The sequence below is a fragment of the Ambystoma mexicanum genome, chromosome 8 (genome assembly GCF_040938575.1).
Source record: "Ambystoma mexicanum isolate Mex_15411 chromosome 8, UKY_AmexF1_1, whole genome shotgun sequence".
NCBI lineage: Eukaryota > Metazoa > Chordata > Amphibia > Caudata > Ambystomatidae > Ambystoma > Ambystoma mexicanum.
Window position 1 is genome coordinate 1,453,076,860 of NC_090929.1, and position 1,153,433 is coordinate 1,454,230,292.

General features: G+C 46.7%; 1 protein-coding gene across 2 annotated transcripts; it reads left to right on the forward strand.

The window, feature by feature from the left end:
- The first annotated feature begins 127,705 nt into the window (after window positions 1-127,705).
- On the forward strand, window positions 127,706-932,522 carry KCNIP2 (potassium voltage-gated channel interacting protein 2). Of its 2 annotated transcripts, none has more exons than XM_069611621.1 (8): window positions 127,706-127,911; window positions 887,110-887,234; window positions 907,943-908,012; window positions 911,005-911,075; window positions 917,809-917,916; window positions 920,125-920,229; window positions 927,047-927,109; window positions 931,571-931,757. In XM_069611621.1, the coding sequence occupies exons 1-8, from the start codon at window positions 127,815-127,817 to the stop codon at window positions 931,616-931,618; spliced, it is 687 nt and encodes a 228-aa protein (XP_069467722.1). In that variant the 5' UTR covers window positions 127,706-127,814; the 3' UTR covers window positions 931,619-931,757. The 2 variants fall into 2 exon arrangements, with proteins under 2 accessions (XP_069467722.1, XP_069467721.1); XM_069611620.1 differs by lacking the exon at window positions 127,706-127,911 and adding an exon at window positions 804,756-805,028 and having other exon boundaries at window positions 931,571-932,522.
- Window positions 932,523-1,153,433: the final 220,911 nt, after the last annotated feature.

Sequence of the window (1,153,433 nt, forward strand, 5' to 3'; positions counted from 1 at the left end):
AACATCTTTATAAATATAACCTGTGATAAAACAAAGGAAGTGGACAAAAAAAGAAACCCATTTTTAAAGAAAACGAGTGAATGCAAGTTTAAGCAGCATTTTTTTATTTTAAAATTACTTTTTTTCTATGAAAGTGTAAGATGCACATTTGGAAAACAATAGTGTACCCAGCAGGTAGGAAGCCCCCCACCCCAGTGATAGTCATGACCCATTAATTCATGTGGTGTTCTTTTCAGGCCAGAAGAAAGAAACAGGCCAGGCAAAGGGACTATTCTCTATTGATTGCTTACAGTGTCACATCTATGGAAAGCCTGAAGGTGTGCTGCTAGACATATGCCCATCAAGACTCACATTTCAGACTCAAGCCGGGCCTAGAATTTCACATTTTTGCAATACGGAAGCCAGGGGTCAAGTCCCCCCATCAATTGGCTTTGCATAGCCATCAAATTTGCACAGGACAAACAGCATTTGCCATTCATAAAATCAACACACATAAAAATCCAAGAGAGGATATTTTCTTCGAATAGTGTTTTGAAAACGATCAAATGTGTGCATGTTTTAAACTCAAATAATGAAGAACAATGTTTTCCCTGGAACTTGGGGTTCCAAAATGTGGCATTTCACCTTTAGTTGTTTGCTGCTTCTCATCAGCTTGTCTGGTGCAGTGGTGAAGTACATGGCCTGGGAACCTGGCGTCTGTGGTTCGAGTCCCAAGGATGGTGGTAAGGTCATAAGTTCCGTAAACACAGTGAATGTTTCTAATATACCCAGGGGGGAGGCGTCTGCCCTCCGTGGACGTCGTCCACCTGCGTGTAGCCTCGACTTGAGCCCTAATGGCAGCCCCGTGCTGAGGGAACTCTCTCAAATTGATTACAAGCTGGGCCTCTGGCCAGTCCTAGGCCCTCACATAATCGGCAAGGATCTCCTCATGATGGTATATGGACACATCGTTTTTGCTGTATGCAAAACACAAGAGTAAAGTGCTCACATCTTTCAAAACATAAACACCTCAGGCCAGACTGAGGCCTTCACATCTTGGACTCTATGGATGTCGTCCTGCCGAACCTAGCGACTTACAGCGGTTACTAGAAGGGGGGCCTAGTACTGAGCCTAGAATCTCAGATCTTAGACAACAGAGGCGTTGCTTGGTGGCTGAGGGGGCTACAGACCAGGGTCTTTTGGTTGTAGCCCTGTATAGAATATCAGGGGCTACAACTAAAAGGCTAGCTAGCCCCGAGTCCCGACATTCCCAACATTAGTGTAGCACCGGACCTTTTCCAGACTTAGCAACACCTCTGTTAGACAATATGAAAGGCCCCATGTTGGGTGAAAACATTCCCATTTTTAAGATGAAGGTCTTCCCACTACGCCTTGGATCTCACATCTTACACATTATGGGAGGCATTGTGATGGACTCAGGCTTTGCGAGATGGGCACTTAATTCTGGGCCTAACTTTTGGCATATTTTACAAGATGAGTGGCCGCTGCTAGGGTGATGTTTTCATATACTTTTCAGGAGCGGAGATATAATGCTGGCTCCCGCTTTCAGATGGTTTACAAGATGTACGGCCTTACACAGCCTTTACGTGTTCTAATTTTATAAAATGTATGCCCTAACCCTGGACCTAGAAAGCAATATATTTCACAATCCCAGTTATTGGACACAGTACTTAATGACAGTGTTTCAGTGGGATCTTGAAAGTTTTAGGTGCTGGCTGAGCTACCCCTTTGTTGTGTATCCCCATCTTCAGAACTATTCTAACCGTATTCTGGTGTCAGCGGTAATGGTAATATCAGCGGTATTTGCAAATATACTGCCGCTATTACCATCCACCTAGCTCCTGTTTTGGAGGAATACCTCTGGCACTATACTATTGGAATACCGCCAGAGTTAAAGGCATCCTAAAATCTATTTAATGTAAATAGAACGCACATTCACTAAACAAAATGTATTGTGCATTACTGTTCCCTCTTTCCTGGAGCAACCTGAGTAAGCCAATGTAAATACCTATATTTTCTTTTCTTTGCAACCCCATTATAAACTAATTCACAGACTGCATGTGATCGTGCAAGTAATTCCAACCCTGTACTTTAAAATGCTTTCTCCATTATACTTATTGCATTAACTTATGTTGCCAATGTCTAAACCTAAAGGGAACTGCACCGTTTCCCTGTGTTCTATGTTGCATGTCACTTTACATGGACAAATGGGGGTAAATACAGCTGGTTCTGGATACCGCTGAAAAGCACTTCCCAAGGCAAGGAGGACAAACACATGGGCGGGCATTCAGAGAATATGCATAGCTTAAATAAATGCAAGGACAAACATGAACATGCAGTCCAGAAGGTTCAGTTGTGTGGTGTAGGGACAGTTTTTATGAGCTTAGGCTGGTCTAGCACGAGTTTTATAGATGAGGCCCTGTTTTTTCAGGACATAATGCATCAAAGGTATTAAGCTCCAGCCCAGCCTCTACCTTTAAACGTATGGCTCAGTCATAAAATACTTTCTGTGCATGTCTAATTTGATGGCAGAGATCCGAGGGACCTAGACCAGCCTTTTAAAGTTAATATTTAGCTTGGGCCGCCCCCCCCCCGAATAAATGCCAAATGGACAGTAAGACCAAATGGCTATGAACTATCGTGTGCCGTCACCGCACCCTAATCCCAGTAGAGTCCCTGTGCTTCCCCACCTGCTCCCATCACAGTCTCTGGGATCCTTCATCCCACTCCTACCCAGTTCCTGGGCTCTTCTTACCCCACCACAGACCCTGGGCTCTCCCCACCCTGCTCCCACCACTATCCCATGGCTCCCGCCCATCCTGCTCCCATCACAGTGCCTAGGCTCCCCCACCCAGCTCCCAGCAGTTCCAGGGCCAGTGGCGGCTGGTGAATTCTTTAAATGGGGGGGGCATCAATATTTCCCCCAGATCAGCCATAGTGACCAAGTGTAGTGACGGACCCCAAACCAATCAAGGGGGAGTTGGGAGGTTTTCCCCTCCTGGGAATGTTTTTAAAATAACGGGTTCAAATGTTGCATTTTAGAGAATACATTTAAAAAAAATAGGTAAAAAGCCAAACATTTTGCAATTGGTGCTGGAGGATCCATGGGGCAGGCATGACATGCTGTATTGGGCATCTGTGATTGATGTCCAGTAAGAAGATACCATCCCTGTACCCTGAGCCCCACAGGGCCTAACACAATCAACATGATTATGTGTGTATGCAAGGCGCTGGGGGGCACAGGGGGAAAGCATGGTATTTTTGACTGGACATCTATATTAGATGTCGAGTAAAAAAATACCATCCCTGTCCACTGTCCCTGTCCACTGGGCTCTACAGCACCTCAGAAGGAGAGCTGATGTTGGCAGGTGGGTAGGGGGATTGTGCAACAAAGGCATTTTTAAAATGCATTTGTAGTACAACCCCCACCCCCACTCACCAAAATCATCTCCACGGACCAACACAAACACACACACATTCACACAACAAGCACTATATCAGTCAAACCAGCACCAATCATCATACACGCAATCATAACACAAGCATACATGCATCCATACACATATTTAAATAACAAATAAATGAACATAAACGTACCTTCTGCCATGGTCCTGAAGTTTCCTGCCCTGCTCTCTAGCTCCTGCCTCATGAACAGGAATCAGGAAGCAAGAGCTTCCTTGTTCCTGCACATGCATGTTGGGACCTCCGTGTGGGTGCTGGAATGCCCCGCTGCAGGCTGCTCTGTCTGTATGTGTGAGGAGGCGCAGGAGCTCCCCCTCGCACATACAGACATGCAGTTCCCCAGCAGCATTTCCAATGAGCTATGTAAGGTTTGCAAAGCAAAACTCCCCCAGCCTTGCATGGCTAAGTGAGCATGTGCGGCTGGGGAACTGACCTGTCAAAGGGAAACAATGTTTCCCTTTGACAGTTCAGCCAGCCCAGGAGCACAACCTCAGCTGGAAAAAGCAGATGAGGGAGTGCTCAGTGTTTCACTGGGCTGGCTCTCTGGCTCCTCTATAATGGGAGAGGGGGCCACTGGGCCGAAGCCCCCTCACCCATTATGAATGAGCCGCCAGGCTCAGACTGGCCCATAGGGCAATAGGTAAATGCCCGAACCAAAAATGCAAAATGCTAGTGTGTGACTGTTTGTTTGGCCTAAATGGGCCACATTTTTGGCCAATGTGGGCCTGTTTGATGAGTTACTTCACTATGCAGCGAGTAGTTTTGACCATTATTGCTGAATACATATTCCTTATATATCACAATAAGCTTACATTTTAACAAAGAAAAAACCCTTGGGCACTATTTAAACAGTCTGTCACTAAATGAATTAATTGCCATTTGCAACTGTGGGATACATTGTCATTGGTGCCCAAGACAGTTTCATGCTCCAGTCCAACCCTGTAAGCCGCCCCTGCCCATTTCCTACGTTTAAAAAGTTTTTTTTTAATTTCAGGCTGGGGACTCACGCCCCCCTGGGAATGCAGCTGCACCCCCTTGGGGGGGCACGCGCCACAGTTTGAAGACCTCTGCCTTATAGACTATAACTTCTCAATATTGTGTTTGATTTAAGAAGTGAAAACAGATTTGGATTCAGTGATGCGTTCCCCATAAGAGAAAACAAATTAAACTTTTAAATGGAGAGCAACGGTCTTAAGTACTAGTCACAAATAGACGTTTAAATGGCATGTTTGGGTTGTGTAGTGCATATTATGTGTGGGTAAGATAATGACATTTTAGATTTTAGAATGATGTATAATGTTTTTATATGTTGTTAATGATAATAATGAATTGCCATTTTTAGATGAAATCTTGATGTGAATTGTAATTGTGAAAGATTTGTATTTCAGATGATACACAAAAAATCAAAAATAAAAATAAAAAATAAAAATAAAAAATAAAAAAATACAAATGAAACATGATGCATTCACACCTACACATTATTTTAATAAATGTACATATTTCAATACCTTTTTTATATTACATTTTATTGGGACTGCTGCATGTCTATAGAGTCCGGAATCTTATTAGGTTTCAAAAATATATACCTCAATAATGGGATGAGTTCATAAAAGAAATTATGCGGGAAAAATACATTTCAATACAAATCTGATCAGAACTCCAGAACGGACGTTGCCGTACGATCCACTGTCACATGACAAAGTACATTGAGCCAATCCAAGTAAAGAGGAGGATAATTGAGGGTGTTAGTATCGGAAGAGAACCAACGACAAGACCAATGATAAGACCCAAAGGCCAATGAGAAATTGTTGTATTAAATTATGCTGCATGGGTGAAATTTAGCAGCTATCTAAGCCCAAACACCGAGAGAATAGAGAGTTCCTGTAAATTCTGCCGTGGGTGGTGCTAAACCAACTGGTGAGGTGCTGGGTGGGCTTCTACGTTGATTGTAGCTGATGGGGAGGCCCTTAAATATGCATTTTTCAAGAGGGTAACTGATGCAGAAACTTTGCCCCATACAGGACCAGATTGCCCGAGTGGGAATCTGAAAGCAGGGAATAGACTGAACCCAGAGCTCACTTCACATAGATTTCCTGGAGCTGTTGTTGCCTGCCATGTGTCTTTAAAAGACAAACGAAAAGGGAGTATAACATCTGTCCCTAGAACTAATCAAACCCCTGATGGAAATTGAAACTCCTTCAGGGGAGACCTCTTCCAGCTTAACCACAGAATCAGGACTGGGACAAAGGGCAACAATGAGGAAGTGTATTTAAAAATTGCATATACATTGTCTTCACAGTAGCACAATAAAAGAGTTTTCAAGAGCACATTTTAAGACTGGATTTTCAAAATGGGTTACAACATATTTTCAGGAGAGTAAAGGTATATTCTTAAAGTGAGGTGGGAAGAAGGTTATTTTGTCCACGTCCAATGCTGTTTTCTAAAGAATATTGTGTATAAAATAAAGGCCCTGTGTTAAGAGGACCTGGAATGTCCAGTGAAAATTAAGTACTGATCCCAGTGTTATCTCGAAGCTAGATTGTGTACATGTTTGCATGAAACTTTACAGCACCCTTGATTTTGTGCTCTCCAAAAATGAAAGCTTCTATTTAAACACAAGCATGTAGACAAAATAGTTGAACATCCCAACCTGTATTTAGCATATGTGCCCAAACTCGAAATCCACCATACACTACATTTAGAATGGGATTGTTCTAAGGGTTATGAACGTTTTTTATATATTTCAGTAAAAAAACATTGTTAAAAGGACGTTTTGGTTACAAGTAAAATTGAAAAACCCCTGAAATTCGCTAGTTATGGTAAGCTAAGCAACCATAACTCTCGCGCTACCACCGTGCACTTCTAAGACTAACACCCAGGACATCAAAGATGACATTACAAAAATCATTGATGACATCACTGATGACATCACATGTCTAGCCCCTTCTTTTTTGTTCACTGCCATATCTAGGCCAGGTGGTTTTATTTACTGACAGTCGGGAACGTAACTTTCAAAAGGTATTACATTTATAGATGTTGCTATTCTCACATGTTCTTACACTACTTTCCTTGGAATTTAATCGCATCTTATGATGTACATACATAGAGGAAGAAGCAGGCCTGAAACACAGCAATCCTTTTTGTGCGTGCATGCAATCATGTAGATTATACATAGTTGCTAATGATGCTGCCTCTTGTTTGCTTACTTTACTCTCCATATATAAGCCCCATATTTGTATGCATTATACTCTATTTATGTTTTGTGTGTATTAGTAGAAATATGTAGTAAGTGATGCATTATTAGCTAATTACTACATGTTTCACAGTACGGAAAAGTCTAATACAGAAGCATTCACTGTTTTTTATATAACTTTGGAAAATTACAAATATAGCACCTCTGTGGTGGATACTGCAGCCAATACCTACATTTCTGTATGAGTAGGTTCCTGTACTAGAAAGAACACTGCAATGGACTATTCTTTAGAACACTACATTGCATAATGAAGTATGTAGTTTATTACATATCTACCGATAATCCCTGATACTTTTTTGCCAACATTACATTCACAACCCCTTGTATGAAAAGTAAATGCACATGTGATGCCATCAGTGATGTCATCAATGATATTTGTGATGCCATCTTTGATGTCCTGCGTGTTAGTCTTAGCAGTTCACAGTGGTGGCACGAGTTATGGTTGCTTAGCTTACCATAACTGGCGAATTTCAGTTTTTTTTATTTTACTTGTAACCATAACATCCTTTTATCAATGTCTTTTTACTGAATTTCATAGGTTTTTATTAGTGCAACTTAACCATAACGTCCCTTTAACAAAATTTTTTCATTGAATTTCATAGATTTTTATTAGTCCAACTTAACCATAACGTCCCTTTAACAAAGTTTTTTCAGTGAATTTCATAGGTTTTTATTAGTGAAACTTAACCATAACAGCCCTTTAACAATGTTTTTCAGTGAATTTCATGGGTTTCTATCAGTGCTTGCTATTTTCCTACAACTTAGTAATATCATACCTACCAAATATAACAATATTTGTGTCCAATTTACAAAGTATCACCTTAAAACTCTGCCATTTCCCAGCTTCTAGAATCATTTTTAACACTTCTAAAACACTTTTTGCGACTATTTCAACTAGTTTTGCATCCGTAGACATCTACGACATCTGACTTCATTGCGGACCTTCCGGACAGTGCCACATGACCATACGCTGGTGCGCGGCATGATGACGTGTCTGAGAACCCGTCCGCACTGCTCGATAAGATCCATCTTTCGCGGACAGTTCGGAAGTGCATTTTCTACTGATCTAGGAACTTTCAACTTAAAAATTTCCCTCGCACACCCCCAACACCTTTTTGTACTCATTATCCATTACCAATCTAGTACACAGTACATACTTGGAAGAAATTTATTAAAACTGCTATTTATCTTAAAAATGGCATCAGTTATTGCCATCCCTCCTCCCCAAGAGACACCACGACCACAAGCTGGAGGACCTTCACAACAAAAAAAGCGCAGTACTTTCAAAGACAAAGAAGAGGACCAAGAAGATGAAGTAGAGGAAGTGCCTACTTCTAGCACCAAGATCGAATCATGGGTATGCCAGTTCTTTGCTACTGTTGGGAGTGTACCGAAGGCTAAAGCTACCAAAGTGAAATGCACTGAGTGCAATTTTGTACTCAGTCGCAGACTACCTGGACAGTACTCCTACGGGACCACCTCCATGCGCGGCCACACCAAATGACCGCAATGCTCTCAGAAAGGTTATTCCTTTCTCAGCAAGTAGTAAGCTCTCTTCCTCCACCTCATCCTCCTCAACAAATACTGTAACCATACAGCCTGATGTCTACGGGCATTGGTGCATTATAAATAATTAAATAAGGAGGGCTATGGATCATTATCGTCCATTGCACCCCTGAAATGGCAGATAAAGGCAATTAGCACCCCTGGTTCCCAAAGCGGATACCCAGGGTGCTAAAACATAGATTTTTCTTCCTGCAACGTCCCGCTGTAAGAAGAAGGAAAATCCTTTTCCAAGACAGCCAACATGGAAAGAGAAGGCGGGGCTCCGTACACAGCCCCTCTTCCCTTGCCATGGCAGCCTGCAAAACCCTATGACCCTATTACCACAAGCACTTTTTTCCCTTTTAAACCTATCCTACCTTCGAATAACTTTACCACATAGCTGGCCCCAGGTAGACATAGCCACTTTAACAACATTTTTCGTCCATAGTGGTAATGGCCAGTAGCCAGATTTTTCCGTGTCATAACCTTATTCCATGACCCAGACAATCTGGCTGCTGCCCGCGGCCGCAGGCTATACCTCATTCACCAAAGGTATATGACTATTTTTTGTACCATAACATTTGCAAAACCATGCTTTAATGTCGTTGCCAATGCTCCTCACGAGTTTGCTCGAAATCTGCCCATGTTTTATTTTTTTTAAAGTGTCAAAATGTATGTACATACATGACATTTGTGATGTCATCTTTGATGTCCTGGGTGTTAGGCTTGGCAGTGCACGGTGGTGGCGCGAGTTACGGTTGCTTAGCTTACCATAACTGGCGAATTTCAGGGGTTTTTCGGTTTTACTTGGAACCATAACGTCCCTTTAACAAAGTTTTTTCACTGAATTTCAAAGGTTTTTAGTTGCGCAACTTAACCATAACGTCCCGTTAACAAAGTTTTTTTACTAAATTTCATAGGTTTGTAGTAGCGCAACTTAACCATAACGTCCCGTTAACAAAGTTTTTTAACTGAATTTCATAGGTTTTTAGTAGCGCAAGTTAACCATAAACTCCCTTTAACAAACTTGTTTCATTAGCACGCAGAAAATATACAAAGATAGAGTGTAAAAAGCAATTTCTCAGGGATGGCTTTACACAGAATGTTGCAAAGTAAGAATTTATGCTCGTTCACAGTGAAGGACAGCTGCTTCCATTTTTTGCTTGCGGGCCGGAGCGGCCCACGACTCGCACTATAAGGTTCTATTGTTTTTTGACCTTGACAGACAGGGATCGTGCCAAAAGACTTCTTTTGAAGGAGGGGTGCAAAAACGTAAGAGACGATAAGGATGAAATTTCTGAAACTAAACCGCTTTTATATATTATATCACTATGAGAAAGATCGTTGGCACAGACGGAGTCGTATTTAGGGACTGCATTACGCGTAGACAATGGAAAATGCCAATATAATGTAAGGAACCCTTTAGATTATTTTATACCGAAACATAATAACAATAGCGTGGCGTTAAAGCCCGGTTAAGTTGTACTTGTTCGTTCAATGTGGCATATTGTTTTGTACCGCGCACTATCACCGCCGAAGTGGTCCCCTGGCGCTCAGATGTCTCTGAAAAAGGCAGAGGAAAGAGGGTGGGTTAGTGGGAATAAGTTAACATACTCCGTTGCACTATCCTCGCTAGCAAATAGTTTCACGCCCTAATAAATAAAATGAATATTTTTAATGAAGATCGGCTCGTGAGACTAATTTATGTTTTTAAAACAGGTACATCCTTCCCTACTGTCAATGCCACAATTTTCAGACCCTGGCCAACGGATTTTTTAACTGCCAGGTGCAGCTACTTGTAAACAACTTCATGACCCTCACCATTTTATGGGACAATCGCCAAGGACCAATATGCCCTTACGCGGTACTAGTGGCTAGAAGCAACATACCAACCATTATGGTGGTCTAATGCCTCGTTGTTGGAACAGCCTTCCGATTATCAGTGCGACCATAGAGCTTCTTTTATCATAAACCAACACCCTGTGTACCGCAAAGGAACAGCTCGTGACTCAAGATGAACTTTTGCGGATCGACAGCAAAGACAAATGCAAATCGCTGAATATTCTCTAAACATTTGATGTCAAATAAAAGTACTTTACGAAATGTACAATCTTGCTGTTTGCTTTTAAATCACAGTTTCATATTCCGAATTGTGGCGCGCTGTGTTGTGAGCTGATCTGTGTTGTTTTCCGGGTTCTGTGTAAAGTCGCGTAGGACTGGAGACGACTGGGCGCGTTTGGCTACGTCACGGAGAGAGACGGGGAATATGAATGCTTTGATAATGTTAGGCTTAGGGGCGGGAGATATGATTTAGTGTCACAAAAGCAGGTCAGCCAGGTCGATGGGGCAAGTGATAGGATTATCACATAATGTCGGCGCACAGCAGCCTGATTTATCATTTGTTCAGTGGACAAAAAGTCGGGTAAGGCCCATAGGAAATTGTAATGTCAACGGACATAAGGAGGATTCTTAGAACACTTTCAACCTGACAACAAACAATATGAACAGCGTTCTCAGAACACCCCCATTTTGTTCAATTGCAAACATTACCTCCACGTCCACTCTTCCTCATCCCAGTACTTACTTCATGAGGCCCCTGCCTCCGACACAGGACCTTCTTCTATTTCTTTAAATTCCTATAACTCCTCCCCCACAGCCACATCACTCAGTTTCATATTACCAAGACGGAGCATGGGACCTTCCCCGCAGGGAGGGTGAGGAGGGTCGTCAGTACTGCGACGAGGAAGAGTAGGACTAGGAGTAATGAATATTACCGGTAAGTAATCAGAGCATTTCAGGACACCGCAAGTGTTCTTAGAACACATTCAACTTGCCAGAGTACAATACGGACAGCGTCCTCAGGACACCCCCATTTTGTTTATGTACGAACATTTAAGGACACCGCAAGTGTTCTTAGCTCAATTTTAGCTTGCTTGCGAACAAAACGGACACATACTCCATCCTCAGAACACCCCACCATTTAGTTTATATAGAACATTTCAGAACAGCCGTGTTGTCCGCAGACAAATTGAACACAACAAAAGTGTCTAGCACATAAAAAAAACAGAACATTGAACCTATCTCATACGCTCCCACCCTCCCCAAACACTCTTACACACCAACACACTCCACTAAATACAATTTTTAATCCAAGTTTCACCACGCTGTGCGCGGTCGTCGGCGAATGCAAGGTGGCGGCCGCCACAGAAAATCTGACATGCTTCACGCACCACGCCGTCCAATCAGCGAACACGTCGCATGTCGCGGACATCACCCAAGCCGCTTGGCCAATCGGGGCGAAGCGAACAGAGATATCAATAATTTTTTTGCCTTACACTTTAGTAATTTCTAAAAAAACTACTGGACGAATGTACACCAAATTTGCAAAAGCACGCTTTCGGGATCAAGCCGCCGCTCCTGCCGCAAATTTGGTGTAAATCCGTCCAGCGGTTTGGGCTGTAGGCGTGTGCAAAGTTTTTTCCCATTATGTCTATGGGAAAAAACACAAGTTTTGGAACCCCCCTATAACTTTGCCCCCCCTGGACCAAACCTCACCAGACTTTGCAAAACAATTCAGAGTGGGCCATATACTTTTTTGCAAAGTTTGGTGAGGATTCGTCCAGAGGGAGCGAAGTTATAAGCCACCCAATAAATGCTCTTCCTATGGAAACAACAATTTAACCATGTAATATATATATATATATATATATATATATATATATATATATATATATACTAAAGGGGAAGTTATGGTTAAGTTGCCCTAAGAAAGACCTGTACACTTCACTACAAAAATACTTTCCACCTCCCCTTTATTCTTCCAATTAAAACCGAAAAACCCCTGAAATTCGACAGTTATGGTAAACTAAGCCCCCACCCCTCCCGCCGCCCCTGTGCACTGCTAACACTAACACCCACACCATGAAAGATGTAATCTGAAATGTCAATGCTGACATCAATGATGACATCACTTGTTTAGCCCCTTTCTTTTCCTTCTCTGCCATAAATATATATGTGCATTCAGTAAAAAACATTCACTAAAATAATGTTATACTTCACAGTGCAAAGAAACACCACTGCACATTCCCCCTTTATAATAAGCTAAGCAACCATAACTCGCACCATCTATGTGCATTGCTAAGACTAACACCCAGGACATCAAAGATGACATTGCAAATATCATTGATGACATCACTGATGACATCACATGTGTGCCTCACTTATTTTGAGCCATGATCGTGAGCATGACCATTTCCCCCCGTTCAGAGTAAGGGGAAAAAGGACGTTTTGAGAACCCCTCCCCCTTATAACTTTCGCACCCCTGCACCAAACATGACCAAACTTTCCAACCAAAGTCAGAGTAGGCAATATATTTTTTTTCCAAACTTTGGCGACGATGAGTCCAAGGGTACGACAGTTATAAGGCAGCCAAAAACAGTTCTTTCTATGGAAACAGCCACTCCACCAAAGCAACACAGTCAGTAACGTCCCTCTCGAATGTGCTGCAGTTGGTGCCGCCAGGATCTAGAGAGTAAGATATATGTCCACGTACTTTTGAATGTATATGTGTACAATGGCTTATGCCTCCACCGCTAACAAGGTCGTTACTGGGTGCATGGGCTTCGGCCATGCAGCCAACACTGTACACCCTCCCCAGAAACATCTGACATCCTAACGTATAGGACAAGTGTATGCACTGCAGTAATATGAAGTGGTGTTTCTGGGCAGGGCCTAGAGTTTTACGACAATGATGTATGGGCTACGTGCTGCAGCCATGGAAGCAAAACTCTACATTCTGCCAACAATCACCTCAGTGACGTACAGTAGTACGGGTGTATTGATAGGTGTGCTATGCTTCACTTATTCTCACCAGACACTGCACTCCTACCTGTTTGTACTTAGATATTATTGCAATGTGTTGATGTGCAGTGGCTTATAACTCCAGTGCTTGTAACTTTCTTGTTGGGTTCATGGCCTTTGGCCATGGGCCGAACATTGTACACTCTCCCCTCAACCATGTAACTGATAATGAATACTACGCATGTAGCCATAGTCGTGACATGCAGCGGTGGTTGTGGGCAGGGCTTACAGTCTACGGCCATGCATCCAAGACTCTAGGCCCTGTCCACAACCACCGCAGCATGTCACGACCATGGTGGTGTACTAAGGAACAACACACCCATAGGAAAATATAATGTAATTGGGAAATACACTCAAAATTAATGATCACTAATGGCACACGTGTCCTGCAAACATTTTCAAGGTGCCTGTACACAGCACGGACTCAAATAGTACCCTTATTAGATCCTTCATTTTTTGCACGTACAAACATCATGAAGAAGGCGCCAATGCAGGTTATATAGGCTCTGGCCACAACCACTACAGCATGTCATGACCATGGTGGCGTACTAAGCAATAACACACCCATAGCAAACTGTAATATAATAGGGAAATGGACTTAAAATTAATGGTCACTAACGCCATGCGTGTCCTGCGTACATTTTCAAGGTGCCTGTACACAGCACAGACTCAAATAGTACCCTTATTAGATCCCTCATTTTCTCCACGTACAAACATCCTGAAGAACGCGTCAATGCAGAATATATAATAGACAATGGCCGGCCAAACAAGTACAGTATTTCACCCATCTCTTACTCTGTGATCCTCCCCATGCACTATAGGAGAGTAAAACAGTTTAGAAAACAGCATTTCGCCTCTGGTAAGTAGCGCGCCGTCTTCAGATCCAAGATGACGGGCGCATCCACACTTTCTGACGTACATCACGGCTCGCTGTAGCCAATCGGCGCACATGTCGCGTGTCAGCAGTGATGACGCCACCCCCCCTGGCCAATCGGTATCATGTCCGTGGAGCGAACAGGGAAATGTGACCGCGGAGCGGACATAGATATCACTAATTTATTCAGACATATTTTTTGGTCATTTTAAAGGAAAGTACTGGACGGATTGTCACCAAATTTACTAAAGCACACTTTCGGGTCCAAGCCCCTGCCCCTGGCACAAATGTGGTGCAAATCCGTCCAGCGGTATCACCCATTCAGTCTATGGGAAAAAAGACGTTTTGGAATCCCCCCTATAACTTTGCCCCCCCTGGCCCAAACATCTCCAAACTTTGCAAAAAATTCTGAGTGACCCATATACTTTTTTTACAAAGTTTGGTGAGGATTCGTCCAGGGGGAGCGGAGTTATAAGCCACCCAAAAAGTGCTCTTCCTATGGAAACAGCAACTTAACCATAACTACTGTGGCCGTGTAATGACATGGCCACAGTAGTGGCCATGTAGTTATGGTTAAGTTGGTGTTTCCATAGGAAGAGCACTTTTTGGGCGGCTTATAACTTCGCTCTCCCTGGACGAATCCTCACCAAACTTTGCAAAAAAAGTATTTAGGTCACTCTGAAGTTTTTTGCAACGTTTGGTGAGTATTCGTCCAGGGGGGGCAAAGTTATAGGGGGGGTCCCAAAACTTTTTTTTTTCCCATAGACATTATGGGAAAAAATTTTGCTCGCGTCTACAGCCAAAATCGCTGGACAGATTTACACCAAATTTGTGGCAGGAGCGGCAGCTTGATCCCGAAAGCGTGCTTTGCTTTATTTGGTGTAAATCTGTCCTGTAGTTTTTTTAAAAATGACAAAAATGTAAGTGAAAAAAATGTGTGATATCTGTGTTCGCTTCACGGACACACTTCCCTGTTCGCTCCGCGGACAGGACGATGATTGGGCAAGCAGCTTGCGTGATGTCCGCGGACATCTGACGTGCTCTCTCATTGGATGCAGTGAAAGCGTGCAGTGCGTCTGGCTTCAGAGACGCCCGCCATCTTTGTTCCTCGCCGCCTGCACAGTAAGTCTTGTGTCTGTCTCCTGTTCCTCCCACCCCCGCTCATGCCCTGTGTGTCCTTCTTGTCCTCCTACCCCCACTCATGCTCCGTGTCTCCCCTGTTCCTCCAGCCCCCCGCTCACGCCATCGCACACGGTGGCCAGCGGAGGGCCGAGGAGCGGGATCTGCCACCTGCACACGAACGCTGTGTGTCTGTCAAAAAAAACCCTACCCCCCGCTCATGCCCCATGTGTCTCTCGCCCCTTCCTCCACCCCGCTCATGCCCTGTTTGTCTCTCTCCCTCCCCCCCACCCCCGCTCTCATGCCCCATGTGTCTCTCTCCCACCCCCCCATGCCTGCTCATGCCCCATGTGTCTCTCTCCCCTTCCCCCCACCCCCTCTCATGCCCCATGTGTCTCTCCCCCTCCCACCCACCCCCCGCTCATGCCCCGTGTCTCTCTCTCCTTCCCCCCACCCCCGCTCATGCCCCGTGTGTCTCTCTCCCTCCCCCCCACCCCCGCTCATGCCCCGTGTGTCTCTCTCCCTCCCCTCAACCCCCGCTCATGCCCCGTGTGTCTCTCTGCCTCCCCCCACCCCCACTCATGCCCGTGTGTCTCTCTATCCCCCCCACCCCCGCTCATGCCCCGTGTGTCTCTCTCCCTCCCCTCCACCCCCGCTCGTGCCCCGTGTGTCTCTCTCCCTCCCCACACCCCCGCTCATGCCCCGTGTGTCTCTCCCCTTCCCCCCACCCCCCGCTCATGCCCCGTGTCTTTCTCCCCTTCCCCACACCCCCGCTCATGCCCCGTGTGTCTCTCTCCCTCCCCCCACCCCCGCTCATGCCCCGTGTGTCTCTCCCCTTCCCCCCACCCCCCGCTCATGCCCCGTGTCTTTCTCCCCTTCCCCACACCCCCGCTCATGCCCCGTGTGTCTCTCTCCCTCCCCCCCACCCCCCGCTCATGCCCCGTGTGTCTCTCTCCCTCCCCCCACCCCCGCTCATGCCCCGTGTGTCTCTCTCCCTCCCCCCACCCCAACTCATGCCCCATGTGTCTGTCTCCCACTCCCACCCCCGCTCATGCCCCGCGTCTCTCCCCTTCCCCCCACCCCGCTCATGCCTCATGTGTCTCTCTCCCTCCGCCCACCCCCGCTCATGCCCCGTGTGTCTCTCTCCCTCCCCCCCACCCCTGCCCCGTGTGTCTCTCCCCTACCCGCCCACCCCCCGCTCATGCCCCGTGTGTCTCTCCCCCTCCCGCCCACCCCCCGCTCATGCCCCATGTGTCTCTCCCCCTCCCGCCCACTCCCTGCTCATGCCCCGTGTCTCTCCCTCTCCCGCCCATGCCCCGTGTCTCCCTCATGTTCCTCCCCACCCGCTGCTCATGCCCGTGTCTCTCTCGTGTTCCCCCCACCACTGCTCATGCCCCTTGTTTCCTTCTTTTTCCCCCCCACCCCCTGCTCATGCCCCGTTTGTACCCTGTTCCCTCTCACCCCCCGCTCATGCCCATGTGTCTTTCCTGTTCTCCCCCACCCCCCGCTCATGCCCTGTTGTGTTCTTTATACACCCCGCCTTCCCTTTCCATGGTGGCCATCTTGGTAAAAGATTTTCCTGCGGCGTCCCGGTGTAGGAAGGAAAATCTATTTTTTTTTTACCACCCAGCGTTCCCACTTTGAGGACATAAGATGTTAGTGGTCTTCATCTATTGAAAAGGATGCTATGGTGACGTTGCACTAATAAAAACCTTTAAAGTTTAGTTAAAAAAAAATGTTACAGGGACGTTATGGTTAAGTTGTACTAATAAAAACCTATGAAATTCAATGAAAAAACTTTGTTAAAGGGACGTTATGGTTAAGTTGTGCTACTAAAAACCTATGAAATTCAGTGAAAAAACTTTGTCAAAGGGACGTTATGGTTAAGTTGCCCTACTAAAAACCTATGAAATTCAGTGAAAAAACGTTGTCAAAGGGATGTTATCGTTCCAAGTAAAACCAAAAAACCCTTGAAATTCGCCAGTTATGGTAAACTAAGCAACCATAACTCGCGCCACCACTGTGCACTGCTAAGATTAACACCCAGGACATCAAAGATGACATCACAAATGTCATTGATGACATCACTGATGATATGCTGGCAGTTAAGGGGTTAATCGCTCTCTTCTTGGCCTCCTTGGCTGATTGAGGGAGTAGCCCCATCTTTTGAGCACGGCGCAGCATACGCTTGCTGGCGGGTAGCTTGGCACAGCTGGTGCGGCCGCACGGCCATTAAGTCTTAAATATTCTGATACTCCCAAGATAACTTCTTCCTCATTTGCGAAACTCATATTCAAATTGACATGGTGCCTCGAAGAAAGTCACCTGGCAGAGAGCACTAAATAAGAAGGGACGTACTCGGTCACGCAAATCCACTGCATTGGCTCAAGAAGCAAGGTATTCATGTACTAATTTATGTCTTTAAATGTGACTCTAGCAAAAGCACTGTGCTTCTGAGCTACAGCGTCATTGCAATCTGTGCATCAGGGCCGTACTTGGGAACAGTGGAGGGAAAACATTGTTGCTACGTCGACCACATGCTCCCCATATTTGGACTTGGCGTGGAAGAGTCCAACTGCAGTATTGGTTTCATTCTGGCATCGGAAAATGTCTGCTCGTTACCTGTGGGGTTCCTCAGGGATCATGTATTTCCCCACTCCTGTTTAATGTTTACACCATACCCTTTCTTACTGTGTTTCTGTATATTTAATCGAATGTGATTTCTACAAGTACGTCTTTTTCGAAAACGACTTACCCGAGTCATACTATTTATTCGAACATTTATGTTTTCGTCCCAATAAGAAAGGTGAGCATTTTACTGTAGAGTGGATCACCGCGTCCATGGAGACTGTTGCCATTCACTTCCCTATGGCAACGATGGAGACGCTTTGCCCCTATCAAAATGGCTGCACGTGGCACAAGATGTGGTGTGAACGTCATCACGTTAGCACGCAACCAGGAAGAATCAGACCAGCATTTATTCCCGACAAGAACAGGCAAGCACTGCATTGCAACTGCCCTATTTGTTGCGAAACGCTAGTTAGCTTCCTTCTGTTCTGTCATGTTGCTCTCTGTTTTCCCTCCTGTTACCTCTGCGACCGCTCCTGCAGGAGTCTGTGTTGCGTCAATGTGCCTGCTGAAACTCTTTGCTGCCTCCTTTCTGTCCTGCGCACACTGGCATCCCGCTGGCGCCGTGTTTCTGCTCTTCTCCTGGTGCGACATGAGTCTCTGTGTGGTTTTCTCATTTCTGTTCCATCTGACATTGACTACTCCCACGGGGTCTCTGCCCTCCTACTGCATTCATTGGCTCTGTGCGGTTTTGTACTCGTTCATCTACCAGTACACAAATTGCTTCCCTTGTTGGGGATATGACCCTGTCTATTCGTACCAGCAATTGAGACCTTCTCTTCATGGGATCATCAGATTTTCCACCTGGAGGTTTTTTTATCTAAGAGACCTAGCTCTCCGGGTGGCCCCTGTGCTGCCCAGATTCCACATTGGGTGGGTGCAGTGGTGACTTGGGGTGAAAGGCCTTACCTCTTCGCAACCTAAGAAGACTAAGCCAGAAAAGGACGTCAAACCACGGAAAGTGAGACACGATACTGACACAATCACATACAGGCGTTTTTTACCCTGACCACCAGTGCTGGTCATTGGTCCGGCTCTTGCCGGATCAGAGATCTGGCTCCAGATGTGAAGCCAGATCTCGGGATCCGGCCAGAGTCAGCCGCCCCAAACACCAAACCCATGCTCTTAAACTGGGTTTCTCGTAACTTTGGCTGAGAAAAAAAATAGAAAAATAAAAAAAGCTCCCACAATGGCATGGCGTAGGGGGGCAGAGCAGCTCATTGCCGCCATGAGCACTCTTCTGGCTCCACCCCCCTACGTGTACACAACAGCAGGGCACCAGGACAGCTGACCTGCACTCACCACACGCCATCTTGAGAAGCCGCCACGTCGTCACCTGGAGTCTGGAGTATGCTGCCTGCTGCCATCATCGTCCCGGAGTCTGCTACCATCACTGGATTCTGGAGCCCAACCTCGCTGACGCCATCACTGCATCCACGCAGACTACACTGCCAGGTCTGTGAAGGTGGGGGCTGGGCTGCTCAGAGCAGTCTGCTCCGAGCAGCCCAGCTCCCACATTTGTGGGCCCGGCAGATCTAATCTGCCCTGTGCATGCACACTGCACACAGAGTAGATTACTCTTTGTGCACAGTGCTCGCATAGGGCATTGCTTTTAATGCAAAATTCAGGGTTCCTAGGCTTTTATTTTAAAAAGAAACCGCTCCACAATGGTTTCATTTTAAAGCCTACACTTTAAATGAAACCATTCTGGAGCAGTTTCTTTGGAAGAAGTTGAAACTTGCACTTTCAGTGCACTGCACTGAACGTTTCCCTAAACGGCAGGCACATGTGTTTTGGTGTTTGTATTGTGCGTGGGAGGGGGCAGAGGTGGCGGTGAGGTTTGTGGGAAGTGGTGCAGGCCAGTAGGGAACAAGTTCCACTACTTATTTTCATACACTTGACCACATTGCTGGGTGTTTTTACGTTCTGCCAATACTAATGTTAGCCAAGCAGTAAAAAAAGAGAAGAAAAAAAATAAAGCTTTTATAATTGCAGGCAGTGTTGTAATAATAATAATTTAGCACTTATATAGTGCTACAAACCCTCAGGTATCTGAGCGCTGCTTATTATTACCCATGGTGTGTGGTGCTCATTTATCGACCTCGGAAGGATGAAAGGCTAAGTTTTGGTCCTGTCAGAATTCGAACCTGCGTCAGCAGGCTCTGCACAGGTCTCAAGGAACGCGCTCTACTTGCTGTGCTATTGGACCAGCTGTTGTATTTCAGCCTTATGATTGTCTCCTGTTCTCTCCTTACCACTGACTCCACTGGAATTAGTGGGAACAGGGCACTTTGCTTACTAGTGCAGGGAAGCAATTGCCAACAGCGGGGCTCCTTGTGCTAGTCCACAGTGATCCTTCTCTCAGCCCCTTAGGATTGTCCAGGTGCATGGCAGACTTTCCCCATGCAACAGTGTCTGTCTGGTCCCTACACCATCATGGGTTGTCAACTCCCTAACCGTGGCCTCTACTTTTTTGCCTTGCACCAATTTTTCCAAAAGCCCAGGACATGGCCTCAGTGGGTCAGGGTAGGTGGTGTCTATGGCTAGCCTTCACACAGGTATAGTGGCAGGGCCTTTCAATTCTTTTAGTTGAAAGGGTTTGCGAAGCTCATGGGCCCCTGAGCAGCTGTGCCATGTTGGCAGTCTTATGGCACAGCAACTTTAAGTCAAGAAATTCAATGTGCGCTTTGCAGTGTGCAGATTACAGGCTGCCTTTGCTGGCGCCCTCAGGCCATCACCTCCCTCTGACCTCTTGTTGTATCCAGCAACATTCTTATCACCTTGTTTCCTTTTCACGACGTTTGTGTACATTAACATCTTAATGTCAAAAAGCTTTTTAAGGAAGCATGAAAGAAATTGTGCTGTTTTAAACTATTATTTTGGACATTTCCTTTGATCTGAGGTCACCTGCCAGCTCTGCCCCCTCTAAACCCCGCCTCCTCAGACACCGCCCACCCCCAAAACTCCACCCCCACCCCCGGGCCTTGTGGAATCCCCCACCAGATTTTTTTCCATTTCCACCACTGCTGACCACTGTGCAGAGTCTGCAGCCAAACCGGAGAATATAAATCTCGGAGGTGGTTGTGGTTCCGTGGTGGTAGTGGCCAAAGCGAGCTGGCTTGGTAAAGTACCAAGCCAGGGTGGCCTTGCGGGCTGAACGAGGCATTCTCGTCATCACAAGCTAAAGATATGCAACTGCTGGACAGCCAGTGGAAAAGCTTGGCCATTTATTTTAGCGAACTCCCCTTTTTTGTGGGCGTATGGTGACTGGAACGCTGTAGGGGTCACCACAGAACATGCTCTGCACTTAAGGTTGTTTAGACTCACGTTTCAGGTCAGTGCAGTGCCTTGCATTTCCTCAGCCAGGGGGAGCTTTGGAAGGCCCCAAGCATAGTATCTCACCTTAACTGGATGTACAGTGTCTAGGTGGTCTTCCAAGTGGCTTGGTATCTTGACAGTGCTCTTTAGGAAACAGTTGAGGTGAGAGAACCGAAATGTACTTGTTTATTTTTACACCTTATTGTATGTATAATACTTTCGAACATATCGTTTTTCCGGTCATGTTTCCATGACCATTTTCTAACATTTCACCTTCTTCCTAGAAATATTTACGGTGAAATCACGTACATCCTTCTTACCCTCCTTGGCGACCTGGGTGTTCAGTACACCGACTACGCACATGACACCTGAGTTATTCTGGAACTATCAGGCTGCTACAGTAAAGATCTAGACACTATTCATTTAGTCTATGAATCCATCAAAGAATGGATGATCACCAACTCTTTGACACTGAATGCAGATAAAACAGAACTCCTGATTATAGCCTCTGGACAATAGATTAGCAAACTGGCCTCAGACTATGAAAGCTTCCTCATAGTAGGGAAGAAAATCAAGATGTCCAAGAAAGTGAAAACCTTGGGCATTATTGTCAATGCCAAACTTTCTATGAAACCCCATGTTGCACATGCTTGAGCATCCTGTGGTTATGTTACAAAACGATCGTATCATATTCGTCTATACATCTTGCAAAAAAACAGCCCCCTATTGGCTACAGCCCTAATTAATTTGCGCTTGGACTATTGCAATAACCTGTTATTAGGTACATCTAAGGCTAATCTTCCGGTGTTGCAGGTCATTCAAAATGGGGCAGTTAGAGCTGTTTGCAGCCTTTTCAGGAGAGAGCATGTCACGGAAGCCAGAAAAGATCTACACGGGCTCCTGATCAAACATCGAATCACACACAAGGCACTGTCCATTACGTACAAATGTTTTAATGGCGAGACGCTGCAATATCTGGCAAATCGCCTTTCTACCCTCCTGCCCAATCGCTGCTTACGCTCCTATGATCCCTCAAAATTGGCACAAGCCAGATTTAAACTGAAGATTTTTGGAGGTCCTATGTTTGATGTTCAGGCTCCTGCCCTCTGGAACAAACTCCCCCCTGAGATAAGGCAAGTAAACTCTTCCTCCAAATTCAAAAAAGGTGTCAAGACTTTTCTGTTGAACCAAAACCCAGATTAACCTGTTAGGTTCTTTCTGCTCTACTCGGGTTCCCGACATTGTTAGGTGTATGAGTCCTGTCTTGTTTTGTTTTCTGTTATGCGCTCTGAGGCCTTTGAGCGATTTAGCACTTTACAAGAATTAAATAATAATAATAATTCTGGTGTGATGCCCAATTGTAATTCAGTGTATTATCTTATGGTTCTATATGATTTCTCTGATTTGTTTTAATCGAAGTAGAAATCATACATTTGTTTTTTACTGGACGATTCTGCTGCAAATATATGCGGAGGGAAAAAACTGTGCACCCTCCTTGACCCCTTAAATTAATTATACACCTAAATGCACCCCCCGGATACATTTGCGGCAAAATCTGTTTTTAAAAATTAGATGATTTCTACCTCAATTAGATCTATTGCGGCAAAAACTCCCCATCCCGGATTTTAGAGCACTCTGACCATACGGACCTAGGGCCTAGGGGGCGATTACGAGCGCGGCAGTAATAGTAAAAAATGCAATATCTGGAAACACGACGTATTTCACCGCTCCGAATTCTGAGATTTATGCCTGAAACTCGTCAGTTCTGCCACCTCCACACAAATGCATTATTTGATGCAATATTTCTGCCTGCAGTAATATGGCCTTTCCCCCTTAAGTCCTAGGGGTCTTCAAAATGGGGAACACACGAAGGGTCTGCTTGACTCAGGATCAGGCCCACCCTTCAGGTTTCCAGTAATAAGCCTAAGGACCTAATTATGAGAATGGTGGTAACGCGTGTGGTATTTCAAATATGTCCTGTTGTTAAAATACTACCCTATTATGACTTAGGAGAACCTGGCCTATTGAAAGGGACTACATAGGAAGTAATGATTTATCATTCGCGCCACTTATAATGAGGGCCAAATGCAGGTTCTGACAGGGAATGGGGGAAGAAGCTTGCGTCTGGGTTCAGCGTGTAGGAAATCAGACTAGCACTTTACTCTAATCACATGCAGGAAGCAGTTGATGACGCTTCTCTTTACACAATGTATGACTCTTGGGCAGCCACGCATGAATGCAATTCAAGGGAAATCTCCTCGCAGAACCACCTGTGCCCACAACCGGGCCTCCAGAAACTGACTGCTGCCACTGCCAGGGCCGGCCTTAGCAGTGGCAGCAGCAGCAGCCTGGTCTACCTCCCTGCTCCGGCACCTGGCAGGGAGTTAATCGCTGGAATAGGACACTTATGCTCATTCCAATGAGAACTGCCTCGCTCCCGCGTCGGGTGCCTTTAATAACAAAAGGGCGCCTGCCATGCCTTCTCTCACCAAATCAGCTCGGGGGAGCCCTTGAAAGACTCCACCGAGCCCTTGAAAGACAAGACTCCCCCCAAGCTGGTGTGGCAGGGAGCTAATGGTGCCCTGGGGGGCATGGTGCTATGGGCAGACGCCCGCCCCGCCCTGCCCTGCCCCTACTGCTTGCCCCCATACACAATCGTCATATTGTCTCCCCTCCGATAGCATGTATATGTGTTTTGCTTGCCCCCGCTTCCTCTTGCTGTATGAAGCGCTAGGTTGCCTCTTGGAACTAGATTTGTGCTTCAAAAACACCATAAAATAACCATTAAAATGGTACCTACATGAAACATAAATAAAATAGCTTGCAAGCGACTTGGGACTCTAATCCCGGCAGCGCGCAAACGGGAATACCTGGGCACCCCTTCTGCCCGCGCACTTTGACCCCTGTGTAGGGTTGGCTTCAAAGAGCTCCCGCGTTCGATAAGAGAATAAAGATTTCATGCCTCCGATCTCGCCATACGAGCTCCCAGAATGAAAAAAAAGCGCCAGCGCCACTCGAAGCGCGGCGCTAAAAATAGAACACGAGCTGCTGCCGGCTAACAAGGGGCCTTTCAGGGCGCAGCGACATGCCGCTCTTTAAGCACGCGTTTCCATACAATCCGGGTATCTAGGGCGCGCGCGAGCGCTCGCGACTCTTGCGAAAAGGTGCACAGCATTCAGGGGGCAGGGGGGAGATGAGGCGATCGTCGCCTGTGGATGGATTTCGGAGCATCTGCGGAAACAGGTGTTCCGCCTGCGAGATTCGAACCTGCGGCCAGCCAGCGCTTACCTCCCTGGCACGTCGGCATTCCTCCTAGCCTTAGCCTGGCCTTGGCGAAAGGGCAGCTGCCAGGACACACTCCCTGGTCATCGCTTCGGGTCATAGTCTGCTTTCGCCCTCGGGTGCAGCCTATCGATTTCGTTCCACTGCCAAGCCCTGCGCTTAGCACCTTTCATTGGCCAGGGCAGCTTGTCTGTGATTGCAGAAATAATGTTATCTGTAGATCGTAACTATTCACACTATCCAATCGAGTGGCGTTTTCTAAAAATGATCCTTTCAAGGTTTTTTTTTTTTTGCTGAAATGGGTGCAGTCGGGGTTTGGACTTCGGGCGTCTGATTTGCTTTCTGAATTTCGGACCACCATGGAAAAATGAGTCTTTACGGAAGGAAATAAACAGTTGATTCTTACAAGTGCTTGGGGCAGCATTTTCTAGGCCAGAGAAGCGTTACACACCATTTTTGGTTTTGGCAATTGTTTGTGGTGCTTGCTCTGCAAAATTGCCGAAACCAATGTTGTGCAAGAGAGGGAGGGAAGTGGGGTGGGTCTGAACTGAGAATATCTGTTGGCATAGCAACCGGCTATCCCACAGCATGAAAATGCAAAATCAATCAAGTTTATTTTTCCAAACTCCCAATGAGGAGTTCCCTGGCAATATTTGATCCAATCACCATTGTTGTAAGAAGTCGGGTGTCAGGCTTTCCATTTCCCAATTGCACAGAGATGTGTATGCAGGCCTTGCCTTGGGTGGGGGAGGGGCGAGCGGGGCGACCGCCCCGGGCGTAATGCCCCCGCCAGGCCAGCTCGGGGGAGTCTTTCAAGAGCTCCCCCGAGCTGGCGTAGCGGGAGAACACGCAGCAGGCGGGCTGTTGCAATTAAATGTGCCTGTGGCGGCGGGTGCATTCAATGACAATAGGGTGCTCAGCACCCCATTCTCACCAAATGCAGCCCTTCCGCCGCGGGCGCCTTCAACGACAAAAGGTGCCATTAGCCCCCCACCACGCCAGCTCGGGGGAGTCCTTCAAGGGCTTCCCCGAGCTGGCATAGTGGCAGAAGGCGTCTGAGGCGCCTCATTATTATTAAATGAGCCCGCGGCGGCAAGCTCATCTAATAACAACAGGGTGCTGATGCACCCTATTCAAATCATTACCGCCTCGCAGGGGCGCGTAGGGTAAGAGGGGGGCACCAATTCGGCCAGGGCGCTGCGGCCCCTAAGGGGTATTGGGCTATTGTGCACTATTTTGCATATAATTGGGCTATATTTGGGGTACTTTTGACGGCCAATCTGTTTTTTTTAGTTCTCACAAGCCTGCCTCACTACCTCCACCCACCCCATGCATACTCTCTCTACCTCTACCCCCACACTACCTCTGCCAACACTACTCCCAATCTCTCTATCCCCCACTTATCTACCCCACCCTGGTTGGGTTGTGTTTGGGCTATTTTCGGCTACTTTGAAGGAATCCTCACAAAGTTGTTCTTTGTATTTTCAGTCCCCAACCAACTACCACCAATCCCCCACTCTCTCTTCCCCCTTGACTCCCATCCACCCTCTCTCTTGCCCTCCCCACCCACAGCCATTCTCTCTACCCCCACCCACCCCGCACTCTCTCTATCCCCACCTCCACTTTCTCTACCCACCTACCCTACCTGCACTATCTCTACCACCAGCACCCACCCAACTACTCCCACTATCTCTACCTTCACCCACCCGACCCCCACTCTCCTTACCATCCAACCACCTTACCCTTACCATCCACCCTTTCTACCACCACCAACCCACCCTACCGCTACTCTCGCTACCCCCACCCCGTCCTCCTGTTCCTACTCTCACTACTACACCCATCCACCCTACCCCTACTCTTGCTACACCCACCCACCCATCCTACCCCTAATCTCCCTACCCGCACCAACCCACCCTACTCCTCCTCTCTACCCCCATCCACCAGCCCCATCCCGATTCTCTCTACCCCCTCTTACCCTACCCTTATTCCCTCTACCCCACCACCTGCCCTACCCTTAGTCTCTCTACCGTTACCTCACCCACCTGTACTCTCTCTACCCCAGCCACCTGACTCCCACCTTCCCACCCCACCATACTCTCTCTGCAGCCACCAACCCAGCCCGCCCCTACGCTCTACCCCAACCCACCCCACCCCACACTCTATCCCATTCACCCACCCTACCCCCACTTTATAACTGCAACCACAGAACCCACTACCACAACATTTACCACCACCTATCCCACCCCCACTCCCTCTGCCCCACCCACACACCCCCACTCCTTCCAACAACCCCATCCCCACTTCCTCGCAACACACTCACTCCAACCCCAACTGACCCACCTCCACCCAGCTCAACCTCACTCCCTCTCCAAACCCACCCACCCCACCTCAACTCACATGACCCCACCCACCCTACCCCCACTTCCTATCGACCCCACCACACCTCCACTTCCTCTCCACCTAAACCAACCCCACCACACTCCCTCACCCACCCAACACTCACGCCCTCTATCCCACCTACCCCAATCTACTCCCTCTACCGACACCCACCCACTCCTGCCCTCTCTACACCCACCCCACTCGCACTCCCTCTACACCCACCCACAACACCCTCAATCCCTCTATGCCCACCTACCCACCCCACTCCCTCTACCTCCAAGCACCCACCCCATTCCTTCTACCTCCATTCCCTCCTAACCCACTCCATCCCCAATTCCTCTACCCCACACCCTCTACCGCACCTACCCCACCCACATTGCCTCTAGTCCCACCCACCCCACGCACTCTAGCACCACCCACTCCCATACCCTATAGCCCCACCCTCCCAATCCTATGCTCTCTAGCCCCACCTACCCCAACCCCAGTCTCTCTAGCACTGCACCACTCTCTCTATTCACAAACACCCACCCTATCCCCACTCTCTCTATCCCCACCCACCATTCCTCACTCTCTCTTTGTCGCAGTACTAGTTATTTTACTGCCTTTTGAACGAACAAGTTTAAGGACGCTTCCTGGTTTGACGGCCCCTGTCGTGGGGCAAAATTCGAGTTACGGGCACTGTCTAAGAATGACATGATGCTGGCAGGCAGTCTGCCTACTTTTAAACAAGAGTACAAAAAACTTCTAAAGGCGAAGACAACAGCATTCATAGAGAGGCAGTGGGATCACGTGGAAAAGACAAGTAAGGAAAACGACGCAAAGGGTTTCTGCAGTCTTGTAGCGCATGTGTCTTCAAGCCTCTCCCATGTGGACGGAAGCGCAATTGCATCGCCTGAATGGGTATCCTACTACAGGGCTCTCCTGTACGATGCTGAAGCTGCGATTCCCCCCTTGCTGCTTGGACATTGAGTTGCTTCAATAGCAGGATTACTTTCTCATTCAAAGAGGTTTTACATGCCATTGAAAACTGCAAGCCAGATAAGGCTCCTAGCCCGGACGGTAGGTATGAGGCCAGACAAATGGTTCCTGGAATGGTGGGTCCGATCTTGCAGAAACCTTTTAAAATCACAGGACGGTCCCAGGTTGTTTCTGCTTCTCGGAAAAAAGAGTATTATGACCCCTGTATTTAAGAAAGGTTCACACACTGACCCTACTGCTTTCGCCCTATTTCTTTTCTAGACTGTGCTTCCAAGATTTTCACCAGTTGCTTGGCAGTGAGGCTTTCCCTCTGGGCAGAGGAAACCGATATTCCATCTCATTTTCAAGCAGGATCCAGGAAAGGCTACCACAGTCGATCATGCTTGAAAAGGATGTTTCATTAAGAGGCAGCTGTGTTCATGCTGCCTTTATAGATTTTGCTAAGGCATTCGACTCCGTGGATCGTGCCTTACTGTGGGGTAAACTGCAGGAATGGGGTGTGCCGCCCCCTCTTTTACAGCTGATTGTTTATCTGTACTCGTGCTCATAGGCCTCCGTTGCCAGACAACCGGTCATGGGGCATCCACAGACTTTATGGTTAGTAAAGGGGTAGGACAGGGCTGCCCAATGGCTCCCCTGCTTGTTATCATCTTCGTATCTGACTTTAATCCAGCTTCCAGCAGGAAACAACATTCTCACCCTTTTTTAAATAGGGTTGGCTGCACCTTCCTTCTATATGCAGACAGTGCTATTTTACTTGACTCCAAAGAGACTTGGCTGTTGTTTGAGTTATGCAGGCAGCTACTTCAAGGAAAATGGTTTGAACCTAAATCTTGCTAAAACCAAAATAGTGATTTTTGGTAGCAAAAAAAAAAAAGAAAACACTTCGTTGATTATTGAAGTCATTTAGAAGTAGTGTGTACGTATCGCTACCTGGGGTGTTTTTTTCAGGTAACTGTTCTCGCTGTCCACACCTGGAGCAGGTGGAAAGTAGGTCTTCGCACAGGCTTGTGCAGCCTGGTGATATTTTATTATATTTTTAGCGGCCACTGGCTCGACAAATGTTTTCAGGTCCTGGGGGCCAAGGCACATTCAGCCACCGTCTATAGCAGCGAGATTTGGGGTTCCATGAATTGTTTTCCATGTATTGCATGGTTTGAACCTAAATCTTAATAACATGGAAATAGTGGCTTTTGGTAGCAAAAAAAACAAAATGTATGTGGTTGCTTATTGAAGTCAATTTAGAAGTAGTGTGTACTTATCGCTACCTGGGGGTGTTTTTTTCGGGTAACTGTTCTTGCTCGCCACACCTGAGCAGGTGGAAAGTCATCTTTGCACAGGCATCTGCAGCCTGGCGAGACTTTATTATAAGTTTGGCGGCCACTGGCTCAACAAATGTTTTCAGGTCCTGGGGGCCACGATATATTAAGCCACCCTCTATAGCAGTGTTATTTGGGGTAGCACAAATAGTTTTCCCGGGATTGCATACAAGTGTTTCTTAGGAAGAAACTGGGTTTGGGCCTGAGTGCCCCACGGGGTGGCTTTAAGTTTGGAAACTGGTAGCCTACATATTGGTGGGCTGATTGAATTATCCTTTTTGGATTTCAGCTGGAAATTATTTTCAGTTTCCCATGTCACCTTCCTTCCCGCGCTGCGCCGTACACCGGAAGTTGCCAGCTGCACCAAAGATCTGAATCCTGCTCTTCAGGCTGTACCCCGTAAAGGGAAATCTCCCAGGCCCCTCCTTTCTCTGCATCCTGACTGTGTGCCCCGGATGGAGAAGGATGAACCTTGGAGAAGATTTTGGATTGGTGCAGTGCTGTTGCTCGCGTCTCATGGCACACAGCCTGCAGTGTTCTCCACTGCCTTTCTATGTCGTTATGAAGAATGACTGAATGGTGGTCATGCAGCGGATATGACGTTGGATGGAGGTGTTTGGACAGGGGATATTCCAGCAGAATAAAGCTATGGTGACACCTGCTCTGTACCTACATCCTTTCATTTAAGGTTAGTGTCCCTGGACTGCCATGCCTGTTGATCACATATGAAATTGGCGGTGAGCGAGAATGCGCCGCATGCCCCCCTGTGAGGGAGGCTCGCGCCTCATGCTGCATCCTCCCTTTTTTTCCTTGAATGTGTCTGTGGTCTCCCGCTCCCGCCTAGTGGTCCCTGTTCCTACGCTCCACACAGTACGAAGGTTGCACTCTTCTTTACTCGCCTGGAATGGCATTGGAATGCCCCAAGATCTTGCTTTCAATTTCCCTTCAATGAGCACGCCTGGAGAATCAGAACCAACGAGTCCAAGCTGAAATCTGACATTTGTACCGACGGATGTCCCACCCCCCATCGGCGCACTTGCAGACTGCTGCTAACAACCATCATGGTGAAGTGGTGAGTTGAGCGCCAGACCTCTGCATGAACTAAAATCCCACTGCACCTCCCGGCCAATCCCTGCTGAAATGCCAAAGTCCTTCTTCTAAATGCATCCTTACTCCAGACGCGAAAATATCTGATGCTGAAGTGTTATCATGATAGTAAATTAAGCCGCTACGCACACCCTGTACAATGAACATGTACACATTCCCTGTGCATGCACCCCCTACTTGCGACATGACGGACTCAAAGTATGGGTCCTAGGTGGGTACGGTGGCGGCCTGACTTCAAAGTCTACAGAGACGCATTAGGATGACAACATGAGAGATGAAAAAAGGACTTTCTAATGCTGTTAACAGGCCCACCCGTCAGGGACACTTATCTTATCTAACAATATATTAAAAGGTGAGATATATTTGGTCCCTGTATGTTTGTCCGGTGCAGTAGCTTTGCCTGTTGTCACCACTAGAGGGAGCTGTTGCCTTTGGATATATAGAGACAAAGCCAATTCGCATAGCTTCACCTGTTGTCACCGCTAGAGGGAGCTGTTGCTTTTGGATATATAGAGACAAAGCCAATTCGCATAGCTTCACTTGCTGTCACCACTAGAGGGAGCTGTTGGGTCAGGATATATAGTGGCCCTATTGTGTCAATGAAAATCTGCACTTTGGCCGTGTACATGGGCCTGTACACAAGTAATATATGAAATGCAGCAAGATACCACATTTGATGACTTAAAAAAATCTTCTAAATGATCATTTTGCACTGCACAAGAACCTGCACTCAGAGAGATATGCATTTTACACAATGATGCAAGAAAAAGTGGAAACCATAGACTCATTTATCACATGACTACGCGTACCTGTTAAACATTGTCATTCCCCTCTTTGCGCAAATGAAGAGCCTTTAAAATCACAGGACATAGCCGGGTATGAGACTGCTATAAAAGTCCTACACATTAAAAGTTATACTAATAATGGCCCACACCCTAAAGGCAATAGAGTTGCAAGTCGAGACAATGGACAACCCTAAAATGACATCACCAGCACCCATGCCAATTCGCCATATTGTAACTACTCCATCCCAAAGCAAGGCCTCCGACAAGACATCTTACCAGTGTGGTTACACGTTCCCATATGGAGGCACACGCCCAGGTCTAGGAGAATCATTCGCTGCCGCAATAGATGAAAAACCCCTTTAAGTCAGTGTGTCGACCCCTGAAGTACACAACCTGCACTCAAAAGACACACACACTCCCCGAGGCACGAGACAGAATCATGAAAGACCCCAGATCACCACACTCGAACCGCCAAAAGAATGCCACCCTCCTCGCAAGTGAGTAGTTGAGGTTGATCAAGAGATACATTACCTCGGAAACAGAGCGTGGTCAGTCAAAGAGTCAGGCCCTTCATCAAGTAGAGAAACAAAGAAAGGCTACGTTTTTACACTGGAAAACACCACTCCAATAGAGCTCAGTTCCACATTGCTGCTACACATCTAGAAACAGGGGCTACAGTTATCGTCATAAGTGAAAAAGAATACTTAAGCGTGGCAAAGACACCTTACTCCTACTGGCAGAGGTAGACGTCTAGTGGCCTATGAATCAAGGGGACCTTTACAATGCAGCTGCATGTTGATTGCAACCAGCTTATACAAAAATCAATCTGCAAGAGTACAGATAAAGGTTATCAAAGTGAAAACCAGCATTGTCTGTATTCTCAGCTTCCGCATCGCCATAGAAATGGGACTAGTGCACATACATTATCAAGAGATGGCTAATCTCTACCTCAGTGCAACAATTAAGATCGGAAAACGATTACCCTCAATATTTCGAGGCATGGGCAAGTTGAGAGATTATCAAGTAAAAGGACATATTGGATCCCATTCCATATTTATCTAATGTCAAACTTTTTCTGAGCAGGATACTATCGAATGGTAAATGGGCCAAGTCTGAGAGTGTCCCCCTAGTCCCTGTGCCAAAGAAGGGGTCAGGCAAATGCATCCAAATCTTTTTTGGACATGAGAGTCCCCAATCAAGCCATACAAATGGGGAGTTATGAAGCCACATGACTCATGGACATGGTGCTCCTGTTAAATGGTGCTACAACCTTTTCAAGACTGGATTTGAACAAAGCTAAGCCCTGAATCCCGATGCAGTATCCAATGTCCAACGCATTTGAGTGTATTCCACTATAAATAGCTCCGTTGTGGAATGTCGTTGACCACTCAGATCTCGCAGGGGATGATACTCAAAGTAATTTGCCATATTCTGAATTGCATTAACTACAGTAACGATATTCTGGTTTTTGGCACATCCAAAGAAACACATGATGCCACACTCCACAAGGTGTGCAAAGCATTAGAAAATGCAAATTTAGAGATGAAACATGTTAAATGGGAATTCAATAAGCACACAATGACATTCTTGGGATATGTATTTTCAGACAAAGACATAGGGAGTCATTACGAGATTCGCGGTAGGGGGTTAACGGGGCCGGTAGAGCTGCCGGCCCCGTTAACCCCCTACTGCCTCATTACGAGTTCCACTCACGGGACCCGCTAAGGACGCCTGGTTTTACCAGGCGTCCTTAGCGGGTCTTGCGAGCGGTCCAGCATGCTAACAACGGGCCCGTTATTAACGGGCCCGTTGTTAGCATGCTCCCCATTCCCATTGAGCCTATGGGGGCGTGTATGGGAATGGGGATGGGTTCATGGAATGGGGAAATACCGGGCCCTCCAAGGTCGGAATGGCCCAGCATTTCCCCATTCCAGGAACCCGGACTCGGTACCCGGAAAGGGGATAGCCATGCCGCAAATAGCGTCATGGCTACCTCCAAGGTCGTAATAACATCCATAGAACCTGACCCCGTGTGACCATCCAATAGCTCACATTGTTGCTCATTTCTAGGGCAATACATCCAGGATTACATATCCATCAGTGAACCTCTATGACCACTCACTAAGCAATATTAGGAGTTCCAATGGTCACCAATGTGTCAGGCAAAATTTGAGGATGCACACCCCCACATAGCTGAATCGGTCTGTATGCCATACATTGCTGACCCATCTGCCAACTGAAGTAAACGTTTATGCCAGCACACTGGGCCTGGGTGCAATACTGGCACAACATAAGCGAGGACCATCGCTCCAAGGCGCATAGTGTCCTATGCTAGCAAAAGCCTCCCATGGGTGGAACAAGCGTACTTGCAAGTCGAGGAGAGCCTTGCCGTTGTGTGGGCCTCCGTGCATCACCACCTTTTCCTCTATGACAAGGCGTTCACAATCATGACAGATCCTCAAGCACTAAGCATGACCTCTGGAAAGCTCCCAGCAAGGATTACTCCACAAATATGCAGGTGGGGTTTATGACGGCAAGATTATCAGTTTGACATAAAGCGTGAAACAGGGAAGGATGCAAGCCCAACAGATTTACTAACGTGTCATCCTCTGCAATTACAACAGAACCCACCATCAAACAAGATCTGCTACTTCAATTACGTATTATGCCTGCAATACCCAGATTCCCACCTCTTGGTGTGATCCAAGGAGAATCAGAAGAAGACCCGACACGGACCATCGTCCGGGCCTTTTTGAAGTCAGGCAAATGGAAACAGGCAAAATGCGGAACTGCCTCCAGTGAGGGAGTGGAACTACCAGGTCTGGAAACTCTATGGCTGAAGAAAGATGAACTTTCCACAACTGAGTCCAACATAATGTTAAAAAACACCAACTCAGTTCATCCTTTGTCACTACAACAAAGGAAGGATCACTGATCTAGTCAATAAGGGTCACAGAGGCATTGCACCCACACAGTGGATGCCAAGACAGGAGATATGGACCTCAAGGTTGGATCAACAACTAGAAGTGGCTGCGAAAAAACACCTCATATGCAAAAGCCCCCAGCCACATACATTCTTGGAAGCCGTGGCTATGGCATTGCTACCACAAGCGACCTGGGAAGAAGTAGCCATCAAATACTTTGGGCTGCAGAAATCCGGATCATCACATACTCGTGGTAGTAGATGAGTGTTCAGGATATCCTGTTACATGATTGACAGCTGAGTCAAAGGTAAGACCCGCGTTGGACCAAATTTTCACTGCATAAGGTATCACGAAGGTTGTTAAGTCCGGCAGTGGCCCATGGTTCGTGAGCTATGATTGTCATATGTTTAAAGAATACTTGTGTTTCCAACAACAGTGAGGCACACATTTATGGTCACAAACGAATGGAGCTGTGGCACGCCACAAATGTGTTAGTTCAATAATAAACCCATTGAGCATGCCCTCTATCATTTGTTGCCAATCTTCAGCAATACCCCACAATGCATGAAAGACCAGTGCTGCCTCAGAGAGGTGATGTTTGGCAAAAAAATACATACTCGTGTACCTTAGAACACCAGTCGTCACTCTGAAAGTAGATCTGCACCACTATTCAGGGAGCAAGACTCCCAAGCGAAAGAAAAAGGGACGTGATATGTGGACACTAAGACAAGACCAAGAGAGTCACAACTAACACAAGGCGACTCGGAACCCCTCATAGTCACCAAGGTAAAGGGTGCCATGTGATTTGCACAAAAAGATCACCAGAAACACATGGGTTTTCAGGAAGATAGACACACCAAGTGGACAGCCTGGTATAGGTATCTGTGTAGGAGATGGCAAATGTTCAGAAGAAGAATACAGCCCAGACCATGACCAATTTAATGAAAGTGATAGACATCTGATACCAGACTCTACCAAGTGATCGAACACCGGTGCCTGATCTGATACCTGACTCCACCAAGTGATCGAACACTGGTGCCTGATCTGATACCTGACTCTACCAAGTGATCGAACACCGGTGCCTTATCTTATACCTGACTCTACCAAGTGATTGAACACCCGTGCCTGATCTGATACCGGACTCTACTAAGTGATCAAACACTGGTGCCTGATCTGATACCGGACTCTACCAAGTGATCGAACACCAGTGCCTGACCTGATACCTGACTCTAACAAGTGATCGAACACTGGTTCCTTATCTTATACCTGACTCTACCAAGTGATTGAACACCCATGCCTGATCTGATACCGGACTCTACCAAGTGATCGAACACTGATGCCTGATCTAATACCAGACTCTAACAAGTGATCGAACACTGATGCCTGATCTGATACCTGACTCTACCAAGTAATCGAACACCGGTGCCTGATCTGATACCGGACTCTACTAAGTGTTCAAACACTGGTGCCTGATCTGATACCGGACTCTAACAAGTGATCGAACACTGATGCCTGATCTGATACCTGACTCTACCAAGTGATCGAACACCAGTGCCTGATCTGATACCTGACTCTACCAAGTGATCGAACACCGGTGCCTGATCTGATACCGGACTTTACTAAGGGATCGAACACTGGTGCCTGATCTGATACCTGACTCTACCAAGTGATCGAACACTAATGCCTGATCTGATACCTGACTCTACCAAGTGATCGAACACTGGTGCCTGATCTGATACCTAACTCTACCAAGTGATCAAGCACTGGTGCCTGATCTGATACCTGACTCTACCAAGTGATCGAACACTGGTGCCTGATCTGATACCTGACTCTGCTAAGTGATCAAACACTGGTGCCTGATCTACGAAGCAAGATAATAGCCAAGCGTCCATGCGATGGATTGAAGAATTGGATAATGGCAACTTCTTAAATAAGTCAACGGGGGATTGTAGTGTTCTTCATTGCCTTTACAAAACATTAAGGAAAATGGCTGGATTGTGATTATGGGGGAATGCGTTGTTGGGGAGGAGGGTGTGCTTTGGTGAAGAACGGAGCAGAATAAAGGTATGTTAACACCTTTTCCCATGCCTCTGTCTTTTCCTACAAGGGTGGTGGCCCCTAACTGCATGCTTGGGGTTCGCCTATGAAAGAGAAGATGTTTATCTCAATTGTTAACAATAGGCCACAGACTCACTCAGTTACCATGTACATAGGCCACGGAAGTCTGGCAGACACACCCTACAGGCATTTTTCCATCAGGGGTAATGCAAATTATACATGGCTGTTTATAGAAGCAGTGAGTTCACATTGCCTATTTCAATGGGAAGTGCCTGGTTGATGGCTAATTTAATGGACCAGTGAAATGTGCAGCTGCACACAATACTGAGAGGCCCCAGCACTTCTGGTCTTTAGGGTTTCATTATGAGTTCGGCAGTGTGGACAAAAACGGTGGTAATGCCCCTGCATTACCACCACATTACTGCACCGCCAAACTATGTGTTTGAAGGTAAGGTAGAGGAAGAACCTCCAGCAGAATAGTTGAGCTAATTCCTTGCCTAACCACTTATAAACGGCTAAATCAGCAGCATTACCACTGGCGGTAATTCTGCCCAAATCCCCATGGTGTTCTATGGGCTCCAATAAATGGGCACTAACACTGCCTTCCAGCCGTTACTCTGCCAGACCCGGTGCCGGTAATGGTAAATCCGTTTGGTGGTATTTCAGCAGATTTACCACTGAAACCCCAGCAAGCTTGCAATGAGGCCCCGAGTCTCGTCTGCAGGTATCGTGATATACCAGCAGGCCAGTCCTCACCTCCATAGAAGTTGGGAGGCAGCGCTTAAAGTGGGCCGGGGACTGCCGGGGCTGGGCCCCGGCACTCTCCAAAAAGTGGGACTGAGCCGGGGCCCTGCCGGGGCCCCCGTCCTACCGCGACATTGGCGGGATGCATTATCCCATCGCGGCCGTAGCCGCGACGGGAGATGCGCCTGCCATGAAGTCAGGCGAGCTGACAGAAGTGGCAGCCAGCCACAGCGACGCTGTGACTGGCTGCCACTTCCGTCAGTCATAGTAACTGCCTTTGGTGACCTCTCGCGCGAGAGGCCACCAGAGGCAGTTACTGTCCCTTTGTTTCCCCAGGTCGCTGAGATGTCTTTAACCCTCAGCGAACCTGGGGATTCCTCGACATATTTCGAGGTTTATAAAAGATGGCTTGGAAAGTACACATTTCAAGCCATCTTTTATAAAGCTTTGCCGACGGACAATTGTGTCCGTAGTCAAAGCTTTATAAAAGATGGCTTGAATTGTGTACTTTCAAAGCCATCTTTTATAAACCCGAAATCTTTAAAAAAGATGGCCTGAAAACTAGGCGAACCGTAGGGTATGCGCACAAATATATATAAATGTTATATATTTGTGTGTGTACCTTACTATGGTTTGTGTACTTTGCAAGCCATCTTTTATAAACGTAGAAATATGTTACATATCTCTATGTTTAGAAAAGATAGCTTGCATAGTACACAAACCATAGTAAGGTACGCACACAAATATATAACATTTATATATATTTGTGTGTATACCCTACGATTTGCGTACTTTTTAGGCCACGCCCCTCCCACAAGCCACGCCCCCAAATGAGGCCCCCCCTCGATTTCTTACCCCACTTCAAGCCCTGCTGGGAGGCCATCGAGAGCGCGAGAGAGTAGATGTACAGCTTGGCCTGCAAACGGCTCTTCAATGTGCTGCTGAAACCTGCCACTAGGGGGCCGTTTATGTCTCTCTGCTGGGGACAGTGCAGTGCATCAGGCGAGCCGCGAGCGGCCTTCCAACGCTTGTTGGGCGAAAGAGTAATGAGCACGTAATCATATTGCAGATGTAATTGCACAGTTCAAATGGCTTTACAGGCTGCCAGCTTCTCTTCATAAAACCAACGGCGAAATGTCATTTGCGAGCCTGAAGGGAGCATTTCTGCCCAATAACCTGGTAATTCTACAAACCCCATGGACTTCTGAAATATTTTATTAGCAAATATGGACAGATGTGAATTCAAAGTGGGACGGCCAGAGTTTCCTTCCAGCTGCCTCGCTCACAGGAAAAGCCCAGTAGCGTTATCCGCTATTTCTGAACATAGGCTCCTTTCAGGAAGAAACAGTGCCTAATATCTTCTCTCTACCCCTGCCCAATCCCACCGCACGCTGCCCTTCCCCCACTGCCCATACCCTGCCCATGCCTGGACAAGGGCTGCACTAATCCCACGTGGATGGATGCATGTGTGGTGGGAGGGGGGGACGTTGAGGGAGGGAAGGCGGGAGGGATGGATGGGGGTGTGGGAGGTGGGATGGATGAGAGGGCCAGAAGGGGGGATGGAGGGGTGGGATGGGAGGGATGAATGAAATGGGATGTGCGGAGGAACAGACGGGAAGGTGGGTGGATGGATGGGAAGGGAGGTGCGGAGGAACAGACAGGTAGGTGGGTGGATGGATTAATGGATGGGAGCGAGGGGGGATTGCATGAGATGGGAGGGATGGATGGGATGGAAGGGAGGAATAGATGGTATGGGCGTTGGAAAGGACAGATCAGTGGGTGGATGGATTAATGGATGGATGGATGCATGCATGGGAGGGAGGGAGGACTGGATGGGATGGGCGTTGGAATGGACGGGTCGGTGGGTGGATGGATTAATGGATGGATGGATGCGACGTGAGGAGGAATGGACGGGTCGGTGGGTGGATGGATTCATGGATGGATGGATGCGATGTGAGGAGGAATGGACGCGTAGGTGGGTGGGTGGATGGATTAATAGATGGATGCATGGATGGGAGAGATGGATTGGATATGATATGATATGATATGATATGATATGACATTTGTAACGAGCCTATACACAAGTGTATATATAGGTGTATAGTGGGATGGGCAGAGGAATGGACGCGTAGGTGGGTGGATGGATTAATGGATGGATGGATGCGATGTGAGGAGGAATGGACGGGTAGGTGGATGGGTGGATGGATTAATGGATGGATGCATGGATGGGAGGGATGGATTGGATGGGATGGGCAGAGGAATGGACGCGTAGGTGGGTGGATGGATTAATGGATGGATGGATGGGAGGGATCGATTGGATTGAATGTGCCGGGAAACGGACGGGCAGGTGGGTGGATGGATTAATGGATGGATGGATGTATGGATGGGAGGGCGGAATGGATGGGATGGGATGGGCGTTGGAATGGATGGGTCCGTGTGTGGATGAATTAATAGATGGGTGAATGGATGAACGGATGGCCGGACGGACGGACAGATGGATGGATGCGTTGGTGTTCTGCTTTTATATTGTGTGCACTGAGAATTTAGCGACCTTTAGGTGATTTACCCCCTTGCGTATTGTAAAGGGGCATATTAAACCTCTGGGCTTCTAGAATATACAGGTTTCTTATATGTGTCCAAAATACAGCCGTATGTTTCTGATCCGTTTCTGTATAATCTCTTAACAAGCACTTATCCTGATCATTAATGCAAACATTCTAGACGTTTACACAACAAAGCATTCAGATGGAGTCAGTGGAGCAGAATTCCAGGATATTTTGTTATCCAGACATTTTGCTCTATTTAGAGGCACGGTCCAACCTGGAAAACTGAAATTCCCGTATCCGGACTACTCTGTAATGCGGCACGCTTGATTTGGAAAGGGTGGTTGGTAACACAGCTTTTGCTGTATGTCCGTCTTTTACATCTTGTAATTGGAGTGTTAAGGAATTCAGTAGTCAAGGATACCTGCCTCGCTTTGCTGGAATGGTCTGGCCTTGGCCAAAGAGACACAATTCTCTCTATCTGGTTTCATGTTTTCATTTAGAGATGTCCGATCATTTCATGGAAGTCTGTCACAGAGAGAGTATGTTTCTGCTGGTAGAAATGGCGGGTGCCCAAAGGTGCTTAGCTTGGTTATTGCGAAGTTTGGGATTCTTAGGCCCCGATTCATGAAAACGTGCGCAGAAATCACGCAAGGGCCGTGCGCCGAGACGGACACTGCGCAAGCCTGCGCGCAGAATGAAAAATGAGTGCCCGCTTATTCATGGAATTTACAGCCCAACCAAACATAATTGCAAGTCGTGGCCAGAACCCCCACGACACGTCCACACGCAAAGCATAAACATCCAGAACAGCTACCTTCGTGTGCTGCCCCAGGGACGGATACACGCACCCTTCAAACAGTGCATGGGGGCCCCCCGCATGCAGGCCTGCATCTCGGGGATCCTGCGCAGGGTCCCCCATAATGTTACCTGGCACCACGAAAACATGCACAGGAAAAATCTGTGTGCGAACCCCCATAAATCATCCTGCACCCCGCTACACTGCGCTTTGAAATCCAACATGCAAACCCACCTCCGTGCTGCGATTCCTATGCGCAACTGTACTTATGCCTGCCTTCGGGTGACAGATAGCATGAGGGATTTGCGTGGCCATTTCCCAGCCGAGAGGTTGGGAGATCGAATTCATGAATATGTCTCGAGCAGCGCAATTGGGGGCTTGCAAGGGACTGCAGGCCGTCCCTTGGAACGCCCACTTTTTTGCAAGTTCTTCCCCATTTTTGGTGTTCCACCCCCTTCCCAGCCCTTTGTGCAAGCCACGCCCACGCTCTGAGAGGTGTCTCACACAAGGCGCTCCACAGCTCGCAGAGACGTTCCGATCCTGTGTGAACTGCATGCAAGTCTAGAAGTCCCGCGCATTGGATTGCATGAACGGTCAAAAGGAGACTTGTGCGCAATTTGGCGCACTAGTCCCCGATTTTCCATGCAAATAATTCCATGAATCAGGGCCTAAAAGTGTCGGTTTGTGCCTACTTGATATTCATGAACAGGGCGTTACAGCGAAATGTAGTGCTGTTAGCGGCAGCACTTATTATTATTATTTGTCTCGGTTAAATGGTAGTATTTCTTTACTGTTCATGAGCTGTTTTTTCACAGTCCGCTTGTGTTCCTCGATTTCTTGCTGTTTTGTTTGTGGGGTCACATCGGCCAATGGACATGGTATACTTGAGAGTAGTGACGATGAGCAATGGGATATTGGACCAATTATCAAAGCTTAGTAGTTTAGCTATTCGGTTTTAAGAAGCTTGACATTGTCCAGTTCCCCATTGCCGAGAAATGTCATGTAGGCTCTTTCTTGGATTCCATTCACTGTCGCCTTTGTAACTTTGAAGTACACTTAACATATCGTCAACATAGGGACGAAGGGGAAAGTCATTTGTAGCCCCTGGTCCAATTAGGGCCCGGCTAGATGGGATACATGTCTTTTACTGGAGGTAAAATAATACATAAAGACACAGACACCAGGGCTGTATAGCATTTTATTTATTGTTTGTGTTGTGTGTTTACTAAACAGGGGAGGAAGGATAGCTCAGGGGCACCGCGTTGGGCTTGGAAGCAAGACAATGCAGCGCAACACAGGTTTGAAACCTGATCCCGCACTTAGAAACCACTCATTGGTATTAAGCGTGTTACAAAAGAATCAATTATAATTATAATTACTAGGTCCACTTACCTGGTGTAATATTATTGAGGACTAAACCATCCAACCCACCATGGAGTGTACTGGGCAGGGGAGAGAACTTTAAGAAACAAAATGTTAGAGCTAACTAATGGTTGAAAAAATGAATGAAAAGCAGCAGGAGGCTGCACACCAAATCGCCACACCAAATCCAACCACTGCAAGCTCTCCTAAAGGCTGTTCCTTTCTTAGTAAGTAGTAGGCTTTTTTCCTCTACCTCATCTTCCTCACCAATGCTGTAACCACACAGCCTACTTCTGTGGGACACAAAATCCCACCAGCTACCTTGCAAGCAGTAAAAGAGGCTGTTGATCCATATCTTTCAAAGACAACAGTCCTCTGTATATACTGCAACACACCACTCTGCAGGGGAGGGCAATTTCAAAGTGCTTTTGAAGATGTAATCAAGGAGCATGAGAAACAATGCCCTCTACCTTAGATTTAACACACGCGCAACATCTTCCCCTGTCCACCTACCCCTCCTTATGGGTGGTTGGTGCCCCTTCCCTCATTTCCCTCCACACCTTACTTTCTGGCCACTCCTGCATAATGTTTAAAAAAACAAAAAACATAAAAAGGTTCCTTTAGGAACCACCTTTCACAGTTACAAAATAGAACAAAAAAATAAGCTTATAAACTCCATCTGCTTTACATTTTTCAGTAAAGATGTTAGATCCAATAAGATTCTCCAACATTCCCATTAGCATTTTCTAATATGCTAATCAAAATAATGGACAATTTTATACTAGAGAAAAAGAAAAAGCACAGAAACACATTTCTGTCCGAAATTATTCTCTCTAGTATACAATAAACACCATAATCGATTGCCATGTATAACTATCCACAGTCTCCTCAATCACCTTTCGAGTCCGTGCCTTACTAGAAAACCTGATTGCACATAAACACCATCACACAAAACAGCCCTTCTACTCTTTATACTGTTATGTTTGTAACACTCCATCATTACCTGCTTGAAACCATTCACACATACATCCACCAATCACTTAAAAAATGATACATATAGCCTATCAACATATTAAACTTACACCCACCAACTGCCGCGTAACAATGTTCTATAAATCTTTTGCATCTACATTTCCCATACGTGTAACAAAAAACTGTACATAGTACTCCTATAAATGCACATATGCATGGTGCAGTGACAGAAGTGCATAAATGAAAGGTGCTGTACAGATCGACAAGTGCTCATGGGAGCCCAGGAGGGAAGTGCCAAAGGATCCCAAGGTGGGAGGCCACTAGCTAACTGCTGGGGCAGAGGAGTCCCAAGGGTGGGGTACATTTTAACCGTAACGTCCCTTTAACAAAGTATTTTCTGTCAATTGAATAGGTTTTTATAAGTGAAAATGTTTCATGATGTTACATTACTGTATATAAGTTATTAATAATTGCTCTTTTAGCATATATGAAAGCACTATAAACCTCCTTTAAGAAATATGTTGTTTGCAACGCATACTTATGTGAGTTATCAGCAGAGCATACCCCAATAGGCAAATCAGAGCAGACATTTGTCTTTGCCAAAGGCCAGGCCCTTATATCACTATTTTTTGTACTTAGGTTTCGACAATTTCAAAAAGGAAAACACAGGACAGATTTCAGAAAGCATCCTTTCAGGTCCTTGCTGATGTTCTTTGCACATCTTTGCTGCAATCCCGTCGAGCACTCCAGGCTACGGTCGCAAGCCGATTTTATTTCTCCCATTTAAACCTACAGCTTTGACCATGATGCAGTAAAATAGCACCAAACTTCGTAGAACCACTCAAGCTCACATCTAGAATAATATCACAACATTGCATACAGTTTCATTGAGTGGCGTCAAAGTTATATGCCATCCAAAAACTGCTTTTCACCAACACTGTGATACATAAATATGTATGGCTATCCCCGAACATTACAGGGCTGTCCCCCGACTGTTCGTGGACTTCGATGATGAAAAGCTGCCAGTCCTTCTGATTTGTATGGACATATCCCATCCTCATCACCCATAGTATGTTTCATTAGTTTGACAAGTGCAATGTTGTGTTTTTAAATTCGTTTTTACTGTGAGGTTTACAGACAGCAATGCTGTCCGCGAATGCAACATGGTGGGTGTTTCCAAAAAATATGACGCACCTCACGCTTTTCACCATCCATTCAGCGGGCTTGTCCAATGTCCGTGGACATCACCTCACTAATCGGAGGGGAACAACGAAGTGAGTCTGCGGACTGAACCCAGATATCACACATTTTTTTTAACCTACTTTTTGACCATTTAAAAAAACAAATACTGGACAGATTTGCACCAAATTTACAAAAGCACGCGTTCGGGACCAAGCCGCCACACCTGGTGCAAATTTCATCAAAATCCATCCAGTGGTTTGGGCTGTGGGCATGAGCAATCCGTATGACCAGGCCATATACTTTTTTTTGCAAAGTTTTGTGAGGATTCGTCCAGGGGAGGCAAAGTTATAAGCCGCCCAAAAAGTGCTCTGCCTATGAGTTGAGCAACTGAACCATAACTACACGGCCGCTACCACCACAGGCTGTGTGATTCATATAGGTTTTCATGTATAGTCATTATTTATATAGATGGGGTTTGGCCCGTTAGGGGAAGTGGTGGCCTACCAAAGGCTGCTTTTGGGTGTGTACCAGCCACTGGGGCAATATCTTGGCCTCTCCTCCACAGTGGGTGGTGCCAGATAAATTGAAGGGGTATGTCCTGTCTGATCACCTTAAGGGGATTTCCATGACCCTGTCCAGCAGGTATGGTGGGCTGTCGGAGCAGATCCCTATGAAGGAATCACACCAGTGTAGTCAGCAGAGGAATAGGAATGTTATGTTATTTAAAGTTGATACAGTTCAGGTAATTTTATTTCAAGTTTAAAATAAGGGGTCCCTGTTGGATCCCTAAAGAAATCCACCTGGGTATCCGTTGTCCATTGGAGGGGTGTCAACAGTAAGGTAAAAGCTCAGGCGGTTGCCCATCTCTTGTTGCAGGAAGCACTTAGCAGCTATGCCATGTCTACGTATCCCCTTTATCCGAGGTGATTTGTCAATTTTCAAAACTCTGGGTGCAGTAGGCTCCCTGTAGAACCATAAACCGATCAGGGTAATTGAACTCTTTGCTGGCTGTTTCATAATAGCAATTGAAACCACTGGAGGGTTTGCTCACGGATATTAGCAAGCAGCTGTTTTTAGCCAGTTCAGTGGGCTACAATGATCTAGGTTGACAAACGCGGCTGACAGGTCGAGGAGAAAGTTATTGAACTTAGACGTGTTAACAAAAGATGAAATGTCACCACAGGAGCGAAGAATGGGGGTTTCCAAATCTGATTCTGCAGCCTCGCTGCTGCTCAGGACCAACACCGTTCCATTGGTCCAAATGGTGTAGGGGTTGGCAAAAATCAACTAGAATGTTAGAAATAATTGGAAAATTGATAATCTTCCACATAGTGTGTTTTGAGGAGTTATATGATAATCCCAATGCTGTCCCTGCGGTAGATGAGCGCTACAGAATGTTGACAGAATAAGATTGAGTTTTTGAACTGCCATGTTATAAAAGGAAAAGATTAAATGGAGGCTCACCTATCTTTCATATCACGACTAGGGGTGGACAAAATTTCAACCTACAAAGCGAAAAGTGGGAAATTCACACTGCAATCCACTTCCGCCTGCTGTGCAAAATTAGCAGTATGGTTCCACCGCCACTGAAATTTTGCCCGGTTTTGAGTGGTTTTGAGTGGTGTTTCATTTGCATGCTGGTTTTGTACAACAAAACGAGAAGCTTTGCGCTGGTCTTTTTTTGATCTGTGCTAGTTTCGCACAGCGACACCAGAAACTTTGTGCGTTTCTTTCCAAACCATGTTAGTTTCACAGAGCACCACGCAAAACTTTGCATGTTTTTTTTTGATTCGTGCTAGGTTCACGCAGCAACACGAGGAAGTTCAGTTGTGTCTCGTTTGATCCCTACTAGTTTCATGCAGCAACTCAAGAAACTTTGTGCCTGCCTTTTTTCGATTCATGCTAGTTTCGTGTTGCAACAGGGGAAACTTTGCACAGGTTTTTGAATTCATGCTAGGATCGCGCAATGGCACGAGAAACGTTTTGCAGCTTTTTTGATTTGTGATAGGTTTGCGCAGGGGCACGAGAAACTTTACGCCACTCTTTTTTTCAATTTGTGCTAAATTTACGCAGCCGAAAGAGAAACTTTGCGCCACTCTTCCCGCTTCATGCTATGTTTACACAGCACCATGATACAAATTATGTGCTGCACTTTTCGATTCGCTGGTGTGGCGTTTCAGTGGATCGGGGCAAAGCAAATGAAAATCTGACAGGTTTCGTGACTGGCGCAAAGGACTCTAAAATTTCTCCAAGCCCTAATCACGACTGGCGAGCAGGACACGCACAGCTTCCAAAGAGCATCTACCACAAAACGATATGCTTTTGCCCTTAGGCATTCTTACAAAAAATGTTTAGTACATTTGAGTCCATTAGGGATGGTAGTCCATAATGAGATATCTTACCATATAGGGAAATTACTTAAGGAAGGAAGAGACCGATGTGTCCGCCACATTGCCACACCGCAAGGGTGAAGTGACATAGGATAGGCATGTATAGCCTTGATATATCTAACCCGCATGAACCTGTACATATGACTAAAAATATTGGTATATTTCAACATCATGCTTCCCTTTGATGACATTTCCCTTTTGATGAGCCACGCTTGACAAAATCCTGTGATTCCAATTTAGAGGAATTGCTGTGGAAGCTACACCCACCATAGGCAGCTTTGCGGAGGGACACGGACCGGACCATCTTTCTTTCCTGAATGCGCTTCTTTTATTCTGTGTATCCTGCACCCCTTGCCCATTGGCGGGTGGCCTTTTAATGTATTTTGCCTCTTTATTCTTCCCTTTTCATTTGACTTGTGTTCTTGTTTTACACAGAGCGATGCCCCACCCACTCCACACGCAAACCCAGAACGTACCCACTGTGCAAACCCCTTTACTGGGCACACAACACCCACCTCCTGCACTCCTGCTGTTGTTTCAATGTTTGCCACTTTTCTATTTAAATGTATGTGGCCATGCTCTGCCAGCGGAGCAACTGCTAAGGCAGCTGCGCTCTTCTCCTTTTTCCTACCTACATTTTCTTCCCCTCTCCAACATGGCGCGCTGCCTGCATCTTTTCCAGGGCACGCGTCAAAGCCTGATATCAGAAAAGAAAGGTTTTGTCAATGTTGGTGTGCTTTCACTTCAGGTTAGAGGAAATTTGTCTAAACAACGTCATCTTTATGACTGAAAGCGAACAATGCATTGATGGAATAATGTAAATTGTAATACAACATAGATCACGACTGACAGCTGAGCACGTGAAGATGAAAGTGAATGAGGTTTGACATATAGAGTATATGAATGCTGGTACATTGTGAACTGGAAAAGTCACCTAATGCACAGTAGTCTTCTTTTTTTTAAAGAAGTATTGACATCCAGAAATATTATTGACATGGATATGTAGTTTAATCTCTAGCTCTGTGCCGCAGTAGGACAGGTAGTTGACAGCAGGATGGTTTATAGAAGGGTAGGCGACCTGTTGCTTTTAATTGGTTTTGGCCTACAACTTCCATGATCCCTCAACACATGACAACAGATCTATGGAGAAGGCTTGGACACTCTCAAGTGATCCCTACATAATACTAATGCTCCTGAGGAAGGCAAAGTGAATAACTATACCGCCGAAACACTTGAAATTGCAGAGGCACTAACACAGAGACATATACCAGAGTGTAGCGTGCAAACTGAGCACAATAGGGACTATTTGATTGGATCCCACTTAAGGGGAGGTGAATATCTGAGCCCCACAACCCCCTTTGAGACTTTAGATCGTGTCACCCCTGCCTGAACCAAATGTGACCGATTCAGTGACGTAGACATAACGCGTAAGACAGGCTTCATAGAATATAACGGATATTCTTTTGGGTTTGGTTAATACATACATAAACATGTTAAGACCTGGTCTCTTTTCTTGTTGACTATGTTAATGGATTTCCACACATTACATTAGAATGTCATATATTCTATGTAAGATCTGTTGCAAATATGATACATTATCATGCTTCTCTGCGTAATTGGGGATTTTTGTTTTTCATCGACGTGAAACAATGTGGGAACCTCTCCCGTCCACCTTCCGACTGGGGAAAGCATCTTGCTTCCAGAAGGTTCCCAGTTCCCGAATCAGAACTGCGCCCAAGAGTTTGCAATGTTGGGTGGTGCCATTTGTGAATGTGTTGCTGGTCTGAGGGGTCCGAGGAAGAAAGCAGTCAGACTTTCTAGGCTTAGGAATGCTGTCTGGCGAGGGGAGAAAAATAACAGGGCACAAAACATCCCCAGCATGTGATAGGTTCTGGAATTCGAACCCTGATTCATATGAGAGAGGCTAAAGTAACGAGGAGCCCATCAGCACAAATGGAATGAACGAATTGTGACGCATCATCCTCCATCAGACTTACGTTCTGTCCAGAGGGTCATGTGATAGGAAGTCCATAGCAGCCATGCTGACTTTGGATGTTCCAAACACCAGTTAAGGTTTGTCCAACTCCAGGCCTCGAAGACCGGAAACCTGACGGGTTTTCATGATATCCCTCATTAATATTCATGTGGAAGAATGTGCATACGTTTAGAATCATTGTATGCAAATTTATCTCATGAATATTATTGAGGAGTATCATGAAAACCTGCCATGGATCTGGCCCTCGAGTCCTGGAGTTGGACAACCGTGCGACTAGTTCTTGCAAAACATGCAACGTCACAAACACTGTCAGTCATCTTCGAATGGGTGTCTGCAAACACTCATCTTACTACTGGCAGGGCCCAACTTCCAGTTAACATGCCAACATCCAACCATGCCACCAAGCTGTCCCCAATGCCATGGAGAGCAGCTCCAACCATGCTGACTGTGCGTTGGACACAAACTGCCCTCAGACCATCATTGGTACTGACGGGCCACTACAATAATCGCAGTCCATATCATATGTTTGTAATGGGAAATACAAAACTACAAATCCCAGAATGCAAATCTCTGTTGGCTGTAAACCTAGGAATGACTGAAGGTTTTGTGACACCGTGAGCAGGGACAACTGGGAAACACGGTAATTACTCTGTAAAGTGATGATCGCTTTAGATGCAAAGTGATCCTTTCATCAGGTACAATGGTTTTACTGAGGTCTGCTTCTGCCAAACCGTCACAGAGCTTTGACCACCTGTGACCTCTTAAAGTTGGCAGCTTGTACATCCCCAAACCTAAAAAAGTATAGCCTTGCTGCATCATCTCCAAAAAAAGGCAGTTTTTGTGTTGGAGTCAGGCACAAAGGTTATTGGAAGGACCGGGTTGGAAAAAAAAACCAACATATAAAAGTGTTTACAATGTGGTTGTTTTTCCAAATAACTTTGTTGGCACCATCACTGCATATGTTAATGACTAATGTTTCAATTTGTGACGAAAGTCACTGATAGTGAACACACATTCTCAGAACAGATATGCCCAAGATCACAAGGCATGAATGTCTATCAAAGAGTAAATCAAAAGTACAATGCAGTGCACCCTTCCACTGAGTGATGCGAATAAGGGGAAGTGCAAGGCTCCCAAACCAAGCACAAATCGCAGTCCATTAAGGAACTGTCACCTGAGGAAAATACACACATCTACACTGTAAAACCTATAATCACAGTAAATAAAGGCGAACTGAGCCTGTTTCTTCTTCTAATGCAATTGGCCTCAATGTGTGGGATGTAGATTTTACATACATGCATACCTCGAGCCCACTGTGAGAAGTTGGCATCTGTGTTTGAGGCATTAGAGCAAACCTAGATTCTGACTTCCTCTTAAGGAAATCGATGACTAGGAGCAGACACGATTAGCCTATCACAGCTGCGGAGAAAACATGGTTTGATGAAATGTTTAAACTGGTAGATATGGAGAGAGTGATCTATAAACGCCAGACAAAAAGGAAACTATTTGAAAATATTTGGAGCAGGCTTCTTGATCTGTGTTTGCGCTGTGATTCTATTTCAATAGGAGGTGGGGTTGTGGGAGGGTGGTTAATGCCGGCACTGATGTGAATATTATAAGTATGTGGGGGGGAAAAAACATCACAGCTGTCACTGTCTTCTAAGTGCCATTGACAGGGTGCACACAACTCGTATGCACACACCAGCTCGTATGCACACACATAACTAGGACTTTGTTTAATTTCTTTTGTACTGTGCCATCATTCTTTCTAAAGTTCTTAGGTTTTGCAAACAAGACAATTTACGCGGCTACAAGATGACTTTGCCCATACTGCCATCTAGAGGTTAGTTACATAAATGTGCTAACCACGCTAAATGTATCAGTGTTTTTTGCGCTGGGGATGTGGAAAGAGCCTTGGATTTCCAGCCATTTGCCTTGCGGCACTATCAAATAAATGAAAGTTCTGTTTGAAGCAAATTGACTTGCCAGTATTGTTTCTAGTTCATTGTTTATGGAAAATGTACATTTTAAAGAAATATCGACTGCCAAAGGTGTAATTTGGCAAGATGGGCGACGGCAGCTTGCAAGCTGCTCTTTAGCGATTTGGTAGTGATGGAGACCCGCGGGGCTGGCCCTTAGGGAGGGACTCTTGCTGGCCCGGAATGAAAGGCCGTAGTATTGGGTGGCGGGCGACGGGCCTGTTCATCTAATTTGTATAACGGGCGAAGGGAGTGTTCAGGGTGTTAAAACAGTGCTCTCATTTTTATAACTTTGAAAAGACGCGTTTGCTATGTCAAAGTTTTAAAAATAAAGAGCACTCGTTTTAACATGATCATGTAAATTCACGGAAATCGTACTGAACCTCAACACAAACAGGTCAGGGTGGTCTATGCTAAGAGAGCACAGGTTTCATTTGTTGGCGTGTGTGAAGTCGGACTACATGTTGAGTGGCGCAGATAGCACAACCACACATGTAGAACATGCATTGCTAAATGTATAGACCAGGCCCTGTCTCTTGACTCCACCGTCACGGATGACAAATGCATGCACAGCCGGTCAGGCCTGGCTCCACAGTGCATTGGTATCTCCCTTGATTTCCGGGGCTGGCAGGGCCGCTTGAGGCGGCCATGCATGTAGGAGCCGAGGCAGCAGCATGGACACGCGCGTTGCACTTCTTCCTACCTACTGGTGACCTGGTAGGTTGGATCTATAAAGTTTCCTCGAAATTAACTGGTCGAATCACAGTGAGTTCAATTCTTTTACCAATGTATTTATTTATTGTACTGGAAAATGCAGAGGGAGATCCACCGCAACTACTCACCTACCCCTTCGCCCCTCTTCCTACAAACCTGTCACAAACCCCCCCATGTATATTTTTGTGGTGAAAAGATTTTTGGAGAATGTGATTATGTGATTGGACTCTTTTATGTGATTTCCTCGAGATATTTTCATCGAGGGAGAATTCATTGATTATTTTTCTCTTTTGTAGATCATTTAATTGCAAATGTATGCAGGCGGAGACCCCCTGCAACGCCCTCCCCAGGCCCTCTAGGTTTTTTACTACTCTAGCCCCCCCCACATACATTTGCTGTTAAATTTGTTGAAAACAAATCGACTTCTCCCTCAATGGAACAACCTGCAATGGAATCTACCTATCCCTACTGGAACAGTTTGCAAGTGAAAGTGGGGAATGCGTTACTTTGCCCTGAGACGGGGGTAGGGGTAATGGGGGGAAGGGAGTGGCTGGCTGTGTGACTGAACTGTTGTCAGAAACCTATGTGAAGGCAGCGCGACACCTAGCGCTATAGAGGGTGGACAGTCACCAGTGCTTTACGTTGGATCAGAAGTTGAGGGGGGCCATTACGCCTCGTGAAATGATATTTGGAGGCAAGACCTACCACGTGTTTGGGACAGCCTCGGTGACCAAAGTAGCTAAGAAACCTTTAACACATGTGGGGGTCACCTGTAATTAAAGGAGTGGCCGGACAGACGTGGTCGAGTTTTCATTCCGGAAATGAGATGGAGGGAAATCTACTTTAAAAGGTGTGTTGAATATAATTAATGCGCAGTCAAAAAATCTACTACTATAAAGATGTTCAAAAATGAAATCGAAATAATTAAATGAATGTTCCTTTGCCTTGTTTCTTTTCCAAAGAAATCTGCTCCTTTTGAATGAACTGTGTAAAATCATTCTAATGAAATGACTTCAATATAATATGTTGTAAACATCATCAAACAATGTATTGTCTATAATATACTTTCCCCCAAGCTGAAAATGGAACATATGTTCATTGGGAGCGATCCCTCCCCCCACCCCTGTGTACAGGGTGCACAGGAATGGTCAGCGTGAAGTGGGCGGGGCTGAGAGCCAGAGCCCCAGCCCAGGTGGAGCTGTGCCTGATCTCCTCAAGGAACCGTATCAAAGTGCGGCTGGGGAGGCACCTGGAGGAGGGACTGAGTCTGGCTATTTGCATAAGAACAAAGGCATTCTGGGAACATAAGAATGACTGCAGCATTTTATATATGAAATATGTGTGCAACAGTGATTCAAGCATGAAACTGTTCTGAGCAAGACATGCAATCTTGGCTCTCTGCTCCTTTCATTCTTCATAACACTCACCCCAACAGTAAAATGTATGTAAACTACTAACCATATATATTCATTTGGTCAGTGCTTAGCTAAGGATGTGAGGCATGGGTGTTCTGCTTAAGGGGAAGATGTTTAATTTCCCATAATGGATGATTTTGAAAATGAATCAGTGTGTCCTCCTTGCCGAAGTTGCTTGGGCAGTTTGTAGGTGACATATGTTGGAGACTTAGCCCCATGGGGTATAGAGACAAGACATGTTTTGCCAACGCACAGCTCCCACTTCTATCCCAATTCCCCCCCCTGCTTTATCTCTCTCCACATCTATCTAACTGACGATGCGATTCTAAACGTGGCTGGTAGTGCCATCTACTGGGGAAGAGCAGTATTGTCACACATCTTTTCACAGGTTGGCTTTTCTACAGGTTACACGTGAGATGTCCAGCCGTGCTGCTGACATTTCAGGGTCGCGATTGCTGGTTTCTGTATTCCAAATGTGAGTTGTTCACGGATCCAGCAGCCCTTGAGTGGTGGGTCATTGAAAGTAGTGGAAGATTTGCTTTTTGTTGCAAGATTTAGTTGGAAGAATGGATGTTTTTAAACTGCTGATTTGTGCGCGAAGACTCATGTTGGCAAACCAGCTGAGGCAAAGTACCTTTCACTTGATGGATATATTCCCTCTAAAGAAGGTTTGTTGGGGCCCAAGGTGTACATTTTCTTAAGGCACTGTTTTGTGGCTAGGACGAGGGTTTCTGCTATTATGGCGTTAACCCCCAGTTCCAAGTGCTGGAACGGGTGGGTAACAGCCTAGCAGCCCAAGTTGTCAGCCTGCGGGAAGCGATGAAGGCCCTATAACGATGGCACTGGGCCGTTACCCCCACATTCCAGCCCTTGGAACAGGGGTTTAAAGCCATTAGCACCCCGGGTTACCAAAACGGTAACCCGGGGTGCTAAAAAAAAGTGTTTTCCTTCATTCAATGGGACGCCGCACGCATCCCGTTGAATGAAGGAAAATACTTTACCAAGATGTCTGCCATGGTTATAGAAAGTGGGGCTCTATACGGCTGGAAAAGCAAAGGTGCTGCTGCCGCTGGGGCCGCCCGAACAGTCAGGTAAGTGGGCAGGGGTTTGGGATTTTAAAAATAAATTGTTATGGGGGAGAGTGTGCTTGACAGATGGCGGCCCACTGCAGGGGAGGCAGCCATTGTATTCTGTGGAACGTGGCTGAAATTACAGGTTTCAGCCCGCAATCCGCGGAACCTGATTGGCTGCGGCCCCCCCCGCCCCAGCTGCTAATGGGCCATTTAGCTCGAAGCCACTGGTGCTCGTCCATCATTTGGTTGCATTCATGGCATCAGGGACTGCTGGCCTCAGGGTAGATGCCTATTTTATGCTTCTATTTGACAATGGAATCTGTGTTCTCTTAGCAGGTCCATTACGGTTTTCATGTCCATGTTAAAGCGCAGGGGTGACATCAGAGAACCCTGTGGGAGGCTGCACAGTGGCACTTTGAGATGTGGGGTGAGAGGGGAGGTCTCCAAGTGCATTTTTCTGTTCTTTGTACACAAGGAAGGATAAGAAGCATTTTAGAGACCCGTCTTTGTTCATGCGTCCATTTGGGAAAGCAGTAGCAAGATGTTGTGGTCCACTGTGTCAAAAGCCTGCTTAAGTCTAGTCTGATGGGCATGTCTGAACCACAGCAATACATTGATGGGTGGAAGGTTTTGAATGTACCATAAACTTTGCCATTGCTCTGGGCAACCTTCCAGAGCAACATTTTGCAGCCTGCCAAGCCATTACAAAAGGGGGAAAAACATATGCAAATCAGGCTTGGTCCCACCCCAAAAGTGGCAGTGCAGCCCAGAACTGCTGGGTCAGAGCAATGCCAGAGGTTATGATTAATGAAATATATTCCAGCCATCAACTTTCAGTTTTTCAAGTGAGCACTGCTAAACTGCAATTGAAAGTAAACCGTGCCTGCTCATCCCAGATCCTAACCAGGGTGGTTTCAGTTCTGTTGTGGAGGGAAATCTTGATTGACATTGGCCAAAAAGTGAGTGGGCTTCCATATGTGACAGGCGCTGAGTGATAGCCTGCTGTTCTATTGCTGTAGCCAGCAGTGGGGCCCTGGAGAATGGAAGATCTGCCCTGGGTCCTCGGGGTGTACTGAGGCCTCCTGCAGCAGAGGAGCGTTCAGGGAGTCTGTGCCAGATGGAAGGGAGATTCATGTAGAGGGTGAAGGGAGGGGGCGCCGGGAGCAGAGAGATGTGCCAGAGAGGAAAGTGTGCTCTCACTGGTGATGGTAATGTTGGGTAGTGCTATCATTTGTTAATGTTTCTTGTAAATTCTCTGCAAAAAAAGTGGAGAGGATGTGGCAACGTTTCTGGGTGTGGAGAATGGGTTAGTCTGGGGAAATTAATGATTGGACTATTTTAATAAATGAGCTGCATTGTTTACTTATGTCTTTAAAATAGGTCTGTGGTGAGTGAGTCAGGTCTTTTTTTAGTGTGGATTTGATGAAGACCGTAGGCACAGTGGCGTCACTAGGGTTGGTGGCCTACGGTGCGCTAACTCGTGGTGCACCCCCCTGGGGGAGGGTGGGCGGGGCGTGGTGAGACCATGAGTTACTGCATCGGGTTTCACCCTTCCCCTAGTGACGCCACTGCTTTGCAGCGCATACGTCACAGATTGCCTTTGCTGGCGCACTCGGCCATCAACTCCTCGGCCTTCTTGCAGTGACGAGCTTCATTCTGATAACCTTGTTGCCTTTTAATATTGTTTCGACTACATTAGCAACTTGCTGTCGAAGCTATTAATAGCTTTTCATTGGACATGCATTGTTTCAGCTCCTTGTCCATCATAATCTGCAGCTATTAACCCCCTCCATGAATTCCTATTTCTCCATTGTTATCTAAGCACCCCATGGGTGTCTGCTTTTCCATTCTCTAGACCAGGGGCCCACCAAACATCTTGCAATGGGCCCCCACGAGCCATGACATCTTCAGCCGGCACCGGGCAGAAACATAACTACGGTTATGAAACATTTTGAGTAAAAGCATTTTGAATACATTACTGAAATTAAATGAGCTTGTTGCAAAACAAACACCATCTGTCCAAACGAGCATGAATTATTATTTTGAGCTGATAAAACGGAGATATGTCACCCAAGAGATTTTGGACGCGTTATTATTTTGTCCGTGAGTTCATTCGACAGAGGGAAAATGTAGTGCTTCTGTGCCAGTCCATGCATCAGATCACACAGTGCAGCCCTGATAGTCTAGTGGATGGGCAGAGTGCGGTTAAGGTGCGCCGTGATTAGCTACCGCCAGTGGCTCTAGCAGCCTTTTGCTGTGATTTCTAAGCACCGCAGTTTCACTGGCTGGTTTAGCGCAATGCTGGCGCTCTGGAACCAAAAGCACCCCGAGAAGAGGGCCTGTTTTGAGTGCTGTTTGCAGCTCATGCGTGAAGGAGCCCCTTCTGCCCAGCACCTCAGCAGCGGTGTGCTACGTGAGAGGAGCTTCTGCTCCTGGGCCATGTTGCATTGGCTCCTTAGTCCCTTTCTAAGTCACTGCCCTTGTCACCAGAGGCGTTGCCACGCATGCCTTGTGCTGCAGCAGCTTGCCCCTCTGTTTACGAGTTTGCTAGCTGCCTCTGAATGCCACCTGACTCTTGTGCCATGGCGCCTAGAAACACTTGTGTGCATGCGCGTTATAAATATCACATCATATCATTCCCGTTTAGTCTGACATCCAGCATGGCAGTCTGTCACTCTTTCCACGTCACTGTCTCTCCCACCTGTGCTACGCTCTAACCCTCCCTTCTGTGACTGTCATTCCAGGCACCCATTCTGTTTCTTACTCTATTCCCTTTTCCCCTCTGTTTTAGTTCTTTCTTTTTTTCTCCTCCTGCCTTAGATTTGTCTTTACTCCGTAGGAGTGGTTGTTGCTTGTAATTATAGTAAAGTGTTATTTATATAGCTCTTACGCCTAAGCACTTAACAGAGAACATATATACATACAATATCTCCCAACCGAAGTTAGTACTTATTTATCGACCATGGATGGATGAAAGGCTGAGCTGATCTTTCCTGGATTTGAACCTGCGATCGATGTGAGTCCTTGTGTGCTGTTGGTGCAAGTTATGTGCTGTTTGTTGTTACGTTGTGGTGAAATGCATGCGGTTTGCCTTGCGAGAAAGTGGTTGTGTGGATTTTTGTGTGAGGTAAGTATGCAGAAATTTGAGCTTTTGGGTTAGTGGGTCACATGTCTCTTAGTCCTTATAATTCTTGTTCTCTGCGTCCGGTTGTCCTATGGAGTAGGCATGTTCTTTCTCTTTTTCTTTCCTGTCCATCTAATTGTTAGAAGTGATGGCGTGGCAAGTTCCCAGTTGTGTTATTTCCAACCTTTGTGTACCAGGTTGAGGCATGCCTTGTGCCCCACTCTGGTATTGGTGCTGTATTTTTACAATCACCCGCTCCCTTCCTATGAATTTCCTCTCGGTGATCCATTTCTGCCTGTGTTTACTTTGTAGGCCAAGGTGTTATTGACATGTCACCCTTACCCTTCATCCCGGTCTCTGCGGGATCGTTCTTTGGTATGATTCTAGCTTATCTATCCTTTAATTAGTAAGTTGATATGCCGCAGATTGTTCTCCCTTACTTCAGTTGATGGGCTGCAGCTTAGGAAGATAGGGACGATCGGTTTACGATCGGTTAAATCTTAGACAATCAGTTTCCGATCGGTTAACTCTTTCTAGTTATGGGGTGAAGAGCCAAGATTTGAGAGTTTCATTGCAGACATTTCCTTCGGCGGGCCTTCTGTCCGCCCCCAAGCTTGCACTTTGAAGGGTGGTGTGGCACTCCTTTTGTCCCGTAACAACTTTGGCCCTCAGGTTGCCTTTCCTGTTCTTCCCCTGCCCCGGCCCTATGCCCCTCCTGCTCACACCCTTGGTCCAAACAGGCAGAGGAACTTTCTAGGTCCACGGCCTGAAGGAGGTGACGCGTGAAATCACACTTGTTACACAGGGCCCTGCTCGAGCTCACCAGAAACCCCTCCTCCGAGGCACAGGAATGCCCGCCAGATTACAAAGTGAGAAGACGCTGCAGTGGCTTCACTAGCAGGGTAGGGAGGCACACACAGAGCCCCTGGTGTCCCCCCGTTAGGGTGCCCAACCCCCTAGAAGACACTGCCTAGCCATTTGGCAGGCGGTTTCCGGTTTATGGCCTGACTCCTTGCATGCGGTTAGGAAGTGGTCATACCATTTATCATGCAGTAGTCAGGCTTTCCCTTTCTGTGGCGATGTGCATGGTTCGACTACTCGGGTGATGGTGGGTGTGAAAGCGTTAGAAGATCAGCGCTAGGAAATCAGTTTTGGCTCATGGGTCTGAAAGCCTTCAGCGAGGTACCACTGTCCAAAACCTGTGCAGTGTGGTCTTTTAGCGGCGCGGATCCTGTTGGTGGCAGGAAGGAAGATGTTAGGCTGTCACATAGATTTAGCAAATCTTTGGAGAGGCGTGGGTTTCAGAAGCAGTGGTTGGAAGACAGGAGGAGCTGGGTAGGTGTGAGGCGACTTCCTGTAGTATGTCCTTGGAGGGGGACAGTGGTCGGTATCATGTGAGGATTTTGGTGGAAGTGGAGGTGTTAGTGCTGAAGGGAAGTGTCACTGCCGCGCAGCTGGTGCGCAGGAGTAGGTCCATTCAAGCCACACGGGGGGGGGAACGGGTGGCAGAGACACATACTTAATGGTCAAGCCACCTCCTCTACCCATTGGTGTCTTTGGGCACACAGTCGCAAATCCTAGGGCAGTGGTATTCAAACTGGTTTATACTCATCCCACTTATTCTTTCCAGGCCCCCCACAAGCTATAACTGCTTATATTTTCTATGCAATTCTTACATTTTCTATCAAAAGCAGTCACCATCATCCGCTTTTAAAGAGCCTTGAGCCCCCCTGCACAACTTTCAGGCCCCCGTGCGAGGGGCAGCACCACAGTTTGAAGGCCATTGCCCTAGGGGAAGCAGGTGGGCCAAGAAGTGGGGAGGGGATACAGTGAGCCTCAATTCGTCAATGCTTGAATATCTAGATGACGGGTTAGTATGGTTTGAAATGGTGTCTCTATTTTTTAGAAGTTTGTGTGACGCAGGGAGGCTTTGGACTTCTGGGTGGATGGTATGAGCCGCAAGACGCTCGGCAGAAAGTAAGTACCTTGTGGATGCCAATACGGTGGTGATGGATGAAGCCATGATGGACCAGTCTTTACATTGGGGTCTGTGATAAGTGGAAGGTGATGGGTTTTCTCTCGGGCATCTCGGGTGGGCCACCCTGACCATGCAGGAGAAAGCAACTGCCCCAGGATCAGCCTTACTATTGACAGGCACCGGCTGGTACTGATTTCAGATTGGCTCAGTTTGTGGCCAGCTGGATGGACCGTTTTATGGAGAGGATTACTCAGGGGCAACGTGCTCGCCTTGGCGACAAGGAGCAATACAGGTTCGATCCCCAGGTCCACGCTTAGAAACCTCAGCGTATTAAGCGTGTTATAAATAACCTACCATATGATATCATGAGGTGCAGAGACTCAGTGCTCAAAATGGACTGTGGCCTAGAAATTCAGTATTACCTTCTAATTGAAATTTCCTTTATCAGGCGTTAAACTTTCAAAGTTATTTAAAAAAAAAATCAAAAGGACCATTCGATTTCCATGTACAGATTGAGATCCTTTCCTGATTTAAATGCTGCATGCTCTGTGACGTACATTAGTACATTGAGGAAGACCGAAAATTGATCGGTTGAAGCAAAGTGACTGGAAATAGCAGAACATGTTGTATTCAGGTCTCATTTAATGTTCCTTATAACCTTTGGGCATACATTGTCCTCAGGCTATGCTGGGTGTTTGGCTGTTGATAAATCTTTCCCATAAACCATACAACATTCCAGGAATCAAATGTTTATCAGCTCTTTCTCAAAGTGGCATGTATGACCCGAAATCCACCCCCATCCACGCGTGCACCACCTCGTTTCCTATTCGTCAACGCACACTCGAAACTCTGGGAATCACATGTGACTCTGTCATGGCATTGGATACCAAAATCTAATCAGTGGTGGATTCTTACAGGGCATGTAATCAGCTCTATGTCAAAAATCCTGCGCATTGGAGGTAGCTCCTCCAAAGGTCCGCCCTTTTTTAGCCCTCCCTGAGCGGCCTCCTGAGGGCAGGTGTTTGGTTCCATGAGGGGGTTTCACCCCATGAATCCTCACTGCCCCTTCCACGCTACTTTCCTCACCGTGCCCTGGCCATCATGTCCCCACTGCCACCTGTGCCACCCAAAGCAAACACAGCCCAACTCCTGAACCGCCCTATGATCCCTCCGCCCCTCCGCCCCTCCACACACTAAGATGCATCCTGCTGGAAGCTGCGACATCCTTCTTGCAGGCAGCTGTGGACCCCGGCTCTCGTGGTGAAGTCTTTTAAGTGGTGTTTCTTAGGTGGTCTTATTAAGAGGAACTCTAGAAACATGGTATAAAGGCTGTATACATCCAATCTCTTTGTTGCAAGAACCCTTGAATAACCCCAACCCCCCCTCCACCCAGAAGACACACTAGTAGTAATTAGAGCAACAGTAAAACACAAACTACTATGGTAGCTCTTGTTGCCTTGTCTACAAAATACCAAAGAGTCCTCCCCAAACTATCTAGAGTGCTTCAGGTAGAGTGGTAGCTGGAACACTAACAACCCACCCTATAATGCTTCATTAATGTCCCCATGAATGTCTAAATTACTTTGAAATCCTTTTGCCTCACTCACAAAAGCCTCCACGGAAAAGCCCTCAAACGCCTCAGCAACACAATAAAGTACTGCTATACTTACCACCAACTAAGATCTCCCGCACGCAGATTAAACATGCTTCCAATCAAAGGTACTTCCTGACTCAAGATGGCGCCCAATGGCAACAACCGTACCATTCCACTTGGTGGTCAGAAAAAAAACAGCAGGTAGCTTTCTGCAATCAACGTGGCGTGACATAGCATTGCAACTTTGGGCTCCAATTGCTTCCCTCTTGATATGGGGGCAGCAAAATCAAATTTGTGGGTGACATATATAATTTGGAGGTTTTCGGCCCACTTGCAGCTGCAGCAACAGTTCCAGAATTCTGGCGGGAAGCTCAACACTGCAGTTAAGCCCATTTCTGTACATTTTAAAATCCAGAACAAGCAAAAAATGACTTGCAAAAAACAGGACTCAGGTGGTCTACGCAGACTGCAGCGTGCTTAAATCGGACTCCTCCAGTTGTGGGACCTCAGCCGTAATCTTAAACTTGCTAGTGGTGTTTTTCGCAGTGCTGAACGTCTCTCTTCCATTCACTCCATGTTGCCAGATTGGTGTTTTTACAAATTCAATTACAATCTAGTCCTCCTTTTCCGTTTCGAAAAACAGCCACGGTCTTCCTACCTAGCTATTTACTCACATTCATTTTTGTTATAGAAAATGTTCTGACCCATTACATTAAGTACAGGTACGCGTTGGGACATTTGGTGAATATACAAGGATGTCCACATAAAGACAAGGCGGCCTTTACTGCGGTTTTACCCACCTGCTCCCACAGACGACTTTGCTACGCACTAAAATTATTAGAGAAAGGTGAGCGAGAACGTTACTGGGACCCCAGGTTCCACCCCCCTTTGAGACCCTAACAAATACTGAGTATATTTCAAACCACAAAATGATGGGCTATTTTAATGAGATGAGGTATTATTTGCTTTTATTTTTTCGAATTAATTCAGGTATTCGAATGGCTTCCATATAAAGTTCAATAAAGAAGATACAAACTTTGATTTCTTTTTCATTTTTTACATTTAATTTAGAATCGAGTACATTACAGTTATTTGGTATTTCTTAGTTTCAGAAGTTAGGTAATCCATAAAAAAAACATTTTTTGTGGTGCGTTACCTTTAGGTAGTCCATAAAAAAAACATTTTTGTGGTGAGTTACCTTTATCTTTGCAGTTAAAGATGCCTGAATTCAGTTTGAGTGAGTAAGTAAGTGTGTAATTTTGAAGAGTTGTTCTTCCTATTCTTTGTTTAGAGTGAGTATTATAGTTTGTAGATTAATTGTTGAAACGTTGTTTGTACTTATTTAGAACAGTTATTAGTATTTGTATTTTTTTACTGGATATTTCCAGAAGTTAGATCCCTACTCTCCTGAAGACGGGTGCTTATTCACCCGAAACGTGTTGAGAAAAGCACTGTATCGTCTCTTTCCATGGGGATACCTAAGAGCAAGAACATTCCATTGATGATAGTGGTTTTGGATAATACAAACAATCAAATGACTTGTTACGCTGACTGTTTTTCTGTATTGCAAAATGCTTGAGAAATCCTTTGTAACAATTATGAATATGCTACTTTCGGAAGTGGCTTTGATTTCTTTGTTATACTTTTATTACATTGTATTTAGTTTCAAAGAAAGTTTTACAATGCAGACCAAAACAAACAACATTTTGTTAGTATTTCATACGATAAGACCTATCACATTTTAAACTTACAGCCTTCAATTCATTAAAACTTTCAATTCATTACATCAGTTCATCACATCATACTTTTCTAAAATTCTTCTTAAACAGTACATAGTAATAATATTTGAGTAGTTGTCCACTAAAAAAATTATCAAATCCGTGTTATCCTGAAAGGAATGCAGTACCAAAATATTGTTGACCGTTATCCTCTGAGTATTTCAGTATATTCAGCCACACCCTCTAAAGTGCTATGTGCATTGAATTGGAATCCGGGTTAATACAATAGGCCCATAAGTCCAGTGATTTTATAGACTCACAATTGTGCCTCATTTTCCCTAAAATGGTCATATATGTGGAACCTAAAATTCTGTTAGGAGTTGCTTTATAGTTTCATTACTAGTCCGTACCTGACAAATTCTGCTAAAACGTCATTCCGCTGGCAATTTCCATTATGTCCCACAGGTTGCCCGTACCGGCAGCTGATTAATATGTAATCGAAATGTACTCACACCTCGCTCTGGGCATTTCAAAAGCTATGATGGAGGTTTCATACCTGTGCACCACCTGCGCCTCCTGTGGGTAATTATGTAACTTCATCAGATGTTCGTAGTGAATTCTTTTGGTGTTATTGATGAATGAGGAAACTACTTTTGTATCTAACAAGTTATTCATAAATCTACTTTTTACACTACATTCTATTATCATTAAAGTAGTGACTACTTCAGGTATGCTTTCCCAAGAAAAGTGCAACATTGCTTACACTTCATTGAATTATTTTGACTGCCAAAAAAGAGAAGGACTTCCACATTTTCAGGAGTGGAAAAAGTCATCTGAGGCACTGATGAAAACTATGGTGGTGCTGTTATCTAAGAAAGGGGATTGTGGTATTTAATTGTGGCATTGCACACATTTCTCCTTCTTGGTCATTGGAAGATGTTTTACAAGGCTGCTATATGACCGGCTCTGGTAATGGGTTGAAGAGTATAGAATTCGAATAGATTTTCAGCAAGGTTTTTGAGCACGCCTCTTGACAATATATTGTTTGAATTTATTTTTGATGTGTTTTAACTATGCCCAGATAAAAGATGGTCATTTATTTTTAACCTTCATGATCTAAAAGCAGCATTTGACACAGCTGATAGGGCAATGTTCCCAATGGTTCCATGTGTTTTTACTGCTCATGTTTGCAGTACGCATTATTTCAAATGTCAAGTTTTGCTGCTTTGAAAATCAGTGCATCAGCAAAATGTGGAATGTGGGGACCCCCTCCATTAACCCCAATTACCACCCAAAATAATTCATTATGCACTTTTCCACACATGCTACCTGTATCTTTTTACAAAATATACACTGTCGGTGAACTTGAATGCAATTATCTGTTCTCACCGAAAAACTGGCATCCTTAATACTCTGCACTGAAAAGACTGGTAACCTCATTAATTAGCTTCAGAAACCTCAGTATAGAAGACTCCATACATGCCATTAACAGGGCACTTTATTTAAAGAATTGTGAAAAAGTATGATGACGACAGCAGGGTCAGCTGACAGACTCGGTGGGAGTATACCATGGGGTGGCAGCTGTGGGTCCTTGCCCATATGCTATTTAGCTTGAATAAAAATGTGCTGCCCACTTGGAAGCCGCTACTAGGGACATCCAGATGTCAGAGGGATTATTGCTTCCACTTCTGCCATTTGCATCGATGCAGTACTCGTGGCATGGGTTGGGAATGCGCTGTGGAAGCTGATTAATACTTCCCATTCTTTCTGTACCCAAGTACCACATCGAGTAACGATATTTACATTCGGACCTGCCACTATTGATAAAAAGTGCATAGTCAATGCTGCTTTGTTCCTCTTCCCCTGTAGCCCTACTTTGATTTACACACAAAGGGCCTCATTACGACTTTGGAGGCAGCCATGGCGCTATTATTGTGTCCGGGTCCGGGTTCCCTGAATGGGGAATTACCAGGCCATTCCGAGTTTGGAGGGCCCGGTAATTCCTCCTTCAGGGTACCCGGGCCCGGTCCTTCCCCATTCCCATTGGGCCCTACAGGCCTAGAGGGATCTAGTTGTAGATCTTGGAGTGTTTTTCTTTCTGTTTGCGACAGGTTGTCAAATCTGTATTTAAATTTTGATGTATTCTTCCTCTTGTTTTTTGCATCAAATTCCTCATTCAGGTCTTTGGTCACTGATGTGTAGAGGGCATCTATTAGATTTTATGGCATCAGTTGAGGTGTGAATTTAGATTTAATTTTCATCTCCTTTGATGTAAGACTAGTTAGTTGTATTTGTAGTTCATGTAAAGTTTCATGCATGTGTCGTTCTGTATTGTCTTCCAGGGATCTTAGTAGATGAATATAATTGAAGTCTTCAATAGTAAGTTCACTCCTGGTCACTGGGGATTCCCTCTGTCTGTTGGTGTTGGTTACTTGTGTAGCAAACCATTTCTTAAGCTTGAGTTTTTTGATAAACTTGAACAGGTCAATATGTATGTTTGTGGTGTTATATTCTGTTGTGGGGGCAAAAGTTAATCCTTTGTTCAGTAAGGAAACTTCCTCTGTTTTTAGAATTCCGATTGGATAAGTTCAAAACCAGATTGTTTATTTCGTCTTTTTGGCTGCCTCCCTCGCTGCTGCTCTTGTTAGCCTTCTGAAATTACAAAGTTACCCAGATTACAAAACAATGTCTATGAATCGTAAAGATTTAAGTCCCAATTAGTTTTACATCAGTGAATGATAAGCTCACATAAGCAAGGCAACCGTTACTACATTGTGGTTTTGTCCACAATATTCCAACAATAATTCGAAATGCACCGTTTGCATGTATTTCGAGGTATTTTAGTTTAGCTACAAGCTCGAATATTAGGAAGAGTGAATTACGAAAAAAACTTTCATAAAATTAAGGAAATATGTATTTCACTAAGATGTTGTTCTCACAATATGTACCATAATTCGTACTGAAATGTGTACATGAATGCAATTTATTTTAGCACAGTAATTAGATCGAATTACGGCAGGTACATCTTATCATATGGGGTTAAAACTATGTTGATAATAAGTATAAAGCGGGATATGCCCAAAAGATGGCGTCCATAATGAAAATCAAGAAAGGACCAACACGGTCGTCCAGGTAGCTGTAACCACAACAATATAGGCCTCCATTTTGGATCCACGCACGAATGCGGACAGATTCGTACGGTGCAGCTTCAAAGACTAACATAGGTAAGATACGGGAAACTGTGCGTCTCACTTGCAGCCCACAATGCACTCTTAGCGATCACACTGTAGGCGGTACGTCAATCAGTAGAATGCGATGTGACAGCACATCTGTGTTTATTGTAGAAACGAGCTTCCCTCGCATCAGCCTTGTGTCCTATCTGTAGACTTACTAACTAAGTAGTACTTACGTGCACACTGCAGCAATAATTACAAACGGAATTTCATGATTTGTCTTAGAATACGTAGCAAAGGAAGTTTAACCCACATTTTTTACATCTATTATGTGTGTGCGTTTGAAAAAACAAAAAGGATACACAAGTCACGGCATCCCATTAATAACAGCATTTTTAGGTATTGGCTGATAAAATTAAGCGCATAACAATAGAACATAACCAAGTTTAGATGTATTTAATTAGTAGGCAGCAGAGAACGATGTATGGAATCTAATTATTTAAAGTCTATTCAACAGGCTGGGATTGATCCCATTACATATTTAGACTTGCTGAAAGGCAGCGTTCCAAATTTACAAAATTCTACCATTCAGTAAGAACGTTTCGTTATACATATTTTTCATATACAGTATGACATAATATGAAATTATACTCATTGCACTTCATCTTTGTCTTTTTTCTTTATATTTCCCCCATTCCCTCATGGTTACTTCTCAACATGTGTTCTGATCTGTTTTTATCCGAACCAATCCTTCCCCATCCCCCTCCTTGCTCTCTGTGTTTACCTTTAATTTATTTTCTGGAATTGTGATACAATTTTCTTTGAATGTTATTATTTGCTATTTTTGATGAATTTCTATTTAGCCCTGATTTGAAAAAGGCGGCTCAGTCCGTTGAAACACGTGTCATCTTAAAAGGGCACCCGTTCACATAAAAATACTACTATAATCAAAATCCTACTGAGTGGAGGTATTATTATTTGATATTGTGGTGCATGATTGCAAGAGGTGTAACTACAACCATATTATTTAATTTAAAGAGCACTTACCAACTCCCGGATTGGCCACTACTATGCCTGCCATGGTGTCCACCGCCACATCACCTGCTGTACTTGCCATACCAGCTATAGCTCTACTTGTCACAGCACCTGAACCGCTGCCAATATCGGAACAGAGAATTCTGACTCAAAAGGAAAAATACCATTCCTTCCCACTACATTGGAATCAGATTCTGCTGAGATTAACCCCAGTAATTCTAGTATTCATGCAAATTTTCTCGGGGAGGCCCACATCCTGATCAGTAAAATTCACCAATTTATCGGTGTGTTTAATGCTCCTGTCAGCATGGACCAGTGGGGGGATACTAAGGCCCTCACCAAAGTTGAGAAGGTTGCACGTTTGTTTAGTGAAGGGCATAGCCCTGGCCCTAATTTTGCATGTGATTCAGGACTTCATCCGATCAGTCATCTGTCCAGGTCTACTGCTGACCTACCACCTACTGGAGCGTGTTTCAATAACTCGCACCTGACAGCCCTCAGTTCCCATTCTTGCACATTTACGGGGAGCATTAAACATTTGGCAATTCAAGAAAATGTTGCCCCACCCTCCAGTCAGTGCATGTTGGAGCCCCCAAATTCCAGTGATTCCAAACACAATCCTGACTGATGCATCAAGTCGGCAGGAGCTTTTTCATGGTATACCGATGGGTTGAAAAAAACGCCATATGCAAAATAGGGGAGAAGCGATAGAAAGGACACAGACAGTGCCAACAGGGGCAATTGGCGAGTCTCACCTGGTCATTAAAGCCCCCTGTCCACCAATCCACTCTATTCAAGATGCAACGAGCAATTCCAACCAGCCCGTTGAGGGGGACAAAGAGTCCAAAGAGTGCCAATGCAGTATTGTTTTGGAAGAACTTTTGAAAGTGAAGAAATTTGTCATATTCCTGTTAGAAATCATAGAGAAGAGAGGGCTCAAGGGGGTAAGAGGGGGGCATACTACATGGCCCAGAGGATTGATTAAGGGCCCCAAATTCTCCACTGATTGCTGGATTCATTCCGACTACACTTGGCCATACCATGTCTGGAGTTTCTCAGGGTGGGTGGGTGCTCTATAATAGACATAGAGTGATTCCGGACACCGTAAGTGTTCCAAATGGAAAAGGGAATCAGTCCTCATTAGATCTAAAGGCCCTGGACCCTAATAGAAGCACACAACATCTTGCTATTCCCCCACTGTCACTGACCCCCAATGTGAAGGCAAACAGAGCACCCAGGACAGATGTCTCAGTGGCCAAGGCAATAAGGTGATCTGGCACGACACTGCCTGCCCTTACCGGCCACATCACTAAATCGAGCAGAGCAAAAGCAGCCCACGCAGGGGCGTCTTTATACCTACTCAAGGTCCCAAAACTGGCCCCTAATAACTATGAATCTAAGGACGCACTTGTAAACAAGTGCATACACTGGATTAGGGTGGTAAGGAGTTGTCTTTTTGTGTCTCGGAGCACATTGCGAAGTGTACTAGGGTCTACCAACAGAGTCTTTGACTCTGTTCAAATTGTTCTCACGCACCCATGCGGGGTCAAGGGAATTTTGGGCTTTGCAAGGAGATGCCATTCTCCAGCGAGTTGCACAATAGAACTTAGTGCCCATCTCCAAGAAGTCATGTTACAGAGGTCTGTGCTCTCAGGAGCCAACATAGTCCGCTTGGGAAAAAGGATTCTGGGTGCTCCTCGTTGGCCCAAACCACCAAAGTAAATGGCGTAATGAGAAGCAAAATCACTCAGCCTGTGATTGAATAGAGTACTCATTGGGGTGAGAACTGGACTCTAGGGTTATAGAACTTGACTTACATTTATTTCATTTGATTATAGATCAAATGTTTTATGTTTAAATTATGTGTGATGCTTTGTACCTGTCGTGCAATACTTTTAGGGCTGAAACGCCGAAACAAAGTTTGTTGATGATGATGATACAATTATCAAGTTGAATGCTTACGCTGAACGGAACTAGTACACACTTCACCTAGACAACAATTCTGCTAGGTTTTGGAAGATCATGAATTCCAACAAATCTCCGGCAAGCAATATAAGTGGTGTCACGGAGCAGGTATCTGTCACACATGTGGAGAGGATTTTTGGGCAAGATGCAGGGGGGTCTTTATCAATATAGACCCGGCTGCGAGTTGGGCCTTCATGAATAGCCCATTTGCCATGCATAGCTTAACAAGTGCTAGCAGGTCTTCCAGGGCCCCTGGACCCGATGGGATTTCCAGCTCTTCAATTAAGCCAAATTCGGATCTATGGTCCCACACCTTCCATTGGCTCTTTTGCTGGATTGGACTGACTCGAGCTATCCCTCTTTCATGGAGGGACAGCATAATCGTCCCTCTGCTTAAAAAGGGGAGCCATGCTGACCCCTATAACTATCGTATATTGGCAATGTTAGATGCCCTGGCTAAGATCTTTGCTCATGTTTTATTGAATGAGCTTGGAGCATGGGTTGTGTCTAACAATGTCATCCCTATTAATCAAATAGGGTTTTGGAAAGGCTTAAACACAACTGTTAATGGTTTAGCCCTTGTGACTACTATCCAACAAACATGGTCTGTACGAAGGATCACGGTATACGCTGCCTTTATTGATCTTAGTGAGGCATTTGATACCATAGACGTGGATAGGAGTTATGGACTGGGCTGATGAACTGGAACATCCCCTCAAGTCTATTAAAGATGATTATGCAATTCCATGAGCACAGCAGGGTCAAGGTTCCTTTGGACCTACATGACAGGTTGGATTTCCACCTTCAAAGCCCTAAAACAAGGCTGTATCCTTGCTCTGATATCATTTCATCTTTACTTTTCAGACTTAGATGAGGCTCAGAGTGGTCTTGGAGTATAAATACCTAGGCATTCGTCTAGACTCTAAATTGGGGGGTATGCGTCACTTTGCGAAACAGAACATACACACTGCCCAGATTACTGGGGGCAGTAGCCCATTTGCAAATAAGGGTGGGGGTTACTCGGTGGGAGGGCTGATTCAACTTTATCAAGCTAAAATCCTCCCCATAATACTGTATGGTGCCGAGATCTGGGCCTTTGAAAACTTGCTAGAGATGACTAACCTCGAGCGAAATATACTAAAGAGACTTGCACGACTTCTTCCCCGCACAGCCTCCGAAATTGGTATATCATGAATATGCCATTGATCTGATATATGTCAACGGTTGCCTCTTGTGCCAAAACACGAATCGGAAGTTAAAAAATGGTTCTGCTATTAACGTGTTTGGGTTAATCTATGATGTGATATTGTTTCAAAATTGGTTCTATGCCTACAAGTTCCATCGTGAAAATTAACTCAATAGTTGACAGATGGCTTGCACTGGCCCCAGAGAACGCTTTCAGCCTGCCATTTAAAAACTATAACAAAAACATGAAGACTATACTATCTGTGAACAGTTGTAAACAACATATTGTTTACCTGGCCACTAAGAGCAACTCTGCAACATTGGTTGACCATATTCTGGACCGGGTGGGTGCCCCTAGCTATATTGAGCACTTTGTGGGAAACTCGCTGGTGTTAGAATACATCATAATAAAAGGTAATGTTGTAAAGTCCCTTGGGGTAACTGGAGCATGGTTGAATATACCCAGAGAAAATAGACTGTCATCTTTGTGGTGATGCCTCATTGGAAACCGTAAGGCATCTGGTGACCGAAGGTCTTTCCCTCGTAAACCTCTGGCGGGACTGCTTTAAGGTCTCTGAGAATTGAAGACACTGTATCGAGGGAGGAACTTTGGCATACATTTATGAATGGAAGTCACAAGGCTGACACTATACATTTTACCATTTTTTTAAAGAAAGGCTGTGATGATTCTGGTTTCTTGGCATGATATTTCTGTTTTTTTTTAACTTGTGTTTTATGTGGTTATTGTTTTTATACTACACTGTTTTATTGTGTTTTTTCTATATTTCTATTTTAGTGACTATTGACATTGGATGTATTAAAAGTTTACTTGTGTTAACTGTGTAATACGATAATTAAACACATAAATGCTTTCCGGTCATTACAGCAACCAATTGGAACACCCTCCCTCCGCATGTGCGAAATATTGACTCGCCCACAGCATTTAGGAAAGCTGTCAAAACGCTATTGTTTGTATAATTGTAACACAGCAGCTTTTAACCACGAACATGTTTATATACGCATTACTGTACTAAGCTAGGCCTTCGCTCCCTGTAACCATGAGCTAAGCCTAATTCCTGTAACTAAGACATCTTCTTGCAACAGCGCCTCGATGCCCATGGGCTGTAGAAATTCAAATGATTAAAATAAATAAATACATTATTAAAAGTTCCACTAGATGGCAGTCACAGACTATAGATACAGACCGCATATGGATATTATGTGTGATGCAAAAGGTAAAAGGTACGTCGTTAAGGTTTCGTTATATATGCATTTAGATGTAATGTCAATGTTAAAATCACCTATAAGCAGTCACAACCTGAAACTGTTGATGCTAAACTTATCAAAGCGTCTGATCAAATAGTTTTACCTGCAAATGCATTGCCCCACCACCTCACCCCACCTTTGTCATGGCCTCTCTGGGTGAAATTGCAAGAGAAGGTCGCTTGTCACTTCTTAGCCAAGGTAAACCCCTCTCAGCCACCCTTGAACCACCGATGCATGACTTATTCCACGGAATTCACTGGCTGGTTCACCAGACCACCGATGCTTCACTTGCACAATAGAAAGAGAGAAACAGATTCTTGTTTGCACGGATCTGACCAATTTCGAGAAACTCAATCTTGATACAAACAACTAGAGTGATTACAGACGCATCACTGGTCTACCTCGCATAGGTAAGGTCTTGAATGAATGGGTGTGTGATGTCATGTAGCACTGCTTGCGTGACTATCCTCTTCTACAAACACTGCAATCCAGTTTCGCTCCTATATACAGGACAGAGGACGCTGTAGAGGAAACTGTGAGATGGCATCGTCAAAGGGGCAAAAGGGGGCATCGCAAGATGGACTCGCTCAATCACAGACATAGAGACTCCTTTGTGGAAAGCGAATGCATGCTTGTATTAGTCTCTTCAATGAGGCAGCAGCTCTGATCCTACCCTCTCCCTCTTACCCTTCAACCAACTAGTGCTCCTCTCGCTCACATGCGCAGGACCTCATAGTCCCCACTCAACCTTACACTTCTTCATTTTACAAGATAACACTTTCTATATATATCTTCTGGGGGAGGGGGAGGTCCTACCTCATGGTACTGACAGCTGGAATACTCTGTTTATGTTTCGTCAGACGCAACAGGGAGCAGGTTGGCCTGGTGGCCCTCTTGGGTCTGCCTGTCATGCTTGATATGGTTAGCCATACACATCGCCTGTTAAGGCCATGTTCTGTTGTAAAAGTGGCAAACTAGTCCGGTAGTGGCTTCACTTTTACAGGAGAAAACCATGGGTAGGAGTAGGCGTCAGTCTAACCCAGGATTCTGCCACGTTTGGCTCTTCTGATGTTTTAGACTACAACTCCCATCAGCTCAAGCCAGCACCATCAATGGTGAAGGATCATGAAAGTCATAGTTCAAACACCCGACGAGCTGCATGTTGCAACCCCCTAGAATACACCCATGACTTTATCCTGTGGGGTTTTGCAGGGATCGTCTTCTCTCTCGTGTTCTCTGTAGCATCTCTCTGGCGCCATTACTCGAGCCTGTAAAGTAAGGTGGTTTAGAATGAGAGTGTTTTGTGGACTTTGCACAACAGCCTCGACCTTTTGATGGGGCCGGCTTTTAACAAAATGAACAACTTGCAGCATATATACAGCTGCCTGAACTCTGATCCAGTCTCACTGAAGGTAAGAGAAATTGCTTCAGTATTTCCAATTTTACTAAAGGTCAGTGGTATCCCTGTGTGTTCGATAGGTGTGGTTGGCATCAACAATAGGCACCACATTGTTCTCCACAAGGGACCTTCATCTATCATCTCACACAGTCAAAGGCTTTTTTTAAAATATATAATTCCCTATTTATTGATATTGAATAACAGAAGCAGGTTAAAGTAAAATTACCACAACCATAAATAAGGAAATACACAATTTACAAAAATCACTGATCACTGGGAATTTAAAGAAAGGGTTTGAAGAAAGTATCTGAAAAAGAAAGCTACAGACTTCTAAAAAAGATGATCAAATAATTTAACATTCTGGTAGAATGTCTCTTACTTTATAAGATCATATTTTCAAAGCTTCCTGATTTCTAGGATCGACCTGGCGAACATCAATGCACACTTTTCCTATTTACCCCCCACCTTTGAAGATTGCCTTCCCAGCCATCACTTTGCCTCTGGAAAACCAACTGAGTAACTTGATGTTGCTGTTGTGTTTCATGGCTAATGAGTTCCTGGAAGAATAACTCAGGTCCATGTAATATACCACGTCTATATACTGACAAATCATCTGTTTAAAATCTAGAATGGATATACGCTTTGAATTAAACATAACCATTGGCATTGCTCTGATCACACTTTCATACCATCCTCTTTTCATGACTGAGGTGCAACTTATCACCTGATCATAAAAAATAAATTTGTATTTTCAAGATCTTAATGGGTTTTCCTCTGCATTTGGGATCAGTGTTATGCTCTGCGCCACAGAACTAAATGTCTTGAAAAACTGGACCAAACTGCAGGAATAATAAACCCCAGCCATAAACCTACAAAAAAGTCCCATGCATATAGAAATGGACAACCACAAGCAACCCTGTGGTAGGCCCCTTAGGATTCCAGCTTTCTAGCTATGCAAGAAGAGTAAGCCCGCCGATCAAAGGACAACTCTGGGAGCCAAACCACTATTCACCGAAAGCCTTATCTCAAATAACCCACCTCTGTCTGAGAAATGTTCCCACTAAATACACTCCAACAGCAAACAGATATAAAACACCATGGGTCAGATTATCAAAACTTTGCCCTACTGTCAAAAGTGCAGCAAATGGATTTAGCACCAATGTTGCTGCTTCGATAATACGGAATAGCGCACAGAGGCTTATGCTCAATTACTGATATCTGAAAAGAAATGTCACTAGGGCAAGCAATGAATCGGGCTGTTTTATTGACTGTTTTCAGCATAACATGAAAAGACATGTACTAAGCACATTTTGTTTATGTTATGCAGCACACATAGTAAACATAACAGTGCGTAAGGGCCTGATTTGTAAATCATTTTTCAATTGGATTTCACCATAGTAAACCGCTTTTACAAATCATGCCCTTTCTTTTTGACATAGCGCAAACATCTTAGATAATATGCATTGCGAGAAAGCCTGTTTGCCCCATGTTTGCACTGGTGCAACTGTGGTCCCTGATTGCAGTGTGCATTTATTTCATTCCAGAAGTAGCCCAAATTGCATTATTTTCGATACAGAGACAGTGTTTGATAGGCAGTCAGTAGAGGCGTCCCCGCTTCTTATCTCCTTTTCATTCTGCACTCCTGATCACACGCCATCTCCTGCAGCAAGATGTCCTGAGTTTGCTGCCGCTGAGACAAAGCTGCATCTCTTAATGTGGGGTTTAAAGCACCCCAGACAAAACACATGGCAAGATAAACCATGCACACGACTGCCCCCTCTTGTGTTTATCATTTACATAGGCCTAGGGAGGGCAACTTTATAAAATGTTTATTGCAGGACACTTTAGACGTGGTAGCGCATCAGAAGCAGGCTGCCGTGCTCACGGCTCTATAGGGTGTGACTCGCTCCCATCTTTCCCCGTCCATTAACCTTTTTGGTAACATTAGTGGCAGATGGCATTTTAACACAGACACAGCACAAAGAAATAGCAACATCATAGGACCATTATGCATGCAGGACACTGACCTGTTAGTGTTCTGTTCAGGCCCTGTGGGGGGAGCAGTCTGCAAGCCTACTAATTTTCATGAGTACTCACACCAACAAAAGTGACTTCACAGAAAAGGGCACTGCAAAAAGGGTCATCATTCTTTGACACTCAAGGGAATCATGGGAAGCGACATTACAGGAAGTCACCATGTGTAAGCAGAGATACAAATAACATTGTGGAGTGAAATGCATAAATGGTCTCTGTTATTACACGTGTGCTGTTATCTTATGTTTGTATAGTGCCTCCTGCCATGTATGGCATTGAATATAGAGTAAATATATACTCAAGTAAACCATGAGGGAGGCTTCTTTTAAACAATAGCATGTAACAACATACTATAATAATCTATGCACTGAATCACGTACAGGGACTCTGGATAAGACAAAGTCAGATTAAATGATTTTCCCTGTATACTACACTTTGGTTAAGTGGTAAAACGGGATGTGGGCAATTTAAGCACTTGATCACATATCTTCCCAGGGTTAGTTGATACCAGGAGAAATACCCGTTCTCCGAACTGGTTCTGTAGACAGACATGATAACACTCTCATCAATTGTTGAAAATGAATGACCCTGTAGGTCGCTGTTCTGCCTCGCCCTGGCATGGTGCAGTTTGTTGCGGTGCAAATTTCTCAGAAACTATTAATCCTAGGGCCTTGAAACGTGGTACTCAAGGTCCCTATGGCATCTTGAGTTTTGTTTCTCATGTCGGGTCTGGTTGAGAAACAATATTTGTTGTTTCCCTTCCTGGTAAACATGGTTTACGGCTTCGTCGGCAGGCACCATCTCACAGAACTCCTCTGGAAAAGTAAGTTCACCTGATGCAGCAAAAATTTGGAAACTTCTGTAATGCTACCAGCATTCACCTTCGCCTCTGAGGTCCATTCGCCTCTCATACATATTTTGTTTCCCTTCCCGGTAAACATGGTTTACGGCTTTGTCGGCAAACCACAAACCCACAAACACATTTTAACTTTTGCTGAAATCCAGGGAAAGGGGTGGGGTGTCCAAATGTAATTTAGCCAGTAATGTCCGAAGGGTCCAACAGTTAACTATGCAAAATCTGGTGCACATTGGTGAAACGGTGTGGGGTTGTATGAGGAACAATGCTTCGCTAAGCCACAAGCCCACACATTTTAAGTTTTGCTGAAATCCGGGGGAAGGAGTCGGGTGTCCAAATGTCATGTAGTCAGTAATGTCTGGAGGGTTCTAACAGGTAAGTATGCAGAATTTGGTACGGTTTGGTGAAACGGTGTGGGATTGTATAAGGAAGAACGCTTTGCTAAGCCACAAATTCATAAAACCCACAAATCCTGCCATAAACCCACAGACACATTTTGACTTTTATATACATAGATACATATTTATTACGGATTTGGTTTGGGTTTCATGTCCTTAAATTATACTTGGTTTACAGCAATTCCTTGAAATCAACACACATTACATAAGAAACTAGCATTTCACCATAAACTAACCTTACACTGTATAAATCGCCATAGAAACACACTGATCATAAAAAGCATGACTTTTAACTTTCTTTTCCCATCCAGCATGGAAGTTCACTATAGCACCATGCAAAGTAATGTGAGTCTAAATAAATCTCCTTTGGGTTTTAAAATCATAGTCTTTAATTCACACAGCATGCTGCATTATGCACCCTTCCCATTTCTCATCACCCACCATTCTTATTTCTTAAGGGACAAAAGTCCATCCTAATAATCCCTGTACCTCCCATCAATGTCTAATTGATCCCATTATAATGCTCTGTTAACACAGAGCAACGTGTTAAGATGCCTGGGAGAGCTGCTCATCTCCAACTTTCCCATGAAAATCAAAGCAAAGTCAGGACTTTCCTTAGCCTGGAAAGAGTGTGTGCGAGTACACCTGTGAATTCGGGACAGTCCCGCAAAATACGGGACGGTTAGCCACCCTAGAGAGCAACGGATACTGTGAGCCAATGCAAACACGAATGTCTTTTTTATTTTGATCGGTCACAAACTACGGAAACTCAAGTCAGTAAAAAAAGTGCACATCAAACCCAGCTTCTTTAAACTATGGGCGACCGCAACACCACTGTATACATAAGCTTGTCAACCACCTACAGCTGCTTCAAAATGCAATAGGCAGCATGGTACTCATGATAAATATTTCCAAGCATCACAGCATTGGCCAATAAGCACAACTGACTGCCACTTGATATGAGAATTCCAATCAATTATGCAGAAAACTATGTCAAATACAGGGCGGTGCCTCACAATAATGATCTTGTGAGTTGCAAGGTAGATTAGATGGAAAGTGGGTTCCCCCGTTTCCTGGCAGTGGGCATGGAAATGTATCATTGGTGACGGGCAGCTCCTGCCGTCTGAAAGCATTGAATGGTAAATGTGCGTCCGGGGCAAGAGGAAACCAATTGCAAAGTGGGTTTGGCCCATGTAGGACCCCTTCTCCTGGGCATGGAGCAGCATATGGCATCAGATGAAGAGACAGCCATTTACTCAAAGACTGCTGCCTGAACCCCAAAGTCCTCTTCACAGTGCAGCACTTTTCCTTCCTTGAATCGGCAAAAGCAGCCTCTCCTTTTCCTGTGGCTGTGACGAATCAACTCCAGGGGCACCAGTGGTGCAGCGATGAATATCGGTTTCTAAACCATCAATCAGCCCCACACCTTCAGTACACCAGAAGAGATCCGAACAGATTAGAAACACAAGCAAATTATAAGCCTCCTTGTCCAATTTTGGTAACGTGGATGGAAGAGCAGGCTTATCTCAGCAAGGTCGTGGATCATTGGTTAGTTGCAACAAAGCAAAACTACAATTATTACCCAATGATGGAAGGGACTGTCCAGTCAAGGTTAAATACAAATATCTACTTTATTATAATCACAACAAAAAGTTCTAGCACACTACAAAATACAACCCACCCTGTAGGGGAATGCAGAGGACAGACGGTTTTAAAGAATAAAAGGGGATGCACTCTGGATACTGACAGGAGGGTAGTCGGTATAATAATGAATCGAACTAGTTCAAGGATACTTGCTTTCAACACAGAAGCGAACAATGGGTCGTAAAATGTCACTATGGTCCTTCAGAGAAGAACTAGGGGGAAGGAACCATAATGTACCTTGCGCTTGTGGAAGTTCTTGGTGCTCAACAAGGTCGCGTCGGTTTCAGGGTGCTTTGAAACTTCTGCGACAGGGTCCAAGAGGGGATACAGCTGTGGGTATCAGGGGGCAGGCAGTTTGATAAGCGAGGCTGGATTGATGGCTGCAGGCTGGCCTACATGGTGGCTTGGAGTCAGGAATCGTTGTCTCAGTGATGGTTGGCGGGTCTGAAGCACTGGCGGAAGCTGTAAGGCAGACTGCACCTTGAGCCAGGGTCCAAATGAGTTCTTCTTGTTACTCCTTGACAAATCTTTAGATGATCCAGGCAAAAGAGGGGCTCAGCCCTCTTTTAGAGCCAAATGGGCCACAGTGATTGGTGTAAGCGAAGCCTACCTTAATGAACCAATCCTGGGTCCCCACCAACAATCTCCTGTATGTATGACCTCATAACCAGAGTGCTTTTCAACAGAAAAGCTGAAGGGGTGAATGCATGTAATACTAAGTCCCACCCTTCTTCCTGTCTGTTGTCGATCAAAGGGTCGCTCTAGTTAATGGAGCTCTCTGTGGTTCCTGATTAAAGTGGCAGGTCTGCCTTGAAGCTGCAGCAAGAACAGACTGTCTGTCTCCTGCAAACCACATTGTTGGCTTAGGTATGCCAAAAGTCTGGGGGTTACTACGAGCATACTCGTTCTGCTCCCAAGGCTCAACAACCCTTGCCCAGTAACAAATGGAAGACTCAGCCATGGGCAAGTTAGAACTATCATTTATTACACAAACCGACAAGGATCATAAAGGACATTGGAAAATTCCCAGAATAACCACTCCCAAGCCTGTGTCGGGCCATTTTGTTGCCCCCTTGCGTTACAACATAGGCCCTTCCCTGAAAAGTCTTTCTGGTTGGGTGGTTGGAGTGGTATCCCTTATGGATAGCACCTATAGATCATGGTTTATTGGCCCTTACATGTCGGGCAGCTGGCGTGCCCCTTCTCCAAGAAACTATCTGTTACATTGTTGCAGGGTTGCCGGATGGATGTACATTGAAATAACAGGACAAAAAGATCAAATTGCAAAATGCTGAGGCCCACTGTGCCTCATTTTGCAATTCGCCCTTGCCGTTTATTTTTAAAATGTTCCCGCATTCACTTTCATGTATGCAGGCGACACCCCTGCAGCCCCCGAAATCCAAAATACCGAAGTAGGAGTGCAGGGGACACCCTTGTAATCCCCACACACATACCTCAGTATTTTCAGATTCGTGATTTTATATATATGCCTAATGCGGGAAAACCATGTGTACGGTCTTCTGGATATGACCTTTTGGGTCAATACCTTACAGGATTACTATTGGCCCTTGCCCTCTGTCATCCACCCCTGGATTTCTGTTCCCCGATTGGCTGAACCTGTTCTCCCCAGGCCGGGGATCCAGCACTGTTCTCAGCACTCAGTGCACCTTCTCAAGGTGATGAGAATGACTATGTGTTCCCAATGTAACTGTTAGCAGTACCACTTTTGCCTGTGAGAGTGCCCTCGCCATTGCAATGTTGTTAATGATTCCATGTTTCACTTCATGTCTGTGTTGCTGAGATCTGTTCGTCTTCCCACCGCAGGTGAATAACCATTGTCTTTCTCAGCTGCATCACGTGGTTGAGGATCACAAAACCGAGGTCTTCGGGTCTGCATTTTATGAGGATTTATTCAGTTTTTCTGCAGATTGCCCCCTGTCATTTCAGGTTTGAAATGTGTTGTTTGTCTCTGAATTTGGCTGCAAGCTGTGGCCTGCTGTTCTGTGCAGCCTGATTCTGCTCCCCCTCGTCTCTCGTCCTGCGGCTCGTGGCCTCATATGATCCTCATTATATTTATACAATGATTTCTACATATCTATACCTTGCTATGTTTCCGCTAGATTAGTCGTATTTTGTCCTTCCGGGCTCCTTACGTGACCCTGTAGTTCCATTGGGTTAGTTGCCATAAGTATCTGCAAGCTTGCTCTGCATCTCTTTGTTCGCCTTGCGGTCAGCATTTCTGCACGTGGCTAATGAGAAAAATAATTAAAGCTTTTGACTGACAGTATGTATATGTATCTGTACTCTATCCACAGAACTGTGTAAGGATGTTCTTTGTGTGTTCAGGTGTATGTTTGTGTAAATTTGTGCATGGCTGCGAGTGTACTTCGTGACTAAAGTTGTTATGTCGTGGTGTCACTAATGATGTCAGCACATTGGTTTATCTGCATTAGTCAAAGTCATCCATCGAGGCATTTGGGTCCATGACTAGTGATGAAGCGCCTGTATCCATTAAGATATTGGCCCTCATTACGAGTTCGGCAGTAACCATGCCGCTATTGGATGGGTGGATCCATGGACCCTTTGATAGTTAATTAGGCTGACCATGGCAGGAGGAAGGTTTTGGCCCTTCCCCATCTAACATGCATCATGTACTCCACCTGTCAGGTCCCAACTAAATATGACAGGGAGGACTGTGCTTGAAGGCTGTGTCCACCCAGAGTAAACAGGTCTATGTGTATATCCTGCAGTGAGCACAGGAAAATGTGTGCGGATTATCCCCACACATTATCCTGAGGATTATCTACCATCATTCAATTTCATATAAAATTTCAAAAAAGTCCAGGTGAGCGCACACCCAACGTGCGGATGGTCGAATTCCTCACAGTGGCGCTCCTCATTGCACAAGGCCTCTTTGCCCGACACATGCGTGCCAAGAAACCACGCAGGTGGCAACAGTGCAGGTATAAGAACCTTTACCATAACATAACATGATGAATACTTCTTGAACAGGACAAATGACTGGCCTGTTCACCAAACTGCCATCACGTGCATCCATACATCTGACCCCATATGTTGGGCTCTCTGACAGCACAGACAGAGCACTTTCAACTCTAATTTCTTACCACACTGTCCGTTTGGGTGAGAAATACATCTGAAGAGAATGTTTCATCAGATAGTCTGATAAGGGTGCAGTGGGGTTAATTACACTTTTCAAAGGTTGACATGTAACTCAATCTACACAAAGCCTATGAACTCTGAGAAAACACTTGCAGTGTTCAATTACACCACATCCGTCTACATCCGGTTACCACTCCTTGCCTCACACAATAGGATGCAACGCCCTATTGGTTTCTTTATGCCTCCCATCCTTCAACCCACCGCCCAACGCTAGCAGATAGCGGGCTCTCGATCACTCTCTGTCCACAGACAAGCGTGCTCTCAACTTCACACCTTTCCCATTGAAGCGACTAATCTAGAACACAATCGAGAGATTTCCCAATGTGTAGGTTCTCCTACAAGGGGAATATGGGTGGGAAAATGTTGGGCGCATCTTTCCCTATGTGACATGTAACTGATTCTTCCCCAGCCCAATCGACCTTGACGATGAGCCTGCCTGCTGCTTTCACCATCAGACTATGGCTTCCATGTAGATTCGCCACACGCTCTCCGGCAGACTGGCCCGCCAGGAAACAGAGGAGGCTTCCAACATGGCGCTCCTCTGAGAGGTTCCGTGAGGTCATGTGACTCTGCCTGACATGTACTGACTTTATCCAAGAACGACTGGTCTCCTCTCCGTGTTATGAATTCTTTAAGAATCTCCATAGAAAGAAATCCTGCTCGCATTTCACTCATCACAACTCCTTCTCTATAGCACACAAAAAAAGTACTTTAGGCTGTGTTTAATCAAGAAAGCTGTCAATGTTTATCTCCTTTCACTTTTGCAATCTGCATTCTTTCTTTCCCTCTCTGAATTGTTGCCATGTCTCCAAATGAGAAAACAATGTATTCAGTCGGAAACGAATTGCTCGTTGTCCCCCAGAATTCTGTTAAATACCAGCTCAAAGCTAAAGGTCAATACACGGGTGTAGTTTATACAGGGTGTGGTGTGGTACCAGGCACGAGTCCTAAAAAAATGAGCGGCACTCATTAGCATATGTAATGGCAAGTGACTTCACAGGAAGTGCACAGGTGTTAAAGTGACACATGCACATTTCATTCAACTGGTCTTTCCCAAAAAAATAAAGTGCACAGGAAAAATATACATTTGCCTCTCAAAAGACTAATCAAGGACACCGAAAAAGAGGAGTGTTTCCTGTAATGTTGCTGGCAAAGTATAAAATGTGAATAGCAGCAAAGAAGTGGGCACCACTTTGTAATCTTTACTCGGATACTGATTTTTTAGAAAATTAGTTTCTTATGTGATTTCTTGTCCAAAAATTGTAAGAGGGAGCCAGCTGAGATAAATGAGGAGACACCCAAATCTAAACTCAACTAAAAAAGCAAAAGACCAAGTACACAACTAGGTCACTCAACTGCTCTCCAGAAAACCCAACCGGGTCCATTGATAATGCAAATTCATCAAAAGTTTAATGTATTTCCGAAATTATATGTTCACATATAATAACCACGTTAGTCCATTGATTTTTCAAAAAAGGAGAGTTTTTATCAACAAATAGTTGCGTGAAGGCATAGTAATCTGCCTCGTGGTGTGAGGCGTTACCAATATTTCCTTAGCGAGGAAGGAAAAGCCACTTAACATCTCATGTCAGACAAAAACATTTGCCAATGCATTTCGGATTCATATATCCTTCTTCAGGGCAAGTCTGACTGAGTAGTAAAGTGCTTGCATGCGTGGTGGCTTGGTGTGCGAAAACATGTGGACGGCAGTGAACTGCCCGGGAAAATGTCAGCGCCGTAGCGCAGCCTTCGGAATAGGCGTGTGACCAGCGAGCGATAGAACTGTTCCTCTCGCTAGCTCACTTGAAACTGCGATGAAGTATAAAATGTGTGCACCTTTTAGACCCAGAAAGATGCACTGAAATATTTGCTGCAGAGTAAATTCTAATGAGATATTTTACAGGAATTATGAGAAGACATTGCTGTGGTCTTGTGGGTGCTTCACCCCTACTTCTGAAGATCTTGGCTGAAGCCCCAATCACAGTCTGTGTTTTTTTATTATTCCTCAAGCACTCAGGGGGAGCCGCGGCTCTCGACTTGAGCCTGGTTTGGTACTCACGTACAGTGATGACTTCATGTGAGTGTAGTCAGAGCTCAGTGCACTCTAGACCAGAACTCTCAACAAGAGCCATGTCAGGCAGCCGTAGCTCATCCAGTTCTGCTTTTGTAGTTTGCGCCCTGAGACACCTTGTGCTGTATAGGTGCATTATAAATACCCAATAAATAAATAAAAATTCAGGGGCGTGTAGTTTTCCGATATAAAAAGAGACCCACAAGTCCCAAAATGCAAAAACAATATAGGACTGAACGGGGTACACCAACATTGTTGAGAGCTCTGAGGTAAGGATTGGGACATCTGTGGATTTAAAAAATATGTCACCAGGAATACTTTTTTCTATCAGTAGAAGTACTTTTACTTTTTACTTTGTCCTCCCAGCGCAGACATTTCTTGCAAAGTGATACGGTTAGGTGCAACGCCTTACACGTTTTTGCAGCACGTACGCCTAAACCAATCTGGTGTAATGTAGATCTGGAAATGTGTGCTTGTAACCTACTTGTAACTGCATATTTCGATGTAGCACACGTACCACGTGGTGAGGGCATAGTTTGATGTAGCACCCCACACCATAAGGTGAGGATTTCCAAAGTGTGCTCCTAAAATATGTCGTTTCTTACCCACCTGTAACTGCATATCTGATATAGCATGCTATGACTGCAACCTGTTATCATTGTAAGAAGCAAATGTAACCAATCTCTTAAGCTAAAAGCGCCTAGATGACTTTGAGCTTTGTGCGTTATTCAAATGAATAAATAAATAAATAAATAAATAAATAAATAAATAAATAAATGCGAAATTCATTGGAAAGGGGTTGTGAATTCACAAGACGTGAGAATTGAGTGTTTACCTGGTTTGACTTGCTTCTTTGCTCGTTTCTCCAGGACGCTTAACTTGGAAAGGCCAGTTACAAAACAGGTGCATGCTCGGAGTACCGAACAAGTGCACTTGTGATTTTCACATAATCGACACATACACAAATGATGTCCTTTCCCTTGAAACAATCTTTGCGAATCAGGCGCCCAGGGACTAAGTGCTCCTATAAAGACGTTGCTTTGCGGAGGGAAGGTAAAGGTTGCTTGAAACTGTGGGGGCTGTGCCCCCACCGGGAATGAGGCCTTCATCTTAATACAGATGTATTTATTCCGCTCACTTTGTGTAGTACAATTGCGCAGTCACCAAACATGGAAATATACAATAGGAGTTCTTCTGAGACGAAAACAAGTTATTCCTATCGCATCCGCCAGGTGTCCCCATTTAACTGGCCTGTGCTTTCCCGCCAGCGCAGCTGCTACAGCACAGCAGCCGTGTCACACGTGTTCTGTTCGCTGTGCGTCTGGTAGGTCACGTGCCTTCTCAGAGCGTGCCCTATATTCTGCGTTTCCTACCAACTGTGCCACGTGCGCTGTGCGTCGCAGCTCCGGTGGTCGTAGATATGTGCTGAATTGGGGACCTCTTTTACTGGTGACTTTCAGCAACAGGGCCCACCTAAGGGGGAAATACTCAATGCGGAAATAGATTTGTGACTTCCACCTCTTATCCTTGCTCTCCTTCCTTTCCCTTACACCTTTTTAAAACCTATTTGTTTAATTTACCTTACTTTATTACCTTTTCAAATCAAGGGTCGTAAACTTCGGGTTCATCTGAATTGTATAGTTTACTAAATGAACACAGGGGTGTCAGTCTCAAACCTCACAATTAATTTTATTTTATTTGAATTTTTCAGCACTGGCTAAAGTAACCTTCCATCTGATCTGTGGGTTTTTGTTTCTGCACACTGACCTTGCAAAGGTTAGTTTAACTTTCTGAGTTTTAGTAATAATGCTTCCTTTGATTATTTTTCAATTATTTTGTATAATTATATGATATGATATGATAGGTTATTTATAACGCGCTTAATACCCAGAGGTTTCTAAGTGCTGACCCGGGGATCGAACTGGCACAGAAACAAAATTGCTGCACAATATTCAGATTAGGTCTCCTCTTCCAAAATATACATATCAAACTTTTTTTTACAGGCATTTTGTCATTAATCGCTCTGAGGTGTTGGCGGCAGTGAGTGCAAACTGTGGACCACCTATTTGCAAGGGATTTAAAAGGCAGAGGGTAAAGGATTGAACAGGCTCATATAATGGTTGTTCAGTGTCTCAGTGTCTGTACTGCGATAGCACGACTAGCAAATTCTTGGACATTGAGTTGTGATGATCTTCGTAGACCTGTGTTCAAAACATACATTTAAGCAGTTCCCATTGACACACAGAGTTGGCATCTTCAGAACTGCTTTCTCGTGATGGCTAGAGTTTGAAAATTAAGGGTCACGTTGTGAGCTGGATGTTTTTTTCTTATTCTTACAAATATGTTTGGAGGAAATGATCACTACCGCCAGTGGTATTGCTCAAAATACCCCCAGTTCAGAGTTTACCACTGATATAACGGTAACTGTACAGGTATTGCTGAAAAACTGGTGGAAGGAATTCAAGCAAGACCACATTGCATATGTTTTTATAAACATTCCTAGCAATAGGTTTAGTGTGGAAATGGTTACTGTACTTTAGTGGTACATAACACTGCTGTACATTTTTCTGACTCTGGCTAGCCTTTCCCCCTTCCACTCCCCACCCTCACACACACCCAATTCTCGACCCCATTTACCTGTTCTCCAACATCTTCCTCTGGAGCACCACATCCCAGCCGTACACCGTAGAAATAGAAAAGGGACAATAAACCTTTTCTATTTTCCCAGCTTCCATGTATGTATTTGTTTGAGGGAAATGGACACATATGCAACACATTTTCTATCTTCCCCATACAAAGTGCACCAAAACAATTACCAACCCAGAGGGAGCCCAGGGGTGATCTTAGCTATATCCCCCTTATTGGCGGGCAGACATGGCCTGCAATGGCTGAGGGCTCTGGCTTAAGTAGGCTCAACACTACTTTGTTGCAGCAGTGGTGTCCTTGAAATAGCTCGACTGACCTGATAGGTGATTTGCAAGGTCAAATAGGGATTCATTAATCAGATGGCAGTCCATTGCAATGTGCTGTCTCTGGCAGGTCAGAGTTGGCTCAATGGCTTAATTGCTGACTCAAATATTTTTAGAGTCTGCTGGTCAACAGTGGCATTCAGAAGTGGCACTTCGTGCCTCTATGTGTGCTGGACCACTTCTGACCCTGATCCTCTATCCTGCTTCTTTATTTTGTGTGTGTGTGTGCATTTCTTTTCTGGTGCTTCCCATGCCCTTTATCTCTTTCTCCCTACCTGGATTGTGTTCCACCTTCCCCACCGCCTCCCTAACCGCCCGTCCTGTGATTGGGCCTTGCAGCCGTCCAGGAAACAGAGAGGGTCTTGGCCTATCTGCACTCACCCCTACCCACTTACATCAGTCAGTCTCAGGGGTGAGTGCATCAGCAAATGGGCCTGCAACCCTGAGCCTTTATCCTGCTTCTTTATGTGTTTATATTTTCGTGTGTGCATTTATTTTATTTTCTGATGCTTCCCGTGCCTGTTATCCCTTTCTTCCTGCCTCCCTTCCCACCCTGTCTCGTCATTGGGGCTTACAGCCTTTCTAACACAACCACTGAGGACAGCGATGCCCATGTAGCCCTCGGCTAAGGGCCCCAAGGCAAAGGGCAGCTCCCAAAGAAGAAGCTCCAGTCCGTGTTGTCCCATGTTCATCTGTGAAGCGGGCCATCAACCAGCAGCGACTGATAAGGTAAGTGTGGTCTGGGTGGGGAATACAGCAATTACTGTATTCCTGAAAAGCCTGACCACTATTACCTTAGATAGCACAGCACACCCATGTAAGCCGGCTCGCAAGTAGTTTTCCAATCAGTGCTATGTCCCATTGTTAGGTAGTTTTCGATTTATTGCTGTGTCCCACATTTAAGAGTTTTCTATGTATTACTGTGTCTCAAATTTAGGTGTTTTCTACTATTTCTGTGTCTCAGATTTGGATGTTTTCTATTCATTGCTGTGTCTCAGATTTGGGAGTTTTCTATTTATTGCTATGTCTCAAATGCATGCGTTTTCTATCCATTGTTGTGTCTCAAATGTGGGCGCTTTTCTCCTACTGTTTGGGTATCTCACACTTAGGTGTTTCAACCTGGGTGTAGGTCATTCGTATTAGTGAGCCATATCTTTCACTTAGTCCAGCTGTGTTAATGAGCAGTATCTCACATTTGGCTCATTTGTGTAGGCGAGCTTATCTGTGTTAGGCAGCAATATCTCGCACAGACAAAGTATGGGGCACAAGGAACACATCACCCCTGGAAGAACTCATTGTGGTGGTAATTGCTGCACACCAGAATGTACGACAGGGGAATGGAAATGGGCCACAGTTAGTCAGATAATTGGGGGTAGGAAAGGGTGCCACCACTAACTAACCCTACTAAAAACTCACCTTTCTGCATACACCTCTCAAACTCTGAACTAAACACAACCATACCTCCACAGCACAACAGACCGCATGCACTTCACAACACCACAACAACGAAACAAACCACACATAGCCTCGCCCAACAGCACATGGTGGCTACCAACTGAAAATAAAACACACCTACGCTCAGTGAAGGGTGTCTCCCATATGTGGAAAGGAGTTTCTTTGTCAAAACACACATTCCTACAAAATCCAATATTGACTTTGCTCCTCAAATAAAAAAAAGAACATATCATGCATGGCACTATGTTGCGAGTGGAATCTGTAAAGCACAAAACTAACCTTTACATTTCCCTAGCTTTTTGATACTGATGGCTGTTTTGATGGGTGAGAAGATGCTTTGAGTAAGTTGCGTTACCAACGCACTAGACCAAATATGGAGTATCGCTTGCCAACCATTGGTAAATCTCTAACAGGAAATAGTTAACCTCATGGTGAGTAGTCATGAGGACTGAGATACCATGCTACTCACTATTCTTCTGCTCATGCTGACAAGCACTGCTTCCCCTCCTCCGACAACCTTATCTTCCCAGAAACTTCTATTGACAGTTACAAGTTATTTGAACTCTCTGCTTCCCCTTAACCCCTCTCCGTGTCTCTCTTCCTCTCTCTCAAACAGATATAGGTCCATCCAATTTGGCTTTTTTGTTTTTAAAGCAATTATATAGCAATTTCAGAAAGAATTGCACTTGCAATAAGTGGCCCGGAAATATCCTGTATACTCCATGATAACAGAGGGAAGTATTCCTCTGTCAAAGTTATGCTATTTTACAGTGAGTCCTTTAGAGGATCTATGATGTCTGGGTGAAGTGACATTTTTCCACCTGTCATGAGAAGGAAGGAAGAGAACTCATGCATGTATAGAATAAAGTTTAACAGCTTATATTCAGGAGCACATAAAACTGGATTAAGGTGCGGGGAAAGTCACGAGGACAGAATGGGACTACTTGGAAGGCTCTGAACCAACAGAAAGGTAACCCTTAGCCACAAGTTGGCAATATCTGCAGGACTCTTGTTTCCACCAATGTGCAGGGCATCATGAAGTTGTGCAGGATCAACACGCTTCCACAGACACTGCTTGGCATCGGTGTGGGTATTTCATTTGGAATGGTCAACAGAGGTGTAATAATTGCTCTAAGTCTCATGGCCAACTTCCTGTCCCTTCTCGATCCCCTTCTCATGAGAAAAGTCCAACGGAATGAGGCATGGGCTATAAGTGTTAGTTCAGTGCACCGTCTCTGCACTCTGAGGAAATGTATTAGTATGCAACACAACCACCCTCAGTATGAGTTGGCCAGTCTGGTATTAGAGTGTTGGTAACAAAGTATACCAGCGCTCTACCGCAGCGGCCAGCTCCAAGTCTGACGGTACGGGCTCACTTCTACCAGGAGACGTGACCTGCCGGTAGATCAATGCCTAAGTCACTGGCACCGGTACTAACAATGCTGGTGATTCAGGCAACACCATCCCATGTAGTCCTATAGGACTCCATGGAATGGGGAGTTACCAGTGTCTCGGATGTCCATAATATCCTGGTAATACCAGGATATCAGGTGGGAAAGGGTACCGTAGTTTCCCGGTATCCCGCCGCAATTACCGGCGGGATAGAGGCAAAGTCATAATGAGCCATCTTCGAAAGGGCCAAAAAGCTTTTGCTGGGAAACCCGCAGGATGCAGGTTTATTGGAAAAGAGTTAATAGGATTGTCTTTCCCCGATCATTGCTCCAGCAACCAAATAGTGTGCTGTAGGATGTACGGCAATGAGGTTGCAAACTATTGCTTCATTAGCTTTTCCTCAACTCTTGAAGTGCGAGCTTCTCGAGCAACCTCTCTCGTATACAGCAGATCCTATAGCCCATTTGTCTGAGGGTTTCTTGTGGAAATAGATGAACTTCCCAGAGCTGCTAGTGATGGTAGGCCTCTTCAAACCCTAGGTGATCGAGGATCTCATAGCGAAGAGCGTCATTGGGCACCTGTACGTCAGTGTAGCTCTTTTTCTTCCTCTTGCTCGTTTCCAATATTGAATGAAAGTTGCAGAAGAATGCCTGTGGATCCTCTCCTGGCATGCACTTCTGCAGCAGGGTTCCCTGGGCACCGGTGCCTCGATGGGCTCGGTTTAGCTGTCTTCAGTTGTTTCAAAGCCATTAACTGAAATGCACCAAACTATTCAGGATGTTTTCTAATGAGGGCTATCCCCTTGGTTGCCCTTACTTGACTTCCCGATGTGTAGGCTCCATGGGGCCTTGTTGGGTAGGGACCAGCTCTTCCTTGGGATGAAAAATGTCTTCAGCTCTCCATCATTGGAAGTGCTCTGTGAACCTTCTCCCCCTTTTGAGCTCCCACTCAACCTCTCTGAGAGTTAGTCAGATGCTTTAGGTGTCACATGCCATGGCAGAAACAGTGAGCACCCTTTTGGCTTCACAAGCTGAAGGACAATATGGGCCCAGAGGATTCTGAAGGGGCCATTTGTGGTTGGAACTTTGCCCTAGCTTCTACTGCATTGAAGAACTCTATGACTAATCTCCTCTGCATCCAACGTCTCATGGATCTGCATTGTTTTTCCCTCTTGTGTTTAGTCCAAACGTACTTGGTTGCAGCCTTCTTGTTGGCTCTTGGCAAGTTGTCTTGTGGCCTTCATGTGTCGCGTTCATGGGTGGTATAGATCTTCCTTTTGGGTTGTCTTACCAAAGATTAAGCTTGTTGTTCTTCAGAATTTAAAGTGCTTTCTGTGGAGCGTGGCTCCTCCTTTATCGTGTCAACGTCACTGTTGACTACTTGATATGGGGAACTTGGGAGACAAAGGTGACCACTGTATTTTGTGATTTTACTTTTTAGAGAACTGACCCTTTCCTTCTCTACACTGCACCTCAGTATTCTAGTTCACTTTTTGATTTTTTGACAAATTTTACGTAGGGTGACCCAAGCATCTGGGCCAGTTTATCCCACTTTTCAAACCAATTGTCAGGAAGCCGAGTGGGGTCAACACACAGACATTACTTAGAATCTGTATGTGTTTTTACCTCAGGATGGTCAGAAGATACTTCACAATTTCTGCATCATAACAAATGCTCTGTCTTGACCACACTTCCCATGCCTTTTCACTCCCCTCTCTCACATGAAAAGGCCTAGAGACCTATTCTGGGGATGTTCACTTTGACCAACGATAACAGTTGAATGGGTCATCTCTGAACCCTACGTAAAAGTACCTGTGTGCAATACAGTCTCTAAAAAGGGTCAAATGGGTTTTGCTGTGACCCTTCCTGATGCAGGTTATTGGAAAAAAGGCTTTCCACCAACCTTGCTACAGCAACTAAATAGGTTTTCAGAATTAAACAGTCTTGTAACCTGGCCTCCCTCTCGGCAAACCATGGGTGTTTGAGTCACTCACTTTCTGGGGTATTTAAGGATCCCCAGCACTTATTTCATTTTCATTAGTGCCCTTTTTGGTTTGCCTTCATTACTTCATTAGTGTGATCCTTTTCCAGGGATCATACATTGTCATTGTCATGAACTTATTGGAAAGAGACTGGGAGCCACGACGCTCTGGCCCAAAGCTCGCCAGAAGGTCTTGGCTGGCAGACTGCCTAGAAGGAGGTGCTTCTAACTGGTCTGTTGGGCCTGTCTCTGGTTCCCATCTCCAACTGCTCTTTAGCCTCCTAGAGAGTCCACAATTATATAATCCTTGGAAAACCTACCGTTATCCCCTGTTCCTCCCCCCGATGAGGTGCAGATCCTCACTCTTAGCTCCTATGTTATGTTATGTTATCGGTTTCGCACCAAGGTAACGAACGTACCAAGGTACAGCGCAACTGACACCAAAAGGCAACCTGGAGCTAATGATTGAGACAAACCCTAGGTAGATGAGAATTAAACAAGCAGGATTTTTAAAGCCTTTCTACAGAGATGGACAGCCATGGAACGAAGAGCAATAAGAAGGGAATTCCATAATTTGGCCGCCCTTACAGAAAAGGAGCAGTCACCCTTCCTAGCACAACAGAATCTGGGCACAGTAAGTAGAAAACGATCCTCAGACTGCAGCAAACGGGTGGGAACATAAGGACAACATTTCCACTGCAGATACTCAGGGTCCACTGAATGGAATGCTCTGTGCACAAGACATACAGATTTAAAATGCACACATGTGATCACTGGGAGCCAATGAAGAGCGTGCAGAACTGAAGGAACATGATCCCTGAAAGAAGCACTGGCAGCAGGACGGCAGTTAGGTTGCGCAAGATAGAATTACAATAATGGATCCGGCTAAGAACCAAAGCAGCAACCACCAGAGCTTGAAGATGGAAAGGAATAAACTTCAGTACCTTCCTGATAATCATCAGCTGGAAATGGCCAGCCTGACACACTGAGCTGATCTGAGATGATATAGACAGGGAAGCAGACAGTTTAACTCCTAGATTCTTGACCACATGGATAGCAGCAGGGAAAGAACCAAACAAGGACGGCCAGAACAACGGTATCCGGGGGGACACAGCAGGAGCAGAGCCCAAAACCAAGACCTCCATTTTATCCCCATTCAATTTTATTCAATTGTCGCTCATCCAACTTCCCACAGCCTGCAGACAATCGCTCATCTGAGTGGCATGGACAAGATGGAGATGGTCCAACCGAACCAGAATCTGCATATCGTCCGCATAAGAGTAACAGCTGAAGCCGTGGGAGTGGATAAGAGTGACAAGAGGCTGAATGGAAATATTGAATAGGGTGGGGGATAGGGCAGACCCCGCAGGAACTCCACATACCAAAGCAGAAACAGCATAGAGGAAAGGTTGTAAAGAGAGCAGCTGTGAACAATCAGAAAGAAAGGAGTGAAACCACGAAAGAACAGAACCAGAGATCCCGGCAGCAGAGAGGCAGCTGATCAGAATGGAGTGATCGACCGTATCAAAAGCAGCAGAGAGATCCAGAAGGATCAAGGCCGCCACTCCACCCTGATCAGATATCGTTAGGTCATCAAGCACCAAGACCAAAACCGTCTCTGTACCTCGACCTTATTAATAAAATTCTCAATTTGAGAAGTACAAAATACTTGTTTTGCCTGTTTACTAGCGAGATAATAGCTAGAAGTGATGGCACAGAATACAACCCTATCACTAGGGGAGTAAGAGGAACGTCATTTACGTTCTGCTTCTCTATGCTTAAGATGAAGATGCCTCAGATCGCCAATAAACCAAGGCTTAGAGGATCGACCATGCACCCTTATATCAGCCATATGACCCAGTGAGTCATCGACAGCAGTGAATATCTCAGAAAGAGAGCTGAGGTCCAAACCGGAGGAAACCCAACAATGCTCATTAATCTGGACAGCCAGAAGAGAATGATCAACTGGATGCCAATTTTTCGCTTCCTCGCTTTCTGAGTACAAGAAATAGGGGGGAAAACCAGAAACTCATAAACAAAAGGAACAACAAAATGGTCAGACCAGATGATCCTATGGGCAGGGGAGACAGCAACTGGGTCACCCTTACAAAAAACAGATCCAGACGATTGCCCAGGATATGAGTGGGCTCAGTAGCAAGTTGCACCAAAGATTATCTTCCATAGAAAAAAGAAACCTTGCAGCAGTACTATCAGAAGGGTCATTGCACCTGTCATTGAAATCACCAGCGACAATCAGATTTGTGTATTGAAGTTGGAGCGAGGCTACCAAGTCAGCAAAGGAATCAATAAAGGTAGGGCTATAGCCTGGAAGTCGATAGCGGACCAGGAAATGAAGGCTCCTAGAAGCAGAGAGGACCAAACGCAACAAAAGTACCTCATTCTTGCATTTAACAGAGAGAGGATCACAGTAGAAGCAAATCTAGTAATAAAAATAAATGCAACGCCACCACCAGCGTGACTAGTTGTCCAATCAGCTTTCAGTATGTTATAGCCATCGGGAAGCATAGCTACCACTACCAGCCCTGATGCATCAGAGAGCCAGGTCTCAGTGACCAGTGAACAGTTGGACTTAATATTGGATAACAAATCAAAACAACCTGCAGCATGGGCAACCAAGGACCTGGCATTACACAATAGGCAGTTCAATTAGTATGGGTTCAATACAGCCCTAGGAGCGGGATCTACCCGCTGCAATATAAAGCCTGGGGGCCAAAGAGTGTCAGAAGGGTCCCAAGAAATGGGCTGTGACTGCCTACCAAGGCTGGTGGGGGAAGATCCACCCATCCCAGAAGAAGCGGAAGGGCCCATGCCCAGCCACCCTGACGGGACCCGGATGGGCACAGATGAGCTTGGCTAAACCACGCCTTTGGCATGCAACAGGCATGCCCGCTGCGCCCATCCGCTGCGCTGCCTGTGAGAGAGACAAATAAGTGTCGGCTCGGCAGGCCACATAACCGCGAGAATCGCAGGGAGCAAAGAAAGACTCACAGGGGAGCCCACATAGAGGAAACACTACGCTTACAAGACATGCACCAATAATAAAATCAAATATGCAGCAAGGAAATTTGGGGAGCAGGAAGCACAGGTAAGTAAAAAATAAAGTGCTGAAAACACACACGCACAATTAAAATAAATGTTTGGGAGAATTTTAGTGAGCATCTAACTAGCATCAGGCTCCATCAACCTATCGCCTTCTCTATGTTCCATCATGTGCCCATTCCTCCTCCCATTCTCCGTCCTGGTTTGCCTGTAAGTTACCTGGGACTCCTATTCCTGTCTGATCCTTGCCAGGCTGTTGCTTCTCTCTACCTGTCCTTCTGCTGATGTCTCACCGCACCCCTCCTCCACTGCCTTCGCTTCCTTCACCTGATGTACGTTTTTCCACTCGCTGTTAGCATACTGGTGTGGAATGCATACTGGGGTTTAGGTTTCTCATCAGGCTTTGTTCTGCCATCCAAGCCAAAGCTTGCACGCCCACGGTGCACTGGTTACAGAGCCCCACTCTGGATGTAGAATGGGGAATGAGGGCAGAGCTCCCTGCAAAACCCCCTTTTGTAGTTTGCGCCCTGAGACACCTTGTGCTGTATAGGTGCATTATAAATACCCAATAAATAAATAAAAATTCAGGGGCGTGTAGTTTTCCGATATAAAAAGAGAACCACAAGTCCCAAAATGCAAAAACAATATAGGACTGAACGGGGTACACCAACTTTGTTGAGTGCTCTGAGGTAAGGATTGGGACATCTGTGGATTTTAAAAATATGTCACCAGGAATACTTTTTTCTATCAGTAGAAGTACTTTTACTTTTTACTTTGTCCTCCCAGCGCAGACATTTCTTGCAAAGTGATACGGTTAGGTGCAACGCCTTACACGTTTTTGCAGCACCTACGCCTAAAATAATCTGGTGTAATGTAGATCTGGAAATGTGTGCTTGTAACCTTCTTGTAACTGCATATTTCGATGTAGCACCCGTACCACGTGGTGAGGGCATTGTTTGATGTAGCACCCCACACCATAAGGTGAGGATTTCCAAAGTGTGCTCCTAAAATATGTCGTTTCTTACCCACCTGTAACTGCATATCTGATATAGCATGCTATGACTGCAACCTGTTATCATTGTAAGAAGCAAATGTAACCAATCTCTTAAGCTAAAAGCGCCTAGATGACTTTGAGCTTTGTGGGTTATTCAAATGTATAAATAAATAAATAAATAAATAAATAAATAAATGCGAAATTCATTGGAAAGGGGTTGTGAATTCACAAGACGTGAGAATTGAGTGTTTACCTGGTTTGACTTGCTTCTTTGCTCGTTTCTCCAGGACGCTTAACTTGGAAAGGCCAGTTACAAAACAGGCGCATGCTCGGAGTACCGAACAAGTGCACTTGTGATTTTCACATAATCGACACATACACAAATGATGTCCTTTCCCTTGAAACAATATATGCGAATCAGGCGCCCAGGGACTAAGTGCTGCTATAAAGACGTTGCTTTGTGGAGGGAAGGTAAAGGTTGCTTGAAACTGTGGGGAGTGTGCCCCCAGCGGGAATGAGGCCTTCATCTTAATACAGATGTATTTATTCCGCTCACTTTGTGTAGTACAATTGCCCAGTTACCAAACATGGAAATATACAATAGGAGTTCTTCTGAGACGAAAACAAGTTATTCCTATTGCATCCGCCAGGTGTCCCCAATTAACTGGCCTGCGCTTTCTCGACAGCGCAGCTGCTACAGCACAGCAGCCGTGTCACACGTGTTCTGTTCGCTGTGCGTCTGGTAGGTCACGTGCCTTCTCAGAGCGTGCCCTATATTCTGCGTTTCCTACCAACTGTGCCACGTGCGCTGTGCGTCGCAGCTCCGGTGGTCGTAGATATGTGCTGAATTGGGGACCTCCTTTACTGGTGACTTTTCCAATGTGGAAATAGATTTGTGACTTCCACCTCTTATCCTTGCTCTCCTTCCTTTCCCTTACACCTTTTTAAAACCTATTTGTTTAATTTACCTTACTTTATTACCTTTTCAAATCAAGGGTCGTAAACTTCGGGTTCATCTGAATTTTTTAGTTTACTAACTGAACACAGAGGTGTCAGTCTCAAACCTCACAATTAATTTTATTTTATTTGAATTTTTCAGCACTGGCTAAAGTAACCTTCCATCTGATCTGTGGGTTTTTGTTTCTGCACACTGACCTTGCAAAGGTTAGTTTAACTTTCTGAGTTTTAGTAATAATGCTTCCTTTGATTATTTTTCAATTATTTTGTATAATTATATGATATGATATGATAGGTTATTTATAACGCGCTTAATACCCAGAGGTTTCTAAGCTCTGACCTGGGGATCGAACTGGCACATAAACACAATAGCTGCACAATGTTCAGATTAGGCCTCCTCTTCCAAAATATACATTTCAAACTTTTTTTTATAGGCATTTTGTCATTGGCGGCAGTGAGGTCCACAGAGATGTTCCAAACACTGCAAACAGTGGACCACCTATTTGCAAGGGATTTAAAAGGCAAAAGGTAAAGGATTGAACAGGCTCATATAATGGTTGTTCAGTGTCTCAGTGTCTGTACTGCGATAGCACGACTAGCAAATTCTTGGGCATTGAGCTGTGAAGATCTTCGTAGACCTGTGTTCAAAACTTAGATTTAAGCAGTTCCCATTGGCAAGAGTTGGTACTGCTTTTTCGTGATGGGTAGAGTTTGAAAATTAAGGGTCACATTGTGATCTGGACAGGGTCTGACTGGGACAAGAAATAGGCCCAGTCATGCAAAAAAAAGTGCCCCACCCCTCGCCTCAAAAAAGTGTCCCACCCCTCGCCTCATGACCCTTGACCTCTGATGACATCACCGGAAGTGATGTCATTTGACCCCACCCCAAAGTAACATCCTGGGAAGCGATGAAACAAGACCTTCCCCCCCTTGACAAAACAGGAAGTGTCATCAAATAGCATTGTTCCTAAGTACACTAAATTACTGTGAATCCAAGCAGACGTCCAAGGCCAAATGATAATATGTTATTGTATAGCACTTATTGTATAGCACTTAAGCTAAGTTTTATGGAACAAATATGCATACAATATCACCCAACCTGTGTTGGTACTCATTTATCGACCTGAGAAGGATGAAAGGCTTTTTGAAAAACAAAATGAAAAAAATAGAATGTGTTTTTTTTTCAATTTTTTTTTTCAAAACCAGCCCAGGCTTGGCCAGAAACTGGCCCCCACACCTCAGGGACGATTTTGGCCCAGCCACGGGCCGAATGGCCGAGGGGCCAATCCGAGCCTGGAGCTGGATATTTTTTTCTTATTCTTGCAAATATGTTTGGAGGAAATTATCACTACCGGCAGTGGTATTGCTCAAAATCCTCCCAGTTCAGAGTTTACCACTGATAAAGAGGTAAATGTACGGATATTGCTGAAATACTGATGGAACGAATTCCAGCAAGACCGCATTACATATATATTTATAAACATTCCTAGCAATAGGTTTAGTGTGGAAATGGTTACTGTACTTTAGTGGTACATAACACTGCTTCTACATTTTTCTGACTCTGGCCGGCCTTTCCTCCTCCCACTCCCCTCCCTCACACCCATCCAATTCCCGACCCCATTTACCTGTTCTCCAATATCTTCATCTGGAGTACCACATCCCAGCCGTATACTGTAGAAATAGAAAAGGACAGTAAACCTTTTCTATTTTTCCAGCTTCCATGTATGTATTTGTTTGTGGGAAATGGACACATATGCAACACATGTTCTCTCTTCCCCATACAAAGTGCACCAAAACAATTAACAACCCAGAGGGAGCCCAGGGGTGATAATAGCTATATCCCCCTTATTGGCGGGCAGACATGGCCTGCAATGGCTGTGGGCTCCGGCTTAAGTAGGCTCAACACTTCTTTGTTGCAGCAGTGGTGTCCTTGAAGTAGCTCGACTGACCTGATAGGTGATTCGCAAGGTCAAATAGGGATCCATTAATCAGATGGCAGTCCATTGCAAGGTGCTGTGTCTGGCAGGTCAGAGTTGGCTCAATAGTTCAATTGCTGGCTCAAATATTTTTAGAGTTTGCTGGTCAGCAGTGGCATCCAGAAGTTGCACCTCATGCCTATATGGGTGCAGGACCACTTCTGACCCTGATCCTCTATCCTGCTTCTTTATTTTTTGTGTGCGTGTGTGCATTTCTTTTCTGGTGCTTCCCATGCCCTTTATCCCTTGCTCCCTACCTGGATTGTGTTCCACCTTCCCCACCGCCTCCCTTCCCGGCTGTCTTGTGATTGGGCCTTGCAATCCTCCTCGAAACAGAGATGGTCTTGGCCTGTCTGCACTCATCCCCTACCCACTTCCATCAGTCAGCCTCAGGGGTGAGTGCATCAGCACATGGGCCTGCGACCCTGATCCTTTATCCTGCTTCTTTATGTGTTTATCTTTTCATGTGTGCATTTATTTTATTTTCTGATCCTTCCCGTGCCTGTTATCCCTTTCTCTCTGCCTCCCTTCCCGCCCTGTCCCGTCATTGGGTCTTACAGCCTTTCTAACACAACCACTGAGGGCAGCCCTGCCCATGTAGCCCTTAGCTAAGGGCCCCAAGGCAAAGGGCAGCTCCCAAAGAAGAAGCTCCAGTCCGTGTTTGCCCATGTTCATCTGTGAAGTGGGCCATCAACCAGCAGCGACTGATAAGGTAAGTGTGGTCTGGGTGGGGAATACAGCAATTACTGTATTCCAGAAAAGCCCTACCACTATTACCTTACATAGCACAGCACACCCATGTAAGCCGGCTTGCAAGTAGTTTTCCAATCACTGCTATGTCCCATTGTTAGGTAGTTTTCGATTTATTGCTGTGTCCCACATTTAAGAGTTTTCTATGTATTGCTGTGTATCAAATTTAGGTGTTTTCTGCTATTTCTGTGTCTCAGATTTGGATGTTTTCTATTCATTGCTGTGTCTCAGATTTGGGCTTTTCTATTTATTGCTATGTCTCAAATGCATGTGTTTTCTATCCATTGTCGTGTCTCAAATATGGGTGCTTTTCTCCCACAGTTTGGGTATCTCACACTTAGGTGTTTCAACCTGGGTTTAGGCCATCCGTATTAGTGAGCCATATCTTACACTTAGCCCAGCTGTTTTAGGGAGCAGTAGCTCTCATTTGGCCCATTTGTGTAGGCAAGCTTATCTGTGTTAGACAGCAATATCTCACACGGACGAAGTGCGGGGCACAGGGAACACATCACCCCTGGAAGAACCCATGGGGTTGGTAATTGCTGCACACCAGAATGTACAACAGAGGAAGGGATATGGGCCACAGTTAGTCAGAAAATTTGGGGTAGGAAAGGGTGCCTCCACTAACCAACCCTACTAAAAACTCACCCTTCTGCATACACTTCTCAACCTCTGAACTAAACACAATCATACCTCCACAGCACAACATACCGCATGCACTTTACAAAACCACAACAACAAAACAAACCACACATATCCTCGCCCAGCAGCAGATGGTGGCTACCAAATGAAAAATAACACACCTACGCTCAGTGAACGGTGTTTCCCATATGTGGAAAGGAGTTTCTTTGGCAGAGCATGCATTCCTGCAAAATCCACCTGGCCTCTGTCCTCAAATTAAAAAAAAAGAGCATACCATGTATGGCACTATGTTGCGAGTGAATCTGTAAAGCACAAAACTAACATTTACATTTCCCTAGCTTTTTGACACTGATAGCTGTTTTGGTGGGTGAGAAGATGCTTTAAGTAAGTTGTGCTACCAACATACTAGACCAAATATTGAGTATGGCTTGCCAACCATTGGTAAATCTCTAACAGGAAATAGTTAACTTCATGGTGAGTAGTCATGAGAACTGGGATACCCTGCTACTCACTATTCTTCTGCTCATGCTGACAAGTACTGCTTCCCCTCCTCCGACAACCTTATCTTCCCAGCAACTTCTATTGACAGTTACAAGCAATTTGAACTCTCTGTTTGCTTCCCCTTCGCCCCTCTCTGTGTCTCTCCTTCTCTCTCTCAAACAGATATAGGTCCATCCAATTTGTTTTTTTTTGTTTTTAAAGCAATTATTTAGCAATTTCAGAAAGAATTGCACTTGCAATAAGTGCCCGGAAATATCATGTATACTCCATGATAACAGAGGGAAGTATTTCTCTGTCAAAGTTATGCTATTTTACAGTGAGTCCTTTAGAGGATCTATGATGTCTGGGGGAAGTGACATTTTGCCACCTGTCATGAGAAGGAAGGAAGAGAACTCATGCATGTATAGAATAAAGTTTAACAGCTTATATTCAGGAGCAAATAAAACTGGATTAAGGTGCAGGGAAAGTCACGAGGACAGAATGTGACTACTTGGAAGGCTCTGAACCAACAGAAAGGTAACCCTTAGCCACAAGTTGGCAACATCTGCAGGACTCTTGTTTCCAGAGATGTGCATGGCATCATGAAGTTGTGCAGGATCAACACCCTTAAACAGACACCACTTGGCATCGGTGTGGGTATTTCATTTGGAATGGTCAACAGATTTGTAATAATTGCTCTAAGTCTCATGGACAACTTCCTGTCCCTTCTCGATCCCCTTCTCATGAGAAAAGGCCAACAGAATGAGGCTTGTGCTACAAGTGCTAGTTCAGTGCACTGTCTCTGCTCTCTGAGGCAAAGTATTAGTATGCAACACAACCACCTTCAGTATGAGTTGGGCAGTCTGGTATTAAAGTGTTGGTAACAACGTATACCAGCACTCTTCCGCAGCGGCCAGCTCCAATTCTGGCAGTAGGGGCTCAATTCTACCAGGAGACGTGACCTGCCGGTAGATCAATGCCTAAATCACTGCCACCAGTACTAACAGTGCTGGTGATTCAGGCAACCACATCACATGTAGTCCTATATGACTCCATGGAATGGGGGGTTACCAGTGTCTCGGATGTCCATAATATACTGGTAATACCAGGCTATTGGGTGGGAGAGGGTACCGTAGTTTCCCGGTATCCTGCCGCAATTACCGGCGGGATGCAGGCAAAGTCATAATGAGCCATCTCCGAAAGGGTCAAAAAGCTTTTGCTGGGATGCCTGCAGGATGCAGGTTTATTGGAAAAGAGTTAATAGGATTGTCTTTCCCCGATCATTGCTCCAGCAACCAAATAGTGTGCTGTAGGATGTACGGCAATGAGGTTGCAAACTGTTGCTTCATTAGCTTTTCCTCAACTCTTCAAGTGTGAGCTTCTCGAGCCACCTCTCTCCTATACAGCAGATCCTATAGCCCATTTGTCTGAGGGTTTCTTGTGGAAATAGATGAACTTCCCACAGCTGCTAGTGATGGTAGGCCTCTTCAAACCATAGGTGATCGAGGATCCCATAGCGAAGAGCGTCATTGGGCACCTGTCCGTCAGAAAGTAGCTCTTTTCTTCCACTTGCTCGTTTCCACTATTTCCACTATTGAATGAAAGTTGCAGAAGAATGCCTGTGGATCCTCTCCTGGCATGCACTTCTGCAGCAGGGTTCCCAGGGCACCGGTGCCTGGATGGGCTGGGTTTAGCTGTCATCAGTTGTTTCAAAGCCATTGACTGAACTGCACCAACCTATTCAGGGTGTTTCTAATGAGGGCTATCCCCTTGGTTGCCCTTACTCGACTTCCCGATGTGTAGGCTCCATGGGGCCTTGTTGGGTAGGGACCAGCTCTTCTTTGGGATGAAGAATGTCTTCAGCTCTCCGTCGTTGGAAGTGCTATGTGAACCTTCTCCCCCTTTTGAGCTTCCACTCGACCTCTCCCAGATTTAGTCAGATGATTTAGTTGTCACATGCCATGGCAGAAACAGTCAGCACCCTTTTGGCTTCACAAGCTGAAGGACAATATGGGCCTAGCGGATTCTGAAGGGGCCATTTGTGGTTAGAACTTTGCCCTAGGGTCTACTGCATTGAAGAACTCTATGACTAATCTCCTCTGCATCTAACGTCTCATGGATCTGCATTGTTTTTCCCTCTTGTGTTTAGTCCAAACGTACTTGGTTGCAGCCTTCTTGTTGGCTCTTGGTAAGTTGTCTTGTGGCCTTCATGTGTCGCGTTCATGGGTGGTATAGATCTTCCTTTTGGGTTGTCTTACCAAAGATTAAGCTTGTTGTTCTTCAGAATTTAAAGTGCTTTCTGTGGAGCGTGGCTCCTCCTTTATCGTGTCAACGTCACTGTTGACTACTTGATATGGGGAACTTGGGAGACAAAGGTGACCACTGTATTTTGTGATTTTACTTTTTAGAGAAGTGACCCTTTCCTTCTCTACACTGCACTTCAGTATTCTAGTTCACTTGGCCATTTTTGACAAATTTAGTGAAGGGTGACCCAAGCATCTGGGCTAGTTTATCCCACTTTTCAAACCAATTGTCAGGAAGTCGAGTGGGGTCAACACACAGACATTACTTCTGTATGTGTTTTTACCTCAGGATGGTCAGAAGATACTTCACAATTTCTGAATCATAACAAATTCTCTGTCTTGACCACACTTCCCATGCCTTTTCACTCCTCTCTCTCACGTGAAAAGGCCTAGAGACCTATTCTGGGGATGTTCACTTTGACCAACGATAACAGTTCAATGGGTCATCTCTGAACCCTACGTAAAAGTACCTGTATACAATACAGTCTCTAAAAAGGGTCAAATGGGTTTTGCTGTGACCCTTCCTGATGCAGGGTAGTGGAAAAAAGGCTTTCCACCAACCTTGCTACAGCAACTAAATACATTTTCAGAATTAAACAGTTTTGTAACCTGGCCTCCCTCTCGGCAAACCATGGGTGTTTGAGTCACTCACTTTCTGGGGTATTTAAGGATCCCCAGCACTTATTTCATTTTCATTAGTGTCCTTTTTGGTTTGCCTTCATTACTTCATTAGTGTGATCCTTTTCCAGGGATCATACATTGTCATTGTCCTGAACTTATTGGGAAGAGACTGGGAGCCATGACGCTCTGGCCCAAAGCTCTCCAGAAGGTCTTGGCTGGCAGACTGCCTAGAAGGAGGTGCTTCTAACTGGTCTGTTGGGCCTGTCTCTGGTTCCCATCTCCAACTGCTCTTTAGCCTCCTAGAGAGTCCACAATTATATAATCCTTGGAAAACCTACCGTTATCCCCTGTTCCTCCCCCCGACGAGTTGTGGATCCTCACTCTTATCTCCTATGTTATGTTATGTTATCAGTTTCGCACCAAGGTAACGAACGTACCAAGGTACAGCGCAACTGGCACCAAAAGGCAACCTGGAGCTAATGATTGAGACAAACCCTAGGTAGATGAGGATTAAAAAAGCAGGATTTTTGAAGGTTGAAGATGGAAAGGAATAAACTTCAGTACCTTACTGAGATCATCAGCTGGAAATGGCCAGCCTGACACACTGAGCTGATCTGGGATGACAGAGACAGGGAAGCAGACCATTTAACACCTAGATTCTTGACCACATGGATAGCAGCAGGGAAAGAATCAAACAAGGACGGCCAGAATGACGGGATCCAGGGGGACACAGCAGGAGCAGAGCCCAAAACCAAGACCTCCGTTTTATCCCCATTCAATTTTAGCCAATTGTCGCTCTTCCAACTTCCCACAGCCTGCAGACAATCGCTCATCTGAGTGTCATGGACAAGATGGAGATGGTCCAACCGAACCAGAATCTGCATATCGTCCGCATTAGAGTAACAGCTGAAGCCGTGGGAGCGAATAAGAGGGACAAGAGGCTGAATGTAAATATTGAATAGGGGAGGGGATAGGGCAGACCCCGGAGGAACTCCACATACCAAAGCAGAAACAGCATAGAGGAAAGGTTGCAAAGAGAGCAGCTGTGAACGATCAGAAAGAAAGGAGTGAAACCACGAAAGAACAGAACCAAAGATCCCGGCAGCAGAGAGGCAGCTGATCAGAATGGAGTGATCGACCATATCAAAAGCAGCAGAGATATCCAGAAGGATCAAAGCCGCCACTCCACCCTGATCAGATATCGTTAGGTCATCAAGCACCAAGACCAAAACCGTCTCTGTACCTCGACCTTATTAATAAAATTCTCAATTTGAGAAGTACAAAATACTTGTTTTGCCTGTTTACTAGCGAGATAATAGCTAGAAGTGATGCACAGAATACAACCCTATCACTATGGGTGTAAGAGGAACGCCATTTACGTTCCGCTTCTCTATGCTTAAGATGAAGAAGCCTCAGATCGCCAATAAACCAAGGCTTAGAGGATCGACCATGCACCCTTATATCAGCCATATGACCCAGTGAGTCAGCGACAGCAGTGAACATCTCAGAAAGAGAGCTGAGGTCCAATCTGGAGGAAACCCGACAATGCTCATTAATCTGGACAGCCAGAAGAGAATGATCATCTGGACGCCAATTTTTTGCTTCCTCACTTTCCGAGTACAAGAAATGGATGGGCAATCCCAAAAATCATAAACAAAAGGAACAACAAAATGGTCAGACCAGATGATCCTATGGGCAGGAGACAGCAACCGTGTCACACTTAGCAAAAACCAGATCCAGACGATTGCCCAGGATATGAGTGGGCTCAGTAACAAGTTGACTCAAAGATAATCTTCCATAGCAACAAAAAACTTTACAGCAGTACTATCAGAAGGGTCATTGCACCTGTAATTAAAATCACCAGTGACAATTAAATGTGTGTATTGAAGCTGGAGCGAGGATACCAAGTCAGCAAAGGAATCAATAAAGGTAGGGCTATAGCCGGGTCTCAGTGACCAGTGGACAGTTGGACTTAATACTGGATAACAAATCAAAACAACCAGCAGCATGGGCAACCAAGGACCTGGCATTACACAATAGGCAATTCAATTAGTATGGGTTCAATACAGGCCTAGGAGCAGGATCTACCCTCTGCAATATAAAGCATGGGCGCCAAAGAGTGTCAGAAGGGTCCCAAGAAATGGGCTGTGACTGCCTACCAAGGCTGGTGGGGGAAGATCCCCCCATCCCAGAAGACGCGGAAGGGCCCATGCCCAGCCACCCTGCCGGGACCCGGATGGGCACAGATGAGCTTAGCTAAAGCACGACTTTGGCACGCAACAGGCATGCCCGCTGCGCCCGTCCGCTGCGCTGCCTGTGAGAGAGACACATAAGTGTCGGCTCGGCAGGCCACATAACCGCGAGAATTGCAGGGAGTAAAGAAAGACTCACGGGGGAGCCCGCATGGAGGAAACACTACGCTTACAAGACATGCACCAATAATAAAATCAAATATGCAGCAAGGAAATCTGGGGAGCAGGAAGCACAGGTAAGTAAAAAATAAAGTGCTGAAAACACACACGCACAGTTAAAATAATGTTCAGCACGATTTTAGTAAGCAGCTAACTAGCATCAGGCTCCATCAACCTATCGCCTTCTCTATGTTCCATCACGTGCCCATTCCTCCTCCCATTCTCCGTCCTGGTTTGCCTGTAAGTTACCTGGGACTCCTATTCCTGTCTGATCCTTGCCAGGCTGTTGCTTCTCTCTACCTGACCTTCTGCTCATGTCTCACCGCACCCCTCCTCCACTGCCTTCGCTTCCTTCACCTGATGTCATTTTTTCCACTCGCTGTTAGCATACTGCTGTGGTATACATACAGGGGTTTATGTCCTTTCCCTTGTTGCTGCAGGTTTCTCACCAGGCTTTGTTCTGCCATCCAAGCCAAAGCTTGCACGCCCACGGTGCACTGGTTACAGAGCCCCACTCTGGATGTAGAATGGGGAATGAGGGCGGGGGCTGCCTGCAAATCCCCATACCTCTAATAATGTAGCAATGACCCCTGCATCGGGGGGGGAGGGGTGGTGGGGGAGGAGTGCATAGCCAGTAACGGCCCACCAACCTGGGCATCGGCAAAGGATGTGTGCTGTCACCAATCATGTGCGCACCCCAGCAAGGGGATGATAGCTATTTGCAACCTGGTGTTTGCTCAGGGTGCAACTAGTTTATGTTTGTTTTGTTACTTGGAGATGGGCTCTGTGTGTATTGCACAAGTCCAATCTTGGGGTCGGGTTCTGGGAAGGCAACAGTGAGTGGTTACCCGTTGACTCACTACAACCAAGATCACGCAACATGGGGACGGGCCCCATGTGGATTGAAAAAGAGGGTGGTACACAATGTGTTCTCGCCCGCTTTTCCAGCCACCCGATTGGCTGAGCGCCCTTCCCCGGGTGTGAATAGCAAACCTTTTCTGGGACTGAATTTCTTGGGGGTATCTCCCCCCTCCTATTGCTTCCAATATATGAAAGTCGACTAGGCACTCTTCGTCACTCCTCATGAGACTTATGTGTAGTAGGGTGTTCTCTTGATTAGGGTGACCAGACGTCTGGGTTTCCCCGGGACAGTCCGGGTAAATCACCCTCGTTCCCGGGGTCCCAGGAGTTTTTTCATTTTTGAAACCCCGTCCGGGGTTTGCATGTTTAGGGGGCTACGGTAATTAAAACCGTAATTATTTTTCACAACACTTTCAGAATTTTGAACTTGGAGGTTTGGCTCGAACCCCCAACCTCTCAGAACACTTACTGACTGTGCCACAGAGACTGGCTTCGAAATTATTGTACAGCAATCAATTAGAGCTAACGCTCGTTTTGAATCGAAATACCACGATTCACAGACAAAACTGCACAAACGAGATTATATACAGTTTATAGAAAGGAGAAGTGCTGGAAATATGGTTGGGGGGTGGTTGTGGGAGCGTGTTGAGGGAGGGGCGGTAATGGTGGGCTGCGATGGCGTAGTCCCTCTTTTATGTTGTTGGCCGTCCCGGTTCTTTGTTTTCAAAATCTGGTCACCCTATTTATCAGTGAGGAGTAGCTGTCACATTATGGGTCAAAAGGTCTCTTTGTCACATGGCACACAAATCTGGGAGTGGGTTAATGTTTGCTGTGTTTAGAGGCAATTGTGCACCCGTTTGATGGCGTTTTAGGAGGCGAAGTAGCATTTCTTTATCATTGAGCAGACCTGATCCTTCCAAATCCCATGTGACTTCTGTGGACACATGAATAAGGACATGGATGTAGATAACTACTTTTACATGACAAGTCCTATTTCATGCAAGATGCATGAAGAGATCCTTCATAATATAACCTCTAGTGTGTGGAGTGAACATAGCATATATATGTTTATATATACACATATGGAGACGTGGCAGCTGGAGGACTGCACCAAGCTTGGGCCGCACAATGATGCTACGCACGCGGCCTCTAGGTCTGATAACGCTTGAAGGAAATGAAGATGTTGGTGGTTGAGATTTCCTATGCACTTATACATCTGCAATAAACACATTGAATGTGGTCTACTCTGGGCTCGAGAGGGCAAAACACACACATGGATGAACTTGACAGTTATACAAAAAACCGAAGCCTGCAGTGCATTATAAAACTCCAGTAAGCAAATAAGTACCACCTACAAAGACATTACAGGGAGACATGATCTCCAGAAGCCATTGCACTGCAAACATTTCTTAAATGTCTATGTCAAAATGTTAAGATCCAAGAAATCTCCCAAATTTGTCATTCACAAAACTTCATGTGATTTCTCAAACGCTATTTGCATTAGTGGCCTGTCGTTATCCAATGATAAAAGAACAGTCAACATTCAGGAAGATGGATAGGACCGATAGGAGCACCGGCTACTATTAAAAAGAATGTTGGTGCCCTGAAACAACGTCAAGGGGAGAGGTCCCTGCCTACTAGGCGCCCACACTACAAAGGGAAGGTAGCAATCTAAGCCAAAATATCAAGACGTGCTATGAGTCATGAAGCATATTGTGCACACACCTATGAAATCCATTTTGAAGCCAGAACTTGTTTGGTGCTCTGGGGAAAACAACAGGGATGCAACTGGTCATCACGATCTTTGTTCTGCAATCGCTCAGTGATCACTGAAGCTGTGTGATACCACATCAAAAGAGAAACCATGTCTTTGCTCATGATCGACATTCAAGATGTATTGTTTGAGTGATCATATAGTGGCTGCTTATTCCTAATCTGGTACTTCCGGTGATACATTGGGCATCACAGTCAACTCAAGAATGCTGTGTTTATAAAGAAGGGTCACCTCCTTCCCTCTACCTAGTAGAGTTGCCAACACGAGTGCGAGAGAGAGAGAAAGAGAGAGAGAGTGTGTGTCTGTGTGTGTACGCGCACGCGCACGCATATTACTTTTTCAGTTTCCAGTTTTAATGGCAGACACCATTGAGGCAATTGTTTTCCCTGACATAGGATGTACATCTGAGATGTATTGGTGTATTCCTGCGTCAATGATTAAAAGATTTGCACACACGATTATATTCTAAGATTTAATGTAGAGTTCGTTCATGCTCATTGGTTACTGTGAGTGCTGTGTGGTGTTCTCACGAGGGTTCACCCAGTTTCTCCTAAGGCTTGCCAAATGTGTACTTGAAGGGCCTCATTATAAGTGTGCCGTTCTGGCATTATTTCCAGCCAGGCACACTTCAAGTTTGCCGTTGAGGATCACGGATCTCCCTGCAGGCCAGAGCTGGTCATGTCCTGACTTAAGTGATGTTGCCCGAGATGCAGAAGATGAAAGGAACAGACTCCCACCTTTACGCTATTGGCTGAGGCTTGTCCCTCTCGCTAATAGTGAATACCCCCTAAGGTAAGCCAAATGGGCTAAGCAATGCTTGTGCCACCAGAATCTCTCTAGTTTTTAACTGATGACCCCAGAGACCGTGTCAGCCTTATAGCTGCCTAATGTGGCCTATTCCTGAGTCAAAGTGACCCTGCAGAGATGCACATTGATAAAGGATGGAATATTTGAGGTCATTAGTTAGTTTGGGTCTTGTGCAGCCCAATGGGTTGGTTCGGGGAAAGCGGAGTTCATGAAGTGATTTTCATTCTCTTTAGTCACTGAAGTGGTGATTGATGATGCTTGATGGCCTCTTCACAGCTGCTCCTTGGACATCTGCTGATTTCTTCCATATTGATTAGTGTGCGTCTAAGATCTGCTCACTCTCCCTTGCTCCAGATCATCCCGCGACTGTAGCAGGAGCTGCTGCTTGCTACAGATCATCCAGCGAGTGTAGCAGGAGCTACTGCTTGCTCCCGATCGTCCAGCGAGTGTAGCAGGAGCTACTGCTTGCTGTAGATCGTCCAGCGAGTGTAGCAGGAGCTACTGCTTGCTGCAGATCATCCAGTGAGTGTATGCTTGCTACAGATCATCCAGCGAGTGCAGCAGGAGCTACTGCTTGCTGTAGATCATCCATCGAGTGTAACAGGAGCTACTGCTTGCTGCATGCCATCCACCGTGTGTAGCAGGAGCTACTGCTTGCTGCAGATCATTCAGCGAGTGTAACAGGAGCTACTGCTTGCTGCAGGCCATCCAGTGAGTGGAGCAGGAGCTACTGCTTGCTCCAGATCATCCAGTGAGTGTAGCAGGGGCTACTGCTTGCTCCAGATCATCCATCGAGTGTAGCAGGAGCTACTGCTTGCTGCAGATCATCCAGGGTGTGTAACGGGAGGTACGTTTTGCTCCAGATCATCCAGCGAGTGTAACAGGAGCTACTGCTTGCTCCAGATCATCCAGCGAGTGTAGCAGGAGCTACTGCTTGCTGCACGTCAGTGGTTCCTAGGAAACATCTACAGCTTCCTTGAAAATTTTCAATCTAGGACAGCAGACTACAGGGATCAATTTGTGAGATTTTACCGGTGGGCATTTTCCAGCCTATTAATCTTCAGTTTCTTCTTGTTAGGTGTATTGTAGTTCATATTTCACTCTAGGGCGAAGCACTTAAAATGCAACTATAGCTCTGTGTTATTGCACTATCGTCAAACAATGGAGAGGCTCATATGGCTCAGATCGGTGAAACCATGTGTGAGCTCTCTCGGCTTAAACTCAGCTGCATTGAGACTGCTCCTATTTGCCCCGATCATATTCTGCAGACAACACTACCTGGCTTTAGCTTTGCCAGTGCCCACCCTAACCGCTGTTAAAATGTCCCTGCTGCTGCGATTCCGTGTATCGTCAACTTCCAATCGCTCCAACGGAAGACCAAGTGGCTGCTCTTCCGATGCATTTTTGATTTAATTACGTTTAGGTTTTCATTGTCTTGTTTCAGAATTCTGAACAAAGTGAAGTCTGTTCCAAAACCTTATGAACCTTCTCTTGGCATTGATGCTATGAGGCTGGGGAGTGTTGTGTCGTTCTAACATGATCAGGGGCTGAAGGGGGAATGACTTTCTGGGGAGAGGGGTGCCAGAGTGGAAGTGAGAGAAGGCGTTGTGGTGCTTACAAGTGTACATCCTTCTTGGTTCTTGTTGAGAACAGGGGCAATGCGCTGGTCTTGGAAGCAAGACCACGCAGAGCATCAGAGGTTCGAAACCCCGGATCCGCGCTTATAAACCAAACTACGGTATGGTATTAGGCGCGTTATAAAAAAAACAAATAAATAAATGTATCATAACTTCAGTGAGATCATCTGCAGTGGTGCTCTTGATGGACTTATGAGACGACATTGTATTAACTTTATAATAGCTAACATTTCATATAAAATGATGATTTTCATTTAATATATGATAAGCCATTTGTAACGCGCCTGCACACAAATATTTCCAGGTGCGAAGCACATTTAGAAAGGGCAGTGAGTGAAAAACTTTTGGTTGGAAATGGATCAATTTCCCACATATGGTTTTTGAACATTGACTACATGTGTGGTATTGGGCTTCAATATAGAACACTTGCCATGGGTCAACTGGAATTTCCCCAATGGTCTGCTATACATATTGGTGTTGTTTAAAACACATATTACCAAGTGGGGTACTTGGACAAAGTTCTGATTAAAGCAATTCTTGATAAAGCACAACCCAGGTGAGCTGCTTCTTTTGGGAGACATTGCTACTCAGCATGTTGACAGTCGTCTCCCCAGTGTCAGCTGCGGCATAGGGGGCCGCTCATATGGGCGCTCTTCAGGCAGCTGATACCTGATCTGATACACGATGGGTGGCATCAATTTCAGTTTTTAGTGGTATGGAAAGTGTAACAGATAGGAGAGTGAAAACACAACAGGAGTCCACGAATCAATGGTCGCATATTGCGTGACTAAAATAGGGACAGCAGCAGAGACCGTCCATGCTAAGTGCATGGTCGCATACTGCGCGACTAAAATAGGGACAGAAGCAGAGACAGTCCATGCAAGGTCCATGCAAGGTCCATGGTCGCATATTGCATGACTAAAATAGGGACAGCAGCAGAGACAGTCCATGCAAGGTCCACGGTCGCATGTTGCGTGACTAAAATAGGGACAGCAGCAAAGACATTCCATGCAAGGTCCATGCAAGGTCCATGGTCGCATATTGCATGACTAAAATAGGGACAGCAGCAGAGACAGTCCATGCAAGGTCCATGGTCGAATATTGCGTGACTAAAATAGGGACAGCAGCAGAGACAGTCCATGCAAGGTCCATGGTCGCATATTGCGTGACTAAAATAGGGACAGCAGCAGAGACAGTCCATGCAAGGTCCATGGTCGCATATTGAGTGACTAAAATAGGGACAGCCGCAGAGACCGTCCATGCAAGGTCCATGGTCGCTTATTGCGTGGCTAAAATAGGGACAGTAGCAGAGACCGTCCATGCAAGGTCCATGGTCGCATATTGCGTGGCTAAAATGGGGACAGCAGCACAGACCGTACATGCAAGGTCCATGGTCGCTTATTGCGTGACTAAAATAGGGACAGCCGCAGAGACCGTCCATGCAAGGTCCATGGTCGCTTATTGCGTGGCTAAAATAGGGACAGTAGCAGAGACCGTCCATGCAAGGTCCATGGTCGCATTGCAAGTTCCATGGTCGCATATTGTGTGGCTAAAATAGGGACAGCAGCACAGACCGTACATGCAAGGTCCATGGGCGCTTATTGCGTGACTAAAATAGGGACAGCAGCAGAGACAGTCAATGCAAGATCCATGGTCGCATATTGCGTGACTAAAATAGGGACAGCCGCAGAGACCGTCCATGCACGGTCCATGGTCACATATTGCGTGGCTAAAATAGGGACGGCAGCAGAGACCGTCCATGCAAGGTCCAGGGTCGCATATTGCGTGGATAAAATAGGGACAGCAGCAGAGACCGTCCATGCAAGGTCCATGGTCGCATATTACGTGGCTAAAATAGGGACAGCAGCAGAGACCGTCCATGCAAGGTCCATGGTCGCAAATTGGGTGACTAAAATAGGGACAGCCGCAGAAACCATCCATGCAAGGTCCATGGTCGCATATTGCGTGGCTAAAATAGGGACAGCAGCAGAGACCGTCCATGCAAGGTCCATAATCGCATATTGGGTAACTAAAATAGGGACAGCAGCAGAGACCGTTCATGCAAGGTCCATGGTCGCATTGCAAGGTCCATGGTCACATATTGCGTGGCTAAAATAGGGACAGCAGCAGAGACCGTTCATGCAAGGTCCATGGTCGCATTGCAAGGTCCATGGTCCCATATTGCGTGGCTAAAATAGGGAGAACAGCAGAGACCTTCCATGCAAGGTCCATGGTCGCATATTGCATGACTAAAATAGGGACAGCAGCAGAGACCGTTCATGCAAGGTCCATGGTCGCATTGCAAGGTCCATGGTCACATATTGCATGGCTAAAATAGGGACAGCAGCAGAGACCGTTCATGCAAGGTCCATGGTCGCATTGCAAGGTCCATGGTCGCATATTGCGTGGCTAAAATAGGGACAGCAGCAGAGACCGTCCATGCAAGGTCCATGGTCGCATATTGCATGACTAAAATAGGGACAGCAGCAGAGACCGTCCATGCAAGGTCCATGGTCGCATATTGTGTGACTAAAATAGGGACAGCAGCAGAGACTGCCCATGCAAGGTCCATGGTCGCATATTGCGTGGCTAAAATAGGGACAGCAGCAGAGACAGTCCATGCACGGTCCATGGTCGCATATTGCGTGGTTAAAATAGGAACAGCAGCAGAGACTGTCCATGCAAGGTCCATAGTCGCATATTGGTTGACTAAAATAGGGACAGTCGCAGAGACCGTCCATGCAAGGTCCATGGTCGCATATTGCGTGGCTAAAATAGGGACAGCAGCAGAGACCGTCCATGCAAAGTCCATGGTTGCATTGCAAGGTCCATGGTCACATATTGCATGGCTAAAATAGGGACAGCAGCAGAGACCGTTCATGCAAGGTCCATGGTCGCATTGCAAGGTCCATGGTCGCATATTGCGTGGCTAAAATAGGGACAGCAGCAGAGACCATCCATGCAAGGTCCATTGTCGCATATTGCATGACTAAAATAGGGACAGCAGCATAGACAGTCCATGCAAGGTCCATGGTTGCATATTGCGTCACTAAAATAGGGACAGCAGCAGAGTCAGTCCGTCCAAGGTCCATGGTCGCATATTGCGTGACTAAAATAGGGACAGCCGCAGAGACAGTCCATGCACGGTCCATGGTCACATATTGCGTTGCTAAAATAGGGACGGCAGCAGAGACCGTCCATGCATGGTCCAGGGTCGCATATTGCGTGGATACAATAGGGACAGCAGCAGAGACCGTCCATGCAAGGTCCATGGTCGCATATTACGTGGCTAAAATAGGGACAGCAGCAGAGACCGTCCATGCAAGGTCCATGGTCGCATATTGGGTGACTAAAATAGGGACAGCCGCAGAGACCATCCATGCAAGGTCCATGGTCGCATATTGCGTGGCTAAAATAGGGACAGCAGCAGAGACCGTCCATGCAAGGTCCATAATCGCATATTGGGTAACTAAAATAGGGACAGCAGCAGAGACCGTTCATGCAAGGTCCATGGTCGCATTGCAAGGTCCATGGTCACATATTGCGTGGCTAAAATAGGGACAGCAGCAGAGACCGTTCATGCAAGGTCCATGGTCGCATTGCAAGGTCCATGGTCGCATATTGCGTGGCTAAAATAGGGACAGCAGCAGAGACCGTCCATGCAAGGTCCATGGTCGCATATTGCATGACTAAAATAGGGACAGCAGCAGAGACCGTTCATGCAAGGTCCATGGTCGCATTGCAAGGTCCATGGTCACATATTGCGTGGCTAAAATAGGGACAGCAGCAGAGACTGTCCATGCAAGGTCCATAGTCGCATATTGGGTGACTAAAATAGGGACAGTCGCAGAGACCATCCATGCAAGGTCCATGGTCACATATTGCGTGGCTAAAATAGGGACAGCAGCAGAGACCGTCCATGCAAGGTCCATGGTCGCATATTGCATGACTAAAATAGGGACAGCAGCAGAGACCGTCCATGCAAGGTCCATGGTCGCATATTGTGTGACTAAAATAGGGACAGCAGCAGAGACTGCCCATGCAAGGTCCATGGTCGCATATTGCGTGGCTAAAATAGGGACAGCAGCAAAGACAGTCCATGCACGGTCCATGGTCGCATATTGCATGGTTAAAATAGGGACAGCAGCAGAGACTCTCCATGCAAGGTCCATAGTCGCATTTTGGTTGACGAAAATAGGGACAGTCGCAGAGACCGTCCATGCAAGGTCCATGGTCGCATATTGCTTGGCTAAAATAGGGACAGCAGCAGAGACCATCCATGCAAGGTCCATTGTCGCATATTGCATGACTAAAATAGGGACAGCAGCAGAGACAGTCCATGCAAGGTCCATGGTTGCATATTACGTCACTAAAATAGGGACAGCAGCAGAGACAGTCCGTGCAAGGTCCATTGTCGCATATTGCGTGATTAAAATAGGGACAGCAGCAGAGACAGTCTGTGCAAGGTCCATGGTCGCATATTGCGTGACTAAAATAGGGACGGCAGCAGAGACCGTCCATGCAAGGTCCAGGGTCGCATTGCAAGGTCCATGGTCACATATTGCGTGGCTAAAATAGGGACAGCAGCAGAGACCATTCATGCAAGGTCCATGGTCGCATTGCAAGGTCCATGGTCGCATATTGCGTGGCTAAAATAGGGACAGCAGCAGAGACCGTCCATACAAGGTCCATGGTCGCATATTGCATGACTAAAATAGGGACAGCAGCAGAGACCGTTCATGCAAGGTCCATGGTCGCATTGCAAGGTCCATGGTCACATATTGCGTGGCTAAAATAGGGACAGCAGCAGAGACTGTCCATGCAAGGTCCATAGTCGCATATTGGGTGACTAAAATAGGGACAGCCGCAGAGACCGTCCATGCACGGTCCATGGTCACATATTGCGTGGCTAAAATAGGGACGGCAGCAGAGACCGTCCATGCAAGGTCCAGGGTCGCATATTGCGTGGCTAAAATAGGAACAGCAGCAGAGACCGTCCATGCAAGGTCCATGGTCGCATATTGGTGGCTAAAATAGGGACAGCAGCAGAGACCGTCCATGCAAGGTCCAGGGTCGCATATTGCGTGGCTAAAATAGGGACGGCAGCAGAGACCGTCCATGCAAGGTCCATGGTCGCACTGCAAGGTCCATGGTCGCATATTGCGCGGCTAAAATAGGGACAGCAGCAGAGACCGTCCATGCAAGGTCCATGGTCGCATATTGCGTGACTAAAATAGGGACAGCAGCAGAGACAGTCCGTGCAAGGTCCATGGTCGTATATTGCGTGACTAAAATAGGGACAGCAGCAGAGACAGTCCGTGCAAGGTCCATGGTCACATATTGCGTGACTAAAATAGGGACAGCCGCAGAGACCATCCATGCAAGGTCCATGGTCGCATATTGCGTGGCTAAAATAGAGACGGCAGCAGAGAACGTCCATGCAAGGTCCAGGGTCGCATATTGCGTGGCTAAAATAGGGACAGCAGCAGAGACCGTCCATGCAAGGTCCATGGTCGCATATTGCGTGGCTAAAATAGGGACAGCAGCAGAGACCGTCCATGCAAGGTCCAGGGTCGCATATTGCGTGGCTAAAATAGGGACGGCAGCAGAGACCGTCCATGCAAGGTCCATGGTCGCACTGCAAGGACCATGGTCGCATATTGCGTGGCTAAAATAGGGACAGCAGCAGAGACCGTCCATGCAAGGTCCATGGTCGCATATTGCATGACTAAAATAGGGACAGCAGCAGAGACAGTCCATGCAAGGTCCATGGTCGTATATTGCGTGACTAAAATAGGGACAGCAGCAGAGACAGTCCGTGCAAGGTACATGGTCACATATTGCGTGACTAAAATAGGGACAGCCGCAGAGACCATCCATGCAAGGTCCATGGTCGCACTGCAAGGACCATGGTCGCATATTGCGTGGCTAAAATAGGGACAGCAGCAGAGACCGTCCATGCAAGGTCCAAGCAAGGTCCATGGTCGCATATTGCGTAGCTAAAAGAGGGACAGCCTCAGAGTCATGTTTTCAGAGAAGAAACCATTGTAGTGTTGTGGACACGCATCAGAGAGGCTATAGCGGGGTCCACACGTCTGGGTGGATCTGAAGCAGGGTGGGCTACAGGGCACGTGTTGGTGCAGTCATCTTTTATACGGGGTTAATCAAATATAATAGGAGAATACACGCCTACAGTGCTAAGTGGAGTGGCAGAAGGGCTGAATGCGCAGGGCTTGGCTTTTAAAGAGGGAAATGAATGTGACAAGTTGCCGTGAAAGATGCATTAGGAAAGCAAAGAGAATGCACAGGAAAGACATTGCCATATTGAGGGGTTTACGGGAGCGCCCTTAAAGGAGAACTAGGCACGTGTTGAACATGTGTTTAGTGTTCACAGGGAAAGCGAGTGTGTGTTTAGAGCTTTTCCCTCCAGGGAGGGGCCGGGACTGCGCCGGGCCTTCCCGGGTCTGCTCATGCTCTTGGGGACGTATGAGCAGGACAGAAGTTCTAAAAGAGTGTGGGTGGGGGGTGCGCTCATTGATTCTAGAAAGAATTGCACTTGGAGAAGCCAAGCAAAGTTGCATTAGACAATGTGGTTTAATGGGAAACATCCTATGATAATGAGGAAGTTCAGGTAATTACTGATGGCTTCCTTGATTACCTCGCCCGACAAGTTGCTGGAAGCTTCTCTGGAGCCAGAGGGACGAGAAGCGGAGCCAATCGTGCCATCATTATTTATGCGTAGACGATCAGGGTGCTTAGTTCAACTCTGCAGATTCATAACCACAATGTAAAAGGTTCCATAAGCTAAAGTGCAAGCAAAGTCCATAGAAGTATAGAATGCATAGAAGGGCCCATTTATTTAAGCTACTTCTTTACATAGTGCTGCACTTTACCACACACACAATCTGTATTCCACACATAGCACCAGTCACAGCTGGCTTCAGAAACTGTTGCTAATTATACATCTCCACAAAATTGGAACCTGAATTGGGAATCAGTACCTCAAATCTTCCCTTTCGTTTTATCACACTCGAATCCGAGCCACGTTTATTCAATTATAACTTTACCTTTAGAATTAATCTATGCTAGTGAGTTCCTGAGTTTTGCCTTCAGGGTTCCACAAGTGTAATTCATTTTCTGTGTTGCTTTCCAAATAAACATTCATTTTTATTTGCGTTTTTTGGATTTTACAACTTATTAAAAAATATATAGAGTATCGGACCTCAATCGATAATGGACTCCGCTCCTCAATAGGTAGATGAAAGAAATGGAAAAGGTGATCCCTTCTGGTTACTGGGATCAAAAAGCGATCTGATGTAGGGATCTCCCTGATCCATGTTGATCTACTCAGGTCACAGGAGAAGCCAACCGGTTTCAGTGGTATAAAGATGGATGTCACCACTTTCTTCGGGGCTGGGGACACGCACCAGTTTTGTTGTGCGGTCGCATTATTTATTGTTGAAAGAGCTCAGTCTCTAGTATCCAGGAATAGGAGATCGCACCAATGGAGCTGTAGAAACTCCCATCTATCAGGGTCCTGGATTCGAGTAGGGTTCTTTCACTATATCCCGAATCCAAAAGGGTTTATTTATTTACCCATCTCCCACTTGCTAAGAGAAACCCAACAGTCGTTTCGCAGCCGGTATACAAACAACCTGTTCAGGGAGATCCCTACATCAGATCGCTTTTTGATCCCAGTAACCAGAAGGGATCACCTTTTCCATTTCTTTCATCTACCTATTGAGGAGCGGAGTCCATTATCGATTGAGGTCCGATACTCTATATATTTTTTAATCAGTTGTAAAATCCAAAAAACGCAAATAAAAATGAATGTTTATTTGGAAAGCAACACAGAAAATGAATTACACTTGTGGAACCCTGAAGGCAAAACTCAGGAACTCACTAGCATGGATTAATTCTAAAGGTAAAGTTATAATTGAATAAACGTGACTCAGATTCGAGTGTGATAAAGCTAATTATACATCAACACAGCTATTGCCATCATCATTCCAAAGCTATTCTCTTGTCCCCCATTTCCCATCAGGCTTTCCCTCATTGCAGAGAATAGGCAGGCGCCTCTACAGTGTGCAATACGAAATCTAAAGACACACTTCTCCAATTGTACCTTAAAAGGGAAAACAAAAAATCGATGAAAGAAAATGTATGAATTAATTGTAACCACTGGCATTGCTCTGGGCAGCTGTCATGCGCTGCCGAGCCGATTGGCGGTTACTTCCGCGATGGAGGCTCCGGCGCCGACCGTAGTTCCAGCACGTTGTGTTTCCTTGCGTGCAGTCACGGTCTAGTTTTCCTTCAACATGGCGGTCACTGGGAAGTACATAGGTCTCCCTCTCCCAGCTATCAATGCGTTGCAACCCCCGTAGCTTCCACTTCAGCCTTTTGGGTGAGACGCTAGTTTTCTGTCTTGCGGCTTGCCGCTCTGTCTCTTCGCCTTATCGCTCCTTGTGATACCTCTTTTCTTCCGCTTATCCCCCCTCTCTTTCTCTTTCCCTTCCTGGTTCTTGGTTGGTTTTCTCTTTCAGTTCCAGTGGCTCGCCCCTGCTCCTCGGCTTGAGCCTCTCTCCCTTTCTCCTGGGTCCTGCGGCCGCTCGAGTTTTCTTGCTTGAGCTCCCCTCACGCTTCTCCCTTTTAGTGAGAGCGCTTCCTGGTCTCCGTCGCTTCCTGGTCTCCGTCGCCTTCGGCTCTGCTCCGTCTCCACAGCCCGCAGCGGCCGTCCACCTTCACTTCTTCGACTGCTGGACTCTCGTACTTTCCCTGGGAAGACTTCTGCTCGACCTCCTGCCTCACAAGGGTTTTTTGTGCCAAGAAGGCTTTTTCCCTTGTCGCTTACTACGGGAGAGGAGTCCCAGGACTGCTTCTTTCAAGCATTCACTGTGGCTTCCTCTCGTGGTAGGCAAGTTGCTTCATCCACAAGGAGAGATTTCTGCGCACGTCGGCGTCTCAATACAGATGAATTGGAGGATTACCACTCAGGTGAGGAGGAGAAAGGGAAGGAATTGGACAGAAAAAGGTAGAAGGGGTGGACGGTTCTCCCCTCTCTTCGGGCCTGAGAACACATACCACGGAGGAACTAGGAGTCACCATTTTCCAACATACAGAGGTGCTCAAGTTCGATATCATCTGAGCAGCCCATTTTCCGATCATTCTAGGAATAACTTGGCTTCGCAAGCACAATCCTCAGGTAGACTGGACCAGCAACCAGTTGAGTTTTTTGTCTCTATTTTGTAGACAGCATTGCTTCTCAAGGTCATTTCAGAACAAACACCAGACTGCGACGATATTAACAAGTGGTCATGTGGGAATCCACGCTTTGCCACGTTTTTGTATACGCTACCAGGAGGTCTTCAAGGAAACAATACCGGCGAAACTACCTCCACATAGGCCGGAAGATTGCTCTTTGGAACTAGAACCAAATGCTTTGGTCCCTTTCAGCCGGATGTTCTCCTTAACCCAATCTGAGAGACAAGTATTAAAGGGATATTTGGATACTAATCTGCAAAACGATCTTATTCAACCCTCCAAGTCTCCGGCAGGAGCTTCTTTGTTTTTCATAAAAAAGAAGGACTCCCCCGATTTGCGTCCTTGTATCGATTACAGAGGACTTAATAAGGTTACCATAAGAGACCGTTATCCCATGCCCCTCATTTCTGAGATCATAGAGGCTGTTCAAGGGGCTCGCATTTTCACCAAACTGGACCTACGTAATGCATACCATTTGCTTCGCATTGCCAAGGGTGATGAATGGAAGACGGCATTTCGCACCCCGTTCGGTCTATACGAATACAAGGTGATGCCATTCGGATTGGTGAATGCCCCAGCTATATTTCAGCGGTTCATGGACTGATTATTCTCCGATCTACTTCTGGTCATGGTCGTCGTCTACCTGGATGACATTTTGGTTTACTCATCGGATCTGGATTCCCATATCCTTCATGTGACTCAAGTACTAGAGCGTCTTCAACAATACAAACTTCTGGTCAAACCAGAGAAGTGCGTGTTTGCAGCCTCCTCAGTGCACTATCTCGGATACGTTCTCTCTGGGGACGGTATTTCCATGGATGCAGGCAAGGTCGAGGCCATACTGGGTTGGTCCTCCCCTGGTAATGTGAAGGAGGTACAAAGGTTTCTTGGTCTCTCGAACTTTTACAGAAGGGTCATACCAAACTTCTCTGAGGTAGTTCTTCCCATCACAAGTCTCTTGAGGAAAGAGTCAGGGCCTTTCTTGTGGTCACCAGAAGCTGAACAGGCTTTTAGGGATCTGAAGAAATTGTTCTGTTCCGCTCCGGTTCTTCGTCATCCAGATCAAAACCGACAGTTCATCGTTGAAACAGATGCATCTGCCATGGCTATAGGGGCAGTACTTTTGCAAACCTACAATGCTGTGGAACATCCAGTCGCCTATCTCTCTAAAACATTGTCCCCCAGCCAACTCAATTATTCGGTTCTCGAAAAGGAACTACTCGCAATGAAACTGGCTTGTGAGGAGTGGCGACATCTACTGATGGGAGCACGTCATCCCTTTATCCTCAGGACTGACCATAAGAATCTCAAAGCATTACAAAACATGGAGTGCGTGAATTCTAGGCAGGCCAGATGGGCTTATTTCTTTGCCCAATACGACTTCCATATCACTTATGTACCTGGCACCTCTAATAAGGTGGCGGACGCCTTGTCTAGGAAGGAGATTCCGGGGGAGGGTGCCCCTAAGTCTCGGGAGACCATGTTCAAAAGGAATAAGATCCTGGGATTTATCAATGTTTTCTTTCAGGAAATTAAGACCGCTTTAGCTTCGGAAAGGTCAACGTCTCTGGGACCACAAGGAAAGGCATACACCGAGAGGGAAGGTTTAGTGTTTTTTAGTAACCGACTGTACATTCCAGAAGGTCCTTGGCGCAAGAAGATCATTCGGTGGTGCCATGATTCACTGACTGCGGGTCATAGAGGAGTGCTTAACACAACTGAACTCATCGCAAGAAGGTTTTTTTGGCCGAATTTAAAAGGAGAGATTAAGAACTACGTCAAGGCTTGTCCGACATGTGCCAGAGCCAAATATCCCTCTGGAAGGCCCTTAGGTTTGCTTACCCAACCAGAGATGCCAACACGCCCATGGGGTCTCATATCGACCGATTTCATTGTGGACCTACCAGAGTCTGATTCCTGTACTTGCATCATGGTGACGATAGACACCTTCACTAAATTGGCGCATTTTTCCCCGCTGCCTGGATTACCTACCGCCACTCAAATGGCAGAGACCTTTACACGAGATGTCTTTTGACTGCATGGCCTACCAGATAAGATCATTTCCGACAGAGGTAGTCAGTACGTCTCAAACTTCTGGAAGGCATTGTGTTCTCGGCATTGAAAGGGCACTTTCTTCTGGTTTTCACCCTCAGTCGAACGGCCAGACGGAACGACTGAATGCCACCCTAGAGCAATATCTGAGATGCTATATCAACCAACAGCAGGATAACTGGGTATCTTTATTACCCACAGCGTAATTTATGTACAACAATTCCACCCATTCCGCACTAGGTCTCACTCCTTTTTTTTGCACGTACGGAGTGCATCCTCGATCCATTTTTCCCCTGATTCTGTTCCCACCAATTCTCCCACTGCAGAATCGGTGCTCCAATCCATTGGGGAGGCGCATAAGACAGCTAAACTCAGTCTACAAAGGAGCAGAATCCGAAACAAGGAACGGGCTGACAAACACCGGCAGGGTTGTCCCGATTGGAAACCGGGGGATAGCGTGTGGCTCTCTACCAAGTTCCTACCCCGATGGGTTCACCCTTCCAAACTATCTCCTCGCTTTCTAGGACCTTTTTCCATTCTATCTAAAATCAATCCTGTCTCTTTCAAATTGAAATTGCCTCCTCCTCTCAATCGCATTCACCCTGTTTTTCACTCCTCTCTTCTCAAGCCCTTCACTCAAGATCCTCACCAAAGATTCCTTCCTCGTCTTCATATTCAAGGTTCTGGGGGTGCCAAGGAGTACGAAGTTGCGGCTATCCGTGACTCCAGGTTCTACAGAGGTCGATTAGAATACTTAGTCTCGTGGAAGGGTTACTCGGAGTCGGAGGACTCCTGGGAGCCGGTCTCCCACATACATGCCCCCCGATTGCTGAGAGGTTTCCATCGGTGTTTTCCAGGAAAACCTGGGGGATTTCGTTTTGGAGGGGGGCATACTGTCATGCGCTGCCGAGCCGATTGGCGGTTACTTCCGCGATGGAGGCTCCGGCGCCGACCGTAGTTCCAGCACGTTGTGTTTCCTTGCGTGCAGTCACGGTCTAGTTTTCCTTCAACATGGCGGTCACTGGGAAGTACATAGGTCTCCCTCTCCCAGCTATCAATGCGTTGCAACCCCCGTAGCTTCCGCTTCAGCCTTTTGGGTGAGACGCTAGTTTTCTGTCTTGCGGCTTGCCGCTCTGTCTCTTCGCCTTATCGCTCCTTGCGATACCTCTTTTCTTCCGCTTATCCCCCCTCTCTTTCTCTTTCCCTTCCTGGTTCTTGGTTGGTTTTCTCTTTCAGTTCCGGTGGCTCGCCCCTGCTCCTCGGCTTGAGCCTCTCTCCCTTTCTCCTGGGTCCTGCGGCCGCTCGAGTTTTCTTGCTTGAGCTCCCCTCACGCTTCTCCCTTTTAGTGAGAGCGCTTCCTGGTCTCCGTCGCTTCCTGGTCTCCATCGCCTTCGGCTCTGCTCCGCCTCCACAGCCCGCAGCGGCCGTCCACCTTCACTTCTTCGACTGCTGGACTCTCGTACTTTCCCTGGGAAGACTTCTGCTCGACCTCCTGCCTCACAAGGGTTTTTTGTGCCAAGAAGGCTTTTTCCCTTGTCGCTTACTACGGGAGAGGAGTCCCAGGACTGCTTGTTTCAAGCATTCACTGTGGCTTCCTCTCGTGGTAGGCAAGTTGCTTCATCCACAAGGAGAGATTTCTGCGCACGTCGGCGTCTCAATACAGACGAATTGGAGGATTACCACTCAGGTGAGGAGGAGAATGGGAAGGAATTGGACAGCAGCTTCCATTTAATCGTTGTTTAGCCCATCTACAGCATTAAAGAAGAGAATGAGCCATATGCAAATCAGTTTGTGGGCCTGCCACCAATGGGATCAGTGCAGGGCAAGCTGTTAGGCCAGGTCACTTCTGCACGACAATGCAAGGAACCGCAGACATGTTTCGGGCGCAGGCCTGAACATCTTCTTTCTTCAGTAGAGCTACTTTGCACAGATCAGTAGGTAACACGTGACAGGCTACTAGGTTTCTGCCTGGGGCATGAACCTAACGCAAATCCCAATGCATTAAGTGCAATTAACCACTAAACAGGAAATGATCCTACCCACCCGTGCCTCTACATGTAGTGTCCTCACTTCTAAGGGCGGAATAAGGAACAAAAACACAGAAGGACGCAGATACTTTTAGGTGTTGGGAACCAACTTCAGCCCATGAGCAGATATGTTTATCCAATTCACGCACCAAAGCAAAGGCTTTATTTTTCATCACTCAGTTTCAGGTAGCCTTTAATCTTGCCAGCAGGTTCCAGCTTCAAGAATGTCCACAATGGAGTCCTTGACCGCCTCATAAGCGCACATATTTCAAAGTTACGTAACCAAGCCAAAGGCTGGGCTTCCTCAGGACAAAGGTTTTATTTGAAACATAATCTAATCTTTTGCTGCCCAAAAGCAAAGAGGGACCAATCCTAGCTTGCGGAGCGGGAGCTAGACAGGTGTTCCCATTCGTACCATAAGCAAATTTTTTCAATGATAAGCTTCCACTCTATGAAGGTTTGTCCTTGTGATACTCCCCCCACCCCTGCCACTGGAGAAATAGGCATTGTTAAAGCATTCAACAGCCCCTACACCATATAAGACATATGCCTTTTCAGTTGTTCTTTTCAATTAGTGACTGAAACTCACAAATAGTCGCAAACCTTCCTCATATTCATTATTTTACTGTTAATCCACCAGTTTTCATTAACTTTCTTCCTCACGGGGTTTGGGTATTTTTATTTTTAAATGACGGATTTAGTACCGTGTTGAGAGACGGGTGAATACGTTATTCATGGCGACTGCCCCTTCCCTGCCGCAATCCCGTTCTGACGCTATGCACTACGGCAACCATATCATTCTTATCCCGGATCAATACAAGAAGAAATGGCGCTGATGTAACCGAAGATGACAAGAGCAAGTGACCTCACTGCCAAACTGACACAAGAGATTGCAATAGACATGAAGCAGATATGCATCATCATGAAGAGACACGAACACTAGGTCAACTATGCATTTTGACGCGAAGAATATTGCTTGCCCCATATAGACATGAAGAACATCACATAGCCAATGTATACGCTGAAACGCAACACGAACGATATACATATCTAGCTTGCTAAATGTAGAAATTCAACAGTAATAAATGGCCATCTTGTATAAAATGGATGGCAGAACTGCATTAGAGTGAATGAGAAGCCTTGAGGCTGCAAAGAGACTTGACTTGCAGAATTAGCTGAAATACTGATCTGTGCAGGCTAGACAGTGGGCCTCATTACGAGGTGGGCGGTAAGGGGTTAACGGTGCTGGCAAAGGTGCCGGAGCCGTTAACCTTGTACCGCCCTATTACAAGGTCCCCTTGCGGGACCCGCTCTGGACGTCTGGTCAGACCAGACGTCCTTTGCGGGTCCCACGAGGGGACCAGCATGCTAACAACGGGCCCGTTGTTAGCATGCTCCCCATTCCCATTGAGCCCTATGGGAGCTCGAATGGGAATGGAGATGGCCCGGGTCCGGGTTCACTGAATGGGGAAATACCGGGCCCTCCAAAATCGTAATGGCCCGGTATTTCCCCATTCAGGGACCACGGACGCAGACCAGAGTTTGGAGGCAGCCATGCCCTTATTAAGGGCATGGCTGCCTCCAAACTCCTAATGAGGCCCAGTGACTGTGCGGCCCCCTTCCAAGGTAACTGTGACATACGGGAGGACTGGATAGCTCTTAAGAAAAACAGAAGGTAATAATTCCCAAGCGTAAGACATATTTCTCTTAGATTAAGTAGAGGACAGACAGCCTTTGAATGCCAGGTGCCAACTAATTAAAGGCTTAATATTGTATAAGGAACATATCAACTATGTCTCCAGTGGCCAGAGAGGGTAATGACACCCAGATTAATATAAGATAAAATCAATGTAAAAACAAAGTAAAGTAATTCAAAACATGGTCTCCTTACATGTGACCTATAAATGGAACACACCGTCCATTCATTAACTCCAGACACAGATATGCACCTGCCTCAACTCCCCCCAAAATCCCAGAATCAGAGATGCTGGTCAAGGCCAAAAACAAAACTAGATGCCCTGGCTCGTGGCGTAGGAAAATAGGGATGGTGTCTTATTTAATTGGAAGACACAGTTCCTGGGTGTCCCTCACCCACCACTATTGCTGTTCATATGCTGATGACCCGCCAAGTGCTCAAGGTTGGTAAGATTGATGCCAACCAACCCAAACTCTCAAAAGGATGCCGCCCTGTAACTGTTGCAATAGCCAAATACCTATTCCTAAAATGATGTCTTTCTTACTTTAATCAATTTATGGGTGGTCCTGGGTGGGGCCATCAGATAGTTATGTGCAATGAAGAGACTAACCCTCATACAATGCATATGTAGACCATTCCCTTAACCAATCCTTTGATCCAGTAGGTTTTTGCAACTAAGATTGTGATACTATGTCAGCTATGATGCATTTTCCATTTATAATCCATCATTCTTGATTGTAACTTTTGAGAAATCTTGAGACTTGTGTCCGTATTGCTGCCCCTGCTTTATATGGATTGTTAATAAAGCAGTCTTCGCCATTTACTTTGACTGTTTCCGTTATTGGGTCAGGATTTCCCGGCCTGGTGTTCTGCTTGCGCTGGAGTTTTCTGGTGCACTTTAGCACCCATCTCCCAAAAGTGAAAGAAGAGAGGATGCCGACAGGCAAAGGCTTATAGGCCTGACCTCAGCAAAGGGGGGGACATGGGAGAAAAGTGCAAACAGTATGAATCAAGGACTGGTACAATAGCTTGAAGATGCAGAATTACAAGAGCCACTGGAGTATGGACTTCTAAGCCACTTTAAGGACTCTTGTAAGCTTCTTTTAGAATAGCCCATACTCCAAAGTGATTACGTTCGTATCCAATTAAGTTGGCAAATGTATAGAAGTGGTGTTGACCATGTGACCCTAGTAGGAATCCCACTGCCACATACTAAACATGTGTAATCTTTTGAGTTCCAGTCTACCTCTGTGCAAAGAGGGCTGAAAAATAAGGTTTGCCTGGGGAAGACAGGACCTATATACAGTTTACACCTCATGGCAACATTAGACCACTTTTTAGGGCTTATATATGTGTCCTCTGGGCAGTCACCAGGTTAAGACATGGGAGGACACAAGAGAGTTTCCTTTAACGGTGTCTCTAGCCACACCAGGAGATTCCCTAGGCTGCCTTCTTCCTGCTTTCGGCTCTGGGGAAAGGCAGGCTGTGAGTTGTGCAGTTGTGTTATTCCATCAATGTTGCTCTCTCCAGTTGTAGACCAAACACCTGCATCAGGAAGTAATGCCTGCGTCAGGATCCTCTGCCGTTTCTGAGTACCAGGACCAAAGATACTCATGGCCTGGCCCCTAGAGATACAAATTCAATATTGAGTGCATTTAACTTTGTGGAAAGAGTAAACATTAAAGGCAACGGATGCCAGCTCTACTTCAAGAACAACAAAAGGGTGCGTACCAAACAGGCTTGTTAGGGAACGGCGGGTTTGTCTTGGAGTGGGGGGGCATGAAAGGGGAAGAGTAACACACCCACACAAGTGTAACTTTACGTCTATTCTCAAAACTTGAAAGTTGTCTTCCAAACTTTTGCAAACACTCTTTAGTTACACCTGAACATTCTAGATGTCAGTGTTGGGTGCGATGTGTGAAAGCAAATGAGAGGGTACGAACATGCGTGGGCTGTGTAGAGCAACAAGGGACAGGTGCTTGAGAAATAACTTGGAGAGAGAGAAAAAAAAGGTGTTGGAAAATGTGCATTTCTGTTCTCTCTGACATGCAGCAACTTACTCCAGTGCAGGGTCCTTAACCCACAGCACAGATTGTGTGACTAAGGGAGCCTTTTTGGGGAATCAGGTGTGACTTACACACTCTTCCCAATAATAGCAATTACAGCTGATTTCTTTGTGAATACTGTTTTTGGGGTGTATGTTACACCCTCAGGCCTAAATGACTGTACACTAAAGCACATGATTGTCAGTCAGCACATGATTGTTTATCAGACAGCACATGACTGCTTGTCAGTCAGCACATGATTGCTTGTCAGTCAGCATCAGCGATCTGAAATGTCTCAATCCTACACGATCGCCAGAACATTTCATGGTCCTGTATCTTTCAGTTAAAAGAAATAGTAACAACTAATTTTGACTGCCATTGGACAACCTGATGAGCAGAAAAGAATCTAGTCTTATTGTTAATATTTATATTTTTGTTTTATTATTAGCATAATCCTTTGTTTTATCCCTATCCTCACATCACCCATCTTTCATGGCCGTGTGAAATCTGCCCCTGTCTTCACCCCTCCTCTCCTGTTCTCTTTTCACACATCTGCAGACCAAGCTCTGGAGACCACCCTGCGGGCGCAACAAATGGCAAACTTTGGACAAGCCTGAGGCTGTAAGACCACCAGAGTGTTGACTGCTGCTGTATAAAAGCCGAGTAACATAACATAACAGTGCTGCACTACAATGAGCATATACGAAGGTCTAGCTATGTACAAGCCACGCTACACTTAACCATGAATATGTATGAGGTTATTCCGGTTGCTGAAACACAGCCGAGCCGAGGCCGTCCTTAGAATCGGCAGCTGGTGGCACCCTGAACTTTCTTCCTGGGACCTACTCTCGCCGGTCTGTTCTTGCTCCCGTGGCATCCGCTGCCCTGGTTGTTTAAACTTTGCCTCTCTTCCGGGAAAACGTATATGCATGACAGAAGCGCGCATCCTCGCCTCCCTTTCCAGACACTCGCAGTTGGTTGGCCAGACCTGTGGAGTCTGTAGTTACCGTGGCAACCATCATCACCTCTTGTTCGCAGGACCCAGGAGCTGTGACTTGAAGTGCTCGGCAGGTTCGCAGCTTAGATGCGCGAGAGAGAGAGAGAGAGAGAGAGGGAGACGGGCACGGGGAGACTGAGCACATTATAGCCGATATTTTTTGCAGTTTTCTTTTTTGTATTCTGGTAAGGAATAGAACTGCTCGAGTAGCCATATATCGTTCCGAGGCGTGACGTTCATGTCCACAAGTGTAGAGCATCAGAAGGTTCAGTGGCGAGTTTTTACGCACCTGCCTATGCGTTTTGTCGGCGTTCCCTGAAGAACTTTGCAAGAAGAACTCGACAGAAGTTCGCATCAAAGCAGGAGCGGCTGGCGCCAGAAACACCTGCAAGCCAGGTCCCCTGCGGTTTTAGAATGTGTGCAACATGAACTCGGCTGCTTGCGGGCTGGACCAAGGAAAGAACATAGCCTTTCTGGGAGGCGTTGTGTACACGAGATGTGAACTTCCACAGAGTAACAAGCGGTAGGTCTTCCAGCCCGCTCTGGACTCTGGAGCAGAAACCCAAGGAGTCTGGCTTCCGGAAACAGGGCACTGTTCCTGCCTAGGTCCTTCTGTGCTTTGAGACCTAACGGGCAATTCATGGCTGCTCGGCAGATCTCTGCCTCAGGGCTCCTTCCAGTCTTCAGTCCAGAAACTCAAAGCACTTGAAGTCTGATCGGAATTTCTACTCCAGATCATCTGCACGGAGATAAACCGTCTTCACTTGTCAAGACGTCAACGAAAATTTGAATTCTGCGGTGGAGCGCTCGTGTGATATACCCACGATTTACCTTCAGTCTTGGTAGACCAGGTTGGGTCACCTCTTATTTTGAGTGGTTAAGGCACGTGCCAGTTGGGTGAAGACTTGGGCCAGTGCCCATCTCTTGGACGCTTCGTTGAATTTTCACCTGCGCGTTGAACTAATTCCCTGGCATCAGCCGACATCAATGACCAACATGAGCCGCTGCCAGAGGAGGTGCAAAAGGCAGCTGGGCAAAGTTGCCCGATATGTCTACCAGTTGGTTACTGGGACCCTCCCCGAAGGTAGGCGGCGTTAGCCACGTATTTAATTATCAAATTTTTCATTTCATTGGTAGCGTCTCGTGGTGGGGTGGCCACTTAAGACAACTCAGACATCCATTGTTCTTAGGGCACATTGGTGCTCGTTGCATGGTGGAGGAATATACGTAGGCATTAAAATGGGTAAGAGGCTGCATTAACCCGCAGACCCAACAATAAAGCACGTAGACACTATTGAATGCTTGAACCTAATATAATGCTTCTTCGTCATAATACAAAGCACTGGTGCAGAGCTGGCTCTAACCTGCACTAACGCCAAGAAGCAGCAGGTTGCAACGCAGCGACAGCTCTCTGCAGATTTCCTGATGAGATTAATTAGCAGTTTTGAATAATACGTGGCACATTTTAATTATAAGGGCCTCTGTTCTGTACTTGAACAGATGGGTCTTTTTTTAGACGGCGGAAGTTCGAGATTTGCCTGAGTGAGTGGAAGGGAAATAAGTGTGTGGTTTGCGCTGATGAAGGCACTTGAAGGACACATTTGTGTAGGTCAAGTCTGGGATAACCTTGGCGAAGATGGACTGACATTAGCAGGGCTTTTTTGAAAGGCTGCTGCCCCAACTCTGTTCAACACAGACACAATCTGCAGACAAGTAGTTGAGTCAGAAAACCTATGGGTGCTGTGAATGTGTGAGACATAGCTGCCATTTGCCACCATGTCTGATAATCGCCCTCTGCCACTGGGCTGGGAGCGAGCACACCTAGGATCAGATTAAGTTCCGATTCTTCTTTTTGTTTGGATCTCATAACCTTGTGCGAAGGCCTCAAGGTGTGCCCCAAAATACATGAAGAAAGATTGAACCGACATTTAAATACATAAGCAGTGCCCACACCCCATATATAATTCACACCCTCTGCTACTCCCACACTCTCTAGTCTCGCCCCTGTTATTTCACTTTTCCTTTTGTAAATATTAACCTTTGTGACCAAAGCATGCAGGGTGCTGTTAGAAATAACAGCACTGGCTCAGAGCGGCCATTTTGGAACGCTGTCCATGACCACTATGGTGTGAGTCAATCCAAGGCCGCGTATATAAAAACTTGATGTCTGTTTCAACATCTCATTGCCCGGACTCATTTTCCAGTCCAAAGTTATTTTGTGTTCTTTGGGGTTCGCACTTTATTCTATGACACCTGGACTGCTGCCTGAGTGTGATATTGAGTGTGATTTGTTTGCTATCTTTCAAAGCCTATTTCAAGGCGTGTTACATGAAAACACAAGTACTGGGTTTTCAATGAACAAGTCTTCCTAGTGCGTCTATTTCGATGCGGTGGGAGTACCACATCAGTGTCCAGGTTGTGTTCCACTGGATTATTTGCAGTGTTTGCGTGCAGCGAATGCTTTCACAGGAATCTGTGCTGGCCCTAAATTTCCATGCAAACATCTGTTTCATGCAGATGTTCCTTTCGGCTCGCTGTCAAGCGCACATGCATGCACTGCCATGTTTGATAATGGAGGCCACCATGTAAAAACATGGCAGCCGTCATGTAAAAAACATGGCATAACCTGCTGTGTTTTGTGTTTTTGTCTGCTCAAAGAAAAATGTTGACAACTGTATCCTGTAACTAAGAGACCTTTTGGTCAGATGTAACCTCCCCAATGAAAATTCTTTGCAATCTCTTGTAACAAGCGCCACGATGCCCCCGGGCTGTACGTGCGCTTTACAAATGCAAATAAATAAATAAATGGCGGCCACCAATATCGTGCATCACTATAGATGGTGCATGCCCTTATCACATGCAAAACAGAGGGCAGAATCCGTAGGGATCCAGGCTTGTCCTACATGAATAGTGTGGTGCAGGTAGACATGCATGCAGATATTCCATACATGGAGCAGCGAAATGCTCAGCGCTAATTTCCTGCCCGATGCACTACCCCGTGCAGTGAATCCTGAACCAAATGGCAAGGAGGCCCTCAAAGACTTGCACAGCTCCGCTCGCCCTGTTTTACCCCCTATGTGGCATTATACAGAGGCATCAAGATGAGGGGGGAGAGGAGAGTCAGGTGCATGGCAATTCTCTTGGTGCCCTCTAAGGGACGTCATTTGTATTTGTTTTATTTGTATTGGGCAACCCGGCCCGTGGGCATCTGGGCGCATATCTTGAAGGAACATAGGTTACATAAGTTACAGATAGATGAGGCATTTCTAAGCGGTACAGCAGTTACAACTAAGAAGTCATGAAGCAGGTTGCCCACAGTGGACACAGTGGAAATGACCAATAAATAAATAAATAATAAGTAACACTTGGAGTCGCTGTAATATTTGCTTCAATGTAGTTTTGAGTAACTGGGAAGACTGCGTCCTTATGTATCCATTGTTAACGCCCTCCCCCCACCCCACCGTATCTCCTGAGCTGCTACGGGTCCACCTTAATCTTTCATTTCTTTACTTCTTCCTCTTTTCTTGATGGTTTTTTTTTTCTTTACAGGGGTGTCCATGAAATTCTTGCTTAAATGTGTGGAAGGCAGTGTTATGTTTGTGGCATGTCATGGGGTGTAGAAATAAGTGAGCACACACGGTGTACTGCGGTGTGTGATAAGCAAGTACGATCCCCATGATCTTTAAAGCTCCTCCATTCATCTGCTTGCACCCCAGAATCAAGGCACACGCATTATGCGTGGGTGTGCACATCGTTCCCAGGGCCACCCAGATGTGGGCTGGGACAGTGCAAAGGAAGGCCACCATCGCCCGAAGCAGCACCTCTGTGACTTTGAGAGAGAGGCCTCCACAAAGTTTGTGTTACATGTGTGTTTCGGTGATCTGCAGCGGGCACAATTAAAAGTTATGGACTGGAGAGTTGCTAATAACGAAGAGTATGGGTACCCCCATTGCAAAACGAGTATATTGTTTCCCTCAGAGGGGCACAGGGAGCGTCGTAGCCAGTCGGGGGGCGCGCCTGCAGTTGTCTCTGAAACACCAGAGTGGAGAAGAGCAAGTTGTGGCTGAAGAAGGCATTCAAACATTCAGGTTGTGTGTTCCTCCCCTCCTTCCGCTCACTCACCGCACCTCGTAAGTACCCATGGAACAGTGGCGCACACGCTTAGAAGGTGAGCCATTGCACCCATATAGAAAATGGGGTCAGGTTTTACCTGCCCTACTCTTATAGTCATCATCCCTTTAACATCCCATGCGGTCGCAACTCACAGCAAGATGGTATTTTATAAAGCGGTGGTATGTCAAAGGTCATATGTTTTTACTGTTACCACCATACTCATCAAGAGGACTCTGGGGTCTTAATTCTCCCTCTCACCTCTGTCCCCTTTCCCATTCCTCCACCCGTCCCTCAAACATCTCTCCTTAGCGTTCTTACCAACCCCCTTCCCACAGACGCACACAGATGGGCTCATTTTCATCAGAGCCGTAGCGTCAATGGAAGAAGTAAAAGTCTTGCGTAAGGCTTTTACTCCTTCCATTGACGCCACAGCTCATTTTCGTCCATTTGTGTGGCGGAGGGGCGGGGCGGAATACAACTTGCATTTCCACCGGCTCCCTTCCTCCCCGCCATACGAATGCTCCAGCATTTGCACAGGCTTGCATGTTCATGCCGGCGCAAATGCTGGGGATCCCTACGGAGCCTGCCTGCTGTATACACAGGCATAACGCAGGCTGACGCCATAGGGATCCATTATAAACACTGCTTGCCATGCCTCTGTATGGAGCCCCGCTTCCCTTTCCATTGCGGCCGTTCTGCACAGAGAGGAAGGTGCGGCTAAGACGGCTAGTGCCGTTATAGCCGCAATACGGTCAATACGGTATGTTGGGGGGGATTAAAAATAAAAAAGGGGACAGGGGTGGTGGGAAGATGGCAGCGAGGGAGCCGGCCTTCATATGGCTTGGAACCTGGGCTTACCCCGGCGGTTCAAGGCCACGTTCCTAGCCACCTGATTGGCTGGCTCCCCCACCCGGGTTCCAACAACATTTAAACTATCATGTAAGCATTCATATACTCAACAGTTTTTCTGCAATGTAATACTTTTTTCTAGACAGTTCTCTAACCATACATTGGAACCCTCTTTCCGAATTGCACTCCATTTTCTTCCAATACAACCTTCAAGTCATTTTTGTTACCTTGAAGATCCTTGATCATCCGGGTAAAGAAAGAGTAAGTCAACTTTTCCATTTCCTATACAACCAATCTTTATTGAAGCTTCACTGTTATTAGTAGCTAAACTATTCTATACATTATCAAGGCAGGGTTCAGCTTTAGCTTTGGTCCCTGATGAAGGTACTAGCCAAAACGTAGGAGGATAAAAGATGATAGAAGCTACTCTCTCTCCACAAATGTCTATTTGAAAGTGTAACTTTGCATATTTTACTTCCGAATATCCATGTTGTCACAAGAGTAAACTGAACATTAATTTTAAAAAGAAATGTTAAAAGAAACTACACATGTCTTAAGATGTTTTACCAATATATCCAATATATTTGAAATAAACCTTTCCTTCTTAATTACTTTCTGTAGTATCTGTTGTTTGTTACTGTAGGGGTAGTTGCTCTGATTTACCTAAGCATTTCTTTCTTTGATACCAGTCAACCAGTTAGGAATATTGCTATGCACAAATATATGTCCTGAACCTTTGGGTAATTTTAATTATTTAAAAACTGTATATTTTGGTCTTTGAAATTGTTATGAGTTGATCTTCTTAAATGTGTTGGTTGGTACTTAGCATCTTTGGCTTCTTTAAAAAAAGATTCCACCTTAAGGCCATCTGGCAAAACACTTTAAAAAACCAATGATCAATGTTTTCAAAAGTATTCTGACGGGAGCGCCTGTAATCATCTAACTTTGGAATCCCTGTGACTGGGCATCACATCATATGTAGAGGCTTCTAAACTGGCCATTAAATCCAGTGTGGAGGCTCCCTTGCGGGGCACAGCGTTCTGTGTGGAGGTTTTCCCACATTCTATTCGGAGGCTCCCGGACTGGGTGTAATGGTGTGTGCCGAGGTTCCCAAACTAGCCATCACATCCAGTGTGGAGGCTCCATTGCGGGGCACAGCGTTCTGTGTGAAGGTTCACCCACATTCTGTTCAAAGGCTCTTGGACTGGGTGTAATGGGGTGTGCGGAGGTTCCAAATCTAGCCATCACATCCAGTGTGGAGGCTCCATTGCGGGGCAATGCGTACTGTGTGGAGGTTCTCCCACATTCTATTTGGAGGCTCTCGGACTGGGTGTAATGGTGTATGCGGAGGTACCCAAATTAGCCATCACATCCAGTGTGGAGGCTCCATTGCAGGGCACAGTGTTCTGTGTGGAGGTTCTCCCACATTCTATTCGGAGGCTCTCGGACTGGGTGTAATGGTGGGTGCAGATTCCCAAACTAGCCATCACATCCAGTGTGGAGGCTCCATTGCGGGGCACTGCGTTCTGTGTGGAGGTTCTCCCACATTCTATTCGGAGGCTCTCGGACTGGGTGTAATGGTGTATGCGAAGGTACCCAAATTAGCCATCACATCCAGTATGGAGGCTCCATTGCGGGGCACAGTGTTCTGTGTGGAGGTTCTCCCACATTCTATTTGGAGGCTCTTGGACTAGGTGTAATGGTGTGTGCGCAGATTCCCAAACTAGCCATCACATCCAGTGTGGAGGCTCCATTGCGGGGTACAGCGTTCTGTGTGGAGGTTCTCCCACATTCTATTCGGAGGCTCTCGGACTGGGTGTAATGGTGTGTGCGGCGGTTCCAAAACTAGCCATCACATCCAGTGTAATGGTGTATGCGGAGGTACCCAAATCAGCCATCACGTCCAGTCTGGAGGCTCCATTGCGGGGCACTGCGTTCTGTGTGGAGGTTCTCCTACATTCTATTCGGGGGCTAGTGGTCAAAGTGAGTGGGAGCGGTCGGGAGCGGTGCTCCTCTACTTTTTGAAATTATGTTTTACTATTCCTATACTTTTTTTTTTAAAAGAAACCGTTCCGGAATGGTTTCGTTTTAAAATAAAAGTGTAGGAAGAAGTTGAAACTTGCACTTTAAGTGCACTGCACTGAACGTTCCCTTAAACAGCAGGTGCAAGTGTTTGGGGGTTTGTATTGTGTGTGGTAGGCTCTCGGACTGGGTGTGATGTTGTGTGCCGAGGTTCCCAGACTAGCCATCACGTCCAGTGTGGAGGCTCCATAGCGGTGTATCGCGTTCTGTGTGGAGGTTCTCCCACATTCTGTTCGGAGGCCGAGGCTCTCGGACTGGGTGTGATGTTGTGTGCCGAGGTTCCCATACTATCCATCACGTCCATTGTGGAGGCTGACGGACTGTGCGTAATGTTCTGCACGTGTTTAGTTAAAGAGAACATGATAGCTTCAGCTTACTAGTTGAATAGTAACATTCCATTCAAAGATAGGTTCTTGTAAACTAATCTTGGCCATGTAGACACCACAGATTAAATAATTCATGTCAAGAGTCGTGCGCTTCTTTCCCCTTATCTTTTGCTTGCCCACAGCCGATCTTAACACACTGCACGCCACCAAGGAACAAGTCATGCACCAGACCATAAATCCCACCAGCATAGCCCGAGGCGCTGCTCCATTTGAGTAACATTAATAATTACTTCTAATATACTCTTAAGAACACCTAAAGAGGAACATGACACACCGGAAGTTGAGAGGTGAAAATGAAACCGATGGCGGCAGAAGGCAAATGAGACACCAAGGCAGGGGAGGGCGGAATACTGGTGGCGGGGGACTGAAAAAGAACTGGGCTTCTTGGCGGCTTCTCTGTTTAAAGCACCTTGCTCTATAAATGAGGGTGCAGGACTTTAGCCTTTTGCCTAAAGACGCTTTGCTGTCTCCCACACAGTATATTCGGTTTGGTAGGTTTGATGGTGGTGTTTGTCGTGAGCGACATCAGTGAAGTGATTCTGCAAAAAATGGCTGATTTCAATGAAGCACCTTTAAATGCAATAAAAACCCGTGGCCAGGAATGGTGTGAAAGTTGCAATTAATAGTGGCCAATCTTCCATCATCGGGAATGCTTATGGGATTCCTTGCTGCTACGTAACCTGACCAATCACCAACTGAGCAGCCATCTACAGCTTCTTGCTGCTCCGTCTTGTCGGCCAACAACATTTTGCTGTACGCCCCCTATTGTCCGCCTTATAGTCTGCACCGGAGATCTGCTCCTCTTATTGGCTACTTGCGTCATGGACAATGCTACAGTCTCCCATGGGGCCCTGGACCAGGTTTCCTTTGCCGTGATTGGCTAGTCTAGCATGGGGGGTGGCTCTGCGCCCCCCAACAGTTCCTACTCCTTGCAGCCTTCTGGCTGCTTTGGCATTGACCTCACTCAGCTCAAGGATTGCCCCCCAGTAGGCATTAACCCTTCGCATTCACGTGTTCCCGTTCTATTCCCCTTTCCCAAACAAAGATCCTGTTATGAAGCAAAAAAGGGAGGCAATGAAAAAAGACCAGTTCCCATAAATTTGACTTTTGCTGCTCTCCTCTGGCTGCTTCTTCTGGGTTCCTAGTTTGGGGGTGTGGCCTCCTGGCCTGAAAGACTCTGAGAGGCTATATGCACTTCACAGCCCTGGTTACTCTCCTCTCACTAGCAAGACCGGCTGGTTCCCCCCAAAAGACTTGCTATGCCATCGGCAACCAGCTGGCATGTGATCAGCACTGGTAGGTAAGGAGTTTATTGCAATAAGTGAATGACAGTTTTGGGGTTATGACAGGCAACGATGAGGGGTGAAGGGATCCTATGGGCGTGGCAGGGCTGAAGAGAATAAGCCAGAACCAAAACATTTTTTGGCCAAATGGAATGAGCGGGCGGTCCAGCCAATCTGCTTTCACTAGTTGCATCTTGTTTACACACACCCTCCTCTATCACACAAAACTCAGTTTGCCCAGCCTCAGTCTGTCTATCTAGCCCTTCCTCTGCCCCATCCTCCTCCAGCTCTCACACGCACCATCTCCCACTCCTTTCCTGGTCCTTCTGTTTTCCCATGTACTGGAGGCCACCTCTGTCCCACCAGAAGGATACACCTTGGCTTCACCTATACCCTTACCCTGACTACATGTAACCAGAAAGTCTGCTCCTACTTCACTAGTAGGATGTCTGCCTCGCGAACAGAGAATGAGCCAACCCGGCCACCACCTCTCTTTGCAATGCCACATCCTCAATGACAGCGAATGCTATCCAAACACCGCTCACTCGAAAAATGCAAAAACACACACACATACAAACACACACACACACATAAAGGCGCGCGCGCACACACACACACAAAAACATACACAAAAAAACAAGTTTCATGAAAGTAAATGTAAACAGTGTCACAGTTAATTAACATAGTACATGCCACCATTAAAGTCTCTGGGAAGTGGAGGAACCAGATCACTGAGCGTGGTGCAGAGGACAACCAGAAGGCTATTGGTTCGAAGGGGTGGGAGGCTCACCTACACTCCAGTAGAGGGGGCACGCCATTTGGAGCCAACAGGAACCATTCTGGTCATGAGAAGGGTTAACGTGACATGAAAGCAGTGGGGGTTGGAGACCACATCTGGTGAGTGCAGGCAGGAGGCACCAACAAACCGTGCACTCCACAGTGGTGGGCTCATTCTCCCCATCGCCACAGCCCATCTAGTTCAAGAAATAGGAGGCAGATGGCATGCATGAATGTGGCAACTCACTTAGAGGAAGTATTATGAATGGGTGAATGGCCAGGGGTGGTATTACTGCAAGGCCACCACACCACCCAAAATCAAGCTGAGGTGTTGGGCAAATTGAAGACTGCATTGTATCGAGCTGGTGCCGGACCACGAACAACAGCAAATGTTCTAGTCTAGGCGGGGGTAGGCAGGGAGAAAATGTGTCTTTCTCCTCCCAACACATCAGAAATGTGCATACAGCCACGTGGGAAGGGGCTACTCATTCAAAGAAAATGAAGGCTGGGGATGGTTGTCTTTACCATCAACAAGTTTAACAATGGGGTTTGGATTGTCCTGCAAAGGGTAGTGCAGTAGATCAGACAGAGGAGGCAGACCCAGAGGCATAGTTCAACACGAGGCTATTCAAAGTTGAGGAAGAAAACCTACCTTAATCCCTGCTTCCCTCTGCTGCAAAATAATAAAAAGGTGCTTGTCATGATGTCTTGGAAACTAAAGGACAGTCCTGCATCCCAAACCTAAGCTAACCTAACAAAACCAGAAAGAAGGGAGGATTCTAAGCAACAGCTTAGTTGAGGAATGCTCTCTGACCCCCACCCCAGAGTTTGGAGAGTCTCTTGTGTCTCCAAAGCAAAAAAGGATTTAAAATAAATGTTTCTCAAAGTTCCGGTTGCAGTCAGACCAATGTTATTGTTCCACTCTCTGGTTTTATCGCTTCTCCATGGATAGGTGGATTTGCAGTCGGTGTATCGGTACTTCTAAGTCCCAAAATCTTTGTTCTTGGACCTTCATGGCCTTTGTTGGGTGCCAGGTTTCCTGGGTACCGGTTCTCTGTTTCTTTTCTCGTTCCTCGTTGGAATTTCTCTTAGCCCAGTAAATGCACAAAATGGAGGGAGATGTGGTGGTCATAGTCACATGGAAAACTATCTCAGCCGACACACTACCTACCAGAGAAAAAATGTAGTGCCGGGTGGGTGTTAGCAGGAAAAATCATGGGTCACCTGTTTCTGGGGATACCAAGGGGCGAAGGTGATGGACAGGAGCATGGCCCAGGGTTCAACGATCCCCTAGGAACACAGGAAGTAGTCTGTGGTGTTGAGAAGGTGACGTGTACAAAAAGCAAAAGCCTTAATGAAGGCAACGATGGCAGTTCAGTTATGGACTGGTTTATAATCTCTCCAAAAAACTGTGACTGTGCTTAAAGTGGTTAGGCACAGCTAATAACTGGCTACTGTTTCACCATCAACAATGCTCCTATGCTATTGTATAAAAAATGGGGATCCACTGTCTTCTCTCCGGCCAAGACGCAAGGCACTCCTCTATGTCCCATGGAGGACAAGGGATGTTCATATCATTTGACACTTCCATTAGTATGTACACCACCAAACCAAAATAAAGACAGCCAGAAATGAGATATTCATGTACGGGGCAGCTGATAGGTCTAAAACCACAACCACACCTCGAAGGCCTTACATCCACTTCATAAATCAGAAACGGATCAACTTCAAGAGCCGTCTCGCTCTTCTAGCCGTCTCGAATCCTAGTTACCCTGAAAACGAGTTAGAATGCTGTAATCCACCTTGTGCCGTGCAACCCTCCATGGCGAATAAACCGATCCAACCCAAAACGCATGTAATAAAGATCAGAGGGAAAAAAAGCACAATTTAGAACTCTGGATTCTGGAATAAATTACACCAAGAGTTGAGACTGGGATCATACCACCGGAAGTCTGACAAAACCAAACATGGCTCTAATCTTCTAAGAGACTTTCTCAACATAGCCTGCCACTCCATCTTTAAACCACTACCATTAACCTCACATCTTCAACTTTCTCTGATTTGTGTTTCCATGCTCTTTTGACTCCAAGATCTTCTTTGCTTGGGAATTGGGGTTGCATCCCCAAAATTTGATGTTTTTAAATATGCTATGTTGTTCCACTCCCTCTTCCTCGTGATCCGTCTCACTCCCAAGCCTTCCAATTGCGCCAAAGCATCAGGGTATGCATAAGTGTGAAATAAAGCCCAGAATAAATAAAATAAAACAACAACTATGTAGGTGACATCTACATATGTCTTCACCCTCCCACACAAGCCTGCTCTCATTCCTCTGATAAATGGCCAGTTAAAAAGAGCTTAACACAGTGGGATCAACTATTTCTGAACAAAGACAATTTTTGAAACGGATGGAAATGGGGCGCAAAGAGAGAAGTCATGCGTTATGGCCAAATTGGGCAATGCTTGGACATATCAAGGATCACCTGCTTCTAGACCACCATTTTAACAATTAGACCATGAATCCGTCTTCATCTTCTGGGTGTGTAAGATCCTCTGTAAATCATATTCGATTGTCATGATGTATTGATTTAGTTTGTTCAGCATGCATTTCAGCTTCTGACATTGTGACCCTGCTCTCATTGGCATCATGACCCATATTACTACAAGACTCGATAGCATAATACCTAACACCCAAGAAAGCTAAAGGTAGCCCTCAAAATAGATAGTTCACTCCTCAAGTCCATAAAATGAAATGCCAGAAAGAAATCTGGAAAGAAAATGGTGCGCCCTGTATTGACTCCAATGGAGTCATCACGGATTCCCCAGCGGTGACTTCCTCCCATGTGGCCAGGGGATTGCAACTGCTACCGTTTCCTGACCCTGGGGGTGGCTTTATGAGGGTGGAACACATGGGAGGAGACAACTACCGGGGAAATGTCATGACTTCATTGGACCAGACGCGTTATCTCCCCTTCCCCATGGGGAAGATGCCCTAATGGCCAGGACTTTAACGGCCTATTGTCAGTTGCTTGTTCCCCCTTGTAGAGGAAGTAGAGAAACCTCTTCTTCATATTTATCTGGTCAAACACCCACCTAAACACAAAAAGCTCCAACACAAGACTTTTTGCTTCTAAAGTACCTTTATGTAAACTCACTGAGCTTCCCTTTTATTGCAGCCAGACATTGGAACTCCATGCCAACTTCTCTCAGAGCAGAACCGTGTCACTATATGTTCAGAAAAGCTCTCAAAACTTGGATGTTCACCTAACACCATGCATGCACCTTCCCCTTTAACACCACTCTCCCCTTCCCTGTTCCCATATAACTACGTATAACCTGTACCCAAAATTCTGCTTGCATTCTACTGTACACTGTAACAGCACCTCGATGCCCATGGACTGTAGTGCGCTTTATAAATGAATAAAATAAATAAATAAATAAGAAGAGCTATTTAAACACCATGTGTCCAATGACCAGTGGACTTCAACTCCTAGAATCCCCCAAGTACTGAGTCGAGGAGAATGAAGTAGTGTGCAAAAGGCAACAAGAGCTCAAAGCACAACATGCAGTCTAGTTGTTTTTGCAAATCACCTGTGCATGGGTCATTTAAAAATGGCAACTGCACTACTGAGTACGGCAGTGCAGGAGAAGATGTTGGTTCCTATACATAGGCTCAGGAATGCGAGAAACAGATACCGGAGTGGTGGAGCAGAGAAGGCCATCGAGACAGAAGGGGAAATGCTGTGTGAGAGAAAGAAGTGCTGTGAAGATGCTGGGAGCTGCGAGGGAGGTCCTGGATGCTCAGCAGCTTGAAAGGGCAGCGTTCTTCATTCCAGGACCTGAAGGGAAGCAGGCGTGTGACCGGGAAGCACAGAAGGAAGCCGGAAGAACATCTGCACACTCCAGTGTGGAAAGCGGGTGAACGAGTCACGCTGCAGAAGCGTGAACCGGACCAGAGATGCTGGAGAGAACCGGTGAGTCTTCCCTAAGAAGGTGGAGAACTGGGGGCGTTCCGGTGGCTGCGCCAACAACAATTTGAATGTGATACTATTGTTAAAACTACAAGAACACTGTTTGAATGCAGAAAAGGCAAAGTATTGTAGATGAGAAGATTCTCTCTCTTTCCCTCTAGTGACAGACAGGTAAATATGGCATTATTGGCCCATACCCCTCCATCCTGTCCAACATTGTAAAAGTCAACAGTATTTCTATTGAGGCAGCAAGGATACCTGTGTTATAGGCAGGTACATTTGAAATAGGTGATACTGGACACACTTATTTAGGGCGACATAAAACTTAAAGGAATGCTGACATTACACACGCACAACATAATTAACACAGAATATAGATTTCTGATATAAAATATAGGTCAGTAAAAGGTAACCATTGTATTACAGATGGCTACAGGCCTCAAATCCCATGAATATTTAGAAGTGCTGGAAGCACAGAAAAGGTGCTGTGTGCAGAAAAGGGAGTGCATTGGACAGAAACTAGTATGTGGTGATTCAGCAGTTTAAATGGTAGGAATAAACAGTTTCTAATGGTGGTGTTGAAAGGGTTTTTATAAATAAAATTTGGCATTGGGTTGAAGCAGATAAGAAAGGTGAGATGGCCTTGAACAAAGTGTGCTAAGAATTCTGAAGACGTGCATCATTTGGTAAACCTGTTCTGTCCAGAGTACAAAGGTTGCAACATATGTCGGATGATTCAGAAAATATGTAAAAAAGCAAGTCTTGCTGATTACCATTGGAAGTCATGTGTTTCAGGAAGTGTTTATGTCCAATAGAAATCAAGTGATATTTGACATTTAAGTAAAATGGCCAATCAAAGCCTATTGAAATATAAGGTTCATATTAGCGTAACATGATTGCGTAATCTGTTGCCATTGTATAACACCATGATGTATGCAGTACAAAATTGAGACATTTCCCTTTTCAGCTGTATGAAGCAGTGATTAAACAAATATATTCCCAGCAGGCTGCACATAAGTATCTTCCTTGCACAAAAGTATATTTATGACTGCAGAGAATTGTGGCTGAGAATTATTTTCTTTTCAGTTTAATCCCCAGTGAGCTATGGGTGCATGAGATACATGTGTGGAGCAAAGTTGGAACAAATCTTAATGCAAAAATATATGCCAAGCCAAGAGCAAAATCACCAAGTGCTGGTGATACGAAGGAACTGTGGATCACATAAGTCCTGGTAAGGAAAAGACACCAGGCAATTGAATCACATAAGAAGTTCTGGCAGGGGAGTATACCAGGCAAGTGAAAACCACAAGTAAAGATTCCAATCAGGAGAGCACTCCATGTAATTGGAATTGCATAAATATTTCTGGCAGGGGAGTATTCCAGGCAGTTTGCAAAGCTTCTGGAAATACTCAAGAAAGACAGTGTTTTCTAAAAACAAAGGAGAACATTGTATTAAAGAAAGACTGTTACCAAAATTGTTACCTAAACAGGAACCATGTGAATCAGGGAGGTATAAAAAGGAACTGTTAGTAAAAGAGACAATTGCATCATACTTAAGAATCTAGGGGAAGCGGTCTACCCTCGGGATCCAAGGGCTTCCTCCGTGAAGAATATTTTTGTTAGAGCTAGTCTTATTTAAGTTGTGAGCACTTTTTTGCCAATATCAAGTTAAAGACATTTCCTTACGCATTTTATTGTTTTGTTTGTAGTGTGAGGGTCAGGATTGGACGTTTTGGACACAAGGATGGCTTTTCAGTTATTGACATTCTGACACAGACATAGCCTTAGTTTTTGGTTTTAGTTAGGGAAGTTACTCTTTAGCATAGGGTCAGAGAGGCATTATCCAAACCCATTATTATTTAATAAATGTCTTTGAAAGAAAATTAAACAAGCGTGTGTCCGGTCTGAACCCTCACAACCCACTATGATGACCTGAAAATTAATTGTATCTCAATTTTCATAAAAATATAAAATGTCATTCGATAAAAAAAAACTAGAAGCCTTACTAGAACTCTTGCTCCCACCGGAGCTGCTTTGCAAGTAGACTATAGAACTTTGTAATTGTTCTTCAATGAACAATGAGAGTGTACCTTCCCAAGCAACTTGTAATTAGCATTACATTTTTAAAGATATTTTTGGAAGAATCCACCTCCCCTTTAACCTACTATCCCATATAAAATAGGCAACTCGAGGGTGATGCCAAGTTGTGCAGCCCAAAATCTTGATTCCTTTGCCTCCTTCCCACAATGAACATTTGAAAGTAATCGCTTCAAGTAGGCCATTTGGTTTAGCTAAGGATGTGTGCCCTCCTAAAATGCTTAAAGATGTTTAAGGAAATTGTGTCCTGCCACTTGATAGCTCGAACAATTAGACATATTGTAAATCTTTCCTTCGATATGGGAACTTTACCTGAGAATGTAATAATTGATAATAGAAAATACAGGCTGGCTCCAAAGATATGACCAACCATAAACCAATATCAAACATTCCATACCTGGCCAAACTGCTTGAAAGCATAGTTATAAGCCAATTATAGGCCTTCATTGAGTAGTGCAGATATTAAAACAAGAACAGTGTGGCCATAGACTGCTCCATGGAAATTAATTGGTGGTGACAACCATCTTAGATGAGACTAGAGGGAAAGTAGATGCTGGCAGTGATGGGGCTCTGGTATTGTTAGACTAGTTGGAAGCCTTTAACACCATTAGGAATTGGATCATCATTGCCAGATTACAAGAATGACGTATTCTGGACACTGCCTGCAAATGGCCCAAATCCTTCCTTAATAACAGACTCTAAATTACTTCTATCCCACCAACTGAGTCTCTTGCTTTATCCCCCCTTTTGGTTAATGTACATATCTCTCCATCATTCGGTCTGATCCAGTAATTTCAGATAACTGTATTAAACTACATAGGTGGCATGCAACTAATTTTTAAATTGGAACGGTTTGAGACAGCTACAAACTCTTATGTTGTGGCTTGCATCCTAGCTATAGATCGTTGGATGTCGAAAATGACTTAGAAATGAATCGAACAAAGAATGTATTTTATTTATTTATTGGTCATTTATAATGTGCCTGTACAGCCAAATGGTGTTTCAAGGCGCACCAAGACAAAAGGGGGGCAGGGGGGCAAGGGTGATGAAAAAACAAAACAGAAACATTAGTGCTAGTCCTTGAGACATTCAAACGTGCAAGTGCTGAACAAGGAGGCAGGGAATAGGGGAGCGGGGAAGTGCAAGTACAAGTAGGTAATGCAGAATTGGAATACCTCACCTCATGGTGCCAGGGGGCTACACAATATTCAGGTGCAAGTAGGCAAAATGCACTTTGGAAGCCAGACAAGCAGATCTGACAACTAAATATGAGTGAGTGCAGACTGGAAACGCCTCGCTTCATGGCATGAGGAGCTACATCAGGCATGCAGATGAGCTATAAGACAAAGTAGGAGTGAGTGAATGCAGACTGGAAAAGCCTCACCTCAGGGCATGAGGGGCTACATCAGGCATGCAGACAAGCGTTAAGACAAAGTAGGAATGAGCGAATGCAGACTGGAAAATCCTCAGCTCATGGCATGAGGGGCTACATCAGGCATGCAGGCAAGCAGTAAGACAAAGTAGGTGTGAATGAAAGGAGAATGGAAAGGCCTCACCTCATGGCATGAGGGGCTACATCAGGCATTCAGACAAGCGGTAAAACAAAGTAGGAGTGAGTGAATGCAGACTGGAAATGCCTCACTTCATGGCATGAGGGGCTACATCAGGCATGCAGGCAAGCAATAAGACAAGTAGGTGTGAGTGAATGCAGGCTGGAAAAGTCTCACCTCATGGCACGAGAGGCTACATCAGGCATACAGACAAGCAGTAAGACAAAGCAGGAGTGAGTGAATGCAGACTGGAAAAGCCTCACTTCATGGCATGAGGGGATACATCAGGCAAGCAATAAGACAAAGCAGGTGTGAGTGAATGCAGACGGGAAAAGCCTCACCTCATGGCATGAAGGGATACATCAGGCAAGCAATAAGACAAAGCAGTTGTGAGTGAATGCAGACTGGAAAAGCCTCACCTCAAGGCACGAGAGGCTAGGCAAGCAGGCAACAAGTGAGACAGGTAGGAGAGGGTTACAATGCGATAAAATTTAGATGCAGCATAGGGCTGAGGGAAGAGTCAAGGTTAGCAGTTACAAGCAGGTAAAAAAGTGAGGCAGCACAAGGTTGAGTACAGGTCAGAGTCAATGATTGCAGGCAGGTAGGTCATTGTACAAACAGATCATGTGAATAGAGGCAGTCAATAGTTATTGCGGCCGAAAGTCAATGTACGTGGTGTTCATGTGAACAATGCTCTGTCCACGGTCTCAGAAATAGCACCTGGATTCTGCAAGACTAAGTTGCGGGGGAAACAATGGCGGTGCGGAACATTGCGCCTTTGGTCATTGATCGCTCTAGCACTTGACCTCCTACTATCTAGCCTACATTACAACTTGATGCCACATCCATCCCAGTTAAGGCAGTACAAAATCTAGCACACTCACTAAGGAAACACATGTGGCCAACACAATGAAGAAAATATTCTAAAACTCCTCAAAATTATTTTGTTATTTTATCACTTTCCTTGGAAGAGTCCCATTGGCAACGTTCCATCTTGTCTAGGACAATAGTATCTTCATGGGTCTATATCCACAATCACATGCCCATTTCCTTTATCGAGAGTCCAGTTTGGGCCACATGTGGCAGCCTGAATTCTTCTTTGTCCTAAGAAATGTGAATATGTCTCCTTGGGTCATGGCAAACCTACCAAGAAGATATGGTTTTTCACAGGCAGAGTGCATTCATCATCAGGCTATTCCTCTTGTCAATAGTATCCCTTCTTTGGGACCTCCATTCTCTACTCCAATTGTTTCATGTCTTGTTCATTTCATCGGCTGCCCCTTTCCACGAGTGGACTTCAAGGCTCTCTACTAATAGCGTTACCGCCGCATTTAAGGGTTACCGCCCAACTCGTGATGACCCTGTTTTTGATTTGTCAGCTCAGCCTACCTCAAACGACAATGGTCACTGACCATGTGGATTTTCTGGGAGCTCTGCAGCGGCACGCCTGCACAACCCAGGAATACTCAGGGACGAAGGTTAGACTCAGAACCAGAAGTTCTTTAGTACTCTTCTTCCTGCCGGCCATGGGAGAACTTAGTAAACACCCACTACCCTGATCCAGAGTACTTTCACAAGGCTTCCAATGATTTTCGAGTAGACACCAGCAGCAGGACCTTATTCTGGACTGGACTCTTTATTTTACAGACATGAAAACAGCATTGGAGCACAACACCCTAAGGGGGCAGGAAACTATGGGCAGGAACCAGAAGGGAGGGTCACAAAAGAGAACCCAAAACACCACCCGCCCGAGGGTGCAAGGGTGGTATGAGAAGATGCACCCAATAATGCGGGGTGGGACGGCTTGCAAGACAGGGATGCAGGATGGGAGAGTATGTGGACCAAACCCATTCCAGCAACTGACAAAAGATACTGAGTTTTGATGTTTTCAGTCATTTCCAAGAGCTAAAAGGAGCTTCCGGAGGCATCCAATGGTGAGACATTGAGGAAAAGAGTCAGGGACCCAGAGAGCACCAGGTGTAGCCTCCTCCGAGCAGAAGGATGGTTAGCTGGGAGAGATGATGCAGGAGACCTGGTACCTTTAGGAGTTTTCACACCCCAAAGGTCTCAGGAGTGACCCCCTGATATCCTTACCCACATCTATGAAGACACAACTGTGGTTGTTTCTGAAAAATGCTGACCGCATTTGCCTTCAAACCACATTCCTAACACAAGTGTTTTCTACCTCCAACTGCCTTGCGAGTGACAAGGAAAGGAAGTGGCGAGAGAGGGACAGACGTTGATTTCAAGTCTATTTTCGTTTTGTACCATTCAGCTTGCATACATAGTTCTTTCAGAATAGCCATGGCGCATGGATAAGGGGTGTAAAGGATGGTCAATGCGGAATGGTGAGCAATGAGGAATGAGACAGAGAAGGTGCTTATCATTTGGAGGACTAGGTTTAAGTGCCTTCCAGATATCTAAGTAGGTAGCTCTAGCATCTAGAAAGGGTTCTTCACAGAGGAGATCAGGCTTCGTACAGAGTACTTTGTGGTGATCAGGCTCAGTGCAGTGTTCTTTGTGGTAGAGAGCATGCTCAGAACAGGGTTCTTTGCGGTGGAGATAAGACCCGATGCAGGGTTCTTTGGAGTGGAGATCAAGCTCAGTTCCTTTGTCGCAGGCAAAAATGTCCTGTCTTGTTTATAATGTTGTTAATCTTCTGTATTAATGCAAAAACTTGATATGATGTGATATATGTCATTTATAACATTCCTGTACACAAGTGTTTCTAGGCGCGACTTCAGAGTGTGAGTATACATTTTAAAATGTATGAGGACAGCGCATCCATTGATAAGAAATTTCTATCTGCCTCTTGCATCAACTTGGTCAGTTCCGATACAGGCTCAAGCGTTAACTTGTTTGGGATTTGGTTTAAAGACTATATGCCCTAGAATCATGTTTTACGACCACTATCTCAGGGTTCTGTCAATCAGGATGGTGGGAAGCTGGAACTCTCAACAATACCTAACTCCTACTGTCACTCTGCTTTGTGTGAGTGACTGTTATACCGACAGCGGACTTTCCTGGTTCAAACCACCTTCCATCTACAGGGACCCTTTTCACAGTTTGATTTCCGTGGCCTGTCCCTTTGGTGGCGGTGCATGAATTTAGGTACCTCATGGGAAGGGCCATTTTTGTGTCACCCTACTTTTCCATGTTGCCTGGTTTGTGGTTTGCAAAGCCCCATGTTGGCATCACCCTATGCTCTCACCTGTTTTAATGCATTTTTAAGGTCAAATACCACGTCACATGCCACCTTTATGGTTTGTTTATGTTTGGTTATTTATATAGTGCTCCTCCACCCGCAGGTATCTGGGCGCATTACAAGAATATGCAGTTACTTATTTAATAATACAGGGATTGCAAGTTATAATACAGTACAGTATAATACATAGTAGGGGTGTGTATAGATACAGTTATTTACAAAATAAGGCATACAATAAATGTACACAGGTAATATACTGGGATACAGAAATGGCACTAGAGTTGTTAATGAGGTCTTCGATGAGGAGGACATCTAGCTTGGTGGGATGTCTTTGGCTGTGAGCCAAATTTTGGTGTTTTTCCTAAATGTATAGAAAGATTGGTCAACTCTTAAGGTGGTAGGTAGGGAGTTCCAAAGTTGGGCAGCCATGACAGGAAAACTGCTGCCGCCTGTTTTTGTTTAGTTTGAACCTGGGGACTCTTAGGCATTCAGAATTGGTTGACCTTATGGGTCACTAGGAATTATTATTTGTGAATTTTTCAGTGAGGTAGTGAGGGGCTGAGTTATTAAGACATTTGGAGGTCAGGGAGGCTGTTTTGAGTTGGCTAGCACTATAGACAGATCTAAAAGGTGTGTCTTTGGCAATCTGCTAAGCTTTAACCAGCCTGGTTCTAGCCCGACGATAGGCCATAGAAGGATGACAGAGTAGGTATTGGACACAGCTTCCACCAAAATCTTTGTACCTGCACTGGCTGCTAGGTAGCAGGTTTTAGAGAGGACGCCTTTGGGCTTCTGTGCGGCTGGTAGGGCGGGAACCGTTTGGTGATGTAGTAGCCTGGTGCAAGACCCTACAAGGCTTTGTGAGCCAGGCAGAGAATTTTGAACACTACATTGTGTCATTGGCAGTCTAGAACAGCCTTGCTGTCGCGGCGCCTCTGCGCCTTTCAGACACTTTACAACAGTCTCACCTATTGCCAACTCCTTTGAAAAGTCACTCAATTCTTCCACGCGCTATTTTTAGCGCGATAGGACAAAGTGTTCCCTCGGCAATGCCGCATCCTCGCTTAACATTATTTAAATTGAACCGTTTACATAATCCTCTTCTCCCACTTAGGCCTGCGAGTGTCTGAAGGCGTTACTCCATGCCTGGTCCTCTGGCCTCTCCCTTGTCTCTGATCCTTGATCGTTATGTGTTGCCATGGAGCAGACGTGTTATAAATAAAAGCAGCGCTCTGCAAGTTATCTGATCGTTTCTCTAACACTTGGATAAAAAACAGCTGGAAGTCCAGACAGCTACCGAAAAAGGAAGAAATTGACTTGATTGGTTGAAATGTGCTGTATTTGTCAAGATGCCGCTGTAGAACCAGGAAACCAGAGCTATAATCCCAACTTTCTCTCCTTGTGACCGTAGGCAAATCACTTTATGCAGCTGTGGCTTGTTCAACAGACAAATCAAGTTCATTGTGCGCACTGCACCCAAAGGACTTTTGCACTAAGAAAAGGGCATGAACCACACGTATTACCACACATTTCAGTCAGTGTTATACAAATAAGTGGCCTATAAAGAGTATTAGTAATTAGCGGGGGCGGTCATTGGCCTCCCAGCCAATCAGTACACTTGCAATGCAGGCTATACCTCATGGTATAGTCTGTGTTCTGAGCCTCCACAGAAACCTCTTTGTTGGTCCTGTAACACTTGCTGTTCTAGACCTTCCTCTCTGCAGCAATTTTCGTCATGGAAAGGGACAAGGGACTCATTGTAGTTCCCTTCTCCCTACGTCCATGGTGGCCATTTTGATGTGTAGTTTTTTATTAAGTGGAAACCTTGCAACCACGCCATCTCCTTGCATTAACAAAGCCAGGACAGGCAATACAGGAGCACCCGAGGACAGCACAGACTCAGGGTGCAGAAGAGTGGTCATCCACATACCCCCTGTTACCAGCTAGAGAGGGATAGTGTAGGGTTGGCAGCAGCAGCCACCATGGCAGTCAGTCCAACCTCCCGCATAAGCTCTATGTTCCTGGTGTTCTCCTGGCATTTTCTCAACATGGCACTCTGTTCCAAGCTGGCGAGGGACAGTGTGCCATATTGAGTGAGATCTGATGGTCTCTCAGTGTCAATAGGAAGCTATGGGAGTAGTCTGCCACCCACCCCCATCTCCATCAGGGCAATAGGGGCAGCATGGGGACGTGTGAACAGGAAATGGAGGGGAGGAGCCCAGGCTGCACGGCTGGCCTTGGCATTCGCCTCTGCTCTCTACACTGCTGGCTCTGCCAGTGTTTAACAGAGCAGCTCTCAATGGCCTATCACGTGGTAAAATCCAGCATGACCATGAAATATTCAAACAATCTCCATTTCTATTGTTTACATATCATGTATTCTCTCGCATGTTGCAGATAGCCCTGTAACCTGGGTTTTAGCTAGTCAACGAGCACAGTCCTATTAGCCAAGGAACAGGAACAGATTTTTTTTAGATCAAGGAGGATTCGTGCAGTGGATCCAGTGATCAAATATTATTAAGATCAGTGAATTATTCTGGCACTAATATCATTGATAAACAAGGCAAGGAGAGTTTACACAAATAGGGTTACTTTCGCCCTTGTGCTCATGCCATGCAAATGTGCACTTGCACAGGTGCAACGTGTCTTTAATAGCCCTAAAGTTCTGAATGGCAAAGCTGATCAGATAAAGCTGCCGTGGGGCTCCATTTCAGGGCAGCTTTCCCGCTATAACGAAACTGCAGGTAGGAGATTGCACAAGTAGTATTCCCAGCATCTGCGCTGCATGCAGGCATATGTGAAGGACACATCAGCTACTTCCACCGCGTGGGCAGATGAACAGTGCCAAAGGCCCCGGTAATACTTGATTTCCCTTAACGCTCTCTGAGGAGAGTGTGAAGAGAGAATCCAGAGAGGTCTGTTCATTTGGCTCTTAGCACTTACCCCCAGTGTCAGTCCATACTTTTCAACTCGCCCACATTTGGCAGATGTCACCCACCATGGAGTCAGTTCAATCACCTGCCAATCTCCTTGCCAATCCATAGGAATCAACAGGCTCTCCCCAGCCAAAACCCACATCTTCTCTGTTCACCCACATTGGCAACTCAAGAGGTTGACAGGTAGGAAAGTCCCTTTTCTATTATTCCTTTTTGAGTGTGGCTTGGATTGAGGTTTCATCTCTACAACCAAGTGGACACAGCCTCCGATGGGGGCATGACCGGAGGCAACTGGGGACATAAATACACTATTGGTAAACAAGACTGACATTTTCTCTTTAATTCAATTACTCACTGCAGACAATTTCATGTTTCTTGTCTGTTTCCTCCCTTGTACATCACCAATGCGTCTAATTTAAAGCTGGCGAATGTAAACCGACCGTTCCTCTGATGTGTCTCACATGGCGAGCTCTGCTGTCAATAAAAGAGTGTCAATGCGTGTTAGTGGTACATGCTCAGTTAAGCCTGGACAAAAAATTCGCTAAGTCTGGATTAACACTGAGCGTACCATCCGCCATCCATCATCTAGCAGTAAATGAGCGCTGCATTATTTATGACCAGTCTGGGCATTCTTTTTTGCAGCCAGTCAGCGATTGACTGAAAGCCAATCACTGTCTGTGGCCTGCTTCCAAATCTATCCTGCGCAGACCAGGAAGACATAGATATATAGGGCATGAGATGCAGTACAACAGGGATACTGGCCTGGTCCAGGGGCGACATCTTCTAGATGGTTTTGACTACAGCTCCTATCAACCCTAAGGAGCAGTCTACAGTGAGGGATCATTTGAGTCATAGTCCAAAACATCTAAAGAGTTGCAGGTTGCAGACCCCTACCATGGGTTATTTACTCGCTCCCCTATACCCCTCTCAAGGAGCTGCGCCCCAGAATCGAGACGTGGACTTCAAGCGGGAATATACACGTGTTCATTAACAGGACACACCGGACCTGATTCACAGAACATTTTCCTATGGGATTGTACCATTATAAAATGCTTCTGTGAATCGGGCCGACTAGCTTTGCTCCAATTGCTCGAAATAGGGTGTTTCTCCTTTGTAGTCTGGTATAAAACATCTCTGTGTCCTGCCAGCGCCACCTCGACACACCCCATTGCTTGCGGTCTGTCTGCTGCTACTTGTTCCATCTTTCATTCCCCCTCAAACCCCAGCTGGCAAGCACGTGCATTGTCTGCATGGAAAGCAGGGCTGTGGGAGGGGGAGAGTGTTAAAAAGGATATCCTGACCCAAATTAAAAATTCATCAAGAATTAATAAAAGGTGGCATCTGACGCCTTAGTAGAGCATTAAGAAGTTGTAGTTTAAAGCGATTGAACCTAACAGGTATCAAAAGGGCACAATGGATATAATAGGCCTCGCTATGAGAGTGAGGGTGCAGTAAAGTGGCAGTAATTCTGTTACTCTCACCATACCCCCTCATTACTGAACTTCCATACAATGAATTTCCCTGGCAAAGTGGAGGATGTACCTCCAGCAAAAAACTGAAGGTAAATCATCCATTTTAGGGCTGAAAATCATCAGAATTCCCACTGTGGATAATTACAATAAATTCCCCACAGAGTCCAATGGAGGGACTAACACCACTGACCCTCCACTAGTAATCCTGTGGTACTACCACGGGTCAAGTGGCAATAGCAGTATTCGATGTTGGTGGGAATTCCTCAGATTTACCATAGAATTATTGTCAAAATTGTAATGATAGTATGAGGAATTCAACCATCCGCACGGTGTGTGTGCACCCACCTGGGATTTTTAGAGATATTAAATGAAATTAAATGATGGTAGATCAACCTCTGGAAAATGTGTGGGGCTAATCTGCACACATTTTCCGATGCTCACCGGAAGACATACACATAGACCTGTGTACTCTGGGTGGACACAGCCTACAGATGCAGTCCCCCCTGTCACGTGGGGATATGACAGCCAGGAGTACACCATGTCATCACAGAAGGGGGAGGGTGAAACCGTCTAATTAACTAACAAAGTCTCCATGGATCTGCCCTGTCCTTTTGCTGAGTCTTGTAGCTGGTGGCATCATTTGCATACTAATCAGAGTTTAATTCAAACAGACCCGCATGGGGCCTGGCTGCAGAGGATAGGAAAGGAGAGAGGAAATCCCAAAACCCTTTTCTATGAACTGTGTCAACCTGAAGCCAGCTCCCACCCTCAGTAGCATTGACAGTGAGCTGTCATGTCTGGGAATGGGTGTTTACAGTAGTCCATTCCTGCAGGGGAACCCCATTCAGAAAGTAGGAGTATGTGGGTTGATGGAGCCAGAAAGTCTGGTCTCGCTGCAGCTTCAAGGGAGACCTGCCGCTATAATAATGAACCACAGAAAGCTCCATAAACCAGAGAGACCATTTGTTCCAAAACAAACAGGAAGATGGGTTGGACTTAATAGCACATGTTTTCACCCTTATACCTTTTCTGTTGCAAAGCACTCTGGTTATGAATTCACATATGCAGGAGATTGTTGTTGGGGGCCAAGGATTGGTTCATTGTGGTAGGTTTGGCCTACACGAGTCAATGTGTCCTATTTGGCTTTAAAAGAGGGCTGAGCCCCTCTTTTGGCAGATCATCTGAAGACTTTGCTAGGAGTAACAAGAAGAACTCAGCATTGGACCTTGGCTGAAGGTACAGTCTGCCTTACATCTTCTGCCAGTGAAGGAAAGCCAGGACATCCAACAGGGAAGCAAGATCTCTCCTCTAAACATATCCCAGGGAACAAAGGGAGATACTGAATCCAGCAGCTCCGGAACTGGTTTCCAGCCAGCACAGCATGCCTTGCTAGGCTCTGCAGCAAGCTTCCTAGGTGGAAAGTGCTAGAGAGTCACTGAACCAAACCAAGGACAAGGCAGTTTCCGGCAACACACTCCTCAGCTTTGTGCGTCCACCTTAAAGGACGACACAAGCCCAGTGAAGAAGCTAGGAGGAGTGCATCAACAAGCATCTACCGACATCCACCTTAAAGGACATTTTCGAGGCAGTCAAGCCCCTCGAGCTGCAACCGACTGCACTGCAGACTGTTGTTATGCTGCAGTCGCTAGAGCCGTCTGAGACGCCTACACCAGTGCTTCAGAACCACGGACAAGCACTGAGAAAACAATTCCTGACCCTGTACTATTGTGTAGGCCCACCTGCAGCCATCCATCCTGTTTGATTGCTGAACTGCCTGCCGCCTGATAGCCACAGCTGTTGCCCATCCTGAACTCTGTTGCAGAGGCTGCAAAGTGCCCTGAAATGGACTTGACCCTATCAAGCACCAAGAACATCTACAGCGCAAGATACATTGTGTTTCTAACCCCCTGGTCCTTCTCCGAAGGCCCCTATTGACATTTTATAACCCATTGCTCCCTTTGTGTTAAAACCAAGAATCCTTGAACTATTGTGCTTATTTACTGTACCGACTACCATCTTGTCAGAATCCAGAATGCATCCCTTTTCCTTCTTTGAAACTGTCTGTCCTCTGCATTCCTTTAGAGGGTGGGTTGTATTTTGTAGTGTGCTAGAAATGTCTGTTGTTATAATAATCAAGTAGATATGTTTATACAACTTTGACTGGACAGTCCCTTTTATCATTGGGTAATAATTGTATTTTTTCTGTGATGCAACTAACCAACGATTCACAACCTTTCGGAGATAAGCCTGCCGTTCCGTCCACGTTACCAAAATTGGACAAGAAGATTTATAACTTGCTTGTGCTTCCAATCTGTTCAGATCCCTTCTGGTGTACTAGAGGTGTGAGGCTGATTGATGGTTTAGAAACCGATAATCATCCCTGGACCACTTATGCCCCGGAAGTTGATTCGTCACAGATAGCCAATATGTTTTCTCTATCTTTAAATGTGTTAACGTATATACAGACTGGTCCTGTTCAATGCAGTTAGTACATATTATTGAAAGGCGAGTTTGGCCAGTTCCACAGCCAAGGAAATGTGTTTTTGTAAAGTAAACTTTTCTTCCTTGTTTTTATGGTAAAGACACTTTCACTGCATTGTGTCATTTATGCAACTCTTTTAAAGGACAATGATTGTAGCTAGTTACGCCTGTCACTTAAGTGTAATTGAGCAATGGTTTGTTTTGTGCATGCGCAAGTGACAATGTTGTTGTTTTTGATCATTTGGTAATTCAGTCTGTGCAGACACATTCCCAGCCACTTTGTTCTATGGTGGCTCCAATCTATGCATGTGCAGTCTAAGTCTTTTTTTATTTGAAGTAGAGGCATGTCAGGAGTTTTAAGGGTCAGGACTATTCCAGGTCTGAGGCCACAATACATTTTTTCCTGAGATCATAGACATTCAGACCTAAACATGCAGGGATTTAATTGTGTGATTGGCTCATTAAAAGTTATAGGCAAATCTCTGCTGTGCCTTCCTTGCAACTGCAGAGGCATAACAAATACATGCACATGCAGTGTTCTCAAGTTTCCCCAGCTCATGCAGTCCTGGTTTTCTTCTTTGCATTCTGGCATTTGTACTTTTCCCTTTCTCCTTTAAATGTAGCACTACAAGTCCCATAATGCAAGCTGGAGGGCTCTCCATAAAGATGAGTGAATCTGTTGCTTTACGGTCAATTGACATTGAAATCCCCTATTGGAGCAACTGCACAATTAAATGGACTTTCCTTCCACTGCATTGCTTTTTTCTGATGTAAGTAGTAAATCCATTCCAGTGGCAAGATACATCATTCTCACTTATCTGGGGCATTTGCAGGCCTGTCTACAACCATGTCAGCCAGGTGTGGCCCAGCCAGCCCCTTTCTTCTCTATTGCTTTCTCAACTAAAACCCCATGTCAGGCAAGTGTGGCCCAGCCAGTCCCTTTCTTCTGTATTGCTTTCTCAACTAAAACCCCATGTCAGGCAGGTATGGCCCAGCCAGTCCCTTTCTTCTCTATTGCTTTCTCAACTAAAACCCCATGTCAGGCAACTGTGGCCCAGCCAGTCCCTTTCTTCTCTATTGCTTTCTCAACTAAAACCTCATGTCAGGCAAGTGTGGCCCAGCCAGTCAATTTCTTCTGTATTGCTTTCTCAACTAAAACCCCATGTCAGGCAGGTGTGGCCCAGCCAGTCCCTTTCTTCTCTATTGTTTTCTCAACTAGAACCATGTCAGGCAGGTGTGGCTCAGCCATTCCCTTTCTTCTCTATTGTTTTCTCAACTAAAACCATGTCAGGCAGGTGTGGCCCAGCCAGTCCCTTTCGTCTCTTTTGTTTTCTCAACTAAAACCATGTCAGGCAGGTGTGGCCCAACCAATGCTTTTTCTCTGTTGTCTTCTGGGCATTGTATTCCTGCATTTATAACAAAATGCAAACTATAAGTCCCACAATATAAAGAAGAAACACTGGATGGGCAACACTGTCCTGACATGGATGAGCTTGATGTGGTGATAAGTTGAAGACGACTTCAAGCCGGACCACACACAGAGAATGTTTGGCACTCGCCATCCATGCCATCAGCTTATCTTGAACTCCACACCGCAGAAGTGATAGACCACGTCCCAAATACAGAATGGGCAGGACCTATCCCAGTAGCAGTCTGGACCACTCACTCCCTCCTGTTCCATAAAGAGCTGAAAACCTGCCTATTTCACTCAGACCTTGACATCACCACTCACCAGCCCCGGGGTGACTGGCTGGAACTCCACTCAGTGCTCCTGTGATGCTTTGTATACACGCACAGTACTGTGTTGCTGTCTGCCGCTCAGCACTCTTGCCTTTTTGTTACTAAAATTAACCTGTACATAGTTCCGCTGGTTCTGAGCTAGGTTGCTGTTATATAAATATCATTATAATAGGACAATTTGTGTGAGACCCTGTCATGATGCCTGCCTCCAAGGAGCCAAACCAGGCCCGGCACCCTCAGAGACAGACACCATGCATTCAAGGGAAGTCCCAGCCCTTTGGGCTCAGTCCTGGCGCCGTTGGCGTCAGGCTCATAGGGGACATCAGTCCTGGCGCCATCGGCGCCAGGCTCATACAGAAGTAGGTTGGGAGTAGTGTTTGGTGTAAACTTACCTGTGCAGACCATGCTGCAACTTCCAAGACTGGAAGGAACTATTTTTCTAGGGACTACTTGATCTCTAGGGTGTGACCGGTGGAGGAATACATATTTCTGGGGGAAGAATACATACCTGGAACTACCTGAAAGGCAATTTAAGCCACACCCAAGCAGCAGACCACGCTTCGCGTTGTTCTGCACTCAGCAGCTGGACGCTCACCGTGCCTGCTCCGGCCTTGGTCCTCCATCACACCTGCCAGCATCCTGGAAACACCTAAAGAAGAAAAGGGAAGAGAACAGGTGAAAACAAGAACCTTACCTGATACATCTGCACTCCGGATTCTGTACACTGATGATCCTGCAAAGAAGGCAAACATTTTAAACGCGCATCGCGTCGCGCGCAGCACGCTGCATTTCACTCACCTGCACGTGGCGTTTTCGAGTCCTGCGATGTCCATCCGGAGCTTCCACCGCCATCCAGCACCTAATGGAAGGAAGGAGAAAGAGAGGTGAGAAGGGAAACACGAATCTAAGTAGAACTTACCTGTGGTTCAATTCCCTCTCCGCCTTCGGGTTTGTGCCATACCTTCGGCATCTCAGCACCCCGGCCCCTAAGGGGAAAAGAAACAGACATTGTATTAGTGAGTGCATGTGAGAACATTAGCAATACGCTCACTCAAGACTTACCCATTTGCAAGAGAGACACAGCAGCTCTTTTCGGGTCGGCGCCTTACCTCCGGCATTGCCGTAACCCGGCCCCTATGGGGAAAAAGACATTGGACATTAAAGGAGATACTTAAAACTGCAAAGGAATCTCTCATCGGAATTCTTACCAGAATTTGGCTTCTACCAAATCACCTGCAGCCCGGAATCTTCTCCAGCACCTGCGAAAGAAAAGAACAGATGAGTGAATATAAACCCAAACTTGCCATAAACATTTGCGGTACGACGGGAATGGACAAACTAGTTTAAACTCATCAATCCAGTGAAGTAACTGGAATCACAACGCGCCCCTGCATCAGAAGCAGGATGGAGAGCTCGTCATTTTGGTCCCTAAGGTGAGTCTTCGCAGGGAATCCCATAAGGGTTTCACGGAGGGAGAGAAGGGAAGTGGGAGGTCGGAACATCACCCGCAGACTATTAACCCTTCCTTTTCACACACAGTGGGATATTCCTCCGAGCCAGAAAAGCCAGGTTGGGGAATCCAGTCCAGTCCATCTTCCGGGTCTTACGCATCTCTGCAGAAGAGGTCACAGCAGTCCCAGCCACGCCCGCGCCTCTGTGGGTGCCAGGTGAGCGTTACAGACCCTCAGCTACCCTCAACTGGCCGTCTTTGTATTACCCCGATGCCTGGCACCCCTAAAGTGCTCCGTTCTTTGTCTTGATTTATTTACAAAGTGCTCCGAAATGAAACCAAGGCAACTCTATGGTCCTAAATACTCAGATGAATGGACAAATGCTAGTAAGTACAATCTTTGCTACCCGTATGTACAGAGTGTTCCTGCCTTACAAGTCTGTTGTGTTGCCCAGAACAGTGTAAATGACGCTGTGCTATTGTTTGTTTACTTAAGGCCGTGACACATAACTTGATTAGGATGTATTTGCCCAGAATTCCTTCATAGCAATGCTTCAGTATTTTGGGAGATAAAATTGAAGTCAAATACAAATATTTAGATTCTTTTTGCACTTATAACCCACATTTCCAGTTGGGATGCATTTACCTTCAGATCCAGAATATTGGAAATGAAATGATACTCTTCGGAAAATCAGTGCAATAAAATTGATTTATATCTGACAGACTAATATATGGAGTAAAGTACCCGCTACCATACGTTGTAAGGATATTGCAAGTCAATGAGGAGTTCTGTGACCAAACATAGGAACGATGTCAAAGGCCGAGTTCCTTGTAAAGTGATGGAACTATGAGGTGACTTTCAAATATCATTTTAGGAAAATTCTGGGTATTTTATTCTGTATAATACATGGGCACACACTGGGCCTCATAAGGGGTTGGGCGGAAACGGTTACAATGTGGCAGTTATGTTAATACCGCCACATTAACACTCTGCTCTATCCCGAGTTCGGGTGGAAAGTTGAGAGCTTCACCTCCAGCTTTGAGATGGAGGTAAATCTGCAGACTTTCCACCCATTCTTGGTGCATTTACCATGACGTAATTTGCACCGGGTAAAAGCGCCGATAATTTCCCATAGAGTCCTATGGACTCTGAACAAAATGGGGATTCACAGCCCTGCCGCAACTCAGGATCCGGCGCATATTAGTGCCGGACCGAGTTGCGCTAACGCTATTTGCATTGGGCGGTAACCCAGTTCAGTTACCGCCGCGATACCGATGAACTTATGATGAGACCTACCGTCATCTCTCGTACTACCTGGCCTCTTGCTTACACTGATGTAAGAGATCTTCCATTTGCTGTTCCTTATAATTAATGTAGAAGGCGTTGGATTTTTAAAAAACTAACATGTATCTTGAAATGTGTTGCAGAAAAATTGTTTGGGTAATTTAATAAAAATGAATAGAAAAAAAGTTTCATGTTGTGCTTTAAAGTAAGTGCTGATTCTTGGTCACATGTGTCACATTAAGCAATCTACCATGAACAGTTTGCCAATTACTGTCTGTAAAGTGTCACAGAAAACTATTTTACAAGCACAGAATTTGACAAGCTTGTCACAGCTTTATGTGCAGCAGTGACAGCTGGAGTTCTGCTCTGTGCTGGCTCAAGCGGCAGGCATTGTGGCGTCACAGCTGAAGCGTAATATCTGATTACAGAGTGTTGTGATGTCATTTTCATATTACACGTCAGTTCTGATACCACAGCTGGCTTGGAATAACAATCTTGTTTCCAGGCTTCTGTATGGATTTTGCAGGCTGTAATGTATTTTTAAATAAATGCAACAAACTAAATATATTTCAAAGAGACGTTAAGGGTGGTGCTATGGTGGTGGTGTTGGTGACACTGCGTAATGTTTCCTTTAAGGCATTATAGGATGATTACTATATACTGCAACGGAACTTTTAAGCACCCATTAATGACTTGCAGATACTCTTATGAAGCATGGAGATGGTTTTCTGAAATCCAACTTGGGAAGCACTCTCTCAAGCATACAGGCCTCATTACGAGTTTGGAGGGAACCTTGCCAGTAAGCGCGCAAGGCTACCTCCATACCGGCATGAAAGTCCGGCACCCACAAATGGGCAAATACCAGGGTATTCTGCCCTTTCGCGGATGCCAGTGCCTGTAGATCCCCATTCCCATTTCAGTCCCATAGGGCTCAATGGAAATGGAGATGCCAGTAGCACCAGCACCATTCAGAACGGTGCCGGTGCTACAGGCATGCTGTGCTCGTGGGTGCCTTTCATTCCGCCAGGGCAGACCTGGCGGAACGAAAGGCACCCGCGGCACAACTCGGAGTTTGCCGGTCCGGTAACAACAGTACCGGCAAGCATACCGGTAGCGTTGTTACCTGACCAGCAACCTCGGAATGTGTGGATGTAGGGAGGTGGCGCGGTGGCAAGGAATAATCACTGCCAGAAGCTGAATGTGGAGTCGTTTGCAATAGTTCTGCTCCTCTCCCGCACATCTTCTCATTTAGGAGCCTGGACATTCCTGTTATGCAGTGAGGTTTCAAAACTGCCATGCTATACGATGCTCAGTAGCTGCATAAGTTTAGAAGAATGCAGATCAAGGGGTGCATGTGAGAAGTAAGACAAGGGGCCTAAGCATCAACATCGATGGCGGACTCTAAGGAGTTCCTGTCCTTGGAATTTGCCATACCCTGAGTATCTAACGGAGACATGCCCTGGTGAACCTATTTATGTACATCCTACGTACCTTACAGTTACATGACCTCAGCGCCCGACTGCTGAATCCCCTAAGTACCTACCTGATACACCTCACTGCTTCATGCCTTCTGTACTATGACAGAGTCTCCTGCCTGTGCCAGGGGTAGTGAATATGGTGGTCAGGGGAACCGGGCGCCACTGCCTGTGGTGCGATTCTGGGCCGGCAGGAGGGACATGGGCGAACCCCAGGACCACTGCACATTGCTGCAGGTCTGTGGTAGAGCAAATTCCCCTGTTCCTTTAGTCTATTCCCTCTGTCCCTATTCCCTCTGTCCCTATTCCCTCTGTCCGGTATCATGTAATAATATCGCCATATATATATGGTTGCCGTAAATAATATTGCCGGGAAAATGTCGTGGCGATATTATTTGGGTGACCATATATATGGGGACAGGGCAAAAAAAAAAATGGAAAAAAAAAAAAACAATGTGGGGGTTGCGGGGGTGTCCCCCGCATGTTCCGTGCAATAATGTCGCCACAAAAAACGGCCATTTTTTCGGCGATATTTTTGCATGGCGAGATTTTTGTGGCGACATTATTACATGGAACCCTCTGTCCCTTTAAGTAATGATCATGTCCTTAGAAGCCTCCGACACCTTAATGGGCCCTCACTTTTTGATCCCCTCTGGAAGTAGCCCCCAGTTAGGAGAACATGGGAAAGTCTTCTGAGCGCGGACGATCATGACTGTGGTCTGCCAGCAGGCTCAGATCTCAACTGCGAACGGTCACTTTCAGCGCAGGAGAGAGCATGAGAGAGAGGGCCGTTCTGTGGCGAAGACGGTGCATGAAAGGCATTCAAACTGGTGGCTGGGCCTATACTCATCCTGGTCTGAAAGCTGCACACTTCAATGGGAACTCATTAGCTTCAGGTGAACTCAATCAGCAAGACCCACTGCTCCAATCCAATCTGACTTCAACATCCTTCGTTAGCGTGTGTGCGTGGATTTCCACGTCTATTCATAGCATTTTAGGTCGTGCCATCCATTGGGATGAAATTGCCATGGAATAGGGCATTCCCTAAATGCCTAACTGCCCCATGCCCACAGCATCAAACTGCTACGTGCCCTTCATTTCTAGATTTTGCATTCCATAATTTTCTAGCTACTCTACACCATCAATACCTAATTGTGCCATGCCCTTCAGTACCTAATTGCTACATGTCATGTCTACCCAACCGATACTTCCCTGAGTGGCTAACGTATGTGGGCTATGATTACCCAACTATTACATTCGCTGAGTAACTAACAGATGCATTATCTGGGTACATTATATGTATATGTCCCAATATTCTAACTGCTACATGCCTAAAAAACCTAACCGCCACATGTGCATAGTATCGGAGACAAGGGAGGGGCACAAGGGCGGACAAAACAACGATCTTACTAGGCTCAGTTACATTGAGAACACGCAAGTGCAGGGGCAGAGGGAAGGGGAAAATGCAAGGGGGAGAGGGGAGTATAAAGTGGAAAGGAGGAGAGCAAAGTGCTGAACAAGTGATCAAAAACAACAACCGATAGTGCGGCCAGCAGGTGGCGAGTGCAAGAATTAAGCGCAGACAACGGGTGTCTGATAAGTGCAGTTAAGGGGACTGTAGAGTTGCAAATACAGACCCAAATACAAGGGTTGCCAGGAGGCAGTGCTGGTATGCAGCTGGATGGGCAGGGGACTCTGCCCGGAATTCACAGGATATCAGATCATATCAGATCATATCATATCATATCATAGTACTTCACAGTGTCATGATCCTGTAAATCTGGTTCTTTGAGCTGTGGCATGCACTGTGTACTAAACTCTGACGTGCATTGAGTATCAAAAGCTTACGTGCCTTAAGTACCTCCACTCTATTCCCACTTTGTACCCAACTTCTGCATGCAATGAGAAACTGGGCGTACACGCCCTTTGCAATTCACGGCTATGTGCCTAGAGTACATATCATCAGCTTTCCAGGAGTACCCTACTGCTACTTGCCTACTTTGAACATGTTCTGAGTAACTCAATAGATCCTCACTTTTATGCCTGGGTTAGACGACTATTACATGTGGTGATTACCTAATTGTAACTAACCCTCAGTACTGAGTTGCTATGTACACACTGCGCATTATTAGAAAATGCACCGTGCTACTATCTGTGTGTGCAAAACTATTGCGTGCCGCGAGGACCTAGCTACCACACGCTTTCAGTACCGAACGTCCTGTTCTTCGGGCATCCAGTGGCGGCAACATGCATGAGTATCAAAACACCACATTTGCTCGTAGACAAAATGGATTATTAATTCAAAGTTACCAAAATTGTCAATGCTTGCAAATTCTTTTTTGGGAAGAAATGTAATGGAAAAGGAAAGGAATACTACAGAATCAAGGGCTGAGAGGCCGAGTAAGAAAACAGAAGAATTGCACCCGAATATGACCGTGCTAATTTCACTGACAGAACTGGAGATATCCTTGTGAAGAACGCAGAACATTCAAAATCCACGTAGAAAATAAAAAGTCTTGGTCTTAACTGTGCAGCTCCCACCACACTCGCTCGAGTTTTCATGCCCCAGAATCGGAATCATCACGGAAACTGCGCCTTCACTTCCGGGTCATTATGCAGTATTTAGCAGCTCAATCATGAGAAAGATGATCCGTCAAACTAAATGTGTCACTGCTGGCAAGGCATCGCCCCTGAGTCAGCGGGCTCGTGAGTCGTCTCAAATGAGCGCTGGCAAGTGTTCCTGGCACTGGCTCTGCAGAGGGTCAGGCAGGTGGACAGAACTGCCCGCTGAAGGTAGAGCTGGCCAGGATGACTTCAGCTCTCTCCTCTGCCCACTCGCATTTGTGTGAGTTACAAAGTTATACCTGGCACGTGAGGGGATGCTCTACCACATCCCATCAGTGCATGAATATTTTTTTTACTATTCTGCTTCATGATATTTTGGCGCAATTGTTAGAGTTGGCCGCATCTTCAAAACATTGTCCAGCTCTGCTCATTGTTAATTGGGCCTGATATCAGTATCTTCTACTTTAGCTGAGCCTGTGTTCCAGAAGGCAATGTGCTTCCTTCACGCGATCCTTACTTAACAGGCGGCTAAGAGGAAATGAATGAGCAGGCCAGGCCACACATGCCTGTGCAGGCTTCCCTTGGCTTTGTAATATGAGTCAGGGATTGTCCTGTATCCTATTCTCCTCCGTCAGCCCCAGTTGGCCCCGCGTCTCGTGTGACGTGTCCGGTTTGGCTTCGTAAATAGTGCATCACTGGAAGAGTGTTTATGTTTTCGGTTACACACACTGGAAAATGCAGGCGTCAGTGTCAACAAAGACACAAGTTTGCATGTCCACCAGAGGGGCAACCAAGGCCCAATTGTTGAGGATGGCTAAACCTCGAAATCGGGGCGTGCTTTGTTCTGACAGCACACCGGGCAAAGAAAAACTTGCCGCCTCCACCGGTGAAAGTGGGGGAGGGAAGGGGTGCCACATTTTGGGTTGCTCTGCCATACCAGCATGGGGTAGCCTTTGAAAGGCTGCCTCATCTGGTGTGGCAGCGGCACCCTATTGAAATTGAAAGTGCACCTGTCCCGTGCTGCAGCTGGAAGCTTATCACTTCAATAGAGCGGCACTGCTACACCAGTATGGGGTAGCCTGTCCCATGCTGGTGTGGCATCGGGGCTGTATTGAAATGAAAAGCGCCCCGGTCCCGTGCTGCAGCTGGAAGCTTATCACTTGAATAGAGCGGCACTGTTACACCAGCATGGGGTAGCCTGTCCCATGCTGGTGTGGCAGTGGCACTCTATTGAAATGGTGATCACCCTGCTCTCGTGCTAGAGCACCCAGCTGCAGCACGAGAGCAGGGCACATTCACTACCTTCACTAAGCCAGCTTGGAGGAGCCCTTGAAAGACTTCCACAAGCTGGCATAGCAGGAGGGCAAATGTAGCACCCACCCGGGCGACCGCCCACGCCTAAATCCGACCCTGCTTCAAATCGTGGGCGAGGGACTACCTTCAAAGACTTTGCGGGGACAGGTAAATGTACATGTATGTGGGCCCCATCGCGTTATCCCCCAAAGAATGTTTGTGGCAACTAGTGCCAAAGTGGCGCACATTGGGCCAGTGGCATTACTTAAAATATTATAGGATTTAACGATAACATACACGTTTTCTTTGGTACTTGTCAGCATAGCAATGTTGCGGTCGCAATGTGCCGTGCAGCTGGCTTAGTATATTGCTAGTTCATGGTGCGTTTCCTGCCGCTTTGTCACATAATCCCAGCTGAGCTTGAATGGTGCTACGGTTGCTATTACCAGAGGCATTGCTAGGGGGGAGCTGAGGGGGATATAGCCCTGGGTCTTTTGGTTATAGCCCCGGATAGAAGCTCAGGGGCTACAACCAAAAGGCTAGCTAGCCCCCAGTCCCGACAGTCCCAACATTTGCTTAGCCCTGGATCTTTTCATGACCTAGCAACACCCCTGGCTGTTTCTAAGAGGTGTCAGTGGGTGCCTGAAGCGATTTTTGTGGGAATTGATTACAAATTGTGGGCCTTGAATCTGCATCCTGGTATAGCGTAGCCTGGCATAGCTGGATTGATCCTATCATCTTTTAATAACGCAGAACAGGGCAGAGGAAAGTGTGCCCCCCTCTCGTTGAGCCGGGTTCTGCCCGGGCCAAGCAACTCTGATGACTGGTGGCCCCCGGGGAGGAAATTCATCTTCTTTTCTGATGCAGTCAGTTTGAATGCTAGACTCATTGGTACCCAGAATGACTCGGAATAATGCATAGCTATCTATCCAATGAGGGATCTGGGACTGAGGCCGGGCTGGTGCCACAACAGTGCAATTCTGCCTGACTGTCTCCCAGAAGATCATCAGGGCACAACATGTTGTCCCTATAATCATTCAATCTGCCCAAATGTAAGAGTAGTGTTGCCAGAATATTGGCACTTTGCATGGCACACTATTAAACCTTTCACAAGCTTTGACCAATTCGGTTGCAAGGATCTGAATAACCAAAAAGACTACATTTCAACCATCCTCACCAAGAGAGACTTCAAACCTTTCAAGGCACAAGTCACTTCTCTGACTGAAGACCTTCATATGGAATTACAGGTGAAATACACCAGCAAGGTTCCTAAGTGCATGTGATTGTTAAAGGGAATAAGGGGTGTTAGGGCGACTCAACAGGTGATAGGAATGGAGTTGTGTAGAAACAAGTCCAGTTTGACTGGATGTTCTCAATTGCTCATGAATTAGAATATAGAGTTCAGCCTATCAATGTGGGTGCTGTGATAAATTGTACACAAATAACCTCAATTTCGGTCATATCTCACCTTTTTCATTTCATTTTAAAAAGGAACTGTTTGTAAAAGGGCTTCAGTTGAACGCCGGGTACACTCCTACTTTTTTTGTATGTTGTATATATCACCACGGCACCTCCGATATAAATACTGTGGAGCGACCATCTCATCATCCCATTCATGATCACTCTGCCTACCCAAGCCTACATCCAACATCCGAAAATCACAACCACCATCAAAAGAAACTGGAAACACGTCAAAGAAAGCAACCTATTCGAACAACTGGAATTAACGAAACCCTCAACTACAGAACTGGAACTAGCTGACCTTGACGGGAAAGCAGAGATACTACACAAATGGATTGCAGATACAATAGACAAGATCGCCCCAGAAAAAACGTTCACCTCATCAAAAAAAAGAACAATGGCAAATGGTTCACCCCACTATTAAACGACATGAAAAAGGAAAACAAAAAGATGGAATTGGAAGGGAGGAAAGAATACAACCCAGGGAAATAAATACTGTACCAGAAACAAATCCGCGCATACACGAAGGAAATTCAAAAGGCAAAGAGAAGACATTACGATGACAGAATCAATAATGCCACCAACACACAAAAAGAAATGTTTAGCATCATTGAAGAAATGAGAAACCCACCAGGCTGTGATAACACCCCAAACCCCTCAGAAAAACTATGCAACGACCTGGCAGACCACTTCAAAAAAAATCAATGACATCTGACAAACCATACAAAAGCGACCAACCAACCACAACATAGAACCCAACGAACCTAACACGGAACCACAGCACAAACTCCAATGCTTTCCTGAAATATCAACAGAGGCATTCGCAATGCTGGTAAAATGAAGCAAGAAAGCGGGATCACCCATGGACCCCTGCCCCCCAGACATCGACAAATCAATCCTCGCACAAGGATCACCAGCAGAACACTACAGAAACCTTCTAAATCTATCACTTTCAACAGGGACTGTACCGAAGATCTTCAAATCAGCATACATCAAGCCACTCTTGAAAAACCCAAGTGGTGACGTAGATGACCTTTCCAACTACAGGCCGATCTCTAAGATCCCCTACCCAGCAAAAATTCTAGAAACCTACGTATATAAACTAACCCAAGAACACGTAGAAAACACCACCTGCTGGACCAAGCTCAAGTCGGTTTCAGACCAGCGAGAGGAACGGAAACAGCACTACTATCCATCTGGGATGATCTCAAAACTAACGCAGACTCAAACACCACCTCAGCCCTTATTCTGCTCGACCTCTCCACAGCCTTTGACACAGTTAGCCATGACACCCTGACCAAAAGACTAGAAGACATAGGCATAACAGACACAGCACTACGCTGGACCAAATCATTCCTAGCAGAAAGAACAGAAACCTAATGGATAAAACCTTTCAAATCCACTCCACGAGTTAACGACTGTGGAGTGCCACAAGGATCCTCACTATCTCCACAATATTTCATCATCTATCAGACTCCGGTCATCAGAATCTTCAAAAAATACAACATTACATGTTACAACTACGCAGATGACACTCAGGTCATCTACAAAATCAAAGACACCGATGCCGACCATTCAACCCTAACCGACTGTTTAAAAGAAGTCTTCAACTGGATGGATGCCAACAACCTGAAAATCAACCCAGGAAAGACAGAAATCATGATCGTATCCAAAGACCAAGAGAATGAAACCACCATCCCATGGCCTATGGAAATGGGAAACGCACCAACACCATCGAAGGTAGTAAAAAATCTGGGAGTCCTAGTGGACAACTCCCTAACCCTGGAACCACAAATAAATGCAACAGTGAAGAAATGCTTTTTCCTCCTTCACACGGCAATAAGAATTCTACCTTTCCTCTCCTTCACGCTCAAAACACTCACTTTCTTCGCCCTCATCATGTCAAAAATCGACTATGCAAACACCCTCTACCTCAGAATACCAGAATACCTCCTGAAGAAACTGCAACAGATCCAAAATGCAGCAGCAAGACTACTCCTCAAACTATCCAAAAGAGACCACATCACTCCAGCCCTAAAAACACTACACTGGCTCCCAGTAAAACATTGCATCACCTTCAAAACAATGTGCATAACGCACAGGGCAATCAGCGGACAAGGAGCAGAATTCCTACAAAAGAAAATTACAGTCTACAAACCAACAAGACCCCTCCGATCAAGCAACGAAATCCACCTGGAACCCAAACCATACCGTAAGAAAAAATTTGGAGGCGCCTCCTTCTACCACTTAGCCGCAAAAACCTGGAATATCATCCCAAAAGAAATAAGAAACACTGAAGATCACCTAAAATTCAGGAAATCGCTAAAAACCTGGCTCTTCAACACCACAGACTAAATCTGGAAACCAAACTAGAAAAAGGAGGACTAAACCGGAAAGGACACGGACATCCCCGACCCAAGAGGGTAACTCCCACGGCACCTGGACGGGTGACACCAGATAGACTGGAACACAGGCGGCACGCACAGAGACTGAGTCAACTACCCCAGACAATCCCACCAACACTTTCCCCCACCACTTACTTACCGCCAGGTATCACAGTGGTGTGGAATTGTCGAGATATTGGCAATCACCACACTACCTGAGAGGTTGACATTGGCAGGTGCACTGGCCACAGGAGTATGAAGGGATGATAAGTGGAGCTATAAGAGAACATGTTAGAGGTGGGGGCCAGAGGAGTAAGGAACCTGTATGCCAGTCGGACCCAGATCAGGACAGAGCCGCATCAGGGGAGACTACGCAAGCCGAGCTCCTCAATTCAGGATAGAGACGCAAACTAACCAACCCTACTAACAATTTTCCTTTCTGCATACACCTCTCAAACTCCAAACCAAACACAACCAAAACCTACAGCACAACAAACCGCACAAACTTCACTACATTGCAACAACAAAACAAAAACACACATAGTCTTGCACAACAGTACACGACGACTACCGGCCGCAAACACCCCAGGCCCAGCCAACTGACCCACCGGGCTGAGGCCGCCAACAGCACATCACTGCTCTCTTGCACTTTTCCTGCTTCCTCCCACTAACTCAACCTCCCCTCCTCTTTCAGAGCCGCCAGAGCGCCAGGGGACCACTCGGGTGGTGATAGTGCGCGGTACAAATGTACTTTAACATTTAACATTTAACATATTGTGTTGAAGCCCATGAACACAAAAAGAGGAAAGAACTTGCAGAGAGAGTTGGTTTATTGTAATCGTAATTTGTTATTTGCTTAATACCCAGAGATTTTTTAGCGCAGACCCAGGGATCGAACCTGTGTTTCTCTGCCTCATCTTGCTTCCAAGGCGAACAGGTTGCCCCTGAGCTATCCTCCCGGCCCGCTTTGGGCCACTCTGGAGATGTTTACTGTGTCAACATCCCCAGAGGGGTGTAGAAAGAGGGGCAGCAGGCACTCCATACGGCTTTGCAGTAAGTAGGTGGCCAGGCACTCCCGAAGGAGACATTTCTCCGGTGGTGATCAAACCCACATTGAAATGTATAAAGGAGAGGGTAAATGCCGAGGATCATGAGAATGTGATCATAGAGGACCTGTGAAGCAGAAGGTAGATGAACATTGGGCGTTAATAGCAAGGGGTAGATGTAAGTGATTGTTTTTAAGCAGCATCGATCAAAATGTAGAAGTGATTACGTTTGTGCAGGACTCGATATAAAAGTGATCACTCACTCACATACTCGTTACAAAGAATAAACTCTGGACTGGATGAACTAAGCATGTCTGGCACGGAGCACTGTGACAGAATGACATCTGCGGAGGGAGGTGCAGTCCTAAGCTTGTTTGATTTTTGCTATGCAAAGTGATGGTGGTTTTCTCCCCCAAGAAAGTGTGCTCTACTAAATAGACCACACTTTCCAGTGCTCCATGATGAAACGTTTACTGGAGATCTGTACTCTGATGGGCCTAATCTATTGACACATGGCAGATGACATGTGATTTGGCCAAATGGATGCTACATAGTAACATGTACCTTCAAATGTGCAAAGGCAGCAGTTAGGTGGTGACCACCCTGCCGCTTTACCTTGTTGTACAGGGCCTAGTGGCTTTATGCGAAACATGACCAAATCATGCAGAGGTCTGTTGGCTCATGCTTTCATTGTACAGTTTGGTGGATAATGTAAAGGTGGCGTCTGATGTGGTGCCTAAAACAGTCTGCAGAAATCAAAAGGATTCCAATAGCAACGGGCTGGCTTTAAAAGTACTGTCGCTCATCTTCACACTACCCTTAACTGCATACCCTCATTTGTCTGGTGGCAGGACATTGGTTAAATATAAATATAAAGCTATATGTATTTAGATATAGTAAAATATGAGGAAACATAAATAAACTGCCAAACCCCAATTTGATGTCATGTATTTAATCTACTTGATTTCCACTGAGACCAGTAGCACCAGAGCCTTTTTTGTGTTTGCTTCTGGACCTGGGAGTTTAGCCCACAATAGAGGGTGGCATGGCCAGGGTGTCTTTTGTCCTCTGCTGGGAAGCCCTGGCACATTTCCCAGGATAACAGGACATATCCCCTATGGGGTAGAAGAGAGGAACTGGGAATTGCAAAGGGGTCGCTAAAACATTTTTGGGGGTAACTAGGACAAGAAATCCAGTTTCAGAGTGCTTGGTAATTGACGTCACATATTACCATCATGACTACCCACAATATGGTGCTGAATGTATCACATGGAGGCATAGGTGAGTGAAGGCGAGCATGTTACACGTTATCTGTCCTCCCAGGGATACAATGGGGGATATAATGAACATAATGGGGACGTCACGCCAGGGAGGTGAGTATTGGAATCCCTCTAAACTGAGGCATGCAGGGAAACGGGGGAAGGACTGTACAGCTGGGAGTGGCTCTACACAGTGGAGAATGGTGCAATCCTCTTGAATAGGCCATGGCCCCACTTCCTTCCAGAGACTTCCCCAACTTCCTGCAGGCAAAGCACTCTGGGAGATGGCATCACAAGGAATAACTTTTGTTACAGCAGCCAGGATTGGTCCCCATACAGAAAAATTGGAATGGACTAATCCGCTGCAGCAAAGTGACTTTAGAAGCAGGGTTGGACTTGCCCACTTTAATGAAATCATCTTTGAGAATCATCTTTGGGAATCATCTTTGAGACCAACTTGAAAAATCATTGCAGAACCAACCACTTGTAGAAGATTTCACTGAAATTGTGTTGGGGCAAAGTGTCAAAGCCCCATCGGTTGAGTAATACAGGAACCTCCAAGGAGAGGCCAGATTCTCCCACTAACCACATCTGGGGAACATTTGTTGGAGGAAAACCTGATTCCTGATGGACACTGAGACGCAGTACTTCCTGCTGTAGTGGCAACCATGCAAGCCTCCCTGGCAACCTTCCTGGCTTGAAATGCCAGAAGACGGACTCACCTTTTTTCAGGGACCCAGTGGAGGGTCCTGCTGCACTGCAAGGACCAAACAAAGCTGACTTTGGCTCTCTTTACAACTTTGAGCCACTGCATGTGCTTCAAGGCACTGCCAAAACTGCCATCAAGACATTGCGTGGAGGACACAGACCGATCACCGCTTCAAGCCAACTGAATGCCGTGAAGCGCTGAAGCTGAATCTCCATTTTCCGTTAAATGAGTCCCCACTGAGCCTTCGAGCTATCCTAGCTAGAACATCGCCGTATGTCCCTAGGTTCTTCGAGCCAGTAGCGATTGCTTCTTGGAGCTCTTTGTGGATTCCTGCCCAGCCAGCTCACCACCCCGAACTTGACTAGAATAACCAAAAAACAGCCAGAAGCCTGGCTCGATGCTATCGAGCACCTGGAAGAAGATAAAAGGTGGTGGTTCTGTCCCTCCGACTTTGTTACATGGGCCCAAGTAAAATTTAAGACCCCATTGTATGCCTTAAAGACATATCCTTGAACTTTGTTTGACTTTTTACAGGACTATTTACCTACATACCCCTGTTCTTTATATCCGGAGTGCCCCATTCTCGGTGCATCTCACTACAGGAATGGGCTGTTAGTGTTTTAAATAGTATGTCCTTTTACTTTAATGAAAGTCTTATTTGTGTAGTGCCCTGTTTGGACACTTCCCTTCATTTTGTACTCAATGTACTATTTTCATCCTCGATGCCTCCATGCTGGCTCACCTCCTCCTAAAGAGTATAGTCTGCCCTCCTCCCATGCTACTTTCAGAGGCGAAGGAGGTAGACCATTCATGCTGGGCCTCTTTCACCTTTATGATTGAGATCACTGATGTTCTAGTAGTACTGTGGGGTCGAGTAGGATCTCAGAAGCCCTACTCATCCCTTTACCTATGCGGGGCAGCAGTCACTTTGTCACCGACACCTGGCAAGCTCTGCGGACACTGCCATTAGGTCCAGGGTTCATGATTCTGAGATGCCGCCAAGCCCGACCACAAAAGAGAAGGACAAGCATTATTTTGCTTGTTTATAAAATTGTAGCCAAAACAGCTTCTTCTTATACCCTGCGTACCAATGTAACTCTGCAACGTATTCATTACCCGTTGTCTGCTACTCCCCAATTCATTCACGTGGACGTACTGCCGTCAGGAAGTGCGCGTTACACACCAGATGGAGCACGTGGGAGGAAATCTCTCATTCCAGGTGGTTGCAATGACATAAATTGCTGATTATCTTAAACAAACAACAACATAGAATTTCTTAATTAAATGGAGACGCGTGTTTTGGCATTGATCCCTAAATGAGGCATTTGTATTTCAATGTATATTTCTTAAAGAACCTGAAAGCAGAACCTCGGACTGTTGTCGATACAAAGGTAATGGCCAGGTTCAAACACCTATCGTTATTTGTAATAGTGCCAGATGTAGTATTTCTGCTGTTATTAGTAGTCGTAGCAATAGTCATTTTGAGAGGTCCACAAACACTGTATTTAATAAACGATCAATTGCTCTATTTTGAACAGTAACATTTTGCATCCATATCATTTTGATGGCATTTTACAATAGAATTAATAACCTACGTACGAGTTCAGAGCTGCCTATATTTGAAAATCAAAAACCCTGAGATTTCTGCTGTTTGCGGTGCTCTCCTAAAACCACCCGGAAGTGTTCCAGAAGGTAAAGAAGTGTATGTGTGTGTATATTTTACATTACACATTAATGTATACACTTGCAGCAAGTTAATCCAGCAGAGTTAACTTATTTCAATCTAGGCAAACGTACATTTGGCAAATATGTTTATAATTTAAACACACGCAGACACACGCACACACACACGCGCGTGCGTGATCAGTTTAATTATTACATCTGCTATTTGATGCAAAAGCAGAGGCTGTGTAGTTCACATTAGAACATCTGTGGATTAAACGTAGGAGCATTTGCCTAGGATCCCACACTGGAGTTCAGGGGCAAAGCCAGGATTTGGGACCAGTCCGCAACTAAAGGACTTGACAGCATATTTTCTGACGTCCAGTTGGTAAACATATGTTCAATGAGTGAATTTCAAGAATACTCTGTTTTAAGGGGTTATTTGAAAAGTACCCAAAGCATAATAAACCAATTTGACAAATCAATAAACCATGTAGAACTATGTTCAGCAAAACATCTATAATTATAAGTTTCTCCCCACCCGCATTTCAATTGGAAGACTACAACAACCAGAATGCAAAGTAATGGGTGTCAGGGAACCAGCATTTTACAGCGACAGGCATCCTCTCAACACTAATCTTTTGGGCAAGGGAAGGCTGAGATGTCCAGGTGATCACTCAGTCACCCATCACTCATACTATGCTCAGACGTTATCTACCCTACTTGAACCTCTATGCCGGTTAGAGGGGGTGGTGGTCATGTCAATCTACAAAACTCCAAAGACCTGTAAAGCAGGATAGCTCAACTAGTTAAGTGCTCCATAACACAGCGCTGTACCGCAGGACACAGGTTCGATACCTGTTAGGGGATACAAGCATGACTGTGTAATGCCTCTAATGAAAGGTTTTTTCAGAAAACCAGAGTCGCCAGGTTAATCCCACCTGAACTGGTAGAGGCTGCCTGACACTCACCTCCCTGCCACCCGGTACAGATGTACCCCTTCCTCTGTGCCCCTTTGTATCCAAAACCCCACTGTATATCTGTTCTGTTGTTACCTCTGAAAAGTACTCCTTTATGCATCTTTAATGTTGTATACCTCTGTAAACCGCTGCATCGGTATTGTTGTTTACTCCTGTAAAGCGCTCCATTATGCATCTGTATTGTTGTATACTCCTGTAAAGCGCTCCGTTATGCATCTGTATTGTTGTATACTCCTGTAAAGTGCTCCGTTATGCATCTGTATTGTTGTATACCTCTGTAAAGCGCTGCATCGGTATTGTTGTATACTCCTGTAAAGCATTCCGTTATGCATCTGTATTGTTGTATACTCCTGTAAAGCGCTCCGTTATGCATCTGTATTGTTGTATTCTCCTGTAAAGTGCTCTGTTATGCATCTGTATTGTTGTATACCTCTGTAAAGCGCTGCATCTGTATTGGTGTATACTCCTGTAAAGCGCTCCACTATGCATCTGTATTGTTGTATACCTCTGTAAAGCGCTCCGTTATGCATCTGTATTGTTGTATACTCCTGTAAAGTGCTCCGTTATGCATCTGTATTGTTGTATACCTCTGTAAAGCGCTGCATCTGTATTGTTGTATACTCCTGTAAAGCGCTCCACTATGCATCTGTATTGTTGTATACTCCTGTAAAGCGTTCCGTTATGCATCTGTATTGTTGTATACCTCTGTAAAGTGCTCGGTTATGCATCTGTATTGTTGTATACCTCTGTAAAGCGCTGCATCTGTATTGTTGTATACTCCTGTAAAGCGCTCCACTATGCATCTGTATTGTTGTATACTCCTGTAAAGCGCTCCGTTATGCATCTGTATTGTTGTATACTCCTGTAAAGTGCTCCGTTATGCATCTGTATTGTTGTATACCTCTGTAAAGCGCTGCATCTGTATTGTTGTATACTCCTGTAAAGCGCTCCACTATGCATCTGTATTGTTGTATACTCCTGTAAAGCACTCCGTTATGCATCTGTATTGTTGTATACTCCTGTAAAGCGCTCCACTATGCATCTGTATTGTTGTATACTCCTGTAAAGCGCTCCACTATGCATCTGTATTGTTGTATACTCCTGTAAAGCGCTCCGTTATGCAGCTGTATTGTTGTATACTCCTGTAAAGCGCTCCACTATGCATCTGTATTGTTGTACACTCCTGTAAAGCGCTCCGTTATGCATCTGTATTGTTGTATACTCCTGTAAAGCGCTCCACTATGCATCTGTATTGTTGTATACTCCTGTAAAGCGCTCCGTTATGCATCTGTATTGTTGTATACTCCTGTAAAGCGCTCCGTTATGCATCTGTATTGTTGTATACTCCTGTAAAGCGCTCCACTATGCATCTGTATTGTTGTATACTCCTGTAAAGCGCTCCGTTATGCATCTGTATTGTTGTATACTCCTGTAAAGCGCTCCACTATGCATCTGTATTGTTGTATACTCCTGTAAAGCGCTCCGTTATGCATCTGTATTGTTGTATACTCCTGTAAAGCGCTCCACTATGCATCTGTATTGTTGTATACTCCTGTAAAGCGCTCCGTTATGCATCTGTATTGTTGTATACTCCTGTAAAGCGCTCCACTATGCATCTGTATTGTTGTATACTCCTGTAAAGCGCTCCATTATGCATCTGTATTGTTGTATACTCCTGTAAAGCGCTCCACTATGCATCTGTATTGTTGTATACTCCTGTAAAGCGCTCCACTATGCATCTGTATTGTTGTATACCTCTGTAAAGCGCTCCACTATGCATCTGTATTGTTGTTTACTCCTGTAAAGCGCTCTGTTATGCATCTGTATTGTTGTATACCTCTGTAAAGCGCTCCGTTGCTACTCGAAGCTAGGCCTGTACTCAATAAATACAATAATAATAATAATAATAATAATAAGGTTAGGCAGCTCTGGTTCGGTGTTCTGTACATTGCTCCTGGCTGTCCGCCTACACATGGGTCTGCAAGCTACCGCTCTCCAGATGTTTTCGACTCTGACTCCCATGAGCCCTTCCCATTGAATATGCTGATTAGCGATGACAGGAGACGTCCTTCAAAAGGTCTGATGAGTCAAAGGTCGCAGAACCCCTCTAAGATGCGCGCTAGCATGTTACCATTAATGCACATGGATTTGTTAGCCACTTTTGCACACGGTGTGGTTTTGCCCAAATGGTGTAGGACTGGGGTTAGAATAGCAATGTACACAGTACCTGACTTCTGTGCGACAGGCTCTTGCAAGCCGCCTGATAGTTATGTCACCATCATCTTTGATGATTTCCGCCTTGTTTGCACCATTTTAAACTTGTTCTCTATCCAGACACGATGCCGAATTTTGAAGAGCAGAACTCGGGTGTAAGTAATGTGTTACTTTTTCAGAGGGTGGTTTCATTTTTCGAAAGCTGGATGTCATGCAGTCAAGAATTATTTCCAGAAGCTGAACATGACAGTAGAGGAACAAGAAGAGAGGATTAATTTCAGCTTTTTAGGCCCGCGGGCATCTTGATCCAGATGGGAGACTGGCAGTGCTCAGCTGGTGCCCTGCAGGAGCGTCCCTATCCCCTCGGTGGCAGTCACTGTTCCCGGCCATGTCCTAATCCCTAGTGTGTTGCATGTACGCAGGTACTGCGTACCCGGGATGCCAGGTTCCTGATGCGCGCCATGGCTCCCATGCAGGTAAGCTCACCCGATGCCAGTACCCCACCCAGCTCTATTGCACTTCTATCATGCTCAGGGAGAACAGAACAGGTCCTATATGCTGGCTTTTTTTCTAGATGGAGAGTGATAAATTGCATGCACGCGCCCAGGCAGCACAGCATTAACGTTGAATGGGGTGAACACCAGTGATTGGTTGGCTGGCAAAGGTTTAAATAGATTTACCCTGCTATTCCGGTTTGGGACCCTCACCCTAATTCCTAATAAATAGAGAGGGTTTGTTCTAATGCTTGTCAGGGTTCAGTAGGAGCCTGATTTGAAAATGGAGTATTGAAGCCCTGCTGCAGAACCTTTAAAATGACCCAATGCAAGCTGACAGCAAAGCTCTGCCCAGTACCTGGGATCACTGCCCTTGCAACCTTCCAGGGTGGCACCAGGGGTGGTGCTCAGCTCCTTGGTCTCAGTGGGGCAGTGAGTATGGATTCTCAAAGAGTCTCTTGTGTACCAACCCCGGTCGGTCAAGGATGTGGCCTGCCTGATGGGAGAGAGTCTCTGCAAGAACAGAGCCAGGACACCAGTGTGTGTCACCCCCACTACCGCATGAACCTAAAGAACCATGTGTTTTACAGTGCATTCTCCTTGTGGTTCCCTGCTGTCCAGACCTCTGCTGGCACCAGCGCCACAGGAGCCATGTCTCCTCCAGAACAGAGTATCTGCACCGTACTCCTACAACAGCAAGTGGTCCTCTGTGGCCCCCTGCTCTCTCGAACGATCGCCATGACCTTCTTGCCGACAACACCAGTCTCGACCTAAAAGGACCCTGCAAGTGGCATACCCTTTTCTCACTAGAGTGCCATGAACCAGTACAAAAATATTGCAACATCCCATGACTCTAAAGAGGTGAGCTGTTCACATCTAAGGGCAGAAAGCAAGAAAAGACAACAAACTGCTCGGTAGCCTTTGGTAGCTGTGGTTGGCCAATAGGAAAAGGGTCAAGACAACAAGGCTTCTGCAAGGTAATTGGGCCATCTTCTCAAGAGGACTGTGAAGACTGAACCACTAGAGGTTGGGCATCCAAGATTGGCGCACTAGTGAAAAAGCACCACCATGTGCGCTGCCATTGCTACCCATATTAAGCAAGCTCAGCATTGACGCTACCTCCGCTCAAACATTGAGCCCGCAGCTTGCTTACAGGATATACCCATAGCTAGCACAACATCACGGTGGGACCGAGAACTATTTTAGAGACTTTGGAAAGGATTTTGGGATCATTTACGTAAAAGATGCAGAACTCATTTCATCCACATTTGAGTCAAAACAAATTTGTTTGACAAAAATGGGCTTGTGTCTTAATTGTGAAAAGACAGAACTCCTGGTATTCGGCTCAGCCCAAGCACGAGACAAATTAGGGACCTCCTACTGAAATTTGTGTATAGGGCAACATTGCATAAAAACATTAGCACAAGTCAAAACGCTTGGTGTCCCTCTTGAGGCCTCACTCAGTGCCGAAGCTCAGGTGACAAGTGTACGTAAAAGCATCCAATATGACCTGAGGCTCCTGCGTCTGGTGAAACCCTTTATCTCCAACGTGGACTGTGTCACAGTGGTCAGAGTCTTGGTTATGCCAAGGCTCGATTATCGCAATGCTCTGTCAGGCGGGGCAAGCATAGCCTGTACTAAGAACCGACAAACACCACAAAATGATGCCATAAGGGTTATAAAAAAACGACTCTAGCCGTGATCACGTCCCCATGCACAGGAGAGAGCTGCGCTGGCTCCCAATAGAGGCCAGAATACACTTAAGATTAACATCCTGGCCCATAAGTGTTTATTTGGACATCTACCTAGGTACCGGAAAGAACGCATCAATGTGCAGAATGTGGCAAGAGTCACTAGATCTATGGACACTGTGCGGCTGATATGTCCGCGAAGCAAACGGGTAAATGGCACAGACGGCTCCTAACCAGTGAAGGCAACCATGGCCTGGAATAAATTGCCTATAAATTTGCAGACAGATGAGAACATACTTACCTTCAGAACAAAATTAAAAACCTCTCTTATTAACTAAAGTTTCTCCTTTTGCTCTTGCCATAATGTGTGACTTTCAGCCTGTCTCTCCACGGCGCCCTGATGACTGCGGGCTATGGCGCGTAATAAACAAATAACATAACATAGCTTCAATAGTATAATATTTTATAAACATTTTGAGTTACCATGACCTGTGGTGGCCTCACGGTTGAACATAACCGTAAGTTACTCCTGAACCCATTGTCCTATAGACTTGGCGTTTTCACTAAAGAGTATGGCCTTTTTCTGTCCTGGACAGAAATATTATTGATAGTGATAAAGTTCTACCTAAGCCTTGGATGACTCACTCCAGTCCTGCTGGCCAAACAGAACAAGGTAGCATGGAGTGGCCTCAGGAGAGTGACGGAGAGCAACATGAGGTGGTATGGGGACAAGGGAGTCTCCTTTAAGTCAGCACCGAGTGAAGAAGCCCGTGCCTTTTCAAGGGCCTTGCAGGCCTGGGAATACGTGTTCCTGCATCTGAGTCTTGGTGGTCAAGAAGAACTCCCTGTATGACCATACAACCCACCGGCAGGGGAGCAGAGGAGTCACCAGAGATACAGAGAGAGCTCTTGACTTGTGGGGTGGGGTTTACAGAGACCCTGCCTTAATAGGAGGGAAAGACAGAGTCAGAGCTGTAAAAAGGAGCGACCCCATAGACCACATTAGCGTACTCTTGGGGAAAGGTTAAGAAAAGAAGAAAGTTGGTGTTCTCCTGGGGACTGTGTGGGATACCCTGACCTGATGCTAGAGTAAGAAATACAGTGGTCCTATAGAAAAGGGCCAGAGAGACCCTGCAACGATGCTAGAGCCGGGACCTGCAAAGTGTGACTATCCTCATGCTTTGGACTACGACTACCATGATATCTTTCCATTGACTTTACTGACTGGGGTTGATGGGATGTGCAGTCCATTTAGAGAGACAACTGTTGCTGACCCCTGAGTAAGAAGAACTACTGCGGACTGTGGGAAATGGAGAGAGAAGCCCTGCACTGATTTGAGAGGCAAAAAAAGAACCTTAATGCGCTCTTCTGAAAAGGTATGAGAAGGGGGGTGACCAATGACCATGGTACACAAGACCACCCCACACTAATGAGAGTGTAAGTAAGCGAAAGGCTGTAGCCCTATTAGAGAGATGGTTCTGGGTCCTTACATCACCAGGATTAGGAGTTTTTTGCTGAATATTTTCAGCCGGAAAAAAATCATCATATCTTTTTCTTTGGGGGCAGGCGTGTCCCCAGGCCTTCACTTCCCCATTATCTTCTAGTCCCTATTCCCCACATGCCCTATCCCTTGTTTACCCTTACCTCATCCCATTTTTTCTATGAGTTTTTGCAGCAAAAACTCCGTGAAAGAAGAGCCTGGCGATTTAACAACATTGTACCAGGAAAGACACGCTGGATAATAGGAGGTGATCACAAGTAGCCTTGGGGGGGTATGGGAACGTGTGGGAGGTACCCTCCCTTAATGGTAGTTGAGGAGAAAGATATTTCAGACCTACGGGGGGGGGAGAGGGCCCATGTGAATGGGGCATGAGGTGAAGCAGGCTTTAAGGCAAAGGTAAGTTGGAGCGAGGCGGTGCACTAATGAAAGAGGATAAGTGCTCTGGCAGTGTGGTAGAAGTGGCGTGCAGTTTCCCGCCACGGGTAGTGAGAGACACACCCAGGGAGATTAAGAACCGATGCCAACAGGCTGAAAACTCTGTGCAGCAAGGGAGGAAAAAAACAGGAAATAGGGTGCTCTTAACAATAAACTGGAAGCAGAGTTCCCTTTTGTAATTGTACTACTCTTTTCTGAGTTTTTAGGGCTCTGGTGCACATTTTGCATGCATTATCCTGTCCCAAGATGCCGCATTTGAGTCTGTTTTCTGCACAGTGGCTAGGACCCTCCGTGTCCTACTTGGATTATCTTGCTGCAAAGGGATTAAAAGCTTAAAGGCCCCTTCCCATAATTCTCACCATTAAGGCACCACGCGAAATGTGTTATTGTTATTGTATGATGTCCGTCAAAGGAGGCATGCATGACCCCTTTGTGTAAATCCCCGTATTGGCAATGCTTGGCCCAGGCAAAAGCGTGGCCCCCGGAGTTGAGGTTAAAAGCTAGGTGCGCTAATCCTGAAGAAAAGATGTCACTCCCACTTTGGGTCCAGCCAGCTAAATACCAGCTGATCACAGTCAGGGTTGAAGCAGGAACTAGTAGAATTATTTGTGGATTGCCAAAGTTAATTTGGATGGTTCCTCTTTGGCAGATAGTCTCATCGCTGCGGTCCTGGTAGAGGTGTGATAGGCCTTTGGGTGGGTTGATAAGTCCTTGAAGTATTGTAAGCAACCATTGATTGGGATGTCCGTTACCAATTTTCCCTCATTCTCTGGTTGAGAAGTAGTACAGCTATCTTCCATTGACATGGAGTGTGATACGTACCCGAGTGTCCTGGAAGGTTTCCTGTTTCATGCGTTCCTGTCCTGCAGACTGCCGGAGTCCTTTCTCTGCCTTGCTCAGTACATTATTTGAGGGTCACATTGCTGCGGCAGCCTTTCTGAAAGGGGGGTTAAATTAGTACGAAGGCAGAAAGGTCTGTGCACTGGGGGGAAGAGTCAGGTCTTGAGGGCCTTCCGGGAGTCAAGGTGATCCTCTAAGTGGAATCGCGTTCCATATAGTGGGAGCCTGGACATAAATGAGGATTTGATGGGGGGATGACAAGGAGTGCAGTGCCTGATCTCAGGTTTCTGTTGGGTTTGTAAGGGGTGAGCTTGTGGTGTAGGTGTTCAGGTCATGGTGGGTGATGCACATGGCTTTAAAAGTGGGCTGACGCCCGACAGGGAGCCAGTGGATGAAACAGAGGGCGGCGTGATGTGCTCTCTGGGGGAGAGGGCTATGAGGAAGCAATATGCAGTGTTTTGGACCCTTGGACTTTTTCTCATTTGAGAAGCAGGGGTGCCCAGGCATAGGGAGTGAGCGTAGTCTAGGCAAGCAACGATGATAGTCGGGATTGCAGTGACTTGAGGCCACTGGAGGGTCCTCTGCGACACGCAATGCAATAGTATTGGTAATAGTTATCATTGATAACCCTGTACTTTAGGGAGACACCAGATGCAAACTGATGTAAACACACGTTGCGCATGAACATTGCAAGGGGATCTGTACAAGTGTAAGCAAGACACAATCCGCGGAACGTGACGTGTGCTGCTCAAAATGTAGGTGACATCTTTCTCCCAAGCTATTTCAGAGAATCTACTATAAAGTAAGTGCAACCCGACAGGTTTTATTCTATTTCATACAATTTGCACTTGGAAAAGCTACGCCCAGGTCCCTCACTGCAGAGAATAGAACTGTGGCCGCAAGCATCATGCTGCTCAATTGGTTGACTATCATTAGAAGCAGCTGCACTCCCCCGCTATCTCAGGATTGTGTCACTCCCCCAACTCCTCGGTAGGTCTCAACTGATGCTCACTCTTCCTAATGGATCCCAGGTGATTTCTCCCGCCAGAAACCCGACTTGTCAAGTACCTCCTGTACTATACGCCTTATTTATAGAGCGGCTGAGCGCTGTGCATTGACCCCAATTGATAAGACGTACAATGCAACTATCATAGACTGCAAACGTGTAGGAAGGCAGTAGGCGCTGTAGGTGGAAGAGAACCAAGAAGGAAGAGACATGTCAGTGGTTATTTCACACTTTCAAATATCCCATATTCTGCCGCCTCAGGCCCCACAGGTCTTCCTCCATTGGAACTGAGCTGGATTGTGACTAAGTAGCCAATTGTAGCAGCTCTAGTTACATGATGGTAATGAACAGCCAATCAGATACTTTGGCCCACTAGCCTACAACTCTTTGCGCAGGATCCATTTGTTTTTCCTTCTGTACCTGTTGGTTGATCTGCGGTCATAGCTTACCCATGAGAGCACACTTGGCATAGTCCTGTGGCTTTAAACTTGGAGCTTGTTACCGGTGGGATCTGAACTTGTTGTGAAGTGGAAAGTGTGTTGTTGCAGAACCATTGCAGTGTACTTCCAGCTCTCTCTGTGTTTGTGACTTTGCAAAGGAAGGATTGTGCAAACTCCTCTAAGGAGACTTGCTCAACCATCCTCTTAATCAAAGGTTGAAACGGCTAACCTCTGCTGTCTCTCACGCCTAGATTCCTTCCTTCCTTTCTCTATAGGAGCTGGGGTAACCTCTGCTGTCTCTCACGCCTAGATTCCTTCCTTCCTTTCTCTATAGGAGCTGGGGTAACCTCTGCTGTCTCTTGCGCCTGGATTCCTTCCTTCCTTCCTCTATAGGAGCTGGGGTAACCTCTGCTGTCTCTCACGCCTAGATTCCTTTGTTCCTTTCTCTATAGGAGCTGGGGTAACCTCTGCTGTCTGTCATGCCCAGATTTCTTCCTTCCTTTCTCTATAGGAGCTGGGGTAACCTCTGCTGTCTCTCGTGCCCAGATGTCTTCCTTCCTTTCTCTATAGGAGCTGGGGTAACCTCTGCTGTCTCTCACACCTAGATTCCTTCCTTCTTTCCTTCCTTTCTCTATAGGAGCTGGGTAACCTCTGCTGTCTCTCACACCTAGATTCCTTCCTTTTTTCCTTCCTTTCTCTATAGGAGCTGGGGTAACCTCTGCTGTCTCTCACACATAGATTTCTTCCTTCTTTCCTTCCTTTCTCTATAGGAGCTGGGGTAACCTCTGCTGTCTCTCACGCCTAGATTTCTTCCTTCCTTTCTCTATAGGAGCTGGGGTAACCTCTGCTGTCTCTCACACCTAGATTCCTTCCTTCCTCTATAGGCGGTGGGGTAACCTCTGCTGTCTCTCACACCTAGATTCCTTCCTTCCTCTATAGGAGGTGGGGTAACCTCTGCTGTCTCTCACACCTAGATTCCTTCCTTCCTTTCTCTATAGGAGCTGGGGTAACCTCTGCTGTCTCTCACGCCTAGATTCCTTCCTTTCTCTATAGGAGCTGGGGTAACCTCTGCTGCCTCTCACGACTAGATTCCTTCCTTCCTTCCTTTCTCTATAGGAGCGGGGGTAACATCTGCTGTCTCTCAAACCTAGATTCCTTCCTTCCTTTCTCTATAGGAGCTGCGGTAACCTCTGCTGTCTCTCACACCTAGATTCCTTCCTTCCTCTATAGGAGGTGGGGTAACCTCTGCTGTCTCTCACACCTAGATTCCTTCCTTCCTTTCTCTATAGGAGCTGGGGTAACCTCTGCTGTCTCTCACGCCTAGATTCCTTCGTTCCTTTGTTCCTTTCTCTATAGGAGCTGGGGTAACCTCTGCTGTCTCTCACGCCTAGATTCCTTCCTTCCTTTCTCTATAGGAGCTGGGGTAACCTCTGCTGTCTCTCACGCCTAGATTCCTTCCTTCCTTTCTCTATAGGAGGTGGGGTAACCTCTGCTGTCTCTCACGCCTAGATTCCTTCCTTCCTTCCTTTCTCTATAGGAGCTGGGGTAACCTCTGCTGTCTCTCACGCCTAGATTCCTTCCTTCCTTCCTTTCTCTATAGGAGCTGGGGTAACCTCTGCTGTCTCTCACACCTAGATTCCTTCCTTCCTTCCTTTCTCTATAGGAGCTGGGGTAACCTCTGCTGTCTCTCACACCTAGATTCCTTCCTTCTTTCCTTCCTTTCTCTATAGGAGCGGGGGTAACCTCTGCTGTCTCTCACACCTAGATTCCTTCCTTCTTTCCTTCCTTTCTCTATAGGAGCTGGGGTAACCTCTGCTGTCTTTCACGCCTAGATTCCTTCCTTCTTTCCTTCCTTTCTCTATAGGAGCGGGGGTAACCTCTGCTGTCTCTCACGCCTAGATTCCTTCCTTCCTTTCTCTATAGGAGCTGTGGTAACCTCTGCTGCCTCTCACGCCTAGATTCCTTCCTTCCTTTCTCTATAGGAGCTGGGGTAACCTCTGCTGTCTCTCAGGCCTAGATTCCTTCCTTCCTTTCTCTATAGGAGCTGGGGTAACCTCTGCTGTCTCTCACGCCTAGATTCCTTCCTTCCTTTCTCTATAGGAGCTGGGGTAACCTCTGCTGTCTCTCACGCCTAGATTCCTTCCTTCCTTTCTCTATAGGAGCTGGGGTAACCTCTGCTGTCTCTCATGCCCAGAATTCTTCCTTCCTTTCTCTATAGGAGCTGGGATAACTTCTGCTGTCTCTCACGCCTAGATTCCTTCCTTCCTTCCTTTCTCTATAGGAGCTGGGGTAACCTCTGCTGTCTCTCACACCTAGATTCCTTCCTTCCTTCCTTTCTCTATAGGAGGTGGGGTAACCTCTGCTGTCTCTCACGCCTAGATTCCTTCCTTCCTTTCTCTATAGGAGCTGGGGTAAACTCTGCTGTCTCTCACGCCTAGATTCCTTCCTCCCTTTCTCTATAGGAGCTGTGGTAACCTCTGCTGCCTCTCACCCCTTGATTCCTTCCGTCCTTCCTTTCTCTATAGGAGCTTGGGTAACCTCTGCTGTCTCTCACGCCTAGATTCCTTCCTTCCTTTCTCTATAGGAGCTGGGGTAACCTCTGCTGTCTCTCACACCTAGATTCCTTCCTTCCTCTATAGGAGGTGGGGTAACCTCTGCTGTCTCTCACGCCTAGATTCCTTCCTTTCTCTATAGGAGCTGGGGTAACCTCTGCTGCCTCTCACGCCTAGATTCCTCCCTTCCTTCCTTTCTCTGTAGGAGCTGGGGTAACCTCTGCTGTCTCTCACGACTAGATTCCTTCTTTCCTTCCTTTCTCTATAGGAGCGGGGGTAACCTCTGCTGTCTCTCACGCCTAGATTCCTTCCTTCCTTTCTCTATAGGATCTGGGGTAACCTCTGCTGTCTCTCACGCCTAGATTCCTTCCTTCCTTTCTCTATAGGAGCTGGGGTAACCTCTGCTGTCTCTCACGCCTAGATTCCTTCCTTCCTTCCTTTCTCTATAGGAGCTGGGGTAACCTCTGCTGTCTCTCACGCCTAGATTCCTTCCTTCCTTTCTCTATAGGAGCTGTGGTAACCTCTGCTGCCTCTCACGCCTAGATTCCTTCCTTCCTTCCTTTCTCTATAGGAGCTGGGGTAACCTCTGCTGTCTCTCACGCCTAGATTCCTTCCTTCCTTTCTCTATAGGAGGTGGGGTAACCACTGCTGTCTCTCACGCCTAGATTCCTTCCTTTCTCTATAGGAGCTGGGGTAACCTCTGCTGCCTCTCACGCCTAGATTCCTCCCTTCCTTCCTTTCTCTATAGGAGCTTGGGTAACCTCTGCTGTCTCTCACGCCTAGATTCCTTCCTTTCTCTATAGGAGCTGGGGTAACCTCTGCTGTCTCTCACGCCTAGATTCCTCCCTTCCTTCCTTTCTCTATAGGAGCTGGGGTAACCTCTGCTGTCTCTCACGCCTAGATTCCTTCCTTCCTTTCTCTATAGGAGCTGGGGTAACCTCTGCTGTCTCTCATGCCCAGATTTCATCCTTCCTTTCTCTATAGGAGCTGGGGTAACCTCTGCTGCCTCTCACGCCTAGATTCCTCCCTTCCTTCCTTTCTCTATAGGAGCTGGGGTAACCTCTGCTGTCTCTCACGCCTAGATTCCTTCCTTCCTTTTTCTATAGGAGGTGGGATAACCTCTGCTGTCTCACGCCTAGATTCCTTCCTTTCTCTATAGGAGCTGGGGTAACCTCTGCTGCCTCTCACGCCTAGATTCCTCCCTTCCTTCCTTTCTCTATAGGAGCTGGGGTAACCTCTGCTGTCTCTCACGCCTAGATTCCTTCGTTCCTTTCTCTATAGGAGCTGGGGTAACCTCTGCTGTCTCTCACGCCTAGATTCCTTCCTTCCTTTCTCTATAGGAGCTGGGGTAACCTCTGCTGTCTCTCATGCCCAGATTTCATCCTTCCTTTCTCTATAGGAGCTGGGGTAACCTCTGCTGCCTCTCACGCCTAGATTCCTCCCTTCCTTCCTTTCTCTATAGGAGCTGGGGTAACCTCTGCTGTCTCTCACGCCTAGATTCCTTCCTTCCTTTTTCTATAGGAGGTGGGATAACCTCTGCTGTCTCTCACGCCTAGATTCCTTCCTTTCTCTATAGGAGCTGGGGTAACCTCTGCTGCCTCTCACGCCTAGATTCCTCCCTTCCTTCCTTTCTCTATAGGAGGTGGGGTAACCTCTGCTGTCTCTCACGCCTAGATTACTTCCTTTCTCTATAGGAGCTGGGGTAACCTCTGCTGCCTCTCACGCCTAGATTCCTCCCTTCCTTCCTTTCTCTATAGGAGCTGGGGTAACCTCTGCTGTCTCTCACGCCTAGATTCCTCCCTTCCTTCCTTTCTCTATAGGAGCTGGGGTAACCTCTGCTGTCTCGCACGCCTAGATTCCTTTGTTCCTTTCTCTATAGGAGCTGGGGTAACCTCTGCTGTCTCTCACGCCTAGATTCCTTCCTTCCTTTCTCTATAGGAGCTGGGGTAACCTCTGCTGTCTCTCATGCCCAGATTTCTTCCTTCCTTTCTCTATAGGAGCTGGGGTAACCTCTGCTGCCTCTCACGCCTAGATTCCTCCCTTCCTTCCTTTCTCTATAGGAGCTGGGGTAACCTCTGCTGTCTCTCACGCCTAGATTACTTCCTTTCTCTATAGGAGCTGGGGTAACCTCTGCTGCCTCTCACGCCTAGATTCCTTTGTTCCTTTCTCTATAGGAGCTGGGGTAACCTCTGCTGCCTCTCACGCCTAGATTTCTTCCTTCCTTTCTCTATAGGAGCTGGGGTAACCTCTGCTGCCTCTCACGCCTAGATTACTTCCTTTCTCTACAGGAGCTGGGGTAACCTCTGCTGCCTCTCACGCCTAGATTACTTCCTTTCTCTATAGGAGCTGGGGTAACCTCTGCTGTCTCTCACGCCTAGATTACTTCCTTTCTCTATAGGAGCTGGGGTAACCTCTGCTGCCTCTCACACCTAGATTCCTTCCTTCCTTTCTCTATAGGAGCTGGGGTAACCTCTGCTGTCTCTCATGCCCAGATTGCTTCCTTCGTTTCTCTATAGGAGCTGGGGTAACCTCTGCTGCCTCTCACGCCTAGATTACCTCCTTTCTCTATAGGAGCTGGGGTAACCTCTGCTGTCTCTCACGCCTAGATTCCTCCCTTCCTTCCTTTCTCTATAGGAGCTGGGGTAACCTCTGCTGTCTCTCACGCCTAGATTACTTCCTTTCTCTATAGGAGCTGGGGTAACCTCTGCTGCCTCTCATGCCTAGATTCCTTTGTTCCTTTCTCTATAGGAGCTGGGGTAACCTCTGCTGCCTCTCACGCCTAGATTTCTTCCTTCCTTTCTCTATAGGAGCTGGGGTAACCTCTGCTGCCTCTCACGCCTAGATTACTTCCTTTCTCTATAGGAGCTGGGGTAACCTCTGCTGCCTCTCACGCCTAGATTACTTCCTTTCCCTATAGGAGCTGGGGTATCCTCTGCTGTCTCTCACGCCTAGATTACTTCCTTTCTCTATAGGAGCTGGGGTAACCTCTGCTGCCTCTCACGCCGAGATTCCTTCCTTCCTTTCTCTATAGGAGCTGGGGTAACCTCTGCTGTCTCTCATGCCCAGATTTCTTCCTTCCTTTCTCTATAGGAGCTGGGGTAACCTCTGCTGCCTCTCACGCCTAGATTACTTCCTTTCTCTATAGGAGCTGGGGTAACCTCTGCTGTCCCTCACGCCTAGATTCCTCCCTTCCTTCCTTTCTCTATAGGAGCTGGGGTATCCTCTGCTGTCTCTCACGCCTAGATTACTTCCTTTCTCTATAGGAGCTGGGGTAACCTCTGCTGCCTCTCACGCCTAGATTCCTTCGTTCCTTTCTCTATAGGAGCTGGGGTAACCTCTGCTGTCTCTCACGCCTAGATTCCTTCCTTCCTTCCTCTATAGGAGCTGGGGTAACCTCTGCTGCCTCTCACGCCTAGATTCCTTCCTTCCTTTCTCTATAGGAGCTGGGGTAACCTCTGCTGTCTCTCAGGCCCAGATTCCTTCCTTCCTTTCTCTATAGGAGCTGTACTGTCTCTCACGCCTAGATTCCTTCCTTTCTCTATAGGAGGTGTGGTTGGACAGTCAGTAGCTCTTTTCGGCAGAAAGATCCTTGCCAGACTATAAGGATTCTATGGGAACATCTCTGACTTGGCACATTTGGGGTAAAGCCAGTTACCCACCATTTATTTCTGGATCATGCCTGCGAAATGGCACAGCTTGGCCATGTCCCCACGACTTCCTTCCAGACTTGATGGTCATAAGTTGGGTTGAGTGAGCCTTAAAACGTGTTTGGGCAAGCCTTAAGGCGCTTTACTTTAATCATGTTTCCCAACATTGAAATAATGGGTAAGTCAGTTTAACTCACGTGACACATGATCGTAGTAGACAGGATCATTACACTACTCCATTTGCATGTTCGTGGTTCAAACTGATTTATAAACAATGCGACAAATATTGGGTTTAAATCAGTCCAAATCTGAATAAAGGGAAAGGGCTGATATAAGAATAAAATGAAATCAAATTAAAAAAGCAAAATAAAAACAAAATGAAATCAAAGCAAACGGAGGGAAAACAAGAAGTTGGAAAACGTTCAATCCGGGTCGAGTCAAAGCGTAATCATATCAATTTCAGCCACTTGGTTGTGGGTTCAAGTCTTTCAAATCAGTTTGAGTTTCTGCTCCAAATGGTTTACATCGCTGTTGATGATTTGAATCCCCATTGTTTACATAGGGTTGGATATGAAGTCCGTTTGGCAATGAACCTATGTCTGGAATTCCTGATCACCTGCAGCCTTCCTCCGCTCCATGCCGCCCTGTGTGTGCATTTCATAACAGGCACATTCCATTTTTCATCTGAGTTTTTGTAGAGGAAAAAGCTGCCCATTGGCCACCGCAGATAACTTCAGGAGAGGATGAAGGAGGGGATCCCATAGTTATTTGTATCTGAATTTTGCAGGAATATTCAGCAGGTGCTCTCAGAGGCAGTGTGCCCTGCCCTTCCTGCGTAGATGTTCTAGGATGGGAAGACCCTACTGGTTTGTGGCACTCCCCTTGCAGGCCATGTGGTCTCAATAATCTGACTATTAGGAAAGAGCAGTGGCTGAGGGAGGGAGCAGTTGATCGTCTTGGAGACAGGGTTTGGGATGTGGGCTGCCACTGCTGGTCAGTATGTTTGAGGACCATGAAGAGAGATAAAGATGTGAGTATTGAAACCTCTGTGGGATTTGAGCAAGTCGTCCTCTATTCACAGGTGAGGTATGTGAAAGGGGAGAGATCGTTTGATTCTGATTGTGTGAATTTAATGTAGGGGTGTGTAAATGTATTTTCTGAGGGTGTGATGAAGCAAAGTTAATTTATTACTCACTTTAGGAAATTGTGGAATTAGGATTTTGTTATCCAATTACATCTTTGACAAAATTATGTGAAAATAACTCAGCAAAAAACCCATCTGCAGGCTTTTTGTATTTTGTATTTGTATTTTTATTGCTCTTTATATAGCGCCTTTATCCAAAGCTCTTTACATAAGAGATCAACAGTACATCAGAACAGTGGAGTAAAACATGGATCAGGTAAAGGTAACATGAATTGCATAGGAGATCAACAGTACATAAGAACAGTGGAGCAAGATCAGGTACAGGTGGCCTGGATTGCATAGGAGATCAACAGTACATAAGAACGGGGGAGCAAAACATGGATCAGGTACAGGTAACATGGATTACACAGGAGATCAACAGTGCATAAGAACAGTGGAGCAAAACATGGGTCAGGTACAAGTAACATGGATTGCACAGGAGATCAACAGTACATAAGAACGGTGGAGCAAAACATGGATCAGTTACAGGTAACATGGATTGCACAGGAGATCAACAGTACACAAGAACGGTGGAGCAAAACATTGATCAGGTACAGGTAACATGGATTGCACAGGAGATCAACAGTACATAAGAACAGTGGAGCAAAACATGGATCAGGTACAGGTAACATGCATTGCACAGGAGATCAACAGTACATAAGAACAGTGGAGCAAAACATGGATCAGGTACAGGTAACATGCATTGCACAGGAGATCAACAGTACGTAAGAACAGCGGAGCAAAACATGAATCAGGTACAGGCGGTAACGGTTAATCAGGGTACTGAAGCAGGTGGGTTTTTAAGGAGGAACAGAATAGAGAGTAAGAAGTAATAGAGCGAAGGGACAGAGGAAGCAAGTTCCAGTGAAGAGGGGCGAGGAGCTGAAAGGAGAGAAAGGAGTTTTTCTATCAGCAAACTAGGTGGAAAACTTTGTCAAATACCTTCCCGTCAGTTCACAACATTTGGCGTGTTTTAAAATCATTAAAGCCCATTTTGGTGAACTTAATTTACTACAAATGTACGGATATCATTTGTTTCAAATTTTGTTGGATACTGCGTAGTGTGCAAAATTGCTGAGGATTAGTGCACAATTTCATGAAAATGGTGAAACTGACCAATTTTTTCAAATCCTTGATTCAAAGGATGTTGTGTTACAATTGGCTGATCTCAGTCTAGTAGAAAGGGAAGAATTAAGGGGCTTAATCTCATGCTGCACTGGGATACTGATCATCGAGCCATGAAGGAGCCTCATTTGTTATGGTTGTGTGACATGATTGTGAAACTAAATCAAATTGACGTTCTCCCTTCGTGCATCCCCTCCTAGTGGGCTCTGAGCCGGTCAGTAGCAATTTGCACCCCTGAAGTACCGCCATTTTCTTTTGGCCCACAATTTCAGTGAGGCATCTTGCAGCGCGTCAGACGATTGTCAGTATTTGCAGAAGAAATTTGCATAAAGATGTGTGAGGAATTTAATTTTAGCTGAGTGCATTTTGTGAACAACATCACGCATAGCTGTGAGATTGCAAAGTCTTTTTTAAGACAAGTTGATAAAACTAAAAGTGGGGCAGCGGGCTTAATTAGCATCTGGTTGTATCTAAATCTGGAGAGTCACCCGGGCGCGCTGTTAGTCTCCCAGGAAACTGCAGCAGACCGCGTCGGCACTGGGCATGGCGCCGGAGCGGAGAACAGTCTTCCCAATTACTTTGAACAGGCCTCCTTTGATTTCACATATTTTTTATGTGAATACAAAGTGTGATGTTTGTGAAAGAATCTTGGCAGCATTTGCCCTTCATCCATTCTCGCCATAATGTGTTGATCTTGTATCTTCCTGCTTTGCGGGCGGAACTGGCAGAGGTGATCGCTGCAAGATGCCAGATTTCACAACTGATCGTTGATATCAGCCAGCAATATTAGCAACAAGTCAAGTTAACAATGTTGCGCTGATGGGCATACAGTTGTTTTGGAACCTCAAAGCGATGTAAGTAGGAAGTAATTCATGTGTCATTTTCAGGCGGGTAGCTCAGGGGCAACCTGTTTGTCTTGAAAGCAAAAGAAAGCAGGGCATTAATGGTCTGAATCCCAGTCCCGCGCTTACAGACTGGTCTCAGGGATTAAGTGCGTTCGAAAAGATTAATTAACTAATTAATTTTCAGAAGAATCAAATCGTAAATCCTCTTGTGAGGAAAATGTGTGTCTCAATGGACAAGAGTAAGAACTCCTTAAGTTGAATATGTGCTCTTAACAGCTGATGGCACAAGCAGACAAACTGGAGTGAAAAAAAGAATGGACTAAGCAAGAAGGACACTGGTTCCCGGAATCTGCGTGATTCTGAAGGAAAGTCTGTGGTTCCCAGAATCTGCGTGATTCTGAAGGAAGGTCTGTGGTTCCCGGAATCTGTGTGATTCTGAAGGAAGGTCAATGGTTCCTGGAATCTGCGTGATTCTGAAGGAAGGTCTGTGGTTCCCGGAATCTGGGTGATTCTGAAGGAAGGTCTGTGGTTCCCGGAATCTGCGTGATTCTGAAGGAAGTTCTAAGTGTCTACAGACCTGTGTGTACAGAACTGTCTACTGGCTCACTAGCAGATCCTGCAATGGTTTTGTGGAGATGTTGGAAATTCTCGATGGCTATGGAAGCTTGGGAGCTAGACGGGTTGATGGCATCTGGGAAGTTGAATTCATCCAGAGATGAAAGTATAGGATGGTTAGTAGGGAGAATAATCACCTGCGGTTGTAAACATGTATTTAATCTTTCACACAAACATGTTGTAGTCTATGGCAGGGGTTGGCATCTCCAGATGTTTTGGAATACAACTCGCACCAGCCCAAGACAGCACATTCAACGGTTTGAAAGCATGTGATTTCTAAACCAAAGCATCTGGCGGGCCACAGGTTGCAGCCCCTGGTCTACGGTGTTGAATGTGGCAGCTCGATCCAGTAGTTACAGTATTGGCGTACCTTCCTGGTGGGCACTGGATGCGAACTCACCACAGATCTTGCAAGACTGATTATTTAGGTCTGCTAAGCCTGAAGCCAGAGTGCCATTTACATATGATCTTTTGTGTGCTAAGGTGTTTTGATGGTGGCCAGAATGGGCCTTGAATGGAATGTTTGAGATTGGCGTTACCAAGTTACTCGCATCCAGCATAGACTTTTTCAGGAGTGTTGAATACCTATATCATGTTTTGTGGTAATGAGGTGCCGGCTTTACCAGTTAATGGTGGTGTGAGTAAGTCTGTCTTGAGGGTCATGTGTTTACTGGTGTGCACCATCACCCGTTTTTGTTGCTGGTTGTGACAGTGAATGGGGCCGGAGGGTATTGGGAGGATATTTGGGTAAGTTGTGTTTTCTTTGGACTCAGAGTGGCCTGAGGACACCCAAAGTAAATGCCATTGACAAATCACAACAATCGGAGGCAACACGCTGGTCTTGGAAGCAAGACCATGCAGAGCAACAGAGGTTTGAATCCCGCAACCTTAGAAACCAAACTCAGGTACGGTATTAGGTGCATTATAAAAAGACAATTAAAATAAATACATTTTTTTAAAAAATCTGTTGCCTCGCATGGAGATACCCCTGTTGATTGTGGTAGGTGATTGATCTCAATTGTGTCTGGCATGTTTGTGCTAATGGCCTCTGTTTTATGAAGGAGGAGGCTCTGAATGTTGGAGTTCCCGCCATCGATACATCAGCACACAGACTCACAGTGGCCTCCCATCACACACACCGGCGCATCGCAATGGAAATGTGATCACCCACCTTCGGCCCATAGTTACAATGTAAATAGCGGGCTATTGAAGCGCAGCTGTGGCAGTCATTAGTAGTGTATCTGCGATCAAAGTCTGCACCTGCCCCGGCAGCGTTGCACCCACAGATTCTGATGATGTGTCCCAATTGTGTGCACAGGTACTGATTTAAGCAATAATCCCTAAGATGCTCGTGCCATCTTGGCATTTCCAAAGCTACCTGCTGTGCTTTCATCATATCCCGAACCTCGAATGCATGAGTTTGCATGCCAGGTCTTATAATCAAGGAAGGAGCTCTGTGAACCGCCTCCTAACCGCATGGAAGCGTGATGAGCACCACTCATCAGTGACTGATTGTAGTCCCAGGCTGTTAGGGACTGGCTGCCTGGCTCTCTCCTGCCATGATGGGCACTGCCATCAGGAAATCCCAACCTGCCTATGGAATAAGTTACCAATGCAGAGCAGACTGCCCCCCTCCCTCCTTCATTTTTGGGTGCACCTGAAGACCCTGTTCTTCAAAGAACTTCTGGGAAGTTGGCCGCTGACTCCGAAGAGCCAACGCCCCACACGATAGGGCCCAGTGGGCATTGTGCAACATCCCCCCTGTGTGCCTCTTCTGGGTCTTTGGGGTCCTCGTTGGAGGAGGTCAGAAGGGTGGCACTGTATTCATGGAGGACAGTGATACATTTGCAGTGAATGCAACTCTTCCATCATTGCATGTGATTCATAACTTTAGGACAAAGTGAAGTTGCAAGTACCAAACTTAAACCCAAAGCAACAATCTGCCCCTCTCCATAACCACAGGGCACTAATATACCCTATCATGATGGTTGAACCTGCCACCTCACTGTCCCCAGCTTCCCCTCATAGCCTGCCTCGATGGCTGATTTTACCCCCCCCCCTTACTCGAGTAACACAGGAAAAGGTCCGTGTGTAAGTGCACATGAAGAAGTGTCCTCATTTCCTCCATAGGCCATTGACCTTAGATTCTACTTTAACATGCCCACTGCCCTAGAACACAGACAGCGCACCCTAGTGCTGGATTCCTGGGTTTTCTGTGTAGTAGGTGCATGCTGCCCTCACCGCATTAATGAGGATAAGGAGGTTCACTTATTAGTCTTTCTTCCATTTCTCTATAATCAGCTAATGTCGGCTCTGGCCAAAAACACCCACCAACGAAACTCGAGAGCCAGGAGGACTGCAGGAAGAAAACCTGCTGAGAGGTTGATCCTAATGCACACGACGGCTGGTGAATGCTGAGGGGCCGCGCAGACGGCAGGAAGTCCGTCCACGACAGCGAGGAATGGCTGACAGGAAACGCAGCAGAGCGAGTTGGCTGAGCAAGAATGAACGCCGGACAGTGATCAGACAAGACTGGACCAAGACACCCCTGAGAGTCTCCAAGTGCGAGAGGTGGATGTGGAACGGCAGATGCAGGGACGATGTGAGCCGCTAGCAGGTGCCTTCAGGATAGGTGTGTTCAAGCAGCCAGAAGGTGAGATTGAGGGAGAGCAGAGAGTGGATGGAAGCACAGAGAAAGGTCTACAGACACCAGATGTGGGAGACTAGGTGAAACAAGGAGAGAGCCAGTGGGCTGAGATGAGGAGTCAGAGGACCAACCCGTGACAAGACACCCTTAGGGAGAGACTGCAGTGAGGAATCCAGTGCATAGACTTAAAAGAGAAAGAATGCATAGTGCAGCATTCTAGCACATTTCCTAGAGTCATCAAGAAAAGTGATTGAACAGGTAACGGCTGTATGCTGGAATTAAGAGTGAATAGAGAAAGTGCATGAGAAACAATGAATACTGAAACAAGTCGGAAAAGGTCCTAGAGGTGTTGCTAGAAAGTAATTAGACTGAGTAGCATTGAATTCTGTTACGTGGAGGCAAAGTTGTAAATACCTTTCATAGTGAGTTTGAACTGAGTAGCTTTGAATTGTGCAACTTTGAGGCACTGTTTGTAAAGTAATTCAAGTCTGAGAACAAACTGAGGGGCTTTGAATTCTGGAGTTTGAAGATACAATTCCCAAATACCCTTAAGAGTGAGATTAAACTGAGTCGCTTTTAATCCTGGAGTTTACAAGTAAAGTTCCTAAATACCCTTTAGAGTGAGATTAAACTGAGTAGCTTTTTACTCTGGAATTTGAAGGTAAACTTCCTAAATAACCCTAAGAATGCTCTTAAACTGAGTAGCTTTGAATTCTGGGGTTTGAAAGTAAAGATCCTAATGACTATTGAAAGTGAGATTGAGCTGACCAGCTTTGAATTCTGGGGTTTGAAGGTAAAGATCCTAATGACTATGGAGAGTGAGATTGAATTCTGGAATTTTGAGGCAACGGTCCTATCGACCCTAGAGAGTCCGATTGAACAGATTTGCATTGAATCTTGGAATCTGAAGGTAACATTCCTAATGCCATTTAAAACTGAGATCAAACTGAGCATCACTGAACCCTGGCACTTGCAGGCGAAGTTCTCAGTGCCGTTTGAGAAAGTGCCTGACTAAAGAAGCACGGGAATGCCTCAGAATCTGAAAATCAGGTCCTAGCCTGCCCAAAGTAAGAAAGCTGCCATTGTGGCCAAAGATCAGACAGTCATTCGAGATGCATACCAGCTGATATCGTATGTAAAGATCAGAAACCTTGAAGCCTGTATCAGATGCTTCAAGCATGAATTATGCCGCAAAAGCACAGTGCCATGTGTCTAGAACTCTTTTCTTATAGCTCCAAGGTCTGATTGAGGTTCTACAAGGAGGGACTGTTTTTATCACTGGAACATGATGGCTGGCTACTGAAAGCAATATGTGATACTGCCGGCCTGTTCATCACCATCTGACCAAACTCGACCTTTCGAACTCCATCGCCACTGTGGCTTCTCCTGGTGGTCTGCATTTAAGTCAATGCAAACCAGGTCCCCCATGTCAGACTGTGGCATACGCCTGGTTCTGCATTATGTCCTCAAATTTCAGCAGTTGCCTTTCTGTAGAAAGCAAGCATGATGCCACCTGGGCACAGGCTGCAGCAATAGCCTTGTCTTAGGTAGATCTCGGCGTTCTCCTCTCCACCTGTTTACTGCTGCCTTTTACCTGCTTTTCCGTTTTTCATGTGGCCAACATGACCTAGAGTTCCTCCCTCAACATGGAAGTCGTGGGTGGTTTGCTATTTTTCTAGCTCTGGTGGCAGGTGAAGTGGCAAGAGGTAGGTGTCAGGGCAGCTATAGCTCTCTCCTTGGCACTGTCAAGGTGGTGGACATGTGCTGTGGTTGGTGCTAGAATGACAATGGTGCAGACAGGCTTACTGCTAACTTATCACAGCAAGCAAAGCAAAGAAGAGCGTGTCTGCGCTCTGCGCATTGCATATGAAACCCTTGCATTGCCACCCCCCCACTTACAGATCCTCGCCCTGTGTGTCAGCTTTTCTTCTCGTCTCCTGGTTAGCCACCTCCCCTCGTATCCTCCCACGCTCTCCCTTTACCTTGCGACCCCATGCCTCCATATGTTGTCACCATATGGATGATGCTGCGTTCCCATAGGGACGTTTAGCGCCGAGACTAATGCAGCGGCCACCCAGGCCTCATGCCGCTAGGTGCGTCCACTGGCAGATTACACGTTCCTCTACCCTTCCAAGAATCAGGGCCGGCCTTAGTGGCAGCAGCGCCCTGGGCGAATTGGTGCCCCCCCTTTGTCAACAATACCTCCTCGCTCCTGCGCCATGCAGGGAGCTAATCACTGGAATAGGACGTAATGAAAACCGCCTCTCTCCCGCGTCAGAGCGAGGAGATAATCTTGTGCATAGGTATTGTTATTAAATGCGTCCCGCCGCCGCGGGCGCAATTATTAAGAAAAGGGCCCCTGGCGTGCCCTGTGCCACTACGCCAGCTCGGGAGAGCCCTGAAAAAGCCTCCCCCGAGCTGGCGTGGCGAGGGGGCTAATGGCATCCTGGGGGGACATGTCACCCAGCCCACCCTGCCCTAAGGCCGGCCATGCCAAGAATGAAGTCATCAGCGAATCAAAGACTTGTCCTGCACGTAAGCCCCTAGCTGGCTGAGCAGGTTTGCCAACCCAGCTTTGTTTCCATGTATGTCAGTTCCCTCCCTGGGGACATGATGCCCATTCCCGAGTCATCATGCAACACTGCAGTGATCATTGATGCCCACGCTGTAGGCTGCTCGGAGGGGCTTTGCCCCCGTTTGTCTTTTGCATTTAAGCATGATTAACGTGCGATTGCTGCAGGCAATGATGTGCATGGATACATTGGGCGTGGCTATGGTCTTTGGCATGCCCTTTAAGGGTTGCTAATTGTAGGCGATTAAAAAGGGGCAGGGTGCATAAAGCTGCATGATGTGGGGAACAATGACTACAAGCAGTTGATCATATGATATATTGTTTTCACTGTGTTCTGTCAGTCTTGATAGTACAGTTGTGAAACACAGAGCTGTTTAATGTTCACGTTACTAAAGGAGGTTTTGTATTGTGGGGTGTAGTGGAGCAGAGGCAGGTCACCAGTTGGGGGGTTTGTGTTGGGGAGGGAGGCAGAGTGAAGGTGAGGCAGGATGGCAGGTAGAGGGCTTGTGTCAGGGCTGTGGGGATAGGAGGTTTGGGGGGGTGGGGGTGAAGGAGCGGCAGTACGCCGGATGGGGGTTGAGATTGTTTTGCTGGGTAGGGTGGGGTGTTGGCGGTGGAGTGGTGCTTTCTGTGATGGGCGGGCATGTGGGGACTGAGTCGCTATTTTTTATGCACAATTTGACCACTACTAAAGAGTATTTTTCTGGGTCACGCCTTTCAGGAATGAAGCTTGTTCTAGCATTACGTGCCACTCTCTAATAGTTCCGGAAGGGACTGAAACCCAAGCTCCTCCCACAGTAGCTACCCGAACCCCGCTAACATCAACCCTACCTTTCATACCGAATTTCTGCTCATCTCAAACTACAATACACAGTGCCCCCGCTGCCCCACCCTACGTGTGTATGCCTGTGTACTGACACGAGGTTCTAATGTATCGCCACATGTATGTCCCCCTTTCGTTTTTACAGTGCTTAGTTGCCTCACTGGACTAGGTGGGCGCTATAAACATATTCTAAATCATGTTCTGTGCATATAGCACATTGTAAGCTATTCCTTTGACGCCGCGCTTGTGTTGTACAACCGAGAGAGAAAGAAAAAGACACTGACAAATGCTCCTTTCGAACAAGCCCCGGAGGCTACAACAGTCCCCAAATTAATGCACGCTAAATCCTCCTTTGCGGCGTTAAACTAATAATAAAGTGCTCTTCCAGCAGCCGAGCCGGCGGGGCTTTCACTAACGGCGCACTGCATCTTTCATGCCCCGCCGTCAGTCATTTGTGCATGTTTAATGTATGTACTCCTCATCAATATGTATGCTTGATATGTTGACTGGAGGTTGTCATTGCTGTTCTGTGTGTAGTTGGGCCTCTGTATTGGAAGCAGGGGCTCGCCTTGCTTCCACTGAGTCAAGGCTTTCACAGTCACAGAAGGGGTTGTTGGCGGTCTCCGGATGCCGCCGTCCGTGAGCCCCCCACCCCCCGTGACACAGAGACACGGAGACAGCGTTGTTATCAGTGTGGGCTCCCCGGTGAATGTGTCGTCACCGGGAACACCCTGTTTATTTAACAGCGCACGCGACGGAGTGAACGTCACCCCGTCGCGTGCGTGCCCTTAAAGGGCCAACGCCACACTCCTCCTTTTCCATAACAACAAATTGGAAACAGGAGGGACTAACTATCACATGTTTATAAAGCACACAACTCTGTCAATTCCAAAACCCCCATTTATTCACAGCCACCCTGGATCCCCCGCGGGTACCTGTCACGGCCTGACCATTAGCCCCCGGTCAGCCTCCCCAGCTCAGTCCGTCACATAGTCTGTAAGACGGGCAGGTTTCCCACGCCCTGTTCTCAGGGGGTACCTCCTGCCAACGTCCCTGGCCGGTGTCTCTTGGACGGGTCTGCCTTGAGCCGGAGAGTCCGCGATGGGGCTGTCACCCCCACCTTCATCCAAGGCATCCTAACCCTCTCGGTTGTCCGGGCTGTCCACTCTCTGGTCGCCGATTCTCCTGAAGAATGAAGCATTCCTTGTTACAGACGACGTCCCATCAGAAGTACCATAGAACCCTTGACCGCCACGACATCTAGAGGAGCGGGTTCATACGTGAGGGACAACTTTCCATGTGGGTGACGATTCCTCACCAGCACCTCGTCTCCCAGCGTGATGTGTGGGGGCCTTAGGCCCCTCCGGATGTTTTCCATCTGCGTCCTGACTCGTCTGTCCTCTTCGACCTGTTCATTGTCAATGACGGCAGGGTCCCTGTCCCCCACCTCCGGTATCACGTCTCTCGGACATCTCTGGAAGAGAGCCTCCACCGGGGCCACACCCGTTGATGAGTGAGGTGTGGTCTGATAGCCCCGCAGGAAGACGTACAGGGCCCTCTGCAAACACTCGCCCTTTCCATGGGCGATCCGAAACACTTTGTTGAGGGTGCGCATCATGCGCTCTGCCTCCCCGTTGGCCCGTGGCCACAGTGGGGTTACCCGCCGCTGTTGAATGCCATACTCCTTCATGAGCTCGGCAAAACTCTTGCCTTGGAACGGTGCCCCGTTGTCGGAGCATAGTACAGAGGGCAGGCCATGGGTGGCGAAAATCGTCTCCAGCGCCACCACCACGTTCTCAAATGCGACGGACTCTATGAACTCGACCTCCGGGTATCGAGACCACTCGTCCACCACAACTAGGAAGTGAGTGCCTCTCGGCGTGGACCCGGAGTCTGCGTGCACCACTTCCCATGGCCGGGTCCCTCTGGGCATCGCTTCAATGGACGGTTCCCGCTGGGCCGGTGCAGCATCTGGCACCACACGCACGACGCCACAAATGTTTCCACCTTCCGCTCGAGTTCCGGGAACCACACCTTCTGGCGGAGGCAAGCTTTGGTTTTGGGAGCCCCTTGGTGACCCTGGTGCGCCAACGCGATGACCTGTGCCACTTTGGCCTGGGGCACCACGATCCTCTCACCCCTCAGTAGCAGCCCCGACTCTGAGAATGTCAGTTCTTCTCTCACTCTCCATAACTGCTCAAGGGCCACTCTGGCTTCACATGTCCTGCGTTCCACGGCCTCCAGTACCGTCTTCCAGGTACCCTTCTGCATGGCTTCCCTCAGGATGGCGAAACATTAGTCGCCTTTGGACGCAACCTCGAGTTCTTCCACCTGCATGGAGTTTGGGGTGGCCGTCTCCACTACCAGACGGACATGTTCATCGGCCTCTTCCGCTGATGCAGACTCCTGCGAGTCCCTTCTTGGGTAACGAGATAGGTAGTCTGCCGTGTTGTTAGCCCCTGGACGATATGTTAACGACACTCCATACTCGAGCAGGGCGAGCATCCAGCGCTCTATTCTCACTGGTGGACGGGATGATGAGCCCGCCATGATCGGCAACAACGGCTTGTGGTCCGTGACCACAGTCACGGGGCGCCCCAGAATGTAGAGGCGAAAATGTCTGCAACCCCACAGCACCGCCAGGGCTTCCCTCTCGATCTGGGAGTACCTTTGCTCGGTGTCGGAGAGCGCCTTACTGGCCTATGCTATGGGTCGGACCTCTTGGACGTTCCCCACTTGTGTAAGCACTGCCCCCAGTCCATATGGGCTGGCGTCCACCACGATCTCTGTCTGCAGGCTCGGATCGAAGAACGCCATGGTGTCGTCCGCCGCCAAGGCGCCTCTGATGTCGTCGAATGCCGCCTGCTCAAGGGGGCCCCAGTGCCAGGTGGTGTCCTTCTTTGTGAGCGATCTCAACGGCTCTGAGCGGGACGCCAGGTTCCTGATGAAACGGCCACAGTAAGTGACCATGCCCAAGAAGCTCCTCACCTCCGCAACATTCTCAGGCGGACGCGCCTCCTTTATGTCCCTCACTTTGCGGGGGTCCGGCGACACCCCATCCGCCTTAAACACAAACCCAAAGAATTCGATCGTTGTTTTCAGAAATTCACACTTGTCCTTGTGCAGGGTGAGTCCCAGCGAACACAGGCGCTCAAAGGTCTTGGCCAGGCATGCCAGATGCTCCGTCTCAGACCTGGCATACACCAAGATGTCGTCGCTAATATTGAGGACTCCATCCAGGTCCGCTAGTGCCCCTCTTATGATGTTTTGGAAAACCTCCGCTGCGGAAGACACCCCAAAACTCAACCTCTTGTATCGGTAAAGACCTCGATGAGTGGTAAAGGTTGTGATATAGCGGGACTCGGGGTGCAGGACCACCTGATGATAGCCTGCTCTCAGGTCCAGTTTGGAAAAGAACCTCGCCCCTTGCAGTTCGGCTATGATGTCATCGATGGTAGGGGTCAAGTGTCGCTCCCTCTTTATGGCCTTGTTGGGCAGTCGCATGTCTACGCAGATCCTCACCGCGTCCGGCTGTTTCGGCTTGCGCGCAATGACAATGGGAGACACCCACGGGGTGGGGCCCTCAACTTTTTCAATGATGTCCAGCCCCACCAGATTGTCCAGTTCTCGATCTACCAGATCCCTGAGATGAAAAGGAACTCGCCGGTGCTTCAGCGCCACTGGTTGGATCGACTCATCGATGTGGAGCCGGACTGGCTCACCCACCAACTGTCCAATGCCTTCAAACAGGGAGCTGTGTTTGGCCAAGAGCACCTGAATGTCGTCTAAGTACACTGAGTATGCGAATGTGACGATGCCCAGCGCCTCAGCCGCAGCACAGCAAAGCAGGGTGTTGTCGCTCACCGGTGTGACATAGAATCTGGCCCGGATGTGTGAGTCACCATATTGGACATCCGCCACGAACACGACATCCAGAGGAAGGGGCTGATCGCCGCCGAAAGCGAATATGCGTGCTCTCGGTGCGGTCAGCGTGGGCCGGGCCTGCATAGTATTATAGTGCTGTCTGGCCATCACATTCACGGACGCACCGGTGTCCACTAGCATCGGTACAGAGTCTCCATTGATAAGCACGTTGCACCTGGGCTGTCTCTTGGAGCGGGATTTCAGCATGCTCACACTGGACACGAAGAAGACGTTTTCCTCATCCTCTTCTTCCTCCTCCCCTTCCTGAGGGGCCCCTTCGTCACCCTGGTCCACCTGAGCAACCTTGGACGCCCTTTGGGGTCGGAAGAAACCGGCTCGGACAGGTCCCCTTGGCACTACCTTGGGAGCTGCAGATCTGCACATCCTGGCGAAGTGGTCCGCGCCTCCGCACCTACCGCACTTAACCCCAGTCGCGGGGCATTCAGCTGGGTGTGGGAGATCGTACCCACACTTTGGGCACGAAGAAGTCGTCCCAGGCGGGCGCGGGCTCTGAATGTTCATGGGGCGCCTCGCTCCACGGCCTCTTCCGACCGCGCAGACTTCCTCCACCTTGCCTGGGCGGGCACCAGCTTCCATTCTGGTCGCCCGCAATTCCGACACTTCGTGGCACCTTCCCAGTTCTAGGATGCGAGGAAGGGTGATGCCAGGCTCGCGCAATATCTGGCGCCTCAGTTTCCCAGAGACACACCCCTGAATGAGTTGGTTGCGAATCATGACTTCAGGGTCATTCCACGCACATGGCGCCGCCAGTCTCCGCAGCCGCCCATAGAACACATCCAGAGTCTCGTCATCCTTCTGTCGGGCCGTTCCCATGAGAAAACGTTCATAATCTGCATTGGCCATTGGCAGAAAATGATTATGGAGTGCATCCTTTGCCGCCGCAAACGACCCATCTGCCGGCTGCAGGGACAGAAATATCTGGGCCAGCAGAGTACAGAAGAGTGGCCAGCTTGCTGTTGTCGCTTGTCTCCATAGTGGCCCTGAAGTACATCTCAAGCCTATCCATCCACATCTTCCACCTCTGTCCCAGGCTTGATGGAGCACCCGAGGTATCAAACTCAGGCATTGGCTGTAGGGACCCAGGTGGTTTCAACGGGGGAGCAGGCGGAGGTGCAGCAGCAGCAGCAGCAGCAGCTTGACTCATGGTGGAAAGCGCACAGGCACCCCAGAAGATATAAGTGATGGGGCCGCAACTCACCACCAGCAGTCAGCCTATAGAGATGGTTTGACTTCTGCCTCTCACCAGGCGCACTCCTCGCAGATGTATTGCTCCAGCCAGCATGCAGACAATGAGGTGCCCAAAAATTGAGCAGGGGGAAAGGCTCCTTCAGCAGGCTTCCCATAGAGTCTTGCCCATCTACTCGGTGAAAAACAGTGAAAATGTCAATGAATCATTCTGAAATTGACACGTGTTGTCTCCAGCGACTATCCGCCGCTGAAATATCCAAAAATTATGTCCGGATGGCTCACCGACGCTTCGTTATGAAGCCGTGAGTCTCCGAGGCCTATTCATCAAAATGGCCGCCGGCCGCGTGTATCTCTCCCTTCTCCGCAGTCAGAATTCGCTGGGGCGCTCACGTCGGATCATCTACTCTCCCAGCTAATGTCTCCGCCTGTTCCAGGGAGTGATCCCATCCTCGTCGCCACTGTTGGCGGTCTCCGGATGCCGCCGTCCGTGAGCCCCCCACCCCCCGTGACACAGAGACACGGAGACAGCGTTGTTATCAGTGTGGGCTCCCCGGTGAATGTGTCGTCACCGGGAACGCCCTGTTTATTTAACAGCGCACGCGACGGAGTGAACGTCACCCCGTCGCGTGCGTACCCTTAAAGGGCCAACGCCACAGGGGTCACGCCTCACAGAAAATGGGCCCGAACACAAGAGAGCGGGCAGTTCCAGCAAGACATGTCTTGCCAGTGCTACCCGGAACTCACACCTGTGCTTCAACAAGCAGCTTTCAGAAGACTTTGTAAATTGGTCTGTTCGTGTGTTACAACACAATCTCAGAACAGGACACTTCCTCCCAGCAGATCTGTTCTGAAGAATAGTCATCACATGCACAACCAACCCACATTTCATCAAACAGACACTCTCAGTAGACTGGACACAGACAACCGAACAAATTAGCAGCCAAAGTGGCACATATTTGTTGTAGCTGTTCAGACTGGTATAAATGTCCTGCAATGTAGATACTTTTTCCTTGGGGTGAGTAGCGTGACCAATTAAAACTGCAGAGCCCACCTTCCATTATTCGCTCAAAAGGGTATCTTACAGACTCACAATAAAACATGTTTCAAATATAAAATTCTGGACATACTAATGTTCCCATGATGCTCTTTGCTTTTATGCTAATGGCCAGGCTTGGGTTCTATTAAGAGATCCTGTATTGTGTGACCTGGCCTGGGACCACACTGCATCGGTTATTAAGCACTATCACAAAAGGTAAATCGAAGTCAACTGTGCTTATTCTTAATTCTATTGCAAAAAGCCCTCAACGTGGTGGGTTCATAGCGTATTCTATTTTTTTTTTAAAGATGGTGGGTGTGGTTATGCAAATATGCATATTTTTGTGGGGTGGGACATAGGAGTGAGGGCAAAACACAAGTGAGCCTCGAGCCCACTCTAAAAAGTTGGCATCTATGCTTTATATAGGGTAAGCAGTGCAGGGAGAGGTCTGGACACGATTGGTAAACTTGTTTTGCCATATTGCCATTCTGAGGTTGCCATAACCTATGCCATTTTTGTGCTTCTTTGCAGTGGGTGCACGCCACTTATGCAGGTTGTGCACTCCTCTGCCTGACTCCAGCGGGTCCCCGTCAGCCTCATCCTGCAAGGAGAAAAAGGTGTACATATATGCCTGAGAAGTGAACAAAAGAGAGCTGGGAGGCCTCCCCTTGGATCTAGAAAGCTGATCACTTCCTCTGAGAGCCAGAAGCCCACAATTCAAGGTCCACCGGGTACTATGTATACTCCCCTCTGTGTGCCTCTTTTGGGCCTTTATGGTCCACATTGGAGGTGGCAGAATGGTGGACACAATAGTCAAGAAGAATGGTGATGTCACCAGCACACAGACACAACAAGGGCTGTTGGCTTGCAATACTCCAACCCTGATAGCTACATGACAAGTTGGAGTGAATCATTGCTCAACCTTCCTTACCATCTACTGAAATTAGGTGGTAAGTTAACTTTTTCTCTACTGTTTTGTAATTAGACTTAGATTTTCTTACTCTTGACTTATCCTACACTATCTCCACCTTTCACTTGTTAATAACCTAGAGACTGAGGTTACACTACCAGCAAAGGAAACTGATAGCTTTCCCCGTATGAAGGACAGCAAACAAGGGAACCTTTCTCCTTAGGTAATTTGCTTACACAACATGTCCATATATCTATCATTGAGGAAAATGTAATTATTATCGATTATTAACGAGAGATCTGTATTATGTTCAGACCTTAAAACATTGAAATGAAATGATATATGTAATATCTGAAGAAGCTTCTTTCTTTTCCTATTGGATATCTCATAAACATTTGTAACAATTGGAACTAAAATGCATGTACTTTGATATTATGTCTTTCAGAAAAATTATGCTAAATTGCCCCTGAAGAAGTGATTTCATCACGAAACGCATTGGGCTTGTAATAAACCAATGGATTTTTTCTAAAAAAACCTAACTTTGTCACTGTGTTTTTGATATATGTACTCATATATGTCATTAAGTAAATTACCTACAGTCCAGTACAAATTAAACTATCACATAAAGGATTTAATTAAAAATCTAACATACAAGGACTCCTCACAGAGCCACCCATAGAGTGCAGAGGACGGGAGTTCCCACATTAGGGAACTTTTTCTCTTTTGTACATTGTTGCAACCCATATGCCAGGGTTGCTATTTATCTCCTCCGCACCTTAAAAACAATAATTCTTAAAAACAACATCTCTAAACAGATTCTTGTATAAAAATTAGGAGTGCATATTGATCAGTTCTCGCTTAGTTGAAGAAAGTGTGCCCAGCCAAATGAATGGGGGCAGAATGGTATACCAAGAAAGTTGGGGGGGACAAACACCCCTCTCCCCCCATAAAATTACGCCCATGAGAACGGATGAGACCCAGAAGAATATAGATGTTAAAAAGTATCGGGGACAAGGCGGCACCCTGCGGAACACCACAGGAACGTGAAGAGGGGGAAGAGAGGAATGGAGGCAAAGAGATTGTCTGGGCTCTGTCAGCCAGGAAGGACATAACACCCTGCCTTGCCCCCATTGCTGGTGGCATTGCGCTCCACCCCAAGCTCTCTGCAACACGAACGTGTGTGTATGCGCTGTAGCTGTCAATAGCTGGTCATCACCTGTGGGTACTATCCCAGCATGATGTCTTTTCTGCCCCATTTCTTGCCAGTTTGGTGGGTAGGGAGGGAAAATGGTAAATTAAATCGTCAGTAAGCAAAAATCTCTGGGCTAACACTACACTGTAAAAACACATAGAACCAATAATAGACTTTTATATACTTCTTTTGAAACAATCTTTATTAAAACTCTGAGGGTACAGCATAGTGATAACAGTTATTGATAACTGGGGTAAGCAGCCAGCTGCTGAGGGTGGCACACTTGCTATGGACAGACCAGCAGCGAGAGTGGTGAAAAGCAGCCCACAGTGGGTGCAATTAGACACGTGTTGTGCTTTGCGCCTTTGCACACTCATCTGGTCCCCACCCGCGCTCCCATCCACTCACTTTTTCCTCCATTCTGTTTTTCCCTCAGATTGCCTTGGCATTTTTCCACATTCCTGTTTGTTTCATATGCTAATTTTCTGCGTGCGTCTTTGCTCTGATGAATATGTGAGCTTTTGACAATGTCTAAACATAAAAAAAACGGGGTAATTAACCCAGTGCTTCATTCTGATGCAATCCAGATCCCACACACCGAGTATCTGCTGAGGACCCCACACTGGCTGCTTGAAGCCAGAAAGCAAAGCACTGCCTGTCGCTGCGGAGGAACCTGACGCTGGTGCCAGATGACAGAAACCTGGCACTGGTGCAAGTGCAATGTGGCATGGTACTAGAACGAGGGGGCACTCTGCCCCGGGGACATAAGCTATGCATTCAGTGCACATTTGCACCAAAGCAAACTACTGCCTGCCACTGCGGAGAAACCTGGCCCTGGTGCCAGATTACAGAAACCTGGCACCGGTGCAAGTGCAATGTGGCATGATACTAGAACGAGGGTAGACTCTGCCCCGGGGACATAAGCTATGCATTCAGTGCACATTTGCACCAAAGCAAACTATTGCCTGCCACTGCGGAGAAACCTGGCACTGGTGCCAGATTACAGACACCTGGCACCGGTGCAAGTGCAATGTGGCATGGTACTAGAACGAGGGCAGACTCTGCCCCTGGGTCATAAGCTATGCATTCAGTGCGCGTTTGCACCAAAGCAAACTACTGCCTGCCACTGCGGAGAAACCTGGCACTGGTGCCAGATTACAAAAACATGGCACTGGTGCAAGTGCAATGTGCGTGGTACTAGAACCAGGGCAGACTCTGCCCCGGGGCAGTAACCGATACATTCAGTGTGCTTTTTCACCAAAGCAAAGTTGCACTAATGCTGTTATACAGAATGGTATCACCATTAGTGCAAACGTTCCCCTACTTCTACTACCATGCAACATTGCACTTGCGCACAGTGTGTGTAATTTGGCCCCAGGTGTGACTAGGCAGCATGTCCTAGCTGAACACCTAGAAGTGGGAACCCAATGCCCTGCAGGTTCCCTGATCTAAAATAGTTCCTGCCAGAGCCTGGGGGTTCTGAGTATCAACTCCATAACAATGAATATCTCAGAAGAACCGCTGTGCGCGTGCCAAAAAAAAGTGCAATTCTTAGGTCTGGATTGCGATTATGTGCAAACTAGCCACCTTCATGGTCCACCTTAGCGGCTGTTCTAGGGCAAGGCAATACTAAATGAAGGTCGCATGTGTTTTTATAGTGTGATGTCACTTCCTGTGAAAGCACCCGGCATCAAAGGTCACGCTGAGTCTTCCCCTGGCCTTACGGCTGTGCTGAAATGACACCCCTACAGGAGAGGAAACGATTGACAGGTTTGTATGCAGTGAAGAAATGTACATGTAATGCTTGTGCAAATGGGTCATTGGCTAACCACGTAGCAAAGTGGACTGATGTTGAAATGCAACTTCACATTGAGCTTTCAGAAGCAACCCCAAGCATCCCAACGGGAGCTACACTTGCCAATGTTTCTGCTAAACCCGCGATCTGAATGATATGGCGTCCATTCTCTTGCGAGCCATGAGTAGACACGCAGCATTGCCTGCACAGGAGACTTGCGACTGTGGCATTCCGTGCCAGAGGCTTGTGAGTTCGGAAAGATGGAAACAACATATTGAAAGCCTGAGGGTCTAGAGGTCGCACCTACATCGTGCAAACCACTAAACATAAGGGCCCCGAGTAAGCCCCCCAAAGGTTCAGAGAAGCCGGGGTCCCAGGGCTACGTGGATTGAGGGATTTGTGGACTGTTCTGGCAGTGCTGCAATCCAGGCCTACCTCATCGGATAAAATGCCCAGGTCGCAAGCGAGCCTTTCTGCCTCTAAACCTTAAGATGCCCCAGCAAACCATTATGAATGGGGGAGCCCTATGTGTCTTTACTACGCCCTTGATACACTTCGTGGAGTCCAGTGAAACATTGGTGTCTTGATAGGTGATTTTCTGAAAGATGGAATATTAATGTTTCCTATCATGTCAGAAGTGATTTTCTTTTGTCTATATCATGCTATTCATTTTTTCATGTGCTGAATGGATGGAAACAGATAGTGTGCCGTATTACTCTTGTTTTGTCTCACTCCATGAATGCAGCTATGCAGGCATGCCTGGCTTCAATCCTGCATGAATAAGCGCAAGGCCATGACATCTGGACCTGGACCCCATCTGAAAACCTGGAAATCACTCAGGGCATTCTGATGGGATCCAAATAGAGCAGCCTTAAAAGGCCATGTCATTCCATGACTGAAGGACACATGGGGATCTGTTGCGCGCACTGTGGAGGCAGCCATCCCGTAAAGTTTCCCGCCATTTGTGCATGACCATTCTTAGAGAAATGTAATATTCGGACACGGGAAAGGTGGCTGAGCCAATTAGGTGACTGGAAAAGTGGGTGAGAATACACTGTGTACCACCTGCTTTTTCCAACCTCCCGACCCCCTTCTCCCTGTGGCACCATTTTGATTGTGGGGAGGAATCATGGATCCTCTGCCTGTTGCCTCCTCACGTCCCACCCCCCTCCAAAAGACATCTGAACCCTTAATTATAGACCTTTTGGCGCATTGGTGCTTGCTTTGATGTGCTGCCTCCTCAACTACTCCCTCTGCACTCTTGAGCTCTGTCCGATGGCTATGGTGTCAGAGGCGGATCTAACGGTCGCCAGACAGACCAATGGCGACCGGGTCCCTGTGCCAGGCCCCGCCCCTTTCACGCAGCACAGGGCCCTTTGCAGAACAGGTCCCTTTCTGTTGGAAGTCTTGGACGTCACTCCAGAGTCCAGTCTCCTTTCTTTCTCCCTTCCAATCCTGGGCCAGTGTAGGTAGTGGTACCTGAGAGACGACCGTGACGTAGACACATCTCATGACGTCCCTACACTGGCCCAGGATTGGAAGGGAGAAAGAAAGGAGACCGTTAGATCCACCTCTGCTAGGTGACTCAGTGTTATGTGCCGGTGTGGTGGTGCCACGAGGAAGGAGTCGCCAATCGCCATTGCCCGGGCCTAGCTGTAGAAGAGAAGGTGCTGCTGCTTGAGTCGAGGGAGGCTGTCGTCCAGCAGTCTTTGCGGTCTGCTGCTGCTGCTTACTAAAACAGGTAAGCTTGGCCATTGTGGGGTTGGGGCTGGATGGTGTTTTTTTATTTCCATTGTTTTTTTGTTTCCAGTTTTTCTAAGTATTTGTCTGCAGGCCTTTGCATGGAAATGGATGTATTTATTTAAAGGGGGTGTGTAATCCGTGCTATGCTACTGTAAGCCGCTTCATGGCGCTGGAGGGAGGGGTGAGGAGTGGAAGGGGATACAGGTTGAGAGGGAGGAGAGATATGGCAGATTTACTATTTTTTATGTCACCAGTTCTTCCGAAACTAAGGGGTGTGTAACTGTGTGTTTTCGTTTCGTTTTAAATTCATTGTAGAATTTAGGCTGATGTGTCCTGAACTGCCCGCCTCCTTGACTGTTTGTCTTTGCTGGGCCTCAACATAGCTACTGCTGTGGGGATCAAATGGGACTCATAGGTGGTTGGCCTCTTTATTGACGGAAGTGTGCAGCTGCAACCACCGCGCACATTCCGTACTTGGCCTCTTTGTGTGGGGGAATTTCGGAATTAGCGGATTTCGGTGGGTGATGCTTAGCTATGGGGCTTGCCCAGGTGTTAAAAGCAGTGCAGTCAGTGCCCATCCAGTGATTGTTCTTTCTTCTCTGGGGGCGCTGGGAGAAGTCTAGCCTCTCTGCTCACTCAGTGCTCGGCCATAGGGCCTCCCACCCATTTGCTGCTTGGCCTCTCAGTGACTCTCCCCTGGTGTGGTGAACTCTGGAAGGCCTCGGCAGTCAGTTTTGTGATTCGTTGTCTAATTTGTAATGCGTGCCCTGGGCTGGATGTAGTGACGGCTGCCTGTTTGATATGCTGCGTGGCCAGGCCTTGGCTGGGGAAGAGTACTCTATAGAGTTGTCTTATGGTTATTGCGGCCCTGATTCAGTGAGTCAGAGGCTCTGGGCCCAGCTCAGAGGGGGAGTTCATGGACCGCAGTAGTGCGATGCCACCAGGGGCCCACCTCGTTGCCTCTGTGTCTCTGTATCTGTGTTTGTCTTTCTTTCTCGTCCTGTCCGCCTTCTTCTCCCTTCCCCTCCATCTCGTTCATCTGTTTTTCTGCAATCCTCTCACCTGCATTCTTATCTCACCCCATCGCCCTTCCCCTTTACCCACGACCTCCTCTTCCATCCTATGTTCTGTCTTTCTTTCTCTTAACTCACTTTATATAATCTTTCTCACTCCCTCTCCTAGACTCCCTGTTTTTCCTTATTCCTTTCTCCTTCGTTCTCATCCCTCCATCCCACTTCTCACTTGCCCCTCTTGTTCCTCTTTCTCATCGCCCTTCTCTAGCACCCATCATTACCTCTCTCACCTTTCATCATATTCCCCTCGTCCCCCCTCCCATCCGCCTCAAAAGCACTCTTTGTCCCCCTTTGTTTTTCTTTTTCTTTCCACCTAGCTTGCTCTCTTTCACTCCTCACTCCACAGCCCCCTCCCCTTTCTTCCCCCATGGATCTTGCACCAATCTGGTTTGAAATGATTGGCACAAGACAAGCAATGCCACGCCTGATATAACTAGAACACATCTGACGTATATATCTGTTGCAAAGAGTTAGAAGCTCAGAGGCTACAACCAAAAGGCTAGCTAGCCTCGAGTCCAGAAAGTCCTGATATTAGCATAGCCCAGATCTTTTCCAAATCTAGCAACACCCCTGTCTGAAAGGGTGGACTTGTGGGGATAGATGGGCCTCTGTGAAACGTGACTATTTAGGGATCAAACACGTGACTCGCCACCCTGTTGCTGTTGAGATTCAATGGGTGTACAAGGGCATCACGCTCATGGTGCAGCAGTTGCTACTGTAGGTTGCTGCTTGTCAACCCCTCACCCCCCCAATGAAGCATAATCGGGACACTGATAAACTAAAGAGAAATCTGCTTTTGTCTTTTTTCAAATATTACTGTCTGTGGTCAAAGTTGAAAGTCATTAATTGAGCTTCAGGAGGGGTCCGAGAGAGATTCAAAGTTCTGAAAGGTAGAGCTCGACTGGAGCGTAACTGACCCCTAGGTAACTGTAATAAAGACAACTTCACAAAAAATAGCTTTTGTCCCTAAAGTTTGCCATTGTGCACTTGTTACCACAATTAACTCCGCCCACCCAAAGCTCTGCCTCCATGACCCGCCCACCTAGGGCCTTGTGTCAGGTGCTGCCCACGGGGCCCTTTGCCTTAAATCTGCCACTGTATGGTGTGCCCTAAAGCACTAAGACTTGTCGGGTGGCTTAGGAGAGCAGAAGGAAATGACAAAACTCACCCTGACTGCCCCTGGGTCATATTTCAACATCCTAATTTCCAGAGAAAGGCATTGAAATCCCTGTAGGGAAGGGGTTAATAAAAACCTGCAAAAAGTGCCCCGTTATTTTTAGGAAAGGAATGAGGCAGACTAAACAGGGCTGTCACTTCTTATCTGTCTTTAATACTTAGGTATGTATAACATGTTTCTGCCTATTGTGGAGCTGTCTTGTGTCCTGGCTTTTTAGTTTTGGTTTGCATAGTGTGGCAACAGCACTAGAGGACAGGACAGCTATTCCATTAGTAGCGACGAAGCACTCCTGAAAGCCTGTCTCACGTGCATGGCTGTGTCCTTCCACTCTCCCATTGCACAGCAGAAAGACGCGTCAAAGGGCCAAGAAGGGTGGAGCGGGCATGGAGCATCGGTGCCGCTCACCTGCCTTCAGCTGTGATGACTTTGATTGTGCGCTCCTTCCTCCAGGTGTTTCTTGGGTTTAGCTGGTGGGGAGGGGTCGGGGGCGAGGGCATCGAATGAGACAGCCCCTATGCCATACCGAGTAAAGGATGGGCACCTGGGGCAAGCTGTACCTTCCAGCACGCCTCTGTAGTGCATAAATGGTGCGAGGAGTCGGAAGCTGTAGCGTGTTCAGGGGGTATAGCACATGGGCTGCAACAGGGCACTCGGGTAACGCAGCCCACATGCTAATATGGTGCCCTCAGTGGATAGGCTTTCGCTGTGATCTGCCTTGTTTTCACTTTTCTGCCTGAGTGTGGAATGTTCCTATCTGGTGATGTCAGTGCAGTCTTTGTGGAATGCTGCATATATACCCGCGTGGGCAGTTTCTAGTATTCACAGCTGGTGCAGCTATGGCCAAATAAGGGATCTTGTGCCCTTTGCGGGTGTAGTGGCATCTGTGCCATAACAGTGCGCTCCTATGGTGTACCCGGGGGGTGTTTCAGGGAACTTAGAGGCTGGTGCTGGGAAGCTGCCGAAGGCCTCTGAACAGATGCTGGGATGTTCTTATGGCATGTGGCCCTTTGGCTGGCATCGGACACGTCAAGGGTTGCTGTGACCAGGCAGCTGCGGTCTCAAAGGGGAGACTGGGCACCTTCAGAAGAACCATCCACCCACCAGTGGTGGAAATGGAACAAATGTGGTGGGGGATCGCACAAGGGCCGCGGTGGGGGAGGAGTTTGGGGCGGGCAGTGCCAGAGGGGGCATGGTCTAGAGGGAGCGGGGTTGGTAGTGGCCATACGATCAAATGAATACTTAAAAATAAAAAAAGCCCGCAACTGCAGCATTGCCTTTTACTGCCGGCTTTGGTGTAATGCTCAATGCCCGCTACATGTACAACTGATTCCCTTCAGTTGTACATGTAGCGAGTATTGTGCATTACAGTGCGGTTCATGGGCTTGGGCGGCTGACTCTGGCCGGATCCCGAGATCCAGCTACACATCTGGTGCCGGATCTCAGATCCCCCGAGAGCCGGCCCAATGACCAGCACTGATCCTATCACTCTAACCTCACTAACAAACCCTGTCCTCTTACTTCGAGCCACGTGAGCACCCGGAGACTGCCCTTGGGTGGTAGTGGTAACAGTGGTGGAAATGGAAAAAATGTGGTGGGGGATTCCACAACACAATGGACGGGGTGGGGAGGAGCGGGGGTGGGGGTGGTGTCGGTGCCCGAGGGGGCGGGGCTCGTAGTGGACATCCAGCAATGCTGGAATACGTAAAAAATAAAAAACCGCCCGCGACGGCCGCATTGCCTTTTACTGCGGCTTTGGCACTGGTGTGTAATGCACAATGCTCACTACATGTACAACTGAAAGGAATCAATTTTACATGTAGCGAGCATTGTGCATTACACACCAGTGCCTAAGCCGCGGTAAAAGGCAATGCTGCCGTCCCCTGCGCTTTACCTTTTTTCATTTTTTTTTTTACTTTTCCAGCACGGTTCATGGGCTTGGGCGGCTGACTCCCCTGAGAGCCGGCCCAATGACCAGCACTGATCCTATCACTCTAACCTCACTAACCAACCCTGTCCTCTTACTTCGAGCCACGTGAGCACCCGGAGACTGCCCTTCGGTGGTAATGGTACTGCCCCACCCTATAGGGAAGCCCCCACTGACTGCACAGAGCTGACCGCCCATATCCTCGCTCAGTGCCCGCTTTATAGCTAGCTGCCAGTCAGCCCCTGTACCCATCCCTTGCAGTCTCAGGATACATTCCAACCTTTCAGCTTTCACTTCCTGGTTTCTTGTTTAACCTTTCACACTAGAGGATGGCTCTGAAGATTCCCCTGCACCTAGTGCTGCCCACTGCCTATGTCCTGCCCTGTGCTCCTCCTGTGACCTCTGCTCCCCGCTATCCTATCATCCGCTTCACTTATCGCCGTCTGCATGGCGCTAGCCCTTCACTATACAAAAGCGTGAACTGTTGGCTTTCTCAATGCTGGCTGCACGTCTTCCTCTGGGGGGACAGCACTGTGAAGCGCTAGAGGAGTCATATTCCCCAGAAGGGTAAGGGGAACATGATCATCTCATTTTGAATGTGAGGGCCTGTGTGGGTGCGGAAAGTGATCAGGAACCTTTCCGCAGCCAGTTATGGAATAAAGTGTGTGAAAACATGTGATTACAAGTCAACTTCCAGTAAGAACGTTTGCTGTTGCTTAAAAATAGCATATCACCAAAATTCCTGACCCACTCAATATCTTTGAGAGTGAATCTAAGACCTGGCTAAAGAGGGGTGGGATGGCTGAGTGAGTCCAGCACGGTGCTGCCACTGCATGGTCCTCATTGTCTCGGGAGGATTGCTCAGCGGCAACGTGATCGCCTTGGAAGCAAGATGACAAGGAGCAACAGAGGTTCAATCCCCGGGTCCGCGCTTAGAAACCTCTGGCTATTAAGATAGACCCGGCTCCAGGAATTTTCATCTGGGTGGGCCAGCTATGTGATCAGGGGGGCCCAAATTCCATTGGGTGTAGGAGTATTAGCACCCTAAACAATGTGCTCCCGTTAATCAAGATTTCCCAGATCCTTGTGTTGGGCTGTGCCCTGGCAAACACCCCCACAAATTAAGCACTGCATGTCTTCTTGGCCTGGCTGGGGGAAATCAAGGATGATGCTTCCTCCTCCTGCTCTGTGAGGGTTGAGTAGCAAGGCCCCCAGTCTTTGTTCCTTCTCAGATGGTGTGCACTCAGCAATGCCACCCGGAACACTGTGGCTACTCCCAGCAAGCCCCGGAGGTGCTTGTGGTCCCACCATCTTGTTGTAAAAGACAGGGCCCTTTCAGAATACTGAAGCAAGAAATAGGACATTTTGTTTCTTAAAAAAAGACATTTCGAATCACAGCATTTAATATTTGTGTTGCATTTTTGCAAAACATTTTAATTGAGTTGAGTGCACAAGGGAGTACTAGCGTGCAGGAGAGAAAGCCAGAGAGGGGGACAGAGGGAAGTGGGATCAGGAGGCAGACAGTGCAGGCTGAGGGCTTTCCAACTTCCTGGTATCGCTCCCGGTGGGGCTTGGCAGGGAGGAGGGACTCTTGCCAGGATCACACACTATGGTTAAGTGGTGAATCCAGAATTTGAGCTTAGCTTGAAATTTAGATACGTGACCATGGATCTTCCAAGCACAGGTTGGTACAAATATGTGTTAAAGTTTTGTTTTGAATACCTAAAATAAAACTCAATTGTACACAATTACTTTAAAAAGTCACATGATAAACCAACCTGATGATGTACACAACATTGTAGAAACAAGTTGATGAAAAAGAGTAAGGGAGTCATTTAGTTTAGAATCCTAAGTTGCATAGAGGGGACCACTCCTGTCTGTAGTATTTGCAAAAGGCCTCCTCCATGCAAGTTTAATTGTTTCCACCAAGTTCTGGTAAAGTAAAGCATAGAACACTGGTGAATATCGCCTCTGATCGTCACTTTTCTACTACCTGTCTGGAAAAGTTTTAACACCCCCCACAATTAATGATTGTGGGAGCCATCCATAATGGTTTCTTTTTTAATCTGCCTGCTTTTACCAGGGTGTAAAAGTCAGGCGGATTCTACAGGAATTCATTGGTTTTCTACCAACATAAAAATACATGCTGGTGGAACACCAATCTAATTCGGCAGGGGGGCCTGTAAGAGCAGGCAAACATGTTCAGTCTGAACTTCGCCTGCCAAATCATACAAAATCCTGCCGGCCATAAAAACTGGCGAGTACTGCTTTTAGCGCCACTTTTTCCACTCCGCCTGACTTGAAAAATGACCCCATTTGATTGTAGCTTTATTTTCCTCAACATTAATGGAAGCCTATAAGCTCCAGCATATAAAATAATGAGAACTTACAAAAAATGTCATAAGGGACAAAGTGAAATGAAATGCATAACAAGGTAATTTTTTCACACAGTTTGGTCTGCATCCCCTTAATTTCTAATCACCCAACAATCACATTTTAAATAATTATACGAATAAAGTGTCACCGGCCACTGCCAGTTATCTTTTCACATCTCTAATCCCTTCCTGTTGTAAATAATCTGCACCTGAAACACATTTAAAAGATAAGACCTCACTGGGAGGGCCTGTGCAGCCGCCCTGGCTGTTTGTGTTTGAGGGGAGAGAGGCAGATCGGGGGGAAGAGGCATGGGCATTTGCCCCTTTTCCAAATGTTAAATCCACCTCTGAGTGCACTCTTTAGGAAATATTTAAATACTGTTTTTTAGTTTTAAAAGATGTAGACCTTTTATACTTTGCTTGCAATATTAAAGAAAACTCGTCTCTCTTGTGTTATTTTCCAGGTGTTCATGATTCATCTTCTGATTAATGGGCACATTTTTATTGGAGGTGGGTACAATCTACCCAACCTGCTCCCCTCCGCATCACTTGTGGGGTCCCACAGCAAATAATGTTCATTTGTTCATTTCCAGCATTGCCTAATCACCCAGCGCCCAGGATTTACATCATACTTTCCAATCAAGATCCACAATACACATTATGTTTTGCATGAAAACTCTAAGTTACTCAAGTAGTCTGAGGTTATCAATTCAGCACTTATCAGTTTGAATTCTGACATTTTCTGGAAGTTCAGGCTAGGCTTCCACACAGACAAAGATACATTCTATTTAGGTCAGAACTCCACTGGCAAGTACTCATAAGAAGAGGATCTGAAACTGGTCCACACTTGCCACCCTAGCCTTGTCATTTTCAGGTAGGGCCTTGTTGGATCAACTCAGTGTGGTGCAGCTTAATTCCCTAGGCATAGCAAAGGAAACACCCACCTCTGGGCATATACACTTTCACTTCGGAAGACAATGTGAAACCAACATGCATTGGCAAAGCCAACCGCTTCGGCTTTTGATTAGGCATGGATAGGCTTTTGCCAGGCACTGCCACAAGGGTATCACCTGGTCATAAGATGAGAATCACAGAGGAGCTGTGCGAGTACCTGGGCTTATATCATTGCCTGGCAAATGTCTTTATAATACCTAAACACATGCCAAAACTCCTGGCTGTGAAATTGCTTGTCTTAGATATGACTCCCGTGCAAGGAACCAAGACATTGGGCCTCATTACAACCCTGGCAGCAGCCGTGCCTGTAAAAGTCTGGCTGCCGCCAGAGTTGCATTTTTTACGGCACCCAGAAATGGGCAATTACCGGGTCATTACAGCCTAGCCGGACCCAGTATTTGGCCATTCCTGGGGACCAGAAAAATGTCTTCCCCATTCCCATTTGAACCCCATAGGGCTCAATGGGGAAGCCGGATGCACGGGCACCGTTATGAACGTTGCCAGCGCATCCGACATGTTGTGCTATGCAGGTCTGACCTGGCAGAATGAAAGGCACCCGCGAGCACAACACAGAGTTTACCAGTCCGGATACAACGGTACGGGCAAGCTTACGGTACCGTTGTATCCGGACCGGCAAGCTCGTAATGAGGGCCATTGACACAGATATTGCTTATAAAATCAGCTGATTGAAGACACTACGAGATTCTTATCACACCAGGAGCTCATTTACAGCGGCAATAAAGTAATTAAACACCTAAGAAAATGCTTAAATATAACACTGCCATGTCCTATACAGCACAGAGATTGATGTTACTTTTTGTTAAAGCTTGCTCAAAGAGTTACCAAAGGGTACGTTTTGGCAGTGAGGGGCAGGTAGTTGGTAGTAATGCCATAGGCATTCACCTAGCCATGGCTAGTCATTGGGTGGGTAAATGACCAAACATACACGTAGGATGTGTGTTTCTCCCCAAATCCTGTCTCCAACCTATCTGTGTTCATCTGCAAGAGCTCTGGCTTACAATTAGTAGGCACAACTCAAAAAGATGGATTTAAGTCTCAGACTCAATCATAACCACCAGCATTTCTCTGGTCAGCCTTCAATACCATTGTCTGCAAATCAGCTTTGGCCCTGCCACTAATGCGAGCAGCCCTACCTAAACTGCAAGACTGCTAAACTACAAGGCCTAAAATGCCTGCGGCTGCTTGTGTTCCAGTGCAGAGGGTACATGTCCTAGCAATTGAGACTGAACTGCAACTTTTGGTGGCAGAACCAAGAGTCATTTGCTAATAGCTTGTCCCCTTCTGGTATGGCACAGACATACTAACTAAAGAATTATGGCATGGAATGCTGTGCAGAGCATTGATAGTGGTAGTGTTTAATTTAAATCCTTGCATCTATCACTTGTTGATTTTACTACTCTCTCCTCCACAATAAAATTGTTGTCACTATCAACCTTATTTTTTCACTTATACTTAAGTTGTTGATGCAGAAGAATATATATGTTCAATGTAGTTTGTAAGGGCCCTGTGATGAATCTTTGAATAACATCAATTCTCCATATGGGGGAGCCCTTCCCTGTAAGATTAGGGTGGTGCCGCCGCTAACCAATATTCCCGCTAGTAGTGGTAACACGTGGGAGGTACTTCCAGGGGGGGGGGCTCCCCTCTTGGGGATGAGGACGTATGTTCTGGGCCACAACCACTTTATTCCCTTAATAACCCCATCAACCAGCATACCAGTACACCACCAGATATGCCTTACTGTACTCAGATGCTGTATTGTAAATCAAGTCCAGTAGTGCTAGAACGAGGAAGCCCTGAAGAAGCAAAGAGATCACCTCGATAAAACAGACAAAAAACGTGTGTAATTCTCCAAGGAGGAAAATTCCAATAAAAATGGAAGAAGGACTTAACTGGTTGTCAAACCCAGCCGGGAGAGCCAACAGGTGCAGAAAGCAGATGGACTTTCAAAAGCTGGGGGCAGACCAGAGTCGGAGGAGAGCGGAGGACGCCCGCAAAGAGCAGAATAAGTTCTCTGTGGGTCCAACTGACAAAGGCCCGAACGCAAAGCAGGAGAGAAGAGCCGAGCAGCATTTCAGAGCGCTGAGCTGCTGCGGTGCTGTGGAAATCAGAGAGAGAAGCCTGGTGCATCGGAGAGAACAACCCCAGTCCCAGGAAGTCCCAGTCAAGGTAACAGGAGGCATGAGAGACCCAGAGGGGACACAAGGGTGGAAGATAGACTGGTCAGGAACCCTAACACTTGCATACCCAAGCATCAAAAGAAAGTTTCCTTGTCGCAGTGGTGACAATAAGCCCACTGACCACCAGAGATGCGTCAAAGTCCCCAACCAGCACAAAACCAAGCATCCGAGGAGAACTTCCTCATTTCAGTGGTGACAAGAAGCCCACTGACCACAAGAGATAGGTCGGAGACCCTAATCAGTACAAACCAAGCATCCAAGGAGAGTTTCCTCATCGCAGTAGTGATATCAAGCCCACTGACCGTCAGAAATGGGTCAGAGACCCCAACAATTGTAAAATAAGCACCCAAGGACAGCTTCCTCATCACAGTGGTGGAAATAAGCCCACTGCCCCCCAGAGAAAGGTCTGGGAACCCCAAAAAAAGGAAAATGAGTAAGCAAGGAGAATTTTCTCGATGCAGTGGTGGCACTAAGGCCAGTGATCAACAAATAAGTATTTGGGACTTTGCTAACACCAAAACAGAGTGGCAAAGTGTACATCAAGCTGAAGATTGTGAGAAAGAACTTTTTAGACACTAGGAGAAGGGAGTCATTCTCCTAGGGAAGGGTCTAAAGCTCTTGGGAAAAACTCTAAAGACACCAGGGAATAGAGGCATTCCCTTTGGCCTTGTGAACTGTGCCAAGAAATTCCATGAGAAGGGAGTCATTCTCCTGGTCCTGAACTGCGAGTTGTGCTAGAGATGCCAGGGGAAGGGAGTCATTCCCCCTGGCTTTATTGGAAGCTGTTTAGACCTATACCAGGAGAAGGAAGTCATTCTCCTGAACATGGAAATGATGTAAAGGCAGTGTGAAACCTGCAAGCCAGGGGACGGGAGTCATTCCCCATGGCATTCTTGTTGCAAGAGAATATTCTTTTAAAACACTATCTAAGCATCAGGAGAAGGGAGACTTTCTCCTGGCGTAGGAGCTTTCTGTTAGATTATGCTTTAGTTGTAGTGTGAGGGATGGAAGTAGGTTGTGACACAGGATGGTAGAGTTTGATTTGACGGACATTCCGAGGGACCCTTTAGTATTAGTGTTGAGACAGGCGAACCCCTCTTAGAAGATAGGGATAATGAAGACCTCTTTATGCACAAATAAAAGTCTATAAGCATCACCATGCCACCTTTGTGTCAGCTTCCTTCTTCGACACCCGTACAGACCCCAGTCAATGCACCTTCTGCAGAAATCTGAGTGCAACCAACATCATGCCATTTATTGTTTGATATAGTTAAGCATTTCATTAAGCATGATGTGAAAAACTGCTACATTACCACAACAAATTAACATACTTTAAATTACAGAAGCCAGCTTTGTGATTTTAAGTTTGAGAAAATAGTTGTAGGAAGCCTGCTTGAGTAAGTGTGCTACTTCACTTAGAGGTGCGAATGGCCCTTCATCTTCCAGGTCATTTGTGCTTTCGTGGCTGTGCGGCATAAATCGTTCACCAGGGCAGGTAACCACATCCTGGTCGGGCTTCCTGCAGTGCAGCCTCTCAGAATGCTAATCTCTCTGAGGTTCCTGCTGCACATTTAGAGTGAAATTCCCACCCACGTCCCAATGCCACCACTCCCTTGGGTCCCACATTCAAGGCCTCCTTTCCAGGGGGGTCCAGGGGTTGGCCTTGGGGGGGCTGCCCCCCGGTCTCCCTGCTGGAGCCGGGCCTGTATTAAGCGCATATCATATCAAAGAACTGTTGGCCTGTCTGACGAGTCGTCTGTCGGAGCCTGGGGGGGGGAGTCATAAGTGTGTGGTTGCACAATGTCTCACGTGGATCATTTTGAAACCATATGTGATTCAATGATGGCGTTGTGTTCTTTCTACGGCAGCTTGCACGAGCCTGTGGATGACCAAGCGTTACAAGGTCAGTGTTAGAAGTGCACCAAAAAAAGTGGTGTAACTGTGACCACTGTGGGGAACGGAGTAGGCAAGAAGAAAGCAGCGTACAACACATTTTTCCAGGGCTGCACCCATGCTGATTCACAGACAATTGAGTTGAAACAGAATTCAGTTTAGCTGTAACTCCTATTGGGTGGTAAAGTGGAGAAGTTCCGGAATGCTAAAAATCATTGCAAAAAGAAGTTGAACTAAGTAGTGGAATGCCCCTCTCGACCGTTCCCACTCACTTCGACCACTGCATAAGGTGGAGGGTCCGTAATTGTATGATTGTTGGATAGGATTTGGTACGCTCCAATGAGAGTGACAGACCCAAGAGTTATGCATTGTTGCTATGCATCAGCTGCAGTTTCCATAACTAATATTGTACTTGCAACACGCTTTACACTGTTCATAATACTTCACTGAGTGCATAGTACAGCTGAAATAATGACTTGTACATATGCCAGGCCCTATTGCCTCACTGAGCGCATAGTACAGCTGCAATAATGCCCACTTGTACATATGCCGGGCCCTATTGCCTCACTGAGCGCATAGTAGAGCTGCAATAATGCCCACTTGTACATCTGCCAGGCCCTATTGCCTCACTGAGCGCATAGTACAGCTGCAATAATGCCCACTTGTACATATGCAGGGCCCTATTGCCTCACTGAGCGCATAGTAGAGCTGCAATAATGCCCACTTGTACATATGCCAGGCCCTATTGCCTCACTGAGCGCATAGTAGAGCTGCAATAATGCCCACTTGTACATATGCCGGGCCCTATTGCCTCACTGAGCGCATAGTACAGCTGCAATAATGCCCACTTGTGCATATGCCAGGCCCTATTGCCTCAATGAGCGCATAGTAGAGCTGCAATAATGCCCACTTTTACATATGCCAGGTCCTATTGCCTCACTGAGCGCATAGTAGAGCTGCAATAATGCCCACTTGTACATATGCCAGGTCCTATTGCCTCACTGAGCGCATGGTAGAGCTGCAATAATGCCCACATGTACATATGCCAGGTCCTATTGCCTCACTGAGCGCATAGTACAGCTGCAATAATGCCCACTTGTGCATATGCCAGGCCCTATTGCCTCACTGAGCGCATAGTACAGCTGCAATAATGCCCACATGTACATATGCCAGGCCCTATTGCTTCACTGAGTGCAGGGTATACAATTGCCCCTAATACCTCTCTTAATAAATAAAGCATGCACTGAAAGTTTCCAATTCCATACTCCTCCTGATGGACCTAAACTTTTGAAGTTTTTTAATGCTCTATACAGTACTCTCAGCACTGGTCCGTTTTATGTGCCCGAAGAGGGTGTTCTTGGTGTAATTGTAATTGGTTATTTATAACACGCTTAATACGCAAAGGTGTCTAAATGGGGACCAGGGATTGAACCTGTGTTTCTCTGCATCATCTTGCTTCCAAGACGAGCACGTTGCCCCTGAGCTGCAGCAGGGGAAATAGCCAGGGAATGGTTAATTCTCTACCTTGGCCTAAGTAAGAGCGAGTGATGGTTTCTCCCCAGCAGTGTTCCTTCATGGGCTGATAAATGACACTTGAAACGGTGCACTCTCTCTCCCTGCCCGAGCTGAAAGGGTTTGAAGCCCCTGTCACCTGTCCTGCAGAAGCAATGCTGCCGGCTGCCCGTGGGGGCAGCTTGGAGTCCGGGTGAAACGTCAGCATCATGAGTACCTTTTAACTTGGAATAGCAACTATCCAGAGGTTGGATGGCACTGGCACTGTTTGAAGTGGGTGGGGACTCTTGCGGATATTGCTTCTGGACAACATTATGACTGGCTACCAGGGGGGCAATCATCCACACGCCTACAATGGAATTCTTGTTAATGGGGAGTAACTGGAATATCTTTGAGGGACCGAAGTAAGGATTTGATGAGCAGGAGGTAAAAGCCGCTCCTGGGTATCCAGCATCGAAGATGGTGCAGGAGCCGGAGCTAAAAGCCGCTCCTGGGTATCCAGCATCGAAGATGGTGCAGGAGCCACCTCCGGGAACATGGAGCTAGTGCCTCGCGTGCCGCAAATTTGACTTCTACATGAGATGCAAAACAGAACTCTGTTCTAGGTGGCATATTGTGCTGTTAATGTCTTCTGCGTGTGCCCCAGTGTTCCATTATATACATTTGCAAGCACAGAGTTAATGTCAAATCAGTATGTGTGTATGGTATCAGATGACCCAAGAGTCAAAAGTAGCTCCTGGCAGCTGTTCGTATCAAGCCAACTAGGCTCTCTTAGGTCATAACCAGGGCTAAATAGCTCCCATCCCCCAGCAATTTAGAATCCTGCCCTTCTTTTCACAGTATCACCATTTCTCTTACAACCTGTCCTGCCTCTTCCCATTCTTCCCATCCTTTTCCTGTCATCTATTCCACCTCTCCCCTCCTCTTTCTCCATCTTCTCTCAAACACAGGTCCTGAAGGCACTATAGAAGAAAGCGACATGTATATACATTATTATACTGGTAGTTACTAGTGCCGTTATTGAAGTCATAAGCAATGTTTTAAGAGATTTAGTACATAATGTCATCACTGATGTCTTCTCAGGTCTCATACGTGTGTTCTAGTTACCAGTGATGTCATTGATGATGTCATATGTGATGCCATCAGGGATGCTTTTTGTGATGTCATCATGGGTATCAATTGTGATGTCATCAGTGTGGGCAGGGTCTGCCAGTGGGGGCTCATCGTTAAGGTAGTGTAGCTCCCAACACATGCTGAATTTTAGGGGTTTTGCTGCATTAGGTTGGCACCTTAACGTCTCTTCAACTAAAGTTGTGTCACTGAATTTCAAGGGTTTTGTTGCACTGAAACGATTCCCCTTAACTTTGCTTTAACTGATGATTTTTCACTAAATGTATAGTGTAAGCATGCATAAGTACGAGTCTGATAGAGTGGTTGCATGTTTGTTGGCAAAGACTTTTATTTGTAAAGTAAAATAAAAGGAAAAACCTATCTTGCCCTATTTCTAGAAGCCCTACCTCACCAAAAATACTAAGGACTCTGTCAGGATGTCCAGTAAAGTAAAATGTCCACCGTCCTGCGTCCAAACCTATTTCCGTCCCTTGCACTCTAGACCAGTGGTCTGCAAACGTTTTTGGCCTGGGCCCCCCTGAACAAAATTTGGGCAGGTCGGGCCCCCCCAAAAATGCCAAATGGACTGTGCTGTTACTGCACCCTGCTCCCAGTATAGTCCCTGGGCTCCCCTACCTTCTCCCATCACAGTGGCAGGGCTTCCTCATCCCACTCCGACCCAGCCCTGGGCTCTGCCCACCCCATCAGACACCCTGGGCTCTCCCCACCCCGATCCCACCACTATCTCATGGTTCCCGCCCATCCTGCTCCCACCACAGTCCGTGGGCTCCCCCCGTCCCGTTCCCAACACAGTCTGAGGGCCAGTGGGGGCGGGTGAATTTTTTAAGTGGAGGGGCATAACTATTTCCCCGTAAAATGCCATAGCGACTAACAGAGCGCAGTGAGGGAGCCCGAATCAAACAAGGGGGGTCCAGGTGGTTTCCCCCCCCCCGTGAATTGTTTTTTTAAATAATGGATTAAAATGTTGCATTGCATTGTAAATGGGTAAACAGCCAAACAGTTTGCAATTGGTGCTGCGGGGTTCAGGGGGCAGGCAAGACATTTTTTACTGGACATCTTGATAGATGTCCAGTAAAAAGATACCATCCCTGTCCCCTGGGCCCCACTGGGCCTAACACAATCAACATGATTATGTGTATGCAAGGCGCTGGGGTGCCAAGGGGAAAGCATGGTATTTTTGACTGGAAATCTATGATAGAAATCCAGTAAAAAAATACCACCCCTGTCCCATGGGCTCCACAGCGCCTCGGAAGGAGAGCTGATTTTGGATTGTGCAACAAAGACATTTAGGCATTTTTAATATGCCTTTTTTGTACAACTCTCCTTCCCCCCTCTATTCACCACTTGCCAAAATCAGCTCAACTGAGCAAAACAAACTAACACACACACACATTCATACAGCAATCACTCTATAATTCACACGAGCATCTATCACCATACACTCACTCATAACACAAGCATACACACATCCATACAAATGTTTAAATAAATAAAAAATGAACATGAACGTACCTCCTGCATTGCCCTGCGTGTGAATGCTGAAATGCCCTGCTCCAGGCTGCTCTGTCCGTATGTGCGAGGAGGCACAGGAGCGTCCCTTCGCACAAACAGACATGCAGTGCCCCAGCCAGCATTTCCAATGAGCTATGCAAAGCTGGTGAAGCAAAATGCCCAGCCTTGCATGCCTGAGTGAGCATGTGCGGCTGGGGAACTGAACTGAACTGTCAAAGGGAAATAGCGTTTCCCTTTGACAGTTCAGCCAGCCCAGGAGCACTCCCTCAGCTGGAAAAAGCAGCTCAGGGAGTGCTCATTGTTTCACTGGGCTGGCTCCTTAGCTCCTCCATAATGGGTGAGGGGGGCACTAGGTGGGTACCCACTCACCATTATGGATGAGCCGCTGGACTCAGACTGGCCTATAGGGCAATAGGGCAATACCTGTACCAAAAATGCCAGTGTGGGCCAGTAAAAATGGGCCACCTTTTTGGCCAAGGTGGGCCAGTTTGATGAGTTACTTCACTATGCAGTTAGTAATTTTGAACATTGTTGCTGAATAAATATTCTTTAAATCTGACAATTTACTTACATTTTAACACAAAGCACGTCCTTAGGTACTATTCAAACACAGTCTGTGACTAAAGGAATGAATATCCATTTCCAACTGCAGGCCACTTTCTCATTGGTGCCTGAGACAGTTTTTTGCTTCAGTCCGACTATGTGAGCCTCCCCTGCCCATTTCTTCCAATCTAAAAAAGAAAAACACTTTTTTTTTTACATTTCATGCTGGGCTCTCACAGGACCCTGCGGGGGCACGCCCCACAGTTTGAATACCGCTGCTCTAGACTATGGAAAACTATGTGTCTTCTTGATCCAGAAGGAAGTCCCTCTCACTCTGGATACCGCCTCAAATATTGTGAATGAATCTTTCACTTAAAAGTTCTATCTTACATGTTCCTTGAAACACATGAAAAACACAGTTCCCAGATATCAGAGGAGGGCCTCTTCCTCTCTCCTGTCTTCAGCTCGTAAACATAGTATCAGGTCTGGTTCACTATTCTGCCAGACCTGACTGTCGACTTCCTGTTCACAAAACACAACTTCAAAATATATCCAAGTCGTCAATGTGGTATCAAATCTGGTACATTATCCTGCCAGACATTATTGTGCCAGACTTGATTGTGTACTTCCTGTTCGCACGACACAATTTCCAAATATCTCCAGGTCACCAATGTGGTATCAATTCTGGTTCATTATCCTGCCAGACATCATTGTGCCAGACTTGATTGTGTACTTCCTGTTCGCAAAACACAATGGGCCTCATTACGAGTATGGAGGTAGCCATGCCGCTTTTAGCGGCATGGCTACCCCCATATCGGGTACCAGGTCAGGGTTCCTCGAATGGGGAAATACCGGGCCATTCCAACCTTGGAGGGCCCGGTAATTCCCTTTCCTGGAACACAGACCCGATACATACCTATTCCCATTTGGGCCCCCATAGGGCTCAATGGGAACGGGGAGGATGCTAACAACGGGCCCGTTAATGACAGGCCCGTTTTTAGCATCCTGTTCTGCTAGCAGGTCCCGCTAAGGACGCCTGGTTTTACAAGCTCTAGTAAGCTGTACCATGTATGTTGGTTCCGCTGTGGGCGTTTGCCTCCTTGCCTGATCTTCTTTGCATCAGTGATGATTTTTATTCTACCTGGGTATGCCTCACTCTTCCTCGTCCCAGTATGATGAATGAACACATAGAGGTGTGGGGGACTAGGGAGGACTGAGTGGGGTTATAGGACAGTCAGGATAATAATGAAGGGGTGAATACAGCATTCTATCAAAAAAATCATCAGTGGTCTCATGGAGGATTTCCCTCCCTATGAGATCCACCCACTGACTACCACCCCCAGGGGGATTATCGGGTAGCAGCCTCACCTCCCTATATATATATATATATGAGAAAGACTTGAGTACAACGCAGAAACAATCGCTGGGGACATGCATTCCAAAATGGCTCTCCATATACTGCAGCCACATACAAACTCTGAGGCTGCTTCTTTCAAGTGTTTTCAAAAACATCCAGTTTTATTTGGGCGTCATGATAGACAGAGGTAAGTGATAAAAAAAACATATGTTTGGCAACCCACTGGTTGCTTGTTCACATATGGCTTAGTGGGTGTACAGATCACCCTATATCCACAAACGAAAGTGGGATTGGGGGAACTCTATGGTTTCAGTGGATGTGGTCCTTTCTCTCTGTCGAGGAGTCCATTGCCAAAAATGTAAAGATAGAAAACGGCTGTACAATACATCGGCCATTTCTTAGCATTGTCTGTTAGCCACTGCGGCTTTGTGTATGAACCAACTTTAAAGTGACTCAATCGATGATTATTAGCAGAATGCTAAAATACACCAGTAATTTTCAAAATTACTGTAAAATGCTTTAAAAGCCTCTAATATATCGGTCTCATTTATTTGCTTAGCACAGTGCTCCAAATTTGCCAGTTAGCATGACTCTCAGTGTGACTCAACAGCGTGGGTCACGTCCACCTGGTCCATTATGGTGTTATACATCAAATTAACGTGTAGGAAAGTTTCCACTCTTCCCTCAATGGGTGGACAAATACATGAACACCAGTAAAGCCAAACTGTGTATATGTGCACAAAATAAATGATACAAAAAGCAAGCCCCATCTCTAAAAAACATATACAAACCAAGTCAATGCATACTACTCAGTTGACGAAAGAGAAAAAAAGAATAGTGGTTACTCTAGGACTAAAACAATGTAATTACAATACAGTTGGCTAAAATATCTAGAATAAAAAGCAAACAATTTAATCCAAAAGTATGATGAACTTGCTTGCTAAAGTGCCAGGTGCTTCAAGTCCCAGTGCATTATACAATCATAACAGCAATGATTTTGGGTTTGCAATAGCCGTCTGATACATTTACTGATAATATGAGATATGTATAGTTACCAATGTTGGAACTGGTTATTAAAGTGCAAATGTGCTTGGAGTTAAAGTGCTTGTTGCATTAATAGCAGCAACCGTTTAAAATTCATAAGGACGAAATAATTATTATTCTTATAAGATGTTATCTATGTAATTTATCCATGACCATCGAATACGGACTCTTTCTAAAGTGCATAGTGCCTGCAGTCTAGATGCATGATATATGCATAGCAATAACTATTAAATCATTGGAATAGCAATGACATACATTTGATCAGTCCATGGAAATAAAATGAAACTGATTACTAAAGTGCATAGTGATGTACATCTAAGCGCAAATTGCATTCATAGCAGCAACAGTGAGAATATAGGGGCGATGCGATAGATGTCCTAATGAAATCATGACCATACAAGACGCTAGCATTTAAAGATAATTGCTTATCCAGTCAAACCCCATGAATAGTTACAGTCGGCGGGTTACATTAAAGTGCATAGTGCTAAAGAATTATGTGTTAAGAGACTACATAAAAACAGGTGGGAAAAATCATCAAAGGGAATGTCAAAGAGTATTTTCAACCTGGAGAACAAAAACGTCAGCAAGCAAACAGGCAAACAAAGGCTTCTTCTGTTCCAAGAAAAGTGCAAAGTTCTTCATCTAGGTTGTGTCCTTTCGGTTTTTTCGTTTCCATGTCCAGTATATGTTTATGCATATATCACAATAATACTGTTTCCTTACATTCTAAATAAAAGGACAGACTCTGAAATCATGTGCGGTATTGTACAAGCGCAGTTCACGATGTCTAACGCGCAACAGCATCCAGTTGGCAGGCTGACAGGGGCCTTGTGCATTGTCTCTTTGTGAGGTTGGTGACTCAGATAAGAGATCCGATAATCCTTTCTAAAGGCCCCATCCTTTTCATCACTTGACATTTTCGTCTTTTGCCTTCTCTTCCTTGGCTCGTCTGTCAGCTCACTCGCTCGAAATAGACCGTGTAATTCTGTGGTTTAACGGACCTTGTTGATGCTCAGAAGTGGATGGACATCTATGCGCCTTTTATGGATGGCACTCCTAGCATGGTAATGGCATGCCTTCATCTCTAAATCTCCCTTGCCACCCTGTGTATCTGGCCACATGAGAAGCACACCAGTGCATACAGGGAAAAGGGTCCTCGGTGACAGGAGAACAGTAACACAGCTAATTGTACATCAATTTCAACAACAGAATGTGTTCCATGTGCACCCCACATCCGTGGTCTCATCAGGAAGTCCCTCCTTCCCCAACACAGCAGGTGCATGATCTCAGATCATAGCACAATCATTAACTATGAAGTCTTGACTTGCCCTACTACTCCCTTGTGCCATTGCTCCTCGATGAAGCTAGGTTTTCACTCTATAAATAACGGTTCTCTGTTCATTAATCAACGGTGTTTTTAATGTTTTTTTTGCTGGAATACCTTTTCCCAAAAAAACTCAACAAAAATGTGTATTTTTGTTTTCTGGGGGTTCCCCCTCAACCCTCCCCACCCCTATTAATTTTACACTACTACCAAACCCCCCTCTTATATACCCTTACCCACAACCCCCTATATTCTTCAATGCATTCTTTGAGGAAATAATTCAGCAAAAACAATCGGAGAAAACACTGTCGATGAATGAACCTTGTACCATAAATAACAAAGCGATACAGTACAACAGAATGGGCCCAATTCAGAACACGCTTTTGCTGCAAGGGAATGGTATATCCTAAGGCATAATTCGGTTGCCATGCTTCATCCCCTTGGGCAAGTGTGCAGAAAAGGGGGTATTCTTGGACATGTTTGAAGTGCATCCTGAATTGACTACAGGCTACCCACAAGGCCATTCCTTGGAGCTATGTGGTCATGCATACTCTGTAGACACCCTCTGAACTCTGCCCAGCCTAATCAGCCTTCTGGCTGGGTCTTCTCCTTGGGGCTATGTGATCATGTACACTCTGTAGGGCACCCTCTGAACTCTGCCTAGCCTAATCAGCCTTCTGGATGGGTCTTCTCCTTGGGGCTATGTGGTCATGTACACTCAGTTGGGCACCCTCTGAACTCTGCCCAGCCTAATCAGCCTTCTGGCTGGGTCTTCTCTTTGGGGCTATGTGGTCATGTACACTCTGTAGGGCACCCTCTGAACTCTGCCCAGCCTAATCAGCCGTTTGGATGGGTCTTCTCCTTGGGGTTATGTGGTCATGCACACTCTGTAGACACCCTCTGAACTCTGCCCAGCCTAATCAGCCTTCTGGCTGGGTCTTCTCCTTGGGGCTATGTGATCATGTACACTCTGTAGGGCACCCTCTGAACTCTGCCTAGCCTAATCAGCCTTCTGGATGGGTCTTCTCCTTGGGGCTATGTGGTCATGTACACTCAGTTGGGCACCCTCTGAACTCTGCCCAGCCTAATCAGCCTTCTGGCTGGGTCTTCTCTTTGGGGCTATGTGGTCATGTACACTCTGTAGGGCACCCTCTGAACTCTGCCCAGCCTAATCAGCCGTTTGGATGGGTCTTCTCCTTGGGGTTATGTGGTCATGTACACTCTGTAGGCACCCTCTGAACTCTGCCCAGCCTGATCAGCCTTCTGGATGGGTCTTCTCCTTGGGGCTATGTGGTCATGTACACTCTGTTGGGCACCCTCTGAACTCTGCCCAGCCTGATCAGCCTTCTGGCTGGGTCTTCTCCTTGGGGCTATGTGGTCATGTACACTCTGTTGGGCACCCTCTGAACTCTGCCCAGCCTGATCAGCCTTCTGGCTGGGTCTTCTCCTTGGGGCTATGTGGTCATGTACACTCTGTTGGGCACCCTCTGAACTCTGCCCAGCCTGATCAGCCTTCTGGCTGGGTCTTCTCTGTGGGGCTATGTGTTCATGTACACTCTGTAGGGCACCCTCTGAGCTCTGCCCAGCCTGATCAGTCTTCTGGCTGAGTCTTCTCCATGGGGCTATGTGGTCATGTACACTCTGTAGGACACCTGTGCCCAGCCGAATCAGCCTTCTAACTGGTTATTCTATATTTAAATAGCCTCCTTCACTACATGTTCTGCACAATGCTCTGTGTACTGTATATGTGCCCGCTGGGGACACCAGCCGTATTGCAAGGCATGAGGTATCTCAATCTTTATTCACTAGGACCTCATCAACTCTATCTTGGTACTTGGGAAGAGGCTGGCATGTCATGGCATGTTCTGGGTCCATATGTAGAGAAGTGCACTCCCGCAGGCCCTGTATTCTTTCAGGGGCTGCCTGGCTATCAGAGCACTTCAGGCATGCCAGGGAACCGAGCATGCACTTGCACACCCTGAGCACACTGCAGCCTACTGCCACCAGATCAGTGCACCCCAAGCCCCCCTGGCCTAACATGGAAGCAGAAGCAGGGTGACCAATGCATACCAGCTACCGGGGTCTGCCTTTTCTTGGGGAGTTGGGCGGTGTGGAACACTGCTGCACTCTGTTATTTTCACATGCCACGCAGGGAGACCCTCTGATGGGGCAACCTGTCTCAAACCATCACCCAGATCACCTTTGCCATCCCACAGTAGGGAACACAATCCAGCCCGCCCTTCTGACACCAGAGGAGGGGGAGCCCCATAAGGGACTGGGATGACTGGCGATGACTTCTGCAGGGTTGGAAGGTAGACTTGGGGATCACCTTGCCATGGTGGTAAATCTCAAATCATGATTAGGGACCCTAACTACTTGTCTCGGGAAGATAGCTCAGGGGCAACGTGCTCACCCTGGAAGCAAGATGACACGTAGCACCAGAGGTTCTATCCCGGGGTCCGTGCTTGGAAACCTAAGCACGTTATAAAAAAAAACCTATCATATCATATCATATCACATATGGCTGATGTTTTAAATGCCTTCATTCACATGAATTATGCTTTACTCCAACATTATTTTCTATAATTGCAAAAGCAATTACTTGGTACGTTACTTTACTTAATTGCTTCCTAAACTTGACTATACATTTTACTAATCAAAGTACACCATCAGTCCCCCATCTTCAGTGAGTGGTAAACAGGACAGAAACATTCCTCGCAATTTGCTGCCCTTGTCAGTGACTATTGACCAGAGCAACAACCCTCGCCCTGTAGTCAGCTCCACAGTTAAGAAGAATTGTAAACATATGTTTAGTTATTAGGCAATCAGCTCTTCATTAACCTCTGAACATTGCGTCTCACTAAGAACTCACATACTGACGATTACCAAATAGCGCACTATATTATTCAATTCTTTCAGTAAACATTTCTTCTTTTAAAATAAAATCTTTTTTTTGTCATGCCAAACCATATTGTATGCGAATTGGATTATGGGTAATGAGTATTATGGTCCAAAAATGTTATCCCACGATTCTAAAATGTATCACGGGATTCTGGTGAAATGCTACCAATAATGTGGCCTTGTGGGTTATCATCGTATCACCTGATCGTCGCAATGGCATGACATGGTCACACTTCACAGTTCTAGTCTATATGAGGGAAAGGCGACTCAAAGAAGTGAAGGGCATAGGAGATTTCCATCATGTAAACAACAAACACACATCTTTGTAGGAAAAGGATGAAATGACAACTATCTTAACGCATGGATGAGCGTGATCCTGTTGTTAAGAGTGTGCATGGTAGGAAAATATATAATTCCAGCAGTGGCCAGGATCGAATCCGGAGCCAATGATTCTCAGGAAAACGGGGTGCACAACTCTGGCCCTCAAGGGTCGCGGCCAGGTCAGGATTTCAAGTTACCCTATCAATTTGCATGCAGTGGATCCAGTGGGAAATCTTGTAACTATTCATTGGGTATCCTAAAATCCCCATCAGATGTTATGCCCAGAGCACCCCATTTACATAGTATGAAATGACCCACTTGATTCATTTGACATGCTGTCTATTTCCAGGGTTCCAGCCATCAGTATTGGTTGAGCCTTGACTAAGGGTCCCCCAAACAAAACCTTCTAATGCATGTCTTTTAAGGGGCCTGGAGTGCTTTAAAAAAGATGATAAAGGAAACTGAAACAATGCGAAGCGGCAGATTCTTAATGTCATCATATTTTACTATGGCCTTCCACTGGTACTGTTGTTATATTCTAGTCATTGCAACCAATTTATGTTGTAGAGCGCTCTCATAGTCAAGTCAGGATGTGTCTACACTTTAGGCGAACAAAGTTTTAAAAAAGCATGAACTATACATGAAAAGTTACAAGCCCTTTAAATGAGGTGGCAAACCTTCTACACTGAAGGATTGCAGAGGTCAGCTACTTTTGGCTCTTCAGATGTTTTGGACTAAAACTCCCATCAGCCCTAGCAAGCTTAGTCTATGGTGAGGGATCATGGATGTGATGGTTCAGAACAGCTCGCAGACCCCCGGGTAGGGCAATGACAAGACTAGAAAGGGCCAAGTTTAGACTGCCATTCTGGCACACTAAAGAGATGGGATTTATGCAATCGGATCAACCACGTTCCTTTTTCTTTTTTTTAAGGCCACCAACTATACTTAAAGAAAAGTCGCACATAATGATACTTACAAAATGCATAATTCATTTGTTATCCCAGCTGAGATGATATTAAAAAAATCGGAAAGTGGCCCCATCTATCACTCCATTTTTGTAGTGGCCAGATCTATCCAGAATTATTTGTATAAATGGTATCAATGCAATGATTCTTAAAACCAGTGACTTTGGGCTGGGTCGCTTGTATTCATGGCCGTACTATTATTAATAATAATTAAGAACAGCTCATGTGCCCCTGTTTCGCAAAAATCATGGCCTAACTGAATTCTTCATTAATTCACATGTTCTTCAAGGTGCCCGTAATTCGATAGAGTATAGCATTGGAGTGCAACGAGTACATCAGTTATGAACTAAGCCTTGGCACTTAACCAAAGCAGATGTGGCAATCAGTCTATGCTTGAAAGGTGCACTGAATGTAATGTCCAGTTAGTGGGCTGGGATAGTGGAGTTTGGACTACATGGTCCATGGCAGTCTTCAGGGTCCCTCTGCTTAGTAGCAGCCATGCCAGCAGAGTTGTCGGCCGGTCAGGAATTCTCCCAATTGACTTTCTTGTAGGTCTCCTATCCTCTTACCACACACATAACAACGTGTTGCATGCTTTGAAGCACAACTACTTACCGGTTGTGCCAGAATCTGGAGATATTTTTGTCGTAGTACCAGCACACACACACAACCATTGTAGGATTACACAACCTTCAATCATGCCCGTTTCACAATTATAGCTGCCCATGTCTAGGGTACATTGCTCCTTTTTCTGGTCTCAATCTGGCCACTTGGTATTTCAGTGAGTCATGTTAATGTAAAAGGTCACAGGAGTGGACGCAAACTTTCTTTGGCATAATACTTGCTCCCATTTTTTTTGTTGTAAATATAACTGTGAAGTAAAAGGCATATACCTTTTATTTACCAGTACTCAGGGGCATATTAAAACTAGTGTTTGGTCAGGGCGTGGGGGAGGTATCTATGCTTCGCTTACAACCAGTCTACCTCTTGACTCCACACCTATCCCTGCTCCCAGCTAGGCCTGCCCACATCACTCAGACCATGCCCCCACCACTGGCGGGCCCTGCCCTGGTTGGCTTTCTTGCAAATACATCATGCAGACATCGGTGGGGACTGACGATCCTTTTACTTACTTTCGGAGAGCGGGGTTAATGCCGCAAGGCTCAGGCATCTCCAAGTAACCGTGGCCAGTATAGGAACCAAAATAAACAAGCGATAGTGCTCTTTTCCCAGTCCTGTCTCCACGGCAGGGACTGGGACTTGCAAAGTTCGGGAACTGATTGAATGGTTCGGGGCAATGCTATAGCTCTTAGTATCCTGCCATTCCCTCTGGCTGTCCCCCCTTGGCTCTGACTTGTGGGTTGACTCTTAATCCCGCCATAGTGGTCCTTTTGCTTGTTGGCTTGTGACTTTTCTGTGGCAGGATCAGCTGTAGAACCTTGGCTGGTCAGGACAGGGGTCACACGTCCACCTTTCTCATGCACTGTTATCCTCTAGGGTCCTGTGGGCTTTCCTCTCCAGTCAGACTTCTATGGTGGTCCTCCCAGAGGCCTCTCCATGCATCGCCTCCTGGGTTTACCAATGCCAGGCCTAGGACGATGTTCTGCGTTCTCTGTGCCGAGATGCATTCTAAGTACCATGTGACCCCCATCTCCATATACGCTTTGTTTCCTTCCACTGTTTTTCTCTATTCTTCTAGTCTCTCTCGTAGGGGTCAGTTAAGCTCATCCCTTAACTGACACCCCTCAGTTTTGGTGGTACACTTTCCACTTTGTAATGGTTTTGTGCCACTTCTTATCTTAGGTTATCATTATTTGCCCCGTCCGGTCTTCCCTAACTTTCTTTCATTGGGTCCTCTTCTCGACTCTATTTCTTTTCCTCAGGTTTGGTTCTTTGTCCTTTTTCCGGTTTCTGCCTTTCCCCGCAGGAAGAACCTCTCCACCCGCTTTCCCTTTCAGCTTCCCCTAGGGTTCCATGACCAAAAATAACATCCACTTCACCTCCAGGGAGCTCTTGTGTCTTCTCTCCCTCCTCTTTATTAAGTCTGTCTTTGGGGCTCAAATCTTCCCACTTTCTCTCTTTTTACCCACCTATTATTGTTGCTGGATATCCCCTGGCACCCTTACCCCCCCCTTTTCCCTTTCGTAGCCTGCTTCTACATGGGTGTCTTTCATTTTCACTATCTTCTTCCCCTTATTTTTCCCCCTGTTCCCTTTCTTACCCTGCTTCTACACGGGTGTCTTTCCTTTTCAGTATCTCTTTCCCCTAATTTCCCCCCTTTTCCCTTTCTTACCCTGCTTCTACATGGGTGTCTTTCCTTTTCACTATCTCTTTCCCCTAATTTTCCCCCTTTTCCCTTTCTTACCCTGCTTCTACATGGGTGCCTTTCCTTTTCACTATCTCTTTCCCCCCATTGTCCTCCCTTTTCCCTTTCTTACCCTGCTTCTACATGGGTGTCTTTCCTTTTCACTCTTTCCCCTTATTCCCCCCCTTTTCCCTTTCTTACCCTGCTTCTACATGGATGTCTTTCCTTTTCACTATCTCTTTCCCCTTAGGTTTCCCCCTTTTCCCTTTCTTACCCTGCTTCTACATGGGTGTCTTTCCTTTTCACTTTCTCTTTTTCCTTATTTTTTCCACTTTTCCCTTTCTTACCCTGCTTCTACATGGGTGCCTTTCCTTTTCACTATCTCTTTCCCCCCATTTTCCTCCCTTTTCCCTTTCTTACCCTGCTTCTACATGGGTGTCTTTCTTTTTCACTCTTTCCCCTTATTCCCCCCCTTTTCCCTTTCTTACCCTGCTTCTACATGGATGTCTTTCCTTTCACTATCTCTTTCCCCTTATGTTTCCCCCTTTTCCCTTTCTTACCCTGCTTCTACATGGGTGTCTTTCCTTTTCACTTTCTCTTTCCCCTTATTTTTTCCACTTTTCCCTTTCTTACCCTGCTTCTACATGGGTGTCTTTTCTGTTCACTATCTCTTTCCTCATTTGTCACTTCCGTTAATTCCTTTTGTACCCCCCTCTTTCACTCTGGGTTTTCTCTATCCACTCCTTCCTGCTGTGCCCCGCTGATATTCCTCCCATTCTCTGTTTCATCTCCCTTGCCTCCTCTGTTTCTGTTGTCTCTTCTGTCCATCCCTTTTATTGTATCACCACATCCTTATGGATCTTCTTTCTTTCTCTTCTCTTTTTTCCTCACCTGATCCACCCCTCGTCACTTCGTCACAGCTTCTTTCTGCTTCTCTTCTTTTCCCTTCTTTCACATTCAACTTGCCCTCCAAAGTGCAGCAGGATTTACTATGTCTCTGGGTCTTTTTTCACTTTGCACTGTTACATTCTTTCCTTGCCTTTCCATGACCCATCGTCTGTCCTTCCTCCTTTTTGCTTTGTCTGGATCCTTGCCACCTGCCTTTTCTTTGCTTGGCTACTCTTGGATCTGTCGCCCGGCCTCACTGTATCTTCACCACCAATCTCCTTTGGCTCCTGCTCCTTTTTACCTTCACCTTCTTCCTTCTCCGTTTCCTCCCCTTGTTTCATAATCTCTCCTTCTCTTCCTCCTCCTCTGTGCTTCTTCTCTGCTGCTGTTCTTCCACTCCACACCATCCCCTACACCCTTCTTTTGCCTGTTTCTTTCTGCCACATCTGACATCCCATTATACTTGTCCTTGCCACTTCCTTGTACAATAAGAATGACTGGGCTCACCTGTGCTCATAAGACATTTCAGTCCATAGACTGGAGCAGGCTTTGCCATCCTCCATGCCTCCTACACCTCTGGAGGCCATCTTAGGTCATATGGTCTCTGTCAGGAAGGCCACATGGCTTGCTGTTGGATCTGTGACTCTCAGTGGGTCCTGGAAGGCCTGCTCTCCCATTGATTCTTGTGGGGTCCATTTCCTCTGTCAACCATGGAGTTCTCAGGGCGCCGAGCCCTCCGGAGATAAACCAACAGTTCCCAAGGCTCAAACCTGTCACCCACCCTGTTCCCAGTATGTCCGTGAAAGGTTTGGGGGTGAGACTTCTTCCTTCCGGTTCCCTTGAAGCCGATTTAGCGGCAGTTTGCAATACTGGTTTTGGGAAACTTCAAGTATTCAAGAAGATTCTTCCTCTTCTCCCCGGCAACTGCCGAATTAAGGTAGTTACTTCGACGATCATGGGATCTTTGGACTACTGTAACAGGGTCTACCGGGGACAGCCGAAACAACAGGTGCAGCGGTTGCAAGTATTGCAAAATTGTGCAGCTAGACAGCCAGGCTGACCCCATCTATGGCCTTTTACGACAACTTCACTGGTCGCCGGCGAAGGCTTGAGCGGAGTTCAAAACCCTCTCTGTGACGCCTCAGGCTCTTGATGGCACAGGCGCCACTATTTGAAAAATTATTTGTAGCACTGGTACCCCAAAAGGTCCCTCCGCTCATCTTCCCATGCGCTGCTAAAAGTTCCTCGTTATCAGTTTGCGTTCCTTTTTGGTTCTGAGTCCCATTCTGTGGAATGGTTCTTCCTCTCTTCCTTAGGGGAAATTGAGGAGTATTTACCTTTCCGCACGGCTCTTAACACCTATTTGTTTTAACACAATGTCTCTGCTCACTTGGCCCTTCTCCCTCTGAGAATGTCCTTTTTTTTGTTGGTCAGTGTCTAGATGCCTACAGGCCATAGTTGCACTTTACAAGTTCTGATACAATCCAATACACCCTGACCCTTGGGTTCCAGCCAATCAGGCCCCTCTGGTGTGCGCGATTCCTCCTGGTGCCTACGCGGGATTTCCTTTTAGCCCCAGGTTCTCAAGCTGGTGCGTGATTTGGTAGTGTCAGTAGGTGCCCAAGGCTCAGTCTGCCCCTGCCTCTCTATCTGCCCATAGTCCCTATGCTGTGTGTCTCTGCCGCCATAGCCTCCTTGCTGTCTACTCCCGCCGGTGAGGACGCGACTTTGCCACAGTTCACAGAGCCAATGTTTCTCATTCCCAGCACTGCACAGGATGCCCCACGACACATCAAACTAGAATGAGATTCCGAAGTCCTGCGGGCGATTGAGCCCTCTCATGTCGCTCTGTATAAGTGGCCACCTTTTGGGCCAGCCACATCCTGCCAGAAGACAGCCATTTAAGCGCCATCGCCTGGGTAAAATGAACCTTCCTTACGTCGGTGGCAGTCAGTTCTTAGACCACCTCCACCTCTGCATGCCATGCGCCTACGCAAGACACCGGTCTGGCTAAGCCTACCAGGGCAGCTCCTGCTCGTCCCCTCGGCTGCACACAATCCAGGCCTACGTTCTGAATGTTGTCCGAGTGCTGTGTTGCGCCAACATGTCATGTCGTCGCTTTCTAGGACTGTCACCAAAGTACTTTGAGCCCGCTGTGCCTTGTCGCCCTCTCTGAGCTGCAGTGACCGCACTCCTCTGGTGTAATGAACAGGTGTGAGCTGAATTCCCAGGCCAGCAAACACAGGTGCTCGCTGTCACGGCCACTGCATGGTAACGCCATCACAAGGCAGCGTCCTAATTTCATTTCCAGGCTCTGGAGGCCTGCAGAGGCAAGTCAACAGATGCGAAATCAGACTGCAGGAAGAGGTGCCCTTATGAAGTTGAACTTCTAGTTAACTGGGACAAAAAGCTTATTTTTTATAATAAAAGTACTATATAAAGTACCCAAGCGACACATTGATGTTTTCTTGTACAGAACATAGAGAGGTTTCCCCAAGAGGCGCGTGATTTCTGTTGGATGATACTCTTGTAAATCACAGCTATGCCAGTCCTTGTGGCAGCAGTCGAAGTTGGCAGGAGCGGTTGGGAGGGAGCGGTGCTCCTCTACTTTTTTTGTTTTAAGTTTTACTGTTCCTATACTTTTATTTAAAAAAAATAAACCATTCCGGAAGGGTTTAGTTTTAAAATAAAAGTGTAGAAAGAAGTTGAAACTTACTCTGCCCTCAACATTCCCTTAAACAGCAGGTGAGCTTTGTTTGGGGGTTTGGATTGCGCTGTTTGTGGGGGGCAGGCCAGCAGGGAACATAGTTCCACTAAATTGAGGACTTCTTTTTGTACACTTCAACCACTGCCTTGTGGGGGTGGACTGGGGCATTGGTTGTCACGATCAGGGGTGTTGCTATGTCTGCAAAAGATCTGGGGCTATGCTCATTTTGGGACTGTCTAGACTGGGGGCTAGCTAGCCTTTTTGGTTGTAACCTCTCAGCTTCTATCTGGGGCTAGAACCAAAATACCCGAGGCTACAGACCCCTCAGCCCCGCCCCCTAGCAACGCCTCTGCAATACATGCATGGCAGAGCTCTACTGTGGTTCTAGATGAGGAGGAAGGATCCACAATGCTTACCCCAATGGCTCGGAGGCCGGGGCTGTTGGGGCAGGAGGACTCGCCATAAGGACAGCTGGACTCCTCTCCCTCTGCAAAGTACCTCCAGCCACACTCAAGACAGCTTAGGGGAATGAACAGACAGTTCCCAGTAGTTACAACTATCAGGGGCGAGTACTGGATCCGGAAGGACTTTTACCTGGTAATGACATGGGGTCACCTGGGAGTAATTAACATGGTGGAAGTGGGAGACATTACCCGAATTTAAATGTAACACTTGGGTATCATGTGGGTCACCCAGAAGTAATTACGAGTAGCCCGCTTCACTTGGGAACCAGCCAATGCTGGGATCGCCTGAATGCTAACTTCAAGTAAAATAAACTGTGCCCTGGTTTACTCCACACGTGTGGTCTGATTTGGCATACTTGCCTCCATAGGTTGACCTCAGCGAGGGCTAGCGCTGCTGTGTGAACATAATACCCCCAAGGCATGAGCAAGTGAGTCCAGAGCCAGACAAGTAGGGGGGAGGTTGAAGGGGGTGGCTGCATTCCCTTCAGAAGGAGCGGTGGTTAGTTGTGGGTGAAAATGTCCTCGGAGATTACACTGCAGAGTTGCGTCTGATTGGATTTTCATGTCTCTGTCTCCTCTGTGAGAGGATGAGTTTGTCTTATTGGAAACCTCTAAGCTTTGCTGGCTCAGCATTGTACTTTGAGTTCCCTTGTAAGCTCAGACCTGTTATTGTAATGTCTTGTGTTAGGTTTGATGGCATTGACACAGTGACCTCTACAGTCCCTGGTTTCTATAATCCTCTGACTCATGGTGGCAGGTCCAAGACATACCAACAACAAATGGTATCCACATTTATTTTTAAATTAATGTGTTGACAACCCCTACTTACCTTGTGCCCCTGCAACGCCTGTTCCCTTTCACTTCCGTAATCAGGAACCGGTGCCGCAGGGTCCTTTTCTTTTTTTTTTCCTTGGGATCTTGAAATCTGCCTCCTAAATTATAATTTTGCAGAGTTTGTACTTTTACAATTTAATTCAACTTTATCCAAACTCATTACCTTTTCTGGGACTGAGTCATTTCTCTGATAATGTATTAATTCAATCTGCCCCCCAACACAGAACAGTTATCTATGTGTTAATTTATTAATAGGTCTATTGGTCGACCCCTAACTGGTCGATAAAAAAATAAAGTTTTTTACCACCAACATGTAGATGGTGGGTTGGGGTCAGGCAATATTGGTGGGGGGTGTGGCACGGTGATGAAGTGGGGAGGGGTGGTGAAGGTGCAGTGGTCATTCTGCGTTAAAAGAGTTGATTAGAAGCAAAAGAAATGTGAGTTGTTAAGTTTGATGAATAGACATAAATCCATGTTGATTGTACTAGAATGTCCTTGCCCAGACTGACGGCAGCACTCACAGCGCAGTATCTCCCCTTACCGTGATGCATTGAATGCGCTTTTGTCTTTGAGGTAAGGGATGATGGCTAAACAAAGAAGGGCAGGGGGTTTGCAATCAAAGAGCAACCTGTCATCTTGAAAATGGGAGGGAGCAGACAGTCGGATTTGGACTTCTGCGAGCAATGTGTTTCAGTATTTGCTGATTTCACACTGTGGTAAATGTGGGGGCGTAGTCAGTAAAGGGAACATTTACAGTTGATCATTTAAGTGATTCTTGAAGCTGGGAGCTGGAATGTTATATGCAAGTCTGACCTGGGAACTGCAAATGTTGTCGCTTCTTCAGGGCACCTGCATGTATGTATGGGATTTACAAAGCGCAAACCTAGCTGGGAGAAAACCGAGCCCTGTACAAGGGGGGGCACACCTAGGGGTAACAAATATGATTGAGGCGCTGGAGCTAGCTTGGATGTGCATGGGAAGCAAGGGAGGGGTAACTGCAGAGACGGAGGAAAGGTTGAGTGATCAGCGATTGGCGGTATGTTCTAAGAGTGGGGTCTTCAGGTCTTTACTGAAGTGTAGGGTGGAGGGGACCAGTTTTATCCGCATTGGTAACTTGTTTGGAGACAAGGTGCACATTTTTCTTGCTTTAAGATTTGAATGCTCTTTTGTAAAAGAGATGAATTTAGCAGTCCATTTCCAGGAAATTGAGAGCTCTCTGCTGTGTTTCCTGTTCGGGCCCTTGCCTGAAGAAGCCTGTCTGGAGCTTTAGAGGAGCCCTCACAGCTGAGGAGCAGCCTCTGATCCGATGAGCAGTGGCTCTGAGCTCTGTGACATATTGGTGAGGCCCTGGGAGTCCCTGGAAGACAGATAAGGACTGTGACTATGCCAAGTGGTCTGTAAACCAGGAGAGATGTGTCATCAGTGAGAGTTGTGAGGCCTGAGTCTGTACTTGTTTGTTTAGGAGAAGGAACAAAGCCTTAGCGGGAAAGCCCATTTTGGTCAAAGACTAATCGCTCTTCATCATTCAGCATCTTGCATTTGGAACTCCATTTGTGCTCACCCATCAGAAGACTGCAAGCCATGTCTTCACTAACCACGTGACCTGAGAAAAAGAGTGAATTTGTGGAACATTTTATCCTGCACCAAGTCCTACGCCGATCTTCCATCCCTTGTGGAGAAACAACCCACACTGAAGCCCAAGAGTGAACACTCAGGAGTGGTCAGACTTTTATTTTATTTCTGATGTTGCTTTCTCTGGAAATATTTTTAGAGCAACAGCTTTCAGCATGTTCCTTTGCCATGTGTACTATTTTAATGTCCTAAATGTTCTTAGCCTTTTCTTTATTTTTCTGCATGTTTCTTCATGTTTCATTTCATACTTCTTCATCTATGGTTTATTGGTACGTATGTATATATTGTCATTGATATTCATGAACATTGGGTCCCACATTCTTTATTGTTCTTTACTGTATTGTTTTTGAACCCTTGTTTTTTTCGTCTACAGAGTAGAAGTTTTGAGCTCAGCCTACCCTACCCAAGTGTGAGTCATCGAGGGGATGTTTAAGGAGCTGTAGGTGCACTTCACTGAGATACCAGTGAACAGCCACGTCTGGCAGCTTTCCCATTACATGCATGAAAGCCTTTAGCTACTCAATCCCCTCAGCTTGACCCATAGCTTCTTAACACCCTTCTATGGGGCTCTAGAGCAGAGTTTCTTTGAATTAGTAGGATAAGAATTCAGAACATACGTGTTTAATTTCGTTGCCAGTGCATTCATGCTTCTCCTGGTTATGCATTTGCCAGAACAGGCGTGAGGTTTTGAAGGTGATCAGGCATTGACAGGGATGCGTTGTAGACTTTCTGGGGTTGGAGAGAAGAAGTCCCAGTGCATCTTTCAAGTTGTTTGTCCAATTTAACTACTTGGTCTTGGGAGGTGTGATGTTTTCATAGGACAAATTGGAGGGAGGTAGCACAGTCAAGGTGGGAGAGGATGGTAGTGCTTTCTTCTACTGATGGGTCCCCTGGTGAAATGAAGTAGAGAGTGCATTCAAGAACCGAGGGGAACAGAAGGGATTTGCTGTCCATTGAACCAATGTGAGCATCAAGGGCTGTTTTTTAGTCAAGAGGCAAGAGGCAACTCAGTACTTTCTCAATTAAACTGCATGACTGTATTGACCACTTGTGCATGCTGAAAGACTGAGGATAGCTCCGGTAGGGTTTAGGCCCGCTAGAAGCTGTGCACAATAACCATTTTCAAGTCTTTGTGAAATAATGATGCAGTTTTGTTTTGTGTCTTAGTCTGGAAAATAAAGTTGCAGAACACAAAGGTTTGTTTAGGCTGACATTCCTTTGCATTCTGGTATGTGTAGAGTCCCATTCCGGATGGTGAAAATAAATCTATAATTACTCTTTTTGCTTAACGTAAGGTTTCCTATATTTGTCAGGTTGATTTATATAGTGATTTGTATACTTTTAAGTCATCTTTATGTAACAGCATTGTTTTTCTCCTTACAAACGTGCATAGCACACATTTATATTAGCTAGAGATTACAATAAGTGTGTTCAAGTGTTTAAAGTGCAGACTGGTATCAAATCCCACCTTACAATGCCGTGGTTTATTATGCGGTCACACTCAACTCAGGGAGTTCCTTTTCCCTGAAGCAAAGTGGCGCACAATAAAGCACTTTTATTTTAGGTTCAATTGGGTGAGACTTCCAACCCATCCCACACCCAACCCCAACAAATACCCTGTGTTACCAATGGACTAGGAAACATGCCGGTGTGTAGTAAAAATATATATGTATTTCTTTATTTATTTAATATTTGACACAATGCTAACTTAAGCCACCAATGCTGTGGCAACACCCAAGATCACACAATAACTTGGTTGTATAAAACAACACAGGTGACATTTTGAAACATGCAATAATAGCTAACACAGATTTAATTTCAATGTAACCAATAGAAAACATTCCCAATACCATACAAGATCCACAGAAATAAATTAATTTGAAACAATACTTTTCTCCCAGCAACCCCAACCCTCCAGGCCTCAATTAAATATGTCCCCTTTGATTGAAAGGCAAGTTGCAAGGAGTGTGAGCACAATGGAAAAATAATGTTTCTGCTGATTTAAAAAGGCACTGTTTTGGACAGTAATTCAATGAGAAAATCGTTTTGGGCTAGTTATTTAAAAGGCAAGTTGGGAAAAAGGAACTTAAATGAAAATCATTTTTCAATACACTTGAAAATAAAAGGCAGGACTTGATAACTTGGGGTCAGAGAAAAATGGGGACCAAAAGGGAAACATTTTTTTGTACCCACAGACAGATGAGATGCAATACTTGGTAATTCTGATTTTAAAGGAATAGCGAATTTCGTTTTTCAACACACATAGAGATGAGATGCAATACTTTGGAATGAAGAATTTAGTTTTTTGTAACCTCCACACTGAAAGGTGGTGTTTTGTGGATTACTTCCTTTTGGGATGATGGACACTCCCCCCTTTCTATGTGAAAGTCAAGGATTTCAGAGATAGTCAACCATGTCTTCATGGGCTATAGCAGCACTAACACACTACGCATGAGCTATTGTTAGTTTCGAATCCTAACAACCCTCATCCCATGATTTTCTATATGGGAATTAATTCATTTACTTTAAACAAATGTGTGAAGGGTCTACTCAGTTTCCCCCCTTCCCACACTTTAACAGAAAGGTTTAAGGATGGCTGCTCCCAACACAATGCAATTTCAACACAGGGGTGTTTTTCTAATGGGGAAATAAGTTTGAGTAAGATTTAATAAATTGGGTGAAGGGCCTACACAGTTTCACCCCGCTCTACTCACTAATGGAAAGGGATAAAGGCAGGTGGCTCCCCACACAATTGATGGCCTTGTGATATCTACTAACATGGGAGGCTTTGGTCAGGGAAAACAGCCGGGCTCCTCTGAGGACTGCACAGGTCTGCTCAAGGGCTTTCAGTCAGGGATTTTCTCCTGCACCCAGACTCCTCTTGCTCCTCTGATTTGGGTCCCCGCTAGCTTCTCTATGTCCCAACCACTGGCTCCAATGCAAGGATTGAGGCCTCTCTAGAATTCAGCAGCCGCTCTCTCCCGGAATAATTCACAAAAAGCCTAGTTCTGATGCAAACGTGTCCTTATGTAGGGCTAACAACGCTGCAATCCTGTCATAATTCCTGCAGTCAGGACTGACTACCTTGTTTCCTTCACCTCCCTCACCACACCCCTGCCTGCTGATATGACCAGGAGTTGAGAGATATGTATGATGTAGGCTGAGGGAGGAGAATAGAGACATTATTTCAAATCGACAAGGATTAGTGCATCTTTTTGTCTGAAAAATCTCATACGGTAATAACTCCCTAGGTCTTTCAAATAACCCCATGATGATATATATATATATATGAGTTCTATATTTTACGGAGAATCAGGCCAAACTAATTTTACTACGGCACACCCTTCCTGAGCAGAGTTACCTTTTTTCACAGTTTTCTGCTGTTTTCTGCTGCGCCGAAATAGCTAACATTGGGGCAGTTTCCAAATTAGACCTAATTATAGGACATACGCTGCTCCATTTATGAAGAAAAACTGTATTCAATGTTTAATCCATGGCAGTGCATAACCTGTCTCAGTAAGTTTCATTTCTTCTTAAGACATGTGACCAGCTATGTTTATTTTAAAATGTCTTCTGCTGGGCTTCAAAGGCCTTGCTCATTGCTTAATGTACAGTTTTATGGGAAGCTTGACCCCAAGGTTACTTCTGCAGGACATGTTATCAGCAACTAATTGACCATAAGACATTCTTCTTTGTAGGCCCAGCTCCAAAAAGCCTGGAGTTCAGATTTCAAAGTGTCTTTGTTCAGAACTAATTGCACATTTTATGGGGAACCCGACCTCAAAGGCCGTGTCTGTTGGCTGTGATATCAAACAATACCCCACAAATTAAATCTCTAGCTTTGTGTTTCTTCTGTTTTACTGAATTTACAGGCTGGTGGCCTTGGTGAACCCAGCCCCCAAAAGATCGGTCACAATTTGAGATACCCAGCCGCTCAGTGGAGGAAACATTTCCCCTTGTCACTGTATGTTTCACATGTTGCATTTCAGATTACATTTAGGCTTGTTGTTCATACATCAGGTCTTTTCTTTATGCAATATTAACAGAAATGAGTTAACTCTATCCCCACAGACAGGCCATATTTACATCAGGGATCAGTATTCAAATCTACACCAACGAAATAGGCTTTTCTTTGTCCATGCTGTCATTTTATATTATGAAACCAGGTCTCTTCCCTGCTGACAAATGTATTCTGTCCTTCACTTTATTTCCGGGTTTGCAAATGCATTGTTTCTCCTTTTTAGCTTCCACTTGTGCATTGCTGCAGTTTTTACATATCTTCATGTGTAATGTATTTCTTTGATATTACAGTTGAAATGACATGAGTATCCCTTTATTATTGTCCACGCATATGCCAAAGTTAACATAGGAAACCAGTGTTCACTTCTACCATAGGTAGGCCTCTCCTTCTAAACGCTGTCATTTTAATGTTGAGAATTAAGTGTTTTTATTTGTGACGAATACAAAGTGCTTGGCTTCATTTTATATTTCTGGATCACAGTATTGTGATGCGTTGAAGTAAATATAACATGCTGCTATCCGTCACTGTAATTAAAATTGTAGCTTTTCATATTTAATGAAAACAGCATTTACTGCCACACATGTCTTTTCCCATGCATTGGGCACATCTACCAATTTTAAGTGTTCAGGCACTTTTTCCTTCACTTGAGCGACTGTTCGTTTTGGCAAAGTTGAAAGAGGCCCATTTCTGTTCACGTCCTAGGCCTTAAGTCAGAAACAGAAGTGTTCTGGGACTGGCCTGCTTTTTCCAATGGGTAGCACCAGTCAGCTTCACTCTTAAATACTGGCATGGTCTTTTTAGTTCTGACATTCAGGGACTATATTCTACCCCACAACAGAAAGCATAATACTGACAAATCAGTTATTTTCACTGTGCCGTTTTTTCCAAAATTGGGCTGCCAGTTATAGGTCTCCTGTTATGAGGCATGGGGCAGGACATTATATATGGGTTTGTGTAGTGCGGGGCAGCGAGGAGGATGCCAATTATTGGGTTTGTGTTGTAGGGGTTTGAGGAGACAGGATGACAGAAGTGGGTTTTGTGTTTGTGTAGAGGGAGGCAGGAAGCAAAGTATACATCGTTTGATGGCTCAGCTCGTATCTGGCTTCTAGTGCCAAGCCAGGCCCGGCTCTGGCTCGACTCTACCCAGGAATTCTTTGTCTCTCCCACCTCTACAAAGGGGGTATGTGGGAAGAACTCAAAACCCTGTCCAGTCGAGGAAATATGGGTGGTTGCAAGACCAAAACCTCTAGATGGAGTCTAGCCCTGGGAAAACCCAGAACGAGCAGACAAATCTACATAAACCATACTGGGCCAGTGTCAAAGGACCATGCAAATGGCAGACTTTGCACTTCACGAATACTGCATTATGTGATATAACAATATACCGCCAACAGTTAGGTGCTGTCAGTTGCAGAGAAGTATGTTTACAATGGGAAAGAACTTTAGGGTTGTCATGAAGACAGACCTGTGCAGAAGGCTTTTCATGTTTAAACAATGCAGTTGTGAAGGTACATGTGCCACAAAGCCACCTAATTTCAAGGCTGTCCCACTGCTCCCTATTGAATGAGATCCAGTGGATTTTCTGACGGCAGAACAGGCAGAAACAAGGATAACATTTGAAAGGGTCAGGTCGATGCAGGAGGTGAGCACAATGGCTTGTGTGAGCTTGTGGGGGACGTGTCATTGGGAAACAAGCTTTAAAGTTGTGCACTTTCCTCAATTAATCCATTGTGTTCAATTGTCTCATATTTGCATTTTTCTACTTAGAACCCGCAACCAAGCATAGTTAACTGCATTTAGGAGCAGGTCTTTTGAATAAACCTGGCTCCAAAAGATGAAGGCAGAAAAGGACAAGAATATAAGTCACTGAAAAGATAAGTCTTAAGAGCTTTGCAGAATTCACATTAAATAATGTATTCGTTAAGCATGACCCGGGAGGAGGGCATCCTTAACGAATGCCAGTCAGTCAATCAATTCACTTTATTTTGACAATCGTCATAAAAGTACATAAAAACATACATCACAATAATCATAAATTACATTTAAAGATACAAAAAGGATTTAAAAACACAATATAATCACATTCAATCATAATATAAATGATGGCTATAAAAGACATGACTTCAACAATACATAAATAATGTATACCAAATGAAACCCTAGTAAGGGCATAGTATACAATACCACATACAATTGTTCAGCTAAATACTACAAATACTTCTCGCAGGAGCACATCATTAACAATTTTTTAATAACTTTGCTCTTGTAGCCCAGGCACAAACTAGGTATGTAGAAACTGCAAAGATGCTATCCATGGAAAGATGTACCTGGCAAATGTGCAAAGCCAATGAAACAGTGTTCATATTTTTGCTCCTTAACTATGGTTTCAGGTATCGTCTTCTTATATCGGTATGATATATGATATGATATGACATGGCATTTATAACGCGCAACAAGGCAAGGGAGGGGGACCAGAGGGAAGACAGAGACAACGATCTTACTAGGCCAGGTGACATTGAGATCGCACAAGTGCAGGGGAGGGGGGGGACCACCATACGTAGAACAATGGAATAAAAAGGGCCTTATTGATTCTGTGCCAATATTACATATTTAGCATTGGTTTATACACTCTGGGTTCCATTTATTCAAAACGTCTGCCACAGGGAGATATCCATTCTCAAATTTAACAACATAATTCTAAGAAAGTGACTCCTTGAGCGCTCGAATAATATCTTTTCCTGATCCCAATCAATAAGTTTCTCTTTAATGAGAGCGGTGGAACGTTTGGTTCCACCCTCAGGATTGGGCCACAGAATTACTTCATCGATTTCATACAGGGTCCCTTTTATGTGGCTGAACCCGCTAATTATTTTTATATGTTTTTTTAATGAATACATTGTTTTATTGGAAAACAAATGTAGAACTTGGAATGGATTTGAGGCCCATTGTGCCATAAGCAGAGAAGTGGCTGGACAAAGTTAAAAAGCATAGTAACATTAGAATGTGGGTTTCCAATACAGACAGCAGTACAAAAGAAGAATAGATGTACAAAGTGTTCTGGTGACTGCATGATACACCCGTTTTGCAGAAGTGCAACTTGCATTTCTTATTGTTGACTGTCCATAATCCATGTAGAGACAACTCTACATTTCAACAATGAAGACACTTCCCAAAGAACTCAAACTTCAGGTATAACCCAGATGGGAGCTCCTCAACTTGGTTGTTTGTCCAAGACGTCCATCTCATTTCAGATATGCAGTAGGGCTTTCGTGATATCCAGGGTAAGCCACATGCAACAATAGTCACTCGATCACCTCTTTTAAGTTCCTTTGATGATGGGGATAATAGGATAAAACAATTATAATGAATCCTAACTAGACATATTTTTGATATTAGGGAACATTTTACAGATAAGTTACAAACAAAGGCAAATAAACAATTTTGTACAAGAAAATTAACACATTCTGTACATCTTCACTTTGCTTTCATCATTTGTACAAACTCTTCATAACCCGCTAATTCTTTATATTCCATTTTGGCCTCGGAGATCCGTTAAGGCCCCTCAGAAGACAAGCAATTGGAGTCAATACAAAATGGGTCTCATGCCGACAAGTGGCTGCATCGGGAGCCAAGCTAGCTCGTAATACACCGCAATATTATGTGCAGACATGGGTAGGTCCAGTAGATGCTTCAAAAATGTGTTTTCCTTTACAACCAGTGCCTTGCTGTCTGAGCTACCCCATATTTCAGAAACATATGTGCAGGCTACCCGTGCTTTTGCTTGTTCGACCACTAATGCTGGTTTAATCAGTCTACCCCCGCCCCACCTTCTCATGAGCAAATCGCAGCAGAGTTAGTCTTGATTTTGTAGCATTGGTCATGCCAAGTCCCTTTTTTGTTTCAGCCTCAACCCCAGATAACGAATGCATGCATCTGGGGCACAGAGTCCTCAGGTCAGTTTTCTTCCTCTCTGGTGGGGAAGTAAGATGTGACATCACAATGCAAGCCCCTCTCCTCCCTCAAGCACATGGGCCAGGGGGATAGTTCAGGGGCAATGTGCTTGACTTGGAAGCAAGACGACTCAGAGCAACACCGGTCAGATCCCCGGGTCTGCACTTAAAAACCTCTGGGTATTAAGCGTGTTATAAATAACCAATTAATCACAAGGACAAACCAGTGGGGCATTGGGCTATCTATCATTGGTAACACTAACAGCTGATGCTTTGAGAAATGTCCAGAAAGGCTGTCCAAAAAGCAAAGGAAGGAACATTCATTTCCAATTTCTCAAGGTGGCCTCTTACCTCTCACTAACACGTGATGAAAGCCAGCCTCCTTATTGGCTGACCACCCCACACTGACTTAAAACAGTAACTCTGGGAAGTGACTCAGGACAAGGATCTAAGAGAATAATGCGGTAAGGCCATTACACTGAAGTCTCAGTGATGTCCCCAGTGACTCTCCGAAGCAGCGTGCAAAGAACACCGAATCCCTTTCGAATGAAAAGCAGCAAATTGAGAATGCAGAACAGGGGACATTCTTCTCATTACCTGGAGGCTGGTTTCCATGTCAACAGAATTTAATTTCGAAGGTGGCATTTAAATGTAATTTAGATGTCTCACAGATGTGCACGGAGCACGGCCAGGAGTTCACACTCACTTCTTGCTTATGCTATTAGATGAGTGCTACCGTTCGCCCACACCAGGCATGCAGAATGACTTCAGAAGTCACGCAACGAGGCCCTGTTTAAAGGGATGACATGTGTCCTATGAACTCCATGCATTCAGTGCTAGCCCCTTACTTCTGGGGAGCTTTCCTTGTGATGTGCCGAGAGGTCAAGGTCATTCTGAGAGTCCATCTGTTTCTCATCTTAGACAACCTGGCGATCCTGCAAAGGCTTCAATTGGTGGTGGGATTTTTTAACTTAAAAATAAAAGTATCACTTTTTCACAGAATCACCCAAATGTTTGGATGATTCTAACCAATCCAAATGACAGGCTCATGTGAAAGCCTGGGCAGGGCTAGTGAGCTGGGGTCATTTGTTATATGTTCATGTATCTGTCTGACTTTCAAGGTCTTCCAATGGAAATGTCCCAATTCGAAATGCCCATTGAAATGTAAAAGCTCCTTTTTTTCTGCAGGAAGACAGTGGGCCTCATTATGACCCTGGTGGTAGGGGTTTAACGGGGCCGGTAGAGCTGCCGGCCCCTTTAAACCCCTACCGCCTCATTACGAGGTCTGCTTGAGGGTACCCGGTAATGACGCCTAGTAAAACCAGGTGTCCTTAGCGGTTCTCGCGAGCGGCCCAGCATGCTAACAACTGGCCCGTCATTAACGGGCCCGTTGTTAGCATGCTCCCCATTCCCATTGAGCCCTATGGGGGCTTAAATGGGAATGGGGATGTACCGGGTCCGGGTTCCCTGAATGGGGAAATACCGGGCCCTCCAAGGTCAGAATGGCCCGGTATTTCCCCATTCAGGGAACCCGGACCTGGTACCCGGAATGGGGGTAGCCATGCCGCAAATAACTGCATGGCTACCTCCATTCTTGTAATGAGACCCAGTAAGAGTTACGTTTTGCTAGAATCTAGCAATGGGTCTCATTACAAGAATCTAGCAAAACGTAACTCTTACTGGGTCTCATTACAAGAATGGAGGTAGCCATGCAGTTATTTGCGGCATGGCTACCCCCATTCCGAGTACCTGGTCCGGGTTCCCTGAATGGGGAAATACCGGGCCATTCCGACCTTGGAGGGCCCGGTATTTCCCCATTCAGGGAACCCCGACCCGGTATATCCCCATTCCCATTTAAGCCCTCATAGGGCTCAATGGGAACGGGGAGCATGCTAACAACGGGCCCGTTAATGACGGGCCAGTTGTTAGCATGCTGGGCCGCTCGCGAGACCCGCTAAGGACACCTGGTTTTACTAGGCATCATTACCGGGTACCCGCAAGCGGACCTCGTAATGAGGCGGTAGGAGTTTAAAGGGGCCGGCAGCTCTACCGGCCCCGTTAAACCCCTACCACCAGGGTCATAATGAGGCCCACTGTCTTCCTGCAGAAAAAAAGGAGCTTTTACATTTCAATGGGCATTTCGAATTGGGACATTTCCATTGGAAGACCTTGAAAGTCAGACAGATACATGAACATATAACAAATGACCCCAGCTCACTAGCCCTGTCCAGGCTTTCACATGAGCCTGTCATTTGGATTGGTTAGAATCATCCAAACATTTGGGTGATTCTGTGAAAAAGTGATACTTTTATTTTTAAGTTAAAAAATCCCACCACCAATTGAAGCCTTTGCAGGACGGCCAGGTTGTCTAAGATGAGAAACGCTGCGCACAAACTCAACTGCGCCAGTGCTGCCCGGCGACTCTCGTGGACTAGCCACGGAATATCGGTCCACAATGTGCCACAGTGCGGTATCCACTGCACGTCGGGATAGGGAGGTTTTGATGCAGCAGAATTGGTTGAGAGAGAATTCGTCAAATATTTTTGACGAATTTCAATGCAAATGTATGTGGGGGGTGGGTTTGGGTAATAAAAAAGGTGGGTATCGGGAGGGTGTGTTGCAGGGCTATCCCCCTGCTTACACTTGCGTTGAAATGTCCCAAACAAAACAAAAAACATTCTGCGAAATTTCTTTCAAGGAAATTACATAGAGCCCTGCATGACACAGGTGGGTCCGTGACTGAAAGGAGTTGAAGGGTTCATGCCGGTGTACACATGACCCTTGGTGTAATGTCAATGTGAACTATCAGTGGGTCTTCAATGTGCGGGGTCTTCAAGCTCCTCGTTGATCCCCTCCAGTTATGGTTAATGAATTGTGACTTCTTTAGCCATGGTAGCACTGTACATTTAAGAACAGGGGCGCTGATGGCTGTCTCTATCCAGTGCAGGTAAAAAAGAAGTCCAGCTATGGTAAGGGATCATGGGAGTCGTAGTCAAACAACATCTGGACAGGCACCGGTTCAGACTAGTAGTGACCAATAGTTCTACACGTTGACAAGCAGTAATGCCAATGCTACTTTGGTTGCTATGGCCATTGACAATAAAAGGGAGTCCTATAGTTCGAAGATGTGTAGCTGCCTACGTGGGCGCAGGGCTGGACTGGCCTGATGGGAACTCTAGAGATTTCCCGGTAGGCCTCTGCGCCCTGCGCCTCTTCTGTGTGGTAACCTATTTTGTTTCAAAATGTTCTCCTAGGTAAAGGCTTGGGCTTGCTCAAAGTGTGTGATATGGGGCCACTTTGAACATCATTTCCAGGGCCTCTTGTGGTTCCCAGTCCACCCCTGCATGGGAGGGTTGTAATGTGCGGCGCCATCACACATTGTTCATGTTTATCGCCCACACAGTGCTAAGCAGATACATTCAAAACACTGCATGTGTTATGGAGCCCTGTGAAATGAGGACTGGGGTGAACAGAAACTATGTCCTCTGCTTTTAAATCACTAAGACACGGGTCTGCAACCTTTGGCTCTCCAGATGTTTTGGACTACAACGCCCATCATTCCTAAATAGCATATTCAATTGCCAGACACCATGGGAATTGTAGTCCGAAACAGCTGGAGATCCAAATGTTGCAGGCCACTGCACTAAGAGACAGGAGGCATATTGGTGACAAGGTGCCTTTGCTTTATCCTTTAGCAGAGTTGTGTACCTTACCTGCGATGGGTGGCCATGGTGCAATTATTGATCTAATCGCTCATCACACACATCAGCAAATCTTAAGTGAATGGTGAATGTGAGACAGATGAGAAGGACTTCCACAGTCTCCTTTTCCATCCCCTTTATGTCTGCCTTTATTTCTTAGTAACATCAGTGTTCCCAGCTGGCATCGGCAACAGGCATCTAGGAAAAAACATTTTGTAAAACGCAAAAAAAGATTTGAATACACCATCACCCTTCTTTGAGACTCTAGGGAGAAATTAAGCACGTTTGCTACCTGGGGCCTCTGGAGGCCCTTCGTGTTGCAGGCAGTTTATCCAGGGCTTAAAGTGGGCTGGGTCTAGTCATACAGTATTGAAAGTGCATACAATAAGAGGGCAAGTAAAAGTGTGCAAGAGAGATAGTACTGGTCAGTGTGAGATCTAGTGATGGAGCTTGCTTGAGTTACAGTGTGAAACAATGCACGAGTGTGTTATAATGAGACAGTCCTGGGACTCGTGCCACAGTGTGCACCAGTAATTGTGTGAAACAGTTCAAGGGTGTGTGACTGTACAACAGAGGGCACACCATTGATAGTGTGGGCCGGTGTGGGGACTAGTGAAAGGTCGTTCCGCAGTAATAGTGTGAAATAGTTCAAGGGTGTGGGACTGTACAACTGTGAGGAATTCTACCATCCGCACAGGGAGAGTATGCTTGCCTGGGCTTTTTGATTTTTGATAAGTGAAAATGAATGATGGGAGATCAACCTCTGAGAAATGTGTGAAGCCATTCCGCGTACATTTCATCTGATTCACACACAAAACGCATAGTCACGTGTACTCCGGGAAGACACAGCCTACAGGCTCTGACTTCCCCTGTCACATTCAGCTGGAATGTGACAGCCACAGTTACATCGAAATATCTCAAGACGGGGGAAGGCACACCTTCCTCCAGTCATGGGCAGCCTAATTTAAATATCCATGGATTTGCGTTCCTATTGTGGTAGTTTGGCTGGTGGCAGTGCATACTAACGAGGGATAATTGAAGCAAGCCGAGAGGAGAGGCTACGTTGCTGAACAGACAACATGAAGGCGGGGCTAACACCACTTTGGTTTGCAATGTGCCAGCTTGAAGCTAGTTGCCACCTCTCTGTATGAAAGGCAGTGAATGGCCTGTCTCAGTCCATCAGTTACCTCAGGTGTCCATGGGGAGCAGACCCCTTTCAGATGGATGAAGAATGTGATTTGGGCAGGTCTGCTCCCATCACAAACTTCAAGGGAGACCTGTGCTTTAATCAGAAGGCACAGAGGGCTCAGTTAACCAGAGAGACACTTTGATCTACAACAGACTGGAAGATGGGTGGGACTTAAGTGTGTGTTGTCACCACTTGTCTGTCCTGTTGCAGAGCACTCTGGTCCTGACCTCATGCATAACAGAAGATTGTTGGTGGGCACCCAGGATTGTTTCAGTAATGTGGGCTTAGCCTGCACAAATCACTGGGGCCCATGTGGCTTAAAGAGGGGGCTGATCCCCTCACTTGAGAGATCATCTGATGACTTGGAAAGAAGAAAGAGGTACAGTCTACCTTACATCTTCTGCCACTGAAGGAAGGTCAGGTGTTTCAAGAGGGAAGCAAGATCCATCCCCTCAATGTCTCCCAGGGAACAGAGGGAGATACCGGACTCAGAGGACCCACCCAGCAGCTACAGAACCGGTACCCAGCCAGCATACAGCGTGTCCTGCAAGGTTCTGCCAGCAAGCTTCCTAGGTGGGAAGTGCCAGAGAGTATTTGAACTAAGGACAAGGCTGTTGCCTGCAATCACTCTCTGAGCTTTGGGCCGTCCGCCTTGAAAGGACAACACGAGCCCTGCAAAGAAGCTAGGAGGAGTGCCACAGAAGCATCATCCAGTGTCCATCTTTTAAGCACATTTTCGAGACAGTCGAGTCCTCGAACTGCATCTGGCTGCACCGTTGACTGTTGTCCGCCGCAGTCATCAGAGAGTCCGAGGTGCCTCAACCAGCATTCCAGATCCACCAACCAGCACAGAGACAATGATTCTTGGCCCTGAGTCACCACGCCGGCCAGCCTGCAGACGTCTGTCCAGCCTTGCTTGCCGAACTGCCTGCTGCCTGATACCCACAGCTGTCTCCCACCTCGATCTCTGTCTCAACAGCTGCGAAGCACCCTGGAACAGCCCTGACCCTGTCGAGCACCAAGAATTTCTTCAGCACCAGGCACATTGTGGTTCTGCCCCCCCACCCGGTCCTTCTCCAAAGGCCCCAAGAAACAATTGCAACACTTTGCCCATTGGTGCTGCAACTGAATAAACTTGAACAGTAAGACTGATTACTTTACCAGTACCCTCCTGTCAGTATCCAGAGCACCTCCCTTTCCTTCGTGAAACTGTCTGTCCTTTGTATTCCTTTACAGGGTGGGTTGTATTTTGTAGTGTGCTAGAACTGTCTGTTGTAGTAATAATAAAGTATATATTTTTATACAACCTTGACTGGACAGTCCCTTTTATCATTGGGTAATAATAGTATTTCGCTGTGTTGCAACTAACCAACGATCCACGACCTTGCAGAGATAAGCCTGCCGTTCTGTCCACGTTATCAAAATGGGACAAGGAGGTTTTATAAATCACTTGTATTCCAATCTGTTCGGATCACTTCTGTTGAACTAGAGGTGTGGTGTTGATTGATGGTTTATAAACAGATATTCATCCCTGGACCACTGGTGCCCCGGAAGTTGATTTGTCACAACAACAGAGAGCACAGCATTGATAGTGTTGGTCAGTGTGGGGACAAGTGAAAGCTTGTTGGTAATAGTGTGAAATAGTTCCACAGTGTGTGACTGTACAACAGAGAGCACATCATTGATAGTGTTGGTTAGTATGGGGCCTAATGAAGGCTTGGGCAGCAGAAATAGTGTGAAATAGTTTAAGGGTGAGTGACTGTACAACAGAGAGCACACCATTGATAGTGTTGGTTAGTGTGGGGCCTAGTGGCAGAGCTAGCAGCATTAATAGTGTTGCAGAATGTATGAGTGTATGATAGTGTGACCAGAGAGCACAGCTGTGATAGTATGAACAAGTCTGGGGCCTAGTGAAGGAGTGTGCAGCAGTAATAATTTGAAACAGTTTAAGGGTGTGCAACAGAGAGCACAGTACTGACCGTGCTGGTTAGTGTGTGGCCTACTTAAGGGGGTGATTATAATCAGAAGTGAGCACACTTGTGTCCTCTCTCAGCAGAAGGAGAAAAGGAACAGACCTGCTCATCCAGACCAAGGGTCTCAAGAGTGCAGCATGGAAGGTCAGGTCATATGAGACTCATAGAAATATGACTTCAATGCGAGCACAGCTGATGAGTCACCCTTATAATGGATCAATCAAGAGTGGGTCCACCTTTCCCTCCCTAACCTGTATCCTCCATATCCTTCCAGCTGCACCCTTAATATTCTATATATGCATATATTATTATGCAATAGGGCACTGTAACCCCTTGTTGTACAGAGCTCCGTTGCTTCACAACTAGGTATACACTGTATACAACCCACCACATAAATATGTACTTTAGACAAAGATTCATCTTAATTTGCAATAGGATGTGTGCATGTGATCAGTGGTGGTGGGACAATTAGTATTGTCGAAACTAGGGCTGGTTCCAAGATTGCTATACCACTGAAGAGACCCTATGTTGCTGCAGGACTCTGAAGTGAATATCTTGACAAAACCCCTCGACAAGAAGCAACCAGATTGAGACCTGCACACATTACCCAGGTACTTCCAAGTTGCAGGCATCAACACAAAAGAAGAGCTGTCTTTCACTTTTTCTCTTTCCCCACTAGCCAAACCCAGACACCAGCTCTTTCAGATGCTCCTGGGTGCTTGGCGACTGTACAAATGGAAGAAGTGTGCAGTACAAAAACCCACTAATATAGCATAACGTAAAGCTAAACACAATGCGCCTGTCATGGCCCAGGCCTTGGTTTGCATACCCAAGGGGGTGCAGTGCAAAGGGGGGTCAGTTGACCCCCCTGAGAACTGTTGCAGTGCACGGTGCACCCATACTCATGACCTCAAGGCCGACAGGCTTTGATAGAATTTAAAAAAATGGAAGAAAGGGCATGCTATGCACTGGAGTGTCTGGTGTGCATGCCTCACTACTTCAGGTTGCTGAGAAATCATTATGTTAGGAGAGCATGTGGCATGCCCCGAGTGTTCAAGTCATTCAGGGATATGCCAGCACTGATTCATGGAATTGTTGCTGCCCGCTCCCTTCTCACTCAATGTGAATAGAAGACTTCAGGTACAACTTTTTTCATTAAAAGGTCTTTGTAGTTTTTTAGTGTATGTGTACATCAATTTGCTTTCAAGCATAATGCATGCATTGTATGTGCGCAGGAATTGTGTGTGTGTGAATTAGTGTCAGGGTGTGGGTGTGTGTGCACACGCATGTGTCTGAGTGTGTGAGTGTCTGGGAATGAATGCAGCGTATGTTTTTTATGGCATAGAGGCATATTCATTATAGGATCACCTACATGAAAATAATTTACAGTGGCCATTAGTGCCATAGAAGTGCCATAGGATGTGCAGCTCTGTCCACAGCTTCATGAAAGTGATTTAAAGTGACCATTACTGACCTAGGTAGATTGTGAATGCAGCTTCATAGAAGTGATTGAAGTAACAATTGCTTTCCTAGGTTGATTTTGGCCACAGCTTCATGAAAGTAATTTAAAGTGACCATTACTGGAATAGGAAAAATTCTGGTGCAGCTTCATGAAAGTCATTAACATGTTGTAAATCACTTTCCTGAAGCTGAGGCACAATCTATTTATGCCAGCATTGGTCACTGTAAATTACTTTCATGACTGACATAGTTACATTGTGGCCGCAGCCTAATGCAAGTGATTTTAAAGCAAGCAGTATTGGCATAGGTAGATTGATGGTTACCACACCGTCCTGCAAGTTATTTACAGTGACCAACTGGCATAGGTAGATTGCATCCTCATGCAAATGATTTACCATGAGGTTGACCATTATTATTTGCATAGATTGTGCCTGCAGCCTTGTGAATGTGAAAATATCCATCAAAATCAGATTGGCTGAACATCGGTCGTGCACCCGCACCAGAAAACTGACTGGCCCTATGGTCACCCATTTTGTAGAACACCAACATGGCGCCACAGACTTCAAATGGACAATCATCGAAAAAGATCAATATCCCAAAACGAGGTGGAAATATTCATGATCTACTCTTTAAAAGAAAACAATTGTGGATCTTCTGTTTGAAAACAGACAAGACAGGCTTGAATGAACCAACTAGCTGGCAGACCTTGGCCAATTTATGAATGGAACGACCATGAATGATGTCTCATCATCCTGCCCTCTTCCACATCATGACCACTACTGGCTGTGCACTGTTTTCCAACTTGTGTTGCCCTGTTGAGTGTCTTGTTCTTTATAATATTTCTTTATAATATTTTTTATAATACTTTCTGTAATGTGGTCTGTATTGCCTTTGCCAGATATTTAGCAACATGATGAATTATGATGTCCACTATTTACCAGGATTTCTACATTTATATAACCCTTGGAAATCTACCCATATGTAGAGACATCTTTACTTTCTTAAATATTGAATACGTAATTTTCCTTACTAAAAACATATAGGGCAATGCTATCTACTCACTGACCATCACCATTTGGGGCTTCCGCATAGATCCCTAGGAGAAGCACACCCACAATATAATCCACATTTTAGTGGTCCGCCCGTATTTCCATCAACTTTATTGTCCGTTGTGAAAAGTCCAGTATCTCAGATATGCTCCTGGTTTTACCACGTAACATTTCACTGAAGCCTGCGGATTAAATAATACCCCTACTAATAATTCTGTTCCGTTTCATTGCCGCATTGGCATGCACTCACTAAACATGGCGCAGACCATGGTTTAGTCCATTTTTTGTCTCTGTCGCACCTCTGCCGGACAGGAAGCAATATCCTCTTTTCCAGCCACACGCATTCACGCGTACATATACCGGCAACCAAGCATGCATCGGTATCCTTTAAGAGCCGGCTCTATGGGATCCTGACTTGAGCATAGAAGGTAAGCCCAGCCCTGATGCGCCCGATAGACTAATCGGCGGCATAGTGCCGGTTTCCCTACCCTGCCACCTCGCAACTCGGGAGCTTTGTCATAGGGACCTAGCCACTCCCAGACCTCACCACATCATTTCTAACGGTCTGCATGTGTAGTGCAGCGACTGATAATGATTTTATAAGTGTATAATTTAGTGTTACAAAAACCTACGGAGTACATTTGGTCAGTGGCATCCGATTCCCCCTTAGTACTCTTCAAATGATTTCATAACGTATGGTTCTGTTGTTGAAGTCCCTTAATCAAAACCTGCCGGGGGTCTCTTCATTGATCTGACCCCATTATTTGAGCACTTTCTGTTCTAACTTAGTTTGTAAAGCGATTACATAACCCTCGCCCCCTCTGACATGAGAGTAAAATACTACCTCTTTTTTCAGATTCCACAGCATGACAACTTTTCTCATGCTCTCTCAGGAAGTTACCAACTAACCCTTCCTGACACACGGATTGATACTTTTGGGGATCCCCACAACTGGGTAAGACCAAGTCACAGAACGTTGTACGATAGCACCTTTTCAGTCTTCCAGTGTGAAACTAATAATTACCTATAACGGTGCATGTTATATCTACTCTGTCCCCTTTCCCACTTCCCCCTCCATCTACAGGTGGGATCTCCCGTCTTAATCCACTCTAGGATCAGCGACCTCTTTGTTGACACACCATATCTTGAGTGTCTGCCCAGCCCTGATGAATGTGGCCTCTGTGCCACTGAAACCGGTAGGCTTTTTGCTGCTTTTTTTACCAACAAAACCCAGACGAGTAGAAAGCTTGAAACTCGGTGGGCTTTTTTTGGTCTATGATTCCCCAAAACAAGATGGGAACCATCCAAATCTCTAACTGGATTCTGGAGAAATAACGAAAAAGACCAGTACAGAAAAGACATAGGATAATTTGATTAAAAGATACTGAGATCACTCGATACTATGTCTCAAGACAAACATAGTATCCAACAGAAATACATATACATATGTATCTTATTCTTTTTTACCCTGTGGATAGAGAAATAAAATTAGAAAAAAGGTTTTTCATCTATGAAGCAGTTTTAAAGAAATCCCAAGTACCTCACAAGAGGGCGAACCCTAAACAAAAAAACCCAAAAAAAAACCTTACATAAATATCCCCTACAGAATAGACCAACCTGAGTCTTCTAATGTGTGAACATAAAGGGTACACTCAGGTATGAGATGCCCCCTTCCCCCGGTCCTTTCGGTGTTACATGATTTACAGGGCCCATTTCTATTGATATAGATGGATTGTGGTTGCTGCTCGTGCAAGTGATTTACAGTGACCATCATCATTGGAATAAATTGTGGCTGTAGCTTCATGCAAGAGATTTAAAATACTTCTTTGTGCTTTTTGTTAAACATACCCCCCAGTCCCTCTACATTATTTTGTGCTCCATCACTATAGTTTGTGGCTCTACTAATTTGGGGACATGTGTATGCTCGTCCACCAAAAACATTTGCCAGCTGTAACTGATAACAAATCATTTAGAAGAACCTGTTTCCACCACTGGTCAGGGCATATTGAATTAGATCCAGGTAAATCTTGATTCATGTGGGTTTATATCTAAACCTTCACCACCACACAGCCTTGTGTGATGAATCCCGAGATGTCGTCACTTCTTCCAGAGGGGGAGCCTCTTCCCATGATGCCAGGGTGGTGAGGCTGTTACATGATAGTACCCCTGGGAGGTACACAGCAGGGAATCTCATGGGGAGAGACTCCCCCTCTGTGGACAAGGATGACCATGTAGGGGGAACATGGTATGACATCGCTCACCCAACACCCTAGACACTCCATACCCCATACCCCATCCACCCTAAAATCATCCCTAATCAACCCATGTATATGTGTAGGACCATGGAGTTGAATAATGAGACAAAGAACAACTTAGATTAATTCAGGGAGATTTGTCTGATAAATACTGTGACGAAAAAGAACATAGACTACCTTAGGGAGGCTTGTGTGATTGACACTGAGGGAAGGAGGAGGTGCAGAGAAATGAACACCCTGTGGAACAAAGATGAACATTCCAGTCTTCCGCATGGGAGTGTGCAACCAAGTAACCAGGTGTTCAATAATAAAAGGAAAGAAATACTAAAGGAAGAGGAGCGCAGATCAGGAAGCTGCAAGGAAGGAGAACGGAGACTGAGATGCTGTGAAGGAGGCAGTCTTCAAGGAAGTGTCCTGTCCTGGCCAGCGCGAGAGAGGAAAGCGCAGAACAGTAGCCAGGGAGAAAGAGAGCATGGCGGGAAGACACCAATGACTTCTCCATTCGCCACGTGAAAGCGAACCAAATTGAATTACAGGCAGGGGAATAGTTTTCAATTTCACCAATTACATGCAAGAGGAACTGGGCCAAGGAAATCCCCTGAACCAAGAAATGGAAGATCCAGATTTGCCCCATACCCATCTTCCCCAATAGTTGCATGGGTCTGTGGAAATGATAACCATGTAGCCTGGTGGGAACAGAGGACACTTCTTCAGGTGTGATTGTAGTACATCGAACATCTGTGTCTCTCCATCTGTTTTTGTCTCTACTTCCAATAATATTTTCATCCCTATTGTCTTTTTGGTAGTCTTCTTGCATTGTGCTATAGCTACTCTAATAATGCAGAAGGTGAATAGTACTAGCACTAAGGCAGGTATCAGTACCTTCAGTCCACTAGCCATCCATGATGGTATCCAGGAAAAGATGTATTTCAGCCATTCTTCTTATTCTCCTATAGGGTTTGTCACTGCCTCCATTTTTGCATGCAGGTCTGACAATTACATGATTGCCTCTGTAAGTCTCTCATTCTCTCCATCACGGGAGGGTACGTATGTACAGCACGAAGGCCCATTCTTGTTGCACACACCTCCTTCCATTGCTGCGAGGAATTCCAAAACATATCATCAGTCTGACAGAACTCAACTTTTCTTTGATAACGTTGAACCCCTTGACGGTTAAGTTTATTGTCTTTAGTAATTCCCATCTGGTGAGCCCCTTGGCTTTCACCTTGGCCTGAACTCCTGGAACTATTGACGCAAAGAACATTTTGGTCCTGCTAAACAGTCGGAGCTCTTATAGTATTGCGTCCAATGCATCTTCCATTGACTCCCCCTCTGTGGACAAGGATGACCATGTAGGGGGAACATGGTATGACATCGCTCACCCAACACCCTACACACTCCATACCCCATACCCCATCCACCCTAAAATCATCCCTAATCAACCCATGTATATGTGTAGGACCATGGAGTTGAATAATGAGACAAAGAACAACTTAGATTAATTCAGGGAGATTTGTCTGATAAATACTGTGACGAAAAAGAACATAGACTACCTTAGGGAGGCTTGTGTGATTGACACTGAGGGAAGGAGGAGGGGCAGAGAAATGAACACCCTGTGGAACAAAGATGAACATTCCAGTCTTCCGCATGGGAGTGTGCAACCAAGTAACCAGGTGTTCAATAATAAAAGGAAAGAAATACTAAAGGAAGAGGAGCGCAGATCAGGAAGCTGCAAGGAAGGAGAACGGAGACTGAGATGCTGTGAAGGAGGCAGTCTTCAAGGAAGTGTCCTGTCCTGGCCAGCGCGAGAGAGGAAAGCGCAGAACAGTAGCCAGGGAGAAAGAGAGCATGGCGGGAAGACACCAATGACTTCTCCATTCGCCATGTGAAAGCGAACCAAATTGAATTACAGGCAGGGGAATAGTTTTCAATTTCACCAATTACATGCAAGAGGAACTGGGCCAAGGAAATCCCCTAAACCAAGAAATGGAAGATCCAGATTTGCCCCATACCCATCTTCCCCAATAGTTGCATGGGTCTGTGGAAATGATAACCATGTGCCTGGTGGGAACAGAGGACACTTCTTCAGGTGTGATTGTAGTACATCGAACATCTGTGTCTCTCCATCTGTTTTTGTCTCTACTTCCAATAATATTTTCATCCCTATTGTCTTTTTGGTAGTCTTCTTGCATTGTGCTATAGCTACTCTAATAATGCAGAAGGTGAATAGTACTAGCACTAAGGCAGGTATCAGTACCTTCAGTCCACTAGCCATCCATGATGGTATCCAGGAAAAGATGTATTTCAGCCATTCTTCTTATTCTCCTATAGGGTTTGTCACTGCCTCCATTTTTGCATGCAGGTCTGACAATTACATGATTGCCTCTGTAAGTCTCTCATTCTCTCCATCACGGGAGGGTACGTATGTACAGCACGAAGGCCCATTCTTGTTGCACACACCTCCTTCCATTGCTGCGAGGAATTCCAAAACATATCATCAGTCTGACAGAACTCAACTTTTCTTTGATAACGTTGAACCCCTTGACGGTTGAGTTTATTGTCTTTAGTAATTCCCATCTGGTGAGCCCCTTGGCTTTCACCTTGGCCTGAACTCCTGGAACTATTGACGCAAAGAACATTTTGGTCCTGCTAAACAGTCGGAGCTCTTATAGTATTGCGTCCAATGCATCTTCCATTTTGTTTGATACATAGTTTCTTCTCTTTACTCTTGTCAGCTCCACAGATCTCTTCTTCCTTTGGTGTGTATTCATTTTGTGGAACCCATCTACTTGTATGTCTTTTCGAGGCACTACTAATGCAGGTGTGTTCAGTTGCACTGGAGAGCATATTCCTCCCCAGTTTGGCAGTAGTTGCATGTATGCCTTGGACCTGCAGGCCCGGTAGTGATCCATAAGCACTATCTTTAAAATTCGTTTCATCCTTTGTGCTCTCCAGTCTTCACCGTCGTTCTGGAAACACAAGGAAGCATTCTGGAGTGGTATGATTGGCATAGGACCTGCTTCGTTCTCCACCCAGGTGAGCAGTTTCGAAATTGCTGCCCATTCCTTGAGGCAATCGTGATTTTCCTTCTGCACCACTTCTACTGGAACTGTCAAGAGTGCAAATGCTTTGCACCATACCATTCCTTCCTTCCATCCATCCTTCCCCCGTGAATATTTGTCCATGTATCAGCAGCTGAGGTCTCTGCCAGCTGCCTAGCATCCCTCCTATCTCCTTTTGTCCTGTATTCGGGCAATGTAACTCCTTTTGTGTTACTTCTCTGGCTTCTTCTATGTTTGGGCCATTGGGAAGGTATTCTATTGTCTTGTCTGTGCTCCAATAGTCATCTATCATTTATTAAGTCTTGATGTAGCTATCCTAATACGGGAACGTATTCTGTGACATCCATCTCAGTGTTGCACATCTTCCTTGAAATCGGACTCCTGTTGTGCAGAGTGACAGGTGCATGAGGCATTGTGCTATGGCTGTTGGGACATCTGTAGCTATGAATGTTCTGGAAGCACAGTGGCATAGGGGATGACAGCACACATAGCAGCTCTTCTTCATTGTCTCTCTCCCCACTTTACTCATGTGCTGATAACACACGTTGTTAGACAAATGGGACAAATCATCCAGACATGCATGTTTGGTGGCTGGGTTTTCTTCCCCGGGAGGGTTTCCCTGGCCTCACTTCCTTCACTGATTCATATCACATTCAGGACTGAAGTGGGCAAAGGGAAGCCTTTCCAACATTCGCCTTTAACCGGACTTTATTCTCAGGTGAGAGTACATTGTGGAGTTACACTTCTTATTCCAAAGTCACATATAAGTGTTGGTATTTATACCCCTGTCACCTTCTGTCGGTTTTGTGTGTTCTGGGTAACCACTCCCTCTCTGCTCATCAGCATCGCCGCTTCGATTGTATACTTTGATCGCTTTATCTGCACTAACTTTGTTTCCTGCTCTTTTCTCTCCACTTGTTTCTTTGTTGCGTGTTTCTGCATTAGTTGACAATAATGTAGTATAGTGAACTGAATTTCTGACCATGGCTTTGCTTCCATCTCCATTAATGTCTTTAATTGCTTCTGTACCTGCTCTGGTAACCTGTGGCTTAAAATGTGATAAAGTCAACCCACCGTTTTATCCCACAATTTCGTGCCTTGAGATGCCAATGCTCCCGTATCCCCTGAATATATTGAAGTCGGTCTTCATCCTCATGCATTTAGATATACCTGGGTATTGTACTCAGAGCCTGCCATATGGCTGCTCAGCAGTCGTTGAATGGTGCACCATCATGCGCCTTGTTCTGTGCAGTCACTCGGGGGTACCCTGCCTGCTTCCGCACATCGTCAGCTAATTTTGCAAGAATGGCTGATAGTGAGATTGTCACATTGCCAACGTCGTCCCTGCCATCAGTCTTTCTAACTCATATATCCATTTCCCAGCTCCTGTGGTCAACAAGGGTAACTTACACTTCAAATTGTCTTTGTACATCTGTTGGCATGGTATATATTGTGGTCGTCTGCCACCCTTTTCTAGCAATTGAAACCGTGTCAGCCCTGCTCCTCTGTAATACTTTCCACCGTCTTTTGCGGTAGTGAATGCTCTTGTCATACTAGCTCTTTTTTGTCCCGGGAAGGCCCTCAGCCTCTGTGCATCTCGAGTAAATGTGTCTGCGCTATGCGATCTGCCTTTGGAATGCTCAAGGTGTCCCTCAGGTTCTACCTTGCCCTTCTTATTGTCTTCCTCTCCACCCCACAGTGTCTCCCACTTGGGCTTACTTCCCTGGAGGGGCGGAGTGGAATCTTCCCTTTGTCATCATTACTTTCCCTTATGTCCTCATCTGACCCCATGGTTCCCATGCTGTCATCGCTGTCCTCATACTCTTCACCTTCAAAATTAAGCCTCCTTAAAATTAAGCCTCCTCAGCATGCGTGTCCCCTGTCATTTCCCTGTTACTCTGTCCAGTGAGTGGCTCTCGCCCCTCAATGGAGACCCCGCTATACTCCTGCTTGCCATACGGGCAGAGGCGTTATCCCTCCTGCTCCTATACAATATCCCTATTCTTCTCCATAGCCCCTCTTCCACATCGTCATTTAAACATTTTGGTCTCATCATGATGTCCTCTTGCTCCTTGAGATGTCTCTCTCTACTTCTCTCTCTTTCCCACTCCTGTCTTCTCTCTGTCTCTTTCTTCTTCCTCTCTATGCCGATGCACTTCAACAAGTCTTTGAATTTCCAGCTTCCTCTTTTCTCTCTACACTTGCAACTGCCTCTTTTTCTTCTTCTGCCTTTTTCATCGCCTTTGCCTCTACTTCTTGCTGCCTTTTTCTCTCTCTTTCCTCTTTACTTTTCTTCTGCTTTTTCTGCCTCCCTTCTCAGCCATTCCTGTTCCTCGTTCTCTTCCCTCTTCCCTCTCCCTTCTCCTCACTCCCTCCATTATCTCTGCCCATTCTCTGTCCACTTCCTCTTTCTCCTTCTATTTCTGAGCTTTCTTCTCAGCGCTTCTATGATCTTCTGCAGCCCATCTGTCCAATTTGAGCAGTATGTGCCCTCCTACCGAGTCGTTTGGCAGGATGTGACTTCCTCATCCCCACTAGGTCCCAATGTCACTTTGTCGCTCCCAGTCAATTTCGTTTGTAGGTCGCTGCACTCCTTGCGTTCACCAATCACAGTCCCTATTCTCTTTAGCGCTTGCTTCGCGCCACTAGTGTGTCCTCGCTGCTATACGTGGGTGGTGCATAAAAGGGATTGGTGTATCCTGCCGCTGCTTTTAAGTCCTTCAAGGGGTAGAATCCCTGGCATTCCATCATAGGGTCTGTGGTTTGAGGAGGGGGAGGAGGAGCGGTGGGCGCTTTTCCCCCTACATTATGCTGGCTCAGCATCCACTCTTTCTTGGGTGGGCCCTCATGCCCGTCTTCAAACATTTTCCATATCTCCAATATGTCTAATTGATTACTCAATGTTGTCCCTTTATATGCAAAATATAAATACGTTGTCATGTGTTGCAGCACAGATTTGGAAAGACTGCCCTCCCGGGGCCATGGCTTCACCATTTTTCCCTTTGTATTACAAGTCCATACCATGCTATACTTGCATATTTTATCCTGATATCATAGAAGGGACTTTCACAAGTGCTGAAGGGGAGTATCCTTCATGGTAGCATGTCACTTTCTGACTGCCGATACTTACTTGACCTCAAGTTGGGATTTTAACACGTTTCAACAATTTGTCGAATTACATATATCACAATTATCCTCAACTCTCAATCAAGTTCTCCAAAACCACAACAACTCTCGAAATATTCTGCCAGCCTCTTTGGCTCACCAGTGCCAACACAAGGGTGTTCCATTCACCGCCCACACTCTATTCACTGCCCTTAAAGGCCAAGCCACAATCCTTTCACATGCTTCTCGAGCCCAACCCAATTTCAACATCAGCTCGTCAAGTTGAAAACTACCATTTTCTCCCAGGTTTGTTCACCCTTTTCTCTCACCAAGTATGTGCCCCACTATGGGCCTTTACCCCCACATCAACATGTCATGTCCTATTAACAACCTTTTATGTGACATCACAAGCCTAAGGCAAAAATCCCAATACTTCTAGTGCATTCTAAAATCCTACGATACCCCAATACACAACAACACAAATGACTTACGACCGTCTTCCTGCTTTTCAAATCACAGGAGATACCAATAGCATGTGGTCCTTATCATGTAGCCAGGAAGGCACACCAACATCATGAGTACAGCGGAGACCAGCCTGCGCAGCCGCCGAGGAGCACCCTAGGCCCTGGAAGTCCCGCGATGCAGCTGGACCCCAGAAGAGGTAAAGAGAGATACAAAAGGGCCTTAGGGACAAAAGGGGCAACATACAGGCTAGGGTGGTTTTTCCCAGGACCTAGTAATGGCAGGAACATTACTGGGAACAACCAGAGCCAGGTCAGGGATCCGCACACACAAAAAAGGAGTAACATAAGTCATCTTCTTCATGGCAGTACCTAACAGGAGAATGAACCAAGCCTGCCAGAACCAAACCATAGAGAAACAGGGGTCTGGGACCTACACCTAAAAGAAAGGAGATATAGAAACCATCTTCCTCGTGGCAATACTTGGCAGGAGACTAAACCAAGTCTGCCAAAGTACGAAGAGGGGGAAGCGAGGGTCTGGGACCCTCAGTAAAGTCAGGAAAGGCCAGGGGAAGGGAGTCATTCCCCCTGGTATTGTAAAATAGGAAATAAATTAAGCATATGAAAAGCTAGGGGAAGAGAGTCATTCCCCCTGGTGTTGTTCACTGTGACACCAAGTGTATAAACTGTGAAACCAAATATAAGAGAAAGCCAGAAGAAGGGGGTAATTCCCCCTGGTAATGTGAAGTAGAAAACAAAGTGCATGAAAATCCAGGAGAGGGGCGTAATTCCCCCATGTATTGTGAAAAGGAAAGCCAAGTGCATGAAAAGCCCGGGGAAGGGAGTCATTCCCCCTTGTGTTGTGAACTGTGAAACAAAGTGTAAAAAAAGCCAGGGCAATGGAGTCATTCACCTTGGTGTTGTGAACTGTGAACCACGATATCAGGAGAAGGGAGGTATTTTCCTAGTAACCAAGAAAGATCATTGGAAGGGAATCTTTCCCCCTGGATGTGTGAAACGGAGAAGTCAAGAGACCGGGAGAAGGAAGCCACTCTCCTAGTAACCAAGGCCAGAGAAAGGGGGTCATTCCCCCTGGTGAAGAACTTGCAACCAGAACTGTGCTATCCAGTCCAGGAGGAGGGGGTCATTCTCATGGACCAAGAACATTGCCACAACCTTTAGTTTAGTTACAATGTAAGGGGCAGAGAGAGGGACGTTTTGATGCAGGACAGTGGACTTTTTAAATTACTAAGACATCCTGACAGACCCATTAGCACTTTAGTTGAGGCAGGGAAACCCCTCGTAGACAGAGAGAATTATAGGTTTTCTCTATTTGTCTACCAAATAAAAGTGTATAGCAATCACTGTGCCACGTGTGTGTCGGTTTCCTCCTTCTGCACTCTTACACTCGCTTTGAGAAACCCTCAGTCTATGCTGGTGCGACTGTCTGCCGCACATTCACGGAGTGCACGGAGAACATCTGCCCGACAGCTCGGTCGTATCACAAGATCTTACCAATGGAGCCTGAGCGCGGATGACATCAGTAGCTACATCCATTATTCCCATACCTTTGTACTTGCTGACATTTCCAATCCCCGCACGCTGCCTTCTGGGACTGGACGCCGATTTTTCAAGGCAGGTTGTCCACCCACTGAAAGCAGCCGCTCTCCATGGAAAGGCAAACACATGAACTGCCCTATTTCCAGGCGCCATTCGTCAGTTTCTAGGTCTAGCCCCTCAGGACCCAGCAGGTCCTGCAGGAAAGACATTATGAATCGCGAATGTGGAGGGGGCGACCTCCACATGTGATCCATAATTTCTTTCCTGCAGGACCTGCCGTCCCGAGGGGCCAGACCTAGAAACGGAGGAACAGCGCCGGGAAATAGGCAGTGGTCGAGGTGGGCGGCTCTACTTTTTTTTTAAAAAACGTTTTACTCTTCCTATACTTTTATTTAAAAAAAGAAATCGTTCAGTTTTAAAATAAAAGTGTGGGAAGAAATTAATTCTTACACTTCAGTGCACTGCACTGAACATTCCCTTAAATGAAAGGTGTGCTTATTTGGTGGCTTGGTTTGCGCAGGGGAGAGGGCGTGGCGAGGGGGTTTGTGGGTAGCATGGGCAGGCCAGCAGGGAACATTGTTCCACTACTTCTCTTCGTACACTTCGACCACTAGAAATAGGGCAGTTCATGTGTTTGCCTTTCCATGGAGAGCGGCTGCTTTCAGTGGGTGGACAACCTGCCTTGAAAAATCGGTATTCAGTCCCAGAAGGCAGCGTGCGGGGATTAGAAATGTCAGCAAGTACAAAGGTATGGCAATAATGGATGTAGCTACTGATGTCAGCCGCGCTCAGGCTACATTGGTAAGATCTTGTGATAGGAGCCAGCTGTCAGGCAGATGTGCAGCAGGTGGGCCTAGTTAAGCTGTACAAAGCAAACAAAGGCTTCTTAGCTCCCCTACACTTTTTAGAACCAGGGAAATTTTTGCGTGGTTCAAAGTGACTTTGAACCGTGCAGAAAAGTCCATGAATCGGACCCGTAGTGTTTAAATGGGAGCCGCCAGGACGTATTTTCTTTCTTTCCATTTCAGTGCATTCAAATAGGGGAATGTTGATAACAGCTACTATTACAGCGCTTAGAAGCACCAGGGAATTGGCAGGAAGCGCTATGTAGCAATCTGGCATTGTTATTATTTGTATATGCTAAACCACACTTGAGTAAAGTGTTGCTTAGCCCCCCATTCTCATTAAGGAATTTCCACACCACTTTTTTTTCTTTAAGTGCCTTATGCACCCGTTGGGCGGCACCACCAGTCGTATGCCCTCATTGTTTGAAGACCACTGGACTCTAAACACTGTGGCAAACCCCAAATTAATAATAAAAATAAAGCTTTAACTGGTCAAACAGGTAAACAAGTTCAATGGTGATTGTTGGCAGCCGCCGGGCACCTCACGTCGTTCGGGACATTCTGCACCGAACTTTACATGCATCAAGCGGAGCAAAAACTCATCTCTGAACAGACTGTTGAAATATAAACTTTGAGCCGGACGTTTGGCGCAAATGCCACTGCAAAATTACGGTTCCATGTCTTAAAATCACGGCAAAAATGGCCGTGTATACAAAATATCGCAGCAAAAATGCTGTGGTTTTGCCGTCAAAATCCTGTAAAGGATGCGGGGGACACCTCCGCAAACCCCGGACCCATTATACCATTTAAGGAGAGCGGGGGGCACCCCTGCAACACCCGCTCCCCTTAAATGGTTTAATGGGGTACACCTTTACCGGGTCAATCCACAGCATTTTTGCCACGATTTCTTTTACCGGTGACATTTTTGTTGTGATTTTATTACCTGATACCAAAATTACCGGAAAGCAAAACAGTTTATGTAATCTGGGTTACGTGGTACGAATTAAAAGCATGGGCAATAATTCAATATACACGATTTCCCCACTGGACGTCCAGCCTCATTCAACAAGCAAGATTATCTGTTGTGCACATTTGCATAGCACACACCAGAAGCGGAGGCGGTGCCAGTAGCAGATAACAGGTGTTGCATTAGCTAGCTCCTAATATCAACCTCAGCAGTACGCCTTTTATCCTCTTCCAATACAGGGCTGGCTGAACAAGTGTCTGGCTTGTGGGGACCCATTTGAAAATGGAGGCACCCCTTGCCTACAGCTTGGAAAACCAATCTGAGGCACATGTGGGGTGAATATATTATTGCTGAACAGTTGCAGCTTATCACGGGAAAGGTATATTGTCCTCCAAACAGAACAAAGAAAGGCATCGTGCAGGAAGCTGAAACACTAAGGGTCTGATTCCTACAATATTTAGCATGCTGAAAAGTGACTTTGCGCACTGTTCGGCGCGCAAAACTCCTTTCGCGATTCATGGAACAGACTTGGCGTGCCTTTCTGGGACTCTGCGCAGGTCCGTCACGGCTGTACGGAAAGTGGAGCGCTTTGCACAACGGGCCTATGCAGAGAAATTAATAGGGGGCAGGACATGCATATCCCCATTTTCCCAGCAAAATGAGGAAGAACATGGGCATTTTCAGGGACGGGCCACGCAGTGAAATCGCACACCCAATCATGTGCAAACCAAACCGTATTCATGGAACCTAACGCGGAAGCTCACATCGAGAAAAGTTACACGCAAACCTTGTTGTAAAAGTGTACCCAATAGCCTCTCTGTGAAAGCTACATCTAGAAGTGTGCCCAATAGCCTCTCTGTGAATTTAGAAGTGTGCCCAAAAGCCTCTCTGTGAAAGCTACATTTAGAAGTGTGCCCAATAGCCTCTCTGTGAAAGCTACATTTAGAAGTGTGCCCAATAGCCTCTCTGTGCATTTAGAAGTGTGACCAATAGCCTCTCTGCGAATTTAGAAGTGTGCCCAATAGCCGCTCTGTGAAAGCTACATTTAGAAGTGTGCCCAATAGCCTCTCTGTGAAAGCTACATTTAGAAGTGTGCCCAATAGCCTCTCTGTGAAAGCTACATTTAGAAGTTTGCCCAATAGCCTCTCTGTGAATTTAGAAGTGTGCCCAATGGCCTCTCTGTGAAAGCTGCATTTAGTAGTGTGCCCAATAGCCTCTCTGTGAATTTAGAAGTGTGTCCAATAGCCTCTCTGTGAAATCTACATTTAGAAGTGTGCCCAATAGCCTCTCTATGAAAGCTACATTTAGAAGTGTGCCCAATAGCCTATCTGTGAATTTAGAAGTGTGCCCAATAGCCTCTCTGTGAAAGCCGCATTTAGTAGTGTGCCCAATAGCCTCTGTGAATTTAGAAGTGTGCCCAATAGCCTCTCTGTGAATTCAGAAGTGTGCCCAATAGCCTCTCTGCGAATTTAGAAGTGTGCCCAATAGCATCTCTGCGTATTTAGAAGTGTGCCCAATAGCCTCTTTGTGAAAGGTACATTTAGAAGTGTGCCCAATAGACTCTCTGTGAATTTAGAAGTGTGCCCGATAGCCTCTCTGTGAAAGCTGCATTTAGTAGTGTTCCCAATAGCCTCTCTGTGAATTTAGAAGTGTGCGCAATAGCCTCTCGGTGAAAGCTGCATTTAGAAGTGTGCCCAATAGCCTCTCTGTGAAAGCTACATTTAGAAGTGTGCCCAATAGCCTCTCTGTGAAAGCTGCATTTAGTAGTGTTCCTAATAGCCTCTCTGTGAATTTAGAAGTGTGCCCGATAGCCTCTCTGTGAATTTAGAAGTGTGCCCAATAGCCTCTCTGTGAAAGCTACATTTAGAAGTGTGCCCAATAGCCTCTCTGTGAAAGCTACATTTAGAAGTGTGACCAATAGCCTCTCTGTGAAAGCTACATTTAGAAGTGTGCCCAATAGCCTCTCTGTGAATTTAGAAGTGTGCCCAATAGCCTCTCGGTAAAAGCTGCATTTAGAAGTGTGCCTGATAGCCTCTCTGCGAATTTAGAAGTGTGCCCGATAGCCTCTCTGTGAATTTAGAAGTGTGCCCAATAGCCTCTCGGTGAAAGCTGCATTTAGAAGTGTGCCCGATAGCCTCTCTGCGAATTTAGAAGTGTGCCCGATAGCCTCTCTGTGAATTTAGAAGTGTGCCCAATAGCCTCTCTGTGAAAGCTACATTTAGAAGTGTGCCCAATAGCCTCTCTGTGAAAGCTACATTTAGAAGTGTGCCCAATAGCCTCTCTGCGAATTTAGAAGTGTGCCCAATAGCCTCTCTGTGAATTTAGAAGTGTGCCCAATAGCCTCTCGGTGAAAGCTGCATTTAGAAGTGTGCCCGATAGCCTCTCTGCGAATTTAGAAGTGTGCCCGATAGCCTCTCTGTGAATTTAGAAGTGTGGCCAATAGCCTCTCTGTGAAAGCTACATTTAGAAGTGTGCCCAATAGCCTCTCTGTGAATTTAGAAGTGTGCCCGAAAGCCTCTCTGTGAAAGCTGCATTTAGTAGTGTTCCCAATAGCCTCTCTGTGAATTTAGAAGTGTGCGCAATAGCCTCTCGGTGAAAGCTGCATTTAGAAGTGTGCACGATAGCCTCTCTGCGAATTTAGAAGTGTGCCCGATAGCCTCTCTGCGAATTTAGAAGTGTGCCCTATAGCCTCTCTGCGAATTTGGAAGTGTGCCCAATAGCCTTTCTGTGAAAGCTGCATTTAGAAGTGTGCCCAATAGCCTCTGTGAAAGCTGCATTTAGTAGTGTTCCCAATAGCCTCTCTGTGAATTTAGAAGTGTGCCCAATAGCCTCTCAGTGAAAGCTGCATTTAGAAGTGTGCCCAATAGCCTCTGTGAATTTAGAAGTGTGCCCAATAGCCTCTATGTGAAAGCTGCATTTAGAAGTGTGCCCAATAGCCTCTCTGTGAATTTAGAAGTGTGCCCAATAGCCTCTCTGTGAAAGCTGCATTTAGAAGTGTGCCCAATAGCCTCTCTGTGAATTTAGAAGTGTGCCCAATAGCCTCTCTGTGAAAGCTGCATTTAGTAGTGTTCCCAATAGCCTCTCGGCAAATTTAGAAGTGTGCCCAATAGCCTCTCTGTGAAAGCTGCATTTAGTAGTGTTCCCAATAGCCTCTCTGTGAATTCAGAAGTGTGCCCAATAGCCTCTCTGTGAATTTAGAAGTGTGCCCAATAGCCTCTCTGCGAATTTAGAAGTGTGCCCAATAGCCTCTCTGCGAATTTAGAAGTGTGCCCTATAGCCTCTCTGCAAATTTGGAAGTGTGCCCAATAGCCTTTCTGTGAAAGCTGCATTTAGAAGTGTGCCCAATAGCCTCTGTGAAAGCTGCATTTAGTAGTGTTCCCAATAGCCTCTCTGTGAATTTAGAAGTGTGCCCAATAGCCTCTCCGTGAAAGCTGCATTTAGAAGTGTGCCCAATAGCCTCTGTGAATTTAGAAGTGTGCCCAATAGCCTCTATGTGAAAGCTGCATTTAGAAGTGTGCCCAATAGCCTCTCTGTGAATTTAGAAGTGTGCCCAATAGCCTCTCTGTGAAAGCTGCATTTAGAAGTGTGCCCAAAAACCTCTGTGAATTTAGAAGTGTGCCCAATAGCCTCTCTGTGAAAGCTGCATTTAGAAGTGTGCCCAATAGCCTCTCTGTGAAAGCTGCATTTAGTAGTGTTCCCAATAGCCTCTCGGCAAATTTAGAAGTGTGCCCAATAGCCTCTCTGTGAAAGCTGCATTTAGTAGTGTTCCCAATAGCCTCTCTGTGAATTTAGAAGTGTGCCCAATAGCCTCTCTGTGAATTTAGAAGTGTGCCCAATAGCCTCTCTGCGAATTTAGAAGTGTGCCCAATAGCCTCTCTGTGAAAGCTACATTTAGAAGTCTGCCCAATAGCCTCTCTGTGAAGGCTGCATTTAGAAGTGTGCCCAATAGCCTCTCTGTGAAAGCTGCATTTAGAAGTGTGCCCAATAGCCTCTCTGCGAATTTAGAAGTGTGCCCAATAGCCTCTCTGCGAATTTAGAAGTGTGCCCAATAGCTTCTCTGCGAATTTAGAAGTGTGCCCAATAGCCTCTCTGTGAATTTAGAAGTGTGCCCAATAGCCTCTCTGCGAATTTAGAAGTGTGCCCAATAGCTTCTCTGCGAATTTAGAAGTGTGCCTCTCTGTGAATTTAGAAGTGTGCACAATAGCCTCTCTGTGAATTTAAAAGTGTACCCAATAGCCTCTCTGTGAAAGTTGCACTTAGAAGTGTGCCCAATAGCCCTCCTGTGACAGTTGAATTTTGAAGTGTGACCAATAGCCTCCCTGTGAAAGTTGCGTTTAGAAGTGTGCACAATAGCCGCCTTTTAAAGTTGCATTTAGAAGTGTGCACAATTGCACCTCTGGAAATGTGCAATCAGAGGTGTTGCCCAATAGCCCTCCTGTGACAGTTGAATTTTGAAGTGTGACCAATAGCCTCCCTGTGAAAGTCCAATAAACTGTAAGTCACACTTGAAACTAACCCAAAACTAACACCTACTAAGCATGAGTGCACCCTCTCCACCAGAGTTTCATGGAAACGACCACCACAGACCGCCCCCACTCCCCGATCTGCCTTCCCTATCACCCCACCCTCCCCCTTCCTAAACCATCCCTCCCTCCTTCGCATTCCCTACCATTCCCCTCTCCAAACACCAAGCCAGAGGGGCACGATGGCGAGCCAACCACCCTAAAACCGCTCCTCCCCCAAACCCCACCACTGACCAGAAGGATAACCATGCCCGCTCCCATCACTATCATACCAGGGACATCCTGCCCTGCAACCATCCACCCCCGCCTTACCCACAAATCCCTGACTCCTTCCACCACCGACCACACCCCTTCCCCTCCCTAAAAACTGCACGCCTAGCCCTAGCAAGAACCGAAGCCGCATCCCTCTTCCCCTCTGACCCCCCTACCCTCTCTCACACTTCAATCACAACAAAGAAACTAAACAGGAAACGTACCTGGTCCCCCTCAATCTCTCAACTCTCTTCGCCTCCCCTATCTCGACCCACCTCCGCTTTTCCCAAATCACCTCCTTCTCCCATGACTTCACCTTTCCTCAAACCCCTCTCCCTCGACTTCTCATCAACTGCATCCGAAACTCCTAACCGCCAACAACCCAGCTTCAAATCCGTCGAGCCAAACCCGATCATCCTAACACATGCAACCACCCAATCCTGCCCGAAGCGCTCCAATTTTTCGGCGTGCCCACTATTCCCAACAACCATCCCTCAAACTACCACGCTCCCCCTCCAGCTTCCACTCTCACCACCACCCCCTTCCGCTCCAGCTCCGAGACCAACCACGCCTGCCGATGTGAACTGCATCCTATTTAATGCCCGATCCGTAGCAAAAAACAAACGCTGCATCTTTGACCTCCTCGCCTCTGACAAACCAGACCTGGTCTTCATCACTGAAACTTGGTTATCTGACGACTTCGCCCCAATCGCCAATGAAGCCTTTCCCCCTGAGTACTCCCTCATCCCACTGAACCATCAATCTAGAGGAGGGGCAGTAGCATTCGTCTTCAAGTCTCTCTTCCGCGCCTCAATCATCGACAACCAACCTTCCCTTCCTTCCTGCGAATCTCTCCTCGTTAAACTATCCCTCTCCCCGTCGCTCACACATAGCTTCCTACGATAGACAATTCGCAAACAACCTCTGCGACTCTATTGCCACCCTACAACTAAACCATCCCAACCTCACCCTTCTTGGAGACTTCAACATAAGGCTCGACATCCCCACCAATCCTATGACACTCTCTGGTTGACGGTTTAGATGCGATTAACCTCCAACCCCACATAAATGGCCCGACGCACTATAAAGGACACACTCTTGATGCCGTCTTTAGCTCCAACACCCGGATTCATTTAAACCCACCCACCCCTATCATCTGGTCAGATCACTTCATTCTCTCTTTCACCATTCGCTCACCCGACCTCCTTCCCGTACTCGAAACTCAACCTCCGAATCTACGCAAATGCTGGAAAAAACTAATAATCGTGCCGGACCTAGCCAACCCACTCCTCCAGTCTCCACCACCTGCCTGCCAACTCAATAAACAACTAACCCCTGACGCCTTTGACTCGTGGCTCAACGCATCTCTGATGCGGCTCACCCCCCCATGCAAACCATCAACCCGCCGTGGCCCCCTCCCCAGATGGTTCACTCCGAAGTTGAAGACCACTAAACAACTATATAAATACCTAGAACGCAAATGGCAGAAAGAAAAAACCGAGGAGAGCAGGGCCACCTTGGCCCGACACCTCTATCAGTACAAGGCCGAAATCCGGAATGCAAAAAGAGCCTACTACAATGCCCGAATTCTAAACTGCAAAAATGCAAGCAAAGAACTTCACAAAATCATTGCCGAATTCACCAAACCGGCTTGCACCACGACCATCCCGACCCCCACACAATCACTGTGCGACTCACTCTCCCTCCACTTTTACACCACGGCTCTCGAAAGAACAAATATTCCAGCCACCAAACTAGCTCTCTTACATCCACCAGACAATACTCCCCCTTTACCGTCCAGTCCATCAGCTACGACCAATACACAACCAACGTTCGAATCCTTTAGTCCAATATCTCCAGAGCAATTTCTCAAACTTCTATCTGCCTGCAAACCATCTGGCTCTCCGCTGGACCCTTGCCCAGCCACAACCCTCAAAGAAATGTTCACCTCCACTTGCGCAGGAGAACACGCAAGATCCATCATAAATGCCTCCCTTTCCTCTGGTATCTTTCCCGACGCATTCAAAACGGTTCATGTCAAACCTCTAATTAAAAAACCTTTGCTTGACCCTCTCGAGCCCAAAAACTACCGCCCCATCTCAAACACCAGATTCCTTGCCAAACTCATTGACCGAACCGCCTACTCCCAACAAAATGCCTTTGTCGAAGCCAACAACCTCCTTGATCCCGCACAATCAGGTTTCATAGCCCGTCACGGAACTGAAACCATCCTAACCTCAATCTTGGATGACCTTAATATGACAGCAGACACCGCGGGATGCGCCGCTCTAATCCTTCTTGACCTATCCGCCGCTTTTGACACAATCAATCACTCAATCCTCCTAGACCGCCTCCACTCCCTAGGAATTTGTGGAACCGCTCTTAAATGGATAGCCTCATTCCTCAAAGATAGGTACCAAATAACGATACTCTCCACCTATTCCTCCCAAACCCGACCAATCGACACGGGAGTCCCACAAGGAGCATGCCTATCCGCTCTCGCATTCAATCTCTACTTCATCACCCTCCCACCAATAATTTGTTCACACAACATCCTGGGCTACAACTACGCCGACGACACTCAACTAATTCTAAAACTCCTGAACTCAAAACCCAACTCCCGACCGGACCTGGCATCCTGCCTCCTTGACATTGAACTCTGGATGTCCCAAAGCCACCTCTTGTTAAACCCCTCCAAAACGGAAATCATGATATGTGGCAACTCAGAACTTCTTCTGCACCCGCTTCCCTGGCCATCCGCCATGGGCAACTCACCAACACCCTCCAACTCAGGGAAGAATCTTGGATGTACCCTTGACTCTGACCTAACACTCTCGCGTCAAGTCAATGTCTCAAAGTCCTGCCTTTACCACCTTAAAACCCTTAGGCGCATATTTCCATATCTCTCCTTTCCCAACAGACTCTCCGCGGTCCAATCAATCGTTATATCAAGACTGGACTACGCAAACCCCCTATACCTCAGAATCCATGCGTACCAACTGAATAAACTCCAAAGGGCATAAAACGCGAAAGCCAAATTACTACTTGCGCTCGGCCCAAGAGACCACATCTCCCCGGCCCTTAAAATGGTGCACTGGCTTCCAGTAGCCAGAAGGGTGACGTTCAAAACCTTATGCATCTCACATCGAGCACTGCATAAAACTGGACCTCAATATCTTCAAGACAAGCTAAAACCCTATCACCCCCCACGAACACTAAGATCAAGCTCAGCCGGCCTCCTAGTCATACCGAAGACAAACGCAGTCAGGTTAGGCGGATCATCATTCTCCGCCTTGGCCCCCACGCTATGGAACTCACTCCCACCCCACATCCGCCTAACTGAGGACTTAACGTCTTTCCGCAAACTGCTGAAAACCTGGCTCTTCCCCTAAAACCAACCCGTCCCAAACTAACCCAAACAGACTAACAGCAACTCAACGACACCAATCCAACAAACTACCTGATGCAAGAAATTGAAAGCTAATAACCCCTAAGGTGGACTAGAAGGACAAACTGAGTTAAGCGAACAAACTAGATCAAAGCAATAAAAATAGTTAATGAGAAGTAAATCATACTGAAACAGTAACAAGATCTAAACTCCTGAAATGGACAGAACGCATGAGGAATGAACGAAGTGAATGGCGTGGACGAAATAATTAGAATGAATGAAGCAGGTGAATCAGATCAATGCGCTGAGTTGAAGAATGAATGAGTGGAAGAACAGATTACTATATAGTTCGAATGAGTGTGGAAATCGAATGAATCTCTAGATCAGATGAGTGTGTAGAATGGATGAACATGTCGAGCGGATGAGTGTGTAGAGCGGCTGGGTGTATAGAGCAGACGAGCGTGTAGCGCGAACGAGTGCGTAAATACGGAGAAGTGAGTAGAACACAGAACTGCATAAACCAGATGAATGTGCAGAACGGATGAGAGTAAACCGGATGAGTGTAGAACAGACATAGTATGTAGAGCGGATGAGTATGTAGAGCGCATGAGTGTGGCTAGCGGATGAATACGGAAGTGCGGTGAATGTGTAGATCGCCAGGGAAAATGAATATACAGACCTGACGAATGTATAGAACGGAAGTGTATGGAGCGGACGAGTGTATGGAGCGGAGGAGTGTATGGAGCGGACAAGTGTATGGAGAGGACGAGCGTAGAGATGAATATATAGAACAGGATATTGCTGTTGATTACGTGAACACACGAGTGCTTAAAGCGGATGAGTGCGTGGAGTGGATGAGTGCGTGGAGCGGGATGAGTGCGTGGAGCGGGACGAGTGCGTAGAGGGGGACGAGTGCGTAGAGGGGGACGAGTGCGTAAAACGCGTGTGGGCATAAAGTAGATGAGTTCCTGGAGCGAACGAGTGTATGGAGCGGGTGAGTGTATGGAGAAGATGAATGCACGGAGAAGATGAAGGTATAGAACAGATGAGCGTAGAGATGAATATATAGAACAGGATATTGCTGTTGATTGCGTGAACGCACGAGTGCTTAAAGCGACGAGTGCATAGAGGGGGACGAGTGCGTAGAGGAGGACAAGTGCGTAGAGGGGGATGAGTGCGGAGAGGGGACGGTGCGTAAAACAGGTGAAGGCATAATACACGTGTGGGCATAAAGCAGATGAGTGCCTGGAGCGAACGAGTGCCTGGAGCAAACGAGTGCCTGGAGCAAACGAGTGTCCAGAGTGAACAGACGTGTTGCGTAGAGCCGACGAGTAGCCGATTGCATCCAGTACTGATGAGTGCATAGACAGGATGAGTACGTAGAGCTGCTGAATGCGTAGGGCGTGGGGCAGACAAGAGGGCATGCATGGGGCAGACAAGAGGGCATGCGTGGGGCAGACAAGAGGGCATGCGTGGGGCAGACTGGAACACGAGGGGCGGACTGGAATGCATGGGGCAGGCTGGAAGGCATGAGTGTGTGGAGCGGACCAGAGTGTATAGACCAGACTGGGATGCATGGAGTGAATAGGAGCGCACGGAATAGACTGGAGCGCATAGAATTGGATGGCGTATATAGTACGGTTTGGAATGCAGGGAACCTTTGAAAGAGCATATAACCCATCATATCACACCACCACGCTTACTCTCTCCTTTACATCACCACTCAACTAGAACACAGAGATACTATGACACCATTCGGTATAACTGTTCTCATACCAACATCCGCCGCTTACTCCACTCATTCTAAGTAAACACTGCTGGTCTCACACCCCCAGCCAGGTGTTCTCCCCAGGCCTAACGCAGCCACATCCGTTCTGGATAAACCGTGCCAGAACAAACACATTCTCCTGATCTCTCAACCACCACACCTACCGCTAAGAAGCAGCTATTGCTCGAATACCGCACGAGCTGCACACATACCCGGTGCTCACACGCACCTTTTTGACTCCTTCTACTCTCTCTACTGATCTGAACTTCTGTTCCCAAGGGCGTTCAACCTACCAGCGCCTTCAGACCATACCAATGGTATATAAGGCGCTATATAAGTGTAAAATAACATAACATAACATAACTCACCGCCATATGATAGGAGACGCAGAGCACTGTGTGCATAGGATCCAACGCGCAGAGGTAGAGTTCACATAGCAATTTAGGGGTGAGGGAACATACTTGAGGTGCTGGTTGAATTTAGGGGTTGCGCGTATGCAAATTAGCCAGGGTGCAGCCGTCATTTACGGGGGTTCATGCGCAGATTTACCAGGGGCCGACTTGAGTTATGTGACATGTAACACATTCTTTCAGGGTGCAGTTAGGAGTTATGAAGAGCCATAAGCAGTGTCACTGGGTTGCTGCCTTGATTGCGGTGGGACGGCCCGCAGTATTAACAGGGTGCATGATGGCGGGGATGCGCAAAGGTTTCTATATGTGGCTGAATCTGCTTTACATGGGGGCATGTCGTGTGTGTTCCAGCCACTACTTGTCCCCCAGGACGCCATTAGCCCCCTGCCACGCCAGCTCGGGGGAGTCTTTCAAAGGCTCTCCCGAGCTGGCATAGTGGGAGAAGGCGCTGCACCCTCCTCCACTCCAAAGCGGGAGCGAGGCAATTTGCATTGGAATAGGGCGCTCATGCAGCAGCATGAGCGCCCTATTCCAGGGATTAACTCCCTGCCAGTCGCCGGATGGGATGTTGGAAAAAACAAATGTCACGCATCATGCCGCCCCCCCCCCCCCCCACCTCGGCCAAGCCCGTCCACCCGTTGAACTGGAGCGTGCTGGGAGAGGGGGGCACTTTTCCCAGGGCACTGTTGCCGCTAAGGCCAGCCCTACATGTGAAGGTCCGCTGGGTGCATGAATTGGGCCGGCGTGTGTTGAACGGTCTAACATACAAAACAAAGGTGTGGTTGGTCGTACAATGTTTGATGCCAGAACATTACATCGAAATATTTCTATTTTCAGCCACAATGCCCACCAGCCGTTTGCCAATCTCAGAATCAGGCCCTCAGTTGGGCAACTTGGAGTCAAACCTCTGACCTGCGGATTGCACATAGGTCTCTGCAGCATGTACATTATCACACTGAGCTATCGTGACAACCGTGAATGTGGTCCTCACTGCTGCTGGCCGGTGTGTGATCAGGTGGGCATGCTCCTGGAGGAAATGTGTGGTGATTCGCTCATTTGTCATGAGGTTGATAAAAGAGCGTGTCAAAGACACAATTAGCATGATTGCTTTGGAGCGCCGGTAATCCCTTTACCTGCTCGTTAATAGCAGTACTTCGGTACGAGCAGTTCCTTTCTACGGCCGCAGGTCTTTGGTGGAACACCTCCGCCTCAGCAGGTGTCCTGGCTTTTAAGGAGGCACTTGGACTCTAGCATTATGGGGCTTTGTGATCGACCCCCGGAGCACAGGATCTGACGACCCTGGGGGTAATGGCTGAGGACCTGCACAGCAGGGAGAGCTTGCTCTTTGCGTGCCTGATCGCCGCCCTGCTGCTCGTCTCCTACTGGATCACCACAAAGTGCATCGTTGTCCTTCGCGGTAAGAAAGGTACGTCTTATAGAACTCACCATTTAGTTGCGTCGTTGGGTGATTTCTACAGTGACCAGAGTTCGAACTGTAAAAAAAAAAAAGTTAGTGGAACTACGTGGCTCCTGCCCCGCCTCCTAGGTTCTGCCTTTTTTTCCCGCCCACACACCAATGAAAACAACATACCTGGGTCCTTCCTTTCCTTCACTCCACCCCACACCGCTGTTTTTTTTAGTAATATTTAGATTCTAGACTGACTGAAACACAATGAACAAAATGTATTAAAATGGCCACCATTATTTTGACATTGTGCCAAAAAGCGTGCAACTTTAAGCGCTGCCCCCTGCCCCTCCTTCCAATCACCCTGTCAACCCCTTTAGTGCTAAGGGCGAGTATGTTCGTCCAGAATTCCCATAGGAAATCATTGTAGACTCCGCCCACTCCCACCGTTAAGTGTGTGCAGTCGCTGTGTCTACAGCAATCCACGCACAACTGCAGAAGACACAGATCACAGAATACAGCAGGGGTAAAGACCTAAAAAAGTGGGGGGCTCATTAACATACCAATTGGATGTGGGGTCACCAGAAATTAGCATATTAAGGTGCCCACTGAGTGCTGACAAAAGTGGGGCACTCCTGTGAAAAGTTGGGGACTAAGTCCACCCAGAGCCGGCCTTAGGGGGGGCGAGCCGGGCGACCGCCCGGGGCGCCACGCCCCCCTGGGCGCCTTTTGCCCCCGCCACGCCAGCTCGGGGGAGTCTTTCAACGGCTCCCCTGAGCTGGCGTTGTGGGAGAAGGCGTGGAAGGCGGCCTTTTACTGTCAAATGTGCCCGCGGCAGTGGGTACATTGAAATGCGCCCCTGCGCAGCGGGCACTTTTCACAAGAAAAGGCGCCATTAGCCCCACACCACGCCAGCTCGGGGGAATCTTTCAAGGGCTCCCCGAGCTGGCGTGGTAGCAGAAGGTGTGGCAGGCACGCCATTGTCATTGAATGAACCCGCGGTGGCGGGCTCATTCAATGACAATGGGGTGCTAATGGGACCTAATAAACCTCCTTGCCTGAGGGAGGAGGTCAAAAAAAAAAAAAGTTGCCCATCATGGCCTCGCCCCTTCCGCCCCGCCCCGCCCCCTGTTAACGAGGGTGCGCGGTGGGCGCCAATTCGCCCACGGCGCTGCTGCCCTTAAGGCCGGCCCTACGTCCACCTATGTGTACCCTCAACTCGAGCCCTGGTCTACAGACATAAACAAAAGCCTTGTTTTTATTTGAATGACAGAAGACAGGCATCTGCCAGATAGCAGCACAGTGTGATTTGACGCTGACGTTTTCCCTGCAGGGCCCAGGTTCGAGTCTCCTGTAGGAGAGCCTGTGTGCTGATACTGCTGTCTAGATGAGGGCAGTACTCCAGACACTCATGGCAATAGAATTGGTGATAATGAGCACGGTCAGGAGCCTTCCCTCGGCACACCCCAGGCTGCTGGGAATTTCACAAGTCCAAGATTTTAGGGTCCAGTTATTTTGGGTGTGATCAGCTCCCCAAAAAAACATGGGAGGCCTTGAGTGCTTCAAGTCATTGTTCCTTGGAAAAGAAAGCTACAATATCATGTCTAAAATGTGGGAAATACTCGCCTTTTCAATGTCGAAAGTCTTGCATGATTACGATGGGCGTGAAGAAATGGAAATCACCAGATAGGCAGAGCACCGGGCGGAACGCCCGCTCCCCCGTCCTTCCGCTTTCTAAGTCTGAGAAGGAACGGCAAGGAAGAGCCTCCAGAGTCCAGTCTGATTTATAAGAGCCCCAATATGGCCTGCAGAGCCTAGCAAGACAACCGGGGAGCCCTTTGTGTAGGCAGACTGCCCACTGACTCTTCTAAGAATATATTTCTGGCCCCAATGCTGGACGGGATATTTATAATGCACGGCACCCTATGGGAAGACTCTGGCATCTTATTTTGAAAGTTCCTTGACTTTTTCTGGCCCGCACATGTCAATGACAAGTCTCAGGACCAGAAAAGCGAAATGGCAATGGAATAAATTACACCTCAGCACTGGAGGTCGGCGGAACGGACAAAATATGAATAGGCAAATTAAGGGAAAAATTAGCCCACTTCGCCCATGCAGTGAAATTGGCTGTTTCTGAGGATGTCTGCCTGAAATGTGGATATTTTTTCCAAAATATTATTTTTACACGGTCATCAAACTGAGAAAAATACTACTTTGTTGGGAAAAATAATGTTTCAGACATTTTTCTACATAACAATTTCGTTTTTCCCCAAATTTAATTTTTTCACAAATTTTGTTTATAAGAGGTCTGCAAAAGTCTTCATAAAAAACGAATCGGGTAAACATCAAAATTTGTGGGAAAAACATAAGTCACATAAGTGAAAAAATTCACGCCACCCAGTGAACTGGAATTGCAGTTGAATTTGACCAATTTGATTTCACTGTCTGCAATTTTGGTGATAATGTCAGTCATCACATTCTCCTTGCAGGCCCATTACAGCAGATCCTGCGCAACCTTGCTCGGGACCTGAAGAAGGTCCGTCATCCTGCCTGAGAATTGTGGCCATTGGGATCTGAGAGCCTACTGGAGGGGCCTCATCCTTAGGTGGGCTTCTGGCACCAAGAGATTTCAGGATGCCATGAGGCACAGCAACCTCAGAAGTTGAATGCCGGCAAATATTGGGTGTTCTGAAATCTTGTTACCATCTGCAAGAAATGTTGCGCCCTCAACTCCGGAGGAAAAGCCTTCCCAGAGGAAGAACCCAGGACTGCTCCAATGAATTGCAGCTTTTGAAAATGTGTCTCCTGGGACTTCTTTAAATTGAGGGGGAAGCCCAGTTTGTGGAGAGAGTGGCATGTGTTGTTCAGATGTTCAAGAGCCTGTTCAGGGGAATGAGCTCTGATCAACCAATCATCGAGGTAGAAAAAGATGTGATTTCCTCCCCTCCTTAGATATGCTGCCACCACCACCATCAACTTGGTGAAAACCCTTGGGGCCGAGGTGAACTTTGAAGGCAGTCCTCAACATTGATAGTGAGAGATGCCTATGTCGAACCTCAGGCATTTTCTGTGCTTGGGCTGTATAGGCACATGAAAATTAGCATCCTCACGATTGAGTGACATCATCCAATCCTGGACCCGAAGGGCCTGGAGGTTCTGCGAAAGAGGGACCATCATGAATCTATCCTTTCTTAGGATCTTGTTCAAGCATGTCAGGTCCAAGATGGGTTGCAGTCCTACGTCTTTCTTGAGAACCAGAAAATCGGTGGAGTACCAATCTTGGTACTGTTGCGCTACAGGTTCCCTTTCCACAGCACCTTTCTCCAACAGGGAATCTCCTGTAGAAGGAGCGAATCCGGTTCCCGTAGAGATTGCTTGCTCAGGGGACAATCTGGGGGCCTTTGTAGAAATGGGAGACATTACCCTGGGGCCACTGCCTGTAGTGCCCATGCATCTGAAGTGATGCAATTCCATTCTTGTAGATGCTGGTTCAACCTGCCTCCCACTGGGGTCCTGAGCTCAGAGAAGTTGTGGGGCTTTGGCTTTGGAAGAGAGAAGTGAGGAGGTTGCTGTATGAGCAGTTCTTCCTCCATGGTCTCTAAGAGCACATGAGAACCACCTCTGTCCTTTTTGTTTAGCCTGACCTTTTCCCCTTTGTCTGAGAGAGGAGTAGTAACAAAAGGAACAACCTCTCCAAGCCTGCGTATGAGTGTCATTGTGGCTGATGAATGGCTGCCCCTAAAGATTCAGCAGCAGCCTTAGAGGCTTGAAGATTCTCCAAGCTACCATCTGCCTTTGGCCCAAAAAGATTGGACCCATCGAAGGTCATGTCCAGGAGCCTTGATTGGATGTTGGAGGAAAACCCAGACTTGCGTAATCATGCAAATCATCTTATTACCGCACTCGAGTTCATACAGTGGCCGACGCGTTCTGATGCATCAAGGCCGACTGAAGAGACTGGCAGGAAGTCTCCTTACCATCACTGAGGAGATTGTTAAAGCCATCTCTCATCTCCCCTTCAGGAATGTTTTCTGCTGCCTGGAAAATGACATTCGATAATGTGTACCTGTATTTCGAAAGAGCACAAGATGCATTGATGGCTTCCAATGCCATGCCTCCTGCAGAGAATACCCTCTCAGCTAGTGCATCATATTTCTTATCATCCCGATCTAGTGGGATGGTCAGATAAGCTGTGGCCTTTGTGATGGAAGTTGCCTCCTACACCACTTCACTTTCTGGTGAAGGGTGCCTGGACAGGAGGCCAGAGTCAAAAGGGGAAGGTCTGTACTTTTTCACCAACTCCTTGTTCACAGCAGGAGTGGTCTTGGGTTTTTGCCAATTTTCTAAAATAGAATTCCTTAGTGCTGTGTGGAAGGGCAGCATAGGCTCCTTAGGAGGACCTCTAACTCAAATATCAGTGAGGACATCCTGGGTAATGTCCTTAGCAGGATGTCCCCAACCCAAATATTCAATCACCCTATTCATGACCGTTCTATAAGCCGCATTAGGGTGATAGTGTATGTCTAGTGTGTCAAATTCCACCTCAGGAGAGGTATCCAGATCACTGGCTTCTTTTCAACACGTGTCTAGGTCTTCAAACCCAGGATTGGTCAGAGACCAACTCTTCTGGAACATTGGGAGTCCCAAAACATTCATACCCAATGGGTGCATCATCTTCCTCTTCATCTTCCTTGAAGATGCACTCAAAAGATCTGAAGAAATCATATTTTGATTCAGGTTTAAAACTCGAAGTTGTCTCCGAGGTCGACATCGAAGGGCCCTTCAACTTCGACTCCTTAGAGAAGGAAGTCACAGAAGCTTTTTGTTTCAATCAAGTCTCTGTGTTTTATGCTGTCTATGCTACTCCAGACAGCAACCTTGAGGTCTTCATACTCAGGCTCTTGGGTGCACGGGTCGAAGCCTTGCTGGATTCTCTGCCGTTCTTGGAAGATCCAGTGGATTCAGCTTTTTACGGCTCTTTTAAGGGACCAGGAGGGGCCGTCTTCGAAAAGACCTCCATCATCTTTTCTCTGACCTTTTCCCATTCAGCTACGGAGTGCTCTTATCAGGAAAACGTGCCTGATGCTTGTCAGCCGAATTGTCAGAGGATGAGGAACAATGGTGTCATTTCATCAACTACTTCTTTGATGATGAAGAGGAAGAGTGATGGCAATCGCTCCTGGATCTTGACCATTTGGAAAGGCGAGATTGTTTCTTGGCCCTTTCTGGAGACTTGCCTCTGTTGGAGCTTCAACCTTCAGAAGACTTCCTCTTCGAAGGTGTGGAAGACAGAGAATTGGAAACCGACTATGGTGAACTTCGATCTTCTCTCCTTCAAGGCCTTGCTGCTCATCGATAGGCAGGACTTCGTGTTCTTTGACGAGGCACAACAAATCATGTGGGGATCAGTGATCGACATCTTTGAATCACAGTCCACACATCTATTAAAGCCTGTCTTCGGCATAGACATTGTATAGATAGTTTATAAAAATAAGAGCGTTAGTCAAGAGATTCGCTGATGTGAGTTGAATCGTTCCGAAAGCGTGCTGTGCATGTTGAAAAATGGAAACTGAGGCAACGGGCACAGTGCATGCTATTTATACTATCTTCAATGTCATTCCTGGTCGCGGAATTTGTAAAAGTAGAGTGACATTGACTTGATGCCGCACAGTGCCCTCTGCTGTCGTTCAGAGGCTGCAACGCAGAATATGATGAGTAAACCCTGGGAGAACACAATCCATTAGAAATAAAAGATATCCATATGACTAGACTGGCCTACGCTGGATGTAGGCCAGTGACAACACTTGTCATGTTTGCTTTACCCCTGATGCACAGTTAAGATGCACAGTAACTGTGCATCGAGGGTAAAACAAAGTCAAGTGTTATTATGTGGATAGATTGGCCTACATTCAATGTAGTACAGTCTAGCCAAGCAACAACTAGAGCTGTCAACTGACCCACGAGTCATGGGTTTGATCCGCAAAAAAACAACTAACTCTCAAGGCCACAAACATGTCAGGAAACCCAGGAGCAGGGCAGGCGTAGAAAGATGGTCATCAATTACTAAAGTGCTGACTCTTGTACATGCAAAGCATGCTTTTCCTCTCCGTGCTATGGCTTTACTGAGGTCTGCTTATGCCAGTAACATTGCTTTCACCTCCTGTGATCTTCTAATGTTCGCAGATTCTGCAGCGCAGAAGTGTATAACCTTGATGTCAAATCTCCCCAAAAAAGGTTTAAGGGCCTTGGGGTCAGGCACAAAAGTTATTGGTGGGTCTGAGTAGAAGGAAATGTTACATTCTGAAAGTAAATCATTCACGGATATACAAGTGTTTACAATTGGGTTAGTTGTAAGTTCAGATATTTGTGTTTGACCCATCACTACTTATATTATTTACTGATGTTTCAATTTGTCAAGAAAGCCACTGCTAGTAAACACACATTCCCAGAACTGTTTTGTCCCAGAGCACAAGGCACTCCAATGCAATCCCATCACTTCCAATGACCTATTACAGGGTAACTCAAAAGTACAATGCAGTGCAAACTTTAGCTGAGTGCTGCAAAAAAGATGACATGCTTGTCTTTCAAACTAATATCACATCACATATAATTATCAGCTCTATTAGGGCAAATACATGTATCTTCACTATTAAACACTATTACAAAAATGTACCTAAAAAGGAATTGTGCTTGTTTCCAACTTTTATGGAATTGTCCTCAATGTCGTGGGTTCACAGTTCATGAGTGGAAACAAATATTGAAATTGGAAATGATGGACATAAGTAGGAGTATGTAAATGTTAAAAAGAAGGGGGTACAGAGAGGATCCCTTTGTGACACCACAAGTAACTGGTGCTGAGAGAAAGGATCCAAGTGTAAAGGTTTGTGAGTGTCTGGCTAGGAAGCTGCGGAAACATTTCAGGAGCGCTCCCGGAATCCCTAGTGTGTGAGTGAGTCGTGATGAAAGAATGGAGTGGTCCATCGTGTCAAATGGGGCAGAGAGATCTACCATAACTAAGAGGGAAAGGTGCAAAGGAAAAAAGGTCATCCTAGACAGCAACAAGCATAGTTTCAGTGCTGTGGTTAGAGCGAAAGCCCGATTGAAGATGATAGGGTAGATGATTATCCTCAATGAAAGATGTAAGTTGTTGTATGGCTGTCTTTTCTATGAGTTATTGAGGACAGTAGGGTCAATATTCGAGTTTTTAACGGTGGAGTGGGAAGGGTGCCTTTAAGGTCATGGGGAAAAACCCTTTCCTTGAATGAAAGGTTGATAAGGCTGGTGACACAGTTAACACGGACTGTGGCATTGCCCTGCACCACTAGTGCTGAGAGTGGATCATGTTTGAGAACAAGTGGGTTTGAGAATAGAAAGTAGTGGGAGAATATTGTCCACTGAAAACTTCATTGAAGGTAAAAGGGCAAGGGGGGGAGATGGTTCATGATGCTGTGCCCCAACAGTCCCCTGCCTCCTTGCACTTACCCAGAGCCGCACTGCCCTGGCTGCACTTACTCCGATCAATGCTGCCTGATTACACTTTCTCGTTTCCCTCCCCCTGGCACTTCCCCCTTCTCCCTCCGCCTGCTCTTTGTTTATTGAACTGGCACAATCTGAATGACACAAGGCCTAGTAAGATTGTTTGTTTTGTCCTCCCTCTGTATTCGCTCCCTTGTTTTGTCACGCCTAGAAACACTTGTGTACAGGCGCGTTACGAATGACATATCATATCTTCTCATATTTTATGTCAGTATTTTCACTGTAAGACATGTTCCTGCAGATTGTACACAATAAATGCCCATACTGAAACTGGAACAAAACACTTTAATGCTAGTTCTGCCCAATGTAGTCCAACAGACCACTGCAGAATATGTTGATGTCAGTGCGGTCTCCCAAACACACAAGCATGGAGGCATTCCACATAAAGGCACTCACAGTCACTCGCATGCACAGACAGATTCAATCGCACACACAACACATTTATTGCATGCACTATTATGCAAAAAAATACTTTTCCTTCACACATCCCTCTGCACACAGTGCGGGCGTCCTCTCCCCCCGATCTGGGGCTCCTGCATCGGCTATCAGGCACCATCCTAACTTCATCTCCTGCAATCCCACTCTCAGGGACTATTTTTGCTTCAGTTCCTGCCTTCCCGCTGGTGAACAGAGTTACTGTAGGATGTCTGTCCCAGGCAACTTATAGTGCAAGTCACGTGACAAGAGGAATGCATTGCTAGGGCAGTTGCAGGAGAAATGACATTGGAGGCAGCCACTCCACAGTGCAGCTATGTGTGCCATGAGAGGGAAGGGGTACCTCCGCAAGAAGTGAGGTGCAGAGTCAGGGGTCACCCCTTAATTCTCCTGCAGTGTAGTCACTGGGCTGGGTGAAGTGGGGCAGCTCTGGTCCTGCCCATGGGGAGTTGCTCTATCGATGCCAGAAGACATTAGCTTCCCCTGCAAACATTCCATGCATGCATCAGCAGTGAGATTTAAAAACCTAAATCTGTAAGCTCTTATATCACTTACCTGATTCAGTTTCTCCCACACCTGCTTTATTTCTGCCATTTCACAATATTTATATTTTCATTCCTGAACTTCAAATGTCCAAGGACACCAGTGTGCTACATAATATGCACAACGAGGTCAAAGCTAAGCTCCATCTGAGCTCATGGTACGTATAACAAAGCACTTAGGTGGACATCTGCCACCGGCACGGCTATCCATCCACACACATTAGAATGCAGCTACGACTATGACACATTCTGTCTAGCTGGACACTTACTGTCTTTGCCTCCTTACACCAGACTTGCTTCCACACCTCTGCCATTAGACAACCTATGTCAAATTCAGTCTGGCTGAACACATATCGAGTCTCTTGCACTAGTGCACTCTCATGACCTTCCTCTGCACCCATGCACGCGCCTTGGGTTGCTTACTGGAGCCTAGCCATCCCACCTAATTCCTAATCTTGGCCAACTGCACACATGCATTCTAAGCCTTTTCTGAGAATGTTCCCATACCTGGATTTCGGCCCCCAAGGGCGTTCTACAAGCACGTTGAAGCCATACAAATGGGAAAAGGTGCTATATAAATGACTACTACTACTACATAGATGGTCAGGTAGCTCAGTGAGTCAATTGGACTTTTCCAATGACCTAATTGAAATCAATGAGTACTATGTTGTAAAACCCTGTGTCACGGACTGCAACAGTGACCCTTTTGGGGTTGAACCAAATTACTAACCCCTAGTTGGAAGTAATAGCAACACCCACACTTCCAAAATTTGCCCTGGCTATCCCAGATTTAATCACTCGGCGGCACATCCTAGCGAATGCCTTGTTTTGTTGTACAGCACCTTGAAAGTGGTATCTGGTGTATGGTGTTCGTGCCCAGTGGCCGGCTTTTACTACTAACACTGCTACTTATAAACATACACCTGACTTTAATAAGTAATACATCAACCACACTGAAATGAGCGCAGATGTCTTAACAGACCCCTCTTATAATAGAAGTAATCACATCAAGCTGTTTCTACAGGTTTCCTCTGCAATATCACGCCTGTTTTCAAGAGTACCTTCTCTGTGCCGTACTTAACCCTTTCAGATGCCGTAGGGTAATTATATGCCATATTTTCCATGAAATCGTGGAAGTCTTGTCAGTGAATCAATGTGCTTCTTTTCAAGAATAGTTTTACTTAAAGACACAAGAACTCGATACAATAGATTCTAACGATGCTCAGCACATCTTTCACGCAAAGCGCTCTGTGAGAAGTCCCGCTAACCCCCGTGTCCCCCCGCGTTGCACGCAGGATGATGTTATGAAGCCTCGGTCTAGAGAGAAGACCGTCTGAGGTGCAGAGTAAGATGGCACGGGGCAGCCACAGGGGCGGGCATGCTGCCTCTTGCTTTTCTCCAATCGGGCTCACCTTCAAAAGGAAAGTCGACCATTCAGCATGGTGTCCTGGCCCAAAAGCTAGATCCGCCAGAGCGTAAGCACTGGTTAAAATAAGAAAGGTGGGTTTTTATATGACGTTACCTGCTGTATTTTCCCTGATTCTAAGTGATGTACTAATGGCTGTTGTTATTACCAAAGTGACTAGTACTCAATGTATCAGCATTGCAAGGATGGCGTAGCCATCCCTGGATTCTGGCCTGTGACGGCAGGTCTCACACATGTCTACGTGGAGTTTTCGACTCAAGGTCCATCGTCTTTGGAAATGCCAACAAATTAGAATCTAAGACACATTGCCACTACCACCTACCCAGATACTCAGCGAAATTGTCCCTCTCTTAAGCCAAAGGGCTGTAATAGGGGCTTACGTCTGATCGAGAAAAGATCACCGCAACATCACGTATGTGGGACTATCCAAAAGGCCAGTTCTCCAATTACGATACAACTCCTTCAGAACCAAGAAGCCAGGCTGGCACTGGGCCTCAGAACCCAGAGACCAATAACCCCAAGACTCCATTGGAACACAAAATCCCCCATTCACACAACCCATCAAGTTTATTGGGATCCCCCTCACCTTCATCTGATGCAACAGTTTGTGAGATATCCTCATCGAAGACCTTAAGTCCCACAGCTGCGGGAAAACTCTACTGCACGCTGTTCAGAAAAAACGTAATACAGAGGCAGGGCTTTAGTACTAGAAGGGCCGAGCCTCTGGAATACGCTCCTTAGTAACATTGACACTGAGGAGCATCATTCCAAATGCAGACAATCCATGGACACCTAACTGTTTCAGAAATCCCCCAACTGATAAGGATGCCCCAACTATTGTCCGCCATGGTGGCTACAGCTGAGTAGTTCTTTTTCCCTTCCTTTTCCTCTGCTTTTAAGTGACCTGTAAAGCACTGGATGCATATTGTGAAGGGCCATGGTCCATCTTTCTCATCCATCTTCCCTTTTCCACTTCCGCCTTGCCACACTCCCCACGCACGCCATGAAGCTGCTTGGACACAGCGGGCATCTTAAAGATCGCCAGCCAGTAAAAGGCCAAAGCCCCTAGATTATCGATATAAACCAACTTAGGACTGCTGGCAAAGGCCATGAATATGGTGGTTGCACATATCAGACACCCCCCACCACACTTAGCAAATGATACACATGTGCATCTATGCAGGTGCACCCGCCATCAGCTGCATTCTCTGTTGCATCCCTGCCCACTCCTTTTGATAGGCAGGCATACTTCTCATGCAATTCCCTAGGGTTATTCATCAATAAAGGCGGTGAGAGCTTCTCCCAACTAGGCCTCAAAATCAGGGGCGGAGCTGGAGGGGAGCAGAGTAGCGTCCACGCCCCGGCCCATGTTCCGGTGTGCCCAGGCTACCGCCCGCTTGACAGGGCTTTCGGGTGAGCAGAGTGGGAACGCACATCTCTCGTTCCCACGGTCCGTGCAGCGCAGCATCCTCATCTTTACCTTTCACCAAACCGAGGTCGAGGATGGTGCCCAAGCGAGCATGAAGGCTACAGCCAGGAGACATAGAGGGCGCCATCGCGGTGTCTGAAATCAGGTGCTTAAACAGCGACTAGATGGGCGCCTCCTGAGAGCTGATGGAGGAAAAGGCGGGGGGGGGGGAAGAGAGAGAGAGAGAGAGAGAGAGAGAGAGAGAGAGAGAGAGAGAGAGAGAGAGGTGTGTGTGTGTGTGTGTGTGTGTGTGTGTGTGTGTGTGTGTGTGTGTGTGTGTGTGTGTGTGTGTGTGTGTGTGTGTGTGTGTGTGTGTGTGTGTGTGTGTGTGTGTGTGTGTGTGTGTGTGTGTGTGTGTGTGTTAGTTATGTCATGTCATGTCATGTCTACCTGGTTATGGGGAGGATGGTTTATGCTGACACCATTAACCTGTTTTAAAGTGGCCTATATTGGATGCAGTGAACAGGCAGAATCTAAAAGCGTTTTACTGGATAATGTTAATACAGATTGAGTGCAGTCAATATTCAAATGTGCACACAGTGGCATGTTGGTCTATATTGGGCACAGCCAACTTGAAAGTGTGTTCTTAAAGTGGAAATACTAGCATTTACTGGATACAGATATAATAAAAATGCCTGTGGCAATATTAACATCGTTATCTGCAGTAAAGTCAGCAAGAAGGTGTGTTCTTGCAGTGAAATCTTAGCATACATTGTGGTCATGGAATTTTATAAACGTTTTTTTCAATGCAATCCTGGTCTATATTGTAGGCCCAGTGTCATGGAATTGGTTTATAATGCAATCATGTCATATAATGTGGGCACAGCATCATGAAAGTGTTTTCAAATGCAGTGCTGGCATATAATGTGGGCACATCATCATGAAAGAGTTTTACAGGGCAATGCTGCCCTATTTTGTGGACACAATATCATGAAAGAGTTTTACAGTGCAATGCTGGGATATATCGTGGGTGCAACAGCATGAAAGAGTTTTACAGTGCAATGCTGGGATATATCGTGGGTGCAACAGCATGAAAGAGTTTTACAGGGCAATGCTGGGATATATCATGGGTCCAACAGCATGAAAGCGTTTTACTGCTACCCTATTTTGTGGACAAAATATCATGAAAGTATTTTACAGTGCAATGCTGGGATATACCGTGGGTACAAGGATCATTGAAGTGTGCTTCCCAGTGGTAATGTTGGCATACTTTGCTGGCACAGTCAACATGAACATTTGCTGTTGACCTGGAATCTATGATATGTTTTCATGTGATATCCCAAAGAACTGTCTGTAAACGTTATGGCATGTTATCAATTTATTTCTCAAAAATTGTGCTGTAAGATGCACAACTTCAACACACTATTTTAAAATGTTTCTCGGGGAGGGGGGCACCACAGAGACCCTTCCATCACCACCTCCAAACACTTCATCACTCAAGCCCCATTTCCTTACCCACGTCCCAGGCTTGGACTGGCCTATAGGGCAATAGAGCAATGCCAGAACCAAAAATACAAAATGCTAGTGGGGGCCACTTTTGGGGGTCAAAATGGGCCACTTTCTGGGCCAATGTGGGCCAGTTTAATGAGTTCCTTCACTATGCAGCTGGTAGTTTTGACCATTGTTGCTAAATAAATATTCTTCAAATATCACACTTTGCCTACATTTGCACAAAAAACACCCCCTTGGGCACTATTCAAACAGTCTGTCACTAAAGGAAAGAATTGCCATTTGCAACTGTGGGCCACTTTTTCACTACTGCCCGAGAACGTTGTATGCTCCAGTCCAACCCTGCCACGTCCTCACTCACTCTTTACGCTCTTCCCCCTTTTATCACTCTCTCGCTCACTGAACGTCAGTCACCTCCCTCCCTTCATGTTCCCCTTCACATTCACTAACTCACTCCTATGCTTCGCCAACATCAATCACACTCTTTCTTTCGCAAGCCCTATTGCTCTTCCCAATCCTCACTCACTCTTTAACTTGATTCAGCTCCTCCCTTCTCCCAGTGTCACTCACTCTCATACTCCCTTCTCTCACCACCATCAGTCACCCCCCCCCCCTAGTTCCTACCTACCGGCCCCCTCATCACGCACTCATTCTTTCTTCGTGCCACTCGCTCGCTTACTCTCCCGCTTCCTTCCACCGTCAGTCGCTCACTGACATACTTCCTCCTTTCCTCCCCCTTTCACTCGCTCGTCCCGACATCTGTCTTTTGATTAAAGACCACCTTGGCACTGGAAGCGAAAAGAGCCTCCAAACGCCTCTCTGGAAACCTCCCATCAGCGCCCTCCCACGGCATTGTATTTAGAAAGGCGTGAATATTTAATAGAGCCCGCATTTGCCTTCCATTGTCTGGCGGAGGGGCCTACTTGAAAGGCTCACAATATAACGTTGGCATCAAAGTGGCACATGTACCTGTCGCTTTTCCCGTAGGCCATATCTGCGCTTCCAACATATACGCGCGTCTTATTAAACCAAAAGGGATGGCTGTGTTTACAGCTTTTCATCTCTCCAGATGCAAGACTTCTGCAGGATACCGCCGGAGGTACACGCAGCAATTCGCCAGCAGCATCACTTTCGGCTGGGCTTCCTGGGCTGCAGAAAGGAACATATTTCACAATGTAAACCTTCCCTGAGAAGGCATTCGGTTTTAGTAGAAGGCGGTAGCTCTTCCGTACATGGTGGCTGACGGAAGCAATGTGCAGCCCCCAGGAAGAGATAGTCACAAGGGTGTGCTTTTCTCTTAACCAGGCGCACTCGGGCCTTTGCCTGGGTGGGGCAAGGCTAGGAGAGGCAGAAAGAGTTTCCATAAAAGCCCCAACACCGAATACCGACCCCCACTGGAGTTTAGCACCTCTGCCTCCAGGAAAGTGTTTTCTACGGTGCCATTAACATTGAGCTTGCCAAACAACCAGCTGGGGGGGGGGGGGGGTGAGGGGGCACATGCAGAGGGAGAGGGGCGGTGGGGGGAGTAGAGAGAGAGAGAGAGAGAGAGAGAAAAAGGAGGGTGTGGCGGAAGTAGACAGGGAGGGTGTGGCCAGAAGAAGGCAGGAAGGGTTTGTAAGGCAGATGGCAGCGAGGGTGTGCCTGGAAGAGGGTAAGGAGGGTGTGGAAGGAATAAGGCAGGGAAAGTGTTGAAGGAAGAAGGTAAGGAGGGTGTGGCGGAAAGAAAGCAGGGAGGGTGTGGCAGGAAGAAGGCAGGAAGAGTGTAGCCCAAAAGTAGGCAGGGAGATTGTGGAACGGAGAAGGCAGGGTGGGTGTGGAAGCAAGAAGACAAGGGAGGGTGTGGCCGGAAGAAGGCAAGGAGGGTTTGGAAGGAAGAAGGCAGGGGATGTGTGAAAGGAAGATGGCAGGGTGGTGTGGAAGGAAGTAGGCATGGAGGGTGTGGAAGGATGAAGGCGGGGAGGATGTGGAGGGCAGAAGACGGGGAGGTTGTGCAAGGTAGAAAGTGGGGAGCGTGTAGAAATTAGAAGCAAGGAGGGTGTGGAAGGAAGAAGGCACGGAGGGTGTGGCTGGAAGCTGGCAGGGAAGGTGTTGAAGGTAGAAGACAGGGAGGATGTGGACGGAAGAAAGCAGGAAGAGTGCGGACAGAAAAAGGAAAGGAGGATGTGGGAGCAAGACTGCAGGGAGGGTGTGAAAGGATGAAGGCAAGGAGTGTTTGGCTGGAAGAATGCAAAGAGGGTGTGGAAGGAAAAAAGGCAGGGAGTGTGTGGAAGGAAGAAAGCAGGAAGAGTGCAGACAGAAAAAGGAAAGGAGGATGTGGGAGCAAGACTGCAGGGAGGGTGTGAAAGGATGAAGGCAAGATGGGTGTGCAAGGGAGAAGGCAAGGAGTGTTTGGCTGGAAGAATGCAAAGAGGGTGTGGAAGGAAAAAAGGCAGGAAGGGTGTGGAAGGAAGAAAGCAAGGAGGATGTGAAAGGAAGACTGCAGGGAGGGTGTGAAAGGAACGGAAAAAAGCAGAGTAGGTGTGGATGGGAGAAGGCAAGGAGGGTGTGGAAGAAGAAAACAGGCTGTGTGTAGAAGGAAGAAGGTATGGAGGGAGTGGGTATGAGCCGGGGCTCCAGGATTTGGAAAAAAAGGCCATGGGTTCTCACCACCTCACTTTTTCTTCCATAATGGTGGTGGCAGTCCCTGTGCATCTCTGGCGCACGGGTGAGAGCCTCAGGCTTTAGAAAAAAGGCCTTGGCCTCTAGCAGCCTCATTAGCTTGTGCTACTACTGGACTTTAGGGAACCCTAGCAGTGCCCCGTCTCCGAACATTTTTTTGGGATACTGGTGGGGCTCTGCCCCAGAAAACTCCAGTCCACTTAAAACCCTGGTAGTACAATTTATGTATATTTAACTGTGAGGTACTCCAATTGTGCTATGTCTTTATTCCAATATAAACGTGGCAATGTTGAACAAATCTATGTGATCACTGCGCCGCCTGTAATTCCACTAACGAAAATGTTGACTATCAGTACGACGCAGCGCAGTGATCAGATAGACCACTGTGTCCCGCATCCCCCTACCACACTCCTCCCCTGGCCACTTACCTTACCGGTGGCACACACGGAAGTGTGCCCCGGCTTCCCTCGATCCCTGCAACATTTCAGATTTTAGTTTATTTTATTGATGCCTTATATACAGATGCCAGATAACATGAGTCCTTCAGCGCGCTGAAGTCGTCTGGTCGCTGCCAGGATGTAAAAGCATGTACAAAACGTTGACATTTAATTAGGGTTATTAAGCAAATACTAAGAGAGGCTGCTCCTGAATTACTAAGTCGACATAGAGTGTGGAGGAAGGAGTGGGTGGACAGGGAGAGGAGTGATCATTGGAGTGTAGGGTTGGAATGAAAGGAAGTGCAGTTTACTGAAGAGCTACAAGTGCTGTGGGGTCTGAAAGTGCATATCAAGTAAGTCCTATTGTGGTAAAAGGGAGATGGAAGGAGGGAGAGAAGGGGTGGCGAGGAGAGTATTAACCAAGGTGGAAGGACTGGAAGTTGTGAGGGCTGTCTGGGCTGTCCAGATATTTATATAGTTGAAAAAGGGGCTGTCCAGATAAAGACGGTAGTGGAATCATATGGGTGAAGTGTTAGGTGTATGACGGTTGTAGCAGGCAGGGTGTTAGGTTAAACAGTTAACAATACAGAATGTTGTACCATAAAGAAGGGTCACATTAACACACATGTACACAATTAATTGGAAAACTAAAAATATTCAACATTACATGTTTAAGATAAAAAGGGAATACTTGGTTTTTCAAAAAGCAATGATACTGTAATAAGAGCATGGAAGTCCAGTTGTATTGCGATGACACTGATTTCACACCTGCCTTGGCACAACAAATACATGGGGCCTCATTACGACCCAGGCGGTAAGGGGTTTACGGCAGCGTAAACAGCGCCGACCCTTACCGCCTGATTACGAGGTCCCTTAGCGCCATGGAGCTTTTAACACCTGCTTTTAGCAGGTGTTAAAATCCATGGCGCTAAGGGACCATGGAGTTAATTACGCCACCGTAATTTACGGTGGCGTAATTAACGCCTTCCCCACTCCCCTTATGCCCTATGGGGCAAAAATGGGAATGGGGAAGGGTAAATGGGGATTGGGGACTTACTGCCCCGCCAAGGTCGGAATGGGGCGGTAAATCCGCCAACCACCATGGCGTAAACATAGTTTACGCCATGGTGGTAAAGTCACGGCCCAGGCGGTAACTTACCGCCTGGGTCGTAATGAGGCCCATGGTGTCACTGGTAGGAGACCCTTTACGCCTCCAGATCCCAACCTTGAAGCTCCTCATTATAATATGAAGATATGTGTTTGATGGGTGGAGGGGCCCGGCGTGTTAAGCCATCACAGACTGCTGCACATATCCTGCATGGCCAAGGGCCATCTTGTAACCTGCGGTACATCGTGATCGCACCATTGGGGTTTAGTCAAGCCTTCTTCTGTATTTCAAATCAAAGGATTGAAAGACAAATATGTACTAAAATCAAAACCACCTAGTCATTGAGGTTAACCTTGACTGAGACGGTCTTCCAGTTATGGACACCCACCAATGAGCAGTTTATGATTCTGTACTTGTCTCCCAACCCGTGAACGCTCAGTGGAAGGTGGAATTTATTTTTTATTTTTTTTAAATTTTATTTGTGTGAATCAAATAAATGATTTTTACAAAACTTTTCTGAGACTACAAAAGATTTCTTTTAAATTTCTTTGAATTAACTAGTTTTTTCAGCCGAAAATCGGCCCCTTCTCACTGCTCCTCTTTCAAGAAGGAATCCCTTCATAAGGCAAAATATGGAGATGTCGGAGGCTTAGGTCTTGTTATTATTCCTGGAAATTTCCAGAGGTTAGGACAAGATTTCCAGCGTGGTCATTATGTGTTGGAGTATATTTGACGTTGCTATAAGCCACGTTGATTTGTCACCACTGATCATCCTGGACCACCAGCAATTTTCAGTCTCCAGCGACGGGTCGGACGCAAAGTATTGCATGTATGTTGGCCTAATTTGTTCCGTTTCTGAGCATTTTAGGAGGTGACAGACTGTATCTTTTTCGTTTGTCTTTCGACATAGTCTGCAATGGCTTGTGTCCGATAGTCCTCTGATGGCTTTGATTTCATTTGTTGGTAAAAGATTGAGCCTTGCTCTTAAAAGGCAATTTCTGGCTTGCCTGCTGGGGAATTGTTTAATGCAGCCCTGAAGTTGGTTCAATTTCTTTATGTTTGAAGGCAAATGAAGAGTTAGTTTATTTTTAGAGGCTTTTGACAGAGTCTGAATCCAATCTAGTTCTTTAATTTTTCTCAGAATCTTTGTCGGATTTTGGACCAGTTCCTCCTCGTCGCTCTCGATTGATTTCAAAAGGGTTAAGATGTCTTTCCTCCAAGATTGTAGCGTCTTGTTTGTTTCCGCTGCCATCTCTGATTTTATTAGTCTGTAAGGCAATGGGCCCGTGGGTAACAGGCATTTTCTGAATAGTCTCAGGGAATTGCAGTTCAGTGTCCCTTGTAAAGACAGGAGGCTCAGCTCTCTTCGGATTGACGCTACTGGTGTAGAAGTAGGTAAACCAAGGACTGTCCTCCAATAGTATGCTTCCAGTTTAGGCCATATTTCACTCAGTAGCAATAGCATTGCTTCCACTCCGTAGGTTGTTGATGGTACTGCTTTCATTTTATAAAAGCCGATGGCTGGAATTGTTGAGAAGCGACCACATTTTTGGTCGATTGCTTTTCCTTGGGTTGCCAGTTTCCTGATTTTTGATCGAAGGGAATCTTGCATGGCTACTTCTTTCATGGAACTGTCCAATATTATGCCCAGGTATTTGAAGCTTTGTACTTTTTCGATCTCAGACGATTGGAAGTACCATTTGGTCTTATCTGGTTTCTTGGTTGTTCTTTCTAGGATTACTATTTTAGTTTTTTCCTTGTTTACTTCCAAGTTGTTAGGGGTTACGTATGACAAAAGGTTGTCAAGTAGGCGTTGTAATCCTTCTGGCGTCTGGTCAATTAAAATTAGAGCGTCACCGTAGAGTCGCCTGCTGATTTTTTGTTGGCCTAGCTTCGGAGGAAATGATCTGACTGAAGCTTCTGACAACTGGTAGTCTCCAAGATAGGCCAAGAAGATTGAGGGGGCCAGCAGGCATCTCTGTTTAACTCCTGTGTGGGTCGCAATTGTAGATGACAGAGATCCTTTGCAGTTTAGCCGGACTCTAACAGTAGTGTTGGTGTAGAGGGCTCTGATGGGATCCAAGATTTCTTTAGGACAGGACCAAGCTTTCAGTTTGTTCCATAGGAGGGTCCTGTCGACTCTGTCAAAAGCTTGCGTGAAGTCTATGAAGGCCATGTATTGCCTAGGGCCTCCTTCAACCATTTTGCCTTTCAGAGCACTTATTATCAGGATGTTGGCAGTAGTTCCCATGCATTTCTTGAACCCAGATTGAAATTGATCATTACACGGTGCTTCACTGGCCCTTCTCAACAGTAATGAGCCATATACCTTTCCAATTGGATCGAGCAACGCAATTGGACGGTAATTAGAAGGGTTATTGGTGTTGCCTTTCTTATATATTGGGATTATGATGGCTGAAGTCCATGAAGCTGGTATCGATTTAGACTCTGAACATCTTGTGAAGACTTGGCTGATAAATGTTGACCAGGCTTCGGGATGTGCTTTTAAGTCAATGTTTGTAATGCCCTCAGGTCCCGGGGCGCATGAGTTTTTCAATTTGCTTATTAGTTCAAAAATTTGTTCTTGATCATCAAGTTTCTCCGATGGGGTCTGGTTTTTCATAGGTATTGGAGTAAGCCGGTCTAGAGGAAGTTTGAAAGTTTCCTTGATGTAGTTTGTCCAAGTAGTTTCTCCAATGACGTTCTGGATATTGTCACTCTTGTTCGATGTAGTGGAACTTAATAATGACCAAAATTCTCTCGGGTTCTTTGTGCAGATGGACCTAATTATTGCTTCTGAGTCTTGTTGATGTAATTTTAGTCGGTGTGCTCTTAACCAGGTGCGATATATAGTTTTTGCTTCTTGCCTGGCTGTTCCAGCTTGCACTATGTCCAGCTTTGCTGCATTTCTCAGTGCTTTTCTGTATTCTCGTCGTTTGTCGACTAGCAGCATATCGTATGAATGTTTTTTATGGTTGGTGGACAAACACGTCTTTGAGCAGGGCTTTTTATATGCTATTAACAAAGGGCCATAGTCGGTCATGTTGTTCTGTTCTTCGGTTTTGATCTTTTTGTATTTTCTGGTCAAGTCGTTAATATCTTTAGCTGAAAGCCGAAGTCTGTTGCCTCGCGTGTTTGGTTCGAGCTGGTAGGCCAGTATTTCCACAGGCTCGTTTATACTCTTCCAGGTGGTAGTTAGGAGGTTGTGGTCGCTAGACTTGGTTTGGGTCACCTCGAAAGACGTGATCAGGTCCAAGAATGAACTCGAGATAAAGATGTGATCGATTGTAGATTTGGTCATCCCATTAGTCCATGTCGGTAAACGGGCCGGATTGGGGAAAACTGTATCTAGGCTTTGCAGTTTTCTGGAATTCTGGAATTCATTGGGCATGCTGATTCAGACTTTACCATATTTTGATGTGAAATTGGCTAGCATAAATTTCATGTTTTAGTGTTCTTAAATTTGGCTTAACTGTGCTAACTGACCATACTGGAATCTGCCCTTTTTACCCTAATTTACAGCTCAGGACTCTATCGTTACTGGACTAACCTAGCATAATGGAAACTTTGCTTGCTGTGCTAACTATACATAATGGAATCTGCATTTTCCGTGCTAACTTTCCATACTGGAAACCTTTCTTGCTGTGCTAACTTTCTATCCTGGAACCTGTCCTTTCTGTGCTAAATACCATACTGCAAACCTTGCTTGCTGTGCTAACTCTGCATACTGGAATCCGTCCTTTGCTTGTTGTGCTGACTCTGCATACTGGAATCTGCCCTTCTGTGCTAACTTGCCATACGGGAATCTTTGCTTGCTCTGCTAACTCTGCATACTGGAATCCATCCTTTATGTGCTAACTTAGCATACTGGAAGCTTTGCTTGCTGTGCTAACTCTGCATACTGTAATCCATCCTTTCTGTGCTAACTTACCAGACTGGAATATTTGCTTGCTGTGCTAACTCTGGATACTGGAATCCGGCCTTTCTGTGCTAACTTACCATATGGGAATCTTTGCTTGCTCTGCTAACTCTGCATACTGGAATTGGTCCTTTCTTTGCTAACTGCCATACTGCAATCTGAGCTTGCTGTGCTAACTCTGCATACTGGAATCCGTCCTTTCTGTACTAACTACCATACTGGAATCGTTGCTTGCTGTGCTGACTCTGCATACTGGAATCTGCCCTTCTGTGCTAACTTGCCATACGGGAATCTTTGCTTGCTCTGCTAACTCTGCATACTGGAATCCGTCCTTTATGTGCTAACTTAGCATACTGGAAGCTTTGCTTGCTGTGCTAACTCTGCATACTGTAATCAATACTTTCTGTGCTAACTTACCATACTGGAATATTTGCTTGCTGTGCTAACTCTGGATACTGGAATCCGTCCTTTCTGTGATAACTTACCATATGGGAATCTTTGCTTGCTCTGCTAACTCTGCATACTGAAATCCGTCCTTTCTGTGCTAATATACCATACTGGAAACCTTTCTTGCTTTGCTAACTCTGCATACTGGAATTGGCCCTTTCTGTGCTAACTGCCATACTGGAATCTGTGCTTACCGTGCTAACCATGCATACTGGAATCTGTCTTTTCTGAGCTAACTTACCATCCTGGAATCGGTTCTTGCTGTGCTAACTCTGCATACTGGAATCTGTCCTTTCAGAGATAACTTACCATGTCGGAATCAGTGCTTGCCGTGCTAGCCCTGCATACTGGAATCTGGCCTTTCTGAGCTAACTTACCATCCTGGAATCGGTGTTTGCTCTGCTAACTCTGCATACTGGAATCTGCCCTTTCTGGGATAATTTACCACCCTGGAATCAGTGCTTTGCTGTGCTAACTATACATAGTGGAATCGGCTCTTGCTTTGCTGAATGGACATGTTAGGGTCTAGCTTTACTCTAGAAGCCATCTTTCATTACTAAATGTGCTTGTGAAATCTTACACGACCGTGAACACTGGACATAATGGAACCTGGCCTCACTGTTGTAACTGGTCATCCTGGCACCTGGCATCACTGTGCTGAATGAGCGTTATGGGATCTGTCACTGATATGCTAGCTTGGCATAATGGAGCATGTCAGTGGTGTGACTACATCAGCAGTGCTTGGCCAAGGTCTGACTATGTCATATTTTTATGGCAAATCCCGGAAATTGTGGGAGTACCTGGAACTTTGATGACAATTTCTGCTATATGTTAAAAATGCCTGCCGCGTTTTCTGAATATCAGAGCAAATTATTCTCTGTGGACATAAGCCGGCAATATCTTGCATAAGTTGACTTGGGCAATTCATATTTAGTATACCGAGCAATACGCCTCATAATGGCTGACAGAATGCGCGAGGCCCGGCCCCCAGGACCAGGAGAGCTGTGCAACAGTGAATTCAATCTCACAACTTGTCCTTTATTTAACATTCTTGCACCGCTTGTTGACGTGATTACAGGAAAAGATTCTCGCTTCTTACGCTGTCTTTTCAGCCGGCAGATCCTCCGTCCTTGAGCGCTATCTCCTTCTCTTCGTCGTTCACATGTCCACATTCGATTAGCGGCAGATGCTAAGGTTGACAAGCGCTCGAGGCAACTCACGGGGGTGGCCAGACAAAAGAAGAGCAATCTTTCCCTTGAGCTCCAACGGTTCTTCTTATCCAACCAAAAGCCAACTATGTTCTGCTTAGAAACAGCCACATAATCAGGCTCATTACAAGCTTGCTGGTATCCTGGCAGTAAATCGACCAGAATCGCGGCAAATGGAATTATCATTACCGGCACTCGGTTCTGCAGTATTCCCGCCGGATTACGAGTGATGGTTAGTCCCCATCCATGGAGGCCCATATGACTGGCACCTGTAATACCAGCGATTTTTAGAGCTGGTATTACTTCCAGCTTTTAGCTGGAGGTAACTCCTCCACCCCACTGGCAAACACTTAGTGGACAGTGCGGAAACATGCCAGCATACGTTAATAACGGCATGTTAATTCTGCACCGGCCAACTTGTAATGAGGCCCAATGACTTTGCTGACTCCACTGGGTGTGGGATACCTAGCAGACCGGTGGTAGTTCTTTCTTCCAATGCAGTCGCTGTGGCTCCGATGACCAGAAGTGAGCATTGATGAGACGCAACTCCAAACCAAGTCCGATCTCCAATTCAATGAGCTATTGTATGAGTCAGGGCAGTAGACCACCATCCTGCCACTGTGTTCCCAGAACTCAGACTCAGACAACAAGTACAGTTTAAGGGTGGTATTAAGAGTTATACAAACTAAATTGAATGTGTCAGAATGGTGGCAGAATGTAATGAACAAGGTGTCAAGATGATGGTGTCTACAGGTGTCAGGATGCAATGTGAGGTAAGGGCCAGTTTCTCTTAGCAATGAGTCAACAGAACAGGATTTCCACCTCTAGCTCTGAAGTGTGCCCAGCAGGGAAATGTTCAGTCTCGCTAAGTGCCAGAAATCAAAGCAGAACAATCCAAGCCTGGTGGTGGGTGCTAAGCAAAGGGTTCTGTAAGTTCCTCCAAGTCCAACAAAAGGGAAAGGGGATGTTGTCGCTTCTCCTCGTGTAGGATCGATGGAGGTCATCCGTTCCTCTGACCCTTGGCTAAGGACATAGATTTTTCCCAGACACTGACCCACAACTCTCAGCCAGCCAAATATTTTCAGGGCACTCCTGTTCTCTGCCCCCTAGTTGGTTTCTTTAGGGCAGTCTCCTGATTGGAAAATATAACCAATATCAATTTTTCAACAGCAGAGGGTATATTTTCCAGCAAATCGTAGCAGGCCTAAAGAGCTTTCAATCGGGGCCCTTCGTATATATGTAGCTTCATGTCTGGGGTGCATAACATACAGCCTGCAGGCCATAGGCAGCCGCGATATTGCGACCCCCCCTGTGTGTAGGACTTTCATAATGAAGTGCAGCGCACTTCAAGCAACGGAAAAAAATAGCAAGCTCCACTTCATTAAGAAAGTCTTTCTAGACGGATTGCTGCCATAGGCATCCATAGAGGGGGGCAGTTGCTCCCCCATTGGCTGCTTTGTCCCTCCTAATTGATGGCCTGCCCACCTCTCCAGCAAATAACTCTTTCCAGGAGACTTAAAGATGTCCTTTGCCCAGACATCATTCATGCGTTTGCGGGGTTTATTTGCCTAGCCAGTGTTCTTTCTTCTGACCTGAAAGGGACACCACAGGAATCAATTGGCATTGAGTATCACTGGGACGGGGGCCATCACTGTTAAAAGCATGCTTATACATGCTGGGCACACTATTGTTTTCCAAAGGTACCTCTTTTTTGTGGACTGCCACGCAAATACCCTGTGATTTGTGTGCCCCTTCCCTTGTGTTTTTTCACAGGATATATTTCCAAAGCTGTTATATGCTTGCCAAACTGCTTAATCACAAATAAATGCTTTTATTATGCTGACAGCCGTTATTAGGAAATTAAACCGTGGGTTCATGGCTACCAACTTTTTATTTTCACTATGGGGGCAGAAATTCCCCCACCCTCATCCCGAATATAAGCAAGCAACCAGCCCAACCCATCCCCTGGCCGAACACATTTTATAGTACTTGTTTGAATAAAGAATTGCAAAAAGTCATAAGATTACAGCCAGTTTTAAAAAAAAAAAAAAATATATATATATATATACATATATATATATATATATATACATATATATATATATATATATACATATATATATATATATATATATATATACATATATATATATATATATATACATATATATATATATATATATATTTTTTTTTTTTTTTTTTTTTTTTTAAAACTAGGTTGCCAAATAGTGCTCTGCCTCTTGGGTAGCTGGTGCTAAGGAAGGAAACTTTGGATAGATTCCTGAATATGTATAAAAACACATGAAGGTAGAGGGTTGTACCACTACAAAAAGAAACGCTATCAACATGTCACAGAGTATCCCTTGCACACACGACCATGCCAGCTTCTAGAAAAAATAGTCTTTTAGTCATTAAAAGACATGTATCCAAAGAAAATGCATTTATAGCATAATGAGGGTAGACTCTAAATAATAGGCCTCCCCTTGTGGCATACAGGTCTAAAAAAAAAAAACTCACCCCCTTAGGGTGGAAATTCGCCACGCGTTCCGCTTGTAACACCAAGCTTCCTCAGGCTGATTTGAATCCACGCTCGTAAAACACCATTTGAATCCATTTTAATCTAATTCACAGCACCATAATCATCTGTAACACCATGAAAGTGCCAGTGCATCAAAAACTGCCCTACTAACTGATAATGCACCGGGACAGTAGCGTCAAGGACTCCCCCTGCCCATTCACGGTGAGTGATCCGTGTCTGTGTGACAGTGGTCTACCGATTGTAATATTCCAATGAATATGTCCTTTGAGTACTTTTTGTATCAACTATGTCCTACCCTTCTCTGCCCCCTTTAGGGAGAAAGACTATCATACCACTTCATCCCTGCCCTGAGGAAGGCTCTGACTGCTGTTTGTTAGTTTGGCACGCCGAAACGTGATACTCTTGTGTTTTGTTCCCTCCCTGTTTGGAAATACTTTTGGGAACAAGTTTTTTGATCTCTCATACACGTTGGCAGACAACCGCATGGTAGACAATCATATAAACCATGTTGACTGAATGATTCCATTCTCACATACCAGGGTAATGTTTTATACACACTGGTAATACTTAGTCCACAGGAACAATCTTTTTCCTGGGAGGATCCTTTCATTAAATTAAGTTTGTGGAAAACTATCCAGACTGTTCTTTGATGTGTATACCCCCTTGTACTTATGTACATATGATGAATGTTATGTTCTATGTCTCTTTCTTGTTTTGATTATTATCATTAATATTTTTTCTTTAACCTGGGTAAGAATGTCATTTGAACAACAATATGTGTTTTGAATAATAAATTCATTGTTTTGTACTCTTAGGTCCTCTTTTTTTGGGATTTTGCTCCTGTGACTTTCTTTTTTGAAAGCATATACCTTGCACTAATATGGAGATTCAACTGAAATAATTGAAAGAAATTAGGACTGTCACTAGCGTGGGTACCTCTTTTGGTTTTCTGTGTAAAATCTACTAACTGAGCAGGCAAGCTAATAGTTGTTCCTCATGTATGATGAATTTTAACCATGTTACAAAATAGCGCATTAGCGCTGATAAACACTTGAATATATTTTTTACAAAAGTCCCTTTAAAAGGAAGGCAATACAGCATTGAGCAGAACGCTCTTCTCCAAACCTCGCAATCATCCCATTTATGGGTATTTGATTACATAATAGGATGCATGAACATACAAATTAATGATAATTTGGCCATCTAAACATGGAGGTCTAATTCACACTATTGTGAATATGACCTAATGCGGTTACATGACCGGTAACAATGAGAGGAGTGGGAGGAGCCTAATGCTCGAGCCGTTTCTCTTGCGGTTTTACTTAAAATGGTGTTTTACGAACGTGGATACAAATCAGCCTGAGGAAGCTTGGTGTTACAAGCGGAACGTGTGGAGAATTTCCATCCTAAGGGGGTGAGTGTTTTTTTAGACCTGTATGCCATAAGGGAAGGCCTATTATTTCTTGTCTACCCTCAGTATGCTATAAATGCATTTCCTTTGGTTACATGTCTTTTGATGACTAAATAAAGACTATTTTTTCTAGAAGCTGGTGTGGTCATGTGTGCAAGGGATACTCTGTGACATGTTGATAGGTTTTTTTGTAGTGTTACAACCCTCTACCTTCATGTGTTTTTACATCTCAGCAACAGTCGCTCAACCTGCTGATCTGCCCTGGTAGCCTACAATGGTAGGGCCAGTCTATGGGTCCCTTAATGTGTTCAGAATCACTGTATTTCCAACACTGCAGTTCGTGTACATGACTTCAAAACCAACAGTATTTAATCTCCAGCCACATTGACGATGTGCATACATTCCTTGACGGTGTACCAGTGGTGGTTTATCCATAAGGGGCAAGGTTGTGATGACCCACGGGCACCCTTGCCCATAGTGGAGGAGCCAACCCAGTGTAAACACTGAGTACTCACTCGACTGAGGGAGCATTGCTCAGCTGGCTTGAACTGCCAAAGGGAAATGTGTTTTTCATTCACAGTTCTGTTCCTCAGCTTCGCATAGCCAATAAGCCATGCAAAGGCTGGGTTGTTTTGCTTCCCCAACCTGGGATGGCCCATTGGAGATGCTGGCTGAGTGACTGCATGTTTGTATGTGGAGGACGCTCCTGTGCCTCTGTGTACATACCAATGGAGTGGGGCACTTCATCATCAGTGCCCCAGCTCTTGCGTGATTGTGCACAAACCAGGCAGCTCTATTTGCTTCCTGGTTCCTGTTTGTGCTTCGCGGCAGCTGGAGCACTGGCAGGAAACATCAGGACCAGGGCAGAAGGTAAGTTCATTTATATATGTGTATGTCTGTGTGTATGCTTGTGTTTTAAAAATGTTGCAGAGGGGAGGAGTTGGGAGATTTAAGTTCACTGTGCTGGTACATTTTGCATATTTGCAAATCATAAATAAATACTGTGATCTTCATTGTTGGTCACTAGCGGAATACCTAGGGGTGGGAACATTGTTTTTATGTTTAAATCTCATAGTTCTTTACACAAGTCTCAAGGATCATGGACCCAGTTAACTTTGCACACACAGGCCAAACTCCACACAATCCCAAAATCTCCAATCTCCAACTACACTCACTGTTTCACCCCAAAGATACCCTCTGGGGAGCTCTGTCTTTGGACAGCAAATGCATGTTTAAAGTGAAAGTTATTTGTTTGTGAACACTCAAGAGTCCTTAGCGAATATGTGCATGCCACCAGCCCCACCTTAGGACTCCATTCTGTGGCAAGAATCTGATCTACATAAAGCAATGGAGAGAGTGGTTTAATAGCTACAGAGTAACAGCAAACAGGTTTAGTCTCCCCTGTACGACACACTAAAGAAAAGTAGCCAGTGGTCAAAAACTAAATTACCATTTAAGAATGTACTTGGCCAAGCCATAGAGGGAACCCCAATGTCTGGAGCTCCATTTTAATTTCATGAGTTGGAAGACCCAAATACAGAGCCTCATCATCACCTCTTCCCTTTCAGGCTTGCGGTCTACACACCTTGTGTTGACATGTGACAACTGGCTTGATGTGTCATGTGCATGCTGCTGGGGTGCCAGGGAGTGTCACACTGTAGATGAAATACTCAAGCTCAGCAACAGCTCCGTTTTTCTTCTGGGTTTCGTACACAATTGTACCAACACCAGTGCTGTAAAGCATAGCAAGAAGCAGTATAGAAAACGAACATTATCAGTTAAATTTGTTATCCACCTTTGTATGCTGCTTCAGAGCAACGTATCTGAAAGAGAACATTATGTCATTGCCTGGTAACCAAGCAATGTTGACAGTGCGTATTGAAGTATTTTGTGGCAGTACTTCTGAATGCAGAGGTGTTTCATGGTGGTGTGTGGAGGATGCAAATTTAAAGGTTTTTCTTTTTGGTTTTTAAAAACGATTTGATGGTGTCCTGTGCTGCCGGTGGACTCCCAGTCTGTCCACACAGCAATTGTGTAGATTTCAAAGGGTTGGAGGCTGCATTCTCTTCTAAGATCCAGATGCAAAACTTCCTCATATAGTCATTAATGTGGGCAGATCACTCGTCAGCCACATCTGTACAGCTCTTTTCCACCGCAGGACAGCTGGCTCTCTGTTGGGTTGTTGCTGCTGAGGGAACATGGATGATTTTGTTCTCACACTATGCATAACATGTTCAAGCCCAGGGCCAAATCAATTTTTCGTCTGGCTTGGTTGTACTAACACCAGCGCTGTGAATTATATTAATAAGCACTAGAAAAACTGTTTTGGTTAATATGTGTGATGCAGAATTGAAAGCACAAATAGCAATAAAGACGAGAAGTACACCTAAAATGCCTGTTTGTTCCCCCCACATGCACACTAAAAAGTCTGTGGGGGGTTGTAAATTCACCACATGCCCCTCCTCAAACACTCAGGCCCTCTGTAGACAGCTTGTAAGGTACATTTCGGCCCTCCCCCAAAACTAGTTGTGCACCCCTGGTTTATGTGCTGAGTTTCATATTAAAACAAACATAGCTACGAAGCTAAGGAGTGCAGGAACACAAAGGAGGCTGTTTTTTCTTTTTTCTAAGCAAAGTTGACATGATAGTTCAGCTGTGGCTGTACCCTGCTTGCAAAAACGGTGTGCAGTGTCTGTTCCCTTTCGGACACACTGCAAGATTTATGAATTTGATTTCTATATTGTTTCAGGAATGAACCACTCAGAGCCTGTCCGATTACTCCACTCTTATTAGGCGTGCAGTATAATCATTCAGAAGTCTTCATTGTGCTTCATAAACCAGCAATACTTTGTACATTGGTTTACTAAGCCCTGTAAAATCCTTTCGGTTGGATGGGTCTGGCTGGGAGCACTTCCTGCAAATGCAAAGTGCTTTTTACAGTGGTTTCGAAGTGACTGTGAATGACTCTTCAATCATAAGCAGACACAAGACAGGATTTCACAAGGGGTTTCTGCTGGAGACAGTGTTTGTGGTTTGGATATTGCCTTGGAAACAAGACGACACGGAGCAACACAGGTCCGATCCCTGGTCTGCGCATACAAACCTCTGGGTATTGAGCGTGTTATAAATAACCTATCATATCATATAAAAGGAGGAACGCACAGGAGATGGTGGGCATTCTCTGACCTGCACCAATAGACCCCATGTAGCCACCTTCCAATCCCAGTTCCTGTGTTGTATGGTTTCCCAGAAGCATTCACTTCTTTTGATGGACAATCAACATGGCCACCTTTTGTTAAGGTATGAATGATCAAGGGGCGAGTGGAAAGCTACTGCCCAAGGCCAGAGTGATGCATCCCTGGGTCTGGCTATAACCCCCTGGTTCTGAGGTAGAACACTGGATGCCACCCAGAGTAAACCTAACATTGCTGCTCCATGGACTGCTATAAGGACATCTCGCTCTTGGGCTGTACCACTTGACAAGGTCCCACCTGGGGCACAAATAGCTCCGAGAACCTGCCACTGCCATCGGGCAGCCTGCCTGTAGCTGACCCTGCAGTGCTGCACCCCTTTCTGTGTCAGAGTGACTTTGAGAGGTTCTGTCTCACCCTTGCTCCTGGACATTCTTAGACATCTGCCAGGGGAAAAGTGCTCACTCCCAGACATGAGTAGATATGAGAGCCCTGGCCCTTGTCCTGTACCTCTTTCTGGCACCAGAAGAGCAAAGTCCACATTGATGCTGTTGAGAGTGTGTGCATTGTATCCCCATCTGTGTTGTTAATGTGGTGACACCGTGTACAGAAACAAACCCACAAGCCTAAGGGAGCACTTAAAAGTGCATAGTGCCACATCCTGGATGAATGTTGGACAGTAGCGGTTCCAGTGCTCAATGTGAGCCTTGCTGCATGATAGAAGCCTGGTCAATGTGAGTCTTGCCATCAATGAGCATAAAGAGATATGGGAGTCCCTCTACCGGCACGGACACAGTCCATTCACCTATTCTTGGGTGGATGGCCCCCGGGAGAGTCTCAACCATGCTTTAGCTCACTGTGCTTTTCACAGAGGAGACATTTCCATAGGCCTATCAGTCTTTGTCCCATCTGAAGGTAGGCCAGCACCGAAAGGCTAGGAAAATCTGCTCTGAACAAGAGTACCAACAGCAATCCCAGACACGTGTTTCGGCCTAGTGGGGCCTCATCTAACGCGTGGTGGAGACTCTCCCAGGGGCCATCCACCCAAGAACAGGTCAATGGGCCATGTTCGTGCCCGTAGAGGGACTCCCAGACCTCTTTATGCAAATTGCCGTCAATGAGGTTTGGGAGCAATCTTGATCCGCACGCTATGGTGGAACTCTGGCTGCTCTGGGTGCTCAAGGGTTAAGCTATATAGAAGGCCCTTACCTCTATGATGTCCCCTTATGCTGTGTGGTGGTGACCATGTGCGATGTGCGTCACCACCTTCCACCCATGATGCAGGACGGGGGATGATGTGTCGGGAGACCCTGGTCACCCACACAACACCCCGCTCATGAAAGAGGCTTCTCACATTTGTACCCCGTCACATCTGGCCTTTTAAGGACAGTACAAAATACGTCCGGATGTGTGAATGAGCTTGCACTATCCATGGACCCTTTAAATCAGGTCCCACAGTTGAGAAGAATTGACATCAGGCGAATGTATTCTGTGATGTGTACGGTATGGCGCACCATTCCGCCAGGCAAGGAAGAATGCACCACAGTGGAGCTGGCGCCCGGGCCACGTGGATGCGGCGAGCTCAGCGCCAAGCACTCGTCTGCGCATGCCCAAGACTCACAGGCAATTTGAATCAACATGACAGACTGGCCTTATAAAGTCTCGTCCAGAAGATGCAGAAGACCCACATTTCACAAACCACACCACCTGATGCTTTACTGGAAACCAGCCAATCCCTGATTAACAAGCAAAGTCACACACATACACACAGTGCTTTAAGTGGCATGCTAAATTGAGGTGGGGGGCTCTCATTGGGGGGTGTAGCCTAACTTAGGCGATGCCCCCTAACAAGAGCCCCCCATGCCAAACGGGAGGTGGGAGGGTGCTGGTGAAAGCATAGGAGCTGGGGCGCACTGGCATTATTACATTTGCTAGCCCACCACCTCGTGACTGGGCGCACCGAAGGTGTGCCACCAGTGCGCCCCAGCTCTCACAGGCAGCCCTTGCTTTTAAGTCGCTGCATGGTTAATAGCCACAGGCTCCTTGAATGAAAGGGCTGTCTGCTGCGTGATGACTCTGTACTCCAAAACAGGAGGAGGGCTGGAGGGCCCAATCGCTCCTTTTGTTTCTGTGTAAGGTGTCATCACGCAGCATGACGACTTTTAATCGAGGCTTCATGCAGCGTAATGACTCTTTACACAGAAACAAAAGCAGCGATTGGGCCCTCCAGCCCTCCTCCTGTTTTGGAGTACAGAGTCATGTGGCAGCCCGGAGCCACGGTTACACTAACTGTCTACAGATGTCATAATTTCCGAAATTCTGTCACCTGCAGTCAGTCCGTTTAAATGTGCGCGCTTCGGCTACACGGGCTCCTGAGGTGTCGGCATGGCCAGCATGGCCGGACTAGTCAGGGTGGGCCCCGGCAGGGACTGCATACACAGGCCCTCAAAGGAGCAAAGCCCCACAGCCCTGAGAGTGCATAGGTGTTGGTGTTTTAAGATATGGAGGCAGTACACGCTTGAAGACCGTAATAGAATGAAGCGGTTAGAAGCAGAGAGGAGATTAGATGTGACATCAGTTGCACAGGGGGAGAGGGAGGAGGGGAGGAGGTGGGGTGAGTAAAAGCTAAAGAGGAGGGGTGAGAAAATGAGAGAAGGGGGTGTTGGACAGAGTAAGTGATAAGGAAGAGGTGATGATAGCATAAGCGAAAGAGGTGCTGGATGGAGTAGGAGGTGTTGAGAGTAGACCCTGAGGTGGTGGAAAGAGAAAGATCCAGGAGGAGGTGGTAAAGATAAGAGCGCATGTGGATGTACTGGAAAGAGGAACAGAGGAGGTACTGGGGGTAACAAGAGTAAACCCTGAGGTGGTGCAAAGAGAAAGATCCAGGAGGAGGTGGTGAAGATAAGAGCGCATGGGGATGTACTGGAAAGAGGAACAGAGGAGATACTGGGGGTAATAAGAGTAAACCCTGAGGCGGTGGAAAGAGAAAGATCCAGGAGGTGGTGGTGAAGATAAGAGCGCATGGGGATGTACTGGAAAGAGGAACAGAGGAGGTACTGGGGGTAATAAGAGTAAACCCTGAGGCGGTGGAAAGAGAAAGATCCAGGAGGTGGTGGTGAAGATAAGAGCGCATGGGGATGTACTGGAAAGAGGAATACAGGAGGTACTGGGGGTAATGAGACTCCCAGAGGAGGTGCGGCGACGCATCGAAGAGGCATGCCAGGTGCTAGTCAAAAGAGAGGGTGGAGGACAGACTACATTGAGGTGACGAGGGGGAAAGTGGGACTGGGCCGCTGGGCTGCAGGGCCAGGACCCCTGCGCAGTGTGATGGTCAGGAGCTTAGACACCCTTCTGTGTCTTGCACCTTGGCCTCAGCTCTGTTGGCAATTGAGCACGCTCTAGACTTCTTGACCCAGCAGCAAGGAGAGCCGGAAACCTACCCTGTGCCGCAAATCAAGTGGGCCAAGTTGCAACGTACCTGGCAAGAGATGTGGGTACTCGGCTTGGCACGGGAGAATGCTGGTGACCTGGGGGAACCGAAGATAGTCTGAGAGACCTTTTCATCACCAAAACTTGGAGCAACCAGAGAGATTGCCTTGTGATCCCACCTTCTCTGAAATGTCTAAATAGACCACTGGTTTTGAATGTCATATTGTCTGGTGCTGTTTGTGGTGCCCACTTTAACACATGACAAACCAAGCCGAGCCTAAAGAGCTACGACACCTGAACGGCAGGCTCAGCTGCTTATTCTAAGAGATTTAAGCAAAGGTTACAGCAGGCAAACTCGGGTTTCTACCGACCTTCAACCTCACTATTTACTTGTGTGCTTTTGGTAATGAGTGTTATTTCAGTTATGAGTAAATTGTCTAAGATTATTGAATTTTATGGGTAGTGTATCCCCACACGTGCTGGGTTAAACCACACATCCCCTCTCTGGCCATTCCTAGAGGACAGCCTCAATGTTTGGCCTTTGCTACCCACTGACAAGCAGGGAAGTTTCAAGCGCCTGGTTTGGCTTTTATGTTAAGGGCAGAGCTGCTAGGATATTAGGTAATGGAGGCACATCTGCGCGCTTGAGTGCACTAACACCCCCAGCTCCTTACTCGAGCATCAAAGTCTTACAGTCACCAATTCCTTGCCAGTAACTCGATTACTTGGTATTTCCAGGGTCTATGTCAGACACTAAGTGCATGTTTCCCCTCTGTGTGTTGTGTCCCACGACCCGCACTCTCCTTGCCCTGCAGTGGAATGCGGGGTACACTTGTGATGCCAGTTACTACCTACGATATTGCTTCTCATGTGTAGAGAAACCGAATTCCTGTCCAATCATGGGCTCTTCGGGAGAACAGCCAGTCTTGAAGGATTCCCATGCCATCTGCTAATGATCATGACGAATAATTGGTATCCATTATTAGCCCATCTGAGGCAGCCAGGCCTTCTGTGAAATAAACAGCAAGCCAACTACTCCTTTTGCTTGACTGTAGAATTAAGTTAAACGAGTGGTATCAAACGGGCATCACATATTACTTAAAATATCGAAGTTATCATGAGTGGCTGCTGAAAGAGTAGCTTTAGGCCACATGTGAATATGCAAATGCCTCCAAAATAAACCCTCCCCTTTTGTACTGTGGGGAGGCTTTTTACAACGTATTTTACTCGCAAGCAACCGCAACAAAGCGGTAAGAGTAGCCTGGTGCCTGGAAGCCTGCCATTTTCAGCTGACGCTACATCCTGTCTGAATGTAAATACAAGGCCACATTTGATCACTGCTTTACATTGTACATGGCATAACTGAAGTAGAGTTCCTCTTTCACACAATTAGGTACTGACAAAGAGAGAGGGAGGGAGGGAGAGAGAGAGAGATTGACCTGTCAAGAAAGGTCATTCTCAATTACACTGTCGACAGTGTGGAGCAGTGGTACAATGTGGCCTTGTTTTTACTTTCAGGCATAATGTAGCCTCAGCTGAACAATGTCAGACTTCAATCAATCTTTGATACTTTGCAAAAGCTGCTACAGAGTTGCAACAGTTCATTCTAAAATAGATCCCCAAAGGAGCAACTATGACCGTATCTTTTGGAGAAAATTTACATATTTGCATGTGGCCTAAACGGTCCTTCAAGGCGCCACCCATGATCACTTCTTTGTTTGTTTTGTGCATGTTTTGTTTTCATCAGAACCAATTCTAAATGGAACCTGTTAGTACAATGTCTCTAAATACAATTATCGCTTAGGAATACATGCCCCTCTGGCTCCCCCAAATGCTTTCCGCCTGCCCTGCCACAAGAGCATCCAATCCGATATTGACAATCAGGGATAACATACTATCTTTGACCATATTTCTTTCTTTTCCGGAGGTTAGTTCCAACCTCCCCAACTACCCTTCCCTCACAGCCTGGTAGTCTACAATACCTATTACTACCTGGCGAGAGTCAAGCAGAATGCAACACGCATTCTGATTGGCTCTCACCGGGTCGTTACCTGGCCGAGAATCCTTCGATTCCAGCATAGAAGCCCCTTAGCCAATGACGAGGCTCGAAGCGGGGTCATCCCCGCTCCAAGCCTCCCCACGGCTGAGAGGCTGCCTTCGCCCCCTACCGGGGACTCGGGTAAGGCTTTTTGTTATTGTTTTATTTTTCCTTTCCTCCCTCCTCCCTTCTCCCTGCCCTCCCCACCCCACTTACCTTCCTGCTCCTTTGGTGGGCGACAATGGCAGCCTCCAGCCGTGTGGAGACTCAGAGGCTTCCATCGTCCCCCGTCGGGAGCGGACGCGATGGGAACAATTCTATACCTAGCATGTCCACTCCTGATGTCCGCCATGGAAACGGGAAAACAGACTCTGGTTTCCCTTTCCCAGCGGCCATTTTCTTGGTTGTTTCTTTTTTTTCTGTCCCGAAACGTCGCAGCTTTTCGGGACAGGAAAAAATGCTTTTATTGCCGCGGTCACGTAGATATTGCCGACTGGGTTACTAATAGCAATATGCCCCTCGCAGCGGGGGCATTACCGACTCAGGTAATGCCCCTGGACCTTCGTTAAGGCCTTCGCTTCACCCAAAACTATAACTATGGGCCCCGGGGCATTACCTGAGTCGGTAATGCCCCGCCACTTGGGGCATATTGCTTAATTATAGCCGTCATCTATCCCCAGCCTCAACTGCATCCAGGGCAGCCTCCTCATCCAATTCAGTCTGAAAGTCCCTGCTAATCATGCAACTCCTAAAACCCTATCATATGTCCATCAGCGTCTGCCTGGGGTGAGCTACGGTGCTACACCGTGCTTCGCCATCATCACACAGCAAGCGATCTCACACCTGTGCTACTTAAGAGAGGGGTTTTACTCATCCACCTTTTTGCTAGAGCCAAACTCTAAAACATTATTTGAGTCGCTGTCGGCTACTGGGGTGTGCCAAGTATCATCTTCAAAGGTTGTCACTTGGATCCTTACCACCAGGGTACAATTAATGTGTTCCAGAGCCAACTTCCAATAAGCCCCCATTCCAGGTTTCTCTTAGACTAAGTTAAGGAAAGTAGCATCCAGGCCTCACACGCACTGCACTTTGGATCAAAGATACTGTTTTTTTTGTATTCACATGTGTATTAACTTATTTACAATAAAACAATGAAACAATACAAACAAACAGGCCAGGAGAACAACGCAAAAGTCCAAAAATAACACCAGCTCCAAAAACCTCCCCCAGATTCCCTTATATAAATTCAAATTGTTCTGCTTACATCACCCTCTCCAACAGAGACATTTTGCGCAGGTCCACAACCCAAGCAGACTTGGAGGAAAAAATGCTTTTCCAATAGCTCAGTATGACGTTCTTAGCAGATAGGGCAGCTCTAAAACACCAACACCTTTGTGGATAACTCATATCTTCCAAAAGAACATCCTCCCCCGAAATCACAGTTTGAAAGTCAAAATCAAGGTCAGTCAGTAAGACCGAGTTCATAGTCGCAGCGACCTCCTGCTTCGCTACTATCCCCCTCCCTCGGGCACGCTGTAGTCTGCCACGCACGGCCCTACCATCTCCTCCTAACCATTCATCCATTGCCCCAACTTCCCAATATCGCAGATGGCCTCCATTATTTCCTTCCCTCCAGTCCGATGTTTCCTGCATCCTCTGCCCAACTTAACTGCCAAGCAGCGATTCCCATAGTGGTACACTGCCACCCTAATAGTACAGTTGCCACTTGACATGCTTTTCTGGTGGCGTCTCTAGGGGACACTGGTTACCCGCTTCCATTTTACCTCTGACCATCTTGCTCTTCATGAGAGTGGCCGTATCTCCTCTGCTCTCTATCAGCATTTGGAGATCAATATTAGGCGAATTACCCTATTGTACTGCAAACTGGAATTGGGCCGCTACTGAATGCCTGTATGTACCAGGGACATGAAGCCCACCCTACCCATAAGGCAGAGTGCCTGGGCTATCCGGGGGGCTTTCCCTCCGCAGATGAACCTCCTGATCATGGACTTGCAGTGCAGGAAGAAAGCCTTCAGACAGGATACACTATATTAACGAACAAATATAACAGCGTACCAGGAATAACCATTCTTCACTAGCATACTCCTCCCTCCCATGGCCATCTACATCCCTATCCACTTTTCAATTCTTTTCCCAATTTGGTTGAGTATTTTCCACATGCTAAACTTAAACATGTCACTCTGAGTCTGGTAAATCCACAACCGCAGGTTCTTAAATGTGTTTTAGCGTCTTGGGCTCAGCCTCAAAGAGCCTCAAGGGGAACCACCTTCAGTGATGTTCAATTAATTTTGAGACCCCACTCTTCACCAATGTGATCAATCAAATCTAAGGCCTCTTGTATATCCTCACGTGGTCTCTGGAGATATTACAGTATATCGTGTCCAGGAATTACCCAAAAAGATCAAGGGCAAAAAGACTGAGTCCCAAAATACTGAATATGGGATGCTCATTTTGACAGCATATGTATAGGTGAGGGGGTATTGTTAATATAACATGTGGAGGAGTAAGGGAGGAAGCTGTGTGGGCTCCCCCCCCTGCATATATTCCCCCCTGCATATATATATGTGGTCAAATGGGGAGAAAGAAAATGTGGTCTTTTGGGATTCGGTTTTTTATTTTCGGACAAATCACCCAAATTCTCGTGTCCATATGGAGCAATGAATGATTCTGAACACAGTCGCCTTCCCCACTCATAGTCTCCCACATCTCAACCGTCAACAGGACAATGGCCAGAGTGAAGATTAGTGGTGAGAGCAGGCAACCCTTTTAGGTTTCTCCTTCCAGGTGAAATGGCTTTGATAACACTCCAGTGTCCTGGCTCTGGCCTTCAGCTTAGTGGAAAGTAACCTGACCCATCATGTAGTGCTGTCCCTGAACCCAAGATGCTGTAGACTATGCACAAGGTAAACCAATGGCACTGAATTGCAGGCCTTTTCAGCATCCAGGGCACCTATGCTGCCCCCCATGGGTTTCTGACAATCTCCCGATGTTCATACAGGCGTGCCCTCCTTCGGATGAATCTTAGCTGGTAACAGTGGCTTATCCCCCTCCCCCGTCAGTGCGTGTATCCTATGTGCTAGCAGCTTGGTTTAGGAACTCGGTATCTACATTGATCAGGGAGCAGAGGATCCGTTTCCAGTTTAAGGTGGTTCACTGTGCAAGCCTCTTTTATACTCTGTGGGGGGTGCAATTTTGCCAACGACTCCATGTAGACAGCACACACCTTTTGGGTCAGTTGATCCTGCGTGTTCGATACAACTCCATTCCTATGACATCCAATTCAGGGGCCTTACCAAGGTGTACCCCCCCCTTTATTTCTGCTACAATTTCCTCTGGTTTTATGTTGTGTTCCAGTCCTTCCATCTCCTCAATTCACAACTGGACTAGATCCACCCTGCTGACAATGTATCTACTGCGCCATCTTCTGTCGGCAGGCTCTGTGTGTAGCGATGCTGATAGAACTCTATGAACACCCCGTTCATGCGCAAATGATCCCTCCCCACCTCTCCCTGGCTTTTTCCAATCCCCTACAGCTGTGTATTCTCCACACCACTGCCTTTCTGTCCTGCCGTCCCTCCCACCCCCTGCATGTTGTTGCCATGGTATTCCTAGACATATCTCTCTTGTTGATGGCTGATCAAAACGTGACTGAAGGTTCCTAATTTGAGCGAGCTGTGATGCTTGCCCTGTCTCAGCATATGTCCTATCTCCACACCTCTAATATCTTCCTGTATTCCCTTTAATTCCTTAGGTATCATGTTGAGGATCCCTTGACATAACACTTGCAAGCATCACATGTTAGCGCCTTTCTCGCCTCTCCAATCCACTTGTGTCTGAAATAGTTCTCAACCGTGCCACTCTGAGTGGCTTTGAACGGTACAACATCATTTCATCGCCGGATGTTTTTTCGCTGGGTTTTTTACCGCAGATTTTTTTTCTCCAAAACAATCATCACATTTTTTGGGGGGGTTAAAAAAATTATATAAATTGGGTGTGGGTTTATGGGGATATAAAAAAAAATTAAAGGGGATAGAGGTTTAGGGGGTAACCCACCAAAAATAAAAAAATAAAAAATTCGATGAGTTTTTTCAAAAAAAAATCTGTGGTAAAAACCCCGGCGAAAAAACATCCCGCAATGAAATGACATGGAACCCTTTGAACACCACATCCACCATGACATCTAGCTTAGACCTCCAGATAGGGTTGCTTCTGCTCGCTCAAGCGATCTCTATGACCATCCATAGGGGTTTGTGATCAGGATTCATAGGAGGAAGGAACCCACAACTCTTTACCTCTGCAATTAACTCCATGCGGACCAAAATGAAATCTATGCATGTGACGGTGTCATGCACATTAGACCAAGAGGAGCATTGTCTGGCCCTTGGGTGTAAATCCCTCTGCTCATCCAACAACTCATCCATAATCCACGTATTCCCTGAGGTTCAAAGCCACTTTTAAAGATAGTTTAATTTTTTCAAGGACCCACCCCGTCCTGCACCCAGAATAACATTAAAGTCCCTTGCCGTGAGTGAGGAGCATCGCTGAGAGCCCTGGAGTTCCCTGATTCCCCCCTCAAAACACAGCGGGGAATCTATATTGAGGCTGTCCCACCAGTGCCCCTTCACCCTCGCCCGCTATATGCAAAGGTTACGCCAATGTTTTAAATAAGATATGATGCATGATACCACTCCTTTAAGTTATACCCACTGTGGAGTACTCATCATTTGGCAAAGTTCTGTCTCCTACCCTTTACAACTCCCTCCACGAGGCATGCGTGTGAAGCTACTACAGGTGAAGCGCACGGCCCAGTTGCGAATTTGAAGCGATCTCTGCACCTACTCAACACCAAAAGGTAGATGGGCAGAATCACTAGCATGTCTCCAGCAGTGATCGAAGTGAGCGGGAACGATCGGGAGCCGTGTTCCACTACTTTATTTTTTTCTGTTTGCCATTCCTCTTCTTTTTATGACCATATTCACCATTCTATACAGAGTATGTGTCTATCGATGTCCTTGTGCAAGTGTAAAGTTGTAATAGGAGCCTTAGTTACTAGTTACTAGTCACTTGGACCAATGCCCCGGAAGCAAAACCTTGTCACGTGTTGCACTGTGCTATGCCCTCTCCCCTGCCGAGACCACAGTTCCACTACTTTTTTCGGTACAATTCTACCACTTCTCTCCAGACATTTGACATGGACCACTGTGCTCAGGTTGTTGGATCAACACATGATTTAATAAAGAATTCAGTGCTCTGCGTCCATGCATAACACTTGCGACAAATCACTGCCCTGACTAGCGTGACAAGTGGACCCCATTTCTGCAGCCCCACAGTACACATGACATGAACAAGTGACATTAAAATGATCACTGTACTAACTGTATACCTAGCAGCCCCCAAACTACTGCGCCTCCTTTCTCATTTGCCCCTTAGTGCTTGAAACATCCTGAGGGCTGTATTACGCACTATACAAGAAACATACATACATACATAAGTACAAGGAATTATTACGCATGCATGACACCAGGAAACAAGCATGCCAGTAAGATAGAGCAGCAAGTTAACTGTTTACTGCTGAGCTCTGTGTGTAACCTAGACCCAGTCACAAGTTCTAACAAGGAGAGTGCAACATTCGAGTTCCCCCAGCAATATGAGTGAAATTGTGTGTACATATTTTAATTAATCATCTAGTGATGTTCAAAAATCTGTTCAAATTAGAAAAGTACTCATTTGGTGTGGAAAAATGAAACATAGATGTATATCATTTTTCAAAATGTTATGTATTTTTAAACTATTTTGGCAAAATGTAAATCCAAAATGTATTTCATTACAAATTCGAAACATAATTCATGCACAAGCTCATTAAAATTGCAAAAAGAAATCAAAAATACAATTATAAACCATTTTTCAAAACTTGACACAAAATTCAAGTAGTCGTGTGTTAACATAGTACAAAATATACTATTATAATTAATTGTGAGCAAAGTATTGAAATGTGTATACTATTTTACAGCAATAGTTTAAAAGTGCATAATAATGTTTAATAAATATCACATAATATGTTACATTTTTCTACAGATTTTGATTGTTTTGCAGTTTTACTAAGCATGTACTTAAATGTCATGCCACTTTATTATCAATGGTTTAACATGTGTATTCCTGTACATGGTTTAAAACTATCAATCTATAAAAATTTATATTACGATATACTTAATTGGTTTTTTAGGGGGCTATTGCTTCCGGTTTATGTCACTTTTTTAATTAAATGGTTTATATTTTTATTTTTCATTTTTTTAAAGTTTTAAAACCTATTTGAATAATTTGTATTTCTAAGAAAAATATTAGGATTTTCTGGTGATTTTAAAGGTTTCATCTATATTCTTTGTCACTCAGACCTCTTCATGTTTAAATTTCCTCAAAAAGTGCCATATTACAAAAATTGGCAACATTCAGTGCATAATTTCACCAAATTGGCTCAATCAAAGTAGCCTAATTTGCACAACCCCAGTCCTAATCATACCTCGATCATCTGTCCGATACATATAAACTGAGTATGATAAAGCATGTTAAGAGCACAAGTTATTAACTGCGCTGTGCAATAGCCAACACTGAGTGCTGCATAGCAGTGGAGGTACTTTCACTGCACTGTTTCATGTGAATGGGGCCCTTTTAAGCCTCAACATGACATGTTAAATAAATCCCTTTGATAACGTGACATGGGTAATACGTATGGTAAGGAGTAACATTGGTGGCCAAACACACGCAACCAGGATTCCTGGTAGAAGTGTCACTATATGAAACACTTCAATTATTTGTATTATGTGCAGAAAATGAGGAGGGAATTAGATTACTGCCTTTAAATAACTGACTTGCAGGTGGACTCACTGCAAGCTTCTCAGACGTGAGACATGTTATAAATCACTGCCTGACACTTATTATCCATGATTAGATTTTTCTGACGTGGGTGAAGAAACGTCTGTGCTGCGTCACACAGAAGCAGAGGGGTAGGTTCGCTGCACAGACTCCATGTGACATGTTGCACAAACCACTACACCGTAATTGCCTTTGCAAGCTGAGTGTTAGAGGGTTTGAAGGTATTACAATGAGGCGTCCCCCAGGGGTCATTTCAAGTGCCTCACTTTAGTTTCCTTCAGTTGTACGAGGAAGATGATGACGAGGGTAATAGGAGGATTGATTTAAGGTTGGCCTAGACATCTAGGGTTCTACATTTGGGGAATGTGTTTGACTGCAGCTGCTTGTAGCATCAGTGTGAGGTCTTGGGGTTGCAATAGAAGGCAGGAGCTGGCCAATGAGGAGAGGGTCTGACCAGGTGAGCTTCATAGGATATGGATTAGAGCACTGGTTGAAGGCAGCGGCGTGGGTGGTTGTTGAATGGTGGAAGACGCCCAGTAGAGATGGGGTTGGGGGGGGGGGCAAGAGCATTGGCTACACAGTCAGTGGGTTAGAGGAACCCATGGGTATTCACCAAACTGAAAGTTGAGCAGGAAACTAAAATAACAAAATAAGGCATTGTCATAACACAGATGCAATTAGTTCAGTGGCTCGCTGCAGGGTACATGTGGATGGACGGCACCCGCCCACTTTGTTCAGAGGGAGGACGGACGTCTTCCCCCAGGGTACTTTAAAGGCTCTGTGTAAACGAAGACACTTTGATTGTCTTTTTTTAATTTATTATTTTAAGTGTACCATTGGGGATTCCAACTGTGGTCACCAGGTTCACTGGCCGGGCGCTTCACCACTGCTCCATAAAGCCGAGAGAAAAATAACGAGCACTTAAAGGTGAAATGTCACATTTTGGGACTGCAGTCTCCAGGGGAAAGAAATTGACATTGATTTATGGGGTTTAAAACGTGCACAGATGTTTACATTTTCAAACACCATTAGAAGAAAATCTCCTCTCTTGGTTTTTTGTTTGTGTTCATTTTATGAAAGCCAAATGCCCATTCACCCTGTGCAATTTGTATGGTAATGCAAATCCAATTGAATTACACTTGCATATTTCACCTTAATGTGCTAATTTCTGATGACGTCACTTCCCGTTGCATATGTGAATGAGTCCCCCCACTTTTCTTTTTAGGACTTGACCCCGCCCATGGCAGCTTAATTACAGTAATTAGAGAACACCAGATATACAAGCCTGGGCGAGGGTGTAGGGCCCACTGGGCAAAGTTCCTTTGGGCACCGCTGCCCTATTACATGGGCGGAAGAGGGAAGCCCAGGAGTCTGGCGTGAGTGGCCTTTGTGTTAGCTGATGTGTTGAGCAAACGTAGGATAGTCAACCGCGCTTGACTCCTTTGCGCAAAACTCCATGGCTGGAACTTTGAGCCAGTGGTAAAATGGTGGAGCGAATGGGGGCTTCATTCCATTTTTGCTGTAACCTCAATTTCCCAAGCCATGTAATATTCAGTGCTATTATATAATGTAAGGAGGTCTAATGTGGCACAACATCTGCAGATCATTTATTTATTTATTTATTTATTTATTTGTATTTGTAGAGCGCACTACAGCCCAGAGGCATCGAGGCGCTATTACAAGTGAATCTAAGAGGGCTTGATTAAGGGTTACAAAGAGAGCAGTCCAAGAGTTTGTTAGTTACAGCAATCAAAAGTTAGCTACAGACTTCGATAAACATGACAAAATCAGGCAAATGCTGTGCCCGGTGTTGCATCATGCTTGAGAGTCAGGCTAAACAGTCGGGCACCAGGTACAGGCTACCAGGTCATGGGCAAAGAATCACAGAAACGGTAGAGAGAGGAAAGTAACGAGAGGTGCAATGCGACTTAAGGGGGGGGTGTAAAAAATGTGCTGATCAATTTCACCTCAAAATAGAGCACAAATTAGTGCCAATAGCCAACGACGCTAATTGGTTTTAACATTCTGCGTCTCTTTGCTTGTTTTAAATGATCCGAGTTCAGTGTGAAGGAGCTTTTTTTAACAACAGGAAGCAAATTAATCATGCCCTCCGCTCTCCCTCCCACCTTTGCCTGCACAGCTACCCATCGAGGATAGGTGAGGGGGTTCACCCCATAGAGATTGTTTGGACCCAGCTTGTCTAGCATGAGAGGTGCAGCCCTGCCTGGTGATTTAGCTCGAATCTCTGTGCATTCTGGAACTTGTTGTTTATGTTTCCCATTATAAATGCAGACCTAAGAGTACTACAGCAGCAAGTGGTGTTGGCTGTTGATCCAGACACCCGTGCACCTCTGGCATGGGATGATGTGGCATGTATTGGAAGCACCTTGTTTGCATAGGTCTTCGATGCTGGCAGGCTCGCCCGTTGGCTGGCCTTTGTCAGAGTCTGTAGTATCTGCGCCAGAAACTCTCGCTTTGGGAGGAGGGACATTTTAGCTCAGAAATGGGGGTGGGGAAGCCACAGTAAGGGTGCTCGAACCATGCAAAATGTGCCCCGCAGTGCGTTTCTTGGCAGGTTCGATCGGCATCACGGTATTCCTGTGGGATTTACTACAGCTCGAACTTAGCCTTGGGTTTTGAGGTGGGGTGTGAACGTCTTCTTCTTGCTGATAGATTTTATCAATCAGCAGTGATTTTTGGATACCGATGCTTGAGCCTCATTACTCCATCCTCTCGGGTTGAGTGTGTAGTCGTGGGTTAGGATTCTTCATGGTGTGGATTTATCACAGTAGGGCTGATTTCACAGGGTCTTCGCAGTGATGGGACGCAGGGTCTGCGTCCCACTGTCCAATCGAGAGAATCAACCCTTAGTAAAGAAGTTGCAGCCAATCAGAACACACTTGACATCTAGACAAGGTTTGAGGGCCTATAAAAGGCCCAGTTCTGTTCAGGGCTGGTACTATCACTAGGCACGGTTAGGTGCTTGCCTATATGTTGGAAATGGTAGAGCGGCAAAATGCTGTTTTAACACCTCCACACTAATTACTGCCTTGCCTGTAGTGATAGCACCGGTCCTGTCCTGTTACACTGTCTGCAGGCTGGCTGCAGCAGCAGCAGATCAGGTGGCGCCATGAAGGTTGGTAGTTGGGTCAGGGTCATGAGTGGCATGGGCTTGGCAGCGCTGGCACCTGCACATTGGCATGCCACAAAGCACTGCACTTGCCCCCTTGACAGATTATCGGCTTGATGATATGAGTAAGTGAATGCTGCAGTGCACTATGCAGCCTGGCTGAGCCCCCAGAGCCTGTTAACTTGAATTGGTCTGGACCGTCAGATGTGGTGGCCACCTGCGCAGCCTTTTGCTGAGCGGTGTGCCAGGCCAGTGCCCATACTAGGCCACATGCCCCATCCTGGTGGTGGTGGCCCCTGCTGTGCCTATGAGAGCGGCCTGGGGCCAGGCCCTGTCAGCGTTGTGCTGAGAGAGTGAGCGAGTAAAAGTCTGACGCAAGTGAGGACTGAGGTGCCGTGCTGACTACTGCCAACGAACACCATGGTGCATCATGCATACGGTACCCCCCAACCCTCTCTCTGTCTTAATTAAATGTTATGCCTATGCCTGGCTGGCTGGCTGGCAATGGCTCAGGCTGCAGGCTCTAACAGTAACATCCCCTCAGGAGCGTCCTTGAGTCTGCCTCTGCGGCTTACAGAAATATTATGGAAAATAAGGGAATCAGTTTTTGTACTGATAATTTGTTATTGTGATAGCGCTTTCGCTGTATGAGTTGCTCACATCATTAGCACAGACTGCATAATCTTTTTGCCCTGATGCAAGTGTTCAACTGGATACGACTCTACACCTTGTCCTGCCAGGACACTCGACCCCTGCTCTCCTCTCTCAGTTGCACACTGCACGGTCCTCACTGCTGGCCGACCCTATTCTTGCATGTAGCATGCTGACTTTCCTGTCACTGCCTGGCTGCCCCCTCTGTGCCCTGCTCCTGTGTTTTCATCCCAGTCGCCTCTGCTCTTCTGTCACTGTCCCACTCCTCTCCCGTTCTCTGCCACCTGTGCATTTCCTTCTTTACTCTCACCCTTCCTTGCCCTTAGTACTCGCTGCTTTCCCCTATTTAGTCTTTCTGTCCACGTGCCTTTGCTCTGTCTCTGCCTAACACCCTCCATTCTTCTGCCATGCTCCCTGACCCCATCTTCCTGTCCACAACACTGTGGGTTGGGGTGCCATGTCCCTTTCTGTATTCTATATGCCCTTCTGTCTCCACTCTTCATCTCTATGTCCTTTAGTCCTGCCCTCTGTCTGGTCCCTTTCTTCTGCCACCACTCATCTGCTCCTATGCCCTATCCACATATTACCATTGCTCTATCCTGTATGTGTGTGTCCCAGGCGGATCCCCTCATGTTTCCAATGCCCTCTTTCTCTTTCTCTTGTTTCCTGTTATTGTCCTCCTGACCCGTTCCCACTGTTTTCTTCCCACATCTGACAGCAATGCCCCCCTCCATGAATCTTTGCCCTCTCAGCTATTAATCCGAAAATCCACTGCGCGGTCAAATTAGTCTCCTCTGTAATGGTCATGCTGGGCGGGCCGAGTTGCCCCATCTGCCTGCGTGGGGCACGTGTGCCCATATGGGCTTCCAGTGTCCCCTCCGACTGCTGCTCGGCTACAAGGAAGGAGAGAGGTGGTTTAGCAATAATCCAATATTAGGATTACCACAGTCCACAGCAACCCACATGATCCCATGCAGGGGACATGCTGAGAAGATACCCACATCTACAACTCCCCGTGCCCCACCATGCAAAGAGCCTGTCTATGTCTGTTTGCCCTTCTTTTCGAGCTCTGGACTTTCAGTCAACTGATACGTTTTTTAACCAAACCAACTATATTTGGTTAAGAAAATGTAAAGAAAAAAATGCAGTCGGGCCCAGGCCTGCCACAATGTTGATGAAGGTGGCAGGGAGAAGGGCCATTTGTCCAGCAGTCCTTGACTTCATGGTGGCCATGTGATGAGAGCATTTATTTTTTGTTTTGGAAAGCACCACCTATAGTACGAACTATTGCATCTGAGTGGGGAGCAATGGCGCATGAGGAGGTACACAAAGGTTGACGGTGTTGTTTGCTTATTGACCCACACATTGACTACCCAAGGCCATGCTAATCCCTATCGCCATTCCAACCCACTTCCTGCCCAAAACGCATCCACTCCTGGGATGTCTTTGAGCTCACTTTACTCAAGCCTTACCATACAACTTTGCACACGTAGTGCCTGCCAATGTTTTTTCAAAGCAGTCTTCTGAAAGTTATTAACTTCATTTGAGCTGTACATGTGCTACTGATATAATAAAAATGTCTTACCAGGCCGGCCTACAGCCACTCAATTTATATGCAGTATGCTGTCCTTAACTGAATTCCTGTTAAAAACAAGCATTGGCAAAGTCAACAGATTTGACTTGTGTATATGTATTAGGCATTTGCCAGGCACTGCAGTTATATGCCCAGGTACTCTCACCATTTGCACTTGCTACCATCAATGGCCAGTAAATGCCACTATGAGAGTGCCTGGCAAATGCCCTTCCCATGTCTACAAAAAGGCCCAAACCGTTGGCATTGCCAATACTTGTTTCTTTTGTTTTGGTGGTGTGGCGCCAAATCTGGCAGGGTACCTGGGGCTGCTATTTTGAGCTGCCCCACATTCGTTTGTTGATTTCTTTGTATGCATGCTGGATTCCTGTGGGGCAATTCATACCTCATGAACACAAGGCTGTGGAGGGTGTGGTTGGTGGGAGGACAGTTGGTTGAGAACTGTTAGGATCTGGAGTGGGGGGGTGCCAATCTGACAGTTTGCTTAGGGTGGCAAAATTCCTTGCACCGGCCTTGGTTCTGTTCCAGATAATTTTGTGGTTGTTTGGAGTGCCTTTGGCGAGTTCAGCAGAGATTGGGGGCTAGGGGGTTCTTAAATGGTGTGTTAGTTGTTTTTTGTTTTATGTTTATTGATCTTTGTTTTATCCCTCATCGATTCGTGTATGGTGCCTCCTCAATGAGCAAGCACTGCTGCACAAGGATGTGTACAAGAAGAGCACATCATGTGCCACAGATCCCACTAAGGCAGCACTCTCATTGTGCAGTGATGGCAGTGACAAGGCAGTATTGGATGATACTCCACCTCATTGCCAGTTACTAAAGTATTGACCCCAATGTCCCCAAAGCACAAATACCTTCCTGTCAGAACTCGGAGTCCATGTCCTTATGGAGACGATGGAAAGCAAAGCACCAGCTCAGGACAATTTCAAGATGGCGTACCATTGCGCACCTGCGCACTGTTCCAAAATGGCGTTCCGTTACATGAGGATGTCCTGATGTGGTGTTCGGTCCTGATGGTCACAACAGAAGAAATGGTGAGAGGAGCATGTAAGTGGCACGTCGCAACTTGCTCAGTTGCACGGATGCTTATTCCCCTTTCTACTGCCTGCCACTCGCTGCCTTACCTTCCCTGCTCAGTCTGCTTTTTTCTCTGCCCTTCTGACACCCAACCTTCCTTCACACTTCCCTGTATTCTCCGCTTTGTGGACTTATACAAAGCAGAATCTTTGACTGTTCCTCCTCAAGCTTACCACCTCCGACCTTGGACTTTTCTCAGAGCTTTTTTCCTCCTTGGAGGTTTTTCCTTTTGGGTTCCTACCCTTCAGGGACCCCCCACTCTCTGTTTACCATAAGCAGCTGTGGCTGCACAGGGAGGGGTGAAGTGGCCCCGTTTCTTCACTACAAGATGGCAGAAGGTTCCAAAGGTAAGATGCGTTGCTGAATCTCTCCCACCCTCTGCATCTGGCCCAGCGTATGCCACCATCGACGTGTAGGGCTGCGGCTTTAACTACGAGCAGTGTGTACTCCTGTTGGGGGAGTTAAGGCCGTAGTGCTGCTTAAGCCAGGAAGGAGGGACAGAACAACGTGTGATGTGGCATGCCATGGCATATCTGTGAGCCCGAGGGAACTGGACAACATAGCAAGGGAGGAGGCCATGTTGAGGCACAGGCTCCAGCACCGCTCTCTCTTGTGTAGGTGACTGAGCAAGAGGGTAGAAAAGGGGCTGACATGGTGCACAGGGAGAAACCAGAAAATAGTGAAGGAGTCCAGAAAAAAGCCGCAATGGCTCTGCTGGTAGTTACGAAAATTGTGGGTGAACCACAAGTTTGAGAGTGCAGCACAAGGTCATAGCTCTACTGGTAGATAGAGGGGGCAAAAACGTTGAGGCAAGCCAACCAGGGAGCACAATGCCACCTTTAACCGGGCTAAATAACAAAGAAGCAAGGAATTAGCCACCACGTCTAAGTAGCGCCAAATAGACTAAGGTGGAACCATCAGTGACATAGAATATTTGGGTTAAGATGATGGGGGGAATTTGACCCTTGGAGCCTTGGTGGGGGGCTGGCCCTTGACTGAGGAAGAACCTCCACTGTTCACAATGTCAATATTAACCTGCCTGAAAACAGATGGAGCCAGAAATTGGGCAGAAAAGGTCACCTTTAACTAAACTTTAAAGGAAGTAGAAACTGTATTTAACTAACATTTAACTTGAAAATAAACTAAGTTTTATGGGAAGACAAAAGTAAACCTTAAATTAAAGAACACAAATTTACTTCAAGTGATGCTCTGATGTTTGGTCTCCCACCATAGTCATCAGAGATAAGATGTTTGTTCATTTTTAAGAAAGTAAGCCCTCTCATGGGTGTCTTTGAGATGTCTCCTGTGGTCTGAGACAACAGCGCACCCACGCCAAATGCCTGTTGACAATGCATGCTAGCCGGGGCTAGGTTAGGGTTTCTACAGTCAATTGAACAAGCACAGACGGTGACACTGAACACATGCCAAGCCAAGATTGCAGTGGAACATCATCACTACCCAGAGGACGTTTTGAGAACATAGACATCAACCATCTGGTCGGCAGTGGGCCCCAACGCATACAGCAAGCTCAACTTCAGAAGGAGTGTATCCAGTTCCTTACACTTTTCCGCTGTTTGAAGGCGCATCGTTTTGAACCCCTGAAATAGTTTTAGAAGCTGAGGATGATGAGGGTGCACAGCCCGACAGCCTACTCTGCAGCAGAGCGGTACTGCACTAGGCCGGGTTATTGTCTTCTGACCTTTGCCTCTCTCTTCTTGTTCCATCCAGGCTTTTAGACATTTCTTAAGGGCATCCTTGCACATGACTAACACGTCCTCATATGAATAACAACCCCTTTTGCTGTCCTCATTCTCTGTCACAAATATTTTGTATAAAGGTTGCCACCTTCACTTTAAATCATGGGTCAAGGAAAGGTGCAAGGAGGTACCCCAAATTCCCCTTCTGGTTTACAATGTGTGGATCCTCTCCGAAGGCTGAGAGCAGTTTCATGGCCGTTTGTCCTGCTTCTGCATCATCCTAACACATTCTTCATCGTGTTGGATAGTTCTAATTCAAACAGATACACCAGTGAGTATCTTGCTGACAGGGGTACAGTGCAGGCTAACCTGCTGGGGAGCCACTTCAAAAGGCTACAGAAAAGAACAAACTTTAGCCAGCATTTGTGACTGTGTAGGTGTTAGGTAGGCACCCTCCGGAGGCCAGCTACATCTATTACAATAGTCGGTCATTGCATTGCACTGTCCGCACAGATGCTCCAGCTATATCCTTTGCAATAGTCAGTCATTGTATTGCACTGTCCGCACAGATGCTCCAGCATATGGAGAGATGAATTCCAACAAATCAGCATTGCAGTTTTCAACCCGCTGTACGGGAGGTGGTGGTGCGACTGCAGCTTTCCTTGCAAATCTTTTCGGCACTGCAGAAATAGTTACAGCGTGGGCAACAGTAAACATCAAGTGGCAGGTAATGGCTTATGAAGTGGCTTACCACAAGTTGAAGAACGTGGGTAAAGCAAAGCATGTGCATGGTTTCACCTATCCCCAGAGCAGCTACAACATCAGACCCTCTGTCGGTTATGTTATGTTATGTTATGTTGATTTATACCATGCACCAATACCACCCAAGAGTAATATCCAGGTGCTCACGTGGCTCGGCAACAAAGAGGATGGGGTTGGCTAGTGAGGGAAGAATGATATGGTAGTACCAGAACAAGGAGAAACTGGCGCCTGTGTGTGTTGACTTGCAGATAGTGGGTTGTGTGTACTGGCTTGTTATATCCGTACTGGTAAGGTCCAATACCTGAGATGTTTTCTGTGTGGCTGTTTGTTGTATTGGGGTATGTCTGTGTGTTGTATGTGTAGATTGCTGGTATTTAGGGTTGTGCACACTGGCTTGTTTTATCCGTACGTGTAAGGTCCAATGCCTGGGATGTTTCTATGTGACTGTATGTAATGTTGGGTTGTGTATGTGTGTTTTACTTGTTGATTGGCAGGTGTTAAGGTTGTGTGCACTGGTTTGTTGTGTTCGTACGGGTAAGGTCCAGTGTCCGGGTTTGTTTATTGTAAGTGTGTGTTGCTTGTCTTAGGTGTGTGTTAGGGTATAAGTTTGGTTAGCCCAGTCGGCATGTATAGCGTTTGCGTGATGTGTTTGAGAAAGTAGAAGTGGGGTAGTTAGTGCTCTGGCTACTCTTTAAGTTCTTCTATGTGTCTAATCTACACAGTCCTATCTGTTGTGACAAATTACTAATTTCCATAATTCTATCTAAGTGTGAAACGCGGTTAATCTTCTCAATTCTAGGTTTGATGCATGGTTAATCTTCTCAATTCAATCTGAATAGGATGGGTGGCTAATCGTCACAATTCTAAGTGTGACACATGACTAAACTTTACAATTCTATTTGAATGGGACGCGTGGCTAAAATGCACAATTCTATCTGGATGGGACATGTGGCTAAAATTCACAATTCACTCTAAATGTGAGGCGTGGTTAAACTTCACCTGGACAGAGGGTGAACTCCTAAATTGGAGGCACAACAGTAAATGCAAAACACCTAGATTTGAGATATCTGGATAGAGGGAGAATGCCTAAGTATGGGACAAAACAGTAAAAGAAAACCACATAAAGGTTGGTACACAGCAATGATAGGAATACTATTTACTAGCTGGCTAATTTTGGTATGCTATGTTATGCAGGTAATAAGAGTGGCATGGCTTTTTGGAATACAGTGATTGCTGTACTCCCCACCCAGACACTTTTACCTTGTCAGTCGTGCCTGGCTACTGGCGTCACAGGTGAACACGGACTGGAGCTGCTTCTTCAGGAGCTGCCCTTTGCCTTAGGTCCCTTTGCTGAAGGGGCTGTGCTGGCAGGGGGTGCCCTGAGGGTTGTTCTTAAAAGGGTTACTTGGGCCAATCAGAGATCAGGGTGGGCAGCTACGGGAACAGGAAGCAGGTTACAGGTTGGGGTGACACCTGGTGCACAAAGGGACACCTGACTACCTCAGCCAATTGCTAAAGGACTGGGTGGGTAAAGTAAAAATGCTAGAAACAAATAAAGGACTACAGCACCAAGCCAGGCCACTCCACGGACAAAACAGCACAGAAAAGGGTTTGGGAGTCAAAGGGAAACAACTAATAAATTGCTGTAACAATCAGCAATTAGCCTAAAAAAAGACTGTAGTATACTCACAAACGGAGGATAGCACAGAGGCAATGCCCTGGTCTTGGAAGCAAGACCACGCAGAGCAACAAAGGTTCGACTCACAGATCCGAGCTTAGAACTGGAACTTAGGTACGGTATTAGGCACGTTATAAGAAAACCAATTAAATAAATAAATAAATCCCTCCAAATGGCACCCATATTCTAGCCAAAATTGAACTGGAATCAAAGGAAAGCCCTCAAAAGGCACCTATCGGGCCCTAGGACTGATTACCAAGTGCTTTCTGTAAGGAAGACTGCACATTACATTCAGGAAGAGTCAGGGATGCAGGGAAAGATGGCCGCCAGGACAGAGGCAAAGGGACACTAAAGGGCTTGGTGGGGAAAGTAAAAAGGCTAGAAACAAACAAAGGACTACAGCACCAAGCCAGGCCACTCCACAACAGCATAGAAAATGGGTTGGGACTCAAAGGGAAACCACAAATAAATCCCTCTAAATATCAGCAAATAACCCAAAATAAACATTACAATATACTCAGAAATGTCTCCAAATGAAGCCCATTATGTAGCCGAAATCGGACTGGGATCAAAAGAAAGCCCTCACAAGGCACCTATCAGGCCCCAGGACTAATGACCAAGTGGTCTCTGTAAGTGGTCTCCATAAAAGAAGGCTGCACTTACATTCAGGAAGAGAGAGTTGCCACAAACCTTACATCTAAATCATGGGGAGTGAGCCAGTGCGCTGGAACCTCGTTTCCTTTCTCCCGTAGATCAACTCCTCTGTGGCACTTGCTGTCAAACCCCACCATACACATAAGATGGTCTGCAGACAAATGACTTTCACTGGCTGATCCGTAGACTTTGCTGCCAAAAGGTATGGGCCAAAGGTGAGCCAATGTCCAGTGACGGGCATGAAATCTGGGCTTCAGCACTGGGTCACAAGTCCATTGTCAGGTGGACTTTCCTACCCACAGAGTTGTCCAGTCTGATTCCCGCTGCTTCTAGAACACGCTTATGGAGGCTTGGAGCTGCAGTGCGTTTAGTGGTGACTCTGAATTTTTCTCTGGCAATCAATAAGGCCACAGAGCTCTCTAGAAACCCAGTTTTCCACAAAGGAGTAGTGCAGCAAATCTATTGCCAACGACGCAGGAAAGCTATCACTGAAGAGATTACTTTTTCCAGAGGGGGTGGTCGGAAAGGAGTTTGGAACCCTGGAGGGTTCTTTTCCGTATGGACAACCCATTGTTCGTTGAAGTACTGATCAGGTAGGTGCTCAGCCTGATTGCTGTTTGGAAATAGCCTGTGGGGGTAGAGGCAGGGCCGGATGAAGACATGTCAGGGCTGATGGCAACATGATGCTTGGAGGTCTCGTGCATACAGGAAAATAGTGGCTTCCTTACAATAATAATAGAGTCAAAAGAATGCAGCGAGGGGGTTAATAGCTGCACATTATCATGAGCCAGCGCGGAGATGAAACACTAATTGTCCACTGAAAATCCATTCATCTCTTTTTGACGGGAGTGTGCTAACCCTGCTCTGTTTATTCTTGATCTTCCCCTCTTTGCCTTATGGTAATTCTATGCAGAGGCTCGAATGTCAACGTTCTTTCTTCTTAAAGGGAATGTTTATGTGGGGTTGTTTTGTTTTTTTTGCTTTTTGTTCTTCCTTAGTAAAGAAAAAACAGGTAGTGGGAAAAAGGCTCAAATAATTCGTCTACCGTGCAGGAATCTGAATCAGTGAGTTGTAGATCGCACACACGCTTCGATCTCTATGGCAGGTGCATTAACTCTCTGGGCTAGCTTGAGGATGGCATCGCGTCGCGTGGGTGAAGTAAAACGGCGAGTTCTTCATTCCGCAGGGTTTGATAAACCACTTATCTTGTCTGATGCCTGAATCCCTCTTTTCTCCTGTGACAGGAAAGCTCAAAGCAGAGGTGTTGGAAGGCCGGCGACTGCAGACCCTGGGCGCTGAAACAGCATGTTCCCGAAGCAGCGCCCAGGGGGCGCTCTCCCCGCAGGAATACCTCCTGATGTCCTGCGTGATGCGCGAGCATGCGTCTACGTTCTGACTCAAAACACTGCGGCAGGACTGATCAGTCGCAACTAAAAATAAATACAGAAATGCAGATTGTTGATCGTCCTCACACGACATGCGAGAGAAATGTAAGTGGGCTGATGAACAGACAGACACGTAATGTGTTTATCAGGGACTACAGAGACAGGGGAGAAATGTAGATTCTGTAAAGCAGGAGGAAGGAATGGGAGGAACGCGAGGAATAAGGGAGCAGGAAAAGGGTAGTGGTGCACCAACCGCAAAGGACTACAGTCCAAAAAAACGCGACATGTCAGAGTGGTCCAGGATTTTCATTATTTTTTTATTTAGTATAATAGAGCCTTAAAAATACGTTTTATATAAGAAAGTTAAAAGGTCACTTCATTATAACAATAACCACTCAAACATAGCTAAATCAATCCTAAACTGTCAATGAAAAGTATAAATATAAACAGAATAATAGCAGCGAACGGCATCCTCTGCTGATAAGGTAGCTCAGCGGGTTGAGCACTTGCTGCTGTAATAAGGAGGTTGCAGGTTTGAATCCTGGCAAAGGCGGCACAGCCTTTCATCCTTTTGAGGTTGATGCCTGAGTACACACTAAAGTTGGGATGATTCATGTGTGTAAACATGTCCTTTGGGCAACGCTAATGTCGCTATATAAATAACCAATCATCATCCGCATAAGTAGATTGGAAAATAGTTAATTATGATAATAATCATTCAACCATGATCAATAGTGAGGTAATAATGAAAGCACTACAACGCGTGGCTTCCCTCACCAACATAAGACCGTAGTAATCGTTCACTGAATATCCTTGCAAGCCTCCTTTCAAAGCAGTGTCCTGATGTTATGCCATCGTTTGCTAAAATGGTACATAGCGGGCATATGGGCGCCCCTCAGAAATACTGCCCATAATACCCCATCATCCGAGTGTTCCCCGTCCCAAGCTCCAGAAGCCAGTAGTGCGCACGTTTTTAGTGAGCTCGTGACCTTGCAAGAGCACAGCAAATGTTTTGCTCGTTCAATCATCTCAGACATACACACTCTATAAGTGCGGCAAGGGACGTCATTTAGGGGTCGCCAGGAGTCGCAGCTGCGACCATGAGGTCTCCCTTGCTTCCCCTAAAAAATATATATATTGAGGCTCCTGCGCTGTGGCCAGCAGCATGTGGCTTTGTTTCTGGAGTGGCTGGTTTTCTGATACCTATAGTCGTTAAGATAGCTCAGTGGGTTTAGCGCTTGCTGTTGCAATGTATGTGTGTGATCTGCAGGTGGCAGGTTCGACTCCCTGCAAGATCAACTCAGCCTTTCATCTTGCTGACGTTGATAAATGAGTATCAACACAGGTTGGGTGATATTGTATGTATATTTGTTCTATATGAAGCGCTTATGGGTAAGTGCTATATAATAACACATCATTATAGTTTGTCTTGGACGTCTGCTTGCATTCACAGTAATTTGGTAATATGGGCCTATACATGCTGATACTAATGATTCATATGGTGACCACTTCACTTAACCATATTTTTCGTAGTATACTTAGAAACAATGCTATGTGATGCCACTTCCTGTTTTGTCAATAGGTGAAAGGCCATGTTGCATCGCTTCCTGGGATGTAGCTTTGGGGTGGGGTCAAATTACATCACTTAGTTGGATGTCATCAGAGGTCAAGCGTTGTGTGATATCACTTCCACTACCCCTGGCATTTTGGTGAAATGACTTCCCTAAGTGCGGCCACTTCTCGCTCGAAGACATTGCCCTCCCACTACATTGAGCGTATTAGCTACATTGAATTTCACTTTAAGATATTCTCTACAGAGGATTGGACTGGGGAATCATCTTAAGTAGTAGCAATGGATTGGAATTAAGTGTATAGTCACGACTGATTGCTTTAGTAGATAGTTTCATCCATTTCTGTTCCTCATCAATACAGGGGACCACCGTCCTGGTGTGTCTCCTGTAGCAGTCCCCAGGATCAGCCTCGGGATTTAGGCCAGGAATCTTGCACCTCCTCTCTCCTTCCTTCAGTCTATCGAACAAGTGTATTTTGTGACATGTTTTTCACCTTATCAGCTTCACCCCTTAAGGAGGCAGACAGGCGACTACAGTTAGTCTGGACCAACTTTCCATTTTAAGAGAGACAACATTTCATGTGTGTAGTTTTAATGAAGAAATGCCGGTCTCGCCAAGAATACATTCCACAGGGAGACTGGAAGGAAGGTTCAAGACAGCCCTTAGACAATAGCTTTTCAGCTTTCTTATATCATTTCTCTCTCTTACCGCCCCATGCCTCTATTCCATGCATTTTGTTAGGTATGACTACCATTTTATGTACATCTAGGATGGATGACAGAGAGTAGCCTGCATGTTGCTTAGCACATAATTAATACAGGAGTGCTGCCACAACTATGTTATCCATTTGTAATGTCCAGTTAAGATGTTGGCCGATGATTACTCCTAACCAAGTTATAATATATATATATATATATATATATATATATATATATATATATATATATATATATATATATATATATATTCTTTCTTTATTTGTTTATATATTGCCGACAGCTTGCGAGCGTCAGGGTGCTGACATGGAGGTGATATGACATAGCACACAAAATCACAGGACAAGGCGCTCAGTGAAGTCATTTAGGGATATCATTCTCCTAGGTCCAGCTTATCATGTAAAGAGGTGTGTCTTGAGTTTCCTCCGAAAACTAGAATATTTCTGTTCTAGCCTTAATGAGATGGGCAGGTTATTCCAGAGCATGGCTGCTTTGATGTAGAAGGCTTTTGCTCGTCTGTTGGCTTTCTTAACTCTGGCTATTTCGATTTGACCTTTTGAGTCAGACCTGAGAGCCCATCTTGGTACATACGTGACCAGTTTGCTTTTAAGGTAGGATGGGGCATTCCCATGGATGAATCTCTGTGTCAGCATCAGAGCCTTAAATGTAATTCTTTCCTCAACAGCTAACCAGTGTAGATTCCTTCTATCCTCAAAAGGGTGACTTTCTCAATCTGCTGGTCCCCCATCTCCCGGGTAAAGCTATGTTTCTCTTTTCTCCTGTTCTTCAAGAAGGACATTGCCTTGGTTTACAAATAGTAATGACTGGATCCATACCCTCAACAAGTGATTTAACAAGGCTTGAAGGTCCCTCAGGGTGGGATGTAATAGGATCAAATCATCTGCGTAGATGAGCCAGGAAAGTTGAGTGCTGCCAATTTCTCGGGGGTGATAATCTCCAATTTTGGAGGGTGAGAATCCCGGATGTTTCCCCCATCTGCTGCCTCTTCAGGGAAGACCAGTGGCTGGATAAAGTGTCTGGGCAGCTCATCCTCTAATTCTTAGGCAGTAAAGTTTGCACACTTGTTTTTGTTTATAGTAATGCCCTGCTAATGGGCAGTAGTTTAATGACTGCAGCCACCCCTTCCCATTTTGGCCTGCTGAGGGGATCTGCTCACCTTCACAGCTGTCATGAGCAGGAACAAAAAGCAGATCACAATGGGCACCTTAACAATGGCCTCCCAATTACCGTTGTCAAACATTGATTTGGTTAGCAGTGACGTTATTCGGCATGAGTGTTTAGTCAATTGTTGCTGTGATGGGACATTTACAAATAAAAGACCCCACATCATTTTAGATTAAATTGAGTAATACAATAAAGCTCCACTTAAGGGTTCTTTTTATCCATAATTTTACTCCCTTGATTTGCAAAAAACAGGTTTTAATTTATGTGGATAATCCAATGTTCTTAACATCATACATAATGGAAATCTGGAAGTTTGTGTCAAACTATCTCTATACACAGGTGACCTTACTACACAATTTCTTGCAGTGTGTGTCTTAAAGTGCCTAAAATACAATGGTGTAAAACAGGATGTTTTTAGATTTGGATTATTTTGCATTCTGGAGTCCGTAGTTTTGTATTCAGGATGTGCAAATAAACGAAAAATTACATTTTTTCTGGCTTTACATGTTTCTGTACGGATTTACATACTGTGAAGTTGGTTTACTATGTGATTTGCATATTATTTAAGTAATCACTAGAAGGCTATATTACTCTAGTCCTTGAAAACCAAAATGTAAATATTTACACCAACTAAAATTTGGAAAATTGGTGGTCAAGTGCCTACATTTCAGATTGAGTTAAAATCCTGACTTTACTGCTTAATAAATGTGTGTGATCTGGGGTAAGTAAATTAAGATCACTTTCACCTTACTGCAAATATTGGAGTTCATCAAAGTGATTAAGTGCACACTACTCAGTAAAAAACTCCCTTACAATGGGCAGAGCTAATGATTTTAGTGACAAAATGTGTGTACACCTTTGTGTTAGTAGCCCCTGAGATCATCACCTAAGATTGTGCTATTATTGCACTGGCTCTCCCTCCATCCGGGAACACTTGCTTTGACCAGCAGGTACATAGTCTCACCAGAGAATCAGTGTACCAGAGATTCTAGTACAGCAGGCTGACTGCGGCAGAAACATCGTCAATTTGCCTAAAATACTGACCCACAAGTGAATGAGTGATACTCTTTGATATGCCTTGTTATGTTATGTTATGTTATGTTATTGAGTCTTGTACAGAGCACCTTCTGCCATTATCATGGTTGCTTGGTGCTTCATGATCTGCAAGAAATGGGGCGACAGCCTAATGTAGGGGGAGCAGGGCAAGTGTGCTTTAGTGCAATGTTGATGTGCACAGACCTCAAAGACAGAGCTTTCTGTGGTGTGTACATTTTAGATATGATGTGAGTTGTTCAGATCTGTGGTTAATGCAGGCTCCAGGTTGCTAATATGCATGGTTTGTGCGGTCGTCTGTGGTGTCTTTGAAAATGGTGGTTAGGAAGTGTGGATAAATGGGTTGGTCAATCTGTGATGAGTTCGTGTGGTGTACAGGGAATTTTAGTGTCGACGTGTCTGCATGTTGTGTAGGTTGTACTGTGTAACTTACCTTGTTTTGATGTCTGTTAGGTTGAAGGTAGACTGATTGTGAGGTGGTTATTATTAACTCTTGCCCAACAACCCACCCAAAATCTGGGGACAACCGTTTTCACTTTGGAAACATCGCAGTTGGTCACATGGATTTTGTTTATATCCATGCAAAGCATTTGTTCCCCAGCTGTGATGCCTTATCAAGCCATATCATAGGATCTTAGGCTGTGTGATGCCACATCAGGTGACACTATCCCATGGCACAAATACAGGGCCCACGGTTTCTATTCAGTTGCCTGAGACTTCCCTTCTGACCCACACCTCAAAGACACTCCAACGGCAGTGCCACTCTTCTTGCATGGGATTGTGGTAAAACGCATGTGCCCTGGACCCGGAAATATCAATTACCAAAGCCACCATCTGCAGCGTTAGTCTACCCCGAGCCCTAAATTACAGTCTAGTTGCCTATTTTCTTGAGACATGACTTTTGTATTTTTTTGGCACAGGCACCATGAAAATGTGCTTTACGGGGGCACTGCTGGAATATATTGTGGAGACAAGCCTTTGGACACATAAATCATGAAAGGAGAACAGACCTCATAATTTGGTTTGAAATTTCTACAATTAAATGAACAATTTCAACCCATTATTTTAAAACATGTAAAAGTGGAAGTCCAGTCCTGAACCTTAGTGTGTTAGTTGAGGTGTCCAAGCCTGGTTCAAAATTGGCAAACATTTACACTCCTTCATTTACAAAAAGCCCAGCTGTAAATGCTCTAGACTTCAGTGGTCTCGTCGGCGTGGGGGGTGGAGGTCCACGAATGTGGCCTGCAGGTCTTGCTATTTTCTATGACCACACATTGGAAGAACCCTATTGCCCCCATCAAATCAATAAAACAGGACGTTTTGCAGAGATTGTCACTCCACTCCTGCCACGCTGGATACTCTCCTGATGAACGATGAGAGATAAACTACTTTAAAAGATCAAAAAATTAAAAGGGATTGAGAAAAGAAGAGAGACATGTATGTTGGGATTATGTGTGACCAAGCCCATGGCTGGGCGTTGCAGTTTCTTGGATGAAGGTCATACACCAAGGGTATACAGTAGGTAGAGTCAATGTGCCTGCGGCTTGGCTGCCCATAACCTGCAGTGTTGTGTACCTTCATGAGCACTGCATGCTGTGTGGTGGGGGTTATGAGTCTGTTGGTACCAAAAACTGGGGGGTTTCAGTGGTTTGTAGGTTTTGCATTGTAACCATAACACTGCTTCAACTGAGGATGTTTTCTGGGAATTTAAAATGCTTTTCTAACAGAGTTATTAGCAGAACCATCAAAAGGCCTCTTTAATGTACAGATGGGTGAACAGCTAGCAGTTAATTATAGGGAATTTGTGTGATCACGTTTTAGGACCCTTGGTGCAAAGGTGTCTTTAGTGTTTGAAGGGCGAGATAGGGTAAACGAGCGAGCAGGGATGGAATGAGGGGCGCAGAGAGCCTGAGGGGTTTAAAGATGGAGAGAATAAGGGAGGGACACCGCGTCGCTTGAGTAGAAAGTGATACAGAGCAGACACATGGAGAGAGAGATTAAAGACAGAGAGAAGGGCTATAATGATATGCAGAAAGAAATAGACTGGGGCAGATAAATGCAAGGAGTGATATAGAAGGTAAGTGACAAAAACATTTAGACATAAAGCATGACATGTATTTAGAGCTAAAAGGAGGGTAGACTGACATGGAGCTACTTAGAAATCTATAGTGAAAAGGGGCAGATGCTTTTACCTAAGCATGTCAGATCTGCCATTGAAGGACACGTAGTTTACCAACTACCATGCCTCCAGGGCACACCATCTCACCGAGTAATCATCCAGCCCCTTTAGCTGCCAAATATTTGTAGCATTGATTTTCCCACTTCCCCATCCTCTTACCTCACCCTTGCTCCTATCCTTTACTCCATCAGACTACGGTCTGGCTACCCCAGGTGGAGGGAGCGGGGGCACAGTAAGTCTGGGATATGTGGTCTTCCATTTCCCCAGGCTGAAAATGTCACCAGTCTCCTCTCCATCACTATACACCACCCATCTGCCACTAGCAGCCAAGGTCATTGAGAAGGCAGTCCAGCAGCACTGGCCGTATCTAATTGGCTACTACTGCCTACGACCAATTGGCTCAGACATGCCACCTTCCTCGCACCATCTGCTGTGGTCTGTCAAGAAAGGACACTGTCATTTGTTGATCTTTCAATAGCATTTAAAATTAAATAGCATCCGGTCCTGTGTGAATCGATATCTTCATTGGCCCATTTTGAATGAACAGCCATTAGCTGCGGTCGATCCCCTTGGTCTAATAGACAATACTGAATACACTAGTCATCTTCATATGTGGAGTCCCCCAGGGCCCACAAGTCATTCCAGTATTTTTCACTATTTGCATGGCCGCATTGTTCTCCCTGATCCAGTATGATCCTCTCGAGTGTCACTGGGACTCGAACAAATTGTAGCCAGCAACTACTCACGCATTCCTTTAAAGAACATACTGATTATGTTGTTGCTGTTGTCCTTCGGATGAAGTCCATCTGGCTTCCACTGAATGGAGCCGAGACAGAGATCAAAAAGGCAAGATACCTGTTACAAACCTGACTCCAATACACTTTTCGGCCACTCTATCTCTGCAGACTCCAAGTAAAAGCTCTGCATTTCATCCGTCATGTTGAAAAGTGTGATCCCAGGTTCAGCGAAGAGCTCAGTCTTCAATGGATGCCTCTTCCACTAACACACACTTCAGGGAGTGCTCTATCCCGTACACATACACAATACGACCAATGATTGGGTGTATGCATCAATGCTAATATTCAAGTCACTCAAAACAGTGTCAAGAAGTAGGTATTTACCAAGCAGGTACACGTGTGCTGGATTCTCAGAGCTCATTTTTAGTTTTGGCTATTAGCTGGCACTAAAAGCGCTACCTATAAAGCCAAAACGGTTGTCATTAAAATAAGAGCTTTAACATGGGAGCTTTAAACAGGGGCTTTGGGTGCAGGTTTGTTGTAATGCTTTTCAATGCATGTTGGCATATGAGGATGGATGCACAGTAGTTTGACTATATGTCCCATCCATTTAACACCCATTGCTAAGTGAAAAGTGTAGGAATTTCCTCCCATTCCCACCCATTTTCCTTAAAGCCACACCTCCTTTTGCTCTCTTTTGCTCATTTTCTACTGTGTGGTGGATTTGTCAGCCATTTTAACTTCCAAAATTGCAGTCGACATCTGTTAATGTTATTTTAAAGTTGTTTGACTTGATTGCTGCTTTAAAAAATATTCACTGCTTCTTTTAGGTTATGTTGCACATGTTAATGTGTTTGGTTTTCCAAATAAAGAAGCTTTGTTTAAGATACGTGTTTTATAAAATTACTGTCAAATTGTCCATATACTGATTTGTGGGTGTTGTTCTAGCGTCTACTAAAGTAAACACGGCCTGATTGGCTGTGCAGATTATTATGTCAGGAGGATGCCATTGGTTCTGTGGTCTGTGTTTCTCTAGGGAGGGAAGCCATTTTCTTTCAGCATTCGATCACTCTTGCCGTGCTGTGATCGAGGATGGTAATCTGAAGGGGTTGCAGAAAGCCCATTGGTGGGGAAAAAAAGCCTATTGTTTGTATAGCTTTTGCGCTGAGCACAGCCTCACACGAGCATGGCATGTACAGAGCCCCACACTTCCCTGTAATGCTCGAGCACAGTTTTCCTTACAGGGGATACTGCCCCGGCATGGGGGTGGGTGTTGAACCTGCACACAACACCGCTATCTTCATTGGCCCATTTTGAATGAACAGCCATTAGCTGCGGCTAGATCGCGCCCTCTGACTTTCACGGAACGCGCATGGCTCACATGGTTTTAGCCATCAACCAATATTGAATATTAGAGACGCACCCAGTGAGAAAGAACGTGGCAAGGTCTGGAATGGGGGAGGGGCGGCCGAGGACTACTTTATTTAAACCATCAGGTTTATCCATGTCCAATTATTAGGGAGCTCATAGGGCATTCCATGCCTCCCGTAGAGTATAACACTCCCCGGCCGGCCATCAACCCCACTCCGCATCCTTAGATCACGTGCCAATTCAGAATCCTTCCTCTGCTTTGGAACCTCAGGCACGTCTCTATGCCACTGCTGGTTTTTCGTGATGGCAGTGGTGGGAAGATAAGATCTGGAGAGGCTTGTGGTGGGCAGCAGCTGGCCGAGATGCCTGCTATCATGTCACTTGGCAGAGGTTGGACAGCGTGGACTTTTCTGGAGTCGGTGTTCTGGAATGTGGGGATGCGCCAAACTCTTTGAACGCCCTGCACCTGCATTGTCCTCCCCGCCTTCTATTTAGGCGACTTTGGGCACGCGACTGTATAATTCCACAGGCCCTAGCCATCCAAGGTTAGCGCCATCTATAGTGGTCAAATGCTCACTCTGGCTTTGCTTAACATGATTGCGTGCCAAACCCCAAATTACTATAACTTTACCTGATTCCATGCATGCCACCTGTTGTGTGTCTCACCCTCCACCACTCAGCCCTTTCTATTCAACCATGCTTTGCATTTCTGGGGCATATGATTTAACCAGCTTTGCCCGTTTTTAGTAAAAGTTTCAGCATGCAATGCGCCATTGTCTTTTTTATTTGAAAGCAAGACCCTCTGAATGTGGCTTTCAAGTTCTGGGCCCACTTGTCAGCTTTAATAGTCCACTTCATAGAAAGCCTCGGTGTGGAGCTTTCGGTACTTAGATTCTGGATCAACGCCAATCTGAAACGAACATTGGCAATGCTAACAGTTTTGGCCTTTGTGTAGGCATGGTAAAGGCACTTGCCACGCACAGCCATGGTGGTATTAACGGGCCATGGATGGTAGCAGGTGCAAAATGGTACGAGAACACGGGCACCTAATGGTAGTGCTTGGAAAAAGCCTAATACTTTTACACAAGCTAAAACTGTTGGCTTTGCCAATGCTTGTTCAAGAATGCATTTGACAGGGACGAAACAGAACCCTATTGGTCTCCTGAGGTCATTACACCATACCATGAACCCCAACAGACGCGCCCTTTTTTAAGTGTTAATTATAATGATGTGTTATTTATAGAGAGCTTTCACCAAAGAGCTGTACCTCTGACATGATACAATATGATATGTTATTTATATCACGCCCATACACAGGTGTTTCAGAGCGCAACCAGGCAAAGGGAGGAGGAGCGGGGGAGAAAACAAAACCAAACGATCTTACTAGTCCCAGTGACATTGAGAACGCGCAAGTGCATGTGAAAGAGAAAGGGGAAAAGTGCAAGGGAAAGAGGGAGAGGGGAAGAGAAGTGCAAGGCAAAGAGGGAGGGGGGAAGAGAAGTGCAAGGGAAAGAGGGAGGGGGGGAGAGAAGTGCAAGGGAAAGAGGGAGGGGGGAAGAGAAGTGCAAGGGAAAGAGGGAGGGGGGAAGAGAAGTGCAAGGGAAAGAGGGAGGGGGGGAGAGAAGTGCAAGGGAAAGAGGGAGGGGGGAGAGAAGTGCAAGGGAAAGAGGGAGGGGGAGAGAGAAGTGCAAGGGAAAGAGGGAGGGGGGAAGAGAAGTGCAAGGGAAAGAGGGAGGGGGGGAGAGAAGTGCAAGGGAAAGAGGGAGGGGGGAGAGAAGTGCAAGGGAAAGAGGGAGGGGGGAGAGAAGTGCAAGGGAAAGAGGGAGGGGGGGAGAGAAGTGCAAGGGAAAGAGGGAGGGGGGAGAGAAGTACAAGGGAAAGAGGGAGGGGGGGAGAGAAGTGCAAGGGAAAGAGGGAGGGGGGGAGAGAAGTGCAAGGGAAAGAGGGAGGGGGAAGAGAAGTGCAAGGGAAAGAGGGAGGGGGAAGAGAAGTGCAAGGGAAAGAGGGAGGGGGGAGAGAAGTGCAAGGGAAAGAGGGAGGGGGAAGAGAAGTGCAAGGGAAAGAGGGAGGGGGAAGAGAAGTGCAAGGCATAGGAGAAACAAGATAAATAATAAGTTAGTGGATAAATAAGGTGATAAGAGCAGTGGTAGTGCAGCCAGTGAAGGGTAAGTGCGGGGCTAGTCAGATAGGACAGACATCTGATAAGGGCAGAAGAGCAGTAGGGGGGACCTGCAAGGGTACTTTTTACATACCATTATCACCCAACCGAAGTTGGTAGTGTTGGTAAATTTGATTGTGACTTTCAAAGGGTGTGGCGGTCAGACGCAGATGTGGGACTGTTGCATGCATACCTCATGACCCCTTGTTTGATGTCGACACCACCACCTAAACATGCCTATCACTTTGCCTAGTGTATTTAAAGAACTGAGATATTTAAACGCTTTTATCAGGCCTCAACTCCCCTCGAAATAATACCTTTGTAAGTCATTCCACCTCCACTCTCTTGGCATCGTGGTGCCGCCCTTCCGCACTGCTTCAGAATTTCCCATTGCTCTCTGGGCAAATGCAATAACTAGGTGAGGCCTCACCACTGATTTTCACTGTGGTAAAGTCACTTCTTTTTTTCGGTTGATCAGACCTCTGCCTCCAAGGTCAGTAACCAGGGCCTCAATACATGCTTGGCAGTGCAGACAAAAACAGCAGTAAAGGGGTGGTAATTCCTTTAAGGTCCCTCTCCCACCACATTAAGGCACAGCTGAATGCCAAGAACGGTGGCAAAGTGGAGGATTACCACCTAGAACCTGGATACAGACCCCACTAACCCAACTTTCAAATTTCTGCATACTCAACCCACCCAAAACTCAGACAATCATCTCTCACCCAGCAACCTGCACGCACTTTACCACACTGCATCAACAACACACAAAAAACACATAAACAACACCTACAGCACACAATGTCTGGCCTGGCTCAGCGCACGGTGTATACCGACCTGAAGCCAGCAACAGCACACCACTTCTCTCACTCTCCTACACCCCCTCGACCTCGACTGACCCTCCCCGCCCTCCTTCTTGTTTACAGATCCGCCACAGCGCCTGGGGACCAACTCCATTGGTGACGGCGCTATATAAGTACCTTTAACATAACATAACAGTACTTTACATCCGAAAATAAGCAGATTTACTGCCGTGAAATCCCCATAGCGACTAATACTGTGTTACCACCACATGTAATCCTGTGGTAAATGAGTTTGGCAGTCTGTAATGTGTCTGATATATGTTCCCATATCTTAGAGAAAACCTCATCTCAGAGGTATCTATCTATCTATTACCAGAATATTCAGTGGAAGGACACGTTTTATACATAATTTAAAAAGTAGTCCCAGTGAGAAAACGTATTATAGAGTCATTTCATTGCTTCCTGACGTCAGAATGGGTTATTCGATGTTGATCATATTCCATTAACACAATTCCCGGTCTTTCTATTCGCAGCCCAAGGAGCTGACCAAAGTACCAGAACAGGATGAGTGCTACTCTGAGCAGAAACTGTCTTGCCCTGAGGGCTTTAAGTGTGCAGGGGCTAGCTGGAGCAGAGCCCAGGCAGTCTCCAAAAAGTGCTCAGAAGTGGGCGCACGCTCTGTCGGCCCTCTAATAAGCAGCCAATATGATTTCTGATGCGCGCGCGCGACCGCAAGCGCACTTCAGGAGGTTCGCCCTCAATATGAAAGGAACACATTTAGGGAAATTAGACGTCCTCCTTTGCTCAAGCAGAACTGTGGAAGCTCACTACCCAAACTGAGGCTAACCAACTGAGTAGATGGGTTTGTGTTTGGCAGACATGTTACTGCTAGGATGAGTGTTATGACAAATGAAGTCTGCATCAAAATCCAGCATTCATTTCTTGCACAGAAGGTTTCATGTTTGAATCGCTGTCACCAGAATATTTCTCAAATATGAAGATGTGTTGTCATTCTTATGTTCCCAAAATGATCTTTATTTCATGCAAAGCAACCATGATCCATTTTAGTGTAAGTTGTCCCCCTGCCCTTTCTCATAGGTGATTTAATTAAGGGGCGATTTACTCATTGATGGAATTGTTTACACAATGAGTAAGAGAGTGATTTATTTGTAAACAGTGATTGAGTCAGAGAGCTATATTTACAATATGCAGACGGAATGCAAACAAAACCCCCTAGGACCATGCCGAGGGACCCGCGATACATGTGTGCAGGGTATCATGACTGTTTGTTTGGGTCGGGCCTCATCTTCTTTAGGCCACATTCAGCATTTAGGCCAGGGCCCCTTGTTAGGGACACCCCACCCCCTTTCAAATTTGCATCCCACTTATACATCTGTTGTCCCCTTTAGGGGGTGTCTGCATTCTCCTTCCTCAGTTTGTGCACTGTTTTTTAATCACTTCACGAAACAATTGTGCATGTTAATTTGGCTGCAAGGTGCCATAACGTTCACCTGTCTTTCACCCAATTAACTGAAAACAGAGCCCCAAAAATGGGGGGGGCTGTACACTATGCCTGCCGCCACTGTACTCGGTGGGAGCATCAGGGCTGAGATTCTGTTGGCAACATTTGGGTATTACATTGATGCCCCAGCCATGTGTAAAGCTTATCACGTGGAGTGAAGGCTCCAAGCCGAATGCAAGGCCTTTACTAAAGGGGGCACATCCGCAGAGGCTGCCTACATTATTCTATGTAGGCAGAATGGCAGTGATGCAAAGCTTGATCGCAGAGCTCAGGGCAACAGAGAGATTGGTGACAGACTAATGGATTAACATTGATCAGAGAGAAGAATAGACTGGAAAATAATTACAGCCACTTACTTGGATTCAGCTGTGCAGCTTTCCCAGTGCTCCAGCCAGCAGGTGTATATCTGAGATGCTCCTGTTCAGCACCCGATTTGCTCCTGTGCATATCCAAAAAGAAGAGAAAAACATCAAGAATGTTAGGCATGTTATGTTAGGTTAGTCAATTTATAGCGCACTGCCATGAACCCTGAGGGCGCAAACAAGACAAACAAATAAGAAACATCAAATAATCAAATAGTCAGGGGAACCGATGGCCAGACAGAGAGAGGAGGAAGAAAGAGATCAGCAGAAGAGCCAGGTTTTAAGAGCCTTCTTGAATGAGATAATAGAGGGGAGCTGTCTCAGAGTCTGTGGAAGAGAGTTCCAGAGCTTAGGTGCCGCAATGTAGAAGGCCCCATTCTCAACCTTCTTGAGTTTACAGCGTAGGAGGGCTAACAAATTCTGGTTACTTGACCTAAGAGGCCTATGGTTGGTTTTACCAAAGATGTGAACTTGCAAGTATTTGGGCATTCTGCCAAGTCTACATTTAAAGACTATCGTAAGTAGTCTGAATTTAAAGCGTGCCACAATAGGCAACCAGTGTAGGGTGCGACGGGCCACTGAAACATGGTCACGCCGGGCTAAACCCAAGATTACATGGACTGCACCATTCTGGACTACTTAAAGTCTGTTAGAGTCAACTTTTCCCAGGCCGACAAGGAGGCTACCGCAGTAGTCAATCTTTGCACCGACTATGGCTCTGGCAATGGTTTCAGCGTTTACTTGCGAGATGAAAGGTCTCAAGTGAGCTAGCAGTTTCACATAATAGAAAGATGCAGCAGCAACACTGTTCACGTGAGCTCTCAAATTAAGGGACTGATCCAATATGACACTTAGTATTTTTAAGTTTTGTTGAGGGAAATCCCTTCCTCCTCGAGCATCTTGTAGAAGGGCGCTGTGTAAATGTTGTAAAGACAGGGAGAGGTACTAGCTCCCTGAGGTACCCCAAGGAGCACCGGAATTGGAACCGCTTCAGAATCAACTAGGCAAACTCGACTCCACCTGTCTATTTGCCAGGAAGGACTTGAGCCATGAAGCTGCCGAGGAAGAGAAATTGGCGACCTCTACCATTCTGGTTACCATGACAGAATGATCAACCAAATCAAATGCCGCGGGCAATCCAATGGGACAAGAAGAGAAGCCAGACTTTTGTCCATGCTATGGCCCGATTGATGGATGGATTCTTGGATTTGCTGCTTGAAGCCTAAATCGGCAAGAATAACCTCTAATTCAGCAGCCAGCGGGTCGTCACTATGGCCTGGCCAGTAGTTAAAATCTCCAAGGTGAACAAACCGGGTTTTGGGTTTTAAAAGAGATGACAAGTAATTAGAAAGGGCAGAAAGGAGATTAAGTGAAGGTGAGGGCGGACGATAAATAAGAAAAAAGTTCACAGTGGATTCGGCGTTTATTCCAATTTATATGTGCAAAGACTCAACACCTTCGAGGTCAGGGCTTTGAACTACCCAGATGGAGAGTGAGTTTCCCAGAAATGCGGTTGTGGTGGGATAAAGTGTAGCCAACTGGTAGAGATAGGTTGAGAGAAGGGCCGGAAGAACTGGAGGCCCAGGTTTCTGTCAACTCGCCGAGATCGAGATCATTATCAACTATATAATGGTTAACTTCTGAAGCATGTTTGATTAGGGACCAAGTGTTTAGCAATAGAAACTTAATTTGCAGGTTGGGGGAGAATGATTATCTGCTAAACAGTTGAGTGAATGATCCGTGGACGGCTGGGGCGGAGACAGTAGGGTAAGTGGGTGAGAAATGGGTGGGGGTTTTACCGTGTCATCATGCCGCAAGGAGGGAGACTTCACAGGCGAGGAAGAGGACGAGGTTGAAACAGCCTCTGCGAGCATGGGACTAAGGCGACTTTCCCTCGTTGCCAACAATTCCTCGGGTAGGACGTTTCTTTTTTTTTTTCGGCATGGTTTGTTGATTACTGAAACCAGAAGGAGTTTCCTCCTTATTTTCCCACGAGCGCCAGGGGACTACTTTGGTGGTGATAGTGCGCGTTACAAATATCCATTAACATTAACAAGCACTTGAAACACTTGTGTATAGGCGCGTTACAAATGCCGTATCACATCATATCATATATCAAGCAAGCAAGATGTCCAAAAAATGCTGACTAGTTTTGGCATACACACACACTTTCTGGAGCAAACGGGGTTAGCAGTTCTTGAGAATTCCTTGAAACAAAAGGATACACAATTGTATGTAGGTATTTACCTCTGTCCAGGAGTGGCTAGTGCATAATGGGAATTGGGGTACAGCCCCACCAATATGCATAGGCTGACACCAATTTTGCAATGCACGTTGCTCCAATTCAGGGGTAGTGGGTTTGACAGAATACTTTTCAACTGGCTGTGGGCACAAAGGCCCTGCAGGCCCTCATTCGGGGCGCAAGGCCTCTGCACCTACAGCCAGTATAGGGAGCAAGAGTGCAGCGACCATATGAAGACATGAAGGCATTGTCTGCCACTGCGAATGTGCCCGTTGCCTAGCAACATACAACGCTGCCCTGATTGGCCGCCTGAATCCTTGTTTTGGCATTCGAAGAACCGGGAGGCGGAAGCCTGGAGGTGGAAGCCAAAGGCCTGGCACCTAAGGCTCTCCGGCTGTCTGTGGGCTGCATCCTTAACCCGCTCATCGTCGACTGAGAAGGTGGGCTGGAGCCCCCTTCCTCACTGCCCAACACTGTCTGCTGCCGCCCCGCCATATGCACTCATGCCATGGGGTAAGAATCTGGATCGAATCACCAGCATTGACTCACCGTGTCGCCTGAAAGAAGTAGTGGCAGATAGCAACTTCCAGCAATAAGTGCCAAGTTGCTGAGTTATTCATTTTTTTTACTCAACTAAGGATCGCGCAACCACGACGATCCCCTAAAATGGCCGCCACTGCTGATGTGCCCGTTGCCTAGCAACACACAATGCTGCCCCGAATGGCCGCCTGAATCCTTGTTTTGGCATTCGGAGAACCGGAAGGCGGAAGCCGGTAGGCCCGCCTACCAAAGGCCCCACACCTAAGGCTCTCCGGCTGTCTGCGGACTGTCCGCAGATGGAGGCAGACTAGTAAATACTTATAATGATTCTTTACCCTTCGCTGCATTAATAACTATATTACCATGTCGCTTTAACCTTGAGACCCCAGCTATCACTATTGGCACGTGGACCTGGCAAACTCTCTGTGCTGCCTACCGCTACCTTAGTCCTTCTCAGCGCTGCCTAATTATCCAGCTTAATCTGGATACCATAACGGTGAGCGACCAGACTATTGCAGTACCTCTCCTGAAAACACGTGATCAAGACCACGTATGCTGGCTGCACACTTAGAACTATTAGTCGTGCAACTAGATATATTGATAGTCATAGAAATACACATCCTGCATTTCCAGTATTAGCACTACACTGTGGGAGTAACCTATCACTGTAGATATCGCTATCATGGTGCCTAGCCCACCTTATCAGTTAGACATACTGTTACTTGATGCTGTAAATTAGCGAGCTGGTGCTAGCCAGTTCTTTTGTCACCTAATGTTCTAGTCTGCCATGCGATTTAGTCTTCCTAGTTCTCTATAGACAGAGACTATTATGTCAGCCAACCTAACTGCTACCTTGTGTCTATTCTGGTATAAGAATGATTGTTGCTGAACTAGACTATCACATTACCAAGATATACCCTAGTCATACAGCACACTTCGATTTATTTGATTAGTCTACTGTGTCTCTAAGGTTTATTAGTCATAATCCATATTTTTGAATTATAGGACTACCTTGCTATTTCAACGAACTTTTTAATATCAAACTGAATGATTGCTTCCTGAAACGAACCTAGAGTAACTGGTACAAAACTACATCTAAACTACCCACTTTTATGCTGTACCTCACCCATCTTATCTACACATTTAAAGTGACTAGGCCAAGGACTTGACCGTCATGACACTATTGCTACGTTGCCCATAGTCTTATTGTATTACTATGCTTGTGTATCAGCTTCTTAAGGGGTACTAGGTTAGACTGAAACGAAGTTAATCCTCATTGGGGGGACGTATCTGCCCTTTCTACACCATTAGTTATTTAACGTTACCTAATTATAGATCATAAGATTGATGTTACCAACAAATTACAATGTCATCATACTCTATACTATTCCTAGGCATCTTGCGCTTCACTAACATCCTGATTATATTCATTCTAACCCCTTTGATAACTTATCTCCATCTAAACATGTACCCCCCCATTCAGGCCAAAATACACCCATCCTCAATCTAGCAATGTCAACAAATTTGCCATCCTCAATGGACATCTTGCCAACGAAATGCCCAAAACCGTGCAGCAATATGTTACCTAATTATCCACCTATTCGTCCATCAGTATGTACCAACCAATACTATGGCGCCTCTTCCATGACAACAAGCCATCAAATTACTAAAATAAAGACTTACCCTTTGCACGTTCCTGCCACGACCTTTTATCCTAAACTCAATTGGCCACAAATAAATACTACTACAAGACCATGCCCTACCCCACTGAGAAACTGGAGACTGGGCCTCAGAACCCAACACTACCTGAAACCTAAACACTTTGCCAATAAGACAAGCTCAGCAAGAAATACCCTCATAGAGAAAATGCCTTAAAAACACAAATAAGTGCAAAATGGCAGTTCCCCCGGCTAATAACTCACCTAACGCCATTAAAGTGGGGTTGATCAACGCAAGGTCTATCCAAGCACGTGCCCCTGACATATTAGATATTCTTAAAACCCAATGTATCAACTGAAAAGGATACGGTAACCAAAAAAGGATACAATTTGGTAGGGCTCTTCCGGATCCTATCTTCACACGACTTGATTGTAGGCAGGTCAAATTAGACCTTACAAATGATACAACTCTCTGACTGGATGAAACAGGCAGAGAGATGGATCACTGGAAAGGGCGTGGGAATTGTATAGGAAGTATGCCTAGGATAGATAAAGTATCATAAGAAACTGTCCCAATCGAATACTAAGATAACACAGAATTAGTATTAATTCAGACACTGACCTTAAGGCAAAACTGAAGTATTCCACAAAAGTTTCTTGAAGAAAACCAGGAGTTGAACAAACGACAAAGGAAGGGAAGACTAGTAAGGGAGACTTATCCCAAAAGGCACGAGGCTCTCGCTAGATACTGGGTTGGTGCACCACAGGATAGCGTCCAATGTACTGTGCACACTCACCTTCCAATAGTTCATGAAATACTTCCTTTCCTACGAAGAACAAAATAAGAATTTCACCTGTTGGCTGTCACAGGCACCAAAGGTTCAAAGTAGTTCAGAAAACCACGTGCAGGATTGCACGCGATAGCATACACGCAGCCAGGCCAGCCGCACTTGCAGACAGCGTCCGCGTGTAGAGATTAGCACGCTAACAGGATACACGCAGCTCAGGACAGCCGCGCTTGCAGACATCGTTCGCGTGGAGATTTGACACGCGAACAGGATTCACGCAGCTCAGGACAACCGCGCTTGCAGACAGCTTACATGTGGAGATTTGACACACGAACAGGATTCACGCAGCTCAGGACAGCCGCGCTTGCAGACAGCGTCCGCGTGGAGATTTGGCACGCGAAAAGGATTCACGCAGCTCAGGACGGCCGCACTTGCAGGCAGCATCCGCGTGGAGATTTGGCACGCAAACAGGATTCACGCAGCTCAGGAAATAGCGTATGGAGGAAAACACGCTCAAATTAGGCCAAAGAAGTTGCTGAAAAGAATGCGAGAACGCAGGTCCGGAGTTCAGCTACAAAACGCCAAAATTGACTTAATCAGAAGCAGCGATCTGAGTTTCCACGCTGCTTATGTACGCACTGCCGTGATACCACGTGACGGAACTAAGTCACGTGAAATTTAGCGACATGAAAAATGCAGACGTCGTTTTCCGGGCAATGCATCGAACAACCTCCATTTTGAGTAGAATGGTCTAGTGGTTCTATGGGCGTAACTCATTTTGAATGGAGAGATCGTTCCTGGTCCAGAGATATGTCCAGCAGGCATGACATTGCCCTAACCCTGCCTGACAACTACTCCATCATTCGTGCAGACAGAGACTCTAACCCGACCAAAGGAGGTGGTGTTGCATTTATCTATAGTACAGTCCTAGAACTAAGATTGATTAACAAATACCATCTACCCTCGGCTGAACTACTTACCATTAAACTATCTACCTCTGCTACAACCACTATTACCATGCATCTAATTTACCGCCCTCCTGGTGGCACTACTACTTTTGAAAATGATATATCACAACTATTGTCCAACAATACGAAATACAAGTCACAAGTTATAATCCTAGGCGATTTTAATTTAGGTTTAGATGATCCAAAAGATCAGGCCTCATCTCTTAAGGACACCATGTCTGAGCTTGGGTTTACTCACCATTTAACCAACCCAACGCATAATAAAGGCCGTATTTTAAACTGGCTAGTGGACCTCAATTGCTCCATCAAGGTACTGGGCAATACATCATGTGCCTGGATGGACCATAATCTCATTACCTTCACTATTGACAAGATTAACAGGCCGATTCATGGAATAATTAGCGCGGCGCAAGTGGGCAAAAATGTGCAAATCGCAGTGGAATAGCGAAAATCGCAGTGCAAGTGCGAAAATCGCACGAAAAGCAGCGCACGTCGATTCATGGAAGGCCGTGCGCGAGAAAACCAGCGGATGTGCGATAAAGTGCGCGGCGCACGTTGGCGCACAGGCCATCTAACAGCGTGCGCCAGGTCACAGCGAAAATCGCACAGGCCACAGCGAAATTCGCACATAGCGCGGCGCACGCAACAAAAGTAGGCGGAACACGGGCGTAACACTCGGAATGGAGAACAACTTGCCAAAACGTGGGCGTCACGGGGGAAGTACAGGGCACAAGTGCGCGGAACGCCCACACGCTCGCCTACAACACGTATTCATGGAATAGAATAGGGGAAAAAAGCGCACGCTCAAACCAGCGCACAGGCACAAACACGACCGCCACAAGAAAGCAGGTGGTAGCGTCTCTGCGGCTGTAAGAAATGTGCGCCAAAAGGTGCGCCAACAAATAGCACCTATATACTGCCATGATGAATGTCCCATACTGTGGCCCTCCAGGAAAAATGACGTGCAAAGGGGTACCCACAAACACGGACACCCGCTGAAAATAAATACGTGTCCGTGTATACCGGGGTGCGCGGGAAGTCTCACACGCGATTTCAGCAGGGTACGTGCATCACAGGGGTTCGCGTGAAGTTATTCACGCGATCGGGCCTGGGGGAGCGGGCTACGTGCATTTCAGGGGTTCGCGTGAAGTTTCTCACGGGATCGGGCCTGGGGGAGCGTGCTACGTGTATTTCAGGGGTTCGCGTGAAGTTTCACACGCGATCGGGCCTGGGGGAGCGGGCTACGTGTATTACAGGGGTTCGCGTGAAGTTCCTCACGCGATCGGGCCTGAGGGAGCGTGCTACGTGTATTTCAGGGGTTCGCGTGAAGTTTCACACGCGATCGGGCCAGGGGGAGCGGGCTACGTGTATTACAGGGGTTCGCGTGAAGTTCCTCACGCGATCGGGCCTGGGGGAGTGTGCTACGTGTATTTAAGGGGTTCGCGTGAAGTTTCACACGTGATCGGGCCTGGGGGAGCGGGCTACGTGTATTACAGGGGTTCGCGTGAAGTTCCTCACGCGATCGGGCCTGGGGGAGTGTGCTACGTGTATTTAAGGGGTTCGCGTGAAGTTTCACACGTGATCGGGCCTGGGGGAGCGGGCTACGTGTATTACAGGGGGTCGCGTGAAGTTCCTCACGCGATCGGGCCTGGGGGAGCGGGCTACGTGTATTCCAGGGGTGCGTGAGAAGTTCCACACGCGAATAGCCTGGGCGCGTGTATTTCAGTGGTGCGCGGGAAGTTCCACACGCGAATAGCCTGTGCGCGTGTATTTCAGGGGTGCGCGGGAAGTTCCACACGCGAATAGCCTGGGCGCGTGTATTTCAGGGGTGCGCGGGAAGTTCCACACGCGAATAGCCTGGGCGCGTGTATTTCAGGGGTGCGCGGGAAGTTCCACACGCGAATAGCCTGGGCGCGTGTATTTCAGGGGTGCGCGGGAAGTTCCACACGCGAATAGCCTGTGCGCGTGTATTTCAGGGGTGCGCGGGAAGTTCCACACGCGAATAGCCTGGGCGCGTGTATTTCAGGGGTGCGCGGGAAGTTCCACACGCGAATAGCCTGGGCGCGTGTATTTCAGGGGTGCGCGGGAAGTTCCACACGCGAATAGCCTGGGCGCGTGTATTTCAGGGGTGCGCGGGAAGTTCCACACGCGAATAGCCTGGGCGCGTGTATTTCAGGGGTGCGCGGGAAGTTCCACACGCGAATAGCCTGGGCGCGTGTATTTCAGGGGTGCGCGGGAAGTTTTACACTCGAATAGCCTGGGCGCGTGTATTTCAGGGGTGCGCGGGAAGTTTTACACGCAATTTCTGCACGGTACGTGTATTTCAGGGGTGCCGGGGAGTCCCACATGTGATTTGACAGTGTGGGTCCTCCCAGGTGTACCCTGTACACCCTCCACGGCCCCTGCAGGCAGCCCACACCACAGGGGACTACCCTGCATCCCTGGTCATGTCCCGCAGGCAGCCCACCCAACATGGGCATGCCCCCCAGCAAAGGCACATGTCTCCTTGAACTAATGAACACCAATTCATGTCCCCTTGCACCCCCACCCCCCAGCACTGTGGGGCACCTGCCAGCAGGCCCCCACCCATGTCCAACTCATGTCCCCCACCACCCCCACCCCCCAGCACTGTGGGGCACCTGCCAGCAGGCCCCCACCCATGTCTCCCACCACCCCCACCCCCCAGCCACCAGGGTCACCCTCCACCAGGCCCCCACTCATGTCTCCCACCACCCCCACACCCCAGCAGTGCAGGGGCACCCTCCACCAGGCCCCCACTCATGTCTCCCACCACCCCCACACCCCAGCAGTGCAGGGGCACCCTCCACCAGGCACCCACACATGTCCCCCTGCCCCCAGGTCCTGACGATACTCAATCATGGCAGTAATGGGCAGCATACCCAGCACAAACACCCAGGCAAGGATTGCATCCACCCACATAGTGAATGCAATTACATGATACAACCCCAATGGCAAGTCTGTAAATGAACACATGTCCGTCACACACACATACACAATGGGTGCAAGTGAATGTCAAAACCCATATCATGACATGTATGAAACCAATGAGAAAATACCACAAGTGAAAGTTAAAAAAACATGTATTAAAGATGAAAAATAAGTAAAAAAATCAAACATACAACAATGGGGATAACAAAATAAATGGTCCATGTCCGAGAACAAATGTAAAAATAAAAAAAACAAAGTAATCCAAAAACAAATGTTGTCCAAAGCAAAATCATGTGGAAGTAAAATAATGAAAAACCATTTCCTCATGGTGAACACAATCATTAATAAAAAAAATGTTTCTTCAAAAAGCAAACTATACACACGAACAGTCCAGGGTCCATGAGCCCAACACCATAAATGAAACCTACTACTACCTAATGAAAAAATATATACAAAAAAGTGGCCATTGTCCGAGCGGTCCAAAAAAACAAAAATGAATAAAGGAAACCTAACACTAACTAACTAAATAACTATATACAAAGGCAGCGGGCAAGTCCTGCGGCTCACTCGGTGATGTTGCTGGCCAGGGCATCATCGAACTCCATGTCGATGTCCTGGAGGCGGGACTCTGTCCTGGCCCCGAGGTCTCGCAGGGATAACCCCATGTCCAGCTCAAACTCCCTGCGAGCTTCCTCGAGGCACTCAGCCCGCCTCAACGCCCGACGCATGGAGAACTCCGCCCTGACCATGGTGAGCCGCTCCTCTTCCGCCCGCTGCCGCTCCGCACCTATCCGCTGGACCAACTGCTCCCACACGGAAGACACCACCATCCCAGGGTTGCCCTGCCCTCCGGCCGATGCCTGCCCCTCTGATCTTGAAGGCCCGGAGCCATGATGCCTCCCACGTCGAGCCTGCTGCTGCCTCCGACGCCACTGCCTCTGCCAGCACGACGGCATCCAGGCTGATGGAAACCACCGACGTCGTCGTGCATGTGCCCTGCCTGATGATGCTGTCACATCTTCCATCTGCTGGGGTCCAGTTGCTGTGTTGTCCACCCCTGCTGGACCTCCGACTCCCAACTGTGGCAGGGATGGGATCCCCACCGAGCTGGCAAGGAGAACGACTGGTGTATAGCCTGCACAGAGGAGGAGAGGGCCGCCAGATTGGACAACACATGCAGAAAACCCCCGAACATGGCCGATCCCAATTGGGCCACGTCGGCACGGTGCACTTCGTGATGACGTGCGTCCTCCTCCCGGGAAGCACACACGGCATCACGAATCACAGCCGTGCACATCGCGACCCCAATCAGGACCTTCTCCACACGGCCAGGGGTTCCCACGTCCGCAGGTGGAGGGGAGTCAGGTGACATGGACATCCCCTCTACCTGCGGACGGGCCTGGGACGGGGCATCCCTGCTGGTGCATGGTGGTGCACTCACAGGGTCAGGGACAGCGACATGCACAGGCCCCTCCACGGTGACCTGTGCTGCCTCCTGCCCCTGGCCCTGGACTGCACCACTTGCACCAGCAGGGATGCCCCCACCAGGCCCCATGTGTGCCCCAGTGGCGGCCTCCTCCTCCTCTGTGCAACCACCAACCTGGATGGCTCCTCACCGTCTCCCACCGTAGCAGGCCCCTGTGGGGGCTCACCCACCCCTTCCGCTGCAGCCGTGGGGGCATCCCCGCCGCCTTGCTCCACAGCGCCGTCTCCGCCCTCTTCTTCACTAGCCGCTGCGTAGAGGGAGACAAAGAACACAAGCATCAGGGCACTGTACAATGCTCCCCTAAACAGGAAGCAATAGCAGATGAGCACCACTGTCAAAGTACACTTCCATCATGTCCCTCCACAACACATGGGTCAGTCCAGGCAAAACACACACAGTAACAGGCATGGTGCATGCCATGGACATTTCCATGCATGTCCAATGGACTCTTGAAACATTCAATGACATGTAACTCACATGCATCATGGCTCATGCCTATCACATGCACACACTTCACCTCAGCCACATCCATCTGGCCCCAAACACACCAAACACAGCGGATACAAGGGTAATTTGGCTGCTTCACTGAATCTGTGCATTGTCACACACATGTGTCATGCATCCATGGCATGCACAAGTCACAGACACGCAGGTCAGGCACACAGACATGGCTACCATATATGTACCTGGCATCAGCACCCATCCCTCACCCCCACCCATGTCCAGGTACAGAGACTGGCATGCTCTCATGTTCAAAATCTGCATAGGGCTCCCCATGCGGCATTTGAACACATGCAACAACCATGTGGGTCACACATCACTGGTCGCACATGCATTACCATGATGTCCCTGCACACATACATGCATACATGGCCTATGGCACACATACAGGCAAGTATCATAGAACCAGCACACCGCAACATGCCCTGTCTCACACAGTAATGCTTGGACACTTACCGCTCAACTCCAGACGGGCCTCCCTCTCAAGGATCTGGGCGTGGAGCGCTGGGCGTACACGTTCCAGGACCCTCATCTGGATGGAACTCATGCGGCCCCGGCCCCCCTCCACGAGGCACCGGGCCTTCACAAGGGTCCTGGACCTCAAGTCCTCCCAGCGCTTCTTGATCTTCAGGACGTTGCGGGTTGCCACCCCCTCCGCGTTGATGGCAACCACACAGTCGGCCCAGATCCTCTCCCGTCCTTCCTTGCTGGCGCGGGACGATCCAAAGAGGGCATCATACTGCCCAAGGACATGCTCCACCAGGACACCAACTTCGGTGTCAGTGAAGCTGGTGCCCCTCTGCCCCTCTGGCCTGGGGTTGCCACTGGTGCCAGATGTGGAAGTGCCCGACATGGCAACCCCAGAGGCAGGTGTGGGTGGGCAACTGGGTCCTGGGGCTGGGCTGTGGAGCGATGTAATCCCAGTCGGGAGTCTTCAGTTCCAGCAGGGGTGGACACAACAACTGGACCCCTGCAGATGGCTGATGTGCAGGCACCAAATGGCAGGGCACAGTGGCAGCAGGCAGGCAGGCAGGCAGGCAGCAGCAGATGGCACGTGGGAGGCTGCTCGGGGCACTGGGGGGCAGTAACTCGGCCTTCTGGGCAGGAGCGTGGTCTTCCGTGTGTTTTCGCGTGGCCAGCTTGATACGGAGTGATTTGGCACGTGAAAATCCTGCACGTCAGCGTGAAATCCGAGGAAAGGCCCTTAGCGCGTAAGCGCGTCAGCACGCATACGCGATTCTATTGGACCAGAGTCCCTCAGCCCGTAAGCGCGTCTGTGACGTGACCCGCAAGGGTGTTCCCCACTCAGCACGTGATGACGGGGCACACGTGGAAATACTGCACGTCAGAGTGTCATCGCGTGTAATTGGACAAAAGTGCGCGTACACGCGATTGGCCTATGTACGTGTATTTCATGGGTGCGCGGGCACTTACACACGCAAGTACGTCAGCGAACCTGTATCCCGTGGTGCGTGTGAATTTCCACACGCTATTGGACTGGGAACTGGATTCCAGGGGTGCGCGGGTCACACGCTCGCCTAGAACACGCGCAAAGCATAAATTTGCGCACTTTAACAATAACAAGCTCAGACGCCAGGATGAACATACCGTTCCTAGCAGCAGTGGCAGTGGGCTACCAAAGCAGGAGGAGGAGGATAGTCAGGGCCAGAATATTCACACCCAGAACCAGCCTTTTCGGGATGCCTGATAACCAGGTGTATGGGAGGTACAGGTTTCCACCACACATTATACTGGACCTGGTGAGTGAGTGGGAGGATGACCTCACATCACCCACCCTGTGCTCCCAAGCACTCAGCCCCCTGGAGAAGGTCCTCAATGTACTGCACTTCTTAGCCACTGGATCATTTCAGCGGACAAGTGCCATAGTGGGTGGGGTGTCACAGGCCACCCAGTCACGCTGCCTACACCAGGTCTTGAACATCATCACTGCACGCCCATCAGTCCGCAGGCACATATACCTGCCCAGAACACCTGCAGAAAGGCATGCTGCCGCCCTGGATTTTTACGGTGTGGCACGATTCCCCAAAGTGCTAGGTGCCATCGACTGCACCCATGTGGCTCTACGTCCCCCCAGGGCATCTGAGCACATCTATAGGAACCGCAAGCACTGGCATTCCATCAACGTGCAGGTAGCATGTAATGCCAAGGGAATCATCACCTCAGTATATGCCAACTATCCCGGCTCCACCCACGACAGCTTCATTTACCGAATGTCCACCCTAAGCCGGGACCTAGAAGCTGTGCGGCATGGCGATACATGGCTGCTTGGTGAGTATGTATGCCACTGCACATGCATGCATGTTGGATACTGAGCAAGGTCACAACCCCACCAATGATACCAATCACCACCTCCACAGGGGACAGTGCCTACCCTCTCAGCCCCCACATGATGACGCCAATTCGGAACCCCACCACGCCACCCGAGGTAAGATATAACACAGCCCACATTACGACCCGGGGCATAGTGGAGCGCACATTCGGAGTGCTAAAGTCACGCTTCCGCTCCCTTGACCGTTCTGGCGGCCAGCTGTTATAGGCTCCCCCAGTAGTGTGCAGGATCATAGTGGCAGCATGTGTCCTGCACAACGTTGCAACACGCCGGGGCCTGGCCGTGGACATGGTGGTGGCCCCACATCCCCAACCACATGCACAGCCGCTGCGCATGGGAGGGGAAAGGGCACGGGGGGAGGCAGCCCGTACACAGCTAGTGGCTAATTACTTCACATAGAAATCACACCCCTGTGGAGTGCACACTGCCCTGGCACATTCCATCTGACAATCAATGATGACTCAACCTGACACTGATCCTGAATGTCTGGAGAATGAACCGTGAATACCATATCAGCCTGAGATTGTTCACCTGGAAGTGTCACAATGTGTGCATCCCTACCCACACAGACACCACCAATGCAGTTTTGTGAAGTTACACATTCAAGCAGCTAAAATGAATACCCACTGCAAAATGCAACAAGAGGACAGTGCCATGTCAGCCAACCCAACCCCAGCACCGCCACACGACACACCGTGCCATGTCATGGTAATTTCAGGTAAACAAAGTAATCCCCACAACATGACACTAGTCTCACTATGTACAGTGTCCCTATTAGAAACCTGCAACACCTGAAATGCACACAGCAATGCCGGACCAACAACATACTTGAGCACGTACTACCATTAACATGACATCACAAATGTTACATATTAGTAGTCTCACCACCTGGAAATGCCTGCACTCCCACCACTACCAACTGTGCATTGTTGGCGCCATGTAGAGTTGTAGGTGCACTGCTGCCAACATGGACCCCATCTCCAGACTAGAGGTCCTTGTGTAGACATGAGGAAGGGACCTGCAAATTGGGAGGTAGACACAGAAGAAGAGTTACACATCAATGCAACATGCAGTGTACAACACAACAGCAATATGCACTAGGAATGTATACACAGTATTGACTACAGACTGCCCACACAGCTCATGGGAGTCCAACGTCACTGTGTAATTCACTGTCACTTGGGCACACCCTTTGCAAGCCCATGGAAACGGGAAGCAGGAGGGGTGTGTGTGACTCAAACCCAAGCATCTGAACCAAATACATTACAAGCCTGCATGTGCCCAGCCACAATGCAGCGTATGCCCACAGGAACCACGGAAGCCAACAAATCGTCCCAAAAAAATTGGGAATAAAAGAAATCAAAATAAAAATAAAAATAAGAAACAATCAAAAATGGCCTTTGATGGGCCCGGGGGGGTTGGGGAGGCCACCCAGGAGGTCCGAGGACAGGATGCACACCAGAACCCACCTGCGTGGATCCTGGGAAGATAAAACACCTCCATGGGCTCATGGCCCACACGGCTACCCTATTGTGGGAGTATCACTGCTGTCGCTATTATCACCCTGTGCAGCTGCATCCGGAGGTGGTTTCACTATGGGAGGCAGCCCACGCAAGGCCCTAGTCTGCTCCTCCATGGCTGCAAGCATGCGGGTGTGGTAGGTCTGGTTCTGGAGGATGAGTGTGCGGAGGTCCCCATGCAACAACTCACGGGATGCCCGGACCTCCGCCCTCGTTGCCTGCATCTCAGCTGAGAGCGTACGGGTGAGACGCTCCAGCTGCTGTTCTGTCCTTTGGTGTGTTGAAGCCTCAAGCTCAACAAGAGTCGTCCTGAGGTGAAGGAGCTCCTGCCTCAGGGCTTCCCTGTGGCCCTGGGACTCAATGGAGATGGCCTCCTGCAGAGTCGCCAGTGCCGCCCGCCTGTCCCTGTTGGACCCCAACATGTCCTCCCTGTGTGACTGGCAGATGGAGTCGGTTGCCTGCTCTAGTCGCTCCATCAGCCTTTCTGGGGGGACAATGGAAGTGGCCACCCTATCCATGGCCTGAGCCATCATCTCGGATGATGCAGCCTGTTGGGTTGCCATACCGTAAATGGATTGCTCCCATGCGGTATTGCCGGGTGGCGTACGGCCACCACGTCGGCGGGCACCACACCTGTCTGGGGCAAGGCGAACTGCGCCTTGCTGTGCCGGCACTGCCTGAGGCTGCAGGACTGCATTCCCCCTCTGATCTGCTGGCCCAGGAACAGGATCAGATGTCGCGGAGTGTGACCCTGCATCCGTAACCACCGAAGGCGTAGCTGCCAACACTGACATCCCCATGGAGGGTTCTGACCCTGGTGCAGGTGGGTGAGACAGAACAGAATCCCTCCCTGGAACACTCACCTGCGACGGCACGTAGGTCTCATCCGAATCAACACCTGAGTACAGCTCGGGGGAGGTGCAGCCAGAGACACCCCTTGAGAGCACGACCTGCAGCACTTGTGGGTTCTCCCCCACCACCACACTACGTCCCTCACTGGTGGTTGGTCGGCCCTCGGACCCCTCCTGGGTCAGCACCATCTCCACAACCCCAGCAGTATCAGGTGCGTCTTCCCCTGCAAAGACATGAAAACAAAGAAATGAAAACAGGCATTAGCACCATGGCACACAAAGAGGGCTGAGAAGCAAGAGAACCAGTACTTGATTGACACATGTCCCACATGACTAAAACCCTCCCATGCATGCACCCTCACTGCGTATGAAGTGCAGGCAAATGGCACACACTGATGACACCAAGATGGAAGATGAACACATTTTCTGCATGCTGCCTGGCAGTGGCATCACACATTGGCCTGTGATTGCCAGGTGATACACACATGCCATCACACAGATGGCATGTACCATTGCTATTGGGTGAAGATGGAGAGGAGGGCAGCACCTATTCATTCAGTCCAGTTCCCGCATGTAATCGCTTTTCTAATTCTAACAGGTCAGATTTTTCACCTGGAGCTGTCAGTCTGAAATGGTCCAATTGCACAGGGACATGTGTGTACAAATGATATCCAGGTAACAAAGTCACTCCACTTTACCATAGACATGTCAGACATGTGACTAGTGGACAGCGACATGCCTAGTGAAAGTGGTGGAATGCAAACAAACTGACTGAATGAACAGTGAAAAATAAGCAACTATGTTGTGGCAAGGTGACACTTCAAGGGCAACTGGCGTGCAGTTGGGCTAGATGTCTACTGTTGGCAGAAGGGATACTGCTATGGCCAAATGCAGCTGCGCAGGAAGTATTGCATGAAGCACATGGCTGACCCATACGACTCAGGCGCACACACTCTCACCTGGCACACAAACAGAAGCCCTCACACACACACCATGCACATGGATGACACACACATGCATGTGCACTCACCGGACAATGCCTCGTAATCAGCCAGATCTCCCACGCCTTGGATCTGTTCCTCCGTGACGTAGGTCCCAGCGACTGACTCATGTGGAGTGAGTTCCATGTCTACTACTGGAGACCCACCTCCAGTCACTAGAGTTGCGGCATGACTTGAGGCCAGCTTACTCTTTGCCCTGCGCTTTAGGTCATTCCAGCGCTTATAGCAATCATTGGCTGTGCGCCTCACGATTCCAAGGGCACTTACGATGTCCGCAACGGTCTGCCAGTGTGCCTGGTGTTGTGCAGGTGTGGTCTTGGATCCTGCAACAATGACCATCTCGTTGTCATGTCCGGACACATACTCGACAAGTGTATTCAGTTCGTCATCCGTGAAGCTGGGCTTCCTAAATGGGCCGGACTGTATAGCCGTGTCTGGGGCATCAGCCTGTGCCGGACGAGCACTCTTCCTCTTCCGCTTGGAAGGTGGTGGTGATCCTGAGTGTCCTGCGCCTCTCTGGACACTAGGGGCAGGAGCCCTGGTGGACTCTGTATCATGAGTGTGGGATTGCACACTCAGCATGGGAGTTGGTGCAGGCATTGGCTCTAGTGTGATGGTGTCAGGGGGAATGTCAGCAGCATGGACTAGGACCGACACTGTCCTGGCTGGGTGTGTGAGGGCTGGGGTGGATGGAGCCGCAGCTGCCCCTGCAGCCTCTCCGCCCTGCCTCCTTGGTGCAGCAGATGACCTTGCTGGCCCAGATGCACGTGGCATGGTGACATCAACGTGCACCAGCGCACGTGTCATAGGCCTGCTGACCTGGAAGTCAGCCATGGAGTCAGCCAGATCTGGTGCCACAATGGGCTGGTCCAACAAGGGCTGAGCATGGATGGTGTCAGCCACATCAGCCTCAACGGGAGGGGGGGGGGGGATTATGGGTGCCCTTGACTGGTCCTCCACACATGGGGGGACAGGCTCACCCTGCAAGTAACGACCACGTCCCCTACCGGATCCACCACGGCCACCACTTGTGGCTCTTCCACCTTTGCCACCCTTACGAAATCCTCGCCTCCCAGCCATGGCACTGATGTAAATGTGTGTATGGGAGTGGCTGGAAACTATTGTCCTGGGCAATTGGGGGTCAAAGGGGTTGGGTACCAGATGGTAATTGTACCCTAGTGCTCTTGCAAGGCTGATTGTAACCCCTGGGGAAAGATGACGGGTCACGCTACGCACAGGAGCCCCAAAAAAGGGAGATGACGTGCACGCAACCCCTCCTAGACCACGTGTGCAGAAAGAAAAACCTGCACTACGCTGTGGCACCCAGTAACACAAGAATGAACGTATGCGTGTCACACGCAGCCTAGAATGACCTCTGAAGGGGTAGGCTACACACGGGGCAAGCACAGATGTTAGATACGTGCGTGACTCACCGTCTGCCTGGTAAACGAGCGTGTAAAAGGAGCACGTTTGGTTGGCAACACCCCCGCCAAAAGAAGATTTGTACACTGTCTGAGGAGACAGGACAACAGTAGAAGGGAACACTGTTTGAGGGAACAGCCCCAGGTAAACCAGTAAAAGCGAAAAAAGAGAAAAAGCTGTCAGAGGTAACAGGGAATACGAACTTGAAACGCCGTGAAGTAAATCGCGTGTGAAACGACAAGAAGTACAGAATTCACCCACTCGCTCTCCACGAAAAGCACGTACAAGGAAAACGTGTTCTACACATACCTTTTATACAGGGCCACATGTCCAGCGTCACTTACGCGGCGTGTACGCGCTAGGGCCATTTCCACCAATTACACGCTTTGACACTTCTGCGTGTAGGGACATTTCCACCAATTACACGCTTTGTCACTTCTGCGTGTAGGGCCATTTCCACCAATTACACGCTTTGTCACTTCTGCATGCAGGGCCATTTCCACCAATTACACGCTTTGTCACTTCTGCGTGTAGGGCCATTTCCACCAATTACACGCTTTGTCACTTCTGCGTGTAGGGCCATTTCCACCAATCACACGCAATTACACTCTGACGTGCAGTCTTTCCACGTGTGCTCTGTCATCACGTGCTGTGTGGGAAACACCCGTGCGGGTCACGTCACAGACGCGCTTACGCGCTGAGGGCCTTTCCTCGGTTTTCACGCTGACGTGCAGGATTTTCACGTGCAAAATCACTCCGTACCAAGCTGGCCACGCCTACGCACACAGAATACCACGCTCCTGCCCGGAAGGCCGAACTACTGCCCCCCAGAGCCCCGAGCACGCTCCCACCTGCTGCTGCCTGACTGCCTGCTGCCCCTGCACTGCTGGGGGGTGGGGGTGGTGGGAGACATGGGTGGGGGCCTGGTGGAGGGTGCCCCTGGTGGCAGGGGGGTGGGTGTGATAGGGGACATGGGTGGGGGCCTGGTGGAGGGTGCCCCTGGTGGCGGGGGGGTGGGGGTGATAGGGGACATGAGTGGGGGCCTGGTGGAGGGTGCCCCTGGTGGCGGGGGGGTGGGGGTGATAGGGGACATGAGTGGGGGCCTGGTGGAGGGTGCCCCTGGTGGCTGGGGGGTGGGGGTGGTGGGAGACATGAGTGGGGGCCTGGTGGAGGGTGCCCCTGCACTGCTGGGGTGTGGGTGTGATAGGGGACAAAGGTGGGGGCCTGGTGGAGGGTGCCCCTGGTGGCGGGGGGGTGGGGGTGATAGGGGACATGAGTGGGGGCCTGGTGGAGGGTGCCCCTGGTGGCTGGGGGGTGGGGGTGATAGGGGACATGGGTGGGGGCCTGGTGGAGGGTTCCCCTGGATGCTGGGGGGTGGGGGTGTTGGGAGACATGAGTGGGGGCCTGGTGGAGGGTGCCCCTGCACTGCTGGGGGGTGGGGGTGCAGGGGGACATGAGCAGGTGTGCAGGGTAGTCCCCTGTTTTGTGGGCTGCCTGCAGGGGCCGTGGAGGGTGTACAGGGAACACCTGTGAGGACCCACCCAGCCTAATTGCGTGTGATAATTCCCGCACACCCCTGTAATACACGTACCTGGCCAAATCGCGTGTGATAATTCCCGCGCACCCCTGTAATACACATACCTGGCCAAATCGCATGTGAGAATTCCTGCGCACCCCTGTAATTCACGTACCCAGCCGAATCGCGTGTAGAACTTCCCGCACACCCCTGTAATACACGTACCCTGGCCAATCGCGTGTAGAACTTCCCACGCACCCCTGTAATACACGTACCAGGCCAAATCGCGTGTGATTATTCCTGCGCACCCCTGTAATACACGTACCCTGGCCAATCGTGTGTAGAACTTCCCACGCACCCCTGTTATACACGTACCAGGCCAAATCGCGTGTGATAATTCCCGCGCACCCCTGTAATACACGTACCTGGCCAAATCGCATGTGAGAATTACCGCGCACCCCTGTAATACACGTACCCAGCCGAATCGCGTGTATGACTTCACGCGTACCCCTGATATGCACGTTACCCGCTTTGCGTTCCTTGTTTGGCAGCCCTGTAGACTGGTCCAGGGTTAGCGCAGCCCTTTGCGATGATTTAGAGATTTTGATGGCTTTTCCTTGCGCGAGGGCGTTCTTGGGGGCGTTACTGGCGCTGCTGCAGGGTCGCTGCGATACTCTGCGCCACGGCTGGTTTGGGTGCCTAAAATCCATGAATACGCTGTGCGCGGAAATCGGTTTTAGTGCACGTGCCTGGTGCAGACAATCGCACGCGGACACTCTGCGCCAGCCGCTTGCGACACTTTTCTGCAAAATTCTATGAATTACCCTGTTAAGCTGCCACTACTCCTATCAAAGCCCCAACTCTAATGACCAGAAGTAAATGTAGCCTTACCTTAGAAAATCTGTTACCATTACTACACCCCATAACTCATCTTAATATTTCCCAATCGGACCCATCTGATCTAGTGAATCTATATAACGAAACAATCTTCAAAGCCATCAATGCTATAGCCCCTCTTAAACTACAGAAATCTAAACAAGAAGCCCATATTAATAAATGGTATACACCCAGTGGTCGAAGTGTATGAAAAGAAGTAGTGGAACTATGTTCCGTGCTGGCCTGCACCCAGTCCCCACAAACCCCATTGCCACGCCCCCTCCCACACACAATACACCCCCCAAACATTTGCACCTGCTGTTTAAGGGTGCGTTCAGTGCATTGCACTGAAAGTGAAGGTTTCAACTTCTTCCTACACTTTTATTTTAAAATGAAACCATTCTGGAACGGTTTCTTTTTAAAATAAAAGTATAGGAGCTGTAAAAGGTAATTTAAAAAAGTAGAGGAGCACCGCTCCCGACCGCTCCCGCACCCTTCAACCACTGTATACACCACACCTAAAGTCTCTTAGAAAAGTGAAACGATTAACAGAAACTATCTGGAAAAAATCCCCATCTGCACAAAATAAGGATATCCTTATTGCGGCTTCATTCAACTACAAGACAGCTATTGTCCAAGCTAAAAAAAGATAACTTCAATGACTGTAGAGTCAAAGCTAATTCAAGTACCAAAGAATTGTTCAACATACTAAAGGAACTTGAATCACCGGCCCCTATACCTGACCCTTGTATTAAGGATACCCAATGGTGTACCAATATACAAAACGCACTCCAAGATAAAATTACAATGCTAATCAATAAAATAAGCATGAAAAAAGACCTCATTAACAATACCTTAGAACAGAATCCACCAGCCTCACCTACTATCTTAAAACCACAATTTAACTTCAAACCTTTATCCATCAAAGAAGTTGAGCTGATTATACGCAAGCTCAAACCATCCAATTGTAAAGGCGATATCAGCCCTGCAACCCTAACAAAAGAAGCTGCAAGTCCACTGGCTCCTTTCGTCACTGCATTCATTAATGCATCATTTGCCTCTAGTACTGTGCCCACCAGCCTGAAAGATGCTTGGGTACTCCCCCTCCTAAAAAACCCACACTGGACCCAAACAATGCATCTAACTACTGTCCAATCACGACTGTCCCATTCCTGCTGAAAACACTGGATCGGACAGCCTATCTTCAAATTCAGAAATACTTGGAAGCAAATAAACTACTAGGTCTAAGAAGTCAGGTTTCAGACCTATACATGAGACAGAGACAGCACTTATTAACTTAAAGAATCAGATCCAGGCTTTAAAAGACAAAGGTAAATCCGTCCTGCTTTTACCACTTGATTTATCTGCGGCATTTGACCTGCTGAATCATGATATTCTATGCAAGCACTTATCATCTGCTGCATATTTCTCCGATCAAGCCAACTCATGGATTAAATCGTTCCTTAGTAATAGATCCATGAGGATCTTCGCTCCTTCCGCTTCAGCCTTACCATCGCCAGTCTCTTCTGGTGTCCCTCAAGGATCATGCTTGTCACCCACGCTCTACAATGTTTTCACCAAACCTTTATTTGATATACTTGACTATCTGGGTGTCAACTAACGAATTAGGGAGATGACACCCAGATACTCATTCTTATCACGGGTGATTACACTGCAGATAGTAAAACATTGAATGACATTTACAGCATCATTCACATCTGGATGGCCAAACACGGTTTATGTCTTAACGACCACAAAACCGAACTACTCTTACATGGCTCCCCAACTAAAACGAGTACACTAGACACCTCCTTTAAAACTTTCATTATTGATGGAAACACAATTAAGGTAGTTAATGACGTGAAAACACTAGGCATTTACATTGACTCGTCACTATCATTCACAAGACAAACAAATGCTCTAACACCAGCTACAGCATACACTTGCAAGCTCATTACAGCTTGCCGCCCTTACCTAACCACAGCCAATTGCATATCGGTGGCCAGAGACTTAGTGTTATCTAAGTTAGACTACTGTAATGCTCTCTATTTAGGAACATCCCAACAGAACATAAACAAAATGCAAGTCATGCAGAATAACGCAGTTAGATCTGCCCGCAACATCCCAAGGAAACAACATATATCAACAATCAGACAAAACTTAAATTGCCTTAATGTTAAGCAAAGCATTGAACTCAAGACACTCTCATTAACACACAAGTGTTTATACAATCAGGCACCTTTATACCTATGTGACAAATGTACACGCCATACTTCACTACGACCTAGCAGAACAGCTCAAACCCAATGTATCATGACACTGCGCTTCAACCAACAGCGAGCGGGTGGAGTTAGCTTCCCAGTCCTTGCCGCAAAAAAATGGAATGCACTCCCCCAAACACCAGAGCGGAACCACTGTTCATGATATTCAGGAATAAGGTTAAAGATTGGCTCCGTGACCAAGACCACAATTAATTATATATTCACCATCTGTTAGTTCATGTATGTACATATTTGCATTTGCATATCCTGTATAGTGTTTGCTTTCTATTTTGTATATATTTTTATGTACAATATTGTAAAGAAATTATGCATATGGCACATATCTGTCTGTAACCTGTGTACCTTATAACATGTAAGAAAAGTGCTCAGCTGCCTCAGGGTTTTGATGCGCTATATAAATAAAATAAATAAAAATACAAATACAATGTCTGGCAGGCCGTGCTGCAAGTGGGATTTAGGGAGGGTGGTGTCAATCAACCTCCCTTTCTGCTTCCAGTTGCTGTGTGGGGATTCCACTGAGGTAGTGTTCCAGCAAGAGCAGAGTGAGAGACCAGGACCAGGCAACAAAGAAGCCTTAACAGAATGCATGGATGTTGTGCGAAGGTGTGTGAGCTGTGTGCTAGTCAATGTGTGCATGTAAGCAATTGTATGTGTGTGTATATGTGTGCACGCCTGCATGCCTACAGAACTACAATTTTTGTGCAGCTGTGTGTGGAGGGAGGAGTAGAAGTTTTGCCTACTCGGGAGGCGGTAAGAAAGGAAAGCGAGTGTGGGAAATTGCCAATACAGGAAAGTGCTGGCAATTTGTGTCTTAATAGCTGTCCCAGTGTGTTTTTGCCACTGGCTGCAGGACAGTGTGATACTGGGCAATGCTGGAATATGATGGTATAGCTAACGTGACAACAATTTCTTGCTGTGACAGTTTGGCCTTATTAGGTGCAAGCAATATGCATGTGTTCCCATAGTGGCACAGCCAGCATGACAATGGGCCTCATAACTTTGCCGGTCCAGAAACAACGGTAAGCTTACCAGCACTGTTGTTTCCGAATCTGCCTGCCGGAACCGCAATGCCCAACCGGTCTGACCCTGCCGGGCCCAGCGGCCATGGTAGGCAGACTGTCATGGAAGCAACTCACTATAAGCAACTGTGCTGGTGCTTCCGAGGTCCCCATTCCCATAGACTTCCATAGGAATCTATGGGAATGGGGATTTACGATTTGCCAGTGCCTGACTTTCCGGACTGCCGGGTTTGTAATGCCCCAGTGTTACTGGGAAGTCAGGCGCCTGTTAATTATTCTGGCAGTAATACCGGCAGGGTTACCGCCAGAATCAGAATGAGGCCCAATGTTTTCTTACTGTCACAATACTGGCATCATTAGGCATAGCCAACATGAGTGTGCCTTTACATTGGCAACACTAGCATGTAACACTGCTGGCTCAATTTTCTTCTCCACCTCTCTCCTAGCGCCATGATGCCTATGGGTAGGCGTGCGCTCTACAAATTCCAATAACATAACTTGTATTGGCACACCCAGCACGAACATTTATTTTTAGGGTGGCAACATGTGTATTACCAGGCACAGCAATGCCAACATTAGGGTGTTCCTAAAGTGGCAATATTGGCAAATATTGACACAGCAAGCTTGACAACAGCCTTGTACAGTAGCCATTTAGCATAGTTGGGCACAGCCAACTCAAGTGTGTTACTATAGTGGCAGTATTGGCATATTTTGGAGCCAGCATGGCACCGTCTTCTTATAGTGGCAGCACAGGCAAAGTAGATCATAGCTAACATTACAGTGTTCCTACAGTTGCAATACTAGCACATATTGGCACATCAAGCACTGCAGTGTCTTCTGAGAGTGGCAATACTAGCATTATTGGTCACAGCCAACATGAATGTGTTCCTATAGTTGCAATATCAGCATATATTGTCGGCACAGGCATCATAAACATGTGTTTGGCAGTGCTGATATATATCGTGGAACCGGCATCATAACATATGTTAATCAGTGGAAATGTTGTGGGCCAAAGGCACCATGAAAATGTGTTTTACTATGCTGCTTTCTGCTGGAAACCTGACATCTATTTCATTTCTTTCATGCGCTATCCTGCAGAACCAACTGCAAAGTGTATGGCTTTTTATCCAAGTTTTAACAAAATGTGCACTAGAAAATGCCTCTAGTCTCACTTAAATGGTGTGGGATTTCTCTCACACTCAAACATTTATACCCTTCCACTTAAACTATTCAACAGTTGCCACTGCTACTATCCATGGATCTGCCATATTCAAAGACCAAGAAGGCAAATCCCTAAGAGAACATTTAATTAACTGGCATTGGCTGAAAGGTTTGCAGACTCTGCCATTTTGGACTCATGTATCTGAACCTGGATCTGCAAATTCTATGAGAGAAAATGAGCCAAAATGCTTTGTCAGGCTCCAGCATTGTGGTGTAGTAGAGCATGGCAGCCACATAGAAGCACTAGTGTTCGGGATAGATATTAAGAGCTTTATTTAGATTTTAAAATGTTCTAATTAACCTAGGATCTTCTCAGAGGTCCCATGAAAACAAGACAATATTAAAGACACATATAATGAGAAACATGTCCATATAAAGAGGGGTACATACAGCAGGTGTGGCTGCTGGCTATTCAGTATGTCACACCAACAGCAAAGACAATCTGTTGCCAAAGGCTGTGGATTGTGTTTTGCGTGTGGGAGTTGTGCATGCAGTTTGCACCATAGATTTTAGTGTCTGTGAGTGCGTGTTTGTGTGTGTGTGTGAGGGTGCTTGAAGGTAAGGAGTTTCGCTATGTATTTAAAGTATAACTTTACAGATAAGTACAAAGCAAAAGTTGCTGAAATGAGCCGAGTGGTAAGCTTATCGGCACTGTGGTTTCCGGACTGGCACAGTACAAGTCTGCGCGCGGGTTGCCTTTCTGCCCACCAGGTCTGTCCTAGTGGGCGTAACGGCACCCACCCACAGTCTTTCTTGGAAGCGCCAGCACCGTTATCCTATGGGACTCATGGGAATGGGGTCTAACAATTTCTGCTGCCTAACTTACCGGAAGCTGGGGCAGTCATGCCCCAGTGTTTCCAGGAAGTCAGGCGGTGGTAAATCATCACGAGTCTTGTGGCAGCCTGCCGGTTTTACTGGCACAGCTACCGCCAGACTCGTAATGAGGCCCTATATCTCCTCATGCTGCTAAATCCACAAGAAACCAATAAAACAGGTTAATATAACTGAACAGAATTGTCTCCTTAAGAAAAAATACCATTTACATTAGTTTATATATTATGTTATCCAATATTTATACTGTGCCCATCACCGCTGTAGTGGTTCTACAGTGCCTGGCTTTGTCCAAAAGGTGGCATAGTGTGTCCCTGCCAAGGTGCTGCCAGATCATAGTCTGTGAAAAGCAAGGAGAGGATCAGGCAGGAGGTGATATGAAAATGGAATGACAAAGCTCAGAGCGGAAAAACAACTGGGACGAGTGTGAGGGGTTATGGTTATCAAAGCAGTGATGTGTGCTTCTTAAATGGGGTTAGTTATTTGTTAGGATGGGTGAATGACTCAGGAGAGTGCAGCTCGGTTTAGAGAAGAGTTTTATTGTGATGGCAATATCTAGAACTGACAAAGCCTGGTACCAGACGTACTTAGTTGGTGAGTGGTTGAGTGATGGGCTCGAGAGGTGACCAAGTGGGCCCTTGTAATGATGTAAAGGTAATTATGTGCACCTCTTCAAGTGTACCACTTCCTTCATTATCACTCAGAGATATATATTCCTGCTGTGTCCTTAAATCGATAAGTATAACTGAATTCAAAACCTAAAAGCCTAAAAAGAGCAAACATATCCAAAAAAGGAATGAGCTCAGAGTTAATCCCCTGTTCTGCTTATGACTTTACACCTTTATCATGTTCGGGTTTGGGTAATCCCAATCCTAGCTTTTCCTTCAATGCGCTCAGAGCTTGAAAGTCTGACCTAGCAGTATTAACTGGTGCACAGCCATGGTAGTCCTGCTCCCCCCCAGACACCTGTCAGACCATAGTAGGATTCACTTTGTTAGGTTGCTTTTGGAATCCTAACCTTTTCTTATATTGACCTTATATATTTCAAAAACTGGCATTTAGCACCTCGTGCAGGCTGGAGGAAAACCTCCATCTCTGTACGGGGGACCAGTGGTCGAAGTGTACGAAAAGAAGTAGTGTAACTATGTTCCCTACTGGCCTGCCCCAATTCCCCACAAACCACATCTCCACGCCCCTCCTATGCGCCATCCAACCCCCTGCCGAAACACACCTGCTGTCTAAGGGAACAAGTGTAAGTTTCAACTTCTTGCTACACTTTTATTTTAAAACTAAACCGTTCAAATAAAAGTATAGGGATAGTCAAACTTTCTTTATTAAAAGAAGAGGAGCACCGCTGCCACGCACTTCTACCACTGCGGGGCACACACGTACAGAGCATTCTGCATTCAACTCACAAAGACAAAAGGATCCATAATGCATGGGGACGGTCCAGAGGCGCATTTTGTGCATGAATGGAGGACTAGCCCACGTGCTTCCACACCCCTTCCCTCATGCTCAAATGATCATGGTCACTAATTCGGGAAGCTATCAGACTTCCTCAATCCCCAAATATAAAACAAGGAGAAAGTTCAGGGAGGAATTTTTCAGGGTATAACTGTGTTATGAGCCCAGGTTATTCTCAGCTACTCCGTGTATGGAACATTCTAGATGAGGTGCAAAATAATATGACTTAAAATGAAAGACCCTGAGAATAACCTCTGTCTACAGCCAATCCGTAGGCACTCATGGGCCAGGGTAACCTACTCACTACATTGCAAAGCTGTGCTAGAGCCTCATGGGTAGACACAATGGCATAACCTGAAATGAGTAAATATGCCTTTCAAATATGATAGAAGATAATACCATGCTCGTGGGGGTGCACCATCAGGTAACTGCCCGCTGTTCCTAGATAAGGGACCGAGCAAAGCAAGGGCGTCACCTACAGGAAGTGGGCCGACCGAGAGCGGCATTAGCGCCATTAGCACCCATCTCATTTCTGAGTTAGTATTGGTGCTACTGAGTGGTGTGTAATTAGGCAAAAAGAACAGCACGGTTGAGTTGATGCTCATGACACCACGTAAAGCACTGCACATAAAGAGGAAGTAAGAAGAACTAGTGCGGAGAGTTAGAGTGCCGGGCACTGGCCACGACAGGAAGAAGGCAGAAAAGCAGGACCACAACAGAAGCCAGGAGACATGAGAGGGACACATCAGAGAGTCGGGGGAGTAAAGGGGGAGGCGGTCCAGGGCAAAGAGTAAACAATGGCATCAAGGAAGATGGCGGTCATTGACACCATGACAAGGTTACATAAGGAGCATGGGCCTATCTTGGTGGATAATGACTGCCTTCCTTGTGTCCTAACTGGCTGCCGTGACACCAACGTTCTAATCAGGCAATAATGGCATATTCACCACAATCACAGGCTCAAAACATTGGGCCTGATTCTCAAAGATTTACAATGGGGCAAATGAGGATTTGCCTGACAGCAGCTCAGAACTGCAGCTGCTCCTTTAGACCTGATTCCCAAAGCACTCAACTGGAGCGAACCTGGGGATTTTCTTTGTTTAGTAGTTCTGGAGTTTCTAAGGTGCATTTTACACCCCAAGCAGCAGCATGGCGCCGAAACAGCTATAGCTACTAAGAGAACAAGTATGTGTCTAGCACAGCACAGTGAGAACAGATGAGTCTTCTAGATCTTTTGAAAATGCAAGAATTTGTCGAATTCACCCAATCGTTGTGGTAGAGCTAGCCGCAGTGTCGAGGCTTGATCAGAGAAGGATCTCTGCCCACCCACCCCCACATGGACTGTCTTGGCACAGAGATGGGGGCTAAACATATGTCCGCGGCGCGCAAGGTGTAGAACATCTTCAGATCTGCTCTAGTAAGGTAGCAAATGCACATCTGAGATGCTCACAGGCATCTCCCGATTTGCTCCTGTGCAAATCTTTGTGAAAGAGCCGATTCGTGATGGCCTGCTTGCAAGTCTGCTATACACACGTTACACAACTCGACCTACATTGATTTTTTTAGTAGGGGGATGCAGCCCAGAAATCTCAATTAACAGATGGGCCCTGCGTGTTATGGAAGCGTTTGGGTGGCCAACACACATACCGGGCATCCTGGACATTCCTACCTTTCTAGGTATGGGCATTGCGATTCAGAAGCATGGCTCAGTCTCTGACCGGTTGCACCAGGATGTCACGTGAGTCACTTCTGAGACTTTCAAATAGTGTTCTACACTGGCTTCTACACCTAGTGACCGTTTTGATAAAATGCAGTGTCCTATTATTTAAAATGATCTTGTGTATGAGTTTTAACTCATCATGGGGGCCATTACCATAGGAGGTGATTCCGTGCCCCTGATGAAGTAAAAGTGTACAGAATTTTATTTGAACATTTCCTGCTGTAGACAGAATAACCCATACGTAATCTGAACTGTCTGCATGTATTCCACCTTTGCACTATTCATCCCGATTTAACGTTTTCCCCCTTTGAACTGTGTAAACACTACTTTCATATCATCTCGTCCATGTCAGAGTAAGCTGCTATTTTTCTGCCCTGCTATACCTTGCATTGCATTTTACCAATTCATTTATACTAAGCCTAGGTTCCAGCCATCATCCCTGGTGTCAGTCATCCTTGCCTTGGGTCTACAGTCCTTCCAGTGTATGCATTAAGTCTCCCATTAACTTGCTTCATTAAGAATGTGTTTCATTTGCTACAGTTATGTTCCAGTGGCTCTTCAGTGCCCATTGTATAACTGCTTGTACATCCAGGACCCCAGTGCTCTACTCCCCTCCTCCAGGCTTCCCCATTGGCGAGGTTAGCACAGTAGCTATCTCCTCTGCACTGCTGATTCAAACTCAGGAACATTTAGCAGGTTACCCCTTTTTTCTTGAGCACTAATTTCATGAAGGCATTTGCTAGAAAGAACCCTGGTTGGTCCAGGGCCTCACAGAAGGAGGGTCCTTCAAGTAATGTGCATCCTTTACTTAAACGTCAGTCACATCAGCATTCAGGGCCTGGCGTTCTCCCCCCTCTGCACAAGGATCCTCTTCAGTGATGCCTCCAAAATAAATGCCCAATTAGTAAAGTAATCAGTCAGCAGATTGCATTGTTTATCAAAGCAAAGCTGGAGCTTTCCTGCCTTAAAGTGCACCCCTGTTTCCAGCGGCAGGCTGGGCTAATGGGATTGTGCTTCTGACTGAATTTTAAGTAGGCAAGTGGTAATTTGATGTAATTTGATGTATCATCAGCGTTGTTGGTGATGTGAGGAGCCAGGAATGAGACTCAGACATAAGGAGTTCATGGTTTTCATCAAAGACTTTTATTAAAATAAAAGAGGGTTGGAAAATACCTGTCTGTCCCTACTCTAAGAGGTGTTTCCCTACCTAAAACCAAAACGAAGGGTCTGTCAATGTCAGAATATCCAAAGCAAAACCGTCCAAAGTACTATTCTGGCCCCCCCACACTCTAAAAATCAACTCTAAGCTGAAAAGGGAAAATATCTTTGGCCTTTAGTAATGTACAAATGTTCAAAAAGAAAATGTGTAACTCCAACGCAAAAGTTCCAAAATGACATAGTTCCTTGTTCCAGAGGGTGATTCCCTTCCCCTGGATTTCTCTTCACTCTGTTTTATATTCAGGAATATCAGTTCCTTAAGTTTCTCTTGATCAACAACACAACTGGCACATAAAACAACTTGTCTGTTATACTTTATCTTGTTAGAATACCTGGTGCACTCTTCTGCCAGGTGTTCTCTCCTCTATAATATGCTCCCATAGCCTTTGTCTAGCCCTGATGTATCCTTATCAGGATTTTGTTGGATAATGTATGTTCAACTTGATCCTGCCTGGTATGATTTCCGACCAGGTCTTTCTCACATGAACATGTTCATAACTTTGGTCTGCCTGGAATACTCTCCAGCCAGTGCTTTTCTTATATGAACACTCTTGCACATGCCTGGTATACTCTCCTGCCAGGGCTTTCCTTAAAACACACTTTCAACTTGTATCCGGCTGGTATATATCTTATATGTATTTTTGCACCTCTTAATCTACCTGATATACTCTCCTGCCAGGGATTTTGTCATGTGTGTTCTGTGCACACTCAAAAACTCAACAGTTTCTGATACTTGTTTTGTCTTCCCTTTATTCTGCCTGAAATACTATCCAGCCAGGGCTTCTCTTACAGGTGTACTGCATACACTCACAAACATGACAGTCTCTTATGCTTATTCCGTTTTCCCTTTTTACAAGATAGTCATTTACTCATTCTTCCTCATGTATTTAATTTAGGATTATTCTGTTTTGGCAGCATTGCCTATACACCCCAGTGTCCCCACTTCCCTTGGGTGCACTCACCGGTTCTTGTTCACGTATGTTGGTTCTTCTGCTGAAAACCTGTGACATCCCTACGGTGTTCCGCTCCCTCATGCTGTTTCTGCTTTTCAGTTTCCCAGCGTCTCACAGCCCCCGTTCACCTGTTCTGTGTCTTCTCAGGCTTATGTGAAGTGGAGGTTGCTCCTTAGTACCGGCAAATGCCCAGAAGCAGATGCTTCTGGCATCCTCGCTGCATACTCCCATCAGCAATCTGATCCCCACTTCTGTGTCATTTGGCTCCACGGACTCTGTACTAGCCCAACAGCATTTTGGATAGCATTGAGAAAAGCAGCGTTCTCCAGCCAGTGTCTGCTTGCTAGCTGCTTTGCCATTTTAAATTTCCCAGCCTCAGGTTTGTTCCTTCAGCCACTAGAGCGCAGTGTGTGTTCTTGACTTCCAGTGATCCTCATTACTTGGTTAATCTTTTTCGTCCTAATAGTTTCGGACTTACGTAATTGGATTCTGTTTCTGATAACTTATATTCAAAGTTCCGAAAAGTGTTATCAATAATATTAAAAGGCAAGTCAGTCCTTGATGAATTTGCAGAGTTTGAAAAAGTGTTCTCAGTGATTTAAAAAGGAAAGTCAGTTCTTGATGACTTATATGTAGAGTTTATATGTGGTGTTTTCAGGATCTTTCCTAGGTGGGTGAGGGGAAGTATGGCAATATGCCATCAAAGTGGTGGGCTGTGGACAAGGTGATGGGTATTGATACCAAGTCTACGAAAGTGAGATTGAGCAACCAAGAACAATTCTGGATGTGTAACACAGGCATATTTGTGGATGGCCTGAATGCACAGGAGGAGTGAAATGAACAAGGGATTTAGTCACCCTTCTATTGGTTTTTCCACCGCACTGCCGAACTTGATGGCAGCCGCATGTTGATCAGCAATTTGGCAGTTTTCCAACATATTAACCTTTTGTTATTGTGGGCAGTAGGGACGGAGTGGGGATGTTGGAACACCCCCCCCTTTTCTTCTGTCATTCTCTGTTGGTGTATTATTCCATCTCCAGAACTAGAGAACTGATGTGGGTGTCTACCATCGGCCTGCAATTTATATATGTTATGTTATGTATGTTAATATTTGGTTGATGCAAGGGGCCATTGTGAAGATTTCTTACCTTCCAGTACAGTTGGGGGCTATTAGTTGTGTGCATAATCCATGCACACCAACATGTGTCATTGAATCGAGGGTCTATTGTGATAATTATTTTCATCACCATATTACTCAATGTGCAGCACGAACATTAGCTTGCAGCATGCACATTGTGGTAAGCGCGCTTGCACTCGGTTCACCATTAGCAGTGTGTCAGCTTAGATTGATTTCCCTGCGGCAGCACTCGTTCACGGTTGTGAGCATGGGATAGTTTGCCCCTCTTGTTTACTGTTAGTCCTGATTACCATGACTGATCACACTTCTAGGTTGGCACGCTCGTGCCAGTCTGGAACATTCGGTTCACTTAGCAGCATGTAAGCTTATACCCAGATGCTAGGAGGTGGACATAACTTTGCCTCCCCACCTAATTAGCCCAACGTCTCTTATCACCCATGCCTTCTGCATGAAGATTGCCTTTGAACTTGGCCTTACAGTGTATTCTCATCTCTGTGAATATAAGGGAGTGTGAGCACATGCTATCATAGTTCATGAACTGCATGCCCAACTCTGGCTCCCGGGACAGGAGACCACAACCATTTTTCTGCTTTTAATTGTCTTAAATGAACAAAACTTGGCACGCATGGTGTTCTTTCTTTGCACCTTAACAAGAAAGGATTCAGCTTCTCGTGTTCACTGCCTTGAGAATAGATAACCAGCCTTGACTTGCTCCAACTTTGATACCAGGCCAGACAGCTTCACCATTCAAGTCCATGATCTCAGCCAATTCTACTGCAACACAGTTCTCGATCCTTCTTTCTCAGTGTGTCTGAGTTTACTAATTCATGATACCGATGTCTAGTTTCTATACAATGGCGGCTTTGCCTGCAGTCTATTCAGTACGTCTAGCCAGCTTCTAAGATTATTTAATCTACTTGCGTTGCTGCATCTGTACAATTATTAAAATGGCTTGTATTTTCTGCAGTGTTTTTCACACACATGCAATCTTCTTCTTGTATATGAAAGTTTACTTGATTCCTAACTTGTCATCAGTTTCAACAAAGTCCATGTTTCCTTCTTCACCCAGTCTTCTCTGTACGCCACACTCGCTTCTTGTGACGTCACCAATTCCTCTTTTTCTCATCTTCATATTCCTTCGGGATGCTCCTCCATTTGATTGTCATCTCTTTGAGAGTACATATGATAGGGTTTTATTAATGGATACCTTTTCTCAAAGATTCGCTGCAGAATGGTCACAACTGCTGGTGTCAAGCACGGCACAATCTCAGGCTCCCAACATACCAGAAAAAGGGTTGCAGGACTTCCTGTAGAGGCATTCATCTGCTCCTGTACAATTGTATGAGTGAGAGAGTGTTTATGGGACAAGGTTATATACTCAGGCAGTTAGAGAGATCCAGCCTGGGTGATGGGAGCCAATATGCTCCTATGAGACATCTTAATGTAACTTGAAGTAACTACAATAAAGGAGTGCATCTGTAACTGACCTGAAGTGCCTGCGGACCTGCTTTATTTCAGCTAGCAGTACCAGCAACAGCATTTTATTTCCAGAACATTTCACAGGAGTTTAGAAATTTACCTTTGAGAATACCTAATCCTATAAAACAATTTATAATTGTTTTTACTGCAAAGTTTCCTGCTTAAATTTGTCTTTTTACATTTCAAAATGGAGAGGGGCTATTAATGTGGCTATCGAGGCAGTGCTGTCAATATTCAGTTTCCATATGGCATAAAATGGATGGCTTTTGTGTTCGTTGCTTTTGCTCTGGAACGTAAAGTTCAGGTCAACAAAGATACCAAGGACTGATAACTGTGACATTGACAGAGGTCAAATTTGAATGGATGGGTATTGCTGCTGGGCTATTGTTGCTGCCATGCCTAAAAAACTGTGGATGATAGAGGTATAGAGGTCTCACTGTTGTTTGAATGGCCTACATCTCAACACAAGAGTATGCCACAGAGGCATACCGCCAAATCCCATTTTTATTTTCTTGTTGTAAAAGCTACAAAATATTGGACTTTCAGAACTGATGAGGAACGCGCCCGTACAGTAAGTTCTATTCATCCACCGGTGATGTTAGTATAGTAAGGCCTGAGGCGCCAATCAGAAATCCTAGTAGCAAAATAGAGATGAGTGCTCCTGCAGTTTTGTTTGGGGGAACATTGATTTCTTTTTATGGCAGGGTGCTTGGGCCAAAGGCCCAAGTGGGGGAGAAATTGTGGAGTGTGTGGTTTTGGGCTGCAGACGGTTGAACGTGTGCTGACTAATTTTTGCAATATAAGGACCGAACTTAGGACATTGTATTGAGAGTTTCTGTCTAAAAGAAGAATTAGTGTCATGGAGGAATGCACTCATGCTTTTTTCATGAGTGTTTCAAACCGAATATGCATAATAGCTAAAAGAACCATGAAAGTATACGGAATGATATGGTTTTTGGTGAATTCTGTTTTTAAGTTGTTTTTAAAATTACATTAAAATGGCCCTTGCCATGATGAAGTTGTTAAGTAAAGCACTACATTTCCTGTAGAGCAGAGGTCTGCAAAATGGGATTTCCAGATATTTTAGACTATAGTTCCCATTATCTCTCGTCATCGGTCATGCTGGCTTGGGTTGATGGGAGTTGTAATTCGAAGGATCTGGAGAGCCAAACTTTTACAGACCATGCAGTCCTCGTTTTTCACCAATACGAATTATGTAAGAGGTTTCATGGTTTTAGGAAATTGTCCTTTTATTGTCACTCTCAGCATTTTTATGAAATGGTGTGCTTTGCAACCCTATCAAGTCAGTTGGTTCATCCGCTGTGTATGGGGAATCTTTCCAGGGTTATTTGCTTCTGATGGAGAAATTGATAGGCTAAACATGAAAAGGACAAAGAAAATTAATGATAATGCTGATCCCTCTATGTTTTTGAAGAGGTTGATACATATAATAAGATTGATTATATTTTTCAATTATTTTACAGAAAAACGATTTAAATCACATTTTTGTTTTAATGTTCTTTGTCATTTTTATGACATCAGAGAATGTGGGATAGGAGTATCTATGTGGATAGAGCTACATTGTTAGGTATATTTATGCAGCAACCATCGGTGCAGGGAGTTCTTTCCCTCCCCAATCAAAAGCGCCACACCAATATTCCTATTTTGGGTTAATCTAGCCCTGTCTGTGATTCATATAGAACCACGTAGGTCCCTCACACCTGCACAACAGATAAGCAAAGAGCCAGGCTTGTGTATAGAAAGAATACATGTGTATTACAGAATAGGAAAATTAATATTGATCATGCCACCTCGCTCCATGGCCCAAATGCTTTTCTTTCTCAAGAATTATTTTTTTCACACAAATTGAAAACACTAGTCGGTTCAGGATAATACAGATCACCGACTCTTTTTAACTCCACAACATGTACAGTCAAAATGCTCAGGTTCGCTTTTAGTAGCATGTAGCACCTTGAAACATAAAAAGATCATAAGATAGACACTCTACCTTGTATACAGTTTAAATTCAATAGTATGCCACGTTTTTACTGAAGGAAAAAACTATTTCACAAATGAAGCGCTCTGTCTTTTAATCTCCTTGCGCACTTGGAAATGGTAGCAGTTTTGTTTAACTTAATCACATGTAAAATATAATTTGGATTGGTGCTGTGCTCTTAGCAATGCTGGCAGTTTTATAGACCAACAAACTTTTCAGAACACACACTTTTTATTTATAGGCAAAGGCAAAATCTCACGTCTTACTTTTGGTAGAAGGTATGATTTTTAAATCAGTGACTGTACTTTGTTTAACTTTGGAAAGAGACTGTTCTGTCCCAGCACACAAAAACAAACCCAGTTATTTAGTAGTTATTGCAAGGTTCAGGGGAATGTTAAGCAGTAGGGAAATTCATTTTTTAAAGGTATCCCTTTCCATTAGGGACTTTTGGGGTTGATAAAAATAAGTATGAGTACCCAATTACTTTACACTCTATATTTGTATGCACACTCAGAGTGATATTGTTAATTTCAGATTTCAACAGAATCACCCTGTGTAATGTGGCTATGTGGAAATCAATTCAATTGTTTAATAAAATGCTATGGATTTATTGTAACCGGCCCACCCAATCAATAAAGGGAAACTTACATCACACACATCCCCATAAGACTTGGGGTTGGGCAAGTTAACTAACATATTTATCTCTGGGTTCATGTTCTAGAACAAGGACATCAAGTCTCAGATCATCTCTCAGATACAGGACAGGACCAACATCAGTTATGGATATTCTTCAGGTTCAACCTCTTTATTTTGCCTCTGTCCCCTCTCCTGGTTTCCTCCAACAATCTCATCAGCAGTTCCAACCCGGGTAGTTTCAGGCAGTTCCCTGATTTCCATTGTGTGTCCCCTTATGAATCTTAAACCGCACCCACAAACATTTCTAAAATCATTTCTAAATGATGACACACCATCTCATTGGTCATAGGTTTTGATTGGCCAACTCTCTTCCATCCCCTTATTCAAGCCTAGACCTTTCTTTTTTGAGTGGTGCCTTCAGTTACAAAGCACAAATTCTGGGAGGGATAAGGCCACCAACTTGCATTTACATTTTTACAGATTTCAATGTTTCCCTTAAAATTCATTATGGCAAATATTGTTACTTTACAGTTAAACATAACAATATAGATATATTTGGGTTCCTCTCATCATGCCAGATTTATTGAAACATCTCTCACCTCAGCAAGATGTTGCAGGTTCAAAGGAGGGATTTCCTGCTTTATTCAAAAATGATATCAGTTCTCAACATGACATTTTCAATCTGGATATCAAATTTATTAATCTATCACATCCCAGAATCTCTGCTGCCTTTTTATCCACTTTGCCGAAATATCTGTCTCATTATCGTGTGATCGATTGAGAAAATTAACAAAACATGATTGTCTATATAAACTAATGGCAATCTCTAACATATATGTATATTTTGACTTTAATGGCACATTAGGTTTCATGTCTCCACTGCACGTGAGCTCTGGACATCTGCTTTCTGTGATGACCGAAGCCTGCAATAAAGACCATCAACATTCTTGCACAGCGAAAGGCTAGTGAATTACCTTTTTGCTTATCTTGAAAAGCAGAGCCTATGGCCCCATCTTCCATGCTCATGCTAAATACTTTGGGAAAAGGCCTGTGATCAGTATCTCTGAGCTGGCCACAAACTTGGATTTTATTTTCAAGAATTGCTCAAAGTTTGACCCATTAAATGAATCCTATGTTTTTCCCAGGGGATCAGCTTTTGACCACATAAAAGCCTTAGTCCATCACAAGTTGGCTCTTCAGAAATTTCAAAGAGATTTTCAGATAACAGGGGAAGGCAGGGTTTGCCTGGGCCTTCAAATCTCATGATAAATGTCATTTTGGGCTAAACACATCTTTCTTAATACACAAAACTCGCACTTTGAATGTTACAATTACATCACACATGAGGCCTTCTTTTTATCTTTAATATAATTGTATCTTGCCATCAATGTTCTGTTTTCCATCAGGATATATTCACATTACTCTGGCAAGTGAAATTTGGTCTCCGTGTGTTCATTGTTTTAGGCTGCAAACTGCACACACCTCCATGATAGTGTCTAGTTTTGCAAAGTTACGCATTCAATGGAAAGTAGTTCTTAGCCTTATACAGGGGCCATTTAATTGTGTTCCTCTGGAAACAGCATTTTGATGTGGTAGTTGAAAATGAAATGCTGCATTTTCACTACGGCAGCCATCTTTCTGTCTTTTCTATGCTCTGCATTTTTAGATTCAACATACCCAGGTACAGTTTCTTTGTTGTCTGGGGCTGGGTTTAAACCCCACAACATGCATGCACACGGCAGGGGCAGAGAAATATACATATTGCTCGGGAAGTCCAAAAGAGTACAGAGAACTAAATGTTGTGAGGAGGTTCTGACAGCATCTTCAAGTGTGGATGTGTGCCCGGTAGTGATGGGAATGAGGGAGTGTTTACATATATGAGAAGATAGCATGGTGGGTTTGAGTATGCTATTGGTATGATTCAGAAGATATGACATGAGTCGATGGAAACCAAAGTAGCATGGTACCCATTCATTCAGGAACAGGGTCATGAAAGAGAATGAAGTTGGAGTGGAGAAGTGTGTTCATGAGTGGGTGAAGAATGGGGTATGCTTCTTACTGAAATATCAAGGTTTTATCTGTCGTGTAAAGGATTGCCATTTTCCATGTACAAAGAAATGACAATTTTAATTACATTTAGATATTTCTTCAAAAAAGCGCAGGATTTGTAGGCATTCAATTATGAAATTGACATTATCAGCTGGGCAGCATGTTTGAGAAGATTTACGTAGATTGGTTGAGACAGGATGTATGAGCTGAGCTCATATGATACCAACTTGATGACTCTGACATGATGCAGAGTATAAGAGGGGGTGTGGACCCATCCGGGTGTCATCCATCTGGGTGGAGGGGCCATGCGTTCAGTTGATAAAGGCAATGAAAATCATTTCAAGTAACTCAGAACAGAGATTCCAGAATATGAAATTGGTATGACCACTACTCATGTGATAGAAGGCACAGAGAAGGGTATAGATGCCTGTAGCCAATATTAAATAGGTGATCTTAGATATGATGGGTTATTGCCACCCCTGGGGATAGGGTACCCAAGGGCTGGGGTTCAGCAGGTTGTATTTGTCGTTCTTGAGATAAGAGGTGTACCTGGACAGGATTAGTGATACATTGGGAAGGGCAGTAACGAAGGGCATGTGGGAAGGGCAAGTAAGAAAGGGTTTGAACCTGCCTCAATAAATCACCTTAAGATGGTGCATAAGGGTTTATCATGCCACCTGCACCCAAGGGAGCACTGTATGAACTGAAGACAGCCTCTATCTCCTCCCCAGTGACCACTAGAATAGAGGGGCATGGCCTGGGCTCGCCTAGGCTTTCCCTGCCTCTGTATTCGACATTATGTGATCTGGAAGTGTGTTGCTGGGACAAGCGGAGAGAAGTGGATCTTCAAGCATTGGCACTTCTGCGTAAATACGCTTGGTGCCTGGGGAGTGCTTGGCTGCCTCCGCCATTAAAGCAGGGTATTCGCAATTGCGGCAGGATGGAAGGCTAGCGTTTAGTTCTATGCATGTTCAGGTATGTTGACATGCCTGAACATTTATCTAAGAATGGAGGCTGTTGTTTTGGGGGCAGGAGACTCCTAAACTCACCAGGAAAGGAACCATGTGAGAGGAATATTTCGTTTGTTGGTGGAAGGGGAAGGTTACTACTTTGGTATTCCCGACCCTGAATGTTTACGTTGGCCATAATAAGTATTATCGGGCCAGAAAAATGGAAGCACATGAGGCTGATACTTTGGGTGAAGGATGCATAGCAGTGCCGGAGAGCTGAAGGTCTGGGTTAATAAGTGTAGGGTATGTGATGTCGGTCGAAGGGTACAGTGAGTTTGAAGGAATGAACCAGGAGTCCATCAATAGTGGTTGACGTTGTTTAAAGGGTGGGATGTTGTGGCTACGGGCTAGATAATAATTAACAAGTGTGGCTGATAAAAGAGTTGAGAATGATCATTTTGGGACAGTGAATCGCTCTCAATAAATGCTATCTTTTATCAATGAAAGTATTGCCTGTGCGACTGTTATAGCATTAGTGCTATCGTACTTCTTATATGGCTCAACCTTTCTCAATTGTTTTATTTCACAGGGCTAAAGGTCAGAGATGGGTATTATTACCCCCAATCAAGCAGTATTCATTCTATCGACTGCTGAAAAATATGAAGCTGAGCAGACCTGTGAGGATATGAAAAAGTGGCCCCATATTGCACATTTTATGTAGTCCTACCCTTTTCCTAGGAGGAAATGTGTAAATAAAATTGATTACCACACAAAAGTTACCCAGGGTGCAGAGGCCTACTGGGAAATCTCCAGAATTACCTAAAGGCCAGTCCACTGCTGAATGCAGGTGATTATAAAGCGCTATATAAGTCTAATAAATACAAATAGAAAATTAACCAACAGAGCTACCAGACTGTTAGTGATAATACCATGTTTACAATCATGTATCCATTCGGACAGGTATAAAAACAACGACATTCCTGACTTCCTGGGTGAAAAAACCAAAAGTACTGCCAAGAGCATGAATGGGAAAAACAAGGCCTGGGCAGTGTAAAAGAACCTAGAGTAAATAGATGAAAAAGTCCCTCGCGGGCACATTTATAGCACAAAGACATTCATCTGCCTGGAAGAAAATTGAAACACGTCTGTGCGATCATCCCCCTGAGCGCTCAATATTTAATCAGAAGCTATTACAGCCGAGCCTGCAGCCCTTTAGGTATGCAAAGGAGTGCCACCCAGGAGTTACTGCCACCAGCGCGCACCATCAACGCTTCATTTCATATTGATTGATGAACAACAACTGTACTGCTTCCTCCCTGCCCCGTCCTTGTCTCGCCAGCCTGGGCAAACGGGAACTGCGAGGCTGCCTCCACACCCATAACCCTGGCATCCGTCCATTCGTATCCAAACATATCCATAGCTCATTCCCTTTTCCCCCCAGAAAAGTGTAGAATGAGACCTGTTTGTTTTTTTTTATATAAAGAGCTCCAGATTTATTCCACAATAACAGCAAACCAAAACCACACTGCACACATTTGTGGAAACAATTACTCATAAGATGCAGCGGCTGCTCTGTGTCCAAAATAACCTGCTTCCCCCTTTCCTTCCCCAAGCGTCCAGAATAGGCCCAACTCTCCCAACCTTGGCGTCCGAGCCTCTCCTGCCCCTGCAGGCGCTCCTGGGCGGGGAGAGTGACGTTTCCTTGGGGAAAGCTGAGCCCTAGTTGTTCCTCCCAGACACCCCTGCCGCTTAGGCTCCCAAGGGGTGCTGGGTCTGAGAAGAGCGAAGACCCTTCTTGCTTTCCCCTGGCTCATCCGGAGTCTGTCTCATGCGTTTGTCCGGCCAAACAGCACCACACCGCCTTGCCATCCTGCAACGTCGACGGCCAGGCACTTCTGCTTTTCTTGTCTGTAGGGTTGGTGGGTGGGAAAACGAAAAGCTCCTTCCACAATTACCGGGCGGGTGTCCTTTGTGGAGGCTGGAAGCTGCTTTCCTTGCAGATCCAGCCTGTTATAAAGAGGGAGACCCCTCCCCTTTCTTTTGTCTGCCCTTCGTGGTCTTTCCCTGTGTTTTGCCGCACTTCCTTGTTTTCGCGGGCTTTGCTTGCATTTGCCGCGCTGAGCCCGGCGCCTCCCCCTTCTCCATTGCGGGGGAGGTAAGAAGGGGGACACTGCCCGGATTATCTGGGGTGCCTCCTCCATTTTGTGGTACCTTCGTCGACACCTTCAGAGCTCGTGAGTTTTCCTGTCTCGCGAGAAAGGATGCTGAACGGAACAGATGAGTATGCAATGCGTTACAGGTTGGCAGAATGGTAGGACTATGCGGGCTAAAGCCCTCAATTTACTGTCTTAACACAGTCGGACCGAGCTGCCTCTCAGCTGTTCGGAAGGCTTATTTTTTCTTGTTTTCAGTGTGAAAGCTGACAAGGCTGGTCGTGTTGTTTTCGTAGTTCGGAGCTCAGTCATCTGAAAAATGTGGCCTAAATCAACATAATGTAGCAGATTCACAACAATTTGCATTATTTTCACAAGCCCCCGTTGCAAAAATGTGCTGGTCACCAGCACTATTCAAGGGGTTTGGACAGCAGTGCAACAGATGTGCTGGCCAGCCCTCTTGCGCACATTAGTTTTGGAGCTGTCTGGCTGCCTGCAAACATGTGGCAGCGCATTTCACGGAGAAAGGCCTTTAAGAAAAAAAGAGAAAACAAATTCTATCTCTGTTTGAAGGATAGAAATGCAACTGGGACAGCAGAAGTTCATACCACTGCTACACTTCAATTTTTTGTCAGAATCAGATTTGACCCATTGTGCAATGTGCAGGTCTCGGGGGTAGCCCAGGGGCAAAGTGCTCGCCTTGGAAGCACAGCGACACTGAGCAACACAGGTTCGATCCCCGAGTCCACGCTTAGAAACCTCTGGGTATTAAGCGTGGTATAAATAACCTATCATATCATCTCCATGCGTGTGTTCCAAACAGGCGCAGGGGGATATCTTACATTTCTGTGTATTTTAAAGCGCATCCAATTTGTGAATTCACTTTGAAATGCACAAAAATGCCCCCTGATTTGAGTAAATACGTAAAGGAGTGAAAAAATGGGCATTTGAAGAAGTGTTGAGACTTTGACCATGCTCCTCTTGCCTGTGTTCTTCCAATCTCCCAGCTGGCTGGAGTAGGCTACACCGCCCTTTCAAAGCACCAGGCCACCTGTTTAACCTAGTGTCTGGACCTTTGAACAACTGGTCTCGCCCACTCCTATGGGCTTAGGCTACATTAACGCCCAGAACGTGCAACTGAGCCAATCATATGGCTCAGAAAGGTGGTTATTAATCACCTGAATTATTGCTTTACACTTTCCTGGCTTCCGTCTCCCTTCTCCTGCTCCCCCTGCTCTCCCATGGCTGTGTCCACCCCATTAATCCGTAACAACATGAAAATGTCAAATGGGCTCTCCCTTTTCAGATGAAGCTGCCATTTCCCTTCCCGTGTCAGCCATCTTGACCTGCATTTTTTTCCATGTGGAATCTGACAGCGATTTGATCAGACCGCTGTCATCTCAAATATTTGGACTGAAACTTCACCCAGGCCTTTTGCCTGGATCCTACTTTCCTAATATTCTGCTGCAAAGGGGTCTACTGGCCATTAATGGAGCCCTGGGGTCCACTAATGGCCAATGTAGCCTACTCCAGCAGAGTGTAACGCTATAATATGTATGTTACTAGTTTTATAGTTATTATTATTATTGAAAGTTCTTATTGTAACTTGTGCATTGTTATTCTAAGTCTTACTTATTGCTATTATTTTTGTAATGAGTCATAGCAGTAGTCGCTAATTAGGAAATTCTCATAATAAAGGCCCTGTCCGTGGGGAGACAGCATGGGTCTATGCTTTTCGCCCTACGTTCAGGTTCTGCTTCAAGCAGTGTTCGGTTCTACGTGATTTCGCCGAAGTATTTTTCAACGTGGGACTTTTCATCGCCACGTTTTCATCGACCAAAACTTTGTTTTTTTTTTTTTTATTTCTCTGGGGGTTCCCCCCACATACCCTCCCTTAATTAAATAATCATACCCCAACCCCAACAAAACACCCACCAAAAATTTTTTTTTAAAAAATGAATTTTGGTCGATGAAATTTCCCACGTTGAAAAATACTTCGACGAAATGCGTGTATACCCAGTGTCCATGGAGTTCAGTAGATGACTAGCCGAGGCCTCCAACACCAAGCCTTTGGCCAGCGAACGTGGTTAATAGTCTCGGCATGATTCTATGCACCGATTTCTCACAGCCCCCATCCCCCGCATAGGGTTGCACCTCTGGCCATTATTGGAGATGTGCCTCGTATCAGTGGCTAAGGAAGATTTGGGCTAGAAGACGCCATTGATTGTATAGATGTCAGAGAAGGTAGGCAACAGTGCAGGCAGACACGTGTGAATGCTTCCTAGAAATGTGGATGGTCATTGGGTGGCATTCCCCACTCTCAACCAAAAGAGTGGCTCTCTTCTTAGTCCTATGTACCACCAATTTACATGGAAGGGGCTACTAGCCCTCACTGCATTCTGGATGATTCGTTCCTGGCAACATTGCTTCCCTGATAGGGTCAAACGTTCAGCGTACACAATGTGGTCAAAATCTGCACCTTACTCCTTCCCCCGTGCAAGGACAAGATGCCACTGTGTCCTGCCTCTTCTAGACATACAGGGGTCAATTTTGCGCTCCCACAGGCGCCATAGTACTACACTAAGCGCCTCTCCTATCAACCCACCATTCTGGAATTGTCTGGTGTGGTTCAAGAGGCAAAAAATGAAGGAAGGCGAAGCGCACTCCAGGTCCTGGTCAATTAGACCTGTTGCAAAACATATATATATATCTGGGTTAAATCCCAAAATGAATAAGTTGCTCATTGTTACCAGGGTTAGATCCCTTCAGCTGCAGTTCTGTTGTCTGCAGTTGTACTCCTTCAAGCGCTTTCTTATCTCAAATAATCATCAGGAAGGCTGAGTTTCATTAGCAGGTGTTACTGATTAGTGTCATAGAATTCTGTTAGTTGTAGTGAGAAAGTTTTTCCAGTACAGGTGACCAGCAACCGACACCCCTCCAATAGCACAAGTCCTTCCCAAGTTTGGGGGATGGGAGAGAACCATCTTTAGGATTCTCCAAAGTGGGGCACAGTCACCCCGGTGCCGCTGTCTCTGGAGCCCGGAACTCCCATAATAGTAGGTTCAAGAGGCCACGCGGTTGGCATGTTATCTGAAATAGACATGATTTTGCATGTATGCTGAGGCCGATAACATACAGCCCAGCCCTAGCAACGCTCTCAATACTAGACTTGGGGTGGTCTAAGGGGTATCCGGTCATTGCTTCGAATACAAAGCATTGACGCCTGGATGCCTACGGGCTTTGGCGCAGTATAAGCTCAATAACATAACATAACAATAACATCGACAAAACATACCATTGAAAAAATGTATTAAAAAAACCCATCAAATGTATTTTTTTATATGGTAAAGGGTTTAGCTTAGTAAAAATGTGTTTTAATGTTTTTTTAAAAAAGGGGTTGGAGGGAACCCCCCATTAAAAAAAATACATTCAATGTTTTTTTTTAGATGCTTTTTTTGTCAGTGGTATGGTTGTCGATGGTTTGGCTGTCGATGGAATCACTAGGAACCGGTCTAAGGTGCATTACTGCGCTCTTTGAACAATCCCCCAATAGCGGCGCTTTCATATGCACCTCTTCCTGCGTAACCTGACGCAGCTAGTGCTAGTTTAAAATTGTTATAAAAGAGTTGACATCACTTATTTCCTATTTACAAACAGGGGACATGCACAATTGTTTTCAAATTCCATAAAGAAGCATCACTATGTGCAATCAACTATGATATATACAAGGTCTTTTAAGATATAGGGGCTCATTACAGGTTTGCCAGTATCCCTTAAAAGTGCTGGTAATACCGTGTACCAGCACTTTTACAGGACCGGCATAGTATGGGTTACACGGAACCCACTTGCCAGAATTACTGGCATTTTTCTGGAATACTCATAATGAGGACCATAGTCCAATCTGGTCACCCATAGTCAAATGTTTAGATGAACTTTAATGTGTCCTTTGCAAGTTTTCTTCTCAGTGCATTTGTGCTGCCAGCTAGGCCAGACCTATTGATTCTTAATCCATCATTCATGTCCGGCGCCCATTAATATTGCACCTGAACATGTCTATATCTATTTCCAGAGCATCTGAGTGGGATTGATAACAGTGCCTGGCACAGTTTAGACCTACCACAGCGGGACCATTGGCATATCCATGGTGGCCCCGGAAGGGTGCCAGTGACAGTGGCATGCTCACATTTGCTTGCTCACAAGATCTGAAGCAGTAGCACTACCTAGAAAGCTGAAAGAATGGCAGTGACAATGTAGTCCTTTAATCTATCAATACAAGGGACTTCCCTTGGGTGGTAGCGATGCGTGGTATAAATCAACGTAACATAACACGTCAAAACCTAGTACATTCACAGTGCATCATGGGGCAGAAACACACTCAAGAGGGTTCCACGTGTTAATATCCCCGCAAAAATATTGCCACACAAGAATGGCGCCGTATTTTTGTTAACCCATTGAACCTGCGGGGGACACCCGTGCAGCCCCCATCTATTTTGAAGGGAGCGGGGGTCACACCCGCAACCCCCACTCCCATTTCTTCCAAAAATGATCCCCACTAATAATATCGCCTATGGCTGTTCTCGACAACCACATATATGGCGATATTATTGGTGGGGATAATATTACCTGATGCCCTCAAGAGTTGGCAGAGGAAATGTCTAACCTCACGTCCTACCCCTTTTGTTCATTTCCCGATCACATGGCTCCCGATTGGACAATTCTAGCTCCAAAAAACATTCTTCATTTTGGTGGAATGATGGTGTGCACCTTTTACTTGTTTTAAAGCGTCTGTCTTTACAAATCTACTCCCGTGAGGTTGTCTTCAGGTGTCCCTGGTGTATTCCTACTTTGGAGCTTATGGGTGGTGCACAGTGGCAAATTTTCCAAATGGAATGGGCCGACGACACTGTACAATGCCTGCATCGTGAAAGTTCAGGGTAGCATTGGTTATCTAGCAACCAACACAGTTCCCTATACTTTAACATACAGTCAAAGAATAGAATCAGCATGACCTTGAGGCTGCACGAAAAGGAAAAGACTTCTATCAAAATAGAGCATGTGACGAAATCCAAATTTGGCCAGATGCACCAGGGAGATTAAAGACTTCTATGCACTATGCCCAAACCTTTACCGCAACTCGGCTCAGGGGTGTTTCAGTCATTAAGGCAGAACAGATCAAAGTGTGTACTGTAACTGCTTTCTCTCTGTTTTGGAATCATGGGGCGAGGGCAGTTTATGCTGTCAAGGGATGTGAGTCAGCAGCGGAAGCTTCCAAACAACAAAAGTGTGGTACGTTGTAAAATAAGGGTAATATCCAAGGAACGTTCCCATTCTTTTTCAGAAAATCCCAGTCGCCTTAGTTCCCAGTGCGGCTGGTGCAGGGCACAGCTGAGTATGGAACAAGAAATCAAAATGGTGGACCCAGTCTAACCTGAGCCAGAGCTCCCATGCAGCCTTAGCTCCACCCACGCCCTGCCTCTTTGAGAACAAAGGGCCTATTGGTGCCATCAACCTCTCTTGCATGGGTCACCATCTGCAAAGCATTGTTAGAGCTTCAGTCCAACCTGTAGAAGCCTTCTTCTGCTCACATGCTGGTGAGATCTGAAACTCTCACTAGATAGTGGCATGGATATACTGGAAAGGTTTCATGGAAACAACATGCCCCGACGGGCAGTATCATGTACCAGAAAATAATCGACTGGTATAGGTTTTCTGAATTGTAAATCGATCACGTGATCTAAGTGTTCTGTTATGTAAAGTGGTCCAGTGTAGTGTGCATCTGCTTTTTTGGTGGACACTTTGGTTGCATGGTTCTGGAATAAAAGGGGGAGGATTAGGGGTTTATTGGGGGCAGAGGGAGTGGCGAGAGTGAAACCTGAGGTGTTGATGGGTGGAAGAACCCAAATCCTGTGCGCTGGTAAACGTCTCGGCGGTTTGTGGCCATGGGTAAAGGACTCACTGGAATACAGTGCAATATTGTACCCCTAACAAATGTCCCCTTTATTCTAAAAATTCTGGACAAAATAGCTTACGTACCAGTCGTTCGTGGAAAATCATGAGATCTTAGCTGCCAAGCAATCCGGCTTTCGTCGGAATCATGGGACCGAGTCAGCTTTGCTCGACCTGAAATTGCACATTGCTGGCCTCATTGATGGGGGTAACACAGCATTACTTCTTCTATTAGATCTATCCGCCGCCTTTGATCTTGTTGATCAACAACTCTTGGCAGATAGACTATCTACGGTGGGAAGATGTTCCACCTCGGCAACAGTTTGGTTGAGATCATTCTTAGGCCCAAGAAGTATGAATGTCACCAAGGATAATGCTTACTCTAACAGCTCTGTTCTCAGGCGTGGTGTGCGCCAGGGGTCATGCCTCTCGCTGTTGCTATTTAATGTATACTCAAGACCTCTGTGGGACCTTTTCTCTACAATGGGTGTCTACTTCGCAAATTATGCCTATGACACACAGATTGTCTTTGGACTATCTGGTATGTACATGGATTACTCTGACCACATTAACCACATTTTTAGATAGATGCTATCAGAAATTGCAAATTAGATTACTGCAACAGGCACTTCGCAGACTAATTTTAAAAAACTGCAAGTAATCCAGAATGGAGCAGTACGTGCTGTGTGTGGTCTTAAACGTAAAGCACACACAAGGGAAGCCAGAAGGAGCTTACACTGGCTGCCCATTCAAAACAGACTACAGCACAAGGGCCTAGTCATAGTGTTCGAGGGTCTTCATGATGAAGCGCCATCTTACGTGATTACCAGGATTACGAAGAAATCTATCGGACATACTTTGCGCTTCGATGACACTATTCTTCTGATACAACCACGCTTTAACCTTAAGAAAGTTGGTGGTGCTGGTTTTAACTCCTGGGCTCCTCCCTTATGGAATGCCGCCCCCCAAACACTTAGTAGAGGGTGACGCAATGGCCCTCTTTAAGAAGCACCTGAAAACCTTGTTGTTTCATTCTGGACATGGCTGATTGATTCTATTTCCTTCATCTTCTCCCTAAACAACCCTCCTTCATAACCTTTTCTCTTCCAGTAATTGGCTTGTCCCTAGGGTTTTCTTTTTTTCTTTCTTCGGCCTATTTTCAACTGTCGTTTGCAGCATATTCAGGCTGGCACTTGCATCTGCAAGGAAACAGCTTTTGCATACTGCATGCTGGCTTGAAAATCACATTCTCAACATTAATTAATGACCCAGTGTCCATTAAGTGGGTTAATGGGCTCATGCTGCGGGGCAGGTGCAAGGATGTTTCTTGATCGCAATCCAATCGTAAAAGAATGGCTGCTGCAGACTTGGGAGCCTCAGAGAGAATTTCTAATGACCCATGCTTCTCCGCTCCATATGTGTCCTGAGGAAGGTTAGCTATCGATACAGGAGACTGTCGATCACGGATGCCAGGCTTTGTCTATGCTCATCTATGTGCAGTGGTATGAAAAGTCCACAGCACCTCCTCTAAATATAAGCCTCACAAACAAAGCCTGCCCATTCCATCAGTGAACACCCACGTGATGGGAAGCATTTATCTCTTTGGAGTCGAAACATGGCCTCTGGGAAGAAAATCAAGGAAGCAAGAGAGGCTGTACAAGAAGGCACCATCTTTGGTAGAACATCCACGCTGGCATCGTGCCGTCCAGTTAAAGTTTTGGTGCACCTGGTGCTGGAGCTAAGCCCTGATCTCCCAAACCCTTGCTCCCCTACACCCACTCCACAAACCGAGCCTGCAAAACCAATTCCCCGTTTGCTGGATCCGCCAAGGTCGATATTACTAGAGACCTCCAGAGACCTCAAAGGGGTTAAAAGGAGCTACAGGGAGAGGTGTCCATGAGGAATTCATGGGTCACTGGAAGAAGAAGCTACAACGCACGAGGGGATGATCCTAGGAATGATCACCACATTTAAATGACATGTCTCCATAAAACAGAAGCATGCTTGCCTGACGTCCTGTCCATCCCGGCCACCTGACTTCCTGTTGTCCCATCCCAGCCAATCAATGAGTGGCTGTGGTGGGACAGGAAGCCATGGGGTTGCAGGCAACTGGTGGGGCTCGAAGCCGGCCCCTGCTTTGGGCAGGCAGAGACCCGAGTGGTCCACCCAGAGCCCAGGTTTTGACGCGGGCTGGCCAGAACCCCTCCAGTCTCGCCCAGCTCTAGTGCTAGTTGCTGTTTAGGGAAGAAAACTCTAGACCGAACCATTGGCCACAGTTCTAGGCTTCGGTACTGCAGTGCATTAATCTACTGGTTAAAAGCTGGGGTATAGCGAAGCCACTGCGAAGATAAGATGCATTTTCAGATCAATCTTAAGTTACCGCAGGCCAATCAGCAGGCGCCGCGCCCGGGGGCAGATGCATTTCTAATGAGTCCGCGGTCTCCAGGCCGGCAAAGCCAAGCGGTGTTGACTGTCTCAGACACATAATACTCTTCTGCTCAACTCTGGATAATAGCAGCTCCAAACAGAGCACAGTGAGCATTGGGTAGCAAGATAATGGCTTTTAAGTGGGGTGGTATATCATAAAGTGGTGCCCGCATAAGTGTGGTAGTCCGCAATTTACTCTCAAGCATAAACAAGCTCTGCGCAATGGGCCGTGTAAGTTTCTAATGCGCACTAATTGCATAGATGTGATGTGTTGCGCAGCTCCCTGACCTCTCCACGCAGTATCACGATCCGATAACTGCTAAGTGGGAATCACAGCAGATAACACCGCATGTTTTATTGAAGGCCTTTATCAGAATAAAATGAGACAGCAACTTCTAATGCTTCTTTGGCAGGAAGCGTCAGTAACATTGCAATCAGATTGCATGAGTCATGTGGCTTCCTCGGGTGATGGATAGTGTCCCTCTGTATCCAAGCCGCCAAGGGACACATTAAGCCAGTTCAGGGCCGTGCTGTTTCCTACCTTGCTAGATTTCTTTCTAGTCTTTCTTTTGTTTTCTGAAGTAGGTTTTGAAGCCCCATTCCTGAAAAAGTGCGTGTGGTGTTTGCGTGCGTGCGTGCGCGCGCACGCACAGGCACTTGTGCATGTTTGAGCTATCTAGATCATTCCGTGCCAGTGTTATCAGAGCAGCCAGGCAGAGCTCTCTCCGTGTAGCCAACCACATATTCTGCTTCTCAACACGAATTCCCCTCTATTTCCTCTCTGCAGCATTGTTTTGGTAGCATGATGGTGCCAAAGTGCCACTCTGTATGCCAAAAGCCAAACCTCTTGTTTATGGTAGTGGGCTGGCTAGGGCAAGCTTGGACTTCCACTAGCCTCTATTTCAAAACTTCAGCCAGTGCAGAATGCAGTGCAGTCTTGAACATTCCGGCAAACTTGAATCTGCCTTGGGGCCTTGAATGTTCGGTATACAGTCTGTATATCGAATATTGTATATCGAATCCCATATATATCTAAACTTATAGCTTGAAAACCTTTATATCGAATATATTTAGGGTGGGGTAAAGGGTTTCATTTTTTGGAAAAATGTCCAGGATTGGTTTTTAGGAGATGGAAACAGGGTTTTTGGGGGGACCCCCCCCCCCAACAAAGAAATGCATTCAATGTTATGTTAAGGTTTTCGAAATATAAGTTTAGATGTATGGGCATTCGGTATAAAATATCTCGGTATAAAGACATGTAACAGAAATGATTTCTTACAATATAAGCATAGCCACTGAGCAACAAGTGACAATGGATTTTACAATGGGGTGTCGAACTTAAATGGGAGATATGACACTAGTACAAAATGAAAACATATCACATCTAACCACAATAATACAAGGCTAATTCTGAGCTATTTCCAATAATACCTGTATATTTGGCATATGTACAGTGGATGTATGAGAGCAGCATTAAAAGGGTGCACTTGGTTGGCAGGGATTATGGATTTGCATTACTTCCATTCAGAGTGATGCTAGTGAGTCTGGCCCAGCCAATTCAGGAAGAAAGTTCATTTTACATTCAGAAGAGTCAGTATATGGTCCTAAACCCCTAAAGTGTTCAGCTCCTGATCCATTTACCAAACAGACTGCAAAAGGGGAAGAGTCTCACATTTCTAGTTTCGACGCACAGTCTACGTTTGTGGATGTCAGGGCCTCAGGCCCGATCCAGAAATGAATTGGGGTGAAGAATGCGAGGGGTGTACTGCTCCTCCCTTCCCTGCACTAACAGTTCACACGGGGTAAGTCACTGATTCACAACAGGGACGTGTGAGTTGTAGGAGCAGCTGGCTGTGGTCAGGAGGAGCCTACAGGTCTGTGCCTTCCTGAAACCATGGTAATGCATTGACTCACTGACCCCACTTAGGAGGAGTGCTAGAGTGCTTGGGAGGAGTGCTAGAGTCAGTGACCACATACACAGTAAATAGAAATGCTCATGCTAGGTATAATGGGGTGGCCCGCCACAAATAACCACACTGACTCTGGTAGTAAGTCCAAGGTGCTCACTCACACTGCAGAACCTCTGACTCCTATGTCAATACCTCACCTTCTCCACAAGCCGTTGTTCCTCCTTTCTCCTGCAGGTCTCTTGATCGTTCTCCACCTCATACCTCACTCGAAAAATGCACACTTCCTACTTCCTGTCCTCTGTTTAAGTATTCCACCTCCTGTGAGTAGTGACCACCTTTCCCTATCCAATCTGGCCCTTTCTTCCCCTCCCAGGCCATGTGCGTACAGGAAAAAGTCTTAAAATGGGGCTAAGCTCTGCTCACTTTCTCCGCACGAGCATGCAGCATAATGTATATGGCGGCAGAGAAAGTTCAAAGCCCAGTTTGTGGTTCTGGCCTCGTTTCCATGGGCGTCCCGGTAAGTTTGGGGCGATGTATTCCTTTCCCCCCACCCTCTTCTTTCCTGGTGGTCAAGGGGACCTTTGATTGCACGACACAGTTTTCCGTGTAGTGGTGTGTGGCTGCAGCGGGTGGTCCCTCGCTCTCATAGGTCTGCGGTGCTGTGCCTGTTCCTGTCAGCTCTCCTTTCCCGTTCGAAGCTTGATACGCTGATGTCAGTTCTCTCCGTTGGCCTTCTCTGTTGTCTCTCCCGGCCTCGCTCTGGGACTTTCCCAAAAATGAGAACGAACATGGGCCAGTAACCGAACCAGGAGGCAAGGCTGGCGGTAATGGTGTGCAAAGACACATAGCAGCACAAGGCAGCAAACTGGAATTGGGTCACTCTCGGCTGCCAGGGTGCACCTCAAGGGTTGGACTGGTTTGTGATCCCTCCCTGGGAGGCCCCACACCCCAGCTGTGAGAAGTTGCCGACCACCAGGACACGGCCGGGTCACCATAAATGAAAATATAGTTCTGGTGTGTATAATGGCCCTACTAGTGCTCGGACAATGTCTTCTCCACAAATCCCTGTCCTTCTTTGTCTATATACCGTTTACAACCCCTAATCAAATGCAGGTGGAGACCCGGTTCCCAATTCCAGAGTCGGAGGACATAAAACAAATTTAGAAGAGAAGCAATATTTGTTTATTTAAATCGGTTTTATTGAAATCAAAATTAAGCAAAGGACACAGCCATAACTTTTTGCATGTCCAGAAAACCTCTCCTTTGAACGCAATCATGAATCAAATGATGTATTTCAGAAATCCCATGAACATCTGAACAAGGGTCCAGTTCTGTTAAATGTCCTGTGTGCAATGTCAATGTAATTCGCTCATGTATGATGGCATCCTGGCTTGTGCCAGATCACACACCAAGAAATGTGATGCAAGAATGCATTTTTACAGAACTCGGGTGTAAAGCGTGTTGCACACAGATAATCATTTTGGATATATGAACAGTAATAGTACGTGTTGCGCCTTATGTTCGGGGCATGAGGCCCAGTCTCCTCACTCTCTCTCACTCTGGTAGCCACACTTCCAACAGACACACAGAGCCACGGATATGTGTGACCTTCTTTATTCCCCTCTACAACTGTTCTGCCCTGCCTCTACTACCCCCTACTCTTCCTCCTTCGGTCCCTGTGCCCGTGTCCTTCCTCTCCTCCTTATGGTCGTCCCTGTGCTTAAGGAGGACTGTTAGTTAATTCGCAACATCTCCCCTCTGCTTATCATCATTGTGGGGTCAACGTCTTTTGTTTCTTTCCGGTGGGCTTCTTGGTATGTGTCTTGATCTTGTTGGCTGTTCTCCACCTGTTCCTCTGCCCTGACTTTGGGGTACCTCCTCATGTCCTCGATCCGGGGTGGGCTCTCCCTTTGAAGTCGCTGTCACCCAGAGCTTCTTCTTTAGTGCCATCCTCTCTTGTCTCCAGTTTGCCCCCCTGGTTCATAGGGGTATCCTCGGAAGTCTCTGTCTGGCTGAACTTCCCTCCTTCTGTGTTCCCACCTGTGAAAGTGTCCCTTGCTCTGCCTCTGCCACTACGAGGGTCTTGTTTCTCCTTTGTTGAGAAGGGAATCCCTTCTCTGCACACCAGCTCCAAGTGGTGGTTTAACCCGCATTTGTTTCACCGATGCCCTATTGCTGGGCATGGCTCACTGTGGGGGAATCACGTACCACACCTGTAGCACATACTTTCATCTCCACCTGGCTGCAAGGTGGGGTATTGCAGTGTTCTCTCGAAAACCCAGTTGTCCTTGTGGCTCCCTTGTCTGATATGTGTACAGTTCAGCTACCTGGCCTCGCTTCTTCGACTTCTCCATCTCTATTGCTTGAGTGTCCACTCTTTAATGGACATGTGCCAGCTCCAGGACCTCAGCAAGAAGAGGGACTCCTTCAGCAGATAGTTATGAAATATGGGTGAGTTGCACCCTTCTATTATCCGGAGACGTATTGCCTCCTTGTCTGTGACGTTTGCAAAGTCACAGTGCACAGTCATCTTTTGCAATCTGATAGCAAACTCTCATATTGTTTCCTGAGGTAACTGTCGGCATTTGTTGAACAGGTACCTCTCAAAATCCTTGTTTGGTGGTTCCGGTTGAGTGCAGTGATGGCCATCTCGTACATCGCTCTCTCTTGTGGCGGGATCGTCTTAAGAATCCCCTCAACCTCTCTCCCAGCGATGTTTGTGAATACCCCAGGAACATTGTGGGGTCATCCTCCCCCAGTGCTTTTATGTAATCAGTGAATTCCTCCAGCCACTCTTCCCATCTTTGTCGCTGGTCCTGTTGTGGCTGCAGTTGGAATGGCTGCAGTAGACTCAGAAACACTGCTCTTGTTGTAGTTGCTGCGCTACACATTCTTGGGGTTCCCTGTTCTTCCCACATTCTGTGCTGTTGGCCGCAACCTGGTCTCTGCAGAGTCCTGCCTGCTGCTTCTCTTTTTAGCTCTTGGTCACCCCCCAGGGGCCTCCACTGTGGGCTTCTTCTCCTGGTGTATCTCTCAATGTCCTTTGTCTGGCGGGCGGATGGCCCACCTTCCCCCGGCTGATCGCCCCCCTCCTTTCCTAGTGGGCGCATTGCCCTCCTCTGCTATCGCAGATGGATGGCCCTTTCCTCTCCTGTGGGCGAACTGCCCACTATACCAGATCGGACAGAGTGCCCTCTCATCACGGGCAGATTGCCATTTTTCTCCCTCAGTGGGCGGAATGCCCCTTAACGGTTGGGTGGCATGCCCTCCCACCATGGGCGGATTGCCCTTTCCCTTCATTGTGGGCATATTGTCCTTTAATGTTGGAGCAGGGTGCCCTCTCACCATAAGCAAATTGCCTTTCTCCTTCCTCATGGCGGATTGCTCTTGAATGCTGGGAGCAAAGTGCCCTCTCACCACGGGCGGATTGCCGTTTAATGGTGGGGCGGGCGGATTGCCGTTCACTTTTTTTTTCTGAGTGCAGATTGCCCTTTAGTGTTGGGCCGAGTGCCCTCCTCCTTGAGCTGCGGCAGACTGCCGTCTTCATCGGCCGGACTCCAGCTTCTGTCAGGCATGGCGCACAGGCGTACTGCTTGGGTGCAGCAGATCACCCTCTGTAACCAGAGCGGTGTCCATGGATGCCTGTGCACAGTGGAACGTACTGCTCGTTCCGCCCTCAGGAGGGTGCTGGGATCGGCAATACTGTTGGGTGGATGGCCCTAACTCCCAACCTTGTGGTGCACTGCCGGTTTCTTCCACAGTCTACTACCATCTTCTCCCACGGCTGCAACCATCCTTGTGTGCACGGCGCACTGCCATCTTTCCAGTGGCTGGGATCGGTCGTCTTGTCTGGGCGGACTGCCCTCTGTCCCCTTGGCAGATTACCTTTTCCACTTTCTTCTGGCCGGGATCGGCTGTCTCAAACTGGGCAGACTGCCCTTTATTTCCTTTACTACGGGCTGATTGCCATAGCTGGCTTCCGGGAGCCGGGATTGGCTTGCGGATAGCCTTGCAGTGTTTGATGGCCAGAGGGAACGTTCCCCCTCGTCGCCAGATGTTGTGCCTTATGTTCGGGGCATGAGGCCCAGTCTCCTCACTCTCTCACTCTGGTAGCCACACTTCCAACAGACAGAGCCACGGATATGTGTGACCTTCTTTATTCCCCTCTACAACTGTTATGCCCCCCCCCCCGCTCTACTAGCCCCTCCTCTTCCTCCCTCAGTCCCCGTGCCATTGTCCTTCCTCTCCTCCTTTAGGTCATCCCCGTGTTTAAGGAGGACTGACCTTAGTTACTTCGCAACAGTATGTTTAATGAGAGGTCTTTCGGAGTTCAAATTTGTCCCTAAATGTAGAAAGGCTATGGGTCGAATTTACAAAGTGTTTTTCAATGGGAATGCACCATTTTAAAACGCTTTTGCCAATTGTTCTGATTACTTACTGGTAATCTTCATTACTCCTAGTCCTACTCTTCCTCGTCACAGTACTTACCTCATGAGGCACCCGCCTCCGACACAGGACCTTCTTCTATTTCATCTTATTTATATAACTCCTCCCCCATACCCACGTCACTTAGTTTCATATTATCAAGCCGTAGCATGGGACCTTCCCCGCAGGGAGGGTGAGGAGGGTCGTCAGTACTGTGACGAGGAAGAGTAGGGCTAGGAGTAATGAAGATTACCGGTAAGTAATCAGAACATTACCTCCACTCTTCCTCGTCCCAGTACTTACCTCATGAGGTATACCAAAGCAACAAACGGGGAAAAAGGTCCCAATGAGACACAGAGTCAAACAGTGCAGAAACACACACCTTTAATAACTCCAATTTTACATCCCCACAGACAAAACTCCAACCCGAAGGAACCAACCCCCGAGTGGGAGACATTCAACCTATAGTGGTTGATGAAGGTGCTCTGATCAGCCCAAGTGGCAGCTCTACATATCTCCTGTAGGGAAACCCCCCTAGCATCGGCCCATGAGTGCGCAGGCACAGGCAGGCCCGAAGCCACATAGGCCATGGAGACCACAAGACGGATCCACCGGCTAATGGACACTACAGATGCCTTACGCCCAGCCCCAGCCGGGCCAAAAGTAATCAGAAGACTGTCAGAGCGGCGGAAAGGGGCAGTTCTAGCCAAGTACTCCAACACCGCCCGCCGCACATCAATGTTATGCCAAGCCACTTACTCTGGCATTTGCGGATTTTGAAAAAAGGCAGGGAGAACCAGATCCTGAGAGGTGTGAAAACGAGAAACAACTTTAGGGAGAAACTTCGGATCACACCTCAGCACCACCGAGTCCGGCAGAACCCTCAGGAAAGGGGGGTGACATAACAGAGCCCCAATCTCCCCAAGCCTACGGGCAGAAGTTATGGCAATCAGAAAAGCAGTCTTCAGCGTCTGATGTTTCATATCAATTTCGGAAATGGGCTCAAAGGGAGGCCCTTGAAGAAACTTTAAGACAAGAGGGAGATCCCAAGTAGGAAGCCCCTTATAAGTACAAGGACGGGAAGAAGAAAAACCCCTGAGCAACTTCCCTACCAACACCTCCCCATCCAAGTGCCCATCAGAGTCCCCCAAAAGGAATTTTATGGAGGCCCACTGAGAGCGAAGCGTGGAAACCGCCAGGCCCTTGTCAAACCCATCCCGGAGGAATTGAAGGATAGCGGGGAGGCCAGAACGCAGGGGGGGAATCCCAGACCGCCCACACCAGTCCCAGAAATGGCTCCAATGTCTGCCGTAAGCCTTCAGAGTGGAGGGTCTAAGAGCATTCATTATGGAATCCACCACAGGACCAGAAAACCCCTGAGATATCAGCCTAGCCCGTGCTATATCCACACTGCCCATTGTATCTGTCGGACCCCCAACCGTAGCTCCCCCAGAAGGGGACAAGGCCACTTCGGAACCAGCCAAGGCTCCTGGCACCGAAGCTCCAACAGAGAGGGGAACCAACTCCGGCGGGGCCAGTACGGAGCGAACAACAATACAGTCACCCTGGATATTCTGATGCGCTGAACCACCCGAGGCAGAAGAGGAATAGGTGGAAAAGCATAAAGGAGACCCTGAGGCCACTGCACAGAGAGGGCGTCCACCCCCCACGCACCCTCTGTCTGAAAACGAGAGCAGAAGAGGGGAACTTTTGCTGAGGCCGGAGACGCAAACAGGTCCAGAATAGGGGTCCCGAACCTGACACAGATCTCTGCAAAAACCTGGGTCGAGAGGACCAGTTCCACCGAGGAGGGAAACCGGCGGCTGAGTAGATCCGCCCGAACATTGTCCACCCCCCTGATATGTGAAGCCACCAGGGACACCAGATGTGATTCCCCCCAAGCACCTATCTGCCAGGGCATTCAAGGAGCGGCCGGAACCCCCTTGGCGGTTGACGTAAGCCAAAGCTGTCGTATTGTCCGTCCGGACCAAAACTGCCCGGCCCATCAGCAACCTCCTGAAGTACACCAGAGCCCGGAGAATGGCACACAACTCTCACCAATTGGATGTCCGATGGCTCTCTTCTGGATCCCACAAACCCTGAGCAGAGAGGACTCCCAACGTAGCTCCCCAGCCCCTTCCACTGGCGTCGGTAGTAAGTGTGGTCACAGGAGGAATGATCAGGGACACCCCAGCCCGTAGTTTCGGAACCCTCAACCACCACTGCAGGGAGACCCGCAGCGCCAGAGACACCGGAATCAAAGCCTCGAAAGCTTGAGATAAAGGGAGCCAGTGGGAGAGAAGGTAGGACACCAGGGGGCGTAGATGAAGACGGGCCCAGGGAACTAGAAACATGCAAGAAGCCATGTGCCCCTGCAATTTCAGCAATAGGCGGGCCGGGACATACGGCCTCCCGAGATCCCTGCCCGGAACAGTCAGCAAGCGATGGACCCTCTCCAGGGACAGGAACACCTTCCCCATCCTGGTGCAAACCTGTGCACCAATGAAAACTAGATCCTGAGAAGCCTCCAGTTGGGACTTCTGCCAGTTCACCAGGAAACCCCAGTCCTGCAATGCCTGGCAGACCAATCGGAGATGAGAAATGACAGTCTGCCGGCAGGACGCTTTGATCAACCAATCGTCCAGCTAGGGAAATATCTGAATGCCCCGCAGATGTAAGTGCACCACCAGGGGAGCCACCAGCTTGGTGAAAACTCTGGGGGCAGATCGCAGTCCGAACGGGAGCACCCTGAACTGAAAATGTCGGGATCCCACTGCAAAGCGGAAGAACTGCATGTGCCAGGGACGGAGAGCCACATGGTAATAAGCGTCCTGGAGATCCAGAGATGTCATCCAATCCCCCTTTAATAACATCGGAAGAATGTTCTGTAAAGTCTCCATCTTGAAGTGTTCCTTTTGGACGAAGCAGTTCAGGGCTTTGAGGTCCAGAATTAGACGGTACTTCCCCGAAGGTTTGGGGACCAGGAACACCCGTGAGTAGAACCCCTGACCCTGCACAGGGAGAGGAACGGGCATGATGGCCGCCTTCAACACTAATCCGGAGAGCGCGGCGTCCATGGCCAACCTCTTGAGCCGAGACCTGGGAACCACAGTCCGAACCATGCAATGCTGGACAGGAGGAGACAGGAAATGCACTCGATACCCCCATTGTACTGTGTCCAGAACCCATGAGTCGGAACACCACCTTTCCCATACTGGAAAAAACTGCCGGAGCCGCCCGCCCACCGGCAATTCCAAACCATCAGGACTTAGGTGCCGGCCCAGGACGTGAAGAGCGTGGAGGACCCCGACCCCCCCTAGCTCTCCGAAAAGAATGTGATGAGGAGCCAGGAAAAGACCTGCTGGTCACTGGACCAGCCCCAGAGGAAGATTTCTTGGCCATTGAAGGAGGCTTGCGAAGTATGTCAGCATGTTTGTCCGCCCTAAAAACTTTGTGCACCTTATCCTCAAGGCAATCACCAAAAAGCCTGGATCCAGTGAAAGGAAGTTTCAGGGCAGCCGCCTTCTGAGACCCATCAGTCTTCCAGTCCCTTAGGTGCAAATGCCTCCGGGCAGATATACCAGCCCCCATGGCCATGGCTGAACCACGCACCCCATCAAAAGCCAGATCGGCCAAAAACTCAACCTGTCTCTGCATATCTGTAAGCAAAGGGGCACAATCAGAGCCTTCATTGACAGCCTTTTTCAACTCCCTGAAACCATTCAACACTGTCTCAGCTGTGTAGGAACCATAGATATTTGCTCGAAGGGCCAGATGCGCCCCTGCATGAACCTTCTTAAGGCCAGAATTAACTCGGCGGTCCACTGGATCCCGGACGGCCGCCTCCTCGGCCGACATAGAGGAGCGACCCACCAGGCTGGCGAGGGTATCGTCGACCTCAACTGGATCAGACAGCAAAGTCTCGCCCTTCAAAGGGTAAAGTTTGGACATGAAGCGGGGCATTGCAATCTTCTCCGGGTCATGCCATTCCCGGAGGATTTTTTCCCGGATATCGGAAACCAATGGCAACCCCTTCCTAGGTGTATGCCTATACTGGCGAATAGAAGGGTCGGCCCCCTCCACCGGCACCAGGGGCTCTGAAAATCCCATGCAATCCCCAACTTAAGCCAGCACCTCCTCCACTCCCTCTCTGTCCAGATACTTCCCTTCAGCATCAGCCGAAGAGGAACAAGAAGAGGCCGATGACTCAGCGCCAGAAGAAGAGGAGGATGAGGAAGACAGACGCCTGCGCTTGTGTCCATAAGCACGTGTGCGACTCCCTCTACGATGCTTAAGCAGCTTCTTCAACTCCTTTCTGGTCAGGGAAAAACGCTTAGCCTTCTTCTTTCTCTTTCTGTGTAAATCAGGAGAAGAGGAAGACGAAGAAGAAGAAGACAGGACCAGATGCCTGCTCTTTGCAGAATGTTTTCCCATGTTGAGTAAGCTCAAAAACAGTGACCAAGGAAGCCTGCTTCACCAAAGACCCCTGTACACCAAATCAAGGCTCCACATACAAACAATTGCTAACGTGCCTCTCCCACATTCAAATAGAGGCCAGAAAGAACAACAACCAATAGGAACAACATCAATTAATTCCTATGGCAACATGCCTGCAGCACCAGAGGAGGAGCCCACCCTCCTCTGGAGCACGTGGCTCAAACAAGAAAAAGGAGCCGCCAATCCGTGCACAGCCGCCCATGCAGCATAGCCATGCAACAGGAAAAACATGCCCCCCTTCTCCTTACCTTAACCCGGGTCCGTTCTCCCAGAACCCAGGCCACGATGCCCTGCGCTGGCCAAAGCCCAGCAGAAACCAGGCAAGGCAGCCTGACTCAACCGGGTCCCAAGCCCCGCAGGGAACCCAGGAGTCTTGCCACACCTGAAGGAGCCGAAGGCCCCGCCACACAGCCCCACCAGGGGGCCAGCATTCGGAGCTCCCCAGCGCCCCGCGCCGGGAAGAAAAAACAAGCCCAACCTGCCAGAGGCAGGAAAAATTAAACTAAGTGACGTGGGTGTGGGGGAGGAGTTATAGAAATAAGAAGAAATAGAAGAAGGTCCTGTGTCGGAGGCGGGTGCCTCATGAGGTAAGTACTGGGACGAGGAAGAGTGGACGTGGAGGTAATGGATTTCTGCTGCATGGGTTAGGAGGAACTCCCTGTAAGTGTCATACCCTTGAAGTAATTCTCGAGTTACTGTGTCCTTTTAGCGTCAAGTAATCCGAGTGGGATGTTGTTGATTGACATGTCTGTGGCAGGTTAGATGGTACTAGTGTCTCAAAGTTTGTTTCTGGGATGTGTCTTTCCGAATGGAATTTGTTTTGTGCCACTAATTTGCCTGACCTTTTTTCGGGTCATTCGTATTCTTTAGAGAGGATACCTCCCACTCCTACTGTACTGTGTACTCACCCACTTCTATTTTTGTCACATGAGCTGTAAAGGACTGCACTACATTCACATGTTGCACTTACTCGCCCTCTTCCCCCTCCGCCAATCTCCTTATTTATGTCCCCTCCTCATCGCTGTTACTCTCAACCCACTCAACCCCTCCTGTGCACCCTGGGCTTCGCTTCCTACGCTCCCTGGTTCTTGGTTTGCGCCACCTAGCGGTCGCGCTTCTCCAGCTTCACAGGCTCCTCTTCCTCAATGGACAGTGTGGAAAGACTCAGCTGCACAGTTTTTGCTGATCCGTGCAGCTCTGCGTATCCTCACGGTCCTTGGCAGGCTCAACTGGAGGCGCAGTTTCTTGCACTCATTTTCTTACAAATGTGTCTTGCTAGCTCATATTAATGATGCCTGTGGGAGTTAGGTACAAGTCTTTTACTGCACGCCTCAGGTGGACCTTGCGTTAGAAATTTGAACCTTGCCGCCAGTGTTAGAACAGTGCATGGGAAGTTTGATTCCCACGCATTATTTCAGACTTTAGGGTGCCTAGCAGGTAGATCCTTGTGGATAACTCACGGATTAAGCGCTCACCTCCAACATGAGTAAAGCCTGCACTTCACTAGTTCGAATACCACAGCACGGCCGACTAAGCCCTTCACCCATCTGAGTAACATTAAACTGGGTAATTATAACGCATGTTCGTACAGCACTTAGAAGCAAGAGGAAAACGGAATGAAGCACTATGTCAGAACACATTAATAGGGTAATGACCCAAAATATCGTAAATAAAAAACCGAATGGTAGAAATGTTCGGATTTCGTCTGTACCAAAATTACATACAGCCGAAAATGCCGAACATTTCAACCATTCGGTGTGTCTCGGGAGGAGAGCCCAGGCGCAACGTGCTCCTCTTGGAAGCAAGACGACACGGAGCAACACAGGTTCGATCCCCGGGTCCACGCTTAGAAACCTCTGGGTATTAAGCGCGTTACAAATAACCTATCATATCATCATATCATTATAGCGAACGAGGTAAGCGGGGGTAGCAGGGGCGTTAACCGTACAGTCTTTGGCTATAATGGATTCGGGGGGGGGCAGGGGTGTCCCCCGCATCCAAAACAAAAAGGTTTTTGAAGAAAAAATAAAAATAAAAAGGACCCTGCAGCACCAGTTCCCATCCACGGAAGTGAAGGGCACTGGTGTTGCAGGGACTCAGCGGCACACAGCGAGGTGGGCCGCCAAAAGGTAAGTAAGGGGGTGGGGAGGGTGGGGTGTTGACAGCTCATTTAGTAGTGGGGTCATTATTTTGACTACAAACATTTAGAATGCAAGATTTTCGTCTTCGAAATGTTGATATTCGAAATAATCACGCAAATCCATTAATAGAATTATTATTATTATTATTAGGTATGCATGCATATGAGACCATATTGGCTAGTGTACAATGTGGATCCTATTTTTTGATGGTTTCATATGATTGCACTCAGTTTTAGCACTTTCAAGGGCACGCAGTCCCTAAATACCCTGACTTCTAAGTAATCCTGGTAGTATGCGCTTTCTCCTTTGGTATCTTTAGTGCAAGGTATGTCGATCTCCCTAGGTTAACGTATCACAAACACATTTTCCTATTAATGTTAACAGCCCTGTGTGATGTATCCCCTGGAGCACTCCTTTCTGGTACAAACAAAAACAAATCTTTCATCCCAAAAAATCCAAACAAATTGGGGTCTGATTGGAGGGCTATACCCAAGATCTCACATATTTTACAGTGTGGAAAGCAGAAAAGTGGTGAAAGCAACACAAGAACAAGTACAACTTGGGCTTTGCATTCAGTAGAACAAAAAGTATAACCAGGTGAATGTTCAGGCAGAGGTCAGGTACTGCCTTACTAGACTGCAGTCTTCCCTGCACACTTTCAGAGCTTGTTTTCCGTTATGCAGTCCTTTTACGGATCACTCGTGTTCTGAGAAAGAGTTTCTAAACTTCTTCTTCTCGCTAAAAGCAGGCTAACCTCATAACCAGTGGCAGCCCCCAGCAACTAACTTGTGTATACCTTGCTGTGAGGATTTCGACCATCCGCACGGTGGGTGTCCGCTCACCTGTTTTAAAATCTTTTTTTTAAATTAAATTGAGCGATGGTAAGTTAACCGCCGGAAAATGTTTGGGGTTAATACACACACATTTTCCCATGCTCACTGCACGACATACACATAGACCTGTGTACTCTGGGTGGACACAGCCTACAGGCGCAGTGCCCGCTGTCATGTTTCGTTGGGATATGGCAGCTAGGATTCCATCATGTCATCTCAAAAGGGGGAGGGCAAAACCTTCCCCCTGTCATGGCCAGCCTAATTAACTATCAAAGTATCCATGGATCTGCCCTGTCCTTTTGTGCAGCCATGTTGCTTGTGGCAGCTTTGAATACCAATCAGAGTTTAATTCAAGCAGGCTCACATGGGGCCTGGCTGCAGAGGCTAACATAGGAGGCAGGAAACACTCAACACCCTCTCATATGCTCTGTGTCAACCTGTTGCCAGCTCCCGCCTACAGTATCGATTGACAGGGAAATGTCACGTCTGGGACTGCGTGTATACATATAGTAGGTCATACCCAATATTTTTTGTTCATGGGGGGACTGTGTTGTAATAGGGTAGAATCAATATAGGATAAGGAGCAGATCTATTACAAGGAACTATTACAGTAGTCATCCCTGCAAGGAGACACCATTCAGAAGGTACAAGTATGTGGATTGATGGTGACCGCAAGTCTGGTCTCGCCGCAGCTTCAAGGGAGACCTTCCCCTTTAATCAGGAACCACAGAGAGCTCCATTGACCAGAGAGACCCTTTGAAGATGGGTGGGATTTAGTATTGCCTGGCTCCCCGTGGAAGCCCGGATTCTTTTTCGCCCACTGGTCATTACCTTCAAAAGTAGACAGGGCCTCATGCCCGCCTAGCTGAAAGACCTCATCATTGAAATAGTTCACAGGAGGTCCCTTAGATCTAACAACCGGGATTATCTGATGCTTCCCACGTGTAGGACCACGAAGGCTGAAAAGGGAGCTTTTTACATTGCAGCTCCAAAGGCATGGAACAATCTACCATTAGATCTTAGAAGTTTGAAAACCATAGTTCCTTTCAAGAAAAAGTTGAAAACATGGTTGGTCGTTTGACCCCGTCCTGACTCGTCTGCCTGTATATGACTAGCCCCGGTGTTCTCCCCATTTCATATCTGTCCATGCTCTGATGCCTTCAGGTACATGGATTGCGCATTATAAAATCATTATAGTTAAAGTTTCACCCCTTTCCCTTTTCTGTTGCACAGCACTCTGGTTATGACCTCATGCATACAGGAGATTGTTGGTGGGGACCCAAGATTGGTTCATTAAGGTACACTTTGCCTATACCAATCACTGTGGCCCATTTGGCATTAAAAGAGGGTTAAGCCCCTCTTTTGGTTATCATCTGAAGACTTTGCAAGGAGTAGGAAGAAGAACTCAGCATTGGACCCTGGCTGGAGGTACAGTCTGCCTTACATCTTCCGCCAAAGAAGGAAGCCCAGGACCTCCAAGAGGGAAGACAGATCCCTCCTCTAAACATCTCCCAGGGAACAGAGGGAGATACCTAATCCAGAGGACCGTCCAGCCGCTCCAGAACTGTTACCCAGCCACCCCCAATAGAATGCCCTGCTAGGTTCTACAGCAAGCTTCCTAGGTGGGAAGTGCCAGAGAACCAAGGACAAGGCAGCTGCCTGCAACACTCTTCTCAGCTTTGGGGGGGTCCGCCTTAAAGGGCGACACAAGCCCAGTGAAGAAGCTAGGAGAAGTGCATCAACAAACATCTACTGATGCCCGCCTTAAAGGACATTTTCAAGCCAGTCCAGCCCCTCAAGTAGCAACCGACTGCACCGATGACTGTTGTTATGCCGAAGTCCCTAAAGCCATCTGAGATGCCTTTACCAGTGCCTCGGAACCACCGACCAGCACTGAGACGATTCCTGACCTTGAGCCACTGTTTAGGCCAGCCTGCAGCCGCTTGTCCAGCTTTGCTTGCCAAACTGCCTGCCACCTGATACCCGCAGCTGTCTCCCGTCCTGAACTCTGTTGCAGAAGTTGCAAAGCACCCTGAACTCGACTCGACCCCATCGAGCACCAAGAACTCCTACAGCACAAGGTACATTGTGGTTCTGTCACCCTCTTCCTTCTCCGAAGGCCCCTAGTGATATTTTATGTCCCATTGCTACTTTTGAAACCAAGTATCCTGGAACTATTGTGATTCATTACTATCCCGACTACCCTCCTGTCAGTATCCAGAGTGCATCCCATTTCCTTCTTTGAAACTGCCTGTCCTCTCCATTCCTCTGCAGGGTGGGTTGTATTTCATAGTGTGCTAGAACTATTTGTTGTGATAATAATGGAGTAGATACGTGTATACAACCTTGACTGGTCAGTCCCTTTTGTCATTGGGTAATAATTGTATTTTCGCTGTGTTGCAACTAACCAATGATCCACAACCTTTGGGAGATAAGCCTACCATTCCGTCCACGTTACCAAAATTGGACAAGGAGGTTTATAATTTGCTTGTGTTTACAATCTGTTCGGATGCCTTCTGATGAACTAGAGGTGTGAGGCTAATTGATGGCTTAGAAACCGATATTCATCCCTGGAACAATGGTGCCCCGGAAGTTGATTTGTCACACTTGCACCTCTATCAATGGTGGAACTGTACCTGAAATCTCTACAATCAATAATGCTTAGGCCTCTGTGGCGGCCTCTGTGGCGGCCATCTAATCCACCAATGGTGCCTTGGACCCATATCTTTGTCCATGCATCACAGCTTCCATCACTGTCCTCAGCCGCCAACATATCATCAAGCGCAACACTCGCTACCACCTTAATGCATGCCTTAATGATCCATTTAAAAGAAAGTCTAGCACCAGTCTTCAGGCATAAGTCTATATAAATTCTGCACAAATCAACCTTTACTTGTCAAAATCATTTTTGTAAAGACATCTGCCTCAGTGGGGGCTTGTAAGCGTGTAACTCGATCTACTCTACATATGTAATGTAAGCAGAGTTCCATTTCCCAACCACAGCTCATGCTGCATGCCTCATTGGACTTAGAAGTGAGGTGAGGACTCTGTGTTCCAACCGACACACAGCTCCAAGACAATCCTTCTTTGCTGTATTTAGCACCTTTTATCATGAGACACTAAAAGGTGCTTAGAGAGGCTGAACGGTCTAGGATTCTCTAAAATAGATACGCTGCTTGGCTGAGTCTTTTCTTTACTAAAAAGCAACCAAGAGAGAGCCGGGTTCAGAACAGTTCCCAAGAGCTTGCTCTTACCCGTGTGATACCCAAGGCTGTGTCCTACACCCTCCACCCTTTCAGATCGACACAGGGAGAGCCAGTATCCTCCTGTTTATAGAGTACACCATTGTCCCTCAACTCTACAGATGAATGCATCGGGCACATTGGACTGACCAAGCAACACCCAAAGGACAAGGTCCAAGACATGGTTTTGTCTGGATACCCTTAAGTGTGAAAGCTGCTTGGGCATGGGCTCAGTACTCCCGAAAGAAAAACGAAGACCCGTGTCTTGTTTGAAAACCCCTCCAACGCCAAATCTCCAGGTGGGGCATCTTTCACTTTGAACTCAGCATCTCTTCTGATAAAGACCGACATCATTGGTCCAGGTTCTGTGCGATTTAGGCTACTGACAAATCGAATATCTTTGCTCTCCTAAAAGCACTTTTCCACACTCTACCTGAAGGTCCTCGAGACTGACCGCAGGGCCCACAAGTTGCGTAGAACTTGCCTAAAAATAGCCGAAGCAGCAACCAGAGGTTGAGAACATGTCTCCACAACGCTGCAAAGGCTGCATGAGCTCCAAACTGCATAGTGCACTGCATGTCAATGCATGTGGAATACTTCTCTGGTCACATCAATACAGATGCTACAAAGGGTCTGCATGGCAGACCACATGGTTACTTGAGTTTCCCACTTATAGTCAATCTTGCTATAGGCGTGACTTCTAATGGACATCACAATGTACTATATTTCAAATATCAAGATAGGAAAAGCTTAAAAGAGCAGAAATGGAGGCCAAACATGCAGTACCTCATGTGTCCTTCAATGGCCAAGCAGAACATGTTCTTGACCCACAAGTGGGAGGTGGCAGGGAGCATGATTTGCATGTTATGTATTGCCTGGTCTGGAAAAGCAGCTGCACTTTCACCGTGGACAGCTTTCCTGAAAGATTAGCTATATGGAATTACATGTATACATTCAAGTTTCCTAGTTAGTTCAATCTCTCCAACATGGAAATGCACGCGTGCACTTTACCCCCGCGTCTAATTGGCTGAATGAGATAATCAATGGCATGTCATACTCAGGATACATGTGATGTGCACACAATGCATTCGTGTTCACAAAGGGCAAATGGGTGGTAGACATTCATTTGTTTTCACGTTGAATAATAAGATGTCACTCTAATGAACTAATGGTTAATTGCTTTTCACTGGATCCTACTTTAATTAATTGATGGACGAGCAGAGGAATGTTTATAGGCACAGTCCAGAGCAGGCCTCTGTGCTGCTGGTCAGATTGCGCTGTGGGTGGATGATAAAGAGTTGTCTAACTCCAGGCCTTGAGCGTGGGATCCATGTCGGGTTTTCAGGCTACCCCTCATTAATAGTTATGAGATATATTTGCATACAATGACTCTAAATGTATGCACATTTTTCCTCATGAATATTAATGAGGGATAGCCTGAAAACCCGTCAGGATCCCGGTCCCCGAGGCCTGGAGTTGGACAGCCATAATGGCATGCTTCCTGAGTATTTGCCCATCTCCCTTGTCTTATTAAAAAGTGCCGTTTTCCAACTTAATTCCATCTTCTCCACTACTGTTGAGTTGTTTGCTCTAGTATGTAGTATGTTAACTGCATTGCAGGTATTTCTGCCCCACGCTTGTTGGCTCAAGCCACAGGCAAGTGCGCATTATCCCATTATTGACTGCCCTTATGGTCAATAATGATGTTATCACATGATGTTCCTGCACTGTCCCCTCAACCCTCTCCTGCCAACCTGCATGTCCCTCCCTTAGGCAGCGACTCCTCGGTCATTATTGTTTAATGAGTGGTATTCCGCCTGAATTCAGAGGAGGCCACTATCAGTTGTCATGGACTATGTTCTTACGAATCCGATTTTCTATTTTGAGCCATGAAGGTGTTTTAATGCACATCAGCACAGTTTCACTAAAATGTTGACCTTTGGTTATATTTGTTCTTAAGTAAATTCTTGACTTTACAATAAACAAAAAAACTGCGAATTTCTATTAGAACATTGTGTAGACCCAAAAGAAACATATATAAAAACGTAGCATGTTGGAAAATTATAATTAGGCAACAAAGCATGGCTACTCTGGGATTGGAATCGTCTATAATTTGAACGGACGCATAGACATGTGTAGCCCTGACCTGGTAAAGGATTAGTCTCCAGTCGTTTTCAGTTTTGAAGAAAAGGCTACACAGAGTATTTGGGTAGAGTTGAATTGTGTGTTTCTTTTGACGAAAAGGTGTTTTTTCTCATTGCGAATGTTCATGGGAAGCATGTTTTGGGGTACAACATGTTTAAGATACTGGTAGGTTAGCTAAATTAGCCGAGCGCTCTCCCAAATGATTCAAATACTATAGAAAAATAAATTTTTGGCAAAATTACTTTGAATAAAAATGACTTGGGTAATAATATTGGGCTTCTATCATTAACATTGTCATTCTAAAAAGAAGTTATACAATATTTTTCTTTAAATAATTTTTAGTTTTTATTTATAGCAAATAGTAATTCCCCCCTCGCTCTGGGGACCTCCAGTTGCGTGACCAAGGGGGCCAGGTCTCACACTAAGGTAGCAGATGATGGCCCAGGGTTGGTTTGGAAAAGATCCCCTGGTCCCCCCTACTTAGTCTCCAACTCAGGACAGGGCACAGTCACATGATGCCAGCTATGAATGGGGTCCCTTTAAGGGGCCCAGCCCCCACACTTGGGATGTGGAGATCATATGCAATAATGGAAATCAGGCCCTCCCTCCACTCGAAAGCAAAGCGCTTTAGCTTCTGTTGAAGCTGTAGGCTGTGTAGCCACTGGCACGCTAAGAAGACAGAGCCCAGCCCTCCACGGGGAAAGACTATCACATAGTCCTCCCAATATTCAGCAGCCACTTTAACTGTTAGAGTCCTGCGCAAAAAAAAAAACCTTCAAAGACCCAGAAAAGTTTCCTTAAGATTTGCATTCCCACAAGTGATACAATGTTGCTGATAGATTGTTTACAGGCAGCATGTCCATTTGCCTATGAAACAATGTTGGAATCTAATGGCACACATGTTCTTTCCAGGGATGTCATTTCACCAAAATGCTCGGGGTAGCGGAAGTGACATCACAAGACCCTTGACCCCGGATGACATCACAGGAAGTGATGTCATTTGACCCCACCCCAAGTGATATCGCGGGAAGCGATGGAACAAGACCTTTTACCCGTTGACAAAACAGGAAGTGGCATCACGTAGCATTGTACACTACGAAACATATGGTTACGATATCAATATAATGTGATGTACATTTCACACAATAATGGATCCCCATATGTATCGTTAAGATCAGTGTGTATAGGACCATATTACCAAATTACTGTGAATGGAAGCAGACGTCCATGACCAAACTATAATGGTGTGTTATTATATAGCACTTACGCTTAAGCGCTTTATATAGAAAAAATATACACCCAATATCACCCAACGTGTGTTAGTACTCATTTATCGACCTAAGAAGGATGAAAGTCTGAGTTGAGGCGTTAAAGAACAGACTAAATCAGTGACTCACCCCCTGAAGTGTGCCTGAAATGAACCTTTAATGAGTCTAGCAATTATTGTATAGAATTCCAGAAAGACACATTATTTGGCATTGCTGTTCTTTCTTATTTAGGGTCAGTGCTGAAAGTGTTAGACTTGTGGCACTCCTTTTCTTATTTTTCTTCTTTTTTTAAGGGGCCTGAACAAGAAAGCCAGCCACTCCAGAAGTAAAGAGCCACATGGTGCTGGCCACTGCCCAGGAGCTTGCATTACAAAAAAATAAAAATACCTTTTTTTTTTAGAGGTTGCAAGTGAGACCACAGAGGTCGCAAGAGAGACCTCTGACGTCCCCGGTTCCTTCCACAAACAGACATATCAGACATACCTTCAAATGATTTAGCAACGTCTATCCCACACACTGTGCATTCAAGGCACATGTACAGTTGTCTGTCTTTTCCCGCCAAAGGAAGAGGGAGGAATTTCAAGATGACAGGCAGGCCACATAAGGGCTTGGCCCAACCTGTAACCTACAAAATGGACTGAGTTGCACCAATTAAGAGAAACCTATCAGTCCCATACAGATGGGTTCAGACCCCCACAGGGTGCTCAGCCCAGGGGGAGGGAACATAGTCCTGTACAAGCCGAAGGTATCAGTCTGACAGTCTGGATGGAGTCGGAGCTGAAGATTGGACAGTGGAGACCAAAGTTAAAGTGGAGCTGGTTGAAGAAGAGAGCAAAAGATTGAGCAAGACCCAGGTGAATGGAGGTGATGTCCAGGAAGTTGGCTAACACCATAACCTGGAGGAGAGAACCAGGAGCCAGGACATGGCGTTAAGAGAGCTGGAGCAATAGGCAGGAATCGTGAGACGGCAAAGGTGCTGAATGGGGTGGAGAAGGTGGGTCAGTTCTGGAGACCATTGAGCTCGAACGTAGAGTAAAAGAGACTGGCAATTAAAGTGGCAAAGAAGGTGGTGCCTAGAGGGGTGATGTAGCTCGGAGAGACGTAGAAATCCTTGAATCTGAAGAGTCTAGTGCTCAAAGGGGTTAACAAGAGGAGATTCGAAGTTGCCAGGAGAAGAGTGATGCCCAAAGGGGAGAGGTTGTAGACAGTAAAAGTAGTAAGAATTGGGGTGGCGCGGAGAGGAGCAAAGAAGGGGATAAAGGGGTAAAGAACATGAACAAAGCAAATATGTGAGTAAGGCTGAGAATAGAAAAGGAAAGAGTTTTGCTTAGAGGAGTGAAGAAAGTAGCCAAAGGGGCAGAAGATGGTGGGAGATAGACTTAGCGAGTAGTAACCAGAGTATGCAATGGCGTGAAGATGGTGGGAGAGGAAGAGAGACTTGGCGAGTAGTAACCAGAGTATACAATGGCATGAAGAGGGTGGGAGAGGAAGAGAGACTTGGTGAGTAGTAACCAGAGTATGCAATGGCGTGAAGATGGTGGGAGAGGAAGAGAGACTTGGAGAGTAGTAACCAGAGTATGCAACGGCGTGAAGAGTGTGGGAGAGAGAAGAGATATCTGGAGAACAGTGACCGTAGCGCCCAAAGAGGTGAAGAAGGAGGTAGGCAGAGGAGCGATCTGGAGACTCTTGAAAATAGTAGCCAAAGTGGTGAAGAAGTTTGAAGAGAATCTGGAGGCTTTGAAACTGAAGATTGAGGGAGGATGGTGGCCTAAATGGGCGAGGAAGGCAACGAAGAGAGTGGGCAGTGGAAAGAAAAGTATACCAATCGGAGATGGTTATGAAAAGAGAGAGAACTAGAAGAGAGAGGTTAATTTGGGAAATGGACAACTTGGAAAGAGAAGTGGAGCTGAGATGGTAGTCAGTGAAAGAGGAGAGATAAGAATGAAGGAGTAACATACTTAACCCAAGGGCTGAGCTCTTCCGGAGCAGAGCTCTAGGCAGAGTAGTGTGCCACCCTCTCAATCAGCCAAGCTCCTCTGGTTCACATTCAAAGCTACAGCAAGTGTCTCATGTGCTAACTGGAGCCCATGTTCCTTTTCTACAGGAGACCAATGATTTCACTAAATGACAGTGGGCCTCATTATAAGTATGGTGGTAAGGCAACAACGGTGCCGGTAGCACTACCGGCACCGTTGCTACCGTACCGCCATACTAAGAGCTATGCTCGCGGGTGCCTGTCAGCCCGCCAGGTCTGACCTGGCGGGCAGTGCGGCACCCGCGAGCACAGCATGTCGGGTGCACCGGCACGATTGTAAACGGTGCCGGTGCATCCGACGTCCCCATTCCCATTGAGCCCAATGGGGTTCAGATGGGAATGGGGATGTACCGGGCGCGGCACCCGCGAAAGGGCAATTACTGGGTCCGGCTAGGGATAGGCATTTGCTAGCCACTGATATAATGGTGCTACCTGGAAATAAGATTGCAACAGGTGGAAAATTGAGCAATCACCTGGGCACATGATGTCAGTACCTGGCAAATGCTCATCTAATACCACAAGCCAAAACTGCTGGCTTTGTCCTTTCTTGCTTTTAACAGGATTTCAGAGCATGGCAGACATGTAAATCAAATGGCTTGAGACACACTTGGTTAAGACATTTTTATTACATCGGTAGCCATTCATAGATGCAATTAAACGATAAACTCTCAGCAGACTACTTAAAAAAACGGTGGCAGTCTAAAATGTGATATTATAGCTTGATAGAGGGATCTCAAAGGCATCGGGAGGGGCAGGAAGTGGGTGGGAATGGCCATCCGGACACCATGGCCACGGGCCATCAATGAGTGGGTGAATAATCAGACAACATTTAGAAGCTGCGAGTCCCTCCTCGCATGTGCTCTCCCCCTACCTGTGCTGAAATGCAATAGCATCAGGCTATGTAGGTGGCGCTTAAGTGCCACCAAATAGCCCAAACTAAGTATTTTTGCCCGCTGATTTAGAATGCTCCCTAACACACTATTAACTTCCCTTTCCTTCCCCAAAGAAATTGCACACTCTGTCGTCAAACTTCTGGGATTTCGTCGAAGGCCCGTGACAATCTCCTTCCAGTGGACTTCTATCCTCTACTCTTTCTCCTCCTGGACTTTCTCACTGTAGGGTCCGGGCTGCTGAGCTCTGACACAGGACTGGTGGCTTGCGTCCACACCCCCAAAGTGTCCCTAGACTTGAACCCCGGCAGGTGACGGTTGGTTTTTGCTTTCACCTCACGTTGTTCCTTGGCTCCAAAATGTACGAGTTTTATGGTTCTGTATGTTATTTTTTGTAATTTGTTTAAATGATTTATTTTCATATATTCAGAAATAAATACATCCATAAAAAGCAAATCCGTACAAACAAATCAACACTAAAACAACAGCATATTAAAACTTAATAAACGGAACTATGTACATTAGAGAGTAAATGCGTTCTAAACAAAACAATCTGCTCCACCAATAACTAATGCATGCTCTCTCCTTTTAATTGTCTGAATTTCTTGCATAACGTTTTAACGCCAAATGGCCTTCTCAGAGGCGACAGTGAGCTCCCTACGAAAATAAATTCCCGCACAGCCTACAGGAGAGATGGATGCCTGCTATTCTCCCTCATGACACCTTGCATATCCCTTCACCAGGCCATCAGGGACAGCAGCCATTGTGCAATGCGCGGTAAAGCCTCCTGACTCTTGAATAGAGTGCTGATGTGGTCAACCACGACTCTTTCCTTCATTTATTTGGGGGCTGGGTAAAGCATGTCTCCGCTCTCTTTGTCCACTTCCGTATGCTTTGGGCTGGGGACAAGGTGGCAGAGGCTTTCTAGAGATTTTTAGGCCTACCTATCATGTACTGCTGTTAGTTCACATGTCCTGCCTGAGGGCCGGGTTACATGTAGGTCCTTCAGGAAAGATGGCATTGAAGAACTCGTTCCATGAAAAGTCTTCCTAGGACGTATCATTCATTGATTTGGGGGTGAAGTCGATACTAAACTAATCACACATTAGGTCAGGGCTCGCCATCTAGGACTGGTGTGGCAGGAGGAAGGGAGGGGAGAGGAATTGACCGCTTGGGACTATTCTACTCTGTTCTGACCCATTTGTGGCAAGCCACTTCATCTTGTGACCATTCTTGTCTGCCAGTGGGACAGGGGTTGGAGAGTGTGGTGTAAGGAAGGCATGGTACCAAACAGTAAGACAGTAAGACAGACACAAGTGACCACAAGTGACCACAGTTCAAGGGTGTTTATTGAACTTCAACTGGGTTTGAAGTATTCAGTGCATGTCAGGATAACTGATACAGTGAAGTTATTCTATATTGAATTGTTTGTGATTGAAAACCAAACACAACAACAAACGATAATGTTCAGTATTGCTATTCTCCCAAACTATTATTGGCAAATGACTTATTTATCTAATTATTTATTTAAGCTTTTATGCAGCACTCTGTCTACGCAGCAGGTCTCGGATCACTTTGCAAAGTTCAATTAGAGGAGGTGAAAAAGAAGTTACAATTTGTCAGGACAGGAAGGTCGGTATAGTTACAGGATAGAGTGGGGTCTGGCTGGATTAGGTGGGGGAAAAGAGGTACATTTTGAGGATTTTGTGGAAGAAGATGATGGAAGGGGCAGTGCAGATCTGGGTGGGTGGACATCTCAGGCTCTGGGTGCCCATTGGGTAGGGGGCCTATTTTGGTGTGAAGTTTAGATTGCAGTGTGAAATGTATATGAGATTTTGGTTAGTGTGTCTAGTATTTATGTGGGTGATGGGTTTAAATTTGGTGTGGCGGTAGAATGGGGTTTTGAGTTGGATGACTGTGTACGTGATGCATAGTCCTTTGAAAACAATTCTCTGGGGCATTTGGAGCGAGTGGGTCTCGGAGAGAGCTGGGTTTATGTGTGAATGTTTGGGTAGGTGTGGAAGGAGTCTTGGTGCTGTACATTAGCACCTTTGAGCGTTCTTATGTGCAGAATGGGATTACCATAATTAATGATCTCGGACCCAAATAACCAGACAGGCTCAAAGAATATAGCAAAATACTACTTTATTATCAGTTCAACAAATTAGGGAAACTTGGCGAACAACCAATCGTAGTCCACACACTCTCTCAATCATATTTCAGTTACACAAAGACTTTATACCTTGATATGCATCAGCTATGACATCATCCTACGTGGCAAATAATAAAACCTATCAGGTGAAGAGATTGATTAAGGGAACATATATACCTAGATATTATTTAGGTGCTAATAACATAATTGGCTGCCCCGTATCTAACAGGCACAATTTGAACCGCCCTTTAACTGCGTATAATACAGATTGTAGCAGCATAACAACAGTGGATTGGCTCCTGCAACAATGTATGCTCACCATGACATAAGCCCTCATAGTTCGTTGGCATTCTCTCCCAGCCTTGGTACAGAGAACAACGTTAGACTACAGCCCACTTGCTAAATTAGTCTACTATCTCTCATCAGCCAAGCATTCAGCCAAAGCTTATACTTTGTACCTGACCTTGCTGAATGTTCTCTTCCCTGGAACTTTAAAGGGAGTCAAGGCATATCGTTATCTTCGTCTGGGGCTTATGAATAGGCCTTGTGTTTTGGTCTTGCACCGCGTGTGTAGAGACCATGATTTTGTCCATTTCGCCTTTCCTTTTTGTGCTGTTTGATTCAATTATCCTGGGTGTCATGACTCTCTTCAGCCTCTGGAGACTTGGTTGCTCCGTCTCACACATGCTTTCTGCACCTATAATTGCTCAATACCTGTCATTCACAAATGTTCCCTCATTTACTTAATCTAAGAGAAATATGTCCTGCGTACATTGCTTATCCACATTGACTCCCTTTGAACTCTGCAGTTGCTTCTTGCTGTGGCTTCCTTGATCTTTGACCAACAGCTATTCTTTGTTCATGCACACATTCACTTCCAGTGTCTATCAGCTCTGCAGTCCTAGTCTATCTCCTTCAAGCTTTTTCGCTTACTATTATTCAGAGTCGACGTCCATCTTTTCAACATGGCCGCTTTACCCGTGTTATATTTTCTACTGCAGAAACCTTCTGTGTGACTCATCTACCTTGCATTTCTGCGTATTTACATTTACTATTCATCTGGGTACTTATCTTCTTTGTATATATGGTTTCCTCTCACTTGTATGTAGGCTTACTCTTGTTTCTTTAGTTACATCTACATTCCTTAAGTTTCCTCATATCGTTTCAGTTCGTCATTGTGGCTTCTCCTTATGACTTCACTTTGCAGCTGTCAGATTTTCTTTACAGCTCTTCGATATTCAGTGGTGTCTGTAAATCTCCTGCTACCCCTTCAGTTCGAGGGTCTGAGTGCATAACGTCTCTCATACACCTGATGCGGTATTGGAATTATACCTGATGTAATGCACAGTGTCTTCTTGTTCTTCATCCAATATGTCGGAGGTAAGGGGGCGGGTTCTATCAATGACGTACACATCTGCTCCACTACACTTCTGTGTCCCGAATGGCTTATAGAGGGCATAGATTATTGTTAGAGATTCCGATGAGGATTGCATTTTCAAAGTCCAGCATGGAGAGGACGAGTGCCTGGACTACGACATGGAAGTCATCAAGGGAAGCTTGTGTCATATCTTACGTAGGAGACATAGGTGTACGTTTCATGCTTAGGTGAGCTATGTGACCTGTGAAGGATAGGCGAGGGTCGATAGTGAAATCTAGGGACTTAACTGGTGTGGGAGAGTGATATGTGTGGGTTGTCTGTGATCAGTTCTTCGATCCAGGGCGTGAGGTCATGTTTGTGTCTGGGGACACATGAGGAGGTATTCCATTTTGGATGGGTTCAGTTTTAGATAGGTGGCCATCCAGGTTGTGATGGTGGAGAGACCCTTTGTGAGGATGTGGAGTTCTGGGTAGGAGGCGATCATGAAGTATACTCTGCATACTTTTTAAACTGGGTTTTATGGCTGCTTAGAGTTTATATGGAAATGTAAAGGTTGAACAGGAGGGGATATAGGGAGGATCCTTGTGGAATCCCATATTTGGCTGGGGTGGGATTTGCTTGATAGGGGGACATGGTGATTAATTCTAGCCTGTCAATGAAGAATGGGGTAAACCCGTTCAGAACAGTGTGAACGTCTCCAGGGAGCATGTGATAGAGGAATGGTCTCTTCTGGTGGGGTGGGGTGTTAATTTGTCCTTTTTCAAGTGTGGGAGAATGGTGCTGTGTGAGAGACACAAGTTGACCTAGTGTGGGCCAGGGTGGTCAAGCAGTTTATTGCGGCCTGAGCTGGACATGTGTAGTCCAGGAATTAGGCAGTTGTTATTTTAGACGTGAGAGTGATGACCATTTCCCGATCGTTGGGGTGGAATGTACCTCATATGTTTGAAGGATTATCAGTGGGAGGTGGAAGGGGCTATGTGGGGGAGATAGTTTATCTGATGTGAAATATGGAAGTCGAATAATCCATGTAGGTGTAGCATAATGGGTTGGATGGGGCATGCTAGGGATTGATGGTGGGTTAGAGAGGGAGCTGGTGATGTTGATATGGTTCTTTGTGTGACTGGTGGCAGATTGAAGCTCTTGGAGGTTCTGTGCAGCTTTGGCATCACATATGACCATCTTGAATTACGATTGGCAATCATGGAGGGCTTTCCTGTCTCCCGGTGGAGGAGCATGGGTTCTTTTGCCAGGCTTTTTCAAGGCATCTAGCTTCCTGTCGTACAGTGCAGAGGGTGTCACAGAACCGTGGCTTCTGGTGGTGGTTTCAGGGATTTAGTTTTTTGAGGGGGGTTATTTGGTCAAGGTCTTGTTTGATGGTGGTATAGTAATTGTTAAGGGATAAGGTGGGGTCAGTGTGAAGGGAGGAGGCTAGCATGAGCAGTGTGAGAGCTGTGTTTGCAATATGTTTGATTTGTCTGGCAGGAGGCAGGGGAATGTGGGGTGTGTTGGGCATGCTGCTTAGGCGGGTGAGTGCGGGTGCGGACGGGATAGCAGGGCTACTAAGCGTGAATGAGCCATTGTAAATTATGATGGAACCACTGTTTTTTATGTGTTGCTGGTCTCTGTGGTGGATGAGGTAGTGTTGGGGTAGCATGTTGGAGATGATAAAGGTGTGGTGGGGTATTAGCCATGGCTATGTGAGATCATGTTCAGGTATGTGGTGATGAGGCCATGGATATCATGGGCGTGTGCTGGTGCTGAGTGGCGATAGAGGAGAATGCTTGTGTATAGAGACAGTTGTCTCAGTGGCGGTGTGCGCTGGAATCAGATTTAGTGTCATATCAGTGACACCGAGAGACAAAGAGGGGCCAAGAGGGGGCATAGAAAAATATACAGAAAGATATGAACCCCTGCCCTTAGCTGTGTCGCCCTTTGGTTCAGGTACCCAATCGATTTGGCGCCCTAAGGAAGGAGCTTATATTCCCAAATTGACCTGGAAGAAGTTCCCAAGTTCCTCAGTACAATCACTCTCTGTGAGATAATTGCCTCTTAGAGTGTGCTATGTTTTCCTTCTGGAGATGTGCGCCTGTGTGTTGATGCAATGTGCAAGGAGGGCTGTGTGTTGATCCAGAGAAGTAAATAATTCCTGTTATGTGTAAACAATCTGTTGCGTCTTTAGGGGGTTGCAAGACACTAGGTTAATTTCCTTGAGTGAATGAGGAAGGGAACGATGTCATGTTACTGCAGTCTTAGACTTTCCCTGAACGGATGGCCACGGGCTCACTTGTAATGTAAGTGCCTGATATTAATATGAAGCGATTGAATTACAGCAGGCAGAGGTAGACTGGTCTTGAGGGAACTCAAGAGAGCCTCAGCAGTCTTCCCTTGTATAGATGGGGTGTTCCTTCAAAGACAACCCTGCCAGGAGAGCGTCTAGAAGCAGGCACCGACAGCCAGATTCACCCATATCTGGGCACATGAAGGCGAGAATCCTTGATAGTAAGCCAGCCTCATATCTCCTCACCGAAGGCTGCAGAGTTGCGAGGTGGTGCCAAACGGGCAACGGGTGCACAGTGTTACCATCAGCGTTCATTCATAGAACTCACACAACCTTTGAAGTGTTATGTCACCTTTATTATTTTTTTATTCCTAAAATAAATAGAGACTTCTTCTATACATTACTGTATTGAGTCATTTTGCATGTGGGATGAAGCGCTCTATCCAATGACATACCATGAATAATAACAAAGACTGAAAATTAAGAGGTTAAAAACAAAGAGATCCATATTAATACTTTAAATTGAAGGTAATATAAACTGTAAGAATGAAACACAGATAAGAGAAAGAAACAAAAATCATTATTAAATTATAGTTTCTGCTTTTTTCTTAAAAAAAAGAAATTCTGTTTAATTATGTGAATTTTGTTTCAGAAATGTGTTTTTCACTTCTTTTTTATTTAGTAGTAAGGGGTGAAGTCACCCACCCTCATTCTCCCACATATCCCCACGCTCACCTTAACCCTCAGCACTCCTTCTTTTGTGCCTATCTGTTTGCATCTGTGGAAGTAGACTTTAAAAATGGAGAAAGCTTGTGTGCCCCCCCAAGATGCCTCCCAACCCACGTCCATCCTCCTCGCCCGCTTGAATCCCTACTGCTACTGAACAAAAGGGGTTCCCTTTTCAGCTATAATTCAATATTGCTATCTTCTTTTACTTTCAGAATTCTTCAGGGTTGTGGAGTTATTTTTACGGTGTCCCCGGTCTCAAGATCATCTCAGAGAAAGAGAAAGTGTGTGTGCGGATGTGCGGTTGTGTGTGTGTGGTTGTGTGTCTGCTTGTGTGTTTGTGCATCTGCATATGTGTGTTTGTGTGTCGACGTGTGTTTGTGTGGTGAATTTGTAGAGGAGCAGGTGGACATGTCATCCCTAGCTTTCGTCCCCTCACCTCTGTCATACTGGAATAGTGCGAGAGAGCCCTTTATGGGACACCAGGTATCATCCCAATACCGCATTGAGTGTATGAGAGATGATATGCACTCAGACAACTGTATCCAATATACCCTTGCACTGAGAGGGTGGAAGGATGTCTACACACACCATGGAGCATCATAGAGCTGTAAGTGACATCTGACAATAGCAAAGTTATGTCATAGAGGAAAGATACTGAGACTCACCGAACTCAAAGAATAAAGATGTAACTGAAGTAACAAGAGAAACATGTAATCGAATATATGAAGAAATAGCATAAGCAAAGTTGATAAAGTAACCTGCTGACTAATAAGTGTATATACGCAGAAACGCAAGGTAAATGAGACATATAGAAGCTTGCTGCAGAGGAAAACATGACATGGCTAGAGCGACCATGATGGAAAGATAGACGTTGGACTCGTATTAAAACCAATCAAGCTACCTCAGAGACAGACCAGGGCGGAAGAGTCAGAAGACGCTGGAAAATCAGCTTTGTGTGAGAAATAAAGAGGAGTCTATTGGATTAAGATCAAGGATGCTACTGCAAGGAATAACGGCAAGGCACAAAGGGAGTCAGAAGGATAAGCCATGTACATAAGACATATTTCTCTTAGATTAAGCAAAGGAGAAAACATTGACAAGAGCCAAGTATTAGACAATTAAAGATGCAGAAAACCTATGCAAGATGGAGTGAGCAAGTCTCCAGGGGCCAAGAAGGGTAATAACACCCAGCTCAATTGAATCAAATAGCAGTAAATAGATGGTCCAGATGGACAGATTTGTGGTCCCCTCACACGTGATACAGAAGCTGAAACCAAGGGCTATTCGTTAAGCCCAAACGAAGATAATGGTGTGCCTACAATCCCTTGAATGTCCTAGAACAGAAAACAGGCTTTGCGGTCAACTACAAAGGAGAAGCCTTGGCTTGAGGCCTGACAGATGTAAGACGATAGACTAATTGGGAAAGTGGGGAGTAGTCTGATGTTGCTTGTGGCATCTGAGTTTCGTTTTGCTTATGTGCTGCTAATGAGCCGAAAGTCCAAGGTTGGGAAATCATGCAAACCAATCAGAGGGTCTATGTAGCAACATGTGATACAATGTTGCAAAACCCAACCCGCTGCCATTTTTCTGCTATTATCAGTATAATACGTATTGAGAGGTAGTTCAAGGTTTGCTCACCAGATAAGGGGCAGCCAATGAAGTTATTGATACCTATACATACTATAGGTACATATGTTTCCCTAACCAATCCCTCCCTTCAATAAGATTGAGTTTGCCACATAGAATGACATCATAGATGACGCATATCGAGGTATAAAACATTTCTAGAATTACACTTGGTTGTGTGTGCGTGAATTACTGCCAGTTTTTTGACAGATTGCCCTTCTTCATTTTTATGATAATAATAAAGTAGTACTTTGCCATATTCTTTGAGTCTGTCCGGTTATTTGGGTCCGATATTGTGTGTATGGTGATAACCAGAGCAGAAGGCCAACAGAGAAAAGGGGAGAGGGAGGTGGTGCAGGAGGCGAATGTCTTCAGCACTGCAGCACAGTGGTCGAGTGTACGAAAAGAAGTAGTTGAACTATGTTTCCTTGCTGACCTGTTCTCGTTCCCCACAAATCCCTTCACCAGACCCTCTCCCACGCACCATGCAAACCCCTAAACAAATGCGGCTGCTGTTTAAGGGAACATTCAGTGCAGTGCACTGAAGTGTACGTTTCATCTTCTTCCTACACTTTTATTTTAAAATGAAACCATTCCAGAAGGGTTTCTATTAAAGATAATATTGTAGGAACAGTAAAACTTAATTTTAAAAAGTAGAGGAGCACTGCTCCCAACCGCTCCCGCCCACTTTGACCACTGCTACAGCGTAGGGCTCAGAGATGCAGTTGGTGATGGAGGGTGGAAGAGTTTTTGTTTTATTTTTTTGTTTTATTCGTATTTATATAGTGCACATCAGCCCGAGGACATCGTGGCACTTGTTACAGTACAAAGCTTAGTTACATAGCCATGAGCAATATATATACAAGGTTACAATATAGTTATATTACATTTCTGTTTATATTACAATATACATGACAGGAGTAGAGGAGGAAGTCGCAGTGCTAGTTGAGGAAAGTGGTCTTGAGGTTGTTGACAGAGATGGAAGTTTCAGATCTAAGGGTGGCAGGGAGTGAGTTTCAAAGTTTCGGTGCAATATAGGAGAAGCCTAGACCTCCAGCTGTGGCTCACTTGATGCGTGGTATGTGTAGCTGGTTGGTGTACTGAGCTCTGGTGGGGCGAATGGAAGTTGTCCTCGATATTGCTTCAGATAGGTATGTGGGAGCAGTGTTGTTGTTGCATCTGTGTGTGATGGTGAGGGTTTTCAGAGTAATCCGGTCTTTGACTTGGAGCCACCGTGCTGCACGTCTGGCATGGGATATATGGTCCCTTCTAGGGATGCTCATAGCGGCTCTCAGGGCATTGTTTTGTGTGGTTTGCAGTCTGTGAATGTTCTGCGCGGAGGTGCCAGCTAGGAGAGTGTTACAATAATCAAGTTTAGCGCCTATAGTTGCTCTAGCTTTGGCCAAGAGTTCTGGGCATAGGTAAGCAGGGCCTCTCTAGATAAGGTTGACAGGAAGGTTGGTGAAATTCTCTGCTGGAGTAGAGGCAGTTACATGTCAGACATTCCCCCTTCAGGGAGTTGTGACATGAGAATAATTCAGATGGGTAATTTATGGCAACATTTTCTAATACAAGCTGCCCCCTTTGATAGAACGGGGGCAGAATGAATCACATTGGGGTATGCAGGACTAAACTTGTTACCCTTCTAAGGGTGATCAAATAAGTACCATTGAGTTGGACAACATTACATGGCACGACTTAACAAAATACAGGTATCTCCGGAAAGCCAGCATAGCGTGGGAAGAGTTGATAAAATGTTGCGTGTGCCTGACCCATATTTTTATCCATCTGATGGAAATAATTAAGTACAATCAAAATGCATTACATGAAAATGTGGCGACTCGATATATGGTTGCTACATGTAAAAGGCTAACAAGACTGAGACGAAATCTGTTGAATGTAAGGTGTACCTGACTCAGACTGTCATAATTCTCAGTGTAATTAAAAAAAGTAACACAGATCTGGGTAATAGAAATAGGGAGATACCAGGAGAGTTCCTCTGAAAGGCCAGTAGGACTGAGGTGAGTCAGTTACATGGCAGGCATTTGTGACTGAGATTGGGGGCCTCCTCATTAGAGGGTATTAGAGTGTCTGTCAGACACGCCTCGCTCAGCCTTTCATCATGTTTAGAGAAGTAAAAAGAGTAATACTAAGGTGAATAGCGTGAACTGCACCAATATCATTAGAGACAAGCTCCTCCGTAGGCCGGCGGGGAAAGGGCTGTCTGGGATATATCAGGTGTGCCTGACTCAGGCAAGGGGATTGCAACTGAGGCCGCCAAGGGGAGTGCAGTTGTACGGTGCACTTACATGTCACTGGCACCTAACTCAGCCATTGACATGTAACTGCACCAGAGTGCAATCAAAGAAGTGTTGGAACCGATTGAAAGTGGTGTAGAAGAGTTGGATAATACTAAATGGGAATGAAATCCACCCTTTCTCAGACTGATAAAACGAGTATTATTGGTAAATTGGTAATATTAAAATGTATAGACTTCATAAAAGGAAGTACTTCTGAAAGGCAACTGGCTTGAGTTGACAATGTGCCAGGTGTGTCGGACAGAGCCTTTCATCATTATGATTTGTAATAAAAATAACCTGCAATTGAAGCATGGAAACTGACCCAGGGTACAACCCGGACGTGGAGAGAGGGATGGGGAGGACTGGATGTAGTGGTATTAGCACGAGACACAGCTGTGGTCAAAAGAGTAACACGTACGGGGCCGAAATGTGGCATTGAGAGTGACATAGGGTATAACTGGGCCATGAAAGACATGAGGTACAACTAGGACAATGTGAGCAACATTAGGGAACAATTGAGGACAGTTAGACTGACATGGGCAGAGATGGGGTAGTTAGAGTAACATTGGGGTAAATCAAGCGGTACTGTGGCCAGGGACGTCATGTCAACAAAATGCCAGGGGTAGCGGAAGTGACATCAAAAGACCCTTGACCTCTGATGACATCACAGGAAGGGATGTCATTTGACCCCACCCCAAAGTGACATCACGGGAAGTGATGGAACAGGACCTTTCACCCCTTGACAAAACAGGGAGTAGCATCACATAGCATTGTTCCTAAGTACACTCCCGAAACAAAGAACAACACGGCGCTGGCAACAGCTAAGGAGCTTACTTTTCTTTTTTTTAGGGTTAGCAAGGGAGACCTCAGGGGTCGCAATTGCGACCCTTGGCAACACCCAAATGACGTCCCTGACTGCGACCTGTTTTCTCAAGTATTGAAGAGTTCATGTTTTCTCTTATAGAACTGTAAATCCCATCTGTTTTTAAAAATCTAATGGCACAGATAATTTGAGCTTTTAAATGAAAAGTTGTACCCATTTTCTAACAAAAAAAATGTATTGGGTAGAGAAGACCCTGTCCTTTCTTCCTACTGAAAACATTTAGAACGCACAGAATATTGATTAATTTACATAACCTAGGAACATGGTTTTGTAATTGTCTGAAAGCGTAACAAGTACCCCTCCCACTTCACTTTGCAGATTGGGATTATCTAGCTAAGGCTCCTTACCTTTCTGTGATATGTCGTGAGGAGGTTTGAATGTACATTTCAACTTGCAGAATTTTCAATGGAAATTAAAATGGCCCACCTAAAAACTTGAATTGCAAAATGTCTTTTTAAATAGCTGTGGCTTTCAGAGGTCACAATGTATCAATCCATTCTAGAACGGTGGATATATTGTACATCAGTGCACAAATCCAGTGTCAGACTACACCTGTGAAAACACGCTGGGTTTAATTTACTTGGCTACGATCTACAAAATGCTTCACTCACTGCACAAGAAAATGCTATCTATTCTGCACTGCCCCACAGCACAAAAATACTATTTGTTCTCATTTAAATTAAATTTCATTTGGATTTGAATCCAGTGAGAAGGCAAGGGGCATTTCCCACTATAATACTAAAGCATTCTATTTGGAATAAATCTCACCTAGTGGCATCCTCTCCCAGTTCCTCCCATTCCAGAGACTTGGCAGGGAAATGACTCTAGATGGCCTATATCTAATTACATTTGAGGAATTGTATACCCACTTGTAGATCCCTATTTAAGACATAGGGCAAGCATGGACTCTCAGGGCATTCAGCTAATCTCCTAGTCAGCTAACCTCTCTGGTGTCTGTTCGATCTGCCTATAGGAAATCATGTCTGCCTCTGGTAAACTAGTCTTCAGACTTCCTCTTGGATAAAGCCCATGGTCTTTCTTATTTCCAGCTATTATCTCAGCTCATTATTTCCCTTTTTGCAGACTCCAAAATCCCAGAGCTCTTATCGCATCATGTGGGTGTCTACTAAAATATCCTCTAGTTTCCCCACACTATGTCATATTGGCATCACGATTTCTGATTTACACACTTGTGTACGAGTGCAATAGAAATAAAATATCAATCAATCAACAATGTTCCCATTGGCTTGCTTAGCAGGTTGACACTCCCAGAGAATACATCCTAAATGTTATAGGTTTATCATATTTGTGCACATCTGACAGGATGCAGCTGTATAGTTTGGACTAAGAATCATATTGTCCTCCCTATCTTCTGGTAGGCATTTATTGTATCTATGAGATCTGGATTTCCATATTCGCATGATCGATCGGATGAAGGGACATACAACTTGGATTTCTGCAGTGATTATTGACAGAAGTATTACTATTTATAAAATGTATCAACTATTAATAAATATGAATATATCATCTTTGGTCTCATTTCATTGGGTACACGCTCATGGCTTCAGAGCACTTGTTCTTTTCATTCTAAACCTCTGCCTTTTAAAGTTGTAGCAAGCATAATTTTTAAATGAACCAAATATTGCTGTTTTTAAATGGTCAGCTTTATTAATATTCAACTCTTCACATGGAAACAAAAACCTTGGGCATGGGATTCCTTTGTTTTGGTGAACCAAATGTATTTATGTAATGATTGGATAAAAGGACATGGCCCAACAGATAGAGGATTTAGGTGTCGGAACTTCCCCCGTCAGCAATGTTTTCTCATGTAGGTTGAATTGAAGTTTAGCTTATATTAGTACCCCGGCGAGAGACAATCAGAATGCAACAAGCATTCTGATTGGCTCTCGCCTCCCCGCGACTGAGAGGCTGCCTTCGCCCCCCGCCGGGGACTCAGGTAAGTCTTCTTTTTTCCCCTTTCCCCAGCGTTGAAACGCTGCAGCGTTTTGGGACAGAAAAAAATTGCTTTTAGTACCCCGGTCACGCAAATTTTGTGGGCCGGGATACTAATAGCAATAGAAACCTCGCATCAGGGGCATTACCGACTCTGGTAATGCCCCGGGGCCTTCGGTAAGGCCTTCGACACTCTGGCTCTATTGCTTAATTAGAGTCACTGAAGAACCAGCAAAATGAGCATTGGCAAAAGTCAAAATTAGAAATGCTATCTGTCCCTGCAGATCAAAAAGTAATGTATTCCCTGTATAATTTCTAATAGTCTGATATGTAATTACGGGCATCTGATACATTTACAATATGCGTCCTGCCTTTATAGTTGCATCCAATTATTTCTTTAACATATATTCTTTAAATGATAGTACACGGGTAATCTGACTGCTGTTGGAAGGAGTACACTATGTGGATGCAGCATTATTTCACATGCTTTGAATGAAATACACCACAACATTAGAAAGAACATTTTCAACACAAAGCTACACTCCATTTTAAAACACATGCCATGTCACTTTATGAAATTAAATGGTAATGTGCTTGGCTTGTATAGTTTCTGAATAGGTATGTCCGTGATACAAGCTATGTTTTCATCTTTGCTTGGTAGCCCTTATGACATCATATGCAGAAACAGGCACTAGTCCTTGGCTTTCTTGGGTTTTACTCCACCCTATTTGTACGGAATGGTGCTATATATATTATCTGAAGAAAATGTTGGTAGGCATTTTACAGGCTTCATCATTCTTGTTTTGTAGAGTTCGGTAAAGTGCATTCTCTAGTAGAGTGTCACACTTTCTGTTCATAGTTGCAGAAAAAGTACACCGTAGATGAACATAACCAGGCACCTGTTCAGCATTTCACGCTATGATTCCCCCAGTCGCTATTTTCCTTTACTTTTCCCTACAAGTTCTATAGCCTTTTCCCTCTGTGACACTTTCTTTCTGTTGCTCTTTGAAACGCAGTGTACAGTGCTTTTGATGAACGTGTGTGATACCAAAAAGCATTGAAAAATGCAGATGCATTGAAAAGTGCATGAGTAAATTGCCTAGCACTGGTCCATGTTCTCTACTGTTTCCAGCCCTGCTGCTGGTCCAGCATCCTAATATGAGAGTAAACCATGCTCTTAAAGGCATGGTCTAGTAAAAAATGTTATTTAAAAAATAGATAGGCAACATAAAAAAAAATACTAGCATTCTCTTTTTTAATACTTCCTATGTAAAATTTTGAGCTATTCGAGCTCAAAATTCGCAAAAGCAAGCACATGGGCGCATCCATTTTGTGAAATGGATGCCCTCCTGTGCTGGCTTTTGCTTTTGCGGCACTAATGAAGGAAAAGCCAGCCAGCTGTAGTAAACAAAAGCTACCGCTGGGTGGCTTTCCCTTCATTAGTGCAGTACGCAGAGGACGGGGACCGGATACCAGAGCAGGAAAGCTGCAGCTGAATCTCGGTAAGTGCTATTTATTTTTTAAAAAAAATAAGCACTAGCTGCGTTTTTTTTTCTAACTTTTCCGGGCTGGAGGAGCCCGGAAAACTTAGAAATAAAACGGCAGCTTTAAAAACGTATTTATGTTTGCGGTCACTTTTGAAGCGACCGCAAACATAAATACAACGTTATTGTGTTGGAAAACGCTGCAGTTTTTCTTTCCAAGTTTTTCAGGCTCCTCCGGCTCGGAGGAGCCTGAGAAACTCGGAAAGAAAAACCGCAGCGTTTTCCAACACAACCGCGTTGTGTTTCTGCCTGCTGTGGCTATCACTTTGGGTCTCCAGTGCTCCCGGGGGAGCACCGGAGACCCAAAGTGAAAGCCACAGCAGGCAGAAACACAACGCGGTTGTGTTTACATGCCGCGTAGTGTTTCTGCCTACAGCTGATTTCCCATTTGGGGCTCTCGGGCTCCCTGTGGGGAGCCCGAGAGCCCCAAATGGGAAAGCAGATTCAGGAAGAAACAACACGGTTGTTTTCCGCAATGCTGCGTTGTTTCTGCCTGAATCTGCTTTCCCATTTGGGGCTCTCGGACTCCCCGTGGGGAGCCCGAGAGCCCCAACTGGGAAAGCAGATTCAGGCAGAAACACAACGCGGTTGTGTTGGAAAACGCTGCGGTTTTTCTTTCCGAGTTGCCTGAGAAACTTGAAAAGAAAAACCGCAGCGTTTTCCAACACAATAACGTTGTATTTATGTTTGCGGTTGCTTCAAACGCGACCGCAAACATATATATACAACGTTTTTAAATCTGCGGTTTTATTTCTAAGTTTTCTGGGCTCCTCCAGCCCGGAAAACTTAGAAAAAAAAACGCAGCTAGTGCTTATTTTTTTTTTAAATAAATAGCACTTACCGAGATTCAGCTGCAGCTTTCCTGCTCTGGTCTCCAGTCCCCGTCCTCCGCGTAAGGCACTAATGAAGGGAAAGCCACCCAGCGGTAGCTTTTGTTTACTACAGCTGGCTGGCTTTTCCTTCATTAGTGCCGCAAAAGCCAGCACAGGAGGGCATCAATTTCACAAAATGGATGCGCCCAAGTGCTTGCTTTTGCGAATTTTGAGCTTGAATAGCTCAAAATTTTACATAGGAAGTTTTAAAAAAGAGAATGCTAGTATTTCTTTTTTATGTTGCCTATCTATTTTTTAAATAAAATTTTTTACTAGACCATGCCTTTAAGGACTTTACAAGGGCCTGCAGTCTCATAGCCACGTGATATCCAAATGTACAGAAAAAAGCAGATTTTATGGCAATGTATATGGTATTGATTATCTCAGGGGCTGATCATGTGCTAACAGCTAGTGAATGGAGAGGCTTCCCCAGTCATCAGTAACCTCCTGCCCCTTTAGGGTACCGACTTCTGTGGAGGGTTTGGATTCTCCTCTTCTCTTCATATACAGCAGCCGTTTAATCTTCCTCCAACTTCCAGCCAATCAAATTTAGCTGCCAAAGTAATTAACATTAAAAGCATATATGTATCACTACCTTCGAAAGTTGTGAACGTAGCTGATGTCATTTCTTCAATACTGCAGAGCAATTTGAGTACATAATTTGCATAATGCACACTCTGCTCTCAATCTACTCTAATGGGGATGTAGCGTCCCTCACATCAAGTGACAAACTGGACAACAGGGCAGTTGTGAGAATGATCAACAGGCTGGTGTTTCTGAGAGGATGGCAAGGTGCAAGAATAGTCAAGTCACATGTCTGCCATGCGTGACTGATCCTACCCCAGCCCTTCAAGTCTTCCATGGGACTATAGTGAAATAGCCTGCCTCGGTTCACATGACAATACTTGAGAATACTAAGCTTCAAGAATAAAAGGGCATCACCTATCAGGCAATCATGGACTTCACAGAATAATAATCCGGGTTGGGGCCACACTAAGTACTTCTCTAACCCGCTGCTCGAGTTTGGGTTAGCGGCAGCTTTGTGTGTCCTGTGTTTCTGTTTATGTAAATTCCTCGAGAAGATGCTGCTGAAGAGGAAAGGTGTGCGTCCTCTCTCTTCCTGGTACGAGCGATGACATCATAACATTGCTCAGCTGCTGCATGCTGTGGAGACACATTCTTCACCCCAGGGAACAGCGTTGGGCTGGGGAGTTTATGTAACCTGGAAGGAATCCCAGTTGAGTGGCAGGACAAGGAGCCTATGAGAGCAGTTTCTGTCAGGATTTGAAGACTAGGGGACAGTGAATGAGGTACCTCAGATCCTGGGTGACTGGAGCCTCGGGTGATCTGTTGGATCTGGTAAGGGAAGCAGAGCTTTGCCCTGTGTCCCGGAACTGGGAATTGTACTTAATAAAACTTCCTGGTCCCCGTCGGCAATACTTGTACTTGACTGAGTAAACCTAATGTAAGAGCTCTCAGGTCTACTGATACCAATCAGCTGAAGGGGCCCAGGTGTACTCACACAGGGGTAATACATGTGCCTTCTTTGCTGAGGCTCCTGAAGCCTGGAATGCAGTTCCGCCAGAGTTGAGAGAGTTGAAATCCACAGAACTAATTAAGAGGAAGTTGAAGTCACTGTTATTTACATAGGACTTCTCCCGCATCGTTATGAATGTATCTGCGCCTGGTTGTTATCTGGACATCTCTTTGGATTACCCTTGATATTTATGTGTGTTTGTTTTGCGCCCTGCAGCCTCAGGCCACTTGTTGCGCGTTATAAATATATTAAAGTAATGTAAAGTAAAGTAAACTAATGCAAAGATCCTCACCCTGTTACAATATGACTTTCTGGTCACAGATGAGCACCTCAAGATTGAGTCTATTTGGGGGCCTTGATGAGGGTAACCCAGGTATTGCCCCAAGGAATTTAAGGCATCTATCATCAGGGAATGGGTCTGGCAGACGGACTGAAAGATGACGTTTGAGATAAATAACCGTGTAAGAAAAAGAGCAATGGTTTAGCACCCTCCCCAACTGATGAAGTAATGCGAGATTATAGGGATTGATGTTTGAGGGTCTGGATTTTAGCGAAGTCCAAATTATAACTCTGCCCCCACACAATGAAGTAATGAGAGATTATAGGGATTGATGTTTGAGGGTCTGGATTTTAACAAAGTTCTTATTATAACTCTGCCCCCACACAGTGAGGTAATTTGCAATTATAGGGATTGATGTTTGAGGGTCTGGATTTTAACAAAGTTCCTATTATAACTCTGCCCCCACACAGTGAGGTAATGCAAGATTATAGGGATTGATGTTTGAGGGTGTGGATTTTAGTGGAGTCCCTGTTATAACACTCCTGACATGGTGAAGTAATGAGGGATTATAGGGACTAATGTTTAAGGGTCTGGATTCTAACAAAATTCCTATTATAACTCTGCACCCATACAATGAAGTAATGAGAGATTATAGGGATTGATGTTTGAGGGTGTGGGTTTTAGCAAAATTCCTATCAGACCCTTCCCCACACGATGAAGGAATTAGACATTATAGGAATTGATATCTGAGGGTGTGGGTTTTAGCAGAGACCCTATGGATCCCCTCATGATCATGTCTCTGAAACCGAGATTCTGGTTTCATCTGACCCCGAAAGCATTACTTTGGTGGCTGTGTTTATTTAAATGAAGGTGTAAATCCATTGGCTGCACGAAATTCCCTGCATTCTGCTCTTTTGCACCGTCCACTGGGTAGGCTGTTTAAGATACCCCAAAGATGTCATGTATTATGCTCCTGGGTCATTCCTGTGTGGTATTGAGACACTACACAAGTGTCATCATATCCCCCGTGCCAGGCGGGCACCATTTGGCATCCCCTTACTCTGGCAACCTGAAATCATGCAATTTGGTGACGCTAAGGCGAGTTGAAAGGGCAGTGAGTGCCCCCACTCTGCTTGTGTCTCTGGGGAATGGCGTTTGTGGGCCACGAGTATGCCCTTAGGGAACATGGTGTCCTGTTAGTGTGCAGACTGGTTATCACACTATTGTGAGGACACGCATAGCGCACCTACCGACCCATCTCATATATCCTCACGGAAGGCAGAGGCCCCTTCTTTAGCATTTGGTATTTCCAAACTCCCTCTTACAAGCCTCGCTGGCAGTATTATGGTCATGTACACACTGATTACGTCTCGTGTGTTGTATGTATGCCCCGCTCCTGCGCCAACAGGTTACTGCCTACGAGAAAATCCAATCAACGGGGAGTACCATACACACTGACATATATAGTGGAACAAAATAGTGCATTATTGGAAGACGGGGACATGCCAGGATTTACACACACATGCCATCTTTTGAAAAAGACATTGGGCCTCATTAGGAGTGTCGCGGTAATGCACCAACGGCGCCGTAGTGCTACCGGCGCCATTGTTACCTCGCCGCAACATTCTGAGTTTGCTCGTGGGTGCCTCTCTGGACCCCTGGTCAGACCAGGCGTGCCGAGCGGCATCCGTGAGCAGACTAGGATGGGAGCAGCTGTACCGTTACTAACGGTACCGCTGCTACCATCTTCCCCATTCCCATTGAGTCTGGGTCCCGCGAATGGGAATTACCGGGCCCTCCAAGTTCGGAATGGCCCGGTAAGTCCCCTTTTGCGGGACCCGGACCTGGACCCGATTTTGGAGGTAGCCATGCTACCTACAAACTCGTAATGAAGCCCAATGAATGTGCTTTATAATTGGGTACCTTCTCACCACCATGCATTTTTTCCTCACTGTCTGCGCATTGGAATTGGCTGCTGATACCTGCACCCTCTACAGGGGAGCTGGGTATGCGGGTGCCCATGGTCCAGATAGCCACCAACTGGGAAAAACATGACCTAACAACAATACACTTTCAAAGCCGGTCAAGTGGCACAGCGAGTAGAGCGCCCGCTTTGACACCCGTGCAGAGCCTGTTAACGCAGGTTCGAATCCCGGCGGGGCCAAACTCAGCCTTTCATCCTTCCGAGGTCGATAAATGAGCACCACACACCGTGGGTAATAATAAGCAGCGCTCAGATACCTGAGGGTTTGTAGCGCTATATAAATGCCTAATTATTATTATTATTATTATTAAAGCCACTGACCTCAAATCTGGGCGGTGCCCACCTCCTCACACGGGAAATTCATAAATTGGCTGACCTGACTGTTTATATACAACTGCCAATGGATTGTCTAGCCCAGTGTGGGAATCTCAGCTCGTCCTATCTTAACCCGTTCTCACATTGCAGTCCCTTGGGGGTGGGGGAGACAGGATATGACCTATCACCCCAAGACTGGGGAGGGCTGGACTCAAAACCGTATAGAAAGTGATCTTTTGCGTGTTTACGCTCCCCACGCGTGCCAAAGCGCACTCTTAGAGCACACCCTGGACGGGAGTGCTTCTTTCCGCACTTTGGCTGTGATATTGATTACAGCAAAGTATTGCAATGAGGTTTCTGCTATCACCTGACCGTGTTGATGTAAATCAACCGCTCTCAAGGGTGTGTGCTTTCAGAGAATGCGCCCTGTGGCTTCCCAGCCAGGCTCATGCTACAGAAAGCCTCATATAGAGATTGATTTCATTTACGTGGCGTTTATATCATGCTTCAGACAACATGCGACGCGTTGGAGCGCCAAGAGCGAAAAGGAAGGGGGCAGGACAGACACATATCAAGCGTTTCCCAATGGGATGAGTCATTGTAAAACGCGTTTGTAAATCATGCCCAATGCGCGCAAAGCTGTGGCCAGATTACAGAAACTTTGCACCAGCGAAAGTGCAAAGTTTGCACGGTATTAGCACTAGGGCAAAGTTTGCCCTATTTTTAAAAACACTGGGCCATATTAGAAAACTATTGCAACATGACAAGTGCAGTTTGGCATATTAAAAGCACCAGGGCAGAAATTGCCCTTGGGCAAAAAAAGAAAAATGTTCTTTGCATTATTACAACAGGGCAAAGTTTGCCCTAGTGCTAATACGAAATGGTATTAGCACTAAGGCAAACTTTGCCCTGGTAAAAAAACGCACTGAAAATGTCTCTTTTTTGCACTGGGGAAATTTTTGCCCTGGTGCTTTTAATATGCCAAACTGCACTTGTCATGGTGCAATCGTTTTCTAATATGTCAGTGTAGTGTTTTTTAAAATAGGGCAAACTTTGCCCTAGTGCTAATAGCGGGCAAACTTTGCACTTGCACCGGTGCAAAGTTTCTGTAATCTGGCCCAGGGGGTTCTGAAAGGTTTAAAGTGTCTCATTAGGCAGAAAGGTTCACTCTTTGGTAGGCACGCCTGCTGCAGCTGCACAGACACTCCACAGGCACTGGACTTGACTGCGCCAGACGGATGGTTGCATACTCTAACCTGGGCCACGTCCAAAGCAGCGTGCTGAGAGTACGGCAAGGTATTTGTCTGGGCCTGGGTGTACTGCTAAGACATTTAACCCGGCTTTGTGTGTCGCCAAATGAGAGGCAAGCACTCGTATTATCCATCGTCGGTCTCCGTGGAAACTGCATTAAGCAAATCAATGCTGTGAGTGTCATTGGACTAAGAGGGCATGCCTCTCTCCCTCCTTCCCCATCTGCACTCTCTCTCTCTCTCTCTCTCTCTCTCTCTCTCTCTCTCTCTCTCCCTCTCTCCCATGCACGCTGTAGAAAGCCCAACTCAAGAAGGTACAGCCGGGAGCTGCATTCACTTGGCCGGCTCCAGCCTCCGGCCTCAGAAGCCTCATCTTTCATTCCTAAGTGCTTAGGGTCTGGCAAACTGCAGCTGGAGCTTGTTGCCAGACCCTAACCTTCTCTCCATTCCTTTCCTCTGGAGGGGTTTTCCATGAGACCAAGTCAGGAAGTTTACAGGCTCTTTCGTCGCTTCGCTTGCGCGCCGTCGTCCCGGACAGACTTCCCTACTTCGACCTCTCCTTCGGGGTGTGGATGGTGTTCCGCGTCCCCCTGCAGACATGCCTCCCTCCTGGGCCGGGTTCTTCGGGTAACGAGGCCCCCGAAGTCTGGAAGAGGTGCGGGGGAGAAGAGGCGGGCACCTCTCTGCGCCACGGGCTCGCTCGTGCCATGACCCCCGACCACCATGAACCTGGAAGGACTTGAGATTATAGCTGTAATGGTGGTGTTGGTCCTGTTTGTGAAAGTTCTGGAACAGTTTGGGCTCTTCGAACCTGTTGCAGTCGAAGGTAAAGTGCGAGGTTTCCTAAAACTGTGCTACTATTTTGGCAATTTTATGCAGGCACTTATGCGAACCTGTAGAAATGTCTTATAGTGCAGGTTATTTGCATAGCCCTATTCAGCACCAGGACTGTGTCAAAGCACCACACCGTGTGTTGTAACAGTAAGGCTACAAAAGGAGAACAGATTCATTGTTCTGTTGTGTTGTGTTGTTGGTTTCTATTGACAAACGTAGGGATCTGTACAATGTATGCCTATGCATTTAGGTATATGGTGTGTGTGTGTGGTGTGCCTGTAGGTGTGCATGCATGTGTGTGTGTATATAAACATAAAATTAAAACCTGCAGGACTGATGATTTGTTCATTAATGAAGTAACGCCCCTTAAGCATTGCACTATAGGAAGTTGGCATCTTGATGTGCTTTTTGACCTTCGTCGTTCTCGGAGGTGCATGCCGTTGGTGGGTGGTGAGTTGTGTTGCTGCGGTGAGGATGCTGCTACATGCATCGTTGTACTGGTGCTGTTTGGGGGTCAGAAAAGAGGGTTGTTTGGGACGAGAATCGGCGATTTGCCCGAGAGGATTTCCGTTTTTCGCCTCTTGCTTCTTTAAGTAACTTGCCCAGGCGTTCCCAGGTACAGAAAGGCTGAACGAGATCAGCTCTGCGCCCTGCTTCCGGCGTGTGTCTCGTGCAGGCACGGAGCACCACACGGCCGTAACCAGGAAACACACGTGATGAAGGAAGAGAGCTGCTTCCAAGTGCTGCGCATTGGGGCGCCTTGAGGCGGGGGCCTGATTCAGAGTCGCCAGGCATTCTGAACATGTGCACACTCTCAGTGTATGTGCTTTAGGCGTGCCACCGTGGACAGCGGACGGTGCCATGTAAAGTGCTGACCAGACTTTTTGAAGAGGTCATCTTTTTGTTATTTTACTACGTTTCTCAATGTCGGTTATGCTCTTTTTTTGAGTAATGATCCTGGTCTATGTGAACTGTGGGTTTATGGGGGGTCCCTGCTCTTCTGGGCAATGATACACAGCTTGGTACTAAGGGACACTACAGAAGTTGTTTAATCAGATGGTTTGAGCATAAGCAATGTCTTAGTCGCTGTGCTCTCCGATGACGTGTTTTGCCATTCAGTTTCTGGTCTTTGTTTACAAAATGCCTCTGCACAGACTTTGCACTGCAAAAATGCACTTTGCACAGTTGCATGAATCAGGGCTTGTGTCGGCAGTGCAGGGTCACTTTTCATCAATGCAAAGTCACCTTGAACCGTGCAAAAAATGTCATGAATCGGGCCTTTAGTGTGTGACGTATCTGTGCACAACCTGTGAACTGTAGCAATTCATTTTTATACAACAAATGTTCCTGCTTTCCTTAAACCATACAGAACATCAAAGGAATTGTGTGTGTGTGTATATATATATATATGTATATATATATATATATATCTATATATATATATATATATATATATATATATATATATATATATATATATATATATATATATATATATATATATATATATCAAATCAAGTGTTACTACTTATTGGGACGAAAAAACTATTTATAAAAAACATAACAGGAAACCAAACTGTTTTTCCAATCATAATACAGTACACATAAGTGGGTAAACATAGTGCAAAAAGGGCTGTCACACAAGATCAAGTGTCAGTGCTTTTGTGAAACAATAGGTACTAAGATAAAGGACTTCATCAACCCATCTTTATGGTCAGAGATAATAGTTTCACAAGAGGATTTTCCCATATTTACTCATAGTCCCTTATTAGCTTCTCAATTTCCTAACTTCCAGGTGGCATAATTGGTTGAACTTTCATTTGACAAACTCCTGCTTTCTGGGAGTTGTAGTGCCTGTTATACTCTTGAGGGGTAAAGTCTTTGGAAAGTTTAGATGTCCATGTGAGTGACTTCCCATCTCTCCAGTGTTGACTTGTGCAAGGAGGTAATAGCAAGGATTTGGAAAATAACCACTTTTCTCTTCTTTTTGAGCTCTTGCTAAAACCTACAGACCTCCGATGAGAAGTGGAGGAAGGGTGGATTTCAGGCTTCACACATCGGTACAGGGCGCGCATCCAAAAAGTGTCCTATATTCCCTGGGGAACCTCAGACACACTGTACAGTAACAGGGGGCACTTATGAGGTACGCATGGTGGTGTGGAGCTATAACTGCTGTAAATATTCATTGCAAGGGGAGTGAGTCAGCGAGCGGGTGAGTAGGCAGTAGGAAGAAGCTGTGAGAGTGAGACAGCAGAGAAAGGATTCAAGGGAACGCAAAGGGAGTGGGTGGGATTGAGGGAAGTACAGGGGCAGGGGGTCGCAGTGGCACGATGAGAGGGTCCAGCAGAAAGAGGTAGGAGGTTAGAAAGGTAAAGGTATTGGGAGAGTATGGAAGAAGGGCGGAGAGTCAGGGTGGAGAAGAATAGCGCGGGACAGGAGAGAGCGAGAAGCAGAAAGGGATTAGGAGAGGCAGAAAGGCGTTAAACGTGATCGGGATGGGCAGATGGAGTGAGCAAGAGATGTGTACTATGTGCGTTATCAAAGACACAAGTGGCGCTGTGCACATGTGTAATGCATATGTATCAAGGCAATATTGTAATTTAATTTTTTGTTTAAAATCTCAACATCTCTGACCCCTCCAAACAAGTATCTTTCCTTCAAAAGGCTGGCGCGTCTGTCTCTGAAGTGCGAATGCGCCCGCACCACTCTCTCCTTTGGCGCAATTTGCTCCGCAGCATTTACTGTAATACAAGATGGCCGCCTATGAAGGCGGTGTTGTGATGGATCCTCCTGAAAGGCACACGTCTCGCTGATCGATGCTGGCTGAGGCTGTCAATCGCCCCTCCCTGGCTTCATTCTGCCCATTCTGCCATTGATTCGCACTTCCCTGGGGCCATTATTACCTTTAAGTGCTGCAGCGTTTCTTAGAGAACTTTCCTGTGGCGCACAGGCTCATGGGACAGTGGAGAATGCACTCTATAGACTGGCTTTCACATATAGAGGGGTCAGTGTTTACTCAAGAGTGGATGAAGACAGTAACAATACTAACAGCAATAATACGGACCAGGATCCTATTGGACCATTGGCTTTTCCATTGATAACAACTGGTTAGAAAACAGGCCTTGCCCGCCAATAGAAAGACTGCTCCTGCCTCACAGCCAATCTAGTGATCTCCCTGTGCGGCCTGGATCTGGCAGTTCCGGTGGCGGCCATCTTATGCCTAGCCTCCTCTTCCTGTGCCCGGTATCCCTTTTGACTCTGACTACTTGGTATTGCATGTACCGTATGGCCACCTATCGCGGAATCTCTCGTGTCCCTCCTGCCAGGGCTGTCACAGGGTGTGGTGAGGCCTGGGACAAACAAAGGGGTGAGGGCCCTTTACTGTTGTTTTGCACTGCATAGGACTATAAGAACAAGAGGCACTTTGGTCCGAATTTGAGTGCATTGTTAGCGCTATGCTTGGCAGTCAAGCACAAGTTTGGCAGGATGTGCTGCTGAGCATCAGAACTGAGGTGCATTGGAAGAGTTGTCTGTGGATCAGGAAAGGTGACACAGGTCAAGAATGAGGTTCATTGCCAGAGCTGTCATCTCAGCCCTGGAACATCAGTGGGTGGGTGCAGAGTGTATTGGTAGTGCTGTGTATGGATCTCGACTGTGGAACAAAGTACTGCAGGGAGTAGCTGGGATGCATTAAAGGTCAGGAAATGAGTGTTCTTTAGAGCTGTTCACACATTTCAGAGCTGGTGCAATAGAGGGTGCTGGAAGGATGGAAATGGGTGCATTGGCAGGCCAGTATATGGATCTCCGAAGATGGTGCTGGTTGAAGGTGTGCACTTTCAGAGCTGTGTATGAAGCTCAGTGCTGTGACAACAAACTGAGCTGGAAGGCATAGAAAGGGTGCACTGGTGTGTGCATTGCAGAATTGAAATAGCAGAAGCTGCTTCATGTTAAGCTGGGCGCGGTCCTAGGGCTGAAATGTCAGAAAGCACATCACATCACTATGGGGTGCAGTGGGAAAGCTTTGTGAGCTCCATTACAGGAGTGCTGCATGATACGATAGAGGTGCACCAACCGAGTCTCCCCAGAAGATTACTGTTTCTGGTACGCCAGGTGTGTCTTCCAGCCAGAATAGATCTGTGTGGGTTACAGGGCTTGGATATTAGGGGAGCTCGTGGTCATGAGAGAGATGCGCCGACCGAGTCTCCCCAGGAGATTACTGTTCTGGTACGCCAGGTGTGTCTTCCAGCCAGCATAGATCTGTGTTGGTTACAGGGCTTGGATATCAGGGGAGCTCGTGGTCAGGAGTGAGGTGCACCGCTTAAGCGATGCGTGGATTAAAGTGCTCAGATATCACAGGAGCCTTTCAGGCAGTGTGGGGGTGGACCGGTTGAGCTGTGTGGTGATTACTGTTTTGAGCTCTAAGGGGGTGCCTTCTGGTCAGGAATGAGGTGTGTTGGTTGAAGTGTGTGTTGATAAACGTTCTGGGCTTTCAGGGCATCTTCTGGTTCACATTGACGTGCACTGTCCGAGCTATGTGTGGGATGTGAAGCAAGATCTCGCAGGGATGGGTGGGGCCTTGCCCGTGGGGAGCCATTGTTTGTTTGTTTGTTTTATTATTTATAATGCGCAGATATACCCTGGGGTATAAGGGTGCAGCATTTACAAGAATATGCAAAGCTTGGTTGCAAGATATAAAATGTACATATTGAAGAGGAGAACAGGTAATATATACAGTATAAACAAGAGTAAACAGTGGGCACACGTGGTTACACAATGTGCGGATAGTATGAAGTGATAGCCTTGGCACTTAGCTATCTTGGTGGTCCTTCGTTTTCAGCCATGACACTACCTTGGATCGGAAATTCAGGTAGGGCATGTCTACTCTAAGGTTGGGAGGCAAAGAGTTCCAGAGTTTGGCTGCTTTTACCGGGAAGCTGTTACCTCCAATAGTGGCAAGTTTGAAATTTGGGACAGAGAGGCAGTCTTTATATGCAGTTCTGAGGGGTCTCGAGGAGGCTTGTCTATGGAATCTGTTGATCAAGTAGATCGGGCGGCATTGTTAAGAGATTTGTAGGTAGGTGATGCCGTTTTTAGGAGAATATTGTCTCTAGTGGAGAGCCAGTGGTTCTGTTGGCTGAGTCCTGAAATGTGCTCTCTTCTGGGGATGCCTAGGGCTGCTCTCAGGGCGTTATTCCGGAGGGTTTGTATCTTTCTGGTGGTAGCCTTGGAGGATCCCAGGTAAAGGGTGTTACAATAGTCAAGGCAGGATAGTATAAGGGCTCTAGCGAGTGTGAGGCAGCTAGTGTCTGACAGAAATGGTTTGGCTGAGCAGATTAATTGGCACGTGTATGCAGATGAGGAAGCCAGGGAACTCAGTTGTCTTTTGAAGGAAAGGTTAGAATCCAAGTAGAATTCCAATGTTTTGACCTCCTGTCCAACTTTGATATTGTGTCATAATCACTGCTTCCAAGGAGCCAGGACCAGCCCAACGTCCTTGGAAGCAGGCCCCTAACCCTAATCCTAGGCACCAGCCGGTCCCCACGGGGACCTTTTGGACCTTGTCCTGGCGCCGGTGGCACCAGGCTCATCAGAATCATCGGTCCCGGCACTGGAAGCGCCGGGCTCATAATATGTGTGCAGATGCTTGGGTGGACTTACCTGCAGCAGACCATGCTGCTTACTTACCAGCCTCTTAGAAGTCCTCTGTGAACAGGAACTACTTTCTTACCTGGGTGGGGCAAGCTCCACTCCCTGGATTCAGCACTGGAAAGCTTCTGGAACTGGAACTCTTTTCTTACCTAGGCGGGGCCGTGGATGAAGATGCCTCATCACTCCAAGGCTATTTAAACCACACCCGATAGACGAAACGTGCTTCGCGTTATTCTGCATCTGCAGCAGAACGCTCACCGAGTCTGTTCCAGCCTTTCTTCTTACGATCCCGAATCTGCAAGAATCATACTCACCATTCCTGCATCCTGAATCTGCAAGAAGCATACTCACCATTCCTGCATCCAGTCGACAGCAGCACCTGCAGAGACAAGAAACAGCAGGTTAGCAAGGCAGCCTTAACTCGCAGTGCTACTCACCTGATCCATCGGCTGCGGTCATTTTCGGCACGCTGCACCTCCGCCTGCGAAGACAAAAGCATTGTCACTACTTACCGGCACTCCGTGAATTCTGGATTTCTTCACACTGCATCGCCGCCTGCGGAGATAAAAGCATTGTATCTACTTACGGACATTCCGCGGACTCCGGCGCTGCAAACCAACTTCTGAAAGACAAAAGAAGAGACATTAGACAGGTATTTACTTACGCCCATCGCGCTCTTCGCAATAGAACGCCTGCTCTTCAGCACGAACTACGCTGCAAGGAAAAGACAGTTAGAGCGCTTGCATTTACTCACGCATTTCCAGGCGCTTCACTCCATCTTCCTCAAGAGTCCTGCAAGACAAAAGGGAGAAAAGCATTATACGAAGTCCTGTTCAATGTGACTAAAAAGGTGTCTGGAAACTCACCGCTCGTGCAGTTAACAACGGTAACGGTCTTCTGAGTCCAAGAGGCCTATGTTTCACCAGTGAAGGAACTGGCAACAGCGCCCTGCACCAGACGCAGATGGAGAGCCCAGCATTCACCTATCTAAGGTGAGCACGTTGACCTGGGGGCTCTATGGAGAGGGAGAGAGAGGAAGAGGGACATTGAACAACCCAGATCATTAACCCCCATATTCTTTCACCTGCAGAAACCTCACCCTACGAGTTCGACACACAGTGCGAAGAGGTTCGACCCCAGAAGCCCATCGGGTTCTGCACATCACCTTTCGAGTCACAGACACCTTCCTGCCAAGATCAGCGCCTCCGTGGGAATCAGGTGAGCGTTACAGAACGCGAAGCACACCGCAAAACCCCTACCCAGGCGCAATGGAAACCTCAGACACTGATCACTTAGCCCAGTTGCTCGGGGAATTAAGAGCAGAAGTACATGCAGCTCGTCAGGAAACAAGCTCTCTAAGAAGAGAACTGATAATTTCCAAGGAGCGAACAGAGGACCTCGCTAGGCAATTGCTACAAACGCGGGCAGGACAGACACCCCTGCCCGCTCCAGGAGGAAGCTATCCTTCTGCATCATCTGTAAATCCAGTGCAAATCAATCTACCTGGTAATGTGCCCTTGGCTCCGCCCGAACGTTTTTCTGGTGACCCAAAGAAATTTGCAGTGTTCCTCAACCAGTGCCGCTTACATTTCTTATGTCGACCAGCTGCATTCCCAACAGACCAGACCAAAGTGGCTTTCGTGCTTTCTTATCTCAGATTGGTCGATCCCTTTAGTCACTCAGGATGATCCGGTTTTACATGATTTCCAGGCCTTCCAGTCCAGCATGGAGAAACTGTTTGCAAGACATGCACAAGGGCAGGCCTTGGACAATTAACTTCTTTCATTACGACAGGGTAATCAAGACCTCTTGACCTATATAGCCTCATTCAACAGACTCATTGTGGAAACTCAATGGCCCGAGGATAAGAGAATAACGCTTTTCTACAGAGGCCTGCGTGGAGAGCTCAAGGATGTGTTAGCTCAAGTTGTGAACCCTCCACAAGAATGTTCGGACTATATTGACTTAGTCGTCCAATTGGACCACAGATTACAGAACAGGAAGGCTGATCGTTCTGAATTTGATACCCGAGTGTTTTCTAAACCACAGACTTCTACTAAGGGAGCTGACACTGTGGAACCCATGCAAATAGGGGGGATGAAAGGTCCTTTAACCCAAAAGGAGCGGGAAAGAAGAAGACAGCTGCAATTATGCCTCTATTGAGGGAACTCGGGGCACTTTCTTCGAGACTGTCCAGTGAAACCAGCTAAGAAGGCTGTAGGAGCCGCAGATTCCAGTATCTCAAGTTCCGAGCAGGGAAACGAACTAGCCCGGCAAGTGTAGAGGTCCTCTTGCCGAGCGTTAAAATCTGTCCCGTGACCTTGCATTTCGTGGTGCCCATGGTCCTCATTAATCCTGCACGTCCAGATCGTTTGCATGCAATTGAAGCTTACAGACAGCGGAGCAATCGGCAATTATGTGGACTGTGAAATGGCATCAAGGATGAATCTACCCCTTGTCCCTAAGGCAGTAAAAGACGTCATTACTACAGTGGATGGCACGGAGATAGCCTCCGGACCAGTAACGCACGCCACCCAAGAAGTGACGCTAGTGAGCCAAGATGGACACCGGGATAAAATCGTGTTCGATGTGATCAAGGCCCCTCAGTTCCAGATCATTCTGGGAATCCCTTGGTTAGAGAAGCACAATCCTCAGATCAACTGGCAAGCAAAGACGGTTCAGTTTCCAGAATGTTTTACCACTTGTTATCCTCGGCCTGAAGTTTCAGTGGCGGCGATCTCTTCAGAGGTTCCCACATTACCTCCTGACTACCAAGAATTCCAAGATGTCTTTCGGAAGGATCAAGCTAACACCCTGCCTCCTCATAGGTCTTATGACTGTCAAATAGACCTGATACCCGGAACAACTCCTCCTTGCAGTAGGATTTATGCCCTCACCGAGCCAGAGAATCTTCACCTCAGGCAATATCTGGACCAATACCTAGCTAACGGGTTTATCCGTCCTTCTAAATCTCCAGCTTCCTCGGCTTTGTTCTTCGTTCTGAAAAAGGAAGGAGACCTTAGAACTTGTATAGATTACCGCGCCCTGAATCAAATCACCGTTAAAAACAGATACCCATTACCTTTGATCCCTGAACTCCTTGACCAAGTCAAAGAAGCATGCATATATACAAAGTTGGATCTCAGAGGAGCCTACCAGTTGGTACGAATAAAAGAAGGCGATGAGTGGAAGACGGCCTTTCGAACTAAGTATGGGCTATTCGAATATCAAGTGATGCCCTTTGGACTTTGTAACGCTCCTGCCGCTTTCCAGTATTTTATGAACGATGTCCTTAGAGAACTCATAGATGTGTGTGTTGTTGTCTACATTGATGACATCCTTGTCTATTCATCATCTGAAGAGGAACATCAGAGACACGTTAAAAAGGTTCTCGAGAGACTGCGTCAACATAACCTTTTTGCCAAGCTTGAAAAATGCGTTTTCAACGTAACTGAAGTTGAGTTCTTGGGATTCATATTGTCACCTAATGGGGTTCATATGGATTCAAAGAAGGTCGATGCAATCATCAAGTGGCCATCACCAACCTCGGTAAAAGGAGTTCAAAGCATGTTAGGCTTTGCTAACTTTTACCGCAGATTCATTCTTGAATTCTCTCGGATAGTCCAGCCCATCACCGCTCTGTTAAAGAAGAACAAACGTTTTGAATGGTCTATTGAAACAGAACAAGCTTTTCAGGATTTAAAAGCTAAATAATTTCTGCTCCTGTTCTAAAACATCCTCGCCCAGAACTCCCCTACATCGTGGAAACGGATGCTTCTAGTCTTGCTATGGGGGCAGTGTTATCACAAAGAGATCCGGTCACACACCAATTACATCCAGTAGCCTTTTGGTCCCGCAAATTCTCGGCTTCCGAAATCAACTATTCAATTACAGACAAGAAACTTTTAGCTATCAGATCGGCCTTTAAAGCCTGGCGGCATTATCTTTTGGGAGCCAGACACACAGTCACCGTATTGACTGATCACCGCAATCTACAATATCTGAAGACGGCCAAAGCTCAGTCTTCCAGACAGCTTCGTTGGGCTCTGTTTCTGGCTGAGTTTGACTTTATAATTACTTATCGACCCGGCAGTAAAAACGGAAAAGCCGATGCCCTCTCTCGGATGGGAGTAGATGAACATTTGACCAATCCAGAACCAATACCCATAATCCCAGAACAAAGGCTTTTGGGGTTGGTCAGCGCTCAATCCTTTGAAGACATCAAGACTACAGTCAAGTCACTCCTAACTCCGGCCGATTTGCAGGACTGGCAATTAAAGGGAAAAGAATTCTCAGTGGATCAAGATCTACCATATTTCCAAGGGCGATTGTACTTGCCCTGTGAGAAAATACAAAAACAAGTAATTTCCGGTTATCACGACTCTCTAATGGAGGGTCACCCTGGCATTACCAAAACCATGGAAAAGATCAAGAGACATTTCTGGTGGCCATCATGGAAGAAGGATATTAGAGACTTTGTAATCTCCTGCGGTGTGTGTGCCCAGAATAAAAGTCAGAAGGAGAAACCAGCCGGCCTTTTACACCCTCTGGATATTCCTCCCTGTCCATGGCATACCCTGTCCATGGATTTCATCACGGACTTACCTCCATGCTCAGGGTATAATACCATTTTAGTAGTCGTGGATCTATTCTCCAAGATGGCTCACTTCATTCCCCTGAAGGGCCTACCTTCGGCTTCGGTATTGGCCTGGGAATTCTTAGAAAACATCGTTCAGTTACACGGTTTTCCCTCGGTTTTAATCTCCGATAGGGGAAGTCAATTCATCTCCCACTTTTGGCGAAGTTGCTGTCGTCTAGCCCAAATTGATGTAAGACTTTCAACCAGTCACCATCCCCAAACTGACGGACAAACCGAGAGGACAAATCAGACTCTAGAGCAATATCTGCGTTGCATGCTCCAACAAACTGAAAACCCTTGGAAGGATATTCTTTGGATCGCTGAATACGCTTACAACAATTCGACTCATTCTGGAACAGGGAAGACTCCCTTCTTCCTATTATACAGACATCATCCTAGAACCTCTAATCTGGATCCTCCCCAAGAATTCGAAACACCTGCTGTGGATCATTTGCACTCTGAGATTACCCGTGCTTTTAAAGAAGCCACTGCCCATCTGCAAAGAGCTAAAGCTCAAGTCAAAAAGGGAGCAGATCGACACCGTAAAGAGGCCCCTCACTACGCAGTAGGAGATCAGGTCTGGTTATCCACTAAGCACCTGCCTCTGAAAGGACCCCGCACCTTCAACCCGAGATACCTTGGACCTTACCCCATCTCTACCATAGTTAATCTGGTGGCGGTCAAATTGGAATTACCTGCGCATATGAAAATACATCCAGTGTTCCATGTCTCCTTATTAAAACCAGTACAACCAGAAACCCGATTGACTGAACTCCCAGAACCTGTTTTGGTAGACGGAGAACTCGAATTCGAAGTAAAGAACATTCTAGACTCCAAGATCTCCAAATCTAAGTTATATTATGTGGTTGATTGGAAAGGATACGGCCCCCAGGAACGGTCTTGGGAACCCTCAGAATATGTCCACGCACCTCGTCTGGTCAAGAGATTCCATCTGAATCACCCCGACAAGCCAAAACCTCCGGAGAAGACACGCTTAGGAGGGGCCTTGAGGGGGGGGTACTGTCATGATCACTGCTTCCAAGGAGCCAGGACCAGCCCAACGTCCTTGGAAGCAGGCCCCTAACCCTAATCCTAGGCACCAGCCAGTCCCCACGGGGACCTTTTGGACCTTGTCCTGGCGCCGGTGGCACCAGGCTCATCAGAATCATCGGTCCCGGCACTGGAAGCGCCGGGCTCATAATATGTGTGCAGATGCTTGGGTGGACTTACCTGCAGCAGACCGTGCTGCTTACTTACCAGCCTCTAAGAAGTCCTCTGTGAACAGGAACTACTTTCTTACCTGGGTGGGGCAAGCTCCACTCCCTGGATTCAGCACTGGAAAGCTTCTGGAACTGGAACTCTTTTCTTACATAGGCGGGGCCGTGGAGGAAGACGCCTCATCACTCCAAAGCTATTTAAACCACACCCGATAGACGAAACGTGCTTCGCGTTATTCTGCATCTGCAGCAGAACGCTCACTGAGTCTGTTCCAGCCTTTCTTCTTACGATCCCGAATCTGCAAGAATCATGCTCACCATTCCTTCATCCTGAATCTGCAAGAAGCATACTCACCATTCCTGCATCCAGTCGACAGCAGCACCTGCAGAGACAAGAAACAGCAGGTTAGCAAGGCAGCCTTAACTCGCAGTGCTACTCACCTGATCCATCGGCTGCGGTCATTTTTGGCACGCTGCACCTCCGCCTGCGAAGACAAAAGCATTGTCACTACTTACCGGCACTCCGTGAATTCTGGATTTCTTCACACTGCATCGCCGCCTGCGGAGATAAAAGCATTGTATCTACTTACGGACATTCCGCGGACTCCGGCGCTGCAAACCAACTTCTGAAAGACAAAAGAAGAGCCATTAGACAGGTATTTACTTACGCCCATCGCGCTCTTCGCAATAGAACACCTGCTCTTCAGCACAAACTACGCTGCAAGGAAAAGACAGTTAGAGCGCTTGCATTTACTCACGCATTTCCAGGCGCTTCACTCCATCTTCCTCAAGAGTCCTGCAAGACAAAAGGGAGAAAAGCATTATACGAAGTCCTGTTCAATGTTAACGTGCCTTGCACCTAAAGACTATAAAGACTAAAAAGGTGTCTGGAAACTCACCGCTCGTGCAGTTAACGACGGTAACGGTCTTCTGAGTCCAAGAGGCCTATGTTTCACCAGTGAAGGAACTGGCAACAGCGCCCTGCACCAGACGCAGATGGAGAGCCCAGCATTCACCTATCTAAGGTGAGCACGTTGACCTGGGGGCTCTACGGAGAGGGAGAGAGAGGAAGAGGGACATTGAACAACCCAGATCATTAACCCCCATATTCTTTCACCTGCAGAAACCTCACCCTACGAGTTCGACACACAGTGCGAAGAGGTTCGACCCCAGAAGCCCATCGGGTTCTGCACATCACCTTTCGAGTCACAGACACCTTCCTGCCAAGATCAGCGCCTCCGTGGGAATCAGGTGAGCGTTACATATTGTTCCCATCTATCATGAAGGAGTTGTAGGCACGGCTGAGTTTCTTTAAACTGTACGTAGTACCCAGGATGATAAGCTCTGTTTTCTCTTCATTCAGGCATAGTCCATGTGTGGCCATCCAGGCCTGAATGATGATGTACACCCTATTTAGCAAGGCCAAATCCTTTCCAGAATCTCCAGAAAGCGGAACGAAATTGCATCAAAGAGCCTGGCCTTAGCATGAGGTGCTTAAAACGAGGTGCAGGAACATTGGGTGATGTACCACAAGGCAGGCTTCATACATAAATCACCTGTATATACCTTCAATGGCTTTACAAGATACAAAAATAGAACACAACCCAAAGCCACCAGTCATCAGGCAACCGAGAAACACCTCCCTCTTCAAAGGTCACAGAGTGCTGATAGCTAGAAGCCAGGGACATCATTTAGGGGTCGCCAGAGGTCGCAACTGTGACCTCTGAGGTCTCCCTTGCGACCTCTGGGGGTCTCCCTTGCGACCTCTGTCTTAAAAACAAAAAAAATAAAAAAAAAATATATATATATATATATATATTTTTTTTTTTGGTAATGCAAGCTCCTGGTCTGTAGCCAGCACCTTGTGGCTCTTTACTTCTGGGGTGGCTGGCTTTCTTGTAATATGAGCCTATACACAATGATCTTCACGATACATATGGCGATCCATTCTTGTATAAATATAATGATAATAATGTGTTATTTATAAAGCGCCTTTATCGTATGAAATGTAGATCACATTATAGTGATATCGTAAACATATTTTTCATAGTGTACAATGCTATGTGATGCCACTTCCTGTTCTGCAACGGGTGAAAGGTTGTGTTCCATCGCTTCCCGCAATATCAGTTTGGAGTGGGGTCAAATGAAATCACTTCCTGTGATGTCATCAGGGTGTCAAGGGTCGTGTGATGTTACTTCCGCTACCCCTGGCATTTTGGTGAAATGACGTCCCTGCCAGAAGCCTCTGACCATCTTACCCCAACTACACGGAATGAGTCCAATCAAAATCAGACTAAAAGTCAGGTGTTCTGCATTGCCTCCGAAAGGCTTTCAATTTCCATTCTTGCCTGTGCAAGAGACTGTGTTTAGACGGCTCTTTGTCATTTCATCGAGGAGATTTGGTCCAATCCAAATCCATTGATTTTGTTTTTCTTTTAAGCCACTTGGCTGCAAATATATTCGGGGAGACCTCCCACATCACCCCCATTTTCCCCCACATTAATTATTACCCAACCCCAGATATATTTGCAGCCAAATTCGGCCAAATAAATTAGATGGATTTGTCTTCAACCAAAATCACCTGTGATGAAACCTCCCTGTGCCGTTTAGGCCCTGCTTCATCACAGTGTTATATGTGTTCTGTCCTTGAGCATCGGAGGATTCTAAAGTGTGTGTCTGTCAACAAGACCTCTCATGGTTGAAAAAAGGAATGAAAAAGGAGTCTGTCCTTTCTCCTATTCAGTGTTGCTTTCAAGTCCTTTAACTGTTGTCCTGAGTTGTGAAAGTTGCTTTAAATACATGACAGAACGGCAACTACAATGATTGTTGCTTGCAGCCAATTTGATGCTGGTGCTCTCAAGTGTATAGGGTAATTCATGTATAGGGTAAAATAACAACTTACTAGCCTAGTATTTGGTGTTTGCTGCAAATCATTGCATGGTAACATTTGATTCTGTAATACAGCTTAACTGTTACAAATATCAGCTAATTCAGCTGGGATGAGGCCGTAACAACTCGGCTAAGTATAATTGATTAGCTCATTGCTCAGGTGTAAAGTCACATCCAGCAAGTGATACTATAATGTGACTCGCCAGGTATGCCACACTACGAGCTATTACCCTTCTCTCCCATTTGCTCCTGAAGTCTCTAAAGAAGCCTCATTCCTACGTGGAGCGTCGGATTTCTGTATACAGCATTATTTTGTTTTACCTAAAGGTCTGAGCCCCTCCTCACCATGTCCTTTATTCTTAACTAGTTTAAGAGCCTGTGCATATGGGCAAAAGTGCAGGATTTCATTCACACAGTGGGACCACTACATATCATGAGGCAACAGCGTCCTCTAGCGGTGAAAACAGGCAAAGCTATGCAAATTGGCATTGTCTCTATGTATCCTAAGGCAACAGCTCCCTCTAGCGGTGACAACAGGCAAAGCTACTGCTTTGAACAAACATACATCTGGCCTTTTATTATATTGTTAGATCAGATTAAATGGCTCTGTACCCTGCACAGATATGTAGGTTGCTAACTGTTATGTTTTGGACTGGTAGGGTGTATACTTAAGCAACATTTCAATATGTTTACAGTTTCCTGGAATCCTTACCCTGTTGAGCTCCTCCAAATTCACGTAACTTTTTTCTCGCAATTTCTTATGGAAATTATTATTTGGAGGTGAGGGGAGGGGCAGCAGGTGTCACACAGGGTACATTGTTTTGCTACCACCTTATCTACTGATTGATGCAGCCATCCGGGCCAGCATCACCAAACACGCCACAGTACACAAGTCACCACTCCCACACGGCATGAGCAGCCAGTATCTGCCAGGCAGCAGCCTGAAGCTGAGCGAGTTAGTGGGCCTAAATAGCATGGTAGGCCTCTCGTCCTCCAGCCAGCAATCCGTCATCGGCCCGCCTCTTGCTGCCAACCAAGAATGGACTGAGGCAGGAGAGTCTCGAGTGAGTCCTCCTCATCGTCTCCAAATCAAGTACAACAGCAGGAAGTGACTGTTAAGACACAACAAACGAACGGTCTGAGGAGATCTGAGCACCCAGAATTTGATGTTACCAATGCCACATGGTGCACTGGGTGCTGGAGCCACGTGTGTGGCGCTGCACAGGTAAAACTGTTGCAAATTTGTAACAGTATGGGCGCCCGCACCATTCCCCATGAAATCTGCGCCATAATCATGTATTACAGAGGCGCTCCATGGACGCTACTATCAGAAGAAAGAGGGTCAACATGAGCATAGCACAAAGACAGTGCAGCTGCACATGCACAGCACCGGGCCGGACTGTCAGTGACTGACAGTAGGTGATGTTAACGGCACTTGCATGGCAGCAATCGGGCACACTGCGCTGCGAGGCTCCTCCTGAGAGCGAGGTCTGCGGCAGTTTGCCCCCACACCCCCCCCCGACCCCCCACGCCCCTGTCACGGCCCTGCCTGCACCTCCTGTCTGTGTGCTTCTTGGCTAACGCTCTTCTCTTCTTGCCACCTGATCCTTTCTCTGCTCCTGTTCTCACCATCTGCCTCTCTTCCTAGTCCTTCCTTTGTTGCTGTGCCCCTCTGCCCCACCATGTCATCCTACCCGTCAGTGGTATCCACCTCCCGCTGCATTTCTGCTTGCACATCTGATTACTTCCTCCATTGCGCTGCTCCTCCCGCTCACATCACAATCTGCGCTGCTTGTTTTCACGTTAGCGTGAGGCGCGCTCCTCTTTTTATTTTCATTAAACTTTGGCGTATTCATTTTTAACTTGCATTGCAAACCTTATAATGGTATTACAGCCTGTAAGGACCAGGGTGTAATGGTTATTATCATCCTTTCTTCCTTCTGAAGCACCCTAGGCCCTGAACTCAGAGCAAGCCAATATTACCAACGAGGACAGGACCACCTCATAAGTCCTGTAAACCACAAACTGAAGCTCTCATGGCGAAAACATGTTGGTAATATTATTAAATACTTTCCCTTCACCTAATCCTCTGTGCTAATCTGCGCGACAGGGTTTAGGCGGCAACACAATGTTTTGTGCCTTAAGGGCCTGATTCACATAACGTTTTCCTATGGGATTGCACTATTATAAAACGCTTCTGTGAATTAGGAGAGTGCATCCTACAATTATCCTCAACAGTACACTTTAATCATTTTAGAATCCGTATTACACAAACTTTTGCAGCTGATGCAACTCAAAGTGTACCTTGTGAAGGCGGGCGTCCCCCAGATAGCACGATCCTCCCCACAATGAGAGACAATAATGGACTCTCCCCGGATGGGAATAAGGCAAGGACAAAGTGCGGGTGAGCTTAAATGGGAGTTTATCAATCAGAATAGGGCATGCAAAGAACTCTGCAAACTCTGAGAGCGCTCTGTCCGACAATAGCAAAGACAGGCGTATATATTTACAGAATGCGTCATAAGAACCTACATGCTATAGGGGGCACAAGTTCGTGGGGATTGGGTGGTGACGACTAACTATAGGTGTTGCTGCGATGTAGTTTGCCGTGGCTGGAGGACGTCACTGGTTACCCTCGTGGGTTGGGCTGGGCCTGGCAGGTCAGCTGGGCTCCTCCGGACGGTGTTGTTGTGCCAACCGTGACCAGTGTCAGTGATGAATGTCTTTCCTGGCTTTCTGCCCTAGGGCCACGCACACCGTAGTCATTCAACATTGCAATATTATCTTCCCTGGTAAATCTTCCAATAGGTTATTCTACAGGTTAATGCAACACAGGAGGAATGCACCTAGAGTGGGGCCTTTTGGCGATACATCAATACATGGTTACCATCGTCCTGTTGACCGGGTATCAGAGGTCGCGAGGTTGGGTCTCAGGGCATGGGACAGGCGGTCCGCGTTATCATGTCTTGTTAGAGGTCATTATGGATGTGTTCCTGCAGTGTTGCCATAATATTGGGTGTCCTAATTTTACAGGGGCCATTAATCTAGGGTGAGCTGGTGGGTCGTGGAACCTAAGAGAGGGTGCCTTTGGATTTGTGTTTTTAGGCCGGAGTTTACTGCTGAGTTGTAAATAATTCAGGTGGCAGGCCGTGGCCTTGGGCGCTGCGGGGGAATGTGAATGTTTGAAGCGGCTCCAGCCGAATTGGGGGAGGTGGAGCAGAGCAGCACAGGCCTCTGCTTTTTCATCTGGCATTCTTCACTGGGAGGAAGGGGGAATGGCCTTGCATGTGCTTCACAAAGGTATTTTCCTCGTGTTTTGCAGATTTAAGTGGAAGAAACATAAACATTCACATAATATACAATACTCATTGAGTCTTTTCAAAGCTCACGTTTTTTACATTGCTAGTGCCATCCATATGGCCAATTCGAACATATTACTTATACGCTAAGTATTTAACAACCACAACATTTTGTTACATGTCTATACATGTGCGGTAAGTGAGGTAGTAGTAAGGTTGGTGGAGCGCGCAGGAACAACCCGCCAATGAGACTGACGGTAGTGACACATGGTGAGCTTGGACATACATATGGTGCATTTTCATGCACCCCTTACGTGAGCTCCCAATTGGGTTGCATTTGTCTTCCCTTGCACTCTAGCAGCATTAGTTCAGTTATGGCATGGGACCTTGGGGTGCAGGCTTCTTGGTAGAACACAAAACATGAAAAACCCACGGGACACTTTTACTGTTTGTGCCTAGCTACAGGGATGTGGGTGCTTCAACCCTAATGTTATATAAGCACACATTCTGCCATTCTTATGGAGGTTACAGGTTTTTAGTCAGAGAGGTAGTGGAGAGAACAGTTTCATCACAGGTGGTTTGCTCATTAGTATTTGGGGACTCTGCTTTTGTCAGGGGACCATTTTACAGTTCTTTTCCACCCGGGCCCTGCTGGCCAGGTCATACTGGAAACAGCGATACACTGCGGAAGGTGAAATGTTACAGTGTTGGTATCTAACACTAGCTCATGTCCGTCTGTTCGTGGGAAAGGGCTTTCAGCAGATCTGCCAGAGAGCTGCGGCCACAGGGATAATTGAAACTCTCCAAGGGTGGGGGCCGCGCTGCGGTGCACAGGGCTCAAACCATCTTTATTTCACAAAATGGTTTCCAGGGCCTAGCTAAATTCAGCATGTTTGGTCAATGTCTTCAGCCAGTGGCCTGCCCACCTCCTGGGCCCTGGTGGCAGGGGGGACCCCTGACGAGCCATGGACTTCACCGGGGGGAGGATGAAGGGGAGGGGGGTCTCCTGGACCAATCCTCCCATACATTTCCCCCCTTTCGTTACTTAAGTAACGAATACTTTAAATCCTCCAATCTCCTGCACTCTTCCTCGTCAGCTATATCGTCATTCCATGCAGGGGTGCCTTTTATGGGCATCCATGCCCTGCATACCCCTCGCAGGCTTTCACCTCTCCTAGCATATTCATCTGGGGTGCAGGTCAGGTATATACAACCGCTTTCCCCTTCTAGGTCTACCCACACCTCCTCATACCATTGAAGTATACGGGGCTCTTTAATCATAGTGTGCCATAATTTATCTACTATATCCTTGTCGTGGTACCTGGGCACCATCTGGAATCTTGACGTGTCATCTGTTCCTGTTTGTACCTGTACTTCCTGCATAGTTTGCATTGTACCCCGGGCGTTGCCCATTGTCACCATCATCATTGCACCATTCGGTACTGCGTTAGCACAACATCGAAGACCCACCTGTCACAGGCAAAAAATAAAAAGGAGGAACACTACAGCCGGCATAAAAAATGTAACAGTCATTCCCAGCCACGATGGGACCCAGGAGAAGATGTTGTCGAACCATGTGCTTTCTTCTGCTCCACCTTCCATTTTCATTCTTTCTCCTAGGTTATGTACTGCTTCGATCACATGGGACAGGGAACCGTTATCTGCGTCTTCGGAAGGTACGAAAGTGCAGCAGGCACTTCCAATTTTTTGGCAAACACCTCCGTCCATTGCTGTCAACAGGTCCAAGACATACCTATTTTGCATGGTCATTAGTCGCAGTGCTCGCAGTTCCACTTTTATTACGTTAAACCCTTCTTCGGTGTCATTTGCCAGCTGGATCAGCTCCCAGCGTCTGATTTGGAGCCATTTTGCATTTGCTCGCGCCTGGATGCTTGGGATGAGTGAGGCAAAGAAAGTTTCTGCAGAGTTGAATAATCGGTATCTATCCGGGATCTGTGCCAGCAGTTCTGATGATGCTTTTGATATGTAGTTCAATGATCGTTTGTTTCGGGACAGCACCTCCGCCTTGTTCCCGGAAGACAAGACATATACTTGCGACTCTGCAGTTGGCTGGGCCTCATTCTGCTGAGGGTTTTTTTTTCGCGTTTTCTTGCTCCCATCAATGTGGCTTTCCGGGATTACCATTAGTGCGGGGTGTAGGGTGGCCAATGAGCAGCTGCCACCCCAGGATTGTGGGAGGTGTAGGTATGCCTGATTGTCACATACCCAATAAGTGTCCATGAGGGCTGCTGTCCCCTTTCTCATATCTGGGATGGTGAGGGTCTTGTTACAATTTTTGTTTACCCCCATGATGGTTCTCCCGTCTCCCTTGAAACACAGTTCATAGTTCATTTCTTTCTGCAGCTTAAAGGGTTTTTCAATGGCCGTTACCCAAGTCAATTTTGAGATGTGTTCCTTCCATACTGGTGTGCATGTCTCTTCTATCCATTGCAGTTTCTCTGGTGCCTCACCTCGCAGCGCTTCAGCCTTGCACATTATCTCTTCGTCTTTCCACTTATTTTCTGAAAAAAGTGTCCCTTGTATTATAAAAAATGGCTCCTCCAAACATACCACTCCTACCGCCTTCGGATAACAGGTCTTCTCATTCTGCAGCATTTTAAAAGTCACCTCATGTGCCTGGAAGGTGTTCTTAATTCTGCACAACGTGAGATGAAGGAGACACTGGGCATCGACAATAGGCAACTCTTTGGGTAACAATACTTTGGGAGTACCTGAAGCATGGGGAATGAGGGAGCAGACATAACAGCTCTCATTTGTTGTTTGCTTAGCCGTTGCACTCATGTCCGCATACCATTTTTTTGTCTGTTGGGGGTGTCGTGGGTCTTCCACTTTGTCCAATCCCAACCCCTTTTTCGTCCGTTATTTCTTTTTCTAAGGTATTTCCCAGCTTCATGGGCGATGGACAGTGTGGGCCCCCCTTTCTCCCTCTCGCCCCCCTTTGCCCAGTCATCATATAACGTTTCATATTCCACTGTCACTTTTTCATTCTCTTTCTTCCTACTATCTAGCAGTGTGTTTTCTGTTGCGGGGGTGGGCGTGCTGGTGGGGGTGTTGTATAACCATGATACAACAGAGGGGTTATGATCATTTAGACTATGGGCATTGTTATTAGATACTTTTGGCGGGGACGGTGTGCTGCTTTGCATTTTGTCCTGCAAGCTTTCATTTGGCGAGATAGCAACATTCGGTGGTGTCGTTAATATCCCCATACCAGCTTAGATCCGTCCCATACCAGAAAATCACCTTCTTTAGTATTTACAATTGCTCTTTCATTTGCCACATGAATCCCGTTAATCCCTCCCCCTCGTTCATCTCGATAGAGATGAACGCTATAAACCAATACGTAACCAGGCCAAACAATATTGTAAAAAATAATGTAATGCATACAGACAATCCACACTCATACGAATATCTACATCTCTCAACTAAAAATTCTCTATATCTAATAAATCTATCCGTTGCAGGCTGCCCGTTAGTTGCCATGGTAGTTCCTGTTTGAGATATAAAAGTGCATTAAGTGCATGTATGTAAACATTTTTGTTGTCACTGCCAGTGCCAAGAGGTCATGGAAGGGAGATGGGTTTGGGTAGGGGAGGGGGGTTGGGATGTACAGAGAAGGGAGCAGACAATATACATATTTTTCACGTTATTATTTACACTTAAATCGTTTTTTTTTATCTTTTATCTTTATCGATGAGCTGTAATATAATGTTTCTCGTTAACAATTTTATCTGTCAGTTACACTCCTCCATTCACATATTCATGTTCACTCATCATTTTCATTTGTATTGTTTGCTGTTGTCTGAGCCTCCTCATCCACCTCTTCCTGCACACTATTATATGCCTTTCGCACATCCGTCAAATGTATCCAGTATTTGAGCCCCTTAACTTTTACAGCTGTAGGGGTACAAAATACCACTTCATATGGTCCGTGGAACCGTGGGGCATTCCACCGGCGCACAAAGCTCCTGACATAAATGAACTCTCCTGGCATTAATTGTCCCTGTACTTCATGTTCTTCATGGGATCCTGTTGTGTTTCCTTCTTCCCTTGTGAATGGTGGAGAGACCTGCTTTGAGATTGCCCGCGCTGCCCTAGTTAGCTTTTTCAGATATTCTGTGAACTCATCTCCCAATATCATGGCGCTTCTGTGTGCATCTGATTGTTGGCGTAGTGGGGAATGTGCAGTGTGCATCCGTCTCCCTGTCACGATTTCGTGCGGGGACAAATGGTGGTCCTTGCTTGGCTGATTTCTCAGCTCAAACAGCGCAAGGGGCAAACAGTAGATCCAGTTTTTCTTAAAAGGGAGACTGTCCAAATTGTGTTTTTCATTAAACAGTCCGTTCATCTTTTCTACAACGCCATTACTATGAGGATGATAAATCGAGCATAATTTATGTTTTATCCCCAATAATTTTGTCACTTCTTTGAAGAGCTCGTTCACAAAGTGAGTGCAGTTGTCTGAGCGAACTACGTCGCAAATTCCCCAACGCAGGAACACTTCCCTTACTAGGAACTTTGCAGCGCTCTTAGCATCAGGTCGTGCACATGGACCTGCTTCCACCCACCTCGAAAATGGGCCTACAACCACTATCATGTAGCGTGCCCCATTACATCTTTCCCCCATATCCGCGTAGTCTATGTGCAGTTCTCTGAAGGGTCCTATCAGTTTTGGAATTGTTCCCCTGAGTGTTCGTAGCGTCATTCCAGAGTTATAGATCTGGCACGTTGTGCACTCCATTGTCAGTCTGGATATGTGCTCCTGGAGACAGGGCACGGACCAGTCTTCTTGTATCTCTGCTGCAATGTGTTGTTTTGTGTTGTGTGCTGGAAAGTGTAATTGCTGAAATGCTATTTCTAATAGTTTGACCGGCATCACTACTTTCCCTGAGTTATTTTGTCGCCATAGTAAGTCTGTTGCCGATTGGCTGCACCCTCGTTTTTCCCACACCATCTTTTCATCACCACTTGCCTCTTCCTGCAGCTCTAATATTTGTGATATGGGCATGGCATTGTATCCTTCTGGGAGCTCTTCACTTGTCTTGTGCTGTAACATGTACTCACCTGTGTCATGTTTTTCAAAGTACGAGGCTTCCTTGGCAGCAGCGTCCGCTGCCGCGTTCCCCAAAGACACAACGTCTGTGTTGGACATATGTGCTTGGCACTTTACTATTGCTACCACTGTTGGGTCTTTTAGGGCCTCTATCAACTCAGTAGTTCTGCATGTTGCACTGGCGTCCCATCTGCTCTGCGAAACCCCCTCCGCCCCCATCTTGCCAGACATCCATGTACTGTTGTCATCATGTAAGCTGAATCTGTATATATTGTTACTGCACAACCTTTAGCTGCATGTAATGCTTCTATTATCGCAATAAGTTCAGCTGCTTGTGCTGAGAAATGTGATGGAAGGCGATACTGTACTAGTATCTCATACTCACCTTCTTCTAACCTCACCACTGCCAACACCACATGTTTCTCTCCTGTGTTCATGTCAATCGATGCTGACCCATCCACAAAGTACACCTCCCCCTCGCTCAAGGCATTCTCGCACACCACCGTGTCCTCCCCTGTTTCCCCTGTATAAGTCGCACAATTATGTTCCTGCATGTCCTCCAGTGTGCATGCTTCTGTGATGAATGTTGCCGGATTCACTGTCCTGCATCGTACCACGTGGATATTGGCGCTGGACAGTATTATTTCATAGGCAGTTGCTCGCTGTGTGGTCAGTGTACTTTTTGATCTCTCAAGTATCGCGAATAATGAGTGTTCCACGAACAACATGACAGGGCACCCCATTACTATTGTGGCACTTTTCTCAATGGCGAACGCGGCGGCGGCGAGAGATTGCTCGCACGCGAAATGTCCTTGCTTCACTGCATCCAATGTGCCACTATAGTAAGCCAAGGGTTTGTGTCCTAGGGAAGTCTTTTGTGTCAGTACAGCTGTCATGATTGTTCCCTTACAGTGTGAGAACAGGTAAAATTCGCGTTCATAATCAGGATTGGCGAGTACTGGAGCACTCGAAATCAATTCTTTTAGTGACTTAAATGAGTCGCTCATCTCTTCTGACCATTCTATTTTCCTGTTCTGTTGTTGGGCCTCCTTGAGTGCTTGCAGTAATTGTCTGGTGTATGCTGCATAATCTAATATCCATGCTCTACAATAGTTACACATTCCCAAGAATTTCTGCATCTCCTTCACTGTTGTGGGTTCTCTCACTGACCTTATTGCTTCCACTCTGTCAGGGATTATTCTTTTTCTGTCTCTTGATATCAGCTGCCCCAGGTACAACACCTCTGTCTGGCAGTATTGTAGTTTTCCCTTGTCCACCTTGTACCCTTTATTCGCCAGCAGCGTTAGAAGTGTTACTGAGTCTTTTCTGCACATCTCTTCATTCTGCGCGCAGACGAGTAAATCTACTATGTACTGAATGATCGTGCTTTCCACTGATAAATTACCCAGGTCTTCGTGTAGTATGCGGTTGAATATGCTTGGGCTTTCACACTATCCCTGTGGTAATCTGCAATGTTCGTATCTCTTTCCTCCCAATGTGAATGCTGTCAGGTACCTGCTTTCTTCTGCCAAGGGGATGGAGAAGAATGTGTTTTTCAAATCGACCACTGTGAAATGTGATGCCGTTTTTGGAATGCTGCACAATATTGAAGCAGGGTTCGGGACCAGAGGGAACTCTTTCTGTATGACGTCATTTAGGGGGCGTAAATCCTGGATCATTCTCCACGCCCCTCCCTTTGCTTTTTTGATCGGATAGATACAGGTGTTACATGGGGAGTTTGAAGGCACTATTATCCCCTGTGCTAGCAATGCATTTATTGTCTCTTTGATCCCTTCCTCAGCTTCACGGGACAATGGATATTGTTTCACTCAGGGCAAAATTGCCCGTTGTTTGAGCTTTATTACCACTGGTGTCACTCCATGCAACAACACCACATCATGGGGGCCTGTTGTCCACAAATTGTTCGGCACCAGTTGCATGTCATCATCAAAAAACGAAGCTGGCGATCCCACCACTGCCATCAATTGGATGGGAATTTGTCTTGTCTGAATCAAAATGTCACAGGGCATTGCTATTTCCATTATTATTTCGCCATCATTTTCTGAATCAGAAAAGAGATCCTCATCAGACAAGTCCCGTAGGGCAAGGTTGGCGTTGATGCACAGTACAGTGCGCCATTCACACCCATCTATGTCCATCCCAATCACTGCAATTCTTTTTGCTGATACCTGTACAGCATGCAAGTCTAAGGATACCACTGACCCTGGTGCTATGTCTGGGTGCACTATTGGGCGGAAGATAAATTCTGCGGGTATTCTCCACTCTAGCTTTTTTAGCTCAGGAACTACTTGGGCCAGTGTTTTTAAACCTTCAATAAACATTCTTTCGTCCACTGGCAGGCCACGTATTTCCAGAGCAGTTGTTTGAGCCTGCACTACCAGCATTACAAGTAATGGGCACATTCCTGGTGTCAAACACACTATTCCTCTTTCTGTGAATGATATTGTCATGTTGAGCTTGCTAAGAAGGTCCAACCCGAGCAAGTTTATTGGCGATTGTTCATAATACAGTAAGGGTGTTTTTACCATTTTACCCCCCACTGTCACATCCAAAGCTTCTGTGTAAGGAACTTCAATTACAGCCCCAGAGAACCCCTGCGTCTCTAACTTCCGGTTAGATAACGGAAACCGGCCCTCCCTAATGCATGATTTCTCCGCTCCCGAATCCACCATGAATATGAACTGCTTGTCTCCTATCTGCGCCCCTACCAATGGTTCCTCTGCTGCATCGCAGGTTGTAGATAGAACAGGACACGCAAGTGTTCTCTGTGGGCTGTCCTATGCTGGGTGTCTCATTGCCCCTCCCTGGTTGAATACACTCCCTGAAACTACTGATACACCACTATAGGGGGCTGGTGCTGGGGCTCCATTTGCTGTCGTTGCGAAAGGGTTGCCTGGGGTGTAGTGCATAGTGTCATTGATCTGTGGGTGATTCTGTGTTCTGTAGTGATGTCCCTGCCTTAGCTCAGTGTACCCCTGCTCTGGTTCTCTTTGTTGTTGCCCCATTGGGAGACCATATGGGCTTCCCGGGTGGGGGTTGCCATAGTGTTCTGTCTCTGGGAATCTGTTTGTTCTGCTCCTACACTCTCTGGAGAAGTGCCCCCACCTCCCGCAGTTCCAACAGCTTCCCTGCGCACCTCTTGGACCTTGCCATCCATTTCCCCCCATTCCCCCGTACCCTTGTCCATCCCCTCTTCGACCCCTGTACCCACCTCGTCCCCCTCGAGGGGCCCACTCTTGCCACTGCGGACCTCCACTCTGCTCCTGCTCGTTCCACTGCCGTTGCCCTGCTCCTGCCCAACTCGTTGCCATCCTCCCTTGTATTGCTACCAGCCCCTCCTCCTCCTCATCTCCCTCCCTGCTGTGTGGGAGCGCGGCTACTGCTGCAGCGACCTTCACCAACTTTGTTTGTACTAGTTTTGCCTTGTCTGCCAATCTCCTCTGCGCTATCTCCTTTTCCCTCTCTTTTATTCGTTTACAGTGGTGAACTATTATGCTCTGTATTTCGGGCCATCCTTTTGCTTCAATACCTGCTATTTTGTCAAGTGCTTTTTGCACCTCTTTTGGGAGCCCCCTCTTTATTATGAAGTAGAATAATGATGTTGATTGATACCAGGGTGTGCCCGTTTCGGCTCTCCACATCTCTTGGACCTGAAAAATGTAATCCATAGCATCTTCTCCGTCATTCATTGTACATTGCATTACTGACTGCAAATCTGGGGTATCTGGAAACGTTTCCCGTAAGGCGTCCCACACCCTGGCACGTACTGTGTTGAAAGATGCGCCATCGTGGTGATCGCAGTCTAATGCTACTCCCGGGAAGCCAGCCTTTACCCATACTCTGTCAGCTTGATCCCCAACTGCTGATACTAGCAAACTCTTCACATCACCTATTGCTAGAGGTACCCCGGCTGTGTGTTTCTCGATTGCATATATCCACTTGCTTGCCCCTCCTGATAGCGGGGGCAATAACTTTACCAAATTGGCCTTATCCATCTGGGCCCAGGGTATGTAATTTGGCCTCCCTCCTCCCCTGTGTATTAGTGGGAGTTGTAACCTCCCCTTTGTCGGTGTATCTGCACTCGTGTTCATTCCGTTTTTTCCCAGTGGCGCCATTTTCCCCAACCTATTCCTTAGTTGACCTGTCCAGTCTTCGTCCATTGTTCTCCCTGAACATGCGCCATCCAACCCCTCGCTTCCCCCTCCCATTGCCATACTTAGCCTTTCACTTTCTTCTAAATCTTCTCCTATATCACACAGAAGCTCCTCTCTACCTCCTTACATTACACTCTTCTTTGTGATATTTCTTCTGGTCAAACTTACCATAACCATACCATAATTATGCATTTCTGACCACCTTTACACACTCATTATAACAAATATGTTCTAACACATACGATGCTTACACACTCATAGGCAACACTCTATTCATAGCCCAGTTTGTCCTCCCTTGCCAGCTGTCCTTTCCGTTTTGCTCTGATACGTATTCGTCTTCTAGTTTTGATATAAACTTGTCTTTCTACCTATATTATCTCTTTGTTTGTACTAACCCTGTTTTTTCCCCGTACCCAGAGAGAAGAATAGAAAAAATAGCAGTCGCTAATGTATTCTCCATGTCTTCCTTTACCAGACACCTTTATCTCATTTTCCACTTCTTCATATATTCCCAGTACTAGTCAAGATAGCACTATGCAGCGCCGCCTTCTACCCCTTCGCAGAGCTAGGTTCCCGTCTCTTTATCTCTGTTCACCTCTTAATCCTAATGGCCATATGCAAAGAAAAAGCAAAGAAAGTTTAGAGTGGTGCTTAGTAGACCCAAAGTGTCCCCTTTCAACCAGCCTCGTTCCCTGTCCTATTTTTCCTCCCCTACTCCCTTTATGGTCGCTTGCACTCAATAGTCACGTGCCCGTCTTGAACCGAGAGTCTCCGAAACTGGGTCCGTCCAAGCAGTGTTGCCATATGCTCAACGGTCAGCCCCGGCTCCTGCGAGCGGTACTCAAAGGGGATTTTTCAACCGGGATCTCGTACCCTCTCTCTGTTGAGTGCGCACTCTTGAGCGTACCGGTCGCCATTGGCAGGCAGCCTTCCGGAGCCGGCGCACCGTGCGTATCCCTTTTCGACCGGAGATTTTCGTGCCAAAGGGGACGGTAGGGATATATATATATATGTTAGGAGAAAAATAATCACGCTTTCGGGGTCACCACTGAAGGCGGGCATCCCCCAAATAGCACGATCCTCCCCACAATGAGAGACAATAATGGACTCTCCCCGGATGGGAATAAGGCCAGGACAAAGTGCGGGTGAGCTTAAATGGGAGTTTAGCAATCAGAATAGGGCATGCGAGGAACTCTGCAAACTCCGAGAGCGCTCTGTCCGACAATAGCAAAGACAGGCGTAGATATTTACAGAATGCGCCATAAGAACCTTCATGCTATAGGGGGCACAAATTCGTGGGGATTGGGTGGTGACGACTAACTATAGGTGTTGCTGCGATGTGGTTTGCCGTGGCTGGAGGACGTCACTGGTTACCCTCGTGGGTTGGGCTGGGCCTGGCAGGTCAGCTGGGCTCCTCCGGACGGTGTTGTTGTGCCAACCGTGACCAGTGTCAGTGATGAATGTCTTTCCTGGCTTTCTGCCCTAGGGCCACGCACACCCAGGTCATTCAACATTGCAATATTATCTTCCCTGGTAAATCTTCCAATAGGTTATTCTACAGGTTAATGCAACACAGGAGGAATGCACCTAGAGTGGGGTCTTTTGGCGATACATCAATACATGGTTACCATCGTCCTGTTGACCGGGTATCAGAGGTCGCGAGGTTGGGTCTCAGGGCATGGGACAGGCGGTCCGCGTTATCATGTCTTGTTAGAAGTCATTATGAATGTGTTCCTGCAGTGTTGCCATAATATTGGGTGTCCTAATTTTACAGGGGCCATTAACCTAGGGTGAGCTGGTGGGTCGTGGAACCTAAGAGAGGGTGCCTTTGGATTTATGTTTTTAGGCCGGGGTTTACTGCTGAGTTGTAAATAATTCAGGTGGCAGGCCGTGGCCTTGGGCGCTGCGGGTGAATGTGAATGTTTGAAGCGGCTCCAGCCGAATTGGGGGAGGTGGAGCAGAGCAGCACAGGCCTTTGCTTTTTCATCTGGTAGGCTTCACTGGGGGAAGGGGGAATGGCCTTGCATGTGCTTCACAAAGGTATTTTCCTCGTGTTTTGCAGATTTAAGTGGAAGAAACATAAACATTCACATAATATACAATACTCATTGAGTCTTTTCAAAGCTCACGTTTTTTACATTGCTAGTGCCATCCATATGGCCAATTCGAACATATTACTTATACGCTAAGTATTTAACAACCACAGCATTTTGTTACATGTCTATACATGTGCGGTAAGTGAGGTAGTAGTAAGGTTGGTGGAGCGCGCAGGAACAACCCACCAATGAGACTGACGGCAGTGACACATGGTGAGCTTGGACATACATATGGTGCATTTTCATGCACCCCTTACGTGAGCTCCCAATTGGGTTGCATTTGTCTTCCCTTGCACTCTAGCAGCATTAGTTCAGTTATGGCATGGGACCTTGGGGTGGAGGCTTCTTGGTAGAACACAAAACATGAAAAACCCCCGGAACACTTTTACTGTTTGTGCATAGCTACAGGGATGTGGGTGCTTCAACCCTAATGTTATATAAGCACACATTCTGCCATTCTTATGGAGGTTACAGGTTTTTAGTCAGAGAGGTCATGGAGAGAACAGTTTCATCACAGGTGGTTTGCTCATTAGTATTTGGGGACTCTGCTTTTGTCAGGGGACCATTTTACAGTTCTTTTCCACCCCGGCCCTGCTGGCCGGGTCATACTGGAAAGAGCGATACACTGCGGAAGATGAAATGTTACAGTGTTGGTATTTAACACTAGCTCACGTCCGTCTGCTCGTGGGAACAGGCTCTCAGCGGATCTGCCAGAGAGCTGCGCTGCGGTGCACAGGGCTCAAACTATCTTTATTTCACAAAATGGTTTCCAGGGCCTAGCTAAATTCAGCAGGTTTGGTCAATGTCTTCAGCCAGTGGCCCGCCCACCACCTGGGCCCTGGTGGCAGGGGGGACCCCTGACGAGCCATGGACTTCACCGGGGGGGGGGGGTATGAAGGGGAGGGAGGTCTCCTGGACCAATCCTCCCATACACTTGTCATGATCCGACAGCTGCAAAAGGACCCGTGGCACACCCTCCGCGAAAGGACAATCTGACCCTAGCCGTGACACGCAGCGTATGCTAAAGTTGCGGCACACGGTTTTTCTTGATTATCTGCATGGGCACCCCATGGATTAACAGTTTACCTCTGACATGTGGCAAGCCTGCACTTCACACACTGAAATCAAGACAGGGCCGACTCAGCCCTTCATCTTCTGAGGTTGATAAATTGGGTAATAATAGCAGCTATTACCACAGGCTTAGTGGAGGGTGGAGTCCAGCATGCAGTGCTCAACAAAACCTTGCATTATCTACAGTGCATTGAGCTGTCTGCACTCAGCACAATGAGTGTGGCCCCTGTGGCATGAGAACCAGCCATTTGTTTAGCATTGTGGTAGTTGCAAACGTTTCTGGAATGCCACTCCAGAAGGTTGAACTCTGAGTTGGCCCTGCCATGATACGAGCCTGTCTCCTGCAGGTTAGAGATGCCACCTCTACACTGGCATAACAGTTCTCTGCGCATTGCCACTAGCTGATGAGCTCTGCTTCTCCCCCACAGCCCCAGCATGCCCCCTCCACCCTTTACTATCTCCATCAAAAGACACCTGCGTCCTTATTATGCATAAAACCACCAGGAACAAAATGGCTGCCACGTGGATTTCCCCACCAGCACATTCCTAGCTGTATGCAACGCCTACTGTGCCCCACCGAAGTTTGCATTGAAGGTCTGGATTGTGTGTGGGTACGTCCCCCCATGCCCGGAGGCACCCACTGAATCCTTTTAGTTGGCAGGACCTGGGGATGGTCATGGCCTTGAATGCCCCCCCAGCAACCCACCACCTGCCCTCGACTGCACCATACACCCCTTGCTTGGGCCCAAGGCACTCTATTAACACAATGGTGGCTTCCAAGTAGGACAGCCAGAGTCTTTCGCTACCGGCACATACTATAGCGCCTAATTCACAGAGGCGTCTGGTAATGGCAAAACCCCATTGGAAAGCGCTCTGTGAATCAGGCCCATATGAGAGTTAGCAAGAGTCCGAGAAAACCAACAAACACTGAAAAGCCAATAGTGCGGGCTTTAGTTAGTTATTCATTTACACGCGCATTTCAATTTCGTGGTTGTGACAAAGGCAAACAATACAACATAACAATCAACAAGGCTACACATTGGCTCCCCTCCCGCCCCTCAGGCCAATCTGCTTCATGTACGGTACTCTCACCCCTACCCTTCCCAGCGTAGTCCTGACCACATGGATTCTTAATATTCAATCTTTCTCTTTGTTCCACAAGCCTGAAGGTCACATTAGCCTTTATAGTTACAACAAATGATGTAGCAAAGATGAGCTAATGTCGAGTGTGGGTTATCTTGCATCCTGGCTATATGTAATGCCACTTCTAGTTCAACATGCCCAGCTACAGCCATGGTGTGCCCATTGCCAGCCTTGCAGGCAAAGGTGCTGCCAATATATGATGCGGTACTGGCATTATATGGTCACTGAGTGATCAATGACTAGACACTTGCATCAACGAAAGATAAAGTGATTCTATTTTACGGGCATCAAGAAGTTGTGGGTAAAATATTAAAGGGGGGTGAAATAAGTTGTAGAGCCCCAGGATCCAAAGTAAATGTACAAAATGTACTACAGTGACCTCTCTTGGATTGTCCCGCTGTCAAGGTTTGGGTAACCAGAACTCTGCTTCTTGCCAGGGCCACCCGGCAGTTTTATGGGACCCATGCCCAGCTGCTGCTCTTCTGGCTGTCTCTTCGGCTAGCTAGGCAGGTCCAGGCGTGAGAGAGTGGCACGATGGATACAGAAGGGAGGACCTATCTAGCTGACCTGTTCTGATGTGGTCTCCCCAGACCTCCTTCACACCTTTGGGCCCCTTTTTCACCCCTCAAGTTCCCTCCTGATGTGATGTCCTCCCTCCTTCTATTCACCCCTGTGGACCCCTCCCTTCCTACTTTACTCCTTCCTTACTTATCCCTTTGGATCCGCCCCCCTATCAGGTCACCCCTCCTTCTGGCCACCTCCTCTCAGGTGTGGGTCACCTCCTGCTGTTTCATTCACTGCTTATTACTCACTGCCCACTTTCCACTACCACTTTCAGTTTTGTCCAGTGGTGCCCTGTTCACCCTCCCCTTCCAGGGATATGATGCCCACCTCACCCACCCCTCCCAGGGATATGGCACCCTGCTCACCCTCCCCTCCTAAGGATATGGTACCATACTCACCCTCCCCTCCCAGGGATATGGTGCCCTACTCACCCTGCCCTCCCAGGGATATGGCACCCTGTTCACCCTCCCCTCCGAGGCATATGGTGCCTTGCTCAACCTCGCCTTCCAGGGATATGGTGCCCACCTCACCCTCCCCTGCTAGGGATATGGCACCCTGCTCACCCTCCCCTCCTAAAGATATGGTGCCCTGCTCACCCTCCCCTCCTAAGGATATGGTGCCCTGCTCACCCTCCCCTCCCAGGGATATGGCACCCGCTCACCCTCCCCTCCCAGGGATATGGCACCCTGCTCACCCTCCCCTCCCAGGGATATGGTGTACTGCTCACCCTCACCTCCTAAGGATATGGTGCCCACCTCACCCTCCCCTGCTAGGGATATGGCACCCTGCTCACCCTCCCCTCCCAGGGATATGGCACCCTGCTCACCCTCCCCTCCCCTCCCAGGGATATGGTGTACTGCTCACCCTCACCTCCTAAGGATATGGTGCCCTGCTCACCCTCCCCTCCTAGCGATATGGCACCCTGCTCACCCTCCCCTCCTAAGGATATGGTGCCCTGCTCACCCTCCCCTCCCAGGGATATGGCACCCTGCTCACCCTCCCCTCCTAAGGATATGGTGCCCTGTTCACCCTCCCCTCCCAGGCATATGGTGCCTTGCTCAACCCTCTCCTCCCAGGGATATGGTGCCCTACTCACCCTCCCCTCCCAGGGATATGGTGCCTTGCTCACCCTCCCCTTCCAGGGATATGGTGCCTTGCTCACCCTCCCCTTCCAGGAATATGGTGCCCTACTCACCCTCCCCTCCCAGGGATATGGTGCCCTATTCGCCCTCCCCTTCCAGGCATATGGTCCCTTGCTCACCCTCCCCTTCCAGGGATATAGTGCCCACCTCACCCTCCCTCCCAGGGATATGGCACCCTGCTCACCCTCCCCTCCTAAGGATATGGTGCCAACCTCACCCTCCCCTCCCAGGAATATGGCACCCTGCTCACCCTCCCCTCCTAAGGATATGGTGCCCTGCTCAACCTCCCCTCCCAGGGATATGGTCCCCTGCTCACCTTCCCCTTCCAGGGATATGGTGCCCACCTCACCCTCCCCTCCCAGGGATATGGCACCCTGCTCACCCTCCCCTCCTAAGGATATGATGCCGACCTCGCCTTCCCCTCCCAGGGATATGGCACCCTGCTCACCCTCCCCTCCCAGGGATATGGCACCCGCTCACCCTCCCCTCCTAAGGATATGGTGCCCTGCTCAACCTCCCCTACCAGGGATATGGTACCCTGCTCACCCTCACCTTTCAAGGATATAGTACCCTGCTCACCCTCACCTTCCAGGGATATAGTGTCCTACACACCCTCCCCTCCCAGGGATATGGCACCCGCTCACCCTCCCCTCCTAAGGATATGGTACCCTGCTCACCCTCCCCTCCCATGGATATGTTGCACTGCTCAACCACCCCAGGATATGTTGCCCTGCTCGAGGGGGTAAAAGGAAAAGTCTGCCCTTTTGAGATTCACATTTTAGACCTGCAGGTCACGCACACACCCCCCCTCCTCAGTCTTTTGTGCTTGCTAATCTTTCTAGGTTTGTCACCTCATGGAATCCAATATTGCTGTCAGATGAAGGTTCAAAGGTCCAGAGTCCTATGCCAAGACTTCCATTAGAACAGCATAGCAGGATTTTAGTGATAAAAAGGAGTAAATCCTTTGATTCCAAGTCCAGCAGTAGACCAGAGCAGTGCATTGTGGGAGGTTTAGTGATTTTATCATGAGCATGTTAATGTTAAAGGTGTTTATACCACACACCAATGGCACTTGTGGGGTCTCCAGGTGTTCAGGCAGATCTGTAGCGCAAGGAGAGAGGTTGGATGGTTAGTGGGGTTGAGCGAGAAAAAAGCAAGGGAGCTATGATTTGCTGTTGGCAGTTTCAATACGAAAACATTGTTCACTGAGCATAAATGTGTTTTTCAGAGGTTGGCCGCCATGTCCTGTATGTGTGGTTTGTTTTGTTGTTGTGGTGTTGTAAAGAGTGTGCGGACTGTGGTGCTGTAGAGGCATGGTTGTGTTAAGTTCAGAGTTTGAGAGGTGTATGCAGAGGAGTGAGTTAGTGAAATTCCTGGAAATCCATCCAAGTAATCCACACCTCCCACCCATGAAATCCACCCAAGTGCACCCTATCTCCCACCCTAAGAATCCATTCTAGTGCACCACACCCTCAACCTAGAAAATCCAACCAAGTGCACGACTCCCCCACTCCAGGAATCGATCCTAGTGCGTCACACGCCCCCCCCCCCGAAAATCCATCCAAGTGCATCACATTTCCTACCCCTGAAATCCACCTAAGTGCGTCAGATCTCCTAACCCTGACATCCATCCAAGTGTATCACAATTCCCTCCCCTGAAATCTATCTAAGTGTGTCACATTTCCTAATTCATCTAGCTGTGTCACCGTCGTGATCTTTGTCTCCCCCCCAAGTTGCCCTTTCTGGGTTTTACCTTAATTGTCAGCTCAGCGGTCATGATTCCTAAGCTTCTCCGGAATTTGTTAAGCTGTCTGATTTCTTAGTACAAGCCCTATTTGTAGTTAGGTAGGTGCCAAAAAACACACTTTATTGATGAAGACATCATGGAAGAAATTACCTTTCAAGTCCAGTTTAATTTTCAGTACTAAACTACTAAACTATTTTACCGTCTGCTGGCCAAAGACACAGATCCTAACACACTCTCCTCCTTTTCTCAGAATTTGCTCTGCCTCACTCAGTACCCATTCCCCAATGACTACATTTCCCATGATGCTCCTGGCTGCGAGGAAAAAGATGGTGAACCACAGAGATAACAGTGACCTCTGCAGCACTCCCTGTCCAGCCCATAGGCCATCTGCACAGACTGATTTAATCAGTATGACTTACGGTTTCTGAGAAACAGGCTTAAATGATAATAGTCCTTTTAAATTAATTGTCAATGTCCATGTGGGACAAATGGCCATTCTCCTGCCTTCAGACCATATGGTCTCACTGGGTTAGCCTGTAACCAGAGTTTTTATTATTCTCTTTGTGTTTGCAGCTTGCCCTGACATTTTCACACCTTCTGGTCATGCTCCAGCCAAGGGGAACTTGTTCTGCAGTAATTGCCTTCAGAGCCAGCCAGTCTGGGGGAACACTGGTTTTCCACACCTTATTGCAGTTGGTAATTAGATGGGAGATGTAACATCCCGACTGGCAGTGGGGGATTTCTTTGTGAAGTTTGCCCACAGCCAGCAAAAAGGGCTTGCCTTGGGCTGACTCTTTTCCATGTACACAAAGTGGCTTTCAAATGTCACTGGTATTTTGTATGTGAAACATAATCTACATTACTTTTTGTCAACACGCACCATGTCTTTTTCCCTGACATTTTTCCTGTTAGTAGTGGTATATTTTCACATTTAAACTGCAGATACACACACCAAGATGTTTGACAGTGTTTAAAAATCCTGCTTTTCGTGTGAAAGGGACATTCAGTTTTCACTTGCAGCCACAGTCAAAGAGGTTTTTGTGTCAGTGTTGGAACATCCTGTTTTTCATGTGAAAGGAATTTCTGTTTGAGGCCTTTAAACTCACCCCACAATTGATGGTTTAGAAACTGATATTCATCCCTAGACCACTGGTACTTCGCAAGTTGATTCGTCACACATGCTCCATATGTCTGCATCTTTCTGCCTTGCATTACTCTGCCTGTTGTCCTCTGGGACTACTATCCTGCCTTCCTCTGGTTTCTCCTTCTCTCTGCCATCTTCTCTCTGCCATCCCGGCTTGCCTGCCTTTCCTACCTGCTGTGCTTTCTCCAGCCTTGGCCACCCTTTACCTGCTCTTGCCTTTCTGCCTCTGTCCCACTCTGTCTTCCTGCTATTCCTGTGCTTCTTCCATCCATTTGCCAGCCTCCGGTATTGCTCCCACAACGCCTGTCAGGTTCCTCACATCTGCCATTCACTTCTGGCAGTCCTTTTCCCCGGTTCCATGCTTGCCACTGCTATCCCATTGTGCAGGCAGCTGATCGCCACAGTTCTTTCTTGTGTCTTATCACAGGAGACTCTCAGAGGTTGGTTCTAGCTCCACGTCTGTCAAACCTAGACCTCCAAGGGAGATTAGAGTCTGCTCCAAGTCGCCAGGATCCCTAACCAAGAACTGGACCTCAGCAACGGCGAGATCAAGAACCCGACATCAACAGTGCATTCTCTGGTCCGAGTGAAAAGCTAAATAGCTCTCAGGTCCCCTCAATTCCGAGCCCTGCTCTATAGCCTTAATAGTTCTCTCTGATCTGGCTCATCCCCTAACTTAATTCGTCCTTGATTCAATAGAAACAATGCTGGGGCAGGAGCCTCTCAGTTCAGGGTACCTGAATTAGGAGAAAAAAACTCCCTGAATCTTTGAGATTCAAGCCCAACCATTTTTTTCAAAGAGCCCTTAAATCACTTTATTCTGCTTATGTTTTCGTCCTATAATGTGTAACACACTGAGGTAAACAGTAATGTGTGGATTGCTGAATAAGACGGAAGGAGAAAATCTGAGTGTCACAAATATCCCAGAGGGCTGTTCGTCGCTGTGTGTGTGTCCGACACTGTGTGTGACTCAAAGTGCTGAACCGGGCGGGAGACAGCTACTCTGTCATCCACAACACGATGTAAGTGCCGTACCTCACAGGGCGCATTGGGGAGTACTGCCAGGTTGCGCGTCACGCTGTTCCGGAACGTGTGGTTGAGGCCACGCTTCGGACTGAAAGAAGCAGTAAACCAGTGCGGTCACGTTCACCAGAATCTGTCTGGCACAAAACAATGGACAGACCGTCCCTTTAGAATTTTCATACATTTAAATGCAATATAAATGCATACTATACAGCTCAGTCAAATGTTTTTCAGAACAAATTTCAATACTGCAAGAGCTTGCATAAAATCTGTACTTTATTTACTGAGTGTAGTCACACCCACTTCATTGGTGGTCAAATGAAATTGTAATTCCACCCAGCTTTTAATTATGAAACACTTTACAAATCCAAAGAAAAATATACATCACTTCTCCCCAACATAAATCATTATAATTTTGCAATTATGTTTTTTTCAAAGAATCAACTCAACTTTGACACCAGTGCCGACACGTTTCGGATATGCAAAATCCATTTTCAGGGCTTTGAATTGTCTTTCTTACAAAAAGATATCTAGATGTATATTTTCATCGGTGTACCTATAGTAAGTAACAAATCATATTGTTACCTTCTAATGGTTTCAACTAGTAATTGTTCAGTTTATATGTTCACCAACTTTTACCATGAGGTCTCATCCAACACTAACCTCAAAAGTGTTTGGTAATCTTGAAATGAATTCAACCCGTGAGATAAAGTATATTCAAATTTTATTAACTACATATCCGTAAGAACAAGGAATCACAGCCTAACATTATACGTGTTCAGATCAAATGGTAAGCATTCATGTAACACCCACTAGTAACCGATGAAGGACCAACTGGGAGGTTCTTCGCAATCAGGTCTAACTCAATGGGGTCTGCTGCCTCTCTGTAACAGACTAGAGATGGAATGGGCCACATTAGGGGCCAAAGTAGTCTGAAAAACGAGACGTGTATAAAAACGAGACGTGTATGAAATCACGTGCACATTACCGAGTGGCCGTGTATTCGCATGCCACCTTCTAAGGACATATAACTATGTCTAATCCATAAAGCATGATGGCGTGTCATAAAGCACGCATCGGGTTCAAGTACCCTAATATCAGTAGTAGCATGTTAGAGGCAAATCCATTCAGGCGCAAAACACGGCCCTCGCCTCTTCCTTCCTTAAGGTCCGGAAGGCAATAGAATTTCAAAATAATGTTCTAACTTCGTGGTTTGTCCACACGTTATGTGAGGCAGTTGACTGGGTAACCGGTTTTTGTGCCTCACTCCTCTGTTTACACTTGTGGGCATGGCAACCCTGCTCATGCTCAGTGCACACGCGTCAAGGGTGGCGGCCATCTTACTGTGGGAATGTTTGCTCGAACTAGAGAGCTCCTTTGCAGTATATTGTTGCAGTGGAGATTACAGGAGTTACATAAATCAGATCCACATTCTTAGGGATTCTGTGGTGACACTACTTCTCAGTTTTAGAGGACCACACCTGTCTTGGCTCATAGAGGGCAAATCTATATAACACGTTCTCGTGAAGGTTATAGCTATACAAAGTCCTGGTGTAGGGTCTGTGTGTTATTCTATCTTGGGAGGACCTGCCTTGGCCCAGGCTTTCGGGAACGCCCCCCTGATTAAGCTTACACTATGTTAATGGAAAGACATCCTCTATGGCTCTACAGAGTTATTAACCCTTACACTCTCTCCTCCCAATCTGTGTATCTAGGCGACTACTCTGGTACCGGGTCTATGCGAGCCCATTAGGGCTAGCTTACATCTGTGAGTTTTAGTTATGATGCTGTTGAGTTCAGGGTTTGGCCACAAATGACTCTGACACTCCAGTGAACTGTTAACTTATTTACTTAAGTTTAGGTACACCAAATACAGTTCTTAGAGTCAGGTAAGTAAAAGGGGACATAGGACACCCACCGGCATCCTCTCTCAGGGCTTACATCCTTGCAACTAACAAACCTGGAACTCACTCATAGATAAACATTCTAAGCCCTGCATTCCATCTCAAGATTCTAGTCACTTGCACCAGATGAATGCAAAGTTAATCACAACACATCTTTCCCCTATAGGGACAATGTTGACATGTTGTCCCTATAGGGGAAAGATGTGTTGTGATTAACTTTGCATTCATCTGGTGCAAGTGACTAGAATCTTGAGATGGAATGCAGGGCTTAGAATGTTTATCTATGAGTGAGTTCCAGGTTTGTTAGTTGCAAGGATGTAAGCCCTGAGAGAGGATGCCGGTGGGTGTCCTATGTCCCCTTTTACTTACCTGACTCTAAGAACTGTATTTGGTGTACCTAAACTTAAGTAAATAAGTTAACAGTTCACTGGAGTGTCAGAGTCATTTGTGGCCAAACCTTGAACTCAACAGATGCTTTTAACTATTAACCCACCCTCTCAAAGAACATATGTTTCACTCCTCTCAGGCCACCAGCCCGCTCACACTCTTACAAAATGTGTATCACAGTTTGAACAAAAAATATTTGATACATTACACCAGGATTTTATATAGCTATAACCTTCACGAGAATGTGTTATATCCATTTGCCCCTTATGAGCCAAGGCAGGTCTGGTCTTCTAAAACTGAGAAGTAGTGTCACCACAGACTCCCTATGAATGTGGATCTGATTTATTTAACTCCTGTAACCTCAACTGCAATTAATAAACTATAAATGTGCAATCTCGCTCGAGCGAACATTCCCACAGTGAAATGGCCACCACCCTTGACACACGTGCACTGAGCATGCACAGTGTTGCCATGCCCACAACGAGTATAAACAGGGGAGTGAGGCACCAGACCGCTTAACCGGTCGACTGCCTCACATGCCGTGTGGACAAACCACAAAGTAAGTACATTATCTTGAAATTCTATTGCCTTCCAGACCTTATGGAAGGCGGTAGCGAGGGCTGTGTTTTGAGCCTGAATAGATCTGCCTCTAACACGCTACTACTGATGTTAGGGTACTTGAACCCGACGCGTGCTTTATGATACGCCATGATCCCTTGAGGATTATACAGATACAGCCGCAATCGCGACTGTAGTTATATGTCTTTAGAAGGTGGCATGCAAATACACGGCCACTCGAAAATGTGCACATGATTTTATACACGTCTTGTTTTTATACACATCTCATTTTTCAGACTACTTTGGCCCCTAGCGTGGCCCATCCCATCTCTAATCTGCTACAGAGATGCCGCAGACCCCATTGAGTTAGACCTGATTACGAAGATCCTCCCAGTTGGTCCGTCATCAGTTACTACTGTGTGAGTGTTACATGACTACTTAACATCTGATCTGAACATGCATAATGTTAGGCTGTGAATCCTTGTTCTTACAGATTTGTAGTTCATACAATGTGCTTATACTTTATCTCACAGGTGGAATTAATTTCAAGATTACCAAATACCTTTCGAGGTTAGTGTTTGATGAGACCTCATGGTAAAAGTTGGTGAACATATATTAAACTGAACAATTACCAGTTGAAACCATTAGAAGGTAACACTATGATTTGTTATTTACAGAAGGTACACAGTTGAAAATGTACATGTAGATATCTTTTTATGAAAAAAACAACTCAAAGACCTGAAGATTGATTTTTTCTATCAGAAACGCATCCGCAATGGTGTCAAATTTGAGTTGACTGTTTGAACAAAACATAATTGGAAAATTATAATGATTTATGTTGAGGAGAAGTGATGAATACTTTTCCTTGGATTTGTAAAGTGTTTCATATTCTGATATGTATTTTGATATGAAATGTGCTTAAAGTTTTAATGTATTAAACTAAATGCACAATAAAATGATTTAAAATAAAAGTGTTTCATAATTTAAACTTGGGTGGAATTACAATTTCATTTCAACACTAATGAAGTGGCTGTGACTACACTCAGAAAATCAATTACAGATTGATTTTATGCAAGCCCTTGCAGTATTGAAATTTGTTCTGAAAAACATATGACTGAGCTTTATAGTATGTATTTATATTGCATTTCAATGTATGAACATTCTAAAGGGACGGTCTGTCTATTGGGAGTACACTTGGGCTACCTATTGGCAACAACAGGCAGGTTTGATTAGACGTTTTGTCGAATCTCCATAGGCCCGGGGACTATTGTACACCTGAAGTGTTTATCAATAGTTATCAGAAACCTGCTATATTGTAAGTGAAAATATATATAATATCCCCAAAAAAATAGTGGAAGTATATATAGTAGTGCCCCTCTTTTACAACCGTTTGCTCAGCACAAAACAATGAACATCAAGGTAGGACAATATTAACATGGCCCGATCTGGCTTTCATGTGGGGATGTTTGATGGTGGAACCACAGCGGTTATCTTAAAACAGAGTCTACAGATAGAAACCTGATGGCCGGATGGTTTGATGCACAGGGATGACATCTGTGTGTTCGCAGTGCATGCATGGATGTATGATTATGCCTGAAATGGCAAGGGTGAGTGTAAAGTACCACACAGCCTGTATGGGGAGTGCAAGTACTGATGCCAACCGGCAAAGTAAGTGGGGCACAGGAGAGTATACAAGTAATTGCTGCAAAAACGGAAATCACTTTAGAGTAAAATGGACCAATTAATAGACTGATTGAGACCAGAGTTGTGTGTATCTAATCTAAGTATCTTGTTCTAATTCATGTAACCTGCGCATGGTGGAAAAGTTGTTCATGTCGAGGCGGATGGCTTCCAATATGAACCACCTGAGGTCATTGACCAAGTGTCCTTTTTCCAGAAAATGTTTGACCAAAGGTGCTTAAATCTGGGCTGTTCTAATCTTTGATAGATGTTCACTAATGCGGGTACAAGTGTTCTGTGTGGTCAAACCAATATACCACAGATCGCAGGGACAAACAATGACATATACAAAATGTTTGGTCTGACAGGTTGTGAACTGTTGCATGGTCCAAACAAAATTTTTGTAAGTAACTGAATGAGTTTTTTTAGTTAAGGGATATGTGTTGCAATGGCCACATGGATGATGTCCAATGGGTGATGAGGCGAGGGTACCAATTGACCTGGAAATGTTGGGTGACCTTGTAGGTATATCGAAGGCTGAGTGGACTAGTTTGTCATGCAGGTTGTAACCCCTTTTAAGAGAGAACAATAATTGAGAACCAGTCAATTTAGACATGTCTAATGCTGTCCAATATTTTCAAACCAGCTGTTTTAAACTGGGAGTAAATCTCGAAAAGGTGGGGACACAAGCAGAGATCTGGTTGGTCTTGGCCTGTTGTTCTGCAGAGTGAAGAAGTGTTTCTCAGTTGGCAAACCAGATTATTATTTTGAAAAGGTCTAACGGGTAACCCCTATCAAGTAATGTGTCAATCATATAGTTAGCCTGGATAGTGTAGTCTGCTTTCTTAGTACAGTTGTGCCGTAAGTGCAAAAGTTGACTGTATGGAAGAGTGTGCCGGAAGTGTTGGGGATGTTGACTAGAGTATTGTAATAGGGTGTTACGGTCCATGGGTTTGGTGTACAATGTGGTAAGTAGCCTGTTGGCAGTGTGTCTGATGGTTAGATCGAGAAACGCAATCTCCTCTTTACTCCATTGTATAGTGAACTGTAAATTGGGTGAGATGTTGTTGAGCCATGTTATAAATTGCTGCAGTTCTTCAATATTGCTTCGCCAGATACATACAGTGTCATCAATGTACCAGCGACATAGGCAGATGTTGTGGTTAAATTGATGTGAAGGAAAGATGTTCTTGTCTTCAAATACTGCCATGTAAGATTGGCGATGCTAAGGGCAAATGCTGCCCCCCATCACCGTGCCCTTGGTCTGCAAGTATCGTTTAGTGCCAAACAAAGAAATTGCGAATCAGAGTGATTTTCAAGAGCTATAACAAATACTCCATCGGTACTGTGTGTGGAATCTCACGTGTGTTGACCGCTGTTTCTGCCACTAATAATGCCTCAACGTGTGGAATATTAGTGTAGAGAGCTGCGACATCCAAAGTTACCAGGCAATCTGTTGTTGTGTCAAAATCAAGATCTTCAGTCTGATTAATGGCACACCTTGTGTCTTTCAAAAAGGTGTGTGTGGTGAAGGTAAGTAGTTTTAGAAAAAAGTCTGCAAACTGGCCCATCGATTGTAGTATGGATCTGCTTAAGGACACTATCGGCCTACCTGGTGGTTGCAAACTAACTTTGAGTAGAGCATAAAACAGGGGAGCTGCAACATCCCATTGGGTAAAAACCTAGCTTCTAATTCAGTCAAAAATCCGGCTCCAATCGCGTCTCACAGATGTCTTGTGAAGAGGACATAACGTCATCAGTCGGGTAACATTTGTAGCCTGTTAGCTGAAATGAGCAAGCCTACCCTTCCAAAAAATACAAATGCTTCAAAACGAGTTGGCATGGCATTTAACACTTCATCTCCCAAAAAACGTAGCTAAAGCTCTGGTCATGCTTCTATTTATGAAGACGATGACACTGGCAGTTGTCTCAAATGCTGCTTAGAATAATCTATGGCCCCAAAAGGAAAGGCAAGTTATAATGTGAAAATATTATGGGGGCGTTGGTTTGCCCTTTGTGTTGGTCCAGAATGGTTGCCTTGAATTTAGAACTAATAGTTGACTTATTTATTTGAACTATTGGATCATACTATGGAAGTGTAGGCCGTTTCCTGTGTAACATGTATCGCCCTCTCCTCCCGCTGGAGACGAAGTTTTACATTTGGGTTAAGTTGCATACCCACAATGCCTTGGTGTTGTGGCTCAGAAATGCAGGTGAACTTCCAGCAATGGCTACTAGGTGGCATTGTGGAATGTGTGTCTTGGCTCAAATGAACTTTCCTATAGATATATATTCCTATATAAATATATACATTACAGGGCCTGCGGTAGTGCCCCTGTAGTTATGGTTAAGTTGCTCAACCCATAGGAAGAGCACTTTTTGGGTGGCTTATAACTTTGCCCCCCTAGAAGAATCCTTACCAAACTTTGCATAAAAGGTATATGGCCCCGTGATATAGGACTGCAAAATTTGGTGAGGTTTCATCAAGGGGGGCGGGAGGGGGGCAAAGTTATAGTGGGGGTCCCAATATGTCAGTTTTTTCCTTAGACGAAATGGAAAGAATGTGCTCACGTGAAATGGGTGTTTTACGTCCCCGAAGTCTGCAAACAGTTCGGATGTTCAGGTACAGTCCAGTGATGTTCGCGAACACTTCATTCTAGAACTGATTCTGAATGGTTTTGGAAAGTGTGCAGCTGTTTTGTCAAGAGGGAATAAAATTAGAGGTGGGGTCCCAAAATATTCTAAAGGCTTGTAAATGTGGTGCATTTGACGAATCTGCACAAGAATTAGCAAAACGATTTTAAATCTAGATATAAATGTTTTAGCAAAGTTTGGTGGGGATCTGTCAAGAGGGGGCAAAATTAGAGGGGGGTCCCAAAATATTGTAAAGGTTTATACATGTGGTGCCATTTGATGAATCTGCACATAAATTTGCAAAACGATTTTAGACTGGGTATAAATGTTTTTGCAAAGTGTGGTGGGGTTTTGTCAAGAGGGGCCTAAATTATTGGGGTGTCTCAACATTTTCCGATGGCTTATAACTTTGTTGCCATTTGACAAAGGTTTTCAGAAAGATTATAGACCCAACCTTGAATGTTTCTGCAAAGTCTGAATGGATTTTGTCAAGTTATATGACTATTGTATGTACATACATTTTGACACTTTTGAAAAAATAAAACATGGTGGATTTCCAGCAAACTTTGGCAAGGACCTTAAAGCATGGTTTTGCAAATGTACCTGTGTTTTATTTTTTGACAAGTGTCATAATGTAGGTACAAAAAATTGTGCTATACCTTTGGTGAATGAGGTATAGCCTGTGGCCATGGGCAGTGGCCAGATTGTCTGGGTCATAGCATAAGGTCATGACCCAGACCATCTGGCTACTGGCCATGACCAAGAGGGACAACCAATGGGGTTAAAGTGGCTATGTCCACCTAGGCCTGGCTATGTGGTAAATTTATTCGAAAGTGGGATAGGTTTGAAAAGGGAGAAAAATGTGCTTGTGGTAATATGGTCATAGGTTTCTCTATTCCCCTTCTGCAGGCTGCCATGCTCTGTATAGAGCCCCTCTTCCCTTTCCATGGTGGCTATCTTGGAAAAGGATTTTTCTTCCTACAGTCTGACACTGCGCACGTCCCGGTGTAGGAAGAAAAATCCTGTTTTTTTTAGCACCGCGGGTTACCACTTTGGGAACCCGGGGTGCTAATGGCTTTCATCCCCCATTGCAGAGGCTGGAACGCGGGGTAACGGTCCAGAGCCCTCATTATCTGCCCTCGCTTTGCTTGGGCCGATAACTTGGGCTGTCGTGCCGTTTTGCCCCGCTTCAGTCCCTGGTACGGGGGATGAACGGCACATTTATCCCATTAGCATAACACAAAAGGCTAATGGAAATGTTGGAAAATTGTATTGAGTCTATGTACTTTACTGTGAAATGAAGATGTATAAGAGGTTTTTTTTTAGTTCTATTTTTTGACTGTGAAAGGTGGTTCCTAATGGACCCTTTCTTTGGTGTTTTTTTTTTTCTTTTTTTTTTGCAGGAGAGGTTAGAACGTAAGGTGGGTAGGGAAATGAGGGAAGAGGCGCAGAGCACTAATATGGAGGGGCAGGTGGAAAGGGGAAGATGTTGCGCGTGTGTTATTTCAAAGGTAGGGGGCAGTTTTTCTCATGCTCCTTGATTACAGCTTCAAAAGCACTTCAAAATTGCTCCCTCCTGCAGAGCGGTGTGCTGCAGTATGTACAGAGGACTGTTGTCTTTGAAGGATATGGATCAACAGCCTCTTTTATTGCTTCCAAGGTAGATGGTGGGATTATGAGTTCCACAGAAGTAGGCTTTGTGGTTACAGTATTGGTTGAGGAAGAATTGGTGGAGGAAGACAGCCTACTACTTGCTAAGAAAGGAACAACCTTTCTGAGAGCATTGCAATGGTTGGATTTGGTCTGGCAGCACATGGATGTGGTCCCGTAGGAGTGCTGCTCAGGTAGTCGGAGACTGAGTAGTGAATTTCACTTTGGTAGCTTTAGCCTTTGGTACATCCCCAACAGTGGTAAAGAATTGCCACATCCATGATTCACTCTGGGTGCTAGAGGTATGCAATTTCACTACATCATCTTCCTGGTCCTCTTCATTGTCTTTGGAAGTACTATGCTTTTTTTGTTGTGTAGGTCCTCGAGCAGGTGGTGGCTCTTGGGGAGGAGGGATGTCATCTTTGATGTCCTGGGTGTTTGTGTTAGCAGCGCACAGTGATGTGGCAGTTATGGTTGCTTAGCCTACCATAACTGGCGAATTTCAGGGGGTTTTCGGTTTTACTTTGAACCATAATGGCACATTTGAAAAGTTTTGTTAGTAAAGTGCACAGGTTTTTGGTAGGGCAACTTAACCATAACGTTCCCTTAAAGTTTTTTCGAGTGTATTTTACGGGTTTTTAGTATGTCAGTTTGTGTATAGCGACTTGTGAATAAACAAAATGTGTACTGAATATTACTGCTGTAATAAAGCAGCACAAGAAACAGTGCCGCTGCCTTGCAAGTAAGAAACGCACAAAATGTGTTGCCGAACATCTACCGACCCATATTACCGTTGGTTGGCTCTTTGTTCATTGCCGTTCGCAAATTGCCTTATTATCTGGCGTTTCAAAAATGAAAGCCACCTGTACACAAAGTAAACATTGCGTTAATAGAGCCCTTTCACAGTGCAAATAGATTTATTTTTTAAAAATTACATACACTCCAAGTACTGCATATTTGTCAATAAAATACATAGACGCAATAATCTTTGCCAGTAATAGTGTAAATTTGCAATGCAGTAACGAGTGCTACTAAAAAGGAGGATTACTTGTTAGAACCCAGGGCTGCTTTGTGGGGTCGGATTACAAAACAAAATCCTTTTTCAAGATGGCCACCATATAAATAGATGGCGGTTATTTCATACATAGTCCATCTTCCCTTTCCATGGTAGTCAGCAAAAAACACAAATACGCAACGTGACGCAGAATCTGTAAATAAACATACAGCGACGTACAACCTAATATCTTACATTTGCAAATAATAGTGTGGATTGTTAAAGAAAACGTAAACATTTTAGAGTTTGTAAAGTAGGTTTATTTAACAACAATCTGTCAAAGATTTTCGGAGTAATCCCATTGTGAATGCAATGATAACAATGGTTGAAAGAGGGGCATTGCAATAGGTAAAGATGAAGAGCATGTTGGGTTGTTTTGCATACAAAGATTGTGAGTTCTTTGATAAAGCAGGCGCTTTGTGTCCACAGTGATTTTCAAGAAGGCGTCGTAACCTTGCGCCTACAGCACCATAAATGATGTTATGTTGCTCCAAGTAGCGAGTTCAGCGGATGGACAAAGCGGGCTTAGGGTATTGTCCCACATAATTGTTATGCACAGGAAACCGCTCACAAGCAGTTGTATTTCACGGCCAAACAAGCCTTCACTCGGCATCTGAAAGCCATGTAAGCGTTCAAACATGACATTTTAGTGAAATGTTTCTAATGTTACTTTGGAGATAGTGTTGAAACGGCGAGAATCTGCATGCGCCGTAAGAGAAAAAAAAATAGCAACTACACAGAAAGAAGATAGTGTAGTTAGGAAAGCAAAATGAATGGACAGTGTAAGGAAAAGTACGACTCGTGATTTCAAAGAAGACCACAAGAATGTGCAAACTGATGCACAAACCTATGTGCACAAACATAACGTTGCAACTAATAAATAGCAATGCTAAAGAAGGAGCAGTGTACGCATACCCTACAAATGGGAAACCTATGCACTTGGCAATATTGGAGGAGAAATGTAACAGGGTAGAAACATAAAATATCACTAATATTGGCACATTTATAGTTTCGGTAATGTAAAAACAAAGGGTGGTCCACTGGAGAGTGGGCAAAAGTAAACTTACATAATATGTACTGCCCCCATTCTGGAACTGCAAGTCAGACAACAATGTACTCGCATCAGAGAATCTTCTTGGACTGATATTGCATGTCCCTAACAAACATTTTAAAACATAACCTTATCAAGTGCTATTTTTTTGGACCCTTTCATTTCTTGAATTTCTTGTAAGGTCGCTGTTTCCAGCAAACAGTGCAGATGGTGGCCTTAGTTTTCAAAACTTAGAACGACAGTCTGACGGCAATATTGTTCCAAAAACATTTCAACCCATGCGCACTAATTGGTAGCGGTACAGTGAACACAAAGTTGCAATGAAACGTATGAGTTTGGAGACAAGAAAACTTAACTTTTTCATTTTGTGCTCCCACATCCCATTCCAACCCCCTCAATGGTGACCTTCTGAAGTATTATTACATAAGTGTGATCAGTGTAATGTCTAGTTTTGTATGTGGGTCTGGCAATGTCCGTGTACACCAAAACATTATTTAAAGATTGCAGGGGGACCGTACAAAGTTGACATACTTGACGCTGTTGCACAACCAATCATAGAAAGTGGCACATGTTCATGGGCACGAATGTTTTCCCCCATTCAGTGGAAGGGGAAAAGAGACGTTTTGCGAAACTCCCCGCCCTTATAATTTCCCCTCCCCCTGAACTAAACATCACCAAACATTCCAAAGAAATGTAAAGGGTCTGAAATTTGTTGTTTGGAAAATTTGGTGAGGAATAGTCCAAAGGGAGCACAGTTGTAAAGCACCCAAAAAGTGCTCCTCCTATGGAAACAGCAACTTCACCATAACAACACAGCCACTAACGTGTCTGTGTGATATGCTGCAGTGGTTGTGGGTAGGACCTACAGATGTCTATATTTCTCCATGCATATTTCACCGTAAGGGTGTACATTGGCTTATAACAGCACTGCTTATAAGGTCGTTTCTTGGTGCATGGCCTTCGGGCATGCACCCAAGACTGTACACCCTCCCCAAAACCATCAGAATACTACACTATAGTATGGGACAATTTCCTGTAATGTGATGTGCTGAATCTGGGCAGGGCCTAGATTTTTACGAGTAAGGCGTACGGGCTACGGCCTGCAGCCATGCATCCAGAAGTCTGCATCCTGGCCACAACCACCTGAGTGATGTGTGTAAGTACGGGAGTATCCATAGGTGTGGTATGCCTCACTTGTTCTGGCCAGAGGCTAGACTCCTAGCTGTATGTTCATAGATATTACAGTATGTGGTTGTGCAGTGGCTGATACCTCCAGTGCTTATAACTTAGTGCTAGGGTGCATAGCCTTCGTCCATGCACCCAAGACTGCACCCACTCCCCACAATCATCTAATCGACAATCAATATAACAGGTGTATACGTGGGTGGCCTGTCCCATGCTGCGGTGGTTGTGGCCCGGGCCCACAGTCTTGGAAGTATGACCTTCGGCCTGCGGCCATGCATCCAATACTCTAGGCCCGGGCCACAACCTCCGCAGCATGGCACACCCATGGTGGCGTCCTATTCAGTGGCACACCCATAGGCAAATATAATATAATAATGACATTCACTCAATTGCAATGGGCGCTAACACCACGCGTGTCCTTACAACAGTCTCAAGGTGCCTGTACACACCACAGACAGAAATACTACCCTTATGAGTCCACTCATTTTCTGCACGTTAACAACATCACAAACAAGGCGTGCATAGACAATACATCATTGACACCTGCCGCCCAAACAAGTACATTTTTGCAGACATCTCATACTCGCTGAACCTTCCCAAGCACTGTAGGACATCAAAGTCGTTTCGAACCAGCATTTCAGGTGGCGAATACATCATTAACAACTGCCGCCCAAACAAGAACACTATTTAACCCATCTCTTACTCTGTGAACGTCGCCAAGCACTCTAGGTGAGCAAAACAATGTCTGAAATAGCATTTCGCCTCTGGTGGCGACTGCGCTGTCTTTGGATCCAAGATGTCGGGCGCAGCCACACATTCTGTCGCACATCACGGCTCTCTGCAGCCAATCGTCGAAGGTGTTGCATGTCCGCGGTCACAATGCCACCCTCCTGGCCAATCTGTATGTTGTCCGCGGAGCGAACAGGGAAGTGTGAGCACGGAGCAGATATAGATATCACAAATTTTACAGAAGCACGCTTTCAGGACCAAGCCCCTGCCGCAAATTTGGTCAAAATCCGTCCAACGGTTTGACCTGTAGGCATGCGCAAAGATTTTCCCCCATTCACTTTATGGGAAAAAAGACATTTTGGGACCCCCCTATAACTTTTCTCCCCCTGCACCAAACATCGCCAAACTATGCAGAAAAAATCAGAGTGGCCCGTATACTTTTTTTGCAAAGTTTGGTGAGGATTCGTCCAGGGAGAGTGGAGTTATAAGCCGCCCACAAAGTGCTCTTCCTATGGAAACAGCAACTTAAACATAACTACACGGCCACTAATGTGGCCGTGTAATGTTACTAGCAGATGTACACCCTTATATGTTGTAGTAAAATACCTATATAGACTTCTGGGGCCAAGGATCCAACTGCCAATAAGAGACCCAGAAATCTAGCCCCCGAGTGGTGAGGGGGGCCTCCTGAGAGGGTTGTGGTCGACCAAGATGCAAGCAACTACTTTTGGGTTGAAAGTGATTTAAGCAACCTGACAGTCTTAAAGTAGTGGTGAATGAAGCCATGCCTCTCTTTCCCTACCTGGTAAATTTCATTATTCTGCCCCCATTGGCTCCGTAACAAAGTCGTGAATTTTGGGAGTAACCCAATGTTTGAAAAACTGAGCGGAAAATCTAGTCTAGACATCATAAGTGTTTGGGAGTTTTGTTTTGTTCATTGGTTATCTTGATTGGAGATAAGAAGACCTTTGGGCAATAGGATGCTGATTAATGGAAAGGGGACACTTTCGAGCATTGATCGGAAACTGAAGATGGTACAAAAAAATCAATGCATAATTTAGTGACCACAAAATCAATGTAACTCCCGGAGCAGCCTGCCAATGAGACATCGCGGTGCAGTATCTCACTGTGTTTCACATTAAGAGCTCTCAGTGATGAGATTTTCAAAATTCCAATAGTTAACTGCCCCTTTTGTTGCCCCTCGTTTAAGCATCGTAAGGCTGTGGAGAGGTCATTTAGGTCTATGTCTTCACTGCCTTTAAAGCCTGCCATTGTTAAGATAAACATGCCCTCTGAGAAACAGGAACCTAAAATCCTCCAAATGTCTCATCAGACAAGACACGAAATCACAGAACCGCTCTTCATCTCAATATCGACAACCCTGGCTGTTAATGATTATTTATACCAATAATCATGGCACTCCCTGAATGAACGTAGCCTCCGCCTCGCCATCTCAACTCTCACCCTTGCTCCCCTCTTCACTATCTCAACTCTCACACTTGCTCCCCTCTTCATCATCTAAACTCTCACACTTGCTCCCCTCTTCACCATCTCAACTCTCACACTTGCTCCCCTCTTCACCATCTCAACTCTCACACTTGCTCCCCTCTTCACCATCTCAACTCTCACACTTGCTCCTCTCTTCACCATCTGAACTCTCACTCTTTCTCCCCTCTTCACTATCTCAACTCTCACCCTTGCTCTCCTCTTCACCATCTCAACTTTCACACTTGCTCCCCTCTTCATCATCTCAACTCTCATACTTGCTCCCCTCTTTACCGTCTCAACTCTCACACTTGCTCCCCTCTTCACCATCTCAACTCTCACACTTGCTCCCCTCTTCACCGTCTCAACTCTCACACTTGCTCCCCTCTTCACCATCTCAACTCTCACACGTGCTCCCCTCTTCACTATCTCAACTCTCACCTTTCCTCCCCTCTTCACCGTCTCAACTCTCACACTTGCTCCCCTCTTCACCATCTCAACTCTCACACTTGCTCCCCTCTTCACTATCTCTACTCTCACCTTTGATCCCCTCTTCACCGTCTCAACTCTCACACTTGCTCCTCTCTTCACCATCTGAACTCTCACTCTTGCTCCCCTCTTCACTATCTCAACTCTCACCCTTGCTCCCCTCTTCACCATCTCAACTCTCACACTTGCTCCCCTCTTCACCATCTGAACTCTCACACTTGCTCCCCTCTTCACTATCTCAACTCTCACCTTTGCTCCCCTCTTCACCGTCTCAACTCTCAAACTTGCTCCTCTCTTCACCATCTGAACGCTGACCCTTGCTCCCCTCTTCACCATCTCAACTCTCATGCTTGCTCCCCTCTTCACCATCTCAACTCTCACACTTGCTCCCCTCTTCACCGTCTCAACTCTCACACTTGCTCCTCTCTTCACCATCTCAACTCTCACTCTTGGTCCCCTCTTCACTATCTCAACTCTCACCCTTGCTCCCCTCTTCACCGTCTCAACTCTCACCCTTGCTCCCTTCTTCACCGTCTCAACTCTCACACTTGCTCCTCTCTTCACCATCTGAACTCTCACCCTTGCTCCCCTTTTCACCATCTCAACTCTCACCCTTGCTCCCCTCTTCACCACCTCAACTCTCACCCTTGCTCCCCTCTTCACCATCTAAACTCTCACCCTTGCTCCCCTCTTCACCATCTCAACTCTCACACTTGCTCCCCTCTTCACCACCTCAACTCTCACACTTGCTCCCCTCTTCACCGTCTCAACTCTCACACTTGCTCCTTTCTTCACCATCTGAACTCTCACTCTTGGTCCCCTCTTCACTATCTCAACTCTCACCCTTGCTCCCCTCTTCACCATCTCAACTTTCACACTTGCTCCCCTCTTCACCATCTCAACTCTCACACATGCTCCCCTCTTCACCATCTCAACTCTCACCTTTGCTCCCCTCTTCATCGTCTCAACTCTCAAACCTGCTCCTCTCTTCACCATCTGAACGCTCACCCTTGCTCCCCTCTTCACCATCTCAACTCTCACACTTGCTCCCCTCTTCACCATCTCAACTCTCACACTTGCTCCCCTCTTCACCGTCTCAACTCTCACACTTGCTCCCCTCTTCACCGTCTCAACTCTCACACTTGCTCCTCTCTTCACCATCTGAACTCTCACTCTTGGTCCCCTCTTCACTATCTCAACTCTCACCCTTGCTCCCCTATTCACCATCTCAAATTTCACACTTGCTCCCCTCTTCACCACCTCAACTCTTACCCTTGCTCCCCTCTCCACTATCTCAACTCTCACCCTTGCTCCCCTCTTCACCATCTCAACTCTCACACTTGCTCCCCTCTTCACCATCTCAACTCTCACCCTTGCTCCCTTCTTCACCGTCTCAACTCTCACACTTGCTCCTCTCTTCACCATCTGAACTCTCACCCTTGCTCCACTTTTCACCATCTCAACTCTCACCCTTGCTCCCCTCTTCACCACCTCAACTCTCACCCTTGCTCCCCTCTTCACCATCTAAACTCTCACCCTTGCTCCCCTCTTCACCATCTCAACTCTCACCCTTGCTCCCCTCTTCACCATCTCAACTCTCACACTTGCTCCCCTCTTTCTCGCTCGTGGCTTTTGTCTAATGTTTGCTTGTTGGAAGTTCAGCTGACTCGGCATTCATCGGAATCAGTTCCCCAAGCCCAGGTTTCCAATCAGTTGAGTCTCTCTCAAGATTTCCAGATACTTCGATCCTGTGCTGCACTAGAGAATAAGTAACAGGCTGGATTTTCCACCAGGCCACAATAGTCTCTCGACCTAGTCTTGTGGTCTGTCTCTGCTCTCGCGCTAGCATTACTGTCTCTAGCCCATGCAATTAGCCCACTTTTCTGCATAGAACAGTTTTTGTTATAACACGTAATGGAATGTTAGTTTTCATTTTATGTGCAATTGGAAAGAGCACGGTTGTCAATGGGAGGGCCACTGGTGCAGTGTAATAAAATGTACCACTGTAGATATGGAGTCAGACACTACAGCGAAACAAGCTTGGTCTTCTGATTCTTCCTAAACTGAAATTCATTTTAATAAATTACAATTCCGTACTCTTATCCCGCTTTCAGTACATATGTTCTTGGTGGGCCTTTTGGAACAGCAAAAGGAAGATGTGTCTACTGGTGAATAGATGCAGAAAAGGGGTCGTATTTATTTATTTCTTATGGAGTTATAAGGCTCCCACTGCAGAAGCATTTGCTTCAAGGCACCTTAAGGAGAAGAGGGAGCTTAGGAGAAAAACGGGAGGAAAACGGGACATGGTGAGACACAGACAAGGAGAAAAGCGGGTAATTCCCAGGGCAAGGGCGGAGAGCATAAGAGGGCCATAACTCTAGCGCAGGGGTCTGTCATCCACGGCTCTCCAGATGCTTTGGACCCTGACTCCAGTGATACCTCCGCATGGACTATGCTGTCTCGGGCTCATGGGTGTTGTGGTCCAAAGCATCAGGAGCGGCAAAGGTTGCAGGTCCGTGATGAAGCAGTTGCACAAGGATTGGAAGAGCCCGAGCAAAAGGCCATGGAGTGCGTAAGTTGCCAAGACATTGGTGCTGTTGCACCATCGGGTCTGAGGGCCACGACAGCCCGAAGCCCATGGAAGCCGCAACCACCTCCTGATTTAAGGATCACCGCTGACAATGTAGATTCCCTACAGTTAATGGTGTTTTGAATGGGTAGCCTTAAACATTGGAATGGATTTGTCTCTTGAGGAAGGGACTTGAAAACCCCTTTTTTATAAACCAAGCTCTGTGGAATATGCCATCCCTGTCTACTATATATGTGTATGCAGTGGTGGAAATGGAAAAAATTGGTGGGGGATCCCACAAGGGTTGTGGTTTGGGGAGGGGTGGTGCCCGAGGAGGCGCGGTTAAGGGGGCAGAGCTGGCAGTTGACTTACAATTTGCATTCCATTTTATTTATTTTTTTAAAACTCCCCTTGGGTACTATTAAAGCTCGGTGATTTGTGTTCGCCATAAGCAACGTTTTCCTTTACTTGAACCACACCCGACACAGCTCCTGCAGCTCCCCTCTGAAAGCAGTTGGCTGGCTGCATCGTGTGTGATGTTAATAGGGGTATTTATTTATGTAATGTGTGTCGGATACCTGTATATTTATTTATGTAATGTTTGTCGGATACAAGTATACGACAAACATTGCATACATAAATAAATAATCCTGGTCCATGTATCAGACAAACATTGCATAAATAAAAAAATAAACCGGGTCGTGGCTGAGGACTGTAACTTTGTCTTGTGACCTCTTTCATGGGGTCACCAGAGGAAGTTAGTTTGCTCGCGTATGCTTTTTATTTTTTTTTACTTCTCCCCAGCACAGAGCAGGGGTTTGGGCCGGCTGGATCTGGCCTGATCCCGAGATTCAGCTACACATCTGTTGCCGGATCTCGGATCCGGCGAGAGCCGGCCCAATGACCAGTCCTGTGTGTATGTATTTGAATGGAATTAAGGTCTTTGACAGGAAGCTCAGTACATGCACAAGTAGGGTTGGCAGGGAAATCGCAATGCAGGCCGTCATACAAAGTGACAGTGGTGGATACACCAACTAGACGCACTAAGGAGATAATGGTTGGGAAAAAGGAGACAACACAATGATAGCCTAGTCAAGCAGACTGACAGTGTGCAATATTTGCATATAGCACAGGATTAGCATACGCAGTAGATACATAGAGGAGCGCATGGGAGCGGGGGAGTGTGTGTCACTGTAACCTCCCCATAGAAAGTTCACGATACAACCTGCAGCAGCCGAAAAGGGGAAAATAAAACAAGCAAAAGTACCTTCTTTTGGTGCGACTTTAATTCATCAAGTGTTTTTTCCGATGGGTTTTTTGCCAAAATGTATTTTTTAAAAACCTCTTTGAAAACTACAAGGGGTTGTGAGTAAGGGTATAAAATGGGTGGGGGGTCGGGAATAGTGTACAATTAATAGGGGCGGTGTAGGAGCTTTGTGCAACCCCACCCCAATAAAAAATACTATTTTCGGTTATTTTTTTCGAGGAAAGAAATGTCGGCAAAAAAACCATCGAAAAAAACACTGTTGATGAATGAACATATAACCATCCTTTTCCAGTGAAGTTCCTCGCTATTCCCTACTGCCTCCCTTTCCCTCTCTTCTATTCCCTGTTCCTCCCTTCTCTTGCCTCTTCTGCCCCATAGTTTCATCCATCCTTCCTCGATGGTTACATGTGCTTCGCTGCCTTAGATGACAAATCAGGGCAAGTGCATATTTAAAACCACTGTGTGGCAACAGATGCACAGTTATGCTAGCACCACATGGCAGCAGTGTGCGTTGCCAGGAGCCTTGCCCTCGGCGCAAGGGCAAGGCTGCCCCTTTTCTACATACACTCGGTTGCAAACCTGCACGAAACAGGGGGTAACATGCCTGGTTGTAGGCAGCAGCATTCTGCTCTGTGCTGGGTTAGCCATGGTCCAGAACCCCACTGTGCTTCTTACACCCAGTGGCCGAAGTGAGCGGGAACAGTCGGGAGCGGAGTTCCAATACTTTTATGTTTTACTGTTAACAGTTCCACTTCTTTTTGCAACCATTTTCACCATTCCGGATCTGTTCTTTGTGAAGTTAAAGCACACATCTCCACTTTAACACCCAATAGTTACAGCTGAACTGAAATCTGTTTCATCTCAATTGTTGTCAAAATATGTTGCATGTTGCTCCCCACCCGGGTCACATTTCCACTACTTTTTTTGGTACACTTTTACCACTGCTTACACCATGACGACAGACTCAGGTTAGACCCAGAAGGACAGAGGCGTCGGATGGAGATAGCAGTGCTTAGGGTGGAGTGCTCAAGCCGAGAGACTTGGTCGAGCATCGCAGCAGCCTCGCTTTGCACGCGTCCCGGCCTCGTGAGGAACTACTCCAAACCGTCCGCAGAAGGGATGGAGCCTTCACGGGACTCAGCAATGCTCTGTTATTGGGACAGTCCAGGTTTTTTACCCATACATGAATCATTTGGGAATCACATGACACTCCTTTGATCTCCAAGATTAATATTTTGGAACCTATGTGCTCGAAGAGGCATCACGTCATCTTCCTGTCCCCATGTGATGAGTGTGGTGGATCCTTGTGTGGGTTTATGCAGAGCAAGTCTTCCCTAGTAGAATAGCATTGTAGTGTTGCAGAGGAGCCATAGAGACCTTCAGATCCGCAAGAGTGCTTGGAAACCATGAAAATGGCACCAGTGCCACCAGAGCGCCTGGAGACCATGCAGATGGTACTAGATCCACCACAGCACATGGAAACCATGCAAAAGGCATCCAATCTGCCAGTCCGCCTTGAGTCCTTGCAAATGGCATCAGATCCCCACAGTTCCTGACGACCAGGCAAATGGCATCAGATCTTCCACAGCGCCTACAGACCATGCAAATGGCATCAGATCTTCCACAGCGCCTAAAGACCATGCAAATGGCATCAAATCCCCCACAGTTCCTGAAGACCAGGCAAATGGCATCAGATCTTCCACAGCGCCTACAGACCATGCAAATGGCATCAGATCTTCCACAGCGCCTAAAGACCGCGTGAATGGCATCAGATCTTCCACAGTTCCTGAAGACCAGGCAAATGGTATCAGATCCACCACTTCACCTGGAGTTTCTTGGTTTCAGCTTAAAGTTTCATATGTGTATGTGCACGTGTGCGTGCGTGTGTGCATGTGTGCATGCAATATTTAGCACTCAAGGGGTTCCTGCTTTTCCATCAAAGATATTAATCTTTTCCAAATGTTCAATCTGTGCATATAGTGCTTAGTCTGCTTCCAAGCACTCCCAGTTGTTTGCAGACATGATAGCCGAGTTACATGCGATACATTGATTGGTCCAGAATCACCCATTTTGGTCAAGCCAGGACATCTGCATTATAACTTGGGTATTTTCGTCCCTCAGCCTAAATAATCGAAAGCCTGAGGGCGTGGCCTGGAGCCGCTTTGACTGGCATGGCTGCCTGAGAGCTCCTGCCTGGCCCAATACGCCTTTGGTCATATATGGCGCTTTTTTAATCCGTTCGACCCCGGAATTGGAGTCACCGGTGAGGGATCCCCTCCTGCACCTGCTGCTTGAGTGGGTTCCGATATCCTAACGGCTGTCAGCCGGGAGGCGTACCCAGCACACGCCGTCCCAGCTCGCCCTTGAGGCAGCTCCTAGCAAACACCTCCAGCAGTGGCCACCGAGGACCCTGGACATGCCTGCCTTTTGAGCCTGATGACCATTCCACCACTTCCCGCCAGATCCCAGGTTCCCCAGCACTGCAGCAGGGCTCGCCGCCCATTCTCCACCAGTCCCATCGGAAGGTTCTCCCACCAGACTCCCTTGCCTCGGTCCCCCTCCCCTCTGATCCTGCTGAGGGCACGGACCACTACCTCATCTACAGGGGAACTTCCCCGGACACGCGCCTCCCCCCTCAGCTACCTGCACCCTTCGGCGCCTTCTGGCCCTCTGTCTCCTGGGACCCACGAGCCACGGGCCTGCTGGGGCTACGGTCCCTTCCATCTACCCCTCTGCCGTGTGTCCCACCGCCCGACTGGCTCCCGCAGTCACAGAGGAGCTCTGCAAAGCAGCCGAAGCTCTCAGGAAGAGAAAGCTGCGCAATCCCGCACAACATCATAGAGACAATTCAGCTCCAGAGGCAAAAGGTGAGGAGTCAGGGGGAGGAGTTCAGCCTGTCCTTACCCGGATGGGCCCCTGGAGCGGGCCCCCGCAGACACAGCGGCCCGGTCTCCAGGATCAAGCAACAGGCCCCTCTGGAACTGAACCAAAACCCATTATACCCCCCCCCCCTCGGCCCCCAAGCTCCCTACCACCGCCTGACTACCACCGAGCTCCAGCCCCCATATCTCCATAGACGGCGGCTGCCGCGGTGGGGGCACGAAAGACTACTGTCAGAGTTCCATCCAGCCACACAAAGTGCTTGTTGGGACACCCACGCAGAAGTTACCCCATTCGAACCCCACCACCCACAAAATGTCTAAAAGCGGGAAGTCAGCAAAACAAACTGTCATTACCGCCCTCATGGTCACCTCAGCCGCTGAAAGGGCCAGGAAAGCCGACCCACCGGAGGATACCAGCAAGAATAATACCCCCACAACAGCTGGACCAGATCCCAATCCACCACAAGCTGCAACCAAAACGGATTTGCAAGACCTACTATCAGCCCTAACCAGGGAAATCCAAAAAAGCACTGAGGAAGTTACCAAGAAAATCAACTCCTTTGACAAAAGGGAGGTAAAGCACCGGACCACCGAAATAGAAGCCGAGGTCTGTGACCAAAGATTTGAAATGGAACACGACAAAAACAGAATAGCAGCCCTTGAGTCGAGATGCTACTCCCTTGAAGCAAAACACGAGGATTTGGAAAACCGATCACGGAGGAACAACATCAGGGTCCGAGGATTCCCAGCCTCTATCCCAGAGACAGAACTGAAAGCCTACATATCGGATCTCTTCAAATTCATAATCACCCTCCCAGACAATTCCCCCCTAGAATTAGACCGGGTACACAGAACAATTCCAAGGAAAGCATCCTCGTTCCCCCCCAGATGTTTTGGCTAGGGTACACTTCTTCCAAATAAAAGAGGACATAATGCGGGAAGCAAGGCAAATGCGACAAATCACTTTCCGAGGATCCACGATCTCACACTACCAAGACCTAGCGAACGCAACACTCCAGAAACGGAAAACCATGCGACCCCTGAGAATCTGGCTGCAAGATAATAAAATTCCATATCACTGGGGATTCCCCACTTCAGTAAAATTCAAATGGGAAGGAGCACAGAGACAAATACAGTCTATGAAAGAAGCAGAGAAACATATGGGCCAAAGAAACGCAGAGGGCGATTCGGAATCCGAAGAAATAATCCGCCCTCCCTGGGACAAATCTCCAGGGGGAGCGTGGTCCAAAACCAACAGACGGCGCAGACTCAGGGGCCCCCCGAAGAAAGACGGCGATATGGGATGAGCATCTGGCAATGGCCCCAGGTCCTATCAGCTCCTAATTCCTCATAAAAAGACCAGCCAAGGCCAGCCATGACTCTACCTGAGCCAAGTTAAATAGAGTATCCTCATCCGCACAGAAGCGCGCCCGATGGCAGAGCTTTATCATGGTTCAACTCGACGGCCCAGTTCGCCTACACTGAGCATATTAGTGCCACTAGTTCCCCAGTGGCGGTAGGATCTCGTTTTTCCTACCAGTTCAACGTTGGGAGGGGGGGGGGGAGAACGGGACTTAAACGGACAAACATAAAGCTACCAACATCATCCGTCTCTAGCTTGGTCCTATGGCACTTCATCGCAACATGCAACAACAGAAAGCAATTTACCACTTCAATGCAACCGCAAAAGTCACCCCATGACTCGCAGTTTGGGCTGCGGGAAAGTTCCATGAATTACACTCAACACAACAACACAGGGGATGGCTAATACGAACAAAATAAGAATTCTCTCCTGGAACATACAAGGGATAAATTCACCAAGAAAGCGCAAATCAGTTGAACACCGCCTGGGTCATCTATCCGGAGACATTGTCCTACTTCAAGAAACACATCTACTAAAGGAAAACAAACACCGCATAAAATTCAAGCGATTCAGCAAGCTTTCTTCGCCTCAGCAGGGTCGAAGAAAAGAGGAGTAGCAATACTACTCAGCGACAAAATCCCACTGTCCAATATCACAATAGGAAGAGATCCAGAGGGCCAGTACCTCCTGCTCAAAGGCTTCTTCGAGGAGCACCCCATCACGATCGTAACAATTTACAGCCCCAACACTTCCCAAGGTAGCATCACGGAAATCCTCCCGATCATCTCAGCCTTCTGCGAAGGCCACCTTATCATCGGCGGAGATTTCAATTCCATGCCGAACCCGCAACTGGACAAAACGCTGCCCCCCACAAGCACAGACTTCACACAGGCCCTGGCCCTAGCCAAACTATTTAGAGAAACAGAGACCTTAGATGTCTGGAGACTATACAAAGATACCGAATGAGACTACACGCACTACTCCAACGTTCACAAGGGCTACTCAAGAATACACTTCATTCTAATCTCCGTAATTCTATTCCCATGCGTCAACAACGCAGAAATCCACACCTGCATGGTCTCCGACCACGCTCCAGTCTCTGTGAACCTAGCCATTTCAGGCCAAAGAAACCCTATCCAGAGGTACTGTAAACTAAATGACTCCGTCTTACTAGACATTAGCATAAGGGCCGAAGTGGAGGACTCAATATCCGACTACTTCAAGGAAAACACAGCTGAGTCATCCCCCATCAACATAATCTGGGACGCAATGAAGGCGGTGGTCAGGTGCGTGCTGATTGGGGCAGGAGCGGAACAGCGAAGAATCTCAAACATAGCTATATCCAAGCTGTAAAAAGAGGTAATCCAGCATGAAACACAACTAAAAGCACGCTACTCTAGAAAATCCGAATAAGCCTTGAGGAAGGCGAAGATCGCCCTGGAAATGCATTGCGCCGACCGGACGGCCAAATCTCTAGCACATACAAAACAGTTCTACTACATTAAAGGGAACAAAGCAAATAGGATACTAGCGCAGAAGCTTAAGGCGATCCAAAGTCGAAACAATATTCTCAAAATACGAGGGGAAAACGGAAAGCTGCTCTACTCCGAGACGGACAAAATCAATGAACTTATGAGCTATCACAAATCCATAATGGCCAGAGATCCCACGGTCCTAGAGGAACTACCAGAATATCTGAGGGCACTGCCAACACACAATGAAGCTCAAGTAGAACCCTTGGAAGCCCCAATCGATGACAGAGAAGTCATTGAAGCCATCAAAGCCCTCAAATCTTCCACCCCCAGCCCGGATGGCCTTTCCGCAAACTTCTACAAAAAAATTGCCAGAGTTCTGGCACCCCAGCTAGCCGCTTTGTTTAACTCTTTCCTATCCACAAGAGCAGTCATAAAATCAATGGCCGAATCAATCACAGTGCTACTACACAAACCCGGGAAGGATCCCGAGCTACCTGATTCCTAACGTCCAATATCACTCCTGAACAGTGGTGGCAAGATTTGTGCCAAAGTATTAGCTAGAAGACTAGGGCCGGTCCTGCCAGGCTTAATCGATTGAGATCAGATGGGGTTTATCCCTGGAAGAGGGACCCATGACAACATCAGGCGAACAATAGATCTGATCGAATGCGCCCACAAAACAAAAATAGGGATGGCAGTGATTTCACTAGATGCCCACAAAGCCTTTGACCAGGTGGATTGGGGCTATATCCAAGCGGTCCTTCAACACTTTGGCTTCGGCTAAACTCACCACATGGGTTATGGCTAACTACCAAATTCCCACCACACAACTCCGAATTAATGGCACAAGGTCAGGTCAGGTCACATACACATCTCTAGGGGCACCAGACAGGGTTGCCCACTATCACCACTGGTTTTCGCCCTGTCCATGGAGCCTTTCGCTGCCAGAATTAGACAAAATGAGGGCATAAGGGGGATTCAGGTGGGTGACCAAGAATACAAAATCGCGCTTTATGCCGACGATGTGCTATTCACTGCCACAAATCTAGCAACCTCCCTGGGAGCAATATAGAAAGAGATCGAGGAGTTTGGGGCTTTATCAGGATTCAAGGTCAACCTGTCCAAATCCTCAGCATTACCCATTACCCTCTCCACCCAGAAAAGGGTCTCCCCCACCCCACACTCACCAATCAACTGGGCCAATGGTGCAATTGAATACCTTGGGTCCAGATCACCAAAGACCCAGGGCGTCTGTACTCGAACAACATCCCGCAATTAGTCAGCGGCCTGCAGAACGACCTCAAAAGGTGGAAGCAGCAGGAAATTTCCTGGTTCGGGCGAATTACCACCGTCAAAATGAACCTGATCCACAGGTGGCTATACCATTGTGCAGCACTACCAATACAGATCCCGGGCCCCGCCATAGCGGCTCTACAAAAGAAAATACTAGAATTTGTTTGCGGGTGGGGGGAAACCCCGAATTAACAAACAAATTATGCTGAAGGGGAAACCACAGGGGGGGTTGGGAGTCCCCGACCTGGCCAGATACTTCATGGCCGCTCAATTATCTCACACATTCTCCTGGGTACAAAAAGTAGACCCCCCGAAATGGCGACAAATCGAAGAGTTCTGGTGCCCGGTCCCACTACCCGATCTCCCACACCTACCACCTTTAAAACCATAGGCAAGCAGCGGGCCCCTATCATCCACATCAGTAACGACCCATTGCTGGAAAACTGTAGCGCAGAAATGGGGAGTACGATGCGCCCTAGGTCCCATGTCCCCCACTTGGAACAACCCTGAATTCTCTCCCGGAAATCCCCCGTGGGATTTCCAACCATGGACAGTGGGGGGCCTGTCAAAAACTAGCGACTTCCTAGAAGGTCTGCCCATTACATTCGAAAGGTGCAAAACAAAATTCGGAGTGGGAGAGCAGGAAAGATTCTGCTACACCCAAATCAGGCACTGGTTGTCCCACATGAAAACCAGAGAAAAATGCTCTAGAGAACCAACAGCTCTGCAACTCACGCTAACATCACCAACCAACAGAGGCAGAACGTCCACCATCTACCGGTTCCTAGACAGGTCAGACCCTACTAAAAAAGAAAGATATATGACACAATGGGAAAAAGACCTCGGGCGAGGTATCGCCATAGAGGGATGGGGGAAATATGGGCTAGACTGCACAAAAGCTCTCAATCCATCACGAACAGGGAAGGGGGTTATAAACTGTGCTGCAGATACTACAGCACCCCTACTCAAATCCACAAAGCCAACCCAGATATCCCTGACACATGCTGGCGCAGTTGCCCGGGTCCCGGATCTCTATTACACCTGCTGTGGTCCTGCCCAAAGGCGGAGGTATACTGGAAGGAATTCCTAAAACACATCAAAGACATTTCCGGACTCTCCATTCCCTGTGACCCAGGAATCGTCCTTATAGGTGAAACCGGAGATGGAGCATTCCCGATCTCATCACAAATACCTTGCCTATGCAACCACCTACTACTAGCCGCAAAAATCGCAATGGCCCGACTATGGAAAGACGAAAGTGGCCCATCGATAGCCCTATGGTGGGCCAAATGCTGGGACATAGCAGTAGCTGAAAGAATCACGGCTATACGATCAGACTCCCTAAATAGAACCTGGAATATATGGGACCCATTTTTGGATTCCGCTGCCACATTTCCAGCCCACACTAGGAGACCCCCACTCACCAGGTGGCTCCAAGGTAGCCCACTTTACTGATCCCCAGAGATCCCTTAAACATGCCAGAACCAAGTCAGACACCTATCCATGACCAAGTTGACCCGCCATTGATGACCAGGAGACCAGCATCATCACCACCCCCAGCCTAAAAACACTCCGAGAGACACTTATTTATGACTTAACCTATAATAATAGCATTGTTGCATTGAATATATTATTCTGTAAACATTCAATAAAATGTTGTTATGAAAAAAAAAATCGAAAGCCTATTAATGGTGTAGTCTTTCAGGAGAGCGTTAAACCCATCTCTTTCTTTATCCAGACCCTCAGCGCAGTTGACCACGACGCTCACTCAATCACTTGGAAATGTGTCTGGTGAGGCTTCCAGAAAGCAGGGAACTGAGCAGCAGGTGTCCTTCCCGTGAAAAGATTGCATAGCATTTGATGCCAGTGGTAAGCCCTCTCGCCTAAGCTTTCTCATCAAAGCCAATCCCCCATTGCAGGCTAGAGAGGTCTTCCAATGAATAATAGATGCCTGTGGCCAGGCAGCCATTATCAGTTGGCAGTGCAGTCTGGGAGGATGGCAGGGAGGGAAACGGAATCCGGGTTATCGGCCCACTGGTGAAATCATCTTATGACCGAGAGGGCAGAGCACGTGATACAGAGAAGAACGAATTAAACAAAAGCAAAGAGAATGGACTACATGTAATCCCACATGGGTTCGATCCTCTCTGCTCCAGGTAATATGCTGACTGTTTAATTTAATGTAATCTCTTAATAGTAACACAAAACTATTTCCAATTCGGGACATTGCCAATGCACCCTAGCATCAGGGGCACACAATTTCATTTCATTTAATTTATATAGCAATGAAAACCCACAGGCATCGGAGCGCTTAACAAAACACAACTTACAACATAGAGACATGAATAAAAGCACCGCCAGGAAGGGAAAAACGATACAGTAAAAGCGCCACATTCGCAATTCATCTTCAAACAAACATTCTTTCTCCATGAGTTTCAAACGTGATGAGCCCCTAGGGCAATATGTACAGTTACTCAGATAGAAAGGTAAGTTGGCAGCCCCACATCCGACGAGGACACAATAAGTGTTTACCTGATTACCCCACGCCTTAATCTTCAATCATCAAAAGGCTGCCATCTGCACACAAATGCTTCTATAACCACCACATAGACAACAAAGAAACAGGCTCTCACTCAGAGCTGTACACACCACACCCATCACCACACACAGCAGCAAAGCTATCTTGCATTTCCACCTCTGGCCCTACTACTCTAACCCACACCCCTCTTTCAGATTAACCAGAGCGCCTGGAGGACATGCAAATGACATCAGATCTGCCACAGTGCCTGGAGACCATGCAAATGGCATCAGATTCTTCACAGCACTTGGAGACCATGCAAATGACTTCAGATCTGCAAGAGCGCCTAGAGACCATGCACATGACTTCAGATCCGTTAGAGCACATGGAGACAATTCAAATGGTATCAGATCCATCACAGCGCCTGGAGACCATGCAATTGACATCCGGTCTGCCACAGCCCCTGGAGACCGTGCAAATGACATTAGATCTGCCACAGCCCCTGGAGACCATGCAAATGACATAAGATCCGTCATAGCGCTTGGAAACCATGCAAATGGCATGAGAGCCGCCACAGCACCTGCAGACCATGCGAATGGTATCAGATCCTCCACAGTGCGTGGAAAACATGCCGATTGCACCAGATCCACCACAGCACATGGAACCCATGCAAATGGCTTCCAATCTGCCAGTGCACCTTGAGACCATGCATGCAAATGGCATCAGATCCTCCACAGAACCGACAGATAATGCAAATGGCATCAAATCCACCACAGCACCTGGAGGCCATGCAAATAGCATCAGATACGCTGGAGGCCATGCAAATGACTTCAGATCCGTTAGAGCACATGGACACTATTCAAATGGTATCAGATCCATCACAGCGCCTGGAGACTATGCAAATGACATCAGATCCGCCACAGCCCCTGGAGACCATTTGCATGGTCTCCAGGGGCTGTGGCGGTCCTGATGTCATTTACATGGTCTCCAGGCACTGTGAGAGATGTGATGCCATTTACATGTTCTCCAGACGGTGGGGGACCTGATACCATTTGCATGGTCTCATGGCGCACTGGCAGATCTGATGCCATTTGCGTGTATCCAGGCGCTGTGGAGGATCTAATGCCATTGCAGGGTCTCAAGGCACTGTGGGGGATCTGATGCCATTTGCATGGTCTCAAGGCGCACTAGCAGATTGGATGCCATTTGCATGGCTTCCATGCGCTGTGGTGGATTTGATGCCATTTGTATGGTCTCCAGGCAGTGTAGCGGCTCTCATGCCATTTGCATGGTTTCCAAGTGCTGTGGAGGATCTGATGCCATTTGCATGGCTTTCAGCATATCTGATCCTATTTGCATCGTCTCAAGGTGCTGTGCAAGATCTGATGCCATTTGCATGGTCTCCAGGTGCTGTGGAGACCTGATGCTATTTGCATTTTCTCAAGGCACACTGGCAGATCTGATGCAATTTGCGTGGTCTCCGGTTGCTGTGGAGGATCTGATGCCATTTGCCTGATCTCCAGGCGCTGTGGTGGTTCTTATACCATTTGCATGTTTTCCAAGCACTGTGGGGCATCTGATGTCAATCGTTATGCTCTTTACGCGCTGTGACAGATCTGATGTCATCTGCATAGTCTCCAGGGATTGTGGTGGATCTCAAGCCATTTGCATGGTCTCCAAGTGTTGTGGAGGACCTGATGCCATTTGCATGGTCACCAAGTGCTCTAGCGGATATGATATCATGTGCATGGTCTCCAGGTACTGTGTCAGATCTGATATCCAGGCACACTGGTGCATCTGATTCCATTTGCATGGTCTCCTGGTGCTATGGTGGATCTGATGCCATTTGCAAGGTCTGTAGGCACACTGGCAGATCTAATGTCATTTCATGGTCTCCAGGCACTGTGGAGGATCTGATGTCATTTGCATGGCCTCCAGCGTATCTGATGCTATTTGCATGGTCTCCAGGTGCTGTGGTGGATCTGATGCCATGTGCATGGTCTGTAGGCGCTGAGGAAGATCTGATGCCATTTGCATGGTCTCCAGGCGCTGTGGGGAACTGATGCCATTTGCATGGTCTGTAGGCACACTGGCAGATCTGATGTCATTTGCATGGCCTCCAGCGTATCTGATGCTATTTGCATGATCTCCAGGTGCTGTGGTGGATTTGATGCCATTTGCATAGTCTGTAGGTGCTGTGGGGGATCTGGTGACATTTGCATGCATGGTCCCAAGGTGCACTGGCGGATTGGATGCCATTTGCATGGGTTCCATGTGCTGTGGTGGATCTGGTGCAATCGGCATGTTTTCCACACACTGTGGAGGATCCGATACCACTCGCATGGTCTGCAGGTGATGTGGCGGCTCTCATGCCATTTGCATGGTTTCCAAGTGCTATGACGGATCTTATGTCATTTGCATGGTCTCCAGGGGCTGTGGCAGATCTAATGTCATTTGCAGGGTCTCCAGGAGGCGTAATGGATCTGATACCATTTGAATTGTCTCCATGTGCTCTAATGGATCTGAAGTCATGTGCATGGTCTCTAGGCGCTCTAGCAGATCTGAAGTCATTTGCATGGTCTCCAAGTGCTGTGGAGAATCTGATGCCATTTGCATGGCCTCCAGCAGATCTGCCAATGCACCATGAGACCATGCAAATGGCATCAGGTCACCCAGCACCTGGATACAACGCAAATGACATCAGATCTGCCAGTGTGCCATGAGACCATGCAAATGGCATCAGGTCTCCACAGCACCTGGAGACCATGCAAATGGCATGAGAGCCGCCACAGTGTCTGGAGACCATGCCAATGGTATCAGATCCTCCAGAGCGCCTGGATACCACACAAATGACATCAGATCTGCCAGTGTGCCATGAGACCATGCAAATGGCATCAGGTCACCCAGCGCCTAGAGAACATGAAAATGGCATGAGAGCCGCCACAGCGCCTGGAAAACATGCAGATTGTACCAGAACCAGCACATGGCAGCAGTGCACTGACTAAATCCCAGTGACATAACATGACATCTCCATGCACCTTATAAAGGACATTTGTTTCAAGCTTCAGTCCTGATTATTATTCCATTTTAGGCAGCGCTTTATTTCTGGTTTACCCGATTTTTTATTTTTTTGCCTTTAGGTTTGATGTGTTGGCGGCAGAGGCCAACTAAAGAGCTGAAGTTCTAGGTGTGCATTTTCAGAGCGAGGAGGAGGTGGCCTAAAGGGCAGCAGCAGACAGATGGAGATGAACTGGTGTCCTTTGGATTCTCTTCCCACCCACTGAACGCCCATAGCCAAGGCAATGGCTATGGGCTGCCCCACCCACGAACCGCCCATCCCCTCCCCTCCCACAACAGACACCGCTGAGATCTCTTTGATACCTGTATATTGCGTTTTCTCTCTGCAATAAATGATTGATACTGGTACAGGTGATCCGTCCGGTTTATCGGCTAAAGGATATTCTTGTCCATAGTTGTAATGCTGTTTCCTTCTACTCCCAAACTTTGAAGCAGCGCTAGCCGCAGATCCGACAAGTGTTTCGGCCATTCCAAATGAACTTTTAGATTTGGACGATGCCTACTGTTCTCTTTTGATCGCAAGCATTGTGCTGCATTTTGGTACACAGTTTCCACTGGCGGGTCCATCTCCGCAGCTTTGTGAGATGTTAGACGCAGCGGATAGGGCGTCGCCATCTGACAGGGCGTCGCCATCTCCATGTTCAGTTTCTAAGATTGAACAAACTATTAATGGAAACCTTGTTTCTGTGTATTCAGCAGGCAAGGGAACAGAGGCACGTGTATTTGCCCAAGGACACACAATTTGGTGAAACTGGGAATGTGGAATTAGAATTTCGAAATATAAGACTGTATCCTAGTTTAGGGGAAAATGGAAAGGGAAATATCTCAGTGGGTTGAGCACGTGCTATGGAGATAATGGGCCTCATTACACAGAACGCGGTAGGGGATTATCGGCAAGGGCACCGGTGCCGGTAATCCCCTACCGCCTTACTACGAGGTCCCTTTGCGGGACCCGACCTCAACGGCTGGTTTTACCATCCGTTAAGGAACGGGCCCGCAAAGGGACATTGGGGGCAATTACGGTATCGTAATTTGCGGTACCGTAATTGCCGCCTTCCCCATTCCCATTGAGCCCTATGGGGGCTCAAATGGGAATGGGAAAGTGCCATGGTGAATGGGGAATTACCGCCCCCACTCACCTTGGAATGTGGCGGTAATTCCGCCATTCACCATGGCCGACTGGGTACGGTACCGGCGGCAACCATGGTGCTAATAGCACCATGGTTACCGCCTACCGTGTAATGAGGCCCAATGTGTTTAACGCACAGGTCAGTGGCTCACATATGCCCTGTCAACCTTTCTACAGCAATACATTGCTGTACCGTTGAAGTAGGCAGCAGCCAGTTTTTAAAGCGAGCAAGGCTTTTCCAGTTTATGTCTGCGCTGTGTGCAAGATAAAATGCAATTATTTTTAAGCCTATATGGGTCACACAGAACATTATTTTTAGAAGATCTCCCACGACATGTGCTCGTCAATCAGACCTGACTGGTCATTTCTGCAGGCTAAGAAACCTCAGTGGGTTGATCACCTACACATCTCTGTGTAAGCTCAATGCCACAGGGTCACCTTCTGGTTTACCGATTCATTCATTCATTCATTCATTCATTCATTCATCGTATTGAGGAAAGTAACCGACATAGGTATCACTGTATTTGACAAAATTAGCATCCAGTTTTTATGGTGTGATGAAACCAGAAAGTCCGGATCAGCAAGCACTACACAAACTACAAGTCATTAACTATGTTCTACATTGTTGCTGCTTTTGAAATTGAAAGAAACTGCAACACCCAGTTCAAAAGGCTGGTAATTTAAGTTGTTCCAATTATTATTCTTAATGTTTTTATTTTGTTATGTTTTGCTAAATTTTTCATGATCATTTTTTTGGTTGGCTTGGACTGCTAATTCAGCATTCTGTTATCATGTTGGGTTTTGATGCATCAGTAACATAAAAGTATAAGTATTTTTTTTGTGTGAGAAAGGGTGGTGTCCTTGAGAGGGGACCTGAAACGATGATGCAGACACGGGTACTCTGAATTTATTTCCACCGCCTGCACACAAATAGACAAAATATGCGAGGCTCCAGTGCCATTGCAAACGGCCCCTCGGCGGGGGCTGCCCTTAGCGGGGATGTCCATCTAGCCCGGCCCATGCTAAAGAGGAGGGGAGGGGGCCTCTGCACTTGCTGCCCATGGAATGGAGGGGGGAAGATGGGTCAACAGGGGGTGATGCTGGGGGAGCCACGGCCAATGAGCCCCTATATAAGACGGCCAGCGCTCTGGGGCACCCTCTTCGGTCCTGCTTCCAGGTTTAAGTTGCCCGCCCACCTTCCCCGTGTTTGGTTGGAACAATGTAATACTCTGTGTTCTCTTTTCCAGAATTTGCACAGGGGTTATTACATAGTGTATCCCGACAGAACGCATTGGGAGATACCACAAGGGGTCTGTGCAGCCATTAGCTTAGAAAGAACGGTGCCCAGGAGTATGAGACACAGGGGAGACCCTGTGGAAAGGGAAGGTTAAGGGGGCTTGGACGACCTTCCACCCCCAACAACACAGGTGGGGGGTTTGGGAGTTTATGATAAGGGGAGTGTAAGAAAATGGGGAATGTGAAACAATGAGGAGATGAACAAATGGGGATAGGTGAAAACGGGGCTCTGGGAAGTAGTGGAGAATCTAAGATTGGGGGTAGGGATGGAATGGGGAATGGAGCCTGGGAAAACAGGGATGGAAAGCGTCAGGGATAGGAAGGAGTTGGGGAACGGAAGGGATCAGCGTAGGGAAAGAATTGGGAACGGAAAGGATGGGGTGATGAAATTCAGTGGGAATTGGGCCAAAGCGATACAGAAGAATTGGGGACTGGTAGGAATGGGGACAGAGGAAGGAGATGAAGATGGTGAAAGGTGCTGGGTAACGGGAGCCTGGGGCATAGTAGCAATCGGGGGTTGGATCTGGGTAGGGGAAAGAATTGGGGGAAATGGAAGGAGCTGGGCAATGGGAAGGTTGGGGGAAGGAGCAGAGTCAAAGGCTGGAGGGTGGGCAGAAGGGGGGGTGGACCTGGTTATGGGGCAGTAGTTAGTGGCTCCATACAATCAGAGTGGGTAGAAAGGAGTAGGGGAAGGGACAGGACGAGGGTGGGGACAGAATTGGGGAAAGCAGATGATTGGGGAAGGCTAGACTTGGGGAAATGGACAGCACTGGGTTTTGATAAAGGGCGGAATGAAAGGGGGGAGATTCACGAAAGGGGAAAAGGAAAGGACATGATGGGAAAATGAAAATAATTGTGGGAAATGAACAAATGGGAAAAGAAAAAGTATAACAAAAGAAAGTGCCCATGGGTAGAGAGGGAAGGTCTAGGCAGGGAAGGGAACCCCGACAGGGTCCTCAAGGACCCAGAGGGGGAGGGTCCTCAAGGACCCAGGGGGGGGGATAAGGATGCCACATCCAGTGCAGAATCCTGAGATGTGGCGGAAAAAGGATCACCTGTACGATAACTCCTAGCTCTATGTATGTTCAATAAAGCTTGCTCCGGCAATTTCAACTTCCACTCAGCCAGCTGGTCCTGCCTCTTTATTTAGGGGCACGATGTGGCCGTAGGATAAGGAAAGGGCAGGATAAGCGGAGGCATGGTCTAGGTGGCATGGATGACTGTTGGAGTTATGCTGGGAAGGGCCACTGGTGTGGGCTGTCGACGCTGTGGGCTGTTCCACCCCTACCCACCCAATCCCGTCCAAAGGCCCACATGGTGGCTCTCTTTTCCCTGTGGTCATGTACTATCAGCCAATAGAGATCTCGCTTCAATGGCCTCACCCTGCTCCTAGCGTGTGTCAGCGAGTCCCATCCTTAAAGGAGACGCCCCCTGCCGGTGCGGGGACACGCACTCCCGATGCCTGGGTCACCTCATTCCATCAGCAGCCATGCTACAGTGAACCACGTCAGAGGCGATCACAAAGGGTGGTGTGTGCTGTGCATTCATCGGGCCTGCCTCTCCCTCTTTCTGGAACCAGACAATCCTCCCAGACCTGGGCCTGACACAGGCAGTGATTAAATGACTCTCCCCCCAAACCCCCACCATCTCATGAGATACGTGGGATTCCTCTCACATAGACATAGAATAAACATCAGCGCCTCGACGCCATAACATATGGCAGAAGGCGCTATATAAATACAATTTAACATAACATAGCTTCTGTACACCCCGTCAACAGAAGGCTTTTTAATAGGGCCATCATTAATGTTCTGGGTCTGCAAGCAGTAACTTGCAGACATGTTTGGTACTAAGTTGTAAGTACTTTAAAAAGTGGTTCGTGCTCAGCAATCACTTTTAAAATTTCAAATATGTTTGCAAGTTAATGTTAGCAGACAACATTCATAATAGACATAGTATAAAGATTTCTGCACACCGCAGACGTTTTTTTCTGTCGATTACTTATTTTATGCGTCTGCAAACACGCAAAAGCAGACCTTTTTAGAATGTTTAAATCATTGTGTATGTTGTGCCGAAATTATACACTCTTTAATGTCTCTAAATGTAAAATGCAATAGACAACTGCAAATGCCAAAAACATTTGCTTTGCCAATGCTTGTGTGATAAAGTGATGTGCCTCCAGACGCTCATGGGTTCCACTAACAGCATCAGGAGGTATTCTGCCGGAATATTGAAGTGTTGAAAAATGGTGACCAAGTGGGCAGGAGCGGTGCTCCTCTACTTCTTTTCATTAGGTTTTACTGTTCCTATACTTTTGTTTTTTTTAAAGAAATCGTTCCGGAATGGTTTCGTTTTAACATAAAAGTGTAAGAAGAAATTAAAACATGCATTTCAGTGCACTACACTGAACGTTCCCCTAAACAGCAGGTGCATGTGTTTGTGGGTTTGTATTGCTCGTGGGAGGGGGCGCGAGATGGGGTTTGTGGGGAGCGTGTGCACGTTCTTTTCGTACACTTCGAGCAGCGCAAAACTAACACATCCGTCTGACTGTGGCATTAAAATTGTGAACAACTACCACTTAGAAATGATTCATGGTGGCTGTGTCTGCCACAGTCACCAATAAGGGCGACCTTGAATGTGGCATCCTGTGGATGTACCGGACGTAGCAGTGACCACGGCTAACCACTGCCAGGGGTGAAAAATAGGTGTAGAGTGTAAGAAGTGAACGCAGACACAGGTGGGCCGGAAGCGGAAGGAGGTGGCAGAGGTAGGTGGCAGTGTCCCAGAAGTGAAAGGTAGCATCTGTGGTTCAGAGGATGGAGGGGCAGCAGCAGCCCAAGGGTTGGAAGTGCAGAGGCTAGGCATGTGAAAGGACATCATAATCCATGAGTGGGACTCGAACCAGTGGCATCTACAGTCCAAGAGTGGGAGGAAACCAGAGGCTGGAGGAGGCAGTAACAGCCTAAGGGTTGGCAGTGCAGAGGCGAGACGTGTGAAGGGACCTCATAATCCATGAGTGGGACTCGAACCAGTGGCATCTACAGTCCAAGAGTGGGAGGAAACCAGAGGCTGGAGGAGGCAGTAACAGCCTAAGGGTTGGCAGTGCAGAGGCGAGACGTGTGAAGGGACCTCATAATCCATGAGTGGGACTCGAACCAGTGGCATCTACAGTCCAAGAGTGGGAGGAAAACAGAGGCTGGAGGAGGCAGTAACAGCCCAAGGGTTGGAAGTGCATAGGCGAGACGTGTGAAGGGACATCATGATCCATGAGTGGGAATCGAACCAGTGCCATCAACAGTCCAAGAGTGGGAGGAAAACAGAGGCTGGAGGAGGCAGTGACATCCCATGGCTTGGAAGTGCATAGGCTAGACGTGTGAAGGGACCTCATGATCCAGGAGTGGGAATCGAACCAGTGGCATCTACAGTCCAAGAGTGGGAGGAAAACAGAAACTGGAGGTGGCAGTAACAGCCTAAGGGTTGGAAGTGCATAGGCGAGACGTGTGAAGGGACATCATGATCCATGAGTGGGAATCGAACCAGTGCCATCAACAGTCCAAGAGTGGGAGGAAACCAGAGGCTGGAGGAGGCAGTAACAGCCCAGGGGTTAGACGTGCATAGGCTAGACGTGTGAAGAGACACCATGATCCACGAGTGGCAATCGAACCAGTGGCCTCTACAGTCCAAGAGTGGGAGGAAAACAGAGGCTGGAGGAGGCAGTAACAGCCCAAGGGTTGGAAGTGCATAGGCGAGACGTGTGAAGGGACATCATGATCCATGAGTGGGAATCGAACCAGTGCCATCAACAGTCCAAGAGTGGGAGGAAAACAGAGGCTGGAGGAGGCAGTAACAGCCCAAGGGTTGGAAGTGCAGAGGCGAGACGTGTGAAGGGACATCATGATCCATGAGTGGGAATCGAACCAGTGCCATCAACAGTCCAAGAGTGGGAGGAAAACAGAGGCTGGAGGAGGCAGTAACAGCCCAAGGGTTGGAAGTGCAGAGGCTAGACGTGTGAAGGGACCTCATGATCCAGGAGTGGGAATCGAACCAGTGCCATCAACAGTCCAAGAGTGGGAGGAAAACAGAGGCTGGAGGAGGCAGTAACAGCCCATGGCTTGGAAGTGCATAGGCTAGACGTGTGAAAAGACCTCATGATCCAGGAGTGGGAATCGAACCAGTGGCATCTACAGTCCAAGAGTGGGAGGAAACACCAGAGTCGCAGAAGCTGTAGACGATGTCCACAAGTTTCTGTTAGAGGAGACAGAGGTGTAATTGAATGACTGCAGAATTGACTGTTTATAATAAGGATGCGAGTGCAGCCACAGACGAAGAGGTTCCAGAAGGCCGTGGCTTCCGGGAGTGCGAGTGTGGCATTTGAGTGGGAGGAGGCTCGGAAACAAAGGCAGCATCCAGGATACAGAAGTGCTTGAAGCTCAAAAGCAACTGGTCAACAATCGTGAGCAAGCACCCAGGCCCAGAAATGAGTAAAAGGAGCAAGGTGAGAGGAGGGAGTAGCAGCCCAGTTCTGCTGTGACAAAGAGAAGAGTAGGTGTCACTACCTGGGAGAAAGAGGCAGTGCACGGGACGCCTGGCCTTTAAAGGTAAGCCATGCTTGGGTGGGGCAACATCAACCACCTAGAATGAGATCCGCAACTGTCAAAAGGCATCAGAGGGCCAATGTGGCAGGAAGTGGCCGTCGTGCAGCCGGAGCAGGACACGTCACGGGCCCCGCATTGGAAGAATGCTGCAGTGGTCCAGAAGACAGTGAGGAGAAATGGTAGACGGACATTTCAGAATACATGTTATGATCAACATTGGAACTTTTATAATCGTGTCTCTGTCCGTCTTTGTGTGTACGCTGTTGATCGTAAAATGTGTATTAAATAGTTTTATAAAGTAGTTATTCTGCTACAAAAGTATGTTTTAAATACATTTATGACCCTATATGTGCACTGATTATGTTTTAAATAATATGATAGTTTAAACAACGAAGTGTTTGTAATGAGGTTTCCCTACTAAAACCGTATGCCGTAATTGTTATCTGGCATAATTTTGGATCCTATGGTGTAGGATACGCACATATGCCAAATAGTGAAATGTCAGTTTTCCAGGTGCCAGAGATGGGGAAAGTGCAGTAAAAATGTCAGATAACTCTTCCTGGCGTTTTGCTCTGTTTACAGAGACGCTACCTCTGGACATCCAGCAGTAAGGCTTGGAAACTGCACTAAACCCTTCTATCACCGGCAATAGGAGGTGTGCGTCAGTAGGACTTTCCTGTTACCAAGGTGCCAGTTAATACATAACTGTTGGGGCCAGTTAATACATGTTTGACTGAAGGTCTTTCTTGTAACTATTACATTTATATAAAATATTCACATCAGACTTTACCCGAGGGAGACACTACTATAGGGGTCTACAGTCTTTGGCTTTCCAGATGTTTTGGACTACGACTCCCATCAGCATTAGCCAGCAAAGACAATGCAGAGGGATCATGGAAGTCATAGTTCAAAACATTAGGAGCCGGACCCCTGTGTAGTCCGTTCTCTACTGGAGATCCATGCAGCATTATTTCACCCCTTTTCTTCCGAGTTAGGCATCTTCCTGGAGATCCAAAGTCATGACCTCAGTGATTGCCACTTTGGCTTTAGCCCCAACATTATTCCACTGTCAACATGAATCCTCAGGGAATAGCAGAAACTCAAACCCTATGCGAAAGTACTCTATGCATCAAGTGTAATTGTAATTGGTTATTAAGGTTTCTAAGCGCAGAACCTGGGATAGAACCTGTGTTGCTTTGTGTCGTCTTGCTTCCAAGCCAAGCACGTTGCCCCTGAGATATCCTCCCGTGTAGCTGCTATATATCCGCTAGTTAGTTTTACTAAGCTCCTGGAATTGAATACACATCACAGAGAACTTGAGGAGTCACCCAATTCATTAAAACAACACAGCGGACATCCAGCGACCTCTGGAATTAGTTTTCCCCCAACACGTGTCCCAGTATTATACCCAGTGTCCCAACTCCTCCCACTACCCGCTATATAGTCCGACCTGCTCCAATTCACTCTTCTGCGGGCCACAGCAACCCTTACTATGGCATCTTTAGTAAGGAGACCCACACCCGTTTCAGATGTATCAATAATGCTGGAGCTCTCTTCCCGCATGATTCCGGGAAGTGATATTTGGAACTAAGAAATCGTAGGAGAAGGAAGGAAAGCTTACATTGATATCTTCCCCAATGCCTCTACAAGAGACGGATATAGCTACCATTTGGCACCAGACTCTATGAATGGTGCACAAGGACCAAGTGCGGCATGTACGTAACTGTGGCATTGGGGCTTGTATAGCATTGAACATCATGTATTGGTTGGTGCATAGTGAGTTGCTGGGCTAGCGCGGGGAATCCCAATTCCACCCAGTCTTGTAGATCGCATCTGTAGGCTTTTGAGCTCCTCTTGGAAGCATAAGGTCTACACATTACCTTGTTGAAACCTTTATAGAATGCCTGCGCAATCAGTGGTCAAGAGGTCCTCTAAACAGTGAGCAGGAGCATTGAATATATAAAGATATGAAGGAAGGCTGTAATGGTGCGTTTACGTCACCACTCTAATGATGTCAACTTTGCTAGCTAATGCTATTCTATATTCACTTATAGAGCACGCTGTCACCACAGTTGGAGGCCTCCTGGTGCTAATTGATCAATGGTGTCATAGTGGTCTGAGGGCATTCCACTTAGAATGGTCTTAGGTGCTTTTAGCCCAGTTGATGGTTTATTCAAAGTTTTGCATCGTACGTAAAAAAGGCACTGCCTGCTCTTATCTATTTATTGGGCCTAAGCACCTGTAGGAACTTGGCGAGTGGTAAACGCTACTATTGTCCCAGAGAGAATCTAACACGACTGTCTTTTAGGAACTATGATCCTAGGTTACAGGAGGCTCTGTGCATCATACATATTGAACTCTGGCTTCCTTGAACCCCAGCAAACCAGCTTGATGAATTCTGTAGACATTTGGTTGCCAGTGCTATCCCAGCATTGATCTTACTGGCTCTCTCTGCTTAGTTCAACATGGCCGACCACCCATCACTTCTCTTGAGGCCAGAAGATGCCAGCGTGACTGGCATCGCCCTTTGCTGGTTACCGTCTTTTATTTCTGGCCCATCTTTAGCCATCTCCCTTTCTCCTCTGAGCATGTTCTGCTCATTTGTGGTGCCCCCCAGGTCTCCTCGCTGTCTCCTAAATCATTTAATATTTAAGTTTTCCCATTGGCCACCATTATGCACCCTTTTGGAATCCTAAACTGAAAATGTACAGATCCTCCTTTAGATGGATGGGAACATTATAGCAGCCATAGAAACCTTCCATGCTTGCTTAGCTACCATTAGTTCATGGATTAGCGCCAATTGGAAAAAAACAGATGTGCTGCTGGTGAGGATCAGCCAAGATCACTGGCTCCTCTCTTTGGGTGCCTTAAATGTGCCTCAACTGGCATCACACAGCAGGGACCCATAAGAAACTCTGGATTTCAAAATGAATTCAGTGCCGTCACAGGTGCCACAAGTAAGTGCATTGTTTTTTGCACTTACCAGTTCTTTTTAAGTTTGTCACTACCGTTCCTCCTGCCGTCATAGCTCAGTGATTAATGCTGCGTGGCATCTATATTAGACTGTATCAATTCCATCAAGCTGAGCAGGTCATCATGCGTCCTTGGGCACATTCAGGCTGTCTGATATAACTAGCCTCAAGATTCTGTTTTAGCCAATTTATATTAACACACTATGCTTGCTGACCTTCAAAACCTAAAAACCAAATGCACCCTTAAGAGGTTAAGAACGTATATGAAAATATGGCTCCAAGAACAGAAGATCTAACTAAGATATACCGGCACATATTAACCAAATCCCCTTTCCCCCCCCACCCATGACTCCTGTACTTCACTGCCACACGTATACCTTATGACTAGCTTCCAGTCCAGGCCACATTTAGCTACTTCCAGACAACCTTGACTCTGCAAAAGGTTATCACAAACGTGCACCAAAGTCCACTTGTTTTATGTGGGTTGTACTATGAATAACGTTCAAGCACCAACATTTTTGTTAGTCATGGTGTTTTAGCAAAAGCATCACCCACACTAAGTAACCCAACTGTCAGTTCATGTATCATATACTGACTGCATGTAAGCAGAACACTTTGAACAGGTACCTCATCCCATGCTTCCTCTTTGTTGTACATAAATCACACAGGCGGTTTGAAGCGTTACCCCTGTAAATCACACATTATAAAACTCAAATACTAATTTACCCACTAAGGATTTTGAGTAGGCATATGTCATGATCATCCTCTATTACTTTAGCATTGCTAACCTTAGCCTACAAGTGGAGAACAACAATGCAAAATCATTTACTTGTCCTGGAAGCAATTATGGGTATGGAACATCCATGGCACAACTCATGCACAGCATTAGGGCAACAGACATTCCGACAGCTACAATATTTGTTTCACAATCTGCATCCTTTACAAGTTTTCAGAGTTCCATTGGACATACACCTTAACAAATGAAAGGATAACTATGTGCTATACAAACATGTTTTTACTGACAGTTTGTAAAATCCTGCCCAACAATATTAGAGTGCTGCAAATAATTGTGTGCACTACAAAATTATTTTGTGTATGCAGCTTCATGACATTTTCTTAAACTGCTCATGATAATGTTTTCTGCTTGCAAAGTATTGTGCGTATAAATATCACAGTCATACAATCGCTCACTTTTTTACAGAGCCCATCAACTAGTACTGGGCGGGTTGGAGGTGTTGAAAGAGATTAGGATACGACTCTTTGAGGAGAAGAACAAATGAGCAACCTTCAAAATCCAATTCAGATGTTTTGGCAGTACAGTGTAGTGAATTAAGGGTGTTGTTTTTTTAATTAAAGGATAGAAAACTCTAGTAGCAGCCAAGGAAACTGCACCTTCTGTTTTCTGCAATGCCCTACTGCTGAGGGCTTTTCGCTATAACCACGTGTTCTCTATTTGGTGCCCCCAGCATTCCCATGCATATTGTTTGACTGATAACAGTGAATTGCAGAAGAGGGGCCCATAGTTACAGGAGAAGGTGATCCAACTGCTGTACCTCTGAGTATGGTTGTTATTAACATAAAAGGCAAATCTGTGTGATTTCCTTCAATGGGGCCCCAGGAGAAAGCTCTGGAAGGTTCTTCCTGAATTTCATCCTGGCTGTGGTGAGGAAGGGTGGGCAAAACTATAGGCTGTATTATGTGCCCTGTCATTTCACTTCCCATCTAAGCGATACAACAAGGACTCTGATAACATTGTCCTCCCTATTTGAAATCAAATGATCTTTTAAGGAGTAAAAAAGTAATTAGCTCTGCCAATAGGGATACTTTATGATTTCCCCTTAAAATTCCTCTTGAGATTGGGCAGTTATATTATTTGATTTCCTTCCTTTGCTGCTCACCGATTCGTAAATATCAATGGAATGTCATTTTTAGGGATATGCTCATGTGTGTTTGTTGTTTCCCATTTTCTGTGGGGCTTTTGTGTGCACATTTTTTGTTAGGCACATTTTCTTATTTTTGCAGAGTAAAAAAGGGTGATATGTATGCTTCTTAGCTGTAAGGCTGGTTTTTACTAAGTGTTGTTAGTGCTCTGTTCAAAGGGCAATATAAGGTTTATGGTAAGTCGATGCACAGGAATTCTGATTGGCACACTCGTGCTGCACTTATTGTGATGCAAAAATCACCCTGACGCAAACCATGAGAGCGATGTTCTCCTGGTCCCTGAATTACTTCATTAAAATGGCACATGAACTCTCATTGGCAAGTATCATGTCTGAATTTCTTGCTAGCCACACCAGTTATGATAACTGATATTTGTGTTTGCAATAAACATGAGTTTACTTCAATGAGCATAAAACAATTTCTGCTTTGTCTCTGAGCACTGTCGCCAAATGAATGAGCAACGGCTAAACCTATTGTTCGTATTCAGCACACAATGCTTTTTTGTGCATACACTTATTTTTGTCAGCTTAGGAGTGCTGTTGCAAGGTAATATGGCACATCTTGAAACCTGTGTGAAGAGAAGTCTTTATAATCATGTGTAAAATATTTGTTTTCTGAAGCCTATACATTTGGAAAAAGTGCTCCAAGGTGCACCCTTTACACTGATTTGTACAGAATTGCAGTGGTTGGGGAAATTCCCTTCCAAACTCTCCCAAAAGAGGATAGCTCACGAACGATGCATGCTTACAAAATGGCTTACCTCGTTAGTCAGTTGTACATGGAAAATAATGTGCGCACGAAAGCAACGATATCCACACTTAGAGAAAAATAATTAGAGGGAACATTGTGACGAATTGGCTTCTGCCCTGCATTGTATTGTGGGTGAGTAGAGGCTAAAATGCCCACTGAGGCATCACACTTCTAAAAACAAAGAGCCAACACAATCATGAAGGGGAAACAAGCAGCACAGTCAAGAGATATACCCCCTTTGACTTTTGTGGTAATGTGGGCTGAGGGAGGCTATACTCTTAAGAGGGGTGTGACTGTGGTTAGGTAGCAACCCAAACAATGAAGTATAACAATCCAAAATAAAGGAATGTCCAATCAAGGTTCTATAAACATAAATACACTTTAATTAAACACACCATGTACAGTATTAACTAACTAGGAAAACACTAAATAAAAGCCACCCCTGAGGAAAGAACACAAAATAAGCAAAGATAGTAGATGCAGCACTCTGGGTAATGAATCATGGCTGAATGTTCTTAAAAAGGTTATGTACTTGTAAGCAGAAAGCTTTCGAAATGACCTAACCAGTCTATAGGGCCCATAAATGGACCAAGGGAGCAGTTAGCCATCAATACTACCTTCTTTGCAGTTTTTGGTCGTTCAGCAGCGCCAAACCAGACTTCTTAAAGTCGATCAAAGCGTTGGCATGGGTTGAGGATGCAGCAGTGGCGATGGCCCAACGGAAAACTGGCATCAAGTCAGGGGGTCAAATGGAGGGTGGTTCAGTCGGCAGTCGCATTTCGACTGCAGTGATTAGGTACCAGGATGCACAGGTGAGCGCCTTCTATGCAGGGCTCAGAGATAGCTGTTTGGGGAACATCAGGGTTGGGTTGATTGACTTAAAGGCGCAGCAATGAAGAAGCTGGTGTTTCCGACAGTGGCTCAAACAAGGCAATGCAGTGGATACTTCGTGATTCGAGCAGAGACGATGACATGCTTTTGCTTGTGCGGTGCAGCAGCAAATGGAGTCAAAGACTGGACGGCGAATCAGAGAACAATGAACACCAGGGGGCAGCTCGGGTCCTGCTACATTGCTTGGCGTTGAGTGAGCTTGAGTTACGGCTCAGCAAATGGGATCTTAGCTGTTCTGGCTTCCAGGTGCTTTGAGTCCCACTACAGGGTACCAAGGGCCAATGTCAATCCTTTCCACAGGCTCCCAAACATGGAGGAGGCTGACACATACCTTCAGCGAACCTGCAACACAGTGCAGTCCTAGGGAGCAGGGTGGCTGGCAGAGTGACAAGGTTATTTTTCCAGCAGCAGAGGTCACCCCCAATAGTCCCTGGGAATGGTTAGAGGGCATAGCGTGTCTCTACCTTGGAACACCTGCCTCCACCTCACAACTGGAGGACTTTAGAGAGGACTGTTCTCTCAGCAGGGTCCAGCATACTCTTCTCAAGTGGTGATCCAAAGATGCTTCAAGATGATTACCAACAGGATTCAAAGAAGAGGTGGGAGCCCCGTTCTTTTTTGTAGCCAAAAGTCCCCAGGTGATTGGACTAAAGCTAGCCTCCTTTTGGGGTCCGTCCCTGGTCTTGAAATGAGTGGACTTTTCCCTTATGATGTCACACACTAAAAGCTTTGTTCCAGATGAAGTGGAGGGGACAGGAACAATAAAGAGAAGCAGAGATAATCAAGATTACAGAACTCGCCAAAATCTGTACAGATCCCTCTCTGGCTATCCTAGCTCTGCCTTCACCCTTTCTCAATATGATCAAAGATGTGCCTCTTATTTTCTTCTCCCAGACAAGCATCCTGTGGAGTGGCTGAGCAGGGGAAAGGGTGTTACGTGCCCTTACAAAGAAACAACGAGAGGTACCCCGCCAGGCTACCTCCCTGTCAGTAGGGCAGTGTCCATCCTGTCTGGGAGAACACACATAACCCTTTCACAGCTGAAATGAGCCCACAGAGCTGACACATATGCAATATCCATTTGATGTGGCTGGGAAAACTCTGAGATGCTGGCCACTATACCCGAACTCAGGTATGACGTATATTTACAGTTTAATGTGCCACAAGTACAACATATATTCAGAGTTATGTTGTTTTGGAACAGGGCTGCATATTGTAAATGCAATCCCTGCCCTCCAGAGTCTTGGGTGTCACTGCAGCTGTCAACGGGGCACCTGTTGCCTCTGAACCTGCTCTGTGCCACTGGTAGAGCAGGTGCTACGAATAAAGATACTGATGCAGCAGGGTTGAAGTACACACTCTGCTTTTGGCCTGGAGCTTATGAAAGGTGAATCTGTTTGGCAGGTTTCCCTTTCATATATGGAATTATGGCATCATTTTTTTACTTAATAAAAATCAAAAGAGACAGGGTTTTTTCACACCTTTGCCAGATGGCAACACATCACACTGCCACTCCACAATCAACTGTCACTGCTTGAGATTGTGTATTGAATTCTGATCCCATAGAGATAAGCAAGCCGTTTCTCGTGCCTCAGTGTCAAAGGCAGCAGAAAAATACAATATTTACCAATAGCAAAGCTTATTTTATCTATCAACTTCAAAACATTGAATTGTCTCAATCTAGATTCAACCTGCGGCCCACATTAACCAACATCACTGCAGCAGGTGAATTATACCATCCATGCCTCTTACTTCACAGTTTGATGTGCTTGTTTATCAGGACAATGTTCACAGATGCAGAAAATCAATTTCCTCTTGCTAGCCCTCTACTCAGCCTCACGGAAGACCGTGCTTTCCTACATCCTTCTCCCACTGCTTGAATTGGTTGAAGTGATTTTTCAATTGTGTTTCTAAAAATCAATTCAAACCAACTAGAAATGAATGGCTCTTAAAAAAGATTTGAGCATATCAGCTGAAAGATGAATCTGAGGGTATCCACGATCCTAACTGACCATCACTTGGCATTTCATAGAAGGATATTAAAAAGTTTCACTAGGCCTACTCAGACTCATTGAACACAACGAACTGCAGGAACTATCGGAAGCACTGGGGATAAATTGAAGTCTATCGAGAAGGCACTACACATTCTTTACCATTGGCAGTAGGTTTGGTGGTAAATTGTTTTTTTCAACTTTTTTCATTTGTACAAATAAATGACATGCACGAAGAATCCAAAATTCCAGCAGAATTACATATTTTTAAGAAGAATAACTTACTATTGTTTTCTGCTGGTCGCACACTAATTATGAGCGTTCATAGGAGACACAGTGAATCAATCACATGTCAGGCATGTTTGGGTCTGATTAATTTGAGGAATCTGGGGGCGTCCTCACTTCTTTCCCCAATATATCCTCCTCCCAAGTGGCCAGTGAATGGCTGTCACCATTGGATCTTAACCCTGGGGGTGGATATGTGAGTGAGGATCACGTGGGTGGGGGAGACTTGGGCAGTGGGGATGAGTCTTCCTTAAGTAAGACATGGTATCCCTCATTCCCCTTTCACATTGAGTCTATGTCCCCCAAGCCTTTATAGGCTATTGTCAATCCTTTCCCTATGATTCCCCTAAAACATTCCCCAATGGACACCAATTTGGTACTGGGGCAAGGAAGAGACCAACTAGAGAAACACATCCTTTCTTTATTGACACATACAAACACCATGTATGTACTGGGACGAGGAGGAGGCCAGCAAGAGTAATGCAGGACTAGCGATTCAGCAATGAGCGGTCCAGTCCTTTTTGGACCAATCAGCCTGGTGGGAGGTTTAAAAGCAGGAAGTACGGCGAAATTGGAGTCAGCTGTGGAAGCAGGTCTCTGGACTGCTGGACGAGAGCAAGCCTCTCTTGGAAGGCGGCGTGGCGGACGGAGTGCTCGAGAGCCCCTGGATGAGGCAGAGTGTATCCTATGTGACCAGGCGAAGCTGCATTGTGAAGCCCAAGCTGCTAGAGAAGCATCAGCAGAAGCATCATGTGAGCGAAGCCACAGAGAGCTGCTGCAGAGATGGAGTGAGGCACCGCATGAGAGAGAAGGAGCCCATGGTGACTAAAGGCCTTGCTGCAACACCGTAAGTGCTGACCGGTGAGTCAACCGAGGAAGGGGGAAATCAGGCGGCAGGCGAGCATGCAAAACCTTTAATGAGTGCTGAATTGAATGAAAACAAGTACTTTTTGACTACTGATCTGAATGAAAATGAACGAAAAAAACTTTTCGAATACTGATTTGATTGAAAGCAAGTTTGTGGAACTTCCTGATATGAGGAACCGTGTAATTTAAGCATTAGCAAACAAGCTTTGGCAAGAGCCATGAGAATATAAGGAACTGTGTAATTTGAAAAAGTAAGCATTTGCAAACAAGCATTGGCAATAGCCATAAGAGTATAAAGAACTGTGTAACCTGTGAAAACAAGCATTGGCAAGGGCAGGAGAATATGTGAAAGTGCAATAAGTGAATGGTGGTCAAACAAGCAATGATAAAGTATCATGAGGATGTGAAAGGAGAAAGAGCCAAGCACCTCTGTAAAGCTGAAGCCGTGGCAATGTGCCTGTAAAGAAGAAGCCAGTAAGGTGTGTCGGTTGCGTGACCTGTAATGGGTGGACCATGTGGTCCGACAACTGCACCTAGACTGAATGCACCTCTCTACGGAAAAGCCACTGAAAGCACCCACAAAGAGGCCTGTGTTGAAAAGCAAGGACATCTTGTGTGATCTGAAATTAAGGAACTGATCTATATGAAATTGGTGAAAGGTAACCAAATCAGAAGAGTTGGGACGTGTCCCAAGGAATTGTGTTGTTTTGGAAAGTTGAAAGACTTAAAATCTTGGGGAAGGGAACCCCATTGCTTTGTGAACTGTTTTGAACTTGGGGAAGGGAAACTCTTAACAAACCAAGAGCTGGAAGAAGCTCTGAACTTTTATTTGAACAATACTTCTTTTGATGCCGACATCCCTGCACATTGTATACAATTAGATGTGAGGGCAAGCATAGGCTTTGGACACAGACAGACGTGTGCTTTGGAATTCCGGACAAAGACTAGCCTTATTTTCCTTTAGGTAGGGAAATCCCACCCTAGCATAGGGCAAGTCAGGCCTTCTTCCAACCCTGCTTTTGATTTAATAAAAGTTTATAACCCAGACTTTATTCAGCTTTCTGTGTCTACTTCATAATGCCTTCACATTTTATCTAATTTTATCATTAGATTGTTGACAAAATGGCCACCGTTGAGGTTTATAATATCACAATATAGAATGTTCATGGCAGAACTCTACCCCCAAAAGTCCATAGACCTGGGGCTGAATCAGTCACACGGCACATGCATGTGATGCAGCATTGTATCCTTATGAAATTGCTTCCAGGAGTAAGTCTGATTATTTTAGTTTTACACCATGGAGAGTGCATGGCTGGCAGGTATGGTGCGTCCACGTATCCCTCTTCCGTTGCCTGCTGGACAGGTATTATTGCAATGTTTTCCCATCATTGCTGTCCGTACCTGGGAAAAAGAGAACAGACTTTGCTGTCAGTGTTCTGCTGGTTAAGGCTTATTTATTTCTCAGATAAAAAAAATGAGTTGATTTTGCTGTTTGAAACAACCCGCCACCTGCAAACTGTTAGCACATCAAATTGGCACTCCGTTTCTTTTGAATATCCACCCCCCAAAAAAAAGCCTCTCATCTTGTCAAATCCTTATGGAATCTTCATGCATGTAATCTATTTGTGCAAATGAAAAAAAGTTGAATAAAACAATTTACCACCAAAGCTACTGCCAATGGTCAAGAATGCGTGACACCTTCTCAACAAACTTCAATTTATCTCCAGTAGTTCAAATAATTGCTGCAGGTTCTTGTGCTCTTTTAATCCAGAAACATGAATAAACCTGAAACTCATTAAGTCATAGAGGGACAAAGGAAAGAAAAGGAAAGGAACACACTCGGGACTGCGAAAGCTGCATCTGCGCAAGTCACAGACGCCGCAGTCCATAAACGAGTATACAGGACTGGTTTATTGAAATGAAATGATATTTTATTTATATCGCGTATTCCAAGGGCATGTTCTGTGGAATGGTCTAATTGGTTGTCCAGTTTGTCTCTTTACAGTGTCAGGAGACTATAGATAAGCCCGGAGCAGAGCATGCTATGGACTACAAACATAACGCAACGGAAGTGGAAGTCGGTACTGGTTGTCCTGAGGTGGGAGGGTGGCAGGTGTAGTCCAGATCTGGAAGAACCAACCCATGTCCCTTGAATTGGCGGGAAGGAAGCATTCAAGACCTGTGAGGAGGCATCAGTGGCTCTAAGGCGACAGTAGGCTGCCGCGGGCCACCAGTGGGAATAGGTAGTAGCATGTAAATGAAGGAAAGTTTCAGTGAAATGACAGTGGAGGCATGGCACTTATTTAGATGTGAACACAGTGGCTTAGAAATGGAAGGATGCATCAATCATCCAGGATTGTGAGGGTGTGTCCGGGGTCTAGAAGCAAGAGTGTTCTGGGAGGGATTGGATCTGGCAGTCGCCTAGTAGTGGAAGGCTGCAGCTGGGCTTCTAAGCAGGAGGATTCATCAGCGGTGTAGGAACGGGCAGATGTAGCACTGGGAGGATCCATCAGATGCCTGTAGGTGTGCAGAGGGATTGGAAGTGGGACAGTGCAGTGTCAGCCCTGGAGAAGGAGGGAGCAGCTGGGGTCAGAGGTTGGCGTCATGTTGGAGTGGTCCAGCCATAGAGGAAGGCATCAGGGGTATATGAGAAGGAGGAAGGGTGTGGCAGTGGTCCAGCAGTGAGAGAATGCCTCAGGGCCCTGGAGCCCGGCGGATGCAGATGGCTCTGTTAGGCGGTAGTGGATGATTTGTCAATGGGAAGTCCCAGGAGGAGGAGGAACACTGGAGTTTGTCACGGATAATAAGAAATGTTTCTGCCAATAAAAATCCACCTTGAAATTTGAGTGGCCAGCCAGCGTGAGCGTCTCTTTTATTGTCTATCATTTAACGTACGTGCTACGGCGTAAAAGAATGACTGGGCAAACATGGCGGCTCAATACTGTAACCATAAGGGAGCAATAACATTATTGATTTGTTAAACAGCGTTCCTATTAAGATTCTGAAAACCGTACAATAAAGTAATTCAACGCGCTGTCATGAAATATGTATATTCAATTGAGAACTGTAACCATTCCAGATGTACTCAAGTGCCGCAGTGACTAATCAGAGCGTCCACTCCTGGATGTGAGCATCGTGCCTTTCTTATCAGAAACTTTGTAAGAATGGACAGTTTCTCTCTCATTCACTTCCCCTGACGGCACCAGGAAGTTACCTACCTGCCCATTTTAATCCCTAAAGTCAGGCCAATACTCCCAAAAAAGAGAAATAGGAGGGGTGAGGCTTGTATGTGCCGGAGGCGTTATGCCACCTGCACTGCTCAAGCGATGTGTTCAGCGCAGTGGCACGCGCAGCACCTTCCACACACAGGAATGCTGCTATAGTGGCCTGGACGATAAAAAATATGCTTTTTATTTACGGGAACTGGTAGCTACAAAGACAGTTTGTATTAAAAAATATATGCATATTTTATTCATATGAAGATATATTTTCCCTTGCCTAAAAATATTCATATTTAGAATTAGATCTGCATTTATACTCCCTGAAAATTGACCAGATGGGATGCTGCTAGCAAGCCACTCACCCCGCTTTAGGCACAGGAAAGCATATCAAGCACTCTCTATGGTTCCTCGCACACCAAATTTAGTATGCCTAGGCAGCCACTTTAGCCAGCATGGGAGCCCCTGCACCTTTGCATGTGAACTGCGTATGTGCAGTAGGGAAAGGAGCGCCCCCCCCCACCCCGCTAGATGTGCAATTCACAACCACGTCCATGACTGAGACAGGCTCATGCTGCTTCTCATGCAGTCAGGGCTGTGATGGGAGTGGCCAGCCAGGTCCATTTAAGCAGGAAGGGGGGAAGTGGCCCACCCGCACCCAGAGGGATCCGTCTCGCTTGGAAAGAAGGCATCTCTTTTATGCCAGATCTTATCCTGCGCGTGACGTGGAATCTAAATTAATTGAATTAAAATACAGAGAGCCAACAATCCTTGGAAGTACAAAATGTTTGCTCGGATGCTAGGTTACTGAAGATTTCATCAGGGGGATAGGTAGGTAAATGCTTCTGGCTAATAATTAGGAAGAGATTTGCCAGAATAAGTGGGATCAAGGACTTGTTTAGTGCAACACACCAGAATAGTGTGTGTTTTGTTGCACTGATGCAGTAGTGCCTATTATAGGCCTAGCCTAGTGTAAGTTCTCCCAATTTTAGTAGTTAGGAAGGGATTCTCAGGTACATTGCTTAGGATTGGCCACGTTTAGTTAAATGGGAAATAAAGGATGAGAAGCCAATTCTCCAGTGTCCAACGTTATCAACGTATCCACTTGACCACATGTCCTGCCGCAATACCTTTGTGAATAGCTATTTATTTGATAACATATGTTTAGTTTTTCTACCCTGTCACCTAAATATTACCAGAGATGTCAATTCACTAAATTGCCAGGAGTGCCAAAAGTGACATCGCATCACAGGAAGTGCATCATTTCAACTCTGTGACATCACACGCCAATGACATCACCGGAAGTGCCATCACATGACATTTCAACTCTGTGGCATCACAGGAAGTGCCACACATCACAGGAAGTGGAGTCACAGGGCCTATAATCCTGGCATCACTGGTATAAAGGTCTGAAATACGCATCCATGAATCTACTAACATGGAAGTAGCAGCTTCCAAACCCGAGCGCGGAACACTTGCTGTGCGATTCCTATTTCTTGTAACAGGACAGCCCTGCCCCCCCCCATCCACATTCATTCCCCTCCCCCCAGTGGGGGTTATAAGGCAAGGCAGGAGCAGGCATTTGTGCTGATGGCATTCCAGCACCGGCAAAGGCACCCTAGATGTTACTCTCTGGGGTACTTCCTTGATATGCTAGGAGCATTGTCCTTAAATGCCAGGGACATGACATGCCCTAAGAACCAGCATTTGCCAGGATCACTGTCTTCGTATGCCAGTACACCCTCATATGACCAGTTACTGTCATCTTATGACGGCCATAGCCTCACCTGTCAGATGTTGACATGTCATGTAAATTGCAAGCTCTCATGCCCAGCCAGGTGATGCCGTCATATGCCCACGCAGGCCATCCTTATGCCAGATTATACCACGTTTACTCCGTATAGCCTCACATGCAGGTGCTGCCACCTTATGAAAAGTCTTGACCATGTTGTCCGCCTCACATTTCTGACCCCTCACACCGTACACTGACAAATGAATGCAAAGGAGCACAACACTTCATGTTAATTTTGCTTGACTCTGCCCTAGGCATTCCCATCTCATCCCCCTAGCTATTCCCTTTCAACTCTTTGCCTTGTATTGTACAGGAAGACCTTATCAATCGCATACAGATTCAACAGCAGTCATACCTATAGGTCAAGGGTCTGCAATGTTTTTCTTTTTAGATGTTTGGAGCTACACTTGCTGGAGCCACTCCCCTGCACTTGCGCGATCTCAATGTCACTTGGCCTAGTAAGATCGTTGTCTCTGTCCTCCCTCCTTGCCTCGTCGCGCCTTGAAACACTTGTGTATAGGCGCGTTACAAATGCCATATCATATCATATCGTACAACACACAGTGGTGAGGGATCATGGGAGAGAGAGAGTAGCCATAGCTCCCAACGTTTTGTGGCACCTGGGTGGCTGAAAGCACCCAATTTGGTTTTTGCTGGGTGAAAGCCCATTGACATATATGGGCGTGCAAGGGGCTTGGCGGGGGAGCGAGCTGCTTACATGGCGCGCGACACCCGCCAAAAGCAAGTGAATTGAGAGGTATGGAGTAGCATGGAACGGACCCCTGCTACATATCATACTCGTCGTTAGCGGTTTCACTGAATGCTTCCTCTTAAAATTCCTCACTCCTCCCAATTGACTAGTTGTCCATAGTATGAAAAATAGAGCAACCAAATGGATCTCAGAATAAAATCTCTGAATAATAAAAGCAAAGTATTTTTTACTAATGATAACATGTTTTGCTACTTGTACATCTATTTAGTACAGGGATTTATGTGGGCATTGGTGGATCTACAGTTTGGACTCCTGGAGGTCAGGGCCCTTTGACTAGACCCTTCCCCTGTATATTCTAGCCCAGATGTAAACACCAGTCAGTCTAGGCAGTGCTACCAGTCCCCCTAAGACACAAGAGCACTGCTCCTTCACCTTGGAAGCTGTGCCACTGCTTCCTCCCCTCTGTCTGTGCATCGCCCCAGACCAGCAGCCAATGTATCGGTGATCCAGGAGGCTCGGCAGACAGAGGGGAGAGAGGAACTGTTTATTGATCACAGGGCGCTGGAAGTGCCTTATCAATTATTCAGAGAGGTGCAATCAGAATCCGAGACAAGAGGTGAAGGCTAATATAATGAAATAAATCCACACTTGAAGGGAACCAAGGAGAAATGGCGGAGATGGAGAAGGCTCAGATGAATATTACATGAAAAGAAATCAGAATCGACGGAGCAATCGGGCATCACTCATCAATGACCGATTGTCTGTACTTTCTATACCTGTAATTAGTGCAGGGAGGTGGGAGATGGCGTGCGTTAGTGATCCGATACCCTCCCTGTGCAGCTGTGGCTTAGCAGTGTACTAGGGAGGACCGCAACCGCATGATGTAAAAAGGGCCCATTCCTGAATTCTGATTGATCACGCGGGGCAAAATAAGATGTTCAAACTTTCATCTGCACCATGTGCCCCTCTCCTGTGGTTCCAAGTCAAAGCACCATAAGCAGGAATAAATGGAGGCCCCTCAAATCCCATCTCCTCTTTGGTAGCCACTATGCCTTTCCATGTTTACCCCCCTCAACCCTGCATTCTCTCAACATCATCTTTGGCTCTCCAAATGTTTTGCACTACAACACCAATCAGCCTTAGCTAGCCAATGGCTAGTCTGTTCCTCAAGATTAACTCCTACCAGTGTGTGATTGATTGTTTTTCTTTTCTGAACCGTATTTAATGGAAGATCTACACCTGGGACAGGTTTGAAGTGTATTGCGTGCTCCCATGCTTGTGGTTTTTTCACTTACATCATTTCCACTTGTGTAATTAACGTGTTTCTTCCACATCTGTGCCCACTCCCTCTTTGCACGCGTTGCAGCGCAGCTGTAGGTCTGCATGACCCTTCTGCTGGGTGACCAGTTTTAACGCTGATCCATGTTGAGTGGTTCATGATGGTCACTACTGTCTACATTACTTTCCATTCATAGTGAGCCATCTATTTTTTAGGTCATCTCGGACCTTCTTGATCAGTTGGGTCACATGACCCAAATCTATGTCCGACCTCACACTGCCCTACAACCTGCTGATGAACCTCAGGCAGAGGCTTTGCTGGGGGGGTGGGGGGGCTTAAGGGGCTATAGCCCAGGGTCTTTTGGTTGCACCCCTGGATAGAAGCTCAGGGGCTACAAACTCAATGCTAGCTAGCCCCGAGTCCCGACAGTCCCAACATTAGCGTAGCCCAAGATCTTTTCCAGACCTAGCAACACCCCTGACCTCGGGTCAACATGTTCACGGCAAGTCGGGATTTCCAAACCAAGGAACCACCAACCTGGGTCCTAAATGGTGGAAGGCTCTCCCCAATTAAAACATAAGACAGGGGAATACCTATTTATACTCACAAGAATATCTAAAAGGCTTCCTATTCCAGTAAGGCCCAACTATCGTGGGATCTTCCCGTGGCTCAGAATTCTGTCATGACTCACCGCCCACTTGCATATACCCACAAACCCCCCAAACCCCACTGGATCTTGTGTACTACTTTATGAAGGAAAGCTGGCACATGAGCTTATGCAACCATTCTGTACCCCACACAGGGGCTCGGGGGTTCAAAAGAGCATCATAGATGATGCACAGGCTCTGACTTGAACTGTTGCTAAGGCCATTCCATGAATCATCAGATCATTTCGATATTTCTCTTGCATGGCTCTGGCAACTGGAAGGTGGCCTCAGACTATTGCAAAAAGAACCTTCTCACTGCTCCTCAACCTTTTCCCAGGAATGTCATTTAGGAGTTGTCAGTGGAAGCAGACGCCACCACTGGTCATACCCATCTTGGCCTGATACGAATCAATGTGGCTTCGACGCTTCACAACTAAGAGCGCGAATGCCGCCAACACAAGCAAAGGATGCAGGCAGGGCAGGAGTGTGAGCTGCATCCGTGAGCATAAGCAATATGAACATTTTCCACAATCGAACTTGGCATGGCATCTTCAGAATTATTCTGTGTAGGGAGAAGTGCCAGCAGGTATACTTTGCGTGTTTGTATGAGAGCGAGAGAGCGAGAGCGAGAGAGCGAGAGAGCGAGAGAGAGAGAGGGAGAGCGAGAGAGAGAGAGAGGGAGAGCGAGAGAGAGAGAGAGGGAGAGAGGCGTTTTCAATTAGCAAAATTGCCTCTTTTCATATCTTATGTGTCACAGTTGCAAACTGCAAAGCCCTTATCATGGAGTACTTTTGTACATTTCAGAAGTGGCACTGTTTATACTGTCTATGGATAGGGAGGGAGATGGCTAGGCGCTGTAAGTGCTTGTTGCTGGTCACTTCTCGTTCTATAGCCTGTCCCAGGTTTGAATCCCACCAGGTCTGACTGGGGAATTCATCCTTCCCATTTTATATACATGGAGTGTCATTCAGTTGGAAAACAGCGAGAACTGTTATTTATAGTGTTATGAAAAAGATACATCATTTTAGCAAGTGTTCTATGGAAAACGACGGAGTGACGTATACTCCTTTGAACCAACACATTTTTATTATGAAGATTTATTTTATATTGCCAGGTTGATTTATAATGTGGTTTGGTGATTTACAAGGCAGCTTGATCCGATACAGATGACTGCTTCTGCTCTTGGCAAACTACAAATCTGAGCAAATCAATGTATTTTGCTATACAACTTAAGATCTGTGCTGCGTTGCCTTCTAGTCAGGTTTGCGCTATATAAATCGTCTACATATATATAAGATCAGGGAGGAGGAGATGTGATCTTAATGCTAAATTAGAGACTGAATCAAACATCTGGGCTACAATTCCAGGTTATCTAATTAGCCAAATTGGGTGATCATGGGAAAATTACTTTACCTCAAATTAGGTATCCAAAAATGGTTTCAGTTTATTTTGCGCAGTTAAAACAATTACAAGCTGAACCATTTACCCGCATCACTATCACCCCCTAGGACCACCCACAATCCACCTATCTCAAACCCCAGCCTGCCCACCTCTATCTCTGTCTTAAATTTACCAAGCCTGGTGGGGCAAAGCTGGCACTGTGGTGCAAGGCACTGCCTGGCAAAATAATGCTACAACTGGAACATGATGGGCATGCGATGCTGTGCCATACACGCAATGACAGGCTTTAACTGGCAGACGATGGCAATAATTGGGTCAATCAATCAAAAATCTGTCAAACCTTGTCAGAAACCGGGGGACCCCGAGTGGTAGCCCCACACACCGATTTCAGTATACAGTTTCTCAAACCAATTGAAATTGTTCCTCAAATAACATGAATTCTCCAAAGAAAAGGAATTTTGATATAAATCTTGATAAAATCAAAACTTCTTTAATTCACAAAGACAGAGGCAGAAGTAAATCCAGTGCCTTTTGGATGCCGCTGCGGGTTGCATGCTTGCAGCGTGGTTGCCTGGTAACCAGGAGGCAACAGTCCCAGAGAACTATAACCCAGAACAATAATGCAGTAAGTGGCTGTAAACATCTGATGGCTTGAAACAATTGGTGATGAGGCCCTTTTCAAGGTCAACTTTTTGAGTATGAAGAATTTCAGTCACTGTTTAAGTTTCTTTTAGAAAAGGACTCAACCTGTCCCTGATGAAGGAGGTATAGCGGAAATGCATTTGATTAACGTCTGTACCTGTGATGTAAAGAAGTTTTGATTGAATGGACATGTATGTTAAAGTCCCTTTCTTTGGAGCATTTCTGAACGTTTAATGGTTATTTAAGGTACCATTTCCAATTGTATTCTGAATCTGTATATTGACATTAATTTGTGGGGCTACCGCAGGGTTCACCCGGTGTCTGGCAAGGTTGGCCAGATTTGTGGTTTAATGTTATTGACTCTATAGGAGTTTCTGTTGTGAACCATGTGTCATGAATAATTTGTTTACATTTGGTTCGCGAGGATAGTTCGGGGACAATGTGCTCGCCTTGGAAGCAAGAAGACGCAGAGCAACACAGGTTTGAACCCCGGAGCAACACAGGTTCGATCCCCAGGTCAGCGCTCAGAATCCTCTGGGTATGCTATGAAATGATTTGATAAAAGGCTGCGTGATGCCACTTCTTGTGACGTCATTGGGTGTGTGATGTCATTTATGCAACCTCTGGCATGTTTAGTGATTGTTGCCTCCCTCCTTTAAACCCCCTCATTTCTTCTTTGTTCTTCCCCTCGCTGCCCTCGGAAGTGTTTTGCACCGCTGGGATACATGGTTTTAGATTTATACATACAAAGGGCCTCATCACGAGGTTGGCGGTATCCCGGCAGTTATTACACTGGGATACCGCCAACGCAAATAATGTTACCGCTACTCGGTCCAGCGCTATTAGCACCGGATCACGAGTAGCAATAAGGCGATAAATTCCCAATGGAGTTTTTGGCCGCTACTAGCGCTGCGCTAATAGCTATGAAAGCGGGCAGAGATTTTTACCAACAGCAAAAAACTGGGGTTAACACTCCAACTTTCTGCTCAACTCGTGATTGGACCAACCCTGAAATGCGGCGGTAATAGCGTTACAGCAACATTTAAGGGCTACCGCCCAAGTCGTGATGAGGCCCAAAGGCTGGCAAGTGCATGCAATCTTTCAACATGTACATCCATGAACACGCTCTTCTCAGCTGGGCTTTTTTTCAAAAGATACCCTGCCAAAGTGTGTAGACACATTGGCTACATTACTCTCGTAAAGTATAGTAAGCACATATGCTCATTGAACTTCACTTTCTTTATGCCCCCCCCTGCCGATATTTTGGGGCTGGAGATAGCTCAGGGGCAACCTGTTTGTCTTGGAAGCAAGACAACACAAAGCAACGCACCCGCTCTGCGCTTAGAGACTGGTCTCCGGTATTAAGAACACTATAAAAGAAAAATCAATAGATGTCATGCATAGTTTTGCTAAGAGGCATGGCTGCCAGGTCACCAGCTTGTCATGCATTAACACCTGCGTCATGCCTGGATTATCAGCCAACAGCACTATGATTTCTGGGACTTGGAGACCCAAAGGTGTTGCAGTTAAAGCAAAACTAAAAGGCGCTGCATGCATGTGGTTGTTGGCTAAGAAGAAGGGCTTTAAGCGGGGCGGGGCCTGCGCCCCGGGAGTCTCCTGAAAAGGCTCCCGAGCCGGGGCCCTGCCAGAGCCCACCCCTGACTAGCCCCAGCCAGTCGACACCGCAGGCAGTCCGTGTAGACGCTGCACGGTTACACTAGCTGCCTGTAGGTGTCAGCACTTCGGTTTAGAAAAAGCCCTACTCCTGTATCAAGTGCAGACCTTTCAGTCAAGGAGCCCGCGGTTAAAGCGGGCTCCTTGAATGAAAGGGCTGCCTGCTGTGTGCAAGCTGGGGCACACTGGTGTCACAACTTTTGGCGCGCAGAGCCTCTTTTGTTTAAAAGGAGGGGCTGGACGCATCAAAGGTATAAATGCCAGTGTGCCCCAGCTCCAACTTTTACCAGAACCGAGGGGGGCTCTCGTCACGGCGTGTGTGCTTAGGCCACACCCCCTAACTAGGGCCCCCCCTCGATCTCCAATCCCACTTAAAGCACTGCTAAGAAGCCATCACTGGCTGAAGGTGTGTCGCACGTGATCAATGACGCTTGGAGCTGCTGCTGAACACGTGATGTGTGCAGCTTGGGGTGCTGCGTAGCCGCACCTGGAGCTTGTTTAGCATATGAACAAACGGCGACAGCCCAGTGCAGCTTCATATGGCTCCATATGTTTTTAGCATAGATGTGTTATCAAATCTTAAACTCATTTCACCTGCAAAATGCAGCGAGTATCTCCGCGCAGCCTTCCATTCGACTCCAACCCCACCCCCACGTCTTTAAACTCTGTATCCCCTTTCCCAAAGCAGCCATCTATTTTTTTCCTCATTTTTAAATGGTGAGTGTATTTCCTTGCAACGAATATTCGAGGCTGAAAAATATGCTTGGTTAGTATGTTCTGCAATGAAATCACTGGTTACCCTTTGTATACCCTTATTAACAACTTTTGCGATCTTAGGCTGCGTAATGCTGGTCTACGTGTGTTAACCCATGTTATGTTATCCGGGATTCACATTGTGCTGCGTGTAGGATGCTTCAAAGCCTGTGACCAGCGCTGGCCAATGGGCTGGCTCTCGCCAGATCCGAGCTAAGCTGAGGTACATTTATCAGTGGGACACCTTTCCCGTTCGGCACCTCAATGAGGGTGCCCAGCGGGAGGGCTGTCCTGCTAGCAGGACAATGTGTGCCGAGCGATTCCTACTCAGCATGCACCTTTTCAGAATGGGAGCGGTGTCCCCCTGCTGGGTGAGGTGTCCCACCAAGGAGCTCCAAGCAGCAGAGGGGCTCTCACGTTGCTCTGCGTAAACAGAGCATTCGAATGTGAGCCATTGGGCACTGAGAGGGCATTGGGAGGGAGGGGGGCCATTAGCAGGGACTTTTGTGCCTTTAGAAATGTGAATGGGAGGGAGTGATAAGTGTGCATAATGTTGTATGCTTTATGAAAAAAGGCTTTAAAACCCAAGGGGGATTTGTTAGGTTAACTTTGAATGCAGGATGGGGGGGGAATAAAACTAAAGCCATACTCGTATTGCTCAACTTATTTCTATGACAATGTATGTAGTGTATAGGTAGTTTAATATGAAAGGCTAGTTTATTATGTAATGTGGTTTGCTTCCAAGGCAATGCTATAAATCAAGTATTATTTAAGCACATGAAATGCGAAGCCAAACCTTAATAAATATGTTTATCAGCTAAACCTGGGAAGATGTTCCCTGTTGCTTAAATTGTCCACATCCCGGTTTCACCGTTTAACCAAAGTGTGTGATCCTGGGCAAATCATTTATTCTCACTGTGTCTTATCTGCAGCTCTGTACGTGATTCTGATTCACGTCATAGCTTATGTTAATATATCATGCTATTATACCAAATTCCCCAGTGACTATAGAGTTGCTCCACATATAATAATAGTGCAATTCAGATATGTTGCACCACAGTTATTTGCCACTTTGTCTACTTATTCTATAGTAATTTCCATGGTGCCTCCAAGTATCAAAGAAGATGCTCCTTGCAATGTCCTTTTCTGTGAAGCCACTTCTGTTGGTGCAATCCATATGCAAATGAGGAGGTTTCCATGTATTTTGCCCAGAGCACCTGGACAGAGCCTTCTATAGATGAGTTTCCTGCATCTGTAATGATCATGCAGTTTTTTTGGTTTTTTTGTTGCTATGTGAAAATGTCATCTGCCACTAATGTTACCAAAAAAGTAGATTGGGCCGGGGGGTGGCCGGTTTGGGGGCGCGAATGAGACCATATGGAATTGCGTGCACTGCATTTGGGGGGAAAGTAGCAGGACTTTTTTTGTGGCTCACCCACCCCCCACTCTTGAAATGCTGGAGACCCTGTGACAGCGGAGAAAGCACACAGGGCAGAATCCATTTGGAAAACACAATGATCACCGAGCCCCCAGCTTCGCGGGCTCGGTAATGTTAAGTGCACTGTGGGAGCACACTGCGCACACAGAGCAGATTACATTATCAAGCCCGCAAAGCTGGGGGCTTGGTGATCGTTGCCTTTCCCAAATAGATTCTGGTATTTGTAGTCTTGAGATGATGTCTTGAAAAGCACCCCAATCATAGTAAGATACGCACACACATATATAAATCCTTATTTTTATACATATGTGCGTACCGTCCTATGGTTTGTGTACTTTTCAAGCCATGAAAGAAACTGCTCTATTTTTAAACTTTTTGGAACATCCATCGATCAGAGTTCAACTTCCAGCTCCAACCCTTCTGAACTCCACCTCCTCAGAACTCTGCCCCTCCTCGAAACTCTGTCCCCACCCCAGGCCTTGTGGGATCCCCTTCACATTGTTTCCATTTCCACCACACCACAGTCTCACCTAAGTCCATCTTTTGACGGTAGGCTGGTCATCAGTGCGCATGATACCACCCGGCAAGGTGTCCAACTGCTTCGGGGCCATTGTTGGAAATAGGTGCTCACTCATTCCCTCTTTCCTGCATCGCCTGGTGAGCACAAAGCAGTGCTGTTATTGTTGCTGGATGGCTGTTAGATGAACGTGGGCTCCTTTCTCTGAACGCAAAGCACCGGACCTAAATGTTAAACTGGCATTTATCTGAAAGCTGGAAAGGACAGCAGAAACGTGTTACCCCCGGTTTGGCTTTAGTGATGGGTAAGGCTGCCTTCTTATGTATGTTGTGCGCCCCCTCATGGTGGTTGCTGGAGCTGCAGTAGCCAGTTTCTAATAGGATCTGCAAGGAGAGTGATGGTGTTTGGTGGATGAGAAGACTTTTGACCAAGATAAACTAAAAATTCCATAACCTAATTATTTAGGGTGTTTCAGACTCCAACGCAAATGTATGATAAAAATACTTCTCAGATTACAGGGCTCGTTTGCAGGTGCAGCCATGAAACTCTACTCTGGAGGCCAGGGGTCAGAAGAGTATTCCCCCAAAAAAACAAAACCAAAACAACAAGGCCGAAAATAAGGAGTTTTAAAAGTCGATTTTTTGCTGGACTTAAATAAATAATAGGGGTGGGGCAAGGGTATACATTAAGGTAGGAGGATGTGGTCGCGGGGGCTGCGGCAGGTCTCCCTGCGCAATGTATAAAAACCGTGGTATTTTTGGGCTCATTATTTTAATTTCGTTATTTTAACGTGGAACTGTCAGAAGCTGCTGGTGGGTCTATAGGGGCCCACAGCCGGATTGCACATTTTGCAGTCATTAGGTGCAAATAGCCTGCCCTGCACCCAGATCTGCCCATCCTACTCAGATGTAGGCCATCCTCACCAGACAAGTGTGCTACTTTACAGCTTCCGGTCACTGAAATGAATAGGAAAACGTGCCTGCAGCAGTCATGGCTGAGAACGGTGCAGCTTGCAGCTTAAAATATCAAAATCTGCAGGAGTTTGCATTATATAAAAAAGAGTCATCATATTGCTATTAATATTATTTTTTCTGAAGTGCCACTTCCTATCAGAGACTACCATATAACTGTCACTCAATTCCAGCCTCATGGCTTCATCGAAAGTACATACATGTTTTGTTTTTAACCAATAGGCTGCTTGCTCGCTACCCGTAGTTTGTAAGATATTTGTAGTATTAAAGTTATAATAACTTTCAACCACTACCTACCAAGCAATGCCCTCCTAGTTTGTCTTTTTTCCTGCAAGGCAGTGGCGGTTCGTCCATTTAGGGCATACAGGGTGCTGACCCGACACCCATTATGGAGGAGCCAAGCGACAAGCCAGCACAGTGAAAACACTGCGCAGCCTCAGCTTTTGCAAGCAGATGAGGATGTCTGCCTGGGTGGGTATACGGAAATGTGCATTCCCTTTACAGTACAGTACCCCAGCCGTGCATACCCAATGGTCATGCTAGGCTGGTGGCTCTTGATTCCTCAGGGGGGGGGGGGGCTGTGCATGATGTGATGTATGGGTGAGCATGTAAAAGAAAGAGCAGTGTATATGTTGTGTGAGTGCACATGTGATAGGAAGAGCAGTGTGTGTGTTGTATAGGTGTGCATGTTATGTTGATTAATACCGTGCACTTCTGCCATTTACATGGGCTCCAGGTGCTCGCGTGGCTCTGTGATGTGAATGTTGTATGAATTTGTGTGCGTTTGTGAGCCGCAGACCGAGCCTCTGATTGTGGGTGGTGGCTATGTTGGGGGAGACAATATAGTGTTGGGCAGCCGGCACTCTGTGTTAGCAAAGTTCTTTGCTGGCATGTATTTTTCTTGGGTGTGATTAAACTTGCAAAAGGTGTCCTGCGTGTTTTTCCCTAGTGGGTTGTATTTTTTCTTAGTGTGTTGCAAGGAGAACAAGGTGTAATCACACCCAAGAAAAACGCATGCCAGCAAAGAACTTTGCTAACACGCAGTGCACTGCAAAATTCACAGCAGACATCAGAGTTTTTACCGTCCATGTTGTCACAGGTGACGTGCGTCACATAGGTTACAATTGGCAGTAGCTGGTTGGTGCGACCCTATGCATTTACCATCTGCTCCATAAGGGATGCCAGGCCATTGGTCCCAGATTCTCCTGTTCGTCTTCTTCCACGTGGGGCTCTTCATTGTACGTCATCGGGCCCAAAGGTCCTAATTGACAATTACCAACACAAATCATTGCATTCCCTATCTGTGGCCTAATGTGCACCTGGAACTGCAGACATCGGCGCAGAGGATACTTTTGAGGTCACGATAACTTGCAAACCCCAGCTCGTTCCTAGACATGTTGGCGCCTTCCCAAATCTTCCCACCCTGGTTTTCGGCTTGTTTCTTTTCCCCCCGGGCACCTCACAGAACAAATCACAGGGGTCTAAGATGTTGTGAACACACCTTTCTGCTGTGATCTTCCTGGTGAACTGGTGATCTAACAGTTTTAGGGTTGGTGGTCTGGGGCTGACTGATACACTGGATTGCTGGGGTCTTCGGATGGGGGCATCTGGGCACTATAACTTAGGGTTTGGACTGGTGAAGGGCAGAGGCTCGTGCCCTCCTCCTCGTGAGATAACCTTTTACAGGGAGCGCTCAGCCCCCTCATGGCATTGCAGGGCATATTCTGCTGGGATGCTTCTGCTAATAGTATGAAACCATGAGAGGTCTATGAATCTCTGCAGATTTGTTCTTTCTCACTGCTGCCTACGCTGCAACCCAAACCCGCATGCACACACTTATTTCTATGTGCTGGGGCTGGGCCTAGTGCCCTGGCTGCAATATGGCGCTAGGTCTCGATTTCTAGATGGCTGCTGTTTTCTAAAATGGTGTTTCACTCCCAGCGCAATCTATACCGTAACATATAATAAACTACCCATAAGGCAGCTTCTATCAACACCTCACTCCCTCTATTATGTCCCCAAGCACCTACAACACACTCTTATTCCTCCTCCTCACCCGAAAACTCTTGGGGGCCTGGTACAATCGCCCTCGCTCCCCAGCAAAAGACATTTATATTTCAGTTGCATTGCATTTTTACTGGCATTATAGGCAAAACCAACATGAATGTTCTTCAGTGGGTCTATTTGCCTACATTGGGGTAGCCATTATGTATATGTTTACATAGAGTGACATATCATTTTTACTGGCATTATGGGGAAAATCAACATGAGTGTCCTTAGGTGGGCATACTGACCTACATTGGTGCAGCCAGCAGGAAGATGTTTTCTTACCGTGGCATGTCATTTTTACTGGCATTATGGGCAAAGCAAACAGAGGTATATTCTGACTTGGGGATTCTGGAGTATCCATTGGCACAGCCAACATGGGCGTGTTTTCTTTAAGTATCATTATTGGGATTATGATCAATGCAAATATGAGCATGTTCTAGCATGCAGCCACTAACCTATATTGGCACGGCCAACATGAATATTTTCTTACAGTATCCAACTGATGTTATGAGCAAAACAAGCGCGAGTATGCTCTTACTTGGGGGAATAATGGCATTAACACATATTTTTAGACTTACAGAATATTCCATATATTGTGAGTAAAGACATCATGAAAATGAGTTGATAAATGCTCATGTGCTCTATAGGTGACCTGGCATTTATTAGACGTGTTCATGTGTTCCCCGACATAAACAATAGTGCAGCTTTTTATTCATTAAATTTTTACCCCTTCTTTACCCCATTATTTTGTATTGATCTGAGCACTCTTTGGTTGGGAATCCCTTGTATTCCCGCCACTTGCACATAGTCATTGAAATGTTTATGCCCTTGCATTTAAAAAAAATGCACCAGCCGCCATTGCTGAAATGTCTTGACAGGATACTAACTGGAGCAGTCAGTCTTGGTCTGAGGACTTACATTTTCAGTGGTGTTCATTTGTAAGAATGTTTGAAAATGACATAAGGTTTTGTAAGAATTTTGGTGTCAACACGAATGAATCACACAAAAAAGAGAAAGTTCTTCTTTGAAGTGTTGCAGATAAAGTTGTTTGACACTGAACATTTTCCCCTTGATCAGACTTGACTTGCCTTATTAGTGCTTTGCGGGCTCTGCCACTGTGTAAACCCCCAAGGGCCTCCCACGTTTGCCCCAGGAAAACCGATAGTCAAAGAAAATGCCTCTCCAGCAAACATCAGCTCCTGCATCCCCCCTCACCAGGCGTGGAGAAAGCAAAATCAATAATCAAGAAACATTCTCTTTGTATCAAACTGCAGGGGTTTTGTGCTGCTCTTCTTGAGCGCCTGACTACAAGACAAGCCAATGGAAAGGAAGACTGAACAAGAAAGACGGACTAACATGGTCGGAAAGACACAGAGAAGCCTCTCTGGGGGGGTGGAACAGAGGCAGAGAAGTAAGAGACGGAGGACGTCGTGCTGCTGCGGGGGTGAGGCAGACTGATATGCTAATAGAGATAGAGAATGACACATGGACGTGGGGAATAGAGAGAGAGAAGACAATCTGACTTGAAAGGAATGAAATGGGGAGAAACAGATTGACTTGAAAGGGCAGATACAGAGAAGACAGACTAACCAGGGGGAAGAGAGTAAGAGAGAAGCATCATAACATGAAATAAGAGGCCGAGAGGACAGACGTATATGGTTGAAGAGTGAGTGCAAGAGAGTTGAATGGAACAACTGTTTAGCGCGACAGAACAGTTACAAAGCGGACAAACACAGGGAAGAGAGCAAGTGGGAAACAGATTAACATAGGAGCATAGACAAAGAAGACAGACCGTCAGGGAGAAATGAGAGAGAAAGAAACAGATTCAAATGAAGGAATAGAAACAGAGAAGAAAGACTGGGGTAGAGAAGGCAGAAGAGAGTGAGAGGAAGGAAAGCAAATTATGAACAAAGAGGCAGAAACGACATCCTGAATGGGTAGGGAAAGAGAGATAGAGGATAGAGAAGTGCAGGCATTGACTGTTCACGCAGTACTCTCCTTTCTGATGGGGAGTGCTGCATACTGCAGGAGTAGCCAGCAGTGACTATTGGGCCCTCCCCGCTCTGGGGGACGCCGGTGATCCGGGTTACAGCAGTGTATTTGGCGCTCCCCTCCGTGACACATGGAGCGCCAGAGTTCAAGCCCAGGCCACTGCGGTGATCGCCGGCAGGATCAACCGCGTTATCAGTTTGCCTGCAGCACCGTGTGGAGCGATTGCCCCATCCTCCTATATGAGGGCTGGGCTCCGACTCTTAGTGTTCCACGAGCAACATTCATGTTTTCTATTGTATGAAGGGAGACAGCAAATGATCACGTGCTGGGAGAGCGTAATTATTATTTTTTCCCTTTGTTTTTGTTGTGTCTCTTTTCCCCCTCATGGGTTACACCCAGTTCTGATGCCCATGCTTGCTTATTGTTGATATTCATGCTTGTGCAGCCTTGGTTACCAGGCTTGCCCAGCCCTGATCCTTATACTTGTCGTCCCTGATCCTCATGCTTACCCAGTTCTGGCCTTCATGCTTGCCCTGCCAGTTCTGATGCGCATGCCTGCTTATCCCTTATTATTATTATTATTATTATCATTATTATTATTATTATTATTGTTATTACAGTTATTATTGTTATTATTATATTTATTAAGCGCTGACCTAGCTTCGAGAAGCAATGGAGTGCTTTACCGGGGTATGCAACAGTACAGTTGCATAACGTAGTGCTTTTCAGAGGTAACAACAGAACAGATATACAGCCGGGGGTAGGATACAGAGAAGGGGTACAGCTGTACCAGGTGGCAGGGAGGAGGGGGGCAGGCGGCGTGAGGGAGGATGTGATGACGTAGGTGTTGAGTAGGAGAGACTACTTGAAGAGGTGGGTCTTGAGTTCTTTTCAGAATTGTAGGAGCGTAGGGGCAAGTCTGATGCTGACGGGCAGGAGGTTCCATAGTCTTGGGGCGTAGGCAGAGAAGGCTTGTTTTCTGGTCCTTTCCTTTATGCAGTGGTGGATTTCAAGTCTGCACGTGTCCTGGATTCTGGTGGTGTGCTGTCCACCGGAGATGCTGAGTTTCTCCGCGAGGTAGCTGGGTGACTTAAGGGCGACTGGCTTGTAGATGATGCAGCAAGAATTGAAGGTGATTTGTGCCTGCAGTGATAGCCCCAGCTCTGATCTTCATGCTTGCCCAGCCCTGATCCTCATGTTTACCCAGTTCTGGCCTTCATGCTTGCCCTGCCTGAGTCTCATGAGTGCCCAGTTCTGATGTACATACCTGCTTATCCCTGATCCTCTTGCTTGCCCTCCCTGATTAATGTATTTACCCAACGCTGGCCATCATGCTTTCCCATCCCTGGCCCACATGCTCACTCATCACTTATCTTTGGGTTTTTCCATTTCCTCCTTTCATTTTGCCAATTTAGATCTAATTGTTCTATCTTTGCCCCCACTCTGATCCTCGTGCTAGCCATCGATTCCCTTTGCTTTTTTTCAATTCTGCTTTGTATGTGCACCTTTCTAAATGTTAGGTCCTCTATTTGTGATCTACATGCTTTCAAAGCTCATATGTGTGCTGCCCTGTTATGATTCACTTGCTCACCTGCTCTTCTACCGCCCCATCCCGGATCCCTGACTGTCCAAATATGATGGCCATTGTTACCTTTTATATTTGTAATACCCCAGCTCTCATCCTTCCCCATCTCTAATCCTTGGCTGCCCCAATATTATACCCATTCTTGCTCGTCTTTTATGTCTATAATTTCCCCAGCAGTTACTCTTCCTCATCTCTGATCCTTGGGCGCCCTGATATGATGCTCATTCTTTGCTCGTTCAGTATCCCTTCAATACTCTTACCTTCCTCATTTCTGATCCTTGCACTGCTCGATATGATGCTCATTATTAACTTTTAAATGTATAATACCCCGGCTCTTATGCTTCCCCATCCCTGATCCCTGGCTGCCCTGATATAGTGCTCATCCCTGCCCACCTTTTATATCTATAATACCCCAGCTCTCATACTTCCCATTCACTGATCCTTGGGCGCCCTGATATAGTGCTCATCCCTGCCCACCTTTTATATGTATAATACCCCAGCTCCCATCCTTCCCCATCCTTGATCCTTGGGACCCTGATATAGTGCTCATCCCTACTCACCTTTTATATCTATAATACCCCAGCTCTCATACTTCCCATTCACTGATCCTTGGGCGCCCTGATATAATGCTCATCCCTGCCCACCTTTTATATCTATAATACCCCAGTCTCATCCTTCCCATCCCTGATTCATGAGCGCCCTGATATAGTGCTCATCCCTGCCCACCTTTTATGCCTATGATTCCTCAGCTCTTACCCAGTTGCCCAGCTCTGAAATGTGTGCTGCCCTGATAAGAGTCTTTGGCCTTCTCACCTCCACCCTTCATTCGGGCAAGCTTTGTCCATCTGTCCGTCCACCTCTGATCCTTGTACATACATAGCTTTAATGCCCGCGATTTCCAGGTTTTGACCCTCATGCTTCTGCAGATGTCTTCCCAGGGCATGGCCCTGAGCATTGGCTTTCCAAGCTGCGATACCATTCTGAGTATCATTAAACTGTGTAATAGTACCAGGCATGATCACGGATATTAGAGAAGGGAGGAATCGGCCCTTACGCTTTATAAATATGTTATCATTAGTTCTACCATTCTCTTCCCACCCCTGACCTTGACTTGCTCACCTCGTTTTCCCATGCTTTCCCAGCATTGCATCATGATGACCCCCTGATCCTCGACTTGCTCACATCTTATTGCCATGCTTTCTCAGCATTGTATCATGAGGCCCCCTACCCCTTGACTGCCTCGCCTCCTTGTCCCATGCTTTCTCAGCATTGCATCATATGTCACCCTGATGCTTGACTTGCTCGCCTCTTATTGCCATGCTTTCCCAGCATTGCATCATGATGCCCCATGATCCTTGACTTGCTTGCCTCTTATTGCCATGCTTTCTCAGCATTGCATCATGATGCCCCCTGAACCTCGACTTGCTCACCTCTTATTGCCATGCTTTCTCAGCATTGTATCGTGAGGCCCCCTAACCCTTGACTGCCTCGCCTCCTTGTCCCATGCTTTCTCAGCATTGCATCATGAGGCCCCTGATCCTTGACTTGCCCGCCTCCTTTTCCCATTCTGTCTCAGCATTGCATCATGGGGTCCCCTGACCCTTGACTTGCTTGCCTCCTTTTCCCACGCTTTCTCAGCATTGCATCTTGATGCCCCCTGATCCTTGACTTGCTCTCCTCTTATTGCCATGCTTTCTCAGCATTGCATTATGAGGCCCCCTGACCCTTGACTTGCTCACCTCCTTTTCCCACGCTTTCTCAGCATTGCATTATGAGGCCCCCTGACCCTTGACTTGCTCACCTTTTTCCACGCTTTCTCAGCATTGCATCATGAGGCCCCCTGACCCTTGACTTGCTCACCTCCTTTTCACATGCTTTCCCAGCATTGCATCTTGATGCCCCATGATCCTTGACTTGCTCCCCTCTTATTGCCATGCTTTCTCAGCATTGCATTATGAGGCCCCCGACCCTTGACTTGCTCACCTCCTTTTCCCACGCTTTCTCAACATTGCATCATGAGGCCCCCTGACCCTTGACTTGCTCGCCTCCTTTTCCCATGGTTTCTCAGCATTGCATCATATGTCCCCCTGATCCTTGACTTGCTCGCCTCCTTTTCCCATGCTTTCCCAGCATTGCATCATGAGGCCCCCTGATCCTTGACTTGCCCGCCTCCTTTTCCCATGCTGTCTCAGCATTGCATCATGGGGTCCTCTGACCCTTGACTTGCTTGCCTCCTTTTCCCACGCTTTCTCAGCATTGCATTATGAGGCCCCCTGACCCTTGACTTGCTCACCTCCTTTTCCCACGCTTTCTCAGCATTGCATCATGAGGCCCCCTGACCCTTGACTTGCTCACCTCCTTTTCACATGCTTTCCCAGCATTGCATCTTGATGCCCCATGATCCTTGACTTGCTCCCCTCTTATTGCCATGCTTTCTCAGCATTGCATTATGAGGCCCCCGACCCTTGACTTGCTCACCTCCTTTTCCCACGCTTTCTCAACATTGCATCATGAGGCCCCCTGACCCTTGACTTGCTCGCCTCCTTTTCACATGCTTTCCCAGCACTGCATCATGATGCCCCATGATCCTTGACTTGCTTGCCTCCTTTTCACATGCTTTCCCAGCACTGCATCATGATGCCCCATGATCCTTGACTTGCTTGCCTCCTTTTCCCACGCTTTCTCAACATTGCATCATGAGGCCCCCTGACCCTTGACTTGCTCGCCTCCTTTTCACATGCTTTCCCAGCACTGCATCATGATGCCCCCTGATCCTTGACTTGCTTGCCTCCTTTTCCCACGCTTTCTCAACATTGCATTATGGGGTCCCCTGACCCTTGACTTGCTTGCCTCCTTTTCCAACGCTTTCTCAGCATTGCATCTTGATGCCCCCTGATCTTTGACTTGCTCTCCTCTTATTGCCATGCTTTCTCAGCATTGCATTATGAGGCCCCTTGACTTGCTCACCTCCTTTTTCCACGCTTTCTCAGCATTGCATTATGAGGCCCCCTGACCCTTGTCTTGCTCACCTCCTTTTTCCACGCTTTCTCAGCATTGCATTATGAGGCCCCCTGACCCTTGACTTGCTCACGTCCTTTTCCCACGCTTTCTCAGCATTGCATTATGAGGCCCCCTGACCCTTGACTTGCTCACCTCCTTTTCACATGCTTTCCCAGCAATACATCTTGATGCCCCATGATCCTTGACTTGCTCCCCTCTTATTGCCATGCTTTCTCAGCATTGCATTATGAGGCCCCCGACCCTTGACTTGCTCACCTCCTTTTCCCACGCTTTCTCAACATTGCATCATGAGGCCCCCTGACCCTTGACTTGCTCGCCTCCTTTTCACATGCTTTCCCAGCACTGCATCATGATGCCCCCTGATCCTTGACTTGCTTGCCTCCTTTTCCCACGCTTTCTCAGCATTGCATCATGAGGCCATGCTTGCCTTGGATTCCCATCCAGGCTTCTGTTTGGATATACTTGACAGAATATCTATTAGGTCTTTCATGCTTCGAGGGACTGAAAAACATACCTTACATTGAGGTCAGCTGCTAAAGAAATGTATCTAATGAAAAGTCAACTGTGAAGTGTGATATTTAGCAGGATGATTGGTCTTAATGAACTAGGCCTAATGTTTATCAATGTCTTCATCCAGCAGTCTGAAACCTGAGGCTCTCCAGAGGTTCTGGACCGCAACACCCATGATCCCTTACCTTTGACTATGCCTGCTGGGGCTAGTGGGAGTTGTGGGCCACAACATATGCAGAGCAAAATGTTACAAACACTGGTAGCCATACTGACATTTAGTTATATCTAAGGTGATGTATGCAGTTCTCCTGAATATTCTTTGTTTTATAGGTTCAGAATACAGTGACCCAGGTTTGAAATGGCACTAGAACATCACTGAAAAGCACTCTAGCAGCTGTCAAGGTTGATAGTGCACAGGCATAATGGATTATTGTATTACTATATTTCAGGCTAACGATCACATTGCAGGAAGCCTTCACCGCAGTCATCCCTGCTTGCACAGCTTATCAGCATTGTACACTCCAGAATCGTGCCAGAAATGCATGCGCAGGTGCAGGAAAATGTACAAATGAACCCCCGGTTTGCTCCCATGGCTTCTCACAGCAGTGTGCACTCTTACTCAATTATAGACACAGTACTAATGCAAGTTCAAGCCCCTTAGAGTGAATCGTGTTTAGCAATGCAGCCGATTTGGTTCCTTACCAGAGAGTTGTATAGTAGGGCAATACAATGCTCAATAACCAGTCAAATGTTCTTGTGAAATCCATGTTATATGTAATATACACAGTACACACGCACTTTGCCACCACCACATATTCGATTGCCACCTTCATAGGCAACTTCAATTGGCCAACAATATCCACTGCCAACAATACCATTGACAGTAGCCTGTCCTTCCAGAAACAAATCCTTCCCGTCTCCCATCATTGAGCCATTTTTGGATACGTTGTCGTCTAGCGGGGGACCAAGGAGGACGAATTCTGTCTTGGAAGGCTTAATTTTGAGGTATGCAGTTGACATCCGGGACTCGATGATCGCTAGGTAAATGCAGAGAGGACTTGACCAAGGCCTGCATTTTGATAGGCTATGTGCACTGCAAATTAATTGCTGCTTGCCATACTTTAAAGTTCCACTGGTGATTGAAAGACTATTCAAGTTACAAACAAAGGCCAGATTTACATGTTTTATTGTTTTGCAATACCCCATAGATTTGTTGCTATGATGGATCAGGGGGCCCATAGAAACCATCATCAGTCGATGTCCAATAGTGAAATAGAGCCGGTTTTGTATTTTGCTGCTGGAGAGCACATATGCCCCTACTTAGGGCCCTGAACAATGCTGTTGGGTTTTCACAAGCAGTTTTACTTTGCACGTAGCATTTATTTTAAATTGCATACATTTCAAAGTTTAATCAACTTACTGACCTCCAAAGGCTAGGCTGCATTGGCTTTGCCTAGGTCCAAAAGAGAGCCCAGATCCAGAAACGCTACTAGAAACTATGTGAGTTTTAAGAGGAAAAACATTGGAACTACCACAGGAAATCTGCACATTACAGGGTCACTTGAAATTCAGGAAAACTCTAAAAACCAGGATTTTCAATGCATAACCAATGCAAAGTAGCCGAACACGCATCAAACTGCGGGAACAGCACCTCTCAATTGACCAACCACACACACACAGATCCACCATACTGGAACGCAATTCCGGCTCCTGAATGCCACTTTCCAAACCAAACCATGGCACACAGAGAAAGATTTGACTCAGAATACACCAGCTCCGGACACAACTAAAAACCATCAAAACACAACACAAGGCATCATCCCACAGCTGCCACAAAGCATCTCAACACCTTTCATTGCTATGCAATAAGGGTGTCATGTGTTTGCACCTAATATGGAAAACCCGCAAACCAAAAACTGACTATAGCAGTTAACCTGCAATATCTCTACCTTACTACATGCAAACTCAAACTAGCCAACCACATACCACCTTTAGAAGAACCTCAACCCCATTTCCAAACAGTACAACTCTACAGTTCTAATACCAAATGACACACACAGACCCTGGCTAACATATAACCACACTGCAAGCATGGGTTTCCCCCTCTTGACACAAAGCCCTTGATGCTCCAAACACATCTACTTCAACACAACTAAGAAAAATCGAACGGCTACAAAACACAGCCACAAGGCTCATCCTAACCCTAGGCCCTAGAGAACACATCTTTCCAGCTCTCTGTGTCCTTCACTGGCTTCTGATCGCGCGACGATCCACCTTCAAGGCAATGTTCATCAGCGACTGAGCACTCCACAACACAGGACGTGAATAACTGCAGCATAAACGTACATGATACAGGCCTAACAGAAACCTCAGATCAGGGGCAGCACTTCTCCTCATCGTTCCAGTGACAAAATCAACAAGACTATGGGGCTCCGCTTTCTCTGTCCAAGTACCCACCATCATTAACTCGATCCTTAACCATCCGCCAAATAGAAGATCACCTCGTCCTCCGGCAGGCGCTCAAAACATTCCCTTCTACAGCCTGGCAATCTCAGCCCATCGCCTGGATGAATTATTACTCACCCTGACGGGAATGCTGGAGCACTACTCTAATGGCACAATGCCCAACACCTTTGCATAGGAATGCATTTATCTGCCACAATACAATTTGGTTGGGATGTGCACATAATGACTCCCCTGCTCTATCATTCTCTCCAGACTACCTCTCAGCACCAATCCACATGCCATATTGACGTGGCATCTAGCAGGGACTTGGCCACCCCCACCTAACTTCGTTTTGGCTAAAAATGAACACATGCTTTCTATACCTCTCTGATGAAATTCCCACACCTGGATTTCGGTCCTGCAAGGACGCGAAACCTACAGCGCATTGGAATCATACCAATGGTGAAAAGCGCTATACAAGTGCACATTACATTAAGATAGGAGTCGACAAGGGGGAACACATTTCAAACCCCATTGAATGCATCCCAGTAATGCCTTCTTGATTAGCTCTGCAAGATCATTTACAACCTGCTGACAGTCTCTCTTCAATGGTTCGTCAAGCACGCCATCTCAACGAAACATCCGTGTCCAACCAGGCACAGCCCACTCACCTGCATACCTCTCAATAAACACTACTCGGTTACACACACTCAAAACACGCATCACCTCATCCAATTGAATACAGTTGAGAGCCACGTAAACTTCGGACCAGCATTCATGTAATCCGACTATCCCACGCCCATGGCAGTTTGTCACGGTGCCCATTCTCTCACCTGACAGCTATGGATTTCTGCTAGGCACCTAGCCTCTCCCTACCCACCTTCGTGCTGGCTAAAAAGGCACACATGTATTTTAGAACACCTTTCTTCACCTCGTACATTTCTGGCTATGGTCTCCCAAAGGGCGTTTAACCCCATAGCGCTTCGAGGCCATACCAATGGTAGTAGGTGCTAAACACATAACCTAGCATAACATCACATCTGGAAAACATTTGGGCATGCATGCCCCAGGGTGCTTGCGATCATCGATATCAACATTAAGCACAGCAACCTCGCTCCCTCCCTTTTCTCCTAGCTAACCAGCTCTTCACACTTCCTTCCAAATCCGCCACAGCACCTGTAGACCATGCAAATGAAAGCAGTGTGCAACACAAATCGTAATTACATAGCATAGCCTAGTGGTCGGCACACCTAACACAGCTGCCCGACGAGCACTTAACCTGCTGTGCTATAATCCTCCAGTGACAGTTACATTGTTCTGCGGGGGTATACCCTTCACTGCCATCAATGGAAAATAAAGGCACATGCTCTCCTTTGGATGAATACTGGCACATATCGGAAACTGGGTACTGTGCTCACTTCAGGACTTCAAAAAAGACAGGAAAGCCTGCAAAGATGTGCAACTTTCTGAAAGGGTGCAAATGTTATCTGTGCTCTGCCTGCAGCGTGTATCTGCAGATATCAAATGCCTAACACTGCGCTCCCTGATTGGACGGACTGCTTTGCAGCACCAATTCCACTCCACCAAGCAGCACCCAATCAGCAGGGCCTGGATAGATCCCATGATTTGCCAAGTCACTCTTTCTTTAACATGCCGATGACAATTCCATCCACCGAGCAGCCAAATCGACCAATGGAAACTTCAGCGACAGGCCACTAGACACACTACACAGCGCCCTATCTGGCACGCCTATAAGACCCCAAAACCGTAGGCATGAACCATGGCCCCATAGATGGGCTTCTGGGACCCATTAGGAACTCTTTCACCTCCTGTCTCACAAGTAGTTGCCAGGGTGGATAGCTCAATAGGTAAAGCACTGGTCTCTGACATGAGAGCCGCCTGCACTTGCAGGTTTTAACCCTGAGGCAGGAGCTGAGCTTGATAAATCAAGTACCATTGAAAATTGAGTACCAATAACACGTGCTACTACAGGGCTTAGAAGCTTAAGGAGTCTGGCACGGAGCACCATGTAAGAGCACAGTGTTATTATTAATAGGAAAGAATTTACCCAGATGAGCTCCCAAGAATCTCTCTGAAATCCCATCCTCTGAGGGATCCCACAAGAATCTGTACTGTCACCCACCATTTTTAATTTCTGCGTGAAATGTTTATGGGTACTTCAATACAACATCAAAAGACACCTCTGAGCAGGTGCCCCCTAACTTCATCTTTTCATGCCTTCTGTCAGCATTCTCCACTCTTTCAAACACTTACTCTCCCCTTTTCAGGAATGGATGTCAAGCATCTCCTTCAACCTAAATCCAAAGGAGGCAGATTTCCTTCTCCTCGCTCACTCTGCTACGGGCAAACGCAGCTAGACTGATTCTCTGCACTCTCTCCGCTCAAGTAGAGTTTCTGGGCTTTCCCCTCAAAGGCAACATCTCTCTGAAGACCCACTTCACTAGGGAAACTGCAATTACATGGACCAGCCTTCAATCTTTGCAAGAATCGAGACTTTTCTGAACCACTGTTGAAGCCCGGAATCTCTCCCACACGGATGGTGGCAATGCCCTACTATTGCCACACAGCTCTCACTGGCACAAATACATTCAGACCTATGACCGCGGATCTGAGAGAACATCACTGGGTCCCACTGTAAGCCAATCAAATTTCAAAACAGCCAGCCTTGCCTAGAAACACTTGTGTACAGGCGTATTATAAATAACTTATCATATCATGCAAGACAGTCACCTCCAGCACCCCATCCTACTGGGCCAATACACACAACATTTCAGCAGGACTATGCATCACCTGTATTCATAACAGATGCAGACTCGGAACAAAGATCTGTTTGAAAGAAAAGACCAGGAAAAGGACCTTTTCCTGCTAAACACCCAGGATCTGGAACAATCGGCCAAACGGGGTCAGACAAGCCCCTTCCATGTTACGCTGCAGGAAAGAATTGGGAGCGCTACCCTTCGGAGAACACCTTTTCAATGCTTGAATGCCCTAAACACACTTCTCTAGTGTTAAGCTGGATGTGCATTTTACTTGCAGTGTGTGTTGCTTGTGAACTACTCTAAGATTGTTCTACTCTGGGAGTGAGCATTCATCTGCCAAACATCAGTTTTTCAGTCTTTGTGACATGCAGTTATTGTTTGGTTAGGTTATGTTTGCCATCAATCTTTTCATTAGTTGGAGTGCCATTTCAGTTGCCATATTTCAAGTTGTAGTTTATCCGCCATGTTGCAGTGTACTTTCACAATCACTACTTCCTTATATCGGGAACTCCTCCGGTATTACTGACTAATGAAGATAGTGCTGGGGGAGTGCTGATTCTTTGGGACTTTCCGTCAACTTGTGGCTTGGTGGACCTGGAAATGTCTCTCATACAAACCTCCCCCCCCCCCAAATGGACCCTGTATTGGTAGACTTGCTTCGATGGTTTGGTGTCTTTCAATGTAAACACCTTTCTGTGTTGCTAATTCGTGAGTCATTAAAATTATGTGTTGTTTGCATTATTCTAGGCAATAATAAGAGAATATTCCCAATCTGTTCTTAGAATATAGTATCATTATTTTTATTATGTTATATAGTCATACAATAACTATTAAAATAGTTAACATTAAGAAGAATGGATATCAAAAAGCATCATACATATTACATTTTGACAAATCTCTGTTTCAATCAATAAAATCCAATCACAAGATTTCTAAGATAAAAAAGAGATAATCTTAAATTACAATTATTAAAAGAGAAGATAAAAGTTAAACAATGTTCAAATTTCATCCACAAAATCAAAAATATACATAAAATCCTATCTGGCCATGATATCAAACACTTGTTTAAGCTCAGTCTCAAAGTTCTCTGTCTACAAAAGGCGGCATGTGAAAATGTCATCGTCAGTATCACTAGTACAATCACAACATTATTACCCATACGAGCCAACATATTTAATGTTGATCATTCATTCAAAACGCAATCCTGATTATCTGACAAGTAGCTTGTTTGTTACTTGATAGAACCTTTCTTGCTACCCCTCTTTTTTAATTTTTTTGGGCCCTGGTATTTTTTTTTTGGACTTTTCAGCGCTGCTACTTTTAAACATGACATCAACTAAGAAAAGTATACGCACGCGCTGTAATATTTCTGCACGATCAGTGAAACGGACACGCAGCTCTATTCCGTTATTTGAACATGTGGGTAACATCTACCATGTGCCACAAGCCAAGTCGGACACCATTATTTCAGCACAAAAAAAATTGCAGGCTTTCTCTTCCCTCCCACCCCCAGCAAGTACTCCCTACTCAGCCTCCACTGAACTTCCAAATGCTTGAACACAATGGACGCACCATTCATCATCTGAAATTGACACTAACAATTTGTTATAGAATTTATTTTTGAATTTGTGATGAGACTCTTTGGGGGGCAACAGTTTCAAACGAGAATATCATAGGAACAAATCTATCTGCAAGCCCAGATTTAGACCGTCTGGTCTCAATAACAGACCCATCAGGTGAAGAAAGGGGAACAGATTCTTCTACCATTTCTGACTCCACATTCGAGAATGAGGATCCCCCAACACCAACGCTAAATGAGATTCCTTGCTCCATAGATACCGTATATGGCCTATGTGCTGGTATGTGAAAGAAACAAGCAGACCTCAAATGTATACCGTTGATGTTAGTGGACACCCTTCTGAAAAATGATCATGGAATGACCTTGACCGGGAACCAAGTAGGCAGTGTGCCGAAGGCCATCACCTGCCCTACTGCGGCATTGGATAACATCAATGAAGAAGGACATTCCACTGTTTGTCTGCAGACACGTCGGCCCTAGGCACTGCAGAGAAGGGCAATTTTGCCCAAGTCAAAGAAGGAGATCCTAATAGCTCCAACATGTCTTTACTACTCATTGAGGAGATTGATTGTCCAGTTGACTCTCCCCCAAATATCAATAAAAGCTATATCAGACGACAGAGTCGTCAGATCTGCAACAACCGTAGAAACGGTGCAACTAATCAACAAAAGGTCTAATTTGCGAAAAATCATACGGCACAGGTAAATTCTCAAAATGTCCAACCTGCTGCCAGATTAACAGCTGACACAATCCAACCAGCTGTCACCTTTCAAAACATCTTATTGGGTGGCGAATTTCGCCAGGTACAATTGAAGGACCAGTTAGAGAGTTGGGTCACTACAGCTGGAAGCCCGGTTAAACCTACCTTTTGCCCATCGCATGAACTTAGCATGACATTGGGCCCGGTCATGTACGGCCAGGATGCCGGCGAGGAACCGATAGGCGACTGTAATGCACAGATAAATCATACAGCATCAATCCATACAGGACCTATAAGCAATCAGAGCCATCATCCCTCTTCTGTGTTTCCATTAACTCATAGGGACAGTTCATCGCTTTCTCAAATGTTACCTTCGAAGAGGCCAACCAACTTTGGAACTGAATTGCCTACTGTCAAGGAAATACTCTTGGCCACTACTTGGGACAATAAATCTGTGCTAGGAGTATTGGGTAAATGGATAAAGCTGGAAGAATACCAACTCACTGCCATGAACCAATTTCTTAATAGAACTGGCTTGTTGGATATTTTTTGCCAAATACCTCAACTTAAATCAATTTGCACAGAAGACATCCTCCATATTGAACTGCCAGGATATGACAGCCCAACCAATTGGGCCCTGGCAGAATTTATTTCTCCGGCGATCATGGAGTTACTGTAACTCCTATATGTAGTTTCAAAGGTTGGGTTTCATTCTAACATTATGTCGCAAACAAACTCTTAATGTTCCTTCAGCTGTTAATACAAACTAATTGGGGAGCACAGAATTTTTGGTGGGAAAAGATTATGCTGAAAGGTCCAGTCTATGTGCAATCTCACAAAAGCAACCTATGGGATGTTTATCTAAGCAGTAAAATGAATGCTGGATGCCGGAACAACTGCGAGGTACTAGCTGCTGATGCCCTTAACAGTAATTCCTACAAGATGCCTGTCCTGGAATACTCAAGGGTTATGTTTGTTCATGTGCCAAACAAATTGTTTTAGTCGTTTCACTGAAAAGGATGTGTTCCTTCTTCAAAAGGCTTGTATTCGCACATCCTTTAAGATAGAGGGATACACTATCCTTTGTAAGCCTGAAATTGCCAAAGAGCAGAGTTACCCTGCTGGAGGTTTGGCGATTGGGACATTTGCCTGTTTTAATTACAAAGAATATATAGCAGGTCCTTGTATTCCTCATCTTTTAGCAGCAGTTATAGAGCAACGTTCATGCTCGGGAAAATGGCTATTAATTATAAATGTGTATGATCCGACTGGTAGTGTACATACCACCATTATTAGGAAATCAATTGATGATGTCCTGATTAAATGGATCGATGATTCCCTGGGCGTTAACAGAGTAATCACTGGTGATTTTAATGCTCACTGTAATCCCTCTTGCTTATTAAATGATGGAGGTCCTGAAATGATACACTCCAACTGTTCAGAGAAAAGGGAGGACACTGAATGGGGACAATTTATGAATGTGTTTAATTCTGGTTGTTAAAATATTCAAAATCAGTTGGAAAAAAAGCTGCACTCTACATGGTCTAATGGGAACAACTCATCGCCACTGGACTATGTTTTTGTATATTTACCCTCATGGGACCATTTTAGTGGCCTCACTGTATCTCCCACTGACCATGTCATGTTAACTTGGACAAACATCTGTATAGAATAAAGGGTTGACAAACAAAAGGCTGTCAATCTAGAGCTCTCACATCATGGGCACAGGATTATATGGTCTGAAATGAACATTCAAAAGCTTGATTCCCTAATAGAAAGCATGTGTAGGAGTCCAGAGCAACTGCTATTGCAAAGTAATTGGTGCATGGGTCTTTAATATCCGAGTTCTTATCCATGTTAGCATTGAGTAGATTGTGTGCAATTATGATGCCTGTGGCACTGCCATATTTGATGCAGTGGTCTATAAGAAAAAAAGATTATAGGAGAGAGGTTTCTCACCTTAAGTGGTTGCCTGGTATAACACAGGCTGAACGCAGAAGCCGTTTGGCCTCGCTGGCCACAGGGAATACAAATTGCTTAAGAAACCACAAACATTCCATCCCGAATGCTAACTGGAGACTCCGATTTCAGTTACTTAAATCAAATGATAGCACAACATTTTGGCATCATTATCGCAAATATCTATCGGGTGGTAAGGCACTGGAATTGAATGTAATTGAGGAAAGTGCCTGGAAAAGGCATATTACTACTCTGTACTTTGATGTTAGTATAATAACAGCCAGAACTGAAATATGTCAAAGAACACCTATTCTGCATGAAAGCTTTGATGTATAAGATATCCTTAAAATGATAAGTAAATTAAAGCCCTCTTGAACCCTTGCCCCCGATTTGGTAACTAACAAACTTGTTAAAGCCCTTCCAAATGTTTGGGCCCATCCTGGTCCATAGGGAATCCATCCTGGTCCCGTACATAAAAGGGGAACCGGCTGGCACCCTCCAACTATCACTTGTTGGCGATTCTGGATACCAGCTCGAATATTTTTGCTTCAATCCTATTAAAGAAATTGAGTAAATGAGCCAATGAAAGGGCGTTGCTAAAAAAATACCAAATGGGTTTCCGACAAGGACATAACACATCTCACAATATTTGTGCATTGCAGCATATAATGGTCGATTTGGCGGGCTCTCATGGAAAAAAACTGTTCATGTGCTTTATTGATTATTCTAAAGCTGTTGACAATGTGTCTCGATCAAAATTTGGGAATAAATAGGAGCAATGGGGATTAGACCCCAGACTTTTATTCCTCATTTATTTTTTTATTTTTTATTCAACTTTAAACAGTTAAATAAATCCTAAAGGAAGTAAACATGTTTTGTTTCCAGATACATTTACTTTCTCAGATTAAGATGCAAAATCACGTGTTTCATGATAATGTGAATGTTCACGTCCTCTCGCAATCATAACAAGATGCAAGCATGATTGTTACCCATCATAAATTCCTGCCATAGAAAGTTCTCAGGAAGGATACCCATCAAGCCGATGGATTGTGTCGCACCCAATCTTAACTTGTGTAGGGAGGCACATGCGCACAGCAAGTGTCCCGGAGTTTCCAAGACCTCCTCCCCTCAAAGACAGCAATTCCGAGAGGTGCCAGATAGTTGGCACCAGATACTTTCCAAGTCTCTGGTTGCCACCACATTGAATTTGACTTTTAGGTAGTCCCAGATTAAGTGGTTGCCCAGGGATTGATCAATGTATGTGGGCCGACTCTGGTTAAGTAGAATGTGAGACACATATTCTGCAGCAATGTTTTTTGTGCTCAGGTTAACCACTGCTTGTTCGTGGTCATATGTAGCCAAGATCTCTTTCCTTGCCTTCTAATTTGTTAAGAAAGTTTTATTAATCAAGTTTGCTGCTGCCAAAAGTAGCCATTTGTTGGCCAAGGAACAAAGTTTACCCACATTGCTCAAAGCCATCAGTGTAGATCTAGACCAAAAAGCTTCAGATATTTGCCATGAAAGGGTAGCAGGCGGAGAATTTGTCAATTTCCAAAAGGTGGTTAAACACCCTAGGATAATACGACTTTGAATAGAGAAGACTTTAAACTCCATCAAAATCATCTCTATTGGTGTATATTGGGGCAGACACAATAAGGCTCTCAGCAAGCATCGCTCTAGTTTAGCCAACTCTTCCAGACTGGAGAGTGACCAGACTTCGGCTCCATACAATAACAAGGACAGCACTTTGATCTGATTGAGATTAATTATGAACCCCAGTGAAAATCCTCCTCCTCTATGCGAGAAGGAACGGATGCCTCCCATTGACACATTGGCCTTCAGGCTGATGTAATCGAGGTGTGCGTTGCAGGTCAGTTTTAAGTTCAGCTGCATTCCCAGGTGTTTATAGGAACTGAGCACCCCCAGCTCCTTTCTGGTGATTTCCCATGCTCGAGATTTTCTTTTCTTCCTCCCTGTATCGAAAACCATGACTTTTGATTTTGTAATGTTGATTACCAGAGAAATCTCAATAGCATAGGACGACAATTTAGACAATGTGTCTTGACGGACAATCGGTATTAAGTCTAAAATTTCCAGATTGTCTGTATATCCCAGCCATTGGACCGGTAAGTCATCCCGGCATTGGCGTTATGGTGATCGTGTTAGCCAAAGTCTCTCCCAAGCCAGCCAGGTAGAAGTTGAAGAGAATAGGGGCCACCATACATCCTTGTTTAAGGCCTCTATTGGTCTCGATCCAGGCTGAGGTACCTCCCTGTTGATCCAGCCTTATCTTGACCTTTGTGTCAGAGTAGAGCAACATAATCATTCTAAGTAGGCCCTGTGGGATGTTATACTTCACCAATTTGTGCCAGAGCCTTGTGCGGACAACCGTGTTGAATGCTGCACTAATATCAATAAATGCCACATAGACCAGGCGCTTTCTGCTTCTTGCTTGCTGGATAATTGTATAAATGGCTAATACATTGGTGGCTCTGTTGGAGTGCTTGTGAAAGCCAGTTTGATTGAGTTGAATGATTTGAAATTTTTCAGCCCATTCCTCAAGATCTTTCAGCAACACTTGGGCAAAGATCTTTGCAGGTTATTATTCCTCATTAAAGAACTGTATACGGACACAAGCGTGAGAAAACACATTAGCCAAAGCGGATTCCTTAGTGAGAGCATTCCAACAAATTGAGGGCTCAAACATGGGTGCATGTTAGCTCCCCTGTTATTTAATCTTTACGTCGCCGATATGGATGAAAGTATTAAAAATTGCTGTTACTTTCCACCAAAAATCGTCAAGGAGTTCCTCCTTTGGATGAGCTATGCTGACGATACAGTGTTGTTAGGTCTTACACAAGCTTAGGGTCAGAAGTGGCACAGATGTAGTGACCTTGCTCCAGTACTATAGGCTGCGGAGTATCCTCAAGGTTAAACGGCCTGACTTCCCACAAGCACCATTCCGCCAACCAGCCTGAGCTCGATAGTCCGCCCGCATCATCTGTAAAGGTAGTATCCACTATTTATAAGCTGGTAAGAGAGGGGAAGGTGATTCGAGAACTCTCATTTAAGACCAATTGGGAGGCCTCTCTTGGGAAAGCATTATGGGAGGAGCAATGGAAGCATGTTTGGATACAAACGCGACTTATCTCGCAGAACTCCCGTTACAGGGTAATTCACTACAAGTACATGCATCAGGCCTACCACACCCCGCTCACTCTTAGTAGATGCTTTCTGAATCGTTCATCGGCATGTAAACGGTGTGGGGTAGAACGGGCAGACGTTTAACACGTGTGCTGGACCTGCCCCAAAATTAGGACTTTTTGGGGGAAAATTCAAGAGGCCATGTCGTTAATGTTGCCATCAGTGCAAGAATATTTACCTGAAATGTGGCTTTTGGCATTGATTGAGGGTGTTAATCGCACTTAAAAAAAACTGCGGGTTATGGTATCTGTGACTGCTAGATATCTTGTGGCCAGAGCGTGGGGGAAAGCGACCCCCCTACTTTTGCTAAATGGCTGGACTGTATGGATTTATGTGATTGGCGGGAATCCATGTTTGCTTCAACGCTCCCAAGTACCAGTCGGCCGTTTGATTACTGGGGCCCGTATAGACAATATCAGATGGACATGGCTCAGGCAGTTTACTCCCCTGATCCCACACCGGACAGCTAAGTGGGAGGAGGAATACGTGAGCTGCCGGGGTGGAATATCCTGTGTATGTGATTGACAACTTGGGACAGTACAAAGGTGGCTCAAGGCTGTATTAGAATGGACTTTGAATGGGTTATGTACTGGGATGGTAAAGTTGTGAGTCTTCAGTTGGGGAGTCGGGGGTGGGGTGGGAGGTGAGTGATTTGTTTATTCGTTTTAGTGTTTGTTATCTTGAAATAATAAAGAAAGTTTATTTAAAAAATGACCAATTACAATTTCTGAAATAATTACATATAATAGGTTTGGTCAAAAAGCTCGACTGGACCGAAGAGTATCTTTCTGTCGGGTCACTTTTGCTAGAGTAGGAAATGTGGAGGCAGAATTGACCTTTTGTCAGGAAACAGAGGAAGGCCTACCTCTGCCCAGTCATGTCAAGTATAGGATGCATCATCAAGTTCCAGCACTGAGTTAGAAAACCGGATGCACGTGATTTGCTCATTCGAGTGAGCTGTGACCTCCGACATGATAGCTTTACCGATCATGCCCAATCGTTACACCATGGCCGTCGCTTCCAGAAATAAGAGATGCTATTCCTGGCTGTCGATAGCCTTCCAGAGAGGCCTGTAATAGGCCGTCGCCTTGATCCAGGCTGCGCTTAGCAACACATCACCGGTGATCGATGTTATCATCATTACCCAGAGATCTTTTCCCTAAGAAGTGCCCCTAGCGGTGGTCTGGCAGGCAGCATAGGGGGGTCCGTAGAAAAGCTGAGAACCCAGGGCTCCTCAGTAAAGACACGCCCATTTCAGGAAATGCGTGCAAAGGCTTCTCTGGGTTGTGGGGGCACTTAAAGTGACTAAGCAACACGAGAGGATAGCTCAGGGGCGACGCGTTTGTCCTAAAAGCAAGACAACACAGAGCAGCACAGGTTTGAATCCCAGTCCCGTGCTTACAGGCTGGACTCCGGTATTAAGCACTTTATAAAAGATGAATTCATTAATATGCTGGTAGATCTTACTCAGCCTGTTCTCCTTCTGAGATTGATTACATGAGTATTATTGAGGTGAAGAATAGTTAACACCCAATATTAAGCACCTGTGTTTAATTCAGCGTACAGTTTGAGCTTAACCGATGGTCAATATTATTATTCATGTTCAAATGCATGTATCATTCGCTTTGCTCCTCAACTATTTATTTATTTAATTTAATGGTTGTTTGTAGGTTGGCCTTGTGGGAAAATGGCTGCTTCAGAGCGTGAAAGAGGAGGTGGCAGGAAGGAGTGTAAGAAGGAGGCAAAAAGAATCGTAGAGCGTAGGCGAAGCAGGGAAGTGACTAAACAATATAAACCCCGGCGGAAACCCTGGAATGCGCCCCCATACCCAAATGCGGCACTGCAATCCAGTCCCAACACCACAAAATCACGGCAATGTAAACAAAAGCTGATTCTATTAACTGGTAAATGAAGCACTTGAAAGTCATTGATGACTACAGCAAAAGCATACACCACTATTGCAAGAAAGAATTCCCTTCCATTGTCTCAGGTTGTGTGGAGCCCACTCTCCTAGACTTTGCTGCTGTGATTGTGTGCATTGCTGCTCCTTAATCAATGTTTTCCGATGACTTTGCAGTCAGTGGACAGAATAACTAGAGGAAGTAGCTTCTCTTCCGCCATTAAAGACAGCAAATATATTTGCATCAGTTTAAATTTGCTAAAACTCGCCTCAACAATCAACCCCAGCAGCTGTAATCAAGATCCTCAGTCTGGCGCGCACCTTTGGAAACAACAAATATTTCTTTGTACGCTGAATATGTGAAGATAAAGAAAACCTTTGCACTATCCACAACCCATGATTGTTGGCTTTGTCAATGCTAAGCTATTGCTGAGTAAACCATTAGTGTAGCCATTTCTTTTTTAATGGTGTGTATTGTGAACAGAGTCAATTCCAGGGACTCCCAATTTTGGCCCATAATCCTCAGTGAGATTGGATGATTTGCGCATGTTCACCCATTTTGATTGAATGGGGAAGAGGGGCTCTGGGCCCTGTCTCCAATTTAGCCACATGTCTTCATATTTTCTGAGTATGCTTTATAAATATAACTTAAAAAGTACACAACTCACACAATAAACCAACCTGTCAAAATAGGTATCATTATAGAAACATGTTGAGCAAAATACATTATTGTCGTAGCATTGTTTTCCACACCTGTGCAATGGAATGGGAGTCTAAAAAATCCACCCTGGGTTTTACAACTATACCATGGACACTAATGACACACAGCAAAAGAAATGGTGTGATAATGTCACCTGCCCGTAGTCATCATTTAGATGGCACACTTTATTCAACCTCTCCTATTTGAAATCACTAACCATTGATACATGTTCAGGGATATCTCCCCAACAATAGTCACTCCCAATTACCCACTCACTGTTGTGTCTACATTACAGCCATCTAAACCTAATCCTCAGTCATTTAAAGGGCTCTGGTGGTGTGTTCCTTTCTTCACACTTGAGATGCAAAGGACAAACGGTAACAGAGCTCTTCCAATTTGACCTCAGACATTAGTCTCCGGGTGCTGCCTGAAAAAGCGAATCTTCTAATGCCAAAGCGCCCAATCCCCAGGCAACATGGCATAAGTGGAGGTCATTCATTTTTGGGCTTGGTGTAGAGGAACGGTGGTCCAAAGGGTGAGGCTTGAACTATAAATTGTCTCCACGCTTGCCTTCCAAGCGTTTCTTGAAACGTCATGCCTCATTTTTCTACACGGATGTGACAGGATTGCTTGCATGGGAATAGAATTTGACAGCGTGTTTGGCAATCAGGCTCATTTAGTGCTCCTGTTTCAATGACTACTCGTGACACTGATCTTCTAGTTTGAGCTCCAGTTTTAGCTGTGATTTCCTGGTGCAAGATTTTTGGTGTCCTTTGTATGTCCTATTGTATTCGTGTACTGGTGGTGTCCTCGCTGCTTGCAAGAGGGATTAGATCTGAGAGACATCCATTATTCTTTGCAGTAACGTCTTGTAATTAGTTCTGGGAGTGCAGCTCTCTTGATGAAAGGCGGAGCAGCTCTCGCTCTAACACCTTTGGCTGCTTGCAGAGGGTTCCCGGCCTATATAGTTGGCTTGGGCAGCTAGTGGCGTGCCCAAATAAGGCCTACACACAACTGGTGATGTGTGCCATGTATCCTTTTCTTTCGAATATGACTCCATAGCTATTCGGGGTGCAAGAGACTTGGGCCATCTATGGCCCTGTTTTTGCCACATATGACACTGATATATGGGTGACTAGACTCCTGAGTGGAAAGCAGTGTGTATGGCAATTATTTAATAGAACCCGAGGGTGAGGCACCAGCCAATCAGGTGAAGGGAACTCGGGCTTTACTTAATGGTAAAGCCCTTGTTCCATATAGGTACCGGCTACTTTCCACTAGGCCGTCATTTCTTCTACCTGCATAGGCCCCTAGCATTTGCCCCTGCCGCCCCCAGTTCACAGGCACGCTCTCACCTCCACTCCCAAGACTCCACATATCTAGCCATCCGTTCCCCCATAGGCCGTCAGTCACGGCTGCCACCATGAAAATAGAAAAGGGACAGTTTCCACATCCATGTTGGCCATCTTTGTAGGTTTTTTAAGGGAATTCATAATATGAGCTTGACGCAAAGTGGGTTTTCCTCATAAAAACTGCTTTTAACACCTCATCTCTCTTGCCTAGTGCACTAATAGCTATGTACTCCTCGGAAGGTGGCATGACTGGCTGGTGATGGCTTAAGGGCCATTACTTCTGTCTCCCGCTGGGTGTTGTGAGAGGGAGTCTGAAATGCCTTTCCAGTGGGTAGATGCGTCTGCAGGTAGCCGACGCTACCTCAGCTAACTCATGCCCTGAGAAGCAATAACATGGGTCTGGTGTTCTTGGAAAAATCTGAGTTTGAAAGGCACACCTGAGCATATATGTGTGTGTAAGAAAACAAAACATTTGCTCACGTTCTACGCTCACTCTTACTGTTTGGAATATTCATTATTTTATTGCAATGAAATGGAAAAAAAGACGATTATCATGTGTGATAAAAAAAAAACTTGCAACGCTTCTCTTCCAAACCACTAGACATCGCATGAACACTGACCGCTGGCTCTGTGCCTAAACCTATTGTGCAAAAATAAAAAGTGCAAATAGATGTCAATTTTTTACAAAATTCCATTGACGAGCCCGCCGCCACATCGGTCGGTAGACATTTTTGGCTGGCTCGCAATTGCTTAATTTGGGTCTTTCCGTCCTCACACTACTTTTTGTCATCGTCCCTTGAAGGGATTCGAACTCAATCCCGCTTGCAGGTATTCCAAGAGCTCACGCTTTATGTGGGAACATCCCTACCAAAAAAATCTGGATTGAAAGTGGATTGCTACTGGATTTTCCCAAACATTTAAATCCTCTTTAAATCATGTCAGCAGCCTGGCTTCTCTTAAGGAGGTGGGAGTCACGGTTTAACTGGAGGCGTTGCAAAATATACAACGTTTGTTAACCGCATGTATGTGCAGTCAGCGTGGGCATTCATAGCTGAAAGACACGCCATTGCAGAAAAAAAGATAGTTTGCAAAATTCCTCCTACTTTTCTTGCACATTGACCTCTCCTGTTGGTAATCACAGAATGTATGAAGTATGGCCCTCATTACAAGTTGAGCAGTAAATGGAAAAACAGGAGTAATAGAATTGCCACCTGTTTTGTCATTATGCCCAATTACGATTAGGCAACCCATAAGGAGGCAACACCTCCAGCGCATGGAATTACCGCTGGCAGAAGTACCACTGGCGGTAGATCCTATATTCCCCAATGAGGCCATATGGTACTTCTGAACGGAGAATCGCTAACTAATAACGCAGCGGATTATCAACCTTACCAAGTGCAACAGCGGTACACCTGTTCGGCGGTAGCACATATAATGAGGGGGGCCAGTGTGTTTTAATGGAACCGTCCTCAGGAATTCCCCATTTCCAGCCAACACCACCTTCCCGTCTGTACTGATAGTAATTTCTATGAAAATGGCATATAGCTCTCTTTGCATTCTGGGCCCCCAATTCAGAATGTGTCCCATTGACACTCTCTGCCTTCTAGACACTTTCATTTGATTAATGTATGACATGAGCTGTGCAGAAATGTGTGCAAGGTGTGGCTGGGGTTGTATGACATTGGGTCTCATCACGAGTCTGGCGGTATCCTGGAAGGTAATACCGCAAGGATACCAGCAGGGCAAATAGCACTACCACTATTTGGTGGCGGTTATTGCTCAATTCCCCATTGGGTCTATTGGACCCAATGGGGTTGGGGGGGGGGTGCTGTTACCGCTGTTGGTAATTCCGCAGACAATAATTGAATGGGAAATGGCTGAAGACAGGTGGTAAGGGGACATTTTTACCTCCAGCAAAAAGCTGAAGGTAAAACGCCCACTTAGCACTTGACTCATGACCGGGCTAACCCTTAAATGAAGCGGTAATAGCGTTACCGCCGCTTTTAAGGGCTAAGGCCCAATTTATGATGAGACCCATTGTGAGGAGGCCTCCTCTGTCCCATTAGGGACATTCCCACTACTCATATCAGCCACCCTAGTTCAGTCCCCACTACTCTGAAGCCTGTTCTCCTATTGGTCCACTTGACAGAGAAAACTCATCAGGGTGAATCTACGCCTCGTTTTCCCCTTGAATTTGACTGAATGTACTGACTGTGTGCATCTTTACCAGTAAATCTGTTTGGATCCTGATACCTCTGCCTGAACACCTTAGCAGACAGCTATATTAAATCATTATGCTAGCCACATATGTATGGCTAATTACACTGCAGCCAACATCTGGTGTAAAAATTGGTGTGACTCACTGTGTTATTACCTGTATACCTGACACATAGCCTTTTTAGTCTCATTTGTTTTGTGTATGCACACCACAATGGTTTACCTGTAATATATGCCCCTGAACACCTAGCACTGATTTGTATTGAATCATTGTCTTTCGCCTACAAAACAATTTTAATTGGTATAGCTAATTATACTGCTGATCCCATAACCCATTGCTGGACTGAGTCTGTTTGTGCCTGAAATTCTAGCTAAACATGTTGACTCGTGGTTAGACTGCACGGCTAGCAGTTGTCTAGACTACTACACCTGTACAGCTAACTATATTGCTGCATGCGTACATAACACATAAGATGCTAATCATTGAGTTATTCATCGCAACAAGTTTGCTTCTCACCATACCATCCTGCTCACTGCATCCCTTACAGTGTATGTATTTTGTTAAAGGTTTCATAATTTTAACCATAACCCAATAAAAAACTCACATAGCTACATTACACTCTTTGTAATTGCCCGCCTACCAAGCACATAGCCACATAGACTATGTTGGTGCACATATACACACAACACAGAGCTAGTATACCCCAAGGTATAACTGGTTGCACCCACCGTATCTGCCTAAACAACCAGCACCAATTTAAATCAACACACCTGCTATACCTATTCTATTGTAATCAGTCCTATCTCACTGAAACTATGGCCCTCACAGATAGTATCATACTCAAGCAAATCTTCATGAAATCTGGATTCATAACCATATAACCATATCTGCATACACTGATACACCCAAGGAACCCTTTCCATAACCTGACCTTTGGAAAATCATCCCATCTGTATAGGCAACAAGCCAATTTACCTATAACATGCTCATAACAGTTCCATAATTTCCCAACTAAACATCGCCACAGAGGGATAAGGAAATACTTAAACGAACCAATCATAAACACATGCCAGAAGAAAATCAAAAGGTAAATATCATTGCTCCCACCTGTCTCTACCTTATTTCCCCCTCTTCCTGATCCCCAACAACTACGGGTGGAAAGATGCCTAGAAACTGCAAAGATAGCAGAATCAGAAAGGAAGAAAGAGCAAGGAGAGAAATGGGAGCAGCCCTTACTACCCTTTCCGATCAGGCATCCCGTGACTCTACAAGTTTCCCAGTACCTCACATCAAGAGACTATTTACTGCTTTTATCTCCAGATACCTCCTGAGGCATCCAGCTGACCTAATATTGATCCGGGACCTGGACTCACCAATGACCTAACATCCTTGCCTACATTTACCCCGACAGCCATTCAACCAACCAGTACTTGTTACTTCATTAGTCACTAGACACCCTGCACCATTCGACACAATCACGTAGCAGGAACTATGCCAGACCCTAAGATAAGAAGAACCTGCTATGCCTCTTGGAATCTGAAACCCTTATCATTGAGCCCTGGGAAACTAATGAACGCAACCTTGAACAACCCAACAACACTGCTACAAGCAGCGGAACCCACCCAGATATGACAGGCAAAAGATGCCTCCTGATTCAATGCACGTTCTGTCTCCAAGCACTACTCTGGCATTGTGTACCTTCTCTCCGGGACTATATCGAAATAAACCAACTCCTCAATGGGGCACAGCCTAGTTGTAGGCCTTCTAGGGGTACAGAATTGGCTCTGTGCCCCATCTGGGATAAACTCAAAAACAATGCAGATTAAAACTCAGAGCGTGCACTCATCCTGCTAGACATCTCAGCCCCTAGTGGCACAGTCATGAGATCCTGCTGAAGATATTGGCATTAAAGAATCAACTCTACACTGGATCCCTTCCTTCCTCATGGGTAGAACGGAAACCACAATTCAACAATACAGAGAGCGATGACTGTAACTGGCTGAGTCTAGCGATTCCTCCCAAGGCCTCAGCAATCTCAGCACCAGTGTCAGTCGGACCCCTTTATACAGTTCAACCCATCGGGTCCCGGGGCTTTTTCAGATGCCAGCAACAGAATCGCTGCTGTTACTTCCTCTACCGTAACCGGTAGATGAAGGGCCAGGCGCGTCTCTTTGGGTAAGCCTGGGAGAACAATGTCCCCTATTTAATTATTCAACTCCTCCTCAGTAGATGTGTCAGAATTAACATATAGGATCACATAATAGTGCAGGAACTCCTCATTGATTCCCTTGTTTGTTGTGCACATGTCCACCGTCTGCCCCCTGATTCCGGTCACGTTCGGAATCCCCCTTTCACACATGAACCACTAAGAAATGTTCTGGCCTATCTGCCTCCCATATCTGCATGCCTTGCCCAGTCTTGCTATATACATGACCTCCTTATCCACCAGCTCCGTAAATTTCAGCAGGTTCCCCTTAATCAATCCAAAAGTGCCCTATCACTGGATGCTCCATTGTCATTCTCGGGCTGCCGCAACTGTGTTTCAACCTCCTGTAATTCTCTGTGAACCTCCCGTAGCATTCCCGTGGTCATGGAAATCATTTCCTCTCATAACCACACCTTAAAAGTCTCCCACACTGTGGCATAGCGAGGCACTGAACCCTTGTTGCGTTAAAAAAAAGAAAACATTTCCTGCAAGGAAGACAATAAACCTGTATCCCAAAATATTGTGGGCGATATCCTCCATAACGGTCAGGGTGCAGTGGGCAATACCACAACATGGACATCTCCACATGTGAATGGTCAGAAAGGGTCCTCTGGTGGATCAAGCAACCCACAACCGTGGCACGGAGTCAGCCGATACTAAACAATCTATCCTGGACTGTGCGTCATGAACCGACGAGTAATAGGTGCACTCAACCACCCGCGGATTCCGATTCTCCAAAAGTCCTCCAGTCCCATCAGGGACATAATCTGTCTTATCGTACGTGCCACACCAGACAGGCCATGGTGAGTTGTTCGCACTGTGTTAAAATCCCCACCCCATATTATCAGGGCGGTGGCAATAAGTATCTTGAATATATCATTGTTAAATCCAGGGTCATCAATATTTTGACCATACATATTGACCAAGCCCACTCTAGTTCCCGAGATCTTCCCCAAAACAATCACATATCCCCTAAGGGGGTCTGTGCAGCTTTCATCTACTTGAAAGCACAGTGATCTGTGTACCAGAGTAAGCACTCCCCCAGCTTGCAGTGAATACTCTGTATAATATCATTGCTGGCCCCACTGAGGTGTAAACCCCTGGTGCAATGGTCCCAATGCATGTGTTTCTTGGAGCATCACAATTTTAGGCCAGTGCAATCTAAGTATGCAAGCACCTTACTTTAGCGGTGTAATTGAGACCACGGACATTCCCTGTGATCAATGCTACTCTTTCATCCATTGGTTTCCCTTGGACCTATATCTTGCATATACCATATCCGTCTCATCTGTGAGGACCGACCCTCCATCACTCGTGACAAGTAACATGTCTGCAAACCTTTGAAACATATTCCCTTCCCTACTGCCCTCCATGTCCCTGCACTATCCCAACTAACAGGAACACCACCCATACCTCTGCCTCCCCTATTCTCATCATCCTCCCCAACTTGATGATGCATCCCTTAACAGTGGCTGCCAGTCCCAAAGTTTCCCCCACCACCCATCCACCCCCTCCCTCATCAACACCCCAAACTCGATGATGTATCCCAAAACAATTGTGGAGATCTCCTGGGTGTGATGCGAGCTGCAGCGCTGCTCGTAGGGCAACTATGTGCCCACTGCCAGTCTCCTCTTTCTTGCTGTGATTCCCTGTCCGGATGCACCACTGCCCCGGTATGCAGTACAATGGTAGTCAATTACTCTCCCCCATTTTGAGGCTCATCAGCTTCCACCAGGCCAGGCCTTCTGTTGTTATGGCGTTCCCTCAGCGGCATTGGGGATAGACGCATCTATTTAGGTGGTGGCAGCGGCTGAAGACTCAAAGAAGTGTGCTCATCCTCCATGTTGTATTTACAGTTTGGCAGGGACCATGAGAGCCTAACAGATCTGCCAGGCCCACAGCAGATGCTTCTATGCATTGTAGGATCTACGCCGCACCTGTACCCCAGTCGCAAAATCAGGATACATATGGATGTTGCTGGCTTCGTACTGGAGAATTTCCTGCTCACCGGATATTTTCAAGATAAGATCCCTGTGTCTATAACTGAGCAGTTTGTCAATGATGATGCGCCGGGTGGGCCTTGTCCTCGGCAGACAAGGGCAAGGGCATGATGCGCACGCTCCACCAAGAACTGCAGCGAGAACTGAGCTGCGCCAAATCATTGTTTCAGTAGCTCCTCTACAAATGGTTCCATGGGCCCTTTGACAGCCTGTTCTGGCACCCCACCTATCTGCAAATTATTACATCATGAGCGTGACCCAAGGTCGTCACACATGACCCAAACTGCAGCTAATTTTGCTTTCAGCCTGGATATGGCACGGTTGTCCCACTCTGTCTTCCACCACTCCTATTCTTGTCTTGGCTTTGGTGATTCGGCTGCTCTCTTTATCCAGCTTAACTTTCAGGGAGCTGAAATTTGCCACAATATCGTCCAATTTGACATTAACCAACATGAATCCACTTTGCATTACTGTCATCAGTTGGTCCTCGAGGGTGCCCCATTCCACCAGGCTCTGGGCACCACTATTTTCAAGCTCATCCATTCTGGAGGCTCTTGGCGGGGTATTTGTGTATGAATCCATAGGCCCCTTCTTCCCTACACCTTCGTCATTGTACAGTACCGGGTAGCAACCCCCTCCAAAAGGATGTTTGCTGGTCCCGCTCACTCACACCCATGCAACAGAAGTTGGCTCCGTCCCCGCCAACCAGAGCTTGTGCCCAGATCAACTCCAGCAACTGTGTGAATTAACTGGATTCAAGCTTCCTGGCAATAAACACAAGGCAACCAAATTATTTACTACCCCCAGCAATGCCAGGTCTCAGCACTGAAATCCAATGATATTAAAGCTCAAGGACTGCTCACATATTTACAATAGTGTTACACTTGGGATCCTAGAAGACAGGGTGACAGTTACCCCACAGGCCTCACTCCAGGGGCTGTGTCATTAGAAGCGTGGGGTTGGGTCCATCTGGACAATCGGCACAGGGTGCACACTGTCAACTGCTCTGTAAAACACAATAAAACATCTTCTGGATCTTGGCCTCCATGCAGCACCGTGTATATCCAGCCACCCCACTGCTGAATGCCTCTTGCCTCTGTTGGGGGGTGCATCCACGCTCACCTCCCATCCTGTGCAAGTACCACTGCTGTGAGTTCCCCAGCATTGCTGCCATGGGTGCTCCTCCTCTAGTGTAAGGTATAATGTAATGAAGCGGGCCCGCAACCACCAACTGACTATGCCAGTAGCACTCTGAGCTATGCAGTGCACACTCCTCCTTGGAGCTCTGCTTTTCCCCACGGCCCAGGCACAGAGCAACACCGATCTCGGAGGGCAGGCCCACCTGGCTCAGCACCCCCAGGATGCAGTGGAAAACAGACCCGACAGCCACAGGACACAGTCCCCCATCGGGTCAAGTTACTGTGCTCTGGTGCAGGCAGTCCCTGATTCTCTCTCACCAGTGGAGGACCTTGCAAGCATGCACAACCCCGCAGGGGTGGCTGTCCACAGCCCCAGAGCAGATCAACCATGGCCCACGGTGTCTGCACTGCCCAGTGCGCATCATGTGCGGCCGCTCACAGACACTGCAGCTTTCTGCAATGCTGCGCCCAGGTCAATCAGGCATCATATTCTCCAGAGGCTTGATCTTCAGTAGCAGCAGACGCTCTGCCACAACTCTGTGTCATCCGGCACTTGGAAAATGGCACACAGCAGGATTATTATTCAGGATTTTGCCAAATTGGATCGTTAGGCTCACGCTGCCATCTTGCTGATGCTCAGGAGCGCCCCTCATGGCCATCATTGTTCTAATACTATGCAAACAGCCTATGTCTCCGACTCCCAGATTGCCTAATGAGGAAACTTCAAACAGTTCAAAATGCAGCAGCAAGACTACTTCTCAGAATGAAGCGATGTGAACATGTGCCAGCATTACGTACTCTCCACTGACTCACCATCAAAAAAAGGGTTAATTTCAAAACCTCTGCATAACCCATCATTCATCCGATGGAGGGGGCCCTTCCTCTTTCAGAAGTAAGTTCCAACACTACACTCCTTCCAGAACACCTGGGCCCAGCAATGCTGCAATAGTGCTAGTCCCCTACTTCAACAAGAAACAAGGAGGATCCTCTGTTTCAGTTCTGCCCATGAAATGGTGGAACACCCTACCCAAAACTCTCCCCCTGGAGGAGAACCACGTGACTTTCAAGAAACAGCTCAAGAGTTGGCTTTTCAAGCAACCACTTTGAAAGAAAAGGAAATTAATAGCAACCGACAAATAACGGTGCACCAGAAACTTGGGCTAATTCACGACAAGCATTTTTTTTAAACTCTTGGCACCACCATCTGTTGGAACCAACGTTGACTCATGGAACCTCTCCTGCGCGGCACGGGTATACAACTTTAATCTCAGGGAAATGTACCACCAAGAGCCAAGAAGTGACAGCACCCTCACCCCTACTCTCCACCCCCTCACCCCTTAACTAACTCCTCACTGCTAAAATATTGCATCCTTACACCTATCCATCTTCTATCAACAGCCATGCTGTTTACTATTTGCACTCCACAATCTGGCGGCTGCCCATATGTCTAATCTGTCCGGTCAGTACGAACCACAAAACAGAGGTTTTCATGCCGACACACAGGTAACGAGTACTTCGGCCTTGCATCCAACAACACCAAAGGTTTCTGCACCCGCCTTCCTGCTATCCAACTAACCCACCCTGCCCTCCTGTTTTAGAGAGCCATGCGCATCGAGACCAACATTATTAGCAAAAGGGCGGTATATAAGACCACTTTACATTACATCACATTGCAGCTGATCAATAATAAGGCTAGCAACACTTCCCCTTTTTTGCATGCCAATTTCCACGGGTGTTATGTATAGTGCTCAGATGTCATTGTGATAACTTTGCAGTACTGTTTCCTTTTCAAAACATGTCATTTGGTGGTATCCAACGGACTGGAGTCTGGTTTCTGGATGAGTGGTACATTGGAGGCGTGTTGCTTATGTGTGGGGCCTAGAAAGTATGGTCTGATGGGTGCCCCAAACTGGTGCAGCAAGTTTGCAGCTGTAGCTAGAATGCAGAGAGTAGGTTATGAAGTGATTGCTGTTCTCTGTGATTGGTTTCTTACTGCGCTCAGCAGAGAACCCACAAACATGCTCCTTCCATTTTCTAAGTTAGGCAGATATTTGGTGCCCCCTTAAGTCATTGGCCAATAACTTGCTCCCGGGGCACATCCATAACTCTGCAGTGCCTTGAAGCCCCCCTCTTGATGCAACGTCTGCTTTACAAATACCAATGTGAGATAACATACACATATATATATTTATAATACCTCTATGTATAAGGTGGTTTAGAAGATAACTCAGTGTGTTAATTTATATATATATATATATATATATATATATATATATATATATATATATATATATATATATATATACATATAATTAACTATCGGCTGTAGGTCAAGTATAAATGTAATATCGTTAAGCCCGATGAAAGTCGGTAGTGTCTTTAGGGCTTAATGTCCTTGGGATATATTTTGCATAGCATGCAATTAGACTCCTCAATGACAATAATCAAGCTTTATAGACCAAGCCCAAGGGCCGTTCTGGGAGTTATGGGCCCTGAAGACTGAGTTAAAGGTCTGAGTGCACCAAGGGCATTTAACAAGGAGTACAGTCCTATGACTCCATGTATGGAGGGTGTGGCCTATAAAGCTACTAGTTCCCAGCAACCACATACAGTGTGATGAGAAGGGAGGGGCTGGACTAAGATTTCAGCTGTGCTGCGTCTGCTAGGTGCGGCCCGGTGAGGTGAGCGTGTGGCATTGGGGATAGAGAAACTAGGCTGTGTCTGCCAGGTGCGCCCCAGCCTGCATTCGGTAAAGAGGAGGGGTGGGGGAGCAGGGGATTCAGCGTGCCCGGGGTGTGTTTGTCTGACGAACCCGAAAATCAGTCAATATCGGAAAACAATGACTGGCTCTTGACCAATCCCTGGGTTCTGCTAAGTAACTATCTGGAATATGTGTGTTAATAGTTCCCATCTGTGATATCCCCTTGTTTGTGTTCTGGCGAAGCTGAAGCAAAGGACAGTTCGCTGATTAAAAATAACTTGGCATAATGTTGTCTGAAGTGCGATGGCACAGCGTGGAAATGAAATGCTGATTAATGCAGCTGTAGTGATCAGGGGAAAAGATTAAAGCAACACCATCAGCTCTCTTTGGGCCCTTTAACAAAAGCAGTTGGAATCAAAGGAGCGACTAATTTCTTCAAAAGCTGAATGGAGATTTCAACTCTGTCGCCAGGCTACCATTTTACCTCTTTTGTAAAATAGGAAAAACATATTAAACTATGCTGATAAGCTAATCAGAGTCTCCTGCATCTCAGTACGAGCAAAGAATGGATGATGCGCTTTTAGAGGCCACCAATCTGTAAAAAGACGTCAGCTAACTCAGTGAGCTATATGCGCACTGCTGAGATGGAGGGGATACCTGCAGGTCTGAATATTGGCCGTTCCGCCTTATCCGGTACTGGTACCATTGTATCCAGACCGGCAAACTCTGAGATGTGCTCGTGGGTGGCTTTCATTCCACCAGGTCCGACCTGGCAGAATGAAAGGCACCCGCGAGCACAGCATGTCGGATGCGCTGGCACCGTTCATAACGGTGCTTCTGCATCCGGCTTCCCCATTCCCATTGAGGCCTATGGGGCTCAAATGGGAAGGGGGAAGATTTTTTTCCCGCACCCAGGAATGGGCAAATACCGGGTCCGGCAAGGCCGTAATGACCTGGTAATTGCCCCTTTCCGGCCGCCGGGAAAAATGCAACTCCAGTGGAAGCCATGCCTGTTTTACCACCAGGTTTGTAATGAGGTCCATTGTGTAGTGCCTTGCGGGCTCTACGCCTACTGCCTGGCTGTCCACTGACTTAAGACTCCACTTTTCTTTGTCGGCTATATTGATCGCGTGAAAGTGCATATCCAAGTGTGAATACCTCTATGGATAAGGTGGTTTAGAAGATAACTCAGTGTGTTAAGCACATAGTGCAGAGATCTGTGTTCCCTTACAAAATCCCAGAAAGGTTGTCTAAGATTTGCCTCTCTCTTTGATAAACAGGAGTACATAACATTGGTGATAGAAACGCCTATTATGCTGCCATGCCTGACTGATTTGTATATGGCTGGACCACTTTTTCAATGGCGCAGACGGGCTAAAAAACAGTGCTGTGGATGGTTTCCCAGAGAAGTGCCAGTGGTTCAGATTTATTCTAAACCTTCCACCCATCATTTTTTGGTATAGTTTGTCTCCCTGAGTGAGAGAGGGTAAGCCCAGACGTGGGTCCCTTGCTCGCTGTGCTATAGGTAAACAAGCTACTCCTCACTGAGGAGGCCCAACAAGGCCGAAACATTTCTGGGGTTGCATGTGTTTCCATGCAGGGGGACCTGGACCAGCAGTTCCGCCTGGGCTGTTACCATTGGTGGCAGTACCTGACTGATTTTCATATGGCTGGGCCCCTTTTGCAATGGTGCACAGTGGCTAAAACGGTGGCGTGGAAGGTTGCCCAGAGCATGGCCAGTGGTTCAGATTTATTCAAAACCTTCCACCCATCACTTTTTTGGTATAGTTTGTCTCCCTGAGTGAGAGAGGGTATGCCCAGACGTGGGTCCCTTGCTCGCTGTGCCATAGGGAACCAAGCTACGCCTCACTGAGGGGGTCCAACAAGGCCGAAACATTTCTGGGGTTGCTTGTGTTTCCATGCAGGGGGACCTGGACCAGCAGTTCCGCCTGGGCTGTTACCATTGGTGGCAGTACCTGACTGATTTGCATATGGCTGGGCCCCTTTTGCAATGGTGCACAGTGGCTAAAACGGTAGCGTGGAAGGTTGCCCGGAGCATGGCCAGTGGTTCAGATTTATTCAAAACCTTCCACCCATCACTTTTTTGGTTGCTTCCAAATTTATTTATTTATTTTATTTTTTACATTTGTAAAGCGCACTGCAGCCCTAAGGCATAGAGGCGCTGATAAGTGGTACATAAGAAGGCTTGATTAAGGGTTACAAAAAAGCCACCCCAGAGGAGTTCTTAGAATATACATACAGAGTTACAGATACATAGGTCCAGGGTAGCGAAACAAAGAACAGGCACATTATTTGAAGAGACTAGTCTTGATGGCCTTGCGAAAGGCAGTGTGAGAGTCGAGTCGTCTGATGTGCGGTGGAAGGGAGTTCCAGAGGGTGGATGCCATGGTGGGAAAGCTTGTGCCACCCGCACGCACTCTGCGGGTTTTTGGCACAGTTAGTAAATTGGAATAGGCCTCTCTAGATGGCCTGGAAGCACAAGGTTTAGAAAATCTCTGGACGAGATATGTAGGGGCCTGATCGTGAAAACATTTGTGCGTGAGGGCAAGGGTTTTGAACAGGATTCTTTCCTTGACTGGGAGCCAATGGACCTGACGCCTGAGGTCAGAGATGTGGTCCCTGCGTGATAGTCCAGTGGCGGCCCTTAGGGCATTATTTTGGAATAGTTGGAGTTTAGCTAGGTTTTTTGCTGACGTCCCTATTAGAAGGGCGTTGCAATAGTCCACTCTTGAGCCAATGATTGCCCTGGCGATAGTCAGGCAATTCTGTTGGGAGAGGTACGGTCTGATTGCGTTGAGCAGTTTGGAGTAGTAGGCTGAGGAGGATGCAATGGCATTGACCTGCCTGTTCATGTTCAGGTTCGGGTCCAGGTAGACACCCAAGGTCTTGACTGTTTGGGAGACGGGGATAGGAATATTATCTATGGTGAAGGAGTTGTATTGCTTGTCCATCTTGCCCAGGGTGGACGGGGAGCCAATCAGCAGAAGCTCGGTTTTCTCGCTGTTGAGGCATAGCCAGTTTTCTGCCATCCAGGATTGGATCGTGGTGTAAGTGGAGTTGAGCGTGTTCAGGTCAGACAGGTAGTCCCCGGAGAGGGGGATAAGCACCTGAGTGTCATCAGCATAGTTCGTGTATGAGATGCCCAGGGCGTCAAGGATCTTGAACAGCGGCCTCGTGAAGAGGTTGTAGAGGGTGGGGGCGATGCATGATCCCTGTGGGACGCCACATTGGATGATGCTAGGGTCAGCGCAGGAAGAGTCAGAGAAGACCTTCATTGCTCTGTCCTGCAGGAAGGAGGTTATCCAGTTGCAGGCAGTCGGGGAGAAGTTGGCTGTGGTGGCAAGATGGTGGCATAGGGTCTTGTGATCCACCAGATCGAATGCAGCTGATAGGTCCAAAAGGAGGAGTAGAGCAGGTTTGCCTGCATCTCTGAGGTCGTCCATCTGGTTTTTGAGGTCAAGAAGTGCCGTTTCGGTGCCATGTCTTGGCCTGAAGCCTGACTGCCGAAGACCAAGAAGATGGTTATCTTCGAGGAATTTTTGAACTTGCAGGTAAGCTGCTTTGTCCAAGATTTTTAGTAAAAATGGGACAGTGGTAATGGGTCTATAATTACCTGGGACCGAAGGGTCTAAGGAGGGTTTTTTGATAAGCGGACGAACCCATGCTTCCTTGAGCTCAGCTGGAACATGGCCAGACTTGAATGAAGCATTAATGAAGGCAGTGATGAGGGGGACAAGGGCAGGGGCACCAGAAAGTGGCAGTTACAAAAACTAGCATAGCATCAGTATTGCGCTGCTCTAGAGCTCGGTCCCTTGCAAAGAGGGGAGCAGTGTCCAGCCCGGAAATATGTTTACCAACTCCAATGAAGAGCCTAATGTATTAGTTGGTGTAAAGGCGGAAATGCTGGCTGTGCCACCAAAAAATAATTATCATTTGTTATTTATATGGCACTTTTTCCAAAGTGCTCTACGTGGAACATTTTAACATACAATTAGTATTACCCAACTGGAGTTGATGCTCATTTAACAACCTCAAAAGTCTGGAAGGCAGAGTTGGTCTTGCCAAGATTCTAACCTGTGATCTGCAGATATCACTTAACCCACTGAGCTATCTCATGGGCTGTCCTTCTGGATAGACCATCTTATCCAGCTGTGTAGTACTTTTCTGTCTGTGGTGAAACGGTTTTACAACTCACATCTGGTGGCATTTTCTAGCATTCTGGTGACATTTTCTACCCAATTGCCTTTGGGCACCTTGCCACATGCCTAAAAGCATTTGAGTGGAAGGGGCCCTGCACAGAATAGAGCAAACCAAATTACACAGGCATGTGGCAAGCTTATCACCAGGTCTGCTTATTTGGCACAATAATGGTTGTTTTTTTCTAGATTTTTTTCTAAATGTTGTTATTCACATCGTAAAAACAATCTTAAAAAAATGAGTCAATGAATGGGCCTCATTACACGGATGGCGGTAAGGATTTACCGGTACCGGTAAAATACTGGTACCGGTAAATCCGTACCGCCTTACTACGAGGCCCCTTTGCGGGTTGGGGGATTTAACGCCTGCTTTTTGCAGGTGTTAAAAACCAACCCGCAAAGGGACCCAGGGAGCTAATTACGGTACCGCAATTTGCGGTACCGTAATTAGCGCCTTCCCCATTCCCATAGAGCCCTATGGGGCAAAAATGGGAATGGTGAAGGGCAATGGTGGAAGGGGGAATTACCGCCCCGCCAACCTTGGAATAGGGCGGTAATTCCCCTTTCCACCAAGGCGGTGCCGGTATTTTACCGGCATGGACCAAGGTGCTAATAGCACCTTGGTCCATGTGCTAATACCGCCATCCGTGTAATGAGACTATTAGAAAGTGACTTTATGATATATTTTGTGTTGAGTTTATTTAAATATTTAAATACAATATGAAAATCATGATGATATTCATTTGTTAGGCCCACATCAATTATTGCTGGATTCTGGCAATTGCAGACTTCCATGTATGATGGGGAGTCTAAAGTGGAAACCATGCTCCTTTCCCACATTACAAGTCAGGCGGTGGACCATGGTGCTATTAGCACCATGGTCCATGCCGGATTCCGCCATGGTGGATGGCGGAATTACCGCCCCATTCCAAGGTGAGTGGGGCGGTAATTCCCCATTCACCATTTGCCCTTCCCCATTCCCATTTTTGCCACATAGGGCATAATGGGGATGGGGAAGGCGCTAATTACGGTGCCGTAATTAGCACCAAGGTCGCTTAGCGCCTTGGACTTTAACGCCTGCAAAAAGCAGGCGTTAAAGTGTGAATCAAGCGTTAAGGGTTTAACGGCGCTGACGCTCTTTACGGCGCTGTTAACCCCTTAACGCCTGACTTGTAATGAGGGCCCATGTTTCTGTAAGAATTGTTTAAACAATATTGCATTGTTGGCTATCGTGTGATGCCTGTACTTTCCAAGTCAGGTCTACAAAACTGGGTGTTATTTTAGGCCTTGAAAGTCAGACATTCACAAGTAACTGCACCTGGCTGTGTGATAAGAACTGGGAAACAAAGTGGGAGAGTGTCGACATCGAAGACTGGCTCAAATCCCAGCTTCACCACTTAAAGTGTATGATCCTGAGCAACTCATTTCATCTCAGCTGCCAGCCCCTACATATTTCTAAATGGTCAGTCCCTAAGAACAATTTACTTCTGAAAAGCCTTACGCGTGGTTTAACTGGTTATAGTCTTTCTCCATATACAATAAGAGTCTTCTGGATCTTTGCTTATCATGGCAAAACCAGTTGCAAAATGTAATAACTTGGAAGCTGATGAACACCCGAGCCAGCAGATATGTTATTAAGTAGATTTATTATAGTTCAATGCCAGGAACAAAACATTGGCATGTCCTTTCCAAGTCAGCATACCTCCAACTGCCAAGCATAGAATCCCCCCACTCACACTGACATCACCACATTCCATTGAGCAGTGATGTCATCCACTCAGCTAGCAAGACACATTAGAACACTTCTCCCTCCTTTACTTTGTTGGAAACAGAGAAAAAGCACACCAAAACCACCACCAGACAAAAACCCCTACATGTACGTGTGGCCAGCACGCAATGCACCAACTAGTAACACCACTGGTGACAAGAAACTGCCCCCAGAGAACACTAAAACCCCAGACACTCCAAGGAAGATCAAGGAAACAGGAAAGTGATCCACCAAAGGAATAAGAACCCAATAAAACCTACATGGCACGCCCAGAATACTAACAACTGTGCCAACACGTTGGGCAACATGACACTCCGTGTCAACCAAACCCTTACACCAAGTCCTACGCCCAACTCTACACCACTTCCACTCCTCCCTTTATAACAAAACAGAGAGGAACCCAACGCAGTGTACAAAGGGCTCACTCCTTCCATGAACAGAACCGAACAACCTTCGAGACACAAAAATAAAAAACTACGCACCTCCACCTGTTCCAAGCTGCCCCTTGGAACCTAGGTCCTGCCACGACCCAGCGTCCTCACAGATAACTACCTAACACTCCTAAACCCTCAGTGCACAAACCTCCTTCCGTCCTAGTCTGCCCCCTAGGACACCAGGGCTGCCACCCCCGGGCACAAACCACACAGCTCATCCAGAGCAACAACAAGAACAACAACGTAGAACAGTTCGCCACAGCACCCCTAAGGTTACCACACCCCACAAAACCCTGAACACACCAGAACCCAACCCAAAGGATTGTAGAAACATAAGCACCCTGAAACAGCACACCTAAAACCCACGGACCCCGGTCCATCCTACTGCACCACCGCAGCACAAACACTATGGATCCCTGGTCCAGTCTACTGCACAACGCAGAACACCTACCACTTACTTTGGACCCCAGGCCCAGCCAACTGCTCACTCGCAGCACACCCAACACCACCATGGGCCCCTGGCCCAGCCTACTGCAAAACGCAGTACACTCCACACCACGGACCCCTAGTCCAGCCAAACTGCAGCACGCAGCACACACACACTCACCCAGGACCCCAGGTCCAGCCAACTGCGCGAACGCAGGACACCACACCATGACTGAGGACACCAGTCCCCACCACCTGCACCACGCAGGACGCCACACACCAATGCAAGGCCCAGATCCCATATACAGAAATGGTCACCTGACGCCCCATACGCACACTTACTAAACACACAGTAAGCGGGCATATACATAAACACATTTGCATTAAATGCATAAATGCGATCATGCACACAAACATTAGCATCAATGTAGGAACACACTGGCATAAATGTGTTAAAACGCACCATTAGGGTGAAATCGTTGCAAAAACGCTACAGGAATCTGTCTCTGACTCCACTAATTACTACAAATGCTTTAGCATAAATAAAACTTCAAAAACCCACAAGTGCCCCACCCACGAGTCCGTAAAACCCACAGGTGAGAAACAACAACACCTGTAAAACACAAAATGTTGTTAGACATTAACCATCTCATTAGCATACACTGTACAGACCCCAACTAAGGTCTTTGCAGGCGGGTACCCCCACCCACGAGTCCAACATCACAGAAATTCAGTTCCACCTGAAAGAAATAGTTTATAAAAGAAAAACACAATGCAATTCAACATAGACACAATGTAATTTCAGGCAAATTAATGCAGCAACACACAACAACATCTCACTAACACAAAAATGCAATTTAAGAAACCGACTCAAAACCACATCTCCAAAAACACTCATACACAACTTTCAGCGCGCGCATACACTCACTGACACGGGCCCATGTCACACTACCAACACACCAACACAATTGAGGGCGTAACCTAAAACACACCCCATGCACACCTGCCTCACACACGAGTTGCTCACTGACAATCCGGAAAAAGGCCAACGGTCCGCTTCACGAACAGCTGTCCTTTGGAACTCCATCTCGACTTCTCCATGACACTGATGAAGTCTTCGCGGCCAGCAAGTATGTCGAAATAACAAGCACCAGCCAAACCCAAAGAATCAGCGGTCCTCGAAGCGTTCCTCCCATTCCTACAGTTCGCATTGTCCCCGACGCTCAGTTCGCCGAGCACACCCATGCTCTGCGATCCCCATGGTCCTTCAATAACCGCAGCTCCACGAGTGCGCGGCTCTCCAACAAACTCTTCACTCAGAGACGCAGAACAGCAACGTGCTCTAACTCTCCTTCGCGTTCCAGCTGCTCACGCTGGAATGCATGATGAGGACGAACCGAAGTCATCATTCCGTCCTGGTCGCCACAGGAGTCACATCTCCGCCTCCATATGCATACGGAGCAGACTCCCGAAACTTTGACGCCACAAGCAAAACTCTCCGGCACCATCCGTTCCTGCACACGCTGCCGCACGACAGTAGCACCTCCTTGGCAGCTAGGACACTGCCGTAGCCTCCGCTCCTGCTCTTCCTTCTCATCGGCAAACTCTGCCTCCTCCAGCGCACAGGGAACACTCATCCCTGAAACTGTCCGCCCCCACTGCCACCTTTGTAGCAGACATGGGCTGACACTCCACGGAAGCAAAACCGCTACATCCAGCACCACCCGGCTTGCTGGTCTGCTTCGAGGCACCTCTCCATACCCTGCACACAGATATGTGTGCTCGCCAGCCACTCGACCCACACAGCCCACACGGCGACGGTGCTCCCGGACTCAAGCCGACGCTGTCTCCTTGCCAGCGTCGCACAGCAAAAATGCTCCACTGCACCTCCTGCACCGAACTGCGCACTGGCCCTGGCAAAACCATAAGCAGGCTGAAGCGCTGAGGACCCCCTCAGCTGGGCACTCGACCAGATGCCCCTCCAACTCCGCACACCGGCACGTGTGCCGACCAAATCCTCTTATCAGCATCACCCGGCCTGCTGAAAAGGCATAGACAGCCTAGTTAAAACAGCACTGGACCCAAGACTGTTGACAGCTTCTACATAGGACATGATTTCACAGGAGGGCAATGTTTCCTTGTTCTGGACTGTCCCCTCCACGACAGGATCCCATCCTTGTCGCCAGTCTAATAACTTGGAAGCTGATGAACACCCGAGCCAGCAGGTAAGTTATTAAGTAGATTTATTGTAGTTCAATGCCAGGAACAAAATATTGGCATGTCCTTTCCAAGTCAGCATACCTCCAACTGCCAAGCATAGAATTCCCCCACTCACACTGACATCACCACATTCCATTGAGCAGTGATGTCATCCACTCAGCTAGCAAGACACATTACAACACAAACCTTGGAGCGCTTCTATTCTCAGTTTAGCTCTGGATCCAAGGGCCTTTCTGGTCATGTGTAATCCGGCTCCTCTCTCTAGGCTATGGTATGTGTACCTTTCTCGCTGCTTCCAATCCGTCTCTGTGTCCTGTCTGTGACTGCACTCTTGTACATTTTCTGACACTTCTAATCTGTGCTCTGGATCTGTGGTATGTCCACGTGTACTTTCCTCATAGCTTCTAACCCATGCCCTTTATTTATTTAAGAGCATATGTACCTTTCTCGTAGCTCCCAATGTGTGTCCTGTGTCCATACGAGGAGGCCTGTAACTGCCCTATAGCTGCATAACTCCTAACTCAAAATCGATGGTCTGCAATATAGATGTTCCTCTGGATGTTTCATCTGAGTAGCCCATCCGTGCAGGGGTCTGTATACCTTTGTCATGCGGCTGCTGCTCTGCGTCCTGCATTTATACGGCATCCCATATGCCTTCCTTTTGGCAGCTATTGTTGAAAGGTGTCTAGTTGCCATGATAGTCTACAAGTGCCCTTATCTTCGACTGCGAATTTTCCCCATGAAATACCACTGGTGTATTAACCCCCAGCTTGGAGGCAGGGCCTGGGGACTTAAAAAGGGCTCTGTTGCTTATTTCGATGGCTGCCTGGGCAGCCCATTAAGCTAAATTATGACTGGGATGAAAGGTGCCACAAGCCAGAGAACCCATTTACAGGTTGTGGCTGCGGTGGAAAGGGTCACAAGGCAGCCCACCCATCTACAGGCTGTGGCTGGGATAGAGAGTGTCACAAGGCAGCCCACCCATCTACAGGCTGTGGCTGGGATGGAAGGGGTCACAAGGCAGCCCACCCATCTACAGTCTGCAGCTGGGATAGAGAGTGTCACAAGGCAGCCCACCCATCTACAGGCTGTGGCTGGGATGGAAGGGGTCACAAGGCAGCCCACCCATCTACAGGCTGTGGCTGGGATAGAGGGTGTCACAAGGCAGCCCACCCATCTACAGGCTCTGGCGTGGGTGGGAGGGGGTCACAAGGCAGCCCATCCATCTACAGGCTCTGGCTGGGATGGAAGGGGTCCCAAGGCAGCCCACCCATCTACAGGCTGCAACTGGGATGGAAGGGGTCACAAGGCAGCCCACCCATCTACAGGTTGTGGCTGGGATGGAAGGTGTCACAAGGCAGCCCACCAATTTACAGGTTGTGGCTGGGGTAGAAGGGGTCACTAGGCAGTCCACCCATCTACAGGCTGCAGCTGGGATGGAAGGGGTCACAAGGCAGCCCACCCAGCTATATGCTGTGGCCGGGATGGAAGGGGTCACAAGACAGCCCACCCATCTACAGGCTGCAGCTGGGATGGAAGGGGTCACAAGGCAGCCCACCCATCTACAGGTTGTGGCTGGGATAGAGGGTGTCACAAGGCAGCCCACCCATCTACAGGCTCTGGCTTGGATGGGAGGGGGTCACAAGGCAGCCCATCCATCTACAGGCTGTGGCTGGGATGGAAGAGGTCCCAAGGCAGCCCACCCATCTACAGGCTGCAGCTGGGATGGAAGGGGTCACAAGGCAGCCCACCCATCTACAGGCTGCAGCTGGGATAGAGCGTGTCACAAGGCAGCCCACCCATCTACAGGCTGTGGCTGGGATGGAAGGGGTCACAAGGCAGCCCACCCATCTACAGGTTGTGGCACTGAGATGGAAGGGGTCACAAGGCAGCCCACCCATCTACAGGTTGTGGCTGGGATAGAGGGTGTCACAAGGCAGCCCACCCATCTACAGGTTGTGGCTGGGATAGAGGGTGTCACAAGGCAGCCCACCCATCTACAGGTTGTGGCTGAGATGGAAGGTGTCACAAGGCAGTCCACCCATCTATAGGTTGCGGCTGAGATGGAAGGGGTCACGTTGGGTCTTAAGAAGAGATGTTTTCGTGTGAGTTAATGTTTCATTTGTAGTGAGGGAGTACATTTACAATTTGATTGACCTTGTTCTGTTATGTATTGTTTCCATGTTTTTCCTGTGTATTTTATTCGCTGATTGTTTTGTATTATGGCTGATTTACCTTTTCCCTTTACATTTTTCTCTAATTTCTTTAAAAATAGGTAAGAATTAATCATTTGTAATTTAAAATTATGACAAGTGTAACAAAAAGTCCTTTTTGTGACTATATACACAATAAAAAAAATACAAAAATATATATATTTACATTTTAGAAATGTTACATCAGGTCATGCGCCTACTGTTAACATTTTCCAAAGTTGTACACTTTCCTTTTTTCTTGCTCGGGATCTTGGTAGTAAACTTAAAGTTGGCATTCCCAAGGTTTGTAGATGTTGCCTTTTTAGGGTAGTAGCCATAAGGCTTTAGAAAAAAGGTTTGTGTGCACTACTGAGTCAGCAATAGATATACTGCTGTTGTGGTTGTGTTGTTTTTTCCCTAACAAATGTGATTTTGCGAAGCTTATACATTTAAAATGATCAACGTGCAGAAAATATTCCCAAAAATAGACAACTAATACTAAATTTCAATCATTGTTTGTGAAAATGTAGCTGTCAAGTTCTGTCAATGGGGGAAAAGTTATTGGCGGTCCTAAAAAAATGAAGCCCAATCCAGGCTATTATGTAAGTCTATGCAAAAAGGACGAGCAATCTTGTCCTTGGCACTTAAGAGGTTAAAGTCCCACGGGGAAGTTTTGCTCTCCCTTAGTGCAAAAAGTCTGGGATGGATCAGAGCCAAGCGCACCAGAGCATTGGTCGAAAATAGTTATGTAGATTCGTTCAGTTGTATCATATGGGTGGTTCCCAATGTTTTGTTTAAGAGGGATCGGACTCACACTGGGAAGATTCCTTCAGTTGGCAGTCCTGGGAACTCAATTAAAAGATGTCCACATACATGCCAGCATGCCCCATTCCATTCAGAGATACTAGCCCAGCCCTGGTTTTAACTTTGCATTCTAGGACTTTTAGTCACAGATTTCCCCATTGTAAACCCTTGACTACAAGTGCCAGGCTGCAAAGTTAAAACCAGGACTGGACTAGTATCTCGCAAGTGGAATAGGGCATGTTGTCGTGCATGTATCCAGGTTATGGGAACCTGGGGATTGAGGTAGTTCAAATGTTGCTTCCCTTTTCAAAGTTTGGCAGAATCCACAAACCTGGAATCTGGTGAGCAGATCCAGGGGCACTAATTGCCAACCAATGTCACCCTTTGGGGCTCACTTGATGACCAATGGTTCCGGTGGGGAAAGAAGCCTGAGGCACCATGACAGGTCTTGTGAGCTCAGCAGGGAAACCGCTGAGGCGCCTGCGGGTGCTTGTGACCACAGCACACGGAACTTAGCCCCCGTGATGCTCTGCGGTGGTCTGAGAAACCCGTCCAATGGTGGAGGCAGGTTTTAGTGCCAGAAGGGCTGAGGGCTCCCCATTGGGGCTTGTCAATACCATTTCACTACTTTGCAGGTGTCTGCCGAGGGGCGCGGCGGTGTCTGGATCTCAGAGGAGCCGTAGGGGATAACCCACATCATACCTCTCCCGAGCAGGGGAGCCACGAAGGATTAGCCAAGGGGGGCCACAGCCACCCTTATAAAAATGCTGGCCTCCCATCGGCCCGCCTGCCGGCTATGTGTTTGGTTTGGTGTGGCACCCCAGTGACCTCATCAGACCACCCCTATGAAAAATGCCGGAGGGCACTACTGCTCCCGAGCTCTGCTCTGAACCCTGATTTTGACAGTGCCTCTGGGCAAACGGAAGTCGCAGGAATGTGACATGTTGGCGGCATGCAAAGCTCTAAAACAAGCCTACACCTGTGTATTTATCGGTCACAGTCTCCTGATAGCAGGGCTGAAGCGCAATTCGCAAGCGAGCATCATGCATAGGTCCACACACAGTGCGTCGCGCTTCAACTCAGCGAGGCAAGGGTCGCAACTGGCGCTACGGCGGGGAAGGTAATGTTAAGGAGCAGGGAAACGCGGTGGAGAAGGCTGTAGCGAAGGCAGCTTGAGGTGCCGTGGGGCAGCTAATAGGGTGCCAGCAGGAGGCTGGGGGCGCACTGGGCACCAGGCCGGAGCCAAGGATTGGGGCTGCCCCGCTCCGCCACTGGGAGCAGAGGGGGGTGAAAAGAGTGCAGGGCCATGCAGAGAAATGCAGGTGGGACACCCTGAAAATGAGCTGGTGGGGAGGAGGAAAAAGAAAGAGTGAAGTTACGGGTGTGCGGCCTTTACCGGGCGGACTTCTGCAATGTCGCTCTTTAGAGAGCGAAATTCAGACAGAGTCAGATTTGTTTCGCTTGACTTATGTAGCACTGCCTGCCCCATTAGCCAGTTCGAAGTGCTCTAATTGATGTGCTGCCAAAAGGCACGCTAGGGGTGTCACTGTCAAACAGTTCTTTTAACGGGTTCTTTTAAGGCAGTCACTCTGACAGCTGCTGCATTTTTTTACCACATGGCTAAATCACTTTTCATGGCATGATGGCAAATCTAGCTGGATTCCGCAGATAAGGTCCAACAAGCTTCATTAAAGCCCCTTTTCAACACTCGGAAGGTTCCCATGCACTGCACACGCTGAGAGCGATACTTCCTAGTTATGCATTCAGGGCACTGCTCCTGTCCAATCACACCTCATTACACTCTGGACTTCAAAGGATGAAGAAGCATCATTTATTGACAACACAACTCTACTTTGAAGATGAAACCAAAATCAATGCTCATCAAGGGACAGTGGTGGCACAAGGCTACATTCTTTTAATTCAGACATTATCAGGTTGTGATAATGTTGGTGATGGTTTTGGAATGGAATTGCAAAATCCCTTTTTAGTCTGCTGTAAAGCCTGCTTTGGGTCAGGGCTGCATTGCCCAGCGGGTTGGCTCAGGATGATGGATCCTTCCCTCTCAGGGTTAAGCCTTCGTTCTCAGGGATGAGATTCAGACCTCAGTGTCTCTGGCATAAGGGCCATTTGCTCAGGATCCCCCGTCCAAGTACAACCGAAATGTATAGTTTATTGGCTCTTTGTAGCTCCTTGAAGCCGCTAGAGTTGACCTTCCTGGCTCCGGCAATGCGAGTTGCTAAGATCTCTATAGGGGAGTTGCGGAGGGCTGAGTGTGAAGGTGACGTAGAGGAGAAAGGAGACAGGGAGTAGAAGGCGCCATGGGTTTATGCTACACATATTGGTCTCCAGTTTAAACAGGGAGTTTTATAGGCCCATAGGGGAGAAGAGAAAGGGATGGTGAATAGGAGAGAGGGAATCCAGGGTAAGCGGAAGAGGTAGGTTGGAAGATAAATTAGGGAGTGACAGGGACAGTGTGTTACAATGTAGTCAGAGGACAGAGTGAAAGAGGCCTCAGAGAAGCACATCTTTATACTCTACAACTCTGCCTACAGACTCGCACTTCCTTGCGTTTCTCCCTCTTAGATACATTGACTTGGAGAGCCCAGAATTTAAGTCAGTTAGATGGAGGGAGTGTCGGGGCACTGCTGCCATGCTCACAGCCCGTCATTTCCTGGGTAGACTTGGCTTCTGGAAGGACTGGGCATCAGTGGTTGCCGGCCCCCGCCTGCCAGGACACAGGAGTTTGCATTTCCCTAGCCCAGAGTTGGCTATGCCTTGGATCCGGCGCCTGAGGTCCGGCCTTAGGCTGCTCTGGTGGCTCTGGCATAGAGCCCTGTTCTATTGGCCCACGTGAGCGGTGTCCTAGTAGGGAGGTGGTGCGTTTGGGAGCATTCTGTACATAGCACTGAACCTTTCTCTACAGGATTAGGCCCCAGCTGTGCAAGTGAAGGCAGTGAAGGCAATGGCACCTGCAAATCACAATGTCACACGCCTGTCAGGATAGTAGAAACCCAAGTCTTCCCTAAGTGTAGTGTCAAGGAGAGGATTAGTGACTAGTCCCGTGACTGAATGTCTCATCTATGTGAGAGATAGTTATGGGATCGATGGTAATATGGGGAGTACTCACCCCCAATCAACAGCGCTGCACAAATAGAGCTTGATATTCTATTTAGCCCTATCTGTGACTCATCTGGAACTAATGAATCCCTCGTCCTTTAACAATGTTAAGCCAAAAACCAGGCCAGTGCATAGAAAGAATATATATTGTATTCATTATTATGGAAAATGTAATGTTTACACTACTTCAGATTAGACACCACTTCTCTATGGCACCAAAACAAAGATGCAATACAAATCATTCACATTTTGGGGATAAACAGTAAAAAAAGATCTTGGATTACACCACAGATGCATTTTTGCTTTTACGACTCAAGTGAATAGAATAAAGGTCAGATGAACATTTCAATACTTTTATCACCTGCAAAATCCCAGAATGCCAAAATGATGCAGAACCATAACACATAAGATAATTTAACTACACCATAGACTTTGCATGAGGTTCACTTTTAATCGCATTTAGCACCTTGAAACCTGACCAGATCATGAGCTTAGCACTAATGCGTCTCTTTATATGAAGTTTCATTTAAATAAAACAGAGCACTTTACTTTGCAAAATCCACTTGACACATGCAGCGATCTAGATGGTTATCTCCATGCGCGCTTAGCAAGGCATTACAGTATGGTTTAACTGCATTACATGTAAACCGAAATTGTGACTGGTGCTGCGCCCTTAGCAAAGCTGACAATGTTATTGCGCAACAAACTTTTCAGAACAGGCATTTTTCCTTTATTTTGGAAACCCTTTTCATCACCACTCTGCAATGCAAAATCTCTCTTCCCTCAGGAAACACTTTCCCACTTTCTGCATTAAGTGTGTTTTTCAAATCAGGAACTTTATTCTGTTTAACTTTGGGAAGACACTTTTTCTGTCAGAGCACACAAACACAGTTATTCCTTTAATCATTTTGGACCCCTCTGCCTTAAAGCAGGGTTCATGGGAATCCTTAATTTGGGGAGTTTTGGGGTTGACAAAATAATAGGAATACCCAATAAATGTGTAGGCTATAGTTTTTATTCACAATAGAAGCAATGTTGTTGATATCGAACTTGAAAATAATTGCTACGGGTCTACTGCCAACCCCAAACCCACTAATTAAGGGAAAGGTCTGTACTCAAGCAGATCCCCACTAGACTAGGTTTAGTTAGACACGTTAACTTGCATACTCATCTATGGGTGTGCGCATAGGAAAGGGCAGTTAGGTCAGCTGTCAGGTCCAGGACAGGAATCTGAACACCAGTCAAGGATATTCTCCAGTCTCCCTTCTATTCTTCCTCCTTCGGTCAAAGATCCCCAGCCACTGTCCCTTTCTGTGGTTAGCAGCTCCTCCCAGATGATTTCAGTCAATCCTTCTCATCCATTTCCCAGGTGGTTTCGCTGAGTTCCATTGTGCGTCCCTTATGAATCTTACGCCACACCCACAAAAATGTCTAAATGATCATATGCCAGCTTATTGGTTATTCATCTTCATTGGTCAACTATTCTCCATCCCCTTATTCAAGGGCTAGCCCCATTCTCTGATTGGTCCCTTCAGTTTACCAAGGCCATATTGGGAGGGGCAAGCCCTCCCACTTAAAATTACTTTTTCTCCAGCTTTTAATTTTTGCACTTACAAAGTCACTACATGGTGTAACTTTGCAATGTATAGATAATCATAAATATATATATATATATATATATTCAGTGAAAAAACCTTGTTAAAGGGACGTTATGGTTAAGTTGCGCTACTAAAAACCTATGAAATTCAGTGAAAAAACTTTGTCAAAGGGACGTTATGGTTCCAAGTAAAACCGAAAAACCCTTGAAATTCGCCAGTTATGGTAAGCTAAGCAACCATAACTTGCGCCACCACCGTGCACTGCTAAGACTAACACCCAGGACATCAAAGATGACATCACAAATGTCATTGATGACATCACATGTGTATGTACTTTTCATGAAATATGTGTACAAGGGATTCTTATTATAATGTTGCGAAACAAGTGTCAAGGGTCATTGCAATAAATATCATACCCTAATTAGTGCATTGAACAATGCATTCATATAAATAGCATTCTATTATGGGGTTCTATCTGGTATACTAAGCTACTCATACAGAAACATAACATTGTGTGCAGCGTACAAGATGAAGGTATAATATTCGTAATGTTAATATGTTGAATAATGAAATGATAATTGTTTTCTTAATAGATTTTTGTGTACTGTGAAATATGTAATACGTAGCTAATAAAACACATGTATTACATAATTGCATTACTATAGACAAAACACAAAGACACAAGAACACATACCAATATGGGTATATACAAGGAAAGTGAAGTTAGCAAAAAAGCACAAGTAGTAGCAGAAACAATTCATAACTTACCTGATTATTTTCATGCAAATAAATGATTGCTCTGTTTCAAAGCTGCTATTTACCCTATGTATATGTATCACTTGATGTGATTGGACCCACAGGGAAAGTACAGCCATAAAAAAAAAACAGAACTATCAGGAAGTGCTCATAAGTCTATTGATTATCTTTATGCAGAAAAAGGATTGCTGTCTTTCAAGCTTGTGTCTTCCCGTATGTATATATTTCATTTGATGTGACTGGACTCTAAGGGAATTACTGTAAGAACCTACTTGAAGGATATGTCTACAAATAAAATAACATTTTTAGTTTCTGACTGTTACTGAAGAAAACCATGTGGCCTAGACATGTCAGCAAAAGAAAAAAGAGCGAGCCAGACATGTGATATCATCAGTGATGTCATCAATGACATTTGTGATGTCATCTTTGATGTCCTGGGTGTAAAGTCTTAGCAGTACACGGTGGTGGCGCGAGTTATTGTTGCTTAGCTTACCATAACTGGCAAATTTCAAGGGTTTTTCGGTTTTACTTGGAACCATAACGTCCCTTTGACAAAGTTTTTTCACTGAATTTCATAGGTTTTTAGTAGCGCAACTTAACCATAACGCCCCTTTAACAAAGTTTTTTCATTGAATTTCATAGGTTTTTATTAGTACAACTTAACCATAACGTCCCTTTAACAGAGTTTTTTCATTGAATTTCATAGGTTTTTATTAGTGCAACTTAACCATAACGTCCCTTTAACACAATTTTTTTTTACTGCATTTCATAGGTTTTTATTAGTGCAACGTCACCATAACATCCTTTTCAATAGATGAAGACCACTAGCATCTTAGGTCCTCAAAGTGGGAACCCCAGGTGGTAAAAAAAAGATTTTTCTTCCCAAACCGGGGGACCTGCGGCGCCCCGGTGCAGGAAGGAAAATCTTTTACCAAGATGGCCACCATGGAAAGGGAAGGCGGGGTGTATAAAGAGAGCACAACAGGGCATGAGCGGTGGGTGGGCAGGAGGGGATAGACAGACACAGGGCATGAGCGGGGGGTGGGCGGGAGGGGATAGACACACGGGGCATGAGCGGGGGGGTGGGCGGGAGGGATAGAGACACACGGGGCATGAGCGGGGGTGGGTGGGAGGGATAGAGACACACAGGGCATGAGCGGGTGGTGGGTGGGAGGGATAGAGACACACGGGGCATGAGCGAGGGGTGCGTGGGGGGGAGAGACACACAGGGCATGAGCAGGGGGTGGGTGGGAGGGGATAAAAACACGGGGCATGATCGGGGGGTGGGTGGGAGGGAAGAAACACACAGGGCATGAGCGGGGGGTGGGTGGGAGGGGAGAGACACACTGAGCGGGGGGTGGGTGGGAGGGGAGAGACACACGGGGCAGGGGGTGGGTGGGAGGGGAGAGACACACGGGGCAGGGGGTGGGTGGGAGGGGAGAGACACACGGGGCATGAGCGGGGGGTGGGGGGAGGGGAGAGACACACAGGGCATGAGCAGGGGGTGGGTGGGAGGGCTAGAGACACACGGGGCATGAGCAGGGGGTGGGGGGAGAGACACACGGGGCATGAGCAGGGGGTCGGGGGGAGGGCTAGTGACACGGGGCATGAGCGGGGGGTGGGTGCGAGGGCTAGAGACACACGGGGCATGAGCGGGGGGTGGGTGGGAGGGCTAGAGACACGGGGCATGAGCGGGGGGTGGGAGGGCTAGAGACACGGGGCATGAGCGGGGGGTGGGTGGGAGGGCTAGAGACACACGGGACATGAGCGGGGGGTGGGTGGGAGGGCTAGAGACACACACGGGCATGAGCGGGGGGTGGGTGGGAGGGCTAGAGACACACACGGGCATGAGCAGGGGGTGGATGGGAAGGAGAGGCACACACGGGGAATGAGCGGGGGGTGGGTGGGTGGTCGGGATAGAGACACACGGGGCATGAGCTGGGGGTGGGTGGGAGGGCTAGAGACACACGAAGCATGAGCGGGGGGTGGGTGGGAGGGCTAGAGACACGAGGCATGAGCGGGGGGTGGGTGGGAGGGCTAGTGACACACGGGGCATGAGCGGGGGGTGGGAGGAGGGAGAGAGACACGAGGCATGAGCGAGGGTGGGGGGAGGGAGAGAGATACACGAGACATGAGCGGGGGTGGGGGGAGGGAGAGAGACACACGAGGCATGAGTAGGGGTTGAGGGGAGAGACACAGACGGGGCAGGGGATGGGGGGGAGGGAGAGACACACGGGGCATGAGCGGGGGGTGGGTGGGAGGGCTAGAGACACACGGGGCATGAGCGGTGGGTGGGTGGGTGTTAGGGCTAGAGACACACGGGGCATGAGCAGGGGGGGAGGGCGGGGGGTGGGCGGGAGGGAGAGAGACACGGGGCATGAGCGGGGGTGGGGGGAGGGAGAGACACACGGGGCATGAGCGGGGGTGGAGGGGAGGGAGAGACACACACGGGGCATGAGCGGGGAGTGGAGCGGGAGGGAGAGAGACACACGGGGCATGAGCGGGGGGTTGGCGGGTGGGAGAGAGACACGGGGCATGAGCGGGGGGTGGGCGGGAGGGAGAGAGACACGGAGCATGAGCGGGGGGTGGGCGGGAGGGATAGAGAAACACGGGGCATGAGCGGGGGGTGGGTGGGAGGGATAGAGACACGGGGCATGAGCGGGTGGTGGGTGGGAGGGATAGAGACACACGGGGCATGAGCGGGGGGTGGGTGGGAGAGATAGAGACACGGGGCATGAGCGTGGGGTGGGTGGGAGGGATAGACACACACGGGGCATGAGCGGGGGGTGGGTGGGAGGGATAGAGACACGGGGCATGAGCGGGGGGTGGGTGGGAGGGATAGAGACACACGGGGCATGAGCGGGGGGTGGGTGGGATAGACACACGGGGCATGAGCGGGGGTGGGTGGGAGGGCTAGGGGCATGAGCGGGGGGTGGGTGGGAGGGCTAGAGACACACGGGGCATGAGTAGGGGGTGAGGGGAGAGACATGGGGCATGAGCGGGGGGAGGGTGGGAGGGATAGAGACACACGGGGCATGAGCGGGGGGTGGGTGGGAGGGTTAGAGACACACGGGCCATGAGCGGGGGGTGGGTGGGAGGGATAGAGACAAACGGGGCATGAGCGGGGGGTGGGTGGGAGGGCTAGGGGCATGAGCAGGGGGTGGGTTTGAGGGCTAGAGACACACGGGGCATGAGTAGGGGGTGAGGGGAGAGACACACGGGGCATGAGCAGGGGGTGAGGGGAGAGACACGGGGCATGAGCAGGGGGTGGGGGGGAGGGAGAGACACACACGGGGCATGAGCGGGGGGTGGGCGGGAGGGATAGAGACACGGGGCATGAGCGGAGGTGGGGGGAGAGGGAGAGAGACACACGGGGCATGAGCGGGGGGTGGGTAGGAGGGATAGAGACACACGGGGCATGAGCGGGGGTGGGTTTAAGGGATAGAGACACACGGGGCATGATCGGGGGATGGGAGGGAGGGATAGAGACACACGGGGCATGAGCGGGGGGTGGGTGGGAGGGCTAGAGACACACGGGGCATGAGTAGGGGGTGAGGGGAGAGACACACGGGGCATGAGCAGGGGGTGGGGGGGAGGGAGAGACACACACGGGCCATGAGCGGGGGGTGGGTGGGAGGGATAGAGACACACGGGGCATGAGCGGGGAGTAGGTGGGAGGGATAGAGACACACGGGGCATGAGCGGGGGTGGGTGGTAGGGATAGAGACACACGGGGCATGAGCGGGGGGTGGGTGGGAGGGGAGAGACAAACGGGGCATGAGCGAGGGTGGGTGGGAGGGACAGAGACACACGGGGCATGAGCGGGGGGTGGGTGGGAGGGATAGAGACACGGGGCATGAGCGGGGGGTGGGTGGGAGGGATAGACACACACGGGGCATGAGCGGGGGGTGGGTGGGAGGGCTAGGGGCATGAGGGGGGGTGCGTGGGAGGGCTAGAGACACACGGGGCATGAGTAGGGGGTGAGGGGAGAGACACACGGGGCATGAGCAGGGGGTGGGGGGAGGGATAGAGACACACGGGGCATGAGCGAGGGGTGGGTGGGAGATATAGAGACATGGGGAATGAGCGGGGGGTGGGTGGGAGGGGAGAGACAAACGGGGCATGAGCGGGGGTGGGAGGGCTAGAGACACTCGGGGCATGAGCGGGGGGTGAGCGGGAGGGAGAGAGACACACGGGGGATGAGCGGGGGGTGGGCGGGAGGGATAGAGACACACGGGGCAAGAGCGGGGGTGGGGGGGACAGAAAGGACACACGGGGCATGAGCGGGGGGGGGGGGCAGACACGGGTATGAGCCGGGGTGGGAGGAACAAGAGACAGACACGCTCCTGCTGACCTGACAAAGCCTCTCATGCGGGAAAAAAAGATGGCGGGCGTCTTCTCAGGCCAGACGCACTGCACGCTTTCACCGCATCCAATGAGAGAGCACGTCAGATGTCCGCGGACATCACGCAAGCTGCTGGCCCAATCACCGTCCTGTCCGCGGAGCGAACAGGGAAGTCCGTCAGCGGACCGAACACAGATATCACTAATTTTTTTTTACCTACTTTTTGGTCATTTTAAAAAAAACTACTGGACGGATTTTCACCAAATTTGCAAAAGCACGCTTTCGGGACCAAGCCGCTGCTCCTGGTCCAAATTTAGTGAAAATCCATCCAGCGGTTTGGGCTGTAGACGCGAGCACATATTTTTTTCCCATTCAGTCTATGGGAAAAAAAAAGTTTTGGGACCCCCCTATAACTTTGCCCCCCCTGGATAAATCCTCACCAAACTTTGCAAAACAATTCAGAGTGACCCAAATACGTTGTTTGCAAAGTTTGGTGAGGATTCGTCCAGGGAGAGCGAAGTTATAAGCCGCCCAAAAAGTGCTCTTCCTATGGAAACAGCAACTTAACCATAACTACACTGCCACTATCGTGGCAGTGTTATATATATATATATATATATATATATATATATATATATATATAGGTTCTTCTCATCTTGTTGCACTTACTGAAATATGTCCCGTGTTGGCACGATGTTGGGGGTTCGAACTTCAACAAAATGACTCTGTGTAGTTTGGCTATATGGGAATTAATTACACTAGTATTCAATAAAATTGCTAAGGGTCTATTGCCGGCTCCCCACCTACTAATTAAGGGAAAGGTCTATACTCAAGCAGATCCCCACTAGACTAAGGTAGAAGCAAGTACAGTAACACTGCGCCATATTCCCAAAGTTACATGCTTGATTGCATGCAATTTATTATGCAAATGATCAGCCTGACACGCGTTTCGAGCCAAATTCTCTTTATCAAAGGCTGAATTAAGTTGCAATATGATACACATAAAATACAATTGAATGTAATTGATTTTTGATTGATTGATTTATATAGCGCTTTATACCAAGGCGCTGGATTTGACATTACAATCCAGGCAATCACAACCAAAGTGCAGGACAAACGACGAGTAATTGCACATATGTCCATAATAGAATGACAAACATCAACATGCATAAAGATCATCATTTTGTTATCAATTGCAAGTTCATTTATGCATTATCCATTTGTGTGATAATAAATTGAAGTGACAGAAAATATACTTCACAATCACAAGCAACAATGGAGAAAGGAAAAAGAGATCAATTAGTGTACATCCTTTAAAACAAAAGGCACCGTGGCTGAACAACAATGTGCCACATCAGTCCTTAAGCAGGTCACTATTACATCATTTATTGTGTTTTCAATGTATCTTGTGTGTCTCTACAAAAATAAACGGGATGCACGATGGCCCTACAATTATTAGAATGAGGGTCAAATTCAAAAACTTCCATCCGACCGGGCTTACTTTAAAATCTGTTTAGCAAAACGTCACTTACCAGTCAGGTGTTTAACCTGCTGGAACCTGACTTTTGGTGCTTGTTTACTAAAAAAATTGACAAGGAGAAAGACATTTTCATGTCCAGGTTTGCAGTTTGCTTCGTTGGTTAATTAATGAGAACAATGGATATATATAAGAAAGCTGTACCTCTATAGCTTCGCAGTTGCGGATCTGTCAGAGTTTTTGGAAAAATCAAAATGTTGTGTCCCGTACCGATTCATTACAAAGGCATCCGGGGGGACGATGTATACACCTTCGCGTATCAGCACGTGTGAATAAGAACGGTGAGTCATCGTAAGCGAGCGCTCTCTGCTAAGAAAGCCAAGTGTTGTCATCCGCGGCTGTCCTTATAGACTAGGGACCGTGTATGAAGGGTCCTTACCTTGTTGGCCTCTCGGCCGCTGTGAGCGTTGTCAGGGAGCTGCAGACCGCGTCTAGCCGGACTACATATGCTCTCTGTTGTAAACGCTAGCATGTTACGTAACGGCAGCAGGCCATGCTTCAGGTCTCCACCATCTTGGGTGAGTCCCAATGTATAAGAGTGTATAGTATTCTCTATCTAAAGTTACCAATAACCAATGTAGATTGACTCTAGTGAGCAGGAAGTGTCCTCAAATAGTAGAAGCAAAACAATAGCCATACCCATTTGACTATAGTGACCTGATTTGGACCGGTGTGGACCATTCGACACACAGCCACGTGCCACGTGCTAATTTAAACAAACGATTAACCATAAGTGCACATTTATATGTTACACATTCGCATGAACGCATTGTCATTAGTCATCAGCAAGAAACTCCAGATTCCCACATATTGTATGTTGTTACATCCATTAATTAAACAGTTGCATGGGCTAATGACTAACCCTGTTAGATTGTTTGACGGTTGAACTAGAAATGCAAACACACCCCATGTAATTCGAGAGATGCTCATGCAATCATGTCTTTTTGGGGACACGTAGCCCTTCATTTTTAATGGGAAAGCAAAACTATAAGTCCAAAGTCAAAAAACGTGACGGGGTGTGCATGTTTGAGCAACATGGGGTATGTTGCCTATGTATGCTGAACAGATCAAGGGTAGCAATGGACTTCCAGGAAAAGCATATCCAGAAATGAAGGTTGTAAGTGCTTGACAGCCAGAGATTTCAATCATGGAATGAAACACACAGAAAAAACGGCGTGAAATTACGCCCAGCGAGTTCTTGAAGGTTTAAGTGCACACAACATCACTTTCTGTAACAGACTCTGTTTCAAAGGTCTTGAGATGTCATTTCCTGTGATGTCATCAGCTGTGTGGTGTCACTGCTAGCTCTGGCAATTTGCCAAATTGACATCCCTGGTTGAAGCTTTAGTCATCTAGTCACTTCTTGTGCAGATTTGGGATTTTCTGTGAGGGGGATCCCAAAATCCAGCATCTTTATAGGAACATGAAAATTGGGGATAGATGTATTCCCTAATCAACTTATGCGAATCATTCAGGCCCCCTGCTGCATTGATGTGTAAGGGAGAACACCTCCTGAGTGGTGCCGCCTGTTTGATTCCAGCTTACACTCCTTATCCTGATCTAGGACAAAAAGAGTAGATGGAAGATGAAGGTGGCGCGTCTGATTACATTGACCTGGATCAATTCTGCAGGTGACATCACTGCAGGGCAAGAACATCATTTAATGAGAGTGTTTGGGTGGAGTAACAAAGAAAGAATTGGAGCTGCGACTCAGTCCAGGGTCGGCCGGCTGTGGCGGGATCATAGGTCATTGCATGTCAAAATTAAAGGGGGTATCAGGTGTGTTGGGTAGAGGAGCAAGTGGGTGGGCAGCAATAAAGGAGTTCTTCAGCATGCTCTGTATTTGTGCCCTTGACTCAGTCACCACAGAGTTTGGCAGGGGTTTGAGGCTGGCTCCACCCCTGCCAGGATATCTGTAAAGACTTTTCATTAGGCTACAACACAGCAAGTTTTAGGTACATCAGCAGTCAAGTCATTATAGTGTCTGATTTCATAGAAATACAGAAATATCCTAAAGACACATACACAATCATAATTACAACTGAATAAAATACTCCCTGGAAGTCAGGTTCGTACTTGGTGAGATGTTAGCGACGCAGGCCATGATTTGCAAGTTCTGTACCCTCCTTGTTACTCTCCCTGACACTGAAGCAACTCTATGCTATCACCCATTAGGCCTCATAACAAATTTGGCTGTATCCTTGCCGGTAAAACCGACAGGCTGCCGCCGAACTTGAGAATTTTTCCAGCATCTGGCAATGAAGAAATACAGGGCCATTACAACCTGGCAGCCCCTGTATTTCCCCATTGCCAGGTGCCGAAATGCATTACCACCCATTCTCGTAGGGCTCAATGGGAATGGGGAGGTCGGATGCACCGGCACCATTCGTGAATGTTGCCGGTGCATCCGACATGGTCTGCTCGCAGGTGCCGTTCTGCCTGCGAGGTCAGACCTGGCGGGAGAAAAGGACCCCCACGAGCAGACCTCGTAGTTTGCCAGTCCGGTGACAAAGGTACCGGCAAGCTTACCGGTACTGTTGTTACCAGACCAGTAAACTCGTAATGAAGCTCATTGTCTTCACACAACATGCATCACACAAATCAGGCACTACCGCAACAATTGTCTTCCCCAAAGACTACCCCCGACTCCTGCCGCCTTTACTAGCCCGCGTGATGTTAGCAACAGGTCATGGCTGAACCCAATAACAATGTGGCACACAATCAGGCAAGGCACCCCGGAATGCCGAACACCAGCAACCAGTGAAATCTCAGACACACAGCACGTGCCCAAATGCAGGCGGTGGTGGTAACTCCCTGCCTGAGCCAATCAAATCACAATCTGTGTCCTGCTTCTTCTGCTCAGTAGCAGAGGAAGCGGGGGTATGGAGGGAGGTAATAGGGCACCAACAGGAGGCTGGGGGTGGCGGAGGCGCCTAGCACAGAAATGACAGTGCCCCCCGGGAACATGAAAACTGTGATTCGGGGAGCAGAGGGGGTTCGTGGTGATCAATTTTATTTACTAAAAAAGGACATGCCCGTATTTGCGAAGAATGTAATTTAACAGGAGACCGAGGTTGATAATAACTACATCACTATTTTGTTGTTTTATAGCGCAGATATGCACTGGTATAAATAACGGCGCGCCTTCTTTCAGCGCTGCCTGTTGGGCATTGACCATTTGAGCACGGTCGTTTTGTTGGGACCTAGCAGCGCCGTATGCTTATTTAAAAACACTAGATATATTAGTGCTTTGTAGGACGGGATTTTTAAAGAAAGAACCCGGCACTGCTAGCGCGGCCAAAAGGACCAGAGCGGTCAACACGCAGCGCCCAGACTGCCAGCACCTAAAGGCTTGCGCCGAATTGTCCTGCTCTGTATCAATAACCAAAATGACTCTGGGCTTGATTGTCTTCAGTGCTATATAAATAAATACATACAGGATTGTCCTGGTGCGCTTCCTGGTGGACATAAGTTGCACAGCAGTTCTTATTGATGACTGTCAGCATGCTTAAGCAGAACATTCTTCCCGAGGACGGACATATAGACTGGCGCTGTTCTTGGGCTGTAAAGATTTTCTTACAGTCGTTATGATTTATTGAACAGCCCCACTAAAGTTCCAGGGGATGTCGGGAACTTTCAACCAGAGCACCGACCCTCCAAGAATGAGACGGTTCCCAGAATCCATGGTTCTCATTTCCAGCACTGCATGTCATGGAAACAGGGTTAGAGGGAGACCTGCTGAGCCCAGGGGGACGTGAATCCTAACCTCCACTAAACCGAGTGAGGATTTCGAGAATACACAATAGCACATGATTCGTACGCTAACAAGCGACGAACTCCACCCATTTTTGCTGCACGGCCTTCAGTTTATTTGGGGGGACATTTGGAATATTCTAACGTCCACCCCGAAGCGTGAAACGCTGCTCTGCTTCTTTCTGGGGCCGCATCCCCCCCCACCCCGCCCCTCACCCCGCTCTTACCTCAAACGCGAGCGAAGTCAAATCTGAGGCACTCTTCAAACAGCTGGGGAAATCGTGGCGGTCATGGGTAGACAGGCCTGTGAGGAAGTCTGTGGATTTCCCGGTAGACCTCTGCACTCTGGGCCTCGTTTGTGTGGTGACCTACTTTATTTTTACATCTTCCCATAGGAAATGGTTGGGCCTGCTGAACATGTGTAATGTGGGGCCACTTTGAAAAGTATTTCCAGGTCCTCTTTTGGTTCCCAGTCCACCCCTGGTTAGGACTGGCCAGCATCAGCTACATGCCATGCGCGAAAGCGGTTCCCGACAGTCAGTTGCCTCTGAATAGCTGGCAGGGCTGGGTCAAAGTCAATCGCATAAACTGCTTAGAGTAGAGTCAGTGACACGGTAAGCTTGAGGGATTTCCTGACAGGCTTTCTTGCCTCTAGAGGCCATCAATGTCAGGACTGGAAGTGTTTCCCAGATGTCGAGTGTCTCTGAAAGGCTGAGAGGGTTGGGGCAGAGTCCTTCTCATGCAAGGAATGATACTAGCGTGAGACTCACGACCCCCCACCCCCTCCCACAGCAGTACCAGCCTTTCAGAAGCACTGCTTTGTTGAAGAAAATACTTGGTTCCCTATGGGCCCCTAACCCCCTAATTCATTGGTTTGGGGTGGAGGTGGGTCTCCCCGCTTCTGTTTGGGACAGCCCCATTATTCCTGCCCTAGACGAGGAACTGTGAAATCACCTTTGACATCAAGTGTCCTGCTACGTAGCGTATTTTCTATTATTCCCGAAGGATTCGCACCGTGTATTCATTACTCAGCATATTCCCCTTTCAGTAACGTAGTAACGTCCTTATTCCCGTGAGCATCCGCGGTAGAATGCATCACTCTCCCGCTCTTACTTCTAAGTCTGCCTTGATGGAGTTTTCCAGTGCTGAAAAGCGCGGGGCGCGTGGCTGTGTTATGTAGCCTGTAAGGCTTCACTGTCTAAGGTGCTGAAACTTCATGCATGCACCCACCCACTTTACGAGGTTGCCAGTAGCACTGGCGGCCTACTGGCAACCTCGACTTACCGTTTCTGACATCCTGGTAATAGCGGGATAGTATGGGCGACGGAGGAACGGTAAGTTCCCATTCCCGTGGAGTCCTTGGCAATGGGAACACTGAAGCACCAGCACCGTTGCTAACAGTAGGGACCTAAACTACCGTCAGGCATGCCGGTACTTCACTGTCCCCACCGGCCGACTCAGAGTATGCTGGTCCGGAAAAGGTGCCGGTAACCATTGTTATCAGCACTTTTTTCCGGACCGGCATGCCTGTAATGAGGCGCTTCAGAATTGTCGCTGGCATCCAACCCTCCCTTGAAAGGTCTTCACAAAAGCCTGGCTTCATTTTTTGCAATCCAGATAACATCTGAATAAAGAGGTTTTTTTCCAAAAAGAAAATCTAAAAATGTGAGAACCCCTCTCCTGAGAATGATTACAGCCAAATAGATTGTTCGATGGAATAGTGGGATTGCCTAAAATTGTGCTTTCGCTCATTGTGCCTTACCAGAGAAGAACTAGCCATTTGCATAGTACACACAACGACAGCCCAGCACCTTGCAGAAGATATACCAGAAGGCAGAAACATGTTCCTGAGGTGTTGGTACTCTTTTTCAGAGGCAAATGACCTGAGGTTCTTGTGGGTGGACCAGACTGCTGTGCAGAACTGATATTGCTCCTCGGGTAAAGCACAGAATGTTAAAATGGGATTCTAGACCCTCCTGAGTGGGCACGACCCGGGTTATCAGGCCATGTTCACTCCCAGTAGATGGGCTTTCCCATTTGTTGGCACATTTTTTTCAAAATGATTAGAATGCTACACTCAATTTGTGATCAACCATTTCAATAAAGGTCATTTTACTTCTCTTACATTTTCAAAGAAAGGACTTTAAACATCAGCCAGCTTGTAGGTTCTTAAAAACAAGATCATGTAATTGCAGGGAACTCTCTGCAATGATACATGCGACTCCTAACTTACGTTTTAGGAAATCTGTATTTTATTGTACAGACTGGTCAGGGTTAAGGTTAGATAAATGCCTGGTAGGCGCTAGTAAACTCTTTAACTAAAGACGGTCTCCAAATTAAACTCTGTAGGATGTATTGCGCTATGAGTTCCACTCAGGATCCAAGGGGAGGACTGGGAGTGCTACGGGATCTAAACCTAATCTAAAAAGCCCTCTCCCTTCCAGAGACCCCCTGGTATGGTAATGTTTATTTGTAAAGCGCCTATTCACAAGGCAAGTGTTTCAAAGCGCTCAAGGAGGGTCGGAACAAGGGTGGGTGGGAACAAGGGAAAAAAACAACTGTCATTCAGAGCCCTTGAATTTCTGAAAGATACAAGTCTGCAAAGACAGAGTAAGTGCATATAATAAAACCAACAGTGTAGATAACAGCAAATAGGTCTGGCGACGATTCTGCCGTTTTTCCAAGTGCATTGAGGCGCCACCCTGCAAGGACAGGAGACAGGGAAGATAGATAATCTTCAAGGCATGGTACATTCAGATTATGCAAGTGCACAGACAGTGCAGGAGAGGGGACGGGGCGAATAAGTGCAAGGGGGCAGTCCAAGTGCACCCAGTCAGTCAGAAGCTGGGGTAAGTGCTGAGAGATGCCACAGCCATGAGTCATTGACCAAGTGCAGTAGCGATGAGGCAAGTGCAGGCCCGGAGGCAAATGCGAGAGGACTGGCGAGGGTGCTAGGGACCAGTGAGACTCTGAAGTGCACCTGGCAGCTAGTCAGCAATCTGTGTGGAAAAGGAGGGAGAGAGGGATATAGCAGAGAGAGACATCCGCAGGGGAGAAGGAGAGAGAAGGAAGAGGAGAAAAGGAATGTCTGAAGGGGTTTTCCCGAAACTTAAGGAGATCCGGCTCAAGACAGAGGGTGGCAGGGAAGCTTTTCCAGAGGGAGGCCCCTGCTGAGGATAAAGATCTCCCTCCAAACCGGCTCCCTCGCAGAAGGTTGGAGGTAGATGAGCAGAGGGCTCCGGAAGGACAGTACAGGTAGGCAGCATTGCAGATAGGTAGGGTCCAGACCCCAGAAAGCCTTGTGGGCAATGCAGAGTGTCTTGAACCTGATGCTTGCAGCCACGTGGAGCCAGTGGAGGGATTTCAGCACTGGAGAGATGTGATCCCTGGGCTTGAGGCCAAGGATAAATGATATGGCCAACAGAAACATCCCAATCCTTGGCTTAATGGGTCCTTAGCCATCTATACTAATAACACAAAAGTTCCAAGGATTTGTCCAAAGCAAAGTTTCAAAACCTACTCCTCAAGGTCCAATGCTATTCCAATGCAAAAAACAAATAAACGTGTTTTTTTAGGTGTCTCAAGATTTATAACAGGTCCTTCCGGGAGCTTGGTTTTCAGGATCTGCGGCAGGCCCCTCTTGGACCTTCTGTTCCCTCTTTTTCTCTTTGTATCTATGTTCTTTCTTCCTCTGTCCTCTTGGTATACAGTGGACACCATTCACAGCAGGTCCCTCTCCTAGGCCCTGGGTTACAAGACTTGCACCGCCTCCTGTATCAGGGCTCATTCTCAGTCGTCTTTGTAATAAGGCCAAATGATTCACAATAGTCCACTCTAATAGGCGTCACCATTCACAGCAGGCCTCTCTGTGAGGCTTTGGGTTACAGGACTCAGAGTTGGCCCTGTCTCATAGGCCTCAAGTGCAGCATTCATAGCAGGCCTAGCCTTGGCCTTGGATCCAGCATTCACAGCAGGCCTTACTCCTATACCTTGGGTTACAGGACTTGCACAGGCTCCTGTATCAGGGCTCTTTCTTCCTCAGTCGTCTTTGTATCAAGGGCACAGGATTCACAATAGGCCTCACCATTCACAACAGGCCCCTCTCCTAGGCCTTGGGTTACAGGATTCAGAGATGGCCCTGTCTCATTGGCCTTGAGTGCAGCATTCACAGCAGGCCCTGAGCCGAGGCCTTGGCCCAAACTGCCAGTGCCTGGACCCTCTTATTATCTCTCTATAGGGGCCACAGGTGGAAAACCCCAATCTTTGACTTTCCAGGAACCCTAAGGACTTTGGAGGGGCTGCGGTGCCCTTCAGGTGAGCAATCCTCCTCCAGCACTTCCAGAGCGTTCCCTCTTGTTCAAGCAGTCATCACTGCAGTAGCCTCCCCTTCTATCAAAGGAAAACCAGAAGATACATCTGCTTCCTCAGCTCTAAGAGGCTAAATAGCTTAGCCCAACACTTTGTATACCCGAGAGGATTGGCTCTTATTGGTTACTTCCTAGGCATCTTTGTCTTCCTCCCTGTGATTGGTTAATCTTAATAGTGACCTCATTTCCTCTTGGTATCTCTTCAATGAACGCTTCTTATCGTTACCCAATGGCTGCACTGATGTCCGTCCCTCTGGCCTGCGGCTGGGAGGTTTCTAAATTGTCTGCAGCATGCAGCGCCAGGGAAATCCTTTGGGGTATGGCAGTGGTTCTGCAGCATTTAGGGTAAATACATGATTCCTCAGCTTCTAAGCAAGACAAATATTCTACTTGCTGGTGGGTGCCATAATACTATCTCTGTCTATTGGGCCGTGCACATGCTGTCTCAGCAGGATACTAGGGCGAGATCACCTGGACTGAGGCCCGAATCCTCACATCACAGGTGGCTGTGACTGGGGCATGCTGCTACTCGAGCTTTACGTTCCTGCCTTTGGAGGATGGCCCACTGGGCTGAACCAGAGAACTACTGCCCCTCTTGTTGAGTAACGGGCCTTTGGGATCCCGCCCCATTGGCCCGCGGGCAGGTATATCAGATAATGGCTGGTCCAGCCCCACAACCCCCATAGGTTATCATGGTGAACCCGCTCAATCACCAGAATATTTTGATGACCTGTCATTCAGATGTACACAAAACCTATGCACCTAGTGCTCTGCATTACAGTTTGTATTTTATTACAATGCAATAGTGCTCTTTTTGCAATTACATGGTCACCTGCTGGGGTTGGACCCTCGGTACTGCAATCTACACCGTCTGCGGAAGGGGCATTAATCGACTGAGATACCTTACCGGTGTAGTTAGCAGTTTGCATGTGCAGGGCAGGAAATGGGATCTGGTCCGTGACAAGTTTCTGGATTAGGTGTTTACATTTACATGTGATCATCCGCTGATTTCCATGTACAACCACGCCAAAAATGAATGACCCACCACCAGTACAATTCAAAGCACAGTAACTACTCAGAGAAGGTAGAACAGAGCTTTCAGGCAGGGGTGGACTGGAGACCAGAAGAGGCCCTGGAAGTGTTCTTCAAAGTGTCTTCCCATTACACTGTGCGAGTTAGCCAGGCAACTTTGCCACACAAAAATATGAAAGTATAATAGGTACCCACACAAAGAGGCCCAGCGTGCAGAGGCCCACTGGGAAATCTCCAGAGTTCTCTGTAGGCCAGTCCACCCCTAGCAGGGTGCAGAGGCCCACCGGGAAACCTCCAGAGTTCTCTGTAGGCCAGTCCACCCCTGCCAGCTTGCAGAGGCCCACCAGGAAATCTCCAGAGTTCCTTGTAGGCCAGTCCACCCCTGCTTTCAGGTAGACATGGTGCCCCTAAAAGTATCAGGCTAACTATACAATTGCTTCTGCACTGTTTCCTGAGAATATGAGAACGAGCGGACAGAGCTCAACATTGTAAGGAGAAAAAGTAATGCGACACCGCCCCCTCTCGCTTGCCAGAGGAATCTTCACTTTTCTGTTTCACTCTAAGGGCCCCATACTTACCAAGTCTCTTGCTCCACCTTCCAAACCCTGCATTTTTACTTAGTCCACAAATTAATAGTTTTTGCTTTATCAGCCTCAGAGTGATTAAGGGCTAAATTGGCCCTGCCAGGATTCGAACTGATGAAATTCGAGCATTTATCAGTGAGCTGTTTTTCAGCGCCCACTGGCAATATCGCCATGCACAGTAGTCTACCCTAGGCCACTGACATAGAAGTAGAACTAGAGCTTCAGCTGTGAAACTGTAGTCATACTTCTCTGTGGGTGTCCTGTCCCATGTCATGTTGCAGCGCGTAGGGTCCCAAGGCTATTTTAAGTTTAAAAACCCATCCGGGATTTGGGGATCGGTGGATAGCATCCCGGTTTTGGGCAAACTGATGGAAAGATCATGATATCTGGCCAAAAACCAGGATGGTATCCACCCGATCCCAAAATCCCGGGACAGGGTTTTTAAACTTAAAAAAGTCTCGGGACCCCAGGACAGAGGTGAAAATACCCAGACAGTCGCAGCAAAACTGGGACGTCTGGCCACCCTAATGCTAGTCTGGGCTGCATAATGCATAGTCTGCACAGCAGGGCAGTATAAGGAGACCAGCAGCATCAGCACTGCCGCTCTGAGTGCTTCATGAAGTATCACCTGATTTCAACATTTTTACCCGCTAACCGGGTCTTACACCAAAAGCGTAACACAGCAGTTCCTTTATGGACCACTGGGGTATTTCTTCATGCAGGAAAGAAGAGCGCTCTCGTGTGTGAAGGCAGAGCATTGCATCGTATCCTCGTGTCAATGCACATCTATCATTAGCGCCTAGATGCCCCTCCTGAGGTATAAGTGAGCTTTATGATTGCACCTTTTACGTTATAGGTTCTCCCTCAGCGTGTGCTGCTTAGAGTTTTAGTGGAGGAGGTAGTGAGGAGGAAGAAACTTTTTACAAACGCCTATTTTTTTTTTCCAGTTAAGCTGTTAACTCACATTTTTGGACCTGTTTCTTTTCAAAAAAGAAACAACACATGGAAATGAAACCAGACCCTGTGCAGCTAAGCGACGCCTGGATTTGATAATGGCAAATGTGCTGTAACCCTTCCAACCGGGAGCGTTTGGCAACTATGGATGCAATCATCTAAAAGACTAGATAAGTGCATATCAGAGTGAGGCACCCTGAGCCATTGGTGTGGAGGATCCAATTCACACATTTATCTAGGAAGGAACTAGGGATGGCAATCTCTCACCCTAAGAACCTCTCAGGGGGTGAGTATCAGGCATTCATCTAGCGCTTAGATTGCCTGTGAAACGAAACATTGCTCCTTCTACATAGATGGAGCCCAGGAAGTAGGCATTGTTGTTTGTACAGCTAACCCATTTCTCCTCTCGCACACTGCACCTTCGCAATTTAGCGGAAGGCATGGTCTCTCTCCACACACCCTGCACTCACATATAACACAAACACTCTTGCCCTTCACCTCTGGCATAAGAATGAAGCTACTTTTAACAACACACATTCAAACTGTAGCTTCCCACATAACTCTCTGTCTCCTTAAAAACAATCCTGCTTTAGTCCATAGTATACCTCCGCTGCACCCATACACACTCCATTCAAACATGGGTGCCTAGCAGGGTCTTGGCCACCCTTGCATCCCTTTAACGGCTGAAATGCACACATGCATAATAGCACAGCCCAAATTCTCCCACATTTTTGGACTCCGGTCCCTCCGAGGACATTCAATCAAAAGCGCGTTGGGGAAAGATTTATGGTGAACTGCGCTATACAAATAACAAAATGAATGAATGAATGAATGCAGTAAAAAAAAACTGCACTTGAGATGTAGCCAGTGACGAAATTGTTGAAAAACTCCTGTTCCAATAAAAAAGTTGCCATCAAAAAGCAATAGTTTTTCATGCAGGGTGGAGGGCTTGCAAAGCTGGAGACTGAGTAGAGTTACGAGATATGCTGCAGAGTTATTGACCCGGCTACCCCCTTATCAATAAACTACTTGTGCAGCCTGTCCCAATACTAGTCAAATATCTCAGTGGCTTATGCAGGTGCAGCAAAGATCATCTGCATATAACAGGCAGTGCCCAACTATCAATGCCTGCAAAATAGCCAAACCAGTGAAAGCACGTTCTTCAGAGGCCTGCGTGCAATGTGGAAATCACAGTGTACAATACTGACAGCGTCCTGCTTAGGCATACGAGTGCTATTTACACAGCAGAGCTAGTACTGTGGCCGTGCGGCTTTAGGGTTAGTTTTAGGGGTAGGGGAGTGCATATGTTCACATGGCACGTTTCAATACGCAGCGCCAGCTCAAGGTGCGCTCAGGGGGTGTGGCTGCAAAAGGGCACCCCCCGGCACAAAAAATAAAGGGTGCTGTGCCTCCAGTTTACATGACACTGAGCTGGAGGCTCCAGCTCAGTATCATGTAAACTTAAGTATTGGTCTGGCCCAGCACCTATTCAAGAATCATACCACATTGGGCACAGCCCTTAAACACACTTTACAAGAACAGCAGTGGGCTCATTTCTGTAGTTCGGCTGATATTGGTTCTTGATATCATCAAGAACCAGTATCAGCCAAACAACATTCTGCATTTGTGGTGGGTTGGCGCAATTAGTGTCGGGCCCAGGACTCCTCGCCGACGGGTTCATGATACGTCACTAATCACGCCAAAAAAGTAGTGCACAGTGTCCCCACCAGTGCTGTCAGAATGTTGGGGAGGGTGGGGCGGAGCAGGTGGGGTTAGGGGTGCCCACCAAAAATAATCTTGCACAGGGCGCTGGCAGACCTGGGGCTAGCACAGTCAATATATGTGTACTTTCATTGGTGAGCTTCTTTCATCCATGTGTAAGAATTTGAAGGCAACTTTTTCACTGGATACCATTTCCCAGTTCCCACTGTGAGTATTGAATGACTAGACTTTCAAAGCTACATTCTGCTGAGGACCTTTTCACTTGACTGCACTTTCGCCTGGAACCCACGCGATCTGCCCCACAGATGCTGTGCATGTGACGTTCTCAGCATTCTAGGAGTTACTACAGCAGCTCGAGATGGGAGCACTTGTTGGGGACCTTTTGAGTTGCCCGCTGATTTTATAGCAGTCCTGCTGAGAACCTCGGCTGAGAAGACCAGGTGATGTCCCAATAAAAGTACAACAGCCCTGCCTGCTGACGAGAGTATGTGCTGTTCCATCAAACGCACCACAGATCTGATGAGAAGAGCAGGGCCTGTTCCATTAAAAAAAAGTACAACAGCCCCACCTACTGACTTGAGATGATACTGTCCAATGAAAAGTACAACAGCCCTAAAGAAGAGCAAGTTCGGTACCTTTAAAAGATCACTGTCATTGACTGCTCAGAAGAGCTGATACCTCCCCAGCAAAATAGAAAAGCTCAGATAAGAAGAGCTGGCTCCGTTCCATTAAAAGTGCGACAGCAACAGTGGCTGCTCATCCAAAATGGGCGACAGAGCGCTGGCCCACCACTTATAATGGAGGAGAAACACCGGTCCAGTGAAAACTTGAGTGCTCCATCAGCTGCAGAAATCATGGGAAGAAGTCCACCATAGCTGGTTGTGTTGTGGGGAAAGTGAGGTTTCCTCCAGTGTGGAGCACCCTCTTTGCGCATGCAGGGTCCGACTGGCCTATAGGGCAATAAGCTCATGGCCGAACCAAAAACACAAAATGCAGGTGTGGGCCTGTTTTTTTGGTCAAAACGGGCCACTTTTTTGGCCAATGTGGACCAATTTGAGGAATTACTTCACAATGCAGCTAAGAGCTTTGACCAGTGTTTCTTAATAAATATTATTTAAAATGCACAATTTGCATCACATTTTACCAAAAAAACTCCCCCTTGGGTACTATTCAAACAGTGTCACAAAAGGAATTAATAGCCGTTTGCAACTGTGAGCCACTTTTTCAATGGTGCCCGACAGAATTCTGTGGCCCAGTCCGACACTGGGCCTTTTGCCTCTGTAGCATTACATGGCCCGTCTGCCATGCTAGCTGGGGCACTTCAAGCTGAGTACACACCTCTACATGCATGCATGTCAGGAGCCGGGACTCGGGGCGAGATGTTTGATCACCACCCCTCTCCTTCCCCCCTGATTCCTGGTTTCTGTCTGCAAGGTGCACATGTGGGACATCTGGAGTCGGAGCATGGGCTGGAAGTACGGAGGGCCTCAGGCAGCAACACACAGGATCAGGGGGACAGTGGTCCAAGTGTGCGAAAAGAAGTAGTGGAGCTATGTTCCCTGCTGGCCTGCACCCAGTCCCCAGAAACCCCATCACCACATCCCCTTCCACGCACAAAACACCCCCTCAAACACATGTGCCTGCTGTTTAAGAGAACATGAAGTGCAGTGCACTGAAAGTGCAAGTTTCAACTTCTTCCTACACTTTTATTTTAAAACGAAAACCATTCCGGAACGGTTTCTTTTTAAAATAAAAGTATAGGAACAGTAAAACTTCATTACAAAAAGTAGAAGAGCACCGCTCGCGTCCGCTCCTGCTTCGACCACTGCAGGTGGATAGCTCGGGGGCAACATGCTTGCCTTTGAAGCTAGACGATACGGAGCAACACACGTCTCGATCCCCTGGTCCGCGCGTAGAAACCTATGGGTATTAAGCACGCTATAAATAACCAATCATACCATGTCAGGTAAGTGGGAAGATGTGTGTGGGTCAGCGTGAATATATGTATTTTGTGGGATGTGAGGGGAGCATGAATGAGGCATTGAGAGTAAGCAGTGTAAGGAAATCCCATGTGTGCGGCCGCAGTACATTTTTGCGATGCAAGCCTTCCTGGATTACAAACAATGCAGGCCCTCTGGCTGCTGATGCTGTCACGGCTTTGACACGTTTTCTTTAAGGTTCCTCCATCTAGAAGCAGCTTTTTAGCACTTTTTAGCATCAGCACAACATTCGAGGCAGCATGACTTCTTTTGATACTAGAGTATCTTGTTTCTTGGTAGAATTTGGTTGGCCGCAGTCAGGGCCGGCCTTAGAGGCAGCAGCGCCCTGGGGGAATTGGCGCCCTCCTTTCCCCCGCGCGCCCCTGGTCAACAATGGGTGGGGCCAAGAAGTGCCACTTTTTTTTAAAAAAAACCTCGCTCGAGCGAGGAGGTAATGATATGTTTAGGGTGCATCAGCACCCTGGTGTTGTTGAATGCGCTCTGCCACCGCAGGCGCATATGGTAACAGTGAGGTGCCTGCCACACCTTCTGCCACTATGCCAGCTCGGGGAAGCCCTTGAAAGACACCCCTAAGCTGGGGTGGTGGGGGGCTAATGACGCCTTTTGTTGTTGAAGGTGCCCATGGCGGAGGGGTGCATTTGGTGGGTGACAATGGGGTGCTGAGGCATGTGCTAAGGGAAGGAGAGGGGGAGGGAAGATAAGTGCGGTGGACAGTGTGGACCAGGTTAGGGCTAGTCTGGGTAAGGGTGCCCGGTGGGAAGTGCTGGAATGGATACTCTGGGGACTGGTGGGGAGGTGCTCTGGCCCCTGTGTGACTCTGAAGGGACCATGCCCCAGTCTCAGTGGCAAGTCTCAGCAGCAGAGGGAATGTTAGCACGGGAGTAGGAGAGGGAAGGAAGAGGAGAAGAGGAAAGTCCTGAGGAGGTTCTGGAACTTAAGAAGATCAGGCTCTTGAGGGGGGCAGGAAGGCTGTTCCAAAGGGAGGAACCAGCTGAGGAAAGGGATCTACCTCCCACTCTCTGTTTGAAGAAACGTTTGACCTGCAGAGAGTTGGAGCAAGAGCCCTGAAGGACTCTAGCAGGGAGGTATTTAGGGATGGAAAGCTGGAATTAGAGAGGTCCCAGTCGCCAGACAGCCTTGTGCATAATGCAAAGGGTTTTGAATTTGATCCTTGCAGTCACCGGGAGCCAGTGGAGAGATGTTAGTGCTAGAGAGGTGCAGTCCCTGGGCTTGAGGCCAAGGATAAGTCTTGCAGTCCTATTCTGGATTAGTTGAAGGGGGCAAAGGGAGGGAAGAGGTAGATTGCGGAAGAGGCTGTTGTAATAGTCCAGCCTAGAGAGAACCAGGGCTCTGGAGATGTTGAGATTCTGGGGAAAGGTGAAGAAAGGTAGAATACACTCGAGGTGGTGGAGCCGAAAATTGGAGTTCTCTGCAAGGTCCGTGATGCGAGGAGAGAAAGAGAGAGAGCAATCAAAGATGATCCAAAGTTTCTTGCCTCACAGGTGGGTGAGGGGAAGGGTACTGGGAGGGTGGCCAGAGAGTGGGGGGGAAACAAGGAGCAGGCATCCCAATGAGAAGGATCTCTGTCTTACTGGCATTCATGCAGAGATCATTGGCAGAGCACCATACCTGAATAGCAGACAGGCAGTCAGGTATGAGAGAGGAGGGGGAGGAGGTCGAGGACGGCAGCTTAACTGAGAGCTACGTGTCATCTGCATAACACTGGAAATGTGAGCAGAGGGTTGAGATCAAGTGGGCCAGAAGAGCCAGATAGATGTTGACGAGCCATGGCAATAGGATAGAGCCCCGAGGGATGCCGCAGGTAGAGAGTGAGGTGATGGAGAAAAAATGACCCATTTGCACTTGGGAGGGTCTATTTGAAAGGAAGGAGGTCAGCAACGCCAGTGCCCGTTCCATGATGCCAAGGGTATCAAGGAGACTATTTATGAGGAGGGAGTGGTTGACTGTATCAAAGGCAGAAGAAAGATCAAGGAGGATCAGAACAGAGGGAGTGTTTGAGTCCAGGTTTGAAAGCAGGTCTTCACGGGTGTTCAGCAGAGCAGTTCCCATGCCTCTGGATGCCCTAAAACTGGACTGGTGGTCGTGGAGGCAGCCAGCCATTCTGGACTGGAGGGTCAGTTGGGGCATGACCAGCTTCTCCATGAGATTGCCCAAGAAAGGGATGACAGATATAGAACGATAGTTAGCCAGGAAAGAAGGGTCAGCAGATGGCTTTTTAGGGGAGGGTGCGCAAGAGAGTGCTTAAGGGGCTGTGGGAAGCAGCCGGTGGCAAAGGAATGGTTTCAGAGGTCAGCCAAGGCTGGGGCGAGAAAGGCAATGTTGTCCTTGATGGTTCTGGAGGAGCAGGGGAGCACCTGTTTAGAGGAGACTTTCATAGGGGGGACAATTCTAGAGATCTCATCTGGTGCAATGGGAGAGAAGGAGGAGAGTGTGCGGAGGGGCAAGAGGTGCCAAGGGAGGCAAGAGAGGGAGAAATTCCAGTCAATTGATCAGAATGGGGGTCCATAAAAGATAATGACTGCCCATAGGAATTAAGGATATTTAAAAGCTCCCTTTACATAAAGGGTTTCCTTTCAGCCCAAATAATGTTATCAGTGCAAATGCTCTAGGGTCCACCTACATCTGGGGAAGTCCTTATCCATCCATAGGTCACTTGATGCAAATAATGGACTGCCCAAGAATTCCCTTCTGCAGTGCCTGGGGGCCCACAGGCCACTGCCAAGGGGGCCAGGCAGTTTGTAGTACCGGCCTCTATTTGGGGGGCATTACATGTGGTGCGGGTGAGCGCATGAGTGTCCTATGTAACGAGTCCATATTTGCCAGTTAAAATCTTGCCTAGCTGAGGGTTCACTGGGTTTGTCCTACCCATATTACCTCAATAAAGCAGTGCTTGTGTGCCTGTCCTTCTGACTCTTACCACACCCAGAAGCTTCAACTGATCCCCTGCATGATCCCCTGCCTGGATTCTGACTGGAAATCCCTCAAGATTTTAATGTGATATGCATCTTTTTTCCTCCATTTTACAGTGGATGTTTTACTGACTATTTGATTAAAACATATCGGGCCGTATTCTGTGTTTGGCGAAAGGGTAATAAAGTGGCAGTAATTCCGTTACTGGCTACATTAGTAATTCTGTTACCGCCAAATTTTTGGGTAGTAACAGAATTACCACTACACTAAATCCCGAGTTTGGCGTTGAAGTGGAGGATTTGCCAGGCAAAATTACAGCTCACTGTAATTGTGCCAAAAAAAAAATGGGTTCGATTTCAGGCTTTGTGGTAATTATCTGCCGAATTACTGCCAAAGTCGGAATGAGGCCCATGGTATTTTCCCCATCTTCCTTCATTTTCATTCAAACACCACAACTACATTACACTGAAGAACCCCAAACACAGAAAATGTGTCTGTGGTTGCTGATCGTATTTGAGAGATATGTGCATTTAATGGAGAACGTCAAATAACAAATGGCAGCATATAGAGATGGTGACATTAGCTTTTGCTTGGAATTGCCAAAATTAAAAAGTATGCATTTTGCATTTAGATTCTCGCGTCCTGATAGCGCTTTCTATCCTAAATGTGCATGTTTCACTGCACCATTTCAGAATGTCTGTGTTGCGCATCAATTTTGATGTGGGAACACAAATTGGTATCTCAGAAGTCCCCTTTGGTACCGCCGCCACTACCCTGGCAACTCCTATCCCAGATGATATAGTGACAGCACTAGGAAGAGAAATTAAAAAAGGTCTACACCGGGCATGTTTACAATCTGATGTTCCAACTCACTGTTCCTGTCCTCCACTTCCAGCAACAAACAGAAGGCTGTGGAGAGGGAGGAGTTGCCTAGGGAATTGGAATGATGCTTTAGCTCGTCTGTGATGACTATGCAAGTTCTTTTAGGCATTAACTGATGTAAGAGCGCATTATTGGGTCATGGGATACTGCACTTGGCATATGACAGCATCAACTGGACAAGTGAGCTTGCCCCCTGGCATACAATCCTATTCCTGGGGCTTCTGAGGCTGCAATTCGGATATGGTAGTATTGTCTGGATTTATCAGCTTTACCTTGCATATGGTGACTTCCCTTTAGCAGGCATTTGCGGTATTAGCTGTTATACAATGGCATTACTGGCATATTTAAATGGAATCGACCGATTTTGCCGAAAAGACTTCCTTGACAGGCCGCTTTCATCCAACAGAGGCCTGTTGGGGACTGCGCATACATTTACTGCACACATCGCAGGAAGGAAGCGGTCGCGGTCTGGAAGGTAGGAAGAGGGTTTGCGGAAGGGGTAGGGGTCTGTGTATGTGTGTGGGCAGGGTGTATGTGCCTGCATGTATGTTATGTGTGGGTGGGGTGGGTCAAGGAAAAGGGGCTTTGGGGGTGGCGGGATTGGACCCACCCGATAGACATTAGGGAAGGTGGGGGGAAGGTTGGGGAGGGTACATGGGTTGTGGTGTTGTCCCCCGCATTAGGAAACTGAACGGGGGTGCCAAAATGAGAAAAAACTGTTCTCTGCAGCACTACTTTCATTGTAATTGGTCTTGATTGATTGTGATGCTTTGCAATGTTTTCAAACGCGCTGTAATCCCGTAGATCCATTAAAATCTGCACTTGGCATATAACGACAGGACCTGCTCAAGTGAAGCTGTATTTTACATATGTTCACTGTCAGCCCTCCAGATAAGGTGAATATGAGGACTTTTCAGGCACCGAAAGCTTGCAAACATGACAAGTTCCTTTTTCCATTCTATCAGTTAAGCAGGCTATTCTTGGCATTAATCTTGAAGCCCATTGCTGACCTCCAACTGGGACGAGTCATGCTCTGTTTAACACTCTGCTCTGCTAATCATTCTGCATAAAGCATAATGTTTGCCTAGTGCTCTTCTGCCTGGGACATGGAAGTGAATTAATGTCTGTTCACTTTGGGAGCATTTTGCTTCACACATGTGCTGTGCACATGCTTTAGTACACTTTGGCAAATATCATAATTGGTATTCCTATTGTGCCTGATTTAGAAGAAGACTGCAGCATAAAGGCAGCTCAATCCCAGCAGAATCATGTGTCCACGTGTTCAAAGGGCAAACTTAATGTAGGCTTGAGTTTAGCAATGAAATGGATGGGCATTTTAAGCTGTGTTTTCTCTTAGTTTCGTTTCACACTCGCCAGGCATTGAATGGCCATATAGTCACTTTCCAAACTATACATCTCCTGATTTATGTGTAGACTGTCATTTCAAACAGGCATGGAGCTAGGGGTGAGCCAGTCACATCAGGAGAGCTTTAAATGACACTGCTAGGCCCCACCTACACCCTATTGGCCTTTTAGAGTCAACAGCATGTCAGGAAATGTAGTTCAGTGGGTTCATAATCCTGCTGCTTAGTTCAATGTTTAACCTGCTGGTTGCAATCCTGTCGATAGTTCAGTGAGTTAATGTGTCTGCAGAAGAGATATATGTTTAAAATACAGAGCAAATAACAGGTTTGAATTGTAGCAGATCGGACCTTGCTTTCCACCTATCAATAGGACTGCTAAATGTTCAGTAGTTCAGAACACGCGCGTCTTATTGGGGCTGCCATATACTGTACACGGCACGTAAAGCATCTGCATGGAAGCAAGTGAAGGATCTGCTGAGACAAATGTCCAGCCTAACTCCCAAAAGTAGGTTGGCGTACACTTAGAACGACTGCTCAATGTTCAAGTTTAACTAGATTGGTAAATGGAAACAGCTTTTTCTGCTTTGTGAATATTGAATATTGCTTTGACAAATCCCAAATAACAGAACAAAAGAGGAAGAACAATTCTAAACCTAAGAGAAACAGGGCAACAAAGGGGGTGGGGATGGGACAGAATAGAGAACATAAAATATGTGCCCAAACAGAAAGAAGAGCAAGAACAGCAACAAAAGGACCAAGGGTTGTGGAAGGTATAAGAGCAAAGAAAGCAACAGTAAAGAAGCAAAGGTAAATAGCAGGTGAGAGGGACCCACAAAAACCAGCAGCGGGAGTCAGGGTGTTGAAGCAGAGCACAAGAAAAATCAAGTGGCAGGACAATAAGGAAACAGATCAAGAGCACGTTGGGAGACATAGAAATGGAAAAAGATCAGCAGAATAAAGGAAGGAAAATAATCTAAGGCAGTGCAGGATTCGGAATTGCTGGGAGATGGAGCTATTTAGCTCCTGTGTCTACACCAGGAGAGCCTGGGTCGTTTAAAACGAACAGTTACCAGGAGCTACTTTAGGCTCCCCAGGTAAACTGATGCCTTACAAACCTGCACATGTGACATTAGCCTTGAGTGTTTTAGAATGTAAATGAAGAATTGCAACATATCTAGGACACATTGACATGTAAAGGATCATGCATAATGGGCAAAAAGTTAAAGTGTGCATCTCATGTGGAAATTAGATTTGCAGCGTGTGGAGTACTCGCTCCTGGTTCCCTAGAGGTAGCCCCTGGCTCCTGGGTGATGCCTGACACAAAGGAGCTGGTTTTAACCCCTGGTCATCAAATCCGAATTTCCGAGTCCTGCAGTGGAAGGAAGGACATCAACAGTACAGACTGCAGCAGAGAAAATAGAAAAGGAGAGCAAGCTAGAGTAATGATGAGAGGCAGACGGTAAACAGGAGAGAGAGAGAGAGAGAGAGAGAGAGAGAGAGAGAGAGAGAGAGAGAGAGAGTTACAGCGATGAGACAGCAAGACAGAGCAAGGAAACAGCAATAATAGGATGCAGAGACAGGATGGGCAGAGTGGTAGAGCATCAGACCATAGCCAAAGGCGGCATAGCCAGACTTAGCAGTGGGGCACAGGGCAACAGAAAGTGAGAGACAGAGTAGCGATGACAAGTAGAGATAGAGTTAAAGCATGGCAGAGAAGGCAACAACAGTTGGCATGAGTGGCAGACAAGTAATGCTGCTAGAGGCAGGTACTTGATTGCTGAATACCCAGTGTAACTAGCTGGTAGCTGGGTCTGTGTCTGTGGCAGTTTTTGGCAGAGTGCCTGTGTCCACGGATCATAAAGGTGCAGATGGGGAGCCTGCACCTGAACATTATTCCGCGGGGGATTCTTTTCCACTGGTGCAATGAATGATCTCAATCCAGAAAACTGTGATAGACATATTGTTTTAGAAAACAGCTTTAACTTTACACATGCATTGGAAGAATGTCGGATACTCATTTTTACTCTCTTGAATTTGGATCAACTCTCTAAAATACTCGCAATTGGAAATCCTATCTGGAGCACTGGCTACTGTCCCAGACATAATAGAGATTAACTGGCATAAGATGTCAATGCTGGGACCACCCAGGGTTCAGGTATCAGAACCTGGCCATGTGAGGTTTGATCCTACATACTATGTCGGCATATTATGTATGTGCCAGGCATGTAAATCATGCACCGTTAGTACTGGGACCACCCAGGGTTCAGGTATCAGAACCTGGCCATGTGAGGTTTGATCCTACATACTATGTCGGCATATTATGTAAGTACCAGGCATGTAAGTCATGCACTGTTATAAGATGGCATTCTGAGGCATGTGTGCTGCATTTGACATACATGTGATGGGAACCCTCTGACACGTGGGCTGTGCCAGACATATGGTTCATGCACTGGGATAAGATGGCAATATGGAAGCATTTGGGAATGCACTTGACATATGATGCCAGCAGGTGAGCATGTTAAGCTGCACCTTATATTTGTGGCTATAAGACACATATGCAGTATTTACTTGCATAAGATGCAATCCTCGAGCATTCTCAGCTGTGCTTATGCTAGCAGCAGCTGGCCATGTGAGGCCTTACCTTACACATAGACATTCAGCACTATAAATGGGCACGCCAGCATCAAGAGCCTTCTGACACTTCAGCATCTGTTCGTCATTGTATTCATCTTGTGCAGACTGTGTTTTTATGCATTCATGTTTTCACTTCTTGTGATATCATCAAGGTCAAAGCTCATGCGTAACCACTTCCTGTGATGCTTTGGGGTCAAAGGTCATGTGGATGATCTGGCGTGTGATGTCACTTCTGGTACGCTGACATTGTGGTGAATCGACGTCACAAATGATTTCCCATCAGTGGTGAAAACATTTTGTTAATGTAATTTAGAGATGCAATTTGAATGCGTTGTAGTTTCCAATCGTACCAGCATTATTTTGTTATTTTACTCCAGGTTCAGTAGATAACAAAAATACAACGCCGTTCGAAATTGTCTGAAGAATGACAACAGTAATACGTTGCCAGGATAGTGTACAGCCACAGCAACAGAAGCCTTTCAAAAACAGCAACATACAAAACAGGAATTGCGCGCAATACACATTGTAAATGTAGTTTAGTCAGTAACCACCACCAGCCCAGTGCCTTACATTTGCATGTATTCAGCGAATGCATAGATAAGGCAGAACAAGAGTTGCCTAGTGTCCGAACAATTGCAGTACCAGCATCTGGGCAACTAAGCAGATTTGCAACCAGCAAGGCAAGGATCGTACACGCATCTTCCATGTGTGTGAAAATGGCTGCAATTAACATGTATTGCCGTTCCTGGTAAGAATTAGGATTAGGTGAAATGTTATTGAGACACGTTGCCGCACTCTCCCATGTTAATGCCCAGCACATCATTGGGCCCTCAGAGTGGCTTTCTGTTCCTTGACTCTCAGCTTCAGTGATGTGATTAAGGGCCACAGAGGGACTCCTGGTACACAGGGCACCCACAGGAAATGTTTATTTTACACTGTGTCAAAAAACAAGTGTGGTTCGAATGGCCAGCTACAACACATCTTTAAAAGTCCTTACTCATGCGTGGCAGGTGTGGCAGACCTTCACCGGCTAGGCGCCATCCCTTGGGTCCTCCATTAAAGCAATTTAGTGTGTCAATGAACTGGCCAAACTGATTTACAGGAAACGATCACCAAAGTAGGAGCCATCCCTGTGGCAAAGAGGGGAATCAGAGATGGAAGGAAAGAATTACAGTGTTGAGATCCAGTGACAGCCGTGCCAGGGCTCACTGATAAACATCAGCTGTTTATGCATGGCTGCATGTAATTGACCAGAATGGTGAACGTGAACAGCAATTAAGAAAGCAGAAGCTGAACGCAATACAGCGGATCAATTTCCAATTATGCTGCTAGTAGTTGAAATCAGTATTCAGTCCTGTTTACTTGGCAGCAAACCAGATGCAGAATCTCCCAAAGAGTTCTGCCAGAGCTTGGATGAGGGGCGGCTGCAGCACAAGTTGCTCTGTGCCCACTATGGAAGCTGTTTAAAGATTAAGATGTGCATGGAATGCCCTGGATAATGTGCATTAGACTGTTTCTCTAGCGCTCACCAGTAAAATGTAAACTGTTCAGGTTCATTGAAACTTTGCTCATTATTCATGGATGGTTACCGTGCACTTGCATCAGGTTGTGGTCGGAGCGGACGAGTGCATCAGGAGAGATTGGTCACCATGCAATGTGAAACTGGAGTACGGAGGCAGGAGGACGATGCAGTGTCTATGGTACTGACTTGCTGGTACAGGAGTGAAGAGTTTATGCCCTCTTTCTAAGTTATATGATCTAATGCAAATTGCTTTTTCTCCTGTGGACTCATGTGTTGAAGTGTAGCTTGGGGCAACAGGCGTGTACTTTAATTGCATGGCATGTGGGATGTTTTACCCATGCAACCGAGCCCTACCACAAAAACTGTGCATTACTGGCATTGAAAACATCATGATGGCCAGAGCTCCCCAGAAAATGCACAGGGAAAACATGAAGAATAGGCTGCCACCCATTTTGCCTATGTTGTGAGCACAGGAGAGCACTGCCTAAAACCACCATTGGACTACACACACAGTAGCCTGAAACCATTGGGAATGGCAAGGCCGATTGCCAAAAGCAACCCAGAGCTGTTGGGAATTCATTTTCTTGATGTCAAAAAGTTGCTAAAATCATGGGGGTGCAGTACCAGCTTTGTCCACAAACCGGCGCTAACGGTCTAAACTCTGACAGGAGAACTGCTACTTCAGAAGCTAATCAGCCTCCTGAGACAGCTGGAAACTTCAAAGCTTTTTTGGTTAATTAAAAAAATGTTAAACACCTGCTGTTCCCTGAAGACAGGTTGATTCAATTAACATTGCAAGCGGCTGGGAAACATTCTCACCTCAGAACTACGCACAAGAAGCCAGGAGATCACATGGACATGCTAACCAAATGCAGAGTGGCCCCCTGGCCTGCTGACCTCAGCTGACACAATAGACCCTTGCAATTGAATGGGGTATGTTGATTTTCAGTGTGGACTGTAAACAGAGCCCTGCCTGGAAGGAGAGACATGTGTTTCCTGACTTAGCCAGTTTCTGGGGGTGGGCTCAGACACTTTTGTGGAATCATATTGCAGCAAATATATGTTTAAGTTAAATGCTTCTAAAATATTGTATTAAGCTTACAAAAATGTGCAATTTGGAGATCCTTAATCTAAGAAATGTACCCACAATTCAAGACTTGATTCAACACTGTACCATGTTCTAGGACCAAACCCCGCTAATTATTAATACTGCAGACACTGTGCTTATGCTAGAGACCTGGTAAATTACTGGAATGTGTGTAGAAGGGGGGTGTACATTTGTGTAATTTTTTATACAGATTTAACATTGGTAAACCAACTAAAAACGAAAATAAGTTGTCATTTTTGAATGCAAGCTCTTAGGAAGATCAGAGTTGAACAAGCATGGACCATAAGTAATCTGTAATATGTACATGTAATGTCAATCAACTGTGTATCTGGGAAGTATGTGTAGTTATGAAAAATTATTTTCTAAGCAAAAGTAAAGGGGCGTTCTTCAATAGATCATAAATGGCTGACATCACTCTGACACTCCATTTCCTTCCCCCAATCAAGGAAGAGAGGAGGAACTGGCCAATGATAAATTGAGAGGGTTGGGCATGCATAATGAGCCGACCCACCCACTTGCAAAACACTTAAAAGGAGACAGTGCAGGACAGGTAGGACATCCAATTTCCATTTCCTTGAGGAGCACGCTGACAGGCGACTTCACATCCAGAACATAGAACTTAACTCCAGATAGACTACAGAACTCTGAACCAAGAAGGCCTACTGCAAGCTAAAGTATTCTCAGCTGGCCTTGCGAGTTTGCAAACTGATTACCCCAGATCTCCAAGGGGCACATCAGAATAGAACAGCCGGGCTGCGCTGATTCTGGCCTAGAACCCTGCGCCAGAAATCACCAGAACCAGAGAGCTGTATCCAGAATCCACTTGATCCAGACCAGCAGAACCAGAGATCCGTGCAGTGCCAAGAACCTTTGTCAGAATCAGAGACCAGACGCTGTGAGCAGAACTGCCAGAAGTCCAGTCCAACCTGTTGACCCGATCCGTGATGAAGTCGCATTCCTGTCCAAAATCTAGTGTGAGTACTCAGCTAGGATCGTGCCAGAACTAATCCCTTAGTTTAAAATAATCTAATTCAAACTATTTTGACCTATTTAGAACTGCCTCATAGGAATCGTGTGTGTCTTTCTGTCAATTCACAGCTTCAAGCTGTCATCTGTCATTTTGAGTTTTACTTAAAATTTTCAAATCCGAAAAACTACCTTTACTAAATCGTCCGTATCTCCGGAACCGTTTGTTAGGAGCGAGTTTTAACTGTCATTTTAAAGCTTAGAATCTAAGCTTTCCAACAAGCCTAAAACAGACTTGCTACTCCTTATAGTGCCTCCGTAATTGTGCCCGACGCACTCGAAAAATTTGCAGCGATTTGACATTTGCTTCATTTTAGCCACGTGTAAAAATATTTGTCTATTCTTGCATTCCTGAAATCCGTTTCCAACCTAATAATCCCTCATTAATCATTGTAGCGCGGACCTGAACTCATTCCAAGTATCTATCTCCCTACCCTGAACCTCCTATAGGGAATTAAAAGCAATTTTAGAACATTTCTCACTTCATTGTCATCACATTCAAAGCATTTTGGGCCTGTGTTTAAAACTTCTACCTGTTTTCCTCTAAGCTTGCTAGGGGGGAACTGAATTATATTTGATTGCATTCCTGAGAACTGTGTGCTTTCCTTCCATATCTTTACATTGCATAAAGGGGGGGGGGGTCAATTGCTACCAGGGGGAAAAGTGATTACATTGTTTTGGTTGAAATCATATCAAGTTTATTTTCTGTACTGCATTTCATTCATCATTGCATTGTCTTTGAAGCCATATGAGCATTCTCAGCTACTTTATCCTCTCTATATCAACTTCTAAGCCATTAAAAGAGTGTACCACTATAACATTATCCATTGTTGATCAACATCATATTCTCAAGTGTGATATCAAATATTAATTTATTATAAAAGTGTGATATATATATATATATTGTTTAATTTTCAAATAAACCTTTTAATTTGTAAAACAAACCTACTTCTTGGCTCAGTGAGGTCAGGGGGATTCTAAGAGAGGGGTGTTATATAAGGGTTGTCATCCAGAGTAAACGAACTGGACATGAAAATATATCAATAAGGGTTTCCCTCAGCATCCCAGACTAGGCATTGACTTAGCTGTAGTGTTGAATTGAATCCGCTTACAAAGTGGGGGCTCGTAGCCGGGGATTCTGGATTAGGTCTATCACTTGTGCAGATTAAGACAGTGTGCCAGCTGACAGGGTACATATCCGGTTAGATCACCACGCTGTGTTACGGTGTAAAGCACTCCTCAAAGGAACGCTCTAAGGAAACGGTCTGTTTTGCAAAATAAAATACAAACTTCTGTAAGTCAGGAAGGAACTCAAATTCCAGAATGACGACACTGGTAGACATCAAAATAGCCAGAGAGCACGTCTTACATTAGCTATTTGTGAGAGGTGAATGGACTGAGCAGGGCCAGGATGCGTGGTTGCAGGCAATCACACAACAGTTCACTGCAACTGGGTTAGATATCTGGAGAGATCAGGGTCCCTTACATGTGGCCCTGAGTGAACTATACATGGCTCCTAAAGCTAAAGATGAACACGACAAGATGGTAAGAATAGCGGCATATTTGTATCTATATATGGGAGCCATGCAGGACAAATGTGCTGAAGGCCAAGATCTGGCAAATAGGCAACAGATCGCGTTAGAGAAGGCCCAATCTGACCTGGTCTCTTCTGAGCAGAGGATGCACAGAAGCCAGGAGTCAGAAAATGAGAGCAGACAGTATCTCATTAAAATCAAAGAGGACATGTGTATCCTGCAACAGGAAAAGACTGGCCAGGATACCAGATTTCTGGCCTTGCAGAAGGAGTACCAAGAAGGTTTGGACTTCCTACTGCAGAGCCAGAAAAAGCTGGAGCAACAATTAGATTTCAACAGGGCATGCACAGAGCAGGTAGCCACCCTGCAAATCCAACTAGACAGAGAGAAAGAGGAAAGCAATAAAATGATTTTGAAAGACCTGGATACCCAGGCAGAGTTTGATGAAGAGCGCCAGAAAGCTGGTGCCCTTCAACGGCAGAGGGACGACCTGGCGGCACAGATGCAGGCTCTTACTCAGGAAAGGGATACCTTAGGCCAGGAAGTCTGCCACTTAAAAAGGAAAATGGAAGAAAATCACCTGGCCCTCCAGGGGCTGGGTGACCTCCAAAAAGAGCATCAGAACTTGTTAGAGCACACCAGGAGGGTGAAAGATGCTCTGGTAAGAAAGGAGCAGGCCAGTAGGGATGGGACTCAGGAGGTAACCCTCCTGCAGCAAAGACTGGCCCAGTACTCCAGAACCAATCAGGAGGCACAGAGAGAGAATAAGGCTCTCTGCCAGCACAATGATAGGCTCCAGCAACAAGTAGCCATGCAGGAGAGACTGATAGATAGAGTCTAGTAAGGCCTTAACTGAGGAACTGAAAGTGCAGGCTCTTGCATTGCAACAGGCAGCAGGGGCTGACAGAGATGAAGTTCGCTGGGAAAGGGAAACACCGGAGCATAACCTCAGGAGCCCTAGTACCAGAGGCCTTCATCTCTCTCAGTCCCTGGACTCTGCCACCCCCATTTCCCCTGGCGCACATGAGCACAGGGCCACAGGAATGGCAGATTACTATCCAGCCAAAAGTATGGGGTTCATAGGCCAGTACCTCCCAGGAATGGATGGGCGGGCATCCGGGCATGGGCACCTAAGCACAGTGAAATTTAGTGGGGAACCCCAGGAGAGTAGGCCCACTAAGGACATCCTGAAAACCTCTGCCCAGTTAGGTCAGTGGCGGGGGGGTACACAGCAAATCCTGGTAGCAAGGAGGGATCTGAAGACTCCTCTGAGCGTCACAGGACACACAAGACCAGGTCCACACATTCTGCCAGCCATTCCCAGGCTCGCAGAACCCATGATAGCCTGGAAGATCAGACGGGCACCTCTGGGAGCAGTGCTTCTGAGTCGGAGGATGAATGGACCAGGGTTACCCGAACCAAAAAGGCCAATAAGGTGAAAAGGGCCTTGCTTAAAGACCCCTTAAAACAGATTAAGGCAATCAGGAGTGTCATCACGCCTTATCATAAGAATGCCAAGTATTCTGTTTGGGAACACTCGGAGCTCTATGAGCAAATGATGGAGACTTTCCATTTGAAGGACAGCAGTAGCTGCATCCAGTACGTCAAATGGACATTCTCCCCTGAATACTCCAGTTTCTTTGCGGGGCTGGAGGACCAAAACCATTCAAGATGGTCCACATATAGGGCGGCCATCTTGAAACATTTTTCTGTACATAGAAATCCCCAAGAGGCTCGCAAGGCAGCCTACAATTTGCAATGTGGGGAGGATCAGGCCCCACAAAAATGTGTGCAAGAATTGAAGCGTGCCTTTGCGCAGACCACCAGAAGGGTCCGCACGGACAGCAGAAAATTCATCAACACATTTTTCCATGCTCTTCCCAAGTACATAATGACCCAGCTCGTGAGAGATTTTCACGAGAAAAGATCTTTAGACTGGGTCATTGAGCAAGCCACCCGGATCTATGAGGTGCAGAAGCCCATAGAAAATAAAAGTAATGCGCAGAAAAACCCCAAAACCAACAGCACCCCTGCTGCTGCCAAGGTGGCGGAGGTAAAGGTTGCCCCTGTTTTAGATTTGGAGATGGGGGGGCCTAAAAACCTGCCTGTGCAGAACAACTCTAACACCAGAAGGCCCTCGGGCCAGTCACAGACAGGGAGTCAAGGAGGTAGTCCCACAAATGGGATCCCTCGCTCCCCTGATTATGTAAGTCCCCACTACAAGGGAAACCGACCCATCCTGGGTTATGTGTGGACTCCTTCAGCCCAAGGGGGGGTCCAGTCAAGCACCTAACCCAGAGAACTTCCCTCCAAACCTCCCACAGGAGGGCAGAAATTCACCAAACCCTGGGCCGAACTTTTTCCCCAGGTATCCACAAGGTTTCCAGCCCCAAAACCATCCATCCTTCTTTCCCCAATTCCCTGAGCCCAGACAACCTAATCCGGGAGAGGGGAGGCCAAGAGTGGGGGGGGTACCCAAATCTTCCCAACCCAGGGTATTACCAGAGAAGGGATAGCTACCCTTCCCGGGATCAGCCCAGGGGAGAAAACCGGACCCCGTATCAGCCTGAGCGGGTTTCCCAGTTAGAGCGTCAGGTTCAGAACATGGCACAGGATTTGGGCCGCATGCTGAGGGCCCAACAGAACCCTCAGATGGGCATGCCGGCACAGAATGCCCCAAACTCTGGACCTAGTGCTCCAGAACAATGACGGGGGCAGCACCCCGATAACCCACCGGTTCCCAGGGAGGAGGCACAAGGGGAAGGGGGGTGTAAAGCCTTGGAGGAAGCTTCCTTCCCAACTTGTAAACAGCCCCTGGAAAACCAGGAACCGGAAACAAAATCTCCTACCCCTGAAAGTCTGCCACCCAAGGAACAGAGGGGAGGTAGGAGAAACAAAGTACCCAAACAGACCCATTTTGTGGAGGAGGTACAGGTCTTCCAATTTGAGGGAGAGGGATCCTCAGAGGATCCTGGGAAAAGTATTTTCTCCTTCAGAGATGGGGGAACTCCTCCCAAGGAAAAATGGGTCCCAAGGGATTCCAACCCAGACTGGGTAGATTGGATTGAGCTGTCGCCGCCCATCATTCTATCCCAGAACCAACAAGACCGAAAACCCCTGGTTCAAACCCATCCAGGTGACTGCCTCCTAAAAGGGGGGGGCGGCCCAGAACTGGAACCAGGGGAACCAAAAACCGCATCAATATCCAGTTGCAAACTTTTTCTTTCAGATTCCCATGACTCTCCACAGAATTCTGCCCAAATCTCCTCTCTCGCCATGTCCAAAACCAGAAAGTTAGCCCACCAGTTGTCCAAAAATGTGCATTATCTGTGCCCCCTTGAGGAGAAGGAGGGAAGATACTATGCCCCGGTACAAGTACAGGGGCAGGGTACAATTTTGGCACTGGTGGACACTGGATCCCAAGCTACCCTTCTATCCAAAAGGGCCTTTGATGAACTAAATGCAGGAAGGGGGGAGAATTACTGAATTCCTCTCACCTCTCTTCCTGGACAACTGCAGAACTTTGACGGGAAGGAAATTCCCGTCGAGGGGACTGCAGACTTGGACATTAAAATTGGGCGACACAAGGTGAAACACCCGGTCATAGTAGTGACTCCAGAGGGCACCCCTTGTTTACTGGGGAATGACCTCCTGAGAAGGTTGTCACCCCTAATAGATTGCGTAAACAAGGTCCTCTGGACCCAGACTAGCCGACCAATAAAATTAAAGCACAGTGTCAACCATTTTAGTTTAAACGGCACGTGCCACATGGTTGAACAAAAATCTGACCAAGTAGAATTTCACTTCCAGAACAACCAAATTCCAGACGTGACAGTAATAGCAGTAGGACAAGACTGGTGATGGGGGATCCTCTCTATTTCTAAAAATCAACCTTCCTTCCAGTTTAAGGTGGTATTCCACACTGGAAGGAAACACTCTGAAATTCTTTACCAATCCACAGTCAGACACTCCCACTCCCATAGTCCAGAAAGATGTGAAATCAGCTCCGAGCCTGGCTGATATTCAGCAAATTGGAGAGCAGTTGTTCATCCCTGTTCAGTTAAATGATGGGAAGGACTCTGTTCTCGCTCGAGTGTGTGTGAACAACGGTAAGAGCTTCATCAGCGAAGCCATGTTCCGCCAACTCCCAAAACATCCAGCCATTCCCATATTCAAACTGATAGACAAATGGGAAAAGGATCTGGAAACACCCAATTCGAAACATCTCCTGCCAAGCAGGTGTATGCTCAAAATCTCCATTGGCAACAAGTGCATAGTGCATAATTGTTGGGTCGTGCGAGACGTCACTGCCGCCTTATACTTAGGCAGTGACATTCTCAATCGCTTTGCCATTAGTTTGGACCTAATAAACTTCAAAGCTTGGTCCCGATTAGAGGATAATCCCATGGGCTTTGATAATCCAGAAAAAGCATTTAGGTCAGCTCTATTGCTACCTTATGTAGTTGAAATTCAGCTTAAAGAGGATGTCACCATCCCAGAAAGGACCCGACAATTCTCCCTGGAAGTGAAAGTTAAAAGAGGACAAAAATTGAAAAACCCTGATGTTTATATTCATCTAAATGCTTTCCTTCAACAGCAAGGGTTGGGGGTAAACCCAACACCATTAGTCAACATAGAACATGACACCATTCCAATACAGGTGGATAACAGCGACTTACAGAGTATTACTCTAGCCGCAGGCACCATTATTGGTATGGCGGTTGATGACCGACATTTCTCCATTGATTTAGGAAATGAACTGTTAGGGCCAATCCCCAAGGACTGTTTTGACAGTGACAGTGATGACAATACAACGCCAGACAGGATCTTTACCCGGCATGGGGGGAACTTCCTGGTGCACACTTCTTGCCCTTATGGTAAGGAAGATGTGACTTGTGACTTCAGGAGGGATGAGGTGATTTTCCAGGTCCATGAGGGCTGCCTTTCCCACCTGAAGCCTCCAGTCCCAATCAACACTCTGACCAGGGACTTCTCCACCCAGCTGGAGGAGGCCGCTGAGATAGCAAAACCAGAAGTCTTTCCAGGCTTCAGGTAGATGGTGGAAGAGAGAGTCAACCTGGCTGATGCCTGCGTGACTCTGGAACAGAAGCAAAAGTTGAAACAAGTTTTCTTGGATTTCCAAGATCTCTTTGCGGTAGACTCATATGACTGTGGTCGCACCGACATCCACACAACAACAATTCCCACGGACCCTGGAATGACTCCAGTGTTTGTGAAGCAATATCGTTTGCCTCTCGCATCCATGGAGTCCCTTACTGAAATAATTAAGAACCTTGAGTCCCGGGGAATAATCCGTCCAGTACACAGCACCTTCAATAATCCGGTGCTGGGAATACTGAAGCCAAACGGCCAGTGGAGACTCTGTGCCGACCTTAGGGAGCTCAACAAATGGGTTCATACTTCCCGATGGCCTCTGCCCTACATTGACCAAGGGCTGGCCCAGATTCAGGGATCACAGGTATTCACTGCAATAGACCTGACCAATGGATACTGGACCGTGCCTGTCAGTAGGGAGGACCAATACAAACTGGCTTTTACCTTTGGGGGCAGCAGTACACATGGACCCGGACTCCCTTCGGATACCTCAACTCCGGCAATGAATTCAACATTTTCCTACATAAGTCCATGCCCGACCTGGGTGCGAGGGGTAACCTGGCTTATGTAGATGATGTCCTCATCAAAAGTTCATCTGTGGAGGAACACATAGCGGAGATCCATTATGTTCTGACACAGTTGAGGGCCGCCGGAGCAAAACTTTCCTTTCAGAAAGCACAGTGGTGTAGAACCCGTGTTAATTTCTTGGGGCATAAGATTACTCCTCAGGGTCTCTGTCCCCAAGAAAAGAAAGTGGAAGCACTTCAGAAACTGAAGGATCCCACAACTCTGCGGGAACTAAGGAGCCTCCTTGGACTGACTAATTACAGCAGAAAGTTCATTGACGGCTACGCAGAGATCACCAGACCCCTGATTCATCTTTTGAAGGGGGAGGGGGTCAAGTGGGAATGGGGTCCAGAACAATCTGAGGCAGTAAGACAACTCAAAAGAAGCCTCTCACAAGCGCCTTGCCTAGCTTACCCTGTCAGAAACAAGGAGTTCTTCCTGGAGACAGGGTTCTCTAATACGTGCTTGACGGCAGTATTATACCAAAAGCATGACAAGGTCAATAAAGTAATCTCCTATGCGAGCAAAACTTTATCCTCTGTGGAGGAAGAAATTCAACGATTGTGAGAAGGCACTCCTGGCAACGGTGTGGGCATTGAAGAATTACCGCCCGTTTATCCAGGGGGAACACATCATAGTGGAGACTCCACACCAGCCTCTGCAATATCTCCAAAGTGACAGAATCCGGGCCGGAAATGTGAGTAATTCCCGAATTACTTCCTGGATTCTGCCAATGCAAGGCTTTCCTGTGGAGGTCAGATATGGCCAAAACAAGAAGAGTCCCCTCGCGCAAAGTCTGGCTGACTTGCATGATTGTGCCAGAGAAAACTGTCTCAAGGACGAAAGTCTAAAAATCAAGGACAACATGGAGGCACACCTTAATTCCCCACACAAAGTCTTTGAAGATGACAAGTGTGAGGGAATGCCCACTGTCTATCTGGATGGATGCTCTTACCATGTTGACAACAACGGGGAAAAAGAACTCGTGGCCGGTGTAGGGAACGGATGGGTGAAGGAGTTTCCAGAACCCTCCGCTGGGTACAAAATTGGTCCCCGAATTAGTCAGGTGGCAGAGTTGATGGCTGTGCATCAGGCCATCCTCACTGCTGTCCAACATCAACTCCACGAACTGGTCATAATCACAGATTTGGATTATGTACGGAACGGGTTCGTGGAGCACCTGGTTAATTGGAAAACCAGAGGCATGTTATGTGCTAACAACAAACCCTTGAAACATGGGAAGTTGATCCAAAATATTGATGATCTGGTCACATTGAATGGGATGACCATCTACTGGAAAAAGATCAATGGTCATTCCAAAGTAGAGGGACCGGACAAAACTGGAAATGACTTAGCTTATCAGCTGGCCAAAACCAGGCCATCCAAGGGGATCTAATAGAAATAGAGTCCCTGTTGGGGGAAATCCAGGTCAGTGCTATCACTAGGTCCCAGACAAATGTTCACAATGATCTTTCAACTGCACAATGGAGTAAGGAGACCCCTGATGCTGATTTAATTACGGCTCAAAAGGGGGATCCAATAATTGGTAAGTTTTACCAACACATTGAGGACCCTGAGAACTTTCCCCTGACGGATACCGATTACATTGGGAAAGAGGACCTTAGAGTGTTGATGAAATGTCCAAAGATGTTCCGAATCCAAGACGGTTTGTTGGTAAGGAAATCCCAAGCTGGCCATGATCAGTGGGTGGTCCCTACCTCATTCCGAAGCCTGATGTTAAGTCAAGCCCATGATGTGGCCACCGCCGGTCATAGGGGGTTTCACACAACACTGGAAATCTTAAGAGAGGTTGCATACTGGCCACACATGGGGCAGGACCTCGACCAATACTTGAAGGGGTGTCTTGTGTGTGCACAATTTCAGCCAACATCCCTCACACACCGGGCGCCTCTCCAAAAGAGGGGGATGACACTGCCATGGTCAGATTTGCAAATCGACTTCATATGCCCTGTGATTCGCTCGTCTAGAGGAAACAAGTACATGTTGACCGTCACATGCTTGTTTACCAAGTGGGTGAAATGTCTCCCGGCCCCAAACTGCAAGGCAGAAACAGCAGCTGGCCTGATGATTAACCACATCTTTTCCCGTTTTGGTCTACCTCAAAGGATTGAGTCAGACAGAGGTAGCCATTTCACCAGCGAGGTAATGACAAAGATGTGGGAGATACTGGGGGTCAAAAGGAAGTTACATATTGCTTACCGGCCAGCTTCTTCTGGGGCAGTAGAACGCTACAACCGGACCATTGTGAGCATCTTAAAAAAGTTTGTGGCAGATTCTGGGCCAAGTTGGGATATCCGATTACCTCTGGTCCTAATGGCCATCAGATCTACCCCGTCATCTGCAACTAAAATGTCACCATTTGAGCTGATGACTGGACGCAAGATGGTGCTTCCCCAGCATTTGCTCTACAGGACCCAAGAGCAGACGTTGATAAACGCCTCCACAACTCATGAGTATGTGGAGAATTTAAGGAAACACCTCCAACATGCTTTTGCCTATGCTCAGCGGAATCTAGAAAGATCAGCTGATAGCATGAAGACCCACTACGACCTGAAGACCACCAGGAAGGAATATAATGTGGCAGACCGGGTCTATCTATACAATTTCCAAAGAAACCAGGCCAAACAGCGAAAATGTTTCCCTACATGGAAGGGACCGTTTGAAATTATAGACAAAATCTCCCCTGTAGCCTACAAGATCCGCATCCCCAAAGGTAGTCTGGCGGAAGGGGAAGACAAGTGGGTCCATATAAATCAGCTAAAGTGTTGCCATCCCAGGCACACTCTGCAGCAACTGGAGGAGTCCTCTGCAATACCAGAGGGGACCGCTCCAGATTAATTCAGTTCCAACCCTAAAATATCCCACATATAGTCTCTAAAAATATTATGATTCTTGTATGCAACTGTCTTTGAATTATATCTTGTTTTTCAAAATAAGAATGCTATGTCTCTTGATTTATAAAATGTACATGCCGCCCCACTAGATCAATAGTGGGGGAGAAATGTCTACGAATAGGTATTGCCGCTTTTGCTTTATCATCCTAGGAGAGATGAAACCATGGAGACTGACCAAGGAGAACGACCCAGGGACCGGGAGCAAAGATCCGAGGGGCCCGGGGTACCGCCCAATATTCCCATCAGGACCGGCGAGGAGAACCGATCGATCCACCTGATGGAGGAAAAGATACAGAACTGTGCCATCTACCGGAAGAAGATGAGGCGAACATCCCAGATCTTGCGAGTCCCATCAGTGAAAGATCAGAATGGCCATCGCCAGAGGGGGGCTTGTGGGATGTTTTACCCATGCAACCGAGCCCTACCACAAAAACTGTGAATTACTGGCATTGAAAACATCATGATGGCCAGAGCTCCCCAGAAAATGCACAGGGAAAACATGAAGAATATGCTGCCACCCATTTTGCCTATGTTGTGAGCACAGGACGGCACTGCCTAAAACCACCATTGGGCTACACACACAGTAGCCTGAAACCATTGGGAATGGCAAGGCTGATTGCCAAAAGCAACCCAGAGCTGTTGGGAATTCATTTTCTTGATGTCAAAAAGTTGCTAAAATCATGGGGGTGCAGTACCAGCTTTGTCCACAAACCGGCGCTAGCGGTCTAAACTCTGACAGGAGAACTGCTACTTCAGAAGCTAATCAGCCTCCTGAGACAGCTGGAAACTTCAAAGCCTTTTTGGTTAATTAAAAAAATGTTAAACACCTGCTGTTCCCTGAAGACAGGCTGATTCAATTAACATTGCAAGAGGCTGGGAAACCTTCTCAACTCAGAACTACGCACAAGAAGCCAGGAGATCACATGGACATGCTAACCAAATGCAGAGTGCCCCCCTGGCCTGCTGACCTCAGCCGACACATTAGACCCTTGCAATTGAATGGGGTATGTTGATTTTCAGTGTGGACTGTAAACAGAGCCCTGCCTGGAAGGAGAGACATGTGTTTCCTGACTTACCCAGTTTCTGGGGGTGGGCTCAGACACTTTTGTGGAATCATATTGCAGCAAATATGTGTTTAAGTTAAATGATTCTAAAATATTGTATTAAGCTTACAAAAATGTGCAATTTGGAGATCCTTAATCTAAGAAATGTACCCACAATTCAAGACTTGATTCAACTCTGTACCATGTTCTAGGACCAAACCCCACTAATTATTAATACTGCAGACACTGTGCTTATGCTAGAGACCTGGTAAATTACTGGAATGTGTGTAGAAGGGGGGTGTACATTTGTGTAATTTTTTATACAGATTTAACATTGGTAAACCAACTAAAAACGAAAATAAGTTGTCATCTTTGAATGCAAGCTCTTAGGAAGATCAGAGTTGAACAAGCATGGACCATAAGTAATCTGTAATATGTACATGTAATGTCAAACAACTGTGTATCTGGGAAGGATGTGTAGTTATGAAAAATGATTTTCTAAGCAAAAGTAAAGGGGTGTTCTTCAATAGATCATAAATGGCTGACATCACTCTGACACTCCATTTCCTTCCCCCAATCAAGGAAGAGAGGATGAACTGGCCAATGATAAGCTGAGATGGTTGGGCATGCAAATGAGCCGACCGACCCACTTGCAAAACACATAAAAGGAGACAGTGCAGCACAGGTAGGACATCCAATTTCCATTTCCTTGCGGAGCACGCTGACAGACGACTGCACATCCAGAACATAGAACTTAACTCCAGATAGACTACAGAACTCTGAACCAAGAAGGCCTACTGCAAGCTAAAGTATTCTCAGCTGGCCTTGCGAGTTTGCAAACTGATTACCCCAGCTCTCCAAGGGGCACATCAGAATAGAACAGCCGGGCTGCGCTGTTTGATTCTGCCCTAGAACCCTGCGCCAGAAATCTCCAGAACCAGAGAGCTGTATCCAGAATCCACTTGATCCAGACCAGCAGAACCAGAGATCCGTGCAGTGCCAAGAACTTTTGTCAGAATCAGAGACCAGATGCTGTGAGCAGAACCGCCAGAAGTCCAGTCCAACCTGTTGACCCGATCCGTGACGAAGTCGCATTCCTGTCCAAAATCTAGTGTGAGTACTCAGCTAGGATCGTGCCAGAACTAATCCCTTAGTTTAAAATAATCTAATTCAAACTATTTTGACCTATTTAGAACTGCCTCATAGGAATTGTGTGTGTCTTTCTGTCAATTCACAGCTGCAAGCTGTCATCTGTCATTTTGAGTTTTACTTTAAAATTTCAAATCCGAAAAAGTACCTTTACTAAATCGTCCGTATCTCCGGAACCGTTTGTGCTAGGAGCGAGTTTTAACTGTCATTTTAAAGCTTAGGATGGAAGCTTTCCAACAAGCCTTATAGTGCCTCCGTAATCGCGCCCGACGCATTCGGAAAACTTGCCACGCTTTGACATTTGCTTCATTTTAGCCACGTGTAAAAATATTTGTCTTTTCTTGCATCCCTGAAATCCGTTTCCAACCTAATAATCCCTCATTAATCATTGTAGCGCGGACCTGAAATCATTCCAAGTATCTATCACCTACCCTGAACCTCCTATAGGGAATTAAAAGCAATTTTAGCACATTTCTCACTTATTTGTCATCACATTCAAAGCATTTTGGGCCTGTGTTTAAAACTTCTACCTGTTTTCCTCTAAGCCTGCTAGGGGGGAACTGAATTATATTTGATTGCCTTCCTGAGAACTGTGTGCTTTCCTTCCATCTCTTTACATTGCATAAAGGGGGGGGGTCAATTGCTACCAGGGGGAAAAGTGATTACATTGTTTTGGTTGAAATCATATCAAGTTTATTTTCTGTACTGCATTCCATTCATCATTGCATTGTCTTTGAAGCCATATGAGCATTCTCAGCTACTTTATCCTCTCTATATCAACTTCTAAGCCATTAAAAGAGTGTACCACTATAACATTATCCATTGTTGATCAACATCATATTCTCAAGTGTGATATCAAATATTAATTCATTATAAAAGTGTGATATATATATATTGTTTAATTTTCAAATAAACCTTTCAATTTGTAAAACAAACCTACTTCTTGGCTCAGTGGGGTCAGGGGGATTCTAAGAGAGGGGTGTGATATAAGGGTTGTCATCCAGAGTAAACGAACTGGACATAAAAATATATCAATAAGGGTTTCCCTCAGCATCCCAGACTAGGCATTGACTTAGCTGTAGTGTTGAATTGAATCCGCTTACAGGAACTAGCTGTATTTTAGATGCACCCACCATTACTGTCTTCCGAGCATTGTAATATGATTATAATCCCTGGAAGCGTGCAATATGTGTGTAAAAGCATCTACGTAATATATGGGATAAAGTACCCCCTGCTGTACGTTATAAGGATATTGAAAGTCACAGAGGAGTTCCTTGACCTTTATAGGGTCACAGTACTTCAAGGTGACTTGCAATACCTCTGGGTATTAAGCGCGTTATAAATAACCTATCATATCATATCAATATCCTTTTTACGTATTGGTAAGGGTTATTTTATTTCTTTTAATAGATGGCCACACACTGCCATCACCTTTTAATACCTGTCATTTTCATTATTGTAATGTAAGGGATCTTCCATTTGCTGATCCATATACTCAATATAGAGTCTGTTTGGAATACAAAAAGCTAATATACAGCTCCTAATGTGCTACAGAAAAAAAGTTAAAGCAGTTTTATAAAATGCATTGAAAACTATTTTCATTGTGTGCTTTAACATAAGCAATAAGAAACACATTCATGCTCACGTTTGTTAAACTCCAGCAATGCACAAATTAAGCATTCTACTATAAACAGTACCTTTTCCATTAATGGCTGTAATGTGTGCTCTAGCACCCCGAAGCGTCTCTTGTGCTAGATGGAATTACCCATAAAGATCTCAGACCAAATAACCGGACAGAATCAAAGAATATGGCAAAGTACTACTTTATTCTCAATTTGCTGCTCAATTTAAAGCAGGGTCAAATGCAGCAACGTCATTTCATCAGTATGCCTGGGGTAGCAGAAGTAACATCACATGACCCTGACCTCTGATGACATCACAGGAAGTGATATCATTTGACCCCACGCTAATGTGATATCACAGGAAGCGATGGAACACAACCTTTCTCCCCTTGACAAAACAGGAAGTGGTATCACATAGCATTGTTCCTAAGTACAGTACGAACAATATAGTTTCAATATCACTATAATGTAATATACATTTCATACAAAAATGGATCACCACATGTATCGTTAAGATCAGTGTGTATAGGCCCATATTACCAAATTACTGTGAATGCAAGAAGACTTCCATGGCCAAAAGATAATGATGTGTTATTATATAGCACTAACGCTTAAGGACTTTATATAGAACAAATATACATACAATATCATCCAACCTGTGTTGGTACTCATTTATCGACCTCAGAAGGATGAAAGGCTGAGTTGAGGTGTTTAAGAACAGACTAAATCAGTGACTCACCCCCTGAAGTGTGCCTGAAATAAACCTTTAATGAGTCTAGAAATTATTGTATAGAATTCCAGAAAGACAAATTATTTGGTATTCCTATTCTTTCTTATTTAGGGGCACTGCTGAAAGTGTTAGGGCCTCATTAGAAGTCAGGCGGTAAGGGGTTAACGGCGCCGGTAAAGGTGCCGGCGCCGTCAACCCTGGACCGCCTGATTACAAGGTCCCCTCGCGGGACCCGCTCTGCATGTCTGGTTTTACCAGGCATGCAGAGCGGGTCCCGCGAGGGGAAGAGGGAGCAAACAATGGGCCGCTCGTAATCGGCCCGTTGTTTGCTCCCTCTCCCATTCCCATTCAACCCTATGGGGGCTGAAATGGGAATGGGGAAGGTCCGGGCCCGGGTTCCTGAAGGGAGGAATTACCGGGCCCTCCGAACTCGGAATGGGCCGGAAATTCCCCATTCTGGGAACCCGGACCCGATTTTTTGGAGGCAGCCATGCCGCCAATAGCGGCATGTCTACCACCAAAGTCATAATGATGGCTTTAGACTTGAAGAACCCCTGTTCTTTTTTTGTCTTTTTTCTAAAGAGGCCTGAACAAGAAAGCCAGCCACTCCAGAAGCAAAGAGCCACATGGTGCTGGCCACTTGCGAGTAAAAATAAAACATGTTTTTTTAGGGGTAGCAAGGGAGATCACAGGGTTAGCAAGGGAGACCTCAGCAGTCACAGTTGTGACCCCTGGCAACTCCCAAATGACATCCCTGTTCTACTGGCAGACATCGGACTGATGATTGCACTCTGACACATGAACTTGATTACACAAATGTCTTATACCCCAATATGTGTCATAATGACATCATCCTACGTGGCAAACTGTAAAACATATTAACGGGAGGGATTGGTTAGGGGAACATATCTACTTATAGAATACATAGGGCTTAGTACACAATTGGCTGTCTCTTATCTGTGAGGCACACCTTGAACTACCTCTAAATAAATGTAATACTGAACATTGTATAGCAGGTTGCCTCATAGACCCACTGATTGGTTGGCATTCTCACCCAACCTTGGACTTTCGGCTCGGCTAGCAACACACAGGTGAAAGAAACCCAGGTGCTTGAATCACGTCAGATTACCAACCACTTTTCCCATTAGTCCATCATCTCTCATCAGTCTGGCCATGAGCCCAAGTTTCCTGTCAGTAGTTGACCTTTTAGTCTACTCTCTGTTCTGGGACATTGAAGGGAGTATAAGCACATCACTATCTTCATCTGAGGCTTAATGAATAGCCCTTGTTTTTGCCCATATTTACTGCTATTTGATTTCATTATACTGAGTGTTATTGCTCTTCTTGGCCTACAGAGACTTTCTCGCTCTACCTTGAATAGACTTTATACACTTTAAATTGTCCAATACTTGGCTCTTGCATGTTTTCTTCTTCTTTAATATGCCTCACGTCCATGGCTTAACCGTCTGCCTCCCTTTGTGCTTTGCAGCTATTCCTTAAAAATAGCATCTGTGATCCCAAGCCAACATAGACTTCTCTTTGTCTTGCACACGAAGCTGTTCTTCCACCGTCTCCTGACTCTTCAACCCTGATCTGCTTCTGAGGAAGCTGAATTGAATCTTGATACAAGCTGTTGTCCATTTTCTAATTATGGCCGTCCTAGCCATGTTATATATTCCTCTATAGTAAGCGTCTATATGTCTTTTCTACCTTGCGTTACTGTGTATTTACACATATTGGTCAGCAAGTTACTTTGTCTTTGTTTGTATTTATGATTACTTTATCATTTCGATAACAGGAAAACCCGCCAGGGGTTAGTAGGGAACGCCCTATCTAAGAAGGGTACTGGGCCGAAAGTGGAACATCTAAAAAAAAAGAGTGTATCCTTACTGATACTGTTTGGAACCACAAAGATTTTGGGTGGACAGATACCTGAGTCTCTAGAGCTGTGCACTCATATATTTGCAAAGAAGAGATTAGGCTTCCTTATTCTGGAAATCCTATGAGTGAATCAGCCACTGTATGCAGATTACCACCCACTAAATGAATGGGGTGCTTCTAAAACATATATTTATTATGTTGTTACTAAAGATAACAGGTAAGTGTCTGAACAGGAAAACAAAAGATCAACAGACAGTTGTGAAAAAGTGCAATCATATATTTTCAACAGTTGGCATAACAAAAAATCAACATAGTGCGCATGATTGAGTGCAGTTTACAATGATGTTCAAAAATACAAAAGAATTCTTTGAAAAATACACATAACAAAAACAAAAGAGCAATGCTTGTTAGTTAAATCACTATCAAAGCAGTATTCTTGGGGAGGGACTCAAATGCATTTTAAAAGTTCAATAAATCCATTGCATCATTGATCCCAAAATGGGTACTTTAGTTATCCCTAAAAGAACAAAATTATTTCCAAGAAGCAATAAATGCTGCAGGGTCATTAAATACAAGATATCTTATCCTTGCCTTATCATTCCGTGCATGTTTCTGCAGGTATTGTGATGTCACAATAGAAGCGTAATAACTGATTACAGAGCAGTTGTGATGTCATTTTCTTATTACATTTCTGTTCTGATGTTGCAACTAGCCTGTGATAAGAACAATATTTGCAAGCTTGTATACGGATATTGCAGGCTCTCATGCATTATATTAGTATTACTGGTCCAGGTCTGTAATAACAAAGACATCATTACTATGCTCCTCTTTACTATAATAATCCAGCATTTCACGCCACTCATTTCCTGCTACGCATTCACCTCATTGATGCCTGCCATAGATTAATCTTGTCCTACTCACCAACTTGTTTCCAAACCCCACAACACATTGGTGTGCAGTATCTCCAAGCCAGCCAAAAATGACTTTAGCGCCCATTTGGGTGTATCACACCTCGGCCAGATTACAGAAACGTTGCACTGGTGCAGGTGCAAAGTTACACATTATCAGCACTAGGGCAAACGTTGCCCTATTTTTAAAAAAACACTGGGACATATAAGAAAGTTATTTCAGCATGACAGTGCAGTTTGGCAGGGTATGGTATAAGCCCCAGGGCAAAAATTGACATAGTGAAAAAAAGATACATTTTCGATGTGATTTTTAACCAGGGCAAAGTTTGCCCTAGTGCTAATACCATTCCATATTAGCATTGAGGCAAACATTGCCCTGTTGCAATAATGCAGTGAAAATGCACTTGGCACGGTGTAATAGTTTTCCAATATGTCCTAGGGCCTCATTACGACCCTGGCGCTAATGGGTTAACGGCGCCGTAAAAGGCTGCGGTGCCGTTAACCCATTAGCGCCTGATTACGAGGTCCCTTTGCGGGACCCGACCTTAACGGCTGATCTACACCAGCTGTTAAAGTAGGGACCCGCAAAGGGACCTTGGTGCTAAGTACAGTAGCGCAATTTGCGGTACCGTACTTAGCGCCTTCCCCATTCACATAGAGCCCTATGGGGCAAAAATGGGAATGGGGAAGGGCCATGGTTCAATGGGGAATTACCGCCCCGCCAACCTTGGAATGGGGTGGTAATTCCCCATTGAACCATGGCGGACCCGTTACAACACCGGCACCAACCATGGTGCTAATAGCGCCATGGTTTAGCGCCGGTGTTGTAATGAGGGCTCTAGTGTTTTAAAAATAGGGCAACCGTTGCCTAGTTGCCCTAGTGCTAATACTGTGCAAAGTTTCTGTAATATGGCCCCCTGATAGTTTAGGCATCACCCATGCAGTGCATTCTCCAAAATAGTTTTAGAAGTCTCCACTAAAATATTTGATCAGGCACCCCACCACTACCCCACAGGCACAATGTGCCTGCTGCAGTTCAACTATCCTAAGTGCACCAAAGTGTGCCCCTCCTTCATTTGTTTCCCTACATTCGGTGTTGGGAAAAGATCATTGCTCTTGCCGGTTTTAAATAGAGATTGTAACCTGTGTTTTGCACTACGACTTACAGAATCCCTCACAGTTGACTATGCTGGCTAAGGCTGATGGGAGTTGCAGTCCAAAACATCTGGAGAGCCCAAGGTGGAAGACCACTTTACCAAAAATCGAGCAGTGGCAAGTGGACAGCGTTTCCTTAACTCTCTTCTCGGGGAGGGGGCTTCTCTTTGTACGAAACAGTATTAAGAACTTTAAACAGGCAGCTGAAGCATAGAAGCGATAAAAGAGACTATGTACCTCTCTGTCATCAGCGTGATGCATACTGTGAACCCCCATAAACAAACACCTTCAATTGCTGGGTTCATTACTTAGGCCAGGCTTTACTCTCCACCCATTCCCTCTTATTCGGACATTCAAATGCTCACTATGAGAGCCAACTCACTGAGAAATATTTAGAATAATGAGGGTCGTTTTCTAAGACTGGAGTGAAAAAGTAAGCCATACAGTTTGGCATGGAGTAGGCTGTTAATGCCTGACCTTTACACTCCAAGGGACTTTGATGGCTTTTGGAGGTGTACCAGGGGCGCGATACGACGTTAGCATTTCTGCTGCGCTTGTCTCCTCCACCTTCCAGTACCTTCTGGCTTTATGCCAGCATGAGATGTTCATTACAGCATGAGAAGACTGTCTGCCATGCATGAATGGCAGGCAACATTTACACTTTATTTTCCAAAACCGAGTATAAGAGCATAAAGGCGATTTCGCCTGTTTTTACACTTCGCTTTTGCACTGCGTTTTGAATGCGGAAACTTGCATGGAGGGGGCCTTACAGCACGTAAGCACTGGCGTTGGCGGTCCAATCCATGAAATTGCCACGGCTTACCAAACGACCCCGCCCCCCATTGTGTTTTCTGATGTCAACATTTTGGTGACTCTATGAACACCCCATGTGTCAGTGTATCAGGTGGTAATTACGCGCCTGCTTCCAGAAATCTCTTCCCTTAACAGGTTCCACACATAATAGAGCCTATGTATGATATCATAGGCGTGTAGTTGTGAAACAATGGGTAATATAGAGTAACGTATAGATTAAAAACAAAACATCAATATGAAAATACTCTGCCTGGGACACTTTTCAATATGCACAGGGGAAGTCTGGGCAGTGCCCCCGGGACACAGCAGAACTGTAATGTATACATGTATTTGGGATGTGTAAGGAGCACACCGTGGGCAAGTGGTTTTATGGCACCAGGGACTATGGGGAGGCAGCGGAAGGGAGCACGTGGTGGGAGACGCATTCCAGGTTATATAAGTGGTGTGGTTGCAGGAAGTTGGAGATGGTCTGAGTGAGCGGTAATTTGGGAATACCTGGATATTGCACAGAGTCTACCGCTTGTACATGTGTGAAAGTAGCCCTTTCCCATGCACCTTTGATTGTTTCAAGGTTGAGGTGTGGCTTGTGCACAGAAATCCACGGGGTCCTGGTTTACACGTGCAAAGTGCACCTGGTCCCTAACGTGAACACAATTATTTGAATCCTATTGGATTCTGCCTGGTCTGTGCAGTACGATAAGCCAGTTGGCTTTCCCTTTAGATGCTAGCCTGTCTGCATCTCCACTCGTGTGAACATGCATGTGGGTGTGGCTGCATGTGCATTTCTGCACAGAGCGGCTGGGGCAGGCGGAGGAAGACATTATACACCGGCCTCCACCTCCATGCGGAAACTATATAAAACTTGCAGGGTTCCTAATTCACTGTCGGAGATCTTGTCTCTGCTGGCAAATTAGAAAAGGTGCCCATTCAGATTTGCACCAAAATGACCCCCATGATAGCATTTTATGGCCAAGCTTTTTAATGGTTAAGGTCTATTTACGTTGTGACATGGCACTCAATTTATTAATTCTTGTAGGGAACGTCTCCCAAATTCTTTTAAGGATTATTTCTCAGAATTACATTCTGAGCTAGAAAACGAAAAGCGCCTGAATTGCTTAGAAAGTAGTCATGTTGCTCTGGGTTATTAAAAAGTAGCGTGTGTGTGATTGTGTGAGTGATATCATTTATAGAGTGTGCACTGTGAAATAAAATGGCCTCTTGGCCAGCATGTCCCAAATCCTGTTCGGTTTTTTTGCATTCTGGGATGTATAGTCCTGGGTTTCCCCCACTTTAAATCCAGGCCTACAAGTTCCACAAAGAAAGAAAACAGGACTGGTCTGTGGGTTCACTAATGGACTGGATCATGTTGGCATGAATGGTTTTTGAGTGGGAAGCAAGCTGGGCAGAAAGTGGGCTCCATTACACTTGCTTCACTGAATGCATACATTTCACATCAATGCATTTTTTTTTATTTTTTTTCAACTTTCAGAATGCAGCATCCTGTGTGATTTTGTTTAGGTCTGAATGGAGAGAGATGTTGTGATGAAATTATTAACAAAAGTCCTGCCTACAATGGGTATCGTTATTGTTCACTCCAAATAGCAATACCCTAACACTTCTGTCCGCTTTTTTAATATCTGCAGTACCTCTCCCTTTTAATTTGCTATTTTAAATCACATGAAAGAGGTTGGGAACAGATACAGAGACGGTCACCTTTTTTTCCTGAGTACTGTGTGTGCATCACATGTGATGTCAGTGCATCACATGTGCCACTTTCTCGAAATGGGCAGTCTCGCATATAATGTCCAAATTGTTGTTTCCCCTGTTCAGTTTTTAAATATTTGGAGTTACACATTTAATGTAGATTGTTCTAAAGCTCCCGAATTCAGCCTTTCGTCTGCATTTAGTGCTTTTAAAAAAAAGTATGAACTTTTGCACACCTCGCATCTCTGATGATGCAGGGATAATTTCCTGTTTGTGCTGCATGCTCTTTAAACAGTATCATTTTGCATACAGAGAACAGCCAGTGAGGACCACTTTTAATGACCACTGGCGATTTGTTGCACCTTTTGAAAAAAATCATCCCTTGATTTTGCCTCTCACTCAGCAGTCCCACGCAATTTGAAAAGAGCGTCACTGGAATAACACACTAACTAACTGCACCAATTTTAAGCAATGGCACACAAACCAGGAAATGTCCTCTTTGCTTTACAAACAACTTCAAATCCTTGAGAAAGCTCAGCTGAGCGAACACATGTCGACTTTGGTTAGATTGCACACTTTATTTGCCCAGGAAGGGACGCAGAGATATATTAGTGGTACCCCAAACTTGAATGATGTGTTTTTGTCACACCGCTACATAATAATATCTTGTGTAAAGCTCATTGAAATAATTAAATTTTGTGGTGCAATCAACAAATTATTCACAGTTCCAAAGATGTCTAGGAAACAAAGCAACACGCCTGATTCAAAGTGTTTTTTTCTAGACTGGAAAAATAATGACATCAAGGCCAATAAAAATGTATTGTAGAGTGTGCAACAACCAAATAATTATTGTACAGCAGTGGACTGGAAGGAAATGCAAATGCATGTAATTTGAGTGTGATATGCTTTTTACAAGCTGGCCTTTGGCATGCTTGTTTGCATGTTGTAATGGGGCGCTAAAAGACAAAGCAGACAGGCCAGAAAATCCAGCGTCCAATAACGGAAGTAGTCAAGATAAATGGCGAAGTTCTGCTTTAGTAACAATCCATATAAAGCAGGGACAGCAATAAGCACACAAGGGCTCAAAAGCTCTCTGATTTCCCAGTACAAAACAATCGGTTATAAGTTAAAAACATGTCATAACTGACTTCATATTACAATCTTGGTTACACAAACGTATGGGGGTGAGGGATTGGTTAGGGGAATTGTCTATGTATAGATTGTACAGAGGTTAGTCTTTTCATTGGATATAACTATCTGATGCATCCACCTTGGACTATCCCTAAATTGATAAAGATAAGGAAGACATCATCTCACCAACAGATAATTGGCTAATGCAACATTTAAAGGGCTGCATCATTTTGAGAATTCTGATTGGTTGGCATTGGTCTTACCAACCTTGAACACTTGGCAGGTTATCAGCACATGAGCGGAAAATGGTGGTAGGGGCAGCAAAATCAAGGAGCTGCTTCTTCCAATTAAATAAGGCACCATCCCTGATTTCCTAGGCCACAGGCCAGGGTATCTAGCATAGAATTGCCCTTGTCTGGCCTCTCTGTTCTGGGAATTTGTGGGGAGTGAAGGCAGGTGCCTATCGGTGTCTCGAGTTAATGAATGGACACTGTTGTCCAATTATAAGTCACGTGTGAGGAGTTTTGAATTATTCTACTCTGCTTTTATTATGATTTTAGCTCACATTCATACGGATGTCATTACTCTCTTTGACCACTGGAGACTTGGTCAATCCATTCCCTATGCAGTATTTAAGCTTTTAATGAATGGGAACCTGACTTTCAAAGGTTGTTTGCTCTCTACTTAATCTAAAAGAAATATGTCTTTCGCTTGGGAATTATTATCTTCTGTTATCTTCCGAGCCATACAAACCTCCCTTTTTCAGAGTAACCTTAGGCTAACTGTCTGGCCTGCACAGATCTGTATTTGAGCTAATTCAGCAAGTTGAATCTCCCTGTAGCTTCAAGGCTTCTACAATGCTTCCCATTCACTCTAACATGGCTTCGCCGTCCCTTTTATTCAAGATGGCCACTCGTTATCGTTACATTTCTACGTTTAGCAAGCTGTACATGTATATCATTCATGTTCCGTTTCAGAGCGTCTATTGATTCTGGTATATTCTTCATGTGTATATGATGCAGGTAATATTCTTCATGTCTAAATGCACATTTGACCTAGTGTTGTGTTTCTTCATGGTGAATGCATATCGGCTTAATGTCTATTGTGTCTTCGTGTGTCAATTCGGCAGTGAGGTCACTTGCTCTTGTAATCTTCAGTTACATTATGTTAATTTCTTCTTGCGTGTCTTTGTTTATTTCTTCTTCTGTTGTTTCAGGATAAGGTCGGTATGAATGTCTTGGTGCATAGCGTTTCTCATACTTGCAGTATAGAGGTAGGGGAGGGGCAGACACCATGAATGACGTATTTATCTGCCTCTCAATTTTTTTTTCAATTAGTTGTTATGTAGCCTGCAACCAGCTTTAGTTACAAGGACACAAGGCCGCTGCATTTCCTGTGTAATCAGACAGAAGCACACTGCAAAGCTGTTAATGGATAGCACACAATGGACAAGGAAGGGCCATGGAAATATCTTTGTACCTGATTTCTATAAGTGTACTACAGGAGGCGACTAAGCAGTTACCGGGGAAAGGCAGAAGGGGAGTTCATACTAACTCACGCATTTTCAAGGCCACTAGGCTCGGAGTGGGAGTTTGGGTGTCATTCTTGCTCACCGTCCTGGCATGATGATTCTGGCAGATGATTTTAGCCAGCTCATTGGTTCCCAGCAGTTCCTGCCATATCCCTGTGCAGGTCCTCACTGAGATTACAGTAGTAGTTAGAGCAAAGCACTGTAGTGTACAGAGTGATCTGTGCACAGGGCCCCCATCTGCATGATGTCCCCTTTGCCTCTGTCTGGAAGTATCAGCACAATGTAGATTCGTATGGTATGTCCCTAGGTCTTGCTATATGACGGCTTTTGGTAGTTGCAAGGCTTCTCTGCACTTTGGGTCCTGCAAGTAAAAAAGTGAGTTTATTTGTGGGTTAGTCGTAGCAGAGCAGAGGTAGCTATTACGGGACATGCTGTATTGTTGCCTACACGGCTGTGCTTTGTGTGCAGTATGTGTTAGCGTTTTGCTGGAACTTGGTGTTAAACATCCTCAGCATCTACCCTTTCCTGATCATGTCGCAAAATGTTTAGTTTACTTATGTCAAAGTGTCCTCGAGCCTTGACGATGTTAATACTCTACGGGGTTGGGTCTTCGCAATCACCTCACCCAACAACTGTAAGCTCTCCAGAAAAGAGCATTCAGACTCATCTTAGGCCTTAAACCTAAGGATTGCATCACACATGTTTTACTTTTCCCGCACTGGCTTCCAGCCAAAGCACGCATTGATTTCAGAGTTCTCTGCCTTATCAACAAAGCCTATGAGAACAATCAACTTCTTTATCTCAGGCAGAAGATCAATAAAGTGGGTCCTTCCAGGGACATAGGAGCTTTGGGGTGGAATGTTTTGGTTGTTGCTGCCTTTAGGAACATGAAACAAGGAGGCAGAGTGCTGGGAGAATGGGGATCTATCCTCTGGAATGGTCTACAAGCAGTCATCAGATCTATGATGAATCCTCTTGACTTCCTCAAAAGACTGAAGATCTCACCCGTCTGGCAATACATTGGTATTGAATCTTGATTCCTACATTTTGAGCATTTGCTGCCTTTGAATTTCAGAGCCTCTTAAACTCCTGAAAAAGACTAAAGACTGTTGGTCTGCAAACCTGAAGATCAGTAACTCTATGGACTGCCAAGCCTTGTGAACTTATGCAACAGTCTAAAATATTTTGATCTACAATCCTGAGCATCTATGTCTTTATGGACATCTGAGACGCATGAACTTCTGCAAAAGGCATTTTCTCTCCAATCGTGAGCATCTGTGGGTCTATGTGCTGAGCCTCATGAGCTCTGCATAAGACTACAATTCTGAGCCTCTGTGGCTTCATGGACGGCCAAGTCTCTTGAAAATCTGTTAAAGACTGAAGACCTTTTGTCTTTGGTCTACAATCCTGAATATCTGTAGCTTTATGGGCTGGCAGTAACTCTTGAACTTTTGCAAAAGACAAATGACTTTTGGTCTACAATGCTAAGCATCAGTCACTTTATGGAGTGCTGGGCCTTGTGAACCCATGGAAAAGACTAAAGGCTATTGGTCTACAATCCTTAGCATCAGTGGCTTTGTAGATCGCTTATTCTTTTGAACTCATGAAAAAAACTGAAGACCTTTGCGGCCAAGCTGTGGAATGCCCTGCCTAACATCCTCAGAGCAGAACCATCCTTCTGGTCCTTCAGAAACAGCGCAAAAGCCTGGCACTTCACCCAGCAGAACTAACCCACACTCCCTGCCACTCTGCATCAATTGTTCAATTACTTTGCCAGTAACTTTGTAGATCCACGCTTTGTATACAATCTCTCTCAGTATATGCGGCCACTGTTCTGAAAATGTCTCTGTAATGTATGACACCCTTCCTGTCGCCCTAATTCTGCCCCCTTATTCTCAGACTTGCTGTGTAGCTCAAGTCAACTGCTATTTGCATCTTCTCTTTAACTGTATGTAATTCACTTCAAGTGCTATCTGTCTTGTTTCTGTAACCATGTACTGAAGTTTAAGCACCTACCTCAGGGTTAAGTGTGCTCTAGAAATAAATAAACTCAACTAAACTAAACCTTTTGTCTACAATCCTTAACATCAGTGGCTTTATTGCCCGCAGAGCCCCGTGACCTTCTGAAAAAGACTAAAGACCTTTGGGCTACACTCCTGAGTATCTGTGGTTCTACGGACTGCTAAGCCTCATGGACTTCTGTCTAAGGCTAAATACTTTCAGCCTACAATCCTTAACATCAGTCGATGTATAGATTACCAAGCCCCATGAACCGCTGAAAAAGACTATTGGTCTGCAATCCTGGGCATCTCTGCCCCTGTGCACTATAGAGCCTCGACAACATCTTTATAAAACAAAAGTCTTTTTGTCTACAGTCCTGAGCATCTGTGGCTCTATGGACAGTCAAGCCTCGTGCATTTACTTATCAAATTAAAGTCTCTTGGTCTGCAATCCTAGGCATCTCTGGCTCTGTGCACTATAGCGCCTCGTGAACATCTTTATAAAACAAAAGTCTTTTTGTCTGCAGTCCTGAGCATCGTGGCTCTATAGATAATCAAGCCTCGTGAACTTGCTTATCAAATTAAAGTCTCTTGGTCTGCAATCCTGGGCTTCTCTGCCTCTGTGCACTATAGCGCCTCGTGAACGTCTTTATAAAACGAAAGTCTTTTTGTCTACAGTCCTGAGCATCTGTGGCTCTATGGACAGTCAAGCCTCGTGCATTTACTTATCAAATTAAAGTCTCTTGGTCTGCAATCCTAGGCATCTCTGCCTCTGTGCACTATAGCGCCTCGTGAACATCTTTATAAAACAAAAGTATTTTTGTCTGCAGTCCTGAGCATCGGTGGCTCTATAGATAATCAAGCCTCGTGAACTTGCTTATCAAATTAAAGTCTCTTGGTCTGCAATCCTGGGCTTCTCTGCCTCTGTGCACTATAGAGCATCGAGAACATCTTTATAAAACGGAAGTATTTTTGCTTACAGTCCTGAGCATCTGTGGCTCTATGGACAGTCAAGCCTCGTGCATTTACTTATCAAATTAAAGTCTCTTGGTCGGCAATCCTAGGCATCTCTGCCTCTGTGCACTATAGCGCCTCGTGAACATCTTTATAAAACAAAAGTCTTTTTGTCTGCAGTCCTGAGCATCGGTGGCTCTATAGATAATCAAGCCTCGTGACCTTGCTTATCAAATTAAAGTCTCTTGGTCTGCAATCCTGGGCTTCTCTGCCTCTGTGCACTATAGCGCCTCTTGAACGTCTTTATAAAACGAAAGTCTTTTTGTCTACAGTCCTGAGCATCTGTGGCTCTATGGACAGTCAAGCCTCGTGCATTTACCTATCAAATTAAAGTCTCTTGGTCTGCAATCCTAGGCATCTCTGCCTCTGTGCACTATAGCGCCTCGTGAACATCTTTATAAAACAAAAGTCTTTTTGTCTGCAGTCCTGAGCATTGGTGGCTCTATAGATAATCAAGCCTCGTGAACTTGCTTATCAAATTAAAGTCTCTTGGTCTGCAATCCTGGGCTTCTCTGCCTCTGTGCACTATAGAGCCTCGAGAACATCTTTATAAAACGAAAGTCTTTTTGTCTGCAGTCCGGAGCATCGGTGGCTCCATAGATAATCAAGCCTCGTGAACTTGCTTCATCAAATTAAAGTCTCTTGGTCTGCAATCCTGGGCTTCTCTGCCTCTGTGCACTATAGAGCCTCGAGAACATCTTTATAAAACGGAAGTATTTTTGTCTACAGTCCTGAGCATCTGTGGCTCTATGGACAGTCAAGCCTCGTGCATTTACTTATCAAATTAAAGTCTCTTGGTCTGCAATCCTAGGCATCTCTGCCTCTGTGCACTATAACGCCTCGTGAACATCTTTATAAAACGAAAGTCTTTTTGTCTGCAGTCCTGAGCATCGGTGGCTCTATAGATAATCAAGTCTCGTGAACTTGCTTCATCAAATTAACGTCTCTTGGTCTGCAATCCTGGGCTTCTCTGCCTCTGTGCACTATAGCGCCTCGTGAACGTCTTTATAAAACGGAAGTATTTTTGTCTACAGTCCTGAGCATCTGTGGCTCTATGGACAGTCAGGCCTCGTGAACTTTTTCTCCAAACAGATGCGTATTTCCGCATTGTATTATGCACTTGTTGGACTGACAATGCTCTGCTGCTTTTCTCCCCACCCCTCCCCCCCACCCCTCCATGCACTGAAGCGATCTTTATGCTTCCCAAGCTTGTGGAATATTGCATTTCACCTCCCCCCTGCTGTGGAGAAGAGCTGGGGGATGGTTGTGCGCGTGGTTGGTGCCTTTCAACAGCCCAATAAATCAGCAAGCCAGAGCCCATTGCTTGAGTGTGGCTTAGTCCAGAGTAGGTGAGATGGCAGTGGTGTCTGATAGAGTTGAGTAGTTCAGCAATTGCTTCATTTGTATAAAGCTTGTTGTCTGTAGACAGGGAGGCGCGTGGGTGGTGCTATTGTAGAGTTTGGTGGGTGCTGGTCACAGCAGCAGGGTGAGAGTAGGCTCTTAGCAATGCAATATAATTGCAAATCTTGCATAACACAGCCAAGGTTTACGGACACTGCATCGCTGTGTGGGCTGTGCTCAACAATTATTTTCTGCAATCAAGAGAACATGGGTCAGGCCAAAGTGTTAATGGCGACCCATTAAAAACTAAGCAGCACATGCAGGACATTTGCCACAGGCGAAACTGATCCCACTTTTAATCTTTGTTACTGCCTGACATGTCAGAATAAATCAGTTTCATTCAGAACCAAGGACACTGAGGAGTCCTTTGGGGATACTTATTGCATGCCGTTCAGCCAAATTAAGAACACTCCATTGCTAGGGTGAGTAGATTTGGGTGGTGCTGTCTTGTGTCAATTCTAGTTGCTTTTGGGGTGTGTAGCCTTCATTTAGAATGACCAAGGGCACAGGTTCATTGCAAGATATTATTTGTTACTACTTTTTTGATTGGCCTTCAGGCAAATCTCACAGCAGCTTGGCTATTTCCCACCCTTTTGAGTGGCAGAGTGGATTCGCCGATAGAGCTGTGTCATTACCACTTGAAATTAGCCTGCATGAAGCACCTGTAGTCGGCGAGAAGGGCTTTGACAGCTGTACTCCCCATGCATTCACAGTCCATGGACATCCTTAGACAGCAGGCATTGCTCAATCAACAGCTGCCGCCTTTCCCAGACTCTCCCAAACACAAGGTCCTAGAGGTAATGCAGAGCGGCTGGTGAGTTGACATCACCATCACCTTGCAGCAGAGATAATCAAACAGGAGAGGGGGTATCTCGTTGCCCGAAGATGAGATGCAACCTGGCATATCAGTGTCAGCTCCGCTGTGCCCGGTCCACCCCATGGAAGGAGAGTGGAGTCGGTGAGCATGGCACACATCGGACAGATGGGGGGCGGCTACCACCCCGAGAGAAGGCTCAATCATCGGCCCTGCATTGCATGGTGTGTCTGACCGAGAGAAGGGGGTAGAGAGCGAGAGAAGAAGCAGCGCGGAGAAGGGACATCAACTACTTGAATCATTGTTCAAGAAGTCATATCAGCTGCACCAATCATTATAAAGGAAACTCATCAAAGGAGTCCAAGGACAGAGCAGGTGGGGGAACAGTGTCAGTGCAGCTTCATAAGAAGGAATTGGAACACGAGGTGAGCCAGTCTACCAAGGAAATTCCCTACAATCTGAAGTAACCCAGCAACCCCCCAGGATGCTGAAAGGAAGCAATGGGAAACAACCATTGTTCAGAGTCAAGGATGTCGACCCATCCAGATCTTCACAGCCCAGAAGGGAATATACATTTACTGTGCAGTAATCAACATGGGACTTGGCCCTAATTGCACATGAGCTCTCAGAAGCGGGGCACGTCTGAAGAGCCTTGGTGGGAGCAAAATGTACCGTGTGAAGGCAGAGCAAAAAACATCCATGGACTAGAGGATATTTTGGTCCAGTGTATTACAGTGATGCCAGTGTAAGTTCATGTCTGCGAAGCAGGGAGCCATGTTTGTTGTCTAAAACTGCGAGGGGCATTTCAAAGGAGATTGTGAGCTGTACTGGAACTCGCAGCCCAACAGAGCTGCCAGGTCCTGTGCCTTCCACAGATCATCACAGCAGAAGAAGCTTAAGCCTTCATAAGGTTTCCCTTTCCAGGAAACCTCTGTACACACCTGCAGATCGCCCCTTATCCAGAGTCCACGGACCCCCCTTGGGTCCTTTTCCAGCAGACCACCAACCCACCTGGATATCTGCCGCTATCCAGGGAACTTGAACCTGCCTGGCCATCTGTGCTTATCCCATAAGAACACAATCCCCACCCAACAACCGATCCGCCATTATCTAACCAAGGAAACACCAAACCTATCTGGTCATCACACTGTGTTAAATAGAACTACACACTCACAGAAAGATGACCTACGACTCAAAACCCTTGTAACCTGCCCTTGCTCATGGGAAATCTGAAGATACTTGGAAATCGTAGTGGGCAAAATTTGCTCTCCAGATCTTATCTGAATGAGATGCCCGGCTCTAACATCATGCCGGGAAACCATCTCTCGTGATTGAGAGCACTGGAAGGACCACCACCGCCCTACAAAACCTCAACTCCTGGTGGTGCACACGATGTTCCTGAAGGACGCGTGGCACTGGGAGGGCCTGCAAACTGCGGCCATTGTCTTCCTCATCTGCGGCTCTCTGAAGATCCTGCATTGTTTGGGGCTCATTGACTTCTCTGGAGCAGGTACGTAAATGGTGCGTGACACCCTGGGAATGTTATCTATACAATGGAAGTCATGGAGGAAGCATCAATAGTAGAGGCAGTGGTGAGGAGGTGGTGGGGGCACACACAGTAGCAGCACCTGATTGAAGAGAAAGGGGATCCATTCAGTGGAGGCCACCTGGAGAAAAAAAGAGATTGCAGGTATGCTGGACACAGCCTGGAGAAAGAAGGGAGGGCCCATGCACTGGAGACAGCACAGTGAAAAAAGTGAGGGTACACGTGGTAGAGGTAGCCTGGCAAGAGAGGCACATGTGGTAGAGGTTGCCTGACGCAAGAAGAGTGCCCACGTGCAGCACGGCAGTTTCAGAACGAACAGTGTGTAAATACACTTCAAGCAGCCAGAAGTAGGAAGCAGGCTTAGGCATCCTTTAGAAAGAAGATGGAGGGATGTACACTGTAGAAGCAGGGTACACTACCAATGACGGGCACGTACACTGTAGGAGCAGGGTACACTACCAGTGAGGGGCAATTACACTGTAGGAGCAGGGTGCACTACCAGTGAGGAGAATGTACACTGTAGGAGCAGAGTCCACTACCAGTGAGGGGCATGTACACTGTAGGAGCATGTTACACTACCAGTGACGGGCACGTACACTGTAGGAGCAGGGTACACTATCAGTGAGGCACATGTACACTGTAGAAGCAGGGTACACTACCAGTGAAGGGCGTGTATACTGTAGGAGCAGGGTACACTAACGTTGAGGGGCGTGTACACTGCAGGAGCAGGGTACACTAACAGTGGGGGGCACGTACACTGTAGGAGCAGGGTACACTACCAGTGAGGGGCGTGTTCACTGTAGGAGCAGGGTACACTACCAGTGAAGGGCAATTACACTGTAGGAGCAGGGTACACTACCAATGAGGGGCATGTACACTGTAGGAGCAGGGTGCACTACCAGTGACGGGCACGTACACTTTAGGAGCAGGGTACACTATCAGTGAGGCACATGTACACTGTAGGAGCAGGGTATACTACCAGTGAGTGCCGCGTATACTGTAGGAGCAGGGTACACTAACGTTGAGGGGCGTGTACACTGTAGGAGCAGGGTACACTACCAGTGAGGGGCAATTACACTGTAGGAGCAGGGTACACTAACAGTGAGGGGCGTGATCACTGTAGGAGCAGGGTACACTACCAGTGAGGGGCAATTACACTGTAGGAGCAGGGTACACTATCAGTGAGGGGCGTGTACACTGTAGGAGCAGGGTGCACTACCAGTGACGGGCACGTACACTGTAGGAGCAGGGTACACTACCAGTGAGGGGCGTGTTCACTGTAGGAGCAGGGTACACTACCAGTGAGGGGCAATTACACTGTAGGAGCAGGATACACTACCAGTGAGGGGCAATTACACTGTAGGAGCAGGGTACACTATCAGTGAGGGGCATGTACACTGTAGGAGCAGATGTAACCTACAGAATAAGGGGGAGAGAGGCATGCCACTGAGGCGGCATGTGCACCGAGGAAGGCATGCACTGTTGAGTAAGCCTGGGGACCGAGCAGAAGCATGCCCCCTAGAGGCAGTTGGAGAACATGAGCATACAGTACAAGCATGAGGTGGGTGCAGCAACACTAGAGGCAGCTTAGCTAAAGCTCTCAAAACGTGGTTGTTCACCTAAAGCCACCTATATGCCCTCCCCCACCTCACCCCAAACTCCCCTTTCCTGTTCCCATGTAACTATGTATAACCTGTACCTGAAATCTTGCAAGCATTCTACTGTACTCTGTAACAGTGCCTCGATGCCCATGGGCTGTGTGCGCTTTATAAAAGTATAAAATAAATAAAAATAAAGTTTGCTGTAATGGCCCTAGATGTCGAAATAACCTGGAAAAGGATGGGGCGTCGCCTATAGCAGCAGCAGCAAAGAAAATGATGAAGGGGGCATGCAGCAAAGGAAGTCTAAACAATAAGAACCGGCAGGTACTGTCTTCAGAATGAGGGGGAGACCAAGCATAGTAAAGGCAGCCTGGCTCAGGGGGCACGTACAGTATGGTATGATATACTATGGTATGGTACTGTCGGTGTTAAGACGGATTTCTGAACTCTGACCTGGTGGGCAGAGGTTCAGAAAGCCAACCTAGTTTCTTGGAACAGGGTAACCTTCTGGACAAGCCAGGCCAATCAATGTAGCTTTGGCGGCAGTGAAGACTAGGTCTCAGGAGGGTTGACTTTGACTGAAAGACCTCAATAAGCACACAGAGTAAAGGCCACTTACTAATTACTCCCAGTCAGGTGTAGACATATTAAAAATACAAATATGTTTATTTCAAGGCCTTTGAGCTTCAACACACAAATAAAATCACAGTAATACTTCGAAGCCAACACAATTCTATCAATATACATATGTACAAGACCAATGGGGTCTAAAGGGTTAGTGCACGAAATGGGTCCACAACCTAAAAGGGGAATGAAACTGACGGTGCAAATAGTCTTTAGTCCCTTCTACATCAAAGACAGTCCTAACTGAGAGGCAGTCCAATCCTTAAAATGAGGGGAGCCTATTGCCCAAATGCACTTGCAATGCTGGCACACGCGGTAATGCAGATGGGCAAAACGGGGTTTCTTCAAGGCTCTGTAGCAGCTCAGGAAGGTGGGTGAGGTGATGAAGAATACGTTCCCACTATTCGTGGAGGGTCTCCCCAACAGGGCAGAGCAGGTTCCAGAGTTCGGGAATAGTTTTCTAGTTTGCCCTAGCAGTGGAACGGAGAGGGGCCCTTTAGGGGCCACTCATGTGTGAAAATGGATGGATGCGCAAGGGTTGCAATTACTCACAGACCACGGGCGCACTAAAGACCAAACTTCGGCAGTTGAGTCCACTTTGGTTGCAGGTTCAAATGCAGCAATCTCCCGGCTCTGTACCTTTCAGCAACAAAGATCCAGCGTTGATTCCCAAATGGGACAATGGCGATTTCTCTGCTCAGGCCAGTTCCACTGTAGTAGTCTTCAGGGCACAGAGGACCACAGCAGCAATGAATTTGTAAAGTTCGTCACCACGGCGGGGCGACACGCTAACCGCGTATACTCCGGTTCGGGTGCACTCACTTTACTCCAGACCTGGGAATGCCAAGCTTATGGAATTCGGTGTGAGAGTGCTGTGAACACTGAGCATGCGATGTACCAAGTTTCATGGGCCTCCTCAAAACGGCGGTGGTATCAGGGGAAAAGTTCTGTGCAAGCTCGTCAGCCCACTTGTGGCCAAGGGACACTTCCGAAGAGGCTTACTTGCAGGTTTTGATGAATGTGCTGAGAATAGTTGTTCCCACTATTCCAATGGGTTGAAGAATCTTCGCAGACCTTCTAGGACGACCAGATGCAGAGGAGTCCCATGGGATGACAGCGGGCCAGGCTGCCAAACCTTCCAGCATGTCACTAGCAGTTCCTCGACTCGGCTTCTTAGTTTCAGGATACTTGGATCCTATCCTTCGTTCAGTGAGAACTCGAGAGATCAACATGGTATAGGTGTTTGGAGCCTTCTCATATCCAAAATCTCCTTTGCGCCAAAACGAAGAGGACCCAATGGGAGATCTGCTCACACACAGGCATACCATACGTGGACCAATCATGGACCACGGTGGTCCCAGGCATTCACAGCACATCAGACTCTCTGGCATCCAGGATGTGTATTGGAACTAGACAATCCAGACCACATCCTGAGGGCGCACACTCAAGGCATGCAGAAGCCCGCGAAAGCTTGGCACTTCGTGGGAAAATGCATGCCCAAATAAGGACTGACCCAGGTCGGCTCGACCTGGTGAAGGTGAAGGGACAAGATGGCCAAAGGACAGGACAAAGGACCTCATGGCATGGCCTTTTCAGAGCTAAGCCACTTAACTGTGCCAAACGCGGTAAACATGGTTTACCTGGCAGAAAAGGGTTAAAAAGATACAAAAAGATAAGCTGCCACCAGCTTGGTCCAAGGCACATCTGCACTTCTCCTAAAAAATCCTTTGAGAGTAACTAGGGCCTTTAAAATGACAGAAAGACCCAAGTGCACTGCACTGTAAGGTACTTTGTGCACATGCAACATGTTGCAGAAAAGTTGCAACATTGACAAGGACTAAGGGAAACAAAGTCTCCCAGTACTGACTGTCTTTAAGGGCATGTCAGTTTCCCCATAACAAAGTGAGTGAAAAGCCCAGACGAGTGCAGCAGAAGGCTGTGCTCCTCTGGCAAAGTCAGACTATGGTGTTTAAACAAAGCAAAAAGTTGGGGGAGGAGGCACACAACTGGAGGGAAAATTACTCATGGAATGGAAAACTTTCCTAACAGTCGGTATGGCAGGCATGGCATGGTATGGAGCCGTACAGTACATTACGGTATGGTACGGTATGGTATGACATGGCATGGCAAGGCATGGCAAGGCATGGCAAAAAGTTTTGTTTTTTTTAAATTGGAAGCTCCTGGGCTGTGACCAGCCCCATGTGGCTCTTTGCTTCTGGGTTGACTGGCTTTCTTGTTCAGGTCTCTTAAAAAAAATTAAAATAAATAACAGGAGTTCTACAAGTCAGCAGTGACTCTAAATAAGAAAAAATAGGAATACCAAATAATGTGTCTTTCTGGAATTCTATACAATAATTGCTAGACTCATTAAAGGTTTATTTCAGGCACACTTCAGGGGGTGAGTCATTGATTTAGTCTGTTCTTAAACACCTCAACTCAGCCTTTCATCCTTCAGAGGTTGATAAATGAGTACCAACGCAGGTTGGGTGATGTTGTATGAATATTTTTTCGCTATAAAGCGCTTAAGGATAAGTGCTATATAATAACACATCATTATCATTTGGCCATGGACGTCTGCTTGCATTCATAGTAATTTCGTAATACAGGCCTAAACACACTGATCTTAATGATACATATGGCATATGGTGATCTATTCTTGTATGAAATGTATATCACATTATAGTGATAACGTAACCATATTTTTCATAGTGTACTCAGGAACAATGTTATGTGATGCCACTTCTTATTTTATCAAGGGGGGGAAAGGTCATGTTCCATCCGTGATATCACTTCGGAGTGGGGCCAAATGACATCACTTCCTGTGATGTCATCAGAGGTCAAGGGTCGTGTGATGTCACTTCCGCTACGCCTGGCATTTTGGTGAAATTACGTCCCTGCTTACCAGCACAGTTCACCTGGAACCAGGTGTCTGCCGCATATTAGCCTTGCTGCAATGGTCGAGAAAAGATACACATAAGGGAATGCTACCCAGAGCTGTGGGCGGGAAGTGTTAGTGCAGGCACGTTCATCCATCGCTTTGGTGTTTCCGTACTACTCTGGGCAACGCAGCCCCCAGGGTCACTCTGCTGCCCAGGACGGCGGCCTTTGGGTCTGGATCCTTTGATTAAAACTATTGCTTTGATTTGGGGAAAAGGCTTCAGGCTGCTCATCGATCGTCAGCTGAGTGCGGGAATGTTCTCCGCCATCTTTTCCAAAGCAAGCCTCCAAGATCTTTGCACGGGCTCTCTGCAGACCTATCCCTGGGACTTCAGGTGTGTACTTTGCCCAAGGTCGGACTTAAGTTGCTGTCTCCTGAATCTGTGCGGGACCCTGTTGTGAGCGCACTGGGCTCGTGCTTGCAGCATTCTTGGAAATAGCAGATCAATTAATAATGGAACCTGTCCATCCCAGACAGCTGCGGAATTCATGTGGGCAGCCCTGTGCTATAGGGTTGCAGGCATGGACTGGGCAGAGGTGTTTGCTTTCTATGAACGAGGCCACACTGTGAGGCCGAGGGAAAAGCGTGGACACATTTTTCTTAAACCACTTGGCGCTGCAGGGCCAGCAAGGACTGCCCCGGGCAGGAAATTGGGGGATTCGCTATAAACTGCCACTTCGGCAATGCCACTGGACTCGAGGTGGGTCAGACTTGTCCGTCCTTTCAACTTGTCTCACACAGGTCCTGGGCATGCCGTCCCGCAGAATGCCAAAATCCAGCAGTTTTTAGGCTTACACAGTTTTTTTGCAAGTCCCCTAAGTAGCAAAGCAGACTTTAAGACCATGCATATAAGGTTTAGGCAGCCTTTAACACCTGTCTCGCCAGTCGCTTATGAATGGTTTATTGCATGCTGTCCCGCTATGGGGGATTTTGCATTTTCCGGGTAGGCGGGCGGAGCAAGGCAACAAACCTCACCCCATTTATCCCCATACGCTCTACCTGTGAAGAAAAGCATTTTTTCCAGAAGCTGATTTTCATGCTGACGCAAATGCCATGGATTCCTGCGGAATTCACCCGTTTCTGACACCTGCTGAAAGCAGGTAGATTCCAAAGGCATCTTTCTAAATGCCTCAGACATGCTAACATGCCATGTATACTTCGTTTCAGATACGAATAGCAAATTATGCAGTTCAGCCACGATTTGTGTACATTTTGAGTTTGGCTATTAGGTGGCGCTCAAAGCGTTACCTTTAAGCCGAAACTAGTGTCATTAAAATACAAGCTTTATAACAAGGTCTTCAAATAGGGGCTGCGAATGAGGGTCTGTAATGCTTTTCAATGGAGATGACATATGAGGATGGACACCTAGGCATTTGGTGTTGTGTTTTGCACTTGGTAGTGCAAGTCCGGAACATTGCATGGAGAGGGCTGCAGTGCACTTGACTGCAGACATTGGCCATCCACTCCATGAAATTTGCACACAATTGAAAATGGGCCCCTCGGAACCCAATATGAAAGTAGACTATTCAAAATCATGTGTACATTATTAATTGTGGATGTCCTGTAAACATGGCTGAATTTTACATCCCATTCCTGGGTGAGCCATATGGAGGTCAATGAGCTTAGCACTTTGAGGCCATACCAATGACAGTAGGCGCTATACAAGTGACATATCACATAACATAACGTACTCCCTACTAAACCACCTCTACATAGAGATGGTTGGTTAAAGGGGACCACTAAAGACCACCGTTCACACTAGAACTTCTTCAAATTTGGTCACATGCTTTTGCGAGGCACAAGGCTTTAAGTCATGTTTGAGAAGTTACTGTAGACTTTCTTAGTAAATGTAGACTAGTGCAGGGATCAGTCACCTTTGGCTCACCAGATGTTTTGGACTGCTACTCCCGTCAGCCCTAATCAGCACATGAGAGTCGTAGTCCAAAAAGATCTGGACAACTGTGGGTTGCAGAGCCCTGGTGTAATGCATGGTGCAAAAGAGCCCAAAGAACAAACATTCTGTCAGACAGTCAGATTCAGGTTTCGTTAAAAAAAAGACACAGGTTTACACTTGTTTTCTACAGTTAAATACAAGACACTTCACTCGTGTATAAGTGCTATATAAATAAACAATAAATAAATAAATTCAAACTTATTTTCCTCCTTATTACAAAATAATCACATCTACATCTCCTAAAAGAAAACACAATGTTACAAGTTTGACAGCAAATGAATGGATTCAAGTTACATCAGCTTTAACATTTTAATAAGTTAACAATTATTTGTTTGTATCTATCTAGTTTGTGTATCAAACCGTGTCATTATTGTTTGCAACTTTATTTTCCATTCCTCTGGTGATTATACAGAGGAAGGAAATGCAAATCCTTGATTCAGTAATCGTGCGATTAACATTACCCAAAGTGCATTGGTACAAAATGGTGGTATTCTGTGACCCGAATCAGTTCCTCCTTTAGCAATTGTGCAAGAAATAGTGCATACAGTTAAATACAAGACACTTCACCCGTGTATAAGCGCTATAAAAATAAACAATAAATAAATAAATTCAAACTTATTTTCCTCCTTATTACAAAATAATCACATCTACATCTCCTAAAAGAAAACACAATGTTACAAGTTTGGCAGCAAATGAATGGATTCAAGTTACATCAGCTTTAACATTTTAATAAGTTAACAATCATTTGTTTGCATCAAGTTTGTATCTATCTAGTTTGTGTATCAAACCGTGTCACTATTGTTTGCAACTTTATTTTCCATTCCTCTGGTGATTATACAGAGGAAGGAAATGCAAATCCTTGATTCAGTAATCGTGCGATTAACATTACCCAAAGTACATTGGTACAAAATGGTGGTATTCTGTGACCCAAATCAGTTCCTCCTTTAGCAATTGTGCAAGAAATAGTGCATACAGCGCACATATAAAATATGCTTTCACTTAAATAAATCTCTTTGCTTCTAAATATGCTGCTATCCTGAACAAGAATATGGGATTGCGTTGCTTTTGTGAAATGCCAATCCAGCTTAGACCCCATTATCCCGTTCACTCGACACACAGGGGGTAAATATGTTTTCCTTAGAACAAGGGGTCTGGAAGTTTTGACTCTGCAGATGTTTTGAAATACCACTCCCATCAATCCTAACTATGAGTGTACCGAAATTCGGCTTCGAGTAAGTATTCGGCTGAATTCCGGCTGAAAATGTGGTTTTTGGGCTGTTTGGCTTTGGCCGAATACTTAATTAATTATCACTCGAAATCGAATACTTTCCTCCACAAAATACATTAAGTACTACTTTGTCTGCATGCCTGGAAACACTCAGGCATGTCATGTTTATCCTTTAAAAGGATCATGAAAAAAATGTTGCTGTCACTTTTTCGATTGAGTACAGGCAGAGCAGATGTGTGAAAGTGCAAACAAAGTCCCTGCCCTTCATGTGCCGGACAGACAGACTTTCATCTGGTGGTTTGCTTGGGAGGTGTAAGCTGAAGTAAAAATCTCAATATTGTGGATGAGCCTCTGGTCTCCCCTGTACTTTGAAGTTGAAAACCCTTGAGCGGGAACAATTGTTTATCAAATCGTTATTGGAAAATGGTATTGATTTGCTGATGACCTGTGTGAGAAATCTGAAAGTTTCAGGTTTCAGTACCCAATACAAATACTATAATGAAGTGAATTACTATAGCTGTTACAGGCATCCCAGTAAGTTCCAAACCCTGGGTAAAATCGCTCAAAAAGCAGTGTGCCTGCAGAAAAGAACTGTATGCAGCCTACAGAGGTTATAAAGCAAGTAAGATGGCTCAGTGAGAAGTGTGTCTGTGGCAGACATGTCCTTGTAATATCAAAACATGTGAAACAATTTCTGCCCTCTAACTTTATCATGTTGCCAACATGAGTCCCTTTGAATTGACAAAGATGTTACTGAACCACATCGCTATATTTCTTTTAACCAGAATGCCCCAGTCTGTGTCAGCAGAAACGTTCTTCCCAACATTAGAGAGTTAACAAAGAGAGATATTTGTGCAATAAAGACAAGGAGATACAAGTTTACAATTCAAAACTATTGAACCAAATGGATGTACAAGTGAAACAAGTAAGTCAAATAAACAAACACATGCCAATTAAAGATCTGGAAATCGGCACAGTCCCTTCCCTATAAGGCCAGCCGAGAACCATGGAGGACGCAGCATTCCTTATATATTTGTGCCTGGCTTCTTTTAATGTCCCCAAACACCACAAACATACCCCACTGGAATAAATGGCTATTTATTAATGAAAAGACATATTTCAAATGCCTCCTCCCCACTCAGTAACACAGGTAGAAAGCATGGCTTTAGCATCACTAAGGTTTGTATTCAGTAGCACGTCAGCAGTCAGCTGTGTGCCAATTGATGTAATCACTCCTTTCGTCTTTCAGTGCCTTGCTGGAGTCAGAAGGCTAAAAATGGGCAGGTCCAAAAGGAACATTTGAAAGTACAAGTATACACATCCCAGTCTACCCTCACAGTGATTGCATATGTGCATAGTATACTTTTGGGCTAGTCTTAGTTACTTGAGCCCTGCCCAACAAGCAACACCTATGAAGGCACAAAAATACAAACTATGCTGTTGTTGAACAGTTTATTTTCTGATAATGTATTCATTTCATAGTTTACGCAAACATCTTCAGTAGACAACAAAGAAATGAAATGCAATAAAGAAGGAATATACATATTTTAAAGTGTGCATTTAATTTACAAAGCGTTTTTCACTACATAACTTTATTTATTAAGAAGGCAACTATTTGGCTTTGTATTCGGCTCTGGACGAATACTGGTCCGACTATTCGGTATTCTGCCGAATACTTAAATCTACTATTTGGTACACCCTTAGTCCTAACTAGCATAGTCTATGGTGAAGGGGCATGGGAGTGGTAGTCCCAAACATCTGGAGAGCCACAGATTGTAGACTCCAGTCTAGACCCTTCTTCCATTCATAAAACAAAAGGAACTGTGCTGAATGGTCGTTAGCCCCCTCACTGCGAAAGATGGGCAGTTGCCATTCTTTCCAACTACTTTTTGTATAAACCTCTAGGGAAATCGGGAGGAGTTCAATATTGTGCATACTTTTAGATCACAATGCCTTTTCACGCTATTTATGTAGATTTCAGATGTACGGCTAGTTTGTAAAAACAATGTGAATCATAATTGCATATTGCTTGGTAATCTCATGTGCCACCCCCTCTTCATTCCGAATCAATCAAAAGTGGTGTTTAGGACCCTCGTGAGCCCGTTGGCATACCGTATTGATACCATTTGGTCGCATTCTGGGTCTTAAAGGGGGATGCATAATAATGGAACCACGCGGAAGGGTTTCTAGGCTAGTTCCTTAAACTCTCTTGATAACATTTCCAGATCATAGAAAGTCATTTTTAACCAGGTTTTAATCTAAGACTTTAGGGTAGATATTGACATGCCACCAGCAAAATAAGGTATCCCTAACTCATAATGAGGAGAATATTTATAATGTATTTTTGGGCACCAAATGTGTCTGCTTTCAGAATAAGTTCTCTGCTACTGCCAGTGATTGATCATGACCCATACCCAGATTTCTTCTGCATCATCTGCCTCTGTCAGAGATTGACCATGACACATGCCCAGATTTCTGCTGCATCAACCGCCTCTGCCACAGATTGACCATGCACACATACACAGATTTTTGCTGCAGCATCCACCTCTGACAGAGATTGACCATGACACTTACCCACATTTCTGCTGCATAATCTGCCTCTGCCAGAGATTGACCATGACACATGCCCAGATTTCTGCTGCATCAACCGCCTCTGCCACAGATTGACCATGCACACATACACAGATTGTTTTCTGCAGCATCCACCTCTACCAGAGATTGACCATGACACTTACCCACATTTCTGCTGCATAATCTGCCTCTGCCAGAGATTGACCATGACACATACCCAGATTTCTGCTGCATCAACCGCCTCTGCCACAGATTGACCATGCACACATACACAGATTTTTGCTGCAGCATCCACCTCTGACAGAGATTGACCATGACACTTACCCACATTTCTGCTGCATAATCTGCCTCTGCCAGAGATTGACCATGGCACATACCCAGATTTCTGCTGCATCAACCGCCTCTGCCACAGATTGACCATGCACACATACACAGATTTTTGCTGCAGCATCCACCTCTGACAGAGATTGACCATGACACTTACCCACATTTCTGCTGCATAATCTGCCTCTGCCAGAGATTGACCATGACACATACCCAGATTTCTGCTGCATCAACCGCCTCTGCCACAGATTGACCATGACACATACCCAGATTGCTGCTGCATCCACGGTCTCTGGCCACAGATTGACAATGCATACACACAGATTTCTGCTGCATCAACCGCCTCTGCCACAGATTGACCATGCACACATACACAGATTTTTGCTGCAGCATCCACCTCTGACAGAGATTGACCATGACACTTACCCACATTTCTGCTGCATAATCTGCCTCTGCCAGAGATTGACCATGACACATGCCCAGATTTCTGCTGCATCAACCGCCTCTGCCACAGATTGACCATGCACACATACACAGATTGTTTTCTGCAGCATCCACCTCTACCAGAGATTGACCATGACACTTACCCACATTTCTGCTGCATAATCTGCCTCTGCCAGAGATTGACCATGACACATACCCAGATTTCTGCTGCATCAACCGCCTCTGCCACAGATTGACCATGCACACATACACAGATTTTTGCTGCAGCATTCACCTCTGACAGAGATTGACCATGACACTTACCCACATTTCTGCTGCATAATCTGCCTCTGCCAGAGATTGACCATGACACATACCCAGATTTCTGCTGCATCAACCGCCTCTGCCACAGATTGACCATGCACACATACACAGATTTTTGCTGCAGCATCCACCTCTGACAGAGATTGACCATGACACTTACCCACATTTCTGCTGCATAATCTGCCTCTGCCAGAGATTGACCATGACACATACCCAGATTGCTGCTGCATCAACCGCCTCTGCCACAGATTGACCATGCACACATACACAGATTTTTGCTGCAGCATCCACCTCTGACAGAGATTGACCATGACACTTACCCACATTTCTGCTGCATAATCTGCCTCTGCCAGAGATTGACCATGACACATACCCAGATTTCTGCTGCATCAACCGCCTCTGCCACAGATTGACCATGACACATACCCAGATTGCTGCTGCATCCACGGTCTCTGGCCACAGATTGACAATGCATACACACAGATTTCTGCTGCATCAACCGCCTCTGCCACAGATTGACCATGCACACATACACAGATTTTTGCTGCAGCATCCACCTCTGACAGAGATTGACCATGACACTTACCCACATTTCTGCTGCATAATCTGCCTCTGCCAGAGATTGACCATGACACATGCCCAGATTTCTGCTGCATCAACCGCCTCTGCCACAGATTGACCATGCACACATACACAGATTGTTTTCTGCAGCATCCACCTCTACCAGAGATTGACCATGACACTTACCCACATTTCTGCTGCATAATCTGCCTCTGCCAGAGATTGACCATGACACATACCCAGATTTCTGCTGCATCAACCGCCTCTGCCACAGATTGACCATGCACACATACACAGATTTTTGCTGCAGCATCCACCTCTGACAGAGATTGACCATGACACTTACCCACATTTCTGCTGCATAATCTGCCTCTGCCAGAGATTGACCATGACACATACCCAGATTGCTGCTGCATCAACCGCCTCTGCCACAGATTGACCATGCACACATACACAGATTTTTGCTGCAGCATCCACCTCTGACAGAGATTGACCATGACACTTACCCACATTTCTGCTGCATAATCTGCCTCTGCCAGAGATTGACCATGACACATACCCAGATTGCTGCTGCATCAACCGCCTCTGCCACAGATTGACCATGCACACATACACAGATTTTTGCTGCAGCATCCACCTCTGACAGAGATTGACCATGACACTTACCCACATTTCTGCTGCATAATCTGCCTCTGCCAGAGATTGACCATGACACATACCCAGATTTCTGCTGCATCAACCGCCTCTGCCACAGATTGACCATGACACATACCCAGATTGCTGCTGCATCCACGGTCTCTGGCCACAGATTGACAATGCATACACACAGATTTCTGCTGCATCAACCGCCTCTGCCACAGATTGACCATGCACACATACACAGATTTTTGCTGCAGCATCCACCTCTGACAGAGATTGACCATGACACTTACCCACATTTCTGCTGCATAATCTGCCTCTGCCAGAGATTGACCATGACACATGCCCAGATTTCTGCTGCATCAACCGCCTCTGCCACAGATTGACCATGCACACATACACAGATTGTTTTCTGCAGCATCCACCTCTACCAGAGATTGACCATGACACTTACCCACATTTCTGCTGCATAATCTGCCTCTGCCAGAGATTGACCATGACACATACCCAGATTTCTGCTGCATCAACCGCCTCTGCCACAGATTGACCATGCACACATACACAGATTTTTGCTGCAGCATCCACCTCTGACAGAGATTGACCATGACACTTACCCACATTTCTGCTGCATAATCTGCCTCTGCCAGAGATTGACAATGACACATACCCAGATTGCTGCTGCATCAACCGCCTCTGCCACAGATTGACCATGCACACATACACAGATTTTTGCTGCAGCATCCACCTCTGACAGAGATTGACCATGACACTTACCCACATTTCTGCTGCATAATCTGCCTCTGCCAGAGATTGACCATGACACATACCCAGATTGCTGCTGCATCAACCGCCTCTGCCACAGATTGACCATGCACACATACACAGATTTTTGCTGCAGCATCCACCTCTGACAGAGATTGACCATGACACTTACCCACATTTCTGCTGCATAATATGCCTCTGCCAGAGATTGACCATGACACATACCCAGATTTCTGCTGCATCAACCGCCTCTGCCACAGATTGACCATGCACACATACACAGATTTTTGCTGCAGCATCCACCTCTGACAGAGATTGACCATGACACTTACCCACATTTCTGCTGCATAATCTGCCTCTGCCAGAGATTGACCATGACACATACCCAGATTTCTGCTGCATCAACCGCCTCTGCCACAGATTGACCATGCACACATACACAGATTTTTGCTGCAGCATCCACCTCTGACAGAGATTGACCATGACACTTACCCACATTTCTGCTGCATAATCTGCCTCTGCCAGAGATTGACCATGACACATACCCAGATTGCTGCTGCATCAACCGCCTCTGCCACAGATTGACCATGCACACATACACAGATTTTTGCTGCAGCATCCACCTCTGACAGAGATTGACCATGACACTTACCCACATTTCTGCTGCATAATCTGCCTCTGCCAGAGATTGACCATGACACATACCCAGATTGCTGCTGCATCAACCGCCTCTGCCACAGATTGACCATGCACACATACACAGATTTTTGCTGCAGCATCCACCTCTGACAGAGATTGACCATGACACTTACCCACATTTCTGCTGCATAATCTGCCTCTGCCAGAGATTGACCATGACACATACCCAGATTGCTGCTGCATCAACCGCCTCTGCCACAGATTGACCATGCACACATACACAGATTTTTGCTGCAGCATCCACCTCTGACAGAGATTGACCATGACACTTACCCACATTTCTGCTGCATAATCTGCCTCTGCCAGAGATTGACCATGACACATACCCAGATTTCTGCTGCATCAACCGCCTCTGCCACAGATTGACCATGACACATACCCAGATTGCTGCTGCATCCACGGTCTCTGGCCACAGATTGACAATGCATACACACAGATTTCTGCTGCATCAACCGCCTCTGCCACAGATTGACCATGCACACATACACAGATTTTTGCTGCAGCATCCACCTCTGACAGAGATTGACCATGACACTTACCCACATTTCTGATGCATAATCTGCCTCTGCCAGAGATTGACCATGACACATGCCCAGATTTCTGCTGCATCAACCGCCTCTGCCACAGATTGACCATGCACACATACACAGATTGTTTTCTGCAGCATCCACCTCTACCAGAGATTGACCATGACACTTACCCACATTTCTGCTGCATAATCTGCCTCTGCCAGAGATTGACCATGACACATACCCAGATTTCTGCTGCATCAACCGCCTCTGCCACAGATTGACCATGCACACATACACAGATTTTTGCTGCAGCATTCACCTCTGACAGAGATTGACCATGACACTTACCCACATTTCTGCTGCATAATCTGCCTCTGCCAGAGATTGACCATGACACATACCCAGATTTCTGCTGCATCAACCGCCTCTGCCACAGATTGACCATGCACACATACACAGATTTTTGCTGCAGCATCCACCTCTGACAGAGATTGACCATGACACTTACCCACATTTCTGCTGCATAATCTGCCTCTGCCAGAGATTGACCATGACACATACCCAGATTGCTGCTGCATCAACCGCCTCTGCCACAGATTGACCATGCACACATACACAGATTTTTGCTGCAGCATCCACCTCTGACAGAGATTGACCATGACACTTACCCACATTTCTGCTGCATAATCTGCCTCTGCCAGAGATTGACCATGACACATACCCAGATTTCTGCTGCATCAACCGCCTCTGCCACAGATTGACCATGACACATACCCAGATTGCTGCTGCATCCACGGTCTCTGGCCACAGATTGACAATGCATACACACAGATTTCTGCTGCATCAACCGCCTCTGCCACAGATTGACCATGCACACATACACAGATTTTTGCTGCAGCATCCACCTCTGACAGAGATTGACCATGACACTTACCCACATTTCTGCTGCATAATCTGCCTCTGCCAGAGATTGACCATGACACATGCCCAGATTTCTGCTGCATCAACCGCCTCTGCCACAGATTGACCATGCACACATACACAGATTGTTTTCTGCAGCATCCACCTCTACCAGAGATTGACCATGACACTTACCCACATTTCTGCTGCATAATCTGCCTCTGCCAGAGATTGACCATGACACATACCCAGATTTCTGCTGCATCAACCGCCTCTGCCACAGATTGACCATGCACACATACACAGATTTTTGCTGCAGCATCCACCTCTGACAGAGATTGACCATGACACTTACCCACATTTCTCCTGCATAATCTGCCTCTGCCAGAGATTGACCATGACACATACCCAGATTGCTGCTGCATCAACCGCCTCTGCCACAGATTGACCATGCACACATACACAGATTTTTGCTGCAGCATCCACCTCTGACAGAGATTGACCATGACACTTACCCACATTTCTGCTGCATAATCTGCCTCTGCCAGAGATTGACCATGACACATACCCAGATTGCTGCTGCATCAACCGCCTCTGCCACAGATTGACCATGCACACATACACAGATTTTTGCTGCATGCTGCAGCATCCACCTCTGACAGAGATTGACCATGACACTTACCCACATTTCTGCTGCATAATCTGCCTCTGCCAGAGATTGACCATGACACATACCCAGATTTCTGCTGCATCAACCGCCTCTGCCACAGATTGACCATGACACATACCCAGATTGCTGCTGCATCCACGGTCTCTGGCCACAGATTGACAATGCATACACACAGATTTCTGCTGCATCAACCGCCTCTGCCACAGATTGACCATGCACACATACACAGATTTTTGCTGCAGCATCCACCTCTGACAGAGATTGACCATGACACTTACCCACATTTCTGCTGCATAATCTGCCTCTGCCAGAGATTGACCATGACACATGCCCAGATTTCTGCTGCATCAACCGCCTCTGCCACAGATTGACCATGCACACATACACAGATTGTTTTCTGCAGCATCCACCTCTACCAGAGATTGACCATGACACTTACCCACATTTCTGCTGCATAATCTGCCTCTGCCAGAGATTGACCATGACACATACCCAGATTTCTGCTGCATCAACCGCCTCTGCCACAGATTGACCATGCACACATACACAGATTTTTGCTGCAGCATCCACCTCTGACAGAGATTGACCATGACACTTACCCACATTTCTGCTGCATAATCTGCCTCTGCCAGAGATTGACAATGACACATACCCAGATTGCTGCTGCATCAACCGCCTCTGCCACAGATTGACCATGCACACATACACAGATTTTTGCTGCAGCATCCACCTCTGACAGAGATTGACCATGACACTTACCCACATTTCTGCTGCATAATCTGCCTCTGCCAGAGATTGACCATGACACATACCCAGATTGCTGCTGCATCAACCGCCTCTGCCACAGATTGACCATGCACACATACACAGATTTTTGCTGCAGCATCCACCTCTGACAGAGATTGACCATGACACTTACCCACATTTCTGCTGCATAATATGCCTCTGCCAGAGATTGACCATGACACATACCCAGATTTCTGCTGCATCAACCGCCTCTGCCACAGATTGACCATGCACACATACACAGATTTTTGCTGCAGCATCCACCTCTGACAGAGATTGACCATGACACTTACCCACATTTCTGCTGCATAATCTGCCTCTGCCAGAGATTGACCATGACACATACCCAGATTTCTGCTGCATCAACCGCCTCTGCCACAGATTGACCATGCACACATACACAGATTTTTGCTGCAGCATCCACCTCTGACAGAGATTGACCATGACACTTACCCACATTTCTGCTGCATAATCTGCCTCTGCCAGAGATTGACCATGACACATACCCAGATTGCTGCTGCATCAACCGCCTCTGCCACAGATTGACCATGCACACATACACAGATTTTTGCTGCAGCATCCACCTCTGACAGAGATTGACCATGACACTTACCCACATTTCTGCTGCATAATCTGCCTCTGCCAGAGATTGACCATGACACATACCCAGATTGCTGCTGCATCAACCGCCTCTGCCACAGATTGACCATGCACACATACACAGATTTTTGCTGCAGCATCCACCTCTGACAGAGATTGACCATGACACTTACCCACATTTCTGCTGCATAATCTGCCTCTGCCAGAGATTGACCATGACACATACCCAGATTGCTGCTGCATCAACCGCCTCTGCCACAGATTGACCATGCACACATACACAGATTTTTGCTGCAGCATCCACCTCTGACAGAGATTGACCATGACACTTACCCACATTTCTGCTGCATAATCTGCCTCTGCCAGAGATTGACCATGACACATACCCAGATTGCTGCTGCATCAACCGCCTCTGCCACAGATTGACCATGCACACATACACAGATTTTTGCTGCAGCATCCACCTCTGACAGAGATTGACCATGACACTTACCCACATTTCTGCTGCATAATCTGCCTCTGCCAGAGATTGACCATGACACATACCCAGATTTCTGCTGCATCAACCGCCTCTGCCACAGATTGACCATGCACACATACACAGATTTTTGCTGCAGCATCCACCTCTGACAGAGATTGACCATGACACTTACCCACATTTCTGCTGCATAATCTGCCTCTGCCAGAGATTGACCATGACACATACCCAGATTGCTGCTGCATCAACCGCCTCTGCCACAGATTGACCATGCACACATACACAGATTTTTGCTGCAGCATCCACCTCTGACAGAGATTGACCATGACACTTACCCACATTTCTGCTGCATAATCTGCCTCTGCCAGAGATTGACCATGACACATACCCAGATTGCTGCTGCATCAACCGCCTCTGCCACAGATTGACAATGCATACACATAGATTTCTGCTGCATCAGCCGCCTCTGACAGAGATTGTATCCTACTACCACTGCCCTGAACACTACGTGTGTACCGAAGAGCATATTGTGTGGTATGTCGAATACAGAGTACATTTTTAGTATTCAGCTGAAGCTGAGTATCAATCTGACTAGTTGCTTTATTTAACAAACAAGTCCCACACTTGCAAAAGCCGGCATACATTAAATAAATGACGCACTGCTTTACGTGCCACGTCTTTATTTTGCGGGCTTTTGCCGCAAGAGACTTTCTCCCACACAACATTTACCGCAGAGCGTTCTCCCTCATTGCATGCTGCCTGTCCCTCCCTGGCCTGCTTCTTCAAAGGAGAATCCCCTTCCTTAACCCCCACCTCATACTCCTTGGAAGGAGGCCCACTCTACTAGCACCCCATGAGCATCCCCACACTTACCTTAATCTCCCGCAGGCATCGGTGCATTCATTCGCCTCTCAGTACCTCTCAAAGCTTCCATTGCTTCGCCTGTGGCCCCTCTCACACCAAACCCCCTTCCCGCCTACTGCCGCCCACCTCCCGACGCAGACCCCATCGCCCCAGCCCATCCGTGCCACCTTTTCATCATGGTAAAGACTTAAAATGCAAAGGAATTGCTCCAAAGAGCGTTGCTGCAAAGGTGGAAAGGGTAACAGGTGCCAGCCCCTTTCATTCATTTCCTCTAGCTTTCGCCGATACATTATACTTAATGAACGCGTGTAAGGCAAACATAATAGAAACATGTTTATAGCATCTGCAAAGCCCGTGCTAAGTGCTACTTAAAGTGACATTCTTCACGACTGCAAAGTGCCAGGTTCCAGTGAGCAAAACGGACATTGAATTTTGCAATTGCCATTTCTTATCACAGACATTGGAACCCATTGTGAGTTGCAAAGTAGATTAGGTGGAAAGTGAGCTTCCCTCCATACCTGCAGCTGACATGGAACTGTATCAGTGGTTTCTGGCCTCTCAAGTTCTCTACAAGCACGAATCTTGCTTTACCCATGAGCTTCTGTCCAGGGGTAAGAGATAACCAGTTGTACAGTGGAAGCAGTGCCGCCTCTACTGTGCCTAAAGCAGCATCTGGCATCAGGGGTGCAGGCAGTGGTCCCCCAAGACAACTGCCTGCCCTCCAAATTGCTCTTTACAATGCAATATTTCTTACGCACTGCCACAAATGTCCCTTCAAAGGATATGGTCAGCATTCAAGTTACGCTGTTAAAGCGTGTTATATGCAGGATTGTAGGCCGGCTACCCCCTGCAGAACTCGTACCTACCTTCACTGTGTGCAATGTGGCAGGCTTGTAAATGCTGCCTCGTCATTATTCCTACTGCTCCTCTATACTGAACAGGGTAGAATAATATCCTGATCGTAGTGCTGCCACCAGGCCAGTCTTTAAATGCAATCCTAATGGATGGGCACTCAGGGTAGAATAATAGCCTGATCGTAGTGGTGCCACCAGGCCAGTCTTTACATGCAATCCTAATGGATGGGCACTCAGGGTAGAATAATAGCCTGATCGTAGTGGTGCCACCAGGACAGTCTTTACATGCAATCCCAATGCATGGGCACTCAGGGTAGAATAATAGCCTGATCGTCGTGCTGCCACCAGGCCAGTCTTTACATGCAATCATAATGCATGGGCACACAGGCTAGAATAATAGCATGATCGTAGTACTGCCACCAGGCCAGTCTTTACATGCAATCCTAATGGCTGGGCACACAGGCTAGAATAATAGCATGATCGTAGTACTGCCACAAGGCCAGTCCTTAGATGCAATCCTAATGCATGGGCACTCAGGGTAGAATAACAGCCTGATCGTCGTGCTGCCACCAGGACAGTCTTTACATGCAATCCTAATTCTCTATGCCTTTCACTCTTCACACCTCTACCCCAACAGCAGCTGAAACAGGGTCTGCCATCCCTCTGACCTTGCAGAAGACTGCGCTCATATCACACCTCTCCTGCTCATGCAGACCTGCCCATAGAGTAATGAAGATATTTCCTAAAAGGCCAATATGAGAGGAAACATGTTGACCATATCTTGCACCCTCTAAGATGTAACAGACTAGTCCCCAGCACTCATTGTTTAGAAGAGGCACCTGCTTGTTGGAAAGTCTTTCAATTCCAATTTCCAAACATCCAAGTCCACCTCCGCTCACCTTGTCTAGTAATTCCACCAACAGAGCAAATAGCTTTCTGGCTTTTTATCCATTACACATAGAGCCCTGACTCCTATGCCCTCAGACTCTCTTAAACACACATGACCACAGAAGAACCAGAGAGGTTTACCATCATGGGGTTCACCTGAGAAGCATTTAGGGTCAGGCGTGCCTTTCTGCCGGACCTATAACTGTCTTTAACCCAGCCCCAGAGGTCTCCACTTCTTGCCGTGTATGGTTCAAATTTCACCATAAACCTTTCTCATAGGAACAACCCCTGCTCGCCGCTCATTTATTCTCACCACTCCTCTCCAACACACAAACTCATGTACGTAAGTGTTATATTTAATCAAGAATGCGGGCAGACAATGTTTAATCCCCTTCACTTTTGAAATCGTCTCTCCATCTCTACTTCTCAACCTTTTTGCATTGGCCTCAAATGAGAAGATCAAGGATTCGTCTGAAGCCGAAGATCTTTTTTTCAGACAGGATTCAGGCGAATATCTATTCAAAGCCAAACTTGAGTTTACCCCTACCGGAGAACAAGCCTCAAAATTGCACACCAAGCTCAGGTGACCCAGATTGCTGTGTGCCCTGGGTGGACCCTGTTCTGTCTCGGGAGGATAGCTCAGGGGCAACGTGCTCACCTTGGAAGCAAGACGGCACAGAGCACCACAGGTTCGATTCCCAGGTCTGCACTTAGAAACCTCAGGGTATTACGCGCATTATAAATATCATATCATCTAAGCTATTAGAAACATGGAGGGAATGTCACAGCTGATTGCACAAAGCTGAGACGGGCCTGCCACTATTATCAGCAGCAGGTCCGTCTCAGCCAAATGTTTCTCCTAAAAAGAGGGATCTCCAGGAATCCATTCACAGGGACTTAGACCTTATTGCTTTCCACTCAAAGCTGCGGCAGGGCCGGTAGAGTGGGGGGCGGAGGGGGATGTCTCCTTGCCTCCGAGCTTCATAAGTAGAAAAATGACCACATTCCTGGTCTTGCTGAAGGTGTCCCGGAAGACTTCTGTAAGAACCAAGTAATGGTCAGTCCCACAGTATGTCTAAAACCTGGTACAGGTTTTAATATTATAGGAAGGGGTCTTCACTAATGTGGTAACCTAGGGGGAGTCAATCCTGTGTCACCACTAAACACCAAGATCGCGGCCCGGCGTCCCTGGTGCAGGGGAGGAAACAGGTTCTATAAGACTTAGGTGTGCTGACCCAAGATGTGGCTTTTGGAAAACATATAGGTATCTTTGGTTTCTTGTCTTCAACGTAAACCAGTTATTACACCTCTAGGAAGACCTTGCTAATATGTGTGAGAGATAGCCCAAAAGCCTACAGAAGAGAAAGTGAGAAGGAATGGCACTGGGAGTTGGTCAGGTCTGAGCACAAGTTGCTTATTGGCAGCATATATTTAAAGGTATCCAGTGAAAATGTAGCCAACAAAAATGCAGTCAGTGAAAAAGTCGTGGTGAAAATACCTTTGCAGTGAAAGCGCTGGCAAGCAAAAAGTAGTCACAAAATGCATATGAAAAGTTGCCAACAATGTAGTGTTGCTAGGGTAATTGCCTGCTTTAGGGTAAGGATAGGGGTTGTGGTAAGGATATTGGTTGACTAAAGAAGTTGGGGTTTGGTTAGTCATTAAGGTAGATTAAGTGTCAAGGTTAGTGTTAGGGTAGGGGTTATTGTAAGGATATGGCTAACAGAGTAATCGTTTTTTTGTAAGTGTTAAAGAAAGGGATAGGGAAGTTGAAGATGGCTGCTGAATTAGGAGTAGGATAGCGGTTAGGACAAAACTAGAGGTTAGGATTGATTGATTGATTGATTGATTGTTTATTTGTATAGCACCTATACACAATGTGTTTCAAAGCGCTTCAAGGAGAGAGGGAACATGGGAGGAACACAATTACATTCTTACAAGTCCTTGAAACAATTCAGAATGTGAAAATAACTACCATACTAGGCCTGGCGACATTTCTGATAGTGCAAGTGCTGAAACATTTATGGAGGGGAGGGGGAGGGAAAGAACATGAGAACAAACAAGCAGTAACTTTAATGCATAATGACAATTGATGTAGTGCAAGTGAAAAACAGGAGGAACGGGAGGATGGACAGTCAGGCTGCTATCAAAGGTCAAGGGACACATGATAGGAGTAAGTGCCAATGGTATGAGGGACAGAAAGAGGGGGGAAGAGGGGAGAGGGGTGATAGGGGGGGGACAAGACATGCAGCCATCAAGCATGTCTAAGCAAGGATATGTGGTAGCAGAGTGGAGAGAGGGAGAAGACCACACCAAAGGAGAACAAGGGAGAGAGGGCGAGAGGGTCGTTAGACAAATAACAGGGGAGAGGCATGGGATATGGAGGGGTAGGAGAAGAAAAGGGAAAGAGGAGGAGAGGGGGCAAGGGGACAATTCAGGTGGGGAGGGGGGAAGAGGGGAGCAACACGGAGCATGGAGGGGAGGGTGGGGGGCCAGGGGAGCAACACGGAGCATGGAAGGGGGGTGGGGGGACGGGGGAGGATAAGTAAGCATGGTAGAGTTGCAGTTGGGATATGGCAAGGTTAGTATTAGAGCATGGGTTTTGTGGCAAGCTGGTGATGGGTCTGGGTCTGGTGATGGGTCTGGAGATAGGTTGACTATTCATTTTCTATTTATTTTGTATTGAGTCACAAGAGTTCAGGGTAGATTAAGGGTTGTAATTAGAGGTGAGATTGTGGAGGTTAGGTTTACAGCGTTGTATATTTGTGTATTTAAAAATAGCTCTTTTGGCGACCTTATTACTGCAACATTTTCACACTTTGGATTGCTTGTATTTTCCCATGACTACATTGTCCAGGGGACATTGTCACATAGAACCAAATTGGAGGGCTGAATAACAGAAATCAGCGGTAAAGTGAACATCATCAGTAAAGGGATTAACTTTATATTACATTTTTTTAAATGTTATTCATTGGAATGAAAGGCAAGGATGTCTATAAGATACACAATACAAAACCAATAGGCCGTGGGTGCCGCAGTACCTTGGAAGGGTGCTTTGCAATGATAGATAGTGAGTAATGAGCAATATGTGATCCAGGTGGTGGAGATGGAAGCTGTGCATAGGTGCATGGAATGGGGACATCAAAGGCTGACAAAAACAGGGTACATTATTTACAATTGTGCTCAGCAGAGTACAACGTTAGTGATCAGCGTGGAGGGATGAATGTGACTGTAGGTCTCATGTGCCTCTTCCCTTGATAGGTGTCCTTTAGGAGTGGTCCTGATTAGCTATGTTCTGGTATCAGGGATTAGAGAGTTCTGGCACGAAGCTTGAAAGAGCTGGACCAGGAGACCGCGTAGGCTGGGTGGAGACCAGAGAGATTGAGCAGTGGTGGAGAGCGCAGAGGGACATCAAGGGGAATAACAACAGACAGAGGTGGCCATGTAGGTGTGGCAGGCCAGGAACGGATTGAATATCAAGAAGAAGGAATTTGAAGAGGGAGCGGTTTTGCATAGAGAGTCATCCTGTGAAGAGTCAGTGAACAGTATTGCAGGAGGATTGAGGGAGGATAAAGAGAGAGACGGTGGCAAGGTCGGGAATTTGTTGAGTGGGACAAAGAAGTAAAGACGACGTCCCGGCATGAGAATGGAGAAATAATGCAATAACCTACCCTGCTGATGAGTAGTAACCAGGATTTTGTGGAGTCGTGGCTAAGGTGGCAACAGATTTTGCACATTTTCAAGAGGTTAATCCTTTTATTATTGTTATTATTATTATTTTTATTATTATTATTATTATTGTATTTATTGAATGTGGGCCTAGCTTCAAGAAGAAACAGAGCACTTTACAGGGCTATACAACAGCACGGATGCATAACAGAGCGCTTTACAGGGGTATACAACAATACAGATACATAATGGAGCGCTTTACAGAGGTATACAAACATACAGATACATAACAGAGCGCTTTACAGAGATATACAACAGTACGGATGCATAACGGAGCACTTTACAGGGGTATACAACAGTGCAGATGCATAACAGAGCCATTTACAGAGATATACAATAGTACAGATGCATAATGGAGCGCTCTATAGGGAATACAACAGTACAGATGCATAACAGAGCACTTTACAGGGGTGTACAACAGTACAGATGCATAACGGAGCGCTTTACAGGGGTGTACAACAGAACACATGCATAACGGAGTACTTTTCAGAGATAACAACAAGACAGATATTCGGCGGGTTTGGGATACACAGAGGCACAGAGGAGAGGTACAGCTGTACCTGGTGGTTGGGAGGAGAGGGGTGGTGTCATCTAGCAAGTCAGGTTGTGCGAGGGGCGAGATTTTGGCCTAGGTGTTGAGGAGATCATCACGTTGCCCTGGTGGTATTTTGAATTTAAGACACCAAATTTGTGAGACTTCAGGGGTATGTTGTGGAGCTCAGGGAGGGTAACGGTGCGGGGCAAAGGGGTGAGTATTTAGCAGCCAAGCAGAAGATAATTTCCATTTTAGAAGTGGAAGAGTTTGGCACCGGGCGGCAATGTGTCATCTACTTATGAATGGAAGCAAAAGCGTTAGAGATGTGTGAGGAAGTCACAGGACTGGTCCATGGCTTGGATGGTCACACACTATGGTCATCTCATTGTTTGGACCTTCAATCAGGTGATGTTCTGAGATGATTTATTATCCCATTAATTGACATCAAAAGGTAATAAGGTCTGAGACTGTGGTAGGGCTCCATGGTCTGTGCTTGAACAAAACAATGTTCTAAGATGGCGGTGCTGAGGCACTACATCAATGCTCTGGTGCTCAAGGGTAATGCACTTAGAGAACGAGTGAATTTCGGGAACCAGTTCTCTGAAACAGAGAGAAACTGACACCGCCATGCACACACTGCCACATTTACCGCTACTTCACACCGCAACACACATCACTCAACCTCATCCACTCAATACACCAGCCCTATTAAATAAAGCACAACAGCACTACCTACCACAGCCATTCACAAACTAACAATTCATTAATTGCCATCTGTGAATATTATTCTACATGTATCCCCTCATTTGCCTCCATCATGCGACCCCTTACCTCGTTATTAAAAGAATTGGCATACTTTATCTGAACAGAAACTCTCATATTTCCGACCATCAAGAAACAGAATGTATCCAATCCTGCTTTACTCCCCTTTGGCCCATGAAGCCCCTCTGTCCTGGCTGTTGGTGTCAGTGCCTAGCGTCTAGGGGCTATGCTAGCTAAAAACAAAAGGGGGAGGTAGCGAGGGAAAGGTAGTCCATGCCTTTCCTTCACCCTGCTGAGCTCAGTTATTCAGTCATAGAGAGAGAGAAGCCTCGGCTTGCGTCTGGGCAGCAGGGAATGTCTGGTATTACCTATGGGGGAGGAGGGGGCATTTCACTCTCAAAATGGATTGAAAACCTGCTGGTGGGATTACTACCCAAGCCAGCCTCAGACTAAACATCTCCCAGATTGATCAGACCGGTGTCCAAGCTCCAAGAGTTTGCTTTTACCGTTGTGCGAGTTCCAAGGAGGCACAATGCAAGTGCTGATTGCTTATCTGGGCTACCTCTCAAAGAGGGTGGAGGGGGGTCCTCGCCACCACAGGATATGTTTACCATTGGAGATGCACAGAAAGGGGGCGTGCCTGATTAGGGCTAGTTTTAAGAAAACCAGATAGGATTCGGAGGTGCGAGCAGATCATTGGTTTAATTAGATTGCTACGTATGTTGCCGGAGAGCGCCTTTTGTGAAATTGGTGGGACATGAGTTACATCCTTTCCAGAAAATTCAGGAGACCGTTCGCTGGAAGGAGGGTTGTTGTTTCTGGGGCAAAACGGGGCAAAAAGATTGATCAACCATTGGGAATGAGAATAAAGTTGATCAATCAAGATTGCACACACGGGACACATTGGTATATCAGCGACCAAGAGGTCCCTTCATTCAGGGTGGTGGTCGTCTGGCACTGATGCTGAAGCCGACGGGTGGGTGATAGTGTTCTGTGTGTGCTGATAGTGAGGAGGGGCTCATGGTTTGGGCCGTTCCTTTAATTCTGGTGAAGCTCCTGGAAGAGGTTTGGAACAGGTTTGGGCTGGATCTTGTGGGTCCCATTCTGGAGAAAAGGGTGTGGTGTGCGGTGTGCGGTTTATCATCTCTCCAGCAATGGGCAGGTAGAGAAATTCAATAGAGTTCTTAAGGAGGCATAAAGCCAACTTCTGGGCGGGGAACAGTCAGGGCTGGCAGTACAGTAGTTTTTGGGGAGTCACAGTACCATGCTGCATACTACGACAGGGTTAGGACCTTTCCAAACAATTGCTCGTGGAGGTGGCAGAGGAGAGGAGCAAGATCAGGGTGCCCCGTGTCCCTGCGACGAGTCAGTGGGGAGGAGAGTGAAGAGTAGCCAAAGGGTTGTGTCAATTCTGCACAGGTTCCAGTAATGGAGTCTCACGGGAAAGGGGGCACATGTTGCAGGTTATTTCATGATGATTTACATTACAAGTGAATGCGTCAAGCTTTGTTATGTGACATCATTATACTGAAGTTCGAGAGTGGAAGGCTTCCGTAGGGGAGCTCCTGGGAACGGAGTTGCTGGAGGCTGTCCTCAAGTACAGCAGTCTTCTCTCCATGCCATGAATTAAATACATCAAACTGTAGATTACTGACTTGCCTGTCTTACATGCACATACAACACATTTCTGGCAGAATAATTAATAACATGAATATATTTATCATTCTCTTCTGGAGACAAAGGGCAATGGGGGTAGGAGGGATCACCTGTTGCAGGTATGCCCTGTCTCAGGGTCAGTTGTAGCCAGGAGTAGAGGTAGCGGTTAAGGAAAAGCCACAAAAAGTCAGCCACTTGCAGTCAAGGAAAAAGGCAATTTCCCTGCCTGCAATACAGGGCGATCTGGGGGTGAGCCTGCAAAACCTGTCTGCATGTTCAGAAATGCATAGAAACGTTAGAGTCCTTGGGGGTTCATTAGCATATGTAATGGCACGTGGCGGTCCAGGAAGTGAACAGATGCGAAATTGAATGCAAAACTTTTTCACAACCACACTGCGCATACACATAAATTGATTTTCATTAGAGTATTTAATGCAGATGAAGATAGCCAACACATGTTTCGACCTCACGGTTTGAGGTTAAAGCACTGTCTGCAAAAATTCCTGTAACTCGCAATTGCACCAATCCACTCAGTCTGTCGTCCATGGTGGCTCGCCGTATCCAAACTAAACAGTCGAACCGCCAGGGACGACAGATCGGCCCAATTGCGACTTACAGGATTTTTTGCAGAAAGTGCTTTAACCTCAAACGAAGAGGTCGTATACAATTCATCTCAGCCTAGAAGAAGACTACGAGGTCGAAACACGTGTTGGCTATCTTCATCTGCATTAAATACTCTAATGAAAATCACCACCGCCCTCAGCATCTCTGTTGGAATTACTATTAATTGTCAACCTTTACCTATAGGTTTATAAGTTCCGCACTCAAAATATCATATTGACAAGCGCTTAGAGGTCCCAGTCTCATGCCACACAATCAGATGTGAAATTGATATATGCAAATGTCACACAATTGATCTTTCCCAATGAAAGCAAGTGTTAAGACAAATATACATTTTCCCCTCAAGATTCAACATGAAGACCAGAAATTCGACCTTGCACATCATTACTGTCCTCCTAATCATGTCCCCGTCCTATAGTCCTTTATTTTTTTCAGGTGTCTTCCTTGGTGATTTCTAGGTATTAATAAAAGAAACCAATAGTTTTCCATTAGGAATCAAAGTTTATTAGGATTTATAGAGCTGGGACCGTAGAGGCTACTAATCATACTCATTTATAAGGACAACTACAAGATTTCTACTGAACTATCCTATCATAATCTGTGGTGTCTGATTTCCCCTGTATCTGGCTGTGTGTGTTGTGAATGCCTGCGTGTGATGTCACAGTGTGTGATGTCATGTGGGTGCATGTGCAATGTCCTGACACCTGGGGCCAGATTACAGAAACTTTGCTGCCAAGGCAAAGGCAAAGTTGCATGGTATTAGCACTAGGGCAAAGTTTCCCCTATTTTTAAAAACAGTGGCACACACTAGAAAACTACTGTACCATGAAAAGGGCAGTTTGGCATATTAAAAGCACCAGGGCAAAAATTGCCCTAGTACAAAAAAGATGCATTTCTACTGCATCTTTGCACCAGGGAAAACTTTGCCCTAGTGCTAATACCGGGCAACTTTGCACTTTCACTGGTGCAACGTTTCTGCAATCTGGCCCCTGGTGTTCCAGCAGCAACGGTTGGAAACAGTTACCTGAGTGGTGGGCATGGGTGGATCCTACACGTACATTGCTGACCTGAAGAATGTAACCTAATAAAGGGACTTACCTGTGAACTTACCTGTGGCTCCAGTGATCCTTCATTACTACACATTGGCGATGTGGAGGTCAAGGAGTGGGGTAGACGGTGGACCCACTAGTGCTGTGGTGGTGAGCACAGCCAGCGTTTGACCCACCGCCCCCAGGGAAGTCCGACCAGTCGGGGAGGCCTTCAGATCAAGGTGGGCCGGATGTTGAGGCCGATTATTAGCTTTGCACTAGGAAACCCTAGATAGCCCCACTCAGATGGAAGGGAGGTTGCTGTGCACCATTTACGTCTAGTAGTTCAGCCACCTCGGGAGGCGGCATGAGCAGGTGGGCTGAATGCTGAAATAACCCAGCCAATCAGGCGCTCGATGAGTACAGTGGTGTCCCTTTGCACTCTGCTCACCTGGCAGGCTTTCACACTACTCTGGGACCCCTAGAAGAGAGAGTGAAACTGCGCAGCAGACCATGCAGTGAACATCACGCGGCCATAATAAGGCACAGGCAAGTTTCAACTAAAGGGGTGAATCAGAATCACTGAGGAAAGTGGACACTCCAGACATTTCTTCTTGCTGCATGTTGCATCAATGGCAGCATTCGGGCGCTGCAAAATCAGTGAATTACCATTGTCCAAATATTACTAAAGCTTTTTAATAGTTAGTATGCTTTGAGAGGACATTCCTGTGGGCATGTGTAGTCATGAACTGTAAACTCACATACTAATAGCCTTATAGTCATATTCAATTCAGCGCGTATCGACAGGTGCAGTTCGGTTGCAATATTTTCCCAGGATCTAAAGTTGCTTCTGCACCATTGCCAATTTCCTTTTCCACAGATGGACTGATGAACTAATGCAAGCCTGCTATATCTGATCTGCAATGACTATTTTATATATCACTGAAAACACTTTGTTAAAGAGACGTTATGGTTACAAGTAAAACCGAAACCCTCCTGAAATTCATAACTCCCACCACCACCAGGAACTGCTAAGACTAACACCCAGGACATCGAAGATGACTTCACATTTGACATCATCAATGCCACTTGTTTTTGTTCACTGGCATAACTAGGCCAGGAGTTTTTGTTCACTGACAGTCAGAATGTGAACATTCAAAAGGTGCTATATATCTAGACATGAACCTTGTCATATGTTCTTAAAGTACTTTCTTTAGGGTTTGGTCTCAGCTCATGGTGCACCTAGCAGTTCGGGCTGGACTGCTCCCTTTGGGGTGGGACCAAGCCTGATTTGCATATGGTCTTTCCCCCTCTGTAATGGCTTGGCAGGTAAAGAGCGATGGTCTGGAGGGTTGCCCAGAGCAATGCCAGTGGTTAAGATTAATTCTAAACCTTCCAGCCATCACCTCTTTGTTTTTGCTTCGTCACCCCGAGTGGGACGGGTATGCCCAGACGTGGGTCCTGTGCCTGCTGGTCCTAGAGACCCAAGCTACTCCTCACTGATGAGGCCCAACAAGGCCGAAACATGTTTGGGGATGCTTGTGGTCTCGTGCAGAGGGGATGTGACCTAGCAGTTCGGGCTGGACTGCCACCTTTGGGGTGGGACCAAGCCTGATTTGCATATGGTCTTTCCCCCTCTGTAATGGCTTGGCAGGTGAAGAACGATGGTCTGGAGGGTTGCCCAGAGCAATGCCAGTGTTTAAGATTCATTCTAAACCTTCCAGCCATCACCTCTTTGTTTTTGCTTTGTCACCCCGAGTGGGACGGGTATGCCCAGACGTGGGTCCCGTGCCTGCTGGGCCAAGAGACCCAAGCTGCTCCTCACTGATGAGGCCCAACAAGGCCGAAACATGTTTGGGGATGCTTGTGGTCTTGTGCAGAGGTGATGTGACCTAGCAGTTCGGGCTGGACTGCCCCCTTTGGGGTGGGACCAAGCCTGATTTGCATATGGTCTTTCCCCCTCTGTAATGGCTTGGCAGGTGAAGAACGATGGTCTGGAGCGTTGCCCAGAGCAATGCCAGTGCTTAAGATTCATTCTAAACCTTCCAGCCATCACCTCTTTGTTTTTGCTTTGTCACCCCGAGTGGGACGGGTATGCCCAGACGTGGGTCCCGTGCCTGCTGGTCCTAGAGACCCAAGCTACTCCTCACTGATGAGGCCCAACAAGGCCGAAACATGTTTGGGGATGCTTGTGGTCTCGTGCAGAGGGGATGTGACCTAGCAGTTCAGGCTGGACTGCCCCCTTTGGGGTGGGACCAAGCCTGATTTGCATATGGTCTTTCCCCCTCTGTAATGGCTTGGCAGGCAAAGAACGATGGTCTGGAGGGTTGCCCAGAGCAATGCCAGTGGCTAAGATTCATTCTAAAGCTTCCAGCCATCACCTCTTTGTTTTTGCATACATGGGGCAATAGGCAGGCCTCAAACACACAATTCATTTGTATACATGAAGATTGTCATTTTCTGCCAATGTATTTCTTTCTTCCTTACTTTACTTACCTGTATGTGCCTCGGCTTTGTATGCACTGTGGGTCTTCATATGTATTGTATTTATTAACACAAGTGTGTAGTATGTCTTGAATTGTTAGCTATTTATTCCATGTTTAACATTACTTAAAACTCTGATAAGGTAGCATTCATTATTTTACTATCCAAAATTACCAGATTAAACATATTGTACTTCTATGGCGCATGCTGCAGCCATTGTCCTTGTGTATGTATGATTAGGTTCCTGTATTAACAACAACACTCCAATACAATGTTTTGTTTAGATGAGTACATTCTTTAATACATAAAGTAGTTCATGATAGTTCTCCCGATCAACCCTGACATCTTGTTACCAACATTATAAACACAACCCCTTATTCTGGCTTTTCCTCAAAATAAATTTCATATGTGATGTCATCAGTGATGTTATCAATGACATTTGTGATGTCATCTTTGATGTCCTGGGTGTTAGTCTTAGCAGTGCAAGATGGTGGCACGAGTTATGGTTGCCTAGCTTACCATAACCGGCAGATTTCGGGGGGGGGGGTTTCAGTTTTACTTGTTACCATAACGTCTCTTTCCTAGGTTTTTATTAGTGCAACCTAACCATAACGTCCCTCTAACAAAGTTTTTCCTGTGAATTTCATAGGTTTATATGACGGAAAATGTTTCATGATGTCACATAACTGTAAATAAGTGATTAATAATTCTTTTTTTTAACATATATGAAAGAACTGTAAACCTCCTTTAACAAGCATATTTTTTGCAATGCATACTGATGTGTGCCCTTATCAGCAGCGCGTGCTAGGGATGCAAGTCATGGTTGAATTGCCTAGGACACGAGGCTCGACCATGACCCCAGCCCCACCAAACCACCCCTGTTACCCTCTGCACCTACCCTGAATCCTAGTTCAGTGTCCACTATACCCTCATAATGGGACCAATGGCCAGTGCTCATGGCTTGCAGCCATGGCCATTCGCCACAATCTATGAGGCATGGGCTTCGGCCATGCAGCATTCCCCACTAAGCAAATCAGAGTAGACATTTGTCCTTGCCAAGGGCCAGGCCCAGGCCAGACCCACTGCCCAGGCAGCAAAGTTATATCCCTATTTTTGTACTTAAGTAGAATATTTTTTCCCATTGAGCTTCGGCCGTGTTGCACATCCCAATAAGCAAATCAGAGAACACATATGTCCTTTCTCAGGGCCAGGCCCATTGCTCAGGCACCAAAGTTATATCAATTTTTTGTACTTACATTTTGACACTTTAGAAAAAATAAAACACATGACAAATTTGCAAAACCATGCTTCGAGGTCCTTGCTGAAGCTCCTCGCGAATGTTTGCTGAAATCCTATCCAGCACTTCGCGATGTATCCACAAGTAGAATTTGTTTTCCCATTCAAACCTATCCCGATTTCAAAAAACTTGACCACATAGCCAGTCCCTGGTGGCCATACCCACTTTAACCCCTATTGCTGGTCCCTCGTGGCCATGGGCAGTAGCCAGATTGTCCGGGTCATGACCTTATGCCGTGGCCACAGGCTATATCTCAGTTATCAAAGGTATATCATTATTTGTTGTACCTACATTATGACACTTTTCAAAAAATAAAACACAGACACATTTGCGAAACCATGCTTTTGGGTCCTTGCCAATGCTCCTTGCACGAGTTTGCTGCAAATCTGCCCATGTTTTATTTTTTGAAATGTGTCAAAATGTACATACAAAATAAGTCATATAGCTTTGCCCCCACTTGACACCATCCATTCAGACTTTGCACAAATATTCAAGATCAGGTCTACAATATTTATGAAAGCATTTGTGCATATTTGTCAAAGAGCAACAAAGTTATTAGCCATCTAAAAATGTTGAGACACCCCCAGCAACAAAGTTATTTGCCATCTAAAAATGTTGAAACACAACCTCTAATTGTGTCCCCTCTTGACAAAATCCCTCCAAACTTTGCAAAGACATTCAAATATGGGTCTAAAATCCTTTTGCACTTTTGTGTAGATTCATCAAACAGCACCAAATGTATAACCCTCTCAAATATTTTGGGGCCCCACCTTTTATTTTGCACCATCTTGGCGAAACAGCATCAAACTTTTCAGAATATGGTCGAGTCTAAAATGATATTGCAAGATTTCATGCAGTTTCATTGAGTAGTGCCAAAGTTATAAGCCATCCAAAAACAGCTTTTCACGACCCTGTAACGCCGAAATATGCAGGCGCATATGATGTCCGCGAACGTCATGTTGCTCTTTGATTGGTCCAGAGTTTCTGCGGACTCCGAATCAGGCAATGAGTCTGTGGACCAGTCCCAGACATCCTAGTTTTTGTACCTTCTTTTTGGCCACTTTAAAAAAAAACGAATGGACGGATTTACACCAAATTTGCAAAAGCATGGTTTTTGGGACCAAGCCGTCGCTCCTCAGGGAAGTTTGGTGAAAATCAGTCCAGCGTTTTGGGCTGTAGGCGCGAGCATATTTTTGTTTCCCTTGACGAAACCACACCAAACTTCACAAGGTCATTCCAAAAGGGCCATGTACTTGTTTTGCAAAGTTTGCTTATGATTCGTTGAACAGCACCAAAATTATAAGCTGCCAAAAAAGTGTTTTTTCTATGAGTTGAGCAACTTAATCATAACTGCAGGGCCACTATCGCAGGCCCTGTAATGTATATTTATATATTCACTGACAAAAACTTTAGTTATGGTGCAGTTAAGTTGCATAGATTTAACACAACGAAACCCTTGAAATTCAAAGGATTTGGGAAGGATGTCCCCCGTAATTTCACGTTCCCCATAATGCCATTTTGTATGTCAATGTGAATTCCTTCTCTTATAATATGAATGTGCTCATGGGCTTTGCAAAGGGAACGCGCCCATTTAGCTGGTCATTACTTCCCACATCTGAATGTCAAGGGTAGTGGTGCGTTAAAGCTGTGCAACTTAGTTGCACCCTGAGGCCTTCGGGTATTAATTGTATGAATTGTAATGTAAAGTAACTGCACCTTAACTAAAGTTTTTCAGTGAATTTCAATGATTTTTTTACACCATTGTTTTTTTACAGGCCACTAGCCATGGCATTCGGCCGTGTCCATTGTATATGTTCCCCTAATATGTTTCTTTTGGGACCACTAGGGGGCCACGGCCTTTGGCCATGGACATTGTACATGGCTTTCGGACCCACTAGCCAGGGCCTTCAGCGTGTCCACTGCACCTTTTAAAATACTACCTTTCTTTCCCGCTCACTAGACATGGCCTTCGCCTATAACAATTGGCCCCGGCCTACGGGCCCCTTTCCATATTGCCCCAATAGCTTTCTTCTGGTCCCACTAGCCATGGCCTTTGGCCATGGCCACGGTACATATTGCTCCAATAAGTTTCCTAAACGGGCCCACTAGACATGGGACTTTCAGCCATGGCCAGTGGCCCCAGCCTTTGGCCGTAACCACACTACTAGGTTTCTTTTGAGTACACTAGCCAAGGCCTTCGACCATGGCCGGTGGCCCCAGCCTTTCACTGTGGCCCCTTGACAAGTTGCCTCAATAGGTTTCGTTGAGGCCCAGTAGCCATGGCCTTCAGCCGTGTTTACTTTCCATATTGCACCATTCCATTATGTAAAGTAACACAGTAGACATACCCTTTGGCCACACCCATTATGAACCCCCACTTCACTGTAGCTGTAAATTTCATTTTTTATTTTTGTATTAATCTATTTTTTTTTACTCTCTCTTTGTTTTCCCATAATTACGGTTAGTATAACCCCGATAATAGAAATTTACTACAAATAACCATGGTTGTCCGCACACGCCTGGCACTCACCAAGTGCCCCCCGCCTCTTGCCATGCTCACCCTACTCCCCTCCAATCCCTTTTCCCTCCTTATCCCTCACCCACTCCACCAACACTCATTGTTTCGTGTGAAACACATTAATTCCCGATCACATTTTCTATTATACCCGCAGTTATCACATGAGATAACCGTGATTATGGAAAAACGTTCAAGCTCTGAACTTGGTCCCCAGTCCCTCCAACTCCCCGAATTCAAATGGTGTCCTCTTTCCCTCTCCCCCACCTCTGGCCTGATGAAATTTCATCATTTTTCCTCCTCCAAATAGCATTTATCACACTTTTCATTTTCGGCTAACCCCAGTTATACCCATTACAACCGCGGTTATCCCTCGCATTGAGCAAAAAAAAAGAAAATGGCAGCTTTTTCATGTCTGAAAAGTCTTGCTGATGCATTGTGGGACACATATACAGGTATAATTTTGTGAGAAAGGGGCACCCCCTTCTCTGTCAAATATTTTAACAACTACTGGATGGAATAACCAAGGACCCCTCCTGGAAATCGATTCAATGCTTCATGCCCGAGGGTATTTGTACTTGGTCCAAATCCATACGGCCGTTTTTGCTGTGCGCTGCACAGAAATTTAGACTTTCTCTCTACGGGAAAATGACTGGTCTGAAAACAGCATTTTTTGCTTTCTTAACTTTTTCATTTTTTACATATCTTTCCCAAGATTTGCCGTCTAGGGGGCTGCAGGGGGGCGTGACAAACATTTTATTTGCAAAATATCAGCCAAATTCATCATGCAAGTCGTCAAAAGTTATTAGCAATTCAGTTTTAGGATTTGCTATGGAACTTGATACTCAACTATAGTGCGACAACCGCCGCACTGTACTATATATATAGACACGTTTGTTTTCTTTATGCTGGAGATATGGTGACGCATGTTAATAGTTGCAACACCGTGTATTAACTCAGAGATTGAAAGTAGAAAAATGGCGCTATTTTAGGACTGAGAGTGTAATATGCTAAGCAAATGTGCTGGTTGTTGATATTCCTGCTTGAGTTGTGTAAGTATATGATGTTATTGGTGATTTAGCAATAGGGAATCTGGCCTGCAAAAATAAGAGGAATTGGTGTTCCAGCAACAAGAAGTGGTGCGCATGCTGGTTGGGATTATGAACAAATCGGGGTTTCCTGAAACAAGGAGTGCTGTATTTCAGCATCGTTGTTCATCTAAGAGTGTGTTCATTTTCCAGCAACATGGATTTTGTGTAGCGCTATGTATGTGTTAGGAGTTATATGCAGCAAATGTTAAAGGACATGTAAGTTATGATTAGTAAGGTATTTTGGTGAGATTCTTGCAACAGGCAGTGTTGCAAAGAAGTATATTAAAAAAAATATGAGAATACCGGCTCATCTTGCCCAAATTTAGACAGACCAGAGCGAGCAGGTCTAACTTCCCGGTCATCGCAGTGAAATGTTGGAATGTACCACCCCCCACTTTGAGAGCGGAACAATCTTGCTGGACCTTCTGCAAATGGCTGAAAACCTAACTCTTCACTTAGAGCAAAATGAAAAGGTGATGGCTGGAAGGTTTTGAATTAATCATAACCACGGGCATAGCTCTGGGCAACTGTCTAGACCATAGTTTTTCAGCCTGCCAAGCCTTACAGAAGAGGAAAAGCCATTTGCAAATGAAGCTTGGGGAAAGGGGCAGTCCAGCCCAAACTGCACGGTCACATCCCCTCTGCACGAGACCACAAGCATTCCCGGACATGTTTCAGCCTTGTTGAACATCATCAGTGAGGAGTAACTTGGGTCTCTAGGCCGGGCAGACTCGGGACCCACGTCTGGGCATACCCGTCCCAGTCGGAGTGGCTTTAGCAAAACAAAAAGGTGATGGCTGGAAGGTTTTGAATTAATCATAACCACTCCAGACCATCGTTTTTCAGCCTGCCAAGCCGTTACAGAAGGGGAAAAACCATATGCATCTGCCCACAAGTCCAACGTATGACTTTCTGCCTTGTAACTTGTTCTGCAACAGCGCCTTGAGACCCTTGGGTTTAGTGCACAATATAAATGTAAAAATAAATAAATAAATAAGAGGCGTGAGTATTTGACGAGTGGCATGTTAAAGGCCTTAAGGTACCAATTGATTTTCAGGCAACATACATTGTACACGCATGTTGATGAGCTAGATGGTGGTAGTAGTGTTACTCAAGATCATTGGGATTTCCCGGCAACTTGGATGGTTGCACTGGGTTTTTGTGCTTGTGTGTGTGTGCATAGTGGGTGCATGCGGGAAGCTCTGAGGTTGTTTCACTTGTGGTTGGATACGAGGATGGGTCTGAATGGCTTGATGGTCTCTTCAGGCCTGTAGCTAGTTGACAGCCTTTGGCTTCTGAAGTTCAACTTGCACCTGGTCTCATATGTGGTGGTGGTTTGCTGATATTCTCTGACTTTGCTTTGTTTCTGTAAGGGATGGTGTGTGTTTTGAGTGTGTGCTGGTGATTGTTGGGGAAGTTTTCCCTAGCTGGTGTATCTGATGTGCGCTTGCTTGCTTTGGTAAAATACGTAGGAGGGTGGTATATGGCTTTACCTGTATCTGTCTGTATGTGTGTGATGTCAGAGTGTGTGATTTCATTTGAGGATAGGGGGCATGTCCCTAGCCTTAGTGTCCACCATTGACTGATGAGTAAAGTTACCTGGGTGCAGAGGTGTTGCTGGGGGGAGGGGGTGCTAACAGGTCTATAGCCCGGGTCTTTTGGTTGTAGCCCTGGATATAAGCTCAGGGGCTACAACTAAAAAGCTAGCCAGCCCCCCGAGTCCCGACAGTCCCGACATAAGCGTAACCCCGGATCTTTTCCAGACCTAGCAACATCCCTTCCTGTGAAGTGGACACAGATAGGTCCTACATATACTTCGATCTTAATTGAAGAAAGTAACTTAATACAGGGACTTACCTGTGACCTTACCTGTTTCTCAAGTGAAGTTTCAATACTGCAGAATTCCAGCAAAGTAATTTGTTATTGTTTACATGGCTTCCTGTAAAACACCTGTAAGCTGTATTGGAATGAAGACACGCTGGGTGTCAAAATACATAATTATCTGGTCTTATGTTTTTTCGCTGCCAATCTCGCTGTGGCCACAACCAGGTTCAAGCAGTGATCAAACTTAGATGAGTCCTGGAAGGAGAGTTGATCTCTCTGATTTAGTTTGCAATCCAGGGCGCAACCTCTGCTCGCTCCAGAAAGAGAACCCCAGCTTGCTCGGCGTCTGCGCTGCGGTTCCGCAGCCCGGCCTGGATAAGCTTTCACGCGACTGCATTATTTATCAGCGGTGACTGTGCACCTTCACTCTGTTTACTCTCTGAAGGCTCAGATCTGAAGTTTCAGGAAGTGAATAAAACATTTAGCTGTGATGAGGACGATCAGTCTGCACTCCAATGCCTGTGCGAGGTCAACTCTGCTTCAATTTTCCATGATCAAATACATGCCTGTTTGGCGTGCTTCAGAGAGGTGACGAAAAGTTATCCGTCTTGTCCCATTTCCAGGAAGTGTGGTGGGGGGCACTCTCATCAGAGGGCCATCAAGATTGGCTTAGGACAGTGCTCTTCAAACTGTAGGGCTTCCCCCCCTATGGGGGACTCAAGGATGTCCAGAGGGGGTGTGAGTGTCTTCAAAAAAGGGAGTGTGGTGACTGCTTTTAATAGAAAATACAAGCAAATATGGCATCTGTGGGGGCCTGGCAACAATATTTTAACTCAAGGGGAGCTTAACATACAAATGTTTGAATACCACTGGCTTAGGATGACAGAATAATGGATGTTTAATATAGAACTGATTCACCAAAGTCTCAAAGCGATGATACCCATGCGTTATGACTTCATAACTGACTGCTACTCCATTTATTGACCTCAGAATCCGATTTGTTTTCACCAGGAGTCCAACCAAAGGTCTACAGCATTGGGACGGTTCTCTTCAGGAAGCACATTGACTCTCTGGTCTATTTTTCTGGTTATAACACCATGCGATATTGTTAGAATTACCAACTGGCCTCGTTGCTTGCAGTACACTGTTGTTTGGTGCTCTATTTTAACTTTTTTAGTTTGAAATCTCAGGGAACTATGTGTCCACTGTGGAGATTTGTGTGCTACTCTGCATCTCAAACTCCAATAGTAGCAAGGATAACTCAATGTGTCATACTATGTCACTAAAGCTAGTGCCACTAGGGTGGGTTATTTTAGATTGTGTTGCATGCATGGCCTTGATTCTTCATTAATATACAACGTTCCTCACTGGTGAACATGGTTCCTTGGTTATCACCACCCGGGGATGAACGCTGGAATTTTGAGACCCAATCAGGATACAGGCCTTCCTGTCATTATTCAAGTGTGGCCATAGATACCAATGGCTCTCGAGATTCAATGAACCGTTCGGCGGACACTCTCCCAGCACCGTCTATTCCCTCACCTCTTACCTATGCTAGAAGCTCACTCTGCGGCATTCCAAACCTATTTCTGCTCCACTCCGAGTTTCATCTCTCCTGCCACTCTCAACTTCTTCCTCTCAGATGACTCCTGCTCTGCTCTGGCTCCAGAAGGTAACTGCCGCCCTCTCCCTTTTGGCACATACCGCTATGCTGCAATCGAAGACAGACTCCTGGCTGTCGCCCACCAAGCATCCGTTACTTGGCAGCCATGATGGAGTGGTTTTATTTATGGACAAGCTTCTTTTCTGGAAAACTACATATCACCCAGCTGCAGAGCTAGGTGCTAATTGTCTTTTCACCTGGAGTCGCTGGGCAAAGCCGAATCCTACGAACCCTTAGCCAAACTTATGCTTCGTCGCATCTCTCTGGCCCATAAGCCGTGCTTCTGCGCTCATAGGTCCTCACATTGGCTGCGGCTTAGGGCAATATTGCTCAATTAATATCAACTCTAGATACCGTGACGTATTGTTGGAACATTCCCTGTGTATACCAGTCGATCACATATGCTAAAGAAAATTAGACCTTTTAGGCAAAAGGTAAGGAGGGTCTTTAACCTACCTTTAGGCAACTATGGAGCAAAATAGATGGACCTAGAGTGATCTATGTGAAGGTACAATGACCACTTCACTACAACAGATTATAATCATATCAGTTTCTTATATCACAATACTAAATATGCATGCCTTTTAAATATGCTCTTGCGTGGACGAACCATTTTCAGCCACTGAGCAAGCTGGAAGCCTCAAAGGATTCTAATGGGATCACCCATTCAGCAGGCTTTCATCACCTTCTCCAAAACAGTTCCACTTCACCTCCACCATTCAGATAGCTCAGCGTGGAAAGCACTATTTTACATTTTTTAATTTATTGTTTAAAGCGCAGACCTAGCTTGAAAGCAGCAGAGCGCTGTACAGAGCGTTGGTAGCTGGTATTTGCACTGGCATCTTTTAACAGCAGAGCAGTACTGTGAGGTCGGTGCATTCGTATGTGCGTCCATTGGAATTAGTCCTTGGTCAGGTGTTGGTAAGATAACTCAGCGAGTGAAGCGATGTCAAATTCGTAGCTGTCCCAAACATCTGTGTTCAGTCCACAGGGCACAGATTTGAATCCAAGCAGGGCTGACCCAGCTCTTCATCCTTCAGAGGTTAATACATTTAAAACATTACGTTTGAGCAGCAATCACCCATTCCGTGCACTGTACCGTGCCATGTGCCATTATCACCTGCCGCATCCAATAGAACGGCTGATTACTACTATTAACTTCCCAGGTTTGTTAACAAGGGTGCTGATAGCATTTCCTTTAGCCTAAAATTACTTTGGCAAAAAGAGCAAAAACCCCTTAGATGGCAACAGTAGAAATGGGAACTGAACTCCATGCAGAGCCCCTCTTCCATTTCCATGGGGCATGTGGTGAAAGAGACATGGTGTTGTGGTGCCAACGGGAGGATAGCAGGAGTGAGGTCAATTGCTTCCGTGTAAGTGGGAGGGAAACCTTGCCAGTGGGGAGGGTTGGTGGATTGGGAAATGGCAGTGCAGAAGAGTGCTGGAGCAGGGCATGAACACAAAATAGAGGGCACGTGTAATGACACTCCAGTCGCTCCGAACGTGGCCTGAGAGGAGTTGTTTCAGTCCACACTTGAAGCAACGTGATTGGCTCCATACAGCAGTAACAACTATGCTAGCAAGCACTGTATAACCGACCAATCAATCTGTTTACAAATTGTGACACAGCAATTATGTCATTGCTGATTTAGACATGTCTCTCCCTCTGTCCTCCAACCTCGCCATTGCCAGCCCTGTGTAACATCTAGAAACTGGACTCCATGCACTCTCTAATTTCTGGTTTATTTTGCATACAGTGGTGACCCAGGCTTGGGGAATTGTGCCACGGTACTGTAAAAAATGTCTGGCCCTTGGTAAATCTAGACAACGTGCATAGACGACAAGTGCTCAATGTGTAATGCCTTTAGACAGTCCTGGTATTGAGCACTACTTGTTGGAACTTGAAGCTTGATTTGTTGTCTAGAAATATGGGCAAGTAAGTCCCATCATGTAATGTACAAAACCAAGACTTAGGACCTCATCACAAATCTGGCTATAACCCTTAAAAGTGGTGGTAATGGAATTAGTGCTGCCAATACCACTCTGCCGGATTATGAGCTGCCGCAAATACCGCTGACTGTAAAAGAACCAGCACTATTACAGCCGGCACTATTGCAGCTGGAGCTATTACAGCCGGTGCAACTACAGCCGGCCACACGAGGCGCAAACACAGCTGCATCACAAGTGCATGGCCGGCCATATTAGTGCTGAAAAGCAGCGTTAATGCTGCTGACAACACTGCTCAGTTACCTATAGCTTCAAGATGGAGATAAATGAACACAGGTGCCTGAAATGAAGCCAACGGTGAACCCAATCTACTCCAGAGTGCTACATAAGGCACATCCTTACCCCAAACACTGTTTCCAACACCATGCTGCCACTAGCCACTGTGAGCTGGGATAGGCAGCTGCTCATGCTGTGCCTGGTGGTAGAGAGGCAGGCCAACCGGGCCAGGGCACAGGAAGTACAAAGGGGTTTGGGGGAGGTGGGGAAGGAGGAGAGCCCAGGCAAGACGTGTACCAATCCCCAGGGATAGGCCCTCACCCTGGACCCTTATCAAAAGCCAGTTGGTCACCTTGGACAGCCTCAACAGGGAGACCGTAACAGAGCTGCTCACCACAACACAGGACGACATAGGGAGCAGAAACAACATCCGGACAGCTGTGCCCCCACTGCTGAAACTAGTGTCCATCCTACAATTTCTTGGAACTGGCACCTTCCAGCACTCTGTGGCTATGATGCACGGCATGGCACATGCCCCATTCTGTGCAGTGTTGGGCTAGGTGCTTGAAGCCCTCCTGCAGCAAGTGGAGCACCACATCTCATTACCTACCACCCAGCCCAGCTGAATGGCCTGAAGGCACAGTACGATGCCTTTGCCAAATGATGAATGTGATTGTTGCCCTGGAGTGCACCCATGTTGTACTGGTGGCCCCTCAGACCCACGAAGCAGTGTATAGAAACTACAAGCACTATCACTCCCTGGATGTGCAGGTGACCTGCAACCCCAATCTATACATCACCCACTGCTGTGACCGCTACTCTGGTTCCACCGTCCATGCCATGGTCCTACAGAACAGGACACTTCCAGGATACATGGAGAGGCACAGAGGACAACGGACTTGGATAGTGGTTGAGTAGAAAAGCCAGTACACATGTGCCACCAAGCACATGCCTAAATAGTGGGGATGCAAATGACACAAAGGCTGGTATGACAAGTGAATGGGCAATCTGTACTACACCTCCTCCTGCACCATCATCACAGTACAGGCCAGGGAGCATGCACATGCAAGACTCACCTGCATGGTGAAGCAGCAGTACACATACAGTAGCATCCATATACACCAACATGACTACAGGTACCACAGTCCAACATGCACTTACCAAATGAATGCTGACAAATGGCCACATAGCCACACACAACAGCCCTGCCAGTACCACAGCCTTGCACTCATGTGCGCCCAGCCCTCAATGGCCACATGTTGGCACCAGATGCCCAGGAAGGGCCCACGGGAGACCCAGCATGCCACATGCACGGTGGAAATACACTGCCACATGACAGCTACCATGTCTGCTGTACATGTCACAGACAGACACCTTACGTAACATATACTGCAAGGGTACAGCGAGTATGTGAAGCACCAACAGTGCATGGCACGAGTGACACTGCATGTACAGACATGGAATAGACACATGCCGTGAAATTAAGGTCCATGTGCATGCACAAGTAGTACATTGAGCTGCTATTGTGTAAGTCCATCCCCACCCCCTACATCATGTCTAATGCCTGTGCCTCCCCCATGCAGCTGACTATGGATACCCACAGCTGCCCTGGCTAATGACCACTGTGCATGGTCCACAAACACAGCAGCATATTGCCTACAACCATGCACACAGCAGTACCTTTGTGTTCATCAAGCATACTTTTAGCCTCTTGAAGGCTCATTTCTGCTGCCTCAACCTTACAGGAGGAGCCCCAATGTACGCAGCAGAGAAAGGGTGTAAAATTGTACTTGTGTATGCCATGCTGCAAAATATCTGCCTGAGGAGAAATGGCCCACTAGCTCCTGACCTGGACATGCCACCCCCACAGGATCAGGAAGCAGTGCCTGTGGCTGAGGCAAATGCATGCATTGCCAGAGATGACGTGAGGGATGAGAGAATGGCACACCAAGGACTGATGGATAATTTCTTTTGACACTTTTACATGGCACAAGTAATGCACCACTGTGTGACACCACCCAAACAATGTCCTTACATTGATGAAGTTTAATGGTTTTTATGTCATGAAGTGCCCCAACTATCCCCCCTCCCACCACCAACTCCTTATCACAATATCCCCCCTCCTCCCTCCTACCAACTCCCCAACACAAAATCCCCCTCCCACCACCAACTCCCCATCACAAAATCCCCCCCTCCCAGCAGCAATTCCCCATCACACAATCTCCCATCCCTCCTCCCACCACCAACTGCCCAGCATGGCCACCCATGGCAATCAGTGTCCGTCCCTTCACAACGTAGCATTCCCCCCCCAGTCCACTGCCAGTGCATGCTGATTTTGGGTGCAGAAGGCGCAGTGACTGTCACTGCGGCATGCTCTGCTGTGACCCCTCTGTGGGTGTGGTGGAGGTGGATGGGATGGAGGATGTCCCCAGGTTCTGCTGCTGTTGAACCTCTGTGTTCTGCTGGATGGCTTCTGCTATTGCAGAGACGCCTTCTGTAATTTCCCTGATCCGTTGTGCATACAGTGTCAGGGCGGACATGTTGGCTGTCGTCTCAACCCTGTTCTGTGCAATGGCACACACAACCCTGCGGGTAGCCCCTTGGATACTGTCCCGAATGGCCTGCAGGTTTGTGGAGTGAGTGTGGCCAATATCCTCTATCTCCCGCTGTCTGCGCTCCATGCCCTCAAGCCTCTGCACCAGCATGCAGTGCATTGGACTGTGCTGTGGGGGTGAGGGGCTCTGCACTTGCCTAGGGCTGAATGCAGGGGAGCCACATGACAGAGTGTCAACATCTGGCTCTGGTGTCTATGTGCGCAGGCAGCGTGGTTGGCTCTCTGGGGGGTGTGACCCTTCGGCAGGTGGTGACACCGGGCTGGTGTCCCCATGTGGCTCCTTGGTCGCCCTGACAGCAGGTGTGGCCTCAGTGTCCATGTGTATGGCTGTGGGTGTGGATGCAGTGCGCCCAGCACTGCTCCTGGTGACCTGTGGCATGGGCATTGCCTTGGCCCTGCACTGCTGCAGCGTTACACACCAGGACATCTTCCTTGGTGCAGCCTGTGTCGGCCTTTGCAGGGTGGTTGTGGCAGACCTCGAGGCTCTGGATGTGCCACTCCCTGATGGGTCTGCATCATCCTCCTCCTCCTCTGAAGCCTCTGCCGATATGTGAGTGCCTGTAGAGGACACAGGAAATGTCGTCAGGAATGGTTCCCCCACATGTGTTGGCATGCAAGACACAATTGCTATGGTACAGAGTGTGACCCAAAACATATGGGCAAATAGGCATGGTTGGTCATGGGAGGATGCATGAGGGCCCAGCATCATGGGGTTGCTTGTAGCGATGGGTGTGTGACCCCTGGCCTGTTAGTCATTGGCCTGTGGGTAGGGCATTTTATGTCTGACATGCATGTTTGTGGTCCTTCATGGCCTCACATCCCCTCCCCGGGTGTCACTCATATGGTGGGGGTGGCTTGTTCAATGGCACTGTCACGGCTCTATGGGGCACTGCTGTATAGCCACCAGGGCTGTACTGTAGTGAACAGTGATTGGCAGGCTGGGCACATGTCGGTGTGTGGGGCGTTTCATTTCCCTGTGGCTTGTCTGCCATGCTGTCATGGGACAGGGCTACTGGGCCCGCAAACTTCCTGGTGTAACTGCTGCATGCTCACGCACCTCAATCCCGCCGGCATAGGGTGTAGTGCGCATGGCATTTGTTTGGTTTACTAGACTGCCCTTGCCGCTGCTGTGACGCTCAGGGGTGCCCTTGGTACCCTGCCCCATGGCTGATGTGGAGGGTGGCTGATAAGCCACCCTGTCACTCTGCCCTGTTGGTAGGTCCAGCTTCTGGGTCTGCTGACTTGTGTCCATCTGCACTGGGGCATCTTATGCTGGGCTATCATTTGTGCATGCATTTGTTAGAGGTGGGTTCACTCACCTCCTGCCTCCTGGCTGCTGGCATCCGCCTCTGCACTGCCGACTCCCTCTATCCCTTCGAGGTCCAGCACCGTGCTACATTTCTCCTCACAGGTGGTGAGGACCAGTGGCTCAACAGTGCCTCCTCCTGTTGCCACGGACTCCCGGAGGTGTTGGGACAGCAGTCCCTGCACCCTCAGGTAGTTCCACCCCTTGCGGCAGTCCTCTCCATCACAGGGTGCATTTGAGACTGCCGTCACCTTCTGGGAGATAGAGTTCCAGATGGCGGTCTGGCTCTGTCCCCTGGTCTTCCGTTGGCAGCTTCCATAGCGTTCCTCACACTGGGCAATTACCTCATCTGTGAGGACCACCAGTTCCACCTCTGCGATGTTTGGCCTCCTTTTCTCTAGTCCTCTTCTGGAACATTTTTGCTGCTTTCCAGGACTGAATGGCTGCAGGAAGTGAAGCTATTTAATGGATTGTGTTTTTCAAAATGGACACCGCCATGCTTCCCGTTCCGCCGTTGATGCAATTTCTGCTGGCGCTAATAGCATCTGGTTTGCCGGCGGTAGTACTATTAGCGCTGCTTTCTCGGCAGTAGCCCTTATTCCCCTGCAATTACCACCAGGCGAAGCAACGTTTCCGCTGCAGTCTGGGGTACGTTCATGATTCAGCCACACGACCCGGCAGTAACCTTATTAGCACCCGGAGGTAATTGGCGCTGCCTTACTTCCAGCCTTGTGATGAGGCCCTGAGTCACACATAACATGGGGACATTTTGCAGCGATGAAGGCATGGGAACCAGACTGGTCCCCATCTCGGTGGTCACGAAGAACCGCAGGAAACCTGCGGATTCATCCTTTTTTCCCTCCTGAGGTTGATAAAACAAGTACTTTTTAGTTGGGCAGTAATTAACACCTAGTCATAATCAGAAAAATACTTCATAATCAGTCAGTATTATTGATGTCAGTAAAAACCAAATCAGAAACATGGGTTTAGTCCGTGTATCTCCAGCCGCAGGCTTGCAGTAATGTGATCGTGAGAGAGGAATCGCAGGCAATGTACGAACCAGTGTATGAACAGGAAGAAACACTGTGTCCCGGCAATTATGTCAACATGAATAATGTAGGAGTTCATGTTTTCATTTGAAAGACGCTTCTAATTACCCACACCCACTCTGTCATTAATATTAATAGGGAGGTGAATTCCAGTGAACGACATGTTATGATGTGCTCTGGTGAGCTTCTGGCCAGCAAGACAGCCAACTGGGCCTATGTCATCCAAGGCAACTTCATCCTAGGACAGCAAGGCAGCCAACTGGGCCTATGTCATCCGAGGCAACTTCATCCCAGGACAGCAAGGCAGCCAAGTGGGCCCATGTCATGCAAGGCAACTTCTTCCCAAGACAGCAAGGTAGCCAAATGGGCCCATGTCATCCAAGGCAACTTCATCCCAGGACAGTAAGGCAGCCAACTGGGCCCATGCCATCCGAGGCAACTTCATCCCAGGTGAGCAAGGTAGCCAACTGGCCCCATGCCATCCGAGGCAACTTCATCCCAGGAGAGCAAGGTAGCCAACTGGGCTCATGTCATCCGAGGCAACTTCATCCCAGGACAGCAAGGCATCCAAGTGGGCCCATGTCATACGAGGCAGCTTCTTCCCAGGACAGCAAGGTAGCCAACTGGGCCCATGTCATCCGAGGCAACTTTATACCAGGACAGCAAGGCAGCCAACTGGGCCTATGTTATCCGAGTCAACTTTATCCCAGGACAGCAAGGCAGCCAAATGGGCCCATGTCATCCGAGGCAACTTCATCCCAGGACCGCAAGTCAGCCAAGTGGGCCCATGCCATACAAGGCAACTTCTTCCCAGGACAGCAAGGTAGCCAAGTGGGCCCATGCCATACGAGGCAGCCTCTTCCCAGTACAGCAAGGCAGCCAAGTGGGCCCATGCCATACAAGGCAACTTCTTCCCAGGACAGCAAGGCAGCCAAGTGGGCCCATGTCATACGAGGCAACTTCTTCCCAGGACAACAAGGCAGCCAGCTGGGTCCATGTCTTCCGAGTCAACTTTATCCCAGGACAGCAAGGTAGCTAAGTGGGCCCATGTCATACAAGGCAACCTCTTCCCAGGACAGCAAGGTAGCCGAATGGGACCATGTCATCCGAGTCAACTTCATCCCAGGACAGCAAGGCAGCCAAGAGGGCCCATGCCATCCGAGTCAACTTCATCCCAGGACAGCAAGGAAGCCAAATGGGCCCATGTCATCCGAGGCAACTTCATCCCAGGACAGCAAGGCAGCCAAGTGGCCCATGCCATACGAGGCAGCCTCTTCCCAGGACAGCAAGGCAGCCAAGTGGGCCCATGCCATACGAGGCAACTTCTTCCCAGGACAGCAAGGCAGCCAACTGGGCCCATGTCATCCGAGGCAACTTTATACCAGGACAGCAAGGCAGCCAACTGGGCCTATGTTATCCGAGTCAACTTTATCCCAGGACAGCAAGGCAGCCAAATGGGCCCATGTCATCCGAGGCAACTTCATCCCAGGACCGCAAGTCAGCCAAGTGGGCCCATGCCATACAAGGCAACTTCTTCCCAGGACAGCAAGGTAGCCAAGTGGGCCCATGCCATACGAGGCAGCCTCTTCCCAGTACAGCAAGGCAGCCAAGTGGGCCCATGCCATACAAGGCAACTTCTTCCCAGGACAGCAAGGCAGCCAAGTGGGCCCATGTCATACGAGGCAACTTCTTCCCAGGACAACAAGGCAGCCAGCTGGGTCCATGTCTTCCGAGTCAACTTTATCCCAGGACAGCAAGGTAGCTAAGTGGGCCCATGTCATACAAGGCAACCTCTTCCCAGGACAGCAAGGTAGCCGAATGGGACCATGTCATCCGAGTCAACTTCATCCCAGGACAGCAAGGCAGCCAAGAGGGCCCATGCCATCCGAGTCAACTTCATCCCAGGACAGCAAGGAAGCCAAATGGGCCCATGTCATCCGAAGCAACTTCATCCCAGGACAGCAAGGCAGCCAAGTGGCCCATGCCATACGAGGCAGCCTCTTCCCAGGACAGCAAGGCAGCCAAGTGGGCCCATGCCATACGAGGCAACTTCTTCCCAGGACAGCAAGGCAGCCAACTGGGCCCATGTCTTCCGAGTCAACTTTATCCCAGGACAGCAAGGCAGCCAACTGGGCCTATGTTATCCGAGTCAACTTTATCCCAGGACAGCAAGGCAGCCAAGTGGGCTCATGTCATACAAGGCAACTTCTTCCCAGGACAGCAAGGTAGCCAAATGGGCCCATGCCATACGAGGCAACTTCATCCAGTCCGTCCAGCAGCAGCTTGCTTACTGGTGTGAGTAGCGCATCCAGTCCTGGTTTTAGTCCCGCCATTCTGATGCTATAATTTTGCTCTTACCAAAATAAATCTAGGACTATAAATCCCAGAATCAAATAAATAAGCCAAACTGGTTGAGATACGCACTCAGATGTGACACAGGGCATCTCGAAAGCTCTGGGTTGGTAGGTCCAGGCTTATCATAGAAAACTAGGAACTGCCAATTCCAGCATGCACAGAGGGATTGTCTTAAAAGCTACTGGACAGTCACAAGCCTGACACCCTTTGTAAGGTCCTCGAATGGGGCCAGCATTCCCATTTAAGAAATATGTGTTATACGTCACGTCCCCGTTCCAAGCTTTTCAAATATAATGACACATGTATCATCACCAGAGATTGGCCAAACTATTAGCTCACTAAAACCTGCTTTCATGTTTGTATTCAGAGATTTCTAGTGTTAGATTTATGATAGAAAAAAGTAAAACGACACTTCCATGCAAATAAAAGTAAACATGCCCAGACATAGTGTTCTATGTGATAAATCAAGCGCAGCTAGATTGTGGTCTTGTAGTTTGACTCTTGTAAGTCAATTTCTTTTATTTTGTGTTTTTAAATTTGGGAGTCCCCCTCATGCCCCCTTTCCCTGCCCATAACCCACCATCTCCCCAATACTATCTCCCCAATACTACCCCTACACACACACACACACACACAACCACACACATATACATAGAGAAAAACACATACAAATTCGACTTACAAGTCTGGACCACAAACTAATTGTGGTTGATGTAATCAGTGTAAGCGCGGGACACAGTTCCCACGCCCGCTGTGTGATAAGTTTAGAGAAGATCGTATACTCAGGAATCTCTGATTCTGTGGTCTTCACTCCACCTTCAAGATAGAACAAGGACCCCATAGGCGAAACTGCCTGAGTGCGCCCAAGACCCTCAGTAAACAAGACCTCTTCCCGAATCACCTGCATCTCTGAGGCTTTAGTCCACTTGAAGGCCATGAGCAAAGCTGCCAAGGGGCTGCATCTCTTGTGTGCCAGTCTTCACTCATCCTGCCATTTTAGTCAATGGCACTTTGCATTCTGGGCATCTGTGCCCATTGTTTTAATGGGAAACCCAAATGTCACCCATAGGAGGCCCAGCAGGACAGGGGGGTCACTGGCAAGTGAAGATTAATAGAGGCTACCCCAAGAACAGAAGGACCCATTTTCTGATACCCATCAAGTTCAGAAATGCAACCCCTACGTGTTAAGCACCTTAAGCAAAGATCAAAGAATGTGTTTCGCTTTTAACTTCCAGTCGCACCTTTGACAGGCACCTTTGGATGGCATGCCTTTGCATTGGTATTTGGGATTGGCGTTCATGCCATGGTTGCTTGCCAAATACTGGAGCACCCAGCATTATGGTCCAGTAACTATTGGAATCTTCACAGAAATCATTGCATTTAATATCTGGCTACAGGTCATCTTTTTATGAAAGCCAATAATGGTCAAGCATGTAAGCTAATTGCTTGGAAGAAAACCAACCTCCCTTGACACATCTGACTGAAATGCTGCAAAATGCCACAGAAAGAGGTTAGCCTCGTTGTCTTTGTCAACAGGATGCTTCGGAAAGTTCAAAGCCTTAGTCGTGTGTCCCTCACAATGTCAGGTTTAGCTACTGAATGCTCAAGTGCAATGTAGATGCCAATGGCATTCCTTTTAGTAGCACTTCACTGGCACTTCACTCGTATTTAAGTGCTATAAATATTGGTAGCTAGCAAAGAATCTCCAGTACAAAGAGGTAAAATGATTAGTCCAGGATCACAACGCTGGGACTGGAATTGGGGCACATACGTTTATTGTTTATCTGGGTTTTGGATGCAGATCAAGGCTCTTTAATATAAATGCTCCATAAAGAATATGAACTATAGTCATATACCAAACCTACACCACAATTCCGATTGTGAAACTTCTCAGGTGCTAGCATGAAACAATCTAGTTCTACTAATTGCAATGTATTCATATATTGTAATCCTATATAGACATGTAGCTAATGTAGAAGTCCTCCCACTTTCGGCGGATAACTGAAGTCTGGTGCATGAAATCAAATAGATTTGCCTCCGATTACACAATGTGATCAAGTGAGGGAGTCAGGAATCAAACACAGGTCAGCCAAGATCACTGTCACCAGCCAAGTCACTGGACCAAATCTCTTCGTAAGGCATACTTCCCAACAGGTTGGTTTCTATGAACAGCTGGTAGATCTGGGGCAGACCGAGTCACACATGCCTCACTGAAATGTGTCTAAAGTTAGTGTAGCCTTATCAGCCTTTGCATACGGTCCAGTCAGTCTCTGGGTAAGAATGCAAGCTAGTGGCTAATTAAGCAATAGAACCCGAGCGGCGGGGGCATTACCGACTCAGGTAATGCCCCGGGGCCCATAGGTAAGGACCCGAGCGAAGCTTCGCTCGGGTCCTTACCTATGGGCCCCGGGGCATTACCAGAGACGGTAATGCCCCCGCCGCGAGGGTTCTATTGCTATTAGTATCCCGGCCCGCAAAATTTGCGTGACTGGGGTACTAAAAGCAATTTTTTTCTGTCCCGAAACGCTGCAGCGTTTCAACGCTGCGGCGCTTTGGGACAGAAAAAAAAACAACCAAGAAAATGGACGCCGCCATTGGAAAGGGAAAACGGAGTCCATTTTCCCTTTCCATGGCGGCCATCGGGAGCGGCCCCGCTGGGAACACAAGTGTTTCCAGGGCATCCACTCCCGAAAAAGATAAAATAAAAGACTTACCCGAGTCCCCGGTGGGGGGCGAAGGCATCCTCTCAGCTGTGGGGAGGCTCGGAGCGGGGATGGCCCCGCTTCGAGCCTCCTCATTGGCTGAGGGGCTGCCACGCCCCCCGCCGGGGACAAAGGCCGTGGAATCCCGACGGAGGGATTCCCGGCCGGGTAGGGACCTGGTGAGAGCCAATCAGAATGCTTGTTGCATTCTGATTGTCTCTCGCCGGGGTACTAATGGACAGTAGAACACTTCTTCTCCTGTGAGGTCTGGAGTATTCAGACATGTTATATAAGTTTTATTGCCAGCATTCAGCGCTGGGATGTAGCACCCAGAAAGGGGATATAGTCATACAACAATTGAATGCCTCTGTGTATTACATGACGCAGTGCTGATTCTGCATGTTGCAGCTCTTCTTCTAGGAGTAAGGTGATAACGAGATGCATCCAGGATAACACGTTGTGGTCAAATGAGCCAAGACTAAGGTCTTCTGAGACCACACTCACCATCTTAGTAATTAGACCAAATCCCCCCCTCACGCCCGCCCCCCTGCAAGCGGAATTTGCTGGCCTGGGTGAAGAGCTTTTCCACCAGAATGACTTGTTGCAGTTTTGCTGCTGGTTCCTGCTGGGATGGCTGCACCCTTAGGTGCCTCTAACTCTAGTCCTGTAGGTGGAGGAAGACATTTGTTCAACATTGCAAAGTAAACTGAGTGCTAATACTTGAGCAGAACAAGAAAGAACAGTGAAGCGTTGAAAATGTGGGAAACTGACCATCAAACCCCCCTTTAACGAAACTAGAACATAGATGAAGAACATGGTGAACATTACTTGGTTGGGAAGCAAAGCCTCAATGCCCATCAAGAACCACACAATTCTTTGTTGTCTGAAGGTACAGATAAATCATAAAAAGGACTGAGAAAAGTGTGAGTGTTTGTTGAACAAAAACAACTTGATGTTAAAGGCACTAGAGCATCCCAAACCAACCTAATCTCTTCTTTGTTAATACAGGTATGTTTAACATATCTCAACGAAACTGTGCTTCTGTGCATGGGAGTCTGTCACATGTATGGTCTAGTTGGTAAGTCTCTCGACTTTGGTTTTAATGTCCAGTGTTCGAGTCCCAGGTTTCGTAAGAAATGCAGGTTGAAAACATAAGAATGCTTGAAGGGCACACATGATTTCCCGGATCCGAGATCTGTGTATCCATGTTTTGCCGGATCTGGGAAATTCCAGCCAATGATGATGAGCAGGAACTGATCCTTTGGCCAATGAGTTTGCTCATAGGGAGTTTGGCGCTTGAAAACCAATGAATGGCGGGCTCTGAAACTGTAGCTTTTGGATGCCCCAAGGAGTATCTCTGCGTCCACAAAGATCAGCTACTACATTTTGGAGTTGGCTGTACTTGTCCTCTGGTCAGTTTCATAAATAGACATGAAGAACTCAGTTTCTTCAGCATAAGTCTGGGAATCTAGGAGAACGTTCATGCTCACCTGGGTGAGAGAGGACTTTAGTGTATACCAGTTAAGTAGCAGAGGATGTCACTCTATACGATTCACTGTGTGAAGGCACATCAGTGATAATGTCGCCATTATGCGGAGCCTCTCTGCAAAGCATTGTAGGCCTATGGGGTTCTCAGTGATGATGGAATCACACTTCCGCAGAGCAATGCATACTAATGAAGGCCCATGGAAAGCCATTTGCATCAGACACCCAGGTCCCTGCTTATTGTGTCTTCCTTATTCCTATTTGATAACTAATGAATTTGATCTGTGTGTGCAGCTCACTGTAGCAAGGAGGCCTTGAAATGCAGAGGGAGCTCAGTATTGGTAGCAGACCAGAAAATGAGGAGAGGGGCTTCTGCAGGGACCAGGGGATATGATATGATAGGTTATGTATAACGTGCTTAATACCCAGAGGTTTCTAAGCGCAGACCCATGGATCGAACCTGTGTTGTTCTGTGTTGTCTTGTTTCCAAGGCGAGCACATTGCCCCCAGGCTATCCTCCCGAGATAGCACAATGTGTCTCTTTACCACAGATAAGAATTGCTATCAGCCTAGGGCAAATGTAGCTCTTTGTCATGTGTGCTGTGCAGTTGCACGTGCCTGGCTCAGTTTAGAAGGGGTGTAATATAGCTAGGGACACAGCACTGAGAATGAATGCCCTGGTCACTGGGTAAGTGTGTGTTTGCATTTGGGGCCGAGAACAATAATATTATGTTACGTTCACGTAGCACTTGATGCACTTCTAAGCGCTGTATTAATAGGTATTAGTATCAAACAATGTAATGATGCTAAGGTCATCGAACTCTGAATACTGAAAGGCCAAGTCAGCCCCGAGGGGGCTCAGAGTGGTGCCCTGTTGGCTTAACACAGGACTCTGTGGTGAGAGCTTAACTCGCTGACCTACACTGCTGCCATTATAATAAAGTGGTCTTTGTGTCTCTCAGGCAGACAGTGTTTGAGATTAGAAATGTACTTTCCAGGTGCTTGATTACTGTTTCAATCAGGCAGAGAAAGATGTAGACATAAAATGCAATACACGTATAATAAAAGAGATAGATATTCTATGCTCCAAACAATACTCTCTCATAGAAAGTGATGTGTCATTGTCCCTCTCATTACCAGTAGTCCTGAAAAAATTGACTTGATACTCCTAAAATGTATACATTTCCAAATTGATTCAATTTATTAGTTCATATATAATGAAATAGAAAACACCCATAGAATCACAAAGCGGAGTATAGCTCCATACACATATCACATCAAAAAGATAAAAAATCACAAAATACAACAATATACCAGACACAAATGACAACAATGTAAACTAGGCACTCATAAAGTGTCTCTACACTAAAACTCGCAACATGTTTCTGTTCCTATCACCACATTGGTCGAACATTCATCAGGGGATTTTCTTTAAGATTTAAATTTTTTCTACACTTTGTGTTTAGGGTAATTCGCATCACAAATGCAACGCCGGTTAAAACCTAGGAAAGGGAGAGTCAAAAAACTTCAATCACCCACTTGAGACTGGCGCTCCAAATGCATTTGATACCCAACCACCTGTGAACATACAGTGTGTAGGATACCTAGAGTATGCTCCAATAGCAAACTCAATAGAATACTGCAAAATATACCTTTAAATGGCACTTTGTCCGCTGCGTACAACAAATTATCTTCGCCCAGTTCCAAATCAATAGGGACTGTTCACTCTGTGCGATGCTCTTGCATAGCATATAAACTCTTAGGTTACTGCAATGACATCAGATACAAGGACTCCCATCAGTATTAAGGTGGGGTCCCAAAATTCAAAAACACGGTCACCTTACACACCCCGAGATCACCACTAGTGTGTATCAAACTAAACCATACCTTGCATAGCCACGAATGAAGAACTAGAAAATGGTACACTTTAATCCAACTGAAAAGTTAGCAACAAGAATCGTACCCTCTGTTTGATATTAACTTCAATAACAGGTGTCGGTGGTGAGGCCAGAAATGTTTCACTCCACTTTTGTCAGTAGTGTTGCCCTCCTGTTTGTGTGTAAGGTTGTTTTTTATTCATTTACTCTCCACGCTGTTCCCCTTTGTTCTGTTATTGTCTACTCTCACACTTGGGCTTTCCTGTGCTTTTGTATACTCACACTCTGTGTACTTCTTGGAGTACTCTTCGACTGAAACGTGTTTGCCCCGTTGCTGTCATATCAGCAAAATCACAGGGCCAGTGGGAGCCGATCACAAGCCCTTTCCACCCCTAATGACATCACAGGAAGTGGCATCACATTGCGTGGCTGCTGATGTTAACAAAGGAAGTGAAAGCAAATACCTTACATTATCTATAAAGCAAATTAATAAATGATATGTTGCAGAGGAACATTAAACACCTGGCATGTGAGTCTTTGGGGAGCGCAGGGTCATTAGTTGAAGATGTATGCCTCTTTTCCTTTTTGTTTCTTTGTAAATGTTTTTGCAACGTATCATTTGTACCATAAACACAATAAGAAACATTTTAAAAAATGAGTTGCAACCACTGGGTCTAATGACCATTATGACTAAACTGACATGCACTAATATACTAACCCCGCCACTATCTGTACCGACTTGCTTTGAATGTATGTAATTGTCCCTACCTTGTAACCAAGCTTTAAGTATTCTTGTACTCTGCTGCGCCCAGTTACCTAAGGGTAACTACAAATAAATAAACAAACTGGTGACCTCTGAGCCCTGTGCCCCATAAGTGAATGTGCAACAGAATGACTGGTCAGGATTGTGCTGCTGGCACCTGTGGGGAAGGCTTGCGCACATGGGTGCCTCCATCTCTGACCCTAGGGTGCTAGAGATTGCCTAGGTGGCTCATTTGAAAGCGTTGGGTGTCGGGAGCTTATTGGTTACAGGGGAAACCTGTAGCCATCACAAGCGTGACCCCGAAATGACACAGATAGTTCCCTGCTTGCTCTGTATTGATTTCATGTAGATTCCACCTTTTCTCTGCCCTGTTGCATTCAGCACCGGTCTCCAAATTGCGTTATCCTAAAAGGATTCTTCTCATAACCTTCATCAGCAGCCGGGGAAGGCACTGCAGCCAATCAGATTGCTCGGAACGCAGGCTTTACCGCCCAGTTTGTTTAGCCCCTCCCCTCAGGCCTTTCCTTCCCCTGTGCCACTCCCTTTTCACTAGCACCCAATAATTAATCTATCATGCCACACCTCTTCTCATACAGACCATCCTCATCACTGCATCCTACATACAAATTTTAGAGGGGCTCCTACTGGAGCGCAGGCTTCCTTTTCCATAGTTTTATCTTTTTTCATGTGACAACACGGGTGGCACGCGGCATGACTTTATGCCACAAAACAAAACACAATGTCAGCAATATGACAAAAATGAGGGCTGCCCCATGTGGTAACAGCCTCCAGACCTCGTTAATGCTCCCCTTGTAACTTGGGCAGTTGACTGTTACAACCGAAAGGACTGCCAAACAGCAATGATTTTGGCCAGTGCTGCAAGGGTACAAGGCAGTGTGCCCCATGGCTGTCAGAGCAGGGGGAGGGCAGGGGCAGCCTTATCACCACACGCAGCTGCTCACTGTTGCGTATTGAATACGCCAGCACACGCATGCGCGAGCGGGATCGAGGCTCGCGCATGCGCTGTAGAGAATAAACTCGGTCCTCTGGCAGTTCGTGCCAGGGACCGGAGCAATCACACGTCTCCGGCGTGAGTTCCTGTATGCATGTGCGGATGCCTGTGTGACTGCCAGCGTAGGCCCCCTGCCAGCCCCCACGCACATAACACTGGCGACGAGGGCGGCCACAGAGCTGTTCCCCGCTCTGCCAGCATCGGAGAAGCGGAACGTTGCTCCGTGTTAACACGGACCCACACGCTCAGCCGGCGGCCATTTTCTTTTCTCTTGTCACACGCAGATTGCAGAGGTTGCCGCCCGCGAGGGTGCTCGTGCGCCATCTGCTTTCTGCAAGATTCTACACCAATTTTTGGAGCCTCCACAGCCCAGCTGCTGCAGGGCTGTGGCAAAGAAAGAAAGAGGACAGCTAGGCAACGAAAGAAAGAGGATAGCCTGCTACGCACAGGTTCCAGTGAGTACCACTCATCACAATGGGGGAGGAAGAACACCAGGAGGGTGCTGTTGCCCCAATACCACGCAGGATGCACAGTACTTTAGCCCCCATGCCCGAATTTGATACCACAGGCCCCCCATCCAAGCTGGGACCGAAGTGGCTCCTATGGGTCAAAAAGTTAGAAATGTTCTTCAGGGCCTCTGGGGAGACGGATGATGAGGTAAAGATAGCCATCATGGTGTATTCTGCAGGGACAGAGGTCCACCGAATATATGACTCTCTAACCATCCCAGTGGTCACATACGACGCAGTTAAACAAGCACTCTGAGACCACTTCCTCCCCATGGCGAATGTTGACTATGACAGGTTTGTCATGTGCGCCGAGAAACAACTGGAAGAGGAATCACTGGACCAGTTTTGTGCTTGACTTAGGCACCTAGCAAGCTCCTGGAGATGGGTAAACGAGGAAGAAGGGGTTCACAACCAGCTGCTGCAAGGGTGTAGCTCAGGGAAACTGAGGAGACAAGTCCTGAGGGAACCTGGACTTACTCTGCAACAGATTTTGGACACGGGGAGAGCCTACGAACTGGCTGAGGCCAGGGGAGCAAGGATGGACGCAGCCACGCACTCCAGGAAGGAGGAGGAAGCGTTTGCAGTCGGACGCTCGGCCCCAGGGAGGGCAAGATGGACACCGAAGAGAGGAGACGGCCCCACTGCACAAGGTACTGCTCCGTCGTGCCCCTACTGCGGGTATGACCTGCCGCATGTGGGTGAGTGCCCTGCCAAATCAAGAGTCTGTGGCCGGTGTGGCACACCGGGACACTATGCAAGAGTGTGCAGGGCTACGACGCCAGTAGCGGCCTCGAGAGGACCTGAGAGAGTTGGCAGAAGCGACGTCAGGAGAGTAAGGGGTGTGTCGGCTGTCGAGCAGGACATGCAAGATCTCAACATTGCAGAAGAGGAAGAGGAAGAAGAAGAGGTTTTGTTCATTTCTAGCATTGCCAAAGGCCCTGGAAAGAGTCGACAACCTGCATGTACAGTAAACATCGGAGATGTCCCCACTCCGGTCCTCATAGACACTGGGGCGTCAGTCTGCGTGCTGGCAACAGAACACTACAATGCACTCCCAGGCCCGCCAGGTTTGACAGAGTCCACAGTGCGGATATACGCATTCGGAGGAGATGCACCCCTTCCCATCCAAGGAGTGTTTGTGGCTCCGGTAACTCATGGACAGAACAGAATAAAAGCAAGGTTCTTTGTCACAAGCGTAAGCCCACACTCTCTTCTGAGTTGTGCTGCATCAGAGGCACTGAACTTTGTGCACTTGACTTTTGCAGTATATCACGCCGATCTGGACCGCCTGTTACAGCACTTTGAGATGATCTTTCAAGGTATCGGAAAACTAAAGGCCGACCCCATACGGCTGCACATTGATGGGTCAGTGAGACCGACAGCGCTCAAACATCGCCGCATCCCATTCCATCTGAGAGTGCAGGTGGAAAAAGAACTCCAGTCACTGGTGGACCTCGACATCATTGAACGGGCGGAAGGGCCCACCCCCTGGGTCTCTCCAATTGTGGTGGCCCCTAAGCCCAAACAGCCGGGTGCAGTACGGATCTGTGTAGACATGAGGTTGCCCAACGTAGCAATTAAGAGAGAACGTCACCTCACGCCCACCTTAGATGACATCGTTGGTGAACTTCAGGGAGGGAAAGTCTTCTCGAAGCTGGACTTGAGATCAGGCTACCACCAGTTAGAGCTCCACCCCGAGTCTAGATACATTACCACCTTTACGACTCACGAGGGGTTATACCAATACAAAAGGCTCAGCTTCGGGGTCTCATCCGCAGCTGAGGTTTTCCAGAACGCCATCAGGGAGGCTCTGTCAGGACTCAAAGGGGTCATCAACATGTCAGATGACATCTTGGTCTTCGCTAGATCAGAAGCTGAACATCTGAAGCGCCTAGAAAACACTCTTGAGAGACTATGCAGCCTCGGTCTGACCCTGCACAAAGAAAAGTGTGAGTTCCTGAAGGACAGGCTCTAATTCTTTGGATTCATATTCCATGCCGGGGGCATCTCCCCAGATCCGGAGAAGGTGAAAGATATCCGAGAGGCATCCCCGCCTGCATCCCCAGCAGAAATAAGAAGCTTTCTGGGGATGGTCAATTATTGTGGACGTTTTATCCGAGACCTGGCCTCCTTGTCAGACCCCCTGAGGGCACTCACCAGGAACGACGTAGCGTGGACCTGGACTGGGAAAGAAGAAAGGGCATTCACTGCCACCAAGAATGCCCTATCAGGACAGGAAACCATGGCCTATTTCAACCCTGACCGCAAATCAGAGATTGTGGTTGATGCCAGCCCGGTGGGTCTAGGAGCAGTCCTCATGCAGGCGGACCATCAAGGGACCATGCGACCAATCGCCTACGCGAGCAAAGCCCTCACCGAGACCGAGAGGCGCTATTCCCAGATTGAGTGAGAGGGCTTAGCCATATTATGGGGGTGCAAGCACTTCAGAATCTACATTCTAGGGAAGCCAGTTGTTGTCATTACAGATCACAAGCCCCTCATCCCGATTCTGTCAGGGACCTCGTCCAAACCACCACCCCGCATTGAAAGATGGATGTTGTCGCTCATGGAATATGGAGTCAAACTACTCTATCGCCCAGGGACACACAACCCCGTGGACTATCTATCCCGCCACCCGGGCACTGGGCGACCCAGGGACTCACTGGAGGTGGCAGACTGTGTGGAAGCCATACACCTGGTGGTTGAATCGGCACTGCCAGTCGCCCTAGCACGTCAGGAAATCGCAGACGAATCTAACATAGATGAGGCGTTCATGAGGATAAAAGGTGCGGTGGCCACCGGAGAATGGCGTGAAGTCCTCCTGAACAATTCCCTCAGGAATGAGGGAACGCAAAAAGATCTGCAGGTGCTCTGGAAGGCGCGCCATGAGCTATCAGTGGCAGAGGACGGTCTCCTGTTAAGGGGACACCAAATCGTGATCCCAAGGACGCTGGTGGGGATAGTCCTGCAGCTCGCCCACAAAGAACACCAGGGATTTGGCGAAGACTAAAGCACGTCTTCGATTGAAGGTCTGGTTTCCTGATCTGGAAAGCAGAGTTGAAGAATTCATAAGAGCCTGCATACCCTGCCAGGCTGCGAGCCCAGTGGAGAGGGGGCCGCCGATTCAGGCCATGGAAAGGAGTGGCCGTCCATGGGGGACTGTACATGCAGACTTCGGGTCCACAGGTCGAGGCCTATACTTCTTGGTGGTGACTGATCAGTGGTCGCGCTACCCCGAGGTGGAGCTGGTCGAATCCACAGCCAGTGACCACACCACCCTAGCCATGGACAAGATGTTCGCCACACATGGGTTCCCCCTGGATATATGCTTGGACAACGGGGCACCGTTCAAAGGTCAGCAGTTTGCTCGCTACTGTGAGGAAAGGGGAATAAAACATCGGAAAGTCACTCCACTCTGGCCAAGAGCAAATGGAGAAGTAGAGCGCTTCATGCGAACGCTCAACAAAGTGTTCCGCATATCAATGAATGGGGGGGAAGACCTCCGGCGCAACCTGTTCGACTTCCTCAGAGAATATCGTATGACCCCACATCTGTCCACTGGGGTCGCCCCCGCAGAGGCCCTCTTCAAACGGATACCAAGAGGACTGCTATCGGAAGCTGAAGGGAGGCCGCCGGGAGAGATCGACAACAGCCACGTGCAGGCGGAGAGAGCTGCTCAGAACGAGAGAGAAACGATACGGCGAGGACTACCAGAAAAAGAAATCGCAGTAGGAGACACTGTGCTGGTACGCAATAGGAGACCGGAAGGAAAGTTGTCACTGCCATATGAAACACGACCACTGGGAGTGACACACGTCAAAGGATCGATGGTCACCGGCGCCAATGCACGAGGGACAGTCACCAGAAATGCCTCGTTCTTCAAGCGCATAGGTGCAGCGAACTCCGAGGAAGATGTCCGGCAAAGCTCACTTCAAGACACCGAGGTGCCACGAGAAAACGATGGACCGCCAGAGACTCCTGGGACACCAGAGATGCCCGATGGTGGGGCACGCAGGTACCCGAGCCGGGCGGGGTGCAAGCCGCCGCAGAGGTTCCAAGACTTTATTATGGACCCTGCCTCGTAACTAGTGGCATGCTGATAGTGAAAGTTTGAATATAGCCCTGTTGGTTCTAATGTTTGCAAATGTTTATTGTTTGGGTGGAAAAGGAGGGATGTTGCGTATTGAATACGCCAGCACACGCATGCGCGAACGGGATCGAGGCTCGCGCATGCGCTGTAGAGAATAAGCGCGGTCCTCTGGCAGTTCACGCCGGGGACCGGAGCAATCACACGTCTCCGGCGTGAGTTCCTGTGTGCATGTGCGGATACCTGTGTGACTGCCAGCGTGGGCCCCCTGCCGGCCCCCACGCACATAACACTCACCCTCTCCCCAGCCCGCTTTCATGTCTCGCCCAAGGGCAGCCACGCTGCCGCCAGCAGAAACAAGAAGAATGAAGGGCAAGGTGTAAGCAACACTTTGCCCTTCCTACCTTAGAGGCACTAAGCACCAGAGACAGGAGGAGCAGGAAAAAGGCAGGGACCAACTGTGCTAAGCATTTCAGGGTGCGATTGCCATCAGCGCCAGACGGCCGGGGATCTGGCTACACAGCCCCCCACACAGGCACAACAAAGACCCAGGGCCAGCAGAAAGGCAGATATCAGCTTGGGACCCTGCACGGGGACCCAAGCTAAAGAGTACACTGCGTAAGCAGAGTCTCTCTCTTCTTTTTCCCAGAACCCTCCCACCCTAAGAAAAAGGGAGATAAGCATGAGAAAGAAGACAAGACACTGTACGGTGTCCACACTGTTGTGGGATAAGAAAGGCGGCACGGACCAAAGGGGGCAACCTCAGGACCCGGTGCCCAAAAGTACAGCATATTATGGTTACTGAAATAATGATTATGTTTTGGTTTGACCATAATTTGTGCAATAAAATTCCATAGCCTTTTATTGCCAACACTCACTCAATGTCTCGTGTACTACCTTGGGGGGAAACAGATATGGGGTTCTACACCCAGGTTGGGTTTTAGCCTGTCTGCATATTGGTCCACTGGTTACTTAAATGGCACTCTGCTCGGTTGTGGCAGCCATCAGTAACCGCCGAATGGGGGTTGCATATGGTGGTTCAAGCTTACATTCAGATGTAGCTGATGGTTGCACTCTCTCACTGCTCAGCTCCCCACCTGCTCCATTATCCCACTCCCTTTTTACTTGGAAAAAAGTTTGGGAAACGAAACTAGCCTGCCGTCTCTGAAAGGTTAATTTTTTTTGCACCTTTCCTTCCCAGACGTGCTGCTGGTAGATGGGCTGCTTCTGGGATCACACCATAAGACTCTCAGCCCCAGATCACTACGAAGCCTCAGAGAGACATCTTCATTGCAATCTGATGTACAAATAATCCTGAGAGAAAATGTGAAGATGATGGCATTGCAAGAACTGACATATTATATATCAGCACAAGGAGATTGTTAATTACCTCCTCTGAACCAATCAGAATGTTCAGAGCTCAGTCAATAACAACTGGTATTGACTGCATTCTGAACATTCTGACTTCAAAAGCAGACAGGAAAATTACAATGACAGGAAAGGTTTCTTTCAACAAGACACTTCCTCTCTCAGAGGACCTTTTTTTATGGCAGCATCCTATTTAACACTCGAGACAGGAAGCTAAACACAGGAATATGCTTTCACTTTCTTGTAGATACACTGTTTACTTTTACATGATGCCTCATACATGCTCATGCTAAACCCATTCCAGTTTCATTAAGTTTGCCATTAAAATACCTAACCTATTAAGAAAACCTTGTTAATTAAACACTACAAAATAAAACCACCTTTAAATTACTGAGTTTGTCTATTTACTTTACTCACTATTAAAGTAATGTTTTTACTTCACCACCATAATTCCAAAACATGTATTGCCTCTACAACTATGTGCTAATATCCAACAACGTCTCAGAAGAGGTACTTATCGCTTGGGATAATGACCCTTCCCCAACTTATGGCCCTTGGCTTCACCTCGCGCCATAACGTGGTGGCCGGTCATTATCCTATGATAATGACCCCTTCCTCTGTCTATAAGGCTATATTATTTGAAAGACTGCATTTGCTGCAGCTGTGTTAAGGGGGAAATTAGTGTTTTTTTCTGGTTTTGGTGTGCGTTTAGTGGTGGAAAGGTTGACTTTCCTGAAAATATAATTTTTGGGGAAATGCAGGTTTGGGAGGAATAAGGTAGCATTATCCTCCCATTTTAAACAATTTGATGCCGATATTGGCAAAATGATGACAGTTATTCCCCAAATCGGATTCTGGACTCCAGCCACTTCAGTCGCATCACCTAAAGCAGGAGAAAAGTGCAAGTGTTGCCATTCAACAGTGCACCTTGCAGAGCAATATCACACTTATGCCTTTGACGCCAATCTCCTTATCCCTGTACATTTGTCCCTCCATCCCCTGCTGAGGGGCAGCAACCCTTGGGCGAGTTCACAAAGAAGATTTTACTCCCAAAATAGTGAGCATGGAACGACCTCCCGATTTACAGGCATGCACTGCCTGCACTTCTCATGATTGTCACCCAAATCTATATTTTGATTTTAAAACAAGAGCAAACTTTGTATCATTTGGCTGAGCAATTACGTATTCAGATTTTTCAATGTGTTGAGTACATCTTTTTTTTAAATTAATCTGCGCAGATCTGGTCAAGTACAATCATAAAAGGTCCAAAGAAATCCACCATTTGGTTGCTATTCAGGGAAAATTCCCCCTTTAACAGCTTGCTGCTGACTTTTAAATATCTGTCACTTTGCCACTTTCAAATATCACATTGTCACCTTAGAAGCTTCTGGCCCTTTAATGGAATAAAGTGGGAGCAGGGTTTCTGCAGAGCCGGCCACATCTCGAGTCGACTCCCTGTGGCGGGTGCAGAAACCCGATATAAAACCACAGGTGTAAAAAGCGGGACCTGGAACAGGAAGCAGAAGACAAACCATGCCTCAGTCACCTTCTAAGAGGTCCACTCTCATCCAGCTAAAGACCGGTTAGGCTAAAGGAGTCCCGGTGCCCGGACTGGGGTGTGACAGGCAGAGAGAGGCCCACGATGTGGAGAGGCGAGCCAAATCCCACATCAGGGCTATAAGCCTCCCCGGGTTGTTAGGAGGGGAGGGTAGACCCTTCAGCTAATCCTCATGCCGGTTACCTATAAAAACACACCGGAGATCCTTTGCAGCTGAGAGAGGCTGAACGGCAGCTCCAAAGCCATGAAAGGCCGGGCCTGTGGCAGAAGGCTGTGTGAGTAAGCAGGAGCTGACGCCTTAGCAGGACAGGAGATGGAGCCTGAAGGCGGCCCTTGGAACCCGGGGAGAGCAGGAGACAGGAGGCTGCAGAAGGCTCCCGGAAGGCGGGGTAAGCAGGAGACACGGTTGTAGGGGAGGCCAGGGATTCTGGAACAGCAGGCCCTGATGGTGGGGAATTAAGAAGCCCCAAATCTCAGGAAAAGGAGGTCCCAGAGGGTTGGGGCAAGAAAGCCCCAGAGGGCTGGAGGGAGAAGGACACAGAGACTGTGGATGAGGGAGACCCAGAAGCCCGTGAAGAGGAATACACAGAGGGATCTAAATAAAAGGAACCCGAGAGCTGGAGAAAGAGGAAGTGAAAGGACTCGTTAACAGACCAGGAGAGGTGGGCTGGGCAAGAAAGGAGAGCAAGATAGTTCAGTTATTGAAAGAGGTGCCATCACGGGGTACACCTAGAAGGGGTGAAGGAATGAGGTGGTGCTGAGGTGTCGGGGTGGGGCAGTAGAATCTCAAAATAAAGAGAGAGATGGAGACTGAGAGACTCAGAGAGATAGAGAGAGACAGGGAGCCAGAGAGAGACAAAGAGAGAGCGAGAGCGAGACAGAGAGAGAGAGAGACTGCACGAAAGAGAGGGAGACAGAGAGCGAGAGAGGATGGTAGAGCGCAGGAATCTGGGGGCAATTCACTGAGGGCGAGAGAGAGACTGGAGCAGGTGGCTGGAGAACCAAAACCCTTGGAGGGCAGGGGTGGTAAGAAGCCTAGTGAGTACCCTGGAAAGACCTTGGATGGCCTCCAGGCTCCCTGTGGGTCCTCCTCCTTGTTATTCCCATGCACCTTGGGTTAACTAGAGAAGTCTCCACACTTTCAATAACACTTAAGATCAGTGCTTAGAGGCAATTAGCTGTGCAGAGGTGCTTAATAAGTGCATTAACTTGAGGGCCACCTCAGTGATGGTGTGGGAGGTTCCTTCCTGTGCATCTGCAAATGCCTTAGCGTTTTGATAGTGCTGTGCAATGCAGTGCAGTGCAGTGCAGCAGTGGCGGGTGGAATCCCTGAGCCCCTCCCCCACTTGATTGTAACGCCATATCTGACAGTAGAGCCCGCTGGTGCGAGTTTGCTACACTTAGAGCTGTTGTCGTTGAAAGATCAAGACATTGTCGGTATCCCCAATGGCCTTGGGGTGCATTCGGAATTCAGAACACACAGCAGCACAGCACTGACATAGCTCCCAATCGCTTGGAATACCATTAACCGATAGTAGCTGCTCTTGCTTAGCTGTGTGCAGCAAGAACACAAACCAAACCTGCTCTATTAAAACCCCGCAATAGTCTCTGCGAGACCATGTCATTTCAAGTAAAGCATTATGTAGACATCGGACGAAACAGCTGAGTGTGCTCCGGCTTGATTATCAGGCATTGAGCTGTTTTCAGCCATTGCTCCTGCTCTGGGCAGAGTGCCACCGTGAGGATAAAGAGAGGGGGCTGCCTGCCGATCTTTTGGGGATCATGATTAGTCGGAGCCAAGGAGAAGGCAAAGGAGATGTGGCTTATAGCAGCTTGCAAAGCCCCCAGTCAGGCTCCCCCGGCCCCTTTTCATCTTCTCCCCTGCAGTGCTCATTTCACTGCAAACGCCCACTCTACAGCACCATGAAATAGAGGCTGCAGACCCCCTGGGCTGCGCTCCATTTAATGGGCTGGCCTAAGCTTTACTTCAGTCCTTTCTAGTCAATTGAAATGACCCAAGACTACAACTCCTGGAATGACATGAATGGGGCACGGGATCCCCAGGACCCATGCATGGAGCACCCCATTGCATGGAGTCCTCTGGTAACCTTAGGTTGGCCACACTGTCAGGCCTTGAGTTCTGGGTAAATGTTTTGCTCGATGTTTCCCCCTGTGATTTCTGTGACCTCTTGCATGACCCCTAGGCGTACTGCAACACGTCAGCCCTAATATGCAGGAACCAACTACACATCACACATTACCATTGATCCATCTCAGGATGATGTAATAAGTATTGATACTGCATTTGGAAGTATTGACCCCTGATAATTAAATCCATTACATTAGTTCCGTTTGTGGCATATGCACCATACATAAAAGTAATGGTAATAACACTAATAATAACTATAACAATAATACTAATAATGATGATAATAATAACGAACAATATGTGCATCGAGTGTCATTTCTTGGGAGCACTCTAGCATGTTTAATTCCTCTGCTGCTTTTGGCCAGAGTCAGACTGATTTCCCAAAAACCACCACCTGGTGATGTCATAAACAAGCTGAAAGGTGTGTCATTTCAATTGAGGCTTCAATAGGACCCAAGGACATAGAGGAAGGACTACTAAGGCGCCCTCTCTAGGGGACACCTAGTCGTGCGAATATGGCTCATATTCAGCCATCGGTAAGAGAAATAGATTGCCCAAAGAGTGGTCACCAACAGTCACGTGTCTTGATAATGCCATCTAAACAGCAGTGATGGGCGTACATGCAGCGAATCCTTGGATGCATTCTGGGGGATGGTGGGTTTGGGGGGTGGGGGGTTGGCTGGATAATTCAGATTGTTAGCTAGTTTCAGAGAGCCTCGCGCATTCCGGTCTCCATCTTAAGACCAGCTAAGGTAGGGCGTCACAGTAAGCAACAGGCGTCCTCAAGCGGCTCAGTGCAAAGGATGAGATGGGTTCTGTAATGTCCTAGTTTCAGGTAGATGTCCACCAGCAATGCACACAACACGGCTGTGTTTAGCATCCGCAGTGCGCGGATTGACATATGCCTGAGTGGTCTCAAGGACAATAATGACAATACAGGATCCACTTTTCTCGTCAAGACTTCACCAATAACACTGAGCACAAGATGGAAAGGCAACACTGTTGCCTCTAAGTTGAATGGGTGGAGGAAGAATTTTGCAGGGCACCTGCAGATACTCTGAGGCCATTTGCTGAGTCCCACGGATGCGATGGGTTTTCCTTGCTGATTTAAACGGCTTGTCTTGCTGGCTCTTTGCTTCATTCCAGGATGAGGCGTCAGTATTCATGCGTCCACCTTTGTGTCCTTCTTAAGAAACAGGTACCCGGAAATGTTCACTTTCAGAATGTACTGCTTGTCCTAAAATATTCATGAAGGATTTCTCTCTTGTCGACAGAGATGTCCACAAATTAGCCCCCAACATTTTGTGCTGCAACATTTGCAAACACTCGCCTTCAAAGCCATTTCCAGACTAATAGTTTGCCAAGGACAATGGCTATAACCATAAACACGAGCCTCTCTTAAGCCTTGGTTTGCAAACTGATCCAAAGAGAGGTTGGGCTTTGGTGGCGGTGGCCTTCCACTTGTACCCCCTACTCCCTTTGTCACACTGGTTGGCCTCTTTGTGCACTTTAGTTGAATTCCTCTTGTTCAGTGCACACTGGTACCTTATGCCCTATACTGAACTTTGTGCCCGGGATTCTCTACATCAAAAGCATTTGCAACCCTATTTGTAAACTAAGGTTGTTGCTAGTTGGGTTCCCTGGAATGTACCTGCAGACACATTGTGTTTGTTTGTTTGTTTGTTTGTTTTATTACTTGTATTGCGCACCACACCCAGGGTTAACCGGGCGCATTGCATATTTTGTTTATTTGTTTATTATTTGATAATGTGCACCAAACTCAAGGGTAGCCGGGCGCAGCACGTACAAGATTACTTAGGCTTAAGTTACATACAGTGGATACGATACACATCAGTACAGTGCAATATATGTCAATACAAGCAGTTGAGATAGTATATAACATGTTACGATACATGGATGCAAATTTGGAGTACATGTATACAAGAAGGTAAAGGGTGAAAGCGACTCTCGGCCCACTGAGGGCAACAAGAAGGTCTCACATCCAGATTTCAGAAATATCACAGCAGTTAGGTACAGTGATCAAGGGGCTAATGCAGCGGTTCAGATTAGTTGTCGTTGGTCCAGAGCCAGTTTTTTACCTTGCATCTAAATCTAGAGTAGGGTAAGTTAGCTCTCAGTGCAATGGGCAATGCGTTCCAGGCCTGGGCAGCTCTAACAGGGAAGCTTACTCCGCCCGCTTTAGATCGTCTAAATCTGGGAGTTTCTAACAGGAAATGGTTAGAAGCCCTAGTGTGGTTGCTGGACGATTTTCTAGTGAGTCTGGCCGAGATGTAGAGGTGCTGTGTTATTACAACTATGACAACTTGCAGCTTAGTTACAGAAACACAAGGCAAATATGGAGACAAAAATATATACAAGGCAAAAAGAAATTTACAGTCCTACTCAGCCAGGCGGTAAAGGCTGAGAGGTAGGTGAGTGCAAGAGTACAAAACAGTGGAAGATCATACGGAATAGGTCAAGGTCAGGGTAGTTAGTAGTCTATTATCTGTCCACATCTTTGATCCATCTTGTTAGGTTTTGTCGGAAAGTGGGGTATGGTTGATCTGTTCGCAAGGTGGATGGTAAGGAGTTCCATAGTTGAGCTGCTTTGACCTGGAAGCTCAGCCACCAGCTCTAGATAGTTTAAATCTAGGTGTTGAGATATTGTTAGATTTTGAGGACCTGGTGAGTCGTGTTGGATTTATTCGCGTGAATCTCGTAGAAATCGTGGAAAGAAGCAACCTGTGGGTCAATGACAGGAGCGTACCCATGAGTTTCCTTTTGAACCATGAGCCGGGCCTGGAGAATATTGGATCTAGTGTGGAAATATAGTGCCTCCACCAGGAATGATAGTGAGTGTGCACTCCCAGATTCCTCAGATCAAAAGGAAACAAGAAGCTCACAGTCCAAATGCATACAATGTATAACTCCAAATGGCAGCCAGTGCACGGTCAGTAAACAGTTCCACACACAAATTATCTTTAAAACCCCTCTTTGGGGTTACTTTCATTGCAATAAATAACTCTTTCTCAACTCTAGGTTACTGATGGTAAGAGCCCAGCTGTAGCTCTCCAATCTCAGTACATATGGAATAAGTGCCAAGATAAATGTAAATATGATACAGTTCTTAAATACTAATAAAGGAATGGGTACCCGCTCCATCTGTCCCTGAAAGAGAGTGGTTGTAAAACAGGGTGTGCATTGTAAGGGTGCAGAAAGATGCAACTGAGCAGGAGATGTCATGATTTTTACTGTATGAAAAAAACTAGCGATACCTACTTGTAAGAAGGGCTTCCCTGCCTCAAACTAAAAACTAAAGGGGTCTATCAGAATGTTTGTAACTAAAGAAAGCACGGTCCTGAGTCAAAACCTTACCTCTATCCTTCACACTATAACCAAAAAGTCTTAATAAAAATTAAAGATCTCTCACCAGGAGAATGACTCACTTCTCCTCGTGATTTAAAAGAAAGTCTCTTATGGACTGCAATCAATACCAGGGAGAAACTCCCCTCCCCTTGTCCTAATGGTTTCACCAAAGTTCCAATCCGGTCCACGGGGAATGACTCCCTTTCCCTGGATATTCAGTAGCAACAAAGTTCCAATTGTGCCCAAGGGGGAATGGCTCCCTTGCCCTGAATGTCAGAAACACCAAACTTCCAATTGTGACGAGTGGGAATGACTCCCTTCCCCCTGGATGTCTAGATTCAACAAAGTTCCAGTTAAGATCAGGTGGAAGGACTCCCTTCCCCTGTTTTCTTAGGTAACGTTCCCTTCTCACTAGGCCCACTTGGGTGACTCTCTTCCCAAGTACTGCCACGAGGTATGTTTTGTATCGTTATGCCTGTGCGGTTTCTCCCCCTCCGGCCCCCTACAGGTCCCTGCAACGTACCGTTACCTTTGCTGGCTCTGGGACTCTGGCTCGGTTCTTCCTTGGTGCTTGCCTCTTTTTACCGGGCTGCGCGGCCGTCTCTGGTTCCTGCTGCTCTTGCTCCACGTACCTTCTTCCTGGTCCCTTTCCTGGCGGAAAGGCAGGGGCTTGTCACATTGCCACATTAGAAGCCCCTTTCCCTTGAAAGGAATCAAGCAAAGGCTGTGGCATGGAGCCAACAGTGCCTGCATGCGCGGCTCCATTAACAAGCATTCACAAATCCTGCAAAAAACTACTTGGGGGCAAAAACAGGACCTGAACCAGGGAAAAGAGAGAGGGAAAGTGAGAGTAAGAGAGAGAGAGAGAGAGAGAGAGAGAGAGAGAGACAGGGAGAGAGAGAGAGAGAGAGAGAGTGAGAGAGAGAGAGCTTTATGTTCCGAGGGGATCAACCGACACCTATTAATCACATCCGTTTTGCCGCCAAGCTTTACTAAGAACTGAAGAACTTTACTTTGAATGCCAGTGAACCTCCCCAAGAGACACTCACTTTTGATTTCACTTCTAGGTCTGAGCACATCCAGGTGAATGAATATGCGAGTAATTTTGTGCACATTCTCGATGCTTGAAGAAGATAATTTGGGCCCTCCTAATAGATATCACTAAAAAAGAAGTGTGAAGACAACTTGAATATGCGTGGCCTGTGTTTGAGTCCACTCGAGTTTGTGACAAGTGTTACTAATTACCATTATTGTTAGTGACATCTATGGTTAGCAATATACAACCTCAGTGGGGTGACCTATGCCAGAGGTTCAGATAAGTTCAAAACCTTCCATCTATCACCTCTTTTGTTTAGCTGTATTCACGCCTAGTGCAACAGGTATTACCAGTTGTGGGTCCTGACCCGAGCTACTCCTCACTGATGGTGCCCAATGTGGCTGAAACATGTCTCTGGATGCTTGTGGTCTCGTAAAAAAGGTATGTGACCAAGCAGTTTGGGCTGGACTGCCCCTTTTGGGGCGGGACCAAGCCTGATTTGCATATGGTCTTTCCCCTTTTGTAATGGTTTGACAGGCAAAGAACGATGGTCTGGAGGGTTGCCCAGAGCAATGCCAGAGGTTAAGATTAATTCTAAACCTTTCAGACATCACCTCTTTTGTTTTGCTCTCATTAGGATGAAATCATGAGACCCGAAGGAGTGTTTCCTTCTCTTGATTGGAGACGTGAGCACTCTTTATAGATCTACCTGCTACCCCAGGTCGCCTTTCTCAATCCTCGGTTTCTCTAATTCCTGTATTCAATCAAAATGACGCGCTGCAGCAGTCAGATTCAAAAGATTTCCTTAATTCTTACAGTTGGATGAATAGAGTGTTTGCCACCTCAATGATACGTGTAACATATGTAAAGCATGTTACGTCGCATAATGAAAATGTCAGAACGTACAAAAATCATGTTTAGCAATGAATTCCAATAAACAGCCTTCAACAATAGCCCCTATATTTTATTTCTATGTCTCAGACTAAAAACGAAGTTAACATGATTATATTAATATTTAACATGAGAATAGTGCAGAAGACAAACTTAATTGTGTCCCTTTGCTTGATAACAGGCATTATGACTACCCAACTCCATGGGTTTATTGGTGTCAGGAGAGTGAAGGGCCTGGATTCTAACCTGTGACTGCAGGTTTCACACTGAGATCAAAAACGAGTGCTTACCTACATATGCTACCTTGTAATTGTTTTGTCTACAAGGATTACATTTATTTAAAAAAAATCAGAGAACCTACTGATCCTTCAGCTTGTAAAGACAGTGGCCCTCATTACGACCCTGGCGGAATTCGGAAAACGATGGCAGAAATGCAATACCGCCATCGAATAGCGCTCGGTGCGACTATGACCCGTCACCGCAAAGTACGAAGCCATTAGCGACACCGTAGTGAACGCCAACGCTAACTGCACCAAGCACGCGCGCGCGCGCCATGCCAAACCGTAAACACCACCATGGCGCAAGGGTACGCCAATTCCGACCCTAGCGGACATGTACCTAACGCCATCAAGCATGGCGGAATGTACCATTCCGCCATGGTGAGAAGTACGGCATCGCGAATCAACCGTAAACGGCCCCACTGAGTGCCTGTACACCGCTCCCTGCCCACAAAGTACAACTCCCTGTAGGTGCAATGAAGTCACAATGCAACCATTGAAATGTACAAGTCACCCATGCATGCCAACGAACAAATGAAACACAAGAGGGGCCAATGGGAGCTGCAGGGCACAGATGGCACGAATACAGAAGCCATCCCAATGGACATGACCACAGTCCCCCACCAAGAAACGCACGCAAACACAGGCACCTGTGACCAGCAATATTCCGAAAATCACATCATTCCACCAGTCCACCTGGCTGACCGGCATCTGTTACACAAAACCCAATCCCCCGCCCCTGAGCATGACAACATTCAAACAGGCTTATTGGCAGCCCCCATCCCTGACCTCACGGGCTTCGTAGGCAAACGCGCCCAGTACAGTACCACGCAACTAAACTCCGAAGCTGGAACCCAATGCAGATCTCCTCACAATACATCGCTCCCCAAATAGGAATATGCCACATCACTTGCAAAGAAGAACGCTACACGGGCCAAATCAGAATAGAAATTTAATGCACAACAAAATCACCAAGCCCATACAGCCATCAGGCCATGAACTCCAAAACACATTTCACCATTGTGGGCTGCATCCGCAAGAAATGACCAGCCACTACTTGTGTGACGCCCTGTTCCATCATGGTACACAGAGCCACATTCACGTACGAAAAGGCAACATGGAAGCGCACAGAACCGCAGGGCCGTCCCAATGGGGAGGCACTAGTCCAGCTGAAAGGCCGAAATGTTGCTCCGAGCCACCAGTACTGCGTAAGGGCATGTGGCCCATTGGCGATCGTCCCATAAGATCGTAATGCTGCTCCACTGATTAACACGAAGCAGCAGGTGTCGGGAGTAAAAGCCATCTGCAGGAGTGGCATACAGATGGCAGTGGCAAAAGGGGAGGAGATACCTGTCAACCAAAAGAAAAGAAAAAGAACAGAATGGCCATCAGAACTACATTCGAACAACTCACTTCAATGATCACACTAAATCCACAGCCATATGCATGCTAGCCCACTCCAAAGGTTCATCACCACCCAAAAACCACTTGCGACTCATAACTATCTATATCGAGGTGTAAACACCATCACAAACGAGTGTACCTGTGCATGCGTCTGTCAAAACAGAATCCATCAGATGGGATTGGTAACGTGCATGGACACAAGTGTCTGAGGGCGCGTCGAGACAGGGAGGGCTCAACAAGGCCAGATAGACGATGGTCCCACTATGGCAGCCCTGCATCACATAGCGTAGGGGAGGCGGATAGATTCCAAGAAGCCCTGTACATGGCAAACTCTGTATCAAATCACCTGCCCATGTATCCATTCATCATTCCCTCATCCCGGGATTAAAACGTCTGAATATTTACTCACATAACATTAGAAATATCCATTGAGTCTGTGCGTTATGCAGCCTGCAAAATCCACAGTGCCCCAGCCCGTAATTCCAGTGTAGTGAAGTAACATGTATTTGGGAACGTCCGGCCTCATCGCCCACGTCGCCATTGCGCATCCCAAACCATTCATATCAATCATTGCATCCTCGCCATGGCCCCTGTCCCAAGGACATTGAACAATAGTACGTTATATTTGCAGTCAGACCTGTGGGCATTTCCTCGCCGCTAGCTGAAAACCGAAAGCGCCGCCCTTCGAATTCCTCATTTGCAACATCACGTCGAAGAGGCATCTGTGGCCGTTTGAAATCACTAATTAATCCATCGAGTGCGGCTGTGTGTGAAAATGGCAACTGCCTTCACCCACAAATGGGACGCCCCGCCCGTCGTTGCAACTCGGTACAGTGATGCATGAGGGTCCACCGTTACTCGAGTACTACGTTCCACTGACCCTTCACAAGTCTGTTCGCGACTGCACAGATAGTATGTGAAACAATGGGACCACAGCAGAATGAACATATCAACCAATGTTACACGGCCATCGGGTACAAATACATGATTGCAATAGCAAGATGCCATTCCCCGAATTGCAGCGTTGTGTGCGGGACGTGCTCGGCCAAAGGGGAGAGCAGTTTGCACAGGTGGAATGAATCACCACAGGTGGAGGCCATACAGCCTGAAAACACATAAATTGCACACCCAGTCTCCTCCCACAACCACACCGAAATGCTACCGGCAGGACTCGCGATGTTGGCCCTGGGGGACATGATAGCACTGCAAGTACTCCAACTCCAAGAAGAAGACGAACACCAACTACAACCGGCCGCACGGAGGAGACGCAGGAGGAGGAGGAGGGCAAGGCAGGGCCAGCAAGGGCCGCCAGCACAGCCACTACCACCACGCAGGCAGCCCGCAATCCCACGCCTCCGAGCACATCCGTTCAACCTCACTGATGAGCAGATCCACACCCTCTACCGTCTGGACCGGGACACCATAGCCGCCATTGTGGACATGACACAGGCTGACCTTGTCAGCATGATAGATAGCCCAACCGCCATCCCACCCCTACTGAAGGTGGTGTCTGTACTACACTTCCTGGCCACAGGCACCTACCAGCACACAGTCGGACAGTTGCATGGCATTTCTCAGCCACTGTTCTCACGGACACTATTGCAAGTGCTCGATGCCCTCCTGCAGCACGCAGACGACTACATCTCCCTACCACGCTCGGAGCAGGAAATTACCAACACAAAAGTGGGATTCCATGCACTTGCCGGCATACCGGGTTGCATTGGTGCCATCGACTGCACCCATGTGGAATTGGTCGTCCCACATGCCATGGAGGCCCAGTACCGCAACCGAAAACAATTTCATTCTCTGAATGTACAAATGGTGTGTGACTCCAACAGGATCATTACACATTGTTGTGCCAGATTCCCTGGATCAACCCATGATTCTATGGTCTTGAGGAACTCTACAATACCACGCTACATGGAGCGACACGCAGGGAACAGATCCTGGCTACTCGGTGAGTCTCATTACATGCATGATAATGTGGGGTATGTGATTCGGCAATGACCTGGCAGGAAGGGGGGGGGGGTGTGCGTACGTAGCAATGGCATTCCACATCATACGTTTATCGTCCACATACAGGTGATGCTGGATATCCACTGAAGAGATGGCTCCTCACACCAGTCCGGAACCCACGGGACCAGCATGAGGAGGACTACAACCATGCCCACTCACGTACCCGTGTAGTCATTGAACAGGCATCCGGCCTACTGAAGGGTCGTTTCCGCTGCCTCAGCAGGTCTGGCGGGGCACTCCTGTACCGCCATGAGAAGGTTGCAAAGATGGTGATGGCATGTGTCATGCTCCACAACATGTGCGTACGTAGAAATGTGCCCATGCCCCCTGACGCAGAACTGCAAGCACCTGATGATGGTCATGATGAGGGTGGGGATGTGGCAGCACCTCAAGGTGTCTGCGAGGCACCGGAGGGCCGTGACATTCGTCAGCATCTCATTGATGTATGCTTCTAGCACTCACGCCTGGTGGCTGATACATGGACACGGGACTCGTGGCACTGTGTGTGTCTGGGACATGCACAATATGGACTGTACGCCTATGATGGCCTAGTACACAAAGATCAATGTCCACACATCTCATTGGTTGATCGTGCACTGTTTATGGCATATGTGATATCATGTTGTACACCCTATCGACCCGCCACCCAAGTGAGCCCAACACACCCCCTCCACCCTCCTACCTCCCCCCCGAACACCAGTGTCCAAAGATGCTCATTGTCAGTGGGCAGTCGCTATTGCAAGCCCCCTCTGCGGGTATCAGGGGCACCCCTGCCTGTGGAGCGCAGGTTCCTCCCAGATCTACGTTGGGGGCTGCCCTGGACGGAACTTGCAACGGATGATGTCTCTGCCTGCTCACGTCCATGCATGTCCCTAAGGGTTTGCGAGAGCTCAGTGAGCACACGGCGCACTGCGGCAAGTTCGGCACATACGTCCTTGGACGTCGCATGCAGTTCCCCTCTCAGGCTCTCGGTGCTTCTCTCCATTTGGACTCCCAGGCTCTCGGTGCTACTCTCCATTTGTGCCCTTAGTGTCTCTGTACCTCTCTCCATTTCTGCCCTAAGTGTCTCAGTTGATGTTTCTATGTCTGCCTTAGTGCCCCCACATTCATCGGCATGGTCCTTGAGGAGCGTGGCCAGTTGCTGCTGTTGCACGATTAACTGGTCGAGGGACTGTTGCCTCTGCTGGGCCATGGCCATTTGCGGGGGTGTCACAGAGGGGCTGTTGACCTCATGTTGCCTTGCCACAGGGCTTGTGGGGGATGGCCAGTCGTCGTCTTGTGGGTGCCCCTGCGTGGTATCCTCATGGTGTACGGGATGGAACAGACAGGGGGATTGAGACAGGTCATGGATGGATCTGACTTCGCATCCCCGTCTTCTGTGTCGGAGCATGCTGCCATCAATGGGGTGTCACCTATGGTGCTGCTGCCACCAGAGGCAGTGCCTTCTGTGGCATCCGTTGGGGGGACCTGTGGTGGTGGTGGTGTGGGCATGCTGGCTGCTGGGGTGCCTGTTGATGTTCCCTCCTCTGTGCTGCCACCTGATTTGTGCTGCTGCCGTGTCTTGATGCGTGCAGCTGAGGTGGAGGGTCTTTGGCCGTTGGTCTTGGCCCTCTTTGCAGGTGTGCTGGTAGGGGTGTCCTGATGCTCGTCGTTTGGATCGGACCCTGTGGTGGAGTAAAGGAGGGCGAGGGTTATTGATGGGTCTGTGGGAATTGGAATGGCATTGTATCACATGCATTGGGGTGGTACCTGAGGGTGATTTGGGTCGGGGCCTTGGAGGTGCTTTCATTTGTGTGTGGAGTGAGGGTGCAGTTGTTTGGCAGCCTGCAGTTAGGGTGTGCCTGCTGCACGTGTAGTGCGTGTTTTAGGGGTTTTTAATTATTTATGTATTTATTGTGGGTTTTAACGTGCGCTATCAGGCCGATGTGTGTGGACGTTCTCCTGGACATGTGTTTCTGTTGCACTATGTGGACACATGGTACTTCACATGGATGGACTTTGTGGATTTGGCATTGTTTTATCTGGCCCACCTACCTGAATCTTCGGATGTCTGCACTCCTTTCTCCATCCCTCCGACTCCCTCTATGCTCTCCATTCCGATGGTGGAGGCACAGATTTCTTCCCAGGGGGTCAACTTGATGGGTGATTCAGGACCTCCCCCGGTGGCTGTGGCAATGTTGCGGTTGGCAGAGAGTATGCTGCGGACGCGTATCCGCAGGTCGTCCCATCGCTTTCGGCATTGCTGTGGGGTGCGGGGTGCGGTCCCCACCGCACTTACCCGCTGTGCCACCAGAGCCCATATGGCCTTCTTGTTTGCAAGTGCCGTCCTGGTCATTTGCGTGCAGAAGACGACGGCAGCATTCTCCTGGAGGGTCTCTGTTAGCACGGTGAGTTCCTCACGGGAGAAGTGGACCTGCCGCTTGCGGTCGCACGCTTTCTTCGCTACTTTTCCCATTTTTCTTGGTTTCGCTAGGGTGGATGACGGGTTGGGGTGTGTCTCAGGGTAGTGTTTTTAGTGGTTGTGTGGTTTTAGTGGTTTTATAGGTGTACGGCGGGATGTTTCCCGTTCCGGGCCCATGTTTTTACTTCCGTTTCCGTATATTTCCGGTCACCGTACTTTCCGGTAGGCGCACACTGCGGTGTCCGCTGTGATGGGTGGCGGTATTGCACCTAGGGCGCCGTACGGCGGCGGTGTGGGCCGTTTTGGGGTCATTTCCGCCATCGCGGACTTTGCACTTCCGCCATGCCGTGGTGCTCGTGCCCGATGGGTCGGAATGGGCCGCACTTTGCTCCTTCGTGCAATGGCGGAAACGCTATTTACGCTGTGGCGGTCCGGTCAGTCACTTTCCGCCAGGGTCGTAATGAGGGCCAGTGTATAATCGCTTTTTGTAGGAAATGCTACTGATGTGTTTCCCTTTATGCGGGGCAGAGGAGGATATGTTTGTATTTCATTTCTAACCGCCACTCTGAGAAACCATGTGGGATTACTTGAAGTGTGAGAAGCAACTGTGATCATGTCATGCCCCGCGTTCCTGCACACGGACGACTGGGGTCATCCGTTTCCATGTGGAAGTTGCCTTGGCGACTATTTCCAAGCCGCGGGACACGCCGCACTACATTTCCCAGCATTCCCCCTTTTTGCGGTCACATGACACGCCAACAACGCGTCTCACGTCCTGGGAAAGAAACTCGTATTTAACTCAGATTGTCCATGCCACGGGTGCTCCTAAAACTAAGCAGTTAGTTGAAGTGCCCGATTCTCGTTATCCTGTTTTCTGAATCTCCTGGACCCGGCTCTTGCTTTACGGACTATTCCATACGTCTCCTCCCTTACCATTTCTGGCGCTAAAACCCTCGACTGTTTTCCCTTTGGTAATCGGACCCCTGGCTTTGTATACGGATTGCTCTCTCCTGCTCCTGTTTGTTGTGACGTTTTCGGATTTGCTTCCTCATCACTGAACTTCCAATTAAGCTTTGTTTATCTCTGGCTGCTATCTCCACGGACTTCCTAATTCCCCTTCAATATTCTACGCATTCTGGATTGTTTAATGGTACTTTTCATTTTGTCACAAGACACATCACTCTACGCATCAACGTGACTATATGGACGCTTTCCTGATTCTACTGGTCGCTACCTGGATTGCTTACCATCACTTCAGGGACGCTTTGCTGAATTGAACAAGGGATTTCTTTTTGGACATTAGCGGCGCCCTCGTGTCGTTTGGGTTAGGTGAACCTCTGCACTAACTTCGACCAACTGGGACCTTCTTCCTGCATCACCTGGTTTTCGTGGTGTGTTTGGACTCACATAAGGTTGTGGGATATCTTTCTGGCTAAGCAGGTAAGAGAGGGTAATTGTGGGTGGCTGGTCGCTGCATTTTGGATAACCCTAGTTCATCCTATTAAATCATTGTTTTGTTTGCTCCCTTAGCTCTGTTGTCGCTGCTCCTGCCTTTTCGCTCAAGCCCCTGGCCTGTTAGTTATCATTAAATTCCTACAGGCTATGCTCTTGGGGGGGAAGTCTTGTTTAGCATCACGCGCAAGGTGTCCCGGAAGAATCTGGTTCACTGCACGTTCAAGCTACCCCAGAGCGGAAGGGCTTCCCGAGAGTGGATGCTGACTGTATCCTTTACACGACTGTATCCTTTATAAAGTTTGTCTAAACTGTGACAGATTTAGGAGCCTATTCTATTTTTGCCTGTCGGTCATGGACACCGGAGCTGATCAAATGGCTACTTTGATGCAAGCCTTTGCGGCTTTGCGTACCGACATGGCATCAGCACATGCGACCCTCCATCAGCGCATGGATGTACTACAGAGTTTCGTGCAGCCACTACCACCCGATGAGGAGTTTGATGATGCTGTTGCAGCGGCAGCTCCTCCTACACCCCAAGTTCAACCTCCTGCTTCAGCCCCCATTGTACTTCCTGGACCTTTTCCCTTGGCCCCTCCGGAACGCTTTTTTGGAGATCCAAAAACATATCGGACCTTCATAAATCAGTGCCGTCTGCATTTTCTGTGTCGGCCACTGGCATTTCCTGATGCTGTTACTAAAGCAGCGTTCCTTCTTTCCCATTTGGGAGGAACAGCAGCGGCTTGGGCTAACCCGTTACTCGAAGCCAACGACCCAGCCTTGTATGATTTTGATACCCTTATTCAATCCATGAATAGAGTATTCGACATGCGTTACAAGGCACAAACTTCCGACCTCGAGTTCCTTGCTATCAGTCAGGGCAAAACGGACCTCTTATCTTACCTTGCCCGCTTTAATCAGTTAGCAGCGGAAACTACATGGCCCGAACAGAAGAAAGCAGCCGTCTTCTATAAGGGACTTTCGGAAGAGTTAAAAGACGCTCTATCAGTGGTACCGGCTCTACCGCCCAGTTTTCCGGAACTGGTAGACCTGGTTTTACAGGTCGATGCTAGGCTACGACAGAGACGTGGCGAACGACGTATCCCTGATCTTCGTCTTCCAGCCAAGCCAGAAACCTCCTCTTCTGCCTCTCCAGGAGAGGTCGAACCGATGCAAATAGGAGCTGTCAGAGGTCCATTAACCAAAGCCGAACGGGAACGGCGTATGGTTAACAATCTATGTTTCTATTGCGGCCAGTCAGGCCACTATATCCGTGTATGCCCTAGGCGACCTGTCAAGATGGCGGGAAACGCCAAGACTCGTCCTTAAGCCGAGCCCTAAGGATGAGTCACCAAACGGATGGCTCGGAACAACGTTCCCCTTCATCACACATCTACCTGGCTATGTATTTTGTGATCCCTGGTGTGGAGCCTTTCACCAATCCAGTCATGATTGATTCGGGGGCTAACGGTAACTTTATGGATATACAGTTGGCTCGGTGCCATGGTTTAATGGTAGTTCCTAAGGTTAGACCTGAGGAGGTGCATGCTGTAGACGGTTCTCGTCTGGTATCCGGATGGGTAACGGAACAGACAACCCCGCTTTGCATGTCCACCACAGAAGGCCACACTGAATATATAGTATTTGACCTTATTTCGGCCCCTCAGTTTGGGATCATTCTTGGTCTCCCCTGGCTTCGGACTCACAACCCTGAAATCGACTGGATCCAACAGACGGTGCGTTTTTCTTCTGTGTTTTGTACCCAACATTGTCTTCAAAACCCAGATACGACGTCTGTTTCTCCTTGTTTGGCTTTGGTGGCTAATGTCCCCTCCATTAATGCCACGCGGAGTGATCCAACGTCCGAACTGCCGACGGTATACAAGGACTTTTCTGATGTCTTTGACAAGGGACTATCAGAGAAACTCCCTCCACACCGTTGTTACGACTGCCCCATCGACTTAGTGCCTGGGGCAGTGGTGCCTCACGGTCGTGTCTACTCCTTAACCGTCCAAGAAGAGGAACATCTAAAGGAGTATGTGGATAAAGCATTGCGTCTGGGACATATTCGACCTTCCCGGTCCCCTGCTGCCTCTCCCATATTTTTTGTGCCAAAAAAGGAGGGAGACCTACGCCCTTGCATAGATTATAGGGCCTTGAACAAGATAACAATAAAAAACCAGTACCCACTACCCCTCATAACGGAACTACTTGACAAGATGACATCTTCCACCATTTATACCAAATTAGATCTCAGAGGGGCATATAATTTGGTTAGAATGCGAAGTGGTGATGAATGGAAAACAGCTTTTAAGACGAAGTTTGGGCTCTACGAATACTGTGTCATGCCCTTTGGGCTTTGTAACGCCCCCGCCACTTTTCAGCACTTCGTTAACGACATCTTTGGAGACATGCTGGATTGTTATGTAGTGATCTACTTAGACGACATCCTGATATTCTCGGATTCACTCACTCAACACATCCAGCATGTCCGCTCCGTGCTGCGGCGTTTACGTACTCACTCCCTCTATGCTAAGCTAGAGAAATGTGTGTTCCACGCCGCCTCAGTTGAGTTCTTAGGGTTCCAAATATCAGCAAAAGGGGTGCTCATGTGCACTTCCAAAGTCAAAGCTGTGATGGACTGGCCGGTTCCGGACTCTGTAAAAGCGCTCCAGTCTTTTCTGGGTTTTTCAAATTTCTACAGACGCTTTATTGCCTCCTTCTCTGAAATAGTGGCACCTCTTACTCGTCTCACTAGTCCCAAAGTCCCCTTTGTTTGGGACAATGAAGCCCAGTCGGCCTTTGAGGCATTAAAGAAGGCCTTCACCACAGCTCCTGTTCTACAACACCCAAACTCCTCTCTCCCTTTTATAGTGGAGGCTAATGCCTCCGCAATAGCGGTGGGGGCCATCCTGTCTCAGACCTGCCCTGCTACGCAGCAGTTGCACCCGGTGGCCTATTTCTCCCGAAAACTGTCCCCGGCTGAACGCAACTATACCGTTATGGAGAGAGAGTTTCTGGCAATTCGAGCGGCTTTCAAGGAGTGGAGGCACCATCTCCTGGGTGCTCGACACACCATACCGGTGTACTCTGACCATCGGAACCTCCAAGCTCTTTCACATGCAAAATGTACTAATGCCCGCCAAATACGTTGGCATTTGTTCTTCACACTATTCGATTTCACGGTTACATATCGCCCTGGCCTTCTACATGGGAAGGCGGATGCCCTATCCCGTGTCGGTACGGATTTTATTACCCAGGACTCGGTGTCGCCTATATTGCCCTCGGGTTCTGTAGTATGTGTCTGTTCGGTCTCCGCCTCACTCCTTGACCGAGTACGACAGTGGACCAAAGATCATGCTTCTTTTCTCAATACTTTGGATGCCCGAATCGTTACGGGTCTTCCTTATGTTCATGGGCTTTTGTATTTACCTGATGACCAAACCAGACGGAAGGCCTTGGAATGGGCACATGATACCCCGTTGGCTGCGCACCCGGGTCAGCTTAAAACCTATGACCTGTTACATCGATGGTGCTGGTGGCCGGGCATGAGGAAAGATTCTGATTCATACGTATCCAAGTGTGCGGTGTGTATGCAATGCAAGAGACAACCTGGGAAACCTTTCGGTCTATTGATGAAGATGCCTCTCCCACCACATCCGTGGCATACGGTTACTCTAGATTTCGTGGTGGAACTCCCCTTGGTCAGGGGGATGTCAACTGTGCTTGTAGTAGTGGATGTTTTCACAAAGATGGCACGGTTTATACCATGTTCTGGTCTACCTACTGCTCCATTGTTGGCTAAACTATTCTTCGATCATGTGGTACGTTTCTTCGGTCTTCCTACAATCATGATTTCCGATCGGGGCACCCAGTTTACCTCACGGTTCTGGAGAGCCCTTACCCATTCCTTGGGCATAGATGCACGGCTTTCATCATCCTACCACCCTCAAACGGACGGACAAACCGAACGCACCAATGGCACCATGGAGCAGTACCTTCGCTGTCTGTGCTTGCAACATCAGACCGACTGGTTGTCTGTTCTGGGAACCGCAGAATTTGCTTATAATAACTCTCGGCACTCTTCAACAGGTTGTTCCCCGTTTTACGCTTTGTATGGTCTACACCCAAGGATTCTTCCGCATGTCCTACCTTCATTGGACCAGATCCCTGCTGCAAAATCTACAAGAGACACATTGGTTGCTATCCGCGATTCGATTATGTCTCATCTCCTGGCTGCGCAGTCTCGGACAAAAGAACAAGCGGATAGGCATCGTTCACCTGCCCCCTCTTATGCACCGGGTGATCGTGCCTGGCTCTCGACCAAGCATCTCAACATTCGGGGTAAACGAAAGCTTTTGCCTTGCTATGTAGGTCCTTATAAGGTACTGCATTGTCTCAATCCTGCGGCAATCCGTTTGGACATTCCATCTCATTGGCGGATTCACCCTGTTTTCCATGTTTCCCTCCTCCGCCCCTTTGTACCTGGTACCCGTCTTTCTGTTGCTCCCGCTCCCATCGACGTGCAGGGGGAAGACGAATACGAAGTGCATGCTATACTGGACACTCGTCTGCGTCACGGAGTGCGATCTTACCTGATTGATTGGAAAGGTTACGGCCCCGAAGATAGAACTTGGGAACCGGCCTCAAATGTGCATGCACCCCGGCTTTTGCGTGCCTTCTTTTTGGAAAGATTGCGTGCCCGCAGGGGTAGTCGCTCTTTGCGGAGGGGTACTGTCATGCCCCGCGTTCCTGCACACGGACGACTGGGGTCATCCGTTTCCATGTGGAAGTTGCCTTGGCGACTATTTCCAAGCCGCGGGACACGCCGCACTACATTTCCCAGCATTCCCCCTTTTTGCGGTCACATGACACGCCAACAACGCGTCTCACGTCCTGGGAAAGAAACTCGTATTTAACTCAGATTGTCCATGCCACGGGTGCTCCTAAAACTAAGCAGTTAGTTGAAGTGCCCGATTCGTTATCCTGTTTTCTGAATCTCCTGGACCCGGCTCTTGCTTTACGGACTATTCCATACGTCTCCTCCCTTACCATTTCTGGCGCTAAAACCCTCGACTGTTTTCCCTTTGGTAATCGGACCCCTGGCTTTGTATACGGATTGCTCTCTCCTGCTCCTGTTTGTTGTGACGTTTTCGGATTTGCTTCCTCATCACTGAACTTCCAATTAAGCTTTGTTTATCTCTGGCTGCTATCTCCACGGACTTCCTAATTCCCCTTAAATATTCTACGCATTCTGGATTATTTAATGGTACTTTTCATTTTGTCACAAGACACATCACTCTACGCATCAACGTGACTATATGGACGCTTTCCTGATTCTACTGGTCGCTACCTGGATTGCTTACCATCACTTCAGGGACGCTTTGCTGAATTGAACAAGGGATTTCTTTTTGGACATTAGCGGCGCCCTCGTGTCGTTTGGGTTAGGTGAACCTCTGCACTAACTTCGACCAACTGGGACCTTCTTCCTGCATCACCTGGTTTTCGTGGTGTGTTTGGACTCACATAAGGTTGTGGGATATCTTTCTGGCTAAGCAGGTAAGAGAGGGTAATTGTGGGTGGCTGGTCGCTGCATTTTGGATAACCCTAGTTCATCCTATTGAATCATTGTTTTTTTTGCTCCCTTAGCTCTGTTGTCGCTGCTCCTGCCTTTTCGCTCAAGCCCCTGGCCTGTTAGTTATCATTAAATTCCTACAGGCTATGCTCTTGGGGGGGAAGTCTTGTTTAGCATCATGCGCAAGGTGTCCCGGAAGAATCTGGTTCACTGCACGTTCAAGCTACCCCAGAGCGGAAGGGCTTCCCGAGAGTGGATGCTGACTGTATCCTTTACACGACTGTATCCTTTATAAAGTTTGTCTAAACTGTGACAGATCATTACTTGGCGAAAGACTTTGCAGGTGTGTACAGCATTCATAACCCATATGGCTGGTCAGATAGCACAGTGAGCTAAGCGCGCCCCCGCCCCTGATATCTGTGCAGAGCCTGCTGTGGCAAGTTCGACTCCTGCCAGGGTCAACTCAGCCTTTCATCCTTCCGATGTCGAGTTGAGGGATAATAACGTCTTCTGGTATTTCAGGGCTCTGGGACCTATGGGTGTGTAGCTATATATTTGAAAAGTATTCTTATTATATGCCTTAGTCTTTTTTTCAGCGCTGGGTCACACGTTTGGTCCATGCTGTCTTTCACCATGGTAGCCTAGGGGTATTATTAATCAGGGTATACCACAGAGGCAGTCATTCCCTGCCCTCAATGTATGAAGCACTTATATATCGTACTCTCTTTTGGATGGCATTCATTTACATACTTTGATAATTTTTGTAGATGAGACTGGAAATGCTGGACTCAGATTGGGCTGGCGGGGTTCGTAGAGTGTCCCACTGTCGAGCTGCTGCCCCACTTTCCTGGACTCTCGCCTGTTTCAGGGGCACAGCTTGGATGGCAATGTCGGCACAGCGCCACTCTCACTATTGAGCTGCTCCCCCACTGTCCTGGACTCTCCCCTGGTTCAGGTGGACTCAGGTTGGGCTGGAGGGGTTGGTATAGAGTACCGCTGTATTGAGCTGTTCCCCCACTCTCCTGGCCTCTCACCTGGTTCAGGTGGACTCAGGTTGGGCTGGCGGGGTTGGTATAGCGTCCCTCTGTATTGAGCTGTTCCCCCACTGTCCAGCCCTCTCGCCTGGTTCAGATGGACTCAGGTTGGGCTGGCGGGGTTGGTATAGAGTACCGCTGTATTGAGCTGTTCCCCCACTGTCCAGCCCTCTCACCTGGTTCAGGTGGACTCAGGTTGGGCTGGCGGGGATGGTATAGCTTCCCTCTGTATTGAGCTGTTCCCCCACTGTCCAGCCGTCTTGCCTGGTTCAGGTGGACTCAGGTTGGGCTGGCGGGGTTGGTGTAGCGTCCCTCTGTATTGAGCTGTTACCCCACTGTCCAGCCCTCTCACCTGGTTCAGGTGGACTCAGGTTGGGCTGGCAGGGTTGGTATAGAGTCCCGCTGTATTGAGCTGTTCCCCGACTCTCCTGGACTCTCACCTGGTTCAGGTGGACTCAGGTTGGGCTGGCGGGGTTGGTATAGCGTCCCTCTGTATTGAGCTGTTCCCCCACTGTCCAGCCCTCTCGCCTGGTTCAGGTGGACTCAGGTTGGGCTGGCGGGGTTGGTATAGCGTCCCTCTGTATTGAGCTGTTCCCCCACTGTCCAGCCCTCTCGCCTGGTTCAGATGGACTCAGGTTGGGCTGGCGGGGTTGGTATAGAGTACCGCTGTATTGAGCTGTTCCCCCACTTTCCTGGCCTCTCACCTGTTTCAGGTGGACTCAGGTTGGGCTGGAGGGGTTGGTATAGCGTCCATCTGTATTGAGCTGTTACCCCACTGTCCAGCCCTCTCACCTGGTTCAGGTGGACTCAGGTTGGGCTGGAGGGGTTGGTATAGCGTCCATCTGTATTGAGCTGTTACCCCACTGTCCAGCCCTCTCACCTGGTTCAGGTGGACTCAGGTTGGGCTGGAGGGGTTGGTATAGCGTCCCTCTGTATTGAGCTGTTCCCCCACTGTCCAGCCCTCTCACCTGGTTCAGGTGGACTCAGGTTGGGCTGGCGGGGTTCGTATAGCGTTCCCCTGTATTGAGATGTTCCCCCACTGTCCAGCCCTCTCGCCTGGTTCAGGTGGACTCAGGTTGGGCTGGCCGGGTTGGTATAGCGTCCCCTTGTGTTGAGCTGCTCCCCCACTCTCCTGACCTCTCACCTGCTTCAGGTGGACTCAGGTTGGGCTGGCGGCGTTGATATAGCATTCCCCTGTATTGAGATGTTCCCCCACTGTCCAGCCCTCTCGCCTGGTTCAGGTGGACTCAGGTTGGGCTGGCGGGGTTTGTATAGCGTTCCTTTGTATTGAGCTGTTCCCCCACTGTCCAGCCCTTTCGCCTGGTTTAGGTGGACTCAGGTTGGGCTGGCGGGGATGGTATAGCTTCCCTCTGTATTGAGCTGTTCCCCCACTGTCCAGCCGTCTTGCCTGGTTCAGGTGGACTCAGGTTGGGCTGGCGGGGTTGGTGTAGCATCCCTCTGTATTGAGCTGTTACCCCACTGTCCAGCCCTCTCACCTGGTTCAGGTGGACTCAGGTTTGGCTGGCCGGGTTGGTATAGCGTCCCCTTGTGTTGAGCTGCTCCCCCACTCTCCTGACCTCTCACCTGCTTCAGGTGGACTCAGGTTGGGCTGGCGGCGTTGATATAGCATTCCCCTGTATTGAGATGTTCCCCCACTGTCCAGCCCTCTCGCCTGGTTCAGGTGGACTCAGGTTGGGCTGGCGGGGTTTGTATAGCGTTCCTTTGTATTGAGCTGTTCCCCCACTGTCCAGCCCTTTCGCCTGGTTTAGGTGGACTCAGGTTGGGCTGGCGGGGATGGTATAGCTTCCCTCTGTATTGAGCTGTTCCCCCACTGTCCAGCCGTCTTGCCTGGTTCAGGTGGACTCAGGTTGGGCTGGCGGGGTTGGTGTAGCATCCCTCTGTATTGAGCTGTTACCCCACTGTCCAGCCCTCTCACCTGGTTCAGGTGGACTCAGGTTTGGCTGGCACGGTTGGTATAGAGTCCCGCTGTATTGAGCTGTTCCCCGACTCTCCTGGACTCTCACCTGGTTCAGGTGGACTCAGGTTGGGCTGGCGGGGTTGGTATAGCGTCCCTCTGTATTGAGCTGTTTCCCCACTCTCCTGGCCCGTCACCTGCTTCAGGTGGACTTAGGTTGGGCTGGCGGGGTTGGTATAGTGTCCCTCTGTATTGAGCTGTTCCCCCACTCTCCTGGCCTCTCGCCTGGTTCAGGTGGACTCAGGGTGGGCTGGCAGGGTTGATATAGCATCCCTCTGTATTGAGCTGTTCCCCCACTCTCCTGGCCTCTCGCCTGGTTCAGGTGGACTCAGGTTGGGCTGGCGGGTTGATATAGCGTCCCACTGTATTGAGCTGTTACCCCACTGTCCTGACCTCTCGCCTGGTGCAGGTGGTCTCAGCTTGGGCAGGCTGAGTTGGTATAGCGTCCCATGGAGTTGAGGTGCTCTGCCACTCTCCTAGTCTGTCACCTGCTTTAGGTGGACTCAGGTTGGGCTGGCAGGATAGGTAAAGCATCCCTCTGTAATGAGCTGTTCCCCCACTCTCCTGGCCTTTCACCTGGTTCAGGTGGACTCGGATTGGGCTGGCGGGGTTGGTATAGCGTCCCTCTGTATTGAGCTGTTCCCCCACTCTCCTGGACTTTTGCCTGGTTCAGGCGGACTCAGCTTGGGATGGCGGGGTTGGTATAGAGTCCCCCTGTATTGAGATGTTCCCCCACTGTCCTGGCCTCTCGCCTGGTTCAGGCGGACTCAGCTTGGGATGGCAGTATTGGTGCAGCATCCCCTGGTGTTGAGCTGCTGCCCCACTCTCCTAGACTCCCACCTGGTTCAGGTAGATCCAGGGATTGAGCCTTAGAGTAGGCCAATGGGTGAGGGGTGGCATCTTCTCCTCCTCCTGGGCTTTCCCACGCTGCATGATAAGGCCTTGGGATCTGTGAGGTTCTTAGCTCTTCTTGCTGGGTTCTGGGTTCTGCCTCAAGGTGCACCTCTTTCTGTTCAGGTGGATATGTTGCACTTTCTGGTCTGTGGTGTCTTTTCTAGTATATTGTGTTTACTTGCTTGTGTGTCCTATTCCCATTGTGTCAGGGTTTAATTAGAACTCCAGCCGCCACCTCTATGGGGATGCCTCTACCTTGTCCTGATACAATGTGTAGTAACCACATCATTTAAATGTTGCCACATGTGTCCAGTGTTTATTTTCAGAGACCAGACAAATCCTAGGATTTAGAGTTTATTTCTAAAGGGGGACTTCCAAATGTATGATACAGTGATAAATCGGGATGTTTAATTGCACATGCTTTAGACCAGGGGTCTGCAAATTCTGCCTCTCCAGATATTCTGGGCTACAAGGCCCATGAGCTTTAGTCAATGTTGAGAAATCATGGTAGAGTAGTTAACTTATATCATGATGATTTGTACTGCGCACCACTGTCATTTGCCTGCTCTCCAGGTGCACACATGGCTATGTAAGAAAGGTGAGTGGGGTTGGTTAGTGAGGGAAGAGGCATAGGATAGAGGTTGTGCTCTTTTGTTGATGCTTGCAGAACCAGGTGAAACTGTCATCTGTGCTTTCTGGGTGTGCTTTGCTGTGTGCTTTGGGCTTGTGCCCGAAAGGGTAGCGCCCAGTGTCTCAGTTGTTTGTTATTTGCAACTATTTGGTTTTGTATCGTGATTAACGATGGGTGTGTGGTGTGTGTGTTTTTGGTGGGTAGTTTTGCTGGCCCTTTTGGGCCTGTGTAGTACAGGAGAAGTATGAGGGTGTGGAAAGGAGGAGGGGGTGGTTAGTTGGTTTCAGTTGGTCTCTGAGTGTGCGGTTGTTTTATTGTTGGTTCTTCATTTTGTATAGCTCCTTCTTTGCTTTTGTCCCAGAGTTTGTTTTTGTGGAGGTGTGTGCATATGCGTGTCTCTGTAAATTGAATAGCCAGGTTGTCAGTCATTTCCTGAATGTCAGATGGTCTTCCGTCATTCTTATTTCCTTCAGTATCGAGTTCCATAGTTTGGCTATCAGATAGGAAAATCCTGTTCCTCTGAATTTCCGTTTCTGTCTTGTTTCTATTTGGATGTTGTTGCTCGATCTTAGGTTTCTTAGGTTTTGGGTGATTTTAACTTTTGCAAATTTGCTGAAATCAGCTGCTTGTCCGTGTAATGATTTGTGGGTGAGGCAGAGGGCTTTAAAGTGAATGCATAGTTTTACTGGTAGCCAGTGCAGACTTCGCATGGCTGGTGTAATGTGGTCGCTTCTATTTATTTGTATCACACAAAACAGAATGGGGAACAATTGCTTTACTTAAGCCAATTCCTTTGTTATGCCGTTAATGCAACCTAAAACCTTATCCTGCGGGGGGCAAAATGTTCTAGCCCTGCATGATGTTCCTAGCCCTAGCAAGCGCTGATGCACCGGCTACGCATTAGAACCAACAGGGAGCAAATCTCACCCTATGTTAATTTCCAGTGACACAAAACACACAATGCTTTTTTTCGTCAATTTTTTCAATTTACTATCATACAAAATTTGGCCATAACAGATTATTATTTTCGGCCTGCACCTTTGGGTCAAATAGGCAGGTCACGTGGGACTCTACGTCGGGAAAAATTTAATTGCCCTCCGTGAGGTGTGCCTAGTTGGCCCAATCGTCAATTTTAAAACATTTTAAGAAAAACCACATCACACACCACTCTTGTAAATGTGCGAGGGGAGCGTAACACATCTAAAACGAAAGGTCATAGAATCTATAGCATTGATTCTGACACAATTTTGTTCTAAAAGAGCATCAGTCCACTTGTGTCACTCTAAGTGAGGTGACATCCATATGTCTGGTCGACCGGTTTCAATGATGTCTTTCGTGTATCATATTCTTCAGGACCCATTGTTTCTTCCATAGACCCAATCTGCAAACCCCATAGGGGTAAAGTTGCGACATGTTCTGTGGAACAAAATGAGAGAAAGTCAGTTTGACTTCTCTCATAAACAGGATATAGGTAGGGCATTTCTTGTTTATTCTCAAATATAACGTGGAATCATTTATTTTCCAATGAGTTAAGCCAGTCAACTAGTGACATTAAAAAGAGGCTGTCTTCACCACACCCCACCACCATCAGATGTGTGACATCATATCCAGTGCTATAAAAGTCATACCTGTTTGTCTGTTGTATGTACAAACGCACGTTCGCTTCCAACAATAGTCACACCTTTCTGAAACTTCTTATTTGAAAAAGCCACCAACCTTGGTGCTAGATCTAAAAACATAAGGTGTCTTCTATTACATAAGTTATTTACATGCTCACCGGATCATGGATAACCTTATCCAAGGTATACCATCCACATGTTTTGATAATGATTAAACAATGGGTACAATTGACTCACCACTCGTCAATCTCTTTTTAACCCTGTGCACCTCTTTCGGTGTAATGTTCTTATGGGAAATGCCTTTTGGGATGGTCCTGTAGATGGAAGAAGGACCCCCAGTCACATAGATGGTCCCGGACCATGTGGCGTTTTTTATATACATCACTTCATTCAATCTTTTACACCTGCACCGTGGTTACATCCCCACGGTGCATCTGAAGCAATTAATGGGTTACTTCCCCACTATCAGTCCCCACCCGGATTCCACCGATGGATTAATGAACAAAATGCATTCCTTAAGTTCACATTGGACTGCAGTAAATCAGAAACACACTTTCTGGATCTCCATGTGGTAGCAGAAGATGGGGGCTTGACCTCAAAGGTATATAAAAAATCCACTGATCGCAACGCACTACTTAGTTATGGAAGTTACCATCCACGTGCATTGCGAGACAACTTGCCATTTGGGCAATTTTTACGCTACAGGCGGACTTGCACTAAAATCGCTGATTATCACAAACAATCGGGAGAGTTGAAATCTCAACTCCTGTGGAGAGGGTACCCCAAGAAAATCGTTAAGGATACCCAAAAACGGGCCAGGAACATACCACGTGCCATTACTCTACAACAACATGTAAAAAGCACTCAAGGGACAACGATTACGGCAGTTTTAAGCTATTCCCCTATCTTTAACACCTTGAAAAGAGAAATTAAGAAGCTATGGCCTATTCTGAACACTGGTAAATCAGAACTGGCGGTGCCTACCTTTGCGATAAAACGAAGAAGGAACATCAGGGATAGTCTGGTCCATACTGTGACTCAATCAAAGCACGCTACAAATAGGAACACACTTTGGGATGCACCTGCTGCGGCCGGACACACCCCGTGTGGAATGTGCAGTATGTGTAGCCAGACCGCAAGAAGTCTGTCCATTGACATAGGGTGGAAGACACCGTGGGTGCAGAGGCACCTAACAAATTGTAACAGCCGAGGGGTGATATACATGATCACTTGTCCGTGCAATTTGAAATATATTGGGATGACAACCCGCCCAATAAAAACGCGTTTGATTGAACACAAATCATGCATACGGACAAAGAAAATGACTGCTCCACTTGTTGCCCATTTTGACCTGGAACATCATACAGAGGAGGACTTTAAATGGACCATCCTTGAAAAAATAAGGCCACCCTGCAGAGGAGGCAACTTTCATGAGATACTCCTCAAAAAAGAGCAACAGTGGATTTTCCGTCTGGATTTAGTGAGACATGGGCTAAATGAGGAAATCCAGTGGAACGCGTTAGCCTTGATAAAGTAAAGGGACCGTAAGGCCCCTCGATATCAAGATTGGGCCCCCCTCCCTCCCATGCGTCCCCAGTGTCTCCCATAGCCTAAATAAATTGTGCCAATACTGAGAAAAAATGATATGCGAGGGAGAGTAACTCGCCCAATCCATGATGGCCGCCATAGGATATCACTGTAGTCCCCCGGCGCATGTTTTTGCCCAATGCAAAATGGCCGCGGGAACACGCGAACCATCTCCGGACGTCCATTGGCTGGCGGCACGTTGTGGGCTTTCTGTTTTGTTTACATAATACGCGGAGACGCTGAGTGGCGTCCTCCGCGAGGTAAACGAATCTGTGAATGCAGCAGGAGAGGCAGAGCAGCCCAGATGAAAATAGCCCGTAAGTTCTTATCAAATGCGAGCGGCACATGCTTTATTCCCTAAGCGTACTTTTAACGCTAATGAGCATTTTTGAAAGGGCGGTTTTGCCAATACAATATCGTATAAGAGACCGTACACCTGGCGCCAAACGAGGTCCTTGCAATGATAGGCGGGATATTTTATCCACAATGCGGGTGCATCCCCTGACCCGGGTGGGGACTGATAGTGGGGAAGTAACCCATTAATTGCTTCAGATGCACCGTGGGGATGTAACCACGGTGCAGGTGTAAAAGATTGAATGAAGTGATGTATATAAAAAACGCCACACGGTCCGGGACCATCTATGTGACTGGGGGTCCTTCTTCCATCTACAGGACCATCCCAAAAGGCATTTCCCATAAGAACATTACACCGAAAGAGGTGCACAGGGTTAAAAAGAGATTGACGAGTGGTGAGTCAATTGTACCCATTGTTTAATCATTATCAAAACATGTGGATGGTATACCTTGGATAAGGTTATCCATGATCCGGTGAGCATGTAAATAACTTATGTAATAGAAGACACCTTATGTTTTTAGATCTAGCACCAAGGTTGGTGGCTTTTTCAAATAAGAAGTTTCAGAAAGGTGTGACTATTGTTGGAAGCGAACGTGCGTTTGTACATACAACAGACAAACAGGTATGACTTTTATAGCACTGGATATGATGTCACACATCTGATGGTGGTGGGGTGTGGTGAAGACAGCCTCTTTTTAATGTCACTAGTTGACTGGCTTAACTCATTGGAAAATAAATGATTCCACGTTATATTTGAGAATAAACAAGAAATGCCCTACCTATATCCTGTTTATGAGAGAAGTCAAACTGACTTTCTCTCATTTTGTTCCACAGAACATGTCGCAACTTTACCCCTATGGGGTTTGCAGATTGGGTCTATGGAAGAAACAATGGGTCCTGAAGAATATGATACACGAAAGACATCATTGAAACCGGTCGACCAGACATATGGATGTCACCTCACTTAGAGTGACACAAGTGGACTGATGCTCTTTTAGAACAAAATTGTGTCAGAATCAATGCTATAGATTCTATGACCTTTCGTTTTAGATGTGTTACGCTCCCCTCGCACATTTACAAGAGTGGTGTGTGATGTGGTTTTTCTTAAAATGTTTTAAAATTGACGATTGGGCCAACTAGGCACACCTCACGGAGGGCAATTAAATTTTTCCCGACGTAGAGTCCCACGTGACCTGCCTATTTGACCCAAAGGTGCAGGCCGAAAATAATAATCTGTTATGGCCAAATTTTGTATGATAGTAAATTGAAAAAATTGACGAAAAAAAGCATTGTGTGTTTTGTGTCACTGGAAATTAACATAGGGTGAGATTTGCTCCCTGTTGGTTCTAATGCGTAGCCGGTGCATCAGCGCTTGCTAGGGCTAGGAACATCATGCAGGGCTAGAACATTTTGCCCCCCGCAGGATAAGGTTTTAGGTTGCATTAACGGCATAACAAAGGAATTGGCTTAAGTAAAGCAATTGTTCCCCATTCTGTTTTGTGTGATACAAGTTTACTAGGTAACAGAAAGGACACATACCCGTTGTTAGAGGTAATGTGAATCATAGTGATATCCCTGTGTGGTAGAAGTCGCTTCTATTTAGTCACAGAAGTAGTCTTGCGGTGGTATTTTGGATGTGTTGTCTTTTTTTGTGAGGTGTTCTGGCGTTCCAAGGTAGAGGCTGTTTGCGCAGTCTAGTCTTGATAGTACCAAGGAGATGATCGTGAGGGTTCTGTTTGAAACTATGAAATAGGGAATGTCCCACTTATTACTCACAGGATGTACAAACCTTTTGTTGCTATTGCATTGACTTGTGGTTCTAGAGAGAGTCTGTTGTCCATGAGGATTCCCAGGTTTATCGCTGACTATGGGCCTCATTGTAAGTGTGCTGGTCCGGAAACAATGGTGCCCGTAAGCTAACTGGCACCGTTGTTTCAGGACCGGCACACTACAGGTTTGCCTGCCAGAGCTGCTGTACCTAACAGGTCTGACCCTGCTGGGTACAGGGGTCATGGTTGGCAAAGCCATTACAGAAGCACCGGCACCGTTACCAACGATGCCGGTGCTTCCGTGGTCCCCATTCCCGTAGAGTCCACAGGAATGGGGACTTACAATTTACCAGCGCCTGAATTCCCGGGCTGCCGATGTTACCGGGAAGTCAGGCCCTGGTAAATAATTACGGGTCCGGCGGCAACCTGCTGGTATAACCGGCACGGTTACCCCCAGACCCGTAATGAGGCCCTATGTCTCTGGCTGGGTTCCCATGCATGGTGGTCAGCTCAGGTACGTCCATGTTATATTATCTTCCGGTGGGGAGATCAGTATTTCTGTTCTGGTCGGATTTAGCTTGAGATTGTTGTTTGTCATCCATGTGTATATGCCAGTGAGGTATTTGTTGAGGGCGTTGTCCTTATCTTAGACGGAAATGATCTTGGAGATGAGTTTGGTGTCATCTGCATAGTTGTAGGTTGTCAGTCCATGGGTTTGAAGGAGTTTCATTAGTGGGGACATGTATATGTTGAAGAGAAGTTGGGAGGGGCTTAATCCTTGTAGTACACCGCAGGTGATGTTTTTAGTGTTTGATGTAAATGGCGGTAGGTGTGTTCTTTCTGTCCAGTTCGTGAGGAAGGATTTCAGCCAGTGCAGTGCAGAGTTTTTTATGCTGCATTCCTAAAGTCTCTTCATTAGCGTTGTGTGTCTGATTGTGTCGAAGGCAGCTGATATGTGAAGTAGTATGAGGGCCGACTGGCCGCTGTTGTCTACGTTTATTTGTATGTCTTCCGATATGGAGAGAAGTGCTGATTTGGTTCCTCTCATGGGTCTGAAGCCAAGTTGGGATTGATCAACCATTCTGTTGCTTTCTAGGTGATTGAGTAGTTCTTTGTAGATGTGGTTTGCAAGGATTTTTGGTGGGTAAGATAGATTTGATATAGGTCTGAAGTTGGTAGGGTGTTCTGCATTTCCTGCTTCAGCTTTTAGGAGGAGTTTGATGTACGATGATTTAAATGATTTAGGTACTATTCCTGTGTTTAGGGATAGATTCATTAGTAGTGAAAAGTATGCGGCTGGCGTTCTGTGGTTAAAGAGATGTTGGTAAATGCCCAGTGGGCATGGGTCACCAGGGGAACTGGTGAGGTTGGTGTCTTTTATTAGTTTATTGACATTTTCCTTGCTTATAGGTTTGAATCAATTGAGTGGTGTTGTGGTTGATGAAGTGCCCGTCCAGGTGGGTGTTTGTGGTAGTGCGGCCTACATCGATGGTCCATTGTATTCCTTCTATTTTTGCTCTTAGATGGGTCATGATGTTGTCACATAAGGATTGTGATGTTTCGACACAATTGTTGCAAGAGTTTGGATCTTTGATTTCCTTGATCGTTTTGAACCTTTTGCAGGTTTGTTGCTGATTGGATTCTTGCAGTGTAGTATGCTTTTTTGGCTTTTAGGATTGCTGATTTGTAAATTCGAATTTGTCGTCAGTATTTGTTTTTGTCCAGTTGGTTGTAGTGTTTTTTCCATTGTTTTTCCAGTTTGCAGTTAGTTTTTTTGAGTTTGAGTTCCCTCGGTTCTTCTGTGAACCATCTCGCTGCAATTTTCTTTGGGTGGGTTTGAAGAGTTAATTGATCTGAAGCATCTGTGATCCAGGTGTCAAGCTTCTCTTCCACTGTGTCCGGTGTCATTCTGTTTAGCTGGGGGGCATTTGGTTTTGTTGATTCCATTATATCTGCTAACATTTCAAGATCAAGGCTTTTCCACCAGTTTCTTTAGTTTGTCGCCAGGAGTTATATGTTTGTGGGCATCGTTCGGCTTCGAATTGTGATGGTGAATGGGATCATATGGTGGTCACTCCATATGAAGAATACTGGTGTGGCGGCGGTCGAGAGTCCGTCTCTGCAAAAGATTTAGACTAAAGTATTTCCAGCACTATGGGTGGGACCATTTACTATTTGTTTGAAATGGAGGGTTTCCAGTAGGCGGCTCAAGGAGTTTGCTGTGGTTTCATTTCCTCTGTTGAAACAAATGTAGAAGTCCCCCAGAACAACTACGTTGTCATGGTATGTGGAGAGGTTGGCAATGCTGTCAATGACATTTGTAATGAAGTTGGGGTTGTAGGAGGGGGGTCTGTATATCAGGAGAAACACTAGGTTGGATTGGTTGTTGAGCTTGCTGTTGATTAGGAGTGATTCGCAATCTTCTATATTGGTCGAAGCGAGTGGTGTGGAGCAGATGTGGTTTTTGTGGGCAAGTGCGATTCCCCCTCCTCTTCAGTTTTCTCTGTTAGAATGTATTCATTTTAGGTTGTCGTGTAAGGCTTCATAGGCAATTACTTGCGGAAGATCGCATCTGTGCCACATTCGCTTAAGAGGTCGTACATTTCTGTTTTGTGCTTTAGCACGAATCATACATTGAGTAGGCTGCAGTGTAGAGTGTGCATTTTTTCTTGTTCTTTGTTAAGCATAATTTCTTGCATCTCGGTTGGGGTAGTGACTGTTAGATTTCCGGTTCACCCTTGGGTGAGACTGTTATTTGCTGGTTGTGCAGTTTGGTGCCTCTATCCCTTCGCTGAGGAATTCCATTAATTCCCAATGGGTTTCTTTGTTCTGATTCGTGGGAGAGGGGTGCTTGGTTGTCTGTGTGGTCCTTTTTCCCCATCTCTGGTTAAACACAGGAGGTATCTATTCATATTATCACTGTAAACCAACCTATTTAAAAACTGAGTGTACAAAATATTGTTAATATTTAATATTGTGATATACAACGATAATATAACTGGATACAATTCTAAAGTGAAGGTTATTACAAGTAAAGCACAGAAGGCTGCAGGTATTTATCAACGTATTTATTTGTCTTCATCATTAATCACGTATCAAAGCTAAAGGAAGCAGCCCCATCCTGCTGCTACTTAACAAACAGTTTATTTTTTTCAGATCACAACCTTCTAAACCAATCTTGGTTCTGGAATGGAATGGATTGTGCTGTTCAATCCATCCCCATTCTGACAACATTATATTATTGAACATTAACATTAACTTTATCTCTGGTGGCGAAATATGCATATATAAGAAAGGTGCTGGGTGGTGGAAGTGTAGGTAAGGGAAGGGGTTGTAAAGACGGTTTGAGATTATGTAAAGGGGTAGTATGGGGTGGGATTTGGGGATGGGAAAAGACAGGGAGGGGGGTTTAGGAGCTCTGCCCGTACACATTTCTTTGTACATAATACAGAAGACAAATTTAAGAGTAATAGGTGTGGGGAATGAGTTGTGCTCTAGCACCTAGAAACGTCTCATGTGCTAGATGGAATTACAAATAACGGTCTTGGACCCAAATAACCAGACAGACCCAAAGAATATGGCAAAGTTCTACTTTATAATCAGCATGAAATAAAGTAGGGAAATCTGGCAAACAACAAGCTGTAGTACACACACTCACACTCACACTTGATTATACAAAGGTTTTATACCTCAATTTATGTCAGCTATGACATCATCCTCCATGGAAAACTGTAAAACCTATTGAAGGGAGGGATTGGTTAAGGGAACATGTATACCTATATACCATGTACATAATAGTAATTTTATTGGATGCCCCTTATCTAGTGGGCATGCCTCAAACCACCTCGACATACGTATAATACTGATCATAACAGAATAATGGCAGTGGGTTGGTGTTTGCAACATTGTATAGCATGTTGCTAAATAGACTCTCCGATTGGTTGGCATGTTTTCACAACCTTGGACTTTCGGCTCGTTAGCAGCACGTAGGCAAAATGGACCCCAGGTGCCGAGAGTAACATCAGCCTACTCCTAGTTTTTCCAATTAGTCCATCATCTCTCATTGGTCCGGCCCTAAGACAAGAATTCTCCTTTGTAGCTGACCTTGCAGCCATCTCTCTATTATGGAACCTTTAAGTGAGGTTAGGTACACCATTATCTTCGTCTGGCGCTTAATGAATACACTCTTTTTTCAGCTTCTGAATCACATGTGAGGAAACAACGAATGTGTCTATTTTGACTTTCTATTTACTACTATTTGATTCAATTATGCTGGGTGTCATTACTCCTCTCAGCCTCCAGAGACTTGCTCACTTCACCGTGTATAGGCTTTATGCATCTTTAATTGTGCAATACTTGGCTCTTGCAGATGTTTTCCTCTTAACTTAGTCTAAGAGAAATATGTCTTGCGTCCATGGCGTATCCCTTTGACTCCCTTTGTGCCTTGCAATTATTCCTTGAAGTAGCAACCTTTATCCCAGGTCAAAAGACTCCTCTTTATTCCTCACACAAATCTATTTTTCCAGCGTCTCCTGACTCTGCAGCCCTAGTCTGTATCTTTCAATCATGGCTGCCCTAACCACGTTATGTTTTCTTATGCAGCAAGCCTCTATATGTCTCGCCTACCTTGCATTTCTGCATATATATATTTATCAGTCAGCAGGTTACTTTATCTTCTTTGCATATATGATTTCTTCGTATTTGATTAAATGTTTCTCTTGTTACTTCAGCTACATCCTTATTCTTAAGTATTTGCATATCATTTTAGTACGCCTCAGTATCTTTCCTTCATGTCGTTGCTCTGCCCTCGTCAGATTTTGCATATAGCTCTATGGTGTCCAATGGTGTGTACCGACATCCTTCCACCCTTTCAGTGCGAGGGTACATTTGATGCGGTTGTCTGAGTGCATATCGTCTCTCATACACTCAACATGGTATTGGGATTATACCTGGTGTCGCACATATGGGTCTTCTCCTGCTGTTCCAGTATGATGGAGGTGAGGGGGCGGGAGTTAGGGGTGTCTACCTACTCCTCTACAGAGTATGTATATTGTTTAACTAGTCTTGTTATGCCATAAAATTCCACTAGATGGCAGAAAATGACAAAGAAACAATATACAATGTAAATGTCTAAACGTTGTTTTTCCAAACCTTATTAATGTTTCGGCTTTTATGGTAAAGGCTTTTTTTCCAGCAATGTAATGACCTGTAACCCTACAGGGTGTGAGTGGTTAAAGATTCTAACTTACCTCTGATTTTTGTTGGAGTTTTTCCAAAGGTATTTTTAATTTTGCTGGGTTCTGTGTGTTGTGCTGTGCGGTTTGGTATCCTGATGAGGTCCACTCTAGGATTTGTTGGGTCCTTAGTTGTGGGTTGCTGGTTCTCCGTTATAATAGGGTCGTATTTTGAGAGGTAACGGGAGATGTATGCCATTTTTGTTCTTGTCTTCGTCCGTATCGTTAGGTCGCTTAGGGGTGGTTGGTGAGGATTTTGAGGTGTTGCAAATTTTGGTAGGTAATTCCCGTTCAATGGGGTGTGGTTTCATTCCTCTTTCTTGTTATGTTTTCCATTCCTGTTTCCTTGTCCTTGTTTGTGGTCTTAGTGTGTCAGGGATGTTGTGGCTTGGTGTTGTACAGCAGGTCTGGTTGTGTGAATAGGTTGTTTTGGTGGTAGGCTCCCTGCTTGGGTGGCTCTCTGATGTTACTATTTCCTGTTGGTTTTGATCAGGGTAGCGGGAGTTGTGGTGTTAGATGATTTTTGGCTGGACAGATTGATGTGGGTTTACATGTAGTGGCTGATGCCTGCCTGTGATTATACGTTTGTAGTGGCTTGCTTTATCCCAGGTGTTTCGGATTTGTCCTTTCTTCTTTAAGGCCTTCCATGGACTTCTTTCTTGGTCTCAGGGGTAGATCGATGTGTTGCAACACACAGTGGTGTGTGCCTCGACTGTGGTTGTAGGATTGAGGTTGCTTGCTTTTTCTCCGGGATCTTGGATTTGGGTTTGTCAGATTGCTCCAGGAGGGAACTTCTTCATGTGGTCTGTTTCGAGGTCAGTAATCCTTACTGTGGTAAATGTCTTTGGGGTTTGTGCTGGTGGGTTACTGAGATAGACAGTTTCTCAGGGGGCTCCAAGGGGCGGAAGTGTCCCTGTGGAACTTGTCTCATGGTTGTATTATTGATTTGGGTTGGTGTCTTGGAATTCGGGTGTGGGTGGCGGTTGCTAGAGAAAATTCCAGTGGATTAGGGTTCAGAGAGGTAGAATTCCCAGTGGGTTCTGTTCGAGGGGATATCCGGGTCAGAGTGTTGAGGTTCAGGTTAGTATGCACAGGTCTATGGGATTCATATGTGGTGCAACCCCAAAGTATCAAAATTCAAAAGTGGTGTATTAAGCAAAACTCTAGTGTGGTGCAACCCCGCAGCAGCAAAATTCAAATGTGGTGCAATCCCAACAGTAACAAAATGCAAAAGTGGTGCAACTCGGCAGCAACGAAGTTCAAGTGTAGTGCAACCCATGCAGCAGTAAATACATGTAGTGTAACCCACACAGCAGCAACATTCAAATGTAGTGCAACCCTAACAGTATCAGAATTCAAAGGGGGTGCAACCCAGCAGTTGCTGAATTGAAATGTGGTATATTGGGCAAAACTTGAATGCAGTACAGCTCTGCAGCAGCAAAAATGTGTGCGACCCCACAGTAGCAAAATTCAAAAGTGGTGCAACCCAGCAGTAGCAAAATTCAAATATGGTGTAACTCCGCAGCAGCAAATCACAAATGTGGTGTAATGGCAACAGCATCAAAATTCAAATGTGGTGTATTGAGAAACATTCAAATGAGGTGTAACCCACACAGCAGCAGCATTCGAATGTGATGCAACCTAGCAGTAGCAACATTCAAATTTGGTGTATGCCACGCAGGAGCAGTATTCAAATGAAGAGCCACTCCAACAGTATGAAAATTCAATAGTGGTGCAACCCAGCAGTAGCAAAATTCAAATGTGCTGTAACCCACGTAGCAGCAGAATTCAAATGAAGAGCCACTCCAACAGTATGAAAATTCAATAGTGGTGCAACCCAGCAGTAGCAAAATTCAAATGTGCTGTAACCCACGTAGCAGCAGAATTCAAATGAAGAGCCACTCCAACAGTATGAAAATTCAATAGTGGTGCAACCCAGCAGTAGCAAAATTCAATAATGGTGCAACCCGGCAGTAGCAAAATTCAAAGGTGGTGCAACCCATGCAGTAGCACGTCCAAATATGGTGCAACCCCAACAGTAACAAAATCCAGTTCAAAGTATTGGGCACAGTTCAAATGTAGTGCAGCCCTGCAGCAACACAATTCAAGTGAGGTGCACCCGAACAGTATCAAAATTCAAATGTGGTGCAACCCAGCACTAGCAAACATTCTAATGTGGTGGGACCTTACTTTAGCAACAATCAAGGTGGCCAACTTCAAAACTGCAGAGGTTATAGGCTGAGAGATTTTGCAGTAGTAGTATACAAACAGTGGAATGGTGCTTCGTCCATTACCTTTTGTAGGTGGTCCTCTGGCTTGATGGGGGCCTGCAGCACAGGGCTGTGCTCCAGACCAACAGGCAAACAGGACAATTGCGCTCATCCTCAGCCCTTCACTGGCTGGCAGGGCAAGACTGCCCTTCACCGGCTGGGGATGAGCTGCCTTCCGGGTCATCAGGCAGACTACCTAAAAACATCTAGAGGGCCCCAGGTTACCTGGGCCCTCTGTTTACAAAAGTATAGTATTCTAAGAGATTTGTAGACTAGGTGCCCGGGTTCCACTGTACTCTGCCCACTCTAGCGTGCTGGTTTCTTTTTTATGTTTTCTTGGTAACTCACCATCACCATTTCAATTTTCGGGGAATACTAAAGTCTGCAACGTTCAGTCGCCTATTATTACGGTCGTTTTTTAAAAGCACCAAAAGATCGTTCTGTTTGTGGTGTGATCCCTTCCTTCAAGTGCCAAGGACGAGGTAGCTCGTCCTTGGGATTACCTCCCCAGTGCCGAGGGCGAGATAGCTCGTCCTTGGCAATTAAGGGGTTAATGAAGGAGAAAATGTTAGAAGGCTTTGCATGGTGAAACACTGAAATCACCAAAAAAAGACTTGGCACTGGGGGGAAAACCCATGGCAGTTAAAAGGTTAATCCATTCCAAACGTGTGCCTATTACTAAAATGTGTTGGATGAAAGGTCTGGAATGATGGAGAGAGTCAATAAAATAAATCTGTCCATTCATTCATTCCTTTACTCGTTGCGCTTGCGATATGTGCCATTTCAAGGTAAACTGCATCACTGTAAGTCTTTGCCACTGTCGCCTTCCTTTGTTAGCGTGCCTTCCTGTCTCAAGGTACTGGGAAGGTGTATGTGTAATTTGCATGTCACGCATTAGAACCTTGGCAGAGACGTGCATCCTGTTAAAGGTATGCATGGAGTACTCTTGGGGTGAGTAATACCAATGCCATCCATAACAGCATGAATAGATGCTCCCATTGTCCTGCCAACCTGCAGGTTACACATATCTGTGCATTTGATGCCAGCTAGAAATAGAGGCGACTTCTCGGAGTATTCGCAGAGTCAGCCTCATTGTTATTTTTACTCATGTACTAAGAACACATTTGATATTCTGCCAGGGAAATATTTCCATTGACTGCAAGCGCTCTGTCCCTGCAATACATGGTACTGAATATGGCAGGGCCCTCAATATGCCATAGCTTTGGCAGGCCCTTTCAAGGCTCCAACTATGGCATGTGTATTGTTATGTTTAGGCTAATAGCAGCATAGTGTATATGACAGAGTTCTGATATAATATGGTAGGTTATTTATAATGCGCTTAATACCCAGAGGTTTCTAAGCGAGGTCCAGGGGATCGGGCCTGTGTTGCTCCATGTCGTCTTGCTTCCAAGGCGAGCACGTTGCCCCTGAGCTATCCTCACAAACTATCCTCCCTTCCCATTATGAAATGGCTTGCATTGTACAGCTGTATTAGTCGTGACATGTTCTGGTTACACTGAGAATATGCTTGTGTGTGTGCTTTTATTAGATTTTTATTGTGATGGTCTCACTGCTCTTATTATAGCCGGAATTGCATTCATGTCATGACTCTGATTATGGCAGGATTCATATTAGGGCAGGAATCTGATTATAGCTAGACTGGTGCGGATTATGCCATGCTGCTAAGTGCAGCGGAGTTCTTTTCATGCAGGCTCCCCGTTTAGGTCAGAGCTCTGATAAAAGGGTGTGGATAAAGTCAGGGTATTGCATTCGAGTACAGATAGGCAAGGCAGTGCTTAATTTGTGGGAGTGTTTTCCGGAGCTGAGCCCCAGGACTTATTTCTGAGCACTGGCACTTCTTGTGTCAGACAGAGTTCAATTATAATATGGTGTTTTGGCAACTTTATTTTTTAAATGTCTGTCATTTGTAGTCACACAACAAGCAACAACAGCATGAGCCACACCAGCAATGCTGTACTAGTCCTCACCTTTCATGAATAACACTGAGCCAGAATGTGGCATCTCTGGGAGATTGTGCTGGTGAACACATTGCTCTAGTCAGCATAGATGGCGTTGGTATTGGCCTGGAACTGCAACAACTCACAGCAACGCCTCAGCAGGGTGGGTGCCGCAAGTGTGTTGTTTGGGCAGCAGACAGGCAGCCACAGGACCAGGTACAGCTCATTAGCTCTGAGTGAAGGCGTTCACCCACATTTATAAGTGCCAGTATCAGTGTGATGCTGGTTTTGCTGCGTAGACACTCATTGTGCATGTGCAGCACCATGCGAAGGTGGGGACCTCCCCTTTTTCTTTTGTAATGCAGTGAATATTGGGTGCACCAATACACAGGCAAGTGCCAGGCAGCAACCCTAATCTTATTCTTAATCACACATTGAGACATGACTGTAATCGGTGCAGCACAGTCATCAGTGCCACTATTGGGGCACCCGGCACAGAGAGGACAACAGCACAGTGGCCAGTCAACAACACGACCAAAGGGGCAAGGCCAGACATAAAAGCCACTGCTAATGATGAGTACCTTTGCTGTGTGCCAACCTAGAGCAGATCTTGCTGAGATGTTTGACAGGCAGGTACATTCATCTAGTAATTCATTTGTCTATATTTACCCATTGCTTTACTATATGAAGACAGCACTTCTGCCGTGTTTCCTGTGCATAGATGGACAAAATGTTCCATTTGCCACCTATAGAACCAGAGACAAATGATGATGTTGGTGATGTGTTTGAAGAAGCAATGTCACATTTCAAGGCATTGCCAATCACTGGCATGCAATGGGTGGTGCACACATCACCCTCAATGAGCTGGTGGGAGTTGCATTGCCAACCCCAAATATGTTGACAATGTGGGGAACAGCAGTGGGTGGTGAGCTGCAGTGGGTGATGAGCTTCTGCCCCGACATGGCACAGACATTATTTGGCACCTGGCCATTATGTATTTATTTACATTTTAAGCACTGCAAATAGGGAGGAATGGCATATGAGGGGGGACACAGCCTGTAGGTGTTGTTTGGTTATGTGCCCCAACCACCGACTGCCCATGACCATGCTAATCCCTATGGGCATTCCAGCTCAGTTCATGCCACTCTCGCCCAAAACACATCCTCATGGGAGCTCTATGAGCTGGCTTTAATCAAGTTTTGCCATCAAGGTTTGCACTCAAAGTGCCTGCCAGTGTTTTTTCAAAGCCTCTTCTGACAGTTTACTTAATTGGAGTTGTAAACCCGCTACTGGTGTAAAAACATCTTAGCAGGTCTACCTTCAACCACTCGATGAATAAGCACTCTGCATATCCTTCACTGAAGTCCTGTTAAGAACAAGCATTGGCAACGCCAACAGTTTTCAGCATTTGTATAAATTCTAGGCGATGCCCAGGTACTTGCACCATTTTGCACCTGCTACCATCAATCACCAGTTAATACCACTACTGCTGTGCCTGGCAAATGCCTTGCCCATGCCTACACAAACGCCCAAACTGTGGGCATTGCCAAGGCTTGCTTTTTTTTGCTTGGCAGAGAACCAGTCTTTTGTCAACTACATCTGGCTACAGATCCTCTGCTTACCTTCTCTCGGATAAGTTAATTCAAACATTCCAAGAGCAAGCGGTCATGAGGGCAGCGCCAGGCCTCTAATTGCCTGAATAATGCCCTCATTATGTTCTCTGATGTAGTTATTGCTTCATTAGATCTCCTCGCTTCCACCCCAGGCCGGCAATGCAGCCCTCTAGGACACGTGACTCATCACACCTGGTGCACTCCAGCTCTGGCGGACCTGAGAAAGCCGCCTAGTGCGGATACATGCGATACGTCAGCTCATATCAATATCTTTATCATGTGTTACTTCTCACTTTCTTTCTTCTTTATGAATGATTTCATTTTCGAGCCTGGTCTGTGGCTCAGTGGACTAATGCATCTACTACAGGAGCCTGTGTTTGACCTCATGGTCACAGGTTCAAATTCCGGCAGGTTCACTCAGCCCTCAGACTTCCGAGGTTGATAAAAATGAGTACCATTAAATTGAGTTACAATAAGCACCTATTATTAGCGCCAAGATGCCCATTTGGTGTGAACGTGCGCTGTTGAAAAAACACCTGTTATGTTACATAAGCATTGCTTTTTCTACATTTAGCTTTATTTTTGTTTTTTCATTTTTGTGCCCCTTTTTAAGTACTTTATTGTTTGTTCTTCTGGTGCTCTTTGTTTTTTGTGCTTTTTTGTTCTTTCCTCTCAGGGTTAGTCTGCCTGAAACCTCCCAATTTTTCATCCGTATTTCCCAATTTACTTTTGACTTGATTTCAAGAAAATCGTTTTTTAAGCAAGGTTTTCCTGAGAGGCACTATTGGAAAGTGCATTTCACATGCTGGTGGGAGAGCATGTGAAGAAGTTAAGCAAGCACCCCTTCTGTTGCTATGCTGGATGTATCCAGTGTAGAGCAAAAAAAGTAAGCTCTGTAAAACAAAAAAAAGCCATTCTGTCAAACCAAATCGAATGTACTGCAAGCCTGCATCCCCTTCAAGACAGCCTGTATTAATGTCAAAGCAGTCAGAACCGAAGGCCCAGAATACCTGGCCAAGAAATGCAACATCTCCGGATGTTAGTGCACCTCCAGCCTGGAAACAGTGGGCTGCACCTGGGAAAAACATTACAAAAGACCAAAGTACTAATGCAGGCCACACTTCCCACTGGTTTTATGTTCATGTATCGCTCGGTATTTTTCTCTGCTTTTTTGCCAAAATGGTTTGCCCGAAAAATACTCAGTGAATAATTTTTTTTAATTTGGGGCGGGGTCCCCCCAACCGCATCCCTTATTTTTTATTCCCTATTCCCACTCCACCCTACACCTTATATGCCCTTACATCCCAAACCCATATTTTTTTCGATGTTTTTCTTCGACCAAAAATGTTCGTCCAAAAATGCTGCAAAAACAAAACGGGTGATGAATCCGCGTCAGACCCTTGCCACCTCCATTCTTGACTTCAGGAAGGACCTGAAGACCACACTCTTCACAGATCATCTCGCCAATTGCTACGCTCAATCCTTCTTCTCCTCCTCTAGAGCCCCCTGCCTGTGCCCCTACATATTCCAGCTGCCTCTGCTACCCCTGCCCCCCACATGGAACTCTTTGGGTGCACCCCCTATGCACAGTGCTGTGTATATATCCGCTTTATAAATCCCATACATACATGCTGTAAGGAGCAGAAGCGCTGGGAAGCTCTCCACTGAGGGACTCATCGAGATCCACAATCCTCTGTGAGTAAGTGTTCCAGAGCCAGGCCAGATTGGCCTGGTCACCCTCCCTGGGAGAGCATAGTGAGAATTGAAAAAAAGGCTTGCTACTGAAACAGACCCATCTGACCCCCGGTGGAAGTTCAGGGGTCAGCCCAGGGATCGGAAAAAGACTACCACATCATGACTTTCAAAAGGGGAGTGCTGGAAGGGGCTTGCAACCCATCAAGGAAGTGTATAGCCAATCACAGGGATGCGGGATACGTCAGATTCCTACATGACTGAACACTGAGTCCTGTCGAGCCCTCTGCCTTACACCTCTTAGTGGCAAGAAAAGAGAATTAGTAGAATGAATTCTCAAGTCAAGCCCACTGTAAAGCCACGCACTAATCCTCTCAGCAGATAACATAGCTAAAGTATATGCCTGCCTTAAATAGCCCAAAAAGTTGACGTCCCCACCAACGGCATATCCATATTTGGCAGATGCAAGTTCCCGTGTCTCAGCCACGCACTCTGTAAACTGCAAAGTTGCATAGGGAAAAATCTCTAGCAGTGGCCATCCATGAGCTCTGACATTCCCTCTTCCAATATGGAGAAAGTTTAGAAACTGGTGTCCAGCAAACAGGCCACTGCATGAGTTGCGCCTCTTCTACTTATGCCCGAGGATTAATCATAACCGACCAATCAGACGTCAGTGCTTGGGCCACTTACGGCCTCCCTGAACCTCTCACTGTCGTCCATCAATGCTTTCCTATGAAATGTAGGGCGTTTACATTAGTCCTAAAGGCAGTGGAAGGGATACAGGGTTTAGGACAATTGCATGAGTCGTGGCTTACTCACTGGGATGGCCTCGCCTTTAGAAGCGTCCATTCATGACTGCTGCCTAGCTGATCCCCAACAATTAGGAAAATACTCTAGTCCTTAAGTACCCTTTTTAAGGTAAGATGGTCTTTCTTAAAACATCATGCATTCTTTCCTCCAAGTTCAAGCTGATAGAGTGCACGTGCTCAGAATGTCTGGGGTGCCATGTAATTATTGGATGCGTTCCTTCACATATCATTTACGTTAGGATGGGACAGGGCTCTTTGGTACTTGGTTTAAAAATCTCACCAACTTTGCACCGGTGCAAGTGAAAGTGTACACAGTACTAGTAGTAAGACAACATTACATAAGTAGCACGATGGCAAACATTGCACTGTTGCAACACTTAGGCTTTTTGCACTGGGGCAAACGTTGACTGTTAATTGAATTAGACACCACTGAAGAACAACTCTTAATGGAGCCAAACAAAGTGGCGAAGACGTTGATTGAAAGGGATTGGATAAAAACCCTCAATGTTGCAAACAACTACAGTTCGCCTAAGATCTTCCCAACAACACCTGTGAAAGTGAATGAAGTCAGAGGCTATCTTGAGAAATTCCCAGATAAAACTCTGAGTAGGCTATTGTTAAGATTTCAGCTGAACCCGTTAAAGACTAATGAAGTAAGGACAATAAGGAATCAGTCCCCTTCTAACAAATGTCGCTACTGCAAGAACAACAGCACTCTGGAGACAAGCCGCCATCTTGTATTAACTTGCCCTGGGACTCAGGCGGTCAGATCAAGATACCTTGGCAACATTTTGGCAACATCTGCAACGTTTGATGAAGAGACCTGGTGGTCTGTACTGACGAGTGGTCCAAAGACGCGCTGGGTGACTGGGGTGACCTCTTTCATGAAATATATTGACTTGGACCAGTTCAAGGAATGAACGAAATCAATCAGGAACAAAGGACAATGAGCCATACGGGATTCTTTTATTTCCTTTTTTGTAAAAATTGTCAGACAATTAAATAAAATAAAAAAATAAATAAACGTTGCCCTATTTCCGCCCTATTTCTCATAAATTGTGGTTGCACCAGTGCAAAGTTTAGCAATACGAGCCCACATACCTGGACATTTAATAATTCGATTTTCGTGCATGTGCAAAAGGAATGCAAATGACTTAAAGTTCCGCAAAATGTCTATGCAACGGCTATGCAAATTCCACCAAATGTTCATGTGTATCAAAAGTGGGGAAATAACTCGTTCACTCCGCTTATCGCAGAGACGATCCCCTTTTTTTTGCTGCATCCTCCAGTTTTGGCCACAGCAACACTCCATGCAGGTCGTGGTTACCTTAATCACTGCTATTTGCTTTGAATGTCTTGCAAAATATAGCGCGTTTGTATGGCTGCCGCAAGGAGCCATAATGAGTGAACGTGCATGGAGGCCGTGCTGGTTTGAAGGATCGCTGCACTATTTAGAATATTTGTGAATGCAAAGACCTGAATTCTTTAAGGCATGTTAATTGAAAGCTAAAGCAGCAGGGTAGGACAATTGATTTCTAGGGCAAAGGCAAAGAAATGCTCCAATGTTCCCTTACTGTGAACATCCCGTGGTTGGGCTGCCTACAGGAAGGCGTCAAAAACAATGCTTCGCTGAAACTGGTGACATCTAGATCAACTATCCTGCTTCTGTGGCCTCCTAGAATATTTGGCCTGTACCCCTTAGGGGGTTCTCCAAACGGTATGGGGGTGACATCACCCCCAGCGAAACTAATTCAGCGAAATTCACCTACAATTTCGTTCTGCCATTAGAGTGGCTTTTTTTGAAGAATCATATCTTTTGCGTCCTGAAATTTTGATTTGGGCTGAAATTTTGACCAATTGCGGGCTGAAATGTCCCACAACACCTTCTAAAAAAAATAGAAATCTCAAGTAGGAGAACACCGGAAATGGCCAAGTTTAGTCAACAGATGAAATTGCCAAAGTTACCAAATTTTCACTAAATTTTCCTTAGAACAAATTTCATCCATTTTGCCCACCCCTAGCAAATGGCCTAACGCCAAACAAATGTGGCATTTATGCCCCGACCACCAGCATTGCTGCTTCTCACATGCTTCGGTGTTTTACCAATACCAAAATAAGTTAAAAATGGCAAAGGAAGCACACCTGCACTGTTGCTTGCTTTGCTTCTGTCATCAGTACAACGTTCATTCATCAGCCTTTTTTTTTTCCACAGCATTTTTTGCCGCTAATATTATGCTGGAAAAATATATAAAACAATATGGGGTGGGGATAACGTGATATAAGGGGTAGGAGGTGTGGGGCAGTGACATAATTTCACCAAAATGCCAAGGGTAGCGGAAGTGACATCACACGACTCTTGACCTTTAATGACATCACAGGAAGTGATGTAATTTGACCCAACCCTGAAGTGACATAACGGGAAGTGAAGGAACACAACCTTTCGTCCAAGGCCAAATGATAATGTGTTATTAGAGAAGCAGGGATTCCTATGGACTGTGTCCATCCTTTTGTATTTGCAATGAGCAAGCACGTTTTGTATGGATCGGCTTTAATGGTGACAGCCATGTTTAGTTTGGGCTATTACGTGGCGCTTTAGCGCCACTAATAAGCCAAAACTATTACATTGGAATACAGGTAGGCGGGAGAAATGTGAGATGGGACACACAGCTAGTTGGTGTTGTTTGGTTATTCACCCAGCTATTGGCAGCCCATGGCCATGCTTATCCCTGGGGCTATTCCCACCGAGTACTTGCCCAGCTCCGCCCAACACACATCCTCCTGTGATCTCTTTGAGTTCGCTCTGTTAAGTAGAAACATCAAACTTTAGGCTGCTAGTGTTTTTCTAAGCAGTCTGCTGAGAAGTAATGGTGAGGTTGCAGCTGTGAATGGCTACTGATGTAATAAAAAAGTATTAACCAAATGTGCCTTCAGCCACTTGATTTATACCAGTCCCGTGGGCTGAAGTCCTATTAAAAACAAGAAATTACAAAGGCACAGTTTTGGCTTGAACTATAACATTGGCATTTGGCAAGTACTGAAATCATATATCACCAATCATTGCATTTTCCAGCTGTGGCAATTTTATGGCCAGGTTGTACCTTTATATAAGTGCCTAGCAAATGCCTATTCCATACCTGCACAAAATCCCAAACTGTTGGCTTTGCAAATGCTTGTGTTTCATGGTGTCCTCTGTTACCACACACAATCAACTCAGAGAGACTAGAGGTAATATTTTCTACGACCAATAGTGAACAGCCCTCTAAAAAACAAGAACCTTTAAACAATACACAATGTTCACTTGGTCCCTTGCTTCCCCAAGTCCATAGAAAAGGTTAACCCTACTATATGAGATTAGTCACCATTAAATTCTCATAAACTGCACCACATTTTATCAAAAATAGTTATTTATTTTTCATATTTCAACAAGTAAAAAAGCTTTTTATCTTTTTTTCTTTTTTTCACAGCTCCATTTTTATGGAGAGTTGTTCAAGTGTTATACAAAATCACAAAATCTACAACATTGCAAAACAATATCGCTGTGTACATTTAATCTCATGTATCTTTTGACCATTTAACATTTCACAGAATTCATTTCTTAACCTGGATCTTCAAGGTGGTTACCTCTATCATAGAGCCAAGCAGCTTAGTCCGTAAAAACCTTTCACTTCAGCTTCATAAAACCCATGCTTACTTTCATACCACATTCAAACCATACCCGACATGTTTCTTTCCTTCCACACTTACACACTAATCACAAGGAAATTCTTCAGGGGTAAAAATTGAAACAACATTCAATTAAATGTACAATCATAATAGTGTTCTTATAGACTTAATCTTCTGTGTGGGAAACCGCTTTCTATAGGATTCCATCAAGCTTTTCTTTAGGGTCCAACCTTCACAATGGAAAAGCTTTAATTAGCTGACTTCTTTTAGTGTGTCTTCTTTTTGGGGTCCTTCTGATTTTAAAATTCAATTTCCAAGGCCCTCTAATAGTGGAGTTGCATGACTCTCAAACGGATGGAAATCACTAGGATCACTGGGAGGCGTTCCTACTTTAGTAGTTTGGCGAATTTCTGTTTTATATCTTCATTTGCTTATGACGTGTGGCACTTCTTTTGGAATCAGTCTTCTTCCTTTGTCCCAGGGGAAAACCACAACTCTGTATAGTGTGTTCTTTACATGGGATGCCCTTGCCGCCTTGTCTGGAGTTTAGACGGCTGCTTTCCTCAGGCTGTCCACCACTCTATCTGTCGGGTCACACTCCTGTCTCTGATCGTCAGCCCTTTCCCTCCTCTGTTACTAATCACAGCCTTGCATGAGTGCACCCACGGATGTGATCCAATCGGATTATCCGCATTGAGCGTATTTAGGTACAGAAACTCCAATCCTCCCCCACGTGGGTTCAGTGAGGACATTTGCAGCAGTAGACCTTGAAGGTTGTCATGGCAAATTCTAGCTAAGAATCAATGCACTGCCAGGTGTCTGTGCGGACCGCTGTCAGCCTTGCACATTACTCTGCACCTAGCGTCTGACAGGAGGCACTACACCCTGGAAAAACAGCTGCAGGGCCTGCCACCTATCAAAGCGCATCCCTTGGAAAATTGGGATGTGCTTTGATGTGCATCAGCCAATATTGCCAGGTGCCCCCTACACGCAGTCTGCAGCTGGACTGATTCCCAAAAGGGAGCCTGGCCACTCACAGCCATTCGCATAGACAGATTCACTCCTGTGGGAGAATGCAGACATTTTGTTCTTTGTGTGTGCAAATAGAAAATACAAGGGCCCGTTTTCCCAGAGAGTTTTCCAATGGGGGTGTGAATTAGGCCCAAGGGCAAAACAAGTGTATGGGCCAGTGCTCAAGTTTGAGCTTTCCATAATGTATTTGTAATTAGTAACATTGTTTAGCTGGGGTTACTGATTCAATGTTTGCTTGTTCTTTTTCTTCTGTCGTTGGATCCCCCTCTGCACACTTAAACGGCTCTCCTATTCCTATCCAGTCTTTGGCCACCTTCTTGTGCTGTGATTTGCACGTTTTTGACTCTTCTCATTATATTTCTACACTTTCTCTTCCCCATGCCCTTCAGCATTTAATTTCTTGAAGGTTAATGGCGCCCCATCTGCACTGGTTACTTCTGCTAATTCTTCTGCTTTGGACTCTCTCTCTACCCACCCAAGCCATTTCTTCCTCTCCAGTAGAAACTGTAGAGGCCTCCTCTCTTCGATCTCGCTGCCCATCTCTCTGTCAAGCAGAACGTGCATAGAAAACATCTCTGCCCTCCATTCACACAGCCTATTATGACTCCCTTTACTCCTCTACTGCTCTTATCCAGCTCTCTCCTCACCCGCGGTGTCTTTCCCAGATTCCCTATCCGTTGCTATCCTCGTCTCCTCCAGATCGTTCTGTCTTATCTGTGCCTATTATGGCTCCCTTTACTCCTCTACTGCTCTTATCCAGCTCTCTCCTCACCCACGGTGTCTTTCGCAGATTCCCTATCCGTTGCTATCGTCGACTCCTCCAGATCCTTCTGTCTTATCTGTGCCTATTATGTCTCCCTTTACTCCTCTACTGCTCTTATCCACGCTCTCTCCTCACCTGCGGTGTCTTTCCCAGATTCCCTATCCGTTGCTATCCTCGTCTCCTCCAGATCCTTCTGTCTTATCTGTGCCTATTATGGCTCCCTTTACTCCTCTACTGCTCTTGCCCACGCTCTCTCCTCATCCGCGGTGTCTTTCCCAGATTCCCTATCCGTTGCTATCCTCGTCTCCTCCAGATCCTTCTGTCTTATCTGTGCCTATTATGACTCCCTTTACTCCTCTACTGCTCTTATCCAGCTCTCTCCTCACCCGCGGTGTCTTTCCCAGATTCCCTATCCATTGCTATCCTCGTCTCCTCCAGATCCTTCTGTCTTATCTGTGCCTATTATGACTCCCTTTACTCCTCTACTGCTCTTATCCAGCTCTCTCCTCACCCGCGGTGTCTTTCCCAGATTCCCTATCCGTTGCTATCCTCGTCTCCTCCAGATCCTTCTGTCTTATCTGTGCCTATTATGACTCCCTTTACTCCTCTACTGCTCTTATCCACGCTCTCTCCTCACCCGCGGTGTCTTTCCCAGATTCCCTATCCGTTGCTCTCCTCGTCTCCTCCAGATCCTTCTGTCTTATCTGTGCCTATTATGACTCCCTTTACTCCTCTACTGCTCTTATCCAGCTCTCTCCTCACCCACGGTGTCTTTCCCAGATTCCCTATCCGTTGCTATCCTCGTCTCCTCCAGATCCTTCTGTCTTATCTGTGCCTATTATGACTCCCTTTACTCCTCTACTGCTCTTATCCACGCTCTCTCCTCACCTGCGGTGTCTTTCCCAGATTCCCTATCCGTTGCTATCCTCGTCTCCTCCAGATCCTTCTGTCTTATCTGTGCCTATTATGACTCCCTTTACTCCTCTACTGCTCTTATCCAGCTCTCTCCTCACCCACGGTGTCTTTCCCAGATTCCCTATCCATTGCTATCCTCGTCTCCTCCAGATCCTTCTGTCTTATCTGTGCCTATTATGACTCCCTTTACTCCTCTACTGCTCTTATCCAGCTCTCTCCTCACCCGCGGTGTCTTTCCCAGATTCCCTATCCGTTGCTATCCTCGTCTCCTCCAGATCCTTCTGTCTTATCTGTGCCTATTATGACTCCCTTTACTCCTCTACTGCTCTTATCCACGCTCTCTCCTCACCTGCGGTGTCTTTCCCAGATTCCCTATCCGTTGCTATCCTCGTCTCCTCCAGATCCTTCTGTCTTATCTGTGCCTATTATGACTCCCTTTACTCCTCTACTGCTCTTATCCAGCTCTCTCCTCACCCGCGGTGTCTTTCCCAGATTCCCTATCCGTTGCTATCCTCGTCTCCTCCAGATCCTTCTGTCTTATCTGTGCCTATTATGACTCCCTTTACTCCTCTACTGCTCTTATCCAGCTCTCTCCTCACCCGCGGTGTCTTTCCCAGATTCCCTATCCGTTGCTATCCTCGTCTCCTCCAGATCCTTCTATCTTATCTGTGCCTTTTATGACTCCCTTTACTCCTCTACTGCTCTTATCCAGCTCTCTCCTCACCCACGGTGTCTTTCCCAGATTCCCTATCCGTTGCTATCCTCGTCTCCTCCAGATCCTTCTGTCTTATCTGTGCCTATTATGACTCCCTTTACTCCTCTACTGCTCTTATCCAGCTCTCTCCTCACCCGCGGTGTCTTTCCCAGATTCCCTATCCGTTGCTATCCTCGTCTCCTCCAGATCCTTCTGTCTTATCTGTGCCTATTATGACTCCCTTTACTCCTCTACTGCTCTTATCCAGCTCTCTCCTCATCCGCGGTGTCTTTCCCAGATTCCCTATCCGTTGCTATCCTCGTCTCCTCCAGATCCTTCTGTCTTATCTGTGCCTATTATGACTCCCTTTACTCCTCTAATGCTCTTATCCAGCTCTCTCCTCACCCGCGGTGTCTTTCCCAGATTCCCTATCCGTTCCTATCCTCGTCTCCTCCAGATCCTTCTGTCTTATCTGTGCCTATTATGACTCCCTTTACTCCTCTACTGCTCTTATCCAGCCCTCTCCTCACCCGCGGTGTCTTTCCCAGATTCCCTATCCATTGCTATCCTCGTCCCCTCCAGATTCTTCTGTCTTATCTGTGCCTATTATGACTCCCTTTACTCCTCTACTGCTCTTATCCAGCTCTCTCCTCACCCGCGGTGTCTTTCCCAGATTCCCTATCCATTGCTATCCTCGTCCCCTCCAGATCCTTCTGTCTTATCTGTGTTGTCTGTTTCGGATTTTGTGTCATATTTTACCTCTAAAATGGGCACACTACATGCTGCCTTTACATCACCCCAGGCCTCTACTTTACCTTTAATATCGTCATCTGTCCAATCTTTATGTGCTTTTTTGATGCTGAGATGATGCTGTTTCTGAGCCGTGCTCCCCCTTCTGTGCCCCTTTGCATCGCCTCCCATTGGTTATCATTTCAGGATTCTACCCTCTGATGAATCTATGCCTAACTATCCTTTGTATTCTTTCCTTAGCTTCTGGGATCTCTACTCCTGAGAACAAGCATGCCACCATCATCCCCATTTCGAAGAGACCAACCCTAGGTCCTTCCATACCCTCTAATTTTCACCTGATTCCCCTTTTACCTTTCCTTTATAAAATTCTTGAAAGGGGAGTTTATTGAAACCTCTCTGCTTTCATTAATAAACATGCTCTTCTTCCCACGGCCTACAGGCCGTATCTGGCGCATTACAAATAATTAACCTAAACTAACCAAATCTAAACTAAAATCAGTCAAGATGTTGTCCTCTTCACTCAACCGAATCAACGCTCTTTCGCGTCATTAATTCTTTACTCTCAGCTCGGCATGCTGACCTCTTATCTGTGCTTCTACTATCAAACCTTTCTGCTGCGTTTGATTCTGCGGATCGGTCTCTTCTTCTATATACGCCTTCTACTCTAGGGTGCTCAGGAACTGTTCTCCATTGGCTCTCCTCTTATCTTTCAGACTGGACCTGCTCAGTTTCTCAGGCGAGGCAATCCTCAGCTGCTGTACTGGCATGGCGTTCCCCAAGGCTCCGAACTAGGTCTACGCCTTCTACTCTAGGGTTTTCAGGAACCGTTTGGCATTGGATCTCCTCTTATCTTTCAGACTGGACCTGCTCAGTTTCTCGGGCGAGGCAATCCTCAGCTGCTGTACTGGCATGGCATTCCCCAAGGCTCTGAACTAGGTCTACGCCTTCTACCCTAGGGTTCTCAGGAACCGTTCTCCATTGGCTCTCCTCTTATGTTTCAGACTGGACCTGCTCAGTTTCTCGGGCGAGGCAATCCTCAGCTGCTGTACTGGCATGGCATTCCCCAAGGCTCTGAACTAGGTCTACGCCTTCTACTCTAGGGTTCTCAGGAACCGTTCGCCATTGGCTCTCCTCTTATCTTTGAGACTGGACCTGCTCAGTTTCTCGGGCGAGGCAATCCTCAGCTGCTGTACTGGCATGGCGTTCCCCAAGGCTCCGAACTAGGTCTACGCCTTCTACTCTAGGGTTCTCAGGAACTGTTCGCCATTGGCTCTCCTCTTAACTTTCAGACTGGACCTGCTCAGTTTCTCAGGCGAGGCAATCCTCAGCTGCTGTACTGGCATGGCATTCCCCAAGGCTCTGAACTAGGTCTACGCCTTCTACTCTAGGGTGCTCAGGAACCGTTCTCCATTGGCTCTCCTCTTATCTTTCAGACATGACCTGCTCAGTTTCTCGGGCGAGGCAATCCTCAGCTGCTGTACTGGCATGGCATTCCCCAGGGCTCCGAACTAGGTCTACGCCTTCTACTCTAGGGTTCTCAGGAACCGTTCGCCATTGGCTTTCCTCTTATCTTTCAGACTGGACCTGCTCAGTTCCTCGGGCGAGGCAATCCTCACCTGCTGTACTGGCATGGTGTTCCCCAAGGCTCCGAACTAGGTCTACGCCTTCTACTCTAGGGTTCTCAGGAACCGTTCGCCATTGGCTTTCCTCTTATCTTTCAGACTGGACCTGCTCAGTTCCTCGGGCGAGGCAATCCTCAGCTGCTGTACTGACATGGCGTTCCGCAAGGCTCCGAACTAGGTCTACGCCTTCTACTCTAGGGTTCTCAGGAACCGTTCGCCATTGGCTTTCCTCTTATCTTTCAGACTGGACCTGCTCAGTTCCTCGGGCGAGGCAATCCTCAGCTGCTGTACTGACATGGCGTTCCGCAAGGCTCCGAACTAGGTCTACGCCTTCTACTCTAGGGTTCTCAGGAACCGTTCTCCATTGGCTCTCCTCTTAACTTTCAGACTGGACCTGCTCAGTTTCTCGGGCGAGGCAATCCTCAGCTGCTGTACTGGCATGGCGTTCCCCAAGGCTCTGAACTAGGTCTACGCCTTCTACTCTAGGGTTCTCAGGAACCGTTCGCCATTGGCTCTCCTCTTATCTTTCACACTGGAACTGCTCAGTTTCTCGGGCGAGGCAATCCTCATCTGCTGTACTGGCATGGCGTTCCCCAAGGCTCTGAACTAGGTCTACGCCTTCTACTCTAGGGTTCTCAGGAACCGTTCGCCATTGGCTCTCCTCTTATCTTTCAGACTGGACCTGCTCAGTTTCTCGGGCGAGGCAATCCTCAGCTGCTGTACTGGCATGGCGTTCCCCAAGGCTCTGAACTAGGTCTACGCCTTCTACTCTAGGGTTCTCAGGAACCGTTCGCCATTGGCTCTCCTCTTATCTTTCAGACTGGACCTGCTCAGTTTCTCGGGCGAGGCAATCCTCATCTGCTGTACTGGCATGGCATTCCCCAAGGCTCCGAACTAGGTCTACACCTTCTACTCTAGGGTTCTCAGGAACCGTTCTCCATTGACTCTCCTCTTATCTTTCAGACTGGAACTGCTCAGTTTCTCGGGCGAGGCAATCCTCAGCTGCTGTATGGCATGGCGTTCCCCAAGGCTCTGAACTAGGTCTACACCTTCTACTCTAGGGTTCTCAGGAACCGTTCGCCATTGGCTCTCCTCTTATCTTTCAGACTGGACCTGCTCAGTTTCTCAGGCGAGGCAATCCTCAGGCGTTCCCCAAGGCTCTGAACTAGGTCTACGCCTTTTACTCTAGGGTGCTCAGGAACCGTTCTCCATTGGCTCTCCTCTTATCTTTCAGACGTGACCTGCTCAGTTTCTCGGGCGAGCCAATCCTCAGCTGCTGCACTGGCATGGCATTCCCCAGGGCTCCGAACTAGGTCTACGCCTTCTACTCTAGGGTTCTCAGGAACCATTCTCCATTGGCTCTCCTCTTATCTTTCAGACTGGACCTTCTCAGTTTCTCGGGTGAGGCAATCCTCAGCTGCTGTACTGGCATGGCATTCCCCAGGGCTCCGAACTAGGTCTACGCCTTGTACTCTAGGCTGTTCAGGAGCCGCTCTCCATTGGTTCTCCTCTTATCTTTCAGACTGGACCTGCTCAGTTTCTCGGGCGAGGCAATCCTCAGCTGCTGTACTGGCATGGCATTCCCCAAGGCTCTGAACTAGGTCTACGCCTTCTACTCTAGGGTGCTCAGGAACCGTTCTCCGTTGGCTCTCCTCTTATCTTTCAGACGTGACCTGCTCAGTTTCTCGGGCGAGGCAATCCTCAGCTGCTGTACTGGCATGGCATTCCCCATGGCTCCGAACTAGGTCTACGCCTTCTACTCTAGGGTTCTCAGGAACCATTCTCCATTGGCTCTCCTCTTATCTTTCAGACTGGACCTTCTCAGTTTCTCGGGGGCGAGGCAATCCTCAGCTGCTGTACTGGCATGGCATTCCCCAGGGCTCCGAACTAGGTCTACGCCTTGTACTCTAGGCTGCTCAGGAGCCGCTCTCCATTGGTTCTCCTCTTATCTTTCAGACTGGACCCCCTCAGTTTCCCGGGCGAGGCAATCCTCAGCTGCTGTACTAGCATGGCATTCCCCAAGGCTCTGAACTAGGTCTACGCCTTCTACTCTAGGGTGCTCAGGAACCGTTCTCCATTGGCTCTCCTCTTATCTTTCAGACGTGACCTGCTCAGTTTCTCGGGCGAGGCAATCTTCAGCTGCTGTACTGGCATGGCATTCCCCAGGGCTCCGAACTAGGTTTACGCCTTGTACTCTAAGCTGCTCAGGACCGCTCTCCATTGGTTCTCCTCTTATCTTTCAGACTGGACCTGCTCAGTTTCTCGGGCGAGGCTATCCTCAGCTGCTTTACTGGCATGGCATTCCCCAAGGTGCCGAACGAGGTCTACGCCTTCTACTATAGGCTGCTCAGGAACCACTCCATTGACTTTCCTCTTATCTTCCCGACTGGACCTGCTCAGTATCTCGGGCGAGGCAATCCTCAGCTGCTGTACTGGCATGGCATTCCCCAGGGCTCTGAACTAGGTCTACGCCTTCTACTCTAGGGTGCTCAGGAACCGTTCTCCATTGGCTCTCCGCTTATCTTTCAGACTGGACCTGTTCAGTTTCTCGGGAGAGCCAATCCTCAGCTGCTGTACTGGCATGGCATTCCCCAAGGTGCCGAACTAGGTCTACGCCTTCTACTATAGGCTGCTCAGGAACCACTCTCCATTGACTTTCCTCTTATCTTTCCAACTGGACCTGCTCAGTTTCTCGGGCGAGGCAATCCTCAGCTGCTGTACTGGCATGGCATTCCCCAGGGCTCTGAACTAGGTCTACGCCTTCTACTCTAGAGTGCTCAGGAACCGTTCTCCATTGGCTCTCCGCTTATCTTTCAGACTGGACCTGCTCAGTTTCTCGGGCGAGCCAATCCTCAGCTGCTGTACTGGCATGGCATTCCCCAGGGCTCCGAACTAGGTCTATGCCTTGTACTCTAGGCTGCTCAGGAGCCGCTCTCCATTGGTTCTCCTCTTATCTTTCAGACTGGACCTGCTCAGTTTCTCGGGCGAGCCAATCCTCAGCTGCTGTACTGGCATGGCATTCCCTAAGGTGCCGAACTAGGTCTACGCCTTCTACTCTAGGGTGCTCAGGAACCGTTCTCCATTGGCTCTCCGCTTATCTTTCGGACTGGACCTGCTCAGTTTCTCGGGCGAGCCAATCCTCAGCTGCTGTACTGGGATGGCATTCCCCAAGGAGCCGAACTAGGTCTACGCCTTGTACTCTAGGCTGCTCAGGAGCCGCTCTCCATTGGTTCTCCTCTTATCTTTCAGACTGGACCTGCTCAGTTTCTCGGGCGAGCCAATCCTCAGCTGCTGTACTGGCATGGAGTTCCCCAAGGCTCTGATCTAGGTCTACGCCTTCTACTCTAGGGTGCTCAGGAACCGTTCTCCATTGGCTCTCCTCTTATCTTTCAGACTGGACCTGCTCAGTTTCTCGGGCGAGCCAATCCTCAGCTGCTGTACCGGCATGGCATTCCCCAGTGCTCAGAACTAGGTCTACGCCTTCTACTCTAGGGGGCTCAGGAACCGTTGTCCATTGGCTCTCCTCTTATCTTTCAGACGTGACCTGCTCAGGTTCTCGAGCGAGGCAATCCTCAGCTGCTGTACTGGCATGGCATTCCCCAAGGCTCTGAACTAGGTCTACGCCTTCTACTCTAGGGGCCTCAGGAACCGTTCTCCATTGGCTCTCCTCTTATCTTTCAGACTGGACCTGCTCAGTTTCTCGAGCGAGGCAATCCTCAGCTGCTGTACTGGCATGGCATTCCCCAGGGCTCCGAACTAGGTCTACGCCTTCTACTCTAGGGGGCTCAGGAACCGTTCTCCATTGGCTCTCCTCTTATCTTTCAGACTGGACCTGCTCAGTTTCTCGGGCGAGGCAATCCTCAGCTGCTGTACTGGCATGGCATTCCCCAGGGCTCAGAACTAGGTCTACGCCTTCTACTCTAGGGGCCTCAGGAACCGTTCTCCATTGGCTCTCCTCTTATCTTTCAGACTGGACCTGCTCAGTTTCTCGGGCGAGCCAATCCCCAGCTGCTGTACTGGCATGGAGTTCCCCAAGGCTCTGATCTAGGTCTACGCCTTCTACTCTAGGGTGCTCAGGAACCGTTCTCCATTGGCTCTCCTCTTATCTTTCAGACTGGACCTGCTCAGTTTCTCGGGCGAGCCAATCCTCAGCTGCTGTACTGGCATGTCATTCCCCAAGGCGCCGAACTAGGTCTACGCCTTGTACTCTAGGCTGCTCATGAGCCGCTCTCCATTGGCTCTCCTCTTATCTTTCAGTCTGGACCTGCTCAGTTTCTCGAGCGAGGCAATCCTCAGCTGCTGTACGGCATGGTGTTCCCCAAGGCTCCAAACTAGGTCTACGCTTTCTACTCTAGGGTTCTCAGGAACCGTTCTGCATTGGCTCTCCTCTTATCTTTCAGACGTGACCTGCTCAGTTTCTCGGGCAAGGCCATCCTCACTTGCTGTATTGTCATGGCATTCCCCAAGGCTCCGAACTAGGTCCTTTTCTTTTTTCCCCTCTATGTTGCTCCTACTTCTGATCTCATCTCCTTTTTTCAGCTGTACCGTCACGTGTAGGCAGGTGATGCACAGATTGTCTTTCCTTTCTCTTCTTTTTCGGATTCGCTTAATTCTACTCTCTTCTCTTTTGTTTCAACTTTCCAGAAATTGATGCTTTCCCGCTCACTCCACCTTAATCTCTCAAAAACGGAGGATCTTTTTTTTCCCACGTCAAATCACTCATCAGAGCCTCCCCCTGCTTCGATGTTCTTCCCTCTGTCCCATTTTCCTTTTTCACCTTCAGTGTGGAATCTCTGGGCCATCTTTGACCCCCTCCCTCTCTTTCCCATCACATATTTGACACAAGGCTAGATCTGCTTTATTTTTCCATGATGTTTCCAAAACCGGCCATTCTTGACATTTGATGCTAACAACATCTTAATTCTCTTGTTTTGTTCCCCCATCTAGATCACTGTTCAGCCCTTTTTGTCGGTCTTCCTGCCGATGTTCCACTACTTCTCTCCCATCGCCAGTTTCTCCTTCCTTTACTTCTTCACTTGTCTCTAGTCATTAACTCGCATTCCCTAGTCATACTCTTTTTCAAATTCTAATCATAGTTTACATGGTCAGGCCCCTCTTTATCTTTCTTCCCTCTGTGCTCCATCTTGTTCCCGCAACTCAGCTTCTCAGTATGTTTTATCTCGTTCTCGATCCCCCAGCTTTTGCCAATAGAGTTTTCGTGCACTTTCCCTCCTTGCACCTAAAGCTTGGAACGTTTCGACGTTTGTTCTGCCTTGTCTTTTCCTTTTGTCCGTTCTTTACCTCCCCCCTCTTTCCTCTTCTTGATAGATAGCAGCAAGAGTTCAGTTCCGGCTGCTACTAGTGACCCAAAAAAGTTGTGTCGGACCTATGGCAGTTCATTTGAAAGACCTTCTTGTGGAGAAAAACAATTTGCAATCTCTTAGATCTAACACCACGAATCAGCTGAAGATACCCCTTAGCAAGACTAGGGGCCTCATTCCGAGTTTGGAGGTAGCCAGGGTGCTATTTGCGCCATGGCTGCCTCCAAACCCGAGTCCGTGTCCAGTCTGGGTGAATGGGGAATTACCGGGACATTCCGACCTGTGCGGACCCGGTAAATCCCCATTCAACCAACCATTCCCCATTCCCATTTGAGCCCCACAGGGGCTCAAATGGGAATGGGGAAGGCGCTAATTACGGGCCCGTTATTAGCTCCTTGGTCCCTTAGCAGGACCCGCAAAGGACGTGTGGTCAGACCACACAGCCTTTGCGGGTCCCGCTAAGCAACCTCGGAATTGGGCGGTAAGGGTTTAACGCCACCGGTCTCCTTACCGGGGACCGTTATCCCTTAACGCCCAACTCGGAATGAGTCCCTAGGAATGCGTCAAAAGGTGCCTTCATAAAATCAGCCCCCAGAGCTTGGAACAAACTTCCGCCTGACTTAAGGGAAATAACGTAAACAGAAATGTTTAAGAAAAAACTAAAAACACTGTTATGCAGTTAGATTGCTGTTTTTTGACATTCCAATATTGCTGCTAAATCCCGACAAGCTCTTACCTGTCTCTGTCTTAGGTTTTGTCTTTTTTCTGTGCGCCCTTAAGCCTTCGGGTCGCAAGTCTGGTGTTATGAATGTTAAGTAAAGTAATGATGATGTCACTTTTATGGCTCGATTCAATTTGCATTCTTGATGCACTGGTGATGGATTGATGTTGTGCAGCACTTTGGCGAAAGCACGCTACATAGTTCAATAAACACACGTTCAAATGCAACTTAGATTGCAATATCTCATGATGAGTTGTAATGCCACTCAAAGCTGCTGGTTTCTACACTCTAAATATATTATGTATAGTGTGTTTGTGTTCTGAAGCCAGAAGCACGGCGTGCACGGCTGGAGATGGTGGAGCATGATTAGATAACTCAGATGAAAATGTTATGAATCAACCATTAAAAGAGAGATTTGGATACTGCCTGGGGTGCAAGCTCCAGTGCAGCGAGTGGCAGAAGCACCAGTAGGTTCTGTGCCAGTAAACCGCATGCTTCTATGTCATTTCATCGAGGAGATTTGGTTGAACCCAAATCCATCAAAGTTTCTTTTCTTTTGCGCCATTTGGCCACAAATTATTGTGGGCTAAGACTCCTCGCAGCCCACCATTGCCCCCTGCCTTAATGATAACCCTTACCCACCCACCACATAAGTTCGGCCAAAACAATTTGATGGATTTGGATTCGACCAAATCCCCTGCGATTAAATCTCCCAACCACATACCTGTGATGTGTAAGGGTGGAGATGATTCCAAATTCTGCACATCTCCAGGTATTTAATGTAATAGCAAAGTCAGAGCTGGAGACTGAGTAGAGCATATGGCGTTGCAGCAGGTAAGGAAGATGCTGTTTTGATGGGCATGGCCCATGCCTGTCACCAATGTATGTTGTGCAATGAGTATATGATACTTTCTTAAACTAAGAACAAACGACAATCTGGAGACTAGGCAAGGAGTATAGTGTGGCAGAGGGTGTGGTGCACCAGCAGGTTTGAGCACTTTGAAACACTTGCCTGTGTATAGGCGCTATATAAATAAACAATACCATACTACCAGGTTAAAAAATGAGCAGACTATTTGCAAAGATCCAGTTTGCTATATATTCATGGTATATTCATAAAGTTAAAGCCAAGACATTGGTGAAGACTAAGTAGATAGGATGGCTTTGATAGTTGTGTGTGATTGCTTTGTGTACATAGTTTAAAGCAATTGGCTGATGAATGGTCAATGAGCTTGAGATCACCCACTGGGGTGAAGGCTTGCAGCATCAAAACGTGTATGTGTCTGTGTGTCTGTGTGTGAGCCTGTAATCTACAGGGCATGGATCCCAATCACACTGAGATAGCCCACTGATGTGAGAACCGGCTGCGGAGATCTGTGAAAAGCATCAGGGAACCGTCTCAGAGCGATTGGTGCATGACCCACTGAGCAGAGATCTGTCATCATTATAACTGGTTGCTTATATAGCTCTTCATAACCCAAGTGTCTGATTTCAATGGTACTCATTTTATCGACATCTGAAGGGTGAAATATTGAGTTGGCCTGCCGTTTTCTAGAACCAACATCATTCAGCCACACAAATAGCTTTGTAATTGGTGCCCCGTCTCACCAGCTTACAATTGCCAGTGGCAATGGGAACCATTGGTGTCTAGTCATTGGCGAATGTGGTTATTTCATAAAGTAGTAGAAAAACCCTATCTATAGGTATGAACAAAGTATTACAGCGCAGACAATGGGCAAATCCCAAAATAGGAGCTCAATGGCTCTGATTCACGTGTTTCGACCTTCTGTCTGTCTTGTTCAGGGCTGGGCTAATTGGAGACGACGATTCATATTCTAGTACAATGGGCTTTGCCCATCAGATATAGAACCAAGCAAAGAAACCTTTTCTTGTGTCCTCGTTATAAATAAAAACGTTTTCTTTCGAACCACAAACTTGCCTGGAATAATGTTTGTAATATTATAATTTGCCAGAGGAGTGTCATTTTTCTCATGCAGCGAGAGGCTCTTCAGGAAGGCCAGCACTGTGAACTCACACTAGTATGTCAGTGTGAATCAGAGCCATTGAGCCACTATTTTGAGATGTTTGCATGGTCAGAGGTGTAATACGTTGTTCATGACATTTTTATAGGCAGGGGGTTACCTATATACACCGACCCACGCAGCAGTCCAATCGGAACTCTTTTTGGCAAATGCAGACGAACAGAGCTTGGCCCAAACCTTTTCTGTTCTATGTCATTGGGCATAGACATGAGCTGACTAGATGGGTTTATTTGATCTTTATACCCAAATATATGTGACTAGTGTAAGAGTCCAAGTACACGGGCCAAAGTGCAGCTTTTCATTGACACAGTAGGACCACTATGTATTCTAGGGCAACAGCTTCCTCAGGTGGTGACACCAGGAGAAGCATTGTGTATTGGCATTGTCTCTATGTATCCTAAGGCAACAGCTCCCTCTAGCGGTGACAACAGACAAAGCATTGCAAATTGGCATTGTTTCTATGTATCCTAAGGCAACAGCTCCCTCTAGCGGTGACAACAGACAAAGCATTGCAAATTGGCACTGTCTCTGTATATCCTAAGGCAACAGCTCCCTCTAGCGGTGACAGCCGGCGAAGCTATAACTTCATCGGACAAACATACAGGGATAATGGGCAGATCATATGGGTAACCATCAGGGTAATTAGAACGTGGAATCTCCTGGGCACTTTCAAGTGTCCTCTGCCGCATGCACTTAAAATTTCCCTTTTCACAACAAATAAAAGAAACCAACAACATCTAAGCTTAACTGATGACATGTATTTAATGAAAGCTGTAGGAATGACATCTCAGTCTGTGATTGAAGGGGCAGTGACTATTGCTGCACTCCTCGCCAGCCCACACCCCTTGCTGTGATTCTGATTGTTGTTGCTCGTCTTATCAGCCCTAATAAAGTACATCGTTCTTACCTTTGATGAGACCAGCACAGGAAAGTTCACGAGTCCCTCAAGGAAAAAGGTTCCTTTTGAAGAGTCTCCCAAAGAGGAAGGGAACCCCCAAACACCTAATGGCAAATAGTTTGTATAAGAACGTCATCCCTGCCATGTCTGCCACACTAGGATACATTCCTATCACCTTCATAAAACTGGAAGTGAAAGCATTCAGGGACACGTGATTGGTGAAGGGCAAGGCGGGGTGGCCAGGTGGAGGGGAGGACGTGCATGGACTTGTGGGAAGGACATTAGGAGGTGGGAAGAAGGGGAGAGAGGAGTGTAGGAAGAAGAGGCTGACTGGTGCATTGCTCACTCAGAAGCTGCTTGATCTGCAGTATACTGAATAAAGAGTGTGCTCCCCCATACCCTCGCCTCTGAGTCTGCGTTGTCATTGCTAGCCTCCACTTAGTGTCTTACCTTGAACGACGACTCGAAACTCCTGAACAAGTTCTGTTACTGTTTGGGACAGTAAAAAGAAGCACCTGTGAAGAACTGAGAGCACGAACAGCCTAAGGGAAAAGACGGGAGAAGGAGAGCTGATGGGAGAAGGGACGAGTGACAGTTCAAGCTGCATTCTCTGTGAAGGCTAGACTCTAGTCATCACCCGTGTTCAACAAGCAAAACTACTCAGCAATACTAGAGTGTTGCATCACAAACTGTGGTGTGACTCTGCTTCTTTACCTGATAAAAGTAAAAAATCCAATAATCTTGTTAAATTTTAACACACATATCTTATTTTTTCTATTTCTGTGTTGTGAGGAACCTGAGGGCGTCCGCACTTATTTCTCTCCATCATCCTCTGGTCAGGGGGCCTGGGAAGGGCCATCGCTCTTGGATCCCAATCCTGGGGGTGGAGATGCGAGGGAGGATCACCTGGGTAGGGGAGACTTGGGGAATGGTAGAGGGACGCCCTTGGGTGGGACGCCGTATCCCCCATTTAATTTCCATGATGAACCCTCAGTCCCAGACTCATTTATAGGATATTGCTAACCTCATTCCTCTGCCCGGAATAACACCAAAAGCCATCATCATAGGAAGAGGGTAACGAAGTGGACGTCCACAGGTGAGACATGGTAGCCCCCTTTTTCTTATGAGAACCAACCTTCCCCCGCCTTTATAGGCTGTTGCAAACCATCTTTTCTCATTTCCCCACATTCAGACCATTACAGTACTGCGACAAGGAAGAGGCGACTAAGAGTAGTGCACACTAACTTGTCATTTCACCACTCTACTACTGAGATGAGGAAGAGGCCTGCAGATTGTTGTCAGGGTCAGGCATGTCCAGAGGGCCCCACTAATTATGGTCAGGCAATTGACACCAAACCTGCAACCTGTCTGTCAAATGCTTGCAGGTGCATAAAAGGTGGTGTCGAAATGACCAGCAGGAGAGAAGCCGGACTGAGCGTCGTGGGCCAGAGGGAAAAATCCTTTGTAAAAGGAAGCAGCGATTGGGTCCTGCAGGAGAGCCAGGGTGCTGGCAAGTACTCCCAAGAAGCTGTGGAGCAGAGGCCAGGATGGGCAGCGAGAGGGCCACAGAGGTGGGAACCCTATTGGTCAGGTGTCAGCGGTAGGAGCTGTGGGCACGGAAGAGATTCCCAAGCTACAAGTCACCGGCAGTGTCTCGAGGAAGTGAGCGGGCCTGCCAGCAAACCACAGAGAGAAGGCAAAATGTAAGCGGGGCTCGCCGTTCAAAGAAACTGTGTCGGCTGAGCAGAAACAGAGGAAACAGCTGCCCGGAGGAGTCGTTAGGGCCCGGTGAGTGAAATGGAGAGAGCACTCAAACTGGGGCTCTCCTGGGGGCTGTTAGAGCGCCAAAGTAAATGCTAAATGAATGAATGAGTGTGTGTACGATAGTGTGAACCCAAAGCACCAAGTTCGGAGGAATAATATGACAAGATGAACTATGAACCACAGAATGGAACATCCAATTCATCGACTACCAAACTAAAGAGAAAGCTTTTGACACCACATTAAACAGATGATAAGTTTGTGTGAAATACACATACAGTATATTAAAATACAAGAACAAATTGTATTAAACAAAGTGAAAAGCAAGTATGTATATTGCTGAAAACAGTATTTTAAAAGCCAAGAAGAACAAGTTACTCTCTTACCTGGGTACGTTCTTTCGATGGGATGGTCCGACGACATATTCCATATCTATGACATGTAATCACTACAGCTGTGCTGCTTTGGAAAATCTTCGGCGTCTGCGTCCTGCGTTGATGACGTCGATACGCCTCCCTCGAGGACCTCCTCCGACGGCCGACGTCACTGGATGTTATAAGTAGGACGCACGACGCCCGTAGCCTCAGTTGTAGTTTTTCCCCAGAACGTGTGGCACCAGTCTTCTGCAAGTCTGACACACAAAGCCTTGCAGAAACGTAAGCTGCAATCGCATAAGAAATTCTGTAGCGGGGAAGGCAGGGAGATAGGATATGATATGATATGATATGTTATTTGTAACGCACCTATACACAAGTGTTTCAAGGGAGGGAGCGATATGTAATACGTCGTCAGACCATCCCATCGAAAGACCGTTACCAGGTAAGAGAGTAACTTGTTCTTCGAGGGGATTGGGTCCTCTGACGTATTCCATATCTATGACAGACTCCTAAAGCAGTACCAATGCAAGGAGGATGGAAAAGAATTTAGAAAACAGAAATTTAGAATGCCCAATTAAATTGCGGAGTAAAGGACCGTCTTGCCAAAGGCCAGATCCTGCCCACGGATGAAATCGAGGGAGTAGTGACGTACAAAAGTATGTACCGAAGCCCAGGTGGCTGCATCACAGATGTTACGAATAGGAACGCCCCTCTGTATGGCAGTAGAGGCAGCCATAACCCTGGTAGAATGGGCCCGCAACTCGACCAGTGGGTCCTTACCTGCCAAGCGGTAACACTCAGAAATAGCCAGAATAATCCAGCAAGACAAAGTCTGTTTCGTCACAGCTTGTCCCAAATGCTTTCCAGCGTAACCAATGAGGAGTTGATCGTCCACTCTGACCCGGGACATGCGTGAAATATAAAAGCTTAAAGCTCTCCTAGGATCAAGCCTATGGAGCCTCTCCTCTTCCTTACCAGGATGTGGAGGAGGATAAAACGCCGGAAGAACAACCTTCTGGCCTAAATGAAATTCCGACACCACCTTCGGAAGAAAGGAAGGACGAATTCTAAGGACAATCCTGTACTTATGAAACACAGTGAAGGGTGGCTTAACTGAAAGTGCATGTAACTCACTCACTCTGCGAGCGGAAGTGACCGCAACCAAAAATACAGTTTTAAAATTTAACAGTCTCAAAGGGCATGAATGCAAAGGCTCAAACGGAGCACCCATCAGAAACTTGAGAACAAGGTTCAAATCCCAACCGGGCACCTGGAAAGGTGACGGAGGGAACACATTAGTGATCCCTTTCAGAAACTGAGAAATTAAAGGAATTTTAAAATAGGAACACTCTTCAGACGAGCGCTTAAATATGAACAGCGCCACCAGGTAACCTTTAACGGTACCCACTTGCAAGCCCCTGTGGGCCAAAGAAAGCAAAAAAGACAGAACCATGGGAATGTCGCATGCAAAAGGATCCACATTCTTAACCCTGCACCAGTCGCAGAACTTACGCCAACGGCAACGGTACAGGGACTTTGTTGCTGGCCGTCTGGCCGAGAGCAACACCTCCATCACGTCTTCAGGGAGGTCCCAATCCTTATACCTCAACCTTTCAGAAACCAAGCGTGAAGGTTGAGGGATCTGACCTCTGGATGGAGAACCTGACCCCCGTCCCGTGAGAGCAGATCGTCTCGGTAGGGAAGACGACATGGAGGGGAGATGGACAAGTCGAGAAGGTCCGGGTACCATGTCCTCCGGGCCCACGCCGGAGCAATGAGGATCATCCGGAACCGAACCTCCGTAACCTCCGCAGTACTTGCGGGATGACGGGGACTGGAGGAAACGCGTACAGCAGTGGGAATGACCACAAATGCGTCTCCTAAGGCTCCTTTGGTAGGAAATTCCCGCGAGCAGAACCTCTCGCACTTCTGGTTGACACTGGAGGCGAAGAGATCCACTTGAGGGGTCCCCAAAGGGTGAAGATCTCCAGGAGAATCTCCTGAGCCAACTCCCACTCGTGAGAGATCGTGCTCTACCTGCTCAGAGTGTCCGCCGTCTCGTTTTCGTCTCCGGCCAGATGAACTGCAGAGATCGAAACTTCCTGCTGGAATGCCCAGAACCAGAGCTGCATCGCCTCCCTGCACTTAGGAAGTGACCCTGCCCCCCCTTTTTGTTGAAGTAGTGCATGGCCACCGTGTTGTCCGTCAGGATCAGGATATTCTTCCCTCGCACAGTCGGCAGAAAAGCCTTCGGGGCTAGCCTGACGGCGCTCGGCTACCACAGATTCATATGGAGTCTGGACTCCGACGGAGACCAACGACCGCTGACTGTCAACTCGTTGGCATGAGCTCCCCATCCCTTGAGGGGTGCGTCCGTCAGATTGTCTTCGACAACCCACCACAGAAGGTCTTGGATGAACGAGGACGGCACCTGAACAGGGTCCGACATCCTGCCGGAGGACTGAGACCACTGGATCTTGAGTGCCCATTGCAAAGATCTCATCCGCAACCTGGCCTCTGGCACCAGAAGAATGCAGGATGCCATGAGGCCGAGCAATCTCAAGAACTCGAACGCTGGGAGACTCTGGGCAAGCTGAAACTTTGGCACCATCTACTGAATGTGATGAGCCCTTACCTGGGGAGGAAAACACTGCCCAGGGACGTGTCAAGCACTGCTCCGATGTACTGGAGCCTCTGAGTTGGTGTCAAATGGGACTTCTTTAAGTTGAGGGAGAAGCCCAGCTTGTGGAGGGAGTGGCAAGTGACTGACAGATGATCCAGGACTTGCTCGGGAGAGCGCGCCCTGATCAACCAATCATCCAGGTAGGGATAGACGTGAATCCCCCCTTTCCTGAGGTGCGCTGCCACCACTACCATGAGCTTGGTGAAGACCCTCGGGCGGAGGTCAATCCGAACGGCAGGAACCGAAACTGAAAGTGCAAGTCGCCAACCGCGAAGCTCAGGTACTTCTTGTGCTTTGGATGTATCAGCACATGAAAATAAGCGTCCTTGAGGTCGAGAGACACCAACCAGTCCTGAAGTTGAAGGGCCTGGAGGACTTGAGAGAGAGTTCCATATTGAACTTGTCCTTCCTGAGGAGTTTGTTCAAACCGCGCAAGTCCATGATGGGCCTCAATCCCCCGTCTTTCTTGGAAATCAAAAAATAAGGGGAATACCATCCCTTGTTCCTCTCCACTACAGGCACCAGTTCTATGGCACCTTTCTCCAGCAGGGATTGAATTTCCTGCGCAAGGAGCGGATCCGGACTCTTCAAAGAGAGATTCCCCGGTGGATTGTCTTGAGGCCTCTGCCAGAAAGGAGGACAGTAGCCGTGGGTTATGATCTCCAGAACCCACACATCTGCAGTAATGGCATGCCACTCTGCAAGATGCTGCGCCAGCCTTCCCCCAACCGGCGAACCATGGGACATGGCCTCAAGACTGAGCTGAAGCGGCTGCAGCATTGCCTGAGGGCAAAGAGGCAACAGCCCGAGCGGCCTTGGCACTTCGAGTACCTTGTTTTCCACCTCTGGCACTCCTACAGTGGCCCCTTTGACTGGCAGCTCCTCTCGCTTTACCAAAGGATGAGTAATAACGAAAGGAACCTCCCCTCCATTTCTGTCCCCTTGGATGGAAAGGCATAACTGCAGCGCCCAACGACTTCGCTGCAGCTTTAGAGGTCTGCAACCTCTCAAGGCTCTCGTCAGCCTTGCTGCCAAAAAGATGTTCCCCATCAAAGGGCATGTTGAGGAGCCGGGCCTGCACATCAGGAGCAAACCCCGAGTTCCGCAACCACGCAAACCTGCGTATCACGGTGCTCACCGCCATGGACCGGCTGACGCAATCTGACATGTCCAAACCCGACTGAACGGCCTCACACATGGCATCCTTGCCATCCTGAACCATGGCAAGGAAACCATCCCGTTCGTCCCCTTTGGGAATATGTTCAGCCGTCTAAGGAAACACAGTTCCACAGAGTGTGCGTGAAACGCGACAAGGCACATACAGAGTTGGCCGACTGAAGCGCCATACCCCCTGAAGAAAACACTTTCTTCGGCCAGCCGTCAAAACTCTTGTCGTCCCTATCAGGAGGGATGGTAGGATACAAAGCCTGCTTTGCCGGGGCCGTAGCCGCCTGCACCACCAAACTCTCCGGAGTGGAGTGCTTGGTCAAGTAGCAGGGGTCACTACTGGCTGGACGGTATTTTCGCGGCAAAGACTTGCCCACTGCCGGGAGACTCTCCGGAGCAGTCCAAGCCGCCGCCACCCTCCTCTGTAGAGCCATATGGAATGGCAGTACCGGGTCAGTTGGTGGACCTTGGTCGAAGATATCCATAAGGTCATCCTGAAGAAAATCCCCTGGGGGAGCAGACCACCCCAAGTACTCGATGAACCTGGACATAAGGCGCCGGTACGAGGAGTCGGCATGAGTGCCGGGCTCAGGCCTACAAAACTCCACCTCCGGAGAGGTGTTCAGCCCACTGGCATCATGCAGGGACTGCCGCAGGTCCTCAATTTGGCTATGGCCCGAGAGAATCTCGTCTGGCACCGTATCAGGAACCATGCCATCATCAGAGCCCTCATCCACCTCTGAAATAAATTCAAGATGGTGGTAAGAAGGCACAGAATGTGGAACAAAGCCATGCTTGACCTTGGCCAGAGCCTTTCTAGGGGGTTCCCCCGTGCCACGTGGTACATCCGACACCACAGCCTCGAAAGGCGTCGAGGGTGTCGAGTGAAACAGCATTGACGTCGAGTGAATCGGTGTCGATGTCGAGCACGGCGCCGACAGCATTGACGGCTTCGACACAGGCCTCGAGGGCGGAGCCCCGAGCGTGTCCTTTGACAGCCTGAGCGCCGATGGTGTTGATGACTTCCTCCGAGGCGGAGCCTCGAGAGAGTCTGTCGACGACCTCGGTGCCATCGGCGTCAATGTCTTCCTCGAAGACACCACAGGTGCACACGGTCTCGAGTGCGTCGAGGACCGGGACCTGGAACGGGCATGATGAGAACGATTCCCCTTGTACGAGCGGGACTTCTCCCGCAAATCGTGCTGACCACCCTAGCCTGAAGGCGTGCGAGCGGTGTCTCTCGACCGATCACGACCGACCCTACTCGGAGGCGTGGACGGACCAGTGCCCTGCGATTCGAGAATCGCTAACATTTTCTTCCCGAAGGAAGCCCATTCCTCCGGCGTCTCATGCCCGATGACGGCGCTTTCGGGAGTGCCTCGAAGAGGCAGAGGAGTGGCAGGACCGACTACGGGACCGAGACCCACTGGACTTCCGACGACGATGCGGAGAGTCGCCCCTCGAATCGTCCGTCGAAAGCCCTACAGACCTCGACTTCCGTGGCTTGGACACCTTACCTACCGACAACTTCTTCTTGCGCTCCCGCAAGGCTTTAGACATGAATGACTGGCAGTCGACACAGTCATCCGAGGCAGGCGTCGTGCGAGTCCGTCACCGACATCTTGGACCCACAGTCCCGCACTTCTTAAAGCCCGGACGCGGGGTGGAAGAAGAGGTAGACATCTTGACGAAGAATATACTTCACAATACGAACAGGTTCGAAGAACCGAGAAAGAACAGAAACTCCAAAGAGTCGAGGCGCGCCGAGATCTCCGAAGCGAACACGTTCCCGGAAAAAATGGAACTGAGGCTACGGGCGTCGTGCGTCCTACTTATAACATCCAGTGACGTCGGCCATCTGAGGAGGTCCTCAAGGGCGGCGTATCAACGTCATCGACGCAGGACACAGACGCCAAAGATTTTCCGAAGCAGCACAGCTGTGGTGATTACATGTCATAGATATGGAATACGTCAGAGGACCCAATCCCCTCGAACTAATCATATGAAACGAAGTGAAAAGCAAGTATGGAATATTGCTGAAAATTATGAAAGCAAATGTGGTGAAGGAGTGAGAGCACCACATAGTGAACTGTGTGGGAAAACACATTGTGACAAAGCCACAAGGCAGACCAAGAATATAACACAGTGTGGCAAAGCCAAGAGGCTGACAAGGAAAAGACAAGTGAGTGTGAACCAACACACAGGCACAGACACAGAAGAACCTGTGTGGGCTAGAAGGCTTAGGGGTGCTGGTTGCGTGACCTATAATGGGTGAACCATGGGGTCTGACAACTGCGCCTAGACAGGGTATACTCTACTTGTGAAAGCCAAAGAACTGTATCCGATAGCAAAGGCAAGTGGATGAAAGAGATTGCGGAAGTGAAGCAATCTGTATGAACTGTCAAAAAAGCAGAAGGAATGTCAAGTTCATCTGGAGCTGGTTTTGAATATTGAAAAATTGAGACAAAGTACAAGTTCACAAGCTGGAGGCTTGGGGAAAGGAACCTGAGACTTTATGAACGTTGGTGCTGTCTTGAGACAGGGGGCCTCATTACGACTCAGGCGGTAAGGGTTTTACGGCGGCGTAAACAGCGCCGACCCTTACCGCCTGATTCCGAGGTCCCTTAGCGCCATGGAGGTTTTAACACCTGCTTTTAGCAGGTGTTAAAATCCATGGCGCTAAGGGACCTTAATGTTAATTACGCCACCGTAATTTACGGTGGCGTAATTAACGCCTTCCCCACTCCCATTATGCCCTATGGGGCAAAATGGGAATGGGGAAGGGAAAATGGGAAAATGGGGATTTACCGCCCCGCCAAGGTTGGAATGGGGCGGTAAATCCGCCAACCACCATGGCGTAAACATAGTTTACGCCATGGTGGTAAAGTCACGACCCAGGCGGTAACTTACCGCCTGGGTCGTAATGAGGCCCAGGGAACCTAGAGACCCGTGTTTGGAACTGTGTTGTCTTCTTGGGGGAAAATAACCCCGAGATATATTTTGGAACTGTAGTGTCTACTTGGAGAAGGGACCCCTGAGACTTTGCAGAAAGGTCTTGAACTTCTTTAGCTGTAGTTTTGAGGGCAAGTATAGGTTTTGTGCACAGACAGAATTTTAAGTTGAACTTACTGACTCAAACTTTCCTTAGTTGCTTTAGGTAGGGAAATCCCACCTTAGTACTGGGCAAATTAGGCCTTCAACAATCCTGACTTATAAGTTAATGAAACACTTTTGTTTGAATTTTGCATCTGCTGTCTGTGTCTTGCTTCATGACGCCTTCACAGTGTGAACAACCAACATTTTCCATAAACATGATGTGTCATGCTTTTTACGGTCTTCCCAGTGCTGTTGGGTTAAATTAAAATGTGTTCTGCGTATTATGGAATTTACGGGAACTGCGGAGGTTTTTTAAAAATAATAGTTGCTAAAGGGTCCACAGCCCCACTGCTGGGCTTTGCAATTTATAAAATGCTGATTAACATGTATTTTAAATCTTGTTAATGGATAGAAGTAATATGTACTCTATTTCTATTCACACAACCAAAATTGAAAGTAAATGTTAATCAGAATTTGTCAAATTCTTTTGAGTCTTCAGGTTTGTAGGCATCTTTTTCAGTGTTCTGAATTCTCATGGAGGAGCCAGGCATTGGAAGATGGGCTTGTCATAGGATTGCAGTATGTACCAGGCTATACCTTGTGTATGGTCAATTGCCCGGTATATGATGGCATCAGGGCTTTAAGTGGGGTAAGAAATTGAGGGGGGGCTTGTTTGGGGGCGTGGCTAGCGTGATGGGCGTGGCCTAAAAAGTATACAAACCATAGTAAGGTACGCAAACAAATATCTAAATGTATGTAAACATTTATATATTTGTATGCGTACCTTACTATTGTTTGTGTACTTTGCAAGCCATCTTTTATAAGCATAGAAAGATGCAACATATTTCTATATTTATAAAACATGCTTGTAAAGTACACAAACCATAGTATGGTACGTATATTTGTATGCGTACCTTACTATGGTTTGTGCAATTTCAAGACTTCTTTTATGAACCCAGAAATATGTAACATATTTCTATGTTTATAAAAGATGGCTTGAAAAGTACACAATTCAATCCATCTTTTATAAAGCTTTGATGATGGACAAAGCCCGAGGCGTCTTTGTCCGTCGGCAAAGATTTATAAAAGATGGCTTGAAGTGTGTACTTTTCAAGCCATCTTTTATAAATTTAGAAATATGTCACACCGTCCCCAGATACGCTGAGGGTCAAAGACGCCTCTGTGACCTGGGGAGTGTGAAACAAAAGCACAGTAAGTTCCTCTGGTGACCTCTCTCTTTCTTCCTTCCTTCCTCACCAGAGGAAGTTACAGTCACTGACTGAAGTGGCAGCCCGCTGCAGCATAGCTGCGGCGTGCTAGCACTTCTGTCAGCTTGACTGACTCAATGGCAGGCGAGTCTCTCGTTGCGGCTGCGGCCGTGGCAGGATAATGTGTCCCACCGTGATGTGATGGGATTGGCGGCCCCGCAGATCCCCGGCTAAGCCCCGACTTTTGGAGACTGTCGGCTCCGGCTGGCCCCTGCCCACTTAAAGCACTGGATGGCATTAGTGGGGCATTTAAAACTGCATTTGGCATAGTATCTTGCAACCTGTGAGCCTATTTCTTGCACACAACCCAGGCGCTAAGTGTTTAACGGCGTCGTAAAAGGCTGCGGCGCCGTTAAACACCTAGCGCCTAATTATGAGGTCCCTTTGCGGGACCCGACCTTAACGGCTGGTTTTACCAGCCGTTAAAATAGGGACCCGCAAAGGGACCTTGGCGCTAATTACGGTACCGCAATTTGCGGTACCGTAATTACCGCCTTTCCCATTCCCATTGAGCCCTATGGGGCAAAAATGGGAATGGGGAAGGGCCATGGTGGCATGGGGAATTACCGCCCCACCAACCTCGGAATGGGGTGGTAATTCCCCATTCCGCCATGGCGGACTATGGCATGGACCATGGTGCTAATAGCGCTAGGGCCTCATTCCGAGTATGGCGGTAAGGGATAGCGGCCACCGGTAACGAGACCGGTGGCGGTGATCCCTTACCGCCATACTCCGAGTTCCCTTTGCGCCCTCGCCCTTAACGCCTGCTTTGAGCAGGTGTTAAAGTCGAGGGTGCAAAGGGGCCTCCAAGCCAATAACGGTGACCGTAATGAACGGTCACCGTTATTTGCATCTTCCCCATTCCCATTGAGCCCTATGGGGGCTCATTTGGGAATGGGGAAGAGCCTTGGTGAATGGGGAATTACCGCCCCGCCAACCTTGGAATGGGGCGGTAATTCCGCCATCCACCAAGGCGCTGCCGGTCCGGGTACGGCGTCAACCAAGGCGTTAATAGCGCCATTGGTTAGCGCCGTACTCGGAATGAGGCCCCTAATGAGGGCCAGTGACTTAAGTGACTATTACTAGTGATCGTCTCTATTTAGGCCTAAACAAAAACCAGCAAAACCAGTGTAACTTACCAAAATAATGCAGCTCCACTTATTCTGGCATTATTGGGCATTTGAGAGTGCACTTAACATATGATGGCAGCACATGCGCATGGGGTAGCCTATTCGCGTATGGTAACAAAACCAGGCACGTGATGCCGATTTTGGGGCGTTTGCAGTGGCCTTTCACATACATCAGCCAAAATCTATTGGCTTTGGCAACGCGTGTTTTAGAGGTTCAACTCCTTAAGAAACAACAACCTAGAATCGTGTTTTTGCTATCAGTGTGTGCTTTCTTATTTTGGTTGACCTCGGGGTGGAGCATAACACAAACTTTTAATTTGGGTGCTATATATATTGATATTGATCACTGAGCTAAATTATGCCGCGCAATGCCATCCACGCCGCAAGGGTGCATCAGCGAGAGCTCTGTATGGAGAGGTGTGTTATAGCAGAGGGGCTGTGCATAGGGAGGGGTGGGGGTGGCCTGAGACCAGCTTGTGGAGCTTGAGATGGGACATTAATCAGACCTTCCTAGGGAACACAGTGTGCATCACACATATTTACAATTTGATGCCGAGGGCGACATATGTCTCGCAACAGTCCGTTGTTGGTCAAGTGCCAAAGGCAAGATTAGAACCCGCGTCTTCTGCAGTTTAACGTCTCGGCTACACCCCTCTCTATAAACACAAGCACAGGCAATAACACATCTAAATATTAACGGGAAATGTAAATCATGTTTACGAGAGTGCATTCTTATCCACGCTCATAGTGGGAGTGGGGGGGGGGTCGAGGGGGAAGCACGGCGGAATGGGGCAGTAAAGGAAGGAAGGAGAAAGAGAAAGGGAGCAAATGGAGGGGAACAAAAGGAAAGAGGACTGAGAAGGAAAGGTGGTGTGGCAAAGGAAGAGGAGGGAGGGAAACAGTCACAAGAAGGGGAGGGAGGGGAATTCATGAAAAGGGAGAATAATTAAGGACGAAAGAGAGGAAAGGGAAAGAAGAAAGGACGAAAGAGAGGAGAGGGGGAGGGAGGGAGGAAGGAAGGAAGGAAGGAAGGAAGGAAGGAAGGAAGGAAGGAAGGAAGGAAGGAAGGAAGGAAGGAAGGAAGGAAGGAAGGAAGGAAGGAAGGAAGGAAGGAAGGAAGGAAGGAAGGAAGGAAGGAAGGAAGGAAGGAAGGAAGGAAGGAAGGAAGGAAGGAAGGAAGGAAGGAAGGAAGGAAGGAAGGAAGGAAGGAAGGGAGGGAGGGAGGGAGGGAGGGAGGGAGGGAGGGAGGGAGGGAGGGAGGGAGGGAGGGAGGGAGGGAGGGAGGGAAAGAAGAAAGAGAGGAGAAGGAAGGAAGAAAGAGAGGAGAAGGAAGGAAGGTAGGTAGGTAGGCGGGTGGAGGGATGGTTGGTTCCGGTTTATCTTGTCTAATAAACATCATGTGCAGAAAGGTGCGCTATTGTTAATAGTCCATGAATACCCGCGTGTCCTTGATGAAATAACTCTCGTAACAGGGAGAGGGGAAGTTAAAGAACGTGATAGATTCCGCGCGAGGACCTTGACATGTTCCATCGTGATTTTCATCGTAGGATTTTCTATGGCTTCTTTTGATTGACAGCCGTAGCAATGGCTGTCCCCTGTTGCCAGCGTTAATATAAAACGATGTGTGCGTCTCCTCCTTTGTCCCAGCCCCGGAGAGGCGCTCCAGAGCTGAAGGCTGCCGAGCTGAGTGCAACGGAGAGCCTATATAAGCGCCCGCTCAGGCGGCCAGCTGGCACCAGTATCAACTCTGGCAACCTCGGCTGCTGACCTCCCACCGCGGCTGCAGAGGGCAGCCCAAGGCAGGGCTTCCGGGCACCCGAGAGCGCCGGAGGAGGCACCCACAGCCCCGCCCGGGTAGGGAGCAGCACAGGGGAAGCCAGCCACAGCCCCGGGCAGTTCCCACAGCGCGAGGAATGGCGTTTATCCCGCAGGCGGCGTGGGTGCGGATCAAGACCATGAAGGTGCTGCTGCCCCTCGGCCACAGACGAAGGGGCAAACGTGAGTACCACCTGCCAAGCTTTCAAGTAACTTCATAGCTCAGGGGAGTTGGGACTACCACTTTTGGCTCTCCAGATGTTTTGAACTACATCTCCCATCAGCCCTAGTTGGCATAGTCAAAGGCATAGTCAATGGTGAGGGGGGTCATGGATGTTGTAGTGTAAAACAGCTGGAGAGCCACACGTGCCAGGCCCTGTCATAGGTTATAGGGAATGAAATGGCGATGAGTGGGTGCGTTCCTCCTGCATTTTCAGTCCTGGGGCGCCATTGCTGTGTGACCAACTGCCATTTCCACCCCTTGGATACATTAATTACCCCCATTAATTACATTAATGACATTAATTTCTAAATACATTAATTACCCCATGAACAACATTAATCCCCTCCTCCTTGTCCTCCCCCTCTCCCTCCCTCCCTCCTTCTCCCGTCGCGACCTCTGCAACTTCAAACCTTCTCTCTTCTTCAACTCCTGCTCTTCCTCCCTTCCCCCTCTTCCTGACTTTTCCTCTCGCTCGGCTGTTGATGCCCACTCCACTCTGTCTTCCTCAATATCCACCAGTCTCAACGAACTCTACCCTCTTCCTTCCTTCCACCCTTCTCACAAACATTCCCAACCATGGCTTTCCCCTCATCTTCTGTCCATGTGTTGTCTCCTCCGTCGCCTCGAACGACGTTGGCTTAAATCCCCTTCTTTGACTAATCAATCCTCCTATTTCTCATACCACTCTCTCTGTGACTTGTCTCAACTCTGCCAAGAGCTCCTACTACTCTAACCTCCTCCACTCACAAGCTTCTCACCCCGCCGCATTTTCCAGACCCTCTGTCACCTTCTTTCCCCTCCTACTCCTGAACCCTCTACCAACTCGCCCTCTCTCCCTCTGACTTTGCCAACTTCTTCTCATCCAAAATTCTCTCTCTACATCAAAACATCCTCACCTCCCCTTCCTACTCCCCTTCTCCCTCCCCCATCTCCTGCACATCTGCTAGCATGTCTAACTTCTCTCCATTCAGCCCATCCTGTGTCTCCATCCTTCTGTCCAAAACTCACCCTACTGCTGCCCCTTCTGATCCTCTTCCCACCTCAATTATTCTTAAAATCTACCCCCTCCTCGTTCCCTACCTAACTACTTTCTTCAATATTTGTCTCTCCTCTGCCACACTTCTCTCTTCTCCCCTTTATCTCTAAGCTCCTTGAGCGCCTAGCCTACTCTCAACTCTCAGCTTTTGTATCCACTCACTCTATCCTCCCTACTTCTCAATCTGGTTTCCGCCCTAAACACTCCACTGAGACTGCCCTCACCTACCTACTTAATTATCTCCTCTCTGCTCGCTACGCTAAGCAATCCTCTATTCTCATCTTCCTTGACCTAGCTGCTGCCTTTGATACAGTAGATCACCCCTTTCTTCTTACTACTCTGTCCTCCTTTGGCTTCAAAGGCTCTGTCCTCTACTGTCTCTCCTCTTAACTCTACAATCGTACCTTTGCTGTCTCCTGGAGCGGCAGAACCTCCTCCAACTTCTCCTTGGACTGTGGCGTCCCCCAGGGCTCTGTTCTCGGTCCTTTTCTTCTCTCTCTTTATACCTCCCTTCTTGCCCCCGTTATCTCTTCTTTCGGCATTTCTCACCATTTCTACGTGGATGACACCCAACTCTTTCTCTCCTTCTCTTCTCTCACTCCGACCGCCACCACAATCCTTACGGCCATCAAAAACTGGATGTCATCACATTTTATTTCCCTCAACACTGACAAGACTGAAGTCCTTTTCTTTCCTCCTAACACGCTTTCCCCTACCTCCCTCCTTTCATCCACTTTCCCCCTTCCAATCTCCCCATCTCCACCTATGCTAGCAACCTTGGTCTCCACATTGACTCTTCCCTCTCCTTCTCTAACCACATCTCTCTCACCTCTCGTGCCTGTCGGCACCATCTCTTCAACATCCGTAACATCCGCTCCTCCCTCACCTTTCACGCTACCAAACTCTTAATCTCCTCCCTTATCTTCTCCCGCCTCTTCTACTGCTCTTCTCTCCTCTTTGGACTCCCTGTCTCTCATTTGGCCCCCATAAAAAATCCATCTACCACTCCTCTATCCGTACTCTCTGTCTCCTCAGTCCTCGTGACTCTATCTCTGCCTCACTCTCTCAGTTTAGCTGGATCCCCTTCGTCTCACAACTAAAATTTCAATTCCTCTGTCTAGTCTTCAAATCCCTAAATGAATTCACCCCATCTCACTTCTCTCCTCTCATTTTACACTCCGTCCCGCTCACTCCACTCTGCTGACCTCTTCTTACTCACTGTACCCCCTGCCCCATGCACCTCCTCACGCTTCCGTTCCTTTCAGCTCTTGGCCCCCCTACATTGGAACTCCTTACCTCTTTCTATCCGCTCCCTTCCCACCTACTCATCCTTCCGCACCTCCTTGAAAGCCCTGCTTCTCCACCCCCCTGACTTTCCTTCCATACCTTCTCCCCTCTCCAACTACCCTTCCCTTCCCATTTCCTTTCCCTCCCTTCCCCTTCTCCTCGCACCCATTGGTCTCAATTCAGTTATGTGTAACCTCCTACCTACCTCCTCTCCCTTCTCACTTCCCTCTCCCCCTCCACCTAAGTAAATTGTTCTACATACTGTCTCACTGGTTTGCTTCATGATTGTATATATGCTTCTTTCCTTATTGTACCTTGTTGTTATACTGTAAAGCGCTTTGGGTCAAAGCGCTATATCAACCCAATAAACATAAACATTAATGTATACTGTAACTGAAGTTCTATTAAAACAACAGGCCCCCACTCTGACACTCTTTCTTGAATTGTCATGAATTTGTGAAAAGATGTTCAGGTTTTGTTAGCAGTGGTGTTTAAGTTCGTGTCTCTCCAGTCGGTTTATAAGAGTTATTGGGGCGATCTGTGGTGTATGAATGTGCGTTTGGAAGCTTTGCATGCCACGGTTCCAGCTGCAAATGCAAGGTGGCCTAGGGTCACATAGAAGCTTCCTGTGTGAAGCTCGGGCACATTTGTCCTATCAATAAGCCAGCCAAGGGAAGCAGGTGTGTTTGGGCAAAGCACCGACTGAAGCACCTTCGCTGATTGTAAATGCTGGCGCTGAGTAGACTTGTACACGTAGCTTGTACATGTGACTACATGACGCTGGGGCGCACTTTTCCAGTCCTCAGCTTTCATTTAACAACTAAGGGCCCAATTCATGGAAATGATTGCACAGAAAATAGGGTACTTGTGCCCAATCTGCAAGCTTAACCCTGTTTGTCGATTCATGGAATCGATTGCGCTGCACTTTTCCTGAACTTGTGTGGATTTCATGCTGGCCTGGCACACATGTGTGAGCCGTTGCGGGCCTTGCGCGAAGCTCCAAGCAGAGGATGGCCGTGAACTGCGCAGAGGGCTGGGAAGCGGTCAGAACAGAAATGGGGACTAACTTGCGAAGAAGTGGGCGTTCCGACTGATGGCCTGCAGGCAGTCCCTCGCACACCCGCTATTGTGCGGCAAGAGACATATTCATGGAATCGATCAAGCAACGTCTAAGCTGGGAAATGCCCACTTAAGTCCTTCATAGGATCCGCCACCCGAAGGCTGGCATAAGTACACTTGCACGTAGGATTTTCTGCACGCAGGTGGGATCACACGTCATATTTCGGGGTGCGCGTTGCTTGCACGGTGCACGGCCCTTGTGCAATGTCTGCGTGAAATTCTATGAATCGGACCATAAATGCAGTCTGAAATGTCTAGTTTTTGTCCATTTCATTTGTCCAAATTGTAATTATGCAAATTGGTCTTGCCAAAATACTCTACATAACAGATATGGACATCAGCACAACCCACTGGCCCAAGTCCAAGCCAGACCTAGGAGAAACACATAACACAGTGGCTTGCGTTGCAATTTGTGTGGTCTCAATCAAGAACTAACCGCATCGGACACAGGAGTTCAGTTCTGTTTTCCAGCGCCACAATTCTCTGCTATACCCGCCAGCCTGACGAAACAATACTGTGTCAGTCTTGCCTATCAAGCATGGACAACAAACATTCCGAATCTCTCACGAGCCCACACCTGGGTGAGAGTGAACCTGTGACACTCCAGAACTGCAACCACCCAGCAATCATCATAAAAAGGAACCAAGGACAGCAAGGACCCCACGCAGTGCAAAAATGGAAAACATGTACTGGGGGAACCCTTGCATTCTTGTTGGGGTGGGGAATTGGAGAGGCGGGCCAAAGGGTGTGACCCCCAGGCAAGTTCACCTCTTCATAGAGCCCAATCCTGTCGATTTGCATAAAAGCAAAGAGCATTATGGCAACATAAGATTGGCCACAAGTTTACATCCGAAACAGGTCTTCTAGTGAGTCGGTAAAAAAACCCTTTTGAGCGATAATGGCATCCTGTAGGCTTGGGCGATGCCCATTGGGATATTACTTGAGCATAAAGGCTGCAACATTTGCAGATTTGTATCTGTGCTGCCATCAGTGCATTGTGTCCTGGGGCGGGGTCTCATATGCACTGGGCGGAGCGCTAGAATGGTTCCAATCTTTTACCCTCCCCCCTCGTTAATGTATGGATCTATCGTAACCCTTTGGCCTCACACATCGATGGCCTTCCCGGATCAGTTGGTCTTAAAGTAATTGTGGCCTCACCTGTAGTTGCTAATTAACACCCATCAATCTGCTTAAGCAAGTGGTTTGCAGATTGATTGCACGAGCTTTGACTGATATTGGTAAGGGGCGCGCGGGGCCACCTACCCGCGTTCATTAGCCGGCGAGAGCTGTTCACCTGTTTGCCTTCTGCCCTGCGAAGACGCCTTTTTTGCCTCCATTCATTATTGTATCTTGCCTGTGTGTGTTGCCAAGAACATGCATATGTGTGTGCGGTTGGGTGCACTGTTCAGAAGAGCTCGAACTCGGGCATCTCTACCAAAGTCTATTAGCACATGTTTTCTATGCTCTGATTGGCCACCCTTTTACCAAACCACTATGTTGCGTAGAGCAATGGAACATTTCCTCTCACTTACTCTACTTCTACACTCCATGTGAAAATGGTAAAAGGCCTCCTGCTTAGCCCTACCATTAATGTTAAAACGCTGGCCTTACTCCAACTCTTGGCTCCATCCATCTCCCAGTTACCCTACGTTTACGCTCAATGCTGCAATGGTAAGCGACCTCCTGCTCACACCACCTTTCTGCAACCCAAGGCCCAGGGCTGGACTGGGCTATAGGGGACTCTGGAGATTTCCCGGTAGGCCTCTGCACTCTGGACCTCTTTTGTGTGGTATTTCCAAATGTTCCCATAGGAAAAGGTTTGGGCTTGCTGAAAATATGTAATGTGGGGCCACTTTGACAATTATTTCCAGGGCCTCTTTTGGTTCCCAGTCCACCCTTGCCAAGGCCGTGGCAACCAACCAGCTGTTTAACCTAACTCTATTTTGAATATGGAATGATAAAAGGCCTTCCATTCTGGCTCGGACTGGCCTATAGGTCAATAGGCCCATGGCCGAACTAAAAATGCAAAATGCTAGTGTGGGGCAGTTATGGGGATGAAAGTGTGCCACTTTTTTGGCCAATATGGGCCAGTTACTTCACTATGCGGCTAATAGTTTTGACCAGTGTTGCTGAATAAATATTCTTTCAAATGCACAGTTTGCATCACATTTTATCAAAAAACGCCCCCATAGGTACTATTCAAACAGTCTATCACAAAAGGAATGAAATGACATTTGCAACTGTGGACCACTTTTTCGCTGGTGCCCCGCCGCAGACAATTCTATGCCCCAGTCCGACCCATACCCAGGCTGCGTTTCCAGTGGCAGTGGAGAAAAGTCTTCCACTTACTCTACCTCTATGATGCATGTGGCAATGCCTTGCAACGTACCCAACGTCTAGTTTTCTTGCGACATTGGCAAGTGACACACTGTTTTCCTTACCCCAGTGTTCCATATGCAGCAATGGCCACCTTCCTTCCCCGCCCAGAGACGCAGAGTATTCGGGGGCAGACTACAAGGCGGAGGGGAACCAGTCATATCTCAGCCTACTGCAGCATTCCTCAACCTCCGCCTCTCACTAAAAGCACAAGTAACTTGTGTGCTGATGTGCCAAAAAGGTGTGAGTGCTAATGTGTGTTTGGGTATACAATTACCACGATGGATATAGCGCTCAACCAAGGGGCCCCAAACCCATTTTAAGGGGTGGCATTAGTCTACCGCGAGGTGAAAGACACGAAATGCAGTTACAAAGGTTCCTTCATTCTTCACTTTGTGTAAGCAATTTCGATCAATATTGTCCCCAGCTGTAATTGTGTACAAAAAACATGTGCTACAATATACAAAAGAAAAATTAGTTTGTCTGCCCAACGGACCAAACACTCAGATACTAAGCTTTGAATGATTAAATAAATGATTTCTATTCACTCTTTGCCTGAATATATTTTCCACACAATGTAAATGTTCAATCTTTTCCCAATTATATTCTTCACACACTAGTAGGTTTCAATCTTTGCCACACAATGATAGTGTTCAATCTTTGACATACGATGATAGTGTTCAATCTTTGCCACACAATGATAGTGTTCAATCTTTGACATACGATGATAGTGTTCAATCTTTGCCACACAATGATAGTCTTCAATCTTTGCCACACAGTGATAGTATTCAATATTTGCCACACAATGATAGTGTTCAATCTTTGCTACACAGTGATAGTATTCAATCTTTGCCACACAATGATAGTGTTCAAACTTTGCCACACAGTGATGATGTTCAATCATTGCCACACAATGATAGTGTTCAATCTTTGCCACACAATGATAATTTTCAATCTTTGCCACACAATGATAGTGTTCATTCTTTGCCACACAGTGTAAGTGTTCAATCTTTGCCACACGATGATAGCGTTCAATCTTTGCTACACAGTGATAGTGTTCAATCTTTGCCACACAATGATAGTGTTCAATTGTTTCCTAATTCTATTCTTCATAAAATAGGAGTGTTCAATCTTTGCCACACAATGATAGTGTTCAATCTTTGCCACACAATGATAGTGTTCAATCTTGGCTAATTTCTCTTTTTCTTGTGCAAGGTCTGTTTTGGTACATGGGGCCTGTTGTCATAGGTCCATGCAGCAGAAGCACATTAACTGATATAGTGCAGCAATTTGTCTATCAGCGTTCTTTTATTAGTGAGTGGTTTGCGCAGAAGAGTCTCAGTCCCTTGCTTGAATTCATAACAATATACAAAAGCCTCTCTCAGTGGCTGCTCCAAAAGCAAGCAGCTATTTTTGAGAGATATCTAATTTGTCATAGTTTGGTCTGGTTGCAAGCTGACCACCTTGGATGTGTCTAGAGCATCGTGCCCTGCCCCTCACCCACTGCATCCTTCATCTCACCCCATCCCATCCCCTGGCCCGTCGCACCATATTCAGAAGCCATCGACGTCCACCCACATTAATCTTATTTTGCAAGCACCATGAGCTGAGTGGTGTTGCATCGGCCCAAGCTTAGCGCGTTGCAGTGCATTAGCAAGGCTTTGCGCTAGAAGACGGGCTCAGTCAGGCGGATCAAATAGAAACAATTGGTGTCAAACAATCAATCGCTATGACTACCTTGAGGACTAGTACAGAATACAGAAAGAGTCAGTCTGCGGCAGCTGCTGCAGAGCCCGCTAGTTTTAGGCCTCCTTCCATACGACAAGCAGAAACCAGCAAAGTTAAGATGATGCATGAGATCAAACCGGGGTTGCAGGAACCTTGGCACCCATGGAATCAGGCTCTGCCCTGAGTTCTGCCATGATGCTGTACTAGGGTTTTGGGACCAAGGTCTTCGAAGGTCGATCAACCGCAGCCATTTTCCAGAATCCAGAGATAGTCAAAAAATGTACTCTGACGTGGATCTAGTGTAAGCACTTCTGTGGACTCCAGTGGATAGTGAATTAGAGTAGTCGAACTCGGTTCAGTGCATTACGCCGGTAGCTTGATGGTGAGAGAAAGGTGGCCGTGTGAGCTGAAAATAACAAATGTAAGCAAATGGCAGCTCTTCAGCATTATATTTCCTGTTTTTTGATTGACAGTTTGTGTATATTCAAGTTTAGGTCAAGCCAATGGGTGTAGACTGGTAAATGGGTGATAGCTGTGTTATCTTTGATGGGAGTCAACTCGAATCAAAATCTGTACTAAGCATTTGAATACTGAACAGTGCTCACCATACATTCATGGCTGGATTTGGGGCACACACCGTCTTTAGGCAGAAGCCTATATCACTGTGTGCTTGCTTTGGGATTCATTTGAAAGGAGCGTGTGCTTATTGTCAATGCTGAACACACCAATAAAGGCCACGTGCCACACCTCCCAGACACCCATCAGCACTAGGACTTACCGCAAAAGACCTAGGGAAGGCTAACAGCACTCACATGGGTGATTTGGGAAGTCGGAAGACCCAAGGCCCCCTACAGAGCACATGGTAATCTCAATCCCAGCATATTTTAAGGCTGTTAAACCAAATCGAGGTCATTACTGGCCTCCTCTCTGCCAATCGAATTGCTCGGATTCCAGTCCATAACTACTGGTATGGACTGCATTCCAACTTCAGAAGTAAACAAGGTAAGATAGAATGCTGTTTGTTGCATTCAAGAAATTGTAATGTACTGTCCAGACACTTCTTCTCTGGGGGAGGGGGAGGAGGGGTGTTTTTTCTCTGCACTTTCAATGTGACAGCCTACATAAAATGTAACATTCCAGAGTGACAGCTAACACATGGAGCATTGCTTTCACTTTTGTGTAGAGAAGCTACACTTTTAAATATTACCCCTGATGCATGGCCGTGCTAAAACTGTACCAGCTTAATCAGTATCATGATTGTACAAGGCAAGCCGTCTAAAGACAGACTTGCCCTTTCAATAATACAAAAATAAAATCGCATATAATGTTCTAACACCTTTTGTGAATTTACTTGCATCTCTTTTTACTGGACGGCTGGAGCACATATCTAGCCCATCGTGAATCCAGCGCTACTTGTAATTGACACATTTTTTCTCTCTGAAAAGGCTTAATTTAGATAGTCCTTTGATTCCTTAAACCTCAGAATGGAAGTTCTCCATATATGATCCACGTCGTCGTGGAACCACACATACCCAAGTGACCACAAAACATGGTCTGTAGAGAATAGGCTATAAGATTATCAAATAAATCATGAATTTGATGACTTTTAGGGTGAGCAATCTAAACAAAAAACTGGGGTTAACAGGCGATATATGAGTATTCATTCATAAGCGCCAGAGAGCCCGAGGCTCCAGTGTCTCTATTACCGCTTCCATACTCTGGAACTCGCTGCCGCTGCATCTACGTGCCGCACCCTCATACTGGCCTTTTAGAAAACAGCTTAAAAGCTTAAAAACCTGGCTTTTCAACAAACTCTTTCACTTGTTGCTGAACTCCCTCCCTCACCCCGCGCATTTTGTAACTAGCGCCTTGATACCCCGGGGCTTAGCACGGTGATATAAATGCAAACATAAATAAATATTTGGGGCCAACACATTTTTCAATCAAATTGTGCTTCTTCAGGGCCTTTCATGCTTGTGAATTGGGCTTTGTTAGAAAGTTTAATCTATTTGGTATGAGTACTGAATTTACATTGAATGGTTTAAAATGTGCCGGCCTGGAGTGACACTTGTACTGCGTCTTGTTGTTATTAATGGGCCTCACAGGTGTTTTTTTTAAATCTAGCCCCTGAGTGATTACTACAATAAGGAATGGACAGAACTAAGGTTATGATTCATAATCCTGCCTATGAAAGGATTATATAATTTGGATTATCAACCATCACAATATTATAACTAGAGTGTAGGTTTGATATAGCTAAGCATGATATTTGTAGCATGATATATGATATGATATGAAGTGGCATCTGTAACGCGCCTATACACAAGTGTTTCTAGGCGCGACAAGACAAGGAGGGGGAAACAAAGGGAGGACAAAATAACAATCTTACTAGGCCTTGTGTCATTCAGATCATGCAAGTGCAGGGAAGAGGGCAGGGGAGAAGTACCAGGGGGGAGGGAGAAAGTGAAATGCAGTTAACTCACAAATGCAGAGAGAAGGGACTGTAGGGTTGCAGATACAGACCCTTAAGTGATGGGGAGCCTAGAGGCAGTGCAAGGGCAACTGGGCATGAAGGAGCCTGGGCCCGAGTTCAGAGGGTGACCAGGTGACCAGTGCGCAGAGCAGTCAGGTGCATCATCAGGGGAGAGGAAGAGAGAAAGCTGAATCAAAAAGGAAGGTCTTGAGTTGCTTCCGGAACCGGCAGTGGTTCTGCTCAAGTTTGAGAGAGGCATGGAGGCTGTTCCAGAGGAAGGCCTCAGCCGAGGAGATAGGTCTGCCCCAACTCTTTGCATGGAGAAGCGTCGGACCCTCAGAGAGTTGGAGGTGGATGAGCGGAGAGCTCGAGGAGAAAGATGTTTTGGAAGAGAAAGTTGGACGTAGAGTGGTCCCAGGCTCCAGAAAGCCGTGTGGACGATGCAGAGGGTCTTCAACCTGATCCTTGCAGCCACGGGATGCCAGTGAAGAGATTTCAGAGCTGGAGAGATAGGATCCCTGGGCTTGAGTCCAAGGACATGTCTCACAGTCCTGTTCTGGATACGTTGTAAAGGTTAAAGAGTAGAGGCAGGAAGATTTAGAAAGAGGCTGTTGCAATAGCCCAGTCTAGAAAGGACCAGAGCTCTGGAGACAGTGAGCTTCTGTGGGAAAGTGAGAAAAGGAAGAATACCTCGGAGGGGGTGCAGCTGATAGTTTGACTTCTTAGAGACGTCAGAGATGGGAGAAAAGGAGGGTGGAGTCGAAGATGACATTAAGGTTCTTAACCTCACAGGAAGGAGCAGGAAGAGGGCCCAGAGTGGGCGGCCAGAGTGCGAAAGAAAAGGAGGGAGCGTGTGTCCCAATGAGGAGGATCTCAGTCTTCCTGGCATAGTAGTATGGACTACTAACTAGCATTTGCCCTGAAACTGACCCTCGATGGTCGAAACACATGTTGGCAAAGCAAATGTAAGAGTGTTGCTAGTTACACACGATCATTCAGATCATAATTACAATGCGAATAATGTGCAAATATAGCAGAACCGTAGAGGCAAAGTATTCAGGGCATAAATGTTGTCAAAATAAACCGCATAACACGCATGATTATTTGTCGGTCACGGTTTGGTATTGTTTGATTCATTTACACAATGAAATAAGAATTGTATGCACATAAATACACATTAATAGTTTTACTTAATAATCTGGAGCAGTGCCTGGTGGGCGAGAAGCTGAGGGCAGGAGATGCCAGGCGGTAAAATCCTCTGCACTAAATCGGCTGAGAGAAAACGTTCTTTTTTGTGTGCAACCTTTAATATTGGAAAATATCACAAAGCACCACCTAAAGAGGTGTAAAAATAAAATGGAGTGCTTAAACATTTTTATGAAAGGTTGTATTATACAGGAAGGTTTCTGGACACCTACTGAAGTGCTCTGGGGAACCCTCGGCTAAATCGCTAGCATCTTGGAAGTGGCTATTAGAATCTAATGGTCTGCTTTAATAGTGCCGCATATTCCATTAGGCGGAGTAGGCAGGCGCTTAGGGGCCCCACTCCTTTAAGGGACCCCAGCGCCCGCCAGTAGACAAATTGAGGAAAGTGAACACATCAAGTTTTGTTGGTTTACTAAAAAGAAAAGATGTAATTTTTGTTTAACATCATTAATAATTGATAATGTTTACTTTTGTGTAATACAATTGGTTTATTAAAATTGTTGGCTGGTAAAATGTAAAACGTATTAGGAGATAATTTGCGAGGGGGTCCCTGCTTGAATGGGGTATTGGCCCTTGGATTCTACGTTTCTCCATACCCCCCACACTCTCCTGCCTTCCTGGCTCCGCCTCTTTCAGTTTACGCCATTTCACCTTCCCGAGAGTGCAAGGAATACAGTAGTTGGGCTGCTGCGTGTCTTGTGTCCGTGTTGTCTCATAGTTCTGCCTGGTGGTGCTCCGGGATTTCACGAGATGAGCCATGCCTGTGCCTGAGGTGTACTGGCTTTAATAAGAACAGGTTACATTTGTGGTGGTGTCTTCAGGTCGGAGACAGCACCTGCCCTCGGTGACATGTCCAGGGAACTCTTTGCTGGGGTCAGAAAGGCACCACACAACCTCAGTCTGAAAGCCAGGACAGCAAATACTATTATCTGCCGTTGTATTTTGCATGTTTTTCTGTAAACTGTTAATGATTCTTTAACTAAAGGTTTCTGCATGGGAATCTATTGATTTCTGCTTGCACGAGAAGATGTACCCAACAACTGGCTGTAAACATATGCAATGTACGCATCTCTGATATGTATGCAGTTTATTTTCCTTCAATTGTCACGCTCGTCTGTTTCATTCCTGCTGCACCCATCATTCTCCATTTTATGTTTCTGTTTTTGTTCCACTTTTTCATATGTACTCCTGTTCATTTGTTATTTTTTGAAGGGTAGTATTTTGTGCACCATTTAATTCCACATTGCGCACAAGTGTTCATGGGATGACTCTTATCTGGAAGACCAGTAGGGATATGGTCTTTCTCTACTGGCCTTTCTGGAAACTGGGAAACATACCGACGGGCCAGTTCATCAGAAATGTCAGCAGGGCTGGGGCAGAGTCCATAGCGAGAATAGCTTTTTCAGTTGAGGCACACTTTTCAGAAGCAACAGCATATCAGGCAATGATGTAATTTGGGGCCTGATTAATGGAATTTCATACAGAAATCGCGCAAGTGCCGCATGCCGAGAAGGACCTTGCACAAACCTGTGCTCAGAAAGAAAAATGCACGCAACGCGTATTCATGGAATTGTTCGCGCAAAGTAACCGTATTCGCAAGTCACGGCTGGAACGCCCCGACACGCCCACACGCAAAGCAAGAAACTGCCAGATCAGCTACTTTTGCGTGGTCCCCCAGGCGCAAATACACACACCCTTCAAACAGTGCTTGGGGTCCACCGTAACTGTATCCGGCACCCCGATAGCATGCGCATGAAAAATCGTAACTCAGCAATAACTCTGGAAATGTGCGTGCACACCCATGTGAAACGTTCCTGTACCCTGCTACACAGCGTACGCACACCCCTTTGTTACATCGGAACCCCGATTGAGTACACGCACCCCGAAATAGGACATGTGATTCTCACCTGCGTGCTGAATATCCTACGCGCAAGTGTACTTATGCCAGCCTCGGGTGGTGGATCCTATGAAGGACCTGCATGAGCATTTCCCAGCCGAGACGTTGCACAATACATTCCACGAATAAGTCTCTTGCTGCGCAATAGTGTGTGTGTGAGGAACTGCCTGCAGGCCGTCCTTCAGAACGTCCACTTCTTCGCAAGTTAGTCCCCATTTCTGGTGTTCTGCCCCCTTCCCAGCCCTCTGCGTAGGCCACACCCACCCTTTACTTGGAGCTTTGTGCAAGGCCTTTGACGGCTCGCACAGGCATGCCAGGCCAGCGAGAAATCCACGCAAGTCCAGGAAAAATGCAGCGCATTCAACTCCACAAATCAACAAACAGGGTTGTGTGCGCAGATTGGGAGCAAGTACTCTATTTTCTGCGCAATAAATTCCATGAATCGGCCCCTTAGTCTTATTTTGACTGATTATAACAGTACAGCAAATTACATTATATGCCCTTCGGTCCCACCGTGACCTGACAGCATTTAATACCTTTGACCCTGATATCATCACAGTAAATTACTTAAAAGTCATTTATCCCGATGAAATTGTTGTAAGCGAATAAATAGCCTACAAAAATTGTAAAAATCATAAATGACGTATCATTTTAGAGGCATGCTTTGGAGTAGCAAGCGGATGGGTTTGAGGTCACTGTGGACCTCCGTGGCCTCTAAATGGCCCCCCTGCCACCAGTTACTGTCCACACAATGCTGACCAACAGTTTGCTGGTAGGTCTTAACGGGAAGGCACCGTGCCAGAAGAGCATGCACTTACTCTGATGGACGATAGAAAGTCAGGAAGTTGCTCATTTGAAATCTGAGTGTCTCATTGCAAGTGAGGTTATAGGCATCACAATTGGCCGGCCACATGTGTCCTCTAAATGGCATTCATGGTGGCGTCACTGTATTCCACACCCTCTCTGCACCATACCTTTGATCATCGTTTCAACAGCAAGGCATCAAAGCTTGAGTAGACCTCCTAACATAGCAAAGGGATCTTCTAAATTTAAAATTCCCATAACTTCCTTCTCTGTGTCACCTATGACAGCAGGTATATTGGGCCTTTCTCTCCCATCATGCATAATATTCAAGCACAGAAAACAATGCTCTGGGTAGAAAGATTTGCAGAACTCTCTATGTCACTTTGGCACCAATATCACCAATTTAGCAGCCCATTGGCTTTCTTTGAATGCGATCAACAAAGAACATTTTTGGCCGCCATTTCCACAAAAGCTTACAGCAGCCAGTAACACTACCCAGGGTGTGAAGCAGTGAGGCGCTTACCTGTGTATTCTTAGCTCAGTATCAGACATATTTGTTTACATAATACACTGATTACTAGGTGGGTGTTTATCAACAGGAATATATTCCACAAAGGGTTTCCGAGTGACATTTGATGGCCAACTCGAACTTCGTTCTTGGTCACTATGATGTCACTGGGAACCCCTATGTGAAATGGACCCCATTGTTGAAGTGGCCCATCCACAACTTTATGTTGTATATGACACCCTCATTATCTCTCGCCCACTCTCTCCTGAACCCAGCAAAGGAGGGTATTGGGTAATATTATCCCCAGAAATAATGTTGGCATACATATAGTCTCCAGGAAACGGCATAGGCAACATTATTCTTGGGGTAATTAGGAGCAAGGGTGTCCCCGCTCCCTTTAAAATATGGGGATTGTGGGGGTGTCCCCGTCAGGTTCCATGGGGTAATATGACCGCAGGAATATTATCACATGGAACCGCACAGAGTGCATAAGGGAGACACGAGGGATGCCTAGACAACATAGTCCACACAATATCTGGGGTCTTACCTCCCCACACCGAATAAAGCCCACAAAGGCACATTGTCCCTGCTGTTAGGTCATACCGTTTTAATATGACTTCCATTTTCCACTGGCATTAATTGTTAGTAGGAGGATACATTTCAAAATCTCTTTATGCGTTATTGACTTGGTAAACTATATGCTACAGAGCTTTTTTGACGGCTGCTTGGACAATGACCAATGAAATGCAGTTTAGAATGTTGGTCCTAGAGACTTTATTCACGCTGAAGCCAGAGTTTCTTCCTCCATCTTGGCTAGGGATAGTTTCCCTATTCTGCACACATGAGTTAAAGACACAAAGGAAAAATAAGGTTTAAAGCCCCAAAAACCGGTTTTATGCCCTTTTGCCCCGGACCTGACAATACCCCCTCTCCACAGCCCTGTCCCATTGCCAGGCTTACATGGGATCCTCCTGTACAGCCTAGCCACCAATTGCGGAGCATGTACTTCAACTGCTGACTCCCAAGAACGTTCTTCAGGACCAAAACCCTTCCAGTCAATCAGATATTGAAGTCTCTCTCTGCTTCCTAGAATGCAAAATGGCTCTCTGCAGCTGTACAGTAACGAATAGCATTACTGTTTTCTTTGCTCCGATTCCGCAAGTGAGTACCTCGCTACTCCAGGGGGTAATTGTGTGACAATCATGCCTGTTTACACTGTGTAAGTGTGCACGCGTGTTTCAGTTCGTCTGTCGACCTGCCCACCTGGTACCGGAAATCAGTACCACAAGGAAGACTGATATGTCAATTTTTGCAGCTTTGAATTCACAAGCATCGCACAATACAGGTTGCTAATTTTAGCCCTTATATGGGTGCATTAACGGCTGTAAATTGCCCACAATCCTCATTATCACTCCTTGCTTTGCTTGGGCTCACTAAGGGGAAATGAACAGCTAATTATGCCTGAACGTGCGGGCTAAAACGTTTAAATGACATTCAATAGTAATGCCATCGCCGCAATAGCCAATCAAAAATCACATCATCAGTGTCAGACTCTGCGAGAATTGCTTGCTAATGAGTAAGATTTAGTTAAAGCAATGGAAGCCTTGGGTGTCCTGTTGTCTAAACTGACTGGATCACTGCTCTAGGTGAGAGTTTACACAAGTATGTTGCTCACATGTTGAAATAATGTGAGATAAACATGCATTACGTGAGTAATGGTGAATTGCGTCGAATGTTGCTTAGGCAAGTAGGTCTACGATATCCCTAAAGGAATATAAGGATAAGATCAGAATTGGTCACATGTCAGTCTGCACCCCATCCCTGCCAGCCTTCTAGAGGTTCCCACCTGCCTGGAACTGCTGAATGCAGCATAGTCAAGTAGGTCTATGTTAATGTTAATATTAAAGAATATTTGTACCGTACACTATCACCACTGGAGTGGTCCCCTGGCGCTCTGGCGGCTCTGAAAAAGGGAAAGAGGGGGGTGAGTTAGTGGGAATAAGCTAGAAAAGTGCAAGAGAGCAGTGATGTGATGTTGGCAGCCTCAACCCGGTGGGTCCGTTGGCTGGGCTTTGGGTGCTTTCCATTCGGTAGCCGTTGTGTACTGTTGTGCAAGTCTATGGGCCTCATCACGAGTCTGGCGGTAACCCTTAAATGCAGAGGTAGCGCTATTACCGCCGCATTTAAGGGTCTGCCAGATCATGGCTTTGGCAGATTCACCCCCTGCTCTGAGCTGGGGGGAAATCCGCAGCAAATTTGCCAATTTTCGGCGCGATTTCTGCCGGCGGGAAATCCGCCGGCAGTAATAGCGCGAATTTTCCCCATTGGGCCCAATGGGGAATGAGGAATTCCCGAATGGGCCCAATGGGGAATGGGCAATAACCCTTCCGCCAAACCCATGATCCGGCGCTAATATCGCCAGGGGGGTTTGGCGGTAGGGCTATTAGCGTCAGCGCTAATAACGCCGGCGTTACCGCCCAACTCGTGATGAGGCCCTATGTTTGTTTGTTTTGTTATTGCAGTGTAGTGAAGATTGTGCGGTTTGTTGTGTTATAGAGTTGTGGTTGTGTTTGTTTAGAGTTTGAGAGGTGTATGCAGAGGGGTCAAATTGTTAGTGAGTCGGTTATTGATTCATGATTGCACGCTTGGTCCAGGCTTGGCCGGCGACTCGTATGTCAATCATTGAATCACATTACTTTCTAGATGCGACGCGGGCTGGACTTAGGGATTCCATCTGAGTGTGGAACATGCTAACATTTACAATTCTATCTAGATGCGACGCAGGCTAGGTTGAGGATTCTAAGTGTGGCACATGCTAACATTCACAATTCTATCTAGATGCGACGCAGGCTAAATTTAAGAGTTCCATCTGAGTGTGGCACATGCTAACATTTACAATTCTATCTAGATGCGACGAAGGCCAGGTTGAGGATTCTAAGTGTGGCACATGCTAAAATTTATAATTCTATCTAGATGCGACGCAGGCTAGGTTGAGGATTCTAAGTGTGGCACATGCTAACATTCACAATTCTATCTAGATGCGACGCAGGCTAAGTTGAGGATTCTAAGTGTGGCACATGCTAACATTTATGATTCTATCTAAATGCGACGCAGGCTAGGTTGAGGATTCTAAGTGTGGCACATGCTAACATAACAATTCTATCTAGATGTGACGCAGGCTAGGTTGAGAATTCTAAGTGTTGCACATGATAACATTTACAATTTTATCTAGATGCGACGCAGGCTAGATTGAGGATTCTAAGTCTGTTACATGCTAACATTAACAATTCTATCTAGATGCGACACATGCTAAATTTAAGAGTTCCATCTGAGTGTGGCACATGCTAACATTTACAATTCTATCTAGATGCAACGCAGGCTTGGTTGAGGATTCTAAGTGTCGCACATGCTAACATTTACAATTCCATCTCAATATCCACTATGGGGAAAGTGGGATAGTTCTAGAGAGGAGGATATCCCTAAAGGCAAGTAAGGATTAGATCAGAATTAGTCACCTGTCAGTCTGCGCCCTATCCCTGTCAGCCGTTTAGAGGCACCCACCTGCCAGGAACTGGTCCATTTCACCCATCGGCCGGTCTGACTCTTCGAAGGAATCTGAATGAAAATGGGTCAGGTGGCTTTTGCATCAGCCCTTCCGAAGGCACTGGAATGCAGACATAACATTATTCAATCAGATTCTATCACCAGGCCCTTACACACGGACCAGTTGGCTTTTGCATCAGCCCTTCTGAAGGCACTGGAATGCAGACATAACATTATTCAATCAGATTCTATCACCAGGCCCTTACACACGGATCAGTTAGCTTTTGCATCAGCCCTTCTGAAGGCACTGGAATGCAGGCATAACATTATTCAATCAGATTCTATCGAAGGCCCTTACACACGGGTCAGGTGGCTTTCGCATCAGCCCTTCCGAAGGCACTGGAATGCAGACATAACATTATTCAATCAGATTCTATCACCAGGCCCTTACACATGGGTCCGGTGGCTTTCGCATCCTCCCTTCCGAAGGCACTGGAATGCAGGCATAACATTATTCAATCAGATTCTATCACAGGCCCTTACACATGGGTCAGGTGGCTTTTGCATCAGCCCTTCCGGAGGCACTGGAATGCAGGCATAACATTATTCAATCAGATTCTATCCCCAGGCCCGTACACATGGGTCAGGTGGCTTTCGCATCAGCCCTTCTGAAGGCACTGGAATGCAGGCAAAACATTATTCAATCAGATTCTATCACCAGGCCCTTACACATGGGTCAGGTGGCTTTTGCATCAGCCCTTCTGAAGGCACTGGAATGCAGGCATAACATTATTCAATCAGATTCTATCACCAGGCCCGTACACATGGGTCAGGTGATGCGAAGGGTCGGGTGGCTTTTGCATCAGCCCTCCCCTAGGCACTGGAATGCAGGCATAACATTATTCAATCAGATTCTATCACCAAGCCCTTACACATGGGCCAGGTGGCTTTCGCATCAGCCCTTCCGAAGGCACTGAAATGCAGGCATAACATTATTCAATCAGATTCTATCACCAGGCCCTTACACATGGGTCATGTGGCGTTTGCATCAACCCTTCCGAAGGTACTGAAATGCAGGCATAACATTATTCAAACAGATTCTATCACCAGGCCTTTACACATGGGTCAGGTGGCCTTTGCATCAGCCCTCCCGAAGGCACTGGAATGCAGTCATAACATTATTCAATCAGATTCTATAACCAGGCCCTTACACATGGGTCAGGTGGCTTTCGCATCAGCCCTCCCGGAGGCACTGGAATGCAGGCAAAACATTATTCAATCAGATTCTATCACGAGGCCCGTACACATGGGTCAGGTGGCTTTCGCATCAGCCCTTCTGAAGGCACTGGAATGCAGGCAAAACATTATTCAATCAGATTCTATCACCAGGCCCTTACACATGGGTCAGGTGGCTTTTGCATCAGCCCTTCTGAAGGCACTGGATTGCAGGCATAACATTATTCAATCAGATTCTATCACCAGGCCCTTACACATGGGTCCGGTGGCTTTCGCATCCTCCCTTCCGAAGGCACTGGAATGCAGGCATAACATTATTCAATCAGATTATATCACCAGGCCCTTACACATGGGTCCGGTGGCTTTTGCATGAGCCCTCCCGAAGGGACTGGAATGCAGGCATAACATTATTCAATCAGATTCTATCCCCAGGCCCGTACACATGGGTCAGGTGGCTTTCGCATCAGCCCTTCTGAAGGCACTGGAATGCAGGCATAACATTATTCAATCAGATTCTATCACCAGGCCCTTACACATGGGTCAGGTGGCTTTTGCATCAGCCCTCCCGGAAGGCACTGGAATGCAGGCATAACATTATTCAATCAGATTCTATCACCAGGCCCTTACACATGGGTCAAGTGGCTTTTGCATCTGCAGGCATAACATTATTCAATCAGATTCTATCACCAGGCCCGTACACATGGGTCAGGTGGCTTTTGCATCAGCCCTCCCAGAGGCACTGGAATGCAGGCATAACATTATTCAATCAGATTCTATCACAGGCCCTTCATCACACATTACATTATTACAATATCGGAGACCCATGCATTTAGGTTACATAAAAAATCTCTGGTAACCGGGGCGTCTTCTTCACTCATGGATTAGAGGAGCAACAGGAGGCTGCATAGTGTCCCTTCCCTCGTTCCCTCTCTTCTATGCGCAGTGTTCAGTAAAGGCCTGCACACAAGCGCTGTTATTTTCCTAAACTTCACATTCAAGGCCGTTGATGGGTTGAGACAGACGAATAAATTGGTATCATGACTTGTGTTTCCATCTTTAAATTGGAAAATATTTCCTCGCATTCAAGTCATTTTGTTTTCCAGGAGAGAATTGAATAAGAACAAGAATTTTACAGAGACGCTATCAGTAATCATTGCATAGGCGAGGGTACGGAATCAAAAGGGATTCATTGTGCAGCCTCCCAGTTGAAAAGCACCGAGCGCACACTCGGGCAAAGAGAGGAGTCATGAAAAGCCTATTGCATTGAAGCCTTGATCTCCCGACTTCTCACTCACCATCAGGGCCTGGTTCCAGTCCATGTCCATCTTACTTCTCACTCAGCGTCAGGCCGGCATTCAGCTCATAATCCATCCTGACTGTTGGCTCACCGTCAGGCCTTCATACAGCTTGCGGTCCATACTGAAGTCACGCTTTGGTTCTGCTCGCTGTACATCTTGACTTGGAACTCCCCATCAGGCCATAATACGGCTTGCAGTCCATACTGACTTCCCACTCACCGTCAGGCCCTGGTTCTGCTTGCAGTACATCCTTACTTGTAACTCACCATCAGGCCATCCAACAGCTTGCCGTCCATACTGACTTCCCATTCACTGTCAGGCCCTGGTTCTGCTGCTGTACATCCTGACTTCTAACTCACCATCTGGCATCCAACGGCTTGCGGTCTATGCTGAATTCCCAGTCACCATCAGGCCCTGGTTCTGCTTGTTGTACATCCTGACTTGGAACTCGCCATTATACAGCTTGCGGTCAGTACTGACTTCCGACTCACTTGTAACTCACCATCAGGCCACCATAGAGCTTGCAGTCCATACTGACTTCCCACTCACCATCAGGCCCTGGTTCTGCTAGCTGTACATCCTGACTAGTAACTCATCTACAAGCCATCAAGAGCTTGCAGCCCCTACTGACTTCCCACTCAATGTCAGGCCCGGGTTCTGCTCGTTGCACATCCTGACTTGGAATGCACCACCAGGGCATCATATAGCTTGCAGTCCATGATGACTTCAGACTCACTTGGAACTCACCACCAGACCATCATACTGGTCACGCTCCCTAATGACTTCCCACTCACCATCAGGGCCTGGGCCTGCTTGCTGTACATACTGATTTCTAACTCACCATCAGGCCATCATACTGGTTGCACTCCGTAATGACTTCCCACTCACTGTCAGGGCCTGGTTCTGCTTGCTGTATATCCTGACTTCTCACTCGCCATCAGGGCTTGAATCCAGTCGCTGTCCATCTTACTTCTCACTCACCGTTAGGCCGTCATTCAGCTCACAATCCATCCTGACTTGCAGCTCACCATCAGGCCATCATATAGCTTGTGGTCCATGCTGACTTCCCACACACTGTCAGGCCCTGGGTCTGCCCGCTGTACATCCTGAATTGGAACTCTCCATCAGGCCATCACACAGCTTGCAGTCCATACTGACTTCCAAGTCACCATCATGCCCTGGTTCTACTCATTGTACATCCTGACTTGGAACTCGCCATCATACATCTTACGGTCAATACTGACTTCCGACTCACTTGTAACTCACCATCAGGCCACCATAGAGCTTGCGGTCCATACTGACATCCCACTCACCATCAGGCCCTGGTTCTGCTAGCTGTACATCCTGACTTGTAACTCACCATCAAGCCATCATAGAGCTTGCATCCCCTGCTGACTTCCCACTCAATGTCAAGCCCTGGTTCTGCTCGTTGTACATCCTGACTTGGAACACACCATCAGGCCATCGCACAGCTTGCAGGCCCTAATGACTTCGGACTCACTTGTAACTCACCATCAGGCCATCATACTGGTTGTACTCCCTAATGACTTCCCACTCACCATCGGGGCCTGGTTCTGCTCGCTGTACAGCCTGACTTGGAACTCTCCATCAGGCCATCGCACAGCTTGCAGGCCCTAATGACTTCATATTCACCTTTAGTACCTGCTTCGGTTCGCTGTACATCTTTGTAACTCACCAGCAGGACATCATACAGCTTGCGGTCCATGCTGACTTCCCACTCATCGTCAGGCCCTGGTTCCACTCGCTGTCTTGGAACTCACTATCAGGCCCCCATTAAGCTTACGGTGCATCCAGACTTTCAACTCAACATCAGGCCATCATATATCTTGCAGTCCCTAGTGGCTTCTTGCTCAATGTCGGGACCCCATTCCTCTTATGGACCATTGCTTCTAAATGAAATCAAGTCCTGGCTTCACGCAATAAAGAACCTAACTTCTAGCTTCCCATCAGACCTTAATCCTGCTCATTGCCTTACTGACTTCTAATTTACCACTAGGCCCTGATTCCTCTCATTCCCCATCCTGACTTCTCACTCGCGTCAGGCCCTCTTTCCACTCACTGTCATTCCAGACATCTAACTTCCCATCAGGCCACAACTCTGTGTGCAGCCCTCCCTGAGTTCTAACCCATTGTGAGGCCCTACTTTCTCTCACTGTCCTGCAGTTCTGCATGAACCATTCATATTAAAAGAGTATTCTCAAACTTTTTGAAATGGCTCTGACTGCAAAAGGATTGGGCCCTAAACAAGTTCTCTTCCAGTGTAGGGGATTAACAAACAATTCAAGTAAAAATACTTTTGAACTATTTAACTTAACATCTTTCAAAATGCTGACAAACATATTAAGTCAAATGCCAATAAACTAGGTGACTGTATGAAAGGAGAGCCGGTGAACAGAAAACGGGGTAACATCATGGTTATTGTGGTCCTATGGCCAGCTGTCCTTGGGAAACCCTGCAGTCTGCTGCCATGGCCTGGTGACCCATTGACAAAGATTTCCTCCACTCCCGTATCTGGCGGCATTTGCTCTGCGGAAACCATATCACACTACACCAGGAAGAATCTCCCTTTTGTATCCTGGAGCTCCTGGTATCGCTAATCAGGGGCACCCCCAGAAAACCAATCTGCGGGTAGATTGATGCCTGGGCATCCATCAATTCAACCTCGTGAGAGGAAACAATCTGAGTGACTTCATCCAGCATCTTCCGTCCTCCTTGAAGATCTCTCAATGATCTCCCTTTCTCAGGGGTATAGGTTCATCCTTTTTCAGGTGTACGGATTCATAACAGTTGTTAGATCACCCTAGCTCCTACTGGCAACTTGTTTTGGTAGACTAGGACCCACCACCAGAAGATTGTCTGCGAAACACTATAACCTGGTGCCTGGATTGTCGTCGGAATTGTGAGTAGACTGGGACCTCCTGGGGACTGGGTGCTAATGGGAACCATCAGCTAAGTATCTCTTTGCCTTCAAGAAGCCTGTGACTTGATAGTCCAACACTTTCCCCCAAAAGACACCTCATCCGCCTCTACCCTGATGGCTTTGTCATCCGCACTAACCTCATGCAATGGTTTAGTATATTCTTGAACTGGGTACTCATGTGGGAACTGTTGCAGCAGTTCCAAGTAATACGGGTATTATAGCTCAGTGGCAACAAGACAACACAGAGCAACACAGGTTTGAATCCCGGGTCTGCGCTTAGAAACCTCTTCGGTATTAAGTGTGTTATAAATAACCAATAATTATAATAGAAGACTTTTGAAGAAATTATTTCTTCTACCTTCAACTACAGTGACAATCCCTGCTGTAAGTCTGCACCTGCCTGAATTTTAACCTGTGTGCATTCGGTGATATTCTAATGCATTGGAGGTACTTATGAGAGAAATTTTTTCATAGCCAGTTGTCATGTCCTTGTCATGTCCTTGTGAAAGGTTGGAATCACTGCCTCCCTTTTGCTGTAAGAGGATCTGATATTAGACAAAGACTGCCATGCCAGGCACCTATAATCTGCACGTATCCAGCCATATTACTGGCATCCACTGTAAACTTGATTTTTCAAAGTCTCCTGGAACTTTCAGAGAGAGACATGTGTAGATCTAAACCTCAGAAAATAACTCAACAAAGGGCTGCAGCAGCCCTTTAAAACCCCCTTAAAAATAAGCTATTTGCCGCTTCTTTTTCACTCTCAAAGGAAAGTTCTGTAGACTGCACTCTTCCATGGACATGGATTCCAGACAAAAGAAATCTTCTCCACCAGGGAACATTCAATGGATTTGCACTAAGGGTGATGGCCAAGTGCAGGACACCATTTGACGTTTTACACATAGGCCACTTTTTTAACAATAAGCACAGTATGGCCGTGCCCATCTTTTGCACAAATACCATCTGCAGTTCCCCTCCTGCCTTCTTCCCTCCCACAAGGCCATCACAAGTGCAGCCTAGATGGGGATTGGTAGATTGGGGATAACAATAATAACCGATACATAAGAAGAGAGCAGCCTGACCAAGTTGAGAGATATGGAAGAAAGACTTCACAGTAACATCCTCTCCTCATCACTGAATCGCAGAGGGAAGTAAGACAAGAAACATACAAAGCAAAAAGAATAGAAATAGATACATAACTTGTGGGGGCTCTAGCTCTGCTGCAGGTGAATTCTTAATGCTTGATGGCCTTCGATGGGTCGTTAGAAAGACACCATAATATCCACTTTCTCCTCCTGCTAGGATTTCCATGATCTGGTCAGGACGAGTAAAGGCAGGTGGGAAAGTAGAGCTTTAACAGAGCCACCAGACTCCTTCTTCTGTAGCAAAACCTCACACTATTATATTCCTCCATATTGCAATGAGGACCGGTTCAACAAAGTTAAATCTAACTTCATTTGATGACCATGAGGATCATTTTCACAATAAATATGGGTTCTGCAAAACACCATAAAGCATGTTTGAAAAAATAAAGAAAAAAGAGTACTCCTAGTTTTAAAGTCAATACAATTTCATACACTTCAGTCAAGTGTCATCAGATAATCACATGAGAAGGTGCAAGGCGGATCCCAGTCGCTGGATAGTTTGTTTAAAAACTGTCTAAAGCACGTGACTCATCGCATCATAGCAGAGAGCACATACACCACTTTCTCCATGAACAGAATGGAAGTCAAAAGGTTGTGTCAGGAAACTGCTCCAATCATGACATGGGCAGCATTTCAACAGAGAACATCCATGGATCTCTTTGGCCACTGGGGGCATGGGAAGAGGAAAGAACACCTGTCCCCCATCCCAAGAATCTTTAGATGAGGGTGCAGATCCTGCCTGATTTCCAATGTATTCCTCCCTCTCGGGTATCACAGATGAGGGTGCAGATCCTGCCTGATTTCCAATGTATTCCTCCCTCTCGGGTATCACAGATGAGTGTGGAGATCCTGCCTGATTTCCAATGCATTCCTCCCTCTCAGGTATCACAGATGAGGGTGCAGATCCTGCCTGATTTCCAATGCATTCCTCCCTCTCGGGTATCACAGATGAGGGTGCAGATCCTGCCTGATTTCCAATGCATTCCTCCCTCTCGGGTATCACAGAGTCAGGTGGGATTCTCCAGACCAACTTAAGACCTAAATAGAATCATTGCAAAATGGTAGAATTGGAGGTACCAGGGGATTCGACCCATATTTTCCTCGATCCGCAAGAAAATAATAACATGCCCTGGTGGTCTAGTGACTTGTGGATGCCATAAAGTGAGAGGATTACATAGTCCATCATCCCGCCCCATCCTTCCGGTCTGCGGGAAGGGCCCTCGTCCTGATGGATTGGGCATATTGCCTGTACTGTATTGCTCACCAACTCGTCTCCAATGTGTTTACCAGTGCACGGTGCTTCTTCCAGGTGGCGGATACCTGCTATAATCCCATGGAAGGATTGATGGAAGAAGGGGCAAAAGGGAGTGTTTCTCCTTTCCAGCTATTCATCCCGGCTGCCTTCATGGCAGACACTGGTGCTCTCTTTGCGTTTCTTCTTATGGAACCCCTGGTCACTGCAACGCCACGAATGGAGCATGGAAATCACCGATGAGGCCGACCAAGACGCTTTGACTATCACTGGAAATACAAGGCAGAGAAACAGTTAATTTAGATCTTCAGGCTCCAATGACGTAATTCCATAATAAAAGAAAACATGAAGCACGTGTGGCAGAAGTCTGCGTCTGTGCTCCTTGCGCAGCAGAAGAGGACAAAGGATTAAACAGCCCCAGCAGGCAACAAATGAGCTACAACCATAATTGGGTCGCTGATTGGGCTCCATTTGCCTTGTCAGACTTCCATTTCAGGCCCCTGATTTGTTTTCCATTTCTCTGCAAACATCGGCGGAGCTTACAGAGAGGCGCCTGCTAATGATATACACAGAACGGCGGTTGGCCGCCACTGTGTTGTGATTGAATTGAATGAATCACATGGTGTAATTTGTTTCCTTAAATACTGAAATTCACAGAGCAAACCTAATTGGCTGATTTCCGCTGAGCGCAGCATCCCCCCGAGCACAGAGATGGTCACGTGGGTACTTTTCGATGAATGGAGAGGAGCGTCAAGCAGCAACAATGCCCCGTGGAGAGCGAGTCACCATTCAGATTGCACGCGCCACTTACTGCAGTGATCAGGGGAGTTGCTAGGTCTGGAAAAGACCCGGGGCTAAGCGGATGTCGGAACTGTTGGGACTGGGGGCTAGCTGGTCTTTTGGCTGTAGCTCCTGAAATTCTATCCGGGGCTACAACCAAAAGATCAGGGACTATAACCCCCTTACTCCCCCCCCTAGCAACGCCCCTGGCGTGATACATCACCCACTGAAAGGCACAGAACATGAAGAGCCTGCCTCCACTTGCAACAGAGTAGCTGTGCGGTAATGGGATGTCTGCTAATTTCCTGACCGGCTGGTCTGCCAAAGTTACTGTGAAGAAGTCCCCTGTGCCGTGATGCTGGGCCGCAGGTGGGGAATCCCCTGCCCAACACCACCCTTCCCAGGTTGGAAGGCAGGGGCTCACCCCGGAATGCATCAGTATGGGGATATCCCCATTAAGACTTCTGACATGATGGAATCCTGGGTTTTCTTCATTACCCACATGATATGATATGATATATGATAGTTTATTTATAATGCGCTTAATACCCACAGGTTTCTAATTGTGGACCCGGGGATCGAACCTGTGTTGCTCCCTGTCTTCTTGCTTCCAAGGCCAGCACGTTGCCCCTGAGCTATCCTCCCGAGACCCATAATGAGAATCACAAACAAGGCAGGCTCCCAGGATACTGTATAAAAACAGGCTGGAAGTTTGGTTTAAACACAACAAACACAGTCTTGCACAGAGGAGGCAGAGCTTTTGCACGGGGCAGTCAAAACCAACACGCTCTGCCCTCCACGCACGTGCGGTAGAATCCAATGCAAGGTGGCAAACCTATTACCTGCTGACATGACTAAGCCCCATGAAGTGCCTTGAGCCACTGGTGACTGTGTCCCTCAATAATATGTAGTTTAGACATACTTTTGCTACGGCGCTTATAGAGATGGCACAGTAATCTATACTTTAAGCACATCACCGTTTGGGGATAGCGCAGTAGTCTGTACTTTGAAACCGCACCGCTAGATTAGGAGTGTCGCCACATTTTAATCCAGGCTTTGCTGTTAGCCAACCAGCAGAGCTCACTTGAAACTTGAATGGAGTCAGCGTTGTTGAAGTTCTATTTTGCAAAGCGAAAAATCGATTATTGATCAAGACAAATGACCTCGTGAGTACATCAGTGCGGCATTAACGTGGCAGTAATACCATTACTGCCACATTACCACACCGCCGTACTATGAGTTTGGGCGATAAGGTGGAGGATGTCTGTCTCTCCAGCAGAAATCTGGAGCTAAATCATCCACTTTACCACCAAAAATTGGCAAATTTACAACACAGAATTACCACGTAGGGTAAATTTGAACAAAATCCCAGTGGAGTCCAGAGCACTCCAGAAATTGATACTAACACCACTCGTAATCCTGTGTGAAATCCATGCAACCAAGAGGGGACAACAGTAATCGATTTTGTCAGTGACGCAGCAGATTTACAGCTGGTTTACCACCAAACTCGAAAACGCGCACAAACCGTCCCATTGCCTAAAATACGATTTTCTTAGGGCAGAGGTCTGAAATGTGAACATTTTCTCAAATTGTGTTTGTTCCAACCACAACAGTCAGCAGATGGCCTGGATCCACCTCTCCCCAGGAGCTGAAAAATACTACCTACCATAATGTGCTGTTTTTTACCCAAATTATCACTGATGTCTCAAGTCACACCATCTCACCCGCTGTGTCGCCTCATTCATATCTCAACTCTTCTGAATTTCCCGTGGTTTCCTATTCGCTCATTCCTTTATTGTTTGCTGTTGTTTTTGAGGGGGTGGGCATTTGCGTTTGTAATGTTATGCGCATCTCAGAGAAATAATGTGCAACTTGCCATGGGGGCCATGGGAAAATCCCAGCTTTATAATGTGTATAGTTTGTTTACGTTATTAATATCTGTTTTGATTCCCGATATTTGATCCTATAGGACAGACGTTTCCCCCTGGAGGCATTTCCGAACGCTTACTGTGGCTTACGATGCACTCATGACTCACAGAAGGAGGGGCAGTGAGGGTGTTTGATGCATGAAGTATTAGAACTCTGAAAGGATTAGTAAAAAGGCATCTTGTTTGGAGCACCTCTTGTGCAATGTGTATCTTTTATTCTTTTGCCATGAGCATTAGTAATGAAATACAGCCTTCTTGGTGACCACCATTTCCAGTGCTTGTTTTCCTTCACAAACCTCTGTGGATATCTACAGGTGTGACTTTCTTTGCGGGCGGTTCCCTCTTCATGCGCTTTCCTCTCTGTGACCTGCCCTCTCCTAGGGCAGTAGGCAGGCACTAGCATTGGAGCATGTTCAGATCCACCATGTGCAATGCTCCAAGGCCACACATTGTGCCTGTAGGTACTCTCTGGGTTCACAGAAGACAATCTAAGTCAAGACACATGACTGCAAGGCGGCTGAGTTCATCCGGGACATCATCAACAATACAGGATTTCACCTTCAATCGCACTCTAAACTCGGAACCTGCTGACCATTCCGGTGTGTCTTCAGGGTTAAGGACTTGAGAATAACCTCTCCAATTCCACCACTCTTCTGATGATGAAGTGCTGGCTGGTAAGGGCAAGTCCGGGAACAGACACAATGCATATTTCCTTCCCAATGCCCGGCATTGTTTATCCGCTCACTAAGAAAGCTGTTCTGAAAAAGAATTGGCAGACATGTGCACCTACATCAGCTCATCATGGTACAAAATGGGACAACTGCCCCCCCAGGGTGCGCCATTTTGCACAGCTGGTGTTTGTCCGTCACTAAACCTAATCAAGCTCACGGCGATCCTTACACTGGCTCACCGTTAAGGATCAAATCGATTTCAAAATGTGCCTAGTTTTTAAGTGTTCAAACAATCTGGCGCAGCAGATCTATCCAAAGAAAGCAGCTGATACCAGCCAACCCGGCAGCTGAGATCAAGTGACAAAATGCTACTGCAAATTCCCCTCTCGAACTCTGTGTCCCGAGGAGACCCCAGATGTGTGGTTTATGGACCAATATTGTGGAACAGGCTCCCTCCGCAGATCAGGGCCCTCAAATCTTCATATCAGTTTCGGAGGGCTCTGAAAACTATCTATTCGAGTAATTTGGCTGGTGAGACACACTAACATGGATTTGACCATTCTAGGTGGGTGGACCTCTGGTAACGAGTTTCTTCTGTCTCTCTCCCTCCATGTTGTCTACTCTAACCTGCGCCTAGACACGATTTATTTCGTGAAGTGCGTGATATAAATACTACAAAATCAAAAATCTAAACCAAATTAATCTGGAAAGATAAAGCTGAAAGGGCGCTATTTAGACACATCTAGGACAAGTTGCATATCAAACACAAGTGACCCTGGTATCACACCACTGAACAGTATCTTCAGTGTTTAGCTCACCGTCTTATTAATCTGGAAAGATAAAGCTGAAAGGGCGCTATTTAGACACATCTAGGACAAGTTGCACATCAAACACAAGTGACCCTGGTATCAGACCACTGAACAGTATCTTCAGTGTTTAGCTCACCGTCTTCTGCATGTTGACAACAATATTGGAAAAAATCTATTGTGATTATTATAGCATGAATTACATAGTTAACAGCTGGCTATATGTCAGGAGGATACAACGTCCTAAACATTCCCCTATATTCAAAACACCTTTTTGGGGTATGTATTCTTGGTTCGCTTCAATTGAGCAAATCTGATTGCAGCTTTTAATACACATGATGTGTTAAGAAAGCCCAGGACTGGAAAAGTGGCATCCCAGTAGCAAGGCGTTAAATGTCACTCTACCCAAAATAGCCCGGGCACAGAAGAAATCAAGCACAAACACCTGTTGTATTAGAGTCAGAGATCTCATGCAAGCGAAACAAACCAAAGGAACTACTTTAAAAGAGCGCAGTGTGTTTGTTCTGCTTGCGAACGGGTTGATGAAGTTTATAAAGGCAACATTTAATCACACATTTGCAATGAGTGTTTTGCTAATCAAGTTCTCTTCAGCAGGGATACATAATTTCAGTGATAGCTGTAAATTGCGGAACTATATGCCATACAGTGTAGCCCTAGGAGCAAAACACGACAACATGTTGCCCCTGTACGTCATACGACTAGATCTTGTTCCGTGACCAACTACGTGCCAATGCCTGCAAAACTATGTCCTGCAAAGTGGAAAGATATACGCTGGACACTGCACACACTGCCATGCCGAGTGCATGACTACAATCTATACACTGCAACCAAAAACATTATTCTGTACAGAAATGAACTATGCGCTGTGGACTGAAACTATGTGCTTTACCGTGTATAGCTATGTCCTTCAGATTATGGAACTATGTGCATAACAGTGCAAACTATGTCCTTACCACTACAAAACTATGTCATCTACCTTGCAGAACCATGAGCCCGACAATGCAGGACTATGCCCTGTAGTTGTCCCTGGAGGATAGCTCAGCAGCGACGTGCTTGCCCTGGAAACAAGACTACATGAAGCAACACAGGTTCAATCCCTGGGTTCGCGCTTAAAAAACTTAACTAAATACACAACTAAGAGACATATCCCTGTAACAGCACCTCGATGCCCACGGGCTGTGTGAGCGCTTTAAAAAAGAATGCAAATAAATAGTGTGAAGAACTCTGCCAACGTCTTTACTGAAGAACTATCCCCTGTACGCTACAGATCTATGCCCCTTTGCACTGCACAACTGTGTCCTCTTCACAGAGGAACTATGAGCTGCTTGACAATGCAGCACTATGTGCTGTAGCGTGGAGAACTATGACATGAAATCTGCAGAAATCTCCCCTGTGCACTGCAGAACTATGTGCCTGATAGTGCACAACTATGTACAGTACAGTATCAACCATGGCACAAATGCACCACAAATCAATGCCCCGCCTAACAGAAATGACTTGGCTTCATATAAACAAATGCCAAACTACCACATATTGAGGACTTAAGAAAAAGAACCAATTAGGGACTGAAGTGATAGCAAAGGAGTCCACCGACGATCTGTGGTGTGACCTCATCTATTCTGGAAATCATCGAAGGTATCAATTAAAGAAATCCTGTCCAAGAACATTGAGTATCCCTGCTACTATGACCCCTTTGCAGCTGCTACATTTAATTACGTGCATACAAAATTAACACAGATCTTGTTTAAAAACTGGGATGCTTCATGGCAAGTTGTTATCGGTGTGCTCTTTCAAATGTTGGGTGTTACAATGAAAACGCACAAGGTGGTTGATCAATTATTTAGATCACTAATTGTTTTCCCCTTTCAAGCCAAATTACAGAGCACTGTGGCCTGGGAGGCGGCTATTTTGTTGGTTGCATTCAGGCGCGGTTATTAGGCCCACAGCACACGATAGACTTAATATTATTCACTGTAAAAAAAAAAAAGGAAGGAGACAAGTGCATGCACTGTCTTGTAATCCTTCTTGTAATTCAAAAGACTCCTACCCACCCATTGAAACAGCACACCTGCACTGTATACGCACTTGTTGAATTTGTTGTTTGCTAGTAATGAGTTTCTGCTTCATTAATTCTCGTTTTGATTGGTGATTTTCAGGCAATCCCTCCAGCCAAAACAAAAAAGCTCTTAAGCAGCGCCTTCTCAAACTCTTGCCTTGCTGTGGGCCCAAATCCACCCCCTCAGTCAGTGAAAGCAAGTGAAGTTCATTTTTATATCTTTTTTTGTATTGTTACATTGTTAATCTATCTGGTTTGGTGGTAAAGTGGCAAAACTCAGTGACATAGAATTAGGACCATGCCAGGAGAAATGGCACTGACAGGAAAATATGTCTCTTGTGGACTGCATAGTCTCTCCCATTCTAGAAACGCTTTCTGAAACCATGTAAATAAGGGTTGTATACGAATTGTTCGTTTTACAACTGTTCGAATGACAATTGACCTTTTCACAATTGTGAAGGTCAATTGTACCATATATGTGGGGGGAAACACCCCACAACCCCCACCCAACGCCAAACCCCCAACACCCATATATATATATATATATATATATATATATATATATATATATATATATACATATATATATATATATATACATATATATATATATATTCGGTCAATTGTGAAAAGGTCAATTGTGACCCTTTAAATTCGGTCAATTGTTTATTCGAACAATTGTAAACGAACAATTTGGGTAATACCTAAATAAGTATTGAATTATCTCGGGTTTCTCAAAAAAAAGGACCGACTTCATGAGGTATAAGCATGATTTTTTATTATTAATGAATCGGGGTCGAAGTGGAGCGATAATGCGGGAGAGTAAAGACAGTAAGGGAGAGGTATGTTATCTTTTTTTAAATGGTGTTGGAGAAACGTTCAGATAAATGGCAATGTATAACTTTTTGAATATATGGTTTGATCCCTAACATCTTTGCCTCCACAGGAAAATGTATGAGAAAGATTTGATGGGCTTTTAGCACCCAAAGCGAAATGTGGAGTCTGTCTCCACCAATCGGATTGCATGGAATGGGCGATTTAACCAATTTCCAGTTGACTGATAAGCCAATCCGAAGGCCCTACTGGCTGCTTCTAGGCTCCTTTCTGATTCTGCTCTCCAGTCTAGGATCCACCTTCCATCCAATGGTGTCTGGTCAATTTGTGAATTGGATGCGTGTGAATCTATCCCATGAGCGCGTGCTAGGACTGAGTGAAGTGAAGGAGCTGCAACCAATCGCAGGTGCCCTGAGGCTCCTCCCCTTAGAAATGCGTTAATATAATGGATTAATGGCACATTTTAAAACACAGTTTTTGTGGAAAATATGATACAAATCGATACAATTTACAATTGGTTTTGTAGGGAAAAACACGAAAAAATAGTCAATGGATGTCTGGTCACCAACAGCACACAGGAACTTTTTCCATAGAATTTTTATGATGTGTTTTTGCACAATATACGCCAGTATTCTGCCAGCCTAAAAAGACATTATCATTCAGGTTGTGCCCAATAATGCCAATATTGCCACAGTAAGATAACATGTCCTTGGCTCTGCCAGTACACGGCAGCATTCCCACATAAGAACACACTCACATTTGCTTTGCCCATAATCCTCATGTAAGTATACAACTATGTTTGCTTTGCCACCAATACTAGTAATGCCACTCTAAGAAAAACTGTTCATTCTGGCTGCACCAGTATATGCCAGTATCCCCACATGTGAATACAGATGTTTGTTTTTCCCATATTACTAATGCCACTGGAAGGAAACATATCTATGCTGGCCTCTTCACTATATGTCAGTATCCCCATGTCAGAATAGGCTAAAGTTAGCTTTGCCCATACCAGTGCTGCTAATTTAAGAGAACATGCCTGTGTTTGGCATGCTAGTTGTTGCAATATATGCCTGGTTTACCTCATAGCATTTTTCTGACTACACCCCTTTCCGCCTCCCTCCCCATCCCAATCACCAGCACAAGCTACCCATCTATAAAGTTATGTTGTGTATGGGCCCACACACCACTTTTCCAATCCTTGCGCTCTACCTTATGGAACATCATTACAGCGGGGGTAGAGTGGAGGCAAGAGGAACTATAATCAACATAATAAATCTGAAGGGCCTCATTGCCAAATAGCCGAAAAGTCACAATTATATGATTACTGCCTGTTAACCACCAATTTCCCCTACCACCAAACAGAGTTTGGGGTTAAAGTGAAGAAACGTTAGCCTGCATTTGATGGAGTTTTTTCCCTCCATTTTCACTCCAAAACATTGAGGATTTATCTCTGACAGAATTACAGCCAATGTCAAATCCTCTACATACCCAATAGAGTCCTAGAGATTCTGCCATTTATAATCCGATGGATCTGCCATGATTACCAGAGGTAGAAACTGAAATGAGTTTAGTAGTATTTCCACTGCAAATACATCTAAAGTTGTGAACAGGCCCTAAGTTCCCTCTCCCTTTACCTCCTAGCACCCCAAAAATGAGCAATAAATACATGATATGATGTGGCATTTATAACGCGCCTACACACAAGTGTTTTAAGGCGTGAAAACATGGCAGAGAAAAGGCTGTATCCACAGATGACATCATAGCAGTTCATTATGACTCCTTATTCTCAGCTATGACCGTGCAGCAGGAAGATACAGAGCCTGGAAATGGAAATAACTGCTAATGGATTCCTACATAATCCATACACAGCGCCCACATTGCTTCTCACATTTTAGTTGTTCCATACATTATAGTGCCTGGATTTTTAAAGTAGATGCTGCTTCCTAGGATTAAATATAACTTTATTGCAAACACAGTGTATCCCTATTTCAGACATAAGTGGCCTCTCCTCTTTGGGGGAAAGTTATTCATGATGAGGAAAGCGAGATGGCAGCCATGAAGCCCTAGGGAACCATTAGATGTGCATAATCTTGGAATGGCATACACTCAATGCCTTCTGTTCATTGTGTTATTCTGATTCCTCCATTACCAACAATACAGCAAAATCCACAAGCATATTAAAATCTTTTCGATTGTAAAGCATGTAAAAAACATGCCAAAACTATAATTCCGTAATAACATGTACACATATAGGAAACATTTCCTTAGAATCAGGCTTAATATAGCACACACACAGGAAATGTTATCGATACGATCCATACGAAACCAAGGGACTGAAGCCCAAAAATTGTGTAGCGTTTGTGAGTCTTCGCCAAAACAAACGTTAAAGCATCTCCTGCTGGACTGTGAGGGTTCTTGGAATGTGAGGTGGGCAATATACAGAAGATTTGTGGACCGGGACGAGGGGTTGCTTTCGGACTTTTTCTGGAGCAGAATCGTCCCTGGGCATGAGCCAGCTCTTACATTCGCCACTGTGCAGGTTCTGGAGGAATGTAACATTGTTCTCTGAGATCTGAGGAGCCCAAGAAGAATAGCCGAGTAGAAGAGCAATCTTGGGAATATTATTATCGAACCTTCTTATGGTTACATGATGAAACATAGCTAACCGAATCTTACTTAGTTCGGAAAAGTCCAAACAAAAGAGTGGTAGTGATCATTTTTTCCTTTTTTTATTTTTTAAGACTGTAGTACGGGTTAATGGGTTTTTAATTTTGTGAAGGTTGATATATTATTTCTACTCTTATTCCTAAAACAATATATTTTCTCTTTTTGTAAAGGTTTTGTAGCATATACAAATTAAAAAAAAAAAAAACGTACATTAAACAATGGCCCTCATTACGACCCTTGCGGAAATCAACCGACCGGACCGCCATAGCGTAAATAGCGTTTCCGCCATTGCACGATGGAGCAAAGTGCGGCTCATTCCGACCCATCGGGCACGAGCACCACGCCATGGCGGAAGTGCAAAGTCCGCGATGGCGGAAATGACCCCAAAACGGCCCACACCGCCGCCGTACGGCGCCCTAGGTGCAATACCGCCACCCATCTTAGCGGACACCGCAGTGAGCGCCAACCGGAAAGTACGGTGACCGTAAATATACGGAAACGGAAGTAAAAGCATGGTCCCGGAACGGGAAACATCACGCCGTACACCTATAAAACCACAAAATCCACACAACCATAAAAAATACTACCCTGAGACACATCCCAACCCGTCATCCACCCTAGTGAAACCAAGAAAAATGGGAAAAGTAGCGAAGAAAGCGTGCGACCGCAAGCGGCAGGTCCACTTCTCCCGTGAGGAACTCACGGTGCTCACGGAGACCCTCCAGGAGAATGCTGCCGTCGTCTTCTCCACGCAAATGACCAGGACGGCACTTGCGAACAAGAAGGCCATATGGGCCCTGGTGGCACAGCGTGTAAGTGCGGTGGGGACCGCACCCCGCAACCCACAGCAATGCAGAAAGCGATGGGACGACCTGCGGATACGCGTCCGTAGCATACATTCTGCCAACCGCAACATTGCCACAGCTACCGGGGGAGGATCGGAATCACCCATCAAGTTGACCCCCTGGGAAGAAATCTGTGCCTCCACCATTGGAATGGAGAGCATAGAGGGAGTCGGAGGGATGGAGAAAGGAGTGCAGACATCCGAAGATTCAGGTAGGTGTCCCAAATAAAACAATGCCAAAACCACAATGACCAATCATGTGAAGTACCACGTGCCCACATAGTGCAACAGGAACACATGTCCAGGAGAACGTCCACATACATAGGCCTGATAGCACACTTTAAAACCCACATCAAATACATAAATAATTAAAAATCCTAAAAACACCCTCTACACGTGCAGCAGGCACACCCTAACTGCAGGCTGCCAAACAACTGCACCCTCACTCCACACACAAATGAAACCACCTCCAAGGCCCCGACCCAAATCACCCTCAGGTACCACCCCAATGCATGTGATACATTGCCATTCCAATTCCCACAGACCCATTAATAACGCTCGCCCTCCTTTACTCCACCACAGGGTCTGATCCAAACGACGAGCTCCAGGACACCCCTACCAGCACACCTGCAAAGAGGGCCAAGACCAACGGCCAAAGACCCTCCACCTCAGCTGCACGGATCAAGACACGGCAGCAGCACAAATCAAGTGACAGCACCCAGGAGGGAACTCCAACAGGCACCCCAGCAGCCAGCATGCCCACAACACCACCACCACAGGTCCCCCCAATGGATGCCACAGTAGGCACTGCTTCTGGTGGCAGCAGCACCATAGGTGATACTGCATTAATGGCAGCATGCTCCGACACAGAAAACGGGGATGTCGAAGTTAGATCCATCCATGACCTGTCTCAATCCCCCTGTCTGTTCCATCCCGTACACCATGAGGATACCACGCAGGGGCACCCACAAGACGACGACTGGCCATCCCCCACAAGCCCTGTGGCAAGGCAACATGAGGTGATCAGCCCCTCTGTGACACCACCACAAATGGCCATGGCCCAGCAGAGGCAACAGTCCCTCGACCAGTTAATCGTGCAACAGCAGCAACTGGCCACGCTCCTCAAGGACCATGCCGATGAATGTGGGGGCACTAAGGCAGACATAGAAACATCAACTGAGACACTGAGGGCAGAAATGGAGAGAAGTACAGAGACACTAAGGGCACAAATGGAGAGTAGCAACGAGAGCCTGAGAGTACAAATGGAGAGTAGCACTGAGAGCCTGAGAGTACAAATGGAGAGAAGCACCGAGAGCCTGAGGGGGGAACTGCATGCGACGTCCAAAGACGTATGTGCCGAACTTGCCGCAGTGCGCCGTGTGCTCACTGAGCTCTCACAAACCCTTAGGGACATGCATGGACGTGAGCAGGCAGAGACATCATCCGTTGCAAGTTCCGTCCAGGGCAGCCCCCAACGTAGATCTGGGAGGAACCTGCGCTCCACAGGCAGGGGTGCCCCTGATACCCGCAGAGGGGGCTTGCAATAGCGACAGCCCACTGACAATGAGCATCTTTGGACACTGGTGTTCGGGGGGGAGGTAGGAGGGTGGAGGGGGTGTGTTGGGCTCACTTGGGTGGCGGGTCGATAGGGTGTTTAACATGATATCACATATGCCATAAACAATGCACGATCATGCAATGAGATGTGTGGACATTGATCTTTGTGTACGAGGCCATTATTGGCGTACAGTCCATATTGTGCATGTCCCAGACACACACAGTGCCACGAGTCCCGTGTCCATGTATCAGCCACCAGGCGTGAGTGCTAGAAGCATGCATCTATGAGATGCTGACGAATGTCACGGCCCTCCTGTGCCTCGCAGACTCCTTGAGGTGCTGCCACATCCCCACCCTCATCATGACCATCATCAGGTGCTTGCAGTTCTGCGTCAGGGGGCATGGGCACATTTCTACGTACGCACATGTTGTGGAGCATGACACATGCCATGACCATCTTTGCAACCTTCACATGGCGGTACAGGAGTGCCCCGCCAGACCTGCTGAGGCAGCGGAAATGAGTCTTCAGTAGGCCGAATGCCTGTTCTATGACTACACGGGTACGTGAGTGGGCATGGTTGTAGTCCTCCTCATGCTGGTCCCGTGGGTTCCGGACTGTTGTGAGGAGCCATCTCTTCAGTGGATACCCGGCATCACCTGTATGTGGACAAGAAAGGAATATTGAGGATTGCCATTGCTACGTACGCACCCCCCCCTTCCTGCCAGGTCATTGCCGCATCACATACCCCACATCATCATGCATGAAATGAGACTCACCGAGTAGCCAGGATCTGTTCCCTGCGTGTCGCTCCATGTAGCGTGGTATAGTAGAGTTCCTCAAGACCATAGAATCATGGGTTGATCCAGGGAATCTGGCACAACAATGTGTAATGATCCTGTTGGAGTCACACACCATTTGTACATTCAGGGAATGAAATTGTTTTCGGTTGCGGTACTGGGCCTCCATGGCATGTGGGACGACCAATTCCACATGGGTGCAGTCGATGGCACCAATGCAACCCGGTATGCCGGCAAGTGCATGGAATCCCACTTTTGTGTTCGTAATTTCCTGCTCCGAGCGTGGTAGAGAGATGTAGTCGTCTGCGTGCTTCAGGAGGGCATCGAGCACTTGCAATAGTGTCCGTGAGAACAGTGGCTGTGATATGCCATGCAACTGTCCGACTGTGTGCTGGTAAGTGCCTGTGGCCAGGAAGTGTAGTACAGACACCACCTTCAGTAGGGGTGGGATGGCGGTTGGGCTATCTATCATGCTGACAAGGTCAGCCTGTGTCATGTCCACAATGGCGGTTATGGTGTCCCGGTCCAAACGGTAGAGGGTGTGGATCTGCTCATCAGTGAGGTTGAACGGATGTGCTCGGAGGCGTGGGATTGCGGGCTGCCTGCGTGGTGGTAGTGGCTGTGCTGGCGGCCCTTGCTGGCCCTGCCTTGCCCTCCTCCTGCTCCTGCGTCTCCGCCGTGCGGCCGGTAGTAGTTGGTGTTCGTCTTCTTCTTGAAGTTGGAGTACTTGCAGTGCTATCAGGTCCCCCAGGGCCAACATGGCTAGTCCTGCCGGTAGCATTTCGGAGTGGGTGTGGTTGTGGGAGGAGACTGGGTGTGCAATTTATGTGTTTTCAGGCTGTATGGCCTCCACCTGTGGTGATTCATTCCACCTGTGCAAGCTGCACTCCCCTTTGGGCGAGCACGTCCCGCACACAACGCTGCAATTCGACGAATGGCATCTTGCTATTGCAATCATGTATTTGTACCCGATGGCAGTGTAACATTGGTTGATATGTTCATTCGGCTATGGTCCCATTGTTTCACATACAATCTTTGCAGTCGCGAACAGACTTGTGAAGGGTCAGTGGAACGTAGTACTCGAGTAACGGTGGACCCTCATGCAACACTGTACCGAGCTTCACCGACGGGCGGGGCGTTCCATTTGTGAGTGAAGGCAGTTGCCATTTTCACACACAGCCGCACTAGATGGATTAATTTGTGGTTTCAAGCGGCCACAGATGCCTTTTCGACGTGATGTTGCAAATGAGGAATTCGAAGGGCGGCGCTTTCGGTTTTCAGCTAGCGGCGAGGAGATGCCCACAGGTCTGACTGCAAATATAACGTTCTATTGTTCAATGTCCTTGGGACAGGGGCCATGGCGAGGATGCAATGATTGATATGAATAGTATGGGATGCGCAATAGCGACGTGGGCGATGAGGCCGGACGTTCCCAAATACATGTTACTTCACAACACTGGAATAACGGGCTGGGGCACGGTGGATTTTGCAGGCTGCATAACGCACAGACTCAATGGAAATTTCACATGTTATGTGAGTATGGAAACAGGCGTTTTCATTACGGGATGAGGGTATGATGTATGGATGCATGGACAGATGATTTGATACAGAGTTTGCCATGTACAGGGCTTCTTGGAATCTATCCGCCTCCCCTGCGCTATGTGATGCAGGGCTGCCATAGTGGGGCCATCGTCTATCTGGCCTTGTTGAGCCCTCCCTGTCTCGACGCGCCTTCAGACACTTGTGTCTATGCACGTTACCAATCCCATCAGATGGATTCTGTTTTAACAGACGCATGCACAGGTACACTCGTTTGTGATAGTGTTTTCACCTCGATATAGATAGTTATGATTCGCAAGTGGTTTTTGGGTGGTGATGATCCTTTGGAGTGGGCTAGCATGCATATGGCTGTGGATTTGGTGTGATCATTGAAGTGAGTAATTCAAATGTAGTTCTGATGGCCATACTATTCTTTTTCATTTCATTTGTTTGACAGGTATCTCCTCCCCTTTTGCCACTGCCATCTGTATGCCACTCCTGCAGATGGATTTTACTCCCGACACCTGCTGCTTCGTGTTAATCAGTGGAGCAGCATTACAATCTTATGGGACGATCGCCAATGGGCCACATGCCCTTACGCAGTACTAGTGGCTAGGAGCAACATTTCGGCCTTTCAGCTGGACTAGTGCCTCCCTATTGGGACGGCCCTGCGGTTCTAGGCGCTTCCATGTTGCCTTTTCGTACGGGAATGTAGCCCCTGTGTACCATGAAGGAACAGGGCGTCACACAAGAAGTAGCTGGTCATTTATTGCGGATGCAGCCCACGATAATGAAATATATTTTGGAGTTCATGGCCTAATGGCTGTATGGGCTTGGTGAATTTGTTGTGCATTAAATTTCTATTCTGATATGAACCGTGTAGCGTTCTTCTTTGCGAGTGATGTGGCATATTCCTATTTGGGGAGCGATGTATTGTGAGGAGATCTGCATTGGGTTCCAGCTTCGGAGTATAGTTGCGTGGTACTGTGCTGGGCGCGTTTGCCTACGGAGCCCAGTGAGGTCAGGGATAAGGGCTGCCATTATGACTGTTTTGATGATGTCATGCTCAGGGGCGGGCGATTAGCTTTTGTGTAACAGATGCCGGTCAGCCAGTTGGATTGGTGGAATGATGTGATTATCGGAATATTGCTGGTCACAGGTGCCTGTGTTTGCGTGCGTTTCTTGGTGGGAGACTGAGGTCATGTCCATTTGTATAGCTTCTGTATTCGTGCCATCTGTGCCCTGCAGCTCCCATTGGGCACTCTTGAGATTCATTTGTTCGTTGGCAGGCATGGATGACTTGTACATTTCACTGGTTGCTGTGTGACTTCATTGCACCTACGGGGGGTTGTACAATGTGGCCAGGGAGCGGTGTACAAGCACTCAGTAGGGCCGTTTACGGTTGATTCGCGATGCCGTACTTCTCACCATGGCGGAATGGTACTTTCCGCCGTGCTTGATGGCGTTAGGTGCATGTCCGCTAGGGTCGGAATTCGCGTACCGTTGCGCCATGGTGGTAATTACGGTTTGGCATGGCGCGCGCGCGCGTGCTTGGTGCAGTTAGCGTTGGCGTTCACTACGGTGTCGCTAATGGCATCGTACTTTGCGGTGACGGGTCATGATCGCACCGAGCGCTATTCGATGGCGGTATTGCATTTCCGCCATCGTTTTTCGATTTCCGCCAGGGTCGTAATGAGGCCCAATAAGATCAAGAAATTCCGTGAAAATTGATCTGGTAGTGTAAGTGCAGCTTGAACATACTCAGTTCAATTAGTAATAAATAACATGTCATTGTGGTTGATTACAAAGGACCTAGCTTCTCTGCAAGTTCTCAATGTGTTGGATTGAAAAAAGGTCTCCTCTCATAGCGTTTACACAGCTAGACAGTGGGGGCATATCCGCATGGAACGCAGTATGCCCCCACCCTGTCCCATGCCACAGGTGCACTTGGGTGAACCAGACCCCCACTTCAATCGTTTAGTAAGAGGTAGTTGGTTCAAAAGAACCAGTAACAACAACCGCCTACTAACAGGAGATTGAATTGGACAAATCTCCCCAGATTGGATGCTGTGCACATGTGGATAAGGTAGGCAGGGACTATATATCTCGCAAATCCGACCCCCTTGCCATCTTCTCCTGCCTTTGATGGCTACTTTCAGATAGTTCAGGGAGCCAACGTGTGTAAGGCCCCTGCCAGCCCCACCCAGCATGGATCACCGCCTGCAGCCATTATTATACTCATTGGGCCTCATTACGACCCAGGCGGTAAGTTACCGCCTGGGCCGTGACTTTACCACCATGGCGTAAACTATGTTTACGCCATGGTGGTTGGCGGACTTACCGCCCCATTCCGACCTTGGCGGGGCGGTAAGTCCCCAATCCCCATTTACCCTTCCCCATTCCCATTTTTGCCCCATAGGGCATAATGGGAGTGGGGAAGGCGTTAATTACGCCACCGTAAATTACGGTGGCGTAATTAACTCCATGGTCCCTTAGCGCCATGGATTTTAACACCTGCTAAAAGCAGGTGTTAAGTCCGCCATGGCGCTAAGGGACCTCGTACTCAGGCGGTAAGGGTCGGCGCTGTTTACGCCGCCGTAAAACCCTTACCGCCTGAGTCGTAATGAGGCCCATTATATTTATCGCTGCTTGGAGAGATTCCATCTCTGGAAACCCCTCTTCCACTTTGTGGTTTACCAAGAATCCTCTTTGTATGTTTGCAAAATAAATTGCATATCTTGACTGCACCATGGATTACATACTCAATAGCCCCAGATCAGTTCTTATGGTGCTGCGCGGGGTTCCAGGAAGTAGCCCCAGTGGTTTATGGGGGAGGAAGGATAGCTCAGGGGCTATGAGTTTGGCTTGGAAATAAGGCAACGCGGCGCAACACAGGTTCGAATCCCGATCCCACGCTTAGAAGCCACTCGCTGGTATGAAGCACGTTATAAATTAACAATAAAATAAATATGGAGGGATTTGTTTTGTACCACCGCACACAATCAATAGAGTTCGGAAAAACAAACATACGTCCCTGTCCCTGTCATCAATTATTGGCATATTGTGTGTATGCAGTGCAGAGTATCCACTAGGATAGACTGTCATGTCTTCTCCCCTAAAACCTTTGAGCCACATTTTCCTGAGGGTTTTTCCCCCGCCCAGTTGTTTCCTTCGAAGAAACGTCCTTGCATTGCCGACTGTTATGCACACTTTGAACTCAGCTGCAGCTCTTTCCAGGACGCTCACCACCAGACGCTTGCCCCTATCTGTAGACATGTCCCAATACTGCTGCTTTCACCTGAGGTGGAGGATCACAATCTGCCTGAATCCCACCGCCTAATGCACAAATCCAGAACTGTTTCCTCCAGGCATTGCAACTGAGCAGCTTGGGTCTTGATCTGCTCTCCACGGATGTTTTTAGTATGTAGGAGACTGTCACAAAGAGAACATGGATCCAAAAGTGGTCCGACACCCAATCGTTCTTAGAATAAGGCCACCACAGCTCTCTGACACTAGCAAGGTCATCAGTCCATGCGCATGGCACTACATCAGTCTCAGGAAGTCATTCGCCAAACCCAACTCCAAGAATGTGCAACACCACTACCTTTCAGACAGCAACCTACATGCTCAATAAAGTGTATGCAAGCCAAAGCCTTTCCTCCCACTACCCACAGTGAACATGTGCACATGGGACAACCAGGTGCAGCTGAAGCACAAGTTGCAGCAGCAGAGAACACACACCAGGACTGCCAGGCCCAGGCTGACACTATGACAACTTTGCAAAGGACACCACTAAACAAGATGAAACGAAAGACAAAAGAACAGCACAATATCAGTCAAACATTAGCATTGCCTAAAATGCCGAAAGACATTGGGTATCGGTGCTGTCAGATGCCTTTACCATGAATCTGCCAGGCTTTTCACCATGAAGCCACTCAAGGGAGACCAGTGGGAGCCACTCAACAACAGGTCCTTCAAAAAGAACATGATTTGACTTGAACTGAAACTCACTTCTTTAAGCACTTTGGGAGGAATCAGTCAGGAGTCCCTATGGTTACACATTAAAAAGGAGCAAACTACTCCTATGCTTGTTCTCCTCTGCTTGTTCTGTTGAAAGAAGAGCTCGGTGAATGTGGGTCACAAAACCGGATTGGCTTAGTGTAAAATGCAGCACATTTCTTTGACTGTATTTGTTTGTTTGTTTGTTTATTAATTTGTATAGCGCACCTGACCCAAAGGTATATGGGCGCTTAATCTTCGAGTTACAGGCAAGGTAGGGTACAATTATACAGTGATGAAGCAAAGGTATACAAGACAGGATAGCAATTCGTGCATAGACAGTAATATAGCAATTCGTGCATAGACAGTAATATGCTGGCATGGTGCAAAATACAATCAAGCAGGAGGTATGCATTCAATCATGGTAGGTTAATTGTTGAGTAACCAGGTGATGACCTTAGTTCTGAAAGGTTGGAAGGTGGGTGTAGATTTGATATCCAGTGGAATGGTATTCCAAAGTTGTGAAGCCAGAACTGGGAAGCTGGAACCACCAGCTCTTTTGAGGGAGAATTTGGGCACAGTCAATTGTAGTGTATTAGAGGATCTAGTGGTTCTAGTGTTCTGTCTTAGTGTGAATTTGTTGGTGAGATAGGGCGGGGCAAGGCCGTTGAGTGCTTTATAGGTGAGGCAGATAGTTTTTAGATCTATTTTTTGTTGGATGGATAGCCATTTGCATGCGATTCTGGTAGCCGAAATATGTTCTCTTCTGGGAATATTCAGGGCGGCACGGAGTGCATTATTTTGTATAACTTGCAGTTTATTGATTACCGTTTTGTTGGCACCTACGTAGAGACTATTGCAGTAATCTAGTTTAGATTGTATAAGTGCTCTGGCTAGGGTGAGGCAGTTGTTAGGGGAGATCAGCGGTCTACAGGCCCTGATTAGTTTGCCTGTGTAGGCCGTGGCTGAGGCAGTCATATTAATTTGTTTGGCTAGGTTAGTGTTCGTGTCGAGGTAAAAACCAAGGGTTTTTACATTCTTGGCGATAGTGATGGTGTTGCCGTCAATGGTAAGGCTAGTGTAGCTAGGACTAAGTTTCCGAATGGTGTTGGGTGAGCCGACAAGGAGCAGTTCAGTCTTGTCATCATTCAGGCAGAGGCCATGTGTGGCCATCCATGCCTGAATGATGGAGAAGACTTCATTGATCCAAATGGCGTCTGAATTATAGTTGCCGGTTAAGGTGAGGAGTATCTGGGTGTCGTCTGCGTAGTTGGTGTAGGTGACACCCAGATGGTCCAGCTTGTCGAATAGGGGCTTTGTAAAAATGTTATACAAAGTGGGTGATACACACGATCCTTGTGGGACACCACAAGTAATAGGAATAGGGTCGGCCGCTGCTAGGGGTGAGAAGACCCGCATGGTCCTATTGTCCAGGAAGGATTGGATCCATGAAATTGCAGAGTGGGAGAAGTGAACTGCCGATGACAGATGGTTGCACAGGATTTTGTGATCAACCAGATCAAAGGCAGCGGATAGGTCAAGAAGAAGAAGGATGCCAGCTTTACCTTTGTCTTTGAGGTCGTCTATCTGGCACTTGAGATCGACCAGGGCCGTTTCTGTCCCGTGTTGTGGACGAAAGCCGGACTGGCGAATTCCTAGTAGATGGTTTGTCTCAAGGTAATCCTGGATTTGTAGATAGGCCACTCTATCAAGAATTTTTAGTAGGAATGGGACAGTGGTGATGGGTCTGTAATTTGTGGGTATATCTGGGTCGAGGGTAGTTTTTTTTAGTAGTGGTAGGACCCAGGATTGTTTTAGATTACTAGGGACCGAGTTATCAGAGAAAGACAGGTTTATTAATTTTGTGATGAATGGGGAGAGATCCCTTGCAGCATCTTTTATAATCTGAGCGGGACAGCTGTCCCCCTGAGTACCAGATATGGAGGGAAACAGTTATACACTGATTTCGAATAGCAGGAAGAAGGTTAATGTTTGGGACTTTCAAAAGAATCTAGAAAATGTGATTAAATATTCTTCCCTTCAATTCTTGGTTTAACTCACTAAACTAGGGAAACCACAGGATTATCTGCTGAAGTATCCAAGTCCCCTATTGAGATGATTTTTACTGAGGAGATATGCCCCGAGGTGGCGGGTCCATTCTGTGGGTAATGGCCATCCGCCCAAGTTAAGGGGCCAAGCGAAGCAAGGGTCCCTTAACGAGAGTGGTAGGCCGTTACCCACAGGGTGGGACCAGCCCCCAAGGGGCATATCGTCATTAGCACCCATGTACCATGCTACGCGGGTGCCAATGGGTTTTAACAAAATAAAATTAAGTATTTTCTTTCCGTGCATGGGATGGCACGCAGCGTTCCGTTCACGGAGAGAAAATACTCTACCAACATGGCTGCCATGGATTTTGGGACTCTGGGCTCCATATGGAGCACTTCGTCCATTTCCATGGCAGCCAGAGCGGGGACGGGAGCAGCAGCAGCTGCGGCCGCGACTCGTGGCTGCACGAAAAGTTAAGTGGTACTGGGGGGGGGATTTCTTTTTAAAAAGCAAGGTCGGTGAGGGGAAGATGGCGGACAGGGGAGCCAGCCATCTGGCAGCATAGAACGTGGGTTTTCAGTGGCAGTGTCATCCCACGTTCCTAGCCACCTGATTGTCTTGTTCCCCCTCCCAGGGTGCTAATGATGATTAGACTTTAATCAACTCCCTTGCTTTGACGTGATTGGGGCTCAAATGCAAATCCTAAAAAATTAGAGACTATGTTGATTATGTCATGACAGGAATACCCTTGAGACCCTTTGGCATATTCTGACCATCTGTCCTAAGTTATCTGCAGATCGCTTAGAGGCTTTAAACAAATTTGTCCATGAATATGACACCTTGAGTTCACATTGTTTTGGGGGCAGGTGCTTGATGGGTTATCTACCAGCATTAACAATTACACTTAATGATATTTGGAAGTAGTTTTTAAATCTGTAGGAAAGCAACAAAGCACTTTAGAATGATTCTATTAACTTTATGGATTTGTATAAGTGTGATTATTTAATGCATTTTTTTAAATTTGACTTTATTGATTTTAACAAAGAAATAATTCTCATTATATAATACATATATTTTAGCTCATGGTTACATTTCGAGGAAAGAGCTAATAGCATTGTTATACTTTCTAACATTGTCAAACGTGTCTTCATACTCTGAATGTAACAGTTAACAAAAACATTACCCTAACCCCCCTCCTCCCCTCTCTTGGTCGAGCAGACACCTAAAAAATATTGCATATGTGTGGAAAAAGGTGGTCATATTTCTACTGATGTGATGAGTTCTCAGTTGAAAGATCTGCGCTGTCTTCCTAGGTCATCCATTGATTCCTTCGACTTGGATTAAATCCCTGAGTGTTCGTCTGGTTGGGACTTGGACGTCGTCGCCAGGTGTTTATTTTTGAAGTCCATCCATAGAATCTCGCATTGCGAAGATTTGTTGTGCATGGAGGCTGTGATCATTTCCATAGTGTAGATATTGGAAGCTATATTTATCCACTCGCTTTTCCCGGGGACAGTCGTGGATTTCCATTTCATTACAAGTAAGGCACGTGCCGCTAGTATTAGTTGGGGGGGCCAGACCTTTGATTCTGATCCAATCGTCTTCGCTCCTCTCCAGTCCGAATAGGATCAAGCAAAGGTCGGCGACTCTTTGTATACAATCTATTTCTTTGATCCAACCCAGGACCTCATACCAGAAAACCTTTATGTGTGGGCAACTCCACCACATGTGCCAATAGTCGGATATTTCCCCACAATTTCTCCAGCATCTTGGACTCATTGTTTGGGACATTTTAGAGGGCCTAAGTGGATCGTACTGCCACCTGTGTAATAATTTAATGGCATGAAATTTGTATTGGCTAGATATGGACGTTTTGGATGCCGCCTTACACATTGTATCCCACTGATTGGGACTTATCTCGTCCCCTATGTCTTTTTCCCATCTGCTTCTCAGAGGGTCCGTGGATCCTTCCCCTGCTTCTATTACTATACTATATTAGTATATTATATATTATAAAATAATATATTATAATATATTATATTATATTATTGTACCTTGCAGATATCAGGCCCTTCATTTCGGATTTAGAGTCTAAGAGTTTTTCAAATGGGGAAAGGTCTCTTGTGAATTTATCCTTCCATTCAGGTTTTGTTAGAATACTTTTTATCTGTTTGTATTGGAAGGTGGACTATTCCTAGGGCCTCAGTCAGTTCCGGGAGTGAGATAAAAGAGTCTTTTTTTCTGCAATTGCCCCACCCTCTCCAGGCCCGCCTCATACCATGATTGGAATCTTCCTACATTGGGAATATGGTCGTTTATGCCAGGGGACCATAGGTGGCTGAGCGGGGATGGCCACGTGGTAATCTTGTGCATATCTTTGCCTTTTTTCGCCATATACTCCATATGGTGCTTAATATTGGGTGTCCTTTGAGTCTACGTTGGAGCTTTTTATGGGGGGTCCATAGCCACTCTGATACGGTAGCTGGTGACAAGTAATGGTTTTCCATTTGAATCCACTGAAGATTTTTGTGATCTCGTAGGTGTGGGATTAGAATGCGTAGCTGGGTGGTCTTATAATAATTTTGTAGGTCAGGGAGCCCTACTCCACCTTTGTCTTTGGGGAGAGTTAGTGTGTTGTATGGGATTCTCGCCTTCTTCCCCTGTCAGAGAAACCGTAACATGATCCTTTTGACCTCGACGAAGAATCGTTTTGGTATCTCAATGGGTAACATCTGGAAGGGATACAGGAACCGGGGGAGGCATACCATTTTGATGGCATTAATCCGTCCTAACCAGAAAATCGTGTGTTTGTTCCACTTGTTTAGATCAGCGGCAAATCTCTGGAGGAGGGGAGGGAAATTGGCCTCATATAGGTCGGTCAAGGTTTTGGTGATCTGTATGCCTAAATATTTCAATGTGGAATGTTCAATCTTAAGGCCTAATGGGAGGAATCTATCTTCATTTTCTTCTTTGGATCCCTGAAGGGGAAACGGGATCGATTTAGTCTTATTCACTTTAAACCCAGAGAGGTGCCCATACTCTTCCAATAGCTGGAGGGCTTGGGGGATAGATACAGAAGGGTTAGTTATGTGTACTAATATGTCATCTGCATAGAGTGCCACTTTATATTCTGTTTCTCCTAGTCGTATCCCTTCTACCAATGGGTCGGTTCTAATTTTTTGTGCTACGGGTTCTAGGGAGAGTGTGAAAAGAATTGCAGAGAGGGAACAACTCTGTCTGGTTCCGCGTTTCAATTCAAACCATCTGGAGTATTCTCCATTTACGAATATTGATGCTTTGGGGGATGTGTATGCTGACTGTATTCCCTTTCTAAATCTCGGTCCTATTTCTACCTTTCGCAAGACCGCTCTCAGGAATTCCCACTCCACTCTGTCAAAAGCTTTCTCTGCGTCTATTGATAAAAGGGCTGGGTCACCGGATAGAGTATGTGATGTATGAACGAGGTGGAGTGTTTTGTGCATAGTATCTGCCCCTTGCCTTCCTAATATGAACCCAACTTGGTATTAGATGGGGAATTAGTATTTCTAATCTAGCCGCTAACACCCTAATATAAATTTTAGCATCAAGGTTGAGAAGGGAGATAGGGCGGTATTGTCATGATGCCTACCCCTGGAGCACCAGGCCAGGCGCAGCACCCCCGGGAGCAGGCATCACGCCCCCGGGTAAAAGCCCAGCGGCCCTTTATAGGGCTCTTTGGACTCTGTCCTGGCGCCGTTGGCGCCAGGCTCATGTTGGACATCAGTCCTGGCGCCATAGGCGCCAGGCTCATAAGGGGAAGTGTTTGGTGCACTTACCTGAAGCAGACCATGCTGCACACTCACCTGATGCAGACCATGCTGCATGAAGAACCAAGCCAAATGAGGCTTAGGAGGGACTATTTTTCTGAAGGAACTATTTTGTTACTTGGGTGGGGCTGTGGAAGAATACTCACCTGGAACTTCTTCCAAGGCTATTTAAGCCACGCCCGGACAGCCACACGTGCTTCGCGTTGTTCTGCATCCCAGCAGCTGAACGCTCACCGTGCCTGCTCCTGCACCTGGACTCCAGCCACGCCCGCCTCGAACCTGGAACACCTGTAAGGAAAGAAGAGAAGAGAAAGGTGAAAACCAAGAACTTATTCAACCTTCTTACCTGCATCCGGAATCTTCACGCCAGCATTCCTGAAGGAAGACTTCCATTTAAAAGCACTGCGTTGCTCGCTGCAGCGCCGCGCTTCACTCACCTGTTCCCGAGACGCCGCCCGGCTCCATCGCGGCTCTCAGCACCGGTCACCACATCTCTGCACCTAGGGGAGAGAAGAAGAGACAAAAGGTAGCAAGGGAACACAAGAGGAAAGCTGAATATTCAGCCATATTACTTACTGGCTTTTCTTGGTGAACCATTCCACGTCTCGGGTCGGCGCCACATCTTTGGCAGGTACCGCACCCTGGCCCCTATGGGGAAAGGACAAAAGACATTACTGGGGAATTATAAAGACATTTAGAGGGGTCGCCCTCATCACTAACTCACCTGATTTTACCACCGGCAATTTAACCCCTCAACGCATCGCCTTTGTTCTGCACCTGAAATAAAGGACAGATCAGGTTAGGAAAAAACAACATAAAAGGAGGCTCACACTTGAACTTTTGCATCTTCATACTTACGGCGTATCACTCAGAAAAGTCAAGTGGATTTGCCAGCGCCATTCTGAAAACCAGTGAAGTAACTGGACGAACGCGCGCCCCTGCACCAGAAGCAGGATGGAGAGCAGGATGGAGAGTTCATCCTTCCAAACCATAAGGTGAGCTTAAACCGGGGGTTTTGGAGGAAGTCAGAGAAGAACGAACGGGGTAAGGGGGGAGCAAGCACACTATTCAGCAGACGGTTAATCCCCTTTCTCATCTGCAGAAGGATATTCCTACGGGCCAGACAAGCAAGATTTGGGGGTCCTGTTCAATCGGTGGTCCGAATTCTGTGCATCACGCTTGAAGGGGCCACAGCAACCCAGACCAGACCAGCGCCTCCGTGGGAGCCAGGTGAGCGTTACAGAACGCGAAGCCTTCCTACAAATTCCCACCCAGGCGCTATGGAAACTTCTGAGACTGACCAGTTGGCCCAACTACTGGGGGAATTACGGGCCGAAGTACACGCCGCTCATCAAGAGACTAATGCTCTCAGGAGGGAAGTGATTGTAACAAAGGAAAGAGCTGATGACCTGGCTAGACAGCTTTTGCAAGGTCAAGCTGGACAAACTCCTTTACCCGGTTCCGGAGGGAACCCCGCTCCTGTGCTTTCCAGTAACCCGGTGCAGATTAATCTACCTGGAAACATGCCGCTGGCCCCACCCGAATGCTTTGCTGGGGACCCCAAACGATTCGCCGTATTCATGAACCAGTGTCGTTTGCATTTCCTGTGCAGACCTGGGGCCTTCCCTAATGACCAGACCAAGGTAGCCTTTGATTTGTCATATCTCAGCGGCAGTGCTGCCGATTGGTCACTTCCACTGGTAACTCAAGATGACCCGATTCTTCGTGATTTTCAAGGATTTCAAGCAAGCATGGAAAGGTTATTTGCTCGTCACTCCCAGGGGCAGGCTCTAGATGACGAACTTCTATCTCTGCGACAGGGCAATCAAGACCTCCTTTCCTACATTGCAACCTTTAATAGACTAATTGTGGAAACTGGGTGGCCAGAGGATAAAAGAATCACGTTATTTTATCGAGGTCTACACGGAGAACTCAAAGATGTCCTGGCCCAAGTTGTAAATCCGCCCCAAGAATGCTCAGAATATATAGACTTAGTGGTCCAATTGGATCACAGACTGCAAAACGGAAAAGCAGATCGGTCCAAGTTTGAGACCCGGGTGTTAGTCAAGACCCACGCTAACCTCAAGGGGGCTGAAGCCTCTGAGCCAATGCAAATCGGAGGAGTTAAAGGACCTTTAACTCAAAAGGAACGTGAAAGAAGACGGCAGATGCACTTATGTCTTTATTGTGGTTCCTCTGGACACTTTCTACAAGATTGCCCGGCAAGGCCGCCCAGGAAGGTGGTAGGAGCCGCTGATAATATCCATGAAACCTCTGTATCGGGAAACGACCCCGCCCAACAAGCGTAGGGGTCCGCTTGCCGAGCTTGAAAACGAACTCTCAGACCTCGCATTTCATTATGCCAATGGTCCTCGTAGATCCGGAACAGCCTAAGCGGTTGCATGCAATAAAGGCATACATCGATAGTGGGGCTATAGGAAACTATGTGGATCGTGAATTGGTCTCCAGGATTAACCTCCCTCTGCGTCCTAAAACCAGCAAGGATGTCATCACCAAAGTTGATGGTACCGAAATTGCCTCGGGACCGGTAACACATTCCACAGCTGAGGTGACACTTGTAGGTCCGGACGGCCATCGGGAGGCAGTTGTGTTTGATGTAATCAAGGCTCCACAGTTTCAGGTTATTCTCGGAATTCCTTGGTTAGAGACACATAATCCTCGAATTGATAGGCGAGCAAAGAGAATAACCTTTCCGGAGTGTGCACGAACCTGCTACCCAGAAAATCTGAAGATCAGTCTAGCATCAGTATCCTCTGTCTCCATGCAACTACCTCCGGAATACCAAGACTTTCAGGACGTCTTCCAAAAGGAACAGGCCAACACGTTACCTCCTCACAGATCGTACGATTGCCAAATCGATCTGGTGCCTGGTGCACAACCCCCTTGTAGCAGGATTTATGCCCTTACTGAGCCGGAGAATCTGCATTTGAGACAATATTTAGATCAATACCTAGCCAATGGTTTCATTCGCCCGTCAAAGTCTCCGGCATCCTCGGCTTTGTTCTTCGTGCCAAAAAAAGAAGGCAACCTTAGAACTTGTATCGATTACCGCGCATTGAACCAGATAACTGTTAAAAATCGTTACCCTCTGCCTTTGATCCCTGAACTCCTTGACCAGGTGAAGGACGCTTGCATATACACCAAGTTAGATCTCCGGGGGGCTTATCATCTGGTACGAGTAAAAGAAGGCGACGAATGGAAAACGGCCTTCCGTACAAAATATGGACAATTCGAATACCAGGTGATGCCTTTCGGGTTGTGCAACGCGCCTGCTGCCTTCCAATTCTTCATGAACGATGTCCTTCGGGAACTCATCGATGTCTGTGTTGTCGTGTATATCGATGACATTCTGCTGTACTCCTCTTCGGAATCAGATCACAGAAAACATGTCAGGGCCGTCCTTGAGAAATTGCGCCAGCACACACTGTTTGCAAAACTGGAAAAATGCGTTTTCCATACCACCGAGGTTGAGTTTCTTGGATTCATCCTGACACCTAAAGGGGTCCGAATGGACTCACGGAAAGTGGATGCCATCCTCAAATGGCCATCACCTAGTTCGGTGAAAGGTGTCCAAAGCATGCTTGGTTTTGCCAATTTTTATCGCAGGTTTATCCCGGAATTTTCACGGGTGGTGCAACCCATCACTGCACTCTTGCGGAAGAATAAACGTTTTGAATGGACCGAGGAAGCTGAACAGGCCTTTCAGGAATTAAAAGCTAAATTTACGTCCGCACCTATTTTGAAACACCCGCGTCCTGATCTCCCATATATAGTCGAAACCGACGCATCCAGCTTAGCCATGGGAGCTGTCCTGTCTCAGAGAGACCCCGAAACCAACCAACTGCACCCCGTAGCATTTTGGTCCAGAAAGTTCTCGCCGCCGGAGATAAATTATGCAATCACCGATAAGGAATTATTAGCCATTAAGTCCGCCTTTAAGGCTTGGCGGCATTATCTTCTTGGCGCCAGGCATACCATCACCGTGATCACTGATCACCAAAATTTACAATATTTAAAAACTGCCAAGGCTCAGTCTTCACGACAGCTCCGATGGGCTTTATTCTTTGCTGAGTTCGATTTTTTAATCACTTACCGTCCCGGCTGTAAGAATGGCAAAGCAGACGCGCTATCTCGAATTGGAATGGGAGAAATGGACACAAACTCAGAACCTGTGCCGATAATTCCCGAACAAAGAATCTTGGGGATAACCACTTTACAAACCCTTGAAGACATTCAAGCACAGGTAAAACTATTCCTGGACTCTTCAGCCTTGCAGGATTGGATCAAAAGGGGGTCTGACTTTTCAATCAACGATGGCTTACCTTACTTCCAAGGACGTTTATTTTTGCCAGAAAAGGAATTGCAAGAACTGGGTATTTCCCGTCATCACGATACTCTGATGGAAGGACATCCTGGCATTGCCAAAACAGAGGAAAAAATTAAACGACAATTCTGGTGGCCGTCCTGGCGAAAGGATATTAAATCTTTCGTGATGTCCTGTGGAGTTTGCGCCCAAAACAAAGGTCAAAAAACAAAACCCGCCGGTCTTCTTCAACCCTTAGACATTCCACCAGCACCTTGGCACACCTTGTCACTAGATTTTATCACGGACCTGCCCTCTTGTAATGGATACAATACTTTTTTTTTTATTTTTTTTTTTACTTGATTTAATTGTTTAAAACAATTTTTACAAGATCTCCTTACCTCCCGCAAGAGCAGTTGAGAGAAAATTTCAAGCCGTGGTTTACAGTTACTTTCCCCTCCTTATTGAGTTATTAGACCAATATCACGAAAAAAGCCCACCACTGCTATTACCCAAGACGTCTTTTCTCCGCTGATTAAACGACACCACCATTCCTCTTCATCATAGAACTGCAAATTTCTGAAAAGAGGACCGAGATGTAGTGTACGTGCAGCCAGCACAGCCGGACAAGTCATTAGCAGATGTTTGATAGTTTCTACCTCATCCCCAATTTCGCAGAATCTACACACTTTATCTTCTGACTTATTCCTTCTTGACAGAACTTCCTTAGCGTGAATAATGTTCAGCCGAATTCTCAGGAAAGAATCTCGTACTGTCTTGTCAGGACATTTCGACAGGTACTGTTTTGTAGAATTGACTTTCTGCCAGATCAAAGGCAGGTCGGGTATCAATTTCGAAGTCGATGCCTTCTCCAATGTGTCAATCCAATCTTTTTCCATAATGCGCGCTTTCACCTTTACCGGATTGTTAATGAGTTTGTCACTGGAACTACTCGCCCAAACTAGGAGAGTTGTCATTCTTAGTGACCAATCCGACAGCATTTTGCACGACCCTGATATTATTTCCTGGTGTATTTCCTTAAGTATCAGCGGCGGAGAGGGTAGCAGCGTTTTTCGGTATAGCATGATTTCATTTCGAGCCACAATGGAGCTCAACGATTGAAGCGACAGCTCTCTCCTTATTAATGCAATTGGAAGCGACTGTGGCAAATTGAGCAGTTTTTTCCAAAAGAGTCCCTCCACTTTTTCCCAGAAGTTCGATGGCAAATTAGGTAAGGCTTCAACTCCATAAATCAGGGTAGGCACTACCTTCGCTCTGTAGAAGGTCAGGACTGGCACTAATGTGAAACGGCCGAATTTGGTCACTACTGCTCTTGCCTGGGCTGTGAGTAGGCGAGTTTTAGTCATTATGTTGTCTTGCATTGGGACTTCTTTTATGCTTTTATTTAAGATAATCCCAAGGTACTTGAAGTTGGTCACAATTTCCAGCTGTTTGTTGTCCACTGCCCAGCCGAATTTCTCCGCATCACGGGGCGACTTTCCAAACGTCATTATTTTGGTTTTATCGAAATTCATCTGAAGATGGTTTTCTTTGAGATAGGCGTTAAGATTGTTAATCTGTCTCTGCAGGCCTATAGGTGTGAGGTCCATGAAGATGATGTCATCTGCATATAGCAGGCGTGATATTTTGCTTGTTCCCAATGTTGGGGGGAAACTACGGACTCTCTCCTCGTATTCCTTGTAATCCGCTATATAGGCGTTGTACAAGGCCGGGGCCGGTGGGCAACCTTGTTTGACACCTCTCTCGGTCTTGATCTCGGAAGAGAGGCGACCCTGATTATTTAACCGTACACACATTGAGGTTTCTGAGTACAGGGCTTTAATTGGATCCAGAATCTGTAAGGGGCAAGCGTGATGATGTAGTTTCTCCCATAATAGCCCTCGATCAACGCGGTCGAAGGCCTGGACCAAATCAATAAAAGCCATGTATATTTTAGGCCGTCCCTCTGATACCTTAGCTTTCAGTGTGCTCAAGGCCAATATGTTTGCCGTCGTGCCAATGTTTTTCACAAAGCCTCCCTGCAGAGGATCAAACAGGGCTGATGTTGGTATCCAGGATTGAAAATGTTCTAACAATAGGGCTCCAAAAAGTTTGCCTATGGAGTCTAGCAGCGCTATTGGGCGATAGTTCGAGGGAATGTCTTTTGAGCCCTTTTTGAAAATAGGCACCACTAAAGCCTTTTTCCATGACAGTGGAATCTCTGAGAGCTTAACACACGTCATGAAAACCTCTTTGATGAAAAGTGACCACGCTTTCAGATTTTTTTTCAGATCATAGTTTGTGATGCCATCAGGGCCGGCTGCTCTAGAGCCATTGAGTTTATTGATTTTCCCTTCGATCGTCTCGATATCAGTTGGAACAGCCCAAACGATCTTTTTTGTCCGCAGATCTGGTGATAATAGGTTTTTAGATGATGGTGGGACTCCATAGAGATCGGAAAAGTGAGATACCCAACTTGCATCGCTTATTGAGTTTTGAAGGGCTTGATTCAGGGCTTTCGAATCCCCCTTAATTGGGGACCAGAAGTCTCGCGCATTCTTACTACAAATGGTTCGTAGCATGAGCTCAGCGTCATCTTGAGCACGCTGGTATTTCAATGTCCTTAACCATGATTTATAATTAATCGGCCCAAAATTGCTTCTTCTTTTTTCTGTATAGACTCTGAAGTAGCTGCTGCTCGCTTCAGTTTTCTCACCCATTTTCTGCGTTCTACTAGTTGTGGGTTGAATACGTGATTAAATGGCGTTGCAGTTGGCTGCTTCTTTCCCTCATTAGAGGCGAATATCGAGAGAACTGAGGCATAGTCTGTCGATATATTGGCCCCAGTAAGATTCCCGTTTTTCTCCTCCTTATACAGCTGTGTCAACTGGGCGATTGCGGATACGGACATCTTCCGCCGTGTGCCACTTTGGTTGACTTCCAGGTTTGCATCTGTGTAGCGGGCTTCTGATCTTGGTGAGGCCCAGGAAAAACTCACGATATTATGGTCGCTATATTTAGTCCTGGTCACTTCAAAGGATTCTTTTATTGTTAAAAAGCTCCTTGATACCTGGATGTAGTCAATGATGGCGGTTTGATTGTTTCTCTCCCAAGTTGGGATAACCTCTGCATTAGGGGCTACTCTTTGTAGCAGATTATGTATATCTCTTGCCTTTATTAGGTTTGTCCATCTCCGAGCTCTTCCCGTCGGAGAGTTTGATCCTTTAGTTAAGTCAACGTTCAAATCCCCCACCAGGATGGTGTAATTGGCGGTGCTCGAAGTTAGATGATCATCAATGATCGTCTCCATTTGATTGATATAGTTGTCACAGGTCACCCGTTTAGGGTTCCAATAGGTATTCACCAGTAGTATCTCAAACTGCGGGGCCTTGTCACCACCATTACGGGAAGTGTTCCAAGTGATAATTACTGCCAATATAAACTCTGTTGTTTTGAGTACCTTTTTCAGGTAAAGGCCACTTCCCGATCTGATGGCGATAATAAGCCCTGATCTGGGTCTGCCCTTATTTCCTTTAAGAGCCGGCGAGTGGATCAGGTGGTAACCGTCCAAAATAGGTTTCTCCCTCAGCCAAGTTTCTTGTAAGCACAGCACATCGAAACTTGTGAGGTCGACATCTGACTCAACAGTCAGGTGTTTGAAGCCCCTGGTGTTCCAAGACCCTAGCTTTAAAGAGGGAGGATCAAATGTCGGAGGCGCCTTGGCACCCTCAAAAAAGTCAGTAATGAATCCTTGTGGTGGCTACTTGCTTCTTTGGGGACCTCTGCTGTATTCTGGCTTGTCTCCATTTTGATCGATGAAATTCGAGGGCTTAAGATCACGAAAAGGCGCCCTGCAAGACCCTCTGTCACTCAATTGTTGTTCAACTAGTTGGAAAATTCGACGAGTAGAAGGTATCGGCTTCTCATCGGGGGCCCATTCTCTCTCATTTCTGCCTCTTCCGGTGGATCGTTGCTGGTTGCTCCTTCTTGCTGAAGGGGCATCCTCCATCTTACCAATGTTGATGAAACCGCCCTCTTCACTTCGCAGTTCGTGTCTTCGTCTGTTTTGCAGGATCGGCCTTTGGCGTCCGTAATTTTGTTCGTTCGCCTTGTAATTTGTCGCATTTCGTGAACCCCCCTCTTGGGGAGGCTTAGGCCCCAGGATTCCGTCTGCGACATAGAACAGCTCGAATCCCAATTTGAAAAGGTTTGACCTTTCCCCCCAAATCTGTTGCTGTATATAGTTTGAATCAATTTGGAGATACGAGCTGTCTTTTCTTCCATTGGGGTTTGGCTCGAGGATGTTGATCTCCTTTGTGATATTAATTTGCGAGAGATGAGACTCGCTAAATAATTTTGCCAGGGCTCTACGGTTCAGGATCCAACTGTCCTGTTTTTCATGGACCCTTTGGAGTTTGAAAATCCTGGTAGTATTTTCTTTTTTATCTTGAAATTCTTGATCCACCGCTGCCTTTCGCGGGAGCCCCTCCAACACAGCTCCCCTTTCATTCCACCTCTGCTCGTGGACTCGTGATTTATAGTGCGGATTTAGGACTGCTGGAGAGGCTCTTCCAGCCTTTGATCTCTCCTTACGGTCTCTTTTTTCCTTCAGCGACCTGACTCCTGGATCTATGGAAGCACTTTTGTTGTCGCTGTAACACTTTTTCTTGGTGTTAAGCCGGGGAGAACGCCTGTCTTCCCTGGATTTGTGTGAAAAATTATCCTTCTTGGATCTCGATCCCTCGGGACCTGCCATGGAGGGCTGGCTCAAATTCCTCTTGTTCTTGGCCCGAGGAGTAATTGATGGTGAGTCCATGAGGAGGGCTTTTGTTTTTGGTTCTTCCGCGGCTCTGTTTTCGCGAGTCTCTGGAATTTTTCGTTTTTGCTGGATTGGGGGCAGCGGGTCTATCTCGTCCTCTTCCACCGATACAATACTATTCTGGTTGTGGTGGATTTATTTTCCAAGATGGCCCATTTTATTCCGTTGAAAGGATTACCTTCAGCTTTTGTTCTTGCCAAGTAATTCCTCGAAAATATCATCCGTCTGCATGGATTCCCGTCCATACTAATCTCTGATCGGGGAAGACAGTTTATTTCTCATTTTTGGAAAAAGTGTTGTCAACTGGCACAAATCGATGTAAGACTCTCAACCAGCCACCACCCACAGACCGATGGTCAGACGGAGAGAACGAACCAGACCCTTGAATAATATCTACGATGTATGTTGCACTAATCTGTGGGTTATTGGAAGGATATTTTATGGGTGGCTGAATATGCATACAATAACTCGATACACTCTGGAACTGGTCAGAGCCCCTTTTATACCCTATATGGGCATCACCCCCGTACTTCAGACTTGGACTCACCTTTGAGCCTCGAAATGCCCGCAGTGGACCATTTGCATTCTACGATTACTCAAGCCTTCAAGGATGCTACTGCACACTTACAACATGCGAAAGGGAAATACAAAAAGAATGCGGATCTGCATCGAAAGGAGGCGCCTCCATACCAAATAGGGGATCAAGTATGGTTGGCTACCAAACACTTATCGCTCAAGGGACCTCAGACTTTTAATCCAAGGTATTTAGGCCCTTACTCGATCAAAGACATAATTAACCCAGTGGCAGTCAAGTTAGATCTAGCAGCTAACATGCAGATTCACCCCGTTTTTCATGTGTCGCTTTTGAAACCAGTGCAACCAGGAACCAGATTATTAAAGCCACCAGAACCAATCCAGGTAGATGGGGAGCCTGAATTCGAGGTGAAGAACATTCTGGACTCTAAGATCTCAAAATCAAAACTTTTCTATCTAATTGATTGGAAGGGGTACGGGCCTCAGGAAAGATCTTGGGAACCCAGCGACCACGTACATGCACCTCGGCTAGTAAAAAGGTTCCATCGGAATTTCCCGAACAAACCGAAACCTCCTGAGGGAACGACCTTGGGAGGGGCCTTGGGGGGGGAGTGCTGTCATGATGCCTACCCCCGGAGCACCAGGCCAGGCCCAGCACCCCCGGGAGCAGGCATCACGCCCCCGGGTAAAAGCCCAGCGGCCCTTTATAGGGGCTCTTTGGACATCAGTCCTGGCGCCATAGGCGCCAGGCTCAGAAAGGGGAAGTGTTTGGTGCACTTAGCTGAAGCAGACCATGCTGCACACTCACCTGATGCAGACCATGCTGCATGAAGAACCAAGCCAAATGAGGCTTAGGAGGGACTATTTTTCTGAAGGAACTATTTTGTTACTTGGGTGGGGCTGTGGAAGAATACTCACCTGGAACTTCTTCCAAGGCTATTTAAGCCACGCCCGGACAGCCACACGTGCTTCGCGTTGTTCTGGATCCCAGCAGCTGAACGCTCACCGTGTATGCTCCTGCACCTGGACTCCAGCCACGCCCGCCTCGAACCTGGAACACCTGTAAGGAAAGAAGAGAAGGGAAAGGTGAAAACCAAGAACTTATTCAACCTTCTTACCTGCATCCGGAATCTTCACACCAGCATTCCTGAAGGAAGACTTCCATTTAAAAGCACCGCGTTGCTCGCTGCAGCGCCGCGCTTCACTCATCTGTTCCCGAGACGCCGCCCGGCTCCATCGCGGCTCTCAGCACCGGTCGCCACATCTCTGCACCTAGGGGAGAGAAGAAGAGACAAAAGGTGAGCAAGGGAACACAAGAGGAAAGCCGAATTTTCAGCCATATTACTTACCGGCTTTTCTTGGTGAACCATTCCACATCTCGGGTCGGCGGCGCATCTTTGGCAGGTACCGCACCCCGGCCCCTATGGGGAAAGGACAAAAGACATTACTGGGGAATTATAAAGACATTTAGAGGGGTCGCCCTCATCACTAACTCACCTGATTTTACCACCGGCAATTTAACCCCTCAACGCATCGCCTTTGTTCTGCACCTGAAATAAAGGACAGATCAGGTTAGGAAAAAACAACATAAAAGGAGGCTCACACTTGAACTTTTGCATCTTCATACTTACGGCGTATAGCTCAGAAAAGTCAAGTGGATTTGCCAGCCCCATTCTGAAAACCAGTGAAGTAACTGAGCGAACGCGCGCCCCTGCACCAGAAGCAGGATGGAGAGTTCATCCTTCCAAACCATAAGGTGAGCTTAAACCGGGGGTTTTGGAGGAAGTCAGAGAAGAACGAAGGGGGAAAGGGGGGAGCAAGCACACTATTCAGCAGACAGTTAATCCCCTTTCTCATCTGCAGAAGGATATTCCTACGGGCCAGACAAGCAAGATTTGGGGGTCCTGCTCAATCGGTGGTCCGAATTCTGCGCATCACACTTGAAGGGGCCACAGCAACCCAGACCAGACCAGCGCCTCCGTGGGAGCCAGATGAGCGTTACAGGTATGATCCACAATATTTGGGATTTCTCCCTTCTTTGGGAATTACCGTTATCAATGCTCTTTTGAAGTAATCTGGGGCTTCTCCTGTTTCTAGTATCTCATTAAATAGGTCTGTCATAAATAGTGTTAATCTTTTTATTGCATCTTGGACTTCCTGTTCAACTATTGGGGAGTCTAGGAGCTCGGATTCTGAGTATGTTATTTTGGGCATATTGATTGGGGATTGGTAGGAGTCTGTGTCTGGTTGGCTGGGGATCGTTTCTGAGGTATACAGGGTCTCATAACAATTGGTGAAACATTCTGGGATGGTATGAGGAGTGTGAGTCGTGGAGGTGGTGTTTTCAGTTATTTCTTCTACCTTACGCTCTGCCCTTTGTTCTCTAAGTCTGGCGGCTAATAGGGTGTTTGCCTTGTCCCCGTTTTCATAGAATTTCTGTTTTAAGAATCGTAATTTACGCACTACTTGTTCATGCTCCAACAGTCGTAATTCCACCCTTTTCTGTTCTGCATTGTTCATTTTGTCAGGATTTACCCCAGGGCCCTTTCTTATGTCCCCTTCCAGTTGGCATATTTCGGTCCTGAGTCTATGCTCTGTGGTCTTTCGCTCCCTCTTCTTATTGGACCCTTCACGTATCAGGATGCCTCTCCATGTAGCTTTCCCAGCTTCCCAGATTGTTTGCTTGGATACCTCCCCATTATTGTTCATTTTGAAATATTCATTAAGTTCAGTTTCCATTTCTGTTTTGAAAACAGCATCTTTCCAGAGGCTCTCATTACACCTCCATTTCCCTCCCATGACAGGTAGGTCTACCCAGTTAATGTCTGCTAGGACTATGTCATGATGCGACCATGTTATCGGAGTGATTTCTGAGTGAGTTGTGGCGTCAAGAAGATCCCTTGCGAGGAATACGTAATCAATATGGGTGAGTGTGTTGGGCGGTCTAGAATAAAAAGTGTATCCTCTATCATTGGGGTGCAGGATTCTCCACACATCCTTCATTTCGTACATGTTCATCATGTCTAACAGTTCAGTGCGGTCGATTTTATTCTGGTATCTCGTTTCAGGGTTACCTGGCTTCCAATCTTTGGCCGGTTCTGCCCACTGGTTAAAGTCACCTCCCAGAATGATATGACCTGAGGCTTCCAACATTATTTTAGAGATTGTTTTCTCAAGAAATTTGGCTTGTCGGGTTTTGGGGGAGTATACTGTAGCAATTGGTACCTTTACCTTTGCAACTTTCCCCACTATCAGGAGAGCCCGTCCTCCCACATCAGACCATGTCTTCTCTATCTCAAAGTTAATTCCCTTCTTAAGCAGAATTCCAACGCCTCCCTTCCTGAGTGCACCAGAGCCCCAAAATTCCAGCCCTCCTCGCTTCCCAAGAATGCCTCGTTCCTCACCCTTTGCAAACTTTGTCTCCTGCAATAGCAGAATGTCAATTTTGGATCTTCGGAATTCTCTAGCTACCAGTGACCTCTTGGTTGGCAAGTTCAGGCCTTTCACATTGAGTGTCCCTCCTCTAAGAGAGTCCCTCCCCTTCAGCTCATCAGGTGATGCCATTGTTGATCTTTGTTGGGCAGTTATTTATGTTCCATGACCAGGAGATTGTTTGCTCATCAAGTCCCACATTGTCTTTCGCCTTTTGAATTGACCCTGATGTTGCTGCAACCTTTACCCAGTGTCTGTCTCCCCTTCCCTCCTCCTCCACTCTCTCCCTGAGTTGGTGGCGTTCGATCGAATCCGGATGATTACTCTGGTTCTGCATCGAACCAGCTTTGGGGGACCGTTACTTCACGACCCCTTGCTTAATATGACATCTCAATCTTAGTTGAGCCCTCTGTGTCCTCCCCTCTCATGTTCATGTCTTGACCTTGTTGCCAACCAACAAGGACATTTTGTGTCCAATTAATTCTCTATCTTTTATATTGGAATATATGCCATTTTACCAGTATTCGTGGATGATCATTTGTCCATCTCAGGGGAGGCGTTACCTCTTTGGTATTTCCTTGAGCCCTTCACACGTCTTCTCCTTTGACCTTGTATGTGCCATCCTTTGTCCTCTCATCGTAGCCCTTCCCGGTTGGTTTCTTCCAAGGGCGGTCAGAGAAGTTCGGAGATATATGTTTTGATTTCCTTTTCCAAGCCCAGCTTTATTTTGTTGCCCTCATATTCAAAGGAGAGGGAGAAGGGGTAGCCCCATCTGTATTTTATGTTTTTTTCTTTCAGATGCTTTGTGAGGGGGCCGCACATCCGCCAGAGTGTAAGCGTCATGGGTGATAGGTCTTGATATATTGAGATCTGTGCACCCCCCAGAGTGATCGAGTCGTTGTGTCTTGCCTTTTCAAGGACTCTGGCCTTATCCTGGAAGCGATGGAATTGGGCAAGCACCGATCTTTGTCTGCCCGGAGAGCCCCCGGCTCTATGTATTCTTTCAGTTTTGAGTTCATCAATCGCATTGTCAGCGACCAGGAGTTTAATAATGTCATGCAAGGTATTTCTCAGGTCGCTCTCCATCTCACCTTCTCGTTCCGTCTTTCCCGGTTTTCCAAATCATCGAGTTTAAGTTTGAAGTCTTCTTCCCATCGTTCTAGTTCCGTCAACCTCTGGTCGAGCTGTGCCTCCAGGGTGTCTATGAAAGCTTGGTTATTCTCCACCCCTTCAAGCCTTTCTTCCATGCGGTCTAGGCGATTTGTGATCTTGTCTATTTTGCATCCAATGTTGGCTCCCAAGTTCTTTATTTCTCCTAGTAAGGCAGCAATGTCCCCTTTGGTAGCTGCTGATTCACTTGTTGTAGTGTCTGTGTTTGCCATGTTGAATTCGTTTGTCCAAAAGGCGAGGAGGTGTAGGCGAAAGGGGCTAGTTTCTCTTTTATGCTCATGGGGTCCTGGAGGACTCGGGGATGGTGTTGGTTCAGAACTGGGCTAGTATCGTGGAGACTGTTTTATCCCTGATGGTGAGTCTAAGTTCTCCGTCGGTGATGGGACACATGGGTGTCAATCGGGCCTGGTGGGTGCCCACAGGGTAGGCTGTGGTGCGGAGGTGCTATTATCTTGTTTGGTGGTCTCCACCTGCTTGAGGGCGCCCTGTTCGACAAGGAAAGCGCTGTTTCTTCCTTTTGATGCCCTTTGTAGGTTTATTATGTACTGATTCATGCAACTTTTTGTTGGATAGGTAAAGCGGGGCCCTGGTAGAGGGCTCCTTGTGTCAATCCAGCATATATTATATATCCGTGCCTCTACTAGGGTTGGGGGCAGTCAGGTCCCTGTTGACTGTGCACCTCCTACATACGTGGTGGACAAGGGCTGTGCACAGGGGCCGCGGCAGGAGCTGCGACAGGGCGCAGCGTGCATGTCGCCACCGGTCTCATCCGTACAACAGCGGCCGACACAGGCAGGGTCCGCTCTGCACCCTCCGTCACACTGGAGCAGGGCGAGCAGCCCTCTGGGTGCGCTAGAGGCTCTCCAAGGTCTGTGGGGTGAGGGCGGGCAACCGTGAGGGACCCGCGGGTCCGTATGTGCCACCACTTCCACTGGGGCTTGGGAGGCCAGTGGGTCTCTGTCTTTGCGTGATGTCCCGAGCCGCAGCTGTGCTCAGAGGCCAGGTCCTACCGGCTTCGCCACCTCGTACCATGCGCCGCCAATCTCCGGGTCTGTCCCCCCACAGGCTCACCCCTCACAGGGACGGTCACTGGTCGTGGAGAGCTGCACGTTCTTAGTGTCTTCTTTTTCTGGGGTCCCAGCTGCAGGCTCTCCACCGGCTTCTTAATTATCTGCTGTGCGTTGCTGCTAGAAGGCCTGCCGTGATCCTCAGCCCACGTATCTTACTTTCGTTTTGGCCGTGTCTCGGCGAGGTTATTTCTTTATGAATCCTCCGCCGTTTTGGGTCCAGATTTTCGCCACCTGTGAAGTGGACCTTCCGACAGCGTTGGTTCGATTTGTGTCACGGAGGGACCATTAGTGGGGGCTCAATCCACTTTGGGGGCCATGGCAGCAGAGCACACATGCAGAGCATGCCTGCCCGTGTGCCCCCTGGTGGCCAGTGCAATTTTAATATATTTTGTAAATGTTTCTTATGATATATCGAATTGTATTTGTGTACGATATAGTGTGAAAGTCTTTGGCTATAACATGCCTAATAAATACATATTTATTTGTATACAGCTGCTCCTCTACACAAGCACTTGAAACCTCTCATTGTCTCTGACGCTGGATGGAGAAATAGCACGGGATGATGGTGCCTGCCCCACCTTGTTAATAATACACTCTGCCAAACCCCACCTCCTAGTGCATCTAATCCACTCTGGATATGGGATATCTCCCGTGCCTTCTTGGCCATTATGTTCAGGAGAGCTTCTATCACTGTATCCTTTCCCTCCTTCTCATGGTGTTCTCCTTGTTGCATCTTCCAGGTCCTTTTCCTTGAAGGCTCCTGCTCTTCCTTTCCCTTATCCTCGTGTACAAGTGTCCATTCACACCCTCCTTCTTCTTGCCTCCTTTTCTCTCTCCCTTCCATCACTTCTTTGTGCCCCTCATAGTTTCCTACGTGGTCTGTGGTGTTAGTGAGGTAGGTGGGTGCTGTCACTTCCCACTCTGTTTCTATATCATCTCCCAAATTGCTGCTTCTTTCCCTTTGCTCTACTGCCTTCCTAGCAACTTCCTTTTCCTTCAGTTCTTTAACCGCAATTTTTTGGTAAGTATCTGCATTTAGTAGCACCCACACTTGCTTTACCCTTTGCCCATAGATCAACTCTTTCTCACGAGCTGGCGCTAATGGTCCATCACTGGGCAGTAGTTGGTCAGCGGGCGATAGTGCACCATCTTTTGTCCTCTCTCTTGGGCTGATGTTCCTAGAGGGATCTCCTCTCCCTTGGGGTTCATCTGTGGGACATCCTCTACACTCCATAAAGTCCTCCATGTTCTTCTGTCCCCTCGTTCCCTGGACCAGTGCTTCTCTAAAGCAGTTCTTATCTCTTTCCTCTCTGTTCTCCTTGTCATGCATCTTTTTGTTTGGAGGTGTGCCATTCCTTACTGTCTATCTGCAATGAGTGAAGAAGGAGGTAGGAGAGGAGGCTGAGGGAAGCCTGAAAGAGAGCTGTGTGTCATCCGCAAAACACTGGAAGTTAGACGAGAAGGTGGAGATCTGGTGGGCCAAAGGAGCCAGGCAGTCATTGAAGAGTTATGGTGAGAGCATAAAGCCCTAGGGGACACCACAAGTGGAGAGAGAGGTGGTGGCGAGAAAGGACCCAAGTAGAACCTCTGAGGGTCAGTCCAAGAGAATGGAGGCCAGCCATTCAGAGCCTGATATGTGATGCCCAGGTTCTCGCAGAGTCGATTAATCAGGATGGCATGATTGACTGTATCAAAGGCAGAGGAAAGGTCAAGGAGGATGAGGACACCGGGAGAGCTAGAGTCAAGGTTAGAGAGCAGATCTTCATGGGTGTTCAGAAGAGCGGTTTTCAAGCCTCTGGCTGCTCTGAAACCAGGCAGATGGTCATGGAGACAATCAACAGATTCAGAATGGAGGGTTAGCTGGGAGATGGCCAGCTTTTCCAGGGGTTTGCCCAGCAAAAGAGTTATGGAGATGGGTCGATAGTTTGCCGGACCGGAAGGATCACCAGAAGGCTTTTTTAGAAGGGGGTGCACAATGGAGTGCTGGTGGAGAGAGGGGAAAGATCCAGCGGCGAAAGAGTGATTACAGAAATCAGCCAGTGCTGGAGCGAGCAAAAGCAATGTGGTCCTTCATAGTTCTGGAAGAGCAGGGGATCATCTGTTTGGAAGTCACTTTCATAGATCGGATTTGTCTAGAAACATCATCAGTTGTTATTGGAGAGATGGAGAAAAGAAGAAGAGGAGGGAGAGAGGCGGCCAAAGGGGGCCTGAGAGAGGTAGAGGGAGGGAGAGGGGAAGAGGAAAGTAAGGACAGGATGTCCTGGGTTTTAGTGGTGAAATGAGAAGCCAGAGCTGAGCAGAGGGCCTGGGAGGGAGAAGGAGAGGTGGATGCTGCAGTAGGATTAGCCAGTTCCCTGCATATTGTAAGGAGTCCAACCATGTTTTAGAGGCCGCAGAGACAGGGGCTTGAATATGTACCCCCTTCTTGGAGAAGATGGAGAATCTGTATTGCCTTTGGAGCAGACAGCAAGCCAGTTTGTCAGAGGATGCACCCGATGCCCTCCACTTCCACTCAGCTACTCTGCACTTAAGTTTCAGGACAGCCAGGTTGAAGTCATTTTAAGAGTTGCACTTGGAGGTAGGCTACAGACAGATCAGACAAGGATATTCAGAGTGGTGGAGGTTGGAGAGGGCTGTATCAGAGTGGGAACCAGCTGCAGGAGTAGGGGGAGCAGAAAAGGTGGAGGCAAAGGCAGCCACTGACACTCGCTTCATGGGCCAAGTTACTGAGAAGGAAGGTGGCAGTGCTGGGGTGGGCTTTGCCGGGGAGACAGGAAGCTTCAGGTGGGAGGAGAGCAGAAAGTGGTCAGTCCAAGAGAGAGGAGTAGTGAGAGGGTTAGAGAGAGGGATGTCTGAGGAGATGAGAACATCCAAGGTGTGTCTGGCAGAGTGTGTCGGACCAGAGTGTAGAATGGAAAGGCAGAGAGAGTCGCAAAGTTTCTGGAAGAGCTCAGAGGAGTGGTCAGAGGCATCAAGGTGGATGGTGAGATCTCTGAGGAGGAGGAGTTGAGAGGAGGAGTTGAGATGAGGAGAGAAGAAGTGGGGAGGTTCACCCATTCTGAGAGGAAGAGTGTGATCTGGCCAGGTGGCCTTTAGATGGTGGCCACAGTTAGAGAGAGGGCAGGTGAGATAGAGAGCCTGCAGACATGGCATTCAAAGGGAGAATAGGGTTGCGTGGGAATGACAGATGCAGGAACCCACTCAGGAAAGATCAGGGCCACTCCACCTCCGGGCTGATTGGTTCTGGGCTCAGAGAGGATCTTGTAGCCCTCAGAGAGGAGAATGTCAAAACCTGTGACAGAGCTGGCCATGAAACATGTCTCGGTGAGAGTGAGGACATCAAGGTCAAGGTCTTCGAGGAGGTGGCAAATGTTAGAGGAGTGTTTGACAGCAGAGCAAGAGTTGTGAGTAGCTACATGGAGCAGGTTGCCACCTTTGAAAGCTTTCCTGCGGGGTATAGGTGTGAGGTACACCCAGCGGAAGCGGTAGAGGGGCCTTAGAGTGGGCAGAGGCAGTAGACAGAGTGGCAGAATGGTCAGAGAGGAGGTAGAGGAGGAGGAAGGAGGTGGCAAAGGAGCCGTAGGGGAGGTAGAAGAGTAGCAGAAGGGAAGAAGTTGATAAGACCCAGGGGACACCTATCAAGAAGGATGAGATTGGACTGAGAGCCCTGGACCATTTTGTTAGACATTAAAGATGGCTATGGAGGAGGCCAAGAGGACTTCCGATTGGGTGCTGCCATTAATGGGAGAAGAGGGAAAGGAGCAAGAAAAGAGACCATATGAGGGGTCCATAGGTCATGAAAGGGAACAACAAAGAGGATGCCTGTGAGAGTCTGTCTGCAGGAAGTGCTGATGAAGGTATCAGTGATGGGAAGGCCTGAGTTGGAGACCAGGATATCCTTCTTGAATTATGTCCTTCCAGGCTTGGTGAGAGGGATAGGAAAGGAGATAGAGTAGCAGTTAAGAGAAGATGGTAGAAATTGAGAGTACCATAGAGGGTGTGAGGAGGAAAGAGAAGAGGGTGAGAGAGAAGAGAGAGGAAAAAGCACAGCCCAGAGCTACACAACCCAGAATTCACAGGAGGGAAGAGTTCACACAGTAGGAGCACACCAGTGGAATATACCCATTACCTTAAAGGAATAGTAGGACTAAAGAACCTCAAGGAAGGCCACACTGGGGCTTCTGCTTCCAAGGAAACCATGGTCGAAATTCCACCATCAGTTAAATGTGGCCGTATATCCTTCCAGCTTTCCCATCTATAGGGCCTGGCCGTTCTGCATGCTGTGTTACGTGGCCAGGGTTCTAAATGTCTTGGCTTTCCATGTCATTGTGGAAGGCACAAAGGTCTGACCACTACTAAGCCATAGACACATTTGGTGTCTTAAGCGCTTTGCACACAAGCACAAGACTAGGGTTTTGGTGACCATGATATAAATTAGAAAACCAAAACTGTGAGGGTTGTTTGCTTGCTTTTCAGGGAGCTTTTCAGGGAGCTTTTGCAAACTTGGTAAATTCTGATTTCTGACATACAACCTCCCGCCTGTACCCATATATTGTTGGGGGGTTACGTAAGTAAGTAGGACTTTACCATCTGTGTTTTTCTTGGGCATTGCCTCAACATGAACAAAACCAAAAACTGAGGTGCACACAAAATTCCTAATTTCTGTTTTGTTTATCTCAGATACATGATTATACACTAAAACATTCTGATATGAACTCTTGACTATTTGAATTTTGATATTACAGCGGTAGAAATATTCTTTCGGATGACTTTCTCTTTCTTTAAAAATATAGGACCATTAAAATCTTGCTCAATGTGTTTCGAATATTGATATATTCTTCATCGGGGTAACAGTCCTGTATATTAATCCTACAACCAATAAATGCACTATTTAATGACTTTGCTTAAGTTAAGTAGACAAAAATCCAATGAAAAATCACCCTCCACTAACCTGATATGGCTCAATTGCATGTCCTCACTGGTAGAGATACCTTAGGGACACAAAATGTTTTCTGTTGACAAACATTCATGAATATACATCAATCCACCATAGGTATATCACTATACATACTAACACAAAGAGCCTAGCAAATGTTTTACTGACTACAAGTTGTTGTAATTAATAAATGTCAAATCCTCACATGTCCTTAATGTTTTGTTATGACCTACATCCCCTGCCAAATGTTGTTGGGGGCCTAGGGAAGAAAGGAGACAGTCTTTGCCGTCTGTGGTTTCTTGCACATGGCGTCAACATGCCCCAGCTCACCATGCAGTGATTCCATTCCAGACATACCCCATGGTGCAGCAAACACCTTTTCTCCAGCTATCTCCCCTTTCGGCACTGTGCCCCATAGAATACAGTTGAGTCCCACGATAAGTTTGCTCCAATTGTACACATAGTTCTTCTATCTTTTCCTTTTCCTTCTCATGCCTTCCTGGGCATCTTATCTATCACTCACCCTGATCTCCTACTTTGCTCCTCCCTACCACTACTGAATGTTCTATCGCACTCCTCCTTTGCATCTCTGACAGCCAGACACGCGTCAATGCTATACAGTATGGCAGGAGGCACTATGCAAATGCAAGTTAACATAACATAACTTGTTAGTTGCAATTTATTTTCAGCTATTCTTTGGAAATATGAGGTTTTGTGTGAGTCTAGGAAACTGTACACTGCAGACATCATGCACAGCCCATATTTTGATGCTAAATACAAACCTGTACATAGGGAATATCTACTCCTTTTCCAAAAGGGGGTGATAGTAAAGTGGATGCTTTCATTGTCCCCCAGTACATCAGGGGGGACCTAAAAGTGAGCTAAAAGTAAGTCTTCATGCTGTTTACCCTAACACAAGTGTTTTTTAAGCAGATGTTGACCACTAGGCATTATGTAGTAACAAAAGAGATGCTCAGGTCACTAAGCCCTCTGCAGCCACAGAAACATCTTGATTTCTTAGTTACATATTGGTCCAGCAGTAAGAATAAGTATATACAAAGAGAGAACCACGTTCACATCCAACCCTGAGCCACCACTGATGTCATGCTGGTGTCTTGGCGTGTGGCATGGCAAGAGACAGATGGGAGAGAATGATATGTAGGGTTCTGAGTGTGTTACTGCAGTGTTTATCGGTGGAGGATGTTTGGAGGAGCATGTGGGTTCTCCTTTTGCTTCGTTAGAGATGTTCTGTGGAGTGTTGATTCTGAGCGTGTGCAGTATTCGATTGTTTCTTGCTATGGTCATGGTTGGTATCCATTCTTTCCTTATATCGAAAGGAGTGAACATCGTTAGTGAAAGTATATTTTTTTTTCCTCCCACTATCCTGCACTTTCTCCACATTTTGTAGAACTGGAGTTTGTTAATATAATTATACCAGTCCTGGAATAGGTTGTGATTGTTGGTAAGTAGGAGAAATATCATTCACACTAGGGCAAGAGTGCTCAGCCAATCAGGTCGCTGGAACAGCGAGGGAAAATACACATTCTCTGCCCGCTGTTCCAGCCACCCGTGGCCCTTCCCCGGGTGGTGACATCTTTTGTTTCTTTTTTCGAATGTATGGAGGCAACAGGGACATTCTCCCTGTTGCCTCCCACCCAAAACAAACCCAACCCCTTCCCCCCTTCTCTCCCTCCCCACTTAGCTGCTGGACCGCAGCTTTGTGCTCCGATCCCGGCGCTCCTCTCGCTCCCGGCAGCCACCATAGAAATGGAAAAGGGACTTCTCCCTTTTACCTATGGCGAGAATTTTTTTTTTCTTAGGAGATTGGCGTCGCAAACACTGGCAATCTCCAGAGGAAATAAAATAAACCATTAACACCTTCAATAAACCCTGAGGTGTGAATGGCTTTCACCCACTCTGTGGGGGCAGACATGACCTGCAACAGCCCACAGACCTTACTTAGGCTTCACTTCTATCTAACCTACCTAGACTCAGGCTGGCGGGCTGCCCCCACACCGGCGGTGAAATCCATATTGTTTGTTTGTTTTTTTGTTTGTTTATTTTATTTATAAAGCGCTCCGGACCCGGGAGTAAATGGGCGCTCGTACATGTTACAAAGCACAATACATGGTAATTAACAGTGATATTTTTAGCAAAAGTTATATACAGAGAGTACAGGCCATGGCCAATTAAGACATAACTGGTACATGTACAATATATACAGATAGTAACTGTGTCTAGCATACTAATTGACTTTGTGCCAATAGCCACCCAATGGCAAGTTTCCTGAAGGACTGGAAGGAACTGGCCGACTTAATGTTTAGTGGCAGGGAGTTCCAACGTTGAGAGGCGAAGACAGTGAAGCTAGAGCCTCCGGCTCTTTTAGAGATAAATCTGGGCACCATGAGAACTAGGGTGTTGGAAGATCTAGTAATTCTGTAGGACTGCTTCCAGGTGAATTTGTTGGTAAAATAGGGGGGGGCTAAGTGGTTGAGAGCTTTGTATGTGAGGCAGAGAGTTTTAAGGTCAATTTTTTGTTGGATGGTAAGCCATTTGCATGTGATTCTAGTATTGGAGATATGCTCTCGCCTAGGAATATTTAGTGCTGCTCGTAACGCATTATTTTGAATGACTTGGAGTTTACTAATTATAGCTTGGTTGGCACCTAGGTAGAGGCTGTTGCAGTAGTCTAACTTAGACTGTATGAGGGCTCTCGCTAGAGTAAGGCAGCTACTAGTAGAGAGAAAGGGTCTACAGGCCTGAATTAGTTTTCCTGTGTAGGCGGTGGAGGAAGCGGTAGAGTTGACTTGCTTGGTGAGATTGATATTGGCATCAAGATAGAAACCAAGAGTTTTCACGTTTTTGGTGACAGGGATGGTGTTGCCATCGATGATGATTTTAGAATAGTTGGGGCTCAGTTTTTGTAGGTTGTTAGGTGAACCAACAATGAGTAGTTTGGTCTTCTCGTCATTCAAGCAGAGGCCATGTGTGGCCATCCATGCCTGAATGACAGAGAAAATTTCATTGATCCTGGTGACGTCAGTATTGTAATTGCCAGATATGGTGAGGAGTATCTGGGTGTCATCCGCATAGTTTGTATAGGTGACACCCAGACGATCCAATTTATCAAAGAGAGGCTTTGTAAAAATATTATAAAGAGTGGGGGAAACGCACGAGCCTTGTGGGACACCACAAGTAATGGGGATGGGGTCTGCTGCTGCCACAGGGGAAAAGACCCTCATGGTTCTGTTGGCCAGGAAGGACTGTATCCATGTGACAGCAGAAGGGGAGAAATGAGCAGCAGAGGAGAGGTGGTTACAGAGTATTTTATGGTCGACCAAGTCGAAAGCTGCTGAGAGGTCTAGGAGGAGTAGGATAGCAGCCTTACCCTTGTCTTTAATGTCGTCGATCTGACTTTTGAGATCAACAAGGGCCGTTTCTGTTCCATGCTGAGGTCGAAAGCCAGATTGACACAGTCCCAGTAATTGGTTGGATTCTAGATAATTCTGGATTTGCAAGTAAGCAACTCTATCCAGAATTTTTAGCAGGAAGGGAACGGTGGTGATAGGCCTATAATTAGTAGGAATGGCTGGATCCAGGGTCTGTTTTTTTAGAAGAGGGAGGACCCATGACTGTTTCAAATTGTTAGGTACTGAGTTAGTAGAGAATGATACGTTTATAAGTTTAGAAATAAATGGGGAGAGGTCTCTTGCGGCATCTTTTATAATCTGTGCGGGACAGCTTTCCCCTTTACAGTTTGACGGTTTGAGAGAAGTTATAATATTTTGCACTTCTAGTGCGGTTACCTTTTTGAAGGTGAAGGCACAGTTTGTATAGGACGTAGTAGGTGACCTACGGGTGGGTAGGTTACTGTTGGAGAGTTGTAGTCTTTTACTTTCAATTTTCGTTTGCAGGCCGGTGATTTTATTCGCAAGGGCGTTTTGGATGCTGGTGCACCATAATTGATCCTTCACGGACATGTCCATAGGTGGATTGGGGTTTTCTAACTCCTTCAAGATAGTAAATAATTCTTTAGTATTGGAGCTAGCATTGTTTATTCTTACATTGTAGGCTTCCTTTTTGGTGCGAATTATTTCTTTTTTATAGAGGGAGGATGCAATGGTGAGATTAATTTTGTGTTCCTCAGATGGATTCATTTTCCACAGGGTTTCCATTTTCGTTTTCTTATTTCTTAGTATTTTAAGTTCCGGTGTTTACCAGGAGTTGAGATGGGCTCTAGGTTTACTTTTACGTAATTTTAAGGGGGCAATGATGTCAATGGCTTTGGACATGGCGTCATTGTAGGTGTCTACAAGTATGTTAGGGTCTGATGTGTCAGGGATCGTATTAAGGGTAGGTAGAACCAATGGAATGAGGGTTTCTACGGTAATGTCTCGCTTATTTCTAGTCAGACAAGCTGGTGCCGGGGGGCATTGTATGTGGTTCGGATTGTTGGTGCTAATATCAAATGAAAGTAGGAGATGGTCAGTCCATATGAGGGGTTGGGGGTCCTTACAGGTGATTTGCAGTTGTAGGCAGCGAGCCAGTCTAAGGTTCTGCCCTTCTGATGCGTAGGTAAGGTGATGAGTTGAGTGTAGTTGTGTTCACAGAGGGCATTGGCAAGGGAAGATGCAGGGGTATCATGAGGATCATTGTAACCCAGGTTAAAGTCACCTAGGATATTGGTGCCAACAATGTTTTTTCTGTCAATGTAATGACTCTGAACCCCTTGGGTAGAGTCACGTTACGCCTGGGGTACATCCAGAAAACTAAAATAGGCCAGGAACACTGACTTCACAAGACAAAAGGAGAATAACACAAACACGGGAGTATTCTGCCCTCATACAATACCCAGCACCTTTAAGTCACCATACTGCAGTACTAACTAAACAATCTAGGTCTAGCCACCTCTGGTCATAACTCTCCTTGGCGCAGCTGTGATGGTATACCCAAGGTTTATCAAGGACTACTCTGTATTTACAATATGGTTAGAAACCAAAACCACATAGGGGCTTTTTGTCAGTTACAAGCATTGCCTGTGGAGAAGCAATCAGGGGCACAGGTATCTGTTAGTGTGATAAGTGCTGCTTTCCCACAGTTCTCAAGAGACCCACATTTGCGGCTTTAACCCCTACATTTTCCTTGCATTTGTCAAAGCATTAGTAGTTTCCTGTTAAAATCCTAAACATTTCAATCTAGTCCAAATCAGAAGGTTGCCGCTGGGTCCCATTTTGAACAACTGCGCTCTCTCAGTACATCTTTGACGTGGTTGAGATCAGTGCATTTGCTGGTTAAAGAAACACGTTAATACCCTCCCTCAGCATGAATATCTTGCCTGTGTAACAAGTAGTGGAAAACCTTTGACGGGAAACTCTGACCAGTGCTGTTCTGTTGTTGGGGGGAAATTTAGCAGGGCAAAAGTGCTCACTTATTTTGAACATAGACACTGAAGGTGCAAAACAACTAAGCAGCTCTTTTGGCTAATTCTCAAGAAATGCTAAATCTTGATTGCTGTGAATTCACCCAGACATCTACATGCATGTGGCATTTGAACACAACATGAGGCTTTTTATGCAGTTGTTTTGAAACTGCATGAATAAATATACCCTATTTTGAGCACAGACATTGCAGCAAATAGCTTGAGAGACAGCACTGTTCAGCATTGCTGGAGATGCTACAAATGCTGTTGTCTCGGCGTCGGCCTACACTTGCAAACTCATCACTGCCTGCAGACCCTTCCTGACAACTGACAACTGCATAATCCTTGCTAGAACCCTCATCATGTCTCAAATTGATTACTGTAACGCCCTATATCTAGGGACCAGCCAAAGAAACATTGATAAGATACAGGTTACTCAGAATAATGCCATCAGGGCGGCCCTTAACGTCCCGAGGAGATTACACATCTCAGACAGAAGACGTAATTTACATTGGATCCCTGTCGCCCACCATATATCGCTCAAAACTCTTGCTTTAACTCACAAGGTCCAGAACAATTTGGCACCTGCATATTTGACCAACCGCTTCACGCGACGCACAGCTTTCAGACCCTTGAGGTCTGCTCATGTACACACACCTACTATACCCAGCTATAAACTTCAGACAGCTGGAGGATCTAGTTTTCCAGTCCTCGCGGCCAAATTATGGAACACCATGCCCACTGCACTCAGAACAGAACCATCTGTCCACTCCTTTAAGAACAAATCTAAATCCTGGCTCCACGAGCTTGATGCATCTGCCTCATCCACCTAACCACATTGGCCTTATGGTAACATGTTAACATCATATTCTTAGCCTTCCTTACCTATTTTACTGTATTTATACTCTCTGTTCTGTTGTTCTTACGTTGCAGCATACCAAAAACCTCCAGTAATATTTATAGTAATCACTGTTACCTTGTACTGGTTGTATATCTTGTATCTCCTTAGAACTGCAATGTCATTGTTTGTTTTTGCTCTTTCCCTTGGGAAAACCGTTTTGATTGTATGTAACCACTTTCTCCATATGATGCGCCGATGCCCCAGGGCAATGTGCGCAATACAAATAAATAAATACAAACCCACATTCGGGTCTGTACCTGCCTCACTTCCCTTATATCCCAATCCTCCCTACCTTGCCTATCTGTGAGGTGTCGTTCTGAGCTGTACCGGACCGCCCTGCTGTGAAGACCTCTGGAGTCACCATAGAAAGCTGCTGCGTCTGTGTCCTTCCTGGAATGAATGACCTGGTTCTGACCTCGCCTGTTTTGTTCAGGCAAGGATTTTCCTTCCTTCCGGGTCTCTGTTTCACTTCCAGGCAGGGAGCCAGCTGTAGGCTGTTGCAGCTCAGTCTTCCTTATCAGATCTGACAGGGAATACATGTAGCAGCGACCCGGTCACTGTCCTGACCAACACGCTTGCACATCTGCTGCAGTTCTATCGCAGATGCTGGTGTCCACCGAGGGCTGGAAGTGAGAAGGCTTCATTTCTGCTCTGGATTTCGTTAGGGATTTCTTGGGTAGCGTTTCCAACATTTCCAGATAATTCTTCATTTAAATATATATATATATAGATTTCCATGTTCAGCCTTTCACAGATAAACCTGATGAAAGTTCAAGTCATAGCTGCTAGTTTAGCTACATTTGGGACTCTGATTGCTTGTTTAAAGCAGGGCATTGTTAACTTGACACTCAGGTACATTTGTAGGCATTGCCTATGTTGCGTGCATTGTTTGCATCGGAACAAGTGCCAACAAACCATAGCCAGAGTTTCAAGCCTCTGAAGATGACACATGGTCTCCCCACCAAACTGTAACAATGTACAGCAATTGTGCATGGGGCCTTCTGGTTCCATTGTCAACTGTGGTCCAGAATTCCAATCCCACATGACCCACTTGATCACATTGCAAAAGCTCCCAGATCCGATACTTCTTCTATTTCTCCAAACTTTGCGTTATTGGGGACAGTTAAATGGCAGTAGATTGTCTAGCACAGTTACACGTTTTATTTCAAGCAAATCCAGCATGACTGGGTTTGCAAAACTAAAACATAGGAAAGGCGTTAGGAACACATTTTAGGTTTCTTACTAAGCATAATGTATATATTCTATGTATAGCTGAATTTAATGACGAGCTCCCTACCATGTTCATACCTGATACAGGAGTTACAAATGACGTAATGTGTCCAATCCTGTCCAATTTAAATAGTATTATCTATTGGTTTTACATAAAATTCACTGGATGAATCAAGGGTTCCCCTGCTAGCACAAATACCCATGCTGGAAGGGTTTTTGCTCAAACTTTCCCCGTCCGTGCTTTCTGCAATGTTGTCTCCTGGTATCTGATGCACTTTGCCAGACGAACACCTGGACTCTGAAATGTGGTCTCTTTTAGGTGGTGTGCTTCAATTCCCCATGCTGTCAGAGAGAATCAGCAATCCACTGGAATATTGAGTTCCTAAGTGAACAATCCACAAACAGCGGATTATGCAGTCTAGAATCTCCAATGCACGTTCATTGAAAAAAGAATAACGTGTTTTCAATCTTTGGCGGTACGCGCCGTCCTTGGGGTTATTGTAACTTGAACATTAGTCGAATAATTCACATTTCATGCGAGCCGGGCTTCCCCTATCAGCCAGTTTGAGAAATTGACAGCATGGAAGAAAAAAGTGCATACTCACAGGTGTGAGTATTATGAAACAGATACTGATTAGCTGTAATTGGAATGAGCAGGGCAGTTGAGCCTTATCTTGTTTGCAGAGACCCATGTTATCCTATGAGGCACAGAGGTTCACGCTAAGGACAGCTGATCAAGAAGCACTATAAAAGCCCTCATTGGGAAGGCACTGTGCTTGAATGTGTTACAATGGTGGAGGACATTTTGAATGTAAATAATTTTGCAAAAACCGTGTTATCCTATGATATTCAGAGATTAGCACAAAGGATAGCTGATCCAAACTGGTCATTATAAAAAGAATACACCCATAAGTCAGCACAGGTTGGCAAGGATAATGGCACACCGCTCACAGATCAGGATTGGCTGGCAAGGAAATAAGAGTGTTTCAGGTGGGCCTGTGGTGTAGGCCTATGCACGATTTCAGGGGTCTGCAACCTGAAGCCCGCCATGTGTTCTCGACTACAACTCCCATGATCCTTGACCGTTGACTATGCTGGCGTAGGCTAATGGGACTTGTAGTCCAAAGCGTATGCAGAGCCAAAGGTTGCAGACCCCTGTACTATATAGTTAGATGTACAGGACAGCGGAAACACACAGGCCACTGAGGAACACAGAGACAGCCAGAGTTTACGTTCCTGACAAAAGCAAGATGTGGAAGAGCTGGAGGCCTAGCTAATTCACAAGCCTTGACTGCCTGGATATGGGAACGCAAGCAGCTAATTTAATACATGGTCCATGACAGTAGTGATTCTTATGCTTGTGTCAATAAATTGGTCCAACTTAACTACAGAACTGAACTGCTTTAGTAAAAATAAACAAACAGCTTTCAGATACGTTCTCCATGACATATGTTCATGGGCCTAAATCTTGCCACTTTGCCAATATTTCCAAATTCCAATTTCTTTGTCTGTTTCAATATTTTCGGTGCTAAAATAAGCTATGTATCCCATTTTTCCAACATATTCTCTTTTTACACTATTAAGAGACACCATGATGTATTTTTGTCAGATAGCATTCCAACTATTCATGTGCTGGTGACGCCCTGAATTTAGTATAATACTGTGGTTTGGCACAGCCTATAACAGCAGCCTGTGCTGCCCCCTATATTACTTTAGCCAGGATAAGAGGATCCATCAAAGCACAGAGGATGGAAGAGAGAAATCTTTACAGGAAGATTTAAAATGCTTCCTATGTATTTTTTACCTATGGCTTTAGAATGCTTTTAGGATGTTTCAGGTAACTACATATAAGCCATGGACTTCTGATAGAGGATCCTTCCCCTTTCCGCGGGTTTAAAGGGGTTGGCATGTGTAACCTCGCTTGCCCCTGGCTCACCAATCCCGACACCCCTATTGTGAGTATCATTTTAAGGTTAACTGAGCCTCAATGGCTACACGTACATTGCTGATCGGTTGTATGTTGATTTAACATTCTAAAAGTGAATAGGAGAAGAGTAGGATGCTACGACCCTGTCCAACTACTTTACTACTAGTATTGGAACCTGCAGATTGTTTGACTATACTGTTGTTAACGCTCATGTATTATCTTGTTTAGAGAATAAACATACATAAATGCTAAACTAAAGAATGACAGCTTTCCTAGTGTGTTGCAGTTTCACCTAAATACTCCCACAGCAGGGGACAGAGGTGTTAGGTGGGGTCGCCTAACCAAGACAGACTGCCTTTTCGACATGTTAATCGCATTGCGCACGATAAGATGGCACATTTATTAAACATGTGGTGACAATATGGAAGAAACTTTTAAATGTACCTCGCTGGGGATTCTGACACCCTCACGGTGTGGCGTCCCTATCTAGTACTGACAGATGTCAACAGGGTGCTGCAGTTTTTTTGTTTTTATTTCTCGTTTATTTTCGACAGCAGTGTCCATTCGCAGTGCCGTTCTAACAATGCCAAGCGACCTCTTCGACTTTCATGAATATTTCAATGGCTCAGGGGCACTTTCAGAAATGTGACATTCTCAATGTCCGTCACTCACGGACTCTGCCAAAGACAACATCCAAAGTTTTTTCTTACTTGTGTACAATTCGGATTTTTAAAGATGTGCTTCATAATTCAGTTTCTGCCATCTAACCTGCTTCCAGCATTACAGGATTTAACCAATATTAGTACTGGGGTGGATACCGCAGCCAATTGATTGCACCAAACCTGAGCTGAGTCTAAGGAACTTAGTTAGCCCAGGTTCGGAACAGGCTGCCCACTGCTCGCAACTGCCCACCATTTCTCACCTGCTCCCCACTACCCCGGTTCTGCTCCTACCCTCCCCTCCCGCTTGCCTTTTCGGTTTTTGGAAGAGGGTCTCTGCATGTGGCCCCACCTTCCATTTCCATGGCAGCCATGTTGGGTGAGTATTTCTTTCAAAGAATGGTACGTGGCAAATGCATGACCCATTCTTTGAAACAAATACATTGTTATTAGCACCCAGTGTTTTTTTTGTTATCACTGGGTACTAGTAGCAATTATCACCTCCTTACCCACCCTTTGCAGGCTTCCCAGGCTTGTAACCATTACAGGCCCAAGTGTTAAGACCCAAGCAAAGCTTGAGTCCCGGCTGTTACCATCCCATGAAGCCCACAGAGTGGATGATTATTGCTTTATTTTCTAAAGGAAAGGGGGCCATTGCCAGGAAATTATTGACCGAGTGGAGTTAGAAGGTCTTGAGGTGAAGCTCATGGTCCTCCTCCACCTCTGGTCAATAACTGCCTGGGAGTCCACGCCCTATGGGAGGATATTGCCTTTGCAAATCAAGTGCTTTGGGTTTAAATTTGAATCACAATTGCCTTACAAAAATGGACTTTTGTTTGGAATAACGAGCTGTGATGTGTGGAACGGATTTTACTTGTTTATAAAAGCGCCAAAAATCAAATACACATTTTGTAGGGTATGGAGTGTTGATCTTGTCAAATTGTTGTTCTAACCTTATTTTTGGTCTGTATTTAACCCTACATTATTGATGTACAATAACTCGGGGAAAGGTAGTAAGATGTTATATTTAATATAGAAATGTTGCATTTTCTTCACTGTCAACCGATTTACCAGTCTTCTAGATAGTGAAATATTTCTGTCTCTCCAGTGTTTTTTTTCAAGTCTTCATTTTTGTTCTGTGAAAGGAGAGTGGATTGAGTCACCTTTCATATAGTCTATGAATCTCCCCTGCAGTTATTGACCACCTGTCAGCCAATGAGATTGCATCATTTAGATAATGCCCAAGTAGTAGCGTGTTACTAACCAGGGAATTTTCAGAAAGAACACATCTAGGATGTACATGCTTTTGGCAGATGAATCTGCACATGCTGAGGTTAGGTCATTACGTGTTGTCGTGCATGTGCTCAGCTTTGATGCCCCGTGAGTAACATGTCATGCTTGTCTGGTTTCTTACAGATAGCGTGGAGGATGAGTTTGAACTGTCCACGGTGTGCCATCGACCAGAGGGCTTGGAGCAACTACAAGAACAAACTAAATTCACCAAAAAGGAACTGCAGGTCCTGTACCGAGGCTTTAAGAACGTACGTGTAATCCAGCACATATGATGGGCATGCCATTAATGTGAAACTGTGTACTTAAATAGAAATGACAATCCTCAGAATGGTCCATGGCCACAGGCCTTCTGAAAATAATCCCGAATGCCACTGAAGCCCACCATACCAGCTAAACCTAGCAGGGTAGATTTGTTGCAAGATTGTGAAGCACAGATCTTGTAGGGACATGCGCAGTCCGCAGTCGCCATTTACGCTTCTGTGCAAAATGCTCAGGTTTGTAGAACCTCCCGTGCATCCACAGGTGTGCCAGGAGAAATACCCATCTGCACTTTGCCTGCTGGCACCATTAAGAGGAAATGCTGATGCTGAGCCATCAGCATGTAGTAAGGCTCCCTTATTCAACAGATAGTGCCCTGCCAGGTAGGTCTCACTAATGAGTGTTGCCATGGCACGGGCTCAGCTAGCATTTCTGCATTGGGCTTCTAATGCAGGATTTATGCTTGCCCCACCTGGTCATCCCTCCAGAGCAGCACACTAAATGAACTGTATTGCCAGATTGTACACACCTGATCTTCATTTTTATTGTGTGCCAAATCTTATTTCCCATGGTAATGCAATGTAAAGGGGTCTTGTATAACACCGCCATTTTGGCACGGGAGGAGTACCTACCTGTCCAGTGGCCCCATGTCATGCACGACACCATGAGCCAGTCCCTGCTTTTCACTTTGTGTGCTGTGATTTGTAGACCCATACATATAATGGGATGATAAAACTACAAAGCCCAACAAGCACCATATGTAACCATGCTCGGACTGGCCTATAGGGCATTAGGCCCATGGCCGAACCAAAAAAGCAAAATGCTGGCGTGGGCCCGTTTTTGGCTTCAAAGTGGGGCACTTTTTTGGCCAGTGTGGACCAGTTTGATGAGTTACTTCACTTTGCGGTTAGTCGTTTTGTCCAGTGTTAGTGAATAAATAGTCTTTAAAATACACAATTTGCATCACATTTGATTAAAAAACTCCCCCTTGGGTACGATTCAAACAATGTCACAAAAGGAATGAATAGCCATTTGCAACTGTGGGCAACTTTGCCTGAGACAATTTTATGGCCCAGTCCGACCCTGTATGTAACGCATCAAAAGAGGCCGTTTGGCAGCTATCCTAACTACCCAAGTTCGGTATGCAAGTGTGAGTTTAGGAAGTTAATGGAGGTGACACTTGGGTTACTGTTTAGCCAGAGGGAAGGACCCAAGACCAGCACTGGATTATAGGGAGATCATCTGGTCTGAAAGGAGGATGAGGAGCTAAAGGTGTTGTATGCTGTGCAGAGAGCCCTACCTGGCACTGCAGCGGTTAATGTGGTGGAGATGATGCAAGATGGCGTAACGCTGTGTTGTTCATTGTAGGGTCTGTGTACGCGGTGTAGAGGTGTTAGGAGAAGGGATAGTGAGGGTGGTGCTTTGGGATATGGGGGGCGGGTCCCTGGTGTTTTTGGTTTCATTGTTTAGATGATTTTAAAATGAATATAGTTTTGGTAGGGTCTTGAGGAATGCCGCCTCTGTGGTTGGAAGTTAGACCGAGAGACTCATTAGGGTCTCGGCTAGTGGGCATGCAAAGGTTACGCTGCTTTGGCAAACCTTCATTCCATCCATGCGTGTAGTGTGGGGGGGATGCACCGCCATGCATGCTATGGTTCTTCTGGTACCCCTGCAGAATCAGCATCTCGCCCCGCCATATGATCACTCTCAGCCTTTGATTCATTCCAAGAAAGGTGGCCAATCTCTAACATGCTTTGTACCTCTCCCGGGGCGGTCGCATCATCAACCTTTGAGTACCCCACCTGAAGCTACTACTTCTGCTTACCCATTAGGTCAATTTCCGGGTGCGGACAGCGCGGTAGTGGCTGTCCTAGCAAAGATTTGTTTAACATTCTCCAGAGTTTTCCCAAAATAAGAGACAATTCAGGTACGTTCCATCAGTACCTCCAGGTGAGAAACAGACGTTTACAACCCAGCATGTTATGACTCACACCAGTTGCTTGGAGACGCCATTTGTCCCAACACACTTGCCAATGTGTCTGCATTTGTAATGTGACCGCGGACAAGAATAAAAGGGGCACTCCTAGGATGCGTGGGAATGTACTTGACTGAGGTTCTGCCAGCAGCCCAGCCCCTCACAAGAAAGCAGAATGACAAAAAGAAGCAATGAGACTAAGTTGATGACATTACAGATTCAGCAACTGCAAAATCAATGCATACAGTGACAGTGCAATTACTGGCAGGAATTCGGCCATTGGAAATCGGAATGTCCGAACACTCTACAGCTCCACAGGCAGCCCGACCCTTCACACAATCCTTTCCTCCACCTCCACTCCTGGTTCTTTCCATTCCCATTAGGACAGCCAAAGGACCGGCAACATGACTGCCGTCATCTAGGTTGTCAGCACAGCCATTGTTTGAGTAGCATGGGATCACTCTAGCTGGGCACAAGGGATCCTATGACCCAATGGTTTACTACTCTGAATGGAAATATTTTATTTATTTATTTTATTTTATTTATTTCTATAGCGCCCAAAACCCGCAGGCATCGGGCGCTGTAATATACTCATAAACCTTTATTTTGTCATGGTGCCAGCAATTACACTTTATTTGACAGAATGGTTATGTGAGCTGGACTGGTCTGACATGTTTTCTGAATCCCCTCCCTTACATGCAGCATGCAACCATTGAGCCAGACCAGAGGCTTCCTTATTGTGTGTTTTAGAAAATATCCTTTAATGCTTATGTCTAGGAGCTCTCTCTGGCGAGTGGGGAGTGGGCCGGAGACAGGAGTTGATGATCTTTTTCGTGCTCTAAGGGCAAGGCTGCATCATGCAGAGATAGAAGAGGCTACTCCCATCTGAGATAGAGCTTGAGGGTTAGAAGTAGGCTTTGGGCTTCCCAGGGGGGATAAAGTAAGAATCCTGCCAGTATATGTACGTGTGAGCTGTATTGGGTAAATGTTGGGTGGATACCTTAGCGAGAGGGTAAAAGTAAGTTGCTGTGCAACCACCGAATGTCAAGGTTTTGGACCTTGAGACTGTAAAGACATTAAATGGGCCTCATTACACGGTAGGCGGTGGACCAAGGTGCTATTAGCACCTTGGTCCATGCCGGTAAAATACCGGCACCGCCTTCGTGGAAAGGGGAATTACTGCCCTATTCCAAGGTTGGCGGGGCGGTAAATCCCCCTTCCCCCATTGCCCTTCCCCATTCCCATTTTTGCCCCATAGGGCTCCATGGGAATGCGCTATTTACAGTGCCGCAAATTGCGGTACCGTAATTACCACCCTGGTCCCTTTGCGGGTTGGTACCAACCCGCAAAGGGACCTCGTAGTAAGGCAGTAAGGGTTTACCGGTACCAAGGCCCTTACCGGTACCGGTAAACCCTTACCCCACTACGTGTAATGAGGCCCATTGCCTTTCAATTGGATTATTCTGGGTTGTCTGTCTACATTTGCCAATGGGTGACTGCAAGAACCGTGAAGAACTGTCTGCTGCTTGCATGAGCCTACTTACATGGAGGGGGAAAGAGCTGACTCCCCAAATGCATCCCCCCACATCCAGCGGGATAGTAGCTGACTCCCCAAATGCATCCCCCCACATGCAGCGGGATAGTAGCTGACTCCCCAAATGCACCCCCCACATGCAGCGGGATAGTAGCTGACTCCCCAAATGCATCCCCCCACATGCAGCGGGAAAGTAGCTGACTCCCCAAATGCATCCCCCCACATGCAGCGGGATAGTAGCTGACTCCCCAAATGCATCCCCCCACATCCAGCGGGATAGTAGCTGACTCCCCAAATGCATCCACCCACATACAGCGGGATAGTAGCTGACTCCCCAAATGCATCCCCCCACATCCAGCGGGATAGTAGCTGACTCCCCAAATGCATCCCCCCACATGCAGCGGGATAGTAGCTGACTCCCCAAATGCATCCCCCCACATCCAGCGGGATAGTAGCTGACTCCCCAAATGCATCCCCCCACATGCAGAGGGATAGTAGCTGACTCCCCAAATGCATCCCCCCACATCCAGCGGGATAGTAGCTGACTCCCCAAATGCATCCCCCCACATGCAGCGGGATAGTAGCTGACTCCCCAAATGCATCCCCCCACATGCAGCGGGATAGTAGCTGACTCCCCAAATGCATCCCCCCACATGCAGCGGGATAGTAGCTGACTCCCCAAATGCATCCCCCCACATGCAGCGGGATAGTAGCTGACTCACCAAATGCACATGCACATGCAGCGGGATAGTAGCTGACTCCCCAAATGCATCCCCCCACATGCAGCGGGATAGTAGCTGACTCCCCAAATGCATCCCCCCACATGCAGAGGGATAGTAGCTGACTCCCCAAATGCATCCCCCACATGCAGCGGGATAGTAGCTGACTCCCCAAATGCATCCCCCCACATGCAGCGGGATAGTAAAGGGCTGCTATGGGAACCCGCCTGCCATGCTGTCGGAGCTGGAACTCCAGGTGAAGGGAGAACTAGGATAAGTCTAAAGTGCCTAGAAGACCTGGAAATGTGGACCCAATCCAGTGCATAGGGGTGGTACTGAAGAAGCTGTACATATTTGCAGGGCACTTCACCCATACAAGTGGCACTGGCCGACCAAGCTGCTAGCCCATCCAAAATATAAATGAGCATTCAAAGGACACTACCCCAGCGCAATGAAGGAGAGAAGTCACTGGGACGAGGCCCGCTTGGGGCTGGTGTTTGCTTTTCCATCATGGAAGGAACTGCTGATTTAGACAGGGGTTGGCTGCCACACTTTGCAGGGCCTTAACCCAGCCCCTGGGACTACCTTCTGGGGAACCGTCTGCTCAGTGCCAGACACTGGTCGTTTTGCCCATGTTTTGTCTTTTGTTTCCCAGTGGTTACCATTATTCCCCTTAGTACCCCATGTTAGCATTACCCACATTGCCTTCACTGGAACAGTCAGGGCAATGTTGCATGGTCCCTATTATTGTGCTCCCCCCACCCCCCTTCTAATCTCTTTTTGGTTGCATCGGTGCATTCTTTTTGCTGTGTATCCCTTTTTCGCTTGTGATCTGATTGCGCCTGAAGCCTTTCATGAATATGTCTTGCTCTTCACTCAAGTTACAAAACAGAAGACCAGGCATACCGTGAGGGTCTTTTAATTTGCCTCATCAGGGAACCCTCTCCCCGAAAAGGTGGGATTTTCTGTACTAAATCCACCAGTGAACAGTAAAATTCCTGAGACCCTTGAGCTACAAATCAAAAATATAGAATATGCACCAAAAAGTTTTAAAAGTAAAATTAGTAAGCAAGATAATAACACAAGTATATGGTTTAGGAGGTAAGACTAGGACAAGACATGACAATGTATGCGATCCAGGGTAGTGCGAGGGATTGTAAACTGCAGAGGATAGAGTTGGTGATTGGCGTAGGTTTCTTTATAACAATCAAGCGGGGGTAGGGGATCAAGCATTTGAGAAAGGGGTTGGCCGTACCCCCATTAAAACCAAGAAATATCAGAAGGTTAGAACTATAGGTTTCCATTTGAAAACAAAGAAAGGGAAGCACAGGTAAACAACATTGGTTTAATATATATATTTAGGTAAGTCATTGAGATTTCAGTGATCTATTTTTAAGAATTCAAGAACATTCTGAATATTTGGAATGTGGGATGCGGTATTAGAACTAGAGAATGCTTCTTTGAAAAAGGAGAGCAAACAGACGGAACTCTGTGTAGGAGCCAGTGGGGTGTATGCTCATTCTTAATAAACGAGAAGAAACCTACTTATCTTGTTGCTGCATCTTTTCAATGGCGACGAACTGTGCAGTGCTGTGAGCCCCACTGAGTACCAGCATTGTGGACACGCTTGACACTCCTGGCTGTCTTAAGTCTGGCAGAAGAGAGGTATTCTGATTCCTGCTTAAGGGACGTGGTGAATTGTGAGCGGTTTGTTTGTTTGTTTGATTTATTTGTAGAGCGCTCCGGACCCGTGGGTAGAAGGGCGCTTAAGGAACCGGTTACAGCCATAAGATAAGCATTTACAGTTACAGAGTACATCAAATTACAAAAGAGTTTTACAAAGTACAGCAATTTACATATAATACAGGTATGGTTACATATAATACAGGTATGGTTACGGCTGTTAGAGCTTAGAGATGAGGGTAAGATGCTACTCTTTGTTCAGTAACCAGCCAATAACAAGTCCTTGCCCTTGTCCTTGCCCTTTGAATCAAAAGGGACTCCCAGCTGGGTAAGCCATGTGCAGTGCCTTGAGCCGTGGGCAGCACCTTCCGCATTGTTTGAGTGCTGTTGGAGCCGGTGTGGTCTGCTCGCATATTTTTGGGTGTTTGAGTGCCTGAACACCCCCCTGTAAATTTGGGGCCCTATTGGAGTGCCACAGTCTCTGTTTGGTTAGTGCAGACAATCGCGAGCTTGGTGAAGCATTTAAACCGCACCGTTGGTTCTACGGCGACTGCAGTAGCAAATTGAAGTGGTGCGTTAGAGGAATGCATCTCTTAACATGCCTAAAACGTGGTGGCCATTTTGTTTCCACGGCGACCAATATAAACAATTTGGATAAACAGAGCAGAACATTGGAGTAAAGCACTTTTTAAAGTGCCAAGCGTGGCAGCCATTTTCTGTTCAATTTCGGATACGAAGAGCAGAGATTTTGCACATCTGGTCACTGCTTCCTTGTCACAGTGCCACTGTAATTGCTCAGAAGTTACAGCAATTATGGTGAAACGTTCATGGTGTATCACTTGCAATTTGTGTATCAGAGTGCTTTTAGGTAGAGAAGCTGCAGGCGCATTTGGATATAGAAACCATAAATGCGTCACATTATTAACATTGGATGTGCATTTTCTTGCTTTCCCGTTGTCTGGCAGTCTTAGGTTATGTTCCAATACATTTGTTAAAATAGCATGGTTCCCCATTTAAGGTCTGCTTTAATACATATGCAACTAGGGCTTTAAATGTAGTGCTGTATATTGCACAACCTTGGAATACAGGGATTTTAAAGAATAGTGTAGGGTATTGTCCTACAACATGCAACGTGTACCACCACCTGGCTATATTTTACAAACCCAAGGTGAACCTAATAGACCATGGAAGAGATGGGAACAAGGTTTGAACATTATGTTCTAGCAGTGCATGGTTGGAATGTTGCTAGTGAAAGAAAAACATTGTACTGTTGCATTGTCTGGGGAACTACGGGCAGCAACAATTCGAGAATGTGCTACCTTTATCTGAGGAAGAATCCAGGGGGTTTTCTGAGTATGATAAATGCATAAAGATGCTTGATGAAGAGTCTGAAAAGGCGATCAGCATAGTGTTAGGTATCGCTTTGGGAAGAGAAAGCAGCAGCAGAATGAATCTGTGGAATAATACATCACAGCTTTAAGAGGTTTCGCGGTCACATGCAGATTTGGAAGCACTAAATGAGAGACTTTGTGAACAGTTTATGCTGGAATGTCCTGACAGTAACATTTGAGAGACCTTGTGGTCAAAGAGTAATCCCCCTCTCTAGGAGTTGCAAAAGAAGTTGAACACACTCTAAGTGTGTCAATGAATTGGAAAGGAGGACAGAATCTTATATAAAAAGGAGAAGAGGTACAAGTATTGGAAGGTTTGGTGATACAAGGTAAAAAGTTGGATAAAAGGAAACCTAACTTTAAAATAGAAAAGCACAAGATTCAAAGAAAAGAAAGATAAAGGAGAATGGAAAAGATGTTTTCGCTGTGACAGTTTATACCTTTTTGCCAACAGTGATAAGTCTCCTGATGTCAAAGCTTTACGTAAAAAATGCAACAAGAAAGGTCATTTCACTAACTGTTGCAGGTCAAAGAAAGAGTGTTGAGGGTGTGGATGAGTTGTGCGATGATTTATAGGAGTGTACTTATATTGTAGATGAAGATGTGATTGACAATATTGGTATTAATGCAGATGAGAATGCAGATGCTGAAAAGCCAATGGCCACTCTTAAGATCGAAGTGAAGGACATTGAGACGGTCATAGATTCAGGGGCCAAGTATACGTTGATGCCAAAGAAAATGTTTGAAATTATTTTACAAACAAAATGTAAACCGAACAAAGTGGATATCAGAGCAGTGGCATATGGTGGTAGGCGCAATTAATTTGTAGGGTGGTTCTGGACCACAATGTAATTGAAAGATAAATTGGCCAAAGCAAAAGTGTATGTTTATGATAGAGGTGGTTATCCTCTTCTGAGTTTTTCTCATCAGAAGAGGTTGAACATAAAACTGGACCCCAATGCTGATGAGGCAGTATATGTCCTGTACGGAGAGAAGTAGAAAGCCATGTCGTTTTGAGAGAAGAGTTCGGGTGTCTTAAAGATTACATGCACCAGATAAGGATTAAATGGTATTCTGTTCCAGTGGTGCAGAAGACGAGGTCTATTCCTATAAATCTCAGGGTCGCTGTAAAAAAGGAACTTAAAGAAATGGAACATAATGGGGAAATAGAAAGGACCACTTCTTCTGAATGGGTTTCTCCCCTTGCAATAGTACACAGACCAAATGGCAAGTTAAGACTGCATTGATTTACGATCTGTAAATTGGTGCATCAGACCCGACAGGTATCCTTTACCCAATATTACAGAAATGCTGGGCACCATTAATGGGGCTGTAATTATGAGTACCTTAGACTTAAGTTCTGCATACCATTAAGTCATGTTACATCCTGAATCCAGAAATCTCACAGTGTTTATTACTCTGGCAGGCTTATTCCAATGTAAAAGCATGCCCTTTCGATTAGTGTCTGCTGCAGCAGTATTTCATCGGGTCATGTATCAGTTGTTCCATGATGTTAAAAGAGTCTTATGTTTCCAGGATTCTTTGCTGGCGTATGGGAAAACTGTAGACGAACATGATATGTACGGTTGAGAAAGGTGTTAGATATTTTTATGGAAGATGGATTAACACTTAGTAAAGAGAAGTGCACATTTCACAGAACTGTGAAACAATATCTGGGGCATGAGATATTGGAACATGGCATTAGACCTAAGAGAGCTGGTGAATAGTATTCAAAATGTCCCTAGTCCTTGTGACAAAGCGCAAGTTGTGGCATTTCTCGGCATGGCAGATTAGTACTCAAAATGTATTCCGGGGTTAACAACTAGGTCTTTTAACATGAGAAAACTGGTAAAGAAAGGAGTGCAATTCCAGTGGGACGGTTTGTGTGAGGCAGAGTTTCTTGAAATTACATCTGCTTTAGATAAGGCACCGACCTTAAATAGTTATGATCCAAGCAAGAGAAGTGTAGTGAATACTGATGCCAGCAATCATGGATTGGGACAGTTCTGGATTGGGGGCAGTTCTGTCTCAAATGAGTGAGGAGAAGGAATGTGTTTTTGCTTTTGCATCTAGAGTATTGAAGGAAGCAGAAAAAAACGATTCTACCATTGAGAAAGAGTTACTGGCTGCGAAATGGGCAATAGACGAATTCTGTCCTTTTTTGGGAGTGTGTGAAGTTCATTATTAGGTCAGATCATAAGCCTTTAAGAGAGATATTAACCACAAAAGGTGGCTTCTAAGATCAGGAAATGGGTTGCCAGCCTACAGGATTACATCTGGGATGTAGGATATGTGCCAGGAGTAAAGAGTAAAGAATAAGGCAGCGGGGTGTCTGTCCAACTAGATTAACAAATATGGATGGAGAGCAAGCGACAAGTGATGATGATATGGATGATCAAGTGTTTGAAATTGAAATAAATCAAGACGTTAATGTTAATGTTAAATATTTTTCATAGGGCGCAACTCGCCCTTGGGCCTCAGTGCGCAGCATGTAAGAGGCGAAACAGGACGTCTAGAAAACCAAAAGGAGACAGGAAAAAGTAAGGAGCTTAGTTGTTGAAATTAAAGAGATATGTTTTAGAGATCTCTTAAAAGAGAAAAGTTCAGGGAAAAACCAAAGATCAGTGGGCATCGTATTCCACATGCAAGGTGCAATAGAATCAAAGCATCGGCTGCCAAGTCAAGCCAGTCTATAGAGAGGCTGCTCAAGTCTATTTGAGTTGTTTGATCAGAGGGGACGGGAGATGCAGGGTCGCATAATGCTTTTCTTCAGATAAGGAGGTGCTCTGTCACTGAGAGACTTAAGTAAAGAGAAGAATGTTATAGGTGACAACAATGTTTAACTGGAAGCCAATGCAGGGATCTACGAGCCTCAGTGACATGATTCCTTTTCACCAGACCACAAACAGCTCAGACAGCATTATTCTGACCCACCTGTAACAAGACCAGGTTGGACGCAGAAGTGCCTGCCAATAGACTATTTCCATAGTCCAGTTAAGAGTTGACCAGAGCAACAGCGAGATTAGCAGTATTATTTGTAGAGAGGAAGGGCTTGATTTGCCTAATGAGGCAAGTAGTGTAGTCACAGGCGCTCTTCACCTGGCTAACGTGCTTATTCATGCTAAGAGAGGCATCAAAAGAGACACCTATGGCCTCATTACAACCCTGGCGTTAAGGGGTTAATGGCGCCGTAAAAGGCTGCGGCGCCGTTAATCCCTTAACGCCAGATTCCCACTTTAACGCCTGCTTTTTGCAGGCGTTAAAGTCCAAGGCGCTAAGCGACCTTGGTGCTAATTACGGCACCGGAATTTACGGTGCCGTAATTAGCGCCTTCCCCATCCCCATTGAGCCCTATGGGGCAAAAATGGGAATGGGGGAGGGGCAATGGTGAATGGGGATTTACCGCCCGCCAACCTTGGAATGGGGCGGTAAATCCGCCATCCACCATGGTGGAATCCGGCATGGACCATGGTGCTGATAGCTGATAGCACCATGGTCCAACGCCAGGGTTATAATGAGGCCCCTAGAGTCTTGACCTAGGGGCTGGTTTTAATAGAAGTATCAGAAATTTCAAAGGCAGCATACCTGGGATCTAGTTTACCAAGGTGTTGGGTAGTGCCCACCATCATAAGTTAAGTTTTCTTCCTGTTAAGGGCCAGCGAGTTGTTAATCTTCCACTCCTCAATCAGAGTACAGATAGAAGTGATCCTGGACTGATCCCTCTTATAGTCGCTCGATCCATATCCGGGTATCATCAGTGTAGTTAGTGTAACCCACGCCAATGCTATCCAGAAGATCGAAGAAAGGACGAATATAGTGGTTAAAGAGGGTAGGAAAAATGCAAGCACCCTGTGGGGTTACACTAACTACACTGAACCCCTAAGGGGTTCGGCAAGTGACTTAATCCACCGGAGGCCACACAGGCAGAAAGTGGTCCCAAAAAGGAGGCCAGCCATCCCAAGGCACTACTGGAACAGTTAGCGATGGTCCCCAAACTCTCCAACAGCAGAGAATGGTCAACAAGGTCAAACACTGCAGAAAGTTCAAGGAGCACAGGTTGGCCTTAAGATCCATCAGAGCAGTCTCAGTGCAGTGAAGCGGTCTAAAGTCAGATTGCAAAGAGCCCAAGAGCCGATTTTCCTCAATATGTTTCTGAAGCTGCAGGTAAGCAACCCTGTCCAGAATCTTCAATAAGAAAGTAGCATTGGTGATAGGACAGTAGTTCTCTACGGCAGCCGGATCCAGAGAGACCTTCTTGAAAACAAGTGAAATCCAGACATTCTTGAGACGCCAGTACCGTTAAGGTCACAACGGAGGAATTAACTAATTTAATGACAAAAGCGGCTAGACAGTCAAAAGATTTTTTAATTTTAGATGGTGGACAGAGATAATCAGGGCAGGAAGATGGCTTCAGATTGCAGACGATATTAGAGAGTTCAGCTTCCGTTATTTCTTTAAAGTTAAAAACAGGGATAGTGCAATGAAATGTTTCAGTGCAATCCAGTTCCTTGGAATGGACTTTGGTCAAGGGGCCATGACCAGTCAGTAGGAGAGTGATCTTATATCGATGGACATCAAGTTTCTAACTAAAGCCCTGTTGAATGTCGGAGCACCATTGATCACTTTTTGTGATTGGAGGAAAAGGGTTATCTTTCCCTTTAAATTCCTTAAGAATGGCGAAGAGTTCTTTTTGGGAGAAATTGGCTGTTTCAATGCGTTATTGCTAATATTTGCATTTATCAGCCAAGATAGACAGTTTTTACAGAGAGGCGGCTCTACGATAAACTGGCAGAGAGTCAGTTAAAGGATTTTTTTTGACAGAACTGCTCTTTTTGTCTTTTACATGTTCAAAGGTGAAGAATCTGTTATAATGTTACTTGTTGCCAGTGCATGACTGCAGGAATGCTGCTGTGTCCTAACTTGGAACGCTGTGTGAGCCTGCAGAATGTTTGGCTATGGATCCAGCCTCTGGGTTCCAGCCTGGTCAGTTGAGCCTGGGTGATGGGACCCGGTGGTCTCTCCTAGTTAACAGCTTATGTGACTTATAATAAAATGCTTACAAATAACCCTAAGAAGACTACAGAAGGTACCTTATAATATTGGTGACGAGGATGGGATTTTCAAGTCCCATCACCCAGGGGCCCAAGAGCGCAGGGGGTTAAAAAGAGAAGATAAGGGGGTATGAAAGAAGCGAACCAGTGAAGCCCCAAAAGATAATTAAAACCCCAAGATTGATGTGCTGGCCCCACAAGGTTGAAGTATAAAGCTTTAAGTATTTTTAGCAGATGTGAAGTAGAGCGCATGAGATTTAGAAGTAAACAAACTCCGGTTGAGCCATAAGGAGAAGTGTGCTGCGGGTCCTCCGTTCATGAGGCAAAGAAGTTTTTAAGAGCTGAAGCTATCGAAGTGTAAAGCTGGAAAGGTGTGAAGCCCTAGTAAGAAAGCTCCAGTTTAAAGAAGCAACAATTGGGGGAAAGTTTAAAGCCCCATTATGAAAACATGGCCCCTAAGTGAACGTGTTAAGATGGATGACAGTGGAAGAAGCCACAGGATTGTGCAAGCGGAAGTAATATGCTATGCGAAATTACAGCTCCATCTGTGCATCTGTGCATTACTGGCCGTGTGACGGTTGGGCTGCAGAGCTCAGCATTTCTCCGAGCCTGAAGTAGAACTGATGACGTCAGTAGTGGAGCGGTAGGAGTTGGTGAAGCTGCGTTGCGTGAGCATGTAGCATAGAATTCTGTGTGCGTTTCGGTCAAAGACAGGAGTAGCTGCGTATTACGCGGCCCATTGAAGTGACTCAGGGTCTGAGGAAAGGACCCATCTACGTACGCTGAAAGCAGGAAGTAAAGCATTGGCGAACGTTAGATTTCAGATGAAGTTGCCACTAAACAGAGCGGCTCATCCCATCGGTTGGAGAAGGTCGTCACAGCGGCCATATGAGGTGTGAAACGAACGGGCTGTGAGAATGTAATGAAGAAGCCTGAGTTTTTGTGGATACAACCCGTCATGTGGGAAGCATCACGGAATGGACTGTGAAGAGTCGGTGATGGAGATAGGCACGACATGTATCCTTTAAAATAAGTGAAGTATTTGTTCAGAATACTCACAAATACTTTGCAAAGTAGGGTTACTTCACATGCAGAATGAAGGCAAGTATAGTGGATTTGTAGTCGCCTGCATTGCGGATGAGTGCCAGGAAGTGTGAGCTAGTGTATATAGCTCATCGTTACTATGTGTTTAGGCATAACCGTTTTGAGGATTTTTAGGAAGGACTTTTATGGACACTTATGGGTCTCATGGGGCCTTGATAGACTGCAGTCATTGAGTAGTGAGTTGTGTGGGTGTGTTCTTCATGCAACAGGAATGAGTGTGCTAGATGTTAATCTTTTGAGGATTTTTAGGATACATTGCAAGAAGCAATATGGACTTTTAAGTGTGCAGTAAGGCTTAGGGTCACCATGTGGCCATGGAGTTGTAGGAAAACTAGTATAAAGTTGAAGTGATGTGGATAATGCTTAAAGTTGTTTTAAGTTTAAGAAGTCTGGAAGCTTGTTTGAGATTACCAAGTGTTTAAGAAGTGTGGGAAGAGTAGTATATTGCCTATGTTGAGGTGTGCAAGAAGTTCCAAATGGATGAAGGTAGCGCCTTCAAGAGAGGATGTAGTGCATCATGAGTGAAGTAAGTCTGAAGTTGAAGTGGGAACAGAGACCCATTGTGTGTAGGGATGACGTCCCGGAGTAGTTGAGCATGACGTCTGAAGTTTGAGGGATTTCGTCCCATATTATTAAAGTATGAAGTCGGAAGTATGGGTAGGGATTACGTCCCCTAGCAGTATAGTTTGAAGTGTGAAGCAAGTAAAGGGATTTCGTCCCATATTATTAAAGTATGAAGTCGGAAGTATGGGTAGGGATTGCGTCCCCTAGCAGTATAGTTTGAAGTGTGAAGGAAGTATAGGGATTTCATCCCATATTATTAAAGTATGAAGTCTGAAGTATGGGTAGGGATTACGTCCCCTAGCAGTATAGTTTGAAGTCTGAAGCAAGTATAGGGATTACGTCCCATATTATTAAAGTATGAAGTCTGAAGCCAGTTTAGGGATTACGTCCCCTAGCAGTAGAGTTTGAAGTCTGAAGTAAGTGCAGGGATTTCGTCCCAAATTATTAAAGTATGAAGTCTGAAGTATGGGTAGGGATTACGTCCCCTAGCAGTATAGTCTGAAGTCTGAAGCAAGTATAGGGATTACGTCCCATATTATTAAATTATGAAGTCTGAAGCATGGGTAGGGATTACGTCCCCTAGCAGTAAAGTTTGAAGTCTGAGGTTGTCACATGGTAGTGAAGGATCCCAAGTTGTGGATAGTGTGAAGGCCGAAGTCTGAAGTATGTGTAGCGTAGTGATGCATTAATAGTTGTATAGAGGTTGAAGTGAAGCAGGAAGTTTCTTCAGTAGGATATTCGTAGTCTGAAGTATGTTTAGGGACAACGTCCTAGTTATTTCTTTTGAGTTGCATCTCTCCAAAAGATGCCTGGCATTATGACAGGTCTTGTTGTGTTTGACCTCTCTTGTTTGGGTCATCATTGGAAAGGGAGGAGATGTGTTATAATGTTACTTGTTGCCAGTGCATGACTGCAGGAATGCTGCTGTGTCCTAACTTGGAACGCTGTGTGAGCCTGCGGAATGTTTGGCTATGGATCCAGCCTCTGGGTTCCAGCCTGGTCAGTTGAGCCTGGGTGATGGGACCCGGTGGTCTCTCCTAGTTAACAGCCTATGTAACTTATAATAAAGTGCTTACAAATAACCCTAAGAAGACTACAGAAGCTACCTTATAATAGAATCTTATCAGAGAACCATAATTTACCAAGGGTTTCGGTCTTCACGGTTTTAGTAGAAAGAGGTGCAAGAGAGTTGGCAATGGCTGCAATAGTCTCATTGTATTGATCAGTGAGAGTCACAACATTGTTGGAGGGGGTAAGATTAGCCAGTAAAGGCTAAGCTTGTTCACGTAAATCCGCAGAGGTGATCTTATGGGTATTTCTAACAACCCTCAAAGAGCGTGAATTAGTATTCTGCCTAACAAGTTTTCCAGGAAGGTTCACGGTAAAGGATATAAAGCAGTGGTCCGACCAGGGACGGGCTGAGATTTCAAGATAAACAATTTCCAAGCGATGAGTGAGTACCCAGTCCAAGGTGTGCCCGTCCTCATGGGTGGGGCTCATAGCAAACTGTTTCAGACCAATAGCCTCAAGGGAGTGGAGGAGACCATGGACAACATGGTTGTTAGGGTGATAGGCCCAACAGTTAAAGGCACCCAGGATAACCACAAAGGATGTGCTCTTTATGATGTCACCAACGACCACCAGACTGGTTCCCTCAAAACAGGTCATGGTTGTGGGAGGGCGATAAATATTAACGATAGGAATAGTATTGTTATGATCAATGAAGATTTTGAGAAAAGTATATTGGCATTCATCAATCTTTGAAGAGGTACATCTGTGGATGACAAATGTATCTCTGAAAAGTATCGCTGTGCCACCACCTCGACCTGTGTCCCGGTCAGTTCTGAACATCTGATATACACTAGGGAGTGATGTCATAGCAGCGTGATTAGTGTGACTGGTAAGCCATGTTTCTGTAAGACCGAGAACATAAAGATTCTGAAGCAATATCAGGTTGGAAATCTCCTCCACATGCCCACCCATGGAGCGAGTGTTAAGTAGGCCAAAGAGGAGACACGAGGGCAAAGGCCCTGGCCAGCAACATGCGGGATCATAAGATCATTAGTGTCTGATGTTGCTACTTCTATGTTTTAGAGTGCCTGGAATTTGTACAGAAGTGACGTGCGTGATGTTTTTTACAGTTCCGTTACTATCAGCGATTTCCAATGTAAGCTGTTTTTTACAAGGACCCTGTCGTATAACTGGGGCAGGCGGGATGATCAGAGGGATAACATAACAATTAATTTCAAGGTGTCCATCTGTACTCTGTGTTGCATTATGTATAGTGCAACAATCGGTACTGATAGGCAGATATTTTTCTAGAATGCTATGCACTCGGGAAGACATAATAAAAGAACTATTAGAGCGTTCCTTACCTAAACTATTTCTGGTGCGTTCAGTACCATCAGCACCTGCATACTAGGCAGTTCAGGTACAGAGAGCAGAAGTGGAAGCATGTACCTAGCACGGACCGGCACAGACCGGCCTCTCTCATGCGCCGGCGCTCATGCACCTGGTTGCAGAGTTAACAGGGCAGAGAACTACAGAAGCTGATGGGGAATGTAGTTCTAACCAAGAGAACTATCAACACAGATTTTAAGTGAAAATAGTGGTGTCAGAAGAAGAGTGGCAAGAGTTATTGTGTTGTGGGACACTAAGGAGCGGATTGAATGTGGTGTGAAGAGTTGCCAACTTAAAAGGGGACCATCCCTGATCCATTGAGTTTGTTTATGACAAGCTGCATAGTAAGGGTTGCATGCTTATGAGGGGGGATAAGTTGTTTCCTCCCAAAGGAGTAAGAGAAAGGCTTTTATCCAGGGCTCATGAAGGTCATCAAGGTATGTCAAAACAAAACAATTGTTAAGACAGGATTTCTGGTGGCCAGGTATGGATTTACAAGTGGAGAGGTTGGTCAGGGATTGTCATGTATGTGAGGGGGCTGCCAAAGGATACACAGCAAAGGATGAACCAATGACTCATGTCGATTGCTTCGATTCTGTGGGAACGTGTAGGGTTATATATTGTAAGGTCAGTACTGAGTCAAGGAACTCTAAGATACTGCATTGCACTAGATGACAAGTTGTCTTATTGGGTTGAAACGTCTTGGGTACAAAATATTTGTATGAGACATAGAATCAAGATTTTGGATGATATATTTAAGAGGGGATGATATCCGTCCATTATCGTCACAGACAATGCTGTGCAACTGGTATCAGAGGAGATGGAGTGATTCATAAAAGGGAATGGCAAAGAGCATAGGACCAGTTCGGTTTATCATCCTGAGACTAATGGAATAGTGGAGAGATTCAACAGGGATATTAAGGATAGCATCATATGTGCCATTGCTGAAAGCAATGATTGGAGGAGGGCTGCTGAAAATGTTGTGGTAGCGTATAGCTTGACTCCTCATTCCACAACTGGAGTTTTCCCATTTTAGATGTTCAGGAAAGGAAACCTAATACCGGAGTGTGCCCACCTTGGTTAGGTAGGGCAGGTATGAGCAATCTTGATTTCCAAGTAGTTAGAGATAATATTAGTAAGAAACAGATGAGTAATAAAGTATGTTTTGATGTTAGGAGGGCCACAAAGCAAAGGATGAATGAAGTGGAAGATAGGGTGCATATTAAACCTCTTCAAGGAAGGGAGGATGGAGTGTTGAATTGATCGGAACCTGTTACTGGAGTGGAGCAATTACATGGAGCTTTTAAAACCCTCAGATGGTAGGGTCTGGAATGTTAATAGCATTGGTCAGAGTATGACCAGCAGTTCAGTTGATGAGAAGTCCAGACTGTACAGTACTCATGATAGTAAGAAATAAGTCTCGAATAGCTTGCGACATGCACAGGTCGACTTGTTTGGGCGTCCAAGAAGGGCAGTGTCGCAGACCTCTGTTTCTGAGGGATTATGTTGAAAAGTGAGATTTTCAGTTGTTTGTTAGAATTTCACAGTTGTACATATATTTTGGATCTGGATTATAAAATATGTAAAGAAGGGAGGGAGCTGTAGTTATGGCTAGGTTGAAATGATCCAATGATATTTTATGTACAACTAGTCTGCAAGCATCTACTCCCTTTTACCACACAGTATTCTACCTAGCTGTAACTGAGGAATCTTTGAACCCTAAAAGAGGCAATTTTACAAGTGAGCCTCAATACAGTGGCCATCAAACTTGTCATGGCATGAATCGAATATAACTTGCAAGACCTTACTGAACACATAGAGAAAGCTAACACCAAAATACGTAGGAAGGAAAATAAATCACAGCCTGACCTTAAACCTCAATGGTCGCCCCCATGTAGTTGTCCCATTTAGAGATTTAAAAACAGAAATTGATAGCATGTACACCTTTTACATCGTTTAAGAGAATATCAATTCTGAATTTTTTCCAGAGACGCTTTGATCAGATCTTGAAGTATCATTGTACTTCTATGACCATTCTAATGAGACTATGGATTTAAGAACATGACTAAATCCAACCCAGTTATGATGCAAGGAATATGACTGCAAGATGGATACAAAGATCTGGGAGCCCCTTTACTGAGAACGGGCATAGCCAAATAACATGCTCTCTGGGTAGTTGGACACTCGGGAGGGTCTATAATCACATTTTAGCTCAATGTACCTTTCACAGAGAAGAACAATCCATTTGCATATCAGCCTGGTCCCACCCACCTGGGCAGCCCAGCACCGAAATGCCAGGCTAGTTTCCTCTAAACAAGAGTGCCAACAGTAACCCAGACACGTGTTTCAGCCTTATTGGGCCTCATCAGTGAGGTGAAGCTGTGCCTCTCTAAGCGAGATAGTTTTCTTTTTAAGAGGCTTTGCCAATGGAAATATTCCCATGTATTTTTATAGGATGCAGTTCTTGTAGTTGCATGGGCACATATTGTAGTTTGTGAGAATCAAGCTGACACCGCAACTATTTATGGGCATGAGACAGGATACCAAAACACCACCTTGGGACATGGTGGTTCTTAAACAATGGGCCTCATTACAAGTTTTGAGGTAGCCATGCCGTTTTTCCCGGCGGGGCTACGACCAAACTCGGATCCGGGACCGGGTCCCGCAAAATGGGAATAACTGGGCCATTCTGACCTTTGCGGGCCCAATAATTCCCATTTGCGGGACCCGGACTCGGTACGTCCCCATTCCCATTTGAGCCCCCATAGCGTTCAAAGGGACTGGGGGGATGGTAACAACGGTCCCGTTAATAACGGGACCATTGCTACCATCCTATTCTGCTAGCGGATGCCGCTCTGCACGTCTGGTCTGACCAGGCGTGCAGAGCGGCCCTGCGAGCGGAACTCGTAATGTGCGGTAGAGTGATAACGGCACCAGCAGCACTACCAGCTCCGTTTTCACTCTACTGTCAGGGTCGTAATGAGGACCAATGAGTTGCACACTAAAGTAAATAGTCATGAGTGTACCACCCTATCTCAAACCTCGATACTGATGGCAACTGTGTTCCATGTGCACCCATGCATGCCAAGGCCGTCCTAAGCGTTGAGTAACTGTTTTGAAAGTGAACATAAGGATACTACATTTCTCCCTAACCTAGCAGGAAGACTCAGGTCAAGTCAAAGGTCCTGTCATTCTATCAGGGGAACATTAGGAAGATTTGGTAGCTCACTATAACACATTTTCAAAGGCCTGTAATACATGGGTCACCATGTGGTAACTGCCGAGATGGGACTGAAGTTCCATTCATGAGACATTGACGTGTCACTGCCAAGAATGTACAACTGCTCCAATGTGACTTCTAGGTGGTTAGTGCAATCTTACAGGTTGGTGATTTCCACTTACGTTCTGCTAAGTTGGAACATCTTACATCTAGGAGACAGTTTTGGGGAGAAAAAATGTCCCCTGGAAATGTGAAAGCAGAATTAGTCATTTCTATCAGTCTACTGTTCTACTAGTCATTGGTGTTGTATGGGACTTGGCTGTAGGCAGGTCAACCAAGATCACTCAAAATGCTTCAATGATAAGTGAAATGCCCAACTGAGAGTTTTAACCACGAAGAACAATAGGAGACATGTTTCCGACAAACAATTGTCAATTTGAACATAGTAAAATCCACAAATGTCAAGCATTTCCTAGGATCTCGCACCACACGCTAACTAGTAAAACCCAGTCAAGTGGCCAGTGTCTCCACGAATATGTCTAGAGAAACATGCATATAATGGGGCTCAGTGAAGATTGTTTTCATTGTTTTGTCATTTGAAAAACTCGACTGGACTTTACTGTCTAGTGCTTTGAATTTTAATGTGTTTTCTCTTTTGTTCAGTAACAACAACTTCATTTTCAAGCATTGCCTTCAGTCGTAAAGCATGAGAAAATAACTGCAGTTATTCATATAGTTCTTCATAACTAACAGAAAACAGTGTGGCGGACTTGCATGTAAGGGCATGAGTGTATGAGCTGGGATAATGGAATAGCTGCTAGTGGCCAACTTTAATTCCCAAATGATAAGCGACTAATTGCCTGTGTGTTCCCAGGACCTACTGTTTCAAGGGATGGTGGGTATTGTGCATCATGCATGAGGTGCTGACGCCGTGACTAACGTGGTTGGATGATAGAGTCTTCTCTTTGGGCCATACAATCACAGCTTGCCATCATCTGTCTCTCTTCCCTTGCACTCTTCTTCCAGATTTTAAAGTGGTTTCCCTTGTTTTTGGCAGGAGTGTCCAAGTGGCATCGTCAACGAAGACAATTTTAAGCAGATTTATTCCCAGTTCTTTCCTCAAGGGGGTGAGTACAGTTGTGCAGGCAGATTTTCAGTGGTGTCAAGGAGGTGTGTGAAGGAAGTGAGTGTGGAATTGTACACTGCGCTTAGGTGCAGTCAGAGAGGTTACCATGGCACCGTACACTGCTTTTGTATGGGGTCCAGGAATGTACAATGTATTTTGAGGGATTGAAGGAATTGAGTATAGAATGTTACACTGCCTTTGGGAGGGTTGATAGCGGTGAACATGGCACCGTACACTGCTTTTGTTTGAGGTCCAGGAATGTACAATGCTTTTGGAGGGATTGAAGGAATTGAGTATAGAATATTACGCTGCTTTTGGGAAGGTTGATAGAGGTGAATATGGTACTGTACACTGCTTTTGGAGGGGAGGTGAAAAAGGTCAGTATGGCACTTCACACTGCTTTTGGGTGGGGTGAAGACACCGAGTACCGTAGTGTGCATTGCTTTTGGAGGGGTTGAAGGAATTGAGTATAGAATGCGTCACTGCTTTTGGGAGATTGAGGGGGTGAATAGAGATGAACATGGTACTGTACACTGCTTTTGGATGGGGTCCAGGAATGCACAATGCTTTTGGAGGGGTTGAAGGAATTGAGTATAGAATGTTGCACTTCTTTTGGGGGAGGGGGTTAATAGAGGTGAACATGGTACTGTACGCTGCTTTTGCAGGGTGGTGAAAAGGTCGGTATGGCACTTTACACTGCTTTTGGGTGGGTTGAAGTTAGAGCGTACCGTAGTGTACAATGCTTTTGGAAGAGATAAATGAGGTACAGTGCTGTGCACTACGTTTGGACAGGTGTAGGGGAGGGGAGTATGGCACTGTACACTGCTTTTGGGTGGGTGAAGTAGGCGAATATGGTACTTTACAATGCTTTTGAGTGGTTTGAAGGAGGTGGATAGGTACTAATGCTGCTTTTGAAGGGGTTTGATGGAGGTGAACATGATCCTTTACTATGGTTTTCTGTGAGTTGGAGGAGGTGAATGTAGTACTGTACGCTGCTTTTGAGTGGGTTGAAGAGGTGAATATGGTGCTTTACACTGATTTTCAGTGGATTGAAGGAAGTGAATACGGCACTGTATGCTGCTTTTGAATGGGGTGAAGAATGTGAATATGGTGCTGTATGTCGCTTTTCAGTGGATTAAAAGAGGTCAATATGGGACTGTAGGCTGCTTTTGAGTGGATTGGAGGAGGTAAATATGGTACTTTACACTGCTTTTGAGTGGGTTGAAAGAGGTTAGTATGTCACTGTATAATGCTTTTCAGTGGATTGAAGGAGGTGAATATGATACTTACGCTGCTTTTGAGTGGGTTGAAGGAGAAATATGGTAATGCATGATGCTTTTGGTTGGGTTGAACGAGGTGAATATGGCATTGTACGCTGCTTTTGAGTGGGGTGAAGGAGGTGAATGTGGTACCTTACATTGCTTTTGAGTGGGTTGAAGGAGGTGAGTGTGGTACTTACTCTGCATTTGAGTGGGTTGAAGGAGGTGAATACGGTACTCTACGCTGCTTTTGAGTAGGTTGAAGGAGAAATAAGGTGCTGCATGATGCTATTGAGTGGGTTGAAGGAGGTAAATACTGTACTGTTCCCTGCTTTTGGTTGGGTTGAAGGAAGTGAATAAGCACTGTATGCTGCTTTTGAGTGGGTTGAAGGAGGAGAATATGGTACTGTGCACTGCTTTTGGGTGGGTTGAAGGAGGTGAATACTGTACTGTACCCTGGTTTTGGTTGGGTTGAAGGAGGTGAATATGGCACTGTACGATGCTTTCGAATGAGGTGAGTATTGATTTAAAATGGATATTGTTTTTCCAACACCCATTCCAGACATAAATGCAGAATTCTCTGAACTACTCCAGGAACATATAATCTAAATCAAAATAAAATTCTATTTAACCTGCCGTGAACAGTAAATGTGAAAGTACAGTGTGCAGGCTTTTAACTGTAGGTTGGTCACTGTACATTCCGTTTTTTAATGCAATGATATGTGCCGTTTGCCTTGCAGGCCCTCTTAAATTACCCGATGCTCTCATATATGCGAGCTCGCCATTTGGCGAACTTGCGATTACGTTTGACCTTCGTTGTCATCACATCCTTGTAATATGGGTTTTCTCATTAAGAGCACTGCATTAATACACCTAATCACCCATTTCTGGTCTCTCTGGTCTAAATCCTACTTTGTCACTTCGGAGCACACCGCAGGTTTCTTCAGATTCTTTTAAAAGAACACCCAAAAACAGACTATCATCTGAGTCCACATGTTGCATTTTATAGGATGGTAGTTGTGGGATATATGTATTTCTTTTTTAAGCTAAGACCTAAATAAAACACATGTAGAAGGTGAAAGAAAAGACATGGGAGTGAACTCTTATCATTGCTCTATTCCATGAAACAATTGCTAATGGTCAGCGTTTGGTTCCACTTCTCCTTGGGCTCCCTGCCAGCACAGAAGCACAATAACTATCACCTTCCTTGCAGTTCTTTAAATGACATTTTCACCTACATGTTTAGGCTTCTGCTGTTAGAATGTTGACCATGTTGACCATGCCCCAGATCAAACAGCCTTGGCTCAACCAACATCAGGGGAACGCACCACACAACCAATCGGATTGGTCTGTGCCCACCTAGGAAGTTCCCAATGCTGTTCTATTGACCAGCAGCAGGTCATCCGGGATACCACCATCTTTAACTGGGGACCAGTATGCCAACCCGTTGCTGTGCCCCCGAGGAACTCGGGAGGATAGCTCAGGGGCCACGTGCTCGCCTTGGAAGCAAGTGGACACAAAGCACCACAGGTTCGATTCCCGGGTCAGTACTTAGAAACCTCTAGGTATTAAGTAGGTTATAAATAACCTATTATATCGTATCAGCCAACTCACTTCAATATCAATTTTCAAATGGAATACTTTGGTTTGCAACCATGTGTGTAGACTGCATTTGGGGTACCTTCAGCAGTTATAGGCTACAAAGTAACCACCTTCCCTTTCCTTTGCGTCTAGATTCCAGCATGTATGCACATTTTCTCTTCAATGCCTTCGACACCGATCACAACGGGTCCGTCAGTTTTGAGGTGAGATTTTCGAGTCTTGGTCCCGGTGCTGGGGGACGAGGGGTGGGGTGGAACTTGATGCGAAATCGTGTTATGGTAAGGTCAGTGTGAAAGTACAAAATTATCATGGCATATGCCTCAATAAGTCTGTGGTAGAAATTCTGAAAATGTCTTGACTGGAAACAAAGAATGTATATTTTGTGATGCCACCAAAATGTCTACAATTGTACACGTATGTTTGCAAAAGGAATTTGAGTATTGAAAGGCGAATATGCAGTCTAGTACCTTACGAACACATTGGAGAGAGGAGGCGGAGCTAGAATAAGTCAGAGAAATGTACATGTAGATCTAGAAAGGGGGAGGAACTTCTGAAGGAAAAACCCCATTAGGACCTGGGTGCAGGAGATGGCAAAGACTGAATCAGAAAGGTCGCACAATAGGATATTTGCACCCGGAGAAGGCCTTAGCCAGTCAGGTGGCTGGAGCAGTGGGCGAGATACACATTAGCACCCTGGTGGGGGGTGCCAGCCAGTCATTTGGATAGGAACGTGGGCTGGCACTGCCTGTGAACACCCACGTTCCATGTTGCCTGGCAGCTGGCTCTCCTACCACCATACTCCCCCCCACCCTCTGTGGCCTTTTTTTCCCTCCCGCAGGCCACCATGGAAAGGGAAGAGGGGCGCAGTATGGAGCTCCTCTTCCCTTTCCATGGCAGCCATCCTTATAAAGGATTTTCTGGAACATTGTGCTCCTGTCGCAGCGCTCCTCCCCTCTCCCAGCTGACATAGAAATGGAAAAGGGACTTACTCCCTTATCCCTATGGCGGTGGGCATATTCTTTTCCTTTTTTTCCCTCAGGATATTATCTCCTCAGGAACAAAATAAACCATTTGTACCCCGGAAAAATCATGCAGTGCGACTGGCTTTCACCCCCACTGGTGGGGGACATGCTGGTAATGGCCCCCAGCTTTTGCCAATGCCCTTGCTTCACTCGGGCCTACCTAGGCTCAGGTTGGTGGGCAGTTACCGGCCATGCCCGCCCGCCACAGTGGGGTTGAAAGCCATAGGGCCTCATTCCGAGTTTGGAGGCAGCCATGGTGCTATTAGCACCATGGCTGCCTCCAAACCCGGGTCCGGGTCCGGTCTGGCGGAATGGGGACTTACCGGGTCATTCCGACCTTGGAGGACCCGGTAAGTCCCCATTCAGTAAACCATTCCCCATTCCCATTGAGCCCGCATAGGGCTCAATGGGAATGGGGAAGGTGCTAATTACGGGCCCACAAATAGCGGGCCCGTTATTAGCACCCTGGTCCCTTAGCGGGACCCGCAAAGGACATGTGGTCAGACCAAACGTCCTTAGTGGGTCCCGCTAAGGGACCTCGGAATAGGGCGGTAAGGGTTTACCGGCACCGGCATCCTTAACGGTGCCGGTAAACCCTTACCGCCCAACTCGGAATGAGGCCCATAGTCTACCAACTCCATCAATTATTTACTAAAGCATGTCACAGTCTTGAGACCAATTGAGAAATGTTGGCTATAGTGAAGACTTTAAGATAGAGGGTCCACACCTGGCCACGGTCATCCATACTATATCCTAATGCACAAAATGTTCAAAATTTGTATCTCACAAAATGTTTAACTCGAACGCCTAAAATTGATGATATCATAATGCATATTAAGGTCTATCAACTTTTCCCAGTGACCCCTCCCCTTTATATAGTCCAGCACGCTTGGAAATGTGCCTGTATTTAGCTGTGTGGCAACTAACGATCCACAAACTTGCAGAGATAAGCCTGCCGTTCCCTCCACTTTACCAAAATTTGACAAGGAGGTTTATAATTTGAATGTGTTTCCAATCTGTTTGGATCCCTTCTGGTGTACTAGAGATGTGGGGAGGATTGATAGTTTAAAAACTGATATTCATCCCTGGACTACTGGTGCCCCGAAAGTTGATTCGTCACAATGGGCCTTCTCTGGGTTGGTATAGATGCTGACAAAGCTACGTTCTTTAGTGAAAGGGTTGCAGAAAAGAAGGCTATCAGTGTCCCGGCCACACTCACAGAAAGCTAGATATCCCGGCTTCACATCTTTTTTGACCACAACACTCCTCTGCATTGTTCTGTGGCTATTGAGAAGTTAGCATTGTTGGCATGGTCCACTGTGTCCCTAGCATGCTCAGAGGTTTTACTTGATTTCACTGCCATACATTAAAAGTGTTAGGTTTGGTCAATTTGATTGCTGTATGTTCAACCTTTTTTTTGTTACGTTGCGTCCCACACATGCCCCCCTTCTTTCACCTTACCCACCCTCGTGCTACTATTACCCCATGCCTGCATTCCATCACAGCCTATCTGCTATGTACTTTTAAGTTTAACCATGCTTGGGGTATACTGTCTGAGCCTAATTCCCAGCCATGTAGTCATTACCATGGGCACCTAATGCAATGCATTATATACATTCAGGCAAAGAGTAGGATTCACAATTAAATACAGAGAATAATATTGGGTTTGGATTTCTGGCTCTCCACCAGACCTTACCTTTGTTATGGTTCTTTCAGGTACATAGCATGAACCAAGTCGCTGACCCTACTCCCGACAAACGCGGGTTACAAAGGAAAATACAAAGATCTTTATTTTATACTGAATAGTTTCAAATGACAAAGCAACAGATAGCCATCGGCCCTCAGCCATCGGCCCTCAGTACAACACAGCAAACTCCAGTTTGGTTTGGTGTGCTCAGTGAGTGGGACTGTACATTAGAATAGTCATGCCTTTTATACTCTCGAAATCATGATGTTCAGCCCACCTACGAGTTAATATAAGTTAATACATCACGGATCTAGGATTCGTGTGCAGTTCATACATCCATGCATTTAGGGTTTACCTTTAATACATTCACTAACAAATCGTAATGGCAATAGTATGTCTTAGGATTTCTCGTAGAGCCTTCTCAAACAGTTTTATACAATGCAGTCAAACAAGTGTTCACATTTCGGTATTTGAATACTTTGTGTTTAACATATGCTCGCGGATTAGCTTAGTTGGCGCAGGTAATCCTCTACACACAGGTCAAGGAAGGACAAGGTCTCAGTTCATGACCCTAACATGTGGCAACATGTGGCCTGCAGGCAAGTTACACATTAGTTTATACACAGAGGTCAAGACGGCCATGTTACATTTGGAATGACACTGTTTACCATTTTAGAACACAGGGTGACTTTAGAGGAAGAATCTAAAATGTCGGATAGACCTAAAATGGCGGCTTACTCAGATCTAAGGTCAAGACCTTGCAACGCGGATTTCTGCGTAAGCGACTTGTAAGCAGCTTGGCGTAGGCCAATATACATATATTCATACAGTATAGGAGGCACGATATGATTTTCCGTTCGACAATGCAGCCCCCGTAGTATGTAAGTGTATTTGCATGAGAAAGGTGCAAACATTTGGTAGTTCGCACCTTTCTGATGCAAACTTTCCGCCCGCGGCAAAATCAGCCGCGGTCGGATCACTTAGAACCCTTCTTAAGATAGTGAGTATGAGAAGTTTTACCCCTCATTAATATCATATTGAGAAAGGTATTGGGGTATTGAAAGCACAGTTTTGTAAGGTTTCCCAGGGAGAGCTGATGAGGCAAGTAGTTGTTTTTAAGGTGGCTATGATATCTCGGAGAAGTTTGATTAGTCTTGATCTTGAGTAGACATAGAGTTAATGGCAATGATTGCTGCTTATTCATTAATTACTATTTGCATTTTAACTGTGTAGTGACCATAATGGTAGCAATGTTTCTTTATTATTTCTCATAGTTAAAAGATGTACATTATACATGATAGTGTAAGAAGCATTCATTGGGTGTTCATTGCTGAGAATTTTGTCACAACCATTTTAACATGAAATTTAAGAGTGGGGCATCTATTTTAAGTACTGAGTATGGATATGCATAAATGATGCATGTCCATGTCTTTAATACATATACAAAGGGTTACTGGAATGTTTGAGCAATGGAATATCAATAAAAATATATGTGACATTGGTGAGCTACTCCTGTGCAGATGAATGAGAAGGACCCATCCACTATATGCCATCCTTACTGATGCCCAGTGACAGGTATATGCTTTCCTCCCCCTATTCCTACCACAGCCCCTGCTGGGGGTGTCTAGTACACTCCCCTGGGTATGGAGTCCCTTGTGACAGAGGTGATTAGAATCACGTCATGTGTTTGTGCATTTGTGTGTGTGTTTGTTCACAACAATCAAATAGACTCACCCAAACTTACCACTGTTAATATTATGATGGTGAAACAAATGCATTCCCATTAGAGAGGTGCATGATCTATGATCTTTACAAGAGGGCCAGAAGAAACTACACGTTTGTCCTGTAGCCCTTAGACAGAAAAGTCAATATGTGCTGATCAATCTCAGGTTGTCACGATTACCTTCCTATCCAGGTAGGGTCTGGCATATTCTGCCCTAAGTTTCACTCTCATGTCTTTGTCGGGAGCTCCCTGCATTCTGTGGTCCATGTACTCTGCCATATTAGGGGAAGGAACCCATTCAGAGGAATAATGATGAGGTGTGCTATAGCGGTCACACATTTTCATTTGTGTACTACACTCCCCTGAGGGGCTGTTTATAATCTGCAAGGTAGATAATTTCCTAGGCTTATGGTCATTCCATTCCATCTCCTGGCCCTCAATTTCATCCTCTTCTCCCAAGCAGGGGTGGCCCGCCACTATGGGTGGTGGGGTACAGCCCCCCGCCTGAGCGGCAAGCTGCCTTCTTGCCCGAGTGGCAGGCAGCACAGTCCACTTATGTGCTTTGTTTAAACACGGGACTGTGCTGCCTGCCTCTGAGCAGGAATATGCTGTGCAATATTTTGTTTCATTTGAAATGCAGAATAAAGAGAGCTGGTGTGGCGGCAGAAGCCCGACTCTGTCGGCTCTCATTATTGGGCTAAATGCATAGACACACTGCCTGACAGGAGGGGAGTCTCTCCTGTGAGGCAGCATATCTAAACCACAGAGAGGAGGGGGGAAGAGTCCTCCCTGTGATTGTGTGGGTGCATGTGGAGGGTGCATTCAGTAAAGTGTGTTTTATTCATCTAAACTAATATGTATGTTGATGTGTTTGTTTTTATGAATGCGTGCATGCAAGGAGTTATATGAATTATGTGTGAATACGCTCAGCAGGGCCCCTAGATTTAGGGGTGGGGGCTGCCCGGAGTAGAGCATTGATTTTTGCTTTATCCTTGATGCACATTAATGTGCATCAAGGGTACAACAAACGTGATAAGCAAAGCGTTATCACGTGGCTAAACTGGCCTACATTCTCAAAGGACGAACTATTGTATGTTCAAAATGTTTCACAAACAAATTAGTAAGGAATGAAAGGTTCAATATCCTGTTACAAAACAGGCATTATCTTTTGTATAAAAGAGTGCCACTACCAGTGCCAGTTACACTGTTCAGTTGAAGTGAGTGAAAAGGAAAGTGAGTTAGCATAAACATTGCTCGTTGATTTCAAAGAGTGGACCAGTTTAGCTACTGTTTAATAAAGAAGAGATTTTTTGGGGTGTATTTGTGTTACTGTATTTTTAACCCTCACTGCCCAGTACTGTGAATCAAGGATAACGCAAGCACATGGTGAGTGTTATCACATGGCTAGACTGGTCTACATTATATGTAGCAAAAACAAAGAGGCGATGGCTGGAAGGTTTGCAATGAATATTAAACCTCTGCCAATTGCATTCAGGAACCCTCCATACTATCTTTCTTTGCCTGCCAAGCCATTACAGAAAGGGGAAAGACCATATGCAAATCAGGCTTGGGCCCAAACCCAAAGGGGCAGTCCAGCAAGAACTGCTAGGTTACATTCCTTCTGAAAAAAGACCACAAGCATCCGCAGACATGTTTCGGCCTCATATTCAATGTAGGCCATATGGTAAACCAATGCGAACATTAAACCTTGAATTCCTAACTTAACAAAAATATTATTATAGGTCAAAATTAATGAGCGAGAGAGGAGGCAGAGTATACTAAAAGTAGTAATATAAATACGCCACAAAATAACATCTGTTCTTTATTAAGCAGTCGCTAAACTGGTCCCCTCTTTCATATCAAAGAGAAATGATAATGCTAACACACTTTCCGCTTAACTGACTGCAAATAAACAGTGTAACTGCTACTTGGACTTGTACTAGTGTATATGAAAGGTACTGCCGGTTCTGTGGAAGTGAATAGAAACCTTCATTCCTTATTTCGTTTTTTGTGAGACATTCAGGATAATTTGGAACATACTATAGTTCCTATTTTGAAATATTCTGTTTTTAAAAATTGTTAGCCGTCTACATTGATCCCCCTCTTGCTTCCGCAAAAACTAGTTTCCATAACGGTAAATTCATAGCTTATAGCGATACACGGAAATACTTAATTAGCACTGAACAGACTTATGCCTTGAACAGTTATAGTTTGTATTAGCCTTTTAATTATGATTATCCATGTGTATCTAATTTTATAATTATTTTTCTTAGTTTGTATGTGGATGTATAAATAATGTATTGGTTTTAAGGATAATACAAATAAACATGTCTGGCTGACTATTATTTTTAAGATAATCTCTCAGAAGGCATATGCACACATGAAGGATTCTTTCAATATTTCATGAACAATATCTCGGTTCGGCTGTAATTGTTTCTTTATCCAAACTGTTTGCAGTGATATTGCAAGATTTTAACACGAGTTTCTTTTAATTTCTGTGTCAGGATTTTGTTTCAGGGTTATCTATAATTCTCAGAGGGAGCATAGACGACAAGCTCAACTGGGCCTTCAACCTCTATGATTTAAACAAAGATGGCTGCATTACTAAAGAGGTGAGTGAAGGAGAAAAGCTACAAAAAGGTGTCCTTAAGTATTGGACACTCCCGTCCCCATTCGTACCATAGTGAGTTATCAAGGAGAAACTCTGTCTTTAAGGGCGTAACACTTCATAGAGACCAGCAACAAAGTCTTTAATACACGTTCACACTTCTCTTATGAGTAGAAAGTATATAGTGCTGTGTGTCATATACTTGCATATGGCACATCAATAGACTGTTAGAAATAATTAATTAGTCTTGCCATGCCAGGATTTAAATGACTAATGAATCAAGGCCAAAACCGAAGTTGCCCATCAGCCATGTGGCCCCAGGACATAAATGGCACCCCAGCCTCTCCTAAATATTTTTCAAAAGGCACTATGCATTGTGTATTTTGTAGTTTGCATGTCAAGTATGGGTCTACAAATCCCAGATTGCAAGCAGCTGTTAGCCACAAGGACAGTATCCAGCAATTGAAATTACCAGTGTTTTTTTCATCTTATCTAGACTGCGATGGATAGTGAACAAAACAGATTTTTCTACATCGCTTGGCTAAGTTCAGCAAGCCCCCGCTCGAAGACATTGAACATGCTAGTGTTAAGCTCCTGAAGTGTTCCTCCCCAGGCCTCTACTCGTGGCTTGCATGCTTTGTTGGCATAGACTGTACTCTACTTTGATGAGTTGTTTTTATTGGTTGTTCTCTTGGAAAGCTGCTGCATTCTCAGCAGTGAGAGGGCAGCAAACCAGTCTGAGTGAAAGAGTGGAGGAGGTTGGAATTGTCTCATGATGTAATGACAGTGAGGTGTGAGGTCATCTGATTGAAGGACGAGACAAAATTAATGTTCTCAGAGACTGTAAGGAGTAAGCCGGAGGCTGGGACCCCTGGAAAATGGAGCCCTGCCTTCCCTTTCCATAGCGGCCTGCGGGAGGCAAGGGGAAGGCGTGGAGGCGGCGGCGGCAGCTGCCACCTAAATAAGGTAGGGTGGGAGGTGGAGGTATGTAAAAAAAAAAAGGGGATGGGGGCAGGGGGTAGATGGCAGCGGGGGAGCCAGCTGTCAGGTGCCATGGAACGCAGGCTTTCACTGGTGGTTCAAACCCGCCGCGTTCCTAGCCACCTGCTTGGCTGGCACCCCCCCTCCAGGGTCCTCATTTCCATTATATCCACCATTAAATTGTAAACACGTTTCCTACCATACACAGTATATAATCAGACTTCTTGGCCATGCCCGAGGAAGAGCCCCACGTGGTACTGAAAGACAGCGGGCAAAGACAACAGCGGGCAAAGACAAGAGTTGGCTTATGAAAGGTATCATCCTGCAATGCTATGTGCTTTTCATGTTAAGCAACAAACTGTCCTGAAGGAAATCTGAATCAGAACAAGAAGCACAGGTGGATTAATTGAAATATTATATTTACGGAAACATTTAAAAAACTGAAAAATTGACAGGGCTCTGCTCCTCCATAAGATCCAAGACCATTTTTCTAAAGGACATTGGCCCGCATTACAAGTTTGGCGGCGCAGGAAAGAAGTTTCATTTACAGAATGAGTGCCACTTGTGCTGCACCTAGAGCCCAGTCTGGAGATTTATCCTCCACATGAACTCAAAATGAATAATTTACTATGGGCAGAGTTACTGCCCAATAAAAATCTTCCAAATCCACAATGGAGCACTATGAGACGCCATGAAGGGGGATTAACATAGTTTAGCCGCCACTCAAAACCTGGCGGATTCACCACCTGACCAAGGGGCATTAAGGGTAAATGGTTGTGTGTCTATTGATATTTATTTTAATCTAATTTTTTATTGAAATATTTGTATCTTTTTTATAGAAAACGGTGGGAGCCCCCCCTGCACTCCCCTCACTGTCCCTAGACGACCCCCCAACCCCACCAATATTTCCTAACCTCACCAGCTACATTTTATGCTGAAAATTCGATCAGAAAAAGTCGAGAAAAAAGATTAGATTAAAAAGAGACAGACCTACTTCCGGGTGAATGAGTATGGCAGTATTTACAGAGGAAATGACAACATACTAGTAGTGGGGCCAATTTAAGCTGAACAACAGTTCACCTTGATACATTTCTGAAAGGGTACGTGTTAGTGTATAAAAATGGCACTGAAGTAAGCGGAAAACATTGGAAGTCTTTGTTTTTTGTCAAGTTTTTCTTATAATGGTTTATTGTCTCTTCTCAAGTTTTTTGCTCTATCTTCTCCCTTTCAGGAAATGATGGATATCATGAAATCCATCTATGATATGATGGGAAAGTACACCTACCCAAGTATGCAGGAGGAAGCCCCCAGGGAACACGTTGAGAACTTCTTCCAGGTGAGATATGCCGGCCTTTGCTTTCATCCACGGTGGTTTATATACTCGGACATCTTCCAGCTGAGAAATGCAGGACTGCAGTTACATCCCCCTTGCCAGTATTCCCAAGCATCTTACATGTGAGAAATGCAGGGCTGTAGTTACATCCCTCGTGCCTGAATTCCCAAACATCTACCAGGTGAGGAATGCCAGACTGTGGTTCCATCCCTCTTGCAGTACTTCATCACCCCTGCCTGTATTCCAAAACATCTTCCAGGTGGGAAATGCAGGATTGTGGTTCCATCCCCCCTGCCTGTATTCCCAAACATCTACCAGATGAGAAATGCAGGACTGCAGTTCCATCACCCCTGCCTATTCCCAAACATCTTCCATGTGAGAAATGCAGGACTGCAGCTCCATCAACCCTGCCTGTATTCCCAAACCTTTTCCATATGAGATAGGCTACATTGAGTTTTTGTTTCTTGCAGCTTTTAGAACCAAACACCTCCCTGGTTAGAATTGCTGGGCTGCAGCTTCATTCGTTTGTAAGTACCTGTCTGCAGGGCGTAGAACTAGGAAAATAGCTGAACAGAGCAGAAACAAGTCACAGAGGCTCGTAACGAAATACACTGACACAAAGGAAAAAGAAACTCCAATGTTGTGTGATCAGAAAGGGTTTGTTTACACTTTTTGCGGATCGAGGCGTCTTGGCATTTCCATGCAGACATGTCAATAGCTTGCACACAGAGGATGTTGGCATGAGACGTGCATTGGCATTGTGAAAAGGGACGTAAGCGTCTAGTGATGTCAGTTTGAGGGACGCGATCTATATACTTGCAGCAAGGGCACTTGACTTTAGGGCAGTGTATCAATGGATAATATAAGCACAAGATGGCGGCGCCCAACCGGTTGTTTTCGCATGTGTAAGTGGGAGGAAAACTAAGGTAAGATGCATAGGACATTTTTTAAAGATCGATTACACTATGCTTAAAAATACATGCACGATTGATTGGGACAATAACATTTCTGAGTGAAATTCCCCTTTAATGAGAAGAATAACCTGACAGCAATGAAGATTTTAAAGAAGTTCTTACACAGGCAGAACCTACCTTTCACATAGTTTTCTTCTTGTTTTTTTTTTGGTAAACCCCCTAATTTCCCCTTCCTTACTTTCCATTTTCAGACAGAACTTTCTTCTTCTTTTCTCCTTTATTACTTTTTCTATACATCTTACATCTTCTTTACTTCCTATGTCTGCTTTACCTTATTCCTTCTTTTCCCAGCTTTACTTATTATTCATCTTGTTGCTTGAAAAGTACAGGTGCCTGCAAAGGGTGTTTTCGGCAGCATTTTCGTTAAATTGCAAATTTCATGCAATTTAACGAAAATGCTGCCGAAAACTAGCAATCTGCCCGTTAATCCAAAAAACAGGCGGAATCCAGGCGGTTTGGGACACAGCAGTGTCATGCTCCGCGCTGACGCCCGCGTCCCTGTGGGAATATGGGCGGTACCTGGGCGCCAAGATAAGGCTCAGCAAAGCAGGGTGTTTATAATGCTCGCTGTGCCTTAAACAGAATCAGGCTCTAAGATGGTTAGCTAATAGCTACTACCATCCTTGTTCTACTTTTTGTAAATTATGGTTCACATACAAAAACTGCTGTAATAGTAATCGGAAATGAAAGGAACAGCAATGTGGTTTGTTTACTCCCCCACAACAATGCAAATAAAACTACACCTTCTTATGGTCTGATCCTGACGATAGTGGTAACAGTAAAACATGTGGCATTGCAAATACTTACTATTTTGAAAAATTAAACTGAATTAAGGGTTGTGATTACATGGGATGTTTGCGGCATGGATACATAGAAAGTCTTGCATGGGTTAAAAAACATCTTGATTCCTTTAAGTACTCACTATGTACCACATGCCGTAAATAACCCATGCGATGGTAGGATACACACATTTCTTTTGCTCTAATTCAAAAGGTAATATGAAACTGATTTAGCAACAATAGAAACAAGGTTATTGTTTAGACTGTTTGTGTGCAATAATTTTCAAACTGATTATTAGCTCCCGGGACGGGCGCCGCAGCCAATCAGCTTGCTCGGATTGCGGGCTGAATCCCAAGGAACAAGCCCATGTTCCAAGCAAGCTGGGAACTGTGAGTGCCAGCCCCACCATCTTGCCATCTCCTCCTGCATCCAGTGTGCACTCCCTCCCTCTACTCCTCCACACCCTACTTACCTGATACATCTGGCTGCGATACCACCGCTGACGCTGCTCCCTCATACGGGCCGTAATGGAAATGGAATAGGGGCTCTGCATGTAGTCCTGCCTTCAATTTCCATGGCGGCCATATTAGGTAAGTATGTGTTTGAATGAACGGGATGCAGAGAGTGCGTCCAGTTCATTCAAAGTATTTGATTTGTTTTATCAGCACCCCAGATTTTAAAAACAGGGCGCTAGTAGCAATAACATCCTCGCCGGTGGGACGGATCAGGTGGTAACAGCACAAGGGCCCATCGTTTAGTCCCAGTTTCGTTCAGGCCTATAATTTGGGCCCCAAGCCATTATTATCCAATTTGGCCCACCTGTTCAGCTGGTATTACTTAATTATAAAGTTATTCTTAGTTTGTTATAATAAAGCAGAGTTTAGAATGTTAATGGTTATTTATGTGGTTGTTTCTAAGAGTATTTGTATCTTTGTTATGAATATAACAGTATGGAAATAACTTTAAATGATTCTTCTAACATAATGCCTCCCCTTCAATTACCGGGAGGCTAGGTAACGTCATAATTACAGCGAAAGACACATTCACACGTTCATGGTTTTGTACAAAGGCCGCACAAGTGCTTCCTAAAGTGAGTCGTTCTAATGTTATTGATGGAAGGGAGAGGAAAAAGCTCAGGTTGCACAGTTAAATAGACAACATAATTCAGTAAGGAAATAAATAAAATAAAAACTGTTCAGACAGTCACGTTCCATAACGGCAACAATGGATTACACCTTAACGCTTAAAAACAGAAGTCCACTAAAATGGCCTTGAAATAAATTGTCTGTTAACTCTATGCCGTACTTTCAATATACAGGATGCGATAAACCTCCAACGTGTACTTTCTATACACCCCACGCTGTAAACAACCCCCACAATCCCAACTCATAATTAGGTGGTATTTTAAAAACAAGTGGTATTTAAAATACACTTGTTTTTACCATTACTACCAGTGACAAAGTGCCGTTCCTTGCTCTATGGGATAGGAATGGGATGAGCAATTGTGCCTGCTTCTGCCACCCTATGCGCAATGCTGGAGCTGGAGGATGGTGCAGCAAGGCTCCTTTGGGACGCCCTACCCTCACTCAAGAGTTTTGCAGGAACTTGTCAGCAAGCCCCCATTAAGAAACCAAATTCCGCCACTGCAGGAGCAAGGAGACTCGTGATCACGGCCCGTGGGGAGGCCAACTTGGAGTTAAGGGTGATCCAGATTTTGCGTACCCCACCATAGTTGGCAAGCCCCATGCCTGAACAAGTCTTTCTGTGAGCAACGCAACTTGTAAAACAAAAAAGTCTGTGAAGTGTTTCGCTCCGCTCTGTGGAGACCTTAGCGTGATTGCACGCCCAAGATGGTGGCTAGCCCCGATATCTCCTAGCTCTGTGAAGCTGCGTCAGGAAGGGGAGGAGCCTGAAAATCAGGCCGAGCAGCACACACTTATTCAAACTTATCAGTCCTTTATGGGCCCTGTTCAAGTTTGAAAGTTTATCTTGGATAGTTGCATCGTTAAAACCATTAGATTAATACATTTTATAAAATCAAGAAAAATACCATGCTAAGAAATTAGATAAAATACATTACAACCTTGTCATCCAGCAAAGCCCTCCATTTCCAGCTGTAAATATCATTTTGTTAATATCAGCCCAGGACCCCACCTCCCCAGTTAACCTAAACTTGGCACGACCTTATCCCACTTTCTTCTAAAAACGTTAAGATCGTTAAATAGTGGGCACCCAAAAATAAAGTGGGATCAGGTCTCCAGGCCACCATACATGCAATTACAGTTTGTATCGCCCTCTCGATTGAGATTCCAAAACTGAGTAACTGCCCCCACAACCAGGTAGTAAGTTCAGTCTAGCTTTCGTCAGGAATGCTCTATGCAAAGGTACTGTCACCAAATGCAAATAAATGTACAGCTAAGCCCTTTCGAGGGGGCTGGCGCTAAATAAGCCCTGACCTGAGTTTTCAACAGCATTTAGTCTTCCTTTAAAGATGCCAAAAAATGCGAATCCCTAACTTTAGCCAGCGTTTTGCGGAGACCCTTCAGCTTTCCAGGGTCATAAAAGTAGGTAGCCAATGAGAGCTTAGAAAGAAAAGACTATGAGCCAGCCAACCTTACTGTATCCCTTTTGGGTAATTAAATTCATGATTAGGTTTATCATTGGGGTGACTGTGAGTACCCGCCCATAGTGAGACCGTCAATAAAATGGGTCTCACAAAAATTATATCTGCCAGGTAAGTCATACCAGTTTCCAAGTGCATGGAGTACAGAGGTGCTGAAGGAGGAACCATAAGCAGCCGTCTGAGAAATGCATTTTCTAGCTTTTGTCGATAGGTGGCCCTTGTGTACTCCCATATTTCCCATCCAAAGGTGCCAGTGGGTATGGCCTTTCCCTCGGATACCTTGATCATATGTTCCACAGAGCAGTATCTTAGGTTCTTGGCTAATCTAAAGATTCCCCCGGTGCTTTGACTCATCCTGGCACTTAACTTGGTAATATGATCACCCCACTTCAGTCTGCTCGTAAACCTTATCCCTAAATAGACAAAGCATGAACAACAGTCCACCATCTTTCCCTCTAGGAACATCTGCAAGCATCGTTTCGATTTCTTAGTAAAATATTTGCCACTATTAACCCGAAGCCCCCTGATTCCTCAAGTATTTGTCGTACCCAGTAATCAGTCCCTGAAATGATGTAGGGGTCTTTGCCAGCAGAAGAGCGTCATCAGCATAGCTGAGCACTGGCAGTCTCCTGGCACCACACCGGGGAACATTGATGTTGATGAATGACCTTATATGAGAGGCAAGCCTGTTAACGTATGAGTTAGAAAAGGGTGGGGCAAGGACACTCCCTTGACAGACCCCCTTCTTTACAACCAGGTAGTCTGAGAATGTTCCATCCTGGCTGTAGCATGCACATACCCTTGTGACTCCACCAGCCACGTTAAAGGACAGGGTACGCCTGTATCACGCAAAGATTTCCACATTAGTCTCTTAGCCACGTGGTCAAAGGCCGAACTGAGGTTCATGAAGGCCACGCAGATAGGAGAGTCCAGAACCCATACATGCTTCACCAAAATAAGGTAGAGATTGAGGCACTTGTGTATCGTGCAGCGGAAAGCTGATTGTGTTCCTGACAATATGCTATTTTCCCAATATTCCAGTTGCTCCAGAATAATCACCCAACACACCAACAGGGTAGTAGAGATGGGCAGGGCTCGTGGAGAGGGGCCAGTCCTCTAAAAAAGAAGACAGGTTTGACAGAGTGGTGGGAGTTGAGAGATTTTAAAGAGCTGGGGAAAGGAGAACGAGTGTGCTGAAGGTGTGAAGGAGACTGCTAAGTAGCTGGCTGGTGGGGACGAGAGGAGGTGACTGGTTGAGAGGAGGAGGTGCCTTATAAGAGAACAAGAAGATTAATTTGGGAAGAGGGAAGTGGAGGTGAAGAACATTAGGAGAAGGAAGCTCAGCCGAGAGAGTCCCAGGAGGTTGCAGGGAGAGCAAAGAGTGAGGAACAACAAGATAAAGAGTACGTGGAAGACCCAGTGGAGAGAAAAAGAGGAGTACTTGAAGATCAGGAGGTGGTGGTGAAAGAATATAGACCAGAAGCCCTGGAGCAGGTGGTGAGGGAGCAGTGTCACCACCAGGAAGGTGGTAGTAAAGAGAAAAGAGGAAATAGAGGAGGAAACTCAGAAAGTAGGTGAAGTAAAGAAAGAAGTGATTATAAAGGCAGGAGAAGGAGGAGACAAAAAGGAAGGCCTGGGCAGGAAAAGACCAAGAAGCAAGGTGTCGCAGATACACCCAACATCTAGCAAACAAGGAGAGGCAGGAGGAGGAATGGGAATGTGGCAGAGTGTTGATGAGGTTTCATGAGTTGAGTATGGAAGGAGGAAGTATTTAAAAAGTGGGAGAAAGAACATCAAGGAATGAGACTACTGCAGTGGTGCGAGGGTGACAGCCAGAGGTGGGGGTTGGGGAGGAGTCATCAAGCCCCTGAGTTAAAGTAAGAATGCTCACCCTCTAACATCCCAGCTAACTAGCCCAAGACTAGGTAGGAACTTCAGAGACTGCACTTAGTGACCCTCACCGTCCTGCCAGTGGTTGCCCATATATGGAGTGTATCCATGTACGACTCCTGGACAAAACCATCTGAAGCCAGTAAAGGGGAAGAGAATGAAAGCTAGGCTTGTGGCAAGAAGCCATTTAAAACAACTCAGACTGCTAAGGACTTTCATGCCCCATGGGTTACCGGGCAGGCAGTCCCGTACTTTGAAATTGCTGATTCCAGAAACTGAATTTTGTATTACTCACGGCAACCAGAGGAGAAGCTGTCCTCTTTCTTGCTACTCATTTGGTTTTGTCTTTGAACCCAAGGATAAACCATCCTGTTACTTGCCTGAATTGAAACTCCTTTACTTTTGTTGTTTTCCAATAAAACCTCTTCAAACTGCCACTTTGGTCAATACCTCTCATTAATCCCTCCTTGGCGTCATGAAACCTTACTCATGAGGAACCTTCACAGATATTTTCAGCTCACACTTTTAAATGTCATATCTTCTTTTTTTTCAGAAAATGGATAGAAATAAAGACGGAGTGGTTACAATTGAGGAGTTCATTGAATCCTGTCAGAAGGTAAGACAGGCAAGCGCCATGTTTAGGGATTACCAATTGAGGAGTTCATTAAATCATGTCAGAAGGGAAGGCGGGGCAGTGTCATGTTTAGGGATTGTCAATTGAGGAGTTCATTGAATCATGTCAGAAGGGAAGGCGGGGCAGTGTCATGTTTAGAGATTGTCAATTGAGGAGTTCATTAAATCATGTCAGAAGGGAAGGCGGGGCAGTGTCATGTTTAGAGATTGTCAATTGAGGAGTTCATTGAATCATGTCAGAAGGGAAGGCGGGGCAGTGTCATGTTTAGAGATTGTCCATTGAGGAGTTCATTGAATCATGTCAGAAGGCATAGTGGGCCATGTCATGGTTAGGCAGTGTCAATTGATGAGTTTATTCATTTATTTATTTTTGTATCTGTAAAGCGCCCAAGCCCAAAGGCATCAACGCGCTGTTTCACCAGTTACACAAAAATACATCTTACATACATTTTAGGGTGCCGTGGAAGACAATACGGTTCATTGGGGCATGTGAAGCCATGTTCAAGAGTTAGGTGAACAGCAGGGTTTTGAGGGCTTTGCAGAAGACCCAATAAGATTCCTTGGGGTGTAATTTCGGGGGGAGGGAGTTCCAGTACTTGGCTGCTAAGGCAGGCAAGCTTGAGCCTCCTCCTTTGATCTGGTTGAATTTAGGTTTCACCAAGTGATTTGCATGCATTGTTCTCTCTGATTTGAAGGTTTTGGCTCTCAAAATGTTTCATGCCATGTAGGCTGGTGCTGTGTCAGACAGGCATTTGTGAGTGAAGGCGAGCATTTTGAAAATGATCCTCTCTCGAATGGGGAGCGAATGGGCATTGAATCATGTCAGAAGGTAAAGCCGGGCAGCACCATTTTAGGCACTGCCCATTGAGGAGTTCATTGAATCATGTCAGAAAATGAGAGGGGCAGTTCTATGTTTAGGGATTGTGAATTGAGGAGTTCATTGCATCATGTCAGAAGGGAAGGGGGGCAGCATCATGTTTAGGGATTGTTTAATGTTTTTGCTTTGCTTGAAAAATTGATTCTTTGCAATAATGTCCTAAAAATCATAATAATAATGTTGACTGAAAATGCATTGGTAAAAGTACTTATTATAAAGTGAAAATAAATGTAACAGTACAAATAGTGGCATATTAAATAAAGTAAAAAATAATTGAATGTATCATTTGTATTGATTTTATACAAAATAGAATGTTGTTCCCAAATGTGTTTGTATTGTACTTTAAAAACGTGTTTTTGACTTTCTTATTTTTAAATTATGTTTATTGGTACCGGGTAGCAAAACCCTTTTATCTGGCCTCTGTAACCCTTAACTCCGCTCAAATCACCTTGTTTTGCGCCTACCCATTTTCATCCATGAAGAAAAACCTTTACAACTGGGTCTGATCCCTGGTCACCTTTCACTGCCTCCTCACCTGCTATTAACCAGACAGACCTTAACCAGAAGTGTTTTTATTTTTGTTTTGATGTAAATTATTTATTTTTATTGATCATAATGGTTGGGTTTCTTTTTGTGATCTTGATTTGTGTCTCAAACGTTTTCAGTAAGCTATTGGCATCAAAACCGGATATTTAAAAATCAATTGTTACTCTTACTGCTAAATGTATGTGTTTGATAATTGTGTGATAGTTCCAGTGCATGAGTAAATTTCTTCCACTAAGACCAAAGAAAATTGCAATGATGGTAAGAGTGGCTCAGCACATTCAGCCCTCCAGCTACAGTCCGATGGTCTTAACCTAGCAAAGGGGGGACCTATGATTCCAGTGCATCAGCACAGCCAAGTAACACTCACGCCAAACACCCCGAAACATGAAGTTTGCCATAGATACAGAGAAGGGGTCTTTCATTTAACACAGGTATTGAGGACACTGCTGAACATCCTAGTGTGGAGAATTCTGCTGCCACCACCTCAAAAGCCATCAAACCTTCCCTGTAAACCCATTATAGAAAGCATGAAGAGGCCTTACCCCTTTCCCACAACACCATTGACACCCTATGTGAGTCAAGACCATACAGAAAAAGAGAAAGGAGAGGCGAGTGAGTTATACAAGTATCATCGCTCGCTCACTCACTATTTAATATTTCTAAGGGGATACGTTAGTTGAGACACTTACAATCAATAAAGTTCTTTTGCTTTCCTTTTTTTATATTTGTGATTCTGGTTGTTCTTACTCAATCTTACACAAGTTGATTATCGTCTTCAAACTCTGCAAAATCAATGTTATTTTTGTCCACCACTATGATGACAAATAATAATGATATATTTTTTCGGGCAAATGGCAAAATAGGTGTAATCAATTAGGGGAAAAACATACTTTGTCATATTTTCTCCTTTGAGCAGCCCAGAATTCAAGGGTAGCAGAGGTGGCCATTGCAGAGAGTTGGTCTATTAACTGAAAGGGCATTGATGCAGCCTAAATTCACCCCAAATACGGGACCACAGGATAGACTTCAATAATGTCTTTATGTAAATTTCAAAAGGCGTTCAGAATAAATCTCCCTCCCAGTGGCAGCCGCTGAACGGGAGCCCACCAAATGCTAAAGTGATATGCAGACAGATGTTCAAACCTGGGCCGAAGCACATGACCTTTTCCTGTTACGCCAGAGATTAGATGTATGTTTTACGATTGCGCCCACCACTCCCCGATGTTTTGCCAGCATCATGCCCATAAATTGAAGTTAATTAAACTCAACTTTAGTTCCCCCTTTCAGCATCATCTCCACAAGTAAACTGCTCCCTGCCTGCTTGTTTTACCACTTCACACTCTCACATGTAATGTAATGTGTCTTTTGTATAGCGCCTTTTCCCATTGGTATGGTCTCAAAACACTGTAGGTAAACATCCTTGTTCATATTTTACAACTCATGAACAAAGCGCTTTAAGGATCAAACCCTTTCTATGGTAAGCGTATGCCATAAAACTGCATTGCACCCTTATGAACCCCATAATAATAATGGAAAGGGCAACTAGAATAGTGCCCGTTTCTATCTCTGCTCCCTGAGGCCTTCTGGAGTATGTAAACTCTCCTAGCATTCGTGGGTGTCTACGTTGGCCTGGCCCCTCAACTCCTTCAAAATGCATTGTCTGTCTGTACAAAGAGCACCACAAGCTTTGTTTGCGTCGGAAAGATATGCCAAGCTTAGACTTGTCTATGACACGTGGGATAAGCCCCCAAAAGATGCTATTGATCAACTTCCCATCTATTACAAGGAGGCAGTGTTGGAATTCCAAAGTCAATATGCACCTGGGAGTCTTAATATTAGCTAAGAATTGTCTCTCAGTGCTACTTCTGTAGGACACATGGCAGGTGTGTTTCTCTCCACTGGTGGCATCCCTCGTCCCTGTCTCCTCCTGCCACTCCCAGAGGATGGCCGTGGTACCCGGTAGTTTTGTTTTGCAGGGAGATTCGTATGGGGGGATGGGGGTGGAGGAGAGTGGCATCAGGAGACAACACGTATTTTCTGTGTTATTGGAGTGCCATGCACGAGGAGGAAAAGGGGTGGCACAATTACACTACTCATTTGTTTGCTCTGGGGAGATCCATGAAGAAGATGTGGATGGGTGAAAGGGCACTACAAGTTATTATTATTCTGGGAGATTTATGAGAGAGGTGGCAGAGGACACCAGGCATTTGCTTGGATTGAGTGGAGGACAAGGTGTAGGTATGTACAGTGAACACCGAGGTGTTATTACTTTGCAGAGAAAAACATTGGGGAGATGATGGTGATACAAAGAATCATTTTGCATTGGGCCCATCCCGATGGAGGTGGTAGAAGGTGGGAAGACACACTAGATGTGGTTTTATTTTATGACTTGTGAGGGAGTTTGTGGAAGGCACCGGGAAATGCAATGAATGTCTTGTGTTTGTGGAGGGAGAGGCATATTAGGGAGGTGTAGAGAGTGAAAATGCTCCACCATATGGTACTTTTTGACGCCTTTATTGACCCCCCATCCAAGCCCCCTGCTCCCACCACTGCTCGTCCTTTGGGATCTGTTCAGAAGTGGGAAAGCAAACACAGCAGGGACTAACATACAACGCAGAAAGTGGAGCCATCAACAAGCATCTGATTTGGACCTCACTGGTCCACTATGCACTCTTATTGTCTGTGACAATCTTGTAAACCCATTGTTGGAAAAAGGATTTGCTGTTGATAAAAGCCATCCACATTTTCATAAATCTTAAGTCACCAAAGGCTTACCTAACCCTATAGAGGTCCGCAGCTGAAGACCAATTGCCATTTTAAGATCACATTGCTCGGAGGGGTTTTGATGGTTCTGCATTACGTTCCAATGCTTGAACTGTAATAAGACATATCATTGCACATTAGGCGCTTATTAGAAGTTTTGTAAATGCTTACTAAAGTCATCCATGTATTGTATTTGCTGTGATTCCCAATGTCTCATAGAGACCAAGCCTAATACATGTTTTTCATGCCTTTTTTCAGGATGAAAATATTATGCGGTCCATGCAGTTGTTTGACAACGTGATTTAGTTCCAGGCGACCCTCAGTTCCATCATGGCTACGGCTGAACCTGCGTACTGGATGAACTTTATCCTTGCTGCACAAAACACACAACAGCTTCCTTGACAAAGACAACTTGCAGACAAAATAAACAATCTTTTTTAAGATTTTTGATTGTTGGGAAAACTTGAGACGTAACAACAAGACACCCCCAAGGTGGCGGGTCTTCATACCAAGGTCCAACGCACCGTACAAAACAACCACTATGATCCAGTTACCCATGCATTGGATTGCCGAAGCAGTGGCTTACTCAAGGATACAGTAAATGGATCATTACCGCAGTGGAACAGTTGAATGCACTAGAGTTAATAGACTATCGGACACCTTCATCTCCCACAGCATGAACTCTCTACATCCCATCATTTACATGCAAATACTGTGGATGTTTTATTTACCATATAAGAAGAAGATTGGCCTCACCTCTAAGATCTGCAGACCACTTGCTACTGCCGAAACAATATCAGCCCTGCTAGATCGCACATACTTTGCCTCCTCACATCGAGAACTAACACATATTTTTTCACCCCTTCCCCCACGATCTGGAGCAGTGCTTGATGTGTCGCAAAGGTACACATTACCAATCAGAGCCAACAAGAAGCCTGGCCAGTATTTATTGAAGAACATCTGCGGATTATTGCATGTGCAGAATTGACAAGATATCCGGTAGCGCTTTCACCCAATGAACATAGTCAAGATTTCAAGAACTATATGATTAAACCCACAGCCCATAGATCTGCCGTCAATACCCCCATTAACTGCTTGCTGTATTTATTCTAAGTTAATTTATTTATTTGCATTTGTCCTTTGAATCACAAAACTTGAATCAAGTTTGATAAAGAGAAAGGTGCTTGCGCTATTGAATGGATGCTAAATATTTCCTTTGTTTTATTATTCTTTTTTCACGTAAAATACTTCAAAAGACCTCTGGATGCTCTTGGATCATGAATGAATTAACTAATTTAATTTGGAATCATTATTTCAGGGGCAACAAAGGAACTTGCTGTGGCTTGGGGCATGGCCGATAAATCCTGAGGTAGGAATAAAGGGAAATGCTTTCTATATTTGTAAGCACACACATAGTCGCTGGTCCAAGAACTCAAACACCTGGGTTGAGAGTAATGGTTTATTCTGATGTTGATTCTGTAGAGTTCCTTCTCAATTCTGGCATTGATTTGATAAATGTTATCCTCTCATAAATCAGAATTGGGTAGAGGTCTGTAATGACCAGGTTGCTCTAGAAGGTCTGATGGTTTGGAATTAGTCCAAACTCAATGCCTTTGAGATAAAAGGAAATATACCAGGTAGTGCCCAGATGACCCTATAATTACAATATGTCATTAGCACCTTACTAGTTGAGTGGTCAGTGTCAAAATCTAGACAAGGCAGTGAACAGATATGTTTGTTTTGTATAGCAACTATTGATAGCATTTTGTAAAACCATGAGGTCATTGGAATAGTGTGCTCCTCTTACGCAAATATATGCCAAGATTATATAACACTGTGGTGCGATTACCTGCAAATAGTGACTGAGACTGGGCTCGACCTCATTGTCCACTTGATAGGGAACTTGTTATCACCCAAGGATGGATGATGTATGCAGTGTCTTAAAATGGATCAGGGTTTACTTTGTTGGGCTTTTAGATTGAGCTTCTTATAGTCACCAGAGACTTTACTGCCATTAAGACAGTTGACCTTCGATAACGCTTATGAGGATTGTGCACAGTTATGCTTTAAACAACAATAAGCAACATCATGTTAAAAATGGGCAACCAAAGATAGATAATAGGTTCCCAAAGACCCCAAACCAAATCCAACTAAAATTGATACAACCATAAAGGTAAATCACTAGCTACAAGTTTTAATATTAAGAACTCTTTGGTTTGGGCAACGTTTGCTTGCTGTGTCCATTGACATCGTCTCCAAATAATTTCTCTGTGAATCGAGGCATGCAAAACTATTACCAAAGTGTGGTCTTGTAACCATTTTCTTCCACTTCAATTTTATTTCCTGCCTTAAAAAAGAAATGTTTGCTCTTTCTTATCTTTCATGGATCCAAATATTATTTAGTGCATTATTTTGTGTAGGTCTGTATGCGTTTATTGACTTAATATGCGTTTATTCTCTTGTCCTTGGAGTATTCCGCGGAACCGACCCCAGTTAAACTAATCTAGATTTGAAGACTTTGCGCTAATGATGGCAATTTCTCATCATGATCAATATCATCGGCCAAATCCAACATCGCTTACAGCTGGAGGAGATCACTGTGAGCAGAGCATAGTGCATTTCACCTGGAAATCAGAAAGTATTGTTATTGTGTTGTCTTCATGGTGAATTAATCTAGGGTGGTTTCACATGGGTCTGGCTGGTGCCTGAACACAATGACTGCAAAGCTCCCTCTTCCCTGAAGATTGTAAGGTTCTTATTGTCTGGCAGCTACTCAGTGTCCCATTTGAAATTAATTTTGTGGTATTGGCCTAGAAACAAATCACAATTACCAAACATTGCCATATGGGTTGTAAATCACAGCTTTGAGGCCAAAGATTTGATTGGCAATTATGTTTCTCCTTGTTCTCATGCTCTGCAGTTTGTCAACCACTTGGTAGGGGTTTTGCTTTTCAACGCCAGCCGGAGGAGGAGGGCAGTTGCCATTCATCTTCAAAGCTTCTGATAGTGTTTCCTATGCCCCATACATTTCATTTTGCTATTTTAAATTCTCGAACAATTGTGTAATGTCTGGAATTACTAAAAACGAAAAGCTCTGGTCATCATTTCATGAGTATTAAGGAAATGTGACTGGCGATAATGTAGAGATATGGCAAACTGGGCTGTTGTTGAATATCACATGAGCTTGTTTGCCCAATGCACTTTTTAGACCGCACCACAACTTGTCACAGTACATTGTGCCCTGGCATGTGCTGAGCCTGACCCGTGGATAAGTGGACAACTTCATCTTACATCGTCTAAACAAAGTTCACCAAAAAAGAATCCATACCAAGTAAAAGGAGCCATGTTTTCTCACTATGTGTATCCAGTGTTCTGCCGGGACAAGGTCTGATGAGCCTTGTCTAACAGGCAAAAAAGAGGTGCTCACTGGAAGGTTTAGAATTGGTCTTAACTTGTGGCATAGCTCTGGGCAACCTCCAATCCACTGTTTTCAACCTGTCAAGCAATTACAGAAAGAGGAAAGACCATATTCAAATCATGGCTGTTTCCAACCCAAACGGAGCAGTCCAGCCCGAACTGCTTGGTCACATACTTTCTGCACCAGATCACAAGCAACCCCAGACAGGTGTCTGCCTCATTGGGCATCTTTAGTAAGATCTAGATTGGGTTGCTATGACTAGCAGGCTCGGTACACACCCCTGGACATACCGGTCTCACGATGGGTGACTGAAGTAAAACAAGCAGTGATGGCTGAAAAGTTTGGAATGAATCTTAACCTATGGAATAGCTCTGGCCAACCCTGCAGGCCATTGTTCTTGAGCCTCCCAATCTATTACAGGCTAGAAAGCTGTTGATTGATTTGATTGATTTTGGAGTTAGTAGCGCGCAAATCCAGTAGAACTAAGCAAAATAAATAACCTTGGTTTTTGATGGATTTAGTTGGAGCTTATCATCTAGCATACAACTTTTTATTTTACTGGCACAGGATAATACTCTCTCCATTGCTTCCACAGGTTGTTTTAGCCAGATGTAAATGCGTGTATCGTCGGCATATGAATGGTAATGCAGATCAAATTGTGAGAAAATATCCAATAGTGGGCGGATGTAGACATTAAACAATAAGGGAGACAGGGGAGAGGCCTAGGGCACTCCACATTTTACCAGTAGAGAATCAGAGGTGTGTGAGCCCAGCTTGACTTGCTGTGTCTGATTGGTTAGAAAATAAGTTAACCATTTGAGTGATTCCTGGGACCCTGAGCCACCGTAGAAAGCCTTGGCATAAGAATCTCAAAATAAACTGTGTCGAAAGCTGTAGATAGGTCCAGCATGCCAATATCACCCTCATCGGCAGCCTTCAAGTTATCGTCCCAGACTGAAACAAGTGCAGTCTCAGTCCCATTTTCTGGCCTAAATCCTGATTGATACACATCCAGGATCCCTTGTTCTTCCAGAAAATTCTGCAATTCCACTGGTAACAATTTTTTCCAGGATTTTAGATGGTCAGAGAAGGTCTGCAATCAGACAGTAATTAGAGAATACTTTATAGTCAAATGTAGCTTTCTTCAGTAGAGGCGTGAGCTATGATTTTTTCGGATCCATTGGGAAATACCCCTGAGTTAGGGAAGCATTTATACCCAACAGAATGGGCCATTTTGAGGCAGGCACTTGCTGTTTAACTAGACATGCAGGAATAGGGTCATAATTAAGATTAGTGGGCTTAAGCTTCAGCATGAGACTAGAGACTGTTTCGAGATCCAAGTGGGAGAGTACAAACATAGGATGTGTCCAATCTCCCATAGATGTTGTCTCTTCGTTTGACACAGCCACTTGTTGAGTAAGTGACTGAGAGTCAATTTCTGTCCTAATCAGATCAATTTTATCCATAAAAACGGCATGAAATGAATTTGCCAAAGCTAAAGCTGGAGGAAGATGGGAGATGGTACATGCTGGAAAAGCGATGTTTTTTACAGTTGTGAACAAGCCTTCTGATCTGTTCTGGGCAAGGTCGATCTGTTTTTGTAAACATGAGGCTTTAGCTAAAACAATGCTCTTTTTATAGACATTTAATGTTGTTTTTGCCTCTAGATGGTCTGCAAGAGTTCTGGTCTTAAACTATCCCTTTTCTTTCTTACGGTAGTCTTCTTTTAAATGCTTTTAATGATTCATTGTACCATTGGTTATTCCTGTTTTCAGGTTCATTGGTACTTTTTATAGGAGCAAGAGTGTCACAATTATTTTGTAGACATAACATACAAGTCTGATATAATTCAGAGCATTTTGAGTTAGGTGAAAGTGTAGTCAGACCATTAAGTAATTGGTCACTTAAGATAGTGTCACATTTTTTGTTGTTGCTGCGTGCCAGTTGGCCGTTAGCAGCTGGAGCTTTTCCCTTTTTGTGCATGTCCCATTGGAATGGCAAAGGTTACCACATAGTGGTCTGACCATGTGACAGGTGTGTTCTTCTGATGGCCCAAAGTTTTTCCTCTAAACAGTACTATGTCCAAACAGTGGCCACCTATGTTAGATGCTAAATCAGTGAGTAACCGAAGGTCATGGGATTGCATGATGTCCTTAAGATGAATGTATTCCAAGTTGACGGGTTCATTGCAGCATATATTAAAATCACCCAGAGTAATTATGTTTGAGTGATATAGTGCCTCTGTTCCAGGATAGGCATCAATGCCATTCGGAAAGAGGCAGCAGGGCCTGGGGGTCTGTAGCAAAGAAGTAGCTGATAGGAGTCATTGGGGATATGTGTAAAGTGCAAGTAAGAATTTGAGAAATCGTATCCCAAGTTGGCATTTGGAAATTGAGTAGCTCCAGGGAGGACCTTACAAGAATGGCAACTCCTCCTCCCCTCAGCGGCTCTCTGTTTGCCCACTGAATATGAACATTTTCCGGAACCAGTAAATCAAAGTGAGCGGCAGAACTGGCATTGAACCAGGATTCTGTTATAAAAAGAATGTCTAGCTTGGACGAGATAATAAGGTCATTACGTGCGGCAGCATTTTTAACTGCAGATCTGGCATTGAGCTGGCAGAGACAGTGTAGGATGTAAAGGTAGAACATAGTGACTATTGAGAATGCCCACTTGCCTGATTTAGTCAAGCGCCTTTAGACTAATTGTACCATGCTCATTTTGCTGCAGTGGCTGCAGACAGTCTGCTGTATATTGCGGCATCACATTCTCCCCCACGGCAGAATAGTAAATATTTCCAGAATAATACAGAATCTGCTAGATAATGTAGGGTTAAGGTGAGCCGTGGTATCGATGCGCAGTCGCTGCACTTCAGCAAGTTTAGACTTTTAGAGAAACTGGCATTAATACATACCGCTGCGCATAAACGCGCAGCAGCCCACTCCGTCTGTCGAGCGGGTCCAATTAGGCTTTGCATCAGCGCTTCACGCTGAGGCCAGTCTTGTAAGCCTGCGGCGCGGAAGAATGACGCGGCTACCCAGCATCTGCCCTGGAGAGCCGGAACTGAAGTCAGCGACTTCAATCTTTGTGCATAATAAGCAAAGCACACAATACACACAATGTCAGTTGGTTTCAAAATATAAAAAGAGTACTAAAATGTTTAAATGAATTTCCAATGTCAAAAATAGTCTCGGGAGGATAGCTCAGTGCCAACGTGCACGCCTTGGAAGCAAAACAACACGGAGCACCACAGGTTCGATCCCCAGGTCCACGCTTAGAAACCAACCTATCATATCATATCAATGCAGTGTAAGGTCTGGCAATGGCTTCTCATAGTATCTTGGCAGACAGACACAGTATTGCAACAGTGTAACGTCTGCTGGGGAGGCTCGCCTAGAAGATATGTCAGTGCTTAAGAGGAATAGGAAAACCTTCCACCCACCGCTGTTTTGGGTGTAATGCCTAGCGTTCCAACTCCTCCCACTGCGATGCGCATACACGGACAGTGAAATTGCACTAACCAGTTGCCACGTGACTAGAGCTGAAGAAGTAAAAGCGCTGTGACTGCCGCCCCCACGTAATGGGCTCGGGTTCCATGTTAGAAAGCAGCGTATTGCAAGATGCATCTGGGGACGACGCGGAAAGCGAACCCACCACCCACCCCAAAATATATTCCCAGCGCAAGGTGTCCAGAGGGGTGGAGGCGTGGAGCTGAATTATCAATATCAATATATTTAAAGTGCATGGAATGGGAACTCAAAGGCAAGACATGCAGTTTGCAATTGAGTGAGCAGGTGCATTTCAAAGTCGCCTTTGCAAGACTCACTGCTGATCCAGCCCTTCACTGGCTCTCTGGCATGAAGGAAATTGAAAGGGTGGGAGCCCTTCATGCGTGTGTTATTTCATGTTAATGAGTCTTTTATTACGCGCTTAATACAGGAGCGCAGTTTTTAAGCCAGGGTCTGGGACTCGAACCTGTGTTGTTTAAGGCCAACTCGTTGTCCCTGAGCTATCCTTCCGGCCCAAAGCCATGTTTTCATAGCAGGCAGGAGTTTAGCAATTACGCCAGTCAACGTTCTTACAAATGTTATCACTGAAAAGGAGATGATCCTGAAAAGGTCCTCTCGGAATGTTTGCTGTTACAGTGCCACCGCATTCTCGCGAGATCTGTCCCTGTTGCCCTTGCTTCTGGTTATTGTTGCGTGTTGGGTTTGGGAACTCCGTTGGCGTGGAGTGATACAAATCCGCCTGGACTCTGATCTGCTTGAAGCTAAATGCTTATTTATTTATTCGTGGCTAGTGCAATGCATGGTATGAAACAGCGATGACTTTGAGAGATTCTCTTTCTCTAAATCCTTTGTAGGTGAGTGTAGTAGCCCCTCTGCATCCTCCCCTCCACCTTTCATGGCTCTTAATGGGACTCAAACAGGGAGGACTTCCTGTCTTCCTCTGATCCAGGCTAACCCGCAAAATATACATTGACTTGTGTCCCAGGTAAAGTGACAACACTCAAGTCTAGAACTCCAAATGCCTTTGACCAAAATGTCTGACATTCACATAAAGGAATAGTGAGGAAAGCAAAGAGCATTTTTGGAACGAGGGGAACCACCGTGAGGAGAGCTAAGCCCACTATGGGAACCAATGAAACAGCGAGAGGGGAAATCAGTATTACTGGACCAAATGCGAAAACAGCACGCTGAGCAAAGCGCTACATTAAAACAACAGTGGACGGAGCTAATGGCATTGTGGGGCCCAGAGAAACAACAGTGATGAAAAAGCATGCAATGTAGAGAAACAGTGAGGAAAGGGAAGCGCATTCGGGGACCCAATGAAACAACAGCAAGCAGAGGAAAGGGCTCAGTGGGATCCAGATAAACAACAGCGGCAAATGCAAAGAGCACTGGGGTCTGGGGAGCCCAATCAAAGCAATGTGAAAACCGAGGAGCCTTGTGATTGCTAATAAGGAGAACAAAGAGCATTGTGAGACCTAAGGAAAACAGCAGTAAGAAAAGCAATGTGCACCGTGTGGCCCAATAAATCTTCGCCGGTACTCGGCGAATAGGTGCTGGAGGCTTACCATTCTAATGATCAAGTATGATATGATATGATATGATATGATCATATCATAACTCAGCGAATGGGTGGTGGAGGCTTACCATTCTAATGATCAAGTATGATATGATCTAATATGATATGATATCATCATATCAAAACTCTACAAATGGGTGGTGGAGGCTTACCATTCTAATGATCCAGTATGATATGATATGATCATATCCTAACTCTGCAAATGGGTGGTGGAGGCTTACCATTCTAATGATCAAGTATGATATCATAACTCAGCGAATGGGTACTGGAGGCTTACCATTCTAATGATCAAGTATGATATCATAACTCAGCGAATGGGTACTGGAGGCTTACCATTCTAATGATCAAGTATGATATGAAATGATATGATCATATCATAACTCAGCGAATGGGTACTGTAGGCTTACCATTCTAATGATCAAGTATGATATGAAATGATATGATCATATCATAACTCAGCGAATGGGTACTGGAGGCTTACCATTCTAATGATCAAGTATGATATGATATGATATGATATGATCATATCATAACTCTACAAATGGGTGGTGGAGGCTTACCATTCTAATGATCAAGTATGATATGATATGATATGATCATATCCTAACTCTGCAAATGGGTGGTGGAGGCTTACCATTCTAATGATCAAGTATGATATGATATTGGCGAATGGGTGCTGGAGGTTTACCATCCTAATGATCAAGTAAGACCTGGTGACCTATTTCAGACTTTTCCGATAAGAGCATGGTAGTATACACTCTTATTATCCCCACTTGAAATAAGCAGAGCTTTGCAAAGTTAAACAGGGAGCACCCTGACCCTCAATACTATTGTCACTCCAAGAGGAGAGCTTAAAACATAATAAGATGCCCGACTGAACTAACTTATTACTGGCCTGTCAGAGATATAGTAGCCTGCTACCTGGAGGCAAGATCAGACGGTGGGGTCCATTTACCCACACCACAAACAAATGTATGCAACCTTCGGGTCGCCAACTTCTGGATCGAACAAACTACGGCTGAGTGTCTTAACGAGAGGACTTCAGATTTTACATCCATTGAGGCTTCTCCCTCCCAGCAATTAAGCACCCTGTCGCTCGAGAGATGTGCGAACGTTCATACAGACAGCACAGCGCTAGGAAGCCAAAGCCTCCCTATTCAAGAGAATGTACAGGCTTGCTTACCTCCTAATAAATGCCATTCTACTTTTCGCAAGGCCCATAACTTCTGCACAGCACGCCGTCCCAAATTCCTATACCTCAGGATATACAACCTAGCGACGATGAAACGAGTAAAAAGCTTACCTTTCGACCTCTAAGCCTGGATCCCCATAGAGTTACAGACAAGGACAAATAACATATTACCCAGACAATAAAAACACTTAAACTAGCCCTAAATAGTAGGTCCCTCAATAAGCATGCTATTGATATCCATGAGTACATTTTTAGGCATGACATCGACATGATGTTTTTGACCGAAACTTGCATCACCAAGGCTAGTGGCCCGTGATCATGTTAGCCACTCCGGAAGGCTATTCCATCTTTTGCCAAAACAGACATCAGGGACTCGGAGGGGGCGTAGCAATTATAGCCAGAACTGTCATTACGTTCTTTAAAATCCCAAGCCATTGTACAAATTGTGAGATCCTGCATCTAAAGGTTACACCTACTCCATGTACTAGCGTTAACTCCATCCTTCTATATCGACCCCCCTGTGCGGAAGGCAACTTTTAACAAAGAAATTGTACAGCTTTTGGCTGATCACAATGGGCCCAACAGTGACTCACTTTTTCTAGGTGATAGCAATCGATGGCATGGGAATGTCCCCGATAAAGAAGCCGTTTCCCTGGAAACAGCCCTCAATAATATTGAGCATCACATAGCCAATAAAGACCCCACAACAGCCAAAGGCAATATTCTAGACTGGATCGTGGCAAGGAACCTTGCTGTCCAGGACATTAATACCTCACCTTGTATATGGTCCTATCATTATATGATAGACTTTCTTATTCATCTAAAGGCACCTCTTCCTAAGAAAAACAACTCAATGAAAAAAGTTACTAATCAGAACTTTAAAAATGGATATGCACCTGACCTTCAGAGATGTATCACTAAAATGATGACTACCACCTCCGCATCAGATCCTCCTGAGCTACTTGCCGGCCTTTTCAACACCGAGTTTGGATGCCTACTGGACAAACTTGCCCCATTGAAACTATTCAAACTAGTATGCAACAATTTAGGTCACCAAAAAGGGTTTTCCGAAGAACTTAGATCAGACAAAAGGAAAACTGATAGAAATGCGCCTCGATAGGAAATAAAACTGCATGGAAAACAGTAGAGGGATCATATGACACTACCATCACTGAAGCCAAAAGGAATTTCTTCAACAAAAAAATAGATGAAGCGAGCAATAAAGCTAAGAAAATATTCGACATCTTAATATTTTTGGAGAAACCAAAAGCACAAGCAGTGGGATTTGTACCCTTGAACCTGGACTGTACCAAGGCACAGCTGGCATTTGAAGCTAAAGTTTCTAAGGTCACGGATAAAACACTTGTGTATAGGCGCGTTATAAATGCCATGTATCATATCATATCAAATAAAAAATGGCAACTCAAAGTACAAGCAACCCGACTCTTCAAGTTCCATCACCAGACTTAGATACCCACGCATTTAATTTCCATCCAGTGTCCATGTGTATCCTGGGCATGATGCATCCGTCAGCCTGCCCGGGAGATATACTACCACCTAAAATAATACTTGACAGTAGACATCTCGCCCCTTTCTTGGACAGATTTTTTAATGTCTCTTTTCCTACTTGTGTTGTCCCAGAAAATATGAAAATGTTTACTGTGACCCCCCTCAAAAAAAAACAGAGCTAGAACCCAATGATACAGGCAACTTGAGGCCAATAACTAATTTTAATTTCTTGCTGAAAAAGTTGGCCACATCACAACTTCAGACATTCATTGAGGCCATTGGTGCCTTGCATCCTAGACAGTCAGTCTTCAAACCCCATCATAGCAGTGAGACTGACCTTGTTGATCTGCAGACGCACATGTTTGGAATCATGGATCGTGGAGAGGCCGCCGTACTAGTCCTATTGGACCTGTTGATGGCCTTTGACCTCTTGGACCATGAGCGTCTACGTCACACCCTGAGAGATACTGACCTTTGTTCCGACAAGACTTCCAAATGGGTCTACTCTTTTCTGACCAGGGGGCTGTCTAGAGTCTGCTGGGGAGATACTTCTGATGCCCCCACCCCTACATTTTTCACAAAGGTGAGCCCAACACGTTATTTCATTGGTCGTGATTTGAAATAACTTGTATTTCAATCAATGAAAAAATAAGTTTCTGGAACTCTGTACACCTTTACCAATTTACCTCATTTATTGCTAATTCTTCACTTGTTTCATATTTTTATGCTCATAACTTAGTAATTCTACTTTTCTGGCATCCTTTTCCCCACCAACATGTTTTGACATACATTAAGCACTGTACAAGTCATTTAAAACTTTTTTTGGTTTTAGACAAATTGAACATTTACTAGTTCAGCACAGAATGTAATTGGACCTCATTCTAACTATGCCGGTCCAGTAACAACGGTGCCGGTAAGTCTATCTGCACTGTTGTTACCGGACCGGCACAGTACGACTCTGCAGGCGGATGCCGTCCCGCCCACCAGGGTCAGACCTGGCAGGCAGAACGGCAACCACTCGCAGAGTTTCAGGGAAGCCCTGGCACCGTTATTAACGGTCCCGGTGCTTCTGTGGTTCCCATTGAGTCCTATGGGACTGAATGGGAATGGGGATTTACAATTACCGGCGCCTGACTTCCCGGAAAGCTGGGATTGTAATGCCCTGGTGTTTCCGGCTAGCCATGGACCAGTAATATTCGCAAGTAAGGCGGCAACCTGCCGGTTTTACCAGCACGGTAACCGCCAGACTTGTGACGAGGCCCTTAGAAACATTCATTATAACAAACTTAACAAGAGCCGAGAAACTGTTCCTCCACTACCACCATGTGTTGTGACACCCACTAATCACCCAAATGCACACGTACTCTAATAGCATTTCCAAAAATAGGGTCCATGTCTCCAAAACTATATTAATGTGTTTTTTCCTGTATTCACTGCCTGCAATGAGGACTGCTTGTCTCTCTCTGCTAGCTTGATGTTTCGGCAGTGTCAAGATCTAACCACCTTCCTCAGGACCCCAAATTATTGTTTAACCCTCGCACCTTGCTAAGTGTCGCCCAACTCTTCCATAAATGATGTACTTTTAGTTTCCTGCAATGTATTGCAGCAGCTACTGTCTTTCCCCTCCTGGAGTTAATCCTGGCTCTGCAGTGCAGTGTCTTTCCAATGTAGGGGTGTGAAATGCAACTGGGACTCTTAGTTCAGGTGCCTCCTTAAAGCAGAGACTTCCTTTAGTCTGACCGGATCCGTCCTAATATTTGCCTGTTTACTTAGTCCTGTGATTGTCACTGGGTGATGGTTGTCATGCAAGAGTGAAGGCTGTCGTCCTCCGCGTTCGTCCTTGTCACTGCCTCCCTTTGTCAGTGCTGACTTCCCATTCACTGGGTTATGGAAGCAGCCGTGGTGTCAGTCCAAGCGCCATTGCTACAGTGCGCATCCTTTCTTCGTGGAGCCTGTTAGAGAAACAGGATACTTATTTAGCCTGACATCCATCACAGCACACATTTATTTGTTCATATGAGGTTTAGCAAACCTCTTATGTATGTTCTTTCTCGCTTGGTGCCATGCGGCATTTGTGAAAAATGTTCTACTGAACCTATTGTACCCAGCATATTGGGTCCCCCCTTATGTAAAGGTCCCACCCCTACAATCTGTGGTGTACCTCAGGGGGCTTGTATGTCCCTGGTACTCTTGAACTTATACTCCAGACCTCTCTGGAGCCTCTTGGAAAAGTCAGGGATCTTTTTTACCAACTACGCAGGCGATACCAAGATGGTCTTGGAGATCTCTGGAGAGTATAACACAGATGGAGTGAAACTAGGACATACGTACGAACTGATTGAATCTTGGATGAGGTAAAATTGGATGTGCCTCATTGGAGGAAAAACTGAGCTCTTGACTTTTGGATCATCTCCGGCAAGAGCTGAATTAAATTCCAACTCCCACTAGTTCCCCATCCTCGACTGTAACATCCCTGTACTAGATAAGGTAAAAACTCTCCTTATGCATCTTGATGCCTCCCTGAGTGCAGAAACACATATTAATCAGGTTGTAAAAACTGTACTTATTACCTAAGACTCCTAAACAATATTCGTACTATCAAAGAGCAATCTGTTGTATTATCCAGAATTGACTAGTGCAGCACTCTCCTTGTTGGCGCTGACAAACAGAGCATGCAGAGACTACAGACTGTTCAAAACGATGCCGTCCGTATCATTAAGAAGGTCCCAAGAAGAAACCACATCTCACTTCACCAACAGGCATTGCACTGGCTTCCTATAAAGGCCTGAGTACAGTTTAAAGCAGCCACCTTTGTGCATAAATGCCTCTATGTAATACTCCAGCCTACATGGAATCCCTTAAGACTCACTATGAGCCAACTAGATCCCTTCGCTCATCCAACTTGATGCAGGTTACCTGCCCAACTTCCATACGGTCCAAATTCTTGGGCAAATCCTTTGTGGTATGTTCAGCAAAATCCTGGCACGCTCTTCCATTGCCCCTACGGCCTGAAACCAACATTAGAGCTTTCAGTAGATCTCTTAAGACCCTCCTCTTTGAGCAAGGCTCCGACACTCTTTCTCCTGCTGTTCCACTATTTTGCCCTATGATTTTGCTGTCTTCTGTGTTTATGTGCGTTCAGATGCCTGCGGGCTTCGGGCGTCATAAATAATAAAATCAAAAAACGGCGGTGAAGAAATTTAAGAGCCCTATTACTCCAAGACAAACAGTGAGGAGAATGAAGAACATTATCGGGCCCAAAGAAAACAGTAAGTAAAGCAGTGAGTCCTGTGGGATCCAGAGAATCCAGAGAAGCAGCAGTGCAGAGGCTAGAAAGCATTATTACATCAAGAGAAACAGTGAACCAATGAAACAACAGAGAGGGAATCAAGAAGCTGCAGTTCACCTAAATAAACAACAGCGAGGAGGTAAAAAGCTCTCTGGGAGCCCTAGAAACAACAGTGAGAAGAGTAAAGACCCCCGTGGAACCAAGAAAAGCAAAGAAATGGAAGACCAGTGTGTGACCCAGAGAAACCCCATGAAGGAGAGAAAGAGCAGTGTGGACCTAATGAAACAAATGAGCAAAGCAAATCACAGTGTGGGGTGCAGTGAAATAACAGCGAGGAAAACAAAGAGCACTGCGAGACCCATTGACACAACACTGCGAAAAGCACTGGGCACCCTTGGAGCCAATGACACAAAATTGAGGGAAGTAAAGAGCACAGTCTGAACCAGAGAAACAACCATGTGGAATATGGAACCCATTGAAACTACAGTGAGGCGAGCAAAGAGCACAATGGGACCGCGAGAAATAATGAGGAGAGCAGCAAACGCTATTGGCCCCAATAAACAACTGTGGGGAAAGCAAAAAGGACTGTGGGATCTAATTAAACAACAGTGAGGAGAGCAAAGATCCCTGCAGAACTCAATGAAATAACAATGCGGAGAGCAAAGAGGACCATTGAACCTAATAAAACAATAGTGAGGAGAGCAAAGAGCACTGCAAAACTCAATGAAATAACAGTGAGGAGAGCAAAGAGCACCATTGGGAACCAGAGAAACGACAGTGAGGAGAACAAATATCACTGTGGAACTAAAAGAAATAACAATGAGGAAAGCAAAGAGCACCGTTGAACCAAATAAAACAGCAGTGGGAAGACCAAGAAAGCAGTCTTTGGGTAGGGTAAAGAGCGGCGCTTAGCCAGTGTAAGAACCTTGAAAAAAGCACAGCAAACTTTGGGTCCAATGACACAACAATTAACAAACTAAAGTGTATTGTGGCACCTGTCGCAGAGGACAGGTGGGAGGTAGAAACCACTGGACAATAACGTTATGGTCTCAGTCATTTGTTGCAAAAAAACTCCTCCAGGCACTTAGCAAATTGGACCATCTGGGACCTACGGAAGTGCAACGCGACTCCTGTCCGATCAGAAACCGCAGCTTTTCACCCCGAGTCTCGGGGTGATCAGTTCTCCGGGCTCAGCTTCCTGCGTGCAGGCTTGCTGCGCCCACTACTCTCATCTATCGATTGGAGCTCGATCCTCCGGGTGCAGGATGTGTCAGCTTCTGGGCCTCCCCAAGAGGATGTTCTGGATCCCTTCCAACAGGTGCAGGTAGTATTAGAACTTCTGGAGATCGGCGAGGTTGAGTCAGGAGTTTTCTAGCCTGCCCCCCCCCCCCAGTTCCTACTCCATATTTGTATTTTATTGTTTAAGCGCAGACCTAGCGCGAGAGCAGCGGAGCGCTGTGCAAAGTGTGCGTAGTCAGCCTTTGGGCTGGCATCTTTTAACAGTAGCACAGTACTCCGAGCTGAGGTCTGTGCATCGGTACCTGCAGCCTTTGGAATTAGTCCTTGGTCAGGTGTGGTTGAAAAAGATCCACTGGCATCCAGAGTCCCCACTATCTGACGTTGCCACGTGAATAGTGCTGTGACTACCACCGCCATTTAAAGGGCTCTTGTTCCAGTTTTAAAAAGCAGGATATTGTATGATTTGTCTGATGACAGCTGGAAAGGACACCAAAAGTAACGTGCATTACTTTTCGTCTTTCAAAAGTAATCCATCTTTTCCTTTGGACTGCTCGTCATGAATGCCCATTTCTTCTCTGAACTTTTTACATGGGAAAATACTCAGTCCACGATGACTGGTCTTTATTATTACTGCACCTGTGAATGGGGCATCCGTAGAGTGGATTTTAGTAAAATCACCTTTGCATCAGTGCAGAGAACATGTCAACATACATTGAGCAAACGAGGGGTAACATGTTACTATAAGGACAAAAATAGCCACTACAAAAATAGCCACTACCATAAGAAACAAACTTGGGCCTCATCACAAGTTGGGTGGTATTCTGGTGGTAAATCCACTGAAATACCGCCCAACTGAATAACTGTTACCGCCGGATTACAAGAGGTGGTGGCAGAGTTTATCCCCATTAACTCCATTGGACTCTCTGGGGCATTTTTGGTGGAATTACCACTGGCAGAATTACCACTGTGGTAATTGCACTGATTCTGCAGATTTTTGCTGGAAAGCGGTACGATTTACCTCCAGCATGATGCTGGAGATAAATCGCCCACTCCAGAGTCATACTCGTAGTATGGTGTTGCGGGAAAAGTGGCGATAATTCCATTACCGCCAATTCTTTCCCACACCTCCATGCTTGTAATGAGGAAGTTATTTCAAGTCACCTCTTAGTTGCATAACAGTATAAAAGAAAATGCAATGGACCTTATTCACAGAGCATTTTCCAATGGGGTTTTGCCATTATAAAATGCTTCTGTGAATTAGGCCCTATGACTTTCAACACTCTTGTTGTGTATGTGTATGGTATTGTGTATGGTTTCCATTGTCAATCACTGTCCACAACAAAGTGTTGCAAAAGTTGCATTCCACTGCTAAGATATCATGTCATACATGTCAATATGTCCCATTTAATTCTGGAGATGGTCGTGCTGTCTTGGAGCTCTTTTGAATTATAGTACTTGTAGCCCCTTATGGTTAAAAGCAAAATCAAAACTGCAAGGCCCAAAACATAACTTAAAACAAGCACTGGAAATGTCAACAGAAAGGTACTTGCCAGTCACTGCTGTAGTGGTATTAACTGTCCATTGATGGCAGCAGCTGTGCTTGGCAAATGCCTAATACTTGTACACAAGTCAAAACAGTTGCCTTTGCCAATGCTTGTTTTTAACAGGACTTCAATGAAGTACACGCAGCATAGTGCTTATCAATTGAATGGCTGAAAGCAGACCTGTTTAAGGCATGTGTATCACACCTGTCACATCCTTACAGCTCCAATCAATTAAAGCATTAACACTCAGAAGCCTGCTTTGAAAAAACACTGTCAGTCACTGCAAGTGCAGAGTTTGATGCTAAGACTTGAGTTAAGCGGGCTCAAAGTTCCCATGAGGCGGTGTATTGGTTGGGGAGGGGCAGGGCTGGATGGGAATGCCTATAGGGATTGTCATGGCCATGGGCAGTCAATAGGTGGGCAAATAATTAATCAACACCTAGAAGCTTCGTGTCCCTCCTCACATGCCATTCCTCCCTAGCTGTACTCTAATGCAATAGTTTTGACTTATAGGTAGTGCTAAAGCACCACCTAATAGCCCAGACTAACAAGATGAGATGAGCTTATCCCAAATAACACAGATCATGTTACCTTGTCACATGTTATGTCACTGAAAAAGCAAAAATGGCAATGCACTGGTGTGACGTCACAGCACTAAACATGCACCTTCCTTTCTTACTGGCTCTCCATACACACCAGGGGACAGATTACAGAAATGTTGCTCTGGGGCAAGTAGTTGCACCATATGATATGATAGGTTCCTAAGCGCGTACCCGGGGATCGAACCTGGGTTGCTTTGTGTCTGTTGCTTCCAAGGCAAAAACGCTGCTGTTGAGCTATCCTCCCGGGATATTGGCTGAAGGGCAAAAACACATCGGGGTCATATTCGAAAACAGTTGCACCGTGACAGGTGTAGTTATTCATGGTACAAGCACTAAAACAAAAACTTCCCTCGTGCCAAAACATGCACTTTCAATGAATTTTTTCACCCGGGAAATGTTTGCCCTAGTGCTGATACGGAATGGTATTAGCATTAGAGCAACTTTGACCTGGTAGAAAAATGCATTGAAAGTGCATATTTTTTGCACTGAAGAAAAATTTTCCCTAGTGGTTATACCATGAACCATTGCACTTGTCACGGTGCGAATGTTTTCCAATATGGCCCAAGGGGCCTGATTTAATAAAGTGTTTTATTATGGTGCAATCCCATCGAAAAATGCTTTGTAAATCAGGCCCAATGTTTCTTGCACTAGGGCACACTTTACACTAGTACTATTACGGTGCACCTTTGCGCTTGCACTGGTGCAAGGTTTCTGCAATCTGGCCCCAGGAAAGCAGAGGAAGCTGGATACCCTGCTACCTGCCCTGCGCCATGCCTCTTGCAGTGGTGGGCCTGGGGTAGAGCCCTGCGCTGATGTGTGAAAGGGCGAGGGCCCCGTGACATGCGCAGAGATACGATAGTGAAAGCTGAAGCGTGCGAGAAGAGTGGCTTGAGGCCAAGTCCTTGTCTATTTTGAGATGGCATGGGCTATTTGTACAATGAGGTTGGCAGACGACCAGGTACTTATTTTTTGTTTTGTTGAGGGAGCACATTAGTGCATTGGACCATTGCAGGACAGGGGCCAGATTAAGGAAATACACTGAGCCCCAGTATGGAACTAATTGTGTCCCTTTCCATAGAAACTAAGTTGACTCAAATGTAATTGCCCAGATTGTTCTGCTCTGTAAGACAGAACACTTTCCCAATGTGAGCAATGTAACTCATTTGAGGCAAAGGGCCTGATATTCACACATTTTAACATGGGAAAGTCCCATTGAACGCATTTTTGTAAATCAGGCCCACACTCTGTTTCTTTGTATCCCATACTGCACAGAAATCAGGGGCCTGATTACAGAATCTTTGCGCCAGTACATGTGCAGATGTGTATAATGCTAGGACTAGAACAAACCTTACCCTATTGCAAACAATATATATTTGTTATGTATTTATAAGCAGGGCAATGTGTTATCGTGTGCTTTTCGGGCACAGTGTTAGCACTAGAGAAACAAAATTCTTTCAATGCATTTCTGGGTGCATGCAATGTTTGCCCTGGTGCTAATGTATGTATTCATGGCAAAGGTTATGTAGCGCGCTTTTATACAAAGCGCTGAACAAAGATACAAGCTGTACAGTAAAAAATGGAAATTTACTAAATAAATCATGAAAATAAACGCATAATATATTATATAGCGCTATAAACCCACGGGTATCTAAGCGCTGCAATAGCAGCTGTTATTATTATTCCACTGCGTGGTACTCTATTTATCGACCTCGGAAGGATGAAAGGCTGAGTTGATCCTGCAGGGAATCAAACCTGCATCAGTAGGTTATGTTCAGAACGAGCGCTAAACTCGCTGTGCTATCTGACCACATGCACTATGACAATAGAGAGGAGTTAAGAGAACACCGATAGGCTAGAGAGCAGCCAATGTGGAACAATGTTAGCACTAGGGGATACCTTTCCCTGGTGCACAAATGCATTGGAAGAATAGGTATTTGCACTAATCGTGGTGGTACTAGTACTACCATGAAAATGTGCACTTGCACTGGTGCAAGGTTTCTGTCCTGAGCCCCCAGACTGAGTTGTGTTTGCCCTAATGCAAACCTCTTTATGTAATATGGATTGTGATGAAACCTGTTTCCTCCAAGCTGCATTTTGTTTTACACAAGCAGAGAAATGGGTACTGAGCTCTTTTGCTCACTTTTCAGCACTGGCACGAACATTAGATCATCACAGCCCTAGGTGTTTTGGGGAGCGAGAGAGGAGACATACAAGGGAGGTGGGAGCGGGTGAAGAGGGCAGATTTGTTTTGCATTTGTTGAGCAAGGTTAACACATTAGAGAGTTAGGGGAGCAAGTGTCAAGAAAACAGACGTTTGCCACGTGTCTATGGCTTCCCCCTGGCTGCCATCTCAAGCTCCCGGCCTTATGACCATTGCAGACAACTCAGAAAGGGGTGGTTACATGCCTTCCTCTTCACCCTCATTGTCTGGGATGTCACTCGGAAACTCAAAAGACAGAAAGCACCCATGTTGATGAGACCACCCAGAAAACAAAAGAAGAGACACTGATCGCGATGAAATGGGGAAATAAGCCTGCAGGGGCGGAGAACAGGGGGTCACATGTATTGGAACGTGATGAAAGCAAACATATGAAATGTAACATTGCATAAAAAGGGAGGGGGAAAGAATAAAAAGGGAGGGGGAAAGAATAAAAAGGGAGGGGGAAAGAATAAAAGGAGAGAAAGTGCAGAAAGTGCTGCACTAAACATCATGAAACAAGGGTTTGTAATTGGGTTGATGACCTCAGATTGTCATCACCTTTTGAAGGTTCTAGGTTCTTTGCCGAAGCAGGTGACCTTGTTGTAATTTACTTCGACAACATTACTTAGATTATTTTTATTAAGAGGGCCCCCCTCACTACCAGCCCCATACCCCCAACCCTCAAAACATGTATAAAAATTGACATCCCCACAAAGTAATGTTGCTGAAGTAAATTACAACAGTATTGCTTTTGAACCTCGTCTTTGTGCAACTATATGGTCATAGAACTCCTCAGGGACTCTTAACATACTTATAATGTGAACCTGGTGGTATTTTATGCTAAATTAGATGTAACCGAGGTGGTAGTTTCCATGCCCATGCCTCTCCATCAAGCAATTTTTAGGTCTTGCTAGAAAGAGCGCAAGCTCTCTGACAGAGCTATTAAAATACACGTTAGAGGGGCCTTGGTGTCGCTCCTGCTTTCTTGGGCAGAACGGATGCCTCACAGTTAAAGCTCTGCTATAGTGGCAGCTATTTTGTAGAACTGGTTCAGTTGGATGCATTAGTTATTGAATGTTGCCTGATATGTTTCCAAGCTGCTTGGTACATTGATGTGTTTCCACTGTTGTGCTGCATTATGTTCTGTTTCCTATTATGTTATTTTTCTAATGTCTAGGTTTGCCACTGTTTGTATGCTTAGTGATTGCGGCCATGATGGATTGGGAGTCTCGGATATAAACCTTTATGATGTCCCCACTCCCTCGTGGCCACCCTTATAATAAACATTGACAAGATGTTTATGTTTTTTTCGTGAGGCTCCATAAATCTCAAAAACAGTTTTACCCTATACATTTGCAAAGCCATTACTTATTTAGACTTTGGCAACGCTCGTTAGCATCAGTCTTTATTTTCATACTGAAATAACAGATTATTGGCCAGATAGGACAGTTAGCCATCTTTCAGCAAAGATGCGGGTGTTCTCTGACGACTCTCAGTATTTGTTCACTGTTTTGTATTTATTTATTTATGTATTCGGCTTTCTAGTTTAGTATTCAACATATCGCTGCACCGCCTCTTCATGATGCTTCATTTTGCTGTTTTTGGGAAATACAGAATGTTGGGATGCGGCAATGTGGCTGTGGATTGGACAGAGTGTTGACCCAGAGGAAGGGCGGGATTTCTTTCTGGTCTGGTCTTCAAGGTTCGGCCAGAACAGGAAGATTGCAACAAGCCATCAAGAGCGAAACTGCGATATGTGCCCTAAGGCTGATTTTGTTTTGCGTGATTGTTTTCCTCTCCTCTACCCGTCTAAGATCTGAAGTTCACATGTTCAGTTTGGCATTCCATGGGCCTGGCGTTCATGTTGAGGGACAGATTTTCCAATGGCAAGTTGGACAATTCATGGGAAACAGGCTAACACCACCCAGCTAATATAATTATGGACTAAAACGAAATTAAATCCCAGAACTTTTTGGACAATTTCATATGAAACTTTGATTGTCACCTGATTAAGAATGATCACATGATCAGTTACATATCCTGAGCCCAAAATTATTGAATGAAATGAAGGGGTTGGCCAGTACATATTTAAAAGGCAGTGTACTCCGCTCGGCTGCTTCATAGTTGTATTAATTAACTAAGTCTACAACTTGGTTTTCCAGCTTTACCTTGCTAAGTATGAGAAGTCGGTTTCCTATTCTCCAATATGGTAGAATATCCTGCCAAGATGCATCACAATGACTTGCTGTGCAGTGGAGGGCAGTAGCTAGAGGCTTGCTGGCCCATCCATCCCACACAAGCTAAGTCGTTCGGGCAAGAGAAGAAGACCCGAGTACTATTGGGAGGGCAGGCTCGGTGACTGGGGGACGAAGCATCGCACTCAGCGACTGGACCATTTCCATCACCTGCAACACCCACCTCCAGGACTGTGGCCTTTTCCGACACCCCTCCCATCTCCTCAATTCTTGCAGTGGTTCGTCCCAATTGCCTACATAGATCTTAATGTTGTATCATGGAGTGCTATGAGCATTATTGGCCGGGGGAACATAGTGTCTTGTCTTAGTACATTTAGTGGGAAAATCCTAAAGAAAAGGATGGAACTTCTTAAGATTATTGCTTGATTAGCGCAGGACATATCAGTGAGCAGCATTCCATTGTACCATTTAGAGCTCATCTGTACAATTGCTCGAACATGTGCCACAGGTGTTCGTGCCCAGCTCTGATGCGCGATGGGTTGGTATGGGTTTTACTTAGGCAGCATCTGGCGACAACTAGATGCATGTGATCCTCTTCAAAGACCCAAATCCACGGGCTTCCAGGTGCGCTCATTAGACGTGGCCGTCGCATTGGGTTCAGAATAACCATGGCATCTTAGCTCAATGGAAAATCTCGGTATCAAGGCTGGGCTTTACTTAAAGGTCCAGCCATTCGCCTCCATCTCTGCAGCCAAGGCATCTTCTCGCAGTCACAGTTTGCGTGTTACACTGCCCCCGGAGACAGGGCCAGGAGCTAACCAGGACCACCCCCACACAGACACCCCAAGTTTCATTGATTGGGTGTAAGCCTCACTCTTGGCCACCTTGACTTCAAAGGAGCCTCGAAAGGGGGAATCTTGATGTTTCTGGGAAATCCTTGCATTCTGGTGCAGTGTATCTGATTCATGGGGACTCTTGGAACTCAAGGTCGCTGCTCTTACAAGCTGTTGGATAAACGCCTACTGCGACCTTGCTCACAAGCACATGTCCGCACACATGGGTGTAATTTTAGAAAGGGGTGGGGGCAGGGATGTTTGTCCCCCCCAACTTTTATGGCACACCATTTTGTCCACATTCATTTGGCTGGGGCACCTTTTCTTCAGATGTCATGTGTCCCCCCAACATTTTCAGAAAAGTTACTCCACTGCCCGCACAGACCACCTTTCGCAACCACTCAATCACACGGTGCAGCAAGGTCACTCACTCTGCATTTAGAGTGCATAGGGATGAACAGGTGCATGCTTTTTTATATCAGGAGGACATTTACTGCTGCACAAGGTGACCTCTTCCAACAATTGTTAGGGCAATAAAAAAAAGCAATATGTGTGTGCTGGGAAGTGCCAGTAACACGCTTCTCTGCACTATGCCAGATGGCAGGCTCTCGTGGTAGTCAAGGCTGGGAGGTTGTATTAGGCTGAAGCCTTGAGGCATGACTGTAAGACTGAAAGTAAGTCTGTTTTCTATTTCTGAAATGAGCATGGGTCAGTTACTGCTAAAGTGTTTCTTGATTGGAAGCCTTTGATTACTGTGGTGTCATTTCTTTTCGTTTTCCCTGTCTCTTACCATTGAATGCCAGTCTGAGCTTTAATGTGTAGCCCCCAAAGCACCGACCTACGACCCCACCTAGAGTCGCATGAACTGTGTATATATATATATGTATCATTACAGAACTGTATTGAAAGCTGTCCACTAGCTGCTTTGCATTTGAAATTATGTATATTTTGTACAAAAATTCAAATAAAATCAGGAAATGCTATGCAGAATTTGCGTGTTTCCGAGTTGTGGTTTCTCTCAGTGTAGACTCCTAGAATACCTTGCACTCCCTGGACTCAAGTGTTTGATATGTTAAAGTTTAGGTAATGTTAATATGTTCTGGATGTTTCAGATGCACAGGAGAAAACTACAGCCCTAGCATATGGGTTGCAAAAGGGAAAACAAGAAAAATAAGTTCCCTATTTGGGGAACTCGCGTCCCCTGCACACTGTTTGTGGCTCAATAGATAAGCCCAACTTTTTAGATAATGCTAACCATAATATTGGGTAGCTGTCAAGTACTTTTATACACATTTAATTTGAAACAATTTGACAGTATTCACATTGCAATTATTTTAGAAACAGAGTAATAATTTATCACAAAGTTCTTTTCTTCAGGCGTAATCTTTTATTGCGCAACGCGTTTAGAGATTATCTATCTCTTCTTCAGGGGCTGTATTTAGACAATAACTACAAGAAATATTTACAAAAATGTACAGTTATAATATTATCAATTTTTCAAAATGTCTTGTTATAGTCAATTAAACAAAGTAAAGAAACTTAGAATTGTCTTATGTATCTAAATTGACATTGTGCACTCAAATATGTCTTTCCCAGGCTCTATTTCCTTAATATTCTGAAGATACTATGATATTCAATAATTCATTGCAAGAGATTTTGGCATAATCATGAATAAATAGATCATACAGTACACACGAGATGCAACATTGATACAGAAGACTACAGTCAGGAGTGTTATGAAAACGTATAAGATTAACAGGACTGCTTCATTTAAGAGGAAGGTTTTTAACATGAGTGGTGTATTTCCACAGATCATTGAATATTATTGTCCCATGATAGCCTGTGTTTTTCCTTGCACATTGCACCCTCATCCTGGGCGCACATACAGCGTAAGGTGCTATGGAGGCCAGGACTGCGGATGACAAATTCAACCCCGCTGTTCTCTCATGCCTAATACTGCACCACACACAAAGAGACTGGCTCCATTAGCATGTCCTGACCCAGTTTGTGCATCAGTTTGGGAGTAAGTAAGTTGAACCAACCTCAGCTTGATGCACAAGCCGCGAAAGGGTGCTTCCCTCGTGAGGGTGTTGCCTTTCGCTACTGCTCAGGCGAGGAGCCACAAAGCACTGTGTGAGGGGCCCTTCTGTCACCTCAGCCAGTGAGTGCCTGTGCACACTTCTTGGGTCCTGAAGCCACTCTTCGGTTGTGTGTGTGCTCATGTGCAGTGTGAGTGGTGGGCCTGGATGCCTGCACACAGAGAAGTGGGGGTAGTCAATGGAACACTGGCCTGCGGAAATCTGCTTGCCTGGGACCTTCCTTAAGGCAAGGTGTAATGCCATAGAACACCTCTGGGGGCATCGGGCCATAGGTCCCCTTTGGGGAGCAATCTCAGTGGTCTGGGGCATTCTCTAAGCTTTGCATGTGCCATTGTTCAGTTTAGGTGGCAATGTGTAGTGGCCTGTGGCAGGTCTGTGGTAATGTGATGTGGCAATTTGGCACAGCAAGGTTCTTGAACACTCCTCAATAGCTGGATCATGTATTGCTCTGGCTTTTTGGATAACATTATGGCAACTATAGAAATACTAGTCTCTTATCCTGATGGCATTAAGAAAAAGATATACTTCAGGATCGGATTAATATCTCCATTGGGAAAAACAAACACAAGTCCTGCTTGCACCACGAAGATAAGAGACTAAGGGGGTCATTACGAGTTTGGAGGTAGCCATGGTGCTATTGGCACCATGGCTGACTCCAATGTCGTGTCCGGGTTCCTTGAATGGGGACTTACCGGGTCATTCCAACCCTGGAGGACCCGGTAAGTTTCCATTCAAAAAACCCATCCCCATTCCTATTGGAGCCCCCATAGGGCTCAATGGGAATGGGGAGGTAGCTAATAACGGGCCTGTTATTAGCTCCCTGTTCCCTTAGTGGCTCCCGCTAAGGTCGGCTGGTTTTACCCAGCCGGCCTTAACGGGAGCCGCTAAGGGACCTCGATGCAGTGGTACAGGGTTAACGGCACCGGCATCCTTACCAGCGCTGTTAACCCCTTACTGCCGCACTCGTAATGACCCCCTAAATCATCTACCCGTCTGCTTACTCACATTTGGAGATCAACCTTTATGAGGATGAGGCTCAGCCGTCATCGGGATTCTACCTTTAAGAGAACAATATTCTGCTGGATTTCTTTATGAGATCAAACTTAAATGTCCACCAAATGTACCAAACAGCCCAGGTGTTTCAGCTTATCTCATTGGCTGAAATGTCCTTGAAATGCAGCTGAACGTCTATTTGGTTGGCTCAAAGACCTCTGGCAGGATGGTAGCAAGAGATGCAGAAAGTCTTGCTTTCAATTATGATAGGCTGAGTAGAATCCACGGAGGATTACGCCAGTTCTTAAGCAGACATTTTGGGAGAGGATATTATAAAATTCCAAGCTTACTAACCTTACATACCTGTATTTGCAAAATTTGGGAAGTGGTCACAGGAGGAGCCACAAGATATGGTTTAGCCAATGAATGAACTAATCCCCTATATTTCCTATATGTAGTCTACCTCAATAACCAATCCGACTTCACCTTAGGTTTTTGGCAATGTATCTTTATTTTGTGACATCACAGCGCCTTATAACATGGTGACCAGTCTGTAACCGTTGAGAAACTGTTGGAGAATTCTGCGTTGTCCATAACTTGATCCCTGTTGTGAAGCCTTCAACAAACGGGTAAACTTTTTGTCACATTGTTGAACACTTCCATTTTTGAGTACAGTGATTTCCTAGGCCCAGTTCCTCTTGCATGTAATCAGGTAAATGAACAAATACCTCACCTGACTGCAGATAGTAGCAGAGGCTGGTCGCTAAGATCCCTGCCAAATGCTGTTTTTCCCACCATGTGCCTGAAGGGATGTGTCGCGACCAACGAGGACTGGACCATTGACCACATGTGGCAACTGAGATGACCATCAGTAGCCCCTTTGGTGAAATTCCTGCCCGCTGCCCATGGGACGTCGGGGAGACCGGAAGGCAAAGTGGCAGATTGTGGGAGTGAATGTGTCCAAGGGCTTCAGTGGATCCGAGAGTGTAAGTACGAGTCCAATCATTTGACAAATATTTGCAGGGCGGAATGTTGTGTTGTGACTTGTTTTGGTCTTTTGTGTTATTTATGAGAGATTCCCTGTTTTCATGCTGTAGCTATGTTACGGATGGTGAGATGCTTGATTCCGTGCGGCTAGGTGTTGGCTTGGGTTGTGGAAAGTGGTACCTTACTGAATTTTATAGAAAAAATAAAACAGGGAAACATTTATTTTTTAGATTATCCTCGGCTGCGTTGTATAAGAAGGACCACAAGCCCTTGAGTGGGCGGCCCTTGAGTGGGCAATTAAGACGGATTCCCCTGTGAAATAAAAGGCAGGAAGACAACCGTATGTATGTATATTCATGGTGTATTGTCTCGTGGTGTCTTTGGCTATTGAGGGGTTTAAGAGTGCATTTAGATGGTTGGTGGCATCACACTAAGAGAAAGAGGTTGTTAAATAGGACATAGCACATTAATGCAGGAGTGATGTCCCGCAGTGGGGGGCAGAGTTGGTGGTTAAGGAAAAATGAAAAAAGGCGTTTTTTGTAGCAAGGCAAAGTAGGGGTGAAATTGGGTGAGGGTCCAAGAGCACCTTAAAGGTTATGGTTTTGCTTTTGAGGGCAGAAACTAGAGTGAGGGTGGTGTGTGGAACACGTCCTAATTGGTGATGGTGAGCCGGAGAGGCTGGTGCAACAGATTAAGGGTTTTGTTACAGAGAAGTTGATTGGATGTTCATAATGATTGCAAGGTTGAAACTGGTATTGTTCAAAGTGTATAAAGAAAATCCCGATTCGAGGTCAAGTAAATATTGGCAGTTAGGGAGTGACGTGCCACAATGGGGGACACACCCCTTAAACATTTGTGCAAGTACCGTCTACGATATCAGGACACAATCCGCAAGTATAGCGCAGAATGGACTTGCAACACTGAGGGCAAAATGGCAAAGCCATGGCCCTGGGACAGCTCTCTTTCAAAATCTTAAAAATGGATGCTGCAGCACATGACTACATGTTAACATGCTGCGTACGAGGGAAAGAAATTAAGTAGCAGACTAGCAGTATTGGAATAATGGAAGATGTTTGAGGACAGGGAAGAGGACCCACCCAAGCAGGAGTGGCTGGTCAACCAGCATGATGAGGGGGCGGAAGCGCCCACAGCTCCTTCTCTGCCTCAAACCACCAATCCTCAAACAAGTGGCATGGGTACACTAATCCCATGTATGCACTCCCAGCGTATAGAAGCAAAGATGCGCTTAGTGGTGCTAAGCTGGCGAACAAGAAAATAGGGACTATCCCTATTGAATGCAAGGAGTGCCGCGACCTTCAAGCGCAGCTGACGAGGGACAACAAAGTGGCCCAGGGGCATAAAGGGGGCGATGGGGCAAAAGTGTCATCGAACAAATGGTAGGGGGACAGATATTGCTCAAGTTAATAAAAAGTGAAAATACACAAGGCTACCAAAAGGTTACTGTGAGTGCCCTTCTATATTTAACAGGGTCCTGCAAATCGGCATGGGGAATGTACATTCAGACAGCATCATCATTGAGTGAGTGGACGACATCTTAATATGCAGCAGGACAGCCAGGACAGAGCAGTGCCGAAAGGACTCGGAACGGCTATTGACAGTTTTGGCAGAAAAAGGCTACAAGGTAGACAAAGCTACATTACAGTATTGTCAGAGGGAGGTCTTAAATATTGGACAGCTAATATCTGACGAGGGCAGAAAGGTGACTCCTGAGAAAGCAGAGTCAATATTCAGGATGCCACCACCAAAGATGGTGAGGGAGATGCAGCAATTCTTAGGTCTTTGCAATTATTGCAGGGCCTGGGTATTCAACTGCAGCACCTATACTAGACCCCTTTTAAATGGCTCAAGGAGGCTCAGAGGGGGGACAGCAAATTAACATGGACAGGAGAGATGACAGAAGCATTCAATAAGCTAAAAGGGGTAATCTGCATGGCCCCAGCCTTAGGGATTCCCAATTGCAGTGCAGAATTGTATTTGTTCTCACACACAACTGGAGATGGAATGACTCCAGTGCTCACACAAAAGACTATCTTAGGGCACAAGCCAATAGCATACTACAGTGGACATTTAGCCCCCATCATGTGAGCCCATTATCCTTGTGAACAAGCATTGGCTGCTGCTACCTTTGCAGTACAGAGGTCAGTGAGTGTCACAATGAGCTGCAATGCCACTCTGTATGTGGAGCACACTCTTTAGCCATTCTCGAGAAACCCCAAAGCATGTTATCCACACAGAGAGCATCCGGATATGAAGTGATTATCTCAAATCCAGCGATAAAGGTAGTGAGATGCAGAGTTGTAAACCCGGCAACATTCGTAGCAGAGACAGTAGAGAAAGGAGACTACATACACAACTGTACCACATACACAGAACATTATGTTGACATCCCTAGAGCAAGGGAGAATGCCCTCAGAGGCGGGAGACCCTCTTTATTGATGTGGCCTCAACAATTGAGATTACCCTCGCATTTATCAGCACAAACAGCAGAATTAGTAGCACTCATAGTAGTTCTAGAGACACATGAGGATGAGGAGATTACAGTGTACTCCGACTCTGCCTACGTGACATCAACAGTACACGCAGGACTGTCATGTTGGAAAAGGGTGCTGATGGTACGCCAGTACAGCACGTGCTCTTATTGGATAGGCTTATAGAGGCCGCTCCTATCAGCCATTGCAGTAGTGAAGTACCAAGCCCACACGAGGGGGAGGACATAGTTTCCTGCAGCAACGAGGCAGCAGACACAGAAGCAAAGCGAGCAGCCTATTTCTAGAAATAAATGAGTTTGACACTCCACCTAATAATTGCATTCAAGCACTCAGCATGTTATTGCGATAAGAGTATGGTTAATTGCCCATTACCCAAATGATAGAATTGCAGTGGTGGGCACCGGCAGAGGAAAAGGAGCTATGGAGAAGGAGGCAGTGTTCGATATCTCCCACAGTTGTGATGTGGCTACAGGAGCGCACCGGAAAGCTGGTTATTCCCGTTACATTATTGCAAATAGCACTCACGCAGCTCAATTACCTGACCCACAGTAATAAAGATGTTCTTGCAGCACATATAGCAGACGTTTGGTTCCGTCCCAACCTAGTACAGCATGTTGCAGTCTTTATGAATAATTGCATTATTTGTCAAATGTTCACTGTTGGACACACGTTGCGCATAGTGAGAGGAGTAATACTGCTCTAATGGGCCCTGCCAACACCTCCATACAGACTATGTCTACATGGTTAAAACTTGTAGTGGCTACAGGTATATGCTTGTAGCAACTTGTCAATTTTCTCACTGGATCAAAGCTGGTCCATGCTTGTGCCCTGATGCCCTCTGTGAAGGGAAGTTCCTCATCAGAGAGGTTTTCCCACAGTGGGGGGTGTGCGATCCGACCATGGACCAAGTCTTTGAGCATATCATAACCCTACTGAGGATTCAGCATAAGCTTTCCTGCGCCTACCACCCACAAGTGAATAGGATTTGTGAACACATCAATGGCTCGCTCTAAGAGAAATTTGCAAACATATACACGACTCTGAACAAACAGTGGCTTCATTGCCTGTCCATATCATTATTCGCATTGCGCAATCAGACTGCATCATACCACCATTTAACTCCTCATGAGGTGAGAGGGTGACGCATGCAACTCCCACTTGCTCTTCCGAATAGACTGTGGACAGATGCCCATTGTTCTGTCATTGTTCTTGGAAATGAAATATATGAATATCTCAGTTCGAAAATGGCTAGTGCTTCTTTTATAACTCAACAGCTGGAATTGGGGCTGGGGAGGCCGAAGGCGAATGATGAAGATACCGCACCAGAAAACACACACAAAATACTCAAAATACCTCTTCTTTAACCCAGAGACCAAGCACTGATAAAAGTTTTTACTAGGACATGGCACAAGCCGTGTTTTGAGGTCCCCTATACAGTAGAGCAAGCAACAGATAAGGCAGTCAAATTAGTAGGGAAGAAAGCTTGGAACTACATAGGAGATGTCAAACCTGAAGAGGTGTGACCCCCCCAGTCCCAACTCGTAGATGAGACAGTGCAAGAAGATAAAAGAAGAATAGTGGCAAATTCAAACACGTTCAAGGCCCAGAGAAAGACAGGAGCTTTTGGAAACCTAGATCAGGCACACTGTCTTTTGTTCACACTAGGCACAATCAACATGCATCTGGGTACTGCGTTTCAACAAGCAATTTTATACTTACACGATCACAGCAAAGCCCTTTATGAAATCTTAGTAATCTAAAATCAAATGATGCAACCAAATGTTTTTGTCTATGCTTTCCTCCATTATGTTGCAACCACGTCACTAAGCTTGACAAGAAGTAACACGCCCATTATCGCCTTGCTTAGTGACCCTAAGACCTAATGTATTTTGGAACGACACTTTATTGCTGCATTAGCCCAATATTGCAGCACAAGGGCCTAACTGTTTTCAACACTGATCATTTCAAAGACTCTGAATTTTGGTAAGCATTTATGTCAAAGACATGGAAGTTGCAGCACGATCCATTTTGTTGACATTTTTTGCATTCGGCAGTCTCTACCTCTTTACCCTCTTTGTGCTGCTGAAAATTGCATTGCCTCGCACACACACTGAAGAATATGCTAAGGAAATCCCTATTTCATTGTCACTAAAGCTATATCTGAACAGGTCACCAGTGCTGCCCGAGAAGTAAAAAGACTCAGACGAAGAGCGACCACTGATTTTGAACATATAAATGCATATTTAGCTGATTCAGCCCACGTTTCTAACAACCTGAATGACACAAGGCCTATTAAGATTGGTATTTTGTGCTCCTTTGTTTCCCCCTGCTTGTCTTACCATGCCTAGAAACACTTGTGTACAGGTGTGTTATAAATGACACATCATATCATATCATCAGTGCTTCCAGAACATTTATAGCCAGCAGCCAGGGCACAAGGCCTTATGCACTTAGCGCTCTACCCTACAAGGGGCCAACTCCAAGGAAGATGGGCCACACTGCAATGGATGTATCAAAAGACGTTCCCATATGAAGACAGCCATATCAAGACTTAAGCAATGATAGAAGATTATTGGAGTTCAGACAAGGCAATATAGTACATTCTGGATGGCCAAAACAAAGGAGAGGCCAAGATAGTAACACAAAGGGAGTTGCAATGTCCAGAAACAGGGAGTAAAGAGACTGGAGGACTGCCACAATGCTGGGAGAGGCCTCAACTGCTGGTTTATGGACAGGTGTTCACAGGAGAAGGATGGATGAAAGGGATGATGGGATGCAAGGCACACACACTCGTGACGGTTCCTGTGGAGAGGTCCAGAAAGAAAACAACTGTCTCAAAGGATATGTGGCAAGTGCCAAGCTACTCTATGTGGAAAATAAAACAGGTCCTATGTCAATTATACCACTCGAGAATGCTTCCATGTTTTTGCCGGAATGACGATCCAGTAAAGGTTGGGGTTAACAGAGAGTGCAAACAAACGACAAATATACCGGGTATGCTGGTCGGTAATGCAGTGATAACAGACCACTATTGGGCTTGCGGTTGCAAGGCGTATATGCAACTACCCCCGAACTGGGGAGGGATATGTTCTCTGATACAGCTGAATACACCAGCATTAGTGGAGCCTCAAAGGACATACAAATAGATGGGTTCCCCAAAATGGAAGCACACCAGAAGAAGAAGAGATCTGCAGAGCTGACAAGAGTAAAGAGGGGAAACTACATCTTGACAAAGATTGAAGATGAACTCAATGCTATACCACCAGAGCACAGACTGTTCAGCAGAACTAAAATGTTCTTCATGTCATTCATCCCAGGAATTCAGGCCAGCTCGAATGCCAAATGGCTCCAACTTACAAGATGTGAACTGTTGCTGACAATCAGCTTGCCAGTGAAAGGGTTCAACGCTATCAAGGAAGAACTGAGGAGGTGTGTGCAAAAAGATAGGGCCAACATGTTGCACATATGTGCTCTCCCACGACAGAGATATTGGAACCCTCAAAGAAGCAATCCAGGAATTATCAGATCTGCATGCCAAGATGGAAGAAATAATGAACCCAGCAGGTGAAGATGAAGATTGGCTGATGTATCTTTTCCTGGATACCATTTTAGATGGCTAACAGCCTAAAAGTGCTCATAGCTGCCTTACTACTAATACTACTAGTATTGTATGTTATTAGAGTAGCCATAAACCATTGTAAGAAGACCACTGAGAAGACAATAGGGATGAAAATGCTATTGGATGTAGAGACAAAGGCGGATGAAGAGACACAGACTTTTGAACTGCTACAGTCACATCTGAAGCAAAGTCCACTATTTCCTCCAGGTACATTGTTCTCATTTCTGCCAAATCCACACAAGTACATGGGAAGATGGTTATGGTGCAAGCCCAATCGAGACTGCTGCTATATGACCTGGAGCTTAGACAAGAAAATGAAGTATCATGGTCACCTGAGAGGAGTGGTGAAAGTATGGATTCCGAAGCCACACATGAACAGGGGGAATGCCCTAGGAAGTGTGGTCGATATATCGACCAGAGAGGGGATTGAAGAGGGAGAAATAAATGTGGCCCTCATTGCACCTATCCCACCCTTGTTATGATGGCAGAGAAACAAGAGGTGCACTTCGCTCCTGGCCCCCTCCTCCTCATCCTTCATGTACCACAGATGCAACAAAGGCTATTCACTCAGATAGCCGTTCAGACCCTATCCTGATGACATCACTGAAAGGATAAGTCTGCAGTGAATAGAGCAGGTAGACTGACTGTGACCAGGCAGATGCTGATGACATCACGACAGAGGTCATGACATAACATTAGACATTAAGCGCATATGCATCCCTGCATGAAGCTACACAGAAACTTAAATTGAATTGCTCGCACACACAAAGAGTAGGCTTACACCAGGTTCAAAGTCTAATGTTCTGTCTCAAGGCCTAGAGGATCAGAGATGGGAACTAACGTATTGAGTAGAAGAAGCACCTTTGGGGCTGTTCTCACCACCTTGAATAGTTGCACTTGGGTTGGTAACTTTCCAAAGCACAAAGGCTGAGAAGACCCTCTTTGACGAATCCCTATTCACCTTCTGCACAAACCCACACTTTGTTACATGGCCCAATCACAGCACACTAAGCTTACATACCTGTAGTTGCAACATTTGGGAGGTGATCACAGGAGGAGCCACCAGATATGGTTTAGCCAATGAATGTACTAATCCTCTATATTTCCTATATGTAAATATGAGCAAGACTTGGGTTATTAGGGAGTGTTTCACAGCGCCAAAGGTCAAAAATAAGTGGATGCCCGTCGGTCCTGAATTCACCTGTAAGTAATACTCTCTCCTTCTTGTAAAATTAATAAAAGTTATTCGGTGCTTCAATAAGTGCACCGGACAGTGAGCATAGTTGTTTATTAATCATCCTTTGATAGGTAAGATATATAATAATGAATCTAATCCATTAAAGAATTAACATGTGTCCTCAGATTAACCCCTGTTTCGGTCACTGGCCTTTGTCAAAACTGGACATTGATTATCTCTTTATGAAATGCCTGACCAACCTATTTTTACTTATAGCTTAGTCCATGCTCAGTTTTGAATCTAGATTGTTTGATAATTTATGAGAAACATGTACTACTTCACATATTCTCTACTGTGCAAGGCATTCTGACCCCACAAAACAGATCACCCTTCAAAGCGCTTTTCTGAAAGGCAGCACATTTCTGATTTTCACAGTATTAGAGTCATTGATCAACCCGACAAGTTATCTGCATTCGGTTTCAGGGGGTGGGGTCTATCTCCAATACATTCAGTTTGAGGGGGACTACCTTCTGTACAGTCCCCCCTCTGGATTGTATTTAGTCACTTACTCAATACATACCACTACACCCCATGTCCACCCTCCTCAATTTTCAGTGTACCTACACATCTATGTTCTGATCACCCTGTTCCGTTAGACAGTGTATTTCAATCTAGGAAGCATCCTAAAAATATTTCTCCTAGTCTAAACATGTATGTGTGCCTAAAGCACACCTTGTTTATTTTTATCTGAATCCCACTTCCATTACCCAGTTTAATTATATACTACAATATACAACATGCAATTTACAGACACTATGAGAATCAAAAGATTTTTTTGTACATTGAGAAAACCCAACAGCCCTTTTCACAAATTACTTCACGTGTGGCTTTTACTGCACACTTCTGTATTTTTCCCACCCATAACGACTTTTCAGTGCCTTGTTTCTCCATTGTCTACCCCATACATTTTCTCATTTTTCTTTTCATTAGTACAGTTTTCACTGATACATCTTTCATCCGATTCATCTTGGTTTGGCATCTTCCATGTCCACAGATCTTTTTCCTGATCTGATCATTTTTGTCCTTTGGGCTTCTTTGCAGCAAGTCTCCCAGGCCCTTTCAATGCCTGGCCCAGGAGTCCATTGTCTTTATCTAGCAATGATACATTTGATTTATGTCATGAAAGAACAGTCGATTGGAAAAGCTACCGTTAATTTTTTTCTGGGGGAAACAAGGATGGGGAAGCTTTTGCTTTAACAGTTTTTTCAACCATTGGTAATTTTTCAACTGGGCATTTTGTTTGGGTTCCTTAACTGTTCTTTCTGCTCATAGGGTCGAGGCCGTTAATCTCCCGATGAATACACCTCTTCTTTTGTCCACCTGTAATAAAAGCTGAATGAGCGTCCTTTGAAAAATAAATGTGTCTCTATTATCAATACTTTTTCTTCTCGACCCAACCCTTAATAAACCTACTCTTGTATGTCTTTCAAACATTCCTGCCTTCTAAACAAGCTACATTATATATCAATTTGGTTCTTTATCTACCAAAGTTACTGATCCTCTCCCGTTTGTGTACACTTTTACTTTTTCTTAATGTATGCTGTCAAATACCATGACCTGGTGTGTTTTCAATAAACACATTGACCTGTGTCTAGTTCTTAGGCAATAAATACATTTGCTTGTCTCATTTTTGCCCTTATGTCTTATGGGCTTCTTTTTACAAACATTATTTGTCTCTTTAGAGGACCCACTTTTTCCTAAGGTCGACACTTTCAGACGAAGGAGACAAAAAAATAACAAACAACAAACAAACACATTTAAGAAAGACATTTCAAAGAAAGGGTGTCTTCTTCTTCTCCGGGCTTCTAGGCGCATCCGTAGCAGAAGAGGACATTGCTGGTATGGATCCCTGTTCTCTGTAGATAATCGAAATAGAGACAAAAGTCATTGGGGAACTGGCAAGGGGGTCAGGTTATTTCCCAATATATGCCCTTTCTCCATGCTGCTAACACATTTGTTTTACTAGAATAATTTCTCGCTACTTTCAGCCCATTTAACTTAAAGGCTTTCTCTGACTCATTGTTGCACATAAGAACGAACTTGTTTATTGGACCTGTACAACATTCAGGCCTATATCTTTTTCTCTGCTTAGCTGAACGGTCTTCGTCTGCTTAGCGGAACGTGCTTCTTCTGATTTGCTGATCGTGCTTCATCTGCTTTGCTGCAAGTTCTTCTACTGCTCAGCAGAAAGATCTTCTACTTTCCTTTGCCATCTTCCTTTCAATCTCGTAGGACCGTGGTCATTTCTTCTCTGTGCTGTGTTTTCATCGTGTTTTGAGACACAATAGATAGTTTGCTGTGCATTGTCTCCTATTTACCGCTCTACACTAATCTATCCTGCCCCTGTTTTTCTGGCACTGAGTCTTACTACGTGCCTTCACATTTTATCATGAAACTACATTGTTTTGCCTATTCTAAATATTTTCTATCCATTTGCCATATCTACCCTTTTTGGCATCCTGTCAACTATCAAAAATTAAAAAAGGTTACCCACCTTTTATTTGACATCTTGACATCTTCTATGTCCTGCATTGTCTGTCTGGTGGCCATGCTTGCATCTATATACTACTCTTATGCTCACACCTGTTCGCACCCATCTTGGGAAAAAAGGCTATATCATTGAAACACTGTATCCCTAACTGCCTTTTCTCTTTTCTTTCTGTACTCACATGGGTCTTCTTACTCCTAAAAATGATCAACAGTGTGTCCACACCATGTGGTGTGAACCCGTACTCACCTCTTTTCTTCTCTCTCCCTATTCACTAGCACTCAAGTTTGTTGTAATATACTGTATCTTCCCTTATTAAGGCCATGCAGCCATTCCATCTATGTTCAAGAGAGGTCCATGATCTTCATCTATAAAATGTAAGCAACACCATTAAATACATTCAAATAATGTGATGTTACTTAACCTTGTATTTTCTCTTGAATTAGCTCTGTTCAAAATGTTCCTTGTACGGTTAACTCAATTTTGGTCAACCATACCCCTTTGGTCCTTTATTAATCCCATTATTCTTTTTTATTGAAATGCACAACTTTTTTCAGTTTTGGCCACCAACCTTCAATGGTGCCATTTAGTTTTTTTTAAATCCGATTTTTTAAATTATTTATGCTTTTTATTCTTTTAATGTCCAATCATTCATTTATTTATTCATTTTTCCTTTCATCATTTTTATTTATTTATTTATTTATTTATTTATTTATTACATCCAAATTACGTCAATTTTTTAAACTGAGCTCCTTATTCCTGTACCGTTTAAAGTTAATTATTTATTTCCATCTTTTCCTGATTCATTTTTCTGGACCCATGCCAAAAAAGCCCATAGTCTACCTGACATTTTGGCACTCTCTCCAAGTCTACCTAAAATTATTCTAAATGCTGCTACATTATTACCATATGCAATAAGATGTTTCAATTTCTTCTTTTTTAGTGTGTGATGTTCCTAAAGAAACACCACCTCATCCGTTACTAAGCCTTATCTAGATAGGTCATCATCAGTGACATCAATCAACCTGGACCTTTCTCTTGAGCATCTTCACTGTCCTCTGTGGTCCATTTTTATTATTCATTCTTTGATCATTTGCCATTTTTTCTATTGCTGTTTCTATTTTTATGGGGGTCATCTGTCCCCCATCTTTGTTCACAAATATCCATGGTCTGAGACTAAATACATCACATATTCTCACCACCTTTCTCCACTAGGTCACATAGCCACCTGCAAAACTGTGCTTTCATTACAACAATAAAAAACCTCTGGTTCTACCAGAAACGTCTCGTAGGAACACACTGTCCTTAATTCACTAAACAAAATCATCATGTTTAGATTTTATCATCCAATCCCTTTCTCAAACCATTGGCAGGTGTCTCTTACAAATATAACAAAAAAATCATCATAATACACTCTCCTCCAGAGACTACTAATTCATCACTAGGCAGGAACACTGCATTTATAGTCTTCAACAAAACCCTCAATCTTCTGATATTCATTCAACACCTTTCTGTCCTTGCTGCATGGACCTACATTCCCAATGTCTACCACTAGAACAAAGATTGTTCTCCATTTGCCCTATTAATTTTTTGGTACTCCTTGAGGCTTAGTGCCACTAACAATTCTGAGCACATCAAGTCGCCCTATGAGGCTGTCCCACTGTGGGTGCATGCATTGCATTGTCCTTGTGAAAGCATTTCTTCCTTTCATAATGACACCTTCACTCCTGTGTGTCACTATTTATTCTGTTTGCATAATGCTGAGTTTGCATGTGGGCTCACTGCACTTGCCCATGTGCAGTAAATCCATTTGTCATTTTTCCTAACCTGCTGCACCTGCTACACTGCCAGCGCTCATATCTGATATAATGTCTGATTCTGGGCAAACCCTTCCTTAACTTGTAAATTATATATAAGGGGTGTGTTGACCTCCCCTCTTATTAAAAGGTCACTTTTTAGGTCATTATTAAAAGGTCACTTTTTAGGTCGATCTAGCCACACCAGAGGTTCTGGTGTCCTGTGTTTATGTAAGTCTAGGTACGACCGTCCCACTTCTTTGTCTGTCTGAGACACCTCTTCCCTCGAGATCACCTGCACCAGTGCCCTGCTTCTCTTGAAAGGTTTCCCCTTCTTGGTCTGCCATATCTTTGTCCCCAACTGGTGTGACTCTTGCCTTTCTAGTCTCTGTTTTAAATCAACCTATCCACAGAGAAGGGTCTATGCTTGAGGCAGAACAAGCCTCCTATGTTTAGATCTGTCCGTCCTGCATATTCTTGCCTTTCATATGTGTGTAGAATGTGCACTCTGTTGTGTCTGCATGGGTGCAGGCTTCTGATTGCAAAGCCTGCTGTGTTTGCGTTGCTACCATCTGATGCACCATCCTTCCCATGACATACCTGAATATTTCCTTGTTTGAACCAGCCTTGTATTTCGCAGACTTTTCTTGAGGTTGCCCAAAATGCGCGATAACTGCTGCATTCTTCTCTGGTGATCTCACTGTTACTCCCACTTGCTTCCAAAATGCCTTCACATCTATTTCAAACAGTTTTTGCTATAAACCGCAGTAAAATATAATTACTGTTCCCACTCTCACTTTTTGTTTTTTGACAAAACATCTACATTTTTAAAAATAAACATGCACATTTCTGCTATTTTGCTCACCTGGTTCCCACAGAGGTGCAGGTCTGGCTTCGAGTGCTGATGCTTCTTCAATGGTGAAGCGCAGGACTCTGAAGATGAACAGGAAGGGCCCTCTACTCTGGCTTCTCCGGCTCGTAGGAATATACCCCTGTGCGTGAAAAGGGAGTATTACCTACTGACAGAGTTATGCTCAAGCCTCCCACTCTCTTCCAACCCTCCACGATACCCTTCCACGATTCCCTGTGAAGTCTCACCTTAGGGTCTGAAAGGACGAGCTCTCCATCCTGCTTCTGACGCAGGGGCGCGTTGAACCCAGTTACTTCACTGGATTGAGGTTGGATGGGAGTTCAGGTAAGCTTGATTATACTGGTAAGGCGCTGTAAAAGTTCTGTTGCAAGTTCAAAAGTTCAAGCTTTAAATAATAATGTTCATTGTCTTTTTTCAGGTGATGAATGAAGATTCCTTTGGAGACTTCTTGCAACAAAGCGCTAATGTTGATGTCTTTTCCACATAGGGGCCGGGGTTCGGAATGCCAGAGATATGGCACCGACCCGAAGTGAAACGTGCAGTTCCAGTAAAGATCTGGTAAGTCCTAGATGAGCGCTCAGGTAATGTTTTTGCATTCGCTCATCTAATGTCTTTGTCTTTTTTCCCCATAGGGGCCGGGGTCCGGAAAATGCTTGGAAGCAGCAAGACCCGAAATGAAATGGGAATGACCCAACAGGTAAGTCTTAGAAGGAAACTGAGCTTTTCCTATTCCCTTCCTTCTCTCACCTCTTATTCTTGTCTTTTCTCTAGGCTCTGGGAAGTGGCTGTGTATCCGGATGATCGCTGCTGAAGATGGAGGAACCCAGGAAAAGTGAGTGAAATGCAGCGCTGCAGCGATCGTAACGAAATGCTTTTAAAAAATGATGTCTTCCCTTTCAGGACCGTCGGTGATGTCTCCGTGGTTCAGGTTAGCTGGTAGGTCTCTTGTCTCCCTTTGCAGGTGACCCAGGATGCTGACAGGCGTGGCTGAAGTCCAGATGCAGGAGCTGACACGGTGAGCGTCCAGCTGCGATGAGCAGAACAACGCGAAGCGTGAGTTGCTGATCGGGTGTGGTTTAAATAGCTTTGGAAGAAGTTCCAAGTGTGTATCCTTCCTCCGATCAGGTATGTATCCTTCCCCGACCACACCCGGGTGGAAAGTAGTCCCACAGGTAAAGTAGTTCCTATTCAGGCCTCAAGAGGGCCTGGATGTGGCAGCATGGTCTGCATCAGGTAAGTGCACATTAAAACACTTGAACACATGTCTAGCTTTATGAGCCTGGCGCCTAAGGCGCCAGGACAGAGGTCCAACATGAGCCTGGCGCCTAAGACGCCAGGACTGCGTCCAAAGGGCCCCAGCTTGGGCCCGCTGGCACTCCCCTGGGGGAAATGATGCCTGCCTCTGGGGTTGCTGGGTCGGACCTGGCTCCTTGGAGGTAGGTATCATGACAGTACCCCCCCCTCAAGGCCCCTCGCAAGGTTCTTCCCTCCGGGGGTTTGGGCTTGTTCGGAAATCTCCGGTGAAACCTTTGTACTAACCGAGGTGCGTGGACATGGTTACTAGGCTCCCACGATCTCTCCTGAGGTCCATATCCCTTCCAGTCAACAAGATAGAAGAGTTTCGACTTTACCACCTTGGAGTCTAAAATGTCTTTAACTTTGAATTCTAATTCCGCTTCAATTTGAACTGGATCTGGAGGCTTGGACAATCGGGTTCCTGGTTGTACTGGCTTCAAAAGTGATGCATGAAAAACTGGATGAATACGCATGTTGGATGGTAGATCCAGTTTAAAGGCCACTGGGTTGATTATAGCTTTGATGGGATAAGGTCCTATGAATCTGGGATTGAAGGTTCGCGGGCCCTTGAGGGGTAAATGTTTAGTTGCTAGCCATACCTGGTCTCCCACTTGGTAAGGAGGAGTTTTACTTCGGTGCAAATCAGCGTTTTCTTTATACTTTTTCTTGGCTTGCTGTAAATGAGTTGCAGCTTCTTTGAAGGCTCGGGTTATTGTGGAATGCAGATGATTTACTGCGGGCATTTCCAGGGTCAGGGGTGGATCTAGGTCAGAGGTCCGAGGATGGTGACCATACAAAGTATAAAAGGGGGTTTGTCCGGTTCCAGAATGCACTGAATTGTTGTATGCATATTCTGCGATCCAAAGGATGCCTTTGCAATTTAACTCAGATTGGTGTAACATGCACCGAAGATATTGCTAGAGAGTCTGATTGGTTCTCTCGGTTTGTCCGTCGGTCTGGGGGTGGTGGCTGGTGGATAACCGCACATCTATTTGTGCTAGTTGGCAACACTTCTTCCAAAAATGTGAGATAAATTGACTTCCACGATCCGAGACTAAAATGGAAGGGAAACCATGTATGCGAACTATATTCTCCAGGAATTCCTTGGCCAAGGTGGAAGCTGAAGGCAAACCCTTTAAAGGGATAAAGTGGGCCATTTTGGAGAATAGGTCCACAATTACAAGGATTGTGTTGTAACCAGCACAAGGTTGCAGATCTGTTATAAAGTCCATTGACAGGGTGTGCCATGGTGCCGGTGGAATATCCAAGGGTTGAAGTAGGCCGGCTGGCCTTTTCTTTTGAGCCTTGTTTTGGGCGCAAATTCCACAAGACAGTACAAAAGACTTTATGTCTTTTCTCCAAGAAGGCCACCAGAAGTGGCGTTTGATTTTTTCCTCCGTTTTAGCGATACCAGGGTGTCCTTCCATTAAAGATTCATGATGATGGGCAATAACAAGTTCTTGCAATTCTTTACTTGGCAGAAACAACCGCTCCTGGAAGTAGGGTAAGTCATCCTTAACCGTGTAATGAGGACCCTTTCGACTCCATTCCAATAAGGCTGAAGAGTCTATAAGTTGTTTTACTTGCGTTTGGATATCCTCAATAGATTGCAATGAAGTTAAGCCTAAGATTCTTTGCTCAGGTATGATGGGCACAGGTTCTAAGCTCGAATTAGGTTCTTCCATGCCAATCCGGGATAAGGCGTCTGCTTTTCAATTCTTGCAGCCAGGGCGATAGGTAATTACAAAATCAAATTCCGCAAAGAATAGAGCCCATCGGAGTTGTCGTGAAGATTGAGCTTTGGCCGTCTTTAAATACTGTAAGTTTCTGTGGTCCGTAATTACGGTGATGGTGTGTCTTGCCCCGAGAAGGTAGTGACGCCAAGCCTTGAAAGCAGATTTGATGGCCAGTAACTCTTTATCGGTAATTGCGTAGTTGATTTCAGGAGGAGAACATTTTCTGGACCAAAAGGCCACTGGGTGTAGTTGGTTAGTTTTTGGGTCTCTTTGCGACAGGACAGCTCCCATGGCCAAACTGGAAGCATCGGTTTCCACTATGTACGGGAGATCTGGGTGCGGGTGCTTCAATACAGGTGCAGAGGTGAATTTGGTTTTCAGGTCCTGGAAGGCTTGTTCGGCCTCAAGAGTCCATTCGAAGCGTTTGTTTTTCTTTAGGAGAGCGGTGATGGGTTGGACTGTTCGGGAAAATTCCGGGATGAATCTTCGATAGAAATTGGCAAAGCCGAGCATGCTCTGAACTCCCTTCACCGAGCTTGGAGATGGCCATTTGAGGATGGCGTCCACCTTTCGCGAGTCCATTCGGACTCCTTGAGGTGTCAGGATGAATCCGTGAAACTCAACTTCTGTGGTATGAAAAACGCATTTTTCGAGTTTTGCAAATAGTCTGTGCTGGCACAGTTTCTCAAGAACTGCCCTAACATGTTTTCTGTGATCAGATTCTGAAGAAGAGTACACCAGGATGTCATCAATGTAAACAATGACACAGACATCGATAAGTTCCCGAAGAACATCATTCATAAAGTACTGAAAGGCGGCAGGTGCATTGCACAAACAGATGGGCATCACCTGATATTCGAAGAGCCCAAATTTGGTGCGGAATGCAGTCTTCCATTCGTCGCCTTCTTTTATGCGCACCAGGTGATAAGCTCCTTGGAGATCTAACTTGGTGTACACACAAGCGTCTTTCACCTGGTCGATAAGCTCAGGGATCAAGGGCAGAGGATAACGATTCTTAATTGTTATTTGATTTAGGGCACGATAGTCTATACACGTTCTAAGGTCACCTTCCTTTTTTGGCACGAAGAACAGACCTGAAGAGACAGGAGACTTGGACGTGCGAATAAAGCCATTGGCTAGGTACTGATCTAAATACTGACGCAAATGCAGGTTCTCAGGTTCCGTAAGAGCATAAATCCTACTACAAGGTAGTTGAGCATTGGGTACCAGATCGATCTGGCAATCATAAGACTGATGGGGAGGTAACGTGTTCGCCTGTTCTTTCTGAAAAACGTCTTGGAATTCTTGGTATTCAGACGGTAGCTGTACAGGGGTGGAAGTTGCTGTGGCTAGACCCATAGCTAGATTTCTTGGATAACAAGTTGGTTCACAATCAGGAAAACTTATCTTCTTTGCCCGCCAGTCAATTCTGGGATTATGTGTTTCTAACCAAGGAATTCCAAGAATTACTTGAAATTGTGGGGCCTTGATCACATCAAACACGATTGCTTCCCGATGTCCATCCTGACCCACCAGTGTCACTTCAACAGTGGAATGCATTACAGGCCCTGAGGCTATTTCGGTTCCATCTACTGTAGTAATGACATCTTGGGTTACTTTCGGGCAGAGAGGAAGCTTAATCCTGGAAGCCAATTCACGGTCTATGTAATTTCCAATAGCTCCACTGTCGATGTATGCTTTTATAGCATGCAACTGCTGAGGCTGTTTTGGGTCCACGAGCACCATTGGCATGACGAAATGCGAGGTCAAAGAGTTAGTTTTCAAGCTCGGCAAGCGGACCCCTCTTTCTTGGGATCCCCCGCAAAACGTTCAGGCGGGGCCAAAGGCATGTGTCCAGGTAGATTAATTTGTACCGGGTTATTCAAACCCATTGATGTAGAATGTCTCCAGAATTAGGTAAAGGAGTGTGCCCTGCCTGGGCCTGTAATAACCTTTTGGCTAGGTCATCAGTTCTTTCCTTAGATAAGATCAGTTCTCTTTTGAGAGCGTTAGTCTCCTGGCGGGCTGAGTGCACCTCTGCCCGTAATTCCCCCAAAAGCTGGGCCAGCTGGTCAGTCTCGGAAGTCTCCATAGCGCCCAGGTGGGAAATTGCGGGTAGGCTTCGCGTTCTGTAACGCTCACCTGGTTCCCACGGAGGCGCAGGTCTGGCTTCGAGTGCTGATGCTTCTTCAATGGTGAAGCGCAGGACTCTGAAGATGGAAAGGAAGGGCCCTCTACTCTGGCTTCTCCAGCTCGTAGGAATATACCTCTGTGCGTGAAAAGGGAGTATTACCTACTGACAGAGTTATGCTCAAGCCTCCCACTCTCTTACAACCCTCCACGATACCCTTCCACGATTCCCCGTGAAGTCTCACCTTATGGTCTGAAAGGACGAGCTCTCCATCCTGCTTCTGACGCAGGGGCGCGTTGAACCCAGTTACTTCACTTGATTGAGGTTGGATGGGAGTTCAGGTAAGCTTGATTATACTGGTAAGGCGCTGTAAAAGTTCTGTTGCAAGTTCAAAAGTTCAAGCTTTAAATAATAATGTTCATTGTCTTTTTTCAGGTGATGAATGAAGATTCCTTTGGAGACTTCTTGCAACAAAGCGCTAATGTTGATGTCTTTTCCCCATAGGGGCCGAGGTTCGGAATGCCGGAGATATGGCACCGACCCGAAGTGAAACGTGCAGTTCCAGTAAAGATCTGGTAAGTCCTAGATGAGCGCTCAGGTAATGTTTTTGCATTCGCTCATCTAATGTCTTTGTCTTTTTTCCCCATAGGGGCCGGGGTCCGGAAAATGCTTGGAAGCAGCAAGACCCGAAATGAAATGGGAATGACCCAACAGGTAAGTCTTAGAAGGAAACTGAGCTTTTCCTATTCCCTTCCTTCTCTCACCTCTTATTCTTGTCTTTTCTCTAGGCTCTGGGAAGTGGCTGTGTATCCGGATGATCGCTGCTGAAGATGGAGGAACCCAGGAAAGGTGAGTGAAATGCAGCGCTGCAGCGATCGTAACGAAATGCTTTTAAAAAATGATGTCTTCCCTTTCAGGACCATCGGTGATGTCTCCGTGGTTCAGATTAGCTGGTAGGTCTCTTGTCTCCCTTTGCAGGTGACCCAGGTTGCTGACAGGCGTGGCTGAAGTCCAGATGCAGGAGCTGACACGGTGAGCGTCCAGCTGCGAGGAGCAGAACAACGCGACGCGTGAGTTGCTGATCGGGTGTGGTTTAAATAGCTTTGGAAGAAGTTCCAAGTGTGTATCCTTCCTCCGATCAGGTATGTATCCTTCCCCGACCACACCCAGGTGGAAAGTAGTCCCACAGGTAAAGTAGTTCCTATTCAAGAGGGCCTGGATGTGGCAGCATGGTCTGCATCAGGTAAGTGCACATTAAAACACTTGAACACATGTCTAGCTTTATGAGCCTGGCGCCTAAGGCGCCAGGACAGAGGTCCAACATGAGCCTGGCGCCTAAGGCGCCAGGACTGTGTCCAGAGGGCCCCAGCTTGGGCCCGCTGGCACTCCACTGGGGGAAATGATGCCTGCCTCTGGGGTCGCTGGGTCGGACCTGGCTCCTTGGAGGTAGGTATCAGGACAGTCTGTGGTGTACTAATCGCCCATGTCAGTACGACTTACAAGCACTTCCTTCAATGCTTACTGCTTCTTTTATGCTAAAATATAAAAATGGCATTTTCACATATATTCATATTCATCATGTTTTGTCAGCAAACAAAAAATTGCCTTTTAATTCATTTATCCTTTACTCCCCGACAGATATTTTCTGTACCTAATTCAAAGACATCCACTAGCACATTGGTCTGTTTTTTACTGCTATTTGCACTCAAATTTACATTTTGAATCTCGGCTACACTTCTCCCAACCTGTGTGATCCTAGACACATTATTTCCGATTTTTGTCTCCAAATGTCTTCAAATTTTACCGACATAATATACAGCACAGGAAGCAATTCTCCCTTGCTTGGCACCTGTCTTACTGTATTCCAAATTTATTTGGTGCAAAATTATAAACTTGCATGCATTGCACTTCAGGCTACCATTGCATTGCAATACTTTTCTATTCCCAACTCCCAGTCTTCTCCTCATTCTGTTTGCCTAAAGCACCCTCCTGCTTCCATTTGGCAATCTACCTCTTTCCCTCTTCATGGCGCAGTAAAAAATCATTTTAATGTCTGATTCCTTTTTCATTGGCACAGTCAATCTGTGCATGTTTCTCAATGACTCATGTCTCTCCTAAATATCCCATTTTCTTTTTCAGCAAGGCACCGCTGTCTGTCACATATAAAATGAACACCTTTGGGGCACTCTCATTGTACACCCATGAAAAAAGCATTAATTGTCACCCAGCTAATCTCTTTATGAAATGCCTGATCAACCTATTTTAGTTATAGCTTAGTCCCTGCTCAGTTTTGAATCTAGATTGTTTGATAATTTATGATAAACACGTACTAATTGACATATTCTCTACTTTGCAAGGCATTCTGACCCGACAAAATAGATTGCCCCTCAAACTCAACAAGTTATCTGCATTGGGTTTGAGGGGGGTGGGGTCTATCTCCAATACATTCAGTTTGAGGGGGGCTAGCTTCTTTACAATTTGTTAAATCGTATGTTTCAACTATTCCCTTAAGTGCTTGAAAACATTGTTAAACTAAATCATATTGCAGCAGATGTTAACCTGGCGTTATTTCAGAAGTTAAATAATGGCAAGAAACTCAGAGATGCATTAAAGGAGGGTAGAGGTTCCATCCTTGTAAATGAGCATCACATTCATAAACAGGAAACAGTGTATGAAATTATCTTCCCTGTTGAGTCGAAGGGGTTTCACAAAATTCTGAACTTAACCTCTGAAAGGGCTCAGGTCAAGGGTCCTATGCACTGCCTGCATTCATACAACATGAGATGATGAAAGTGAGGGTGCATCCTGGCAGCTAAATGCTAACTGCCTCCAGAATTTATGGGGGTGATGCAGCAACTCCAGCACCCCTACTTCTAGTGCCAATGTCCTCAGATAAGGTTGTGGTACCAAAGGACCTCTATGGTGGTGGTCGTGGTTGGCACAGTATACCTATGTAATAACATAACATAAAATAATCCTGGCCAGTGTTAAGTATTGAGCACACAGTCATTGACACATGGACCTGAAAATGCCATAGGTCATTCGGAGCAGCAGTACCCCAGAGCAAAGTCACTTTGTCCATTTTGGAAAGTCCAAACTCTGTAAACCATAACTTTCAGATTGCACATCTTGGTTGGGTTGAAAAACCTGGACAGGATCTAGAAGAGTCAACAGAGAATGTTGGACTGGATGTCTGAAGACCAAGTTATGCAGACTGGGCTGGCGAATTACATGGAAGAGGAAAATGACTCCCAGAACGATCCTTTCCTATTGAAGAAAATCCCAGACCAGAAGGATGTGTTTACTGGTTGGGTCCATGAAGACTGGAGCACCCCTCATAAGTACTATGAAACTCCCACAGAGGATCTTTGTCGGGGACCTGCACCCCTTCTCTCTACTAAAAGTGGGAGCAGGAAGTTAATGTAGAATCGCTAACTGATCCGTTGAACACTCTTCACTAATGTTGCTCTTACGTGATCTCACGATGTTATGAAAAGTTGTATCTTACGTATCCACTTTCACCGCTTCGCATGAAACTAACACACCTACGTCAGCCCTGATGCTTCATGACATTATCACTTCGGACTGGGATTCTCTGACTGGGATTCTCTGTCGTGTACCGTAACTTTCCCGCCTGCTTAAGACCTTCATACAAATATGGAACACTTAGATCTATATGCACTACCATTTGAACTTTTCTCTCTTGCAATTCCGCAACATTACAGGCTTGACTCTGCTCGGACTTTAATATCTTTTCTATGTCATGACCGCACTTCTTGCTCTCTTGCACATACGTCACCAAACCGGCTGTATACCTTCTATTTTCTATACTTATATCGATCTGCCTCCTTCTACCTACTCACCACTATATGCCAATCCATTACTGTAATTACTAGACTGCTTTGCAAGTACTAGCATACAAAGTCCTCGTCTTGAATGCTTCATGCTGTATCTATACCTTCCTCTCTCCTCCTATTCAAGTCTCTCGAGACCATTATTGCTACTCTTGCCGAAAATGTTAGCGGCATAACACGAGGTGAGCTTATCCAAGTATATGTTACTCACTGTGCCTATTTTGACTCCAAATGTACCTCTGGTAGTTCCCCATAACACGAGACGAGCCTACCCACGTATATGTTACTCACTGTGCTTATTTTGACTCCAAGTGTACCTGTGGTAGTTCCTCATAACACGAGGAGAGCTTATCCAAGTATATTTTACTCATTGTCCCTTTTTTAACTCCAAATGTACCTGTGGTAGTTCCCCATAACACGAGGCGAGCGTATCCAAGTACATGTTACTCAGTGTGCCTATTATGACTCCAAATGTACCTGTGGTAGTTCCCCATAACACGAGGCGAGCGTATCCAAGTATATGATAATCATTGTGCCTATTTTGACTCCAAATGTACCTGTGGTAGTTCCCCATAACACGTGGCGAGTTTATCCAAGTATATGTTACTCATTGTGCCTATGTTGACTCCAAATGTGCCTTTAGTAGTTCCCCATAACACAAAGTGAGTTTATGCAAGTATATGTCACTCATTGTGCCTATTTTGACTCCAAATTTACTGTGGTAGTTCCCCATAACACGAGGTGAGCTTATCCAGTATATGTTACTCATTGTGCCTATTTTGACTCCAAATGTACCTGTGGTAGCTCTGCATAATACAAGGTGATCTTATCCAAGTATATGTTACTCATTGTGCCTATTTTGAATCCAAACATACCTGTGGTAGATCCCCATAACAAGAGGTGAGATTATCCAAGTATATGTTACACATTGTGCCTGTTTTGAATCCAAACATACCTGTGGTAGATCCCCATAACAAGAGGTGAGATTATCCAAGTATATGTTACACATTGTGCCTGTTTTGTATCTCAATGTAACGAACTGCACTTCCCTGGCCTTTATGCACCAGATAAGCTACTGCCTTTACTGCACTTACTGTAATCAATTTCTTATGATGAGTGCCAAGATGCCTGATGGCGGTGCACGCTATATAAATAATAAACCAAGCCAAACCAAACCAAAAACACTGCAGAGTTAAAAAGGAGGACCCCTGAAGAAGGCAGTGACCAGAATCTCCATAGTAATGAAGAAGCTACCACCTATGTGGACCCGGTTAGCCCTAGCACCCAGCCCAACATAGGCATCAACACTCTGGCTACCCAAGGGAAGTGCACCGTTCTGGTCCATGCACTTCAGAAGGAAATACCAGCCCTAATGGACTCAGAATGTCATCAAGGTGCCTAAGAGCCAAACTGTTCGCTCTATCACTCAGAATCCATAAAAGCAAGAGGAGTATTGAGTCCATGCAAGGAGCAACATAGATGTACCCAGGCATCTGACTATGGGTCCAACATGGGCAACTCTGACTCAGGCATGCATGATCTACCAGAGAAGTTCCCATCTTCTTTAGCATACAAGTGTGTTATACCTGTGGCGGTCCCTACCATTGTGTTGGAGAGAGCAAAAGAAAATAAACCATAGAACCTAGGATCCAGCTGGGACTAAGAGGGTTCCAAGCAATAAAGTTGCTGCGAAAATGGCAGTTTAAAAACAAATCACACCAAAAAGGCTGTGGTGTGACCCCCGCAAGCCCCACTCCCCTTGCGTGGTATAATGGAAACACTTTTACCGGGTCACACCAAAGCCTTTTTGATGCAATTTGTTTGTAAAAACTGCAATTTTTGGGCAACCATATTACTGGATACCACTAAGGAAACTAATTTTGTTCCTTCCAAAGACCGCAGGGTATGTGATCACCAAAGAGTTGAAAGTCAGAAGAGAAGCCACAATAGGAACCTCTCTGGGAGAGAAAGAGTTAAGAAGGAGCATTGTGGAATCAGGCCTATATGATGATGTGACATCACATGGACAATACAAGGCCAACCCGAGGTCGCTGAGACCAGCGGTATTCCGAGGCCAAGTCTTCCGTGGGATTTAAAACAGACTACTCTCTGCAAGCACGTGTTGTTATAGCTGCTGAACTACAACTCCTGTAATGTCCTACCTCTATGGTTATTGTTGTTAGAGGAGCAGTCCTCTGTTTATTACCTTTGTTATTGTTGTTTGTAGAGGAGCAGTCCTCTGTTTATTATCTTGTTAGTGGGCCAGGACCCAAGTTGGCAAGGAGGCGGGGCCACCGCCTCAGCGGCAATTAGTGCCTGAATAAACACCCGTTCAGACGTGCCAACCCATGTCTCCCGACTCATTGATTTATTGCCTATTATTTGCTTACATCTGCCTGCTGCAGCCAAGCCCATTGCTGCGCGCTTGTATTTCAAGTCATAACAACTCCCTTCGGGTTTGTAGTTCGGTGCGCGCTTTCCAGTAGAAACCCGGCACAAACGCACCGGCGTGAAGGAGCCCGCCAGTCTGTGCCGGTATTTAAGTGCTTTCCTTGTGCTTTTCCTAATTGATATTGGTATAGTGTGGTCACATTATGTCGCTCGTGGTGGCTAACTCAGATCTTCACAGCATTTGTTGCATTGTCTTCAGTGCGATTTAAAGCAGAGTCCTCTCTGCATGCCCGTGTTGTTATAGCTACTGAACTACAACTCCCTTCAGGTTTGTAGTTCAGTGCGTGCGAACGCACCAGCGCGAAGGTGCCTGCCGGTCTGTGCCGGTCCGTGGCTCGGACATGCTGGGTGTGCTCTGTTTGCCTGCTTCCAGCTATGGGGCATGCCGAAGTTTAAGCAGCAATTGAGTCCGCCAAGAACATCTTTAATGCAGTGGTCGAAGTGTACGAAAAAGAAGTGGTGGAACTATGTTCCCTGCTGGCCTGCAACCACTCCCCACAAACCCCATCATCATGTCCCCTTCCACACACAGTACACACCACCAAACACATGCACCTGCTGTTTAAGGGAACGTTCAGTGCAGTGCACTGAACGTGCACGGTTCAACTTCTTCCCACACTTTTATTTTAAAACGAAACCATTCCGGAACGGTTTATTTTTAAAATGAAAGTATAGGAGCTGTAAAAGGTCATTTCAAAAAGTATAGGAACACTGCTCCCGACCGCTCACTTCGACCACTGCTTGAATGGCCCTGCCGCTGCTCTCGCAAAACATGCTATGGTGGGTTTCTTGCCTCCTTCAGCTGCTGATTTAACCTGTCTCTCTGTCATTCCAAGCCCCCGTTAGTCCCTGCCCCCTTGTTTAAGGATGTGAATAAGGAGGAGGGGCTCTGGATGATTAATTCACCGCCTTCTGCCGCTGCTCCGAGGGCCTCGGATTTGGTAGCTGGGGCGTCTGTGGACAAATAATGGAGGGCACAGAATTCCTGCATATTAAAGTCGGTATGAACGCGGAATATACCGTGAACCTCCTGCTGATTTACCGTCCGCCCTCTCTATCCGGAAATGTTATCTTAGCTCTCTCTATCTGCAGCCCATTTTAAACCCTAATGCACGCTTTGTCCTTCTCTGAGATTTTAATTACTAGCTAGGTCATGCGGATGACGCCCTAGATGCTGAACTAGAACAGTCTCTCTGAGACTTGGGACTTCAACAAAAAATGCATGCTCCTACTCGCCTTATGAGTGTCATTCTCTGGATTGGATATCAATTATTAATGTCATAATTCAAGATATCCACATCTCCCCATGCCACTGGTCAGATCATGCCTTCCTGAATTTCTCTATTTTTGTTGCGTTCCCATTAAATGTAAGAATAAGACCTCTTGCGTCACTTTGGTTTGGAACCTGAAACAACTTACTTTAGAAAAAATGGAACCATTACTTGGTCACGCAATTAACTTCGCAGACTCGGCTTCACCAGCTGTAATGTCCCTTTCTCTAACAGCCAACATGGACCTTATTTCCAACACTCTTGCTCCGTTGAAGCCAAGAAAAAACACACAGAAGGAAAGAAGAGCAAACCTTGGTTTGCAGTTGAGCTTCAAAAATGTTAATCCTCTACACTTTAGCTGTTCCATGGCTGGAAAGCTGACCCCAGTCCTATTTCCTCGGCAGCCTATAAAACTGGCGCTAGAACTTATAAACTGTCGATAGTGGATGCACATTTTACTTTCCACAACTCCAGAATTCAAAATGTTAACTCGGACGTGAAATAACTTTTTAAAATCTTGAAAGAACAAGAGATCACTCCTCAGCCGCATGTGCACTCACTAACTAATGATGCTAACTGGTGTCAGCAAATTCAAAATGTGACGCAAAATAAGCTAATAGACATCAGAGAGGACATATCAAGAGAAAAAGATATTCTTTCACTAATTCCTGGCAATAGTGGGTTTAAACCCTTCGTCAGAAGTCCATCGATTCCTGTATTTAACTTCATCCTGATTACGGTTGAAGAATTGAAGAAGGTGGTTGAGCAACTAAAGGCTACCAGATGTAAGGGCGACCCATGCTCGTCCTTGATTATCAAGTCATGCCCCTCTGCCCTCTTGGAGGCTATATGTAAATTTGTCAACTCCTCCTTCAGCGAGGGTCTAGTTCCAGGCAACCTAAAACAAGCTTGGGTTACCCCCATCTTGAAAAAACCTGGTCTGGCAATGGACAACCCACTTAATTATAGGCCTATAACAAACACGCCTTTTTGATTGAAAATTCTAGACCAGGAAGCCTATAACCAGTTCTCGCAGCACATGAACCAGTTTCATATCTTGAACTCTTACCAGTCTGGATTTAGACAAGTGTTTGGCACCGAGACCTCTCTACTGTAGCTGAAGTCTAGACCTCTGGGTCACATTGACAAAGGGCTTACCTCCCTTTTAATTTCTCTGGATCAGTCAGCCGCATTTGATCTGGTCGACCATTCTATTTTGGTAGCCAGAATGGCTGAGGTGGCTAATTTCTCTCGTTCTGCAGTGCAATGGATTAGCTCCTTCCTGGTTAACAGGCAAAGCACAGTTTGTTTTGAGGAGGCAGAGGCCTCTCCCATTTCTCTGTATTTTGAGGTGCCACGAGGGGCAAGCACTTGTATTTATAATATTTTCATGACCCCCTTCTTTGCATTTCTGGAACAGGAAGGGGTCATGTTCTCTAATTATGCTGACAACACCCAGTGCGTCGTCCCTCTAACAGGCATCCACTCTCAAGATGAACTCGAATTTAATAGACTCTTCACCCTGATAGAGAACTGGATGATGGGCAATAATCTTGCCTTAAACAGAGGGAAAACCGAGCTCATGATTGTGGGTACTTCTGCAACATTGGCCAAGTTGAACCCTGCTTACAAGTGTTTCCTACTGGGGGAGGTGAAAATTGTCCCGCAAATGAAAGTGAAAATACTGGGCATGGTCCTGGACCAGTTTATGAAGACTCATGTCGGCAGTACGGTCGCAGCAGCCGTCTATTATGTAAAATTACTGGTGCACCTTAGACCTTTTATATCCCAAGCTAACGCAGAATCGATTGTGAGAGCAATTATCGGGGCAAAGATTGACTACTGTAGTAACCTCCTGGTCAGAATCTGTAAATTAGATACCAACAGACTCCAAGTCATACACAATGGAGCAGTCAGAGTGGTTGTTGGTCTGTTCCGCCGTTACCATGTTTCGGAAGCCAGACGCTCTATGCACTGGCTTCCAGTGGAGGCACGATTCAGGTTAAGACTCTTGGTCATCACTTTTAAATGCAGACTGGGGCTCATGCCCTCTTACTTCCAAGACCTTATCACAGAGAAGGTTAACGGCATGAACCTTAGGTCTAGCAATCAGAACTACTTGTTTCTCCCAAGATGCAGTACGAAGAAGGTAGAGAACAGGGCCTTCTTTGCTGCTGCTCCCAAGTCATGGAATTTGCTGCCAACCTCCTTGTAAGGTCAGACCTCCCTAGCGGTCTTCAAGAAAGAACTGAAGACATGGCTTTTTTCGTGAATAGTACTCCTGAGTCAATTAAAGCGTTGAGTTAGCTCAGCGTTCAGCACTCTAATCTTTTTTTTATGTCCATTGTCTCTGTCTGCGCCTAACGCCTAAGAGTCTATGGCTTACAAATAATGTAAAGTAAAGTAAAGTAAGGTCATGCAGTCCAGTCCATAAAGCACAAACTGCTTGGTTGGGTGGAAAACCTGAACTGGAGCTGGAAGAGTCGGCTCTAGGTTTAGGAGGGGATGGAACCCCCATTCCCATTCGAGCCCCCATAGGCCTCAATGGGAATGGGGAGCATGCTAACAACAGGCCCATTAATAACGGGCCCGTTGTTAGCATGCTGGGCTGCTCGCGGGACCCGCTAAGGCCGCCTGGTAAAACCAGGCATCCTTAGCGGGTCCCGCGAGCAGAACTCGTAATGAGGCGGTAAAGGGTTGACGGCTCCGGCACCTTTACCGGCACCATTAACCCCTTACCGCCAAGGTCTTAATGACCTCCTATGTCCCAAGACCAAGTTGTGGACTGGGCTCGTGAAATAACATGGTAGTGGAAAACTAGGACGTGTTAACTGGTATTGGTCCACGAAGTCTGGAGTACCTGACAGCTGTGCTTTCCAACTGCCACAGAAGACCTCCACTGGAACCTTCACTCCTTCCCCAGTTACCACTCAGAGGAGCAGCTGAAGTGCAATCCCTCTGTGATGAATCGAATTCCGGGGTACCAGTGGTCCAGGAGTGAATATCGGTTTGTAAACCCTTAATCAGCCCAACACCTCTAATGCACGAGAATGGATCAGAATAGATTGGAATAAACAAGCATACAATTAAAATAATAAAACTCCTTGTCCAATTTTGGAAACATGGATGGGTTATCTACTCTAAAGGTTGTGGATTACTGGTTAGTTGCAACACAGTGGAAATACAATTATACCCAATGATAAAAGGAGTGTCCAGTCAGCGTTGTATACAGCATTGTATACAAATATCTACTTTATTACTATCTTTATTACTATCTACTTTATTATGATCACAAAAAACAGTCTAACAACACTATAAAATACAACCCACCCTGTAAGGGAATGCAGAGGATAGACAGTTCTACGAATAAAAAGGGATGCACGCTGGATACCAACAGGAGGGTAGTCAGTATGGATAACAACCAAAACAGTTTGTTAAGGTTTCTTGGAGGTGAACAGTAAGCAAGGCAGGAGAAGATCCCATTTTCTCATGAGGTGCTCTTCCAAGCCACCTTTCATGCTTGTCAGGGCTTTCTTGAACCGCTCAATAAGCTTGTTGGTTTCTGGATGGAAGGCCGCGGAGAACCGGTGGGTGACTCCACACTCTTCCCACATACCCTTCATATATGCTTATGTGAAGTTTGTTCCCCTGTCAGAACTGACTTCCTCGGGGAAACCAGCACAAGAGAATATTCCAATCACCCTTTGCAACCACAGGAGCATTGATGCTTCTCAGAGGGCCATCCTCAGGGTACCTATTGGCGTGGTCTACCACCACCAAAATGTATCTGTTCCCTGAGCTGGTTTGGGGATACGTAGGACCCACAATGTCCATGCCTATTCTCTCGAAAGTCCGCCCAACCACCGGTAGTGGAATTAAGGGGCCCTTTGTGACATCACCTGACTTGCCAGAAGCTTGACAAGCGGCCAGGACCGGACAAATTCCTTAACTTTTACACCAAACTGGGGCCAGTAAAAGGGCACCAACAACCACTCCCAAGTGACCTGCTAAAGAACTCTGGGGAGCCAAATCCAAAAGGAACTTTCTGTGGCATTGGGAATCACCAACCTCCTGGTGCCTTCACCGTCAGAGTTTTTTGACTTGCAGTACAGGTGTCCATCCTCCCAGTACACTTTGAACAGTCCAGAGACCTCGTCCTTAGCCTGCTCCTCTGCCTGCTTCCGCATACCTGCCAGAGTGGGACACTCTTTCAGGGTTTTAAGAAGTCCTCCTGATCTGGGCCCCCAGCTGATGTTAACTCAACCAGCTTGAGCAGGTCCTTCTGCTCTGAACTTACCTGATCCTCAACCACAGGTTCATGTGCTGCGCCAGGCAACTCTGAAGTCACTCAGTCCCATGCTACCAAAGCAGGGTTCTCAGTGGCTACTGGCCCCTCTCCCTCAGGAGTATGTGACCCAGCAGTATGTCGAACTGGACCAGGAGCTACCAGCCACGCTGTTCCCTCACATAAGCACTCTGGAAGGACTCCAGGCCCTAATGCTCTGGTAGTCTTCAACCTGGCAGGTCTGTGGCCTTCGATCTAGTGACTGCCATGACTATCTCAGGGTCAAGAAGATAATTTTCCAACAGACATGGGACAGGGATGGAGTCTTTCACCGCTACATGGTGCTGCGTCGTTTCACCTCACCAGCAGAACTCTACAATCGCCATGGGTCACTTACTCTTTCCATCAAATCCACTGGGTTTACAATCAGGCCCAGCTATATACTACCCGGGCTGTACCCACTGCCGGTTGACAGCAGTGATGCTAGCAGCAGTGTCCCTGACCGCAGGAGTTTTGTGACCATTGAGAACAGTTAAGCATTGTTGGGAACTGGGACCCTTTCTTGAGATCTGGTACCATTCCCACTCAGTGTAACCAGCCAATATTTATCCACTCCTTGGCATAGTGGGAAGTCTTCCTTTTCGAAGGTCCCCACTAATGATGGCCTCCTCCATGAGTCCGACATTCACTATGGCTTACTTGGGTAAGCCCTTGCAAACAGAATCCGCTTTCCTATGGCCCAGCTCCTTACACATGAAACAGCCATTGGGGTTTGAGAACGCAGGTGTTCCAGTGGGTTTGTGATGATTTTCCCGCATCAAAAGGTTCTCATGAACCTTTTGTTCTAAAAATGTTACCATCAAAGGTTCGAACACCAAAAGTTCGAACCTTTGGTGGTAGCATTATAAAAAAATAAACAGGGGCTGCAGGTGTGTCCCCCGCATCACCCCGCTCACTATACTTCGTGGTATAGTGAGCGGGGCTGCGGGGGACACCTCCGCAGCCTTCTGTTTAAAAAAAGTATTACAAAAAAAAGAATCAGAGGCTGTGGGGGTGTCCCCCGCATCGCCCCGCTCACTATACTTTATGTTATAGTGAGAGGAGGCTGCTGGGAACACCCCTGCAGCCTTCCGTTAAAAAAAAAAAAAGATAAGAAAAGGACCCTGCAGCGCCAGTTCCCGGTCACGGAAGTGAAAGGGAACTGGCGCTGCAGGAACCCAGCGTGAAGACAAGGTAAGTGGGGTTTGTTTATGTTGGGTGTGTGTGTGGGGGTGTGCTGAGGGTGTGGGTGGGGGAGTGTTATGGGTATGTTGTGTGTGTGCGTGTCAGTTTGTATGTGTGTTCGCATGAGAAAGGTGCGGCACCTAAGCCCAAGGTACTCGCATCCACTGCTAGCACAGTTTTCCTATTGGCAACAAACCCTCCCAAGGAGGGAGCACCCACAATACAATCCTTGATCCTCCTGAAAGCACTCTGACATTCATTAGTCCATATGTACTTAGCATTTTTCTTTAACAAATCCCTCAGAGGCGAGGACATGGTGGCAAAGCCGTCGACAAACTTGTGGTAGTACTCCGCCAAGCCCATGAAAGAGCGTAACTGCTCCTTGTCTTGTGGTTGGGGAGCATACTTGATGCTGTCCACCAGGGATTTCTTGGGTGAAATTGTGTCACCTGAGATCCTGTGGCCCAAATAATCCACCTCTCTTACGGCAATTTTACATTTTTCTCTCTGCACAGTCAAACCAGCTTCTCTGAGTCTAACTAACACTGCTCTCAATATTTCATTATGTTCAAGCTCATTCTCTGCAAAAATAAGAATGTCATCTTGAAAGACTGTGACCTTCCTCAAACCCCTGAGTACTTCTTCCATAACTCTCTGAAAAACAGAGGCTGCAGAGGCCAATCCAAAAGGCATGCGGTTATACTTAAATACACCCTCGGGTGTGATGAAGGAAGTGAGATGTTGGCATTCCTTGGATAATGGAACTTGATGGTATGCTGACGAAAGGTCAATGACAGAAAACCACTTTGGCTCACCCAAGGTTGACAAAGTCTCAGAAATGTTAGGGAGTGGATGTCTCTCAACTATGATGTTCTGGTTCAAGCTGCGAAGGTCAACACACAACCTTAGTTTCCCATTTGCTTTGGCCACCAAGACAATGGGCGACAACCATTCCGTGGCCGTAACTGGCTCAATGACACCCTTGTGAATCAAATTTTTGAGCTCTTCCTTGAGTTGCAATCTCACTTTCAATGGCACTTGCCGCACCTTGTGTACTACAGGCTGTGCATTGTTTTTGAGCTTTATATGGTGTTCGAACTTTCTTAGTTTGCCTAACTTTTCTGAAAATACTTCTGGGAAGTCCTTGGCCCAAATATCTTCTATTTCTGCTATAGTCACAGGATTGGGAGCACTGGCTTGAATTCGCACTCCCAAGCTCCTCTGCTCCTCCCAACCCAGCAACGAGGTACCTTTCTTCACTACTAGTACCATAGCTTGACAACTTCTTTCTTTATACTGTATCTTAGCTGGAAATTCCCCCAGAATGTCTATGGGCGATTCTGCGTAACCGCAAGCTCTGACACTGGTGGGTCGAATTGTGTCTTCACCTTTTCTTAAGACACTGACAAGGGTGTCTCGGGATATGATGGTCCAGGGCGAGCATGTGTCTACCTTCATGACTAGCTCGCACCCATCAACAAGAAATGCGTCTACTGGGCCATTCGTTTCCCCAGACAAAGCTGATATCTCAAAAACATGCTTGTTGATTGATTCTCTCACATCCGCCACTTCCTGTATGTCATATCCTCTTCTAATGTTTTCTTCTTTGTTTTCTTCTGCTCTGTGTTCTACATAACTGACAGCAGCGACCTTGCAGACATTTGCAAAATGTCCCTTGCCCCTGCATTTGAAACATTCACCAAACTTAGCAGGACACGATGGAAAGTTTGCGCCGTGTCTGGGACTCCCACAGCGAGAACAAGAACTTCTCATATTCCAGTTCCCTTTTTTTCCACTGAACGTATTTGATTTCTTTCTTTGATCCAGGGTGCACACAGCCATTGATGGTGTGATCGATTTGTCCACCCTGAGCTCCTTGACATACTGTGAAGTTTGTTCAATGCCCCTGGCCAACTCCACCGCCTCATCCAGACTCATGTCCTTGGCTAGGAGTTTTTGTTGAACTCTGACATTGTTGGTGCACCTTATCAATTGGTCTCTGATTAACGAGTCACTCAATTGCCCGAATTCACAGGAGTAGCTCAGGGACCTCAAGCATGCAATGTACGATTCTACAGGTTCTGATTTTTCTTGTGTCCTCTGGAAGAATTTGTGCCTTTCAAAACTGACATTCTTCTTTGGTTCAAAATGGTCTCGCAGGCGACCCAGAGCCAATTCATACTCATCCATATCACCCGATCCTGACACTTGGTTTCCAGTAAGGCCATCAAAAATTCTTCGTCCTCCTACTCCCAAATTATGTATTAGAAGAGCCTTTTTGCGCGCAGGAGAAAATCTGTCCCCCCCCCATGGCCACTAAATAGTTCTCAAAGGCATCCTTCCATTTATCCCACCTGACTGCAGGCCGGCCTGGTTCATTCAGAAAAGAGAGAGGGGGTGGGATGGAAGCAGCCATGGTGACCAGAGACACTGTAGTTGCAACTTTGGTTTTTCACTCTTGAGTCACAATTAATGTATTTCAGGATGTTGCATATAACGTATTGTAGGATGCTTCAGCAAAGATAAATATCACCATATGACAGATTTTTTATTTTTTTTTTTATTTTTTAGTAATGCACCGTTGCAAGGCCAAAGGGGGGCGGGGCCACCGTAGCGGGAGCGGAGTCTGCACTCAACGCCGTTCGGGGCTTTAAGGCTGCAGCGCCTGCCCAGCCGCTCTCTCCCCGTGTACGGCTCGAATCACAAGGTTGAGCCTGTGTTCGCGCTCCACTCGCGCTTCACGGCTCGGTGAGCGAGAGCTATGAGTCTGAGCTGGCATTCGCTCTGAGTGCTCGCGCTGTGCTCGCGCTCCAGCTGGCGTCCGCTCTGGCGTGCTCGCTATGTGCTCGCGCTCCAGCTCACCTTCCCAATGCGTTGGGGAATCCCTCAGTATGTGCGCGCGCTCAAGAAAAGGGGTTCCCTTCAACCCAGGCTTGCAGCGCAGCGCACTCTTGACTTGCCTTAGCTGGAAATCTCCCTTAATGTCCACTCGCGGCTCTACCTCTTGCCTGCTGTCACGGCCGCCGGGAGATAAGGGATCTGCACAGCCACAAAGACGGTTGCGCCAGGACCGTCGCACGAAGGGGTTCAAAGCAATCCTCGTCGCCAATGTTAAGAATTGATGTCCAGACCAGGATGGCACTTTGATACTTTATTAAGTATCTGTCTGTGACAGCAGGCACTGCCTCCAGCAACCTGTACCAACTGACTCCAAACAGAATACCTCAAAGCACAACAATCTGAAAGGAATGCATTACCTCACAATGGCATACATAAGTAATGAAGCAGAGCACAACTACTGATGGCATGAACACATGTGACATTTGAATCTAAATCTGAATAAAGTAATACAAGTAACGTTTTAAGTAAAGTAATAAAAGCAATATCCCAACAGATGCCCAGTCCATCTCCAAGGAGTTCCCCCACGTTTGGTGACATGCGTGTGGGTCGTTTCGGACAGTGTTCTGAGTGTCTCAGCAGGAACCAGGAGCGTTGTAGTTAACACGGAGCCTGGAGCAAGAATGATGACGTCGATCACATCAGAGGCCCCGTGCGCCCATCATCTTCGCAGCCGTTGGTGTTCCGGCAGGTCTTGTCCCGCCCACGCTGTCATCGAGGTGAATAGGAAAGTGCTGTGGCCGAGTATGCAACAAGTCATCAACAACAAGAGTCATGTGATGTGGGGACACAACGATGTACGTAACGCCAGTGTGGTTCCGGTTTCAGTCCGAGTGGAGTGCAGATCGGAGGTCGTGGACTGTCCTGATCCTGGTGTAAGTTTCCAGCAGAGGACAGTGGATCCCACAATGAGCGTTCCGGCTGCTAGTGCCATGAGTCTGTCTCATTTCCTGAGTGAGGCACTGGGGTGTTTCGAGGAACCTGTTGGTCTGGAGCAGGATTGGACCACGGTTTAGAACAGGTTAGTGTCTTGGGCCAGTGTGATGTTGTTTCTGTGTTGTGGCTCACCTTTTAAAGGGTCCAGGGCATCGCTCCTGGGTGGGATAAGGGGGTTGATGTTTGTTAAGGCTGTTGTTTGTTTCCAGTGGAGTGTTCTGTTGTGGCCTTTTCCATAGCTCTCAACCATTTGTGTCACAAAGGCGGGTGAAAACACCCGATTTTATTTTTGGCGGGTGAGAGGCCCATTGAAATGAATGGGCATGCAGGAGGCTTGGCGGGTGAGTCAGCTGTTTAGAAGGCGGGTGACACCCGCCAAAAGCGTGTGAGTTGAGAGCTATGCCTTTTCAGTTCCCCTGGTAGGTCCTGGGTCATTCCACCTGTTTTGTTTTTCCTGGGTCTGGCAATTTTAGGGTTGTTGGACTTGAGGGTGGTGCTTCCAAGGGACTGGAGAACATTGTGGACTTGAGGGTGGTCCTTCCAAGGGACTGGAGGACATTTTGGACTTGAGGGTGCTGTTTCCAAGGGCCTGAAGGGCTTGTTTGGTCTTGAGGATGGAGGTATCTGCATAACAAATTACTGTGGACTTAGGGGGCGCTAGCGAGCCGAGCAAGATGGCGGCTTCTTAGGGAGCTCTATGTGGCTCAGAATTAATCCTGTCTCATCCATCACTCTGTGGGACCAACTTCATCGCTGAACACACTAATCCGACACCCGAAGCCGAGCTGCACGCTCAGATGTCTTCCTGAGCTCGGAACTCCTAACAACACCTGAGACACAGGCGTCTTTCTGCAGCCCGCGGATCGCAGTGAGCCATCATCCGTGAGGCTCTGCGCACTCGGAAAGTATCCTGCGGAACCCCGACAGTCCTGGCTCCTTCCCTCCCCGACCGATAACAAATCCTGCAGCCGACTGAACTTTCCTGCTAATCGACAAATTCCGGCCGAAATCGGACCTCTGGAACCCCAGAATCCCGCTCACGTACACGAGGCCCTGGACCCGCGAAGTGGCCCAGCAGAATCCCGGGCCCCACGTTTGGGCTCGGCGCTGGGTACAGAGAAGGTCAGCGGGGTTGGAGGAATCCCCGCCCAGCCGCAGTCCCGAAGAGCAATCCCCCGCAGGTGGGCGAGACCGTGGCCCTGCGGCACAGCCGGTGAGTGTCGCCGGGTACAGAGAAGGCCAGCGGAGTCAGAGGAATCCCCGCTCAGCCGCCCAGCCGGAGTCCCAAAGAGAAATCTCCCGCGGGTACGTGGAGACCTAGACCCTGCAGGTGAGTGTCGCTGCCGCCACCCCCCTGTAACTGCAATTGGCGAGCCCATCCGACGGCGGCGGTTTGACGCTGGGAGAACGGGTCCGTGTGACGCCGGGCTGCGGCACCCCCCCGGGCCCGCCCGGGCCTCGCTGCTGACTCGCCCCTGGCGGCGGAAAGTACCCGCCCGTGGCGCTGCTAGGTGGCGAGAGCGGTGGCGGGGAGTGAACTGGACAGAGCAGCATAGACCTGGTTGCTCCTGTGCTGGGCCTTCAGCGTCACTGGCTGCGACCGCACTCCCTACCCAGAAGAAGCCCCCGGAGGAGGCGGGTTGACGGGCGCCCCTGCGGTGGAGGTAGGAGCCCTGCCGGGCACTCGGGTCACTATATTTGCACCCTGCAGCCCGTGCCCATACTGGGAAACAGCACCAGACTCCATGCCTAGAAGTAAGCCCGACAACGCCTCAAGCTAGACGAGTCGCAGAGCGACGCACCACCCCTGCACTCCTGTGGTGCCCTTTTAAGGCTCACTCCAGCGCCGCCCCCCCAGAACAGCAATACGCAGATCACCCCACCAGCGGTAATATATCTACGTGGTCAAGGCTACCCATTTCGAAGAACTTGCATATAAACAACTACCAACCACATTCCAAGCACTACCAAAACCTCGTTACGTAGACCCAGACTCAATATAGTAGTGCGCCAACCACGCTCACTGTCTGGAGAAGGTGCCCTAGACGGACACAAATCATGGGGAAGAACGACAAGACACAGAAAAAACTGAATTTTGAAGTCAGCTCCTCCGCTAGGCCAACAAATACCACGAGCAGACCCACATCCCCAGTTATGGACGGCGACCCCGTCGATAGCCGGACCCCTGGCCTCGACATCAAAGAAATCCTTCTGGACCTAAAAGCGGGAATAGGCGACTTAGGAAGTAAACTGGACAACTTGTCGTCCAAAGTGGATCGTATTCAACACCGCCTTGACCAACACGCCGAGAGGCTGGACAATGTCGAGCAACATGTGTCTGATCTCGATGATGGTGCGGCGTCCCTGACCTCTAGGGTCTCCGCACTGGAATCCCAGGTGAAAAACATCGCTGCTAAAAACGAAGATTTGGAGGGCCGTTCCCGCCGGAACAACATTAGAATTATAGGAGTCAGGGAGCAACAACTCCGGTGTAAAATGGAGAACCATGTTGAACGCATCTGTTCTGAACTGTTCGGACCGGAGGTTCTCTCACAACTATTCATCGTAGAAAGAGCGCATAGAATTCCCACAGCCAGACCCATCCCAGGAACAAATCCACGTCCAATCATAGCTAGAATACTCAATTACAAAGACCGAGATGCAATACTTAAAGCGGCCAGAGAGAAAGGGAAACTCCAATTTGATGGCGACCCCATCCAGTTCTTTCCCGACTTCTCACCTTCAGTTCAAGCACAGAGGCGTTCCTTTACATCAATCACACAGAGACTACAAGACAATCATATACTCTACTCCATGCTGTTTCCCGCCAAACTCCGCATCCAGCAAGACGGGAAAGCCCACTTCTTCTCCACACCGGAGGAGGCTGCGGAATATCTAGATCGGGCTGGCTGTAGACCTGCCTCCAATAACCTGAACCCACGACGCGAAGAGCGCGTGCGGCGGGACCAACCGTAAGCTTCCAAACCCGGCAAGACGCAGCGACACTGACCCCTCAGATGCCATCAACAGCCACCATTCCCCACAGAACCTCACAACTAAATGTTTCTGAGCCACACTGCCTCTTGCGCGGTGTCTAACGCCCTAAGCACAGCACTGTCTGTAGTTCAATGGTTAAGGGTGGGCATACCGTGGGCAGGTTGGGGGTTGCCCACGCAGGGGAGGGATGTAAAAGTTATTCAGTTACTTCAACTAGCTTTGTTATGTTCTAGCATGCAGTTACCACAGAATCCTTTGTCGCAACCTGCAGTCTTCAGCAGCTCCCTTTTCACGTATAAGCACCATCAGATCCGAACAGACAGGATGGCTCTCATCCCCTTCTTGCCACCTCCTCAGACTGGGTACTGTTAAAATCGCCACTTGGAACATCAGGGGTGGCAATCAACCCACTAAACTCAGGAAGGTCTTACAGTACCTGCGCAGGCACAAGGTTAACATTGCCATGTTACAAGAAACCCACCTCCTACCAGCTGCAGAACACCTCTGGGCCCGCTCATGGGGATGTCATCGCTACTTCTCTTCACACTCCTCATATGCGAGAGGCGTTGCAATACTGATCGACAGAAGAGCTCATTTTAGTCTGATTGAGTTCAAGAAAGACTAGGAGGGCAGGTCACTTTTGGTGAGGGGTCTGCTGGCTGGGAAAGAAATAATACTGGTGAATACTTATGCCCCCAACACCGACGGCCCAAACAATTTCAACTGGGTCATATCCCACCTGGCACCATATTCCCCAGCAGCGATCATTTGGGGCGCGGACCTCAATACCCACTTAGATCCCCTAATGGAGAAATCCCACAACTTGAACAACAGGACCTCCAAAGCCAGTCGCCAGATTACGGAAATCTGCCAGACCTTCAAGCTATCCGACATCTGGAGACACACCCACCCGAAGCTGAAAGAATTCACATACTACTCGTCGGTCCACAATTCCAGCTCCCGCATTGATTACATACTAGCCACGACCCACAGCCCTTTTCACTGGACTAATTGCCAAATCCTCCCCCGGTCCCTCTCAGATCACTCCATGGTCGCCCTCGAATGTACAATGCCTGATACCCCGAAAATCACTCCCAACTGGAGATTTAAATCGGGCGCCCTCCTTGACCCGATTTTTGCGTCCGAGCTCCTGCAGGAGATTACCACCTTTCTCGAGGTCAACCAGGAGTCGGTTGCCTCAGCCGGCACCCTGTGGGAAACGCTAAAATGCTATATACGTGGGGTGTGCATGGCTAAAGAAAATGGTATCCTAAAATCGATTTGACGCGAGCTATCAGACAGCGAACAGCGCCTGAAGGACCTTGAAACGAAACAATCCACTTCCTCAGACCCGCAGATACAAGCCGACCTCAAAACAGAACTAGGCCAATTCTGTGAGATTGCGGAGCGGAAGTCGAGGTTCTTGGGCCGTCGGCACAGAATTAGGCAATATGGCGAGGGGCAGAAACCTGGGGCACTCCTAGCTCGCCTCCTGAGGCTTGATCAGACTCTCACTCGGGTGGATTGTGTCCGCGATACGCATGGAAAGCTGGTCTATACTGAGGAAGAGATTGTCAACACATTCCACGGATTCTTTCAGAACCTATATAGTTCACAATGCGCAACGACGCCGGAGGCTATCCAGAACTATCTTAATGACACTGAACTGTACTGGGTGATCCAAGAGCTGCGAGAACCACTGAATGCCCCTATATCACAGGAGGAAATCATTGAGGCAATAAAAGCCCTTCCAAACACTAAAGCGCCAGGCCCCGATGGACTCACAGGAGAATTTTACAAGGCACACGCACTCACGATAGCCCCATTACTCCTTCGGGTCTATGAAGAGGCCCTGGAGTGAGATACCCTCCCACCTACCCTTCGCGAAGCCAGCGTAGTTCTTATCCACAAACCAGGCAAGCCCCGCAATGACTGCTCCTCCTACAGACAGATTTCCCTAATTAACCTCGACAATAAGATCTTTGCTAAAATTCTAGCGACGCGGCTCCTCCCCCTCATGCCTGCGCTGGTGCTGGGCGACCAAGCCGGCTTCATCCCCGGGCGTAACACAACATACGGCATTCGTTTTCTGTTTGGAGTCATTGCGGCACTTGACCCCGCACAGCAGGCCATCGCGGTCCTGCTAGACGCCAAGAAGGCATTCGACTCTGTCGAATGGCCATATCTCTTCGCAACTCTCACACAAATGGGCCTAGGGAGACTCTTCATTAAAATGGTGTCACTTCTATACAAGAACCCCCGCTCCTACATCACCCTAGGCAACACTAAATCCCCCGGAGTCCAATTAGAGCGCGGCACCTGTCAGGGTTGCCCTTTGTCAGCACTTATATTCGCCCTAATTATGGAACCTCTCGCCTCCAGATTAAGAGTCCACCGAATTAATCGAGGCCTTACTCTGGGCCCTCATAAGTTGATAGTCTCCCTATATGCGGACGACGTACTGTTGTTCATCAACAACTCCCAAACTAATATTAATCCTATCATGCGTGAGGTGATTCTCTTTAGTGGGATCTCCGGGTTGAAAATCAACCACTCCAAATCAATCATTTTCCCACTGACAGCGGCCACCCCTAAGTTCCATGATGATTGTGGATTTAAATGGGAAAGCACCAAGGTCCGCTATCTGGGCATCCTCATGTCACTGAACCATGGAGAAATATTCAGAGACAACTACGGGAAGGTACTCCAATCTATTAACGAATGTATCCAGAGGTGGAAATCGCTCCCACTAACGCTCTGGGGGAGAGTCTCGCTGATTAAAATGATGATCCTGCCCAAACTCTTATACTTATTTACAAACGTACCCCTAATACTACCACGTTCATTCCTCCAAAAAATTAGAAGCATTATTCTAGAACTCGTATGGGCCGGTAAACCCGCAAGAGTCGCCTACACTACGCTAACTCTCCCAGTGACACAGGGGGGCCTTGCCCTTCCCGATCTAGAGAAGTACTACTAGGCCGCACAGGCGCAATTTCTAAGCCACTGGTACGCCTCTGACTACGTCCGCCCACAAGGACAGGTTGAACGCGCCTTGGCCTCACCCAACTTTCTCACAGCTGTCATTCTCAGCAATCTACCAATATCCTACAATACACTAAACACGATGCTATCATCCTATGCCATCTGGAGGAAGATCGCCCATAAATATGAGATACACATAAGATACTCCCCGCTATTGCCCATTAAATTTATCCCTGGCATACCCCTGACTAACGAAAAAGTGTTTCTGATTTGGCTGGATAAAATCAACATTCTTTCTATTGGCGACCTCTTTCCAGACGGTTCGTTCCTCACCCCACAAATGGTGAGAGAAAGGGGCGGTGTCACGTCCCTCGACATCTTTATTTACTTCAGATAACGACACACCCTACAGACCCTCCTCCCAACATTCCCCAAACAACCACCGATATGGGCCCTCCTTCATAACGTAATCCAAGCTAAAGGGGAGGGAAAATTGGTTTCTATAATATATAGATCACTGATAACCGATACAGTTGCTCCTGTCCTCAGAGCGAAGCACCGATGGGAGATAGCCACCCACTCCTCAATTCCAGAGGAGGACTGGACGTACGTCCTCCGGCAAACCCAAAACGTTGCCCTAAACACGCGCCTCAAGCAGATCCATTTTAATTTCGTGCACCAAACGTATTATACCCCACAATTAAAACGACGACACCACCCTGAAGTCTCCGACCAATGCGAAAGGTGTAGGGCCTCCCCGGCAGACTTCATCCACCTTGCATGGGACTGTCCCGGAATAGCCCGATTTTGGTCCACGGTTTTACAACACACAGGTGATGTGACTGGAGAGACCCTAACTCCCTGCCCGATGGTTGCACTCCTGGGTCTGACCAGACAGCTACAGGCCCCGGTGAGGAAGCTGGCGGCACTGCTCCTGGTCCTTGCGCGCAGGAGAGTGGCATTGACGTGGGGTCGTGGACCACTCCATACACTGGAGGCATGGAAAAAAGACATCCTCTACTGTCAGGATATGGACACTGAGTTTATAAGGACACTCCCTCTACACGCACGCCCACCTGATATTTGGAGACCCTACATTACTCATATCCTGTCCTCCACCGACACCACGAGTCCCCAACCATAGGGCCCCAGATAGACACACCACTCAACGACCATTTCTCATCTCCCCACCCAAGTCGAACTGATCAAGAAGCTATCCCAAACGCTGACGCTCATGATAATTATGTTACCCGATAAAGAAACTGTATGGATTGCTACACGTTTTAAAAACAGAGACTGTACATGCTTTAACTGACACAAGTTGTTTTTGTTGTACTTGTTGAAAATCAAAATAAAGTTTAAAAAAAAAAAATTACTGTGGACTTGAGGGCAAATATTTTATGAAATGGAAAAGTTTTATGAAATGCAATAGTTTTATGAAATTCTAAATATTCATGGTGTTTTCATGTTTTGCGTAGCAGTGTGTGGTGCGGTAGTGCAAGTGTGTTTGTGTTCGTCCATTTAATTGAGAGGTGTCAATGTGCGACAGCGTGTCTCTTTGGGTGTGAGATAGAAAAAACAAAGAGGTCATGGCTGGAAGGTTTAGAATTAATCTTAACCTCTGGCAATGCTCTGGGCAACCCTAAAGACCACCGTTCTTCGCCTGCCAAGCCATTACAGAAGGGAAAGACCATATGCAAATCAGGCTTGGCCCCACCCCAAAAGGGGCAGTCCAGCCCGAACTGCTAGGCCACATCCCTTCTGCACAAGACCACAAGCATCCCCAAACATGTTTCGCCCTTGTTGGGGCTCATCAGTGAGGAGTAGCTTGCGTCTCTAGGCCCAGCAGGCACGGGACCCACGTCTGGGCATACCCGTCCCACTCGGGGTGACATAGCAAAAACAAAGAGGTGATGGCTGGAAGGTTTAGAATTAATCTTAACCACTGGCAATGCTCTGGGCAACCCTCCAGACCACCGTTCTTCGCCTGCCAAGCCATTACAGAAGGGAAAGACCATATGCAAATCAGGCTTGGCCCCACCCCAAAAGGGGCAGTCCAGCCCGAACTGCTAGGCCACATCCCTTCTGCACAAGACCACAAGCATCCCCAAACATGTTTCGCCCTTGTTGGGGCTCATCAGTGAGGAGTAGCTGCGTCTCTAGGCCCAGCAGGCACGGGACCCACGTCTGGGCATACCCGTCCCACTCGGGGTGACATAGCAAAAACAAAGAGGTGATGGCTGGAAGGTTTAGAATTAATCTTAACCACTGGCAATGCTCTGGGCAACCCTCCAGACCACCGTTCTTCGCCTGCCAAGCCATTACAGAAGGGAAAGACCATATGCAAATCAGGCTTGGCCCACCCCAAAAGGGGCAGTCCAGCCCGAACTGCTAGGCCACATCCCTTCTGCACAAGACCACAAGCATCCCCAAACATGTTTCGCCCTTGTTGGCGCTCATCAGTGAGGAGTAGCTGCGTCTCTAGGCCCAGCAGGCACGGGACCCACGTCTGGGCATACCCGTCCCACTCGGGGTGACATAGCAAAAACAAAGAGGTGATGGCTGGAAGGTTTAGAATTAATCTTAACCACTGGCAATGCTCTGGGCAACCCTCCAGACCACCGTTCTTCGCCTGCCAAGCCATTACAGAAGGGAAAGACCATATGCAAATCAGGCTTGGCCCCACCCCAAAAGGGGCAGTCCAGCCCGAACTGCTAGGCCACATCCCTTCTGCACAAGACCACAAGCATCCCCAAACATGTTTCGCCCTTGTTGGCGCTCATCAGTGAGGAGTAGCTGCGTCTCTAGGCCCAGCAGGCACGGGACCCACGTCTGGGCATACCCGTCCCACTCGGGGTGACATAGCAAAAACAAAGAGGTGATGGCTGGAAGGTTTAGAATTAATCTTAACCACTGGCAATGCTCTGGGCAACCCTCCAGACCACCGTTCTTCGCCTGCCAAGCCATTACAGAAGGGAAAGACCATATGCAAATCAGGCTTGGCCCCACCCCAAAAGGGGCAGTCCAGCCCGAACTGCTAGGCCACATCCCTTCTGCACAAGACCACAAGCATCCCCAAACATGTTTCGCCCTTGTTGGCGCTCATCAGTGAGGTGTAGCTGCGTCTCTAGGCCCAGCAGGCACGGGACCCACGTCTGGGCATACCCGTCCCACTCGGGGTGACATAGCAAAAACAAAGAGGTGATGGCTGGAAGGTTTAGAATTAATCTTAACCACTGGCAATGCTCTGGGCAACCCTCCAGACCACCGTTCTTCGCCTGCCAAGCCATTACAGAAGGGAAAGACCATATGCAAATCAGGCTTGGCCCCACCCCAAAAGGGGCAGTCCAGCCCGAACTGCTAGGCCACATCCCTTCTGCACAAGACCACAAGCATCCCCAAACATGTTTTGCCCTTGTTGAGGCTCATCAGTGAGGAGTAGCTTGCGTCTCTAGGCCCAGCAGGCACGGGACCCACGTCTGGGCATACCCGTCCCACTCTGGGTGACATAGCAATAACAAAGAGGTGATGGCTGGAAGGTTTAGAATTAATCTTAACCACTGGCAATGCTCTGGGCAACCCTCCAGACCACCGTTCTTCGCCTGCCAAGCCATTACAGAAGGGAAAGACCATATGCAAATCAGGCTTGGCCCCACCCCAAAAGGGGCAGTCCAGCCCGAACTGCTAGGCCACATCCCTTCTGCACAAGACCACAAGCATCCCCAAACATGTTTCACCCTTGTTGGGGCTCATCAGTGAGGAGTAGCTTGCGTCTCTAGGCCCAGCAGGCACGGGACCCACGTCTGGGCATACCCGTCCCACTCGGGGTGACATAGCAAAAACAAAGAGGTGATGGCTGGAAGGTTTAGAATTAATCTTAACCACTGGCAATGCTCTGGGCAACCCTCCAGACCACCATTCTTCGCCTGCCAAGCCATTACAGAAGGGAAAGACCATATGCAAATCAGGCTTGACCCCACCCCAAAAGGGGCAGTCCAGCCCGAACTGCTAGGCCACATCCCTTCTGCACAAGACCACAAGCATCCCCAAACATGTTTCGCCCTTGTTGGGGCTCATCAGTGAGGAGTAGCTTGCGTCTCTAGGCCCAGCAGGCACTGGACCCACGTCTGGGCATACCCGTCCCACTCGGGGTGACATAGCAAAAACAAAGAGGTGATGGCTGGAAGGTTTAGAATTAATCTTAACCACTGGCAATGCTCTGGGCAACCCTCCAGACCACCGTTCTTCGCCTGCCAAGCCATTACAGAAGGGAAAGACCATATGCAAATCAGGCTTGGCCCCACCCCAAAAGGGGCAGTCCAGCCCGAACTGCTAGGCCACATCCCTTCTGCACAAGACCACAAGCATCCCCAAACATGTTTCGCCCTTGTTGGGGCTCATCAGTGAGGAGTAGCTTGCGTCTCTAGGCCCAGCAGGCACGGGACCCACATCTGGGCATACCCGTCCCACTCGGGGTGACATAGCAAAAACAAAGAGGTGATGGCTAGAAGGTTTAGAATTAATCTTAACCACTGGCAATGCTCTGGGCAACCCTCCAGACCACCGTTCTTCGTCTGCCAAGCCATTACAGAAGGGAAAGACCATATGCAAATCAGGCTTGGCCCCACCCCAAAAGGGGCAGTCCAGCCCGAACTGCTAGGCCACATCCCTTCTGCACAAGACCACAAGCATCCCCAAACATGTTTCGCCCTTGTTGGGGCTCTTCAGTGAGGAGTAGCTTGCGTCTCTTTGGGTGTGAGAGCATGTGTATGCTGACGTTTGGTTCCAATGTTAGTGTTTAGATTTGCAGAGGCTTGCCATGAGGTGTTTGGTGTTTACATTAGCGTGGATGGCTGGGTGGGTCTGCGTAGCATAGCTATCTGTCTTTGGTTCGTCAGTGTTAAGGATTTATTGCGGTAGTTGATTATGCTGTGGATGGCCGGGCGGGTCCACAAGGTTCTGCTTTTAGAGGCTGTCTGTGTTGTTGACGCTCAGTTTCTGTTTAGAGTTGTGAGCAGTCGGTGGTCTCAGTTATTTGTGAGTTTGGTGTGTGCGTTTAGTGTGGTTTTAATTGAGGTGTTTGGGTTTGATTACGCCGTGGATGGCCAGTCGGGTCCACGTGTTCTGCTTTATGGCAGTATGTTTAGAGGTTCTGTCAATGTGAGTGGGTGCCAGGAGGGTCCACATGTTCTGCTGTTAGGAGGCAGTGTGTGTGAGTTGACGCTCAGTTTCTGTGGGAGTTTATGAGCAGTCAGAGTTTAGGATTAGATGGTTTGGTGTTTGCATTAGTGTGGATGGCGGGTGGGTCCGCATTTCAGGCAGCATCTATTTGTGCTCTTGTTGGTTGGGAGTAGGCTGCGTGTACATCATGGTGTAAAACAGTATGCGGAATGACGTTTGGTTTTCCATCATTAGTTGTCTACGTTGGGGAATGCGGTTTCCTACTACGTGTGACGGGTGTCACCTTTTGGGTTGTCATTTTGACAGGTGCCTCAGTGTTTTACATCTTGTTCTGTTATTGGGGCGAGTCAGGTGTGTCAAGATGCCTGGGTTTCCAGTTCAGACGCAGTAGGTGGGTTAGTGAACAGTGTCCAGTTTTGGTTGTTCCGTGGTGGTTCTGGATTTGGTGCTTGGTGTTAGTGTGGTCCCTCGATGGAGTTCGGCATTTGTTGTGCTCATTTGAGCTGGGTTTATGCTCGGGAGTGGCAGTTCCGAGACTCTGGGTGGGCAGACCAGATGGAATGATGTGTGTGCATTGATAGTTTAGGGTTTGTTAGGCAGTAGTGTTCCTGTAACGGGAGTTTGATCTAGTAGTGGTAGTCCTAGTTTCCGAGGGGCAGCTCGGGACAGTGGAGGTGCATTGTTTATTATTTTTCGAGGGTGTCGATCGAGGGGCTTAGTTGAGCATTCAGTTAGTTGTATCCGACGTGGAGTTGAGTGTCCATTTGGTTGTTGCGTTGGACATGGTGTTTCAGGCATTTTGAAGTGGTCCGGTAAGGCCTGTGAGGGTTTCTTTTGTGTTTGGGTGCTGGTGTGGCGAACATGGACGGCCGCTGTGGTCTGTGACTCAGTGCTGGTGTTGTGAATGATTTGGATTGTATGCTGGCCACATTGCCTTCATCCCTTTGTTTTGTTGTTACCAAATGGAGGGGGAAGTGTTGTAAGGTAAGCTTATACTTTAGCTGGGAGAGTGGAATGTGACTGTTTCATCATTGGTGGAACATGAGGTTTGTGGTGTTCTATGGGTGATGGTTGGCCTGATCAGTTAGAGAGTGTGTGAGTGGGGTGTGGGGCAAGCCCAGTGTTCCTCTTTCTGTCTTGTACTTTGTGTCCCCTACAATCCTAATGTTTTGGTGAAGGTGCAGGACCTAGATATTAAAGTAGCAGTAAACTTACCTGGAGTCACCTGCGTCTTGCTTCACCACACGTTGCAGGCAGCTGACTTGTCCTTCGTTTCGGGTTCAGGGGGCTTCTGGCACTTCTTATCCAGGAAGCTTGCTGCAGGGCATGCTGTGTGCTGGCTGGGTACCGATTCTGGAGTGGGTGGAGGGTCCTCTGAGTTCTTTTTTCCCTCTGTTTCCTGGGAGTAACTTCACACTTTGGATATCATGGCCTTACTTCACTGGCAGAAGATGTAAGGCAGATAGTACCTTCAGCCAGGGTCCAAGGTTGAGTTCTTCTTTCTTCTTCAGATGATCTGCCAAAATAGGGGTTCAGCCCTCTTTTAAAGCCAAGTGGGCTACAGTGATTGCTGTAGGATAAGCCTACCTTAGTGAACCAATTCAGGGGTCCCTGCCAACAATCGTCTGTATGTGTGAGGTGTAGAGAAGGAGCCAAGTACCCCCACCTCAACCACTTTGCCCACATTACCTATATGTTGGGAAACAGATTGTGAGACACATGCAGTACCACTAAAAATTCCTATACCAAAGAGAATCCCGGAAGCAAGGTTCCCATTGAGAAACCCATACTTGCATACGAGAAAGTATGGTGGCCATTTGAATGAAATCCCAGAAGAAGGAGAGCAAGTGAATGGCCAAGACAAATGGTGACTTCATACAGAGTCGAGCTGACGTACAGAGAAGAGATGCAGGGACAAGAGAATGCAGATATTCTATAAGGCATCAAGAAGGTATCAAAGATAGGTGGCATCTTGGGATCAAGATGAAGAAACTTATGCTGCAGAAATGATGAAGATATCAAGTTATTATACACGTGTACAGATACAGAGAAATGCAAGCCGACAAAGTATTCTTGAGGCTAGCTTTATAGTGAATAGATTGTGGCATGCGCCAACATATACATATATGCATAAGTGAGTAAAGATTGGATGTTTCCACTACAAATTATAGCAGAGCTGGGCTAGAAAAGGAAGGCCTCTTTTCCTGTGTGTCGCAGTAAGAAAACAAATGAATTACCAAGTGAATCTCAGAAAGGCGAGGATGGATGAGCCAAGAAGTCAAGGTCTTATCAGACTGGAGGGGGCAGACATTGGATTCAAATCATGTGAAAGAACAAAACACAGAACTTAAAGAAATATGGCCTGGAAAAGTCCGACCTCTGCAGACTATGCAACAAAAAAGAGGAATCTTTGCAACATTTGCTAATGTTTTACAGAGAACTGAACGAGGAGAGGGAAAAATATCTTCAGAATATATTGGCCCCAAGATGTGGACAAGACTCCGATCAATGGTGGGAAGCTTTATTTGTAGATCTTCACAAGAGAACTGTGAGAGGCTTTGGCATGTATTTGGAAAAAATGCTATTAAGGATAACAAACAAGGCAAACAACTCATGCACGGAAACGGAAAACTAATAATAGCTAGCCGAACGCAGGACATACCAGTAACTGATAATCATTGACTGATGAACTGTGAAAAGGAAATGACTATTCCTTCCTCGTCATTTGTTCGGCTAGGATGAGGATGAGTAAATGAACAATTGGATGAGTAAGCAAATAAGTTATGTATTCATTTACACTAAAATGCTTAATAAATAAATAAATAAATAAATAAATAAAAACCTCCTGTTCAGAAGGTATGAACCAAACAAGGAAGATGTCAGAGGTCTATTAGAAAATAATATTTTAAATACACGAGAGGCTCGATTTTGTGGTCTTCAGTCACGTGGAAGTATGAAGTTCGACGAACAAGATGCTCACACCTACGCATGAGGGCAGAGCGGGCCTTCACTCCCTGAATTCTCCAGAGCTAATAACACTCCCAAGGACAAGTTCAAAGTCCTAATTGGCAGCAGACCACTGAGGTGATGATAGATGCATATGCTAATTGGTGGGAAGCTATGGTCAAGACGAGCTCACCAGCACCTGGGAGCCCAGTTTGTGTGCTGCTATCGCAGGAGGAAAAGTACTGACGAAGGTTAGAGTGCCAACCAATTGTAGGGGACCATGTAATCAACGGTCCTATAGTTTGTGTAGCCAATAGGACGTTGTGTATTTAGTGAAATTCATAGTGACCTGTTTAAGGGGAGGGCTTAGTTGCCCCACCTGATGTTAAGAAGCCAATCACTTTCTTCACTCTCTTAGACTAGTATAGAACATATACTTAGATATTCCTTCAGACCCTATCACTTTCTCCAAAATGTTTTGTAGTTTGCCGCATAGGGTGACGTTAGTAAATACGTAAGTTGACGTCATCTATGATGATTTTTTGCTCTAAAAGAATGCTTTTTTTCTAAGATGCATTGAGAGAATTTGCGCTGAGACATCCGTTGATGTTTTGTTATGTTATATATATTTGTAAAGCGCACGGTCGCCCAGAGGCATCATGGCGCTGGTAGGGAAGCTGCGAGCTCAACAAGGACAGATGCGTTAGAACAGGGTGGTCTTCAGGGCTTTCCGGAAAGCTAGATGATTAGCCAAGGATTTAAGTGATAGTGGCAGAGTGTTCCAGAGCTTGGCTGCGGTAATAGAGAAGGCTCTGCCGCCATGTCTTTCCCGATTGAACCTGGGGACCTTAAGAAGGTTGGTTGTAGAGGAGCGAAGGTCACGATCCGGGATATATCGGGAAAATTTAGCTTGAAGGAATTCCGCTCCTAAGCCATGAACTGCCCGGTGGACAATGCATAATGACTTAAACTTAACACGCTGTGCCACCGGGAGCCAGTGGAGATGACAAAGTACCAGTGAGATGTGGGCGCCATAGGGGGACCCAGTGGCCAGTCTGGCTGCCAGATTTTGCATATGTTGGAGGCGTTGTAGCAAACCCGTCGGTTGAGATAAGTACAAGGAATTACAATAATCCAGCCGTGAGGGAACCAGTGCCGCCACCACTGGGGGACGCATGGTTTCTGGGATCATAGGTAGCACCCTCTTTAGAACCCTGATCTGGTGGTGTGCGGACTGACAGACAGCCGAAACCTGATTTAGCATAGAAAGGGATGCAGAGAGGATAACCCCCAGATTCTTTACCTTGTTTACAGGACAGGGTAGAGGACCCAACGATGTGGGCCAGAAAGCGGTGGTCCATAAAGACGGATTAGGGGGGGAGCCAACAAGCATTACTTCCGTTTTATCTCCATTCAGTTTGAGCCAATTTTGGTCCATCCAAATACCGACTGACATGTCCGTTGTACATGCATCATTATACACACTCACCAGCTGCTGCGCCATCACATGTGGGGGGTCCGTTCCGGCAGTGGTGCGGTCCACGGTTGTGCTCTGATTGTGCCTCTATCCGGGGGCTTGCTGTGCTCTGTGCGCGGCGGCACCCTTGGTGCTGTTGTCCCCACCTATAGTGGGGATTGCCATGGCGGTGTCATGATGCTTACCCCCGGAGCACCAGGCCAGGCCCAGCACCCCCGCGAGCAGGCATCACGCCCCCGGGTAAAAGCCCAGCGGCCATTAATAGGGGCTCTTTGGACTCTGTCCTGGCGCCGTTGGCGCCAGGCTCTTGTTGGACATCAGTCCTGGTGCCATAGGCGCCAGGCTCATAAAGGGAAGTGTTTGGTGCACTTACCTGAAGCAGACCATGCTGCACACTCACCTGATGCAGACCATGCTGCATGAAGAACCAAGCCAAATGAGGCTTAGGAGGGACTATTTTTCTGAAGGAACTATTTTGTTACTTGGGTGGGGCTGTGGAAGAATACTCACCTGGAACTTCTTCCAAGGCTATTTAAGCCACACCCGGACAGCCACACGTGCTTCGCGTTGTTCTGCATCCCAGCAGCTGAAAGCTCACCGTGTCTGCTCCTGCACCTGGACTCCAGCCACGCCTGCCTCGAACCTGGAACACCTGTAAGGAAAGAAGAGAAGAGAAAGGTGAAAACCAAGAACTATTTCAACCTTCTTACCTGCATCCGGAATCTTCACGCCAGCATTCCTGAAGGAAGACTTCCATTTAAAAGCACCGCGTTGCTCGCTGCAGCACCGCGCTTCACTCACCTGTTCCCGAGACGCCACCTGGCTCCATCGCGGCTCTCAGTGCCGATCGCCACATCTCTGCACCGCACCTAAGGGAGAGAAGAAGAGACAAAAGGTGAGCAAGGGAACACACGAGGAAAGCCGGATTTTCAGCCATATTACTTACCGGCTATTCTTGGTGAGCCATTCCACATCTCGGGTCGGCGCCACATCTCTGGAAGGTACCGCACCCCGGCCCCTATGGGGAAAGGACAAAAGACCTTACTGGGGAATTATAAAGACATTTAGAGGGGTCGCCCTCATCACTGACTCACCTGATTTTACCCCGGCAATTTAACCCCTCAACGCAACGCCTTTGTTCTGCACCTGAAATAAAGGACAGAAAAAAGACAACATAAAAAGAGGCTCACACTTGAACTTTTGCATCTTCATACTTACGGCGTATCGCTCAGTAAAGTTAAGTGGATTTGCCAGCGCCATTCTAAAAACCAGTGAAGTAACTGGACGAACGCGCGCCCCTGCACCAGAAGCAGGATGGAGAGTTCATCCTACCAAACCATAAGGTGAGCTTAAACCGGGGGTTTTGGAGGAAGTCAGAGGAGAACGAAGGGGGAAAGGGGGGAGCAAGCACATTATTCAGCAGACAGTTAATCCCCTTTCTCATCTGCAGAAGGATATTCCTACGGGCCAGACAAGCAAGATTTGGGGGTCCTGTTCAATCGGTGGTCCGAATTCTGCGCATCACGCTTGAAGAGGCCACAGCAACCCAGACCAGACCAGCGCCTCCGTGAGAGCCAGGTGAGCGTTACAGGTGGCTAGGGACGCGCTGGAGTGCTACCTTGTTCCCTTGCCGCTCACATGACCTGCATCTTCTGCCTGGACGGCAGCAATGTTCACGTGACGCCCGTAAGACAAATGGCGATTACGTTACCAGGAAGTACTGAAATAAAAAATGCCTATTCCGGATACTCAGAGCTTCTCAGCTGTTTTCCTACAGCGTTTTTCTACCTCAGTACTCCGTGTATCCTTGTTTGCTTCCTGGTTTATGGACCTCGTTTTCTGGTTTTTGGACTGCCTTGGTTTTTGCCCTTTTGGATTTGGTGTTGATTTTGGACTGCTTCCCTGAACTGCTTATACCTTGGATTTTGCTCATACTGGATTGCTGTTGCTCTTACCCTTTGGCTTTAGCATTTAAGGACTTTGGATTACCCCACACACTTTCATGGACTCTGGTCACAGTACCACGAAGCTTGCCATCGTCCTAACCACGGAGGACCCTGAACAAACCACAACAGAGGTACCCTCACATCTCCTTTCAAGCATCCTACTACACCTTTCAGGGGAAACACTTAGGTTACCAAGTGGCATTGGTCATTCCCACTGGTAGGTGCTCTTGTGCCTTTATCATTGTATGTCTTTGGAGATCTCTGTATCTATTGCATACATAACCTTCTGTTTTTCTTTGCAGCCACCTGGGAATCCGATGTATTCTCTGTTCCTGCCACCTGTGGCCCCAACAATCAGTCAGCGAGTTGTTTATACCTTCTCTGACTGGTACTTGGGGATGGAGGTATTCTAATCTACGTGGACCTCGGTCTGTGACACTGTTTTAGATAATTGATATTAAAACAGTTACCCTTTTTGCCAACTACCTAAGTCGTTTTGATTATTAATGTATGAACAAAGTCTGCATCCCCATCCATCTCAAGGGTATTACTACTCATCTTAAAGGGCTGTAAGTCACCCAGTTGAGAGGTCATACCCAGAGTGCTTGGCAACAGGAAAGGTAAAGGGGTGATACCAGGAACAAGGTGCGCCCCAAAACTAATATGGCAGAACCCTTTTCTCAAAAGAAAGAGCTCTGGGCTAACTCCCTGCTACTTAGTCCTACCCATCTTGCTGTCTGTTGTGTTCAAAGTATCTCTCTGGGTAATGGTCCTCACTGTGTGGTTCCTGTTAAAGTGGCAAGTCTCCCCTGAAGCTGCTGAGAGATCAGACTCTCTGGCTCCTGCAAACCACATTCTCATACTTATGAATGGGGTCCCCCCAGCAGGGTGGCCTACTGTAACAACAGATCCAAACATAACAGTTCACTACCATTAATATTGAGAGGAGGGGGCTGGCTTCAGGTTGACACAGTTACATGTGAAAGGTTGTTGGGTTTCCTGTCTCCTTTGTTATCCTTTGCAACCAGGAGCCCTCGGGGCCTCTTTTTAAGGGCCCTCTACTGGTATGATAATTACTGCCACCAGCTGCAGGGCCTAACAAAAAAGCAGCGCAGTTCCATAGAGACTTTGTCAGTTAATCAAGCTGACCATGGCACGGGGAAGCTTGCCCCTCCCCTTCCTAGGATGACATTGTGCCATCCTCGGCTGTCACATTCTAACTAAATATGACAGGGGCAGACTGTGCCTGTAGGCGGTGTCGAGCCCTTAGTACACAAGACTATACTTTTGTTGTGGTTTGAGCATAGGTAAATGTGTGTGGATTAGCCCCACACATTATCCTGAGATCGGTCTACCATCATTCCTTTTATTTAAAAATGTCAAAAAGCCCAGGCGAGTGCATGCCCACCATGCGGAGGGTCGAATTCCTAACACACTCCCCACAGGGAAACCAATGGGAAAAACATCCCCACCAAATCACAGGCAGGAGTTGTGGTTCTTGAGTTATCAGAGGTACACTTAGAACACACACTCACCTGGGTGCTACAGGATTCAGACACATCGAAATCCTAAGAGAAGGATGCTTCCAGAAGCAAACATAAAATAAAGCAGCAGCTGCCACCCAAGTAGTGGAGAGAACATTCTGGACGGGGGATCAAGAGGATGGATTGTCTCTATAAAGACTTGTTCCAGAGGGACAGATCTACATTCCCCTGACACTGAGAATGCTCAGACATATCATGTCCACTACAATGAATAAGGCTTGAACCTTTCAAGATGAGCCTTATATAAGAGCCAGCACAGCAGTGGGAGTTTTGGAGTTGTGGAGCATGTGTGGCAGTAAACAAAGAATGGGCATTGGAGGAGGCTTTTCTGAGAGCAGAAGGAGCAGGAGGTAGAAGGGTGTACAGAGGTTGCCAGAGAGCAGGAGAGGAGGCCACAGGTGAGAGAGTGTAAAGAGGTAGTGCAGAGTAAGGTAAGGATGGTGTGTGGAGGAACAACGGAAAGAGTGAGAGCATTGCAGGGAGTGCCAAATGAAGAAATATAACATAGTAGATTAACAGGTGCAGACAGAAGGAGAGGGGTGTATTAAGAATGAGGCTGGTGATGTCATCAAGGGAGAGGAGGTGGAGTTTATTCAGCAGCAGGTAGGAGACAACACAAGAGGCGGGTGGTGTTAAGGAGTGTATCATAGAGGAGATTGGAAAGAGAGTTCAGAGGAGTGCATTAAGAAGGTGGTTGGAGTAGACTTTGGCGGAGAGTGAAGAAGTGTATTAAGGAAGGAGGTTGGAATAAGAGTTAAGGAGGAGAAGTAAATTAAGGCCCTGATTCTCGATCACAAATATGTGTTTCCATCTGCAAAAAAGCTGTGCTGCATAAAATAAGCACTTATCTATTGCTTGCCAATGTACGCGTCTTTTTGCATGTGCTAAATCCATGCTCGTCTTTTGCTCGTGTAGTTGAGAACATTAGCTTGTTCACAGGCGTAACCATGGCAATTTGCCCAGCATCCTTAGCAACCGCAGAGCTATTTCACTCTGTGCTTCTCTGCTTTTTTGCGATGTATTCTCTATGTTGAGCAGTCGACATTTCTTTGCACAAAGGTAACTGATGTGCAAATGAAGGCATGCCTAATAACTGGAATATTCATAAGAGCCGTAGGAGTTCCTTGCTGTGCTCTTTTGTTTCCCTCAGTCAAGTGAGTTTTTCACTGCTTTACTTAATTTTTCTTAAAGAAATCTGTTTCATGAATTCCTTTTCATAAATACCTTTCATAAATCTGTTTTTGGTATAGTGCAAATGTGTCATTTTACCTGATTGCATTGCTCATGTGACACACAGCATGTCCATGTGAGCTCGACATGCTGATCTCAAAAGCGATGAAGAAACACGTTTTCTTCTTAACGCCACGAAGAATGCATCATTGGTTACTTGCGACGGGTATTGTGGAAGCCCTGGCACACAGCCCTGATGGGGCCCTCACTGCCAAATAATATAGGGAGGGAACACTTGCTGACATGTCGAGAGGCAGATGAATACATCATTCATCGCGTCTGCCCCTCCCTGCATCCAACCCGTAGAAACAAGAGGAGTACGTCATTCACGGCGTCAGCCCCCTCCCCGCATAAATATCGCAAGCATGAGAGATGTTACCTACCAAGACGACACTACCGACTTTATCCTAGCGCCATCGAAGAAGAGATGAATTTGCAAGTTCAAGAAGACATGAACTCATGAACTCATTGCTAGGCCGACACATGGAAGCATGAGACACGAAGCAGATATGCACTCACTATGAAGATCCACGAAAAATAGGTTAAAACTTGCATTTAGACATGAATAATGTTTCCTGCATTCAATAGACACTAGAAACATATCATGATCAATGTATATGCTGAAACACAAGAGGCATAAGAATAAACATAAAGATGCTTGGTGCAGAAGTGAAACAGTAACGAGTGGCCATTTTGGAAAAAAATGGACGGAGCAGCCATGTTAGAGTGAATTGAGAATCCAAGGATGCCTCAAAGCTACCGGCAAATTCAATTTGCTGAATTAGCTGAAATACAGACCTACACAAACCAGACAGGGGCTACGTGGCCCCCTTCCAAGGTTATTGCAGAAAGGAGAGGGTCGGATGGCTATAACACAGAACAGAAGATAATACTGCCCAAGCGCAAGACATAATTCTCTTAGATTAGGTACAACCTTTGAATGCCAGGTGCCAGCTAATTAAAAGCTTAAAATTGCATGAAGAGTAGCTTGGCCAAGTCTCTAGAGGCCGAAGAGAGTAATAGCACCCGTATTAATAGCTGAATTCATGGTAAAAGCTGAACAGAATAATTCAAAACGTGGTTTCCTCACATGTGACCCATAGGCAGAGAACAGTGCCCATTTATCACACAGATGTGCACCTGCCTCAACTCCATAAAGGTTCTCAGAACAAAAACACCGGACAAGGCCGAGTTCAAAGTTAGAAGCCCAGTATGTATTCCGTATATGGCCAAATCCTGTAACCAATCCCACCTTACCGTAGGTTTTTGTAAATGCTACATCAGTTATGCCATATTTTTTACATATAAGCTGTTGTTTGATATGAAAATCTTTGAAAGCGTGAAGACGTTTGGTGTTTACTGCTGCCACTGATTTAAGCTGACTATCAATAAAACAGGTCTTTGTCAATTACCTTGACTCTTCTGTTATTGGCCATGGGATTTCCTGGCCTGTCTGTTCCGTTTAGGACTGTGGATTCCAGTCCCAACCATACAGACAGTTTGCTCTCCCTAGAATATATATCAGAAAAGTTCAGCAGCCGACAAGATGTAAAGCAGAACTTAGTTGTCAGGAGTGGTCAGTGACCACTTCCATTTGGTGACCTGCGCCATCTTTCCATTACAGTGCACATAGTTCACCCAATTTCCTATGATACTGTCAATGTTCTAAAACACCTTGCCACCAGTTTTATTTAAGTATCACCTACTATTTCAAAATCCAAATCAGGTGGTTTTTTTTGCAATGCGCTCAGTTGTATTCGTTTGCTATTCATGCCATTTTTTAGCAGGTAAAGAATACACTGAAAACAGCAGAGCAATAACATGTGCATTCTGCAGACACTCCTTGCCAGAGAATACCCTCAAAATAGCACAAGCAGTGCAAATGCAGTGCACCTCAATCCCAAAATTGCACTTGTTATTCTCACTAGGCAACCAGGACCTAAGAGAGTGAAGGCCCGAGGTGGAGCACAACCAAGAGTAAGAAAGAAAAGAGAAGGAATTGCACCCAGAGCCAAAGGGGTGCAGTGGAGGTACATGCACATGATGGAACCAGGGATGTCTTTTGGGGGTCGCTAGGGGATGCAGCTGCAACCCCTGCTGTCTCCCTTACTACCCCAGGCCAAAAAAAAAAATACATTTGTTTTCTTTTTAAACTGGATGCGGGCGGCCCTCGGTCCCTTCGGCCTTTTTTCCACCCCCTTGCTGCTGATGCTCCCTTTGCAAAATGGAGGTATGGTATAATGGCAGCATTTGGTGTGCAGTGTTATGTCGGGTGCCGTGCTGCCAGCCTGGCTGCCTGGGTGCTGAAAATTGCGCTAACACTTGTGCTACTGCCTGTAGTATTGATTTATTTCCTGGAGACCGGCCCACCAAGGCCCAAACTTTCTGGAGCATTAGCCAACATGGGCACACTCGGGCATGCAGGCCCAGGGCACATTTGCTATAATGGAGCAATTTAGCTGCATTACCCACCCCCCAGCACAGAAGATACAAGTGCAGCCGGTCTGGGAGGGACCACCTGTGTTCCAGTTCTCCCTGTCCTCAGGCCCTGAGTGACAGTCTGACTCCTACAGTCTGCAGTCAGACCCCTCACCTGCCAGCCTGCCTGCTGCCCCCTGCCCGTATTGTGTGCATGTAACATGCCGTGGTGCCCCGGCTGGCCCCAAGAAGTTAAATTATGAGGATGGTACACCCAGAGAAAGAAGGTAGGTGGTGGTGGGTGGTGGTGGTGAGGGTGCGTGAGCCATGCGTGAGACAAGGGAGGGTAGCATGCATACATGGTGAGATGTGTCAGACTGAATGACTTCACTGTGTGGCCTTCACCTATGAGGTGAGTGACTCATTGAGCGTGACTGAGTTGAGTAGTAGTGCACTGCATTCACTGGTTAGGGATTTAGGTAGGCATGCAGTCCCAGTATCCCCCACACAATAGACCAAGAGGAAATTCTGCCGAGCCTCCTGAGGGAGCATAGAGGACTGCTATTGCGAGCCACATGTATAGTTATGCATGGCATGCGGCGCTGCCGCAGTGCCGTTACTTCATTGACTACTCTGTTTGTGCTAAAGCGCACCAGTGAGTGCAGATACAATATCCTCCTCCTAAGAGAAAAGGCATGGTTTCATGTTTATTTGAGCTAGACACTGGGCCTCATTACACGGTAGGCGGTAACCATGGCGCTATTAGCGCCATGGTTGCCGCCGGTACTGTACCGAGTCCACCTTGGTGGATGGCGGAATTACCGCCCTACTCCAAGGTGAGCGGGGGCGGTAATTCCCCATTCACCAAGGCCCTTCCCCATTCCCATTTTTGCCCCCATAGGGCATAATGGGAATGGGAAAGGTGCTAATTACGGTACCGCAAATTGCAGTACCGTAATTAGCTCCGAGGTCCCTTTGCGGGTCCCGTCCTTAACGCCTGGAAAAACCAGGCGTTAAGGGAGGACCCGCAAAGGGACCTCGTAGTAAGCCGGTAAGGGTTTACCGGTACCGGTATCCTTACCGGTACCGGTAAACCCTTACCGCACAACGTGTAATGAGGCCCACTGAGTAGTGTGACTTAGTTCTGCATGGGAACAAGGGTGGGGAAATGGTCAATATCAATCAACCACAAGCCCGAGACAAGATTGCCTAGAATAAGTAAGTTGCAACATTAGCATTTTGCAACCTCCCACATGGTTAATATTTTGGTTGTACTTGTGCTCAATCTGTAAGGGTGCCCTGAAAAATCGAATCCAGAGGCTCCACTCCAGGTGCTTCAGAACAAAATTGCTAAGATAATCAATGCACTTTACAGGATTCGTGCTACCCAAATCTTGTGCCACGTTCACGGGCTCCCACAACCAGCTAGAAGTAAATTTAAGGTTGCCACTGTTGTCTTCAAATGTGTACAAAGTATCGCCACCATCTCCCAATTATCTGGCCTGCATAATGCGGCATAAACCATCTACATACTACATCTGCATCTGGCAATGATGATGCTTACTATTCCACCGATGTTTAATCTGCAGTTAGCACAGTGATGCCAAGGTCAAGAATTTATATTGCTGGAGGTTGTTTATTTCTCTCATAGTTACAACAAAGACCCCTGCCAGCTGACACCTCACAGAATCACCTCCAAAACTGTATTTTAGCTTTGTATATTGTTCAGCACTAATGTGGCCTGCTCAAGGCATTATAACCCCCATACACATTTCAGTCAAGTAGCTAAACTGGCAGTGGAAAAACCGGACCTTAGTTTTAATCCAGGCTGACTCACTTGAACCAATGGTGTGATCTTGGACAAATCCTTTATAGGTTGTGATTTCCTGAACATTTTCCATGGTTGCCTTAATTTATCCGTGTTTTTGAAGTGTGTAGCCAAAACTACTATTAGCAGGGAATTTTTTCCACACATTTCTTTATGAAAGTCACTCCTCTTTAAATAGCGTCCCTCTGGCATAGCAGGGCCAGCCTTGTTTGCTTCATCTGGCAATCATTTTAGCCTAAATTGTAAAAAGGAGTGCCTATTATCTGCTGCTTCAAGCTCACAGGCATTGTGCAACATGTGCTCCTCAGTGCACTATGCATTGTACCACGCCGTCACCTTCTTGCTAATGCCATCTCAGAATGGTCGACATACCTGCTACATTCCTATCGGGAGATGTTAGCTCAGTCATGTGTTTTTACGTGCATTCTTTGACTGATAGTCTTGGATTTTTACATTCTAGACACAGTCCTACAATTTCCAGAATGCCTTGCAAAGAAAAAAGCAGGACTCTGCTACTATCTTCCAAATGGAATGGAGCATATTTTCATGGATGGATTGAGGTATGCAATGCCAATGAGCAGAAACACACATTAGCACAAGCAGGGAGACATGCCACTTGTAATTTCTATATTCTATGCCTTCTCACCACATCGGATTTCCTCCTTGCCCCTTTCCAAGATTAAAGTAGCAGTCACCTCCACCATTTTGTATGGCAAAATCACCAATAAACATTTTTCTAGCACAAATAAGTGTTTAATTGGGGAAGTCTTTTAACTTATCCCAAGAAAGACTGAGATTTGCTTGGACAAAAGGAAGATTACCTTCAGACTATTTTTGCTGTAGAATTATGTTAAATTGCGGCAGCGCAGAAGACAGCTTCTTTTTGTTGGAGACTCCCGCGAGTTGCGGGAGACTTGGTTGGTAGGTCTGCTGTCAGCAGGGGGTAAAGTCTGGCGACACCGGGCATCCTAACCTGGAATCAACTTCTGTATTCTTTTTGGGCAGAAGCTGAGTTTACAGGCTATAAAAAGCTTTTAAAACCTTTTTGTTCTGGGCACATATTGAGCTCAGTTTTTCTCACTATATTGATTGTTCATACACCGTCTTCTGTTCCAGCAGCAACCGGAAGGTTGACAGTGCTTTATTGCCTTACTGTTGGTTGCGCTATACACACTGATATTATTCCTACATATGTTGATCCATTCTGATATGAAATGTATATCATATTACAATGATGTATGCTATGTGATGCCACTTCCTGTTTTGTCAAGGGGTGAAAGGTCGTGTGGCATCATTTCCCATGATGTCACTTGGGGGCTGGGTCAAATGACATGACTACCTGTGATGTCATCAAAAGTCAAGGGTCATGGGATGTCACTTCCGCTACCTCTGGTATTTTGGTGAAATGACATCCCTGGATGGAACATCAAAGAGTTGGCGAGAAAGAAGAGAGGAAGGGCTTCCTGAACCGAGGAATATTAACCCATGAAACCTTTTGTTTGAGAACCAGAGATTTTTGGTGGAGGCCCAGTGACTTTTGGTTGTAACCAAGAGACTTTGTATTGATCCCCAGAGACTTGTTTGAGACCCAAACGCTTTTGGTTGCACACAAGTACTTTGAACCAAGGAGAACTTATTCTGTGCAGTGTTGGAGGGGGCACTCACAACCCCTCCCAACATCCTGGCATCTTGAATAAAGCATTTCACAATGAATTGACATGTTATGTTAACTATAATATTCATTAGACAGGCTAGATAAGTCAAAGCAAATATTCACTTAAGGAGAAACCTCTTGGAAGGTAGCTATCAATGTTAAGGCCTTTCTCTAGTGACAGCTTGCCACCATTCAGTGTGAAATGTTGAAGTAATCTGAGAATGATTTTGGCTGAAGGGTGTTTAGGCATTTAGGCCTTCCTAGGTCTGATCAACCATTGGACAAGGCAACAGGGGAGTGCACACTCTTTTACTTACTCCATAGGCCATAAACACCCAAGTCTCATAGCCAGGAATGCTGAGAGGAACTATGTGCAGTCTTACATGAGGGTGTTTCTTTAGCTGTGGCTCTTTTAGGAGCAATGCCCTGTGCTGGTCTGCTTGGTCGTTCCTGAGGCCTACTATGATCTTTAAGTGGATGGTAATAGTGGCGTGGTGGGCTGTATTCCTCATGGGCTCAGGCTGGGCTCTTCCAGGAGTTCATCCACATGATGCAACCTTGTCTACCTTTCATGCGTTTGCATAATGCAAATTAATAAATAGGGGCATGCTTTCTGAAAAAACGCATTCCAATTTCTTATCTAAGTTATAGATTCTTAAACATTCTGTTTATTTGTGCTACTAACAATTGAAATGTGTCAGACCCCGGTGAAGAAACTCTTAAAAACTGTGAAGAAAAATGCATGAAAGCTGTTTCCGAAAGATGCTGGACAATGCTGCTAAAAGTGAAAAAGTTTGAGAACCGAAGATCCCTTTGAAATCCATTAGACACTGCTTCTCTTTTAGAGAGAACTTTTCAAAGTGAGTGAGGGCTGACAGGTCGAGAAAGAAATTGTGCTGCATCCACATGTGTGCTACTGGGTCTGTCTATGCATGGAGGAGTTCAGTTTCCACTGTGGGGCTAAGTTGTTACATACATGTGTTGACATAAGTGTCAATTCCTGAGTCAGAGTGCCTTAGTATACTGTGGGTAGTGTGGTCATTTTATTCCATAGACTTTAGTTGTCATCTCTGAAGAGGCATTGTAGACAGAGATGGCCCAGGGGATGCTTTGATCGCGTGATCTACTGCACACCCTCATCAGAGCAGTTATAGTTTGTTTGCTGGTGAGCAGTGTCCCAGATACCTCTCCTCCAGCCACAGCAGCAATAATGCAGAGGAGCAGTTGGACACATTTTCCCTAACTCCCTTCCCCTCATCGCTGTCACAGTGGAACAGCAGAAGGGCCCTATATGGGACTCCATTTGTTGTTCCTATACCGCATCAAGTGTACAAGATGATATGCACTCTAACAACCCTATCGAATGTACCGTCATAACGAACGTGTGGAAGTATGCCATATGGAAGCATGTCAGCACGCACCATTGGACAACATGGAACGCTGAGTGAAACCTGATGAGGGTAGAGTGATGTCATAAAGAAGCTATACGAGAACATACTGAAACGATATGAAAATACTTGAGAGTATAGTGATGAGAGAAACATGTACAAAATGATAAAGTAATTATGAATACAAAAGAAGACAAAGTAAGAGTTATAAATAACGTGCTTAATGGGAAAATGGATGCCGGCTTGTATTAATATTCGACTCCGCTACCTCAGAAACAGATCAGGGTTGCAGAGTCAAGAGACGCTGGAAGAACAGCTTTGTGTGCAAAACAAAGAGGAGTCTATGGGCCTGAATCTCAGAAATGTTTTATAATGGTGCAATCCCATAGGAAAACGTTCTGTGAATCAGGCCCTATGTTGGCTTGGTATCAAGGATGCTATTTTTAAGGAATAGCTGCAAATCACAAAGGGAGGCAGATAGATAAGCCATGGACGAGACATATTTCTCTTAGATTAAAGAGGAAGAGAACATCTGCAAGAGCAAAGTATTGGACAATTAAAAGTGTATAAAGTCTATGCAAGGTAGAGTGAGCAAGTCTGTAGAGGACAAGAAGACCAATGACACTCAGTATAATTAAGTCAAATAGCAGTAAATAAGAGATTGAAATTGACAAATTAATGGTCTCTTCATATGTGACTCAGAAGTAAAAAACAAGGGCTATTCATTAAGCATGGGATGAAGATAATGATGTGCTTACAATCCTTTGGATATCCTTGAACAGAGAGCAGACTGCAAGTTCAACTACAAACGTGAAACTTTGGCTCATGGCCTGACTGCTGAGAGATGATGGACTAATTGGGAAAGTGGGGAGTAATCTGACGTGATTCAAGCACCTGGGTTTAGTTTTGCTTACGTGCTGCTAGCCAAGCCGAATGTCCAAGGTTGTATGAGAATGCCAACCAATCAGTGGGTCTATGGGGCAACCTGCTACACAATGTTGCATAGACCAATCCTCTGCCATTTTGTTAGCTATTATCAGTATTATACGTATTTATAGGTAGTTCAATGCGTGTTTTACAAGTAAGAGACAGCCAATGAGTAGACATGTTCCCCTAACCAATCCCTACCGCTGATAAGTTTTATAGTTTGCCACGTAGAATGAGGTCATAGATGACGCACATTGGAGTATAAGACCTCTGTGTAATCAAGTTTGTGTGAGTGTGCAAGCATCCGTTCGATGTCTGCCAGTTGACCCTGCTTTATCAAATTGAGAATAAAGTAGTACTTTGCCATATTCTTTGAGTCTATCCAGTTATTTGGTCAGAGATCTAGCACAAGAGACGCTTCAAGGTGCTTGAGCACAATATGATTCTTTGACCTGGCAAGTACATATGGAATTGATCACTTTCTGGGAATATGTATGAATGTCTCTGTGCTTAGCACTTAATTGATTACAGCTGTCGCCATACAACTTTGCATAGCGTCCAACATGTGACTTCTTTCAAGACAACAATAACATCAAATCACTTGAATCACTAAATAGTCCCCCTTTTTGAACAGTCAGTTTTATTTCAATGATTTCTGCTTGTTTCATAAGCAAAAATGATGCTCACTTTATCCATGGAAAGACAACAGATCCAGTCAATAGATGGTGCCTGCAGATCTCTGCTAAGCCCACTGAGATCGTATCAGTAAACTGGTGAGATGCGAAAAGGGTGGCCAGAACTTGGAGGGTGGAACATAAAGTGCAGAGTGTGGGGTGCTGGTCTGTTGGCTCTTCCTGTGTCACTTGCTACTGTTGCCTTGCCCTGCCTGTAGCTTAGTCAGTGGTATTCTGTACATCCTAATCTTGAATGAAGGAGCATGCATGACCTTAAATGCCCCCCTGCTTCCAAACAATATGTTGTCAATGACGAGCTAGGCCTTGAGCAGGAAACCCCAGCCCTGTCAGGATGCTTTGGGATGCATTGCCCCGTAGTGCGGCACAGCTGGGCTACTGATCCAGCTGTGAGGTGTGGTGAAATCCTGAGATAAGGAGCAAATTAGACTGGGCCATGTAGGGAGGCATGGCATGGTTCTCATTATACTGCTGTTAGCTCAGCTGTGTAGTAGGTAGAGTGCCCTCCCTGCATTTGCGAAAAGACTGCGATGTAGTTGAGAGTATCAAACATGTGGTGGGCGAGATCAGTGATGAAGGCCCTTTTCTGATGTTAGAAGGTGGGACAGGGGAGCCAGTGACCACCAACCACTATGTGAAGTAGGCCATATCGGAGGTAAATGTAGGATCACCCAGACTCCCCAATCCATCCCTAATCTTCGCCGCACAGCCGCACAGTCCACTGGAGTGAGGCCATCGGACTTCACCAGCACCAGGCAGGAGCCCGTGCTCACCAGCGGCCATGATGAAAGGTAAGCCCATGAGGGCATTGAAGCAGCACCACAAAGCGTGCACCTGCTTCTACCAGATCTCCCTGCGCTTCTAAAAAAGCTGCACTATTGCGCATCCGGCATCCGGAACGTAACGTTGTAAAAGTGTTTGTAAAATCGCTGATGCATCCACCACGAAGTGTTTTTTCCCTGGCATTCAATTTATTGTGCAGCTTAAAAGCTACACACCTCGCCACATCCTGCATAGGGTTTGCAATGTTGCATAAACGGTTGCCTGCCATCCTAACACCGTACAAAGGGCCTTGTGATTGCCCAGCTATTGCATTGCCCGACCTGCTGAAGACCATTCCTAAATGGCCGCCCCTGGCACTCTGGAGTGCCCCCTAACCTACTAACCAGGCTACTGTGGCTGCCGCATCCCCATTGGCCAGCTACAACACCTAACAGGCCAATCCGAAGCCGTCAGGCGCAGCCGGCCCTTACCCCGAAGGCCAGCACCTAAGCCCCTGTTGGCACCCCTGTTAGTGCACCAAGGCGCACATAGAGGACAGTAGACCTTGGACATAACCATCAGTGCCCATGTTGATTCTACCATCTAGCTACCCTGCCATTTGAATGTTTTATTAGCATCTAGCTACCCTGCCACTTGAATGTTGATTTTAGCAACTAGCTGCCTCAGCATTTGAATGTTGAATTTAGCATCTAGCTGCCTCGCCATTTGAATGTTGATTTTAGCATCTAGCTACCCTGCCACTAAATGTTGATTTTAGCATCTAGCTGCCTCGCCACTTGAATGTTGATTTTAGCATCTAGCTGCCTCGCCATTTGAATGTTGAACTTAGCATATAGCTGCCTCGCCATTTGAATGTTGAACTTAGCATCTAGCTGCCTTGCCACTTGAATGTTGAACTAAGCATCTAGCTGCCTCGCCATTTGAATGTTCAACTTAGCATCTAGCTGCCTCGCCATTTGAATGTTCAACTTAGCATCTAGCTGCCTCGCCACTTGAATGTTGAACTAAGCATCTAGCTGCCTCGCCATTTGAATGTTGTTGAACATGCCCAATTGATTGCTGCTGCCCTCTGCCATATGCCCAATTGATTGCTGCCGCCCTCTGCCATATGCCCAATTGATTGCTGCCGCCCTCTGCCATGATTAATTGCTGTTGAACATTCCCAATTGATTGCTGCCACCCTCTGCCATATGCCCAATTGATTGCTGCTGCCCTCTGCCATAATTAATTGTCGTTGAAGTGTTAACTGCCTGCCTCTAGCGGCCCTGATCAACTGTGTGTTTCTGCCTACCCCCATCAACAGTGTTAGTGCCTGCCTCCCTGTACATCTGTTGTCCACAAATGCAGCCCCTTGGCACACACCCCACAGCGCCTAAGCACCTCCATCCCTCATCCCCCATCATCATCACATCCCTCTCGCTTCTGGCCATCTGCAGCATGCTGCCTGCGCACCCAGACCAGCATGCTCACCCATGCCCTACTCCACCATCTGACCTCATACACTCCACACCTTCGTCTGCACTCCAAGCCACACTCAACCACCATACCAATCCGATCGGACATCACCCACTCCACCTCAGGCTCTGTATACTAAGAACACGCACCAAACCCCTCTTAGCTCTCAGCAGCACTCCACCCCTCCACACTCCTTAGGAACAACAGACTCAGCTCTCGCACCCACACATCAGTCGCCCAGCCTCACTTCTCTGACCATGCTCACTACCCTAACACCCATCACGCGTACCTATCATGCCCCATCCTCCCACACTCAAACACGCATCCACCACCAGATTTAAGATGTGCACTCATCAATGCGTGTTCAATCCATGCTCATGCCATCGAAATCAATGACCTTATCACCACCCACAATCTTGACCTACTTACCATATCCGAAACCTGGCTCCATGAAGCCTTCAGTCCATCCATCCACCTCGCCCTCCCACAAAACTATACCATCCTCAGGCAGGACCGTAAGAACTCTACAGGTGGTGGCGGCGTCGCCCCCATCTTTAAAGACACCCTCGCCATGAGAATATGTAATCAACAATGGAACAATAACGCTGATCTCCTCACTGCTAAACTAGCCCTCTCCCCTAACGGCACCATAAACTTCTTTATCACCTACAGACCACCGGATCACCCCCTGAGTACCAAAAGCAACTCCTCCAAAACATAGGCAACAACCTCAAAAGCACCACCAAAAGCATCCTTCTAGGGGATATGAACCTTGGCTTATCTGACCCGAAGGACAAAGCATCCACTAACTTAGCCAAAGAACTATCACACGTGGGGTTTGAACACAAAATTGCTGCTCCCACTCATAACAAAGGCAGATCCATTGACTGGCTAGCTGATCACAACTGCTCATCTGCTATCACCTCCATCTTGGCCCTACCATGGACAGACCATTACCTCATTCAATTCTCCATTCCTACCACGCCCACCCATAAAACCTTAACTCATGCCCCTCCCACTAAAGTAAGAAGCTCCAAAAACTCACTGCTTCCAATCTCATTCCTCTCCTCGATATCCCTGATCTCAAGCCTCCATTTACCCATGACCCTACCTCCCTCACCAACATCTACTCCAGTGCACTCACTAAAGCCATCAAACTCATTGCCCCTCTAGAAGATAAAAAAGGGAAACAATCAATGCACTGCAACTCTTGGTTCACTGAAGAAATATCGGACCTTCGTACCAAGAAGCGAAAAGCTCTATCCAGATGGTAATCAGCGCCTAATCAATCTTCTCTTAACGATTTCAAACTGATCTCGTCGACCCACAAAAAAGCTATATTCCAAGCTAAATCTGAATCCTATAACCAGAGAATTACTAATGCCAGCTCCAAATCAAGAGAAATATTCTCCATATTCAAAGAACTCAGCACACCTGCCTCCAGCCCAGATGAAATCATGAAGGATGAAGCATGGTGCAGAGGCATTCAGTCTGCCCTTCTGAATAATGTCAACACACTCCAAAACAAAATAGCCTCCCAAAGCAAATCTCTCAACACCCCCACCTGCCCACCCACACCTCCCACCAACAACTCTCTCTCACAAACACCCCTTTTCGCTTTCAGAGAAGTCTCAGAGACGGAAGTCAAGGACCTCCTCAAAAAAATCAAACCTTCCACCAGCAAAGGGGATATCTGCCCACCCTCCTTAATCAAAGAGTGCTCAGAACCCCTCAACCCCATCATCACGGCTTTCATCAATGCCTCATTCGCATCTGTAACCGTACTACAATGCCTAAAAGAAGCTTGGGTTCGCCCGCTCCTGAAAATACCCTCTCTCGATCCTTCCTCCCCTAATAACTATCACCCCATCACCACCGTCCCCTTCCTCCTCAAAATCCTAGGCAAAGCTGCACACAACCAAATCCAACACTACCTGGAAACCAACACCATCCTAGGCAAAAGACAATCAGGTTTCCGCAAAGGCCACGGGACTGAAACTGCCCTTCTAGATCTAAAGAATCAAATTACCAAGATAATGGACACAGGCAAACCTGCTCTCCTCCTACTGCACAACCTCTCTGCAGCATTCGACCTGGTCGACCACAGCATTCTCACATCTCACCTCTTCAGTGCTGCACACTTCTCTCACAAGGCAACCACTTGGATCACATCCTTCCTTGAAGGAAGGGCCATGAAAGTGTACTCAGACCAGGCCAGCGCACCCCCACCACTATAAATTGTGGAGTCCCGCAAGGGTCTTGCATTGCACCGACCCTCTACAACCTTTTCACCAAACCCCTCTTTGACTTACTGGACTCCCTCAACATAGCCTACACAAACTACGCCGATGACATGCAAGTTCTACTCACCCTTTCCGGAGATTATGACCAAGACTCAGAAGCCCTCCTCAAAATCTACTCCACCATCCAAACCTAGATGGCTATCAATGGTCTCTGCTTAAACGGAGACAAAACCGAAATCAACATCCTAGCCCCCAGCGAAACACTAACTAAACTCAGCCCCGATTACTCTCACATGATCATTGACAGTATTAGCACACCTGTCTCCGCTGCCGTCAAGACCTTAGGAGTCTACTTAGACGCCACACTCTCCATGACCAAACAAACCAGCGCCATTGCCTCAGCATCTGCTCTGTCCACCAAATTCATCTATGCCATAAAACCCTACCTTACCACGCCCAACTGCCTCTCTATAGCCAGAGCAACTATAGGAGCCAGATTGGACTACTGCAACGCCCTCCTGGCAGGCACATCGACTAAAAACCTAAGCAGGCTTCAAATAGTGCAAAATAATGCCCTCCGAGCTGCACTACACATCCCCAAAACTGACCATATTTCACAGGCCAGAAGACGCGTCCATTTGCTCCCAGTCAAGGAAAGAATCAGCTTTAAAATTCTCACTCTCGCACAAAAGTGCATTAATCACACAGCAGCCCATACTTATCTGAAACGATAACAAAGAACTCCTCCACCCGTCCTAGAAGAAGCCATCACGCCAACCAACTCCGAGTACCCACTGTGAGAAGAGCCAAAACCAGCGGCATTGGCTTCCCACACATAGCACCTAAGCTCTGGAATGACCTCCCCAACTCACTCAGAGCAGAACCATCGTGGTACTCCTTTCGCAAATCCCTCAAAACTACACTGTTCAACTAACATCCTCCCTACTTCACCTACACTTGCTCTCTTACGTCTGCTACGTAATGTGTCATGTAATGAAATTTGCTTTGTAACCATCTTCCTTCCATTGTAACCAGATTATGTCTTCATGTAACAGCGCCACAATGCCCCCGGGCTGACAAATTCAAATAAATAAATAAATAAATAAAAAAATAATAAATAAAATCTTTTATGTTTAAGTAGTTCTGCTGCTGTAGGAACCCTGTTGCTTAGGTCCAAAGGACATTTGCACCTTTTCCTGAAGTAATAATCAATGATAACATGGATGTTCGGTCTCTGCGACCACATTCACCGGCGGTCTTTGTGAAACGCAAATCAGTACAATAGACTTTGACAAGAACACTACTTTGTCAGAAACCCTCCAACAAAATGAAGCCTCACGCAAAGCAGCACTCAGAGTTGGTTTGGCAAGCAAAGTTGTCAAGTGGTGGGTACCGTGCACTTCCATTCGCTGAAGCCTGAAACCTCAGCACTCACAGACGCCAGCAGCAAATAGGCACGGCTTGGCCTTATCCCAGAAGCACCAGCTTCCACAGGACTGGACAGCACCTATGACTGCAAGGAAGAGCAAACCAAGATGGCGGATTTGAGGTGGAAACAAGGCGAAGCATCAAATTGAAATGAGGGAAACTAATCACCATGCTGATCTTTATGAAGGAAACAGCTCAGCACATTTCTTCAATTATGGGCTCCGCTGGGGGCAACATTTAAGTATAAGAACTCCCATTGGGCCTCATTACGAGATGGGCGGTAGCCATGGTGCTATTATCACCATGGCTGCCTCCCATACCGTGTCCGAGTCCGGTCTTGTTCAATGGGGACTTACCGGTGCAGTCCGACCCTGGCGGGACCGCCAAGTCCCCATTGAACAAACCATTTCCCATTCCCATTTGAGGCCCCATAGGGCTCAATGGGATTGGGAATGGGGAGGGCGCTAATAACGGGCTCGCGAATGGCAAGCCCGTTATTAGCGCCCTGGTCCCTTAGCGGGACCTGTAAGGGGCGTGTGGTCAGACCGCACGTTCCTTACAGTTCCCTCCAAGGGACCTCGGAATCGGCCGGTAAGGGATTACCGAGACCGGTCTCCTTACCGGTGCCCGGTATCCCTTACCGCCTGACTCGTAATGACCCCCATTTTGTGCAACTATGGATGTGGGAGTTAGAGGTTGAGCAAAAGAGAGGTGGCAATTCTCTGAAGTCAGGAGAGCAAGTAGGAGGAGAGAGAGGGAGATATGATATGATAGTATGATATGATAGTTTATTTATATAGCGCCTATACACAAAGTGTTTCAAAGCGCTTCAAGGAGGGAGGGAACATAGGAAAATACAGTTACATTCAGTAAAAGTCCTTGTAACAATACAGAATGTGAAAAATAACTATCATAATAGGCCTGTCGACATTTCTGATAGTGTAAGTGCATAGAACAAGTAAGGCAAGAGGAAATGGATAGGAAGGAGAACAGAGCAAGCAGTAACATTACTATGTCTGACGACAATTTACGCAGTGCAGGTGGTAACAAGAGGCGGGGTGGGAGGGGGGGCAAGGGGAAGGAGGGGGAAGGAGAACAAGGCACGCTACTGAGCAAAAATGTCGGTGACACATTTAAAAAGCAGTGGAGGGGGGAGGAGGGAGAAGAACAAGGGGGGAGGAGGGGAGACAGACAAGCTGCTATCAAGAGTCACGGAACAGATGATAGGAGTAAGTGCTAGGAGGGGGAAGGCTGAGAGGAGGGAGAAAAGAAGGGGGGAGTAGGAAGGTAGTAGAAGAGGATGGAATTGAGGAGGGGGGAAGGGAGGAGGCAGGAAGGGGGGTGGAACGCAGAGCAAAAGGGGGGGAGCAAGCAGGGTGAGGGTGCAGAGACACTCACGGAAGGGGGGTAGGGGGGGCACAAGACACTCGCGGGGGGGCAGGGGGGCACACAGACACTCACGGTGGGCAGGGGGGCACACAGGCACTCACGGGGGGCAGGGGGCACACAGACACTCATGGGGGGCTGGGGGGCACACAGACACTCACGGGGGGCAGAGGGGCACACAGACACTCACGGGGGGCAGGGGGCAACCAAAACTCACGGGGGGGGTGGGTGGGCACACAGGCACTCACGGGGGGGCAGGGGGGCACCAGACACTCGCGGGGGGGACAGGGGGGCACACAGACACTCACGGGGGGCAGAGGGGCACAACAGACACTCACGGGGGGCAGGGGGCACACCGAAACTCACGGGGGGTGGGGGGCACACAGACACTCGCGGGGGGACAGAGGGGCAAACAGACACTCACGGGGGGCAGGGGGCACACCGAAACTCACGGGGGGCGGGGGGCACCAGACACTCGCGGGGGGGGCAGGGGGCACACCGAAACTAATGCGGGGGCGGGGGCACTCACGGGGGGGCAGGGGGCCACACAGACTCTCGCGGGGGGGGCAGGGGGGCACACCGACACTCACGGGGGGCAGGGGGCACACAGGCACTCGCGGGGGGGCAGGGGGGCACACAGACACTCGTGGGGGGGGCAGGGGGCACACAGAAACTAACGGGGGGCGGGGGGCACACAGGCACTCACGGGGGGCTGGGGGGCACACCGAAACTCACGGGGGGGCAGGGGGGCACACAGGCACTAGCAGGGGCGCAGGGGGGCACACAGACACTCGCAGGGGGGCAGGGGGCACACAGAACTAACGGGGGGCGGGGGGCACACAGGCACTCACGGGGGACGGGGGGCACACCGAAACTCACGGGGGGGCGGGGGGGCACACAGGCACTAGCGGGGGGGCAGGAGGGCACACAGACACTCTCGGGGGGGACAGGGGGGCACACAGACACTCGCGGGGGGGACAGAGGGGCACACAGACACTCACGGGGGGGGCAGGGGGGCACCAGACACTCACGGGGGGGGACAGAGGGGCACACAGACACTCGCGGGGGGTCAGGGGGGCACCAGACACTCGCGGGGGGGACAGAGGGGCACACAGACACTCGCGGGGGGGACAGAGGGGCACACAGACACTCGCGGGGGGTGCAGGGGGGCACCAGACACTCGCGGGGGGACAGAGGGGCACACAGACACTCGCGGGGGGGACAGAGGGGCACACAGACACTCGTGGGGGGGACAGAGGGGCACCAGACACTCGTGGGGGGGACAGAGGGGCACACAGACACTTACGGGGGGCAGGGGGGCACCAGACACTCGCGGGGGGATCAGAGGGGCACACAGACACTCGCAGGGGGCCAGGGGGGCACCAGACACTCGCGGGGGGGGCAGAGGGGCACACAGACACTCGCGGGGGGGACAGAGGGGCACACAGACACTCGTGGGGGGGACAGAGGGGCACACAGGCGTACCGCGGTGGACAGGGGTAGACAGGGTCTTCGTTGTGGGCCTTAGGTGGTGAGGCCGGCTCCCGCCTCCCGGTTGTTGCCATTGGCTTAAGGGCCGAAGGCAACCAGTGGGAGAAGGGGGCGGGAGCTGGCACAGAAGAAAACAGGAAGCAATGTCCAAAAACAAAGGCAAACAGAAGCAGGGAACGGCCATCTTGGAAGGCCTTTCCACAAGTTGAAATTAGGCAGCAAAAAACATGAATTACAGGAAATGCCAGGTTTGAAACGCACGAAGCGCAGCATGATAGTAACGGCAGTTAAGGTAAAGCAAGCACGATCGTATCGTGTAATTTGCAGCCAAACTTGCAGCCGCTCGCCTCAGTGAGCAAAAGTCAAGAAACAGTGTCCCATTTTCCTTACCCCACAGCGGTGAGATGGGGAACAGAATGAGTCTAAGGAGGGCGAGCAGGAGGAGCTAGAGAATAGGAGGTTGGAAAGATAAGGAGATGCTGGGGTTGAAATAGGAGAAAGGGAAGAAGTAGAAGGGAGGTGGGGAGTGGAGGATGTGTTAAGTAGTTTATCAGTGGAATCGAAGAACACTTTGATTAGAGAGGAGAAAGGAAGTAAAACAAAGAGCTAAGAAGCTCCAACCAGTTGGTGGGGAGGAAATCCAAGAAGAGAGGCGTTAAAGAGGATGCAAATGTGGCGTGGCATCATGGAATAAGGAGTGCCGAGCAAGACAGTGCAGGAGAGATGAAAGAGCGAAAGAAGTCAGGAAAAGGAGGAGAAAGTCCCCGAGACCTGGGCCACCCACTTGGATGCCAACTTTGTGTGCACAGGCCTCACAAACCAAAGATAGTGACATCCGGACAAGTTCAACGAAGGAGCAACACAAGTCAAGAAAGAAGGGCTGAGATGCTAAAACCCCCAAGGAATGCAAATGGCATTATTTGCCCGCTTGCTGGTGGACTCAAAGGGATAAGAGGGATGGGCTGACAACTACTGTCCCTTTGCGAGCTGGCATTTCTCATCATTGTTTTCTTCTCTTCGCCTTCCCTGTTCAACCCTTGGTACATTTACTTTGTGAAACAAAACTCTTTTGAACTTTTATCATCTGGGCTTCAAGATGTCTGTTGATCCCTCGATGGTGTCAGATTGTTATCCCCACATACACATCTGAGCGAATTTGCTGTCATTGTAGTCCCTTAGGAGCCCCAAAGGATGCATGAAAGGATCTTTTGCACTGCCGGCATCCTGTGAAGTTTGAGAAGCGTGTGGTGCTCACTGCACCTTTGAGGGGGCAGAGGCATCCTTTGAAAGCTGACTGAGGGCCGCACTGAGCTCACAGAGTTCTCCAGGCATAGACGTCTTTATGGAAGCACAAAAGGAGCACCTGGGGGGAGGAGGGGACGGGGGAAGAGGGCAGAAGGGTGTCTGATCAGAGGAAGTCGGTTCCCATTGTGCACCAAACGTACAAGCACACGTCAGGAAATTTGATGGCATGCTGCTGAGGCTCCAAACTACTGTGTGCCTCTTGATGTCTTACGCCAAGTAACTACTACTGTAGCATTCTCACCTTTCTGTAGCCTATTTGAGTGGAAGGGGGTTCTAGACAGAAGAGAGAGGACAAGATAGTGCCGGCCTCGGGCAAGCATATTTTAAGGCCTGCTTATTTGACGGAAAAAGATGTTTGCTTTTTGTACAATTCAAAGGTTTATTTCGTGTTTTTAAAGAACAATTTCGCAATCATGCGTTCTGGGTGTATTGAAATCTTTAAAATACAAAACAGAAACCAAGATGAAATATTTTAAGAAAACATCAATTAGTATGCTGGTGCTTATATACCTCCAGTAATGTTGGATACAAGCTACAGTCATTCCCATTTTCCATAATATGCTTCTATAACACTTTCCTTAAAATAATGGTCATGTTGCATTACATAATTTGTGTAAGTCATTTCTATAAAATCGGATTTTAGTTCACTGTAAGAACTGGAAAACAAAGTGGTAAAGTGCAAACATTGCAAAGTGGGTGCAAATCCCAGCTTCATTTCTTAACCAATGTGTGATGCTGGGCATCTCATTCAATCTCAAATTGCCTAACCTGTCAAAATTGCCAGTGCAAACACCTTTCATAATTGTCAGCCTTTCAGAGCAATATTGTTCTCACTCATGATTTCACTGGGTATAATATAATATTGCTTCCTTTATAAGAAGAGTGAGTACCACAGCCACTTGTTTCTTTGATCTGTAATAGTAACTCTACTTGAAAACCATGTCCCTCTTCTAATCTCATTCTGTCTGGACACAGGCACCTTCCTGGTAGCTTTTAATCTTCATTGCTCCAGCCTTCTCCTTGCTCCCAGTTGGTCTCTTGTATACATGCTTGATCACTTTTGCATTCTTTGAGTCAGTTAATCGGAGTCCTCTGTCTTTTCTGGATCATGTGTACCTTTTTCCATACAATCTGCGTACTGCATTTATACTTTCGCCGGTGCAACTTCATTGTGGCTGCTATTGCTGACGTTTCCTGTGCCTGTACTAGAACGTAAGTATCCTCGTAGTGAACAGCTAATGTTCCCCTTGAAATGCTAGTTGTTTAACATTCTGATTACAGCAAGAATTAACAGGGTGGGGGGACTGAAAGGGAGTTTCTCATGCTTATTTTGATCACGGTGAGGCAGCACATCTAGTTATTGGGTGTGATTGCAACAAGGAGGGGGTCCTTAATTCATTTGGTTTGGTGGAGGGGGGCCAAAAAGGTGCCTGTACCCCAGGCCACAAAAGTGCTTAGATGGCCCTGGCTCCAGGGGTGAAACTAGAGAGCCCCCACACCATCCCCTATGCCACAACAGTTCAAATGCTACACCACACAGCTTAGTGTAACGCCGAACGGTGGATCCGGTGGATCCGCTGGACCGGTCCCTGAGAATAGTGGGCCGCATTCCGAGTTTCCCATAAAAATCTGTTAATATCGGAAATCCGGTAATAGCGTTTTCACCTGGGCGTGCAGCACAATCCCTCCGTACTATGAGTACACAGGCACGTGGAAAACCCCATGCCGGAAGCAGCAAAATGCCAGATACCGGTATGAGCCGATGAAGCAGAAGAACATTTGGCAATATCAGACATAAAATGGCAGTACTAATGGCTCTGTCTCAAAAAATGGTGGAAACACCGGAATGGCAGTAATATCGGCACTGGAAACAGAAATGCTACGAAAAACGGAAGAAGTGCAGCGGCCATTACAAAAACCACAATCCACCTGAATTCACTGTTTCCCACAGCCATCCAGGCCCAGAAATAATGGGAAAAGGTGTCTCAGGAGCTGAGCACCCCAGGCAAGGGCTCCCACCAACGCCAACCAAAGGTTGCAGATGCTGAATTTACAGCCCAGGTGGGCACAGTGCTGCAGTATGCAGAGGAGATGTGTGGAGCCAGGCAGGGCAAGACAAGCTGCCAGAGGAATAACGCCATATGGGGGGAGATGGTGGCCAATGTGACAGCTGTCGGGGCAGTCCCCTGGGATAAGAAAGGACTGTCAGAAAAGGTGGGACGACCTCAAGGCCAAGGTCCGCGCAGCCATAGCCAAGCACAGAATGGAGTGCACAGCCACTGGTGGCGGCACCATGGAACCCGACTCATGCTGTGGGAGGAGCACCTCAGCAGCATCCTTCACATGGAAGAGATCGAGGGCCTCAGAGGCACTAAGGCAGGAGCGGGGACCCAAGGAGATGCCAGTAAGTACAAGTGCATGTACATATGCAGTTCCCCCTCCTTTTGCATGCATCCATCAGCAGAGCGCAGAGTAACGGGCATGGCAAGTGGCCTGACCTATGGCATGTCATACACTGCACACCTGTTGATGGCAGTAGCACCTCAATGAACACACATGCATGTGCATTGCATACACCCAGCATGAATCCCCCCGCCCTGCATGAACCTCCCCTGCATGGTCACCCATCTGAGCAATAGGGCCCAAGTGAGACACATGATACCAACAACACAGGGACACACACATCAATGGATGGATAGAATGCATGACTGACGACATGTGTGGCAAAGAGCTGACAACCCATCTTGTCTCCCCAACTGGTGCCCTCTCAACGGAAAGCAACGAGACATGACCCTTGCATGCAGACACTGGGAAGGTCACCGCTCCTGCACAGGTCAGACCCACTGAGGCCTCAGCAGAAAGAATGACAGTACTGCAGGCCTTGCCCAGCCACCAGCGGTGCCAACTGCAGCTGCCCAGCGAGCACCACCTCTGGCAGTGGCAGCTCAGCCAGCACCATCTCTGTCCGTGGCAGCCCAACCGGCACCACCTCTGGCAGTGGCAGCAACAGCCAGCACCACCTCTGGCAGTAGCAGCCCGGCAACCACCACCTCCGGCAGTAGCAGCCCAGCAACCACCAGTGCCACCTGCTCACATTGTTGTGTCCTCCAATTACAGCACAGGTGGCAACAGTGCACACATGCCATAGGACAGCGCCCCCACACTCACCAGCACCCCCCTGATCCATGCCCGCCACCAGATTCAACTGGTGGCTATTCAAAGACAAATTGCCCTTTTTGTTTATATTGTTTATATCGCCCTAGTATTGGACATTGCCGCCACACCTCTCCTAAGTTTGGGTTACCCCATTTATTTAAAGACCCTGACTCCAATGGGTAACAGGATGTGGCCATGCAGTCATATGAGCAATATGAGAGGGACACACCACCTGGCTTCAGTCCTGCCACACCCCCAAGCCCACATAGCCCACCACCATTGCCTGATGTCAACCTGCGGGCAATACGGTCACTGCGAGACCAGATCAAGCACCAGCAGGCGGATATCCACACAATGGCTGGGGAAAAAGGCTGGACTGGGAACCAAATGTGGCCCTGGAATCTTTTTCAAAAGTGGCCCCATATTCCACTGAAGGAGAGTCAGTCTCCCCTCTTTAATGAGTCACCTCTGTCGCCCATTGGACAAGCCTGTTGGCAGTACCACTGTCGCAGGAGTGATGAGTTGAGTCTCAACATATGTCATACCACCATGTTCTCATTTAAAAAAAAATGCAAGTACTCATTCTTTCTCGTCATTTTGTCACACCACCCTCCCTTAGTCCTTCTCTTCTGTCAGCTCCCTCAACTCTCCTCTTAAAACCTCTTATCCACTGTTCAACCCCTCCCTCCAGCCAAAACTCTTCTTTCCTCTCCTCTGTTGTCATATCTCCCTCCCATCCTGTTCTCTTGCTACCCTTTTCTTCCCCTCTCTCCCATCCCATATATCTAATCTTCCTCTTGCTTTCTTCTGTATCTAGCACCTACACCTCACTTTCTTGCTGCACATCTTTCACCTTTCACCTCAGTTTTGCAACATATCCAACCGGAAAAGTCATATGTTCTTCATATTAAATTTAGGGCACTTAGCATCGATTGATGATGGTGTTTTTCTGCTCTTCATTTGACACGTGTTCCCCTGCTCTGAAAATCATTTTAATACCTCCCTTCCATCCTTGCGCACTCAATGGCTAGTCACTTCCTCTTCTTTCTCTCTATATTAGTACTGCTCCCTTACCATCCTGCTCCTTGCAAACTATCCTACTCTGTCCTGAATGTTCTCCACATTCCAATGCCCCTTTATTTGTGTCCACCGTCCCACACGTACACTTTTCTTCCATTCTAACTTCCAAAGCCTGATTCTCTTATCTGCTTACCCCACCCTCCCACTCACTACTTCCTTCCTTTCTCCCTGATTACCCCATTGATCTGGATTACAAATGACCCCCCGTGCAGATTAATCCTACAGAATACTAGTGGAATTCCTACAATTTGACTCAACATCACAGCAAGAAAATATTAATCCTGCAATAAGGAAAACACCAGGAATGCCGCCACTACGGCAAGGTGATGGGTAGATAAATGAATGACAGAGCATTCTTGCATCACACATTACAGCACAACCGACCCTACACATATGCCCAACCACCATACCATTAAAAGTACACTTTAGATGCCCATTTGCGCCGTTAGCAAACGCAGAATTTTTAATTGAAATCCACATTTGAGTTTTTCCTGAGCAACAGCATGGCTATTGGGTGCCACCCAATCACACATTGTTGCCAACCTCGGCATGTCTGAAAATGAGTGTGCCACTCCTTCGTGAACCACTCCAGGTCCTCCCCAGTAAAATGTCCCTCTTCCTTCTGTGCTGCATCCCACAGGATGGATCTGGCACTCATGATTTCTGGCTCTCTAGGCTTGATTATTTTTACAGAGCTGTTGCTTTGTGGGTGCAGTGGCAATGTCCCAGTTCTTAGGGTAAAAAAAGGGACTTAAGTGCCCCTGTGCTCCGCTGCCAAGTGCCTAAGTCCGCCACTTTTTTGTTACTAAGCTTCAAAACTTGATCAAAAACAGTTCATGAAAGAAATGGAAATCACTCCTGCGTTTTTCCCCATCTTTCTTCATCTTATGTTTATCAGGAAAAGTTTTTTTTTGTTTCATATTTCTTTATTGCAAAAGAAAAGACATACAATCCTTAACATATAACCTGTCGATAAACAGTATCAATGGTTCATCCCATCTACAGCGCATTCCAATGATCAAAACCCAGCAATAATACTTCTGCCCTCTACATATGTGGGGGACAGTATTCTTAAAATAACAGGTAATGGACACTTCCTCCTGGGCATATCACTTCCAGTACTTACACTGTCCACTTCTGTCTTCCACCTTAGACTTACATCACGTGCAGTGATTTTCATCCCATCCCGAGTATATACCCTCATGTTCCGTTGGCTCAGGCTGGTTCAGTCTAATATCCCTTTTGGCCGTTGCCCACTTCATCCTGTCTTTGGCCCAACTCCCTAGCAACCAGCCCGGTCACTGCCCTCACTTCATGGCATGCTGCCTCTTGGCAAATGTAAACATTTCATTAACAACCCGCTCGTTCTTTTACTGGGGATACAGACACATTTTGATTGTCGCTGACAGCGACCAGCCTTGCCTTGCACTTGATGACACTCCCAGCACATGTGTATTCATGTGGACCCTAGACAGCCTCACTTAGGGCAGTAAGCACTAAACTGTAAATCCTCTGTAACGTGCTAGAGATTCGCTCCTTGCAAGCATTTAAAGTGTATCACATATTGCGACAGTTGAGCTCTGCTCCATTCTGTCTTCTAATACATGACTGTATCAGTGCCACAGCTCTCCTCTCATGCCTAATAGGTGTGTTTGGAGAATATTCAAGACACCCCACCAGGGGCGTTGCTAGGGGGGGGGGCTAAGGGGCCTATAGCCCCTGATCTTTTGGTTGTAGCCCCGGATAGAATCTCAGGAGCTACAGCCAAAAGACTAGCTAGCCCCCAGTCCCAACAGTTCCGACATCAGCTTAGCGCCGGGTCTTTTCCAGACCTAGCAACTCCCCTGCACCCCACTGTCCTCCGGCTACTTGCCTCTATCTTGGCGTACACTCGGAAACCAGCTCTTCCCATATCCCAGGGTAGCGGGGCACTTTCAAACTCACAGACCTGTCCTCCTCATTTAGCTGTCCACATTGTTCTGTTCCCCTTGCCACTGGGCTTGCCAGTGCAGGGAATTGGACAGATCCCACCCCCCATAATGCCACCTGTGAGATATACTTGTGCCCTTCGATTCTGCCGCTTTTATGACAGATTTAAGGAATCGCTTGTACTTTCACTGGCAGTTGGTCAGTTGGGGGTATGCAATAGTTTCTGAGGCGTGGCGTTACCCGATCCATAGCGCAACGTATTGCAGGAGCGCAGGCGAATAGTGAAGTCTACAATCAGGAGCGCCCATCCCCCCTCATCATGCGATAATCTGCATTGGAAGTCACCGTCAGTTACTAATGTGGGAACGTCCTAAAATATGGGCAGCAGTCGAGAGAGGGCACCATTTTAGATACTGCCACTGTGCCGCTCTTCTGCCCATTTCTCGAACTGATTCAGGGCTTGTGTGACATCTGGGTTTTCAGCAAAGCCCAAGCAAATAAAGAATCAACGTCACAAAATAGATTGAGCTGAATTTTACAATCTCTACATTTTAATGATTTAGTTCTGCCTTGGCATATTAGGTACTCAAAAAGTATCTCTCCAAAGCCGAATATATGAATTATGGTTAAGCCAAACTTCAGTACACACACCCCAAACAAGGCTGTTCATATTCATTTCTTTACACAGCAGACAAGACAAGCTAACAAATTCACAGGCCGATTCATGGAATCAACGTGCGCCGAAAAAATGGCGCACGTGTGCGAAAACGTGCGATTCGCAGTGAAATAGCGAAAATCGCAGTGCAAGTGCGATTATCGCAGTGCAAGTGCGATTATCGCACAGAAAACATTGCACATCTATTCATGGAAGTCCGTGCACGCGCAAAATGTGGGATGTGCACTAAAAAAGTGCGCGGCGCACGCTGGCGCACAGGTCATCGAACGCCGTGCGATAAGGCCACAGCGAATTCGCACATAGCGCGGCGCACATAACAAAAGTAGGCGTAACACGGGGTGTTACATGCAGAATGGGGAACAACTCGTGAAAATGTGGGCGTCACGGGGGAAGTACAGGAGGCAAGTGCGCAGAACGCCCACACGCTCGCCTACAACACGTATTCATGGAATCGAATAGGGAAAAACATCGCACGGCCAAAGACACGCACAGGCCCATACATGTCCGCCACACGAAAGCAGGCGGTAGCGTCCTTGCGCAGGAAAAAAATGTGCGCCAAAGTTCTACACGCGCGAGAAGTACCACACGCGATCGGGCCTGAGGGAGCGTGTGCGTGTATTCCAGGGGTGCGCAAGAAGTTCCACATGCGATCGGGCCTGGGGGAGCGTGTGCGTGTATTTCAGGGGTGCGCGAGAAGTCTCACACGCGATTGGCCTGGATGCGTGTATTTCAGGGGCTCGCGGGTGTTTTCACACACGATTGTCCTGGGCGCGTGTATTTCAGGGGTGCGCGAGAAGTTCCACACGCGATCGGGCCTGGGGGAGCGTGTGCGTGTATTTCAGGGGTGCGCGAGAAGTTTCACACGCGATTGGCCTGGGTGCTTGTATTTCAGGGGCTCGCGCGTGTTTTCACACGCGATTGTCCTGGGCGCGTGTATTGGCCTGGGTGCGTGTATTTCAGGGGCTCGCGGGTGTTTTCACACGCGATTGTCCTGGGCGCGTGTATTTCCGGGGTGCGCGAGAAGTTCACACGCGATTGGCCTGGGTGCGTGTATTTCAGGGGCTCGCGGGTGTTTTCACACGCGATTGTCCTGGACGCGTGTATTTCAGGGGTGCGCGAGAAGTTTCACACGCGATTGGCCTGGGCGCGTGTATTTCAGGGGTGCGCGAGAAGTTCCACACGCGATTGGCCTGTGTACGCGATTCCATTGGACCAAAGGCCCTGACAGTGGAGGCGCGTCTGTGACGTGACACGCGCGGGCGTGTCCCTGTACCCGGGGGAATGTTACAAGACCAAAAACTGCACGTCCGAGTGTCAGCCTGCGTGATTGGAGGATAGTGCCTCAGTGCGTATACGCGGAAGTGACGTTGGACGTGTGGTGCGGTTTAAAAGGTGCGTGTAGTACGTCATTTCCTTGTACGTGCTTCCCGTGGAGAGCGAGTGGATGAAATCTGTACTTCTTGTCGGTTCACACGCGATTTACTTCACAGCGTTTCTAGTTCGTACTCCCTGTTACCTCTGTCAGTATTTTTCTGATTTTCTCTTCGACCTGTTTCCTCAAACAGTGTTGACTTCTCCTTTTGTCCTGTCTCCTCAGAAAGTGTACAATTCTTCTTTTGACGGGGGGGTTGCCAATGCGCACACGCGCGTATTTTTCACGCTCTTTTCCCAGGCAGACGGTGAGTCGCGCACGTATTTACCAACTGTGCTAGCCCCATGTGTAGCGTACCCCTTCAGAGGTCATTGTAGGCTGCGTGTGACACCCATACGTTCATTTTTGTGTTTCTGGGTGCCACAGCGTAGTGCAGGTTCCTTTTCCCACACACGTGGTCTACGAGGGATCGCGTGCACGTCATTTTCTGTTTTAGGGGTGCCTGTGCATTGCGTGACTCGTCATCTTTCCCCAGGGGTTACATACAGCCTTGCTAGAGCACTTGGGTACGAATTCCATCTAGTACCCTACCCCTTTGACCCCCAATTGCCCAGGACAATTGTCCACTGCAACTCCCATACGCACAACTCCATCAGTGCCATGGCTGGGAGGCGAGCAAGTGGTAAGGGTGGCAAAGGTGGCCGAGCCTCAAGAGGTGGGCGTGGTGGGTGCGGTAGGGGATGTGGCCAGGATTTGCAGACTCCCCCAAGCCCCCCACGTGTGGAGGACCAGTCAGGGACACACATCCCCACCCCCCATGGTTGAGGGAAACGTGGCTGACACCATCCCTGCTCAGCCCTTGTTGGACCGGCCCGTTGTGGCACCTGACCTAGCACAGGGTGACTCCCAGGCTGACTTCCAGGTCGTCAAGTCTAGGCCACGGGTGGCGGCGCAAGCCAGTGTCACCAGGCCACGTGGTACAGGGGCAGCCATGTCATCTGCTGCCCCGAGTAGGCGGGGTGGGGAGGCTGCAGGGGCAGCTGCAGCTCCGTCCACCCCAACTCTGACTCCCCCAGCAAGGACAGTGTTGGTCCCGGTACATCAGACTGAGGTTCCCCCTGCCATCATCACACTTCAGCTAATGCCTGCAGAAAGGCATGTGGTCAGTGTGCCATCGCACACTAATAACTACTACACAGTCCACCGGTGCACCTGCCTCTAGTGTCCAGAGCGGCGTAGGGCACTCCGGATCCCTACCACCCACAAAAAGAAAGAGGAAGAGTGCTCGTCCAGTACAGGCTGATGACCCCGACACGGCTACACGGTCCGGCACGCCAAGGAAGCCTAGCTTCAATGATGCCGAACTGGATGCACTTGTGCAGTATGTGTCCGAACATGACGCCGAAATGTTGGTCACTTCAGGGTGTAGGATTACACCTGCTCGACGTCAGGCACACTGGCAGTCCATCGCGGACAGCATAAGTGCCCTTGGGTTTATGAGGCGCACAGCTGTTGAGTGCTACAAGCGCTGGAACGACCTTAAGGGTAGGGCAAAGAAAAAGCTGGCCTCAAGTCATTCCGCAACTCTGGTGATTGGAGGTGGGTCTCCACAAGAGGACATAGAACTCACTCTACATGAGCATGTTGCTGGGACCTACGTCACAGAGGAGCAGATCCAAGGTGTGGGAGAACTGCCAGATTACGAGGCATTGTCCGCTGAGTGCACATGCATGTGTGTGTGATCCATGTGTATGTAGTTTGTGGGAGGGGTTCTGGTTGAGTGCCAGGTCAGGGTGTGTGTGTCTGAGTGTTTTGTCCCACCCATGTGCTTCATCCAATGCATTCTGCGCCCCGGGATTTGGGTATTACAGTATCCCTTCTGGCCACAGTAGGCGTTTTGCACTACATTGTGCCAGTTGCCCTTGAAGTGGCATCTTGCTACCACATTGTTCCGTATTTAGCTGTGTTCGTTCAGGCTGATTGTAGGAATTCACCTGGTTCTACTGCGCATCACTCTGCCCTTTTGTCACATATATGACATGCCCATGGTACATGCCATCTGTGTGATGGCATGTGTCATGTATGTGTATTGGACATGCCACTCACAGGCCAGTGTGTGATGGCACTGCTAGCCAGCATGCAGCTGATGCGTTGCTCTCCCATCTTGGTGACATCAGTGTCTGACATTTTCCTCCCCTTCCAACTCATGGACAGTGCATGCATGGGAGGGTTATAGTCATGTGGGACATGTGTAAATCAAGTACTGGTACTGTAGCTTGTCTGGCCTAATAGCGTGCCATGGTGCTAGTGCCTGTTTCCTTTTTTTGTCTTTCTTGTTTTTGCAGAGGATGACGCACCTGATGCTGTTGAGGGAGAGGAGATGGTGCAGGCCCAGGAGGGATCTCAAGCACGACCAGGCACCAGTGGGGGACGTGGTTTGGTGGTGGGGGAGAACCCTCTCTTGCTGCAGGCCATACTGTCCCGGGGTGTCCCTGGCTGCACCTCCCCAGAACTCTTTTCAGGTGTTGATTCGGATGAGGCCTATGTGGATTCGCAGGTATGTGTTCATGGAAGGGATACTGTTCTGTCCGACCCACCTGCACCAGGGGTAGAGCCCACTATGGGGATGTCATTGTTGGTAGGTGCGCCTGTGGTGGTTACGGATGCAGGGCCACACTCCGCAACATCTGATCCTGTTCCTGGGCCAGCAGTTCAGAGGGGAAATGCAGTCCTGCAGCCTCAGGCAGTGCTGACACAGCAAGGCGCAGTTCGCCTTGCCCCAGACCGGTGTGGTGCCCGCCAAGCGGTGGCCGTCCGCCACCAGGCAATACCGCATGGGAGCAATCCATTTAAGGTATGGCCAACCAACAGGCAGCATCATCAGAAATGATTGCTCAAGCCATGGAGAGGGTGGCCACTTCCATTGTCCCCCCAGAAAGGCAGATGGAGCTACTACAGCAGGCAACAGACTCCATTTGCCAATCAGTCAGGGAAGACATGTTGGCGTCCAACAGGGACAGAAAGGCGGCCCTGGACAATCTGAGGGAATCAATTTCTATAGATGCTCAGGGACAGAGGGAAGCCCTGAGGGGAGAGGTCCGGCACCTCAGGCAGACTCTTGTGGACCTTGAGGCTTCCACTGTCACCAGGACGGAACAGCTGCTGGAGCGCGTCACCCGTACGCTCTCAGCAGAGATGCAGGCAACTCGGGCGGAGGTCCGGGCAACACGTCGGGTGTTGCATGGGGATCTCCACACCATATCCCTCCAGAACGAGGCCTTCCAGACCCGCATGCTTGCTGCCATGGAGGACCAAACTAGGGCATTGCGTGGGCTGCCTCCCATGGCACCACCACTTCCTGTGGCAGCAGCAGCAGAGGTTGAGGAGAGTGAATCCAGCAGTGAATCTCCCACTATTTAGTAGCCGTGCAGGCCATGAGCCCATGGAGGTGTTTTTTTTTTCCGCAACATTCACGCAGGTGGCTGTTGGTGGGCACCCTGTCCTAAGACCTCCTGGGTGGCCTCCCCCACCCCCCCTGGCCCACACATGGCCATTTTTGATTTTTGATTTTTTGTTGCAGTGTGTTGCCTTGTGTGGCTCCGGTGGGCATCCACTGTATTCCGGCTGGGCACATGCAGGCTTGTCCTGAGTTTGGATTAGATGCTTGGGTCAGTGAGACACACACCCCTCTTGCTTCCCGTTTCCATGGGCTTGCAAAGGGTGTGCCCAAGTGACAGTGAATTACACAGTGACGTTGGACTCCCATGAGCTGTGTGGGCAGTCTGTAGTCAATACTGTGTATACATTCCTAGTGCATATTGTTGTTGTATTGTGCACTGCATGGTGTATTGATGTGTGCTTGTGCATCCATGTCTCCCTCCTAATTTGCAGGTTCATTCCTCATGTCTTCACAAGGCCGTCCACTTTGGAGATGGAGCTCATGTTGTGAGCAGTGGACTTCCAGATGTGCGTGGCAACAACACTGTACAGTTGGAGGTGGTGGATGTGCTGGCATTCTCATGTTGTAAGACTACGTATCCTTTGCCTTAGTACTGTCATGTTTATGCTATGTCGATTGTATTGTGGTAAGTATTTGGTCATGTGTGTTGTTGTTTCTACATTTATGTGGGCATATTGTGTGTGGCCAGTTTCCATTAGGGACATTGTACTTTGTGACACGTGTCATGTTTGGGGGATGACTTTGTTTGCTCTCACATGGCATGTCATGCCATGGTGTGTTGGGTGGCGGTGCTGGGGAGGGGTTGGGTGACATGGCACTGTTGTCATGTTGTGTCTTGCAAGGGGGTAATGATTTTAGCAGCATAGAAGTGTGTCTTTTGAACACAGCATTGGTGCTGTTTGTGTAGGTAGGGAAGCACACAATGGAACACTTCCAGATGTACAATCTCAGGCTGGTATGGTTGTGACAGTTGACTGTCCATTGACACATCATAATTGTCAGTAACAATCATCATTGATTGTCAGCTGGTATGTGCCAGGGCTGTGTGCACTCCACAGGGGTGTGATTTTATGTGAAGTAATTAGCCACGAGCTGAGTACGGGCTGCCTCACCCCGTGCCCTTTCCCCTCCCATGCGCAGTGGGCATGCATGTGGTTGGGGATGTGGGGGCACCACCATGTCCACGGCCAGGCCCGGCGTGTTGCAACGTTGTGCAGGACACATGCTGCCACTATGATCCTGCACACTACTGGGGGAGCGTATAACAGCTGCCCGCCAGAACGGTCAAGGGAGCGGAAGCGTGACTTGAGCACTCCGAATGTGCGCTCCACAATGCCCCGGGTTGCAATGTGGGCTATGTTGTATCTTACCTGGGGCGGCGTGGTGGGGTTCCGAATTGGCGTCATCATGTGGGTGCTGTGAGGGTAGGCACTGTCTCCTGGGGAGGTGGTGATGGGTATCATCAGTGGGGTTGTGACATTACTCAGTATCTGACATGCATGCGTGCGCAGTGGCATTTATACTCACCGAGCAGCCATGTATCGCCATGCCGCCCAGCTTCTATGTCCCGGTTTAGGGTAGACATTCTGTAGATGAAACTGTCGTGGGTGGAGCCTGGATAGTTGGCGTATACTGAGGTGATGATTCCCTTGGCATCACATGCTACCTGGGCGTTGATGGAATGCCAGTGCTTGCGGTTTCTATAGATGTGCTCAGTTGCCCTAGGGGGACGTAGAGCCACATGGGTGCAATCAATGGCACCTAGCACTTTGGGGAATTGTGCCACCCTGTAGAAGTCCTGGGCAACAGCCTGCCTTTCTGCAGGTGTTCTGGGCAGGTATATGTGCATGTGGACTGATGGGCGTGCAGTGATGATGGCCAAGACCTGGTGTAGGCAGCGTGACTGCGTGGCCTGTGACACCCCCCCCCCACTATGGCACTTGTCCGCTGAAATGATCCAGTGGCCAGGAAGTGCAGTACATTGAGGACCTTCTCCAGGGGGCTGAGTGCTTGGGAGCACAGGGTGGTTGATGTGAGGTCATCCTCCCACTCACTGACCAGGTCGAGTATTATGTGAGGTGGAAACCTGTACCTCCCATACACATGGTCATCAGGCATCCCAAAAAGGCTGGTTCTGGGTGTAAAAATTTTGGCCCGGACTATCCTCCTCCTCCTCCTGCGGTATCCCACGGCCACTGCTGCTAGGAACGGTATGTTCATCCTGGCGTCTGAGCTTGTTTGTTGTTTGCGTGCACTTTTATGCTGTGCGGGTGGACGTACGCCTACTTCCTGCTGGCGTACGTGTTTCCGGATTGGCCACGTTCGTTTCCATGAATACGTGTTGTAGGCGAGCGTGTAAAACTTCCTGCGCAGCCCTGGAATACCCGCACCCAGCCCAATCGCGTGTGGTACTTCTCACGCACCCCTGAAATACCCGCACGCAGCCCAATCGCGTGTGAAACTTCCCGCGCACCCCTGAAATACACGCACGCAGCCCTATCGCGTGTGAAACTTCCTGCGCACCCCTGAAATACACGCACGCAGCCCAATCGCGTGTGAAACTTCCCGCGCACCCCTGAAATACACGCACGCAGCTCAATCGCGTGTGAAACTTCCCGCGCACCCCTGAAATACCTGCACGCAGCCCAATCGCGTGTGAAACTTCCCACGCACCCCTGAAATACATGCACGCATCCCAATCGCGTGTGAAACTTCCTGCGCACCCCTGAAATACACGCACGCAGCCCAATCGCGTGTGAAACTTCCCGCGCACCCCTGAAATACACGCACGCAGCCCAATCACGTGTGAAACGTCACGCGCACCCCTGAAATACCAGCACGCAGCCCAATCGCGTGTGAAACTTCCCACGCACCCCTGAAATACACGCACGCAGCCCAATCGCGTGTGAAACTTCCTGCGCTTCCCTGAAATACACGCACGCAGCCCACTCGCGTGTGAAACTTCCCGCGCACCCCTGAAATACACGCACGCAGCCCAATCGCGTGTGGAACTTCCCGCGCACCCCTGAAATACCCGCACGCAGCCCAATCGCGTGTGAAAATTCCTGCGCACCCCTGAAATACACGCACGCAGCCCACTCGCGTGTGAAACTTCCCGCGCACCCCTGAAATACACGCACGCAGCCCAATCGCGTGTGGAACTTCCCGCGCACCCCTGAAATACCCGCACGCAGCCCAATCGCGTGTGAAACTTCCCGCGCACCCCTGAAATACACGCACGCAGCCCAATCGCATGTGAAACTTCCCGCGCACCCCTGAAATACACGCACGCAGCCCAATCGCGTGTGAAACTTCCCGCGCACCCCTGAAATACACGCGCCCAGGGCAATCGCGTGTGGGAGTTCCCACGCACCCCTGAAATACACGCGCCCAGGCCAATCGCGTGTGGAACTTCCCGCGCACCCCTGAAATACACGCGCCCAGGGCAATCTCGTGTGGAACTTCCCGCGCACCCCTGGAATACACGCACCCAGGTCATTCGCGTGTAGAATTTCTCGCGCACCCCTGATATACACGCACACGCTCCCCCTGGCCCGATCGCGTGTGAATCTTCTCGCGCACGCGTGTTCCCGACGCCCGTAATACACGTTCCCCACTTTTGCCAGTCCGGTAAACTGGCACAGTGTTGGCGCAGCCCTTTGCAATGGTTTTGCGATCTTGATGGCTTTTCCTTGCGCAAGGGCGTTCTTGGGGGCGTAACTGGCGCTGCTGCAGGGTTGCTGCGCCACTCTGCGCCACGTCTGCTTTTGGAGGCGAGAATCCATGAATACGCTGTGCGCGGGAATTGATTTTATCGCACGCGGCTGGCGCAGACATTCGCACGGGCACGCTGTGCGCCAGCCGCGTGCAACACTTTTGAGAGGAATTACATGAATCGGCCTGTCAATGTGCAATGAAGCGCTTAATGTAAGAACACAAATGGTGTAATACATCTGACAGTATATTACCATAAACGCTTAGCTGGACCTGCACGTCCAGGCGACTGCATATGACACACTTGCAATGTGACTATGCATAGGACAAGGAAACCGTCAGAACTTCCAGCTAATCCCGTGACACAGTAATTAGCTAATGCACCCGATCAGGGCAGCTTTCAGCATTAAAACGACGGGAAATGAAGCAATGTGCCCAGGATCACACACGGATGCTGAGATTTGAGCACAGGACTTTTACAAACAATGGCACTCATTTAAGCACTATCCAAAGTGCACTACTTAATACTTTAATGTTGACTTCTCTGTTACTTACCGGTGTGCATTCTGAAATAAGGCACGCACGAGCTGACTTTATAGCACAAAAACAACAAACATATTTAGTAGTAATCGTAATCGATTCACACCAGAAATCAGTCAAGAAGTGGCAGAGTTGGCAACCAACGGCCTGAGCACACTGACCTGCTGCTTGCCTCATCGTCGGACTCGGTCTCAGAGCACTCGCAGACTAGCACTGACTGAGGACACCCGGGCCGCACCTGCGCTGCAAACTGCCATGTGATGCCAGCGCAGTAGGACTGCAGTGCACATGCGTTTCGCGGGCGGTGCCCCCTCGCAATGCGCAGGTGCAAGCCTGGCCCGTCGGCCCCAGACAGCAAAGAGAAATGCAGCAGCCAACAGCTACTGTGATAGCAAACCATCCAGGCCGGCATGGATGTTTGTTCAATGTTTATGATTTCTGTATCCTTCCCTCCAAGCCCCCAAGCAACAAAAGAGGGCTGACGCCCCGAGGCCTACCGGGGAAAGTCCCGGTTTCCCGGTGGGCCAGTCCAGCACTGAGATTCGTGAAATGCGCAACTGCATGCAGGAGTGCACTAGCTGCATGGTGCACGCCCTGGGTTATGCAACAGCTGCCATGGTCACATGGGTGTACTTGAGATGGGTGTTTGGGGAGGGTGTTTCGGAAGGGTGTAGTTGGGGTGGGTGATTGGGGAGGGTGTAGTTGGGGTGGGCTACTGGGGAGGGTGTAGTTGCGGTGTGTGATTGGGGAGGGTGTAGTTGGGGTGGGTGTTGGGATGTGTGTTTATTCATGAATATTTTGATTTACACTTCACAATATAAATACTTTACACTTACAACTTTGATCGGACATCATTCATTGTGTGCATTTATTTATTGTGTGCATTCAACAGTGAAGGTTGCATTGCTAGTGTTAATGGTAGGGTTAATCATAGGCAGCATTAGAAAACGTTGTCGATTCAACACAGCCTGGCGTCTGCACATGCAGTGTCCTCATGTGTGCCACCTGCAGGCACATCATCATCCTCATCAGGGTGGGTCATGTCCACATCTGGGGGCAGCGGTATGTTACGCCGATGCATATGTTGTGTAACATGGCACATTCTATCACAATCTTGCCTGCTTTGTCTGGCTTGCACATCAGTGCTCCCCCTCTGTGATGTAAACATCAGAAGCATGCCTTCCACAGGCCAAATGTGCCACCCTTGTCCGAATGTGCGCACAATTGTATACCACCTCCTGTGGTGTCTGGGGATTTCTCAGTGGAGTCATCAACCATTAGAGCAGCGGATATCCAGAGTCACCTGCAAGGGAGACAGACATGGGAGCATATAATTGGGTACAGTGGATGGGTGCATAATTCCAGCATTGACACAATGGTCATGGTAACTGGACAGGCCACGTGTGGGAGCACAGTACACCTATTTGCATACAGGCCATTGGATTTGCAGGGTACTTTTCTGTCATTCAGGTTCATTTCAAATAGTGTTGCTTTCATGATGCGCTGATAGTACTAACTAGTGTTTCCAGGCCCAACAAGCCAATAGGGGAAAGGGATAAGAGAAGTACAAAACTATGCCAAAATGACAGTACATATACAATCATGGTCCTACTCGGCCTTGTGGCATTAGGATGTGCAAGTTCTGAAAAGAGACATGCAGGAGATAGGGGAAGGGGCAAAAGGTATGGTCAAGTGCTGTTGTGGGCCCGGGAGTGAGTGCTGAGGTGCTCCAGGGTGAGAGGGCACTGGCTAGGTGCTAGGCCGGAGTGGACCCAAGTGGGTTGTACATATCCACCGGGTACGGTGCCTGCTAGGGCAGAGGTGGGAAGGGGTGGGAGAGTGGTGGTGTCGAGTAGCCAGGGACCTATTACCCTGTGAGTGGCATGAAGGTCCAGGCCACAGGTGTCAGTGACAGAGGGGTGATTGACAAGGGAGGGAGAGTGGTAAGGAGGTAGGGATGGGCATAGTTTGGAGAAATAACCTGATGTTAAGGAGTTCCTGCTCAGGTCTGATAGGGGCAGGGGGCCATTCGAATGAGAGCCCCTACCTACGTAGGGGGGCATACATGCTTAATGATGCTTACACCCCACATTCCTAGCGACCATTGGCATACAGGACTGATCTGGGTCACATGCCATGTCTTTTCCTGCTGAGGTGTCCGCCTGTGTCATTTCATCTGGCACACATCTCATGTATGGCAATGTCCTGCACTGAGAGACACTGACTGTGTGCGCCCCATATGTCTGGGTCACATTGCATCTGACGTGGGCCCATAGCTTGCATGTGTCCTCCACGTGCACAATGTGTGTCTATGGGTCAGCATCCCATGCTGTGGCACAGTGTGCCATGCAGTTCATTGATTCACTTGTGTGATTATGTGATGGGTACCCCTGCTGACTGCGTCATTTGTCATTGGTGCAGGGGTGTGTTGTTACATGTTGGATGTACACCTACTCGTGGGACATTTGCCCCCGCGTACACATGGTTTCTGCTCACCTAAGTCCCCATGCCTGGGCCCAATTGAGGGCCTTGATTTCAGTGTGTTTGGCACTGTTGCATTGTGGTACGTTTGGTCCTGTGTGGCTGTGGCATGTTTCGGTTGCACAGTTTGCTCATTCACTACTGCTCAGTGTTGTGGGATGATTCAACCCACTTTTGCTCTGCCATGCGGCATCACTGTGTTCTGATGGTGCCAGAAACATCAAAATGGCCGCAAAACCTTTGTGCACGCCAAAACCTCTGAAAATCGCGCTCTGCAAAGCACAAAAAGATGGTGGCCCAATCTACCACGCATGTTGTCAGTGGTGAAACAGGGATCTCACTCCTGAAATATGTCACTGGGCTCCACAACAAGTGAAAATGGAGTACAGAGGAAAAAGCAGTGCTCTGCTAAAGGAAACCCCAAAATCTTGCTTTAAATCCTTATTCTTGGTTGCTGAAACTGCAGGATGTCGGTACAAAACACCCTCAAACATCCAAAATTCTTGCTGGGTGCTACAATTCACTTAGTTCAAGAAATGAAATCATTGTGAACTTACAATGTCCTGAAAAGCTGAAAGTATCACAGAAATATACACAGCAGAAGTTGCCTGCCTGCGGAATCTGTCAAAATGTGAGTGCTGTACCCTTGGCCGCCTGAATGACAGCTGTCAGAAGCCTGATTAAAACTTTAAAACCTGTATAAACTGAAATCAAATGTTGCAATCTAAGTGGCCTGGTACTAAGAGTAACGTATGTTGTCATTGTTTGAGCCCATGGTTTAAAATCTGAAATAAGTGTTCTAGCTGCTCGTTTGAAATCACAAGTTTGTTTTAAGCTAAGGGAAAATGCAACAGAATTAACATTTAAATTTAAGCCTGGCTAAAAGCCACCCAATCTGGAATAACAGCTTTCCTCACAGAGGCAAGGCCTCTCCCTCCAGCTCTCTCCAGCAGGAAATCACACCTAAGTGATGATTACAGGGTGGGGGAAGAATTTGGTCTGCAGTGGGGAAGAAGGCAATGGACATCCTCCAGCTAAAGGAAATGTGAGGTGTGAAGGGTCGTAAATGGCCTCTGCCAAGGAACAAACAGGGAGGAGATGCTCCTGGGTCCCAGGGAGAGAACAAAGGGATGGAGCTAAATAACCATTTGTTGCTTAACAAGGACAAAAGACACATTTTAAAAAGACGGATAACTTACTATGTAAAATTGTACAAAATATAGAAATAACAGCATTGTTAATGTAATTTCTGGATGCACAGGTGAAAAGGTGCCAGAACTCTGTGGCATGTTCTGGGAAGAAACGGCGGAAAATGTGATATCACACAAAATGTATTTCTGATAGAAGTATGAAACTTTATACACGTATGCCCATGTTCAACGCGCACAATTGTACAAATTTGCTCCTAAATTGGACATTGTATTCCGGATGAAAAGGGCAAAATTCTGTGAAAAGCAGACACAAGATCCCACAGCGACGGGGCTTGGAGGAGTATCTGCTACACAAAATATGTAATCTGTATATATGATTGTTATAGAGGTAGCACATGTGGAAATATCTATTGTACCAAAAGTAGATTTTGTGTTTAAGGAGCTAGGGGTGGATTCTAAGCCTCATAAACCCACACCATAAAGGTGACATCCTGTTTTTCTCCTCCTATCAAGGAAGAGAGGAGACCCTGACCAATCCCTGTCAAAGGGATGAGTTTAGGCTAAACCATCCCACACACCCCCTTTATCATAAGCATAAATAGAGACAGTTCAGCACTCAAAAAGACAGACAGATTCACCCACTATCCGAAATGCCGGCGGAGCACCCTGCTGCAGAACTATCTATCTTACTTGCTCCAGACTCCAGAAACTTGGCAAAGCAGAAAGGCCCATTGCATAGCTGAACCATTTTCAGCTAGGCCTTAAATTCCAGAACAAGAACCAATCCCATAAACTTAAGGGGAGCATCATATACAGCCGGGCTGTGCTGTACTGCTTGCCTGCTGAACATAATTATCATCAGAACCAAAAGATCCAATCCAATCCGGTGCCGTGCTGTGACCAGAGCCATTGCAGATCCGATCCAGTCCTGTGCCATGCTGGGAACAGACCCAGTCCAATCTGAGGTGCCCAGCTGTCTATTCTAGAACCAGATTCCCTTCCCTGACCAGAAATCTTGACGGACCAGAATCCTGACGGTTCCGTTTCAAATATATATCTAGTGGGTATCTATAGATAGAACTGTCTCACTAGCATATGTATTGTCCATAGTTAATCCCTATCTTGAACCCAACCTATCTTATCTTTAGAACCTGATATTGTTAGCAGTATTTTTGAATTGTCAGAACTTTTCTTGCACTGAGTTTCTTATTTGTATCCTAAAATCATAAGTCATTAGTATTGTGAGTAACTAAAGTGAATCCCAGAAAGAAACTGAGTAACCACCACGTGAAGGGTTCCCTGGCCAGGGACTGTGGAGATTCATGTGTGGCATTCTCTTTTTCTATAGTCATAATCTAGTGTAAGAAATCCCATTTGTCTTTTAAAAGTGCATTCCTGTTTCCCATTCTGGCACCTGTCTCGAAATAAAGACCTCCACTAAAACGTCCTTAACTTCCTCAATTGTTGGGCTAGAAACAAAAATCCAATATCTGATTGTAGCTAACATCCACAGCTTTAATTTGCATCTAAAACCGCGTCCCAAATCCACACTGAAAAGTTTGCTGCGAATTTCATTTTAGGGAAATTGTGCAAGTGTAAAACAGCTTTTGATTGCTTCCTACCTTAATTTTAAGATTTCACATTGTTTCTTAGTATCAAATAATTGCTAGAGTTTGTGTGCACTATCCAAAGCGGCTCCCATAAGAATTTAAACAATTTCAGAAATTTAAACCATATTGAATGTTTTTTCCCAATCCATTCCCAAGATAACCTTAAAACCATTCTGACCGCTTGCCAATCAATTCTGGTTTTCTCTTGTGTTGCTGGCGGGAAATTGGGATTGATATTTGAATTCTGCCATTCCTGAATACCTGCTCTCTCTTCTTATCTCTCTACATTGCCTATGGGGGGTTGAGGAGGTGTGCAGGGGGAAATAGTAACCACACTGCTATTTGATCTGGACACCCACACAAAAGTATTATTTCTGGGCTGAATGGTTTTGCTCACTATTACTCCTTGTGTATTAAAGAGATTATTTAGTGTTACATCACCCCATTGGTGATCATTGTGTACCCATTAAAACATAGTGTGATTAAATTGCAACTACATAAATAAATATTTTAACTTTGCAAATCAGCCTGATTCCTGGTTCAGTGTGACCGGGGGGGGGGGGGTTCCAGGAGAGGGGCATGAGTGGTACCTCGTTCAGAATAAAATAACTTTTGGACACAAATAAATAAGGATTTCAGTTGTGCATTACACGCTAGGCGTTGACTTAGGTGTGTGCCGGATTGAAATCACTTACAGTGTATCATGTCACATGACGGTGGACAGCAGCCCCTCCTGTTGGTGGTGGGGTTGTGGGTCCGGTCTGTGTGGGGGACTTCCCAGACCAATCATTGCCATTGTGACTACTCCCCCATACAGCTGTCTCAGTGTACTGTGACTTCTACTTACCCAATGCCCAAGTACGTTGTTCTCTGTGCCCCTCCATGTATGCTGGCAGTGTGCTGTTGCGCAAGGCCCTGGCATCATGTGTTGAGCCTGGGAACCCAGCACAGCAGTGGGTGATCATGAGGTCTGCAGCACAGGTGACTTGGACGTTCAGTCAATGGTACTGCTTCCGGTTCCTGTAGACTTCCTCCTGGGCATGGGGTGCAACCAGATCAACTTGTGTGCAATTCAGGGTAGCTAACACATTGGGCATGCCTGCCATGGCATAGAACCTTGCCATGGTGGTATTCACCTGTGCTATGGTGGATGGGAGTGCAATGTGCTATTCCACATGCAGCAGGAGTGCATCCAGCGCCTTCTCCAAAACTCTGAAGAATGTTGGCTTTGCTAATCCGTATAGCTGAATAATAGTATGCTGCAATGGGCCTGTTGCTAAAAAATGCAGGACCAACACTACCTTCACCAGCGGTGGTATGGCTGTGCGGACACCAATCCTGCCCTCGATGTCTCCCTGGATCATGCTGAGGACATATGCTATGCTCTCCCTGTCGAGGCAGTACAGGGATAGGATTTGCATGTCACTGAGGGTCCACAGGGTATGGGTGCACACCTTGCATGGCGCCTCCTCCTCACCTCATTCCTCTTCCTCATCCTCCTTTCCAATGCCTCTTGGGCCTTCTGTTGGTCCTCCAGCTTCTGCAGTGCTATGTTGGCCTGGAGCAGCTGCAGGTCAATGCTGACTGCAGCCAGTGGCAGCATGGTGGTGTTTGGAAGTGTGTCAGTTGAAGGTTTAGCCTTTTTCAACGCCTCCATGCTTCATTGGATGCTCCTAGATGCATTGGGTGCACCTGTGGCCTCATTCCACACACCTCCATGCATTTTCTGATGTTTACCGCCTGCTCTCAGGTGAAGGTTTTGCTGCGTAGAGTTTGGCTGTATTACTGTCATTATTTTGCCAGTATTTCCGGAAGGGTATGGCTCATGATGTGGCAGTGTTGTCATTGTGACATATTACCGCCATTGCTTAGGGGGCAAGCTGGTGTACATCGTAAATGTATGTATATTTACCAGCAGCGGATTTTCCGCCTATGGTGGGCTGCCTCACACGTAGTTTGCGGTCTGTTTTTACTGCCATTTTTTTACCGGACTGGAAAACGTGGAATGAGGCGCAGTGTGAACTCACGTACATGTGGCACTTGGTGCGTGCTCCATTTGGATGCTAGAGGTATTGTCTCTTCACAGAATGCAAGAGGAATGACACACGCAAATACTCTTCACTTATGCACTACCCGGGGAGCACAGGCAGTGCGCATCATTAAATGGCTGCCAGATGTGGAAGTTAAGGGAGCAATAGGTAAGGATGCCGCTGGGGAGTGGATGGTATGGATGCCAAAACCATAATATTGGAGGCTCAATTATCCTAGAAAGTTGAACATTTTTTGCGAGACCAGCACCGCAGGGAGCCACTAGAGGTGTTCATGAATGCATTGAGGAGGGATAATCGCATCCTGTAAATTCACTGGGGTTGCAGATGAATACATCTGTGACGAGATAATGATGCACTTGTCGAACTATAAAATGCAGGCGAGGTTATGGTTGGATGTAATGTTTGCACGAGGGATAGAGTTCAGCTCGAAATGTCTTACGTTCAGTACTTGCCAGCACTGTTTCAAATCTCTATTGACAGCGATGTGTTGCTGAATTGCCATAAGAAATCCGTCTTCTCTGCAAACTGCTTGCCATGGATCCCTTGTTCTCTTGGTGATACGCCTAAAGAAAAAGCCCCCTTAAATCCGCACTTTCGCCATGGGGTTGGCGCTAGACCAAAAAAAGACTGCAAATGCACAATCCGGAGCGAGTGTGAGTCCATTGCACCTGCCCACTCAGTCCACCATGTGGTGCTGGACTGTAGTCATCAATACCACTGCGGATGGGTGCGCCAGAACCATTTAGAAAGTACCCACTCTTCCTGCATTGTGATTCTCTTTATTGAAAAGCAGACATGTAAGCATTAGTCAGTATTGAATGTCCTTATGTAGTCAGTGTTGCATAGCTTCAGTCATCGAACATGTGTCTGCCACGAATCAGAGCGGGAGCAACACACACAGGCACCAATTGGAATTCTGATCAATGTTTTATTAAGGACGGGCAATATTTATGTTGCTACTGAATAGCAACACAAACTCTCTTGAACTCTTTCCTGTCCCCTCTCCTTTCCCCCTCTGCCTGGAAAGTGCTCATTGGCTTTCTTGGGTCTCTCACACAGGTTACAGGTGATAGGCCGATGGGTCTGGTTTCTGGGCATTGGGAATCAGAGGTCTGTTGGAAGAGCTTTTGCCTGTCCTTTGCCCAAACAACCAAAACAGAGGGGTAACAAAAAAGGAGGCCGTCTACTTGAATCCAAAAACAACCAACACAAAAAGAGAATTCTCGATGTTCCGACTGTCTTGCAATCCACGCTACATCTTGGAAATCCTTGGTAGTTTTTAATCACTCACAATCTGGGGTGTTTATGTGTCTCATACACTTATTTCCTTGTTTCCCATGACCTCAAGCCCTCCTTCTTCACTTACTCAATATGATCCAAATAGTTACATTATATGATATGATATGATGTTGTTGCTGTCCGATCTGGGTGACTGCTAAGAAGCAGCTGAGGCCTACGAAGAAGCTCAAGCCCCGAAACCTCCAACTGGCTTTTAGCTAGTTAACCTGGATGAAGAGAGTCTCTTCTAGGTCTGGCTTAGGGGGACTCTCACTAGTTCCCAAATCCCCTGTGCTTGCTATCCTCGTGCCTATGCAACAGTCTCCTTCTTCTGGAATCCTCCTCTACGCCCCTCCTCCTTATTCTTACAATTTTCTCTTGTCACCTCCATGTCACCACATCACATGCGTATTCCTCCTCCCCTACGTTCTGGTCCACTAGGTGTATAGCATATCTGGGGTACCTTCCCTCTCTATCTTAGCCTTGCCATGATGTTCCTCCCCTCATCCTGTACCTCTCATATCTCCACCTCCTCTACTTCCTGGTCGATCATGGCCACCTCCTGGTAATATCTTTGCATTTCTTCTTCCTCTTTATCTCACACCACCTGCTCCTACTGCCTCACCTCCATTTCCTCATGATGTCTCACCACTTCCTCCTAAGGTCTCACCCCTCCTCTTCCTGATACAGCACTTTCTCTCCATCCTGATATCTCAATACCTCCTCCTGTTATCCCACCACTTGCTCCTCCTTATTGTTCACAAACTTGTCTCCTGATATCACCACACCTACTTCTCTTATCACATAATTTCCTCCCCCTTTTAGTTCACAAACTCTGTCTCCTGATATCACCACACCTTCTGTTATCCCATCATGTCCTCCTCCTTATAGTTCACAAACTCCATCTCCTGATATCACCACACCTCCTTCTGTTATCCTGCTCCTTATATTTCACCAACTCTTCCTCTTGTCTCGCCATCTGTTCCTCCTCATAGCTCACTAGCTCACCACCTTTCTCTTGATGTGTCACTGGATCTCCTTCTTAATATTTATTTATTTATTTTCAGGAGGAACAATGATCACAAAAGAACGTACAATAGATATGAAATCGGATTTGACAGGAAGCAGTTGGCTTCTTACAATGCAGTGAGTTTAAGGGACATTTTGACCAGGTTGTGTAGGGGAGTAAATTAAAGAGCCACCGGGGACAATACATAAGTGGACATACATAAAGGACAACCAACATTAGAAATTCTTAAGTGCAGGTAGGTGGTATGGCCAGCCGTGATCAGGATGTGACCATGATGGGTGAAGAGCTAGAGTGAAGGCAGAGGAAGTGAGGGAGAGAGGCAGGTTAGACACGAGGGAAAATGTTTAGCTAGAAAGCAGATGAAAGGTAGGTTAAGAGGGTAACTCGGAGGATAGGAGGTAGGCTTTTAATTTGGTTTGAACAAATCTGTATGGACTGTTTCTCAGATATCCGGGGTAAGATAATTGCATGCAAGTGGAGCAAGAAGAGAAATACAGCGGAGGCGAGAGAAAGCACAGGGAGGGCGAGGAGCCCCTAAGTTAGTCGAGGATGTAGAGCAGAGATTACGAGAAGGCTTGTAGAGTTGGATAGAGGAGGATAGATACAGCAGTGCCTTACCACGGATAGATTTGTGAACAAGGAGAAGACATTTAAGGCTGAGCCTGTTTTATCTCACATCTCACTGCCTGTATTTACTGTCTCACCACCTTTTCCTCTGTTGTCTCACCACCTCTCTTTCCTGATATCCCGATGTCTCAACTCTTCCTCTTGATATTTCATCACCTCCTCCTGTTGTCTCAACTCCTCTTCCTTACTTATCTCCCCACTTCCTCTGTCTAATATTAACAACCTACCTTTCTCTCTCTCCAATTCACATCCTCTCCTCCAACCTTCTTTCCATCAGCCTCCTCCTCCTTTCAACTCCTCGTGATTGCACAACACTTCTCCGCACCAATGCTCCCTATGGACTCCCAAACCATTCTGCAAAACTCCCATCCCTCTCTTAAGGGCATGTTCTTGTCTGTCTCGGCATGCTCTCCCTGACCATTCTCAGATGTGTTGGGTTTTCTAATAAAGAATATGATTAATTCGTTTGAATCTTGAGGTGTTTTTGAACCATGCTGCCTGCTACATCCTTCCCCATTGCCTGTCTGTGGGCAGAGTTAATATCTGAGGCCGGTGCCATCTTGGAATCACTGTGCATGCATGCATGCATGCGCGCTGCTGGTGATGTGAAGTGAGCTCCATGCCCCGCAGGTCGTCCTGGATCACGAATCCCTGCATTCACCAACAGGTTTCTCCTAGCTAGGATTGTGTCAGATTGAGCCATTCTATTCCCCAGGGTACACTGCCCTATGGAAGCTGGCCGGATATTGCCCTGCTGCAAAGTAGTTGTACTGGTGATGTAGAAGCCTCTAAAGGGATGCAGAGTGTTAGTCTTGCCCAGTGACTAGTCCCTGCCATGTGGCCAGGGGAGTGGGCAGAACACCAAGGAATCCTCCCTACACCGCCCCAGGCTCCTGCATCACGTAGTGGGGTGGTAGCGCCTGGCCCCCATAGTCACACCATCCCTTATCCTCAGAGGCTTGAACATTAAGGGCTCGAATCAACAGTAGCTCTTTTTAATTACAGAAGTTTAGAATTGAATAAAGGCACTACCCAACTTAATACTTTTGGTTTTTGGTAATAACAAAATACAAATAGTTGAAAAGAGTTTGGGCCATCTTTTAATGTATATCCCTTTAATATTTAGGTTGGATTTTGGGTCACAGCAACACTAGCTTCGCACATTGCAGTTTTCCATATACTTTTGGTGTCTCTGTATTGCAATGTGCATTATGGTTTGGGCCTCCTTGTTTATTTTAATTTCTTCCCTTTGAATTTTGAGTAGATGTGGCTGTGCGGTGGGGCCTCCTCACTGATATGGAGATTTTAACTTACTGCAAAGCTGCCAAGTGCATGGTGATGTTTGAGAGTGTGTCAACGCTCATCTACACTTTTACGGGCTTCACGCTTATGGCACATGTTGTGTAATGGTTAGAACACTTGCCTCCAAGCAGGGAGAAGATAGTGTATAGTGTGGCCGGGACTCTCTAGGAGTTGCCCCAATTATTAGCAGAGAACACTCAGGTCCATCAATGACGCCCAACCACAAGAACGGGAGTGTCATGATGCCTACACCCGGAGCACCAGGCCAGGCCCAGCACCCCCGGAAGCAGGCATCATGCCCTCGGGTAAAAGCCCAGCGGCCCCTTATAGGGGCTCTTTGGACTCAGTCCTGGCGCCTTTGGCGCCAGGCTCATGTTGGACATCAGTCCTGGCGCCATAGGCGCCAGGCTCATAAAGGGAGGTGTTTTGTGCACTTACCTGATGCAGACCATGCTGCACGCTTCAGGCCTCCCTGAGACCTGAAAGGGACTATTTTTTCATAGGGACTATTTTTTCACTCTGGCGTGGCCAGGGAAGGATACATACCTAGTTGGGGAAGGATACATACCTGGGACTTCTTTGGAGGCTATTTAAGCCACGCCCAGACAGCAGCTCATGCTTCGCGTTGTTCTGCTTCCTGCAGCTTAACGCTCACCGTGTCTGCTCCTGCTCCTGGACTCCAGCCTCGCCCGCCTCGAACCTGGAAGACCTGCAAGGAAGGAAGAGAAGAGAAAGGTGAAAACCAAGGACTATTTCAAACTTCTTACCTGCATCCGGAATCTTCTCGCCAGCATCCCTGAAGAAAGACTTCCATTTAAAAGCATTGCGTTGCTCGCTGCAGCGCCACGCTTCACTCTCCTGTCCTCGAGACATCTCCCGGCTCCATCGCGGCTGTCAGCATCGGACGCCACATCTCTGCACCTAGGGGAGAGAGAAAGAAACAAAAGGTGAGCAGAAGGAACACAGAAGGAAAGCCTGATTAACAGCCATAATACTTACCGGCTTTTCTTCCACATTTCGGGTCGGCGCCGCCCCGTTGGCAGGTACCGTACCCCGGCCCCTATGGGGAAAGGACAAGAGACATTTCTGGGGAATGATAAGGACATTTAGAGGGATCTCCCTCATCACTACTCACCTCGGCAGTTTAACCCCTCGACGCATCGCCTTCATTCTGCACCTGCAATAAAGGACAGATCACAGGTTAGAAAGACAACATAAAGGGGGCCTCACTTGAACTTCGAACTTTCATACTTACGGCGCATCGCTCAGGAAAGTCAAGTGGATTTTGCCAGCGCCATTCTGAAAACCAGTGAAGTAACTGGACGAACACGCGCCCCTGCACCAGAAGCAGGATGGAGAGTTCATCCTTCCAAACCATAAGGTGAGCTTAAACCGGGGTTTGGAGGAAGTTAGAGAGGGACGAAGGGGGAAAGGGGGAGCTAGCACACTATTCTGCAGACTGTTAATCCCCTTTCTCATCTGCAGAAGGATATTCCTACGGGCCAGGCAAGCACAATTTGGAGGTCCTGTCAAATCGGTGTTCCGGGTCCTGCGCATCACGCTAGAAGAGGCCACAGCAATCCAGACTAGACCAGCGCCCCCGTGGGAACCAGGTGAGCATTACAGAGACTCAGCAAAGTTACTGTCCTTTATTAGGAAAACAGAAATGACAGGGACCACACCAGTATCCTCCGGCGCTCTCGTCTTCCAAGCGTGTCACCCGAGTTTATCCTGGTGTGACGTCACAAATTCAGGTTCCATCCCAGAAACCTATCAGCCATTTACATTGGTCAGTTTGGGTAAGCTATTTAAAGACAATATACAGGTTAGTTCTACAATTGGATAGCCATATCTAGTGGCTCCTCCTAGGACCACCTGTACTAGCATCAGTCTACAATGTTGCAGGGTAGCAGAAAGACAATTGGCCCTTGCAACAAATGATATCCACAAGTGCATGGTAAATTTGGATTGGGCAGAATGTGTCCTTCCATCCCTGGGACCCTAGACAATTCTCAAACTGAGTGTGCCTTTCCAAGGCAATGAGAAAGAACATGGAGGTGCGGAGCATTCCCTAATGTTGCCATTCTCTGATCACGTAAGCATGTGTGTGTGCAATCAGTTAATCGCCCAGATGCAACACTCGTAGTTTCTTCTCCCCTGGTCCAATGGGAACGGCTCTCTCCATCTACCTTGGTTGAGTGGGCATTGTCCTGTTCAGCTGGGTCATGTGTGCGGAGACCACAAAATGTTAGTAGCTGTAAAGCATGTGCAAGCTAAATGTATGAATACTTTGAATCTTGCGGTTTCAGCTTTAGCAAAAGAAAAAAACATAGGGCAATTTATATGTCTCCATCCTCTGCCTATGTGAGGCCAAACGCATGTGCTACGTGCCTATATGCAATAAACTAGTGCAACTTCATGGATGGATGAGTACATACTTCATGTATAAACGTGGCTACGTCGTGATGGCAGTGATGATGTCATTGATGTCTAGCTTTGCAGTCAGTCGACTTGCTCGATCAATGTAATTTCCATATCGTCCAAATCATTGATTGGGTATGGTCTGAACAGTTGTCTGAGAGAATGTGGCGTCTCACACCTGTGATGGATCGAAGACGGTGGTGATAGGCCTAAGAGTGAGGCACATCTGTAATTTCTCTGTCTTCATTTTGGGAGTCATGTGGGGGGCATGAGGGTCAGATTTGGTCCCCCCTCTGCAATTCCCCCTTTGGTCAAGCCCTGAGGTGTAAAGGGCGAGGTGTGTCTGTTTGGAGCTGCACAGCATTTCTTGCATTTCTTTCATCTGCTATTATAAACGCATTGCAGCATTTCATTTATCTTTCAACATAAACACTGCACGTATGTAGTGTTTACATCATTGCCGGGGAAGCTGCTCTTTTAAGGAGGCTAGAACAACATTGCAGTGCCCGCCTAGATAAGCCCTACCCAACCACCCTTGCGGCGTCAAGCCCTGAGGTGTAAAGGGCAAGGTGTGTCTGTTTGGAGCTGTTTGGCTGGTGGTGGGTGAGAGTCAGCTCGATTACAAGTTACTGGAAAAGGGGCACGTATTTACTCTTCAGTTCAAATCAGTCATCTAAGAACTATTAGTCATTTTCGCAACCTCGCTCCGATTGGGAGTACACGTAAGAAATTGTTGTACTGTGCTTTGCTGTCTATAATCTATGTGTTGACGGATTCAGGTGCGGGGGAGGAGAGACGGATTCTGGCAGCTGCTCAAGCAGTCGGGCGTTCCGTGTGCCTTCCTTTGGTCAACCTGTTGACCACATTACCTACAAGGCTCTCTTGGTTTATCTTCCATATTGGGAGCCAGACCTTTGTCCGAGATATCCATAGTATTTTTCATGATCATCCAGGCTCCATGTCACATAACTGCAGTCCCCATCAGTGTTGCACCAAACCCATCTTGCCCAGTAATCACAGGTGTTTTTATGGATACTGGAACACCGTTCCTGTCGGGAACAGAGGACACTGCGTCAATTGTTTTTTCAGTGCATTTCTTGTTTTTCTTTCTTCGTCTTCTTCAGCCTCTACATCTATGAGCACTTTCATCTCTAAAGTCTTCTCCGTTGTCTTCCTATACTGCGTGATGCTTATCCTGCTGACACAGAATGTCAGCAACACTAATTTCAAAGCTGCTGCCAGTACTTTCAGTCCATTGGCCATCCATGTTGGTATTCATAAGAATATGTATGACAGCCAACCTTCGCCCTTACCTACGTTCTTCATTTTGCCTACATCTTCGTTGAAAGTTCAGAAAGCCTGGTGATGGCCTCTGTCAGTGTCCCATTGCCTTCATCATTGGCAGGTTCAAATGTACAGCAAGAAGACACAGATCTTGGCACAAACTCCTCCCTCCATTGCTGTGAGGAGATCTAGAACGTATCTATTCTGGCGTGCCATTAGCCTAACTGCCCTCAGCTCTTCCTGGATGGGGTTTAACCCCTTAACAATTACGTTTATTGTCTGCATCAGCTCCCAACGCATAATATGGAGCCACTTGGCATTTGTGCTTGCCTGTACTGCTGGAAAGATAGATGAAAAAAAATCTCAGTTCTGCTGAACAGCCTGTGCTCTGGTGGTATCGCATCCAATGCATTTTCCATGTCTGATGAGGCATAGTTAGACCTTTTCACTCTGGTCAACCCTATAGATCTCTTCTTTCTTTTGTTTGTATCCATTTTAGGGCACCCCTCAACTTGCATGTCCTTGTGAGGCACTATTAATGCTGGGGTGTTCAAGTGTACAAGTGAACATATTCCTCCCCACTTGGGTGGCAGCTGCAAGTATGCCTTCGACCCACAGGCGCAATAGTGGTCCATTAGCATTGCCATACCGACATTCATGCTTGGTATCTTTGAAATCTGCTTACACCCTTAATTTTCCCCAAACTCTACTTCGCCATAATTCTGGAAACATAAAGCTGCTCCCTTGAGCGGAATGATGGGCATAGGCCCTGCTTCGTTTCTACCCATGTAAGCAGTTTGGCACTTGCTTCTCATTCCTTGAGGCACTTGTGATTTTCTTTTTGCACTGCATCCACTGGAACCGTTACGAGAACATGTGCTTTGCTCCCAACCACTCCTTCTTTCCAACTGTATTTTGTGTATACTTGTCCATACACTAGCATCTGCAGTCTTTACCAGCATCCTGGCATTCCTCCTATTTCTATGGGTCCTGTCTTGGGACACTGTAACTCCTACTGTGTCACGATCTGCACTTCGCCCTAATGCGGCCCCTCTGTGATATGTTTTATACTTTTATCTGTGTTCCAGTAATCGTCTAACATTTCCTGTGTTTTTATGTTGTTATTTTCATAGGGTAACGTCTTCTTGGACATCCACTTTATTGTGACATGTTTCCCTTGAAGTCGTCCTCTTGTGGTGCAGAGCGATAAATGTATGAAGCATTGTGCTCTTGCCGCTGGAATTTCAGTTGCCACAAATGTTCTGGATGAACTCGTGGTATAGGGGATGAGAGAGCAGACATAACAGCTCTCCTTTATCATTTGTTTCCCCACTTTGGCCATGTAGCTATACCACATGTTATTTGATATGCAGGCCGAATCAGTTATATAAGAATTTACCTGGTTAAAATCTACTCCTGCACTGCGCTTAACTCTTTTGAATTCATTGTCAGAACTATTGCCTGCCCATATTTGGCTTCCATAACAGCATGGATTGGCATCACGTTAGTGAGCGTCAAAGCTTGTGCATATGCAAACAACAATCTTCATAGATCAAGGAACGTAATGAGGTAGAGACAGCAGAAGGCACAAAACATTATCACAATATTATGAATTACATTTCCCATGTTGTTATCCTTGAGTATTTCTTTGTTTTGGTCCAACAGGTTTGTGCACTCACCTGAAAAGCCTGAGAAATACTTTATTAACATGTTAGTGTGTGTTAGATTAAGCTCTACGCCTATAATATTGGGTTAGTGCATGAGAAGAACAATAGTTCCCATACTACATGGAATCCTCAATCATTAAGCAACATAATGATAGATGGATTTCCATGGGACAATTGTGGGTAGGTCTGGGCTACATATAGCAGAAATACATGAAAGAATAGTCTTGGAGGAATCATTTGTCTATTTTCCCTCCTTCCTGAAATGAATTGTGTTTATTGAAAATCATGTAGCTCTGATACTGCTTACTTTCTCAATGAATACCTAATCTAAAGAAAAAAACGTGTGCCTAGTCTAGATGTACATATTGTCCTTGCCTAGCTCTCTTGCTCAGGACCGTATCATCCGCAAAAGTTTTTCTCCTTCTTTGTCTTTGTCTTTGTCTTCTCCTTGCATCAACTTGCATCAAATTGTCTTCTTTTAGAGGGGAAGGGGTCTCACCTCAGCAGGGCTTAACGTCTCCAATGTAATTCCGGGCTCTCTTCCCATTCAGTTTGGCCGCATAGTCCGTGGCTTGTTCTATGATATAGCAAGTGTTGGTTAAACCAGGGCCTTACAAAGCTCTGAAGAAGGACTGTGACCCCCGGATAAAGTAGTGGTTGATTGAGGGTCTTTCACTGGCAGCTGGGCTGATAACTTCCTCACTTTTCTTTGACTTCTCCCCCTGCTCCTGCAGTTGATGAGAAATAAAAGACGCACTAGCCATCAAAGAAGCCACATATTCGTACATTTCATTACCACAAACATCATAGGTTGCTTTTGCATCTGCCAATGCCCTAGTGTGAAGAGCTGGGGTAGTCGCATGTACTGTCCTGTTACCACCTCTTGGGGCATTATGTGGTGGTCCGACCTGGGCATTTTGCACAATGCGAACAGTGCTAAGGGGAAACAGTGAAACCATCCCTTCTTTAAAGTGGTTTTCATATTTGCTATCTTTCTTTGAGCAAGACATTGAAGCGCTCACAAATCCTGTTCACTTGCGGGTGATAAGCACACGAGAAATTGTGCTGTATCCCCAGTAGGGTTGTGATATGCTCAAAAGTCTGATTCATGAAATGAGGCCCTTTGTCTGACCGCAGGACCTTGTACACCCTCCATCGTGGGAATATCTCTGTAACGAGGAATCTTGCAGCCCTGAGGGCATCGGGGTGTGAAAAGGGACCAGCTTCGATCCATCGGGAAACTGCATGAGTGCAACCTGCAATAATGCTGTTTGGAGTACTAGATTGCCTGTGCTTTTCTGTCTCCATAAAGCATCAGTAGGGCATATAGGTCTTGCTCCTCTGTCAGAGCCCTTCCCTGAAACTCCATTATCTGCATAGCTGGTATTGTATTATAGCCTTCCCTTAGAGTCATATTGCGCACATGAGTATGTGTGTTTGATGGGGTATCAAAGTCTGTTTTTCCTGAAAAATATGCTGTGTACTTTCCTTCCCTGTTTGCTGCCTCATTGCCCTGAGAAACTGCATCCTCCCCCCTCATGTGGGCCTGGCACTTTATAACCGCTGTGGCTGCTGGGGGTTGAAGCGCGTCTATGAGCCTGCCCAATCGGGGTGCGTGCTCCTCCAGTGTGCCGTCAGCACGTCGGAAGCCCCTCCCCTGTCTATGTGACAACCCAGAGTGTACTGTAGATATCACGTAGGCTGAATCTGTAGGCACGGTCACTTCCTGGTCTGTGCACGCTTCTAAGGGCAATATGATAGCCACTAATTCTGCTGCTTGCGCCGATAAATGTGAAGGCAATCTTGCGCTTGCTATTACCTTTGCTGTGTCATCTTCTTTTAGTCTTACTACTGCTGTGTTACACTCACCTGGCTCCCACAGGGGTGTTGATCTGAACTGGACAGCTGCGGTCTCCACCAATGTGACGCGTAGTGCCGAGATGATGGACTGGACTGGCCCAGCTAGCTTTGTTTGCTTGGCCCGTAGGAATATTCTTCTGCAAATGGAGAAAGGGAATTAACCACCCGTGGAGTTGAGCGTTAACCCCCCCCCACTCTCGCTATTCTCCCCACAGATCACCTTTGATATCCCCTCTTATAGTCTCACCTGATGGTTTGGAAGGATGAGCTCTCCATCCTGCATTGAGCACAGGGGTGCGTAGATAACCAGTTGCTTCACTGGCTCGAAGGAATTGGTGAGTTCCAGAACAATATTGACTCTGAGATTCCCGGCAAGACGCCATAAGTATGTAGTTCGTAAGAGTTCAAATGTCTGACTTTCACTCTGTCCGATTCCTTGCAGGTTGCAGCTTGACCCTAGCGAAGAGTTCCTCGTGGCAACCGGTAATATTCAGGTAAGATTTTGTATTATCCAACACAGTTCGATAAAATAATGTCAATATGTAACCTGTTCCTTTCTCCCTTATTCAGGCGCTGAGAGAAAGTATGAAGTCTCGGGGAATAATGCCTCCGGCGGTAAAATCAGGTAAGTCTATTGTGGTGAGGAGGTTTCCCCTTGTTTGTCCCTTTGTTTCACCTTTCTGTCCTTTTGTTTCCCCTTAGGGGCCGGGGTTTGTCGAGGATGCAGTGGAAGCTGCGCCGACCCGTGAACAGGAATAGTACCCCTGGTGGTAAAATCAGGTAAGTCTATGGTGGGTAACTAATATTGCCTCTGTGTATTCCCTTGGCTCACCTTGCTGTTCTTGTCTTCCCCTTAGGTGCCGGAGTGCGGCGGGAACATGCAGAAGGATGCAGTGGAATGTGAAGATGCTGCGAAGGCCGGTGAGTTCAGCGCGGTGCTGCAGCAGGCGAGGCGACGCGCATAAAATAACTTCTTTCTTCCAGCTCGAAGGCACGATGGATCGGGAATTCAGGTAAGGATCAAAGGTATTTCTCTTGTTCTAACCTTTTCTCCTTCTTTCTCCCTTTTTCTAGGAACTCCAGACTCGAGGCGGGCGTGGCAGAAGACTGGATGCAGACTTGCAGGCACGGTGAGCGTTACGCTGCTGGATGCAGAATCACGCGAAGCGTGTGCTGCTCTTCGGGCGTGGTTTAAATAGCTTCCAAAGTAGTCCCAGGTAAGTATTCCTCCCCAGCCCCACCCAAGTAAAAAATAGTCCCTAGGTAAAGTAGTCCCTTCCAAGCCTCTTTTGGCTTGGAGCTCTTGCAGCATGGTCTGCATCAGGTAAGATTGCAGCATGGTCTGCATCAGGTAAGTTTTAATCTATGAGCCTGGCGCCTATGGCACCAGGACTGACTCTCCATATGAGCCTGGCGCCATAGACACCGGGACTGCACCCAAATAGCCCCTAGCAGGGGTTGTTGGGCTTGCTTGGAATAACTTGATGCCTGCTTCCGGGGTTGCTGGACTTGGTCTGGGTCCCGGGGGTCGGCATGCTTCTTCGGATTTGGTAGAGAAGTAATTCTCTCTCTTCATTTGGGATATCAGCTTCACAGATTTTCTTTTCCTTAGATGAGTATCTGCTTTCGGGAAACTGTCAATATCCAGGTCACTTTTGGGCTCACCAATGCTGGGACGTAGATGTTCACTATTGTGCATATGCCTCCCCAATCTCTTGGCAGTCTGATGTATGCTTTGGATCCACATGCCCAAAAATGATCCATAATTACTGCGGTTCCGTGAGTCATTCCTGAAGCTTCAAAAATGTGTTACCAGTTCTGATTCACTCCCATTTTTCTTGTGCCATTATTCCTGAAACAACATTTCGGGCTTCCCAGTGGCACTATCTGCAGGGATCCTCTTCTGTCTTCGACCCATGTCAGTAATCTTGCAAGTCTCGGCCATAGAGGTTTGCATAACCTCTGTGAGTTTTCTATTGCTTCCTTACAGGCTCCAATGACCTTCCATGCTCGGCAGATCACCACTCCTTCTTCCCATCCATTGGGGGAAAGCACTGTTCCCCAAATCTGCATTTGGCCTCTGTTCTTCCAAATTCAAGCCTCTTCCAGTGTATTTCCTTGGACATTCAGTCTCAAGTTTATTTCCTATCTTATTGCTGCTCCATTAACTTCAGGTCTTTCGTACCTGATCACGTGATTCCTAGTATGAGCTCTATTTCTTGTCTTAATGTCCTGCACATAATTATCTTCATCAGGATAACCTGTTTTGGTTGCCCATATCAATGAGGTATCCCTAACCATGAACTGGCCTCTGGTGTTGCACATTGCTACATGTGAGAGACAATGGGCTGTCGGGACATCAACTTCTACAGCCACGAAGATCTTGCACTTCCCCATGCTGTACGGTAGGAGTGCACACACAAAGCATTCTCCCTCTGAAGTTCGCCTTCCAACTTCTTTCATGTGCTGGTACCAAATGTTGTTTCCTAAATGTGCTGTGCTTTCCATGTACTCGTTTAACTCATTGTTATCTTCATTTAGGCTTATCTTGATGCTCAGTGTCTTTCTGTAGTGTGCTATAACTACATCTCTAAATGCATCTGTGTGTCATTTTCTCGCTGGTGGACTCTCAGGTATCCTGGTCCACGGTGCAGGTCTCCTTGTCTGTATCACTGGGGTATATAGGTGTTCTGCAGTTCTCTCCTTCTCTTCCTAGCATCTATAAGTGTCTTTATCAACCACCAGCCTGTTGCCGGCCCCATGTAAGGCTGTATCGTGGGCCTGGTACTATTTTCCTTGTGTTGGACTATGCATGCTGGATAGTATAGCCTCTTTTGCTCTGTTCTTCAGTTCTCCTTGTAGTTTTCTTACTCTGGCTATGCCTGGTAGTAGATCTACTAACATTTGTGTCTTTCCGGAGAGTCCTTCTGCGACGGCTTCTGTTTTATGCAGGGCGTTTGATAACGCTGCTCCTGTTGACTCTCCTCTTACTTCATCTGGGTTTTTTTCATCATCTCTTGTGAAGGTTTTTCCGGTAGGCAGTCTCGTCTTCTCTATTGCTCTCGTTTGAAGTTCTGTTGTCATTGACACTATGCCGCGTTCGTGTGCATTCAGTGTGTGTGTGTGTGTGGGTGTCAGTGCTTTGACTTCATGCCTCTCGTGCCGACCCTGTCTCCGGCTTTCTTGCTCACTCATTACCTCAAGTGTGTATGTATCACTGCTAATTACATTCATGTTCATTTCATTCACTTTTACTCATTTACTGGTGGTGGGTGAGTGTCAGCTCGATTACAAGTTATTGGAAAAGGGGCACTCATTTACTCTTCAGTTCAAATCAGTCATCTAAGAACTATTAGTCATGTTGGCAACCTCGCTCCAATTGGGAGTACTCGTAAGAAATTGTTGTGGGAGGAGAGATGGACTCTGGCAGCTCCTCAATCTGTCGGGCATTCCCTGTGCCTTCCTTTGGTCAACCTGTTGACTACACTACCTACAAGGCTCTCTTGGTTTATCTGCCATATCGGGAGCCAGACCTTTGTCTGAGATATCCATAGTATTTTGCATGATCATCCAGGCTCCATGTCACATAACTGCAGTCCCCATCAGCGTTGCACAAAAAACCATCTTCCCCAGTAATCATAGGTGTTTTTATGGATACTGGAACACCGTTCCTGTCGGGAACAGAGGACACTGCGTCAATTGTGTTTTCACTGCATTTCTTGTTTTTGTTTCTTCATCTTCTTCAGCCTCTACATCTATGAACACTTTAATCTCTAAAGTCTTCTTAGTTGTCTTCCTATACTGTGTGATGCTTACCCTGCTGACACAGAATTTCAGCAACACTAATATCAAAGCTGCTGCCAGTACTTTCAGTCCATTGGCCACCCATGTTGGTATTCATAAGAATATGTATGACAGCCAACCTTCGCCCTTACCTACGTTCTTCATTATGTCTACATCTTCGTTGGAAGTTCAGAAAGCCTGGTGATGGCCTCTGTCAGTGTCCCATTGCCTTTATCATTTGCAGGATCAAATGTACAGCAAGAAGACACAGATTTTGGTGCAAACTCCTCCCTCCATTGCTGTGAGGAGATCTAGAACGTATCTCTTCTGGCGTGCCATTAGCCTAACTGCCCTCAGCTCTTCCTGGATGGTGTTTAACCCCTTGCCAATTACGTTTATTGTCTGCATCAGCTCCCAACACATAATATGGAGCCACTTGGCATTTGTGCCTGCCTGTACTGCTGGAAAGATAGATGCAAAGAACATCTCAGTTCTGCTGAACAGCCTGTGCTCTGGTTCAGACTTTTCCATGTCTGATGAGGCATAGTTCGACCTTTTCACTCTGGTCAACCCTATAGATCTCTTCTTTCTTTTGTTTGTATTCATTTTAGGGCACCCCTCAACTTGTATGTCCTTCAGAGGCACTACTAATGCTGGGGTGTTCAGGTATCGCATCCAATGCCTTTTCCATGTCTGATGAGGCATAGTTCGACCTTTTCACTCTGGTCAACCCTATAGATCTCTTCTTTCTTTTGTTTGTATCCAATTTAGGGCACCCCTCAACTTGTATGTCCTTCTGAGGCACTACTAATGCTGGGGTGTTCAGGTGTACAAGTGAACATATTCCTCCCCAGTTGGGTGGCAGCTGCAAGTATTCCTTCGACCCACAGGCGCAATAGTGGTCCATTAGCACTACCATACCGACATTCATGCTTGGTATCTTTGAAATGTGCTTACACCCTTAATTTTCCCCAAACTCTATTTCGCCATAATTCTGGAAACATAAAGCTACTCCCTTGAGCGGTATGATGGACATGGGCCCTGCTTTGTTTTCTACCCATGTGAGCAGTTTGGCACTTGCGCCTTATTCCTTGAGGCACTTGTGATTTTCTTGCTGCACTACTTCCACTGGAACCGTTACAAGAACATGTGCCTTGCTCTCAACCACTACTTCTTCCCAACTGTATTTTGTGTATACTTGTCCATACACTAACATTGGCAGTCTTTACCAGCATCCTGGCATTCCTCCTATTTCTATGGGTCCTGTCTAGGGACACTAACTCCAACTGTGTCACGATCTGCACTTTGCCCTTATGCGGCCCCTCTGTGATATGTTTTATACTTTTATCTGTGTTCCAGTAATCGTCTAACATTTCCTGTGTCTTTATGTAGTTATTTTCATAGGGGAACGTCTTCTTGGACATCCACATTAGTGTGACATGCTTCCCTTGAACTCTTCCTCTTGTGGTGCATAGCAATAAATGTATGAGGCATAGTGCACTTGCCGCTGGAATTTCAGTTGCCACAAACGTTCTGGATGCACTCATGGGATAGGGAATGAGAGAGCAGACATAACAGCTCTCCTTTGTCGTTTGTTTCCCCACTTTGGCCATGTGCCTATACCACATGTTATTTATTATACAGGCCGAATCAGTTATATAAGAATTTACCTGGTTAAAATCTACTCCTGCACTGCGCTTAACTCTTTTGACTTCATTATCAGTGCTTATTGCCTGCCCATATTTGGCTTCCGTAACAGCATGGATTGGCATCACGTTAGTGAGCGTCAAAGCTTGTGCATATGCAAACAATCTTCATATAACACGGAGTGTAATGAGGTAGAGACAGCAGAAGGCACAAAACATTATCACGATATTATGAATTACATTTCCCATGTTATTATCCTTGAGTATTTCTTTGTTTTGGTCCAACGGGTTTGTGCACTCACCTGAAAAGCCTGAGAAATGCTTTATTAACATGTTAGTGTATGTTAGATTAATCTCTATGCCTACAATATTGGGTTAGTACATGCGAAGAACAATCGTCCCCATACTATATGGATTCCTCAATCATTAAGCAACATAATGATAGATGGATTTCCATGGGACAATTGTAGGTAGTTCTGGGCTACATATAGCAGAAATACATGAAAGAATATCCTTGGAGGAATCATTCGTCTATTTTCCCTCCTTGTCACAAAATTGATAAAAAAATTCCTGAAATGAATTTGCGTTTATTGAAAATCATGTAGCTCTGATACTCCTTACTTTCTCAACGAATACCTAATCTAAAGAAAATAAAGTGTGCCTAGTCTAGGTGTACATATTGTCCTTGCCTAGCTCTCTTGCTCAGGACTGTATCATCTGCAGGAGTTTTTCTGCTTCTTTGTCTTTGTCTTCTTCTTGCATCAAATTGTCTTCTTTTAGATGGGAAGGGGTCTCACCTCAGCAGGGCTTAACGTCTCCAATGTAATTCCGGGCTCTCTTCCCATTCAGTTTGGCCGCATGGTCCTTGGCTTGATCTATGATATAGGAAGTGTTGGTCAAACCAGGGCCTTACAAACCTCCTCAGAAGGACTGTGTCCCCCTGATAAAGGAATGGTTGCTTGAGGGTCTTTCACTGGCAGCTGGGCTGATATCTTCCTCACTTTTCTTCGACTTCTCCCCCTGCTCCTAAAGTTGATGAGAAATAAAAGACGCACTAGCCATCAAAGAAGCCACATGTTCGTACATTTCATTACCACAAACATCAGAGGTTGCTTTTGCATCTGTTAATGCCCTAGTGGGAGGCGCTGGGGTAGTTGCATGCCCCGTCCTGTTACCACCTCTTGGGGCATTATGTGGTGGTCAGACCTGGTCATTTTGCATAATGCGAACAGTGCTAAGGGTAATCTGTGAAGCCATCCATTCTTTAAAGTGGTTTTCATATTTGCTATCTTTATTTGAGTAGGCCATTGAAGCGCTCACAAACGCTGTTCAGTTGCGGGTGATAAGCACATGAGAACTTGCACTGTATCCCCAGTAGTGTTGTGATATGCTCAAAGTCTCATTCATGAAATGAGGCCCATTGTCTGACCGCAGGACCTTGCACACCCTCCATTGTGGGAATATCTCTGTAACAAGGAATCTTGCAGCCCTGAGGGCATCGGGTTGTGAAAAGGGACCAGCTTCGATCCATCGGGAAACTGCATGAGTGCAACCTGCAATAATGCTGTTTGGAGTACTAGATTGCCTGTGCTTTCCTGTCTCCATAAAGCATCAGTAGGGCATATTGAACATCCCCTTCTCACCCATAAGTCTTGCTCCTCTGTCAGAGCCCTTCCCTGAAACTCCATTATCTGCCTAGCTGGTATTGTATTATAGCCTTCCCTTAGAGTCATATTGCGCACATGAGTATGTGTGTTTGATGGGGTATCAAAGTCTGTTTTTCCTGAAAAATATGCTGTGTACTTTCCTTACCTGTTTGCTGCCTTGTTGCCCTGAGAAACTGCATCCTCGCCCCTCATGTGGGCCTGGCACTTTATAACCGCTATGGCTGCTGGGAGTTGAAGCGCGTCTATGAGCCTGCCCAATCGGGGTGTGTGCTCCTCCGGTGTGCCGTCAGCACATCGGAAGCCCCTCCCCTGTCTATGTGACAGCCCAGAGTGTACTGTAGATATCACGTAGGCTGAATCTGAAGGCACAGTCACTTCCTGGTCTGTGCATGCTTCTAAGGCCAATATGATAGCCACTAATTCTGCTGCTTGCGCCGAAAAATATGAAGGCAATCTTGCGCTTGCTGTTACCTCTGCTGTGTCATCTTCTCTTAGTCTTACTACTGCTGTTCCCTTATGTCTTTCCCCTGCTGTCCAATCTATCGTCAATGACCCGTCAATGTAGAGCACTTCTCCCCCCACAAGTGGCTTTTCTCCCACCTTGGGTAAGTCGTCGTACTGTTCCAAGTGTATGGTGCAGTCATGTACATAGTCTCCCTCTTCTATTGGTTCAGCTACAAACGTTGCTGGATTGACAGTCCTACACATTACTATCTGTATTGCTGGATTTGAGATAATTACCTCATATCCAGAAGCTCTCCGTGTGGTCAACGTACTCGTGATTTTCTCAAGAATCGTTCAGTGGGCATGCTCCACGTAAAGCGTGGTGCTGCACCCCATAGTAATACTCACTGATTTCTCTACTGCGAACATAGCAGCAGCCAGAGGTTGCTCACAGGGGTTATGTTCACTCATCACTAGGTCCAGACATCACCTATAATAAGCTAATGGCTTGTACCCCAAGGTAGTCCTCTGTGTGAGTACCGCAGTCCTCACTACTCCACTGGAGTGTGAGAACAAATAACATTTGTCGTGATAGTCTGGGATCATTAACACTGCAGGTGTGCATATTGCTTTCGTCAGCTCTTCAAATATGTCAGTCATTTCATGTGTCCATAGCAATTTGCCATTTCCTCGCTGTGCTTCCCTGAGCCCACTCAATAAGGTTCTCGTGTATGTGCCATAGTCAAACACCCATGCTCTGCAATGATTGCAAAGGCCCAAACACTGCTGCATTTCTCTCACTGTCTTTGGCGTCAGCGTTCTATGGATCACCTCAGCCCTATCTGTAGTCACTTTTCACCCCTATTGTGATATTAACTGCCCTATGTATAGCACTTCTGTAGATGAGGGTGATTGACCCCTGATTGGCCCATAGAATCAGGGCTCGCTCTCGAATACTTTAAGATGGGATAGCTGCACCTTGAGGAGGATGGGGGTGCAGGCTTCTTAATCCAACACCAATCAATAAGGACAACTCAATGGTTTGGCAAATGGGAGTCTGTTTAAAGACAAGTACAAAAAACGGGGAAACATAGAAATCGACAATGATGCGATGGTCCGTCTCGCTTCAACTCCCAACAATCTTCATTCAAACAGCAATAGTTATAGTTGAAATTCATCATCATTGACGTGTAACACTCAAAAGTTTGTCATGCAATTCTATTGGTTGGAAAAGGTAACTTAAGTATAGGTACTATATCTGTATATGGTAACAGAGTGTTAGGATTGGATAATTCTTATCGGGTGTGCATTTATGCCCTTCCCTCTAACATTACTCATGCAAACGTCACTACAGTACGTCGTCTCATTGGTTCTACTATCTATAGGACCTTAGATTATTTGGCCCACTGTGATTGGGCTGGCTATAACCTTAAACATTAATCTCCACTTTAATTAGCAGCATGCAAAATGGTCACCCATATACATGATGCCCCAAGATTCACCCTACCTCCCTTCAATCAATTAGTACTTTAAGGCTATGTGTCAATTAGTTGGCTGAGGCTGGCCTCGAAACTGTAGTTTCTTATCCGTGAAATGTATGGCATCTCCTGCTTGGGGTGATATCAGACGTTGGTACCTCTTCGTGCTTGGCTGGTCATGTGTTGGCACACCGTGAATGGGCCTCGTTTTTCCTTTTATTTGTACATTAAATTCTCCTTTTTAGCCACCACCTGCCTGGGCCCCCTTATCTTGATCTTCACGGGGCAGGCTGCTCTGCTCTTAAGTTTTGATTCTCCGACGTTACTGTTTGCCTCCCTCTCTTGGTCTGGCCTTGATTTCCCAGGCACGGCCTGCTTCTTGCTGAGTTTTGATTCTGCTGCCTCTCTTCTAGTTTCAGCTGGAATGCGAATCTTGGCTTGTTTAGCCCTAAGCAACTTGGGTTAATTCTGCTTTTGTATAACGTGGACTGCACTTATATAATGTGCTTCGTTGAGGTAGATATATAGTTGGCGCTTGCCGCTCTATTCTCCTACTAAGCATAGCAAGCCGCACTGTTCTCTTAGCTTCTTGCGTTACAAGCCTATGTACAGGCGTTAGCTGGTTGAATACTTTCATCCTGCTTTACAGTTACGTTTCTTTGTATTTCAACATCGTCTCTTCTTCCATGTCTGTGATATTCTTATCCATGGTGTTTTCGTCTTTGTGTGACATCCTTTGGTTGTCGTTCTTCATCTGTACGTCTTGTCTGTGCCCTTGTGACATCATCATTCATCTTCCATTAAGGCCTTTTGAGTTTCTGCTGGGACAGAGTCTAAACAATCTTCATTTCGTGTCATTTGCTGTTATGGTTGTCTCAAAGGATATCTTACTGCCCATGGTTGTGTGGTTATTGGCGCTTCAATAGGTATTGCTCTTCTGACTGGCACTGGGCAGAACCCTATTGTGGCTCTTTGCTGGTTTATTTGCTCGTTGTACGTCACATATCTTGGTGTGAACGTTCCTGGTACATCAAAATGGGAGACTGGAGTGCAGGCCATATTTGGGACCTCCTCTACACTCCCCCCTCTGGTCGATTCATCAACCACTTCTGCTTCCTCCTTGGTGTTCGTCTTACTTTGTTCTTCTGTATTCATTTCTTCCTCGTTTTCTTGGTTTCAACATGATGGTTTGAAGGAATGTTTCCTTGGTGTCCATATTTTTATCACTCCTTTCAGGTTTCCTGTTGTTTCACATGTTCGTCTTTATTCCATGTCATTAGCTGACATTGCCCACTTGAGCTGCAATAGATACATTTTCCTTCATCATTTCTGTGTTTCTTGAGATACAGAAACTTTGTTCCTTCTGGCGCATACTTGCTGGCCTTCACAAGGTCCTTTATTTCTTCGTCAGTCAGGTCTCTATGCTTCCATCCTGGTTCAACATCAATCATGATTTTCATCCCTATGGCTTTTTTTCGCAGTTTTCTGGTATTGTGAGATTATTATCTTGATAATACAATATCCTAATAGTATCATCAATAGCAGGGCTCCGAGAAACTTGAATATGTCAGCCATCCATTGTGGGACCCACGACAATAATGATCCGAACCAGCTGTCATCATCAACTTCATCAGTTTCATCGATCATCTGGTTCTGTAGGTTAGTCAGCATACCTATGGCTTCTGTTAAAGTTCAATTTTCCTCATCATGAGAAGGTATAAATGTGCCACATGATTCTCCGATTTTTGCACAAACTCTTCCATCCATAGCTGTGATCATGTCAAGTACATATCTGTTCTGGAGAGTCATCAGTCGGATTGCTCTTAGCTCTTCTTTGATTGCATTGAAACCTTTTATTGTTGAATTGGTGGTTTGCAGTAACTCCCATCTGGTGATTTGCAACCATTTAGTATTTGCTCCAACCTGGAATCTTGGCATGATGATTGTTGTGAACACTGATGAGGTGAGGCTAAACAGCCTGTGTTCATAGGGGATTGCATGAAATGCTTCTTCGGATTTGGTAGAGAAGTAATTATCTCTCTTCATTCGGGATTTCAGCTTCACAGATCTTCTTTTCCTTGGATGAGTATCTGCTTTTGGGAAACTGTCAATATCCAGGTCACTTTTCGGGATCACCAATGCTGGGATGTGGACGTTCACTATTGTGCATATGCCTCCCCAGCCTCTTGGCAGTCTGATGTATGCTTTGGATCCACATGCCCATTAATGATTCATAATTACTGCAGTTCCGTGAGTCATTCCTGAAGCTTCAAAAATGTGTTTACTGTTCTGATTCTCTCCCATTTTTCTTTTGCCATTATTCTTGAAGCACAATTTCGGGCTTTCCAGTGGCACTATCTGCAGGGGTCCTCCTCTGTCTTCGACCCATGTCAATAATCTTGCAAGTCTTGACCATAGAGGTTTGCATAACCTCTGTGAGTTTTCTATTGCTTCCTTACAGGCTCCAAGGATCATCCATGCTCGGCACATCACCACTCCTTCTTCTCATCCGTTGGGGTAAAGGACTGTTCCCCAAATCTGCATTTGGCCTCTGTTCTTCCAAATTCGAGCCTCATCCGCTGTTTTTCCTTGGACATCTCAGTCTCAGGTTTATTTCCTCTCTTATTCCTGCTCCTTTAACTTCAGGTCTTTCGTATCTGATCACGTGATTCCTAGTATGAGCTCTATTTCTCGTCTTAATGTCCTGGACATAATTATCTTCATCAGGATAACCTGTGTCGGTTGCCCATATCAATGAGGCATCCCTCCCCATGAACTGACCTCTGGTTTGCACATTGCTACATGTGAGAGACAATGGGCTGTCAGGACATCAACTTCTACAGCCACGAAGATCTTGGACTTCCCCATGCTGTACGGTAGGAGTGCACACACGAAGCATTCTCCCCCTGAAGTTCGCCTTCCAACTTCTTTCATGTGCTGGTACTAAATGTTGTTTCCTAAATGTGCTGTGCCTCCCAGATAGTCATTTAACTCATTGTAATCTTCATGTAGGCTTCTCTTGATTCTCAGTGTCTTTCTGTAGTTTGCTATAACTACATCTCTAAATGCATCTGTGTGGCTTTTTTCTCGCTGGTGGACTCTCAGGTATCCTGGTTCACAGTGCAGGTCTCCTTGTCTGTATCGCTGGGGTATATAGATGTTCTGCAGTTATCTCCTTCTCTTCCTGCATCCTTTTCCTAGCATCTATAAGTGTCTTTATCAACCACCAGCCTGTTGCTGGCTCCGTGTAAGGCTGCATCGTGGGCCTGGTACTTTTTTCCTTGTGTTGGACTATGCGTGCTGGATAGTATAGCCTCTTTTGCTCTGTTCTTCAGTTCTCCTTGTAGTTTTCTTACTCTGGCTATGTTTGGTAGTAGAAGATCTACTAACATGTGTGTCTTTCCGGAGAGTCCTTCTGCAGCAGCTTCTGTTTTATGCAGGGTGTTTGATAACGCTGCTCTTGTTGACTCTCCTCTTACTTCGTCTCATTTTTTCTCATCATCTCCTGTGAAGGTTTGTCCGGTAGGCAGTCTCGTCTTCTCTATTGCTCTCGTTTGAAGTTCTGTTGTCATTGACACTATGCCACGTTCGTGTACATTCAGTGTGTGTGTGCGTTTGGGTGTCAGTGCTTTGATTTCATGCCTCTCGTGCCGACCCTGTCTCCGTCGTTCTTGCTCATTCATTACCTCAAGTGTGTATGTATCACTGCTAATTACATTCATGTTCATTTCATTTACTTTAGCATAAGATTTTCTCTGTACTGGAATGACTATATAAAGTCTGGGTATCTTTGTGGGTTTCATGTGTACATCATTTGGTGGGTGCACTGGAATTGGAACGTGTCGTGCACCAATAAAGAATGCAGTTCTGATCGTTAATGACAGGAAAATAATGACAATTATAATACATAAGCACATTATAATTCGATGCGTACGGCGACAGCATTTTCTTCCAGAGAAGCGAGGGTTCCCCTCTGCTTGGGGGAGGACCACGTGGCTGTTCTGGGCTCCCATCTCAATCATTTGCTCAGTGTCAATGTTATTGTTGTCCCCCACTTAACATTGTTCCTTGAACAGTTTGTGGCATAAAAGTGTCAAGTGCTTCGCGAGTGTCCCCCTCTTGCGGGATGCATTTGTCGATGATGCGGGATGTAGTTCCCTTGCTAGACTATGGAGAAAAATAGATTAAAGTAACACTTCGATGAGAAATTTTTACTGTGCATGTTCACAAATTGTGAGGCCCCAGTCCATTCCTCTAATCTGCTCCAGCCCTAAGGATACGTTGGACGCTGGTCAATGTGAAGAATTATGGGAGAAAAGTAACAACAAAATATAACAACTAAGTTCTTGACTCTGCTCCCTCGATCTGTCCCTCAGTGGAAAGTTTCTTCAGGATCTCCTCAGGATTCGGTGGAGATTGGAATTTTTAATTTGGGCTACAATGGCATTCAAGAGCATGTTTAGCTGAGTCCTCTTTACTGGATCTCTGAGAAATGTAAGTATGTCCACATTGTTTGGTCTTCCCACTAACTCTGGAACTTTCTCAATGAGGTGAAAGAAGACATAGTATGCATATTTGCTGTCTTCTGGTGATAACAACATTTGCCCAGTCTTGCCGGGTTCAGGATTATAAGTGCTTTCCTTGACATGAACAATGTTTGTACTGTCTGGTCACGTGGAGTGCGACTAAATAAATAAGTTTGTTCAACAGCTGGCTCAAATGTTCAGCATTTGCTGGATCTCGAAGGAAGGTCAACGTGTCGGTGGTTCTTCCAACAATAGATGGGCGCTCTTCGATTATGCGAAATTAAAGTGTATTGATGAGTTCATCTAGTATCACCTGTGGTGGAAGCATTTGTGTCTTTGTCAATGTGTTCCGGGAGTACGATGAAGGCTTCCGCAATGACAGTAAGCAGGTGTCTGATTACTTTCTCGTTCTCAGGACCTTGTAGAAAGTCTGCGACTCTGGTGACTCTCCCTACCACTGACGTATAAGATAATAATACTAAGTGAAAATAGGTGTGATGTCTCTACTGGGGGACACCATAAATGCTGCCAAACAAAGTCTTGGTACTGGATGACTCAGGATACTGTATTTGCTTTCACTGTAAAAAGTCCTTGATCGAAAGTTTGTTATAGTCTTTTCCTCAACAAGGCTTAAGTGTGACTTAGTTCAAAAGTTCATGTCAACAAAACGTGCTGTGGCTTATATGCGCAATTTTCTTCTTCACCCTGCAACTAGGCTGCACAGAGTGTCTGTTTTTTTATGTTCTCACCCCTTTCTTTTGCTTAGGGGGAATGTCCAAGTTAGGCCACAGTTTACAAAAGGGTTCTTTGTCTTGCTTTACTGCTCATGCGTCCTTCTTCCTCGTCATGGATCTCGTCGTCTGCACATGCTGTGGTTCTTCCCCGTTGTCTGTATTTTCTTCGTGGTGGGGTGCAGGCAGGGGGTTTTCTCCGATATAGGGTTTAATGTCATTTAGAAAAATGCATGCTCTCCTACACTGCAGCTTCACAGCTGACGGAGTGCAATCTTGCACGATGAAGATACCATTGAATCTTGGCTCGTCCCACCTTTTCCTCGTGTGGGTTTTTAATAACACCTTATCTGCAGGGAACATGAGTGGAACACGTAGATCTTGAACTGAGTCTGTTGCAGTATTCCCTTCGGCGTTCTGTGCTGCGCTGCACCCTTTTCGTCATCGCTGCAGCTGATCTGAAATTACAGTAAGGCTGGATGTCATGCAGTTCAAGTACCTTTTCATCTCAGATCCTAGGACCTCTCGTGTTGACTGGGCATCACATCTAGCTCTGTCTCTAGGGGTAAGTGGGGTCCTCATCCTTCTTCCTGTGACTGTCATGTGTGGCGTAAGATGATGGTCGGAGCCTGGTTGGTTCCGAAGAGCATACCATGCCAATGGAAGGCAGTGCAACCATCCCTTCTTTAGAGTAAGCTTCAACTTGGCTATCCTTTCCCTTAACAAGCCGTTGAGCCTCTCACAAAACCCATTACCTTCTGGATGATACACCGATGAGAACTTGTTCTTTGTACCAAGCAACAAGCTGATCTGTTCAAAAACTGCATTTACAAAATGAGCCTCATTATCTGACCTCATCACTTTACATACCCCGACCTAGGGAATACTTCCCTTACTAGGAACTTGGCCGCACAGGTAGAGTCTGGGTGTGTACATGGACCTGCTTCTATCCATCTAGAGAATGGACACACCACAACAATTAAGTATCTGTACCCGTTGCATACTTGAATCATGTCGATGTAATCGATATGCAGATGCTGAAAAGGCCCATTTGGCCAGGGGATTATTCCTCTCACTACTTTTAATGTGTGCCCCGTGGTAAATTTCTGGCAGATTATGCAATTCACCATAAAGAATGCAACATGCTCCGCTAAATTCGGGATAAACCAGTCTTCCACGAGCATTGCTGCTAGGTTCTCTTTTGTCAGGTGCATCGGGTAATGCAATTGTTCTAGCGCTATTTTTAGTAGGGCTGCAGGCATTACTGGTTTACCAGTGCTGGCTTGCTGCCACAACCCGTCAGAGGGGTTTAAAGAACACCCATTATGCTTCCACAAGTTTTTCTCATCCTGGGGTTCCTCCCCCTGAAGCTCCATTAGTTGTGTCCGGCCAAGATCACTATAGGCTTCTGGTGTGGCTCGTGCTACCATCATTCTTTCATGGTGCACGCCACTTCTGCTTCCATAATCGTCTCACTTTTGGATGCCATACGCTTGGCTTCCGTGTCCGCTGTGTAATTTCCGCACAACTCAAAATCTGTCCCTTTCGTGTGGGCGGCGCATTTCACGACCGCTATGCCCATTGGGAGCTGTAGTGCCCTGATCAGCCTATCCAATAAGGCTGCGTGCTGCACTGGCGTACCGTCTGCTCGGGGGTAGACCCTCCTTTTCCAGCGCGCTAAGCATGCGTGCACTGTGGACATCACATAGGCAGAGTCACTGTACACCGTCACTTCCTGGTCTGCGTGATTCTCAATGGTGAGTATCAACGCCAATAATTCTGCAGCCTGTGCTGAATAGTGAGATGGTATTCGCGCACTAACAAGTACTCGAAATTCTCTGTTTGCTATGTGTTTCACCACAGCAACGCCTGTGTATCTTTGTCCATCACTTTGCTCGATTCTCGATGACCCGTCAATAAAGACGATTTGTCCTCCTGCCAAGGCATTTTCTTTTACCCTGGGGATTTCATCATAGAATTCTTCATAGTTCGCTCAGTCATGTATCGGTTCTCCTTCAGGGACCGTCTCTGCTATGAACGTAGCTGGGTTCACTATTTTACATAGAATTATTTTGATCGATGGATTTGATATGATCACTTCATACGCAGAAGCTCTCTGAGATGTCAATGTGCCTTTTGGTTTTTCTAGTATGGCAAATAATGAGTGCTAACGTCATAGAACATCCCATTACAATAGTTGTTGCCTTCTCGATGGCAAACACTGCGGCAGCTAAACTTTGTTCGCATGGAAATTGACCTTTCATTACTAGGTCCAGATTCCCACTGTAATATGTCAGGGGCTTGTACCCTATCGAGGTTCTTTGATCGAGTACTGTCGTCATGATGCTGCCATTTGTGTGTGAAAACAGGTAGAATTCCTCTGCATAATTAGGAATTCCGAGGACTGGAGCCGTACAAATCGCTCTTTTGAGTTCAGCAAACCCTTTTTCCATCGCTTCAGACCATTCAATCTTTTCCTTTGTCACTTGAGCCTTTTTTAGGGCCTGGAGCAAGGGCTTGGTGTACGAACTATAATCGAAAGCCCATGCTCTAACATAGTTGCATAGGCCTAGAAAGCTCTGCATTTGCTTTATTGTGTGCGGCTTAGCTGTTTTCAATATTGCTTCAGCCCTTTCTGGGGGTCACCTTTTTCCCTTCATGGGAGAACAGTTAGCCTATATACAGCACTTCCTGTTGACAATATTGTAGCTTTTCCTTGTCAACCTTATATCCTTTCTCAGCCCGTATAATCAGTAGCTGAACAGAATCATGCCTGCATTGTTCTTCTGTGAGACTGCATATTAGAATGTCATCCACATACTGCAAGACAAGACTTTCTAATGCAATATTGCTTAGGTCCATCTGTAGGAATCTATTGAAAATGGACGGGGACTCGCAGTACCCCTGTGGCAGCCTTGTGCTTTTCAGACGCATTTGCCTGAACGTGAATGACGTCAGATCTTGTGAGCCACGGTGCAATGGGATTGAGAAAAACACATTTTTCAAGTCAATAACCGTGAAATATTTTGCCTCGATGGGTATATTACATAAGATGGTGGATGGGTTAGGGACTAGAGGGAACTTGGCTTCAACAATATTGTTTAATGCTCGGAAATCCTGGATTAAATGCCAAGACCCTCCCTTCGATTTTTTGACAGGATAAACCGCCATATTACATGGTAACTCTGATGTCTCTAGGATGCCCTGGTCCATCATGGCAGAGATCGTCTTAAAAATCCCTTTGTCCGCTTCTCTGGACATGGGGTATTGTCGGACTCTCTACAAAATTGCTCCTGGCTTTAGTTTTATTTTCACTTCTCCCAGCCCCTTCAAGAGGCCTACATCATAGGGTCCTGTAGTCTATACTGAGACAGGTACCTTAGCTATATCTTCATTGAAATATTCCGGACGCTTGAGCGCCAACAACATTCTCAGAGGCACTTCTATTCTGATCATTTTTACCCAAAAGATGAGGCTCACTTCCACCCTTGTCTCCTTTGCGTCTGGGTGTTCCTCAAACAGATCGTCATCGGTGACATCAGTCACTCGATACACTTCTTCAATGGCGATGATCGCGCACCATTGTCTGCCTTCATCATCGTGTCTGTCGACTAATGCTACTTTCCCTCGAACTGCTGCGGCATGTATCATCAAGGGAAATACTTGTCCCTCCTCTTCATGAATAGGTATCTGGGTCTGAATAAAAACTCATCAGGGGTTCTCATAGTTCTATCAGTGAAGCCTGGCAATCCCGCCATGAGCACACGCATGCCATATGCATAAACTTCTGTTTCCAGTGGTATAGCTCTCATGGTTATGCGCCCTGTGTATGCTCTAATCATTTTGCATACGTTCGAATAATGCATTCCCGGGGTAGAGCATACTATGCCCTCCTCTGTGAATGGAATCATCGTGTTCAATTTTATCATTAAATCTCGGCCCAGGATGTTCACTGGAGTCTGACGTGAATACAACAAAGGTGCATTCATTTCACATTCATTTCACACTCTCCTACGGAGACTGGAAGTGCGTCCGTAAAGGGAACTCGACTGGGAGCTCCTGTGAAACTCTGAGTATCTATGGCCTCGCCGGGCAAGGAAAACTTGAGGGTCTGGTGTCACTGATAGGATAGAACACATCAGGGTTCCAAGTGAGCTGTCCTAGTTTATATATAAGTTTGCTCCACTGTGTATTTGCAGATTTTCCCCATTCCCAATATTACTTCCCCTTCCAGGGTTCTGGGTCTGTGGCAGTTGCGGTGGTGCCTGTTGGGTTTGTCCTTGTGGAAAATTCCCTATATTCTGTGGTTGCACCCCTTGCTGCACTCCTTGCGCTTGCAGCTGTACTGTGTGATTCTGTACAGCGCCCTGTTGTGGGAAAGCAGGTGGATTCACCGCACCTGCTCCCATTCCTTGGCTACTCTGCCACGTGCCTTGACTTCTGCATGCGCGCGCCAAGTGTCCCATCATTCCACACAGCCAGCATACTGGCGGTGGTCAGATTATTTGTCCATCTGACATATCTGAATTACCATATGAATTACCATATTGCACATTTTGAAAGCTTCCTTGATTACCTTGGAAACCTCCTTGATTGCTCTGCCATTCTCTTCCTCTAAACCCTCTTCCCCTTGGGTAAAATCCTACGTTACCCTGGTTGTTCTGTTGTGGACTGGCCACCTGTTGCATGTTTTGTTTAGCTGGGTGAGTTAGCATGGCTCCTTCGAGATCATACTTTGATAATTTCCTTTGCACCAATTTCGCTTCCTCACCCTTTCGAGTCACCTGCTTTTTTCGATTCTTTTCTTGTAGCAATCTACAGTAATGTGTGATAGCTGTATCTCAGCCCAAGGTTTAGCCTCAACTCCTACCAATTTTTTGACTTGTTTCTGCACTGGTTCTGGCAACCCATGGCACAATATGTGATAAAACACAGATATTGATTTCGTCCAAGATTCATGCGTTTCGAGCACCACGCATCTTGAAAATTCTGGATATAAAGTAACGGGTCTTCCGACTCCTTCATTTTTCGAGTCATTATAGCTCCCATATCAGACTACCATCTACCATGTCTGGGTAGAGCAACCAAAGCGCTTTCCACACTGCTGCTCTACAATTATCATATGGTGCTCCATCGTGCGCAGTGTTAATTGTGGTTACACCGGGTAGCCTGTTCGTGTCCACACATCGTCTGCTCTCTCACCAATTATGGTGATCAGGAGACCCTTAATGTCCTCTATAGCTAGGGTGTTACCTCCTGTCAATTTTTCTAACTCATGTATCCATTTTCCGGCTCCCGATGTCAGCATTGGAAGCTTGTTTTTCAGGTTTTCTCGGTCCATGGAATATATTGTGGTCTTGCTCCCCCCTTTTCTAGTAGCGGAAATTGGAATGCGCAGTCTTCCTTTTCTTCTCTCATAGCTCTCCTGTCTATCGCAGGGGTAATATTCCCACATCGCTCTCTACCTGGCAAGGTCCTCAACCTGTCTACATAGGATGGCGCGGACACCCCCCTCTGACCATGGGGTGTCCCTTCATGTCGGTCAGACTGTGCGGCTGACTCTGATGCCCTTGGTGCGGACTCGCTAGCATCAGACCATCGCACCCCTTTGTCTCTTGGGAGCTGTGTTTCGCACCTTCTCCCTTCTTCATTTGTCTCGCGCTCCTCCTCTTCAGAGTCGGACTTTGGTTGTTCCCAATTCACGCAACTCCTTGCGTCAGCATTGTTTCTGCTGATTTCTAAACTATCCAAAGACAGTTTCCTACTCCCACTACTTCGGGTGACATCCTTAGTGTCATACAGCTGTGTGCTCTCCAGGTGCTTGTCCTCCCCCTCCCTTTGGGGTAATTCCAAGCCCCATTTCATCATATATTTTATCAATCGTTTCCCTGATGCTTCTGGTGTCGAGGTCATCTTCAATATTTGCCCTAGACGTGTCTTGTACTGAGTCGTACGCAGGAAAGAATTCTTCAATGTCTTCCCAGTCTACCACTGGATCGGATTTTTTAACCTCCCTCTCCAAATATTCGAGATCGCGTGCCCTCTGTCTATGCTTACGTTCAATGTCATCATCAAATCCTTTGCGCTTCCTCGCCTCTTCTCTGACTCTATCCTCTTCCCTTCTTTTTTCATTTCAACATTCATCTGCCTTTCATATCTCCTCATCTCCTCGTTTCCTTATACTTTTTTCACGTACCCTTCGCTCTTCTTCCAACCTTTGCTGTTTCTGTCTGTCGAGATCATAGGCTGCTCTCTGGTTGCGAACAAGCTGTTTTTCTTGCTCTTCGCGATATAGTTGTTCTCGCCTCAGCCTATCTTTCCTTCTTATGCTTTCATCCCTTAACTTCTTCTCTTTCTCCTTTCTCTTGCGCCTCATCTAACCTCTGCTTAGGTCTCATATCGTCACTTCCTTTCCCATCAAATTTCACTAAGATTTGTCCTCCCATCCATTCATCCTTTGTGAATGCTATCTCATCAGTTCTGTCTTCACTTCCATTCCACTTCTTTCCCTCTCTCTCCTTATCAAGAGATGCACTTGTCTGTGCCTGATTCTTTCTTTCATCATCGCGTCTCTCCTTGTCCCTCGGGACTATGGAGGTGAGTTTCAAGTCCTTATCCTTCCCTTGATTATCGTCACTACTGAAAGTAGGTGACTCATATGCGGGGTTGCTGTACCCTATGCTGTTTTAAGCTCCCTTAATGGGTAGAGTCCCTCATGCTTACTTTATTCAGGTTCTGTTTCAGGCGGGGCAGGTGGCACAGTAGGCATCTTACCCCCATCAGTGCATACATTTAGTATCCAGTCTGTAGGTGGCTCTTCCTCCTTTGGCTGTTCGAACATTTTCCAGACTTCTAGAACAGCAAGACGTTTCTTTAACTTCTTGCCTGTATATGTAGCATGCAAGTATGTCGTCATATGCTGTAAGACGGCTTTAGATAAAGACCAATTTTGTGGCCACGGCATAAACAACTTGTGAGCGGTACCCTTAACCCACTCAGTGCTATACTTCTTTAGCTTAGGTGCATGTTTCGGCACTTGTTTACATAAGTGTGCTAATGGAGTAACGTCTTCCATGTTGAAATCTGTTCTCTTTCCTCTTATACACACCTTTCAATGCTTTCATGCAACCTTAACGCTTCCAGCAATATGAGCGAGCACCAAACACCGCAAGCTCCAATCCAATTATTTCCGCCAAGATGTCATATTATCAATTTACCCAAAAAAAACATCAATTCATAAGTCATTCCATCTCACCTATCAGATTACATAAATCTCAAACAGGTCTCACACAAAACACACAGAAATAATTCCTTTACATGTAATGGCACAACAGAACATGTAAGACAACATTTAACAAACTAGACATACACCAGCTGTACACAAATATCTCTGCCTCTAATTATTACCCCTACATGGGGTTTAAACAAACCCCTTTCACGACGTCTTTAAACACGGTAGTAGCCTAGTCGTCCCCTATTATGTGGGGCACTGAGTTCACGTTTCTTCTGACTGCAATATTAAAGCACAGGAATAAGGCGTATCCTCTCTCTTCTCAGGTGTCCGCCCTGGTCTCCTCTCTCTTCTCAGGTGTCCGCCCTGGTATTCTATTACTTCTCGGGTGTATACCCTGGTATTCTTTCACTTCTCAGGTGTCCGCCCTGGTATTCTATCACTTCTCGGGTGTATACCCCGGTATTCTTTCACTTATTCAATAATTCTCGAATCATTATCCCCTTATTTATATACAGTCTTCTCTACTCCTGATTATTTTGTTTTCTCCACCTCCCTCCGTTACCTTTTTCCTTACTTGTTTTAACGCCTACGATCTTTGCCAAAGCATTCAATTTCTGTTTCACTCACCGTTCGATTCGTTCCTCTCTGGACCCTCGGGATCACCGCCTCCGTTACCGCCTCCTTCAGACTTTCACCTGATCCGCTGCCCGTAGGAATGGGAAGGGTTAGGGTTTTTTAAAACGGGTCCCTTCAGGCCCAACTTCATTTTTTATATCGGTTACACTACCATTGCCCACGGGAAGCTTCACAGTCTACTCAGCCGAATGGCGAAGGACTTGTGATATTGCCGAAGACCTAGAGTTACTTCGGGTCGACGGTCAATAGGTGTCTTATTATAATCAATAATCTATAATCAATAATCGATGGTTAGAACCATCCTCTGTTACCATGTGTAGACGTGGGTGATTAACCCCTGATTGGCCCATTGAATCAGAGCTCTCTCTCGAATACTTTAAGACGAGATAGCTGCACCTTGAAGAGGATGGGGTGCAGGCTTCTTAATCCAATACCAATCAATAAGGACAACTCAATGGTTTGGCAAAGGGGAGTCTGTTTAATGACAAGTACAAAAAACGGGGAAACATAGAAATTGACAATGATGCGATGGTCCGTCTCACTTCAACTCCCAACAATCTTTATTCAAACTGCAATAGTTATAGTTGAAATTCGTCATCATTGACGTGTAACACTCAAAAGTTTGTCATGCAATTCTATTGGTTGGAAAAGGTAACTTAAGTATAGGTACTATATCTGTATATGGTAACGGAGTGTTAGGATTGGATAATTCTTATCGGGTGGGCGTCTACGCCCTTCCCTCTAACATTACTCATGCAAACGTCACTAATAGTATGACGTTTCATTGGGTCTACTATTTATAGGACCTTAGATTATTTGGCCCACTGTGATTGGGCTGGCTATAACCTTAAGCATAAATCTCCACTTTAATTAGCAGCATGCAGAATGGTCACCCAGATACATGATGCCCCAAGCATCACCCTGCCTCCCTTCCAGCAATCAGTACTTTAAGGCGATGTGTCAATTAGTTGGCTTAGGCTGGCCTTGAAACTGTAGTTTCTTATCAGTGAAAGTTATGGCATCTCCTGCTTGGGGTGACATCAGACGTTGGTACCTCTTAGTGCTTGGCTGGTCATATGTTGGCACACCGTGAATCGGCCTAGTTTTTGCTTCTATTTGTGCATTTAATTTTCCTTTTCGGCCACCACCTGCCTGGGCCCCCTTATCTTGACATTCACAGGGCAGGCTGCTCTGCTCTTAAGTTTTGATTCTCCGATGTTACTGTTTGCCTCCCTCTCTTGGTCTGGCCTTGATTTCCCAGGCACGGTCTGCTTCTTGCTGAGTTTCGGTTCTGCCGCCTCTCTTCTAGTTTCAGCTGGAATAAGAATCTTCGCCTGTTTAGCCCTTAGCAACTTGGGTTAATTCTGCTTTTGTATAACTGTCGTATGCCGCCGAGCCGATTGGCGGTTGCTTCCACGTTGGTGGCTCCGGCGTAGGCGGTAGTCCCAGCACGTTGTTTCATCATACGTACATTGTCGGTCTAGTTGTCATCCAAGATGGCGGTCGCTGGAAGGTACTTCTCCAGTCCTCTCCCAGCGATCGCCGCGTTGCAACCCCTTAGTTACCAGCTTTGCTGCCTTTGGGTGAAGGACGCTAGTTTTCCTGCTTTCACGGCTCCCAAGCCGCTATGTTACTCCTTTTCGGATCGCTTCCTTGAGAGCCGCCTCTCTTTTCTCTTTTCTTGCCGCTCGCTACCTATCTTGCAGTCCTGTTGCTACTCTGCTCGCTCAGGTCTCCCGGAATGAGTCACTCTTTCCGCTCCTCATCTCTGCATTTAGGGTTTCTTGCCGCCGCTCCTCGCGGCTTCTGTCCTCCTCCTCCTCTGAGCCACGGACTCCCTTTACAAGATCTCCTTTGTCCTATCCGTGGAAAACCTCCAATCAACAATACCGGAAGACTCATGGAATTCGTGTTTTCCCAGCGTGCAAAGGGTTTTTTCTGCCTGTTGGGCTTTTTCCCTTGCTGCCTGTCTACGGGAGAGGAGCCCCAGGACTGCTTGTTTCAAGAATTCACTGTGGCTTCCTCCCGTGGTAGGCAAACGTCTTCTAAAGAAAGGAGAGATTATTGCACACGTCGCCACCTCAAACCTGAAGAATTGGAGGACTACGAGACAGGTGAGGAGAGTGGGGAGGAAGAAGGGGTAAAAGCCAAGGCTGAACAGGACAAATTGTAACGCCAAGAAGACAGAATGTCTGCAGAGGAACAGATCAAGGAACTCTGGAAAGCTGTTCAGAGCATGTCGCAAGAGTTGCAGACAGTTAAAGCAGAGAACGCAGTACTAAAGCAAATAGCCACTGCTCGCGAATCTCCGCCAGCTGAACTACCAATCATGTCGCTCCCTTCAGGAAAATGTGATGGTTCTCCCAAGAAGATTAAGGAATTTTTGGAAGCCTGTGTGGTATATTTTACATTTAGACCTCGCGCTTTCGCTACTGACCAATCTAGGGTTGGATTCCTGATATCGAACATGACGGGCAATGCTCTCACTTGGGCCACCCCATTGGTGACCAGCGCCAATCCCATATTGCATGATTTTGCCGGATTCCAGGCTCTGCTGAAACAGACCTTCGAGAGGCCTGAACTTACTTTCACCGCTTGCGAGGACTTGTTGGATGTTCGACAAGAATCCTCAGATGTTTTGACCTACATTTCTCGTTTCAAAACCCTGGCTGCAGGGGCGTGTTGGCCTGAGCAAGCTCAGTACGCCATATTCAGAAGGGGCTTAAAGGAGAAAATCAAAGACAAGCTCGCCAGATTCTCCCGACCACCGACCTTTGCAGACCTACTATCGACTGCATTACAGATAGAATATCGACTTCAGGAACGCCGAGCTGAACGTCGCAGACACCGCCCTGCAGTAAACCTTCACGATTCTATGGCTTCTACGTCGTCCTTGCCCCACTCCTCCCATTCCCACGAAGAACCTATGCAGATTGGGGCTACCAGGGGCCCTCTTTCTTCTGCAGAACGAAGACGGAGAAAAGATAAAGGACTTTGTGCTTATTGTGGGCCCGCTCAGCACATTCTTAAAGATTGCTCTGAGGTTCCAACCAGACGACAGGGAAACAAACTCCCTCGGCGCCAGTAGGGACCTGGTTCCGAGGGGCTACATGCAACCTACTTAGTCCCTACGTTTCCCTTTCGATAACAGCTCCAAACACTTTGGAGGATTCCAGATTAATGGTCATTCCTGTTCTTATTGACACCCACGGCAGATCCATAGAGACTCTAGCTCACCTAGATTGTGGGGCTGCCGGAAACTTTGTGGACACTCTATGGGCAGAAAAGGTGGGCCTACACAGGTTAGTCCGCAAAGAAGATCAGAAGGTAGAGGGAGTGGACGGTTCTCCTCTCTCTTCGGGACCTATAACCCATACCACTGAAGAACTCAGAGTCACTACCTTTAAACATACGGAAGTCCTTAAATTCGATATCATACGAGCTGCTCACTTTCCTATCATACTAGGAATTACCTGGCTCCGAAAACACAATCCTCAGGTAAACTGGACCAGTAATCAGTTGAGCTTTTGTTATTCGTTTTGTAGACTACACTGTTTCCCAGAGACAAACAAGGATGATCACCAAACCATGACAGTATTAACAAGCGATCATGTGGGAGTTCACGCCTTACCACAAAATTGTTTACCTTATCAAGACGTCTTCAAGGAACGGAGACCCGCTACATTACGTCCACACAGACCAGAGGATTGTACTCTGGACCTGGAACCTAATGCCCTGGTTCCTTTTGGCAGAATGTTTTCCTTAACCCAAACGGAGAGACAGGTCTTAAGGGACTATCTGGATGCCAACTTGCAAAATGGTCTTATACAGCCTTCCAAGTCTCCTGCAGGAGTGTAACGCTCACCTGACTCCCACGGAGGCGCTGGCCTGGTTCGCACTGCTGTGACCTCTTCTAAGGTGATGCGCAGGGTTCGGAAGACGGACTGGACCGGGCCCCCAAATCTGGCTTGTCTGGCTCGCAGAAGTATCCTTCTGTAGGCGAAAATAGGGGATTAACTGTCTGTGGGGTAATGCAATTAGCCTCCCACTTTCCCCTCTCACCCTCCTCGAAACCCTTCTGTGATTCCTCGTAGCGTCTCACCTTAGGGTCTGGAAGGACGAGCTCTCCATCCTGCTTCTGATGCAGGGGCGCGTTGGTATCCAGTTGCTTCACTGGATTTTCGTATTGGTGAGAAACAAACTTGCTTGGCTTCCAGGTAAGTTTTTTTGATAAGAGGTTCCCCTTGTGTCCAAGCATTAATGTACTAATGCTAGTGTCTTTTTCCCCGTAGGGGCCGGGGTACGAAATGCCGGGGAACAGGCACCGACCCGAGATGAGAGGTGAAATCCTTGTAGAAATCAGCTAAGTCTTTAATGAGCGTTTTTTGGTAATGTCTTTTCATTCGCTCATTAACGCTGATGTCTTTTTTTCCCCATAGGGGCCGGGGTCTGGAGATGCCAGGATGCGGCGCGGACCCGAAATGAAGAGAGAATGAATCAACAGGTAAGTCTTAACATGGAGATTTAGCTTTCCTTATTCCCTTCTCTCTCTCACCTTTTGTTCTGGTCTTTTTCTCCCTAGGCGCTGGGGAGTGACTGCGAATCCGGATGATCGCTGCTGAACATGGAGGCGCCCTGTAAAGGTGAGTGGAATGCGGCGCTGCAGCGATCGACGCGATGAGCTTTTAAATAAAAGTCTTCCTTTTCAGGATTGTCGGCGAGATGTCTCCGGGATGCGGATTTAGCAGGTAAGGACTTTTCCTTCTTCTGTTCTCTTCTTCTCTTCCTTTGCAGGTGATCCAGGATGCTGGCAGGCGTGGCAGAAATCAGGATGCAGGAGCAGACACGGTGAGCGTCCAGCTGCTAGATGCAGAACAACGCGAAGCACGTGTGGCTGTTCGGGTGGGGTTTAAATAGCCTTGGAAGAAGTTCCAGGTATGTATCCTTCCTCCAATCAGGTATGTATCCTTCCCCGACCACGCCCGGATGGTAAATTAGTCCCACAGGTAAAGTAGTTCCTTTCAGGCCTCAAGGAGGCCGGGATCCTGCAGCATGGTCTGCATCAGGTAAGTGCACCCAAGCACTTCCATAATGAGCCTGGTGCCTATGGCGCCAGGACTGATGTCTTTTATGAGCCTGGCGCCATAGGCGCCAGGACACTGTCCAAAGGGCCCCTATATGGGGTTGCTGGGTCCTTCCTTGGGGACTGGATGTCCGCTTTTGGGGACGCAGGGCTTGAACCGGCTCCCCGGATGCGCGCATCATGACAGCACTCCCCCCCAAGGCCCCTCCCAAGGTTGTTCCCTCCGGGGGTTTTGGTTTGTCTGGGAAGAGTCGGTGGAATTTCCTGACTAATCGAGGTGCATGCACATGGTCGCTGGGTTCCCATGACCTCTCCTGAGGTCCGTACCCCTTCCAATCAATTAGGTAGAACAGTTTTGACCTAAACATTTTTGAGTCTAAAATGTTCTTCACTTCGAATTCGGGCTCCCCATCTATTAGAATAGGTTCTGGAGGTTTGAGTAGTCGGGTTCCGGGTACCACTGGTTTCAGAAGTGACACATGAAAAACAGGGTGAATTCGCATACTAGCTGGTAAATCAAGTTCGAGGCCCTTTGAGTGGTAAATGTCTGGTAACCACACTTGATCCCCAATCTGATACGGAGGTGCTTCACTCCGATGTAGATCAGCATTCTCCTTGTATTTTCTCTTGGCTTGTTGTAAATGCGTAGTTGCCTCTTTAAAGGCTTGGGTAATTGTAGAATGCAGATGTTCTACTGCAGGCATTCCGAGGTTCTGAGGTGAGTCAAGGTTTGAGGTTCGAGGGTGATGCCCAAACAAAGTATAAAAAGGACTGTGGCCAGTTCCAGAGTGTACCGAATTATTATATGCGTATTCGGCTATCCAAAGAATGTCTTTCCAGTTGCTTTCAGATTGCTGTAACATACACCGTAAGTATTGCTCAAGGGTCTGATTTGTCCTCTCGGTTTGACCATCGGTCTGAGGGTGGTGACTGGTCGATAATCTTACGTCGATCTGCGCCATTTGACAACATTTGCGCCAGAAGTGGGAAATGAATTGGCTTCCTCAGTCAGAGATTAGTATAGATGGGAATCCATGTAGCCGAACAATATTTTCGAGGAATTCTTTGGCTAGGACAGAAGCTGAAGGTAAACCTTTCAAAGGAATAAAGTGGGCCATTTTGGAAAACAAATCCACAATTACCAGAATAGTATTGTACCCCGAACAAGGAGGCAGGTCCGTAATAAAATCCATTGATAGGGTGTGCTAGGGTGCTGGCGGTATGTCTAGAGGTTGAAGGAGACCGGCTGGTCTTTTCTTTTGACTTTTATTTTGGGCGCAAACACCACAGGACATCACAAAAGATGTAACATCTTTTCGCCAAGAGGGCCACCAAAATTGTCGTTTCACCTTTTCCTCTGTCTTGGCAATACCGGGGTGTCCCTCTATTAATGCATCATGATAACCGGAAATAACTAGTTTGTGTAATTCCTTATGTGGCAGGAATAAGCGTCCTTGGAAATCAGGTAAACCATTATCTATGGTAAAGTCTGATCCCTTTTGTATCCAATCCTGTAAGGTTGTAGGGTCCAGGAGTTGTTTCACTCTGGCTTGAATGTCTTCAAGCGTCTGTAACAAAGTCATGCCTAGAATCCTCTGTTCGGGAATTATTGGTACTGGTTCTGAGTTTGTATCAGATTCTCCCATTCCAATTCGGGATAAGGCGTCTGCTTTGCCGTTCTTGCAGCCAGGTCGATAGGTAATCACGAAATCAAATTCAGCGAAAAACAAAGCCCATCGGAGCTGCCGTGATGACTGTGCCTTGGTGGTTTTGAAATACTGTAAATTCCGGTGATCAGTGATCACTGTGATGGTATGTCGAGCGCCAAGCAGATAATGCCGCCAGGCTTTAAAAGCGGACTTAATGGCTAACAGTTCTTTGTCCGTGATTGCATAATTAACCTCGGGTGCCGAGAATTTTCTGGACCAAAATGCTACGGGATGCAGTTGGTTGGTTTCGGGATCTCTTTGGGACAGGACAGCTCCCATGGCTAGGCTGGATGCGTCAGTCTCGACGACATAAGGGAGATCTGGACGCGGGTGTTTCAATATAGGTGCGGAGGTAAACTTAGCTTTTAAATCCTGAAAGGCCTGCTCGGCTTCTTCAGACCATTCAAAACGTTTATTTTTCCTCAAGAGTGCAGTAATGGGTTGTACCACGCGTGAAAATTCCAGGATAAACCTGCGATAGAAATTGGCAAAGCCGAGCATGCTTTGAACCCCTTTTACAGAGCTAGGTGATGGCCATTTGAGGATGGCATCCACTTTTCTTGAGTCCATTCGGACTCCTTTGGGTGTCAGGATGAAACCTAGAAACTCGACTTCTGTGGTATGGAAAACACATTTCTCCAATTTAGCAAATAGTTTGTGTTTGCGCAGTTTTTCAAGTACTGCCCTGACGTGTTTTCTGTGATCAGATTCCGAAGAGGAGTACACCAGAATGTCATCGATATATACGACAGCACAAACATCGATGAGTTCCCGAAGGACATCATTCATGAAGTATTCGAAGGCAGCCGGCGCGTTACACAATCCGAAAGGCATCACCTGGTACTCGAGTAATCCGTATTTAGTACGGAAGGCAGTTTTCCATTCGTCGCCTTCTTTAACTCGTACCAGATGATAAGCCCCCCGGAGATCTAACTTGGTGTATATGCAAGCGTCCTTCAACTGGTCAAGGAGTTCAGGGATCAGAGGCAGAGGATAACAATTTTTAACCGTTATCTGGTTCAATGCACGGTAATCGATACAAGTTCTAAGGTCGCCTTCTTTTTTGGGCACGAAGAACAAAGCCGAGGATACCGGGGACTTTGACTGGCGAATAAAACCATTAGCTAGGTATTGATCCAAATATTGTCTCAAATGCAGATTCTCAGGTTCGGTAAGGGCATAAATCCTGCTACAAGGGGGTTGTGCACCGGGCACCAGATCGATTTGGCAATCTTACGATCTGTGAGGAGGTAACGTGTTGGCCTGTTCCTTTTGGAAGACGTCCTGAAAGTCTTGGTATTCCGGAGGTAGTTGCATGGAGGCAGAGGTTACAGATGCTAGATTAATCTTCAGGTTTTCTGGGTAGCAGGTTTGTGTACAATCCGGGAAGGTTATTCTCTTAGCTCGCCAATCAATTCGAGGATTATGTGTCTCTAACCAAGGGATTCCAAGAATAACCTGAAACTGTGGAGCCTTGATTACATCAAACACAACACCCTCCCGATGGCCGTCGGGACCAATAAGAGTCACCTCAGTAGTGTAATGTGTTACCGGTCCAGAGGCAATTTCAGTTCCATCGACTGTGGTGATGACATCTTTGCTGGTTTTAGGACGGAGAGGGAGGTTAATCCTAGAGACCAATTCACGATCCACATAGTTTCCAATAGCCCCACTATCAATGTATGCCTTTATTGCATGCAACCGCTTAGGCTGTTCTGGATCTACGAGAACCATTGGCACAATGAAATGCGAGGTCTGAGAGTTAGTTTTCAAGCTCGGCAAGCGGACCCCTACACTTGTCGGGCGGAGTCGTTTCCCGAAACAGAGTCTTCATGGTTTTTATCAGCGGCTCCTACCGGCTTTCGGGGCGGTTTTGCCGGACAATCTTGTAGAAAGTGTCCAGAATTCCCACAATAAAGACATCATTTTAACTGCCGCCTCCTTTCACATTCCTTTTGAGTTAAGGGTCCTTTAACCCCTCCAATTTGCATAGGCTCAGAGTCATCAACTCCCTTGGGATTAGCATGGGTCTTGACCAACACCCGGGTCTCAAACCTGGACCGATCTGCTTTTTTGTTTTGAAGTCTGTGATCCAATTGGACCACTAAGTCTATATACTCTGTGCATTCTTGGGGCGGATTTACAACTTGGGCCAAGACATCTTTAAGTTCTCCGTGTAGGCCTCGATAAAACAACGTGACTCTTTTATCCTCTGGCCATCCCCATCCCGTTTCCACAATTAGTCTATTAAAGGTTGCAATATAGGATAGGAGGTCCTGATTGCCCTGTCGCAGGGATAGAAGTTTGTCATCCAGAGCAAGCCCCTAAGAGTGTCGAGCAAATAACCTTTCCATGCTTGCTTGAAACCTTTGAAAATCACGGAGAATCGGGTCATCTTGAGTAACCAGTGGAACTGACCAATCGGCAGCGCAGCCGCTGAGATATGACAATACAAAGGCTACCTTGGTCTGATCATTAGGGAACCCCCCAGGTCTGCATAGGAAGTGCAAACGACACTGATTCATGAATACGGCGAATCGTTTGGGGTCCCCAGCAAAGCGTTCGGGTGGGGCCAGCGGCATGTTTCCAGGTAGATTAATCTGCACAGGGTTACTGGAAACCACAGGAGCGGGGTTCCCTCCGGAACCGGGCAGAGGAGTTTGCCCAGCTTGACCTTGCAAAAGCTGTCTGGCCAGGTCATCAGTTCTTTCCTTTGATATTATTAATTCCCTCCTGAGGGCATTAGTCTCTTGACGAGCGGCATGTACTTCGGCCCGTAATTCCCCCAGTAATTGGGCCAACTGATCAGTCTCAGAACTTTCCATAGCGCCTGGGTGGGAACTTGTAGGAAGGCTTCGCGTTTTGTAACGCTCACCTGACTCCCACGGAGGCGCTGGCCTGGTTCGCGCTGCTGTGACCTCTTCTAAGGTGATGCGCAGGGTTCGGAAGACGGACTGGACCGGGCCCCCAAATCTGGCTTGTCTGGCTCGCAGAAGTATCCTTCTGTAGGCGAAAATAGGGGATTAACTGTCTGCGGGGTAATGCAATTAGCCTCCCACTTTCCCCTCTCATCCTCCTCGAAACCCTTCTGTGATTCCTCGTAGCGTCTCACCTTAGGGTATGGAAGGACGAGCTCTTCATCCTGCTTCTGATGCAGGGGCACGTTGGTATCCAGTTACTTCACTGTATTTTCGGATTGGTGAGAACCAAACTTGCTTGGCTTCCAGGTAAGTTTTTTTGATAAGAGGTTCCCCTTGTGTCCATGCATTAATGTACTAATGCTAGTGTCTTTTTCCCCATAGGGGCCGGGGTACGGAATGCCGGGGAACAGGCACTGACCCGGGATGAGAGGTGAAATCCTTGTAGAAATCAGGTAAGTCTTTAATGAGCGTTTTTTGGTAATGTCTTTTCATTCGCTTATTAACGCTGATGTCTTTTTTTCCCCTTAGGGGCCGGGGTCAGGAAATGCCAGGATGCGGCACTGACCCGAAATGAAGAGGGAATGAATCAACAGGTAAGTCTTAACATGGAGATTTAGCTTTCCTTATTCCCTTCTCTCTCTCACCTTTTGTTCTGGTCTTTTTCTCCCTAGGCGCTGGGGAGTGACTGCGAATCCGGATGATCGCTGCTGAACATGGAGGCGCCCTGTAAAGGTGAGTGGAATGCTGCGCTGCAGCGATCAACGCGATGAGCTTTTAAATAAAAGTCTTCCTTTTCAGGATTGTTGGCGAGATGTCTCCGGGATGCGGATTTAGCAGGTAAGGACTCTTCCTTCTTCTGTTCTCTTCTTCTCTTCCTTTGCAGGTGATCCAGGATGCTGGCAGGCATGGCAGAAGTCAGGATGCAGGAGCAGACACGGTGAGCGTCCAGCTGCTAGATGCAGAACAACGCGAAGCACGTGTGGCTGTTCGGGTGGGGTTTAAATAGCCTTGGAAGAAGTTCCAGGTATGTATCCTTCCTCCAATCAGGTATGTATCCTTCCCCGACCACGCCCGGATGGTAAATTAGTCCCACAGGTAAAGTAGTTCCTTTCAGGCCTCAAGGAGGCTGGGATCCTGCAGCATGGTCTGCATCAGGTAAGTGCACCCAAGCACTTCCATAATGAGCCTGGCGCCTATGGCACCAGGACACTGTCCAAAGGGCCCCTATATGGGGTTGCTGGGTCCTTCCTTGGGGACTGGATGTCCGCTTTCGGGGACGCAGGACTTGAACCGGCTCCCCGGGAGCGGGCATCATGACAAGGAGCTTCTCTGTTTTTCATCAAGAAAAGAGATTCCACCGAATTGCGGCCATGCATAGACTACAGGGGCCTTAATAAGGTTACCATCAGAGACTGCTACCCCATGCCGCTTATTTCGGAGATTATAGAGGCTGTACAAGGGGCGCGCATATTTACCAAACTTGATCTCCGAAACGCCTACCACTTGCTTCGTATTGCCAAAGGGGATGAGTGGAAAACAGCATTCCGCACCCTGTTCGGGCTGTACGAATACAGAGTAATGCCGTTCGGTTTGGTGAATGCACCGGCTATATTTCAGCGATTTATGGACCGAATATTCTCTGATCTGCTACTGGTGACAGTCATTATTAACTTGGATGATATTCTAATCTATTCATCAGATTTGGAAACACATATCCTTCATGTCAAACAGGTCCTGGAGCGCCTTCAACAGTACCAACTCTTGGACAAACCCGAGAAATGCGTCTTTGCAGTCTCATCTGTTCCCTATCTCGGATACATTCTCTCTAGAGAAGGAATTTCCATGGATCCCGACAAGGTTACTGCTATACTTAGTTGGACCTCTCCTGGCAATGTCAAGGAAGTGCAAAGATTCCTCGGACTCTCTAATTTTTACAGGAGGTTCATTCCCAACTTCTCGGAGATTGTTCTTCCCATCACAAAACTACTCAGGAAGAACACAGGCTCTTTCGAATGGTCACCAGATGCAGAACGAGGTTTTGGGGAATTAAAGAGGCTGTTCTGTTCCGCTTCCATTCTTCGCCATCCTGACCAAAATCGGCAGTTCATCGTTGAGACTGACGCATCTGCTATGCCATAGGGGCGGTCCTTTTACAATCTTACAAGGGAGTTGAACATCCTGTAGCCTATCTCTCAAAGACCCTGACTTCCAGCCAACTGAACTATTCAGTTCTGGAGAAAGAACTACTCGCTATAAAACAGGCTTGTGAAGATTGGCGACATTTACTCATGGGATCACGACATCCTTTTCTCATAAGAACGGACCACAAAAATCTGAAAGTCTTGCAAAACATGGAGTGTGTCAACTCAAGACAAGCTTGTTGGGCCTACTTTTTCGCCCAATATGACTTCCATATCACCTATCTACCCGGTACCTCCAATAGGGTAGCTGATGCTTTGTCTCGGAAGGATGCTTCTGGCAATGGTATCCCCCTTCCCCGGGAAAACATGTTTAAAAGGAACAAGATCCTGGGACTTGTTAATACCTTCTTTCAAGAATTCAAGACCGCTTTGACGTCTGAAATGCCAAAACCTCTAGGCCAACGAGGGAGGAACTATACCGAGAGGAACGGCTTAGTGTTTTATGGCAACCGACTGTACATTCCTGCCGGCCTTTGGCGCGAAAAGATTATTAGTTGGTGTCACGATCTACCAACAGCCGGCCATAGAGGAGTACACAACACCCTTGACCTCGTAGCTAGAATGTTCTTCTGGTCGGAGTTGAAAGAAGACATCAAGGAATATTTCAAAGCCTGTCCGATTTGCGCCAGAGCTAAATAACCGTCTGGTAAACCTTTAGGGTTGTTAACCCAAACTGAGATGCCTACACGTCCATGGGGACTCGTTTCTACGGACTTTATTGTAGATCTACCAGAGTCTGATTCTTGTACATGCATAATGGTGACGATAGACACTTTAACCAAATTGGCACATTTTTCTCCACTACCGGGCTTACCTACGGCTACCAAGATGGCGGAGTGTCAGAAATGTACCAAAGTATCAACTGAAAAGGATACAATACTCAAAAGGATACAGGAGGTAGGGTCTTCCGGATCCCTGTTCACCCGACTTGATAGTCGTGAAGTCAACAAAGACCTTCCAAATGATACAACCCTCTGGCTGATAAAACAGGCAGAGCGATGGATCACTGGAAAGGGCGTAGGTAAGGTATAGTAATCCAGCCTAGGACAAATTAAAGTATCATGAATAACTGCTCCAATCTGAGTATGATGAATTAGATAATGACAGGAATGATCACACTGACCTGTATCTCTGGGTAGAACAATCCAGAAGTCTCTTGATGGATTTGAATTGAAGAACAAAACGACAGGGAAGGGAAAATTAGTAAGGGAGACTTATCCCGAACGGAACGAGGCTCACGCTAGATACGGGTTGAATTCACCACAGGATAGCGTCCAAAGTTCAGTTCAAAGTCACTTCCAATGATCCTTGAAAGGCTTCCTTCCCACTTTAGGGATCAATCCTTCTGTTAATTCCACAGATGCAGGAGTTAGAAGAAAATAGCGTTTGAAGACAACGTGAGCGTGTGGATTTACACGCGGGCAGGATTCGCGCTGCCTGGGCCAGCCGCGTGTGAAGACAACGTGCGCGTGTGGATTTACACGCGGGCAGGATTCGCGCTGCCTGGGCCAGCCGCGTGTGAAGACAACGTGCGCGTGTGGATTTACACGCGGGCAGGATTCGCGCAGCCTTGGCCAGCCGCACTTGAAGACGAAGAGCGCGTGTGGATTCTACACGCGGGCAGGATTCACGCAGCCTTGGCCAGCCGCGTGTGAAGACAACGTACGCGTGTGGATTTCCGCGCGGGCAGGATTCGCGCAGCCTTGGCCAGCCGCACTTGAAGACGAAGAGCGCGTGTGGATTTTACACGCGGGCAGGATTCGCGCAGCCGGGGCCAGCCGCGTGTGAAGACAACGTGCGCGTGTGGATTTACACGCGGGCAGGATTCGCGCAGCCTTGGCCAGCCGCACTTGAAGACGAAGAGCGCGTGTGGATTCTACACGCGGGCAGGATTCACGCAGCCGTGGCCAGCCGCACTTGAAGACAGAAGAGCGCGTGTGGATTTTACACGCGAGCAGGATTCACGCAGCCTTGGCCAGCCGCGTGTGAAGACAGAAGAGCGCGTGTGGATTTTACACGCGAGCAGGATTCACGCAGCCTTGGCCAGCCGCGTGTGAAGACAAAGAGCGCGTGTGGATTTTCACGCGAAGGGATAGCTCCAGGAATCAGCGTGTGGCGGAACACACGCTATCGAAGGCCCAAAAGTAGCTGTAGGATTATGCCAGGATGTAGATCAGAGGTTCAGCTACACAACGCCAATAGAGACGATCAGAAGCAGCGAGTGAAGTTTCTACGCTGCTTAAATACGTAATACCGTAGTTCACGTGACGAAGCAAAAGTCACGTGAAGTTAGCGACGTGAAAAGTGTAAACGTCGTTTTCCCGGTAACGTATCGAATAGCCTCCATTTGGAGTAGAACGGTCTCGCTGTCCTACGAGCGTAGCGTCCAGCATGCATGACAGTGCCATCCCCCAAAGGGACAACCTCTCCCCTTCTTGTGTGAAAGCGCTTCAATAAAGCAGGAGCATGTATGTTGGAAAGAGGTTCCCAGGACCTATCTTCGGGACCATAGCCCTTCCAGTCCACCAGATAATATGGTCTACCAGAACGGAGTTTCATATCTAGTATGTCCTGTACCTCGTATTCATCAGACCCCCGCACAGAAATAGCAACAGGCCGTACAGGCAGTCTAGTAGTGTCAGAGAATGGCTTAATGAGCGAGACGTGGAATACAGGATGCACCCGCCATCGTTGTGGCAAAGCCAGACGTACAGCAGCAGGATTAAGAACATGGAGCACTTCATACGGACCGATGTATCTAGGCAACAATTTCTTTTTGCCTGGAATCCTTAAGTTCTTAGTGGATAGCCAGACTTTCATCCCAGCCTTATAGACAGGTGCGGATACCCTATGAGCATCGGCATAGAACTTGTCACGTCGTTTAGCCTGCTCCAAATGCTGCTTCACCTTTCTTTGTAATCTCTTCAGATCACGAAGAGTACGGCCTGCGGCAGGCGTGTCCAGGGATAGACCGGAATCCAGAGGTATTGATCGGGGGTGTTGTCCATAGAGAGCATAGAACGGTGAAGTGCCTATGGCACTATGATAAGAGTTGTTATAGGCAAATTCAGCCGCCGGCAGTACCGTGAGCCAATCCGATTGGTATTGCAAACACAGACACCGCAGATATTGTTCCATAGTACAATTGACCCTTTCAGTCTGTCCGTCGGTTTGAGGATGATAAGCGCTGGACATTCTATCATCAATTAGCAATGCAGATGTTAAAGCTCTCCAAAAGCGTGACGCAAACTGCGAGCCCCTGTCAGTAATTATTACTGACGGTAGACCAAAGAAACAAAATATATGTTGGATGAACAGTTCAGCCAGAACAGTAGCAGTTGGTAAACCAATACAAGGAATAAATAGGGCCAATTTAGTGAAATAATCCACTACGACCCATAGGGTATCATATCCCTGATTTGGGGGGAGTTCCACCACAAAGTCCATAGATATCATGTCCCATGGTTTGGTAGGGACAGGCAGGGATTGGAGTAAGCCCACTGGTTTACCAGGTGTATTTTTACATTGGATACATACAGAACAAGAAGATACGTAGTTTATAACGTCTTTTGCCATGGATGGCCACCAGCACCACCTTTTGAGCAGGTCCAGTGTTTTCTTCCGTCCAGGATGGGCTGCAATCAAGGAATCATGATTCCATTTGAGGGCTTTATTCCGCATTGAAGGAGTTGGTAGATAAAGCACTCCTTGTGTGAATGGTAAACCGTTATGCACGTCCAGATTCATATCCTGGACTACTTGCGGATTATTTTTTACCCACTCTTGTATTTCGGTTTTTAAGGATGGTTGAACCGAACAACTACAAATCACATGATCTGCCAACAGCTGGGTCTGTACTTGTTTTTCTTCCTGCGCCTCTTTACTCATACGGGACAAAGCGTCCGACTTAACATGTTCTCGGGCAGGACGATAGGTGACCTGGAAATCGTATTGGGCAAAAAAGACATGCCATCTGGCCTGACGGGCCGTAAGGCATTTCATGGATTTGAATGCTTGGAGATTTCTATGGTCAGAATACACCAACACCTGTTGTTTGGCCCCGAGAAGATGATGACGCCATTCTCGGAAGGCACCTTTGATAGCCAGTAGTTCCCGCTCAGTAACGGTGTAGTTCCGTTCATATGAGGTGAGTTTACGAGAGAAGAAAGCCACTGGGTGTTCCTCCTTGGTTTCCGTGCAAACCTGTGAGAGCACTGCGCCAATAGCGACACTGGATGCATCCGCTTCAACTACAAACTGGCGATCAGGATCCGGATGTTGAAGCACGGGTGCAGTGGTAAATGCTTCCTTCAGCTTTTCGAATGCTGCTTGGGCATGTTGGTTCCAACAGAAAGGTACTTTGGAACTAGTTAAAGCCATCAAAGGAGCTACTGTTTTGGAAAAGGAATGGATAAATCTGCGATAGAAATTCGCAAAGCCCAAGAAAGACTGTAGTGACTTGACGTTATGTGGAATTGGCCAGTTCAAGACGGCCTTTACCTTGGAACGACTCATTCGAGCACCTAGATTGGTAATGTCGTAACCCAGGAATTCCACTTCCTGTGAATGAAAGACACATTTTTCGGCTTTCACATAAAGATGGTTCTCCCTAAGTCTTTGTAGGACTGTAGAAACATGTCTGACGTGTTCCGATAAAGATGATGAGTAGATCAAAATGTCGTCCAGATAGACAACCACAAATCGGTCCATTATGTCTCTGAATATGTCATTCATGAAGAATTGAAATGTGGCGGGAGCATTGCACAGACCAAAAGGCATCACCAGATATTCGTAAAGACCATACCGTGTCTTAAAAGCGGTCTTCCATTCGTCGCCTTCACGAATGCGAACCAAATTGTATGCACCTCGCAAGTCCAATTTGGTGAAGTAACTGGAAGTGCCTAACTGATCCAACAGAACGTTTATTAGTGGTAAGGGGTATTGGTTTTTGATGGTGATATCATTAAGTGCCCTGTAATCAATGCGTGGTCTGAGGTCTCCCTCTTTCTTAGGAACAAAGAATAGAGGAGATGCAGCAGGAGATTGTGAGGGCCGTATAAAGCCCGTTGCTAGCGCTTTGTCAATGTATTCTTTTAACACGACATCTTCTTTAGGTGTTAAAGAATAAACTGGGTTCAGGGTCGTTAGAGACGACTGCTGGTGTCTCTGACCGCCCCGAGACTGGCATGAAGGGCTTTTTCTCTCCCTTTCGAGCATTCCTTCGGGTGTCGATTTGTAGAACCAAATCGAGCAGCTCTGGGAAACCCGTAGGAACCACAGGAACAGTAGATAAGGCGTCTTTCAGTTCTTCAGAAAGACCCTTGTAAAAAACAGCCGTTTTCTTGCTGTCAGGCCATTGGGTTTCTGCCGTCAGTTGATTGAACCGGGCAACGTAAGACATAAGGGGTTGGCTGCCCTGTTGTAGGTTAAGCAACTCTAGATCTGTGGCTTGAGTTGAGTAACGCATGTCAAAGACTTTACTCATAGCAGTCAAGAGATCGTCACAATCGTACAACAAAGGGCTATTAGTTTCCAACAAAGGGTTAGCCCAAGCAGCGGCTGTGCCCCCTAAATGGGAAAGCACGAAGGGTGCTTTTGTGGTTAGATCAGGAAAAGATGTAGGACGGCAAAGAAAATGGAGTCGGCACTGATTTACAAAGGTTCTGTAGGTTTTGGGATCACCCGTGAACCTTTCCGCAGGGGCCAAGGGAAACTGAGTGGGCATAACCACATTAATAGTTTCCTGTGGGGGTGCCGTAGTCCCAGATCCAGATGCAGTAGCCATCGGCGCCTGTGTTCCCTGAGGACTACCATGTAGGGCGTCTTGCATAACGTCCATACGGTGCCGTAACATGTCCTGTGCAGTAACCATTTCGTTTCTCAAATCGTTGATCAACTGTGTCAAAACAGTTAAAGGATCCGTACCCTCCATGGCTTCTGATTCTGTCAGAAATGTACCAAAGTATCAACTGAAAAGGATACAATACTCAAAAGGATACAGGAGGTAGGGTCTTCCGGATCCCTGTTCACCCGACTTGATAGTCGTGAAGTCAACAAAGACCTTCCAAATGATACAACCCTCTGGCTGATAAAACAGGCAGAGCGATGGATCACTGGAAAGGGCGTAGGTAAGGTATAGTAATCCAGCCTAGGACAAATTAAAGTATCATGAATAACTGCTCCAATCTGAGTATGATGAATTAGATAATGACAGGAATGATCACACTGACCTGTATCTCTGGGTAGAACAATCCAGAAGTCTCTTGATGGATTTGAATTGAAGAACAAAACGACAGGGAAGGGAAAATTAGTAAGGGAGACTTATCCCGAACGGAACGAGGCTCACGCTAGATACGGGTTGAATTCACCACAGGATAGCGTCCAAAGTTCAGTTCAAAGTCACTTCCAATGATCCTTGAAAGGCTTCCTTCCCACTTTAGGGATCAATCCTTCTGTTAATTCCACAGATGCAGGAGTTAGAAGAAAATAGCGTTTGAAGACAACGTGAGCGTGTGGATTTACACGCGGGCAGGATTCGCGCTGCCTGGGCCAGCCGCGTGTGAAGACAACGTGCGCGTGTGGATTTACACGCGGGCAGGATTCGCGCTGCCTGGGCCAGCCGCGTGTGAAGACAACGTGCGCGTGTGGATTTACACGCGGGCAGGATTCGCGCAGCCTTGGCCAGCCGCACTTGAAGACGAAGAGCGCGTGTGGATTCTACACGCGGGCAGGATTCACGCAGCCTTGGCCAGCCGCGTGTGAAGACAACGTACGCGTGTGGATTTCCGCGCGGGCAGGATTCGCGCAGCCTTGGCCAGCCGCACTTGAAGACGAAGAGCGCGTGTGGATTTTACACGCGGGCAGGATTCGCGCAGCCGGGGCCAGCCGCGTGTGAAGACAACGTGCGCGTGTGGATTTACACGCGGGCAGGATTCGCGCAGCCTTGGCCAGCCGCACTTGAAGACGAAGAGCGCGTGTGGATTCTACACGCGGGCAGGATTCACGCAGCCGTGGCCAGCCGCACTTGAAGACAGAAGAGCGCGTGTGGATTTTACACGCGAGCAGGATTCACGCAGCCTTGGCCAGCCGCGTGTGAAGACAGAAGAGCGCGTGTGGATTTTACACGCGAGCAGGATTCACGCAGCCTTGGCCAGCCGCGTGTGAAGACAAAGAGCGCGTGTGGATTTTCACGCGAAGGGATAGCTCCAGGAATCAGCGTGTGGCGGAACACACGCTATCGAAGGCCCAAAAGTAGCTGTAGGATTATGCCAGGATGTAGATCAGAGGTTCAGCTACACAACGCCAATAGAGACGATCAGAAGCAGCGAGTGAAGTTTCTACGCTGCTTAAATACGTAATACCGTAGTTCACGTGACGAAGCAAAAGTCACGTGAAGTTAGCGACGTGAAAAGTGTAAACGTCGTTTTCCCGGTAACGTATCGAATAGCCTCCATTTGGAGTAGAACGGTCTCGCTGTCCTACGAGCGTAGCGTCCAGCATGCATGACACGGAGACATTTGCACGTGATATCTTCCGACTGCATGGCTTACCAGAAAAGATTATTTCAGACCGAGGCAATCAGTACATCTCAAACTTCTGGAAGGCTCTGTGTTCCCGAGTTGGTATTGAAAGAGCTCTTTCTTCTGGGTTCCACCCTCAGTCTAATGGCCAGACGGAACGACTAAATGCCACCTGGGAGCAGTATCTGCGATGCTACAGCAACCAATATCAAGACAACTGGGTGTCCTTATTGCCAACAGCGGAGATTACATACAACAACTCCACACACTCAGCCATCGGGCTTACTCCATTTTATTGTACTTATGGAGTACATCCTCAATCTTTTTTTCCCATTATTCACATTCCTACCAATTCTCCCACAGCTGAAGCAGTACTCCAGTCCATTGCCGGGGCCCAAATGACTGCCAAACACAGTCTGGAGAGGAGTAGGAGACGGAATAAGGAACAGGCAGACAAACATCGGAAAGACTGTCCTGATTGGAAGAAAGGGGACAAAGTATGGCTCTCTACTAAATTCTTACCGAGATGGGTTCACCCTTCTAAGCTTTCACCTCGTTTTTTGGGAACTTTTTCTATCCTATCCAAGATTAACCCTGTCTCTTACAGGTTGAAATTACCCTCCACTCTCAGTCGCATACATCCTGTTTTTCACTCTTCTCTTCTCAAGCCCTTTGTCCCGGACTCTTACCATCAATCAGTTCCCCGACAGACTATCCCGGGTTCCAGTAATACAGAGGAATAAGAAGTATCAGCCATTCGTGACTCCAGATATTACAGGGGACGTTTGGAATACCTGGTCTCGTGGAAAGGATACCCTGAGTTGGAGGACTCTTGGGAACCCGTTTCCCACATACATGCCCCTCGGTTGTTAAGTCGATTCCATCGACTTTTCCCTGGTAAACCCTGAGTCCTCTGCACTGAAAGGGGGCATACTGTCATATGCCGCCGAGCCGATTGGCGGTTGCTTCCGCGTTGGCGGCTCCGGCGTAGGCGGTAGTCCCAGCACGTTGTTTCATCATACGTATATTGTTGGTCTAGTTGTCATCCAAGATGGCGGTCGCTGGAAGGTACTTCTCCACTCCTCTCCGAGCGATCGCCGCGTTGCAACCCCTTAGTTACCAGCTTTGCTGCCTTTGGGTGAAGGACGCTAGTTTTCCTGCTTTCACGGCTCCCAAGGCGCTCTCTTACTCCTTTTCGGATCACTTCCTTGCGAGCCGCCTCTCTTTTCTCTTTTCTTCCCGCTCGCTACCTACCTTGCAGTCCTGTTGCTACTCTGCTCGCTCAGGTCTCCTGGAACGAGTCACTCTTTCCGCTCCTCATCTCTGCATTTAGGGTTTATTGCCGCCGCTCCTCGTGGCTTCTGTCCTCCTCCTCCTCTAAACCACGGACTCCCTTTACAAGATCTCCTTTCTCCTATCCATGGAAAACCTCAGATCAACAATACCGGAAGACTCCTGGAATTCATGTTTTCCCAGCATGCAAAGGGTTTTTTCTGCCTGTGGGGATTTTTCCCTTGCCGCCTGTCTACGGGAGAGTAGCCCCAGGACTGCTCATTTCAAGCATTCACTGTGGCTTCCTCTCGTGGTAGGAAAAGGAAAAGAAAGGAGAGATTATTGCACACGTCGCCACCTCAAACCTGAAGAATTGGAGGACTACGAGACAGGTGAGGAGAGTGGGGAGGAAGAAGGGGTAAGAGCCAAGGCTGAACAGGACAATAACGTGGACAGCACTTATATAATGTGCTTCGTTGAGGTAGATATATAGTTGGCGCTTGCCGCTCTATTCTCCTACTAAGCATAGCAAGCCGCACTGTTCTCTAAGCTTCTTGCGTTACAAGCCTATGTACAGGCGTTAGCTGGTTGAATACTTTCACCCTGCTTTACAGTTACGTTTCTTTGTATTTCAACATCGTCTCTTCTTCCATGTCTGTGATATTCTTATCCATGGTGTTTTCGTCTCTGTGTGACATCCTTTGGTTGTTGTTCTTCATCTGTACGTCTTGTCTGGGCCCTTGTGATGTCATCATTCGTCTTCCATTAAGGCCTTTTGAGTTTCTGCTGGGACAGCGTCGAAACAATCTTCATTTTGTGTAATTTGCTGGTATGGTTGTCTCAAAGGATATCTTACTGCCCATGGTTGTCTGGTTATTGGCACTTCAATAGGTATTGCTCTTCTGACTGGCGCTGGGCAGATCCCTATTGCAGCTCTCTGCTGGTTTATTTGCTTGTTGTACGTCACATATCTTGGCGTGAACGTTCCTGGTACTTCAAAATGGGCGACTGGAGTGCAAGCCATATTTGGGACCTCCTCTACACTTCCTTCTGGTAATATTGTAATTATACCTTGTCCACCTTGTAACCCTTTCCTGCCAAGACTGTTATTAAATATACAGAGTAATTTCAACACTGCTTCTCTGACTTGCTACGAATTAGAATGTCATCCACGTATTGAATGACTGTGCTTGCTATTTGTATGCTGCCTAAGTCCATCTGAAGGACCCTATTAAGATTGAAGGTGACTCACAGTACCCTTATGGTAATATTGTATGTTTCCACCTCCGGTTTCTAAATAGAAATGATGTCAAGTCCTGTGATTCCTCATGAATTGGTATATAAAAGAAAGCCTTTTCAAATCTATTACCGTGAAAGGTGTAGCTTCCGTTGGGATGCTGCACAGAATTGTCACTGGATTTGGAACTAATGGAAATTCTGCTTCAACAATTTGGTTCAAAGGACGCAAATCCTGAATAAAACATCATGATCCCCCTGTCACATTTTTCACCGGATACAATGCAGTGTTACATTGCAATTCTGAAGCTACCAGAATGCCTTGCTTCACTAATGCAACGATCATCTCATAAACACCCTTGTCTGCTTCCCTCAATAGGGGATACTGTCTCACCATTGGTAAAATAGCCCCTGCTTTATCTTGACCGCTCCTTTCCCTTTTAACAGACCCATGGCATAGGGACTTATTGTCCATAAGACACTGTTCTATGCCCTAAGTCAGTGATCCGCAACGTGTAGCTCGGGAGCAACATGCAGCTCACAGCACCGTAAAATGCTGCTCGCCAGTTGATCTGGGCCACTGTGTGGAGGTAGGGAAGGAAGAGGTTCTAGTGTGGTACGACAACAAGGGCAGTATAAGCTGAACCAGGAGCGCTAGAGAAACTTGATCTATTACTTGTTGTGGAGGAGTCATTGCAGGGTGGATAAATGGGTCTGCACTGCATAAGGAACATAGCCCTTCTACGTCGCGACTTCCCAGGCCATGTGGATATGAAATGTGTACTTACCTTGCGAGGCTTTCATTAAGGAGAACCTGGGGAAGAACAATGGTACGGTTTCTGTAATGAGCAGTAACTAGTCCATTGTTGAACTTGCATTTTCTGAGCCAGACTCCCTCAACAACACTCCACAATCTTTGCACCACTTGGAGTAAGAACACTGGTTGTAGCAGGTATATATCTGTTCAGCACCCATTGTAATCAACCAGGCCTCCCCTTCTGCAATCCAGCAGGTTGTAATAGCGCTGTTAACACAAGCTTGTCAAGTGCATAGTGGTGGCTGGAATGCCAAACTGTCCATAATTACATAGGTTCCAATTGGCTTCTTTGTACATGCAAGGTTTGTGCTTATATCTACCATTCACATGATTAGAAAGGCTCACTACAACAAAGGGCGCATTAAATTACCCACATGCCCATGTTTGTGTTCTGATGAGCAGTGGTCCTCTTCTGTTCATTTTCACAGCTAGTAAGTGGGGAATTGAGAAATAGATCTCATGCATGTCAAACCTTCCATCATTAAGTCACGTTAATTTGTCTAATTTTAACATGCAAGGCTTTTTTTGTGGTTGATGCCATCACGTATATTTGTCCGAACTACTCTATTCTCTTTGCAGCGTTCAGGTAAATCCTCTAATACCTTTTCCATCTGGCATTTGGTTAGTGGGCAAATAAGCAAGATCCATGACAAATAGTCCATGATGAAATAAATTAATAATTTGAAATTGAAATGCATATCCATTCCTCCAAATATCAAAGGTAGAACTCCCAAACCACTTTATACAATGGTCTCTAAAAGCTCTGATTTGTGGCTAACATTTCTGGCCCAATGTGCTTACAAATGCATCATTTTGCTTCAAGTAGCCATGTAGGATTCGTTTTACACATTTGTGTTGAGACTGGATGTAATGTTAAAGTCAGACCCTTTCCAATGGCCAGTGTAGAAACACTGTGCACATTTTTTTTAAAATTTACAGATAAAATACACAGCGAATTTCAAAATGCAAACCCTAAAACCAGGAAGGCAAGTGCTGTAGCTGATGTAAGCACACACCATACTCTTAAGAGTAACTGTATCAATGTGGGCATAGCATACACCTGTAGCACATGCAAATGACATGAAACTCTCCAATGTTGAGCTATGTTTTCATCAATATAGGTATGCCATGCCAGCCTGCCAGCGTGACCCTGGGGGGTGGCATGCTCCAGCATGCAGCACAACTGCCAATCAGTCCAAACAAGGGCGTCTTGTCTTTTGAAGCAACAACTCCTGTTTGCCCATGGGCAGTGCCTCCAATAATAACAGATGACATCCTTGCCATCATTTTATGATGCATTAAATGGAAGTGAAATCACGAGAAATGCTCGGAAAAATAACTCTTATAGCCGTCTACTGTTGTAACCACCTCCCCACTGCAGACATCCATTAGGGAGATGATTGGAAACAGCAGTGCGTTTGGGGGGAAGGGTGGGCCAATGGTAACAATCGCTTTCATAGCACAACAAAATGAAGGTACTGGTCTGGTGCATGTAAAAGCATAATAGCAGCCAGCCTTGGGAGACGGAGGTGGGGGGAGAGCCGAAGGTGTCTGGGCTCACATGTCACATAATGCATTGCCCTGGCAACCGTCCACTAAGGGCCCATTAAGGAGCCATTACTAAAGGCAATGCCAGGGAGGCGTGGATTAAAGTCTAGAGTGATGCACCATGCAGGCTGCATGCCGCCTCCTCAGCTGTGCTGTTTTTATGTAATAATGCACTAACAACAGCGCTGAATGTAATGGCAGTGGGGGATGCGTGGGGGCTGTACAGTAACAGCGCATTTTTCTTCAGCGCCCAGATACCTAAGGGTTACACGAGTTCCAAATGTTAAATAAATAAATAAATAAATAAGTAGCAAGTGTGGGGTGCTGGAAAAATAGTCGCCCCTGTACATGAGACTTGACACATGAGACAAATGTGTCCAATCTACTAGAGGGGATGTCAGGAGGCGTACAAAGGATACACAGAAGCCTGGACTCAGATAGGTTTGTTCACAGTTCTTTATTTCTTTACAGAGCAAGCAAACGTGGTAAAAAATAAATAAATAAATAAAATCAAGTCTCTCACACCAGGTGTGGTAACATCCCTTCTTACCCAGTTGCATTAGCGCTTCCCAGGGGTCCCCACACTCTTTACTCTGGCCTCATTCCTCAAGGTTGAACAGACTCTTCATCAGTTGTACTGTCTCATGCACCAGCTGTTGCATAGCCGCAGTGTATCTGTCAGGCTGAGGAGGGCCTAAAAGTCTTCACTGTCATGCATTGATCCTTTATCGTTCGTTAACCCTGGGGTTCCCTCAACCTCATGTCTTGGGGAACATTTACCACCACCCTGACTACCACTTCTCTGTCCTCCTTACTGGGATATTGTACCGCCTCCCATCTGCTTAGCCTACATCGGGCCAACCCAGCCTTCTCACATCGTCCTGTACTTGCTAGTTAAGATGTGCCCTCTTCCTTCCTCTCATCTGTTGGTGTTCCCTTCTCCCCCCTCCTCTCTTGTGTCGACCTCCTACAATGTTATGGTCACATCCTCCTCTGATACTACCATTTCCTTATCTCATGGTATGACACCTCCCCGTCTTATCATACTTCCATCTCCTCTTCTGATGTTATTACTACCTCTTCAGTTTTCTTCTCCCTCACTCACCGCCAGCACCTCTGTAATAGTGGTGGTGGCGGAGATCCCCAGCCCTTAGCGGAACAGATAAGCTGGGAAATCTCATGCCCAAAAATGGAAGGGTTGTTTTATTAATAATCCATATAAAACAGGGGCAGCAATGAACACAAAATATCACTAAGCTCTCATCGGTCTTGGGGTTGACAACGGTTTTAAAAACATAAAATACATCACAACTGGTGTCACATTACAATCCCAGTTACAAAAACCTATGGGAAGGTGGGATTTGTGAGGGGAATCATCTATGTATATGATGTAGAATGGTTAGTCTTCTCAATGGTCATGCTCTATCTGATGGCTCCACCTGAGACCACCTCTAAATTTTATAACGGTGGATACATGTCATCTCTACACTACTGTCAAAGATGTCAAAGGTTGCTGTTTTATTAACAATTATCTCAAACAGGGAGTTACAACGGACAACAACGGACATTCGCTCGAGTCTCTCGGCGTATCTTACAAAAAAAAATCACATTTATATACTAAAAATCCATCATAGGTGACGTCATACTACGTGGCAAATAAGAAAAACCACTAGGGGTTGTGATAGGCTCAAAGTGAACATCTAAGTATACTTTCTGTAAGGGGTTGGTTTGTGATTGCATATCTACTGTCAGGTGGACAACTTGTGGCCACTTCTACTGGAAGTCATCTTCAAAACTATTAGGTCCACCGTCTATCATTGGCTCTTAAACTATAAGCCTCTTTGTCATATGGCCCTCTATAATTGGTTGGCACACTCGTGCCAGTCTGGAACATTTGGTTCACCTAGCAGCATGTGAGCTCAGACCCAGGTGCCAGGAGGTGGACTTGACTTTACCTCCCCACCCAATTAGCCCAACATCTCTCATCACCCATTCCTTCTGCTATGAAGAATGTCTTTGTACTTGGTCTTGCAGAGTATTCTTGACTCTGTGAATATAAGGTAATGTTATTCTCGAACTCCATGATCCACTGTGAGGGGTAGGAAGGCAAAGACCACAAGGAATGGAGGTGTGGCAGCAGTGTTGGGGTAAAGCATACACAAAAAGCTAAACTGGCTTTCAGAAACACTTTAATGGGCATTCTGCCTTACAGGAGGCTCCTGTGCCCATTCTGTAGAAAGAAAAAATTCAGAAACTACATTTTCCAGAAAGCTCTAGGCTGCCTAACACTAAAATGAGGCTGCGCCGGGTGGGGCACGCCAACGTGCATGTGCAAGACCCAAGGCATAGGGCTTATGCTTTTGAGTGTCCATGTAGAGAGGACGTGTCTCGAGTAGCTCCTGTCGAGCTAACGAGAGGGCCCATGCCCCGCAGGAGTACTGCCCGGCCCCTTGCCTTGAACAAATAAGTGCCACAGTGCTCTGGAAACCTACTAGGAGAGGGGGGTCATGCAGGGGGCTCAACCCAAACCCAATAGCCCCTGCACCTGCACTAAAGCTAAGTTGCCCCTCACCGCACCCACGCTTGGATTACTTACCTGATTGCCTACCTTAATGCTGTCCCTCAAACTGAATGTTTACCTTAACGCTGTCCCTCAAAACAGTTGCGCTCTGAGGACTTACCTGGCTGCATGCTCACAACTTGCCCGCGCAGCACCGGAGACAGCTCTGTATATCGTTGCGTAGCTCTCAAGACACATGCAGCCTGATAAGATAGCCACATGCGGCTTCCCCAACGCATGTTCCAGAACCTGGCCCCTTCCCGCATACTTACCCATGCCACGTATTGCAGTGCATGTTGCGGCCCATTAGAGAATGTTTTGCAGACGCATGTGTGAACTTGCCACATGTGGCATAGTGTTTAGCAATGCACTAATACGATCACTCTTTTACAGCATTTCAACTGCTCCTGTACTGCCCAGTATCACAGGACTTCTTGACGGCCCGCTGGAGGCAACAGGGAACACTCCATAGGGACTACATACTAAAGCTAAGTGGTGCACGCTTTCCTCATATGACCACAGTACTGGCATTGTTTCATGTGTCTTCATGTTTCTTGCGCTCTTAATGTGTTAACGTTTTCTTAACAAGAGGTTGCTAAAAGGATGCTAGTGGGGGTGTGTGGAAGCAATGAATGTAGTGTTGGTGAACAAGATTGAGGACCAAAGAATGCTGAAACGTGCGCAGAGATCTGTTTCCCCCTTTCCTACCCATAACCTCTTCCTAACCCTCTTTCTGGTTTTCTACAACCCACAAACCCATCCAATCAACGTTACCCTAACCCTCCTTCCCTGCAGTGGTTGCAGAGCCCTGTGTAAGCCTTGACTTACAGGTCCCAAAACCATAGCAGGGGTGGTTGGTTCATGCCACTCCTGCGCCTTGGAGCTGTTGTCCTTGACAAAAGCACAAGCACACATATTTTTCAATTGCCCCAGTGTCACGACCAGCCACAAACATGGAAGACATTGCAAAGGTGTTGCAGGACCTGCAGGGGGAGTTAGCTGCCTCCAGGCAAGACTACGCTACGTTGGCCACACAGGTACGCAGTTTTGTTGTGCAGGCGTCACCATTACCCGGTCCTGTCCCGCTTCCAGTCCAGGTTCAGGTTACCCCCGAGGCTGTAGTACCCCTCGCTCTACCTGAATGGTATTTAGGAGACCCACAAAAGTTCCCAACATTACTGACACAATGTGGTCTTCACTTTTTTGACTAACCCAGGGGCATTTAGGTCAGCGCAGGCAAGAACTGCCTCTGTGTGCGCCTACCTTAGCAGGGATGCAGTAACATGGGAAAACCCATTGGTCCAAAAAGCCAAATCCATCCTGTATGATTGGGAGACATTTTTGTGCGAGTTTGGTAAGATATTGTAGCACCAGGCAGCCACTCTATGCAAGGACCAGGAATTGCTCATGCTTAGGCAGGTTAGCAAGGAGCTACTGACGTATGTCACGCAGTTCAACAGGTTAGTGGCAGAAGCAGAATGGCCCAGAGAAAAGCCGATGTCACTCTTCTATCAGGGACTTCACAATGAACTTAAGGACTTAATAGCGCAAGTCGACCCGCAGCCTCAAGAATGCACTGCCATGATTGATCTGGCCTTGTGCCTGGACCACCGTCAGACAGAGAGACGGGGTGACAAATGAAGAAATTACCCTGCCCCATAGCTCGGTTGGATCAGTCCCGAGGAGCTCGCAGGAACTTTGAAAAAGCGAGTGGCGAAGAACCCATGCAGATAGACTCTGTCCGAGGACCACTCACAAAGGAAGACAAAGAGCGGCAGAGAAAAGACAGGCTTTGCATGTATTTTGGGACCACAGGACATTGTGGGCCTCATTAGGACTCCGGCGCTAAACCATGGTGCTATTAGCACCATGGTCCATGCCGGAGTCCGCCATGGCGGAATGGGGAATTACCACCCCCATTCCGAGGTTGGTGGGGCGGTAATTCCCCATGCCGCCATGACCCTTCCCCATTCCCATTTTTGCCCCATAGGGCTCAATGGGAATGGGGAAGGCGCTAATTACGGTACCGCAAATTGCGGTACCGTAATTAGCACCAAGGTCCCTTTGCGGGTCCATACTTGCCGTTAAGGGCGGGTCCCGCAAAGGGACCTCGTAATTAGTCGCTAGGTGTTTAACGGCGCCGCAGCCTTTTACGGCGCCGTTAAACACTTAGCACCTGGGTCATAATGAGGCCCTTTGTCTGTGAATGCCCTACCAAGCCTAAGACCCAGGGAAACGCCTCAGCTCGACAGTTGTAGGGGTCACACAGTTGAGCCTGGTGAGTAGGGGCACCCTATTCATAGGATATCTCAACTTTGCCCCGCACATCTCTTTACCTGGCCTTTTAGGCTTCCTGATGCAAGAACAGGCAGTCACGAAGTTGGTGGATTCCGGTACAACTGGGAATTTTATAGAGGCCCGCTTTGCAGCTAAGCTTGGGGTACCCCTATGCCAGAAAAGGAGGCCTGAACCAGTGCGAGCTGTAGATGGTACGCCACTTAGGTCTGGACCTATAACCCTTTGTACCGATATGGTGACACGTCAATGCTGAGGCACCCACTGGGAAGAAATTGCATTTGACCTTATTGCTTCTCCTCAGTTTGGGCTCATTCTGGGGTTACCCTGGCTAAAGAAACACGACGCTCATGTCCACAAGGGCATGGGCATAGTGGAGCTAAATTCCCAATATTGCCAGGAGCATTGCCTACAGTCCATAACAACTCCTCCATGTGTAGTGGGGGCTACTAGTGCCCAAGTGGAAGTTCTACCAGAGGTCGATTGTAGTGACCTGCTGTTAGAGTACCATGATTTCCGGGATGTCTTCAGCAAACAGGCTTTAGAAACTCTGCCCCTGCCCCAACCTTTAGATTGTCGGATAGCTCCAGAGCCAGGAGCAGTGCTACCATCTACTCGAATGTATGCTCTGAGCAAGGCCGAGAATGGACATTTGCGGGAATACATCACAACAAACCTAGAAAGCGGGTTCATCAGGCACACCAATTCTCCAGTGTCCTCAACCACATTTCTTCATTCCCAACAAAACCTGGGACCTACAAACCTGTATCGATTACCGCGGAGTGAACCGGATAACCATAAAAAACCAGTACCCGCTTCCGCTCATCCCGGTTCTCTTAGACCAGGTAAGGGATGCGCCCATTTATACTAAGCTGGACCTTCGAGGCGCTTACCATCTGGTGCGGGTCCATGAAGGAGACGAATGGAAACAGCCTTCCGAACTAAGTTCAGGCTTTATGAATATCAGGTTCTGCCATTCGGTCTCTTAAACGCACCCGCCGCCTTCCAGCACTTCCTGGACGAGGTCCTCCAGGAATACCTTGATGTGTGTGCAGTCGTCTATATCGACGATATTCAGATTTATTCCCATAGCATACAAGAACATGTCAAGCACGTTCGAGCAGTTCTACAGCTATTGAGGGAACATCACCTCTTTGCCATATTAGAAAAATGTCGAATTTCAGCGCACTACTGTGGAGTTCCTTGGGTACTTCTTAACCCTGACTGGCGTACAGATGGATCAGAGGATGGTACAGGCCATTTTGGATTGGGCATGCCCCACGACCGTTAAGGACGTGCATTCCTTTTTAGGCTTTGCCAATTTGTACAGGCGTTTTATCAAGAACTTCTGTGAGTTGGTTACACCTATGACTAGGCTCCTTCGGAAAGGGTGTTCCTTTATATGGGATTCCATGACAGAACAGAGGTTAAAACAACTTAAGAAAGCCTTCATGAACGCACCAGTGCTAAAGCACCCTGACCTATCTCAACCACTCCTGGTTGAAACTGATGCCTCAAGCTTCGCCTTTGGAGCTGTCTTATCCCAAATGTATTCCCAAACTGGGCTGCACCATCCAGTAGCTTGCTATTCATGGAAGCTACTGCCAGCTAAGGCAAATTACATTATAGCCGATTGAGAACTGTTGTCAGTAAAGGCAGCCTTCGAGGAGTGGCGTCATTACTTGTTGGGAGCGCGTCACACCATGACCGGGATGACGTATCACCGCAATCTCCAATTCATCAAGACCGCAAAAACCTTAAGCCTGTGTCAATTACATTGGCTTTATTTTTTGCCGACTTTGACTTTCTCATAACCTATAGGCTGGAATCAGATAGTCGCAAGGCAGATATATTGTCTCACTACCCTGAGCCATTCGACAAGGAACATGGGGCAAAACCACAACCAGTCATTCCCCCAACACAGATTGTGGGTGCTACTGCAGGCCTGTTTGAGGCTGTCCAAAAGACCATAACCATCCAAGATATGCGATTGTGGTGCGAACAAGACCTGCAACATAAAATCATAGATGGGCTTCCGTACCACTCTAAGACCCTGTAATTGTCCACCAGCCAACTTCAAGAAAAAGCTATGCTATGGTATCATGACTCATCTCTAGTGGGCCACCCCGGTAGGTCAAAGTCACAGGAGTTAGTGCCTCGACACTTCTGGTGGCCAACTTGGTGACATGACGTCAGACAACATGTAGCAACTTGTGAGACCTGTGCCAGAAGCAAGGCGGACCACCAGAAGTCAACCCCTGCCTACACCATCTGCACCATGGCACATGGTCACAATGGACCTCACTGTGGACCTCCCTCCAGTGCAAGGATACACTTCGATTCTGGTGGTCATAGATTCCTTTTCTAAAATGGCGCACTTCATCTCCTGTAAAGTAGTTACGACAGCTGGCATTATTGCTGACATGTTTTTACAGCATGTGGTCAGACTCCACGGGCTCCCAACCCGCATTGTCACCGACAGAGGGCCTCAGTTTACTTCACGGTTCTGGTGGGAGTTCTGTAGAACAATAGGAATGGATGTGTGCTTATCATCTGGTTACCACCCAGAAACTGTTGGACAAACAGAGAGGGGTAACCAAGGGCTTGAGCAATTATTGCATTGTTTCACAACAAGTAGGGAGTCGACCTGGATCCAACACGCCTGGTTGTCAGAGATGGACTACAATAACGCGGTGCATACATCAACTAAGAACACTCCATTCTATTGTGTGCATGGTCAGCATCCACAAATCTTGCCAGTTTCTCTATTGCCTCCATCTATGGTTTTACCCACACTTTTAGGACAACGTACCTGCATTCAGCAAGTGAGGAAAGAGTTCCAAGATAACCGCACTGAAGCAAAAAGTGCCTACAAAACGTATGCTGATAAACACCGCCGGGTAAGCCCTCAATATCTCATTGGAGACCGGGTTTGGTTATCCAGTCAGAACATACAGCTACAGCTACACCTACACGGACCAAGAAAGCTCCAGCCACGTTATTTAGGCCCATTTAGCATTAATAAAATCATCTATCCCGCTGCTTTTCGATTGACACTTCCTTCCCAGATGAAAATTCACCCAACGTTCCATGCCTCTTTGCTGAAGCTAGCCCCTCCCAATGTCTGTACCAAGAAACCACCACCAGTCTTGGGATAAGGGAAACCCGAGTATGAGGTGCAATCCATTTTGAATTCAAGGCACCATAGGAACGGGCAAGTGTACTACCTGATAGATTGGGTGGGTTATGGTCCTGAAGACCGACCCTGGGATCCATCCCACCATGTACATGTCCCTAGATTACTGTGCACGTTTCATAGCAATCATCCTGAAAAGCTGAAGCCAAGTACCTTCCTTTGGGGAGGGAGTGCTGTCAGGGACAGGAATGCAAAGACAACAAGGAATAGAGGTGTGACATCAGTTTCTGAGGTAAAGCATGCACAAAAAGCTAAACTGGCTTCCAGAAACACTCTAATGGGCATTCTGCCTCACAGGAGGCTCCTGTGCCCATTCTGCAGAAGTAAAGCATAGAGAAAATACATTTCCCAGCAAGCTCTGGGCCACCTAACGCTAAAATGAGGCCGCGCTGGGTGGGGCATGCCAACGCGCATGCATAAGACCCAAGGCACAGGGTTTGTGGTTGAGTCTCCACGCAGAGAAGCCCCTTGCCTTGAACAGATAAGTGCTGCAGCACTCTGGAAACCTACCAGGAGAGGGCGGTTATGCAGGGGGCTCAACCCCAACCCAAAAGCCCCTGCATTAAAGCTAAATTGCCCTCACCGCACCTGCGCTCGGATTACTTACCTGATTGCCTACCTTAACGCTGTCCCTCAAACTGAATGCTTACCTTACAGCTGTCCCTCAAATCAGTCGTGCTTTGATGACTTACTTGGTTGCATGCTCACAACTTACCCGTGCAGCACCGGAGACAGCTCCATATGTTGTCTGGTAGCTCTTGAGCCACATGCGTCCTGTTTACATGTGCCAGAACCTGGCCCCTTCCTGGATACTTACCCACACCACATGTGGCAGGGCATGTTGAGGACCATTAGAGAGTGTTTAGCAGACGCATGTGTGAATTTGCCACATACGGCATACTGTTTAGCAACGCACTAATACGATCACTCTTTCACAGCATTTGAATTGCTCCTGCACCACCCAGTATCACAGTACTTCTTGACGGCCCGCTGGAGACAACATGGAAACACTCCATAGGGACTACATACTAAAGCTAAGTGGTGCACGCTTTCCTCATATGACCACAGTAGTGGCATTGTTTCTTGTTTCTTCATGTTTCTTGTGCTCTTAATGTGTTAATTTGTTCTTAACAAGATGTTGCTAAAAGGTTGCTGGTGGGAGTGTGTGGGAGCAGTGAATGTAGTGTTGGTGAACAAGAGTGAGGACCAAGGAATGCTAAAACGCGCACAGAGATCTGTGTCCCTAAATCCCCCTTTCCTACCCATAACCTGTTCCTAACCCCCTTTCCGGTTTTCCTACAACCCCCAAACCCATCCAATCAATGTTACCCTAACCCTCCTTCCCTGCAGTGGTTGTGGAACCCGGTGTAAGTCTTGACTTGCAGGTCCCAAAACCATGGCAGGGGTGGTTGGTTCATGCCACTCCTGCGCCTTGGCGCTGTGGACCTTGACATCCACTCTATTTTCATCCTTGGCTGATGTGACAGGAGACCACGATTTGGGCCATTTTGCAATAATTTAATGTCTTAAATTAATAAAACTTGGCATGCTTGGTGTTCTTTCTTAGCACCATAACTCGGGATGATTCAGCTTCTCAAGTTCACAGTCTTCAAGAATAGATAACCGGCCTTGGCTGCTTCAGCTTTGACACCAGGCCAAACAGCTTCGCCATTGAAATCCACAATCTTAGCAAATTCTTGCTGCGGCACTGTTCTTGGCCTTTCCTCTCTATGGGTCTGGGCTTACTAAATTCATGACACCGATGTCCAGCTTCTATACAGTGGCGGCTCCGCCTGCCGTCTATTCACTACTTATAGCCAGCTATTAAGATTTCTTGATCTACTTGCGTTACAGCATCTGTACAATTATTGAATGATTTGCATTTTCTGCAGTGCTCTTCACATGTGCAATCTTCTTCTCGCATATGAATGTTTACTCGATTCTTAAATTCGTCATCTGTTTCTATAAGGCCCATATGTTTTCTTCAGCCTGTCTTCTCAGGGCATCACATTCATCTCTTGTGACGTCACAAGCTCCTATTTCACTCTTTTTCACATTCCTTCGGGGAGTTCTTCCCTTCAGATTGTCATCTCTTCGGGGATACATTAGATAGGGTTTTCTCAGTGGATACCTTTTCTCAAATATTCACTGTAGAATGGTCACAACTGCTGGTTTCAAGCATGGCACAGTCTCAGGCTTCCAACATACAGGAGGTAGGGGGGCGAGACTTCCTGCAGAGGCATTCAGCTGCTCCTCTACGCTCCACGCTCTGGTCGATTCATCAACCACTTCTTCACTGGTTTCCACATTTTGATATTTCCTCTTGAAGAAGTGCTTCTTCAGAGTCCAGGTCTTCATCACCTCCTTCATGGAACCGACTAATTTGACATGTGCATCCACACTCCAGGTCATGTAGCTGCACTGTCCATTCGGATTACAATAGACACATCGTTCAATGTACTTCTTATGATTCTTTGGATACAGGAACTTTGTTCCTTCAGGTGCTATGATGCTGGCCTCTCTGTATTTTCTGAAATCTTCATCTGTCAATTCCTTGTGTCCAAACCCTCGTTTGACATCGATCATGATCTTCCTTCCTATGGCTTTCTTTGCTGTCTTCTTACACTGTGTAATTATTATCCTGATCACACAGAATCCAAACATCACCATTACCAATACTGCTGCAAGAAACTTGAAGATGTTTGCCAGTCACTCCGGAATCCATGACAATATGGACGCAAACCAACTATCATCTGTAATGTCCTCTGTCTCATCTTAAATCTTGGTATGCAGGTTCTCGTCAACAACGTTATCGCCTCTGTCAAGGTCCCATTCTCGTCACCATGAGAAGGTACGAATGTGCAACATTATGGCCCAATTTTGGCGCAAACTCCTCCTTCCTTCGCTGTGATCATGTCAAGGACGTATCTGTTTTGCATGGCCATTAGTCGTATGGTCCTCAACTCTTCCTTGATACCATTGAATCCCTTTATGGTGGTGTGGATCGTCAGAGCTAAAACATAGATAAGGAAGGGAGGGGGAGAGTGGGAAGGAAATGGAAACAGACAGGCGACTACCGTACTAGGCCTGACAACATTTCTGGTAGAGCTGGAGAAAAATAAAAGGTGAGGGAGAGGGGTACAGAAAGGGAGGGGAGGAACAAAACAAGCGACTATCATTCTTTGCCTGACGACATTTCAGATAGTGCTGGAGGGGTGGTGGGGAGGAAAAAAACAGCAATGGGAGGGTGGAGGAAACAGACGAGGTTGCCATCATATTAGGTCCAGGGAAAATTCTAATAGAGTAAGTGCATAGAAGAAAGTAAGGGGAGGTAATAGGAAAAGGGAGAAGGGAAAGGAGGAGAGAAAAGAGATTAAGCAGTCAACAAGAGTGGAGAAGCAAGCGTGGAGAGCGAATACAATTGCAGAAGTCAGTAGTAACACATAATGTTGCAAGCCAGGATACAAGATGAAGATGGGAACAGCATGTTTCAGGGTCACCATGAGTACAAGATGCAAAGGAAGTCCAGCATGAGAGTTGAGAAAGAATGACGCACCGTGAATGAATGAAGACCATAAAAGTCAAATCCAGCATTGGCCACAAGACAGTGATGGTGAAGGAAGGCACCAGGTGGGCGGGGCTTTCTAAGTGGTGAAAAAGAGCAGCAGGCAGGAAGGTACCAGGTGGGCGGGGCTTAGGCCAGGTGACCTAGATCCACTTGCACCTGCTCCCCATCTGCAAAGGAAAAGAAGCTGGTGGGCTCCTTAAGTAGGGAAACAGAGTGGCAAGCAGGAAGGCACCAGGTGGGCGTGGCTTGCTAAGTGGTGAAAAAGAGCGGGAAGCAGGAAGGCACCAGGTGGGCGTGGCTTGCTAAGTGGTGAAAAAGAGCGGGAAGCAGGAAGGCACCAGGTGGGCGGGGCTTGCTAAGTGGTGAAAAAGAGCGGCAAGCAGGAAGGCACCAGTTGGGCGGGGCTTGTTAAGTGGTGGAAAAGAGCAGCAGGCAGAAAGGCACCAGGTGGGCGGGGCTTATGCCAGGTGACCTAGATCCACTTGCACCTGCTCCCCATCTGATGGCATTGCTGCCCCAGATCCACGTGGCCTGGTGACAGCAACTTGCACCGCCACACGTGGCTTAGACTTGCTGACCTGGAAGTCAACCTCGGAGTCATCCTGTGCCGGTTCAGGTGCCAAAAGGGGCCAGTCTAACAAGGGCTGAGCTGGGATGGTGTCAGTTTCTTTCCCATAACCATGGGGGGGGCATGGGTGTCCCTGATTGGTCCTCCATACACGGGGGTCTAGGGGCACCCTGCAAATCCTGGCCACGTCCCCTACCGTGCCCACCAGGCCCACCTTTTGGAGGTCGGCCACCTTTGCCTACCTTACTGCTTGGTCGCCTCCCAACCATGGCACTGATGTTGTTGTGCGTATGGGAGTTGCAGTAAACAATTGTCCTGGGCAATTGGGGTGAAAGGGTTAGGGTACTAGATGGAATTCGTACCCTAGTCCTCTAGCAAGGCTGTATGTGACCCCTGAGGGAAGATGACAGGTCACGCAACACACAGGCACCCCAAAAACAAAAGCACACGTGCACGCAACCCCTGGTAGACCACGTGCGTGGAAAAATAAACCTGCACTACGCTGTGGCACCCAGAAACACAAAAATAAGCGTACAGGGGTTACACGCAGCCTACAATGACCTCTGAAGGGGTACGCGACACACGGGAGCAACCACAGTTGGAAAATACGTGCGCGACTCACCATCTGCCTTGAAAAAAACGTGAAAAAGACGCACGTGTGCGCGTAGGCAACACCCCCGCCAAAAGATGAAAAGAACGCAGTCTGAGGAAACAGGGAGTACGAACTGGAAACGTTGTGAAGTAATCGCGTGTGAACCGACAAGAAGTACAAGATACACCCGCTCGCTCCCCACAAAAAGCACGTACAAGGAAACAGCATGATACTCGTACCTTTTAAGCCAGCCCACACGTGAAACGTCACTTACATGCTTACGCGCTAAGGCCCTTTCCTCCAATAGCACGGTGACTTGCAGTTTTCTCATGTGCTGATTCACTATGCACCTGTGTTGTGGGCAACACCTGCGCGCCTAACGTCAATGACGCGCTTACGCGCTAAGGGCCTTTCCTCGAATTACATGCTGACGTGCAATTTTTTCACGTGCCAAATCACTTCGTATCAAGCTGGCCACACGAATACACACGGAAGATCACGCTCCTGACCAAAAGGCCATTTTCCTGCCCCCCAGAGCCCTGAGCACGCTCCCACCTGCCATCTGCTGCTGCCTGACTGCCTGCTGTCCACGTGCCCTGCTATTTGCTGCCTGCACGCCAGCCAGGGGTGCAGTTGCTGTGACCACCCCTGCTGGAACTGAAGACTCCCGACTGGGATACCATCGCTCCACAGCCCAGTCCCAGGACCCAGTTGCCCACCCACACCTGCCTCTGGGGTTGCCATGTGGGGCACAACACCATCTGACACCACTGGCAACCCCCAGCCAGAGAGGCAGAGGGCCACCAGCTTCAGTGCCAGGGAAGTTGGTGTCCTGGTAGAGCAAGTCCTGGGGCAATATGATGCCCTCTTTGGAAGTTCGCGCGCCGACAATGAAAGACGGACCAGGATCTGGATGGACATCATGACTGCCATCAACGAGGAGGGGGTGGCAGTCCACGACATCAAACATGTCCGGAAGCGCTGGGAGGACTTCAGGTCCAGGACCCTCGACAAGGCCCAGCGCCTCTTGAAGGCAGCGGATGCCAAGGGGTGCCGGGGCCACCTGTCAGACCACCAAATGAGGGTCCTGGAACGCACACGCCCAGCGCTCCACGTCCAGGTCCTTGAGAGGCAGACCCGTCTGGAGTCGAGCGGTAAGTGTACATGCATACTGGTTGGACGCTGTGCGTGTTGTGGTGTGCCAGTAGTGTGCAGGTTGTACATGTGTTTTTGTAGGGCCATGTATGGATGTGTATGTACAGGGGCGTGAGGCTGACACGTGTGAGTCCTCTCATGTGTGAGACACATGGATGGTGTATGTGTTGGTAAGCATGCAGGCCAAATGCAGGTGTGGGAGCACACATGTTTGAATTACTGTGTATGTACGTTGGCATGGTTGTGGTGTCACACATGGATGGTGGTTCCAGCTGCATGTATCTGCACTGTGTACATGTGCATGTGTGCAGGGCCGGTCTTACAACAGAATGCACCCCAGGCGGGAAGCATCATTGGCGCCCCCCCACCCCTGACCTGTGATCTCATGCATGTGTGATGGGCTGAGCGGCAGGATGGGGACTATGAATTACCAAAATTGTCAATGCTGGCATCTGCTGAATTTCATGAACCTTAGAAAACAGCAATAAGAGGGTCAAACCCGAGCAGGCCTTGTTATGTTAGTCTGCTTTTGCTCTTCATTTTAAGTAACAATGACCAGTTTGCTGCTGTAACTCAGGTCAGAGAATCGACAATTTCAGATCTACACTAATGTCATTCGTATGACCTCAAACATTTAGTCACTCTTAAAAGGTGATGAACTGGTCTTGAACAGTGTTACCCAAACCTCCAAGAACAAGCAACAGCAACATACTCACCAATAGCTGTACAAGCCTGTCTATCTTAGCATTAAAATACATGCATTTATGAAATATGTATTGCATCAAATATTTCATGGGAAGTTAAATAGATTTAGGAGGGACACACGTAAACAATATCACTACTTCATGTGAGTGGTAAAGTCTACTTTAAACATATGCAGAGAGTTAACATGCATGTACAATTCAACATAGCTCCCAATGTTTATGTTGGAGAGGTGGCATTCTAAAATTATGACATTACAATGTGGACTTTACATTGAAACACACTCCAGCGCATTACCGCGGCAGAGAAATGGCAGTTCGAGTATTGGGGTTTGTTTCACTCAAGCTTGTGAACTCTCAAAATTCTTAAATGTTTCCTTCGTGATCACTCATTTTAGCTCCCGACAGCACCATGAAACTGTAAAATCGCAAAGAAAAATGATGTCTGCCATCCCAACATAAAAACAAAAACAATCAAATTCTTAGAGGGTGGAAGATGACCTTTTCTTGGGACTCGTTAAGTTTACTTTTTTCAAATTACTAGTCGCGTGCTGCTTGAATAACAGCGGCCCTGGCACATTGTGCAGTGTATAGACGAATTTCATTTCAAAGGACTTGGAGTACTGCGAGTATCAGGGGAAGCATCTCCAGTGTACTCCAAGCGTAATGCGCTTTGCCCTCCACCCTCACCCCCCAGCCTTGCAGCCCTGTGCTTTTTCACATTCTCCATTATGGTAAAGAACATTGTCCCGAGCTTGGGAGAGAAATGGACTATGCAGAAGGAACTGCCTCCCCAGGGTGTGTTTAGCTGCTGGTGTATCAAATGCAGAAATGGGTGGCATCAAGAGACCCACGCTCTGAAACATCTTTTGCGCACTGGTTGGTCACACGACAGAAAGTGTGAGCAGGTGATTCCCCAACACTTGAACCATTCTTTAGAGACCTGGCTTTGATTAATGTGGCGTTAGCTAGTCATGGCCATTTCCCAGCATTTGTGTTAAAGGAGATCGGAAGCTGCACCGTTAAGGGTATTTTAAAGGCCATGAATTGATGCTACAGCATGTCGCTCCCAATGGAACAAAGAAAGTGAAGCATGCATCCTACAAGTCTGGGTATTTGCATTATACGGAAGACGGGCCAACCGTCCACTGAGACGGTTTCTACTGTAGTTGCTGAGTCGCTTTCCCAAGCCAGCTGCTGTGCAGACTTCGCTCAGCTTTTGGTCCAGCGCTTGCATCAATCCTTCACACCATCATTCACAAGGCGCGTTCGTGTAGGTGTTTGTTTATCTCGTTAGACTAGCATGATTGCTATTCCAAACAAAAGAAGCACAACAACAAAGAAGAGTATAAAACAAGTCTGAGCGAACAGTGAAATGTATGAAACTCTTGCACTAAAATAAAGTCAGCAGTGCATGCCCAGGAAAGAGGGAACGACGAACAATATGCTCGGGAGCGGGAACTTGGGGGGTGTAGTAACCCCCAAACAGGCCCAAGCTTGGTACCGGCCCCCAGGGCCTCACCCTCGAAGTGATTTTGGCCCGGCCAACGGACCGACCAATCCAACCCCGCTGGAACGTGCAACTGTCTAAGATCTGCTGACGGTGACACTATGCCCATGTCTTCCGAGAACCGGCCTTTTGATCTCCTGAGGAGAGTCCACTACCAGTGCTCGCTTCCTTTTTCATGACTACTTGAGCCTTGACAAAAGTGTCTAGCTTTGTGGCCTCCAGAGGCTGTTCTTGGATGACCCAGTCATCTCCGCAATACCATTTTAAAATAAATAAAACGCCTATGCAGCAATAGGCCTCACCTGCATGGACGGGAGCAGGAGGAAAGAAGTGTGCTTGCCTCGACAGGCTGTAGTTACTGCCGGGTTTCCTGAAACAAGGCCAATCAGCGAGGGCAGGATGCAGCAACTGTTTGTATTTTCTGGTTCTGCTGCTGCTTGGCAGTGTGTGCTTGTGATGGGAACAACTTCAGGATTTAGTGACCCACTCGCTCCTCTTTTCTGTAAAGGCCGGGGCAGACAACACCAGCCAGCCCCAATCGATCCACACTTCTGTGTCAGTGTGCGCCCATAGCTTGGAGGAGGGCACACCGCACGTGCATCCATGGGCCTGGCTGGCGCCAGCAGCGCCACCTGGGCCCGGGGGAAGGTAATAAAGCAACAAATGTTGCTAATTTATTTGCCAATTGCCCTGCCCTGCCTGAAGGCCGAGGCCAGGCCTGTTTCTTGGCCCGGACGAGGCGGGCAACTGCCCGGGGCGCAATAGCCCCGGGGGATGCAATTGCCCCAGTCTCTGGAGCCTCTGGAGGGGATGGAATTCCCAGGTTTGTGGGGCGGCACATTGACGTGGGGAAAGTTCCGCAGGTCAGGTGCTGGCGCTGCCCCTTCAACTGTAATGTCACATAGTACAAAAGTACTACATGACATTGCAGAAGTCAGAGGCTCCCTCTGACCACTTTTGCGCCACTTGGGGTGGGGGCATAAGCACACCAATAAAAACACTTTAGGTCCTCCTACAACTAAGACCAGCCCCTTCCATCACAATGCCGGCAAGAAACTGCTAATGGTGGCCCATTAGTCACTAAATGGTTTCATGCTGGCATTGGGATGGGAGGGGAGGTGCAGTGGGCTATGGGGAGTGTGCGTGCCTTACAGGGAGGCACCGTGGGCCCCGACACGGTACAAACGGAGACCCGTTTGGGCAACATGGTACGTCCCTGCAAGCCCAGAAAATGGCCAAAATAATAATTTAAAGCAGCGCTATTTCTTTCATGCCGCTTCTTTTCCAAACTATATATCAATTACACTTTAAACCACTTCCATGGCACTGGTGATGAGTTACTTCACTATGCGTACATGAGTTTTGACCAGTGTTGCTGAGTAAATATTCTTTAAGCTACGAACCGGTTTATTTATTTATTTATGCAATATTTGTCGGGTACATGGAGACGGATAATTTATTTATTTATGCAATGTGTGTCGGATATCTGTATCCGACACACATTGCATAAATAAATCAATTTGCAGGTACCCGACAAACATTGCATGAATAAATAAATAATCCTGGTCCATGTATCCTTACAACAGTCAAGACTTTACTGTATCAAAGCATAACCCTTGATTCCCATTCAAAGAATGTTAAAGTGATTGTTTATTGGGTTCAGGTGTCTCCTTGCCATTGCCCTTTTGGCTTAGGTTGCCTCCAAACCCCCTTCAGCATCTTGTGTTCTTTGTTGGTTGAATATACTGCATCCTGTGCCATATTCATGGTCTCTTGGTTGGTGTGCACAGTCCTCATTATCTGCAGCCTAAGTCGGACCGGGGCATAAAATTGTCTTGGGTACCAGTGAAAAAGTGGCCACCGTTGCAAATGGCAATTCATTCCTTGTGTGAGGGACTGTTTGACTTTGTGTAGGAGTTCCTTAACGGTGTAGTTTGGGAATGGCGCGCAGGGTGCAGTGGGAGTGGTGCGTGGGGTGCGGCGGGAGTGGAGCGTGGGGTGCGGTGGGAGTGGCGCATGGGATGGGGTGCAGCGGGGGGGCATTCCTAATGTTTCGCCCTGGGCCCCAAATGGACTAGAAACTGCCGAGGTCACAGCCTGCAGCAGTGCCAGTGGTAGAATACACGCATAACACGTTCGTTTCCTAACATTATAAAAATGAACAGGCACATTCACTTTTATAATGTTAGGAAATGAACGTGTTACACGTGTATTCTAGCACTCTCCTGCATGAGGGCCGAGGCTGCAGCCTGCAGCAGTGTCAGTGGTAGAATACACGTGTAACACGTTTGTTTTCTAACATTATAAAAATGAACAGGCACATACATTTTTATAATGTTAGGAAACTAACATGTTACACGTGTTTTCTAGCACTGTGGACTGCTGGTGCAGCACCCCCCACAGGCTGACTGACGTCAGGCAGCCGCCTGGGCTGCCTGACACAAAGACCGGCCCTGCATGTGTGTGTATTTGACAAGTGTGCAACTGTGATGCAACATGGATGCATGTGACACTGACATGTAGAAGGCTGAATGGCAGATGTGACATGGATGGTGATCTCATCACTGCGACAGTTGGTGGAGATGTACACATGCATGTAAGTCTGGTGGCCTGTGTGCATGTGTTGTGCACTCCCGGTGCTTCATGTGACATCAGGCTCACCTTCGGCTGCTCGTGCTGTTGTTTGTGTATGGACGGTGCTGCCTGGTGCAATAATGCTGTTGAATTGCTCGTGTGTGAGTTGAAATGACATGTGTGTTGGGGAGTGTGAGTCCATGTCTGAAGTTTGACACTGACACTCATGTACAACTGTCATGTGTGTATCAGTCCATTGTCCAGTGCCCTGATGCCTGTGTTCTATCTCTCCCTGTCTGCAGCGTCAACTGATGAAGAGGGCGGAGAGGGTGCTGTGGAGCAAAGCGGCACGGATCGCACCACCAGCCAGAGACGCAAGGTTGCCATCTTGCCAGGGAGTGAGGAGTCTGGTGCCGCGTCCCAGGCCGCAGCTGCCGAGGGTAGGTCCAAGAGGCGGAGGTTGGAGGTGGACTCCTCAGCAGCAGAAGGGGCAGCTGAGACCCCACAGGGTCCAACGGAGGAAGATGGCACGGCGTCATCCAGGTTGGTGGGGGGTTTGGTGGAGGAGGAGGATGTGGAAGGGACACACACGGGGTCTGGAGGTGGGGATTCCACTGGTGCTAGTGGTGCAGTGCAGGGGCAGGGACAGGAGGCAGCACAGGCCGCTGTAGAGGTGCCTGTGTGTAATCCTGTCCCCGATCCTGTGACTGTATCATCCGGCACCAGCAGAGATGCCTACGTCCAGACCCATTTTCAGGGAGGGGATCTGCTTACAACAACAGGCCTTCCTCTCCCTGCGGACGTGGCTATCCGGGAACGAGTTGAGCCTGTCCTGAGTGGGATGGCGTTGCGTCAACGGGGCATGCGAGGTGACCTGCAGTGTTTTTGTGAAGACACTGCACGTCATCTCGAATGCCTCATTGACCGCGTTGACCTTCTGGGACTGGTCACCAGGGCTGGATTCCTCCGTTTGCTGGACCTTGTTCCGACCCCCTCCTCACCTGAACACCCTACGTGCCAGTCGTCCTCCATGCCATCTTCCCACCCATGTATCACCTGGGTACCCTGTGGAGCTGCCTCTGACCCAGCGGCCAGGCTGGTGGGGGACACATCCCTGCCACAGTCGGGAGTCGGACGTCCAGCAGGGGTGGCCACCACGACAACTGCACCCCAGCAAGAGGAGGACGTGCAGGCAGCAAGAGCAGGGGCACAGGCACAGCAGCAGCAGCAACAAGGTGGGAGCCATGATGGCTCGGGGCCATCGACATCGGTGGAGCAGGCACCGGCCAGAGGGCAGGAGGACCCAGGATTACAAGTGTCTTCCGTGTGGCAGCGGTTGGGCCACGCCATAGATGCGGAGCGGTGGCGGGCGGAAGAGGCACAGCTCACAATGGTCAGGGCGGAGAACTCCATGCGGAGGCGGGCGGGCCGAGTGCCTCGAGGCAATTCGCAGGGAGTTGGAGGTCAACATGTCATCGTCCCTGCGAACCCTCGGGGCCATGGAAGAGGACCGCCTCCAGGACATCGAGCAGGAGTTCGATGATGCCCTGGCCCGGGAAATCGGGAAGTGAGCCGTTGGACTAGCCCGCCACCATTGTATATAGTTTGTAGTTTTAGGTTTCCTTTATCTTTTTCATTCATTTGGGGCGCTTGGACTATCCCCCGCCTTTTTGTATATAGTTCTTTATTAGGTAATTTTTTGGCTAGGTTTCATTTCATTCGTTGGGCTCATGGCCCTGGATTACTTCTTTGTACATAGTTGAACAGTGGATTTATCTATTATTATTTTTCTCACCATGGATCAATGGATTTTACTGTTTCAGTTTCCTTTGGATTTGATTTGTTGCCTGGAGACTTTGGACACATTTTCATTTCGATTGATTTGGATTCAGACTTCATGATTTTCTGTTTGTGTTTTGGACATGCTGCATTTCATCTTTTTTTGATACTTTTTTTCATGTTTTCATTGGATTTCATTATTTTTCTGTACAATACATTTAGTTTATTACTTTGATGTGTGGTATTCTCTCATTGGTTTCATGCATGTCACGGTGTAGGTTTTCACAATCACCAGCACCCATTGTGGATTTGTGACAGACATGTGTTGATGTACATTCTTGCCATTTGGGTTGTATCATGTAATGGGCATTTCAATGTGGGGTGGATGGGATACTTGGTTGGGTCTTTGCACAGGGGTGGCGTGCGGTGGGATTTGGGAGGCCATGAGGCACATGATTGCGGATCATGATGACGTGTTGGGGGGACATGAGTCCGGGCCTGAGCCTCACTGCTGGGTGGGCGGGGGTCCTGGGGACAAGAGTCGGGGCCTGCTGGCAGGTGCCCGTCACTGCTGGGTGGGTTGGGGTCCTGGGGGACATGAGTCAGGCCTGCTGGCAGGTGCAAAGGAAGTCCAGCATGAGAGTTGAGAAAGAATGACGCACCGTGAATGAATGAAGACCATAAAAGTCAAATCCAGCATTGGCCACAAGACAGTGATGGTGAAGGAAGGCACCAGGTGGGCGGGGCTTTCTAAGTGGTGAAAAAGAGCAGCAGGCAGGAAGGTACCAGGTGGGCGGGGCTTAGGCCAGGTGACCTAGATCCACTTGCACCTGCTCCCCATCTGCAAAGGAAAAGAAGCTGGTGGGCTCCTTAAGTAGGGAAACAGAGTGGCAAGCAGGAAGGCACCAGGTGGGCGTGGCTTGCTAAGTGGTGAAAAAGAGCGGGAAGCAGGAAGGCACCAGGTGGGCGTGGCTTGCTAAGTGGTGAAAAAGAGCGGGAAGCAGGAAGGCACCAGGTGGGCGGGGCTTGCTAAGTGGTGAAAAAGAGTGGCAAGCAGGAAGGCACCAGTTGGGCGGGGCTTGTTAAGTGGTGGAAAAGAGCAGCAGGCAGAAAGGCACCAGGTGGGCGGGGCTTATGCCAGGTGACCTAGATCCACTTGCACCTGCTCCCCATCTGATGGCATTGCTGCCCCAGATCCACGTGGCCTGGTGACAGCAACTTGCACCGCCACACGTGGCTTAGACTTGCTGACCTGGAAGTCAGCCTCGGAGTCATCCTGTGCCGGTTCAGGTGCCAAAAGGGGCCAGTCTAACAAGGGCTGAGCTGGGATGGTGTCAGTTTCTTTCCCATAACCATGGGGGGGGCATGGGTGTCCCTGATTGGTCCTCCATACACGGGGGTCTAGGGGCACCCTGCAAATCCTGGCCACGTCCCCTACCGTGCCCACCAGGCCCACCTTTTGGAGGTCGGCCACCTTTGCCTACCTTACTGCTTGGTCGCCTCCCAACCATGGCACTGATGTTGTTGTGCGTATGGGAGTTGCAGTAAACAATTGTCCTGGGCAATTGGGGTGAAAGGGTTAGGGTACTAGATGGAATTCGTACCCTAGTCCTCTAGCAAGGCTGTATGTGACCCCTGGGGGAAGATGACGGGTCACGCAACACACAGGCACCCCAAAAACAAAAGCACTCGTGCACGCAACCCCTGGTAGACCACGTGCGTGGAAAAATAAACCTGCACTACGCTGTGGCACCCAGAAACCCAAAAATAAGCGTACAGGGGTTACACGCAGCCTACAATGACCTCTGAAGGGGTACGCGACACACGGGAGCAACCACAGTTGGAAAATACGTGCGCGACTCACCATCTGCCTTGAAAAAAACGTGAAAAAGACGCACGTGTGCGCGTAGGCAACACCCCCGCCAAAAGAAGAAAAGAACGCAGTCTGAGGAAACAGGGAGTACGAACTGGAAACGTTGTGAAGTAATCGCGTGTGAACCGACAAGAAGTACAAGATACACCCGCTCGCTCCCCACAAAAAGCACGTACAAGGAAACAGCATGATACTCGTACCTTTTAAGCCAGCCCACACGTGAAACGTCACTTACATGCTTACGCGCTAAGGCCCTTTCCTCCAATAGCACGGTGACTTGCAGTTTTCTCATGTGCTGATTCACTATGCACCTGTGTTGTGGGCAACACCTGCGCGCCTAACGTCAATGACGCGCTTACGCGCTAAGGGCCTTTCCTCGAATTACATGCTGACGTGCAATTTTTTCACGTGCCAAATCACTTCGTATCAAGCTGGCCACACGAATACACACGGAAGATCACGCTCCTGACCAAAAGGCCATTTTCCTGCCCCCCAGAGCCCTGAGCACGCTCCCACCTACCATCTGCTGCTGCCTGACTGCCTGCTGTCCACGTGCCCTGCTATTTGCTGCCTGCACGCCAGCCAGGGGTGCAGTTGCTGTGACCACCCCTGCTGGAACTGAAGACTCCCGACTGGGATACCATCGCTCCACAGCCCAGTCCCAGGACCCAGTTGCCCACCCACACCTGCCTCTGGGGTTGCCATGTGGGGCACAACACCATCTGACACCACTGGCAACCCCCAGCCAGAGAGGCAGAGGGCCACCAGCTTCAGTGCCAGGGAAGTTGGTGTCCTGGTAGAGCAAGTCCTGGGGCAATATGATGCCCTCTTTGGAAGTTCGCGCCGACAATGAAAGACGGACCAGGATCTGGATGGACATCATGACTGCCATCAACGAGGAGGGGGTGGCAGTCCACGACATCAAACATGTCCGGAAGCGCTGGGAGGACTTCAGGTCCAGGACCCTCGACAAGGCCCAGCGCCTCTTGAAGGCAGCGGATGCCAAGGGGTGCTGGGGCCACCTGTCAGACCACCAAATGAGGGTCCTGGAACGCACACGCCCAGCGCTCCACGTCCAGGTCCTTGAGAGGCAGACCCGTCTGGAGTCGAGCGGTAAGTGTACATGCATACTGGTTGGACGCTGTGCGTGTTGTGGTGTGCCAGTAGTGTGCAGGTTGTACATGTGTTTTTGTAGGGCCATGTATGGATGTGTATGTACAGGGGCGTGAGGCTGACACGTGTGAGTCCTCTCATGTGTGAGACACATGGATGGTGTATGTGTTGGTAAGCATGCAGGCCAAATGCAGGTGTGGGAGCACACATGTTTGAATTACTGTGTATGTACGTTGGCATGGTTGTGGTGTCACACATGGATGGTGGTTCCAGCTGCATGTATCTGCACTGTGTACATGTGCATGTGTGCAGGGCCGGTCTTACAACAGAATGCACCCCAGGCGGGAAGCATCATTGGCGCCCCCCCACCCCTGACCTGTGATCTCATGCATGTGTGATGGGCTGAGCGGCAGGATGGGGACTATGAATTACCAAAATTGTCAATGCTGGCATCTGCTGAATTTCATGAACCTTAGAAAACAGCAATAAGAGGGTCAAACCCGAGCAGGCCTTGTTATGTTAGTCTGCTTTTGCTCTTCATTTTAAGTAACAATGACCAGTTTGCTGCTGTAACTCAGGTCAGAGAATCGACAATTTCAGATCTACACTAATGTCATTCGTATGACCTCAAACATTTAGTCACTCTTAAAAGGTGATGAACTGGTCTTGAACAGTGTTACCCAAACCTCCAAGAACAAGCAACAGCAACATACTCACCGATAGCTGTACAAGCCTGTCTATCTTAGCATTAAAATACATGCATTTATGAAATATGTATTGCATCAAATATTTCATGGGAAGTTAAATAGATTTAGGAGGGACACACGTAAACAATATCACTACTTCATGTGAGTGGTAAAGTCTACTTTAAACATATGCAGAGAGTTAACATGCATGTACAATTCAACATAGCTCCCAATGTTTATGTTGGAGAGGTGGCATTCTAAAATTATGACATTACAATGTGGACTTTACATTGAAACACACTCCAGCGCATTACCGCGGCAGAGAAATGGCAGTTCGAGTATTGGGGTTTGTTTCACTCAAGCTTGTGAACTCTCAAAATTCTTAAATGTTTCCTTCGTGATCACTCATTTTAGCTCCCGACAGCACCATGAAACTGTAAAATCGCAAAGAAAAATGATGTCTGCCATCCCAACATAAAAACAAAAACAATCAAATTCTTAGAGGGTGGAAGATGACCTTTTCTTGGGACTCGTTAAGTTTACTTTTTTCAAATTACTAGTCGCGTGCTGCTTGAATAACAGCGGCCCTGGCACATTGTGCAGTGTATAGACGAATTTCATTTCAAAGGACTTGGAGTACTGCGAGTATCAGGGGAAGCATCTCCAGTGTACTCCAAGCGTAATGCGCTTTGCCCTCCACCCTCACCCCCCAGCCTTGCAGCCCTGTGCTTTTTCACATTCTCCATTATGGTAAAGAACATTGTCCCGAGCTTGGGAGAGAAATGGACTATGCAGAAGGAACTGCCTCCCCAGGGTGTGTTTAGCTGCTGGTGTATCAAATGCAGAAATGGGTGGCATCAAGAGACCCACGCTCTGAAACATCTTTTGCGCACTGGTTGGTCACACGACAGAAAGTGTGAGCAGGTGATTCCCCAACAATTGAACCATTCTTTAGAGACCTGGCTTTGATTAATGTGGCGTTAGCTAGTCATGGCCATTTCCCAGCATTTGTGTTAAAGGAGATCGGAAGCTGCACCGTTAAGGGTATTTTAAAGGCCATGAATTGATGCTACAGCATGTCGCTCCCAATGGAACAAAGAAAGTGAAGCATGCATCCTACAAGTCTGGGTATTTGCATTATACGGAAGACGGGCCAACCGTCCACTGAGACGGTTTCTACTGTAGTTGCTGAGTCGCTTTCCCAAGCCAGCTGCTGTGCAGACTTCGCTCAGCTTTTGGTCCAGCGCTTGCATCAATCCTTCACACCATCATTCACAAGGCGCGTTCGTGTAGGTGTTTGTTTATCTCGTTAGACTAGCATGATTGCTATTCCAAACAAAAGAAGCACAACAACAAAGAAGAGTATAAAACAAGTCTGAGCGAACAGTGAAATGTATGAAACTCTTGCACTAAAATAAAGTCAGCAGTGCATGCCCAGGAAAGAGGGAACGACGAACAATATGCTCGGGAGCGGGAACTTGGGGGGTGTAGTAACCCCCAAACAGGCCCAAGCTTGGTACCGGCCCCCAGGGCCTCACCCTCGAAGTGATTTTGGCCCGGCCAACGGACCGACCAATCCAACCCCGCTGGAACGTGCAACTGTCTAAGATCTGCTGACGGTGACACTATGCCCATGTCTTCCGAGAACCGGCCTTTTGATCTCCTGAGGAGAGTCCACTACCAGTGCTCGCTTCCTTTTTCATGACTACTTGAGCCTTGACAAAAGTGTCTAGCTTTGTGGCCTCCAGAGGCTGTTCTTGGATGACCCAGTCATCTCCGCAATACCATTTTAAAATAAATAAAACGCCTATACAGCAATAGGCCTCACCTGCATGGACGGGAGCAGGAGGAAAGAAGTGTGCTTGCCTCGACAGGCTGTAGTTACTGCCGGGTTTCCTGAAACAAGGCCAATCAGCGAGGGCAGGATGCAGCAACTGTTTGTATTTTCTGGTTCTGCTGCTGCTTGGCAGTGTGTGCTTGTGATGGGAACAACTTCAGGATTTAGTGACCCACTCGCTCCTCTTTTCTGTAAAGGCCGGGGCAGACAACACCAGCCAGCCCCAATCGATCCACACTTCTGTGTCAGTGTGCGCCCATAGCTTGGAGGAGGGCACACCGCACGTGCATCCATGGGCCTGGCTGGCGCCAGCAGCGCCACCTGGGCCCGGGGGAAGGTAATAAAGCAACAAATGTTGCTAATTTATTTGCCAATTGCCCTGCCCTGCCTGAAGGCCGAGGCCAGGCCTGTTTCTTGGCCCGGACGAGGCGGGCAACTGCCCGGGGCGCAATAGCCCCGGGGGATGCAATTGCCCCAGTCTCTGGAGCCTCTGGAGGGGATGGAATTCCCAGGTTTGTGGGGCGGCACATTGACGTGGGGAAAGTTCCGCAGGTCAGGTGCTGGCGCTGCCCCTTCAACTGTAATGTCACATAGTACAAAAGTACTATGTGACATTGCAGAAGTCAGAGGCTCCCTCTGACCACTTTTGCGCCACTTGGGGTGGGGGCATAAGCACACCAATAAAAACACTTTAGGTCCTCCTACAACTAAGACCAGCCCCTTCCATCACAATGCCGGCAAGAAACTGCTAATGGTGGCCCATTAGTCACTAAATGGTTTCATGCTGGCATTGGGATGGGAGGGGAGGTGCAGTGGGCTATGGGGAGTGTGCGTGCCTTGCAGGGAGGCACCGTGGGCCCCGACACGGTACAAACGGAGACCCGTTTGGGCAACATGGTACGTCCCTGCAAGCCCAGAAAATGGCCAAAATAATAATTTAAAGCAGCGCTATTTCTTTCATGCCGCTTCTTTTCCAAACTATATATCAATTACACTTTAAACCACTTCCATGGCACTGGTGATGAGTTACTTCACTATGCGTACATGAGTTTTGACCAGTGTTGCTGAGTAAATATTCTTTAAGCTACGAACCGGTTTATTTATTTATTTATACAATATTTGTCGGGTACATGGAGACGGATAATTTATTTATTTATGCAATGTGTGTCGGATATCTGTATCCGACACACATTGCATAAATAAATCAATTTGCAGGTACCCGACAAACATTGCATGAATAAATAAATAATCCTGGTCCATGTATCCTTACAACAGTCAAGACTTTACTGTATCAAAGCATAACCCTTGATTCCCATTCAAAGAATGTTAAAGTGATTGTTTATTGGGTTCAGGTGTCTCCTTGCCATTGCCCTTTTGGCTTAGGTTGCCTCCAAACCCCCTTCAGCATCTTGTGTTCTTTGTTGGTTGAATATACTGCATCCTGTGCCATATTCATGGTCTCTTGGTTGGTGTGCACAGTCCTCATTATCTGCAGCCTAAGTCGGACCGGGGCATAAAATTGTCTTGGGTACCAGTGAAAAAGTGGCCACCGTTGCAAATGGCAATTCATTCCTTGTGTGAGGGACTGTTTGACTTTGTGTAGGAGTTCCTTAACGGTGTAGTTTGGGAATGGCGCGCAGGGTGCAGTGGGAGTGGTGCGTGGGGTGCGGCGGGAGTGGAGCGTGGGGTGCGGTGGGAGTGGCGCATGGGATGGGGTGCAGCGGGGGGGCATTCCTAATGTTTCGCCCTGGGCCCCAAATGGACTAGAAACTGCCGAGGTCACAGCCTGCAGCAGTGCCAGTGGTAGAATACACGCATAACACGTTCGTTTCCTAACATTATAAAAATGAACAGGCACATTCACTTTTATAATGTTAGGAAATGAACGTGTTACACGTGTATTCTAGCACTCTCCTGCATGAGGGCCGAGGCTGCAGCCTGCAGCAGTGCCAGTGGTAGAATACACGTGTAACACGTTTGTTTTCTAACATTATAAAAATGAACAGGCACATACATTTTTATAATGTTAGGAAACTAACATGTTACACGTGTTTTCTAGCACTGTGGACTGCTGGTGCAGCACCCCCCAGAGGCTGACTGACGTCAGGCAGCCGCCTGGGCTGCCTGACACAAAGACCGGCCCTGCATGTGTGTGTATTTGACAAGTGTGCAACTGTGATGCAACATGGATGCATGTGACACTGACATGTAGAAGGCTGAATGGCAGATGTGACATGGATGGTGATCTCATCACTGCGACAGTTGGTGGAGATGTACACATGCATGTAAGTCTGGTGGCCTGTGTGCATGTGTTGTGCACTCCCGGTGTTTCATGTGACATCAGGCTCACCTTCGGCTGCTCGTGCTGTTGTTTGTGTATGGACGGTGCTGCCTGGTGCAATAATGCTGTTGAATTGCTCGTGTGTGAGTTGAAATGACATGTGTGTTGGGGAGTGTGAGTCCATGTCTGAAGTTTGACACTGACACTCATGTACAACTGTCATGTGTGTATCAGTCCATTGTCCAGTGCCCTGATGCCTGTGTTCTATCTCTCCCTGTCTGCAGCGTCAACTGATGAAGAGGGCGGAGAGGGTGCTGTGGAGCAAAGCGGCACGGATCGCACCACCAGCCAGAGACGCAAGGTTGCCATCTTGCCGGGGAGTGAGGAGTCTGGTGCCGCGTCCCAGGCCGCAGCTGCCGAGGGTAGGTCCAAGAGGCGGAGGTTGGAGGTGGACTCCTCAGCAGCAGAAGGGGCAGCTGAGACCCCACAGGGTCCAACGGAGGAAGATGGCACGGCGTCATCCAGGTTGGTGGGGGGTTTGGTGGAGGAGGAGGATGTGGAAGGGACACACACGGGGTCTGGAGGTGGGGATTCCACTGGTGCTAGTGGTGCAGTGCAGGGGCAGGGACAGGAGGCAGCACAGGCCGCTGTAGAGGTGCCTGTGTGTAATCCTGTCCCCGATCCTGTGACTGTATCATCCGGCACCAGCAGCGATGCCTACGTCCAGACCCATTTTCAGGGAGGGGATCTGCTTACAACAACAGGCCTTCCTCTCCCTGCGGACGTGGCTATCCGGGAACGAGTTGAGCCTGTCCTGAGTGGGATGGCGTTGCGTCAACGGGGCATGCGAGGTGACCTGCAGTGTTTTTGTGAAGACACTGCACGTCATCTCGAATGCCTCATTGACCGCGTTGACCTTCTGGGACTGGTCACCAGGGCTGGATTCCTCCGTTTGCTGGACCTTGTTCCGACCCCCTCCTCACCTGAACACCCTACGTGCCAGTCGTCCTCCATGCCATCTTCCCACCCATGTATCACCTGGGTACCCTGTGGAGCTGCCTCTGACCCAGCGGCCAGGCTGGTGGGGGACACATCCCTGCCACAGTCGGGAGTCGGACGTCCAGCAGGGGTGGCCACCACGACAACTGCACCCCAGCCAGAGGAGGACGTGCAGGCAGCAAGAGCAGGGGCACAGGCACAGCAGCAGCAGCAACAAGGTGGGAGCCATGATGGCTCGGGGCCATCGACATCGGTGGAGCAGGCATCGGCCAGAGGGCAGGAGGACCCAGGATTACAAGTGTCTTCCGTGTGGCAGCGGTTGGGCCACGCCATAGATGCGGAGCGGTGGCGGGCGGAAGAGGCACAGCTCACAATGGTCAGGGCGGAGAACTCCATGCGGAGGCGGGCGGGCCGAGTGCCTCGAGGCAATTCGCAGGGAGTTGGAGGTCAACATGTCATCGTCCCTGCGAACCCTCGGGGCCATGGAAGAGGACCGCCTCCAGGACATCGAGCAGGAGTTTGATGATGCCCTGGCCCGGGAAATCGGGAAGTGAGCCGTTGGACTAGCCCGCCACCATTGTATATAGTTTGTAGTTTTAGGTTTCCTTTATCTTTTTCATTCATTTGGGGCGCTTGGACTATCCCCCGCCTTTTTGTATATAGTTCTTTATTAGGTAATTTTTTGGCTAGGTTTCATTTCATTCGTTGGGCTCATGGCCCTGGATTACTTCTTTGTACATAGTTGAACAGTGGATTTATCTATTATTATTTTTCTCACCATGGATCAATGGATTTTACTGTTTCAGTTTCCTTTGGATTTGATTTGTTGCCCGGAGACTTTGGACACATTTTCATTTCGATTGATTTGGATTCAGACTTCATGATTTTCTGTTTGTGTTTTGGACATGCTGCATTTCATCTTTTATTGATACTTTTTTTCATGTTTTCATTGGATTTCATTATTTTTCTGTACAATACATTTAGTTTATTACTTTGATGTGTGGTATTCTCTCATTGGTTTCATGCATGTCACCGTGTAGGTTTTCACAATCACCAGCGCCCATTGTGGATTTGTGACAGACATGTGTTGATGTACATTCTTGCCATTTGGGTTGTATCATGTAATGGGCATTTCAATGTGGGGTGGATGGGATACTTGGTTGGGTCTTTGCACAGGGGTGGCGTGCGGTGGGATTTGGGAGGCCATGAGGCACATGATTGCGGATCATGATGACGTGTTGGGGGGACATGAGTCCGGGCCTGAGCCTCACTGCTGGGTGGGCGGGGGTCCTGGGGACAAGAGTCGGGGCCTGCTGGCAGGTGCCCGTCACTGCTGGGTGGGTTGGGGTCCTGGGGGACATGAGTCGGGGCCTGCTGGCAGGTGTCTGTCAATGCTGGGTGGGTGGGGGTCCTGGGGGACATGAGTCGGGGCCTGCAGGCAGGTGCCCATCACTGCTGGGTGGGTGGGGGTGCTGGGGAACATGAGTCGGGGCCTGCTGACAGGTGCCCGTCACTGCTGGGTGGGTGGGGGTCCTGGCGTACATGAGTCGGGACTGCTGGCAGGTGCCCGTCACTGCTGGGTGGGTGGGGGTCCTGGAGGACATGAGTCGGGGCCTGCTGGCAGGTGCCCGTAATGGGTGGGTGGGTGGGGGTCCTGGGGGACATGAGTCGGTGCCTGCTGACAGGTGCCCGTCAATGCTGAGTGGGTGGGGGTCCTGGGGGACATGAGTCAGGCCTGCTGGCAGGTGCCCGTCACTGCTGGGTGGGGGTCCTGGGGGACATGATTCGGGGCCTGCTGGCAGGTGCCCGTCACGGGTGGGTGGGTGGGGGTGCTGGGGGACATGAGGCGGGGCCTGCTGGCAGGTGCCCGTCAATGCTGGGTGGGTGGGGGTGATGGGGGACATGAGTCGGGGCCGGCTGGCAGGTGCCCGTCAATGCTGGGTGGGTGGGGGTCCTGGGGGACATAAGTCAGGCCTGCTGGCAGGTGCCCGTCATTGCTGGGTGGGTGAGGGTCCTGGGGGACATGAGTTGGTGATCACTAATGCAAGGTGACATGTGGGCTGGCTGGGGGGCCTGCCCATGGTGGATGGGCTGCGTGTGGAACATGACCAGGGGTGCCGGGTAGTCCCATGTGGTGTGTGCTGCCTGCAGGGGCCGTGGAGGGGGTAGAGGGCACACCTGGGAGGATCCACACTGCCAATTCACGTGTGGGACTCCCCTCGCACCCCACTGGATAAACGTACCCCTCTTGCACAGGCCCAATCGCGTGTGAAACTCCCTGCAAACCCCAGTGATACACGTACCCCGCTCGCACAGGCCCAATCGCGTGTGAAACTCCCCGCAATCCCCAATAATACACGTACCCCGCTCGCACAGGCCCAATCACGTGTGAAACTCCCCGCAAATCCCAGTAATACACGTACCCCGCTCGCACAGGCCCAATCGTGTGTGAAACTCCCCGCGAACCCCAGTGATACACGTACCCCGCTCGCACAGGCCCAATCGCATGTGAAACTCCCCGCGAACCCCAGTAATACACGTGCCCCGCTCGCACAGGGCCAATCGCTTGTGAGACTCCCCGCGAACCCCAGTGATACACGTAACCCGCTCGCACAGGCCCAATCGCGTGTGAAACTCCCCGCAATCCCCAATAATACACGTACCCCGCTCGCACAGGCCCAATCACGTGTGAAACTCCCCGCAAACCCCAGTAATACACGTACCCCGCTCACACAGGCCCAATCGTGTGTGAAACTCCCCGCGAACCCCAGTGATACACGTACCCCGCTCGCACAGGCCCAATCGCATGTGAAACTCCCCGCGAACCCCAGTAATACACGTACCCCGCTCGCACAGGGCCAATCGCTTGTGAGACTCCCTGCGAACCCCAGTAATACACGTATCCCGCTCGCTGGGGTGTACATGTATTCGGAGGGGTGCGCAGGGAGTTTTACAGGCGTTTTCGTGGTTGGGGGGCTGTATGCTGGTCCACTGGCCTGTGCGCCATGTACGCGATTTGTGCGCTGTGCATGGCGCACCGGGAGGGGTTGGGAGCGTAACTGGCGCTGCTGCGGGGTCTCTGCGCCACTCTGCGCCACGGCTGGTAATGGATGTTGAAATCCATTAATAAGCTGTGCGCGGAAATGGATTTTGGTGCACGCGGCTGGCGCAGACTCGCACGCGCACACTGTGCGCCAGCCGCTTGCGCCACTTGTGCACTGAATTCTATGAATTACCCCCTTAATCTTTTTAAGATTACCAATATTTGCCAACTGACAACCACAAAATTAGAGAGGAAGGAAGTTTTCTTTTTAGATCAGCGAGGTGAGATGGAAGTAGCTAACCTTTCTGTCAGAGAACAGTGCAGGTTTATATCCTCAAAGAAAATGTTTCCTAGCATTTTACACACGGTGTAAACATGATGCTGCAGGTCTGCTGTGCTGCATCCTTTAACTGATGCCTGAGATGGGCTTTAAGTAGAAACACGTGTTACGCCAGTTTAGGTGTATCTTCTTGCCCCACGTCCTCATTACTCCTTCAGTGAGTATGGATCATCCTGTGAACATGAATACAAAATACAAAAATTAAATATAAATAAATAAATGAGATGGTGTGATAAATAATACATCAACCTGTAGATGACTTCATGAAAGCCCGAGTCACTTTTTAGTGGCACCATCCTTACATGTGACAGAGCCTACTCCAAACCCCAGTGACATTTCAGAGGCACCGTATGTGCCTGCAGTACGACTGACTATTACCTGCCCTATATGTCTTACATTCTGGCCTAATATCTAAGCCTTCCTTGGTCCTACCAGTTGTGCAACGACACTGCCCTGATGGTTGACTGGCTCTGCGCCTGGTCTACTTTGCTACACATTCCTTGTAACGTTCAAAAAAACTGGCCTGGCATAAGTGTTTCAAGAGCTAGGATTCGGATCTGTGATGAAGCAGCACTGTCGCCATTTTATGCAACCTCCTCTTTTATTGTTTCACGTGTGTTCTATGCAGACACTGCCCCACTGACTTCACCCCAACAACCAATCATGAGGGGGCACTCTACTCAAATTGTGGCTGCATCACTCTCATGGGCAGCGGACAAAAGCACTGATGAAAGGAATTCAGTAATATCCCCGTGTGATTATGGATCGTAGGTTAGTTCGGAAATGGGATCATTTTAGCTGCATTGTTGACAGTATTTTGTCTTTCACTCAAGGGTCACTCTCAAAGATGTCCCCAGGATTCATGTTCATAATATGACTGCGTTATAAAGGCCATGCAGATCTTCCCCAAGTAAACATCAACGTTATAGTAAAGCTGAACGAAAGTTTCGAAGCGCACTGCTTGCCTTTAAGATGAATCGATTCCATTTGAGCCATTACTTTCAGTGGTGCCCCTGGATGCCATCTCTTGGGGTGTATTGGTTTAGGTTTCGTCGCCACTTCCCTTTTGGCATTAGGTATTGCCTTCTAGTGTGTTCTCTCATTTCCTTAATTGACGAGTGAGTAGCGTGGGGTCTCACATTACTAACTGTACATTCACTGATGATGAAATAACATTTTGCACATCTTCCTCGTTCATATTATTTGTGTATGCAGTTAAAACAAATGCTTTTTACCTCAGCGTGAAGGCAGTCAAAACGAAACCAATGCATTTAAAAACGAAATTGATGTACAAAGCAGTCTGCCATTTTAAGTCTTGAGTTCATAAAGTGGACATGAATACTACCATTTGCAGTATGTTAAGTTTTGCGATGTCACACATCATTTATAACGTACGGTCTATGTCATTTTATAGCCTTTTGGGGTTGTACGATGTCCACCAGTGCCTGGAAGAGAGTGCAGGTCTTTGTGCGTGCCCGTGCTTGTGTGTGTCTGTTAGTATGTGTATATATTTGTATTTGTATTTTGTTATTTATATAGCGGTCTTTCCACACTTGTGTGGCCTCAATGCGCCTTTTCCTTGGTTGAACGCCCTTGGAAACCGTAGTGAATGTGGTTGGAAAATTCTAGTGGGTATAGTTTAGGGGATGCGTGTGTGCATATAGCCATTGTAGGACTTGGGTGGCTGGCAAGGCTGGACTAAGCAGCCCAAGAAAGGTCAGACACATGGGTGGTTGCTGTTGAGGGTTAGAAATAGATTGCTATTGTTGAGTCTATGTGAGGCCAGCAATACCAAATTCCTTTTGGGTGGTGGTCGCTGTATGCTAGTGTTGAGGTACATCAGGTGTTTCAGTCTGGACGGCTAGGTGTGCACCAGGCCGGATGTGCTTAGCCGTAGGCGTATTCCATCGTGCATGGATGCTTGGCCGTGCCTGCAGCCTGTGTCCACGCTAGTGGTGTGAGATATACGTACCATAGGCTGCGAGATTGCTCGGCTGGGGCAATATAAGACCAGGTCTAGAATTGAAGGCCTATACCAGTTGGCCTAGCTTTCACAATGTAGCAGATATCTGCATAGATTACGCATTAATAGGGGCTACACCTAGATTTGAGAGTCCTGTATAGTGGTCGAGAAGCCTACACCTAGCAGTGAAATTTGAGTACAAGACTATACACAGCTAGATTTGTGAGTCCTGTATAGTGGGAGAAAGGCCTACACCTGACAATGCAATTTGAGTACAAGCTTAAACACAGCTATATTTGAGAGTCCTGCATAGTGGTTGAAGGGACTACACCTAACAATGCAATTTGAGTACAAGGAACAGAGCTATAGTGTACACATAACAGTGCATTTTGGGTACAATACTAGACACAGCTGGATTTGAGAGTCCTGTATAGTGAGAGAAAGGCCCACATCTGACAAGGCAATTTGCATAACAGACTAAACACAGCTAGACTTGAGAGTCCTGTACAGTGGGAGAAAGGCCTAAACCTGAAAATGCAATTTGAGCATGAGTCTAAACAGAACTATAGCGTACACATAACAGTGCAATTTGAGGACAATACTAGACACAGCTGGATTTGGGAGTCCTGAATAGTGGGAGAAAGGCCTAAACCTGACAATGCAATTTGAGCACAATACTAGACACAGCTAGATTGAGAGTCCTGTATAGTGGGAGTAATAGTAATATTCACAATTCTAAGTGCGGCACCTGTCAAACATTCCCACTGTTGCCTAGATGCAACGCAGGCCAATGTTCACAATTCCTCCAAGTGTGGCACATGCCAATAATCACAGTTCTGTCTAAGTTTCGCACATGCTATCATTCAGAATTCTAAGTGTGGCACCTGCCAAACATTCACAGTGTTGTCTAGATGCGACGCAGGATAATGTTCCCAATTCTGTCTAAGTGTGGCCCATACTAATATTCACGGTCTTATGTGGGTGCGACACAGGCTAATGTTCATAATGGTATGACATTTAGACACTAGAGACTAACGTTCAAAATTCTTATTCAGATGTGGCGCATGCTAGTAATCACAGTTCTGAGATAGGGTAATTTAGAGTGGCAGGGTTTTCTGGAGTAGAGTAATTGCTCTACTCCCCACCCATGCAACTGGTGGTTGCTGCTGGTTGACGGCCAGTCACTAGCTTCAATGGCTTCCCCTGAGGACACCTGCAGACACTTCTTGGAGCAGCCTCTGTAGGAGGCGCCCTTTGCCTTGGGCCCTTAGCCACAGGGGCTGCCAGGCAGAGGGCTGCCTTGGGAGGTTCAGTTAAGACCAGACGGTCAACCAATCACGAGTGGAGGGAGGACCTCGGAGAGGAAAAATGGGTTGGTCCCTTCCCTCGACCCACGTACAAGCTGTGGAAGACCACATCACGCTCAAAGAACTTCCGGCCACATGAGTTTGCGCCCCTGCCCACCGCTCTGGATGCCTCCGGATGCCAGTGCACACCGTGACCACATTCCACCTGCAAAATCTGGCCGTGCTCTGCCTAAGACCCACGGTAGAAGCATGGACCAGCTCGACTAAATGCCTACCACGACCTAAGCTGCCATCGTTAGAGATGACATGAAGACATAGCCACGTTAAACACAACACATGTGTACCAAGTGCACCCAGATCACTCACACACCTGTCCACACAAAGGACATGCATCACGCTATAAGTTAACGGACTGCATACACACACAGATGCTGCATCGTTGTTATTTTTCACATAGGATAGTGACCACATCGCAGGAACGCAAGACACTAGAAGAGCTTGTGTATATGCTTGCAGAGGCTTCACGCTACTAACTCACCCTGTGTACAGAATACTATGGCTAGACCTAAGCACAAGGGGCCACACCCCACAACGCGTCCTACCCTATGGACGGTATTCCCAAGCACATATAAGCTAAGGCAGGCCTTAAAACCAAATTGATAGGCCAAAGATGGCTCCCAAAGACCCACAGCCATAAAATGCTGAGCACACAGAACAGCCCAGACAGGAGCCGCACTAGCCAAGGTCGCAATGTTGCAATCAACATTCCACGCTCTCTAAGCCAAGGCGACAACCACCATCATCGTGCCTGGCCGAAGCAAACTACAGATTAAATCCTCTTAATTCTGCCTCAACCATGGTCCCGCCACACGTGACCAGGCCGATCCAGTGCAAAGTCCCGGAGACCTGAGAAGCACCCATGTCCCACGGCTGGTCCCCTCTTGTAACAAAGTTGTAACAATCCAGGTACAGATGGCGATGGGAAGGGAGCATTCTAATGGCAGAAGCAGGACCTGTCCACTGTATTTCACTGACACATAGTCAACACAAGGTACATCATGAGCTTGGAACGCCGATGGTCCCAGGCTTGGGGGCTCGCTGATGGACCAATCAGAACACGGAGGGCTAACCACTGACGACACCTCCTCACAACCAATTACTAACGTTCTCTATGTAACAGTTTTGTAGTAACCATTTTCAGGGATGACCCAAGCATGCCACCTGACAAAGCCTCCACCATTAACATCTTTCTCTATATTGTCCTATACTGCACCTACCACTCGGGGAGCCAACCCGAAGTGGCAATAGGTTTGGGGATGAACTTTCACATGTGATGCAGATGGTTACGTCACGCTCCTAGAAAATGGGCCTGCAAGCCTGATTCGGATGTTAGAATCGCTGGAACCTAAGCTCCTTCACCCTGTCCCTGTTTGTTTCTAATAAACAGCAGTTGCTCTTTTGTGGACCCTCTACTTCTTTGGGACATGGAAGGAGTTAGGGCCTTCCGAGAGCTGGAGGTCCGTGGGCCCCAGGTACTGCTTTGCCAACCCCCAGAAACATTACCCTAACACGTTGGAGGCCCCCGCGAGATCCCCTGATAAGGTGGCCCGGTAACGCGGTCCCCTCCGCCGTTGCCCCCTTGCAGGACTGCAGGACCAATGCGGAACTGCGAGACAGCCGGACAGCGCAACCGGAGATTGGGCACCGGGAGCCGACTTCAGAATGATCCCGCCCGTGGTTGGCGAGTGTCCAGACGAGGTCCAGAAGAAGGGAAGTGGCAAGCTGATTGGGAGGGGTGTCCACAGCCAAGCGGCACCGGCAGGCGTGAGCCTAATATGAGTAGGTCCACGCTGAGAGCAATACCCTATTGTCTGGGTGGGGGGAGGTATTGTGAATAGGGTGGCAGGCGGTTGTACATTGTCGCAAAGTGGTGATCGGCACGTGAGTTGTTGTAGGGGACGTAGCGGAGGTAGTCCCTTCTTGTGTTGATGAGTTTTGTGGGTGGGGTGATGAGCCGCCACGTGTTGGACGGAGTGCCACGCTGATTGGTCTAGACAGCGAATACATGTATGGGGTTGTGGTATTCCTATGAATCGACGTTGTAGTTCGATGAGTAGATGAGGATTCCTATTAATTGAGTGTTTTAGCTTGGTAAATAGATGAACGATTCCCGCAGGAGATAGCTAGAGTCTGCCTCAGATTGCGGAAGATAGTTGGCCGGTTAAGTTCCCCTGGCGAGGGTGCATATCACACGCGAGGCGACGCAGCGTGTGAGGCATAACTATATTTGAAAAGTTATTAATGGATGCTCCACTCTAGGTGTAATGGGAAGACAGCTGTGGGGATTATGGGGTTCTTGTACAGGGAAATGGCGTGAATTAAATGTTTAATAGGCCATATGTCTTAGATTGTGTTAGGTGGTGACATCACCCATATAGTATTGCATAGGACACTGCGGTTTGTGTAAGTCGAAACTACGTCCAGCAGCCAGGGCAGAGTGCAGATGAACAGGCGGCCATGCATGGAGAAGGCCAGCACGTCCTCGAGGGGGTGTGCCGGGTAGTGGTACCACCTATGTGGGTGGGATGATACAAGCACTCACAGCACACGCTGCGAGGCAATAGAAAAAAGGAGGATTCAAACAGTAATAAGGGTGTTCTGAGTAGCGGCTACCCCAGTAAGGCGGGGTGGCCCAAGAGTGCGCTACACAGAGTGTGAGGCCGCAGGGGAACTCATACACCACGGGTCAGAGGGGACCCTAGCAAAGTGGTGGGGTGTGTCAGTGGACGGCCGCCAAGTACATGACCAAGGATAGGCAGGTGTTGGAGTGACTATAACAGTTTTAACGCACATTTTTCTTCCCTGCTGATAGCGGTGAATCAGAGACCCCAGCTAAGGGGCAAGGTAACGGGGTGTATATTCAAAATGACATCGTATTATGGGATAGGGACACACCATGGATACCACACTTTGACAACACCACTCCAATATATTTGTAAAACACTGCCAACATATCAAGACAAAATAATGAAGTGCAGTATAGAATAGACTATGGGTACAGATGGGCGGATAAGAATTGCCTGGCCGCCTAACGGTAGCTTCTGCAAAGAAACACAACATTCATTGCTATTGTACTTGCGCAATACATACAAGGGGAAGAAGTTGGCATATCACCTAGAGATTTTTCAGCTTTGGCAAATGTTTCAGGGATACGGCCCAGGGATGATGAGCATGCAAGAGGTAAAGAAAGAAGAGTCGGGTGAAGGAGAGGGGTGCACTTCGCCTCCGGCCACTCCCAATGGTGTCGCAGAAAGCACTGAGGAGAGAAAGGAAGAGGCAGAAGGGCTATACCCAATCAGAGAACTAAAGAAGGCAGCCAAGCCCTGAGAGTTCACAGCAGCCGAGGGATACTCAAACCCAGCATATAGACGACCACCTTATGCCCCAGGAGAACATTACCAGACAATGGGCCTCATTACGAAAATGGAGGTAATGAAAAAAGGAAGGCGGAATGGTAATAACGGCATCGTTAACGGGTCTGGGTCGTTACGACCCGACAACCCGCCAATACCGGCACCGCCCGTACCGTGCCCCCTCATACCGGCATGGGCGCGTACACGCGCCCCTTCCAGGAGTAAATACCGGGATGCCAGTGAAAGGAGGACATCACAACCCACGCGGGCATGCAATTATCGGCATCCCGAAGGTGGTAATTAGGGCCTGCACGATGGCGGCCATACAAGCATTGCGGACCACCCATAAAGAGCAATCTGCAATCAAGCAAACTGCTACAGGTGCACACAATCACCACAGATGGAGTCAATGGAGCCCGTTCTTGCATAAAAGGAGTACACCCACACACCACACCCCTTCCTACACCAAAATGATACCACTAGCTGTTGCAATCATGGGGCTGGAGGACATGCCTATACTGCTACAACTACA

Bases quoted from the DNA above. Each gene is read 5' to 3' on its own strand.
- KCNIP2 (XM_069611621.1), top strand. From the start codon at position 127,815: ATGACCAACATGAGCCGCTGCCAGAGGAGGTGCAAAAGGCAGCTGGGC. The intron at 887,235-907,942 runs GTACGTGTAATC...TGTTTTTGGCAG, and splicing joins TGTACCGAGGCTTTAAGAAC to GAGTGTCCAAGTGGCATCGT. The intron at 908,013-911,004 runs GTGAGTACAGTT...CTTTGCGTCTAG, and splicing joins CCAGTTCTTTCCTCAAGGGG to ATTCCAGCATGTATGCACAT.